The following is a 968,421-nucleotide window of genomic DNA, read 5'->3' on the forward strand; positions in this document are numbered from 1 at the left end:
CCCCAGTTGTACGACGACGTTGCTAGCGACTACACTGACGAAGCCTTTCTCTCAATGGCCGAGAGACAGTTAGAATAGCCTTCAGCTAAGTCCATGGCTATGACCTAGCAAGGCGCCATTAGTTACTTCATGAATCTAAAGAGTCTCACTTGTATCATCAAGAATGCTGTATACCAAAGGACGATATAAAAGTTAAGTGTTCTAGTAGCTACGTTCTTTTCTTTATCACATTCATCACGTATCCTGTTTCAGACCTCACTCCATCCTTCGTGAGTTAGCGCGTGCATCTTGGCCGCCTCTTTCAATTAGTGTGCGTAGTGTTGGCAAGTCTGCCGACACTACACTTCCTTTGAAAGGGCACAGCCGATTTCCTTCTCCATCCTCTACACGATCCGAGTTTGTGTTCCGTCTGTAATAACCTCAATGTCGACAGGATGTTGAAGCCACTCTTGCTTTAATACAGTGCTAGAACTAGAGAAGTGTTGACGGCTCCTTAAGGGCAAGGAAAGATATCTCTTGTGCCTAGTTCCAGGAAAATTTGGCGTCTTCCTGCACTAGTTCTTGCAATGGACGTTCCTTGGTGTAGCAGTTCTTTATGAATTGCCAGTAGTAGGAGCACATTCCGAGAAAATTCCTCACACCACGAATGTCCCAACAAGGAGTCGGAAAATCTGTGACTGATCTTACTTTCTCTGCCTTGGGACGTACTCCATCGCCAGTCACTAGGTGCCCCATGATTTTTATTTCCTGGGTGATGGAGAGGCACTTTCTAGCAATCAGGCAGATAGCTGCAGTCTGAACACACTTCTGCACTATAGTCAGGCGGCTCAGATGTCGTTGAAATGTCTTCTAAAAACACCAGAAAGACATTTAGCATGTCGAAATAGGTTGCCAATCATACTTTTGAAGGTGGCTGGAGCGCTACACAGTCCAAAAGGCTTATTTTTAAATTCATAAAGACTGTCAGGAGTTATGAAGGCAGTCTTTTTCCGGTCAGCCTCGTCTGCCTCGATGTGTCACTAACCTGGTCACATGTCCATAGCTGAGAAATGATTTGCTCCTTTCAAACAGTCTAAAGTGTCATCAGTGCGTAGCAATGGTTAGGATCCTTCTTCGCGGTTTTCTTCTGTTGTCGGTAATCAATGCAGAAACCCAGTGTGCCGCCCTGCTTCTGCACATGTAACACCTAAGAGGACCAAGTAGTCTATAAAGATTGAAAGCTGTCATCTTGCAGCATTTTCTCCATTGCGTTCCGGATTACTCATGACACCGTATCAGAGAGATTAGATTAGTACTTGTTCCATAGATCATGAATACGATACTTCGTAATGATGTGGAACGTGTTAGGTTAATAAAAGGTGTCTATCTAAGATATTATATTACACGAAATATTACATTACGTTTAATTTTGTTTTTTTTTTTTTTTTTTGGTGGGGGTGGGGAAATTACCCACTTACTATATCCAAAACTTCATCTAATGAGTAGAAGGAGTTGCCATTCAGAAATTCTTTTAACTTACTTTTAAATGCTATATGGCTATCTGTCAGACTTATTTACCCCCTTCTGATCCAAAGTTCGATTTAACCTTGAGTAGCATCCTTTCTCCTAGTGTTGTAGACATTGTAACGGAACATATTAAAGGCTTTACTTTAATGAAGTATGCGATCCCTTCCAAATTCAACCAGTTTAACGAGTATTTATGATTATAGAAAAGTTATTGTGTATGTTAACAATGATTGCACAACATGTCTCCATAAACAGTCAACCCATTAAGTTATACTGAATAACTGACCCACACAAAAGTTTATATCACTTGATCACTGATACAGCAAATGTCATCATGAAAAACACTAAGTTTATCTTAAATAATTAATATGAAGTACGAAAAATAGTGGCCAACTTAGGTATTTTGGATCTTCTTAAATAAAAATCACCCAGTTGTGGGGCGGCGGTTGATATAAGATTGTTGTACTAATGTTTAAATGTTGAATCAGTATCTGGCTTATCTAATGCTGTTAATGCTGTCTTTCGCCGTTCTCAACACTGGCTCTCTATTTACTTTGTAGACCCCCAGAAAGCGATTTGACAAAACCTGAAGCCTGTAAATAGAGTTCCTAGTGCCCACTTCCTTGAGATTACAATTATAGCTGCAGCTTGTAGCTCTGTAGAGTCAGGAAGTTGTTCGGGATTTCTAATCAAAGACGACTTTCCAAAATAGTTGAGTATATTCTCAAAATCACAAATATACACACAAATATCCCTCCAACCTAACTAACAGAACAGTTCAGAGTCTATTGCGCCAATGCAACTATAAATGTCCGAAATAATTGTTGAAATGAATGCTCGCCATAATTTGATGAAATATCTCATCAAACGCCACGCTATATTAGTAGTAGAATGTCTGTCCCGCGACGGCACGTGAAAATACGACAATACGCACACTGAGGCTAGATAATGAAAATCATTCCCGAATTAACACTTTACTTGAAACGCTTTACTGGTTACGCGCATCTCGAGTAACAGAATACGGCACCCGAGGCTGTTAGTAGCACTGATACTGGCGCGGCGCGATTCCCGACACAGATGGCGTGTCATTCAGCGTCTGGAGAGAACTGGGGCCTTGTCTTCCTCGCACAGTGCTCTTATATATAAAGCCGGGGTGCGGACCGCTGAGAAAACGCTCGATCAAATCGGCTGTCTCGACTAGCCGCTGTGCTAGTAACGCACCACTTCAAGTTGCATAATAAATTTTAGCTTCTCTTGCTGAAGGCCGATGAAGCTCGTAATTTAACTGTGCATTCAGCACGCAGGGAAGTATTGATAATAAATTTTTGACGTGGCTAACTTTAATAACTTAGGCGAGAGAATTAATTTAATTGCACTGCACGCAGCAGATGGGCTCTGAACTGTCCCTTCTGAGATCCGCTATTGCTATAATTTAATAGATATTTGAAAGAAACTTTTTACAGCTTCATCATCATAGCGGACCTCCAACCTATTAAAATCTAAACATCCTAGTATGATTTATAAGCTCACTTAATCTATCTTGCTTCCTCTAGTTTTGAGATGAAAACCACAAAATCATGAATTTACACTAACATCTTAATTTGTGAAAATCAAAGTACTATTTTTATTAAATCATTATGGAAGCTGAATCTAAATACAAATTTTGCAGTCTCTAGCTCTTTTCTGTGCCGCCAATTATTTTTATAGAAAAACGTCCAAATAAAGGAAACGGCTGAAGTTATCAAGCTGATATTTAACACACATTAGTTTATCATTATTCCAGACATACTAGGAAAGTCTTATGTCATTTGCTTGATTTTTAAGGTATTGCGCAACATCTATGACGTCAGAGCTAGCAGACTGACTAACACACAATGGAAACTGATGTGAATTTGCTGCAGCGTGAGTAGGCTGCTTCCCTACATCACCCTCTACTTAAATTTTTTTTTGTTTATGAATGTTAATGAATGAAGAAAAAAAATTTAATTACAAAAAGGGAAGCAAGAGTACAATTTAAACTCCGTATGAAAAATCAAAATTGAATTATAAACATATATAAATATTAAAAGAAACTGATTTCCTACATTAATCATTTAAATTGCGGGCATTTTCACTGCCTCTTTAGAAATGTCATTACTCAAATTTTAAGCAAAGTCAATGAAATATTTTTGGCATACATATTGCCTTAGACTAACAAACACATAGAAATTGAAAAACTGTGAAAATCTTAGTTACATTAAATACATCAAATACATTTTTACACACACAAATTCAAGGAAGATAACATGATACATAAGCAGATGATTATTCCTTATCAGTCTTTTATAAACCTGAAAGAAAAGTTCACAACTAAATTTTTACACACGTGGTTGTAGCCGCTTTGGCTGGCGTCCTACACTTCCATTCACAAGGGTAGAGGAGGGGAAGTTGCTATGGTGTGCGTCCTTCTCGATCTCTCTAAATTACAAGGGGAAAGGGGAGGGGTCACTGTGAGTTGTGTCCAAGTCACTCCACGCTTTCACGCAGCTACCAGGCTGCCATTATCTGGTTTGTCCTGTAGAACAAACAAAAGAGTGCCTCAGACTCTGTTCACTTAATATCTAAGGGTGGGTCACAATGAAATGGGGATATATATACTTAATCCTTCAATATTTTTCTGGAACAAAGTTAACAGAATCTTTTTCAATAATAATCTCGAGGTTACTTAATTGTCATAAATTGGTAAACAAATGGCTCAAAACGCCTTTAGTCATGTACTAGATAAAATTTATGCTCAAGACATACAATCATAAATCATATTTAGTCTGAATTTATTATTTCAGGGCCGGAACACTGAACCAATGCTCGGTATATTCCTGATACATTTGTCTTTTTAAGCATTTAACTGACTCCTCTTTGATTACCTTATTGTTAGAGATAGTATGAGTATATTTGATTAGTAGTTGTATTCTCAGCTTCATTGTACATGTGAGTAACTTTTGGTAATAGTACAGTTGTGAGCGTTCAAAACACACTACATTTAGTTGACTACTAAATCCACTTATTGGTCCTCTGCTGTTGTCAGTTCCACATCTGAAATTAGGTACTTCCTTACTTTGAAGTGTAGTTATGCTGAGCTAAAATATTGTTTCACGTTTTGTCATTATGTTACTTATTTTCGTTGCTAGTGTATTACGTATTTAACACTCACTCTATTAATATTTAAAGCATAGGATAGCACATTTATTTCATATCTTTAGTGTACTGCAGCTGATCAGTTTGCTCACGTGGCAATCCATTTCCACTCAATTGGACGCTGAAAACACAGGTAGTCTCTCTCAGACCTACCACCAAAATGCATCAAATAATTACGGACGAGCGTAATGCTAATTTCCTTAAACCTATAGGACACCATGAGCTACTCTGTCTCATCTAACATAAGGGTACCTATGGTCGCATTCACGCCTCCAACTTATAACCTCAATATGTGTAGGTGTATCTTGTCACACACTACACCAAAATAATGGCCAGCTCCAACCTTATAAATACTTCAGGGACGTGTCCTTCACGTCTCAACCACAAACACTGCTCAAATCTATTACACTGCCTTTCCTTGCTACACAAGGTGAGTTTATTCTTACAACTTGTCTGCGTATTTTTCTTATAACACTAAGCAATCTCTTTTACTATTTCTCAGTTAGCTCTAATGCATACACTAGGTTTCACTACCACTTCAGATCCTGCTTGTACATGAATTTGTACATCTTTTTAAATTACTGTTATTGTGGGACCATTTCCAATAAAACAATACTCTGTACTTATTATTTTACCAGGGTTCTATACATAATTGTTACTCAAATACATTGTAACTTAATTACACCATACTTCTCTGTTGTTTGTCACTATTCGGTTTGTCACATCAGGTATTTTTCTTCACTAATCGGTAGACAGAATGGTTACATAACGCACGGCTTGATAGCCATAACAGAAAATTTAATATTTGAAAAAGAAAAAGCCGAAATTTTTGTGGACAGGAAAGATGAAGATTGAGTGAGACCTGAAATGGGAAAGACGATCTCACACAGCTGGGACTGCACAGCTGCCACACTGTGTAGAGGTTAAAGAACAACCTCCTCCCTACAGCCTTCATTAGTTGAATGCTGGCTTAATATTTATACCGGAAAATTTAATTTGTTGGAAAGAAAAAGTTGAATTTTTTTTTTTTTTGTGGATAGGAAAGATGAAGAGTGAGTGAGACCTGAAAAGGAAAGAAGATCTCACACAGCTGGGACTGCACAGCTGCCACACTGTGTAGAGGTTACAGAACAACCTCCTCCCTACAGCCTTCATTGGCTTCCTATGAACACGCCACGTCGATCTGAAAATACTTTATGGTGCCTTTTTAGAACCTGTCTCAGTTTTTCCTTCTGATTGGCTGAAATCTTATCGATTTCCTGCAATTTAGCCTCTATTTTGTTCAAAATTTTTTGCTTGTTCTTCTTCTGTGTTCAGCTTACTGTTACTAAGATTAACATCCTCGTCCCAATACCTCCTATTTTTCAGAACTCGTATAGGCAGCTCCCAAGTTTCATCATTAGTTACTTCATGTTTATCACTAAAAGGTACTATAATTACTCCGGTTATTGGCAAGACCATTTTTAACTGGCTTCTTTCAAAGTCAACAACACTCTGATATTTTGACAAGAAATCTATGCCAATTAAAACCTCAATACTGAGATTGTTTACAATTAGACATGGGTGATCAATTAAATTACCATTAATGTTAAAGGGCAGCAAAGCTTCTTGCTTTATCGTTTTTGACACCTTGCCAGTAGCACCAATTATTCTTAGTCCTGATACCCTCATTACTGTAAGTTTGTCTTTATCCGGTAATGCATCAAAGAAGGACTGAGATATTGCACTCACTTCACTTCCACTGTCTAAGAGACCAACGTACATTGATACCTAACATATTCACTATTATTATAGGGTGGCTTATTCTAGGTTGTACAGGTGGTTCCTCAATTTCATCTAATAGTTCCTTTCGAATTCGTCTCCAACTAAAGTGATCGACATCTGTCTTCATTACATTTAGGTCACAGTGAGTAGGGGTTTCCTGAATTACACTTTCAGCTGCCTTTTCCAGTCTGTCTATTAATTTTAAATCGAAACACTGCACGACTTCATTACATTTAGTTTGCTGAACGTGACCCAAATTACTATAGTCTGAGCGATTCTGCGCCTCCAGACCGGGCATAACACTAGTTACAGCTAAACCACTTTTACTATTTCGTCGGTTTCCCTCTCAAGTGACAACTGGTCACAGCTACTGGGTTCATCGACCCTCAACAGCCTACCCTCTACATTCTCACTTATCTCCTGTCCTAAATCTATTAATACATTATCAACATCCTGCACAGGCACTTTAGATAATAGCACATCATCCTCATCGTATATGTAAGCGTGAATTTCTTCTACTTCTTCACCTGACAATTCAATATTTTGTAGCTCTTCCCTATCATTACACTGTTGCGCCTTCTCTTTCTCTTCCCACTTAGAAAGCGTCTCTAACACGGTATCTATCAAATACTGTGAGTGATCTAATATTTCTGTTGTATCCTTAGGTGCTACCGACTCTTCATCCACATGTTCAGTTTGAGTATTTTGATCTGTCTTACCAATTCCCTTAACTACTGGCTTAGGAAAAGTAACCGCCTGGTGAGCGCCAGTGTCCTCATAGACGGGAACTAGTTTTCCTGCCTCGGCCTACTACTGTTTCCTTTATTTTCATTATAGTTGACTGGCACAGCATTACTTTCCGTACTGTTGTTTACATGCATATTTCTGTTTGGAACAAAATTATTATCCCTTGGATGCCATTGTTGATTCTGATAATTATTTCCCCAATTCCTACCTCTCCTAGGATGGCGAACACCTACTGTTCTGATGTTTACATTGCCATTTTGCTCGTTCCTAAAATTACTATTATTGTTATTGCCATTTCTGTTATTACGTGCTTGCTCCTCATTGGCAGCAACACGTTCTACACGTTCCAAATATTCAATGAAACGATCAAGATTGTCTCTAGGGGCAGATATAATTCTAGTTTGCCAATACCATGGCAGTTTGGCTTCAAGACCTAGTATAATCATCTCAGGTTTTAGTTTTTCGTCCAAATGCGACAACCGTGAAATCCATGACCTAGCAAATTCTTTAATAGACTCTTTGCCTGCATTGAAGCGTTTCCCACTCCAAAATTCTCTTAACACTTCATTTTGCTTATGGCTAGACCAATACTCATTAATGAAAGCTGTTTTAAACTCCGCTAATGTTTTACACTTCAACATAACATCAGCTGACCAACGCATGGCATCACCTGCTAAATGACTTCTAATAAATGAGATTTTCTCTCGTTCAGACCAAGTCGGTGGAATCACATGTTCAAAATCGTTCCAGAAATCTAGCGGGTGGATATTTTTATCTGGATCGAACCGCAAAAACTGCCGACACCCGATAAAAGCGGCGTTTGCAGCTACAACTTGTTGTACACTACCATTACCAGAAGTTACCGAAGCTACTTTACTTTCAATGTTAGCAATGTTAGTACTTATATTTTCTACCTTCCTCTCAACATTATCTACTCTTTGCACAATATGAGTAGTGTCAGTTTTGATTGCATCTACGTCTGCTTGACATATGTTTATTTTTATATTAACATCTTTAAATCTATCTGAGCACAGTTCAGATTCCGCTTCGATCTTTTCTGTTAACTTGTGCTCCAGCTTCGCATCTTCCATTTGGAAATCTTTGCGAACCTCAGCAACTTCGGATTTAACTGTTTTATACATCTCAGAAAACTGTTGAGCAACCTTTTTCTTAATATCCTCATGGTTGCAATCTATTTTATTATTCAAACTGTCCAGATCGTCTTTCAACTTATTGCAACTAGCCTTGAAAGAATTTTCTAATTCAACTTTATTGGATTCTAATTTATTATCCATTGCCTCAAACCTTTTATTAAAATTTGTTTGACTGGCCACCATTTCAGACTTTAATTCAGCTGTCATTTGTGCATTACTGGCTGACATTTTTGCATTACAGGCTGCTATTGCTTGTAATATAACATTTAAATCAACAGCCCCAGTATCTTTGGGTTGCTCAATAGCTGGTTTCTTTTCACACTCAGGTGACGAAAAACTAGCTCCAATACCAGAATCATCAAAACTAAATGAAACTTCTGATTGATCAGACACGTCTAACTTCTTTTGTTTAAATTCTACTATCTCCGATGACTGTTTCATATTTAATTCACCAGAGAAACTATCCTCCAATAAATTTACAATTTCAATTTTCGGCTTTACTACAGGTGTCTCTATCACTGAATCATTGCCCCTTCCCACACTACTGTCAGGAGACAATACTTCATATTTTACTTGAACATTACTTCCATGCATATTTACAATTGAATCGTGGTCTGAATTTACATTTCCCTCAACATACATAGGTTCTAATTTAATTTTAAACTCGGTTTCTTTTGGCGGTTCCATCGCCGACAGTCTTTTAGTGCAGGTTAGTAAAATTTTTAACAACTTTTCACTTAACTTAGTTCCTTCTGCACGACGTTGTCGGCGCGGCGTACCAGGATTACTGAGGCGACGTGACGCGTTGAACTGCAGACGGCACTCCGACGGCTGTGATGTGTTTGCGTGGCCCGCAATGGCAGGCGCGTCTCCGGCTGCTGCGTCGGATGACTGCGGTGAGGTGAAACTGGCTTCTCGCGATGCTAGCAGCACCGCTAGACTCAGTGCCAGCTCCGTCAACCCAGATGCGATGTTAATCCAATTGCGTCGTCCACATGCACCCGTAACACTTTCACTGTTCTATTACTCAGCTGCGTGTCGCATTTCACTCGCGAATCCGAATAGTTAAAAATCGCTTTCACTTAGTAATTTCCCGGCCGATGCACCATATGTGGGGCGGCGAGTAAGAAATGAGAAAATAAGTTCGTTTATACTGGAAATTATTGTTTGTTTGCATAAAAGCCTGCTTGCTGGTTGTTGTTATAAAATATATTACTGCTGCATTAATGTTTGCTTGCTGTCAGTTTCTAGCTTTAGAATGTTGTTAATGCTGTCTTTCGCCGTTCTCAACACTGGCTCTCTATTTACTTTGTAGACCCCCAGAAAGCGATTTGACAAAACCTGAAGCCTGTAAATAGAGTTCCTAGTGCCCACTTCCTTGAGATTACAATTATAGCTGCAGCTTGTAGCTCTGTAGAGTCAGGAAGTTGTTCGGGATTTCTAATCAAAGACGACTTTCCAAAATAGTTGAGTATATTCTCAAAATCACAAATATACACACAAATATCCCTCCAACCTAACTAACAGAACAGTTCAGAGTCTATTGCGCCAATGCAACTATAAATGTCCGAAATAATTGTTGAAATGAATGCTCGCCATAATTTGATGAAATATCTCATCAAACGCCACGCTATATTAGTAGTAGAATGTCTGTCCCGCGACGGCACGTGAAAATACGACAATACGCACACTGAGGCTAGATAATGAAAATCATTCCCGAATTAACACTTTACTTGAAACGCTTTACTGGTTACGCGCATCTCGAGTAACAGAATACGGCACCCGAGGCTGTTAGTAGCACTGATACTGGCGCGGCGCGATTCCCGACACAGATGGCGTGTCATTCAGCGTCTGGAGAGAACTGGGGCCTTGTCTTCCTCGCACAGTGCTCTTATATATAAAGCCGGGGTGCGGACCGCTGAGAAAACGCTCGATCAAATCGGCTGTCTCGACTAGCCGCTGTGCTAGTAACGCACCACTTCAAGTTGCATAATAAATTTTAGCTTCTCTTGCTGAAGGCCGATGAAGCTCGTAATTTAACTGTGCATTCAGCACGCAGGGAAGTATTGATAATAAATTTTTGACGTGGCTAACTTTAATAACTTAGGCGAGAGAATTAATTTAATTGCACTGCACGCAGCAGATGGGCTCTGAACTGTCCCTTCTGAGATCCGCTATTGCTATAATTTAATAGATATTTGAAAGAAACTTTTTACAGCTTCATCATCATAGCGGACCTCCAACCTATTAAAATCTAAACATCCTAGTATGATTTATAAGCTCACTTAATCTATCTTGCTTCCTCTAGTTTTGAGATGAAAACCACAAAATCATGAATTTACACTAACATCTTAATTTGTGAAAATCAAAGTACTATTTTTATTAAATCATTATGGAAGCTGAATCTAAATACAAATTTTGCAGTCTCTAGCTCTTTTCTGTGCCGCCAATTATTTTTATAGAAAAACGTCCAAATAAAGGAAACGGCTGAAGTTATCAAGCTGATATTTAACACACATTAGTTTATCATTATTCCAGACATACTAGGAAAGTCTTATGTCATTTGCTTGATTTTTAAGGTATTGCGCAACATCTATGACGTCAGAGCTAGCAGACTGACTAACACACAATGGAAACTGATGTGAATTTGCTGCAGCGTGAGTAGGCTGCTTCCCTACATCACCCTCTACTTAAATTTTTTTTTGTTTATGAATGTTAATGAATGAAGAAAAAAAATTTAATTACAAAAAGGGAAGCAAGAGTACAATTTAAATTCCGTATGAAAAATCAAAATTGAATTATAAACATATATAAATATTAAAAGAAACTGATTTCCTACATTAATCATTTAAATTGCGGGCATTTTCACTGCCTCTTTAGAAATGTCATTACTCAAATTTTAAGCAAAGTCAATGAAATATTTTTGGCATACATATTGCCTTAGACTAACAAACACATAGAAATTGAAAAACTGTGAAAATCTTAGTTACATTAAATACATCAAATACATTTTTACACACACAAATTCAAGGAAGATAACATGATACATAAGCAGATGATTATTCCTTATCAGTCTTTTATAAACCTGAAAGAAAAGTTCACAACTAAATTTTTACACACGTGGTTGTAGCCGCTTTGGCTGGCGTCCTACACTTCCATTCACAAGGGTAGAGGAGGGGAAGTTGCTATGGTGTGCGTCCTTCTCGATCTCTCTAAATTACAAGGGGAAAGGGGAGGGGTCACTGTGAGTTGTGTCCAAGTCACTCCACGCTTTCACGCAGCTACCAGGCTGCCATTATCTGGTTTGTCCTGTAGAACAAACAAAAGAGTGCCTCAGACTCTGTTCACTTAATATCTAAGGGTGGGTCACAATGAAATGGGGATATATATACTTAATCCTTCAATATTTTTCTGGAACAAAGTTAACAGAATCTTTTTCAATAATAATCTCGAGGTTACTTAATTGTCATAAATTGGTAAACAAATGGCTCAAAACGCCTTTAGTCATGTACTAGATAAAATTTATGCTCAAGACATACAATCATAAATCATATTTAGTCTGAATTTATTATTTCAGGGCCGGAACACTGAACCAATGCTCGGTATATTCCTGATACATTTGTCTTTTTAAGCATTTAACTGACTCCTCTTTGATTACCTTATTGTTAGAGATAGTATGAGTATATTTGATTAGTAGTTGTATTCTCAGCTTCATTGTACATGTGAGTAACTTTTGGTAATAGTACAGTTGTGAGCGTTCAAAACACACTACATTTAGTTGACTACTAAATCCACTTATTGGTCCTCTGCTGTTGTCAGTTCCACATCTGAAATTAGGTACTTCCTTACTTTGAAGTGTAGTTATGCTGAGCTAAAATATTGTTTCACGTTTTGTCATTATGTTACTTATTTTCGTTGCTAGTGTATTACGTATTTAACACTCACTCTATTAATATTTAAAGCATAGGATAGCACATTTATTTCATATCTTTAGTGTACTGCAGCTGATCAGTTTGCTCACGTGGCAATCCATTTCCACTCAATTGGACGCTGAAAACACAGGTAGTCTCTCTCAGACCTACCACCAAAATGCATCAAATAATTACGGACGAGCGTAATGCTAATTTCCTTAAACCTATAGGACACCATGAGCTACTCTGTCTCATCTAACATAAGGGTACCTATGGTCGCATTCACGCCTCCAACTTATAACCTCAATATGTGTAGGTGTATCTTGTCACACACTACACCAAAATAATGGCCAGCTCCAACCTTATAAATACTTCAGGGACGTGTCCTTCACGTCTCAACCACAAACACTGCTCAAATCTATTACACTGCCTTTCCTTGCTACACAAGGTGAGTTTATTCTTACAACTTGTCTGCGTATTTTTCTTATAACACTAAGCAATCTCTTTTACTATTTCTCAGTTAGCTCTAATGCATACACTAGGTTTCACTACCACTTCAGATCCTGCTTGTACATGAATTTGTACATCTTTTTAAATTACTGTTATTGTGGGACCATTTCCAATAAAACAATACTCTGTACTTATTATTTTACCAGGGTTCTATACATAATTGTTACTCAAATACATTGTAACTTAATTACACCATACTTCTCTGTTGTTTGTCACTATTCGGTTTGTCACATCAGGTATTTTTCTTCACTAATCGGTAGACAGAATGGTTACATAACGCACGGCTTGATAGCCATAACAGAAAATTTAATATTTGAAAAAGAAAAAGCCGAAATTTTTGTGGACAGGAAAGATGAAGATTGAGTGAGACCTGAAATGGGAAAGACGATCTCACACAGCTGGGACTGCACAGCTGCCACACTGTGTAGAGGTTAAAGAACAACCTCCTCCCTACAGCCTTCATTAGTTGAATGCTGGCTTAATATTTATACCGGAAAATTTAATTTGTTGGAAAGAAAAAGTTGAATTTTTTTTTTTTTGTGGATAGGAAAGATGAAGAGTGAGTGAGACCTGAAAAGGAAAGAAGATCTCACACAGCTGGGACTGCACAGCTGCCACACTGTGTAGAGGTTACAGAACAACCTCCTCCCTACAGCCTTCATTGGCTTCCTATGAACACGCCACGTCGATCTGAAAATACTTTATGGTGCCTTTTTAGAACCTGTCTCAGTTTTTCCTTCTGATTGGCTGAAATCTTATCGATTTCCTGCAATTTAGCCTCTATTTTGTTCAAAATTTTTTGCTTGTTCTTCTTCTGTGTTCAGCTTACTGTTACTAAGATTAACATCCTCGTCCCAATACCTCCTATTTTTCAGAACTCGTATAGGCAGCTCCCAAGTTTCATCATTAGTTACTTCATGTTTATCACTAAAAGGTACTATAATTACTCCGGTTATTGGCAAGACCATTTTTAACTGGCTTCTTTCAAAGTCAACAACACTCTGATATTTTGACAAGAAATCTATGCCAATTAAAACCTCAATACTGAGATTGTTTACAATTAGACATGGGTGATCAATTAAATTACCATTAATGTTAAAGGGCAGCAAAGCTTCTTGCTTTATCGTTTTTGACACCTTGCCAGTAGCACCAATTATTCTTAGTCCTGATACCCTCATTACTGTAAGTTTGTCTTTATCCGGTAATGCATCAAAGAAGGACTGAGATATTGCACTCACTTCACTTCCACTGTCTAAGAGACAACGTACATTGATACCTAACATATTCACTATTATTATAGGGTGGCTTATTCTAGGTTGTACAGGTGGTTCCTCAATTTCATCTAATAGTTCCTTTCGAATTCGTCTCCAACTAAAGTGATCGACATCTGTCTTCATTACATTTAGGTCACAGTGAGTAGGGGTTTCCTGAATTACACTTTCAGCTGCCTTTTCCAGTCTGTCTATTAATTTTAAATCGAAACACTGCACGACTTCATTACATTTAGTTTGCTGAACGTGACCCAAATTACTATAGTCTGAGCGATTCTGCGCCTCCAGACCGGGCATAACACTAGTTACAGCTAAACCACTTTTACTATTTTCGTCGGTTTCCCTCTCAAGTGACAACTGGTCACAGCTACTGGGTTCATCGACCCTCAACAGCCTACCCTCTACATTCTCACTTATCTCCTGTCCTAAATCTATTAATACATTATCAACATCCTGCACAGGCACTTTAGATAATAGCACATCATCCTCATCGTATATGTAAGCGTGAATTTCTTCTACTTCTTCACCTGACAATTCAATATTTTGTAGCTCTTCCCTATCATTACACTGTTGCGCCTTCTCTTTCTCTTCCCACTTAGAAAGCGTCTCTAACACGGTATCTATCAAATACTGTGAGTGATCTAATATTTCTGTTGTATCCTTAGGTGCTACCGACTCTTCATCCACATGTTCAGTTTGAGTATTTTGATCTGTCTTACCAATTCCCTTAACTACTGGCTTAGGAAAAGTAACCGCCTGGTGAGCGCCAGTGTCCTCATAGACGGGAACTAGTTTTCCTGCCTCGGCCTACTACTGTTTCCTTTATTTTCATTATAGTTGACTGGCACAGCATTACTTTCCGTACTGTTGTTTACATGCATATTTCTGTTTGGAACAAAATTATTATCCCTTGGATGCCATTGTTGATTCTGATAATTATTTCCCCAATTCCTACCTCTCCTAGGATGGCGAACACCTACTGTTCTGATGTTTACATTGCCATTTTGCTCGTTCCTAAAATTACTATTATTGTTATTGCCATTTCTGTTATTACGTGCTTGCTCCTCATTGGCAGCAACACGTTCTACACGTTCCAAATATTCAATGAAACGATCAAGATTGTCTCTAGGGGCAGATATAATTCTAGTTTGCCAATACCATGGCAGTTTGGCTTCAAGACCTAGTATAATCATCTCAGGTTTTAGTTTTTCGTCCAAATGCGACAACCGTGAAATCCATGACCTAGCAAATTCTTTAATAGACTCTTTGCCTGCATTGAAGCGTTTCCCACTCCAAAATTCTCTTAACACTTCATTTTGCTTATGGCTAGACCAATACTCATTAATGAAAGCTGTTTTAAACTCCGCTAATGTTTTACACTTCAACATAACATCAGCTGACCAACGCATGGCATCACCTGCTAAATGACTTCTAATAAATGAGATTTTCTCTCGTTCAGACCAAGTCGGTGGAATCACATGTTCAAAATCGTTCCAGAAATCTAGCGGGTGGATATTTTTATCTGGATCGAACCGCAAAAACTGCCGACACCCGATAAAAGCGGCGTTTGCAGCTACAACTTGTTGTACACTACCATTACCAGAAGTTACCGAAGCTACTTTACTTTCAATGTTAGCAATGTTAGTACTTATATTTTCTACCTTCCTCTCAACATTATCTACTCTTTGCACAATATGAGTAGTGTCAGTTTTGATTGCATCTACGTCTGCTTGACATATGTTTATTTTTATATTAACATCTTTAAATCTATCTGAGCACAGTTCAGATTCCGCTTCGATCTTTTCTGTTAACTTGTGCTCCAGCTTCGCATCTTCCATTTGGAAATCTTTGCGAACCTCAGCAACTTCGGATTTAACTGTTTTATACATCTCAGAAAACTGTTGAGCAACCTTTTTCTTAATATCCTCATGGTTGCAATCTATTTTATTATTCAAACTGTCCAGATCGTCTTTCAACTTATTGCAACTAGCCTTGAAAGAATTTTCTAATTCAACTTTATTGGATTCTAATTTATTATCCATTGCCTCAAACCTTTTATTAAAATTTGTTTGACTGGCCACCATTTCAGACTTTAATTCAGCTGTCATTTGTGCATTACTGGCTGACATTTTTGCATTACAGGCTGCTATTGCTTGTAATATAACATTTAAATCAACAGCCCCAGTATCTTTGGGTTGCTCAATAGCTGGTTTCTTTTCACACTCAGGTGACGAAAAACTAGCTCCAATACCAGAATCATCAAAACTAAATGAAACTTCTGATTGATCAGACACGTCTAACTTCTTTTGTTTAAATTCTACTATCTCTGATGACTGTTTCATATTTAATTCACCAGAGAAACTATCCTCCAATAAATTTACAATTTCAATTTTCGGCTTTACTACAGGTGTCTCTATCACTGAATCATTGCCCCTTCCCACACTACTGTCAGGAGACAATACTTCATATTTTACTTGAACATTACTTCCATGCATATTTACAATTGAATCGTGGTCTGAATTTACATTTCCCTCAACATACATAGGTTCTAATTTAATTTTAAACTCGGTTTCTTTTGGCGGTTCCATCGCCGACAGTCTTTTAGTGCAGGTTAGTAAAATTTTTAACAACTTTTCACTTAACTTAGTTCCTTCTGCACGACGTTGTCGGCGCGGCGTACCAGGATTACTGAGGCGACGTGACGCGTTGAACTGCAGACGGCACTCCGACGGCTGTGATGTGTTTGCGTGGCCCGCAATGGCAGGCGCGTCTCCGGCTGCTGCGTCGGATGACTGCGGTGAGGTGAAACTGGCTTCTCGCGATGCTAGCAGCACCGCTAGACTCAGTGCCAGCTCCGTCAACCCAGATGCGATGTTAATCCAATTGCGTCGTCCACATGCACCCGTAACACTTTCACTGTTCTATTACTCAGCTGCGTGTCGCATTTCACTCGCGAATCCGAATAGTTAAAAATCGCTTTCACTTAGTAATTTCCCGGCCGATGCACCATATGTGGGGCGGCGAGTAAGAAATGAGAAAATAAGTTCGTTTATACTGGAAATTATTGTTTGTTTGCATAAAAGCCTGCTTGCTGGTTGTTGTTATAAAATATATTACTGCTGCATTAATGTTTGCTTGCTGTCAGTTTCTAGCTTTAGAATGTTGTTAATGCTGTCTTTCGCCGTTCTCAACACTGGCTCTCTATTTACTTTGTAGACCCCCAGAAAGCGATTTGACAAAACCTGAAGCCTGTGAATAGAGTTCCTAGTGCCCACTTCCTTGAGATTACAATTATAGCTGCAGCTTGTAGCTCTGTAGAGTCAGGAAGTTGTTCGGGATTTCTAATCAAAGACGACTTTCCAAAATAGTTGAGTATATTCTCAAAATCACAAATATACACACAAATATCCCTCCAACCTAACTAACAGAACAGTTCAGAGTCTATTGCGCCAATGCAACTATAAATGTCCGAAATAATTGTTGAAATGAATGCTCGCCATAATTTGATGAAATATCTCATCAAACGCCACGCTATATTAGTAGTAGAATGTCTGTCCCGCGACGGCACGTGAAAATACGACAATACGCACACTGAGGCTAGATAATGAAAATCATTCCCGAATTAACACTTTACTTGAAACGCTTTACTGGTTACGCGCATCTCGAGTAACAGAATACGGCACCCGAGGCTGTTAGTAGCACTGATACTGGCGCGGCGCGATTCCCGACACAGATGGCGTGTCATTCAGCGTCTGGAGAGAACTGGGGCCTTGTCTTCCTCGCACAGTGCTCTTATATATAAAGCCGGGGTGCGGACCGCTGAGAAAACGCTCGATCAAATCGGCTGTCTCGACTAGCCGCTGTGCTAGTAACGCACCACTTCAAGTTGCATAATAAATTTTAGCTTCTCTTGCTGAAGGCCGATGAAGCTCGTAATTTAACTGTGCATTCAGCACGCAGGGAAGTATTGATAATAAATTTTTGACGTGGCTAACTTTAATAACTTAGGCGAGAGAATTAATTTAATTGCACTGCACGCAGCAGATGGGCTCTGAACTGTCCCTTCTGAGATCCGCTATTGCTATAATTTAATAGATATTTGAAAGAAACTTTTTACAGCTTCATCATCATAGCGGACCTCCAACCTATTAAAATCTAAACATCCTAGTATGATTTATAAGCTCACTTAATCTATCTTGCTTCCTCTAGTTTTGAGATGAAAACCACAAAATCATGAATTTACACTAACATCTTAATTTGTGAAAATCAAAGTACTATTTTTATTAAATCATTATGGAAGCTGAATCTAAATACAAATTTTGCAGTCTCTAGCTCTTTTCTGTGCCGCCAATTATTTTTATAGAAAAACGTCCAAATAAAGGAAACGGCTGAAGTTATCAAGCTGATATTTAACACACATTAGTTTATCATTATTCCAGACATACTAGGAAAGTCTTATGTCATTTGCTTGATTTTTAAGGTATTGCGCAACATCTATGACGTCAGAGCTAGCAGACTGACTAACACACAATGGAAACTGATGTGAATTTGCTGCAGCGTGAGTAGGCTGCTTCCCTACATCACCCTCTACTTAAATTTTTTTTTGTTTATGAATGTTAATGAATGAAGAAAAAAAATTTAATTACAAAAAGGGAAGCAAGAGTACAATTTAAACTCCGTATGAAAAATCAAAATTGAATTATAAACATATATAAATATTAAAAGAAACTGATTTCCTACATTAATCATTTAAATTGCGGGCATTTTCACTGCCTCTTTAGAAATGTCATTACTCAAATTTTAAGCAAAGTCAATGAAATATTTTTGGCATACATATTGCCTTAGACTAACAAACACATAGAAATTGAAAAACTGTGAAAATCTTAGTTACATTAAATACATCAAATACATTTTTACACACACAAATTCAAGGAAGATAACATGATACATAAGCAGATGATTATTCCTTATCAGTCTTTTATAAACCTGAAAGAAAAGTTCACAACTAAATTTTTACACACGTGGTTGTAGCCGCTTTGGCTGGCGTCCTACACTTCCATTCACAAGGGTAGAGGAGGGGAAGTTGCTATGGTGTGCGTCCTTCTCGATCTCTCTAAATTACAAGGGGAAAGGGGAGGGGTCACTGTGAGTTGTGTCCAAGTCACTCCACGCTTTCACGCAGCTACCAGGCTGCCATTATCTGGTTTGTCCTGTAGAACAAACAAAAGAGTGCCTCAGACTCTGTTCACTTAATATCTAAGGGTGGGTCACAATGAAATGGGGATATATATACTTAATCCTTCAATATTTTTCTGGAACAAAGTTAACAGAATCTTTTTCAATAATAATCTCGAGGTTACTTAATTGTCATAAATTGGTAAACAAATGGCTCAAAACGCCTTTAGTCATGTACTAGATAAAATTTATGCTCAAGACATACAATCATAAATCATATTTAGTCTGAATTTATTATTTCAGGGCCGGAACACTGAACCAATGCTCGGTATATTCCTGATACATTTGTCTTTTTAAGCATTTAACTGACTCCTCTTTGATTACCTTATTGTTAGAGATAGTATGAGTATATTTGATTAGTAGTTGTATTCTCAGCTTCATTGTACATGTGAGTAACTTTTGGTAATAGTACAGTTGTGAGCGTTCAAAACACACTACATTTAGTTGACTACTAAATCCACTTATTGGTCCTCTGCTGTTGTCAGTTCCACATCTGAAATTAGGTACTTCCTTACTTTGAAGTGTAGTTATGCTGAGCTAAAATATTGTTTCACGTTTTGTCATTATGTTACTTATTTTCGTTGCTAGTGTATTACGTATTTAACACTCACTCTATTAATATTTAAAGCATAGGATAGCACATTTATTTCATATCTTTAGTGTACTGCAGCTGATCAGTTTGCTCACGTGGCAATCCATTTCCACTCAATTGGACGCTGAAAACACAGGTAGTCTCTCTCAGACCTACCACCAAAATGCATCAAATAATTACGGACGAGCGTAATGCTAATTTCCTTAAACCTATAGGACACCATGAGCTACTCTGTCTCATCTAACATAAGGGTACCTATGGTCGCATTCACGCCTCCAACTTATAACCTCAATATGTGTAGGTGTATCTTGTCACACACTACACCAAAATAATGGCCAGCTCCAACCTTATAAATACTTCAGGGACGTGTCCTTCACGTCTCAACCACAAACACTGCTCAAATCTATTACACTGCCTTTCCTTGCTACACAAGGTGAGTTTATTCTTACAACTTGTCTGCGTATTTTTCTTATAACACTAAGCAATCTCTTTTACTATTTCTCAGTTAGCTCTAATGCATACACTAGGTTTCACTACCACTTCAGATCCTGCTTGTACATGAATTTGTACATCTTTTTAAATTACTGTTATTGTGGGACCATTTCCAATAAAACAATACTCTGTACTTATTATTTTACCAGGGTTCTATACATAATTGTTACTCAAATACATTGTAACTTAATTACACCATACTTCTCTGTTGTTTGTCACTATTCGGTTTGTCACATCAGGTATTTTTCTTCACTAATCGGTAGACAGAATGGTTACATAACGCACGGCTTGATAGCCATAACAGAAAATTTAATATTTGAAAAAGAAAAAGCCGAAATTTTTGTGGACAGGAAAGATGAAGATTGAGTGAGACCTGAAATGGGAAAGACGATCTCACACAGCTGGGACTGCACAGCTGCCACACTGTGTAGAGGTTAAAGAACAACCTCCTCCCTACAGCCTTCATTAGTTGAATGCTGGCTTAATATTTATACCGGAAAATTTAATTTGTTGGAAAGAAAAAGTTGAATTTTTTTTTTTTTTGTGGATAGGAAAGATGAAGAGTGAGTGAGACCTGAAAAGGAAAGAAGATCTCACACAGCTGGGACTGCACAGCTGCCACACTGTGTAGAGGTTACAGAACAACCTCCTCCCTACAGCCTTCATTGGCTTCCTATGAACACGCCACGTCGATCTGAAAATACTTTATGGTGCCTTTTTAGAACCTGTCTCAGTTTTTCCTTCTGATTGGCTGAAATCTTATCGATTTCCTGCAATTTAGCCTCTATTTTGTTCAAAATTTTTTGCTTGTTCTTCTTCTGTGTTCAGCTTACTGTTACTAAGATTAACATCCTCGTCCCAATACCTCCTATTTTTCAGAACTCGTATAGGCAGCTCCCAAGTTTCATCATTAGTTACTTCATGTTTATCACTAAAAGGTACTATAATTACTCCGGTTATTGGCAAGACCATTTTTAACTGGCTTCTTTCAAAGTCAACAACACTCTGATATTTTGACAAGAAATCTATGCCAATTAAAACCTCAATACTGAGATTGTTTACAATTAGACATGGGTGATCAATTAAATTACCATTAATGTTAAAGGGCAGCAAAGCTTCTTGCTTTATCGTTTTTGACACCTTGCCAGTAGCACCAATTATTCTTAGTCCTGATACCCTCATTACTGTAAGTTTGTCTTTATCCGGTAATGCATCAAAGAAGGACTGAGATATTGCACTCACTTCACTTCCACTGTCTAAGAGACAACGTACATTGATACCTAACATATTCACTATTATTATAGGGTGGCTTATTCTAGGTTGTACAGGTGGTTCCTCAATTTCATCTAATAGTTCCTTTCGAATTCGTCTCCAACTAAAGTGATCGACATCTGTCTTCATTACATTTAGGTCACAGTGAGTAGGGGTTTCCTGAATTACACTTTCAGCTGCCTTTTCCAGTCTGTCTATTAATTTTAAATCGAAACACTGCACGACTTCATTACATTTAGTTTGCTGAACGTGACCCAAATTACTATAGTCTGAGCGATTCTGCGCCTCCAGACCGGGCATAACACTAGTTACAGCTAAACCACTTTTACTATTTTCGTCGGTTTCCCTCTCAAGTGACAACTGGTCACAGCTACTGGGTTCATCGACCCTCAACAGCCTACCCTCTACATTCTCACTTATCTCCTGTCCTAAATCTATTAATACATTATCAACATCCTGCACAGGCACTTTAGATAATAGCACATCATCCTCATCGTATATGTAAGCGTGAATTTCTTCTACTTCTTCACCTGACAATTCAATATTTTGTAGCTCTTCCCTATCATTACACTGTTGCGCCTTCTCTTTCTCTTCCCACTTAGAAAGCGTCTCTAACACGGTATCTATCAAATACTGTGAGTGATCTAATATTTCTGTTGTATCCTTAGGTGCTACCGACTCTTCATCCACATGTTCAGTTTGAGTATTTTGATCTGTCTTACCAATTCCCTTAACTACTGGCTTAGGAAAAGTAACCGCCTGGTGAGCGCCAGTGTCCTCATAGACGGGAACTAGTTTTCCTGCCTCGGCCTACTACTGTTTCCTTTATTTTCATTATAGTTGACTGGCACAGCATTACTTTCCGTACTGTTGTTTACATGCATATTTCTGTTTGGAACAAAATTATTATCCCTTGGATGCCATTGTTGATTCTGATAATTATTTCCCCAATTCCTACCTCTCCTAGGATGGCGAACACCTACTGTTCTGATGTTTACATTGCCATTTTGCTCGTTCCTAAAATTACTATTATTGTTATTGCCATTTCTGTTATTACGTGCTTGCTCCTCATTGGCAGCAACACGTTCTACACGTTCCAAATATTCAATGAAACGATCAAGATTGTCTCTAGGGGCAGATATAATTCTAGTTTGCCAATACCATGGCAGTTTGGCTTCAAGACCTAGTATAATCATCTCAGGTTTTAGTTTTTCGTCCAAATGCGACAACCGTGAAATCCATGACCTAGCAAATTCTTTAATAGACTCTTTGCCTGCATTGAAGCGTTTCCCACTCCAAAATTCTCTTAACACTTCATTTTGCTTATGGCTAGACCAATACTCATTAATGAAAGCTGTTTTAAACTCCGCTAATGTTTTACACTTCAACATAACATCAGCTGACCAACGCATGGCATCACCTGCTAAATGACTTCTAATAAATGAGATTTTCTCTCGTTCAGACCAAGTCGGTGGAATCACATGTTCAAAATCGTTCCAGAAATCTAGCGGGTGGATATTTTTATCTGGATCGAACCGCAAAAACTGCCGACACCCGATAAAAGCGGCGTTTGCAGCTACAACTTGTTGTACACTACCATTACCAGAAGTTACCGAAGCTACTTTACTTTCAATGTTAGCAATGTTAGTACTTATATTTTCTACCTTCCTCTCAACATTATCTACTCTTTGCACAATATGAGTAGTGTCAGTTTTGATTGCATCTACGTCTGCTTGACATATGTTTATTTTTATATTAACATCTTTAAATCTATCTGAGCACAGTTCAGATTCCGCTTCGATCTTTTCTGTTAACTTGTGCTCCAGCTTCGCATCTTCCATTTGGAAATCTTTGCGAACCTCAGCAACTTCGGATTTAACTGTTTTATACATCTCAGAAAACTGTTGAGCAACCTTTTTCTTAATATCCTCATGGTTGCAATCTATTTTATTATTCAAACTGTCCAGATCGTCTTTCAACTTATTGCAACTAGCCTTGAAAGAATTTTCTAATTCAACTTTATTGGATTCTAATTTATTATCCATTGCCTCAAACCTTTTATTAAAATTTGTTTGACTGGCCACCATTTCAGACTTTAATTCAGCTGTCATTTGTGCATTACTGGCTGACATTTTTGCATTACAGGCTGCTATTGCTTGTAATATAACATTTAAATCAACAGCCCCAGTATCTTTGGGTTGCTCAATAGCTGGTTTCTTTTCACACTCAGGTGACGAAAAACTAGCTCCAATACCAGAATCATCAAAACTAAATGAAACTTCTGATTGATCAGACACGTCTAACTTCTTTTGTTTAAATTCTACTATCTCTGATGACTGTTTCATATTTAATTCACCAGAGAAACTATCCTCCAATAAATTTACAATTTCAATTTTCGGCTTTACTACAGGTGTCTCTATCACTGAATCATTGCCCCTTCCCACACTACTGTCAGGAGACAATACTTCATATTTTACTTGAACATTACTTCCATGCATATTTACAATTGAATCGTGGTCTGAATTTACATTTCCCTCAACATACATAGGTTCTAATTTAATTTTAAACTCGGTTTCTTTTGGCGGTTCCATCGCCGACAGTCTTTTAGTGCAGGTTAGTAAAATTTTTAACAACTTTTCACTTAACTTAGTTCCTTCTGCACGACGTTGTCGGCGCGGCGTACCAGGATTACTGAGGCGACGTGACGCGTTGAACTGCAGACGGCACTCCGACGGCTGTGATGTGTTTGCGTGGCCCGCAATGGCAGGCGCGTCTCCGGCTGCTGCGTCGGATGACTGCGGTGAGGTGAAACTGGCTTCTCGCGATGCTAGCAGCACCGCTAGACTCAGTGCCAGCTCCGTCAACCCAGATGCGATGTTAATCCAATTGCGTCGTCCACATGCACCCGTAACACTTTCACTGTTCTATTACTCAGCTGCGTGTCGCATTTCACTCGCGAATCCGAATAGTTAAAAATCGCTTTCACTTAGTAATTTCCCGGCCGATGCACCATATGTGGGGCGGCGAGTAAGAAATGAGAAAATAAGTTCGTTTATACTGGAAATTATTGTTTGTTTGCATAAAAGCCTGCTTGCTGGTTGTTGTTATAAAATATATTACTGCTGCATTAATGTTTGCTTGCTGTCAGTTTCTAGCTTTAGAATGTTGTTAATGCTGTCTTTCGCCGTTCTCAACACTGGCTCTCTATTTACTTTGTAGACCCCCAGAAAGCGATCTGACAAAACCTGAAGCCTGTAAATAGAGTTCCTAGTGCCCACTTCCTTGAGATTACAATTATAGCTGCAGCTTGTAGCTCTGTAGAGTCAGGAAGTTGTTCGGGATTTCTAATCAAAGACGACTTTCCAAAATAGTTGAGTATATTCTCAAAATCACAAATATACACACAAATATCCCTCCAACCTAACTAACAGAACAGTTCAGAGTCTATTGCGCCAATGCAACTATAAATGTCCGAAATAATTGTTGAAATGAATGCTCGCCATAATTTGATGAAATATCTCATCAAACGCCACGCTATATTAGTAGTAGAATGTCTGTCCCGCGACGGCACGTGAAAATACGACAATACGCACACTGAGGCTAGATAATGAAAATCATTCCCGAATTAACACTTTACTTGAAACGCTTTACTGGTTACGCGCATCTCGAGTAACAGAATACGGCACCCGAGGCTGTTAGTAGCACTGATACTGGCGCGGCGCGATTCCCGACACAGATGGCGTGTCATTCAGCGTCTGGAGAGAACTGGGGCCTTGTCTTCCTCGCACAGTGCTCTTATATATAAAGCCGGGGTGCGGACCGCTGAGAAAACGCTCGATCAAATCGGCTGTCTCGACTAGCCGCTGTGCTAGTAACGCACCACTTCAAGTTGCATAATAACTTTTAGCTTCTCTTGCTGAAGGCCGATGAAGCTCGTAATTTAACTGTGCATTCAGCACGCAGGGAAGTATTGATAATAAATTTTTGACGTGGCTAACTTTAATAACTTAGGCGAGAGAATTAATTTAATTGCACTGCACGCAGCAGATGGGCTCTGAACTGTCCCTTCTGAGATCCGCTATTGCTATAATTTAATAGATATTTGAAAGAAACTTTTTACAGCTTCATCATCATAGCGGACCTCCAACCTATTAAAATCTAAACATCCTAGTATGATTTATAAGCTCACTTAATCTATCTTGCTTCCTCTAGTTTTGAGATGAAAACCACAAAATCATGAATTTACACTAACATCTTAATTTGTGAAAATCAAAGTACTATTTTTATTAAATCATTATGAAAGCTGAATCTAAATACAAATTTTGCAGTCTCTAGCTCTTTTCTGTGCCGCCAATTATTTTTATAGAAAAACGTCCAAATAAAGGAAACGGCTGAAGTTATCAAGCTGATATTTAACACACATTAGTTTATCATTATTCCAGACATACTAGGAAAGTCTTATGTCATTTGCTTGATTTTTAAGGTATTGCGCAACATCTATGACGTCAGAGCTAGCAGACTGACTAACACACAATGGAAACTGATGTGAATTTGCTGCAGCGTGAGTAGGCTGCTTCCCTACACAGTGAAACCTATTTGTTCACTAGGAGCGTTTTCACTCAGTATTCACGTAATCAATCCTATTTTAGACGAAAACCAATGTAATTCTTCATAATTCACGTTACTTACTTATTTATGCAAATTAGAGAAGTCAATTGACAAACTTCTAAAAAACGACCTTTTTGTAACAAAGAATTATTCTGTCAAGACAACAAATCTGTCTGTCATTTTAATAACATGTTAAATTATGTCACTCGATGCAAATTAACAACTTTTCTGCACAAATTATGATAACAGATGTACATGTGACTTATAAACTATATCTCTTTTTAGTAGTTCTTTGACAATGTTATAAATACAAGCAGCGAGAAGGGTCGAGAGAACAGTCGGAGGCAGTCAGGGGCAGTCGGAATGTCACTTTGGTGAAGTGTGTTTCTGTGTTATTGTTTGGCAAAACAAGGCAAAGAACATGTAAAGGAAGTACTACTTTGTGTTGTGTTATGGTCTTTGGTGGACAGTGGAATTAATATGGCCACTAAAGTAATAAATATTTGATGTTTACATACGTGTTGGTTTCGCTCGTTCTTTATCATCAAAAGCACATGAAAAACACGGGACCTCATGTTTTTTAACCCTAGACAACCAGATTTAGAGCCAGCATCAGCATCGAGACACAGCAGCGATCCAGCAAGCAGCAGCGATTACTACAATACAATATATTGTAATGGCGCCAACCTAACATCAAGTGCTAACAAGCTCCGTAAATTGGAGTGAAATAGTGCGTTTACAGCAATTAGCAAGATATCAACGACTTAGGCGGACCATTACAACATGTACACTGCTATTACTTTTGAATTCATTCGGATCGTTAATAACAAATTTCATAAGTGAATATATATATTGTGAGGCCCATGTCCATTTTAATTATCCGGGCTGTTATGCCGTGGTCGGTTGATGAATTCTGTCTCAATTCCCAACGTTTCGTCTCCGACTGAGGGAGACATCTTCAAGGGGGTCCGTAGCTCGATGGAAGGTCCAACACACCCACTGGCTCGTTACTGACTGCCGCTATATTCCGTGTCCGTGCGCTCCCGCGCCGCGGCGTGACATCACGTGTTTTGAAAACGTCAGTGCAATTGGCCGCTGTCCGTCGACGTCGATCGCCGTTGCCATCACCCAGTAGTGGACGGGTGGTACACATCTTCTTTAACACCGGCATCCACATACCGTTTAATTTCACACCCTCCTCCTTTGGGTTGAAATTATTTGGGTGTTTAGCGATTTCGATTGCCTCCCTGTAGAGCCTTCCGTAATATCCGCTTGTGGCCGCTAGTACTTGCGTCTCCTCGGAACGAATATTGTGGTTCCCTGGCTGGAAAGCATGCTCCGCAATAGCTGATCGTTCCGTTTCTCCTCTTCTACAATTTCCCTTGTGCTCTTCCAAACGTTTAGAAACAGTTCTTTTAGTGGTACCCACATAAACGTCACCACAGCTGCATGAGATCCTATACACTCCAGCTTTTTCCAATAGTTTGCGACACAGAATTCATCAACCGACCACAGCATAACAGCCCGGATAATTATAATGGACATGATATTTCCGGCCGTGAAAGTCTAAATTTTAGTATTGTGAGGCTACACTCCGCTTTTAACCCACCCATGCTTGCCTGACACGTTATCAGCAGAACGGACAGGCTGCTCTACTCCCATCCAAGCCCAGTTATGCCAAAGCTAAGCAGGCTAAAGCAGGCGGCCGGCCGCGGTGGCCGTGCGGTTCTCGGCGCTTCAGTCCGGAACCGCGAGACTGCTACGGTCGCAGGTTCGAATCCTGCCTCGGGCATGGATGTGTGTGACGTCCTTAGGTTAGTTAGGTTTAAGTAGTTCTAAGTTCTAGGGGACTGATGACCTCAGATGTTAAGTCCCATAGCGCTCATAGCCATTTGAACAATTTTTGCTAAAGGAGGCTTCCTTGCCCGTCCGTCTCCCCCCTGTGCTACGCTACGTAGCAGTTTATTCTGTAGTTTTATGAGTGGGTTCAGATGTTGTTGAAAATATGCGGGTATCACAAGACGTGTCCTAATGAAATATATATTCATTTTGGGTCATTGTAGGCCAAAAAATGATGGATTTTATTTGTCCATTCTTCCTTTTCGGTGTATTTCAGGCCTGTTTACTCATTTCGGTGCGAACGGTTTATCTCTGCAACTTCACCTTCTTTCGGTTAGTACTGGCTATTCTCAATTCGAACCATCATCACGTCGCCTCTGATAAATGTTTCCAATAGTAATGAGAACCATACTGCATTGCTGTACGTGTGTTGTGAAGAAGAACGATGCAAAGGATCCTTCAGACACATCGTATTTACCCGCCGATACTAGGCAGCGACCTTTCAATGAAAATGTCCTCACCTATACGGGATTGACATAATGTGTGCACGAGTATAGGCTGTGACGCAGGAGCGACGATATTTAGAAGTTTGGGTCTGGCTGCGAGTCGGATATGGATAGTCAAAGCAGTTAATGTAACCGCTCGCGTAAAGCGAGAAATCCGGGTTCAAGTTACGGTCCGACACAGATTTTCATTGTCGTCATTCCCTTATACAGATGATACTTGATCGTATTCGCAAATGCGAATACATCTCATGTAATGAGGACTATCTCTGAAAGTCGAGATCTTTTGCACCTTATAACCTGAAGATATCTACTATACTGCAATGCCAACAAAAGTAAGATTTTGGAAGTCTAGTTTCTGTAATCTTAGTGTGTTCCAGCCAAATATGGCCCAGTTATACCAATTTTAATTAATTTTTCCAGGATATGTATTCCTGGTTCGCTGAATTCACTCTAGGTCTACAAAATATTTCATCCCAAATTCTCAAAAATGCATTTTAGTTCGTTTTTCATATTAGTTTAATCTAAAAGTACATGTCTGAGCAGGCCAAGATGACCGAGCGGTTCTCGGCGCTACAGTCTGGAACCGCGCGACCGCTACGGTCGCAGGTTCGAGTCCTGCCTCGGGCATGGATGTGTGCGATGTCCTTAGGTTAGTTAGGTTTAAGTAGTTCTAAGTTCTAGGGGACTGATGACCTCAGAAGTTAAGTCCCATAGTGCACAGAGCCATCTGAACCATTTTTACATGTCTGAAAGAAGGTTTTCCTTCATATTAAGCTTTCTTCACACAACTTTGCATGTCACCAAAATATGGTTTTTAATGTCCACTGAGCAATATTTTTTCCTATTTCCATCAATAATTGCCCTAAATTTACAAAGCCTGCATACTACTAAATGGCTCAAATCCTTAGCACCTATTTGCACACAGCTATAAGCTAAGTCCCATAGTTCTCAGAGCCGTTTTTTTGCACACAGCTGTCAGCCACTAAGTCTTTGTCCTCTTTCAAAATATTTATGGAGCAAGGTTCAAATGGTTCAAATGACTCTGAGCACTATGGGACTTAACTGCTGAGGTCATCAGTCCCCTAGAACTTAGAACTACTTAAACCTAACTAACCCAAGGACATCACGCACATCCATGCCCGAGGCAGGATTCGAACCTGCGACCGTAGCGGTCTCGCGGTTCCAGACTGTAGCGCCTCGAACCGCTCGGCCACTCCGGCCGGCTATGGAGCAAGGAAACTGCTGGTCAGACTCATAAACATGTCGTAACATACTCGAGGTTCCCGATCGAGTGAGTAGTAACTTTTTACACAGTTTCCATTGCGGGACACCTACCGACTTATTTGAAGCTGCCTCATAAACACATGACATCTTCCATCCGCTGGACTTGCTCTCTGTTTCGTGACTGACATACATTCCCCAGTTCTTAAGTTTTTCTCAACCTCCTTTACGTTTGTTCACTTTACCACTGCTACCGTTGTGATAAATGAGCTCCAGTGGAACTACATACGCAAACGTATACTTGGCTAGTCACGTCGGATTGATAAGGAAGTCTATTGTCAGGTGCAACAGACTGAACGGGTCCCGTGAAGCTCTCCAGGCCAGCAGAATCCCCAGTGGTCTGCTTTAACCATTTTGCTTCAGTATACATGTACTGTTGTGTCACCGTTGCGGTGCTTTCATGGTTGCGGTAGAGATTATAGATGGGTCGTTCGCGAACTAACGGGTCCAAAGGAAAGGTTCACCAAGATGAACGGAACGAACGAGGAACGGTCTTCCATGGTTCACTTCGGTCGCGGCTTTCTATTTGTAGTTCCCGGGAACGCGAAACTGTCGGCCTCGTTCCCGCAACGACACGTCGGCCGGTCTCGTTCAGCCTCGGTCCCGTTCCCGTCTGTCTCGGTCTCGCTCGGCCGCACTCGTCCTTCTTCGCGTGGCCACTCGTCACAGTTCCACTGCCGACTGCTCATAGTTCAGTATCGAGTTGTTTTTCGTTTCGTTCGCTTCACACGCCCATTCTAGATCTGTTTCAAACCTTTTTTCAAGTCTGAACTTCTGGTTCTTTTCGTATTCTAATGTATTTTATAATTACGGAAATTACATAAAAATTACGTGGTATATAATACATACGTCTTTTCAGGTAATAAAACGGCGTATCAGCTTTCTTCACTATTTCGATAAACAGAAGAAATACTTGTAAAAAGGCAAGATTTTTTGTTATTACACCTGCAAAGGACGTTGGCACGGCACACGCTAGTCTTATTTTGATCCAAGGTAAAAGAGCATGTTCATTGCTATGGAAGGCAGACCGACTTACAACCGAATGAAACCCGCGCTTCGTAATCGAGTGTTTGGTGTCACATTTTGTAAAGAGAGTATGATAACTCCTACAATACTATTTCAGTGGTACAGGGTGGCGCACGATAAATCGACCCAGAGTACTAGACTGCTCATTGTCGCTTACCAATCGTCATCTATTTTTTCGAAGTTGTTTGCATTAGCTTATTTGTTATTTCTTCACTGCCTGATCATTAAATGTTTATGTATTCTGCTCGTAGCGGTCAACAAATTGTGCGTAATTGGCGAGCAGTCTGTACTCGGGACCGGTTTTCGTGCGCGATCTTATATTATTTCACTTCTATCAGCCGTATAACGCTACAGTTGGCTAAACGAGATGTTTTGCAGAATCACGAAAATTAAAAGTGTGTGAGAATTCTGTTATTAATAAAAATTCTGTACTCCATGGGTGATGCACGTGCCCCCTCTTGGCGCCGGCCGAAGTGGCCGAGCGGTTCTAGGCGCTACAGTCTGGAACTGCGAGACCGCTACGGTCGCAGGTTCGAATCCTGCCTCGGGCATGGATGTGTGTGATGTCCTTAGGTTAGTTAGGTTTAAGTAGTTCTAAGTTCTAGAGGACTGATGACCTCAGAAGTTAAGTCCCATAGTGCTCAGAGCCATTTGAACCATTTGAACCCCCTCTTGGCACCTTCCATCTTCAGTCACCTATGCTACTAATTTTCAATTTTTCATAAGTACCATATACCAAGCACAGTGAACGGTGAACGCGTAAAAATGATCTGTTCCCAAAAAGGAGCGATAACCAGTGAACTAGTTCCCAAGGGTGAACGACTTTGCCCATCTCTAGTGGAGAAAGGGGTACGTAGACTGGAAGAAGAATTTGTACACCTCTGCGCCCTATGCGAGATGTGATGATGCGTTGTTTTATGGGCCGTATCATCGATAATTCTCCTTCACATGATACATGGCAAGTAGGTGTTAATAAATTTTGTAATATTCAAAGATTTTTATGTTTCAGTATGACTATGTGATACTTCGAGCCGGGTGCTGTAGCCGTCCGGTTCTAGGCGCTTAGTCCGGAACCGCGCTGCCGCTACAGTTGCAGGTTCGAATCCTGCTTCGGGCATGGATATGTGTGATGTCCTTAGGTTAGTTAGGTTTAAGTAGTTCTAAGTCTAGGGAACTGATGAACTCAGATGTTAAGTCCCGTAGTGCTTAGAGCCATTTCTGATACTTTCATTGGTCCATGTTCCTCGCGTAGGCCTTGACAGAGGTGGAAGGACCAATCTTCATGTCCAGACAGACAAATCATTGCCAGACCCCACTGTCACTGAATCGACAGCCGTCTGGCATGGAAGAAATACCGAAGTAATTCGCCAGACTCTGCGCTAATAATGAAGAAGAGCAAATTAAATGTGCTAAGAATTACAAAACTGTGAAAGGTGTTCGGTTCACGTTCATCCTTAGCCATGCTTAGTTGAAAACTATTGAGGAATTGGAATAACGCTGTAAGGACAGCTAGATGTGGCACTCTTGTCAGTGTGTAAAAAAGTCTGTGAATCATTATAACAACGGATCAACAAGACCGTAATACGGCAATCAATATGCTGAAGTTATGGATCGCTATTAAAATAAAAAGAAAAGCTTCAGCATTCAAAGATCGAACACGAGAACAGAACCTGCGAAAATTAATAAAAAATGTCTTCACTTGATGTTCGAGCCACTTATTACAAAAATACGTAAGCTTCAGTTTATTACAGGATGGCGCACGAAATGTGTTACCATTTTGTTTTTGAATATAAACTTTATTGTCAATACAATGTGACAGGAACATATACTACAATGAAGAGCCGTCCATGGAGATTTGTTCTAACTCAGTACATGCTCAATATGTCCACCATTTCGTTTCCTAACTTCCTTCAAACCAACACTGAAGTTAGTGTACAACTGTCTTCCGTAATTTCACTGCAAGCTTGAAGAATAAGTCTTCTGAGCTCCATTAAATCACGTGGACGTGTCGGGAAAATTTTTTCCTTTAGGTACCCCCAAAGAAAAAAGTCACATGGATTGAGGTCTGGATTATTGGGGGGCCAATTTTGTCCGTGACTGAAGCGACCTGGAAACCTGAGTGAAATGATCCGCATGTCGAAATGCTCGTGCAAAAACTCCAACACAGTGTTTGCAGTATGTGGCCTTGCTGCATCTTGCATGAACCAAAGTGTGTCGAAGGGCAAGGCAGTAGCAAGAAGCTGTGGAATGAAGCTATTGCGAAGCATGCTCAAATAACGCTCGCTGTTCACAGTTTCTTGAAAGAAAAAGGGTCCAATAAGTCCGTGATTGATAATTGCTGCCCACGCTGTAAGCCTCGGAGCATAATGTTGTCGTTCATGAAGCACTTGTGGGTTTTAGTGGCCCAAAAGCGTACATTTTGTTTGTTAACCACACTGTCTAAATGAAAACGAGCCTCGTCTGAAAACCAAACGTTGTTGAGAGTTTCTTCCCTATCCTCCGCCCACTGAGCAAACAGTAGTCTCTGCTGCTTGTGTTCTTCAGTGAGCTTCTGTGCACAGGCCATCTTGTATGGGTACATATGGAGGTCACTTTTAAGAATGCGTTGAACGGAGCGTCTGGATATTCCCAGTTCCACTGCTGCCTTTCTACACGATTTCCCAGGACTTCTCTGTACAGCAACTCGTACCGCTTCAATATTCTCCGGCGAACAAACAGGCTTAGGACGAGGTCGCTTCGCTTCCAATACTGTTCCTTCCTGTGCAAATTTATCGTACAACCTGTGGATGGTCTTCTTGCAAGGGACCCATCGTGTGTTAAACTATTGTCAAAAACGTCTCTGAGTTACAACAAGGCTTTTCGATTCATGAAAAAGTTACACAATTGCCGATCGTTGCTGTGTCGTCAGTCTTCCACTGTCAGCCATTGCTGCTTACTAGTCTCCTAGCGGCAGTATCGTGAATTACACGTCATTTCGTAACTCGTTTGTTTTTCCAAGCTCTGCTGGTACTGCTGTAGAGATCCCAGCGGGATATCTAATGTGCGTCGTGAATTGTGAAAGAAACAATTGGTAACACATTTCGTGCGCCACCCTGTACATCCCGGTGCAGTGTATGAAGACGCTCAAGCCACTGTAGAACACTGGGTAAGGTGAATGATTCCCAGCGTTGATACGGTTACTTTGACCTGTCTCTTCTCCGCTCCTGATTTGAAAACTTCCGAAAATTGACACAGAGTTTATATAAAAAGCGCATTAAATGTATTCCTAGCTGCGAATATGGATATCCATCAGCTGTAGAATGGAATGTTGACAATGAAAATATGTGCCGGGCTTCGACTGAAAACCGGATTTTCCGCTTATCGCGAGCGCCTGCCTTACCATGTACCTATCCCAACACAACTGACGGGTAGACCCAAACTTCCATATGTTGTCAACCATGTGTCTTCATCCTGTACTCGTACACGCGTTATGTATATTCCAGTACATGAGAGACATTTTGTTTGAAAGTTGCTTGCGCCGGTGTCGGCAGACAAATATAAGTGAGGGCCGGGTGCAGGGCTGGGAAGTATGGTGTGTGACGTCTCCTGGCAAGACGTACAAAATCGTTATAATATTTAAAAAATAATAAAAATAAACATTTATCTGTATTATTATTATTATTATTATCTCATTACTGTGTGAATGGTTGTAGATTATGTATAAAAGGAAATAACAATTTTTCATTTTTATGCTTGTGCAATATTTATGTATCTATATTTCACAAATAACGTCTGTGGTTGGCGAGTGTATGTATCGAAGCAGACAATGATAGTTAAAAATAACTACAAAGAAGCATATTAAATTGCCTTTAAATAGTAGAGGTTAAAACATTACTGTCTCTGTCTTCTTGTAAGAGCCTGTGACGCTCGCTTGAATGCTTAGGTAGCCTTCGTTTGTCCCTTGATAGAGACAGACGCCATTAGAGGTTGATACTTGTAAAAGGTGTGTACTTTCAATTTATGTTGATTTTTTGAATGTAGAAATTGTTAAAATGATTACCTGTAATAATTTATTGCTAGCTTGCCCAAGATTTCATTCCACATTCTTAGCCGTTTTCAGCACATTAGGAATTTTTCATGACGCAGAGCCGTGCAGCGATCGCGGGAACCGCTGCCGCGGCACATTAAATTAAATTGAGTAATAGCAGTTTTCCCGAAATATAGGGGGCAGGTGACGGTACATTAAAATTATCTCTTTCAGCTTCCTGGGGACTTCAGAGGGAAATTGTGGATTTTATTATGACATTTTCAGGTGGACATGGGCAGCTGCTATTATGTTTCAGTTATGTAATTCATCCCCCCCCCCCCCCCCCATGAACCATGGACCTTGCCGTTGGTGGGGAGGCTTGCGTGCCTCAGCGATACAGATAGCCGTACCGTAGGTACAACCACAACGGAGGGGTATCTGTTGAGAGGCCAGACAAACGTGTGGTTCCTGAAGAGGGGCAGCAGCCTTTTCAGTAGTTGCAAGGGCAACAGTCTGGATGATTGACTGATCTGGCCTTGTAACAATAACCAAAACGGCCTTGCTGTGCTGGTACTGCGAACGGCTGAAAGCAAGGGGAAACTACGGCCGTAATTTTTCCCGAGGGCATGCAGCTTTACTGTATGATTAAATGATGATGGCGTCCTCTTGGGTAAAATATTCCGGAGGTAAAATAGTCCCCCATTCGGATCTCCGGGCGGGGACTACTCAAGAGGATGTCGTTATCAGGAGAAAGAAAACTGGCGTTCTACGGATCGGAGCGTGGAATGTCAGGTCTCTTAATCGGGCAGGTAGGTTAGAAAATTTGAAAAGGGAAATGTATAGGTTAAAGTTAGATATAGTGGGAATTAGTGAAGTTCGGTGGCAGGAGGAACAAGACTTCTGGTCAGGTGACTACAGGGTTATAAACACAAAGTCAAATAGGGGTAATGCAGGAGTAGGTTTAATAACGAATAGGAAAATAGGAACGCGGGTAAGCTACTACAAACAGCTTAGTGAACGCATTATTGTGGCCAAGATAGATACGAAGCCCACAACTACTACAGTAGTACAAGTTTATATGCCAACTAGCTCTGCAGATGAAGAAATTGAAGAAATGTATGATGAAATAAAAGAAATTATTCAGATAATGAAGGGAGACGAAAATTTAATAGTCATGGGTGACTGGAATTCGAGTGTAGGAAAAGGGAGAGAAGGAAACGTAGTAGGTGAATATGGATTGGGGCTAAGAAATGAAAGAGGAAGCCGCCTGGTAGAATTTTGCACAGAGCACAACTTAATCATAGCTAACACTTGGTTTAAGAACCATGATAGAAGGTTGTATACATGGAACAACCCTGGAGATACCAGAAGGTTTCAGATAGATTATATAATGGTAAGACAGAGATTTAGGAACCAGGTTTTAAATTGTAAGACATTTCCAGGGGCAGATGTGGATTCTGACCACAATCTATTGGTTATGAACTGTAGATTAAAACTGAAGAAACTGCAAAAAGGTGGGAATTTAAGGAGATGGGACCTGGATAAACTGAAAGAACCAGAGGTTGTACAGAGTTTCAGGGAGAGCATAAGGGAACAACTGACAGGAATGGGGGAAAGAAATACAGTAGAAGAAGAATGGGTAGCTTTGAGGGATGAAGTAGTGAAGGCAGCAGACGATCAAGTAGGTAAAAAGACGAGGACTAGTAGAAATCCTTGGGTAACAGAAGAAATATTGAATTTAATTGATGAAAGGAGAAAATATAAAAATGCAGTAAATGAAGCAGGCAAAAAGGAATACAAACGTCTCAAAAATGAGACCGACAGGAAGTGCAAAATGGCTAAGCAGGGATGGCTAGAGGACAAATGTAAGGATGTAGAGGCTTATCTCACTAGGGGTAAGATAGATACTGACTACAGGAAAATTAAAGAGACCTTTGGAGATAAGAGAACCACTTGTATGAACATCAAGAGCTCAGATGGAAACCCAGTTCTAAGCAAAGAAGAGAAAGCAGAAAGGTGGAAGGAGTATATAGAGGATTTATACAAGGGCGATGTACTTGAGGACAATATTATGGAAATGGAAGAGGATGTAGATGAAGATGAAATGGGAGATACGATACTGGGTGAAGAGTTTGACAGAGCACTGAAAGACCTGAGTCGAAACAAGGCCCCCGGAGTAGACAACATTCCATTGGAACTACTGACGGCCTTGGGAGAGCCAGTCCTGACAAAACTCTACCATCTGGTGAGCAAGATGTATGAAACAGGTGAAATACCCTCAGACTTCAAGAAGAATATAATAATTCCAATCCCAAAGAAAGCAGGTGTTGACAGATGTGAGAATTACCGAACAATCAGTTTAATAAGCCACAGCTGCAAAATACTAACACGAATTCTTTACAGACGAATGGAAAAACTAGTAGAAGCTGACCTCGGGGAAGATCAGTTTGGATTCCGTAGAAATACTGGAACACGTGAGGCAATACTGACCTTACGACTTATCTTAGAAGAAGGATTAAGGAAAGGCAAACCTACATTTCTAGCATTTGTAGACTTAGAGAAAGCTTTTGACAATGTTGACTGGAATACTCTCTTTCAAATTCTAAAGGTGGCAGGGGTAAAATACAGGGAGCGAAAGGCTATTTACAATTTGTACAGAAACCAGATGGCAGTTATAAGAGTCGAGGGACATGAAAGGGAAGCAGTGGTTGGGAAGGGAGTAAGACAGGGTTGTAGCCTCTCCCCGATGTTATTCAATCTGTATATTGAGCAAGCAATAAAGGAAACAAAAGAAAAATTCGGAGTAGGTATTAAAATCCATGGAGAAAAAATAAAAACTTTGAGGTTTGCCGATGACATTGTAATTCTGTCAGAGACAGCAGAGGACTTGGAAGAGCAGTTGAACGGAATGGATGGTGTCTTGAAGGGAGGATATAAGATGAACATCAACAAAAGCAAAACGAGGATAATGGAATGTAGTCGAATTAAGTCGGGTGATGTTGAGGGAATTAGATTAGGAAATGAGACACTTAAAGTAGTAAAGGAGTTTTGCTATTTGGGGAGCAAAATAACTGATGATGGTCGAAGTAGAGAGGATATAAAATGTAGACTGGCAATGGCAAGGAAAGCGTTTCTCAAGAAGAGAAATTTGTTAACATCGAGAATAGATTTAAGTGTCAGGAAGTCATTTCTGAAAGTATTTGTATGGAGTGTAGCCATGTATGGAAGTGAAACATGGACGGTAAATAGTTTGGACAAGAAGAGAATAGAAGCTTTCGAAATGTGGTGCTACAGAAGAATGCTGAAGATTAGATGGGTAGATCACATAACTAATGAGGAGGTACTGAATAGGATTGGGGAGAAGAGGAGTTTGTGGCACAACTTGACCAGAAGAAGGGATCGGTTGGTAGGACATGTTCTGAGGCATCAAGGGATCACCAATTTAGTATTGGAGGGCAGCGCGGAGGGTAAAAATCGTAGGGGGAGACCAAGAGATGAATACACTAAGCAGATTCAGAAGGATGTAGGTTGCAGTAAGTACTGGGAGATGAAGAAGCTTGCACAGGATAGAGTAACATGGAGAGCTGCATCAAACCAGTCTCAGGACTGAAGACCACAACAACAACATGTAATTCATGAGTGATAAAATTTTACTTGTGTGTGATCAAAGACTGCTAAGCAAAACCTGTTCTGGCGAATAACATAAAAATCAAATTTCATTTTTTTTTAGTTTCATGCTCTCATATTAGTCGTGGCAGTTAATAGTGTTCATATATTTAAAAAAAATCCACTGCAGCTTTTACGTTTAGTGAACATAACACACTGTAACTTCCGTACAGGTAATAAGAGTAATTTTCAGTGCATTCAAGAGATGAAAGTAGCGAAGGGTGTAAGTAGACTGTTTAGGTTTTTATATTGGTAACGCCACGTAGCGCTCTGTATGAAAATCACTGGCTGTGCTGTGTGCAGTCTGTGGCTGGTTTGCATTGTTGTAATATTCACCATTGTAGTGTTGGGCAGTTGGCTGTGAACAGCGCGTAGCGTTGCGCAGTTGGAGGTGAGCCGCCAGCAGTGGTGGATGTGGGGAGAGAAATGGCGGAGTTTTGAAATTTGTAAGACTGGATGTCATGAACTACTATATATATATATATACACTCCTGGAAATGGAAAAAAGAACACATTGACACCGGTGTGTCAGACCCACCATACTTGCTCCGGACACTGCGAGAGGGCTGTACAAGCAATGATCACACGCACGGCACAGCGGACACACCAACCGCGGTGTTGGCCGTCGAATGGCGCTAGCTGCGCAGCATTTGTGCACCGCCGCCGTCAGTGTCAGCCAGTTTGCCGTGGCATACGGAGCTCCATCGCAGTCTTTAACACTGGTAGCATGCCGCGACAGCGTGGACGTGAACCGTATGTGCAGTTGACGGACTTTCAGCGAGGGCGTATAGTGGGCATGCGGGAGGCCGGGTGGACGTACCGCCGAATTGCTCAACACGTGGGGCGTGAGGTCTCCACAGTACATCGATGTTGTCGCCAGTGGTCGGCGGAAGGTGTACGTGCCCGTCGACCTGGGACCGGACCGCAGCGACGCACGGATGCACGCCAAGACCGTAGGATCCTACGCAGTGCCGTAGGGGACCGCACCGCCACTTCCCAGCAAATTAGGGACACTGTTGCTCCTGGGGTATCGGCGAGGACCATTCGCAACCGTCTCCATGAAGCTGGGCTACGGTCCCGCACACCGTTAGGCCGTCTTCCGCTCACGCCCCAACATCGTGCAGCCCGCCTCCAGTGGTGTCGCGACAGGCGTGAATGGAGGGACGAATGGAGACGTGTCGTCTTCAGCGATGAGAGTCGCTTCTGCCCTGGTGCCAATGATGGTCGTATGCGTGTTTGGCGCCGTGCAGGTGAGCGCCACAATCAGGACTGCATACGACCGAGGCACACAGGGCCAACACCCGGCATCATGGTGTGGGGAGCGATCTCCTACACTGGCCGTACACCACTGGTGATCGTCGAGGGGACACTGAATAGTGCACGGTACATCCAAACCGTCATCGAACCCATCGTTCTACCATTCCTAGACCGGCAAGGGAACTTGCTGTTCCAACAGGACAATGCACGTCCGCATGTATCCCGTGCCACCCAACGTGCTCTAGAAGGTGTAAGTCAACTACCCTGGCCAGCAAGATCTCCGGATCTGTCCCCCATTGAGCATGTTTGGGACTGGATGAAGCGTCGTCTCACGCGGTCTGCACGTCCAGCACGAACGCTGGTCCAATTGAGGCGCCAGGTGGAAATGGCATGGCAAGCCGTTCCACAGGACTACATCCAGCATCTCTACGATCGTCTCCATGGGAGAATAGCAGCCTGCATTGCTGCGAAAGGTACACTGTACTAGTGCCGACATTGTGCATGCTCTGTTGCCTGTGTCTATGTGCCTGTGGTTCTGTCAGTGTGATCATGTGATGTATCTGACCCCAGGAATGTGTCAATAAAGTTTCCCCTTCCTGGGACAATGAATTCACGGTGTTCTTATTTCAATTTCCAGGAGTGTATTATGACTTTTGATGACTATTAAGGTAAATACATTGTTTGTTCTCTATTAAAATCTTCCATTTGCTAACTATGCCTATCAGTAGTTAGTGCCTTCCGTAGTTTGAATCTTTTATTTAGCTGGCAGTAGTGGCGGTCGCTGTATTGCAGTAGTTCGAATAACAAAGATTTTTGTGAGGTAAGTGATTTGTGAAACGTATAGGTTCAAGTTAGTCAGGGCCATTCTTTTGTAGGGATTTTTGAAAGTCAGATTGCGTTGCGCTAAAAATATTGTGTGTCAGTTTAAGCACAGTCATGTATAATTTTTCTAAGGGGACGGTTCAAGGGTATTTTTTTATTCCATAATTAGTTACAGTAATGATGCCATGTTCCATATCTAACAAGCCAGATCAGTGTTATATAACAATAGCGTGCAAATTAAATATCGTACGTCCACAGCAGTGTTGTGCATATCCCCACATAACAGGTCAAAGTGCATAAAGCTAAAATATTTTCAACAAACTAATAGTGAGAATCGTATTTTATCTGTCGTGCTGGCAACAATAAGCAATATAAAATTAATTAAAATATTATGCCATATAAGCTGCATATAAAGTAAAAAGGGTGTGCGGTGGGGATTACGCATCAGGTGCAACCTAGAGCTCTGCCTTTTCTATCAGCCAGCGCTCTACCTGAACGGACACTCCTTTCCTATCCTCTTGGACGCCATGTCCACGCAGTCTGTGGCCTCCCAAGCCATGGTGTATGCCTTAATAATTAGGAATAAAGCTGGTGAAGTCGGCAGTTTTACATTCAACCATTATTAAAAACTGGATACCCACAGCTTCTGACCATCCTACCAACGACCAACTTGCACAGTTGTAAATTTAAATCTCTGCTTGAAAATTCTGCAAGAATCTGGAGCGAAAGAGTTGCTGACATACGCCTAGGAGATGTGGAATGCTTTAACAATAGTATTATGCAGGAGATAAGAGGCAAAATTAAAATTCCCTTAATGTCTCCCCTATAACAACGACAGGAATGAACAGAGCAAATTGTAAAGGTAACAATAGAGGTATTTTACAATAAAAAAGTTTGACACATAATAGAATTCTAGAATACATCTACTATGTATTAATCAACTTACTGGTTAAAGAAAGAAATAAATAATTCTAATTTAGGTTTAAATGCTAAATTAAAAATTAAATTCGATCTTATTAAAACTACACAAAAAATAGACAAGAGTTTTTTCCTGGGTCTCAGTGTATATGGAAAAATTAATAAAGAAGCTGGAAAGACGTAGCTGAAAGCCTAGTGACCCCCATTTCTTACCTGCATCAAGACTACTGGAAGTGTCTGTGTGGTAGCGTTGGTGACGCTCCATCTATCGCTCTACATATGGTGTAACAACTCAATATTCACTCATACAATGTCATGCGCTGCACACTATAGCGCAGATGAGAATCGACCTATCATAAGTCATTGCATATTGTACATGTGAAGTTTGTTTTTTGAACACCCTGCAAGTGAATATGCTTTTTGCACACTATGACTATGACATACACAAAAGTTTAAAGAAGAGCTCAGACCTGTGATAACCCATATCCGATCTTTAATACTACGTATTTAAATTAAATGATGTAAAAAGAATAATTTTGAAATAATGAAATTCTGCTGCGGTACTAACAAAGTAATCAACCCACATCTCAGGACATTGGACAGTGACCACCACTCACTCACTGCTTCAAAAGCAAATGAAGTTAGTTTATTAGTAATGATTAATACTAATACTAATTAATACTAATACTGCTTTAACGATGTCTCTTTCATACTATACAGCACACTGAATAACTGTTCAGATACTCTCTTTAGTTGGCCGGCCGGGGTGGCCAAGCGGTTCTAGGCGCTACAGTCTGGAACCGCGCGACCGCTACGTCGCAGGTTCGAATCTTGCCTCGGGCATGGATGTGTGTGATGTCCTTAGGTTAGTTAGGTTTAAGTAGTTCTAAGTGTATGTCAATCTTCTTCTTGTCTGAACTGCCTGTCGTCCACGTTTCACTTCAGTGCAACGCTACACTCAGGACAAATACCTCGAGAAAAGGCTTCCTAACATTTAAATTGATATTAGATGCCTTCACTTCCGATTAGAAAATTAAACAGAAATTAATTTACTTCATTTCATGAATTACGCTACTTGTCGATTAGTTGAGAAGAATGACTTCTTGCGCATTGCAGAAAATTTGGCGCACACTGAAAATACATACACGCACACAAACATAGCTTCAGAACCTAAACAGAGACCTTTACACTGGAGTGGCTGGAACGGGCTACACATTGGTCGAAATAAATTTTAAATATTGCTTTATCGTCAATACTGGCCATAACAGGAAACAAAACTGTTTTTATTCTGTTAGGTACAATCATAAGAAAATAAAAATAAAGATGGTAAACACATTTACATTTGATAAACACAAGCGAAAGGACATAGGCAAAACCTTACAAAAGATTCCACCACAATCGCTACAGTTTCTTCTCGCTGTCATTTTGATTAACACTTGGTATATGAACCAATAGGCAATAGGTGCCATTCATGCATTATGTCGTCTAACCAAGTGTCGACACCGCGATGTGAAAAATTCGCACACAAAACGTGTCCGAGGAGATCCAACGTGCCCTGAAAGACACGGACAGCCACGAAAGACCGGTGGCACTCCTCAACCTCTAAAGGGTGGGGGACCACAGGAAGAGGACACTGTCTCTGCAGTCGCCAACCGTGAATACACATAAAAACGAGAAGCACTTGAAGAAAACGATCGAAAATCAGGAGGCGAAACCAACAACTGTTTAATACTACACTCACCACGGGACAACGACACCCACAGAAGAGGCTTGCGCCGTATATTGTGTCGATATTGAAAACGGTAAGGCCTATTCATTGTTTAATTGTCGCGCTCGTCATTCCCGGTACTCATGCTAACGTGCAACATCCTTGGAGGGACAGCTCGCTTTAGCTTATGGTCATGCATTCCCAAAGCATCTGAGATCCAGAGAGTGTGGAGGCTTTCCATCCGACAGATTCTATGCTGCATTAGGAAGGTGTACACAAGATTGTAACGATGGAGGCGTGCTTTGTAGTCCATCAGCGTGAATTCCGCACCAATATGTTCACCAAATGAAGCCACATTGCGTGCAAGGACATCATCCCCATACTTCACACTAGCCATCCTCCGATGCATTGGCACAAGGGAGCGTCCTGCGGCCATACATGGTTTCACACCGAAACGTGACAAAATTGCTTTGATAAAGGTGACGGCCTACAACGCAGTTAACGCATAAACGTTGTCCTCGTTTCCTCCACACACATACATCAGTATTGTCACGGTGGAAACTGATACGGATCTCATCAGTAAAGAGCGTTATGTCCCAGAAAGAGTGGTTTCATGGCCATGCGACACGAGTCCCTTCCCGAACCCGATTTATAGGGGGCATTTCAGAGATTCTCTGGCATATAATCTCTACTCACGGAGCTTGTTCCGTATCATTTATGTTGACACCTGCACCTCTATAGCTGTTTGGAACTGGCGTCGTAGAGGTGTAGCATTGCGTTGAGGATTTCTGTTTGCTGTTATACGTATATATCGGTCCAGCACACCTTTAGTTTTCCTTCAGCGGTCACTTCCGTGACAATCCTCAAATGATCCTGTCGCCAGAAACTGGTTCCAGATTCTAGAGACACCTCTTTGACTCACAGCGACATTCTCTGTGACTTCCATCTTTGACATCCCCTACTCCAATGGCTCTGAGCACTATGGGACTCAACTGCTGTGGTCATCAGTCCCCTAGAACTTAGAACTACTTAAACCTAACTAACCTAAGGACATCACACTCATCCATGCCCGAGGCAGGATTCGAACCTGCGACCGTAGCAGTCGCACGGTTCCGGACTGCGCGCCTAGAACCGCGAGACCACCGCGGCCGGCCCCTACTCCATTAGAGTGACTATACGGAGCCTGTGATCGTACGTTATTGTTGACCTAACAATTGTGAACCAACACAAATCTTATAATGACACATATCACAAGTACTGAAATGTTAACTGGTGACACGGTTGTCATAGACGGCGCATACTGCACCCCCACGGCAAAAAGCAAGGACTATTTACCCTAAAATTACATTACAAATAAACCAATGTATTAATAATAAAGAGCGTATGGCATTGGTGGCCGGGAGACCCCTCGCGGCGCGTTCGGCCGCCGCTCCATAAGTTCTTTAACGCCACTACGGCGACTTGCGAGTGAATCAGGATGAAATATTGATGAGACACACACAACACCCAGTTATCTCGACGCAGAGAAAAAATCCCTGACCCCGCCAGGAATCGAACCCGGGATCCCGCACGCGGGAAGCGAGAACGCTACCGCAAGACCACGAGCCACAGCCAACCAATGTATTGATATCATAGCCTATTTTTGGATCACAGCGTTCACTGTTAAACTTTCAGCAATATGCCACTTTTATTTTGACCATAGTAGGTTATAAGGGTACAAATGTTAACATAGACGTCCCCAAGGGAGGGGAACAAGGAGTACTTCATTCTTCATGGAACCTGGAGTACAAGGTTTTTATTCATTAGAAATTTCTCACACACTTATTTCCTGTGATTCCGCTTGCGTCACGTATAAAATTTAGTTCTTGTGGCACGCCGCGTCTCGAAACTGAACAACTCATTTACATCATCTGTTCAAAAGTATCCAGAGACAGCTGTGTAATGCGGAATTCTTCACTAGAATCACGAGAGGCCGACTCGCCAGTATAAAAGGACGCGAGGAGGTTTGTGTTGTCAGTAGAGAAGCAGTTACAGGACAGTGGGTCGGTCAGGAGATGTCAGTGGCTTCGAACGTGGAATAGTCTCTGGGTGTCACCCGAGTAACACATCCATGAGGAATATTTCCATCCTTTTAATGCTCCACAAGTCGACTGTCGGTGATGTGACCGGGAAGTGGAAACGCGAACGAACGACCCCAGCTAAACCCAGACACGGCGGCCTTCATGTACCGACCGACGGACGGGGACCGTCGAGCACTGCGGAGGGTGGTTGTGAGAAATCGCGTTAAAACAACTGAAGTACTAGTAGCAGTCTGGATAGCATCATGACTGTACGTAGGGAGTGTTGTGTTATACCGATTATGTGAGGAAAAGAATAAACAAACTGCCTATTGGCTTCTGTCTCGGGTTCTTCGGCCGACGTTCATCTAATGATTTTTCTGACGTTTCGCCAGCACGAGTGGCTGGCATTGTCAAAGCTTCACCCTCCATTGCCACCGGCAATGGAGGGTGAAGCTTTGACAATGCCAGCCACTCGTGCTGGCGAAACGTCAGAAAAATCATTAGATGAACGTCGGCCGAAGAACCCGAGACAGAAGCCAATAGGCAGTTTGTCAACAAGTGGCCACGAAAGCCTCAACAATTTTGTAAAAGAATAAACGCTGGATTGTTTGTGGAACGTTCCACCCCCGCAAAGCATCATGTCTGACGGCTATCAGGGAAGTTCCCTAGGTGTTTAGGACGAATATTTAATTACTTGTAAACTGTTAAGATGCTTTTGATACAGAGCAGGCCAGTGCAACATTTTATTTTAAATAGTTTACTACGAACTAAAAACAAACACCTACAGTCGTCGTATTTTATAATTACGTCTTGTAGGTTTCCTTCATTTCATCGGGCTTCGTTTCCGAGTTGCACATACTTAAAATTGGAAATAATGCAATGAAATAAATACGCTTACTACACAATTTATTAATTTCAAAAATAGTTCTCAACCGTGAAAAGGACACATCTTATACCGGCGACACAAAGGGAGCAATTCCTCCTACTAAAGGAAAAAAAATGAAAATCATCGACATCTCATTCAGAGGTGCACGTGCGAATTTAGTTTGACGAAAGGACAAACATGTTCCTGGACATTCGTCATAAAAGGAAAATAATTCTAAATTATTACTCTCTTAATGTGCAAGACACAGCACAGAAGTTAAAAACACTGTGTTACAGTGGTCGAGCAGATCCTCATAAACCACAATTTTTTATAGTCAGCGCTAAGTGGCGCTTGAGGTGGTGTAAAGAGCGAACCGTTGGACAGTCGATGACCGGAAACGAGTAATTTGGAGTTATGAATCACATACCCCGTAGCAATCCTTTGGAAGCGTTTGTGTTTGGCAAATGTCTGGAAACGTTACCTGTCATCACGTGTAGTGCCAATAGTCCGGATCTGGTGGTGTTACGGCGAATGGGTATTTTTCGTGATTACGGTGTGGTTCACTTATTCTGCTTAACAAAACACCGAATTCAGAATGATATAAACAGCTTTTACAGCACTGTGTACTACATACGTAACAACAATAGTTCGGAGACGACTATTATTTGTGATCAGGGTGACAATGCACTCTGTCATAACGTGGCATCTGCAAAGCAATGGTTTGAGGACAGTAACATTCTTGGAATGGACTGGCCTTTGGGATGTGTTTGAACGTCGACTGCACTGCAGACCCCTTTGGTTTCGGCTCTTGAGCAATAATCAGCTGCAATTCCTCCACAGACATTTAGGCACGTCCCTGAAAGTGTCCCCAGCAGAGTTCAGGCCGTCACAAAGACGAAGGGTGCGCACAATCCATTCTAACGTCCACTAATAGATGTCTACGTATTTTTGATCATTTTTTTAGTCATCAGTCTTGTGACTGGTTTGATGCAGCCTGCCTCGAATTTCTCTTCTGCGCCAACTCTTCATCTCAGAACAGAACCTGTACCCCACGTTCTCAATACTTTGTTCGATGTATTCCAATGTCAGTCTTCCTCTACAGTTTTCAACCTCTACTGTTCCCTTTAGTACCATGGAACTTATTCCCTGATGTATTAACAGATGTCCTATCATCTTGTCCCTTCTTCTTGTCAGTGTTTTCCACACAATCCTTTCCTCGCCGATGCTACAGAGAACCTTCCCATTCCTTACCTCGTCAGTCCACCTTACTTTGAAAAATGGCTCTGAGCACTATGCGACTTAACTTCTGAGGTCATCAGTCGCCTAGAACTTAGAACTAATTAAACCTAACTAACCTAAGGACATCACACACATCCATGTCCGAGGCAGGATTCGAACCTGCGACCGTAGCGGTCGCTCGGTTCCAGACTGCAGCGCCTTGAACCGCACGGCCACTCCGGCCGGCTCACCTTACTTTCAACGTTCTTCTACAGCACCATGTCTCAAATACTTTGATTCTCTTCTATTCCGGTCTTCTGATAGTCTATGTGTTTCACTATCGTACAATGCTTGCTCCAAACGTACTGTCTCAGAAATTTATTCCTCAAATTAAGGCCTATATTTGGTAGTAGTAGACTTCTCTTGGCCAGGAATGCCCTTTTTTCCAGTGCTAATCTACTTTTTATGTCCTCCTTGCTTCAGCTGTCATGGGTTACTTTGGTTCCAAGGTAGCATAATTCCTTCACTTCGCCTACTTTGGGATCACCATGTTGATGTTAAATTTATTGGTACTCTCAATTCTGCTACTTCTCATTATTTTTGTCTTTTCTGGTTTACTAGCAGTACTCATTAGATCGTTCATTCCATTCACCTGATACTGTGATTCTTCTTCACTTTCACTGAAGATAGCAATGTCATCAGAGAATTTTATCATTGATATCATTTCACCCTGAATTTTTATTCCATTCTTGAACCTTTCGTTTATTTCCATAATTACTTTTCGATGTGTAGATTGAACAGTAGGGGCGAAGGACTGCATCCCTGTCTTACACATTTTTTTAATTCAAACACTACATTCTTGGTCTTTCAATCTTACTGTTCCCTCTTGGTTCTGGTACATATTGCATATTACCCGACTTTCCCTATAGTTTATTCTTATTTTTCTCACAATTTCGAAAATCTTGCACCATTTTACATTGTCCACCGATTTTTCTATGTCGACTAATCTTCTGACCGTATCTTGACCTTCCCTCAGTCTTGCATCCATCATCAAATAAAACTTCAGAACTTCCTCTCTGGTGCCTTTACCTTTCCCAGAGCCAAACTGATGGTATTTTAACAGATCTTCAATTTTATTTTCCATTCTTGTGTATCTTATTCTTGTTAGCTGCTTGCATGCATGCACTGTTAAGCTGACTGTGCGATATTTCTCGCGCTTATCTGCCCTTGCTGTTTTCGGAATTGTGTGGATGATTTTTTCTGCAAGTTTGATGGTACGTTCCCAGTATCATAGATTCTAGGCACCAGCTGAATAGTCGTTGTGTTACCATCTCCCCCAACGATTTTAGAAACTGCGATGAATGTTTTCTGCCCTTTCTGCTTTATTTTATCTCAAGTCTTCCAGAGCTCTTTTAAATTCTGGCTCTGATATTGGATCCCATTTGTGTTTAATATCGACTCCAGTTTCCTCTTCTGTCACGTCATCAGACTAGCCCACCGCCTCACAGAGACCTTCCATGTACTCTTCCCACCTGTCTGCTCTCTCGTCTCGGTTTAGCAATGAAATTCCGATCGCACTCTTGATGTTACCACCCTTCCTTTTAATTTCACCGAAGTTTCTTTTGACTTTTCTGCATTCTGAGTCAGTCCTCTGGATCATTCTTTCTTTCTCGATTTCTTTATTTTATAAAAAGTGATTGCACTCCCTTCTTTCGTCGATCAGTTGAAGTATTTAACTTCTTATCCAAGATATCTTCACATTTACCTCACTTGTATCTATGCCTGTCTGTCCTACATCTGTGACTGCCCTTTTATAGAGATGTTCACTCCTCTTCAACTAAAATGCCTGCAAAGGTATTCCTTATCGCATTATCCACACCCTTCGCGAAATTCAAACGCGCTCATCATGCTTCAGTACTTCAGTATCCCTCTTCATTCCACACTGTTCTTCCGAACGATTTTCTTAAACTTCAGTCTACACAGCAACATCAACAAATAGTGTTGTGAGTCTACATCTGCACCGGGTACGCCTTACAGTCTGATAGCTGATTCAGAATCTCTGTCTGACCATGACGTAATCAAGTCTTGTGTCTTCCCGTGTCCACGGACCTTCCTCAAGTATACCTCCTACTTTTGTGATTCTTGAGCAGAGAGCATTTGCTGCTACCAACAGAAATTTGTTGCAGAACTCAATAAGTCTTTCTCCTCTCTCATTCCTACTGCCAAATTCATATTTTCCCGTAACTCCTTTTTCTATCCCTTCCCACACAACCTCTTTCCAGTCCCCCATGATTATTAGATTTTTCATCTCCCTTTACGTACAGAAGTAACCGTTCAATATCCTCATATTCTTTTTCCATCTCTTCATATTTTGTTTGTGACGTCGGCTTGTATAACTGAATAATCGTTGTCGACACCGATTTGCTGTCGAATCTGATGAGTACAGCCCTGTCACTGGACTGTTCACACTACCTCATTGTCTGTCCTACTTTCGTATTCTTAACGAATACTATTGCCGTTATACCATTTTCTGCTGCTGTTGATATTACATTATATTCGTCTGACTAGAAATCCTTATCTTGTTTCCATTTCACAGCACTGTCCAGCAATATATCAACACTGAGGCTTTTCAGATTTTCTGGCTTTCCTGCTACTTCAGACTTCTCACTTCCATACTCCGGGTCGTAGAATGTTCTCTCTTCGTTGGTTATTCCATATTTTTCTTATAATCACTTCTCCCTTGGCAGCCCCCTCCTGCAGATTCGAATAGGGGACTAATCCGGAATCTTTTCCCAATGGAGAGATCATCATGACACTTAAAATTACATGCCACATGTCCTGTGGATGCACATTACGTGTATTTAATGTAGCGAGTGGTTTCCATTGCCTTCTGCATCCTCATGTCGTTGATCATTGCTGACTTTTCCGCATTTTATGGGCAGTTTCCCACACCAAGGCCAAGGGAGTGCCCTGAACCTCTGTCCGCACCGCCGTCCTATTTGTCAAGGCCGTTGGCAGAAAGAAGGTGACTTCTTACGCCAGAAGTCTTTCCCTCCATTGCTGACAATTTTTATTCTAAATCTGAGCAGTGACTGGGTCCCAGTTTGGGGCGGCCGGCCGCGGTGGTCATGCGGTTCTAGGCGCTCAGTCCGGAACCGCGCGACTGCTACGGTCGCAGGTTCGAATCCTGCCTCGGGCATGGATGTGTGTGATGTCCTTAGGTTTGTTAGGTTTAAGTAGTTCTAAGTTCTAGGGGACTGATGACCACAGATGTTAAGTCCCATAGTGCTCAGAGCCATTTGAACCATTTGAACCAGTTTGGGACCGAGGACGTTTTGATTTGTAGCCAAAGACGCTACATCTAGAACACGGGTCCACAGGCTAGAATACAGGAAGTAGACTGAATTGGGTGTAGGATGCGGTAGTTGTGCAGAGATGAAGCGGGTTGCATAGGACTGTTTAGCATGGCTAGCTGCATCAGACCAGTCTTCGAACTGAAGACCACAACAACATAGGCGGCATTTCGCCACCTGATATAACTGACGTACCCAGTGAACACCTGAAAGGATGACCAAGCGGTTCTAGGCGCTTCAGTCTGGAACCGCGCGACCGCTACGGTCGCAGGTTCGAATCCTGCCTCGGGCATGGATGTGTGTGATGTCCTTCGGTTAGTTAGGTTTAAGTAGTTCTACGTTATAGGGGACTAATGACCTCAGATGTTAAGTCCCATAGTGCTCAGAGGCATTTGAACCATTTTGAACCTGAAAGGAACTTGTCCACCACAATGGAAATTAATTTAATAGCATGCGAGTACATGAAGATGGCAGCATGCCAGTGTGTTGTGAAATACAGCAAATATTAAACAGTGACTGAATCAAATATGTGTGAAAACCTTACATATTTCTTAAGACCGTTGGAGACCGCAAACAGTTCCACTGCGGTATGGACGTAAATTTAAAAGATTAATTCAGTATACGAAATGATGGGGCACGACGTTTTTTTCTTTTTTCTTTACTTTTTAATTTTATTTCATCTACCTCGCCCAATAAAGAGCGGTCAGAAGCAGTCTGAAAAACTTGTTTGAGCGTTGCAGAGCAGGCTGTGCTGAGAAACAGTTGTTAAGAAAAAAAAATGTTTTGTTGCACGGTTTCCGAGTTAATTAGCACGGAAGTTAGACGGTCAAGGCTGTTGGGCGCGCAAATTCAAGCGGTCTGCCAGAGGCGGGTCACCAACCGTGTTTTTCATTTGGTTTCCTCAAAGTGAACAAGAGAGAGATGCAATAACTGGACACGGGGTGCTGGTAAGGATCGAACTCGAGCCGAAGGCTGAGTAGTCTCGTGCGCTGTCATCTATACGATATGAGGACAACTGACAGTAATTTTATCGGGCGGGCCGCTTGAATTTGCGCGAGCAAGGCCTAATCGGATGACTAACGCTAATTAACTCGGAAACGGCGCAACATATGGACTTTTTTTTTCCTTAAGAGTTATTTCCCAGCACAGTCTACTCTTACACCGTTACAAGCTTTTCAGAGTGTTTCTAACCAACTTGTATAGGCTGCCAGTAGTACAGTATGCCGCACTTCAGTCGAAACCTTTTACAATATAAATAGAGACAATACAAACAAAATGTTTGGAAAAATTTGGAAATTAGTAGTAAGGTCTTATGGGACCAAACCGCTGTGGTCATCGGTCCCTACGCTTATACACTATTTAATCTAACTTAAACTAACTTACGCTAAGGACGAAACACCCACCCATGCCCGAAGAAGGACTCGAACCTCCAACGGGGGGAGCCGCGCGAACCGTGACAAGACGCCTTATAGCGCGCGGCAAGAAGCTTTACTTCAGGGTGTAAAGAAGCTTGTTTAAAGCGTTTTTAAAAATGTATGAAAAGATGATCACCTGATACTATTTAAGTAAAATACAATCACGGTTGTGTTCATTTCCTTTTTTATTTAAATTAAAATCGAAAAGACTAACAGGCAGAGATAAAATGAAAAAAAATAAATGTTTAAAAAGCGTTGAAAACGAGGACGACGACGATTAAAATATAGCACTTCACTATCACTAAAATCTGAAGGCTGTGCACTGAGGGAAAAGGGTTTTAGGGAGAGGAAAAACATTTGGTTCTGTCGGGGGATGAAAGTAAGTGTTGCGGGGGATTGTGGGAAGCCGAAAAGGGCTGTCGTATCTGGAGAAGGGACGGAGAGGGAAGAGAGAACACTGGTGTGGAGGGGGATAGGTGATTATATGAGACAGGGAGTCTGCTGAAGTTGCGATGGTATTAGATATGAAGTGTGTGCGCTTGTAGGGACGGTGTGATATACACTACTGGCCATCAAAATTGCTACAGACGCGAAAGTTAACCGACAGGAAGAAGATGCTGTGAAATGCAAATGATTAGCTTTTCAGAGCATTCACACAAGGTTGGCGCCGATGGCGACACCTACAACGTCCTGACGTGAGGAAAGTTTCCAACCGATTTCTCATACACAAACAGCAGTTGACCGGCGTTGCCTGTTGAAACGTTGTTGTGATGCCTCGTGTAAGGAGGAAAAATGCTTACCATCACGTTTCCGACTTTGATAAAGGTCGGATAGTAGCCTATCGCGATTGCGGTTTATCGTTACACGACACTGCTGCCCGCGTTCGTCGAGATCCAATGACTGTGAGCAGAATATGGAATCGGTGGGTTCAGGAGGGTAATACGGAACGCCCTGCTGGATCCCAACGGTGTCGTATCTCTAGCAGTCGAGATGACAGGCATCTTATCCGTTTTGCTGTAACGGATCGTGCAGCCACGTCTCGATCCCTGAGTCAACAAATGGGGACGTTTGCAAGACAACAACCATCTAAACGATCAGTTCGACGACGTTTGCAGCAGTATGGACTATCAGCTCTGAGACCATGGCTGCGGTTACCCTTGACGCTGCATCAGCTGCATCACAGACAGGAGTACCTGCGATGGTGTACTCAACGACGAACCTGGGTGCAAGAATGGCAAAACGTCATATTTTCGGATGAATGCAGGTTCTGTTTACAGCATCATGATGGTCGCATCCGTGTTTGGCGACATCGCGGTGAAAGCACATTGGAAGCGTGTATTCGTCATCGCCATACTGGCGTATCACCCGGCGTGATGGTATGGGGTGCCATTCGTTACACGTCTCGGTCACCTCTTGTTCGCATTGACGGCACTTTGAACAGTGTACGTTGCATTTCAGATGTGTTAAGACCCGTGGCTCTATCCTTCATTCGATCCTTGCGAAACCCTATATTTCAGCAGGATAATGCACGACCGCATGTTGCAGGTCCTCTACGGGCCTTATTGGATACAGAAAATTTTCGACTGCTGTCCTGGCCAGCACATTCTCCAGATCTCTCACCAATTGAAAACGCCTGGTCAATGGTGGCCGAGCAACTGGCTCGTCACAATACGCCAGTCACTACTCTTGATGAACTGTGGTATCGTGTTGAAGCTGCATGGGGAGCTGTACCTGTACACGCCATCCAAGCTCTGTTTGACTCAATGCCCAGGCGTATCAAGGCCGTTATTACGGCCAGAGGTGGTTGTTCTGGGTACTGATTTCTCATGATCTATGCACCCAAATTGCGTCAAAATGTAATCACATGTCAGTTGTAGTATAATATATTTGTCCAATGAATACCCGTTTATCATCTGCATTTCTTCTTGGTGTAGCAATTTTAATGGCCAGTAGCGTATTTGTGAAGGCACCGAGGCATACCTGGATAAGTGTTCAGACGGCTACGTGACTGACTCTTTCTTCGACAGCCGTTTAGGCCCGAGTTGACAACTCACTTTACGAGAATGACATGGGGATCCTCTGTCAGCCATAAAACACGTCGCTAGAGGAGGAAGAGGCGCCGCCAGCAGACGTTCCACGAGGGAGCGCTATCCTCCCTCGCCGCAGCTTCTCCCGGGGGATCCCCGCCTTAGTGGGTGATAAGCTCGCTCGGCCCCGGCGCGACGTGGCAGAACGGCGGGACTTGGCCCTCGGCTGGCCTCCGCCTGGCAATCAATCACGGCCGGACACAAATTGATTCCGCGTGGCGACGCAATCGAGATGTATCTCTGCCCGCGGAAGCCGCCAGCCACCACAGCTGCTGTCGGCGGAGCTCTGCTCGCTGCCTTCCCCTGCCTCTATTAGCACTCTGCCTCTTCTCTCACCCCCCCCCCCCCCCGCCATCCTCTCTCTCACATACACACACAGACACACACACACACACACATGCACACGCACTCTGCCCAACCAATACCCCGCTCTCTGGCACATTTTCTGGCATCGGCTCGTCTCCATTCACCCCTCCTCCTCGCAATAACATCCACATAATCTCTGTTTCCAGCCTCCTCCCTCGTTTTACACACACACACAAACCCACGCTGCGCTCTCCCCACATACATTTTACCATCATTTACGGGCCCTAGAAGACTGTTCATATCAGCTCCCCTTCCGCAACCCATTGCTCTTTGTGAAATTGCTAATCTTGAAAAACAAACTAATCAACCTCCTGAAACACCTTTCATACATTACTGGCCATTAAAATTGCCACACCAAGAAGAAATGCAGATGATAAACGGGTATTCATTAGACAAATATATTATACTACAACTGACATGTGATTACATTTTCACGCAATTTGAGTGCATATAGCCTGAGAAATCAGTACCCAGAACAACCACCTCTGGCCGTAATAACGGCCTTGATACGCTTGGGCACTGAGTCACACAGAGCTTGGATGGCGTGTACAGGTACAGCTGCCTCATCATCATCAGTTATCTGCTATATTAGCAGGTCCTTTGCCTCTCCATTTTCTGCGATCCATTGCTTCCTTCTTAAGGCTGCTGTATGTTGTACCGTCCATCATGTCATTCAGTATCTGGAATCTCTTCCTTCCTCGCTTCCTTTTCCCTTCTACATAACCTTCTAAAACTGTTTTTATCAGTCCGTCATTCTTTCTTAATATATACCCAATCCAATTTCTTTTTCTTCTCTTTATTACATCTAGTAACTGTCTTTTCTCTCCCACTCTTCTCAGTACCTCTTCATTTTTTACTCTGTCCATCCAACTTATTCTTTCCATCTTCCGCCATGTCCAGATCTCAAAAGCCTCCAGCCTTTCTCTGTCTTTTTTCCTCATAGTCCATGTTTCAGCGCCATATAGAGGAACACTCCATACAAGACATTTTATGAGTCTCTTTCCGAGTTCTCTGTCCAGACCGCTGCAGAAGATTCTCCTTTTCTTATAAAACGCCTCTTTTGCCATTGCTATCCTTGTTTTAATTTCTGTGGTGCACTTCCAGTCGGTGTCTATCCTGCTTCCAAGATACTTAAAATTTTGCACCTGTTCTAGTGTTTCTCCATTCAGCACAATTTTTATTTCCTTATTTCCTCCTAGTGCCAATACTTTTGTTTTATTTGTGTTAATTTTCATTCCATATTTTTTTCCGTTAGTTGCAATGGTGTCCACCAAATCCTGTAATTCTTTTTCCCCTGTGGCTAGAAGGACCATGTCATCAGCAAATCTCAAGCATCCTACTCTTCTTCCTCCAATCTCTACTCCTTTTTTATCTAATGAGCATTGGTCAATCATATTTTCCAAGTATAGGTTGAAAAGCTGCCTAAGCAGCTTCAACACTATACCGCAGTTCATCAAGAGTAGTGACTGGCGTATTGTGGCGAGTCAGTTGGCTGGTTCAAATGGCTCTGAACACTATGGAACTTAACTTCTGAGGTCATCAGTCCCCTAGAACTTAGAACTACTTAAACCTAACTAACCTAAAGACATCACACATATCCATGCCCGAGGCAGGATTCGAACCTGCGACCGTAGCGGTCGCGCGGTTCCAGACTGTAGCGCCTAGAACCGCTCGGCAACTCCGGCCGGCCGAGCCAGTTGTTCGGCCACCATTGACCTGAGAGATCTGGAGAATGTGCTGGCCAGGGCAGCAGTCGAACATTTTCTGTATCCAATAAGGCCCGTACAGGACCTGCAACATGCGGTCGTGCATTATCCTGCTGAAATGTAGGGTTTCGCAGGGATCGAATGAAGGGTAGAGCCACGGGTCGTAACACATCTGAAATGTAACGTCCACTGTTCAAAGTGCTGTCAATGCCAACAAGAGATGAGCAAGAAGTGTAACCAATGGCACCCCATACCATCACGCCGGGTGATACGCCAGTATGGCGATGACGAATACACGCTTCCAATGTGCTTTCACCGCGATGTCGCCATACACGGATGCGACCATCATGATGCTGTAAACACAACCTGCATTCATCCGAAAATACAACGTTTTGCCATTCGTGCACCCAGGTTCGTCGTTGAATACACCATCGCAGGTGCACCTGTCTGTGATGCAGCTGGTGCAGCGTCAAGGGTAACCGCAGCCATGGTCTCCGAGCTGATAGTCCATGCTGCTGCAAACGTCGTCTAACTGTTCGTGCAGATGGTTGTTGTCTTGCAAACGTCCCCATCTACTGACGCAGGGATCGAGACGTGGCTGCACGATCCGTTACAGCAATGCGGATAAGATGCCTGTCATCTCGACTGCTAGAGATACGACACCGTTGGGATCCAGCACGGCGTTTCGTATTACCCTCCTGAACCCACCGATTCCATATTCTGCTACCAGACATTGAATCTCGACCAACGCGAGCAGCAATGTCGCGATACGATAAATCGCGGAGGCTACAATCCGACCTTTATCAAAGTCGGAAAAGTGATGGTACGCATTTTTCCTCCTTACACGAGGCATCACAACAACGTTTCACCAGGCAACGCCGGTCAACTGCTGTTTGTGTATGAGAAATCGGTTGGAAACTTTCCTCATGTCAGCACGCTGTAGGTGTTGCCACCGGCGCCAACCTTCTGTGAATGCTCTCAAAAGCTAATCATTTGCATATCACAGCATCTTCTTCCTGTCGGTTAAATTTCGCGTCTGTAGCACGTCATCTTCGTGGTGTAGTAATTTTAATGGCCAGTGGTGTATTTCCGCTCACTATGTTCTTATGGAATAATCTTCTGGGGTCACTCACCACTTAAAGATCCGTCTCCGTAGCTGAATGGTCAGCTTAGATGGCTGCCATGCGGAAGACCCGGGTTAGATTCCCGGCACTGCCAAGGATTCTTGGTTGGTGGGAAAACTGGTACGTGGTGCACTCAGCGTCGTGATGCCGAATGAGCAACTACTTGAGTAGTAGCGGCGCCAAGGTCTGAAAAGTCTCCAAATGGCCAGGAGAGCGGTATGGTGACCACATGCCCCTCCACACCACTTCCGCTTGGGGCTGCAAGCCAGAGGATGACACGGCGGCCGGTAGACACATGTTGGGTCTTCACGGCCTGGAGAAGCAGCTCGTTCATCACTTAGAAAGAAATTATTCGTTGCACATAAACGAGCAGTAAGAATAATGTGTGGTGTTCACCCACAGTCGCCATGTAGGTACCTGTTCAAGGAGCTAGGCATTTTAACAGTTTCGTCACAGTACTTACCATATTCGCAAACGAAATTCGACGTAAATAATCACCACAACTTGAGAAGTACAGATGTGTCCATACTTACAACACTAGCGGGAAAAATGACCTTTACCGCGCGGAGTGGCCGCGCGGTTTGAGGCGTCACGTCACGCACTGCGCGACCCCTCCCACCGGAGGTTCGGGTCCTCCCTCGGAAGTGGGTGTGTGCGTTGTTCTTAGCATAAGTTAGTTTAAGTAGTGTGAAAGTCTAGGGACCGATGGTCCAAGCATTTTGTCCCTTCCATTTTGAAACTTGACCTTTATTACTCATTGCTGAAGCTATCAGTGGTTCAGAAAGGAGTTCAATATGCAGCAACAAAACTTTTTTATCGTTTGCCCAATAACATAAAACGTCGGACAGCTAACAAAGCGAGTTTTGAATCTAACTCAAAACCATTCTCCTGGACAACTCATTCTATTCCATTGAGGAATTTCTACTTAATTCTGGTAGCTGGTTAAGCTTGTTTTTTAAGTGTGGTTGTATGAGTGGCACTAAAATAATGTATTCGTCGTGTTAATACTAATCATGTACACATATCCTATAAACTGACTCGTCCCACATAATTTCCATAAAGGAAGCCTTCAACTGACTAACTGACTCATATTACTACACACGCATTCACTATCTGTTAACCAAGTGCCTTTCTTCTTGTGTATGTGTGTGTGTGTGTGTGGTTTGAGGTTTTAGGGCGCTAAACAGCGTGGTCATCAGAGCCCAAACGCATAGAAACAGGAACACATACGCTGAAGGGACGAAGACGGACAGCGAACAAGAAGAACGGCTAAAAGACACAAACCTGACGCAGTTCCAAATCCTCACATACAGAGGCAAAACAAGAGGAGAAGAAACGCACTAAAACAGGAAAGGAAACACAAGGAAAAGAGAACAGAAATCGAAGTGAAACAAGTAGGTAATCGTGACTGGCGGACCTTTTACCTAAAACCTGGGTGAGCCAGTCACCCAGCAGCACATTAAAATCCTCTCCCTAAAATCCGAGGCAACAAATTGGACAGGACACAAAACCGTAAGACCTTAACCACAGTCGTTGCGTCGTCTTGTAAAATAGAGGGCAAATCCGATGGCAAGGAAACCACCGCCCTCTGGTCAGAGAATAAAAGACAGTCAAGTAAAATGTGGCGGACAGTAATCTGGACGCCACAAGCACTGCAGATTGGGGGGTCCTCCCGCCGGAGTAAAAAACCATGCGTTAAGGGACTGTGCCCGCTGCGGAGGCGAGTGAGGAGAACCTCATCCCGCCTGCATGTGTGGTAGGACGCACGCCATGGCCGCGTGGTGGCCTTGACCAGACGCAGCTTATTTTCACCGACTGCCAGCCACTCCTCTTCCCATTGACGCATAACACGGAAACGCAAAAGGGAGGTAAGAGCATGGAGGAGGACGGCACATTCAACAACGTGAGGGAGGGAACATGCATCTTTGGCAGCCACATCCGCCAGTTCGTTTCCCCTAATACCCACGTGCCCCGGCACCCAGCAGAAAGAAACTTCCTTCCCCTGCCGTTGGAGGTGGAGTAGGGCATCATGGATGTTCTGGACGACCGTATCCGCTGGGTACAAGTGTTGCATGGTCTGAAGGGCACTCAGGGAGTCAGAACAGATGAGAAACTTAAGACTGGGAACACATCTCATCTGCTCTAATTCCCGCAAGATCGCAAATAATTCGGCATCAAAAATGATAAACGCCGCAGGAAGCCGTAACTTGACGACTCTATCAGGGAAAACAACAGCACAACCAACAGAGTCCCCCTGTTTAGAGCCATCCGTAAATGGTCGGGACGCTGGTTTAAGATATCGTAAAATAAGGAGGTAAAAACAAACGCAGGAGTGCAGCTCCTCCGGTACTCTGGCAAGTCTAAAAGGACGCTGGGCCCCTGGGACGACTGGAAAAGAGACGTTCCATAGGCGGTCGGGCAACGGTAGGGTATGCAGGGGAGGTAGGATAGGCAAGGAATTGACACACCCGTCGCACCATGAGGAGTTTCCGCCGGATGGCGAGCGGCGGTTCCCCTGCCTCAGCACACAGGTTGGGGATGGGACTGGTACGGAAGACACCAGCGGCCAGCCTGATACCCTCAAGGTGTACTGCGTCAAGAATCTTCAGATACGAAGGCCTCGCTGACCCATACACGGTGCATCCATAGCCAAGACGCGATCGGACGAAAGCCCTATAAAACTGCAGCAGACGCGCCCGATCTGCTCCCCAGGACCGATGGCTCAGACACTTGAACGTTTGAAGATCTTTGCATATCGTATGTTGCTGGCTACCAATATCTTCACTGGCGCCACAATAAGAATGGAGCACCCCCCCCCCCCTCCCAAGGAATATTAACAAACCATGTGATCTTAAAGAAGAATATCCACATCCAATGTTTTGTAGTTTTGTAAGGGCAAAGGCCTCCCTGTTTCGATACGGAAATCTGGTTATACTAACAGCTCAAACTATATGAAGCTGTTGCAAGAACGACGTATCCCAAATTTCCCAGGTCGATGCATTGTTGCAATTGGCAACGCTCCATACTAAAGAGTTCAGAGAAACGAAGCCCTCACTCTGGCTCTCAAGTGAAGACATTGTGGTGGGTTCGTGCGTTGGTGACGTCATGCAAAGGAACAACCACATCTAGACAAAGACCAGGCAGACCTCCTGAACTGACGAAAGAGGACAGTTGAGCATTGCAGAGGGCCGTTGTAAGAGTCGCACGAAATCAGCAGAAGGAATCACTCGCGAGTTCCAGAGTGCTAGCAGGAGTCCAAACAACACAATGACTGTGAGTACGGAATTGTATTGAATGAGTACAATGGTTGAGTGACTCCTCATAAGCCACACATTTCTGTGGTCTGTGTTAAATAACACTCTTGATATGGTGTACAGAGCGATACCACTGAAATGTGGATGACTGGAAACGAATGATGTAGCTGAAGCACGCTGTACCCTGTGACATTCTGTAGGAAGCGTTTCGATTTGGCAACGTCACCTGCTGTCATGTTTTACGCCAACAGTGAAGAGGGAAGTATGGATGACATGGTGTTACGGCATGGAGGAGGAGAGTGTTCCACGCTATTGTGTGATCCTCTTATTGCTCTTAAGAAAACGCTAAATGCCGAAGGATATCAACACATTTTACAACATTTTGTAGTGTGCAGTAAAGTAACAGTTCAGAGACGATAATTGTATCACATGACAATGCACCCCAGTAATAAATTAGCATCTCTTAGGCAATGGTCTATGGGCAATAACGTTCCTGAAATGTGTGGGCCGGCCGAGAGTCCTGAACTGAATCCAACTGAACGCCTTTGGATGAGTTTGAAAGTTGGCTTCGCTCTAAATCCCATACAGATATTCAAACGCATCATTGAATGTGGCTCCAGCAGTGTTCAAGCCGTTATAAGGGCACTGGTTTTGGTCAGATAGTGTATATACTTGCCGTCTGCATCCCGCCTACTTCCCATTCCACTCGCGACCCGTGAATTGGTATGGCGGCATTGCCTCCGGGGACCGTTCTGATCGATGTTCTGACTCCACTCCATTTGGAGCCACCCCAGTGCTACGTTTCCACACTTGGCTATGTTGGAATCCGTGGTCCTTTTATTCTTTTGTAGCAGTGTTTTTGAAAGTTTTTGTGTCTTCAAACCTCATTTTATGGTTTGTCTTTAGGCAGCTTCTGATTTCGTTAGCTGCAAGACGTCAGTCTGCCGTTTACGATCTGTGACGCTTTCTTCCATAGTAGGAACCCTTTATCCGTAAGCTTTTCTACACTTGCAGGGTACCGACAAACACCACGTTTACTGAGTGCGAGATAGTGTTTTACTGACAACAGAAACTATTTAGTCTCGTCTAGCAGGCGGTAAACGCTTCTGATATTGTGTCGAAGTAAAATTCTGACAGTTTTTCCATAATGGCGGCATGCGGGATTTAGGCAGTTACTATCGGTTGATCCTTCTTGGATGTCAGTTGTGATGTAACATTTTGCCTGACGGCATGTCGAACTTGGCAGTAACCATAGACATTTTTCTCGAACACAGCCCTGTGGAGATCCTAAACTTTCGTTGTCAAAGGTCAAATGAGTTCTATGGACCAGCTTGTTTGGTGCCCCTTCCGTTTGTGATGGATAATGACAACTGTATGTATGAAGGTATTGGTCCAAGTGAGTTACCTTCCAGCAGAAATTTTGTTCTGTTCCTTCATCCAGTCTTCTTTGTACCAGAACATCCAAGAATGGAAGCTGCCCATTTCGCTTCATCTCCAAGGCAACATTATTTCAGTGGTTTAGGTTATGTATCGTATTTGCGACTACAATAAAAGCCTTATTTAGACGGTATGTACTTAGTTTTATTTCAAAGCCTCTTTAGTGGTCACTGTAATAAGATGGTTTTCGTGCAACTGTGTTTGTCAAATCGGAAACAGTTCCCATATTTTCGATTACTACTATAAACAATATTAAATTACAAATATTACTCATGATTCTTTGCTTCCTGTTTCTTTCTTGACGTTCTTCCACACATACATGCTCGATTTTTATAACACTGGTCAGCACTGACACTGGATATATTTTTGTTTTTATGTTGCGCAGATGGGGTACAAATTATTTAATAACCTTCCTCAATCTGTTCAAGAATTACCTGAACAATTATTCAAACAAACAATTCATGACTGGCTAGTCCTCCACCCATTCTATGATATGGAACTAGTATTAATCTAATCTAATCTAAAAGAGAATTTGTCAACTGTAATATAATACTATAATGTTAACAACAAACCTGTTGTTTCTTTGAAACTATTAATTGTATTTTAGTATGTATATGACGTTGTCTATTGCTGTAATGGCCGAACGACAATAAAATTATTATTATTATTTACATCTCTTTTGTTTTGATGTTGCAATGTGCAATTGTCTTTTATTTTGTCTTCTGCAGCTGTGTTATGTCTGCTCTTATTATACGATAAAAAATGCGATCTGAAAAATAAACTGTATGACTTTACTTGCACTTACCTGACACCATAAACAACAGCACCCTACTCTCCTGTGTGTTGGACAGATTTGAAGATAACCTGTTATGTCAGAGAAAAGTTAAAACAAAGACAGAAGAAGAAACCAAAAACACTTAAGTTTTGTGAATAAAGTCACAAAACTAAAGTCAGACCCAACAAAAAGGTACAATACAAAAATTAAAAATGTACTGGAGACTATAGAACACACAGTTGATGACAGGAAAAAACATTGAATGGGTGTAGGGAAGCTAATGCTGCAAAAATCTAGAGCGAACAAAAAACTCGTAAAGTAATTACACCAATGAGACCAATTACAACCGACAGAAATACTCCCTCATACATCCTCACCAGACATTTATTAAACACACTCACATAGCTGTGCAAAACACAAAACGACAGTACTAATAAATCTCATAAAAGATGTATATATTCTGGATACAGCTATGTAGGTCTCATATGATGTAGAAAATATGTGTTACATAATTCCAATGAAAGAAACAATGAAGATAATAGAACATGGCCTAGAGGCAACTACTGCAGGAATACTTATCAAAGATAGAAACATTCCTACACCCCATTACTGATCAAGACTATTTTGATTTTAATACAGAATTTTACTTACATAAGGATGGATTACCAATGGGATTTCCGTTTCAGAAAAGTTAGCAAATATCTTTATGCACAAAACAGAAAAAGAATATTTCAGAATATAGTAGCAGGAAAATATGATCTACTGTACTGGTGGAGATGCATAGATGACATCCTATACTTAGTAGATAAACCAGAAATGAATGTAGAACAACTACAAACTGAAATAAATGGACTGCGCCAAAATATCAAAATTTGCTTTAGAGAAAGAACAAGCAGGAAAATGGACTGTACAAAAATGTAAAATTCACTTTATAGAAGGAAAAACTTCCTTGATCACAGTGAAAAATAATCGACACTCACTCAGTATGTACTGGAAAAACCCTACAATAATACATACTATACTAATCGTCAAACCACCCACAGTTCTCAAAACCAAGCAGCTCTCCGATAACAAGTTCCACTGAATAAACTTAGCGACACTGCACAAACACAACAAACAGCAAAGAAAGATGGAATGGATACAAACAATCTCCAGTCTCAGAATTTCATAAGAAAATCCAGAAGTACACGAAAATGCAACATAGCAAACACAACACAAATCCAGGGATCACTAAGAGTCACCAAAAACACTCATTAACACTACCACTAATACAGAATGAGGGCACAGTGCTAAAACTCTGAGGTCAAGCTTGTAGGCACCCACATATGGAAACAAGCTGACACACAGAACTGGTAATATATTTCAGAAATAAGGAACAAAACTAGCTAAATAAAGTAATAATTCAATGCAGACAGGTTTAAAGAAGGAAGATGACACTGACACATATGAAAAATCTGGCTTTTACCAACTACAGTGTAATAGTTGTAATGCTCTATAATAGGAGATACTAGTAGTAGATTTGAAATAAGATATAAAGAACATAATAAAGGTTGAAAATCAAGCACCAGCCATTCTACATTTGCAAACAAGAAAACCACCACTCAACCACAATAAAAACAGATACAAAAATAATCATATTCAGTAGTAAAAAACGCCTCTTAACACTACAAGAAAACTTCCAAATTCAAAAGGCAACCACAAAAAGAAACAAATAATAAATGATCAAACAAATATTAGCAACCAAATATTATTTAAACTAATGCAACATATATAGTAGAAAATAACTACCCCCCTAGCCACCACAAAACAGAATCACATAAAACAGCCAGCACACTCACTCATGATCACCCACCACCATAGTAAAGTAGCTCCAAGAAAGAAATAACTGAAAGAAATAATTTGTGCACATAGAAATTAGGACATACACCTACCCTACCCTACATACACACACAAAACAAACAAACAAACCACACAACACAACAAATGAGGACATATCATTAACCACGATTTTTTTTTTTTTTTTTAAGATAGAAATATATGTGTGTACACACATATAAACATACGGCTGCACACATGCTCATACACACATGTACAATACACACACAAGTACATTAGTCAAAAAAGATAAACACACATACACAGAGGAATAGCAGACGCTTTCACAGCCACCGAAAACAAAACAAAAGATGACCACATCTCAACACTAAAATAAAGTACACGAAGTGCAAGTGTGTCTGCACAACACGGAAACAAAAATATATCCAGTGTCAGTGATGTGCGATGTTCTGGAACTCGAGCACCTCTGTGTGAAAGTACATTAAGAATGAAGCTGGAAGCAAAAAACTGCGAGTAATGATTGTTTAAGAGTAGTAATGTGAAACACGAGAACCGTTTACTATCTTGACAAACCAGTTTGTGAGAAAAACGAACTATTATAATGGCCACTAAAGATTCTTTGAAATAAGGTAAAGTGCTTATGCTACAAACAAACCTTTTATTAGTCACAAAAGATGATGTATAACCTGTATTGCTTATATAACAATGACTGCAGAAAAAAAGAAGTAACAAAACAGAAAAAGAAATAACTTCATTTTCTTGTCTATGGTGTTTTGGGTCACAATGAAACTAGTAGCTCTTCTTTTCTATATGGCTATATGAAAATATCTTCAACATATTTGTCGATCAGTGTTAATGGTGTTGAGTCTAGTGTCTTGCCCTCGAAGTCTTCCATGTACTACAGGTGACAGAAGGCTTCCCATAGACATGCCAACCCTCTGTTCATACTAATGATCATCAAAGAGAAAATATGTGGATGTCAGTATGAAACTAAAATTTTTTGTTGATATGAGTGCAAATATCTCCCCAATTAGTTCTAGTGACTACTTAAGTGGCACCCTACTCAGTGGTGAGACAACATCAAAATTTACTGTGAGCTGGCCAATCTGAGATTTTATAAATGTTTCATGAACTGGGCTATAACGATCGGCAAGTTTGATGCACCCTGCACCTCAGACAGAAGGCCACACCATAACCAACACTTTGAGGAGGATAAGCCCACAGCGACACACCTGAAAATACTGCCCACTAGCCAAAATTGAATCCCATCTAGCATCAGTAAACTTTGACCTTGGTCTCTGGAAACCTGCTGTGTACCAAACACCATCTGAGTGAGGAAAAACATGTGCCAGGAAAACCATCTGCGCAGTTGAAGAGAGGGGCACTGAACATAAAACGCAGGCTGAACTCCAGTAGCGAACAAAATCAGCAACTGATGAACATTGACAAAAGATAAGTTTTAAAATAGAGATATGGAGACATTAAAAAAATTTCAAGAACACATTGGCTCTTTGGGGCTGTGTGTACAAGGATGTTGTTGAAATAAGGCTGCAGAATAATGTCAGCTATAACAATCTACAGTATTTCAACTTGTCAGGTGTGGAACCCAGCACTGAAGCTGCTCCAAACACAGTGGAGGCATACCTTTGCATAAAAAGGGGGATAGATCTGATGTCAACAATTACCGTCCAATCTCCCTTCTATCAGCTTTATCCAAAATTTTTGAGAAAGTAATGTATTCAAGAGTAGCTTCACATATCTGTAAAAATGAAGTACTAACAAAATGTCAGTTTGGTTTCCAGAAAGGTTTTTCAACAGAAAATGCCATATATGCGTTCACCAGTCAAATTTTGAATGATATGAATAACCGAACACCACCCATTGGGATTTTTTGTGATCTCTCAAAGGCTTTTGATTGTGTAAATCATGAAATTCTGCTAGACAAGCTCAAGTATTGTGGCATGAGTGGGACAGTGCACAAATGGTTTAATTCGTACCTAACTGGAAGAGTGCAGAAAGTTGAAATAAGTAGTTCTCATAACATGCAAAGATCAGCACATTCCTCAAACTGGGGAACTATCAAGAATGGGGTTCCACAAGGGTCAGTCTTGGGTCCTTTGTTGTTCTTATTATATATTAATGACTTGCCATTCTATATTCATGAAGAGGCAAAGTTAGTTCTCTTTGCTGATGATACAAGTATAGTAATCACACCTGACAAACAAGAATTAACTGATGAAATTGTCAATACTGTCTTTCAGAAAATTACTAAGTGGTTCCTTGTAAACGGACTCTCACTGAATTTTGATAAGACACAGTACATACAGTTCCGTACAGTGAATGGTATGACGCCATTAATAAATATAGACCTTAATCAGAAGCATATAGCTAAGGTAGAATATTCCAAATTTTTAGGTGTGTCGATTGATCAGAGATTAAATTGGAAGAAACACATTGATGATCTGCTGAAACGTTTGAGTTCAGCTACTTACGCAATAAGGGTCATTGCAAATTTTGGTGGTAAACATAGTAAATTAGCTTACTACGCCTATTTTCACTCATTGCTTTCATATGGCATCATATTTTGGGGTAATTCATCACTGAGGAATAAAGTATTTATTGCACAAAAGCGTGTAATCAGAATAATAGCTGGAGTCCACCCAAGATCATCCTGCAGACATTTATTTAAGGATCTAGGGATATTCACAGTAGCTTCTCAGTATATATACTCTCTTATGAAATTTGTTATTAACAACCAAACCCAATTCAAAAGTAATAGCAGTGTGCATAACTACAATACTAGGAGAAAGGATGATCTTCACTATTCAAGATTAAATATAACTTTGGCACAGAAAGGGGTCAATTATACTGGCACTAAAGTCTTTGGTCACTTACCAAATAGTATCAAAAGTCTGACAGATAACCAACAAGTATTTAAGAAGAAATTAAAAGAATTTCTGAATGACAACTCCTTCTACTCCATAGAGGAATTTTTAGATATAAATTAAGAAAAAAAAATATTAAAAAAAATAAAGTTGTTATATTAACTTAAGTATGTTGTTAAATTAACCTAATTATGTCATGTATTGGAAAATTCGACTCGTTCCACATCATTACAAAATATCGTATTCATGATCCATGGAACTAGTATTAATCTAATCTAATCTAATCTACACAGGAGCGCAAACCATCATTCAGTTAACCAGTCAATTCTCAGGAGTGAGACACCGACACCACTGCTGTCAGCACATTGCACAATCAACAAGAAGACAGGAATGTACGGTGGTGGTGTTATGTTGGGGTGGGGACGGGGGGGGGGGGGGGGGGGGTTGGGGGAAGTTGACAGAAAATATAAACAGTATGTTGGGGGTATAAGTGAAAATATTTTTATTGGTGAAAATGTACTTCTTCTACGTGATCAGGCCCAGTGGCCCACACGCTGCTACAAGTTTCCTCCTCCATTGCATTCTGTCCACTGCAGCTATCCGCCATCCGCCCACATCTATTAATACTTGGTTTAAATCTTCATGGAGGTCATCCCTCCAACACTTCTTACATCTCCCTGGGGGTCCCTTTCCTATAGGTGTGAAATCCAGGAGCTTCTGAGGCCATCTGTGATCTTCCACCCGAGCCACATGGCCGGCCCACTGCATTAATTTGCTTTGACAGTTCCTGCTATGTTGGGCTGCTGGTATAGTTCCCCAAGCTCTTGGTTGTGTCTGATCCTCCATTCGCCTGTGCCTGCATCCGGAACTGGATCGAAGATCTTCCAAAGCACTTTTCTCTCAAAAACGAGGAGCTTATGGAAGTCCTATTTCCAGATACTCCATGTCTCACAGCCATATAGAACAACAGGTTGGACCAGGTTTTTGTATGGAACAATCTTGAACTGTTTGGAGAGATATCTGAACCAAAGCAGTTGTGCTGGGATGTGGTAAGATCGGGTTCTTGCTTGTATTCTGGCACTGATCTCTGCTTCACATGACAAGTTCTCAGTGAAAAGTGCCCCTAGGTATTTAAATTCATGCACTCTCTTGTAGGACTGATCTCCCACCTGCAGTGACTGCAGATGACCAGCAGTCTGACTTCACCCATGTGTCATAACAAGATACTCTGTCTTGGCTTTGTTTATGTTTAGCTCAAATTTTCTGGCAGCCCCCTTTAGAGCTCTGGTCATTTGCTCCAACTCCTCTTCAGACCTAGAGAGCAAACAGATGTCATCTGCATAGGCTAAGTATGCCAGTCTCTTTCCTTTGACTTCAATCCCTTCATTCCCTTGGAAGCTATTGTGTATGATCTTCTCGAGGGCAAAGTTGAACAGGATGTGGGATAACCCATCTCCTTGCCTAAGTCCTGTCACAATTTCAAATTCCTCAGTTATGCGATTTCCCATCTTCACCTTTGCACGTGTCTCGCTCAGACAGATCTTTATCAGATTGATGAGTTCTCTGCTATGCCAAACTCCCTTAAACAACTGAGCAGGTTCGTGCGCTGTCTACAATCATAGGCTTTCTTAATATCAACAAATAAAATATGCAGCTCTATATCATATTCACCCAGTTTCTCAGTGAGCTTCCAGAGACTGAAGATGTGATCTGCTGTTGACCATCCTGGCCAGAAACCTCCCAGGTACTCCCCTTTCACTGATTCTGCTACTGGCTTAAATCTATGTATGAGGCAATTGAAGAGGATCTCATAGCAGACGTTAATCAGGGCAATTCCTTGATAGTTGTCACATTTCAGTTTGTGGCCCTTCTTATGTATTGGACAAATCAGAGCTGTTTTCCATTCTGCTGGTAGTTCTTCTTTGATCCATATTGTCTGTATCAGTCAGCACATTCTTTCTGCAAGTTTCTCTCCTCCCACCAGGATAATTTCAGCCTGTCTTCAGTCTTCACCTGGACTCTTATTCTGCTTAAGGTGTCTGATTCTGGTTTTTATCTCATCCAAGTTAGGTGGGGGATAATCTGCATTGGCTGTAATTGTGTGCTGGAAATCAAATTGCAGTTCATGTTCATCACAATGTAGCAGCTGTCGAAATAACTCTTTCCATCTCTCAGCTATATCACTATGATTCGTCAGGATCTTATCATGGGAATCTTTGACAAGTTTCTGCTTGTCCTAGTGACTTTTACAGAGGTAGTTCACCTTCAGAAACATTTCCCTAGTCTTTTGTCCTCTGAAATCTGTTTCTGCTTCAATGATGATATCCCTTATATATTTCCTCTTCGCTCTTTTCAGAGTTGCTTGTGTAGTCTTCCAGACCTCCTCAAATTCTGCTTTGCCTTGTGCCAGATTTGCCCCCTTCAGCAACTTTCTCCTGGCTTGCTTTCTCCTTTTCAGGGCATCTGCACATTCCTTTCCAAACCAGATCTACTCGCCCACTGTGTTTCCCATATGCGTTTCCTTTGCCGGATCCCTATCTAAGCTCTGGATGTTTTCCCACATTAGTTCAAGGTACTGATTGGCGTCCATTTCACTGAGTGCTTCAAAGCAGTTACTAAGTTGCAACTGGTATTTGGTCTTCGTTGCTTCATCTTTTAGTTTCTCCACATGGTACCTTTCAACTCTTTTTAGCGTAGCCCCATTCACAGTTCACAAAAGCCGCCTTAATATGCTTTATGTCCACTGTTAGAACAGATATTCTTGGGTTGACTGACATGAACTCTGAAAACATTAGTGGCCAAAATCTTACTGTACGTTTAAAAGCCCTCTGACCAGGAAACAATCACTCCCACCTTCGGCACCCTACACTGTCTTAACATCTAACATCCATCTCCTGGCTCTCAGATCAATGCCAACATGGTCTATTTGATTTATAGTTCTCCTGTCTGGTGACAACCAGTTTCGCTTATGTACGTTTTTCCGCTGGAAGTTTGTGTTGAGATGCACAACTCTGATAGTATGAATGAGATTTTCACTCTGCAGCAGAGTGTGCACTGATATGAAACTTCCTGGCAGATTAAAACTGTGTGCTGGACTGAGACTCGAACTCGGGACCTTTGCCTATCACGGGAAAGTGCTCTACCAACTGAGCTACCGATGCACGACTCACGCCCCGTCCTCACAGCTTTACTTCGGCCAGTACCTCATCTCCTACCTTCCAAACTTTACAGAAGCTCTCGTGCGAATGTAGCATAGTTTTAATCTGCCAGGAAGTTTCATATCAGTGCACACTCTGCTGCAGGGTGAAAATCTCATTCTGGAAACATCCTCCAGGCTGTGGTTAAGCCAAGTGCTAGTGCTAGTTCTGCTAGGTTCGCAGGAGAGCTTCTGTAAAGTTTGGAAGGTAGGAGACGAGGTACTGGCAGAAGTAAAGCTGTGAGGATGGGGCATGAGTCGTGCTTGGGTAGCTCAGTAGGCAAAGGTCCCGAGTTCGAGTCTCGGTCCAGCACACAGTTTTAATGTGCCAGGAAGTTTCAACTCTGATGGTGTAGCGAAGCTGATGAACCTCACCCCATTATCATTGCTTAGGTCGTGTAGACTGTGCCTTCCTGTTGTGTCGTGGAAAATTTCTGCTTTCCCAACCTTGGCATTCATATCACCAAAGAGGATCTACATGCGTCCATTTGGTATAGTGTCCATCACTGCCTCTAGCTGTGCATAGGACTCATCTTTCACTTCACTTTTGCTCTCCTCGATGGAGCATGACAGTTCACAAAAGCCGCCTTAATATGCTTTATGTCCACTGTTAGAACAGATATTCTTGGGTTGACTGACATGAACTCTGAAACATTAGTGGCCAAAATCTTACTGAAGTAAAAACCAGTACATAACAGATGACCTCAGTCACACGCCCCTTACAAAATAGTAGAATTTTCAACATCCATGCTGCCAACATCCTCCCACCAGATTTCTTGCATTGCAGTTAGGTTTAGTTTGTACCTCTGAATTTCTTTGACAACACTGATTGCTCCCTCACCAGAGGTTCGAGTCCTCCCTCAGGCTTGGGTGTGTGTGTCGTCCTTAGTGGTGTGTATGCTTAGGGACAAATGACCTTAGCAGTTTGGTCCCATAAGGCCTTACCACAAATTTCCAAAAAAATACTGATTGCAGCTCCTGTCTTGTACAGACTCCTTACATTCTCGTTCCAAATCATATACCATTTCTTTGCCATTATGAAAGGGTCCTATAGTCCGCTTTCATTATCATTTTATTTCCTTTCCTGCGCACTTTGCATCCTACAAAAGAATTCAGTTGTTCTCATTGCTAAATTTTGTACCAGAGAAGACTGAGCTATGATTCAATTTAGCCGTAGCCCATCTCCTTCTACAATTTTCAAGCATCATATGGCTGTTATGATGGTTCTGTTCAGGCAATAAATGCATCTATAATGCCATTATAAGTCTTCCATGTTTTTATATGTAATCCAGCTCATAACTATGATTCCATAAAATGTTTATCCCTTGTTCTCCTATTCCAAAACTCTCTGGCATGCATGGGTGAATGAATGTGGGTGTGTTTCATTTTGCTGTATGGTGGTTTAGTCTGCTGCAGAGAATCAGTGGTAGTCTTACAGAATGGCCAACCCTTGTAGTTTTCAGGTAGGCAAAGAGGTTTGTTCCCTTTGTGTAAAATTTACCAGTGTTAGATTGATATAAAAATGCAGTAAATGAAGCAGACAAAAAGGAATACAAATGTCTCAAAAATGAGATCGACAGGAAGTGCAAAATGGCTAAGCAGGGATGGCTTGAGGACAAATGTAAGGATGTAGAGGCGTATCTCACTAGGGATAAGATAGATACTGCCTACAGGTAAATTAAAGAGACCTTTGGAGAAAAGAGAACCACTTGTATGAATATCAACAGCTCAGGTGGAAACCCAGTTTTAAGCAAAGAAGAGAAAGCAGGAAGGTGGAAGGAGTATATAGACGGTCTATACAAGGCAATATTCTTAAGGACAATATTATAGAAATGGAACAGAATGTAGATGAAGATGAAATGGGAGATATGATACTGCGTGAAGAGTTTGACAGAGCACTGAAAGATCTGAGTCAAAACAAGGCCCCCGGAGTAGACAACATCCCATTAGAACTACTGACGGCCTTGGGAGAGCCAGTCCTGACAAAACTCTACCATCTGGTGAGCAAGATGTATGAGACAGGTGAAATACCATCAGACTTCAAGAAGAATATAATAATTCCAATCCAAAAGAAAGAAGGTGTTGACAGATGTGAAAATTACTGAACTGTCAGTTTAATAAGTTACAGCTGCAAAATACTAACGTGAATGCTTTACAGATGAATGGAAAAACTGATAGAAGCCGACCTCGGGGAAGATCAGTTTGGATTCCATAGAAATATTGGAACATGTGAGGCAATACTGACCTACAACTTATTTTAGAAGAAATATTAAGGAAAGGCAAACCTATGTTTCTAGCATTTGTAGACTCAGAGAAAGCTTTTGACAACATTGACTGGAATACTCTCTTTCAAATTCTGAAGGTGGCAGGGGTAAAATAATGGGAACGAAAGGCTGTTTACAATTTGTACAGAAACCAGATGGCAGTTATAAGAGTAGAGGGGCATGAAAGGGAAGCAGTGGTTGAGAAGGGAGTGAGACTGGGTTGTAGCCTGTCCCCCATGTTATTCAATCTGTATATTGAGAAGGCAGTGAAGGCATCAAAAGAAAAATTTGGAGTAGGAATTAAAATCTATGGAGAAGAAATAAAAACTTTGAGGTTCGCCGATGACATTGTAATTCTGTCAGAGACAGCAAAGGACTTGGAAGAGCAGTTGAACAGAATGGACAGTGTCTTGAAAGGAGGATGTAAGATGAACATCAACAAAAGCAAAACGAGTATAATGGAATGTAGTCGAATTAAGTCGGGTGATGCTGAGGGAATTAGATTAGGAAATGACCTGTGAAAAATGACCACACAGTTGGCAGCGAGAAATAATGTTTCATCCCCTTTCACATAACAAATGACTTTCATTACTCTACATTAAGTTTAAATTTATAACGATAAGGGTATGTATGCTGAAACTAAAATCCTTGATAAGTCAACAAAGTACAATTTGAAAACAAACTGAAAAGATTCTTTTTGATAACTCTAACTTAAGTCAGATCCATGCAGTTACATGTCTTGTGATCTCTAATTGCAATTTAAAAGAAATCAGTGACATCAGAACAAAGAGTTTAGGCAATGACAAACTTCATATTTTTCACAAGAATATAATTGGTTGAAGAAACTAACTGGACCAGTTGTCTGTTTGCATTAATGACAGTGATGCAATAAGCAATGCCCACATATTATGTTTCATTGAATGTCATTTGAATGAAAGGGTTGAAATGGTACAACTACATAAGTACAACTAGGAATGCAATGAATAAAGGCAGCATAATAATGTATGTTAAAAATAGTATAGTGTAGTAGTCTGTAGATATAAGAAATTATTGTACAATCAACATTTTGAGGCCTGTTGCATTGAACTCCCTGTTAATAATCTGCCTATTTATGGGGTTACTGTTTACAGAGCTTCCTCAGGAAAGCTTAGTATATTCCTCAAGCAAGTAAAATCACTTTTAACTCACCTCTTCTCAAAAACCAAAGAAATTATCATGCATGGTGACTTTAATTTAAAGTTTCTTACTTGTCATTATGACAGAACAGATTTTGAGAATTTAAGGAGCTCTTTTAATCTGAGGGCATGTTGCTGACTTTCCCACAAGGGAGAAAAAGGACTGCACATGTCTGACTGACAGTATCTTTGTAGACAGTAACAGAATTGATAAGAAACACTGATCAGCCGGAACATTATGATCACTTACTTAATAGCCGGAATGCAAAACTTTGACATGTATAACGGCAGTGATGCATCATGGCATGGAAACAATGAGTCCTTGGTAGGTCACTGGAAGGAGTTGGTACCACATCTGCATGCACAAGTCATCTAACTCACATCAACTCTTGTTGGGGGGCAATGAGCTCTGATGCCATGTTCCATCACATCCCAGATGTGTTCGATCGGGTTCAGATCTGATGAGCAGGGGGCTAGCACATCAATTGCAACTCACCACGGTGTTCCTCAAACCATTCCATCACACTCCTGGCCTTGTGACATGGTGCATTATCTTGCTGGAAAATGCCGTGAAACATAATCATCATGAAGGGGTGTATGTGGTCTGTAACCAGTGTACAATACTCCCTTGGCCATACTGGTGCCTTGTATGTGAATGTTTCGCAGAGCATAATGCAGCCACCACCAGCTTGTTTCCATCCTGCAACACAGGTGTCGTGGAACTGTTCCTCTGCAAGACGGTGGATTCATGCCCTCCAATTGGCACGATGAAGAAGGTATCAGGATTCATCAGACCATGCAATGCTCTGCCACAGTGCCAACATCCATTGCCAATGGTCACAAGCCCCTTTCAGTCATAGCTGCTGATGTGGTGTTAAGAGTGACACATGCACGGGTCACCAGTTGCGGAGACCCATCGTTAGGAATGTTTGGTGCACTGCGTGTTCAGACACACTTGTACTCTGCCCAGATTTAAAGACTGCTGTTAGTTCTGCCACAGTTAACTGCCTGTCCTGTTTTACTAGTCTGCCCAGCCTACGACATCTGAAATCTGTAATGTGGAGGTGGCCACCCGACCTCACAAAGTCTGGCTATGGTTTCACCTTGCTTTCGTCATGTCACTCATCACAGCACTCCTTGAACACTCGAGAATTTGTGCAGCTTCTAAAATGCTCGTGCCTAGCCTCGCAATTTGCCCTTGGTCAAACTCAGATACATTGTGTGCCTTCCCCATTCTACAAACGGATACCACACTCACTGATACTAGATGCACTATGCATGCACTAGCAGCCATTCCTCGCAAGGTGATCCTGCTGTTGCTGGATGGGTTTATATCAGCGTTGTTGTTGTTGTTGTGGTCTTCAGTCCTGAGACTGGTTTGATGCAGCTCTCCATGCTACTCTATCCTGTGCAAGTTTCTTCATCTCCCAGTACCTACTGCAACCTACATCCTTCTGAATCTGCTTAGTGTATTGATCTCTTGGTCTCCCTCTACGAATTTTATCCTCCACACTGTCCTCCAATACTAAATTTGTGATCCCTTGATGCCTCAAAACATGTCCTACCAACCGATCCCTTCTTCTAGTCAAGTTGTGCCACAAACTTCTCTTCTCCCCAATCCTATTCAATACCTCCTCATTAGTTACATGATCTACCCACCTTATCTTCAGCATTCTTCTGTAGCACCACATTTCAAAAGCTTCTATTCTCTTCTTGTCCAAACTGGTTATCGTCCATGTTTCACTTCCATACATGGCTACACTCCATACAGATACTTTCAGAAATGACTTCCTGACACTTAACTCTATACTCGATGTTAACAAATTTCTCTTCTTCAGAAACGATTTCCTTGCCATTGCCAGTCTACATTTTATATCCTCTCTACTTCGACCATCATCAGTTATTTTACTCCCTAAATAGCAAAACTCCTTTACTACTTTAAGTGTCTCATTTCCTTATCTAATCCCCTCAGCATCACCCGATTTAATTTGACTACATTCCATTATCCTCGTTTTGCATTTGTTGATGTTCATCTTATATCCTCCTTTCAAGACACTGTCCATTCCGTTCAACTGCTCTTCCAAGTCCTTTGCTGTCTCTGGCAGAATTACAATGTCATATCAGTAGTAGGTCAGATGTCGTAATATTCTGGCTGATGAGTGTAGGTGTAACACGAATCTTAAATGGCCTTTCTGACGATGACGGGCAACTGTTAAAAATGCATGAAATAAGCCCTGCTAACAAGAATAATTTTATCAGTAGTTTTTTTTAGACTAATCAACAGCAAGAATCTAGAAACCTTCACCAGACATTTGGAGCAGTTAGAATAGGACATAGTATATAATGCTAACAATGTCAATGACAAATTTAACGTATTCCTGAATGCGTTTATTAACTTTTACGAAGCTGTATTTGCTAAGAGAATTTCAAACAGTATCAATCTGAGTGATCACGGGAAACAATGGCAAACTACGAAAATCAAAACATCCCATAAAACAAAGAGAATGCTTCATGTTTCACTCAGAAATTCTAACAAACCTCAGGATAAGGAACACTACAAATTATACTGTAGAATTGTAAATAATGTAATTAAAAAATCCAAGAAGAGATTCTACAACCTTCAGGAAGATTTTGGAGAGGTTTGCTTTTGACAGTTGTTCTTCAAATTCATGAATTTTTGGGTTTTGGAAAAAATTTTGTTCACGACACCTTTTAACAATATTTTGTAAGAGTAAAATGTAAATGGTGCATAACACTATAAAGTAAATATTACGTGTTTTAAAATTTAATTTTTTTCTATTTTCCATTTTTTTAATTCAGAAAAAAATGAGAATCCAGTTTTGGGCACTTTCCTCTATCGACTGCACTACTACAATGCATAATGATTATTATTAATTTTGGACATCATTAATATGCAAATCATTTTCATGACCACACTTCAGTTGCACTAGCAACTAAAAAGAATCTGATAAGCTACAATTAAAATCTTGGGATGTCAGTGTAGTACCATCCATATTACTGTATCTCTCTCAGTGATGATCTAATGACACATATGGTATGGAGATACACAAATTTCACTATGCTACTTTTGTGAGGAGGGGGTTGTACCACTACAACATGGCAACCATTAACCCTTTAATTGCTCTGGACGTGGTAACGTGCATGCCTTTGTACCTGTCCCTTTGTGCTCTGAACGTGTTTATGCGCGCCACCAGTCCTTCTACCTAGTACTCTGAACATGTCTATGCATAGTGACACGTTCAGCGTACCAGGTAGAAGGACTGGTGGCATGAATAAACACATTCAGAGCACACAGGGACAGGTACAAAGGCATGCACGTTAACACATCCAGAGCAGTTAATGGGTTAAAATGACAAAAACTGTGGGCAAAAGTTGTGGAATAATTAAATTATTTGAAAACAAACAAATGCACACAAGAAATAAGATATGTCTTGAAGAGACAAGACACAAGCAGAAAGCAATGTTCAAGCAATAATATGAAGACACTAGAAAAGAAGAAGAACCGATTTGGGGGAAAATGGGATTTGTTTGTTTAGATGACAAAAATAATATGACTAGATGAGTTTCCTAGGTGTCCAGCCAAAATCAACACAATGAGTTGATGCCATAGCAGTCTCCGGTAAGAAACCAACTGCCGGCCAACATATTGTAACAAAGCAGCTGCTGCACTTCACTGGCACATTCCAATTACTGCCAGCTGCAATCACAGTAGCTACAATCTCAATAAATTATAATAGATAGTGTAAATCAGAATGATCAATGGACAATATGTCCAGCATTCAGTGAATATGAAGTGACTATTATAACTTATGTAAATAGATATTTCACGGATCAAGAACTATGAGGGATAAATGACATTTACTATCAAGCTGTTGTTTAACATGGTGACTGCCAAATATGAGTTCTCTTGTACCTGACAATCTGGCCACTTGTACCAACTACAAGCAGAAATGAGTTTCTGCACAAAGTCAGATATAAAAACATTAATAGCAAATATGTGCAATTTACATGTCATGAGAATCAGGGACAGGTATAGTAGGCTAAATCATCTGGGCACTGTGGAACAGCATTTTTATTTTCATTCTTGGAACAAACTAATAGAAAACTCCATACAAAAGGTCATGCAAACATTTTAGCTTTAGACATAACAAATATACTTTATGTCACTAATGGTAATGAAAATAAAGTTTTTTGTTGATGATATATCTTGAAGCATTCTTGCAAGCAAAGAGCCTGCTTTTCTTCACAAATGAGACAAAAGTACCATAATTCATGGTATTTCTTTTGTTCCATGCACACACTGCATGGTTTTGTTGGCTGGACTTTTTTCTTGGTGGCAGGTATTGCCTCTAAATAATTAAAACTGCCATCTGTCCTGATTTTCTTCTGGGTGTCTGGCATCTTATCCCCAATCAATGCCTGGATAATTTTGCTCTAAAAACTAGAGACTCGATACTCCTTCCTGCTGTTTGATTGTAAAACCAATTGGCATTCTGTAGATAAATGACTCCCATCTGTCCTGATTTCCTACTGGGTGTCTGGCATCTTATCCCCAATCATTGCCTGAATAAATTTTTCACTAAAGCAACAGACCTATACTCCTTCCTACTGTTTGATTATAAAACTGATGGGCACTGTGTAGATAAATTTCTGTTACATGTAGAGCAAGTTTTTTGGTCATCTAATGGTTTTTTGCAATGCTGAATAATATGACAGCATTTGATCTGGCTGATCAACACCTTGCATGCCATTGTGGTAGTCTCTGACTATGTTTGGTTTCAGGGCAACTTCGCTATTTAGATTGCAAACTTCCACCATTTTGGCACGGTCCATACTAAAAATGGTGAGGATTTTCCTTTTGTCCTTCCATTTACAAACAGCAACATTGTCATTTCTTTTCCACAGCATCTGGCCATTCCTCAGTTTCATAGTAACCAACAATTTTTGGTTTTCCTTTCTGTTGTTACATAATGTTCCACAAACACAGGTTTTGTAAGTCAACAACAGTTTTGTAAATGATGCAGAATTATAAGGATTGTCCACAAAAAAAGATATATCCTCCATTCAAGGAAGCTTCCATCAGGTGTAAAGCAACTTCAGATGCATGACCCTTCTCAGTCTTCTCCTGTGACTTGCCACAGTAGAGTTTTATTTTGAAAACCACACCATCAGATTCACAGAGTTCATAAAGTTTTACCCCATACTTGTGTTTCTTGTTCTTGATATAGTGCCTGAAAAACAGACAACTACAGAACAAAACCACTGATCTGTCAATGCACAGATTCTTGTCTGCAATGTATTTATTGCTTGGCAAAATGGTCCAAAGTTGGTCTAATTTTGTAGAGTCAGTCGTTTGATTGCAATGAGTTATCTGAGAGGTGTAGATATCTCAAAAACAGCTGAAATCTCTTTTTACTCATAACATATCTCCAGAACATGACATTGTAAAAAAGACTCGCACTCCATTAATGTTCTGCCAATGGAAAACAGTCCCCCATTCGGATCTCCGGGCGGAGACTACTCAAGAGGATGTTGTCATCAGGAGAAAGAAAACTGGCATTCTATGGATCGAAACATGGAATGTCAGATCCCTTAATCGGGCAGGTAGGTTAGAAAATTTAAAAAGGGAAATGAATAGGTTAAAGTTAGATATAGTGGGAATTAGTGAAGTTCGGTGGCAGGAGGAACAAGACTTTTGGTCAGGTGAATACAGGGTTATAAATACAAAATCAAATAGGGGTAATGCAGGAGTAGGTTTAATAATGAAAAAAATAGGAGTACGGGTAAGCTACTACAAACAGCATAGTGAACGCATTATTGTGGCCAAGATAGACACGAAGCCCATGCCTACTACAGTAGTACAAGTTTATATGACAACTAGCTCTGCAGATGATGAAGAAATTGATGAAATGTATGATGAGATAAAAGAAATTATTCAGGTAGTGAAGGGAGACGAAAATTTAATAGTCATGTGTGACTGGAATTCAAGAGTAGGAAAAGGGAGAGAAGGAAACATAGTTGGTGAATATGGATTGGGGCTAAGAAATGAAAGAGGAAGCCGCCTGGTAGAATTTTGCGCAGAGCATAACTTAATCATAGCTAACACTTGGTTTAAGAATAATGAAAGAAGGTTGTATACATGGAAGAACCCTGGAGATACTAAAAGGTATCAGATAGATTATATAATGGTAAGACAGAGATTTAGGAACCAGGTTTTAAATTGTAAGACATTTCCAGGGGCAGATGTGGACTCTGACCACAATCTGTTGGTTATGAACTGTAGATTAAAACTGAAGAAACTGCAAAAAGGTGGGAATTTAAGGAGATGGGACCTGGATAAACTGAAAGAACCAAAGGTTGTACAGAGTTTCAGGGAGAGCATAAGGGAACAATTGACAGGAATGGAGGAAAGAAATGCAGTAGAAGAAGAATGGGTTGCTTTGAGGGATGAAATAGTGAAGGCAGCAGAGGATCAAATAGGTAAAAAGATGAGGGCTAGTAGAAACCCTTGGGTAACAGAAGAAATAATGAATTTAATTGATGAAAGGAGAAAATATAAAAATGCAGTAAATGAAGCAGGCAAAAAGGAATATAAACGTCTGAAAAATGAAATCAACAGGAAGTGCAAAATGGCTAAGCAGGGATGGCTAGAGGACAAATGTAAGGATGTAGAGGCTTATCTCACTAGGGGTAAGATAGATACTGCCTACAGGAAAATTAAAGAGACCTTTGGAGAAAGGAGGACCACATGCATGAATATCAAGAGCTTTGATGGAAACCCAGTCCTAAGCAAAGAAGGGAAAGCAGAAAGGTGGAAGGAGTATATTGAGGGTCTATACAAGGGCAATGTACTTGAGGACAATATTATGGAAATGAAAGAGAATGTAGATGAAGATGAAATGGGAGATACGATACTGCGTGAAGAGTTCGACAGAGCACTGAAAGATCTGAGTCAAAACAAGGCCCCCGGAGTAGACAATATCCCATTAGAAGGCCTTGGGAGAGCCAGTCCTGACAAAACTCTATCATCTGGTGAGTAATATGTATGAGACAGGCGAAATACCCTCAGACTTCAAGAAGAATATAATAATCCCAATCCCAAAGATAGCAGGTGTCGACAGATTCGAAAATTACCGAACTATCAGTTTAATAAGTGACAGCTGCAAAATACTAATGCGAATTCTTTACAGACGAATGGAAAAACTGGTAGAAGTGGACTTCGGGGAAGATCAGTTTGGATTCTGTAGAAATGTTGGAACACGTGAGGCAATACTAACCTTACGACTTATCTTAGAAGAAAGATTAAGAAAAGGCAAACCTATGTTTCTAGCATTTGTAGACTTAGAGAAAGCTTTTTACAACGTTAACTGGTATACTCTCTTTCAATTTCTGAAGTTGACAGGGGTAAAATACAGGGAGCGAAAGGCTATTTACAATTTGTACAGAAACCAGATGGCAGTTATAAGAGTCGAGGAACATGAAAGGGAAGCAGTGGTTGGGAAAGGAGTGAGACAGGGTTGTAGTCTCTCCCCGATGTTATTCAATCTGTATATTGAGCAAGCAGTAAAGGAAACAAAAGAAAAATTCGGAGTAGGTATTAAAATTCATGGAGAAGAAGTAAAAACTTTGAGGTTCGCCGATGACATTGTAATTCTGTCAGAGACAGTAAAGGACTTGGAAGAGCAGTTGAACGGAATGGACAGTGTCTTGAAAGGAGGGTATAAGATGAACATGAACAAAAGCAAAACGAGGATAATGGAATGTAGTCGAATTAAGTCGGGTGATGCTGATGGAATTAGATTAGGAAATGAGACACTTAAAGTAGTAAAGGAGTTTTGCTATTTGGGGAGCAAAATAACTGATGATGGTAGAAGTAGAGAGGATATAAAATATAGACTGGCAATGGCAAGGAAAGCGTTTCTGAAGAAGAAAAAATTGTTAACAGCGAGTATAGATTTAAATGTCAGGAAGTCGTTTCTGAAAGTATTTGTATGGAGTGTAGCCATGTATGGGAGTGAAACATGGACAATAAAAAGCTTAGACAAGAAGAGAATAGAAGCTCAAAATGTGGTGCTACAGAAGAATGCTGAAGATTAGATGGGTAGATCACGTAACTAATGAGGAGGTATTGAATAGAATTGGGGAGAAGAGTAGCTTGTGGCACAACTTGACTAGAAGAAGGGATCGGTTGGTAGGACATATTCTGAGACATCGAGGGATCACCAATTTAGTATTGGAGGGCAGTGTGGAGGGTAAAAATCATAGAGGGAGACCAAGAGATGTATACACTAAGCAAATTCAGAAGGATGTAGGCTGCAGTAGGTTATGGGAGATGAAGAAGCTTGCACAGGATAGAGTAGCATGGAGAGCTGCATCAAACCAGTCTCAGGACTGAAGACCACAACAACAACACATGGTAAACAGCAAGGTCCCATGTGCAACAACAGCCCCAGAAATATCTTCATTCCCACAACAATCTGTACCCCCTTCATCTTGACAGACCAGTTGATCTTCTCCACCCACATTTTCTTCTTCCTGGCTAGCATTCAGATTTGTTTGTTCACATAATGACATTAGAAATTCTCTGGAAAAAATAGCAAATCAATGAATGCATCATCAACACAAAAATTTCTTAAGTCCAATTTCAATCCCACATCCTCAGTGAAAACAAATATTGGTGGTTCTTGAGGAATGTCACTATACTTGCCACAATTATTCACATTGCCTGCTGTTGGACCAACTTCCTCATCTTCTTCATTTCATTCACTGTTGTCTGCACCTGAATCCTCACTCGAGTGCTCACATAAAGATGGTTAGTAGAGACTTCCGCAAACCAAGAATACATCCATAAACTCATCCCATTCTGATTCATTCATGTTAGCTAGCTACTCAAGTTCATCATCACTCAGTTTTCTCCTTTTAATAGCCATTTTATGAGGGAAATTGACCACAGATAATGACAAATGTCAGTGAACCACCTACAATGCATGACGATGGGTCTCCGCAACTGGCGACACACGCATGTGTCACTTTTAACACCACATCGGCAGCTATGACTGGAATGGGCTTGTGACCATTGGCAGTGGATGTTGGCACTGTGGCAGAGCATTGCATGGTCTGATGAATTCCTACACCTCCTTCATCATGCCAATTGGAGGGCATGAATCCATTGTCTTGCACAGGAACAGCTCCATGACACCTGTATTGCAGGATGGAGACAAGCTGGTGGTGGCTGCATTATGTTCTGGGAAACATTCACATACAAGGCACCATTATGGCCAAGGGAGTATTGTACACTGGTTACAGACCACATACACCCCTTCATGATGATTATGTTTCACGGCATTTTCCAGCAAGATAATGCACCATGTCACAAGGCCAGGAGTGTGATGGAATGGTTTAAGGAACACCATGGTGAGTTGCAATTGATGTGCTAGCCCCCTGCTCATCAGATCAGAACCCGATCGAACACATCTGGGATGTGATGGAACATGGCATCAGAGCTCATTGCCCCCCAACAAGAGTTTATGTGAGTTGGATGACTTGTGCAATCAGATGTGGTACCAACTCCTTCCAGCGACCTACCAAGGACTCATTGTTTCCATGCCATGATGCATCACTGCCGTTATACATGTCAAAGTTTCGCATTCCGGCTATTAGGTAAGTGATCATAATGTTCCGGCTGATCAGTGTTTCTTATCAATTCTGTTACTGTCTACAAAGATACTGTCAGTCAGACATGTGCAGTCCTTTTTCTCCCTTGTGGGAAAGTCAGCAACATGCCCTCAGATTAAAAGAGCTCCTTAAATTCTCAAAATCTGTTCTGTCATAATGACAAGTAAGAAACTTTAAATTAAAGTCACCATGCATGATAATGTCTTTGGTTTTTGAGAAGAGGTGAGTTAAAAGTGATTTTAATTGCTTGAGGAATATACTAAGCTTTCCTGAGGAAGCTCTGTAAACAGTAATCCCATAAATAGGCAGATTATTAACAGGGAATTCAATGCAACAGGCCTCAAAATGTTGATTGTACAATTATTTCTTATATCTATAGACTAGTACACTATACTATTTTTAACATACATTATTATCCTGCCTTTATTCATTGCATTCCTAGTTGTACTTATGTAGTTGTACCATTTCAACCCTTTCCTTCAAATGACATTCAGTGAAACATAATATGTGGGCATTGCGTGTTGCATCACTGTCATTAATGCAAACAGACAACTGGTCCAGTTAGTTTCTTCAGCCCATTATATCCTTATGAAAAATACAAATTTTGTCATTGCCTAAACTCTTTGTTCTGATGTCACTGCTTTCTTCTAAATTGCAATTAGAGATTACAGGATGTGTAACTGTGGTTCTGACTTAAGTTAGAGTTGTCAAAAAGAATCTTTTCAGTTTGTTTTCAAATTGTACTTTGTTGACTTATCAAAAATTTTAGTTTCAGAAAATATGTACCCTTATGGTGATAAATTTAAACTTAATGTAGAGTAATGAAAGTCATTTGTTATTTGAAAGGGGATGAAACATTATTTCTCGCTGCCAACTGTGTGGTCATCTTTCACAGGTCATAATGAATAAACCCAAAGAAAGATGATTCCATAGTAAGACAATACTAAACCAGCTATTCTTAAAGATTTTTACCAAAAATTGTAGGTCTGTTCATTTTGTTTCTCTTGCTTCCTCTGGTATACCATTCTTCTTGATAATGGGCAACAGTGTTTGGTTGCATTTTGAAGCATCTTCCTGAGGTGCATAGCTGTCCTACTGGCTGAAAGATCACACAGCATTTAAACATCACCAAATAGCACCTAAAGACCCTTCAGTTAATGTCAGTGCTCCTTGTGGTAGAGTCTACATGAAATAAACAAAAAACTAATATATGTTTTTTTAGTGTTTGCAAAATATAATTGATGTAATAAATCATTAACCAGTTACTGAACCAAACAGAATAAACTACCATACCATGTATTGTGGGAGCTTCAAAAGTCAAAGTGAACCAGCTTCCACGCTGAATCACTACAATGCATATTTATACATGATGAACATTATTAAAATTGACAGTCTGCAGGGAAAGATTCCTGACTGGAAATAGAGGACTAAAGGTCCCATGGATATGTGTCCAGAAATGCAACGTTGTTGTTGCATTAAACAAATGATGAAGAGTTGCCTGTTGCTATGAATATCCTTTTTATTTTATCTCATTCTTCTAAATCACACTGACTCTACCATTTTCACTTCTATCACACCAAAACTTACATTGTTGTTGACAAGTTTAGCAAAACATATGTGATTCCATGAGAGGCATGCCAACTACTACTTACATCCTGCCATACTCACAATTTCCAAATAGTTTTCAAAGCAGAAGAATTTACAAACTTTCTCAACAGGAAAAGAATCTTTACTAAATTATATAATTATTTCATAAATAAATCCAGAAACAAAATTAATAATTAACATTAGAGTGCACATTTAATAATATGAATTTTAAGCATGCCAGAAATTTTGTAATATCGATTATTCTTAAAAGAAGAGTAATTTTAACTGTTAGTACATATCAATTGTAACACATTAATTTTTTAAAATATGTTTTAGCCTGAAATATAATACATTGTATACAAAATCATATGAATTCTTTCAGTGAAACATGTGAGATAATTTTAACCTATGCAAGAATCGATAGTATACGTGGTATCGGTTATCACTATTAACAAAAGATAATGTTAGAGGAAAATGATTCATTATAGTGTACAGCCAAGCAGATGGAAATGGTTGAGAGGCTGCATGGCTATATGAAAAAAGGTATCCTCAAAGACACTAACCACATCACACAATATTTCAAACCCTTTTTGGGTGTTTGTGTGAGCATGGGTCCTTTCAGACAGATGAATGTGCAGGGAGGTGGCAGACTGTGCATACACCAGAGGTAGGGGAACAGGTTCTACAGGATATAGAGAGGAACCATACTACAAGCTCCAGGCAAGTGGCTTGCCAACATGGTGTATGCCAAAGTACAATTATGTTTATCCTGCATGCCAACATGTGCAATGCATCTCATGGAGGCCACTTTGGACATTTATTATGTCATGGATGCAATGCTGCTTTGTACTATGTTCCAAGATGATTTCTTTTTGTTGCACACACAAAGCCCCATTCTGGACACATGTTGAAGGACCTTTTTTCCTCCATTTCCAGTCAGGAATCTGTCCCTGCAGTTTGTCAGTTTTACTAATGTTCATCCAGTATTTTGACACGCACAAATGTTAATTAACAAAAATAACAATTCAGAAAAAAAACATTTGTTAAATGGCCAGGTGTCTTGTGAAGATTATTACTGTATATATTTAGGTGTTCGCAGTTTTAAGTTCCTTGAAAAAAATAAAGCTTCAGAAATTCATAAATAATTGTAAACCTTTTTGAATAACCCTCCAGTTCACATTAATTCATACATTTGTGTGTCCTACCACAGATCATGTACTGTTAATCCCACCATACAGGAAAGCCTTCTGCGTTGTGGAGCAGCTCAAATAACACACTGACAGGCGGAGACAGCCACTGTAGACAAACTTTAAAAATATGCTAGCAAGATATTATGGTTAGGCTAATCTGCTTTTGCAGATAATTATGGGAATTACTTTTAGATAACATTATATATACATACCATCAGAAAAGCATCTAAATTGGGGCAAAATCTGTTGCTACTTCTCTTACACTAATCAGCTGCTGTTTTCATCTAGTACTTCAAAGTAAACTTTTATGTGACAATATTTTCTGTCTATATGCTAACAAATTCAAAACTTGTTAAGCCAAACAGTAACATTAATCAGAATTTGTGTCCCAACAGTCCATATATTGTGATACATTGTAGAAGGAATGGCCAACGAGGTACTCGTTTTACCCTGTTTTTGAGTACTTGAGCATTTTCTGTTTCCTGCCTGATATTTACTGGGGCAACCTGTTGTAGACTTTTGTATCTGAATATAAAACTTCATTCAGAACCGTAGACAGGGAATTTTGATGAAGAAAATAGAACACTCCCTACTGATCATAAAATTTGTTAACAAAATGGATCCAATGTCTCCCACTGCAGATTCTATTAAGTAATTTGCTTACATATCAGAAAGCAAGAATTCTTCCATTAGTTCACTCATGTTGAGGAAATTGGCACAGTGGTAAGGGCGGCCTAGTATTGAGGGGGACGGCTGTTGAAATCCTTGTTTGACCATCCAGATTTAGATTTTCCATGATGTTCTAAATAGCTTAAAGTAAATACTGGGATGGATCCTTTGAAATAGCACAACCATTTTCCTTCCCAAGCCTTCTCCAATCCAAGCAGGTCTCTAATGACTTCTTTATTGATTGCACATTAATCAAACTTTTGCTCTCTTCCCCTCAATTCATCTACTTTAACCAGTTCCACAAGACACACCCACATCTGTCAGCTGCTGTAAACAGTGCAGAGTTGATGCTACTTGACTGTATCATAATTTGTTTTGTGTAACAGACAACAAGTGCCTTATTATGCGCCTCTCTTACATGTCATGGATCCTGACAAGGCAGAACAAATGCAGAAGATATGTAACTCCGTGTTTATCAATAATAACAGTCAAAGGACAAATGGTTACAATTGACAGTATGCCTACACATAGCAGTGTGTTAAGCAAGTTCTCTTTTGAAACAGGGAGAGGTTTCAACCTCTAATCTAATCATGCATCATTGGCTCTTGAGTGCATTACAAGCCAGATTAGCGCTCCTATTAACTATTTGTTTACATTTTTACCTATAGTACATTACTATTACATTCGAATTTTATGAATGAACAGTCACTCCAGTTGCTAATATGTTGTTTATTTAGGTCCATCGTTGGTTTTGGCTTATATATTTAAGCCATTTTCATATCCACTGGAAAATGGCTTAAATATATAAGACAAAACTGATTTCAGACCAAACTAAGCAATGTATTAGCAACTGGACTGGCTGTTTATTAATTTAGTATACAGATGCAGAGCTTGTAGCATTTCCTCTCTTAAAAATGTGAACAAATTGTGCTATGACACATTGCTACATCGGACAGTCTAGCAACACAAATTGTAGGCTATAGAAGGTTGCATGTGGAGGGCTATGTTGAATGAACCACAAATGTGAATTCTAGAAAACTGCACTTGATTCTTCCCTAGATGATCAGGTGGAGTGTTGCTTACCTCATACCTTCTAAGATTGTCTTGATGCCCCACTAAATTTCTTCTCTATAGGCCAAGGCTCCTAACATATGATGTAAAGAAACTGAATTTTGTAGTCGGATGACATTAATAAAGTCCTAATACGTGGGATGACGCAATTATTAATCCAAACCAACACAAGGATAATGTATTTACACAATCAGCCCTATTTTACAGAGCCTGTCTGAACTCATTAATCACAGTAATGAACATGGAAACTCATTATAACCCTTTGAGAACCATGATAAAAAAAACAATGCACTGTATCTGTTTCCATGTTTCTTCATTATAAAACATCACACTATTCAGAATAAAACTTAAGGTTATTTCATTAAGTTAAATTTAGCACTTCTGATCTATATATGTTTACAGTTGGGGTGGCAGTCAGTAGTAGACAGGGTAAGATATCCTAACTCTTTTTCACCTACCCACACAAGGCATACTTTTGTGACTGTTCAGTTAAGTCCCATAATGTTTTGTAGCATTACACTAATTCTTTTGTTAATGTTTGGAGGTTAGCTTTTAGTAATTGAAATTGTAGTTATATAGCCATCAGTGTGGTTAGTATTCGGCACTGTCAGATCGGTTTCTTAATCATTTGAACATTACATATTAATACTAGAAGTTATGCATCTCAGCACCAAATCTGATACAGTACTCGTACTATCTGTCATCGCTCAGTGAGAACTCAGCCCTTTCTCATCTTCATCTGGCATGACCATCTGCCATTTGTGGATTGGGTAACCCATTATTGATTCTGGCTCAGATAGTACACCAATGTATGTAGTTCAATACAATACAATAATCATGGACCACAATGTGGCATAAAAGACACATACAATCTCACCAAATTATTTTTCAACTTCTCTGTTTTCATAAAAAATGAACATTTAAAGAGCTCAAGTAATTTACAATCCAGCTGGGGCTTTAGTTGTACTATTCCATACTCTTTTTATTGAACAAATTTTGAAGTTGCATTTACTATCAGAAATCTTAAAGAACTCATTCCTATTGTCAGAAAAAGATTTATAAATATAAATGTAACACTTGTCAGTATGGGTTTTCTGGCTTCCTATTCGCTTTTGACTATCATAATTGAAAATTATTTTACAACACTAACATTATTTCATATTTACATTATTGATTCTGGTTTATATACAAGGGGTAATGTTTCTGTTTTAATTCACTTTTCACTACTCATAAAACAACCACTTCATAGTGCAACTTCCATGGGTGTATGTTCTTATTGGTCACACAGAATTGGACATTGATCCGCCTGCTAGTGATTCCATTCCAATGTGGCATCCCCTCTCTGCTTCTTTCAACACAGTGTTACATGAAATACATATCAAAATAACACAAATTAGTTACATGCAATAACATTATCTTTCTGCTATCAAAGTCATCATGCATTAATGTCACTTACAATAATAATCCAATCAGACAAACAAACTTATTTAAATACAAGTGACAGATTATTTACATGATGCGCAATCAGTAAACAAATAGTCATCTTGCATATTGACAAAGAAGCATGAAACATTACGATGCTCTACTACATTCCAAATTGACTTTTGTCACCTGTTTTATTTTGGCTGGCTACAACTGTTAACATTCAGTTCATTATCCCACATGTCATGAGTCTTTTAACTTGTACCACGCTCCTCAGTGCATCCAGATGTCCTCATCTGTTTTGACAGTTCTCGCGCTGCAGGCTTGACACTACACATGCTGCTCTTTCCTTTTTTTAAATCTTATACATGGAGTATGAAACATACCTGGTCAGTATCACACAACATTATAAACAGATTCCAGCTGTTACAATAGCAACAACAGTGGTGACAAAGCTGTGACTAGGTGGCATTTGTATGGCTTCCAATAGCAGTAGCAATGTGGTTCACAGTGTGAGTGGGTTGAGCTGCTGCCACCAGCTCTCCTGTAATGTTGTAACAGAGGGTGCTTAAAGTACTTAGCTGCTAGACACATGGCTTGGCAGGTGTGCTCCGTTGTGTCCACTGGATCCTGCACGACTGCTATCGGCTTTGGATGGAAACTTACAGTTGGGTTGCCAATTGTTATATGTCAGTAGGGTGGTACTGATACATGGTGCCTCATAACCTGTCATCTCAAACCTTTGATTTAATTTGTAGGTTGCTTGTCCACTTGGTGGCTACATATGCGGGAAACTTTCAATGAAAGGTTTCCTTATGCTTTATAATTTTAATCTAATTTCCATCACATCTATAAAACAAACACATGCTGCTCTGCAGAGAATTTTCTGTTCATAATGTACACTTTTTATGCTTACAATTAATGCACAAAAGATGCCAAGGCTGTGATTGCTTATTTTAATAACAAAGAAGTTTGGCCATCACCCTTTAAACATATTTCACTGTGCAAATGTTTCATAATTTTCAGTGTTTGGGGTATCACTTAATTACTTAGCTAATATTTGACACTGAACAGAAATGCAAAATATTTAACTGTTTCAGACTGCACTTGGTATTTTCTCCAGTGTTTTTCAACACAATAGATCTAAACAACTTTCCTGTCTCCCTCATCACTCTTTCTACAAGATTTGACAACATATGATTCTTCAAAATGTAAATTGCTTTTATTTGCTATTCCCATTATAATTCTTCTCACACCTTTGATACAAACTGTGAACTGTTATTACTAAGGATCTTTAGTGGCTTACTGACATTTTTTATGCAATCCTTTTTCATAACATTCATTATGGCTTTATCTTTACTTTTTCTTAGAGGATGGTTTTACATATTTTGACATGACATCCAATGCCACTAACACATTTATAAATCCTCCTTTGGCATATGTAAACTTAGAGCAACTGTTTCTAAGATGGACTTTCCTCACCCTCTTTTCCATGTTACTGAATACTCAGGTTTCTTAATACTTACCTGCTTACTTCTTTATATCGTAGTGATCATACCTAGCGTGTATACAGGGTGGTCAGAAACAGTCTGAAGACCTTGTAAGGGTCATGCAGGGTAGGGTGTGTTGAGAAATATTTGTTAGGAAAAAACTACCACATATTGCACTGTTTTTTGAGTTAATTGACATTGAGTTAGCCAATCAGGCAATTCTATATGCTGAGTCAAGTGTCCCACCAGTGAGTGTGTTGCCAACATGTTCTTCATTTGGGTTCCTAAAACTAAATGAGACCATGCAAAAATTTGGACATGGGACAGTAGTAAGGTATGAACCCAAACCAAAGGCTGAGCAGTCTCTTGTGCCAGGATTTATGCTATATTCACAACTGACACTAATTGTACCTGGCTCGCTACTTGAATTAGTCAATCAGGCATGCTCAGTGCAATGGTGCAATGTATTGAATTTTTTTTCTTAACAGTTATTTCTCAGCTCAACCTACCCTGCAGTGCCATTATAAGCTTTTCAGACTGTTTCGGACTGCCATGTAGACTGTATGAATTTGTCAGTTACTTGCTTGATAGACAGCTCTTTCAAACTTCTCTTTCTGGATTAGTGTTATGGAACAGCACCCTGTCTTTCAATATCTAATATTTATGCAGTTTCAGTTATCTTTCCCCAGTCGGCCTTAACCATATGTAAACTAACATCAACATTTTGTTCTCTCCTCTTGATCTTGAAAGTCCTTTTCACATAATTCTCAAAGGCAACATTTTTCACAACAAACATATTGACATCCTTGCCACTGATATCTGTAAAATCAATAGTATCCATAGCACATGGCAATCTACAGAGTTGCTATTATGTTTTTCTCCCAGCTGGTAACTCACTTCGAAAACATATTTCTGTAATCCCAATGCCCACCTCATAAGTCTACGCTTAGTGACTTGATAACACTATAGGAAAAACAAGGTTTTATTATCTGTATACACTGGAATATTTCCACAAGTTAAAAATCCATGAATTTTTCTCCACACAGTGGCTAAAGTCTATTTTTCTGTCGCTGAATACTGTCTTTCCCATTTATTTAACGTCTGGCTAGAAAAGACATATTATCCTCTCTTCACTGCCATTTGGGTTCTCTTTCTCTGCTGCTACCCCCTATTGTGAACTGTCTGTTGCAATACATATTTTCTTTGATAAATTTAGGTGGGTTTGTACTATTGTCTTATATAAAGTTTCTTTTATCTTTTGGAAAATTATTTACTTTTTCAATCCAAGCCTATAATGTATTTTTTCTAGTGAAATCTACTAGTGCCACTAATGTAATGGAGCTTGATTATTTATGAATTGCCTTTAAATGCTGCACAGGACAATAAAGGCTTTAGGACTTTCACAAAACACAATGGATGGAAGGGGATTAACCAGACTTAACCAAAAAAATTGAAATTTGAATTTTTATTGTGCAACCAAAGCACCTACTGACTGTGTGTACAAACAAATTGTATCTTATAGATAAATGTTTTTTCTTTTTTTTTCATCTGTGTCCTACACTACTTATTAATCTGAAAAAAACTCTGAACTTGCATGGTAGCGGACATTATTGTGATAACTTCATGTCCACTGGCATGTTTCTTGAAGTTCCATAATGAGGCAGACCGTGCTACATACATGACAATTCTGATATCATATAGTTGTGAGCATTGCTTAGCTCAGGTTGCTTCATCAAAGCTTTAACTAGAATGAAGGTGGAAGGGGTGATTTTAAGTAACATAGTTCTTGAGTGAATACATGTTGAGGTACAGAAGATCTGGAAAGATTCACTGAACAAACACAGGATAGGAGGGTAACAAACCACAATGCAACAGACCAAGACACCCAGTACAATAACAAACCACACCTTCTGAACAAGCCATGAAGGCTCAACAATACTGACTAGCTGCTGTGTCATCCTCACCCTTAAGATATCATTTGATGCGGATGTGGAGGGTCATGTGGTCAGCACACTGCTCTCCCAGTCATCGTCAGTTTTCGTGACAAGTGCCACTACTTCTCAGTCAAGTACCTCCTCAATTGGCTTCACAAAGGCTGAGTGCACTCCACTTGCCAATAGCACTTGGCAGACCTGGATACTGACCAATCCAAATGCAAGCTAAGCTGAACAGCATTAAACTTCAGTGATCTGGTGGTGTTACCACTGTATCAAGGCCATTGGCACCCGATATGAGAGGCAAAGGAAAATCTCAAGCAATTTCTTACAAGTGAGAGAGCATTAAGATAAGAAACTTGAAATTCTCAATGATTAGAGTACAAATAGATGCTGATCCCATGTGTTCTAAATAAGTTGAAAATGTGAGTAAAGACCTAATGTTCCCATCAAAAATATGACTACAAAAGCATTGTAAAAAGAAACCTAGTCCTCCATGACCAGAAAGGCCACATCATTCACAATCATGTAAATGTTACACAAACATATGAAGTCAACAACAATCTCACCATAATGCAGAACGAAGCAGTTTGAATGCCACTATCATTAGATCACAACATACAGTGTCTATAGTACGAGGAAATCAGAACAGGCAGTCATCATAGAAGCAGAATCAGAAGCGATCCTCTGTACTTTGGCCAAGATACTTTCCAAACCAAAATACATTGCCCAACATTCTGATCATTGGAGCCTGTCAAAGCTCACTAGTTCTGTCAAGATATACCTTGCAGTTTCTACACAGAGATGCACTACACCAGCAGCAGATAGCTGACTGCAGAGACTAACAAGTGACTGTAGCAGCATGCACAAATATGCTGCACTGAAAAGTGTTCACGCCAAAGAGATGACTTTCATCAGACGTATGAGGAACCAACTGAAAGAGAGAGGATTCCACTCATTAGCATGGTTCAATAGCTATAGTCAACATGCCTCTGTTCAGAATTGTAGTGCTGTCTGAGAATCATAATGGTGAGCTCAACTGCAGTTCTATAATGGGTATTGACATTGTCAAAAGTCATGGGTGTTTGTTGCACTTGTAGTTCTCAAATCAATTGCATGACCCAAATACTTCTAATGTTATGAGACAAATTGTCATAATGCTGGACACAAAAAATAGTGCAGTCACAAAGAACAAGAGTTTATTCATCCACATTCAAGTGAACAAGAAATGCAGAAACAGTACAATAAGCAGTTGAACACAGTCTGAGGCCAGGCACGTGCCATGCTGTCCTTATATAGAGTATATCTCAGGCAGATGGTGCATTGGGTGCCCTGTGCACAAGTCATGGGCATCTGCTAGTGGGTGGCCCATGCAGATGCTGTTGGTGGTGTATTTCAGTGTAGCATGTCGGCAGCCGGAGCTGCAGCACGTATCCAGGTATGATGTACAGGGCTGTAGCAAATGGTGCTTCTGTGATGTGGACTTCAGGACAACTGATGACACATCCATGGCCCTGTGGTGGGTGCTGAAGGTGGTGATGGGACCAGCAGAAGGAGATTTCAGGCTGGAACTGGTGAGTAGGAGCAGAAGTGGTGCAACTGAGGACATGCGTGGCAGCTGCCCCCCCCCCCCCCCCCCCACCCGTCCTGAAAGTATCATAAAGGAGAACCACTGATGAAGGCACCGGTAGCATTTCAACATTCAGGTCCTCAGATTGATGAAACTGTATTGGCAGTGAAGATGCACTCCAACGGTAGCATCAGAGATACAGGTTGAGAAGGACTTGAAGGCACCAGCCCAGGTGACAGAGGAAGTGCAGGTGCAGTGAAGCATCAGGAGAAGGGTTAGCAGCATGCGTCAAACTCTGGATGAGTAGCAGGAGATGATGACATCCTGAAGAAGCAGCAGGGACACCCCGTTAAGTTAGGAAAGGCACTGTGGGAAGAGGTGAGGGCATGACAACAGACCCTTGGCCCTCACCATGCAGTGAGGACACAGTCGATCATGGTGGCGTGCCACCAGCCCCTCCCTGGTGAACAGCATACAGAGGTGGTAGTTGTGACAGCTCTGGACCATGGCCAGAATGCATATCTGTTGGCAGCTGAACCCCTGGGCCAAGACAGTAGGGCCAGGAGTGAACTGTGACAAGCGCCACACTGACGGATGTTTGTGGGACAGCATAAGCAGATACAAGAGTGTGCATGGTTGGTGACCATGGACCGTGTTAGCCAGACTCCCATCCCCCACTAGCACAAATGTATAGGAACTTGGGAAGTGTGTCAGGGCATCATCCATGGAAGAATCCACGATATACTTCTTCATTTGAACCTTGAATGGGCAGATAAGCTGTTCCACCTTGCCATTAGATTGGACCAATCATATCATGAATGCCTAGATGAGTACAGAAGCAGCGGATTGTCCATCACAAGCATATAAGGAAATCCTCCAACAGAAAGACTTTTTCAAAGGACCTGAACTGTAGTCATTGCTGATGGCAAAGGACAGCAGATAACTTATGGAAATTATGGGAAACCATCAACAACCAACAATCAGTAAGAATTTAGGAAGGTTTGCGAAATATAAACACGGATGAGCTCCTACAGATGCTACCGTTTGGGCCACAGAGAAGGTGTTGTCCATGGTGCCACCTGTTGTATAGCACACGAAGTGCCTATGACAAGACACACAATCTCACTGTGAATAACAGGCCAGAAGCCTGTAAACGGTGCAGTGACTTGATACTGGAGACCCCACAATGTCCCAGTAGTGGAATCACATCTTGCCATAAGGTGGCCAGCATCACAACCCTGTAGCTAAGGCAACAACCCATCAAACACCGAAATGCAGTAATGGAGGGCAAAATAGTTATATAAAGAATCAGAAGTCCTGCTCAAATGCCTGTCTGGCCAACCATGCTGCACGAGGTGAACAACTGGCCACAAAACTGTAAAAGCAGCAACAGCAGCTGCGACTTGGTAGCCTCTAATAGGTAACCCTTTCACTGTATGCTGCATCTCAACATTTAAGTGAAAACAAAGGAGCTCATCCTGATCAAAAGTAAGATCTGGCCCCTCTGGAAGCTGGGACAGCACATTGTCTTTGGCATGCTGCATGGTAGGCCGAAAATGTCTTTCATAGTTGTAGCATGACAGAAACAAGGCCAACACTGGAGGCAATGTGCTGCTTTCTTGGGCAACGAAGCTGAAGTATTAAACAACAAAGCCAAGAGCTTGTGGTCCATAATGAGGTGGAATTTAGACCCTTACAAAAATACTGAATCTTTTGTGGGCGTAGACGATGGCAAGCACTTCCTTTTCAACTTGGGAGTAGCACTGCTGAGTGGAGTTGAGCGTTTTTGACGTGTAAGCTATTAGAATTTGGAACCATGATATTGATGAGCAAGAACAGCCCTGAGTCCAGAGTGAGATGCCTGCCTTGCCAAAACCAGGTTGTAGTCAGAATGGAAGGTAGCCAAAGAGCAGAATGGTAATTTAGACTTTAGAAGCATGAACACATGCTCACAGGCTGACGTCCACTGAAAAAAAGGAAACATTCTTGTGGAATAATTCATGGAGAGGATGGGCCAAAGTGGCTTCATCCAGAAAGAAATTGTGATAGAAGACAATTTTCCCTAAAAATGCTTGGAGTTCTTTGGCTATGGAAGGGTGACGCAGACCTGTGACAGGGATGACATAATGACATAAAGGCTTTACACCGTCCTGACAAACCCCATAACTGTCTTCATCAGTTCAAAAAATGGCTCTAAGCACTATAGGACTAAACATCTGAGGTCATCAGTCCCTAGACTTACTTAAATCTAACTAACCTAAGGACATCACACACATCCCTGCCCGAGGCAGGATTCAAACCTGTGACCGTAGCAGCAGCATGGTTCTGGACTGAAGCACCTAGAAATGCTCAGCCACAGTGGCCGGTTGTCTTCATCAGGAAACTCCGAAAAACAGTTGGGGCACTGCCACACCGAACAGGCAGCAGTGATATTGATACAACTTGAATGGTGTGCTAATCACAAGGAGCCTTTTCAAATCCTCGTCCAACTGATCCTGTAAACAGGCTTCAGATAAATCAGTTTTAGAGAGAAACTGGCCCCAGGCAAGTCTGGCCAATAACTTCCATAGTCAATCACCGCAGAGCTGAAACTGACAATTTGGTTTTTTTAACAATCATGAGGGATAGACTACTCACTGGACACAATAGTTTGTGTGCCCTTGGATGTCACCCTGTTCAGTTCTGATTTCATTTGATAGCACAAAGCCACCAGTACATAGAACACATGGAGAAAGTGTGGCCACGAGGTTTCAAGGTTATGTGGGCCACAAAATTAGTGACACACCTGACCCATCCGAAAAGAAGAGACACTAATTCAGAACACACAGTCTAACTGTTGGCAAGGGATCTTGTGAGAAACAATGTGCACCAATCCACAATGGAAAAATCAAAAGCATTGAAAGCATCCAGACCAGACAAATTGTCAGTGCCAGCATCATCCACCACCAGAAAAGTTAAGGAACAAACCACAGCTTTATACACAGTGGGAGCCATAAATTGGCCCAAAACTGGGATATGCTGCTTGTTGTAATTCACCGAACATAGAGTAACTGGATACAATGCCGCAGATCATAGGTTCACATCAGTTTCAGAGTTCAGCAATGTCCACCCATGTCCACTTGCAGCATGAGGACTTTGCCCATCACTCAGTTCAATATGCAGTTTGTTATTATTCATATGCACTGGAGACACATAATTATCATCAGGGTCCACATCTGCTGGAGAGGGCTGGGAACAACACACATACACTATATGCCCCTGTTTCCTACAGTTGCTGCAAGTCCCACAGCACTCAGGGCATGCAGACCTGTCACATTGCACGAAACAAGATGGCAGCGCTGCCGCTGTTGTGGTTGTTGTTCGATCCGTCGTTGTCCAATGCAGCACGGAGGCTGTCTTTGCACAGCTGCCATGGCGTCCTTCCCCAATGACCAGGAACAGGAACCACTGCAGCGATGTCACACCAAGCCTCAGGCTGATCACCAGATGCAATGAACCCTCCCTTAAATGTTCCACAATTATTCTTCACAATATCATTTGTACGTGGTGTTTTTTCATGTTGTGGAAATTATTTCCTAGGCTAAGAATAGGATTTACATTGCAATAATAATTGGTATTTCTCCTTTCAAGATGGCTTCAGTGTCTGAGTCTCTTCTCCTGATGCATATTATTCTATAAATGGAGCTCCTGGAAGTTGTACATTAACTGTAGATGAAGAATTAACAGTTTCAGTTTACCACAGCTGTTTATTTTCAGTATCTCATTTGTGCACCCATCTTTTTACAGATGCTGCATAAACTTCTTGGAAAACGACAAATAGGAAATATATCTTGTTCATACAATCCAAAGACTTTCATCGAAACCTGTCCGATCATAAAGTGAGAGCTACATGAATCAAACTCTAATAATGCTGATCCCATTCTGATGTGCTTGGTGCCAAAAAATTATATACACCTTATAGACCTCCAGGATCCAGAACCTTCTAGAACTGGAAATAAATCAATTTCACATGAAGATAGCTTTCATTATTGAAAATGTTTGTCAGTTTTTACTTATATATTTTTTTCTGAAAATAATTATTTATGCAAAGATTTATAGGCCTAATGGTTAATAACAAAGGTTGTAAATTTAGAAAATATTAAAAATAGAAGCCACATGTCATTCTACAATATTGATTTCATTATCGATACTAAAATTAATGAAATTACAAATGGAGACAGATATTTTGTTTACAGCTAACACTCAAAAATACAATCTATCACATCTAACATAGATTTCTTTTCCAGTCATGTACTAATTTTCATGGCATAAAGTCTATACCTGATAATACATCAAAATACAAGTAAAAATATATATTTTTATTGAAAAATTGTATTTGACAGTCAGAAAACTTTACAAGCTTTCATAGATATGAAATTAATAATAATTTATGCAATAAAGTATGGCTGAAATGTAGATGGTACTGAACATTTTATTACTTGGGTAGAAGTCCCAAGCATTATAACAAGATACCTCAGAAGACTGAAATATATTCAGCACTTTAGCCAAAGATGGATTCAGGCACTGTAGAGCGCATTGACGCACATTCTTGTCAAAAGCCAACTGAATGATGGCATCACGGACCATAGAATCAGCTTAGGAATCACGATGATCATTGTTACCAAACTGACAATTGCAACTGAGGCTGTGGATTTCAGCCGTCCAAGCCCGGAAGGACTAGTGTGGCTGTTTATGACAAAAAAATGTTCAAATGTGTGTGAATTCCTAAGGGACCAAACTGCTGAGATCATCGGTCTCTAGACTTACGCACTACTTAAACTAACTTATGCTAAGAACAACACACACACACATGCCTCAGGGGGACTCGAACCTTCGGTGGGAGGAACCATGCAATCCGTGACATGGCGTCTCAAACCGCCCAGCCACTCTGTGTGGCTGTTTATGACAATGACAGAACTTGACACATGCTGCAGTGACATGCCTACATCTATGGTGATAATTTGACAACAGCTTAGAGATTTCGTCAAATTAAAGCAACGCAGGTTCCTGGTGCGGGGCTAACTGCCCAACAGCTGATAAATATGATGGGAAATCGATGATACGAACAAACCCTTACACAAGTTAGCAGAAGAAGTGTTGCTGAAGCTACTTGTAATAGGCCCCCCAGTCTTTGATCGCATCATCACTAGTTGGAAGAAGTGGTGGGTATACCGATGGAGTAGAAGCTTGTATCGTCAACATGGCCGACAAATTCTTGATAGCAACTGTAAAGCCATCAGCACACGGTCTGTGCTTTCTAACATCAAGATTAAGCTTGCCAAGTTCAATGTGCTGCTGAATGCTCTGGTGAGGGAGGGGGGCTAGGAGTCAGAGGTTGTGGGGAAAGAAAAATAAAAGTAAATGGGCCAAATCGGGTGAGCGGACTGGCCACTCCGAACCATTCCTTTTTGAGAAGAGGCGCTCCTAGGGGTGTTCTCTCAAAACAGCCAGTGATGCCCTTGAAGTGTGAGCCGTTGCTCTGTCCTGTTGGAACCAAATGACCCCTATGTCCAATTCACGATGTTGTGGAAAAAGGGCTTCATTACTGAAAGAAAGAATAACGTCCTCAGGAATGCTTTCATTTTCGAGAAGCCGTCAAATTGCCCAGTTTGGCCCCTTACAATTCTTTTCTGAGGTTTTTTGAAATCTCGTACTTATGTCAACCATCCAAGGATCCTACAGGACTTGAAGAAGTATATCCAGGCAAAAATTGCCAAGATACACGCTGCTATGTCAGTAAGAGTCTTGAGAAACACCAGAAATCAGCTTATTCAGTGAATAGGCAATGTGATACGTCAACTACTTGATAGGATTTTCTGAACTATGTAAAACAAAATTTTAGATATATACCTACATTAATTAAGAAATAAAAAAATATGATTCATAAAATGGGTTTTATTGCATTTTGAAATCATGTTGTCACACCCTGTATAACTTCAAATATTATGAAATGTACTTCTATTAAACTAATAAAGTATCAGAACCTATTAGAAAACACAAATGTGAGTAAAACATATTCAGAATGAGATGCAAACCAGCAAGAAATCACGCATTACTTTACAATTCTTCACCTCTGCTCACTGCACTACATCAACCATGAGCAATAAGCGACCATGCATTGCTTCTGAAAGCCTCAATCGTAGATATATTATTAACTGACATTTAATTGTAACAAACTGTACCACAACAATGAGTTTTTGTTGGATCCTCAATGTGCCACTGCCTTGTAACATCTTGCTTCCATAACATGCAAATTATAATAATTCTTTAACAATCAATATGACGTTTTCTGTTATTTTAATACAACAAATCATACTATGAACAATGGGTTTTTAAGAGGTCTTCAATTTGCTGTTGCTTAGAAATGGCTTATATACACAGAAAACACACCAAATAGATGATTCAACTAAAAGTCAACATAACGTTTCCCAGCTCTGTACTGATAAGAGATGGTCTCATGTGATGTAGGTGGCGTTCTTCTATCTCATTGGTCAAACTGACATTCTGAATATCTGACATGCTACACATTGCTTTGAACATTCTTTTCCCTCACTGTGAATCAGAAACTTGGTACAACCAGTATTGATGTTTGAATGCGGAGTCTGTGGGCTACTAAGAGGAGAAATCTGAAAGCTGCCTCAAAGGACATGAGAACCGACGGCACAACCAAATAGACTGAGCACACGGAAGTAAACAGCACGCTCATCACCAGTTGTGTTGTAATGTTTGGACACAAACAACAGTGCATCCACAAAGAGAAAGAGTTTATTGATCCACATTCAAGCAAACAACAAACACAAAAACAGCACAGTAAGCTATAGAACACTATCTGAGGATGGATGGCCACTGCCCTGTTCTTATACAGTGCAGAGGAGCACTCCTGCAGATGCTCTGCAGCTCGTGTTCTAGTGACCACCTTTTACTAAAGATTTGTGTAGAGGGGGAGACTAAATGAGTCTCTAACAAATTTTTTATAGTGCTCTGCTCTTGTGGAGCCTTCACCTCAAACAACTCAAGCCGCCGGGACGGTAGCTCAGCGTGTTTGGTTGGAAGATTAGCTGCCCTCTGTAATAAAAAATTTGAGTGAAGGGTTTGATTCTTGAATGAGTCACGGATTTTCTCCACCCACAGACTGGGCGTATTCTCCAGATATTCCTCCCTCTGACTGCCACCTTTCTCGATCGATGACACACAACCTAGCTGACTAGCACTTGTGGTCATATGAACAAGTGCAAAATTGGATCAATTCATGGTTCCCCTCAAAAGATGTCCAGTTTATACACTGCGGGATTCGTATGCTGCCCTAAAGCTAGGACGGATGCCATATTCCTTGACTTCCAGAAAGCATTTGGCTCGGTGTCCCACTGCAGACTCCTAACTAAGGTGCGAGCATATGGGATTGGCTCCCAAGTATGTGGTGGCTTGAAGACTTCTTAAGTAATAGAATCCAGTACGTTGTCCTTGATGGTGAGTGTTCATCGGAGGTGAGGGTATCATCTGGAGTGCCCCAGGGAAGTGTGGTAGGTCCGCTGTTGTTTTCTATCTACATAAATGATCTTTTGGATAGCGTGGATAGCAATGTGCGGCTGTTTGCTGATGATGCTGTGGTGTACGGGAAGGTGTTGTCGTTGAGTGACTGTAGGTGGATACAAGATGACTTGGACAGGATTTGTGATTGGTGTAAAGAATGGCAGCTAACTCTAAATATATATAAATGTAAATTAATGCAGATGAATAGGAAAAAGAATCCCGTAATATTTGAATACTCCATTAGTAGTGTAGCACTTGACACAGTCACGTCGATTAAATATTTGGGCGTAACATTGCAGAGCAATATGAAGTGGGACAAGCATGTAATGGCAGTTGTGGAGGAGGTGGATAGTTGTCTTCGATTCATTGGTAGAATTTTGGGAAGATGTGGCTCATCTGTAAAGGAGAACGCTTATAAAACACTAATACGACCTATTCTTGAGTACTGCTCGAGCGTTTGGGATCCCTATCAGGTCGGATTGAGGGGGGACATAGAAGCAATTCAAAGGCGGGCTGCTAGATTTGTTACTGGTAGGTTTGATCATCATGCAAGTGTTACGGAAATGCTTCAGGAACCCGGGTGGGAGTCTCTAGAGGAAAGGAGGCGTTCTTTTCGTGAATCGCTACTGAGGAAATTTAGAGAACCAGCATTTGAGGCTGACTGCAGTACAATTTTACTGCCGCCAACTTACATTTCACGGAAAGACCACAAAGATAAGATAAGAGAGATTAGGGCTTGTACAGAGGCATATAGGCAGTCATTTTTCCCTCGTTCTGATTGGGAGTGGAACAGGGAGAGAAGATGCTAGTTGTGGTACAAGGTAGATGTAGATGTAGATGAAATCAGTGGCCAATGATGGCCAATACTTTGAATCTTACAATTTTTGTAAGTTTTTCACAATAAAGTCTCGAACTTCGAGGAAAATGGCAGAATCAAAGTTGTAGACCTTGCATATAAAACATAATTCCTTCCAAAAGCATCTAGAAGCTTCTATTAGTCAAACTGATAAATGATACAATTTCCACTTTTAAGACTAGAGAACAAATTTAAATGAATTTGAATTTTTTGTAACTGCAAAGTTCTCGGTAATCCACACATATCCAATGGATGTACATATGTACAATGTTTCATGTCTCCTCCTAAACCACTGAACCAATTTCAAACAAACTTGTTGTGCATATCACCTACTGTCTGGAATGAATTGTTATGAGGGTTAGAACCACTTACTTATCAAATGGGTGGGGATGAGGATGAAAAAGTGGCCTAGTTCACGATGCACAAATACCCACACTTTATTCATCCAGTATTTGAGAATGAGAGCAATTAGCGACTTTTAACAAACTTTACACCCAATTTCAAACCTATGAATTTTTTTCTTGCAGACAACTGCCGCAAAGCAATGAAAGGAAAAAAGTTTATCACTTACTATATTTTTGGTGTTCATGCAGTAAAACTGCTGCATCAGACATGGTGTTTTAATTTATTACTTCCTTACTACAAACTCTGTCTCTGGGACATTTTGCAGACTGTATTCACATATACCACTGAATATACCATCCAAATTGTAGCATTGTATGACACATAGTACAGGAGATTTGACTTCATAAACATTGAGCTATGTGAAAACAAAACTGCAATGCGGGATTTGTTAGTGACACACATGGGAATGTGTACAAATATGTGTGAAATATGTTAAATATGTGTCAGATGTGTGTGACATGTGCATACAGTGGCACAGCCTTGCATAACAGGTTCCTTCTACACTCCTGAATCAACTTCAACAAAACTTGGTAATCATACTATTTACTATCAGGAAAGAAATGCTGTGGGGGTAAGAACCAGCAACCTCCTGTTGGGGTAGAGGCGATAACACTGAGGGAGAAAGGGGCAGGAGGAGGTGGACAGAGAGGGGAAGATGGAGACAGACACAAATAGGGAGAGGAGGAGATGGGCAGAGAAATGGGGAGGGCGAAATTGACAGAAACTGGAGAAGAGAAGATGGACAGAGAAAGGAAACATTAGGTAATGGACACAGAGAGAGAGAAGGAAGAGATGGACAGAGAGACAGGGGGAGGAGGTTATTAATAGAATGACCAGGAGGGGGGGGGGGGGAGGAAGTGGACAGAGAAAGGGAAGAACAGGAGATTGACGAGGAAGAAAGATGAGCAGGTGGACACACACAGAGAGAGAGAGAGAGAGAGAGAGAGAGAGAGAGAGAGAGAGAGGGACGGACGGAGGGAGCAGAGGAAATTGACTTGGGGATATGAGGAGGAGATAGAGGTTGGAGCAGCAGATGGACAGAGAAATGAAAGACAAGGAGATGGACAGAAGCAGGGAGGAGAAGGTGGACCACAATAGGATGGAGCAGATGGATTGGGGGGGGGGGGGAGGGTTTGAGGGACAGATGGACAGTGAGTGGTGGAGAAAAAGATGCATAGAGAGGGGCTGCAGAGATGGACAGAGATGGGAGAGGAGGAGATGGACAAACGGAAGACTGGAATAAATATGTACCCAGGCTAATGCCACTTACTCAGCCACTATAAGATACACAAAAGGTTTTTATACAGGGTGTCGAAAAAGTACGTACAACACTTAGTATACTGTGCCAGAAGGTAAACAGATCAGTTTGCAGGAAGGAACTCGTGTTTGGAAAGGCCCGGCTTGGGTGCTGGAGAGCATCAAAGTCTGAGAACGAATGGTTGTGATGGCTTGTTCCGATTCTTTTTGATGTCTGAATATGGAAGGTGTGCAACTCTTTAGACATCTGTGTACTGGGAATCGATGACCTGAGCGTAATAACATTCCTCCGCATGCACTACATTTCTTCACACAACCACTGTACTCATCCTTCAGAAGACCTTGTGTGGTCTGCCAGTAGAGTAACGTTGGGAGAAGCACGACATGTACCACTATGCAGCTGCGTAAGTGACTGACGTGGTGCTTGCATACTGTAATGTGGATTGCAATAGGAGAACTGCTGCAAGATTGTATGCGGAACATTTTCCAAGCAGAGTTATCCCATACCATTCTATGTTCGCGACCATCTATAGTCGTCTTGGAGAAACTGGGAAGTTGCACGTTGGTATTTTCTGTGTGAGGCATGTTCATTGTACAGTAAATTAGTTGCAATTTCTGCTTGGTGCTTGTGAATACTATCCTCAGTCAACTGTTTGTACTTAGGTAGGTGCCAAAACGTGATGCGTGTCGTCCACGGTCAGCTCAAACGCTACAGTTGGAGCAGGGCATGTTGACAATGTTTGAAGAGGACTCAGCCACCAGCACTTGGCAGGTGGCACAGGCGCTGCACATAGGTAAATGTGTCATGTGGCATGTTGTCCACGATCGCTGGCTCCATCCGTACCAACTGCAGGAAGTCCAGGTATTATGGGAAGAGGACTACCCACCATGGATACAGTGTGCACAGTGGTATTTACAACAATGCGCACTCCCGCCACAATTCATGAGCTTGGTTCTATTCATGTTGAATACACATTTACTGCAAACAGCACATTAAACTTGCACAACACACAATGTTGCACACCCATAGCTAACTCAGAATTGCCAACATAGGTTAGTATGAACACATGGGCCGGGGTAGCTGGTGACCTTATCACTGCCAAACAGACTAACAGGACCGATCTACCTCTCATTTATTACAGGTGTTTTGCCTATGCTATTGCACTGAATGTTCGTATGGACATGTGGCTGCAGCACGACAGAGTTCCAGCACACTCTGATGTTGATGTGTGGAATCACTTCAATGTTGCATAACCAAATTGATGGATTGGTAGGGGTGGACCAGTTCCCCCCCCCCCCTCCCCCTCCACACACACACACACACACACACACACACACACACACACACACACTGCTAGCTGCCTGTGTGTTCAGCTGGTACATTAAGGCTGCATCTCAGGTTGGTGTGGGGCAGACGGGTGGGGGGGGGGGGGGGGGGTCTGCACTTGCATGTGGTTGGGATACTTATGTGTACTCTTACGTTGTTAAAGGATTTGTTCAAAAGCTAGCAAAGTTTTCATTATTTTTTTGTGTGCCTTTCAATGACTCAGTGCGTTTACTAGTCAGTAGGTGGTCTCCTTTACTCCTAAATTACTTACATTCAGCCAGACCTTTCCTTGACAGATTTATATTGAGGTTAAGAAGACAAGCAGACCCAAATAAACATCCCAGTTGCTATGGTGTGTGCTCCTGTAGTGTACTAGCATCATCCCTCCAGTTCTATGCATCCTTGCTGTTTTTCTATTAACTTGAGGGTATAGAAGACTCGTTCTTAATTTATCAATACCAGAGAAGGAAAATTGCTACTCACCATATAGCAGAGATGCTGAGTCATGATAGGGACAACAAAAAGATTCACACAATTATAGCTTTCGGCCATAAAGGCCTTTGTCAGCAGTAGACACACATACACACACACACACTCAAGCAAGCAAACGCAACTTGCACACATGTCTGCAGTCTCTATGCGCCTTCTCTCCTGTCCTCCATTTAAACTGCAACATTTCACTGTCTGCCACTCCCACCATACTATTCTTCCCCCTCCCCACCCCAGCCTCCTTCTTGCCCCCACCCAGTCACCACTCCCATCATGCACTGGTGCTGCTGCTCGCAGTGTGTTTTCAGTTCTCTGAGACTACAAATGTGTGTGAAAATTGCGTTTGCGTGACAGAGAGAGAGAGAGAGAGAGAGAGAGAGAGAGAGAGAGAGAGAGAGAGAGTGTGTGTGTGTGTGTGTGTGTGTGTGTGTCTACTACTGACAAAGGCCTTTATGGCCAAAAGCTATAATTGTGTGTGAATCTTTTTGTTATGCCTATCGCGACTCAGCATCTCTGCTATACGGTGAGTAGCAACTTTCCTTCTCTGGTATTGTTACTTTCCATTGTTTGATTTCATTCTTAATTTATTCATGCATAATAGCTGGATGTAGTCCTGTGGAACGGCTTGCCATGCCATTTCCACCTGGCGCCTCAGTTGGACCAGCGTTCGTGCTGGACCTGCAGACCGCGTGAGACGACGCTTCATCCAGTCCCAAACATGCTCAATGGGGGACAGATCCGGAGATCTTGCTGGCCAGGGTAGTTGACTTACACCTTCTAGAGCACGTTGGGTGGCACGAGATACATGCGGACGTGCATTGTCCTGTTGGAACAGCAAGTTCCCTTGCCGGTCTAGGAATGGTAGAACGATGGGTTCGATGACGGTTTGGATGTACCGTGCACTATTTAGTGTCCCCTCGACGATCACCAGTAGTGTACGGCCAGTGTAGGAGATCGCTCCCCACACCATGATGCCGGGTGTTAGCCCTGTGTGCCTCGGTCGTATGCAGTCCCGATTGTGGCGCTCACCTGCACGGCGCCAAACACGCATACGACCATCATTGGCACCAAGGCAGAAGCGACTCTCATCGCTGAAGACGACACGTCTCCATTCGTCCCTCCATTCACGCCTGTCGCGACACCACTGGAGGCGGGCTGCACAATGTTGGGGCGTGAGCGGAAGACGGCCTAACGGTGTGCGGGACCGTAGCCCAGCTTCATGGAGACGGTTGCGAATGGTCCTCGCCGATACCCCAGGAGCAACAGTGTCCCTAATTTGCTTGGAAGTGGCGGTGCGGTCCCCTACGGCACTGCGTAGGATCCTACGGTCTTGGCGTGCATCCGTGCGTCGCTGCGGTCCGGTTCCAGGTCGACAGGCACGTGCACCTTCCGCCGACCACTGGCGACAACATCGATGTACTGTGGAGACCTCACGCCCCACGTGTTGAGCAATTCGGCGGTACGTCCACCCGGCCTCCCGCATGCCCAATATACGCCCTCGTTCAAAGTCCGTCAACTGCACATACGGTTCACGTCCACGCTGTCGCGGCATGCTACCAGTGTTAAAGACTGCGATGGAGCTCCGTATGCCACGGCAAACTGGCTGACACTGACGGCGGCGGTGCACAAATGCTGCGCAGCTAGCGCCATTCGACGGCCAACACCGCGGTTCCTGGTGTGTCCGCTGTGCCGCGCGTGTGATCATTGCTTGTACAGCCCTCTCGCAGTGTCCGGAGCAAGTATGGTGGGTCTGACACACCGGTGTCAATGTGTTCTTTTTTCCATTTCCAGGAGTGTAGATTATTAAAAATAGTGATTTAGTGATACAAAATTAATGTTTATTGTTAAATGAAATGGAATAACAACAAATATTACATGTGTGTGCCACATCCAAGAGTAGTAGAGCTGTGTTAAGGGATTAACACAGTGCACAGACATGCCCAGGAGGTATTTATTTTGGTTAAAGTGCATTAACATTACAAGTGGACAAACATGAGTTACTGATAATACTCACACAAGAACACATGTGGGCAGAATCTATGTACACTGCTATATGGGAAATTCATTGTTAGTCATCCTCTACAGCAGCTCTACCATTCTTCTGGAAAAGGCAATTTCACTCAGCATAAATGCTGCCCACTTTTTGGTTTATCGGCAGACTGTACCAACCTAGTATTTCTTGCCCGATTTTCTTATGCGAGTAGGCAAAGTAGCTTCACTGAGTTTGTGTTTATACAGTGGAGTTATTTTCAGTTTATTAATTAGGTACTTATTGTAGTTGCTAAATGATATATTATGTATAAGAGATCAATGGTTGGAACTATCAACTGTCTATCACACTAAAGAACCTGTCAGAAGTGTGACATGCTGTCAAATACACGTTCAACATTGTTGATTTCAATGTCTCCATCATCAATGTGTGGAATACTTTCCACAGCATGAGTGGTATCGAATGCATCATCCCAGCCCCATCCAACATCTCTCTTCCAGAAAGATAGGTCACATATGTGTCACAGAACTTCAGACATTTCAATATAAATTAAGCAATGCACTACAGCAGAGTACAGTTTTAGACCTGAACATAATCAGTCCCATTCCATTAGATGTATTCACACCTACCTTGCAAGATGTGCTGTGGTAAGTGGCTCCACTCACTACAGTCTACTCTGAAAGTGACAGTAATTCCTAAATGGAATTAATGGTGAGAGATGTTCAGTAACCTTCTGGTCATTCAATAATTCACCAATAGGTGAGTGCAACAAAGTCCCACAGCTTTACAAAACAGTGTCAGTTATAAGACAGCAGCAAAGTGCTGCATTTATCAGTCCAATCCCTTTCCTACCAGCACTACGTAGGTCACTGACATCATCACACTTCCAGATTAAATACTTCTCAACCAGTGTTTACAGAGATGTATTTCACAAAACAGCTCATTGAACAACTGCAAATAAGTACTCACTTAATAAACTGAAAAAAATTACTCTATATAAATTTGAGTTCAGTGAAGTTACTTTGTCTGTTCACACAAGAGCACTAAACAGGAAATACTGGCTAGGTACAGTCTGTAAACTGAGAAGTGAGCAGCACTCATGGTGAGGGAAGTTGCCTTTCCCAGAAGGATGCTACAACTACTGTACAGGATGACTGAGAATCAGTTTCTCCTTTGGCAGTGTAGAACAGTGTGCAGATATTTACATAGAATGTACTTCTTGTGTTAGTATTATTAGTAACAGGTATCTGTTTGCATGAAGTGTCAATGTACTTTGTGAAAAATAAACAACTCTGTACATTTCTGTGCAATTCATCACCCGTGAGATGAGGAATGCTGCAGAAGAGTTCTTACAACTTTCTGAAACACCCTTTGGCTGCTTGTTGTGATGTAGTGGGATAGACAAAGTCGGTCTCACATGCTTGCAGTTCAGTTTGCAAACGTGTGAAGGAAGGAAATGCATGACCAACCATATCCTGTGGCTGCCTTCCATCATGCTTATACCCATCGCCCTGAGGTGTAATAGATCATTTTGACTTAAAGCAATATGTTGTAACTTGGCCTTTGTATCATATGAATGATCCCCCGACTGACACAGGTAGTGCAATGGAAGGAAAAAATTCTGAAGCCAAGACATTGGGCAATGGTTACTTCTGCAACTGGTTACAAGTGCAAAAAGGTAAAACTGATAATACACAGCAACTGTAAACCATATATGCAAACAGACCACACAGACATAGTCACATTGCGTCCCCCCACATTCGTCCTTCTACTCTGTTACAACCCCCAGAACACAATTTATCCATTAATACGGCTCTATTGCACTTAGAGTGGTACACACTTTAAATATTTGTTCTTAACTCACTTCACTTAACCACAAATAATGATTTTATAACATCAAAACATTAATTTAAATAATCTGTGATATTTCCATCCCCTCCACTTTGGAAACTGTTAGTTTTAGAGAAAATATGAATACAATCCTTTTCATATAAAATTTAATGTAGTTTAATTTGAGGATTTTAAACACACCTCCATCCTGCACTCAAACCCCACCGGTCTAGATTTTTAGTATATTGTTCCCAGCATGCCTGCCTACCACTGTACAAAAATTTGCAACTACGTTGTTTTTACCCCTATCCAACCTTTTTTATCTTCATTGGCAGGGCTACATGAACCCAGGAATGTAAATTCTGAATAACTCTAATATCTGTATCAGAGAGAACATGATTTTGTTATATATAGACAGCTAGTAGTGGTAAATGAAAAATTAAAGTACTTTGTTTGATGTTTTAAATAGGGGCAACACCTGAGCGGTATAGAGGGGAAACGCAATTCTATTCCTTGAAGTAGCTCTTTTTCTCCCAAAATACATAGGAAAAGTAACATTTAAGTAATTAACATGATTATCAATTTGAGATTAGCACTAATTACAATTTGTTGTTAATATACTTTATACAATAGCCAGCAGTGGCTGCTTCTGCCTGTTAATGTATAATTTGAATGATTAATGGAAAATCTCATATAAAGATGTGAAACAAATACTAACAAAGAGAGAGAGGGGCTGGCCAGTACTTACCTCAGCTCAGTACAGCCGATAGATACACAAAAAACAGAACCGAAAATTTACGTTCCTAGCTTTCGGAACAAATGTTCCTTCATCAGGGAGGAGAGAGGGGAAAGAAAGGGAAGAAGGGAAAGTAGATTCAGTTACTCACAACCCAGGTTATGAAGCAAGAGGGAAAGGAAAACAGGGAGGGTAGCAACGATGGAGGCATGGTTGTCAGAGGGAAGCCAAAGATATTCTACTGTAAGTACTGTGCCAGCATCAAACCAAAGAGGATGCATACAGAAGTAAAGAGGTATATAGTATAAAGATAAACACAACTATGTAGGATGAAAAGACGCGTGAATGGCTAAAGAGGAAAGGGAAAGAGGAGAAGACTGAAGAGTAAATGGGAGTGAGATTGTTTAACGTAGGTTCAGTCCAGGGGGATGGCGGGATGAAAGGATGTGTTGGATTGCAAGTTCCCATCTCCGCAGTTCAGAGGGACTGGTGTTTGGTGGGAGAAGCCAAATGGCACATACGGTGTAGCAGGTTTTGTGGTGTCACCGCTAGACACCACACTTGCTAGGTGGTAACTTAAATCGGCCGCGGTCCTGTAGTACATGTCGGACCCGCGTGTCGCCACTGTGTAATCGCAATCCTAGCGCCACCACATGGCAGGTCACAAGACACGGACATGACCTCGCCCCAGTTGTACGGACGACATAGCTTGCGACCAGACCTACCAAGTCTTCCTCTCATTTGCCGAGAGACTGATAGAATAGCCTTCAGCTTATTCCATAGCTACTACCTAGCAAGGCGCCATTTGTATAAGTGCTTATAGCTTACTACTATTCAAGAGATGTATTCCAACAAGAGAATAAAGTTAAGTATATTATTCCAGCTACGTACTTTTCTTCTTATTCATTAATAAGTCTCATGTTCCAGTACTTCACGCCCGTCTGCGTTAGTTTAGCGTGCACTTTCAGCCACTTCGATCTACAAGGTGTTGGCCCAGCTGCCGACACATCAGGTTTCTAGGTCCCTAGAATTATGTCCAATACCCAGTAGCAGAGCATGCCCTCTGCAAACCACACTTAAGTGCCTGGCAGACACTCCCGCTAAAGCAGAGTTACTAAACATAGTTTCCCAAAATTCCTTCACCAAAGAAGACAACAAAAATATCCCAGAATTTGAATCAACAATAGCTGCCAACATGAGTAACTTATAAGTAGGCATTTTGGTGTAGTGAAGCAGCTGAAATTAATTAATAAAGGGAAATCTTCCAGTCCAGATTGCCTGTATGACTGACTGATTTGGCTTTGTAAAATTAGCCAACATGGCCTTGCTGTGCTGGTACTGCAAATGGCTGAAAGCAAGCGTAAACTACAGCTGTTTCTTTTCCCAAGGCTATATAGTTCTAGTGTTTCACTGAATGATGATGGCAATCTCTTCAGTAAAATCCTTTGATGTAAACAGTCTCCCATTCGGATCTCTAGGCAGGGACTACTCAGGAGGATGTAGTCATCAGGAGGAACAAAAGTGGCACTCTACAGACTGGAGCGTGAAGTATTTGATCCCTTAATTAGATATGTAGGTTAGAAAATTTAGAAAGGGAAATGGATAGGTTGAAATGAGATATAGTGGGAATTAATGATGAACAGGACTTTTGGTCATGTGTGTGCTGGTTTATAAATACGAACTCAAATAGGGGTAGTGCAGGAGATGCTCTAACAATGAATAAGAAAATAGGAATGCAAGTAAGCTATTATGAGCAGAATAGCGAGTGCATTAACATAGCCAAGGTAGACACAAAACCAATACCCATCACAGTAGTTCAAGTATATATGCCAATAAGCTCTGCAGATGATGATGATGATGATGATGATGAGATTGAAAGTGTGTATGACAAGGTAAAAGAAACTATTCCCATGATGAAGAGAGAAGAAAATATAATTGTGATGGGGGACCAGAATTTGATAGCATGAAAAGGAAGACAAGGTAAAACAGTAACAGAATATGGATTGTGGGAAAGTAACGAAAGAGGAAACTGCCTGGTAGACTTTTGCACACAGCATAATTTAATATCACTAACACTTGGTTTAAGAATCTTGAAGGAGAAGACAGAGATTTTGGATGCAGATTGTATACCATATGACATTTCCAAGGGCAAATGTGGACTTTGACCATAATTAACTGGTTATGAATATAGAGTAAAACTGATGAATTTACAGAAAGATAGGAAATTAAGGAGACAGGATCTAGCGGAGTTGAAAGAACTAGAGGTTGTTGAGAGTTGCAAAGGGAGAATTAGGTGATGATTAACTGGAACAGGAGAAAGCTACAGTAGAAGATGAATGGGTAGCTTTGAGAGATGAAATAGTGAAAGTGGCAGAGGATCAAATAGATTAAAACAAGGGCTAGTAGAAATCCTTGTATATCACTGAAGATACTGAATTTAATTGATGAAATGAGAAAATATAAAAATGCAGCAATGGAAGCAGGAAAGAGGGAATACAGACATCCAAAAAGTAAGATTGACAGGAAGTGCAAAATGGCTGAGTGGGACTGGCTAGAGGCAAATGTGAGTGTATAGAAGTGTTTACAATTAGAGGAGAAATAGATATCAGCTACAAGAAAACTGAAGAGGCCTTTGGAGGAAAGAGAACATCTGTATGATTATCAAGAGCTCAGATAGAAAACCAGTCCTAATCAATCAAGGGAAAGGTGGAAGGAGTATATACAGGGTCCATACAGGGGAGATGAACTTCAAGTAATATTATAGAAAGGGAAGAGGAATTAGATGAAGGCAGAATGGGAGATATGATGGAGTGAGAACAATTTGACAGAGCACTGAAAGACCTAAGCTGAAACAAGGCATTCCCTCAGAACTACTGATAGCCTCGGGTGAGCCGCCCAAGACAAAATTATTCCAACAGGTGTGCTGAATGTACGAGACGGAGGAAATACTGTCCGATTTCAAGAAGAATGTAATAATTCCACTTCCAAAGAAAGCAGCTTCCAACAGGTTTGAATATTATCAGCCTAACAAGTCATGGCTGCAAAACACTGACAAATTATTTACGGAAGAATGGAAAAAAAAAGCAGAAGCTGACCTCGGTGAACACCAGTCTGGTTCCAGAGAAATATAGGAACGACTTATCTCAGAAAAGATTATGGACAGGAAAACCAACGTCTATATCATTTGTAGATTTACAGAAAACTTTTGACAATGTTAACTAGAATACATTCTTTGGAATTCTGAAGGCAACAGCAGTAAAATACGGGAGCGGATGGCTATTTAGACCTTGTATAAGGATCAACGGACATGGAAGTTAAGCAGTGGTTGGGAATGGAGTCAGGCGTGGTTGAAGCCTATCCCCAGTGTTATTCAACCTGTACATTGAGCAACCAGTAACGCAAACCAAACAAAAATTTAGAAAAAGAATTAAAAGTTCAGGAAGAAGAAATAAAAACTTTAAGGTTTCTCACCAACATTGTAAGGCTATCAGAGACATCTAAAGGACTTGGAAGAACAGTTGGACAGTTTCTTGAAAGGAGTATATAGGATAGAGGTAGGACACTGAATAAAACATACTAGAAGAGAACTATATGAAAAAATATTAAATATTAAACATTCATGAACTTAAGGGTTTTACACCACACTCCTAAAGGAAAGAAGCTCAATCAGCTTGAAGAGATCAAAATTGTGAAACATTCACACACTAAGAAAGATAGGTTACACAGGGATCAGTTATCAGGCAAAAATCATGTTTTCTATGATTGCATGCTTCCCGTTTTTAAGCAATTTATTAGTTTTTAGCTTTTTATTACAATGGCCATGATCGCTTGTCATTTGTATCCAGTTGTATTTTATCTTTTTGGAACTGTTACCTTTTAGCTTTATATTTGTAGTCTCGTCTTTATGCTGTTTCTCTATGTATTTTACTTCATTACTCTTTTACACTGCTTTTGAGCACAAGGGTTTCAATCTAACATGTCATGCATTGGGTATATTTCCATATGCTCTATTATGTTTTTAATTATTTATTAATTTATCCACTACTATTTGAATTTTACACCCACCTTTATCACACTGTATGCCTGACAGCAGCACGACATTGCACGTGTCATTACTACTAGCATTAGCTCTTATCATTTATATGTATGCACTTCCAAAGAAAGCAGCTTCCGACAGGTTTAAATATTATCAGCCTCACAAGTCATGGCTGCACTGCTATGCCATGAGATAATATACATTTTTCAGTTTCTTCTCCATTCTCTACACATGCCTAATCCCGGCGCTTTTATTTCATTAATTTTTAATAGGTCACCTTTTAGTACATTTTAATCAATAACAAACCTTCTTTGATAGACGCATTTGGCAGAAAACTTGTGATTTTTTTAAAATATGAATTACATTATGTTTCTCTACATAATTTTATTTGGTCAGTGTTTGGAGTTTATTTTGCTTTTATAGTAGTCCAGGATAGCACTACACCAGAGTTCTTGTAGTACTACCCCCCCCCCCCCCCCCATCCTTTTCTTTCAGATAACCCGATAATGTCCTATCCGGGAGAAATGCAGCATTCTTAAGTTAATAAAGAACACTGTGCAACCTATGACTGGTTTCTTTTTAAATAGTAGCAATAGGAGCAGCCTGTACCACCATGCAAAAATGGAATGAAATACAGGGTTATTACAAATGATTGAAGCGATTTCACAGCTCTACAATAACTTTATTATTTAAGATATTTTCACAATGCTTTGCACACACATACAAAAACTCAAAAAGTTTTTTAGGCATTCACAAATGTTCGATATGTGCCCCTTTAGTGATTCAGCAGACATCAAACCGATAATCAAGTTCCTCCCACACTCGGCGCAGCATGTCCCCACCAATGAGTTCGAAAGCATCGTTGATGCGAGTTTGCAGTTCTGGCACGTTTCTTGGTAGAGGAGGTTTAAACACTGAATCTTTCACATAACCCCACAGAAAGAAATCACATGGGGTTAAGTTGGGAGAGCGTGGAGACCATGACATGAATTGCTGATCATGATATCCACCACGACCGATCCATCGGTTTTCCAATTTCCTGTTTAAGAAATGCCTAACATCATGATGGAAGTGCAGTGGAGCACCATCCTGTTGAAAGATGAAGTCGGCGCTGTCGGTCTCCAGTTGTGGCATGAGCCAATTTTCCAGCATGTCCAGATACACGTGTCCTGTAACATTTTTTTCGCAGAAGAAAAAGGGGCCGTAAACTAAAAACCGTGAGATTGCGCAAAACACGTTAACTTTTGGTGAATTGCGAATTTGCTGCACGAATGCGTGAGGATTCTCTACCGCCCAGATTCGCACATTGTGTCTGTTCACTTCACCATTAAGAAAAAATGTTGCTTCATCACTGAAAACAAGTTTCGCACTGAACGCATTCTCTTCCATGAGCTGTTGTAACCGCGCCGAAAATTCAAAGCGTTTGGCTTTGTCATCGGGTGTCAGGGCTTGTAGCAATTGTAAACGGTAAGGCTTCTGCTTTAGCCTTTTCCATAAGATTTTCCAAACCGTCGGCTGTGGTACGTTTAGCTCCCTGCTTGCTTTATTCGTCGACTTCCGCGGGCTACGCGTGAAACTTGCCCACACGCGTTCAACCGTTTCTTCGCTCACTGCAGGCCGACCCGTTGATTTCCCCTTAGAGAGGAATCCAGAAGCCTTAAACTGCGCATGCCATCGCCGAATGGAGTTAGCAGTTGGTGGATCTTTGTTGAACTTCGTCCTGAAGTGTCGTTGCACTGTTATGACTGACTGATGTGAGTGCATTTGAAGCACGACATACGCTTTCTCGGCTCCTGTTGCCATTTTGTCTCACTGCGCTCTCGAGCGCTCTGGCAGCAGAAACCTGAAGTGCGGCTTCAGCCGAACAAAACTTTATGAGTTTTTCTACGTATCTGTAGTGTGTCGTGACCATATGTCAATGAATGGAGCTACAGTGAATTTATGAAATCGCTTCAATCATTTGTAATAGCCCTGTAATTTTTAGATACGTTTTGTTACCTGATCAGTAAAATAACTGATGATGGCCAAAGTAAAGATGATATAGAATGTAGACTGGCAATGACAAGAAAAGCATTTCTGAAGAAGAGTAATTTGTTAACATTGAGTATAGATTTAACTGTTAGGAAGCCTTTTCTCAAGGTATTTATCTGGTGTGCAGTCTTGCCTGGAAGTGAAACGTGAACAGTTCAGACAAGAAGAAAATAGAAGCTTCTGAAATGTGTTGCTATATAAGAATGCTGAAGATTAGATGGGTAGGTAGGGTAACTAATCAGGAATTACTGAATAAAATTGGGCAGTAAAATGTTCTTGGCATAACTTGAGTAATAGAAGGGATTAACTGACAGAACACATTCTGAGACATAACAAAATCATCAGTTTAGTATTGGAGTGAAAAGAAAGAGAGAGAGAGAGAGAGAGAGAGAGAGAGAGGCAGAGGGGATTAACAATTGTAACAATTTTAGAGCAGGACCAAAAGATAAACACAGCTACCAGGTTGAAATAGATATAGGTCGCATGTCATTCAGAGACATGAAGACTTGCACAGTACAGAGTGGCATGCAGAACTGTATCAAACCAGGTCTTCAGACTGAAGACACAATAACAGCATCACTATCCCAGTAGTGTCCTCTAATTCCTTTGATTTCTACTGTCAGGTGTACTTCATATGGAAACTATAAATTCTAGGGCAGTACCCCAGCACATATCAAACTATCATTTCATATGCAGTTTTCATAGCATACCAATCTCATTTCCAGAAACTACTTAAAATATCAAAATCTTCCATTTCATTTTCCTACAGCTGATTTTGCTTGTTTTCCCATTTTATACCACTTTGTACTTTTACTTCTAGATATTTAAATATGACAGAATCCACAAACCTACCAGTAACCTTGATATTAACTCTATTAGCTTACTTTCATCCAAAATTAAGTAGACATGTCCTTCAGTAGGCAAAGTGGAAATACTGCTCAAGTCATTCTCAGTTTCCTTGCAATCATTCAGCAGTTTAGCAGACAAGAACATCATCAGCAAACAGAGAGCTGCCATTTGTGTCTGATAAATAATTTACGTATATTGTAAATAGGAGATATGTTTTATAGAGGGTAGTTTGAAAAGTTCTCGAAATCATCATGAGAGGTCAGCACTAGCGCGAGTTGTCCATGTGATGATTATTGGACTGTTGCCTGTAAACATGTCCCACATCAGAGGTCTTGGAAGAAAGCTGTGGCGGTGACGTGGCTCTGTTGTTGCTGCATAGTGATTTGTGAAGATGGAAAAAAAATTGAGATTCGAGCATTGATTAAGTACTTCGTAAAGAAAGATATGAAAGCAAAGGACATTTATGCCAATTACCAGAACACACTGGGGGACTCTGGTACTTCATATTCAACAGTTGCCAAGTGGAAAAATGAATTTAAACTTGGTCGGGAGAGCTTAGATGATGATCCGCACAGTAGTTGGCCAAGATGTGTCACTACTCCAGAAATCATTGCAAAAGTGCACAAAATGGTGATGGAGAATCTCCGATTGAAAGTGCATGAAATTGCTCATGCTTGCCAGATGTCATCTGAAAGTGTGTATCGGGTATATCACATTTGAACTGAAAACTTAGAAATGAAAAAATTATCTACACGATGGGTGTTGCGACTCTTGACACTGGATAAAAAACGCATGAGAATGGACATATCGGAAAAATGTTTGGCCCGTTGGAGGAGAAACAAAAATGTTTTGCGCCGGTTTGTGACCAGAGATGAAACTTGAGTGCACTACTATACCCCAGAGACACAACAACAGTCAAAGCAGTGGAAACATGCTGATTCTCTGCCACCAAAGAAAGTAAACACAATTCCTTCGGCGGGAAAGGTCATGGCATCAGTGTTCTGGGATGCAAAGGGGATTCTGTTGGCAGATTCTCTCCCCACTGGGCAAACAATTACTGGAGAATACTATGCTAACCTCTTGGACAAACTGCAATAAAAGATATGTGAAAAAAGGTCAGGTTTAGCAAGGAAGAAAGTCATCTTTCATCAAGGCAATGCACACCCGCACACATGTGCCATCACCATGGCAAAATTACATGAAGTAAGGTATGATTTGTTGCCACACCCACATTATTCACCCAATATGGCTCCATCAGACTTCCATCTCTTCCCAAAACAAAAACTTTTTCTTGTTGGATAAAGATTCACTTCAAACAAAGAATTGATAGCTGGAATGACAACTATTTTGCTGGCCTGGAGGAAACTCATTTTTGAGATGGGATCAAGGCACTGGAACATTGTTGGACCAAGTGCATTAATTTACAAGGAGACTACATTGAAAAATAAAAAAAAGTTTCAGTGATGTAAGTATTTTTTTTCTATTCCGTTTCGAGAACTTTTCAAACTCTTAAAAAAACCAAACTTTTAAAATAGCACAATAACCAGCCAAGGGAACATACTGCAGCTGTTGAGAGCACACAGCAGTAAGTTTAGACAACAAATTGCTGTTAGCCTCATTTTGCTGTGACCATTAGTTGCTGAGGCCACTAAAGTGAGCATGTGTCCAAGCAGTTTGTCAGATTAGAAGCAATGTGACAGTGAAAGAGCTTTAAAGACATGTGTGTCTGAATTTTTTCTAAAAACTTGGCAGAACTTTTAGAGAGACATTTCAATTGCTTATAGGGAGGACTGTACACACTGCACATGGTTCTGTGTGTAGTTAAAGTGCTTTGAACATGGCAGAATGCCAATTAGCAAGGTTCCCAGGCCTGGACAACTTTCCACACCAACACATGGTGACCGTATCAAGAAAGTTTCATGGAAACCCTCTTTAACATTTATAAAGCTGCTGACAAAGTGGGCATCAGCACAGGACCGCGGCATAAAACTTTGTGTGGCAGACTTGAGATGCATGGTGTCAGTGCACAATTCTTGCCATGTTTTGTGGCTGATTGTCGGAGCAGACCCACATTGAAATCAGCCAGGAACCATTTGCCACTGCAATTGACAGTGAAACTTTGCTTAAGAACAGCAACAGGGGATAACATGAGGGTTTATGGCCATGGTGCCAAAACAAAGTTGCAGTCATTGCAGTGAGTGGGCAAAGGCTCACACAAGTCAGACAAAATCAAGCTGATGATTGTAGTTTATTTTTTACTGCAAAGGCATTCATTGTCCATAAGAAATTTGTACCACCTGCTCAGATGGTAAACAAAGAAGTATACCAGGAAATGTTAGCAATCTGAGTGATACAAGATGCAGGAATTGTGGAAAATCCAGACTGGGTTATTGCATTATCACAAAGCGCCAGCTCACGCCCACAACTTTTCTGGCAAAACATCAGATTACCTTTGTGCCCCACCCACCCTATTCCCCAGATGTAGCTCCAGTAGGCATTTTCCCCATTTGCCAAACTTAAAGCCACATTAAAAGACTGTCACTTCCAAATCGTAGAACAGATTTAAGACACTGTGACATGACACCTTTAGATCAACCCAGGAAGTGCACTTCAGGAGGCTTTCCACAAAATGAAAGCGATGTGGAGAGTGTCTATTGCCAGCAGTGGGAGCTACTTTGAAAGGTCAGAGCTTAAAAACATAGAGCGATTAACAATGAAGACGTTATAAGGAATATTTCTTTTTTTTTTCTGTATGTGGGCCACCTTGAGGAATTCTTCCAACTCTCACATTGTTCAAACTCATTTACACTATTTTAATGATCTACACCCATGGTGAGGATGCTCTAACCTCATCCCTTCACAACCCCAACATCATCATCACCATCTGTTTCATCCTGTCTTCCTCACCTCAGAAAATCATCTTCCTGGATGTTTATCTCAAACTTGATGGCTTTAGAAGAATATCTTTGGTCATCAGACTTAATTATCACTAACAATACCCTCACTTCAACATCAGCTGCCAACTGCTTATTGATGGTTTTTGGGAAAACATTATCCAGTGATCATCATAGGTAATTAGTTTTGGTATACTCAATATTTTACTGATACATGAGTAGACCGCTTCAATGTCATTACAGAGATAAAACAACCTCAGAAGAAAATTAAATAGATTATTTTTATTCTTTAAAACAACTGTAAAAAACTGATAACTTTATGAGCAACATGTACAAAATACAGCACAAAAAAGGAAAATAAGATTTCTCTATCAATATTTTAACACGGCACTGATGTGACAAACATTCATAAATAAATTCTTTTAAAAAGTGATGGCACTTCATGGCACACTACAAAAGTAATAGTACATAAATGTACTTACATTAATGACAGCCATTTCTATACTCTGACGCCATCAGTATGAAAAATCTCTTCTAAGAAGATAGAAAAAACTATACAAAATACTACACTCTTTTATACATAATGACATAATTACTTCTTTAATGTAACAATGTGGCATTAAACAGTCAACAGTCTGTTAAACAGAGTGAATTGTGCGAAGATGGTACATTTCACAAGTATTTGTGCATTAATAACCAGCATAGATATGACAGCTGTTTACTCAACAAGGCTTTTGGTGATATACACATGAAAGACTGACCAACAGCTTTTCAATCATAAAACAACAAGCTTTATTGTCATTCAGAGACACTACACAGAAGATTGAGACGTATGCACATTACTACAGACACAAAAGGGAGCACACTATGATTAGCTGTTGGTCTGTCGCACTCATTGGGATATTACTAATATACAACATTACAGCACTAAAAATATTTCAAATCAGTATGCCTCAATTTCCAAAAATTCTTAGATGGAAAGTAACATGCCCAACAGAACAAGTGGATTAATTTGTAAAAAATGTTTTGTGAAAGAAACAGATGCACAATGATACAGTGTCACAAACTGATTTTCATTCCAGCCATGTTACTCTATTGTTTCAAGGCAGGGAGGCTTGAGATTTACATAGTCAACCCTATGAAGCCAAGAAGAGCTTCTTCTATAAAGAAGCCTAGTACACGAGTCATAAATGTTACAGCTTTCCACATGTGTGGAATCAATGTGGCATGAATTTTTAAGAGTTGCACCAAGCTGAGAAACACTTAAAGAGCCACCATATGTAACCACTGCATTGGTATTGTCCATCTTCAGAGATCATAATTACAGCATATAGTTACTTTTGTTCTAGTTTATTAAGTTTACTCATCCCTTGCATTCATTAAATCCAAAACAATAAAAGACACCAGCTCATTTACTATTAAACAATAATCTGACTTCTTAACATGCAACATAATTACATCAGATATCCGCCAGGTAAAAATTCTGCAAATCTGCAGAGCTCCAGGAAAGAAGCTTCCTGGATTTCCATCTTAAGAGTGTTACATTTCAAGAAGCAGTGATGCAATAGATGAGTTAATACGGGCATTTCACTCATTTTGCAATGTACATGAAGTAACAAATTCCTAAGAAACAGATGTCAGTCACTATCTTGCAACAGATACTGATATGATGATTTCTGTTATCACAAGCTTCATGCACTGTAGTATGCATAAATATCTGCATATTTTACTAAGGTTTCTGAGTAAACTGTGACAAAACAGAAACTGTGTGAAATACTGCTGCAATGGTATTTATCACACAAATAAGGACTGAAAGTACAAAACTTCTTGATTACTTCTAATGGTATGACAGCCGCCGCACTTTTAAAAAGTAAAATATTTTAAAATCTAGTTTTGAAGTCTGGCAGAGCTACCTCTGCATATGCAGGGGTCATAATTCAAAAGGACACCTTCTTCTTTCTTCTTCCATATGTTGCCGAGTGTGATTAAGTGCTTCTGTTTTCACAAAATCAATTGTCTTGTATACAGTTCCTGTGCAAACTGGTCGCTCAGGGGATCTTGGCAAATGAGCAGAATGCATACCACTTGTATCAGAATCTAGATCCAGATCCAGGTACTGTATCTCTGGCAACCGCTGTCGCAATCGAGAAATCTGCAATGAAGATTCAATTGTTGACATTTAGCAGTTAATAGTAATTAGTACAAAAATAACACATTTTCAGGCAGTTAGCATCATTTTTTTGCTGAAAGAGAAACCTATACAGGTCAACAGATGTTCAGTTTGGATTATTATCTATCTATCTATCATCCCATCCCTGAAGTCCGACAGGCCTTACATTCATCCCAAAACCAAACACCTGAATCCATCTCCCTTGTCACACCAGCAAGCCCCCTGCATTCATACCTTTTACCTGCTTCCTGAACTCCATAAACCTAGTCCCACAGGTCTACCTGCTGGCTGTCTCATTGTGTGTGGGTACAATGGTCCCACAGAAGAAATCACTGCCTCCATTGACCAACACCTCCGAACTATTGTCTGTAACCTCCCATTCTACATTCAGGACTTGCTCATTTTATTCACAGCCTTTCCACAGATCCTGTTCCATTACCTCCAGACTTCTTATTGATCACTGTGGATGTGATGCCCTTTTGTACCAATATCTCCCATACCCATGGCCTTGCAGCCATGGAACACTATCTTTCCCAACATTCTCCCGATACCAAACTCACCACCACAACAACCAACAGTACTTCCACTTTGACAGCTGCCACAGATCAGTGTCAAAATGTGATCCTTGCAGCCTCACCACCCATGAACGTTGTATGTACAGAGGACAGTAGGAGTTGTCCAAATATACTGTTAGCATTACTGGAGCCTTCTTTGACAAGACAGTATCCTAACTTTTCATCCATAAAAAGATCTCCCATGCAACCTCCTCCCCTGACTTCAGTAAACCTGATAACCAGCCACTGACCAGCACTCCTCTGATTACCCAGTATCACTCTGGCCTTGAAAAGCTCAACAACATTCTTCATCAGGGCTTCAACTGTGTCTCATCATACCCTGAGGGCATTCTACCTAAATCTTACCCACTTCACCCAATGTAGAGTTTCACTGCCCACCAAAACTCTAGAAAATCCTTTTCTACCCCTATTCCAATCCTCTTCCCAATCCTGCTCTCCATGGGTCATTCCCCTGCCGTTAACCCAGCTGCAAGACCTGTCTCATACACCCAACCACCACCTACAACAGTCCAGTCACAGGCATTTCCTACCCTATTAAAAGGCATGGCCACACGTGAAAGCAGCTATGTTATCTATCAGCTACGCTGCAATTAGTGTGTAGCATTCTCTATGGGCATGACTAGTAACGAATGGTCTATTCCCATGAAAGGTCACCACCAAACTGTGGTGAATCACAAACTTGACCCTCCAACAGTCTGGCAGAGCTACCAGACATGCTGCAAATATATCAATTCAGACCTAATCCTCACAGGTGTTCGACAGATCCTGCTCACCCTACACCCCCAACTCACACCAAATGTACCACTGCATCAGTAACAAAGGTATAGGCGAGCACATGAGTATGGTACTCTAGTTCCTGCAGAAGATCAAGAATTACAAAGCAAGTAGTAAACCACACCTTCAACGAATTATCTTCAAGATGCAAGCTGTTCTGTTCATATCCGATACAGGAACTTCTAATGTCACATTAAATCAAAAAATTAACAATGCAGGCAAAGATAGATTGCTGTTTACAATAAAGAAGAGACGTCAAGTTGCAGATAGGCACAATTAAAAGACACTTACACAAAGCTTTCAGCCACAGTCTTCATCAGCAAAAGAAAAACAGAGAAACACACAGGCAAGCACACCTCATGCACACATGACCACCAACTCCAACAAATCAAAAAATAATTCTGGCCTGAGCTGCCAGAGTTGGTGGTCATGTGGAGTACAGAGATTTCATACATATACTAAATGGTTATCCATGAATTCTCTGTGATACAATAAGTTTTCTGTATCACTGATGAAACTTAGTTCTTTAGGACGACATGTCTAAACTGACTAACTCAGTTAAATAAAAAATGGTATCTCTGCCTGTGATCAAGTTACAGGAAGATTCCTTGGAGCCAAGTACATAACAATTATCATCAGTTTTCACTTTAAACTTCCGGGCTGATAGGCCGTGGTCGAAGTATAAAACTGTCTCCTAACATTTCGTCTCCGACTGCGGGAGACATCTTCGGAGGTAAAGCGGCGAACTGCGAAGAGGACTTGAGGAGGTGCTGATTATATAGGCAGTACAGAGGGCGCCACTGTCGATCACGTGGCGTCGGCTATGAGATTGTCTCTGGTAATGCCAACATTCTCGATTGAAAGTAATCGATCGTCACGCTTGCGGTGCAACGCTGACATCCAAATTTTATCCAGTTTAACACCTTCGTCTTCCCTGTTAAAATTATTACGATGTTTATCAATCTCGATAGCCTCTCTATACAAGCGTGCATAATAATACGAGGTTTTTGATATGACGCTCGTCTCGCTGAATTTTATTTCATGATCACCTTCCTGGTAAACATGTTCCGCTACGGCCGATTTATCCGTGTGACCTAGGCGGCAATTCCTCTTAAGTGAAGACAATACCGGCCGTGAAAGTTTATATTGTATGATCAATTATCATCAGTTGTTGCACCTGCCACTTATACATCTTAGACATATTTCTATTAGTCACTAAGTGCACAAATTTATGAACCAATGCATTGTTCAGCATACTGTCTCATGGAAGTCCTATCATAAAGGTCGATTGACTCAGCTTTATCAGTCATTAGTTTACAATATGACTTTGGAGAGAGAGTTTGTGCATGTAGTGAGTAATAGACAAATGTTGTAAGAAAGTGCTTGTACAACATAAATGCTTCAGAATTAGAGGAGACTACTCACTGAAAAGCACAGGCACTGAGATGTTGATAGGCATGCACACAAAAAAAAAAAAAAAAAAAGAGAGAGAAGAAGAAGAAGAAGAAGAAGAAAACTTGCTAGGCACCTTTAGATGATAACTTCATGTCGCCTTCAGTGTGTGCTGCATCGCACTGGACATTGCAATTGCGTCAGCCCCTCCCGCACCTCATTTGTAGTTGGCAAACCCACCACCCCACCTTCCTCTGATTCGCTAGCCACCCACCCTCAGTCCCTCTCCTTGCCTCCCAACTAGTTGTCCCTTTACCCACCCCACCCCACAATATCCCAAACACAACCCGCCCGCTTGCTGAAAAACAGCAGTGGCACTGTTAGTCTAGCTGGCACCATGTAGAAGCATAGGCATATGTGTGTTTTTTACTCTAACTTGTCAAAAGGTAACTCCAAAAGCTAGCAAGTTTTCCTTCAAGTGAGGCTATCGACAACTCATCACTTCTCCTTTCGGTGTGTTTTCTCCTTTAATCCTACAGTACTTATTTAATACAAAAATGTATAAGATAATACATACTATTTAAGTGACAGATGCAGTGAAGGGCAATTATGTATTTGGTGCCTTTAACTGATGTAATGGTATTCATCACTTAAAGCTGTTCACCTAAAAATAACTGCTTGTCCCTAACTACATGTTACAGCAGCTTATGGTGATTTTGTGATACTGTTTCTTTGATAATGGACAGCTGATCTTATACCAGTGGCAATGTGAAGAAATAAAAGATTTTATAACAGCCAGTAGAAATCTCACAAGGGGAGACACAACACTGGGATTACAGATTTACTTCAAACTTTTTACACCTTTAGTAGGCCATTAAACCAACATAATGTGCAACAATATGGGAATTGTGGGTCTGCCTTGATGCTAAGCTCTTTGTTGTTTGTTGTTTGTTTTACTTATTTATCCTTCAAACTAGTTTAAGCAACAAATATCGCCATCATCAGTGGGTTCTTTAAATCTAAAACACGCAGAAAATAGCGTAGTTATACAAACATTGTAACACGTTATTACATTTTTACTGTTTGTTTTCTTTTGAAGTAAAGTTCCTGCAGATACTTTCATACTACCTTATTTATTCTATGCTATGGAATGTTTTTAAGAATTGTTGGCACCGTTTGTGGTCATTTTCTGTGCTTTTTCTGTTGCCGTTTTTCTTAGCATACATCATGTCATCTGCAACTGTGTGAGCAGCTGTTGGTAAAAAAATACTACAATGTGAACTTACGTATGTCAGCATTATTCACTTGGGGTTGCGGTACAGTTTTAGTGTGTACTAGGCTGTTACTTAGTTTGGCGTGTACTCATGTTCCATGGACAGTGTGCAACTAATTTCATACACAGAAAAGCAAAACCTTCACACTTTGTTGATGATCCAAAACATAACGCCACCTTATTGTTCACGCATGCCGCGAGTAACATATCGCATGTTGTGAGAAGGCTATTAAAGCTGTAGTGGGAGTTCCGTCGCCTTCTGTTCCTTATTTATATCTTTTTGTGTGATTAGTGATGGGAAAGTGGTTTTTGTGTGTGTGTGTGTGTGTGTGTGTGTGTGTGTGTGTGTGTGTGTGTGTGTGTGTGTCGCACGCTTTCTGTTCTGTCTCCTGGGTCAGTTCTCTCAGAGCAGTAAAGAGTGTGTTTTCTTGATGTGGTGTGCTCTGCTGTGTTGTCTGTGTGTTCTGCCTCTGGGTTTTCACATCCTTTAGTTGTGCTCTTGAGTGCATGGCCACTATTTCATATTTCATTTTTAACTTGTTAATAAGTTTGTTTATGATGTCTGTTTTGTAGTTGTTCCAAACAGCAATTTGTTTGAATATATTTAGTTCCTGTGTGTAGTTTTCTGGTTTAAGAGGTGTTCTGTTTATCCTGTGGGGCATGTATGTGAAACTGGAATATTTATGCACTGTCAGGTGGTTGGATGAGCTGTGTGTAATAGTGCTTGTGGTTGTGGGTTTTCTGCAGATGGAAAATTCATATTGTTGTTTGTTTCTTGTGACTGTAAGATGCAATAAATTTAGTTTCTTGTTTTCCTCTATTTCCAATGTGAAGTGGACTTGTGGGTATACTGTGTTGATGTTACAGTGCAACTATTCTATCCTTTTTTGTGGACGGGAAAAACATCATAAACAAAAACATAACACTTTGCAGCAACAGAAGTAGTCATAACTCCCGCTGCAGCTTTCTTAGTCTTCTCACAATATGCGATACATTTCTCACAAACAGCAAAATGGCGTAATGTTTTGGATCATAAGCAAAGTGAGAAATTTTTGCTTTTCTGTGTATAGAATTAGCTGCATACTGTCTATCGAATGTGAGTACATGATAAACTAAGTAACAGACTAGTACACACCAAAACTGTATCCACAAAAATACTGCCAAGTGTTTAATGCTGACATGTGTAAGTTCACCTTGTAACATTTGTTTACCAACAGCCCCTTGCACAGCTGATGTATGCTAAGAAAAATTGCAACAGAAAAAGCACAGAAAATATGCCACAAACAGCGACAACCATTCTTAAAAACATCCCATTAAATACAATAAATAAGGTAGTATGAAAGTATCCACAGAAACTATATTTCAAAAAACAAACAGTAAAAATGTAATAATGTGTTACAATGTTTGTATAACTATGTTATTTTCTGCATGTTGCTGAAACTAGTTTGGGGAATAAATATACAAAACAAACAAGGAATTGCTTTGCATCTAAACAAGCTCACAATTTCAATATTGTTGTTTCTCTATGTGAACACAGACCAAATGGAACAGTTCCAAGATAAAGTTATTGTTTCTACATCATGCCAGGCATTTTTAGTATAGCTCTTCAACAAACTTAAAAAAACGAAGATGAAATTACATCAAACAAACAAGAACCTCAAGTGCACCAAAATCTGCTCAGCCAACATCATTCCTATTTATATTAAAATTAATGTAAACAACATGTCACCTGCAGGACATGCTTGGTAAACAAACAACTGAAAGAGCCTGACTGAAAAATGAATTTGCTCTCTATACTCAAAAAAGCAAGAACTTAAAGTCAGCTTATACAAATTACACCTAGAATTAGCAAACCAAATCAACAGCTCCTCAATGCTGTATAATGTAATGGAAAGAATACATCACCACCCGCAGTCAATAATACAAAAGAAATGACAGGAACAGGAACAGAAATTAAATAAACTCATGAACAAAAACAGCTCTAAAACCGAGACATACACAACACACATTCCATGAAAGCTTGATTAATTTTACTGATGTAACACTCACAAAAGAACAGCAGCTACTTGAGAAAGGTGCCAAATACAATCTCAACATCTACATAATAATACCTACATAATAATTGAGATATTTGAATGGTGCGAAAAGTGGCAGTTGATCCTAAACAACGAAAAGTGTGAGGTCATCCACGTGAGTGCTAAAAGGAACTCAAACTTCAGTTACACGATAAATCAGTCTAATCTAAAAGCCGTAAATTCAACTAAATACCTAGGTATTACAATTATGAACAACTTAAATTGGAAGGAACACATAGAAACTGTCGTGGGGAAGGCTAACCAAAGACTGCGATTTATTGGCAGGACACTTAAAAAATGTAACAGACCTACTAAGGAGACTGCCTACACTATGCTTGTCCATCCTCTTTTAGAATACTGCTGCACGGTGTGGGATCCTTACCAGATAGGACTGACGGAGTACATCGAAAAAGCTCAAAGAAAGGCAGCACGTTTTGTATTATCACAAAATATGGGATAGAATGTTACAGAAATGATACAGGATTTGGGCTGGACATCATTAAAAGAAAGGCGGTTTTTGTTGTGACGGAATCTTCTCACGAAATTCCAGTCACCAACTTTCTCCTCCGAATGCGAAAATATTTGGTTGACACCAACCTACATAAGGAGGGACGATCACCAAGATAAAATAAGGGAAATCTGAGCTCGTACAGGAAGATACAGGTGTTCATTCTGTCCGCACGCTATATGAGATTGGAATAACAGAATTGTGAAGGTGGTTTGATGAACCCTCTGCCAGGCACTTAAATGTGATTTGCAGAGTAACCATGTAGACGTACAAACACAAAAAGGCTAGAAGAGCTGCACTGTAACATCAACAGAGTACACCCACAAATCCACTTCACAATGGAAATAGAGGAAAAGAAGAAACTAAATTTATTGTATCTTACAATCACAAGAAACAACGAACAATATGAATTTTCCATCTACAGCACTATTACCCATAGCTCATCCAACCACCCATCACTGCATAAATATGCCAGATTCACACAATTGCTCCACAGGATAAGCAGACACCTCAAACCAGAAAACTACATGCCGGAACTAAATATATTCAAAAAAATTGCTGTTGAAAAAAAAAACCTACAAAACGGACATCATAACCAAACTCAAGAACAAGGTAAATATGAAACATAAAAATAGTGGCCACCAACTCAAGAGCACAATCAAAGGATCTAAAAACCCAGAGGCAGAACACACAGACAACATAGCAGTCCACATCCAATCACGAAAAATAGACAGATGGTACATACTAACTCTGGTACCGAATGCCACGGGTTTCAAATCTGTGCCAGACGGCATGGAACTCTGTCACCACTAGAGGTCTCTGCAGCAGTCGCACTGTAAGTCGTGTCTATGTGTGCTCCTGGCCCCGAGTCTAACATGAGGGCACCACTGGAGCACATGGTCCAGGCAGCCAATAGTGACATACCCTGTTGTGTATTTATGTGGCTGCCTCTCACTCAGCAAGTCAGTCTGGTATTCGCATTGAGTTGGTTGATATCTCTCTTACAGACATCGTGTTTATGTTGTGATTGCTTACTTCCCGTTTACGAGTGGACGTTGTTTTGATTTCGTGAGGCTATCTCTTGTGACCCCATTGCTTAATACTTTGTTGTTGATTTTGGTGTCTTGTTCGGTTGTCTGTTGTCATGCTTGTCTTTCCATTCCCATTCTTCCACCTTGTTTGTTCGTGAGCCACTCCCGTTCGGTCCCACTAAGTTTTTGTTAGCGCCCACCCCGCGACCATTCCTGTCACGGTTATAACACTAACGTACAATAACAAAATATCACATAGAATTGGAAACACCTCGAAAAAGCAAGGAATCCCAGTAACATTCAGAACAAACAACACAGTTGAAAAAAGAGAAAGACCATACAAAGAAACCTCAGACAGATCCAGCAATGCTGGAATATATCAGCTCACATGTAACTCCTGTCAAGCCCAATACATACGACAAGCAAGCAGAAATTTCTGAATGAGGTACACAGAGCACATGAGAGCTCTGAAGTGTGACAGCACACACTCAACTTTCGCAGAACACCTAATAGACAAAAACTGTAACTCCACTAATATCAAAAACGATCTACACATTCTGAAACACAGCAACAGTCTATACCGATAACTAAAAATAGAAGAATATTACTACATACAAAAGGCTGTACTAGGAGGGGAAAAAAGCAATAAATGAAAACACAGCACTTTGCAACACACTATCACTCTGAGAGAACTGACCAAGGGGACAGAACAGACAGCACACACACGCAAAAGAACCACTTCCCCAGCACTCCTAGAGACAAATAATGAACAGAAGTCGTCAGAACTCACACTACAGCTTTCATAGCATTCTCAAAACATGCGATACATTTTTCGCAACACACACAAACAGCAAGATGGTGTAATGTTTTGGATCATAAACAAAGTGTGAAAGTTTTGCTTTCCTGTGTGTAGAATTAGCTGCACACTGTCCATCAAATGTGAGTACACGACAAACTAAGTAACAGCCTTGCACACGCTAAAGCTGTATCCACAACACTACCACAACCCCAATCGTATAACGCTGACATATGTAAGTTCACCTTATAGTATTTGTTCACTAACAGACGCTCACAAAGCTGCAGATGACATGATGTACGTTAAGAAAAACGGTGACAGAAAAAGCACAGAAAATATGACGCAAACAGTGACAACAATTCTCAAAAACATGCCATAATGTACAATAAATAAGGTAGTAAGAAACTACTGACAGAAACTATATTTCAAAAAATGAACAGCAAAAATGTAATAATGTATTACAGTGTTTGCATAACATAAATTGAAATTTTCTGCATGTTTTAGATTTAAAGAACCCACTGAGGATGGTGATATTTGTTGCTGGGGAATAAATAAGAAAAACAAACAACAAAGTGCTCTGCATCAAGATGGACTCACAATTCCCGTACTGTTGTTTGTCATGCAAACAGGGACCAAATGAAGAGTTCCAAGATAAAGTTATTGTAACAATGTGCAAATAATAAGGTGCGCTACCCTGGCAATTCCAAGAAAATCGCAAGAGAAGTTATACACATATATTATGTGGTTTATGTATTCGTGCATAAGGACCGGGTGTTAGAGTTCCCATTGGTCAAGTGACTAAAATTGGTGCTTCTTAAGATGAACATGTATGACGCGAAGGTTCAATTCCTGCTCAGACTTAGTTACTAAGCTACTTTTTTATCATTGGTCATATTATTTAATTTATATAACATTTGAGAGGCAATATAATGAAAAAAAGAAACATGTACATTTTCATGAAGTTGTACGGAATTTCATATGTTATTTGACTATTTATTATTTGTAATTAAATTTTCTAGGACGAGGGAGAGGCTTGGAAAGCCTAAGTCAAACCTCAATATATAATGAAGCAAATGACATTATTCAAAATCAATAATACAGTGAGTCATAGTGCGTCACACCACAAAAGCAATGTACAATTACTCGTCAGATGTGCTCTCGACATCACACATTGCAGGATGGTATTTATCATACAGACATGGAAACCATAAATTGAAACTTCATGCAAATAAACATAGTTTTTTTTTCTTCATTTATTACCTCTCAAATGTATAAATTAAATAACATGACCAGTGATGGAAAAAAAATAGATTCATAATTAAGACTGAGAGGGAGTTGAACCTTCACCTCATACACATTCATCTTACGAAGCTCCAACACGAATCACTTTACCAGAATGAGCTCTTAACATCCAGCATCTACACAGAGATACATAAGTCAAATAACAGATGCATAAAACTTTTCCTTCTTCACCTACTTCTCATTTTAGGTGGTGGCTGGATGCCCTTCCTATCACCCCCCACCCGCCCCTCCTGTCCCCACCCCAGGATAGAAACTGTGTACCCCATCTATTGTCTGCATCTAGAGTAAATCTCAAGTGTCAGGACGTTTTGTAAATACTTGCGTAGCATGTAGCAGAGGTGGGACATGGGCAACAGCCCGGTGTTCACCTAACTGGATGTGGGAAACAACCTTAAAATCACATCCAGGCTGGCCGGCTCACTAGCCCTCACTGTCAATCTGGCTGGTTTGCCTCCACTAAACCTGGAAGCAGTGCACTAAAGAGCTCAGCTATCCAGGCAGGTACTACTCTTCTCACAATTATTTGCTTATGGTTTCACTCACTTTTAGAATGGGGCCCATTACAGTACTTCTACGTGTTTTTAAAAATCATCCCAAAGTTTTCATTTACAAAAGTATGACACAAAATAAAATATACTGCCATCTCACCTGATCATCATCAAACGAGCTCCGATTATCTTCATCAGAACTTGTGTTATAATCTGATCGCTGACGTTGTCCATTCAGCAGTTGTGGTGCTGTTGTAGAAGGGGGAGTTGGACTGGGAGCAGCACGTGTCCTCCTGAGACTGCGGCTTCCATCCATCACTGGACGACATGCTGGAGGCGAGGCCAAGTTGAGAACACCTGTCATATGGAAGCCCATTCCACAATCACAACAATTATAATTACCCTGTACCACACAATGACAACTAAACAATAATGTTTAAAACAATTCTGATTTATTCTTCACTCTCATTATTACATGCCATGTTTTGATCTATCTAGACGGTCTTCGGATCCACAACAAAGTGAAACTACACATGTAGCTTCCCTCTGACAACCATGCCTCCATCCTTGCTACCCTCCCTGTTTTCCTTTCCCTGTTGCTTCATAACCTGGGTTGTGAGTAACTGAATCTACTCTCCCTTCTTCCCTTTCTTTCCCCTCTCTCCTCCCTGATGAAGGAACATTTGCTCCGAAAGCTAGGAACGTAAAGTTTCGGTTCTGTTTTTTATGTATCTATCGGCTGTACTGAGCTGAGGTAAGTACTGGCCAGCCCCTCTATCTCTTTGTTAGTATTTGTAAAACTACACATGTACCATCTAGTATTTTACAATAGGTACAAAACAATTTACCTAAGTAGTTGCATCAGCAACCATTCTCATATCAGAGTAGTTTGTTTTGCAACTGTGATCAATGTTTTAAATTGGTATCTATGTATTTATTTACATTTTCTTTGCATGGAGTCACCACATCGAAGGGTTTTGCAAACATCAGTCATAATAACATGACAAAAATTCTATTTACAAAATACATTACATACTGCAATAGTTGAATGTATTATTTTACGACTCATATGTCACTGGTTCACTTATAAATGCATCATCTCTGAAACACATTCAATTTGCAGATGATAATGTTTTGTTTGCTTCAGATGCAGAATAACTTTAGCAAAGAATGGAGGGATTGAAGAGAGCATGTATGGCTGTAGTCCTGAAGATTAATTACAGTAAGACAAAAAAATTCGATAAAGGAAAACAGAAAATGGACAAGAGACAGGAGTCAAGCACGTGATAGTGACTGATAGAAAACTGAACTGGTGGTGGGCGGGGCACATAACACAGAATAATGAGGAAATGGACTATGTTGAGTTCTGCCAATTCACTGAACTCCTCACGGTAAGAAAAGACATGAAGATGGATTCACAATGAAAGAAATAAGCAGGACAAACTTCTACATGGAAAGGCGACAAATGTAGTATGTGGAAAAGTGTGGTACAGACCTATATCGAGCTATGGATGATAAGTGCCTGAGGAAGATGATAAGTATCAAGTTTAATTGAAATTGCTCCATGCATCTTAGAGCTATTCTGGAATTTCTGACTTCCAATTGTTCGCTTTGTGATAGATGTCTGTAGTACACAAGTTCTATGCATCACAAATCATATCATTTGACATTATGGTATATTGAATGCCATTGGTGTTACATCTACACTTCCATAATTTATGCCAAACAAAATTTACACAAACTTAGACTTAGAAATAATTTTCATTTATACAATACGAGATACTTTAGCACACTCAAGACTTTCTCATATACACAATAGTGGTCAACATTAAATTCTTCAATGAATTACCAAAAACTGTGCAATTTATTCCCTTCACAAATTTTAAAAATGTCTTATAAACTTGGCTATAGTCTGAATTTTACTCAGTGGATGTAAACTTAATAAACATTTGCCAATGTAAGCATTATTGTTTGATTTTATGAATATTCATTTAAATTTACTTCATACATATCCAGTAAAACCATTATAAAGCATCAGCATGTTGCAAAGATAGGCAATCAAGTCAAAATGATGTGGAATAAGAAGTGCATTTCACAGGACATGAAAAAAATATCTTTGCTCTTAACAACAAGATTAGTTAGTCACAACTGAATTAAATCAGGCTACAAAATAGCTAGAAGATACAATGTATGGGGACCTGAACTAAAATGATCACAAAGGCTAAATAATTTGCCTAGCGTCACCAGGCCTGAACTCATTGTGGACACCAGGTATGGGGTTTCACAACGCTCAATCTCATATTCACTACTGTTCCTCATATACATAAACGTAAACAATCTTCTGTCCAACATATAAGCAGAGTTAGTTCTTTTTTCACATAACACTAGAACTGTAATCAATCCTAGCATACTTCCAGAAACAGAAGGAATGGTTAATAAATTTCTTAAAAGTATCGTTGGCCGGCTTTCTGCAAATGGTCTCACCCTCAATTTTAAAATGACAATGTATTCAGTTCTGCACATCTACAGGGTGATACACCAGTGATAAGTGTAACACATGGTAGAAAATAATAAATATGGTGGGAACTTAAAATTCTTGTGTGTCCATGTTGATGAGAATTTAAACTGGAAAAAGCATGTTTTGGAACCTCTAAAACAACTTGATTCAGTCACATTCGCATTTGGAGTCATTGAAAACCTTGGGGAGAGGTATATCTGTAAATTGACATATTCTACACATTTTCAGTCAATAACGTCACATGGCATAATGTTCCGACGTAACTCATCTTTAAGAAAGAAAGTCTTCATTACTTAAAATGTGCTGACTGAGTAATATGTTGTGCTCACCCTCAATACATTGAACACAAATGTTTAAGGAGTCAGGCATTCTGGTCACAGAATTTTTAATTCCCTCAAGAAGCGTGTTGTAAATAAGTCACTGCAGTTCCAAAGGAATAATGATGTACACAATAACAATACCAGAAGAAAAATGACATTCATTACTCCACATTAAAGTATTCTTTACAACAAAAAGGGGCGCAGAATCCTGCAAACAAACTGAGAAAGTTTCTCCTTGGTAACTCCTATTCCATAGGTAAATTTCTATTATTGTAGTGTCTCATAGGTGGTGGTTAGGAACTACTAAATCACATCTGTATATCTTTCTCTTTTTTAAAAAAAATAAAAACTTAGGGATGTTCGGCATGAAAGCAAGTGTACAAATTAATTTGTGATGTGAATGTTAAATACCTCTTTCCACATCATTACGATTTATCATGCAGAATGATCCATGGAACATGAAACTCACTAACTAATTAACTAGAAACTGAAAGTTTTTAACAAAAGGATGTCTCACAAAACTTGTGCATAAACTATAAACGGAGTATTATTTAATGATACTGGGCTGAATTAAGGGCTACTCAGCTTGTACCAAGAAAAGGTCTCACAGGGTTGAATGACCCTACAGGAAAGAACTTCCATTGGTATTATAAAAGGCATGGTTATATTTTAGTTATACTTTACACAGAGATACAAGAAGGAGTCAAATGAAAACTTTAAATATTTTTATTGAACAAAAGTGAAACACAAGTGTATCATTTTTTGGCATAGTCTGCATACCATCCATCATTCAAAATACTTCATCCAGCACAAATGAAGTCCTGTGGGGGGGGGGGGGGGGGGGACACTATTTTGGTAGCGTGTACAGCCACTCATGCACCGCATGCTGCATTTCTTTATTGGAACGAAATTTCTTTCCTCCCATCACTGCTTTGATTGATCCAAACATGTGGGTAACTACTAAGTGTGAGGTCTGGTGAGTATGGTGGATGTGGCAGAGTATCAACATGCAGGTCATCAATGGTTTCAAGTGTTGCACAGACAGTATGAGGCTCAGCATTGTCTTGTTGCAATATGACACCAGTAGTTAGACGTCCAGGTTGCTTTGATCTTATTGCAGGCCAAAGCTAATTTTTTAACATGTTGCAATATGATGCACTGGTGATGGTGTTTCCCCTAGTTGTGTAGTGTTCGAAGACAACATCTCATTTATCCCAAAACAGAGTCAGCAAAATCTTCCCTGCAGATCACTGCGTCCAGAACTTCTTGGGTTATGGTGATGAGGAATGATGCTATTCCTTGCTTGCTCTCTATTTCACATTGGTAGTGGTGTGGTTCAAGAATCATAAAAGAAGGTTGTATACCTGGAAAAATCCTGGAGATACTAATAGGTATCAGATAGATTATATAATGGTAAGACAGAGATTTAGGAACCAGGTTTTAAATTGTAAGACATTTCCAGGGGCAGATGTGGATTCTGACCACAATCTATTGGTTATGAACTGCAGATTGAAACTGAAGAAACTGCAAAAAGGTGGGAATTTAAGGAGATGGGACCTGGATAAACTGAAAGAACCAGAGGTTGTAGAGTGTTTCAGGGAGAGCATAAGGGAACAATTGACAGGAATGGGGGAAAGAAATACAGTAGAAGAAGAATGGGTAGCTCTGAGGGATGAAGTAGTGAAGGCAGCAGAGGATCAAGTAGGTAAAAAGACGAGGGCTAATAGAAATCCTTGGGTAACAGAAGAAATATTGAATTTAATTGATGAAAGGAGAAAATATAAAAATGCAGTAAATGAAGCAGGCGAAAGGGAATACAAACGTCTCAAAAATGAGATCGACAGAAAGTGCAAAATGGCTAAGCAGGGATGGCTAGAGGACAAATGTAAGGATGTAGAGGCTTGTCTCACTAGGGGTAAGATAGATACTGCCTACAGGAAAATTAAAGAGACCTTTGGAGAGAAGAGAACCACTTGTATGAATATCAAGAGCTCAGATGGCAACCCAGTTCTAAGCAAAGAAGGGAAGGCAGAAAGGTGGAAGGAGTATATAGAGGGTTTATACAAGGGCGATGTACTTGAGGACAGTATAATGGAAATGGAAGAGGATGTAGATGAAGATGAAATGGGAGATAAGATACTGCGTGAAGAGTTTGACAGAGCACTGAAAGACCTGAGTCGAAACAAGGCCCCGGGAGTAGACAACATTCCATTAGAACTACTGATGGCCTTGGGAGAGCCAGTCATGACAAAAGTCTACCATCTGGTGAGCAAGATGTATGAGACAGGCGAAATACCCACAGACTTCAAGAAGAATATAATAATTCCAATACCAAAGAAAGCAGGTGTTGACAGATGTGAAAATTACCGAACTATCAGTTTAATAAGTAACAGCTGCAAAATACTAACACGAATTCTTTACAGACGAATGGAAAAACTGGTAGAAGCGGACCTCGGGGAAGATCAGTTTGGATTCCGTAGAAATGTCGGAACACGTGAGGCAATACTAACCTTACGACTTATCTTAGAAGAAAGATTAAGAAAAGGCAAACCTACGTTTCTAGCGTTTGTAGACTTGGAGAAAGCTTTTGACAACGTTAACTGGAATACTCTCTTCCAAATTCTGAAGGTGGCAGGGGTAAAATACAGGGAGCGAAAGGCTATTTACAATTTGTACAGAAACCAGATGGCAGTTATAAGAGTCGAGGAACATGAAAGGGAAGCAGTGGTTGGGAAAGGAGTGAGACAGGGTTGTAGCCTCTCCCCGATGTTATTCAATCTGTATATTGAGCAAGCAGTAAAGGAAACAAAAGAAAAATTCGGAGTAGGTATTAAAATTCACGGAGAAGAAGTAAAAACTTTGAGGTTCGCCGATGACATTGTAATTCTGTCAGAGACAGCAAAGGACTTGGAAGAGCAGTTGAACGGAATGGACAGTATCTTGAAAGGAGGATATAAGATGAACATCAACAAAAGCAAAACGAGGATAATGGAATGTAGTCAAATTAAATCGGGTGATGCTGAGGGGATTAGATTAGGAAATGAGACACTTAAAGTAGTAAAGGAGTTTTGCTATTTAGGGAGTAAAATAACTGATGATGGTCGAAGTAGAGAGGATATAAAATGTAGACTGGCAATGGCAAGGAAATCATTTCTGAAGAAGAGAAATTTGTTACCATCGAGTATAGATTTAAGTGTCAGGAAGTCGTTTCTGAAAGTATTTGTATGGAGTGTAGCCATGTATGGAAGTGAAACATGGACGATAACCAGTTTGGACAAGAAGAGAATGGAAGCTTTCGAAATGTGGTGCTACAGAAGAATGCTGAAGATAAGGTGGGTAGATCACGTAACTAATGAGGAGGTATTGAATAGGATTGGGGAGAAGAGAAGTTTGTGGCACAACTTGACTAGAAGAAGGGATCGGTTGGTAGGACATGTTTTGAGGCATCAAGGGATCACAAATTTAGCATTGGAGGGCAGCGTGGAGGGTAAAAATCGTAGAGGGAGACCAAGAGATCAATACACTAAGCAGATTCAGGAGGATGTAGGTTGCAGTAGGTACTGGGAGATGAAGAAGCTTGCACAGGATAGAGTAGCATGGAGAGCTGCATCAAACCAGTCTCAGGACTGAAGACCACAACAACAACAACAACAGTGGTGTACCCAGGATTCACCTCCAGTAACAATTCTCACAAAGAAGTCATCACCTTTTGCTTCAAAGTACCACAGAAGTTTCTCACAGACATCAAAATGTCACTACATCAGTTCTGGAGTGAGCTGTGGTGGCGCCCATCTTGCAGACACTTTGTGAAACTTGAGCGCTACATGAATAATGTGATGTGCTGATCCATGACTAATCTTCAGATTTGCAGCTATTTTGTCCGTCACATGACCATTGTCCATTGTACTGGCTTCAAGTGCTGCCATAGCCTCTGATGTCACAATGCAGTCTAACTGTACCAGGTGCTCAGGTGCTTAGTGTCTGTCACAGAAGTCAGGCAATTTCTGAATTTTCTACTCCACTCATACACTTGCTGCAGAGATAGACATACATCATCACACTGAACCTTCAGCCCATGATGGATTTCAATAGGATTCATGCTTTCATTGATCAGAAAATGTGTGACAGAGCACTATTCTTCCTTGGAGCATGTCGCAAGCAGAGCAGCCATTTTGAACCAGTACTGTGATGCATTTCACTTCTCTGTAGTGTGCTGACACATGTAGGGCATTCCTTATATCGCTGGAAGTGCTGCTAACTTACGGAACAATGGCACAAAATGTCAATTTTCAATTACACTTTAACAGTTTTCATTTGACTCCCCCTCATATAAGCAATCATAAACAAGAAAGTAAAGAAAGTAACCTGTTTCAGGAACGGCTGTCACAATATCCTTGAACCTGCGATTTGGCTTCAGTTTTCTGTCCACACTGGGTGGTGCAGGATATGCACCAGGTGACAGCTCATTTGAAGCAATGGACAGTGTGTCAGACAGTTTGCGGCCAGGCTTCAGGCCCCTGTCCACAGCTGGTGGGGTTGGCACCTGTCCAAGAGGACTCGGACTTGGCAAATTGGAATATGCAGCTGCAGTCGATGATGACGCTACAGAACCAGAGCAGGATCCCTCTGACTGTGGAGATGGTGGTTCGTCACCTATAGTTCCATCTTGAAGGGGCACGTTTACTACATCATCATGGAAATCGTACCTATAGCACAAAACACAAAGCAACAGATTAAAAAAAGGATTGCAATGAAAATTTTATTTCCAATCAATTCATCTTACAATTATACTTGTTGTGATACTTTCTTGGACAGAGAAGTTAAATGAATAATAGGCACAGAATGATTATAAAAGTAAAAATCAAAGTTTCTCTAAACAGCCTTTCTAATCATTCATGTGATGATCATCAGCTTTCTACCAAATGTTAACATGAAGAAAAGAGTGAAACAGATTGCGAGACAATTGCTGACTCTAACAGGGCAACAATTTGCAGGCTGTATAAATATTATTACTACAGTTATTGTAAGCTATCTTTTCCATGTCAGTGGTGATGTTTGTTTGAAAAGTTACTACTTGAACCAGATTTCAACTACTTTTCATGTAATTAAATGGTGATGAGGAGGTGCACTGTCTTAATCACTGAGATGAGTGTGAACTCTGAAGACACTCTTGACTGCATGAGAAACTAGGTTACCCCTGTCAAGCAAAAGGAGATAAAAAATTCAAAACTAAATATTTTAGTAAAATCATTTTAAGTGCTTTACCAGGGAACTAACTGTGTCTAAGTGCCAAGAAGAAAGTTTTTGGTCAGAGGGTAAACAACCAACAGTTTTACTTCAAGGTGATTAACAATATTTTGAAAGGAGTGAAAATATGTACATATTCGGATGGCATTTAAAGAAGTAGGTTTCCTCATCTCTTTGTCTGTCTCCTGCTGTTCATGGGTGCAGCAGTCTTCTATAAAATAATTACAAGCTCCTGTATCAGCCACTCACTTCACATGCTATTCAAAACCAAACTCCTGTTACTTCTACAACAACTCCAATTTTTTTAAGATTATTTGGTACTGAAAATTCAGCTTTAATAGTCCCTTATAAAATATCTGTGTATACAAAAACTGTCAACAGTATCTTGATTCACATATTAACCAACAGTTTGAGTAGTTTTTTTTTTATGCTGCTAAAGTAAATGCCACTCAAAATTTTAAGTACGCAGTAGAGAAAAGAATGTATGACATAGCAGTTGACTGCAACACTCCATATTTATAGAGAAATGTACAAGACTTATGACTACATGAAGGAAGGAGAGAATACTTTGAATCTTAAGGTAACCGTAGGATATTTTGGATATGAAGCTACTGAAATAGGTAGTTGTATAGAGCAAAGAGACATTATGAACATGATCTAGTTGGACAACTTTGCTGTCATGGTGATGAATTTGCTTACAGTATTTCCAAGATGTTTCAGAGTCTCTGAAATATCTGCTGAATGGTAAGGATTCAAAATAAAATCCAATTTTTGTAACTTGTGAACCCTGAACAGCGCATTTCAATTCTCTCTTTCAAGCTAGAATAAACATGAGAAGAAACAGTCATACTGAAATTTAAGTTACAAGGCCAAGTTTATCACTAAAATACTGCCTAATGATGAACCCTAATTTTCTCATATTTGTTTTGCTCCAATAGCTTTATTATTTACCTCCAAAACATACTTAATCAAGCAAAACTGAACAGATGTGGATGACAGAGTCTACTGGATTACATGTCAGAGATGCAAAAACTTGACTTCCAGTTTGTCACCACTACAGACAGACTGTATCATCAAATAGTATGACTTTTCATACATTGAAAAGCTAAGCAGATCAGATGTGATGTTGTTATGAACCCTACCCCACACCTGCAATGCAAAAGTGAAACTCACTCTCCCACAACAACAACACTAATGTATTTACTCATCAATTAAACTTCCTAACAGATTAGAATTGTGTGTGGCTGAACCTCAACCATTGTTTTTCATGGGTCTCATGACCAGTATTACTCTATTACTTTCATTACAGCTACAGTCCACTGCAGACTGAAATATTGCTTGTTGAAACTACCTTTAGACTATAGCTAAGCTGTCACTACCATATCAGCTCTCTAAGAGATAGGTCCACCAAAGAAGGAGTGTGTCACTGACAGATGAAAACTTAAAGTTTAACTATGAGGTATGCTTGTACAGATCTTTGGTTAAGAACAATATCCACAAAAGGAAAACAAAAGAGGAGGATAATAAGACTACCTTACCAATGATGATAAGGTCATTAGAAGCTGAGTAGAATCTGGGGTAGCACAATAATGGTACAGGGATTTGGTTTTTCACATAAACAATCCAGAAAACCTTTAACCAGATGGCTTCTCAGGGATCTGGACCTATTCCTCTCAAATATGAGTCCAGCATTTCAACTACTCCATCATTTTGGTTGCTTGCCAGAGATGCTGGTCCAGGCTAATGTCCCATTATAGTACACCGTTATGCAACATTAGTGAGTTTCACTGCACTATTTATTCTGTGGCAAAGTGAAACATTCAATCTGGAATCTATTCTTTTTTGTCCTTGCTGATGCTATCTCAAAACAATGTTTGTAAACAACCGTTTATTGCTGGACCATTCCATTTTATGTCTCACATTCAACATAGCAAGTAGATCTTTACAACAACCTTGCAAATAGTAAAATTCATGTAAATTAGGTTTTTAACTCTCACCTATCGCTTTAAAATTATTTAAATATTTAAACTTCATAAAAACATTTTATTGAGCAGGTATTTTACAGTTATTTATACACTGCTTGGATAAAATCTTTAATAATGTATGTTGGATATGACACCATGTAACATTATGCATGGAGAGGGTTCGCAGTCTCCTGCAGCAGCACTTGCGTACAAAATTCTTTGTGTTCAAGTTGCATCATGTGTGAATTAAAGCCCAAGCTTTCAAGGATATTCACATCCTGCATCATCAGGAAAACTAACTGCTGGGACTAATGTGCATCTCGTATAGCAGTGGTCTGCCTTACTATGGGTCAAGTGACATCACCTGGAGCAGTACTTGCATGCACCGATATGGGAAATGGACTCTGGAGTGAGTGCAGACTCACTCCCCCTGTATCCCCTTGGACCAGAATTACAGGTTGGAAGGAATTAAAATTATTTGTGAATGCTACATTTCTAATTAAAGAATCTGGAACATGTTTGCAGTAGGAAGTGATATAAACCGCATCAAATTAAATCAGTGTTCATTAGTAAATGGCGGCTGAAACCTAGTAATGCAGTGCAAAAAGAAAAAGAAGAGTTGACAGGCATGCCTTACACATTGTGAAGTAAGAAAAAAGTTCTGCATTCTTGCCCTAGACAAACTAACTGGGCCTGACTGAGCATCACATCATCTATCAATGGCATCAGTAAATGTGGCATAGAGCGAGACACAGTAAGCACACCACTCTCCCTGTCTGTGTCAGGTTTCTTGACCCAGGAACCACTACTAATTGGTTGAGTAGTCCTCAATTGGCCCCAAAAGGCCAAGTGCACCCTGTACCAGTCCTCCCAAAAAGGAAAAATCCCTGGCACTATTGGAAATCAAACCCAGACCCTCCACATGGCTCAGTTATGAAGGATTACATTTTGTGGAATAACCTTAAGAAAACTAAAATACATGTTAAGCAGATACCATACAGACCAAAGTTCTGTACACAGCAGAAAATTATAGAAACATTTTGTTCAATAAAAGACAGCCTCATTTTGGGTGTTCCTGGTATTTAAAATGTTGCTTTGTGAATGTAGTGAAAATTATGAAGGGCAAATAATCACACCCTGTCCAAATGGTGATGCACACGTATGTCACATGAAGTTGAGAAACTTGGGAAAGTCAGTAATAGTAGAGTAGTCTTACGAAAGGACATAGAATCTCCTTGAAGTAACTACTTACTAGGACTGTAATATAACAAGTGTCAGATATTTGTTATGTCCACCATTGAATTCAACAAGACTGGTTCTAATCTTAGCTATAATCTAATCAAAATGATTAATGGAAGATCTCATACGAAGATGTGAAACAAATACTAATAAAGAGATAGAGGGGCTGGCCAGTACTTACCTCAGCTCAGTACAGCCGATAGATGCACTGCACAAAACAGAAAACTCCTTAATTTCCTCAATAACCTCAACTCCTTTTCGAATCTAAATTTCACCTGGTCCTTCTTCAAAACCCACGCCACCTTCCTGGATATTGACCTTCATCTTGTTGAAGCTCACATCCACACCTCTGTCCACATCAAACCCACAAACAAACAACAGTACCTTCACTTTCACAGCTGCCATCCATTCCACATCAAACGCTCCCTTCCCTACAGCCTAGGTATTCATGGCAAACATATCTGCTCCAGTGACGAATCTCTCAACAATTACACCAATAACCTGACCAGGGCTTTCCTCTCCCGCAACTATCCTGCAGACCTGGTCCACAAACAGATCTCCCGAGCAATACATTCCTCTCCATCCAACAACAATGTTCCTACACCCAGACCACACAGAAGCATCCCCCATGTCACCCAATATTATCCTGGTCTCGAATACATCAACAAATTACTCCGCCAGAGATATGACTTTCTCAAGTCAAGTCTTGAAATGAGATCATCCCTTGACAATATTCTCCCCACACCACGCAGAGTTGCCTTTCATCGCCCCCCTAGCCTCCGTAACATCCTTGTCAAGCCCTACAATATTCCCAGACCACCTTCTCTACCCAGTGGTTCCTACCCCTGTAACCGACGACACTGCAAAACCTGACCCATGCATCCCCCCCACAACCACCTACTCCAGCCCCGCTACTGGTAAAACAAACACTATATAAGGCAGGGCCACATGTGAAACAACACATGTCATTTATTAGCTGACATGCCTGCACTGCACAGCCTTTTACATTGGTATGACGACAACTAAAGTAGCTGAGCGCATGAACAGGCACAGACGAACTGTCCGCCTAGGAGATGTCCAATACCCAGTAGCAGAGCAAGCCGTCCAGCATAACTCTAGGGACCTAGGAACGTGCTACAACGTACGTGCCGTTTGGCTTCTCCCACCCAACACCAGTCCCTCGGAACTGCGGAGATGGGAACTTGCACCAACACATCCTTTCATCCCGCCATCCCCCTGGACTGAACCTACGTTAACCAACCTCACTCCCATTTACTCTTCAGTCTTCTCCTTCTTCCCTCTCCTCTTTAGCCATTCACGCATCTTTTCTTCCTACATAGTTGTGTTTATCTTTATACTATATACCTGTTTACTTCTGTCTGCATCCTCTTTGGTTTGAAGCTGGCACAGTACTTACAGTAGAATATCTTTGGCTTCCCTCTGACGACCATGCCTCCATCCTTATTACCCTCCCTGTTTACCTTTCCCTGTTGCTTCATAACCTGGGTTCTGAGTAACTGAATCCACTTTCCCTTCTTCCCTTTTTTCCCCTCTCTCCTCCCTGATGAAGGAACAAAGTTCCGAAAGCTAGGAATGTAAATTTTCTGTTCTGTTTTGTGTATCTATCGGCTGTACTGAGCTGAGGTAAGTACTGGCCAGCCCCCCTATCTCTTTATTAGTATCTATAATCTAATCAGGCACTAGAAACTGAGCATTCACAAGGAATTCAAATTAAAAACCGATTTCAAACTACGTGGTGGTGATGTAGGTGGTCTGTTGTCTTCTGGCCCTGTAATATTGCCCACAGGAAACCAGGTGATATCACTGCACAAATAATAAGCCAGATCAACACATTTCATTCTCAGCTATCTGTCATTTCCTGGTGGACAAAATGAATAATATCTTCAAAAGCTTGAGTTCTACCTCAGATGTGATATGGCTTGAACAATAAGCAAATTGTATACACAATGCTCTCAAAATAAATCTTAAATTTTTTATAGTACACGTAAACCAATAACATGAATGTTCTTTCTTAAATACACTTCACTTCCAACACCACTGTATCTTCCCGCTCAGTTTTAAGTATAAACCGTATTTTCTATTCTTACTGCAGGTTACACCAGCCAGCATCTTGTATGTACAGTCAAACTGACAAAGTTTGAACACACTGAATACTGCAGCAACTATGAGAGATGTTTACAGATACTAGTCACACGTAAGTGGGGATGGGGAGAAGGAAGATGTGTCTTCTTGACAGGTCAAAGGAAAAACAACCACCAATATTTTCCTTGCAATTTAGGGGGCTCTTCTGGAAAACACTACATTTTTTTATTCTTCTTCTGCAGGTTCAAACAAACTATAAAAGGCAAAGAAATTATCTATCAGCACTTTTTTTAATAAATAAATAAATAAAAATAAAAATAAAACTCTCGTACCTAAAAACATCTCCATTTACTTGTACAGGAGCAGCATTGCTGTAACAGTGCCTTGACAGAGAAGGCATCCGAGAGAGAGAACCAGTTCCATCAGCTTCACCTCCAGACACTAATCCTGCTGTAACTGGATACTGATGCGACCTTGGAAAGTCATACATGTCGTCTGTTACAACAATGACATCAGTATGAGGTGGTGACACAGGTGACGGAGGCTCCTGGGAACCCTTGTCACTGTTAACTACTGTCGATCCTGTGCTCTGACTGGAAATATTGTCCAAATTCATATAACTTGGCCCAGCACTGTTGTCGACTGATGTAAGGTGAGATGGCTTAGGTGGTCGAGGTGGTGCAGGAGGTGGTATATCACTATCGACTACCTGGAAAAGAAGAGCACAATTTTTAGACATTGCATTTTTCAGTGCATAAAACCTATTAATTATGTATTGCCACATTGGCTAGTGACACACAAATTACATTGTTACCAAACAAACCTTTGTACTTTCAATAATATAAAGCTTTTTCAATTTATTTTTGGAATCCTTGGAAAACTGAATTACTATATGATTTTTTTCCCCACATCAGTTACTGTTATTGACATCTTGGACATGTCCCCCCAGGTTTCGTTCTTCAGGTTGATATTATTTGGATTCATATTATTATAGTTTATCTTTATGGTGCAAGATGTGTATTCAGTTTCCTCATACAAAGTTTATCATGTATAAGGTTGTGGCACTTCATAGAACATGTTTGTGCATTTACCAACATCATCAAAGTTGATCAACTTTTTTTGTGAGATGATGTAAGCCTTGATTTCACAGACCTTGCTAAAATGCTATAGCTAGCAAAAAATTAAAGGAAAAGTAGCATTTCCTTACACTGGCTACTTCAGTTTTCCATTCTGACTGACTGCCTCTGTTAATTTAGGGCATTTTAGCACTCAGGTGTGCTGAAACTGTCTTACCACCTGTCTGCCCTAATGAAATACATACTGAATAAATTACATTTTTTTTAGCAATGTGTGTTCCATCTCTGGGCAACTTTGACAGCAAAACCAGTTTTAACAGCATCTATCTAGTTGCGTGGGAGATTTGTGGAGTTACTTGATTTAGGTATAAAAATGAACATCCAGTACACTTTATTATGTCATTATGTGTGTTTTGAAGTTTATATTATTGGCATCTATCACTTATTGTTAAACATACGTAGACGACAATCATAGTAATACATATTAGAGCTGTATATACGCTGTGTGAGAAAAAACTGCTATTGATCATTCTAGACACTAATGATAATGATGGTTCTTGATTCTGGTTTAAAGCATTTTAAAGTTTAATCTGTTAGGGTGCAACTTGCAATTTTTTCTCAATTAGGATTAGAAGCACTATGTTAAACATTTGTATCTGCTGCCATAATCTTTAGCACTAAAATCCTACCAGGAGTTTCAAAGCAAACTGACCTACCACAAACATGTATAATTCTTCCAGCTTCTCCTACAGCTGAATCTGTCTTATGAATGAAGTAGGGCTAAACGTTACATGAATGTCAGTAATGGACTTTTCTGTTCTCTAAATTTTATGCAGGAAATGTGAAATGTTTTTATAGCATATTCAATTGGGAGTCCCCTTGTGGGGAGTTCAGGCACGACTCTAACCTGAAATCCCATGATCGAGAGTCAGCACTGGTAGCCCGCCCGGTTAGCCGTGCGGTGTAACGCGCTGCTTTCTGGGCAGGAAGACGTGCCGGTCACCAGCACGAATCCACCCAGTGGATTAGTGTCAAGGTCCGGTGTGTCGGCCAGTCTGTGGATGGTTTTAAAGGTGGTTTTCCATCTGACTCGGCACATGCGGGCTGGTTCCCCTTATTCCACTTCAGTTACACTATGTCAGCGATTGATGTGGGAGCTGAACCATACAATAACTCTTGGTATTTGGTGTGGGGTGGCAGTGGAGTGAGCGGACTGCTGTAGCTTGATGTGGGGTTGTGAACCACTGAGGGCTACGGTGGGGACGGAGCATCTCTGTCATTTCTAGGTCCCCAGTTCCATACAATACAATATAGCAATGGTAACCACGACCTGCTGACATTTATGCAGTTACTTACTTCAGCAAATATTTTACTGTAAGCCATATGCCTCATAATGTCTTTGTCACTGTTTTTGTTCTACTTACTTTCTTGTCCTACTAATTTATTGTGTTACTTCACTTCAGGAACTAAAATGTTTGTCTAGATTATTATTATTATTATTATTATTATTATTATTATTATTTCTTTACATTCTCAGACGTTAAGTCTGGTTAAGAATGGAAAGTGACGCGGACCTTGATCAAGCGTCACTTCCTATTAACTGTACGGTATGTGTTATATTGCATTTAGGAACTTTCGGGTAATTGAACATGTATCAATAATTACGGATTTCTGTAGTTGTATATATATGTTTGGATGTAGCTGTATTGCATTGATGTACTGGTGGATATTGTGTGGTATGACTCCTGTAGTTGATATTATAATTGGTATAATGTCAACTTTATCCTGATGCCACATGTCCTTGACTTCCTCAGCCAGTTGGATGTATTTTTCAATTTTTTCTCCTGTTTTCTTTTGTATATTTGTTGTATTGAGTATGGATATTTCGATTAGCTGTGTTAATTTCTTCTTTTTATTGGTGAGTATGATGTCAGGTTTGTTATGTGGTGTTGTTTTATCTGTTATAATGGTTCTGTTCCAGTATAATTTGTATTCATCATTCTCCAGTACATTTTGTGGTGCATACTTGTATGTGGAAACGTGTTGTTTTATAAGTTTATGTTGTAAGGCAAGCTGTTGATGTATTATTTTTGCTACATTGTCATGTCTTCTGGGGTATTATGTATTTGCTAGTATTGTACATCCGCTTGTGATGTGATCTACTGTTTCTATTTGTTGTTTGCAAAGTCTGCATTTATCTGTTGTGGTATTGGGATCTTTAATAATATGCTTGCTGTAATATCTGGTGTTTATTATTTGATTCTGTATTGCAATCATGAATCCTTCCGTCTCACTGTATATATTGCCTTTTCTTAGCCATGTGTTGGATGCGTCTTGATCGATGTGTGGCTGTGTTAGGTGATACGGGTGCTTGCCATGTAGTGCCTTCCCCTTCCAATTTACTTTCTTCGTATCTGTTGATGTTATGTGATCTAAAGGGTTGTAGAAGTGGTTATGAAATTGCAGTGGTGTAGCCGATGTATTTATATGAGTGATTGCTTTGTGTATTTAGCTAGTTTCTGCTCGTTCTAGAAAGAATTTTCTTAAATTGTCTACCTGTCCATAATGTAGGTTTTTTATGTCGATGAATCCCCTTCCTCCTTCCTTTCTGCTTAATGTGAATCTTTCTGTTGCTGAATGTATGTGATGTATTCTATATTTGTGGCATTGTGAACGTGTAAGTGTATTGAGTGCTTCTAGGTCTGTGTTACTCCATTTCACTACTCCAAATGAGTAGGTCAATATTGGTATAGCAAAGTATTTATAGCTTTTGTCTTGTTTCTTGCTGTCAATTCTGTTTTCAGTATTTTTGTTAGTCTTTGTCTATATTTTTCTTATAGTTCTTCTTTAATATTTGTATTATCTATTCCTATTTTTTGTCTGTATCCTAGGTATTTATAGGCATCTGTTTTTTCCATCGCTTCTATGGAGTGACTGTGGTTATTCAATATGCAATCTTCTTGTTTAGTGTGTTTTCCCTTGACTATGCTATTTTTCTTACATTTGTCTGTTCCAAAAGCCATATTTATATCATTGCGGAATACTTGTGTTATCTTTAGTAATTGGTTGAGTTGTTGATTGGTTGCTGCCAGTAGTTTTAGATCATCCATGTATAGCAAATGTGTGATTTTGTGTGGGTATGTTCCAGTAATATTATATCCATAATTTGTATTATTTAGCATGTTGGATAGTGGGTTCAGAGCAAGACAGACCCAGAAAGGACTTAATGAGTCTCCTTGGTATATTCCACGCTTAATCTGTATTGGCTGTGATGTGATATTATCTGAATTTGTTTAGATATTAAGTGTGGTTTTCCAGTTTTTCATTACTATGTTTAGAAACTGTATCAATTTAGGATCTACTTTGTATATTTCCAATATCTGTAGTAACCATGAGTGGGGTACACTATCAAAAGCTTTTTGGTAATCAATGTATGCGTAGCGTAGCGACCTTTGTTTAGTTTTAGCTTGATATGTCACCTCTGCATCTATTATCAGTTGCTCTTTACATCCTCGTGCTCCTTTGCAACAGCCTTTTTGTTCTTCATTTATAATTTTGTTCTGTGTTGTATGTGTCATTAATTTCTGTGTAATGACTGAAGTTAATATTTTGTAGATTGTTGGTAGGCATGTTATGGGGCGATATTTAGCTGGGTTTGCTGTGTCTGCTTGATCTTTAGGTTTCAGATAAGTTATTCCATGTGTAAGTGTATCAGGGAATATGTATGGCTCTGCAATGTAACTGTTAAATAATTTATATCTAAAAACAAAGATGATGTGACTTACCAAATGAAAGTGCTGGCAGGTCGACAGACACACAAAAGAACACAAACATACACACAAAATTCAAGCTTTCGCAACAAACTGTTGCCTCATCAGGAAGGAGAGGGAAAGACGAAAGGATGTGGGTTTTAAGGGAGAAGGTAAGGAGTCATTCCAATCCCGGGAGCGGAAAGACTTACCTTAGGGGGAAAAAAGGACGGGTATACACTCGCACACACACACACACACACACACACACACACACACACACACATATCCATCCACACATATACAGACACAAAATATGTCTGCTTGTGAGATGTCTGCTTGTGTCTGTATATGTGTGGATGGATATGTGTGTGTGTGCGAGTGTATACCCGTCCTTTTTTCCCCCTAAGGTAAGTCTTTCCGCTCCCGGGATTGGAATGACTCCTTACCTTCTCCCTTAAAACCCACATCCTTTCGTCTTTCCCTCTCCTTCCCTCTTTCCTGATGAGGCAACAGTTTGTTGCAACAGTTTGTTGCGAAAGCTTGAATTTTGTGTGTACGTTTGTGTTCTTTTGTGTGTCTGTCGACCTGCCAGCACTTTCATTTGGTAAGTCACATCATCTTTGTTTTTAGATATATTTTTCCTACGTGGAATGTTTCCCTCTATTATAACCATATTGTTAAATAATTTAGTTAGATGTGAATGTGTTGAGGTGAACTTCTTTGGCCAGAAATTTGCTATTTTATCATTTCCATGGGCTTTCCAATTGTGCGTAGTATTAATTGCTTGGGTGACTTCATGTTGCAAAATTATCACTTCAGGCATTTGTGGTATGATCTTGTACATATCTGTTTCTGCTTGTATCCACCGTGCATGCCTGTTATGTTGTACCGGGTTTGACCATATGTTGCTCCAGAAGTGTTCCATGTCTGTTATGTTTGGTGGATTGTCTATTTTAATGTGTGTGTTATCTATTGTCTGGTAAAATTTCTTTTGGTTTGTGTTGAATGTTTGGTTTTGTTTCCTTCTATTTTCACTTTTTTTTGTATCTTCTAAGTCGTTTGGCCAATGCTTGTAATTTCTTCTTCTTCTTCTTCTTCTTCTTCTTCATTATTATTATTATTATTATTATTTCTTTACTTTCTCAGACATTATTATTATTATTATCATTATTATTATTATTATTATTATTATTATAAAAAACTTACAGTTAGACGACCAAAGCGGCGAACAACGCTCCACGAACCAACATCCCCCTCTGTTGAACTGTCTGATGGGCGAGTTGTTCTGGGCAGACTCATTGTATCGGCTTCTGCACTACTGGGAAAAGTTTCCCAGTTCACAGATGGGAGGCTGCGTGTAGTTCCGTGACCTTTAAACGATGAACAGAAAACACTCATCAGTGAAACACACATTATATTACAGTGAATTCAAAAATTAAATGGGTAGAAATTAAAACAAAATCTTTATTGAATGAATGTGCCAAACACATCAATAAGAGAGAGAGAGAGAGAGAGAGAGAGAGAGAGAGAGAGAGAGAGAGAGCTCTGGAGAATGACTTTTTCAAAAGCTGAGCAACCTTTAACCTTTCCAAGTGCCTGTCAACCACCCTCTTCAACTTCGTGAGTAGAAATATAAATTTATTTACTTACTAGATTAAAATATACGTGACTGTATTGTATAATATAAAACATTGATGAGGGTGAATCATGAACAGTGGAAAAACTAGAAAAAAATGAAAAAGCGTAATTGTGTGTGCTGTTTCTGGTGAGTCTCTGAAGATGTCCTGCACAGGAATTGAAAAATTCGTGGACCAAGGATATACACCTTGGAAGACTCCTGAGTAACTAAGAGATATGGTTATGAAAGCCTTCATTATATGATCAGTGTACAGGTTTTTTTTTACCTAGTCTTCAATCTGAGGATTGGTTTGATGCAGCTCTCCCACATCATTAAGTCAGTCTAATAATAGGGTAGTCTATCTCGCAACAGGACTCTTCATCTCTGCACTGCAACTGCACCTGCACCTTACATCCATTCAGATTTTGGTATTCAAGCCTTGGTTTCTCTCTTTAACACCATCCCACCTACCTCTACCCCAGCTCTCCTCCCCCCCCCCCCCCCCCCCCCCACACACAACTCCAGTACCAGATTACTATTCACTGATGTAATTTAGTCAAGTTGTGCAGGATTTTTTTTTTTTTTTCTCCTCCTCTCTCTCTCTCCTCGATATGATTCGCTGCCTCTTCATTAGTTATCTGGTGTACCCATCTAATCATTTTCTGTAATACCACGTTTTAAAATCTTAAATTCTCTTCTCATCCAAACTGATTTATTGACCACATTTTCTTCTACGTAAGACTACACTCCACACAGTTACCCTCCAAAACATTTCCTAACACTTAAATTTCTAACAGATGTTAGCATATGTGTCTGCCGTGCAGAGGACTCAGGCTCAGTTTCTGATACTGGCATGGATTTTTCCTTGATAGGAGGATTGGAAAAGGATACACTTAGTCTCATGAGGCAACTGAGGAGCTAACTGAGCTAGTAGTAGCAGCTCCAGGAAACAAAAAGTGACAATGGCTGGGAGAGTGGTGTGCTTACCCCACGTCCCTCCATACCACATCCAATGACACTGTTGGTGGATGTGGCACTGAAGACTGAATTAACTGTGCAGTCCAGCACCAACTATGCAGCGCTATTATAAATGACTTGTTGAGTTTTGATGCTCTATATTTTCCAAAGTATTGCACATACAAATATGACTGATGCATGAATAGAACATTAAACTCCCAAAGTTTGAGTTTTGTACTGTACAAATGTTTTACGAGTGCCCATCTGGTCACACGACCTCACACGTCCAAGCAGTATTCAGGTTCATTCCATACCTTATGGATCAACATCCTGTCGATGGCCATTGCAGCAGCACTGATGGGTTCTCGGAACTGTTCCAGACTTCTTGGCAATGGAGATAGTAAACGCATTCCTCCAAGTATCCCCAAAGGGAAAAAAATTACAAGGAGTTAGGTAAGGTGACCTGGGAGGCCAAGCGAACAGAGCCACATCATCTTCACCACTATGATGAATCCACAGATAGGGGAGTTCACCTTTAGGTGGTTACAAGCATAGATGCTCCAACGAGGAAGTTCCTCATCTTGTTGGAAGATGCAAGTCTTGGAATCAGCTGTCAGTTGTGGAAACAACCACAACTGCAAGATAGCAAGTAAGAGGTATCCATCACAGTCTTCTCACAGAAGACAAACAGCCCACACAGCTTTGTCTTTGACACTGCACAGGAAACATTAACCTTCCGCAAATCTCATTTATGGATCACAATTCCATGATGACATTCAGTGCCCCACATTCTCATGTAGAGGTGATTAATCTTTCGCAATACATAGAATGTTGCTTCATCATCGAATATCAGCTTGGAGGTGAAATGCTCATCCTTAAGTCCTTGCTGCATTGTGATTCAGAACTGAAGGCACCAGCCATAATCTTCCTGTTTTAATTATTGTGCGAGCTGCATATGGTGTGGCCTGAAATGTAACCATCATCAGAAAATATTTCACACAGTCTGCTGTGGTATTCCAAGTGCTTGGCTTGCATGGACCATTGATTTTTTTGGCTGCATTTGAAACTTTTCCTTACTTTCTCCATGGATGCATCTGGTACACTCGGTCGACCAGCACTTTTCATCTTACAGGGACAACCAGCGACCATCAATTGTCATACCAATCCACTATGTTTTTTAAAGTGGTTGTTCTTTTCCATTTTTCGTTCTGAATGCACAATGCATGCTTCACTGTTGCATGCTGCATATTCCAACACACGAAAACTATTTTCTTGCTTTGTCACAATTTCGTCAAGGCACTGTACTCTGAATTCTAACTGGTGGGTAAAATGCAAACTTGCTGAGTTTGCAGTACTGTTCAGGCATAAATCATGTATGTACATGTAGTACGATGGGTGTTCAATAAGTAATGAAACACTTTTTTCTCAAATGATTTCAGATGAAGAAACACTGAATTTGTTGTCTAACATTGTGGAACATTACTGCTCTATCCCCTATAGTTTCATGAGAATCTGCTACATGGTGGTGCTTTAGGTAGCCTTCAAAATGGAGCCTGTAATGGAGATGCATTCCAAGCACAGAGCTGACATTGAATTTCTTTCAGTACAAAACCAGAGCACTAGGCACTTGCTGAATGTCTAAGGAGACTTGACAGTGAACGAAAGCACGGTGAAGCATCTGTCATCATCACGAGGTTGTGCAAACCTTGCCTGATCTCCTGCATGCCAGCCAGCCACACACATCTGTGACTCCTGCAATGTTGTAACATGCAAACACTCTCAGATGAGGTGATCAACAGATCACAGTCTAACACCTCACTTCTCGACTGGACATCTCCGTTGGTAGCGCAGACACACCAGTCATCTTACTCAAAGGCGTGTGCCCACTGGGTTCCTCGTGGCCTAGCAGAAGACCATAAAGAGCTCCCATCTGTCTAGCCTAATAAAGGAAGCACTCCACAGGAAGCAGTATGTGGACTATGGGGAGGTTATTGATGCACAACACATTGGCCCTGAAATCGACCAGTAGAGTGGTACCATGCAGGCATATAAGCCCTCCCAAACTGGTGGTGTAAGGCTGTTGCATTAAACGGAGATAATGTTGTTTTGTAGTCAAAAGAGTGGAGAATAATACGGGGTACTGGAATCCTGAATAAAACCCACCTGCTTTCAGGAAAAAAAAAGGTGTTCATCACTTATTGTATACCCCTCTTATTTTGGAAAATACAGAGGTTTGAAAAGGAATGAATCATTTACAGTATCCCTGTAACATAAATTTACAATAGTGGTGAGTGCTTCCCTCAAAACCTGTAGGTGCTTCAAAGAGAAACAACCCTGCATAAACATGGACTCTCATGAATGACAAAAACAGTAATGGTGGTTCAGTCATAAAGTGTCATACTATTGGTTGAAAGATCTAGGGTTTGACCCTCAAGTAATTCCTAGGATTTTTATTTGTCACTTTTCATTTATTCCATCTTTGGAAATGTTTTTTTCCATCTGAAAAATGCAGAACTGTGCAGTGGTTCACAATGCATGTTACACTGTAGGTACCCCTATAACTAGCAAGGTCACTCAGTTCTAAGGCTGGAGTAAGGCAACAGCATGCCACCTAAAATAGGACCTCGCCTAGTACAGCACTGTCATATTCAAACCAACTTTAAAAAAAAAATGTTTAAGTTAATAAAACAAATACAATAGGGAAGTAAGTGTATGATATTTGAAATTCAAATTGCATAAAAATTAGAGGAACACCACACCAAGTCCACACTAAACCTGGAGTCTAGGATTTTGAACTGTAGGAATTACGAACAGCTGATCATCAAAGCATATTCATATTCATGAGATGCAAGGTAGCTTTTTTTAATTTCGTGCAATCCAATTCACAGAAAATTAATACTATTCCGCAGCTGGATCCAGCAAGTACAGTGACAGAAGCATACAGAAATCATGCTTGTCGCACATCAGCATCAATATCTTGAGACAGATGGGTGCCGGATAACATGTATCATCAGAATCTAACTGCAACAAGTGAGCTACGGTAGGAGGCAATCAAGAAAAAAAAGGGGAATGGTTTACTGAGTATAACGGTTTCCTAGCCTGCAAAAAAGAGGAAACTGCCCACTGTTTAAAGTCTTAAGATGATATTCTGCAGTAGTTTTAACACTAATGTGTACAATTACAATAGTCTACAGCACATGATATTAAAAAACTGTGATAACTAACTGTGCAACTGTTAAAAGAGCTCATAGGTTGTATACCTGGTCCAACAGTATCATCATCTGTGAACACACTCTCTCCATCCGTGTTAGGACTGTGGGGTGGTGTTCCCAAGCCAGTGCCACTGCTCTGTTGCAAATCTAAGTTTGGTGGATGTAGCTTTCGTGGTAAGTCATAAAATTCTCCAGTTACTACTTCTGGAGGTGGCGCCTCTTCATACACTTGCCGCTTGCGTGCTGCAGGTACAGGTGCTTTCTGAAGGACTATAGTAGGTTTAACAGATGATGGTTCTGGTTCCTTTCCCTTGACCTGTTAAACATCAATGAATTACACATAAACACACTGTTTAAAAAAATGCACTGGAGAAATTTAAACATTCATGTAAATGAATACTTCTTGTCAAGTTGAATCGCTTATTTCATCAGTACTGGTGAGGAAAGTATTTAGAGAAGACTACATTAAAAAATTTAATAAAATTATACCATAACTAACATCAGTTTTTCTGTGATTCCGCCTCACGTCTTAAAATTTCAGAATTTCAGTCTTAGTGCAGCAGATAAAAAAAACTCCAACGACAAAAACACCGGAGACTACACCCACATAATGTGCCATTACGCATAATCACAACTGGTGAAGATGAGTGCCAGGTAGAAATATGTAACAGAATGTAAATTAAACAATGAATTACCGGGAAGAACCACAGGAAGAGTATTAATAATGCTGGTAGGGTTTTTAGCAGCAGCAGCAGCAGTTGTTGTTGTTGTTGTTGTTGTTGTTGTTTTGCTGCTGTCTGATGTGTTAGTTGTGACAACATTAGTACTATTAGTGACTGCAATTGGAAAATAACGCCCCAAACCTCAAGAAAGATCAAATATTTCACACAAAAGAATCAGTGGTGGATGAATTAAAATCTTTAAAACTACTGTCAAAGACCTGAGATAGTGTAGCACAATCTGAAATCCTGTAAACGAAATAGTTCAACATGCATTCATCAAAACAAAATCAATACTTCTAAAATCCAACATTTCACTTACTCTGGCAATGGTGGAATTAGTTAACTTGCTAAAAGGAGAAATAAAATTGAATCTTCATGTACAACACTAAATAAACAGAGAGAAAGTAACACAGTAAACAGAGAAAAAGTAACATAGAAGAAACATAGGTGTCAATAATGATAAATAAGCTCCGCATGTAACGGAAATGGCAACATCATAAAAGAGCACGAAAGCAGTTAGGAATTCGGATGTGTCGAGAACACAGAAACATCCCACTAGCACAACAAAACTGGATTTGTGTGAAGAAATTAGATGAAAGACATCAATATAAATGTATATATTTGAATGTCATCACAAGTGGTGTCTGTTCTGTCGGACATGCCTGACAGATCAGACAAGACTTGTGATGACACTGTTAGTGCCTACATTTACATGAAATAGAGGAAAGAGAAAGAAAGGGAAGGGATGGGTGGGAATTCATTACTTCCAGTTGTGCAGGGAACTGTAGTAATGCAATGGCAAAAGTTGAAAATTTATGTCACACTGGACACAAACCCAGATTTACTGCTTCTCATGAGCAGTTGCCTTAACCACTGCAGCCATTTTCAACTTTTTCCATTACATTACCACAATGCCCTGCATGGCTGGAAGTCACTAATTCCCACCCATCCCTTCTCTTTCTTTCCCCATCCTCTATTTCATGTAAACATCAATGCAAGTTACACTCTATTTGCACTTATCGACACAAACCATTAAGAGCAGTCACAGGAGCAACAACAACAAAGACTTTTTGAGAGCGTTGAGAGGGTGAGAGTGCTCAACCACTGAACACAGAAAGATATTTAGAATAACCCCCACTCATTCACTGCCACATTTTGGAATAAGACTCAGTGACAGTCATGCAGTAATGAACTTCATGCCATAAGGACATGTTATTTACATACTGTTTACCAGTATACAGCCCGATTAAAATTACATACTACTAGACTCTTCACATCTTCTCAGAGATTAGTTCCTTCAACCAGAACTCTCAATACCTTGGACAAACTGTCTGCTGCTACCATGCACCACAGCAAAGCAGTTTCATTTTCCCAGTAGTGTTGCATACACACATACTCTTATCATGCACTATCGACATTCCATTTAACTGCTGCCAGCAACTGTGGACTGTTGGAGTTTTCAGGGCCTGCTCCCCATTGTCTGAGCCCTAACTAATGTGCAGCTCATAGATAATGTGGCAATACTGTAGTGTCATGTGACAAACATCTAATGACAAGTATTTTTAATCAGATTTTACTACATATTACATTTATAAACAAATATCTTCATGGAGAAGTGTGTTACAGAATTTTCTCAGCACAACTGATTAATAGTGTGCCATTGGGTGTTCTGCCAAATAATTGTTCCCATTTTATGCAGAATATTTCAATGACCAAACCAGCCAACTTCTTCAGGTGCTGCAAGTTTTGCTGTTATGTGTACTTGTAGAATGGTTGGAGTCCACCTGTCATTGAAATTATGTGGATAAAATGGAAAGAGCTCAGCAAACACTTGGAAGCACACTATTATCCTCATGTAGGTTTTTATGCGTAGATCCACAGTTTACACAGCATGTGTCAAACATTCCATTATAGGTAGTCTCAACATTGTAAATACTGTCATCAAACAATTTTTTAAGCATCTTGCACTTTTTCATTTGCACAAGTCACACTGTTAGTAACAACAACAACAACAGCCAAGGACTCCTAAACTCTCATTAAATTCTCCAATAATGCCTAATCAGTTAAGCAATTCATGTAGTTCCAGGAAAACGTAACATGCCAGTGTGTACATCTGCTTCAACATGCAAAATTACATAACTTGTAAATAATATTTAATTAAACAAGTACTTACATCAACATGACAAGAAGGCAATTCACTTCAGATGCCAACTTTTAATCAATCTCAAAACACAGTCTGTGATCACTTTTGCATTGTATAAGCATTAGCGATACTTACACTTCGAGCTTGGTGGACAGCTGTACCATACTCTGTGTTGACAAGCCCATAATGGGCACGGGTCATGAATATATGAGTATCACGCTGCAGCAGCTCGTCCAGATTATCCTCTGGCCCTGTAAGTGGATGCCCTGATATGCATTCACTAATAGCTATGTATGGACCCGAGACAGTGCTAACTGGTGATACTGGTGGCGAGTCCGTTGCACTGGTACTTGTATTTGTAGCACTGATATTTGTGGCACTGCCCCTCATCTCTGGCACACATTCAACAGCAGTAGCACCATCTGCAGCTGCAAGCAACATAGGGAGCTGTACTGCGTCTGCTGCTTCCTCCACATCTACAAACAGAGAAACCCTCTATTACTATTAAAACAATCATTTTAGCCAGTACAAAATCAATTCACAAATAAAAAATTTAATAGGAAGATGTTTATTTGAGAACCACTTTTATTTAAAATCTTTACTAAAAATACAGTATCCAGAATGAGATTTTCACTCTGCAGCGGAGTGTGCGCTGATATGAAACTTCCTGGCAGATTAAAACTGTGTGCCTGACCGAGACTCGAACTCGGGACCTTTGCCTTTCGCGGGCAAGTGCTCTACCATCTGAGCTACCAAACCACAACTCACGCCCGGTACTCACAGCTTTACTTCTGCCAGTTTCTCGTCTCCTACCTGCCAAACTTTACAGAAGCTCTCCTGCGAACCTTGCAGAACTAGCACTCCTGAAAGAAAGGATATAGCGGAGACATGACTTAGCCACAGCCTGGGGGATGTTTCCAGAATGAGATTTTCATATCAGCGCACACTCCGCTGCAGAGTGAAAATCTCATTCTGGAAACATCCCCCAGGCTGTGGCTAAGCCATGTCACTACTATATCCTTTCTTTCAGGAGTGCTAGTTCTGCAAGGTTCGCAGGAGAGCTTCTGTAAAGTTTGGAAGGTAGGAGACGAGAAACTGGCAGAAGTAAAGCTGTGAGTACCGGGCATGAGTCGTGCTTCGGTAGCTCAGATGGTAGAGCACTTGCCTGCGAAAGGCAAAGGTCCCGAGTTCGAGACTCGGTCGGGCACACAGTATTAATCTGCCAGGAAGTTTCAAAAATACAGTAATTCACTCCATAGTTTCCTGCAATCTGCTAAGTCTCATTGCAGCTACTGAACTGTTTGTCGACTTTCACTTCTGTTATTCTCCAATTTTTAAATTTTTCCATACAAATACAGTTAGTAGCTTCAAGAAATGTAAAAAAGTAGCTATTAGCTATTGATATGTCTCACAATGTTATATAAATGTATAGTACAAAATACAGATATGATATGGTAACAATATTCCATGTGTAAATGGTTACTGAAGTAATGGAAGAACTTATTTTTCGTGAAACAATCTTTCAATGAGGGTAACAATTGTAAAACACAAGCTCACCAGACAAAGTTAATAATCACCACCTTAAATGAGCACACTGGTCACTTTGGTGTGCTGTGCACAAATGGTATCATGTGGACATGCGACCCCCCATTGCTTACACAAGTTGTGGCAGTGAAGTGGTGTGTTTCTGCTACTTGGGCATATCAAATAAGTGCATTAAGATAGCTTGGAGTGGAGATGCAAGAATGGCAGAAAGGAAAAGGAACCATCATGTTTAGACATGTTCATGACGACATGAAGAATGATGATGTCCATTTTGTTGGTATATAAGTGGAGCTTGTCCAAGCTGTCTGCAACAAATGGTGTGCTACTTGCAGCCATTTAACATGGTATAAGAACAGTGATAATAAGGAGGTTCTCACCCACAGAAACCGGAGAAGTGTGTCACACCTTGGTAATGACAACCAGTTTTCCAAAAGGAATTTCTTTAGTTATCAGGGAATGCAGGTCCATCTTGAACAGTTTTTTGTGCAAACATTGTAAAGGAAACTAGCTGATGCTGATCAGTAATGCCCCCATGCCTTCAACAGCCCTACAACACAAACTGGACAATAACTCATTCTAAGTGTGTAGTGTGGCCCAAGGAGTAGCCATTTTGTCTCTTGTCCAATGAAGCATGGTGTCAAGTGCACAAATGGCTCAATGTGGTGCTTGACAGGTGTAGTTCAGGTCAGAGGTAATTCTGTGATGTTTCAGAGGTGTTTTACGTGCCATGGCTTGGGTCTTGCTCATTCAGGCTATGACAAGCATCAACAGGATGCTAATTCAACATTCTGCTGACTAGTGTTTCTTCTACGTTCTCATGGTAAGTATACTGCAGACACTCCTGTCTCCTGAGCTGAAAACAGCCATGATCATGGGACTGCACACATAAGCTCCTAGTGTGATGAATACTCAGCAACCTAGTGCACCTCGACTGGCCTGCTACATCATCTGATCTTAACCCAAGACTATTTGGAACAGTGAGTGGAACATAGCAATTAACATCCCCACAATTTGGCGGCTCTGCAAGATATTATCTTCAACGAGTGGCTTCTGCTCAATGTGACACACCTGAAGGAACTTTTGGACAGTCTAACTCAGCAAACTGAGGCCATTATCAATGGTAGAGTTGGTCCTACAGAGTATTAGGGTGACTTTGCTCAGGGGAGAGGGAGGGGGGGGGGGAGTTGTCCTTTAGGAGGGGGGGGGGGGTGAGTGCTTATTCTAAGGGGAACATCAATGATTTATTCACTGCCAATCCTCCCTACTCCAGTGACTGACTTGTATTTTGCTGTCTGCAAAATATTAATTCTAATTTTAATTTTATGGACAATAATATAGGATGGAATATAATTATCAGAATAGATGACTATTTGTGACAAATTTTCTTCTTCACACACTCACTCTCTTCACCATATATAATTCAGGATTTACATTTTATGATTCTTCATGGAGGCCACAAACCTTTGCTTTCATAATTAGAGCTTCTCTTCTTTACAGGTGAGTCTGCTCTTCTCTCGAGGAGCATCAACAAAGTGCTTCCTCATTCATTTCTCCTTTACAACAAACCTCAGTCAAAAACTAGTAAACAACTTTCAGATGACATTCCCAAGTTTAACTTCGCACAGTTATACTCACATTTCTTACACATTTAATACAAATTTGGACAACTGCAACACCAATGAAATATTCAAAGTAATTACTTCATACCAGTTTTTCCAATTCTAAACTGGACTATGATGAGATTTGGACCAAAGAAAATGAGACTGAAAATGTGCCATTATGCACTTTTTACTAAAAAAAGTTTCTCTACACTACAGGTCATTAAAATTTTATTGCAAGTAATAGAGAAAAGTGATGTGTAAATGCTCACTTTCATTTAAGTAAGATTGTGTGTGTGCACAGTTTTGTTCACTTGCACTTCAGGTGTAAAAAACAAAATCCTTCCATCAACATATCAAAATAAACAGCAGGTGTGTGCATTTATGCGTCTGTGTGATTGTGCGTATGCGTACTTTTACTAGAGAAAAAGCAACAGCTCAAAAGCTAATGTTGCTGACACGCTGCAATATGTTAAGGGGATACGGAATCACCTATCCCCGCAATGTTAATATATGCCTACTATAGGGAACATTTTCTCACAAACTACTGGAGACAGAGAGGTAAAAATTTTACTGTATGTGCATTCATATGTTACAACAATACTGAAACAACAGTTTATTGTCAAAGTATTTTCTTACAGAGATATTGTACATTTATTTTTAAGTAAATTTTTTCCATCGCTTTTTACTAGACTATCACCCCTAAGTCTTTTGTAAATCAAGTAATTAAAAAATCGTTGTTTCAGTATGTAATAGGGACCTATGTCACTACGTCATAAAAATTTCAGACTTCTAGGTTGACCAGTACCTGAGATAATGTTCCTAGATGAAGTAAAAAGTAAACTTACGGGAAACGGAGAAAGAAGATTAAAACATTCCTGATCCGTAGCTAATACCCCCTTCACAGTCTTCATAATCATCTTCAAGTCTTCTTTTGGCACCCCTCTGCACCTGTCTTGCTTTTTTCACTAATGTCTTGATTATATTATCAGCATGCCTTAGTCTGTGCTGATCTAAAAAGAACATAGCACGTACCGTACGAGAACCAACACACATACCCAACTTTTGAAGGACCTGGCATTTAGTTATATTTCCAAGATTGAAGGTTGCCACAGCATCATACACACCAAAATGTAGTGTATTAATTCCGACAAACACTGTTTTTGGGAGACGATGCCATATCACACTATTCAAGCACTCGTTGGGGTTCTGCGTTTTTCCGTGAAGACATTTCATCAGAAGACTTCTGTCAGCCAGATCTCTGAAAATGGGCTTTATTTCTGCCATGATGGCTGATGGTAGACTGTGGTGGTGAATGTATTTCTCTCCTGTTGTTAGTCCCCTATTGTATTTACACCAGCTGTTTTCACCTTTGGGGCACAAACCATGTTGTGGATGCTCATCCGTGGATGCGGTGTGGAAATATAAAGCCCATATAGCTCTCCTCATTTCTTCAAGATTGCCTGTATTTTGCCTGATTGCAAGGCCATAGCAGTTCTGAATGTGGTCTATTATGGAATCAGTCAATCTTCCTCTGCCATCCAAGGTTTTCCCATCATCTAGTTTTTTCCCTTTCATAACTGATTTTAACCTTCTCAGCCTGGCACCCATTCTCTTCTGCACATGTCCTATACATTCAAGTTTGCTTATATTTACACTGTTCCCATATGGTTTGCTTTCCAAAACTTCTTTGAATGCTTTAGAGTCACCATCTCCCAGATATTTGACATAGCGAACATTATACCACTGTGAGGAGCGATGAAAAATTTTCTTCACCCCAGCAACCTCCATGCCACCACTACTACCATAATAATTAGCAATACAGTCATCACTGTGTTCATTTTTCAGCCTGCCTGTGCACCTACAGTATTTAGACATTATTGCAACATCAATAACCTTGCCAGTATCAACACTAGTTGCTGTTACAACACCATTGTTGGAGGTGTGGCCCCTTTTCTGCCACGTGCCATCAAACGCCACTGTGAGGTCACGACTGCCGTCATTTTCTTCCACTGCTTCTTCCACAGCAACCTGCATTGACTTCTGTGCTACATCTTCAACTGCAGATCCTAGTACATAATTGTAAGCTTCAAACTTTGAAGGTGCACTTGGAAGATTTAGAACACCACATAGCATATCACCAGCTGCTTTGCCCTTACCAATTGCTCGCAATCCATAAACTAACCTAATATTTACACTATAAAGTTCAGTTTTCTTGTATCCATTATTTACAGTTACTGAAACCGAACTTGGAAACTTACAGCTGTATTTACAAACACTGCATATTAAATTAAACTGGGCAGCCAGGCCAACATGGGATTCTACTTTCAGAGACACGTTTCCATGACATTTTTTGCAGCACAAACTGTTTTCAAGAGCTTCACACAATATATTCGTATCAATGAGTTCAAAAACTTCATTCCCTCTATCAAGTAAATTATATTTCTCTTCCAAATCTCTTAGTTTTTTATGAGAAGCGCTGTTTTCATTTGGTGTAAGTTCGTTCGGCAAATCAGTAATAAGTGGATTCACATTTTCCAACAGTGATGATGATGAACTGCTTTGCTTTGCTAATGAATCATTATTTCTTTTCTTTTGCCAGTTCACACGCTTTTTAAATACTTTTGCTTTAGCTCTAGGCATTTTCACTGCGAAAAATGAAGCACTAAATACGAAATAACTCAACAACAACTACTTTCTTATATCACACTGTTTACAAAACAGTCCCGCCACAAAGTCAAAGAGTAACTTGAGGAAACCAGAGAGAAACATTTTCGGGCAACTAGTGTATAAATAGTCGCTGGAAACCGGGATATTTGAATTCATGTCACTTTAAAGGTACTGCCAAAAAGTTCATGGTCAGCCACGAGAGACGTGTATAACTAAAGCGCAATACCCGATCTCACAAATATATAAAAATAAAATAGTTATAATTGTAGTAGAGCTATGTATGATACGTCATTTTAAAAGAGGAAACATGGCAGAATATAATACGCCAATAAAAAAAAATTCGATTTTTTAACCCAAAATCCGATTCCGTATCCCCTTAAAGATTTCTAATGTAAAGACATGTTTTTGTGTGTCACACATCAGTCAGCTGTAAGTGAGTAGTTGCCTTTTCTTTATCTTACATATCAAACCATAGAAGTGCATGGGAATGTTACACACTGGTATCATATAAATAATGTCTTGAGCTGCAATCTCTAAAACTCAGTTCTTCATGTTTAAGTATGTACGTACCAACATCATCATCTTGGTATGCCTTAAGTCCACAAACTTGGCATACGCATTCAACCCATTTGTTCATGTCCTCTTCTGAGTCAGCTGCAAGGTAATACGTTCTCTTTGGAGTCTGGACATCAAACATGTAATGGTACTTCACCTTACGGTTTTCAAATGATAAACCTGCATCAACCTGTTTGACAAACAATTGACAACAATATTTCAATTCACTCGTTCCAAATATTCTCACAAGTAAGACAGAAATTAACCACCATATTCATCGTTCTTATTTAATTGTTTGTTGCACTATTACTCAAAAGGCGTAATGGTTATGTACCCACTGAAGTTTCTCTGTATCAATGATAGGTGACAATTTGCTGGTTAAAATTGAGGTCACTATTTCCTGAATCACACCAAGATGTTAGAATACTCACAACATTGTACACTTCAGTCTTGAATATACAGGAAAAATTAAGTATAAAGTAGCAAACACACTTCATACACAAGTTGTTGTTAGGCTGGTCAAAGTTTACCGAAAGAAATACAGATCTGAAAGTGCTAAGAGAGCATAGATGGCAGTTTATGGAGAATACCTGTAATGAAAAGTGAAATATTAATTACTAAAACTTCCAGGTAATGTACAGGAATCATGACAACACAGAAGACTGAAAGCACCATACTTTCAATTATGCTAAGTGGTAATTAATTTGTAAACATGAGTTTCAGTATGAGAGTGGCAGGTGATATCAGGGGGAGCAAAAATTCTGGAAATTGAATGTGTAATAGGTAGCAGTAATGCATTTCAATAGAGAATAAGAGAGGCTGGAGAAACCTCTTATCTCTGTTGAAATATTTGCTACATTGAACATAAACAGCAAAGTAAAATATGTATCACAACAGGAGAAACAGAATGACGTATGTCCTCTAAAAAGAAGCAGCATGTGTCAAGATCCAATCCACCATCCATTCTAAATCGTGTTTATTCTGCTCTTACATCATGAAGCAGTTTTCGGTATAACAACATAGTAAATTTCATACCCTTAGTAAAATGAAACTCACTTCAGTTTGCCAACATTGCAGTAACTGCTCTTTCAAAAGTCTTCGCAATCATGCCAACAGAGGTACCACACTCTTGTCAGGGACACAAAAGAATTTGACCAGAGCTGCAGCCATGTCAGCCTGACTAAATGCGGCCCTGCCCTACTTTATAATTTTTAGCTTTTACAGATAAGCCTTCATTGCTCATTATCACTCAAATTTTGTTTCACTCAAAATGATACTAGTCTTCTCTTTCACTGAGCCAATAACCCACCTGACAAAAATTGCCCAGGCACCCACTACTGTAGATTAATATGGGGTGTGACCAACCTTTGATCTTATGACAACTGTAACTCTGGCGAGGACACTTTCAACAAGGTACCTGAATGTCTGTAGAGAAATGGTAGATCATTCTTCCTCAAGAGCCAAACCCAGATAAGATAGTGATGTTGGACGATGGTGTCTGGAATGAAGTCTAAGTTCTAATTCGTCCCACAGATGTTCCATTTGGTTCAAGTCTGAACTCTGGAGAGGCCAGCCTATTTCAGAAATGTTGTGCACAAACCATTACATCATAGATGCTGCTTTATGGTAGGGGGGCACTGTCATACTGATGTGAACAATCCTGACATTCTGACTGTTCCTCTATTGTATACAGAACACATACTGTAAAATATTTTCACATCCTTCTGCATTTAGCATTTTCTTAAGTGCAATAAGCAGACTACGCCCAAAACATGAAAAACACACCCATAGTGTAACATCACCTCCTCAGTATTTCACTGCTTGCACTACACATGATGGCAGGTAGTGTTCTCCAGGCATTCAACAAACCCAAACACCTCCATTGCAGTGACATAACATAATTCATCACTCCAAACCACTCATCTCCAGTTAACCATTGTCCAAACATTGTCACTCTTCACACCAGCTCAAGCATCGCCCTTACAGGGGCTTTTCAAAAAGTATTACTTATTTATAATATAATCTTTATTCAGATATAATTGACACTAGTCACCTACAACCTTCTAAGCAATCGTCTTCAGCTTCTACATGCCTCTCCCAATCCTGATGCCACCACTGGAAACATCACTGGTAAGCCTGTTTTAAAACTCTGAATTGAGAATGATGAGCAGGTGCATTATCATGGTGAAAGTGCCAACTGCCTGCTGCCCTCAAGTCCAGCTGTGCTTACATTGCAATGACTGGAACCCATAAACCCAGGACTCATAACCACTAATCACTGTGTTAAAGTTGGGATTACTGTTCACAGTACCCAGCATGTCCTGTGCGGGCTGCAAATGAAGTTGCTTCTGCTCAGTTGCAACTTTGGCAGAAATTTTGCTGAGATCCTGATGTAAAAATGTTTCGTTAAAATGGATCCAACACTGATTTTAAACTAGTCTGCAATTCCATCTATCCTGCATCACCAGGGTCCTTACGTGATCATCAACGACCTCATTTGCGCATGTTGAGGCCTACCTGAAAGTGTTTCACTCTTCACTGGTGTGCGGCCATATTGAAAACGGTTGTAACACTTCCTTATCCGTCTGGTACACATTGCTTCTTCCTCCAAACATTTGTTTAATCTTGTGGACTGTTCAAATTGAGAATCGCAAAGCTCTTTTTTAAGCTGACACAGTAGCATTGTTCCACTTTCTTTTGTCATTTTGCCCATAACAGAAAATATGCCAACTACCACGTGTACACCTGTGAATGGCTAGGAAGCGACTTCTTGTTTCTGCAGTCGTGAAGAGCAGCCCTGTGCACAGACATTATTTTAGTTAGCTGGACTCCTGCTAGCACTTTGAAACTTAAGACCGAGTCCTTTTGCTAATTTCACGCAATCTTTTTCTACCAACCTCCACAATGCTCAACAGACTCTGGTTTTGTTGTCCAATTAAAATTACCTGATAGTTGACACTTCACGGGCTGAAGCTCGTTTCCTTCAGCCACAGCGCTCAACGTCATGCCCAAATCGCTTGCCTCTGTCAAACTGCCACAACAATAATTGGTCAGTTCACCTTGTCCGGCTTTCTTTCTTGTTGCTTTTGGATCCTGAATCCTGTATATGGCCCTTTAATTTGGTACTTCATCACACAGCATGTTATCTTCGATGGAGAGTCATCGTCAAATGTAAAAGTAACTTGGAGTGTACCCCAGGGAAGTGTACTGGGACACATGCTGTTCATGTTGTATATTAATGAACTTGCAGACAATATTAATAGTAACATAAAGCTTTTTGCAGATGATGCAGTTATCTACAATGAAGTACTCCAGAAGAAGCTGCACAAATGTTCAGTCGTATCTTGATAAGTTTTCAAAGTCTTACAGAGGTCTTGCTTTTAATTCTTCAGAAATGTAAAATTGTGCACTTCACAAAATGAAAAAAACAGTGTCCTGCGAGTACAATATCAATTAGTCACTGCTGGAATCAGCCAACCCATGGGTATAACACACTGTAGGGAAATGATATGGAATGATCACATAGGTTCAGACATGGGTAAAGTGAGTGGTAGACTTCGGTTTATTGGTAGAATACTGGGCAAGTGCAATCAGTCTACAAAGGAGATTACTTACAAATCACTCGTGCAACGCATCCTGGAATATTGTTCAAGTGTGTGGGACCCGTACCAAATAGGACTAACAGGGTTGGTTGGTTGGTTGTGGGGAAGGGACCAAACAGCGAGGTCACCGGTAGGGAAGGATGGAGAAGGAAGTCAGCCGTGCCCTTTCATAGGAACAATCCCAGCATTTGCCTGAAGCGATTTTGAACCACCGTCATCCCGAATGCGAGCCCAGTGTGCTAACCACTGGGCCACCTCGCTCGGTGGACTGACAGAGGATATTTAACGTATACAGAGAAGGGCAGCACGAATGGTCAGGCCGACTCTTGAAGATAGACTATATTGTCCCGAGAAAGTCTGTTAAAGTCTCAAGAACCGGCCTTAAATAGTGTCTCTAGGAACATACTACGTGACGCTCACATAAGCATCGTGAGACTAAGATTAGAATATTTACTGCACGCTCATCAGAGGCATTCAATCAATCATTCTTCTCATGCTCCATATGTGAATGGAACAGTAAGGAACTCCAATAAATGGTACAATCGGGCTGCTCTGCCATGCACCTCACGGTGGTTTGCAGAGTATCAATGTAGATGCCCCCCATGAACCATGGACCTTGCCGTTGGTGAGGAGGCATGCGTGCTTCAGCAATACAGATAGCCGTACCGTAGGTGCAACCACAACAGAGGGGTATCTGTTGAAAGGCCAGACAAACGTATGGCTCCTGAAGAGGGGCAGCAGCCTTTTCAGTAGTTGCAGGGGCAACAGTCTGGATGATTGACTGATCTGGCCTTTTAACACTAACCAAAACGGCCTTGCTGTGCTGGTACTGCGAACGGCTGAAAGCAAGGGGAAACTACGGCTGTAATTTTTCCCGAGGGCATGCAGCTTTACTGTATGGATAAATGATGATGGCGTCCTCTTGGGTAAAACATTCCGGAGGTAAAATAGTCCCCCATTCGGATCTCCGGGTGGGGACTACTCAAGAGGATGTCGTTATCAGGAGAAAGAAAACTGGCGTTCTACGGATCGGAGCGTGGAATGTCAGATCCCTTAATCGGGCAGGTACGTTAGAAAATTTAAAAAGGGAAATGGATAGGTTAAAGTTAGATATAGTGGGGATTAGTGGAGCTCGGTGGCAGGAGGAACAAGACTTCTGGTCAGGTGACTACAGGGTTATAAACACAAAATCAAATAGGGGTAATGCAGAAGTAGGTTTAATAATGAATGGGAAAATAGGAATGCGGGTAAGCTACTACAAACAGCATAGTGAACACATTATTGTGGCCAAGATAGATACGAAGCCCACGCCTACCACAGTAGTACAAGTTTATATGCCAACTAGCTCTGCAGATGACGAAGAAATTGAAGAAATGTATGATGAAATAAAAGAAATTATTCAGATAGTGAAGGGAGATGAAAATTTAATAGTCATGGGTGACTGGAATTCGAGTGTAGGAAAAGGGAGAGAAGGAAACGTAGTAGGTGGATATGGATTGGGGGTAAGAAACTAAAGAGGAAGCCGCCTGGTAGAATTCTGCACAGAGCACAACCTAATCATAGCTAACACTTGGTTCAAGAATCATAAAAGAAGATTGTATACATGGAAGCAGCCTGGAGATACTGACAGGTTTCAGATAGATTATATAATGGTAAGACAGACATTTAGGAACCAGGTTTTAAATTGTAAGACATTTCCAGAGGCAGATGTCTACTCTGACCACAATCTATTGGTTATGAACTGTAGATTAAAACTGAAGGAACTGCAAAAAGGTGGGAATTTAAGGAGATGGGACCTGGATAAACTGACTAAACCAGAGGTTGTACAGAGTTTCAGGGAGAGCATAAGGGAACAATTGACAAGAATGGGGGAAACAAATACAGTAGAAGAAGAATGGGTAGCTTTGAGGGATGAAGTGGTGAAGGCAGCAGAGGATCAAGTAGGTAAAAAGACGAGGGCTAGTAGAAATCCTTCGGTAACAGAAGAATTTAATTGATGAAAGGAGAAAATATAAAAATGCAGTAAATGAAGCACGCAAAAAGGAATACAAACGTCTCAAAAATGAGATCGACAGCAGGGATGGCTAGAGGACAAATGTAAGGATGTAGAGGCTTATCTCACTAGGGGTAAGATAGATACTGCCTACAGGAAAATTGAAGAGACCTTTGGAGAAAAGAGAGCCACTTGTATGAATATCAAGAGCTCAGATGGAAACCCAGTTCTAAGTAAAGAAGGGAAAGCAGGAAGGTGGAAGGAGTATATAGAGGGTCTATACAAGGGCGATGTTCTTGAGGACAATATTACGGAAATGGAAGAGGATGTAGATGAAGATGAAATGGGAGATATGATACTGCGTGAAGAGTTTGACAGAGCACTGAAAGACCTGAGTCGAAACAAGGCCCCCGGAGTAGACAACATTTCATTAGAACTACTGACAGCCTTGGGAGAGCCAGTCCTGACAAAACTCTACCATCTGGTGAGCAAGATGTATGAGACAGGCGAAATACCCTCAGACTTCAAGAAGAATATAATAATTCCAATCCCAAAGAAAGCAGGTGTTGACAGATGTGAAAATTAACGAACTATCAGTTTAATAAGTCACGGCTGCAAAATACTAACACGAATTCTTTACAGACGAATGGAAAAACTAGTAGAAGCCGACCTAGGGGAAGATCAGTTCGGATTCCGTAGAAATATTGGAACACGTGAGGCAATACTGACCCTATGACTTATCTTAGAAGCTAGATTAAGGAAAGGCAGACCTACCTTCCTAGCATTTGTAGACTTAGAGAAAGCTTTTGACAATGTTGACTGGAATACTCTCTTTCAAATTCTAAAGGTGGCAGGGATAAAATACAGGGAGCAAAAAGCTATTTACAATTTTTACAGAAACCAGATGGCAGTAATGAGAGTCGAGGGGTATGAAAGAGAAGCAGTGGTTGGGAAGGGAGTGAGACAGGGTTGTAGCCTCTCCCTGATGTTATTCTATCTGTATATTGAGCAAGCAGTAAAGGAAACAAAAGAAAAATTCGTAGTAGGTATTAAAATCCATGGAGAAGAAATAAAAACTTTGAGGTTCGCCGATGACATTGTAATTCTGTCAGAGACAGCAAAGGACTTGGAAGAGCAGTTGAACGGAATGGACAGTATCTTGAAAGGAGGATATAAGATGAACATCAACAAAAGCAAAACAAGGATAATGGAATGTAGTCGAATTAAGTCGGGTGATGCTGAGGGAATTAGATTAGGAATGAGACACTTAAAGTAGTAAAGGAGTTCTGCTATTTGGGGAGCAAAATAACTGATGATGGTCGAAGTAGAGAGGATATAAAATGTAGACTGGCAATGGCAAGGAAAAGATTTCTGAAGAAGAGAAATTTGTTAACATCGAGTATAGGTTTAAGTGTCAGGAAGTCATTTCTGAAAGTATTTGTATGGAGTGTAGCCATGTATGGAAGTGAAACATGGACGGTAAATAGTTTGGACAAGAAGAGAATAGAAGCTTTCGAAATGTGGTGCTACAGAAGAATGCTGAAGATTAGGTGGGTAGATCACGTAACTAATGAGGAGGTATTGAATAGGATTGGGGAGAAGAGAAGTTTGTGGCACAACTTGACTAGAAGAAGGGATCGGTTGGTAGGACATGTTTTGAGGCACCAAGGGATCACAAATTTAGCATTGGAGGGCAGCGTGGAGGGTAAAAATCGTAGAGGGAGACCAAGAGATGAGTACACTAAGCAGATTCAGAAGGATGTAGGTTGCAGTAGGTACTGGGGGATGAAGAAGCTTGCACAGGATAGAGTAGCTTGGAGAGCTGCATCAAACCAGTCTCAGGACTGAAGACCACAACAACACAACAACAAATGTAGATGCAGACATGATAACCACACACACACACACACACACACACACACACACACACACACACACACACACACACACACACACACACAAGCAAACAAACAAAACGATGCTAATGACATACACAAGTTTCATACACAGTACTAGCAAAACACTAGTGGACCCTTCCGAACTAGAAGCGTATCAGCGTCACATATACAGTTATTACAGTCACATAGATCGGCTTGCATTAGAAAAGTTTTGCATGGTATTATACAAAGTCAAATTTTCGAAGGCTGCAATTCATCATTAGAGTATCAGACTCCTAAACGTAACTTCTTGACGCATTGCAGTGCTGCAGAGCTGTGTTAGAAGCATTAATATGTCGTGTATATGCTCGTTGGTTCGAAATTCGTGAAGCACAGCGAATTTTTTATTTCTAAATCTAATCAAAAGAATCGTCATTTTTACTGAATTGATTTAAATGTATTTTTTTTAATTTCTAATACTTCCCGCGTCATTTTCTTTATCGTATTGATTTTTTTATTTGCCCTTATTTTTCTTCCTACCATTCTTTTCCATTTGGAGTCTGCCAGTATCGTCTACACTCTACAACTAAGTGCAAACCAGGACTGCTCATCGGTCGGTAAAGTGGCAGTTCGTGTAGCCAGTGTGAGAATAGTTTCAGGTAACAAATGAATTATAATGAGAAATTACAGTTTGTTTCTATCTTAACTTTGCTCGTAGAGGTTAGCTTTAATCGCTGTGAACAATGAGATCATGACTGTTGGCCACCGTTTTCTCAGATACATTGCACATCAGATGTTTAGGACATGAGATTAAATTCAGTGGTACAAAACGCGTCGTCTGCCGCAGTTCAGTCATTGGACGCTAAAAATCAGTTGACAGAGCATCTCGCATTTCCGCCATACCTAGCGGTGACTGCTTCCAACATTGTTCCGCGTTAACCACCAAGGGTATTTGTGAAGTGATCCGTCGTGTTTGCGAGACATCTACAACTGATTTAGCAGGCAGCCGATGTGGCAACACTGTAGCTTCAAGTGACGGACGTCAACTGTAAGTCATTTTAATCGGACTGTGGTTTAGATGTGGTTGTTCGATCGCGTTTACACTTTCACAATCACATAACCAACAGTTTACTTGGGAAGATTTAGAACGGTCGAAGTGTTCATGATGGATTTGTTACTCAGGTGCCTTCTAACGTGGACTAGTCTTTGGAAGTTGCTGCTGCTATTAATGACAATGATCGGTTTGTGGGGCGACCAACTGCGCGGTCATCAGCGCCCATACAAAGTCCCAATTTTTACACAGCCCAATCTAGCCACTGTCACTAATGATGATGAGCGTGATGAAATGACGAGGAAAACACAAACACCCAGTCTCGGGGCAGAGAAAATCCCCCACCCGGCCGGTTATCGAAACCGGGAACCCGTGTTCCAGAGGCAGCAACGCTAGCCACTTTTTCTTTTTGTTCGTTGTTGATCGTTGTGTTTGGTCTTTGCAGACCTCACATGACATCCGTTTCGTTGTTGATACTTTCACTCAGTTTTTTTTTTTTTTTTTACGGAGAGCCACCGCCTCTCTGACCGAACACGTTGAGCTACCGTGCCAGCAAGTCGCTGAGCTCTCCTAAGGGAACTATTCTGCTGTTACTGCTTCTCTACTGACAACACAATATTCCCCACCTCCTTTTATACTGGCTGGTCCACCTCTCGTGGCATCTGGTGGTTAATTCTGCATTATATAGGGGGTGACCGGATACTTCTGACCAAATAGTGGGCCTCCTCTCGTACTGTCTAAATTTAAATCCTGTCTGTTCTCCGGCAGCCTTTCATTCCTCTAAGAAATTTTATTTATTATCCACACATTCTACAACTTTGTTTCCCAATGTGGATCCAGCATTCAGTTTCTCTGCGAGACTGGGTACAGCCACTGTCCTACACAGAATTCCAGTTAAGACCTCTTCAGTACTTTGTCAGTTTTTATTTTCTTTATTATTTTGTTGGAACTACTATATTTATCTTCACTTTGGTCCTTGAAAGCAATTACTTGGTATTTTTCATTAAATTTTCATGTTGTATTGTTTGGGGACTTTACCAAGGAAGGAAGACTGAAATTTAATGTCCCTACAACAACGAGGACGCCAGTGATGGAGAAGAAACTTGATTAGGACAAGGCTAGGGTACGAAATTGACAGCGTCGGTTTTAAAGTAACCATCGTGGCACTAGTCGCTTTAGTAGATTTCGGGGAACCATTGGAAAACTAAATTTGGACGGCCAGGCGGGGATATGAATGGCCCTTCTGAAAGCGAGTCCATTGCCTCAAGCAGTGCGCCACCTCACTTCGTAACGACTAAATAAAGGACAGTATCCCGGTTTCCTGTTAAGGAGCGGATAGTGAGTGGATGATTAATCTACTGGCAGTTTTAGGGCGCTCAACTGCCAGATTATCAGCAGATAGGTATAACTTTCAGCAAATAAACTTGTTTTATCAGCAGATAAAAATGAGTTATATTATACTTCCCCCAGCTGCGACACAAATTGCTCGGTTTAGATGCTTGATTTGCAGTCACGTTTATATTTATCTTCATCTTTGCGTGTTTTCCTGCCAATTAGGAGATGGTTTGAGCTGCGAAAAAATAAAACTCGCTCGGAAAATATTTATAAGATTGACGCCGAATGGAATGGGTCCTTGTTAATGAACAAGAGAACTGCCTAGCACAGAAAATGTTGGAAACTGTGATTTTCTGTCACACGTCTGCGTATACGTTCATCTCTCGCGTGCTTTGTCCCGAGTACTTCGCTGTGTCATTACGTTTCTGTGAGTAACACAGACGTGTTTAGCGACATTGAATGCAATACAAAATATTGCTCGCGATTAAATAGCGCGTGTTCCATGTCGAGAGTTGAGCGAAGCCCAGTTCGTGGAAAACGTGTGCAGAACTATTTCCGTAAGTGTTTTAAGACGAAGTGTTTTGGCAAAACTTTCAGCAAAGTCTGCAATGCAAAACTGAAGATGCAAAATAGTACGAAATGGACTCTATAGCGAATAGTAACTGTAACCATCCGAAAAACGTCAACCCAGAAGTGAGAATTAAGGGATCATCGTATCGAAACATTATCAAAAACGGCTTGCATCTGTATCCTTACAGATTGGTTGTCGTTCAAGAGTTACAGCGCCCAAACGAACTTTGACGTGTTTAATTTCGCCGTAACTTTCTCAGTGAACTAGCATCATGACTTTTGGATCCTCTTTTTTTCCTTCTAGAGGTTATGCAACAGCTCTTCAACGTACTGGTGAAGATAGAATGAAATTTCTGTGTAGTTTGGAAGGTAGGAGGCGAGGTACTGGCGGACTTGAAGCTGTGCTTACATAACTCAGATGGTAGAGCACTTGCCTGCGAAAGGCAAAGTTCCCGAGTTCTAGTCTCGGTCCGGCACACAGTTTTAATCTGCCAGGAAGTTTGAGGTCTGATTCGATATGTCACCGTATGTGAACTCACGAAACATGGGATATTACGCAACAAAACATTTTCCACTAGTAAAACTTCCTGACAGATTAAAACTGTGTGCCGGACCGAGACTAGAACTCGGGAACTTTGCCTTTCGCAGGCAAGTGCTCTACCATCTGAGTTATGTAAGCACGACCCACGACCCGTCCTCACAGCTTCAAGTCCGCCAGTACCTCGTCTCCTACCGTCCAAACTACACAGAAATTTCATTCTATCTGCACCAGTACATTGAAGAGCTGTTGCATAACCTCTAGATTGTTGTTTTGTGCCCAGATTCGTGTCCGCATCATAACGAGATTCTTTTACCAAACTTAATTCTAACTGGCATGTCCAGACAGTTTTTAATGCATATGTGGATCAACTCGAAAAAGATGAACGACTGTATGGATATTTGCAGAAAGACGGAGCAACAACACGCACCGCCTCGACAGCCTTGTCACGAATGCATGAGGTGGTCGATGAGAAGAGGTCAGTCAGCTGAGGCAATGCAACCTCCTGGTTACCTCAAACTGAAGGAACAGATGCACTCAGACTTCGCACATTCGAAGAGCTACAGCAGCAGAATGAAAACGCTATTGCTGATATCCCTCATGCAGACCTGCTCTGCATCTCCCACAATTTGATAAATCGAGCACAGCGCTGCATGGACGTCAACGGTGGCCATGTCCAGCCTCTTCTGTGACTTTCATTCTTATTGTAATCATTTTTCGGGCCAGTTTTATCTTGCCGACCTTGCATATCCCTGCCGCCGCCTCTGTTTAATTTGTCACAAAACAAAGAAGAAGACATGTAAAAGTGATATAATTTTTATACACTGTCCTGTCACATTAAAGTGACCTGCTGTCGAACCTTCAGCAAACCGGACTGCTGCAAGAGCTGCAGGAAGAGTCGATGATCTCCTGGAAGGTACCGACAGGAATGTGGAGCCATTGTGGCTTCAGTGGCGTGGCCAGCTGCGCTAAGTTTCTCGACTGAGTAGCCAAGGCGTGCGCAGCTGATTATATCTCCCCTCCGCTCTCCTTAAACCTCTGCAACATTTTCGCAAATCCTATACATTCTGTGAACTTAAAAGACGAGAACACCATCGTCACCTACGCTTTTGCACCCCTGGCTGCCGCCTTCCCCCGTCAACCTAGCATCAAACTTTTGGGATCGGAAGAGGATACCCTACGGAACTCCATTCTAACATTTGCCCATCCCAGTTATGCACCTAGTCCGTATCATCCCCTTCAATGAAACCTCCAATACACAAATGGCCTTCTGACAACCATAACTCCATCATCACTCTTCTCTGTCCCAGTTCCCACGAATCGATCAGAAATTCCCTACCCAGCATCGTGCCCCCGTCCCTCTCAGACAAAGTGATGCAACCGCTGTACTGCCCCTCGACACCTCCTCCCCTCCTTCCCACCCTTATGACATTTACACAATAGGATCAGTGAAAAGCTGATTTTATAGTATTACCATCAGAAATGTTTTTCGTTTCCTGTATTTTAACCCCTGCATGGTCAAAAATCATTTACATGCGTTTTAAAAGCAAAATGTCAAAATCGGTCTTCATTCCGATTAATGTTACACTTTCACTTACAAAAGCTTTTGAAGTTAACCAATTCCGCAACGGAGTGACGTGGGACATGCGGATCCCATGAACCAACTAAACACAGTTTTCTTTTTCTTGTTTTTTTCCTTGTTTCACAAATTTTATTATGGTTACTGTACAACCTAGGTTTTGGGTTATAAGCCCATTTTCAAGTTCATTACTGAATCCAAAGATGATAAAGCAAAAACAAATATGCTAAGGCAAAGATGAACTTCACAGTACAGCAATGATAAACATTCTCTTAATGTATCGATCCTTCGCTTAATTTAAAATTCTTCAATGACCCTATGAACCTAACTAGATCAAAGTTTTCGTTGGATGGTACGATTTTCACAGTTCAATTTTTATTTGTAGTCGGACTGTCAGGATGTCAAATATGAACAAGTGTAACATGGCAGTACCAAAACAGATGTACAATCACGACAGTGAAAACCGTAAAATATCACATACCAGTGTTAGCGGCGTATCTTATACCAATGTTATTTACATTCTATGAAATTTGCTTGGACATATAAGCCCCACTAAATACAAATTACGTGAAACCTAGTAATTACTAATAAAGGTAATAATATTCCAAAATAGTGCATGTATGTATTAGAACACACAAGTACTCACTTCAGCCCTCCTCGGAGCAGAGAAGATAATGTTGTGACTCGATATTCATCAATGAGATGCACTGTCCCACCTATAAACCCACGCCACGCCAGTTTTCTATATATTCAGCTCATTGTCCCCAGTATTCAACTCCAGATTCTGAAAGCTTTTCGCTAATAACAGAATCTCACTGAGGAGGGGCGTCGACTTCCCAGCTGAACTGGTTATTACCCTCATGGGACACTTGTGGCCCATCAACGTCTGAAGAATAAAACCCGTCATTTTATTTGTGATTATCTGTCAACAGCATTGGACTGAAGAACAGAAATATGATTCCTACCACCCACTGTCTCGCCCTCCTACCCAAATCATCATCGCGTGTATTTATTTAGGGGGAAGGGGAGAATAATGACCATTGGAATAGTTAAGCAGCCTTATATTTCAGGTTCTAACCCCCCCCCCCCCCCACACACACACACACACACACATATACTCACCCGTTCGCACTGGTCCAAGTCTATCTTGCCCTTGAGCTTGCGCCGATTGCGGTCCGCATAGTACTCCAGGAAGTACTGTCCAGGCAACTCCCCGGAGTGACGTAGCACGAACCACCGACGCCGCCAGCGCTGTAACACAAAATACCAGGGCCGGTGAACATTGTAGCTCGCTATCTCCATTTTGATCGCAGCCGGTACATGCGTTTGCACCGCCGCCGCCCACTGCCCAAACATCGTCATCTGTTACTATCACCTGTCTACTGTTGATCACTCTATATGAGAAGTCATTGCCTCCCGTGCAGTCAGTACACCTGCCCTCAACCTGAAGTATGGTTTTAACACCGTACAGCTACACTAGAAAGTGCATTGGTGGTATTTTCATTAGTACACAGGTGATTGATGTGGAAAGGTGTCCGATGTGATTATGGCCGCACGAAGGGAATTAACAGACTTAGAACATAGAATTTTAGTTGGAGCAGACGCTTGGGCATTCTATTTTGGTAATCGTTAGGGAGTTTAATGTTCCGAGATCCAAAGTGTCAAGAGTGTGCCGAGAAGACTAAATTTCAGGCATTACCCCTCACCATGGACAACCCAGTGGCCGACGGCCTTCACTTAACGACCGAGAGCAGCGGCAACTGCGTAGAGTTGTCAGTGCTAACAGACAAGCAACGCTGCGTGAAATAACCGCAGATATCAATATGGGACGTACGACGAGCGTATCTGTTAGGACAGTGCGGCGAAATTTGGGGTCGGGAGTGCCTCTGCTCACACCACGATATCGCATGCAGCTCCTCTCCTGGGCTCATGACCACGTCAGTTGGAACCTAGACGACTGGAAAGCCGTGGCCTGGTCAGATGTGTCCCGCTTAAGGTTGGTAAGAGCTGATGGTAGGGTTCGAATGTGGCGCAGATCCCACGAAGCCATACACCCTAGTTGTAAACAAGGCACTGTGCAAGCTAGTCGTGGCTCCATAATGGTGTGGGCTGTGTTTACATAGAATGGACTGGGTCTTCTGGATGTTCGGCTTCTTCGAGACCATTTGCAACCATTTATGAGCGACAACGATAGAATTTTTATGGATGACAATGCGCTATGTCACTGTGCCACAATTGTTCGCGATTTGTTTGAAGAACATTGTGGACAATTCGAGCCAATGATATGGACACCCAGATCATCGTCCGACATGAATCTCACCGAACATTTATGGGACATAATCTAAAGATCAGTTCGTGGACAAAATCCTACACGGGCAACATTTTCGCAATTATGAACGACTATGCAGGCAACATGGCTCAGTATTTCTGTGGGGGACTTCCAACAACTTGCGGGGTCCATGCCACGCCGATTTGCTGCACTAATCTGGGCAAAAGAAGGTAAGACAGTATATTAGGAGGTATCCCATGACTTTCGTCACCTCGGTGTAAGTACAGCATTAATGGAGTGGTATGACCTTGCCTCAGTCCGTCCTCTGAAGTGACTTACACAGCTACTTACAGGAAGACCTACTGTTCAACGTTGACCTCAAACCAACATACAACTCGGGAACTTTTCTCATTTGCAAATCACTGGCAGAGGTGTTGCTTTCTTTACTCCGGAGACTGGTTTGGTGCAACTCTCCATCCTCTATCCTACGCAACTCTTCGTCTCTGCGTAACTATTGCACCTACTTCTGTTTGAACCTAATTACTGCTGAGGACGAGCCTTTGCTCTACTTCTACAGTCCCCCCTCTCCCCACTTCCCCCACTTCCCTCCACCACTAAACGGAGGATTCCGTGATGCATTAGAATGTGTCCTATCAACCGATCCCCCCCTCCTTTTTTTTTGTCAAGTTATACCATAAATTTCTTGTTTCCATAATCCGATTTAGTTCCTGTTCATAGGTTATTCGATCTACCCATGTAATCTTCAGAATTCTTCTGCCATACCACATTTCCAAAGCTTCTATTCTCTTCCTGTCTGAAATGCCTATAATTCATGTTTCACTTCCGTACAAGGCTGCATTCCAGACAAATACCTTCAGAACAGATTTCCTAACCCTTAAATTTATATTAGATGTTAGCTTCAGTAATGCTTTTCGTGTTGTAGCCAATCTGCATTTTACATCCGCTTTACCTCGGCTAGTCAGTCATAACTCATCGACTACTATTAGTGTACTACTTTCATTGTGTAATTTCCTAATCTAATTCCTACAGCATCACTTGATTTAATTCGACGACAGTCCATTGCCATTGTTTTATGATTATTGACTTCAGCTCATAGCCTCTTCTCAAGACACCATCCATTCCAGTAAACTGCTCTTCAAAGGTCTTTCCCGTATCTGTCAGAATTACAATGTTATCGACAAAACTCAATTTTTTTTATTTCTCCTCTCAGAACTTTAATTATCTCTCCAAATTTCTCATTGGTTTATTATTGCATGGCGCTACGTACAAATTCAATAACCCTGGGGGCAGGGCTACAACCCTGTCTCAATCTCCTTTAAATTACTATTTCTCTTTCATGTCATTGTAGATAACCTTTCGTTTCGTCTATTTTACCCATACTAGCTTCAGAATTTCAGAGAGTGTATCCCTGCCAAAACTGTCAAATGTTTTATATACATTTAAACATGATGTAGATGTAGGTTTGCCTTGGGTTGGTAATCTGACACTTTCCCACCGGCCTGCATCTATAAGTCACAATGATTTACGTCCTCCGTCAAATTTCACGTTGCCTGTAAAAATATGCTTTTAAAAGAAAAAGAAAAGCTTGAACAGAATGGAATAGTGTTGCACTCCTGAGAGATCGACCGCCACTTAACGCATAGCATAATCACAAATGCCTAGATCTCAATTCAAGTAATATTTCTGGAAGTATCAAAAATGGATTATAAGAAAATGCCGAATATTTATGTGGCAAAGGCTTCAAAACTACTCCACTACTTAATCTCTCGAAAACGGGGGAAAATTAAGGTACACATGCTACAATAAACAGGTTGAAAGTTTTGGGAACTACCATGATTTTCATCTAAATTATCTTGTGCTGAACCAAGTTTTGAGGCACTATCTTTTGTACTACATAAAATTCGTTTCTGGTCAACTGATTTAATCTTATTCAAATTTAGTCTCAGAACGCCATTACATGTGCGCTCCTGGAACACAGGTTTTAGAACAGATTTCATTTTGTTAAGTAAACCTTTTTTAAGCAAGATTTACAACGCAGGGCATTCCATTTCCGGAATTTTATTGCAACTGATACATATTTATCTGACACTGCACATTTCAGTTGTCAAATATGTCTCTAGGAGCAAAAAGGTCCCAGTCAATATTCGTCGTATTCCTCTTCATAAGCAAAAGTATGGGAGTAACTGTCACGTTGACCCCAGAACCCAAAACTTCGAGGAAAAGGCGATGTTACATAAGCTGTAATTTCTCTCTTTTCAACGGCCTCGAAGCGCTTTAAGGGCCACTTTTACTAAACAGAGGGTCGTACCAGAGACTTGCAATGTTACTCCTACAGGTGTGTGTAAGCTGACAATAGAAGGAAGAGTGATGATCAGTTACGCTGTTCAAATCTATTCGTAGGTTAATGTTGGATTAGTGCTTTAGTGAAACGCTTCCAGTACTTGTCGAATACTGCTCACGTTGTTGCACCAACTTCACATAGTCCACAGCGATAATTTCACCGCGTCCAAGACACTCCAGGCTCCAACAAAACTCATCCATCGGGTTGTGTAGAACATGATTGTAACGCAGAAACTAATGACGAAAAATCGGGTGTCTTACCAGCTGATACGACAATGTCTGGGACTATATGCAATCGTATCTTACACCCCCCCCCCCCCCACAAACTAAATTACACTTACAGGGCCTCATTCTATGTGGGTACCAAACTTCTTGACGGACTAGCACAACATATTGTGATCTCGGGCGAAAAACACTTGTTCTTCATTCGCCTATCCCACAACTCCCTATGCCATGGTATTATCCCCGCGGAAAAACGTGGGTTAGGGCTAAACGAAATAATACAAAAAAGATCTACTTGTATGTGTGGGAGCTAAAGAAGGCAGCAGACAATTTGGAAAAGTTGTATGATAACTAAAACTTTCCGACGGATTACAACTATGCGTCGGGTCCGCCTTAAATCCGTTGAAACCAATTATTAAACAAGACGCACTGAGTAACAGATTATTTTGGAGAAGCAAACAATGGCAGTGTTGCAAAAGTTTCGTAGCGCCCTTCTTAACAAGCAAATATAAAAAAGTAAACATTTCTCTCGCAAACTTCTTCGAAAACAGTTAGATCCCATGTGACTCCACATTCAGAAGAAATGTCAGTGCCATCTAAGACACTGAATGACATCTTGTCGTTCAGAGATTTTCATTTTTCTTTTGGAAATAAACAAATGTAGTGAGAACATTACAAAAGCACTGCTACCAAATTTACAGGGACTGCTACAAGCGTTAACTACCAGCACAGAAAGGGAAATCTGCCACGGCAAGCAATTTACTGTTTAATTAGTGTCCAATCACATGCAACACCGATAGCTTCGGTATCTTAGGCTACACGAAATATGTGCCTAACACGTTTTCATACCTCTGACTCACTTCGGCAGTGAACTTTGAAAGTTATCAGTATCCTATTCAAGGCTTTTTTTTTTTTTTAATTGGGAAGTACTTTGATATCCGGACCAAAGCTGCTGTTTCTTTTACTGGCTATCTAATGTGGGCTATAACGCATTTTCAAAAGACATCTCTACAGCATGGCGTCGTTTCCACCAGCCTGTTATTTTACATGCGTACTTCATTAAGCACTATAAGCTATTTTCAAGCATGTGTTCGTCAAGTGCGTAATACATGTGAATACATCATCCACGGCAGCAGCATAAAATGGAAACTACTTACGAGAATGATTTATCCACATCACCTGTGCAGTTTAGAATGAGTACTCATTTAAGACCTGGTAGAAATAAAGTTCTCCATTAATTTATGGAGGCTGTGGTGCTCACCCCAGAAGAAGATAAAAGACATGTTTTCCGTGCATGAAACAACACGTACTTTGTGTGGACAATTTTACATCTGCCATTACACTTCTGATCGAAGTAAAACCTTCATTTCGCAGCACTCAACTGTTTGCTTCACTCTGAATGTAAGGTACACAGCGTACACTGCACGTTTTCTAGCCAGATTTTAATGAGTGTCAGTCATAGGATAATTTCGAATTCCGACGTCTGCTGTCCCTCCAGAACGGAACACCGGGAATGTATTCCTATATCACACGTAAAATTCAACTTTATTAGTAGCACCACAAGACTGATTAATAAGCGACACAGATGATTACAGCCTTTAATGTACAGGGTGACCCTAAGCCCGTTAACATTTGAAAATTCAATACGTCTCGGAATAACTTAGATGGGGAGGTAAAAGCTGACACGCATGCTTGAAATGACATTAGGTTTTATTGAGACCAATAAAAGTGTGCACGAAATGACCAACAGATGGGCCTCCACATGTTACAAAAGCAACAATCAGCCTAACAATTACTGATGTTTACAATGACTATGTTCGTCACAAGAAATGCTCAACCTGTAGTTGAGGGATAATGTTGTGAACAGCACTGTACAAAATATCAGTTGATACGGTGAGAAATTGCCAATAGATGTTGTCTTATAGCGTCTCTAATGAGGTCGGACAACCGCGGTAGGCTTGCGACTTCAGATGACCCCACAGGATTTTGGTCTGGGGACGTGCGAGGCCAACGGTGACGGAATTGGTGGCTCAGCTGCGCCGATCCTCACCAAACGATGTGCACAAGACATCTTTCCTACGTGTAGCAATATAGGGTGGAGCACCATCCTGCATAAAAGTCGTAACTTCCAACAGGCGTTTACCAGCCAGGCTAGGGATGATCTGACTCCCTCTCTCACTAAAGCTCATTTTATACACGATTCTCATGCGGCGACACTGACTTGTTCCTATTCAGCGCCATCTGTTAGACTGTTTTTGCACACTTTTTCGGTTTTAATAAAAACTCCCTTCAAGCATGTGTGTCAATTTTTACCTGTCTACCTACATTATTCCGTGAACTAATGCATTTTCAAATGTTACCTGACTTTTGGATCACCATGTATGTGACTTTGCAGTGTTTAAATTAAGCGATGAAACCATGCGCAGTTAGCAACAAAACTGGCGCCGTGTCTCAAAATATGCTCCGGGACTGGTAAATCGTGCATGGACTGGTCGTCTGTTAGCATGTCCTTTTTTTTTACTGTACAAGGAAAGTGGGACGCCTGAGGAAGCTATACGAGCAACATAACAGCGACAACGACGAGCTGCACGTACGAGACTGAAGCTCCACAGCACACAAGAGCAGGCAAAGCAGCTGGCCTACAGTCTGCAGCCCCAGAAGGCCAGCGGTTGCTAACGCTTGGCCAATGGAGAACGGCTACAGTTTAACTACTAGGACAGGGGGGTGGCAGCCAACAACTACGCCATGCTTGGTTCTCGGGATGGGGGTGTGCCTACTCTTGAAAGGCGCGCACTTACGGTTGCACAGTGCAGGTATTTGGAAGGCTGTTCCGCAGGAGGCAGCCCACCACTGGGGAAGTACATGGGCGCCACATACACCACTCGACACGACCGCTGCACGCTCCTTCTCCCAAAGAGCTCCTGTGGAAGAGATCATGCCTGTACCAAGGCTACCGACACTGCGTTTTCATCTGGTCGTAGGGGAGGCAGCGTCAGGAAATGTCTTACCTTCATTCTGAACCTACAAATCTGCGCTTAATAAAAGCTAGCTAATTTGGTTACACACACACACACACACACACACACACACACACACACACACAGCCAGAGACAGAGAGAGTGAGTTTCTAGCCCTCACGAAACCAACATAATTTAAATCATAGCACGTTATCGAAAAGCCTTTTTACTTACCACAAAACTGATTAACTGTTAGTCTCCCTCGTTCAAAGAAATTCGCTTAAAGTGGACAATGTGATAATGTGTCTTGTTTGATCAACGTCACAATGATCCTAGCAACAGGAGCAGCAATAGCAGTGTAGTAATCAGCGATTTTTTCTAACAGTACGCGGTACTGGCACCTTTTTTTCATACTTTTTTAAAAGTATTCGATTTATTTAGAGCAAAACGTATTATAAATATTCTGGTAGATGGCATTTTTTTTTGAAAATGGAATTTCCAGTTTTATTCCTTTCAAGTTGGCACAACGCTTTTTTGTTTATATGTTGATATGGAAACAGGGAGTTGCGCTCGGTTCCAAGCGAGTGTTTGGGAGCCGTTCGCGCCAGTTTTGAGTCAATCAGCTTAAATCAGTGCAGTCATTCTTTTCAAAATGAGTGAAATAAATAGTTTATCTGTGCTGATTAGTAAAGAATGGTAGACCGAAGAAGGGAGAAATTGTCGAATCTGCACGTGGTGAAGACAAGAAAAGAAGCGGTTGGAAAGCTTAGTTTCAAGGAGCAGATGATGATTTGCCTGAATGCGTCATGATTTTAGGTTTCTAGTATTGGTCAGAAAATCTTGGGAAGCATCATCAGACATTTGGTGATGCCGAAATTAGAAACGATAGGCTGCAAATTTCGCTTAAATAAAAAAGAAGCAATTCGTGGTTTCTGTTAATATCTTCAATAAAATACATTCCCACGTATACTACTTCCGCTGAAGCACACTTTGGGCACGACTTCAGTACGAAAAGTGTTTCTATCAAATGAATCTTATAGTTACTTCATCTATGTCATCCACATTTGTACGAACAATTTTTGCACAGTTGTTCATCAGGATGGTAGAGCCTCCTCTCAACAGTTCAAATGTAGTAAACACGTAGTCATGGTTGCTCAAAGGTTATCATTCTCCAGCTGACAGCAAAACCATGAAGTCGCCTAGAAGCTATGGGTGTACATCGTAGAGTATGTTAAAATCGTGGAAGTTGCTGGAGCAACATCTTCTTTGTGAGTACAGGCACCTTTTCTTTTTCAAAAAATAAGCATTGGTTGTAACAATAGTAGTAGTAGTATGGTGTGCGAGTAAGGACAAGTATGTACGAAGAGGAGGAAATTAGTTGTTAATGTCCCGTCGACAACAAGGTCATTAGATACGGAGCACAAGTTCGGATTAGGAAAGGATGGAGAAGTGGCCACGCCCTTTTCAAGGAACCGTCCTGACATTTGCCTTCATCGATTTAGGGAAATCACGGAAAACCTAAATCTGGATGGCCGGACACAGGTTTGAACCATCGCCCTCGCGAATGCGAGTCCAGTGTTTTAAGCACTGCGCCACCCCACTAGGTAAGGCAAGTATGTGATGTGTTCTGCACAGGTGAAGACGAAATATTTCACAGCACTGCCAATGTACTCTCCGCATCTGACACATGCTACATTCTCCATCCATTGCCTACCCTGGGAACAGCAAACATGGGGGTCGAGAATGCATACAATTTGGTGGCGAGTGCTGGGTGAATTCATCCATATATTCCGAAAGGGAGGGGGGGGCTGCCTCAGTTGACTGTCGCCTGCACACTTCGTGCGTTCTCACTGTTGGCTCTTCACTACATAGCGTGGCAACACAGTCTTCACGGACACTGTTGGGGCAGATTTCGCTTTTCATAATGAGGCAGGCATATGTGGTTGTATGCAATGCCATTCAATTTTTGTCAGAAGGAGCAAATGAGGAACCAAAAATCTCATTAAAAACTGTGGTTGAGAGGATTGCATGAATTGTTACCTCTTCCAGTTAATAAATATAATTAGGGCAGGCCGGCCGAAGTGGCCGTGCGGTTAAAGGCGCTGCAGTCTGGAACCGCAAGACCGCTACGGTCGCAGGTTCGAATCCTGCCTCGGGCATGGATGTTTGTGATGTCCTTAGGTTAGTTAGGTTTAACTAGTTCTAAGTTCTAGGGGACTAATGACCTCAGTAGTTGAGTCCCATAGTGCTCAGAGCCATTTTTTTTTTTTTAATTAGGGCAGTAGGCGACAACATAAAGGCGACAACATAACAAGTACATCCTACTGTTTCAGTACTCTGGAAAGATAGTAAACGAGAAGAAAACTATTTTTAGACAATACTGACAAAAGATTGTGCACATTTTTTTACGCTTTCTTTATTTTACACTATTTCCAATGGCAGCACATGATCCATCTTATTCTACTTTGCTAGATCCTTTGTTTATGCGGCTATTTTCTTGGCACTGTAGGGAGAAGCTACTGACTTACAGAATGTGTATTTGTCCAATTATTGGTCGTAATGGCATAGCCTGTTAACACAATCGTTTACCAACTCTCTGGCCATAGCGTACAAATCAGTAATGCGACACATACGTTTGTGCAGTGGCTTCACCGACACCTGTGAGAATCGGAGTTTCTTAATCCCTCCCATTCTGGAAAATTTACATGCTAAGAAAAATTTGCTTTCGCTTGTTAACGTAATATGGGGTCCTACAGAACGAATAGTAGGAATTGAGTCACTTGGTATGGTGGTACTGTTGCAAAAAAATGGTTCAAATGGCTCTGAGCACTACGGGACTTAACACCTGTGGTCATCAGTCCCCTAGAACTTAGAACTACTTAAACCTAACTAACCTAAGGACATCACACACATCCATTCCCGAGGCAGGACTCGAACCTGCGACCGCAGCAGTCGCGCGGTTCCGGACTGCGCGCCTAGAACCGCTAGACCATCGCGGCCGGCGTACTGTTGCACCAGCACGAAATATGCACTTGTTCACTGTATTGAGGAAGGGTGGCCATTTGTAAGTATGGCCTTGTGGTGTTCAAAATATCAAGCATTGGTCGTCAAACCTCATTTTTAAAAAAAACCATAGTTGAGTGACTCATCACCATTTCGAGTTTTAACGACATGACGATTTTATGATGAGTGCAACTATTCAGGAATATTGCATCCTGCACAAAAAAGAAAAGTTCAGGACGAAGGACGCAGCGGATCGTAAAGCGAGTGGACGAGACGTGTGAAGCACTCATCCGAATTCTTCACCGTTCTGCTTCCAAACATACCACGGCGCTAACACTGACAGATCGTTCCCTGTGATCCATCATAACCTGCACGTCCACCCATACAAGATGCAGGTCGAACAGAAACTCACTGAAATGGATAAGATTTCCCAACGAACCTTCCCCTTACGCTTCTTGTATTCTTCCTGATATCTTCTACTCGGGATACCTGAACATTCAAGTGTACGCTACACGTCCTCATACAGTGGCAGAATTAAAGGAAAGGATATGAACAGTTGTGTAAAAGATCCCATTGAACATGTTTAATCTGTTGAGGGAGGCTTTCGTTCGGCACCTGGGGAAATGCATGCGAAGTGATAACGACCATTTGTATGCTGTTATATTCAAAATCAAGTAAAGAGCGTATAGGGTATGTAATGGCATATAATTTTCTTTGTTTTCCGTGTGTTTCAATAAATTTGTAAATTTATTTCCTTGTTCTGTTATTTTCATATCCTACTACTCATTCTGCCTGGCCACGTACAATAGTGGCTAAATGCTTCTACGCATCGCTCCACCACCTACTTTTTGCGCAACACCATATAGTAGTTCTATTAATGCATGGACCACTGCAGTACAGCGCGTCCTGTTTGGCTAATAGCACACGAACAAGACAGTTAATCTTCAGGCCTATGTTGTAGTTGTAGTAGTAGTAGTACTTTGTTGTTTTATTCATTTATCGACCTTTTTAAAAGTGATACTGGACATGTCATGGTATTATACATTAACAAAAAATATAATTCATTTTTAATTGTTCAGTTTGATAAGGAACTGCCCTGTAGAAGGAACCAGTCTGACGCGAAAGTAAATTACAGTAGCCGAATGTGGTTAGCGACCCCATCTCTTCACATACAAGGCCAATTTTTTCACAATTGCACAACCTAATTTGGTGTATCCCTAGTGAACAACGCTGTATTGTTTCTACTTTCTTGAAAGGTAGTTATTTCATAATGGAAAAAGATTTTCTCAGCATCAGCAATCAATATGCAAATGTAAACAGCATAGAGACAGGAACGTCATATCATTGCGTATCCGGCCGCGGTGGTCTAGCGGTTCTAGGCGCTCAGTCAGGAACCGCGCGACTGCTACGGTCGCAGGTTCGAATCCTGCCTCGGGCATGGATGTGTGTGATGTCCTTAGGTTAGTTAGGTTTAAGTAGTTCTAAGTTCTAGGGGACTTATGACCACAGATATTGAGTCCCATTGTGCTCAGAGCCATTTGAACAATTTTATCATTGCGTATGTTTTGAACTTCAAAACACTGCATAATCCAACATTCAATTATATTGTTTGCGCAGAGACGGAGATACACAGTAAGAAAATGAAAACCGGTACTTATTTATCGTGCGTAGGATAATCGGAGAGTGTTAAAAAATACATTTTCCTATATAGCTCGAGTACAGGTTGCGATACAGGGTTACTAAACACTTCACAATTAAACGCATGTAAAACATTTCCAACAAGAAATGAAAAACCTTAACACAACAACAGAAGACAATTGCAACAAAAATAATAGAAGCGCACCAATGAACTACTACTGCTACAGTACAATCATGAAATGTATTCGCAGTTCCGAATACGAACAACCACCAACTGTACAAGGGAATAACGACATCGAAAATTTGTGCCGGGCCGGGACTCGAATCCGCCGCCTTAATCGTTTTGGCTATCCGAGCACGATCCGCGGTGAGAGTAACTTCCATATGCCGTCGTTCCTGCATCATAGCCTTTACTCGTACACACATTTGTAATTCCCATACAGTGGGAGGACATTTTAACTGGAAGTCGGTGCGTGGTGTCGGCGGATAGATACGAGGGTAATCCCAAAAGTAGGGTCTCCTATTTTTTCTAACTACATCGACCTTTTTATTTCTACAATGGTTTACGTCAGTTTACAGCTTGAACATTTAGCTATTTTTAGACATAATCACCATTTCTGTCGATGCATTTTTGCAGACGCTGTGGCAGTTCTTGTATGTCCATGTCATACCAGCTCGCCGCCATGCTGTTCAGAAAGTTATGAACCTCTTCCTTCAACTCGTCGTCGGAGCTGAATCGCTTTCCGGCCAAATGTTCTTTTAACCTAGGGAACAGGCGATAGTCATTGGGCGCCAAGTAAGGACTATAGGGTGAGTGGGTAATTATGTTCCAACGGAACTGTTGCAGGAGAGCGTTGTCATGAAAAATGTGTACGCCCTTTCTCAATATTCCTCTTCTCCGGTTCTGAATTGCCCGTCTGAATTTCTTCAGAGTCTTACAGTACCTGTCAGCGTTAATTGTGGTTCCAGCGATTCAGTTCCGACGACGAGGTGAAGGAAGAGGTTCATGACTTTCAGAACAGCATGGCGGCGAGCTCGTATGGCATGGGTATACAAAAACTGCCACAGCGTCTACAAAAATGCAGACAGAAATGGTGATTATGTCGAAAAATAGCTAAATGTTCAAGATGTAAACTGATGTAAACCATTGTAGAAATAAACAGGTCTACGGACTTACAAAACAATACGAGACCTTACATCAGGGATTACCATCGTACCATATAGCAGTGCCTGTGTTGTTAAGGGGAACGATTTAATTTTCCTTCGGTCATGGACGCACTATCATACAACACGACCAGACCACTACAGTTTCAAGACTGCAGTCACATGTAAACGATGACAAGAAATCGTTCAGAACAAGTACCTGTAACTAACTCCATGTATTTTCGAATCAAATGTCACGTTTACAAAAGAATCTACAGCAGTACTTCCGTTACGATATTCTCGAGTCATATCTTCGGTTCTATAATTCGTAACTGCATTTGACAATATTCACTCAAGCTAGCATTTGTATCAAAATTAATTGGAGGGTCTATGTCGTTCAAATAATAAAGAACAATGTGTAATAATATAAAAGACATACTGCAAATCAATAATTTTAAATACGCGCCTTGGAGTGACGTCAGAGTAGCCGTGTCACTTTTTGCGGGAGCACTTTTCGGCGGGCGCCGCATGTGGGGTCCTGGAAACTATGTAATCGTGTAGTATCTTTAGTCATTTTTTCCTGTCCAATGATTTACAAACCGTTTTTCCGTATCTATAACGTGACATCATGATACTGCTTTAATCCTGGCTTTTTCTGCAGTGAATTCTGAGTAGAGCTCATTGCAAACATAGTTGGCATCTGCAGATAAAACCACTGGATGTTTTATCAGAGATAGAGATTAGGAGATTCCACTCTTCATACGCGGCGAAAGAAATTCTTTCGCTATTTTAGATCTACCAGATCTACTTCAGAAACAGTACTTTTATAAATGATAATGACAAACAATGTCGAAATCGATAAAACATTTATCTGTTTTACCCGAACAGGATAGGCATCTATTAACAACAAGCACTGTGGATATTCAGATGTCACATGATGACAAGGTGCAACTTCTGAGGAAGTGTCCCGTGCAGTTGAGTTCTCATCCGTTGCCATTGGTTCAAATCAATGCACAGCACTGCTGTAGATTCCTAAGTGGTGTCGCAGTACATGTCGATAGTCTTGTTATCTCGCTTATGCTTGTCAGCATCAGTACACACATTCATGATTGTTCAATTGTGTGTGAAATCTTATGGAACTTAACTGCTAAGGTCATCAGTCCCTAAGCTTACACACTACTTAACCTAAATTATCCTAAGGAGAAAAAAAAAAAACACACACACACACACACACACACGCCCGAGGGTGGACTCGAACCTCCGCCGGGACCTGCCGCACAGTCCGTGACTGCAGCGCCCAGACCGCTCGGCTAATCCCGCGCGGCACACATTTATGAAATACACTTGCTAATTACTGCTGTAAAAAAATATGCTTAGTGCAATTGGTGACCTATTTCATGAGACGTAGACCTCTTTAGTTGAAAATAAATTACAACATTTTCAACCCGGACAAAAATCAGCGTTTAACAGAAAGGCGTCACCAGGAAAATCTGCCAATAAAGCTTAATTTGGTGATTGTGTATCACTAAATTTTATCATCAGGTCTAACAGAAAGTATCCAGATTCTTAACCCTTTGACTACCACCGGGATGTATGTGTCCCACGATAGGTGATCAGAGAACCAATCAGAATTTGTTGCATATTACTGCTATGTATCAGTGATGTACTGGTACAGGGAAGCCTACTAATGGTTTAGCTGAATTCTTACACTTACAGGTTGCACCTGTAGGATGTGCTGTCCTCAAGTTTCATTTGCAATCCTCCGTATTGTCACATCGACTTAGTTTGCACCTGCTGATAGGCAACACAAGTACGAGATTCGCAAGGCTGGCTGCCTTCGCGGACACATCGCGTCAACGACTTGCACTCATGAATTGACGCTTGCCGCATCGCAAACGAAGCCCATACTGAGCACCTGTAGTGTGAGTTACACGCTTGGAAAGATGCCGTGTCCTCTAATGTCTGTGCATGTTTTCAGTAATCTTTTACTTTTTGCATAATGTTCTTCTGAAACCTTGGGAAACGAAACGGCGAGATATATTTTCCTATTGTTACTTCTGACTAAGACATTTTAATTAAAAACTCACACATCAATGCTTTTGAAATTAAACTGATAATCAAAGGGTTACACTTGACAAACTAAGAAGAATAGCCTACTTTTCCATGGAATATAGCACAACCACCTACGTTATGCTGACGTTTTACTGTATGCGTCTAGCGCAATTAAACTACAACAACTAAAGCAAGATCTTAACCCGAGCCAGTTTGAAAGTAGGTCTGAAAACGAACTACAGAAATATACAATGAAAACATCATTAAGAAAATAGTACAAATTAACAATGAATTTTTAGAAACAGATCCTGATGCTTTGTGTTTGGAACAGTTTGAGACAACAACTCATTGGACAAGAAAAGAAAGTATAAACTGCACGGAGTTTGTGTTTGATACACTAAATTTACCTTCCAAATTAAAACTTCGAACGCGTTTGGTGAACTGTGTGTATAACCAGTTTTGATCTAGGCGTATTGGTACATTGACTGTAATGCAAAAAAGCACGCAGAAAGTGAGGTGGATCAGTGAGACATTAACGTATGCGTATTTGCAAATATTTGAAGGGACAGGAAAGCAAACAAATTAATCAGGGAACAGATTCTTATGTCAGACGTAATTATGACCGTAATGAAGATGAATCGGATCTGGATGCGACAGGTAAACAATCGAATGGATAGGAAACAGCACTTTGCTCGATTCCTAGAGGTAAGAGAAGATAGAGACGACGAACTATGATGATGCGGCTTGTTGCTGGAGGCAGAGTTTATCTCGGATTTAATATAGGGCAGACGTCTTTCAACCTTCTCAGTGCTTTACAGCATATCTTGCCAATATGACAGCGCCACATGAGATGCCTGTCCAGCGTTACTCGAAGGCAGCGAGCAGCTGTTGTCCCCCAGGTAATGGGGATGCCATTGCAGCGAACAGTGGTAATGCTGCAGGCCAAATATCTTCATTGCTCAGAGCACAGCTCTAACGCACGGAAGTTCAACTATAGGCACCAAGAAACAAAATGCAGATGTCTTCTTCGCAACCAGCCAGAGTAGGAAGGAAGTGTACCAGGCCGCAACTCGAGAACGTATCGCCGCCAACTTCCCTTGGCAAGCTGCACAACGACCAGGATGCCATTATGGGGCCATTGGAATTTGCCTGACACTGCTTCGATCAGCATTGAAGTATACTTCAGTCAACGAATGTCGGAGGCTGACTAAAATGATGCACTCTTTCCCGCTGAAGATCGAGTCTGCAGTCAAGTGTGGCCTCAAGACCACTCACCAGAGACGCTCCAACCAACAGTCCCCTTGTGGAACACCAACGGAATGCACCTACAGCAAGCAGTACCAGTTTCTAGCAGACAAACAAATCGATGTGCGCCCAATCTCTGATAAGCATCTGAAACAATGAGTTCAAGCCAGATCGACTAAGTAACATTGTTGCTGCACCAATCGAGCAACGGCCGGCGGCGGTACGGCTGTCAAAGTACACTCCACATTGGAACGTCACGTTCTTCACCTACCCTAGCTGACGACAGTTGAAGCAACTGCAGTAGCCGTCGACACCAGGCGAGGTCGAATATGTTTCATTTCAGGATGTCGACTACCAAGCACAGCACTTGACATTAACGACTTCAAAACACTGTTACAGGCTCCAGGCATGCTTTGCCATTACGTTGGGCACAGGATCATCGAGACTGGTCTGTGAATCAATGGAAATGTGTCGCCTGATCGGATAAAAAAAGCGTTGATCGTTATCCCAGGCCGATGATCGTGTCTTGATACGCCATCATCGTTGCGCACGAGACATGTAGTAGCAATCGAATGCACCATTACAGTTGTCCACTACTTGAACAGTATTGTGGACCTCCTGCCTCCTTTCATGCTTGCTGTGTTCCCCTTTGGCGATGTCATCTTTACTGTCCGTGTCACAAGGCCACAACAGAGCTAGAGCAGTTTGAGCAGCACGACAATTAACTCACCTTATGTATAAGCCACGAAATTCGCCTGCTCTGAACCAGATGGAACACATCTGGGTCGCCATGGAGCGCCAGCTCCGTGCCTACAACCCACCAGCGCATAGTTTACGGGGATTACGTGATCTGTCTATTGGCATCTGGTGCCACATACCTTCAGAAACCTGACGAGGACTCGTCGAATCTATACCGCGAAGAATCGCTGACGTATTGCGCTTCAGAAGTTGAGGGACACACAGTTAAGAACGTGGTCATTATGTTTTGGTTTCACAGCGCATATTTTTACAAATATTTCGGTACAGTTGTTAAACTTCGTTTTCAAAAGTTGCTTACAAATAACGATACAAGATGACTGCTTCAGCTTAATATGACAAACGGGCAAAGATGAATTATTTAGATATCACTGCCAGTGCTGTTGGAAACCAGCTGGAATCGCTAAAACAGAACAAGCTCCCAGAACCCGGTAGAATACCTGTCAGATATTACACATAATTTGCAGCTAGTTAACTCTCATTTTAACCTGAATATACACTAGATTCATAAAAAAATTATATCCAGTGGTCGGAAGAAAGAAACAGGCAAAAAACGTGTACAAGAAGAGTAACAGAAGTGAGCCACGAAACTGCCTTCCAATACCACAGACATCCATATCTTCCAGAATCATAGAACATATTCTGAGCTCAAACATACTGAGGCGAGAATGAAAAATGAAATGATCGTATGGTAGTGATGGCCAGGAGTCCCCTACCTGGAGAACTGGAGAAGTTCGGCCGCCAAATTGCAAGTCTTTCTAGTTCACGCCACACTGGGCAACTCGCGTGTCGATGATGATGATGATGAAACAATGAGGGAACAGAACGACATCCTCTATGTCAATCATTATGGATTTTTAAAAAATAAAAAGTGAAGTGAAAAAAGCACGCGCATTTTTTACACGGCACCCTGAAAGCCATGGATCAAAGCAGACAGGTAGAGACAATATTTCATGACTCGCGGAAAGCACGTGACCCAGTACAACAACAACATTTATTAAGCGAAGAAGCACGGTCACTGGGGGAATCAAGAGAAATTTCGAACACGCTTAAGGATTTCTTTGGTAGGGAGGGCGCAACATCGACATAAGTAGAAGTAACTTCGGACGTGTCCCTGGGGAGTATGGCGTAACCCTTGCTGTTTATGCTGTGTATAAATGCCCTGGCAGACAATACTAATAGTAACGTAAGACTTTCTGCACACAGTGTAGTTATCTCTTAGGTCTACAACATTGCTTCCACCGTTCTGCAATAGATGGCAGTAGCGGCGAGAGGTGTTGCAGGTGGTAGGACGCGTAATACAGTAAGCTCAGGCATTTTTAAACAGAAAGCCATAAAAATATTAACGGATTTATGATTGCATCATAAAGTTATTCTCTACTGATTATGTCAACTTACGAGCCCAATTCTTGTCATTTGCGGGAAGTTTTAATTTTCTGCTTTAACGTGGAGAAACCTGCGGCTGAGGCTCATCCTATGCTGAGGCAACTATAAGTGAAAGAATTTCCAGAAAATGGCTTTAACACTTCAAGAACGGTGATTTTGACTTCGGAGACCGACATGGCGGTGAAAGAGAACAGATTTCGGAAGCTGCTGAAGTCGACGGAAACAATCACAGAAGATCGTTATCGAAAGCAGTTGATGCGTTTGAGCCGAGCACTGAAAGACAAACGGCCACAATACAGCGATAGATATGAAAAGGTGATTTTGCAGCATGACAATGTTCGAACACATGTCGCAAAACCCGTCAAAACGTAGAATGAAACGTTGAAATGGGAATTCCCACCTTACCCGCTGTATTCTCCAAACGTTGCTCCCTCTCACTAACACATATTGTGATCAATGGAAGGCGGCCTAGCTCACCAGCACTTCCGGTCATATGAACAAGTGAAAAATTGGATTGATTCACGGATCTCCTCTTAAGACGTCACGTTGTTCCACCGCGCAACTCATATCCTGGCCGAATGTTTGGAGGAAGCAGTGGCTAGCGATGACCAATACGTTGAACCTTAATTATTCTTTTTTGGTATTCACAAAAAGCCTCAAACTTTGTGGGGAAAACAATCGAGAAGCAAAGTTGTAGACCCAATATAATGAAGTGCTGTCTGAGAATGGCTATACAACCACTCATCAGGTACTAATAAGGTTTCAAAGTTTTGCAGAACTGGCAACTTGCTTACAATGTTCCAAAAAAGTTACACTGTGCACGTCACACTGTATGAATCACACGTGAAACCAATCAACTCACACCAATACCTGGGTGTAGCAGTTTGAGGGGATATGAAATGGAAAGATCAAATATGTTCAATGAGAGAGAAAGTAGGTGGCAGACTTCGATTTTTGGTAGGATATCATGAACACACACAGTCAATCTATGAAGTGCACAGGTTACAAAACGCTCCCATCTTATAAAATTGCTGAAGTGTGTAGCCCAAGAGCCCAATGCGAGATGGAAGTAACAGGTTTTACTGAACGCACAGAAAGAAGGCGAGAACGAATGGTTATACTTATAGGTTTGTTTGACCCTTGGGAGAGCGTCACGAAAAACTGAAAAAGAGTCAGAATTTTTGACGCTTGTAGACAGGTGTCAACTATCTCGCGAAAGACTAGTTACAAAGCTTCAAGAAACAGTGTTAAGTGTTCCACAGTAACCAACTTATCGCTCCCGTAGTGAAAGCGTAGACAATATTTGACCAATTACAGCAATCACGGGGGTCGCTATGCAATTATACCGAAATGGAATGAGAGGAAATCGAAGTACGTGTTCCCAGTGCGAATTACCCTTGGCCATTGGTTTTCAGAACATGTAGATGGATATTTCGCACTTTGAAGGTGCCTATACAGCGGAGTGAACAGAAGCGAACGAGCATTCCGGAGGACAATTGCGCTAGTGTTCCCTGCCCTTCGCTTGTACTTACGAAGAAGCTATTACACTAGACGAGCGAAAGAGAAGGCTACCGAACAAGCTTGAACGTACGTTCACAAGCAAACGCTGCGTTTTTGTTTATTTGGCGCTCAACTCTTATACACAGATGTCATCCGATAGAGCGCTACCGAGATGAAAAACACTGATATGCAGCCAGCATGATTGTGTATGGTAGCTGCACTGTTGGTGATGCAAGGAACAATAGCAAAGCAGCAAGGGAAAAGGAAAATGTGTGTGTCCCCCGACTTCAGTAGGCGTATTTCGATATTTTAGGAGTATGTTGGTAGACGATTTTCGCTAGCTGCTTACTACTATTTTGGGGAAAATTGCAAGGCAGGACACCAACTACAGACGAACTATCTCGGCGGAAGAAAAATTTACACTCACGCTCCAACTTTTAGCAACCATAGTCAGTGACGCCAGTCTCTTAAGTACCATTTCGCATTTCAGCTACTACTATATCTCAGTTTCTGAAGGCTGCAGTGCTGTACGTGAAGCACTCACGGACTGTTTTCGGGCCAGGAAAATAATTTTAAAAAATGATATTAAAGTAAACTAAAAATATACAAATGACCTGCCATAGTCGATAAAATATCTTTACTTTATAAAATATGCTTTGTAGTTTTCAGGGACGAAGATAATACACTTACAGAATGGTGTAGTAAGTTAGCCAGTAATACACTGCGTATGAAGCAAGGTGTCTTGGTCCTCTACGTTTCCCCCAGCGGACATAAAAGTGTCTCGGCAATTTATTGCATAGCAACAGCTTTTTTTTTTTTTTAATTTCGTATCGATATTCTTCAACGAAAAGCATCACATAATGATCTGTCCACTCCATACAATAACAATTTTAAAATTCACGTGTGAAAAACAAGTGCGCTCTTTACTAAGTGGGCGCCCAAGCGGAGCGAACGCGAACTTACTTCCTTTGTTGACTCGCTTCACGATCGACAACCGGTGGATCACGAGCAAACAATTGCTAATGCCAAAGTAACATGAACAAACGCTGCTCGCCACCGTTTACACAGAAGAGAATGCCCTGTTCGCTAATGCTCGGTCTCTATGTTCGCTCAGATGTACAGGCACCTTATGAGTTATGGCAGTAATCTATTTGTACGGACACGCACACGGTGGCGTTACCGCTGTATTGGCATTTCGCCAGATTCTAAGCGTCGTTATGGGGTTTACTTGTTAGGAAGACGAAGCAATGGGTCGGCAGACCCAAAGAAGTCAATGAGTATTAGTCGGAAGATGTGTATGATCGACAAGCCACTTTCCCAACTGCTAATGTTGGCTCTCAAAACAGAGATGCTCCTCCTCCTCCTCCAAGTAGTTCGTCATTTATCATCAAAGATGCTGAGGGGGGGGGGGGGGGAAGATTTAGGATTGCTCAACGGCGAGTTTATCAGCGCCCACGTGAAAATTATGTGAAACGAGTGTGGTTACGCGCAGAAAATGCGACAGGAGAAGTAAAAAGCAAAAACCAATCTCAAAGAACATTTCGCTAATTCTCTCCCAGTCTCTCTCACGATCACCCGTACAACCACGTAAGGTCGTATCCTGGCAAACAGTGTTAAAATTATCTCATGTTCTAAAACTGTCAATTTAAGCACAAGTAAGACAAGAGGAAAACTAAAATAGGTTTTAGCCTATAGATCCTGGCACACGACAACGCAGCAACAGTGCGTAGGCATGTAGATAATAAAGCCACCTACATGGCGCTGTAATGTCTGTTATCTTTTCCTTTATAATCGTCGCGTGACAAGTCGCTGATCCTGTCCTTTATCTGCTTTCTCAGAGCGTCTCTACTGATAACCCCTCACAATCTGTCACTTCTTCCCTAGAAATGACCAGTTATCGGTATTTATCTTCTATCTTCTCTGACGACGAACGACCCTTCAGTTTCCTTGAAATTTGCTTGGTATGACTTCCAGTTGAAATTAATCTGTGCCCCTGTAACTGTTGCTTTCCGGACTCACCCAAACGCGACGAAGTACTGGTAAAATTACTCAACAGAAAAACCGTTTTATTTTCTTCGCGTGTAATCACCCAAAACACCTTTCGAGGTATTACCACGGAGACAGATTAAACATCTTGCAGAGGGAGCAACAGCTCTGATTTCCTTGTGTGCGCGAAAAACGATTTGCATCACCTGTCTTAGTTATTGCCTGAGAGTCCCTTATGTTCCTATATTCCATGTGAATGCAGCAACTGTTACATGGGACAGTCTACACGAAACGTTTTCCAGCGCTGTACCAGTCAGTACAATCGCTGTTTCTCTTCAATTAGACGATGTGTAAACAGATTCAGTCTATTTCAACTTAGCCTTCATTGCACAAAGAGCCACTCCGCCCATATTAGCCGAATTTTTTTAAAAATGAGGAAAAATCAATTGCAAAACTGGAAAACCGGCAACCAGAAGCGATTCCAGAATCGATTTTGAAATGTTTACATGCACCCAGAAGCGGTATCGGGAATTCGGTTTACGAAATTAGGTTTGGGGAGCCCTATGAAAACGGGGTGAGAGTGTACACTGTACAGCCGTGGAGGCAAGATGGCTCCCTGCGGATAATTCAGCTTCCAGGATGTAAATCGCCGCATATTTGTCACTAACTGTAATGTTTGTGGGCCTGACACTAGAACTGAGCGGAGTATTATTACAGTTCGAATGGCGATTTGTTAGTTTACAGTACGGTCAAATGCCCTCTCTATGGGAAACTGCGCTGGAAAAGGTCCCGTACTATACAGGGTGATTCACGAAGATGTGCAAAATTTTAATGTTATTCTACAAGTGAATCTAAAGAAAAAAGTTCATATAAACATAGGCCTGCAAATGTTTCGTAATGAAATTACGGCTAATTTTCAGGCAGAATCTTATATTAGCCGTAACTCCGTAGCCAAACTTTTGCGGACCTATGTTTATATGAACTTTTTTCTTTAGTTTTTTTTGTAGAATAACATATTAAAATATTTACATATCTTCGTGAATCACCCTGTATACTACCCAACAAAGTATTCAGACACCTATGGCTGGTAATCCGTCTGCAGGCCACAAATGGCCCATCGGGACTATCCTCAGCTGAGGATGCGGATAGGAGGGGCGTGTGGTCAACACACCGCTCTCACGGTCGTTATGATGGTTTTCTGTGACCGGAGCCGCTACTATTCGGTCAAGTAGCTCCTCAATTGGCATCACGAGGTTGAGTGCGCCCCGAAAAATGGCAACAGCGAATGGCGGCCCGGTCCTTTAGGAGTTCACACACATTTGAACATTTTGAATAAAGCTTTACGCCTCGCCTGGGCCCGTCTACACCGACATTAGACGGTTGATGACTGGAAACATGTCTGGTCGGACGAGTCCCGTTTCAAATTGTATTGAGAGGATGGACGTGCATGGGTATGGACACAACCTCATGAAACCATGGAGCATGTATGTCAGCAGGGGACTGTTCAAGCTGATTGAGGCTCTATAATGGTGTGGGGCGTGTGCAGTTGGTGTGATATGGGACCGCTGATACGTCTAGATACCACTTTGAGAGGTAACACGTACGTGAGCATCCTGTCTGATCACCTGCATCCATGCATGTCCATTGTGCATTCCGACAGACTTGGGCAATTCCAGCAGGACAATGCGACACTTCACACGTCCAGAATTGCTGCAGAGTGGCTCCACGAATGCTGTTCTGAGTTTAAACACTTACGATGGCCACCAAACTCCCCAGGCATGAACATTCTTGGGCATATCTGGGATGCTTTGCAACGTGCTGTTCAGACGAGATCTCCACCCCTCCGTACTCTTACGGATTTATGGACAGCCCTGCAGGATTCATGGTGTCAGTTCCCTCAAACACAACTCCAGACATTACTCGAGTCCATTCCACGTCGTGTTGTGGCACTTCTGCTTGCTCGTGGGGGTCCTACACGCTATTAGGCAGGTGTACCAGTTTCCTTGGCTTTTCAGTGTATCAGTCACAGCTTTGCGTTCCGTTACTCTTTCGACCGTCCGTTTACCATACCACGGCAATAGAGGGGATTGTTGAAAGCTCAGAATTTCATAGAGAAACAACGGGCCAGGGGCACCAAGGTCGTTTAATACGACAACTATTATCGCTAAATTTCGTGTACTGTGAGGGCCTAATTTATGCGCAAGCGACCCAGGCTCGCAGCCCAACGGAGCGACACAACGACATCATAAAATTAAAAAAGCTGGCTTCATAATACTGTGCTGCGAGCGTCCTTAGAATCGTTAAAGACGGAGACGTAATTATTTTGTACTGCCTTATTTGGTTCAATTTTTTAGCAGCCAGTTGCTCTGTAGTACTAAACTGCTAACCTCTGGGCTGGGAGGGGCTGCAGTCTCAGTTACAACGTGCCTTTCTAACAGCTTCCAAAGGTAACAAAAATTCAATTTTCAAGCCTTCAGATAGGTACTGACTGTATTTAAAAATTCAAAATGATCTCATAACCTACTCATTAGGGGCTATGTTAAAGGTCTAACACAGGAAGTCACGAATAACAAACTGTGTATACCGTCTTGAGGCACTGTAACGCACAGCGCGTGAATAACCGATATTATATTCGTTCAAGATTTGCAAATGAGCGCGCTTAGCGACTTCCAACAAACTTTCCTCGCAGTTTCAAACCTTTACGAACTTACTGCCGCTGGTACCTCCACAAAATGACGAAAGAAGGAAAGTTCATCGCTTACTACATTTCCACTGTTCATGCAGTAAAAGTACAGCATGGGGCTTAGCGTTTTAGTTTATTACTTATTTGCTACTAACTACTCGGTCCAGTTACGTTAATGTGACTAACACCTTTGTATGACGTCAATTTGCAACAACCACTCACAGACGTCTGGTGGCAGCACTAGCAGTGGATGGTATATAAAGCTTGTCGGGGGAGGGGGGGGGGGCGGAAAAGTGTGCAGTCGTTGTATTACGGAAACGGCGCGATTTATTTGACATCCAAAAAAGCATGGTCCTTGATTTTCGGACCAAGAGTGGAAGCATTTTCGCCACAATGGAGCAACATAAGTATGAATTCCCTTGGAGGCTCATGTCCACACCTCCATGCAGGATGTTTTTTCTCCGCACAATGGCATCTACCAGCAGGGCAACGCAACGTGTCACACAGCTCACAGTGTACGTGTGTGGTTGGCAGAGCACCAGCATGAGTACAACGTATTCCCCTAGCTAAAAACTCCTTGGATTTAAACATAATCGATAATCTGTTGGGCCACCTCGATTCAGCTATTCGCACCATAGATCCTCAAGCGAGAAACCCAGAGCCGTCTCCCTTCCTGCACGTCTCGCAGCGGTCCGCACTGCAGAAGGTGCTTATTCGAGTTTTTACCAAACTGAAGGACGAAAATAACTTTTGCATGATGTTTCACTGCGAAGTAACATAGCTCGATCAAACGTTAGACATAAGTAGAACTGCTAGCTACTGTACAGTACAAAAGGTAACAGAGATAAATCTGCAATGAAACGCCGGCCGATGTGGCCGAACGGTTCTAGGCGTTTCAGTCTGGAACCGCGCGACCGCTACGGTCGCAGGTTCGAATCCTGCCTCGGGCATCGATGTGTGTGATGCCCTTAGGTTAGTTAGGTTTAAGTAGTTCTATGTTCTAGGGGACTGATGACCTGAGATGTTAAGTCCCATAGTGCTCACAGCCATTTGAACCATTTTTTGCAGTGGAACGAACGGAAATGACTAGCACTTTTATTCAAAGACAATAGTTACACTGAAGTCACCGCAATTTATGATGCTCCTCTGGACATTGCAAAAGGCAGGACATGGCTCTTAACGGCAATGCACGCTCTGCAACGTGCTCCCGTGCTGGCCGTTAGGTTGATAAGGAGTTCTTGTGGTAAATCGTTCCATTCCTCCATCTATGCAGTTGAAAGCTAATGGACGGGCGTTGTCGTATGTGGACGTGCTACAGTAAGTCACTCTATAGCATCTCACACGTGCTCGATGGGATCTTAATCGGGGAGAAAGGGCAGACCAGTCCACTTACCGAATATTATCTTGCTACAAGAGCCGCTCTACCTGCGCTGTTCCATGCGTTCGCTTATTGTCGTTCGTGAAAGATGGACTCCCTGAAAATATACGCTTGGGGAAGGAGTAAGGCGTCACAATAATGCTGATCGGTTAGTCTACCGTGTTCGAAGCTTTGGAGGTCACTATGCCCATGCAACATCATAGCACCTGGACCACCAAAACGATGAAGTTCGACAATGTTCCTGGCTGCATTGTGTTTCCCCATCTCTCGCCATATGATGATACATCAGGGTTGTCGTTCTGGTGTTATGTTGTACGGAGGTATATTGTTGCGTGGACGTACTGGCCTCCAAGTCATTGAACACGTCACAGTTACAAGCCAGTGTTGTTGGGACACATTACTCCTTCTCCATGTGCATTTTATCAGGGATGATTGGGCCCTGACCTCTCATGTTTTTGGACGAAAATACGCGATCGCACTGAACGGCGCAAGTGGAGCAGCTCTCGGAACGAGAGGATATTCGGGGAATGAACTGGCGCGCCCTTCCCCCTTGAAGCCCATCGAGCACGTGTGGGATGCGGTAGGGGAAGGTTCTGCAGCATGTCTACACGCACCAACGGCCATCCTGCAGTTGTCAACCGCACGGATGCGGGAATGGAATCCCGTACCAGCAGAAATCCTCATCAACCTTGTGGCCAACACAGGAACACGGTGCAGAGCACGCACTGCCATTCGTGGTGACCACACACCCTATTAACCCTTTCGTGAGCCGTGGGAAACATGCTTCCCACTACAATGAACTCGCTCCTAGTCCCGTGGGATTCACAGTTCCCACCTCTGTACGGTACTACCACCTAGTGAACAGTATATGGTACTACTTCCAATCGGAAGTTCCCACCATTTTTGCTCTACCTTCGCGCAGAGCCATTGTAAAGCTGAATGTTGCTCTGTAGAGGAGCCTTTCAGTGCTGTTTACACGATATTTTTTGATTTTTTACTCAAAGCTATAGTATAAGGTAAATACTTTTAATTTACCCAAATGTATGAAGGAAAACAAAATTGGAACGAGGAGAATTCCAGTTTGAAACAAAAGGAGCCATTTCTGCAGTAAAATGGATGGATAACCGTCCAGTCACTTTTCTGTCCTCAATTCATGACACATGAGAAACAGCCACAGTGAACAGGGAAAACAAGGTTGATACTAGTACAGAGATTTCTTGTCCTGAAGTTGTGGCAGAATACCACAAAATAATGGGTGGTGTCGATAAGTTTGATCAATTACGAGAAAGGTATGCTATTGGTAGACGTTCTGTAAAATGGTGGCACAGAATATTTTATTTCCTGGTGGACGTTGCTGCAGTGAACAGTTTTATCCTGTGGAAAATAAGTAAAAGAGAAAGTGGACAGCATGATCAGCTCACATACAGGATCCATTTAGCCAGACAATTGATCGCTGGCTTCTCATCCCAAAAAAGGCGTGGGCAAAAACCTTTCTGGCAAAAAGGGGTAAAGTACCGGAAGATTTTCGTCATGTGGCTGTAGGGGAGCATCAACCCATTTTAGGAGAAACCTACTGGACGTGCCGTCATTGTAGTACCAAAGCTGCGGAAAAGAGCACTCGCTGTGTTTGTACATATTGTCAAATACCACTTTGCATAGACCCATGTTTCAGAAAATTTCATGGCAAGTAATTGTAAACAATCATTGTAACAAAAGAAGTACATTTATCAAATAAATATGACATATATTGAAAAAGTTGTTTTTGTCATTTAACTCCAAGGAAGGGCATTGGGAAGAATACTTCCCACCTTGTTGTGTGACCTCACTTTCACAGTGATATTCTGTATGATAAATATACCTATCTGTTAACTACTGTGTGCTCTCCATCCATTAAAAAGCTGCTCAATAATTTTGTCCATGAAAGGGTTAAGAACGATGACCCGCCTTTTGTATTGACCAGGGGACCATTGTCTTCGAATGAAAATATCATAAAAGTATTCTTGTTCGTCTCATTGCGTATTCCTTTCAGTTACCTTCTCTGTTATACTGTAGCGGTTCTTTCCATGTACGTTCCAAGCTTCATCGAGCTATGTTCCTTGGCAGACATTATACTTTCATCCGTAACTTTTGCACGCCAGTATAGTTCGGGTGATTTGAGGTTTTATGCATAGCTATTCGACTGTTTTAAAAAAAAATCTAAGTTGGGGATTTAATGGCATAAATGAGTCAGCATTTACTTCACAGACCTCTGGCTGCCTCGCGACAAATTCCCAGTGACCCAGCGATGTGCTGGACATCTGAAAAATCTGTAGAGTTTTAAAAGAATGGTTAACTGAAATTTAGCAGTTTGAAGTCCACGTAGCGCAAAGCCGATTTCATCATAAACAAGACCCCAAACTCATCCAAGATTCTTTCCCTAATGTCGAGGTCGCTCCAACAATGTATCTGAGTCTTGCGGTCACGGACAACAGTGGAAACAGGTCATTTTCTAAACTGAAGCTGCTTCGAACCTCCACGTTAGAAGACCACTCAACGTTACAGCTTAGCTAGTTGATGGCAATGATACTTTGAGGCAACTTAGGTATATAGGTATTAAAGTAGGCACGAAGTGTAGGCGCAAAACCAATTCGCCAATATGGTCATTATAAGAATAAAACGCTGGTCAAAAAATAATACAGATTAAATTGTGTGTTACAGGCTTTTGATTCGAAAATTTTTCTAAAATAGTTATGATAATTTCGCCCGGTAGGGTTCGCACCAAACGGGTCTACACATCCTAAATACGGCACTGTCTGCAAACACCAAAAGAAATGGCTCTGAGCGCTATGGGACTTAACATCTGAGGTCATGAGTCTGCTAGAACTTAGAACTACATAAAGCTAACTAACCTAAGGGCATCACACACATCCAGGTCCGAGGCAGGATTCGAACCTGCGACCGTAGCAGTCGCGCGGTTCTGGAAAAGCGCCTAGAACCGCTCGGCCACAACGGCCAGCTAAACACCAAAAGAGAAACGACAACCACATAGTTTATAATGTTACATATCTCTTAACAACAAAATGCTCGTACATATGCAGAAACTAAATATACTACGTTGAACTAACTATTCTACAGTTGTCAACGTTTACATAATTTCGTAAGAGCAGAAACCTTATAGTAGCAGATAAATGTCGCTTATCTTGCTATGGCTGTCTCGTCGAGGGAGTCGGTTCCTGTTTATGCTTTTCATTTGTTAGGTCCAAGGTTTTTTGCTTCAGTAGAAGTCACGGGAACATTATTGCTTTTCGACATCATTAGTATTTATTTATAAATTCTTGACACTTTCTGAAACACTACTGGTTAACTTGATAGTTACACAAACCAATCTCGACAAGCTGAAATTATTATAGCGAGTTTCGCACCTAAAATTTCTGTAAGTATACGTATATAGCTTCCAGATGCTTCTAGATTATGGTGTAGTTCAAACGGTTTTTATTATGACTATCTTAATTGAAATTCCTTTTCAGGTAAGATTTGTATAATATTTTCTGCAAATAATTATCTATATGAAGATTTGGCGCAGTATGAAAACTGTCGGCTTTCTGTCTTTGTATAATAGTCAATTGTTTATCGATAGTAAAATTTGAAAAATTAAAAAGAAAACAAAAGTTTTGTTTACATGAAAACTAAAGTATAATAATATTACAGTAGTTTCACTGTAAAGTAGTTTATGACTCATGTAAGTTAACAATTGTGATTAGTCATTTTCGTGATTACAGATTCGATGTTGCTAAATTCACCGATATGAAAAATAACATTATGTTATCAGAAAAACAGGCGTGGAATATCGATGGCAAGCAATGAAAACCTCGTAAATCTGTATTTGAAATTGCTAATCCAGTAACTAGTATCTCCATAATCCACGAGATATTCCAAAGTGCATGGATTTCTCTTATCTGTCAAGAACTAGGCTTCTACTACACAGTTACACACGTAGCAACTTTCTGTATCACTTTATATCATATTTTAAGAACCCGTTTTTGCTTCACCAAAAAAATTTAACAAAATGGAGTTACGAGATTTTCACTGCCTACCATCGATGTATAATATAGGTATAAAAGTTAATTCAAGTCAGGCCGAAATTTATACAGAATGGAAAAATTTCAACTGAATTACGCACGTTCTGAGGAGGCAAGATTCATTATTAAGTTTCAGCCGAAAGTTGGTGACGGTTTCAATGAGCGACTTAACGCATGGTTATTCAGCCAGAGATTAAAATGATTTTCAATTTCCTCTGTGAAGCACAATTAACATTACGATAATCAGAAGCCGCAACTTTAAATAACTGACAGAAACGAATGTAAACTTACTTTGTTTGTGTCCTTCGGACACACACACACACACACACACACACACACACACAGAGAGAGAGAGAGAGAGAGAGAGGGAAGTATACACCCATGACTCATGTAATGTTTACACTGGTTGAAAATCATGGTAATTACACCATGAAATGTTCTGCAGTTAAAAAGTTTATATACGTGTTTATATAGTGACATAATGCGTTTTGAGTAGCGTTTTCCCTCTGATCGGTAGTTGTCAGCGAAGCACCTAACACTGCAGGAAATTGGTTGTCGCGGTGAATTCGGAACATCTGTGCTTACGTGCAGGCCGGCGCTCACAGAATGCGCAACAGCCACCTGGCGGCCGACACTGAAACTACAACTGTCAGGGCGTCAGCGGCACACAAATAGAGCGGCAGAGTCCCCCGCGTCGAGACTCGCCGCTGGGGGCCGTCTCTTCACTCTACACGCCAACGCCGTGCTAAGCGACCAGCCAGCAGCCCCGTCGAAAAGCAGGGCAGCGGGTGCACGCATGGAGTCCTCCTACAAGCGAACCATGCCTTCAGCGGGTCACAGACATTGCTCATCTCTCGCACGGCTTTAGTACATACTGAAATGTAAGAAATGCTGCTCTAGGACGATACGCTTATCCAGGTTTTTCCAGACATCGAGGTTCAAAGTTCTACGAGCCTGTAACTCCTTTATTTTTTTCTACTTTATTTTACTATTTTGTTTACAGCTTTCTTTCCCAACTCATGACAGCAGGGTGAGATGATGTAGGACTTCGTTCTCTTCAGCCTAAAATGCTGGGAGAGTGGCAGAGGAAATGGAAGGGGATTTTCAGTTCTGATATTCACCTGATGATCAACAGAAACCTCCCGAAAACCTTTGGTCAGACTGAAGAATAGGAATTATTTTAATTTATTTCTGTGATATCGTCGTCCGTTGTCCAAGACGAAAATTAAAATTACGTATGTGTGTATGAATGTATGTACGTGTGTAAAATACGCTTTAAGCAAGTATGTGCCTAGAAAAGTTGTGAGGGATGGAAAAGACACGCCGTGGTTCGGCAGCCGAGTCAGAAAGATGTTAGTAAATCAAAGAGTGCTTTACTGCATAATTAAATATATTCAAAGCCTCACAGAAATAAAAAAAACTAAATGAAGCCAAGATTAGCATAAGGAGGGTGATGTGAAAAGTGTTCAACGTATTACAGCGCACACACACACACACCCATTCAAACAATCATTTTTGCCGCCTTGCTTACGTGAATGGAACGGGGAGAAACCCTAATACCTGATACAGTGGAACATGACCTCTTCCCCTCACAGTACAGATGTAGATTCTAATGCAAAATTTTAACTATAGACTTGACAGGAAGTCCTAGGAACTTTTGGTCTTAAAATCAGTAAATGGATCGAAGTCCACACTTAATGGAAATATCTTAGATTATGTAGCTACAAATAGATTGGACCTCATCGACAATGTCATTATAGTAACTATGATAACGAAGGTTAATAAATCAGTCAAGAAAACTACGAGAGTGTTTCTGCTAGATAGAGCAGATAAGCAGTTGTTAGCATCTTATTCAGACAGTGAAGTGACATCACTTAGTTCCAATAAGAAGGATGTAGAGGAACCACGGGCAAAGTTTAAGCAGATTTTAAATTGTGGTCTGGAGACTTATGCGCCTAGTAAGAGGATAAAGGATGGAAAGGATCCACCATGGTTTACCAAGGAAATTTGGAAGACGCTGAGGAAGCACAGGCTGTTCCATTCTCGGTTCAAAAGAGAATGCACAAATGACAACAAACGAAGGTTAGCAGAGATTCGTGTGTCTGTGAAAAGATCAAAGCGCGAAGCAAATAACTACCAACGTCACACCTTTGCAAAAGATCTGGCAGATAACCCGAGAAAATTCTGGTCCTATGTAAAATCGGCAAGCGGGTCTAAAGGCTTCCATTCAGTCTCTTGTTGACCATCCTGGTGTGTCAGTTGAAGACTGCAAAACGAAAGCCAAAGTTTTAAATTTTATGTTCAAGAAATCATTCACATAGGAGAATCGTGCAAACATACTGTTAGTTGAACATCGGACAGACTCCCGTATGGACGACTTTGAAATAAGCATCCCTGGCGCCGAGAAACAACTGAAAGATTTGAAAGCAAATAAATCACCAGGTCCGGATGGAATCACAATTCGGTTTTACAAAGAGTATTCCAAGGCACATGCCTCTTACCTAGCCCGCATTTATCATGAATCTCTCGCCCAGCACAAAGTTCCAAGGGACAGGAAAAAAGCGCAATTGACTCCAGTATTTAAGAAGGGTAAAAGAACGGACCCGCAAAATTACAAACCAATATCCGTAACATAGGTTTGCTCCAGAATCCTTTATTCTCAGTTCTAATATATTAAACTTCCTTGAGACTGAGAAGCGTATGTCCACGAGTAAGCATGGTTTTAGAAAGCATACCTCGAGCGAAATTTAGCTTTCCCTTTTCTCACATGATATACTGCGAACTGTAGATGAAGAGCAAGAGGCAGATTCCATAGTTCTAGACTTCCGGAAAGCTTTTGACACGGTACCCCACTGCAGTCTGTTACCGAAGATAGGAACACATGAAACAACTTCGCAGATATGTGAGTGGCTCGCAGACTTCTTACGTAATAGAACACAGTATGTTGTCCTCGACGGCGAGTGTTCATCAGAGACGAGAATATCGTCGGGAGTGCCCCAGGGAAGTGTGACAGGACCGCTGCTGTTCCCTATATACATAAATGATTTGGCGGTCAGGGTGGGCAGCAATCTGCACTTGTCTGTTGATGATGCTGTGATGTACGTAAGGTGTCCAAGTTGAGTGACTGTAGGAAGATATAAGACGACTTAGAAAAAATTTCTAGTTGGTGTGATGAATGCCAGCTAGTTGTAAATGTGTAAATAGTCAAGTCGTTTAAACATCTGGGAGTAGCGTTGCAAAGCGATATGAAATGGACTTAGGTTTATTGGGAGAATTTGAGGAAAGAGTGGTTCACCTATAAAGGACACCGCATATCAAATACTGGTGCGCCCTATTCTTGAGTACTGCTCGAGTGTTTGGGATCCGTACCAGATCGGATTGAAGGGCGACATCGAAGCAATTCAAAGGCTGACTGCTCGATTTGTTACCGGTAGGTTCGAACAACACGTAAGTGTTATGGGGATTCTTCGGGGACTCAAATGGGAATCCCTGGAGGGAAGGCGACTTTCTTTTCGAGAAACACTATTGAGAAAATTCACAGACCGGCAATTGCAATTGCAGCGGATTGCCAAACGATTCTACTGCCACCGACATACATTGTGCGTAAGGACTACGAAGATACGATAGGACTCATACAGAGGCATATAGATAGTCGTTTTTCCTCGTTCTGTCTGCGAGTGGAACAGTAAAGGAAATAACTAGTAGTGGTGCAGAGTACCCTCCGACAACCGCCGTACGGCGGCTTGCAGGGTATCAAGCCGACTGTCCAACTATGACCACCGTGACTGAAACGGCGGATGACACAGGAAGGGCCGAAATACCAAACTGTTTCGCTGAGGACGACAGCACTGTAATTCCTCCTTTAAAGCGTCGCACGTACGTCAGAAGGACATAGCGAAAAAGTGACAATGGGGTAGAAAAGCAACTGAAATCGCTCAACCGAGGAGAGGCCAAAGTGTAATACTGTGTTTAGATTTCATTCTTTTTCCAGACTAACACAAGACTGAGATCTTGAGCAGCTGGTCCACGCTGGGCTATCAGCAAGTAAGTAATAATGGGCCGTTTAGTATCTGAGACTGATGACCATAGATGTTAAGTCCCATAGTTCTCAGAGCCATTTAGTATCTGACCGTGCCTAAGAAGTGGAGCACCCAGAAATCTACAGCGCCGAGTTCTGGCTATTCACTCTTCTAAAATATGAACCATGCTTTTCATAGAAGGCTAAATGATTCGCTGGATAACTGCAGCAAAATAATATGAGATTTTATGATCTGGCGTCCCTTCTCAGGAGAAGAATGGTAAGGCAATGAACATTCTGTAGGTGCCAAAGGAGAATATTAGCATCATCCGTGATTTGAATGTCCGGGAAGCAAAACAGTTAAAATGCTATAATGCCGTGCAGGTAACTCAAATCGTATCATTCAATCGATTCCTTGGGCTACTTGTAGAGTATTTCGCTGTTTAACAACAACCCACAACCCTTTGGAACTGTACGATTCATTATAGCAATTAACGGCTGTAGTACACATACTGAAATTCAAGAAATTCTGCGTTAGCACGATGCATTTCATAATATTTTGAGAGAAATGAAGGTTGACAATTTTACCGGCCTTGTTTACATTTTTCTTTTCCAAATCGTGAAAGACAGCTATCAATTCAACCTCTTTAAGATTTACAACTATTAAAATACATCACAGCAAAGTTGTCGGAATTAAGATTGTTTTATTTTTATGCATTTCTGAATTTTCTCATGGCACCAGCCATTCAACATTTGGGGAACACCTCCGACAAGAAAACCTCCGCATTACCGCAGTAGACACAGGTATGAAAACAACACGATTCAGCGACGAAAAACATCCTCAAAAACAAAAAAAACAAAAACAAAAAACTTTCAAATACAATAGGCGCTCATAGAAAATAAATATATAACAAATGACCAAACAAACATCAGCAACCGAACGTTATTAGAACTAATAAGAATACAGTAACCGACCGCTGTGCCGATCGCTTCTAGGCGCTTCAGTCCGGAACCGTGCTGCTGCTACGGTCGCAGGTTCGAATCCTGCCTCGGGCATGGATGTGTATGATGTTCTTACGTTAGTTAGGTTTAAGTAGCTCTAAGTCTAGGGGACTGTTGACCTCAGATGTTACATCCCATTGTGCTTAGAGTCATTTGAACCATTTTTGAATACAGTAAATAAATAACAAGCCCTGCAGCCAGCACAAAAACAGTATCACAAACGACAGCCATTCATGATCAGTCATCGCAGTACTACAGTAAAGTAATTTATTAAAGTAATAATTATAAACACACACACACACACACACACACACACACAGACAGACAGAGAGCAATTGCAGACTCTTCCATAAAAACAAAAAAGACGATCGCGATACGCAACATCAAAACGAAGTACACGAGGCGTAAGTGGACCTCCACAACAGGAACACTGATAGATATTCTGTTAGTGAAGTGACTAAAGCTCGAACAGCTTTGGCAGAACAACATTATAAATCAAGTAGGAAACAGAAAGCCGTGGGTAATGTTGTTGTTGTGGTCTTCAGTCCTGAGACTGGTCTGATGCAGCTCTCCATGCTACTCTATCCTGTGCAAGCTTCTTCCTCCTTCATCTTCCAGCACTTACTGCAGCCTACATCCATCTGAATCTGCTTAATGTATTCATCTCTTGGTCTCCCTCTACGATTTTTACCCTCCACGCTGCCCTCAAATACTAAATTGATGATCCCTTGATGCCTCAGAACATGCCCTACCAACCGATCACTTCTTCTAGTCAAATTGTGCCACAAACTCCTCCCCTATCCTATTCAATACCTCATTAGTTATGTGATCTACCCATCTAATCTTCAGCATTCTTCTGTAGCACCACATTTCGAAAGCTTCTATTCTCTTCTTGTCCAAACTATTTCTCGTCCATGTTTCACTTCCATACATGGCTACACTCCATACAAATATTTTCAGAAACGACTTCCTGACACTTAAATCTATACTCGATGTTAACAAATTTTTCTTCTTCAGAAACGCTTTCCTTGCCACTGCCAGTCTACATTTTATATCCTCTCTACTTCGACCGTCATCAGTTATTTTGCTCCCCAAATAGCAAAACTCCTTTACTACTTTAAGTGTCTCATTTCCTAATCTAATTCCCTCAGCATCACCCGACTTAATTCGACTACATTCCATTATCCTCGTTTGACCTTTGTTGATGTTCATCTTATACCCTCCTTTCAAGACACTGTCCATTCCGTTCAACTGCTCTTCCAAGTTCTTTGCTGTCTCTGACAGAATTACAATGTCATCGGCGAACCTCAAAGCTTTTATTTCTGTTTAATTCTGTTTAACAGTAGTAACTTAAAACATGAGCAATATTCACAATCTTGGCAAAGAGATATGTGAGAAAAACCATATTGTTACAGTGGTCACTGAATATGGATGAAATACAGCGAAACACTTACGGTCCCAAAAGACGGTATGCAAAGCTTTTTTAATGGTGACGGAGCGAGACTACCAACAATGGTCGAATGGTCGCTTCCTGTTCGTCAAAGTGATGCTACCTCAAAACTTCATTACAGGACGGAGAATTAAATTTGAAGACTTTGTCAACGTCCAGGTCATTAGAGACGGAGAGCAAGTTCTGACTGGACAAAGATGGGGAAGGAAACAGATCCTGTCCTTTCGAAGTAACCATCTGTCAGTTTCCTTCGGTGATATACGGAAAACCACGGAAAATCTAAATCTGGATGGCTCAACTGTTATTTCAATACTGATCCTCCCAAATGCGAGTACAGTCCTACGTCACTGCGCCATTTTGCTCGCTTCCACACCCTGGTGCGTTCGTTATCTCTGCAGCTCGTCAGCATAAATTGTTCCGCAGAACTGCTGTTTCATCGTGACACTGCACGCTCACAGCCAGTTTCAGCGACTTCGGACTTCATTAAGCTTCCCTATATATGTTTTTGTACTAGCTTTATGATGGTCCCACGCTAGTTTTCTCTAAATTATTCAGTCGGATGAAAGATGTTGATACATAAAAGATTTTCACCACTTGAGGGGTAACTTTGCCAACAGTGGATAAAGTCTCCTTCATGAATAACATGGCATCTACAGGAAACTCAAAGAAATGGTTTCATTAACAGTCAATGTGCGACAAAGGACTGTCCTGACCACAATTCTCTTTAGTAGATATGCATGGTTCGTCTCAGAAACATCTTCAAAATCACTGATGTAAAAATGAGGTACAAGTGTTATTTTTATACCACAGATCTGAAAATGATTTAGAAACGCTTCATCTGTATAGATTAAAAAGAATTGAAATCCACGCATTACAATAGATAATTTAGTTCCAATCGACAATGGTCGCTTTCCTCTTAGGGAGTTCTTTGCTTATGACATGAAGTTTCCGATAGCAAAAAGGATGCGGCAGAAAACTAGTCAGCGTTTGCTGGCCGATGCCATAAAACTAATAACGAGGCATTTATTCACAAGACTTTCTGTTTCACTATACTGCTATATGGAAAGTGCAGGTTAGAACGTACTAACTTTTTGTATGTCTCCTGCTCCCACGAGCAAAAGCGCTTTTCCGACCAAAGGCATCAAATTTACCCAGCACTGAGTAATTCATGAATAGTGTACAATAAAGCGGGAGAGTTACAGACTCTGGCGTGCCGATGCAAATTCAACTCATTCGTAGCTTAACAAAATAATGGGAATGTTCGAAATGAGTAGTGGCAGCCATGGGCAGGTGGCAGCACTGCGACTTTGTGACAGCGAGTGATCAGTCCGCCATTTCAGTAATCATAGATCAGTGGAACGAACAGCAGCCTGCGTTAGCCATAATTTTCATCAGGTTCTCAAACATTCTGCCGACAGCCATCCAACTGTCTTGCTTATTGTAATCCATAATTTATCTGGGTTATCACGTCAGCTCTGGTGGCAGCTGCTGTGACATATTCCACGTACTTGACACGCTTTCGAATAAAAAAAAAATCAAGAAGGGAAGCAAGAAGAAGGGCGAGGGGGCAGAGATGTGAGTGTGGGGGGGGGGGAGGGGGAGGGAAGTCCTTCCCCACCTATACCGTGTTCCCCAAATCAGCTTTGCTATGAATATCAAACACGTAATGATGCTCACGGGCCGCCTGCGGTAGTCGGAGCGGTTTCTTTGCGCTTCAGTCCGGAACCGCGCGACTGCTATGGTCGCAGATTCGAATCCTGCCTCTGGCATGGATGTGTGTGATGTTCTTAGGTTAGTTAGGTTTAAGTAGTTCTAAGTTCTATGGGACTGATGACCTCAGATGTGAAGTCCCATAGTGCTCAGAGCCATTTGACCATTTATGATGCTCAAGGAGTACAGCTGCAACAGACAATTATCATACAACGTGGGTACTGAACACGACTTGCCACAGGTAGGTAAGTAGGCAGGCAGGAAGGTAAATAAGTAGGTAGGAACAGAAGGTAGACAAAAATACGGAAACACCACGAACAAAACACATTAAATTGCCCAACACGGCGTAGGAAAGTCGTTGGCATTCAGAACAGCTTCAAGTCGTCTCGTAATGGGTAAATAGAGGTCCTGTATAGTTTTCATGGGATTTTTATACCACATTTCCCGCAAAATAGTGTCAAGTTCATATAACGATAACGGAGGCGGATAACGATCACTCACCCTTTTCTTCGAAGTTGAAGACAACGGCTCAATAATATTGATATCTGGTGACTGTGGAGGTCAGAGAGATGCAACAATTGATCATCATGGTGCTCACGAAACAAGTTACGGACGATGCAAGCTGTTTCAACAGGAGCCCTGCCGTCTTGGAGCACACCATCACCACTGCTAGGGAACAAACTCTCTACCATGGGATGGAGCTGATCGGCAAAAACGGTCACCTAGCCTTGGCAGTAATGCGACTCAGCAGAATAACCGTGGAGCCCGAGGAATACCCGATAGGCTGCCCACACCATCACCGAACCTCCACTATGTTGCACTATTAGGACGAACTAGGGCAGAAGCTGAAAACTGTGTGCAACAGGCCTCACTCGATCAAATGACGTTCTTCCACTGCTCCATAGTCAAGGTTTCTATAGCTTCGGCACCACTTTCCATCACTAATGAGATATTTCCGCGGTTGCTGACGTATTCTAGAATTTATCGCAATAGCGCCTGTAAGCGGTTTCCTTTACTTATCCACAGCACTTCTCCATAACCCTTCTAACAAAATTGAACTTCCATGCGCCTCCCCTACAACAGAGTTTACGTCTTCGTCCCCTTTCACATCGCTTCTTGGTGTTACGTCCAAAAAACGACGTGATGTTTACTCTTAGCTTGAAATCGGATACTATTGAGGAGACACACTTCCTGTTCGACAGACTGCGAATGCTAATGAAACTGATGGAGAAAACACAAATCCAGTGAAAGCGACGAAAATTATCTCTCTAATGATTTTTATCTTTTCTGCTTCGTAAACAATACGTACGATTTCCTTGGTAATCTTTCAGACAGTTTCCCGCTGCTTTGTATATGCGGCTTGATCGGTGATGTTATGATAATCTACAGACAAAACACACACACACACACACACACACACACACACACACACACACACACACACACTTGATGGTTAATGAGATCGCAACTTTGATAGAGATTAGGAACTGGGTTCACTAATATTGGGGCATTTCCTTAAAATGAAGTGTAAGTGCGGAAATGAGAAATATACGTATTTATGATTCGTAACATTAAGACTAAGACCATGAAACAATTGCCGATGAAAAGATTTCAACTGGCATGTATCGCAGCATTCTGACATAATGCTCAGCTATTTATCTATGTTATTGTCGACTCTTTTTTTATTAAAGTTTGTTTAACCATTTCCAACATCGAAAAGCCGCACCCACCTGCAGTCTTGGCAACACGATGTACTGCTTGAGGGTTCTCTGCTGTTCAAAATCGAGTGTTTTGCTGACTGGCAGCTATCCAAATGGAATCGTGTATCCTTGTCCATCAACAACTTGACGTTAGTGACATTGAGCACTGAATAAATTTTGTCATTGGTTAAGTGTCAGAATCGGACGGAGTCGCCGATGTTCATAATCCACAAAGTCGTCCTTTTCACGCGCTACTGCACTACGTGGTCAAACGAATCCGGACACCTGGCTGAAAATGACTTACAAATTCGTGGCGCCCTCTATCGGTAATTCTAGAATTCAGTAAGGTGTTGGCTCACCCTTAGCCTTGATGGCAGCTTCCACTCCCGCAGGCAGACGTTTAATCAGATGCTGGAAGGTTTTTTTGGGGAATGGCAGCCCATTCTTCACTGAGTGCTGCACTGCGGAGAGGTATCGATGTCAGTCAATGAGGCCTGGTACGAAGTCGGCAGCCGGCCGAAGTGGCCGTGCGGTTAAAGGCGCTGCAGTCTGGAACCGCAAGACCGCTACGGTCGCAGGTTCGAATCCTGCCTCGGGCATGGATGTTTGTGATGTCCTTAGGTTAGTTAGGTTTAACTAGTTCTAAGTTCTAGGGGACTAATAACCTCAGCAGTTGAGTCCCATAGTGCTCAGAGCCATTTGAACCATTTTTGAACGAAGTCGGCGTTCCAAAACATCCCGAAGGCATTCTATAGGATTCAGGTCAGGACTCTGTGCAGGTCAGTGCATTACAGCGATGCTATTGTCGTGTAACCATTCCGCCACAGCCCGTGCATTATGAACAGGTGCTCAGTCGTGTTGAAACATGCAATCGCCATCCCCGAATTACTCTTGAACAGTGGGAAGCAAGAAGGTAGTTAAAACATAAATGTAGGACTGTGCTTTCATAGTGCCACGCAAAACAACAAGGGGTTTAAGAGCCCTCCATTAAAAACACGACCACACCATAACACCACCGCCTCCGAATTTTACTGTTGGCACTACACACGCTGGCAGATGACGTTGCAGGGCATTCGCCATACCCACACCCTGCCATCGGATCGCCACATTCTGTACCGTGATTCGTCATTCTACATAACGTTTTCCCACCGTTCAATCGTCCAATTTTTACGCTCCAAGCGAAACGTCGTTTGGCATTTACCGGCGTGATGTATGGCTTATGAGCAGCCGCTCGACCATGAAATCCAAGTTTTCTCATCTCCCGCCTAACTGTCATAGTACTTGCAGTGGATACTGATGCAGTTTGGAATTCCTGTGTGATGGTCTGGATAGATGTCTGCCTGTTACACATTATGACACTCTTCAACTGTCGGCGTCTATGTCAGTCAACAGACGTGGTCGGCCTGAACGCTTTTGTGCTGTACGTGTCCCTTCGCGTTTCCACTTCACTATCACATCGGAAACAGTGGAATTAGGGACTTTTGGGAGTGTGGAAATCTCGCGTACAGACGTATGACAAGTGACACCCAATCAGCTGACCACGTTCGAAGTCCACGAGTTCTGTAGAGCGCCCCATTCTGCTCTCTCACGATGTCTAATGGCTACTGAGGTCGCTGATATGGAGTACCTGGCTGTAGGTGGCAGCACAATGCACCTAATATGAAAAGCGTATGTTTCTAGGGTGTCCGGATACTTTTGATCACTTAGTGTATTTCCGCCGTACGGCAAATCGCCGGTCTTTCTATAGCCCACAGCATTAAACGAGATTTTCATGGGTCACGACAAGTGGCCTGAAAACAGCTTTGGCCGTGTGGCGAATTTTGTGCCTAGCCCCTGGCTTGCAACTACGCCCCCAAGGTTACGAAGCAAGCAAAACGTAGGTCTGAAATGCGAATTTCAGTGATTTTAGGGTGATGCGGAATACGAATTCAGCTTTATCTTTATAAGTGGCAATTAAACCGTATTATCATTTCAAAAAATGGTTCAAATGGCTCTGAGCACTATGCGACTTAACTTCTGAGGTCATCAGTCGCCTAGAACTTAGCACTAATTAAACCTAACTAACCTAAGGACATCACACACATCCACGCCCGAGGCAGGATTCGAACCTGCAACCGTAGCGGTCGCCCGGATCCAGACTGTCGCGCCTAGAACCGCACAGCCACTCCGGCCGGCTTATTTCAAAATCGTGCTACTCGAAGTCGCTTCTCTTCGCAATTCACCGGCACTCAATCCGCTTAAAACCACTTTTTGCTCTTTTAATTATGAGATTAGCACAAAAAACAGCAATGTGCTGCAGATAGCAAAGTCTATACAGGGTAATGATACAATCTTGCAGGGATGATGGAGAAAAGAACAATGTATCAATGCGAAAATCACTGACAGATCATACATGTACCGATACCGTTGTTACTAAGATGGTAGGATAGGCAACTTTTAGATGTGGTATTACGGACCAAACAACAAAAAGTCTCCAGCAGACGAATACGGTAAGAGCTATGAGCACTTGTTCATCTTCGCTACTGTGAAACACATCTCTTCTACCGAAGAAGTTCCCAATCCATATGATCACCTCCGTCAGTTGCGTATCCTACAATCTTAGCAACAACAGTACCGATACTTGTATTAAACTGTCAGAGTTACCAGAAGGATTTTCGCTTGCAACTTTCCATTCTGTCGTTTGCGGACCGGGGTGGCTCCCCTCAAAATGATACATTTATCCTTCTCCATCATGCCTGAAAACTGGTATCATCTGCCCGTATCTCGTGGTCGTGCGGTAGCGTTCTCGCTTCCCACGCCCGGGTTCCCGGGTTCGATTCCCGGCGGGGTCAGGGATTTTCTCTGCCTCGTGATGGCTGGGTGTTGTGTGCTGTCCTTAGGTTAGTTAGGTTTAAGTAGTTCTAAGTTCTAGGGGACTGATGACCATAGATGTTAAGTCCCATAGTGCTCAGAGCCATTTGAACCATTTTGAACTGGTATCATCTTCACAGAATCACACTGTATACGAGGTATTCAAAAGAAATAACTTGCCTTTCTTGAACCAGACTTCCCAATATCTTGTACATTTCCGCTTCTCTTTTCTCCGATTTAATTTTCGTGCTAATATTTGTTCCTCTATACCATGTCCCTGTACCATTAAAAATAGTGCTCTCGCTAGTTACCCCCATAATAATTCAGCCAAATCTGACACATATGTCAGAGGCTGTATTTTATCTTATCCTGTCCTTTGTTTCATTAAAAAAATAATAATGGGACCCTTTGATCTGGTCTGTAGGAAACAACGAAAGCACAAGGGGAACATTGTCTAATGTCAAGAGCAAGAATCGTCATTCAGAACCATAACCAATGATTCTATTGATGCAAATACGGCCACTCTGATACTTTTTTTAGCATTTCAAATTAGTTACTATTCATAATAATAATAACAACAAGATAGTGTTTTCTTGGAAGTGAATGAATCAAGCTGCTTACATGTTGTAGATTGACACACAGGGGTTACTGTTACTTTTGATCTCGTTAGCCCACGCTTCTAAATTGGTACTGTCATGTCTCGAGGCAAGTGAACTGAAATTATTGTACTGCTCGATGAGATAGATTCACTCTATCTGGTGGCAAAAAAATTCTAACTTGGAAGTAGATAAAGTACATCTTGTTTTGATATGTATTGCATGGAATTAAATTGTGTTGGCGTTGTCAGTAGCTAACATGTTTCTTCTTGTTTCTGTCAAGCCTAAATGACTTGCAGCTTTCTGATGACCCACATGAGTACTCACTCATGTGTGATTTTTGCAGCTAGTATCTCCAGTCATGGTTACTTCAATGTTGGCAGAACAGACATTTTATTTTGCTAATCCTTTGCGTTGTCATGTGGTGTAGGTATGCCCTTGCTCTCAAGTCCCGAACAATGGCATACAAAGACCTGTCACGTGACCTATTGTGTGTTATCTGAAGTATTATACGATCCACGTTTTTTTATTGTTACGTGACAATGTTTCTTCCAGTCTCTTGCTTTCAGTCATTGACTTTCTAGAAAAATTCAAATATAGTCTCTTCCGAAGCGATCGACACATCGTATTTCAAGTGACCCAAACAGTATTTCTTGGGAACTGCTGAAAGATCTCACAATGGGTATTTTATTTTCTTACTACAACCATTCTCTGATGTAGTGAGTTTCTTTCGTAGCACATTTAATTACGATGTTGGTTGAACCATTTTCCCCAAATACTACACAAATATTTGAAACCTTAATTGTGGAGCGAGACGCCCAACTTTCCTGGATATGCCTTTTTTTTAAATTCTTGTTGTAATCTTATCCTTTCCGCGCTGCGAGCAACGTGCATTTTTTATCTTCGTTCATTATGTTTGTGGTATTACGATTTTGATTCGGTTTCATTAAGGAGAATCTTGTTCCACACCTAAACAAATTCTAGGGACGCCTACGAAAACTACTCACTTAGTACGTACATACCAGATTACTTGCACTACAAGGCATCAGACAGCAGGCCACTGAACAGCGCATATTTTCGTCTGCTGTCTCGTATAGCTTCGGCACTTCCCGTGAGAGATGGGCTCCGTGTATCCGTAACTGCGCGCCAGGGCCTGTGGGCTACTATACCCAAGTAGTGCAGTGCCTTGCCACTCCACACCGCATGGCAGAATTGCCGTAACTTCCTATAGTGGTCTACGCAAGACAGCGGTTTGGCTATTCAACTCTTGCTACTTCAGCTGTTACCGCGAATGCAAGTACAGCCATGGTGACTATTTTAGTGGTTTACAGATTTTTATCTTCTACGTAGTCAATTCCCGAGAACAGTTATAGCCGTAACTTATTAGGTTATTAAAAAAAAAAGCGCTTATGTCCAATGGCTATATCAGTAATGGCGTTCAAAATAATGAAAGTAGCGACTAAAGAATGCTTTGTAACGGGAATGTGTGTGGATAATACCGAATACCTACAGTACAAAATTTAGTCGTTACTTTCAGAGTTCTACGCTAGATAGCGCGTACAATAATGTGGCTTCGAGAGAGTATGTTGATGCGCAGCGTGTGAAGACACGCACGACGGCGTTCTGCGGTCGAGCAACTCCGAGGTACGTGCGCAGCGCCTGCCGGTGCCTCATGAGTGGATTCTCTCCGGAACACTCACTACCGTTTCTCATACACAGCAACAGCATACCAGCAGTGTAAGGTGATCATTTTTTCGGGTAGCTACGGAAATGTGAGAATATGGTTTTTTAAACATCAGCTGAAAGCTCTCCGAAACTGACTGACGTAGGTGACACATAACTGATTTTGATTATATGTAATCTCTTATAACGAAAGTAAACAGATTTTGTAATTTACGTAAAAAATATACTACAAGGATGTGCAATTGTGTGGCTCCTAATTTCGGATAGGGCTATTTCATATGGAAAATTCAAGACTGCATACCTATAGGAAAATGGTTCAAATGGCTCTGAGCACTGTCGGACTTAACATCTGAGGTCATCAGTCCCCTAGAACTTAGAACTACTTAAACCTAACTAACCTAAGGACATGACACACATCGATGCCCGAGGTACGATTCGAACCTGCGACCGTAGCGGTCGCACCTAGAACGGCCCGGCAACTACGGCCGGCATATGTATAGGATTATTGTTTTACTACAAAACGTAATGTCGAGACAGTCCCAATCTGATTCTACACTGAACAGTACATTAATGGGACCACATATCAAAAGCCTGAATAACCACCTTTTGCAGCGTGGATCGCTGCGAGACGTACAGGTAGGGGTCAATGAGGTTCTGGAAAATACCGAAGAGATGTGGAGCCATGCCGCCTCCAATGCCGTGGCCAATTGCACTAGGTTTCTCAGACGAGGATCCACGGCGCGAACAGCCCGATCGAAGTGGCCCCACAGATTGGCGACTGGGTTTTAATCTGGGGAGTCCGATGGCCAGGAGGAGGCCAGTAAACTCGTCCAGGTGCTCTTCGAACCACGAATGTACACAGTGAGGTTCCTAAGACGTTGCTTTGTCCTGCAGGTAGATGCCTTCGTGCCGTCGGAAAACAAATTGAGTGTAGGGGTGGATATCGTTCCTAAACAGATGCATACCTTTGTTGATCCACTGTGCATTCCAAAATGACGATATCACAGAAGGAATGCCACGAAACGATTCCCCGAACCATAACGCTCCACCCTCCGTCCTGTGACCCCTCCCTCGACAATTGTGGCAGAGTGTTTGCTTTCAGAAGTTTCTGTCCGATGAAGTACAAAACGTGATTCATCTGAAAAGGCCACCAGTCGCCACTCAAAGGACGTCCAGTTATGGTATTGGCGCATGGGTGCATGAACGTGAAGCCTGCTGCAGAGGTCGATGCGCAACAACATTCGCTGAACGGTAGTTAATGAGACACTGGTGGTAGCACCTCGGTTTATTTGGTCAGTCAGTTGCTCAACAGTCACATGCCTATTCGACCGTACACATCACCGCAGCAGACGTCCACCCCTGACATCTGTGGCCTGTGGTGTACAACAGTTACCTCGGCGCCAGCTATGGATAGTGCCTTTTTGCCATGCACGGTATAGGCCTACTTCAACCGCGGCGGCATGTGAACAGTTTACAAACATAGCCGTTTCGGAATGCTTCCACTCTTAATCCGAAAGCCAATGATCATGCCCTTTTGGGCGTGCTCCGTTTTCGCGTTGACTGCACTATTTCGTGCGCGCCCGCCCCCCCCCCCCCCCCTTCCCTCCCCCCCTCCTTCCGACGGCACCCTTTTTGTACCCTCCAATGGCAGTGCTGCCATTTGCCGTCTGTGAGTGGTTATTGCACGTTGACGTCGAACGTAAGCGGTGGTCACAATGCGACTGGACTGTGTACAAACAACAACAACGCTGACGGCGACGCCCATAGTTGTCCCAGTGAGATCAACTTTTCGGGTAGCGCTCTTATTTTCCCGGAGACGTTTCACGGAGCAGCTGGTGGCGAGGGGGCCGCGAGACCTGCCTCAACCCTCGGCGGGCAGCGGCTGCATGGACGTGGCGACCTGCAGCCAGACGGGTCGATAGCACGCCCTTGCCTTGCCGCACAGCTTTGCACCGCTGCGACAGACCCGCCGGCGATGCAACCTTCCGCGCTTGCCCCGCTAAGACGCCGTCGTTGTCCAATCACAACACGAAAAACAATTTTTTTAAAGTTGCTCACTGTACTGCCACAGCTGCTGATACACTAAGGCATACGACGGTCACTCCAAAAGAAATGCACACTATTTTTGTAAAAATACAGTTTTCATTCTGCATGTGTGACAGTTTTACAGTGTGTAAATACATCCTTCCCGCTTGTTTTCAAACTTAGTTCAAGCTGTTCCCGTGAATGGCGCCGTCACAGCATGTATTCAACATGACTGCTACACTTGACGTTCGTCAGAAGCAACGTGCTGTCATAGAATTCCTGTGCTGTGAAAACGAGACAGTTTAAATGGTTCAAATGGCTCTGAGCACTCTGGGACTCAACTGCTGTGGTCATCAGTCCCCTAGAACTTAGAACTACTTAAACCTAACTAACCTAAGGACATCACACACATCCATGCCCGAGGCAGGATTCGAACCTGCGACCGTAGCAGTCGCACAACGAGACAGTGGGAAACATTCACAAGATGTTGTTAAATGTGTATGAAGATGCTGCTGTCGATCGCAGTACAGTTAGTCGGTGGGTAAGCAGGTTACTTGATGAAAGCGGGCACAGCAATACTGAGGATTGTCCTCGCAGTGGCAGGCTTCGTACTGCACACACTCCAGACAATGTGCAGAGAGTTAACGAATTGGTGACTGCTGAGAGACGCATCACAGTGAACGAATTGTCACACTACGCTGGGATAGGGGAAGGAAGTGTTTGCAGAATACTAAAAGTATTGACGCTACAAAAGGTTTGTGCCAAGTGGGTTCCCAGGATGTTGACAGTGGCTCACAAAGAAACAAGAAAAACGGTATGCAGCGAACTTTTGGAACAGTACGAGAATGGTAGAGATGAATTTCTTGGAAGAACTGTGACAGGTGATGAAACATGGCTCCATCATTTTTCACCAGAGACGAAGAGGCAATCAATGGAGTGGTATCATGCAAATTCACCCAAGGAAAAAAAAAAGTTCAAAACCACACCTTCTGCTGGAAAAGTTACGGCTACGGTGTTTTTCGATTCCGAAGGACTCTTGCTTGTGGACATCATGCCAAGTGGAACCACCATAAATTCTGATGCTTATGTGACGACACTGAAGAAACTTCAAGCTCGACTGAGTCGTGTTCGACCACATCGGCAAAAGCAGGATGTTTTGCTGTTGCACGACAATGCACGGCCACATGTCAGTCAAAAAACCGTGGAAGCGATCACAAAACTCTGATGGACAACACTGAAACACCCGCCTTACGGTCCTGACCTGGCTCCATGTGACTATCATCTCTTTGGGAAGCTGAAAGACGCTCTTCGTGGAACAAGGTTTGAAGATGATGACTCCCTTGTGCACGCTGCCAAACAGTGGCTCCAACAGGTTGGTCCTGAATTTTACCGTGCGGGTATACAGGCGCTGGTTCCAAGACGGCGTAAGGAAGTTGAGATGGATGGAAATTATGTGGAGAAATGAAAATATTGTTGCTAAAGGATGTATCTACGCCGGCCGGTTTGGCCGAGAGGTTCTAGGCGCTGCAGTCTGGAACCGCCCGACCGATACGGTCGCAGGTTCAAATCCTGCCTCGGGCATGGTTGTGTGTAATGTCCTTAGGCTAGTTGGGTTTAAGTAGTTCTAAGTTCTAGGGGACTGATGACCTCAGATGTTAAGTCCCATAGTGCTCAGAGCCATTTGAACTACAGTTTTGATGTATCAACAAACTGTAAAACTTTCAAAACGTGTAGAATAAAAGATGGATTTAAAAAAAAATAGTGAGCATTACTTTTGGAGTGACCCCCGTATGTAAGTAAATTACCACCTCAGCCGATGTTTCAAAATGCTTGAATTTTCACTACACGTTATGCTTATCGATCATTAGGTGATAAGTACCTGGGACTTTTTAGAGTGTTTTGGGACCTATCAAAACGGGTGTTATCAGCATACTGGTAAGTTCTCCCAAGAAAATATCTGTCACCCCATTAAAAGACCAGACTGGTCGCGTTGAATCTCTGTAGAGTTCCTACCAGGCGGTTGTATGACCCGCCACCGTTGACTAGTCATGGCAGCGAAGTGGTGTGGATGTGCCAGTTACCAGTTTGGGATCAGTGCTGTAAGCTGGGTGGAGGTAGAGGTTTTACATAATGGCAGAGAAGAACTATCGTGCTTGGACGTGACCACAACACCGAGAATGAAGTTGTCCGAAATGTTCTATCCAACGAGTCTACAAGGATGGATGTACCAATCATTGTGTGTTACATGCATAAGAAAATATGAATATCCTATCTGACAGGCATCGAATACGAGTGTCAGGCCTTGTCAATCACTATCGGAATCAAACAAAACAGGAATAGATGCTGTTAGTGTATGCAGGCTCATCACTTCCCGAGCTATATCGCGAAGGAGACTCCATGTAGTGGTCGTCTGTAGTCTGGTACCTCCCAGAAGGCCTTAACAGGCCTGTAATGTGGTCCCACGTGTCGTGATTTTGCCTCTTTTCAAATGACGCGAAATTTCGAAGGCACACATGGCACTGGAAATTGAGTTTTTTTTTTTTCCCCATGACTTGGGTCCACAGATTCAGGTTACCGTGAAGAGGAGGCATGCTATTTATTTCCAAAATTCTGGATGACCAAGTGTCGCCCTCTATACTAAGCTCACAGGACAAAAAATTAGTCACCCCTAGAAAAATCACTACAATCACCGTTTAGTATCGTTTAATTAAGCCCCTGGACTTGATAACTGCCCGGATTCGGTTAGGAAGTCGAGTCCACAGTGTTGTGCAGTTACATCGCATCCAGTTAAGGCACTCTCTGAGGATCTGATCGCGTAATTCTACCAAACTCCCAAAGAGCATTTATAGGGGCATAATCGAATGGTCATTTTGTGCACAAATTGCTGCATCGGCAACCCTCTCCAATTGTGGACGGCTATAGAGGCAGCATGGCTCAATATTTCTGCAGGGGATTGTTGCTGCACTACACCTGGCAAAAGGAGGTCCTACACCATATTACGCATTATCCCATGATTTGTGTCACCACAGTGTGTATCTTAATAAGAAGTATGCTTCTAAGATGATAATAGAGATGCGTGATGGGTTAGTGTGTTTCGCCCAGTGTGCTTCGATATCTGGTTTCATGATGCAAGCTGTACAGAACAATACAAATATTAGTGTCACTTAACGAAAAGCCAAGGCGTGATAAATCGATTTACAGTATGTGTACACAATTACGTGATCTCACAGTATCTGAAAACTAGTTTTATTTGGTCGGTTGCTTGTGTATACGTGCGTGGTTCAGTTGGGTCATTTGGACTTGGATCTTTCGTTACGATTCAATGGCGTTTCTAGTTGATGATATTATTTCATGAGGCTATGCCTAGAGCTAAACGCTACTGAAATGTTTTGATGTAAGCCAAAGCAGTCGACAAGACCGCAGGTATTCGCTATCTGAAGATGTCGATAAAATCAACCAGTAACGAAAATTAAAACATTTCCTTAATAGCAGCTGCAGTGGTGGTTTACTTACACCTTAAAACTTATTCCTCGATTTCGATGGAGATAAGTAGGTGGGTTCGCAGCTCAAAAATCTTGTAATGAATTAATTCCTTCACATACTACAGCATTTCATTTAGCCCTTCTTAGAGTTCGAACTGTTTCTAAATGTATATAATTTCATGTTAGAGTCGACAACTTTGTATTTCCATCTTAGTCAATATATTTCCAACATCCATCGGTAACTCATCTTCACGGATGCCTCTGCTGGCAAGCTGTACAAATCACCTGCGTCCACTGCGTTTATCACGATGCGACTCAACAGATTTATAATCACAACAATGTCGTAAATAATTGCTACAACAAAGTCCTATACACTATCGTGTGCATCATTCGAGTTGGCATAAGCATTATTGAAGATGGCAATGTACAGAATGCACGAAACATTCGAGCGTTCCTTGCCCCTGTGTGTAATATTTATCTTCTTGGATGTTGGATTAAACACGAACAGTAATTCCCATTTACCTCGTTGCTACTCTCCTTGAAGTGAAACCCATTCCTGCAACAATCTTCCTAAGACCGCAACTGACTACGTGAGGGTCCGCGCCGGCCGCGGTGGTCTAGCGGTTCTAGGCGTTCAGTCCGGAGCCGCGCGACTGCTAAGGTCTCAGGTTCGAATCCTGCCTCGGGCATGGATGTGTGTGATGTCCTTAGGTTAGTTAGGTTTAAGTAGTTCTAAGTTCTAGGGGACTGATGACCATAGATGTTAAGTCCCATAGTGCTCAGAGCCATTTGAACCTTTTTTTTTAGGGTCCGCTGTCACTTCATCCGTTCCTCTTACTCTCCTCTATTACATACGTATTACGAAAAAGTACTGTAAGAATTTATTTCTGCACACTGCTTCCGCTTCACGACTGTTTGCTCCCCGCCAAGTCCCTCAGTCACAAACAGCAATCGTCAGATTCTTTTTCTATGGGGTGAACTTTCACTTCACTGCTTCTCAGGAAGACGCAAGAACCATCTCCATTCACTTCTGGTGCCTGGTTGATGGGTCACGTCGACCATAAACAGCCCTTTTCAATCTATCCCAGGCATGTCCGATATGGTTCATGTCTGGAGAACACGAGTCGAGCGATGGCGTTACCCTGAAGGAAGTCATTCACAAGATGGGCACGATGGGGATGCGAATTGTCGTCCATAAAGACGAATGCCTCGCCGGTATGCTGCCGATATGGTTGCACTATCGGACGGAGAATGGCATTCACGTATCGTCCAGCAGTTAGGGCGTCTTCCATGATCACCAGCGGCATACGTCGGCCACACATAATTCCACTCCAAGACAGCAGGTACCCTCCACCTTGCTGCACTCACTGGAAAGCGAGTCTAAGGCGTTCAGCCTGACCCGGTTGCCTCCAAACACGTCTCCGACGATTGTCTGGTTGAAGGCATATGTGACACTCATCGGTGAAGAGAACGTGATGCCAATCCTGAGCGGTCCATTCGGCATGTTGTTGGGCCCATCTGTACCGCGCTGCATAATGTCGTGGTTGCAAAGATGGACCTTACCATGGACGTCGGGAGTGAAGTTGCGCTTAATGCAGCCTATTGCACACAGCTTGAGTCGTAATACGACATCGTGTGGCGGCACTAAAAGCATTATTGAACATGGTGGCGTTGCTGTCATGGTTCTTCCGACCCATAATCCGTAGGTAGCGGTCATCCACTGCAGTGGTAGCCCTTGGGCGGCCTGAGAGAGGCATGTCATCGACAGTTCCTGTCTCTCTGTATCTCCTCCATGTCCGAACAACATGGCTTTGATTCACTCCGAGATGCCTGGACACTTCCCTTGTTGAGAGCCCTTCCTGGCACAAAGTAACAATGCGGACGCGATCGAACCGCGGTATTGACCATCTAAAAATGGTTGAACTATAGACAATAGGAGCCGTGTACCTCCTTCCTTTTGCAATGATTGGAACTGACCGGCTGTCAGACCCCCTCCATCTAATAGCCGCTGCTCATGCACCGTTGATTACATCTCCGTCGTCACCAGGAAATCCATTGTCCCCCTACATCAAACAATTCACTTTATACAATAAAAAGCACGAGAAAATAGCCCTTGCTGAACACCTGGCGTAAAATCTACGGACAACGTTGCAGGGCATCCCAGATATGCTGAATTGTGTCCATGTCTGGGGAGTCTGGTGGGCAGCGGAAGTGTTTAAACTCAGATGAGTGTTCCTGGAACCACTCTGTAGCAATTCTGGACGTGTGGGATGTCGCATTGTCCTGCTGGAGTTGCTCAAGTCCTTCAGAATGCACAACGAACATGAATGGATGCAGGTGATCAGACAGGATGCTTACCTACGTGTCACCTGTCAGAGTCGTATCTAGATCAGGCGTTTCGTATCACTCCAACTGCACACGCCCCACACCATCACAGCGCCTCCACCAGCTTGAACAGTCCCCTGTTGACATGCAAGGTCCATGGAATCGTGAGGTTGTCTCCATACCCGTACTCGTCCATCCGCTCGATACAATTTGAAACGCGACTTGTCCGACCAGGCAATATGTTTCCAGTTATTAACAGCGCACTGTCGGTATTGACGGGCCCAGGCGAGGCATAAAGCTTTGTGTCGTGCAGTCATCAAGAGTACACGAGTGGACTTTCGGCTCCGAAAGCCCATATTGATGATGTTTCGTAGAATGCTTCGCACGCTGACATTTGCTGACAGCCCAGCATTGAAATCTGCAGCAATTTGCGGAAGGATTGCACTTATGTCACATTGAACGATTCTCGTTCAGTCGTCATTGGTCCCGTTCTTGTAGGATCTTTCTTCAGCCGCAGCGATCTCTGAGACTTTATGTTTTACCGGATTCTTGATATTCACCGTACAATGGTGCAGTAGTCCGACGGCAAAATCCGCACTTCATCGCTACTTCGGAGATACTGTGTCACATCGCTCGTGCGCCGACTGTAACACCACGTTATAACTCATTTAAATCTTGATAACCTGTCACTCTAGCAGCAGCAACCTACCTAACTGCGCCAGACGCTTGTCTTATACAGGCGTTGCCGACCGTATCTCTGTATTTGAATAAGCATGCGTATACCAGTTTCTTTGGCGCTTCAATGTACGGAAACCATCATCTATTAAAGTTTTCACGAGATGAAAATGAAATGGTAGCTGAATCAGTGACGCTACGATTTTCAGCTACATAGCTTCTGGCTGTATCTGTTACGTATCCGCACACACAATCTCATTTCATATAGTATCATATCACCACTATCACCGCATTCCATTGAACGTTCCCTACTGTATGAAGGCTGTCTCTATACTTTTCCATGCATTATCTTCAGCTGTACGCACCCTGTTAGCTCCTGCATATTTTCGTATGTCATATACCCACCTTCTGTTAGGTGGTCGCCTTAGTACTTCACCATCTTTTGGAATCCCGCCATCCATTTGCTTACATCCGCATAGCATCATTCGTACGGTATTGCTGTTTTGTGGCTTAATTTACGTTCCAGCTGTACAACTCACAATTGTTCCTCCCAGGCTTTGCTATAAAGTACATGTCTGCACAAAAGGTATCATTTTCTCACACTTCTTTGTTAATGATACGTACTACACAGTATCACTGATTTAGCTACCGTTTTATTTTCGTCTCTTGAAAACTTTTAATAGATCAGATGATGGTTTACTGTTGATATGAAAAGGTATATGCTCATTATGTTGAAGCAACAGAGATTGCTCAATGTGTCAACCATTTTACTAAACTAACACACTGCATGATAATGTAAGGCTTATTCAGTGTACTTCTGCCGACGTCAGCGATGCCTACACTTTAATGTTAGTTTGTTATGCCGACAACAAAACAAAATAGAGCATTTCTAGAAGACTAGACGTTTTAATGCCATTGTAACTGGCTAAGTACAACACAATTTTGGAGTGTGCCTAAATGTCATAAAATTGTTAGTGCATGTACACTTATGTTATCTCACTGTTCTGCTCTAAAGCCGTGGTAAAGGTGTTACGAATACAATGTAAGAAAACTACCTACAATCTATTATTAGCGTTTTTGTTACTAGAGAATCTACACCATTTTCTGAGACTTACCTTATCCTGTTTCTTCGTCATACCATGATTGACAATTGCGTGCGCCACCTACAAATGATAATCGCGATTTGTTAACTCAAAGCCACTCATACCAAACAAAGTCCTGTCAAATGAATCAGAACAATCATCTAACCGATATTTTCCCAAACCACACATCACAAGTCAAATTTTGGTGAACAGGACTTGACATTAGAACGATTCATGACTTTAAGAAAAGGACCTCGAAGAAAAGATTAGTCTACTGCGCACACAGAGGCCACTGAGCAATATGTCTTCCGTGCTCCTCACGTGAATGCTGACGGAAAAAATCTGTAACCACAGGTATAATGGAAAGTAACCTCCGCAATGCCATTTCAGTGACTTCCAGAGTACAGATGTAGATGTACGAGACACATGACAACATCAAATAATTCTGAAGACTACGGACTTTAAAATAAAATAAAAATGTCCCTTTCCGAACGCAGGTGTTGCCGAGCCGCTAAAGTGAAGTGTCTATACCACAACGTTAGAATCGTCCTTACGTGGTGTTAAGATCACAAGCACACGTTCCCAGTTTATGTCCCTCAACCGTTAAACGAGGGGTTGCCATAAAGAGAGAGGGATAGAGAGAGACAAAAAAGTTTCAAAGTCCGTCGACGACAACGTCATTGGAAATGGAGAACACAGGATTTGGACAAGGATTGGGTAGGAAACCGGGCGCGGCTTTTTCAAACTAACCATCCTCACATCTACCTGAAGAGATTTAGAGAACTCTCGGAAAACCTGGAAGTGGTTGAGTGGACGGAGATTTAGAATCCGCTTCTTCGAACAGTGTCGTGGACGAAATCTGGCGCCAGTTAACACGTCACGCACAACAACCGACAGTGCACAGGAATTGGATGAACTTGGTACGGACATTTAAATTTCCACTTTTCGATTCCCTCATAAGATAAAAATGGCAGTGTGAGATTTTCGTTTCTGATAGTATTGTCAGACTTTCACACTAAATATACGGGAGTTTTTGGAAATGATGGCCATAATAGTCCCGTCGTGGCATTAATGACAAGTTTTACCTTTCTGAGACCGTTGTACCTAACTGTACAAAAAATTGTACACAAATAACGAGTGTTTCCCGAAAAGTTTACATATTGGAACTCCCTTTCACAAAAAAAAGTTGCAAATCAACGAGAATTTATCATTATAAATGGCACTCAAAAAACTGAACTAAAACAATTTTCATAGCACTATAGGACTACTCATATTTAGCAAAATATTTAGTTACAACAACTTTGAACGATACAGAAATGTTAGCATGAATAAATAAAACTTTATGAAATATGACGTAAAATACTATCAAATACGTGAGATGGTCAAAATATGGGAAAAATCGTGAAATATGGGAGACCTGCCGAAAATACGGTAGACAAGAGGAAATGTGGACAAAATACGGGAGACCCCCGTAAAATATGGGAGACCTGGTAACGCTAGTTACTGGTGATTCTGCAGGGTAAGGAAACACACGTTTTTGGTTTCTGCCGTGCTGTTTTAGAAGACGCTTCCTCCACAGTTCATTGTGAACCCACTATAAGTAGCCTTTTCCCATATCGAATGTGATGTTTGTTAAATGAGTGTATGGACAATGACATTCACTCACAGCAAGCCGCCACAACCAAAACTTCCACTACTAGACTGAGTACACCCCACCGCAAACGTTGTCGAGTTCATATAACTGAGGTCATTTCTAGCATAATAAAGGAACAACTACTGTCAGCAGGTGAGCCGTTGCCCTCACGAAACAAATCAGCTGCGACATATCGGCAACTTTTTCATCAACGTTTGGACACTTATTCCCAAAATCTGTGAATCCCTTTCGCTTCACTGTCAAGTTATAAATCACACACGTATCGCATTGCGCACGTGGGATACAGGCTCAACTATATCTTTAAATGCTGAATGGATCTTACGTCAGTTCACGACACGACGTAATCTATCAATGAACACAGTGCACATAGTGGTAAGGCGATATTCTAAATGTGATCACAAAAACGATTTTGTATCCTCCCCGGTTAACAGAGTGTAGCAAGTTACCCACTCAGGTGACTGAAGCCATTGATAGCGAAATGCGCTTATACAGATGGCGTTAGTATTGGGTACACGAGGTATTGCGTTGGTGAAGCTGTCATTTGTACTCACAAGGGGAGGCCGCCAATTGTGAAATTCAGATTCGATTCATACTGCGCATAATAAAAGCTCATGGCCAGAGGTGTAATGTGGAAAAGCACCAAGATGCACTTCTCAGCCGTTGTCGAGAAAATCGACAGTTAAAAGAAACCGTTGCGATGAAATACTGTCTAAAACGAACAATTTTCTACAGCGTCGTGGCGCAGCGGTGAGCGCTCGGGTTTGTAATCCGAAGGTCGCGTTTGTTTAACAGGGTGTACCAAAGCTCTCACGTCCGCACTGATTTTCGACGATGTTATAAGTTGCGCTAGGGACCGCATCTACCTTCTTTCGAAGTTAGCAGGCAACTACGCTGTTATGCGGCGGCTCGTTTCGGCCCATTCAACATCTGTCCTTCAAGTGTAACGAGCGAGTAACGGAGTTTGTATTTCATATCTGCCACAGCAAATTTGTGTTCGTGGGGTTTCTATTCTAATTCGAACGTTTGACTTACGCTATACGTATTCGTTTCGGAATATCGTTTCTACGTCTTCCGTTAACTATACGTAGTTAACATTATGAAGACAATTAATAACATTTGTGAAATACAACTTTGTTTGCGGAAAACGTAATGATGTTCGAATTCGCCAGTTTTTCCACGACAAACGACTTTCAGCAACTTATTATATGCATAATGGTTGCAACTCATTGCCGGAATATTATATATATATATATATATATATATATATATATATATATATATATGTGTGTGTGTGTGTGTGTGTGTGTGTTTATACACACATTTGAATTACAAAAAACAAATACTAAAAAAAAAATGTCGCATGGCGTGAGATTCGATCCGGCGACCTTCAGATTACTAACCCGAGCGCTTACCGCTGCGCCACGACGCTGTGGAGAATTATTAATCGTAGAGAGTATTTCACCGCAAGGGTTTCTTTTAACTGTCGATTTTCTCGACAACGGCTGAGAAGTGCATCTTGGTGCTTTGCCAGACTACACCTCTGGCCATGAGCTTTTATTATGCGCAGTATGAATTGAATCTGAATTTCACAATTGGCGGCCTCCCCTTGTCAGATGATTCATGTAACAAAAGGTTTCCAACGTGATTATGGTCGTACGACTTTGAACGCGGAATGGTAGTTGGAGCAAGACGCACGGGACATTCCATTTCGGAAATCGTTAGAGAATTGAATATTCCGAGATACACAGGGTCAAGAGTGTGTCAAGAATACCACATTTCAGGCGTTACCTCTCACCACAGACAACGCAGTGGCCGACAGCCTTCACTTAATGACTGAGAGCAGAGGTCTTTGCGTAGAATTGTCAGTACTAACAGGCAAGCAACACTGTGTGAAATAACCGCAGAAATCAATGTGAGACGTACGACGAACGTATTCCTTAGGACAGTGCGGCGAAATCTGGCGTTAATGGGCTATGGCAGCAGACGACCTACGCGAGTGCCTCCGCTAACACCAAGGCGTCGCCTGCAGCGCCTCTCCTGGGCTCGTGAGCATATCTGTTGGACCCTAGACAACTGGAAAACCGTGGCCTCGTCAGATGAATCCAGATTTCAGTTCGTAAGAGCTGATGGTAGAGTACGAGTGTGGCGCACACCCCACGAAGTAACAGACCCAAATTTAAACAGGGCTCTGTGCAAACTTTTGGTGGCTCCATGTGTGTAGCCTACGTTTACATGGAATCACAAGCACACGTTCCAGGTTATGTCCCGCAACCGTTAAACGACGGGTTGCCATAAAAAAAGAGGGAGAGGGAGAGAGAGAGAGAGAGAGAGAGAGAGAGAGAGAGAGAGAGAGAGAGAGAGAGAAAAGTTTCAAAGTCCGTCGACGACGACGTCATTGGAAATGGGCTGTCATTTGTACTCAGATGATTCACGTGAAAATGGCTCTGAGCACTATGGACTTAACATCTGAGGTCATCAGTCCCCTACAACTCAGAACTACTGTACCGATCATTGGCTGGAAACGGTTATGTTCGGCTACTTGGAGACCATTACAGGCATTTAAGGTCTTCATGTTCCCATGGCAAGGCTCCATGCCACCGGGCAACAATTGTTCACGATTGGTTTGAAGAAAATTGTGGACTATACGAGCGAATGATTTGGTTTCGCGGATCGCCCGACGGGAATCCCATCGACCATTTATGGGACATAAGAGAGGGGCCAGTTCGTGGACAATATCCTGCACCGGCAACTCTTTCGCTGTTATGAACGGCTACAGAGGCAGCTTGGCTAAATACTTCTGCAGGGGAATTTCAGCTACTTGCTGAGTCTAAGCCGCGTGGAGTTGCTACACTACGCCGGGAAAAGGAAGGTCTGTCAGGATATTAGGAGCTATCCCACGACTTTTGTCACCTCAGTGTAAATCTCTATATAGAGGTTCCCTGAAACCTAGGTGTACATTATTGTACTGTCTTCTACTAACAGGCAATAAACAGCGCTGCACACTAGCGGAAGCTTTGTTAGTCTCTCTACTCGCGAGTATAGTGTATAGCCAACGGCCTTTTATAGATATCGCTTCTAGACAGATATCCCTTATTGAACTTCATTATTGTAAATGTTTCTTTCAACTTTTTGATCGTAAGTCTTTGTAGCTTTAAAAGTATTACCTACCCCTACTCATATATTTACACCACTGCATTTGCACTTTACCATTTATTCTTTGAAGGTTTCTGGAGCACATTAACTGCTGCTACTGCTTGCTACGTGGCAGCCGGCAGCCACAGCAGAATGCTGTTCTGTGGTTGTTAGAAATCTCGAGGCAGACAACGTGTTTCTAACGACCTTCCTGTCACGTATGATCCGCAAACGGACTTCTTCCTAGACTGATACCGATCTTTGAGAACACAGATCGAGTGGTGGCTGGGAAGTAGGGTAGCTAGGAATGTCATTCACCTGCTATTTGTCGCAGAATTCAGAATTAACGAAGCTGTGGTTATTCGGGTGTCACGGTCACGGTGAAGAAATCATGAGTTGTCCTGCCATAAATACAGACTTGTTGCATATTTTGTCGTCCAGCTGATTCGGGACAGTTGGCTGACCTTGAATCAAACTTTTTTTTTTATTTATTTATTCAGCCTCGCCTGTCCCCCCCCCCCCTCCCCTCCAGTCACATTTCTGTATTGACCGAACTTTCACTTCAATGTCTCAATGCCATAGCCGTAAATTCACCGTTCTTCTATAGTGATGATCCTTTGCATAAAAGTTCCTCCAGTCAGCCTATCAGAAAGAATTCCTTGAAACGTTGGCACCTTGTAACATGTCCATTTTAGGCATCAAACGAGGAACTATCTTTGCTGCATCTTCAATTACTCAGTGTATGCCTCCTTACTCGAGCCTACTACGATTCCAGTCTTTTCCGCAAGTTTTGACAGGCTATGGGTGGCGCCCCCAAGCTCTTTTCTTGATTGTGGACACCACCAGCTGAAGTAAAATGTCTTTCCGGTCTAGTGTCACCTTCTCGAAATACTGTTTTCGACCTAGACCATCGTCTCCGTAACCCTCCATCAAAGAAAAAGATTAACGTTCTGCAATCACAAGCTCGATTTGGGGAATTTCACCTTTGCTTGAAACAACAGTTTGGAAACTAAGCGATATATCAATGTGAGTCGACGAGATTATTCGGGAGGTTTTGACGGACACGGAGCAATGTTGGGTTCCTTAATAGACCTCACATTTCGAACTATAAATGCGATACTGAAAAAGGAGATAGAAGCAGCAGGCTGTTTAGCATCGTACTGTGACTCGCTAATGCCTTGTGCACACATCGTGCGAGGCTGCAGTGTGCGGTAGCGCACGACGTGCCACGCAGTTCACGCAAAAGAAACGAACCAGCCGGTGCAGGAACCAGCACAAAGCGTAACAATTTCGCACTGCCGAACTGGCTGTATTTGCAGCTTAGTAGTTAGTGGTTAGTTTGCGTGCATCAAGTGCAGGTGGACAATGAATTTGCCTGGTACGAATATCCCCGATAGCTACTTTCTAGTACACCGGCTGGCTACTGGATTTCAGTTCCTGCTTAATTTTCAGCCCACATGCCAGTATGCACCTTTCAGATCGTTATTTTCGTTTGTTAACTTCTACAAAAATGTGCAGTCCATGAAAACTGCGGCGTGGCTTCACTCCAGTCGACTCTCGACAAATGGTGAACTGCCGATGCGGGGACCGCCTCTTACATTGTGACAAAAGCAGTTAAAGTAAAATATTATTTCTTACACCTGCCTGCAAATTTTTAAATTTTTGAACCATATTTCTCTAGATAAGAGCAACCGAACTCAGACAGTTGTTGAAAGGGATTAGAACGATCTTTTTATTTCCTCTGCAAAGCACAATTAACTTCATGTTAATCAGAAACCACAAAATGTAGCCGGTAGCGCGGCCCCTCCAGCCGGAGGTTCGAGTCCTCGCTCGGGCATGGTTCTATGTGTGTGTGTTGTTCTCAGCATAAGTTAGCGTAAGTCTAGGGAACGATGACCTCAGCAGTTTGGTCTCTTAGGAATTCACACATATTTGAACATTTTTTGCAGCCTGTGACAGGAAGAAATATGTTGATGAAAGCTTGACGGAATGAAGTCCGAGCTTCAACTCTCTCAACGGCGTAAATTACGAGTTCGCACGACAACTCTGAATTTTCTCACTGACTGCATCGGTCCGGCTGTGCAGCTAGAAGTATGTGCAGCAGTGATATGGGGTACACTTTGCACGTCGAACGCGAAATTTAAGTTTCAGCAACAACATACAGATGACATTCTTTAGATGTGCGTGTGAATTTAAACAGTATACGACAGCTCATTCGGAGTTTTATGACGAATCTTGAAAACATTGTTGTGCCGTTATCTCTTCTACTAAGTACCAGACACAGCGCCGTCTCGCAACAAGCATACGCTGTTTGCCTTTAGCCATAAGCCGTGCAGGAGCGACTGAAGCTGTGATTCAGACTCCTACGTGCGAATCCCTACAATAGCACACAGTCATAAAAAATCTTGTGTTTAAAGGGTTGTGGATCCTCTTCTCGTATCTAGGCAGGGAAAATCACATGGAAGAGTGAGGACTGTCAATTAATAATCTGTCTTCGAGACCTTCACTTAGTACTACTTTCGTTGTGTTACCAATATTATATACAGTAGTAGGCATTAGAACGGATGCTGTCACACAGAGAAATGGAACGACGAACAATACAGTAATGAAATATACGTAGAGTTTTTTACTGAATAATTTGTTTACTTACTCTCCCCCGCCCCCCTCCGCAACGCACGCACGCACACGCACAGGTTTCGTAGCTCATACCATGAAGTAGAAACCTGAGTGATGTTGGACAATTGACAAAACACGTTATAATGGCTTTCAGAAAACAATAGAGTACGCCGTACGAATAATTAATTAACACTAAACTGCTATATAGCGCTCCTGTTCACAGATTATAAATGGGCTTTTGAAAATACCAGGAATGATACTCTTCGAAAGAAAATTGCTGTTCTTTAACTGTAGCAAGTGGCTCTTTATCCAATACTGCTTACTTAGTATTTAAATGACTACTCTGACAGACGACGAAGATCATCATCTATCTACAAGCTGTAGAAGTAGGGTCATATTTACATTGAACATTTTTACTTGTTAAGCTTCTAACGACACTTATTGGCCCTTGGATCTAGGTAAACAGATTGTACGTACGAGGAGTGGCTGTTACGATATTTTACAGATATTTTACGAATATTTGGGTAATTCTAAAATCTCTATGTCCTCCGGTGGCCTCTTAAAGACCTGTTCTCTAAATTAGATTTTCCTCTTTTTTCAGTACTCATGTACAAATCTTACTTCATATGAAACAATTTTTAATTATTTGTTAAATTTATGATGAGGGGCACGTGTACTGTAGGTGCCTATGCAAGATGTGCTAGTATCTACTTTACACAATGTTCCTGGTGTTCGCTTCAGCTGGGGCCAAGACTACAGATATTTAAGACTGCATGGCCCTAGAAGGTAATTAGATAAAACAAATCAGAGTGTACACAGGGCACATAAGCTAGCAGTACGGTCTTCAAGTGAACACGAGAGAGTAACTGCAAAGAATGTCGAAACGTGTTTCTTGAACATGTGTGTGTTTAAGGCGACGTTAAACTGCAAGACTAGTGACGTGTATATTTCTGGTACCAGCGGGTTATATTTATACCTTTCCAACAGCACTGTGGGTGCTTTCGAAAGTTTCACATGAATTGTTTGCTGTGAGTCAGTTTAATCCTGATAAGCTATCATTCGAGCTGTGTCTGCCGATAACAAACATATTAATCACCCGCATCAAACATAACTGGTTTCCAACAGTGTCTTCGAAAGGTCATAAGCTCTTCGTACAATATTAGTCACTAACCGCTTTGGGATGTTTCAGAACGTGTAGAACTGACACCATTAGATTATATCACCCTCCACCGTCGACATAGAATCTGGCAGTGAAGTGGTGAGTGTGTGCCAGTAAGGAAACGTACGGGTCGACGTGGAGATAGCATGGCAGAGAGGAGATACTGCGTTTGGGCGGTGCCGATGACTACACTATGAAGGCATTGGCCAGTTTGTTGACCTATCAACGCGGAATGTCCAAAGTGTCTACGAGGAAAGATGTACCACTCGTATGCACGTAAAATGACGTAAAAATAGTGATCGGAAACCGTTCATAATCGACAGTGACAATCGGTTTCGAACCAGGCAAGAATTGCTACTGACAGTGAATGCAAGTCCATCTCCACCAGTTTCTGGGCGAACACAATGTGCGGAATTATATGCAGTGAACAATTGGTGTCGGATAAGTAGCAAAAGGCACCGCTCAAAGTGGTACCTGAACCTGCAAGTCTCCAGTTGGGCAAATAATACAAGTGGTCAGTGACTGTAGCCGTGTCGTGTGTGCACAGGCGGCCTAATGTGTCTAAGTCGTAGTGTGACAGTGTATGGAAGGTATAGTACAGGCCGAAGACGCTTTGTGATGTTTTGAGAGTGTTTCTCGTACCATAATTTGGGCTCCACGCATTAAGTTTACCATTAACATATATCAGAACGCTTACGTCAACATTTTCGATGAGGAAGAGTTGTCCTTTCTACATCCCCACGAACAGTATGCTGCGGATACTCCGGTCTACCAAGATGACAAAATCCGTGAGGACAGGACTGCATCGTTTGGCGAACATTCACGCACCCGATCACGCCGTAACTGGGCTGCTAAATCACCTCATCTTAATCTAATGGTTCAAATGGCTCTGAGCACTATGGGACTCAACTGCTGAGGTCATCAGTCCCCTACAACTTAGAACTACTTAAACCTAACTAACCTAAGGACAACACACACATCCATGCCCGAGGCAGGATTCGAACCTGCGACCGTAGCGGTCGCGCGGTTCCAGACTGTAGCGCCAGAACCGCTCGGCCACCAACGGCCGGCTCATCTTAATCCCACTGAAAATACACTGAGGAGACAAAATTAATGCGATAGGGTTATCCACATATCCAGATGATGGTAGCAACGCGTGCACTTAGTATAGAAGAACGGTGCATTGGCGGAGCTGTCGTGTGTACTTAGCTGACTGATGTGAAAAGATTTCCAAAGTGACAATGGTCGCACGATGGGGATTAACAGACTTTAAATGCGGAATGGTAGTTGCAGCTACATGCACGAGACATTCAGTTTCGGAAATCGATAGGCAATTCAATATTCGAGATCCACAGTGACAATAGTGTGCTGAGAGTACCACATTTCAGGCATGACCTCTCACCACGGACAACACAGTGGCCAATAGTGCTAACAGACAAGCAACACTGCATGAAATAGCCGCATAAATCGATGTGAAAGTACGACGAACGCATCCGTGAGGACTGTGCATCGAAATTTGGAATTAATGGGCTATGGCAGTAAACAACCGACGAGAGTGCCTTTGCTCGTGGCCATGGTTGGTCGATATACTACTGGAAAACCGTGGCGTGGTCAGAAAAGTCCCGCTTTCAGTTGGTAGGAGCTGATGGCAGTGTTCGAGTGTGGCGCAGACCCCACGAAACCACTGACCTCCCACGAAGCCACTGACCGAAGTTGTCAACAAGGCACTGTGCAAGCTGGTTGTAGCTCTGTAAAGGTGTTGGTTATGTACACTTGGAATGAACTTGGTTCTCTAGTCTAACTGAACCGATTACTGAATGGAAATTGTTATGTTCGACTGCTTGGAGACCATTTGCAGTCATTCGTGGACTTCCCGTTCCCAGACATGGATGCAATTTTTATGGATGACAATGAGCAATGTCACACGGCCCACAATTGTTCGCGACTGGTTTGAGGAACATTCTGGGCAATTCGAGCGAATGATTTGGCCACCCAGATCGCCCGACACGAATCCCAACGAACATTTACAGGACAAAATCGAGAGGTCAGTCAGTGCAGAAAATCCTACGCCGGCAACACTTCCGCAACTGTTGACGGCTTTAGAGTCAGCGTGGCTCAGTATTTTTTTCTGGGGACTTCCAACGACTTGTTGAGCCAATGGTACGTCGTGTTGCTGCACAACGCCGGACAAAACGAAGTTCGACGCTATATTAGAAGGTATCCCACGACTTTTGTCACCTCAGCGTATCGGGACGATTTGGATACGTAGCTATCAGCATCTCTGCAGTTACGTAGTTCTATCGGATGTAATCATCAATGAGTGGATTCAGCTCAATATGGCATACCTGAACAAACTTGTTAACATACTCGCCGAATTGAAGCCATTATTAAGGTCAGAGGCAGTTTTGCGTAATGTAAGTGTGATGTCTCCTATCGGTGATTACTTTTTCCCTCCCTACATGGGACGTACGATAGTGGCTGTCCGGTATACCAATAAATTAAGAATGCGAACACACCCAGCACCAAACCTTCTGGCACTCCAACTTAATGCACGATTTGGAAGTGAAGGAGGATTAATATGTAACTTATATATTACGAACTAACCTCTCCTAATTCACAATCGAAATCTGACTGTATATTCATAATATGTTTCGGTACACTGTGGATCACTGTATTTCCCCCTTGAAATGTGGTCAGGAAACACTTCTACTGTACGGTCAAATTCGACAATATATTACTACAAGGCAATGTTTTACGAGTAAACCATGACTTTATATCAGATACGTGTCCAGATACTTCGGGGATGTGACTCTTGAGAAACCAGGATAAAAAGAGACTAGGGAGACATCGTCAACACATACTACATAAACCACGTTACAGTGCATGGCGGAGGTGACATCGTACCAATATAATTGACTGTCTGTCCTACTCCATTCGCGTATTGGGCTACGAAATAAAATCAAGTGCCAATATGCCTCTTTAAGCGCCCTAATCTCTCTTCTCTTATACTCATCAACCCTACATGGGACGTACGATAGTGGCTGCATTATGGTCACAAAATCATTCTCGAAGACAGGTACACTAGACTCATTCGGAAGGACGACGGTTTAAATCTGTCTGGCGATCAAGAGTTAGGTTTCCCGCGATTTCCCTAAAACGATTCAGGACGATGCCGGAATGGTTCCTTTTAAAAGGGCACGGCCGATTTCCTTCCGCATCCTTTCGCAATCTGAGCTCGTGCTCAGTCTCTAGCAACCGTCCTGTCGACAGGACGTTGAACTAATTTTCCTTCCTTCCTTACTTGCTTCCACGAATACAGGTTATCTAAATTTACACCGGTAAATCGGAAGAACTGTGTCTCCTTTCTTCCAAGAATTCCCCCTTTCAAGTTCTCCGAGCATTTTTGCTACACTTTTGTATGGTCTATGTCGATCTGCTACGATCCTCGCAGCGCGCATGTGAATTACTCGGTTGTCTGTTCTCATGTCTACTTGATAACGAGTTCGAACACTAGAAAATACTCTAGATTTGCTTGCACTGGCGCCTTTTGCGTAATTTTCCTAAGAGATGCACTGCATTTTCTCATAACCCCGCCGAAGGAATCTAAGGTTGCCATTCGCGTTCCCAAATAGAGATTTTACGTAATTCTTCTTCGTACTACGATTTGACGTGTTTAAGATGTTCTCCACTGCACAAGCAATCCGATTCTACACAGGTCATTCTCTTTCTTATAGTCGTTACGTAACATTCATCCACTTTGAAAGGACGCTGACACTCATTACACGAAGTGGAAATTTTGTCCAACTCGTTCTGAATCCCCTACAATCATCCAACGACGGTTCTCTCATGTAGAAAACAGCACTGTCAGCGAATATTTGATGGTGCTGCTGAACCTATTTGATAAATCGTGTTTGTATACTGATAATACAAGAGGCCTTATTTCCCTTCCTTGTGCACATCCGATGTTACTCCAGTTTCTATGGAAGATCCGTTGTCAAGTATAACGTACTGAGTCCTATTGATCACATATTCTTCGAACCAATCACATATTTGCGAGACTACTCCGTATGATCGAATCTTGGTTCGACAATGTGGTACAGCGTCGAACGCCTTAGGGAAATCTAGGAAGATTGAATCCGTCCACCTGCAGCTAGTGTTTGTAATATGATGTACAGGAATGAAGCGAGCTTTGTTTCACTCGTTTTGGTTTTTCCGAGCTGATTTATGAGAACAGCAGGCGCGAGGATTCTTGTCGGCGGCAAGTTGCAAGTTGAGAACAGGCAGCAGGCGCAGCGGCCGCGAGGACGGGCTTAGGACGGGACGGAATGCCCGGAGCGCAACTTTCACTGGCGCCATCGGCAGACAGCTGCCTGCGTAGTCTGCAGGTGTGTGCCTGTATCCGGAACGCGTCCAACTGCGAAAACAATATTGGTTGAGCTACCAAAATACTTCTCAACGCGAAGACCTTAACAACAGGACACTCTGAGACAGTGCTCCTGCTCCACGTCACACTGCTATCAGCATACTTTTAATACATTGGGATGCTCGACTGTCCATAAATCCATGAGAGTACAAAGCGGTGTAGATCTATTCTGAGCAGTACATTACAAGCCATCCCAGACATGCTGAATAATCTTCATGTCTGGGGAGTTCGGTGGCCAGCAGAAGTGTTTTAAAGTCAGAAGAGTGTCCCTGGAGCCACTCTGTAGCAATTCTGGACGTGTTGGGAGTCGCATTGTCCTGCTGAAATTGCGTAAGTCCGTCGGAATGCACAATGGACACGAATGGACGCAGGCGATCAGACAGGATGCTTACGTACGTGTCACCTGTCAATAGTCGTATCTAGACGTATTAGGGGTCCCATATCACTCCAACTGCACACGCCCCCACACCATTACTGAGCCTCCACCAGCTTGAACAGTCCCTTGCGGACATGCAGGGTCCATGGATTCATGAGTTTGTCTACATACCCGTACATGTCCATTCGCTCGACACAATTTGAAACGAGACTTGTCCGACCAAGCAATTTGTTTCTAGTCAACAGTCCAACGTCGGTGTTGACGGGACAAGATGAGGCGTAAAGTTTTGTATCGTGCAGTCGTCAGGGGAACACGAGTGCCCCCCCCCCCCCCCTCCCCGTCGAAAGCCCATATCGATGATGTTTCGTTGAATGGTTCGCACGCGGACACTTGTTGGTGGGCCAGCACTGAAGTCTGCAGCAATTTTCGAAAGGGTTGCATTTCTGCCACTTTGAACTATTCTCGTCAGTCGTCGTTGGTCCCGAAGCGACGTCGGAGTTTTTATGTTTTACCAGGTTCGTGATATTCACGGTACACTTGTGAAATGTTCGCACGGGAAAATCCCCAATTCATTGCTTCTTCGGAGATGCTGTGTCCCATCGCTCGTGCGCCGACAATTACACCACATTCAAACTCACTTAAATCTTGATGACGTGCCATTGTAGCAGCAATGACTGATCTAACAACTGCGCCAGACACTTGCTGTCTTATATAGGCGTCGCCGACCGCAGCGCCGTAGTCTGCCTGTTTACCCATCTCTATATCTGAATATGCATATCTATACCAGTTTCTTTGGCGCTTGAGTGTATTAACTGAATTACCTGTCGGTGCTTGGCAGAACATAATGAAGAAAGTAAGCACCTGCTTCATGTTCTGCAACTACTGGTTATTTAATCACAGGCCGGCTTTCGACTTCCCAGGTCACCATCAGAAGGCAAGTGTATGACGCAATAGTATACAAGGTGTCCCAGTCGGAACGGTCAATATGCAGGGGTATGACAAATGATCTTCGAAGCAAGAAGTCTAGTAAACATTGGCTCTAAAATGTACATATACCTTAAGTGCTATAAGCACTTATTCATCTTCGCTAATGCGAAAAACACCTCTTCTACTGAAAAAGTGCTCATAGCTCTAAAGATACGTATTTTAGGGTCCATATACACCGGGCAACCTTTTTTTTTTTTGTCGCAATACTACCTCCTCCCAGTACGCCGATAGCTGAGTGGTCATCGCGGCGGTCTGTCACGCCAAGTGGCCCGGGTTCCATTCCCGGCTGAGTCGGAGATTTCCTCCGCTCAGGGACTGGGTGTTGTGTTGTCCTCATTATCATTTCATCATCACCAGTAGAAGGCAACGGGAAGCCACGACTGGAATCACTTCCCTAGACGCTCATGCGGTGGACACCTCTGGCGCGGCTTCCCCCGTGACAAGACCTGCCGTAAGGCAGAACACGAAATTTTTTTTTTACCTCCTCCCACAATATAGAAAGCAATTAGCTTGCATTAGAAGAGCTTTGTTTCACAGTATTAAATATGACGATGTGCTCATAGCTCTTACGGTAGGCATAGAGCCCATGTTTACTAAGACTTTTTTTTTTTTTTTTTTTTTTTTTTTACTTCAAATGATCGTTCCTGTCATATCCTGGAACGCCCTGCACAGAATGACGTGCGACTTTTGTACGCTGGTGGTCTTTCCAGACCCGAGCATAACGCTATACTCGGTAATACTTTCACTGCATATAGCGTTCGTGACATCACCGATACTGTTCTAGCCGTTAATTTCCCAGGTGTGGTCAGTAGTTTGGAAATTGTGGTAAGTTCCTATATGACCAAACTGCTGAGGTCATCGGTCCCTAGGTTTACACACTACTTAATGTAACTTACGCTAAGGACAACACACACACACCCGTGCCCCAGGGAGGACTCTAACCTCCGACGGGGAGAGCAGCGCGAACGGCTACCCCACGCGGCGGTATGGTCAGTAGTGTCTCATCCTGAGAGAATACCTGCTGCTCCTAGAGTGTTGATTTGCCAAGAAGACTAAACGTTTAACTAATTTCTGGAATTGCATTCATCTAGCGAAATAGGACAGTCGGTCGTGGACCCTCGTCGATTGATGAATGCAGTGCAGCGGGACCTGCACACAGAATATTATCGGTCACACCTACAATTTTAGAGCAAGAGGCGCACGACTTTTCGGCAGCAGATTTACTGTAACAACAGCGCATCAACAGTGATGAGGTTCAAAGTTGAGTATATGATAATTTTCCTGGAGGTGGTGGTGTTATTTGGCAACGGTTTCGTATTAGATCTGGAAGCTAACCCATAAAAGGGAGTCAGCTCAACTCTTAGCGCTCAGGTATCCAGAACCAGCTTCGAGTAACTTCCTCCCTAAATCAGTTTTCGTGCGTATTAGCCTGATTCATTTCATTTATTATTAAACATAAATCTGTTATCGGTTTTCTATTATTATCGTCGTTTACGGCACTTTGCCATTATACGTGAGTTAAGCAAACATGCGCTGTTTCCCTGCGTAAAATAAATTGCAAAAAAAAAAGTTCAAATGGCTCTGAGCACTATGGGACTTAACTTCTGAGGTCATCAGTCCCCTAGACTTAGAACTACTTAAAGCTAACTAACCTAAGGACATCACATACATCCATGCCAGAGGCAGGATTCGAACCTGCGACCGTAACGATCGCGCGGTTCCAGACTGTAGCGTCTAGAACCGCTCGACCACCCCGGCCGGCAATAAATTGCAGAGATCTTTACTATATTTTTATGTTTTGTAGCCGCTGACCTTTGAAGAATACGGTTTTCAAACCGGCACCTTTAAAGAAACCTTTGACTCGGAGCACCGAGAGGAAACCTGTGCGCTACTGAATAAGACGCTAGCGCCACAACATTCTCAATACCTTGATCGTATTCTCAATTCCGATTTCCAGTCTCAGCCTCATAAATATACAATATGACAATATGAATGCGAATGCAACAGTGTACTTCATCAACGCCTGCAAGCCGAGCACATCATAAATCACTCGTGACGGTCCACCGCATAGTCAACACGAAGTAATTTACGGCTAAACCTGCAAAGAAAAAAATTTACAGCACCACTCCAATTATATTTAGATAAGCCTCTCACGTGCTTACATTTTCTTATTCAGTCAGCTCGGAATAGAATACTTCACTATTACGACAACAGAACCATTCTTTCTCTATTTGCAATAGAACATTGCGACAGTCTGACTCACACTTCAGTGGCTGGATGCTGAGGGTTCAAATTCTTTTGTTTATATTATCCAGTGTCCCTTAACCACTCTAGGCGAATGCCATGAAGATTTTTTTTTACATGCAATCGATTCCTACCCCGATCATTAACCAGCCACTGCCGCTGTGTTCCCAATGCTCGTGATGTCGAGGAAGTGTCCAACTCTCTCCCTTTGCTTCTTCTATACTTCAAGCGTTGTTGTCGTTGGAGGACACTGCATTCTGTCCTTCCCGATACCCGCAACCTCCAGGACAAACCGACTACCCGTCACGCTGGAAACAATGCGGCCTTCCACTCACATATTGCTAACCTTCCGGTTTTTCCTCAAGGTCAAGCTTATTTTCGAGAGAATTAAGGCAAGCCAGTAGTAGTATCCCATGCAGATATACGTCATTCACTCATATTGCTTCGCTTGCCAGTAAGTCTTCAAAGACTTTGAAGAATTCCAAATCTAACACCGGATTTCGTACTTTCTTGGGCGTGCAACGTTCCTTCCTGAAAGACATTCTTAAGTTATTTTACACTTCCCTTATGTTAAATGATTTTGTTTCACACGTTTGGTATTTTCCATTTTTATTACGATTTCTACAACTGGTCTTTATGTCTTAGCATTCTCTAAATATCGTTTATCCGTCGTATCAACCTGTGTTCCCGTTTGGAAGCGCCGTCTTTGCTATTTCGAAGTTATTGCCGTTGTCGTTTAAGGTTACTGTCGAAAACTATATTAGACACACAAATAGCTCATTTATGGCAGAACTTTACTATGCATTCTGCCTAGCTTCCACTTGGAAAGGGAATCTGTAAATCACTTACCCACACACACACACACACACACACACACACTCACACACACGGGGAGAGAGAGGGAGAGAGGGAGAGACGGGAGAGAGAGGGACAAACGGGAGAGAGAGGGAGAGACGGGAGAGAGAGGGAGAGACGGGAGAGAGGGGGAGGGAGGGAGAGAGGGGGAGGGAGGGAGAGAGGGGGAGGGAGGGAGAGAGGGGGAGGGAGGGAGAGGGGGAGGGAGGGAGGGAGGGAGGGAGGGAGAGGGGGAGAGAGAGAGAGAGAGAGAGAGAGTTGCGCGTGCGCACGATGTTCATGGTCTCTTTCCAACTCTGCGTAAATAACGGGGGTACAACCGGCCATAAAATGAATCATACATATATTATGATTGATGTGTTCGATTTGTAGTTTCTCTTCGATATCCAGAAGGGGGCTACGTATACAAGGTGTCACGTACGTCCACTGCTCGAAATCCACTCGCTTTACTGAAGTATCCAGTTTCGGAAAATTGACGTCGTGTACGCTGGAACCCGCAATCTCTCTTACCTGATCTATGTTCTCTTGATGTCACCAACATGATGCAGTGAGTTGTCTTACTACGTTGTCAGCAGGAAATATTCCCTGAATAACGAGTGGACCTTACGCTGATTCAGTAGCGAAAACTTCCGACAATATTAGAATTTCAGGTTGTATGTGGCTTTGGGTGTGTGTATGTTTAGTCTATGTCTTTACTCCGCACCTTATCTCATGATGTGTTGCGTATAACAAGGATGCTTCGTGTACCACTATCATTCCCTACCCGCACCCAAAGCCATTTACCAATCGCGAATGATATGGGGAAATAATGACTGCTGGTAAACCTCCGTATAAACTCTAATCTCTTATTTATTGGTCTTTTGACGATTCATATGCAGGGGCATGGGAGGGGAGGGAGGGAGGGAGGGAGGGAGGGAGGTGGGCAATATATTGTTGACTCTTCTAGGGATGCACGCTCTCTGAATTTTAGCGGTGAATCAGGCCGTGATGCACAACGCCTATCTTGTAGTGTCTCCCAACGGAGTTCGATGACCATTTCTATGACGCTTTCGTGCTTACTGAACGAAAACGTGACAAACCCCAACTGCTCTTCTTTGCATCTTCGCTGTTTCATCAGTCAGGTTAGGGTCGCAGATTCAGACGCAATACTGAAGTATCGATTACACGAGACTTTTGAATGATGACTACTCTGTGTGTGTGTGTGTGTGTGTGTGTGTGTGTGTGTGTGTGTGTGTAACATTTCCTGTGCCTTCTTTCAATGACTCTGTCTGCCATTTGCCTTTCCCAAGATTAGCTTAATTTTGACTTTCCACTTGGAATCGCTTCGTACGCTTACTTACATATGTTGAATGGATAGGACTGTTTCTAGTGCTTGTCCAGCAATTTATACTTGTTACGTTATATTGTTTTATGATGAGACTCGAATGTCAAAACCTGCACCTATCATCGCTGCTATGCATGTCTTCCTGCAAAAAAATGGTTCAAATGGCTCTGAGCACTATGGGACTTAACTGCTGTGGTCATCAGTCCCCTAGAACTTAGAACTACTTAAACCTAACTAACCTAAGGACATCACACACATCCATGCCCGAGGCAGGATTCGAACCTGCGACCGTAGCGGTCGTGCGGTTCCAGACTGTAGCGCCTTTAACCGCTCGGCCACTCCGGCCGGCTCTTCCTGCATTTCATTAGAATTTGCTATCGCTGCGGAACCGGATCGAACGCCTTCCGGGAGCCCAGGAAAACGGTTTCAAGGTGGGCGCCGATACCTACTGCCCTCCAGCTCTCGTAAACGAAAAGGGTGAGCCGAGTTTCGAAGTTGATTCCCATAAATACGATTTCGGTCTCGAGAAAGGTCATAATACTCAAGCACAAAACGTCTTCCAAATTTATACAACATTTAGCGATATAGGTCTATAATTTTGTGCCTCCGTTAAACAAAACTTCTTGAAAACGAAAGTGGCCTGCGCGTTTTTCACATCATCTGGGACGGCGGCCACGGTCGCCGAGAGGTTGTAGGCGCTTCAGTCCGGAACCGCGCGAGTGCTACGGTCGCATATTCGAATCCTGCCTCGGGCATGAACTGATGACATCAGACGTTAGGTCCCATAGTGTTAAGGGCCATTTGAACCATTGTTTTTGGAACGCTCCATTTCTCCCCTGACCTACGGTACTCTGCTGCTAGAAGAGGAGCGAGTTCTTTCGCTTGCTTTATGTAAAACCCTTCAGGATAAGTTATTAAGAGATTTAATTACCATCCATGTTACGTAACTGATTTTTCTGTTTCGAAAGTTTTCTGTTGATTCAGCCACCCTTCATTTTGATTACGCATTTTTGCACATCGATTATGAGAAAGTTTTTTTGGCATCTTTTCAGAGTGTTCGCTACTCGATTTCAATCTCTGTTACATGGAAAGTATTTAAGTTTTATTGGCGTTCTTTAAGTGAGTTTCTCAGCCAATGAGCGTCAAGGGTTTCGTGAAGCCTCGTGAGCATGTTGTATTTGAAAGAAGGAAAGGAGGCAGTTGCAATTTGTCATTTGTAAAGAGTCAGTTGTACATACGCAGTTGTGTGAGGCATTCAGCCTATTGTCATATACGCAGCCCTAAGTGGGCATACCATGTAGTGCAGTGTATGTTGTTATGCGTTAGTCGGCAGTGAGCATTCTGCTCGTAAACTGAAGTGCTGAGCCGGAAGAGAGCGGTTGGAAGTTGTTTGTAACAGTCAGGCTGTGGTGTGATGAGTCTGTTGCCGTTCAGTTAAAGAGAAGGAGTGCATGATAATGGCGTTGGTAGTGAGAGTGGCTGCAATATTAGTTTTGACAGCGCAAGCTCTGTTTTTTCTTTCTTTTTTTTCCAATTTGATTTTGACAAGCACATGTTACTCCTCTCTATGCATTCTGCTCAGCGATTCGAGGTAAGGTGTTACCGCTTTCCTTTTTCTTACGACTTGGCGTGTATCTAGTGGCAGTGTGACTGATTAAGTTTTCTGACAGCAGAGTGACGATTTGGTTGAGCTCAATACTGAGCACTGATTATTTTCGCGCCTAATATTTAATCTGCGATCAGGTGTTCGTAAATCATTTAATGTTATCTCCTTTGGTTTTCGGCCTCATTTTCCGGAGTTGCAGATATACAAGTTATATAGGTCGATTACCATTTTTTGCAACTGTAATGTAAGTGCCAGCCGCGGTGGTCTAGCGGTTCTAGGCGCTCAGTCCGGAACCGCGCGACTGCTACGGTCGCAGGTTCGAATCCTGCCTCGGGCATGGATGTGTGTGATGTCCTTAGGTTAGTTAGGTTTAAGTAGTTTTAAGTTCTAGGGGACTGATGACCACAGATGTTAAGTCCCATTTGAACCATTTTTTTAAATGTAAGTCTTTCATTACGGTTGCAAAAGACGACAGTTAAGTTATACAGCCTGGTGTATCATTTTTTTCATTCTCCAAACAGATGGAAAATATTTTTGTGTTTTCTTAATATTGCTGACTCAGGAATCGAACCAAATGTAAGTGTATTGAGTGTAGTAGACGCTACTTGCTATAGTAATTTATGCCAGGGTTGTTGTAATTATGCTAATAAATCAGAAGTTCACTGGAATTTTCCAGTTCCTTTTAGTTGGTCGGGCTAATGCTTCAATCACAAGCTGTTTCTATAGTAATTATCAATAAATATTTTGTTATTAATGTTAAAGTGGATTATTGACTTTTGATGTCTCAGTATGATGTCTATGAGGAGTCACAGTTTTATGGCAGTAAGGTTAAGTCACATTGCAAAACGACGAAGCCGCGCCTGCATATTTCTTATCTTATGATTTGTAGGTGATGTGGCGTTGTCTGTCCATGTATGAGTAATTATAACTGTGGTTTAATTTTTATTCTCGTGTCCAAGGATACGAACTGGCCGTTGGTAGCCTACATAGGTTGTTAATTAATCGATCCTCGTCATAACAATCTCTAAAATATTGATAGATTGTACCGTTGCGCAAGGCATGTATTGGTACTGATAGATTGTACCGTTGCGCAATACATGTATTGGTGTCTGTCGAACCCTGCTTGGATTCAGTCACTTGCTTATCACCGACAAAGATATCTCCTTTTAACAGACGCCATACAGTTTGTTTGCAGGTACATGCAGACTTGGTTCACAATGAAATCCCTGCGCCACAGTACGCTAGCACGCCGCTAGAAGACCTAGTAGCAAATGGCGCAGCCAACTGCTACAGTGGTAATTCGTTTTATGCAACTGAAGGGGGACGATGATGCAAGAGTACATCATACACGACACAGAGCCTGAACAGACAAGAGTGTTAACAACGAAAAATTAAGCACCTCATTGCCAGTCTGTGAAGAACTGGGACTCAGAAGAGAAGTGAAGACGCTGATGTTTGAAGAGAGACGTAACGCAATTGAGGTGGTGGTGGAAAAAGCGAAGAATCAGTCGTGCATCAGTTCTCAACATCCTGCGCGACATTTTGAACACGGCGAAGGTCGTCTCTGGGTGGGGTAGGTGACTATTCACACCCATTCCAGAAGACCGCCGATTGAGACAGCAGCGAAAATGTTTCAGTTGTGTCGGGCTAATCCTGATGACTTCTTTAGTCGCCTAACCACCGTGGTGTAGGTTTGGGTGTTACTACTATGACCCCGACACAAAGGTGCCAACCAAGTTGTGGGAACATGTGGATTCATCACCACCGAGAACGGCAAAGCCTTATCCATCACCGGGCAGCGTGTTGCTGAGTGTTTTCGGGACTACCATGGTGTGCGAACCGATTGTCGCAGTAAAGTTAAAATGTCGCTAGAATATAACACCTGAATCTTCCGCAGAGAGTACGGGAGGCGGCGGTGGGAGGCTCTCCAAACCGTTTTTGCTCTACGACAACGACCCAGTCCATTGCGCACAGGACAGTCACTGATGGTGCTTCTCTGGGGATATCAGATCCTGTATCCACATGATATCAGATCCTGTATCCACATCCGTATCATACTCCGCGACCCACCTGACGCTGTGTCACGGAGGGTACTTCGGGCACCACTAATTGACTCCTTCCCTCCCCATCCTCCCTTTCCCACTCGTGAATGGCGTCAAGGGAAGAATGATTGTCGGTAAGCCTCCGTATTAGCTTCAATTTCTCTAATCTTCTTGTCGTGACCATTTCGTGAGATGTGTGTGGGAAGAAGTAATATGCCGTCCCACTCTTCCCGGAAAGTACTCTCTTGAAGTTTCAGTAGGAAACCTCCCCGCATTGCACAACGCCTCCCTTGTAGCGTCTGACAATGGAGTTTGTTGAGCATCTCTGTAACGCTCTCGCGCCGACTTAACGATCCCGTGACCAAACGCGCCGCTCTCCGTTGCGTCTTCTCGACCTCTTCCATCAGCCCTGCCTGGTAAGGATCCCAGATTGATGAACAGTACTCAAGAATCGGTCGAAATAGCGCATTATAAGCCACTTCCTTCGTGGGTGAGACAAATATACTTAAATTCTTCCTACGAACCTCAGTCTGGCATCTGTTTTTTCTACAATTTGTTTTACGTGGTCATTCCACTTACGGCCACTCTGAATAGTTACGCCCAGATATTTTACGAATATACTTTTCCCAGCAGTTTCTCGTCAATGATGTAGTAGCGCATTTCTTTTCCGATGTATGTGCAGTATCTTAGACCTTCAAGGTCAACTGCCAGAGCCTGCACCATTCACAAATTCTCTGTACCTCATTCTACAGATCGACACCGTCTTATGGCGTTGCTACTTTCTTACCGACAATCGCATCACTTGTGAACAGTCTTTTAGAGCTTCAGATTCTTTCTACTAGATTATTTATATACACTGTAAACAATAAAAGTTCTATCACATCCCCCTGAGGTACTCTGAAGATTACCTCTATATCTGTCGATTTAATTCCGTTAACAACGACGTATTGGGTTCTGTCTGCAAAGAAGTCTTGAATCCAGACGCAAAACTGGTCAGATTCTCGGCTCACATTTTTTGACTAACAGCAGTGCGGGACAGTGTCAAATACCTTCCTGAAGTTTCTCGAAAAAACGTCATAACTCCTCCAGTATTCTACCGACATGGCACCCAGTGGCTTCTCCCTTTTTCCTCAGATTAACAAACCATGTCTAGGAGGTTCTTCCAGAACAGCCAGTACGAAGGCTCCTACAGCAAGTTGCCCGTCATGACACCTTTGGGAAAAATGAGTCGCGCTGAGGGCTCAATACGTGGAGAAGAACTGACATCAAGTTATCACTAAAAATCTGCTTATGATCGTTAAAACATATAAGTTTTGTATCCATGCGCAACATGATATTCCAGGATGTATGATGATGGCAATGTACTAAACGCGCAATTTTGAAATAATAAAATCGACTTCCATTCGGTCAATACTTCTTCCTCGGCGACCTACTCATCGTTTTGCAGAAGCACACATTTTTGAAGAAGTTAGCAAACCTCCGTCGTGACTATGTCGCTGTTATGTTACAAGTGTTCATGTTTGAGAGATTATTGTTACTTTGTTTAAGTGGTATATAAAAAGCATTGCACTCGCTCGTACACTATATTGAAGCTTAAGTAGTAACTGTGGTAGGTAGACAACGCACACAAGTGCCGACCCCTACCAGGACTTAGACATACACTGGCGTAACAAAACTCATGGGATGGCCATGTGCACTTATACAGAGGGCGGAAGTATCGCGTACACAAGGTATAAAAGGGCAGAGCATAGGCTAATCTGTCATATGCACTCAGGTGATTCATGTGAAAAGGTTTCCAACATAATTATGGCCGCACGAAGGCAATTAAACTTTGAACGCAGAATGGTGGTCGGAGCCAGACGTATGGGACATTCAATTTCGGAAATCATTAGGGAATTCATATTACGAGATCCACAATGTCAGTGAGCCGAAAATACATTTCAGGAATTACCTCTGACCACGGTGAACGCAGTGACTGACGGCCTTCACTTAACGACCGAGAGCCGTTGTATTTGGGTCGAGTTACCAATGACAACAGACAGGTTCCAATGGCAAGATATAACAGCAGAAATCAACGTTCGACGTACGACGAACGTATCCGTTAGGAGAGAGCGGCGAGATTTGGAGTTAATGGGCTATGGCAACAGACGACCGATACGATTGACTTTGCTAACGGCACGACAACGCACGCAACGCCTCCTGGGCTCGCGACCATGTCGGTTGGACTGCAAACGACTGGAAAACCGAAGCCTAGACAGGTGAGTCCCACTTTCAGTCCTTAAGAGCCACTGGTAAGGTCAGAGTGTGGAGTAGACCCCACGAAACCATGGGCCCAAGCTGTCAACAAGGCGTAAGTCAAGCTGGGGGTGGCTCCATAATGGCGTCGGCTGTGTTCACAAGGAAATGAACTGGATCTTCCAGTCCGATTGAACCGATTATTGACTGGTAATTGTTATGTTCGGTTACCTGAAGGCCATTTGCAGCCATTCATGGGCTTCATTTTTTAAGGATGACAGTGCACCATGCCACAACTGTTCGCCATTGATTTGGTGAACATTGTGGAGAATTCGAGCGAATGACTTGGCCACCCAGATCGCCCGACATAAATCCCATCGACCATTTGTGGGACATAATCGATAAGTCAGTTCGTGCACAAAGTTCTGCATCGGCAAAACCTTCGCAATTATGTACGGCTATAGAGGCAGCATGGCTCAATATTTCCAACGACTTGTTGAGACCGCGCCACGTCGAGTTGCTGCACTACGCCAAGCAAAGGTCCGACACGATATTAAGAGGTGTACCAAGACTTCTGTCACCACAGTGTAAAGACAGATTGGGAGGCTGGTCGCAAGAACACCAACAAGCGGTGGAACACAGTTTACGAGACGGTAAACGACGGCGTCATTTGCAAACAATGTAAGAGGATTGCTACGAGTGTCTCGTTAATCATTTATTTTCATTACGAACAGCAGAGGGCTTATAATACAGGGTGTATAAAAAAAAATCATACGATTTTTTTTTAAATCGGAACTATTATGTTATTTGAGATATATGCGTGTACAACGTACTGTTGGAAAGAGCAGGCTCTCGAGTTTTACATGCTTCCCGCTAGGTAGCAACAGTGTACGCCCACTTCTAGTAAAAATAGTGTCGGGACAACAGAAGGGCTTTTTGTGTTCTACGTTTTGAGGGTCAGTAATAACTGTTCAGCGTGACTTTCGTACTAAGTATGGCGTGGATCCTCCTGCAGCACAGAGCATTAGATGATGTCACGAACAATTCCGAGAAACAGTCTTTTCGTGTAAAGGCCAAATGCAGGGCCGTCCCTGCGTGTCTGACACAGACGTCCACAGAAATCCGTTCGCCGTGCAGCTCTACAGCTCAATATGCCCCCAATGTCCGTCTGGCGTGTTGCGTTGACGTTTACATATGAAACCATACAAAATTCAGCAACTGCAAGCTCTTCGTGAGGGTGGAGTTCTGTAATTTCGTTTTGGCAAGATGGAGGATTACCGTTTTCTTCCATGCTTAGTGTTCAGCGACGTGGCAACATTCCATTTAATGTAAAGGTGAACCGTCAATGTGAGAATATAGGGTACGGAACAACCACAAGTAGTTGTACAATATGAGAATTTAACGCGTTTTGTGCCGTTTTACTGGAAAAGGTGTATGGTCCATTGTTCTTTGCGCGAGAACACTGTTACAGGAAGCACATATTTAAAAAAATGGTTCAAATGGCTCTGAGCACTATGAGACTTCACATCTGAGGTCATCGGGCCCCTAGAACTACTGAAACCTAACTAACCTAAGGACATCACACACATCCAGGCCCGAGGCAGGATTCGAATTTGCGACCGTAGCGGTCGCGCGGTTCCGGACTGAAGCGCCTAGAGCCGCTGGGCCACGCGGCCGGCGAAGCACTTATCTCTATATGCTTGAGAACTTTCTTTTCCCACAGCTGGAGACTGATTCCAACAGCTTCTTTTACCATCAGGATGGGGCACCGCCCCACTGGCATCTGGAGGTGTGGCAATTCCTAAATCGAAGGATTACTGAACGATGGCTCGCTCGTACTTGACCAAATGATTCAGTCTTACGTTACTGGCCTCCAAGGTCACCGGAACCGACTACATGTGATTATTTCTTGTGGGGGTTTATAAAAGACTGTTTACGTTACCAACAACAATGAATGAACTGAGACATCGCGTAACAGATGCTGTGAAAGCAGTTACTCATGACATGCTCGCTGCAATGTGGGAACAATTTGAATACCGCATTGAGATATGCCTTACATCTCAAGGAAGCATATTGAACACCTAAGAAAAGGTATGAAAAAATACCTTTTTCGTTTCCCATTCATCAAAAAGAAAATTCATTGTATGTGTTAATTAGTTTCAGAAATATAAACGTGCAAAATCGGATTATTCTTTTTGATACATCCTGTACTTCCTTGGGGAATCATATCAGTTCAGTTTTTCTTGATGACATTCCGTCAATTACTCCAGAGGTGTACTGTTGACGCGGAAAAAAAATTAGGACACAAAGGCGATGACTAAGATGAGATAGGCTCGCTGTATAAAGAGGAGTAACTTCAGTGTCCCGGCTGCCGCCAGCGTGTCGGCCGGCAAGACGAGTGCTCCCGGAACGGCGCTATACGAGGCCGCCGGCCGCGCCAGCCTTGACGACGCCGCCGCTCGCTTCTCGGTCGCCCGTGATCCGCCTCTCACGTCCCATACAGCTTCCTGGTAGCACGCTCCACGGCCGACACGGCTGTATCGCTGCTCTGTTGGGTGTCACCCAGCACATTACCATAGCCAGCTTTTGGAATAAGAAAAACATTTTTTTGTACGAAATCTACACTGAAGAGGAAATGAAACCAGTACACCAGCCTGGTATCGTGTAGGACCCCGCGAGAACTGCCGCAACACAACGTGGCATGGACTCAACTAGTGTTCGAGAGGATTGACATCATGAATGCTGTACGGCTCTCCATAAATCCGTGTGAGTACGAGGGGGTGGAAGTCTCTTCTTAACAGCGTGCTGCAAGAGATCCCAGATATGCTCAATAATGTTAGTGTCGGGGAGCTTGGTGGCCAGCGAAAGTGTTTAAGCTCAGAAGAGTGCTCCTGGAGCCACTCTGTATCAATTCTGGACGTGTGAGGTGTCACATTCTCCAGCTGGAATTGCCCAAGTCCGTCGGAATGCGCAATGGACATGAATGGATGCAGGTGATCAGACAGGATCCTTAGGTACGTGTCACCTGTCAGAGTCGTATCTAGACGTATCAGGGGTCCATATCACTCCAACAGCACACGCCCCAGACCATCACAGAGCCTCCACCTGTTTGTAAAATCCCCAACTGACATGCAAGGTCAATGGAATTATGTGGTTGTCTCCATACTCATAAACATCCATTCGCTCGATACAATTTGAAACGAGACACGTCCGACCAAGCGACATGTTTCCAGTCATCAACAGTCCAATGTGGCTGTTGTCGAGCTCAGAAACGCCGTGCAGTCATCAGAGGCACACGAGTGTGCCTTCGGCTCCGAAAGCTCATATCGATGATGTTTCGTTAAATGGTTCGCACGTCGACACCTGTTGATGGCTCAGCAATCTGCAATAATTTGAGAAAGGATTGCACATCTGTCACGCTGAACGATTGCCTTCAGCTCTCGTTGGACCCGTTCTTGCAGGATCTTTTCACGGGCGCAGCGATGTCGGAGATTTGATGTTTTACTGGATTCTTCATATTCGTACGGGAAAATCCTCACTTCATCGCTACTTCCGAGTTGCTGTGTCCCATCGCTCGTGCGCCGACTATAACACCACGTTCAAACTCAAATTTTGATAACCTGTCATTGGAGCAGCAGTAACCGATCTACAAACTGCGCCAGACACATCTTGTCTTATATAGGCGTTGCCGAGCGTAGCGCCGTATTCTGCCTGTTTACATACAGTATGTGATCAAAAGCATCCGGATACCCCCAAAAACATACGTTTTTGATATTAGCTGCATTGTGCTGCCACATACTGCAAGGTACTCCATGTCAGCGACTTCAGTAGTCATTAGACATCGTGAGAGAGCAGAATGGGACGCTCCGCGGAACTCACGGACTTCGAACGTGGTCATGTGATTAGGTGTCACTTTTATCAGACGTCTGTACGCGAGATTTCCACACTCCTAAACATCCCTAGGACCACAGTTTCCGATGTGTTAGTGAAGTGGAAACGTGAAGGAACACGTACAGCACAAAAGCGCAAAGGCCGACCTCGTCTGTTGACTTACAGAAACCGCCGGCAGCTGAAGAGGGTCGCAGTGTGCCATAGGGAGAAATCTATCCAGACCACGACACAGGAATTCCGAACTGCATCAGGAGCCACTGCAAGTACTATGACAGTTAAGCGGGACGTGAGAAAACTTTGATTTCATGGTTGAGCGGCTGCTCGTAAGCCACACATCACGCCGGAAAATGCCAAACGACGTCTCGCTTGGAGCGTAAACATTGGACGCTAGAACAGTGGAAAAGCGTTGTGTGGAGTGACGAATCACAGTACACAAAGTGGCGATCCGATGGCAGGGTGTGGGTATGGCGAATGCCCAATGAACGTCATCTGCCAGCGTGTGTAGTGCCAACAGTAAAATTCGGAGGCGGTGGTATTATGGTGTGGTCGTGTTTTTCACGGAGGGAGCTTGCACCCCTTGTGGTTTTGCATTGCACTATCACAGCACAGGCCTACATTGATCTTTTAAGCATCTTCTTGCTTGCCACTGTTGAATAGCCAATTCGAGGATGGCGGTTGCATCTTTCAACTAGATCGAGCACCTGCTCTTAATGCACGGCCTGTGGCGGAGTGGTAACACGACAATAACATCTCTGTAATGGACTGGCCTGCACAAAGTCCTGGCCTGAATCCTGTAGAACTCCTTTGGGATGTTTTGGAAAGCCGACTTCGTGCCAGCCCTCACCGACCGACATCGATACCTCTCCTCAGGGCAGCACTCCTTGAAGAATGGGCTGCTATTCCCCAAGAAACCTTCCAGCAACTGATTGAACGGACGCCTGCGAGAGTGTAAGCTGTCATCAAGGCTAAGGGTGGGCCAGCATCGTATCGAATTCCAGCATTACCGACGGAGGTCGCCACGAACTTCTAAGTCATTTTCAGCCAGGTGTCCGGATACTTTTGATCACATAATGTATCACTGTATTTGAATACGCATGCATCTACCAGTTTCTTTAGCGCTTCAGTGTATTTACTGTTTCTCAAAATATTCGCCCTCACAACTTATACACTATCCCATCTAAAGCATCCTGACATCCTAGTTAATGTGAAAATGACCACTAGATGTCAAGGTGGACCTGCGAAGCAGGCGGCGAGTATAGAATTGTCAGTAGAGAAGCAGTGTCAGCAGAATGGGTGGGTCAGGAGAGCTCGCTCACTTCGAAAGTGGAGTAGGCACTGGACCTCACTTCAGTACCAAATCCGTCAGGAACATTTCTATCCTTCTAAAGTCGCCCACGTCGACTGCTGGTGATATTGTTCAGAGCAAACGAGAAGGAATGCACACAGGTAAACCAAGATCAGCAGACCTCATGTAATGAACAGGGACCGACGAGTCTGCTGGCGAATGCTGTAAAAGATCGCACGAAAGCAGGGAAGGAATCGCTCGTTAGTTCCAAAGTGCAACCAGCAGTTCTTCTAGCACAGCGACTGCGCGTAGGGAATTGCGAACTCATAAGCCACACGTTTCTGCAGTCAGTGCTAACGAACGCTTGAGCTGGCGTAAAGAGTGACGCCACTGGACGGCCGATAATAGAAACTAGTGAGTTTGAGTGGTGAATCACTCTACACCATGTAGTAATACAACGGAAGGGTTTGGGTTTGACGAATGTCTGGAGAACGTTACCTGCTATCGTTTGTATTGAAGTACTGAGGAGCTGGTGTTACGGTATGGAGGTGTGTGTCGTTGTTACGGTGTGGTCTCCTTACTGTGCTTAAGAATACGATAAATGCTACAGGCATTGTGTTCTGCGTGCATTTGAGGAACAATTCACTGACGATGACATTTTGTCAGTGCGACTAAACACCCTGTCACAAAGCAGCAACTGGAGAAATTGTATAGTGAAAGTGCTTTTTGTGAGTCTGATTCCACAAAAATGCACAGCGTTTGCGTCTGTATTTTGACAGCAGATGAGAATGGATTATCAATAGTAATCATGACAAGCTACCAATATAGAGTAACGTCTGAAAACACAAACCCGAATGAAGAGTACCCACTGAATACGGCACAAAGGAAATAAAACATGTTTGGGTTTATAGTGTAATAAACGGTTGATTAACATGCAGACCTGAAATCTAGTAATTTTGAAATGTATTTTGCTGTATATACATAAATCTCATTTTTTTTTATTAAGTTACAGTTGTTCGTATTGACGTTAATAAATCGTGTTGAGTTGATTACCTTAGTGATTTCAGTTCATTGTATCATGAATTGTAAACCCAAAGTTATTTTCAGCTACATAATAATCCTTAATGGCTTTTAACAAAAAAAAAAGTTTAAGTGCTGTTTCTGCTGGTTAGTTTTCAAATATTCCCCCAGGTAGAGCCCACAGCACAGGTTCAACTTAGGGGTCTATAGATCGTAAATACCGTTCTACTCACAGATTTCGTAATTACTCAGGTTCGTTGGGCGACAACGCAAATTGTCGAGACGCACCACGTGTTTCTGAAACAAAGCAGAGCCCCTCCCTTTCCTTGCCGCCTCGATGCAGCGACGAACGTAGCGCAGCAGGCAGAGCGCAGAGCACTTGCCACCGTTCCCGTGTTACGTAAGGCGACGAAATTCGCCGCCAATCTGCCACTGCTCGCCGTCTTTCTGCAGTGCACGCTGACTCACAAAGACACCGACCCCCCACGCATCAAACCGGTCTCTGTGATCGTTGCAATTGGTAGGGCCCACTGCACGTCTGTCGTTACTGGGCCCGATATTTTTTTTATTTTTTATTTATTTATTTATTGTTCAGTGGGACCAAATTAAGGGTAAGTCTCCATGGTCATGGAACGAGTCAATACATGAAATTATAACACGATAGTAGAAACAGATAAAATGAAATATAAGTAACATTCAGGCGACAATTCGTAAGCTTAAATAAAGAAAATCAACAATGTAACACTGGAATTTGCTTAATTTTTCAGCTCTTCCAGGAGCTTCTCGACAGAATAGAAGGAGTGAGCCATGAGGAAACTCTTCAGTTTAGACTTAAAAGTGTTTGGGCTACTGTTAAGATTTTTGAGTTCTTGTTGTAGCTTATTGAAAATGGATGCAGCAGAATACTGCACTCCTTTCTGCACAAGAGTCAAGGAAGTGCATTCCACATGCAGATTTGATTTCTGCCTAGTATTAACTGAGTGAAAGCTGCTAACTCTTGGGAATAAGCTAATATTGCTAACAACAAACGACATTAAAGAAAATATATACTGTGAGGGCAATGTCAGAAATCCCAGACTATTGAATAGGGGTCGACAAGAGGTTCTCGAACTTACAACACACATAGCTCGAACAGCCCGTTTTTGAGCCAAAAATACCCTTTTTGAATCACAAGAATTACCCCAAAAAATAATACCATGTGACATAAGCGTATGAAAATATGCGAAGTAGACTACTATTCGTGTTGAACTGTCACTTATTTCAGATACTGTTCTAATGGTAAATAAAGCAGCATTTAGTTTCTGAACAAAATCCTGAACATGGGCTTTCCACAACAGCTTACTATCTATCCGAACGCCTAACTTGAACTGTTCCGTCTCGCTTATAATATGCCCATTCTGTCTGATCAAAATATCGGTCCTTGTTGAATTGTGGGTTAGAAACTATAAAAACTGAGTCTTACTGTGATTTAGCATCAAATTATACTGACCACACAAACACCTGAAGGAGGGGCGTTGATTAAAGACGTTAAAGACCGAATCATTTATATTTATCGGAGGATGATTAAACTTCATTTGCGTAAAATTGGTTTCTGTAGTTATATGCGAACCCGTAACTAAACTATGCGAAGGAGGTCACTGGACTCGCATTCGGGACAACGGCGGTTTAAATCCTCTTCTGGCCATCCGGATTTGTGTTTTCCATGGTTTTCCTAAATCGCTCTAGGTAAATTGCCGACACGAATGATTTCCTTCCCCATTCTCCCGCAATCTGAGTTTATGTTCCGTCTCTAATGACCGATCTGTCGACGGGACGTTAAACTCTCATCTTCCTTTCTCACTTCCTCAACTGGTCGCAGTTTTTCTTTTTACAAGTGCTGAACTGCTGCGAGTTGCGACAATAAATCGAATACAATACAGGACACTCAACGTATTACTTGGCCTACAAGGCCCCACAATAAAGGAAGACATTTGACTATTTAAGCTGCATATCAATGCATGCAGCTATAGATCCACCGTTAGCATCCGCTTTCTTTCCTTGGCGCGCAATGGGTGGGGGTTGCGCAAATCCAGGTGTTGGGATCCCTCTATTCTGAGAGATGGAGAAGCTGAGTACGAAGCGGAATGTGATGTTAAAAGGTTTATATAAGCGGCAAAAAGCTATTCTTTTTATTTTTCACTGCCGGACAAAGGCGCGTCGGATGGTACGAAGTTATTTTATTAGCTCCGTAAGCTTGTTCTTATGTATGTTGTTATTTTCATCTAAAATGACCACAACAGCGTACCGGAGTCACAAACTGTCGCTGAAGTATTTCGTTTTTAATAATTTGAAATTTAACTTTATTCGTGTTTTTAATTTATTACAATTAAACATTATAATAACTTACACACTTAGAAAGCCCTCTATAAACTTTACCTATTGCATTCTTCATTTTACTACATTTTGTACAATTTTATAAGTAGCGACTTCTAACAATCTTAACGACGCAATCCTGTTGTGGCTACTGTACTGCAGTTCGTTACGAACAGTAGGTCTGTTAACGGTATGATTCCGCCGGCACTATAACCCAGTTCACACCACATTTTAAATGTGCTATGCTGTTAAGTTGATTTTGTGTGTATTTTTGGACGACACCTCTATGGTTTCATTATATTAGGACGTGTTCTGAAACAGGAATGCCTCGTCTCATTTTAAGCGCACGTTTTCCATGTATCGAAATAATACCTTTCATTGCATGCTATTTTAGGGGGGGGAGAGCAAGGGAGATTGAGGGGGGCAAGGGAGAGCAAGGGAGATTGGGGGGGGGCAAAGGAGAGCAAGGGAGATTGAGGGGGGGCAAGGGAGAGCAAGGGAGATTGAGGGGGGGCAAGGGAGAGCAAGGGAGATTGAGGGGGGGCAAGGGAGAGCAGAGGGTGGGAGGAGCAAGGGAGAGCAGGGGGTGGGAGGAGCAAGGGAGAGCAGGGGGTGGGAGGAGCAAGGGAGAGCAGTGGGGGGGGAGGAGGAGCAAGGGAGAGCAGTGGGGGGGGAGGAGGAGCAAGGGAGAGCAGTGGGGGGGAGGAGGAGCAAGGGAGAGCAGTGGGGGGAGGAGCAAGGGAGAGCAGTGGGGGGGGGAGGAGCAAGGGAGAGCAGTGGGGGGGAGGAGCAAGGGAGAGCAGTGGGGGGGGGAGGAGCAAGGGAGAGCAGTGGGGGGGGAGGAGCAAGGGAGAGCAGTGGGGGGGGGGGGAGGAGCAAGGGTTAGCAGTGGGGGGGAGGAGCAAGGGTTAGCAGTGGGGGGGAGGAGCAAGGGTTAGCAGTGGGGGGAGGAGCAAGGGAGAGCAGTGGGGGGAGGGGAGGAGAAAGGGAGAGCGGGGGGAGGGGAGGAGAAAGGGAGAGCGGGGGGGAGGGGAGGAGAAAGGGAGAGCGGGGGGAGGGGAGGAGAAAGGGAGAGCGGGGGGAGGGGGGAGGAGCAAGGGAGAGTGGGGGGAGGAGCAAGGGAGAGTGGGGGGAGCGATGGAGATTGGGGGGAGCAGGAGAGGGATAGGAGGCATGGGGAGAGAGAAGACCGAGAGGGAAAGAGCATTTTGTTATGTTTTAGGATGTAAAAACAGTGGAGGTCACAATCATTCAAGTCGCAACCTTAGAATAGTAATATGAAGAAGAAGCCATAAGCGACCACACACTAAGCGTAATCGATGGATGGAATGAGCTCAGAACAAGGACTTTCTCTTTGAGAAGTGTCCACAAAATACGCCGTAGTGACGGAGGAGGTCCCAAACTAAGGTGATGATGAGGGAGACGTAGAGGGTGAAGAAGAGGAAGGTGTACAAGTGGCAGTCAAGCAGAAGAAGAAGAAGAAGAAGAAGAAGAATAAGAAGAAGGAGGAGGAGGAGGACGAGGAGGAGAGGTAGGAGCAAGAGTAGAAATAGAAGTAGAAGCAGCACGAGAACGATGAAGTGTAGCGGTTAGTATCAAAACTTGAAGACCATGACAAGAGAGTGGGTCATTACGGAAAAGAAGTAGAAGCCGTGAAGCACGTGAACCGCATGACTGATGAAACTTGTGATCACATTACGTCCTGTGTGCCAACAGAATACTTGGCAGCCATCGATAACTGTGCAATATAAGCTATGGCGAAACTCAGATGATGCGTGCGGGCATCCAAATGTCCCGCTATCTGATGTGATGATCGTATTGGGGTAATGAATTGAATACGGGCGATGCACGCGAGAAACGTTTGATCCATTTGTTTATTGCACTCCAATTCTGCGACATTTAATTAGGCGCCGCTCGCCACTTCTATGTAGCGGCCAGCTTATCTGCAGCAGGTCGGTCTCCGCATTACAGGTAATGGCAGCGGCTGATATTCGAGTCGCCACAAGGACGCAATAAAAACGGGGCCGCGTGTCGCCAGCGCTCTTGTCCGTCTCGTCCAGCAGCGCATTGCGTGTACTCGGCTTCGAATTCCAGCCCGTTTCTAGTTACACGGCCCCTTCACCTATCACGTGTCGACCGTCTAGGCAAGGCTGAATGATGCAAAGAGGTTGACCGAAACGATCGAGACTGCGGCGACGAGATATCTTGCGCGTGGCACGAATTTGCTCTAAGGATTATGGAAGGTTAGTCGACACAAGGTCGCTACAGAAGGAACACTTGCTCCTTCTCTGGGAGAAACAAACTGACATCTTCCTGAAGCCGTTTAAGAAATCCGCGGAATGCCTGTGTCAAAGTTGTACCGACTACGACCTGTGTTGATGAATGGGAATTATCACATACGCCCAGTTGTAGCCAAGACAGGAGGCAGACTTCGGCTTGGGGTAGTATAGTGAGAAAATGTCCCGAGGCTACGAAGCAGATTGCTTACAAAATACTCGTGTGATCTATCCCAGAGTATTGCTCAAGTGTGTGGGGCCCATACGAAACAAGAGTAACGAGAGTTATTGAACCTGCACAAAGGACAGCACACAGGTCAAAGTTTTGACATACGAAAGAGCGTCACGGAATGCTGAAAAATTTGAACTGGTACACGCTTGAAGACAGAGAAATTATCTAGTTACGAAATTTTGAGAACCAACATTATGGCGAGGTTCTGGTCGAGTACATAATTTGCACAGCCAAAGTATATAGATTATGCCTGCAAAAGAATTTTTTTTATTGTGAAAATATTTAAGAAGTTACGGCGTGTTAAAAGCAACCCTAGGCCGATATAAATATAGGCAGCTGTAGACGCTCGATGAATAGTTCAAGAAACGATTCGACAGTATACGAATTTCCGTCCAATGGAGACCTGCTTAAGAGAATCACCGGTGCCGATATACCAAATGACAATGAGATTTTCAACAAGTGCATTTCAAAAGTGGTACAGAAACACCTTCATTGTGGAGCAAAAACTTTTGAAATAGCAGAATACAAAGCTGCAGGTGTATTCAACGAAGGTTATTCGTCTATTCTGAAGACCACAAAAATGTTAGTAATAGACAGAGGGGTAAACAGCGAAAACACGGAGGTATCCGACAGGAAAAGCGTGGCCGCCGCGGAGCTGGGAATGTCTCAGTTTGTTAAAAAGAGACCGGACTGAAAAAAATACAGCACCAAATTCAGAACCTGAGCATGTCTCATGAAGATCATGGATGCATAACAAAAGTGTGGTCAATACATAGGCAAATTTATTAAGCAAAAAGCAGCAGTAAACACCATAAATCGACTGTACACCACATTCAATCCAGCCCAGACAACGATAGCTGTGGGGAAACTCAGAAGTATCAGCGTTAAGATCCAAAAAATACCTCCCACAGGTTATATTATTAAAATCCTAGTGGTTAACTGAAGAAACATTCGCACCACACTGACAGAGTTTGAAGAGCTCCTAAATAGCACTGACTCGTAATACTAGGCACAGAAAGATGGTTACAACCTAAAGTGACAATATTGAGATCTCCGGGAAAATTGACGCGTATACCGAAAGGATAGGGTTATGGAAAATAGAAGTGGTGGATTTGAAACTACATTTGAGAATGTAAAGCAAGACTCAGCATTAAGGGTGGGCACTGAATTATATTAGGGTCCTCCCATCGACCACCTAATCAACTCCTGATGTAACCGATAACTTTAGAGAATATTTCTGGTCATTGTATATAAGTTCCCTAATCATATTTTAACAACTCGAGGCGACTTTAATCATCCAATAATCAAATGGATTAATTATAGTTTTGTTAGTCGCGGGCGTGACAAGACATTCTGTGAAACGTTACTAAATGCCTCCTCTGAAACCTACCCAGGACAGATAGCTCGAAGAAGCCCGAATAGAAACTGGTATCAGTGCCCACGAAGTGGTTATAGTAACAATGAAGAGCTAAGTATAAACGCAAACTAAAAACTTTAGAAAGCGACGTTCGGCAAACCAGACAAAGAAGCAGTAGTGTCGTATCTCAATGACGAATCTCAAACTTCTAGCTCAAGACAGGAGCATGTTGTACAACTATGAAACAAGTTTAAAAAAATAGTCTAGAGCAGTTCAGGAGAGAGATCTTCTATAGTGTACAGCCACTATACAGAAACTTCTAAAGGAACAGAGACTATTGCATAATAAGTATTAAATAAAGCATAAGGCTGTAGATAGAGAGATGCTCAATGAAACACGTCTGGCCATCAAGAGAGGAATGCGTGAAGCTTCAATGATTACCGCAGCAAAATACTGTCGAAAGAAATTTCGGTCGTACGTAAAGGCTGCTTGTGGCACCAACGTTAGTGTCCAGTCACTCATGGACAACCACTGCAACTGAAACAAGAGTAGTAAAGGAAAAGCTGAAATGGTTAACTCTGTTTACAAATATTCCTTAGCAAAGGAAAATCCGGAAGTATTGCCCCAACGTGATTCTCGTATCTCTGAGAAATGGATGAAATAGATATTAGTGTCAGTGACATTGAGTAGTAGCTAAAATAGTTAAAATTGAACAAAGCTCCAGGGATCTATGCAATCCCTATCAGTTTCCATACCAGTCTGCAGGTGAGTTAGCCTCTCTGTTAACTATAACCAGTCGTAGATCCCGCGAACAAAGAACTGTAACCAGTACATGGAAGAAATCCCAGGTCACATCTTTCTACAAGAAGGGTAGCAGGAATAATCCACCAAACTACAGTCCAATATCCTTGACCTCAATTAGTTATAGAATCTTAGAGCATATTCTGAGCTCAACCATAACGAGGTACCTCGAACAGAACGACTCCTCCATGCCAACCAGTGTGGATTTCGAAAACATCGATAATGTGAAACCCCACTCGTACTTTTCTCACATGAAGTCCTGAAAGCCGTGGATCAAGACAAACAGATAGAGTCATTATTTCTTCATTTCCGTAAATTATTTGATTCAGACCAGACATACGCTTATTACACAGCTCTACAAAATAAATTTTTTTTTTCGTTGCCAGGGAAGTTTGAACGAAAATGGGATATTGTTATGATACTCATTCCGAGTATATTTGTACTTTTTCCAAATTGGCTCTGGTTTTTGAGATATAGGTTATTTGTGGAAATGAGAGTTTCATGTGGATAATATCGACTGCAGGGTCCATATATGGTGTAATGTATTTGCTACCTGTTTTTTAATTAGTGATATTGTACTATCTTTATTAAACAATTGTGCTCAGGGAGTGCATCTGTGTGGTTGAGGATTACATCATGCAAACATCACACTGTCAGCATGTGTTCAGTCCTGTTGTGCGGTGCGTGTGTTGAAGATATTGAGGGTTGTGCGGATTTGAATTCGGCGGTACTCGACATTCATTTGTTGGCCGAGGTAATCCCCGCAACAGCCGATAGGTAGCGTTCAGTGTAAACAAGAAAAATGGCGATGGTCGAAAGTCACACAAATGTGCAGTGCAGCTTCAAGGAGATAGAACCTTTTCATCGTGACGTAGCAAATAAGAGGTGCGTATTCATTTCACACAAAACAATTAATGATGTTCGTTGGATGTGATTGACATGCAAATACAAGAAAGTTCTGCATAATATGTAGTATTTGTGCAATTTTGTTTTAGGAAAACATGAGTTCTTCACGCCGTCTTTGCGTGAACCATCCAGATGAGTTCTGCTACATTTGTGGTGAATACGTTCTTCAAAAGAACAGGAAGAATATCACTCCTTTTGTGAAGGAAGCGTATCTGGCATATTTCGGAATTAAACTTGGAGATCAAGACAAGGCGTGGGCACCCCATAAAGTTTGTAAATGCTGTGTGGAGTGCTTACGGCAGTGGACAAAACGGAAAAGGAAAAGCTTAAACTTCGGAGTGCCTATGGTATGGCGAGAGCAGAAGAACCATACAGATGATTGCTATTTTTGCATTGTTAATGTGAAAGGTTTTAATAGGTTCAAAAAACGAAAGTGGGAATATCCCGATTTGGAGTCAGCAAGAAGACCGGTGGTGCACAGCAACGATGTTCCTGTACCAACCTTCACAACATTACCCACGCCAACATCATCAGAGGAATGTACAAGTAGTGGTTCGGAATACGAAGGACGTGAGACACAACCCCAGCAGTTCGACCAGAAGGAGCTCAGTGACTTGATACGAGAACTCAATCTTTCAAAGCAAGCATCAGAACTCTTAGCATCCAGGCTTAAGGAAAAGAACTGTCTTCATCCAAGTGTTAAAATAACAGCTTACCGGACGAGAGAAGAAAACCTTCTTCCATACTTCAACCAAGAAGAGGTTATAGTGTATTGCAGCAATATACATGGACTTTAACTTGAATTGGGGCTGCCGGAATATAGACCAGAGGACTGGCGTCTCTTCATAGACAGTTCCACTAGAAGTTTAAAATGTGTTCTCCTACACAATGGCAATCGTTACGCATCTATTCCAATTGCCCACTCAACAAAACTTTGTGAAGCATATGCTAACATCAAGATGGTTCTGCAGAAAATTCAGTATATGCAGCACCAGTGGTTGATTTGTGTTGATTTGAAAATGGTGAACTTCTTGCTTGGACAACAAAGTGGATACACAAAGCACCCATGTTTTATCTGCATGTGGGATAGTAGGGCAAAGCACGAACATTGGAAGCAGAAAACATGGCCTCCAAGGGAACATATGGCTGTTGGTGAAGCAAACATCATTAATGAACCTCTGGTTAGTAGGGACAAGATTGTTCTTCCACCATTACATATTAAGTTAGGACTAATGAAGCAATTCACCAAAGCTTTAGACAGAAATGGTAATTGCTTCACATACATCTGCAATACGTTCCCTGGACTCAGTAGTGAAAAACTTAAGGCAGGAATATTTGATGGTCCTCAAATTCGCAGGCTCATCAACGATACCAATTTTACAAGTGTCATGACTGTCACTGAAGCATCGGCCTGGAACAGTTTTGTCGCTGTTGTAAAATGTTTTTTGGGCAATCATAAAGCTCCCAATTACGAGGAACTGGTCAAAAACATGCTCACTAACTTTCAAAACTTAGGAGCTAACATGAGCATAAAATTGCACTTCCTTCACAGCCACTTGGATCGATTTCCTCGTAATCTAGGTGATTTCAGTGAGGAACAAGGAGAGCGGTTCCATCAAGATATGAAAGGAATAGAGGAAAGATATAAAGGAAGATGGGACAGGCATATGATGGCAGATTATTGCTGGAATCTGCAACGTGACTGTTCTGAAGAGACCTATAAAAGGAAAGCGTGCAGGAAGCGGTTCGTCATGGACGGAAAATGATATACTTATAGAGAAACTTTTCAATTATGTTTTATACGTGGACAAATGCCTATCAGGTTTTCATAGAAGCTATTTATAAAGATTATTTTCTTTTTTCATTGTAGTTTGTAGCGCTCGAGTTCAGTATTAGCAATTTTTTCTAATTTTTTGAATAAATCATGCATTATCTCAAAAACTAGAGCCAAACTGCATAAATGGTTGCTATATTCGTCCTCAGCACCACTAACCCATCCTAAAGCCACTCAAATATCCTTGGCAAGAAAATGAGTGTTGACCAGTGTTATCAAAGGTACTATCGTATGGGATTTCAAGAGAAGAGTAAGTGGATTGAGGATGTCTTGATACGTACGACGCAGTACCTTATCTTGCATGGAGAGTCATCAACAGATGTACATGTGTGTTTTGGATGCATCACTGTTCATTTTGTATATTAATGACCTTGCGGACAATATTAATATTAACCTCAGACTCTTCACAGACAATGCAGTGATCTACAACTAAGTACAGTCTGAACGATGCTGCACAAGTATTCAGTCAGACGTTGATAAGGCTTGAAGGTGGTGCAAAGACTGTGGTAGCTTGCATTAAACGTTCAGAAATGTAAAACTGTACACTTTACGAAACGACAAAACATAGTCTCCTTTGAATATAACATCAGTGAGTCACAAATGAAACCGGTAAATCTAAGTGTAACACTCCGTAGGGACATGAAATAGAACAAATATGTAGGTTCAGTCGTGGGTAAAGCAGGTGGCAGACTTCGGTTTATTGGTAGAATGCGAGTGAACGACGAGTATTGCTTACAAATCATTCGTGAAGTGTGTGGGACCCCTACCAAGTAGGACTGTAAGCAGTCATTGAACGTACACAAAGATGGGAGCTTGAACGGTCACACGTTTCTTTGGCCCCGTGGAGAGTGCCACAGAGATGCTGAAAGTACTGAACTGTCAGACTCTTGAAGACAGGAACTATCCCGAGAAAGGCTACTAACAAAGTTTCAACAATCGGCTTTAAATCATGATTCTAGGAATATGTTACACCCCCTTCCCCCTCCTGCGTATCGTTCCCATAGGAATCGTGAGGACGAGATTAGGTTAATTACAGCACGCACAGAGGCATTTAAGCAATCATTATTCCTCAATATGTGAATGGAGCGGGAAAAAGCCGTAACAACCGGTACAGTGGGATATAGACTGCCACGCACTACACAGTAGTTCGCAGAGTATGGAGTAGATGGGGATTCATAACCAAAAACTATTTTTAATCTGTAAAAACCAAAATACAGAAACGCATAAAGTACGCAATATTTAGAGAGCACCAGTACTGATGATTTGTTAGTATCAGCTAAATGCGTCTGGTGTTATACTATCTTTAATTGCAGCACATTTAATACCGAAAAAAAGGAAATAATAATTGAAATTATATTACAGTTGAAATTATATATTACCCCGGTAGATCAGAACAGAACTATATCTTTCATACAAGACCATTATGTGGAATACGTCACAGACACGTTCACAACGGGACCCCGTAGCAGGAACAGGAAAATCCTGTTCGTTGTTACAGTACGCAACGGTCAGTATGTACAAGAAAGGAGACGGAACCCGTAGCCATATTTATAATACAAAGGCTCTAGAACCAGTTAAGTTACTCGCTTGGTCGGTCCAGTTAGCAGCTTGGCGTCCGGACAGCGAACGTTTAACATTCCAGCTCGATACGCACACAGAAGACAAATGAAGAATCTATGTAAATAACGTGCAAAACGTAAACGTTAGCCCGATTGCTAACTTGGCAATCTGGAGATACGCTCCAGAAATGCGAAGCGTACGTAGTAAAGGAGTTCCCAAACGTTTCCTCTCACGTAACGCTTAGAGAATCCTGAGACTTTGATGTAGCATCTTGTTTCCTTTCAAGGTTAATAAAACTTTAAAGAATAAAAAAAAACTTTATACAGTGATTAATTCAATTTTAAATCAAACTAATAAAAGAGGAATCATAAAATTTAAAAAACTGATATCGTCAAAGTGTCGGAAAACAGCCATGTTATTACTGTTTTTCGCAGAGCACTTATTCACTTCCCGCGGAACACAATTTGGGAAACCCTAATGACGTAGTAAAAACGTGGACGTATGTGCAGTACGATATCCTGACCAGTACATGATAACCACATACAGACCCATCGTGTCACATATGTGAGGGAAGGACGACACAAAAACTGTTAAAACCGAGAGTATTTTGTGCCCCCAACAGTTGTTTTGAATTTAACAATACCAAACCAATGCAGAAGTAGGCTGTGAACTGTTTGTATGACATGTATATTATAATACGATGCTTTAAAAAGAGAAGAGCGAAACGCGTATAGGGCTAAACGAAACAGCCTATTTTTTATTAGTGGGGAAGGGTCCCTTCTTCACTATGAAATACAAATAAAATTCAGTTGCAAAAGGCGAGCGAGTAGTAGTTATTGTTATAAGCACTGAAGAAGTAAATGATGAGGAATGGCAACGAACATAGCAGGTCTCGGGATGCCAGGTGACAGGAGTGGCGGCAGTAGAGCGTTCGCTGCAGAAACCATCTCTCTGCAGCGCAGCGCTCCGGCTGGCGACCTTCAACATCGTTCAGCTGTTGCCGAGAAGACGGAAGAATAGCTCGTCAGCCGGCTTCGGCGGGGTGGTAGTGGGGGGACGGAGGGATACAAGGAGAGGGACTCCCCTGGCGCCTCACGCGGCTTTCTGTTGCCTTCCCGCGCTAGTTCTGCCTACCGCTTCCCGGTACGGCAGCCGCGTAGAATCTTCCGATGACGTACGGCCGGTTAGTGCGCTTATGCAATGCGCGGGCTGCTCAGGTATACGACAGGGCCAGAACCTCGGTCTAATCTGTTCTTTTCACTCGTTGGGCTTCACAGAGTCATGCATACATTTTACGAATCTATGCACGAATCATTTGAAAAATAAGGATACAGACGGAGGTCTATAGTACGCAGATATTAATGGATATATTCTTGGATATCTACAGTAACACTACTCTGACTATGAAAGACTGCGACACTGCGGATACCCACGAGGCCCACTAGAAAGACAGGCCGCGCGTATGTCACGAAGGTAGTCCTGAACTAGCTCGCTCGCTCAGCTCAGCAGACAAAATGCGTTTCTAAACCTATTAACTCGCTGCTGGGCGTGTACGTACTAACGAGAATTGCTATTATGAAGTCTTACTGATTAATAGTTCTACAGCAAAATTTAATTTAAGATCAATACTCGATATAAATGGTATCTCGGCTTGTTTATAGCATTTAGTCTCTTCTGCTTAACAGTACTCATTACATGCTACAAGTACTGCCTTATGCAACTGATAATCATTTTAGCAAGATTTTATTTTATTGTACGCCACAGCGGTAACAAATTATAAGTAGGCCCATGAACTTCCCATCATTATAGGACTAATAACAGTAAGGTTCCATAATTTCGGATTCCAATATAAATTCAGTTTTCGTTTGTACAGACACGCCTAGTTACGAGTTAACAGGTGTAGAAACGTAGTTTGTCTGTTGATTTGAGCGACCGAGCGCAGGACTACCGTCGTTACGTACGCGCTGCGGCCTGTCTTTCTCGTAGGCCTCGGGATACCCATTTCTTCGAAAACTACAAGTAGAGGTGCGGTATACACACACATCAAATTAGTTTTGCATCACCTCGGTTCCGAGAGTTCCGGAACCTGTAGAGAAAATTGGAATAGAGATCAACATGATCATCATTTCCACCCTTTTTATTGCTCATGAAAACCACACATTGCACATTGTACCACCATACAGCGAGACCTTCAGAGCTGGTGGTCCACTGCATCTAATACCCAGTAGCACGTCCTCTTGCACTGATGCGTGCCTGTATTCGTCGTGGCATACTATCCACAAGTTCATCACGGCACTGTCGGTCAAGATTCTCCCACTCCCTCCTCAATGACGATTCGGTGTGGATCCCTGAGAGTGGTTGGTGGGTCACGTCGTCCATAAACAGCCCTTTTCAATCCATCCCAGGCATGTTCGATATGGTTCATGTCTGGAGAACACTAGTCGAGCGATGGCGTTACCCTGAAGGAAGTCATTCACAAGATGGGCACGATGGGGGCGCGAATTGTCGTCCATGAAGACGAATGCCTCGCCAATATACTGCCGATTTGGTTGCACTACCGGTCGGAAGAGGGCATTAACGTATCGTACACCCGTTACACCACCTTCCGTGACCACCAGCGGCGTACGTCGGCCCCACATAATGCCATCCCAAAACAGCAGGGAACCTCCATCTTGCTGCACTCGCTGGACAGTGTGCCTAAGGCGTTCAGCCTGACCGGGTTGCCTCCAAACACGTCTCCAACGATTGTCTGGTTGAAGGCATATGCGACACTCATTAGTGGGGAAAACGTGATGCCAGTCCTAAACGGTCCATTTGGAATGTTGTTGGGTCCATCTGTACCGCACTGCACGGTGTCGTGGTTGTAAAGATGGACCTCGCCATGAACGTCGGGAGTGAAGTTGCGCATCATTCCGCCCATTGCGCACAGTTTGAGTCATAACACGACGTCCTATGGCTGCATGAAAAGCATTATTCAACATGGTCGCATTGCTGTCAGGGTACCTCCGAGCCATAATCCGTAGGCAGCGGTCATCCACTGCAGTAGTAGCCCTTGGGCAGCCTGAGCGGGGCATGTCACCGACAATCCCTGTCTCTCTGTATTTCCGCCATGTCCGAACAACATCGCTTTGGTTCACTCCGAGACGCCTGGACACTCCCCTTGTTGAGAGCCCTTCCTTGCACAAAGTAACAATGCGGACGCGATCCAACCGCGGTTTTGACCGTCTAGGGATGGTTGAAATACAGACAACACGAGCCGTGCACCTCCTTCTTGGTAGAACGACTAGAACTGATCGGCTGTGGTATCCCCTCCGTCGAATAGTTGCTGCTCATGCATGGTTGTTTACATCATTGGGCGGGTTTAGGTATATCTGAACAGTCAAAGGGACTGTGTATGTGATACAATATCCACAGTCAACATCTGTCTTCAGGAGTTCTGCGAACCGAGGTGATGCAAAACTTTGAGTGTGTATAAAGACCCAGATATGCAAGTAAATACAGCTTTCACATACAAATATATGTGCATAAATCGTTCCAGTGCCGTAAATAACGCTAACGTTTCTCCACCAGGGCAATACGACACACAACCTGCCTGCCATAGCGCTGTCTGGCAATTAAACAAAACAAATGTATGTCACAAGCGAATCCAACGAAGTGAAAGTATCTCAGTCCACCAGATGATGTTACCATGACCATCGAAACGACTAGTGGTATTGAAAGTAAGTGACTGAAGCAGCGTACGGTAACAATTTGACATAAGTATTTTTCCATTGTACTGCTACTCCATTTGGGGCAGGCTGCCACTGCAGTGGCTACAATTAGCCATGTTCAGTAAAGGTAAGTGGGTTGTTGTTGTTCTTGTCCTTGTCTCCATGATCCGTCTTCCCGGTTTTCCGTGCGTCCTCTTCCGCAGTCCAACTTCTGCCGCATATTTGAGCCATTCCTATTTTGTTTACAGTGTCAGAGCTCACTTACGTAATTGCTGAAAGCTGCCACACAGCTACTTGAAGGCTCTTCCTGAACACTATCCACTAGAATCTTCACTTCATGGTCTGACTCGTGTTCGTGTTAACGAGGAAGTCATGAATACTGTTCGGTATAAAATCAATGAATTTGTGAACGTTTTTCTTAAAAACATTTTTAAGTATCCTGTTCGACACCTATTCCAGAGAGACTTTAATAATATTAAGATGAATTAAAGTACATGGTGATTCCGTAATGATGTCACAAACTTCCAGGGATTATAGAGAATGCTAAATGTATGAATTTCACGTAGGGGATCTAGGTCCGAGAAAGAGTGAGTCGAAAGTTGTAAGTGAAAATCGTTTTGACAATTCTTACAGTGCGCCTCTTCTACTAAAAGCTCTTTGCTTTCCATATTTTCGGAGGATGCAGCATGGACCAAAACATAAGAGTCAAGAAAAAATGAGCTTTAAAACGCATATCTTAAAGTCTACGATCACTTGTTCAGTGGAACAGTTGTGCTACACAGTAGAGAAGATGAACAAGTGCTCATAGTTCGTAAGGTATGCATTTTAGAACCCATGTTTACTGGAATTTTTTTTATTTTGGTCCATCCTACCTCGTCTCAAAACACGGAAAGCAAAGAACTTATAGGCGAAAATCGTCTCGATACCTCTGACAGACTGCTACTGCTACAACATTCGACTCAGTCGTTTCCCGACCGGTGTCCCTTACCTCCATTTGATACATTTACCTTCCTCCATCATCCCTGTAACTTCACAACATCATCACGGAATCGACCTGTATATTTGATAAACTAATTGAAAGTGTTAGGAAGTCTATAGGGCAGTGCAACGGAGACTATGAGCAGATCAGACAAGAAGAGAACAGAAGTACGTGGAGCGTTCAAGGAAATGTAACACATACTTTTTCGCGGCCAATTTCGGTTGAAAAATTGCGGAATTCTTTATGTGAAATTGTGGAATATTCCTGCTTCAGCCCATAGTTTCATGAAGTTGCGATAGGTGGCGGCACTGTACGTAGGCTTCAAAATAGCGTCTGTAACGGCGGTGCATTCCAAGCAGAGAGCTGTAATTGAGTTTCTCTTGCCGGGAAACCAGAGTATCGCAGATATTCACAGGCGCTTGCAAAATATCTACGGAGAGCTGACAATGAACAAAAGCACGGTGAATCGTTGGGCGAGGCGACTGTCATCATCGCAACAAGGTCATGCAAACCTGATCGATCTCCCGCGCGCCACCGGCCGCACACAGCTGTAAATCCTGTAATGTTGGAACGTGCAGACACTCTGATTAAAGATGATCGACTGACCACAATCGACAACCTCGCTGCTCAACTAGACGTCTCTGTTGATAGTGCTGACACGCTCCTCCATCACTTGGGGTGGCTGACGACGTGTTTTAACAAAAGATCATTTGACATCCCAATTTTGAATGAATGTGCCTCGGAAAACTTCGCAATATTTTTTTTATTATTCTATCGGAAATTTGTAACTTGTGGAACGTATTCAGAATATTACAGGCTATGTTATGTTAAAATGTGGTCATGCTCAGCCTCTATGTCCAGCCAGCAGAATATAAAACACGATATCCGACACCAGAATACGAAAATTTGGGCCAGGGACAATGCTATTGTCGTAACTCGGACGAAGGGACTAAAGTGATTAACAAAATTTTAATATCCACATACGCAGATAAAAAGCATGCGTATGCAGATCTCATTTCTCTTATCCGCGCAAACCACTAGATACACTGAGAAATATTTCCGCAACACAGCAAGCAAAGGGAATATCATCACGTTTGTCGAGTTTCGAAAAACGTATGGTAGCAAAGATCGAGAAACTCTCTTTGGAATACTACTTCAATTGAGATTAGTTCAGAAGACAACATTTTAATGAAAACACTCACAGACGCAAAATATTTTATATTTGTGTTTCTTAAGGAACTCATTTCCTTTTGCTGGAACTGCAATCTTCTGCACATCACTATCGTAATTCTTCGCAGAAGCTGTCTTCACAGACATTTTAATGAAGGCAATTTGCGCAATGTTTTACTACAGTGAAGCGCAAAGAACGCAAATACAGTAAAAGGGAATGAGAGTTCCTAACAGCCAAGAAACGTAAAGAGTAGGTTCAAATGGCTCTGAGCACTATGGCACGTAACTTCTGAGGTCATCAGTCGCCTAGAACTTAGAACTAATTAAACCTAACTAACCTAAGGACATCACACACATCCATGCCCGAGGCAGGATTCGAACCTGCGACCGTAGCGGTCGCTCGGTTCCAGACTGTAGCGCCCAGAAACGCACGGCCACTCCGGCCGGCGCCTGAGGCAGGAGTCGAACCTGCAACCGTAGCGGTCGCGCGGTTCCGGACTGAAGCGCCTAGAACCGCTCGACCACACCGGCCGGTTTAAAGAATAGGACTGAAACAAAAGTGTGCTGGAAATGACAGAAAAATCTGTCGACCTTAAAATACGTAAAAAGAAGTAATAATCACCAGCCACACTGACGATGTTCTGTCAACAAAACCGAAACGCGTCTGCCGTAATACACTCTTCAATAATTACAGTAAGACATATAAACATAACTGATTTTCGAACATTATTAAATTCGGTTCTAGCACACAGTGCGCACTATTTGGAGCGGAAATGTAGTGTTTTTGTGTGGTTGAGCATCTGACACGATATCAGCGCCAAACGATACGCACAGTGTAGCAGAACTGAATGTATGCGTCAATGGAAACATTTGCATGTTAAGACGTACTGCACCTCCTCGAAACCGGTTGCACAAGGTGACTGCTACTTTATCAAGTCACCCTGCATTGATTTGTTTCCGTTTTCTCGTCTCGGGACAACTGTGAAATCCAAAAGAACAAGACACGATTGGGGGGGGGGGGGGGGGGGGCTTCTGACCGAAAAGAATTGTAATGGCTAGCTCCTAATCATTTCTTTTCAAACAGGAAAAACAATGTACAGGGCGAATCACCTAAAGCCTGCACCGCAAATATAGACTAGTAGACTAGTACGACCTAATTTCAATACTGATCGAGTATTTGGGATCCCCACCAGGTCAGACTTAACGAAGATTTCGAAGCAACTCAGACGTGTGCACCTCGATTTGTTGCCGGTAGATTCGATCAGTACGCAAGTATTCGTGAACTCAAAGGGGAATCCCTGGAGGGACGATGACGCTGTCTTTGCGAGGCGCTATAGCGGAAATTTAGAGAACCGGCAATTGAGGCCACCGACAAATATTTCGCGTAAGATCCATGAAGATAAGATGCGAGAAACTACGGCTCGCAGTGGAGGACGGGGGGAGGGGTGTCTTTTAGGCAGTCGTTTCTCTCTCGCTCTATCTGCGAGTGGAACAGGAAAGGAAATGCTAGTAGTGGCATGTAGACCCCTCCGTCAAGCACCTTACGGTGGCTTGCAGAGTATGTATGTATGTGTATCTATGTATGTAAATGTAGACTTGGCGATCTCTCTTACATACGCGTTTTATTTTCCCAGAACCAGTCCACTGAATTTAAATCTTCCATTCGTCTTCCCTAACGTGGTTTCACGAGACTGCCCCATTTCATATCGCTTCTTAGTATTAACAATAGATACTTATACGATGTGACGTTCTCAAGATGCTGACCACAGCTCATGCAGTCAAGATTCTATACAGATCTTTCTTTTTGTTATAGGAAATACTCAGCATTTATCCACATTTCAAAAGAGCTGCCATTCATCACACCAAATGAAAATTTTGTCCAAGTCTTCTTGCAGTTCCTTAATGATCGTCCAATGACTGTACCTTCATATACACGACAGAATCGTCAGCGAAAAGTCAGAGCTGCTGACCCTACCTGATAAATTGTGTAGGCATGCGGAGAACATCGGATGTCACGCTGTCTTGGGGCACATTCGATGTCAACTTCGCCTAATACAACGCACTAGATTGTATTTAGGTATATTTAAATTGGCCATAAAATTGCATACTGCCGACAATATATCGCGACAGTGTGTCTGGCAACATTGCGGCCACACAATTTGCAGACACATGTGACTCTGCCTGTCATTATGGCCCGGAAATATTTGTGGCAATGTGTTTACGGGCTAGACGAGTTTACAAGGGACCACACTATTGCCACAAAATGGACGAACATGAGTTAGTGGGAGGGAGTGCGGCTGACTTGCTTTTCCATAATACAGAGCGTAAAGTTACAACGAGCAACAGAAATAGGGAATCAAAATGCATACCTATGGAGGTATGAGCGCTCGTTTATCTTCGCTACTGCGGAATACATCTTCTCTATTGAAAAAGTGCTCACGGCTCTTAAAGAATGCATTTTAGAGACCATGTTTTGCAGATAGCTTTCTTGGTTTGGTCCATACTACCACTTATGGAAGTTGCCTACCCCGCAATCTTAACACTAATACCAATAGGGCCTACATGTATTCTACTTTTAGAGGCATCCGAACGGTTTTCGCTTGTAACTTCCGATTCGGTCGTTTCCGGTACAAGAACCCTTACCTCAAATTGATACATGTATCATCGTCCTAGAAAGTTTGTATTATCATCACGGAATCACCCTGTATATAGTATGCGCCGGCGCCTATAGCTTTGACGCACTGAAGCGTCGTTAGATGAAGCTCCTGGACATGGCTTCTTATGTAAACTTTATCAACTAATTTCTCTCTATAGCCTCTACAACTGTGTAACATTATTTATTAAATACCCTGTAGATATGTAGATACTGCCCTGCAATATGATGTACTCTGCATCCTTGGTGGAAAGCAAAACTGGCAATCCCTCGGCAATACATATGTAACTAACTGCAACAGCCTGCAACATCAGCAATATTGCCCAGACACATTGGAAAATTATCGCATGTTGCAGCCACATTGCAGCAACGTTGACAGCAAATGCATCTGTTGTTTGCAAATGGCTCTTTTAACACAAAATAAGAATAGCATTCCAAACGAACAATAAAATTTACCAAAGACTTCCTCATAATCTAAAAAGCAATTGAGATGCATTTTCATCCTCAGGCATATATACTAAATCACGTGTAATAAATGCGTGAACAGGCCGTAACTTCCAAGCCAGATTTAAATCACTCATCAATGTCTTCCGATACAACACAACATGCTAATCTGCAATAGCCTCTCATATAAAAGCTCCAGGACACCCATTTGACAATAAAGAAAGCAACCTTAAAATACTATATACGCAGGACAAAGGACACAGAATGCGTGTGTACGAAGAACGTGACATCTATATAAACAGAAACAAACTTGCAGAAAATCTATTCAATGACAATAGCGAAACGCTCAACCAAGTGTTTCGAAAGCTTTCGAAAAAAAAGCATAAGGCTTTCTCGTAACTTACAGTTTCAGTGCACAGCAATTAATGTAAACACTAAAATAGACTCTCAATAAATTGAGCCCACAATACATATGCACGATCTGGTGTAATCTTTTTATTAATAAGAAATTAATATAATAACTGAATTGTGCACATGACCACTTCTGGCGCAGCCCACTCAAATTTTAAAAAAAGAACACCAAATTTGCGTACAATCCTTTCAATTTTTATCTCTGTATCCAATGTGAACAAGCATATCTGTAACACGTACAACAGCTTTGAAATGCTGGTACGTGAGTGTAAACGTAATGTACAGTGGAGAGGTCATACATCAGGCAACAGTATGTAGACTTTTTACGACTTAGCCGTCTCTGTAAGTACAAGTCACTGTCAGAAATTCATGCTTCGTAACCTTGCAAGTACCTTTTCAACATAAACAATCATTAGCAATTGACGCAACGTAACCTATACTACCCTGGGTTTGTTATTGTGTACTTCCCCAACACCAGCCATGAAAATAAAACAGTTCTCTACCTGGAGATAATGATGTGTACCATCGAAACGCGTAGCGGCAAAATGAACTAGTGACTGACGCAGAAACGTGTTTCATTCGTTTATGATATAGTCAAAATCTCTGGAAAAAAGTCACTTTTTCATTGCTGAGGTTGCCAACGCATGCTACGGCATTGCAGCTTAATTCACTGGTAGATCGAATCATGATGGAGGAATAAACTGCCACTGCCACAGCCACTGTTTGGTGGCCGAGAAGAGGAATAATGCTATGCACAGTTCCTAGTTACCCCACTCTGCGTCAATGTGCTAGGTTGACCCACAAACCGCTGCACAGGATATTTCATGGAGAGAGAGAGGATGTGACAATTACGGATAGTGATTTGTCAGTTGGGTGGCAACGGTACGCCGGATGACCCCCTTGTTGCTATTTGCGAGTTAACTGCATCCAGGCACTTCGGTGTCGCCACCTCCCTTTTTCTCTTTCCAACTGGAAAGCTTACAGAACAATGTCTCTTGCGCTTCTGAGTCAACGCAGAGATGATGAGCACGGGCATTACTTAACAAACAATTCACGCAATAATTAATTTAGAGGGACGTCAGGGAGAATTTAATCATGGCGGTGGAAAGTGGATCTGCTTACCATGGACTGTGACGCGATAGTATCACGCTTAATCCGTACTTAATGCAGAAAAAGTTTAAAATTCCCCTCAACCCGAATACTTAGTCTGAACAACACAGTACACTACTACACACGATTCTATTGCCCTTCTCCGACCTTGGAACTGACGTGCTCATGTCCGGGGGAGATGGGGGCTAAAATTTGACGTGGAGTCCAAAATACGATGGTACTTCGTATTTTTCACATACACAAAAATCATTTTCTGAGGTGAGAGAAGTGATAGGTGTTGAAAATAATTCTCTAACAGATAATCGATAAGGGGGCCTGGACGTCATGACTCAAAAACTTAAATATTGGAATGAAACTTTAACCAAATAATTCGTATACCCTGGCCTCTAAGAGAAAAAAAAAAGAATTACAAACTGAAATACATAGTGTAATAAATATTAATTTTTATATTACTTACTGAATTACGTTAATTTTGCTTTAAATGCACTTTACCTCCACAACAACCAAAATAAATTTGTTCTTTGAATTATTAACTTGCTGAAACCGTAAACAAGGAATATTTTCCAGTTTGTTGTTTTGTGTACCGGTATTTAAAAAAATGTGTTTTAGAAGTTAACTATTTCTTCTAATAATTTAAGAACATGTGACATGCTCCAGCTTAAAATATTTAACACATCATGGAATAATGCGCGTCACTGTGTTACACCGAAGTATGGAAAAAAGTTGATTACGGGAAATTGAAACCTAAAGTTCGCAAGTCATTTTTTGTCAGGTGTAAACTCAAGTAATGTACTTGTATCGACTGAAAGATCGATTGCAATGAAACTCCTGTTCGTGGTAGAGTCGATATGTTCTCCAACAATATTACACAAACGAGTTGCTATAGAATTTGCAACGCCAAAATTAAGTAACGAGACAATGTAGGCACGATTTGATGGTTGACAGTAGTGCGACAGCTAGGTATTCACGTGCCTTATCTGCTTTAGAAAGTCATTTAAACACGAATATGATGAGGCACTATACAAGAAGTGTGTATATTTAGAATCAGGCAGAATCACAGAATTTTATTAAATAAAAAAAAATCCTTTTAATGGGCCCTCATGATGTCCAGGTCCCTGTAAACCCTGAACCTACGGGTTTGTAACTTGTCACTTATCCACCGAAGGGCACACTTCACAGAAGCATTTGTATGATGTCACGATGTCACTTCCGTGCAAGTTAGTTTACCTATAATAATGTTCTTTACTTTATTCTCCCAGCAATTAAAAATCTTTTATACTTGTTACAATACTGCTTTAGGATTTATTTTCATCTTGTTCGTACTCTGCGTGTTCTTACTCAGATTTTTTTTATTTATTTATCTAACCTGGCAAGTTTATAGGTCTCATGACCCCTCTCTCTTACGTCTAACCTTGCATTCTACATATTCTGTATTACATTCATTACCATAAGCTTATTATATGTTACATGCAATACATAACATTATAAAACATTTGGTAATTACTGCAGTGCAGGAATAGGGAAAAAGTAAACACTTTACATTCGTTAGCGATTGCATAAAAATAGGGAAGCACCAAAAACACTATCCGTTACCATGCCTAATACGGCGTAGGACAACCGTTGGCATTCGAAACAGTTGCCACTCGTTTCGAATGGACAAATACAGGTCCTGAGTGGTTTTTAATGTAATCTTATGCCCCTGACCCTGTTAAACAGTGAGAGTGGATGGCGATCAAGCACCCTTCTCTCCGAAGTAGGCCACGAAGACCGCCTCGGTTACGGAAGCACCCACAATACGAGCACCAACAATTAGTACACATTCGACTTTACTTAGCTCCGAATAATGCAATCACAATTACACAAAACACTGTTCCGCCCGAGACTCGCACTTGCAACATGCTGAGGACATTGCACGGATGCCGTTCGTGATGAAACAAAACGGTGAAACATGCAAACTTGGCAAGCAACCTCGTTTATGTTCAAGCATGCACTTATCGCGGCGTTTCCAGCTTTTATCAAATGCCCTGTAAGTACAACATCAGAGATAAGTTCCAGGAATGCGGGGGCTAGCAGCAATTGACTTTAGAGCGGTTGATGTCGTGGTGGTACTCAACTCCAGAGAGTACAGCATCACAATCGATAAGCCGCGCTCGAAACACTCGTAGCGCAGCAGTTGTATGGGTTGGCAATACGAACTACACTGAAGCGCCAAAGAAACTGGTATAGGCATGCGTATTCAACTAGCGTACTCAAATACACAGATATGTGATCAGGTAGAACGCTGCGGTGCGGTCGGCAACGCCTGTACAAAGAAACAAGTGTCTGGCGCAGTTGTTAGATCGGTTACTGCTGCTACAATAGCAGGTTATAAAGATTTGAATGAGTTGAATGTGGTATTACAGTCTGAGCACGAACGAGGGAACACAGCATCTCGGAAGTAGCGATGAAGTGGGGATTTTCCCGTACGACCATTTCAAGAGTACACCGTGAATATCAGGAATCCGGTAAAACATCAAATTTCCGTCATTGCTGCGGCCGAAAAAAGATCCTGCAAGAACGGGAACAATGACGACTGAAGAGAATCATTCTACGTGACGTAAGTGCAACACTTCCGCAAACTGCTGCAGATATCAATGCTGGACCATCAACAAGTATCGGCGTGCGAACCATTCTATAAACCATCATCAATATGGGCTTTCGGAGCCGAAAGCCCACTCGTGTACCCTTGATGACTGCACGACACAAAGCTTTAATCCTCGACTGGGTCCATCAACAGAGACATTGGACTCTTGATGACTACAACCATGTTCACTGCTCGGACGAGTCTCGTTTCAAATTGTATCGAGCGGATGGACGTGTACGGGTATGGAGACAACCTCATGAATCCATGGACCTTGCACGTCAGCAGGGTACTATTCAAGCTGGTGGAGACACTGTAATGGTGTGGGGCGTGTGCAGTTGGACTCATAAGGAACCCCCTGATACGTCTAGATACTACTCTGACAGGTGACACGTACGTACGCATCCTGTCTGATCACCTGCATCCATCCTTGTCTGTTGTGCATTCCGACGGATTTGGGCAATTCCAGCAGGCCAGTGCCACACCCCACATGTCCAGAATTGCTACAGAGTGGCTCCAGGAACACTCTTCTGAGTTTAAACCTCTCCGCGTGCCACCAAACTCCCCACACATAAATATTATTGAGCATATCTGGGATGCCTTGCAACTTGCTGTTCAGAAGAGATATCCACCCCCTCGTACTCTTACCGCTTCATGGACACCCCTGCAGGATTCATGGTGTCAGTTCGCTCCAGCACTGTTTCACACATTAGTCGAGTTGCGTGTTGCGGCACTTCTGCGTGCTCGCGGGTGCCCTACAGATATTCGGCAGGTGTACTAGTTTCTTGGCTTTGCAGTGTACACCGAGGTTGCAGTAGGTACTGGGAGATGAAGAGGCTTGCACAGGATAGAGTAGCATGGAGAGCTGCATCAAACCAGTCTCAGGACTGAAGACCACAACAACAACAACAACAACAACAACAACAACAACAACAACAACAACCTAGGTCCGCCACGGACCGCAGCTGCCAACCCATGGGCATCGCGTCTATCGATAGCGATTGATCGATGCCTTGTTAAATACCGGAGTACTGAGCTACAGCGGACACTTCTCTTCAGTGCTCCCAGTCGTGTACAGTCTCCAGTTGCCGCCGAGTCTACAAGCTGCAGTACTCGCCCGTTATCTCCTAGACTTAGGCACCGTTAGCATCTTAGGCCAGCTCTGAACTTTAATATTTTAGAGGATTTGTAATAATTTCAAATGCTTAATTGTACTGGACATTTCACAAGAAGCAGCATCATTTGAGTATTTCTTCATATTTAATAAGTGTCTTATTACTAATTTTTGGGAATCTTTCCGATTGAAGATAACCTACGCCGTCCTCCTCCATTCCCAACAGTTGAAGAGGGTGATAAGGAAGAAAATGATAAAACGCAATTACTGGAGACAGGGGAAACGGAAATGACGTGACTGACTGAGAAGTGGAGAGACAACATTAGGTTTACTGTTTTACAGAGGGGGTAAAAATAGCACATAAACGTTAATTTTTGGGGAAACGTTGTGGGGGTGGCAGAATGATGTGTATCAGCTTCTTCTAAAAAGTAACTGGGCATTTTAACTGTGCACGGAGTGGGGTATAGCTTGTTCCACAAACGGGTGGCAACAACAGAAAAGGAGCCTGGGAATGTGTTTGTTTGATGAGCGTGCACAGCTACGGCATTAGATAAGTGAGATCTTGTGATTCGATTATGATGAGATGACCGGTACGTAATGATGCAAGGTGCTGGAGTACCTGTGCCGATGAAGCAAACATAACGTGTGGTAGACAAGTAACTAGTCTGGCCTCACCACCTAACAAGCCAGATGAGGCACTGACATGGTCAAATAGACGGATGTTGCAGATGAAACGCACAGAAGCACTCAGGGTTAGTTCTAACTATTGTTTTTGTTAGTCGTGCCTTCTTGAGTTACATCACAATAGTGGAGGTTCGGTAGAACGAGTGAGGGCAAAAGTTTACTTTTCACATCTCGTGGAATTATGTTCCAAAAGTATTTTAGGGCACAGAGGCAGCGAAAGTCTTTCTGCTTGTGTAGACAGTATTTTCTGCTCAACTGAGATGTTTATTCAAAGTTACACGCAGGTTTTTCACTGATTTGTGATAAGGAATTAATCGCTGGAAGTATCACTCATGTAGTATGGTGGGCGCTGATAAACATATCAAGGAAAAACCTCTCGCTCCTACCAAGCACGAGCTGTAATGTACTTTTTCCACGGTAATAACGAGTAGAGAGATCAGCACAATTTTTTTAATGCACTACGTACCGGTTATGTATTATGTAACTTGTATATAAAAATACAGTAAGTTTCACCGCACTATTGCAGGTCTTTTGTAACACAATTTTCCGTAATATAACATCCACAAACACTTACGATGTAAACGGGTTCTGTGGTGACAGCTTATGAATCTGATTTTCACAACAGATTTTGTAGTCCATATTTTAACTTTCGGTTATATATTATTTTCCTAGTAGAGGCTGCGCAACTGTGAAACACAGTATAGAGCCAGGGCAGGTTTTTACACAGTTGGCTGTGAAAATTTTAGTTAAAATGATTTCGTGATGGTAGTGTATCCAATAAATGGAAACAGCAACAGTGACCAACGGTGCTTAATCATACAACAGAAAATCATACAACAGAAAATCATAAAGCTGCCTTAAAGTTATAACTAATATCTTTCAGTATGAAAATAATATTTTGTCCTGCGACACGGCACTAACAATGTCCAGCCAGATACATATATAATTCACACAGTCCATAAAATCGTTTCCCATTTATTGCATGATGCACTACAGCTTATGGATAACTAAGGCTATGTTGCAGAAAATTAACTTCTCAAATCATCTTTCTTAGTGTTTTCATAAACATAATGACGGAATTTGTTAAATTTGTCATTCTCCTGTAATTTCTATTGGTTGACTGATTGATTAATCGATGCAATGTAGGAGCATACCAGAATTTTTACTTTTTAATGATCCTAAACGTAAGCACAGGAAAACGTTCTTAGAGCCACAATGATCGATCGAAAATATGTTATGCTACGACGAGAGGTTTTGGAACCTTTGTGGTAGTGGTTTAGTTACGAGTATGAACGAGGGAAAATATGAAATCCCCACCGTCTCTCTGAAATGAAACAGTGTTTATTTCTGTGTGTTGGGTTCTTGTTATTGACAAAATACATAATTATGTGATTAATCTCTTCCAAATATTGCAGTTTTATTTATTGTATTTTATACTCTTGTTCCGATTGACCTAATTGAGAGGAGATTCTCCATGGGCATGGAACGAGTCACCTTAAAAGCTAATAACAGATTAAATAAATTTTCCACGAATACTGTTGTGTATGGAGCGGAACTATGAGCCTCATGGAAAAAGGGGTGACCCGGCTGAGTCACTCAATTTGACTCTTTAGTCTGATCACGAGGTGTGGCCATTAAGTGCACGCGTTAATCACGTAGGCTGACGAGAGGATCAATGAACTATACTTGACGTGAGGTATCTGGAACATCTTAGGTGTTTAGAAAGTTAGCAGACAGGAATACAATTAAATACTTAGCTTTAATTCAGCATCAGCGGTGAACGTCGATCTTGACTTTGTACAATAATATTTACAAGTGCAGTTACAGACTAAATACTTCTTTACAATTCTGATTGCTTCACACATATACACTCCTGGAAATGGAAAAAAGAACACATTGACACCGGTGTGTCAGACCCACCATACTTGCTCCGGACACTGCGGGAGGGCTGTACAAGCAATGATCACACGCACGGCACAGCGGACACACCAGGAACCGCGGTGTTGGCCGTCGAATGGCGCTAGCTGCGCAGCATTTGTGCACCGCCGCCGTCAGTGTCAGCCAGTTTGCCGTGGTATACGGAGCTCCATCGCAGTCTTTAACACTGGTAGCATGCCGCGACAGCGTGGACGTGAACCGTATGTGCAGTTGACGGACTTTGAGCGAGGGCGTATAGTGGGCATGCGGGAGGCCGGGTGGACGTACCGCCGAATTGCTCAACACGTGGGGCGTGAGGTCTCCACAGTACATCGATGTTGTCGCCAGTGGTCGGCGGAAGGTGCACGTGCCCGTCGACCTGGGACCGGACCGCAGCGACGCACGGATGCACGCCAAGACCGTAGGATCCTACGCAGTGCCGTAGGGGACCGCACCGCCACTTCCCAGCAAATTAGGGACACTGTTGCTCCTGGGGTATCGGCGAGGACCATTCGCAACCGTCTCCATGAAGCTGGGCTACGGTCCCGTACACCGTTAGGCCGTCTTCCGCTCACGCCCCAACATCGTGCAGCCCGCCTCCAGTGGTGTCGCGACAGGCGTGAATGGAGGGACGAATGGAGACGTGTCGTGTTCAGCGATGAGAGTCGCTTCTGCATTGGTGCCAATGATGGTCGTATGCGTGTTTGGCGCCGTGCAGGTGAGCGCCACAATCAGGACTGCTTACGACCGAGGCACACAGGGCCAACACCCGGCATCATGGTATGGGGAGCGATCTCCTACACTGGCCGTACACCACTGGTGATCGTCGAGGGGACACTGAATAGTGCACGGTACATCCAAACCGTCATCGAACCCATCGTTCTACCATTCCTAGACAGGCAAGGGAACTTGCTGTTCCAACAGGACAATGCACGTCCGCATGTATCCCGTGCCACCCAACGTGCTCTAGAAGGTGTAAGTCAACTACCCTGGCCAGCAAGATCTCCGGATCTGTCCCCCATTGAGCATGTTTGGGACTGGATGAAGCGTCGTCTCACGCGGTCTGCACGTCCAGCACGAACGCTGGTCCAACTGAGGCGCCAGGTGGAAATGGCATGGCAAGCCGTTCCACAGGACTACATCCAGCATCTCTACGATCGTCTCCATGGGAGAATAGCAGCCTGCATTGCTGCGAAAGGTGGATATACACTGTACTAGTGCCGACATTGTGCATGCTCTGTTGCCTGTGTCTATGTGCCTGTGGTTCTGTCAGTGTGATCATGTGATGTATCTGACCCCAGGAATGTGTCAATAAAGTTTCCCCTTCCTGGGACAATGAATTCACGGTGTTCTTATTTCAATTTCCAGGAGTGTAGATCAACTGTCAATGCATAAACTGTATATGGCGCCCGGCTAGATCGTAGCGACTGACTTAGCTGAAGGCTATGCTACCTAGCGTCTCTGAAGATGAGATCTCTGAAGCTATAATGAGTGAACCATTCGTATTGAAGTCGGTTGTAGAACTGGACAGGGCGCTAGACCAGCCGAGGGGCGGCGCTCTGTCTGCTAGCGTCGACAGTGGCGACTCGCGGGTCCGATGTGTACTGGCGGACCGCGGACGATTTCAAGCCTACAACCTAGCCAGTGTGGTGCCTTGCGGTGACACCACAAATACTATGCAGGCGACAAGCTGCTGAGTATACAATAGCATTAACAATATAAAATGTTGAGCAAGTAATCGACTTTATACACAGGATACACATACACTCACTTTTTCACATTTTTGCCTGGGAAATATAAAAGATTAAAAATACATCTTCAATCTTTCAGACACAGTCAAGATTTTCGGAAACTTTACCTTTGTTGTAAGGCAAATACCCCAGCCTGTAATACCATCTCAAATTTTTCCAATTGGAAATCCCTCCGTCTTATTCCCTGCTGGCCGGCCGTAGTGGCCGAGCGGTTCTAGGCGCTACAGTCTGGAACCGCGCGACCGCTACGGTCGCAGGTTCGAATCCTGCCTCGGGCATGAATGTGTGTGATGTCCTTAGGTTAGTTAGGTTTAAGTAGTTCTGAGTTCTAGAGGACTGATGACCTCAGAAGTTAAGTCCCATAGTGCTCAGAGCCATTTGAACCATTCCCTGCTGATTAGATTTTACCTGAAAAGAACCTAGGTATATGATGACACCGATCTCAAATAACCCACCCCTTCTGTCCAGGATAATAATAATAATAATAAAAAAACAAGAAACTTATTACAGTCAACAAATGGTATTTCAAGATTGGAAAAGCCGGCAAGTGTAAGGGGCAATCTAAGGGAAAGTGGGACAGAGGAGGAAAATACGGACGGAGGAGGAGAGGGAGGAGGAGAAGGAGGAAATGAGGGACGGAGGAGAAGTGGCAGCCAATAGTTACCCCATGCCGATGACTGGAGAACTGCAGTTGAGCTGCCTAACGTTCAAATGGCTCAAAAGGCGCTGAGCGCTATGGGACTTAACTGCTGACGTCATCAGTCCCCTAGCACTTAGGACTACTTAAAACTAACTAACTTAAGGACGTGACACACATCGATGCCCGAGACAGGATTCGAACCTGCGACCGCAGCGGTCGCGCGGTTCCAGACTGTAGCGCCTAGAACGGCTCGGCCACCGCGGCCGGAGCTGCCTGATGTGTGTGTGTGTGTGTGTGTGTGTGTGTGTGTGTGTGTGTGTGTGTGTGTGTGTGTACACTTCTCCTACCTCGTTCCTTAGACCTTAACTACGAGTTGGACCACGCAGCCACAGCTCAGCAATAGGCGTAAACTCGCTCGTCAACGTGAAGGCACTGTGTGTTGTCTCACGCACGCCACTACAAGCCTACAACGGACAATGCTTCTTGAAGACGTCACACCGTGCTACGAACAGCAAAGACATAGAAGCAGTGAAGCGTGGGAGGCAGAGAGCGTCGAAGGCGAGATTGAAGTCTGGTGCCGGCCGGCAGAGAGAGAAAGTCCGTGGAGGCGAGGATGCAGCTCTGAGGAGGCGGCGGCTGCAGTGCGGGCTGTGGGAAAGCGGCGAGCGGGCGCGGCCTTGGCGCCGTCCCGTGACTCAGCGCGCTCACATGTGCCTCCGAGCAACACTCGCGACGGCACCTCTCAGCGGAGCTCTGCCTACAACTTCTTGAACGCGTCGTCAAACCGACAATGGCTAACTAAACACACCGGAAAAAAAACATTGGTTTAACGTCGTCTTACACGGCAGCCCATCGTACACGATTCCTTGTTGCCACGTTGGACAGGTCGAGTTGTTACAGCAACAGATACGACAATTTCATTTCCGGTGCGGTCATGACCTAAGCAAGATCGTAAGAGATGGGTAAGAGCCACCGTGGTACAACAACCGAGTTATAAAACTGCTGCGGAAGCAAAGGGAACTTCACAGCGAACATAAACCTAGCCAAAGCCTCGCAGACAAACAAAAATTACGCGAAGCGAAATGTAGTGTGAGGAGGGCTATGCGAGAGGCGTCCAATGAATTCGAAAGTAAAGTTCTATGTACTGACTTGGCAGAAAATCCTAAGAAATTTTGGTCTTGTGTCAAAGCGGTAGGTGGATCAAAACAAAATGTCCAGACACTCTGTGACCAAAATGGTACTGAAACAGAGGATGGCAGACTAAATGCCGAAATACTAAATGTATTTTTCCAAAGCTGTTTCACAGAGGAAAACTGCACTGTAGTTCCTTCTCTCGATTCTCGCACAGATGACAAAATGGTAGATATCGAAATAGACGACAGAGGGATAGAGAAACAATTAAAATCGCTCAAAAGAGGAAAGGCCGCTGGACCTGATGGGATACCAGTTAGATTTTACACACAGTACGCGAAGCAACTTGCCCCCCTTCTTGCAGCGGTGTACCGTAGGTCTCTAGAAGAGCGTAGCGTTCCAAAGGATTGGAAAAGGGCACAGGTCATCCCCGTTTTCAAGAAGGGACGTCCAACAGATGTGCAGAACTATAGACCTATATCTCTAACGTCGATCAGTTGTAGAATTTTGGAACACGTATTATGTTCGAGTATAATGACTTTTCTGGAGACTAGAAATCTACTCTGTAGGAATCAGCATGGGTTTCGAAAAAGACGATCGCGTGAAACCCATTTCGCGCTATTTGTCCACGAGACTCAGGGGGGCATAGACACGGGTTCCCAGGTAAATGCCGTGTTTCTTGACTTCCGCAAGGCGTTCGATACAGTTCCCACAGTCGTTTAATGAACAAAGTAAGTGCATATGGACTATCAGACCAATTGCGTGATTGGATTGAAGATTTCCTAGATAACAGAAAGCAGCATGTCATTCTCAATGGAGAGAAGTCTTCCAAAGTGAGAGTGATCTCAGGTGTGCCGGAGGGAAGTGTAGTAGGACCGTTGCTATTCACAATATACATAAATGACCTTGTGGATAACATCGGAAGTTCACTGAGGCTTTTTTCGGATGATGCTGTAGTATATCGAGAGGTTGCAACAATGAAAAATTGTACTGAAATGCAGGAGGATCTACAGCGAATTGACGCATGGTGCAATGAATGGCAACTGAATCTCAATGTAGACAAGTGTAATCTGCTGCGAATACACAGAAAGAAAGATCATTTATCATTTAGCTACAATACAGCAGGTCAGCAACTGGAAGCAGTTAATTCCATAAATTATCTGGGAGTAGGCATTAGGAGTTATTTAAAATGGAATGATCATATAAAGTTGATCGTCGGTAAGGCAGATGCCAGACTGATGTTCATCGGAAGAATCCTAAGGAAATGCAATCCGAAAACAAAGGAAGTAGGTTACAGTACACTTGTTCGCCCACTGCTTGAATACTGCTCACCAGTGTGGGATCCGTAGCAGATAGGGTTGATAGAAGAGATAGAGAAGATCCAAAGGAGAGCAGCGCGCTTCGTTACAAGACCATTTAGTAATCGCCAAAGCATTACGTAGATGATAGATAACCTCCAGTGAAAGACTCTGCAGGAGAGACGCTCAGTAGCTCGGTACGGGCTTTTGTCAAAGTTTCGAGAACGTACCTTCACCGAGGAGTCAAGCAGTATATTGCCCCCTCCTACGTGTATCTCGCGAAGAGACCATGAGGATAAAATCAGAGAGATTAGAGCCCACACAGTGGCATACCGACAATCTTTCTTTCCACTAACAATACGTGACTGGAATAGAAGAGAGAACCGATAGAGGTACTCAAAGTACCCTCCGCGACACACATTCAGGTGGCTTGCGGAATGTAGATGTAGATGGGCAAGTACAACGCGAGAGCTCGTTTCGGTTTTTTAGTTAGGACTACACACTCGGACCAGTCTCCCCTGGCTCATCCCACAGAACCATCTGGCACCGATACCTTAACGACATTTGTACCGCGCAGTCACAGTTCAGCAATATGCAAAACGCGCTCGTCAGCTTGAATACGCAGAGGCTCTCCCACGCACGCCAACACGAACGGCGCACATCAGCAGTGATGGGTCAGACAAGCGTCTGGAAGTAGTTCTAGACAATCTACAGTGCTCGAAAACGATCAGTGTACTCCCTTACAGGTTGATCAAATTTTTATTCGATGTACATTAATTAATAACTGCAGCTGTCAGAATGAGATTTTCACTCTGCAGCTGAGTGTGAGCTTCTGTGAAGTTTGGAAGGTAGGAGACGAGCTACTGGCAGAATTGAAGCTGTGAGGACGGGTCGTGAGTCGTGCTTGGGTAGCTCAGTTGGTAGAGCACCTGCCTGCGAATGGCATAGGTCCCGAGTTAGAGTCTCGGTCCGACACACAGTTTTAATCTAGCAGGAAGTTTCAACTGCAGCTGAGTCGAAACTGAGTTTTTGTATGTAGCTTGTTTACATCTCATGCGGGTATTGAATGTCTGAAATGACTAAGGACTGATGGACTTATGGGGTTAAAGGGACCAAATGAGGTCATCGGCCGCTAAATCTTTTGTGTGTCAACCCGGGAATAGACCCCAGAGAGGAAGGACGCAAAAGACAAATCCTAATGGGCTCGATTGTATCCAAGAATCTAGAAAACCAAAAGATAGAAGCAAGTAGACGTGAGAGAGGTGTAAAAGGGTGAAGGTGGGAGAGTTTCCCGCCCCGGAAAACAGCTGGAGGCCCCCGAGAAACGTTAAGCAACCGGAGACATACCCCCTGAATCCGACCAGTGCTTTCACAGCCTCCATTACCACAAGAAGAATAGTTACACGGACAAGTCAATCTCAGGAAAGGGAGCAACGACAATTAGTCTGTCAACCATCGACAGAATTAAACACGTGGGAAGGGCAGGAGCCAGGCCGAACCACCGAGCAAGAGCAGCCAAGAACCCTTTGGATTGGAGCAGGTAACGGGGTACTCCTCCAGTCCCTCAAGCAGCCGACGAGATTAATATGCACTGCATCACAGAGAAAAGCAAAAACCACTTTCACGGGTAAATCGTAAAACCAGATCAGCTGCTTTGGCGTCGTTCGCTACCACCAGAGGTAGCGTGTCAGCAAGTTTAATATTTCGCCCTAAGGTGGACAAATTACGTAAGTCCAGAAGGATGTGATCCACGGTGAGACAGGCCATCGACAGTAAGGCGGTTCCTCGAATTGGAGAGTGTGGCCACAGGTCAGCCAAGTGTGGCCAATGTGATGACAGAGGACAGTAGACTTCCTACGAGAAACGAAGGTAGACTGCCACATCATCGTGGTCTCCTTTACTGTTCGTAGTTTATTCGGAGAAATCAAGGCACACTAACCCGCATTCCAAGCATCCAACAATTGCTGGCGTAGAGTCGACAAAAGGTCCGGTTTTGCTACCCCTATCTCCAAAGTGGGCATCCTGATAGCCAACTTGATCTGCGCGTTCGTTCCCTGGGATCCCAATGTGACTGGCAGTTCATACAAAGACGACCGACTGTACCGCATGGTGGAGTCATACAGCAGATACTGGATAGTCACTATCAAATGGTGTCGAGGGTAGCACTGATCGACAGCCTCAAGGCTTCTCAAGGAGTTACTGCCAATTAAAAACGACTCGCCAGTGCAAGAACGAAGCTGGCTGATGCCTCTTTTTTTAATGACCACCAATTCTGCAGTGAAGTATCTTTGTTGTTGTCGTCGTCGTCGTCGTCGTCGTCGTCGTCGTCGTCGTAGCCTTTAGTCCGAAGACCCCTCCACGCCAGTCCATGCCTTGCCAGCCTCCTCTTCTTTGCATAAATAAAAACAAAACTAAACTCCGCCCGAACAAGCCATTAACGCCTAACGGAAGCGACCGGCCGCCGTGTCATCCTCAGCCCACAGGTGTCACTGGATGCAGATATGGAGGGGCATGTTGTCACCGCACAGCTCTCCCGGCCGTATGTAAGTTTAAGAGACCAAAGCCGCTACTTCTCGATCAAGTAGCTTCTCAGTTTGCCTCACAAGGGCTGAGTGCATTCCACTTACCAACAACGCTCGGCAGACTGGATGGTCACCCATCCAAAGTACTAGCCCAGCCCGACAGCGCTTAACTTCGGTGATCTGCCGGAAACCGGTTACTACTGCGACAAGGCTGTTGGCACTCTTTGCATAAACACAGCAGTCTATATTCATTTTAACCTGTTTCCTTCCGTCAAGGTGTGGTTCCTCACTACTATCTTTGCCCCAAAATTTCTCTCTTTTATAAAAGTAACTATTCCTGGATGCCTCGGGCTGTGTGTTATCAACTGATACCTTCTTTTAGTCAAGTTGTGCCACAAATTTCATTTCTCGCCCATCATTCCATTACTTCTTGGTTAGTTATCTCGTCTATCCACCTTACCTTCGGCAATCTTCTGTAACACCACATTTCAAAAGCTTTTGTTCCCCCTCTTGTGTGAACTGCTTGTCGTTCACGTTTCACTTCCGTATGAAAATACGATACATACAAATATCTTCAAAAAACACTTTCTAACAATTTATATTCGATGTTAAATTTCTCATTTCCAAAAATGATGTTCTTGCTATTGCAAGTCAGCATTTTATATCCTCTCTATTTCGATCCTCGTCAATTATTTAGCTGCCCAAATAGCAAAACCCTTCTACTACTTTTATTGACTCATTTCCTAATCTAATTATATCAGCATTATCTCATTTTTTTCGACTACATTCCATTGCCCTTGTTTTACTTTTGGCGATTTTCATCCTGTAACCCACTTTCAAGACACTATCCATTCTGTTCACCTAACCTTCGAAGTGCTTTGTCCTGTGCGACAGGATTAAAGTGGCAATGCCAAGCCAAGAAATAATTATTTCTTCTCCTAGAACTTTAATTCCTTTAGAAACTTTCTTCTATATGTCTTTAATTGCTTGCTCTATATGCAGACTGAATAAGCGGGATAGGGTTCAAGCCGTCTCACTCCCTTATCAACTACTGCTTCCCTGTCATGGCCATCGACTCTCAACTGTAGTCTGATTTCTGTACAGGTTGAGAGTACACAATCGTCTCTTATTTTATCCCTGCTACCTTAAGAATTTCAGTGAGTGCATTCAAGTAAGAGCTTTTTTCTAAATTTGCAAATGCCATAAATGTGTGTTTACTGTCTTCAATCTATCTTCTAGAATTAGTCGTATGATCTTTATCGGTGGCAAATACAGGAAAAGGCCGAAACAGCTGTGGAAAGAGACAAATTATATGTAGATGGTATGATGGAGTACATGTCCTTATCCCCGTATGACCATAACACTAGTTTTTTTCGGTTAGTAATAAAATCGGATATATTCAAACATTTTATGCGATGCAGTGATTCCTGCACTACGCCAAGTGTGGAACCATACACTTTTTGTATCCGCGGGAAGATAGTGAAGACTAGAGCACCATTAATTCAGAACATTCAGATAGATTTGCTGGAGTGGCGAGCTGGAAGCACGTAGTATGAACTGGAGTTATAACAGTGACAAAAGTGATATTCACCCCAAACAAAGCAACAGCTAACCGTTCGTAATGAAGGATGGAAAAAAAAGTTCACTTTCAGTTTATCAGAACTTAGCAGAAAGCTTCTCCTCAGAACTGAATGCTGTAATAATGATAACTGCAACGGATGCCGTACTATTTTGAATAATATGGTTTACATGAAGGATGACAAAAATTCTTCAGATATCCCAAAATATGGTCAGCATCTTACTACTACTACTGAGTAGTCCTCCACCTCCCAAACAATAAAGAACAACATATTTGAATGTATGAAGCTACACGAGCCGGTAAGATGTGCATATCGCTCAATTCATCGCCCGACGGACCAAACACTTATTAATCGCAACACAAGGTTTCCCTAATTTAGTATCCTAGATGTGTCGTGCCAACCCACAAAACAGACACACATTCGATCTCTACAATCCCTATTGTCTACTGCTGTAACAAGCTCTGCGAATACATCAATAATTTCCCACATTAAACAGAAAACTGAAGCGCTTCCTTTTGCCGTCCTCTCCATTTTCTCTTCAAGAACAGACATGTATTGTCATTTCTCTGTCAATCGGTGCAATACATGCTGTCTACTTTTTACATTTACTTTTTTCCTCTTTTCTGTCAAGTCACGTAAAAAATTTTTCTCTTCGCTTCATTACACATGGTTCTACTACTTCGACATATTCCTCGTTCTCTTTTCCCATATTTTTTTTCTCACGTCCATTACTGTCACGATCGACTGTCTGTATATTTTCACCTGTACATCATCTACATTTTTCCACTCATCTCAGAAATTTTTGCAGTTTTTATTGTTTCTGTCACAAATATTTTTTGGTGTTATGACACATTAAATTTAAGCCCTTTTTAACTTGTGCACTACATTGGATGTGAAGATGAAACATGAAGAATGCCTGATTAGAGGAAGGGTATTGTGGCTGTAATCTTGAGAAGATAAACAAACCAATAAATAAAAGTGGAAAGTGGTTCGACAGTAAATATCCGTCATAAGCACCTGAGTAACATACTTAACACGTATTAGGATCTCAGCAGATAATTTTAGCTGTCAAACTGTTTAGTTATACCTGTCACCCGTAATCCGCCTTTATCAACGAGTGATTATAAAACAATGGCTAGCACATGTAGTAAATTTTTGTCCGATATAAGCAGCGTTGCAGTGAGACTGCATTCTTACAAGCCCGCTATCTCACGCGAAAGAATCTCAAAATACATATATCTAACAGAATGCCGAAGTCTGATGAGAGATACTCCTTACAAAAACGCCAACATGTTTGAAAATATACGCAGACTACTCTTAATGTTCACGTCAAGTAACGTGTAAATGGGAGGAAAATCGTTAAGACTAGTACTGAACCCCTCGCGCGTGCCTGCTAGTGAAGTCTACAGCAATAGCCTGGTAAAAATTATTAATCATAGACTGTAGCGTGTAGATGACAAAATGGTAGATATCGAAATAGACGACAGAGGGATAGAGAAACAATTAAAATCGCTCAAAAAACGAAAGGCTGCTGGACCTGATGGGATACCAGTTCGATTTTACACACAGTACGCGAAGCAACTTGCCCCCCTTCTTGCAGCGGTGTACCGTAGGTCTCTAGAAGAGCGTAGCGTTCCAAAGGATTGGAAAAGGGCACAGGTCATCCCCGTTTTCAAGAAGGGACGTCCAACAGATGTGCAGAACTATAGACCTATATCTCTAACGTCGATCAGTTGTAGAATTTTGGAACACGTATTATGTTCGAGTACAATGACTTTTCTGGAGACTAGAAACCTACTCTGTAGGAATCAGCATGAGTTTCGAAAAAGACGATCGTGTGAAACCCAGCTCGCGCTATTCGTCCACGAGATTCAGAGGGCCATAGACACGGGTTCACAGGTAGATACCGTGGTTCTTGACTTCCACAAGGCGTTCGATACAGTTCCCCACAGTCGTTTAATGAACAAAGTAAGAGCATATGGACTATCAGACCAATTGTGTGATTGGACTGAAGAGTTCCTAGATAACAGAAGGCAGCATGTCATTCTCAATGGAGAAAAGTCTTCCAAAGTACGAGTGATTTCAGGTGTGCCGCAGGGGAGTGTCGTAGGACCGTTGCTATTCACAATATACATAAATGACCTTGTGGATGACATCGGAAGTTCACTGAGGCTTTTTGCGGCTGATGCTGTGGTATATCTAGAAGTTGTAACAATGGAAAATTGTACTGAAGTGCAGGAGGATCTGCAGCGAATTGACGCATGGTGCAATGAATGGCAATTGAATCTCAGTGTAGACGAATGTAATCTGCTGCGAATACACAGAAAGATCATTTATCATTTAGCTACAATATAGCAGGTCAGCAACTGGAAGCAGTTAATTCCATAAATTATCTGGGAGTAGGCATTAGGAGTGATTTAAAATGGAATGATCATATAAAGTTGATCGTCGGTAAGGCAGATGCCAGACTGAGGTTCATCGGAAGAATCCTAAAGAAATGCAATCCGAAAACAAAGGAAGTAGGTTACAGTACACTTGTTCGCCCACTGCTTGAATACTGCTCACCAGTGTGGGATCCGTAGCAGATAGGGTTGATAGAAGAGATAGAGAAGATCCGAAGGAGAGCAGCGCGCTTCGTTACAAGATCATTTAGTAATAGCGAAAGCATTACGGAGATGATAGATAACCTCCAGTGAAAGACTCTGCAGGAGAGACGCTCAGTAGCGGCTTTTGTTAAAGTTTCGAGAGCATACCTTCACCGAGGAGTCAAGCAGTATATTTCTCCCTCCTACGTATATCTCGCAAAGAGACCATGAGGATGAAATCAGAGAGATTAGAGCCCACACAGAGGCATACGGACAATCTTTCTTTCCGCGAACAATACCAGACTGGAATAGATGGGAGAACCGATAGAGGTACTCAAGGTACCCTCCGCCACACACCGTCAGGTGGCTTGCGGAGTATGGGTGTAGATAGATGTAGATGTAGATAGGGTTTGGGGAGAGCACTGCTTGGGTGAATCAGGGATGGGAGGCGGGCGCCATGGGAATGTGAAGGGGGGTGGGTGTATGTTGGGGGGGGGGGGGGCGGAGGGGAGGTATACGGGAAGTGAGAGGCAGAAATGCAGTAAGGTGGTTTACCCGTATCCACCCTTGGAACGGGCCGAATCTCATGTAAAACAGAACAGGTAGTGTTCCCGTACGCCCTTGAGGTGGCAATAAAGATAGCTTGCTGGCACCTCGTCGTCCCCGCGCGACTGTGTGTGTCAGACGGGTCCACTACACATGTCGAGCAAGTCCTCGACTTTATTCTGTTACGCACGCTTACAGACACACGTATGCCGAATACGCCTTAATATTTTTGAATTGGAAGTATCGCCTCATAAACAAACTAAAAGTATCTCAAGTCTCCCGATTCCGACGAGGGTTTCAGAGAGATATCGCTAAGTTGTAATGCAAATTAATAAACTGAAGAAAAACACACACACACACACACACACACACACACACACGCCGACGACAAGGTCTACAGATGTTTCACAATGTGGGACTAGGTGAGAAAACTGGTCAAGTCATTCTCAATGGAGTCATCTCGACATGTCTTGAGCGATCTGCCCCAACTCCAAATCAGGATGGCCGTGTACCACCGTCCTCCCGACTCTGTAGAAATACGCTACAAAATGCGGAGATAATGCGGATGATCAGACGCTTGCTGTCGCTCAGTATAAAAAAATTAATGCGGGTAAGGAGAAGGAACAATGAGGTACAATTCAACTAAGCGATCACCGATCGATCACTGGAATTCGTTACATCGTTCAAGTCGTTGCAGTGGTCTCAACGGGTCAACGAAAGAAAATGATAACCCAAAGGGCGTATTTTCAGTTCTTGTAATAAGTGAGTTAATTCAAAGACAAGAACACAAGTACTATACGACAGAACAATTTATTAAAGGATAGTGTTTTCTAGCGAAACATGCAGAACTACCTATTATTACATGTGATGCATTCGAATCACTACATACTATGTGATCAGAATAACGCTCCCTCCCCCATCACTTTTCCCTCTCCTAGTCTACACAGTCTTTTTACCCAGTAGCCATTGTCACTTTCATTTCAATCTTGTCCTCTTTCATTCTTCCCTTCCAGTTCTTTCCATTTTTATAATATCAAACAAGGATTCAAAAGTGCAGTACTAATTAATATCATTTTCAATGTCATTATTATTATTATTATTATTGTAATTGTTGTGTAATATATTTCGTATGTGTTGTTCCTGGTTAGATTTAAGAGAGGTCCTTATGGCCCTAACCTGGTCAAGATAAGGAAGCAATAAATAAATAAATAAATAAATAAATAAAATAATCATTAGTAAATTGGATAGTAGAACTTCCTTCCACTGATCCCTTCATTTAAGGAGAATAACCACATACATTTACCCATCGAGAAGGCACATGACAGCCTCTGATTTACTGGAAGAATCTTACGACATTGCAAGTCATACAAGGGAGAGGCTATACTTACAAAATGATGGTCAGGCCGATTCGTCGGTATGCTTCGGAAAGTATAGAATCACTACCGAAATATAACGTAACAGGTAGGAATGGATGGTAAAAGAGCCGCCTGATTCGTGACAGGTTTGTTCAGTCAGTGTGAGATTATCGCAGAAATGTTCGAACTCCAGCATTGCGAGTCGTTACAAGAAAGACGCTGTGCCTCGAAGAGCCGTACACACAAAATTCGAAGAGCTACGTTCTGAATTGAGTCTAGCGTTCTAGCATCATATTATAAAGGACAGTCAAATGAAAACGAGACACATGGAAAAAGTAAGTAAACTATTATTTCAAAAATACTTGCCGTAACTGTTGACACATTTATACTGGTGAGAGGCAAGACGGTCAGTGTCTTCATGGAAAAATGTGTGCGGTTGCCTACGGAACCATGACTGAACCCAGACGTGTACCTCTTCGCCCAAGCAAATTCGACCACCACTAATGCCTTTCTTCGAGGCTCCAAAAATATAGAAACCACATGGGGAGAGGACTGGACTGTATGAAGTTGTGTGCGGGCATTTTGTTGGCAGCCTGTTTAGACTGCGCTGCAGAAATGTCGCTGGGAGCCTCTCACACATCCCCAATACAGTCCCGATCTCTTCCCATGTGATTTACATACTTCTGGAGACCTGAAGAAATACATTCGTGGCCGTCTATTTGCTTCGGACGAAAAGCTGCACTCCTGGGTACAATCATGGTTCCGCAAACATTTTTCCATGAAGGCAATCACCATCTTGTCTCACAGTGGGGTAAATGTATCAACACCTAAGGCGATTACTCTTGAAATAATAAACAGTTTACTTACTTTTTTCCGTCTGCCTCCTTTTCATTTGACTGCCCCTTATATTTTCCCAACATTTATTTCCCGTATGGCTAGGAGGGCTAAATGGAAGAAACTGAGGCTCAGACGGTAGGATACCGACTGTCTTTCTTGCAGGTCTCCCTGCGATTCTACAATTCGCTACGGTCGCCTGGCGCTGCTACAGTCGTACATACAGCCGCATCATCTGCGAACTGCGTCATATTCCTTCCGACATTCCACTACACCATTTGTATACACTGACGGAAGTAAAATCGCAACACCAAGGGGGAGTTGTGTGAAATAAACAAAAGTGGGTAGACGAATTTCTACACACGAAAGATGATGTGTATTCAGATTTCGTACCAGTAGCGGTACTATGAGGATGCAAATCAGGTTTGTTATAAATACACGCTGTAATGGTCATGATCATTAGTTGCCTCTGAGACTGGGCTTGGTGAATTGATGTTAGTCAAGAATGCCTTTAACGCGACAAAGACGCCATTAGCAGCACTTCACTGAGTTTGGTTGGTTGGTTTTGGGAATGAAGGGACAGAACTGCAAGGGCCAATGTTTGAACAATGTTCTTTAGTAGGGCTACAAGAAGCTGGATGTTACTTCTGCGACATCCAGAAAGACTTAGCAGGTGTAGCCACTGAATATGATTGTTGGCTGCGGTGGTCACGAGAATATACGATTCCAAGATGACCGGGCGCTTCAGCAGGCCCCCATTATCGAGAGGGAAGACCATCTTGTAGTGTACGGCCCTGGCACAGCATACAGTCTCCGCAGCAGCTGTGTGGGCAGCAGTTGGCCCCACAGTGACACAAGGAGCTGTTACAAATCGGTTACTTTAAGGACAGCTCCAAGCCAGACGCTCCGTAGCGTGTATTCCACCGACCCCAAACCGCCAACATTTTCCACTTCATTGGAATCAAGCGATAGCTCAATGGAGGGCAGGGAGGTCAGTTGCGTTTAATGATGAAAGCTAGTTCTACCTCGTTGCCAGATATGGCCATGTAGTAGTTAGGAGCCCAGTTGAGGGCCTGGAACCATCTGCTTGCTGGACACATTGGACGTAAATCTGGAGTTATGGTCTGGGGTACGATTTTATGAGACAGCAGGCCATCCGGTAGCTGTAGAACACAGTGCATGCACAGTTGGATGCTTGCATTCAACATCTGGCGGATACACAGATTATTAACGTACCATGATTTCACGTTTGCAATGGTTTATCTCGTGCTTTCATTAACCTGTGATCTTGCAATTTTCAGTTAATTATGTAACCTACATAAACGCATTCCCGAAATTTCATTAGTCTACATTAATTATTTTTTGGTGCGGTGATTATTTTTTCCGTTAATGTATATATATATATATTTTTTTTCTTTTTTTCTTATGGGACTTAACTGTTAAGGTCATCAGTTCCTAAGCTTACACACTACTTAACCTAAATTATCCTAAAGACAAACACACACCCCCACGCCCGAGGGAGGACTAGAACCTTCGCCGGGACCAGCCGCGCAGTCGATGACTGCAGCGCCCCAGACCGCTCGGCTAATCCCGCGCGGCTAATGTATATTCCAGAAGATGATTTATATATAGCTATGGCCTTTGAGTCCACTACCTTACCGGTATGTACATACTGACAATTATTGAACTACATGAAATACATGTAAAGTAGTTACAAACTGCGGCGTGCAAACATTTTATTCAACATGTACATGTCACTACAGATCCTCCAATTTAGGTTATGACATGTTCGATATGCCTGCCATCATTGGCGATGATGTTGCGCAGGCGAATAGCGAAATTTGCATGGCCCGCTGAGGTGTCGGAAAATCGATACTGTCGGTGACCTCCCGAAAGGCTGTTTTCACCTCAGCAAAGGTTTTGAAGTTACTGCTGTACACCTTGGCTTTAATATAATCCCACAAAAAGGAGTCACACGTCTTCAGACCCGGAGAATATGGCGGCCAATCGAGGCCCATGCCACTAGCCTCTGGGTATCCCAGAGCCATAATGTGGTCCACGAAGTGCTCCTCCGGGATACCAAACGCTCTCCTGCTTCGATGGGATCGAGCTCCGTCTTGCATGAACTGCACCTTGCCGAAATCAGTGTCACTGTGGATAATGGGGATGAAATCATCTTCCAAAATCTTCACTTACTATTCGGTAGTAACCGTGCCATTAAGGAATATTGGACCGATTATTCCGTGACTGAACATTGCACACCATACAGTCACCCGTTGAGGGTGAAGAAACTTCTCGATCGCGAAATGCGGATTCCCAGTCCCCCAAACGCTCCAATTTTGCTTATTGGCGAACAAATCCAAATGAAAGTGGGCTTCGCCGCTAAACCAAATCATGCATACGTATCCCAATTCCCATCATGTCCCACGGCCAACCGAGCAGTTTAAACGCCGTAACGCAAAACGTTCAGAAGTTACAACGATTTTATTCCATATAGTCCAATATTTGATGTTCTTCACGGGTTTGCAGCAGGACCATGTCGTCGTCCAGACAATATTTCGGCGGACCAACTGGCCGCCACCTTCAGGTGAGTTAATGCTCGTGCACTGCCTCGCCGGAACTGAATTCCAGCCACCTTCATACACAACGGACAGAGCACCGCGCGTGCGCGAGATGATGGGCAGCGCTTCCTGGCGGCAAGTAGATACGCAGAGCGCCGGTAGGAGAAGACGGCGGAACCGATAAATCGCAACAGTACTAGATAGAAGAATCCAATGATCGAAAAGAAGACCGTTGTTGTTTAACGCCGGACAAAATCGGTTTCCATATTTTACGTAGAGGGAAACCTTTATCCCTGTCAATAATATTACTTGCTAATCTAATTTCAATGAATTCTTTAAGCTTGATCATTTGAAGATTGTTTTTCAACAGAATGGATATAAGGAACAACAAATATGCCTTGCTCTTCAGTTTGGTCCGTCACGCGAGCCAACAGAGGATACTTTTGAAGCTGTTGCTTATTTACCTTTTCGGGAAGCATATCATCCAAAATTTCAACAATTTTGAGAAAATACAGGGTGAGTCACCTAACGTTACCGCTGGATATATTTCGTAAACCACATCAAATATTGACGAACCGATTCCACAGACCGAACGTGAGGAGAGGGGCTAGTGTAATTGGTTAATACAAACCATACAAAAATGCACGAAAGTACGTTTTTTAACACAAACCTACATTTTTTTAAATGGAACCACGTTAGTTTTGTTAGCACATCTGAACATATAAACAAATACGTAATCAGTGCCGTTTGTTGCATTGTAAAATGTTAATTACATTGATTAATTACAATTACATGGTGATGACTTTAATCATCGAGTGCAATTCTGTCAATGGGCATTAACAGAGAATGCGTTGCAGTTCTACCTGTTTACCGATGAAGCGGGTTTCACAAACCACGGGGCAGTGAATCTACGGAACATGCATTGCTGGTCCGTGGACAATCCTCGCTGGCTCAGACAGGTAGAGCGACAGCGACCGTGGACTGTAAATGTACGGTGCGGAATCATTGGCGACCACCTCATTGGTCCTCACTTCATTGCAGGGGCCCAAACAGCTGCAACATACATCGCGTTTCTACAGAATCATCCGCCAACGTTGCTCGAAAATGTCCCACTGGAAACGCGTCGACGTATGTGGTATCAGCATGATGGTGCCCCTGCACATTCCGCAATTAACACTAGGCTGACCCTTGACAGGATGTTCGACGGGCGTTTCATAGGACGTGGAGGACGCATAAATTGGCCAGCCCGTTCTCCTGATCTTACACCTCTGGACTTCTTTCTGTGGGGTACGTTAAAGGAGAATGTGTACCGTGATGTGCCTACAATCCTAGAGGATATGAAACAACGTATTGTGGCAGCCTGCGGCGACATTACACCAGATGTACTGCGGCGTATACGACATTCATTACGCCAGAGATTGCAATTGTGTGCAGCAAATGATGGCCACCACATTGAACATCTATTGGCCTGACATGTCGGGACACACTATTCCATTTCGTAATTGAAAACGGAAACCACGTGTGTACGTGTACCTCACCCCTCATGGTAATGTACATGTGCGTCAGTGAAAAAGACCAATAAAAAGGTGTTAGCATGTGGACGCAATGAGCTGATCCAGTCTCTTCTGTACCTAACTTCCATTACCGTTCCCTTTGGATCCCTACGTAATTCGGTGCTCTCCGATACACACGATAAAACAGCGGAGGAGTGGTACTCAAGCGTCAACTTCAGGTTACAATATCTCCGGATGTAATTAACATTTTACAATGCAACAAACGGCACTGATTACGTATTTGTTTATATGTTCAGATGTGCTAACAAAACTAACGGGGTTCCATTTAAAAAAACGTAGGTTTGTGTTAAAAAACATACTTCCGTGCATTTTGTTATGGTTTGTATTAAGCAATTACACTAGCCCCTCTCCTCACGTTCGGTCTGTGGAACCGGTTCGTCAGTATTTGATGTGGATTACGACATATATATCTAGCGGTAATGTTAGGTGACTCACCCTGTATATTAAAAGTGTTTTTACGCCGGTGGCCAAGACTAGAGCCCTTATTGGCTCAGTTAAAGATAACTTGGGCTTGAGGAAGCCCGGGTTTTATGAAATTCCGTGGAAAGAAATATATTGGTCAAACTATTCGAACTATTCAGGACACTCGGTTGTTCCAGTCTGAAAAGTCGGCAGAGGCGGAACACTGCCTTAACGAAGGACACAGGATGATGTATGGCAAGACAATTGATCTCTCCTGCTTCTCGCTATTGGGAATGTGTTCTTAAACAATCCATTGAAATTAGATTACCAACTAATATTATTAACGGGGATAAAGGTTTTCAACTAAGTAAGATATGGAAGCCCGCCCGGTTGGCCGTGCGGTCTAACGCACTGCTTTCCGAGCGGGAAGGAACGCCGGTCCCCAGCACGACTCCGCCCGGCGGATTTGTGTCGAGGTCCGGTGAGCCGGCCAGTCTGTGGATGGTTTTTAGGCGGTTTTCCATCTGCCTCGGCGAATGCGGGCTGGTTCTCCTGTTTCCGCCTCAGCTACACTATGTCGGCGATTGCTGCGCAAACAAGTTCTCCATGTACGCGTACACCACCGTTTACCACGCAAACATAGGGGCTACACTCGTCTGGTGTGAGACATTCTCTGGGGGTGGGGGGGGGGGGGGTCCACCGGGGGCCGAACCGCACAATAACCCTGAAAGAGTGGTTCGGTGTGGGGCGGCGGAGGGGTGAAGTGGACTGCGGTAGTCGTCGTGCGGTTGTGGACCACTGCTGCTACGGCGGGGACGGAGCCTCTCCGTCGTTTCTACCTCCCCGGATAACATAACATAACATAACATAACATAACATACGATATGGAATCCGATTTTGTCCGACGTTAAACAACAACGGTCTTCTTTTCGATCATTGGATTCTTCTAACTAGTGCTGTTGCGATTTATCGTCTCCGCTGTCTTCTCCCAGCGGCGCGCTGCGTGTCTACTTGCCGCCAAGAGGCGCTGCCCATCATCTCGCAACGTGCGGTGCTCTATCTGTGGTGCATAAAGGTATCCGTCTTTGTGGCTGGAATTCATTCCGGCGAGGCAGTGCACGAGCATTAACCCACCTGGAGATGGTGGCCAGTTGGTCCGCCGAAATATTGTGTCTGGACGACGACATGATCTGGCTGCAAACCAGTGAAGAATTTCAGCAGTTATTACGCCGGGAAAGTCTACGAAATTAGTCCACTAGTTGTCACCGTGTATACGTACGTACGTACGTGTGTGTGTGTGTGTGTGTGTGTGTGTGTGTGTGTGTGTGTGAGTGAGAGAGAGAGAGAGAGAGAGAGAGAGAGAGAGAGAGAGGGAGGGGGGGGGGGGGTAGGTACACTACTGGCCATTAAAATTGCTACACCACGAAGATGACGTGCTACAGACGCGAAATTTAACCGACAGGAAGAAGATACTGTGATACGCAAATGATTAGCTTTTCAGAGAATTCACACAAGGTTGGCGCCGGTGGCGACACCTACAACGTTCTGACGTGAGGAAAGTTTCCAACCGATTTCTCATACACAAACAACAGTTGACCGGCGTTGCCTGGTGAAACGTCGCTGTCATGCCTCGTGTAAAATGGAGAAATGGGTACCATCACGTTTCCGTCTTTGATAAATGTCGGATTGTAGCCTATCGCGATTGCGGTTTATCGTATCGCGACATTGCTGCTCGGCGTTGGTCGAGATCCAATGAATGTTAGCAGAATATGGAATCGGTGGGTTCAGGGGGGTAATGCGGAACGCCGTGCTGGATCCCAACGGCCTCGTATTACTAGCAGTGGAGATGACAGGCATCTTATCCAGATGGCTGTAACGGATCGTGCAGCCACGTCTCAATCCCTGAGTCAACAGATGGGGACGTTTGAAAGACAACAACCATCTGCACGAACAGTTCGACGACGTTTGCAGCAGTATGGACTATCAGCTCGGAGACCATGGCTGCGGTTACCCTTGACGTCGCATCACAGACAGGAACGTCTGCGATGGTGTACTCAACGACGAACCTGGGTGCACTAATGGCAAAACGTCATATTTTCGAATTAATCCAGGTTCTGTTTACAGCATCATGATGGTCGCATCCGTGTTTGGCGACATCGCGGTAAACGCACATTGGAAGCGCGTATTCGTCATCGCCATACTGGCGTATCACCCGGCGTGATGGTATGGGATGCCATTGGTTACACGTCTCGGTCACCTCTTGTTCGCACTGACGCCACTCTGAACAGTGGACGTTACATTTCAGATGTGTTACGACCCGTGCCTCTACCCTTCATTCGATCGCTGCGAAACCCTACATTTCAGCAGGATAATAAACGACCGCATGTTGTAGGTCCTGTACGGGCCTTATTGGATACAGAAAATGTTCGATTGCTGCCCTGGCCAGCACATACTCCAGATCTCTCACCAACTGAAAACGTCTGGTCAGTGGTGGCCGAGCAACTGGCTCGTCACAATACGCCAGTCACTACTCTTGATGAACTGCGGTACCGTGTTGAAGCTGCATGGGCAGCTGTACCTGTACACGCCACCCGAGCTCTGTTTGACTCAATGCCCAGGCGTATAAAGGCCGTTATTACGGCCACAGGTGGTTGTTCTGGGTACTCATTTCTCAGGATCTATGCACCCATACTGTCAGTTCTAGTATAATATATTTGTCCAATGAATACCCGTTTATCATCTTGGTGTAGCAATTTGAATGGCCAGTAGTGTGTGTAATATATATACCAGGCGCTACAGTCTGGAGCCGCGTGACCGCTACGGTCGCAGGTTCGAATCCTGCCTCGGGCATGGATGTGTGTGATGTCCTTAGGTTAGTTAGGTTTAAGTAGTTCTAAGTTCTAGAGGACTGATGACCTCAGACGTTAAGTCCCATAGTGCTCAGAGCCATTTGAACCATTTTGATTTACCATACACCAGACTATCTACGTCTCCAAGTCCTCACGAAGTACAGTTAAAGACGCCTGACCTGCCGTACAATGAATGCTCTAACCTGTCCCAGTTTAGTTCGAGTGTAGCAGGTGGGAAGGAGGGCGCGGCGTTACGCCAGGGTCGGTGGCTGCCAGCTGCAGCTGCAGCTTCCGGAAGGCGTGTACCGCGGCCTTGGCGGCCTGTGGCCTGCGGACGTGGACGCCCTGAGGGAGGCGCGGCGCGGTTGGCCGGTGACTCACGCCGCGCGGCTGGTGACCGCGCCGGAGCATAGCGTCTGCAGACGCCCGACTGACTCACCGCTCATCAGTGGGGGCTCTGGGTCACACGAGATAGCCGCTGCCGCTTTCCTCCCTGTCGGGCTTCCCATCAATAAACTCCCTGTGTTTTTGTCGTCTTCAGTTCGGTGTGACTTCAACGGGGAGGGGGATCTATGGGTCACGACTTTCCCCCTCCGTTTTACTAAAAGCGAATGTATTTTTACGTATATAAATTTTAATTTTATTACAATCAGAATTTAAGAGAGGTTTGGAGGACTTAAGATCAAATAAGGCAGAAAGGATCGGCAACATTCAATCACAATCTCTCAAATCATTGGGGAAGTGGCAACAAAACTACTATTCACGCTGGTGTGTAGAACGTATGAATCACCATCTGACTTTCGGAAAAGCATCATCCACACAATTCCGAAGACGGCAAAAGCTGACAAGCGCGAGAATTTTCGCACAAGCAGCTTAACAGCTCATGCATTCAAGTAGCTGACAAGAATAATACACAGGAGGATGCGCTAGATGATGATAAGTTTGGCATTAAGGAAGGTAAAGGCACGAGAGAGGCAATTCTGACGTTGCGGTTAATACGAGGTGCATTCAAGTTCTAAGGCCTCCGATTTTTTTTTCTCCGGACTGGAAAGAGAGAAACATGCGCATTGTTTTAAAATGAGACCGCGTTCATTGTCAATACGTCCCAGAGATGGCAGCACCGTACGGCAGATGGAATTTTACCGCCAGCGGCGAGAATGAGAACTGTTTTAAATACTTAAAATGGCGACGTTTTCCTTGCTTGAACAGCGTGCAATCATTCGTTTTCTGAATTTTCGTGGTGTGAAACCAATTGAAATTTATCGACAGTTGAAGGAGACACGTGGTGATGGAGTTATGGATGTGTCGAAAGTGCGTTCGTGGGTGCGACAGTTTAATGAAGGCAGAACATCGTGTGACAACAAGCCGAAACAACCTCAGGCTCGCACAAGTCGGTCTGACGACATGATCGAGAAAGTGGAGAGAATTGTTTTGGGGGATCGCCGAATGACTGTTGAACAGATCGCCTCCAGAGTTGGCATTTCTGTGGGTTCTGTGCACACAATCCTGCATGACGACCTGAAAATGCGAAAACTGTCATCTAGGTGGGTGCCACGAATGCTGACGGACGACCACATGGCTGCCCGTGTGGCATGTTGCCAAGCAATGTTGACGTGCAACGACAGCATGAATGGGACTTTCTTTTCGTCGGTTGTGACAATGGATGAGACGTGGATGCCATTTTTCAATCCAGAAACAAAGCGCCAGTCAGCTCAATGGAAGCACACAGATTCACCGCCACCAAAAAATTTTTGGGTAACCACCAGTGTTGAAAAAATGATGGAGTCCATGTTCTGGGACAGCGAGGGCATAATCCTTACCCATTTCGTTCCAAAGGGCACTACGGTAACAGGTGCATCCTACGAAAATGTTTTGAAGAACAAATTCCTTCCTGCACTACAACAAAAACGTCCGGGAAGGGCTGCGCGTGTGCTGTTTCACCAAGACAACGCACCCGCACATCGAGCTAACGCTACGCAACAGTTTCTTCGCGATAACAACTTTGAAGTGATTCCTCATGCTCCCTACTCACCTGACCTGTCTCCTAGTGACTTTTGGCTTTTTCCAACAATGAAAGACACTCTCCGTGGCCGCACATTCACCAGCCGTGTTGCTATTGCCTCAGCGATTTTCCAGTGGTCAAATCAGACTCCTAAATAAGCCTTCGCCGCTGCCATGGAATCATGGCGTCAGCATTGTGAAAAATGTGTACGTCTGCAGGGAGATTACGTCGAGAAGTAACTCGTTTCATCGATTTCGGGTGAGCAGTTAGTTAGAAAAAAAATCGGAGGCCTTAGAACTTAGATGCACCTCGTAATGGAAGCAAGACTAAAGAAAAATAAAGACACGTTTATAGGATTTGTCGACCCGGAAAAAGCGTTCGACAATGTAAAATGGTGCAAGATGTTCGAATATCTGAGAAAAGTAGGGGTAAGTTATAGGGTGAGACGGGTCATATACATTATATAGAAGAGCCAAGAGGGAATAATCATAGTGGACAACCAACAATGAAGTGCTCGGATTAAAAAAGAGTGTAAGACAGCGGTGTAGTCTTTGGCCCCCTACTGTTCAATCTGTACATCGAAAAAGCAATGATGGAAATAAAAAAAGTTTCAGAAGTGAGATTAAAATACAAGGTGAAAGGATATGAAGATTGGATATTTTATTTGAATCAGCAGAACTGAAAATAATAGCATTGTCGATGCTATTGCTTGGACAATAAAATATATAATTGATGATTCATTTATTATTGTTTTTATTTCTTGTTAGAAGTGGAATAAATGAAAGTAAATTCGCTGATGACATTGCTAACCTGAGTGAAAGTGAACAAGAATGAACGATCTGCTGAATGGAACGAACAGTCTAATGAGCACAGAACATGGACAGAGTAAATCGAAGAGAGAACAGCGAGAAACTATCAGGATTGATGGTCACGAAGTAGACGAAGTTAAGGAATTCTGCTACCTAGACAGCAAAATAACCAATGATGGACGGAGCAAGGAGGGCATCAAAAGCGGATTAGCACTGGCAAAAAGGGCATTCTTGGCCAAGAGAAGTCTACTATTATCAAACATAGGCCTTAATTTGAGCAGATCTCGGTGGCCGAGCGGTTCTAGGCGCTCCAGTCCGGAACCGCGCGACTGCTACGGTCGCAGGTTCGAATCCTGCCTCGGGCATGGATGTGTGTGGTGTCCTTAGGTTAGTTAGGTTTAAGTAGTTCTAAGTTCTAGGGGCCGGATGACCTCAGATGTTGAGTCCCATAGTGCTCAGAGCCATTTGAACCATTTTTTGAACCTTAATTTGAGGAAAAATGTTCTGAAAATGTGCGTTTGGAGCACAGGATTGTATGGTAGTGAAACATGTACTGTGGGAAAACTGGAACAGTAGAGAATCGATGCATTTGAGATGTGGTGCTACAGACGAATGTTGAAAATTAGGTGGACTGAGAGTAAGGAATGAGGAGGTTCTGCGCAGGTCAACTGTTTCCGATATGATAGTGAAGTGGAAACGTGAAGGGACACGTACAACGAAACAGCGTACAGACCGACCTCATCTGTTGACTGACAGACCGCCGACAGTTGAAGAGGGTCGTAATGTGTAATACGCAGGTGTCTCTCCAGACCATTACACAGGAGTTCCAAACAACATCAGGATCCACTGCGTGTACTAAAACAGTTAGGCGGGAGGTGAGAAAACTTGGATTCCATGGTCGAGGGGCAGCTCATAAGCCACACATCACGCCGGTAAATGCCAAACGACGTGTCGCTTGCAGCGTAAACATTGGACGATTGAACAGTGGAAAAACGGTGGGTGGAGTGACGAACCACGACAAACAATGTACAGATGCGATGGCAGGGTGCAGGTATGGCGTATGCCCGGTCAACGTCGCCTGCCAGCGTGTGTAGTGCGGACAGTAAAATTCGGAGGCGGTGGTGTTATGGTGGACGTGCTTTTCATGAAGGGGGCTTGCACCGCTTGTGGTTTTGCGTGGCACTGTCACAGCACAGGCCTACATTGATGTTTGAAGCACTTTTTTGCTTCCCACTGTTGAAGAGCAATTCGGGGATGGCGACTGCATCTTTCAACACGATCGAGCACCTGTTCATAATGCACGGCTTGTGGCGGAGTGGTTACACGACAGTAACATCCCTGTAATAGAGTGGCCTGCACAGAGTCCTTACCTGAATCCTACAGAACACGTTTGGGATATTTTGGAACGCCGACTTCGTGCCAGGCCTCACCGACCGATATCGATACCGCTCCTCAGTGCAGCACTCCGTGAAGAATAGCTGTGATTCCTCAAGAAACATTTCAGCGCCTGATTGAACGTATGCCTGCGAGAGTGGAAGCTGTCATCAAGGCTAAGGGTGGGCCAACCCCATACTGTTTTCCAGCATTACCGATGGAGGGTGCCACGAACTTTTAAGTCGTTTTCAGTGAGGTGTCCGGATATTTTTGATCACATAGTGTACCTCGTAGGCACACAGGCGCTCCCAGTCAGATGGCGTAAGGCCGTCGTACTGAACGAAGATTATGTTGAAAAATGGCGTTTCAAACGCGAACGAGTGGAGTATAATATGCCGTAGTGGCACACCTAATAAAACCAACATGTTTTCAGAAAAAAGCTTGTTACATTACTTACTCAACGCCCCTCGTATTTAGCAGGGATGAAAGCAGACGTCACAGAGACTTACTGCCAGGTTCGGAACATGTCGCTATAGTCCTTACGAAAGTAGAACACAGCTACTCTGCTAACTTAAAAGGTATCTTAGTAAGCAAGGTGATGTCCTCGAGAAACCTCGTTCGGTTAATTTTTGGCTCCGATATTCGATGAAGAATTTTTTTTTTGTTTTTGTTTTTACTTTGAAGGAAAGTTTCAGTGGTGGAACGATTGGCGGTCATCTTTTTGGATACCGTTCCCAGGGGGACGCCAGCTTCCTTTAATTGTTTGCTTTCCTACTTCGAGAATGCTCTCTTGCAGGCTTCTGCCCATTAAAGAACTGCCACCTGACTATCCACCAGAACAGGCCTGGTGGCTCCACAGCGAACTGGAAAACATGGAGGTCTCTGAACCATCTACGGACAGTCGTGGTCCCGGTCAAAACGAACATGATCAGGTGGGGTCATAGTAACAAAAATGACGACAAGTGCGACTGCGGTGTCGTCCAAGACACAGTACACCTTCTAGCCTGTCCACATTGTCCCGACAGATGCAGTCTCTACGATTTGTGGATGGACAAGAAAGAAGCTCCGGATGTGACCTAATACTGGGTTAGAAGATAGTGAGTTGGATGTCACACACGAAAAAGTAAGAGAGATGAAGACGGTGCGGCAATTCTGTTACTGTCATAGAAATCCTGATAGCTGAGAGAGATTAATGCGGATGTAGAGGTATAGGTGTAGAGACAATTTTTGCCTCAGTAAACATTAATGGAACAGGACAGAAATCGCTGATGTTTGTATGAAGATTCCTCCGCCACGCGCTGTACAGTGGTTTTCGAAGCCTATTGAGCAATTTGACATCATTATGACCAGTGATGTTATTTCTACAGCTGTTTGAATGGTTAACTTTAATTATAATCACCCTGTATATCTATCGGTTTAATGTCCGCACGCCTTTGCTACCGAAGTTTTTCGGCATACATGCCAGTAAGTAAAGTCATCCGACTTTCAGCTAATACATATCTCCTTTCAGAAAGGAAATAATGAAATATGTTATAGAAGCATCTATCATCCAACTATCTTGGTGCTTTTTCTTGAACACACTTTGCAGAACGCTGCATTGCATTTACAAGTCGAACATTTTATCAATTGTAAAAACAATGCAGATGATGAAATCGGTAACGGGAAGAAGCAATAACATTTATCAAAGAAAAATGTCGTCACATTAGTAGCTGATAGTTGTTTTTTTAACTTACATAATATTAAGTGCGATATAAATGCATAATACACACGTCACACTTTTTCGGAAAATTACATGGAAGCAATTTGCGACTAAGGCCGACAGATAAACCGACAAGCACTGGACAAAACGCTGTCTTGATTACCCAGACCCTGCCTATCTTTAAAAAATAAACCCACAGGCCACTTTTTCTGTCTTGCGAGAGAGCTTCTTCCTAACTACGGGGATTTCCTAACCACATATTTCAGAACGAGACAGGTCGTAACTGAGTATTCTGAGGCCGACAACTCAAGGTCAACGGTGTCTGGTATGGGTGCGGCGAGGTCTGGATTGATAAGCAGCACATTCCCGCAGATAATGGTAATGATATCTTCTACTTAAAAGTTGCCAAGGCCACTACCGTTATAAAAATGTCTGAAGTTTATCGCTGTTAGACGTACAATTATTAAAGCGTATTGCTCAGGTCACAAAATAATCTACACGCACAGGTTTGGGACAGAAACATGCAGGCGTGTCGAACCACCCTGACTGTAGTAGTAGTAGTAGTAGCAGTAGTAGCAGCAGTAGTCGCTGTTCTTGTCTGCAGTCCGAAAATTGGTTTGCTACATCTCTACGTGCTAGTCTAATGCTAGTTTATGCTATTCAATTTTATGTAACTGCCGCTACCTATATCTACTTGAACCTGCTTACTGTATTTAAGCCTTTGTATCCGTCTACAGTTTTTATCTTCCCACACTTCCTTCCATTAGCAAAGTAACCGTTCCTTCATGCCTCAGGATGTGTCCTATCAACCGATTCGTTCATTAAATAACCAAATAGTGCCATGTTTTTCCACCCAATTTGATTTAGTGCCTCATCATTTGTTATTCGATACGCTCATCTTAACTTCAGCATTTCTCTATAGCACCACATTTCGAAAGCTTCTCTTCTCTTCTTGTCTGAGCAGCTGATTTCCCACATTTGACTTCTGTACAAAGCTATACTCCAGAAATATACGTTCAGAACAGAATTCCTAACACTGAAATTGATATCAGATGTTAATGCATTCCTGCTTTTCTTGCTATTGCCAGTCTGCATTTCATATCCTCTCTGCTTCGGCCATTATCAGTTCTTTTCTGGTCAAACAGCAAAACTCATCTACTTTTAGTTTCTTATTTCCTTATATGATTCCTTCAACTTTTAATTCGAGTACGCTCCATTACCTTTGGTTTACTTTTGAAAGGAGATTTTACGATGAACAACAGCGAAATAACCCATTCCGTTCAACTGTTCTTCCAACCCTTTGCCGTCTCTGACAGAATTATAATGTCATCGGCAAATCTCAAAGTTCTTATTTATTTACAACCGTCATTAATGTTCAACATCATTTCGATAAAGTTTGAAGCACAAGCTTCTGCATAGGAGGAGTGTACTTTATCCAGTTCCGCGACGGCACCAAAATATACAAAAATACTACTTTAAGCCTCTAATGTCTGTCGTCCGGAGTGCTAGTATGTCTTAGGCCGCCAGTCTGCTCGAGTTTGTTCAGGCAATGGTCACTGGCGGTTGGATCGATCGTTTGGTCGGTCGCGCACTGGGACACAAGATGACTTGTCCGTCTTGAGCGTCGGTGCATGTGAGGTCGCCACGTCAGTCCAGTGGCCCGTGCCGTATAGCGAGGGGTAGTGGCTTCGCGGTCGACACGAGAGCAACAGGAGTCAACCCACATGAGTCTGGCCGGGGCGAGCTGCGACGCCGTGAGACGGGAGATCGGCGCGCCTTCCTGCGTCCGTTGAAGCGGCTGGCAGTGGACGGTTCGGGAGAGCGTTTTGGGGGTGCTGCGCCAGGTCTTCGCCAGACATCGCAGTTTATTAGAAGTTAAGTGATTCGTGATATGTTGTTTCATTTACTTGTTAAATTCTACTTGTTTTCTTGGTCAGTCTCTCGTCCCCCAGCTTGCTCGTCTGTCTCCCGTCCGCATTTGTTAGGCAGTTAGTGTCTGTCGGTCGGTCTGCCGTACGTTAATAGCTGCCTCTGTTATGTTTGTCGGATTCGGTGTTCACGAATTTATTGCTTGAAGTGTAACGGCCGAATTCCTGAAATACGTTTGTATCTTGCGTATCATCTTGAGAGGCGGTATATGTGTAATGTAGAGCATGTTTGGCCAACCTTGAATATTTTATGTAAGACTGCATTTCATGGGTTTTTATTTAAATGATCATTTTGGTATATAAAGTTGCCACCCTTCCACCGTAAGAGTTTCTTTTTTTAATCAAGTTGCACCTTCGGTGGCAAGTTAATTTTTTTAATGTTAGTGTTTTGTAACATTCCATCCCTCCTACGGTGTGCATAGTTTATGTACGTGTGTGAGTTGTTCAAATTTTCAGTTTAAAGTAATCTGGGGTGTTGCAGATTTGCACCAGTGTAGTCTTTCAGAGGTTGTTGTGAGCTGTCGTGACTACGGCCGTGTCAAAGGGCAGCGGCAAGGTTCTCAGTCCGAAAGCTCATACTGTCAATATTTGTTCTTTCTGCCTCTGAATAAAATTGTAACTTGATATTTTGAGGGTGCTTTCTGATTATAATTTTAAATCTTTTTTAAAAAAGGGGACTTTTAGCAATAAAATTTCCATTTGTTGAAAGAAATTTTTCATCAGTTACCCACTGGCAACTACTTCCATGCTCACATAGTGTGATTAAATGTGTTAATGATCTTGATGAATCGCTAGTAAATAAATTAAATTCGTAAGAAAAGGTTTTGAAAGTAAATTCACGGTTCACCACCATAAATCCCTCACGTACTTTCCCCCAAGGGGGTGCGTCCGCCAGGTTGGAAATCATTGCCCTAGCTCTACAAATGCTACATAAATCCCTCACGTACTTTCCCCCAAGGGGGTGCGTCCGCCAGGTTGGAAATCATTGCCCTAGCTCTACAAATGCTACATAAGCTAATCTGAGGGATGCGCTATATCGGAACAGGACCTTGCAGCTGTCAACATTTCGACACTGTGCTAGTCTCTCGAAATGATAATGCGCGAGAATCACGCCCATCCCGTAAACAATCACTTCACGTCGATCAAATAAGTGATTTTAGATTTTCCCAGCGTAGGAACATTTTAAATGTTTATCGGGTTTTCAAATCCAATCAAATGAAATATCTGCTGTATCTGCTGAGCTGAACCCGGCAGAGGATGTTTTAGTCCAGAAGTTTCACTGAAAAAAGACGTTTTTTTACGGCATATAAGACACTTAGCAATGGGGAAAAATCTTAATAAGAAAAAACCTGGATGGGATGGGCGAATGAGAGAATAGCATAGTGTGGCAAGATTTTCATATTGAACATATCAAGATTATCCTAACTTGATATAAACGGAATTCTGCGGCTTTTTTTATCAATCGCCTGATAGATGCTCACTTCTAGGGCCACTTTGATACTTGTTTTCGCCGTCTGCGCCCCGCCGGTCGCGGATTGGACACCCCTACTTTAGACCAATGGAAACTCAGTACATAGCCGGAGGAACTGTCCTAAAACAGTGGTCGACCTCATGAGCGTGGCCATCGAACCGTAGGCCAGGCTCGAGTAGCAAGATATCGACCAACTTGAGGCATGACGCTGATGCACGGTACTCAGCAGATGATTTTTATGTTACAGGTGTGCACTTCCGAACCGACTACCTTCATTTTTATTATACATGGTACAGTCACGTTAATGTGACCACCGACTATGTTCGATGTGAACGTCCAATAACTACTCACAGACGGCAGGTGGCAGCATTAGCACGGTGGGGGTGGGGGTGTATAAAGAGATTTATCTGACGTCCAAAAAGGCATGGTCATTGGCTTTCAGCTCAAAGGTGGAAGTCTTTCCAAAACGGCTAAGTATGGCTTGGTTGAAGTATACTGTGCGTGGCAGAATGACGCTATCCAAACCAGATGCCGAGGCAACAGTGGTGTACCACAGAGGTGAACGACGGGCAACTGTTGCGCAGCTTACCGGTCATATGAATGAAGGGGTCTTTATCGACTGCTCAGCGATCACTAGTGCATGGGCCTCCACAACAGGCATCTAGTTCATGCACCCTTTCTGACTGCTGTTCATCGGTGACGAAGGCTGGAATTTGCATGTCAATACCACAACTGGTCATCCACGGGGTAGCGACAGGTGGTGAATCACATTTTATGCTCCATCGAACAGATGGTCATTGGCGTGTAGGGTGTGAAAGATGCGAAAGCAAACACCATGCAACAATCATTGGATGGGTCCAGGCTACAGGGCATACCCTGGGCGATCTCGTCATTCTGGAAGCCTCAATGAATCAACGGAAGTATGCATCTGTCCTTGGGCCCGTAAGTGAAGTTCGTTTTTACTCGGCACGAAGGCATCTACGAGCAGGACAATGCGACGTGTCACACAGCTCCCAGAGCTTACCGTACTCCCCTGATCACCAAACTCCCCGGATTTAAATGGCTCAAATGGCTCTGAGCACTATGGGACTTAATATCGGAGGTCATCAGTCCCCTAGAACTTAGAACTACTTAGACCTAACTAACCGAAGGGCATCACAAACATCCATGCCCGAGGCAGGATTCGAACCTGTGACCGTAACGGTCGCGCGGTTCCAGACTGAAGCGCCTAGAACCGCTCGGCCACACCGACCGGCTCCCCGGATTTAAACCCAGTCGACAATCTGTGGGACCACCCTCGATCGGGCAGTTCGCGCCATAGAGCCTCAACCGAAAACCCTATTGCAGCTGGCCACAGCATTGGGTTCGGCATAGCTCCACATCCTTGTTAGTACCTTTCAGAACATGATCACTGACTCGCTTCCTGTACGTCTCACAGCGGTCCGCACTGCAGATGGCTTCTCTCAGGTCGTCACTTTAGTGTGACTGGGAAGTGTGGTTATGATTTCATACGGCTCATTCTTTTATTCCCCGTTTTCCTGGAGTCTAAGCCCTCATAAATTGCAGATATGCAGGTAGTGTATAACTTCCTCTGAGCCGTTTGTAAAGAAAATGTGGATCTACTTAACCCACAGCAACACGTCTACATCTACATGGTTACTCTGCAATTCACAAGTGCCTGACAGAGGGTTCATCGAACCATCTTCATACTACTTCTCTACCATTCCACTCCCGAACGGCGCGTGGGAAAAACCAACACCTAAATCTTTCTGTTAGAGTTCTGATTTCTCTTATTCTATGATGAACATTTCTCCCTGCGTAGGTGGGCGTCAACAAAATATTTTCGCATTTGGAAGAGAAAGTTCGTGATTGACGTTTCGTAAATAGATCTAGCCGCAAAGAAAACCGCCTTTGTTTCAGTGACTGCCACCCCAACTCGCGTATCATATCAGTGACACTCTCACCCCTACTGCGCGATAACACGAAACGGGCTGCCCTTCTTGGCACTTCTACGATGTTCTCCGTCAATTCTACCTGGTAAGGATCCCACACCGAGCAGCAATATTCCAGCAGAGGTCGTACAAGTGTAATGTTGGCTGTCTCTTTAGTGGGTTTGTCCCATTTTCTAAGTGTTCTGCCAACAAAGCGGAGTCTTTGTTTCGCACTCCCCACAATATTATTTATGTGGTCTTTCCGATTTAAGTTGTTCGTGATTGTATTTCCTAGGTATTTAGTCCAATTGACAGCCCTTAGATTTGTGCGATTTATCGTATACCTAAAATTTATTGGATTTCTTTTAGTATCCACGTGGATGACCTCGCACTTTTCTTTGTTTAGAGCCAGTTGCCACTTTTCGCACCATACAGAAATTCTCTCTAGATCATTTTGTAATTGGAACTGATCGTCTGATGATTTTAGCAGACAGTGCATTACAGTGTCATCTGCAAACAATCTAATAGGGCTGCTCAGATTATCACCTAGACCATTTATGTAAATCAGGAACAGCAGTGGGCCTATGACATTACCTTGCGGAATGCCAGATATCACTTCCGTTCTACTCGATGATTTACCGTGTATCACTACGAACTGTGACCTCTCAGAGGAAATCACGAATCCAGTCACACAACTGAGACCATACTCCATGTTGTTGTGGTCTTCAGTCCTGAGACTGGTTTGATGCAGCTCTCCATGCTACTCTGTCCTGTGCAAGCTTCTTCATCTCCCAGTACCTACTGCAACCTACATCCTTCTGAATCTGCTTAGTGTATTCATCTCTTGGTCTCCCTCTACGATTTTTACCCTCCACGCTGCCCTCCAATGCTAAATTTGTGATCCCTTGATGCCCCAAAACATGTCCTACCAACCGATCCCTTCTTCTAGTCAAGTTGTGCCACAAATTTCTCTTCTCCCCAATCCTATTCAATACCTCCTCATTAGTTATGTGACCTACCCACCTTATCTTCAGCATTCTTCTGTAGCACCACATTTCGAAAGCTTCTATTCTCTTCTTGTCTAAGCTTTTTATCGTCCACGTTTCACTCCCATACATGGCTACACTCCGTACAAATACCTTCAGAAACGACTTACTGACATTTCAATCTATACTCGACGTTAACAAATTTCTCTTCTTCAGAAACGATTTCCTTGCCATTGCCAGTCTACATTTTTTATCCTCTCTACTTCGACCATCATCAGTTATTTTACTCCCTACATAGGAAAACTCCTTTACTACTTTAAGTGTCTCATTTCCTAATCTAATACCCTCAGCATCACCCAATTTAATTTGACTACATTCCATTATCCTCGTTTTGCTTTTGTTGATGTTCATCTTATATCCTCCTTTCAAGACACTGTCCATTCCGTTCAACTGCTCTTCCAAGTCCTTTGCTGTCTCTGACAGAATTACAATGTCATCGGCGAACCTCAAAGTTTTTACTTCTTCTCCATGAATTTTAATACCTACTCCGAATTTTTCTTTTGTTTCCTTTACTGCTTGCTCAATATACAGATTGAATAACATCGGGGAGAGGCTACAACCCTGTCTCACTCCTTTCCCAACCACTGCTTCCCTTTCATGCCCCTCGACTCGTATAACTGCCATCTGGTTTCTGTACAAATTGTAAATAGCCTTTCGCTCCCTGTATTTTACCCCTGCCACCTTCAAAATTTGAAAGAGAGTATTCCAGTTAATGTTGTCAAAAGCTTTCTCTAAGTCTACAAATGCTAGAAACGTAGGTTTGCCTTTTCTTAATCTTTCTTCTAAGGTAAGTCGTAAGGTTAGTATTGCCTCACGTGTTCCAACATTTCTACGGAATCCAAACTGATCTTCCCCGAGGTCCGCTTCTACCAGTTTTTCCATTCGTCTGTAAAGAATTCGCGTTAGTATTTTGCAGCTGTGACTTATTAAACTGATAGTTCGGTAATTTTCACATCTGTCAACACCTGCTTTCTTTGGGATTGGAATTATTATATTCTTCTTGAAGTCTGTGGGTATTTCGCCTGTCTCATACATCTTGCTCACCAGATGGTAGAGTTTTGTCATGACTGGTTCTCCCAAGGCCATCAGTAGTTCTATTGGAATGTCTATTCCCGGGGCCTTGTTTCGACTCAGGTCTTTCAGTGTTCTGTCAAACTCTTCACGCAGTATCTTATCTCCCATTTCATCTCCATCTACATCCTCTTCCATTTCCATAATATTGTCCTCAAGTACATCGCCCTTGTATAAACCCTCTATATACTCCTTCCACCTTTCTGCCTTCCCTTCTTTGCTTAAAACTGGGTTGACATCTGAGCTCTTGATATTCATACAAGTGGTTCTCTTCTCTCCAAAGGTCTCTTTAATTTTCCTGTAGGCAGTATCTATCTTACCCCTAGTGAGACAAGCCTCTACATCCTTACATTTGTCCTCTAGCCATCCCTGCTTAGCCATTTTGAACTTCCTGTCGATCTCATTTTTGAGACGTTTGTATTCCTTTTTGCCTGCTTCATTTACTGCATTTTTATACTCTTTCATCAATTAAATTCAATATTTCTTCTGTTACCCAAGGATTTCTACTAGCCCTCGTTTTTTTACCTACTTGATCCTCTGCTGCCTTCACTACCTCATCCCTCAAAGCTACCCGTTCTTCTTCTACTGTATTTCTTTCCCCCATTCCTGTCAATTGTTCCCTTATGCTCCCCTTGAAACTCTGTACAACCTCTGGTTCTTTCAGTTTATCCAGGTCCCATCTCCTTAAATTCCCACCTTTTTGCAGTTTCTTCAGTTTCAATCTGCAGTTCATAACCAATAGATTGTTGTCAGAATCCACATCTGCCCCTGGAAATGTCTTAAAATTTAAAACCTGGTTCCTAAATCTCTGTCTTACCATTATATAATCTATCTGATACCTTTTAGTATCTCCAGGATTCTTCCAGGTATACAACCTTCTTTCATGATTCTTGAACCAAGTGTTAGCTACGGTTAAGTTATGCTCTGTGCAAAATTCTACAAGGCGGCTTCCTCTTTCATTTCTTCCCCCCAATCCATATTCACCTACTATATTTCCTTCTCTCCCTTTTCCTACTGACGAATTCCAGTCACTTATGACTATTAAATTTTGGTCTCCCTTCACTACCTGAATAATTTCTTTTATCTCGTCATACATTTCATCAATTTCATCATCATCTGCAGAGCTAGTTAGCATATAAACTTGTATTACTGCAGTAGGCATGGGCTTTGTGTCTATCTTGGCCACAATAATGCGTTCAGTATGCTGTTTGTAGTAGCTAACCCGCACTCCTATTTTTTTTATTCATTATTAAACCTACTCCTGCATTACCCCTACTTGATTTTGTATTTATAACCCTGTAATCATCTGACCAAAAGTCTTGTTCCTCCTGCCACCGAACTTCACTAATTCCCACTATATCTAACTTTAACCTATCCATTTCCCTTTTTAAATTTTCTAACCTACCTGCCCGATTAAGGGATCTGACATTCCACGCTCCGATCCGTAGAACGCCAGTTTTCTTTCTCCTGATAACGACATGCTCTTGAGTAGTCCCCGCCCGGAGATCCGAATGGGGGACTATTTTACCTCCGGAATATTTTACCCAACAGGACGCCATCATCATTTCATCATACAGTAAAGCTGCATGTCCTCGGGAAAATTTACGGCTGTGGTTTCCCCTTGCTTTCAGCCGTTCGCAGTACCAGCACAGCAAGGCCGCTTTGGTTAATGTTACAAGGCCAGATCAGTCAATCAACCAGACTGTTGCCCCTGCAACTACTGAAAAGGCTGCTGCCCCTCTTCAGGAACCACATGTTTGTCTGGCCTCTCAACAGATACCCCTCCGTTGTGGTTGCACCTACGGTACGGCCATCTGTATCGCTGAGGCACGCAAGCCTCCCCATTAACGGCAAGGCCCACTCCATATGCACGCAATTTGATTAATACTTGCTTGTGAGCAACGGTATCAAAAGCCTTCCGAAAATCTAGGAATATGGAATCTATTTGAGATCACTTGTCAACAGCACTCATTACTTCATGGGAATAAAGAGCTAGCTGTGTTGCACAAGAACGGTATTTTCTGAATCCGTGTTGGTTATGTATCAGTAAGTCATTTTCTTCAAGGTGGTTCATGATGTTCGAGTACAGTATCTGCTCCAAAATCCTACTGCAAATTGAGGTCAGTGATATGGGTCTGTAATTCAATGGGTTACTCCTATTTCCCTTCTTGAATATTGGTGTGACCTGTGCTACTTTCCAGTCTTTAGGAACAGACTTTCCGTCAAGTGAGCGGTTGTATATGATTGCTAAGAAGGCGCTATTGTGTCTGCATATTCTGAGAGGAACCTGATTGGTGACGATTCATAGGCGGAAATGGACCGTCTGCTGACAGTTGAGAAAGTGACATAAATAAATAATGCTCCGCAGCGTGACGCAGATGCGAGTATCTTGTTTACAACTGGGACGACCTTTGACACATGGGCCGGCGGACGGTCAATTGTGAGGCGGGTCTATACTGAGCTGGCATATAAAGGCCGGACGGGGAGAATAAGGAAAGCAGAAACCACGCAGCGGAAAAAAATAATCGTCTGACGAAAACCTGGGAGCGCCGGAAAAACGACTGAGTCTCGCACTAGCGACGCTCGCAGTTTGTTTCAAAACAGGAAAGCAGGAAAAGCGAACCATCTGTCGTGTCCCGTCAAAGGAAGGAGCATTCCGATTTAACGCCCCATCGATGAGGAAGTCATTAGAGACAAAGCACAGCTAGAGCTGACGGAAGGATTCATTCTGTCCTTGGGTGATTTATGGAAACTAAGGAAAACCTAAAAGTAGATGAAGGGATGGAAAATTTCACTATTGTCCTCCCCGAATGAGTGTAAAATGCGTTAGCTCTGCACCACATTGCTTAGTACACTTCGCCGACGTCGGGGTCATTCGAGTGTATTCTTCTTTGAAGGACTATCCCAATATTTGCCCCAAGTGTTTTAGGAAAACCTCGCCGCAGCTGAGGAAGCACGTAAAGTTGTTTATCGCCAATCTCTTGGACTCAATAACACGAAAGCAGCTTGCTTAATGCACGCAGCTTTGCTTGCACGAATGGAGGTATTTCTCACAGCGATAATAGGCCATGCCAATGCTACGAGGAACTATCGACAGAATATGTTGCGGCTCAAGGAATAGACGATATCTGCAGAATGTACAGAGATCAAAAGGGTGCCATATCACAAATTAAACCGAATGTAAAACTGCGGTGCCCATAGCACATTTGAAAAGGCACGACGAAGATGGCGAATTAATCATTAAAAGTTGAGGCAGTGGTATCTTTTACTCAAAGACTTTCCTCCATACTACAGATAGGTTCTTCTCGCTGATGTAGAATATGTAAATTTATTCATTTAGTGGATCCACAGTATAATAACTGATAAAATAATCCGATGAAAGAGACTAGATACAATAAACATCAATAAAGGGAAGACAGGACAACTGAAAATCAACAGTTCAACACGGGTGTAGCGTCTCACCTACTACGTTGTTGAGAAGACAGAGAATTGTCTCCAGCTTGCAACACATCGCCTACATCAAATATGTAAGATTACAGAAAAAAACAATGTTATGGTCTTCAAACAGAATTTTCCTGCTCGCTCCACAATAACGTTAGATGAACAGTCAATAGAACAGATGTCACATTTTCAGTTGATAGGCTGCGATATTGGCTATGAATATGAAAGCGACCTCATTAATAAACAAATAAGTTTTAAATGATGTGCGTACGTTAAACATGACACCGGGTGAAAAGACAAGAAAGGATATAAAACTATAAAATTTCTAAGATCCCGATGTCAGTAACACTGACAATTATCGTTACACCTTAATCCGTTTCCAAGGTACAAAGGTTAAAATTTAACCTAGTTGGTGCACGGAATAAGCGCTGTGGGGTAAAGGCGTAGTTTGTAAAGTGACCAAACACAGAGAAATATTTTGTAAAGTGTCTTCCTCATTACCGGAAGGGTTCTGGAAACCCCTGTTGCTGTACTGAAGCAAATGCAAAATTTTCGTGCACATAAAGATCACGTCTGAGGTGTATAATTAGTTTTGCGTTATTTCAATTTCACATAAATAAACTACCAAAATTTTCCCAACCCATAAAGTTCTTTTGATATAAGGGACATGTCCTGCTGTAGCAGGGAAGATAACGGGACCGGCGGGGAAATGCTCCTTTCGGAGCACAAAAAAGACGAATGTGCTACTGTTTAAAAGACTGGCTGAGAAGTGGGGTACCAACTGTCTCATTCTACCTTCTTCAGCACCTTTAAAAACTTCCAATAATTTTGGCACGTAAACATATTCGCGTTTTTATGCTGAGAGAGAAGTGACAGAGCGAAAGAGACGGAAAAGTAAGAACTACTGGAACATAGTACGTAGACAGTGGCTGCGGTATAGAAAGAGCGAAGGAGACAATGGCAGTGTGAGAGAAAGAGACGGACACAGTGGCCGTGGAGCTTAGTTGACAGTGACAGAACAGTGCTAGGAGGAGAGTTAATGAGATAGTCCCAGTGAGTGAGGAATAAAGAAAAGGAGAAAGTGGATGAAAGCCAGTTATGAGAGAAGCCGTCTATGACAATGATGACAGAGAGAGAGAGAGAGAGAGAGAGAGAGAGAGAGAGAGAGAGAGAGAGAAACGGTAGCAGCAGTGGGGAGTAAAGACAGCAGCAGTAAGACAGAGCAAGACGGGTGATAGTGACACTGCGAGGAGACAGTAGGAGCGGGACAGAACGAAGGAGACTGTGGCTGTGAGACAACGGACAGTGACAGAGAGATACAAAGAAGTAATGACAATGGATCATGAGTGAAACTGGGCAAGTGACAGGGGTTGGGTACGAGCGACTTACAGCGACGAATTAAAGGATGTGAGCGAGTTATAGTAAGAGGTGCTTGTGGGAGAAAGTCTTAGGTTGCATGTTAAAAACAACGCGAATATGTTCGCATGTCAAAATTTTTTGCAAAAATCTTTAAAGGTGACGAGGAAGGTCGTAAGAGGCAGGTGGTACTTCTGTTTTCAAAGTCTTCTAAACAGGAACATATTCGCCTTTTATGCTCCTACTGGCTATCAATGGAGAAGGACATTAAACCAGTACTCAGTTATAAACGAATACGAAAGAGAGATATAGGACCACAGAAGAACGCGTCTCACTGAAGACGGGTCACACTGGGAGCATGCTCCGTAAAGTGAAGAAGAAGAAGAAGAAGAAGAAGAAGAAGAGTAAGTCCCTTTCCTCACATACTCTACACCGCTATACACAATTTACATACAATTTGCAAAAGACCTGCTAACGGAAGACGACCAAGTACGGCGAAGTGCGAAAAGTGAGAATACCGGAAAAAGGTGTTATTCCAAGGTAAACTGAGGAATCTACAAGACTTAAGACTACATACATCCCTCGCTATCGCTGCAACTAAAGATGGTTGTTGCGTAGTTCACTGCGTTCTCGCGGATCGTAGTCATACATACCGTGAACTCGTGGTTTACGTCGTTATTGTCAAAAAGCGTGAGCCACTAAATAATAAACACAGGAATAATCTGAACAAACTCCAAAAATCAATTCATCCGTTGTGTAACACAGCAGAACATTACTGTGGAAACAATAATCTTGGATTTTTAAGCTCTGTGCTAACTGTGATGAAAAATGTTTCCAGAGCCTCAGTTTGCCAGAAGATGAAAGAGTGGATGCCCTCTGAAACGTCGTCACTGACTCACTGAATTGACGTGGCAAGATAACCAAGTATATTTTATTGCACTGACAAGCGGCCAAAACCATCATTTGTAAACCACAGAAACATTTTTCGAGCAACATTCGTTAGTTCCTACCGAAACTCACCGCAGTATTAACAGACGAGAATACCAATAACTTCCACGGAGAAGGCTCCAACAACAAAAAGTCACGCGAATCACTGTTTATGTCTTAGGAGAAATCAATCACAGTGTCGTCTTATACACATGGTTCCCTGAACCCAGTGCACAGTATTTTCCAACTTTCAGCAACGCAGCAAGATCTCAGCTGCTTCGTTGACAGTTAAACCTGTTTTAGAGATTTTTATGATCACGATGCTTAGATGGCGAGGTAGGACATAATCAAATTCTGATACCCTCTACTGTTAACGTCTGGTGGTACTGGAAGTACAAAAACACTTATTTATAGTAAAGACATCACACGGCTCGCCAGAAATGTGGGCAAGTGTCAGACAACAAATGTCAAGGTCTGTGGTTCACTCTTCACTCGTACCTTGGATTTTTCCTATTATCTTGAGGAGGTGGACCAATTTTGCTGCCTCTGAAGCACAATACATGAAGAAGAACGACGGAGGACGGAGATTGTAGATGGCTTGTTCAAGACAAAAGGGCTTTTTATAAACAAAGTAACCATGCAGGAATACAAACCTTAAGGTCATAAGGAAGTTCACGAAAAAGTTATGTTTTGAGCGCAGCTCTTTATCGGTGCGAAACTGATACAATGGGGAAAACAGAACAGAGAGCATCAGAAGACTCTGAAATGTGATGCTACAGGTGAGGGTCTAAGATCAGATGAACTGATCGAGTAAGAAATGAAAAGTCCCCCAACTGTCCTACTAGTCGACGAGGGTAAAACGTCTCATATTGAACATGATCTACTCTAGATCCAGAATTGTCATGCACATAAAACCGTAGTCGAAGGTAAAGCGGGAGGAAATAATCACTGGGGCTGTGCTAGATGTATTTTAAGACAGATCTTTGGTGATACAGGATGCAGTGGTTATGCTGAAATGGACTACTGGCAAGCGACAGGAATGATCATCATACGAGGGTAAGCTGAAAAATAATGCACAAATGCTAGTAGAACGTGACCTGACAGGCCTTGAAGCGCGCCAGGTCACGTGTGCAAGATACTTCCCAGTCTATACGTGTGCGCTGTTTGAATGGGTTTCGTTGACACAGTGTATTTTGAGTAGCGGGAGTATGGAGACGTGTTCTAGTGCTATGTGAAATTGAGTTAAACAGCGGGCAGTTATCGAATTTTTATCGGCTGAAAAAGAGACGTCTAGTGAGATTCTTCGTCGTTTAAAGGCTGTTTATGGTGACGACGCTGTTGATAGGTCTATAAAAAATCTATGGGTAACAAAATCTCGTGATCGCGAGCTTGGGAAAGTCATAATTGTTGATGAAAAAACTAAGCAAAAGCTACAAGTGTAGTTGAAAAGCGCAGTGGGCGTCCGATTAGTGCCACAGGCGATAAACATCGCAAACTCGTCGATGACTTGATTGAAAATGGCCGGCGTATCACTCAAAAGTGTATCGCAAACCATACTGAGATATCCAAGGAACGTGTGGGCTTCATTACTGAACAATTGGGATAGACTAAAATCTGTGCACGATGGATACCACGCCGTCTCGCAGACGACAGCAAAAAACGTCAACTGGAATGCTTTGAGCAACGTTTGCAAAGCTACCGTAACGAAAGAGCCGACTACTTTTTGACTACCATGACGGGGGACGAGTCATGGGTCATGGGTCCATCATTCCGACCCAGAAGAGAAAAGAGGGATTCTCTTCGGACGAAACTGTTAAACACACAACCACCCGCAAAAGAAAAAATCTATTGACTGTGTATTTGGCTGCCCCCCCCCCCTCCCTCCCCGGTACAAGGGCCAACGGTGAATTCTTCTCAGTACACTGACTCTAAAACACCTCAGACGTCAAGTTAGTCGTGTTAGAGGTAGCCTGGCGTCAATAATCTAGCAAAATGACAACCCTCGTCCACACACCTCGCTTGCAACTGAAGAGGCTCTGAAGTTTGAACTGATTCCACAGCCTCCCCCGACATTGCGCCTTGCGACTTTTATTTTTTTCCTGTACTTAAGAAGAACCCACAAGAGTTATCATTACACCTCGGACGATGAGGTGAAGGCAGCTGTGAAATCCTGGATTCGAGAAGGGTCGGAAGAATTTTTCTGTGACAGAATGGAAAAACTTGTTACACGTTGTAAGAAATGTGTTAGTCTCAACGGTGATTACGGTGAAAAATATATATACGGTTTTGATGTTTAAGAATTTTAGTTTAATGTGCTTTTCGCCCGATCTTCCTAATTGTTTTTGTTCGTATTGTATAAAAATATGTGCGTTACTTTTCGGCCTACCCTCATACGAACAATAGGGCTGATAAATGAAACAATTACAGTTTATAAACGTGAAAAATTATAAATATTACTTTAATTCTGTGTCCTCATTAGAATGTAGGTCCCCCGTCTAACTGGTTGGACAAGCCAGTTCGAAGAATGCACATCCGTGAAAGCAGACATGAGTTATCAGTTCCTTTTCAGTTTCTCACGGCGTTTCTTCCTGAAGCTACATACACCACTCAACCTATTTGTCGTCCTGTCATCTTACTGGCTCCTTCCTCTCTAGTGGTCCTGTACAGTGGACAAGAACATTTCGCCTGTGTGTGTGTCAAAGTGGTTTATTAGTGTCTCTCGTAGCAGCTGTAACGGTTAACTTCCTCATAATTTCCGCTTCCTGGCAACATACTTCTGCGGTTGAATTGTGTGCCTTCCAGGAAGCAGACCTGTGTAAAACTGTCCGTCGTTACTGTATACGGGGCTCCCACCGCCATGGCACAATGGATCTGTGTTACTATATTAAAAAACCTAAAAACCCGCCTCGATTGCGGAAAAAGCACCTAATGTTAAGTGTTAACCCAGGTTTCGGCGTAGATAACTATAATGTGTTACGGTCATTGTAAATCTATAATTTGTAGGGGATGAAACCTTTAAGCACAGCATTACGCATGCAAGAAGAAATTTTATTAGTTAATCAGAGTTACACACTGAAGTCAGTGAAATTGTCATCGCAGTTGTAAATGACTAGAACTTTCAGAAGAGCACTTATCTTGTGGAATTTCTGAAAAAAAAATGGTTCAAATGGCTCTGAGCACTATGGGACTTAACATCTATGGTCATCAGTCCCCTAGAACTTAGAACTACTTAAACCTAACTAACCTAAGGACAGCACACAACACCCAGTCATCAGGAATTTCTGACTTGATAAACGTTCGACGAAGTGCATCGACCTAAAAAAACGATCGAATGGAAATGTATGAACATTTTGACGTGAAAAACTGTCTACAGAACAACTGTCATGGGTCTTCTGTAACTCAAGAATTCTCGCATTTCACGTCGAGCGAAAGAAATGTTCGATCTTTTGCTGCAGGTTGTGAATAGCTGATGCCAGCGCTAAACGAATGGAAATCCTGACGCTAACGCTAACCTAGCTGTGTTGTTACAAGGGTTAGCCACAGGGGAGCAGCGAAAAAGCCAGCTCATGGCGTTGGCGGAAATTTTTCTGTCGGCAGGTAACGGGACTGAATTAATCCTGAAAGTAGATCTCCAGTAAAAACTGTTTCCGCCTTCACAGATTAGCATTCTATCCGGAGTCATGTCCTTCAAAGCTAAAGCTATCCTGAACCTGAAGGTTGGTGTCCACAACGTAGATACAGGGAATGGACAACACTATGGTAATATGTTGTTGAACATAAATGAAGGTGATCGCCAAGCATTTTGTATTTCACAACGAACAGCACCTGCGAAATGCCCTCGATACGTTGCAAGTCTCAGACGTGGTCATAACAGTGTTCTGTGTAGTTGTGAGTGCATTATGACCATGCTCCTACAGTGGGTGCTTCCGTAACCAAGGTAACCGAAGTGTTCGGTATGACATAGTATCGAAGATTTATACCGCACGCTGGGAAAACGGAAGAGCATCATCTGCTAAGTCACAACGCGGACGAATATGTCTGATGACTGATCATGACGAACGGTTATTGAAGAGGACTGTGACGAAGAATGAGAGGACTACAGCTGCAAAAAGCTACGGCAGAACAATGTCGCACTCGCGATCTCTGTCAGCACCAAAACAACACGAAGGGAGCTGGGTAAGCTGGTAATTGCATTGTGAGCTGGAATTTAATAAACAAGAAACAAGCCACCAATGATTCAATGGCCGTAATCGGAAAACGTAGTGCCGAGGCCATGAAAACTAGACTATGGAGCAATGGAAGAAAGTCATTTGGTCGGATGGGTCTTGTTGCACACTGTTTTCAATTGCTGAGCGAGTTTACGTCCCAACACTTAAATATAGCAGAGGTTCGGTGATTATTTGGGCAACCATATATTGGTACACATTGACCTCCGGTTACTCTGCAATGTCGCATTACTGCCAAGGAGTATGTGGCCATTCTGGCAGATCAGGTCAGTGCCATGGTACAGTGTTTGTGCCCGAATGGTGATGCTGTGTTCCAGACGACAGGGGGCACTGTTCACACAGCTCGCATCGTCTAGGACTGGTTTTGTGAGCATGAAGATTGTCACGGGGCTACTTTACAGAGAAGGGTGCATGATCGATATCCACCTCCATCTACGTTATCTGAGCTTCCGTTATTTTGCAGGAAGAATAGCGTAAGATTCCCTCGAAAACCATACAGAGCCTACATTTATCCATTTCGAGAAAAGTGGAAACCTTTTCGAATGCTAATGGTTCTCCTACACTTTGTTGGTCATGGCAATGTTGTTTATTTTTGGTGGTTCCTTATTTTTGTCCACTGCCTGTATACACAAGATATGGTTCCTTTATAACGCAAGGGGATGGTGGACCTAAGTTTAAATAGTGCAAATGAATGTGTAATCAAGTGGTGACGTATGCTCGTTATGTTACACTGAGTGGTCTTTTGTGTGTTCGTCAAGAGTGAATAACTCCACCTCTGGGTTTCCGTCGTAAAAAAGCATGAAATTAAATGTACTGTCCAACTGAAGATCAACAAAGCTACATTCATATACTCCCCTGTAGCTTTACTCAGGCATGTGAAAACAATCATGAGAATGAAATAATCATTCTGACATTAAAGTTATCAGAAGTGTGTAGGGCCAATGTTGTTCAATAGTAAGTATGTATGCAGGCTCTCAGAAATACACTATCACTCGAAATACATTAACGCGCCAACGCATGCAACTCACGTAAAAATTATAAACAAACTAGTTCCAAACACGTGTACGCCAGCTGCCAGATTTGAAGACGGCGCCTGTTACGGTTCTCGACCAAAGGAACAAAGCATTTACGATAGGTTCACGCGCGCACCATATATTTGTTGTTCGCAAACGTGCCCACTCCAGAATTTGAACTTTTTATTATTTGAGAAACCAGAATCTGTAGAACATGGCAAACGTCCCACAGGAATTTACCACAAATTTCAAGAAAAAATTACCACTTTACAAATTAACAGAAAAATTGCACGCAGGTGCATGCAGCATACCTGTTGCGGTTAGTCGCGACAGTATTGTCGATCTAAGGCAACATTACAAGCGAAACAACATTTTATTTTAAAGAGAACACAGTACACAACTTTTGGAATAGAGAGCCTGATAACATAGCAGTCCGTTTCAAAAGTTTCCGCTTTGACTGCACATCACTTCGTTGCAGGATTCTGAAATAGTCTGGCGATTTTGAAGCTGCATGCTGGCATCAGACTATTCTAAGTTGAAAATAATGTCTCCAGGCGAGTCATGCATCTGTTCAAGGTAACGATATGACCCCGTACCCTCGTAGCTGTCGACGGAAGGAAAATGTGGCTGAATCGCAGTTCCAGGGAATACACCAGAGGTTCCCAACCTTTCAGAGACTATTGCTCCTGAGGGAAATCAGATATGCTGATACCCACTCCCATCCCTCTTCCCCTCCCCTCCCCACACCAACATTTTTGCGACTTCTTGTCAACTATCGCCGTAGCCCCCTTGATTTAAATGTTTAGCCCCTCTATTAAATACAATCTATCTTAGATCCCTCGAACAAAAAACCGTGCTCTGAAGAAAGAAAACACAGCTCACACCCACCTACAAGAAGAATCGTAGAAGTGATCCACAAAACTACCGTTCAGTATCCTTAACACCTATCTTAGAACATATTTCGAACTCAAACATAATGAGGTATCTCGAACAGAAGGACCTCATCCATGCCAACGAGCATGTATTACGAAAACATAGATCATGTGAAACCGAACTCGCAATTTTCTCACATGATACACTGAAAGCTTTGGATCAAGGCAGTCGGGTAGATGCAGTATTTCTCGATTTTCGAAAAGCATCTGACTCTGTAGCACACCTTCGTTTACTGTGAAAAGTACGATGATAATAATAAGTATGAAGCGAAATTTTTGACTGGATTGAGGACTTTTTGGTAGGGAAGACGCAGCATGTTATCTTTGATGGACGGTCATTTGCAGATGTCTTAGTAACTTCGGGTGGGCTCGAAGGAATTGTGTTGTGATCATGTTGCATATTAATGACCTTGCCGATAATATTATTAGTAACCTCAGATTTTTTCACTTCATGCAGGTATCTATGATGGAGTACTGTCTGAAAGAAGCTGCATAAATATTCCGTGAGATATTGGTACAAAAACTGGCAACTTGTTTTAAATGTTCAGAATAGTATAATTGTGAACTTACAAAACGAAAAAAACTTAATATTCTATGAGCTTAATGAGTCACAGTTGGAATCGGCCAATGCATACAAAAACCTGGGCGTAACACTTTGTGGGGGTATGAAATGGAATAATCACATACGCTCTGTTGTGGGTGAAGCAGGTGCTAGATTTCGGTTTATCGGTAGAATACGTGGGACGTGCCATCAGTCTAGAAAGGAGATTGCTAACAAATCAGTCGTGAGACCCATTCTAGAATATAAGTGTGTGGGACCCGTACCAAATATGACTAACAGGTGATATTGAACGTATACAGTGAGGGGGAGCACGAATGGTCACAGATTTGTTTGGCCCGTGAGTGTATCACAGAGATGCTAAAGGAACTGAACTCGCAGACTCTTGAAGGTTAAAAACAAATCCTACTCACCAAGTTTCTAGAACCATTTTTAAATGACAACTCTAGTAATATACTATACTCTCCTAGGTATTGCTCTCATAGCGATCATGAGACAAGATTACATTAATTACAGCAGGCACACAGGCATTCAACCAATCATTCTCCCCGCGCTCCGTACGTGAACGGAACGGCAGAAACTTTAATAACTGGTACAGTTTGACGTATCTTCAGCCATGCACTTGACGGTGGTTTGCAGAGTAACAAGGCGATGCAGATATTGATGTATCCGTGTCATTACACACGAAAATCAGCTCGTCATTCATGTCGCCACAATAATCCGCGATCCTCTTCGCCAACCACACCATTCGACTGTTCATTTTCGGTAGTTTAAATGCTCTCTTCTAGCAGAGACACACAAGGTACAGTGAAATATTTACCACGTGATCAAAAAGGCAGTATAAATTTGACAACTTAATAAACCACGGAATAGTTTAGACAGAGGGGTAAAAATTTACACACGCTTGAAATGACATGGGGTTTTATTACAACAACAAAAAAGTATTGCTAGACGTGTGAAACATCTCTTGCGCGCGCGTCGTTTGGTGGTGATCGTGTGCTCAGCCGGCACTTTCGTCACGCTTGGCCTACCTGGTCCCCAGACCTCAGTCAGTGCGATTATTGGCTTTTAGGTTACCTGAAGTCGTAAGTGTATCGTGATCGACCGACATCTCTAGGGATGCTGAAAGACAACATCTGACGCCAATGCCTCACCATAACTCCGGACCTGCTTTACAGTGCTGTTCACAACATTATTCCTCGACTACAGCTATTGTTGAGGAATGATGGTGGACATATTGAGCATTTCCTGTAAAGAACATCATCTTCTCTTTGTCTTACTTTGTTATGCTAATTATTGCTATTCTGATCAGATGAAGCGCCATCTGTCGGACGTTTTTTGAACTTTTGTATTTTTTTTTTTGTTCTAATAAAACCCCATGTCATTCTAAGCATGTGTGTCATTGTACCTCTCACTCTACATTATTCCGTGATTTATTCAGTTTTCAAATTTATACTGACTTTTTGATCGCCCGGTATTATCAGAGGGTGGCTCTGAGCTGTATGGGAGTTAACTTCTGGGGTTATCAGTCCCCTAGAACTTAGAACTACTTAAACCTAACTAACCTAAGGACATCACACACATCCATGCCCGAGGTAGGATTCGAACCTGCGACCGTAGCAGCCGCGCGGTTCCGGACTGAAGCGCCTAGAACCGCTCGTCCACCGCGGCCGGCATATTCAGAGGGACGTATTTGTAATACTTGAATTACATGTATTATTAAATATAATAAGAGAAACAAAATGATGAAAGTAGGAAAAAATCTTTATATAGATTATTTTTGTTTTAACTGCATACAACGCACGCTGTACGCGGTGCAAATTGCTCAAATTATCTCTCTCTCTTACACACACATATATATATATATATATATATATATATATATATATATATATATATATAATCTCAGCCATCAAGATGGAGAATACTTAAACTTGTGGAACGTGTTAATGTGTCGGCTAACAGAAACCTCTCAAACTAGGAGCGCGTGCTCAAAAGTAATGTCTCCGAATTTTTTTATGTGAAAACTTAAGGCAACGTCACAAGTGATACGAAAATAACATTCGCCAGTTACCCTGGCGACGAACATGTTTGTCCCACCGATCCGAGTTTTTGATACCGTGAAGTGTAGAATCTCTGGCTTTGTAGACGGTGCTACAGCTACATTTCTGCTTGCACCGCTTAATCACTATCAAAGTGACGCCCTCTAAGCAGTTCTTTAAGTTTTGGAAACAGATGAAAATTAGATGAGACCAATCCGGGAAAGTACGGGGGAAGATCGCTGACAGTGAACCCAAGGCGTCGGAGCGTTGCAAATGTCGCAACGCCCGAGTGGTCTGGCATTGTCATGCTGAAGGAGAGGATTCTCCTTGAATGGACGAACTCTTCGACTTAATAACTCGATTACAGCACGCTGTTTCTCACGCACCGACATAGTTACGTTACAGACTCCCCCGTTATACACTACAATTTGGAGTCTTCTAGTGGCGGAGGGCTGAAAATACGCAGACATGAAGAATAATGACGTAGAATGACAATACCGTGGGTCCGAATCAAAGTCAAAGCATAGGTCCCCCTATAACTGGCTGGGTGAGTCAGTTCAAAAGGGGGGGGAAGTGAGATGGCGGATTTTTGAGAATGAATAATCTGGAGGTGTGTCCACTAGAAACAGTACATTTTGTAAGAATGGATGTCATGAACTGCTATATATATTATGACTAGTAAGGTAAATACATTGTTTGTTCTCTATTAAAATCTTTCATTTGCTAACTATGCCTATCAGTAGTTAGTGCCTTCCCTAGTTTGAATCTTTTATTTAGCTGGCAGTAGTGGTGCTCGCTGTATTGCAGTAGTTCGAGTAACTAAGATTTTTGTGAGGTAAGTCATTTGTGAAAGGCATAGGTTAATGTTAGTCAGGGCCATTCTCTTGTAGGGATTACTGAAAGTCAGATTGCGTTGCGCTAAAAAAATACTGTGTGTCAGTTTAGTGTTGATCAGAATAGGTACAGAGCGAAATGTCGGAGTACGTTCAGCTCTGCTCAGCTCTTTGAAAATCAAATAATGTAGAGGTGTATCAGCACAGTAATTGATTAATTTTTCTAAGGGGGCGTTTCAGCAGCTAGATACAGGCGGATTCCGAACTATGGTGCAGCTTGGCAGTTTTCACGTTTCCAATGGGAAACAAACAATAACTGACAGAAAAAAGGCCGACTTTACAGATTATCATCTGATACTTAAGTCTGATACACACAAGCACGAAAGAAGAAGAATTGGGATTAACGACGACCACGAGATCATTAAAGGCGGAGCACACGCTAGGACTCGGGAAGAAAATCGCTCGCTCCCTCGTCGCTGAACCATTCGAGTCAAGCGATTTAGGGGGAAACAAAAATCGGAAAACCTAACTAAGGATGGCCGGACGGGTATCTAACTGCCGTTCTACCGAGCCCTGCACCGTACGATTGCATCACCAGGCTTCGATATTATTGTAAGTACTGGAACTGACGGATATTTGACTTTTGCGTGGAAACTTATTATTTACGAAGAATAGTTGAAACTTATTACGCCCACGGTGCCGACTCCAATACCAGGCCTCCTCTTTACATTCTCTCTACAGCAGTAATCACTAACTCCTTTGAGATTTCAGAAGAAATCAGACCACGCAAAAAAAATTACAAGTACATTGGCTCGAGCGGTACACCATACTGATCACGGTAGCTGTTCCCCTTAAGTCGAGAGATCGGCTTATCGCGTGTAAACCAGATTTCAATTACGCAGTCCTATAAATAACTAGTTGTAAGCACCTCCTTGAAAAGCACGGCTGACGTTTTTAGAAATGCATCACTGTGTGTTTCAAGTGACCACCCCCACCTCAGAATTTTATACGGAATTCATCTAATACTGACGACCTGTTACTAACATGGCACTGTTGCCGCTAGCACGTCTTCAAGACTTATTTAGAACAGAAACAACCTGTACTGGTGCTCGCTCTGAGAAGAACCAGTGCTTTACCACGTTTGTGGAAGCGAAATGCACTGAAGCGGTATCACGTTTCAGGCGCAACATATCGTTATTTGCTCACCTGCGACGGCAGACAGAACGCGTGCTCGTTGTCAACTGGTTCTTGCTACTAACGAAAAGAAAAGTAAGAAACTTAACGATGCGACGCCTTGCGTGACAGCTAAGTGCTCTAAGCGCGACATACAGTTGTTTGTTGGCACTTGGTCTGTTTTGTTTACGGGCAAGTTGACTGGCATCACTCAAAGCACGGCCTTGAGCTTTTAACCACACGACACGCACGTAGGTCTACAAATGTAACACTGAAGACCTGCGACACGCAGCAGCATCAGTTTTCACGCTGTAGAATAAAACCAACAAATTCCGTGAAAAAAATTGTCTGTATGATAAACAGTCGTCAAGGGTCGGAAGAAAGGAACTAACAAATTGGGTTCATCTTGCTAAGCAAATGATAAATGAGGCATGTAAAACCTCTCGGCTTGCAGACTAATATTACCATTGAGAACTTTTAATGTATACCATACTGACTAGCATATGGATGGGTTTTACCCTCCATCAACTCTTATCATAAACAACAGAAAAACAGCAGTACACTTGGTTCATTTACTTCTGCCCTAAGAATAACGCCAGCTTTGGGAAGATAGAATTCAGTGCATATTTCGCATATTTCATTCAGTACGTGTTGACGACATAATACTGAACAGCAAATTGACAGTTAATAAAACGAAAGCACGTGTGTGTGTGTGTGTGTGTGTGTGTGTGTGTGTGTGTGTGTGTGTGTGTGTGTTAGAGAGAGAGAGGCGATCAGCGTCGGGGTCATCGCCGTCTTTACGAAAATTAGTAGAAGGAATGGAGTGTATTACTGAGATAATGCTTCCTGGAATTCCGAAATACTTTTAATAAAAGATATGCAGCAACATCTTCTGACCTCCCATTGCTACATGATGTAATTTCCCAAAATCCCCACGCCTTCACTCTAATAACAGACAGTGAGTTGACAAAAGTAATCGGACAGCGATACGCAAATATACAGATGGCGGTAGTATCGTGTACACCAAGTATAGAATGGCAGTGCGTGCTGGTGAAGCTGTCATTTGTAGTCAGGTGATGCATGAGAAAAGGTTTGCTGCGTGATTATGGCCGCATGACGAGGATGACCATACTTTCAACACGAAATGGTAGTTGGAGCTAGACGAATGGGACATTCCATTACAAAATTGTTTGGGTATTCAATATTCTGACATCCACAGTGTCAAGACTGTTCCGACAATACCAAATTTCAGGCATTACCTCTCACCACGGACAACGCAATAGCCGACGGCCTTCACGTAACGACCGAAAGCAGCGGCGATTGTGTGGAGTTGCCAGTGCTAACATACAAACAACAATGAGTGAAATAATCGCAGAAATCAATGTTGGGCGTACGATGAACGTATCCGTTACGACAGTGCGGCGACATTTGGTGTGAATGGACTATGGAAGCAGACGACCGACGTGAGTGCCTTCGCCAACAGCTCCACATCGCCTGTAGCGCTTCTCCTAGGCTAGTGACCATATGGGTTGGACCCCAGAAAATCTGAAAACCGTGCACTGGTCAGATTAGTCCCGATTTCAGTTGGTAAGAGGTGGTGGTAGGGTTCCAGTGTGGCGCAGACTTCTCGGAGCCATTGGCCAAAGTTGTCAACAGGGGACATTGCAACTTGGTGGTGGCTTCATCATGGTTGTGGGCTACGTTTACACGGAATGTTCTGGGTCCCCTGGTCCAAATGAACTGATCACTGGTTATGTTCGGCTATGTGGACACCATCTGCAGCCATACAGGTACGTCATGTTACCTAACAGCGATGGAATTTTTATGGATGACAATGCGGCATGTCAGAACATTCTGGACAATTCGAGAGAATGATTTGGCCACCCAGATCGCCCGACATTAATCGAACATTTATGAGATGTAATAGAGAGGTCAGTTCGTGCAAAAAATCCTGCACCGGCAACACTTTTGCATTTGTGGACGACTACAGACGCAAAATGGCTCAATATTTCTGCAAGGGACTCCCAACGACTTATTGAGTCCATGTCACGTCGAATTGCTACACTACACCGGGCGAAAGGAGGTATCCCATGACTTTTGTCACTTCAGGACTATGTAAAAACAGTTTAACCAGTACTGCAGCGCACTATTCTAAAACACCGGCTTCACACAGTTAATTTGCACAGCATGGTACGTCAACAAATAAGAGTTAACAACTTCCACAATGAATTCTTTAACAACAAGTAAGTCCTCAAAAAGTTTGAAGTACACGCTGTAACTGCACAAAGTAATAAGATAGCGATATGCACATATACAGATGGCGGTAGTATCGCGTACACAAAATATAGAAGGGCAGTGCGCGGCTGGTAGAGCTGCCATTTGTACTCAGGCGATGCACATGAAAAGATTTCCTAAGTAATTATGGCCGCATGCAGAGGGTGACCATACTTTCTGGAGTGTTACGACATGATAGCCCTCGAAACTAATCACAGCAACATTACCTGTCGCAGGCGGCGATCACTTAGTCATTGTACAAGGCGCGTGGCATCAGCGACGTCGGAAGTTTCAGCCGGCCGCTTCTCTTTCCAGCATCGGCAGCTAGCGACCTCCGCTCTGGACAGCGCCACGCCGTAGCAGGATCTCGTCCTACTCCATGGCAGTTTGATTAAACCACTGACTAGAACCCGAGCAATAAATCGCACTCTAAAACTCTCTCTCCGCTATAGTATACAATAGGAAATGCACATCGTGAAAAAAGCGGGCGAAGCAGTTCACACGTCACCGACCGAAAATCCGGCCAGGGGAAGACTGCCTCGCCACGGTTTCTGTCCCAGACACCAACCGCGGTCGCTGCAAGTAGCCGGCAGAACGTGCCGTCTCAAGGGAAAGGACCTAACAAAACCGGGAAACCTCTCCCCGCCAATAAGAACCAAACTCCCACCCATCCCCGCCCCCTTTTATTACCAGAGATTAGTCAGTCTTTACCTCAGTTAACCACCTATGGATAACACCCACACACACGAACATGATAAATACTGGTAAACCCTTGCAGCATAGCAAAATTAACTGGCACTACCAGATATAAACTATCCGAACAACCGTTAACCCAGCGAAGCCGTACTGCAGACTAAACACAAACAAACCCAAAACAAAACCCTTGCACAGTGATCGATTGATGACCAATCGACCACCTATGACGATCTTGGCATGTTAGAGGTACAGACGCTGCACTGGCACAGGAGACTTCGCAGGTGCCCAGGTCAGCAGGTCAGCAGTACCCCTCCTCGGAAGGACTGGCACGCTTTATGACGACCTACGCTATGAGAACGGTACCGAGCATTTCCCGATTACCTAAAACTAGGAACCACTCTACCCTTGCATGATCTATCGCAGATCGCAAGAAAACAGCTACTGCTCTTACTTCGCGACCAGACTAACGCAGAGGTTTTTTCCCTTGGCACTCTCCCCTCTCCCCCCCTCCCCCCCGCCACACACACACACACACACACACACACTGCGCCGTTTAAACCGCTACCCTTCGTTCGCTTTTGGTCTGTTTCCCGTCTATCTCCTCGATGTGACCTTGTTAGTGGGTAATCATACCCGGACGCACAGGTAACATAACAGCCCCACATCCCGTGAAGTCCACGATTAGTAACTAACAAATCAGTGGCTCAGTAAGTCTTTTGAGATGGTCTCCACGTCGATGTCGTATTGGAGAGGCGCCGCTTTTTCTTTTTTTGTCTTAATACAGACTCTCTAGTCAGGGGGGCGCGTTTCTGCCATTGCGCGCATGACGTCAAAGAGGAACACTTCGTCCACATTTGTATATTGGAGACTGTGTGCTTTAATGTTTTCGTTTACTTTTGTATAGTACGTGATTTAAGACAAAGTGGTTTGAATGTGCGGGAGCAATGGTACGTTGTGCTGTTATTGGCTGTAACTCTCCCATTCGCAACACTAAAGGTAATGATGTGTTTCATGCTTTCTCTCACGACCCAAGTCTGCGGAAGAGTTGGCTGTCCAAATACTGTAGGAAAGACGCCGTGAACGCTGAATGCTATAATATGTTCTCATTTCAGAGGGACGGAGTATACTGCAGACTTGTATTTGCCGCATAATTATGTCTTAAGAGCGATGCATTTCTATTGTGTAATCTGCCTTGCACTACTAGCGCCAGCGATGGCACACCGCGCTTCAACAACACCTCACCTCCACAGAAGGAGCATAACGACTTTAGAAAAGCTTTCACCACGGAAGAGGAGTGCTGGTAAATGTACATTTACAGATGAATTTGTTTGTAATGAGTCAGATAAATCCAGTTTAGAGAATCCCGTACTGGCATTACACAGGAGAAATGCTCATCTGAAAACAAGTGCATGAAACTATGAGCACATAATAATGATCTTCGAAGTCAGTCCTCATCAAGGAAACTGTGTCTGAAAGATGAAGAAACTAATAAAAATGCACTTGTTTCTCGTGAAATTAATCGAATAATTGGGCAAAATACTTTCGCCCAATGAAACCAGAAATTTGTTACATGGGTCAAAACGGGCTCGATGGGCCAAAGAGAACATTTCCAAGTCTATTACTTTACGCGCCGTTTCGCAGAAAAATTATAAATTTTCTCAGGGTAACCTCTACCTGCAGTATCAACCTTGCGTTATTGGATAAACCACGATATTTTGAAGGATCGTTTTAATTAGGTTAGCTGCTTCAAATACTTTCTATAAATAAGGCATTTGTATAATTTCTTGCGTGAAAACAACAGTGTCCACCTATCAGCTGAACTTCTTTCAAACATGTGATGAATACTAAATGAAAATGCGCGTTATGCAGATCTTGTTTACTAGTTGAAACTTTTCCCAGAGCCAACATATAAAAACGCATCCTTATTTCGAACATTCACATTGACAGATACTGCAAAAACAGACTACACTCTGCACTTTTTATGCTTCAATTTTTTTGAAATTAGAAATGTGTTTGAAGGCTGGTTAAGTTACGGAATGTGACAGTAACGTTCTAGCAATAGCGGGCTACCAACTTACATTTCATTATTTCAGTAGAAACTAAAACATACCACAAATACCCTTGCATAAACACCGGCGCACATGTTATAGGAATATTCCCGAAGCAGACGCTGTTCCCTAGTGACGTCACAGCGTCAGCCAAAACCGGCAAAGAAAGCTTACTGCCCAACCCCCTATTTCTATTGACCTTGCTGTGTAGTAAGAGGAAGCAGCAGAGGTATCGTACTTAGAAAACTATGGTAAATACCCAGTACTGGTGTTCAACACTATAGCTGGAAGCAGTAACCACGTACGTGTATGGATCTGGAGCGACCTAATACATATTCTGGGTCCGGATTCATTTGCAGGAATGTACTTCGTCGTCCACAAACGACGTGAGCTACAAAGCACCCATTAGACCTATATTTCTTTCTCTTTTTTCTTTTTTAGAGTAGTTACACATCGGCTTGAGGCCCTCCATTTAACCGAGACGTATTAACGTGTACATCACAATACATGAAGAATGTACAGTGACCTGGGCAAATAGCATTATACAGGGCAATTCGAAAGGACTTTACAACTTTGGAACGACATAGAAATTTATTGAGACTACTGGAACAACCGGTATATGTTATTTTGTAGCAAACGACTTCAAGTTTCACATAACAGTGTGAAGTGTGATTTTGGTTCGATGTAACTATCATTTGTGACACGGTAAACATCCCATCGGTAGTCAATTTCTTCCCATACTCTTTGCAGCAAATCGAGCTTAACTTGTGCAACGGTAGCGTAGATTCGGTTTTTCAGGTCGGCTAAATTGCATGGTAGGGAAAGAACTTACACGAGTACACACTGTCTAATGACACCCCCAAGGAAAGGAATCCAGTGGTATTAAGTTTGGGGAGCGAGGTGCCGTGCGATCGACCCTTCACAGCCAAACCACCGACCCGGATAGCGATTATCTAGGAAACCCGGAACTTACGCCAAGAGTTACGCTGGCGCTCCTGGAGGCGGAATGGGGTACTGATTTACTACGTGCATTAATCTTGAGGTCTGCTACAAAACCACACGTCTACATATTCTGAAAGTTATCGCAATAAATTTCTGTATCATTCCGATGTTTTTTTGACTCGTCCTGTATACATCACATAAAAATGTCCGCAATCTAATAAGCGTAAGCATTTTGACAAGCATTAGCCGAATGTGAGACCTGAATTTCTCCTGGCGTATACAACTTTCAAATAACTTCCGGGAATTCAGCCAGGTAACACTTTCAGCAACCGGCGATATTTCGGCGGGAGAACACCCCGCCAGAAAGGCATACTGCAACGGACAGGCGGCGTACATTCTCGGACTGAAGCAGGAAAGACACACACACACACACACACACACACACACACACACTGAACACTAGTGCCACCAAAGATGACCAATATCAGAGCTATCGATAGTGAGACTACGAATTCGCAGGTGAGGTAGCATTGACTCTGTCCCTCTGTTTTTTGACAAGGGAGAGAGCCGGATTCCAAACAGAGTTTAAACAGAAACCTCCATCCCTGTTAACGAGGTTGCTAGCTAATTTAATCTCAACTGCCTCCCTAATAACACTGTCCCAATAGCTGGACGTGCATGCCAATATCTCGGTGTTATTATATAACATGGTGTGACCAGTATCCAAGCAATGTTCGGCAATAGCAGATCTACTTGGCTGCTGTTATCGCGTGTGCCGTTTATGCTCAGTACATCGGTCCTCCACGGTCCTCATAGTTTGCCCAATATATGCCATGCAGCAGCTACAAGGGACCGAGGGACAGTCAGTGCTACCTCACCTGCGAATTCATAGTCATTATCGATAGCTTTGACTCTGGTCATCTTTGGTGGCACTAGTGTTCAGTGTGTGTGTGTGTGTTTTCTTTCCTGCTTCAGTCCGAGAACCGAGGTTTTAAATTTACATGTACGCCGCCTGTCCGTTGCAGTTTGCCTTGAAAATGGCGGGGTGTTCTCCTGCCGAAACATCGGCGGTCGCTGAAAGTGTTACCTGGCTGAATTCCCGGTAGTTATTTGAAAATTAGCCGAATGGTCTTACCAGGCTGGAATAATGAAAGAGGTGTGCTTTATTCGTCATAGGATCACGGGATGATCAAGAACAACAACAACGTGTGGAAGCTGGGGACTATATCGTGCACGTTTTTTTATGAAGTGCATTTCCTATCCAACGCTATGGCGGAGAGTGTGTTTGGTGTGCGATTTATTGCTTAGGTGTTACACAGTGGTACGCCGTCAGCTACAGCGCAGCCCAAGATACTCATTGCCATTTTCTATGTAGTTCTACAGTTTTGCTGCTGCTGATGTTTCATCTCACTACCGTGCGCAGACCTCCACTGACAGGGAGCGGGCGGGGCATGGGTTGAGAAAAATTGTTGATAATAATAAACCTGATATTAAATTATTATTTACAAGAATAACAACAAACAAATATGCTCCTTTCGCTTTGCAAACAGACAACAAATGACATTCCTATAGTTCCACGGCATCATCACGTGCCTGGAGGAAGGGGGTCCAGTGACCACTGCAGATTAGAACAATGAACCCCGAAGTCTTATCTTTTATCTTATCCTGAGATAAGGAAACAACAGGCCCATTGTTCCCGTTCTCTCTTTGATCTACCACTTATCACACTAAATAGACAATTTTTCTAAGTCGTCCTGTGTTCTCCTACAATCACTGACCGACGACACTTTCCCGTACAAAACGCGTAATCAGCAAAGAGTCGCAGATTGTTGCTCGCTCTACCCGTCGTGTATGGCGTGTTATTCGATAATGTTCGGATACGCGGCATTTTGAACTGTAAATGATGTATAAATACAATTCTTAACTATTCTTTACGTGGAATGCACGAGGAGAAAGACAGTTTTCCCAAGTACGTTCTGCGAGCTAGTACTCCTAACTGATGTGGTTGATTGGCTAAGTGCCAGGCTACAAATCCATTGGTTTGATATTCGACCACCACTCGGACATGGTATTTTTGTCACGTATCGCATCTGACAATGATTTTTAACGTTAAAAATGCTGAGTTGGACTTTGGCTCGGAGTTCACGTTAAACTGTAGGTCCCTCCATAATGTGTCGGGCTAATTTAATGTTTGGAAGGAAGAGATGGGCATGTGACCTACAAAAGGAGCATTTATAGGAAAGCACTGCGATGCTACAAACCAACCTTTGATTTGATGGCAGTTTTACTTTGGACCTAATTAACTCAATTCTCCTGTACAGATTAATTCTTCGTGCATGTATCTGTAGACGAGATAAGTAGTACGTGAAGCACGTCACATCAGGTCGAAAAATAGCTAAGAAGAAAGTTTTGTATCTGACGAGGCGACTGCCAGTGTTCAACTTTTACAGCATTAGCTGTTCTCTTATGTAGTGTGATTCTGACACTTAGTAGAGAAATGAGTGAGCAATATTCTTCTTTCCTCCACACTCCTTGCTCTCTTCACTTTTGTTCCGCCATTATCGAGAAATATTCACAAACTTAATTGCCGCTTCGTCTCGCGACCAAAATGGTTCAAATGGCTCTGAGCACTATGGGACTCAACTGCTGAGGTCATTAGTTCCCTAGAACTTAGAACTAGTTAAACCTAACTAACCTAAGGACATCACAAACATCCATGCCCGAGGCAGGATTCGAACCTGCGACCGTAGCGGTCTTGCGGTTCCAGACTGCAGCGCCTTTAACCGCACGGCCAATTCGGCCGGCGTCTCGCGACCACGTTGGTACAATTCTGTCACCGACAGTAAAGACGCCATATACTGATTTTGAACTACTAGAACTAATCCACCCGTCATCTACTGAAAGAACACAAAATGTCTAAGTTTCCAGTTTCTGTGGATTTGTATCGTAGCATCAATCCCAACAGCAGAGTATGCCTGGCTGTTGCTGGGTGACCAGACTTGCATTCACTTTTTTGTTATTTTCTTCTTTATCAGGATAGCTGACAGTGACACAGAATCGCTGGCTTATGAGTTCACTCGAGTTTCTTCGAGACCGCCATATAAAATCTCTATTATTTCGCAAAATGAAAAAAATCAAAGAAGTGCGATTTTCATTGCGATATTTATACAGACGCTTTCATATCTAACCAAATTACAAAAAAGATTTATTTAACGTATGATGAAACACATTGTATTATTAAACATTATGTTACAGACACACAACATTTAAAAGTTTAAATTTAATTTCTCAGTCCATTCAACTACTACGACTTGAACGACTTGACTCTTACACAAAAATGGATCTAAACTACAAAAAAGTCTCGATTTCAGTCACTCAAATGGTAAAGCTTTGAACTGGAGTCTGGAACAAGCCCTCCCGCTCAGAAAAATAGGAATCTGATAAGGTCAAATAAAGTTGCTCACCGGATCGTCTCCCTATTACGATGTTCTAGAACAAATCGCCAAAAAGGCTTGCAAAGCATAATTGAGAAAAGTCAAAGTTAATTCCGGAACACTCAGAATATTTTGTATTGCACTACGAAGCATAAAAGCTGGGAAAGCATGTAGGATTGATGGTATCCATAACGAACTTACTGGTCCTCAGCCCCGCAATGTTCTTTAGCGGCGTTCTGAAGCGTGGACGTACGTATTCCTAAAGAGCTGAAGGAAATACACTCCTGGAAATTGAAATAAGAACACCGTGAATTCATTGTCCCAGGAAGGGGAAACTTTATTGACACATTCCTGGGGTCAGATACATCACATGATCACACTGACAGAACCACAGGCACATAGACACAGGCAACAGAGCATGCACAATGTCGGCACTAGTACAGTGTATATCCACCTTTCGCAGCAATGCAGGCTGCTATTCTCCCATGGAGACGATCGTAGAGATGCTGGATGTAGTCCTGTGGAACGGCTTGCCATGCCATTTCCACCTGGCGCCTCAGTTGGACCAGCGTTCGTGCTGGACGTGCAGACCGCGTGAGACGACGCTTCATCCAGTCCCAAACATGCTCAATGGGGGACAGATCCGGAGATCTTGCTGGCCAGGTTAGTTGACTTACACCTTCTAGAGCACGTTGGGTGGCACGGGATACATGCGGACGTGCATTGTCCTGTTGGAACAGCAAGTTCCCTTGCCGGTCTAGGAATGGTAGAACGATGGGTTCGATGACGGTTTGGATGTACCGTGCACTATTCAGTGTCCCCTCGACGATCACCAGTGGTGTACGGCCAGTGTAGGAGATCGCTCCCCACACCATGATGCCGGGTGTTGGCCCTGTGTGCCTCGGTCGTATGCAGTCCTGATTGTGGCGCTCACCTGCACGGCGCCAAACACGCATACGACCATCATTGGCACCAAGGCAGAAGCGACTCTCATCGCTGAAGACGACACGTCTCCATTCGTCCCTCCATTCACGCCTGTCGCGACACCACTGGAGGCGGGCTGCACGATGTTGGGGCGTGAGCGGAAGACGGCCTAACGGTGTGCGGGACCGTAGCCCAGCTTCATGGAGACGGTTGCGAATGGTCCTCGCCGATACCCCAGGAGCAACAGTGTCCCTAATTTGCTGGGAAGTGGCGGTGCGGTCCCCTACGGCACTGCGTAGGATCCTACGGTCTTGGCGTGCATCCGTGCGTCGCTGCGGTCCGGTCCCAGGTCGACGGGCACGTGCACCTTCCGCCGACCACTGGCGACAACATCGATGTACTGTGGAGACCTCACGCCCCACGTGTTGAGCAATTCGGCGGTACGTCCACCCGGCCTCCCGCATGCCCACTATACGCCCTCGCTCAAAGTCCGTCAACTGCACATACGGTTCACGTCCACGCTGTCGCGGCATGCTACCAGTGTTAAAGACTGCGATGGAGCTCCGTATGCCACGGCAAACTGGCTGACACTGACGGCGGCGGTGCACAAATGCTGCGCAGCTAGCGCCATTCGACGGCCAACACCGCGGTTCCTGGTGTGTCCGCTGTGCCGTGCGTGTGATCATTGCTTGTACAGCCCTCTCGCAATGTCCGGAGCAAGTATGGTGGGTCCGACACACCGGTGTCAATGAGTTTTTTTTTCCATTTCCAGGAGTGTAGATAATCGCAGTGCATAAGCAGGAAAACCAACACGCTAAGCAGTTCCCTGTCACCACACAGCTCTCCTTAGTTGTTGCTATTAACTGCTGGAAAGAGTACCTAATTCGAATTTATCACGTGCTGAGTATTACCACATTCACCGACACTATCGGACTCTCGAGTGGACATTATGGAATGACTCATTCGACTTTCTTCATTAATACAGGATTTTAAGGTCACTGCCCAACTAACAAAAAAATCTTTCTATATTTCATTACTTATAACATGGAAACGTGAGTATTCACAACAAATAAAAATGTGGCGCAAAAATGCGAAACATCAAATGTAAAATACTTTCTTTTTTCTCAGAGATTGAGCAGTATTATTGAGGTACATAATTATTTCATTTCACAGTAAGGCATTTAAAATGGTTCAAATGGCTCTGAGCACTATGGGACTCAACATCTTAGGTCGTAAGTCCCCTAGAACTTAGAACTACTTAAACCTAACTAACCTAAGGGCACCACACACACCCATGCCCGAGGCAGGATTCGAACCTGCGACCGCAGCAGTCCCGCGGTTCCGGACTGCAGCGCCAGAACAGTAAGGCATTTAAAAATGGTTCAAATGGCTCTAAGTACTATGGGACTTAACAGCTGAGGTCATCAGTCCCCTAGATTTAGAACTACTTAAACCTAACTAAGCTAAGGACATCACACACATCCATGCCAGAGGCAGGACTCGAACCTGCGACCGTAGCAGCAGCGCGGTTCCGGACAAGCACCTAGAATCGCTCGGTCACAGCGGCCGGCAAGGCATTTAAAACATGGAAATACGAAATAAGATCCAGAATGAGATTTTCACTCTGCAACGGAGTGAGCGCTGATATGAAACTTCCTGGCAGATTAAAACTGTGTGCCGGACCGAGACTCGAACTCGGGACCTTTACCTTTCGCGGGCAAGTGCTCTACCAACTGAGCTACCCAAGCACGACTCACGCCCCGTCCTCATAGTTTTTCTTCTGCCAGTACCTCGTCTCCTACCTTCCAAACCCTTTCAGGAGTGCTAGTTCTGCAAGGTTCGCAGGAGAGCTTCTGTTAAGTTTGGAAGGTAGGAGACGAGGTACTGGCAGAAGAAAAGCTATGAGGACGGGGCGTGAGTCGTGCTTGGGTAGCTCAGTTGGTAGAGCACTTGCCCGCGAAAGTCAAAGGTCCCGAGTTAGAGTCTCGGTCCGGCACACAGTTTTAGTCTCCCAGGAAGTCTCACGAAATAAGATGTTTTTATTTAAAAACTATAGTTCAGTATTTGCTAAACAACAAATTTGTTAATAAATAAGGAATTTACATAAAAGTGAAAAAAAATTAGTACCAATGAGACACGAGGAAACAACTACACGATTATGAGACTTCTAGGCTACGGACTCAGCTACTGGAAACTGTATTAGTAAACTTGAGATCACTCTTAGTTAACAGCTAATTAAGCTGTCAACTAAGAGTCATCTCAAGTTTACTAACGGCTCAAACGGCGAGAGATGGGGCAAACATATTGCACCCAAGAACATTGTCGAACATGATCGTTTTGGTGGTACACTTTTATGCTGTGGGGAGGCATCATATTGGACGGATGTGTTGACCTCCAAATCTTTTAACACGGTACCCTCACCGGTAGAAGTTACTGTGACACTATACTCCTTCCTCACGTGCGCCTTTTCGGCGATGCACTCGGCTCTGACTTCACTTTAATGGGTGACAATGCACAACCGAGTGGAACCGCGCATATGGAGCAACTCTTGGAACGAAAGGATATTCAGAGAGTGTACTGGTTTGCCTGTTCTCCCGCCTTCGATGCCATCCAGCACGTGTGGAATACGTTGAAAAGACGTACTGCAGCACGTCCAACGACCTTCTACATCCCCAGCAGTTGTCAACCGCGCTGATGGAGGATTAGAACGCCGGAACACAAGAACTGCTTAGCAACCTTGTAATCAGCACGCGAACACGTTGCAGGGCATGCACTGCTGTCCGTGGTGATCAAATGCCGTTTTAATCACCTTGTCCCGACTTCTGTAAAATCCAGGGGACCTCCGTAAGTCGCGGTGACTTCATTATCATTATTGTCTTTCAATAAAAGCGTTATTTCTGTTCCTCTTATTGCGTATTTCTTTCAGTTGCCTGATGTACAAACCTGTAGCAGTTCTTTCTATGTATGCTACAAGTTTCATCGAGCTATATTACTTCGCAGTAACATCATGCGAAAGGAACTTTCGTCCTTAAAGGGTCAATTCGTATGGTCCCGTTGACAGAAAAGTGCTTCGTTCCACAGAAATTATTTATCCTTTTAACCTGATGGCCTACTTTTAATTCTATTCGCTGTTCTCAGCTTTGGTGTCCACTTGTTTCTCACTCTGGTACTTAAGAGTTCTTCTTCGTACCTTTCAGTTCATCACTCTCTGTCTAATTCCGTTCCGATCCCGGCGGGCCGCTAATTTGCATTCGCTTCTTTTACCGATGTACAGGTCTAGATTGCTTCCTGATCAACGCGATCATATAGCTGACGATTTTGTTGCTGCTTTTTCTTTGCGTGTATCACCGAGCGAGTTGATGCAGTGGTAAACAATGGATTCGAATTCGAGAGAAGGGTGGTACATACCCAATCTTTTTCCTTAATTCGCTGACGGCAAATGCCGGGATAATTCCATGAAAGGCGGCGCGACTTGCGTGTTCATCCTTCCCAGTTCAAATTTCTGCTCCGTCCACAATGCCCTCACCGCAGATTGGTACACTAACAGTCCTTCTTCCTCACTCGTTTTTTAGCTAGCATCAGCAACATCGGAGTCTTCACTAACGAACCACGTGCACATTTTGAGCAAAAGCTGGAAAAGACTTGACTGTGCACTAACCGCTGACTCTGAAATTTGGTTAGAGCTTCAAAAGGGGCACGAAAACTCTGCATGTAAGTTCCTCGAATACGAATTCTTTCATTATTCTCGCCTGCTAACGCTCTTTAACTGCATGTGCAACAGTCAACTTACCCACAGATTGAGCACTCAGTTGAACGACAAATTGCTGTTGAGGAAAGGTTCAGCAGGAATAAAATTTCAAGTGTTCAGGTGGCAGTGTATCCCTCCTACCCCACCCATCTGTGAAAGGATAAAGCAACTTACGTCGCCGTAAGCCGGAATCAGGGAATCCCAGCAGCGCGAGCGTTTCTCTCGGGGAAACCCTGAAGTTTCGTGCGTCTTGTTTGCGTCGTTATCGCAACCGCCCGCCTGTAACTGTTGCAGATCGGGGAGTCGTAAATCCACAAGACAAATTGTCAAGCAATCTCGAGATCAAAGCTGCAGACAAATGGATGAAATGACCATGAGCGCTACCCACTGTCAAGAATGGAAAGATACCCGCTAAACAATAATCAGCCTACTCCTGGAATCAGTGTTGTCAAATAACTATCTTTCTTTGCACTAAGAAATTAAATCAACTACTCTGGCTGCTGATGCAAAGAAATCACTCAGTCGAGTTATGATGAAAGGTATACTTGTAAGGACATAACATCTATGGCAAACATAACGGCACAGGCGAGCCCCTGTTGATCAGACTCCATTACTGGATATCCAGCTGAAACACACTGCCGAATAACTGGCACCACACAGGGAAGCCGTACCGTACACTGCATGCAAACAAGCTCCACACATCCCCCACACAGTGAGATCTATGGCCGATCTCCTACTACTGTATAACGATCTTGATTGTTCCAGGAATGTAGCAGCTGCAGCAACTGGGACACATCGCCATTGCTTGTCACGGTAATGATGCATGATGCATGATACCTGTACTAACAAATCCAACCTTGCATGAGCTATCGCAGCTAGTAAGCCACTACTGCTCTTACTACCCATCCCACTGTCGCAGAGGTTTTTTTTCCCCACGGCACGAGCCATGGCACTTTTTTTCCCTCTGCTCTTCAAATCGCTACCCTCACTCGCGTTTCGTCCACTATCTATCACCTGATGGACCGTGTTAATGCGTAGCCTTACCCAGACGCACGGACAACATCACAGCCCAGCATCCTGTGAGCCACTTACTAGATAACTAACATGTTTACGGAGGTGACAGTAGAACTTTTGGTTTGGTCACCACGTTGGTGCGGGCGTGGAGGGGCCCTATCTCTATAAAAAGGTAATTGCTACAAGACTCTTGCCAGGCAATGCTTCGACGTTAGCATTCATCAAAACTGCTTAGTGTTATTTGACTTGACTGGGTGCTGTCGAATCGATCTAACTGTCATGAATACCGTTTCTACCCCGTAGTCAAGAGTTTCCTAAGTTAATGAAAATCGAAAGTTGAAACAAAAAATATTATAGAAAGCATTTATGTACTTCTCACAGACAACGTCTTTGACGAATGAACTATATACATATGAACATCTATATTTCGCAAGCCACTTTACGGAGTGCGCGAGTACTAGCATACCACTGTCACTTTCCCCCTTTCCTTTTCAGTCGCGAATGGTTCGCGGAAGGAACGACTGTTGGTTAAGTCTCCGTGTGAACTCTTAATATATCTTACCTTCAAGGTCTTTTCACCAGCCTTACGTACGAGGAAGCTGGTGACTACTAAGAACGTACGTTCTCGTAACCTCTGACAGTAAATCAGACCCTGATGCAGAACCTCTGTTTCTTCGTCTGACGCTGGAGTTGGCTCGTCTTCGTGACGCTTTCGCGCTTGCTAAATGACTGTTACGAAACGCGCAGCTTTTCTTCGGATTTTTTTACTATTTCCTCTATCAGTCCTATCTGGTACCGATCGCAGACTAATGACAAATATTGTCGAAGCGTGTTTTTTAAGTTACTTCCTTTGTTGACGGATCACATTTATTGACGATCCTTTAAATGACTCTCAGTTTGACATCTGCCATAGCCGCGATTAATTTTATGTGGTTGTTCCACTTTAAATCGCTCCTGGATATTTTATCGAAGCAACTGCTTCCAGTGATTGTTCTGCAATCGTGTAATCATACAATACATATTCATGCATAATAGGTTGCATCTGTTTATGTTGAGCGTCAATTACCGCTACCTGCACCAAGTGTCGATCCTCTGCTGATTTTCCAACAGTACGCAACAATTTCCTAGTGTTGCGACTTCTATGTACACGAAGCATCATTAACGAGAAGACCGATGGAACATGGACGTTATCCTCTACGTGACGTATACATATTGTGAAAAGTAATTGTCCTACAACACACCGTTGGAGTAAGCGCGATGTAACTTTTACGTCTGACGATTCCTCTCCGTTACGAATTCGTTCTGTTTGCTAGAAACTCGTCAGGGCAATGAGAAGCTGGTCTCAAGTCCCGTACGCTAACTTTTGTTCATTAGGTGGCACGGTGGGCTGTATCTAACGCATTCTGGAAGTCAAGAAACTCTACGCCAACCTGTGCGCCGGCATCTACTGCTTTCTGGTTCTCGTGCACAAATACAGCGAGCTGGGTTTCACACGATCTCAAATGATTGCCCGCGAAGCAAATGGTATGTTACACAACTTAGTACTCAACTGCGCACAGGAATGTAATAAAAGCAGCTACGGTTAGACAGCGATGCAAGCAACATCGAAGAAAATAATTTTAATTACAAGTACGTGCGGAATACGCGAAATCATTAAAAAAAAGTCTTATGGCATTGTTGTTGAATCGCTTGATCGGAAAGAGCATTCCTCCTCCGCAAACAATGGACTCGTTCTGCATCTATACCCTGTGAAAGTGAATGAACTGCAAAGTAGGGAGTACTTCCATTGTACCAGTTATTAGGGCTTCTTCCTAACACTTTCAAGTATCGGGCGCGGAAGGAATGATTTTTTTAAACGTCTCTGTGCGCAGTGTAGTTAGTCTAGTCTTGACTTCGCGATCCGCGCGGCTGTATATTCCTGGGTTAACCCTTTAAAGTACTTTTTACGCAGGCTTTCTCGGGATAGTTTGCGTTTATCACCGAGCTAGTAAGTTTCTTCAGCATTTCCGTGACATTCTCCCAAGTCTCAAACAAACCTGTGACCATTCGTGGTTTCCTTCTTTATGTTCAATATTCCCTTTTAAGTCCTAATTGGTACGGGTTCCAAACACTTAAGCAATACCCTATGACGGATCGCACGAGCGCTCTGTAAGCAATCTTCTTTCTAGACTGATTGCACTTCCCAGTATTCTACCAACAAACCGAAGTCCGCCACATAATTTACCTACGACTGAGCGTATTTGATCGAACCATTTCGCATCGCTACAAACTGTTATACCCAAGCATTAGTACGAGTTGACCGAATCCAACAGAGTCGCTGGTATTATAGTCAAAGGTTACAACTTTTTCTCTGTTTTGTGAAGTGCTGAATTTTACATTTCTGATCATTTAATGCAAGTGGCCAATTTTTGTACCACTTTGAATTCTTTTGAAGATACAAGTGAATGTTTTTGCAATGATGACAAAGGACACGATGAAACCCAGTGATGATCCAAATCTTGTTCATATCGAATAGAACCAAGAGTATTCGACGGACGAGTCACCATTAACGATGCCTTGTGCCTTCACTGAATTGGACACTGGAGACGACTGGATTTAAAGCAGGACATTGGCGCAAAGTCTGGTGATCAGGAACTTTCCAACAACACTTAACCTCTCCTTGCCGGCTAAATGCCGGTTGTGAAAAGTTCTTCCACCACCAGGATTCTAACCGGCTACCTTGTATTCGAGTCCCACCGCGTAGGCGCGCGTCAGCTACCTCTGTGGTGGGTAAAGTTGTAATAGTCTCAAAATAGTAAGGTACCCAAAAACTGCAATGCCCTGTGACCGATGGAAGCTACCGCTCGTATTAGCTGGAAGCACTTCCCTTTCCTGCCACGATAACCACAGTAGTTCCACGTAAAGCATAAACGCAAGTCCATGCCTCGGAATGGGAACACACTGGCGTCAAATCGAGCGGAATTATCAGGGGAAGCCGACGCGGACGTACCGACGGGAAGCAGTGGCAATATTGCGGAAATACAGCGTGGAAATGCCACAAGTGTCCGGGATGACCGCACGACGACTATTCCCGTAGGAAAACATCTGCGTACAAGGCGTTCCAAACCTATGTGGTCAAAATTATACGGGCTGCAAATGATTCTAAACTCTCTTGAAATAAGGAAACAACAGCTGGAAATAAATCTTCAGATAGTACAAAGTCTTAAATGAACAATACATGTGAAACAAATGGTTGTGTGGGTTTTATAACAAGCAACTGCCTGTCTCATCGATTTGGGCGCCTTTACATTCATCTAAATCCACATGATTGCTCTGCGATTCACATGTAAGTCCTTGGCAGAGGGATGAGAGAACCACTTCGACTATTTTTCGGTCGTTCCACTCTCTAACAGAACGAAGGAAAAATTAACACCTAAATCGAAACTTGTGGGCTCTGATTTCCCTTATTTTATTACGATGGTCATTTCTCCATAAGTATGTGGGAGTCAACTAAAGATTTTGACATTGAGAAGAGAAAGTCGGTGACTGAAATGTCGTCAAAAGATCTCGCCATAACGAAGAAATCTTTGTTTTAATGACTGCCGCCCAAATCGCGTTTTGTGTTTATTATTATGGTGGCTAAATGTATATGAAAGGAGTAAACTAACATTTTGTGTTCTTATCGACGGATAGACAATAAGAAAGAAGTTTGGCGTGGCTGGAAGAAGTTGTACGCAGGAGTAAAATCTAAATCTGTCTTATCCTCTACAGCACGTTACAAAACCACTTACCAATTAAAGTGAAGATTCAGACGCTGAAACACCCAGTGGTATGTGTCAAATCTGTCGAAGACGCAAAAACCGGGAGACAAGAAATGCACATATTCACCATGAAAAAGAACGTGCTGTAACATTACGTGATATGTGCAAAGCTCAGATACATGGCGACGATTAATTTACAAAAATTAAATAATAAGAAATACTTGTTTTTCTTTTAATTTTTTTTACTAATGTCTCAGAAGACCGGAGACTTTAACTGTCCTAAGATAGTTCAAATGTGTGTGAATTCCTAAGGGACCAAACTACTGAGGCCATCGGTCCCTAGACTTACACACTACTTAAACTAACTTATCTTAACAACGACAACAAACACACACACACACACACACACACACACACACACACACACACACACACACACACACACAGAGGCTCGAGGGAGGAAACGAACCTAAGGCGGGAGAGGCCGCGCAGTAAGTGAAACGGCACCTCAAACCGTTGTTGTGGTTGTGTTATGATCCTGTTCACCTAGATATCCATGATAAACTTCGATTAATCGATATTCAAATTCACTACTTAATCCAGACCGGTAAGTAAAATCGAATCAGACTCTTCCAAGACCGCATGGTTTAGCATTACCTTCTTTCGATTAAAATTACTAAAAAAAGTTGGCGGGGAGGACGAAGGCAGGAGTGGTTGCTGTAAGTTGGGTACGTCAATAAAACATCAAATATTGATGTTTTACGATCGTAAGTTCCTTAACCCTACTCTGCCATCTGTATAATTGTGACAAAGGACTGGGACCCCCAGTATACACAATCACATCAATTAAGGGTCTTTCGAAATCGATTGTAAACAGTGTCCTGGCGACACACAGAACTAAACGTGTCAGGACAAACAAAGGGATCCCGCGTCTGGCCATCCTGATTTAGGTTTTCCGTGATTTCCCTAAATCGCTCCAGGCAAATGCCGGGATGGTTCCTTTGAAAAGGCACGGCCGACTTCCTTCTCCATCCTTCCGTAATCCGATGAGACTGATGACCTCTGTGTCTGGTCTCATCCCCCGAAACAACCAACCAACAGACAAAGGGACGTATGTTAAGTACCTGTCACGCCAATAGAATCATTGTTAGGGTGCCCACGGAAGTCCGGCTGGACACACGTCTTGGACAAAAGGTTCCTGCGGCGGGCTTTTTCCAATATCACTGTTGTCAGAGGCTCGTGGTCTTGTGGGAAGTGTTGCGAACTCTCCATCGCGGGACTGTGGTTTAAATTCCCGGCTGGATCGTGGACTTCCTCGACTCGGAATTGAGTATGTGTGTTGTCCTCTTATCATTATCAACGCGCAAATTCCCAGAGTGGTATCAAATAAAAAGATCTCCAGGAGGCGGCCTAATATTCCAGAAGTGTTCTCCCGGCCAATAATGACATACCTACATTTCATTTCAACATCACTTTCTCAAAGATTTGTCCGGAGGAACATTGCATATTTGTTCTTAACAACACATACACTACGATATCGTATGTATCCGCCGATACCTGTCCTCCCCTGTACGGGGATTACAAGTGTGTACGAGTACAGGTTGTGATGTACGAACGACGACATATGGAAGTCTGGGTCTGGCCATGGGTCGTGCACGGATAGCCAAAAGCAATAATGCGACCTCTCTCGTAAAGCTGGAAATACGGTTCGAGTCCGTGTCTGGCACTATTTTCATTATCGTCATTCCCTTATACAGCTGACGATTGTTCGTATTCGCAACTGCGAAAAAATGTCCTGTATTTAATACCGACCGTAGTCGCCGCAATGCCTGTTCCTTCGGAAATGCATGCATGTACTCTTCAACAACACGGGAACTGCAATATCGTAGGTGTCTGCCGTCATAGGGAATATACATAATGGATGTACCAATGCAGGTTATAGACATATCGCTGCCGACATACGAAGTTTAGTTTTGGCCGGGAGGTGTGCTCGGATAGCTTAATCGCAAGGCAACGCTCGGTTAAAGCGGGAGATCTTGGTTCGAGTCCCGATCCTGCAGAATGTTCATTGTGAAGCTGATGGTGGTTGTTTGTATTCGCAACTGCGAAAACATTTCAGGCAAGAGAAGATAGCTGATAAACTACGGTTTATTTAACAAGTGCCACTTAGAAACAATGTCGCCTAGAAACATGATTAAGAACGTGTCTGTAGCGTGATGCACTGAGATCTGGAGGTAGTGACGGGACTTCACGGGCTTCCCCACTTCACAACTGCTTGGCACTGCAATGCGCGAATTATCACCAGTGATAGGAACCCACTTCCCAGATAATAACGCAAAACAAACAACAGAAAACTAGCAATTAACTTCAAATTTAAACACAACGCGATGTTTAACGCAGTAGTGTGAGTATATGATGAGTATATGAAAGAGCCGCCCAGAGTGGCCGTGTGGGCCGGCTGAGGTGGCCGAGCGGCTCTAGGCGCTACAGTCGGCCTCGGGCATGGATGTGTGTGATGTCCTTAGGTCAGTTAGTTTTAAGTAGTTCTAAGTTCTAGGGGACTGATGGCCTCAGCAGTTAAGTCCCATAGAGCTCAGAGCCATTTGCACCATTTGGCCGCGTGGTTTGAGGCGTCCTGTCAAAGATTGCGCGGCCCCTCCAGCCGGAGGTTCGAGTCCTCCCTCGGGCATGGGTGACTGTGTTGTTCTTAGCATAAGTTAGTTTAAGTAGTGTGTGTAAGTCTAGGGGGCCGATGACCTCAGCAGTTTGGCCCCTTAGGAATACACACACATTTGAACATTTTATACGAAAAGAAATCAACAGCACAGTTACGAAAATTGTTCGAGGAAGGCGATATTTCCAACAACCTATAACAGACAAGCCATTGGATTCGAACATAAGGACTCGGCCTTACCGTAAATGACTAAAACAGCAAATGACGAATCGACATATACAACCGAGGAAGGCAACGATACAACTGAAGAAGGTAATTTTGTGGACGCCGTTTCTTCTTCCTCTTGCTGCTTCTCGGACGAAAACAAGACAGTACAGGCCTTCAATTTGGTCTGCTGGTTGATACTTGCAAAGCAACACGAAAATTGAAGTGCTTTCTTTCTCGCCATGATGGTGACACGCAATGTAGGTCACGCACCAGCCTGTGTTCTCTGGAGTCGTTACGGCTGACTCAACTCGTCCCTAAATATTAACCAATTTTGTGTGCTAGAGGGTGGAAGGGGAGGAGAAATGAGGGTTCAAAGGCTGAAAAGGCTGAAGTGGCTGTAGTAGTAGTAGTAGTAGTAGTAGTAATAATGAGGCTTTGATGTGAAACTTGAACGGCCCGCAGTAGCTCGAGACTGAATACGCTTTCTCTCAAGCGCGCCTCATATTCAGATTACAGCTGCCAGCGAGGCTAAAGACGTGTAAGATTTATGTTGCATCACGTGCAAGAAAGCGCCTCGCTATGTCGCCGCGCCTGGTTTTGCACGCCTTAAGCAGGGGCTGCAGGCATCGGGGAGTCAACTTTTCGATCGAAGTAACAGCGAAGTTAAATTTTCCTAACAATAGATTTCTGCCACCAGCCATATGGCAACCCATGTAACAGAAAAGGTGAACACCAGTCTTCTGCACCTCCCTCTCCTCATTTTGTCTCTAAGTCCAACCTTACAGCCGGGGCTGTTCGAGAACATTTCTCCCCACTCAAGCGCTATAGCATTTGACGTCCCCGGCCGCTTCCCCTCCCTCAGGCATTAACTGCTTTTCCTTGGGCTCTCCATAAAAAACGTTCTAGTAAAAACGGGTCCGAAAACTGTCAGTCTGCGAGATAACAGCGAATGTATGGTTATGATGATTTTGGATGTGGGTCGCTCAGTATCATCGTCATTGTCATCAACGCCCAAACGAAAAGTCAGCGTGTCGTTCTCGTTGTGGTGTTGGTGGTGGCAGCGGTGGCGGCGGCGGGGCGGGGAGGGGGGGGGGGGCACTATGGCAGTTCCCACACGGAGATTAGTCCATAGTAAGCACTTGAGGGATGAGATTAGGGATAAGGCCCGATTATGAGATGATGTGCAAGGGGACGGCACATCGACGTACATCATCATCCCGTCACGCTTCTTCCGCTGCCTCCTTGCCACGCTGCTGCTGCAGCAGCTGTAGACAGTCATGGATGAGGTAAATCAGCTGGTCTATCGGATACATTTGGTGGACCACATGTAGCGCACTAAATGAGGCAGAACAGACGAGAAACGTTGTACTGTGACGCCTGGGAATCTACTCCAGTGTCATCACAATGCCATATAACTTCGCATTATAATTTGTAAATTGTTCCGGAAGGTGCACTTAGAAAACTACCAGTGAAAGCACCAGAGGAGCAGAGGGAGTTCGCTTGCTGCGATTTATCGGTATAAACAACGATAAAACTGTGGTTCGTACATAACTGAAGAAAAACAGTTTTGAAAACGTGATCTGTCGTACACGTTTTCCTGTACTGTGTCAAGCTTAAAACCACTTTGGGCCTCTAAAGAGGAGGCAATCTGTTCCATCCCTGGCTGTGTATTCTGATGTCTGATGTATCCATATCCTTGAGACAATAGCACGTATGCCGAATGGATTGGTCGCATGTGGCAGATCCCTGAACAGCCACTCGAGCTGGGGTGGTCTGCTGTAACAAGTGCCAATGGTCGAGACAATGCTGAGCTTTACAGGGCTTCTCGAGCCAGAAGAAGGCGCTGTCCAATCCAGAGTGGTAGTTCACCAGTCTCTGCACACAGACACTGAACTGGGCTGGTCCGAAAGGCTACAGTCGATTTCCGAATGCCATCATGGTGGACACTAACATTTTGAAGCAGGACATACGGGTTGCACCATAAACCACACTGCCATAATCTAACCGTGATCTAACAAATACCCCATATAACTGCAGGAGGCAGGGCCTGTCAGCTCTCCACGTCTTTGTACTGAGGCATTTAAAGATATTGAAGATTGTTTCCAGCCTCCAGCTGGTCAGCCATAGTTCCTTCGTTGTTGTCGTAAGATCGGAGGAAGAGTAGCAGATTGCGAAGTCTTCGACAAACTAAGAGCATTTACACAGATCATGACTGTGAAGGAGATGCCACTGGTAGCGTCTGCAAACAGTGTGACATTGAGTACAGTGCTTGGGGGACCCCATTCTCCTGAACGTAGCAATCAGATAAGGCATCACGAAAGAGATATCGAAAGCACCCTTCCTCGAGGAAGCACTGGATAAGAAATAGCAGACGTCCATGTAGTTCCTGTTCATGAAGTTTGTGAAGGATGCTCTACCTCCAAGTGATGCTTAACATTTTTTTTGAAGTCAAAAAACGCACCAACCGAATGGGATAGGTATAAGAAGGAATCCTGTATTGCTCTCTCCAGCAGAATTAAGTTATCAAGGCTGAACGGTAGCGCCTGAAACCGCACTGGAAGCAGCACAGGTGACCTCCGGATTTGAGGAGCCAGGCGAGGCGGTAGTTGACCCTGCATTCGAGACTCTTACCCATAAAACTAGTAAGGGTTGCACATCAGTAGCTGTTAGGGCTGGACAGTCCTTGCCTGGTTTCCATAACGGAATTATTGCCTTCTTTCAAGTCGGTCTAACTGAAACAAGATAGGAACTTGCCTTTGATCGCAGCGCACAGATGATGAAGCACAGCATAATGGTTCTGGAATAGTGTCTCTGGCCATGGATGAGCTGATTCCAATTCCCATATTGGGAATGGAATATTGTAGACCTCATTACACGAGAAGCAGAGCCTCCTTATTTTTCACAGTCCTACGGACCATCTGGAACGCAGAAGTTTGCCTGGATGATGCCGTGATGGCAAGAAAGTGTTCAGCTACAACCTAAGCCATGTCTTTAAGTGTGTCCACGAAGATCCAATGTCTCAACAAGACCATAAGGGGATACGTACTTCTCTTGCCTGAAATCCGCCTTACAGAGTCCCAAACGTGTGCAATGGAAATGGATCAATTATCAGCAGTTACGAATTTCTTCCTCAAGTTTCTCTTCTGTTTTTATCACTTCCATTCTCAGACCTGAAATACGAAGGTTTTCTGTAGCTGAATTATGTTCGATTTTCCTGCAAAGCTGCGTTTCAGTCAGACTGCCCAGTGACATTCGTCATTCCACCAAGGAACAGGCCATCGCCTATGGTGGTTGCCAGACTGTGGAATGCAATCTGTGGTAGCTCGTTGGATCACACAAATGATACAGCCCACCATCTCCAAGACACAATCCTGTTGTTCTAAGATGGCCTTCTGGCTGTATCACAATCAATTTGCCCTTTGAATAATCCGTCTTCGTGGTCTTCGGTCGGCCACCGCCAGAGTCAGCAGACGAACCCATATTGGAAAGTGGTCACTGGTATGAAAATCTGTCGTCACTTCCCATTGTACGGAAGTCTACAATAAGTTCGGAGCAAAAACGAAGGTCAATGGATGAAGACGATCCTGTAGGTGCCGGTCGCGGTGGCCGAGTGGTTCTAGGCGCTTCAGTACGGAACCGCGCGACTGCTACAGTCGCAGGTTCGAATCCTGCCTCGGGCATGGATGTGTGTTATGTCCTTAGGTCAGTTAGGTTTAAGTAGTTCTAAGTTCTAGCGGACTGATGACCTCAGATGTTGAGTCCCATAGTGCTCAGAGCCATTTGAACCATTTTTTGACCCATCGTCTAAAAACTTTCGTGATAATGCTGATAAAGTACACCTTACTGGTAAATTTATTTTCGATATACTTCTCTGAAAAAATTGGAACGTTTTAAGTTTATTGTCCATATAGTTACCCAGGTGCTATTAACTTTAGTTTATCCGTGGCAATCATTTCCATTTTGAATTTTTGCCAGTTCGAAAATTTTTTTCCATTGCAGGGGCCCATGGGTCTGTAAACATTCAACATCTGATTAATAGGTTGGTCTGCATATGTGATGCCACCACCTAATGATGAACACAATGTTCGAAACCGGAATCGCAACAAACAAGTCATCGAACGTATTTTATACGCTGTGATGTTTAATCCTGTTCCTGGTTAACTGCTCAGCTTTACCGCTTTAGCTTTGGCGTGTCGAAGAAGTTGACGGGGAAGTGCCATAGTTTATAAACATTATCTCGCTACGGACAAGGGCTTTTGACTACACGATTTCAGAACCTAGCTCTGGCTTGCTATGCAATACACTAGAAAAGCGATCTGTGGCGTGTCAGAGAGCACGTCCGCCTTGGTACGAAGCTCTGGTCGGTGCGGGCGACCAACAGAGTGCTGGTTGGCCCACGTGCGGGGCGCATGCGCAGTTCTTATCCGTGAGGTTCCCAGAAGGCCCGGGAAGCTGCGAGCCCCCTCCCGACTTGACGCTCTATTTCCACGATAACGCCAACAGCGATAGCTTCACGCTGACTATAATATAGGCGCTACAGTTTGCCAACAGTCCCGCGCATCGCACTATAAAAATGCCGACAGCGATACCTCGACAACGCAGCCTATGAGATGGCTCAAGTAAGGAACCGTGTTAGAATCGAAGCTTTGCTTTCATTTTTTGTTTAAAAAATAATTCATGTATCAACATAGTCCCCTCTTGAGGATACATACATTCTCCACCGCCCGCACTTTATAATTATTGCTAAAATGGATTTAAGCTCTCTAAAACACACCACTGTCGCAACGATGACCTCAGCTTTCACCTGTGAGACGTCTGAAGAGCGTATTACTCCTTTGACGCATCTGCAATAAATTGTAATTTTCAAGAAAACACAAATCTTAAATGATCTGCCTGCTTTTCATTCGAAAAGCCTTTTTTTTCCGACATGACTACCTCTAAGTTCTACGAGGTGCATTCAAGTTCTAAGGCCTCCGATTTTTTTTCTAATTAACTACTCACCCTAAATCGATGAAACTGACGTTACTTCTCGACGTAATCGCCCTGCAGACGTACACATTTTTCACAACGCTGACGCCATGATTCCATGGCAGCGGCGAAGGCTTCTTTAGGAGTCTGATTTGACCACTGGAAAATCGCTGAGGCAATAGCAGAACGGCTGGTGAATGTGCGGTGAGTAGGGAGCATGAGGAATCACTTCAAAGTTGTTATCACGAAGAAACTGTTGCGTAATGTTAGCTCGATGTGCGGGTGCGTTGTGTTGGTGAAACAGCACACGTACAGCCCTTCCCGTACGTTTTTGTTGCAGTGCAGGAAGGAATTTGTTCTTCAAAACATTTTCGTAGGATGCACCTGTTACCGTAGTGCCCTTTGGAACGCAATGGGTAAGGATTACGCCCTCGCTGTCCCAGAACATGGACACCATTTTTTCAGCACTGGCGGTTACCCGAAATTTTTTTGGTGGCGGTGAATCTGTGTGCTTCCATTGAGCTGACTGGCGCTTTGTTTCTGGATTGAAAAATGGCATCCACGTCTCATCCATTGTCACAACCGACGAAAAGAAAGTCCCATTCATGCTGTCGCTGCGCGTCAACATTGCTTGGCAACATGCCACACGGGCACCCATGTGGTCGTCCGTCAGTATTCGTGGCACCCACCTGGATGACACTTTTCGCATTTTCAGGTCGTCATGCAGGATTGTGTGCACAGAACCCACAGAAATGCCAACTCTGGAGGCGATCTGTTCAACAGTCATTCGGTGATCCCCCAAAACAATTCTCTCCACTTTCTAGATCATGTCGTCAGACCGGCTTGTGCGAGCCAGAGGTTGTTTCGGTTTGTTGTCACACGATGTTCTGCCTTCATTAAACTGTCACACCCACGAACGCACTTTCGACACATCCATAACTCCGTCACCACATGTCTCCTTCAACTGTCAATGAATTTCAATTGGTTTCACACCACGCAAATTCAGAAAACGAATGATTGCACGCTGTTCAAGTAAGGAAAACGTCGCCATTTTAATTATTTAAAACAGTTCTCATTCTCGCCGCTGGCGGTAAAATTCCATCTGCCGTACGGTGCTGCCATGTCTGGGACGTATTGACAATGAACGCGGCCTCATTTTAAAACAATGCGCATGTTTCTATCTCTTTCCAGTCCGGAGAAAAGAAATCGGAGGCCTTAGAACTTGAATGCACCTCGTAAATATGACAGCAATGGAGAGAAAAATCCTGGTCCTTTAATGTGGCAGGTACCTAGTGCACAATGGGCTTTGAGCTAAAGGACACGATTTGGCTGTATATAGTTACTAAAAGCAAGTACAATATTTATCAAATTAATGTGGAGTAAACGATACACCATTTCCATCATCTCAAGCAAAATCAAAACCACACACACACACACACACACACACACAACACCTACCTTCATTCAGCCGGTTAGCCCCTCTCTCTCTCTCTCTCTCTCTCTCTCTCTCTCTCTGTGTGTGTGTGTGTGTGTGTGTGTGTGTGTGTGTGTGTGTGTGGGCGCGCGCGCGCAGTCGGGGAACAACATTAACTTGGACTGAAAATACAACATCCTGTCATAAAATGGGTAAGCATAAAAGATAGTTATTCTTAATTTACTTAATTCACGTCATCCACTCTGAAGACCATAAGTATGTTGCAAATGTAGCAAAACATGTGGTGTGGCCTCTTTCTGGTATATTAGCATAATACAATCAGTGGCCACGTTACATAACAATCAAAAATCTGCAGAAAACTAAGCAATACCAGTATGATGTCTACACATCTCATACGCAATCAGTAGTAAGTTTCATAACCACAATACATCTACGGGTCTGTTCTGCAATTCTCACTCAACTGCCTGGCAGAAAGTTCATGGAACCACTTTCACACTATTTCTGTACCGTTCCACTCTATAACAGCTCACGAGAGGAACGAACACTTAAATCTTCCCGTGCGACCTCTAATTTATGTTATTTGATTACGATGATCATTTCTTCCCGTGTAGGTGCGTTTCAACAATGTATTTTCGCTTTCTGAGGAGAAGGTTGGTAATTTAATTTTTTTGAAAAGATTTCGCCGCAACGAAATATGCCTTTGTTTTAATTATTCCCATCCTAACTCGCTTATAATATCCGTGACACACACACTCCCATTATGCGATAGTACATAACGAGCTGCCTTCTTTGAAGTTCCTCGCTGTTCCCTGTTAGTCCTACCTGGCCAAGATCCCACGCCGCACAGCAATACTCCAGCACCGCACGGACAAGTGTAGCGTATGTCGTAAAGTGGATTTGTTGTATCCAATAAAACGCAGCCGTCGGTTGGCCTCGCCCACAGCAATACCTATATGATCGCTCAAAATGGTTCAAATGGCTCTGAGCACTATGGGACTTAACATCTGAGGTCATCAGTCTCCTAGAACTTAGTAGAACTACTTAAACCTAACTAACCTAAGGACGTCACACCGAGGCAGGATTCGAACCTGCGGCCGAAGCGGTCGCGCGGTTCCAGACTGAAGCGCCTAGAACCGCTCGGTCACGTCGGCCGGCTATGGCCGCTCCAATTTAAGATAATCTTAATTGTAATTTCTAAATATTCAGTTGAACTGATAGCCTCAAAATGTGTGCGATTCATCGGGTAGGCGAAATTTAACGGATTCTTTTTAGTAATAATTTGGATGATTTCACATTTTGTACTATTTAGAATCAATTACCACTTTTCGTGCCACACATATCTTGTTTAAATCTTTTTTCAATCGGTTTTGAACTTCTGACGATTTTTTTTTTTTTTTTTTTTTTTTTTTTTTTTTTTTTTTTTGTCATCGGTCTTCCGACTGGCTTAATGCGACCTGCCACGAATTCCTCTCCTGTGCCAACCTCTTCATCTCAGTGTAGCACTTTCAACCTACGTTCTCAATTATTTGCTGGGTGTATTCCAATCTATGAATTCCGCTAGTTTTTGACTTCCACAGCTCCCTCTAGTATCATGAAAGCCATTCCATCATGTCTTAACAGATGTCCTATCATCCTGTTCCTTCTCCTTATCAGTGTTTTCCACATATTCATTTACTCTCCGATTCTCCGAAGAACCTTCTCATTCCTTACCTCATCAGTCCACCTAATTTTCAACATTCGTCTTTAGCACCACATCTCAAATGCTTCGATTCTCTTCTGTTCCGGTTTTCCCACAGTCTATGTTTCACTACCATACAATACTGTACTCCAGGCATACATTCTCAGAAATTTCTTCCTCAAACTGAGGCCGATATTTGATATTAGTATACTTCTCTTAGCCAGGAATGCCCTTTTTTCCATTGCTAGTCTGCTTTTGATGTCCTCCTTGCTCCGTCCGTCAATGGTAATCACCAATGACGTCTACATAGCAGAATTCCTTACCTTTATCTATTTCGTGACCATCGATCCTGATTTTAAAGTGTCTCGCTGTTCTCATTTCTACTATTTCTCATTACCTTCGTCTTTCTTCCATTTACTCTCAGTCAATACTGTGTACTCTTTAGACAGTTCATTCCGTTCAGCAGACCATGTAATTTTTCACTTTCACTCAGGATAGCAATGTCATCAGCGAATCTTATCACTGCTATCCTTTCACCTCGAGTTTTAATTCCACTCCTGAACCTTTCTTTTATTTCCATCACTGCTTCCTCGATGTAGAGATTGAACAGTAGGGCCGAATGCTACATGCTTGTCTTATACACTTTTTAATACGAGCACTTCATTCTCGGTCGTCCACTCTTATTACTCCCTCTTGGCTGTTGTACATATTTTATATGACCCGTCTCTCCCTATACCTTACCCCCACTTTTTTTCAGAATTTCGAAGATCTTGCACCATTTTACGTTGTCGAACGCTTTTTCCAGGCCGACAAATCCTATGAAAGTGTCTTTATTTTTCTTTAGTCTTGCTTCCATTATTAACCGCAACGTCAGAACTACCTCTCTCGTGCCTTTACTTTTCCTACAACCAAACTGATCGTACCTAGCGCATCCTCAATTTTTCATCTTCTGTAAACTATTCTTGTAAGCAGCTTGGAAGCCTGAGCTGTTAAGCTGATTGTGCGGTAATTCTCGCACTTGTCAGCTCTTGCCGTCTTCGGAATTGTGCGGATGATGCTTTTCCGAAAGTCAGATGGTATGTCGGCAGACTCATATTCTCCACACCAACGTGAATAGTCGTTTCGTTGCCACTTCCCCCCAATGGTTTTAGAAATTCTGATGGAATGTTCTCGATCCCTTCTGCCGGACCTCGTGGAACTTTCTCGTCAAAAACGTTTGCTCGAGCACGTTTAAATTCGATGAATTAACGACTGTTGTCACTGATGAAGAGTCGCTGGAAACATTCCGCGTTTTATCTTGTCGCACTTTCTCCCATTGAAAAGTAGAGTTTCACTGAACACTACCACACTTTTTCCATCTTCGTGAAAAGTTACTGAAATTGCTGCCAAATCCAAACTAATATGATGGCACCATGCGCACATGTGCACCACTATCAGTGAGGTTGAGTGTCACGGTTAAGAGTAAACTGCCTGTGCGCATGCGCAACAGAAGTAAGAAAGTTGTTGGGCAAACAGCAGCCCCAATGTTAGTGTGGTGTGTGGACAGTGTTGGTACAGGGTGGTCCAAAACACATGAGACAGAGGACAGAATATGTTGAGTTCTTGATTTCACATGTATTGATGTAAGTGTAATTCTTCCATATTGTAATAGCACATATGTTGACATTTCAGGTGAATGCCTTATTACCGGAAATAAAGAAGCAGCAAAACGGAATCACTGACCTTGGAAGAACAAGATATTTATAGCAAGAAATTTTTATGAAAGTAACTGCAGTAACGTTGACGTTCGACGGGCATGTCTGTCACAGTTCGGACAGAAAAGAACACCTAGTGAGCTGGTTATCGCAAAGTACGTTATAGCACTGAAAACGTCACTGTGATTTTCATGGCATCAAATGGTCGCTCTTCTGGCTCTCATCTCAAACTGATTTTCATTGTTGACAGGTTGAGGGACAGATCTGAATCCACAGGAAGTGTTTTGGATGCATGAAGCAAGGCGTCGGGACGAAAATCCACAGATGTTAACGATGACAACAGGGAGCGCGTCCTCACGAAAGCAGTAAGGTTGCGTCCCTACAACATCCAAATGTGCCAGCTACTCAAGCAGGGGGACACTGTGCGGCGGAGAGATTTCGCAAACCATATGACCGAGGAACTTGAAAATGGTGCCATGACTGAACACAAGATTTGGTTCAGTGATGAGGCCCATTTTCAGTTGAATGGTTACGTGGACAAACGAAACTGGCAATATTGAGATACAGAAAACCTCATCTCAGTGTCGCCTCGCCACTGCAACCGCAAAGGGTCACCGTGTGGTGTGGCTCATCGCCATAGCGGCTCATGGGTCCGATATTCGTTGACGGCATGTTCGCAGGAGTGAAGTATCTAGAGTCACTGGAGCGGTACTTTCGCCCAGAAGCGGGCAGTTTCAACATGGCTCGCCGCTACCGGTTCGTGCAGGATGGGGCTCGACCCCATAGAACTGCAGTTTGGTGAGCGTTTGATTGCACTAGATGCAGAGAAATCCACGGGCCACGTGATTGAGTGGCACCCATACATTCCGGATCTCAATACGTGCGACTTCTTCTTATGAGGTTACATCACGGACAGGATGTGTAGGAATCCTCTTAAGTCAATAACGACCTGAAATGAGCCATCAGAAGTGAGACTGATGCACTTGCTGTTACGTTCGCAGGTTCGAACGCTGCCTCGGGCATGGATGTGTGTGATGGCCTTAGGTTGGTTAGGTTTAAGTAGTTCTAAGTTTAGGGGACCGATGACCTCAGATGTTAAGTCCCACAGTGCTTGGAGCCATTTGAACCATTTTTTTCAACTGATGCACTTGAGTCGCACTATAACGGCGCGTTATGATGGTTTCGTAACCAGCTGTATACCAATGTAGCCGGGGTCGGTAGACATTTCGAGCATCTTGTGCATTAAACGTCACTCATATCTCTATTCCATACAATAGGGTAATGTTCTTGCCTTTTGTCTTTCTTCCACAACTTCCACAACAATGGTTTACTTTCTTTCTTTTTTTTTTTTTTTTTTTTTTTGGACCGCACTGTAGTTAAGACTATAGAGTCAGCACCACCTGACGTGCCTACAAGCTGCTTCAACTTCTTACGGCATGCTTATAGCAACCTGCGCTTAGTGAGAGTTTTGTTTTGCCCCTGCCTAACAGATGATGGTACATGATGTTAACTCCACCGCAGACATCAACTTTGTGATTACATTATCAATTCGCCTGTCTCCACATGTCCAACGAATCTGACGGGGGAATTTAGAAACTATCAGGCGGTTATAGGAAATTCTGTCGATTCTTCTCTTCTTGGAATTACAAACTTATAAATGTACACCAGGATCAGTCTGCTTTTGTAGTTTAATTTTTAATGGAAGATGCGCTGTCTGACATGTATGTTTAGCTCCTACCTATGTAAATCCAGTGTTGATCGAGACCTAATGGAGGACATACGGACGAGTCAATAATTCATAGAAATATTAAGTGTAGAGCCCGTATGAAGCCGGTGTACACATTTTGTATGTTATCTTTTCCGTATTCGTTATGAATTTGGCGCGTCGAACTTCAAATCAACAACAGAAAATTAAATACAGAGAGCATTATTACCCGAATTCAGTCTAGAGTGTGAGGATGGACTGTTTGATTTTCGTGACGAGGACGGTGAAGATGATGCTCCTGAAGAAGATGTTATTTATCCAGAAGGTGACTGCTCGTTCAGAATTTTTTTGGCATCTAACAAATAGCACAGCCGTGTCTATCATCAAAGAAATAATTTTCTTCTTACTGGATCATGTCCTCCTACTGTTTACATTGGGGTTCATATTAGACAGGTGAAAGGTCAAAGAACATCAAATCTGAAAAGTAAGCGTATCATCTATTGAAATATACATCTACAGTAGATAACGTATTTGCTTTCTCCAATTAGCAAATCGAATGTTTGAGTTTACATGCAGCAATCTGCATAACACACAACACACTTCTAATGGTTGCCAAGTGTGCGGAAATGTTGAATGAGCGGGTCTGGACAAGATTATTTACTACTATACTTGGTCTCTTCGTCATTTTTGAAACTTAAATTGTTTCTTTCTGCGTATGGCTCCCTTTAGAAGCTGATTACCTTATCATCCTATTTCCAAATCTGGTAGGATCACAGCAAGATGGAGATGGAACTTCACACTCAATGGATTTGAAGCTATCGTTCTTAAACTGTAGTTGCTTCTTTTTGCCAAACTTCAATAACAGTGGCTTGGTATTGTGGCGTTTATGTCTGCGCGTTCAGTTGCCCCTGTAGATTTGTTGTAGAAGTGATAGTAGTAGTTTTATTTATCCGTGGATCACACTTACAAGAACATATTGTACACACCATGTCATTAAAGATTAAGAACAGAAATGTGATTTAGAAGTTTATGCCATATTACTGAAATACTTCCAAGTTGATTCGATCTACTTTGAACATCGGTTGGTTGGGTGGTTTGTTTGGAGTGAAAGGGACTAAACTACAAGGTTATCAGTCCCTTCATCCAATAAGTGGAAAACCTGGAGTTGACGTAAAAGGAAGGAGGCCAAAGGCAAATCCTAGAAAGCCCAAGCGTAACTAACACAGTAAGGAGAAAAAACTGAAAAAGTAAAATAAAACAGAGGTACACGCTCAGAAAAAAGATCGCCCAGGCACGTCGTTAAAAGATCAATCAAGACAAGGCATTAAACCCGAGAAATGAAAAAGAATAAAAAGGTAAGATCGGTGGAGGCTAGGCTGGGCCACCGAGCAATGGCCGACAAGGGACCCCTGGGGGAAGGGGGAGGGGGGGGGGGCGCGCCGCAGGAGAGGGCTGCCCCACCAACCCCTCAGGCAGTCAATGAACCAGAAAGCATTAACTTACAGGGATGAACAGACACCACGGACACAAGCAAAACTTAACACTGGGTCAGCCACTTTGGTATCATTTGCTAGCACCTTAGGTAGCATGTCAGGAAGATTGATATGCCATCTCAAAGCAGCCAAATTAGAGCCGTCTATGAGTAAGTGGGGCACCATCAGCTGGGTTCCACATTGGCAGTGAGGTGATCCTCACGTCGGGAAATGTGGCCATATGTCAGCCAAGTGGGGCCAATGCAGAGTTGACAGAGGACGATGGATTCCCTGTGAGAAGCATGCAGGGAAGACTGCCACGTGGTCATGGTCTCCTTAATTGTCCTCAGTTTGTTTGGGGAGATCAGGGCAGACCATTCTCAGTTCCAGACTTCCAGCAATCGATAGCATATAAGTGACCGAAGGTCTGGTTCTGGGACCATGATTTCCAGAATCAGAATCCTGGTGGCCAGCTTGGCCAACCAGTATGCTCGTTCATTTCCAGGAATCCCAACATGATGGGGGATCCAAACGAAAGCGACTGGCCATTCAGCTTGAAGGAAGTCAGAGGCATAATCCTGGATAGCCATGACCAGTGGGTGAGGATAGTAGCACTGGTCTATAGCCTGAAGGCTGCGAAGTGAGTCACTACAGATTAGGATCTCTTGCCAGTTCAAGAACGAACATGGCAAATGGCTAGTTTAATGACCATCAATTCAGTAATGAAGACACTGCAGCCATCTGGCAGAGAGTGGAATTCAGGGCACCATGCATGTGTATATGCAAAGCCAGTTTGTCCGTCAACTGTTGAACCACTGGTGAATACCACTTCCAAACTCAGAGAGCCAAGAAGAGGCGACGAAAAATCGTGGGGTCAACGGAATCTTTTGGACCAAAGGAGATTTCAAGACAAATCTGAGGGTGGGCCACAAGCTTTTGGGGCAGATATGATGTCTCCCTAACCAGAAGCGACAGTGGAGGAAGTTGTGGTTCTGAACAGAGACATTGGGGGCTTGCAGTAATTGTGAACCCATTTTTGGCTCACTATAGTGGGAGGTGAAGTTCGCTTCCAGGGAAAACGACATGGTAGTTGGGATGCTCAGGGAAGCTACGAACGCGTATAGCGTAATTCAGCAGCTGTTGTTGGCGCCTGATAGTTAATGGAAGGTCTCCAGCCTCGAATGTTCACACGGCTAGTTCTGAAGGCTCCTGTCGCAAGTGGGGCCCCACAATGATGAATGGGGTCCAGTACCCACAATGCTGAGGGTGATGCTGAACCATGTGCAAGACTCCCATAATCAAGACAGGGCAGAATCAGGGCTTTGTAGACCTGCAAGAGGGTAGAGTGGTCTACACTCTAGTTAGAGTTACTGAGGCAGTGAAGTGGACTGAGGTGTCACCAGCACTTACGCTTAAGTTGGCGAAGGTGGGGAAGTCATATCAGCTGGGAATCAAAAGACAAGTCCCAATGAGTGGTGAATCTCAACTACAACTGAACATCCGGTTTCTACCACAATTAGTACCCCGTACCAACATGTTCGTAGTCAGAAACATTATTCTTTCTATGTGGCATGTCAAGTCAAGCCTACATTTTGCCTATATGATTCTTAGATGTTTCAAGTACAGTTCTGTCTTCCACCAGAGAAAACTTGTGCAACTATGCAAAATGGTTAAGACATCAAATACATTAACAAAAGTTATAAGACTCTTTCCGTTAACATGTTACTTGCAGGTGTAATCAGTCTGGCTTTTTTTTCTTCAGTTCTTTCTCGTCCTGAAGGGCTCTATAGCTCAATACCACTCATTCTGACAAATTCGTCTCAAGAAAATTTATTATAATCTAACTGAAAATATGTCCAAGAATTCCAAAGTAAAGCGATGTAACGGATATTGGTCTCTAATTTTGTGGGTCCGTTCTTTTACTCTTCTTTTCATTACAACTTAAGTCTTGTGCGTCCGATCAAAACACTTTGGTCACTTCATTTAAATTGTCCAAACCACCTTCGGATGCATGAAGCGGACTATCCTCTAATGTGTCGTCTACCGCGCGTTCCTCTGCACCACATTTAGAAGCAGAACTTTCTTAAATACACAGAGAGAGGCGACACAGTGGTTCTACAGCTGTTTTCTGCAAATCACGTTTCAGCGCATGGTACCACTACCGTTTTCCCCCTTCATTCTACTATTCGAGTGTGGCGTACAGACATAACTTCGTTAAACCTCCGTATGTGTTCAGTTTTTTCTAGTGTTGCAGTCGTGATCATTTCGTGATACTTACACAGGAAGACATAATATGTTAACCGATTCTCTTGGAACATACGCTCTCGGAATTTCGAGAGTATACCTCTGCGTCATGCACAATGCCTCCCTTGGAACGCCTGCTGCTGCAGTTTGTTGAGCTTATTCATTACATTCTCGAGCCGACAAACAGGTCCTGCGACGAAACGAGCCGCTCTTCGTTGGATCTTCTGTATCTTTTACATTAGTCCAACCCGGTAATGGTACGAATGATGAGCAATAATCAAGAATTGGTCAGACGTATTCTGTAAATCATTTGTTTTGGGGAATGAGTTACTTCTCTAAGATTTTCCCATTGAATCTCAGCTTGGCATCTACTTTTCCTAAAATTTGTTGGAAGTGATCATTCCATTTCAGACAGCTTCTGATGGTTACTTTTATAATTTTTCCGTAATTACTGTTTCCAGTGACTTCTTGCAATCTAACAGTAGTGAATCTCTTCGTCTGTTTATGTACAAGAGGTTGCATTTATTAACCATCAAATTCAACTGCCATACCCTCCACCAACCGTTGATCCTCTATAGGTTTTCTTACATTTCAATACAGTTTACTGACGTTTATTGTATTGACAACAGCATCGTCCGTGACAAGCCTCAGACTAAGACCCTGGACTCGCATTTGTGCGACTTCGGTTCAAAGGTCTGTTCGGTCATCCTAGTTAGGTTATCCTAAGCCGTTTAACTGAAATTTCGGTATGGTTCCTTTGAAAACGACGTGGCCAACATCCTTATTTTTTCAGCCTGAAGTTGTGCTCTGTCTAACGACTTCTTGTCGACCGCACGGTAAACTCACATTTTCTCTCTACATTTCATCTCCCCAGTGGGAGAAGCACGCATTCTAACAACCAGTGTGGCTTCTGTTAGCGTCAACCGTTCCAGAGAAGCTTAACAGTCTTCGCTTGACCTGAATCAGACGGAAATTATGAAGTAAATCTTAATTCATAAGTTATCTTCATTGTCTGATAAAACTAAGATCGATGTAACCCAAAAATAAGTACGAGTGAGCGAATGACAGAAGCCTAGCTGAAATAAGGTGTCATAGAAGGCGTTTAAACTGTTTAGTGTGCTGTTAGCGTCATTCGGATCTTTTTATGTGCCTGCTGGCCAACTCAATGGCCAGCTGTACTACCCAGACGTAATCTCGGAAATCGCTCTGTGTGTGTGTGTGTGTTTGTGTGTGTGTGTGTGTGTGTGTGTGTGTGTGTGTGTGTGTGTAGCACTTGCTTCCGATGTGAGTGAATGAGATAACAGCCATGCTGCACTATGGTACAATCGTACCCCTGCCGGTTAAGTACTCCCACTTGAACAGATAGTCACCGAACGCCTGCGAGAATGTGGACGGACCTACCAACAGATAGTAGTGCATGCCTTCAGCAGTTTTCTTCGAAATACTCCCAGAGTAAGCGACCTTCTGGACGCCTATGTGGTACACACGAAGAGAGACGTAATGGATGTTCGGTGGTGGCAGTCCGAACAGCGTCCAGGAAAGATCTGGTAAATGTAGCACCTTAACGGTCAGTAAGGCCATTCGGGCGAATCTTCTCTGGCGCCCGCCCCAAACTATGCGTCTTGGAGACAGTACCACTTGCACCAGAACACTGGCGTCTCTGTCTCAGGTCTTTAAACAGTCGACTGGAGGATAAACTGGCGCGCGCGAGTGTGTGTGTGTGTGTGTGTGTGTGTGTGTGTGTGTGTGTGTGTGTGTGTAAAGGGAGGGGGGCAGGGGAGGCATCATAACTCCCTCGTCTTTGGTGATTTGGGGGGGGGGGCGGGGGGGGGGGACGACGACTCTGTCCAGTACATTCGCACGGTGCTAGTCCTGCGCAGGCGCAATTCTTTTTACAAGTAGGAATTGTGCTACTGGAGCAGGATGAGCATCTTATGGTTGCTCCGACGCAACGTACTCTTCGTTGTGTGCACTGGCCAGTCAGTGTCCCAGAAACCTACATATTTGCTCGCATATAGGACATGCTGAGGCAGCAACTGTGTCACACTCTTCGGAAAGTGACACCGCATGACAAAAATTTCTTATAGTAGGGTGAATTCAACACTTTTCTTCCTCAAATCTTCATAAACATATATAACATGACTTGGCGCAGTTAAGTCAATGTCTTTATTATTGTTCATTGGTCTGGGATTCTTAACGAAATGTTGTAACGGAATGTATTATGAAGATTCAAAGAAGAGCTGCGCGGTCCATCACAAATTTCTCCAGCGCGCAGGAGTGTGCCACCCCAATGCTCACTCCATGTGATATTTTACAATCGGCAATTAAACATGCATATTTTAAAAAAAGAAGTGTTTGTTGCATTTTATAGGAAGAATTAAATGTGATACAGGAATACGATTCAGCTTTGCTCAAGTTGGGTGCGTCTACTGACGAACAGCAAATGAAAATACAAATTTTGCTTAGATTTCTGACCGGTTTAAAATGAATCCAACAGATTTTGTGTACCGAGTTGGCGCTTTGGATCAAAAAATGGCTCAGAGCACTATGGGACTTAACATCTATGGTCATCAGTCCCCTAGAACTACTTAAACCTAACTAACCTAAGGACATCACACAACACCCAGTCATCACGAGGCAGAGAAAATCCCTGACACCGCCGGGAATCGAGCCCGGGAACCCGGGCGCGGGAAGCGAGAACGCTACCGCACGACCACGAGCTGCGGACCCGCTTTGGATCAGATGCTGATTCAACGCTTCCCGCCAGGAGAAACGGTACTCAAGAGATTGAGCGGAAGTTGCAAACATCCAATTTTCATACGGCGAAAAGGTTATGGCCTGTGTTTTCTGGTATAAGAAAGGCTCAAAATACTACTCAGCTCTTCTAAACAAACTGTTGCAAATACACGTAAAAAGGACTCTCACTGAGGGAGAAAAGAATTCATAGGGCAAAGAAAGTGTTATGGCAATAATAAAATAAATGACAAGTAAGAATTGTTGGATCATGCACTCAGTTCACCGATTTAGCACCCTCTTACTTCCAGGTAATTCTTTGACGTCGTATGTGACAGAAACACAGTTTGAATCTAAAGAAGTTATGACTGTCATATATGCGTAATTGGCTAACTTTTCTGAACCGCATTTAGGGGTAGGTCCCCACATGGATAACGTTCGATAACTTGCATTAAGCTAAATGGGAAATAAGTCCAAAACATTAGTGCCTGTTATTACCAACAGTGATGCACTGCCAGACCAAGCACTTTTCTCCACTTTCGCGTGCAGCTACAACTGACATGTACGCCGACTGAAACACTGACAGGCTAGCTTTAACTTCAATAGCAAACGACAACGGTATCTGTGCGGCGTCAGCGAAATTCCAACGCTGCCAATGGCCTGTGGGCTAATATGCAGGGGAAGTCCACATACTATAAATACAATTGCAGATAGGGGTACTTCTCCTCCCACGTCATTCCTCGTGAGTTCGCCAGCTGGCCGAGTTTATCGCTCCTGTTCACCGTGGCAGTAGCGAGCTCTGCGGATTCCACAGGCGAAGGGTGGGAGGGATGCGAAGGAGAAAAGGAGGGGGCGATCAGCCACTCCGTCAGCTTCAGCGGTGGGCTTTTGTGATCCCGAGGCAGCCCGTCAACAGCCTTGATGCCCTTATCTGCTCGCCTCTGCTCTCGCCGGCGTAGGGACGCTTGCTTCAGTGGCGCTAACTTCCTCGAAACATTGGCGGTTGAGTATCACACGCATATCCTTTCGTCTTTTTACAGCATATATGACGGAAGTACATGGTAGGACAATACCTCTATGCGCACTAGGCTGCTGAAAATTACATACGATACTGCATTAAAACTTTTTTAGAATCCTCATGAGACTAAACTAAGACTACCGAAATAGCTACGTCGCATTCTAAGCGCAAATTGCGAGGTTCAGGGAAGGAGCTGACATGACTTCGTGCGAAGATTTATCGCCGTCCTTGCCGGGATTAATTTCGCGAACCACTGAAAATCTAAAAGAATGAAACACGAGGGGAAACCGTACATTAGACCCCCGATCCTCCCGGTCACATCAGTAAACGAGAAATGGCAAGTGTGTTGTTATACACACATTGCTTACGAATTCGAGAAATGTGTGAAGTTTTAATAACTGCCTGTGCGGTTGTTACGAAACATTTCTAGATTAAAAGCTCAAAAATTAATTAGCAACAGTTTGTAATGACTGATTACAAATTAGTCACTAACACTGTGTAAAACAAATGACAAAAGAAATTTTCGAATTTGCTTCAGCCAAATTAAACCTAGAACAAACAAAAATTTATGATGTCAATACACTGAGATTCTGTTGTTCCAAGGCCTATGTAAGAAGTAAAAATGAAGAGAAATGTAAATAGGTGACGAGGACTTGTTCAGCTGCACAAACGCCGACGTGACTAAATTCTGACTGAAGAGAATGCCTTATCACACTATCTAATAGGTATATAAGCTCAGAGAGAAAACCGGTATAGAATCGCATTTGAGCGAAAAATAATCCACTTAAATCTCTAGACTCTCAGTCAATTACTTCGAAAATACGTTTCTTAACCTACAAAAATAATCTGATGAGCAAATAAAATTCACAAGCTGACAGAAAATAATGCTTAGAATACTACATCAGAGTGTTTTCACTGTAGTCTTACAGCAGATCTACCACGGGCAACAACACAAACGTACGCAGGATGCGGATTCGGTATAGGTCTGAGCATATTCTGCAGCTGCCAAAAAAATACTCACGAAAAAATTGTAGGCATGTCTAGCCAGAAATACACACACCAAAAAATTATGGACATTTCTAGTCTTTTTCCATATGGCTGCTGGGCCCGTTCGTTAGAAGCTGCTCTGTATCTGATACTGCCAAATGAATGTTACAACAAAAGGAACGGGGTATGCGGTTTTTCAAACATCAAGAATCACTTGAACGTATAAGCTACAATACTTCCACTGATGTAGGCCTACTTCTGAACTGTACGTTCTAAATGGATTAAACATGTATTCACTTTAAACAACCGGAGACCTGACATGTATGCTATCGAACCTAACTAACAATTTTACTTTAGCATAAACGCCCGCGTACAAAACACCAAAGAACTACTATGAATACAATGCAGAGAGTAATGCTTCGCTTTTGGAGAACTCCTGGCAGAACTAGCGCATTGAAAGTAACTGCAATGACTACATTAGGCAACGCAAGAAGCTAGAGTTAACGAAACAGTTGCAGAAAAAAACGGCAAACAAAGTATACTACTTGTGTTCCACAGTATTTACTTGCAGAACTGTCAAAGTACTAGACACTATCAAGGCTGTAGACAGAACATCAGCCTGGTTAACAACGTGTTGATATAGTTTGTCTAATTTAAAGCTAACGAGATTTAAAGTTTCGCGAAAAAAAAAATATTAAATTTAACATATTGAACAAAAACACACACACACAGATATATTGCTTGTTTCGAAAATCTCGTTAAATAAAGATTTTTGCGGCACAGTCATCGTAATAAATTTCTCCGAAAATTTATGAACCTAACGTTACGGATACTGATGAGAGTAATTCACCAAGTTTTTTAACTGCAATGAATTATGCATAACAACAACTTGTCAACTATGACAAGTATAATGGTCAATACTGTTCCCCAAACACGAAAAATACTAGGCTGCTGGCACACATCTATAGCTATACTTATTGGCTCTGCCAGCAATGTGATGTGCATACGCATTGTGGAAACATACAGTCATTCAGAAGCCTTGCTGGATACAGTTTCAACATTTCCATCAGTTAACTTCCAATACAGTGAGTTATTTGATCACAATACTACTTCCAACTGCTCACAACAGCGAGGAAGGCAACTACACCAAAACTGTAAACAACAACAAAAAAATATTGGAGAATGTAATACTGAGATAACTTCTTTGCTTCACGCCCGACAGCTGCTATGCGAAGAAGTTAAAGTGTAATATCCACAGCGATAAAACTGTCAAACTACGATAAACGAGTAAACTTTACACAACAGTAATGTCCACAACACTAGCCTCACTACAGTAGTAGTAAGTCACAAAGTACAACTTTTACTCTTCAGTAACACACATTGGTGGAGCATAGCTGTTAACAGTAAATGGACAGAGTGCTTAAGAATAGGATGATTCTCATTAAACACTTGTGCCCATCAGAAGTACGATTTATTAACGAAATATATAATCACGTCCAAAGACAAGAAAAACAAAAACTCACCGCTCTCCAAATAGGCTTTGTCGGTGGAGACTTGATTAGCCAACCTTCATGAACAATTTCGAGGCTATTACTTGACATATCTGTCATGAATAAAACACAACCAGAATACAGATGTATACAAATTGTATCACTGTCATCGCATCACCACAAACACATCTTAGCTTCTACGTCGCCTTCGCTATGACTCGTGCATCTGAGAATCTTCATACTGTTGCTTTCCCCCTTGTCTGCACAGATGTAGTTCTCAGTTTGACCGCTAGATGGTATGGCGCATCGCCAACGACATATGCCTGACGGGCGTCGTAGACCGGGCGCAGCCAACATCGAAAAATGAAACTTAGGCTACAATGTCAGCTGAAAAGAGCAAGAAGGCATTTTGGACGTCCAGTTTTTGATATTTTTAACGTCGTGTTCGTTTTGCGTTGAAGCGTTGTGGAAAACTGTTTTATGGGTCGAAATATTGCAGCATTCCTAATGTTGAAGCTAAGATGTTGGCTAATCTGCAACACTGCTATTCTAGCGCCATCAACCAAAATGTTTGGTACCACCAAATCAAAGCAGTAAAGATAAATACAACATCAATGCCAACGTAAGACCAAAAGGATTCAGTAATCCTTTATGATTGGTTGAACATCTAGACGTCAACCAATCCAAGATTTGTTTACAATTATAATTCTGCAACAATTGCGTCAATATGGTGGATCAGCTGTCAGAAAATATTTGCGCATCGAATGGTATTTAACGGGAAAATAGCCATGATTCTGAGAGAATGGGCTCCATTGCTTCTGTTCTTCAGTGGCACTGTGAACGGTGCACCCTGATAAATCCCACCGAACGTACGAAGTGTATACGATGTGGAACAAATCGTGGGGAGACTTGTGCCGACAACTCTAGTGCAAAACTTAGAAATGTCAGTGCGGCTTCTGTTAGTAGTGAAAATGTAGGAAAAGACGAAGCATCTGTGGAACTTCTATCGGAGGAAATCTCAGTGCACGAACGGGAATTTACATCCCTTGAATCCAAAGAGGGTGCAGAATCTTCAAATACTTCACCCGTCAAGCCACCGTGTATTTGGTAAGTAACCTTGGTAAAACACATCCTTGTTATTCTGCTGAATTAGTCGAGAACAATTTTGATATATACCTTCTGCAATATTATTTAGCTGTCGTATTTCCGTACGCGTGAGATTCAGATGTTTCAAGTTGTGGTTGTGTTCCACGAACCCATCTGCATAGTTTCGCATTTCATAAGTTACCAGTGTTTCTTTTATGTTTTGATGCGCTTGTGACGCGCGATACCCGCATCACTATCTTATTAAACATAATATTGCATCCAAGAGAAAATGGATTAGTGTTTCACTTAGTAGTAGGTATATATGCGAAATTGGTAAACTTTTGGTGTAACATTCATAAACTGTGTTTTTCCAACGGGACATTCAGATTCATTATTTCATTGTGTTTTCGAAAAGAACGCGTGAACATGACATTGGCTGAACTGTATAAAATTTTCATTTAAATACATGGTATCGTAACTTCTCGGCTATTTGCTGGACTGATTCTGCTACATGTAATGTTTTCTGCCCTCGTTTAAGTAACATTGCAATTACAATGAATCGTTAAGCATTCCATGTTTGTGAGAACTTTTCTGTATTGATCGCATTGACATAGCCGCAAATCTAAGGTACAGCTGGTGTTTATATTTTACTGATAGTCGCTGAAATGGAAATTTGACAATCAAAGTAAGTTGTGTTACTAGTCCATAATTCTACGATAAATGCTAATTGATAGTCTTATTGGTGCTGTTGTGCTGGGAATAAAAATCATCACACGTAGCAGAAGTATTCATAAATATTTGTAACATTTTTGTCAGTTGATTTTGTGCTTTGGAGAAGTGAAACATAATTTTGAATATTTGTAGTGTTAGTGATTCCGTGCTGCCAGTATCATTGTTTATGCAGTAATGTAATGTTTTGTACCGAAGAACATGTCTACTATCAAAACTTCCAACGTCGCTTTAGCATACAAACATAAGTGTTTACGTAATATTCCAGGGATTCTTCCTTAAGGGGAATAGATTCCGAGGTTACACATACTGTTAAAGATTTGTTCAAGTAAGTGAACTGTGTCCCCTCAAACGAGTGTGTCCCCAGTGTTATTTATACCGGTATATAAAATGAAGCTATTATTGTGTCTGCGAAAGTGACGTGTTGTTTACAGATTGGCTGCGCTTGAAAGTTGAGTGGGAGGGAAAACAACGTCTGGTTTGAAATTTTTGTTTCTTTTGGCGATCGCCCGTTCTAGCTGTTTCAGTGAAGCGAGCGATCGCCGAAAAAAAAAAAAAAAGCCTATAAAATAATGTCGTTCGGCTACTTCTTAATGTAAACAGTATTTAGTTGAGGTGCTACGAGTAAGCGTACCACATCCTGCTGTTTCTGGCGAACGTGTTAGATCAGAAGTTCTGTTAGCGATAGATAGTCCAATTAAAAGAAATTTAGAGGTAATGTGTAACGTGTCGGCTAATAGCGTTGCAACCGGATGATCATTGTCATAAAGCGCATGAACATTCATTACTTTGGTAGTTACGTTCCCCAGTCGCACTGACATACACTGAAAAAAAACAATGTTTAGAGCAATAGAAAGGAGCAAAATACTGGCGTCATGAGACATGTATTTATCATGTAACTAATTGCTTGATGTAAATCGATTGCATGACAGTTCCGCATTCGAAACAAAGGGTTAAAGTAAAGAAGGGCTCTAAAACACATAATTTACAGAGCTATGATCAATTCATGATCTTCGCTACTATGAAACAAATCTCTTTTACTGCAAGCTCTTTGCTTTTCTACATATTTTGGGAAGTGGTAGTATGGACATAAACAAGACAAAAATGTCCAGTAAACAAATGTTCTAAAATTCACAACTTAAGTGATGAGCACTTGTTCATTAGAAGAGGTGTTTCAAAGTAGCGAAGATGAACAAGTGCTCATAGCTCTTGAGGGAAGCATTTTGAAGCCCATGCTTACTTTAACCCTTTGTTTAGAATTATCATTCCAGTCATATCCCTGAATATTGACCATCACTTCTGAAACACCCTGTATAGTAATGACAGAAGCGATCACAGTGTAGATCGTGTTACACATAGTCTGATAAACTCTAGTTTCCTGGGCCTTAAGTCACTGATGTAGACCACAGAAACAGTTTGTCGTGCGTAATCCTTGCTAATTCGTTTTGTTACTCTCGGATCTCGTTAGTTCCACCATTCTTGTTCATATCGTTGTATATGGGACAAATTACAGTAAGGTACTTCCTGTTACGGTTACTGGAGATGCGAGGCCTAGGGCATCACTTGTCTTTTGACCTTTTGTATTAAAAGAAGGGTACGTCCTTTTCAGTTAGATCCGCACGTTTACTGTAGCGTTACCGTTTGGGACAAAACTATGCAATCTTTTTCTAATCGCACTACCTGCTCGTCAAACCAAAAAATGTGTGTATTAAAAATCAAGCGAGTGTTTCGCCGCTGATAAAAACTTGCTTTATTACAAAACATTCACAAGGTTGATGCACAAGTGTTCCAGTCCCTAAAAGAAGCTTAACTGTCGCCGAAGAAGGGGAAACTCGAAATATTTAAGTACTTAGAATCCAAGCGGCACGGCAAACACGCTTGACGTAGATTCCGCTAATTGAATTAACGATGGAAATCTACCGATTCGTACGCACTGAATACTTCTTAGGTATTTTCTCATACGATTTAAGCACAACTCTAAGCTTCTCTCCTTATTGCCATCGAAGTACGTACCATAAACCCTGTTAACGGCGTCCAACACAATAGGAGCTATTCCGTTATGTACTTTACACAAAGCGTTAATGAGCGTACCTATCCGTAAGTGAATTAATTGGATATAATTTCCAAAGCCATGCTTGCTAATAATAGCACGAGTTATTTACAGAGGAATGGAAACTTCAGTTTTGGTTCCAGAGGAATGTACCAACACGCGAGGCACTTTGCTTTCAAAGAGAAGGGAGAGTAAAGGCGAAACTACATGTAAATTGTTTTTAGATTTAGACAGCTGTTGACTACGTTGACTGGAATACATTTTTTCAAGTTCTCAAGATAGCAGGGATAAAGAACTGTACAGGGAGCGAAAAGTATACATAACTCGTACAGAAAACCGATGGCAATCATGAGTCGATCGACATCAAGGGAGGAGGCAGTACGGGTAGTTCAGAAAGGTGTGAGACAGGATTGTAGCTTATGCCTCACGTTGTATTGTATGTTAACCGGGGACTCAGAAACGACGGAGAGGCTCCGTCCCCGCGTGGTCCACAACCCCACGACGACTACCACCACAGTCCACTTCACACCAGACGACTGTAACCCCTATGTTTGCGTGGTAGAGAAATGGTGGTGTACGCGTACGTGGAGAACTTGTTTGTGCAGCAATTGCCGACACAGTGTAACTGAGGCGGAGTAGGGGGAACCAGCCCGCATTCGCCGAGGCAGATGGAAAACCGCCTAAAAACCATCCACAGACTGGCCGGTTCACCGGACCTCGACACAAATCCGGCGGGCGGATTCGTGTCGGAGACCAGGCGCTCCTTCCCTCCCGGAAAGCCGTGCGTTAAGGGGCTCCGGAACGCCCTATACTTGCAATGTTAAAATAACGCTTATAAATTACATCTTTCCTCACAAAGTATTTGAGGTAGGAAGTTGAACTTTTTACAGATTATTTATTGGAATATGGGCTACAACTTAACACAGGGATTTTACAAAATTTTAGTTCAGTTATTAAAGATGATTTTTTCAATTGTAATGAAAATTCACAACATTTTTTTGCAATTTTTTATTTATATATTCAAAAATATACAGTTTTCTGGAAAAAGGCTGTGTTAAATTATGCAGAAAGTACTGTGTAACATTTACTGAAAGTTTGAAACAAATATGTTTGGAAGATCCTTAGAAAACTTGTAATTAGTATGAGAAAATAAGTTTTGGGAATCGAGCGACAAAGATTGGATTAACTTTTTAGTGCATTCCAGGTCCATAGCATGGATTATCTTCATCCTCTGCAAGCTCCTCCTCCAGCTTCCTCTTGTTCCTCCTCCTGTTTACTCTTGCTTGTATTTCTAGACTCTTTACAGCCCTGTCTGCAGCCCGAAGGCGTTCCTTGTCTAAAGCAAGCATCGCTCGTTGTTGTGTTCGTAGATTTTTGCTACCATTTTCTTCAGTTGCAGTTACTGCAACACTGTTCCAAAAGGTGGTCATGTATGAACACTTATCACATTTCAGTTGTATTTCACTAGCAAGTCCTACGTGCTTTATTATGGAGAGTTCCAGACCAACGTCACTACAATGAATACATCTTACACAGTTTGAAAAAATTCCTTTGAGAACCGACATATCAAATATTTCATTCACATCCGATTCGCCCATAAAACATCCATAGTTTTCACTCATTGAACCAAGCTTCTTCTGTGAAGTATTTTCTTTCCCACTTTGACTGCAATGGGCAGGTGTACTTGAGAGGTTAGGCTCACTCACTTGGTTATCGTCTTTATTCTTTACAGTAATAACACATACCTTTTTGGCTTTCCAACATTTCTCCTTTTCTTAAAAGCCTTCAGAGGATTTCTAATAACTTTACTTTTACTCATTATAATACTTCAACAAAACAGAGACTCAAGAAACAGAATTAATTACGAATATTTTCGAGATAACGACAGAGTAAATAAACATGAAACAATCGACAATCACACCAGCGATATATATTGAACCATCACAGGTTAGCCACAACACATACTTTATCTCACATCACTAAAATGTACCTGATGAACACGGACGTTAATAATAACACCACCATTTGACAGCAGTTTAACAGCGCCACATTGGGTCACGCCCATGTAGAACACATTTCAAAAAAAATTTAAAAATAGTTGTAGTCTTCGGAATTGAATAAATTATATATCTATTAAAAGGTAATAGTCTGCAGATTCAGAAAACGCAAAAAAGTAAAAATTGAACTTTTCATGATTTTGAGCCTTTCCGGAGCCTCTTAATGTGATCATTCCACCACAGAGCGACATTTGCATGCAATGGAGTTTCAAAATCTGATGTATGGATCCTGCATGCTCTAAGCTAAAATCACATGAATCAGCGGGTGGACGTATGTGCATCTCTGCTTACCGTCATCAATTGGCACTTGAACAACAGCGACCATTCGTATCCTGTATCGTCGCTGGTGACGAGAAACGGTGTCTTCATGCTAACGTAAGGAAAAGAAAGGAATGATCGAGCGCAAACAAAGCAGCAACACCCTGTGCGCAGCCACAAAAGATAATGTTATGCTACTGGTGGAATAGCAACGGTGTGTTGTACTAAGGATAGCTTAGCGGCGGTGTAACCATCACAGCTGACATTTATTGTCAACAGCTGAGACGTCTTGCAGACGCAGCCAATGAACAACGACCAGGAAGACTGCGTGAAGTAATGTTACTCCACGGTAACATCCGCCAGCATTCTGCTAGAATGACAAAAAAAAACCTCTGTACGTTTGTTTGGGTGTGGAAGTCATTCCGCACCCACCTTATACGCCTTAACTTGCACCCTCATATTTTCACCTTCTCCGTTCTCTATCGAACAACGTTCATAGAACTTCATTTATGGTTGAAAACGCGCTCCGAACATGGCTCGACGTGTTTTTCGTCTCCAAACCACGTGATTTCTACAGTCACGAAATCGAAAGTTTACCCAAGCTTTGGTAGACTGTCGGAAATAGTGGAGGAGAATACAGTACAATATTGATGACTAATGTCCATGTTAGGTGTATTGTGTTTATTAAACTTACGGAAGAACGCTACTAACGTTCCACCAACCCAATAATTCTCTGATACGGAAGAGGACTTGGAAGATCAGTTGAGAGGAATGGATAGTGTCTTGAAAAACGGATTTTAAGATGAACATTAGTAATAGTAAAACAAGGACAATGGCGTCGTATTCGAACAGAATCAGGCGATGCTGAGGGGAATTTGTTTAGGAAATGAGTTACTGATGTAGTAAACAAGATTAGGTACTTGGGGGGGGGGGGGGGGGGGACTGACGGAGGCAAAAGTAGAGAGAAGATACAAAATGAAGATATTGCAATAGCAAAGAAAGAGTTTCTGAACGAGAGAACTACCCTCAGACTTCAAGAAGAATATAATAATTCCAATCCCAAAGAAAGCAGGTGTTGACAGATGTGAAAATTGCCGAACTATCAGTTTAATAAGTCACGGCTGCAAAATACTAACGCAAATTCTTTACAGACGAATGGAAAAACTGGTAGAAGCCGACCTCGGGGAAGATCAGTTTGGATTCCGTAGAGATACTGGAACACGTGAGGTAACACTGACCCTACGACTTAAATTAGAAAATAGATTAAGAAAAGGCAAACCTACGTTTCTAGCGTTTGTAGAATTAGAGAAAGCTTTTGACAATGTTGACTGGAATGCTCTTTCAAATTGTGAAGGTGGCAGTGGTAAAATACAGGGAGCGAAAGGCTATTTACAATTTGTACAGAAACCAGATTGCAGTTATACGAGTCGAGGGGTATGAAAGGGAAGCAGTGGTTGGGAAGGGAGTGAGACAGGGTTGTAGCCTATCCCCGATGTTATTCAATCTGTATATTGAGCAAGCAGTAAAGGAAACAAAAGAAAAATTCGGAGTAGGTATTAAAATCCATGGAGAAGAAATAAAAACTTTGAGGTTCGCCGATGACATTGTAATTCTGTCAGAGACAGCAAAGGACTTGGAAGAGCAGTTGAACGGAATGGACAGTGTCTTGAAAGGAGGATATAAGATGAACATCAACAAAAACAAAACGAGGATAATGGAATGTAGTCAAATTAAATCGGGTGATGCTGAGGGGATTAGATTAGGAAATGAGACACTTAAAGTAGTAAAGGAGTTTTGCTATTTGGGGAGCAAAATAACTGATGATGGTCGAAGTAGAGAGGATATAAAATGTAGACTGGCAATGGCAAGGAAATCGTTTCTGAAGAGAGAAATTTGTTAACATAGAGTATATATTTAAGTGTCAGGAAGTCGTTTCTCAAGATATTTGTATGGAAGTTAAACATGGACTATAAATGGTTTGGACAGGAAGAGAATAGAAGCATTCGAAAGGTGGTGCTGCAGGAGAATGCTGAAGACTAGATGGGTAGATCACGTAACTAATGACGAGGTATTGAATAGAATCGGGGAGAAGAGAAATTTGTGGCACAACTCGACTAGAAGAAGGGTTCGGTTGGTAGGACATGTTCTGAGGCATCAAGAGATCACCAATTTGGTATTGGAGGGCAGTGTGAAGGGTAAAAATCGTAGAGGGAGACAAAGAGATTAATACACAAAGCAGATTCAGAAGGATGTAGAATGCAGTAGGTACTGGGAAATGAAGAAGTTTGCACAGGATAGAGAAGCATGGAGAGGTGCATCAAACCAGTCTCTGGACTGAAGACAACAACAGCAACAACAAATGGAGGTATTGGAGGTTAGTGCATATGAGAATGCGCGGGGTGGTGGTGGGAGGGGGGGAGGGGGGGAGGTAAAATGTTATAGGTAGACAACGGCTTGACTACAGTAAGCAGCTTGGAATGGATTTAGGTTCCAGTATTCCTTCAGATATTAAACGCTCGCTCAGAATAGACTGTCACGGAGAGCTCAGTCAATCTTCGGACTGAAAACAACATCAATAACTTCATACTATGGCCGACGGTCTGGAACTGGGACTTTCCAGTAAGTCTTTTCTCCATAAACTTTGAACTGCGCAGCTAGGCACTTCTTACAATGTTAAGTTCATTGACAAATCTTTTATGAACGCTGGGGCTACTCTCTAACTGAAGATGCAATAAAAGTATCCTTCTACATCGTCAAAGATTTAGTAAATTATCTTTTATAAAATATTTTAGACAAAACATTTTAACAATAATGCGAGCCTGAGACAAGCTGAGGCATCTCTGTGGCGGAACGGTAATCATCAGAGTTATCGTTAGTGTTTTAAGTCGTTCCTGTAACACAACTTAATTTGTCGTATAAGCCTCGGTTACCTTCTGCGCAATAATGAAAATCGAGCTACATACGGTGAAACCTGGAAGCGTTGATTGAGACAAGGCTGCTCATTCATTCTATCCCAAATAACAAAAAGGTCGAAATTAATTACTTATAGAGTCATAAAATCTGACAGAAGAATTGCCTGTTCTTTGGGCATTTTATTTCCCTTTTATCTATGTTTCCGGTTTGGTACTGTTCGCAGCGTTATTACTGTAGCGAATTCCATCAATTCTGTCTCAGTATCATCCAGCTTAAACAGACGTAGCTGAGAAGGATTTGTCCTTCTGGACACATAAAATGGAACGACGATTAACAGAAGACCGAACCGTGGATATTCGGTTGAGATAATTATGCTAGAGATAATTGAGGAAGTCCATGTCAAGAACATTAAAAGTCCTCCGTTAAACATTCACGAGATGGCCGCCTCCGGAGGAATGCCGTAACACAGCATGCGCTCCTGGGGAGAAAGTGCAACCCTCAAGGACTGTATTCAGTGGCACCAGAGTATATTATGTGCATCCCCCGAAGAAAACGGTCTATTGACACACAGTAACACGGATTTAGAAAACCTCTTTCTTTTGAAATGCAACTAGCTCTTTACTCGTATGAACTGTTGAGTGCTATCGTCAAGGGATCTCAGATTGATTCCGTATTTCTTGATTTCTGGAAGGCTTTCGACACTGTACCACACAAGCGGCTTGTAGTGAAATTGCGTGCTTATGGAATATCATCTGAGTTACGTGACTGCATTCGTGATTTTCTGCCAGAGAGATCACAGTTCGTAGTCATAGAGTAAAACAGTGGTGATTTCTGGCGTTCCCCAAGGTAGTGATATAGGCCCTTTGCTGTTCCTTATCCATATAAAGAATATGGGAGACAATCTGAGCAGCTGTCTTAGGTTGTTTGCAGACGACGCTGTCGTTTATCGTCTTGTAAAGTCTTCAGAGGATCAAACCAAATTGCAAAACGATTTAGAAAAGATACCCGTATGGCAGTTGACCTTAAATATTGAAAAGTGTGCTGTCATCTGTATGAGTGCTAAAGGAATCGGTTACTTCGGTTACACGATAAATCAGTCAAATCTAAAGGCCGTAAATTAAACTAAATACCTAGGAATTACAATTACGAAGAATTAAACTGGGAGGAACACATAGAAAACGTTGTGGCGAAGGCCAACCAAGGACTGCGTTTCACTGGCAGGACACTTAGAAAATTAACAGATGTACTAAGGAGACTACGCTTGTCCGTCCACTTTTAGAACACGGCTGCGCGGAGTGGGATCCTTACCAGATAGGAGTGACGGAGTACGTCGAAAAAGTTCAAAGAAGGGCAGCACGTTTTGTATCATCGCGAAATAGCGCTAGAGTGTCAGTGAAATGATACAAGGATTTGGGATGGACAACATTAAAACAGACTTTTTTCGTTGCGGAGGAATCTTCTCACGAAATTCCAATCACCAACTTTCTCTTCCTAATGCGAGAATATTTTGTTGACTCCGACCTACATAGGGAGAAACGATCACCATGATAAAATAAGGGAAATCAGAACTCGTACGGAGAGATATAGGTGTCTGTTCTTTCTGCGCGCTATACGAAACTGATAAAATAGAGAATTGTGAAGGTTGTTTGATGAACCCTCTGCCAGGCACTTAAATGTGATTCGCGGAGTAGATAGATGTAGTGTCAGTTATTCATAGGTCACGATCATCGGCGATCAGATGCCGCTGTGTTTTGATTCTGCAGGCAGTATCTGTGTTGAGTTTAGAGGTGATTTATATTTGCAACATTCATTCTATGGTACAACCATGATCAAACAGCAAGTACGTGCTCTTGTCGAGCAGCTTCAGCAATTGGAACGGGGTCACATTGTTGGCCTGCGGAGGGCTGGATAGACATACTGAAGGATTGCTGCACGTTATGTTGGCCGTAGTGTATCGGTGGAGAGTCGCTGCTTTCAACGGTGGTCTATAGAATATTCTCACGCCTGTAGACCAGGTCCTGGACGTCCGTGTAGTACAGATGCACATCAAGATGGACGAACTGTGCAAGAAGTGGTGGCCGACCGATCATCATCCATCAACGAAATCGGGCCACATGATGCACCTGCTGGGTCATTAGAGACCATTGGGAACCGTCTGTTTGCAGAAGGAATAATATCACATACGCCTCTGGCGAAGCTACCGCTGACACCATCTCCGTCGTCTACAATGATGAAAGTAGGTTCTGTCATTACGCTAGTGTGGATGTATACAGGGTGTTACAAAAAGGTACGGCCAAACTTTCACGAAACATTCCTCACACACAAATAAAGAAAAGATGTTATGTGGACATGTGTCCGGAAACGCTTAATTTCCATGTTAGAGCTCATTTTCGTTTCGTCAGTATGTACTGTACTTCCTCGATTCACCGCCAGTTGGCCCAATTAAAGGAAGGTAATGTTGACTTCGGTGGTTGTGTTGACATGCGACTCATTCCTCTACAGTACTAGCATCAAGCAAATCACTACGTAGCATCAACAGGTTAGTGTTCATCACGAACGTGGTTTTGCAGTCAGTGCAATGTTTACAAATGCGGAGTTGGCAGATGCCCATTTGATGTATGGATTAGCACGGGGCAATAGCCGTGGCGCGGTACGTTTGTATCGAGACAGATTTCCAGAACGAAGGTGTCCCGACAGGAAGACGTTCGAAGCAATTGATCGGCGTCTTAGGGAGCACGGAACATTCCAGCCTATGACTCGCGACTGGGGAAGACCTAGAAGTTCCTGTTGTACAAGGTAACGTTGACCAAGTCACTGTATGGAGAGTGCTACGGGAGAACCAGTTGTTTTCGTACCATGTACAGCGTGTGCAGGCACTATCAGCAGCTGATTGGCCTCCACGGGTACACTTCTGCGAATGGTTCATCCAACAATGTGTCAATCCTCATTTCAGTGCAAATGTTCTCTTTACGGATGAGGCTTCATTCCAAATTGTAAATTTTCACAATCAACATGTGTGGGCTAACGAGAATCCGCACGCAATTGCGCAATCACGTCATCAACACAGATTTTCTGTGAACGTTTGTGCAGGCATTATTGGTGATGTCTTGATTGGGCCCCATGTTCTTCCACCTACGCTCAATGGAGCACGTTATCATGATTTCATATGGGATACTCTACCTGTGCTGCTAGAACAGTGCCATTACAAGTACGACACAGCCCCCCAGGGGGTCCACAACTCTTTTGTGGATACATGCGTAGCGAGCACGGGACCCCGAGCTAATCTGGCCCTCCTTCCTTTCCGGGCTGCATACCTTTCTTTTCTGCATCCTTCCCTATCCCCAATCTTCGCCCCCCCTCCTCTCACCTCTGGCTCTTTGCTTCCCTTTCTCTCCCTCTGGGAGTATGGTTTGTGCCTACGCCCGGAGACGGACGCTCGAAACTGTAACAAATTCTTTGCTTTCTCCGCTTGCAAGTCTTAGTCCTTCATCTCTCCTCCTCTTTTCCCTACCTCTTCTCTTCGCCCTTTTCTGCGCTGCGGCGTTTGAGACCCCTCTTCCTTCCTTTCCCTTTCTCTTTTTTCCTCCCTGTGCGTGTCTGAAGGCCGACCCACGCATTTCCATGCGTAGCCGGTGACGGGGTAATGCGTAATTCCCTGCCCGGGGGAGACAGGTAGGACATGTCCGTACCCCCTGGTAACGGCCAGGCCCAGGGAGGGGTGATTACCCGAGCTGATACCTTCCGCAAGTGCCGATTGGTCCCTCCGTCCGTTTGTCGGGAGGTGTGACCTGAGGTGTGAACAATCACCTAAGGCGGGATTGCCCTCAGAGAGGGCCCCCACAAGGGAGGAGCGCGCCATCGGAGACGCCGTTAATCATGGGGGATTCTTCCGCAATGGTTTCCTCACCTTCCACTATGTCTGCTCACAAGCGTAAGTTTACTGAGTCTCAGCCACAGACAGTTCTTCCATCGTTGCCACAGTTCCTTGTTGTTTCTCGGTCTGACGAAGGTCACGACTTCTCCACGGTCAACCCTTTCATTATTCAGAAATGTGTCGACGCATTTGCAGGTCCTATAAAGTCTTGTTCCAGATTACGGAATGGCACCTTGTTGTTAGAAACAGTCAGTGCCCTCCAAGCACAAAAATTGCTGCGTACTTCACTGCTCCACACCTTCCCTGTCCGGGTTGAAGCGCACCGCACTTTAAATTCCTCACGTGGAGTTGTTCATACACGCTCCCTCGATGGATTGTCTGACGAAGAAATTCAGCACTACCTGTCTGACCAGGGCGTAACGGATGTTCATAGAGTTGTGAAAAGGGTTGACACGAACATCATTCCAACCTGCACTGTCTTCTTGACATTTGACAAAGTTCGACTCCCATCGAAAATCAAAGCAGGCTATGAGATAATTTCCATTCGCCATTACGTCCCAAACCCTATGCGTTGCTATCGGTGTCAGCAGTTCAATCACTCCAGCCAGTCCTGTTCCAATCCGGCCAAATGTGTTACGTGTGGCAAGGATGCCCATGAGGGTGCTTGTCCACCTCCATCCCCTCGCTGCATCAACTGTATGGGTGACCACGCTGCTTCCTCTCGAGATTGCCCCATTTTTAAAGAAGAAAAGCTCATCCAAGAAATCAGAGTGAAGGAAAAGGTGTCGACCTTTGCTGCTCGAAAATTATTCGCCAGTCGACAGCCCACCGTGCCTCAGACAGGAAAATACAGCACTGTCCTTGCTTCTCCTCGGCCAACAAAGGAGGCGGCCACGCAGACTTGCGACCTCACCTTCAGTACCACGGTCGTCAGATCGGCCAGTGCAAAGATCGCACGTTCAACCTCACCACTTTCGCCTGCCCACTCTATGGCTCACCCTTCATCGGGTTCTGCTAAATCTCGAGCCTAAAAGTCAGACACCAAGACTTCGAAAAAAGAGCATACTCGTGAAGATTTTTTACGTACCCCAACTTCACAACCATCGGTTCCTCCTTCATCTAAACATCATATTTCCAAGAAGGCTAATAAGAAACCAAGTTAATCTCCTTCTCCGCCAAGGTGTGTCCCATCTACAGCACCACCTGGCGGAAATCGCCCTCGGCCGTCTACTGTGTCGCCGAGGCGCACTGCTGGCGGCCGATCAACCGGCCTATCGCTGGTGGCAGGAGCTTCTCCTGAACAACCTATGGATCAGGATCTTCTGCCTTCGGCTGCATGCCATTCCATGCTGTCGGTCGCAAGCTCTGAGCAGTCGTTGAGTTGACGGCAAAAAAAAAAAAAATGGTTCAAATGGCTCTGAGCACTATGGGACTCAACTGCTGTGGTCATAAGTCCCCTAGAACTTAGAACTACTTAAACCTAACTAACCTAAGGACAGCACACAACACCCAGCCATCACGAGGCAGAGAAAATCCCTGACACCGCCGGGAATCGAACCCGGGAACCCGGGCGTGGGAAGCGAGAACGCTACCGCACGACCACGAGATGCGGGCAGTTGACGGCAACCTTGGTCACATTCCTCCATTTTCTGTTCATTTATGTCCATTATCCACTGGAATATCCGCGGCATTCGAGCCAATCGGGATGAATTGTCGATCCTCTTACGATCCTACTCGCCGGTCATCTTCTGTTGGGGGACTGATGACCTTCGCTGTTTAGTCCCCCTTAAACATCCCAACAACCACCACCACCATCTTCTGTCTTCAGGAAACAAAGCTGCGTCCCCATGACCGCTTTGTTCTCCCCCATTCTCAGTCCGTCCGATTTGATCTTCCCTCTGTTGAAGGCACTCCAGCCCATGGAGGACTCATGTTTCTTCTCCATGATACTCTCCATTATCACCCAATCCCCTTAAACACTTCCTTCCAAGCTGTCGCTGTCCGTCTTTCCCTTTCTGGATATACCTTTTCTCTTTTTGTACTGTATACATTCCATCGTCCACACTAATGGCACGAGCTGATCTCCTTCATCTTCTTGGTCAGCTACCACCCCCCTATTTGCTGGTTGGGGACTTCAATGCCCACCACCCGCTTTGGGGATCTCCACATCCTTGTCCACATGGCTCACTATTGCTAGACGTCTTCCACCAAGCGGATCTTCTTTGCCTCAACACTGGGGTCCCTACATTTTTGTCTGCCTCCACGACAAATTTCTCTCATTTGGACCTTTCGGTCGGTACTGTTCCGCTAGCTCGGCGCTTCGAATGGTTCGCCCTTCACTTTCCATGTGTTTTTAGACTGCAGCCTCAACTGCCATACATGCGCCCGCGACGCTGGAAGTTTGCCCAAGCCTATTGGACACTTTTTTTTCGTCTCTAGCGACATTCGATGACCGTCACTTTCCTAGCGTTGACGATGACGTCACACATATTACAGACGTTATTCTTACAGCTGCGGAACGTTCAATACCACGTACCTCCGAATTGCTCCGGCGCCCCCCAGTTCCTTGGTGGAACGAGGCATGCCGTGACGCAATACGTGAGCGGCGACGTGCTCTTCGCGTTTTCCGCCACCATCCTACTTTGGCCAACTGTATTCGCTATAAGCAGTTCCGTGCGCGATGCCGTCGCGTCATCCGCGATAGCAAGAAGGCAAGCTGGAAATTCTTTATTAGCTCATTTAACAACTTCACTCCCTCCTCGGAAGTTTGGAGTCGGATTCGACGGTTATCTGGCGCGCCTAGTTTCACCCCGGTCTCTGGGCTCACTGTCGCGCGTGATACGTTAGTGGACCCCGTCGCAATTTCTAACTCCTTGGGTAAACACTTTGCTGAGATTTCTAGCTCTTCAAATTACCCGCAAGCGTTTCTCCCGAAGAAACGTGCACCGGAAGTGCAACCTCTTGCTTTCTTCTCTCAAAATAGCGAAAGCTATAATACTGTTTTCTCGATGCAGGAACTCCAACATGCACTCTCATCTTCTCGCTCCTCCGCCCCAGGACAGGATGGTATCCACATCCAAATGTTGCTGCATTTATCAATCCATAGTCTGCGTTACCTCCTTCGCCTTTATAATCGAATTTGGACCGAAAGCACTTTTCCCAGACGATGGCGGGAAGCTATCGTCGTTCCTGTTCCGAAACGACGAAAGGACAAACATCTCCCCTCTAGCTATCGCCCCATTTCTCTTACGAGTAGTGTATGTAAGGTTTTGGAGCGTATGGTGAATTGCCGTTTAGCTTGGTGGCTGGAGTCCCGCAGTCTTTTAACACCTGCCCAGTGCGGTTTCCGAAAGCATCATTCTGCAGTTGACCATCTTGTTTCTCTCTCCACTTATATCATGAACAATTTTCTCCGGAAACGCCAAACAGTAGCAATATTTTTTGATCTGGAGAGAGCATACGATACCTATTGGAGGACAGGCATCCTCCGCACACTGTTCTCTTGGGGCTTTCGAGGTCGGCTGCCCCCTTTTCTTCGCGAATTTATGGCAGAGCGCACATTTAGAGTGCGGGTGAACACTACTCTCTCCCGCCGGCCGCGGTGGCCGTGCGGTTCTGGCGCTGCAGTCCGGACCCGCGGGACTGCTACGATCGCAGGTTCGAATCTTGCCTCGGGCATGGCTGTGTGTGACGTCCTTAGGTTAGTTAGGTTTAAGTATTTCTAAGTTCTAGGGGACTTATGACCTAAGATGTTGAGTCCCATAGTGCTCAGAGCCATTTGAACTACTCTCTCTCGTACTTTCTCCCAAGAAAACGGGGTACCCCAGGGCTCCGTGGTAAGTGTTGTACTGTTTGCCATTGCCATAAATCCAATTATGGATTGTCTTCTTCCTTATGTCTCGGGCTCCCTCTCTGTGGACGATTTTGCGATCTACTACAGCTCTCAACGGACCAGCCTTCTTGAACGACGTCTTCAAGGATGTCTCGATCGCCTCTACTCTTGGAGCATCGAAACCGGCTTCCGTTTTGCTCCCAGTAAGACCGTTTGTGTTAATTTTTGGCGACGTAAGGAGTTTCTTCCACCCTCCTTACATCTCGGACCTGTCAACCTTCCGTTTTCGGACGTCGCTAAATTCTTGGGTCTTATGTTTGACAGAAAACTGTGCTGGTCCTCCCACGTTTCCTATCTTTCGGCTCGATGTCTGCGATCCCTCAACACCCTCCGTGTCCTGAATGGTACCTCCTGGGGAGCGGACCGAGTGATCCTTCTCCGCCTCTATCGCGCCTTAGTGCGCTCGAAATTGGACTAGGGAAGCATAGTTTACTCCTCTGCTCGGCCGCCTATTCTTCGTCGTCTCGACTCAATCCACCACCGTGGATTACATTTCGTGTCTGGCGCTTTTTACACCAGCCCTGTGGAAAGACTTTATGCTGAGACTGCTGAACCTCCGCTGTCCAATCGGCGAGCAGTCCTTCTGAGTCGTTATGCTAGCCATCTGTCTTCCATGCCTGCTAATCCAGCCCATGACATTTTTTTCGACGCCTCCTTTGATGTAGGGTATGCAGGCCGCCCTTCCTCCCTACTACCACCGGGAGTCCGCTTCCGTCAACTGCTCCATTATCTTTCCTTCCGCTTGCCTAAAACCTTCTTGACAACTTGGGGTACAGCACCGCCTTGGCTCCGTCCCCGGATCTGCCTGCTCCGTGACCTTTGTCAATTTCCCCAAGGATGGTACCCCTTCACTTGTTTATTGTCGGGCATTTGCTGCTCTATGTGCACAAATGAAGGAAGCCATATTTATTTACACTGATGGCTCGAAAACATCGTTAGGTGTAGGAAGTGCCTATATTGTTGGAGACACCCCAAATCAATTTCGGCTTCCCGACCAGTGTTCGGTTTATACTGCGGAGCTTTACGCTGTTCTCCAGGCTGTCCACTACATCCGCCGCCATAGCGGATACAGTAAGTTATCTGTACAGATCCTCTCAGCTCTCTCCTCAGCCTCCAAGCTCTTTACCCTGTCCACCCTCTGGTCCACCGGATTCAGGACTGTCTGCGCTTGCTCCACCTGGGGGGCGTTTCGGTGGCGTTCCCCTGGCTCCCGGGACACGTTGGTATCTGTGGAAATGAGGCGGCCGATGTAGCGGCCAAGGCTGCAGTCTCTCTTCTTCGGCCAGCTATTCAATCGATTCCCTTCACCGATCTACGGAGCGTTTTGTCGTCGAGTTGTTCTTTTGTGGCACGCACATTGGTCGATACTTCCCCATAATAAATTGCGGGACGTGAAAGCTCTTCCTTGTGCTTGGACCTCTTCCTCCCGAACGCGTCACTAGACTTCGTATAGGGCACTGTCTTTTTAGCCATCGACATCTTTTAAGCGGCCATCCTCCCCCACTCTGTCCCCACTGCTCTCAGCTGTGGACGGTAAGACACCTTTTAATTGAGTGCCCCTATTTTACTCCGTTACGCGCCCGTCTACAGCTGTCGCCTGATATATCGTCAATTTTAGTAGATGACACGCGCTCGGCCGATCACGTTTTTGAGTTTATTAGTGCCAGTGAAATGACGTCAGACATTTGAAGCTTTTTTTGGGGACAACCAACCCCTTTCTGTAGTGGATTTTTAAGCCTTCCTTCTGCTTTTAGTTTCTCCAATTTTTTGAGTTTCGTTCCCATTTCTGCTGGTTTTCATTTTCGGTTTTTACTGTTTCCTAAGTCACAGACCGGGCGCTAATGACCATAGCAGTTTTGCGCCCTAAAACCAAAACAACCAAGTACGACACAACATGTGGTCCATGCACGATGGAGCTCCTGCACATTTCAGTCGAAGTGTTCGTACGCCTCTCAACAACAGATTCGGTGACCGATGGATTGGTAGAGGCGGACCAATTCCATGGCCTCCACGCTCTCCTTACCTCAACCCTCTTGACTTTCATTTATGGGGGCATTTGAAAGCTCTTGTCTATGCAACCCCGGTACCAAATGTAGAGACTCTTCGTGCTCGTATTGTGGACGGCTGTGATACAATACGCCATTCTCCAGGGCTGCATCAGCGCATCAGGGATTCCATGCGACGGAGGGTGGATACACGTATCCTCGCTAACGGAGGACATTTTGAACATTTCCTGTAACAAAGTGTTTGAAGTCTGTCACGTTTCAGCAGTAAAATTGTCTGTGTCTCGGAGCCAGAACCGTGCTACGGTGGTTTGAGGAGCATTATAGTGAACTCAAGTTGATGTATCTTGCCTGATGTAAACTCTATGGAACCCATGTGGGTCGCTATCAGGCGCCATCACCGCGTATGCAAAGCAGTGGCCCGTTATTTACGGGAATTACATGACCTGTGCGTCGACGTCTAGTGCAACATATCTCCACAAACCTATCAACAAACTTTCGGATCCCTGATGCGCAAAATCAGTGCTGTATTTCGTTCCAACGACTGACAAACAAGCTATGAAGCAGCTCGTCATAATGTTTTGGCTCATGAGTTCCCATTCTCGATGGGCGGCAAAGATAACTCCTATTGTGCTCCAGAGTACGATCATGTTCTTTCATACAACTGAATAACCTACCCGAGAGTTAGTTAAACTCTGTTCATTGTCTATATGGAATTACACTTAACAAAAGTACACCTGACACAAATTCATGCTAATACCGTGTAACACATTCTCAAGCCATGGCCTCAGTTTGGCGGGCAACAGATTCCTCAGCTACAACTGAAGCCACTGATTGATCGTTAGATCCTGTAGAGATACAGATACAGAATTTTGGATTTGTTGATTACGTCATTTCGCCCGCAGTTCCAAATAGTTCCAGACATTTTCTATGGGATTAAGATAGTCATTTATCAGACGAGTCGAGCTGCGTCTGGGTACCTATTGATCGTAAAACCAGGAACATTTACCAACCTTTTGAAAACGGTTGCTGTCATCTAGGAAGACAGGGTTGTCCGCAACACACCCGTCATCAACTTACAAAAGAAAGGTTAACACTTTATTACCGAGAATTTTGAAATAAACATCCTTGTTCATATCAGCACACACTCCATTGCGGAGTAAAAATTTCTTTTTGGAAACATCCCCCAGATTGTTAGTAAGCCATGTCTCCCTATATCCTTTCTTTCAGGAATGCTAGTCCTGCAACGTTCGCAAGAGAACTTCTGTGAAGTTTGGAAGGCAGGAGATGTACTGGCAGTTGTGAGGACGGGTCATGAGTCGTGCTTGGGTAGCTCAGTCGGTAGAGCACTTTCCCATGAAATCTCTGTATGGCACATAGTTTTAATATGCCAGGAAGTTTCATATCAGTGCACAGTTCTCTATACAGTGGGAATCTCATTCTGGGTCCTTGTTCATGTTCATAGTAAATTGAATGAGCAAGTCCTAGTCACAGTACGATGAAAGAACCAAACATCTCCAAACCACCTCCAGTCTTAACTACATCCACCATGCATTGGAGATTAAACAGATTATTGGGGCATTACTAACACGAATTATTTACAGACGAATGGAAAAACTGGTAGAAGCCGACCTCGGGGAAGATCAGTTTGGATTCCGTAGAAATGTTGGAACACGTGAGGCAATACTGACCTTACGACTTATCTTAGAAGAAAGATTAAGGAAAGGCAAACCTACGTTTCTAGCATTTGTAGACTTAGAGAAAGCTTTTGACAATGTTGACTGGAATACTCTCTTTCAAATTCTCTTGTGTTTAGCTGTTCTTCCGCCTGATCCTTCGTTCCTAGTATCCATTGTTTCCCGCCCTCGGCGCTTATCCGCGCTTTTCCAATTGATTTGTTCGTTTCTAGTATTTGTCTCGTTGTTGCTGTTCGATGATCTTTCCGTATTTCACTTTTCGTTATTTTGTCTAGTTTTGCGTATTCTTCTTTATTCCTGTCTGAAATATCTCTATGGTTTTTTACATTAGCGATCTGTGGTGAGTTAGCTGTATTGTACTCTGACTTCATTTGTTTCGACTGTTCCTCATTTGCTCGGTTTTGATTGTGTCCTTGTGGGCTTGATATATGCATTTTTCTAGTGCGTTATACATTTCTTGAGTGCTTTGTTTTGTATTGATATTTGCTTGTTGTAGTTGCTTCTGTAGTTCTCGTTTAAATTTGTCTATTTACTTTTCTATTTCTGGTTTGCTTTCTTTTCCTGCGTTTCTTCGTTTCTTTGCAATTTTTATTTTTGCCCTCACCATTCTATGGTCTGTGCTCAGTTTTAATTGTGAGATAACTTAGGTGTTCTTTATTATGTTTTGTTTATCAGTTAGAATGTAATGTATTTCGTTTGTCGTCTTGCCGTCTGGCGAGCGCCATGTCCATCTTAAGTTTTGATTTTTCCTGAAAAAGGTGTGGTTATTTTCAGTTTGTCTTCTTTACCAAATTATACCATTGTTTCTCTTCTCCTGTTCCTTGTTCCAAAGCCGTGTGGTCCGACTGGGTCTTAGTTCGGGGGCCGACTTTACTGTTGAAATATCCAATTCTTAGGTTTATTGGTGTTTGATGTATCTCTAAGGTGGCATCTAGTTTCTCACAGAAATCTTCTAATTCTTCGTCGGTACTCGTTTCTGTTGGGGGCGATTATTTGTACGATTGTTATTTGATGACTTTATGCGGTTTGTTTCAAAGGTGCTATTATTTCTGACACTCTCACTATTGGTTGTATGCATGATTTTAAGTCGCTTATGATGATGCAGCCTATCCCTCTTTGTCCTTGTGTTGATCCCTTGTAATACAGCAGATCGCCGTTTGATTTCTCTATGGTGGCTTCTCCTGTTTTCCTGACTTCGCATAGTCAGAGTATATCGAATTTTATTTCTTTTAATGGATTTTCGAGCCGTTCTCTCTCTGTCTATGGTTCTCAGCGTTTGTACGGTCAGTGCTCGTACAATGGTTTCGTTATTCTTGCTTCTTGTTAGGCTGGTGATCTTGACCGTAGTTTCTTTTATGTTGTCTGTTGTGATTATATCAGATTCTTGCCCGGTAGTGTGCGTGTGTGTGTGTGTGTGTGTGTGTGTGTGTGTGTGTGTGTGTGTGTGTGTGTGTGTGTTTTGGGATCCGTACCAGCGTGTTCCTTTCATGTTTTCTTCTTTGTTTAGTGAAATTCCACACCCTCTCTTGTTGCTCTTCTCGTAAATCGAAATCTGAATTTTTGTGTGATATCTAGATTTCCAAGGGGAATTCGAACCTTGAAGGCTTTTTTTGTTTCCCAATGTGTGTAGTTCCTCGCATTCTAATGGTCCTGTTATTTCGTTGTTTAACAGATATTTCACCACTATTTCGGATATTCCATCACTATTTCGTTTGTAGTGCTTTTCTTGGTATTGCCAATTTACAGCCATGCTGTTTCGTCTGCTGTTTGAATGTACTGGTCTTTTTTCTTCCCTTTTATGGTGTTCCTGTGGTTCTATTTCTTCCTTATTCTCTTGTCATAATAGTATCATGAAAATATGTACGTTACATTTACTTGCCATTTTGTGCTGAAGAAATCTATCTTAAAAACACTAAGTAGACAATTATCGATATTCTGAGGTAGAGCGAGTTTTGTGTGTACGTATTGTCACGTGTAGTCCCTGGGAGATGACACATTTCCAAACTCACCAAATCAGTTACATGAAAACTGAAAAATTTGAATTTTGTCCCCTCTTGGAAAAATTTCAGCGGGTGGTCTTGATACAGAGGAGACGTGGCTAGAAAGTCGTACAAAGGTATATTTTAGAAGCTATATTGCCGAGCCTCATGGTCCGGTATTCATGACGGGAAGAAGTAGAGATGGTGTTTGTGTACGGCCAAGCAGATGGAAACGGTCAAGAGGCAGCACGGCTATACCAAAAGAAGTACCCTCACAGACACCAACCACATCACACAACGTTAAAGTCCTTTTTGGGCGTTTGTGTGATGGTGAGTCCTTTCAGACTGACGTACGTTCAGGGAGGTGGCGGACTGTGCGTACACCAGATTTGGATAACCGGGTTCCGCCACTCGACCCTTTCCAACTGCTGGTCCGTGCGCAAACACCATCTCGGCTTGTTCCCGCCATGAATACCAGACCATTCTGCTATATACAGTATGCTTCGTCAATCACACAGCCTGCAACACACAAGGAACACACGGCACGTGGTCAGAGGAACTTCCATTCGTCAGCGACATCAACCGTGTCAACGATGCATTTCCAGACCCATGTTCATAGTACGATTTTTCGTCCATTTCCAGTCGGGAACCCGTCCCTGCAGTTTGTCAGTAATATTAATGTTCACCCTGTATAGCTGCATTCAAGTGTCTCCCTCAAACAATACATAACACGAGTTATAGTAATCAGCAGTACTGATATTGACAGCATTTCTGCAGACACATCGAGATTACAAAACAAATTGTGTGAATACTTCCAGTTAAGCTGGAAGACTGATGAGTGAAAAAAGAATTGAATTAGCACACCGGAAGGATGTACACAATCCGACTTCGCTTCAGTGAAAAATGTAATACATTCTGTAAAGTATCGTTCAGTTAAAAAAAAATAAAAAAAAAGAAACTTTTCAAAACAAGTATAATAAATTAAAATTCCTGTTTTAATCTTCGCAATTATTCGCGGGGATGGGGAGATCAACTGCCACTGCAACTAGACACAGCATTTCATTATCCACAGCACAACTTATCGGTACAGTGGCGTCCGTAATACTGACTGAAATTGCTTGGGAAATCGCTCGTATGTGGCGGGGTCGAGGCAAGCGACTCGCTACGGTCGCAGGTTCGAATCCTGCCTCGGGCATGGATGTGTGTGATGTCCTTAGGTTAGTTAGGTTTAAGTAGTTCTAAGTTCTAGGGGACTGATGACCTCAGATGTTAAGTCCCATAGTTCTCAGAGCCATTTGAACCATTTGAGGCGAGCGACTGATTGCGGTGATATCGCTTGCGATAGACGGCTGCGAGCCGTCGCTCGTGTGTGGCATCCTTCAGCATGGTAAGCGGGCAAATGAACGATGGTTGTTCAATAAGTATTGCAACACACTTTTTCTCGACTAGTTTCGGTTGTAAAAGTACGAATGTGATATCGTGGAATATTCTCACTTCAAAAATGGTTCAAATGGCTCTGAGCACTATGGGACTCAACTGCTGTGGTCATAAGTCCCCTAGAACTTAGAACTACTTAAACCTAACTAACCTAAGGACAGCACACAACACCCAGCCATCACGAGGCAGAGAAAATCCCTGACCCCGCCGGGAATCGAACCCGGGAACCCGGGCGTGGGAAGCGAGAACGCTACCGCACGACCACGAGATGCGGGCTTCTCACTTCAGCCTGTATAATTTCATGAAGCTTTGATAGGTGGCGGCGCTAAATGTGACCTTCAGAACGGCGTCTGTAACGGGGGTGCGTTCCGTGTAGATAGCTGTCGTTGTTTCCTTTGACGGAAAACCAGAACATCACCGATACTCATAGGCGCTTGCAGAATGTCTACGGAAACCTGGCAGTGAACAAAAGCACGGTGAGTCGTTTGGCGAGGCGTCTGTCATCATTGCAACAAGGTGGCGCAAACGTGTCCGATCACCCGCGTGCCGGCCAGCCGCACACAGCTATGACTGTAACAGTGTTGGAATAAAATTACAATAAAATGAATACCCCTAGCTGCATACAAGCGCTGATATACGTCAAGGGGCCAGTTGAAAATGTATGCCCCGACCGGGACTCTAACCCGGGATCTCCTGCTTACACGGCAGAAGCTCTATCCATATTTTTGTTCGATATAGTTCGTTGCGTTTGGTCTGGCCGGACGTAACAAGACATCCGTTCAAGTTGATCGTTGATTTCTTGACTCAGTATTTTTATTACAGAGAGCACGCCGAGCTACCGTGCCGGCATCCATCTGAGCCACCGAGGACACAGAGGGTAGTGCGACTGCAGGGACTCATCTCTGGCACGCCTCCCGTGAGACCCAAATTCCCAACTTATACTCATTATACTCATTAATCGCTGCTTTTTGCCGATTCCCGTAAGAGTTCGGGTACTGTTTGTGCATCCGCACAGAAGATGGTCAAACGGCCGGTGAACCTTAACTATATACGAGTATTACGGTGTTGGAATGTACCGACACGCTCATTCGAGGCACAACTGGACGTTCTGTTGGTTGTGCTGACACACTCGTCCTCCAGTTGTGGTACTATAAGGTGTATGTCTGCTGAGTTCCATAAACAGCGACGAGTTTGGCGCAGTGAAAGAAGCGCTCCGTGGATGATGGGGAGTTAACTGATCCAGCAAGATTTTGGCTCCGACGCCAACCAGTAAAGTGCTATCCTACGGGCATACAGGCTCTCGCAGTAACGTGGCGTAAGGCCGTCGTATTGAGCCGAGATTATCTTGAAAAATAGGATTTTGCAGTCAAAAGAGTGGGGAATAATATGGTGTATTGGAATCTTGAATAAAACCAACCTAATTTCAGAAAAAGAATTCGTTGTGTTGCTTACTGAACGCCCCCTCGTAGGTACTTCAGGCAGTAGCGTCGGCACCAGCTGACGTGCCTGTGAGTACTGCTGTGACTTATCCAGGAGCTCAGTTAAGGAGTTCCTGGAACGACAGGGCAGTGCGATGCAGGTAACGTGTGCGTAGCTGCCGACTCACTCGGCTGTCCCGCGCCACGCCTACTCTTGCAGGCTGAGTCAGCAGCGGCGTCTGGTCCGCACCGCAGGCATGCCACACGGCGCTCGCACCCACGCCGTTTGTTTATTGTGCCCACGCTGCTGCCCTCGTCAGGCGAGTAAAGGGAATGGGTGCAGGGAGGGGAGGGGGGAGGAGGGTGATGGAAGGCACTCAGAATACGTAAACACCGGCTCTCTGGCCCCTGTTCCGCTTGAGAATGCAGACATTCCTCAACGACTCCTTTCTGTTTTGCCCACGGTGCGGTGCTGACACGAGGCGAAGTATTCCAAACCTTCGTCTCCTACTCGGAGAAGGTGATTCCCGACTCTGCAACCCTCCTATTATCTTCTGCACGGGGGTCGGCGGCCACCTGAAAGTGATTTCTCTTCGATTTTTCAGTAACTATAGGCTGCTTGGAAAAGATTCGTTCGGTCTCCCCATTCAACATATTTCATACGAAGGAAGATAGGAACGTCGGCTGAAATTCAGTTTACGTATGGAACTACAATTTTTTATTTTCGAAATAACAATCTTTTGCATTAGGAATGTCCAACCTTTTTGCGTACCTGGGACACGTTGGAAGAAGAGTACTTTTGGGCCGCATTTAGTATACTGAATACCAACAATAACTAATCACAAAAATAAAAATGAACGGGGCGGTCGGAGGTATATAGTTAACACATTTAAGTAACTTATAAATTATTGATTTACGATTCTTTATTCTTAAGAAGCAAGATGGTATTAATTTGACATTTTATATATGAGATTTCAAACAAATACAAATGTGTGTGTGAAATCTTATGGGACTTAACTGTTAAGGTCATCAGTCCCTAAGCTTACACACTACTTAACCTAAATTATCCTAAGGACAAACACACACACCCATGCCCGAGGGAGGACTCGAACCTCAGCCAGGACCAGCCGCACAGTCCATGACTGCAGCGCCTTGACCGCTCGGCTAATCCCGCGCGGCTATGAGATTTCATTAATAATATTATATATAAGTAACTACACATCATAGAGTTAATGTGACATTTGGCTTAGAATTCGACAAACTGATGTATCAATATCAGGTTCGATCCAAGTTGCTGCAATTCTCAAAGTGTTCATATAAGACTCTGGTGCTATTTTTGCTCTTTATGTGCGTTACTCTTGGAAATAACTGTTTATAAACATACATTCTTCCAAACAGTGGTGACATATATATAACGCATGACTGTGCAGCAAGGCATATTTGTCTCTTTGTCAGGTATGATTTGTGAAAGTCCAACAAAGATACATGATCGATTTTTTTTCTTTTAACTGGATGTCATACTGCAGCTCTATGCATTCCATGTGAAAATAAATTATATTGTTTGTAAAAGTTGTCGCATTAATACAAAACTTCGGATTACTTTATCGAAAATCCTGAAATCGATTTTCAAATTTTTGTGTCAGATCGAAAAATATAGCTGCGTATTTCGTCCTTTCTTTAAGAAAAAAATGTTTTCTTTTACTTGTGCTTGCAGTAATTAGTTTCATTTGAAAAGCGTTTATTGTGTGAAACGTTGTACTCAAAAACATTCTTTACCGCATCTGTACAGAAATAAGACTTTAGTTCTACTACTGTAAATTAATTTCGTTATACGTCTCTAAATCTCTAGTTTCGTAGTTGCAGCTGAAGTAGGCGTAACATAACAGACCAGTACGTCTGATGGATTCGTCGGTTTTAAGAACGAGACTGTGCGTTTTCAGATACATAGCATGGGCGCCTGTGTTCAGGACGGAATGGGAGAGTGAGAGAATAACACAGTCTTGCGGGAGTTTCAGATCGAAAATATTCAATGTATCATAACTTTACATAAACGGAATTCTATGGTTTTTTTTATTGGTTGTGTGATAGACGCTCACTTCTTAGGCTGCATTGATACTTGTGTAGCCGGCCGGGGTGGCCGAGCGGTTCTAGGCGCTTCAGTGTGAAACCGCGCGACTGCTGCGGTCGCAGGTTCGAATCCTGCCTCGGGCATGGATGTGTGTGATGTCCTTAGGTTAGTTCGGTCTAAGTAGTTCTATGTTCTAGGGGACTGATGATCTCATATGTTAAGTCCCACAGTGATCAGAGCCATTTGAACCATTTCTTTGATACTTGTGTATCTTTCATAGATGTTCAATATGCCCTCCACTGAATGCACGGCAGGTGCCCAGATGATGTCTTCTTCATAGTGGTCACCATACACCTATAAATTTGTTAAATAAATGCGGCGTATTTATATTTACGTTGTATTTACATTAGATTTCTTCTTCGGTCCAGAACTAGTGTCGGCCTCTTAAGCTGTTACCTATTGTTTAGCTGGAATAAGATGTCACACCTACGCTGTCTGATCAAAGTTATATGGACACTGTTATGAAAATTGGAATTAACTGTTAGATGTCACGAGAGGCGGTCCCGCTAGTGTAAAATGAGGTGGGGAGTACTGAGTTGTCAGCAGAGAATCAGTAACAGCAGACTGGGAAGCTCAGGAGAGCTCAGTGACTACGAACGAGGACTGGTCATTGTATGTCACCTGAGTAACAAATCCATCAGGGACACTTCAACCCATCTGAAGCTGTGCAAGTCGACTGTTGATGATGAGACTGGAAATTTGTGGCAGTTCCTATGCTTCCAAACTGCTGAGGTCATAGGTCCCAAGGCTTACACAATACTTAATTTAACTTAAACTAACTGACGCTAAGGACAACACACACACACGCCCGAGGGTGGACTGGAATCTCCGAGCCGCGAACCGTGACGAGACGCCTTAGACCGCGGTCATGATGTGATTGTGAAGTGGAAAAGAATAACCACATATAACCCAGACCGGGCAGACCTCTTGTACTGAAAGAGAGGGACAGTTAAGCACAATGACTAGTCAAAAAGAATGGATGCCGGATTGATACCAAAGTCGCACCTCAGTTACACATTTCTAAAACTTTCGCTCACAGCATCCCGCCACCCCTTAATCTAATCTGTAAATAACAATGCCGAGGCTTACAAGAACCCTCCAACCGTACGAAATCTCCGGAAATGTCAGTTTAGCCGGTGAGTCGGTAGATGGTGGTATAAGGGGCATACAGTATAACTGGGCACGCTTTCCCACCCGAGTTTTCCGATAATTAAGCCAGTCCGTGCTTGAACTGACTTTGTGAGCCGCTAGATGAAGATACTGTTGTAGTTTTATATATCCTTGCAGAGCCGTATCAGCGCCATCAGATTCTGAAACGGCAATACTACTGTCTATGTTGTACATAATTAAGTGGGAAGAAGTTTTTTGTGCAAATAATTTTTTACACCATAAAATGAACTTCTTCATACTTATTATAAACTAACTACACTCCTGGAAATTGAAATAAGAACACCGTGAATTCATTGTCCCAGGAAGGGGAAACTTTATTGACACATTCCTGGGGTCAGATACATCACATGATCACACTGACAGAACCACAGGCACATAGACACAGGCAACAGAGCATGCACAATGTCGGCACTAGTACAGTGTATATCCACCTTTCGCAGCAATGCAGGCTGCTATTCTCCCATGGAGACGATCGTAGAGATGCTGGATGTAGTCCTGTGGAACGGCTTGCCATGCCATTTCCACCTGGCGCCTCAGTTGGACCAGCGTTCGTGCTGGACGTGCAGACCACGTGAGACGACGCTTCATCCAGTCCCAAACATGATCAATGGGGGACAGATCCGGAGATCTTGCTGGCCAGGGTAGTTGACTTACACCTTCTAGAGCACGTTGGGTGGCACGGGATACATGCGGACGTGCATTGTCCTGTTGGAACAGCAAGTTCCCTTGCCGGTCTAGGAATGGTAGAACGATGGGTTCGATGACGGTTTGGATGTACCGTGCACTATTCAGTGTCCCCTCGACGATCACCAGTGGTGTACGGCCAGTGTAGGAGATCGCTCCCCACACCATGATGCCGGGTGTTGGCCCTGTGTGCCTCGGTCGTATGCAGTCCTGATTGTGGCGCTCACCTGCACGGCGCCAAACACGCATACGACCATCATTGGCACCAAGGCAGAAGCGACTCTCATCGCTGAAGACGACACGTCTCCATTCGTCCCTCCATTCACGCCTGTCGCGACACCACTGGAGGCGGGCTGCACGATGTTGGGGCGTGAGCGGAAGACGGCCTAACGGTGTGCGGGACCGTAGCCCAGCTTCATGGAGACGGTTGCGAATGGTCCTCGCCGATACCCCAGGAGCAACGGTGTCCCTAATTTGCTGGGAAGTGGTGGTGCGGTCCCCTACGGCACTGCGTAGGATCCTACGGTCTTGGCGTGCATCCGTGCGTCGCTGCGGTCCGGTCCCAGGTCGACGGGCACGTGCACCTTCCGCCGACCACTGGCGACAACATCGATGTACTGTGGAGACCTCACGCCCCACGTGTTGAGCAATTCGGCGGTACGTCCACCCGGCCTCCCGCATGCCCACTATACGCCCTCGCTCAAAGTCCGTCAACTGCACATACGGTTCACGTCCACGCTGTCGCGGCATGCTACCAGTGTTAAAGACTGCGATGGAGCTCCGTATGCCACGGCAAACTGGCTGACACTGACGGCGGCGGTGCACAAATGCTGCGCAGCTAGCGCCATTCGACGGCCAACACCGCGGTTCCTGGTGTGTCCGCTGTGCCGTGCGTGTGATCATTGCTTGTACAGCCCTCTCGCAGTGTCCGGAGCAAGTATGGTGGGTCTGACACACCGGTGTCAATGTGTTCTTTTTTCCATTTCCAGGAGTGTATTAACGGTACGAGAACATGGTCTACCGCATGACTAGATCGAAACGCATCCTATCGAGGACTGCCGACTAACGCGCACAGTCTGTAACTTGAGAGTACAATCGATATAGCTCGTATAAGATCTTACATTTTCGGCTATACCACAGTTAGTCATTTATTTATTAACATCAACGTTTCCTGGCATTGTAAAATTACTGAAAGGTAGTATTTATGACCTGTAGACTCCTAAAGTCTGAGTGGCCGAAGACAACTATTGTCAGCAAATACTTTTTTGATTCGCGCCAGAATAATTGTACTTTCCGTATGTATCTCTTTGCTGATGTCACGAACGATTTCTGCATCGGCACGTCATCCCATTGGCTCTGAAAGCGCCATATGGGCAACCACCCCTGTTAGCCACCGTGCGAACCTACCGCTCGCTCCTTACTCCAACGTACAGCAGCGCTGATACATTCACATTACGTATGTAAGTCTTGTCTGCAAATAAGGGGTACAAAGACACAAGGAAAAATAATACCATGCACAGAGGCCTATTTTGAGTCGTTCTTCCCACAATTTAGTCGCGAATGGAATGTGGAGAAACCATAATAAAGTGGTAAATTGGGAGGAACCCATGCCATGAACTTCATCGGTTTGCAGAGTACAGATGTAGATCTAGATAAGGATGTACTTTCCCACACCGAGAAGCAGTTAAAAAACCGGCCAAGTACGAGAAACACTCAAACTCTGAGGGTCCCGTACAAGCTTAATTATTTACATAGATAGTTTGTGTATAGGTTTTGGAGAGTGAGTTGGCGAGAAACAAAATATATGACATTTATGGTGGTATCTTTTGATGTAGTTGACTTTTAAGCTTAAAATTTTTTTGTACATCGCCAAGGGCCCATAGACAGTAGTATTTGACAGAAATTGCTACTTGGTTGTGTTCACACATGGACAACAAAAGTGATCCTATAAGGGTTCCGTTTTACATACTGAGGTGCAGAATCCTAAAAAGTGAGGCTCAGATAGGCACTCGGAGCGCAGCATGTCAATGGTGTCCAGAATCCATTTTTGTCCCTCTGGACACACACCTCGCTTTGTCTGACCTAGAGAAGATGGGTAAATTTGGATGTTTCGCTAGTAAATACATTTGTTGTACTGAGTTTTCAGGTGCCACTGAGTTCGTAAAAGTGTCTGTTGCTAAATTTAGCTCATAACAGACACTGTGCCGTATTAGCACTTCACCTGTATACTACATGTCTCATCGTCAAGGCTACATTATGTAGTTGTCATTTACCGACATGTCTCGAGAATTACTGTTTCTGGAAGTTGTTTAGGCTACATTCGTTGCGCGACTATTCAAGAGAAAATTAAGACATGCTCGGAAAAACGGGCTACGAATCCTTAAATGTAAAAGCTTAAAGGTAAGTATTTCCATCTGTTGCTGGGCACGGGAACTATCAAAATTTACAATGGTTTCAACCCTAAGTATCACTTACGGGTGAGACCAATCTCAGTTTTGATAGTTCCCTTACCCAGCAATAGTTGGCAACTCTTACCTCTAAACTTTTACATTGACGGTTAACCCGTTGACGCGCATGGCTTCAAATACGCGCAGCGCAGGTAGAGGAGAATTCGTATCAATGATTAAGCGTTAGAAATCTAGAGCCTACAGCTGTGTTTACATACGGAGCCTTTGGAGCTAACAATCGATGCGCCGCTGTCATTGACTTTGAGATGAGCGGTCGTCCTGCAGCCGAAGTGAGCACGCTTGGCTTTTGCGTCGCTCTTTTAAGTGGCATGTCACCAGCGACGAGAACTAACAAGGCGGAATCGCTTTGGGTCAACGAGAAGGTTCTTACGCAACCGTCCTCTTTCTCCATACGCGCTTCCCTCTATTTTTAGAAGAGCCACCTTTGTCTCGGATTCACTTGCGCTCTTCATGTACAATAATCTGTAATGCTTCTTTCGAGCGATGTAGGGTTGTTGCTGTTTCCATGATTCAGAGTAATACGATGATTTATGAGGTAGACTTAAAGTTGCTCTTGCTAGTATCACAAACAAAGAAAAATATCTTTTGGGTATAATACAGTGGTTTCGCTCCTACCTGACGCTCCACCAACAACGCGTCATACAAACTCGTAATGGAGACAATGTTCCCCACGGTTCGGTATTCAGTCGGCTGTTCTTCTCCTTGTACATAAATAATGTGTCATTAATTCTGTCACATTATAAATACCACATGTGTGCTAGTGACCTCCACTTATGCTTAAGTGCAAAATCTAGTGACTTGAAGATCGCTATCGGGAAGGTCATTGCTGACGTGTGTGCATTTTAAATAGGTTCAGAATGTAGGGACTGTCTATCAATTACCCATATGGTTGTGGTTGGTCATTGTTGAGTAACTGTCCCTAAATTCGTGGATAGCTCCAATCTGTAGTTCTAAATGAAAGAAGCGTAAATATCTCTTCCTTAGCGCAGTGTGTAGGAATAGACTGATACTAGACGAAAAATGAAGGATACGATATTGCAGAGACGGTGTTACTCCGATTTACGATAGAAAATTACTTTGGACATCCATGCATGCACGGGAATATACACAATGAATGTACCAATATAGGTCGCATACGCTTGATTGATAACTTATGAAAGTTTGGGTCTGACTGTGAGTCGTGCACAGATAGCCAAACGGTGAGGCAACCGCTCGCGATAAGCGGGAAATCGGGGTTAGAGTCCCGGTCCGACCAAATTCTACAGCTGATGGTTGCCCATGTACGCAATTGCGAATACATCCGATAAATTTTGATTAGGCTGAACACATATCTACAACTTGCTGCAGGATGTCGTCACCTCTTTACGCCTGCGAATATAGTAAGACTTCCCATTGTCCGTGATAAAGAAATTTGAACAACAGTAGTACTTCCAATGTGGATTACAGTGGTACTGCTACTCCGCAAGGTCTGTCTTATAAAAGTAACGGCGTTTAGAGCTGATCATGAACGGCTGCGTCCAATGTAACTTTGACCATATTTGATCACGTTACACCATATCAGTATAGCAAACCTGACTACAGATACTTCATCACAGAGCTTTCTATCACGCTTGCACATTAGTCTCATTAACTGTCATTCTTCTATCTCTCGTGGACCTTAAGAAGCTGATCTGTACAGCGCAGCAGAAGCATTCGTTTCCGACAGAGAGCGAGCGAGATGGCGTAGTGGTTACCACAGAGGACTCGCATTCGCGATGACGAAGGTTCAAATCCGCGTCCAGCCATCCAGATTTAGGTATTCCGTGATTTCACTAAATCACTCTAGGGAAATGCCAGGATGGTTCTTTTGAAAAATGCACGGCCTATTTCCTTCGCCATCCTTTCATAATCCGAGTTTGTGCTCTATCTTTAATGGCCTCGATGTCGATGGGTGGTTAATCTCTAATCTTCCTTTTCCAACGAAGCAAAATGCTTCCTGTCCTACATGCCGTTCCCCATCTCTCAAAGTCTGTAGCCGGGGCAGTCTACCTGAAGTGTCTTTTAGCACCCACTTTGTCATATCTTAAAGATTATTCTTGTTTATACTGGAATTTTCGACTGTCACTATTATTATTTGTTCCTAACCAATATAGTTATTTCAGATGACCATAGACTCATACAGGTAATCGTTCCACTTATTACTAACGACAATGTTATTTTCAGTATTATAATTACCATTTTTAACTAAACTGTGATAAAAAGTGTTATGTGTGTAACAGCCAGGATCGATGTGACAGAAGGCCCCAAGGTCCAGATCTCATCAGGTTAAACACACAAATTAACTGAGGGAAGTTTAGTCCAAAAGGGGTGCCTTGTCACTGAACGCCGGCGGGTGTGGCCGTGCGGTTCTAGGCGCTTCAGTCCGGAACCGCGCGACCGCTACGGTCGCAGGTTCGAATCCTGCCTCGGGCATGGATGTATGTGAGGTCGTTAAGTTCGTTAGGTTTAAGTAGTTCTAAATTATAGAGGACTTATGACCTCAGAAGTTGAGTCCCATAATGCTCAGAGCCATTTGAACTAATGACCCTAGTCTCCTTCGAAAGTGGGTGTTTTTTTCCGAGGACCCAACACACGAAAGAAAAACTACAAAATGTGGTAACTTTTCAGCGTAACAGCGCACAAGAAAGGAAAGTCCCCTTACTGTGGTAACGTAGTTACTATTTTACAAGTTAAAAAATTGTGGTTGTTGTTGCTTATTTCTTCCGATTTCCCATTTTTCACTTAGTTCGAAATTCTAGACTCTTTTGAAATAGAGAATGGATTGGAAAACTGTGAGTTCCACCCGCTCAAGGCATCGTGGGTATGCAATGGCGAAAGTTGAAAAATTTGTGCCGGACCGGGACTCGAACCGGATGCTTCGCATCTCTAGACCGGTTGCCTTAACCGCCTTTTTTTTTTTTTTTTTTTTTAAAAAAATCTCATTTTGTTCGCTTTCGTTCGTTGCATCTGCTCGGGGCGGACGTCGTAAGACATCCGTTTAAAGTTCGTCGTTGATCGATTAACTCAGTTTTTTTATTACAGAGGGCTCTTAACCCTCTGACCGAGCACGCTGAGCTACCGTGCCGGCATCTCATTTTGTTCTATATCGTTCGTTGAATTTGTTCGTAGCGGACGTCCGATGACACTCGTTCAGGTTGTTCGTTGATCCGTTTACTCCGTTTTTTATTACAGAGGGTAGCTAAACCCTCTGACCGAACACACTGAGCTACCGTGCTGGCGTCCGCCTCAGCCATCCAGACAGGCTTTTCGCCCGACTCGTATTCTCAACTTATCGCACGCTGCAATGCAACGTCCCTCGTCCATTAAACCCCTACTCGCAAATTATTGATTCCATTCCCATAGGAGTTCGGATGATACTAATGCGTCCTCACTAAGAGGGGTGGGGGGAGCCAAGCAGCCGTCGCGCTCACGCTGAACAGACACCACTTAAGATATATAAAATTCTATACGGACCGTCGTTAACTCCACCTTCCGTACCATTTTATACCATGCCAGTGCCGTATGTTCCGTTGTTTGGACCATCCGTTTCTTCTCATCTCGGTTTCCCGGTGTTTCTCGCCAGCCTTGCTGCTCTGTTTCACAGAATAAAGACTCAAGGTTACGTATCATCGCATGGGTTATTCAGCACATTTTCCAGGTGTCCTTCGAAAACTGGATCCTTGACACCACAGTCAACAGATTGTGACAAGATCTTGCTGACGGCCGATGCTCGATATGGAAATGACGTTTGAAGGAGGTCAGCCAATGAATACACAAGAATAACAGCAGCTACGAGGTAGCGTAGTCATTGTCATCTGAGCTGTCTTTGGAAAAACCTTTTTCCCGCACAAGTGCCGTCCTCAGCTAGTTCAAAGGTCTTAGGCCGCAAGATATCAGTCCTGATGGCGCAGAATCACAAATTAACTGCTCGCCCTGCGAAACGGAGGCGGGTGTTTGTGCCAGTCGCGCCACTCTTCTCCCCCTGCGTTTTCGCTACAGACGATTGCCCCGTTAAATTTTCCTCGTGTTTCTAAAGGTAAGTTTGGATGGCCATAAAAAGTACATATTGGTGACAGTACCTAACGACCAGCCACTGTAGCCCGGCAGTGTTTGCGGCAATACATCTCCTAGCCAGAAGTGTTTACAGGGTCGACACTGATCGCTCAAAATGGACGAATACGAGCTGGTGGAAGTGACTGTGCAACTCTGCTTAGTCACCATATGAGACATAAAGGTAGCAAGAGCAACAGAAATCGGAATTGTGGATGCATCCTTTTCTTTTTAAGTAAGCTGAATGCTTCAAAAAATTTAACTCGTAAATTTGGTGCTGGATGTATACCTTTTCCAGAATTTTACAAGCATTTTGTCCGAGCATTGCTAAAACGGATATAAATATGAGTGTGCACCAGTTACAACTTGATTGGGGATCATCCTTCGGTTTTCAGATACTGATAATTCCTGCAGAAGTTTTTTGTACCCCTTTAAGTCGCTATTCATCAACAAGTCTCTTGGTAGCAGAAGAATGCAGTTCTTCGGTTGAAGGTTTGAAGGATTTCGCGAAGGTAAGTTGGAAATAAGAATATAATGTTTATTTATATTCTATATTTTTCCGGCCACGCGGTGCTGTAGCTCAGTCTAGTTAACTTTCCATTAGGACGCATTGTTAGCCAACAGCAAAGTTGTATTTATGGCTGGTCAGCTTACGACTACAATTACTAATAACGATGTATGGGGTTCAAGCTAAGTCATACGGGGGGGGGGGGGAGGGGAGGAAAGAGATGGGGAGAGAGAGGGGAAGGACGAGATTGACAGAGAAATGGGAGAGCTGGTGATAGACAGAGAGAAAAGTGGAGAGAGAGAGAGAGAGAGAGAGAGAGAGAGAGAGAGAGAGAGAAGGGGCAGGAGGAGGGGATGGACAGAGAGAGGGGGAGAACTAGATTAGGACGTTCCCACATGTTTTAGAAACATGTGATTTCGTTTTCCTTCTTTTCCGTTTAAGCAGACTGAGCCACAGCATGCATAACCTATGTCCATTACAGTATTATCTAAACATTTAAAGTAAATCGGTCAAGAACTTCCCGACATTTTGTCATAACGTTTCCCCATTTATATATTACACATTTATCCATATATAACCTATGTTAAAATAGGTATAAAAAATACACGAGTATTCGAATGTAATGTTGTCTCAAAATTTGAAAGCAATCTGTGAAGAAAAATCCGCAGATACACGATTTTGTACAGACGAACATTTACGTTTATTTATAAATTAGTTCACCACCACACACCACTTTTTACCCTATCAGTTGCTGCTTCAAGCACGTCTCGAGAGAGTATGAAGCTTGTGGCATCAACTGCAAACCATGTGCACGAAGAGCCACCTGCGCCTCCCCTCTTCCTGAATGAACAGATGGGGGCGTTTGCAAGACACCAACCATCTGCACGAACAGTTCGACGACGTTTGCAGCAGCATGGACTATCAGCTTGGAGACCATGGCTGCGGTTACCCTTGACGCTGCATCACAGACAGGAGCACCTGCGATGGTGTACTCAGACGAACCTGGGTGCACGAATGGCTAAACGTCATTTTTTCAGATGAATCCAGGTTCTGTTTACAGCATCATGACGGTCGCATCCGTGTTTGGCGACATCGCGGTGAACGCACATTGGAAGCGAAACTCTACATTTCAGCAGGATAATGCCCGACCGCATGTTGCAGGTCCTGTACGGGCCTTTCTGGATAAAGATAATGTTAGACTGCTACCCTGGGCAGCACATTCTCCAGATCTCTCACCAATTGAAAACGTCTGGTCAATGGTGGCCGAGCAACTGACTCGTCACAATACGCCAGTCACTACTCTTCCGCCAGTCACTACTCTTTATGAACTGTGGTATCGTGTTGAAGCTACATAGGCAGCTGTACCTGTACGCGCCATCAAAGCTCTGTTTGACTCAATGCTCAGGCGTATCAAGGCCATTATTACGGCCAGAGGTGGTTGTCCTGGGTACTGATTTCTCAGGATCTATGCACCCAAATTGCGTGAAAATGTAATCACATGTCAGTTCTAGTATAATATATTTGTCCAATGAATACCCGTTTATCATCTGCATTTCTCCTTGGTGTAGCAATTTTAATGACCAGTAGTGTACTATGCGTCTTCAAACGTGATTCCGAGTTTATTGGTAACAGCTTGCAAAGTGTCCTTTCTAAGGTTGCGATCTTTGTGTATATTTTTTCGACGTCCCATAGCGCTGGTCGTAGATGAATCACATTTATGGTATTCACAGTTCTCTCGTTTGTCCATGTCTCCAGTGCTGTGAACAACGAAGTCAAAACAACTAACAAAACAGCTGCCTATATACGAGGTGGTTAGAAACAGTCTGAAAAGCTTCTAATGATGCTGCGTAGAAGGTTGTGATGAGAAATGATCGTTAAGAAAAAAAATTCGACATGTTGCGCCCTTTCCGAGTTAATTGGCATTGAAGTTAGCCAACCAGGCCGTTGCGCGCGTAAATTCAAGCGACCCGCCAAAGACGCTATCGCCAAACGTGTTCTTCGTTCGGTCCCCTAAAATCTAACGGGAGAGCAATACAGCAATTAGTCTTGGGACGGTAGTAAGGATCGAACCCGAACCAAAGGCTAAGCAGTCTCGTGTGATATCATCTACGCTATGAGAACAATTGACAGTAATTGTATCTGGCGGGTCGCTTGCCTTTGCGCTGTCATGGGCCTGATTGGCTAACTTCGATGCTAGTTTAGTTAACTCTGAAACGGCGCAACGTATAGAAAGTTTTCCTTAGAAATTATTTCCCAGCACAAGGTATAGTGCGATACCCTTACAAGTTTTTCAGCCTGTTTCTGACCACCCTCGCGCAAACATTTGAACGGATGCGAAGCGAAATTGTTTCCGCTTAGACTCTTTGATATAACGCTGTCCCTGAGTGAAGCGGGAAACAAAGGTGAGAACGAGATGGAAGCATTTGTAGAAATGGACAGAAATAGGTCAGTATCCAGCTACAAAAAGTATTCTCCACCCTCGGTGGACAACAAAGGCAGCCTGTCATCAATAAGTCGGCAATTATCTTCAGCAGCAAGCAACATCATCAATATTGCCTGGCCATACTACAACGGCCCTGTCACGGTGGATGCACCGGTTCCCGTCAGATCACCGAAATTAAGGAGCGCCGGGCGTGGTCAGTACTTGCATGGGTGACGGCTTGTATAAGCCGCACGCTGGTCACAATTTTTGCTTTGCTGTTAGGGCAAAGGGGCATTTGAAACGGTTTATAGTGATCCGTCCGCCGCATGGGGACGTCATCATAGTCTTATCAGTTACACTGAAGTAATACTTAACGTCCACAATTCGCGAAGGAAAGATGCGTGCGTACGGGTGCGAAGGACAGAAAACTCCTTTCCAGTTCAGGCGGCTGAACCTGCTCTCCGGGGTATCCCAGTCAATCATGCCATATGAATTTACTTTGCTTTAAGCAAAAAAAAAAAAAAAAAAAAAAAACGCTATGTTTCGTAGTCAAATTGCAGCAGTGTTGACGGCAACGCAATTGCAGGCAAGTAGGGTAAAATGTGGCCCATGTAAACGCACCTTAACTGGCAGTATTGTTCCGTGTTGCATGGCCAAAACAACGGCTCTGCAGACTGCATGCGAACTGCAGCGGTTTGCTGATCACTGGGATAGCAGTTCGATCTTTCCCTAGGTCAGGGAGTCTGAAAATCCCCTTGCATTTCATACATGCAATGCAAATCCTCACACTAAGAATATGAGCGTGGCGAAGCAGATCCAGGAATTCAAGTTTCGTATATAGAAGTATAGAATTACGTGAACAGCGGAAACTCATTTATGTGGTTAGGCCGTTCGTATTAGTGGAGACCCGGAAATTCAGAAAAAAAAGTAGAAACACTTTTTGTTTAATGGCATAAACTCAAACGTCATATTTATTTTCTTATAAATAATTATTTTCACATAACTTTTGATCACATGTTTAAAAAAGGTCAGTGAGTTTCATACTCCGAAATATTTAGAACATTTCTTTTGTGCCAGATTCGTATGTCATTTATGTGCAGTTCTATCACGTACGCTTTCCAGAAGCATTGGTTTCGCAGAAGTTCTCTCCTCAAAAAACACCGTTATTTTGTGTAGCTACGTTGTTGTCCCTATATGTGTCATGACGTCTTCAGATTGAGCGCCAACTTATTCACCTAATCCATCGTCACTATCGTCTTTATCTGTAGACCAACAAATGGTGATAACTTTGACGCAGAAATTAGCCTGTAAGAATCTACGCAAATGGACCTAAACATGACTATCCACAGATTTTTTCCACGGCTGCATTGTTGTTAACCCGGCAAGTCTTCGATTACCTTCCGATTATTGCTCCAATCTGACAATGTTGAGGTTAAAACACTAAATTCAAACAATTTTTTTTTCAAAAATTCCCATTCATCCGTCCGATGCAGTGCATTGCCCATGTGAACTCCCATCTTCTTTTTGCTTAATGTCATTTTACATTCGCAGCAAAAGAACTGTCCAACTTCTAACGTTCTATTTTGCACAAAAAGCATAAAAATTATAAATTTAATAATATTCAGCAAATCTCACTGTAACGGTGCTGTGGTTTGATCAAATAATTCTCGATGCATTGAGAACACAAAATTTTTCAAGGACCTCCTCGACAGAATAGGAGTGACCCACGAGGAAACTCTTCAGTTTAGATTTGAAAGCGCGTGGATTACTGCTAAGATTTTTGAATTCGAGTGGTAGCTTATTGAAAATGGATGCAGCAGTATACTGCACATCTTTCTGCACAAGAGTTAAGGAAGTCCGATCCAAATGCAGGTTTGATTTCTGCCGAGTATTAACTGAGTGAAGACAGCTTATTCTTAGGAATAAGCTAATATTGTTAACAAGAAATGACAGTAAGGAATATACGTATATATTTTGAGAGTCCAATGTCAAAATACCGAGACTCGTATAAAGGGGATGACAAGAGGTTCGTTAACTTACACCACTTATTGCACAAACCGCCCGTTTCTGAGCCAAAAATATCCTTTTAGAATGCGAAGAGTTACCCCAAAATATAATACCACACGACATAAGCGAATGAAAATAAGCAAAGTAGACTAATTTTCGTGCCTAACGATCAGTCACTTCAGATACTGTTTGAATAGTAAAAATGGCAGCATTAAGTCTTTGAACAAGATCCTGAACGTGGGCTTTCCACAACAGTTTACTATCTATCTGAACACCTAGAAATTTGCACTGCTCAGTTTCACTAATCATACGCCCATTCTGTGAAATTAAAACGTCAGGTTTCGTTGAACTGTGTGTTAGAAACTGGAAAAACTGAATCTTACTGTGATTTAGCGTTTATTTTCTACAAGCCAAGAACTTATGTCATGAACTGCACTATTTGAAACAGAGCCAGTGTTGCACACAACATCCTTTACTACCTAACTAGTGTCATCAGAAACCAGAAATATTTTAGAGTTACCCATAATACTAGAGGGCATATCATTTATGTAAATAAGGTACAGGAGTGGCCCCAATACTGATCCCTGGGGCAACCCCCTCTTGACCGTCCCCCACTCAGAACCCACATCACAGCCATTCTCAACATTGTGAATAATGATCTTTTGCTGTCTGTTGCTAAAGTAAGAGGTGAACCAGTTGTGAGCTACTCCCCGTATTCCGTAATGGTCCAACTTCTGTAGCAATATTTTGTGATCAACACAATCGAACGCCTTAGTTAAATCAGCAAACATGCCTAGCGTTCGAAACCTTTTGTTTAACCCATTCATTACCTCACAGAGAAAAGAGAATATAGCATTTTCAGTTGTTAAACAACTTCTAAAGCCGAACTGTACATATGATAGCAAATCGTGTGATATAAAATGATCAATTATCCTTACATACACAACCTTTCGAATAACTTTAGCAAACGGTGATGGCATAGAAATAGGTCTAAAATTGTCCATATTATCCCTTTCTCCCTTTTCCCCGTTTCTCACCTCATTCTCTTCTTCGTATTTTCTCCAGGTTTCTCGGTGGCTCAGCATGCCTCGAGGTATATTTCCTGCTTTAAGAAGAAAATTCTACCATTGTCTTTCTTGATATGTATCAATATTGTCCATGAAAAGTTGAAATTCTTTCGCTACTGAAATATCCATTTTTAATGGGATCTTTGAAAAACAGTACACTGTTTATTTAAACTTGAAATGTTGTGATAAATATGCCCGTCTCAAAACTGATTTATAAAGACATTGTTTGGTAGTAAGATCAATATAAACAGAATTTCATGTGCAATTTAAAGTTTTGATGTCTTTATAATATTAGTAATGTTACTGATCTTTTAAAGATTACAGTACAGGTTTGACAATTTATTTTGTATTAAGATACTTCTTCCAAAATAACTTTAGGATGCAGAATTTTACATTCGTAGGAAGATGTGCTGATAACTAATGCCTTCGAATTCCTTGAGTGAAAACTCTTGAGGTTTTTGAAATAAGGCAAACGTTATTAACATTCTACATCTTTACTCCTCATGTCTATATATTTGTAGCACTCTACCGCTAGAGGGTTTCAGATTGTACGGTATAAGATGACGGTGTGTAAAGTAACTGTCGGCGCGCCAGAAATAGCGTGCTGCAATTAAATTTCAAATTCGAAGACATCGTCCACACATAGGGCACCCTATCCGTTAACATGACAATGCCAACCCACACACAGTGAGTGCTATGGCGTCTGCAACACTCCAACGCGTTGGGTTCACTTATGTATCATCCTCCACGCCGCGCAGGGTAGCCGTGCGGTCGGGGGCGTATTGTCACGGTTCGCGCGGCCTCCCCCGTCGGAGGTTCGAGTCCTCCCTCGGGCATGGGTGTGTGTGTTGTCCTTAGCATTAGTTAGATTAAGTAGTGCGTAAGCCTAGTGACCGATGACTTCGAAACTTCCCCTTTGAATGTATGGAAAGACTGTGCTGGTAAACTTCTACGTTATTTGATACAGAAACAGCTGATTAAAAGTGAACATACTCAGACAGTTTTCTCTTTACTTATTCTGATCATTTCTAAACTGACATACAATGTTTTAGCGCAACGCAATCTGACTTTTAATAATCCCTACAAAGGGATAGCGCTGACTACCAATAACCTATACCCTTCGTGAATCACTTACCTCACAAAAATCTTCGTTACTCGAACTACTGCAATACAGCGAGCGCCAATACTGCCAGCTAAATGAGAGATTCTAACTACTGAAGGCACTAACTACTGATAGGCATATAGATAGTAAATGAAAGATTTTGATAGAGAACAAACAATAACAATGTATTTACCATAATAGTGTGTTATATATATATATATATCTCCAGTTTGACAAATTTCCTTTTTGCTGACGGACTCACGTCCACATTGTGGCTGAGATTAACATCGGCCGGTGTGGCCGAGCGGTTCTAGGCGCTTCAGTCTGGAGTCGCGCGACCGCTACGATCGCAGGTTCGAATCCTGCCTCGAGCATGGATGTGTGTGATGTCCTTAGATAAGTTCGCTTTAAGTAGTTCTAAGTTCTAGGGGACTGATGACCTCAGATGTTAAATCCCATAGTGCTCAGAGCCATTAACATCTCAAAACTCTGGCATCTCTCTCCCCACATCCACCACTGCTGGCGGCTCACCTCCAACTGCCCAACGCTACGCGCTGTCCACATCCAACTGCCCAACACTACACAAGTGAATATTCCAACAGTGAGTCCACCCAGCCACAGACTGCACACAGCGCAGTCGGCGACTTTAATACAGAGCGCTACATGGCGTCACCAACAAAAAAACCCAAACAGCCTACTTACAACTTCAGCAGTTTGGTCCCATAGCCCGTACCACAAATTTCCAAATAGTCTTCCACACAGTCCCGACTTGGTCCCATCCGATTGTCACCCGTTTCCAGAACTTGAACATTTTCGAAGACTTCACTCTGATTGCAATAAAGCGGTGAAAACAGAGGTGAGGTTGTGGCCCCGCCAACAAAGTTAGACATTCTACAGTTATGGTGTCAACAAACTGGTCTCTTCTTGGGAGAAATGTGTTCGTCGCTAGGGTATCTATGTTGAGAAATAAATATGTAGACATGAAAAATAAAGATACAGAATGTTAACAACGTGTATTTCATTTGGAAAAAAAACTTTGAGAGTTGTAACACAAAATATCCGGAGGCATTACTTTTCATCACGCCCTCGTCTTCAAGGATAAATTACGTTTTAACATCTGGCCTAATTGGGAAAGTAAAAAAAAATGGTGGTAAAATGTTAATGGATCGGATGGTAAATTTATTTTAAGTATCGCGTTGTATGTTAGAAAATAAGTGTGCCACGGAGTAGTCCCATTATAAGCTCAATGATAACTCGTTAACCGACATCTAGGCTAGGTGTATCGCGGTTGGTTGAGTTTAATGATTCTCAGCGTCAATTATTGTCGCTATTACTTCCAAAGTATCAAATGATTAAAAACTGCTGTACTGAAAATAATAGAGACTGCCGGATAAACGAGTTTCTCTGCGGTTCACACCTGCGATGACCTGGTCAGTTGGCGCTCCAAATGCAGGCTTCGAGTCGGGGAGGAGGCATCGCTCCCCGCTGGTGGCAAATCGGCACATAACAAAATCCTCGGGAACCCGGAGGTTCATTAAGAGCGCCCTGGCAGGCAGCGGGGCGTTGAAGAGGACTCCATTAATAACGGTTTCCAATTAGATCGCGATTAGGCGCCGCGAGCAGCCATCCGGAATGATGGGGCCCCGGACTAGTCTGCACTCATCTCCGGAATGCGCTGAAACAGGAGCGCTTTGCTAAACAAATTTTTCCCCGCAAAATGATACTGTGGCTCTGTCAGGGGGGAACTCGCGGGGTCAGTGAACTCGTAACACCGCCACCAGGCTACATTGCACTATTGACGCTTCTCTTCGTGTTTCGTTTCGGCCACCTGTAGACCACATTATGCAAAGTGAAGCACATATTCATCAGCTTTCCCTGCATCAATATTCCTTCGCTGGAGTTCATTGAACAAAATGTCACAAACGGGCATTGCTTTATTATTTTTTTTTTAAAAAAAAGAAACGTAGCCAGAAGAGGAAATGTTCGTCTTGCAGGAAAACCTCGAGTCCCATGGGCTTGTTTATAGTCTTATAATCATTACTATCATCATCAATGATTTTCCCATGCACGCCGGCCGCGGTGCCCATGCGGTTCTAGGCGCATCAGTCCGGAACCGCGCTGCTGCTACGGTCGCAGGTTCGAATCCTGCCTCGGCCATGTGTGTGTGTAATGTCCTTAGATTAGTTAGGTTTAAGTAGTTCTAAGTTCTAGGGGACTGATGACCTCAGATGTTAAGTCCCATAGTGCCCAGAGCCATTTGAACCATTTTCCATGCACTCAACAATTTCCTTTTGGTGGTGGTGGTGGTGGTGGTGGTGGTGGGGTGTGTGTGTGTGTGTGTGAGTGAAATCTTATGACCTGCTAAGGTCATCAGTTCCTAAGCTTACACACTACTTAATCTAAATTATCCTAAGGACAAATACACACACACCCATGCCCGAGGGAGGACTCGAAGCTCCGCCGGGACCAGCCGCACAGTCCATGACTGCAGCGCCTCATACCGCTCGGCTATTCCCGCGCGGCTTCCTTTTGATATTTGTCTATAGTTGTTACACTCCGTAATTTTAAATTTCATCTGATGGAATGAGGGCAAGGAGGAATATGTTTTTTCATTATCTCGACAGGAACGGCTGTGTGTTTACGAGACTGTTCCAAAGGTACAGATTCCTTCAAAGTTTCTCAAGAAGAGCCGGACATGCTTATTGCCTGTCACAACGCTCAACAATTGAATTTAACTGATGTACATAACAGTGAATGAAATGAGCATTTTTATTCAGCTCTTCAATTCTGATTTGAAGTCCTTTTTAGTGTCCACTTATAACAGGAGTACCGTCGTGACACTGAGCTATCAGTTTCTCAGGTGTTCCATTTACTCGTACGTTGATTTTTCTCTAGCTCGCTGAGAACAGCTGCAGTTACATCGTCGCACTGTGACTTTTTGGTCATACAAACGAAATAAATATTTCTTTAATTTTCCACAGCAACTCATAGCGAATTATTACGACCAGTTTTGACAAATCTGCGCAGTCAGTGCTTTCGTCATACCAAGGAAATTTGTCTTTGACAGTTCATTTCTGATTAGATTTAGGCATACCTCGTAAATCGATTTCAGCAGTTCATTGTGAAGTGTTTTCGGAAGGCCCAAGAAAAACCCGGTTTTGTAATTTTTCGATATGCTGCTTCAAGATGCCGTCCAGTTCTGCTATCAGATCAACTAGACCTTGAAAAAATTCCTGGGTTCTTGGCATTTTCTGTTTCGTCATGGCCATTTAAGGCAAGTTCGGATTTTACACAAAATTTAATGCACTCTTATCAGTTTACTCAAGATATACCGGTTTTTTGTTTTGTTTTTTTGTTTTTTTTTTTTTTTTTTTTTTGAGACATTTTCATTGTATGTCTTCATTATATCAAGAAGTTACACTGTCTAGTTAGCATATAATGACCACTTTCGCAAATACTAAAAATTCACCAAAACTATGTAAAGGTTTTTACTGGAATTGTGTTTTTTCACCTTAGCGTGAAATTTTTTTAAGTCTGTGATACCATCCTCAGTCCAGACATTATCGCTACTATTTGTCACAAGATAGATGAAACAGAAAAATGCATTTTTCACTTCACAACCACACAGCCACTCCGATGCATTGTACATTGTTCTGTTAAAATTGCGTACCTGGATATACGCTGTTTTTTGGTGTAGATTATTTTCAACTCTGGTGCCCCCCACCCACGTCAAAAAAAAAATTCCTTCACTTTCAACCTACCCGCGTGTTCCAAATTTTTACCTGAAAAATTACAAACTGAATTCATACCGTGCTGTTTTTGAACTACTGGTGTGCTGAACTTATTCAGAAGGTAGTATAGCCCACTTAACTTGGGCGCAACACCCTCACAAAAAGAAACACAATCACAAAAATAACGCACGTTAGCCGTGAACACCGTCAGCAAGCAAGGAAACTGAACTAACAGAACATATTTCGAGCGCCTTTTCCCATTGACTATTCGTGAAACTCTAGATAGGTTGTGATACTTACGTTACCGTATCCTAGTGCATTCTGGCGAGAGATTTGCAAACATATTTTAACAGTGGACGGAACCAAAAAAAAACTACCTGAAACGATTTCAAAACAATAATTCTAAACGTCGATTAATGACGCATAAAAACATAATAGAGATCTGCAGAGACAGGGATTCGACAGCGATGTTTCAGCAACTCTGTTCATTTCCTTTTGGTATAAGCAGCGGAACGTCAAAACTGTGTGGAGGTTGGTAGGAAACGCTTAGGCTGAGCGACCAGACCCTTCGAGCCGGCCTTAAGAATTATACACGATAAAAGCTACGCCCCAAAACTTCTGCTACATAGAGCTAAGTAGCATTTCAAGGCGCATCCTTGAGACTACCTGTTACGGAAACGTCGCATGAGATCGTATCAACACTTCTAGAAACGTTGACCGGCATTATTTAAATTCTTGTGGGAAATACGCGAAAAGCAATCTACATCTATATATACATACATACTCCGCAAGCCACCTGACGGTGTGTGGCAGAGGGTACCTTCAGTACCTCTATCGGTTCTCCCTTCTATTCCGGTCTCGTATTGTTCGTGGGAAGAAGGATTGTCGGTATGCTTCTGTGTGGGCTCTAATCTCTCCGATTTTATCCTCATGGTCTCTTCGCGATATATGCGTAGGAGGGAGCAATATACTGCTTGACTCCTCGGTGAAGGTATGTTCTCGAAACTTCAACAAAAGCCCGTACCGAGCTACTGACCGTCCCTCCTGCAGAGTCTTCCAGTGGAGTTTATCTATCATCACCGTAACGCTTTAGCAATTACTAAATGATCCTGTAACGAAGCGCGCTCCTCTCCGTTGGATCTTCTCTCTCTCTTCTATCAACCCTATCTGGTACGGATCCCGCACTGCTGAGCAGTATTCAAGCTGTGGGCGAACAAGCGTACTGTAACCTACTTCCTTTGTTTTCGGATTGCATTTCCTTAGGATTCTTCCAATGAATCTGTCTGGCATCTGCTTTACCGACGATCAACTTTATATTATCATTCCATTTTAAATCACTCCTAATACGTACTCCCAGATAAATTATGGAATTAACTGCCTCCAGTTGCTGACCTGCTATTTTGTAGCTAAATGATAAGGGATCTGTCTTTCTATGTATTCGCAGCACATTACACTTGGCTACATTGAGACTCAGTTGCCATTCCCTACACCATGCGTCAATTCGCTGCAGATACTCCTGCATTTCAGTACAATTTTCCATTGTTACAACCTCTCGATATACCACAGCATCATCCGCGAAAAGCCTCGGTGAACTTCCGATGTCATCCACAAGGTCATTTATGTATATTGTGAATAGCAACGGTCCTACTACACTCCCCTCCGGCACACCTGAAATCACTCGTACTTTGGAAGACTTCTCTCCATTCAGAATGACATGCTGCGTTCTATTATCTAGGAACTCTTCAATCCAATCACACAATTGGTCTGATAGTCCATATGCTCTTACTTTGTTCATTAAACGACTGTGGGAAACTGTATCGAACGCCTTGCGGAAGTCAAGAAACACGGCATCTACCTGTGAACCCGTGTCTATGGCCCTCTGAGTCTCGTGGACGAATAGCGCGAGCTGGGTTTCACACAATCGTCTTTTTAGAAACCCATACTGATTCCTACAGAGTATATTTCTGGTCTCCAGAAAACTCACTATACTAGAACATAATACGTGTTCCAAAATTCTACAACTGATAGACGTTAGAGATATAGGTCTATAGTTCTGCACATCTGTTCGACGTCCCTTCTTGAAAACGGGGATGACCTGTGCCCTTTTCCAATCCTTTGGAACGCTACGCTCTTCTAGAGACTTACGGTACACCGCTGCAAGAAGGGGGGCAAGTTCCTCCGCGCACTCTGTGTAAAATCGAACTGGTGTCCCATCAGCGATTTTAATTTTCTCTCTATCCTTCTGTCGTCTATTTCGATATCTGACAATCTATAACACGTTGTTGAGAAATTTATTTTAATATGTAATTTTGGGGCGGCTCCGCCGCAGAGCCTTTAATTAAGAGCTGCGTCTGGTCTGATTATGGTGTTTTGTTGTAAGGCCAAAAATGCAAAGGGAGAGCACTTCCTTGAGAACAAGATTTCCTAAACCACGAAAATTCAGAGAGCAGTTGTAGATCAGGCGGCAGGCGTGTATTAGGAGAGGCGGAGGTGCGGTGTGTTGCGGTTACCAAAGCTCCCCTGTACATTCAGGGCGTTCCCAAGTGGCTTCAGAGCGGCGCTGCGCTCATTGCAATTCATCATTTCATGAATGCCAATGTGGTTGCGCGTCAGCGTGACAAATAGACCTGTTAGCGCTTCACGCGTGCTCCCTCTGGTGTTACCAAGCCACTACCTGATGGAACTCCCGCGTCCCTCCTTCACACGCTTTGTTCGCGGCTTCCAAACAAGGAATACTAAGTTTGATTATAGCCCGCGCGGTCTAACGTGCTCCTTCCAGAGCTGGAAGGCGTGCCGGTCCCCGGCACGAATCCGCCCGGCGAATTAGTGTCGAGGTCCGGTGTGCCGGCCAACCTTTGGATGGTTTTTAAGGCAGTTTTCCATCTGCCTCGGCGAATGCGGGCTGGTTCCTCTTATTCCGCCTCAGTTACACTGTGGCGGCGATTGCTGCGCAAACGCCGTTTCCACGTACGCGTACACCATAATTACGACGCAAACGTTTGCGGTTGCACTCGTCTGGTGTGAGACGTTCCCGGGGGGTCCGAACCACGAAATAACCCTGGGTTTGGTGTGGGACGGCGGTGGGGGTGGGTCGACTGCCGTAGCCTGTTTTGTGGGATTGTGAATCACTGAGGGCTACAGGCGGGACGAAGCCCCTTCGTCGTTTCTAGGTCTCCTGTTTCATACATACATACATACAAGTGTGATTATACGGTATGTGCTGGATGTTCTCCGTACGATCTCTTCCTTCTGTACTTCCAACTCTCCAATTGCACCCAACGCAGGACTTGTACTATCTACTTCTACATACGTACTGCGCAAGCCCCGTACGGTGCGTGACGGAGGGTGCCCTGTACAACTACTAGTCACTTAATTACCTGTTTCACTCGCAAATATTAGTAGAGCGAAGGAAAAATGAACGCCTATATGTATGTATATATATCCCTCCGTACGATCCCTACTCTCTCTAACCTTATCTTCATGGTCCTAACTGGTATTTACGTGGTGGCAGTAGAATCGTTCTGCAGACAGCCGGTTCTCAAATTTTCTCAGTTTTGCTCCCCGGAAAGAACTTAGTTTTTCCTCTAGTGATTCCCATTTGAGTTCCCAAAGCATCTCCGTAACACCTGCTTGTTGTTCGAACCTACCGGTAACATATCTAGCAGCCCGACTTTTGAGTAGCTTCGATGTCGTCCTTCAATCCGGCCTGGTGCAGATCCCAAACACTCGAACAGTTCTTAATACTGGGTCGCACCAGGGTCCTATATGCGGTCTCCTTTACAGATGAACCACACTTTCCTAAAATTTTCCCAATAAAACAAAGGCTACCATTCGCCGTCGCCGGCCGGAGTGGCCGAGCAGTTCTAGGCGCTACAGCCTGGAACCGTGCGACCGCTACGGTCGTAGGTTCGAATCCTGCCTCGGAAATGGATGTGTGTGATGTCCTTAGGTTAGTTAGGTTTAAGTAGTTCTAAGTTCTAGGGGACTGATGCCCTCAGCAGTTAAGTCCCATAGTGCTCAGAGCCATTTGAACCATTCGCCGTCCCTACTACAGTCCTTATAAGCTCATTTCATTTCATACTGTTTTGCAACGTTACATATACATACTTAACTGACATGACTTTGTGAAGCACCACACTGCTAATGCTTGAACTCTAACATTATCGCTTTATTTTTCCTACTCGTTTACATTAACTTACATTTTTTTCACATTTAGAGCTAGCTGTAATTCATCACACCAATTAGAAATTTTGTCTAAGTTATCTCATATCCTCCTGTTCTCGTTCAATGATATCTTCCCATACGCCCCAGCGTCATTAGCAAACAACCACAGACTGCTGCTCACCCTATCCGCCAGATGATTTATGTGTACAGAAAATAACAGTGGTCCTATCAACGTCCCTGGGGCATTCCTGACGATACCCTTGTCTCTGATGAACACTCACCGTCGAGGACAACATACTGGGTTCCGTTACTTAAGAAGTCATTGAGCCACTTACACCTGGAAACCTATTCCTTATGTTTGTACCTTCGTTAACAGTCGGCAGTACGGCATCGAGCTGCTCTATTAATCAATGCCAAGCCGAATAACTGCTTGAATAGGGCCCAGAAATGGGCCAAAGCGTTATTGACTTATTCAATTTGTGAAGCTCTTTCTCTGGAATATATCATCCAATTTTCCGGAAGTTATAAACATTTGTTTGCCTGTACAGCCACATCACTTCTACTCATTTCCGTCCCATTCGGATAGTTTCTTCGTGATGCGACGTTTTTTCTTTATTCCTGCCTTTTTTGCCATAAAAGTTTTTTAGAAGTAATTTTCGAGTGTCCTAACAATTTCACGTGGTCCGAGACGAATACTGCGTCTTACGCTTGATCTCTGTTTGTTCGTAAACGAAAGAGTAGTTACTTTGGAGTGGCCACCGGCTAAAAACTCGCCGAAATCAGTGGGGCTCAGGCCTTGGCTTCTCATTACAAATGCAACCCGCCCCGGCTTCACATGGGTAGCTACAGGACTTGCTGGTGTAGCAGTAATTTGGTTTAGTGAGCCTCTGCGTAGAACTATGGTTAAAATTCAGAGAACAACGTAAGGTAACTAGGTAACTGAACATCATCACTATCATGTTTCTTAAACTAGGCAGCACAACCAGGAATGCTTCCAGGCGACTCGAATGATATCTGCTCCCTGTCTCATTGGCATTTGGAGTGACGTCTCCTGGCACTGATTGGAGCTGACTGTGTATCAGAAAGTCAGTTCTTCCTAGCTTGATATCTGATACTATGTTTCAGTGCCTGTGTTGTTAAGAACGATGCAATGCTCCTTCTGACGTGCGTGCATCCAACACAGGCACTGTAGTTAAAATGTCCTCCCTTGTAGTGGCGCAAAAATGAGAAAAGGTGGAATTTTGGGTCTGACAGTGAGTCATGCACCGACAGCCAAAGCGGTTAAGGAGACCGCGCGCATGAAGCGGGAAATCCGGGTTAGTCCCGGTCCGCTACGAATTTCCATTGTCGTCATTCACTTACACAGCTGATGGTTGCTCGTATTCGCAACTACGAATACATTTCATGTTTGATATCTGGTATGTCCTGCATCGCCGGCCTGATGCTGCCGTTGGACGGACTTACTACATTTAAACTTTGTGCCACAAACCTTCTTCCCAGTTCAGGCTATCCACGAGTGGAAACCATATCAAAATTCGTACAGTAGTTACTGACATTATCCTTGACATACAGACACAAACGTGGTGGCAGACTTAAATTTTCGTACGTACAGAATGAGATAAAAGATACAAAAGTAGACAGATAAATAGAACATCGCAGTGATAAAACAGGTATTTCTTAAATGTGAATGCAGTATGTTTACAAACAAGCAATTTATAGATCAAAATTTGTTGAAATTCCTACAGACCAGCCAATTCTATGCTGGAAGCTAAACACACACACACACACACACACACACACACACACACACACACACACACACACAAACACAAACCACGTTCTTCGTTTACAGCTTTGCTCGCGAGCCTGCAACAAATTCAAAATTTCAACCAAAATTAATGAGTAAGAATTACTTGAGGCGGGAAAAAAATGCTGTTGAGGTAAGACACCCTTAGGACGCTCAGGGATGAGTTTGGGGGGTGGAGAGGGTAATATGTAAATGTCGAAACCATGGTTTTCGGTGGTGTTTGGTGGCGGTCTCTGTCACATGTAACACCTACCTAGGGATTGGGTGAAATCTATACATAACTCGGAAACCCACGCAAAATTTTTAACTACAGCTATTGCACATAGCAACCTCTACTAGGAAAAAATGCTACATTATGAGTGAGCTAGGGATGGGAATGAAGTGACATGTATAAATCGTAAATACGAGAGCAATCAGTTGACATAGAAATTCGTAAGTATTTAACAAGACCTGTTTAAAATTATGGTTGTGAAGTGAGGGGTCTGTAGAAACAGAGCAGAAAAATTAGAAGCAATGATGAATCAGATGCGAGAGAAATTCATAAAACACCCTGGGTTGCATGCGGCCGGAGTGGCCGAGCGGTTCTAGTCGCTACAGTCTAGAACCGCGCGACCGCTGCGGTCGCAGGTTCGAATCCTACCTCGGGCATCGATTCAGTCCGGGGGAGGAAGGTTGGGTGATAGGAAGGGCATCCGGTCACCCTCTACCACTAACGTTCCAAAATCCAGATTAACGTGCCGACTCCGCGAAGGTACATAATAAAGCCCAGGAAAACGTAGTTTTCCCCAGACCGCTCCACACCAACTCTCTTCTCACTTCTGCTTGTAATCCTTCTAGTTTTATCCTGTCCTTATTGTTTGATACTTTTTTAAGGGTTTTATATATTCCACAATATTTTTAATTTCCATGTTCCTGTGTGTTTCTTCTTGGATATAAAATTTCTCTCATTGTACTCTCTAATATTTCTAGTTTGTGTAATTTATAATTCAGTGCTAAACATTTGCCTGCATAAAAATATTTTGGTTTCACTGCCGATGCCGTGCTGTAACGCATTATTTGTTCACTCTTCTCGATATGCACTTTTTATAATAAAATTCTTAGCTACTCCATATGCTCTTTGAAGATAAAGAAAAGTCTGTCGAAACCGGCTGTTCGAAATTAAAATATTTATGAGATCTTCGCTTTGGAAAGTTTTGTACCAAGTAAAACGGATCGCTCAGTTCCATTTCTCAAGATGAGAAAATTGTCTTTCCATTTCGTATATCCGTTCATCTATGCCAGATGTTCTGATGCGTTTTAATTATCTCTCTCTGATACTGGGATTAACTTCTGTGTTGACCAAAATGTATTACTAAATTTTTTGGTGCATTTTTTATGTTTAGATGAAATATAGTCTTCTGTGCAGAGATTTTTAAAGCTGCTCTACTGGCTACCTCTTCCAAGAGACAAACTTGTATCTTTGCTTCAGGACATACACCAAAATCTTCTTCAAATGCCAGACAGGCAACTTCAGTATACTGTTTTGTTCTTCATGTTGTAGTAGTGATATTTGGTTTTCTTCTAATTTGTCTTTCAATGTTTTTACAATTTATTCTTGAATACATTGGAGGAATACTAAATATGAACTCTCACCTTGTCTTACACAGCCCGTATTTATTTTAAAGGTCTTGGAGATTTCGTCGGTGATCTTTCAATTTTCGAGAAAATTGAGGTTACAGTAATTTTATTCCGAGCGTTAAATTTTGAGCATAAGTCTCTTTTTAGAGAAAAATATCACCTACCGTATAATATAGCTACTTGGTTGTTCTTTGAAGACGTGATGCGCCGTGACATTTCTGCTTCTTCTTCCTGTCTGTCGGCGGCATACAAGACCGGTAAATATTATGGGAGGCCTTGGGTGGAGCTGCTTTTCGAGTTCTTTTCACTGTGTGTGTAATCATGGCGGTATCGCTCTCCTCAGTGGTGTCTCGACTGCTCCGCGAATGCGCTGAAAACGGCAGCGGCCCGCCCCCACCGCTATTGAACTGCTCAGGCACGGTGCGTTTTAATTTTTAAATACTCCGCCCTCCACAGCAGGAGCTGGGGAAAAGCGTCCAGTGATTTATGCCGCTGCAAATGGAGGCTAGATAATTCCCGCTCCGAGTCCTCTTCGCCCGAAATGCACTCCTGTGGGTTTAAATTAAAACCTGCCGGTTCAGCGTTTCAGTTCTTGTTTCGCCTGACGGGAACGCGGAGGGAATTGAGCTGAGTAGCAGGAAACGGGAGAACGCTAGTGAGCAAGAATGTGAACGTAACGGACAAATCCTTTTCACGTCGTCTTCAAATAGTTAAACCGATGAAAAGTTTCAAGCGTACTGCTGGAAGAAGATCAGAGGTTGCACAAAAATATGGAAACACTGCGAGCAATGCATACTTGAACGTTAATGCAGATGCTAACCATGTCTGCTGTTTTGTTTGGCCACGAACGGGACCCGCGTAATGTCCTCAATGCATTGCAAGTGTAACTCGTTCAAATGGTTCAAAGCACTATAGGACTTAACACATGAGGTCATCAGTCCCCTAGACTTATAACTACTTAAACCTAACTAACCTAAGGACGTCACACACATCCATGCCCGAGGCAGGATTCGAACTTGCGACCGTAGCAGCAGCGCGGCTCCTGACTGAGGCGCCTAGAACTGCTCGGCCACATCGGCCTGCGTGTAACTCGTGATCAGAACAGTGTTCTCTATAGTTGTGAGAGTATCATGTCAGAGCAAAGTGACTCGGATCTTGGGAAAATTGATGATAACCAAGAGTTGGTGTTTAAAGAGGCACCGTGTCTAAATTTATACAATATTCCAGGAAAACGGAAAAACATTGCCCACTAAGTCACAGCGCGAACGAAAGTGTGGGTTGAGTGATCGTGGCAGACAGTCATTGAAGAGGACTGCAACCACAAAATAAGCCGCCTGCACCTGCAAAAGTCAGGGTCAGCACCAAAACAGCACGAAAGGGGCCCCATAAGGAGGGAATTAAAGGGCGAGCTGGAAATCAAAAATCCCTCACCAGTGATGCAAATACCCGCAACAGGGCAACATGGGTCCGAAGCCGTGAAACCTGGACTGTGGAGCAATGGAAGAATATCATCTGGCCGGTTGGGTCTTGTTTTAAACTGTTTCCCTCTGCTGGCCGAGTTTATGTTCCAAGAGTGGAACATGATAGTGGGTTCGGTGATTAATTAGGCAGTCATATCGTGGTATTCCATGGAGCCGCAAAAGTGCTTCATTACTAAAGATTACTTGACCCTTTTGACTGATTATGTTTATCCCATGGTACAGCGTTCATTCCCCAATGGTGATGGCGTGTTCCCAGACGATGGGACTCTATTCTCACAGCTGGCACGATCCAGGATTGGTTTTGTGGGCACGAGGAATTGTAGCATCTCCCTTGACCACCATAATCAACAGACCTCAATATTGGTGATCCTTCGTGGTATACTTTGAGAGAACGGTGCGTGATCACTGATCACCTTCATCATCTTTTCCTGAACTTGCCATTATTGTGCATGGAAAACAGTATAAAATTCCCTTGAAAACTATGAAGGAGCTTAATTTGTCCATTCCAAGGCGGCTGGAATCTGTTCTGCAAGCCAATGGTTTTCCTACACCGTATTAGGCTTGAGGATGTGTTGTGTTTGTGGTCTTCCCATGTTTTTGTCACCCTCTGTCTCTCCACGTAGTGAGCCTTTCGCGCTGTGCCGTAACGTGTGTCTTTCGTCGGTGAAAATGCGTAATCCATGGGATTGGACAAACAAAACAAAACGGATTTAGTGAACCTGAAAGTGATATACCAACAACAGAAATAACCTGGTAACACGAAAATGAGAGATCGCAATATCCGAGCGAAACCATAAACACTCTGTGCTTTATCAGCATACATAAAAAAACAGAAAAGGAGAAAATTTATTGTTTTGTCGTCCAGCTGATACGGGACACAGTCTACTTACAAGGGAACCACCCCATCGCACCCCCTCAGAGTTAGTTATAAGTTGGTACAGTGGATAGGCCTTGAAAAACTGAACACGGATCAATCGAGAAAACGGGAAGAAATTATGTGGAACTATGAAAAAATAAGCAAAATATACAAACTGAGTAGTCCATGTGTAAGATAGGCAACATCCAGGTAAGCGTGCAGCCATGAGCGCCGTGGTACCGTGGCTAGCGTGTGCAGCTGCGGAACGATAGGTCCTTGGTTCAAGTCTTCCCTCGGAAGGAAATTTTAATTTTTTATTTTCAGACAATTATCAAAGTTCAGGCACTCACATATAATCAACTTCGCTCTCCAAAATTCCAGGACATGTTCAGATTTGCTTGGACATATGCAGGATTTGACGGTCTACACACGGAAAAATTTGAAAACGTTAAAAACATATGTTTTGACAGAGCACAGACAAAACTGTGCGACTGTGAAACTGTTGCATTCATTTGTTGCAGTTTATGTGACAAACTCTTATGTTTTCACACTTTTTTGGGAGTGATTATCACATCCACAAGAAAACCTAAATTGGGCAAGGTAGAAGAATCTTTTTACCCATTCACCAAGTGTACAAGTTAGGTGGGTCGACAACATATTCATGTCATGTGACGCACATGCCGTCACCAGTGTCTTATAGGATATATCAGACGTGTTTTCCTGTGGAGGAATCGGTTGACCTATGACCTTGCGATCAAATGTTTTCGGTTTCCATTGGACAGGCACGTCCTTTCGGCTACTAATCGCACGGTTTTGCGGTGCGGTCGCAAAACACAGACACTAAACTTATTACACTGAACAGAGACGTCAATGAACGAACGGACAGATCATAACTTTGCAAAAATAAAGGAAGTAAAATTTCCACTTTAGGGAAGATTTGAACCAAGGTACTCTCGTTCCGCAGTTGCTCACGCTAATCACGGGACCACGGCAATCCTGATCTCGGACTCTCCTAGATGTTGCCTATCTTGCACATGGACTACTCAGTTTGTATATTTTGCTTAGTTTTTTCATAGTTCCACGCAGCTTCTTCCTGTTTTCTCGATTGATCTGTGTTCAGTTTTTCAAGGCCTATCCACTGTGCCAACTGATAACAAAATCTGAGGGGGGGTGCGATGGGGAGGTTCCCTTGTTAGAAGGGCGCCGAGCTGCCTACGAGTCAGGCGCAACCGAGTTTAGTCTGAGCTCCAAAGAGAGCGCAATCCACAAAAACCATTTACGTCATACTTAAAGTTCCCAAGTGGATATTCCTGCATCAGGTGTGGATATAAAGAGACACACAGCTATACTACTTAGTTGGATATTACCTACTGTCAGCATAGTACCTCCACACTGGACAGTTTACAGTCTCCGACAAGAAGAGCCAAACTGAACATCATGCAACTGATGGTAGTCATCATTCACTGGATCCAACTACAGACGAGCGTATCGCATGTACGTACAACGAATTTTCTAAGCTGGTCTGCAGCTCCGTGTCTAGTTGCTTCAGTCCGGAACCGCGCGACTGCTACGGTCGCAGGTTCGAATCCTGCCTCGGACACGGATGTGTGTGATGTCCTTAAGTTAGTTACGTTTAAGTAGTTCTGAGTTCTAGGGGATTGGTGACCTCCGATGTTAAGTTCCTTAATGCTTAGAACCATTTGAACCATGTAAGAAAAGTTGAATCTCAGAGGAAGCAGAGTCTCAGCTGATTGGTGGGTGATCAAACTGTGCCAATCGAAAGCGCTGCAGGAACGTCTTCATTGCTCCGGCAATGAGCGGCAGATAATTCTCACGAAGAAGGAAATGCATGGCAGTTCATTTATGTTATTGCATGAAATCAGGCGAAGTGTCTCAGCAGACACTCATCTCGGCGGCAGAAACTGTCTTCTAGGCATATTCACGTGCTCACTGTGTTCTCAGAGCTGGAAAGAGTGACGTGACGCAATTGACAGGCATACTAAAGACATTGTCCAAAACATCTGTGCAAAGCTTCATCGGATTTTCGCCGTGGTTTCCATTCCACGACCGATCGAATCTTAATACACAGAGTGAAGCAAAATTCGCGCACTCGGGTTTCGCAGTGCGACTCCTCACATGCCAGCGATAAAGAAATGTCCGTCGCAGAATTTCGTCCGGCCAGAAAAAGAACGTTAAAGAGTGGCAATCTAGCAACACTGTAACCACATGTACATTAACTAGCTCTGTCAACAGTTTGTAGTTGTGCTGTACGGTTGGTGTAGTGGATAGTTTTGGGTTGGAATGGAGGTGGTCGAGGGTTCGAACCTGGGTTCAAGCATATGTTTTTTATTTGGTAAATGTAGTCCAAGTGGTACGGTATCGGACATCTTAATCGTCAACAGCGAGTGCAGCGAATCCTTTTCTAAAACGTTTGCACTTACATACGTCAACCGTAGAAATGGAACATTGGTGTCAGCTTTGAAAGATGCCCTTTCCATGTCATGGGCTCGAATTTATTCGCACCACTTCCTCTACTAGAAGCGAAACCTGTTTTCTTTGTACCCTCCTCTAATGGTCATATAGATTAGTACCAACTACGATTCTTGCCTCGTTCACGTCCATTACATTTCGTTAGGGCCTTACGTTACCAGTAGCACTAGCAACGTACTTTGCAAATAATGTCCAAACTCTGTTACTGTTTGTTTGTGTTACCACCATGGTCCCATTAATTGTTTCAACTCTGTATTTCTTATTTGTATCACCACGTACTTGTTGTGTTCAGCATTACAAAAAGTTGTAAATTTAGGGTACATGTGACACAAGAAACGGTGTATATTACAGTAAGAAATATCAGAATGAAATTACCAAATAAAACAATGCACCTCACCCCAGGGTAGAACCCTCGACCTCTTGCATGGTAACCCAAAACACTATCCATTGTGCCAGGTGTGGCAGCAGGATTAAATTGTCCTGTCAGATGTAGTTACCATACGTGTTGTTACAGTGTTGCCAAATTGCCATTCTTTAAGGTCCTTTCTCTGCCAGATATACTCGCCAGACGAAATTTTGGGAAAGACTTTTTTTATCGCTGGCATGTGAGGAGTCTCGCTGCGAAGCCCGAGTGCGCGGATTTCGCTTCGCCCTGTATAAATAGCCCTCGTGTGTAGGGAAGAACTGAGAGAGCTTAAGTTTTTGGCAAATGGAGTTTCAGTAAAACTCTTCTGAAGACAGATGCCTTGTCAAATGTCACTCCCGATTTCCTTGTACATTGTAGTCCAACCGAGTTGAAGCCCGTAGTCTGTTGACGTCGATGTGGATGGGACGTTTAAAGTCTACGCTTTCTATAACCCTCCCCCCCAGACCAAAGGCCGAAGTGGCGTAAAAGCAGCTGGAGTGTTGGGTGACGTACATCTCATCTTCCCAGACGGTTGTTGACACCAGAGGACGCAAAAACAGGCCGCCAGCCGAGGCGTGCAGCCGGCAGCTGCACGAGAACAAAGACGGCGAGACTGTGTTGTATACAGGCCGTGGCTTGCTTTCTGTTATTGTCTGACCGGAAGGTTTGGGCGTGGGAGTGGAAGCAGAGGCAAACGGAAAGGAGACAGTTCACCATGTATAGGGTTGGTGCCTAAATTCGTAAAGCTTTTCCGTAAGTTCAATAATCACAGTAGCTACACATAATAGGGACTTTAGTCATCAGTGATATATTCTCCTTCACTATTTACAACAGTTTCCCAACGCTGGGGTAACTTTTCGATTCTGCTACTGTAGAAATCACGTGGTTTTGAGGCGAAGAGCTCGTAGAGACATGTTCGGAGCGCATTTTTATCCGGAAAGGAAGTTCCTTGAAGGTGTTCAGTTGAGAGCGGCAAGGATAAAAATCTCTAGTACACTGACGTGGATCATGGAGGATTAATGCGTTTAAAAAATCTTCAACAAACACTGAAGGTCTTTTTACTAGGAGAGTCACTAACGTCAAAACGATCCCCCTTAAATCGAGAAAACCATTTTCATGCAGTGCTTTGTCCAGTTGCATTATCAAAAATGGTTCAAATGGCTCTGAGCACTATGGAACTTAACATCAGAGGTCATCACTCCCCTAGAACTTAGAACTACTTACACCTAACTAACCTAAGGACATCACACACATCCATGCCCGAGGCAGGAGTCGAACCTGCGACCGCAGCGGTCTCGCGGTTCCAAACTGCAGCGCCTAGAACCGCTCGGCCACACTGGCCAGCGTTGCATTATCCCCACACACGGCTGTCACTGCAGCTATTTAACTCCAACAGAAGAACGGTCGGAAATTTTCCGATTTCTCCATTTGGCACTCAATTTTCCAGCGTCCACAGCTCCACTCAGTATCTCAAAATGACAATATGTAAACCCAAATAGCAGCAGTGTATTACAATTAACAAATGGCAGTCGATAAATGAACTATAGCAACTGGAATACCAACATGGAAAAATAAAACGCTGCGAACTTTCGCACCCACCTAATATTACTTGTAAGATACAGCTTTACCATTGGACAGCATGACATGCTGGTCTTATTGATATACTTATTTTATTTAGCGTATAGCTAATATCACATCACTCAAGAAAACTTTTTTTCTTTAACAATACATTTAATCTTATGTAACATACAGAAAAAAATCATTTTTGTAAGTTCAGTAAATTTACAGACTTTAGACAGCACGGGAGGTCACAGACGTATATCTAACTCCTGAACATTCAAAAAGATGGCTTCAATTTAATTAATTTGCATTTCACGACATATAAATTGGACATGAACAGTCTATATACCAAAGAAAAGAGGAAGGTGCAAAGTTTTTTTCGTTAACAACTAGTTGCGTGAACGGCCGCTAGGGTACTCGCGCCAACAGGCAGTAGTAAGATGGCTACGGTTTTTTTATTTTTTATTTTTATTTAAAAAAAAACGCTTAGGAGTCTACGACGCAACAAAACGGTTTCTGCATTCTAGAATTTGCAAGAAGTGAGTCGTCACTTACAGTGCAGCGGGCATTTCGTCTCCGTGTCGACATTGAACCACCAACTAGGAAAAGCAAAGCCATTGGTTTAAGCAATTTCAACAAACTGGATGTCACTGAAAAGGAAAAAAGCCTAGGCTGACGGCGTGTGTTAGAGGTTGACGTCAGACGGTTACCAGAGTCTCGTTTGCAGTCCACTCAAGTCAACCAATAGAGCTGGGATGGAACTAGGAATACTTCAAGCTACATTCCAGCTTAGTAAAAAAGTGAATAAAAACGCATGGCATCTGCAAAATCTCCGTACAACATTAAAGCATGAGAGAGACTCAGCGAAGCTAGACGTGTTCCATGCCTCATTACGGACAAAAGTTTATAGAACTTTTTTTTTGTGGTTGGATGATGACTTTTCCTCAACTTACCAAAGACTCATAGGACTTCATTTTCCGCCGGCCAGGGTGGCCGAGCGGATCTAGGCGCTACAGTCTGGAACCGCGCGACCGCTACGGTCGCAGGTTCGAATCCTGCCTCGGGCATGGATGTGTGTGATGTCCTTAGGCTAGTTAGGTTTAATTAGTTCTAAGTTGTAGGCGACTAATGACCTCAGAAGTTAAGTTGCATAGTACTCAGAGCCATTTTCGATCTGTTGTATAAGAAAGTGGCGCAGGTCAGACCAATACACAAGAAAGAAAACCCGCTTAGTTGCAGATCCTTGTTACTGACGTCGATTTGCTGTAGGATTTTGGAACATAAACCGTATTGCGGCATTAAGAAACGCGTCCAAGAAAACTATCTATTGACACATAACCAGCATGGATTCACAACATATCGTTCTTGTGAAACACACCTGGCTCTTGATTTACACTAAGCTACCAGTGCTACTCACAAGGGATCTCAAGTTGATTCCGCACTTCTAGATCCCCTGTAGGCTTTTGATAAGGTTCCTCACAAGCGGCTTCTAATCATATTGCGTACCTGTGGGGTATCATCACAGCTGAGTGTCTGGATTGGTTATTTTCTTTCAGAGAATTCGCAGTTTCTAGTCACATAGTGAAACCGAAGTTATGTATTGAGATCCACAAGGAAGCGTTATAGGCCCCCTCTGGTTCGTTATCTATGAAGTCGAGCAAGAAGACAATGTGAGCAGCACTCTTAGATTGTTTGCAGATGATGCAGTCGTTTACCTTTTAGTAAAGCCATCAGACGATCGAAACAAATTGCAAAATTATTTAGACGGGATGCCTGCATGGTTCGAAAAGTGACAGTTGACACTAATCAGTTAAAAGTATGAGAGCCTCCACATGCATACCAAAAAATTCCTTTAAATTTCTGTTACTCGATAAAGCACATAATTTTGAAGATTGTAGATTCTAGTAAATACGTAGAGATTACAATTATGAAGAACAAATTGGAACCATCACGTACAAGGTACGATCACATTAATGTGACCACCGCGTTTTTTTTTTTTTTTTTTTTTTCCAGACAGCAGGTGGCAGCACTAGCAGTGGACGGTATATAAAGCGTTTGGGGGATACGCGGAAAACATTGCAGTCTTAAAGGCGGAAACGGAGCGATTTATCTGATGTCGAGAAGGGTTGTTCGTTGGCTTTCGGGTCAAGGGTAGAAGAATTTCAGAAACGGCTAAGTGTGTAAACTACTCACGTCCGCCTTGGTTAAAGAATATCGTGAATGGCAAAATGGCGCTACTCACAACCGACGCAACGGTGATGCATCACGGCCATAGATGAATGAGGTAAACGACGGTTGCGGAGACGTGTACCGGCAAATAGCTGTGCAACTGTTGATCGACTGACCGCCCAGGTGAAACGAGGGGCCACCAACAGAATCTCCTCAGCGACTGTTCAGCAAACGTTGCTGTGTTTGGGCCTCTACAGCAAGTGCCAGGTTCGTGCACCCACGCTGACAGCGATACATCGGCGACGAAGACAGCAGCACCACAACTGGGCGACCGGTGACTGAGTGGCGACAGGTGACATTTTCAGATGACTCATGTTTTATGCTTCATCGGACAGATAGCTTTTGGCGTATACGGCTTGAAACGCCTGAATACAAACACACTACAACAATCGTAGGAAGGATCCAAGCCAGAGAAAGGGAGCGTTATGGCTTGGGAATTTCTTCGTGGTATTTCCTGGGCGATTTCGCCATTCTTGCACGCACAATGCATCAACATAAGTATGCATTTCTCCTTGGAGACGATGTCCATCCCTACATTTAGGTTGCTCTTCCTTGGCACGATGGCATCTACCAACAGGGCGATGCATGGTGTCACACACCTCGTAATGAACGTGCGTGGTTCGTAGAGTACAAGGATGGGTTTACCGTACTCTCCTGGCCACCAAACTCGCCGTATTTAAATCCAATTGAATATATGTGGAACCAACCGGCCCGGCCGAGCGAGGTGGCGCAGTGGTTAGCACACTGGACTCGCATTCGGGAGGACGACGGTTCAATCCCCCGTCCGGCCATCCTGATTTAGGTTACCCATGATTTCCCTAAATCGCCCCAGTCAAATGCCGCGTTGGTTCCTTTGAAAGGGCACGGCCGACTTCCTTCCCCGTCCTTCCCTAATCCAATGAGACCGATGATCTCGCAGTTTGGTCTCTTCCTCCAAACAACCCAACCCAACCGGCGCGGTCTGTTCGTGCCATCGATGCTCATCCAACATACGTAGCGCAGATGGCGGCGGCACCGGAGTCAGCATGGCTCCACATCATCGTCGGTACCTTTGAGAACTGCCATGATTGTCTCGCGCTGCAAAAGATGGTTATTCTGCCTTTCGACATACAGTCATATTAATGTGACTGTACAGTGTAGAAAATATCTTGGAGAAGGCGAATCAGAGACTGCTTTTTACTGTCAGAACATTTTGGAAGTCCAGCGGATATGGTAAAGAGACTGCCTACACCACACTTTTCCGTGCTCTTCTGGAGGGTTGCTGCTGCGCGGTAAGATGTCCTTACGAGATACGGAGGACAACGAAAAAGTTCAAAAAACGACAGCTCATATTACCGCGAAATCGAGAAGAGTCTCACTTACGAGAGGTTGGAGTGGCAAGCGTTAAAAAAAGACGTTTTTGTAAGAAAATGAGACGCCTACAACCGTCCTTATGATCTTATTCACTGTGTAGCTACCAGTTTTGGCGCTTCAGTGCGTCACCTTCAGTCCGTAGTTGATCTTTAAGGGGTTAAGACGATCCATATATACACCGCATCAGTGGCCCATAACTGGTTTACGCAGAATATCTGTGAACTTTGGTGTCAGCACTCCAACCATCAACTGCCTACTCAGTTGGACGCAACTGGTAGGTACACAATAAATAAGGTCATAATAACGGCTGTAGGCATTTCATTTTCTTAAAATAGTGAACAGCCATGGTTCCAAGATCTCCAGTCAAAAGGATGGACGTACAAAGATGTTCGCCGCATGGGGTAGCCGAGCGTTCTGAGGCGCCTTGTCACGGTACGCGCAGCTCCCTCCGTCGGAGGTTAGAGTCCTCCCTCGGTCGTGTGTGTGTGTGTGTGTGTGTGTGTGTGTGTGTGTGTGTGTGTGTGTGTGTGTGTGTGTGTGTGTGTGTTGTCCTTAGTGTAAGTTAGTTTAAGTTAGATTAAGTAGTGCATAAGCTTCGGGACCGATGACCTCAGCAGTTTGGTCCCATAAGACCTTACGACAGATTTCCAATTTTCCAAAGATGTTTTACGTTGCGACCAGATCTTTTCACGAAATTTCAGTCATCATCTTTCTCTGAATGCCGGAACATTTTGTTGGCTGTCATCTACATGGGGAGAAATGATCATCGTAATAAAATACGAGAGATGAGCAAGGGAAGATTTAGGTGCTCATTCTTCCCACGTGCCCTTCAAGAGTGAAACAGTCGAGCCGTTATATTAGTGTTTGCATGAAGACTGTTCCGAACACTTACCTGTGAACTGCAAAGTAATAATACACAAGAGTACTTTACGAATATGTACAAGCGGCTGCATGGCTGAAGCTTATGTTGCCTCTCATAACTAGGCTGTTTTGTAGGAAATAAGTTCTGGATCCTTTGAAGTCCTCGTTTCTGCCCACCACTAATCTGAACTTCCTATAACCCGAACACGCGAAAGACATCGGTCTCCGTTGAATGGTCGGCAGAGCATAGCGCCGCGTCGGCTCCTCGTGGGAAATGCTGCTAGCTACCGTGACGTCGACGCCGGTCCTCGGGGAGTGCACTCTTATCGCAGTGACTGTGCGCCGGCTGCAGGTCAGCTTTCCCGGCCGGCGCTGGAGCAGGTTGTGTGCGGCAGCAACAGCAGTGATTCATCCGCGGAAATGACTGGAACGGGTGCTTAGGCAACCGGACAAGCACGCTCTCGACGCGTCCGCCCGCCCAACAGCTGACCTTTGAAGCACCGGTTCCACGTGGCTCTGGTAAACCTGCTGTCACAGATGTGAAACCAGCAGAACCCCACACATCAGTCACGGATCGCAGCTGGGGTGATCTGACACTACATCGCAATGGTCTGTCGCAATTCTCAACGCTAGCGCTCGTGTGATGCTTTATGGCTGGCTGTGCAGGAAGCGCGAACCACTTTGTAAAGTGAAATCAACACAGAAGTTGCCTCTTGTTTTAACCCATTAGTACCGCAATTATTTGTGTTATTTTTTTTACTTTCATTACTTTTGCCTTATTACATTGAAAAAAAAAATTTAAAGTGAGTTTCTACGTTTATACAGGGTATTTGTTTTAACATGCGACGTCTAAATATCTCGAAAAAATAGGCATCGTACGAAAAATGTATTCCGGCTGAAAAATTGATAATTTCAAAGGGAGTTATCTGTCTTTGCTAAAATTGACCACCTCCTAACCTAATACCACTCCAATTGAGGGGGGGGGGGAGGGGAACAGAACAGATTTTTTCCCCTCCCGCCGGAGGTTCGAGTCCTCCCTCGGGCTGGTGTGTGTATGTGTGTGTGTGTGTGTGTGTGTGTGTGTGTGTGTGTGTGTGTGTGTGTGTGTGTGTTTTAGCAGAAGTTAAAGTATTGTGTAAGTCTAGGGACCGATTGACCTCAGCAGTTTGGTCCCTTAGGAATTCACACACATCTGAACATTTTCAACAAATGTTTCTCTTCAAGTAGGAACCACCGCTCCCTTCCCCCCCCCCCTCCACCACGCCGCTGCATTTTTATTGCAGATTCGGGTTCTACGCCAAAAATTACCTAAGGTTTACCGAAACAGTTTCCCATTCTTCATAGATGGCGCTGTAATCGACATAATTCAATTTTTCCGTCTTTTGCGATTAAGAACCGACTCATTCGATTGTATGTTACATTTCTGATGAAACTGTGAGCTTTTTTATCCTAAACAGTTGATATTATTGTTATAAATTTAGTTTAATTTACTTTAGTGAATTTGATTGCACACTAAAACGTGTACGTTTATAAATTTGAGAATGTGGCAAATAAGCGAGTTTTAACGTAACGTAGCATTTCCTTTCCCTTCGAGATGGATTTCTGAGAGTCCCCACACCATCTGGTTGCCCAATTTTGGTGAGACCCTCCAATCTCTCCATCAGGGTGTGTTCTTCCGTCCGACCGCCGTAATAAATTAAAACATTTGGCCTGATGTGGCAGTTCTATAGAATGAATAGAAAAATGTAGTAAACGATACTTTTTTTCCTTTCATCATTGGTGTGGAGGAGGAGGAGGAGGAGGACGAGGGGGGAGGTGGTGGCAGCGAGAAGAAGTTTGATAAAGGGTTGAAGTTATGTGTGAAGTTTGTTGGAAGTGTTCTGGGTATCTGCGCGCCGTGGGCTACACTTCCTTTCCACCTCCACTACCACACTGTTCATGGGTAGGTGGTTCTTTCTCCAACATGCTTCTTTCCAATCGGTAAGTGATACGTGTATAAAGTTTGGTACAAATCCACACAGTAGTTCGGGAGGAGATGTGAAACGTACATACATACATAAATACATTTTATAGTATGTATCGAAGAGGTTTATAGGCTGTAGAACAGACACATCTCCATATTTAAAAAAATATTCGTTTGTGGCTGACGTACTTCCTTTATAAAAATTCACTTCTGCTGTTTCTCGCGTAGCTTATCGGCCATAAGCTGAAGGAAGAAAGGAAGACTTTAGAGTTTAGCGTCCCATCGACTAATAGGTCATTTAGAGACGGAGCAGATGTTCTTATAGAGAATGAGGCGGAAGGAAATGGGTCGTGCCCATTACAAAGGAAGCTGATGTTGTATGGGGGGAACCGTATCTAGTAAGTGTTGGAAATCGCCGTTGCCGGCCGGTGTGGCCGAGAGGTTCTAGGCGCTACAGTTTGGAACCGCGCGACCTCTACGGTCGCAGGTTCGAATCCTGCCTCGGGCATGGATGTGTGGAAGTCCTTAGGTTCTAGGTTTAAGTAGTTCTAAGTCTAGGGGGCTGATGAGTTCAGATTTTAAGTCCAAAGTGCTTAGAGCCATTTGAGCCACCTTGGTTATGTGGACAATGTGTCTTCCCAATTACGTAATTCTAGGCACGCGCTCTAAACGGACGACAGCAAACTCCATTCAAAAAAAAAAAAAAAAAAAAACTACTTTCGTTTGGTGTATCCTTCATAACCATCAAATAGCGCCTGAAACCGTCAAAAAGATATGTCGTAAATTCATTGTATTCAGACATAACTCCCTTCTTCAAATGCTTTTATCAAGTTCGATTCCACCATTCAGATATAGCGAGAGATATACAGGGTGTCCCTCGTAACAGTCATCGGGCGTATTTTCCCGGCAGATATTTGCAATTCCGTTTTTGAAATGTGTAGCTGGAGTAGGCCCAAGCACATCCTGCTGGTAGCATCTTCCAGTCTTGACGGAAAGCGTCGATTTGTTTCCCATTGCAAAGGAAATGATTTTTAAAGCGGAATTTTACATGTTCACTGAATAGGGCAGTACGAAATTAGTTTAGCGAGATATTCGTTTTGTCTATATGTTCAAACAGGGACAGCAAAACACGAATAACAATAAGTACTCCAGCAGTGAATGAGCAGCGCCGTTAACGGGGCGGTAGCAGTCGGCATGGGCAAGGGTGGTGCTGTCACTACTGGAGCATTGGATGTTCTTAGTGTTTTACTGTCCCTGCCAATACATATCTATACAACGAAATCCGCATTAACCTAACCTGTGGCTGCTGCATCGAACAGGCACGTAAAATTTCGCTTTAAAAATATTTTGTTTGTAAAGTGGAACAAACTGACGCTTTTATTCGACAGTAGGCCTTGTATGAAAGACATTATGAGCAGTATTTTTTTGGGATGCCTCCAGCTACACATTGTAATGGTACTTGAATTACGTAACCATTACGGCACCTCAACCTCTCGATATCAGCATTATTCTACTGTGTTTCTGTAAAATAGTTAACATATTTCGCCGGCTGGTGTGGCCGAGCGGTTCTAGGCGCTTCAGTCTGGAATCGCGCGACCGCTACGGTTGCAGGTTCGAATCCTGCCTCGGGCATGGATGTGTGTGTTGTCCTTAGGTTATTGAGGTTTAAGTAGTTCTAAGTTGTAGGGGACTGATGACCTCAGATGTTAAGTCCCACAGTGCTTAGAGCCATTTGAACCATTTAACATATTTCTGTGACAACATTCAGATTTGATTTCATTAATGTAGAGGTACTTCGATACATCGGTATGTATATATTGCAATGATATTATTCTTATGTGTAATCTTTCTTTTGTCACTATGTTCATTGACGTACTTGTAACTCGGATTTTTTTTTGGCGTGTAAGCGGTTATTAGAGAGTCGAGCTTTGGTCGTCATGTTAAAAAGACGCAAATTGTAGTCAGTTTATGAAGTGTGAACTTTAACAGTGAGGAAGATATTTCCAAGTATGTTTTATATTGTGAAGTGATGTTTTGGAACGAGTTACATGATATTGCAACAAAAGTACTAAAAAGGAAGTGTAACTTAAATTCGGAGTGCTGATTACTTTTTTACATCACCATTGTCCTAATTTGCAAAAGTTTAATCTTCAAGAATGGTTTATGAAACACACATATAAAACTTTTAAATATCGCAGAATAACACCTAGGCCTCTTTGCATCCGAGCTTGGAATCATCACTACCTAGATTTTCGACGATTGAGCCATGAATTCACGATACCAGCGTGGGAAACACGAAAAGATGAGTGCCTAGTTTATCCATTATTTCAAGAAATGACTTTATTAACTGTGCTCTACTGACACCTGCCACATAATACAACTTCGTTGTTGCCCGAAAATGCAATATTTAGCAGCGTGAGCAACACTACAGTCATAATTAATTTTTGACCTTTGTTGTGGTAGGGTTGTTAGAACTTTGCAAGAACGAAATTACAAGCATCTGCGGAAACATCGGAGAAAATGCTCCTTACGACTCTTATGTGAGACCCCGGTTACACATAATTAATTTAGCTTAGCATATGTATACTGCATTACGTTAAAATAGTTATCATGTTGGTGATAATTGTTCAGTGAACATTCTTACACATTTCCAAGGGTGTTCGATCACAATATTAAAAAAAAAAAAATCATCTTAAGGAGATTTCCCGGGCCCTCTCACATCAATATTAAATTACTTTGAAGACCTTTAAAAGATATGCTACTTCTCGTCATATATGTTCCTTCTTTCCGTAATAAATGGCTTCTTCAGCTCTAAAAATTCAGTTTATGATTCGGGGCTTAAGAGACATTTCCCAGCTGCCCTCAAGAGCTAGACCTCAAAAGTCGCTAATATCTCTGTCTTCTTTTGCCAGCTTACGAACGTAGTGGAACAAGCAAATTAGTCAATCAGCTGACTGTGAACAGCAGAGCCTCGGGAAGTAAACAGTGCTTCGCGCTAGTCATCAAAGTTTAGCAACGTCCGGCACCAGATAGCACAAACACTGACCCAAATGGACACCGGCGTCACGCTCGCATCCGTTTGCGAAAGTTGGAATAAACAACATGAATGAGCGAGAGCGCCTGAGTCTCGGAAAATGAATTATTACTTTTTTTAAGTTTCAGTGTTCCCCCCGATAGTCGGGTCTCTACATAATATTGGTACTCCATCTTACTTAGTATTTTTGCCATTCTATTTTGTCATTTCTTCATGGAGCATTACATGGACAGACCCACGTAATTTCATGCAAATTTAATGTCGCAAAAACGACAGAAAGCACAAAAATGTGCCCTTGTCTTTACTTACTTTAAAAAACTTCAAATCTAAATAGCATACGTAAATTAATTTTTTGAAATGTAACTATTATTTCATAAATAATATTTCAAAGACATAGCGCAGCTGGCCTGTGGCTGATTGCGATTTATACATTTTTATGAAAGTAAGTCATGAGCGTTTCTGCTTGGGTGTCTGTCTTGTATGTTACCCTTGAAACTGATACGACGCACTATAGCGGCGTTCCTTGCGTATCATTAGTTAATCTTTCTTTTCTGTAGGCAAATTTGGTGTAATTTACATTTGCCATTAGATTAATGTAAATTTGTAAAGTCTCATGAGTTCTCATTTTAACAGTTTTCCAAATATATATGACACATGAAGTACTTTCATGCTTTATTGTTACAGCCAACGATTACGAGCTTAACGGACGTTGGCGTGGAGACGCAATGTCCGAATATAATTAATATTCTGCCATTTATTCATTTGCAGCTAGCTACAACGTCCCTCACATTAATTGCCGATAACGAAGCGTTTTGAAAACTTGAACACTAGTGCGGAACCTTAAATGATCTGGCCACAGTCTGCAAACTAAGATTCCGTTTCGCCCGTAAATAACAGATACCGGCTCCGCAAAACTGATGGTGGTACTGAAAGTTGTAATCTTTTCTAAATTTTATATCATTTTTATAGAAGTCAATTTCGCCACTAACAAAGACGCATCCACCATCAACAATGGTCGTCTGCTCCAGTTAATTTTAATACTTCTCTTTCCATTAATTAATTTCAATTTTTATTTAAAGCCAGATTATCATTCATTTTAGTAATCTTGCGTGAGCAGACTCGTCACGCCTTACGTAGCAACTGTTATTTTACCTCCTTTTTTCTGTCACAGTCCATGAACATTGTTGCACTCAACGGAACCAAAAAAAAAAAAAAATGGTTCAAATGGCTCTTAGCACTATGCGACTTAACTTCTGAGGTCATCAGTCGCCTAGAACTTAGAACTAATTAAACCTAACTAACCTAAGGACATCACACACATCCATGCCCGAGGCAGGATTCGAACCTGCGACCGTAGCGGTCGCTCGGTTCCAGACTGTAGCGCCTAGAACCGCACGGCCACTCCGGCCGGCCGAACACAATCGATAGATGTAACGGTAGTTTCAAGAGTAACCCAAGGTAGTATGAAAGGACCGTAACTATTTACAGTATACATAAATTGTAATACTGAAAAGAAGCCGCGCGGAGTAGCCCTCGGTCTGAGGCGTCGGAGGTTAGAGTCCTCCCTCGGGAGGTGTGTGTGTGTGTGTGTGTGTGTGTGTGTGTGTGTGTGTGTGTGTGTGTATTGTCCTTAGCGTAAGTTAGTTTAAGTTAGTAAGTTTAGGGACCGATGACCTCAGTAGTTTGGTCCCATAAGAACTTACCGCAAATAATTTGGAAAGAAAACACTTCCTGATGTTCTGCAACATTATATTTCTTTGGTCACGAACCAGCTTTCGGCTGCTCAGGCCTTCTGCAGGTGAAAACTGAATGTCGCAAACACAGATTAACATCATGTGCGACTTAGAGATGTTATTTCTGCAGAAGGTACAAAAACTTCAAAGTGTTTACGTAGGAAAAAAATACATTTTTTGTCACATAGAAATAAAGATATTAACTAAAAAGGGGATAAAGAAGTTTTTATGTGGAGCTACATTTAACAACAGATGGAAAAAAAGTAGAATTTACAAATATAATCTAGTATTCGTAAAGAAAACTTAATTTAACGTAGAGGAGAATGAAAATTTAGTCTGATCATTTAATACCAGGCTGGCATTCTGTGTCTCGTGTCTATTGATTTCGAGTAGGATCATTTTTCTGCGTTTTTGAACAGAATGTAAAACTTCGTATTCTACATCACATGAATGGCTTTCTGCTAAAAGATGATTAGTAAAGGTCGCATCTTTCTTCCAAATCTCCAATTTCTCTTCTGTTCATGCACCCTAACTTCCAAAGCTCTGCCTGACTGACCAATATGTTATCCTCTCACACTGCTTGCAAGCGACTCCATATACATCACTCTTTGCCAAAGATTGCAATTTCTCTTTCCAACTCATTAAAATTTTGATTTCCTGTTGGTATTATAAAATGCAAGTCTGTAGATGCGAGACTTTTTTTCAAAGTTGCCTGTAATGTTGCTAGCATATGGAATTTGCGCCAGGCTTCGTAATAACTGACTGTTACCTGTCAGCCAACGGTCAGAAGTGGTGTCATTTTATGCAGTTTCATCTTTCGTACTATCAAACAGGGCAGAGCGGTAGCGACTGCTGTATGTATCTTCACAAAAAAATTTCTTTATTCCCTCTTTTAGTTAATGTAATTATTTCTATGTAAATACTGTTATTTTGGTATCTTCTGCACAAAAACATTTGTGTAAGTCGCAAATCATGTTTGTTTATGTTAGCGACATTTAGTTGTCACCAGAAAATGGCCTAATAATCCGGAAGCGGGTTCGTGACCAAATAAAAATAATTTTTTAGAACATAAGGACGTGTTTTCCTTTTTAATAATATCAAATTCTGCCAAGCCCTCGGTTCATGAAACATAAATTATCTAGACGATAGTGTCGGAAGCTCCGTGAGGTGTTAGCAGATGATACAATTGCTTATAAGAAGGTAGTAACACGTAGGCTGTACAGAATTGCAGGAAGACCTGCAGAGAATCGATGATTGGTAAACGGACTGATAGTTGACCCTCAACGCATATAAATGTAACATACTGCAAGTACACTGAAGCGCCAAAGAAACTGGTATAGGCATGCGTATTCAAATACAGATATGTAAACAGACAGAATACGGCGCTGCGGTCGGGCAACGCCTATATAGGATAACAAGTGTCTCGCGCAGTTGTTAAAAAGATTACCGCTGTTAACAATCGCAGGTTATCAAGATTTCAAATGGTTCAAATGGCTCGAAGGACTACGGGACTTAACATCTGAGGTCATCAGTCCCCTAGACTGAGAACTACTTTAACCTAACTAACCTAAAGACATCATGCACATCCGTGCCCGAGGCAGGATTCGAATCTGCGACCGTAGCAGCAGCGCGGTTCCGGACTGAAGCGCCTAGAACCGCTCGGCCACTGCGCCCGCCGTATCAAGATTTAAGTGAGTCTGAACGTGGTGTTACAGTTGGCGCACGAGGGATGACACACAGCACCTCCGAGGTAGCGATGAAATGCTGTACGACCATTTCACGAGTGTACCATGAACGGCAGGAATCCGGTAAAACATCAAATCTCCAATATCGCTGCGGCCGGTAAAATATTGTGCAAGAACGGGACAGAAGTGCAACCCTTCTGCAAATTGCTGCAGATTTCAATGATGGGCCATCAACAAGTGTCAGCGTGGGAACCATTCAATGAAATATCATCGATATGGGCTTTCAGAGCCGAAGGCCCACTCGTGTACCATTGAGGACTACGCGACACAAAGGTTTACGCGTCGCCAGAGCCCGCCAACATAGACATTGGACTGTTGATGACTAGAAACATGTTGCCTGTTCGTACGAGTCTCGTTTCAAATTGCATCGAGCGGATGGACGTGTACGGGATGGAAAAAGCCTTATTAATCCATGGGCCTTGCTTGTCAGCAGGGGACTGTTCAAGCTGATTGATACATCTAGATAGGACTCTGACAGGTGACACGTATGTAAGCATCCTGTCTGATCATCTGCATCCATTCACGTCCATTGTGCATTCCGACGGACTTCGGCAATTCCAGCTGGACAATGCGACACGCCACACGTCCAGAACTGCTACAGAGTGGCTCCAGGAACACTCTTTTGAGTTGAAACAGTTCCGCTGGCCACCAAACTCCCCAGACATGAACATTATTGAGCATATCAGGATGCCTTGCAACGTGATGTTCCGAAGAAATCTCCACCCTCTCGTACTCTTAAAGATTTGTGGATAGTCCCGCATATTCATGGTGTGAATTCCCTCCAGCACTGCTTCAGATGTTAGTATGGTCCATGCGTGTTGCGGCACCTTGCGTGCTCGCGGGTGCCCTACACGATATTACGCAGGTGTACCAGTTTCTTTGGCTCTTCAGTGTAAGTAAACGAAGATATCAGTTACTGTAGGATTACACTGTTGGCGACAAATCACTGGAATGGTAACTGCCATAAATTACGCAGGGGACATCTGGAGCTACGGAAAGTGAATGACCACATTTAAAATGTATATAAGAAAAGCAGATAACAGGTTGAGATTGATTCGAACAAAACTAAATGTAACTCATCCACGAAAGAAGTGGCTTAAAGATATCTTCTTCGATCTACTCTTGAGTATTGGTCGTTCGCTGAAAAATGGTACTACTAAAAGAGACAGGCGAGTTTCGACGAAGAGCGGCGCATTTCGCCACTGGACAGTTTACTCGGCAAGAGAGCGTTATGAGCCGCTCAGCACTGCAGTTGATACAAAAGAGGCGCTGTGCATCACAGAGATGTCTACTGTCGGGCAACATATCTGTTCCACATTCGTCTCGCAAAAATACTACTACAATAAAATCCAATAAATTAAACCTAATACTGAGTTTCACCAACAGTCATTCTTCCCTCGTACCATTCGCGAATGGGAAAGGGAAGAGGAAACAGATAATGATACTACAAGTATCCTCCGCTACGGACCGTAAGGTGGTTTGTGAAGTGTTGATGTAGAAGTCATCGTACAAAGAGAGGTCCCCAGCGGTAGCATCGACTTTTTGAAACCAAACGTACGGTGCTGTAGGTTAAGATCCCAGGTATCACACCCTGCAGCCATTCACCCTGTTGGGCCCACGTTTGCTGGTAATCCTCCGAAAAAAATCGGGATTTTGCGACATGTTCAATAACTTTAAAAATGTTCCATTACATAGGCAGTTCGCGTGATGTAATGGACGGGATAAAACTTCCTATGCAAGAAATTGTGGGTTCGAATCTCGTCAGTTGCAGTGGTTTTTTTAATCTGTATCGAAATAACTTTGATCATTATTTTTATTCAGTTAATTATATTAAATGTATTTTTTATTTCTACTCCTTTACCACATTATCTTAATCATCATATGACCTTTTTTCATTTGTTTCATTTTTTCTTTTATCATTCTTTTTCCATTCGGAATTTTTATGAATATGAATGTAATTATATTTATCTTTTATAATATTCAGTTATTTGAAAATTCCGTTCTATCAATTAAAAAACAAAAGACCAAATAATCTATTTATACTGATTGTGCAGTGGTGTGAAAAATGTAGTTTTCGATCTACATACCTATTGCACTATGGACAAAATAAGGCAGATGAACATTTAAATGAAAGAAGGGTTTTAAGTGCAACAAAATTCAAACAAAATAAAAAATGGATGTAATGAACGCAATAATGGGGACGAAAAAACAAGGTGATAAAACAAAAGAAATGAAATCGAAATTAATACATAAACTTACTTAAAAACGTGAAAAAGATTTCAAGTGGAAAGAGAATTACAGGAAGAAAAATGAGAACAAATTAAGAAATTGATATTACGATTAAAATGATGTGCCAAAGGAAGGGAAATAAAAAAAATTAAATTTAAATTAATTACTTGAATAAAAATGATCAAATTCATTTCGATAAATATTTAAAAATAAAAGCTTTTTCTGCAACTGGTGAGATTCGGATCAACAACATCCTGCACTTCAAGCTACTCTCCTATCCTTTACGCCACACAACCAGACTACCTGATGCAACTTTTTAATGTTGTTGAGAGTGACGCCGAAGGTCCTCCAGAGTCGGTGGCGGCGTTGTGTGATATCTGGGATCTTAACCTACATAAACAAATAGATGGTTTCAAAAATTCTATACTAGAGCTGGGGACCTCTCCTTGTTAGATTGTGTCCTAACTAGTTACTATTTCAAGGTAAAGTCTTCTCCTTATTAGATTGCGTCACGTTCCTCTGCTATTTATTCTACGCGACCGAGTTTTCGACTCGTCTGCTGGAATCTTCTTCAGGATCTTCTGGGGGTCCCAGTTAACTGAACACTCTCAAAAACTAGCGTTGCGTTCACTTATTTAATGGAGTTTTCCCGCACTTACGCTAAAGAAATGGTGTTACTGGTTAAAATTATACAGTTTATTAGTGGTGGGCAATCGCCTGTCGATGGAAAGCAAAATAGGCAGAGGAAGAGAGGGGAGTGTTTAAAAAAATCAAATGGCTCTAAGCACTGTGGGACTTAACATCTGAGGTCATCAGTCCCCTATACTTAGAACTACTTAAACCTAACTAACCTAAGGACATCACACACATCCATGCCCGAGGCAGAATTCGAACCTGCGACCGTAGCATCAGTGCGGTTCCGGACTGAAGTGCCTAGAACCGCTCGGCCACAGCGGCTGGCGGGGGAATGTTTATAAAAATATTATCGTCGTGTCGCACAGACGATTTTCGGCTCGTTGTTTGTGTTCTTCGCGTACTGGGGTTGCCTGTTTTCTTCCTTGATGGTAGGAAGCCAGACTGTTGGAAGCCTACAATCGTCTGCTCTGTCGAAATTACGTTTCTTCTTGGAAATCTCAACCGCTTGTCGGACTTTCCTTCCACTTGTTGGTTTCCTTGAGCACCACACTTACATTGCTGAAATCAGTGCCGTGGCAGCAGTTTTCTTCGTTGCGTTACCACAGTTTTCTCACTTCCTTTTAACCGCGTTTGGCGTTCGTGCTCGTTAATACATTCTTTTACTGTCCCTCTCATTTCGTCTACAAAGTCCTATACATGGTGGACAGAAAGAGACTGAAAATCTTGTAAGGGTCATATAGGGCAAATTGTGCTCAGAAATAATTACTAAGGAAAAAATTAGTTATGTTGCGCCGTTTCTGAGTTAATTAACATTGACGTTAGCCAATCAGGCCGTTGTAGGCATTAATTCGAGCCGCCCGACAAAGACGGTTTTGTTAAACGTGTTCTTCGTTTAAAACCGAACAAGATAGCGATACAAAAGTTGCTCATGGGACGTAGTAGTTATAGGGCCAGAGCCGAAGGCTGAGCAGTATAGTGAGCTATCATCTACGCTATGAGAACAACTGACAACATAATTGTATATGTCGGGCCGCTTGAATTTACGCGCGCAATGACCTGATTGGCTAACTTGAATGCTAAATAAATCGGGAACGGCGGAAGTTATCGAAGTTTCTCTTACCATTATTTCTGTATTGTGCAACACCCTTACACGTTTTTTAGGCTGTTTCTAACCATCCCGTATATACTCTGCCACATCTACATGTCGCTTCAGACTCCCGCAGTGTGGAGTTGCGTGCGTTTTGCGATTGAAAAAATTATTGTATTTTGTTCTGCCCGAAGAATGCGGTATGTGTGACATTTTTTGTAGTATTCTGCTGGTACGGACAGTATCCCTAGAAACGAACGGTAACCTAACACTGTGAGAAAACAGCTCCTCGCTCTTGTTATTAGCGTGATTATGTCTACGATCGAGGTATTTTACGTACAAGGAAAAATGAAAAGGTTCCATTGGAGAGCATTGCTGCAGCATATAAGAAACGTAGCGCGACTCTGATACCGGGAACACTTGACATTTTAGCAAGAATTGGTGTGGCATTCGTACTTACCCGCGCGTGCGCTAAATGGGGAAACATGAACAATGGCTACGTATTACGAAATGCGCTCAAACGGGACCAACCTGCTGTTACTCTTTTCTTAGCTGCCGAAGGACAAACACTGGCAGGCATCCATCGGAAAATGAAGAATGTGTATGGGGCAGTTGCGGACTTGTTCACGCAACAGCATACGGTCTTCTACCAAACGGTTGTCTTCAACCGTGTGCGTTGGTGAAATGATTGCCTCAATGCTCACGGCGGTTTTGCCTGGTGGACATACCGATTCCCGACTACTGCCTTCGGACGGAAATTTTTCAGTAAACTAGAACAGAACACTTTGAACGCCTAGAGGCAGGATCTGTACATTAGTATGTTCCGCGGAAATGATAAGCATTTCAGTCACGTCTGTTCAGTGTGTGTCCTGTTGAATAGAAGGCGTAAGGTCCGCCATGGGATCTGATACCTTGTTCCACGCATGATGGCATCAACGCTTATAAGGCGACAAATGGGTCCTGGCCCTGCTGCACTCACCTGGTTCCAAAGTTCATCTGTGGCGGTTGGCACTGGATCGTAGCGCTGCACCCAACGTTTCGGCATATCCTACACACTTTCGATCGGCGAGAAGTCTGGTCATTGGCGGCGCAGGGCAAAAGGCTAACATCCTGTGACACCAAGAAGGCACGTGTTCGTGCAGCAATATGTGGTCATGCATTGTCTTGCTGAAAAATGGCATCTGGGACGTTGTGCAGAAAGGGTATGGCTACGGGTCGCAGGATGTCATTCACGTAGGTCACATTGGTTACAGTGTCCTGGACACGCACCAACTGTGATTTGTGGTTGTACCCAATAGCACCCCACACCATAAAGCCTGAAGTTGCCGCTTTGTCTTTTCCGGATACAGTCACTGTGATGCCGCTACTCCTGTTTGCGGCCAATCAAAATGCGGTCATCATTTTCAAAGAAACAGAACCTGGATTCGTCCGAAAATATTATCTGACGTTATTACTTTCTCCAGTGACGTCGTTCCATACAACACTGTCGTCTAGCATGTTTCTGCACATTCGTCAAAGGTAGGCGGAGAAGTGGACGATGCACACGTAACACAAAGTGTAATGAATGGCGACGAACTCTCACCCGTGGCAGTGTACGATGTGTCACACTGTTCCGCTGTTAACACAAAAGCCGAGGAGGACGCAGATTGCAGTGCCATTCGGATGAGGTGTCGATCTCCCTTGCGGGGCGCGGGGGCGGGGGAGGGGGGGAAGTGAAGTGGTCTGGGAGGTGCGACCTGATCCATCTCGTTCGTGAACCATTCAACACACACCCGATGAATTGCCGAGGGACTTGTCCCATTAGAGCACAATTTCCCAGGCGGATTTATCACATTCTCTCATGCCAATAATGCACTCCCTTTCACTGATTTGACGGTACGGTTCACGCATACGTATGCGAGTCATCCTGCACCTCTGCTCAAGTCACACTGATCCATTACCGTCAGTTTATAGCGAAACAAAGAGCCGCAGGCACATTTTACCGGTAGGTGGAGCTGCGCTGCGATGTCGATGCCGATTCTAAACCTGTGGCCAGGTGTGGTTGAAATGCTAATCATTTCGGCAGAAAATATTAATGTAGTGTCCTGTGAATATGAGCGTCCTATCTTTAGTCGTTCAAGGTGCTTTGTCTTTTTTTTTTCTGGACATGTGTCTATTAAGGAGAATTTTATGAATAATCTGACAGTGTTGCGGTGGGCTCACCTTTGTTGGCAGTAGCCTCTGATATTTTTATGGAACGTTTTGAACAACAAGTACTAAGTAATGCGCCACTTAAGTCTTCTTGCTGGCTGCAATCGGTGGAGAACACATTAGTTGTAAGGCCTCGCAATAAAGAAGAGGTTGGTATATTTCACAGTTTCTTAAATGATGTTCATCCCAAAATCAACTTCACCTTGAGAAGTCATTTAAGAAATTGCGAAATATACGAAGCTCTCCTTTACTGGGAGGGAGGGAGAGAACGGTAGGTCCCGGTTCGTAGGTATATTAGTCTGTAGAAGATCTGAAAACACAAAATATTCAGATGCTAGTTCGCACCATACCCCTGTCCAGAAGGAAACTGCTCAACATTCTGTCTTCACGTACCTTCCGTATCAGTGTCAATAAGAACTTGCAGTCTGAGTTGGATTTCTTAAAGCAGGCGAAAGGCTATAACGCTTTGTCCATGTACAGGGCTTTAGAGTGAAATATTATTAATTATCCTAAAAAGGACGAGGAACCGACTTTTCACTTTGCTAGGTTACCATTCGTTTGTGAAGTTACTGACCACATCAGCTGAAATACATGGGAAGATGGTATACACGAAACATTTTTCAGCCAGAACAGAATAAGACTTATTCCGACGCAAAACGGACGCACCTGGTTGCTTCTGCACTGCAAGAGACTGTGAAGTAGAGTGCGTCTGTAGCAGAGCGTACATACGTATCCATATATCGGGTGTGTCTCGTGCGGGCCGTCAGGCGCATTTTCTGTGGTGTTTCGGCAAATAGTTGCAATTTCGTTTTTGCAGTTTGCAGCTGCAGTTACCCCGAACAAACACTGCTCCTCAAATCTCACATACGACGCCCAGCGTTGAGGGAAACCGTCGGTATGTTTCCCGCTACAAAAGAAGTTATTTTTAAATCTTTATTTTACGTGTCCATCCAGTAGAGTAGTCCCAAATTAGTCTAATGCGTTATTCATATTGTCGTTACATATTAACAGGCACAGTAAAACACGAAGAACAATCAGTAATCCAGCACACACTACACTACGCTGCGCTTCTGCATGGCGGTAGCTATCAGTGCGGGCTAAGGCGGTGCTGTCGCGGCTGGAGTGCCAGTAGAGTTGTAAAATTACCATAGGCTGCCATAAGTAAGCGTAGATTACGGTATGTTTCCTAGTAGCTTTGGTCAGTTAAGGTCGTACCATCGTTACTTCTATGTTAAGTCTGTTGCATACCTGTCGGGCGTTACCTCATAACGATTGCTTTCTTTACGTATGCGATCAGTGTCTAACCAGATTAGCCGGCCGCTGTGGCCGAGCGGTTCTAGGCGATTCAGTCCGGAACCGCACTGCTGCTGCGGTCGTAGGTTCGAATCCTGCCTCGGGCATGGATGTGTGTGATGTCCTTAGGTTAGTTAGGTTTAAGTAGTTCTAAGTCTAGGGGACTGACGACCTCAGATGTCAAGTCCCATAGTGCTTATAGCCATTTGAACCATCTTACTAGATTGCCCTAAAAACCAGAAGCGGTGAACCACCTAGAGACTGAGTGACGATATATAAAGTGGCACGTAACCTATGGAACTTCTTTGTCACCCTCCTGTCTATATTTATAGAAAACGGAAATTCTCAACGTTTAATTGACGTTTTTATTCGAAAATTGTTGACTTGTAACGAAAAACAGAGGCAGGTTGTACTAAAAATAAAGAAAAAATACAGATTTATCATACAAGGCTAGAAAACGCTATTTCCTTAACAAAAAGACAAAATAAAAATAAAACTGCAAAACAAATCTATATGAAACATCGCTTCTGTACTTCGTCGAATTTCTATAAAACATGTTTCTGTTATTCATAAACAACTTTCTCATTTATTATTGATTACAAGAAACTCTTGCCTTTCATCATAATGGGGAATGTTATATTGGATACAAAATAACAACTGTATATATAATATATATACACGAGGGTGAGTCAAATGAAAACCATAAATATTTTTTTTAAATATTATTTATTGTGCAGAAGTGGTACAAAGCTGTATCACTTTTCAACATAATCTCCCCTACGCTCAATGCAAGTCCTCCAGCGCTTACAAAGTGCATAAATTCCTTCAGAAAAAAATTCTTTTGGTAGTCCGCGCAACCAGTCATGCACCGCGTGGCGTACCTCTTCATCAGAACGGAACTTCTTTCCTCCCATTGCGTCTTTGAGTGGTCCAGATATATGGAAATCACTTGGGGCAAGATCTGGTGAGTATGGTGGATGAGGAAGACACTCAATATGCAGGTCTGTGATTGTTGCAACTGTTGTATGGGCAGTGTGGAACCTTGCATTGTCATGTTGCAAAAGGACACCTGCTGACAGCAATCCACGTCGCTTTGATTTGATTGCACGCTGCAGATCTGTGTATAATGCACTGGTGACAGTGGTCCCTCTAGGCATGTAATGCGCCAAATGACGCCTTTTTCGTCCCAAAAGAGAGTCTGCACAACCTTCTCTGCAGATGGTTCTGTTCGAAACTTATTTGGTTTTGGTGATGAGGAATGGCGCCATTCCTTGCTCGCTCTCTTCGTTTCCGGTTGGTGGAAGTGAACCCAGGTTTCGTCCCCAGTAACGATTCTTGCAAGGAAGCCATCACCTTTTCGTTCAAAGCGCCGAAAAAGTTCTTCACAAGCATCAACGCGTCGTTCCCTCATTTCAGGATTCAGCTGCCGTGGTACCCATCTTGCAGACACATTGTGAAACTGGAGCACATCATGCACAATGTGGTGTGCTGACCCATGACTAATCTGTAAACATGCTGTACTATCATTCAGTGTCACTCGGCGGTTTTCGTTCATTGTGGCTTCAACTGCTGCAATGTTCTGTGGAGACACAACTCGTTGTGCGTGACCTGGACGAGGAGCATCTTCCACTGTAGTCACACCACTTGCGAACTTCCTACTCCATTCGTAGAGTTGCTACTGTGACAAACATGCATCACCGTACTGAACCTTCATTCGTCATGAATTTCAATAGGTTTCACACCTTCACAACGCAAAAACCGAATAACAGAACGCTGTTCTTCCCTGGTGCAAGTCGCAAGTGGCGCGGCCATCTTTATACTGAGACTGCGACGGCATGTGTGCATCTGCACAATGCTGCCACTTACAGGATAACGGCGCGAAATTTCGATTTGTTATTACAAATTTAAAGTTTCTGTTGATTCACCCTCGGGTGTAAAAATATAATTCTTGCGACTTTAAACTTTACTTACATGAAAATTAATTGCTTTGGTTGCATCAAAGCGCAAAAATTAGGCAATCAACTAATTTTTATTACTTATAAAATTCTATTTATATTCTGTAAGGATATAAAATACACAATGCACTAACACTGAATGATGTGCAGTTTTAATTACGTGCAAAAGAAAGAGAAGTCGTCGGCTCCTGTTTTCTCTCTCACGCATTCATTCATTTATTTCTTTCCCTACCAATCATTAATCCTACTATTTACCGCGTCATTATGTACTCTAGGTACTAGTTATTCTTTGTGTTTTCCAGCGGTCACGTGAAATTCCACTTTATAAATAATTTCATTTGAAACGAGAAATAAATCGACGCCTTCCGTCGATACAGGGCGCCACGTGAAATACGTGACGAGTAGGATTTGTTTGGACTGACTGCAGCTACACATTGCAAAAACGAAATTGCAAATATCTGCCAAAGCATCAGAAAAAATACCTCTGACGACTATTACGTGAGACACCCTGTATATATATAGGGCAGAACAGGAAAGACCATAAAAGAATGTATTAAAGAGTAGAAAACGCCACACGCGGATAGTCAAAGTACAAAACCTGCGGCAGCGAAATATCAGAACTACGGCCAGGCTAGTGATTCCAACAACGGACGTGTCTTGGCCAAGGAAACTAACGTCTGTAGAAGGAAAGTTCGAGAAGGGGAAGAGTTCTGCAAGAACGAATGTAACTTCAAGAGAAAAGACGGCTACAGGTTTCCAGCTTCGTGGGTTCCCGTCATCAAGGAATTAAAGACGCAGCTACAGGGCGCAATAAATATAATCATCGACCAGGAAGCTACCTTTCCGGCACAACGATAATATTTGGAAAAACAATGTCCGTCTCTTGCTCCGCCTGTTACGCTTTCTAACCAATGAAGATAGTCCAGCAATAGCAGCCAAAAGAATTTTACACGGTAATCCCACTTGTTCAGAATAAGCGCGGGTAAACTCCCTTCTATTAAGTGATCGCGGCCCTGATTTTTGACTATGTTCGGCTAACCGCCAACAGTAGAACATACCGCAGAAGATCCCAGAAGAGTGGTCGAAGCGTCGATCTTGTAAAAGAAATTGAAGACTAACTTGAAGCGGCCTACCAACCTAGATTATTTTAACGTTAGTGACAATGGCCACGAAAGCAGGCAGACTAACAGTTCCTTTTTCTCTCTAAAATCTACCGCAATATTTGTCTTTTTTTGCCAGCCCTTCTTTCCACTTTTCAATTCTTAGCTGTTTCTATCCAGCGTATCTCCTCCGTCGACCTACGTATCCACATCTCAAATGCCTCGAATCTTTTCTCACCTTCCTTCCTTAATGTCGCGGCCGTGGTGGTCCAGTAGGTAGAGCGCTGAACTGCATTCCGGAGCTTCCGGGTTGAATCTCGGGTAGAAAATGGGAGCTTTCCTCGAGCTCAGCACGTGAACGAGCAGCCTTTTACCCCTACACCCCCCCCCCCCCCCCACTCTATCCCACTCGGATAGATCCTCGGAACTCAATTTGATAGTAGGCGGAGTCAGCCTCGGGCCGCCCTGGAGGGACTCAAACTAGGAAAGCAGATAAAGTAAAAATAATTAAACAGATTGATTTGCAAAGGGACGGATCAGTCAGCTTTGTTTAGTGGCTAAAAGTGTTACATCAGAGGCAGCTTTTATGACGTACAATTTAGGTTATGACGAACAAAGAAGTTTCATCTGAAGCAATCGAACGGAACAGATCGATTTGTCGCAATCGAGTCTGCATTTATGAAAAGAGCGGCGAGGTCGACGGCTTTATATCATACTGTACAGAACGAAAGAAAATAGATTAATGCAGCATAGTCAGCGACCTCCGAAAGTAGAAGACCACTACAGACCGGGTTAGAGAAATGCAGACCCATATCACTAACGTGGAGCTTCAGTAGGGTTTTCGAACATATTTGTTCGAACATTATGACCTACCTCGAAGAAAACTTGTATTGGCAAATAGCCGACAGGGAGTCATAAAATATCATTCACACGAAGTAATGAGTGCTATCGACAGAGAACCTCAAATTGAGTCCATATTTCTAGGTTTCCAGAAGGCCTTCGACTTCTAATCAGATTTGCCTACTGCGTATTGTCTCATTTGTGCGACCCGATTCGTGATTTCCTGTCAGGGAGGTCACAGCTCGTGGTAACTGACGGAAAGTCATCCAGCAAATTAGAAGTAGTATCTTGCGTTTCCCAAGCAAGTGTTCTAGGCCCTCTGATGTTTCTGCTCTAGACAAACGATTTAGGTGACAATCTGAGCAGCCCTCTTAAAGGTTTGCAGATGATGCTGTCATTTAACGTCTTGTAAAGTCATCGGATGATCAAAACGAATTGCAAAATAATTTAGACAAGAAACCTGTCTCGTGCGAGCAGTGGCAATTGACTCTAAATAATGAAACGCGTGAAGTTATCAATTGGCTCTGAGCACTATGCGACTTAACTTCTGAGGTCATCAGTCGCCTAGAACTTAGAACTAATTAAACCTAACTAACCTAAGGACATCACACACATCCATGCCCGAGGCAGGATAAGAACCTGCGACCGTAGTGGTCGCGCGGTTCCAGACTGAAGCGCCTAGAACCGCTCGGCCACACCGGCCGGCAGAAATGATCATCGTAATAAAATAGAAGATGGGGTCGCACGGGACGATTTAAGTGTTCATTTTGAGCGGGGAAATAACTTGAAGGTGGTTCGATGAACTCTCTGTCCGGCTCTTAAGTGTGAATTGCAGAGTAGTCATGTAGATGTAGGAGAGGCTCGCCATACCCACCCCCTGCTAGTGCCGCAGCGAACGAAAAGAGGGACATCGATAACTTCTCTAATACTTTTGCTTGACGAAACTCAGTTTAAGAATAGGATGATGAAATGGAATTGTTGGATACAGATCTCGATGACGTTCTGTTTGATTTTTTCATTTTTTTTTTGCATTTTTCTGGTTATTTATGGTGTTGTGGCGGTTTTTGCCTCTCCACCTTCCTTTCAGACCAGTTCAGTTGGTATATTATGAACAAGATATGCATGTGATCAGAAGCGGCAAATTATGATAGTCACAGTGTCATTTGGATGCAGTGAATTATTTGTATAATTATCCATAAGATAACTTAAATTTACGTGGTACTTAATTTTTGTCATAAGACAGTTGGTAATTGCCATGTTAAGACTTGTCTTACGCCATGAAAATGATGTTTGAAACCGCTAAAATAAAAGCAGCAGCCTCAACAGAAGAGCGACGTTTGGGCAGTTGTGGTGCGTCGTGACGTGATATTGACAGGTGTAGTTGGCAGCCCACTGATGTGCGTATGTTTCCAGTAAGGCGTTGTACTGGTTTTACCTAGAGTGAAGGTGGCAACACTGAGGCAGCAAGACATCTGTGGCATCTCTCTCGTTGTTATTTTTGTGCAGAACAATAATAACCCAACATTATTCGAAGTCAAATGAAACTATGTGGTTCCAGAGACTTTTCCAAGTCCTAAACATATATGATGATCATTTGCTGACTGAAGCGACGAACGAAAGTTTGGGCGAAAATGGTATTCGAAGCTGGGCAAGCTGCTCCCTAGGCAGATGCGCTAACCAATACGCCAGCCTGGCACACTGGCTTTGCACAATTGTTCGAGGTTAGGGGACGTGGTGTAAATGGGAATTTGGATTTAGGAGGGAGGCATGCTATGGTAGTTCATGCAATTGTGTAGTTACTGTGCCAGGATGTTGTAGTGGTTAGCGCATCTGCCTATTGAGCAGGAGATCCGGGTTCTAATCCCAGCCGGCCGTTGTGGCCGAGCGGTTCTAGGCGCTTCAGTCCGGAACCGCGCTGCTGCTACGGTGCAGCTTCGAATCCTGCCTCGGGCATGGATATGTGTGATGTCCTTAGGTTAGTTAGGTTTAAGTAGTTCTAAGTCTAGGAGATGTTAAGTCCCATAGTGCTTGGATCCATGTTTTTTTCTAATCCCGGCCTTCGTGCAAATTTTCATTCATCGCTTCAGTCTGCATATACATATCATTATTCGAAGTTTTGGTCTGTTTTTTATTAAGTTAAAGAACACCTTAGCGAACTTAAAACACTGTGAACCTGTAACCTTGGACGATAAACGACTGCAAGACACTTATCTCCTCGGGAGCTATGGATTTAGGAATCTTCCAGGACGTTGTTATTGGGGGCTTGAAGGAATGGTATTTAAAGTAAACTCTATCTAGATCTCAATAAACCTTCGAGAAACTTGAGCTTCGTTCTTCCCATGGTTTCAGAAGTTGGCTCCACGTGCTGATAGTCCTTTTCTAATGCTTTTCTTCTTCGGACTGAAAACAGCGACGATAAGGACAACAACAACAACAACAATAACACGACCAACTCTCTGGCACCACTGAAAGTTAGTTCGAAGACCGGTAGCGACAACGGCTGGGCGCCAGGTGGTTGCTTTAAGGAGCGCGAACGTCTGGGAAGGAAATTCCCTGGCGGCGCGATCGATAGGCGGCCTTTTCCCAGCCGGCTGCCCGCCACTCGCTTTTATCGGGCTCTCTGTGAGCGCCGTTGACCGTCCGCTCCTCAGTCTGTCACCACAGGCGCGTAACCCCTGCGACAGCCGACAGCCTCTCCCCTCCCTTCCTCCCCCCACCAACCAATTCTCTCCTGTCCCAACACCCCTGCCATGTCGCCTAATACACCAGCTAATTTTCCGGCACTAATTCAGTCCGGCGCCTCCCCGTGCATTTATACGCCATTTCGCAAGGAATTTGTCGCGATGCTAGAATAAGTGTTGCTATGCGTAGAATACGTGTTGCTATGGGCGTGTTTCATTAAGCTCAGCTGAGTAAACATGATACTTCCTCGCAAATATCGTAGCATAAAACCTCAATCCTTTTGCGTCTCGCCCGTTCTACAATGGACGTCTAATAAGGAGTGCAACTTCAGTTGAAAACATGCGGAATTTGTTGAGGGATATCGTGGAATTTTCCCGCAATATCTTCTATAGTTTCATGAAGTTGGGATTGGTGACGGTGCTGTACGTAACCTTTTAAAATGGCGTCTATAAAAGAGGTGCGTTCCAAGTCGAGAAATGTCATTAAGTTACTTGTGGTGGAAAACCGGAGCATCGCAAACATTCATCGGCGCTTGCAGAACGTCTACGGAAACCTTGAAGCGAACAAAAGCACGGTGAGTCGTTGAGCGAAGCGTCTGTCATCATCGCAACAAGGTCGCGCAAATCTGCCCGATCTCTCGCGTGCCAGCCGGCCGCTCACAGCTGCGACAACTGCAGTGTTGTGTAACGTGCGTACACTCCCATTCGAGGGGATAGACAGACTACAACCAAACATCTCACTGTACAATTGGACGTCTCTGTTGGTTGTGCTGACACACTCGTCAGCCGGCCGCTGTGACCGAGCGGCTCTAGACGCTTCAGTCCGGAACCCCGCGACTGCTACGGTCGCAGGGTCGAATCCTGCCTCGGGCATGGATGTGTGTGATGTCCTTCGGTTAGTTAGGTTTAAGTAGTTCTAAGTCTAGGGGACTGATGACCTCAGATTTTAAGTCCCATAGTGCGCGGAGCCATTTGAACTATTTGACACACTCGTCCATCAGTTGAGTATTCAAAGACGTGTTCCCGTTGGGTTCCTCGCCGCGTAACAGAAGGCCACAAAGAGCAACGAAGATCCGTCTGTGCGTAGTTGTCTGCACATTAGGAGGCTCATCGTGACAAATTTATGTCAAACATCGTAACAGCCGGTGAAACATGGGTTCATCACTTTGAACCGGAAACAAAACGGCAATCCATGGAGTGGCGGCACACTATCCCTTGTTCTCCAAGGAAAAAATTCAAGCAGACCCTCAGCCGGTAAGGACATGGCGAAGGTCTTCTGGGACCATGAAGGTGTTATTCTGTTTAATGTTCTTATTCATGACGCAACGATCAACTCTAAAGGTTATTGTGCGATCCTCAGGAAACTGAAGAAACGACTTCAGCGTGTTCGTCGCCGCAAAGTTCAAACGAACCTCTCCTTCTCCATGATAACGCAAGGCATCACACATAGTCTACGCATGCGAGAGGAGCTCACAAAGCTTCATTGGACCTGCTTTGCATGTACTGAATTGTTCCACACTGGGCTAGCGTACTCTCCTGCAGAATAGCACAAGGCAAGAGCTTTAGTTGCTGTGTTTGCTTTGTACCACCCAGAATGTACACATGTGATATTTATGGCTTTAGTAACCATCATATCTAGCTTCAAGATTGTTTCCTTAGAGCAGAAGAGATTGCAGCATTATGTACCGGGTGGTTATAATTAAACTTTCGCTATTCGACACGTTATAACAAGGAAGCTTAATTAATATTCGACTACCGCACTTGGTAGCATTAATGTCGAGGACATTGGGAAGAGAATGATTCAGTTCAATTGAAACGCTTTTAATGAGCTACTACGGTGCATCGTACCATTACATACCGGTACCCTTACTGCTACAAAATGGGCCCAGTATGGCGCCCATCAGTGTGCAGAAGAGTCTGAAAGCGCAAGATTGCATTCTGCACAGCAGAACGAAGCATGTCCGTAAGTATGCTGGCAACCTCTCTTGATATGCTGCGCTTCAGAATAGCACATTTGTGAATGTTCCCGTAGTAAACCCCATCCTCCAGGTACCCCCACAACCAGAAATCACAGGGAATGAGATCCGGTCATCGTACAACCAAGCATTTGGAAACGATCGGCTGATAATGCGATCTGAACCACCACCTATGAAGGTCTCCCTGTATGGTGGTACAACGTGCAATGTGTGGTTTTCATGAGCAATAAAAAGGACGGAAATGATATTTATGTTGATCTCTATTCCAATTTTCTGTACAGGTTCCGGAACTCTCGGAACCGCGGTGATGCAAAACTTCTTTTGGGGTGTGTGTATAAGCCGTATTTTATTAAAACATCTAGGAACTGAGAGCATAATCGGAAACGTCAACTAACGTTGAGAGCTTTTCCTTCGCAGTAACAAAGAAAAATACGTACAGAAATAAACTTTGTGATGTGCTTTATTGTAATTGACGTTGGTGAATTCGGCCATGAGGTAATTATAGTTGGCTGCTTACGACAGGGGCAGAGGGGTAGGTGGCGCGACCACTGAGGGCTAGACGATGCGTGCGGGGCAAAGTTTTAGTGTTTCTCTTCCAGTGCTCACAACTGATGGGCCTGCGTGCTTCATAGCGATCAGCTGCTGTGGTACAAATTAGAAACAGAACTAACATGGATTCATGAATGCGTATTAAAGAAGCGATCGCCGTCGAATGCGGTACATTTTGTAACAAGGAATATGACTTAATGTTAAGGGTTTTGTAATACAATGCAATGTCCGCCCCGATAGGTGACTGGTCAGCGTGACGGACTGCCGTCCTAAGGGGCCCGGGTTCGATTCCCGGCTGGGTCGGCGATGTTCTCCGCTCAGGGACTGGGTGCTGTGTTGTCTTACAGGCACTTCAGTCTGCAACCGCACGACCGCTACGGTCGCAGGTTCGAATCTTGCCTCGGGCATGGATGTGTGTGCTGTCCTTAGGTTAGTCAGATTTAAGTAGTTCTAAGTTGTAGGGGACTGATGACCTCAGATGTTAAGTCTCATAGTGCTCAGAGCCATTTGAACCATTTTTTGTTGTCTTCATCATCATTTCATCCCCATCCGGATCGCAGGTCGCCCAATGTGGCGTCGAATGTAATAAGACCTGCACCAAGGCGGCCGGACCTGCCCCGTAAGGGGTCTCCCGGCCAATGACGCCAAACGCTCATTTCCGTTTCCAATACAATGCAATGACTAAAAGAAAAATGACACTCAAAACATTTAATCAATATTTGTGACCATGTGTCTTATTGCATAATGCACTTCAATAAAAGTGCAATTATTGTTATTTGTCAATTAATCATCTGCTTACACAGAAATTAAAAAAAATTACTACTTCAAGCAATTTGTGTCGCAACTTGGGGTTGCTGAGGGTGGCAGCAATGTGAAACAGAGAACTATCGACACCAAGGGTTCTGAATGGCGCCTATTTTTAATGATTAGCAGTTCAGTACTTCGTGGTCGACGGCCTGTTTACCTCATCCTTGCTGTAACTAGTCTGTTGGGCCTTCATAACGTTTAATTTATCTAAATTAGCAGATATTGACAATATCAGTACCCATGCGGCCGAGGTGCCGCCCCACAATGTCAATATTGGCTCGTGATACAAAAAGTTTGACGACCACTGATATAGGCTTTTTCTTTCCTCCGGGTATCGGTATTGTGAAAAGTAAACACTTTGCTTTCACATATTTCGTCTCTCTTGTGGGAGAATTCTGCCAAGGTAGCACGAGTGTCTCATGTTTTCCCTATCCCTCCTCAGTACGTGTGTAGCATATATGCTAGAGTCAAAAGTAAACACGCTGTGTCCGATTGTAGCATATATTTCACACTACGTGCTGCAAGGCCGTCAATTGTATTCGTTTCTGCATGTTACCAGTAGGTGACAGCATCTCCTTAAAAAAAAAGCTGTTGAGCATGTCTCCGAGAAATAAAGTTAATTCTGTTTGTTTTTAGTAATTTTGAACTAAAATATGTTTAAAACATGCTGTAATATGCTGATGTACCTTATATTATTCAGTAAGTCGCTCCTTATTTAATCACCAAAATGCATTGCTTTTTTTTTTTTTTTTGTAGCACTGGCATTGTTTGGCAACTACCTTTACGTCCACATTACAGTGGCAATGTTTTCAAACATTGTAGGTGTTCAATATTGAGCTTTCCGCGTACAACGCATGTTCAAAAAATGGTTCAAATGGCTCTGAGCACTATGGGACTTAACATTTATGGTCATCAGTCCCCTAGAACTTAGAACTACTTAAACCTAACTAACCTAAGGACATCACACAACACCCAGTCATCACGAGGTAGAGAAAATCCCTGACCCCGCCGGAAATCGAACCCGGGAACCCGGGCGCGGGAAGCGAGAACGCTGCCGCACGACCATGAGCTGCGGACACTACACATGTTATTTTCTAACATAAACAGTAGTCGATTTGAATGTGTTTCAAAATGTTAACGGATCACACATTTAAAAAAATAGTGTTTTAATGTTATCTTGCTACAGAACAATGCTGCATTGATCATCGATAGCCAGCTGGTGTGGCCGTGCGGTTCTAGGTGCTTCAGTTTGGAACCGCGTGACCGCTACGGTCGCAGATTCGAATCCTGCCTCGGGCATGGATGTATGTATGTCCTTAGGTTAGTTAGGTTTAAGTAGTTCTAAGTTCTAGGGGACTGATGACCACAGATGTTAAGTCACATAGTGCTCAGAGCTATTTGAACCATTTTTTGATCATAGATATAAACGTTGCATTCATAAAATCTACGCTGATGACTGAAGGAGTTATTAGGAGTAAACTGTTCGAGAAATCATTTACTTCCGATGATATCTACAGCTATACTCCGCAACCCACCTTACAGTGTGTGGCGAAGGGTACGCCTCTCTTGCAGTTGGTTGATCATCTGCCAATGGAGTTCGTTGATCATCTGCGGTGTTCTTCTGTGGTTGCTAAATGAACCTGTGACGAAACGCACCGCAGTTTTTTGGATCTTCTCTATTTCCCCTATCAGTCCTATCTCGTACGGATTCCACACTGTTGAGCAGTATTAAAGTATTGGCCGAACGAGTGTTTTGTAAGTTACTTCCTTTGTTGATGGACTAAATTTCTTCCACTGAATCTGTCAGACATCTGCCATGCTCGTGGTTAATTTTATGTAATTGTTCCATTCAGATGATAGCAGCCGACGTCATCCCCCTTTGCCCATGTGCATTAAGAGGATATTAAGACTCCACACTTGGCTCAGTTAATTGATCGTAAATGTCACTGTCCAACTAGCTACGGGGTTGGCTACTGATTTACAGGCAAGCACATGGCGCGCATCCACAACGACTAGCCGAGTTTGGCCATAAAGTTGCTTGTGGGAAATGAGCTTACGGATCGCCAGCCCTATTTTCCCCCGCGAGATTCGGCTAAATTTGTCTTTGCTGCAACGCCAATGTTACATACGCTATAGCCAGCTAATTTTTATGGTTCCTTACGATTCAGACTCTTTGGGCCCAACTCTTTTTATTTGGAAAAAAATCTTAACTCCTTTCAGAAAACTTCTGAGATCTGACCACTATACTGGGCAAAATACAACGCCTGTAAACTGGTTTCATGCAGTTACTGCAAGGATCTCCAAGAAGACGAAACGGGTAATAGTTCAAAACAAGTAGATCGAAAGTTACACCAAAACCAAACGCTCAATGTTTCCACGCGGACAAATGCCACATTTATTAGCTTATTAGCTTTAATTAACCCATATCAAGTATATCTTTTTCCTAAAACACCGTTTTCAGTTATCTAATAGTTCCATTGTTTGATACGAAACCTGATGCGACCGAGGTTCCACGACTATTGCAGGAACTGACAGTTGATCCTGAACGTGAAAAAATGTAACGGAAGAAGATCCAGCGAAGAGAGGCGTGTTTCGTCACGGGGTCGTTTTCTCGGCGCGAGAGCGTTACGGAGTGCTCAACATACGAAAGTGGGAAACGCTAGAAGAGAAGCGTTTGGTATTACAGAGAGCTTTACTGTAAAACTTCCGAGTGCATAAGTTCCGAGTAGAATCGGGTAACACATCACATCCATCCACATCCGAAATTACTACGACGAAAAATCAGTAATTAAAAAACAGAAATTAAAGCCCATACATCCCTCGCACCATTCGCGAATTCATCAGGAAAAGGGCAAGGGAGCGGTACCAGAAGTACACCGCGCAACCCACCGTAAGAATAGACAATGAGCGGATCACTATCGGATGCATTAAAGTGCAACAAAAGCAAGTGGTACTAGAGATCACTCGGAAACCCAATGCGTCAGCTAAACGTCTCGAAGCGTTCCTCTCAAGCCATGCGGCACAGGTGGAAAAACTACTGGATGCCAGCTCTAGCGATGTTATTGCCCGTATTAGATTGTAAAAGATCTTTGTCAAATATCTTTTATAAGACGTTTTATAAAATAATTGAAAGAATACTGGGGTACTTCTATAACATCTTCAATTATTGTTAGGGTCTGGTCGTAGCTTTTATAAAAGTTTTCAAACTTTAACAGTATAATACCTGCCTCAACAGCCAATATCAGGTCTCCAGAGGCGGCCATCTGTCGGTCCAGATCTGCATTAAACACAAATTTCCTGCCCCATTAAAGCTTGACTGAGTAGCAACTCATTATATCTATTGTGGATGATGAATTGCAGCTGAAATTTAAATTGGCTATTTATATTGTTATAATATGCAACAACTAGCTTTTTAAATTTTGATTCAACTTATTGTACCAGTAACTAGTTTTTTTAGCTACTGCTGGCTCTTCATCAGATGGAGTTGTTGGAAGAACATTATCTGGACAACGTGCAGCTAGACGCAGGGCTTACGGTCATTGCATTGCCCTATGGTATCAGTGACAAGTTCATCGTGATAACGTAATTGTTTGTACAGGGCGGACAAAATAAGTCTGACCTGGAAAATATTTCATTCACCTTAAAATAGGCAGTCCAATTCAACATCATTCCCACCTGAGGCAGATGATGTAAGTTAGGTTGCTTATCTTAACATTGCATGTAAAGTTGGAAAACTACCATAAAAAAGCACTCCATCGTCAGGCCACAAGTGGCCCATCGGGACCATCCGACCGCCGTGTCATCCTCAGTTGAGGATACGGATAGGAGGGGCGTGTGGTCAGCACGCCGCTCTCCCGGTCGTTTTGATGGTTTTATTTGACCGGAGCTGCTACTATTGGGTCGAGTAGCTCTTCAATTGGCATCACGAGGCGGAAAACTACCATACGTGATCATAAATAAGCGAAGAGAACGGTAGTTTTCCTAGTAGGCTTGGTCAATGAAGATCGTAATTGCGTTACCTGTACGTTAGTGTGTTGCATATCTATCGTGCGTTACATCATTTCGATCCCTGTGTTTGCCATCAGTGTCTTACTAGATTCCCCTACAAACCGGCAGCGGTGAATTGTCTAGAAGCTCGCAGAGGATATATAAATGGCTGCCTAACTTACGGAAGAATTTTGTTTTATGTAGGTATCCTCCTGTCTGTTGCTTAAAAACAAGTATTGTTTATAGCAAAATTGAAGTAGTCAATGTTCAATTAAGGGTTTATTGGAAAGTTGTGGGTTTGTAAGGTGAAAAAGAGGGATTTTGAAGTTAAAACAATAAACGATACAGGTTTATCATATAGTGCTAGAAATTGCAGTTTCCTCAGAAAAAGGTAAAATTCAAAAACCTGCAAAATAAACACTTCAAACATCGCTTAAATACTTCGTGGAGCTTACATAAGACATGTTTCTGTTATTTCTTAATAACCTTCGTACTTATCAACAATAACAAAAGACTCTGACCTTTGATCATGATGAAGAACGTTCTGTTGAGTACAAAATAGCAGCAAGTATGTAGACTGTTTATGTTTGTGCATGTAAACTGTACTTGCACCAAAAATAATTGCTTTGGTCACATAAAAGCGCAGAAGTTATGTGGTCAACCAATTTTTATTACTTATAAAATGCGATTTATATTTTGTAAGGCTGTAATGTACACAGTAGACTAACACTGAACGTGCAAAACAGCCATCCAAACAAAAATCATAGAGAAGTCGACAGCTCTCTGTTTCGTCCTCACACATTCATTTACGTTTCGTTCCCTACCAATGCTACCGGTAATCGTACCATTTACTACGTCATTTATGTACTGTACCAAAACTACGGTTCGGTAGTTTTGGTACAGTACAAAATGACGTAGTAAATGGTACGTAGCGTAGTTACATGAAATATTTTCCGGGCCCGTTTTATTTTGCTGTGGTACACCTCATTCCAGTTTGACGTTTCTTGCGCGCCACGTTCACGATGATCACGAACGCGTCACTGTGCTGTCCATGTATTCGGTGTAACACGTACTACCTGATTAGGATAGGTGTTGGTACACATAGTGAGGGAGCACTTGCTTTGGTGAGCGTTTCCTGATACTAAAGTGAGGAGTTTGTATGCTGGCGGGTGGTACGGCTCTCGCGAATTGGACCGTTTCCGTTCGCTGGCTGGGGAGTCCCGCTGGCACTCAAACAGATTGGGGCCCCTGCTTACTGGTTGCTTCAGATCTGCAGCCGCAGCGAGGCTCGCGCTCCTCTTATCGGCCGAGATCCACACACGGCTGCCCGACGCCGCGTCGGCCCTTCGTACGTATCTCCCGTTGCCTCCCACCTTCACTTTCAATCGCTTGCATATACCTGTACTCTTCACCTACATCTACATACATCGACGAGCCGAAACATTATGTCCACTGCCCACCGCGGCATTCAGTGCCGCCTAGTGGCGTTTGCAGACACGTCACGCTGTATGGAAAATACATAAGCGGAGCGGAGACGAACGGGACTTAGAGTAAAGGTAATCAGGGAATGAAAAATATCCAAATAAAGTAAAAATGCATATACAATGCCGGAAAAAAAATCACCCTCAAGGGTGAGGCCGTTTTTATTGACACGGGGGGTGACAGGTAGTTCATCATTGTAGGAGTATATGGTAACACATTTAGACCAAATGAAACCCACGTGTCATAGTGTGTGCCCAAACAGTCGCATCAGTACACAGTTTACCCTCTCTGGCGGCAACGCAGACGTGTGTTCTCGCATGAAAGGATTATAAAGGTGCAAAATGGCATCCTGCGATAGGTCGTCCGAAGTACCGTGTACCTTTTATTGCAAATCGGCAATGTTTTTCAATACCCTGGAGAACGAGTAGGTTCCCGTTTAAAGTCCCATACGTATTCAGTTGGCCAAATATCTGCCTGCTGTACACTACGAAGAGCACGTTACGTCGCGCCAGCCCTATGTGGAGAGCACTGTCCCGCTGAAAAAGCACATCACCTTCCTGTCAAAGAAATGACAGTATCAGGTGAATAGCACCTTGTGCAACGTAGCGGGCATTGGTTACTTTACCCTGCAGAAATACCAAATGTAACCGCGAGTTGTAACTGAACAAAAAATAAAATTTAGTGTGTGTGTGTGTGTGTGTGTGTGTGTGTGTGTGTGTGTGTGTGTGTGTGTGTAAGTGATACGTGATGGCCAATTATCTTCTCTTTCTGTCCCGTCGCGCCTGTGAGTGATATTGCTGGTACGTCTATCATAGTGTCTAATGTTTATGGTGCACAATATACAATTCTAGATCGTTATGATGCATCTGATTAGTTAGTTTCTACTAAGAGCATAGCGAACTTCCCACGTCCTTGTCTTCTCGGAATTTCTTCTTTTTTTTTCATGTTTAACAGCCATCAAGGAAAACATCTTACGTGCAATCTCTCAGTAACTTCCTTTCAGTTGCATTACACGTTTAGAGGAAAGACCTGAAGTATTGCTTCAGAAACTTTTGCCATCCGTTTTGCGCAGTTCCAAAAGAGAAAAAATCCCTAACTACACCAACAGTTGAACCTCTCTCTCCGTCTCACAAAGTAAACTGAACTTTAATTGAACTGGCTGACCTTTTATATGTCGTAGCGTATGGCAAAACTTCATAGAACACACCGAAAATCAATGGTCGTTTGCTCGTGTACCCATAGTATAGTTAGCAATGAGTTACGTACTGCTTTGTTAAGCTACTGTCTGTATGGCGTCTTCTTACATCGGCGTCATACACTAACTGGATGGGTGAAAAGTCTGGATGTTAAGTATAATTTCAAGTTCAGGCTGCTAGTTAATATTGTATCGAGGAGTTAGCACAACGCTAGCTGCTCCTTTTTTCCCTTCTGTGGCAGCACATGTATTGATATAAACGTAAGTCTTAGAATACTAAGACAAGGATGGTTAGAATTCGATGTTGATGTTATTACAGATAGAGCATTACCTCAGTTTGCGAAAGGCTGGGGACAGGGTTGAAACTGTTTCGATATTGTTGAAGGGACCATTCCAGTACGCACGTCACATGTGCGAAAACCACAAAAACCGAAATCAAACTAGCCGGATGCAGATTTGAATTTTGGTACTCCCAAATAAGACAGTACTTTCTTAACCACTGCATCACAGTGTATTAAAGTTTTATTAACCTGAAGAGACTATTGGTTATAATATGTTACTTCGAGGCCTGTGTAGCAAGCATAGCATTGTGTGTTTAACAAAAGTACTTTCCGCCTCCCTTTGTCGGCAGCAGCTTAACGTAATTATGTTTCCGAAACCCGAACGCAAAAGCCTAAACTATGGCCTGTTGTGCGTCATCTGACGTTTGTTGGCGACTTAGCAACGGCAAACTGGCGAGCGATGAGTAATTGTAATTGTGGTATTCAGTCCGAAGATTGGTTGATGCAGCTCTCCACGCTACTCTGTCCTGTGCAGTCTTCTTCATCTCTTCATAACTGTTGCAACCCAGTTCTTTCTGAGCTGCATATTCCACGCCGAAGGTTCCTAAATGCCTCAGGATGTTCATATCAGTCGATCCCTTCTTTTATCCAGTTCCATTCAGTAGCTCGTCATTAGTTAAAAGTATGACTATGAGTACATCGAATAACGTTCAGCTATAGCACCACATTTCAGAAGTTTATTTTCTTTTCTTGTGTGAATTGCTGATCATGCATGTTTGACTCCGAACTGTGCTACACTCAAGACTTCAAAAAATATAATTTCTTCAGCGTCACCTGATTGTCCTACTTTTGTTGATGTTGATTTTGTACTCTCTTTTCAAGACTTTGTCGGTCCCGTTCATCTGCTCTCAAAGTCCTTTAGTGTTAAAGACGCAATTGCAATGTCACCAGCAAACCTCAAAGTATTTATTCGTCTCGCTGAACTTAAACACGCTTTCCAAATTTATCCTTGATATCCTTACTATTTGCTCAGAGGATTTTGAATAAAACGATGGATAGGTTACAGCCCTGTCTCACTCCCATCTCAACCACTGTTTCTCTTTCATAACCTTCAACTCTTCATAAACGCATCCTGGTTTGTCACTTGTAGATAACGTGTCGCATTCTGTTTTACTTGTGCTACTTTCAGAATTTCGAATAGTGTATTCCAGTCAACACTGTCATAAGCTTTCTCTGTATCTACAAATCCGATAAATTTAGTTTTGCCTTTCTTCAACCTATAATCTAAGTGTCAGTATGTGCTTGTGTGTGCCTTTATTTCTCCGGAACCCAAATTGATCTTCCCCGAGGTTAGCTTCTACCTGTGTCTCAATTTTTCTGTAAATAATTCGTGTCACTTTTTTCAAGCATGACTTGTTAAACTGATAGTGCCTTAATATTCACACCTGCCCTGCACTATTTTCTTTGGTATCGGAATTAATTTTCTTGAAGCCTGAGGATAGTTCGCCTGCTTGATATATCTTGCCTACAAAGTGAAATAGTTTTTTCACGGCTGGTTGTCTCAAGGATATCAATTCTGAGGGAGCGTCGTCTGTTCTAGGAGATTTATTTCGATTTGGGTTGGTGAGTGATATTCCAAATTTCTTCCGCTACGGAGCGGTATAAGGTTGCTGAAGAGCTGTGTCGAAATGGCAATGTAAAAGTCATAGGCAAAACACAAATTTCTATTCATGGAGACTAAACTTTTGCCCCCGCATATATAGTCCCAATCTACATTCGATTTACGACGTAAATATTCTAATGTGCGCCCGTAAATAGATACACTTTACAGTTTCAATGATAAACTATCTGTAACATCATTAAGAGAATTGTGCCACACACACACACACACACACACACACACACACACACACACACACACACACACACACACACATTATAAATGTGTATGTACATTGTTATGGATAGTGAACATCAATGCCGGCCGTTGTGGCCGAGCGGTTCTAGGCGCTTCAGTCCGGAACCGCGCTGCTGCTACGGTCGCAGGTTCGAATCCTGCCTTGGGCGTGGATGTGTGCAATGTCCTTAGGTTAGTTAGGTTGAAGTAGTTCTAAATCTAGGGGACTGATGACCTCAGATGTCCCATAGTGCTTAGAGCCATTTTTTGAACATCAGTGTCAAGCGAATAGCAGAACTGTACTTCGCGTTTACGAGCTATTCGAAGATCTGACATACCTACACTAGACTAGACTAGATTCCTGGCCTCATCAAGGCCGGCATCCGGACTGTCAGGTTGCACAGTCCAAGTTGTCGTAGGACAACAAGAGATTGTGGAAACTCCCCGGCTCCTGCGTCCGCATTCTAGCCATTCGCAACTTCGTCTGACTACTCGGACAGCAATGTATCGATTAAACGCTTTGGCATCCGTCTCTTTTCAAGCAAAGTGTTTCAGTAACGTTATGTCCTATAAGCCATAGACTATCATTGGCGTAACTAAGATTCCGGGATGCGTGTCATGATCTCCGCTTCCGTGGGGGAGCAGTTTTGGGACTGGAAGGAAAATATGAGGAAGGGCGAAGTAGAAGAAGGAGGAGAAAAAGGATTGGAGGACACTAAAATGGGAAATTGGTGGATATGAATGGGAAGTAATCATGAGAAGATTCGAATAGGACTGTGTTTAGAAACAGTTCCATAACATCTAATTTTTCGTCGTAACGGAGAGACCTGTCTAATTTTTTTTTTCTTTTTCTTTTCGATTACTACTTGTATGCCATGGAGTCAACGCAACGAAAAATTAAACGGTATATTGTGTGGTTTTTTATGTTTGTTCCTGTTCTATATTTAGCGGAAATGTCGAACTGATAAAGAAATTGCTTTATTGTTTCAAGCAATGTGACTTTGCGACTTTGCGCTGAACTTAATAATACAAAGAAAAATATTGAAATTTGTACCTTTGCTTCATTGAAAAATCATGTTTATCTCCACAAACAAACTAACGGGCTAAGCATCGACGAGGAATAATCAAAACTTTTAAATAAAGGGGAGATGTCGCGAATAGGGGTAGGTTGCGAAGTCTACGTTCGCCCTCAGCGCCAGCTACCTTATGTTGGGCCAATGTGTACAGTAACTATAAGGGACAGCCAAATGTAAACGAGACAGATGGGTAAAAGTAATTAAACTGTTAATTATTTCGAAAATAATTGCCATAGCTGTAAATACATTTATCCCGATGTGAGACTAGACAGTCAATCCCTTCACCGAAAAAATTTGCGGTTGCCTACGGAACCATGATTATACCTGGGCGTGCTCCTCTTCGTCTGAAACGTATCAACGGTCACGATTTTTTCCTTCAGGGTTCCAAAAATACGGAAATCGCAGGGGGAGGATGGGACTGTATGGAGTACGTGTAAGGGCTTCCCAGCGAGACTTCTGCAGTTGCACGTGTCATTTGAGCGTAAAACTTTTGCTGTGTCTGAAGCTTTTTATATAAAACATAGTAAATTTACGTTACCCCTGAGTGTCAAATTCTGTTTACATTCTTGTCGTTGAAGTAATAATACGCTAATCGAAGTATTCGTAGGTTGGACTAATGATTTCGCGTTGATTTCATGGGTTGTTGTTGTCATTTCATTCCGAAGACTGGTTTGATGCAGTGCTCCAAACCAATCCATTCTGTACAGCTCTCTTCATCTCCATGTTACTACTGTAACCTGTATCCCCATTTGAACCTGCTTGGTTTCCCTCTGCAATTTCTATCCTTACACTTCCGCCCAAAATCGAGGATCAACAAAAATGGCTCTGAGCACTATGGGACTTAACATCTATGGTCATCAGTCCCCTAGAACTTAGAACTACTTAAACCTAACTAACCTAAGGACAGCACACAACACCCAGCCATCACGAGGCAGAGAAAATCCCTGACCCCCGAGGATCAACAGGGCAGACCAAAAGTCAGGAAGCGGCTATAACTGTGAATTACTACTTTATTTATTCTTTTCTCCTTTCTTTTTTATGTTTCACACATAAGCGTAAACGATAGTAGTTACAACACTTTCGTGACTTCTGGCGCAACCTGAATATTAATAAACAGTTATGCCGAAACCCGGTACCACTTACAGGTTGCGTAAGCCACGAGTTCCAGGGGCCAACAAAAATTTGATTTTAAGTAACACTTTAGTCAACAAAGTGAAAGCCGGCGGAAGTGGCCGTACGGTTAAAGGCGCTGCAGTCTGGAACCGCAAGACCGCTACGGTCGCAGGTTCGAATCCTGCCTCGGGCATGGATGTTTGTGATGTCCTTAGGTTAGTTAGGTTTAACTAGTTCTAAGTTCTAGGGGACTAATGACCTCAGAAGTTGAGTCCCATAGTGCTCAGAGCCAACAAAGTGAACCTTTTCTCTACATCTAGTTACAAATGCGTGAATTTACCTAATTGTGGGGTGCTGAATTCAGTGATAAAATGAGCTTTTCTCTATCACGTCATATTTCCAAGGTACACGGCGGAACCAAAAACAGTACTGACGACCGTTGACAGAATGAAGACAGACAAGAAATGCATATTCATAACTTTAGAAATCAACGCTATTTAATTTATATATATGAGGACATGACGCAACTAGAAGGTGTAAATTATTTCACAATATATTTTCAATTAAATTCATCTTTGATATCCCAGAAGTGCAACAACGATGCCCTTCTTTTGTTTGCGGTTTCTTTATCACAGCTGCCATCTACTGACTATTTGTAGATCTGGTACCGATCTGCAATTAGACAACTAAGAAAAAAAGAACAGTAACTTATAAAAACGGGAAGTAAACAATAAAGACCCTTAAAAACTCAAACATCGTACGTGTTACATTTTGAAAGTTAGATTGGGATTCTACACACCAAAATACGTTCTAATTGATATATCATGTACCAGTTGCAAAATGGCTGTTGAATACTGTATTTCGCGTAATTATTGACCGAATTTAAAAACTTAAAATGCTGTGGTAATCTGTTCATTTAAGAGGTATAATCTTACGTCAAAAGAGTAAGAAAATAAGACAGTTAACATAGTTCAGAACTGTATATTTATTCTAAGGCAGCGTAACTGACGACGGGCAGTTACCCGGACTATGTTCATCCACTATTTGAGAATGAGAGCAGTTAGCGACTACCAAGAAACTTCATACATAATTTCAAACTTTTACGAAACTTTTTTTCTCGCTGACACCCTGTGGCTGTTACTTTGTATTTCTTTGGCGCTTACTTCGCCCAGGGTAATCTGTTTTGTTAACCAATTAGCGTGCAGTATCCTAGGCGCACCGAGTACGAGATTCCGGCTTAGGGAGTTACGACACGAATATGGGGCCTATATAACTAGCCCTATATGTTTTACTGCCTCGCAGTAGTAATCGAGCCTTGAACTAATAATTTGTCTGACTACTCAGAAATTGTCGATGGTGAGCATGAATGTCACAATCTTGAGTAAAATCACGAGTAACACTCATTTCACACGAGTTTCTGCAAACTTGACATTATTTTGTCGTCACGCGCAATATCTTTAATCGGTGCGGCAGACACCGCATTCATTCTGGCCTATTTAGATGTTGTGTATCATTACTTGCAGTTTGTGGTTTCAAAGCAACTGAGCATTGAAAATTTATCGCAAACACGCCACCATTACAATTAAATGTCAGTTAATAAGGCATCATCGATATAAACCTTAGTCCGCAGCTCGTGGTCGTGTGGTAGCGTTCTCGCTTCCCGCGCCCGGGTTCCCGGGTTCGATTCCTGGCGGGGTCAGGGATTTTCTCTGCCTCGTGATGACTGGGTGTTGTGTGATGTCCTTAGGTTAGTTAGGTTTAAGTAGTTCTAAGTTCTAGGGGACTGATGACCTCAGAAGTAAAGTCCCATAGTGCACAGAGCCATTTGAACCATTTTGAACTTCCACAGAATAAATAAACAGTCATTTGAAGAAATTTGCAGAAATATCAAGACAACTGTAATCTATCAAATCTTCCAGATCAATCATATACGAACACCAATGTTCAGCAAAGTAGACCTTTCAGAAAAACTACGAAAATTAATTCCAGCAGAAATTAAATTTCGCGCCACTTTATTTTTTCGTAATACGTTGAGTTAGGCACCATCCAAAATCATTAAATATTCTTTACAATTAATCATAACATTAAAAAAAACACAATCTATCGTGCTTGGTGTAATAGAAGTCATTAATAGTGTACATTCAGATACGAACAGAACAGAAATTTTATATGCTTGATGCGGTACAAGTCATTACCAGTGCATATTCAGATACGAACAGAACAGAAATTTTCTGCACTGTTTTAAAATCTTTTTCTGCGCCGCTGGATTCTTTGGCGGTGGCCTTATTCTCGTACGGCAGTCCGCTACCCGCGTCTATCGACCAGCTACTCGGGCCACCTATCGTTCACCAGCAACGGCCCCTCATAACTTACTTTCTGCAACAATTTTCGATTGACATTAACAACATGAAAATTCCCCCTTGGCCGGACTGTGGTTGCCCCTCTCAGGCATCTAGTTAATTTCCCATTCTAACATGCTTACCCCGTTCGATCTCTGGGTTTAATAATTTAAGACGGCCACTACAAGCGGACAGTGGCACACCTCGGCGGTCGGACGAAATGTCACCTCGGTGACAGCTGCGTCGATAGTGCTACCAACAGATATAAGCGGAACGCCACAACCCCTCACAAAGTAACGACAGGAAAAGAGCTTATTGCTCACCATATTTTCGCTGTTCATGCAGTAAAACTTCAGCATCAGAAATGACATCTTAATTTATTACTTCCTTGCTTCCGACGCTATTCACAACACTTTCCGGACAAGTATTTAAATTTGATCCCTGAATGTACCTGCGAAGTGGTGGTGGTGGTGGTGGTTACTGTTTAACGTCCCGTCGACAACGAGGTCATTAGAGACGGAGCGCAAGCTCGGGTTAGGGAAGGATTGGGAAGGAAATCGGCCGTGCCCTTTCAAAGGAACCATCCCGGCATTTGCCGGAAACGATTTAGGGAAATCACGGAAAACCTAAATCAGGATGGCCGGAGACGGGATTGAACCGTCGTCCTCCCGAATGCGAGTCCAGTGTGCTAACCACTGCGCTACCTGCGAAGTCACATCATTGTACAACGCATCGTTCAGGAGATGACGTCATAAGCTTTGAGATGCGTCAAAAACTTGCTTTTGCTTAAAAAGGAGCGCCAATTACCGAGACGATATTCATCCAGTGTTTCATGGTGAGAGCACTTAGCGACTTCCGGCCAACTTTAAGCATAATTTCAAACCTTTTCCAAACTTTCACTCGCCTACATGCCGAAAGTCAAATATTTAACTCATTTGTAAAATAATCAGACGTTTGACTCTATATTATACATGTGCGGTCGATTCATTAAAGAATTTGGGGTTTACTGCTATTGAAACTTCGTTGATACCTCAGGATGTATCATATAAATGTATCCCTTAATTAGCTCAGAAATCCGGCATTGCCCAGGTATCGATTTATTCCAATCTTCTGTAACTCCATCTCCTCCTCCTCTCTCTCTCTCTCTCTCTCTCTCTCTCTCTCTCTCTCTCTCTCTCTCTCTCACACTCTCTCTCTATCCATCCATCCCCTCTCTCTTTATCCACCTCTTCTCTCTCCTGTCTCTATCCATCCACCCTGTCCGTGTCTGTGTCCATCACCACCACCCCTCCCTCTCTCTTTCCATCACTTCCTCCCCCTCTCCCTGTTCATCTCCTGCCCTTTCCATTCTGTGTCCATCTCCTCTTCTCCCCTCTCTCTTTCCACCTCCTTCTCTTCCCTTTCTGTGTCCATTTCCTCCTTCCCCATCTTTCTGGTTGTTTCTTCCTCCCCCTGCTTCTGTCCAACTCCTCCTTTTCCTCTCTGTCAATTTCCTCATTCCCTTTCTCTGTCCGTCTCTTTCCTCCTCCTCCTCCTCCTCCTCCTACCTGTGCATATCTCTTTCTAACCGTTCGCTGTCTGTCCATTCCCTCGTCCTCCCTTCTCTCCCCACGTTATCGCACTGACTCCAATACTAGGCTAGTGGTTCTTAACCCTACACTGTTTCTTTCCAGATTCTAACTAATATGTGTACCAAATTTAATTGAAATCGCTCTAGGGGTTTAGAATGAGCTTTTTTCCTGTGGCTTTGCTGTAAAGCATGCCAAGTATGTTTCACAGATATTTGACGCGTATTTTTACAAACATTTCAGCTGTAATGTTCAAATGTTTGTGAATTCCTAAGGGACCAAACTGCTTAGGTCATCGGTCCCTTGACTTACACACTACTTACAGTAACTTATGCTAAGAACAACAAAAACATCAAACACACACACACACACACACACACACACGCACACGCACACGCACACGCACGAGGGAGGACTCGAACCGCCGGCGGGAGGGACCGTGCAGTCCGTGACAGGACGCCCTAAACAGCGCGGCCACTCCGCGCGACTTTCGACTTTCAAAATGGTTCAAATGGCTCTGAGCACTATGGGACTTAACTTCTGAGGTCATCAGTCCTCTAGAACTTAGAACTACTTAAACCTAACTAACCTAAGGACATCACACACATCCATGCCCGAGGCAGGATTCGAACCTGCGACCGTAGCGGTCGCGTGGTTCCGGACTGTAGCGCCTAGAACCGCTCGGCCACTCCGGCCGGCGCGCGGCTTTCAGATGTATCTCTAGCGAATTTCGCCCTGCAATCATTTTCACGCAGCTTAGTTTTTATGGCGTTGTATCTCCTGAACTATGTGCTGTACAGTGACATAATTTTGTGGGTACATCTACTGGCATCTGTGCCTACGTGAAATGTGTTGTGAATAGTTAGTAGGAGAGAAGTAATGATGCGGCTGTTTTTCTCTCATCTTAGTATTTGGCGTAATATTTCCTGAACTGTGTGTCGTATAACTGTATATTTTTGTTGGTATATGCAGCAGAAAACGTGGATGCTGTCTGCGAAAAGTGTCGGGGATAGAGTCAGTAGCAACGAAATGGTAACTTTAAACGTCTTCCATGATGCGGTAGTTTTTCACGCATTAAGCGTTTTGGACGTCGTATCTCTTGAACCACGTGTCGTACAGTGATGTAATTTTTATTCCAGTACATTCAGTGGTGTACATGGATACTGTTGACACATTGTGTGACAAATATAGGAGGAGTAAATAAGTAATAAATTAAAACGTAATGCTTCATGTCGCAGTTTTACTGCATGAACAGCGGAAATACAATTAGTGACAGTCTCTTCTACTTTCATCGTTTTGTGGGGATCGTTAGCAAGTAAGTTTTACAATGGTTTGAAATTACATGTAAAGTTTGTTGCAAGTCTCTAAGTGCTCTCATTCTCAAATACTGGATGACTCAAGCATGGGTATTCTCACGTCGTGAGCTGCACTGCTGTTCACCCCCATCTCCACCCCTTTGATAGGTGGGCGATTCTTACCCCCACTGTGATACTTTTCAGACTGTAAATGATGTCTGAACCAAGTTTGGTTCAAATCAGTCCAGTGGTTTACAAAGAGATGTGGAACGTACATACATACGTGCATCCATTTTTATAATTTATGCCAACATTTATCTCCCCAGTCGTTTCATTTCCTTTTCGTAACTTATGCTGTCTACTCATGTGATCTTCAACATTCATGTACAGCACCAGATTTTTAAATCTTCTAGTCTCTTTTCTTCGTACTGTTCATCATAAAAGTTTCACTTCGGTATAAAGCTAGACTTCAGACAAACGTGTATTAGTTTGCGGTGGACGGTGAAATAGCAAGAACTGATAATTTCACGTCTGTCTTGTGTAACGTTTGTGAAGATGATTTTTCTTTTCTTACGTGTCTCCTGTGCACGCTCGAAATCCCCCACTTCATCGATACATAGGAGACACTGTGTCCCAACGCCTCTCTCACCTTCCTGCCATGATCTTAGTGTTTTTCTCTCGAGAATTGGATCTCTCAACCTCACTTTCAACATTAGAAAATAGGCTAATAAGGAGATTCGATTAATATCGAGTCCGCAGCTCGTGGTCGTGCGGTAGCGTTCTCGCTTTCCACGCCCGGGTTCCCGGGTTCGATTCCCGGCGGGGTCAGGGATTTTCTCTGCCTCGTGATGACTGGGTGTTGTGTGATGTCCTTAGGTTAGTTAGGTTTAAGTAGTTCTAAGTTCTAGGGGACTGATGACCATAGACGTTAAGTCCCATAGTGCTCAGAGCCATTTGAACCATTTTGATTAATATCGACATGGTATGTAGGGCACGACTAGGACTTCAACATATGTAAACACGAAGACTCAATTCACAAACCTTTTCAAGGAAATAGCTTGAAAATTTTAGACCTGCTATATACTTTGTATGGTCGCTAGCATTCAATGAGTCCGCAGATGAGCGAGCAAGCGGTTAGTTCCAGAAGCGCGACGTCCCTGCATAAAGTAATCCTTCCCAAATGCACTTCCCTGGTGAGGCCTTGAGACCTTTGTTCGTACATTCATGAGAAGAAACTTACAAACCGACTACAAAATTGCACGTATATCATCAAACAGAGTAGAAAGATAGCTTCTACATAAGGATGCATAAAAACTCAATAAATGATAAACGATCAGTCATCTGTACCAATATTCGATGATGTACTTAGATATGCGTGGTGCGCCCTTAAATTGTGAGATACCGAGAACCGTTTATGAATGTAAACGAAGTTTGTTTTGCTAAAAATTGTTCATCAGCCGAGATCACATAAAATATTTCTTCATTTTAGACAACCGTTTTTGACAGGCTTAGCTATCATCTTCAGGTCTTAAAAATTTTTTGTTGTGACACTTCTTCATTTTACGTTAACCCTCAGGGCAGGTTGTCATGTGGAGTTTTGCCGTTAACTAAAATATATATAGAAGATAATGTACTGATTTTTACCCACTTCAGAACTTGGTGTGAGATTCAACCTAAGATGAACATGTTTCACAACAAAATATTTTTAAGATGACAGCTAAGTCTGTCGAATCCAGTTGTAAAAAAAGGAATAGTTTATGCGATCTAGGCTGATTAATGATATTTAGCAAATAAAACAGACCATTCTTTTAGTACTCCCAAAATGAGAAAATTCAAACAACGTTTATTTTGGAATAGACATATTGAAAAGACATGCACATGCAAAAATTCGGCGTCCATCACATGTGCTGTGCGTCGCAGTAATTGTCTTCCATTTTTCTATAAGTATCATTCCGATACGTGCTGTGCTGCATAGGTTACACATTATGCTTGTTTCCAGTAATATAAATAAAATGACCATACTGACTTGATTGAAAGTTCTCATGTATCATTTTTTATTTCCAATCTGTGGTGACCCTGCCAGTAATGCTATACGTTCATTTAATTTTTCTCCTTACGAAAACAGATTTTTCTTCCTTTTTCGTGTCAAATTTTATGTAATTTTGTCATATGATGACATGATGGAGACCGTGGCTGTTGTTTGAAGACAAATGTTGATGGTGTTAGGACAGCAACCAGCCACAAATTTACTTTGAGTTCCTTTATTCAAAGGAAACCGTTACCGGTTTCGAATCGTTGTGATTCGTCATCAGACGGTTTACAAGCTTTCTTTATGACATTTGGTATGTTTTTATAAATAAATTGTCCTAACATTTTATGTAAATAATAAATGAATCACTAAACGTCGACGATTTCCGCAGTCATAATAAATCTGTTGTTAAAATTAGATGGGAATGAAAAAAAAGTACCAGCAGCGATATTCAATCCAGATACCTCGCGCTTGTGATATTACGCTCTTACGTGCTAGGCTGCAGACTGCTTGAATACTTGCGCCCATACATGGTATATAAAGAAGCCTAATATTTTCAAACTCGATTTTCTCGAAAATGTTAGTGTGTTGCGTCCTCTTGTTTACGTATGTTGAAGTCTTGCTATGGGAGGTCCCCAGCGGTGCAATCTACTTTTTGAAACTATCTGTATGGTGATGTAGGTTAAGATCCCAGGTATCACACACCGCAGCCATTCACCCTGGTGGGCGCTCGTTTGCGAGTAATTGATGAAAAAAAAAGTATTTTTGTGACACTCAATAGCATTGAAAAATTTTCGTTACGCAGCCTGGTTGTGTAGTGTAGTGGATAGGATAACGGCCTCATGTGCGGGAGGATTCCATTTATTTTTAAGTCTTCATCGAAATGACTTCGAGCATTATTTTTATTCAATCAATTGGTTGAAATGTAATTTTTATTTCTATTCCTTCGTCACATCATTTCAATCCAAAACTCAGTAAAGGAAATAGTATTAATACGCTTTTCATTTGTTTCATTTTTTCTTTATATCATTCTTTTTCCAATCGGAATTTTTTGAATATGAATTTCTTTATATTTATCTATAACAACATTCAAGTATTTGAAAATTCCTATTAGTTAAAAACAAAAGTAGAAATAATCTATTTACATTTGTGCAATGGCGTGAAAAACGGATTTTTGTTACCAGATGAGCGATTTTTTTGCGCGGTAATCGTCACACACACATTTCAAACATAACCTAAACACCAAATGCACTATGGACTGAATGACGCTGATGAAAATTTAAATGAAAGACTGGTTTATAAGTAAAACGAAATTGAAGCAAAACGAGAAATAAATATAATGAACGTAATAATGTGGACAAAAATCAGGGTGATAAAACAAAAGAAATTAAATCGAAATTAATACAGAACATTAATTAAAAATACACGAAAAAAGATTTCAGGTGAAGAAAGAATGATAGGAAGAAAAATGAGAGCAAATGAAGAATTGGGTATTATGATTAAAATTATGTGACAAAGGAATGAAATTAAAAATTACATTTAAATCAGTTAACTGAATAAGAATGATCAAAGTAATTTCAGTAAAGATTTTTAAAAAAGTTAGCATATCTTACGAGCTTCGGACCCAGAACCTTCTGAGGCCTGTATCCTATCCATTATAGCCAAACTGCGTAACTGGAAGGTTTTCAACGCTATTGTCACTCAAAATTACGAACTTTTTTTGGTCAGTTTTTCGCAAATGAGGGTCCACCAGGGTGAATGGCTGTAATCTGTGATAACTGGGATCTTATCCTACATTGCCATACAGATAGTTTAAAAAAGTCGATTGCACCTCTGGGGGGCCTCTCCTTGTTGCTCGTGCCCTACATACCCTGTCAGTAAGAATCAAATCGGCGAGGGCCAGCCCCCCTTTGCAAACGGGCATGCTGACGTTTCGACTAGTGTGTGCACAGCACTGTTTTACAATGACGTCTTCTGTTCCGCCCCATTTGGTGGACGTCCACTGTGAATCGACCTTGAGTCGTTAGGTGGGCCTCCACAGTCCACTTGCACAGCTAGACAACTTGTAGGTAGAGGTCGATAACGGCAGTTTGGCCGTTGCCGGGTAGGCCGTACGGTAGGGTTAAGGATAACGTAGCGGCGAGCAGTGGCATGGAAATGGCAAACGGCGCCACCGACATCGATCGCGGTAAGAACGAGGACCCCTCCCCCTCCCCCGCCCTCACGGCGCCTCGCGCAATCGCAGCCTTGTTCTGGCGCCCGTGAGGCAGGCCTGCGTCGCATGCACTCACGACCGATAGCGCTCGGCGCCGAGTTCGCGTCTTGTCCTTTCTGCCCCATCTTGTGACCATCGCCGACGCTCTGAAGTGCCGGTGCGAGTTCCAATCTCTTAGCCATCACACGAGGGTAATCCCAAAAGTAAGGTCTCCTTTTTTTTTTAAGTACATAGACCTGTTTATTTCTACAATAGTTTACATCACTTTACAGCTTGAACATTTAGCTGTTTTTCGACATAATCACCATTTATGTCGATGCAGTTTTGTAGAAGCTGTGGCAGTTTCGTATGCCCATGTCATACCAGCTCGCCGCCATGCTGTTCAGAAAGTTATGAACCTCTTCTTTCACCTCGTCGTCGGAGCTGAATCGCTTTCCGGCCAAATTTTCTTTTAACCTAGGGAACAGGTGATAGTCACTGGGCGCTAAGTCAGGACTATAGTGTGGGTGGGTGATTATATTCCACTGAAACTGTAGCAGGAGAGCAACGGCTTGCCGAGCGATGTGTAGGCGAGCGTTGTCATGGAGAATGTGTACGCCCTTGCTCAACACCGAGCGAGGTGCCGCAGTGGTTAGACACTGGACTCGCATTCGGGAGGATGACGGTTCAATCCCGCGTCCGGCCATCCTGATTTAGGTTTTCCGTGATTTCCCTAAATCGCTCCAGGCAAATGCCGAGATGGTTCCTTTGAAAGGGCACGGCCGACTTCCTTCCCCGTCCTTCCCTAATCCGATGAGACCGATGACCTGGCCGTCTGGTCTCCTTCCCCAAAACCAACCAACCAACCTCGCTGAACATTCCTCTTCTCCGGTTCTGAATTGCCCGTTTGAGTTTTTTCAGTCTCACAGTACCTGTCAGCGTTACATGTGGTCCCAGTGGGCATAAAGTCGATCAACAATACCCTTTTCCGATCCCAAAAAAACGGTTGTCATGACTTTACCGGCGGACTGTGTTTGTTTGAATTTCCGCGGCTTTGGCGACGTAGGATGTCGCCACTGGCGTGACTGTTGCGTGGTCTCAGGTGTGAAGTGGTAATTTTTTTTTTTTTGTTTATTTGGCCTTTGAGTGTGTACTCAATTTAGCCATCGGCAACACATGGTGAAAATGTACACATAATTAAATAAACAAATACAGAAATGCATATTTACAAGAATAAAAAGCTTAACTGTTAAAGTTTTGTACATAATGTTTTAAAAATTGAATTGAATTGGAAAATAATTAAGTGTCTTGTCTTACAATTCACACCAATTCTGAAATATCTTCATCAGCAAGACATATTTATAATTTACGTACACCATTAAAACCTACAGATTGTAACCAGTACTCTTGATGAAGTTAACTATCACTTTATATAGACGAACGTCTTTAGTACACAGAAGAGAAGAAGCTGATTGAGGAAGATGGTAGCCCATACTCAGCAATGTCTTCAGAAAGACCAACCGTTCACGGTCAAATTTGGGGCACATAAATAAGATGTGGTTGACATCAGCTTCCGACGCAGGATCAGACTCACATGCTGGTGAACTGTAAACGTTGATCCGATGTAGACGTTGTGGGAAAGAGGCATGATTGAAGCGGAGTCTTATGATGGTAGAAATCGTGGATCGGTCCAGATGTGTCCTCATGAACCACGGCTGTGAAGGAATCCGAGGTTGTAGCACTGCGTAATAACCGCCTTTTGTCTGTTGAGAAACGTTCCACATTTCCTGCCATTGTTGTTTTGCGTGATGCCCAGGTTTCGTCACCCGTGACAATTGAGTCCAGAAAGTTGTCCTGTTCGGCTGCAAGGCGGTGAAGAAATGCGCGGGAAGCATCAGCTCGTTGCCGCATGTGGTCCTCAGTCAGCCAGCATGCGTGGCACTTATCTTGCGCACACCTTTCGGTAGTTCAATGTTTCCGTTAAAACCTGTAAAGAAGACCGCATATAAGAGGTTGGTGCGACCTAATCTTGAGTACTGCTAGAGTGTTCGGGATCCGTACCAGGTCGGATTGAAGGAAGACAGCGAAGCGGTTCAGAGGCGGACTGCGAGATTTGTTATCGGCAGGTTCGAGCAACACGTGTTACGGAAATGCTTCGGGAACTCAGATGGGAATATCACTGGTGGGAAGGCGACATTCTTTCCGAGAAACATTATTGAGAACATTTCGAGAACCGGCATTTGCAGCTGACTGCCGAACGATTCTACTGTCGCCAACATACATTGCACGTAAGGACCACGAAGATATGGTACGAGAAATGAGGACTCATAGGGAGGCATATCGACTGTCGTGTATCTCTCGATCTGTTTGCGAGCGGAACAGGAAAGGAAATGACTAGCAGTGGTACAGGGTACCCTCCACCACGCACCATACGGTGGCTTTCGGAATATATGTGCAGATGTAAACGTAGATGTAGACTGAAAAGCTCCACAGGTCACACCAAAACTCAGTAAAGGAAATAGTAGTAATACTCTGAATTACAGATCCGCATCACTAACGTCAATTTGCAGCAGGATTTTGGAACATATACTGCGTCCGAACATAACGAATTACCTCGAATGTAACAGTGTATTGACACATAGTAAACACGTATTCAGAAAATTCGTTCTTGTGAAGCACATCTAGCTCTGTATTTTCACGATTTAATGAGTGCTATCGATAGGGGATAGAAAATTTATTCCTTATTTCTGTATTTCCAGATGACACCGTTGCTCACAGGAGACTTCTAATCAAATTGCGTGCTTATGGAGTATCGCTTAAGTTGTGCGAATGGATTCGTGATTTCCTGTCAAAAATGTCGCAGTACGTGGAACATCATAGAGTAAAACAGAAGTGATATCTGCCATTCGCTAAGAAAGTGTTACAGTCCCTCTGTTGTTGCTAATCTTTATAGACGATTTAGGAAACAATGTGAGTAGCCCACTTACATTGCCATATTTTTATGTAAATCTTGCAGCTAAAATCGTTAAAAATCAGCTAAGAGCATTGCCATATAAATAAACATTTTCTTTGCTCCAGAAAAAATTCAGGTCTGAAAGGATTAAATGACATCCCACCTCCATCACATCCAGCTTCACACAGGGAGTTACATAAAACATGCTGCATTCACTCTTAAAGTTTGAATATTTCTAATTAGCTAACTAAAGCTGATAGAAATTTGACCTAAACTGATTTATACACACATGGCTTAAACACACCAGCTACATGATAAAGAAAATAATTTTATATTTTGAACAATTATTACCAGCTACTGTAAGTCTGTGGAAAACAGCTAAATAAACTTTTTCGTAACTCCTCAGAAGTAGTAAAGTTTCTTGCGTATACCTAACTACCTAAATATTCCTTTCTGTTGGTATCTTGTAAGTAATAGAGAAAAAAATACCAGTATATGCTAAGTCCGAAGTACTGGGTGTAAAAAAGTGATCAGTGTAAGAGACAGAGCAGTGGCCTTTTTTTTTTTAAGTTCGGCGTATCTAGGACGTCATTCGTTTTGATTAAGTACAAAACAATGTTAAATGAGTCTCTTTCATTTTTCTGAGCAGTGTACAATAAATTTTTCAAGAGAGCACCATTAACTTCAGCCCAGAACTAATATGGACGTAGTAGGATGTGCTATGTTAGAAGGAAAGCCGGCCGCTGTGGCCGAGCGGGTTCTAGGTGCTTCAGTCCGGAACCGCGCTGCTGCTACGGTCGCAGGTTCGAATCCTGTCTCGGGCACGCATGTGTCTGATGGAGTTAGGTTTAAGTACTTCTAAGTCTAAGTGACTGATGTTAAGTGACTCAGATGTTAAGTCCCACAGTGCTCAAAGCCATTTGAACCATTTAGAAGGAAAATGTGTGGCTTACTCTGAGTCTGTGTTGCCGCTGCGAGAATTCTTGCAACTACTTCCTCTTCTGATTTCACAAGGGTAGAATATACTTCAGTTTTCATGTAACCGCAAAGAAAGAACACGAATAGGGTGAGTCCCGGGGACGTTGCATGTTAATGTACAGCTCCTACCTGGAGGATCCACCGGTGGCCGAAAGTACGAGTTACTACTACCGTTACGGGTCCATCAAAATGCGCCAGAGCCCCAGCAATGTAGAGGTACCTATCGGCAGGTTCTCTTGCAAGAACAGTCCGTACAGTAGCCACCTGAGTGGATGAGGCAACATGCAGAAGCCAAGCAAGTGGTCGCACACGATACCAGCCCACATGTTTACTGCAAACTGTCTGTGCTGGCCTCATGTAGCTGTTGTACATGGGTTTTCATCCGCACATAAAAGCGAGTTATGACGATTGTAAGTGCTTTCCCGAGTAAATTGAGCTTCATTCGTAAATACAGCAAATCCAGGAAACTGAGAGTCTTCGTAGCATGTAGCGGAAATCAACGTACAAACTCAAGCCGAGTTGGATAATCATCTGGTAGCAGGACCTATAGACGTTCCTGGGGGGTGGGGGGTTCGGTGTGGAGCGGCGGTGGGGTGGGTGGACTGTTGTGCCCTGTTGTGGGGTTGTGAACCACTGAAAGCCACGGCGGGACGAAGCCTCTCCGTCGTTTCTAGGTCTCCAGTTTAACACACAATACACAAACTGTGATGAACACCGGACTCTGGAGCAATTGCTCGCGTACTTGCCGCCAGTCTGTTTTCAAAGTGTAACACTTCTTCTTCCTCAAAGGTAGACGTACGTACAGTTAGTGGTCAGGTTGCATTGGGCCTCCGTACCACCCAATGTGCCGGTACTGCCCTGTCGATTATGAACTGCAGTAAATGTGCGATAACGCGGATATTATAGTTCACAGAAATATTTGCGATATATTCGATGAGCTCTTAGAGAATCTGCCTCTGCTACAGCCGTAATACAGCACATGTCTAGCAGATGTCTCCAAGATTAGCGTTCCATGTTCTGTACTGCAGCCTCCAAGCAGCGCGTCATGCCCTTCATCGGCCCAATGAGAACGTCAGGACGTCACAGGACTAAGTACCTAATATCAAGTACGATGTAACGATGTTTGAAGAAAGTACTTCTTTATCACGAGCTTACGCGTGCGTAGTGCTGACTTAGTATGTCTTCAGACACCTAGTTGCCTAACGAAATACACTGAACCGCCAAAGAAACTGTTGTAGGCATACATATTGAAATACAGAGACATGTAAACAGGCAGAATACCGCGCAGCGGTCGGCAACGCCTATACAAGACAACAAGTGTCTGGCGCAGTTGTTAGATCGGCTACTGCTGCTACAATGGCAGGCTATCAAGATTTAAGTGAGTTTGAACATGGCTTTATAGTCGGCGCAAGTGCGATGGCACACAGCATGTACGACGTAGCAATGAAGTGGGGATTTTCCCGTTTGACCATTTCGCGAGGGTACCATGAATATCAGGAATCCATTAAAACATCAAATCTCCGACATCGCTGTGGCCGGAAAAAAGATCCTACAAGAACGGGACCAACCGACGACGGAAGAGAATCGTTCAACGTGACAGAAGTGCAACCCTTCCGCAAATTGCTGCAGATTTCAATGCTGGGCCATCAACAAGTGTCAGCGTGCGAACCATTCAACGAAGTATCATCTATATGGGCTTTCGGAGCCGGAGTTTCCCTCGTGTACTCTTAATGACTGCACAACACAAAGGTTTACGCCTCGCTGGGCCTGTCAGCACGGACATTGGACTATTGATGACCGGAAACATGTTGCCTGATCGGACGAGTCTCGTTTCAAATTGTATCGAGCGGATGGACGTGTACAGGTTATGGAGAGCTTCATGAATCCATGGACCCTTCCCGTCAACAGGGGACTGCTTACGGGGCTCCGGAACGCCGTATACTTGCAATGTTAAAATAACGCTTATAAATTACATCTTTCCTCACAAAGTATTTGAGGTAGGAAGTTGAACTTTTTACAGATTATTTATTGGAATATGGGCTACAACTTAACACGGGGATTTTACAAAATTTTAGTTCAGTTATTAAAGATGATTTTTTTTCAATTGTAATGAAAATTCACAACATTTTTTTGCAATTTTTTATTTATATATTCAAAAATATACAGTTTTTTGGAAAAAAGCTGTGTTAAATTATGCAGAAGGTACTGTGTAACATTTACTGAAAGTTTGAAACAAATATGTGTGGAAGATCCTTAGAAAACATGTAATTAGTATGAGAAAATAAAAGTTTTGGGAATCGAGCAACAAAGATTGGATCAACTTTTTAGTGCATTCCAGGTCCATAGGATGGATTATCTTCATCATCTGCAAACTCCTCCTCCAGCTTCCTCTTGTTCCTCGTCCTGTTTACTCTTGCTTGTATTTCTAGACTCTTTACAGCCCTGTCTGCAGCCCGAAGGCGTTCCTTGTCTAAAGCAAGCATCGCTCGTTGTTGTGTTCGTAGATTTTGCTACCATTTTCTTCAGTTGCAGTTACTGCAACACTGTTCCAAAAGGTGGTCATGTATGAACACTTATCACATTTCAGTTGTATTTCACTAGCAAGTCCTACGTGCTTTATTATGGAGAGTTCCAGACCAACTTCACTACAATGAATATATCTTACACAGTTTGAAAAAATTCCTTCGAGAACCGACATACCAAATATTTCATTCACATCCGATTCGCCCATAAAACATTCATAGTTTTCACTCACTGAACCAAGCTTCTTCTGTGAAGTATTTTCTTTCCCACTTTGACTGCTATGGGCAGGTGTACTTGAGAGGTTAGGTTCACTCACTTGGTTATCGTCTTTATTGTTTACAGTAATAACACATACCTTTGGCTTTCCAACATTTCTGCTTTTCTTAAAAGCCTTCAGAGGATTTCTAATAACTTTACTTTTACTCATTATTATACTTCAACAAAACAGAGACTCAAGAAACAGAATTAATTACGAATATTTTCGAGATAACGACAGAGTAAATAAACATGAAACAATCGACAATCACACCAGCGATATATATTGAACCATCACAGGTTAGCCACAACACATACTTTATCTCACATCACTAAAATGTACCTGATGAACACGGACGTTAATAATAACACCATTTGACAGCAGTTTAACAGCGCCACAGTGGGTCACGCCCATGTAGAACACATTTCAAAAAAAATTTAAAAATAGTTGTAGTCTTCGGAATTGAATAAATTATATATCTATTAAAAGGTAGTAGTCTGCAGATTCAGAAAACGCAAAAAAGTAAAAATTGAACTTCTCATGATTTTGAGCCTTTCCGAAGCCCCTTAAGCTGGTGGAGACACTGTAACGGTGTGGGGCGTATGCAGTTAGTGATTCGACACTCCAGATACGTCTAGATACGACTCTGACAGGTTACACGTACGTATGCATCCTGTTTGATAATATACGTCCATTCATGTCCCTTTTGCATTCCGACGGGCTTGGGAAAATCCAGCTGGACAATGCGACAGCCCACACGTCCGGAATTGCTACAGAGAGGCTCCAGGAAAACTCTTCTCAGTTTAAACACTTCCGCTGGCCACCGAACTTTCAAGATATGAACATTCTTTTGCATATCCGGGATGCCTTGCAACGTGCTGTTCAGAAGAGATCTCCACCCACTTGTACTCTAACGGATTTATGGACAGCCCTGCAGGATTCGTTGTCAGTTCACTCCAGCACTATTTCAGACATTAGTCGAGTCCTTGTCACGTCGTGTTCCGCCCTTCTGCGTGCTCTCGGCGCCCTACACGATACTAGGCGGGTGTACTAGTTTTTTTGGCTCTTCAGCGTACTTGCTTAACGAAGTTGTCGGCTCCGTCCTAATGTGTCATTCACGCTTTGAAGTTCTTAACACCCTGTATAAAGTGAACCAAAAATAATTATCATTTTTTATCAGCGTGATTAGATTAGTGATAGTCATCGTTTGTTGTCAGTATACTTTACAGTAGTTGAACTGAATGTTTCTTCCTAAAACATTCTTAAAGATAAATTCTGTACGCCTGACCAGGAAGCGAACGCAGATCCTTGACATTCCTCTGCGATATTTTTTTTCTTGCAGGAATACTAGTCCACCGAGGTACACAGAGTGGCTTCTGTAAAGATTAGAAAGTTGGACGGAAGTACTGGCAGAAGTTAAGCTTTGACAGCGGTTCGTTAAACGCCATTTGATAACTCATTTGGTAAGAACATTGACAGTAACAGGTACGAGTGTGGGTTTCAGATCTAGTGTGACAAACAGCTTAGAACACGTGCCACTCTCTGTTGCAGACTGATAGATTTGATCTTAACGAGAGACAAAATATGTCAATTGTTCATTGTTTCAGTGAGGAACATTTCCTGACACTGCGTTGTAGTAATCAGATGGCTGACACTATAGTTCTGAGGGAAGCAAACAATTGCTCACTCGTTGACATAAGGTTGTCGCATCATAAGACTCACCGTGCAAACGTGCGATGCGAGTGTTAGCTGAGAGCCTGTACAATGTCGGTTGCGATAAGCCGCGTGCGCTGTGCAGAGACGTCATGTACCAGATAGCTGCGCCAAAGCAGCAGTGCGTAGCAGACGTCTTCCGCTCTTCCTTTGTCAGTACTCCAGAGTGATGCCACGTCACAGATATCGTTCTCTTCAAAAATGGCTATGAGCACTATGGCACTTAACATCTATGGTCATCAGTTCCCTAGAACTTAGAACTACTTAAACCTAACTAACCTAAGGACATCACACAACACCCAGTCATCACGAAGCAGAGAAAATCCCTGACCCCGCCGGGAATCGAACCCGGGAACCCGGGCGCATATCGTTCTCTTGTTTATGCTATTCTGCCTGTGCATGGTATCTCATTGTTACGTTAAAGTTATATCAGTGACTTAAACTAGGAAAAAAATACGGTAACGATTTACTTCTGCCGTGTTAGGAAAAAAATAGACTTGTCCGGTAATTGTGGAAAAGGAAAAAGATACACAAATCCTTCAGAGCTCTGGAAGAAATGTGCCATAATAACATCTTCCCACTGACTGGAATCGACTGCTGACCCATTGAATTTGTAATCTGACCTGTTACATACTAATGAATACCCCTCGACAAACAGCAAACTTCTCGTTCCATGCATTCAGTAAGGGTTTCAAAACAATGTAGGGACATGAGAGGTAGTTCTCACTCTACAACTTCTTATCCTGGAAGACAGATTGAAGAAAGACAAACCTACGTTTGTAGCGTTTGTTGATTTAGAGAAAGCTTTTGTCAGTGTTGACTGGACTACTACACTTTCAAATTTTGAAGGGAACAGGGGTAAAATACAGGAAGCGTAAATCTATTTAAAACTTGCGCAGAAACCACACTGCAATTTTAAGTGTCCAGTGGCATCAAAGGAAGGAAATGAGACAGGTTTGTAGCCTATCCGCGATGTTACTCAGCCTGTACATTGACCAAACAGTGAAGAAAACCAAGGAGAAGTTTTGAAAATGCGGTAAAGTTCAGGGATAAGGAATAAAGACTTTGAAGTTTGCCGAAGACATTGTGTCTGTCAGAGAGGGCAAAGGACTCGATAGAGCAGCTGAACGGAATGACTAACACCTTGAAAACAGGTTTTAAGATAAATATAAATGAAACTAAAGCGAATGTAATGAAATGTAATCGAATTAAATCAGGTAGTGGAATTTGGATTAGAGAATTAGTAGATGGGTTTTGCTATTTGCGCAGCAAATAACTGTCGATGGCAGGTACGGAAGGTATAAAATGCAGACTGGTGATACCCAGAAAAGTTTTTCTGAAAGAGAAATTTATTAACATCGCATATTAATTTAAATATTAGAAAGTTTTTTTTCTGAAAGTGTGGCCTTGTATGGAAGTGACACAAGTGACAAGATAATAGAAACATTTGAACTGTGGTGCTACAGAAGAATGCTGCAGGTCAGATGGGTACATCGGGTAACTAGGGAGGTACTGAAACGAAATTGAGGGGGAAAAAAGAAATTTGTGGCACAACTTTACTAAAAGGAGGGATCGGTAGATAGGACATTTCTTGAGGCAACAAAGAGTCAGTTTGATAAAGGAAGGATGTGCGGGGTTAATAGTTGTAGAGGGAGACCAGTGTTCGAAAACAGTAAGCAGACTGAAATGGATGTAGCTATGCTGAGGTGAAGATATAGAGTAGCTTGAAGATTTGCATCAAACCACTCTTCGACCTCAAGACAACAAAAAGACAAGATCAATAATGAGGGGAAATTCTGGATGTAGAATATGGCTTAAAACAAAAATACATAATGCATTAATACATACTGTCAGTATTTGCAACCATTCTTCCTCAGTGTTTGCTTCCGTACTGTTTGTCTGGCAAATAAGAAAGATTATCTATTTATACTTTCTTGCAAATTTTTCACTTCTGTATTTGTCCCACATCGGCGCAGGGTCGGCGTGATTATCTCCGGATGTGGCATGGTGGGCTCAACGGCTGGACGGATGATCTTCCTGTCGCCACTCAGTTATCCCCTGCGCCCCCCCCCCCCTCCCAAGTTTAGTAAATGTTTGCGGGTCGCTTAATTGAAAGGAGATTTAGGTACCATTTCGCTATTCACCAAGGGGGATGTGGAAACAGTCTAAAACCCACGTCGAGGCTGGTCGGCGCACCAACCCTCGACCTTTATTCGCTGGGCTGTTTAGATTTTTTCAACTGATTTTTTTATGAGTGTTTTAAGCCAAACGTATTATTCTAATGTCAGGCATCGCAGCTTATGCTTCTTGTTGAATTGCAAATTATTGCTCACGCGTAGTTGGATGACGGTGTTCCCATAAGAAGGTCAGCACTACTGATGTAGTGTCCCTTGCTCGATATTTGTTACTCGCGGCAATTCGCCAATTCCCGTGAGTTCGAGCGTGGTGTGGATCCGCAGTGACATGCCCTAAAGAACAGATAGCACATACACAATGTGATCAAAAGTATCCGGACACCTGGCTGAAAATGACTTAAAAGTTCGTGATGTCCTCCATCGCTAATGCTGGAATTCAATAAGGTGTTGGCCCACACTTATCCTTGATCACAGCTTCCACTCTCGCAGGCATACGTTCAATCAGATGCTGGAAGGTTTCTTAGGGAATGGCAGCCCATTCTTCACGGAGTGCTGCACTGAAGAGAAGTATTGATGTCTGTCGGTGAGGCCTGCCACGAAGGCGGTGTTCCAGAACATCCCAAAGGTGTTATTTAGGTTTCACGTCAGGACTCTTTGTAGGCCAGTCCATTACAGAAATGGTATTGTTGTGTAACCACTCCGCCACAGGCCGTGCGTTATGAACAGGTGTTCGATCGTGTTGAAAGATGCAATCGCCATCCCCGAATTGCTCTACAACAGTGAGAAGCAAGAATATGCTTAAAACATCAATATAGGCCTGTGCTGTGATACTGCCACGCAAAACAACAAGGGGTGCAAGACCCCTCCGTGAAAAACACGACCGCACCATAACACCACCGCCTCCGAATTTTACTGTTGGCACTACACACGCTGGCAGATGACGTTCACAAGGCATTCGCTATATCACGCCCTGCCATCGGATCGCCACATTGTGTACCGTGATTAGTCACTCCACATGATGTTCTTCCACTGTTCAATCGTCCAATGTTTACTCTCCGTACACCAAGCGAGGCGTCGTTTGGCATTTACCAGCGTGATGCGTGTCTTATGAGCAGCCGCTCAACCGTGAAATTCCGTTTGCTCATCTCCCGCCTAACTGTCATAGTACTTGCAGTGGATCCTGATGCAGTTTGGAGTTCCTGTGTGATGGTCCGGATAGATGTCTGCGTATTACACGATACGACCCTCTTCAAATGTCGGCGATCTCTGTCAGTCAACAGACGAGGTCGGCCTGTACGCTTTTGTGCTGAACGTGTCACTTCACGTTTCCACTTCACTATCACATCGGAAACAGTGGACCTAGGGATGTTTAGGAGAGTGGAAATCTCGCGTACAGACGTATGACACAAGTGACACCCAATCGCCTGACCACGTTCGAAGCCCGTGAGTTCCGCGGAGCGCCCCATTCTGCTCTCTCACGATGTCTAATGACTACTGAGGTCGCTCTTATGGAGTACCTGGCAGTAGGTGGCAACATAACGCAACTAATATAAAAAGTGTGTTTTTGGGGTGTCCGGATACTTTTGATCATATAGTGTATATAATTAAGGCGAGGACGACCAATGGTCACTTCACTGCCGATGCACGTCATGCTCGAACGCTTACGGGAATCGGTGAAATGCCGCGAGAAATGAGGATGATGGGCAAGGAGCACTACATCAATAGTGTGTGGATAAGTTGACAATGTTGGTCTGACGGGAGGCGTGCAAGGTAGTCAGTGCAATTGTGATGTGTACGGACGGCGCAGTGGTCAACGCATTCGCCTAGTAAGCAGAAGACCGGGGTTCGAATCCCCAACCGGCACAGATTTTCAATTTCCCCCTTGATTTAAATCATTGCCGACTGGCTGTTAATGTGTCATTAATTCTATTGTCTTTCTAACATTTCAGGTGCAAGAAGATAGTAACAGTTACTCTAATCTTGTTGCCCCCAGGGGCTCAGCATTCATTTGCTGGGTACGGGCTTGGCGACCCCGGGGTTCCTGAGCTGGGGACTGGTAAGCGCCGCCAGTCCCCTGTCACCGTAAGCTCTGAGCATACTTCAGCGACCACCGTGCGGCGCGGCGGTGGAACGTTGTGTGTCTCAGGGAATGGGGATCTTGGCTTGACCGCCCGGATCGCGAGGATGGAATAAACCTCTATAAAAAAAAACCCTCAATCTCAAGGTGTGCTGCGCGCTGATGAGATGCATGGCTGTTGAGGTGGAACAGTCGATAGCGGGCAACCTCTGGGGAACCTGCCGCACCTCAGTTGTATAAGGCTTACCTAGGCACGCGGGGCTCTGTCTAGGTGGACTTCTAGTTCCCTAGCTGCTCGTGGGACCACGATGGATCCTTCGAAATCCTCTTTTCTTCCTCCCAGCGGAAAGGGTGGGCCGCTGGAAGGTTCTAACACCCAGTCTCTTAAGAGGGCCCGTGCAGTCAGTCCCCCTGACTCCGGCGCTTCTTTAAAAAGTCCAGTCATAGGTAACAGAATGCATTCTGGTAATCCGAATGTGTTTCTCATTGTGAAACGGAAGGAGGGTAGCTTTGAGAAGGTTTCGCCCTTCTATATACAAAAGGGATTGGAGGGAATCTGTGGCTCCTTAAAATCGGTGAAGCGCTTACGTAATGGGACCTTGCTAGTGGAAACTTCCACTTCCCAGCAAGCAACTAACCTCCAGTCTGCTAAATGCCTTGGAGAGTATGCCATAGACACTGAACTGCACAGCACCTTGAACTACAGCAAAGGTGTTGTGACATGCCGGGATCTAGTTGATACTCCCAAGGAAGAACTGCAACGTGAGTGGGCTCCAGAAGGTATCGTTGCAACACATCATGAAGAGGGTTGATGGCACTCTTGTCAAATCCGACTCTTTTATTCTAACCTTCAGTAGCACGAAACTTCATGAACATGTTAAAGCTGGCTTCCTTCGCCTTAGTGTGAGGCCTTATTTCCCGACCCCAATGCGCTGTTTTAAATGCCAGCGTTTTGAGCATACCACCTTAGGCTGTAAAGGCGAAGCGACTTGTGGAAACTGTGGTCAGGCTGCTCATGACGGAGTTGGTTGCTCGTCTCCGGCTAAATGTATTAATTGCTCTGGGAACCACCCTGTTTGGAGTAGGGACTGCCGAATATTTTTAGAGGAACGCAAGGTCCAGGAAATAAAAACAACCAAGCGTATCCCCTATGGTGAGGCCAAGAAGATTTATAAGACGATGCAACCTCCCACATTTGCTACATCTTTTGCATCCCTGGTACAGAAGCCTACTCCAAAAGTCGATGCCTCAACGCAGACTGAGGTGGTGAGCATTAATGCCCACCTGCAGCTGTCAGTGCACTTGCAACGCAGCCAGTGTTTCAGAGCCAGTAGCCCCTACTCGAACGGCAGACAAAGTACAGTGGCGAACTTGGTCCAGCCCCTCGCGCCTCCCACAGCTGAGGTTGTTCCCAAGCCCAGTGCGCCAATTACCACTCCCACATCAGCTCCCCCAAAGTCCACCAAACCACAGAAAGCTACTGTACAGCAGCAACAGCGGGTCAAATCCCGTGGTAAACCATCTGACCATGCCGATGTTGTTTTACGTGAGCCTTCATCTGACTCTTCCCCAGAGTTGATGGAGTACGATGTATGTGTGGGGCAATCATCTCGTCCCACGCCTGCCCCTCCACCTGCTGCGGTCTCCCCGCCCCGTCGGAGAGACAGGATGAAGGTGCTACCCCCAACATAGATGGCTCCCATACTCCAGTGGAACTTACAAGGGTTCAGGACGCATGTGGAGGAACTTCGTCTACTCTCTCAGGGTAGACCACTGTGTCTCTGTCTCCAGGAGACGTATTTCCATCCATCATACTCCCCTGAGATACGAGGCTATTCACTCCACAAAAAGGACGACCTGCGTGGAGAGAGAGCTAGAGGCGGCGTAGGTATTTTCGTCAGGACGGACTACCACTCCTCGCCTCTCTCACTTACGACGACTTTACAAGCCGTCGCTGTGTCCGTGCACGTGCGTCATCCATTGACTGTATGTTCACTTTACTTGCCCCCACATGATGCTCTTGATGAAGCGGCCCTCACCGACCTTCTTACACAGCTCCCCCAGCCATTCATTATTTGTGGTGATTTTAATGCCCACAATGTGCTTTGGGGCTCTGCAATTACCTGCCCCAGGGGTAGAGCAATTGAGAGGCTTCTCCTGTCATCCTGTGCCTACTTGCTCAATGGAGGACAGAGTACTCATTTCTGCACGGCGACTGGGTCGTTCTCTGCCATTGATCTCTCGCTTTGCTCTCCAGCTCTTGCCGCCAGTGCTCACTGGGAAGTGGTTGCTGACTTGCACGGCAGTGATCATTTCCCAATCTGGATTCACCTGCCAGATGGCGTGGGCCCCGAAAGGAGACCACCACGATGGGTGCTCAGTGGAGCCGACTGGACACTTTATAGCCAGTTGGCCCAATTCGAACACTGTGCGAATGTTGAGGTGTGGGTGGATCATATTACCAAAACGGTCCACCACGCCGCTGCAGCATCCATTCCACAGTCCACAGGCCACCGGAAGAGGCCACCTGTGCCTTGGTGGAGTGCCGAATGCCGCTCTGCAATCAGGACCAGGCGTGCGGCTCTGCGTCGGTTCAAGTGTCGGCCGACTGCTGAGAATCTTGCAGCCTTTCGGGTGGCGAGGGCAAGATGTCGCCGCATTATTCGTGAGAGCAAGAAGAGGAGGTGGCAAACGTTCCTGAACACCATTAATCGTTCCACCAAAAGTTCCATTGTGTGGGAGACCATAAGGAGAATTTTTGGCAGAGGAGGGAGGTGCCCCATAGCTGCTGTAATGACCAACGGCACTTTCCACACGGATCCGCGGGACATTGCCCAGACTATGGCAGCGTATTTTGCCACAGTTACTGCAACAACCAGTCAGGATCCAGGTTTCCAGCGCCATAGAGCGGTTGCTGAGAGATGTAGTCTGAACTTCCAGTCCACCTCTCATGAAGTTTACAACTGCCCATTTTCCATGTGGGAGCTGGATTCTGCATTGTCTGGAGCTCGTGACACATCCCCTGGTCACGACAGGATCCATTACAGTATGCTGTGGCACCTCACAATGCGCAACAGAGAAATACTCCTCGCACTTTTTAATGCCATTTGGGCGTCACTTTCCTGACGCGTGGCGTGAGGCAGTTTTAATCCCTTTTTTAAAACCTGGGAAAGACCGCACGAGCCCAAGTAGCTACCGTAGTATTGCCCTCACTAGTTGCATAGGGAAGACCTTGGAGCGGATGGTCAACCGTCGCCTTGTCTGGATGTTAGAATCCCGGCAACTCCTTAGTCGCTTTCAGTGTAGGTTCAGTAGGTTTCGTTCCACCTTCGATAAACTTGCCCTCCTGGAGGCGGCTATACAACAAGCTTTCCTACGCCGTCATCGCCTTCTAGGTGTATTTTTCGACATCGAGAAGGCCTACGATACCACTTGCAGGCGTCTCATCCTGGAGCAGCTTCACGAATGGGGTTTTCGTGGTTGTCTTCCTCTTTTTATTCAGTCTTTCCTCTCGCCACGATATTTTAGATACCGAATTGGTGATGTCCTGTCTGATCGCTTTGCGCAGGAGAACGGTGTCCCTCAGGGTAGCGTTTTAAGTGTGACTCTCTTTGCCATCGCTATTAATAGCATTACGTCCATAGTGAAAAGTCCTGTCCAGTGTTCCTTGTTTGTGGATGATTTCTCTTTGTTTTGCTCTTCTTCAAGCCTTGCAACAACTCGTCAGTTGCAACTTACGATTAGGCGTTTGGATGACTGGGCGCAGAAGAGTGGTTTTAAGTTTTCTACCGAGAAGTCTGTATGTGTTCTTTTTAACCGTTCTCGTTCGATTTTAACCTTTCCTGAGTTAAGGGTGAGGGACACTATTCTTACTTTTAAAGACACGGTGAGATTTCTGGGGCTCATTTTTGACTCTAAGCTCACGTGGTTACCTCATCTTAAAGACCTGAAACGGCGGTCACTTAAGGCTTTAAGTATTTTAAAATGTCTTAGCCACAGTACATGGGGAGCTGACAGGACTTGTCTGCTCCAGTTTTACAGGGCGTTTGTGCGATCTCGGCTCGATTATGGGTGCACGGTGTATGGGTCTGCGAGGCCTTCTTACTTAAAGTTGTTGGACGTTGTGCACCATGAAGGGCTTCGGTTGGCCACTGGGGCATTCCGAACTAGCCCCATACCAAGCCTCTGTGCAGAGGCTGGTGAACCGCCACTTCATATGCGGCGACGGCTACTTACAGTGCGCCAGGCGTATAAAACTTTGCCCACACCATACACCCCTGCATACCATACCGTTGCTCAGCCTCCTCTGGCACGATTGTTTCATAACCGGCAACGTGCGACGCAACCCTATGGGATTCGCGCACAGGATTGCCTCGGTGCGATGTCTATGGCTGGTCTTCGTGTTTTACGTCGCGGTTGGAGCAGATCTCCACCTTGGCTCCTCCGGAGACCCAAACTTATTTTAGATTTGACTAATTTTAAGAAAGATGGCACACCTGATTTTACGTTTCAATCTCTGTTTTTTAACATTTTAGATGTGCATCACGGTTTCACTGTCGTTTATACTGATGGCTCCAAACAGGAGACTTTCCTTGGCTGTTCTGTGGTGTTCCCTGATTATGTTACCCGGATTCGCCTCCCTGCTGAATATACCGTTTTCGCAGCGAAGCTCCACGCGATCCTGAAGGCACTGGAGCAGATGAATCGTGTTCGGGGCGATCGATTTCTTCTCTGCTCCGATTCTCTTAGTGCCTTACATTCACGGCAGAACCTATACCCGACTGAGGAGATGGTCCAGCTGATACATGACAAACTGTACTTGCTCCAACAGCGGGGTAAAGAGGTATCCTTCTGCTTGGTGCCTGGTCATGTCGGCATATGGGACAATGAACAGGCTGATCGGGCTGCCAAGGAGGCCTGCAGAGAGCAGGATGTGGTCCAGTGTCCTATCCCCTTGCAGTCAGTCATCGCTGCACTCCACAGGAAGTGCATGGAGTTGTGGAAGGACGAATGGCTGGCGGTGACGGCCAATAAACTGCGGTCGGTAAAGTCAACCACTTGGCCGTGGCGTTCCTCCTGCCGGTTGCTCAGGCGGGAAGAGGTGGCCCTCACACGTCTTCGGATCGGGCACTGTCCTCTGACGCATAGCTATTTATTACGGCGGGAGGATCCTCCTTTTTGTGATGCTTGTGGTGTGCACATCTCTGTCCAGCACATTTTAACAGACTGCATTTTATACCGTGCTGCAAGGGCAGAAGCACAAGTTGATGGGGATCTGCCTTGTGTTTTAGCTAACGATGAGACGTGTGTGTCTAGGGTTTTTAAGTTTTGTGATGTGTCTTGACTCTGGCCTAAACTTTTAGGCTGGAGGTTTTAGTGTATTGCAGAGTGGCTGACTCCTCCCTTTTTTCCTTGCGGTCAGTCAGCCACTTCAATTTGCTACATTGTTTTAGCTCCCTCTACCATTTTCTTCCTGTGTTGTCCATGTTTTACTGCTGACGCCCTGCTTCATCCCACGCTTCGGTGTGGGTGAGCACCTATTTTTCAATGATTGTTCCCCGTGTTTTATGTTCCGTTTTATGTAAATGTTCTGAGTTTTTTGACACCCGTCTCACTATGATACTGAACGGGCGCTGAAGACCTTGCTGTCGTGCGCCCACAAAACCCCTCTACTACTCTACTACTACTCTAATCTTGTTTTCGACATATGTTGTTTGGAAATATCTCAAAGTTCTAACTTCGAAGAATTTGGTAAAAAACAGTGTATTCATGAAATGGTGTCATAGTGACTAGGATGTAGCTATTGCAATACTGTATGTAATATAAAATCCTGTCTCGATCGTTAAGTATTTTTATTGACGTACGAACGGTTTCAAAGCATTATGCACCATTATCGGATACAAATGAAACTTCCTGGCAGATTAAAACTGTGTGCCGGACCGAGACTCGAACTCGGGACCTTTACCTTTGCTCTAGTTGCCCACAAAAGGCAAAGGTCCCGAGTTTGAGTCTCGGTCCGGCACACAGTTTTAATCTGCCATGAAGTTTAATATCAGCGCACACTCCGCTGCAGAGTGAAAATCTCATTCGGGATACAAAATGCTTGAATACAAATAGCACTTTAGATCTATGTACTGCAGCTCGCGTTGACGTGCTGCTCGTACCGAAGCAACTTACGTATGATGATGGTGAACAGACATCAGGCCGTTAATATGTTAATAACAATGTTTTGCGATGTTTTAAAGTCCATGTAAAGATTCATTAACAGCTTTTTCTAAAACCATACATGACTTGCACTCCCATGGCTCAGCTCACCAAGGCATATTCTTTTTTCCGTTACTTAAATCTATTTCAATTTTTTACGCCTAATATGTGAAATTTTCAACGTATATTTTTCGCTTCAGGATTTTGTGAAATGCGACGCTCTGATACCGTGAGTGATATTTCTCTCTCGTATTTTCCGCGGAGCGTGGTACGCGAGGCGAGGGGTTGAGAGAATCTCTGCGCACTCGGGCAAGAGTGTACTTGCTTCTCCCCAGTTTCCGCTGGAGCATGCGTCGCAGCCACCGCCACAGGCGAGCGTGAAAGTAATTCGTCACATTTCGTCACCCGCGGTGACGTGTCGCCAACTGGGGTGGCACACACAGGCAGCGCCGAGACATTTGCCGCAGCAGCGGCAAGTGTGATCATTTCCCTCAGGAGTGCTGCGGGCCGCACGTGTTTACGAGGCCGTGGCCTGCGATGAATGCCTAGGGAGAGAGAGGGAGTCAGCACTCAGCCGGCCCGCGTGCTTTACGAGCGTCGTCTGCCCTGCACTAGCGCCTTCCCAGACACGCGCTGCGGATAAAGGGCATATTTACTTCCTGCCTTAAAGTACACTTACTATTGTTAATATTTACAATAATTATTGTCTGTCAAAGCGAAATAAAGGCCTGTCTAGGGTGGCAGCATCTTCATGTTTACGCTCGAGAAACAAGGAAGGGAGGCAGTAATAACGCGGTCTAACCCAACAGTCGTAACGTTGCTACTCATGTGTGTGTGCGTCTAAAATTATTCCATTTCCCTTCGAATGCGAGCCGGAAATCGTACTAAAACTGCGTCATTTCAAAACTTGTTTTGTTGCGCTCTCTTCGCAATAACTTGAGGCCAGTTTCGAATGCTGAAATGGGAAGCCGTGATAGGATGAACTCGGACAAGGGACGCAACTGTCTGTTTTTGACTGCACATGCGCTGATGTGACGCCATCCCTTCCGGCACTATGAGTGCTAGGTTGCTCACATTTTTCTTTAGAAGTGCTTGTAACTTATCGTGCAAGCGTAGAGTATGAAGGATTCTTAAGAAGCAGTTGACGTAACGGCTCAGTGACCGAGTGGTCAAGTACACTGATGGCAGTTCATTGTCTCGGGTTTTATTACCGCTGTTACCATCGTTTTTTTCCACTTCATTTTATTCCTCACAATTTTAAACTATTAATTATAAAATTTAAATACGTTTAAACAGTTCAGTTTATATACATGAAATAAATGTATTACTTACGGTCACTACCATTGGAAGTCAAAAATGCTGTGGGCCACCACATTGCAGCACATTGATAAGATTTTGCCCGAGCTGTCGCTGGAACAAATATGGTTACGTCGTCTAAAATATTATCAAAATGGTAAGAAGAATTCATACAGAAAATTGCTGGCCGGGGTGGCCGAGCGGTTCTAGGCGCTACAGTCTGGAACCGCGCGACCGCTACGGTCGCGGGTTCGAATCCTGCCTCGGCCATGGATGTGTGTGATGTCCTTAAGTTAGTTAGGTTTAAGTAGTTCTAAGTTCTAGGGGACTGATGACCTCAGAAGTTAAGTCCCATAATGCTCAGAGCCATTTTGAATAGAAAATTGCACTCACTCTCTCCCATCCTCACACACTATATCACATCCTTTAAGATAGTGTAAATATGTCCAGACAATATAAAACTGCCAGTTAAAACACAAGTAATACAAGGGGTAAGCTAAAACAAATACACTGGCATATGTGGCTGGCTCATCTCGTACAAAAAAGGATGAGTCAGCCACTCTGCTAACACATTCAAACAGAGCGAGGTGGCGCAGTGGTTAGCACACTGCACTCGCATTAGGGAAGACGATGGTTCAAACCCGCGTCCGGCCATCCTGATTTAGGTTTTTCGTGATTTCCCTAAATCGCTCCAGGCAAATGCCGGGATGGTTCCTTTGAAAGGGCACGGCCGACTTCCTTCCCCATCCTTCGCTAATCCGATAAGACCGATAACCTCAGTGTTTGGTCCCCTCCCCCAAATCAACCAACCAATAACACATTCAAAACTTTACCCTAAAATATGAGTGCAAGGGCGCCCATAACCGGAGACAAGGAACGCTGCAGGCATTCCATCCCCCCCCCCCCTCCCCTAGCACTCACGGAAAGGACAAAATATAGCGTTGTTAGGTGTTTTTCTGTCAAGAAAATGATTCAGAATTTGGTATTACTCAGGTTTTTAACAGGGTTGGAACTGGAACTTTCTTATGGCTACTTCCAAGTCTCCATTTGTCCTTCAAAATATTAAAAACACTTCAGAGCCCTCCAGTTTGCCCCCCCCCCCTCCACACTACAATCTACCATATGGGAGCCAACGTATTAGGGAACAAGTTGAACATGTCATAAAACCTTAAAACTCGTTACACGTTTGTTGGATTGTCAGTTAAAATGGAGGGGAAAGCTGTTGATAAACTGGCTGCTGGCCTTTTGTCTGAATATAAAACACAGTCTACCAAAATGTGGCGCTCTGTGATCTGTACATCACAAGCATCACACATGAAATATGTGAAACTGACTGTCACCCGATGCACTAATTAAGAAACTCTTCTCTTGAAGTACTATGTTCAACATTTACAAAAGTACATTTCCATCTGAGACTTGAATGATGGTGTTGACTGCTTCAGCTGAGGACATGAACTGGAGCCGAGCACTTCCACACTTGGCTCTATACTGATGTCTGTGTGAGGGCGCTGCTGTGCTGAGAGGGAGGATATCTCTTCTTCAGCCTCTGCCATACGTCATAGCTAATGTCTGTGATGGGCGTTGCCGTTTTATGCTGTCTCATTTTCTTTAATATTTTTAATTGGTAATCAGATGATTACTTGATGATAAGTCGAAACCTGTATGGTTCCATTTACGATGTTGTGATATACACTGCCCGATAAAAAAGTTAAGCACCCAGAAGACATGGTGAATGTCACTGCAACTACATTCATGTACGCGCCATCGGCAGGCATGTGAATTACGCTAGAGCAGCTACCAGATTACTCGTATATTAGTGTTGTTCTTGCTCAGATCTGTTACCAGTTCCGGTAGGGTATTAAAGGGACGTGAACAGCATTAGATATTGAGCGATCATTGTGAAGAACTTGGAGGCATCGTGTACGTATATGAGACAGCGTTGTCAGCACCTGACAGAGTTGGAAAGATGCCACATTGTGAATTGCCACATGCGTGGCTCCACACTGTTGGTCGGAGACCAGCCGCTGCCAGACTAGAGAATTACCATCCAATGCTTAGGCTGCCATTAACACCCCAACACAAGCGGCTGCATGGGGAGTGGTGCCGTGAGCGGGAAGCATGCACTGCTGGTCGATGGCGCTGTATCGTGTTCAGCAATGAATCGCAGTTTAGCTCTATCCTCAATGACAATCGTTGGTGAGCAAGGCTGAGACCTGGAGAGAGATTCCATTCTTCCACTGTTTTGGAGAGGTACACCGGCGGTGATACTCCTGGCGTCATACCGTCGGGTATGACTCTAGATCACGGCTGGTAGTGACGGAGGGGACTCTGGCAGCACATCGGCACATCACGAACATCCAGTTTTCTCATGAGTTACTGGCGTGATGTTGAGATACTGACGTGGCCAGCAAGATCCCCTGATCTTCCCGACAGAACATGTGTTAGGCCAGCTCTGACTTCAACTCCTTATTGTCTGAATCCAGGACATCAGGGACCAGTAACGGAAATTCTCTGGAAGTCCATCTCTGTACAGTATGGCTGAGGGACTCCCGCTGTTCGGTACAAAATGTAAAATGAAAAACTAGCCATCTATATTTCGAATGTAATTTATTTATGCAACCCGTTCCGGCGTTTTACTATGTCATCTTCAGCCCCCCTGACCGACATATAGGAAGAATCCAACCTCATGCGCAATCAAAACAGGGGCCAGCATTCAGTAACTGATACCCGTATCCGTAGACTTCTTTTTCAACAATGTGATCTCTCTGTTCACCAACTGAAGACCTGCAGTTTCGATTGCAAATGAGGGTAGATTCTTCCTACATGTCGGTCGGAGGGTCTGAAGTTGGCGTCGTAATATAGCGTAGTGAAACACCGAAAGTGGTCGCATAGATAAATTATATTGAAAATGTGGACGGCTGAAGGTGTTTTTGATTTTACATTGTAGTTATGATTGTGGGGCAACGGCCTTGCCGCAGTCGATACACCGGTTCCCGTGAGATCACCGAAGTTAAGCGCTGTCGGGCGTGGTCGGCACTTGGATGGGTGACCATCCAGGCCGCCATGCGCTATTGCCATTTTTTGGGGTGCACTCAGCCTCATGATGCCAATTGAGGAGCTACTCGATCGATTATTAGCGGCTTCGGTGAAGAATACCATCATAACGACCGGGAGAACGGTGCGCTGACCCCACACCCCTCCTATCCGCATCCTCCTCTGAGGATGACACGGCGGTCGGATGGTCCCGATAGGCCACTCGTGGCCTGAAGACGGGGTGCTTATTTTTAGTTATGACTGTGGACCAGTTTACTCCACTAGAGCAGGGCTTAACAACTGGCTGGTTTTGAGCGCGAGTACTCGCGTCTGCTCATGCAAGTGCTCGCGAGCAGGTGCAAGGTCGTGGAGTAGGGAGGGAGGGGAGGGAGGGGAAATGCGCGCGCACGTTTGAATAGGGCCGCAGCGTGCCTATTGAATTCGCACCGACTATGTAACGTTTACGCCGCTTTCACACTATACGGTTTTGACCGTACGGCAAAAAGCCGTACGGCTGTAGGTGTGAAGAAATGTATGGCGCCTTTCACATTATACGGCGACGGCAAAATGCCGCTGCCGTGCCGTGCTGCAGCCGTGTCTTGCCACTACAACAGACGGTCGCCGTACGGCAAGTTCGACAACAGTGGCCTACGTGACTAAGTGCATGCTTTCACACTGGACGGTTTTGAGCCGTACGGCGTCGACTAGTTCGTTGTAGTGTCGTTTTATTCATTTGTGTTTATTCTTGTTTACTGAAAAGTGTAGAAGAATGGATGAAATTGATACTGAACTTTTGATAACCTTGGTGGAAGTAAGACCTGTTCTGTGGGACAAAACTCTAGATGCGTATAGAGATCGTATTGCTACAAAGAATGCTTGGCGGGAAGTTTGCGTAGCACTGAAGCAAGATTTTGATGAGATGGAAGACAAAGATAAAAATGCGTTTGGTAAGTATTTATTTAATATATTAATATTACATTTAATACGTTTTAAACAGTTTTTATTTAACGTTATAAATTTTATTCTAAAAGTAAATCGTTTGTTTATAAGTAAATTACTGCTACCAGTCACGTTTTTTTTGTTTTGTTTATATTTTGCACGACGCGTTTCGGGAAATAATTCCCATCCTTAAGTGCGTTTTTCTCTAAGTTTTCATCATGTGTGGTGTCTTTTTATGTGTCAGGTCTTGCATTCTGTTTTCTTTACTGTAATTTATAAGAGAAACACGCACAAGACCTCACAAATAAAAAAACACTACACATAATGAAAACTTAGAGAAAAAAACGCACTTGAAGATCGGAATTATTTCCCGAAACGCGTCGTACAAAATATAAACAAAACGATTAAAAACGTGAGTGGTAGCAGTAATTTATTTATAAAGAAAACTATTTACTATACAGTCGCAGGCTTTCACAAACAATCTACAAAAAGGAAAAGGCTTGTTAATTTATATCTTTGACATCTGCCATGACACGCTTCCAGCATTTGTCATAAAATATTTACAAAGAGTGTTCCTTATGGCGTTGGCTGTCAGTCCTCCTCTTATGTTGGCATCTTGGGCTAAGTCTTCCAAACCAGTGAAGGATGTGGTGTCTTCAATTATAAATCCATCTCTCTGACGTACAAAATTGTGTAAAACAATGCAAGCTTTAACCATTTTTACTGCAAAATCTGGATGAACATTTAAAGGTCGGTGAAACAACCGCCACTTATTGGTGAGGATGCCAAAAGCACATTCCACATACCTCCTTGCTCTGCACAAACGGTAATTAAATACACGTTTCTCAACTGTCAAGTTTGTTCCCCCAAAAGGCCGGAGCAAATGCGTGTGTAGGCCAAATGCTGCGTCTCCCACGAAGAAGTAGGGTACTTTTGGACCTTCCGTACCAGGCAGACATTGGACGTCTGGAAATTCCAGGGAATTACTTTCTATTGACTTCCATAAACTGGACCGTCTGAACACTGAAGAGTCACAGTCTTTGCCATAACTTCCTACGTCGACATAAATGAACCTGTAGTTGGAATCCGCTACAGCCATCAGAACCACAGAAAAGTATTCTTTGTAATTGAAGTACATTGATCCGCTATTAAATGGGGCAGTAAGACGGATATGTTTTCCATCCACCGCTCCTAAGCAGTGGGGGAAATTAGCAGTACGTTCAAATCCAGCCGCTATTGATTCCCATACCTCTTTGGTCGGTCTTTGTATACATTCTTCCCGCAGTGATGACCAAATTGCTGTGCATACATCATTAACCACTTTACTTGCTGTAGAAATCCCAATTCTGTACTGGAAATGTAAGTCAGTGAAGGAACAACCGCTTGCCAGATACCTGAACAAAACGAAAAAAAATCAGTGACATTTAGTTTGCAGTGGACATTTTTTGTTACAGTTTTGCTTTTTTCTATACAAAATTAAAATGTTTTCATACAGTTTTGTTTTCTTTTGATGTAGGTATAGAAGTAATACGGAGGTGGACCAATCTACGAGACTCCTTTGTGAAGTCAAACATAAAAATTCAAGCTGCGAAAAAAAGTGGCTCAGCAGCAAAGAAAATGAAAAAGTATGTATATTCTGATCAGCTGCAGTTTCTAAAAAAGCTGTATGATGCTCGAGAGACGGAGGACAGTTTTCAATCGGAACGCACCGCCAGACTGGAAGAAGATATAGAAACGCAGGGCTCCGTCGAAAATACTGAGAATGTTTCTGGGCCATTTGATACAGCACCCACACAACAAACATCCAAAAGCGAGTGCCATACAAACAGAAAACATAGAAAACCTGATGCAATCGAAATGAAAATATTACGAGCTCTGGAAGAAGACAAACCTTGCAGCAAAATGTCATTTTTACTTAGTCTGAAGCCTCATCTGGAAAAATTTGATGAACAGGATTATCTTCAGTTTCAGATGGGAGTCCTCAAAGTTATAGAAAATATATATGAAAGGAGAAATATATTGACAGCTCAACCTCCTCCATTTACCCATTACACACCTCCCATGCCCTATAATAATAGATTTCAAGCTTATTCTTATTCACCTATGGAAAATGCTGCTCCAATATCCTCTTACCATACGCATCAGATTCGTCCTCCTCCAGCTGCACCAAACCCAACTACTTTTCTCGAACAACCATTACAGACTTCTCAAGGTCGCAGTTCTTATCAACGAATTAATAAAGTGCCACCACCATACCCTTCGCCTTCCACAAGTAGCCATGAAGGCCCACCATCAACAACGCAGTTCTACAACGTTTTTGCAGAGAGCCTGTCGCCACAAAGTGACAGTACAGTCAGTCCTGCTACAAACTCTTTGGTTTCAACTGCTGATATTGATATTGACTTTTCTACTTCATAATCTGAGCGTAATAAAAATGTAAAACACAAATAAATAAGTAAATAAACAGAACTAGTTTTTATGTATTAAATTACCTTAACGTGATAGCCAGCATTTGAACAGGTTGGATGCAATTGCGGAATTGTGTGTTTTGTCGTTGTAACACATCCTTTAGTTTTCTATGTAATTCGTCAAACGAGGTAATAGACATTCGGAAATAGTTAAAGAATTTATTTCCGTCGTTCCTCAAATCTTCAAAGAGTGTATAAAATAAACCCACTTCGTCTCTTCTCTGGTTAATGGGGTGTACCCACAAAAGACGACCTTTTCTTTTGCGGCGACGATGAAGCAACCACAAAGCAACAACTCGTTTACGGTTCATCTTGATACACACATTAAGCAAACTGAATAGACACCAACAACTGGTCACGTCAAAAAGCCGTGTAATGTGAAAGCAACACAGGCACGGCTAAAACTCGTACGGCTTTTTGCCGTACGGTCAAAACCGTATAGTGTGAAAGCGGCCTTAAAGTACTACGACCAGCTCTAACAGTCACTTCGCTGGTTAAGAATCATGTCAAGTCGCCGTTGTGTAACCCCAACCATGCTTTCGCAGTTCAACCCCCATTGGGAGGAATTGTATCTGTTTACAGAAAAAGGTGTTGCAAAATGTTTAGTATGTCACAAAACGCTGAACTCTTTTAGGAAATTTAATTTGCAGCGACATTATACGTCGTACCACGCGAGAGACTACGGAAGTGGAACATGTGATGGACCAGATCGTGCACAGGAAGTTATTAAACTTAAAAGGAAGCTATCCGAATAAGATCGGATGACGAAGAAAAATCATCTGAGGCAGCTCTCAGAGTGAGTTACAAAATTGCTTTGCTTTTAGCAAAATCCCTGCGCCCCTTCACTGATGGTGATTTAATAAAAGAATGTTTGGTAGTTGCAGCGGAACATTTGTGTCCATCTCAAGTTGATCAGTTTCGGATTGTGCCATTATCTAACATGACCATTATGAGTCGCATACAGGACATGGCAGACGACGTCCAGAGCCAGCTTACAAATATCTGTAAAGATTTTATGGCGTATTCTCTAGCTCTGGACGAAAGTGTTGATATCACTGGAACAGCGCAGCTTGCCATATTTATTAGAGGTGTTAATAGAGATCTTCAGGTGAGGGAGGAGCTCCTCGATGTAGTAGCCATGAAGAACACTACAACTGGAGGTGATATTTTAAGTAGTGCTGAAGAAAGTGTTGAAAATATAGGATTGTCGTGGAATTCTTTAGTTTCAGTGTCTACAGACGGTGTACCAGCGATGACGGAAAAAAATCAGGTTTTGTTGCGCTGTTGTAGGAGAAAATGCAAAAACTGAGCGTGCCGAATGAAATAAGGGGCGTTCACTGTGTGATCCATCAGGAAAACTTACGTGCAAAGAGTATCACTCTAAAAAATGTGATGAGTGTTGCTGTTCGTACAACCAATTATATAAGAAAGCATGGGCTACAACACAGGCAATTTAAAAGCTATGCCTTATTACAGCGAGGTCCGCTGGCTTAGTCCTGGCGAATTATTAAATCGATTGTCTTGCCTATTAGATGAGATAAATATGTTCATGGAAATAAATAACATGAGTGTTCCTGAATTGAAAGAGCCTTCATGGGAATGTGATCTCGCGTTCTTAGCACATTTAACTAGCCATCTGAATGCTTTGAACATTTCACTACAAGGTAAAGATCTGCTAATTACTCATTTCATAGATCGAATACGAGCTTTTAAAATGAAATTGACACTTTGGGTGAGTCAGCTGGAAACAGGAAATCTAGCTCATTTTCCTAAATTATCATCCATCCAAGATGTTCACAAAGACTGTGAACGTTATTCAGATAGTTTAGTTGCCCTTAAGGAAGAATTTGATCAACGCTTTCAAGATCTGACAGCACTAGACAGTGATTTTGATCTGTTCTCCTCTCCATATTCGGTAAATATTGAAGAGATTCGTCCTGAGCTGCAACTACAAATTATTGACCTGCAGTGTGACAGAGAATATAGAGACAAATTTCAGAACAAGAAAAACATTTTGGAATTCTACAGACACTTCCCTCAGGATAGATTTCCTCATTTGCACAAACTGGCGGCTACAATAATATCAATGTTCGGTTCCACGTATGTTTCTGAACAACTGTTCTCTGCAATGAAATGTAACAAGACGCGCCCGAGAAACTCATTGTCTGATCGAATTTTAAACTGCACGGTGCGCCTACAATGCACAAGAACAATTACTCCGAACATAGACGCAATTGTAAAGGGGAAAAAGTACAAGATAACCGAGAATCCCACACTTCAGTGACACCTTTTATTGTGTAACAGTTCACAAATTAATACGAATGTAGAGGCATACACTAAGCTAATAAAATTATGTGGCACGTGTACATTCTCGTTTATTTGTTTCATTTGTCGGAGTAATAATTTGTGAGTGATATCCCTGCAGGTGGCCGCGGATTTTCATTGACTGGCGGCAGCTGTTGTGTGCCCCACGTGACTCTCTCCCCACTCGCCGCTCTGGTCCGGTAGTGGGGGTAGCGTGCTCGCGCTGCTCCGTGCTCGCACCTTGCTGCTCACAGCTTGCTCCGCGAGCACGTATGTTGTGAAGCCCTGCACTAGAGTATACAGGGTGTTACAAAAAGGTACGGCCAAACTTTCAGGAAACATTCCTCACACACAAAGAAAGAAAATATGTTATGTCGACATGTGTCCGGAAACGCTTACTTTCCATGTTAGAGCTAATTTTATTACCTCTCTTCAAATCACATTAATGATGGAATGGAAACACACAGCAGCAGAACGTATCAGCGTGACGTCAAACACTTTGTTACAGGAAATGTTCAAAATGTCCTCCGTTAGCGAGGATACGTGTATCCACCCTCCGTCGCATGGAATCCCTGATGCGCTGATGCAGCCCTGGAGAATGGCGTATTGTATCACAGCCGACCACAATACGAGCACGAAGAGTCTCTACATTTGGTACCGAGGTTGCGTAGACAAGAGCTTCCAAATGCCCCCATAAATGAAAGTCAAGAGGGTTGAGGTCAGGAGAGCGTGGAGGCCATGGAATTGGTCCGCCTCTACCAATCCATCGGTCACCGAATCAGTTGTTGAGAAGCATACGAACACTTCGACTGAAATGTGCAGGAGCTCCATCGTGCATGAACCACATGTTGTGTCGTACTTCTAAAGGCACATGTTCTAGCAGCACAGGTAGAGTATCCCGTATGAAATCATGATAACGTGCTCCATTGAGCGTAGGTGGAAGAACGAAACTAAAATGAGCTCTAACATGGAAATTAAGCTTTTCCGGACGCATGTCCACATAACATCTTTTCTTTATTTGTGTGTGAGGAATGTTTCCTGAAAGTTTGGCCGTACCATTTTGTAACACCCCGTATAACAGCTTTGACACTCCAACCGAATCAGTTCGTATATGCAAGCCACAGGGGGTGTGACATTTGCTGATGAGTGGCGTCATAGTGCCAAGGTCTTTGTAAATTTGAATAGGTTCCGTTCTCGATGCTAAACTTTTTTACTCATGCAGTGTAATAGAGAAAAGGGAGGCACCATTGGTGCAAAACAACTGACGCTAGAAAAACCTATATTTGATCGGGGTATCAAAGTCTAATCAGGCTTAAAACGTAAACACGACAGCGAGAAACTGTTCCCGAAATTCGGTTTTCATCTTCCTCAAGTTGTGTCACTTGTAAACGCAGAGGTTTGACGTCGCAGATGAATAGGACGCGGTGGGCCGTATACCGTATTGTGCTCAAACTTTGTACGTAGCGAAAAGCTGCCGTCAGACGTCACGAAAACGCGGTTTATTTTGGTGGCGCGGCAGCTTTTTGGCGCTTTTCAGCAGACGGGTTCCGGCAGGCGGTATCTCGCCGGCAGCGGTGACAGCGCTGTGGCGGGGTCCGAGCGACAGGCGAGCGTCGGGGAATGTTGAGCGCTCCGCGGGACAGGCGGGCGCGGGCGCGCTCATTTATTGAAGAGTCCTGACGGACGGGTCGATTGCGATCCAAGAATGGAAGCGGGTCACAGCCGCTGCCCGCTGACCGGCTCTGTCTCCCCCCACTCTCCGCAGGGGTCACCGCAGAACAGGGGGCTTCTTACCGCACATGCTGCCTGTACCTTAATTGAAGCGGTTAAGAGCAAAGGAGTGTAAGTGACACAACAACAATTCTCAGAAAATGAGCTTAAAATACGTATCACATTGAGAATTCTATGATCATTTGTTACACTGAAAAAATGAAATGATCGTATGGCATTGTTGGCCGAGAGGCCCCTTTCGGGGAAGTTCGGCCGCCGTATTGCAAGTCCTTTTTAGTTGACGCCACGTCGGCGACTTGCGAGTCAATGATGATGAAAATGATGTTGAAGGACGGACACACAATACGCAGTCACGTGCCGGGAATGGATCCGGGCCCCTTGCATGGTAGGCGGTAACGCTACCGCTACGCTGCGGAGGCGGACATTGGTTACACTGTCTACGATAAACATCGTATGGAGTAATATGGAGTAGTAGTTCATGAAGCTAAGCATACAATGTCAGTGAGTGAAATTCAGAACATTGTGCTCATAATATTTCTACCAATAATGTAGTTAGCACTTGCAACCAACTACCTCCAAAGGTACTACTTACGTGCCTTCGATTCTCAATGTCATCGGGTTTCTAAAGCGCTGAAACATTTAATACAATACGCTGTAAGAAAAGACGATCAGCAATTGAAATATCCGACTGTGACGGAAATCGGTAGATGCCATGCACAACATGAACAGGCAAACAAATGATCACAATTGTAGAAAAATTGGATTATTTACTCAAGACAAAGAACTTTACAGACTGAGCAACTCAATAACATGTTCTTCGTACATCCATATTTAAACTGGATGAAGGTGGGACACAGCTGGTATAATTTTTATTAAAGATGAAATTCCTACAACTGTACTTAGATTTTTTTATTTACGTCGCGCCCGGCCGGTGTGGCCGAGCGGTTCTAGGCCCTTCCGTCCGGAACCGCGCGACTGCTACGGTCGCAGGTTCGAATCCTGCCTCGGGTATGGATGTGTGTGATGTCCTTAGGTTAGTTAGGTTTAAGTAGTTCTAAGTTCTAGGGGACTGATGACCACAGCTATTAAGTCCCATAGTGCTCAGAGCCATTTGAACCATTTGATTTACTTCGCTACTAGTTTCGGCGTTGCGTCAACGCTATCTTCAGGCCCGTACAATTTGCTGAAATCAGTTGTGTGTGGCTCAGTCTAGAAGTCCTGAGCACGAAGTCTAGACAGCTGGAGGAATTTCATTTTTAATAACACTAACACGTTGATCCCCCTCCGGTAATTATGCAAGAATTATTCGGCTTGACATTGACTGATAAAGTTGTTGGTTGTCCTCTTCAGGAATATCGTGCCAAATTCTACCCACCTCGCCCTGTAGATCGTCAAAATCCCAAGATGATTGGAGGTCCCTGCTCTTTTGTCCATGGAGTCTCCAGTCACGTCTTCGACCTGGAGTCTCATTGACTGTAATGGATTTGTCTTCAGTGACGAGTCCCGCTTCGAACTGTGCCCCGATGACCAGCCAAGACGTTTCTGTATACACCGGGACAACTGTGGGATACCAGCCTAACTGTCGGCCGCCATGCGGCTCGACAGGCAGGAGTGATGGTCTACGGTACCTTTTCTTTTCATAGCAGGACCATTTGGTTGTCTTCTGCAGCACCTTAACAGCACAGCAGTACTTCGACGATATTCTACGCCCCGTTTTGTTGCCCTCCATGGGAAACCATCCTGGGCTTACATTTCACTAAGATAATGGCTGCCCGCACACGTAGATAGTTTCTACTCCTTGCCTTTATGCTTGCCAAGCCCTATCTTGGCCAGCAAGGTCGCCGGATCTCTTCCCAACTTAGAACGTTTGGAGCCTTATGGGCAGGGCCCTCCAACCAGCTCGGGATTTTGACGATCTAACGTGCCAAGTGGATAGAGTTTGGTACGATATGGCTCAAGAGAACATCCAACAATTCCACCACTGTCAGGCCGAGTAACTGCTTGTTTAGGGGACAGAGATATACCAACACGTTATTGACTTGCTCAATTTGTGAAGATTTTTCTCTAGACTAAATGATCCAAATCATCTGAAGTTGTTATCAGTTATTTGCCAGTAGGTGGGCATTACATCTACCGATTTCCGTCTCAGTCGGATAATTTCTTCGTGGTGCACCTTAATTTGTCTTAGGATGTATTTTATCACATTTTCATGTATTACATTAATCCAGACACCCAAGTTGTATTGATTACACATTTAATGGGTGGGTAAGGCAAATGAATGAACGATGATATATATAGAAACATAAATTTCCAAGCAAACTTGTAAATTAGACACAACAAAATACTACCATTTGGTTTTATTACAAGGAATGTCGAAGTCTCACATAGCATCATCAGAAGGCATCATGTCAGTAGCAGATAGTGTGCGTTGCCCTCCACTTACTGGTGATCTATATGGTTTTTGTAGCAGAGGCTTTTGATTTGTGTTCAACATTCGTACAGGATATGTTGTAAATTGGAGTCACAAATGGAAGTAAATGTATTATCGCTGAGCTTAGGCTTACTGGTTTCGATCGTCTTACGTAAATAGTCAAAATGCCTGTCATCATTGAGGCTAGTTTTATAAAGCAGCGTATAGGGCCTTTAATTTTCAAAATGAAGCCACTTAAACGTACAAATACCTGTAACATTGCCTCTGACCACTTCATTCTTGGCCTGTGCAGACAGGAATTGATCTGTTACCACTCGCACTACTTGGAATTTATGACTTGCACGTGTCACAAACTCTACCCTTCATCATCTATAAACACACGTGGATGATGTTTCTTGCCCCCTTTCAGTCAGGCTAAAGTCTTGGTTGCATTTCATACAAGAGTGGCACGAAATCGAGAAATTATGGCCAGTGGTCTTCAATGGGCAGAACGTTGACTTTTTTCTTGTTCTGACGCACTGCAATGTCACCAAAAACTATAAGGGTCTTTTCAAACTGTGTAATCATTAACTCCGTTCTTCTTGTATGGTCATCTTCTTCCATCCTTCTGTTTCAGGGTTTTAAATGCAGAAACAGCATCTAATCTGCCAGAGTCTGATGTACCAAATCACCTAATCACAACTGTTGAAAAAACTTTTGGATCCAAAGAGATGTATGTACACTTGCATCTCCTTGCATCCAAAAAGATATCTTGTAAAGGAGTTTGTCAAACCGACGCTAAGGAGCAGCTAAAATCACCCTATACATCTATATTCCTTTTCCACTAAATAGGTTGGTTCTTCCACTGCGATATGGTGCACATACACTGATCAGCCAGAACATTACGACAACCTAGCTAACAGCCGATATTTCCACCTTTGGCACGGGTAACAGCGGCGACGCGTCATGTCGCATAAGCAAAGGGGCCTTGGTAGGTCGCGGGAAGGATTTGGCGCCACATTTTCACACACATAATGTAGTATCATTGCCACAGATAACTACTAAAACACCGCGCCATCACAAGGTTGGCAGCCCGTCGTCTGCCGAGCACAGCGCACTCTAGCGGGCTGTGCAGCTCGACGGAACTGGAGTGTGCCTCGTTCACTTCTTACAAGGGAACCTCCCCATCGCACCCCCCTCAGATTTAGTTATAAATTGACACAGTGGATAGCCTTGAGAAACTGAACACAGATCAATCGAGAAAACAGGAAGAAGTTGTGTGGAACTATGAAAAAATAAGCAAAATATACAAACTGAGTAGTCCATGTGCAAGATAGGCAACACAAAGGACAATGTTAGCTGATGAGCGCCGTGGTCTCGTGGTTAGAGTGAGCAACTGCGGAACGAGAGGTCCTTGGTTCGAGTCCTCCCTCGAGTGAAAATTTTACTTTCTTTATTTTCGCAAAGTTACGATCTGTCCGTTCATTCATTGACGCCTCTGTTCACTGTAATAAGTTTAGTGTCTGTGTTTTGCGACCGCACCGCAAAACCGTGCGGTTAGTAGACGAAAGGACGTGCCTCTCCAATAGGAACCGAAAACATTTGATCGCAAGGTCATAGGTCAACCGATTCCTCCACAGGAAAACACGTCTGATATATTCTTTACGACACTGGTGACGGCATGTGCGTCACATGACAGGAATATGTTGTCGACCCACCTAACTTGCACACTTGGCGAATGGGTAAAAAGATTCTTCTACTTTGCCTGATTTAGGTTTTATTGTGGATGTGATAATCACTCCAAAAAAAGTGATGAAAACATAAGAGTTTGTCACATAAACTGCATCAAATGAATGCAACAGTTTCAGAGTCGCACAGTTTTCCATGTGCTCTGTCAAAACATATGTTTTTTACGTTTTGAAATGTTTCCGTGCGTAGACCGTCAAATTCTGTATAAGTCCAAGCAAATCTGAACATGTCCTGGAATTTTGGAGAGCGAAGTTGATTATGTGTGAGTGCCTGAACTTTGATAATTATCTGAAAATAAAAAATTAAAATTTTCACCCGAGAGTAGAATTGAACCAAGGACCTGTCGTTCCACAGCTGCTCACGCTAACCACGGGACCACGGCGCTCGCAAGCCAACAGTCTCCTTGATGTTGCCTACCTTGCGCATGGACTACTCAGTTTGTATATTTTGCTTATTTTTTTCATAGTTCCACACAACTTCTTCCTGTTTTCTCGATTGATCTGTGTTCAGTTTTTCAAGGGCTATCCCTGTGCCAACTTATAACTAAATCTGAGGGGGGTGCGGTGGGGAGGTTCCCTTGTTAGCTAGATTTCAACCTAGGTAGACGCACTTCCATAATGTTCTGTAATGTTTGCATTGATTCTCGGAGGAGGGCCCATCAGGCTTAGTCCCTGAGAATATGTTGTATTAGTTCATGGTATTCCACGTTACGAGATTGTCAGTTCATAGCCGCAGCTGCAGTCCTACAAACTACTGAAGATAAGTAATTGCGTTGTACTGTGTGTTTCTTGAATAATAATCCTTCTCTCTAACAGTGTGCCGTACCGCATATTATTGCAACCTGGACTCCTTCAGCTCCTATCAACCCGGCCTGCTACTTATTTGCATTTAGTAACGAGCTGAAAACGCCCACGCGTTTTGTGCCTCTAAACAGTGAGACACAATACATAAGTCACCTAATTGCCGTAAATTCCGGGATGGGGCGATGAACTCTGACACCACGTTCAGTCGCATCCCAGACGTGTTCGATCGGGTGCAAATCTGGCAAGCTGAGGGGCCAGCACATCAACTGGATCTCGCCACTGTGTTACTCGAACAACCCCATCACACTTCTGGCCTTGTAACATGGCAAATTAATATCTCCTGAGTATTCTCCGCCTAAAAATACGAATGGCGGAGTATTTTATGTCCGGAATATTTTATCCAAGAGTATGTCATCATGACTGAGCCCTATAGCGGAGCTTGCATGCTGCCGGGAAAAAATATCGGCTGTAGTTTCCCCCTTGCCCTCAGCGGTTCGCAGTACAAGCATAGCAAGGGCATCTTAGTTGATGTTAGAAGACCAGATCGATTAGTCATTCAGATTGTAGTCCCTGCATTTACTGGAAAGACTGGTGCCGCTCTTCAGGAACCACGGGCTAGGTTGGCGTCTCTACAGTGACATCTCCGTTGTGATTGCGCTACAATACGGTCATCTGTATCTTTGAGACACGCAAGCTACTCCACCTCGGCAAAAGAAATAATGAAAGAAGAAGAAAACAAAGATGAATGACATTTGATTATAAAGCAAATACGATGTATACGAATTGTTATATTTAGGTAGACTCCACATGTGTGTGTTAATGCCATTGTAAATACACTATTAAAATACCGTACTCATGGAAGTAATATTCCGTAATTTAATATACACTATTTGCAGTTTTTTGTGTACATTACCAGGAAAAAGAAAGAAAACAACTCTTTCACAGTAGCGCCGCCTCTCATCTTGCACTTGCGTTTGTGTAAACTTTCGAGACAAGCCAGAAGTTGACTGTCACATTATGCAAAGGGCTGCCACTGGACTTTGTTCCAGAAGTTCTGAGTTTGGTGGATGTGATTTTACGTTTGTTGATCGATAATGTATACATAATACTTCTTATTTTTATTTTAGTTTTGCCCGTAATTTCAGTTTACGGTGGTGGAAATAGTCGATACATGTTATGAAATAATGTAAATTAATAAGTAAAAAATCTCCAAGTGATTTACACAACATTATAAGCAAAATTTCTTACTGATCAACCTTCATTTTCAAGTCTTCTTGGCACATGACCTTTCTGCTCTTCCACCACTTACCTCCATCCCTTAAGAAGAAGAACCCCCCCCCCCCCCCCCCACACACACACACACACACACAAAACTACAACAACTCACGCGCTTAACAGTGCTCGTGCGGCTGTAGTATTTGCTGCCACTGCGGCCAGTTCGTCAGAGGAATAATTGAAATTGACTTATCTTACACTGATTCTGTCATTTTACGTTAGCGAATACAATTTGTGGAACAAAAAGCGTTACAGATTGGTAGATTGTGTTAGATGATATCTTCTGCCGCAACAGTGTTGTGGAAGTGACAGGGGAAGTGTGAAATGATATTTTATGTAAGCATATCAGAGGCAGGTATGAAGCAAACGTCTTGCAATTTCAGTTGTACTAAATTCCTGACTTTCATTGATTCCGATGTCTCAAAACAATTTACTCTTCTGTCTTAACCACTGCTAAGATGTAAAAATTGTAAGTATATAAATCAATACTGAACAGTAATCGTAAGACACACCGTTTCCTGTCAGTTCCATGAAGAAATAGTCCAGTCGATTGTGTTCCTTAGCTTTTCCACGATTGCGTAAGCACTCTTATGCAAACAAAATCGATGGAATCGGAATTGATTAGGTGTATTCCTGTGGAGAGCGAGTCACTGTGTGGTTCGGTGCACACCACGACCCAGAAACGCCACGTTTCGCTGTTTACCTGTCGTGAGATATTAAAACGGCTACCTGCATTAGTCTCATACTTCAAATCAATATCCTCTATGCGTTTCGAGGGTTTGTACAAACATCCTCTGGTGGATACTGTGGTTTACATGTCTTATTGCCTGGTGCAGCCAATTGCCTACTTTGAATCTTATTTTACTACAAAAAAGCTACATGGTACTTTTTATCTGTACTAATAATGAAAATGTAAAATCGTCGCGTCTGTCTATGTGTGTGTTTGAATGTGCTAGTCTCCAAAACTACTAGACGAATTTTAGTGGTGTTTTCACAAGTTACTTCAGCGTATCTTGGAGTAACATGTACGTGTTATATCATCAAAATCGGATCACAAAAAATTGTGATTTGAAGTTTTATAAATGCGAATGTTCGTTACCTTTTCACAACTAAACTGCTGAACCAATTTCCATGAAATTTGGTGTGGAGACCCTGAGGAAGAATATAGGCTACTTTACAAAATAAAAAAGGAAAGTCTACACTTAAGTGTGAAATTAGGGATTGTACATACTTTCTAACATTAGTGAACATAAACCATATTAAAAATTATTAAATTTGTTGTTTATTCAAATAATCAGCAAACAGTTAAACAAAAGAAATTTTATTACGTATATTCGCAATTGCGAATATGGGCAACCATCGGCTGTAGAATGGAACGACGACAATGAAAATTTATGCCAGATCGGGACTCGAGCCCGGATTTCCCTCTTATCGCGAGCGGTCGCCTTACCATTACGTTATTCCAGCACGACTCACGGCAGACCCAAACTTCCATATGTCATTAGCCATGTGTCTACAACCTGTACTCGTGCATCCATTACGTATATTGCCGTACAGGCGAAACGTTTTACTCGAAAGTTGCATGCCCGGTGTCGGAGGATAAATACTATATTGCAATGCGTGTGTTACAGTGAATTACAATGCGAAGTTACTTTTGACATGCACGCCTGCATCCGGAATAACACTGGCACTAAAATATTGAAAGAAATTTTAATCCTTCACTGGTTTCAGGCACCTAGTGCCCATCTTCAGAAGGTCACAATCATCGAATTATTTGCGATCGTCAAATTATGCTGCATGCATGTTATTTTTGACGATCGCAAATACTGCGCTGATTATCGCCTTCTGAAGAAGGGCATTAGGTGCCTGAAACCGGTATAGGAATAAAATTTCTTTTACGCAATTGGTTGCTGATTATTTCAATAACAGAAATACGGTTGCTGAAGATGTATAAAATACTAAATTTGTGATAATGTTCGCATAGTATATTTTCACAGCTACTTCAGTAGCACGAAGCATAGATGCGCACCTGCTCACGCCTGTCTGTATGCACCGCTCGGCAGCAACTCTTCATGCTCGTCCAACAGCTACTTCTTTACCATCACTCATCATAATAACAAAGTTAGTGATATGCCGCGGGGAACACGTCATTGGGAATATAACACCCAATATCAAACTGTAAAGAGTAATATAATAACTCGCAAGCTTTTCCAGTGACACGCATACTTCTAGAGGTTCTCATGTTCAGGCATTGCACCTGTCAGTGGACAGAAAAGCAAAACTCACACAGAGATTGAATGTGTGACAGGTAGGTGGTGCCTTGTAAGTCAAAGAGCGTAGCTATTCAGACTTGCAGATAAAATGTCAGAAAGGTTTACGAACATTAAGTAGCATATCGTAGATCAGCTAAAACATACAGAGGTGTCTACATCTTTGTGAAGTTTCCGCATAAAAATAGCGTTCTAAACACAGTGCCCGTTGAATTACTCGGCACTGCCCATAGACATACAAGGTGATCAAAAAGTCAGTATAAATTTGAAAACTTAATAAACCACGGAATAATGTAGATAGAGAGGTAAAAATTGACACACACGCTTGGAATGACATGGGGTTTTATTAGAACAAAAAAAAAAAACACCCCATATTGCTAGACACGTGAAAGATCTCTTGCGCACGTCGTTTGGTGATGATCGTGTGCTCAGCCGCCACATTCGTCATGCTTGGCCTCCCAGGTCCCCAGACCTCAGTCCGTGCGATTATTGGCTTTGGGGTTAGGCCTACCTGAAGTTGCAAGTGTATCGTGATCGACCGATATCTCTAGGGATGCTGAAAGACAACATCCGACGCCAATGCCTCACCATAACTCGGGACATGCTTTACAGTGCTGTTCACAACATTATTCCTCGACTACAGCTATTGTTGAGGAATGATGGTGGACATATCGAGCATTTCCTGTAAAGAACATCATATTTGCTTTGTCTTACTTTGTTATGCTAATTATTGCTATTCTGATCAGATGAAGCGCCATCTGTCGGACATTTTTTGAACGTTTGTATTTTTTTTGTTCTCATAAAACCCCATGTCATTCCAAGCATGTGTGTCAATTTGTACCTCTCTATCTACACTCTTCCGTGATTTATTCAGTTTTCAAATTTATACTGAGTTTTTGGCCATCCGGTACGTTACCAGACTGTAAAGACGTAGCTTTTACTGAAGCATGACGTTCGGTGAGGTAAGATGGCGGCATCAGGAAGTTTGGGTATTGCCGTAGTACGATTTTCTGCAACGAAATGACGTTGCAGGCTTTACGAGGTGGTCCTAACAAATTTTGCAGTTGGGCAAATATTTGTGCACTAGTTGAGCTTAATACAGTGTAGGATCGTATTATGAGAAGAACATCGTTACATATACACTTGTTTAAAGCAGACTGTAGTGAGAACACTCAAATGCATAAAGACACTTGGTCTCAACGACAAATAGCACGTTCTACTTATAGCAGCATGTGTATAACGAGTAAACTATTCGAAAAAAAGCCTAAGTCGATCAAAACTGGTTGAAAGAACATCGTTAAGCTACGTCTGTTAATATTAGATCAGAAAACCCCTTAAATATATGTAAACTATTAAAATAATGCCGGTATTTCGCGTAAGATACACTGTAATGTATTTATGCTTACCTACAGTACAAAAGCAAACATGCGTAAGATGTTTCTAGTTATACTTGCATTGAGACATATATTTTTCCGCCTGTAATACGAAAAATTACAGCCAAACACGACACATGTTATGACCATTATGTTCAAGTATGTATCAGTTTATTCTCATTTCTCACTAATGTTTTATTAGTAAATAAACAACTGTGTACAAGTCCTTTTCGCTTCCCGCCATTTTTTTGCCATTGTAAACTGCTGGCTTCAGTGACACCACTGATAATGTATACGGTACTGCCAGTCTAGTAATGTATGTTTGTGGCACTGCCAATCTGTATCAATACAATCTCTGGACAGTTTTTGTATCACATTCTTCCAACGTCCACGTTGTGCATAAGTGTCGGGTAGTGCTAACAGTTATTTTGAAAAAGGAATAGTATTCAGGGTTCAAAGAACGAAGAGATTAGACGTGAAACCTACTTTCTATAACGAAACCCTGCGCCTGGCTTGATTTTTAATGTACTGTTCTGTGAACCGATGCTCTTCATTTCCGTATGTCGGTTTTAATTACCTATTGTCGATAGTACCGGCGGGAACTGCTAATAGCTAGGTGCTTAGACAGGTAGAGGGCTTTTAACGACTTGCCGTATCATTTAGATCGACGAAATCCGTGCGCAAACGATTGGAGACCACGCGTGAGAAGCGGATCAGCCTCATGCGCGGCACAAGATCGTAATAAAAGTTGACATGCGGGTACCTGTCATGTAGCTACACGTTTTTTTTTTCATACGATAATGCTCGTGTAGGTGATAACACTAATTTAATTCTTGTCCGTCTTCCGTATATTTTAGTAATATATTATTTCAAATAAAACTTCAAAATGCAAGCAAATTTTTCCACATAAACAGTACTTCAACAGAAATTATAATTTAGCGGGCGTCTTCAGGTACGACTTCTTCGGAAGGAATGTAATAACACGACGCCTTGAACAAATTTCTTATAGGAAAATACCTGAAACTCTAGAAGTTAGTCCTGTATGACATGGCAGTTTTAGAAAGCAATGTGGTAGATGTACCATGTCTGTTGTACATTACATGAATTCCCACGTGGTTTCAGATGGTACTTTCTGTTTCGTGTAAACATTGCATATTCTTGTACACTTTTTTTTCCATGTGTCGGATCGATATGTTTCGGGAAATGGACCCCATACTGCGCGTGATGACGAATAAATGTTTCGCCCAGTGATGGTTTTCCACGCTTTTGATAGTCGGGCGGTCGGGCACTTTTAAAATTAGCTCTGTTATTTTAATTCTGTAATCAACGTGTTTGTCCTTCCTCTGAGTGTGTAATGTTTTTTGGATAATGTATGTATCGAATAGAGCCATATCCGCCACAAAAAGAAAAAGTGACCAACTTTCGTTCTCATGAGTGTGGTTCACGATGTTTACATTTAGTCCGCATTTGTTTCCACGAGTCGTACCCGTAAGAGTATGGCAAGGGGTTAATTATTGTCTTCAGAGTAGTGAGAAGTCTGGCTGGTCAAAGAGAGCGTGGCGACCTTTGCACAGGGTGATTATACAAGGGAAACACGTGGTAGTGGATCAGCAACCGACTACACTGAGATAGGGAACCAATGGTCGGATACACAGCGTGCACCGCATTACAACAATGTAGATCATAGTAATTGTTCCAACCGACGACCGCCAGTCTCAATGGATGCATGGCATCGGCGCGTACGGTTCTACGCACTCTCGCAAAGATCCCGGCAACGATTCTTTGTCAACGGAAGGGCAGGCATTGCCCAAGATCACCTAACAGGACCTTATTTGCTACCTCTCCGTTTGATTGGTCCACGTTACCTGGTGTTTCTACGAGATATGGCGCCATTTCTCGGAGACTGTACCCCGTGTTGTCAGCGACAGGATATGGTTTCAACAGCAGCTCACTTCGATCTTAAGTCCGTGAGCACCTGGACAAAACGTGTGTCTATTGTTGCGTTGGAAGGATAGTCCGCAGCTCGTGGTCGTGTGGTAGCGTTCTCGCTTCCCGCGCCCGGGTTCCCGTGTTCGATTCCCGGCGGGGTCAGGGATTTTCTCTGCCTCGTGATGACTGGGTATTGTGTGATGTCCTTAGGTTAGTTAGGTATAAGTAGTTCTAAGTTCTAGTGGACTGATGACCTCAGATGTTAAGTCCCATAGTGCTCAGAGCCATTTGAACCATTTTTTGGAAGGATAGGTCTTGATCCATGGTCAGCGCGATCGCCGGATCCCACACTTCTGACCTTTTTCCTTTGGGGTCATGACATTGGTGTATGAAACCCCCGTAAAAACGGATAAAGACCTGCTTGCCTTTCTCCTGGTACAACAGACACTAGGAACTTCAAATGCCGTTGCCACGCATGCATCGAGATTGGCGGTCGTAATTTTGAACAATTACTATGCTACGTTGGTGATGCGGTGTTCGCTGTGTATGTCCATAACAGAATGAGTATACATTTCCTATCACAGGTTCCCTATCTCAATACAATCGGTTGTTGACGCAATATCATCTGTTTCAATTTCACTCAAAAGGTTTGAGACACCCTGTAGAGCGCGTGACTTCTAGCAGATACGCAAATTGGACTTGGTGCGACACAACAGAAACGAGGGCAGACAAAAGGAACGTTTCAGCTTGAATATCCCCAACGGACGGAACGCAATACGCGACAAAATATGGTTAAGACGTAGCCAGCTGTAAACTGGCCGGTCGCCGATCTAGCGAAGCGCCTTCGTTCACGGGTGTAAAACAAGTTTGAAAACAAGAAGGCGCACAACGACGGAATTGAAAAGCCGGCTGTAGCCAGCGGCGCATCGTCCGCAGAGTCGCTCAAAGCCTCTTAACGCACTCGGCAAGTTGCTGGCGAGGCTGTAATCGCATCAGCACGGGAGAGAGCGACAGCAAAGTTTCAAACATTTAAATGGGATATTATGAGTCGGGAGTTTGTTACGGATGCCGCTGATAACCAGCAGTCTAGCGCAAGAGGTGGAGGCGCAGTTTTTGATTCCCAGCCAGGAACACCGTGTTAGTAGTGGCCCGGCTTAACTTCTGTTACAAAGGTTTGACTCTGTACCAGCGATGTAACGGAGGTGGTTTTCTCGGAACCGAAGTCAGTCTAACTCAGAGGCTGCGCAATTATCTCGCCGAATGCGGAGGTGGTGTTCATATAATTACTTAATAACCATAGATCTCTGTAAAACTGCCAGTTTATTTATTTACACTACAAAATTACTTTTATCATGCAGTTGCTTCTAGATTTGTGTATTTACATTGTCGTTTGCTTACGATGTAAAACAATTCGTTTTTATATTTTCTATCTACGCACTTACAGTGTTGTTTCATGTTATGTAAGAGGGCGCGCTGAATAGTAATGCCTCAGAATTTTTTATGTAAAAATTCTTAAAAGATTCTTAAATAAAACAAACATTATTAACATTTTACATGTTTAGTATTCATGTGTACCTACTTACTTCTCAGCGTAGTTACCCTGGCGCCGCACACATTTCTCCCATAAAGCCACCAGATCGTTGATACCGTCATTGAAAACTATTTCACTTTGTTGACGGGACCACAACCTCACTTGTATCAGCACCCCTTCATCCCTATCAAAGTGAAGTCCTCGCAGGTGAGATTTAGTTTTGTAACCAGATAAAAATAGGATGGGGCCAAGGCGGACCTGTGTGGAGGATGAACCCAAGGCGTCAGTATATTGCCGATGTCGCATTGTCATGCTGAAGAAGAGGCTGCTCCATGTGTGGACGAACTCTTCGAATTCAAAATTCGATTACAGCACGCTGTTTCTCACTCACCGACATATTTCGCCTTTGTGCTACATGGTGGAATATCAGAACACATGTCAAGGCCGTGTAGTACAAGATACTCAGCTAAAAAAGTGTTTTTTGCCTTATAAATCACATTCAATTGATTTGCATACATAAAAGAAAATACGAATATTTTCAAAACGTACCAAAGTTTTTTCAATTACGAACAAACCGTTTTTGTTTACAAAATTACAATTTTGGTTATTCGGAACAAATTCTTAAAAAATAGAAACGAATATTTTTATTTTTGTTTATTTAATCGTATGCGTGACGAACAAATCGCTTTCGCAAAAAACGAATATTTTTATTTGTATTTATGTAATCGAATTTACAATTTGCAGATGACCAACTGATTATAGCCCAAGACCATGAGGACATAGAGTATATGACCAGAAAATTGATTCAAGAATATAAAAAATCAGGTCTAAATGTAAACATGAATAAAACAAAGTACATGGTAATTGGTGGAGTGAATGGAGACTTAATATTAGAAGAAGGGATGGGAACAATAACAGCTACTGAGGAATATAAATATTTAGGTGTGAAAATTACAAATGATGGGAAACAGGACAAAGAAATTAGATCAAGAATAAATTCTGGAAAGACGACAATCTCTTTATTGAATGGAATTCTCTGGGACAAACACATAACAACTGATAACAAAATTAGGATTTTTAAAACAATAGTTAGGAGCATTATTACATATGGTTCAGAAGTGTGGACAACAAAATGGCAATTGAAATCAAAATTATTAGTCACAGAAATGGATTTCTGGAGACGTTCAGCAAGAATATCAAGACGAGAAAGAATAAGAAATGAAGTAATCAGAGACAAGATGAAATGTAAAAATTCAATTATTGATTTCATCGAGCACAAACAACTTAAATGGTATGGACACATCAGACGAATGGAACAGGAAAGGCTACCAAAATGCATAATCGACTGGGTACCAATGGGAAGAGAAAAAGGGGACGACCACCTGATACATGGATACAGGGAGTTCAGTCAGCAATGAGGAAGAACAACATTCCTGAAGATTTATGGACAAATAGAGAAGAGTGGAGAACAATAATTAGTGACTTACTGTAATCTAGAATAGGTGCTGGAAAAATGAACTCACATTGTAAATCCAGAATAATAATAATATGTAATCGAAGCCAAATCGCTTGCTAGGGTTCCCCACGAACAGTTTTCTGGCAGTTGTTGCGTAGGTGACTCCCTCTTCGATCATTTTTACATTCACAAAAGGACGATTTTACTGGCCTTGCCGATGCTGAAGGAGTTAGTGATGGTGCTTCTTCGCGCATTTCTATTCCTAGGATGTTGCATATTTCTTGTCTCAATGTTTTACTCATGTGGGGGATTTGTCATCCTGTTCTTCACGTGAAATGTAACCAAATTAAAAGAAGGTTTCTTCAAAAATCCAGCCCGACAGATATTGAGATTTTATGTTCTTGTGGCATATTTAGCCTGCAGACTGCATGCTGCTGCATAAAAAAATGCCATAGAATTATCGCATAGCCAGCGATTTGTCATTGTTTTTACCGAGTTTGCATGACGTAACTTACCAAAAACGTCCACGTCCGCCTTAGTCAAATTAGAGAATTCATTACAAGTTTTTGGCTGGTTCGGTCAATTTCGCCAGTGGAATTCATGGCTAATGTGAGGACTACAGTTTTGTTTTTCTCTGGACAGAAAGAAACGAGCATTTTCACATCATCGTACAAAAAGTTTGAGGTACTCTTATTACGGCCTTCGGAATTTACCGTGGATGGCGGAAGTTCTATTTTGTTTTTCCGGAATGTCCCGATTAAAGTGAGTTTTCTTTTCTATAATTCTTCAGCTAATTCACAGCAGGAGAACCAGTTGTCGGTCGTCACATTTTTGTTGGTTCCTTTTAGTGACTCAGTAAAATTTAGCATATAATGTGTTAGCAGAGTAAGTTACTATCGGGCCTGTTCTCTTTGCCAACATCAGGAATCCCACCACAATGATCAAACTTTTTCGCGTCACATGTTGCAATGACATTGAGACCATATTTATCTGGTTTTAAGCATGGGAGCATCTGCCTTTAAAGCTCAAAAGGGTCTCATCAGCAGTGATGTATTCTGAAGGGCTGTAGTGTTCCTAATGATTCTGAGTGAACAAATTCCAGAATTCTCAGAATGCTCAAATTTATCGCTTTCTTTTCTAAGACACCTTGCAGTTTTAGTGTCATCGTGCATAGAAACAAACGAGGGCCATAAATATGGGAAAACGTGCCCGTAAGATCAGTCCAGAATTTTTAAGACCCTAGATTTCAACAACACGTCTATAACAGCTTTTATCGTAGTTGAATCACTTAGACCAATGTATCATTGTGTTCACTCGTACTTCTCCGCTTTACGGTCAACATCTTCGTTGGTGTATTTCACCATTGGGTCAATCATTCCAACAGTGATAAACAGCGAAGTTATTTCACTCTCTTTGACAAGGCCTTTTGCCCTATCTTTAGGTCCTGGAAGATGGGTAATTACGTTTTTTCGTTGAATACGTGAAATCATACTGAAAACAGGACTATCTGACCAAATAGCATCGAAATCTCTAACAAGTTCTACATTTCCCATGCCATTCATTGAAAGTTTCATCTGCAGAAAACCCAGTTTGTAAGATTTCATTGTTCTTTTCACTTAGCTCTCCACGCCGCTGTCTTGCAAACTAGTGCCTGATAGGGTAATTCAAGGTCACAGCCCCCCCCCCCCCCAGCACTAGCGCTTTTTCTGCCTTGTGGCAGATTAGATTCCCATTCAGTTTGGAGGATTTCTCCTCTTGGGGATTGGGTGATTTTGTGTTCTCATAATTTCCGTTCTACTCATCCTCATACACACACCAGTCGCCGAAGTGGCGCCAAGTAGGATTTGCGCTTCGCGACAGTTACACAGACGGGGCTACCAACCAGTAATGGCATACGGTCATTCCATTCCACTTCATTTGGAGACTGTAGTTTCTTCAGCCATAGAGGTACAACACAGAAGGTAACAGAGAAAAGGTGTATTACATGACTTCGGTGGAACAAAGAGATTCTAAAACCGGTAGGTTACAATTAATAAATTGTAACGTTTCGAGTTTGCAGATTTTTGAGCCATTCCTTAAGGGATCTGGTATTAACTCTGCTCCACTAAATGGTTCCTGGCTTACCACTGAAGCCGACGCAGGTGACAAATACTGTCCTATTACGGCATGGCTTATCCGTTATTCTCACTGAATAAACCTTTCATTAAAATGAAAGGATCGAAAAGATATTCCTTAGCTGAAGAGTTACCACAGAATCACCACAATTCCTTAATGTACTTCATAACTAAGACTGGACGTTGCTGTTACCAATTTTTGTCACTTTTCGGAGCCAGTGCTAGGTTCAGTATCATCTGGTGTAATAACCGTCCGCAATTTTTTCATTGCTTAGTTTTGTGCTTGGGTATGAGAATCTTCGTTTTCACCGACAATCTCATGCAATGTCTCTCTCTCTCTCTCTCTCTCTCTCTCTCTCTCTCTCTCTCTCACACACACACACACACACACACACACACTTCAACTCGTATTAGACATTTCTTTCTACAGCTGTCCACCCCGGTAGTTGAGTGGTCAGAGCGGCGCTCTGTCACGCCAAGGGGCCCGGGTTCGATTCCCGGCTGGGTTGGAGGTTTTTCCGCTCAGGGACTGGGTATTGTGTTGTCCTCATTATCATTTCATCATCATCAGTGGAAGGCAACGGGAAACCACCAGTGAAATCACTTCCCTAGACGCTCATGCGGTAGACCTCTCTGACGAGGCTTCCCCCATGACAAGACCTACCGTAAGGCAGAACATACTTTTTTTTTCCAGCGACACTTAAAAGCTTAATTTTATATTGAGGGTCTGAAAACATTACCATTGCAAGGCAATTATTAGAATGCAGTTCGCAAAATTTGGAATTTAATGATGCCAGGTACTCCTGTAAGAAAGCGTTATCAACACCTGAGAGAGCTTCAAACGGGGCTTCATTATGGGTATCCATTTGGCTGGTTGGTCGAATCCTACAGTATACGGATTTGTGGGGAATTCGGAATTTACCAGTGGCCGGATATTCGACTGGATTCGAACATGAGGACAGGCATTCACGCCCACAAGGTTTTGGTCGAATACGACTGACTGCCACTAGAGAGATTCGTCGTATTGCGCAAGAAGCACATCGTAACCCAGTCACATCTGTGCCTGTCATCAGGGTACAAGCAGTCGACTCCCTGCAACAATTTCTGTCATTCCACACCATTGATCAGAGACTAGCAGCAATGGGATTAGATAATTAGCGCCCCCAAGCGTAGGCTGCCGTTATCACCACAACAGTAAAGGCTGCCGCGGCCGGCAAGTACGGACTGCTGATCAATGTCGTCCCATTTTGTTGAGCGACGAACAGCTGCCCTCCGCTACACCGGATGACAATCGTCGGCGCGTATGGCGGGGATATTGGGTACAGATCCCATTCTTACAATGGTTTTTTTGGGGGGGGGAGGGGGAGGGACAGCGTTGCTATTCCTGTCATCATGATGAGTATGACTTCACACGTCACGGCTGATAGTGACTGAGCGAACTCTGACAGCGCAACTAATTGTCACAGACATTCTGCCTCCTCCTGTGTTACCTCTCATACCACAGTATCGTGGTACAATTTTTCAACACGACAATGCTACTCCAGACATGCTACATTCATCCCCAGATCTGCCCCAATAGAAAACAGGTGGGACCAGTTCGGGCATCAATTCCCAGAGCCAGTATCGAGTACATCAAGGATCATTTACAGCAGTTGTGGTCCACCTCGTCTCAGGAGAGGATGCAACGGGTTCCTGATACGCTTCGCAACCAAATCGGTGCATGCGTTCAGACCGTATTAATAAGTGGGTTCACAGTGCCAAATTCTTTGTAAATTAGCCTCAGTTTTGTAATCACTGAAATCATACCACATACCCTCGCTACCCGTGAGTTTTCATTCTGTTTCCCACTCTTCTTCTGGATACTCCACTGTTTGTCAGAAAGTGTACATTAAGGTACAAAAACATGTTTTGCAACTAAAACGCGTGAATCGAACAAGTACAAAATGTACTTGTAAAATGATTCAGTTTGACGCAAGAATGATTCAAATGGCTCTCAGAACTATGGGACTTAACATCTGAGGTCATCAGTCCCCTAGACTTAGAACTCCTTAAACCTAACTAACCTAAGGACATCACACACATCCATACCCGAGGCAGGATTCGAACGTGCGACCGTAGCAGCAGCGCGGTTCCGGACTGAAGCGCCTAGAACCACTCTGTCACAACGGCCGGCTAGTTAGACGCAGAGACCTCCGTAATATGCAAAGAATGTAATCAGAATAAATTTAACAACTAAAGACCGATTGCAGACATGCAAAATGATGACTACAATATTCACTTCCTATCTCCTGATTTCAATAAACGCACTGACGGGTAAAAATCACAGCACCAAAAGATAATTAGCGTAGAGAAATGAAATTTCGGGAATATATTTTTGTAGGTAACTTATTGAAGTGATTAAAACTGAAATATCACACGTTAAGGTAAGCGCGAGATACACCGTTGCAAATGTGTAACCGCCAGAATGTTGGATGTAAGCATGCAAAATTGCATGCATTGTATTGTCGAGGTGCTGGGTATCAATTTGTGAGAGTGAGTTCTATGCCTGTGGCACTTCGTCGGTCAATACAGGGACAGTTAATGCTTGCTGTGGATGACAATGGAGTTGCCGTCCGGTGATGTCCCATATGTCCTCGATTCGACACGCATCTGGTGATCGAGTTGGCCAAGGCAAAATGTCGACACCGGAGGCCGAACCGCACAGTGGACTGCAGTAATCGTCGTGGGGTTGTGGACCACTGCGGCTGCGGCGGGGACGGAGCCTCTCCGTCGTTTCTAGGGCCCCGGTTAACATACAATACATACCCTACCATCATACTACTTAGTAACCGCAACGAGCTGCCCTTTCTGCAGAATGCTGACGTGGCAGAAGAAGACCCAAGAATTTACGCACAGATGTCGTTCCCCGCGCCGTTGAACGGTTGTAATCTCCGTCGCTCCATACAACGCGGTTTTTGCCGGAGTTGAAACGAGCCGGAGAGGCGTGCGTGTAAGAGGCTTTGAGCAGCTGCGCTCGGAGTGGCAAGTGTACATCTTTTAATCGGATTGCTGTGTGGCTAACTGCGGCTTCTCTTGCATGTGCGATGCTTGCGTACTAGCGGACACGGGCACACGCGCTTGATGTCCCACAAAGTTGCCGGTTGAGTTTTCACTGTAGATGGCGAATTGTACACCTCCTACATGTTACGTGTACATGTGTAGCGAATAGCTCATTACGTAGTTGCGTGACGTGTGCTTGGTGGACTATGTATGTAAAGGAACAGGAATGCCGTCTGTACGAACTCAGCCCCGCACCCTTCATCCAGCCACAGGAAAACACCAAGGATCAGTCTTAACCCCTCTTAGCTCTTAGTGTATGCATTTCAGATCCAACGTTTACTAGACATTTTTGGTTCGAATGGTAGTTCCTGTCATGTCGCTGATATTGACCATTCCTCCTGGGGCACCCTGTATTCGGGAGAGTTGCACAGTATCGGCCACTACCGATTTCCCTTTGCGCCTCCAAATAGCAAAAGTGTACAGGAAGCAAAAGCAAGCTTGTGTGTTCATGTGCACTAGAGTCAGATATCTTGTTCCCCTCTTCACTGCTTAGTCCGCTCTGAGTGCTTGGAGGTGCTGCTATAGCTCATAGCGTGCAGAGGATATTTTGAGGATTACGGTACCCGTTTTCAAGATAAGTCATTAATTTCGTTGCTGTATTTTAGTTATCAGCGTTACGAGGGAATGACATCTAACAAACGCAACGTGATAATTTCCATAGTGCAGTACCGACCACCCAATTGTCTCTCAGTATCTGCCAGAAGTAATTTCAATTTGTAAATTATGTTTCCTTCTTCTTACTTCCTTTGACTGAAATGGCGGAAAATAAGAAAAAAGTAAGAGAAAAATGGAATGAAGAGTGCATGAAAATGGCTGTGAGCAAGGTTATGTCTAACAAAGTGACCACAAGGAAGCAGCTGAAGCATTTTCAACCATTAGAAAGTCTAAAGATCGCCAACGAAGAGGCGAGATGAAAAGCAGAAAAAATAGTCTGAAAGTGGCTTGAAGAAAGTTGAACTTAAAAGTCGGGTGTTCCAAAATAAAGGTAACACGCAAAGGGTGGCGATGGAAAACCATTACAAAGCGCAGAACAAAACTGAAATTTACTGGAAATAATGGGTCAATGGAAAAGAGCGGAAAGTGCATTGTGTGTTTGGAAGCATCTGAACAAGAGCGGTTGCTGTGTACCAAGAGTAAAGGCTAGACACAAGTTGGATGTGTGAATCAAGAGAATATTTTGTATTTTGTTTGCTGTCTCTGTAAAACACTGAGCTAAACATTGGTGAATTGAGCTGAAATAATAAGTTCTGTTATTATTTGCAAAGGTCCCAAGTTCGAGATCGGCCGTTGTGGCCGAGCGGTTCTAGGCGCTTCAGTCTGGAACCGCGCGACCGCTACGGTCGCAGGTTCGAATCCTGCCTCGGGCATGGATGTGTGAGATGTCCTTCTAAGTTCTTGGGGACTGATGACCTCAGATGTTAAGTCCCATAGTGCTCAGGGCCATTTGAACCAACCGAGTTAGAGTCTGGCTCCGGCACACAGTATTAATCTGCCAGGAAGTTTCAGATCAGCGGACGCTCCGCTGCAGATGGAGAAATTTCATTCTTCCAAGAGATGCCGATTAACCGCCATAGTTCCATAGTAAAGTCAAAAAAACTTAAGCCGGCCTATACTGCACGACTCTCCTCTAAACAGTTCGGCCTTCTGAGCTTGTCTGTGTTCTAGTAGCAACTAACGAAGTCTTTATATCCTCTAAGGATGTCACCAGCATCACGAGACGCAACGTTAGGCACAGAAACAAGCCTTAGAGCTCAGTCTAATGCCGGAACAACTAAAATCTCCAGTGATTGAACAAGTTTGTTTTCAAACAAGACACAGAGCATATTGTCGACTTTTGCACGGTTGTGCAAATATTTTAAGTGTCGATACAGATAAAAGATAAATGGAGGTAAGAAATCAAACGAAATCCAATTACTCGCTAACGAGCAACCTTCAAGTTTTTCTTCATTAGCAGTGCAGATTTACCCAGTATACAGGGTGGTCCATTGATCGTGACCGTGCCAAATATCTCACAAAATAAGTGTCAAATGAAAAAAACTACAAAGAACGAAACTTGTAAGCTTGAAGGGGGAAACCAGATGGTGCTATGACTGGCCCGCTAGAGTGGTGGTGGTGGTGGTTAGTGTTTAACGTCCCGTCGACAACGAGGTCATTAGAGACGGAGCGCAAGCTCGGGTTAGGGAAGGATTGGGAAGGAAATCGGCCGTGCCCTTTCAAAGGAACCATCCCGGCATTTGCCTGAAACGATTTTAGGGAAATCACGGAAAACCTAAATCAGGATGGCCGGAGGCGGGATTGAACCGTCGTCCTCCCGAATGCGAGTCCAGTGTGCTAACCACTGCGCCATCTCGCTCGGTCGTGGCCCGCTAGATGGCGCTGCCATGGGTCAAACGCATATCAGCTGCGTTTTTTTTAAATAGGAACCTCCATTTTTTATTACATATTTGTGTAGTACGTAAAGAAATATGAATGTTCTAGTTGGACCACTTTCTTTGCTTTGTGATAGATGGCGCTGTAATAGTCACAAACATATGGCTCACAATTTTAGGCGAACAGTTGGTAACAGGTAGGTTTATTAAATTAAAATACAGAACGTAGGTACGTTTGAACATTTTATTTCGGTTGTTCCAATGTGATACATGTACTTTAGTGAACTTATCATTTCTGAGAACGCATGCTGTTACAGCCTGATTACCTGTAAATACCACATTAATGCAATAAATGCTCAAAATGATGGCCGTCAACCTCAATGCATTTGGCAATACGTGTAACGACATTCCTCTCAACAGCGAGTAGTTCGCCTCCCGTAATGTTCGCACATGCATTGACAATGCGCTGACGCATGTTGTCAGGCGTTGTCCTTGGATCACGATAGGAAATATCCTTCAACTTTCGCCACAGAAAGAAATACGGGGACGTCAAATCCGGTGAACGTGCGGGCCGTGGTATGGTGCTTAGACGACCAATACACCTGTCATGAAATATTCTATTCAATACCGCTTCAACCGCACGCGATCTATGTGCCGGACGTCCATCATGTTGGAAGTACATCGCCTTTATATCACGCAGTGAAACGTCTTTTAGTAACATCGGTAGAGCATTAGGTAGGAAATCGGCATACATTGCACCATTTAGATTGCTATCGATATAATGGGGGCCAATTATCCTTCCTCCCATAATGCTGCACCATACATTAACCCGCCAAGGTCGCTGATGTTCCACTTGTCGCAGCCATTGTGGATTTTCCGTTCCCCAATAGTGCATATTATGACGGTTTACGTTAGCGCTGTTGGTGAACGACGTTTCGTCGCTAAATAGAACGCGTGCAAAAAATCTGTCACCGTCCCGTAATTTCTCTTGTGCCCAGTGGCAGAACTGTACACGAGTCAAAGTCGTCGCCATACAATCGTGATACATAGAAATATGGTACGGGTGCAATCGATGTTGATGTAGAATTCTCAGCACCGACGTTCTTGAGATTACCGATTCTCGCGCAGTTTGTCTGCCACTGATGTGCGGATTAGCCGCAACAGCAGCTAAAACACCTACTTGAGCAACATCATTTGTTGCAGGTCGTGGTTGACGTTTCACATGTGGCTGAACACTTCCTGTTTCCTTAAATAACGTAACTATCAGGCGAACGGTGAGGACACTTGGATGATCTCGTCCAGGATACCGAGCAGCATACATAGCACACGCCCGTTGGGCATTTTGATCACAATAGCCATACATCAACACGATATCGACATTTTCCGCAATTGGTAAACGGTCCATTTTAACACGGGTAATGTATCACGAAGCAAATACCGTCCGCACTGGCGGAATGTTACGTGATGCCACGTACTTATACGTTTGTGACTATTACAGCGCCATCTATCACAAAGCGAAAAAAGTGGTCCAACTAAAACATTCATATTTCTTTACGTACTACACGAATATGTAATAAAAAATGGGGGTTCCTATTTAAAAAAAAACGCAGTTGATATCCGTTTGACCTATGGCAGCGCCATCTAGCGGGCGAACCATAGCGCCATCTGGTTTCCCCCTTCAAGCTAGACGAGTTTCGTTCTTCGCAGTTTTTTCGTTTGACGCTAATTTCGTGAGATATTTGGCACGGTCACTATCAATAGACCACCCTGTATAGCCGTAGACTACAGACAGAATGTTACTGGCTCTCTGGTGTGGGAACACGTGCCGATGGGAGGGGTCACGAGCCCACGCACGGTCCTAGGTCAGAGGGCCACAGGTACCGCATTTAGTGGCGGTGGCGGCGCCGGGGCTGATACAAAATTCATCCCGCCGTCGCACCCGGCCGTCCAAAGTGCATCAGCCGGGACAGCTATTCCTCAGCGCCGCCCTGAAATATTAACCACGCCCAGAGTTCGCCAAGTTCCGCCGTCTGCGCTAAACTGGGGCACTAACGCTGTCCCCGGGGCCGAGTAAACAAACCACGGGCAATCTCAGGGCAGCCTTATATAAAGTGCCCACAGCTTTGCCTGTTACCCTAACTCTTTTTGACATCACAACCAAGTTTACGGCGGAGTCTGCACTAAAATGCATATACAGGAAGAGAGTAGCCAACAGTGATTTCATTGGCTGAGAGCTAAGGATACCATGTTTTCTGCAGATGTTATCTCGATGTGCGCAAATAGAAAACCGGCATGTGGTTTACAAGAATTGTGACCTGTGCGTAGAGCCACACGACTCCTGACCCCTATGAAGGACTTGTAGAACCCATGCCACGCAGAATCGCTGCTGAATTGTGTTCCGAAGGTGGCCTAATACGCTACTGAGCAAGTTATCGTAATGTTTTAGCTCACTGGTGTAAACAGCGGCGTGGGAATGGTCAACTTTTTCGACTAGCCCATAGAAACTTGTGTTTTAGACTGCTGAAAGTTGGAAGACAATGTGAAAAACTGGCAGCGATTCTTCATGAAAGTGGGTAAGAGACTGGTTATTGTTATGACTAATGGAAGGAGATTAAAAGGTGTAAGGCCCTCTGCGTGTCAGGGCACCAGTAACGTGTCGGGAAACCGATGTCTGAAGTACTGGGTGGTTATAATGAAAGTGCGCAGCTACTCACAGGTGTCCCGTGTCCCTGTAATTATCGTATGGCAGCGAAACTTGGGAGATGCGTAAATGCGGAAGCGATTAATGCCGAAAAAAAAAAAATGATTTCCAGTTTTGGCCACCAGGTGCAAATCTGGCGCAGTCAGTGCAAGAAAGGCGTCAGTTAAGTGTGTAATGGATTAGATATTCTGGTCGTACACTCCTGGAAATGGAAAAAAGAACACATTGACACCGGTGTGTCAGACCCACCATACTTGCTCCGGACACTGCGAGAGGGCTGTACAAGCAATGATCACACGCACGGCACAGCGGACACACCAGGAACCGCGGTGTTGGCCGTCGAATGGCGCTAGCTGCGCAGCATTTGTGCACCGCCGCCGTCAGTGTCAGCCAGTTTGCCGTGGCATACGGAGCTCCATCGCAGTCTTTAACACTGGTAGCATGCCGCGACAGCGTGGACGTGAACCGTATGTGCAGTTGACTGACTTTGAGCGAGGGCGTATAGTGGGCATGCGGGAGGCCGGGTGGACGTACCGCCGAATTGCTCAACACGTAGGGCGTGAGGTCTCCACAGTACATCGATGTTGTCGCCAGTGGTCGGCGGAAGGTGCACGTGCCCGTCGACCTGGGACCGGACCGCAGCGACGCACGGATGCACGCCAAGACCGTAGGATCCTACGCAGTGCCGTAGGGGACCGCACCGCCACTTCCCAGCAAATTAGGGACACTGTTGCTCCTGGGGTATCGGCGAGGACCATTCGCAACCGTCTCCATGAAGCTGGGCTACGGTCCCGCACACCGTTAGGCCGTCTTCCGCTCACGCCCCAACATCGTGCAGCCCGCCTCCAGTGGTGTCGCGACAGGCGTGAATGGAGGGACGAATGGAGACGTGTCGTCTTCAGCGATGAGAGTCGCTTCTGCCTTGGTGCCAATGATGGTCGTATGCGTGTTTGGTGCCGTGCAGGTGAGCGCCACAATCAGGACTGCATACGACCGAGGCACACAGGGCCAACACCCGGCATCATGGTGTGGGGAGCGATCTCCTACACTGGCCGTACACCACTGGTGATCGTCGAGGGGACACTGAATAGTGCACGGTACATCCAAACCGTCATCGAACCCATCGTTCTACCATTCCTAGACCGGCAAGGGAACTTGCTGTTCCAACAGGACAATGCACGTCCGCATGTATCCCGTGCCACCCAACGTGCTCTAGAAGGTGTAAGTCAACTACCCTGGCCAGCAAGATCTCCGGATCTGTCCCCCATTGAGCATGTTTGGGACTGGATGAAGCGTCGTCTCACGCGGTCTGCACGTCCAGCACGAACGCTGGTCCAACTGAGGCGCCAGGTGGAAATGGCATGGCAAGCCGTTCCACAGGACTACATCCAGCATCTCTACGATCGTCTCCATGGGAGAATAACAGCCTGCATTGCTGCGAAAGGTGGATATACACTGTACTAGTGCCGACATTGTGCATGCTCTGTTGCCTGTGTCTATGTGCCTGTGGTTCTGTCAGTGTGATCATGTGATGTATCTGACCCCAGGAATGTGTCAATAAAGTTTCCCCTTCCTGGGACAATGAATTCACGGTGTTCTTATTTCAATTTCCAGGAGTGTATATAAAGTACACCAGTGGCAAAAAACAGTCAATACCGTCACTGCGCGATAGCGATGGAAATGTTACCGATGATGGTGCGACTAAAGCGGAGTTACTAAATACAGTTTTCCGTAATTCCTTCACGAAAGAAGACGGAGTAAATATTCCGGAATTCGAAACCAGAACAGATGTTAGCATGAGTTACATAAAAGCAGATATTTTAGGTGTTGCGAAACAACTCAAATCACTTAAGAAAGGCAAGTCTTTCGGTCCTGGTGGTATACCAATAAGGTTCCTCTCAGAGTATGCAGACACAATAGCGCCTCTCTTGACAATCATATACAACCGCTCACTTGACGAAAGGTCTGTTCCTAAAGACTAGAAAGTAGCACAGGTCACACTAACATTCAAGAAAGGAACTAGGAGTAACAAATTGAATTACAGACCCATATCACTGACCTCAATTTGCAGAAGGAGATTGGATCATATACTGTACTCGAAAATTATGAATCACCTTGAAGAAAATGACCTATTGATACATAACCAACATGTATTCAGAGAATATTGTTCTTGTGCAACACAGCTAGCTCTTTATTTCAATGAAGTAATGACTGCTGTGACAAGGAATCTCAGATCGATTCCATATTCCTAGTTTTCCAGAAGGCTTTTGATACCGTTCCTCACAAGCGACTATTAATCAAATTGCGTGCATGTGGAGTATGGTCTCAGCTGTGCGACTGGATTCGTGATTTCCTCTCAGAGAGGTCACAGTTCGTAGTGATAGACGGTAAATCATCGAGTAGAACAGAACTGATATCTGGCGTTTTGCAAGGTAGTGTCACAGGCCCTTTGCTGTTCCTGATTTACATAAATGATCTAAGTGATAATCTGAGCTGCCCCCTTGGATTGTTTGCAGATGACGCTGTAATTTACCGTCTAGTAAAATCATCAGACGATCAATACCAATTACAAAATGATCTAGAGACAATTTCTGTATGGTGCGAAAAGTGGCAATTGGCACTAAACAAAGAAAAGTGCGAGGTCATCCACATGGGTACTGAAAGAAATCCGATAAATTTTGGGTTTACGATAAATAGCATAAATCTAAGGGCTGTCAATTCGACTAAATACCTAGGAATTACAATTACGAGCAACTTAAATTGGAAAGACCACATAGATAATATTGTGAGGAAGGCGAAACAAGGATTGCGCTTTGTTGGCCGAAGATGCAACAAACCTACTAAAGAGACAGCCTACATTACATTTGGCCGTCCTCTGCTGGAATATTGCTGCTCGTTGTGGGATCCTTACCAGGTAGGATTGACGGAGGACATCGAGAAAGTGAAAAGAAGGGCAGCTCGTTTCGGGTTATCGCGCAATATGGGTGAGAGTGTCACTGATATGTTACGCGAGTTGGGGATGGCAGTCACTGAAACAAAGCCGGTTTTCTTTGCGGCGAGATGTATTCACGAAATTTCCATCATCAACTTTCTCTTCCGAATGCGAAAAAAATTTTTGACACCCACCTACGTCGGAAGAAAAGATCTTCAAAATAAAATAAGATAAATCAGAGCTCGAACGGAAATATTTAGGTGTTCCTTTTTCCCACGCGCCATTTGAGAGTGGAATGTTAGAGAAACAGTATGAAAATAATTCGACGAACCCTCTGCTAGGCATTTAAGTGTGAACTGCAGAGTAACCATGTAGATGTAGAGGAACGGGACCTGGACAAAAAAAGGTCAAACAAGGGAGGACGCATGACGTCGATTTTATTATTAACTGCCGCTCATACAATGTGTCAAATCTGAGAACTGGAGACGTCGATCAGATACTGTATAGCGCCAAATTTGCACCTGGTGGCCAAAATTTGAACTAATTGTTTTCCAGCTAAATTCGATTACGCATTTTCGCATTAGCATACCTCCCAATTCTCGCTCACATACGATAATTACCGCCCAAATTGACTTTTCTCTCTCTTTCCGTCCGAACAGGCCTCAGAAGGCAGGCCCAACACTACCGATGGACCGCGTTTCGTCCTCAGTCGACAGGCGTCACTGGATGCGGATATGGAGGGGCATGTGGTCAGCACAACGCTCGCCCGCCCATTCAGTTTTCATGACCGCAACCGCTACCATCCAGTCAAGTACGAGGGCTATCCACAAAGTACATTACGTTTTGGAATTAAAAATAAATAAAGTATTGGAAATTTTTTTTATTATATACAGATGAAAGCCACACTTACATACTACTTTTCTACATAGTTGCCATTTAAATTAAGGAACTTATCGTTGCGATGGACGAGCTTGGAAATTCCTTCGTCGTAAAATTCGGCCACCTGCGCCTTCAACCGCGTGGTTAATCAGTAACCCGGTGGAAATACGATTTTTGTGGATTTCCTGGAAAGAGGCACTACAATAAACTCTCAAAGGTATTGCCAAAGTCAGCACAACCTCAGAAGAGCAATACAAAACAAGCGCAGGGGAAAGTTGGGCTCAAAGATCTTGCTGATTCACGACAACGCCCGGGCCCACACGGCAAATGCCACTCGTAAAGTTCTCGAATCTTTTAAGTGGGAGTTGTTTCCTCATCCGCCGTACAATCCCGAGAGACTTCCACTTATTCCTGGCATTGAAGAAGTGGTTGGCTATGCAGCGTTTTGATGACGACGTACAGCTTCAAGAAGAGGTAACCACGTGGTTGAAGGCGCAGGCGGCCGAATTTTACGACGAAGGAATTTCCAAGCTCGTCCATCGCTACGATAAGTGCTCAAATTTAAATGGCAACTATGTAGAAAAGTAGTATTGAAGTGTGGCTTTCATCTGTATATAATAAAAAATTTTCCAATACTTTATTTATTTTTAATTCCAAAACGTAATGTACTTTGTGGATAGCCCTCGTAGCTTCTCAGTTGGCCTCACAAAGGCTCACTTGCCATTAGCGCTTGTCAGATGCGGACGGTAACCCATCCAAGTGCTAGCCAAGCCCGACAGCGCGTAACTTCGCCGATGTGACGGGAACCGGTGTAACCACTGCGGGAAGGCCTTTGGCACCTAATTCAGTAGCTGCACTTTAATTCTAACCATCGGTATGCACATGACGTATGATCGGATGTCTTCCACGATATAATATTGGTAGGAAAGGCCTTGGACATCACACAGCTTCAACATTTCAGCAAGATCTTACTCCATATATCTCAATGTATTGCCAGAATGAAACTGAGGACATTCGCTAAACAACGATGTCTTGTAAGCACGAGTCATTGAGTTGTAGTTCGATTAAAATATTCTTGCAATTAACATTCGTGAGTAAAGGAATGTGAGGAACCATTACTGCTCAGACCAGTCATGCTCAGTGTTATTTCTCCGATAGAGAGAAACATACTCTTCATAATAACGCCTTCCTGGCTCCCAGCTGTAAATCAAAAACTTAGTTTTCATCACTGCACAAGAACGGTCGAGATAGTAGCAGATAAAGATCTCTGTAATTGGGAGAGGGTACTGTTTTTTCATGCAAGGCAACTTTCTCCGGTATCTACGCTTTTCGAAAATTTCGGAAAACATTTCTTTCGTAGTCTAAACAGAACTCGTATAATCGCTTGTCTTGATGCATCTTCGATACTCTAGTGCAGCTGAATACATCAACAGCAACAAAATTATTCGTAGGTTATAATTAGCAGCCGGCCGCAGTGGCGGAGCGGTTCTAGGCGCTTCAATCTGGAACCGCGCGACCGCTACGGTCGCAGGTTCGAATCCTGCCTCGGGCATGGATGTATGTGATGTCCTTAGGTTAGTTAGGTTTAAGTAGTTCTAAGTTCTAGGGGACTGATGACCTCAGAAGTTAAGTCCCATAGTGCTCAGAGCAATTTGAGCCATTTATAATTAGCAATTAATAATTGTGGACGGTATGTCTGCAATTCTTTTACCATACCATTGTCTCAACTGTGCAGTTACAATGAACGCCATCAGCGTGCACGGCATATGCTTGACCAATTTAAAAACCAGCACAGATACAAAACTTTATGAGCACCTGCTTGATAGCCCATAGGTCACGTAATTGCCGTAAACTGATTATATGCCAGTGGTTTGTGGGCGCGGAGCTGCCGCCCTATACCGTCAAGATGTGTTCCGACGGGTTCAGATCAGGCGAATCCAGATTGAGTTAAGTATCTTGCTCCTCAAACCACTGGCCTTGTGATGCGGACAGATTTACTGCTGGAAGATGCCATCGCCGCCAGGAAAGACATCCGGCCTGGGGGGACGCAAGTGGCCCACAATAATGCTCACGTAGTCCACATGCTGCCTCCAGTTACTACCGCATGTCCCATGGGGGTCAAGGGAATGTTTCCCATAGCGCATTACTGCAGCGGCTTGAATCCGTGGAGGGTACATGTTTCGACAGCTGTTCCCCTGGATGACGACGCATCCGGACGCTCCCATCGACCTGTTGTGACAAGAAACGTGATTCATCCTACTAGGCGACACGTTTACATTGGGCCAGGGTCCAACCTCGGTGACCCCGTCGCCTCGGTATTCGTAACTGATGATATCGTTAGATCAACATGGGAATACGTAAGGATCGGCCGTTGCAGAGGCTCATGTACCACAAAGTGCTGCGAAACACTTCGGCCTTCAGCTTTATTGTACTCTGTCGTCAAATCTCACTTTTTATTTATTTAATCGTACGGCTAGAGCCCCCCGTCGGGCAAGCCGTTCGCCTGGTGCCGGTCTTTCAATTTGACGCCATTTCGGGGACCTGCAGTCGATGAGGAGGATAGGATGATGACGAGGACAGCACAACACCCAGTCTCTGGGAGGAGAAAATTCCCCGTCCCAGCCGGGAATCGAACCCTGGCCCAGAGGATTGACAATCCGCCACGCTGATCATTTAGCTACTGAAGGCGGATAAATCTACTACTGATCGCTGCCTATCTTGATTTACAGAGCGGCCGAGCTTCAGGCTACCAGGTTTTGTAGTGAGGCGCGGACATCCAACACCTTGTCGGCTACTGGTGGTTTCACCGTCCTTCAACCACTTTCCGCAGGTGCTCACGACAGTAGCACGCCAACAACCGACCAGCTTCGCCGTTCCCGAGGTGCTCGTTCCCAGTTACCAGGCCGTAAGAGTCTACCCTTTGCCAAAGTTGTTTATGTCCGCATTTCACCATCTGCGGCGCGTACCGTCACTACAACGATTCTTCATTCGTCTGTGCTACACTTCTTTATTTTCGTTACCGCATCACGGGAACGTTGCGCCACAAGGCAGTATTCATTATCGCGGCGCTCAGTGGTGATAATGTTTTGACGTATGCGTGTATTAGCTGTGCATAACATACACACATCAAAAAAAGTTTTGCATCACCTCGGTTCTGAGAGTTCCGGAACCTGTACAAAAAAAATGGCTCTGAGCACTATGGGACTTAACATCTGTGGTCATCAGTCCCCTAGAACTTAGAACTACTTAAACCTAACTAACCTAAGGACATTACACACATCCATGCCCGAGGCAGGATTCGAACCTGCGATCGTAGCGGTCACGCGGTTACAGACTGAAGCGCCTAGAACCGCACGGCCACACAGGCCGGCGAACCTGTACAGAAAACTGGAACGCAGAGCAGCACAAACATCATTTCCGCCCTTTTTATTGCTCATGGAAACCACACGCTTGTTGTACCACCATACAGCGAGATCTCCAGAGGTGGTGGTCCATATTGCTGTTCACACCGGTGCATCTAATACCCAGTAGCACGTCCTCTTACATTGACGTATGCTTGTATTCGTCGTGGCATACTATCCACAAGTTCATCAAGGCACTGTTGGTCCAGATTTTCCCACTCCTCAATGACGATTCGGCGTAGATCCCTCATAGTGGTTAGTGGTCACTTCGTCCATAAACAGCCCTTTTCAATCTATCCCACGCACGTCGATAGGGTTCATATCTGGAGAACATGCTGGCCACTCTAGTCGAGTGATGTCGTTATCCTGAAGGAAATTCACAAGACATACGCGATGGGGGCGCTAATTGTCGTCCATGAAACGAATGCTTCGCCAATATGCTGCCGATATGGTTGCACTATCGGTCGGAGGATGTCATTCACGTATCGTTCAGCCGTTACGGCGCCTTCCATGACAACCAGCGGCGTACGTTGGCCCCACACAATGCCACCCTGAGGCAGCAGGGAACCTCCACCTTGCTGTACTCGCTGGGCCGGAGGTGTGTAAGGCGTTCAGCACAACTGGGTTACCTCCAAACACGTCTCCGACGATTGTCTGGTTGAAAGCATATGCGACACTCATCGGTGAAGAGAACGTGATGCCAATCGTGAGCGGTCCATTCGGCATGTTGTTTGGCCCATCTGTACCGCGCTGCATAGTGTCGTGGTTGCAAAGATGGATCTCGCCATGGACGTCGGAAGTGAAGTTGCGCATCATGTAGCCTAGTGCGCACAGTTTGAGCCATAACACGACGTCCTGTGGCTGCACGAAAAGCATTATTCAACATGGTGGTGTTGCTATCAAGGTTCCTCCGAGCCATTATCCATAGGTAACGGTCATCCATTGCAGTAGTAGCTCTGGGGCGGCCTGAGCGAGGCATGTTATCGAAGTTCCTGTCTCTCTGTATCTCCTCCATGTCCAAACAATATCGATTAGGTTCCGAGACGCCTGGACACTTCCCTTGTTGAGAGCCCTTCCTGGCACAAAGTAACCCGACAACTCAAGATGTCAATAAATTGAAACGTCATCCACGATGCGACAATTTTCCTCGAATCTGAGTGTTTATGACGTCATGTCTCCTGAATTATGTGCCGTCCAATAATATAATTTTGCACGTACATTCAGCGTTATATGTGAACACCGTTCGCAAAATGTCGTGAATACAGTCGACCGAGTTGGATAAACCATAGCCTGTTATACGGTGCTCCTAGCTACGCTTAAGTTTTAGTGAAAACTCTATAAAAAATAAAAAATAAAAAAAACATGTAGTACTTTTGGAGATTAGCGTGTTCAGACTGAAAGACAAAGTTTTAATGAAACTTGAAATCGTTATATCTTTTTCCGTCAACCGATTTTGATGAACTTAGTCTATACGGAGCTCCAAACTATACTGAAGTTACCTGCGGAAACCTCATGAAAATTCGTGTAGTGGTTTTGGAGATAGACGTGTTTAAAGAGAAACAAGTAGACATGGCGGTTTTACAGATTTATTATTAGTATACTCTGACATCATAAAATTCGTGGGATACCGCCTAGCTTCGTGCCGGACCTCCATTTTGCCCGGCCTAGTGAAGCAACTCGATGTGGTATGGACTCAACAACTCGGTGGAAGCCCCCTGCAAAAATATTGAGCTATGGTGCTTCTATTGCCAGCCATAATTGCGAAGGTGTTGACGGTGCAGCATTTTGTGCGCGAACTCACCTCTCGATTATGCCACATAGATGTCTGATGCGATTCATGTCGGGCGATCTGGGTGGCTAAATCATTCCCTCGAATTGCGCAGAATGTTTTTCAAATCAATCGCGATCAGTTGTGTCCCAGTGACATGGTGCATTGTCATTCATGAAAATTCCATCCGTTTGGGAACATGAAGTCCATGAATGGCTGCAAATGTTTTCCAAGCAGCCGAACATAATCACTCCATTCAGTGTAAAAACAGCCCACACCATCTTGCACAGTGCCTTGTTGACAACAAGGAGCCATGGCTTCGTGGGGTCTGCGCCACACTCGAACCCCGCCATCAGTTCTTACTGAATAAAATCGGGATTCCAGTCGTCTGGGGGCCAACTGAATTGGTCACGAGCCCTGGGGAGGCGCTGCAGGCGATGTCGGTGCTGTCAGCAAAAGCACTCGCGTCGATCGTCTGCTGCCATAGCCCATTAACACCAAATTTCGTTGCACTGTGCTAACGGATACGCTTGACGTACGTCCCAAATTGACTTTTGCGCTTATTTAACGCAATGTTGCTTGTCTGTTAGCACTGACAAATTATGCGAACGCCGCTGCTCTCGGTCGTTAAGTGAAAGCCGTTGGCCAGTTCGTTGTTCGTGGTGAGAGCTAATGCCTGAAATTTGGAATTCTCGGAACGCTCTTGATACTGTGGATCTCGCAATATTGAGTTCCCTTACGATTTCCGAGCTGGAATGTCCTGTGCGTCTAGCTCCAACTCCCATTCCTCATTCAGTCTGGTGGTTCCTGTCGTGGGGCGATAATCACGTCAGAAACCTTTTCACACGAAACAGCTGAGTACAAATACAGCTCCGCCTATGGACTGCCCTTTTATACCTTGTATAAGCGATACTACCGTCACCTGTCTATGCGCATATCGTTATTTCATGACTTCCGTCACCTCAGTGTCGAGCATTATTAGTCACGTGTGGTAGTTGGTATGTGCTGTCATTTTATCATTTTATACTGCATATTTCCCATGTAGCAAAACTGAAAAGAAACGGATACAAGAACGGGTCTCATAGCCCTAATATTGATAGGGAAAAACAAATATGCAAATACAAAATAATACCTAAGCAACACAATACTCGTAAATTTTGAATCTAAGACGACGAGTGGGCACGTTTCCGAAATATTTTACCAAAATTGTGCGGTATTAATTAAAATTAGTCTTGTGCTGCTCATTAGAAACAGCACCTTCCACGCACCATTACAAGTATTGCCACTTGACTCATGCTCGCAGCAGTAATAACAGTAGTTTCTCCTTAAAGAGTAAGGTAACGCCACTCTTCAGAGAGAGACAATGTCTGAATATTCCCTGATGAGGGAACTTGTTCCCCCTTGGAAATAATCGTCCGGGGTGTGTGTGTGTGTGTGTGTGTGTGTGTGTGTGTGTGTGTGTGTGTGTGTGTGTTGGTTTTCGCCTTCTGCTAACATTCAGCTCAAGACTTCGCAGGCAAGATCAAACAAAAGAGCCCTTCCACACGCACATCAAATACAGCACGCCGATTTTCATATTTCGCTCCCGCTGCACGCTCTCAGACTATCTCGGAGAGGGAACACAGCGACTCGTCTTGTTTGCCTTGCTCGAAGTTTATCACGTGCTGCGCGGGACAGTAGTAAGCATTTAATTGGTTGGGGGAGAGGGGGTGGGCGGCGGGGAGCGCGCATCTAGGTGCTGTATTCGAGTGGGACTCAGCTCAGTGTGCGAGCGCGGTCGAATGCCGCAGGCGCCGGTTCCAGACGTAAACAAGGCTATGAGTCGCTGGCTCCAAGGCCGGGCCAACAACCTGGCCACGAGCCTACACGGTGCATTCTCTGAGGTCACCAGCGCCGACGTTTAACGCCAGCGTAAACACAAGCGGACGACCACCAGCCAATACTCGCTGGTGTAAACACTGGGGTGGCGGTTATCGCTGAAACAACAGCTTTTCGGTTGTATCGGTTTGTTTTCGTGTCAGTTTAACCGGACCGTTAAACCACTCAAAACGATCGGTTTCCGAAAGAATCGGTTTTCAGTTTCCGTTCCCATTATTTCGTGTAATATACGTAGAAATCGAACAAAGATTGAAAAATTTCGACTCTCTGTTTCAAGGTAAATAAAATCACAATATGAAACTAAATATCAAATAATACAAAAATTAGTTCGTCCATAGTTGTTTTTCTCGAAAAAATAAGTGGTTGAAAACTGCAAAACATAAAAAATATTCTCCTGTTGAGTCTAATCTTTTGAAACTCGTGACGAAAATCAGTTGTAATCGGGGATCGTACCACTATTTGCGCATTACGAATAGTCTGTGCTAACGGGTGAAAACTAAGGTTGGAGATTAATTTGTCCGTTTTCAGGGGGTACAAGCAGATATAGGCGTATTGTGTAGGCACACGCAGCAGGTCAGCTACATTCTATTTTCATTGTGTAGTATGAAAAGAACGAAAGAATGGATCGTTGTTATGTTTTCGGTTCTTACTGTTACCATAATTTCTTTCCTCTTTTATTATTTCATAGAAATGCAGAAAAATATTTAATCTTTTAATGGAAATGAAGCATTGTACCATATTGCTATGTCAATGCGTAAAAATGTTTCCAGGCTATGGCTGGTGCCGTTCTGCAATACAACGGATGTCAGGCAACCAAGCGAGAAATGCGGTATAGACCAGGTGGGGGGCAAGTCTTGCAAACTTCACGCACACACGTACCTCAGGTCACAACACACGACACCAGGGACATTATTGTCTCGCCACTGTTGTACCAATCCTTACCCCATGTGTTTGTTACTTGATCCTATCGGTACTCTTATTAAAATAGCTCCTGATAGCTTTTCAAATGGTTGAAATGGCTCTTAGCACTACGGGACTTAACTTCTGAGGTCATCAGTCCCTAGAACTTAGAACTACTTAAACCTAACTAACGTAACGAAATCACACATATCCAAGCCCGAGGCAGGATTCGAACCTGCGACCGTAGCGGTCTCGCGGTTCCAGACTGTAGTGCCTAGAACCGCACGGCCACTCCGGCCGTGATAGCTTTTCCCATTCTCTATAATGACTAAGTATTTCAAGCCAACGCAAACTTTACGAATAAAAATGACTTCATTTTCAAAAACTGCTTTGTAAAATAAAAATTTTTAGTGCTGCTGCTATAGCTAATTGATATTTCAGTTTTTTGTACTTGGTTATCAATAAACAATAGGAACCACCTGTTATGACCGAGAACAAATAAATACTGAAAAAATACCGGTTATTCAGGTCTAAAATACCGGTATCGATTTAACAGGCCGATTTTTCTCTTCCCTAGTAAACTGCGAACAGCTTTCGGTAGTTTTTGGTTCACATTCGCTGGTGTTCCCTTCTGTTTCGCTGGTTGTCGATATTTCAGCGAACCGTGAAAGAATATTCGCGTCGGCGACAGCAACGCACAAAGCATTCGTCTGTTGTTTTTCGTCGGTCTTTGTTGTTGGCAGAAGTCACGTGAATGATTTACTGGTCGGAGAGCTATATTATGTCGGTGACAGAACGATACATATAACATACATGGTCCAGTAACAAAATCTGACTACCGCCTACGCCTGACGTTAACATGCAATAATGACTCACAGACGCCAGGTAGCAGCATTAGCAGTGGAGGGTATGTAAAGCGTGTACGGGGAGCGCGGAAAACAGTGAAGTCGTTGTCGTAATGCGGAAACGAAGCGATTTGTCTAACGTCGAAAAGGGCCAGGGTTGAAGCATTTACGAAACGGCTAAGTTTGTAAACTGTTTGCGTGCCGCCCTTGTTAAAGTACGACGTGCGTTTGAAAAGTCCGTGCAAAGTCCGAGAGATGGAACCACCAGCGCGTATCAAGGTCATGTTTAGTTAGTAGCATCTTTGGAAAGAACGCACACCAAGTTTCAGCAATATTTGTCAATTCTTTGTGTTTGGCATACGTGTGAATCAAGGAAGTTGAGTGATTGTCAAAAAAATGGACGAAAAAGAATTTCGTGTGGTGATTAAACATTACTTTATGAAAAGTAAAACGCTTCAGGAGACTAAAGAGAAGCTTGATAAACATTACGGTGACTCTGCACCTTCGATTTGAACAGTTTATAAGTGGTTTCAAAATTTTTGGAGTGGCCATATGAGCACAGGCGATGCTGAACGTTCTGGACGCCCTATGGAGGTCACGATTCCAGAAATCATTGATAAAATCGTTGATAAGGTGATGGATGACAGAAGATGCTGTGGGCGTCTCGAATAAATGGGTACATAATATTTTGCATAAACATTTGGACATGAGAAAGCTATCCGCAGTTCTTTAAGCATCGTTTCATCACTGTGGATGAAACATGGATACATTACTATACTCCTGAGACCAAACAACAATCTAACAATGGATTACCAAGGGAGAATCTGCACCAAAAGAGGTGAAGACCATTCCTTCGGCCGGAAAGGTTATGGCAACTGTCTCTTGGGATTCGCAAGGGATAATCCTCCTTGACTATCTGGAAAAGGGTAAAACTATTATAGGTGCATATTATTCATCGTTATTGGACCGTTTGAAAACCGAGCTGCAAGAAAAACTCGGGTGATTGGACCGCAAAAAAGTCCTTTTCCGTCACGACAACGCAGCAGCACACACTTCAGGAGTTTTTGTCGCAAAATTAATGGAAACAGAATTCCAACTCGTTTCACATCCCCGCTATTCTCCAGACTTGGCTCCCTCAGATTACTATTTATTCCCCAATTTGAACAATGGTGGGTGGGACAAAGATTTTAATCAAACTAGGAGGTGATTGCAGCAACTAATAGCTATTTTGCAGAGTTGGACAATTCCTATTTTTCGGAAGGGCTCAACAAATTGGAACAGCTTTGGACGAAGTGTATAAGTCTAAAAGGAAACTATGTCGAAAAATAAAAAAGGTTTATCCCAAACACGTAAGTAGTTTTTATTTTTGCATGGACTTTTCAAACGCCCCTCGTATACCATGCGTAGCAAAACGGCGCTATCCAAAAGTACTGGCGTGGAGGCAATTGTGGTGCACCATGGCGTGAATAACGGATGCGGAGATTCGTACGAGCGAATAGATGTTCAACGTTGGGCAACTTACATCCAGATGAGCCAAAGGGCTACCAACAGCGTCTCCTTAACGACCGTTCAGCGAATGCTGCTGCGTATGGCTCTCAGAGGCAGTCGCCTGGTTCATGCTCCTATTGTGACTACTATAGTCAGCGACGAGGGCTGGAATTTGCACGCCAGTATCGAAACTGGACGTCCACTGAGTGGCGACGTGTGGCCTATCAGATGAATCACGTTTTATGCTCCATCGGACATACGGAAGTTGACTTGTACGGCGTGAAACGTCTGAGAGTGAACATCTACAACAATCTCCGGAAGGGTCCAAGTCGGTGAAGGGAGTCTTATGGTATCGGGAATGTTTTCGTGGAATTCCGTGGGTGATCTCGTCACTCTGAAAGGCACAGTGGACCAAAACACTAGTATGTGCATCTGTTCTTGGGTAACATTTCCACCCATACATGCAGTTATTTTTCTCGGCACGATGGCATCTACCAGCAGGACAACGCAGCGTGACACACTGCTCGCAGTGTACGTGTGAGCTTCGAAGAGCTTCAGGATGGGTTTACCGTACTCCTCGGATTTAAACCCAATCGAGAATCTGTGTGATCACGTCGATCGGGTTGTTGGCGGTGTGGATCTTCAACCGAGAAACCCAGTGTAACTGGTAACGGCACTGTCGGTGCCTTCCAGGATCTCACTAACTCTCGTCTTGTACGTCCGGCAGCGGTCCGCCCTGCAAAAGGCTGTTATTCAGGCTTATAACAAGTGGTCACGTTAAAGTGACTGGACACTGTAGGTGTAAGCGGGATCCAAGAGCTCCACTTCCCGGGTACCGAAGGAGAGCATGCTCTGTACAAAACCACCGAAGCACGCACAGGTCCAAGTGGGTTCGTGGCTGCTTGCATCAGGCGTGAACGGATTGAATTAGCGCAACGTCTGTATTTCTTGTTATTAAAAGGGTAAAGCACAATAAAATCCCTAGAAAATAAGTGAGTACGAATATTTATGTATTTGCTGATCAAAATTACAAATACACGATGGATGTAATCGTTCTTGTTTCTTATGTTCATGGGAGTTATTACATGGCTGATATATCACGATATTTTTGGGGGGTTTCGTTGTAGTAACCTAATAAATAAAAATAGTTTTCAGCGATCACGCTGTCACCCCTCTGACAAACTATGAGGGTTGGATTTAAATAGTGGCAATTGTTTACTTACAACTTATATTATATGGGTACACGTTTCAAAGTTAACTGTTCCAGCACACTTCCCGGTGTTAAGCCCTTGTAACTACGAGTTTAGTCCTAAATTAAAGCAAACACTTTATGGCATTCGCTTCAGAATTGTTAGAGAGATTCGGCGGGCATTAGATCGATGCAGTCTAACTGTAAACAGAACTGACGCTGCTAAGAGTACATCACGACTTTTGCATCGCTGGCAGTTGATTACACACAGTGCTCTTGACAACTAAGAATAGCTAAAGTTTGAAACATTTATCTATTTTATGTAAGTTGTAAATAAATAGTTGTCACTATTAAATTTCCAACCCTTAAATATACAGCAGTGAAAATCAGTATAAAGGCAGTGTTCCTATGAAAGTAACAGTACCATATCTGTCTCATACTGTATCGAATTCATTATGAAAATATTAGTTACATATAAGACATAAACGATCATGACGGAATTACGTAGTTTCTTTCATAACACGAATAACAAAATAAGGTCTCTGCATTTCCTGGATGGAAATTGATATAAACGCATCACAGGGTCTTGTTGTGTCATTGCACTGTGCTTTGTCGAACCACCGTTCTTCCTGATTACCTCAGAAATTCTCTTCGGGATTGATTTTCTTTGGACTTGTCGTTCTTGCAGTGAAATTGTCGCCACTCTTCTCGTATCGCACTTTTCCGCTCACATGCGGCCTCAAATTGCCTTCCATTGCGATAAGCACGCCTTGCAAGCATTCCCCAACGTTTTGCAACGAGGTTCATATCCGAGCTACTTGCTGGCCTGGGCAAGACTTCGATATCTTAATTTTCAAGCCATTTTTTGGTCATAGCACAAACAAGCACAAATGCTTTGTCTTGTTGACACGTCTGACTTTCGTCCTCTAGCTCCTGATACATTCTAATCAACTCTGTCTCTAGCGTCTCAGTGTCCATGTTAGAGTTCCATTGTGGTGTTCAAGCCAATCAGTGTGTGACTTGGCTTTAACACCACCAAAAGTTCTTCTCATTTTTACCTGTTGCTGTGTTCTCAGATCATGCCAATAAGTTTCAAATACATCCGGTCGATCTAAATTAAACTTTTTATCCTCACTGAGGATTACTCTATCCCATTCACAAGCCGATGAAATACGTTTTTCAGCGAACTCTAATCTACTCGTAGCGTATGTACGTTTGGGTGTTAGAACAGGTCTCTGCAGTCGTTTCTTGAATGCAAGATGTTTGTCACTTGACAAAATTTATCGCACATGTCTGGTAGTTACCGACAGCTGTGAATCAGCAACAAGTTGAGAAGAATAACGGTTTGTTGCCCTTGCTTTGCGCAAATGGGGCCGTTTCTAAGCCTCAAATGTTTTTCTTTTAAGGGTATATGGAACGCCCTATGCTTACAATGTTAAATTGAGCTAAAAGTTAGGAACATTTTCTCATTTGTTATTTGGACGATACTCTTGATTTTTTTTCACAGAACGCATAGATGTGTTCTGCGTTTATGCTGAATTATTAATTTTGAAAAAATAATGTATAGTTTTTCAGATATTTTATTTTTTGTAAATGTTAAAAAAAGTTATACATTTTAACGAGTATTTTAAAATTTACATCCATTAATACAAAATAATTTCACATATCTTTTAATTCAGATATATTAGAAAGTCTTAAGGAACAACTTCAGAAAATTTCATCTTTCTACTATAAATAGGCCCTGAGAAAATGTACCTTATACACAAAAAAACTAAAGTTACGGGAAATTAGCTTCAAAGTTTTTACTTCAGTACAAGCCTGCTCCATAGCTTGTATCATCAGAATCGTCCAACAGTTTCCTCTTGATGGCTCTGCTATGTTGTCTAGCCATCTTTGAATATACTTTTCTGGCATTATCTGAAGACCTGAGCCGTTCCTTGTCCAAACAAAGCATAGCTGCGGCAGTTCGTAGTCCTACACAGAGCCCCAACTTCTGCAGAACTTTGCACTTTGTTATATTGCCCTGATTGAATGATGAAACAGCATCATAAACGCCAAAGTGAAGTGTGTTCATACCCACAAACACAGTTTTAGGTAGTCTATTCCATATCACATGGTTCACACACTCATTTGGATATTGAGTCCGGCCATGAAGACATTTCTTTAGTAGACTAATATCTGCGAGGTCTCGGAATATTGGTTTTATTTCATCCATTATGGCAGGTGATGAGGGTGATTGTATTGTTTCTTAGTTACCTTGCCTCTGTTGTACTTGCACCAACTATCGTCTCCTTTTGGACATAGCCCATGTTGGGGATTCTCATTGTTTGAAGCTGTATGAAAAAACAGAGCCCAGACTGCTCTTCTCATTAATTCTGCATCTGCTGTATTCTGTCTTATTGCTAGACCGTAGAACTTCTGAATATGATCTATTGTAGCATGTCAGTCTATTTTTCCCATCTAAAGTTTTTCCATCGCTCAATTTCTTGCCTTTCATGCTAGTCTTGAGCCGTCGAAATCTTGATCCCATCCTTTTCTGAACATGGCCAACACACTCCAGTTTGGAAATTTTCACATCGTTACCATAGGATCTCAGTTCCTCAATTTCTTTGAAAGCCTTTGAGTCACCATTTCCAAGATAATTTATGTATCTAACGTTGTACAATTTTACTGAGCGTTGATAAATACTTCTTCCACCAGCAACTTCCATACCACCACTTGACCCATAGTAATTTGCCATGCACTCCTCTTCATGTTTAGTTTTCATTTTCTCCTTGCATCTGCAATGCTTGGAAAGTATTGCCACATCAACTACCTTACCAGTGTCCACACTTGTAGCTGTTACTACACCATTCAGAGATGTGTGGCCTCTCTTCTGCCAGCTTCCATCAAAAGCTATGGACAAGTCTCTGCTATTATTATTTTCAACAACTGCTTCCTCAACAGCATCTTTCATGTTTTCCTGTGCCACATCTTCTATTCCTGTGCCACATCTTCTACAGCAGAGCCTATTGCAATTATGTGTTTGTTAAATTTTGAAGGTGGAGGAGGGAGGTTAATCAAACCACACAACATGGCACCTGCAGCCCTGCCCTTTCCTATACACTGTAATCCATAAACCAGTCTAATGTTTATATCGCATAGTTTACCTGTATCTGCAGTAACATGTGAGGAATTGAAGAAAGTAACACTGTGTTTGCAATAACTACACATCAACTCTAATTCACCAGCAAGTCCTACATGTAAGTTTGTTTTCAATGAAACACCACATTTTCCACATTGTTTGCAGCACACATTGTTCTCCAAAACGTCTGATAATAAAGAGACGTTAATTACCTCATATTTTGTAGTCCCAGCATTTAGTTTCTTATATTCTTCTTCAGTTCCAGCTAGTTTTCTTCTTGAAGCACTTTCCGGTGTAGTGGAAGCAGCATCACTCAATGTATCACTACCAGTGTTGAGGTTAGTCACTACTGGGACATCAGATACTGATGAAGATGAATCAGACGAATTTTTAGTACACTTTACTTTCTTGTGCAAATGTACACGCTTTCTAAATACCTTCAGACTAGGTCTTGGCATATTGAAGGAAAGAAAACTCAACGACTTCTCCACATAAGACTTTCACAACAATGACATGGATATACGCACAAAGGAAACAATACAAATGGTGCAGAATCTATTGTCAACTGTCTAGCAGTGTAGCCAACAGAAAAGCTAACTCTCTTGTGCTCAATTATATCTCTGGCAAGGCTGTCTATATCAGGTATATTTCGCGTCTCATATACAAGGTGCGGAACATCGTGTGTCGAAATTATTTTAAAAAATTATTTAAAATAGTTATATTCACGTCATATAAATATTTTATACATGGTATTAAACGGGAGAGTCTAAATTTTTCGAAAATGCATTTACCCAAAAATCGATTTTTTCATCGAAAAACTCATTCCGTATACCCTTAATCACATGATAACTGCTTTCCGCGTAGCATCGTCACAATCGTGGTTTATGGGCAGAACACGCATTGCCACTAATGGTGTCGTTTTCCTATCTGCATTAGAGGCACGTATGCACACACTAACATCGCACAGAGCCGACTGCCTTTACACTTAGTTCCACCCTCTACCACCTGAATCGTTGATGCCTTGTTACATACCGTAGGACTGATATCAAATACGGTATCATTTGATTGCATTTGTCAGTATACTGGCTCTCACACTGTAGGATGTACACTGCGCACAACTATTCCAGTCGAAAATGTTAACTTTGATACAAACATCGAAACATTTATTCTGGTTTCCACTACTGTATAGCAGATTTGCCCTCTTAAGCTTTAAAATTGTCACTGCTATTGTAGCCCTTGACGTTCAACATGCATTATGCTACTTTTTCTTCAAACTAAAAGAAACAAAATTTGCAGAAAAGCAGTTCTTCTATATAAACACATTAGTTACATTTTCCTCTGTTACAGCCGTTTACTGTCATTGTCCACGCTTGCCCAACAATCGTAGTGGCATGGATTCGGTGCGCTGCACAACCACCCTTTAAAGCTGGAATGCTGAAGTAACAAGAGATCAAATCGAACCTGTGTCACATATTGCTAAATCGGGTCTTTTAAAAGACATGCACACGGTCTTACAGCTTCAGTTCTGTGACAAACTCATACGTTAGTTTGAGGTGAATTCTCCGGCTGTCTAGTTACATTTACTCGGTAGTGTGTGGAACATCAGTGGGACGTAATAGCAACATTCTGTTAGTGATTTAATCCCCCTTGAGCGCTCCTGCTACCAAAAACGTTCCTGCACGTTTCTCCTATATGCTCGTCTCCGTTACACAATGGCACTATACATTATATTCGCCTGCCGTATCATATGGATGCCGTCCACGAAAGAGGCTTCGGCCTGATCCCACTGTATAGCACGTAGCTCCCAGATACCGCACAGAACGCCTCCTTGGAACTGCAATTTCGCGCTTGACGGGGCCGCAATGCATCGCATCCCCTCTTCTCTCGCCAACTGTCCCCTTCCCCACCCCAGGCTCATACTCCGAAGGCTCACCAAGACCCCCCCCCCCCTCCCATGCTCTCTCTCTCTCTCTCCCTCCCTCTCTCTCTCCCTCTCTCCCTCTCCTTCCCCCCCCCCTTCCACTTCCCACATATGCCAACCATCACAGGCATCCCTCCAGACCCAGTTCCGAAACTCAGGTGCGCTTTCATTATGGTAGCGCTGCACTGGCAATACCCGGCCAGTCATATTAATGTGATCGCCGGCTATATTCGACGCCAAAGTGTAATAACTGCTCACAGACGGCTGTTGGTAGCACTAGCAGTGGAGGGCGTATAAAGTGTGTCTGGAGGCTGTGGAAACAGAGCATTCTTTGTCGTAATGCGGAAACGGAGCGATTTATCTCACGTCCAAAAGACATGACCATTGGCATTCGGGCCAAGGGTGGACGTATTTACGAAACGGCTGAGTCTGTAAACTGTTCGCGTGCCGCCGTGGTTAAAGTACACCGTGCGTGGCAAAATGGCCGCTATCCAAAATAGGCGCCGAGGCAATTGTGGTGCGCTATGGGCCATGGGCTAAGATGGAAGCCCAGTTCTAAGCAAAGAAGGGAAAGCAGAAAGGTGGAAGGAGTATATAGAGGGTCTATACAAGGGCGATGTACTTGAGGACAATGTTATGGAAGGGGAAGAGGATGTAGATGAAGATGAAATGGGAGATATGAAACTGCGGGAAGAGTTTTACAGAGCACTGAAAGACCTGAGTCGAAACAAGGCCCCGCGAGTGTAGACAACATTCCATTAGAACTACTGACAGCCTTGGGAAAGCCAGTCCTGACAAAACTCTACCATCTGGTTAGCAATATGTATGATGTAGGCGAGGTACCCTCAGACTTCAAGAAGAATACAATAATTCCAATCCCAAAGAAAGCAGGTGTTGACAGATGTGAAAATTACCGAACTATCAGTTTAATAAGTCACAGCTGCAAAATACTAACGCGAATTCTTTACAGACGAATGGAAAACTGGTAGAAGCCGACCTCGGGGAAGATCAGTTTGGATTCCGTAGAAATAATGGAACACGTGAGACAATACTGACCCTACGACTTATCTTAGAAGATAGATTAAGGAAAGGCACACCTACATTTCTAGCATTTGTAGACTTAGAGAAAGCTTTTGACAGTTGCCTGGAATACTCTCTTTCAAATTGTTAAGGTGGCAGGGGTAAAATACAGGGAGCGAAAGGCTATTTACAATTTGTGCAGAAACCAGATGGCAGTTATGAGTCGAGGGGCATGAAAGGGAAGCAGTGATTGGGAAGGGAGTGAGACAGGGTTGTAGTCTGTGCCCGTTGCTATTCAATATGTATATTGAGCAAGCAGTAAAGGAAACAAAAGAAAAGTTCGGAGTAGGTATTAAAATCCGTGGAGAAGAAATAAAAACTTTGAAGTTCGCCGATGACATTGTAATTCTGTCAGAGACAGCAAAGGACTTGGAAGAGCAGTTGAACGGAATGGACAGTGTCTTGAAAGGAGGATATAAGATGAACATCAACAAAAGCAAAACGAGGATAATGGAATGTAGTCAAATTTTTAAGTCGGGTGATGCTGAGGGAATTAGATTAGGAAATGAGACACTTAAAGTAGTAAATCAATTTTGCTATTTAGGGAGTAAAATAACTGATGATGGTCGAAGTAGAGAGGATATAAAATGTAGACTGGCAATGGCAAGGAAAGCGGTTCTGAAGAAGAGAAATTTGTTAACATCGAGTATTGATTTAAGTGTCAGGAAATCGTTTCTGAAAGTATGTGTATGGAGTGTAGCCATGTATGGAAGTGAAACATGGACGATAACTAGTTTGGACAAGAAGAGAATAGAAGCTTTCGAAATGTGGTGCTACAGAAGAATGCTGAAGATAAGGTGGGTAGATCACATAACTATTGAGGTGGTATTCAATAGAATTGGGGAAAAGAGAAATTTGTGGCACAACTTGGCTAGAAGAAGGGATCGGTTGGTAGGACATGTTCTGAGGCATGAAGGGATCACCAGTTTAGTATTGGAGGGCAGCGTGGAGGGTAAAAATCGTAGAGGGAGACCAAGAGATGAATACACCAAGCAGATTCAGAAGGATGTAGGTTGCAGTAGGTACTGGGAGATGAAGAAACTTACACAGGATAGAGAGCTCCATCAAACCAGTGTCTGGACTGAAGACAACAACAACAACAACAACAACAACAACAGGAACATGGGCCATAGGTGACAGAGGTGAACGACGGCTCTGGAGATGTCCGTGGGCGAATAGACTGACAACTGTACAACAAATGACTAACCATTTATACCAAGGGGCTCCAAAAATGTCTCCTGAACGATCTTTCTGCGAATGTTGCTTCGTGTTCATCTCTTCAACAGGTGACTGGTTCATGCAACTATACTGATCGCTGTTCATCGGCGACGAAGGCTGGCAATTGTCGGGAAGGACCGGACTGGAGGAGGAATGTTTTCATGGCACTCCCTGGGTGATCTTCTCGTTCTGGAAGGCGTAGGCGGTGGTCACATTAATGTGACTTGACTGTGTAATTTTGCAGGTACTCCCAGTGGTATATGTAAATACTGTCTACAAAGTGTGGTACAACTAGAGTTAGATGTAGTAAATTAAAACGAAATTCCTGATGCTGAGGGTTTACTGCGTGAACAGCAAAAATGTAGGAAGCGCTAATTTTTCTTCCTTCCGTTATTGTGTAAAGGGTGTCTGCAAGAAAAAGTTTAAAGGTTTTTAACTGTGCGCAAAGTTGTTGGAATTCTTTAAGTGCTCTCATTCTCAAATACTGGATGAATATAGTCGGGGTAATTTGTGTGCCGTGGTTACACTGCTTCAAGATAGACAATTACCAACTGTAATATGGTGTTAAATCTTCAAAGTAGATTATACCTCTTAACGAGTAGGCTTATGAAAGAATGTTAAATTTTTAAATTCCGTAAAAAAATTATATGAAATTGTGAAAATCAAATATATGTGGCGCATGGAAGCTGTTGGAAAGGCAGCCTGCAATTGTAAGAGCTGACAGTTTTAGCTGTTTCGTTATACTGATCTCTGGACACCGACGTAGATGTTCTTCATATTTAGCAGGATTTTAAGCAGGGCCATTCCATATTGTCTCCTTGCCAGCAATAAATCGTAAAGGAGTCCAAATCCGGAGGTTGATCTGAACACTGAAGTGAGTTAGTAGGCACGGTCCTACAGCCGGTCGTATGCTGCTGCCTTCATTCGACGTTTGAACGGCTTGACGTCAAATAGTATGAGAGCGTATACGTCTCTGTGGTGCGAGGCTGCTTACACTGCAAACTCACCTGAAGATGGCTGCAGAGTACAGCTGATATCATCAACAGCTGACACGAACTCTTCTGGCGAAGATGGGTAGTATGACACTTCCCGAAACGTCGCGAGATACCAACGCTACCACTCGGCTGGAGACCCGAGAAACCTCCATCAATAGTTTACGCCGGGAAAGCCTACAGTTATATATAGGTTCCCACTTGCCCCTCAGATAGAGCAGTGCGTAGACATACACTTCCTGACAAAATAAGTGAAGCACCCAGAAGCGGGGGAGAAAACAGAATGAAATTTCACGGATTGAGAGAGTATGCGGTGTTATTTCAGTGATCACGAAATCGAGTTGCAGTATAAGCACACTTACCAGTCTGATGTTGCACCACTTCTGGCTTAGATCCATGCATTGATCGGTTGAGGTGGATGTCATAAAACCATTGTACACTCTCCTGAGCCACACTGGCCCTTCACCGTTTTAACTCGTCCTTGACAGCCTAGATACTGCCACTGGGACAGAGCTTACTTCTGAGCTCGAGTGCCTCATGTTCTATCATGTGCTCTTTCTGGCCACACGAGTACCTCAGCATTACGAAAGCACGTTACAGAGCCACGTGTCCTATGGAGAAGAACTGTCCTACTAAAATATAACACCACGATGCTGTCATACGAAAGGTAACACATGACGACGTGAAGTACAGTTATGCCGCCGGAGTATCCTGTCACTTCCAGCCATGACCCGTGCAATCATACCCTATGGCTTCCCATAATGTGATGCGAGAAGTACCACTGTTGTAACTCTCCAGAACATTTTAAGAATGGGACCCCCTCCGAGATTCCTCCATACTCGCCAACGAAGGTCATCGTGTGTAGTGCAGAAATGCGTTTTGTCGCTGAATGTAATGTGGCACCATCCATCAGTAGCTCGTGCTTCCCAGTCACAGCACGACTCCAAACGTAAGCTTTTGTGTTGTGATGTTAGCGGCGGCTTACGCAGGGGACGGTAATTTCTTACCGGCTGCTGCTAATCTCCATCCAACGATGCCATATGACACACAATGTGGCAGGGAGTTATTTGTTCTCGATCGGCAGCCACGTGATGCACAATATGGCGGTCCTCCCTTGTGCTAGGGAGAAGGGGCCGACCACAACCTAGAAGACGAGTATGCCTGCACTCACCTCCCCATGCAGTCCAGTATCGGGAGACTGTCACATCCGAATGTCCCACAAATGTGGGCATTGAACGACTCTGTCCGCAGCTCGTGGTCGTGCGGTAGCGTTCTCGCTTCCCGCGCCCGGGTTTCCGGGTTCGATTCCCGGCGGGGTCAGGGATTTTCTCTGCCTCGTGATGACTGGGTGTTGTGTGATGTCCTTAGATTAGTTAGGTTTGAGTAGTTCTAAGTTCTAGGGGACTGATGACCATAGATGTTAAGTCCCATAGTGCTCAGAGCCATTTGAACAATTTTTGAACGACTCTAACAGCTGGCCATACGGAAACCAACAATGTAGAAGCTTCCAAACTTTCGTCATGGGCGGATAACGCTGTCTCACACCAGTACGCAGTATCACTGTATCTTTCACAATCATTACTCAATATCTGACACTGTTCATGACCCTCAAGGGTGTACGTGGTGCCTGAGAAAAGTAATGAGGCACACAACACTGCGAGCGATCTGGCAACGCTGTCTTGTTCGACTCGTGTAGTCCATTGTGTTCATCCCTTCCAGATGCTCAGAGTTTCAGCTCAGTTCAGTCATCACATGATTTCTGACAGCGCCATCGGTGAAGTTGTTTGTTAATTTTGTGTTACGGAAATGGAACAGCGGAATTTAGAGCAACGTTATGCCATCAAGTTTTGTGTTAAACTTAGGAAATCCGTGCATGCGACCTTTCAAAAGTTTAAAAACACCTGTGGGGAACATTCCATATAAAGAGTACAAGTTTTTCGCTTACATCATTTGTTGAAGAGTGAGGATACGTTGAAGAGTGAACCTCCGTCAGAAGACCTCCAGCTTCAAAAACCGACGAAAACGTCGATCGTGTGCATGTTCTTGTGAGATCAGACCGACGTTTAACTACAAGGCTGATGGATGATCTGCTGAACACTCTCACCGTACATCAAAGTTTAACCAAAGTTTTGCAAATGCGAAGACTTGGTGCCGAAATGGTCCCGAAAAACCTCACAACTAAACAGTAGGACAATCTAGGTGCGTTGAGCTTCTTGAGAGGATTGCCAGTGATCACGAATGGTTCAGTCGTGTGATCACAGATGATCCTGCATCACTGAATACGATTCTGATTGAGACAAAGCGGCAAACTAAGGAGTGTCACATTGAGACAACTCCTCAGCCGAAATATGTTCGAATGAGCAAATCGAAAATCAAAACAATGCAAATAAGCTGTTTTCTTGACAATAAAGGTATCGTGCATAAAGAATTTGTTCCTCCAGGACAATCTGTCAACCATGTGTTTTACAAAGAGGTCCTCGAAAGGCTCCTGAAAATGGTGAATCGGGAGAGACCGAACATTGCAGACAAGTGGATGGTGCAACATATCAGCCGGCCGGTGTGGCCAAGCGGTTCTAGGGCGCTACAGTATGGAACCGCGCGACAGCTACGGTCGCAGGTTAGAGTCCTGCCTCGGGCATGGATGTGTGTGATGTCCTTAGGCTAGTTAGATTTAAGTAGTTCTAAGTTGTAGGGGACTGATGAACTCAGAAGTTAAGTCCCATAGTGCTCAGAGCCATTTGAACCATTTTTTGCAACATATCAGTGTTCCATGTTACAAGCCCACTTCTGTCACGGAATCTTTGACCTAAAAAAAATATTCCTGTTGTTTCAGAGCCCTACGTTCACCTGATTTGAGTCCTTGTGAACGTTCCCTTTGTCCGGATTGAAAAATGTCTTAAAAGGATGTCATTTTTGGACTCTGGAGAACATACGAAAGAATGTGACCGACATTTTGAAAGCCCTACCAATTGAAGCCTTTCAGCGCTGCTACCAAGAGTGGGAACAACCACTCCGCCGGTTTATAACTGCAGAAGCGAGCTACTTTGAATGGGATAATGTTATTGTTTGAAAAAAATAAAAACTTCGGGAGTTAAAAAATCAGTCGTATAACGTTTCTCGCGCTTCTCGTACCCTACCAGGCCTGGTAACAACACTAAATACTCTGGTGGTCACTCTACCTGTCGGAGAGAGTTCTATCTCTAAATACTGCCATACCCTCCGATGGTGTGTGTTTTTACAAAGTTACATTGGCATCCGACCATGTCTTCTGGTTGCTTCTCTGCGCTCTGGAGAACGACAATTGTGTGCGATGGTTTTCATTCTCGTTTTAACTCTTTGTTTCAATCGGCTCACTCTAACATGAACATATTTGTGCGCAACTTGAGTACATATTTTTATATTGGGCTAAATGGTCTCAGCAAGCAAGACAAGTATTCATTCAGACCAAACTTGCACAGAGTTCAGATGGGTAGACTTCACTTACTGCAGTGAGTGTCGTACAAAGAATAAATGTTATCGTTAGGTCAGAAATATCTTCTTTCAATTGAAACTTCAATTACACAGATTATAATCATCCAGTATTTGAGAGAGAGAGAGAGAGAGAGAGAGAGAGAGAGAGAGAGAGAGAGAGAGAGCGCAGATGGTGACTCCCAATAAACATTACACTTCATTTCAAACCTTTTGTAAGCTTTTTCGTTAGTGTCTGGATGAATAATCGAAACTATAAAACCGCCATAATCAGAGTTTTGTGGCAACAAACGTGCTTCACGTCAAATATATGACACTTGAATCCTTTGTACAGTATTGAAAATGTTTTACATATGGTCGCTCGATTCTATAAAGAATGGGGGATGAGGTGTTATGGGGTTAATTTCCTAAAGTAGTACAATGGAACACTTAAAAGAACTCGTTCGAAAATTCGAAGAAAATTGAGCGCTTTTGAGTACATAACGTTCCAAAGGATTTATTAGAGTTGTTGGTAAATGAATGTGTGTAGTGTCTCATAATTACAAAGTCTGTAGATCGATTATAGGTGTTAGCAAGAATTTTAACTCTTTTAATAAAAAAAATATATTATCTAATGGAAATATTTATTAACAAACATTGAATCGTATTTTGTAATAAAACGATATATGTATTTACTACCCATATGAAAGTGCAAACAATTACAATAAATTAAAATATGGAACAGACAAGGAAAACATTAGTTAGAAAATGAAAAACATTTTCATTTTTAGAGACTGAACGGTATTACTGATTTTGTACTACATATCTCCATTCCCTGTGGCTATCGGTAGCAGCAGCGACGCAAATGTGCTGCAGTCACCATCTTGCCGCAAGAGGCGGACCAGTTTACCATCTAGGGAGTGTCGCTAATAAGGCGGATATAATCCGCCTGCGGACGGCATCGGCACTTGTTTCGTACCGTACGAAGTATGCAGTCTGTCACATCGCTACGCCTACGACGACCCTGCTTACCAAGGCGGCCGGACCTGCCCCGCAAGGGGCCTCCCGGCCAATGACGCCAAACGCTCATTTCCATTTCCACTGTTGATATACGTTCAGTGCACAGCTAAGGACAATTCGTGCTGTACCTACAGTTTACGTTTTCATATCTGGAGTGAACGGAAAATTTCACATGTCTTTAGAAAATTTGAATTTGTTTCCGTATGACTAATAATCGAGATACATAAAGTTAAACGTTCGTTTGTACAAAATCGTAAATCTCCGAAAGTTCTTCGCCGATTTCTTCGAAAGTTTGACACGACATTGCATGCAAATACCCACGTGTCTTTATATATATCACATGCTTCATGACTGCTTCACAAGTCGAAGTTTCGGAAGAGGAGGGTACGATATGTTGGGCACATAAGAGGATGGACGAGGAGAGGTTGACTAAGAAGATGTGGAATGCAACATTTCATATGGGAAACAACTGGATGAAGGAAGTCAGAGATGACTGGAAGGCTCTAGGAATAAAAGAAAGGAATCTGCACGCCATAGTACAGGACAGAGAGAAGTATAAAAGTCTGGTGGATGGTCACAGGTGGCAGGACACCAAAATCAAAGTTGTCTTAACAGAAGAAGAAGAAAGAAACAGGAGAAGCGAAAGAATGAAGAGGTATTGGGAAGAAAGAAGACGTGCAAAACCAGCCACAAGTGATCCTGAAGGGTCCTAACGAAGCGGAATAATTATATATATCGCGCGTATGTGCATGCAATGTCGTGTCAAAATTTCGAAGTAATCGGCGAAGAACTTTCGGAGATTTACGATTTTGTACGAATGAACATTTAACTTTTAATGTACATCGATTATTCATACGTAAACAAATTTAAATTTATAAATACATGTGAGATTTTCCGTTCACTCCCGACATCAAAACGTAAACTGTAGACAGACCACCAGACCACGAATTGTCCGAAAAATTCCTGACCGATTTATGTCAAATTTATACAGGATACTGTAATCAACAGTCTGATTTACATAGACGATACCATTTTAATAAATATAGTAACAAAATTTATATGGAAAGAGAGACATTGTTACCAAAATATAATAATATACAATAGGTACAAAGAAAGGGGGAGGAAGAGACGCACAGAGACAGGAAGGAGATTAGGTCCTATATTCAATTCGAAGAAATTTCAGAAACATGTGCTTTCTCTTTTTTTTTCGATTTAACCAGGCTGAGCCACAGCTAGTTAAAAAAATTAAAAAGATGTCCTTTTTACTGGCGTGGTAACTATTTCATAATCAACGTTTCCATCTGATAATAAATGAAGAGCTAAAATAAAAGTTCAAAAATGTGTGTGAAATCTTATGGGACTTAACTGCTAAGGTCATCAGTCCCTAAGCTTACTCACTACTTAACCTAAATTATTCTAAGGACAAACACACACACCCATGCCCGAGGGAGGACTCGAACCTCCGCCGGGACCAGCAGCACAGTCCATGACTGCAGTGCCTGCGACCGCTCGGCTAATCCCGCGCGGCTAAAATAAAAGCAAAATAGGCCTTGTTATCAACCACTTTACAAATAAAACACTACACGCTCAACCATCGGCGTCTCTGTTAACAAGCTCGCAGTTTGTGGTTTTTGATAAGGGCTCGGAAATCTTGTAATCTTCAACGGCGATTTTTTCGAGAGTTTTTTTATTTTTATTTTTTGTTGTGTCATACTGCTTTAGGAAACTAATGCCCAGCCACCGACCTAAACAAGCAACAACCATGAAGACAGTCGAAGAGGGCCAGTCCGTAAAGCCGCATTGTAAGACTTAAATACCAACGGGGATGAGTTTGTGCTACAAAGGGTGAAAGAGAAAATGCATATACTGGAAACAGTTAAGAGGAGGGAAAAAATGGCTAGGACACGGAATGAGAAGAGAATGCATAATAAACTATGTACTAGAATGAGTGGCGACGGGATAGAGGACCAGAGACAGAAGATACCTCTGACAACGTCGAGATAAATGTATAATACGCAGCTCTGGAAACAAAAGCGGAAAACCAGAACGATTGAAGAATGCTGAACTTGCAGTGATAGACGTACCTAGTGAACAAGGACTCATCATCATCGTCATTATATCTTTCAAGCGCCATTGGACTGCTATTATATGTTCTATCTGGCACAAGGTCAACCCTTGAGAATCGTTTTTCTGCAGCAGAAAGTGAGAGGCGAGACAGAAACAGGTGTGCGGCGGGCCGTCGCATGCGGTGGGCGGCGCCCGCCCCGAGTATTTGTGTCGCGCCCCGCCAGAGAACACAGAAATAGCGGCCCTGCGGCACAGTGCACGGCGGCGCAGCCCAGCTGAGCGGCGGCGCGCCGCTGACTCACGGCGACCCCGCCCAGTGCGGCTTTCCCCTTCCCGCGAAAACTCCACAGTGAACAGCTCCAGCAACCCTCGTGGCAAGCAAAGTTTATGCCCCCATTTTACACCGAAATCGCTTCCACAATAATCGTTCGACAACATGAATCGATATGTACAGCCACTTGCACACTATATGATCAAAAGAATCCGGACACCACTGAATACTGACCACTAGACGCCACGACCCGAACTACTGATAGCTTTGGGAGAGCCAGTCCTGAAAAAACTCTACCATCTGGTGAGCAAGATGTATGAGACAGGCGAAATACCCTCCGACTTTAACAGAAGAATATAATAATTCCAATCCCAAAGAAAGCAGATGTTGACAGATGTGAAAATTAGCGAACTATCAGTTTATAAGCCACGAATGCAAAGTACTAACACGAATTCTTTACAGACGAATGGAAAAACTGGTAGAAGCCGACCTTGGGGAAGATCAGTTTGGATTCCGCAGAAATGTTGGAACACGTGAGACAATACTGACCCTACAACTTATCTTAGAAGAAAGATTAAGGAAAGGCAAACATACGTTTCTAGCATTTGTAGACTTAGAGAAAGCTTTTGACAATGTTGACTGGGATACTCTTTCAAATTCTGAAGGTGGCTGGAGTAAAATACAGGGAGCGAAAGGCTATTTACAATTTGAACAGAAACCAGATAGCAGTTATGAGAGTGGAGGGGCATGAAAGGGAAGCAGTGGTTGGGAAGGGAATGAGACAGTGTTGTAGTCTCTCCCCGATGTTACTCAATCTGTATATTGAGCAGGCAGTAAAGGAAACAAAAGAAGAGTTCGGAGTAGGTATTAAAATCCATGGAGAAGAAATAAAAACTTTGCGATTCGCTGGTGACATTGTAATTCTGTCAGAGACAGCAAAGGACTTGGAAGAGCAGTTGAACGCAATGGACAGTGTTTTGAAAGGAAGGTATAAGGTGAACATCAACAAAAGCAAAACAAGGATAATGGAATGTAGTCGAATTAAGTCGGGTGATGTTGGGGGATTAGATTAGGAAATGAGACACTTAAAGTAGTAAATGAGTTTTGCTGTTTGGGGAGCAAAATAACTGATGATGGTCGTAGTACAGAGGATATAAAATGTAGACTGGCAATGGCAAGGAAAGCGTTTCTGAAGAAGAGAAATTTGTTAACATCGAGTATAGATTTAAATGTCAGGAAGTCGTTTCTGAAAGGATTTGTATGGAGTGTAGCCATGTATGGAAGTGAAACGTGGACGATAAATAGTTTAGACAAGAAGAGAATAGAAGCTTTCGGAATATGGTGCTACAGAAGAATGCTGAAGATTAGATGGGTAGATCACATAACTAATGAGGTATTGAATAGAGTTGGGGAGAAGTGGAGTTTGTGGCACAACTTGACTAGAAGAAGGGATCGGTTGGTAGGACATGTTCTGAGGCATCAAGGGATCACCTATTTAGTATTGGAGGGCAGCTTGTAGGGTAAAAATCGTAGAGGGAGACCAAGAGATGAATACACTAAGCAGATTCAGAAGGATGTAGGCTGCAGTAGGAACTGTGAGATGAAGAAGCTTGCACAGGATAGAGTAGCATGGAGAGCTGCATCAAACCAGTCTCAGGACTGAAGACCACAGCAACAACAGACGCCACGAGACAGGAACCCACCAGTATAAGAGGAGGTCAGGGGTACTGTGTTGTTTGTAGAGAATCAGTAACAGCAGAATGGGTCGGTCAGGGAGCTCAGTGATATCAAACACAACCGAACCATTGGATGTTATCTGAGTGAAAAATCCGTCACGGTCATCTTGTTGTTGTTGTTGTTGTGGTCTTCAGTCCTGAGACTGGTTTGATGCAGCTCTCCATGCTACTCTATCCTGTGCAAGCTTCTTCATCTCCCAGTCATCTTAACCCTTCTAAAGCGGCCCAACTCGGCTATTGTTGATGATGTGATTATGAAGTGGAAACGCGAAGGAACAACCACGACAAATTGGGACCAGTTAGACCTTGTATCGAGCGGTAGAATAACTCAAGAGTTCAAAGACGCTACAAGCAGTCCAGCTAGCCCATTGATTCTGCGAAGGGAGTTGAAAGTGGCTGAGCAGGTCTTGATAAGCCACAAATCTCTGTAATCATTGCTAAGCGACGCTTGAGACGATGTAAAGAGCGAAGCCACAGGACAGCGGATACCTGGAAATGAGTACTTTGAATGATGAATCACGCTATATCCTATGGCAAGGCGATGGTACGGTTTGGTTTCAGCTTATGACTGGAGAACGTTATCCGCCATAATGTATCGTCCAAACATTTACGGTGGCCGAGCGGTTCTAGGCGCTTCAGTCCAGAACCGCGCGACCGCTACGGATGCAGGTTCGAATCCTGTCTCGGGCATGGATGTGTGTGATGTCCTTAGGTTAGTTAGGTTTAAGTAGTTCAAAGTCTGGGGGACTGATGACCTCAGATGTTAAGTCACATAGTGCTTGTAGCCATTTCTGGAACAGTTGCGGTTTGGGGGTGTTCGTTGTGGTTAGAACATGGCCCCCGTAATGCGCTTAAGAAAACGCTAAATGTGGAGGAATATGATCCCATTTTACAGCTTTGTGTGCTGCCTGTAGACGAACATTTGTACGAGCATGAAAATGGACTCTGCCATAAAGCAGCATGTAACCAATGGTGTGCGGACAATATTCGAGAAATGGACTGGCCTACACAGAGTTTTGACCTGACGTGAACCGTATGGAACGCCTTTGGGATGAGTCAGAACGTCGATCCCCCCAACAGACCCCATTGTCCAACAACAACACTACCTTCTCTGGATTTCGGCTCTCGAGGAAGAATGGACTGTTACTCCTCCACAGACATTCAGACTCGTCACAGAAAGTGTCCCGTACCGAGTTAAAACTGTCACAAAGGCGAACGATGGACACGCCACATTTCTGTGTTCTCTAATAGGTGTCCGGATGGTTTTGAACATAGGCCCTATAGTGTGTGTATATTGGAGGCAAAAGTAGACCCTTTGTCCAATTTTATGGGAGGACAACACCGCTTCCCCACCCGTCGGTCTCCGCCAGAGAGTAATTAACGACCCAGGGCTTACTGATTAATTCAACTGACTGTGTTTCTATCGCTAGCTGAAATAGACGAATAAAAAACATTTGCCACATTAATGTTACTCGACAATTCCGCCGCTCACATTAATAGTAATAGCATGAAGGTGGCAGTGATAAAAACAGGAACGGAAAAGTCATTTACAACTTGTACGTAGATGAGGGTGTAGTCACAAAAGTCGAAGGACATGAAAGGGAACTGAAAAGCGAGTGAGACAGTGTGTACCTTATATCCGATGTTATTTAATGTGTACATTGAACAACCAGTAAACAAAACGAAGGAAGATTTTGGAAAGGGAATGTAAACTGAGGAAGTAAAAAAAATGTAAGTTTGGTGATGGTACTTTAATTCTGTCAGAGACGGCAAAGAACTTGGAACAGCAGTTGAACGGAGTGGATAGCATCTTGAAAAGAGGTTACAAAGTGAACATCAACAAAAATAATAAAAGGATAATGCTATGTAGTCGAATTAAGTCAGGCGGGACTGAGGGAAGTTGGCTAGCAATAGATAAATTTAGTTCTTCTGGCAATAACTCGTGTGATACTATGAATTCGCAATAAAAATGTGTTGTTGTGGTCTTTAGTCCAGAGACTGGTTTGATGCAGCTCTCCATGCTACTCTATCCTGTGCAAGCTTCATCATCTCCCAGTACCTGCTGCAACCTACATCCTTCTGAATGTGCTTAGTGTATTCATCTCTTGGTCTCCCTCTACGATTTTTACCCTCGACGCTGCCCTCCAGTAATAAATTGGTGGTCCCTTGATGCCTTAGTACATGTCCTACCAACCGATCCCTTCTTCTGGTCAAGTTGTGCCACAAACTCCTCCCAAATTTATTCAATACCTCCTCATTAGTTATGTGATCTACCCATTAAAAAAAATAAAACTGTATGTTGTAGAAAATCTTTTCTGACGGTGTTTTCTCATGAGTGTAGTATGTTTCGGAATGAAGCGTTGCTGACAGGTGTGAAAATTACCGAACTATCACTTTAATAAAAGTCATGGTTGTAAAAATGCCGGCCGAAGTAGTCGTGCGGTTGTAGGCGCTACAGTTTGGAACTGCGGGACCGCTACGGTCGCAGGTTCGAATCCTGCTTCGGGCATGGATGTGTGTGATGCCCTTAGGTTAGTTAGGTTTAAGTAGTTCTAAGTTCTAGGGGACTGATGACCATAGATGTTAAGTCCCATAGTGCTCAGAGCCATTTGAACTATTTGGAGACTACAACAACAACAACGAGGTCGATAAGCACTTCAGACAAGAAGAGTAGACGCTTTGGAAATATAGTGTTATAGAAGAATGCTGAAGATTAGTTGGGTAGACCTAATAACTGAGGAACTACTGAATCGACTTGAGGGGGGGGGGGGGGAGAGAAATTTGTGCCGTAAACTGACAAAAAGAAGGGATCGGTTGATAGTACGCATTCTAAGGCATCGAGGAAGTCATTTGAGTTGGTTAATGGAGGGAAATGTCGTGGTAAAATTGCAGAGGGTGACTTAGGCATGAATACAGTAAGCAAGTCAAAAGGATGTAGGATGCAGTAGTTCTTCAGAAATGAAGAGGCTTGCACACGATAGACTACCGTGGAGAACTGCTTGAAACCAGTCTTAGGATAAAGTTCGCAACAACAAACGTACACAGAAATTCTCTGGATCAAAAGGCATCGGTTCAGTCCTGACTGCATGAACTACAATACTCTGACCGTGGATCGGTTCCAAAGCAGCAAGATGGGTGAGGATAGCAATACACAACCTGTTATTTGGGCTTGTCATGCAAAAATATTTATGGACACGAGAAGCCTGGTGAATACTGCACTTATTCTTAGCGACTTCGAGTATGGGAGGTTTGGTGATATTCTGTGAGCGTGGGAAAAAATCTGAGGAACAATGGCGCCAGGGTTTTGCTAAGCACGAAGAGTTTATCTACATACTGCAACTTGAGTTGCTGCAACAGCGAATTCACTAGTGTGCGAACCCAAGTATCGGAAGTTGCGTCTCTTCTTTTTCAGAGACGATGACGTTTCCTCGTAAACACAGACCGTCTGACGCATTTCGTCTGCTACTGCAGTTATCTATCAACCATTCGATTCCTTTCGCCCAACATGTCATCAATAGCTGTCCCAGTCTGTCAGAGGAAGCAGTCCCTTTCCCATCGTTCTCCCATTCCCGCCCCTCCCCTCCCCCCTCCTCTCCTCCTCCTCCTCTTCATTCTGCGCCGCATTTCGAGCACCTTGACGCCTTCGGAACGAATGTTGTTTTTCTTCTCCGCTTCTGACGTGACATGATGTACTGAGATCGTCATTCAGTGCCTCCTTCTGGTGCCGTTGCTAAAGCCCCCACAGCTTCTCTGGAAGTGATCTGTCTTTGTTGTCATCTCAGATGGCGATAGCAAGTCTTCGGCTATAGATCAGCTCTAGACCTCTACACGGGGGATGTTTTAATGGGTACTCTGTTCATCATTTATTAGCTGTCTGTCCAACCCTCCCCTGTCCTGTCCTGTCCGACGCTTAACAACTTATGGCTTTATGACCCTCTGCTGCACTTAATGCCTTGCTTGGCGACCGTGTGTGTCTATTGTCGCTATTTAGTGGCTTCACTCACCCAAAAATGAGCTCCCTGGAGTGAACTGGAAATGAGCGTCAGTAGTATTACGCACGTATTCTTAGAGATCGGTTTCTCTCTCTGAAAGAAACCCTTTTTGACAAGGAGCTTCTCTGGATGCCGTACTTTCAGCTGGATAATGGGATCCTGCTACACATTTCCGCCGCACGTATTCGGTGGAATCGCACGTAGTCGTAGTTTCAATTGCGTCAGAGTTGTATTTAGATGGGCAAGATATATATGGTCACGTTTGGAACTATACCATAAGCGAACTGCTTTTCGCCTGCTGGCCCCTCAGTGCTGAATTAGTAAAAAGGGGAAGACATTGGAAACGTATCAGGGTCTACAGCACCTACGGAGACATGCATTACGTCTTCTAACAAGCTATGTGTTTGTTCGCTGTGTTGCGTTTTGATATTTTGTACGAGGATGGAAGGAAGATTTGGGTACAACACCCTGTCGCCAATGTGGTCACTGATGCCTTTTTATGTCCAATTTCCTTCCCATTCCGACATTATTATTCGCCTGTAGGTACGCTTCCATGTGCTTCGTATTGCTTAGGGGTATATGTAAGACTGAAAAATCACGTCAATGCTGCTGACATGTCCGATGCATCTACTGCTTGGGAAGAGTACTTGTTGGTGTTTTCGCTGTTGCTATGCATATCCTCGGTAATAAATACTTTGCGGATGAAACTGCGCGTCGACGTGAATGTCCGCGAGCATAACCGCGAATATCCGGGATGAGAATTACCTTGTAGTTGACAGTGAAAGTACAGTGTTAGTATTTCCATTTCCGTCTATTTTCGTTACATGTCATCGACAATGAGAATTATTTTTGTTTTTCTCACTCTTATTGCCGGCCGGTGTGGCCGAGCGGTTCTAGGCGCTACAGTGTGGAACCGCGCGACTGCTACGGTCGCAGGTTCGAATCCTGCCTTGGGCATGGATGTGTGTGATGTCCTTAGGTTAATTAGGTTTAAGTAGTTCTAAGGTCTAGGGGACTGATGACCACAGATGTTAAGTCCCATAGTGCTCAGAGCCATTTGAACCATTTTTTTCACTATTTTTATCTATTTGGGACGAGTGTCACAATAATGACTTTAATGCACAAATTTCCTCCAGGGTGTAGATAAGATCGTGACACCTGCGAGGGCCAATGAGAGCGATATGTCCCCCCTCCTGCTTTTTTGCTCAGTTATTTGCTTATGTTTGAGTCATTCCTGTTTAGTTTGGAATAACAGAGAACAGAAGAAGTTACATAACTACCTAAAGCTGCCAAAAAGCCGACTGAAGACCGTTTCAGGATACGTCATCCAGAATACGCTACTGTTGAAATATCATGTAGGACAAAACAATTTTGCAGTATTAAATATGTACCTATCGGCATTCCCCTAGAGACTTGCCTACACTGCGCTGGCTCCTGATTAGTACCAGTATTATGAAGTTCATATCAGTTGTACTATCAAATATTTAGAGGGTCACCGTGAATTACGTGCTTCTTGAGCCATACTGTCAGCTATGAGTTACGTGTGTTGAAGAACAGAATGTCAGAAGACAGCGCTTATTTTGTTGCAGCGTTCCTCTAACTTTTTATGTACCTGGTGAACGTAACTACTATTACACTGAAGCGCCAAAGAAACTGATACAGGTATGCGTATTCAAATACGGAGATATGTAAATAGGCGGAATACGGCGCTGCGGTCGGCAACGCCTATATAAGACAAGAAGTGTCTGTCGCAGTTAGATGGGTTACTGCTGCTACAATGGCAGGTTATCAAGATTTAAATGAGTTTGAACTTGGTGTTATAGTCGGCGCACGAGCGATGGGACATAGCTTGTCCGAGGTGGCGATGAAATGGGGATTTTCCTTAACGACCATTTCACGAGTGTATCCGTGAATATCAGGAATCCGGTAAAACATCAAATCTCCGACATCGCTGCGGCCGGAAAAAGATCCTGAAGAACGTGACCAACGACGACTGAAGAGACTCGTTCAACGTGACAGAAATGCAATCCTTCCGAAAACTGTTGCAGATATCAATGCTGCGCCATCAAGAAGTGTCAGCGTGCGAACCATTCAACGAAACATCATCGTTATGGGCTTTCGGAGATGAAGGCCCACTTGTGTACCCTTGATGACTGCACGACACAAAGCATTAAGCCTGTGAGGCGTGTGCAGTTGGAGTGATATGGGACCCATGATACGTCTAGATACGACTCGGACAGGTGACACGTACGTAAGCATCCTGTCTTATAACTTGCATTGATTCTTGTTCATTGTACATTCCGGCGGAATTGGGCAATTTCAGCAGCACAGTGTGACACCCCACACGCCCAGAATTGCTACAGTGTGTCTCCAGGAACAATGTTCTTCAACATTATTGAGCGTATTCGGGATGCCTTGCAACATGCTATTCAGAATAGATCCCCACACCCTCGTACTCTTACAGATTTATGGACAGCCCCGCTGGATTCATGGTATCAATTCCCTACAGCATTACTTCAGATGTTAGTCGAACTCATGCCAAGTCGTACGTGCTCACGTGGGCTCTACACGATATTAGGCGAGTGTACCAGTTTCTTTGGTTCTTTAGTGTACAAGGTAAGTGGCAGCATATGTCTTATTTATGGGTAAATATACATGAAATGGATTACTTTTCAGACATCCACGAATCTGTATTCGTTGTGATCCGTTTGTGTGACACTGACAAAGAGAAAATAGAGATGTTGCCTATAACGTACTGCCATACATTCGTGATATTATATGGAAAAAATATATACACATTACACTTAATTTTCTAAGCATTTGCAAGTGGTAGAAATTAGGAACCTGGTTCCTAATTTGTACCAGTGAGTGCATAATACTTCCTCGTATACTGAGCTTTAAAAATGCGCTTAGCATTATTAGTGACACAAAATGTTAGGTCTGATGTCGAATTTTCTAATGCGTTTTGTTTCCTAAGTTAATAATTAAATAATTATTCTGTATTACAGTATAGAGGCGGTGTGGAAACTGAAGCACGGATGAGTAGCATTTTAGCTTCAAGTTTTTATCAAAAAGGGGGTCGTGTATCACATGAATGTGTCCGGATGTAAAATGTGCCGAAACGAAAAAAACGAAGTTGAAAATGTATTGGAAAAGCTTATTTTCACTTTTGAACTTATAATGTGCAGTTTATGCATTCGGACGTAAGACAACGTTCTTTCGACAATACAGAAGGAATCTGTTTGTCCCATAATTTCAGTACAGAAGTCATGGCAGACAAAAACTGAGCTAAAATCCGGAGGAAATGATAAAAACTCCAAACAAAACTTCAAGACCTAGCCAAGAAGCCTTTGGCCGGCCGAGTGGCCTATCCAAAGAAAAAAAAAAGAAAACAAAAAAGGGAAGATAATCTAAGCAAAGGCGAGAAAATGTATAATTAGAGCTTCGCCTGTGACAAAGAGGTGTTTTGGCGACTCTGCTGAGAAACCACCACAGAAACTCATTCATAAAGCAGAGGATGGTATTGCGAGTTGTGTGAGGAGGACCGAATGGAACAAAAATGATCAGAGGAATGGTGTGCTAAATGTGAATTTATGAAAAGGTGTGAAGGGGGCGAGAAGAGGAGTGAAAAAGTTACATTGTTCGTCTGCAAATAGTGACGTAAGACTAGAAATATGACGATTTCGTTAAACTGAGACCAGTACATATCCTTAAGCTAAGGTACGTAGTTCATACGGGTGGTACTAGTTACGAAATTGCTAGCACGAGTTAGGCGCTAGGAAATGGAACCAGCATGTGAGTGTTGTCGTGGTGAAGGCGAATGGTCGACTTCAGTTTATGGGGAGGATTTTAGGAAAGTCTGGTTAGTCTCTGAAGGAGGACAGGTATAGAACACTACTGCGACCCATTCTTCAGTACTGTTAAAGAGTGTTTGCGATTCTCGGCAGATCGGATTACAGGAAGAAATGGAAACTATACAGAGACAAAAAAAATGGTTCAAATGGCTCTGAGCACTATGGGACTTAACATCTGTGGTTATCAGTCCCCTAGAACTTAGAACTACTTAAACCTAACTAACCTAAGGACATCACACACATCCATGCCCGAGGCAGGATTCGAACCTGCGAGCGTAGCGGACGCGGTTCCAGACTGAAGCGCCTAGAACCGCACGGCCACACCGGCCGGCGCATAGCGATACGCAGTGACTATAGCGGTACGTGCTAACCAACTCGACGCCCCACATGGTGGCTTACGCAGTACGTATGTAGATGTAGCTTTAGACTTAGACGAAGACTTAGATTTACCAGCAGGAAGGAGTTCCGATTATGAAAACTTACATTAAACCTCATCAAGTTTGAGCTCAGATCTAAGGTTCTACAACGAAGTAAAATGTAATGTCGCGTGACTAGGGCCTCCCGTCGGGTAGACCGTTCGTCGGGTGCAAGTCTTTCGATTTGACACCACTTCGGCGATTTGCGCGTCGATGGGGATGAAATGATGATGATTAGGACAACACAACACCCAGTCCCTGAGCGGAGAAAATCTCCGACCCAGCCGGGAATCGAACCCGAGCCCTTAGGCTTGACATTCTGTCGCGCTGACTTTTTTTTTTTTTCACGGAGGGCAGCTAACCCTCTGACCGAACACGCTGAGCTACCGTGCCGGCCAGACCACTCAGCTAGCGGGGGCGGACTACAACGAAGTGATGTCAAGGGTACTAGACGGTAGTTTTGTATATCACTTGTACTACTGTTCTTGTAACGGGTGGCCTGCTCTTATTTCCAACTCCTCGGTGTTTTTTTTTGTTTTTTGTTTTTTCGTCAGGGGTACGTACCATAGATTATGGTTAACAGAGGGGCTTTCCCATCCGCATCTTCAGTTTAGAATCTGACTGGGATTTCAAGGGGCACTGAAGCTCCGGCGTACATAAAAGATTAAAATTTATTACAGAACCTCAAATATCCACGGATGCAGGTACAGATAAAGCACTTGCTGCGGATACTGATCTCATTTCTCTTACAGCCGCGCGGAGTGGCCGCGCGGTGTAAGGCGTCATGTCACGGACTGCGCGGCTCCTCCCGGCGGAGTTTCGAGTCCACCCTGGGGCATGTGTTTGTGTGTTGTTCTTAGCGTAAGTTAGTTTAAGTAGTGTGCAAGTCTAGGGGCCGATAACCTAAGCAGTTTGGTCCCTTAGGAATACACACACACATTTGAACATTTTTTTCTCTTACCAGCGTAGACGTCTAGCTTACAGGAGTACGGCACGAGACCGTATACACCGCTGACTTATTTTCGCGGGAAATGTAGAAAAGTGGCACCGTGCTCGTTATTCGGAGTGGGCACAGCATCTGGAGAATGGCCGTCCATTGTGGCGGTTAGTAAAGCGGAAAAACGCGCAGCGGGCAGCAAGTTGGCCGGGCGCGCACAGAGCGGGGGGAGATGTCGGCGGGTATTTGTGCGCCAGACGGCGTGGTATGCGGACGGCGGCCGCTGTTGTGCTCTGCTGCTGGCCGACTCGCGGGATCGATGTCTCCCCCCTCCCTCTGCCCCACCCCCTCCCCAGCAACCCACAGCTGGGCGCACCACCTGACGTCGGGAATTACCCTCCAACCGGTGGCCGGCTCAGGCGCGGCTCTGTGCTTTCCTATTATGTCTCCCATCCTTGCGCACACTGGAGATGGGGCAAACGGTTATTTCGGAGTATCAGCTATCGCCGCTACGACTATGTTTGTACCAGTTACTATTAACAGTTATTTATTCGGATAATCGTTTTCTTTGGTACGCTTAAAAAGGAAAGGAAGGCAGAAAGAACGGAACAAAGAAAGAAAGAAAGTGGACACAAGAGGAAGTGGATCTCCCTCGAAGCACAGAGGAAGTCTGGGAGCAACGAAAATTAAGAAGAAACAACAGAAAACCATAATTAAAGTACCCTCCAAAAGCATTATTCGAATAAATAAATAACTGTTAAAAGCAACTGGTATAAAAAATAACCGTAACCGCGATAACTGATATTTTTTATATTATTTAAATAAATAAATAACAGTAATTACGGTTACTGTTATTTTTTATACGGGTTACTTTTAAAGCCGTCGGCACACGGACCGTGCTGTCGAACGTCACCGTTGAACGTGCTGAGTTTAACGTGTTGCTGAACGCTGACAAGGGAACCTCCCCATCGCACCCCCCTCAGATTTAGTTATAAGTTGACACAGTGGATAGGCCTTGAAAAACTGAACACAAATCAATCGAGAAAACAGGAAGAAGTTGTGTGAAACTACGAAAAAATAAGCAAAATATACAAACTGAGTAGTCCATGTGCAAGATAGGCAACATCAAGGATAGTGTGAGCTCAGGAGCACCGTGGTCCCGTGGTTAGCGTGAGCAGCTGCGGAACGACAGGTCCTTGGTTCAAATCTTCCCTCGAGTGAAAAGTTTACTTTCTTTATTTTCGCAAAATTATGATCTGTCCGTTCGTTCATTGACGTCTCCGTTCACTGTAATAAGTTTAGTGTCTTGTGTTTTGCGACCGCACCGCAAAACCGTGCGATTAGTAGACGAAAGGACGTGCCTCTCCAATGGGAACCGAAAACATTTGATCGCAAGGTCATAGGTCAACCGATTCCTCCACAGGAAAACACGTCTGATATATTCTATACGATACTGGTGACGGCATGTGCGTCACATGACAGGAATATTTTGTCGACTCACCTAACTTTTACACTTGGCGAATGGGTAAAAAGATTCTTCTACCTTGCCCGATTTAGGTTTTCTTGTGGATGTGATGATGATGATGAGCGTTTGGCGTCATTGGCCGGGAGGCCCCTCGCGGGGCAGGTCCGGCCGCCATATCGCAGGTCTTATTACATTCGGCGCCACATTGGGCGACCTGCACGCCGGATGGGGATGAAATGATGATGAACACAACACAACACCCAGTCCCTGAGCGGAGAAAATCTCCGACCCAGCCGGGAATCGAACCCGGGCCCAGAGGTCGGCAATCCGACACGCTGACCACTCAGCTACTGGGGCGGACTTGTGGATGTGATAATCACTCCCAAAAAAGTGATGAAAACATAAGAGTTTGTCACATAAACTGAAAATAAAAAACTAAAGATTTTACTCGAGGGAAGACTTGAACCAAGGACCTCTGTTCTGCAGCTGCTCACGCTAACCACGGGACCACGGCGCTCCTGAGTTCACACTCTCCTTGCTGTTGCCTATCTTGCGCATAGACTACTCAATTTCTATATTTTGCTTATTTTTTCATAGTTCCACACAACTTCTTCCTGTTCTCTCGATTGAAATGTGTTCAGTTTTCAAGGCCTATCCACTGTGCCAACTTATAACTAAATCTGAGGGGGGTGCGATGGGGAGGTTCCCTTGTCACATTCGCTCAGCTCTCTTCTCAGTCTCCAAGCTCTCTACCCTGTCCACCCTCTGGTCCACCGGATTCAGGACTACCTCCACTTGCTCCACTTGGGGGGCGTCTCTGTGTCATTCCTCTGGATACCAGGACACGTTGGTATCCGTGGAAACGAGGCGGCCCATATAGCGGCCAAGGCTGCAGTCTCTCTTCTTCAGCCTGCTATTCGCATGGTTCCCTTCGCCGATCTACCGAGTATTGTATGTCGTCGTGTTGCTCTTTTATGACACGCACATTGGTCGACACTTCCCAACAATAAATTGCGGGACGTGAGAACTCGTCGTCGGGAGGAGGTAATTTTAACTAGACTCCGGATAGGGCACTGTCATTTTAGCCATCGACATCTTCTAAGTGGCGATCCTCCCCCGCTTTGTCTCCACTGCTCTCAACTGAGGACGGTGATACGCCTTTTACTTGAGTGCCCCTATTTTACTCCGTTACGTGCCGTCTACAGCTGTCACCTGATATATCTTCCATTTTAGCAGATGATACGCGCTCAGCCGATCGCGTTGTCGAGTTTATTAGTGTCAGTGAGATGACCTAGGTCATTTGAAGCTCTTTTTGGGAACAAACCACCCCCCCCTCCCTCTATAGTGGTTTTTGAAAACTTTCCTTCTGTTTTTTAGTTTCCCCACTTTTTTGAGTTTCGCTCCCACTGCTGCTGGTTTCCATTTTTTTTAATATACCTTTTCCTAAGCCACAGACCGGGCGCTAATGATCGTAGCAGTTTTGCGCCCTAAAACCATAAAAAAACTCGTAAGAAAACCGCGCGATTTTTACGCAGTGTTGCTGTTCTGATCTCCATCTCCGAGGCGTCAAAAGAAGTAGTGAAATGTAGGTAAGAGGGTGTGAGACACGTCCACGGTGGCGTTGGGCAGAATTGTGGTGAAATTTGGTGCGACTGTGACATCATCAACCCATCTTACATTTCATATGAACTCCTGAGCGCTGGCTTTTTTTTCTCGCCTGTGTCAACAAACTGCTGTTGGAAGCATCGCCGAGCACGGGTGTGATGTCGCAGGGCGCCACGCTTTTGCGCCATTGCAGAGGAAGGTTGTGGACACCTTTGAGTCAAATTTCCATCTTTTGCGTCGCAATGGGAGATAGTTACAGGGTTTCGAAAAAGTGACCCTTTGTGTTGCGCAGTGTAGCTGCTTTAGGCAGATGAAAAGCGTGTAAAACAAGCAAATATTTGTTTAAGTACTGCTCTTTCGGCCCGACGTCTCGTTTTCTGTCTTTCATATTTTTCGGTGTAAATACAGTGTCTATCAAAGAGTATAGTGCAGATTGTTTTGCCTCTTGCTAACACACAACGTATCAAAACTTCTGTAGGATTGACAGGAAAACTTGATCTGACTTACGCGAAACATAACTTTAGCTTTGTTTTCATTGCACTCGTTCTTTCACTTACTAACTTAGACTTTGGCAGTGGCGTATGTTCGCTGAGAGTACACAGTCGCCGGCCGGATGGCCGAGTGGTTCTAGGCGCTACAGTCTGGAACCGAGCGACCGCTACGGTCGCAGGTTCGAATGGATGGATGCGTGTGATGTCCTTAGGTTAGTTAGGTTCAAGTAGTTCTAAGTTCTAGGGGACTGATGACTTCACATGTTAAGCCCCATAGTGCTCAGAGCCATTTGAACCAGTACACAGTCGACTGTTCGTAATTGGAACGTGGATAAATCGAATTTCTCCATTACTCGATCCTTGAAAACAAACCTCGATACAAGGAAGATATCCTGTGTGCTTCGCTGCACTCGATAGATCGAAGTGTTTGTCGTCAGTTGTGCAGTTAATTATTTTGTCACTCAGCTCTTCATAATATTCCTTCATTTACTGCAGTACATGAATTCGCTGTAAAAATAACTTCTTTCGCAGAAAGGGAGGAGGTTATTGAGGCTATGGAATGTGTAGTGGAAAAATGACTTAACTTTAGTCTGCGGTAGTTACGCAGACGTCAGATTGGTAGTCGGGAAGGCGAATGCCCGACTTCATTTTATTGGGAGAATTTCGGGAAAGTGTTGCTCATCTATGATGGAGACGGCGTATAGAACGTTAGTGCGACGCGTTGCTGAGTACTGCTCTAGTGTTTGGGGTCCCTACCAGGTCGGATTAAAGGAAGACATCGAAGCAATTCAGAAGCTGCGAAAATGATTGAAGCAGAAGAAATGGACTAAAATTTCTGCTGCGGCCGGGACTCGTACCCGGGTCTTCTTGCTTGCTAGGCAGAAATGCTGACTATTACAACACCACAGCACTATGGTTAATGTAGCTGCACGAACTACCCAAGTTGAGTGCCCTCCCCAACACAAACTCCATATCTTCTGCTTATTTTCCCTTCCATTGTCACTACTGCCAGGGCTCTCCGCCATTGGAGTAGAATCCCAGCGTTGGACGTAATGGGAAGAAGCGTGCTGCTAGATTTGATAGTGGTAGGTTCGATCAGCTCGAAAATATTACGGAAATGTTTCCAGAATGAGATTTTCACTCTGCACCGGAGTGTGCGCTGATATGAAACTTCCTGGCAGATTAAAACTGTGTGCCCGACCGAGACTCGAACTCGGGACCTTCGCCTTTCGCGGGCAAGTGCTCTACCATCTGAGCTACCGAAGCATGACTCACGCCCGGTCCTCACAGCTTTACTTCTGCCAGTATCGAAAGGCGAAGGTCCCAAGTTCGAGTCTCGGTCGGGCACACAGTTTTAATCTGCCAGGAAGTTTCTTATTACGGAAATGCTTCCTGAACTCAAACGTGAATCCCTGGATGGAAGACGACGTTGTTTTCGCAAAAGAGCGTTGAGAAAATTTTGAGAAGCGGTGCCAGAAGGTGACTGCAGAACGATTCTACTGCCGCCAACGTACATTTCACCTAAGGACCACGTAGACAGAAATCACAAAAATGGTCCAAATGGCTCTGAGCACTATGGGATTTAATTTCTGAGGTCATCAGTCCCCCAGAACTTAGAACTACTTAAACCTAACTAATCTAAGGACATCACACACATCCATGCCCGAAGCAGGATTCGAACCTGCGACCGTAGCGGTCGCGCAGCTCCAGACTGAAGCACCTAGAACCGCTCGGCCACTCCGGCCGGCTCAGAAATCACAAATTAGGGCCCATACGGAGGCTTATAGGCAGTCGTTTTTCCCTTGCTACAATTGCTAGTGGAATAGGAAAGGAAGTGGTTGGTAGTGGTACATGGTCTCTTCCGTCATCCACCGTATCATGATTTTCGGAGTATGTAGGTGTAGAGAATCGCTTGGGATGTATGGCGGTGGACAGCTGTTTCTAACCAGTCTTTGGATCGAAGACGACAACAACAATATTTCCAAATTTCGGAGGAAAGACCGACGCCTTCCGCGATCGAGCATCGAAATAATTCGGTGGTGAAAGCTGAAATTTGTGCCGGACTGGGACTCCAACCTGGACCTCCCGCTTATCGCGAGCGGTTGCCCTAACCGACTCGGCCATCCGGACACGCTTCCCAAATTCTCATCTTGTCATACGCTTGCAGCGTCCACTGTCCACTCGCAGACCTACTCGTAGAGAGGCCAGTGTACCCCCGCAATAAGCTCGGACCCTGTTGTGCAACCACACTGAAGTTACCAAGGCATTCACGCCTACAGATATGCTACATACATGTGTCGTGTATTTTATGGCGGACATGTCTGGGTCCACACATGTATACGAGGGAAGATCGGAGGGCAACGCACAATAATTTTATTAGCAAAAAGTTTTATAGATAAAAAAATTACTAATGAACTTACACCTTTTACCTACTTTTCTACGTAGTCACCAATGTTCTCAACACATTTATCCCGTCGTGGTACCGGTTTCAATATGCCCTGTTCGAAGAAGTCCGTTTGATTGGGGTATAGCCAAGTCCGGACTGTCGCGTCCCGGCACAGCCTCACTATACCAGAATGAAGTAACTGCGAACTGCGTAGCCCAATCGGGACGTTAACAACATTGGCTTAGTTATAAATTGCTGTCAACCTTTATATCGGAGATGAGAGGGAGAGAATCTCCTTGATTTGAAGCAAATAAGTTTCCTGAAAATAGGTTACAGAATTGCAATAGGCAGAAAAGATTGGTTAGTTTCTATCAAGTTTATTCTCACATATAATTATGTGAGGTGTTGGACCATAAACCCCTTAGTAAGGTTCAGTCTATTTATTCGGACTTACTACTTCAAAGCTAATTGCCAGTACATATAAGAAACAAGTACAAAGCAATCACTTGTTCTTGGTTAGCACTGAAATCTCTGTAAGTGAGACAGACTGACAGCCTCTGTTCAACACTATTCCAATGAAACTCTAAAAATCCTACTTGACCTGCAGTTCCTGAGTGTCCACCAGAGTCTACCACCGTCTTCTCGTAGTTGAAGTCTTTATCAGCTGTATCGGCTGCTATGGGCCTACTCGGCCCCGCTGGCGTCTGGCTCTGAATCTGCATCTGAATCTCTGCTTCTAGCTATTCCGCTGCCTGGCCTTTTATTTCGTTTCTCACGTACTTGGGTGCACACGAGTTAATTTGTTTCACACGACGCTTTCATTTCTAAGTGATCGGATTGCACAAGAATGCCTATGGTTCCACATGACACTCTCCTTTCGAATTGATCGGCTTGCGCAAGAATGCCTTCGGTTCCACACGACACTTTCGTTTCTAGCTGCACATAACTTACTTTGGTTCCACACGAGTCTTTTCCGCACGTGACTGACACTCTCTCTTACTGTATTATCGCCCTGGTGTTTCCGTCTTCCATTGTGCAAGTTTGATTCATGCTGCTTCCTCTGGCAGGAAGTCAAACACTAAGTTCTTGGATCAACAAGCCATACTTGGCAGCCTCCGCCGCTTATTTTGTCCCTACGTCCTGGTGGACTATTTCTTAGTGTCGGCTGGCTGTTTGCCTTGGAGCCTGGACTCATGGTCACAAAAGCAAGAATAAAAATTAAAATTTTCTATGGTCGCAACAGGACTGCTGATTTCACTTCTACATCTGTTGCAAAGCGATTACCGTCCAGGAATTTCTTCATGGAACAAAACAGATGAAAGTCCATCAATGCAAAGTCCAGACTATATGGAGGATGCTGGAGTATTTCCCACCCAAATCTGGCGATTTTCTCACGAACAGGGGCAGCAACATGAGGGCGAGCATTGTCATGAAGGAGTTTGACTCCGTCAACATTAATGTTGTGAAGTTTGTCAGGAAGGGCATGCAACTTAACCCAAGTTTCAATGTGGGCTGCAGCATTCGCAGTGGTCCCGTGTTCGGCAGAGTCCACCAATAACACACCATGCATATCCCAAAACACTGTCACAAGCACTTTCTTGGCAGACTGAATCACCTCGAATTCTTTTTCGTACTGGGGAACCAGCATGTTTCCACTTCATAGAGGCCTGCTTGGTTTCTGGCCTGTAGCGGTACACCCACAAGTCATCAACGGCTACGATTCCTTTCAGAAAGTCATGCCCTTTTACGGCATAACACGTTAAGTGATCCAAGTTTGTCGTCATTCGCTGGCCCCTGGGGTTGTGTGTCTGTTTCGTAGGCACCCAGCGAGCACTAATTTGACGAAATCTAAACGTGTCGTATCGTGCGTCGCACCGTAGGAAATGCTGAAATGCTGCGGTAAAGTTCTCAGTTGCACACGACGGTCGTTCAATATTGCTGCCTCAATGGCTGCGACATTATGCGGGGTCGTAGCAGTTACCAAGTTCACACGGCCCTCTTGGAAGAATGCACACGACCCAGAGACATTGCTTCGCTCCATACAGTCCGTCCCCATACACGCCACGCTTGCTGCTGTGAATTTCACTCGGTTTATACCCTTTCGCTCACGAATATCGAGCTACACTTCGCTGCTCTTCACAAGTTGACCACAATAACATACACTCCATGATTGTTTGGTAATTCATGCTTCTCTCGCTACAGCTGCACATGAAAACATAATACCCCGTGTAGAGCAAATTTCAAACTACGAGGGTGAGTCAAATGAAAACCTTAAATTTGTATTAACAAATCGAAATTTTGCGCCGTTATCCTGTAAGGTGGTAAGCCTGCTATAAACAGCGTGCAGAATGGCCTGTAGGTGGCAGCATAGTGCAGATGCACACATACCGTCGCAGAATCAGTATAAACATGGCCGCCCCACTTGCGACTTGCACCAGGGAAGAGCAGCGTTCTGTTATTCGGTTTTTGCGTTGTGAAGGTGTGAAACCTATTGAAATTCATGACGAATGAAGGTTCAGTACGGTGATGCATGTTTGTCACAGTAGCAACTCTACGAATGGAGTAGGAAGTTCGCAAGTGGTGTGACTACATTGGAAGATGCTCCTCGTCCAGGTCACGCACAACGAGTTGTGACTCCACAGAATCCATAGTGAAGGAAAACCGAATGACGGTCCAGCATATTTACAGATTAGTCATGAGTCAGCTCTGCACATGGTGCATGATGTGCTCTAGTTTCACAAAGTGTCTGCACGATGGGTGCCACGGCAGCTGACTCCTGAAATTAGAGATCGACGTGTTGATGCTTGTGAAGAACTTTTTCGGCGCTTTGAACGAAAAGGTGATGGTTTCCTTGCAAGAATCGTTACTGGGGACGAAACCTGGGTTCACTTCCACCAACCGGAAACGAAGAAAGCGAGCAAGGAATGGCGTGATTCCTCATCACCAAAACCAAAGAAGTTATCGAACAGAACCATTAGCAGGATGAAAAACGCGTCATTTTGGAGCATTACATGCCTAGAGGGACTACTGTCAGGAGGTGTGCTTTTGCAACATAACAATGCAAAGGCCCTCACTGCCCGTACAAGCCGGCCGAAGTGGCCGTGCGGTTAAAGGCGCTGCAGTCTGGAACCGCGAGACCGCTACGGTCGCAGGTTCGAATCCTGCCTCGGGTATGGATGTTTGTGATGTCCTTAGGTTAGTTAGGTTTAACTAGTTCTAAGTTCTAGGGGACTAATGACCTCAGCAGTTGAGTCCCATAGTGCTCAGAGCCATTTGAACCATTTTTTTGCCCGTACAACAGTTGCAACGATCACAGACCTGCATTTTGAGGGTCTTCCTCATCCACCATACTCACCAGACCTTGCCCCCAAGTGATTTATATATGTTTGGACCACTAAAAAACGCAATGGGAGGAAAGAAGTTCCGTTCTGATGAAGAGGTACACCACGCGGTGTGGTTGCGCGGACTACTAAAATAATTTTTTTCTAAAGGAATTTACGCACTTTGTAAGCGCTGGAGGACTTGCATTGGGCGTGGGGGAGATTATGTTGAAAAGCTTTGTACAACTTCTGCACAATAAATAAAATTTAAAAAAATATTTAAGGTTTTCATTTGACTCTCCCTGGTATATGATCGCGAAATTTCAACATTCCAGGTGCAATACCAGGGCAGAAAAAATTATTGTGCATTACTTTGCGATCCTTCCCCGTGTATAGGGTAACAACATTTTCTGCAATCGAGCAACAGTAACGACATGCGTCAGGGTGTTGGTGTATGAGGGATAGCATTCGGCAAACAGTACTGTAGGGCGCACGCATTCTTGCCGTATTCGGCGGGCCCTCAACCAGTAGCGAGATCGGTGGGACCCTGTGTCCACGGCCGCCTCCTGACTAATTGCTCCAATTAGGAGGTCATTTTTTCCTCCCGCGGGCGCGCTCGCTGTGCCCGGCTTTGGAAAGCTTTCTCCAGCACGCCGCCTATTGCGCCCGCTCCCCGGCTGTCTTCTCGCATCTTTGTACGGAGGTCGCCTGTCCCAGGCCGTCGCAGTCTTTGACCGCCAATACGCGCTCACCGTGCCGCGCAGATCGTAATTACTAGCAGCACACCCCATTGGGGACAAATGCACCGATGCTTTTAAACTCCTTTCAGAAAGCGCTTCGGGGGCGGAACTGAGCACCTTGGAGAGGGAGAATCTGGGATCTTAAGGAAGTTCCGCCCCCCCCCCCCCCCGCCCTAGAATAGGGCTATGAGCCCAGGGAACGTTAAAGCCATTCGGGGAAGCCTACTAAAGTGTGCGCCGTAGTGTCCCATCGGCACGTTCAGAAAAGGTACCGCTTTATTCGGTATCATTCTTCTGTGACCAATATAAATGTGGGTAATTGTGTTGTGGTCGTCCGTCCGCAGATTGGTTTAATGCGGCTCTCCATGCTACTCCTTCTACGAATAACTACAGCAATCTACATCCTTGGAAATCCGCTTAGTGTATTCATCTCTTGGCCCCCATCTACGAGTTTTACCTCTTGCCCCCCCCCCCTCCCACACACACACACACACACACACACACACACACACACACACACAATTCCGTCCAGCACTAAATAGGTGATTTGGACTGAGCGAAGGTTGGGAATTTGTATGGGCGCTGACAGCCGCGCAGTTGAGCGCCCCACAGACCAAACATCATCATCATCATCATCACTAAATTGGTGATCCGTTCTTGATACCTCAATGTTTCCTATCAACCGATCACTTATTTTAGTCAGTTTCTACCACAAACATATTTTTTCCCCAATTATCTTCACTGCCTATTCAAATGATTCAAATGGCTCTGAGCACTATGGGACTTAACATCTATGGTCATCAGTCCCCTAGAACTTAGAACTACTTAAACCTAACTAACCTAAGGACATCACACAACACCCAGTCATCTCACTGCCTCTTCATTAGTGACTTGATCTACCCATCTAATCTTCAGATCCTTCTGTAACATCATATTTCTAAAGCTTATACTCCTCTCTTCTTGTCTTAAATGTGAAACCTCCCTTAGAAAAAATTTATGAATTACTGTGCTGGTAAACCCCTTACGTTATTTGATTTTCAAACAGCTGAGCAAAACTGAACGTACTCATTTCTCTCTTTACTTATTCTGATCATCACTAAACTGACACACAATATTTTTATCGCAACGCAATCTGACTCTCAATAATCCCTACAAAAGAATGGCCGTGACTAACAATAATCTATACTTTTCATGAATCACTTACCTCACAAAAATCTTCGTTACTCGAACTACTGCAATACAGCGAGCGCCACTACTGCCAGCTAAATAAAAGATTCTAACTACTGGAGGCACCAACTACTGATTGGCATAGTTAGTAAATGAAAGATGTTGATAGAGAACAATGTATTTACCTTAATAGTGTTCAAAAGTTATATATAGGGTGTCCCAGGTATCTTGTCCACCCAAAATATCTCTGGAACAATAACAGCTATTGGAAAACGACTTTCACCGGTATCAATGTAGGGCTGGGGCCCATGAATGTACATATTTGGAAACATTCTAAAACGAAAGCATATGTGTTTTTTAACACAAACTTATGTATTTTAAATGGACCTCCTTTATTTTTTCTTCAGCAATCCATAGCATGACAAAGCACATACACAATGGCGTTGATTGCATTGCAATATTCCCATTACATCCCGAGATATTAAAACGCGAAGTTGACGCTTGAAACACCCAACATGCGCTGCTAGCGCACGTCCTGTGGCTCAGGCGTGAACCCCATGCTGCCCGTAATCGCTGTTCCCATCCAACTGCCCAACACTGCAATAGCGAATATTCCAACAGTGCCAACCAGCCACAGACTGCACACACACAGCCAGTGATTTTCATACAGAGCGCTACGTGACGTTACCAACATAAAAAACCAAACAGCCTACTTACAAATGTTTATCGTCCACGTTTCCCTTCCATATAGAGCTACACTCCAGTCAAATACGTTCGAGAAAAGACTGCCCAAAACTAACATCTGTATTCGATGTTAACAAATTTCTCTCTCTCTCTTTTTTTTGTCAGGAACGCGTTTCTTGTCACTGCCAGTCTACATTTTATGTCCTCTCTGCTTCGGCCATCATCAGTTATTTTGCTGCCCAAATAGCAAAACTCATCGACTACTTTTAGTCTCTTATTTCTTAATCTAATCCCTTCAACATCGCGTGATTTAATTCGATTACATTCCATTACCCACGTCTTTTTTTTATATTCATCTTGTATACTACTCTCAAGATACTATCCATTCCGTTCAACTGCTCTTTCTAGATCTTTTGCTGTCTCTGATAGAATTTCAGTGTCATCAACAAACCTCAAGGTTTTTATTTGTTCACCCTGAAGTTTAATTCCTACTCCAAATTTTTCTTTGGTTTCCTTTACTGCTTCCTCAATGTACAGCTGGAATAACATCGGGAATAGGCTAAAACCCTGTCTCACTCCCTTCTCAACCACCACTTTCTTTTCACCGAGCGAGGTGGCGCAGTGGTTAGCACATTGGACTCGCATTCGGGAGGACGACGGTTCAGTAACGCGTCCGGCCATCCTGATTTAGGTTTTCCGTGATTTCCCTAACTCGTTTCAGGCAAATGCCTGGATGGTTCCTTTGAAAGGGCACGGCTGACTTCCTTCCCTAATCCGATGAGACCGATGACCTCGCTGTTTGGTCTCTTCCCCCAAACAACCCAGCCCAACTTCCCTTTCATGCCCCTCGACTCTTACGATTGCCGTCTAGTTATTACACAAGTTGTAAATAGCCTTTCGCTCCCTCTGTTTTGCCCATGCTACCTTCAGAACTCCAAAGCGTGTACTCTTGTCAACGAGCTTTCTACAAGTCTACAAATGCTATAAACGTAGAGTCAGTACTGCCTTGCGTGTTTCTGCATTTCTCCGGAATCCAAACTGATCTTCCGAGAGGTCGGCTTCTACCTGTTTTTCCGCTCTTCTATAAATAAATCGTGTTAGTATTTCGCAACCACGACTTGTTAAACAGATAGCTCGGTAATACACCTGTCAGCCTGCCCGGTTAGCCGTGCGGTCTAACGCACTGCTTTCCGGGCGGGAAGGCGTGCCTGCCGTCGGTACGAATCCACCCGGCGGATCAGTGCCGAGGTCCGGTGTGCCAGCCAGTCTGTGGATGGTTTTTAGGCGGTTTTCCATCTGCCTCGGCGAATGCGAGCTGGTTCCCCTTATTCCGCCCAAACACTCTCCACGCCTATCTGAGCCGGCCTGTGTGGCCGAGCGGTTCTAGGCGCTTCAGTCTGGAACCGCGCGACCGCTCAGAGCCATTTGAACCATTTAAACGCCTATCTGAAAAATATGCTATCCAGAAAAACACGTTTAAAGTTTTGGGTTACATTTCTTGTAGTTCATTTAAACATACCTCTGTCAGTGATCCCTAGACCATATAGCAATTCTTTCAGCTCCAGAAGGAGGTCCTCCTCGATCTTCTTCGTGACCGTGGTGGTCCTGTGGGACTCTGTGGCAGCTTCTCTCAGCCGTTTGCTCACTTTTCGTCCGCTTTTGTCCAATAGTTGTAAGAGACTGTAAATTCAACTAAACACTTAGCGAGTACAATTACAAACACCCTAAATTGTAACGATCACATAGATAATGTTGTGGATAGAGCCAACCAAAGACTGCGATTCATTAGTAGAACACTTAGAAGGTGCAACAGGTCTACTAAAGAGACTGCTTACACCACGATTGTCCGCCCTATTCTGCAGTATTGCTGTGCGGTGTATGATCCGCATCAGATGGGACTGACGGATGACATCGAAAAAGTACAAAGGGCAGCTCGTTTTGTATTATCGGGAAGTAGGGGAGATAAGTGTCACAGACATGATACGTGAATTGGAGTGACACTCATTAATACAAAGGCGTTTTTCGTTGCAACGGGATCTTTCATGAAATTTCAATCACCAATTTTCTCCTCCGATTGCGAAAACATTGTGTTGGCACCCACGTATATAGGGAGAAATGATCATCACGATAAAATAAGAGAATTCAGGACTCGCACAGAGAAAAGTGCTCGTTTTTTCGCGCGCGCCTTTAGAGAGTGGAACGGTAGAGAGACAGGTTGAAGGTGGTTCATTGAACCCTCTGCCAGGCACTTCATTGTGAATAGCAGAGCACTCACGTAGATGTAGATGTAGAATGTCATCACGTAAAGGAGATCAGACACTCTGTATACATGTTCGACAAATTCAGTTTAGGTTTTACATTTATATTTTGTGCCTTTGAGAATTGCTTAAGTCTGAAACGCGTAAGGCAGAATAAAATTAATATATACGGTAGTCAAGGCTAATATCAGTCTCACCTGTATCTCGAGCGAGTTTCGCTCTCCATTACAGTTTTCTTGCAGCTCAATATTTATGCCATATCTGCTGAACTGTGAGTCGTACTCCTGGATGCAGCTGCATCCAGGAGTATATATGAATACTGTCTGCGCAATGCGTTGGTAAAGGAGTTATTAGTAAATAAATAGTAAGTGTAAAGGTGATGCATGATGTGGTAGTTCTACTGCATGAACGGCGAAAATGTAGTAAGCGATAAATTTTTTTTCCTGTCATCATTTTGTGGTGGTGTGAGCGAGGAAATGTCTCGTAAAGGTTTGAAATTTTGTGTAAAGTTGGTTGCAAGCCACTAAATGCTCTCATTCTCAAATACTGGAAGAATACAGTCAGATCGTGTCGTACGCTACGCTTCTTTTTCACCCCCACCCCTTTGAGAGGTAAGTGGTTTTTACCCACACAGTGGTTCTTACCAAACAGTAAGTGCTATGTGTATCACGTTTAGTTGAATCCGATCCAGTGGTTTAGGAAGGAATGCGGAACACACATATAAACACACTTACATACACTTTTATGATAAATATAGATGTTCTTCTGCGACCGCTCTTTCTGGCCATTCCCTAATTGTTTTTCGTGACATTACGCAGAATGTGTCCGAATCATTTTTCAATTTTAAACAGTTTTACGTTGCAGAGACCAATATCACTAAAACTCAGTCGTTTCCTGCGTCGACGCGGCCGCCATTCGAATATTGCGCAACATGGAAACTGGTGTTCCACCTAACGAAGCCTTTTAAATAGCTGGCTCGTGTTCTATTTTGCAAAGGTCCACCGAATCAAAAAGAATTAAAATCGCTAAAACAATTATCACACTGGGACGCGTGAAACGGAAGCACATCAGCAAACGACCGCCCGTTGCAACTACCGCCTGATCCGTGACAGGGCCGGATAATAGCTTTAGTGCAGTAATAGGGAGCGTAACTCACTTGTCACGAAACGTAATTTCGAAGATTTAATACCGCGCTCCTGGTCACATATACGAGACTACGGTGGCCGTAATGGGAGCGCTTGTTAACTGGATTCAACAAATAGCTGTCTGTCCGTCGAGGACAGTATCTGATATCGCATCATCCGTATTCCACAGTTTCCCTGCGTGTGGTATCCCTCATGTTTTTATTTTAATGATCGACTGCCGGTGAAAGCAGGGGGACCAGGTTCGCCCGAGTGGCTGTGCGCCACACACACATCGAGATAAGTGGGGGAGAGACGTCTGAACCTGGCGGACGCGACAGTAGGAAAGAAGTACACACTAGGATTCCTGGTTGATCACCCAAGGGGGAAGATACTTGATGTGCCCTCTCTTACGTGGCGGTACATACCCTTAACGAGCGCGCGCGCGCGTTTGTGTGTGTGTGTGTGTGTGTGTGTGTGTGTGTGTGTGTGTGTGTGTGTGTTTCTCATATCCTAAACCACTCGGCGGATTTCAACCAAAGTAGATACACATATACAGGATGGTCCATTGATAGTGACCGGGCCAAATATCTCACGAAATAAGCATCAAACGAAAAAACTACAAAGAACGAAACTCGTCTAGCTTGAAGGGAGAAACCACGTGGCGCTATGGTTGGCCCGCTAGATGGCGCTGCCATAGGTCAAACGGATATCAACTGCGTTTTTTTAAAAATAGGAACTCCCATTTTGTTTTACATATTCGTGTAGTACGTAATGAAATATGAAGTTTTAGTTGGACCACTTTTTTCGCTTTGTGACAGATGGCGCTGTAATAGTCACAAACGTATAAGTACGTGGTATCACGTAACATTCCGCCAGTGCGGACGGTATTTGCTCCGTGTTAAAATGGCCCGTTTACCAATTGCGTAAAAGGTCGACATCGTGTTGATGTATGGCTATTGTGATCAAAATGACCAACGGGCGTCTGCTATGTATGTTGCTCGGCATCCTGGACGATATCATCTAAGTGTCCGGACGGGGTTCGCCGGATATTTACGTTATTTAAGGAAGCGCCTCATGTGTAACGTCAACCATGACCTGCAACAAATGATGATGCCCAAGTAGGTGTTTCATCTTCTGTCACGGTTAATCCGCACGTCAGTAGCAGACAAATTACGCGAGAATCGGGAATCTCAAAAACGTCGGTGTTGAGAATGCTACATCAACATCGATTGCACCCGTACCATATTTCTATGCACCAGCAATTGCATGGCGACGACGTTGAACGTCGTGTACAGTTCTGCCACTGGGCACAAGAGAAATTACGGGACGATGACAGATTTTTTTGCACGCGTTCTATTTAGCGACGAAGCGTCATTCGCCAACAGCGGAACGTAAACCGGCATAATATGCACTATTGGGCAACGGAAAATCCACGTTGGCTGTGACAAGTGGAACATCAGCGACCTTGGCGGGTTAATGTATGGTGCGGCATTATGGGAGGAAGGATAATTGGCCCCCCATTATGTCGATGGCAATCTAAATGGTGCAATGTATGCTGATTTCCTACGTAATGTTCTACCGATGTTACTACAAGATGTTTCACTTCATGACAGAATGGCGATATACTTCCAACATGATGGATGTACGACACATAGCTCGCGTGCGGTTGAAGCGGTACTGAGTAGCATATTTCATGACAGGTGGAGTTGTCGTAGAAGCACCATATCATGGCCCGCACGTTCACCGGATCTGACGTCCCCGGATTTCTTTCTGTGGGGAAGGCTGAAGGATATTTGCTATCGTGATCCACCGACAACGCCTGACAACATGCGTTAGCGCATTGTCAATGCTTGTTCGAACATTACGGAAAGCGAACTACTCGCTGTTGAGAGGAATGTCTTTACACGTATTGCCAAATGCATTGAGGTTGACGGACATCATTTTGAGCATTTATTGCATTAATGTGGTATTTGCAGGTAATCACGCTGTAACAGCATGCGTTCTCAGAAATGTTAACGTCTCAAAGAACATGTATCTCATTAGAACAACCGAAATAAAATGTTCTGTATTTCAATTTAAAAAACCTACATGTTACCAACTGTTCGTCTAAAATTGTGAGCCATATGTTTGTGACTATTGCAGCGCCATCTATCACAAAGCGAAAAAAGTGGTCCAACTAAAACATTCATATTTCTTTACGTACTACACGAATATGTAATACAAAATGGGGGTTCCTATTTAAAAAAACGCAGTTGATATCCGTTTGACCTATGGCAGCGCCATCTAGCGGGCAACCACAGCGGCATCTGGTTTCCCCCTTCAAGCTAGACAAGATTCGCTCTTTGCAGTTTTTTCGTTTGACGCTTATTTCGTGAGATATTTGGCCCGGTCACGGTTGGTGGACCTCCCTGTATATTACTATCAGGAAAGAATCACTGTGGGGAGGGGTTAATAACCATCTCATATCAAAGGGGGAGAGGGTGAGGAAAGAAGCGTAGCTCATTTCACGTGGATTCCCAGGCTTTATTCACGCAGTATTTGAGAATGAGAGTACTGAGCGTAGAGTCTTGTACTGCAAGAAAGCAAGGGAGAGGATGTTGTTTATGGGTGGCCGGTATCGTTTTTGTACAGCACAAATGCACACGTGGTTTAATACGGTTCTTCATTTACGTGAACTGGCAGTTTTACTTAACTTGAATAGAGACCGCCGGCCGCTGTGGCCGAGTGGTTCTTGTCGCTTCAGTCTGGAACCGCGCTACTGCTACGGTCGCGGGTTCGAATCCTTCCTGGGGCGTGGATGTGTGTGATGTCCTTAGGTTAGTTAGGTTTAAGTAGTTCTACGTATAGGGCACTGATGTCCTCAGATATTAAGTCCCATAGTGCTTAGAGACATTTTTTTGAATAGAGTCCATGTTTTGTGGTACAAGCTCATCAGTAATAGTCCTCTTGCAAACTGATGAAAGTACAATTTTGGTTGATGTAAACTAGTCCCGCTATAGACACTAATATGGTCGCTATGTATTATCGTAGCCTGTGACGAACTAAATCCACTCCGCAATTATACTGACAGACGCCAAACTAGATTAGAGATAGAGAGAGATAGAGATAGAAAGACAGACAGATAGAGAGAGAGAGAGAGAGAGAGAGAGAGAGAGAGTGATGTCCTCCAGTCAGCGGCGACGACCTAAATACATGCTGCTGAGAGGGCGTTGGTGGTGTGTACTTGGTGGTGTCTCTAGCCCCTCTCGCTACGGGCGTGTGATCCAGCATCTCCTAATCTATCTTCACGCTGCAACTTTCCCGACCAGTGTGCTGGCGATAGCTGACACCAGCACGCGTACCAACTAGGAACGAACTTTACACATAATTTCAAACCTTTGAGAAATTTTTTGTCTCTGACAACCCCCACAAAATAATGAAAGGAAAAAATAAATACCTGTGTTCCTCGGAGGTGAGGGTAGCATCTAGAGTGCCCCAGGGAAGTGAGATAGGTCCGCTGTTGTTTTGTATCTACATAAATGATCTTTTGGATAGGGTGGATAGGAATGTGCAGCTGTTTGCTGATGATGCTGTGGTGTACGGGAAGGTGTCGTCGTTGAGTGACTGTAGGAGGATACGAGATGACTTGGATAGGATTTGTGACTGGTGTAAAGAATGGCAGCTAACTCTAAATATAGATAAATGTAAATTAATGCAGATGAATAGGAAAAAGAATCCCGTAATGTTTGAATACTCCATTAGTAGTGTAGCGCTTGACACAGTCACGCCGGTTAAATATTTGGGCGTAACATTGCAGAGCTATATGAAGTGGGACAAGCATGCAGTGGCAGTTATGGGGAAGGCGGATAGTCGTCTTCGGTTCATTGGTAGAATTTTGGGAAAATATGGTTCATCTGTAAAGGAGACCGCTTATAAAACACTAATACAACCTATCCTTGACTACTTCTGGAGCGTTTGGGATCCCTATCAGGTCGGATTGAGGGAGGACATAGAAGCAATTCAGAGGCGGACTGCTAGATTTGTAACTGATAGGTTTGATCATCACGCGAGTGTTACGGAAATGTTTCAGGAACTCGGGTGGGAGTCTCTGGAGGAAAGGAGGCGTTCTTTTCGTGAATCGTTACTGAGGAAATTTAGAGAACCAGCATTTGAGACTGACTGCAGTACAATTTTACTGCCGCCAACTTATATTTCGCGGAAAGACCACAAAGATAAGAGAGATTAGGGCTCGTACAGAGGCATATAGGCAGTCATTTTTCCCTCGTTCTGTTTGGGAATGGAACAGGGAGAGAAGATGCTAGTTGTGGCACGAGGTACCCTCCGCCACGCACCGTATGGTGGATTGCGGAGTATGTATGTAGATGCAGATGTACCTGGGTAACATCGGGTTTCTCTAGGTATGTCTACAAATCTTCCTACAGCACTTATCATTCTCAACTTCTTAAGGCTATGCCTTGTTGTTGGAGCCACTTTTCCCCATCTTGTGCTGTCCTCATCACTTCTTGATAATTCTGACATTTTATTAGCTCTCATACACCTATAACGTTTTTCCTTTGTCTCCCCTATTTTTTCCACATTATTCCTTCCAGTGTATTAGTTTAATCTTACCATGTTCAAAGAAACCTCCAGATAAGTTCCTTTTCTTTTTTGAATAGTTGGTATAAGGTTTCTGTACTCATTGAACTCTTTCAGAACATTGCATTGTCTTTATGTTTCGGCTATGCTCTTTTGCCTTCCGTGAGGTCACATTTCCATTGCTTCTTACCTCTGTCTGTTTGTTTTAGACTATGTTTAGCTTTCACATCCGTACATACTGCAGGCTGACATCATCAAAGGAATGTTTTATTATCAGTACTAGAGGACTTTTCTTGACTAATAGTTGCCATCTTGCGTTGAGAGTACATTTTACTATTGAAATTGTTTCTTTTCCCAATGATATCCATGCTGAATATCTGTTATTCAGTTTCCTAAATAACACAATTTATCAACTTCCTCCAGTTTATTTCTTTCAGTTGTAATGTCAGGTGCTATAATTTACTCATACTGGAATAAAAAGGTGACTGAAGCTGATAAAGTGTTACTTCATCAGTTTCTTAATATAATATTAGACCTTACTCAGTTCGATGCAGTTTATGAAACGTAGCTCTCTATTGCATCACTCTTTTTCAGGAAACCAATTTCAGTGAAAAAAATACCTGGGGTTATGGTCTGGAACACAAAATGCTATGTAACACGTTGATCGTAGAAATTTGGATTTAATTAACATTTTAAAATATTGATTAATTATTAATACTTCGGTTACAGAGACATGAAAACATACTGTGTACTGTCAATACGCGTTATTTTACAATCTTAAAAATGTTACCAGGTGTGATGTAACAAGTGGCAGAAACAATTCACTCTTACAGCTGCTTTCGCTTGTGTTTACGTGCGCTCGACCTTTAGTAAAGATTATCGATTTGAAAATGTTCCTGCCAACAGCATTATTCTAAACATAGTCTAGCTCGATTCAGACAGACTGTGAAAGTTACCGGACGACAACATAAAGTATACACGAGTGGTTTCCTAACATTATCCACAAATTTCCGGTTTGTCGCCAAATGGCAACATCAAGCAATAGAGAGTTAACTACGCTGTATATTGTCTCAAGACTCAAGACAATAAATTCCCCGACCTTAAACAATATTCGTTATATCTGAGACGGTTACGCGCCGTGGGGCTTCTACTACATATAAAAATTAATTCGAAAGCACTTTTGGTCAGCATCGTAAATTTTCTCTCCCTTTTCGTACTGCTGATATTAAGGATTTCATATTTTTCTTCACAGTTTGTGTAGCCACATAAATATAAGAATATTTATAAATTCTCAGTCGAGATTTCGCATCAAAAACGTATTAGTCCTAGTAATAAGATGGATGTTTCAGTACTTTTTAACTAATTAATGCTGTGTTACTAAAATGAAATTATTTTGTTACAGGTAAGAGCATCCCATGAGTCTTTTAACTGAGTCAAGGTAAACGAAAATAGCACTCATATACTAAAGTATGAAATTTAATTGTTGTTGTAGTCAGTGTTTGTTGCTATAATAACGGCAAGGAAATATTTGCGTTATTTTGTGAAATAAAGTATAATTTATTGGTATTAATTTTACGTTGTACTGTATTATCGTTTTTGTTTCTTCCACTTCGTATTAGTGACTTGATCTGCGGGGGTGCGAAAGCGGAGCAGTGTAGTTGGTGATTGCAGTCTTCATTTTGAAACGTCCCCTTAGAAAAATCAATGAATTACTGTGCTGATAAACCCCTTACGTTATTTGATTTTCAAACAGCTGAGCAGAACTGAACGTACTCAGACATTTCGCTCTTTAATTATTCTGATCAACAATAAACTGACACACAATATTTTTAGCGCAACGCAATCTGACTTTCAATAATCCTTACAAGAGAATGGCCCTGACTAACATTAACCTATACGTTTCATGAATCACTTACCTCACAAAAATCTTCGTTACTCAAACTACTGCAATGCTGCGAGCGCCAATACTGCCAGCTAAATAAAAGATTCAAACTACTGAAGGCACTAACTACTGATAGGCATAGTTAGCAAATGCAAGATTTTGATAGAGAACAAACAATGTATTTACCTTAATAGTGTTCAAAAGTCATAATATCTATATCAGTCCATGATATCCATCTCACTCCCCACATCCACCACTGCTGGCGGCTCACCTCCAACTGCGCAACGCTACGCGCTGTTAACAGCCAACTGCCCAACACTACAATAGCAAATTTCAACAATGCCACCCAGCCACAGACTGCACACAGCACAGCCAGTGATTTTCATACAGAGCGCTAGGTGGCGGTGGCGTTATCAATATAAGAACCTAAACAGCCTACTTACAATTTCAGACAGAAGTGCTATGAAAACTTAAGACGACGGAGACGGTGCAAACAAGGGCCGTAACTGCAGAAGTCTTGAGCACTTCTACCGCTGAAATGCTACCACAGTTAATCTCTTTCATCGCACTGTACGGAAATATCCGCGATAAACACTAGTAAACAGTTATGTGCTCGTCAAGTCCGTAATGATCATTTAATACGTCTTTAGCCTCCGGTAGCTGAGTGGTCAGCGCGACAGAATGCCAATCGTAAGGGCCTGGGTTCGATTCTCGGCTAGGTAGGGGATTTTCTCCGCTCAGGGACTGTGTGTTGTGCTGCCATAAACGTCATCATTTCATCCCCATCGACGCGCAAGTCGCCGAAGTGGCGTCAAATCGAAAGACTTGCATCCGGCGAACGGTCTACCCGACGGGAGGCCCTAGTCACACGACATTTACATTTACTTAATACGTCGATGGCGCAAGTAAGGCAATGAAGCAAGTCGTATGCTAACGTCACTTCCAGCGTGATTAACCACAAAACACTGACAGTGGTCCTAAGAATTACATTACATGTAAAATATAGTCACTTGTGGTCTGCTTGTAAATTCTTTCATATGTATTTCCGTTGAATAAGGTAACTAGTGGGGCCCTGCCCACTCCTATCGTGTAGGGTCCCCAAAGGATGCTGCATTCTCGGAATGCTATACAACAGTTCAAGGCAGCTGACATTAATAGATTTTATTATAAATAAGAAGAACGCATTCCGTCTTCAGGCCACGAGTGGCCTACCGAGACCATCCGACCGCCGTGTCATCCTCTTGGAGGATGCGGATACGAGGGGCGTGGGGTCAGCACAGCGCTCTCCCGGTCGTTATGATGGTATTCTAGACCGAAGCCGCTACTATTCGGTCGAGTAGCTCCTCAATTGGCGTCACGAGACGGAGTGCACCCCGAAAAATGGCAACAACGCATGGCGACCTGGATAGTCACCTATCCAAGTGCTGACCACGCCCGACAGGGCTTAACTTCGGTGATCTCACGGGAACCGGTGTATCCACTGCGGCAAGGCTGTTGCCTATAACTAAGAAGAATGACAATACTTAATTTGTATTTACAACAAGCGTCGCATACGATGGCAGACACGCAAACAATAATGTTCTTCGCTATAGACCATGTCCAAACAAGCAGTAGATATGGATCACTAATAACAGTTGTGTGAGTACCGGTCTACAACTGTGCTAATACTCTGCGAATACTGAGCGGCCGAGGCTGGCCTCTTGTAGAGGCCGCTGCGGTCCTAACCAGCGCACCATTGGTCGACATTGCTTCACCGCGTTCTCTTCTCTTCTCTTGCGTTCTTCATCTTCGTTCCGGCGCTTGTGGTTACATAAGAACAAACTGTACTACGAAGAATCGGAGAATATGAGTTCTAACAAAGAAATATGACCAAATTACAGTAAGCAGGTTCAAATGGATGGTGCGTCCGCACGTCGCCACTATGGCGGCTCGAGCTCTCCTGTGGACACTTTCAATGAGGTGTCTCAATGTCTGTGGAGCAGTGGCGGCCAATTCAAAACTATGTGACGTTTCTCATCTTCTTATAAACTGGTCATTGTGATAATAAGAAGGGCATCCGGCCACATAGTTATGATATAGCCGTACATTATGAGACAAGGGTTCGACAAAAATATAAAAACACCGCGACAAATTAATGCTTTAATGTAAATGCAGATTGTATTTCTTCACTGTTTTGTTGGTTCTCGGTAGAATATTATACACATGATGAATGAAAACACACACATCACCACAGGAGCTGGAAACTTAGAAATCGAGTTTCTACTTTCGTATACCACCTGCTTAAAGACGGCCGTAGAAGGTGAAATATGAAGTATTACATCATAACCGTGAAGGAAGGAAAATAAACTACCTTGAAGTAATGGAAATTAATGAACATCTGTCCATCAGCCCAAGCTTAATACTGAATGACCAGATACAATTCCCTTACTCGCCTTTTTTAACTGCAGATACTACTCATGATCCCATCTAGGCCATATTGTAAATTACTCTATTATTCGCATGCCCAATTTTCCTTTATTCCAGTTACTATATTTTCTCTTGTCGTGTTAAAAAGTTATTTTGTAAATTAACAGCTGCTTCACTTACCTGCTTAATATCACCAGTATATCTTATCTGTATGTAATTTAGGACCTACTGAAGACAAGATTTTTTGTGTTCAGATACACCTTTGGAACATGTCACCAAAGTTCATGTTCTTTTCATTTTCATCTATGAACAACTGTTGAAATTTGCATATAGTTCTTTAGTTACTGGATCACATATTTTATCTTATTGTAGAATATTACATTAGTGTCGGGTGTATTTTCATTCATTAATGCAGATTCAATCCAAGCCTCCAAGTTACGCTGTTTGACCACGAACGGCATCTATACAATGTCCTTCAACTCAGACAGCCGAAGTATCGGTGTTTCAAGAAGCACCGTATCGAAGATTTGTGTCACTTAAAGGGAAAGCGGAAAAACACCATCCGCAATGTTACAACGTGAATGAAGTCTGTGTTGAGTGATCGCTATGGATGACCAGAGAAGAGTATTTCGACAAAAATAAAGAGGACGAAAGCTGCAAAAGTCACTGCCAAACTACACTACTGGCCATTAAAATTGCTATACCAAGAAGAAATGCAATGATAAATGGGTATCCATTGGACAAATATATTATACTACAACTAACATGTGATTACATTTTCACGCAATTTGGGTGCACAGATCCTGAGAAATCAGTACCCAGAATAACCGCCTCTGGCCGTAATAACGGCCTTGATACGCCTGGGCATTGAGTCAAACAGAGCTTGGATGGCGTGTACAGATACAGCTGCCCATGCACCTTCAGCACGATACCACAGTTCATCAAGAGTAGTGACTGGCGTATTGTGACGAGCCAGTTGCTCGGCCACCATTGAACAGACGTTTTCAATTGGTGAAAGATCTGGAGAATGTGCTGGCCAGGGCAGCAGTCGAACATTTTCTGTATCCAGCAAGGCCCGTACAGGACCTGCAACATGCCGTCGTGCATTATCCTGCTGAAATGTAGCGTTTCGCAGGGATCGAATGGAGGGTAGAGCCACGGGTCGTAACACATCTGAAATGTAACGTCCACTGTTCAAAGAGCCGTCAATGCGAACCAGAGGTGACCGAGACGTGTAACCAATGGCACCCCATACCATCACGCCGGGTGATACGCCAGTATGGCGATGACGAATACACGCTTCCAATGCGCGTTCACCGCGATGTCGCCAAACACGGATGCGACCATCATGATGCTGTAAACAGAACCTGGATTCATCCGAATAAATGACGTTTTGCCATTCGTGCACACAGGTTCGTCGTTGAGTACACCATCGCAGCCGCTCCTGTCTGTGATGCAGCGTCAAGGGTAACCGCAGCCACGGTCTCCAAGCTGACAGTCCATGCTGCTGCAAACGTCGTCGAACTGTTCGTGCAGATGGTTGTTGTTTTGCAGACGTCCCCATCTGTTGACTCGGGGATCGAGACGTGGCGGCACGATCCGTTACAGCCGTGCGGATAAGGTGGCTGTCATCTCGACTGCTAGTGATACGAGGCCGTTGTGATCCAGCACGGCGTTCCGTATTACCCTCCTGAACCCACCGATTCCATATTCTGATAAGTCATTGGAACTCGACCAACGCGAGCAGCAGTGTCGCGATACGATAAACCGCAATCGCGATAGGCTACAATCCGACCTTTATCGAAGTCGGAAACGTGATGGTACGCATTTCTCCTCCTTACACTAGGCATCACAACAACGTTTCACCAGGCAACGGCGGTCAACTGTTGTTTGTGTATGAGAAATCGGTTGGAAACTTTTCTCATGGCAGCACGTTGTTAAGTGTCGCCACCGGCGCCAACCTTGTGTGAATGCTCTGAAAACTTAATCATTGCATATCACAGCATGTTCTTCCTGTCGGTTAAATTTCGCGTCTGTAGCACGTAATCTCCGTGGTGTAGCAATTTTAATGGTCAGTAGTGTAAATGTCGCATTCGCACACCCTATCATAAAAAAAGTAAAAAAAAAAAAAAAACACGAAGGGAGCTCCGTAAGCTGAGAATTATATGGCGAGATGGAATTCCGAGACCACATACAAATGCTACAAATGCAAAAGGAAAACGTGGTGCCGAAGGCATAAAACCTGCACTATGGAGCAATGGAAGAAAGTCACTTGATTGGATGAGTCTTGTTTCACATTGTTTCCAACTTCCGGCCGAACTTACGTGTGGCATACAACGTCCCAAGTCTAAGATTCATTCCCTTTGCTGCCAAGAGTGAAACATGGCGGGGGTTCGGTGAAGATTTGGGCAGCCATGTCGTCGTATTCATCGGGCCTCATATGTTTGCTGCACAGTCGCATTACCGCCAATTACCATTTTGGCTAATGAGGTCCATCCCGTGGTACAGTGTTTGTTCCCCAGTGGTGATGCTGTGTTCCAGGAGGACAGGGCCGCTGTTCATACAGCTCGTATCGTCCAGAACTGGTTTGAAGCAGCAGTATGAAATGTATCTCCGCTGGCCACCAAAGTCGCCAGATCACAATACTGAACCTTCGTTGTTTACTTTGAAGAGAAGGGTACGTGATCGCTATACACCACCAAAGTCATTGCCTGATCTTGAAGATATTTTGCTGGAGGAATGGTATAAGATTTCCTTGAAAACTATATGGGACCATTATTTATCCATTCCGAGACGAATGGAAGCCAACTGTTCGCCAAGACAGTGTTATGCCTGGTATTATGTTGTGGTTTTGTGTGTCCATATTTTTGTCCACCCCTATGTGAGTTGATGGTGGGGGGGGGGGGGAATTGTGGGAGGGGTTTGGGCGGCGGTAACCATTTCAGAGACAGACCAAGTCTTGACTACAGTAAGGAGGTTACGGCGGATGCAGGTTTCACTAGTTAGGCGAAGAGGCGGCTTACACAGGCTGGACTAGCGTGGAGAACTGCATAACATCGTTCATCGGACTAAAGACCATAACGGCAACAGCAACTACTTTGTAGTATACACTGATGTGACATAAGTCATGGCACAGCTCCTAACATCGTGTCGGACCTCCTTTTGCTCGGGTAGTGCAACAAATCAAAGTGGCATGGACTCGATAAGTCGCTGGAATTCTCCTGTAGGAATATCGATCCACGCTCTGTAGCCGTCCATAATATAGAAAGTGTTGCCGGTGCAAGATGTTGCGCCAGAACTACCTCTCGATTATGTTCCATAAATGATCGCTGGGATTCATTCGCTCAAATTGTCCAGAATGTTCTACAGAACAGTCGTGAACCATTGTGGCCTAATGACATGGTGCATTATCATTCACAAATGTGAAGTCCATGAATGGCTGCAATGGTCTCGAAGTAGCCTAACATAAACATTCCCAGTCAATGATCTGTTGAGTTCGATCAGACAGAGGACCCAGTCTATTCCATGCAAACACAGTCCGCACCATTATGGAGCTACCACCAGTTTGCACAGTGCCTTGTCGAAAACTTGCGCCCATGGCTTCGGGGGTCAGCGCCCCGCTTGAACCCTAGCATCAAGTGTAACCAACTGAAATCGGGACTCATCTCACCAGGCCACGATTTTCCATTCGTCTTGGGCCCAACCAATGCGTTCACCAGTCCAGGAGAGGAACTGCGGGCGATGTCGTGCTGTTAGCAAAGGCACTCACGTCGGTTGTCGTCTGCCATAGCCCATTAACACAAGATTTCATCGAACTGCCATAAGGAAACGTTCATCGTACGTCCCACACTGATTCTGCTTTTATTTCACGCAGTATTGCTTGTCTGTTAGCACTGACAACTCTATAGAACGCCAGTGTTCTCGATCGCTAAGTGAAGGCCATCGGTCAGTGCGTTGTCCATACTGAGAGGTAATGGCTGAAATTTGGTATTCTCGGCACATTCTTGACACTGTGGATCTCGGAATATTGAATTCCCTAACGATTTCCGAACTGGAATGTCCTATGCGTCTAGTTCCAATTACCATTCCGCGTCCATAGTCTGTCGATTCCCGTCGTGATGCCATAACCACATTGGAAAACTTTTCAAATGAAACACCTGAAGTACGAATGACAGCTCCATAAATGCACTGCCGTTTTATACCTCGTGCACACGACACTATAGACATCTGTATATGTGCATATCGCTGTCCCATCACTTCTGTAACTTAAGTATAGTTCGAAAAACGAAGAGCAGCTTTTCTTTAAAAAAAAAATAGACTGTATGAAAGCTGTATTGGGAAACTCCCGTATATGGTACGAAGCTTCTGAGGAAGAACGTGTGATGAGACGGATTCAGCGTGTTTTGGTAGTTGCCGCATTGCCTCTGAAACCCAAACGAATGCAATCTGTTCAGAAGACGCACTGATTTCAGTAGCACACGCGAACAATGTTGCGCCGCAGCCAGAGGAATTTTCTTTTGATCGTTAGTGCTGTAGACCGCCGACGAGCACGCGTTCACAGCAGCCTGAAATTCCTACAAGAGCCACTTGGAAAGTTTCTGAGACAGCAGAATGTATGTCTAGAGGTGCAACAGAAACAAGAAAGAGCAGTAAAACTGGGAAAGAGAGCGGTTCTTGTCTTCTGTGAACAATCCTTATTGTTGCCTGAGGCACGTCATGAAAGTTTATTTCAGTCAAATATTCGCGCAAAGTCTTCAGTAGCTAAACGGACCTCGACTGAGGAGTTATTTTCAATAACCCCATGAAAATTAGGAAGAAACTGTATACAAGTAGACGTAGAATAAGCAGGTAGTACGATACTAAACTATATAACTTTTCCTGTGTCTTGGCCATACTTTGGCCATTTCCAAAATCATCTTACGCTTTTCGATCTTTCGTCGTTATCAAAGGCAGTGATATGTCTGTCACATAAAATACTGTATTATATACATTGTATCTCGTCAGCATCCTCAATGTTGAGGAGCTAGAGTGTGACTGATTAACAAGTTTGTCATAGTCATAATACTACCATTGACAAGAACGGAATGTCGAAACGCGTAAGTTGTTTCAGGAAATACACCACTGGCCATTAAAATTGCTACACCAAGAATAAATGCAGATGATAAACGGGTATTCATTGGACAAATATACTAGATCTGACATGTGATCACTTTTTCACACAATTTGGTTGCATAGATCCTGAGAAATCAGTACCCTGAGCAACCACCTCTGGCCGTAATAACGGCCATGATACGCCTGGGCAGTATGGCGTCAAACAGAGCTTGGATGGCGTGTACACGTACAGCTGGCCATGCAGCTTCATCACGATACTACATCAAGAGTATCGACTGGCGTATTGTGACAAGCCAGTTGCTAGGCCACCATTGACCAGCAAACTAGTATTTTTGATTTTTTATATTTATGGTACGCGAAGTTCCGAAATATCATTCGCCCCAAGCAGTTAGATCCAACTCGAAAAACTTCCCCATCGTCATCACTCATGTGGTCTATGTGGCCTTGGTCAAATTTTTAACACCGTTTCACTACAGCTGGACGCAGCATCATTCCATTTCGTACACATAGCACTAGAATTTCACGGTGGTGGACTACGTTTCCAACTGCCTCGCCATTTCACTCCCACAGACATGTTATCCGTACGACAGTAGAACTGTGTCTGCAAGAAACCCCGAACATGTACTCTCTTCTGGCAATGCGCAACGGTCTGAGCGCCGGACGACATGTGTAATTTACAGGATTTCAAATTTAACACCTTTCAGCCGTCTGGTTTCCGCTCTTATTTTATTATGCTACCAGCATTGTGATTTACTGCACCATCTTCAAGCCACTGACCGACGTGCTAGGAAGATTCAACCTTGGCTCTTATCAAATTAGGGTCCAGCAATACCGTTATTTGCAGATTTCTGCTTGCTATAGCAATACTTTCAACCATCATTTGATGACACGAGTAGATTTCTGCTCGCTATAGCGACACTTTCAATCATAATCTCCCAAAACATCGGCCAGGGATCTGAAGACGGCGTAGTACGAGTAAATCGCCGAAACTGGTAGCCAAATAAAGTAAATTTGGAAACTATGCGGTTGAAAGTTGTGTAATTTAACATTCTGTATAGAACAGCCGTCCCGCAACCATTTTTGAAAAGATGAACATACAGAGACTTATGAAGTCCATATACACTCCTGGAAATTGAAATAAGAACACCGTGAATTCATTGTCCCAGGAAGGGGAAACTTTATTGACACATTCCTGGGGTCAGATACATCACATGATCACACTGACAGAACCACAGGCACATAGAGACAGGCAACAGAGCATGCACAATGTCGGCACTAGTACAGTGTATATCCACCTTTCGCAGCAATGCAGGCTGCTATTCTCCCATGGAGACGATCGTAGAGATGCTGGATGTAGTCCTGTGGAACGGCTTGCCATGCCATTTCCACCTGGCGCCTCAGTTGGACCAGCGTTCGTGCTGGACGTGCAGACCGCGTGAGACGACGCTTCATCCAGTCCCAAACATGCTCAATGGGGGACAGATCCGGAGATCTTGCTGGCCAGGGTAGTTGACTTACACCTTCTAGAGCACGTTGGGTGGCACGGGATACATGCGGACGTGCATTGTCCTGTTGGAACAGCAAGTTCCCTTGCCGGTCTAGGAATGGTAGAACGATGGGTTCGATGACGGTTTGGATGTACCGTGCACTATTCAGTGTCCCCTCGACGATCACCAGTGGTGTACGGCCAGTGTAGGAGATCGCTCCCCACACCATGATGCCGGGTGTTGGCCCTGTGTGCCTCGGTCGTATGCAGTCCTGATTGTGGCGCTCACCTGCACGGCGCCAAACACGCATACGACCATCATTGGCACCAAGGCAGAAGCGACTCTCATCGCTGAAGACGACACGTCTCCATTCGTCCCTCCATTCACGCCTGTCGCGACACCACTGGAGGCGGGCTGCACGATGTTGGGGCGTGAGCGGAAGACGGCCTAACGGTGTGCGGGACCGTAGCCCAGCTTCATGGAGACGGTTGCGAATGGTCCTCGCCGATACCCCAGGAGCAACAGTGTCCCTAATTTGCTGGGAAGTGGCGGTGCGGTCCCCTACGGCACTGCGTAGGATCCTACGGTCTTGGCGTGCATCCGTGCGTCGCTGCGGTCCGGTCCCAGGTCGACGGGCACGTGCACCTTCCGCCGACCACTGGCGACAACATCGATGTACTGTGGAGACCTCACGCCCCACGTGTTGAGCAATTCGGCGGTACGTCCACCCGGCCTCCCGCATGCCCACTATACGTCCTCGCTCAAAGTCCGTCAACTGCACATACGGTTCACGTCCACGCTGTCGCGGCATGCTACCAGTGTTAAAGACTGCGATGGAGCTCCGTATGCCACGGCAAACTGGCTGACACTGACGGCGGCGGTGCACAAATGCTGCGCAGCTAGCGCCATTCGACGGCCAACACAGCGGTTCCTGGTGTGTCCGCTGTGCCGTGCGTGTGATCATTGCTTGTACAGCCCTCTCGCAGTGTCCGGAGCAAGTATGGTGGGTCTGACACACCGGTGTCAATGTGTTCTTTTTTCCAGTTCCAGGAGTGTATAAAAGAACGCAGTGCTGGTTTTCCATCCGCGCTTCACAGATACAGCACTCAGGCTGATTTGTGAATGCAGACCTTCGGCGTTTGCTTCGGATGGAAAGTTCCCGGATTTCCTGCCGGGTGACAGTCTCGACATTCGTCAACGCTTGGCCAAAACATGCTGAGTGTGACGTCCGTCGAAATGCTACGTTATTTCAACACTTATTGCCACCCAACTGCAAATCTGGAAGTTTTTTATTACACAGACGGGTTAAACGCAAAGCTACACAGAACCGAGTTCACCAAAGAATTATTAATGACGTGACGTACGTGACGTTTGTACGCTCTGACTAGTTTCCGGAAGTTCATGTTTCCAGAGACTCAAGCGCCAGATTAAGACGAGCAGTAAAATGCAGACCCTGCGCCACTGTGTGGTGGTGGAGAAGGAAGAAGAAAGAGCGCCTAAATAAATAGTTAAATCTTTTCTTAACACAATTATTTTCATGAAATGAGTTAAATGCACTGAACTAAAATATCTGGGTCAATGGAGACGAAATTGAAGATGCGAAGAGGTGAAATTATATCAGTGGAATCTTGTTGAGAAATGTTGAACTTCTGTTGTAACAAATACGTCGTGACAGTTAAAAATTTGTGACAGACCGCATTTCCAACCTACACATCTTGCTCAGCCCAAGCAGTCGTCCTAATCAGTTAAACCATTCAAGCACACCTCCAAGACTGCCCCAAGATATTCAGTATGACGTAAGAATTTCAATGACTGTAATTCAGTTCATGTACATCCCTATGACAGCTTAAGCCACGATCCTTCATCGTGTCCGTTCCTGTGATGTTGCTATCCCCTGATGGGAGCAACTTCCATTGTTTGAGGAAATTGATATTGAACTTTCTCGATGGTCCTCAACACGTGCACTAACAAGTGAATGTGGCTTCTCGTTATAAACGCAAGCTTCTGGTTCGAATCCCAGTCAGTAAGATAGATATTTTTTGTTTCATGTAAATTGAAGTTGGAGGGGGAGAAAGGGAAGAAATTATTGATCTTATCTGCATCGGGATTTTATGCGGAAACAGCGGCGATGAGTGGAAAATGTGTACCAGACCAGGACTCGAATCCAGGATCTCCTGCTTAATATGCAGTTGCGTTGACCACTGTGTCACCCGGACACATTGTTTATCGCAAATGTACGGACTATCTCGTCACGCCTACAGGCCGACCCACATTCCTAACTAGTACCACCTCTCCACAGTCCCCGACCATGTCCTGCATGTTCACTGCTTCGAGATTCCCGCAGGAGGTCGAGCGTATTTGTGCATCCGCACTGTCGGTGGTGGATTCATTGCCCACCGAGGCGAGCCGGCCGAAGTGGCCGTGCGGTTAAAGGCGCTGCAGTCTGGAACCGCAAGACCGCTACGGTCGCAGGTTCGAATCCTGCCTCGGGCATGGATGTTTGTGATGTCCTTAGGTTAGTTAGGTTTAACTAGTTCTAAGTTCTAGGGGACTAATGACCTCAGCAGTTGAGTCCCATAGTGCTCAGAGCCATTTTTGAACCACCGAGGCGAATTAATTAAGGGAAAAGTGTTGTCTGTTCTTTCGGACATGTCCGAAAGCATAGACACCATGCATTCATATAATATTTTTAGTTGTCACAACATGTTCTAATAATTTTAATAGTAGTGGCCATTGTGGTCTATGTACTGCTCAGTTACTTTATAGCCAAGGTTTTCACTCGCACTCACGCGTTTAGTGCTAATGTCCAGAGCATTAAATAGCACTGCAGATTGCGCAGAAAGCAAAATAAAAACGTTCTTCGCTTATTTAAAATATTGACTAATAATAATGCATTTATGTTTCATAATGGCGTCTGTGTGTGTCAGTGCTCGTTGTGATACAGTCTGTGACCTTCCTGAGCTTTAACTAAGACTATTACGCATGTACTTCACATCAATATTTCGGCCCATAACCAGGCAATACCAGTAGGGAAGAAGACGTGCCGACAGCGGTGGCCGTGCGGTTCTAGGCACTTCAGTCCGGAACCGCGTGACTGCTACGGTCGCAGGTTCGAATCCTGCCTCGGGCATGGATGTGTGTGATGTCCTTAGGTTAGTTAGGTTTAAGTAGTTCTAAGTTCTAGGGGACTGATGACATCAGATGTTGAGTCCCAAAGTGCTCAGAGCCATTTGAACCATTTTGAAGAAGACGTTCTTTCCTCCAAGCACTATTGAGAAAATTAAGAGAACGAACTTTTGTAGCCGACTGCACTGCGATTCTATTGCTCCATCGTACATTTCACGTGAGGACCACGAAGATAAAATGAGAAAAAATTAGGACTCGTACGAAGTCTTGGAGATGTCTTTCTTTCCCTCGCTCTTTTTGCGAATGGAACAGGGAAGGCAGCGACTAGCAATGGTACAAGGTACCCTCCGTCATGCACCGTCTGTGGCTTGTGCAATATGCATATAGATGTAGATCCTGAAATAAATTTATTACAGGATCAAAGCTAGAAAAAGTGCACTTTGCAAAAGTTTGGCAGTTGTACATAAAGAGTGTTCGGTGCGGAATTGACTACTTCCGGGTTTGTACGTACGCGTAAATGTTTACGAACCTGCTTGTGCTGTAAGCATCGAATTCGTTTGTCTGGTGGAAACCGCCAAGTATACATACCTTAAGAGAATCGCAGTTGAATATCTGTACGGGCAGACGGGACAGAAACACGATAAACAAACGCGCATATTATCTATGTTTGGTCGCATGTGACAATCAGGCGACTGGGCGAGTATGACCCGTTGTTTTTGCGCCCTGAAACAAAACAAACAGGCGATGCCTCAGCGACGTCGCGCACAAACAGCAGACAGCTCAACCCTCATCTCCGTCCCCCTGCCCTCCCTGAAGGTGCGTTCACCACACAGTCAGGAATCAACAGACAATTCTCCTTGCGTTACTTAGTGCGTCCATTGTCTGTGAAATGTGGCGTCACTGACAACGACGACTTCACTGGAATATATAATCTGGAGTCGTTAAGACACTAGTATGATTTTTAAAGTTACTGTTCTGTTTCGTTCTAGGGACGTCTTTCGCACGAAAAAAAAAAAAGTTATGTGGTCCCAGGCTATTACTTTACGTCTTTAGTGTTCGGTAGTGACAGTGGTGGTCAGTCTGAAAACTGGTTTGATGTCGTTTTCCGCGCTAGTTTATTTTTATTCCGTCAAGAGTTGCTTCAACTCTGCGTAACTATTATATGCTACATCTATTTGCACCTGCTTCCTCCACAATTTTTACTCCAATCCCCCACTCCGCCCACGCACACACAGATTTGCCTCCACTGCCAACTTAATAGGTTGGTGCATAAGTTCGTAGCGGTTTTGTTTTGCAGATTGGTATTCCGGTTCCTATGGGTTTATTTATCGATTGCAATTTTTATTTGTAGTTCACTTTTGCTATTTGAATTTATTGTCATTTGGAGATAGTCAATAGGGCTGTGAACGCTAGAAACTGGAGTGCCAAGTGGACAAATCAAAACGTTTCTGAGATATTCTTTGGAGAAAGCAGAACGTTTCCGACATATTCTTCTGTTTCACTATAACAGAGGGGTGACAGTAGCGGAGGCAGCCACGAATGTTTGCGTCCTGTATGGGTATAAAGCCACTGGAGAGAGCACGGCAAGAACACGTTGTTTTAGTTTTAAGGAGGATCGTTTCGACATCTGTGACTCTCCACGTTCAGGAGGGAAGACCTCCGGGGTTTGATGAAGATCGTTTAAACGTATTAATCCACAATGATCACGTCAGTGTACTCGAGAATTGGCAAATGTGATTGTGATCATTCTACCATTGTGCGACATTTACATGCAGTGGGGAACGTTCAAAAACCGGGTGTATGGGTACCGCATGCTCTAAGCCGAAATCGTAAAAATCAGCTGGTGGCCGTACGTGAATTTCTGCTTGCTCGTTGTCAATGGGCTCGCGAACAACACCGACCATTACTATCCTTCATCGTTACTGGTGACGAAAAATGGTATATTTTTGCTAACATAAGGAAAAGAAAGGAATGGTTGACCCCAAACAAAGCAGCGAATCTTCGTACAAAGACCTGCGCGCATCCGCAAAAGAATGTTACGCATCTGGTGGAACACCGACGGTGTGATGTATTACGAATTACTTCCCCGTGGTGTAAACCAACACTGCTGACATTTATTGTCAACAACTGAAACGTCTTGCAGACGCAGTCCAAGAACAACGTCCAGGAAGACTGCGTGAAGTAATGCTACTCCATGATAACGCCCGGCCACATTCTGCTAGACTGACTAAAGACACTGTACAGGAGTTGAATTGGGAAGTCATTCCGGACCCAACTTATTTACCTGATCTTGCGCCCTCAGATTTTTACCTTTTCCGCTCCCTCGAACAACCTTCAAGGAACTTTCGGGATAAAAACGCGCTCCGTACATGGCTAGGCTATTTTTTCGATAAAAAACCACGTGATTTCAACCGTCATCGAATCGAAAAGTTACCACAGCGTTTGCAGACTGTTGTTAATAGTGAACGAGAATATAAGTTTGATTACTATAGTCTCTATTATATTTGTATATTGTGATTATATTAAACTCACGGAAAAGCACTATGAACTTATGCACAAACCCAATGCTTAAAGATATGTCATCTCAACCTATCCCTTTCCTTTAGTGAAGTTGTGCCATAAAGCTAATTTCTCCCCAGTTCGTTTGGGTACCTTTCGATCAGTTATCCTATCTACTCATCTATCCTTCAAAATTCTTGTGCAGCACAGCTTTCCAAAAACTTTATTTCTTGTGTGGTCTGAACTGTTTACCGTCAAAGCTACACTTCCATATAAGGCTATATCCCAAACAAATAAGCTGCTTTCTGAAAAGTTTTCCTAACATTTAAATTTGTGTTACGCGATAACACACATCACTTTTTCAGGAAAGCATTTATTGCTACTGGCAGTCTACATTTTACATCTTCTTTGTTCCTGCGTCATCCTTTACTTTGCTGCCCTTTCAGCAAAAGTCTTCAAATACTTTAAGTGATTCATCCTCTAATCTAATTCTTTCAGCGTCACCTGATAGTTTTATGTTTGTCGATGCTTTTTCAAGGCACTATACATTCCATTCAACTCTTTTAAAGTCTTTACCGTCTGTGACAGAATTACAATGTCATCGGCAAACAATAAAGCTAATATTCCTTCTCCCCGAGTTCCAGTACCCGCTCCAGATTTCTTCTTAATTTGCTTTAGTGTTTATTCGACATACAGATGAATAACGTGTGGGCCATGTTACAAACCTCATTCCCTTCTCAACTTCTGACTCCCTCTCACACCCTTCGACTCTTGCAACTTAAGTCTGGTTCCTGTTCAAGTTTTAAGTAAGCTTTCGCTTCCTGAATTTTGTCCCAGATAGTTTCAGTATTTCAAAGATCTTATTCCAGTCAGCATTGTCAAAAATAATATCTAAACCCACAAACGGTTTCGTCAGTCTATCTTCTGAGATAAATCGAAGGGTCGGTATTGGTTCTCGTGTTGGTACGTTTCTCCGGAGCCTATACTTATTTTCCACCCAGGTCTACCTCTTCCAGTCGCTCTATGCTTCTGGAGATTATTCGTGTTAGTGTTTTACAGCCAAGACTTACGCCATATCCGCTACACTCTGGAACCGAGCGACCGCTACGGTCGCAGGTTCGAATCCTGTCTCGGGCATGGATGTGTATGATGTCCTTAGATTAGTTAGGTTTAATTAGTTCAAAGTTCTAGGCGACTGATAACCTCAGAAGTTAAGTCGCATAGTGCTCAGAGCCATTTGAACCTTTTTTTCTTACGCCATACCCATGCCTAATGGCGAGTCGCGCTCCGACTCACAAGGAGACCACACGACAATCTGATGTCTGTAATTTTTTATGTTTGTTACGCAAAGTTCCGAAGTATCATTCGCCCCGAAGTAGTTACATGCAACTCGAAGAAATTCTCGATAAAATCGACTTTAAAGTTTTCCAAATATCTTTAATTCACTAAAGCAAAAAAGTATTTTTCGACTGGCAATATGACCGTGTAGTAGAATGCTCGTTTGCTACGTGGATGCCCCGGGTTCGATTCCCAAAAGATGCAAGTGGTGCAGATTCCATGAGAATTTCCGTCAAGCATGAGATACAGGGTGGTTGTAAATTAGTTATACAAAAGTAGCCTTAAATTACGAGAAAGCTAAATAACTTAAAGAAATGTTTGATACAAGCGTGAAAGCGGTATATCGAAATGGCTTAAATGGCTCTGAGCACTATAGTACTTAACATCTGAGGTCATCAGTCCACTAGACTTAGAGCTACTTAAACCTAACTAACCTAAGGACATCACACACATCCATGCCCGAGGCAGGATTCGAACCTGCGACCGTAGCAGCAGCACGGTTCCAGACTGAATTTCCTAGAGCCTCTCGGCCACAACGGCCGGCCGCGGTATATCTTCAAGTTTTATTTGCAATTATTCATTGTGACTACCTTTTCTAAAACAACGAATGTCCCATCTATAATCAGTTTCCTGCCAAATCCTATGAAGCAAGTCTTGATGTATAGTGGCAACGCTTGTAAGAGTTAGGGCAATGCTTGTGCATCAATCACAGAAGAAAAAGGTCAGTGGCCGGTTATCCTTAACTATATGAAGATGTTATCTGTTCTTTCGGACATGTCCGAAAGAACAGATAACATCTTCACACTCTACTCAGATGCTGCTGCTCTCGGTCGTTAAGTGAGTGCAGTTAGCCTCTGCGTTGTCCGTGGTGACAGGTAATTTATAAAATTTTGTATCAGCACACTCTTGACACTGTGGATCGCGGAATATTGAATTGCCTAACGATTTCCGAAATGGAATGTCCCATGCGTCTAGCTCCAACTAGCATTCCGCGTTCAAAGCCTGTTAATTCGCGTCGTGCGGCCATAATCACGTCGGAAACCTTTTCACATGAATAACCTGAGTGCAAATGACAGCTGCACCAATGCACTGCCCTTTTAGATTTTCTGTACACGATACTATCGCCATCTGTATATTTACATCTACATCCATACGCCGCAAGCCACCTGGCGGTGTGTGGCGAAGGGTACTTTATCTTTATCGGTCCTCCCTTCTATTCCAGTCTCGTATTGTTCGTGGAAAGAAAGATTGTCGGTACGCCTCTGTGTGGGCTCTAATCTCTTTGATTTTATCCTCGTGGTCTCTTCGCGAGATATACGTAGGAGGGAGCAATATACTGCCGTACTCCTCGGTGAAGGTATGTTCTCGAAACTTCAACAAAAGCCCGTACCGAGCTACTGAGAGCCTCTCCTGCAGACTCATCCACTGGAGTTTATCTTTCATCTCCGTAACGCTTTCGCGATTACTAAATGATCCTGTAACGAAGCGCGCTGCTCTCCGTTGGATCTTCTCTACCTCTTCTATCAACCCTATCTGGTACGGATCCCACACTGGTGAGCAATATTCAAGCAGTGGGCGAACAATTGTACTGTAACCTACAACCTATATGGAGCATATTACTATGCCATTACTTTTGTCACCTCAGTATTTTCCCAGACGCCGTTTCTTTTTCGCTCGACCTACTTTACTTTCACTTGTTTATTATTCGGTTCCTCGTTTCGTGAAGAATTGTCGAGCGTGGCGCCATTAATGTGTGAGAAATAATTTCCCTCCGAAACGTGCTTGCAAGCGGCGGTGCGGGGAGAGGCGACCGTTCGGTTGACCAGTTATAAATGTTGCGGGCGGAGTATTTTTTGTTGCTCTGGCTGGCGATGCGCCAGAGAACACAGTGTCTCCCCGGGGCCGCCCCTGTGCCCACTGTCTGACTAACGCGACTGTCCGTGCCCCTGTCGTGGCGACAAACGTGCCGGCCTGCTTGTCTTTGGCACAGACACTGCGGTTTGATTGGTGGCGGGCAGCGGGAGGCGGAAAAATGCCCTCGAGTACTCAGTGGCCTCACAGGGCCTCGGCATAAATTGTGCCTTACGTGTTTAGTGCTAGTAGCATTAGCGTGTGTCAATAGTAGCGACCACTCCCACAAGGATAAATCTACGTGTCGCGGTATTATAGTTTAAGAACAAATTCGTATATGCAGTGCTACTATAAATAATTCATCCGTTTTCAAGGTTCTACACTACTGGCCACTAAAATTGTTACACCAAGAAGAAATGCAGATGATAAACGGGTACTCATTGGACAGATATATTACACTAGAACTGACATGTGATTACATTTTCACGCAGTTTGGTTGCATAGATCCTGAGAAATCAGTACCCAGAACAACCACCTCTGGCCGTAATAACGGCCTTGATACGCCTGGGCATTGCGTCAAACATAGCTTGGATGGCGTGTACAGGTACAGCTGCCCATGCAGCTTCAACACGATACCACAGCTCATCAAGAGTAGTGACTGGCGTATTGTGACGAGCCAGTTGCTCGGCCACCATTGACCAGATGTTTTCAATTGGTGAGAGATCTGGAGAATGTGCTGGCCAGGGCAGCAGTCGAACATTTTCTGTATCCAGAAAGGCCCGTACAGGACCTGCAACATGCGGTCGTGCATTATCCTGCTGAAATGTAGGGTTTCGAAGGGATCGAATGAAGGGTAGAGCGACGGGTCGTAACACATCTGAAATGTAACGTCCACTGTTCAGAGTGGCGTCAGTGCGAACAAGAGGTGACCGAGACGTGTAACCAATGGCATCCCATACCATCACGCCGGGTGATACGCCAGTATGGCGATGACGAATACACGCTTCCAATGTGCGTTCACCGCGATGTCGCCAAACACGGATGCGACCATCATGATGCTGTAAACAGAACCTGGATTCATCCGCAAAAAATGTCGTTTTGTCATTCGTGCACCCAGGTTCGTCGTTGAGTACACCATGGCAGGCGCGTCAAGGGTAACCGCAGCCATGGTCTCCGAGCTGATAGTCCATACTGCTGCAAACGTTGTCAAGCTGTTCGTGCAGATTGTTGTTTTGCAAACGTCCCCATGTGTTGACTCAGGGATCGACACGTGGCTGCACGATCCGTTACAGCCATGCGGATAAGATGCCTGTCATCTCGACTGCTAGTAATACGAGGCCGTTGGGATCCAGCAGGGCGTTCCGTATTACCCTCCTGAACCCACCGATTCCATATTCTGCTAACAGTCATTGGATCTCGACCAACGCGAGAAGCAATGTCACGATACGATAAACCGCAATCGCGATAGGCTACAATCCGACCTTTATCAAAGTCGGAAACGTGATGGTACGCATTTCTCTTCTTTACACGAGGCATTTCAACGACGTTTCACCAGGCAACGCCGGTCAACTGCTGTTTGTGTATGAGAAACCGGTTGGAAACTTTCCTCAAGTCAGCAGGTTGTAGGTGTCGCCACCGGCGCCAACCTTGTGTGTATGCTCTGAAAAGCTTATCATTTGCATATCCCAGCATCTTCTTCCTGTCGGTTAAATTTCGCGTCTGTAGCACGTCATCTTCGTGGTGTAGAAATTTTTATGGCCAGTAGTGTATATTTGCCAAAGTATAACCTGTACAAATATGACTGACTGATGCATGAATACATTGAGATGATAAAAGCTGTGGGATAGCAATAAGCGCATACGCAGATGGTGGTACTTTCGCTTACGTATTGGCGGAGCTGTAATTTGTACCCAGCTGATTCATGTGAAAAGGTTACCTACTTGATCATGGCCGCACCACGGGAATTAAGATTTTAAATGAGGAACGAGAGTTAGATTTGGACGCATGACAAATTCCATTTCGGAAATCAGTAGGCAATCCAACATCCCGAGATCCACAATGTAAAGACTGTGTCGAGAGTACCACATTTCAGGCATTACCTCTCACTGCGAACAACGCATAGCCGACGGTCTTCACTTAACGACCGAGGGCATTTGCGTTTGGTTAGAGTTGCCAGTGCTAACAGGCAAGCAACACTTTTTGCAATAACCACAGAAAACAAAGTGGGCCGTACGACGAAAGTATCCATTGGACAGTGCGGCGACATTTGGCGTTAATTGGCTATAGCAGCAGACGACCGACGCGAGTGCCTTTGCTAACAGCACATCACCTTTCCTGGCCTCGTTAATAAATAGACGACTGGAAAACCGTGGCCTGGTGAATTGATTCCCGATTTCAGTTTGTAAGAGCTGATGGTAGACGTCGAGTGTGGCGCAGACCCAGGGAACTACGGGCCCGAGTTGCCGACAATGCACCGTGCAAGCTGATGGTAGCTCCATAATGATGTGGGCTGTGTTTGCACGGAATGGGCTGGGTCCTTTGTTCCAGCTGAACCGATCATTGACTGGAACTGGTTATGTTCGGCTATCCGGAGACCATTTTCAGCCATTCACGGACTTGGTTTTTATGAACGACAATGCACAATGTCACTGGGTCACAACTGTTTGCGATTGGTTTGAAGAATATTCCCGACAATTAGAGTGAATGTTATGGCCCCTCAGTTCACCCGACATAATCCCACTGAATATTTATTGGAATATAATCGAGAGGTCATTTCGTGCCAAAACACTTTTGCAGTTGTGGACGGCTATAGGGGCAGCATAGCTCACTACATCTGTAGGGGACTTACGAGTAATTGTTGAGTACGTGCCAGGTCGAGTTGCTGAACTGTGCCAGGCAAAAGAATGTCCCACACCACATTCCGAGGTACACCATGCTTTTTGTAACATTAGTGTACATGTCGTAGCATTACAGTTTAAGAACAAATTCATATGTACGGGCCTGCGGTAAATAATTCACTCGTTTTCAAGGTTCCATATTTTCCGAAGTATAATCCGTAAAAATATGATGGATGCAGTAGGTACTGGGAGATGAAGAAGCTTGCACAGGATAGGGTAGCATGGAGAGCTGCATCAAACCAGTCTCAGGACTGAAGACCACAACAACAACAACTTGCATATATTAACCAGCGACAGAAAATGTAACTATTATTAGCTGAAATAGGCAAACCAAAATAGGTATCTAATTATACTTGTATAAAGAGAAACCGTGTAACATGAAACATAGGTAGCTACGTTATAATTAAAAAGGCATTAACACTTGTTATTATCATTTCTGGGTGCATAGTACTTCAACATTTGGCGCACGTAAGGCGGATATGTAAGTCACTTCCGACGTTTTTATGGGCCAAGTTCCTAGATATCAACAGAAATGCCTTGAGTAGTAGAATCGGGGTAAGCAGATCGAGTTGGTCCCTGATCGACTTGTTCTTCCAAAAGTGAGTCGCCCTCTTCCTGTTCATTGACTTAGACCTCTGCTTCCTCGATAAATTCCATAAAATCTACTTCATTTTTTTCATATAAAAACCCTGGCACGTTTTATAGTTGACTCTACTGCAATGCTAGCAATTGGAAAAACGTTTCGAAACTGCTTTTCTGCAGGAGCACGCTCTGCTAGATCTCAAATTACATTAGTACGTATTGTATTGTATGTTAACCGGGGACCTAGAAACGACGGAGAGGCTCCGTCCCCGCCGTAGCCGCAGTGGTCCACAACCCCACGACCACTGCCGCAGTCCACTTCACCCCCACCAAACCACTCTTTCGGGGTTATTGTGCGGTTCGGCCCCCGGTGGACCCCCCAGGGAACGTCTCACACCAGACGAGTGTAACCCCTTTGTTTGCTTGGTATAGCAATTGTGGTATACGTGGAGAACTTGTTTGCGCAGCAATCGCCGACATAGTGTAACTCAGGCGGAATAAGGGGAACCAGCCCGCATTCGCCGAGGCAGATGGAAAACCGCGTAAAAACCATCCACAGACTGGTCGGTTCACCGGACCTCGACACAAATCCGCCTGGCGAATTCGTGGCGGGGACCAGGCGCTCCTTCCTGCCCGGAAAGCCGTGCGTTACACAGCACGGCCGACCGGGCAGGCTACGTTAGTACGTAGCAACGTGAAGAACTGACTGACTCATTACAATAGGACTCGGACTGTGGTTACTTTGAGTCTAGCCACATTTCGCAGTAAGTTTCCAGTCTGCATCCAACTTTCGGCTTGCTGTTAACTCCTTAATTACTTTGCTTAGCATCTTTTTTGGGTGGCAGCCTTGCAAGATTCAATTTGCTTTTTGTGGCAAACTTTGCGAATAGCTGATACTCCAAATAGTCAAGCGTGTGGGAACTGCTTACGCCTGCACTACACAATGCGGTAATAAACTGTTCTCCGGCTGTTATTATTTCTTCACGGGTAGCGTGTGGTTTCTTGAATGCGCCAGGTGCTGAGCTTAGATGTTCCTGTTAATTAATGATGTTGCAAAACTTCATTCTTCCTTGACCGAAAAAGCGGTTGTTGTATCACATTTATCACGGACAGTGAACAGAATACGTTCACTCGGACTTGCAGGAGCCAGTGCAGACCCACTTGTCTTCTGCACTTCCGACTTTAGGAAAAGAAGTTTTCGGTACCTTGTCCGAAGGCAGTCATGAACACACGGTGGTCAACATCCTCTTCCACTACGACCACACTTCCAAAATGATCATTTCTTGGAATGGTATATGTCACAGTCGTTACGGTCAGCATCTTTTTCTGCCTGGTCCACCTCAATGCTGCACTCTCGAAATACCTTTTTTAGAAGTGTGGTCAAGCGATTCTTGTCTCGTTCGTTGTACGAAAACTTGTCAGGAGGGACTTGACTTACCATCTCTGATTCGACTACAAGTTCAGTCGAAGAATGTTTTCTAGACTTGCGATTTCTCTCAGCGCTCTCTGCGCTACATTGCTCTCCCTCACATGGGTAGCCATGAAATATAGTAGCAAATTAAAATCTAGAATGACGTTGCAGGTAATACACATAACTTTGGGTAATTGATTGTCTGAGAATAGAGACAATGGACAAGGAGCAAGCTGATATTTCACACGGGCTTTGAATTCTTCTTCACTTTGCTTCATTTTAAAAACTTCACGCAGTCTGACCTGTCTGTGTTATTAGCCACTGAATGTAATGTCAACGGTGCTAGATATATATGTCGTGCCACAAAGTGAGATGTTTAGGTGCAGTATATAACGTACCATGCAATATATTTGTATTGTGTAAACAGAAACTGAAGTAAAAATACGTATTTGGATGGTGTCCGTTCTATCAGAAACCACTCGTGATGACGGCGCTGGTACGTACATTAATATGAAATAGGGGACGAGGAAATAAGGTGAAAGGGTGGATGAGAATTTGTGCCTTCCAGCCGCACAAGGTTTTGTGATAATTAAGTGGCGAACATTTATGTGAGACAGGACTCGGACCTCGCTGCTCCATTTCTCTAGAACGGTTGCCTTAACCACCTCGGCCATCTTGGACACGCTTTACAGGCAACTGAAAAGGAGGACAGCATGAAAGTTCGAAGCGGAACAAAGAAGGCACAGCGAGAATGTTACACCAATGGTACATTTTCTCTTAAGTTTATATAATAAACATAATAACGTTTAAAATTGTATTAAAACATAAGGAGCATGGTTTTATTTCCAGAACATAACTTCCAAGGTAGATAGTTTTTTATCTATATGACATTCAGGGACAAATACATAAAAACATCGTTAACATATTTTAGTACACAGCGCTTTTCCAAGTACATAACCATTTTTATCAGTATGACATGCAACCTGTACAATGGTTAAGTGACAGATAACTCATCTTTTGGTTAGGAATAGTATTTAAAAATGAACCAATAAACTGAAACCTCATGAGTATGTTTACAAATATAGGAGTGTTATTGGAGCTTATTGCTGGGAGGGGGGAGGGGGGGGGGGAAGCATGGAAGAGGAGAGTGGGCGGAGTGAAGAGTTGGATGAACCATATGCAAATACTCTTCCCTCTCCCCTCTTCCCGTCCCCTCCCCTATCCCAGCAATGTGCTCTACTGATACTCCTATACTTGTAAACATATTCATGACATTTTACTTTATTGGCATATTTTAAAATCATATTCCTAATTACAGGCTGTGTTAAATGTCACTAAACCACTGGAAAGGTTGCATGTCATATTTACAAAAATGGTTATGTACTTGGAAAAGTGCTGTGTACCAAAATGTGTTAATGATATTTTTATGTATTGGTCCCTGTATGTCACACAGATAAGAAAATTATCTGGGCAGATATGCACTGGAAAAGCATGATCATTATATTAAAACAATTTTAAATGTCATTATTTTTATTATATAATTCAGTGAAAATGTGCCATTGATGCAACATTTCCCCATTTTTACTTTGTTCCTCTTCGTCCGGCCGGCCGAAATGGCCGTGCGGTTAAAGGCGCTGCAGTCTGGAACCGCAAGACCGCTACGGTCGCAGGTTCGAATCCTGCCTCGGGCATGGATGTTTGTGATGTCCTTAGGTTAGTTAGGTTTAACTAGTTCTAAGTTCTAGGGGACTAATGACCTCAGCAGTTGAGTCCCATAGTGCTCAGAGCCATTTGAACCACTTCGTCCGTTTATGCTACCCTTCCTTCCAGTTCCTTGTTCCTTCCCCCCCCCCCCCACACTCCCCTTTCCCCATTTTCCTACTCATCTCCCTCTCACCCTTGTCTCCATATCCTACTTCCACCTCACCTGCTCCTTCCCTGCCGTTAGTTATTCCCCCCCCCCCCCCAACCTCCTACACTCCCCCTACCTATCCCCAGTCCATCCAAACCCTATCAGAAAATTTGTTATTCATGATGAGATCTTGTTTGTTTTGACAAGGCCCGTCTGTGCTCTCAATATGTTGACAATTGCTTGCTTAGTTTGAAAATAATTAAAAAATTGCATATTGTGTTCCTTTACAATGATGGTCTTTGAATTACTGTCTCTCGACCGCATATAGGACGCTAGTGCGACCTATTCTTGAGTACTGAAGACTGTGCGGAATCCCTACCAGGTCGGATTAAAGGAAAATATCAAAACAGTTAAAGGGTGGGGTGCTAGATTTGTTACTTAGTAGGTTTGAACAACATGCAAGTGTTAAGGAGATGCTTCGGGAACTCAGATGGGAATCCCTGGAGGGAAGGAGACATTCTTTTCGAGAAATACCATTCAGAAAATTTAAAGAACCGGTATTTGAAGCTGACTGCAGAACAATTCTGTTGCCTCCAGCATACAATCACGTAAAGAGCACGAAGATAAGTAGAGATATTAGGGCTCAGATAGAGGCATATATATAGTGGTTTTTTCCCTCGTTCTGTTTGCGAGTGGAGCAGGAAAGGAAATGACTTCTAGTGGTGCAAGGTACCCTTCGCCATGCGCCGTAAGGTAGATTGCGAAGTTTGGATGCAGAAGTAGATTCGGATGTTGTGCCTAGTGTGCTGCACGGTCTTTGTATATGTCCTACAGTAGGTTTTATTCATAACGTATGCTATGTCGTTATATTTTTTCATTGGCGATATAAATCGTAACGTAAAAAAGAGAAATGTAATGTGGTAGGGACTATTTACGACGTTTTGTATATTGTAAACGCAATTTCCTGGTATGATTCTATCTTTGAGATCAACGCCATCTGGCGCCCAGTTGAGGAAGTATAATTCTCGAGTCTATTGCCTTCAGTCTGACATGCGACGTTTTAAAGTAACGTCTTTTGAAAATACGCTCAACGGCAATTGCGCATGAGAGTTAACATTTTTCTCGTGTTGCTCATTTGTATGAGCTTTCCTAAGTATATTGTGAGTACTTGTACACAGCGTTGTACTTTCGTTCTTGAGATTACATTGATCTTACAGTAATTATATATAAGCGTTTCTAGTTGTGTGTTTTCTGTTAATTTTGGCCACAGTTACTCGAAACGCGTCATAAGTATTTAGCGACCAAGACGTTTCCGTGGAACTGCTACACAAGAAGTACGCTTGCTCATATTCCTTAAAAATGACTTCATGAGTCAAATGAAAGAAATGTATATACATCTGAGTTGTGTTTGTTTTGTCGGACATTCCCCTTCATGTCTCTGGACGTGACGGCGCAGCTGGTGCGTGCGTGGGATTCTTCGTACAGTTTAACGATTTTATGTCCCATTCGATTCGCGTACCGAGCAAAGGAAACATGGCTGTCCGTATGCCACTCTTCGCACCCTAATTATCTTATCTTTTTCACATAATCCCTACGCGACATAAAGCCTATTTCAAGAGGAACAGTAAATATTTGTGGTGTGACGCCGAAGTGCTACAGCCTTTGGCTGCTGGCGTTCCTGAGTAGGAAGAGATTCAGGTATCAACAGTACTTTCTGCCCATTTTCCATTTATTCATTATAGTACAATGATAGCCCCATGAACTTTAATTTTGGCCAAGGCTCTGCTAGACCTACGTCTTCGAGCTGTCGGGTAGTTGGATGTAAGGCGTCAATTTTTTTTTTTTTTTCAAATAACTTTCATGATCTGTCGCGATGAGTTAGGAAACTGGTGATAATGAATTTTTTGTGAAGAGCTGGGTTCTCGTGCAACGTGCAGCATTAAGAATGACCCGTAAGACCTTGTTTTGGAGGATTTGAAATTTATTAATGTTCGTCTTGTAAGTTGTCCCCCACGTGCTGCAGCCATGTAGCATATTTGGGAGGATTGTGGCCAGGTACATTCTTTTGGGAAGCATGTCCTTGCTACTAAGGAAATGGTACAGTCCGTGAATCGACTTTATAATTTTCTCTCGTTTAGCTGTGACATGAAGTGTACAGATTACCTTTTGCTCAGAATAAATATAAGATAGGGAGTGGTATCAGTCCACTCCATCACATGGTCACTTATAATATGGCGTCTGTTGGGCACAGGGCGTTTTGTGATGAACAAAATCGCTTTTGTTTCTTGCCCATTGATCTTTGTCTTGTGGCGGTTTGCCCAAAGTTGGAGAATAGCAAGCTGGTGTTGAAGACTATTGCTCGCTGTAATGAGTTGTCTGCCTCTTGTAATCGACGTCGCATCGTCGGCAAACTGCGTTAATAAGATGTGTTGCATCTTCGATAGATCATTCACAGAAATCGTGAAAATTGTGAGTGAAGGCACTGATCCATGCGGGAACACTCCACTTTTTACTTTGTGAGTAGACCGTTGTCCGTCTATTTGTACATTAAGGATTCTGTCTTGTAAAAAGCTGTCAATTGTTTTTACTTAGCTCTCAGACACATCCGTATTGTTTGTTAGTTTTGTTAATAATCTGTCACGCCACACTTTGTCATAGGCCTTTTCAGTATCCAGAAAAATGGCTGCAGTGTAATTCGAGAGGTTCATGTTATCGACCATAAATTCAGAAAGTCGAAGAAGTGGTATTTCGGCTGACAGTTTTCGCTGATAGGCGAACTGTTCAGGACGAATTATGTTACTGTCAACAAGTGATGGTCTGATTCATGCCAGAATGATTCCATCGTTTCTGATTTGTTTGGCAGTCAGTCGCGTTCTGTTGTCTGCCATCGCATCGTTCTCGTAGTCTTCGAACGTTAAGGAGTTTCGTGCTTCGTAAGTTGTTGCATGCAAATGAGAGAGGCAGCTGGAGTGTTCCTATTCTCGAAAGATAAAATAGGTTTGGCCACGTCGAACGAGTAATCGAAGGGCGGATAGCAAAACAATGGCTACACGCAGCTGCGACGATAGAAGACCGGTAGGAAGACCAAGGGAGAGATGGCTGGACCAAGTAAATGAGTGTATAGGAACAAGAGGAGTCAGCAGGAATACCGTCCTGAGAGAGTAATGGTTCATGGACGGACACAACTGGAGAGTGTTCGTAAACCACACCTAGGAATATGGAGTGAAAATCTATGATGACACAACAGCAAGAAGAAATACAAACAGAAAGTAACGTTCCAATACCACAAGAAGTATACGACTAAAATTTGACACTTTCTAAAGTTTTTTGAGATTTTACAGCAGCGTAAGGCTATTTTGTAGGATTAAGACAGAGTCCCATGCATGTAAATAAAGAGCACAAAAACAGCGATAACTAAGCGAAACACGCCAAAGAACAATAGTTTGCGCTGCACCCAATTCACAGACGAGAGTGGAATGTTTTATTCTTTTTTTCTGAAAGAAAAAAAAAACAAGAATACATATACTGCCGCTTGGGGCAGTGTTCCGCATCTAGCATAGACTGTTGTGTCCCACATAAGATGAACACCTCTTACAGTTTCATATTTACCAACATCTGAAAACATAGGTTTCGTGATAATGGAACTGCGTACCTTACGGCGTTCACTCCTGTTGAACAGAGAACTGAAATAACAGAATGCCTGTCAATCTTTACAGTTAAACACGTCAGAAAATAAGCTTAGAAATGCGCAAGACTGAGGGCGAGTCTGTTATCAGAACACAGTTTTACCACTATTACCACATACAGACACGCCATATCAGGACGCTTATTTTTCTATTATTAGCCTACATATTCTGCCCTCTCTACTTCGGCCATAGCAGTTATTCTACTGCTCGGATAACAAAATACATCGAATGTTTTTTGCATTAATATTTATTTCACTCCCATACGTAAAATTTAATGTACTGCAGATTCCTTACAATATCTTTGCATGGTCCACTGTAGTAATGTTTCCTCGGATAATTTGTAGGTGCTTCTGATGGACTGACTTGTTTTTCGCCAGCACAGTCCGTTCCCACGAGTAGCTAGTGTTTTTTACCAGCTCGTTACAGTTGCTAGTTGCCGCGGGCACGTAAGGCGATAACGCTTTCGCGTGAAGATCGATATGGAACTCGCTGCAATGTGCTGAGTCATTGTTTTATCGTGGATGTTTAGAACGCTTTAGGGGCGGTTAAAGTCACTGTTCTGCGTCGTTGGTTCAAATGGCTCTGAGCACCTAGAGCTTAGAACTACTTAAACCTAACTAACCTAAGGACATCACAGACATCCATGCCCGAGGCAGGATTCGAACCTGCGACCGTAGCGGCCGCGCGGTTCCAGACTGTACCGCCTAGAACCACTCGGCCACCCCGGCCGGCTATTGCGTAGTTCATGCACTGAAGAAAACGCCGAGTTTCGCTTTTTATTGGTACGACGCCGTTTTCGCTAGTATAACGCGACAGTAAAGAAAATGCAGGAAGGAAAGAAGAATGGAAGGAAAAGAGAAAAGTGGAGCTGTTACCAACACTTAGAACAGTTCTGTTAAGGGTTGCGTGTCGTAGCCGTCTTCAGTGCGAGAGCTAACTTACCCAGCTGATTACTTTGCACTATGTTTTAAGTCGTGATTCTTTCGTCTGTCCATCTTTTCCTATTTTGTTGTTTTCTTCTGGCATCTACGTAACCATACCACTCAACGTTATCTACAACCTGTTTTACACATTCTAATCTTGGTCTTCTCTTCCTGTTTTCCGCTTTACTGCTCCTTTCACCGGCAGGTCACCTATTCCAGGTTGCAATAGCAGTGTCCTGTTAAACCGCCCATTCTGCTTGTAAGCGTCTTCCCTAGTCGTCGTTCCCCACTTGTTCTCTTTCGTACTTTATCTCACCACTTAGTTTGCAACGTTCTTCAATTGAAGCATTTTTCAAATTCTTACAGTTTCTTCTTATCTGGATATCCGGTTGTTCAAAGTGGTTCAAATGGCTCTGAGCACTATGGGACTTAACATCAGAGGTCATCAGTCCCCTAGACTTCGAACTACTTAAACCTAACTAACCTAAGGACATCACACACATCCATGCCCGAGGCAGGATTCGAACCTGAGATCGTAGCAGCAGCGCGGTTCCAGAGTGAGGCGCCTTGTACCGCTCGGCCACAGCGGCCGGCTCTCGTTGGTTCATTTTTCGCTCCCCAACAGTGCTGCGCTTCAGACGTAAGCGTTCAGACTTCTTCCTCATTTCCTTATCAACATCTGGTAGCAGTAGAGGTCTTCTGATGAAGAAAGCTCTAGTCGTCTGTCAGTCTACTACATCTTCCTATCTTCGCCTATCCTGTGTGATCTTATTTCTAGATAGGATAATTGTTTCTCTTCTTCCACTACTGTCCTTTCCTGTTCCGATATTAAAGACGCCCTTTTTTTTCCTACTACTCTTCATCACATTCGTATGTACTTTGTTAATCCTTGAGCCATATTCTGTTGCAACTATCCGTCCAGTGTTACGTTACATACCTACTTCTTAAACCCTTCACCATGCGGAGTGAAAGGCATTAACATATGTTTATTTTAATTAATGTCGTAGTCGGAAGAAAAAATATGAAAACAGTATTTCCCGCCGTTTTGTTTTTCAACACTAGGAGGAACGGGACGTACAGGTTTACTCACAACTACCGGGTGCTTATAATTAAAGTGCTGCCACTCACAGAGATCGATGGTGGGCTGTAATTATCATACTGCAGCGAAACTGGGTAGCCGGCCGCTGTGGCCGATCAGTTCTGCTCACTTCAGTCCGGAACCCCGCTGCTGCTATGGTCGCAGGTTCGAATCCTGCCTCGGGCATGGAGTGTGTGATGTCCTTAGGTTGGTTAGGTTTAAGTAGTTCTAAGTTCTAGGAGACTGATGACCTCAGATGTTAAGTCCCATAGTGCTTAAAGCCATTTTTTAAAAATTGGGTAGATATGCTAATCCGTGAATATAGAACCGATTTACGCTGAAGAAGAAGTAGCAGTTTTGGCCACCAGATGCAAATCTGCTGCTGTGAATGCAAGAAAAACGAATAGAAACGTTTCCGCATGTAATGAATTAGGAACGGGACGTGAACGGGAAGGGTCAAACAAGAGAGAAAGCGTTGTTTTGATTTCATTATTAACCGCTGCTAATACAGTTTGTTCAACATGAGCATCGGAGACGTTGACGAGATGCCGCACCAGTAAAACGACATGATTAGTAACTGCTCACAGCAGTTCCGGTGGAGCTGGCTAACGTATTCCTGTATTCTGATCTTCAGATCAGTTAGAGACTGAACGTGTCCCAGATAAATGCGTTCTTTTAGTTATGTCACATGAATTCAGGTCAGATGATCTTGCAGGCCATTCATCTGGAAAACCTCTGAAGAGAACAAATTCGTGGAAGATTACATTAATCAGAACATCAATGGGTGAACGACATGAGGTGTTGCGCCATCTTTCATGCAAATATGGTTTCCACACAGCTGCGCTCTTCCAAAGCAGAAATCGCATACTGCACAAGGTGATGCAGCCGTTACTGTACACCTGACAGGCTGCTTTGGTATATTCGCTTCAGAAGAACGGACCGAGAATAAAGGTGCTTGTGAATCCACACTACAGGCACATAAAGCGGGTGGAGTGCCTTTTCGTGCGCAACACGTGGTTTAATAGTACCCAAATTCGGCAATTCTGTGCAATCACGGCACCCTATAGTGTAAAATGTGCCTCATCACTCCATGGAATATTCGCTGGCCATAAGTCATCAGCTTCGATCTGTGCCAGAAACCGAAGAGCAAATTCAGGACGTTGCTGCGGATCGTGAGGTTTCAGTTTCTGCACCGTCTGGACCTTGTGCGGATACCAGAGTAAAACAGACCGCAAAACTTTCTGTACTGTTGACTACTGCCTGGACAATTCTCATGGCATTTGACGAGCACTAGCACTACCTGCGTGGCCAGTCACTGCAACAGCAACCTCGTCAACAACCTCCATCGGGAAGGCGCGACAGCTGCCCGCTGTGCAAATCTGTTTGTTGGGTTGCCAGTCTGCAGGCGCGACTTCACTCGCTGAGAGAACACGAATCGGATGATGTGTCTACATGTTCTGACACGCCTCCTCCTGTGTCTCAGCTACACACCGGCGAGTATTACGAATCGAATCTTGAAGAGAATCTTCATCCACTGATGTGTGTCATTTCCCTGCATTTCGTCTAGTTTTCACGCAGTTGTCTTGTGAAACCCTGGAGGTCTTGTGAATAGCCCTGTTTGTATCCCACTGGTATTTTGACATGGGGCCTATATGTCCAGTTGTAATGAAATGAATGAACATTCTGTATTTTCATTTATGATATATATTTTCAGAATCACCTGGATCGTATGTATGATTACCAGTATTTGACCTTCCGTTAGATTATTCTAAATGACAACCTCTTTATTATTACAGGCAAATCCGAGTGTCTTGTGTGACAGTTACATAGATTCTTCAAACCATTAAAAGGCTTACTTTTCCTAGTGGGACGTTGATACATATTGATAACATGGAGCATAACCCCATCTGGTTATCTGATAACCTGTCTCAATTGTTGTGTCAAATGATTAAATGATTCAAATGGCTCTGAGCACTATGGGACTTAACTTCTAAGGTCATCAGTCCCCTAGAACTTAGAACTACTTAAACCTAACTAACCTAAGGACATCACAGACATCCATTCCCGAGCCAGGATTCGAACCTGCGACCGTAGCGGTCGCGCGGTTCCAGACTGTAGCGCCTAGAAACGCTTGGCTACCCCGGCCGGCTCAAAGGATTAACTTAAAACCAAATCACTACGGAGAAATCTTAGTGATGTACACAGAACCACCCCATTAAAAAACCTTTCGCGTACAGGATCCGGGGACCACGGGAAGCTGCTTACCAATCTTATCTTTATGCTCTGCCACAGGGCTTTTTGGATGGCAGTGTCGCAGGAGCTTACGATTGCGGAGGTACGAGGGTGAGTCAAATGAAAACTTTAAATATTTTTTTAAATATTATTTATTGTGCAGAAGTGGTACAAATCTGTATCACTTTTCACCATAATCTCCCCCACGCTTAATGCAAGTTCTCCACCGCATACAAAGTGCATAAATTCATTCAGAAAAAAATTCTTTGGTAGTCCGCGCAACCACTCACGCACCGCGTGGCGTACTTCTTCATCAGAACGGAACTTCTTTCCTTCCATTGCGTCTTTGAGTGGTCCAGACATGTGGAAATCACTTGGGGGCAAGGTCTGGTGAGTCTGGTGGATGAGGATGACATTCAAAATGCAGGTCTGTGATTGTTGAAACTGTTGTACGAGCAGTGTGGGGCCTTGCATTGTCATGTTGCAAAAGGACACCTGCTGACAGCAATCCACGTCGCTTTCATTTGATTGCACGCTGCAGATCTGTGTATGATGCACTGGTGACAGTGGTCCCTCTAGGCATGTAATGCGCCAAAATGACGCCTTTTTCGTCCCAAAAGAGATTCTGCATAACCTTCCCTGCTGATGGTTCTGTTCGTTTCACTTCTTCGGTTTTGGTGCTGAGGAATGGCGCCATTCTTTGCTCGCTCTCTTCGTTTCCGGTTGGTGGAAGTGAACCCAGGTTTCGTCCCCAGTAACGATTCTTGCAAGGAAACCACCACCTTCTCGTTCAAAGCGCCGAAGAAGTTCTTCACAAGCACCAACACGTCGTTCTCTCATTTCAGGAGTCAGCTGCTGTGGCACCCATCTTGCAGACACTTTGTGAAACTGGAGCACATCATGCACAGTGTGGTGTGCTGACCCTTGACTAATCTGTAAACATGCCGTAATATCATTCAGTGGCACTAGGCGGTTTTCGTTCATTGTGGCTTCAACTGCTGCAATGTTCTGTGGAGTCACAACTCGTTGTGCCTGACGTGGACGAGGAGCATCTTCCACTGAAGTCACACCATTTGCGAACTTCCTACTCCATTCGTAGACTTGCTGCTGTGACAAACTCGCATTACCGTACTGAATCTCTCATTCGTCGATGAATTTCAATAGGTTTCACACCTTCACTACGCAAAAACCGAATAACAGAACGCTGTTCTTCCCTGGTGCAGGTCACAAGTGGAGCGGCCATCTTTATACTGATACTACGACGGTATGTGTGCATCTGCACTATGCTGCCACCTAAATGCCATTCTGCACGCTGTTTGTAGCAAGCTTATCAACTTACAGGATAACGGCGCGAAATTTCGATTTGTTATTGCAAATTTAAGCTTTTCGTTTGACTCACCCCCGTAAATGCTCTCTCAACCGTTAATGGCTGTTTTCGAAACATAATCACTATCTGTCATTCATTAAAGAAACAGTCTTCGTCTGTTTGAAGTCCACACCCTATCTCACATTTTTTTTTTTTTTTTTTTTTTTTTTACGAATGCATATATTTTGCTAAAAGTAAGTTTTCCCCTCTCGAAGATTTTTAAATTACTTATTTAGTCATTATAGAGGTGCATGCCCCCTCCCCCCCATGAACCATGGACCTTGCCGTTGGTGGGGAGGCTTGCGTGCCTCAGCGATACAGATGGCCGTACCGTAGGTGCAACCACAACGGAGAGGTATCTGTTGAGAGGCCAGACAAACGTGTGGTTCCTGAAGAGGGGCAGCAGCCTTTTCAGTAGTTGCAGGGGCAACAGTCTGGATTGACTGATCTGGCCTTGTAACACTAACCAAAACGGCCTTGCTGTGCTGGTACTGCGAACGGCTGAAAGCAAGGGGAAACTACGGCCGTAATTTTTCCCGAGGGCATGCAGATTTACTGTATGGTTAAATGATGATGGCGTCCTCTTGGGTAAAATGTTCCGGAGGTAAAATAGCCCCCCATTCGTATCTCCGGGCGGGGACTACTCAAGAGGATGTCGTTATCAGGAGAAAGAAAACTGGCATTCTACGGATCGGAGCGTGGAATGTCAGATCCCTTAATCGGGCAGGTAGTTTAGAAAATTTAAAAAGGGAAATGGATAGGTTAAAGTTAGATATAGTGGGAATTAGTGAAGTTCGGTGGCAGGAGGAACAAGACTTCTGGTCAGGTGACTACAGAGTTATAAACACAAAATCAAATAGGGGTAATGCAGGAGTAGGTTTAATAATGAATAGGAAAATAGGAATGCGGGTAAGCTACTACAAACAGCACAGTGAACGCATTATTGTGGCCAAGATAGATACGAAGCCCACGCCTACTACAGTAGTACAAGTTTATATGCCAACTAGCTCTGCAGATGACGAAGAAATCGAAGAAATGTATGATGAAATAAAAGAAATTATTCAGATAGTGAAGGGTGACGAAAATTTAATAGTCATGGGTGACTGGAATTCGGTAGTAGGAAAAGGGAGAGAAGGAAACGTAGTAGGTGAATATGGATTGGGGCTAAGAAATGAAAGAGGAAGCCGCCTGGTAGAATTTTGCACAGAGCACAACTTAATCATAGCTAACACTTGGTTCAAGAATCATACACTGCTGGCCACCGTAAATGCAACACCCTGAAGGAAGCATCCGAATCACATGAAATTTACACCATGGGTTTGCAGCGATGAGATATGCAACTGATTAGAATTTCAGCGCAGACGCACATCACGCGCGCCTGTGGCCCCACCTCATAGCGCCATTTAAGGCTTGGCGATTTCGACCAGTGTACGTTCGGCACGTGTGTTTACCTTGTGGTTGTTTCACAAGACGATCAGTTATGCCTCGTAGACAACAAGGAACATCTTTTGATCAAGTATCCGAGTTCGATAGAGGAAGGATAGTGGCTTACCGAGATTGTGGATTATCATACAGAGAAATCGCTAGTCGTGTTGGACGAAACCAAACAACTGTAATGCGGATATGTGACCGTTGGATGCAGGAGGGTACGACGGACCGACGTGGTCGATCGCATTCACCTCGATGCACCACTGCACGTGCTGATAGGCAAATTGTGCGCATTGCAGTGACGGATCGCTCAGTGACATCCCGAACCATAGCACAGCACATTGCGTCTGTAACGCATCATCCAGTGTCTGAGCGTACCATTCGACGCCGTTTACAGCAGAGTGGTCTGTCCGCAAGACGTCCATTGCTTCGTCTACCATTGACGCAGAACCACAGACGTCTCCGTCGCCAATGGTGTGATGACAGACGAATGTGGACGGCAGAATGGAATGACGTTGTCTTTACTGACGAGGCACGCTTCTCTCCGCAGCACCACGATGGTCGGATTCGAGTGTGGAGACACCGTGGAGAGAGGATGCTGGACAGCTGCATTATGCACCGCCACACTGGTCTTGCACCGGGTATTATGGTATGGGGCGGTATTGGATATTACTCTCGCACGCCTCTTGTACGCATTGTCGGTACTTTAACTAGCCGGCGCTACATATCCGAGGTGCTGGAGCCAGTTGTCCTTCCTTACCTTCAGGGCTCGGCCACACCATATTTCAACAGGATAATGCACGACCACACGTGGCACGCATTGTCCAAAGGTTCTTCGTCAATAGCCAGATTGAATTGCTTCCCTGGCCGGCTCGCTCTCCGGATCTTTCGCCGATAGAAAACATGTGGTCCATGGTTGCTCAACGAGTGACCCAGACTACATCCCCAGCTGCCACACCAGATGATCTTTGGCAACGTGTGGAAGCTGCTTGGGCTGCTGTACCCCAGGAACACATCCAACGTCTCTTTGACTCAATGCCGAGACGTGTGGCAGCGGTGATCTCCAACAATGGCGGCTACTCTGGCTACTGATTCTGGCAGGAACCACATGTAACAGACGTCTGTAAACGTAATCATTTGATACTTGGTCAACATGTTATCTACAAAATAAATCTTGTTGTGCTACCTCTTGTGTTTCTTGGTGTTGCATTTACGGTGGCCAGCAGTGTAGAAGGAGGCTGTATACATGGAAGAAGCCTGGAGACACTGACAGGTTTCAGATAGATTATCTAATGGTAAGACAGATATTTAGGAACCAGGTTTTAAATTGTAAGACATTTCCAGGGGCAGATGTGGACTCTGACCACAATCTATTGGTTATGACCTGTAGATTAAAACTGAAGGAACTGCAAAAAGGTGGGAATTTAAGGAGATGGGACCTGGATAAACTGAAAGAACCAGAGGTTGTACAGAGTTTCAGGGAGAGCATAAGGGAACAATTGACAGGAATGGGGGAAAGAAATACAGTAGAAGAAGAATGGGTAACTTTGAGGGATGAAGTAGCGAAGGCAGCAGAGGATCAAGTAGGTAAAAAGACGAGGGCTAGTAGAAATCCTTGGGTAACAGAAGATATATTGAATTTAATTGATGAAAGGAGAAAATATAAAAATGCAGTAAATGAAGCATGCAAAAAGGAATACAAACGTCTCAAAAATGAGATCGACAGGAAGTGCAAAATGGCTAAGCAGGGATGGCTAGAGGACAAATGTAAGGATGTAGAGGCTTGTCTCACTAGGGGTAAGATAGATACTGCCTACAGGAAAATTAAAGAGACCTTTGGAGAGAAGAGAACCACTTGTATGAATATCAAGAGCTCAGATGGAAATCCAGTTCTAAGCAAAGAAGGGAAAGCAGAAAGGTGGAAGGAGTATATAGAGGGTCTATACAAGGGCGATGTACTTGAAGACAATATTATGGAAATGGAACAGGATGTAGAAGAAGATGAAACGGGAGATAAGATACTGCGTGTAGAGTTTGACAGAGCACTGAAAGTCCTGAGTCGAAACAAGGCCCCGGGAGTAGACAACATTCCATTAGAACTACTGACGGCCTTGGGAGAGCCAGTCCTGACAAAACTCTACCATCTGGTGAGCAAGATGTATGAAACAGGCGAAATACCCTCAGACTTCAAGAAGAATATAATAATTCCAGTCCCAAAGAAAGCAGGTGTTGACAGATGTGAAAATTACCGAACTATCAGTGTAATAAGTCACAGCTGCAAAATACTAACGCGAATTCTTTACAGAAGAATGGAAAAACTAGTAGTAGCCGACCTCGGGGAAGATCAGTTTGGATTCCGTAGAAATGTTGGAACACGTGAGGCAATACTGACCCTACGACTCATCTTAGAACCTAGATTAAGGAAGGGAAACCTACGTTTCTAGCATTTGTAGACTTAGATAAAGCTTTTGACAATGTTGACTGGAATACTCTCTTTCAAATTCTGAAGGTGGCAGGGGAAAAATGCAGGGAGCGAATGGCTATTTACAATTTGTATAGAAACCAGATGGCAGTTATAAGAGTCGAGGGGCATGAAAGGGAAGCAGTGGTTGGGAAGGGAGTGAGACAGGGTTGTAGCCTCCCCCCGATGTTATTCAATCTGTATATTGAGCAAACAGTAAAGGAAACAAAAGAAAAATTCGGAGTAGGTATTAAAATCCATGGAGAAGAAATAAAAACTTTGAGGTTCGCCGATGACATTGTAATTGTATCAGAGACAGCAAAGGACTTGGAAGAGCAGTTGAACGGAATGGATAGTGTCTTGAAAGGAGGATATAAGATGAACATCAACAAAAGCAAAACGAGGATAATGGAATGTAGTCGAATTAAATCGGGTGATGCTGCCAGAATTAGATTAGGAAATGAGACACTTAAAGTAGTAAAGGAGTTTTGCTATTTAGGGAGTAAAATAACTGATGATGGTCGAAGTAGAGAGGATATAAAATGTAGACTGGCAATGGCAAGGAAAGCGTTTCTGAAGAAGAGAAATTTGTTAACATCGAGTATAGATGTAAGTGTCAGGAAGTCGTTTCTGAGAGTGTATGGAGTGTAGCCATGTATGGAAGTGAAACATGGACAATAAATAGTTTGGACAAGAAGAGAATAGAAGCTTTTGAAATGCGATGCTACAGAAGAATGCTGAAGATAAGGTGGGTAGATCGCATAACTAATGAGGAAGTAGTGACTAGGATTGGGGAGAAGAGAATTTTGTGGCAAAACTTGACTACAAGAAGGGATCGGTTGGTAGGACATGTTCTGAGGCATCAAGGGATCACCAATTTAGTATTGGAGGGCAGCGTGGAGGGTAAAAATCGTAGAGGGAGACCAAGAGATGAATACACTAGGCAGATTCAGAAGGATGTAGTTTGCGGTGGGTACTGGGAGATGAGGAGGCTTGTACAGGATAGAGTAGCATGGAGAGCTGCATCAAACCAGTCTCGGGACTGAAGACCACAACAACAACAACAACAGAGGTGCATGATAGGACCATGCCCTTTTTTTCGTAAATATATTTTTTCTTTTTCCCCTATATTTGTAGACAATCTGGTGTTGCTCAAAAGGGTGAAACGCGTTATTAAATTATCATTATTTTGCAACCAAGACTTTTTTCTTTTTTGAATAATTCGTAGCGTTTGTTGTACCAGCCTGCTAATGGAGTGGGAAAGATTTTGTTAGACATTCAAGTAATGTCTCAGTCGTTCTGACGAAGCTGAGTACACCCACTTCCATAGATACCACTAAGAATTCTTCGCAATGCAATGGAGCGAATCCGGGTCGTCCATGTACGTTCAAATATAGGGCCTGCTCAGCTACCAATGGGTACTAGAAGCCCATCCGCTATGCCCGAAAAATTACCGAAGACCGTGCCACTGCTTAAACACAGAAATACGTATGTCAACTACTATTCCATATGTGTTAGTTACATCTTCAACACAGTGATATGCAAGCGTTGTCAAAGCCCACGTGAGTTCAGGAACGGAACTGGAATAATTCGGCGTCGTTCCTCAACTCTTTGGTTTGCAGTACTTCTTCATCCATGTCGCTTGTAAGTTATTATTTTGATTTCAGCATAACTACTGCATCCTACACCATCAAAGATCTGCCTGACATACTCATATGTATGGCAGTCTCAGCGATTCTTTTTTTCTGGACCCCTTCCCCTACAATTTTCACTAATGATTCGTATCGTAATATCTACCGAACTACGCTCAGTCTTCATTTTTCGTAGCCTTATCCCGTATCTACAAGGTGTCGGCATTTTAATCTGGATTGGACAACGTTATTTGTAGAGGGCGGCCGGATATACTTCCTGTCGTCCTGGGACGGAATTTGTGTATCCCATCTCTCTGCGTGTAGTGTTATTCCTTACGAAAGTGTGGGAGCGGTTTTCGAAATGTCTGCGAATAATGTAACAAGGAACTAGCCCGGTATTCACCTAGTCTGATGTGGGGGAAACCGTCTAAAAACCACAGACAGGCTGGGTGGCACTTCGTCGTTAAGCAGCTATGCAGAACAGCGCGCGTTCCCGAAACCATGAAGCGGAATGTTATCCGGGCGCGTCACGCTCTCTCTTTGATTCATTATGTTATTCATCACGCAATTTTTTTCTCGTCGCAGGACATCTTCATTCTATACCTCATCAGTCCATATGATCTTAGACAGTCTATTGTAACACCACATTTCGAATACTTCTAATCTTTTAATTTCTGCTTTCCACATAGTCCTTGCTTGACACCAATACTGCTCCAAACTAGCTCGCAGCGCCTCGTAAATTTTATTGCTGTTTAACATTAAACATTACGAAGCGTTTCTGTTGACGGTCGTACAAATGCGTGGCCATAAATAGTGCTGCGGAATCTAAATTATGATTCACTACGTGCCTGCGAACTAAAAGCTTTTGTCGTTGCTTCTATTCAGTAGTACCGGGCGAAGTGGGAAGAGGCTGGAATTCTATGCGGGAGATTCAGGATTCACATCGTCGTCCGGCCATAAGAATTACGGTTTTCTGTGCTTTCCCAAAATCGCTCGAGGCCAATGCCTTAATGGTCGCTTTGGAAAGGGCACAGCCGATTTCTTTTCCCTTCGTTACCCTATTCGATCTGTACATTGAGCGAGCTGTAAAGGAAACACAGGAGAATTTGACTAGAGAAATAAAATCAGGGAGAATAAATATGAACTTTGAGCTTTACCGATGAAACTGGAATTCGTCAGAGACAGCAAAGGCCGTGGAAGAGCAGTTGGATGGTATAGATATGGCTTGAAAAGAGGTTATAAGAGGAACATCAACAAAAGCAGAACAAGGGTACCCTAAAATGGAGTGAATAGAAAGAATGGGGTGATTGGAAACGAAAACTTCCGAATAATTTCTGTGTTATCGTATCGGAAGGAAATGTAAATATCATTGCATTTGTTTGTCTAGGTTGGTAGTGAAGCACTGTAACAGGAAAATTACGAACTTCAAGATTGGCGTCACTGTCAGCTGATGTTTTGATTAATCTATGACAGACTTCGGATGTGGTTCTGAATTTGCTTACTTCGAACTAAAGTGCGTTGTTTTTAATTGTGTTACCTGGAAATCAAATTTCCAATGATATTGCATTAACGAAGCATTCAGGTTTGAATTATACTTTAAATTGACTTGTGTTTCAGCTGACTGAAAACGTGGGTTTATGTTTTCGGAATTTAAGAGGTGAATAGAAACAGTAATCGTCCGTGTTTCTTCAGAAGAAGACCAACAATTTGACGGAAATGGAGAACCACCTGCCACTGTCTTGAAGCCAAGAGGTTACGCTGTGATTGTAGCATGTGGAAAAAGTAAGCAGTCATTTAGACTGTATCCATGTAACATTTGTTTTTTAGAAGGAAAAGGTTATGTTGGTGTTATATATTTTTTGAAAAACACCAATACCAATTAAACACGTTTATTTTAACAAATGAGCCATTTTTAGTCAAGGAGATCTTGTTCCAAAGCTCTACTTTATCTCTGGGAGTACGACGTGTAGATTCGAAGACATGATCAATTTAAAGATGGTGTCAGTGACTTAGGGTATTAACAGTGTAAGTGTAGCGAAGTTTATCGGTATAGTGTCAAAACAAATTAGGTGGGGAGGCAACAGTTCTTATTAGGAAAACACTATATAGAACTAAAATTCATGCAATATTTTTAGTTTTTATATTGAATAAAATTTTTTGAACTAGATAAATGTCCTTATTCTCCTAGATGCAAAACAGAATTAGTAATAAGATTAACACTGTTGTCGCTATAAACTTCTTTCTACGGGGTACCTTGGCATTCTTCTCTCGTTATGAACAGAAACGCCACCCTTTGTTTTTTTGTGTTATAAAAACATGAGCTAAGTCCCAAAACTGCTTACAGGCTTAAAGATAGGCGCAACACCTATAATCCTACATAATTTTTATTTTTTATTTTTTAAAAATACTCAGTTTTTTTTCTTTTAAGGTTGAAAACTTGTTGCGATTAACCCAGTTCTACGGTAACGGGATGTAATGGAATTCAATGAGGCGCTGCTGAGGGAGTTAGATGAGGAAATGAGACGCTAAAAATAGCAGCTTATTTCTGTTTGAGCAGCAATGTAACTGATGATGGTCGAAGTAGAGAGAATATAAAACACAGACTGGCACCAGCAAGAAAAGCATTTCTGAAAACAAAAAAATTTGTTAACATCGAATATAAATTTAAGTGTTACGAAGCCTTTCCTGTAGATATTTCTGTCTAGTATAGCCTCGTACAGACGTCGAACATGGACCATAACCGGTTCAGACAATAAGGAACAGAAGCTTTTGAAATGTGTTAGACATAAGAATGCTGAAGATCAGTTGGGTAAATCAAGTAACTAATGAAGAAGTACTGAATTAAAGCCGGCCGGAGTGGCGTATCGGTTCTAGGCGCTTCAGTCCGGAACCGCGCGACTGCAACGGTCGCAGGTTCCAATCCTGCCTCGGGCATGGATGTGTGTGATGTCATTAGGTTAATTAGGTTTAAGTAGTTCTACGTTCTAGGGGACTGATGACCTCAGATGTTAAGTCCCATAGTGCTCAGAGCCATTTGAACATTTGAACTGAATTAAATGGGGTAAAAAGAAATTTATAGAAAAACTTGAGTAAAAGGAGGGTCCTGTTGATAGGACACATTGTGAGTCATGAAGGAGTCGTCAGTTTGTTAATGGAAGCTAGTGAGAGGGTAATATTTGTAGAGGGAGACGAAGGGATGAATCTAGTAATTATGTTCAAATGGATGTAATTTTTAGTAGTTATTAAGAGCTGAAGATGCTTGTACGTAGCGTGAAGAGCTGCATCAAAGGAGCCTTCGGGTTGAATACAACAACAACAACAACAACGACGCTGATGACGTCGTTGTCGTGGGATGTTGAACCCCAGCCTCCCTTCTTTTTCTATTCATTAATGTCCCGTCTCTTGCTAGAGCACGCCAGTTTCGTCCAGGAAAGAGTCGCAGCTCGTCTCTCGGCTGCGATGCGCCGCAGGCATCACCACTCCGCTCATGATGGGCTCCATCTGTCATCACATGACACGGCACACCTCGCCCACTTCCATTTCAGACTCTCATTCCCTTTAATCTACAGTTTTGTTCCTGGTTTTTCATTCGGCTTTTTCCTTTCTAATTATTTCCGTCCTGAAAAAAAGTGAAGCCATCTCGCCTGCACTGCAAACTGCGCCATCTACAATTCTTTGTGATTGGTCGAATTTTTTGCTGCATGTGTCAAAAATGGAGTAACAAAAGAATTAAAGTTTTTGAGAAGCGGTTTCGTTTTCAAGTAGCATTACGCACGGTCCATCGTATTAATGTGATCACTACCTATGTTCTACAGTAACGTGCAATGATCACTCACCGACAGCAGGTGGCAGCACTAGCAGTGGAAGGTATATAAAGCACGTCAGGGGACACGGAAGACAGTGCAGTGGTTGTCGTAATGCAGAAACGGAGCGATCTATCAGACGTCCAAAAAGGGCACGATTATTGGCGTTCAGGCCAAGGGTGGAAGCATGTCCGAAACGGCTAAGTTTGTAAAGTGTTCGCATGCCGCCGTGGTTAAAGTATACTGTGGATGGCAGCACGGCACCAAGGCGACTGTGGTGCACGAAGAGCCATAGACGACAGATGTGAACAACGGCTGCAGAGATGCATACGGGCGAACAGACATCAGCTGTGCAGCAGATGACCGCCCAAACGAGCCACGGGGCTACCAACAGCGTCTCCTCAACGATCGTTCAGCGAACGTTGCTGCGTGTGGGCCTCCGGGGTGATTGGCTGGAATTTGCACACCAATCCAGCAACTGGACTGAATCATGTTTTATGCTCCATCGGAGAGGTGGCCGTTGGCGTGTACGACGTGAAATGTCTGAAAACAAACATGCTGCGCGCATTGGCATCTGGACAATGTGTTCATGGCATTCCGTGGGTGTTTCGTCATTCTTTAAGGCACAGCGTCTATCCTTGCGCCTATATCCACCCCAAAATATAGTTTATTTTTCCACAGCGTGATGTCATCTACCAGCAGGACCGTGCAACATGCCGCACAGTCTACAGTGTACATGTGTGATTCTAAGAAGCACCAGGATGCGTTTTCCGTACTGCGCTAGCCGCCAAATTCTCCGGATTTAATCCCAGTCGAGAATCTGTGAGAAGACTTCCATCGAGCTTTTCGCCCCATAGATTCTCAACGGGGAAAGCTAACGCAACACTGGAATCGGCATGGCTCCACATCTCTGTCAGCACCTTTCAAAACCTCCATGTCTACATGCCTACACGTCTCGCAGCAGTCCGCACTGCAGAAGGTGTTGATTCAAGCTTTTGACACGTGGTCACATAATCTGAATGGACAGAGTGTATCCTCAACTCGATTTCACAGCATTAAAAAGGAAGGAGGGAAGGAAGGTTAGAATCTGGGTCGTTGGAGACAGTGGGCAAGGATGGGGAAAGGCTGGGAAGGTAGTTGGCTGTGAACTTTGAAAGAAGATATTCCGGCGTTTGCCTACAGTTCGCTAACAACTACCCTACTCCATCTCGCTTAGTTTCACAATAGTGTTGGTTTTACAAAGGATATTTTGCGGCTTCATCCCTGTCCAGTCTAACCTTTGCCTGTTTGTAGTGCCCTCGGTCTCGACGGAGCGTTATACTACAGTCTTCCTCCTTTCTTTCAAGAAGTTACCTGGAAGTTTTAGTCGATGTATTTTGTTTTTCGAGGATCTTAGTTTCCAGCTTTGAGTAATTTACACAAGTGTCCATTAAAATTGCATCACCAAGGAGGACAAGGAAGTTTTACTTATTGTACATATAGTTTATACTAGAAATGGGCAAAACTGTTCTTTTCAGAGATTGATCAAATCTGGTTACTCATTGGAATGAACTAGCTATTTTTCATCACAAAAATAAGTAAAAGGAAGATACATAGCCGTTTTAATTCAGTTCACTAAACCTGTATTTTTATCTGATTTGATCCTATTTTGAAAGAACATTCAAAGAGGAGTAATAATTTTGCGTTATGTCTCTTGTAATTTTCATATACAAATTTTGTCTGCAGCAAAAATTCTTTCTTGAGCTGACAATGATGTCAAAAAATCCTTCAGCTGGAGGAGTCGCAGTCCAGATGATCAAGCTTATTGTTGACCCTCTATTGATAATAATGACTACTGCTCCTTAGACCTTGAAACTCTTGCCTAAACAACACAGCAGAAACACTCGTTCCCATCAGAAAAGAAGCACTAGAGATCTGCTTGCTAAGTTGAGTAGCTGGGTGCAGTCTGTGTGACAGGAGAGTGAATGTGGACGTCAGGAAAGAACTGGAAGCAAAAAAATAAATGAGCAGATTAAAGAATACAGAAAGAAATGGAAGGATTGTGTCAAAAGAATGGAAGACGACATATTAGCAAAATTTGTGATAATTATGAGCCAGCAGGCAGAAGATATTTAGGAAGACCGAGGAAAATCAACAGTTTCAACCAAGAGAGCGTACCAGGCAAATGCCTAATACATTCAGAGAGAAGAAGAAGAGATAGCGTATTAAAAATATCATGTTTTAAAGAAACTGTGATTGTAATGAGTTTTGTTATTGCATATAAAACTCTAGTCTGATGTAAGAAGACTCCTGAAGGTATTAAACTGTTCAGGTTAAATGAATAAATACAAAATTAAACATAATACACAGGTTGTCGCAGAACGAATGGTCTACATTCAGGAATATGACAGGAACGACCATTTGAAGCAAAAAACTTCATATGGACACACATACAATTCTGAACTGTTTCCGAGACAGAACGTATTTCATGTACATTGCTACTTATTTTCTTTATTGTTCAGTACACTGTTATCATTTACAACGTGCCGTAGTAGTGTAGACGGAGTCGAGACGAATTTGATGTAGGACACGTGGTATATCAAGTCGGAAAACTACCGCAAACTGGCTTACCTACAGGTCAACGCATGCGTGATAGGCAAGATTTTCTGTATTCTCTCGCTTTCTTCATGTAATCTCTAAGTAATTGAGAAAAAATGTATAGGGCCTTTTTAAAGGAAATTTAATGAAGTTTAATTTTGTAAAACATTAAACTGGTAGCCTAGATCGCAGGAATTCTTTTTATTCCATAATTACCGATTTCGGCGAATCTTAAGCTGCCTGGTTTCGGCGAATCTAAAGCCACCGTCATCGGATCCAGGGAGGACAGAAAACACTGTAAAAGTGGGCTTGGATTCTACTTATATAACTAGTATACATATAAATTTAGTTACATACCTTAGGACACATACAGTTTACAACATCAAGGCAAACAATGGTGATATTAATAGTTGCCAATAACACGCAGGCCTTACAAAATTGTCGTAAGTAGCACATAGGCGTCCAGGAGAGATGACATTATAAATGTCAAGTGTCTCCATCACATGCAAGCGCAAGCTACGTACTACCGTAACTCCTGCTTTGTTCTTACACTACAGGCCGCGTCGCGAGATGGCGCTAGCAGAAGAGGCGCCAGTGAATGTCACAGCTCAGACATAACAGGCTCTGCGTGGTAACACTACGTCAATAGGGCTTGTACATAATTCTAGAGGTTAGTGTATCATGTAAACATACACAAGACTTAAGAAAGCTGCAGACCTACACACTTGCACATCTGCCTGGTCACATATACGACATATCGAAAAGCAAATGCAAATTTCATGGGAATTGGGGAATTACAAAAATATACATATGTCTGGTCCTATACGTAATAAGATACGATCATACATATTTTGTAACCCTGCAGATCCCCGAGCCGGAGTTGCGGTAATACCTAACTTGCGCTTGTATGTGATGGAGACACTTAACATTTATAATGTCATCTCTCTTGGACGCCTATGTGCTACTTACGACAATTTTGTAAGGCCTGCGTGTTATTGGCAACTATTAATATCACCATTGTTTGCCTTGATGTTGTAAACTGTATGTGTCCTAAGGTATGTAACTAAATTTATATGTATACGTGTTATATAAGTAGAATCCAAGCCCACTTTTATAGTGTCTTCTGTCCTCCCTAGATCCGAAACCAGTAATCATGGAATGAAAAGAATTCCTGCTATCTTGGCTACCAGTTTATTGTTTTACAAGCATCTAGATCGCTCCCACATGAGCACAATGTGCTCCCTACAACAAAGTTTAATTTTGTATTGCAACAAGTTTGCGATATAGTCTGCGGATTTTTTTTTTTTCAAGAAAAACGTACAAAAGTAACTTTAAATATGTTCCGTCTCAAAAGCCATTTGGAATAGAGCTTAAGTCCATATTTAGTTTTTTGCTTCAAATGATCATTCCTGTCATATCTCTGTATATCGACCATTCCTCCTGAGACAACTTATATACATGGACTGTCATCTATGCTAAAATAATTATATGTTATACATACCATTATATTTAGTCTCCTGTCCACCCAAAGTATTTAGAACCTGAATAAGGCTACCAACATACCAACAACAGCAACTATAAATGCAACAGAAATAGAAAGAGACCCACTAGTACACCTAACAAGAACGCTCACACAACAAGAAAACAAGAAAAAAACACGTAAAGACGACGACTATAAAAAATTTAATAAGGATACAAAGAATAAAGAGCTGAACTCGGATGGAGAAGTGCTCAGTGAAGAAAGCGAGTTGCAAGCTTTATCACTGTGTTAAGAGCGCAGCGAACAGAATGGCGCCTCAAGTCGCCATGTCATCTGCAGCGTGGAATCTCGTCGGAGAGCAGTGAGCTAGCATGCAGTCTGATCCGTAAGAGTGGTGGAGAGTAGTGAGCTAGTGATCTACCTTGCAGTCGAGAATGGTGGGGAGCAGTGAGCAGTGAGCAGGTCCGATCAGTGAGAATGGTGGGGAGCCTGAGTGTAGATGCCTGGATCGCTTAGCGATATGCTCCAACCGCACGATGGCTGAAGACGGCAGCTTTTATAACTACCGGGAACACATTCCGAGTGCTGTGCTAAGTCAAAGAATAAAAACTAACAACTCACTCAAAGGTATGTAGTTTATTGAGCTTCTGAAATGTGAGATAATCAAGAGTGGGAACATGATGCTGGAAGTGTTCTCCACCTTAATATATCGTACTGAAGAGCTAGAGTCTCGTTTGCCACGGGAGCTGCGTGGTCAACGCGGAGGAAGTTGAAACGAAAGGGCCCAGGTTCGATTCCCAGTTGGGTCGAAGATTTTTTTTTTCCACTCAGAAACTGAATGTTGTGTTGTGCTTACTTTCATGTCGTCCTAATTAGTATTACTATTGAGATAGCTGAATGGGTACTGCCTGACAGCCAATAAATTGGGAAAATAGGCCGGCCGTTGTGACCGAGTGGTTCTAGTCGCTTCAGTCTGGAACCGCGCGACCGCTACGGTCGCAGGTTCGAATCCTGCCTCGGGCATGGATGTGTGTGATGACCTTAGGTTAGTTAGGTTTAAGTAGTTGTAAGTTCAAGGGGACTGATGACCGCAGATGTTAAGTCCCGTAGTGCTCAGAGCCATTTGAACCATTATTTTGCGTATCAATAGTACATACTTAAACTCTCGGTAGGTAGCTTTCTCGATTTTCTGTTTTCATGGATGAGAAAAGCTTCATGAACTAATACGTTATGCGAATCCATATTTCTACATGGTCTATAACACATTTTTTGTAGCTTGGGAAACGCTTTGTTATGGATGAGGGGTGGGACGCCGCTGCAGAAGCCTAGAGTCGAATTTTCATCCCCCTCTTTCCAGGCAAAGAAACACATTTTGAAATCAGATGAACTACCATTCATTTTTTCTGAGACGTCTATAATCCACTCTTTAGGAAGATCTGGCTCCTTGAATCAGTTCAGGACTGGACTGCCCATCTCTAGTTTATACTACTATATAAAGACAAGTCGTTGTTATAACAGTGTACAGATTTTCTGCTAAAATACATTGCGAGAAAGAAAATGTTCTGTGCAAAGGTGTAGTATCGTATTCTTTATCGCAGACAGTTTTAATGTGATAGTTGACCATTTAAACCATTAGAAAAATTGTTTCTCCCATATACTGTATTCTTTCTCATGTATATAATTTTAAACTAAGTATGTATAAATAACAATGTGCTGTTTTGTTTTCTTGTTCAGAGTCTCTTTTAACAGAAAACAGGAAAACTGTATTTATGGATTATCAGCTTATGACTAGTATTCTACTATGGAATCTGAATCGTCCGAAACTTTGTAACCTATCCCATTTGCATGTTAAAACTGTGTGAAATAATGTCACTGAAGCTAGTATCCTCAGATTCAGCAGCAGGAGAGGTCTGTCACATACCATATATACCAATTATGCCAACCCATTTACCCATTCATTTTAAGTGACTTCAGTTCTCACTCAATGTTTCGTTGGCAATAATAATAAAAAAAGTCTGAAGATCGGAGAGTGAGAGAGAGGGGGGGAGGAAAGAGTAGGAGATTGACAGAGGAGGAAGAAAATGGACACGGAGAAGGTGGAGATGCCCAAAGAGTAGAGAGGGACATGGAGTTAGGTAGGGGGCAGAGAAGATGGACAGACAGAGTGGGAGGAGGAGCAGGAGGAGGAGGAGGAGGAGGGAATGGACAAAGAGAGGAGGCACAAGGAGATGGACAAAGGGGGGGGGGGTGGCGACAAGATGGGCAAAAAGAGATTGGTGAAGGAGATTAGGACGCATATACTATTTGCAGACACATTTAGAAGTTGCATTGCGTTGCTGGGTTCGCACATACAGTACATAAAATACTGAACGGGGTAGCGCAGTTATTAGCACACTGGACTCGCATTCCGGAAGACGACTGTTCAAACCTGCGGCCGGCCATCATGATTTAGATTTGCCGTGATTTCCCTAAATCGCGTAAGGCAAATGCTGGGACGGTTCCATCGAAAGGGCACGGCCGCTATCCTTCTCAGCCCTTCTCTAATCCGATCTTTTGCTTCGTCTCTAACGACCTCGTTGTCTACATGACGTTAAACACTAATCTCCTTCTCATCCTCCTTGTACATTATAGTAGGAAAAATCCATAACTGAAGTTGTAGGTGATTTGCGGTGTAAGGAATGGCCACCTCAGGCAACAACAGCAGCTGTAATCGAGCTGGACATTGAATCGAAATGAGCTTGGATAACGGATACTGGTACGCCATACCGTACTGTTTAAACTCTCTTCCAGAGCTCATCAATCGTAGTGGCTAGCGAGTGGTGGCCTGCCAGTCTCCCAGTAACTCTTGACCGCATGGTGTCAGTGGGTGAGAAGTCCCAGACAGGATAGCACGAGCAACATGCAGTCTTGCGTTATCTTGCTGAAAAAGTCACAGAAACGTCGAAGGCAGAGCACAGCCGCTGACCACAACACATTACAAATGTTATGGCTGCCGTCCAAAATACCCACTCGCACCCCTTACCATCACGCTAAATGCTACTTCCGTATGACATCTACAAATGCAGTCTGCCAACATTCTCCGCGGAGCCTGGGCATAATGTTACAGATTGACAGGAAATTGGAACGAGCATATGAGGATTGTGGTAAGGAAGCCAGATGGTAGACTTCGGTTTATCGGTAGAATTTTGGGAAAGTGTGGTTTATCTGTAAAGGAAACCGCGATTGCTGCACCGTAAATTACTCGAATGCAGGTTAATTCAAGGAAGGCGGCCATGAAATCGGGATCACCTCCTACAAATTAAAAGTGAACAATAATATTAAATCAATATATTATCTGCTTAATTAGCACAAATATGCTTACATTTGCCAGCACTTGCAAGATGTCCGTCTCCACGCAACCAAGACAAGAGAAGTAGTGAAGATGACTAAAAAAGTTAACAAAAGAGCGCATCTTCTCGTCCCTTTAGATCATTTTGTTTCGAATGCATCTGTATATTTCTTTGCCCTCGAAACTTACACAGAGAAATTATTATAATACAGATACATGAGAAAAATACATATTTGCCTGAGCGGCTAGTGTCCACTTATTGCCGGCCGGAGTGGCCGTGAGGTTCTAGGCGCTACAGTCTGGAGCCGAGCGACCGCTCCGGTCGCAGGTTCGAATCCTGCATCGGGCATGGATGTGTGTGATGTCCTGAGGTTAGTTAGGTTTAATTAGTTCTAAGTTCTAGGCGACTGATGACCTCAGAAGTTAAGTCGCACAGTGCTCAGAGCCATTTTTTGTCCACTTATTATTCAATTTTCAAATGTCTCTTCTTTATAAATACTGTTTTTAAGTCTTTTCTTAGTATTTCACTGGGGACGGTATATAAAATGGCTCTGAGCACTATGGGACTCAACTGCTGTGGTCATCAGTCCCCTAGAACTTCGAACTACTTAAACCTAACTAACCTAAGGACATCACACACACCCATGCTCGAGGCAAGATTCGAACCTGCGACCGTAGCAGCAGCGCGGCTCCGGACTGGAGCGCCTAGAACCGCACGGCCACCGCGGCCGGCGGGACGGTATACATGGCACAATCTCCTCACAAACGAAAACCGTTTAAACGCGTTTCCTGAATGGGATTCCACTGTGTCCTCTTTACGTATAAACAGAATGTAGATAGCCTTACATCTGCCTATGTCGTGCAGTTGCACAGAAATGCTAATAAGAGGGCGTGCTGAAAAGTAATGCCTCGTAAGTTTTTATGTGAAAACTCTAAAGACTTATCAAACAAAACGAAGGATTATTAATATTCTACATCTTTATTCTTGATGTCTACGTATTTATTTCTTAGCGTAAGCAACGTGGCGACGAACACATTTCTCCTCATGAGAGACCCATTTGTTGATGTCATCACTCTAGAATGTTTGACATTGTTGGCGGAGTCACGACCTCACCTCCTCTTTCACAGCTTCATCACTATTAAAATGAAGACCTCGAAGGTGTTCTTTAAGTTTTCGAAACAGAAGAAAAATCGGTTGGATCAAAGTCAAGACTGTGTGGAGGATGATCGATGACAGTGAACCAAAGTTGTCAGATGGTTGCAGACGTCGCAGCGCTTGTGTGGTCTGGTATTGCCACGCTGAAGGAGAGTGAGCTCCATGTGTGGACGAACTCTTCGAATTCGAAACTCGATTATGGCACAGACGTAATTATGTTGCCCACGGCCATGTTACACGCAACAATTCGGAACCCTGTAGCGGCAGAGGGCTGGAAAAATGTAGGCATGAAGAATAAAAAGCTTTGAGTTTTCATATTAAAAATTCGAAGGCATTACTTTTCAGTGCGCCCTCGTGATTTGCATATCCAAGCATGTGGTACATTTGACGTTAGTTTCATGCCGCCTTCGTGGTATGGTAGTTTTAATGACTAGGTGTGTAAACGCCAACGAACGTTTTTTTTTTCTTTCATTTCCTACATATTCAGTTATTTGTAGGAGTCCCTTTCGCCTCTTGTGTTCTTTACTAGCTTACGCTTTGTTTAAGCGAGTCAGTCTGTTACTTAATACATTTATTGTTTATGATATCTGACTTTAAGTTCTGAAACATTTATTCTAAAATAACGTAAAGTAAGTCCGGAGTTTTGCAGCCAGATAGTTAAACGTAAATTTTATGTAGACGATGCCCCAGAGCTTGTAAGTATCCAAAGAATGCCACATTCAAAGATAAAAGCTGCTTGTTGAACAAAAATTTTATTTGCTACTACTTTTGAAAGGTGTTCAAATGGCTCTGAGCACTATGGGACTTAACATCTGAGGTGATCAGTCCCCTAGAACTTAGAACTACTTAAACCTAACTAACCTAAGGACATCACATACATCCATGCCCGAGGCAGGATTAGAACCGTCGGCCACCGCGGCCGGCTCGAAAGGTGTGATCATAATCAGATATCATCAAATGTGAAGACATAAACATTGCAGATGATACTACTTCGTTATAATTTGTTAGTGACGACATGCTATTATCTATGTTAAATATGCAGAAGTGATATTTTGATACCTCATGATGACCTGTGCCACGTAAATTGGTAACAAATAACTTTTTCGTTTAACCAGCACATTATCGTGATGAATGTCTTTCTAAATTCATTTCACAGCAAGTGGGTTGGAGTTGTCTATAGACATCAAAAGGTTTGCACAAGATGAACTAGCGAGGAGAGCTGCATCAAACCGGTTTTCAGACTGAAGACTATACAACAACAACCAACATATTGTAATATGTGTTTAAAATTTCTTTGTTGTAACTGTAACATTTTTCAGCATCCCCACTATGGCATCACGGTTTTGTGGTGCTTCAGGTAACGCTAACTTTCAGTCTAGGCAGAACACGAAAACGACATAATCAGTTTCTTCTGTATGTAATAGTGTAGCCAGTTATGAAATCTTGTGTTATTGTTCAAGTCCGGGCACCGACATTGCAATTCTGTTGTTATATTTGACGTCTCCCAGGTTCACAGCACCGTTTTTAGGCAAATCGTAGTTCTTGTAACGACCGCTCTCGTTGCTTCAAAATAACTCCGTAGCAGTAAAAGTTAGTCTCAAAGTACATAACTAAAAGAAGAAGTATTCACTTTTATGCACTCTTTTTGAAGCATTTGGAATTTTTTAGGGCTTGATTTAGTTAAAGGACTTAAATTACCTGCAGTAGTGGTAACTTTCCCGAAGTTTTTTTTATTTTTATTTATTTATTTTTTAGATGAATTTCCTCTGGTGTCCATGTTACTCGTTGTGAAACAGATGGATGATTTAGAATTGTTTGACGCGTTATCTGCCAATAGACTACCATAAACATTACAAGCTACGGTGCACATTAACTTTAAATGATAGTGGTCAGTTGGATCAAAAATTTTGTAAACGGGTAATGACACTGAAAGCTATTTTTTAATTAAAAGTCTGTCTATGGTATGCTTGGTAAGCTTGATATAGAAACTCTGTTTTTTTTCTAAACGATTTCTTGCTTTTTTGTCACAGGTGTGTGGCTACCGCTGTAACGGAATGAGCTTCCTTGAAGTCAATGACACGTTCTCCTGGGTCCAGAAATCATGGAGCACTTGCCGGTTGTGTATTTAAGGTTCGGATTCTGCCGCGGGCAAACATTTTCTGTGGTTGTTCGGTTTATGGCCGCTTCTTGTCCGTCCGTCTTGTGATAATGTGTGATTTTCCCGTGTACAACGTGTTGTGATAGTGAGTGAAGGAGTGGCGTAACAGCATCTCTCTTCATGGAATGAATAAATTGAAGCTATCTGTATAAAAAAAAGTGTCATTCCTTTTATTCCTTTTGTCGGTGTTGGAAACTCCTTTTTCCGTTTTACCGTTTTTTAAAGTCAAATTAGAGTATTTAATCTCCGCCTTCTACAAAACACACTGCATTTCATTTTTCTATTTATCGAAAGATGTTGGACACCTATTTGACACTTTCTGTGAATATCTATGTATCTCTAAAAATGTTATAGTGTTAATTATTGTTGTTTTCTATTGTAAGCCTATAAACTATAACATATGCGCCTTTTATTTGTCTTCGTTGCTTATGTGAAATTACAGTGATTGCGAAAATGAATTTTTTACATATTACAGGATTTTTTTTATTTTTTCCATTGCAAATGGTTGGTATAAGCCTGCGACTCTGAAAACAATGGATGTGTGTGTTACGAAGTAACTTTTGCTGCTGCGACTTAAAATTTTCCTCTTTCTTGCACAATGTTTCGGGAAATGATTTCCGTTCTCAAGTACTTTTTTTCATGTATTGTGACATACTTTAGTGTTGTTTTCGATGTTTGAACGAATGAATTATTCTGATTGCATTTAGGTTTTATTGTAGTCCTCTTAATCAGAAACTCACACACGTTAATCATCATTCACACAATTTACAATGCACAGTACATATTGAATAGAATCAAGAACATTACACATAAATGTCACAATACACGAAAAACCCCACTTGAGAGTTGGAATCATTTTCCGAAACGAGGCTTGTAGGGGACAGTCAAGTGAAAGTGAGACAGACGGAAAAAGAATGCGGAAATGTTTGTTACTGGAAAAGGTAACGCGATAACTGTTAATTCTTTTATCCCAGTGTGAGGTACGAAGCTCAATGCCTTCATGGAAAAATGTTTTCGGTTGCCTACAGAGCCATGACTGTACCCAGGCGTACACCTTTCGTCGCAAGCAAATCGACAGCCACGAATGTCGTTATTTAGGTCTCCAAAAATTTGTAAATCGCGTGGGGAGAGATCGGGGCTGTATGGAGGATGTGTAACTGCCTCACAGCGGAACTTCCGTGGCGCAGTCGAAACAACCTTGTCAATATTTGGCGGGCATTGTCTTACAACAGAATGATTGCCATTTGGACTTAATGGCGCCCTTCAGTTTTTGCTAAGTGTCCATTTGCCGCTCTGCGTTAATTGTGGCATCGTGTTCCCGAAAGACCATGAGCGAGCCCTTGAAGTCAAATAAAAAGATCATCATTACTTGTGCGGAGCTGGCGTGCACGGTTTTAGATTTCTTAGGTGAGGGAATCCATGTGCCTCCATTTTTGGCTCTAGTGCTTGCTTTCTGGCTGAAAACGATGATACCATGTTTAATCTTCTGCGAAAAAACGGGACCTTTTCTTCATTGTTATAACGTTCCACGTGCTGCAGTGATGTCGACATTGTATTAATCCTCAGCTCGTCAGGCTATGAGTAACAAATCTTCCAGAACTTCAGATATTCTGCCATGATGATGAAGCGGGCGGTAGCATGACTGATTCCCAATATAAGCCAAATGTGTTCCACCGTCTGCCGTCGGTCATTTCTGACAGCAGCATCCGTCGCACCAATGACAGAAGGGGTAATGACACGAGGAGCCTGTCCTGGCGGACTGCTGTCTTTCAATGACTCCTAACCGCCTCGAAATCGTTTATTCCATGCAGACACGCGCGACATGACATACTGTGTTCGCCACACACAGGAGACATTCGGGCATGAATTTCACTTCCTGACATTCCTCCCCTAATCAAAAACTCCACTTAAACTCGCCGTTCCTCTTTACTGGCCTCTGTAATGAAGTCTGACGCACACGCACACACACACACACACCTTACGTCGAGCCCACCTAACAGGCAAATGGCACAGCTGTGGACGTTCGCGCTGTTCCTTCCTGATTTTTAATAGAGGTCGCTTCTGTATACGCACCTACATGCATTACCAACGTTACCGTAGTTTTCATTTGACTGCCTGTATATACACTACTGGCCATTAAAATTGCTACACCACGAAGATGACGTGCTACAGATGCGAAATTTAATCGACAGGAAGAAGATGCTGTGATAAGCAAATGATTAGCATTTCAAAGCATTCACACAAGGTTGGCGCCGGTGGTGACACATACAACCTGTTGACATGAGGAAAGTTTCCAACCGATTTCTCATACACAAACAGCAGTTGACCGGCGTTGCCTGGTGAAACGTTGTTGTGATGCCTCGTGTAAGGAGGAGAAGTGCGTACCATCACGTTTCCGCCTTTGATAAAGGTCGGATTGTAGCCTATCACGATTGCGGTTTATCGTATCGCGACATTGCTGCTCGCGTTAGTTGAGATACAGTGACTGTTAGCAGAATATGGTATCTGTGGGTTCAGGAGTATAATACGGAACGACGTACTGCATCCCAACGGCCTCGTATCACTAGCAGTTGAGATGACAGGCATCTTATCCGCATGGCTGTAACAGATCGTGCAGCTACGTCTCGATCCCTGAGTCAACAAATAGGGACGTTTGCAAGACAACAACCATCTGCACGAACAGTTCTACTACGTTTGCAGCAGCATGGACTATCAGCTCAGAGACCATGGCTGCGGTTACCCTTAACGCTGCATAACAGACGGGAGCGCCTGCAATGGTGTACTCAACGACTAACCCGGGTGCACAAATGGCAAAACGTCATTTTTTCAGATGAATCCAGGTTCTGTTTACAGCATCATGATGGTTGCATCCGTGTTTGGCGACATAGCGGTGAACTCACATTGGAAGCGTGTATTCGTCATCGCCATACTGGCGTACCACCCGGCGTGATGGTATGGGGTGCCATTGGTTATACGTCTCGGTCACCTCTTGTTCGCACTGACGGCTCTTTGAACAGTGGACGTTACATTTCAGATGTGTTACGACCCGTGGCTCCACCCTTCATTCGATCCCTGCGAAACCCTACATTTCAGCAGGATAATGCACGACCGCATGTTGCAGGTCCTGTAAGGGCCTTTCTGGATACAGAAAATGTTCGACTGTTCCCTGGCCAGCACATTCTTTCACCAATTGAAAACGTCTGGTCAATGGTGGCCAAGCAACTGGCTCTTCACAATACGTCAGTCACTACTCTTCATGAAGTGTGGTATCGTGTTGAAGCTGCATGGGCAGCTGTACCTGTACACGCCATCCAAGCTCTGTTTGACTCAATGCCCAGGCGTATCAAGGCCGTTATTACGGCGAGAGGTGGTTGTTGTGGGTACTGATTTCTCGGGATCTATGCACCCAAATTGCGTGAAAATGTAATCACATGTCAGTTGTAGTGTAATATATTTGTTCAATGAATACCCGTTTATCATCTGCATTTCTTCTTGGTGTAGCAATTTTAATGGCCAGTAGTGTATATAATCAGCTAAAGTTTGGAATGTCACTGTTCACTACAATGACTTCTTATAGTACACCCATTGAGATTTGCGTGAGACCTTACTATAGGTCAATTTTTTTATCTTGGCGGCTCGCGCATACCCGCCCAGACGCGGGAGATTGCTGCGTTGCCAGTTGCAAACGACGCACGCGCCAATAGAAGCAGCGCCATAGTATAGTATAGTTCGCAAACTTACGTTTAGGGAGGAGCGCGCATTTCATGAAGTAAAGCCACCACGGCTTCATTAACCCTTTCGCTGCTACAGAGACGTGCTCCCCCCATTCCGCGCAGTGCGCGATTTTGTCACTGCACTGCTCGCCTGTGCAGACACATCGTGTTCCGACTGCTTTGACAGTCTTATCATTCCATTCCACAAAAACTATTTGGCCCAAAAATTAAATTTTTACACATCTTCTTGACTGATACCTTTCCCCCATAAATATTTCGATGTTCAACGCAGTTAGCCGGCCGAAGTGGCCGTGCGGTTAAAGGCGCTGCAGTCTGGAACCGCAAGACCGCTACGGTCGCAGGTTCGAATCCTGCCTCGGGCATGGATGTTTGTGATGTCCTTAGGTTAGTTAGGTTTAACTAGTTCTAAGTTCTAGGGGACTAATGACCTCAGCAGTTGAGTCCCATAGTGCTCAGAGCCATTTTTTTTTCAACGCAGTTATTATGCAGCATTAAATATAGTAAACCATTGCACGAAATTTTGAAGAGTTTGCAGAGGTAAAAGTCCATAGAGCATACTTTCCGTATGGTCGATTTTAGTTGTCACAATGTTGAGAATGAAATGTGGACAAGATACCTAAATTTCATATAAAATTTACTCTATAAAAATATCTCTCATAGGTGTCGTATGCAATATTGAGAAATATTCCGTCTTTCGCAACTGTAACAAAAGTTTTATTTACACTGAGCACGTTGGGCTTTATTTTAAATAAAGAGACAAAGCACTAGAAATTTCAAAAAATTGCATTCAAACGAATATAATTCGTGAAGTAACGCACTTCGATATTGTTTTTAAATAATGAAAATATTTCGCTCCGCACAAGGTTTGAACTCATAACTTTTCGTGTAGAAGCTCATCACCTTTTTTTTTTTTTTTAAGTTTATTTATTCATTTATTTTATTTTTTTTATTTTTTTGTATTTTTTTTTTTTTTTTTTTTACAGTAAGGAACTGAAAACTTGTAAGCGCACTCTTTGCGTCGAGTTGGGGACGCACATAACTAGAACCATGCTAAAAGTTGTAGAAAAAGGCATAAAGAAAGAGAGCAAAGTGCAGGGCGAAGGAAACCATGAAACAAAACTGAAGGGTGGAATCCATACCACCATTAACCAGTGCTACATCTTGCACCGGATGGGAAAACTAAAACTGCGAAGACCTTTTCGCACCGGGGACAAAAAGAGGAAATGGGGCCAATACTGCTACAGAGTGTGAGGGTTCACAACGAAACTCTCCATCTGCTGTATCATCCAGGTATGACTTCTCGTAATGATGAAAGTAGATCCCACGTTGTACCGTGTAGTGTTCTATCATCGTTTGTAATTTTAGCTTCTCTTACCCGTGATGTTCCAGCTACGTGGAGGGTCGTGGAACGCACTCCACAAAAAATTGGAAAAATATTGGCGATACTTAGGGTTACGGAGGATCTTGCAATGTCGTTCCTGCAAATAGTTCCAAAAGTCTAAAGTGTCCTTAGTGCCGTCTGGAAACAAATAATGCACTGCATGTCCACGAAGCCACGTCATTGCATTAGTTTTAGTGCGTGGGTAATACGTTTCATCCGGGAATAAGATAGTCTTGGGGTCGATATGATTCGGCGTTACCCGAAGGAAGTATGCTGACATTTGCCTCACTAAGTGCCACACTGCCCTAGACTCGCCACAGCTAAGACGGTGTTCATCGTCGTCTTGAACGCCACAGTTCGTGCACGTGGGTGAGTCTACCATGTGGATCGCATGTAGCCTTGATCTGGTCACCTGCTTACCGTTGACAGTGATATACCACATCGCCGTGACGTCAGTGTCCAGTGTTACGTGGTGAATTGTCCTCCACACTACTCGCCAGTTGACGTTCGGGTGCTTCCTCTCCACGACGTTATCGGGTCGTCCACGTTGCAGGACCCTATAAACTGTCTTTGCCGTCGCCATTTGAGTCGCTGGTAAGACAAGTCGAACGTAACTGAGTTCGAGGTAAAAGACACCGATGTAGAAGAGCGAGGAGGGGACGTGGTGTATCGGCACAGGCGGCAACAGGGAGGGCGGTGCTAGTTCTTCTATTAACAAACTGGTCAGACTGTCCGGACGGCGGTGCCATAGTTTGACTAATGTGCTCACAAATAGGGCGACCGCTCTGTCATAAACGTGATAAAGGCCAAGCCCTCCCCGATCCGGGGGAAGGGTGAGAGTATCATATTTGATCTTGAAAAGCATTCCTGAACTCACGAAGGACCCAAAAGCCGCAAGTATACGGCGAGCTAACATCACCGGTATAGGTAATATCTGGGCGATGTGCGGAATGCGTGACGCTAAATGTGTGTTAACATACTGGGTCCGTTGGACGATGTCCAGGGCTCGTAGGCGGTTGTTGGCAATTCCAGTCCGAACATTCCGTAAAAGCCGTCGAAAGTTGTGAGCAGCGGTCCGTCGTATATCGTCTGTAAAGTCAATGCCGAGACATTTCAAACTATCTCTGAGCTGTAAGGGGGTGACACTGTTCTCAGACAATCCGACCCCGATGTTCATCGCCACCGATTTTGTGACGTTGATACGACTACCAGTGGCCATGCCATATTTCGTTATCCAATTTAGTGCGCTAGCGGTGTCGTCACCGTGGCGGATGACAATCACCAGGTCGTCAGCGTACGCTTTACACCGGAAAGTGTGGCCTCGTAACGTCATACCCGTTAGTCGTTGGCGCAGGCCGCAGAGGAGAGGTTCCATGGCCACAGCGTAAAGTAAAGTGGACAGAGGGCACCCTTGGCGTATCGATCGAGAAATGGTGAGGGGCTGCGAAGGTCGGCCGTTGACGATCACCTTGGACGTCGCGCCACGGAGTAGTCGCATGACGACAGTGACGAATGGCTGTGGGTACCGCATATGTTGGAGGACCGCTTCCAAATAGTTGTGGTCCACTCGGTCGAAAGCTTGACTAAAATCGAGTGCCGCCAGTGCACCCTTCAGTCGACATGCCCTCGCCAGTGAGATCAAGTCACGATATTCACTGAGTGCTGTTTGAATATTATTGTCGCCTCCTAATGACGTTTGATCGGGTGAGATAACATTTCGTAGGGTCAGGCGTATCCGTGCCGCCAACAGTCGAGAAAAGATCTTAAAGTCGCAGTTCAATAGCGTCAACGGGCGGTAGTCCTGCAGTCGTGAGCCACCGGACGGTTTGTGAATAGGAATAATCATCCCTTCCACAAGGGCCGCAGGGAGCGGCACGTCCGGGGATAGGAGTTCGCGACAGATGTCCGTCCATCGGGAGGCTAATAAATATTGAAAAGTCCGGTAAAATTCCAAGGGGAGGCCATCAGGACCCGGAGACTTGTTGACAGCACCTTTTCTAATGGCGTCGATCACTTCTTCTTCTGTAATTTCTTCCATCAAGGCCGCTTCCATTGCCGGGGTGACGGTGCCGTAAATCGTCTGAGAGACGTCCTCCAGTGCTGTCGGATCAGGGGTCTGAGCGGAATAGAGTTGGGAATAATGATTGTAGAACGCTGTGTTTATGTCTTGTTGTGTGGTGAGGCGATGACCGTCCTCCGTGTCGATGAAGCGTATCAGCGCTCGTTGGCGTCGTTTACGTTCACGAAGGACGTGGAACATTGACGGGCGTTCGCTCGGTATCCGATCCTGCGTCCTCGAGCGGATGACTACCCCCTCTAGGTGGCGTCGCATATGAGCGATGATCTGAGCCTTAGCACGGTGGACCGCCGTTTGTCGTTCCGGAGACGGCGCCATAGCATCGCAGTCGCGCAGGACCCGGAAGTAAAAGTCGAGTGTATGTCTTCGCCAAGTAGCGTGGTCACGACCGTAGGTTATCAACGTTCGCCTCAGTGCCGGTTTGGCGCAGTCCAACCACCAGCGGATCGTCGTGGGATATGCACGGAGGCGATTTTCACACGAATGCCACGTATCCTCAACGGCTTGGCGGCAATCCGGGTACGACAGGTGAGCGATGTTTAATTTCCACGGGCTGCGGCTTCTCCACACTTGTTGCCGCCGCAGGGTGACGGCACAAATGTAAGCTGAGTGGTCCGAGAATGCTGCAGGCCACAGTTCCGCATCCTGTGTTCCAGCGGCGAGAGAGCGTGAGACATAAATCCGATCGATACGACTGGAAGAGTGACTTGTGAAGTGCGTGAAGCCCGGTCGGTGGCCGTGAAGATGTTCCCAAGTGTCCACCATCTGCAGGTCTCGAATTAGCGTCCCGAGTTCCGGGCACGGATTATGTCGTGGGAGTTGATCTCTGGGCGCCAGCACGCAATTGAAGTCACCTCCAAACACCAGATGGTCGTGGCGGCCTTGGAAGAGCGGGGCGACGTCTTCCGCAAAGAATCGTGAACGTTCGCGACGTTTGTCCGTCCCGGAAGGTGCGTAGATATTGATAAGGCGGACCCCCAGTACTGTGAGTGCCATTCCTCTTGCCCCAGGCAGAAACAGGATATCGTCCGCCACTATCCCTTCCCGAAGAAGTACAGCGACACCGCTGCCTGTTGGGGAAGCTGGAGAGACGCAAGCATCGTAACCGTACATGCCTGGGAAGTCGTCGACGTACACTTCCTGGAGAAGGGCTATGTCGATGGAAGCAGAGTTCAACATATCCTGAAGCAAGGATAACTTAGCGCGCGTCCGTATAGTGTTGATGTTTATAGTTGCAACGCGATAAGTTTGAGGTCTATCCACAGCATCCGTGTTGGCCATCAATACCCTGGTAAGGCTGTCTCGTCACTGTAACTGACGGCGGGAAAGGATCAACACTGGTGGGGTAAATTTCCCCCCGTGTCGTCCGACACGATGGGCAAGGAGTGTTCCTCACAGTCGTCCGCCCAGTCGCCATGAAACACCATCGGCTGTTGGTGGCTGTTAGTGGCTGCTGCGGCACTCGACGCCGACTCCATCGGCTCTGCTGGCTGGGAAGCGGCAGCGGTTGTCTGCTTGTGATCCTGCTGTGCTGTGGGGTCTGAAGTGCTGAAGCCGTCACCACGGCGATCTGTTGAGTTTGAAGTTACAGCGGCCTCTGTACCGCCGGTACCGTCGTCGGAATTTTCACAGTCCATGTCAGACGATCGCTGCAAACACTCGTCCGATGGAGCACGCCGCCGTCTCTTGTGTTTTCGCGGGGAATGCTGTTTACGGACGTGTGTTTCAGTATCTGAATGTGGGTGGATTTCGTCAGCTGCTCCGGTGTCTGGAAGAAAAGCCGCTGTCGGCACAACCCGTGGGTCAATGTCCATCCTGGCATCCACGCCGCCTTGCAAGGTCGGTCGGTGATTATCTTCAGGTGGGGGCGCCGTTGTAGAGGCCGGATCCTGTACTGCAGAAGCCATTTTGGTCTCTCCATCGGGGGCGGCTATCGGACTACTGTCGTCAGCATCGGAAAAGGTTGCTGCCCGTGTAACTTCGGCGTAATTGAGAGGAAGGGTCGTCACCGTAGAAGGAGTCATAGATTCACCTGCCGGGATTTGAGTAAGCCGTCGTCGGAGACAATCCGACCGGACGTGCCCTACTTGGCCACAACCAGAGCAAGTGCGTGGCTGACCGTTATACATAATGATCGCCCTACATCCGCCGATGACAAGATATGACGGAACATGTTTGGTCAGTTCAATTTTAATCTGTCGTACCCCGTTAAGAACGGGGTACGTTGTAAAGGTGGTCCATTTTTCGGCCATATGGCTGATCACTTTGCCGTAGGGCTGGAAAGCCGCGGTGACTACGTCCGGTGGTACTTCGAAAGGGAGTTCGAAGACGCGTATCGTACGGAGGGCAAGCCCCGCGTGATCAATAGAGACCGCCCCAATATGGCCATCAGAATGTTTGAATTTAAGATCGTTCGCATGTGCGCTCACGATTCTGTTGCACACCTCGTCACTTACTAGCTTGACGTAGACAACACTGCTCGTGATAGAGAGATGGATACCAATTATGTCTCGCGGGTCAATTTTAACGTCGTCACGTAGAAAACGTTCCACTTCAAAAGCTCGCGGTCGTGCATGATCGGTTTGAAAACTGATCTTGATGGTGGTTTGTCTGTACGAATGTGCCATGTTGCGTCGGTAGTGATGGACTCTAAACTAGCCGCGACGAAGTAGTAAACAACTACGGGCACTCGCGACCGCGCGGACGGGACGTAACCAAGACGTCCTCGCCGCAGCGCTGCGGAAAGCAGACTTCACCTTAACCGTTACGCTATCGTAAGTCGTCCGACTACAGGACCCCATGAAGACTCTAACATGTCACGCAAAATACAGACAAACACTGTTGGTATGACTAAGAATTACTCACGCTTCGTCAAAGTACAATAGGAAAGAAACAATTACCGCTGTTCTTTTCTGCGAAAAAGCGGTTCGTGTGATTGATACAAACACCTTTCCTTGCTATCGCCTGAATTAGGAGTCTTATTGCTTGTTTGGTTTAATTAATTAATAGAATATGAAGCAATTGGTATAATGAATGCTTTTTCCAAACTTTCTATAAAAGAAAGTCTGCTATCAAGACATTGCTTTTGTTCTATTACTTTATTTATGACTGAACGTTTCTAAAACTGAACACACTCGTCCATTCTCTGCACTGCAGTCGAGATCTGGCAACGTCGTTCTCTGTTCATTGGCTGACCGTGTTTTGTGACGTCAGATGTGCAGAACGAACCTAAACTCGGCCGCCAACATAAATGACGCGCACTTCAACAAAACAAACATAATTCCTTCTGAAAACAAGAGCGATTTTAGTTAGATACAAAAAATCATTACAAAGCCAAGCAGGCCCTCTCCTAAGTGAACATCTTGAAAACATAAACACTGAAAATCTTTATCGAATGATGATGATTATCAGTCGTTAGTGGTATATCCTCCCCACACACGGATGAGTTCTTCCACACTGCGAGGAATGATCTGGATAAGGCTATCAAGTTTATCAATGGCCAGCTTCAGTGAGGTCCTTGAAGATTGTCGGCTGGATTTGGACGCTGTGCAGTTGCCACTCTCAGTAGGTCCCACGCATTGCATTCATATCTGGGGACTGTGCTGGCCAGTGGATTCGGTTGATGTTGCATCAGTGAAGATGCCAAGACACTGCAGGAGTAGGAGTATCGTATGGTTTTGCATTGTTGTCGACTAGAGTGAACTTGTCATCGAGTCACGTCTGTAAGGCATTGCAATAGTTTGTGGGATCTTTGGAGATATCGGAGACCAGTCATATTGCCGTAGATGGGAACTAGAGGGGTCCGCCGTCCCACCATTATTGCCGCCCAGAACATTACACTTCCATCTGCAAACGAATGGACGTCCTGAAGGTATCTGCGTTCCTGGTGTCGTATAGCGGTTCTCCGAACCCTTACACGTCTAGTGTCCGTTCGAAAACCAGTCCTAGTCTCGTCAGCAAACGTGACATTACTCCATTCTGCAATGGTCCTATGTTGGTGTGCAGAAGCCCAGATCCTTCGATTACGTCGGTTCCGTTGGTTCAGTGCAAAACTTCTCATTGGTCTTCTGGACTGAAGGCCACCCTGATGCAATCTCCTATGCACTGTTTGCCCGGGGGAAGTCATTTCTAACATTTCTGGCAGTTGATGTTGGGCGCGTGCGAGCCGACAGTTGGAGGAGACAATCCTGCACTGATGTTGTCATACGAGGACGACCACTGCTAGGTCTGTCGTTCACATTTCTGGTCTCTCTATACTTTCTCCACACCTTAGACACACCACTCTGAGTGACATGTAGCCTATCGGTAACATTTCGCTGTGTATAACCTTCTGAAAGTATAGCCACTATCCTGACACTATCAATGTGTATATGCCTGTACGTGGCATGTTCTGCAGTGACGAAAACAAACTGAATGAAGGTGTTGTTGATCTAGACTGATCGCGGTGTGTCGCTAAGGCAGCGGTGTGTTTACATGACTGGGAAACGGTCGCAAAGCAAGCCAATCGTAAATACCGTCCAGTATATGGGCCCTAACTGGATAATAGCAGGTTATCAAGATTTAAACGACTCTGAACATGGTGTTATAGTAGGCACACAAGCGATGGGACACAGAATCTCCGAGGTAACAATGAAGTGGGGATTTTTCCGTACGACCATTTCACGAGTGTCCCACAAATATCAGGAACCCGATAAAACAGTCTCCGACATCGCTGTGGCCGGAAAAAGATCCTGCAAGAACGGGACCAACGACGACTGAAGAGGATCGTTCAACGTGACAGAAGTGCAACCCTTCCGCAAATTTCTGCAGATTTCAATGCCGGGCCATAAACAAGTGGCAGCGTGTGAACCATTCAACGAAACATCATCTATATGGGCTTTCGGAGCCGAAGTTTCCCTCATGTACTCTTGATGAATGCACGACACAAAGCTTTACGCCTCGTCTGAGCCCGTCAACACCGCCATTGTACTGGTGATGACTGGAAACATGTTGCCTGGTCGGACGAGTCTCGTTTCAAATTGTATCGAGCGGATGGACGTGTACGGGTATGGAGACAACCTCATGAATCCATAGACCCTGCATGTCGGCAGGGGACTGTTCAAGCTGGTGGAGGCTCGGTAATTGTGTGGAGCGCGTGGGGCTGGAGTGATATGGGACCCCTGATTCGTCCAGATACGACTCTGACAGGTGGCACGTACGTAAGCATCCTATCTGATCATGCATCCATTGATGTCCATCACGCATTCCGACGGACTTGGGGAATTACAGCAGGACAACACGACACCCCACACGCCCAGAATTGCTGCAGAGTGGCTCCAGGAACGCTCTTCTGAGTTTAAACACTTCCGCTGGCCACCAAACTTCCCAGACATGAACAGTATCGAGCATACCTGGGGTGCCTTGCGACGTCATGTTCAGAATATATCTCCTGCCCCTTGTACTCTTGCGGATTTATGGACAGCCCTGCAGGATTCATGGTGTCAATTCCCTCCAGCACTACTTCAGACATTAGTCGAGTCCATGCCACATCGTGTTGCGGCACGTCTGCGTGCTCGCGGGGGCTCCACACGATAATAGACGGGTGTACCAGTTTCTTTGACTCTTCAGTGTATATACCAGATGTAGAAGTATGAAACCTGAATTTCCTTATAGGTGGTGGTAACTGTCAGTGTAGGGCCCGTGACACCGCGTCTGCAGCGCCATCTGTTTCCTGTAACGACTGACTACAAATGTAAACGCACAATAACCCAAGTTCCATACATCAGTATGGGTTTCAAACCCGTAAACATGTCGAGTTTTGTGCCTACGACCTACAATTTGCGGACAGCATTGGTTTTCTGCTGCAGAATCGCATGGAATGCTTGTCGAAGATTTCGGCGAACATGCTCTTTGGAAAATGCAGTGTTTCGAGTGGGGCCAAAAAATTCAAAAGTGGTGATTTTGACGTGAGAAACGGCGACCACGGGAAACCACCGACAAAGTTCGAAGACAACGAATTGGAGGCATTATTGGATGAAGATAATACTCAACACCAACTCGCGGAACGATTGAATGTGACGTAAAAAGCCGCTTATCTTCGGTTGAAAGTTAAGGGAAAGGTCCAGAATGTGGGTTCCGCATGAACTGAATGAAAGACAGCAAGCAAATCGAAAGACCACTTATGAAATGTTGCTCGCCAGATGCAAAAGAAAGTCGTATCTCCATATAATAGTGACAGGTGGTGAAAAATGGATATATTTTGAGAAAGCTAAGCGTCGTAAATCATGGTGAATCCAGGCAAACCATCGACATCAACTGCAAGACCATCACACGCAACAAAACGGGTCAGGGAAACGATGGAGGCGTTCAGCTGGGAAATACTAGGGCATGCGGCTTATTCTCCAGACTCTGCTCCGTACATTTATCATCTATTTGCTCTCGCTGAACAACGCTTCAATTCGTATGAAAATGTACGAAAATAGCTCGCTGACTGGTTTGCTACAAAAGAAGAACTGTTTTTTTGGTGTAGCATTCATAGCCTGCCGGAGAGGTGGAAGACATGTATAAATAGCAATGGAGATTATTTTGAATAAAGTATTGTTCATCAGTTTCAAGCAACAGACGTGTAATAATTGCAACCAAATTCGGGTTTCATACTTCTACACCTGGTATTAGATTCCCCCATGAATGGTAGAGGTATATCACCCTCACGGTATTTTTATACAAATAATATGTCATGTATCCAGAGAATTAGGTTTAAATTGCACCAGAAATTTCCCGAGTTATGGTTCTGTGTCACATCGCTTCTTAGCCCTAACCCTATAGCAGGTAGGTGGTTGTTACTCCCCACAGTACTTCTTTTCAGATAGTGATACGTGTACAATGTTTGGTTGAAACTGATTCGGTAGATTAAGAGGAGATTTGGAATGTAGAGGCATACGTACAATGAATTTTTTATAAATATATGTATAGACAAACCCTCATTACAGGATGTTTGAAAACGTTTCCTCCGATTTCACAAAACTATATCCTCTATGTGAATGGAGACTGAAACTTGGTAGGAGAGTGAGTCAAATGAAAACGTTAAAAGGCCGGCCGATGTGACCGAGCGGTTCTAGGCGCTTCAGTCCGGAACCGTGCTGCTGCTACGGTCGCAGGTTCGAATCCTGCCTCGGGCATGGATGTGTGTGATGTCCTTAGGTTAGTTAGGTTTAAGTAGTTCTAAGTTCTAGGGGACTGATGACCTCAGATGTTAAGTCCCATAGTGCTCAGAGCCATTTGAACCATTTGAAAACGTTAAATTTGCAATAACAAATCGAAACTTCGCGCCGTGATCCTGTAAGTAGGTAAGCATGCTACAAACAGCGTGCAGAATGGCCTGTAGGTGGCAGCATAGTGCAGATGCACACATACCGTCGCAGTATCAGTATAAAGATGGCCGTCCCACTTGCGACTTGCACCAGGGAGGAACAGCGTTCTGTTACTCGGTTTTTGCGTTGTGAAGGTGTGAAACCTATTGAAATTCGTCGACGAATGAAGGTTCAGTACGGTGATGCATGTTTGTCACAGCAGCAAGTCTACGAATGGAGTAGGAAGTTCGCAAATGGTGTGACTTCAGTGGAAGATGCTCCTCGTCCACGTCAGGCACAACGAGTTGTGACTCCACAGAACACTGCAGCAGTTGAATCCATAGTGAAGGAAATCCGCCGAGTGACACTGAATGACATTGCAGCATGTTTACAGAGTAGTCACGGGTCAGCACACCACATTGTGCATGATGTGCTCCAGTTTCACAAAGTGTCTGCAAGATGGGTGCCACAGCAGCTGACTCCTGAAATGAGAGAACGACGTGTTGGTGCTTGTGAAGAACTTCTTCGGCGCTTTGAACGAGAAGGTGGTGGTTTCCTTGCAAGAATCGTTACTGGGGACGAAACCTGGGTTCACTTCCACCAACCGGAAACGAAGAGAGCGAGCAAAGAATGGCGCCATTCCTCGTCACCAAAACCGAAGAAGTGAAACGAACAGAACCATCAGCAGGGAAGGTTATGCAGAATCTCTTTTGGGACGAAAAAGGCGTCATTTTGGCGCATTACATGCCTAGAGGGACCACTGTCACCAGTGCATCATAGACAGATCTGCAGCGTGCAATCAAATCAAAGCGACGTGGATTGCTGTCAGCAGGTGTCCTTTTGCAACATGACAATGCAAGGTTCCACACTGCCCGTACAACAGTTGCAACAATCACAGACCTGCATATTGAGTGTCTTCCTCATCCACCATACTCACCAGACCTTGCCCCAAGTGATTTCCATATATTTGGACCACTCAAAGACGCAATGGGAGGAAAGAAGTTCCGTTCTGATGAAGAGGTACGCCACGCGGTGCATGAGTCGTTGCGCGGACTACCAAAATAATTTTTTTCTAAAGGAATTTATGCACTCTGTAAGCGCTGGAGGACTTGCATTGAGCGTGGGGGAGATTATGTTGAAAAGTGACACAGCTTTGTACCACTCCTGCGCAATAAATAATATTTAAAAAATATTTAAGGTTTTCATTTTATTCAAGCTCGTATAAATATTGCCACCAAAGGTACGCTTTATCGCGGGGTGTATGGCAGCTTGCAGAGTGCAGTCGAAAGTACAGCACGGGTGGGAGAGCCGCATAGTGGCACTGTCCAAGTTTCATTCACGGACGGGGCCTTGGACGTGGTGACGGCGGGTGCGGGATTAGGGCTGGGTGGCTGGATGCTGCTGACGCCGGTTAGTGAATGGGCGGCACGGCACGTCACGCCAGCAGCCAGCGCCGCCACAAATACAGGACAGGCGGCAGCTGGCAGTAGCCGAGCCAAGGGAGGTGCGCCGGCGAGGCGCACGGCGGCATAGGTCGCGCAGGGTATGGCGGCCGATGGGCAATGACCGATTTTCGTCCGGGCGAGTTCATTCATTTGTTCGGAAGGAGAGGCAGACAATGTTTGCCCCCTTTCGGCTGGTCGGCAATGTCAGAATCGAGGCGCACGTCCTGCAGTCTTTCTCAAACGATTTTACAGAAACTATTCAGTAAAAAAATCATTTTCATTTTCCTTATAGCTTTTGTGTGTCAGCTTCTTGAAGAAGTGCCCATCATTTCGTTAACAGTGTTCCTTACAATCCGTCTTAATTGCAAAACGTTTATTCATATGACCGGTTTCGGTTCATCTAGAACCATCTTCAGATCTGTAACGATAATGATACTAATTTACTATTTCACCCGCGTCCGGCCATCCTGATTTAGGTTTTCCGTGATTTCCCTAAATCGCTCCAGGCAAATGCCGGGGTGGTTCCTCTGAAAGGGCACGGCCGATTTCCTTCCCCGTCCTTTCCTAATCCGATGAGACCGATTACCTCGCTGTCTGGTCTCCTCCCCCAAACAACCCAACCCTTACTATTTCACGAATGCAAATCTTTTTCATCCTATCTAATCAACATCAGATGTACCAGAACGTACCCGATATTTCGGTTGCAGGAGTAACCCGTCCAAATACAGCAACTTTCACATGCTGCGTCACATAAAATTGGTTGTCAGAGTGCACGTCATTTATATTAATTATAACACTATTACCGACAGGTGGCGTCTGGTACATTTGTTACATTACATATGCACATACTGTATTCAGTAGATTTTTGTGATGAACTTTTATCTCCAAAAATACTTAATTAAAATCTGTTGATGTCAAGGTTAAAAATCTGTACTTATCAAAATTTAAAAAAAAAACAGTGAACTTACCATTTTTTATACGATCTAAAAACATAGGGCGATTTCTATATCTATGACGGTGGTGTAGGCTTGTTTTCCTCCATGGTCTGCTTACGTGGTTCCCGCCATTTCGGTGTTGTGCCGCGATCCTCTGTCTGACGTCCATCGCCGTGACGGGGCCCTCCTGCGCGGTCCTCTTGCCCACGGCTATGTCTGTTTTTGCAAAATTTCGTTAACGGTCACGGTTATTGTGATATTTGCGTGTAAGTCACTGCGAAAAATTCAAAAATTTTGCAATGAAAAATTTGCCTAAAGCCATAATGAGAGAGAAGATGGAAATCTGTACATGCAAGCAGATAATAATCTTCTAAAGATTCTCAATAGTAAACTCTAGACTTCACGTAATAATATAAGTAAACTCTTCAACCAAATCCCTGTAATCTTCCATTAAAAACGTTCCGTAGACTTTCATCTAACTTCGACGAAGTCAAAAACATAAACGGGCCCTTCGTTGCGAATTACTCTGAGACAACATTTAACCACAGTCCAATAAACAGCGCCAACTTCCGATCGACATTAATTTTTTATTAATCTCGACGCAAATTCCGAACATCTCGACTGGACCACATCAAACAATACGACCATCTTCAATAACAGAAAAATCCTAGATCACAAGATTCGCACTGCACAGAACCCCCTTCCCCACTCCCGGTACAGTAAGAACGTGCTTCCCCGAGTAGATATGACTTTCGACACATAAGCAGTTAGCGACAACGTAATCGGCGCGGTTCAGACTGCGCAGACGTCACGTATTCCCCTGGTAAGCGTCTAAAATACGAAAAGCAAACAGAACACAATGTTTTTGTGCTTACAAAGGAGACCATCCTTCTACTTTAAAACATAATAAATAATGTTTACACACGTAGTACATACACTAGGTCAACAATTGTGGTAAAATGAGTGTCGCCCGCTGAAAAGGAAATGAGTGGACTAGAAAGGCTATAAAGATAAGTAAGCAAATCTTTCTTCCATCTATGCAGAATGTGAAACTTCCTGGCAGATTAAAACTGTGTGCCCGACCGAGACTCGAACTCGGGACCTTTGCCTTTCGCGGGCAAGTGCTCTACCATCTGAGCTACCGAAGCACGACTCACGCCCGGTACTCACAGCTTTACTTCTGCCAGTATCTCGTCTCCTACCTTCCAAACTTTACAGAAGCTCTCCTGCGAACCATGCAGAACTAGCACTCCTGAAAGAAAGGATATTGCGGAGACAGCCTGGGGGATGTTTCCAGAATGAGATTTTCACTCTGCAGCGGAGTGTGCGCGGATATGAAACTTCCTGGCAGATTAAAACTGTGTGCCCGACCGAGACTCGAACTCGGGACCTTTGCCTTTCGCGGGCAAGTGCTCTACCATCTTTTTTTATTGTTTTTTTTTATTTACGGGAATCGAACCCGGGCCCTTCGGATTGACAGTCTGTCGCGCTGACCACTTTTCTTTTTTTTCCTTGTGTTTTTGTAAGATTCACTAATATCATGAAATTATGGGAACACATCGGCGAAAAAGAAAAGAAATATAAATTCTGGTTAAAGAAAAAGAAATAAAATCCGCGCAATCTGCGACGCGCTCTCCCATCCGCGGAGGTCAGAAGTAGAATAGATCGTAAGCGGTTGAAACTCAGACACCGCCGGGGGAGGAGGGGTGGGTGCCCTCTGTGCCAGGCACCCCCCAACTCAGTGGAGGTCTAACAAAGACCGCTCGAAGATAGTTAGCAAATAATGTTCGGTAACGTGGTGTGTTTTCGAGAGCTGCATGGGCTGTTCGTAAATAGGTCCAGAAGTCGAGGCGGGATTTAGGTCCCTCATGAAAGAGATAAGCGACCGCCCACCCTTTGGCCCACGTAATAGCATGACATTTGGCGGCGGGAAAATGTCGGTCCTCCGGGTATAGAAACATTCGAGGTTCGATTGTGTCTGGTGGCACCCGGAGATAGCAGGCAATGATTTGCTGCACGAAGCGCCATACATCTTGCGATGAGGCGCATGTCAGACGGTGTTCATCAGTGTCCAGTTGCTGGCAAAGGAGACAAAGAGGGGATTCTGACAAGCCAATGTTGTGCAAGCGCTGCTTCTTGGCAAATTTCCTGTTGACTATGTGATACCACAGTGCCCGGACGTTCGTAGGGAGGAAGGGCTGGTGGACGGTAGTCCACACTATGGGCCACTGGATGGAGGGGTGTTTGGTCTCCATCACATTCCGGGGAACACAGCGCAGCAACAGGCTGTAAAAATCCTTAGTCCTAGGTGGGCGTGTATCTGGGAGACTGGTATGTATGTAACTGTAGTCGACGAAAAAGGTCGAAATATGGGACAAATAAGGCACGATATGGCCGACAGACACCGGTGGTGAGGTGGAAGCAGGTAGGAGGACCTCAAGCAAGCTGCGTGTTAGAGATGTACCCTGGCCCATCCACTGTTTTCTCATGATACTCATGTACAAGGCTGCAGCTCGCATACGGACATTGACGAGCCCGACGCCACTATACCGTGAGAGCAGGGTAAGTCTCTCATAACGGACTTCAAACATTGAACCAGACGTGAGACAATAGCCAAAAGTCGCCTGAAGGTTGCGCCCAATTGCAGTTGGCAGAGGGAGAACTTGCGCGATGTGAACCAATTTTGATGCCACATAAAGATTAATAACATCAACCCGTTGAAGTGTGTCCTGGCGGCGCAAGAGGTTCTGGCGGACGTCGTTGCGGATGACATGTAACACGCGACGGAAATTCTTTGCCGCTGTGCGTGTGACCGTGGCGGTAAAGGTAATGCCCAGGTACCGGAAAGTCCGCACAAGCGGCAGGGGTGCCACTTCACCCTCCTGGAGGCCTCGTCCAATGTGCATGGCAGAAGATTTGGCGACATTCATGGCACTGCCAGCGGCAGCCCCATAACGGGTAATCAATTCGAGGACTTCCCGAATCTCAGAGCTGGAGCGAATGAGGAGGAGGAGGTCACAGCGAAAAGTGTGTTGGCGTAGGGTGAGGCCAGAGAGCTTGGTCGTCAAGCCACCAATAAGGGGCTCAAGGGCAATGGCATACAGGAGGGTAGAGAGGGGGCACCCCTGTCGTATCGAACGGCAGATAGGTACCGGCCCTGCTAAACGTCCATTGACTTGGACACGTGAACTGGCACTGTCGTAAAGACGCCGGATGACGTCGAGAAACGGAGGGGCGATGCCCATTCGGGCTGCCACCGAAAACAGGAAACGATGACGCACTTTATCGAAGGCGCTGTCGAAGTCTATAGCGACAACCACTGCCCGGAGTCTGCAGGCCGTCGCTATCGCAATTAAGTCGCGGCATTCCCCTGTGGCAGTCTGTATGTTAACCTGTCCGCCAGGCGTCGTTTGCTCTGGCGAGAGGATATGAGGGAGTGTAGTTCGGAGCCGCATTGCCAGTAAGCGCGCGAAAATCTTGTAATCGGCATTGAGTAGGGTGAGCGGTCTGTAACTCGTGACCATCGAACCTCGGGCTGGTTTGTGGACCGGTATTATGATGCCCTCAGCAAAGGCTGGTGGGATTGCTTGGTCAAATGTCATCAGTTCTTGATAAATAGTCGTCCACCGTGGTGCCATGAGGTCCCGAAAGGTACGGTAAAACTCAATCGGTAAGCCGTCAAAGCCGGGCGATCTGTTGACTGCACCCTTGGCGATGGCGTGGTTGACTTCGTCTAGCGTGACCGGCACTGTCAAAGCATCCGCCTCCGTGTGGGGGAGGGTGCGCGTGACGTAATGCAAAATGGAGTCGTCTGCTGCAGTTTCAGCGTCTTCACCACTATAAGTACGACGGTAGTGCTCGACGAATGCGTGGACGATGTCATTCTGAGTGGTCACCTGCGTTCCATGAGGCGTGGTCAGAGTGCTGATGATCTGCCGACGACGCCTTCGTTTGTCGGACACTATATCATGCATGGATGGAATTTCTAAATCTGCGTGATCGTGGCGCCGCGTCCGTATCACGACCCCTTGCAGTTTCCGGCGTGCCAGCGCAATTATCTTCGCCTTAGTTCTTTGCCGTTCCAACTGGTTGTCCGGGGTTGGCGGTTGAGCATCCAGATCTCGGAGAATCGCGTAATAGAAGTCAACAGTGGTGCGATGCCAGTCGGCCATGTCCTTCCCGTACCTCATCAGTGTCCTCCGGATCGCCGGCTTGGCGCAGTCCAACCACCACGTCAGTGTCGAGTGGTAGCGGGGAAGGCGTCGTTCGCAGGCTGTCCACGTTTCAGTGACTTGTTGGCGACACGCCAGGTCATGCAAGTGTGAGGTATTGAGTTTCCATGGCGCACGGCTGCGCCATACTGATTGCGGCGGAAGGAGGACCGTACAGATGTAAGCGCAATGGTCGGAAAAGGCCAGCGGCCAGCGTTCGGCGCCCCGTATCGCAGATCTAAGAGTTTGTGAGACATATATCCTGTCTAGTCGGCTTGCGGAATGACTGGTAAGAAAGGTATGGCCAGAACGGTCGCCGTGTTGAACTTCCCAGGTATCGTGAAGCAGGAGGTCTCGCACCACTATACGTAGCTCCTGGCATGTAGTATAATGGGGAATCTGATCTTTAGGATGCAGAACGCAGTTAAAATCACCTCCTAGTAGGCAATGGTCATAACGCCCTAAAAACAGGGGAGCGATTTCCTCGGAATAAAACTGGGCTCTTTCATGCCGTCGGTCGGTGCCTGAGGGAGCGTAGACATTAATGATGCGTGTCCCCATGGCAGTGAGTGCCATGCCCCGAGCTGATGGAAGGAAGGCGACATCGGTCACAGAAATCCCGTGGCGGACGTAGATGGCCACCCCGCGGCCCATAGGATCACTCGCGGAGGCGTGGGCGGTATAGCCATTGATATCCGGGAGACTAGCCAAGTGTACTTCCTGCAGAAGGGCGAAATCAATATCCGAAGCCCAGAACATCTCCTGCATAAGGCTGATTTTCACCCTGGAACGGATGTTGTTGGTGTTGATGGTTGCTATCCGGTAGGCCTGGTGTCGGATTGTTGGAGGCTGGTCCACTCCGCCGTCCGCGCAGGGGTGTGGGCGTCGCAGCGGAACGTTATCCCGCTGGCCCGCAGGTGAGTCTGGGGAGAGTATGATTAGTGGTGCGGCCGTGACGGCGCAGGGTCCCGTAACGGGTCCTGCTCCTTGACCTCCTCCTCGTGCCACGCCGTGGAAGCGGAAACTGGTGTATCGTCCATTTTGTCTGCAGAAGATGTTGTAATTGTGCGTGGTGTAGTGCCGCCTGTGATACGTTCATTATTTAGTTCAGCGTCAGCACGGGGCGCAGGCACACCGATAGATGTCTCCGCGCTCATTACGTCTTCGTCAGCAGTAGCGGGTTCTGAGGCCTAGTGCTGGTCGACGGTTACGTCCTCCTCGACTTGTAACGTCTCCTCTTGGCCGGAAACGGTGCGACGTCTTCGCTTGCGACATTTCGGGGGACGTTGTTTCCTTGTGCGACCCTCCGTGTACGACGACGCAAGGGAGTCGCGTCGTTCTGGCAGAAAGGCCGCTGTAGGAACGATGAGCGAGTCGATCTCCATCGTGTTTCCGAGGCCAGGGTCAGCGTCTGGTTGCGCCGGCATCTTCGGAGCGGCGTCGATGGCCGGCCGAGGCGGCGGGTCGTCCGAGGCGCTCTCCGTCGGTGTCTGGTCGGGCTCGTTGGTGTCGTCGTTTGTGGTGACCGGGCGACGTTGCAAAGCGGTAGGAGAAGCTAGAGCAGCGGCATAGGTCACCGGTAGCACTGTAGGTTGCGACGTGGGTGTTCTTCGGCAGCTGGAAGTTGCGTAATACGCCGTTGTAGGCATTCGGATCTAAGGTGGCATTCTTTGCCGCACCCGGAACAGGTCCGAGGCTGGCCGTCGTATATAATTATTGCACGGCATCCGCCGATCTGTAAGTAGGACGGGACGTGGCTTCGGAGATCAATGGTGACCTGTCGGACCCCGTTTAGGACAGGATACGTCCGAAACTGTGTCCACTTCTCCGCAGTGCGGCCATGGACTGTGCCGTATGGGCGTAGTGCCGCGACGACTTCCTCAGCAGGAAGTTCGAATGGCAATTCGAAAATGCGTATCGTTCGCATACCTAAGCCTGCGTGGTCGACGGTTACCTCCCCCACATTGCCATCAGCGTGACAGAAGCGGAGCCCCTGTTTGGTCTCACGTAGTATGCGTCCGCACGCCGCGTCGTTAATGATTTTCACATAGACCGTGCTGCTCACGATGGACAAATGTATGCCGATAATATCGGTCGCCGGGATCTTCACTTCCTCTCGCAGAAAACGCTCCACTTCGAGTGCTTTGGGTCGGGCATAATCGTTGCAGAAAGTAAATCGGAGTGTTGATTTACGGTAACGGTTCGCCATGGATCGTACAAGGTAAGCCGCACTTAAGCAACGGCCGTCAGAAAGTAAACAAGGCGAGCTCGCGCGCCGCACGAAGTCAACACGTACGCGTCCGCTCTGTTGCCCTGCCGAAGGCAGACTGCCGTCCTCACAGCTTTACTTCCGCCATATGCTTTCTTTCAGGAGTGCTAGTTCTGCATGGTTCGCAGGAGAGCTTCTGTAAAGTTTGGAAGGTAGGAGACGAGATACTGGCAGAAGTAAAGCTGTGAGTACCGGGCGTGAGTCGTGCTTCGGTAGCTCAGATGGTAGAGCACTTGCCCGCGAAAGGCAAAGGTCCCGAGTTCGAGTCTCGGTCGGGCACACAGTTTTAATCTGCCAGGAAGTTTTATATCAGCGCACACTCCGCTGCAGAGTAAAAATCTCATTCTGTATGCAGAACGTCTTAAGAATTGAGTGTCGTTTTTAGGTTGCGCGGCGCGGCGCGGTGTTCTTCCCAGTGCACATTCTTCACCTTCCTGATACGGTACTCTCGCACTTTCTCCGCCTCTATACGAGCCACACGGTACTGCTGACATCGCGAGGGATCTCTCTCAATTGGCCGTAATTTTTCACAGAGACATTTTATTCGCTGGAAAGCGCGACTGGTCGTAAGAGTCGGGACTCCTCCCACCGTCCCGTGTATTGCCAGGAGACGGGCGAGCGGATTTTGTTTCTTAGGTATTCCGCTTGTGGAACTTCTGCTTCTGAAACATCAGATAGCGCCGTGCGCCTTGGATCTCGGCAGCCATCCCGCACGGGCCGTATTGGCTCGCCTCTGTCCTTGTCTGCTATATACTCCTGCTGATGGGATAGCTTGAGCACGGGACGCGGCTGTGGAATAACCGGCAACCAATAAGGCGTTCACTCTCTCTTCTCTCTGTCGCTCCCTCTCCCCCTCCCGCTGGCCTGCTCTCAAGCCTACGGAAGCTCGGAGTGGGGAGAAAGCGACCGGAAAGAAGTGCATTTGGCAACGAAACCGAATGCACCCCGCCGGAATATTCTTTGTTCCGATTTAGGGAGATAGACTGTGTGCTGCGTTATTGTTTGGATTGTGCCACAAAGAAATCACTGAAAAGTTGTTGGCATGGTCTCTTAATAGGAAAAGAGGGTTGGGAGATGTATTAAATTGCTTCTCTTTCAGATCTAGAAATGCTGCTTCCGCGTTATACAGACGGGAGAGAGAGAGAGAGAGAGAGAGAGAGAGAGAGAGAGAGAGAGAGAGAGAGGATGGGGGCGGGGTGGGGGTGGGGGGAGGGAATAGGCTGTAGTTCCTCTTCGCTGTAAGCTTTACTCAATGTCAACATAACGAAGCTATGTTGCCTAATGTTAGAAGCCAAATTAGTTTATTAACCAGGCTGTTGCTCTTGCAACTGCTGAAAAAGCTGCTGCTCTCTTCAGAAACCGAATTGAGACGCCAAGCTAATTGTGCAGGACAGGACAAATAGTATAAATTGTGGAAAGGGGCCAAAATAAGGGGCTGTCAAAAATGGTTCAAATGGCTCTGAGCACTATGGGACTCAACTGCTGTGGTTATCAGTCCCCTAGAACTTAGAACTACTTAAACCTAACTAACCTAAGGACATCACACACATCCATGCCCGAGGCAGGATTCGAACCTGCGACCGTAGCAGTCGCACGGTTCCGAACTGCGCGCCTAGAACCGCGAGACCAAGGGGCTGTCAGTTACACTCGAACAGAAACTTTATTATTCGATCAAATATTAGAAGAGCCCAAAAAAAATTTTAATCTTTGGTACTTAATTACTGGCTGAAAGCCACTTTAATTTAAAAACGGCTGAAGGCCAATAACTTAAAACGCAAGCATAATCAGAAATTTAGAAGGCAAACCTTATCTTAAAACAGTTCTTCAGTTAGGCTGAAGTAAACAGGTTATATTCAAATCGACTGAAGGCCTAAGACTTAAAACTCCATAACATTATTTTTTAAAAAATAGAAAAGGCCTTACGTGAAACAGATCTTTAAAGTAGGCTGAAGGCCTTAAGAGCAAACAACTCTAATTAAAACAAAAATCGGCTAGAAGCCATACAAGTACAAACAACAAGAACAAATTTTAAAAAAGTGGGAAGTACACCCAAGGGCGCTCAGATGTTCGAGGGCCGGCCTGGAATTCAAACACTAACGCTCGCTTAGGTGAGACTGGCAGTCGGCCCAACCATTTTCAATCCGCTGGGAACCCAACCGACAGACAGTCAACAGACCAATGATCAAGATCAGTTCCGCTCCACACTTGCACCAAAACTCAAACGATGCTAACAGCGGAGACTGGAACAACAACCAGAACAGATCAGACACCCCATAGGCGGTGGACGACCCAAATACACCTCGTCTAATCAGACGACCGACCAAACGGCCAAGCAAGGTCGTTGCCACTCAAACGTGTGTGCCGGCAATCGTGGGGCGAGTCATGGCTATCCTGTCCTTCCTCGCTACTCCACGGCAACAGACCAATTCAGAGCCAGTACGCCGACGACCTTTAAATAACTTGTCAGTCAAACCACATAAACTACACACAGTTTCACGAACACTTGCACTAAGAACTAGACAATGCTAACGGCAGTGACTAAGCAAAACAAGGACGAATCACGAGTTGGCCCACACAACCAACCCATAAGCGATCGAGGCGAAATACACGTCGTCCGACAAGACGACCGACCGATGATCAATCAAAGTCGTCCCCACTCAAATCACGTGTGTCGGCAATTATCGGCTATCCGCGCCTCCCTGGCAGTGTATGCCCCACTGTTGCCAACCGACCAACTGCTACACATCGCCGGCCGCGGTGGTCTCGCGGTTCTAGGCGCTCAGTCCGGAACCGCGCGACTCCTACGGTCGCAGGTTCGAATCCTGCCTCGGGCATGGATGTGTGTGATGTCCTTAGGTTAGTTAGGTTTAAGTAGTTCTAAGTTCTAGGGGACTGATGACGACAGATGTTAAGTCCCATAGTGCTCAGAGTCATTTGAACCATTTTTTGCTACACATCAGTACGGAGACAGCACTATAATAACTGGGCAGTGAACATCACAGGCAATTTTCAAACACTTGGGTGAAGAACGTGACCAAAGATAAAAGCTGTGAGTGTGCAATCATCAGGAAGAACCACGAGTTGAGACACACCGCCAACCCATAAGCGATCGGCGAGCAAATACACGTCGACCGGTAAGACGACCAACCGACGATCAACCAAGACCGTCCCCAGCCATGTGTGCCGGCAACGGACGGGCGAGTCATGGCTATCCGAACCTCTCTGGCGCTCCAGCCCGACCGAACTTCTGCCGCGTCCCAACTGTCAGACTGCCAGGTCCGAACTCCACTGCTGGCGCGTTCCAACTCGTTGGACGACACACGACGACCAGGAAGTAATAGCAGTCCAGCAAAGATAATACGGCAGGGCCTATATCGATAAGAGCTGCTGCTGCTGCTCACGGGTAGGCAAGGCAGCAACTCAGTGACACCAGTAATTGAAAATTAACGTAACGAGATGGCAGTACGGAAAAAACAGAGTGTTAAATAAGAGATGGCACGAATGCGTGCCACGTACGGCTCACGTATATTACATCTACGTCTATACTCCGTAATTAACCTTACGACGTTTGGCGAAGGGCATTTAATCTACCATTGCTAGCTCTCTCTCTCTCCCTCCCCCTCTCCCTCCCTCCCTCTCTCCCTCCCCCCACCCCCTCTCCAGTTCTATTCGTGTATGGTGCGCGGGAAGAGCAGTTGTTGATAAGATTCCGTGTGAGATTTAATATCTGTGATTTTGGCTTCATACTCGTTTCACGAGGCATATGCAGGAGGAAGTAATTTATTTGTTGTCTCTTTTAGGACAATACGCTTGCGAATTAATCTGGCCTCCTACATTGGAAAACTATACTCTGTCATGCACTTCAATAGCAGTTTGCAGGTTATGGACGTAGATGTATGTAGATCATCCCACGACGAGCAGCATGTTTCGTCACGGGATCGTTTGGTTGGGGCGAGAGCACTGCGGAAATGCTCAACGTATTCCGCTGGCAAACGGTATAACAGGGCCGCTGTAAATGACGGAAAGCTCTACTGTTGGAATTCCTGCAGCATATTTTCCAGGAAATTCTGGGCAACATTTTACTTCCTCCAATACACGTCTCGCGGAACGGCCGTAATGGGTAAATCAATAATTACTTTAAAACAGCTTTCTAATTTAACACCTTTTTTAAAACTAACTAAAAATTATAAAATAATTTCTTCTAGCCCCATACAGATTCCTAACCATATATAAGTAAAAATTAGATAGAATTGAGTTTACGGGTGGACTTCACAGCAACCGTTGTTACCACGAAACATTCACAAGTATAACAGGAAAAGGTGAAATAGCAGAGGTACACAAAGAGCCCTCCGCCACACATCAGACCCAAAAGTGGGTTAATATTTCACTGTCATAGAGTTCTGAGCTATGTTGAAAGTTTCAAGCACATCGGAAAATTAGTTCGAAATCAATTGCAAAATTTGTACCGAACAGACAAAAAAGCGACCTCATGAAACGTGTTAAAATTGGAAGTCATACAAAAGTTTACCGACAGTTATCTTTGCCATGTGCCATTTGTGAACGGAACAGGGAAAGGGCGGGAGAAGATAGAGGTATTAAAAGTACTCTCCACCACAAACCCCTAGGTGGCTTAAGGAGTGTTGATGTAGAGGGTGAGCCCTGGTGAGTAATATATCTTCAGTTGGTTGTTACGAAGTTTAGCGTATATTTATACAAATATAACGTGTAAATAACTGTTCTGCAAACACTCCGACTGCTGAAAAGTAAAATGCAAGTTTATTTCTTAAAAACTGCACCTCAGTGGCGATCCATTGCTGGAAGAGGTTCACGGAAGCTTCTCGTTACGTGCTCATCCATTCCTTGAGGAATGGCCTCAACCTCTTCCCGGATGTGGCTTTCAACTTGTAAGTATTCTTGAGTCGCCATCAAAAAATTTTTTCTTGAGATGTCGCCACAGAAAAAAAAATCGGCGATTGAAAGTTTAGGTGATCTCACCGGCCATGGGATTTCACTAGAGTCACAGTACAGTACAGAACAAAATAAAAAGAACACAGCCTACTTGGACCATGTTTTAATTCTGAAAACACTATGAAGCTGCGGATCTCAACAAAAAAAATTATTAAATCACTTAGTAAATGGCTGGATTGTCGGTGGTATTGGTAGCATTGGTAGGGAAAGAGAAATGAATGTTTGAGAGAGAAAATGGTAGCTGACGATTTTTCTTTCTTATTTGTTGGTTTATGCACACAAAATTAGAAACGCACACCGTTCAGCATTAGTCCATTGTGTATTTTATATCCTTGAAAAATATAAATTCCATTTTATAAGTAATAAAAATTAACTGATGCTTAACTTCTGCGCCTTTTTGTAACCAAAACAGTTACTTTTGGTGCAAGTACATTTTTCATGCACAAGCCTTAAAAAATCTATATAATTATTCTTGTTATTTTATACTCATTGGAACTCCCTTCATGACTACCAAAGGCAAGGGTTCCCTATTTTCACTGACAAGTGCAGAAGCTGTTTATTGAACAAACTCGGCGAAATATCGAAGCGGTGTTTGATATGTTTTAGTTTTGCGGTTTTTTTTACCTTCCTTTGAGGAACTGCGTATTCTAGCGCTATATTATAAATCTGTATTGTTCTTTTTTTAAATTTTTACTACAATTTCCCTCAGTTTACGTTACAAATCATCAATTTTCGACTAAAACCTGAATAAAAGATTCACAGTTTCAATTCTGCTATAAATATTGTTAAGTAGCAGACAGGAGGATAACTATGTCGAACAAAACTGTTCCATAGGTTATGCGAGCCTTAATATGTCCTCACTCAATTTGTAGATGGTCTACTGCTTCCAGTTTCTACAGGAATCTAGTAAGACACTGATCGTATGCGTAAGCAAAGCGATCGGAATAAGGGGGTGTCCAGTAGGTATGGAACACACCCAATACACAGGTAACGCGATTACGACCTCGTAGTATACGCTTACTTATGGTAGTCTGTTAACTTTAAATATCACCGAATCGTGAGAGTAATCTATGTGGAAAGTGACACCTCGGTGTAGTCGTTGAATCGCAGGCCTTATGTGCTATTGCCCCATCTTGCTGGAACCATGTCGCGTTTAGATGGCAATGCCCCTGCCTCGGTGGAACTAAGGAATTGTTAATCGTGGCCGGACACCGCTCAGAATTGGCTGGTTGTTGTTGTCTTCAAAAAAAAGATCGTGAATGAGCTCTGTGTTCGTTTGCGAAAAACATAGGAGGTCTTGCTTATTGAAAAGCCCATTCAGATGAAAGTTTCTCGCATCAGTCATCACAAGATTGGTCAGAAAAGCGTCATCCTGGTTCTATCCAGTAATCTTCTCCAGAAATCGCGTCCACTGACTTTATCGTTCGGCCGTAACTGTTGAGTCACTTGCAACTTACATGGGTGAAAATCCTGTTCCAACAATTTCCTGTGCAGACCTGTGGTGTCTGTGGCGATGGACGGATTACAGTGGGCTTCGTTGCAGAGTTAAACGAATTCGTTTTATTTCTCCGGTGTTCCAATTGTCCTTTCAGGTCCCTTATGCTTCAGATTGGTTTCAGAACCCGTACCACGCCCTTGTTCTGTCCACTCAGGTATTGCCCTTCTGTCTGGAACATGGAAATGGCGGTCTCTTCTAAGGCATTCTGGACAGCCACAACGGTCTGTCCACGGCAGGACTCCTCCACTACCTCAATACTCACCTGCACTAGCCAACGCTCTATACTGAGGTGACATATCAACAGAAGTGCTACATCACGACGATATTACGTGCAGCTATGTTGCTGTGGTGATTGTTCCCGAGCCGATCGGGTTACGCCTAATGTTGTTGGTAAACATTCACACCTTTACCATAAGCGTTCCCTACGGGTTGGACGCCGCACTCGAATGGATTACAGCATTTCAGTTGAAAGTAAAGAACCAGTAGGGACACATTAGAGACAACTGTGATACAGTAGAGCGAACATCCATCATGCTATGAAAGACAATGGCGACCGGTTTTCGGGTCCACATATCACGTTACACACAGAAGGCTTGTCAACAAGGAAAGTTCCTCGACGTGTGCACGGGAACCAAACTGATGTGGTACAGCCATAGAACTGGTATCAGTTAACAGGAAGTACTCATGCCATGAATAGCACAGGCCGTTCACGTTCAATAGGTGCTTAGAATGACAGACATCTACGACTTTCAAATCAAAGCAACCGTGGGCTGAGTGACCCAGAACTGAATTCGGTGTCCGAAGAGGCTACAGGACGTAATATGTCGCATCAGACTGTTAGGAGACAATTGCATGATGCGAGTCCCACTTCCCAATGACCACTGCGAGCACCACGACACCATGGACTCCGTTCCAGATGGTCAAGAAATCGTACAGAATGGATGCCCCAGCACCGACGTACAGTCTTGTTAGCGGACGAAACTCGCAAAATTGCAGACAACTTATCTGGAGACAACAAGGCAATATCAAACGCCTCCGACGCACCCCAAATGAGCAGCAATGTGGTGGCGGGGTGATGTCCTGGGGTGGCATTATACGAGGCCACCGTACGGCTGTCGTGGTTGTTGAAGACAGTCTCACTGCTCTGGGGTGCATGGGCGAGATTCTGCAACCATTAATGGGAAAGTATCGCCAACATTTTGGTGACAAGTTCATCTTGATGGATGATATTTCATGTTCTCACCGTGCTGTTCTGGTGAACACGGTCCTTCAGCATGCTGTTATCTCCAGAATGGAGTGGGCTGTCTGTTCGCTGTTTTATTTGGGGTCGACTGAAACAAACTGTTTTTGGACGTCAGAAACGACTACATACTCGAGGCTACCTACACTGAATCGTCTTGGAAGAGTGGTACAGCCTGGACAAATGTTTGCTTGATGACGTCATTGATAGTATGACTCGACGGATTGAAGCCTTCATCCAAGCAAGAGGATGTTCCACCAGGTATTGAAATTGCTCAGAAATGCTGTGAGAAACATCTCATGGCAGACAGATTATTTTGTCGTAATGCAAATGTTTGTTTTATTGTTTTGGTTATTTGGAAACATTGTAAATGGTATACAGGGTGTCCTGTCGATAGGTTTTTTGCAATCCGCAACACCTTTAAAAACCAGCTGTGAGAGTTTCAGATTCTCTCGCTTGTTAGTTACAAAGTATTAGGAAAAATGAATGGCACTTTTTTGTAGGAAATTTGGCGTAGATACTGTAGGGAAGCAGCCTACTCACGCCGTAGTAAATTCACATCAGTCTTTCCATTGTGTGCCAGCCAGTCCGCTGTAACTAGCTCTGACGTCATAAATGTTGCACAGTACTTTTAAAATCAAGTAAATAACCTGAAACGATTCTAGCATGTCAGGACTAATACTAAATTAATATGTGTTGAATATCAGTTCGATAACTTTAACCATTTTCGAAATTTGGACGTTTTTCTGTAAAAATCATTGGCGCAACAGAAAAGAGCTAGAGACATAAAATTTTATATTTAGATTCCTTTTTCATAATAATTTAATAGAAACAATACTTTGGAGCTCACAAATTAAGATTTTAGTTGAAATTCATAATTTTCTGGTTTTTGTCCTAAAAATTAAGGAAGCAAGATAGATTAAGTAGGCTAATAAATCAGGCTAGGATGTTTATATTTAAGTAGAATGGAGATCCTCTATAACCATAAAGATGTGAGACGTTTCAATTGAATAACTATAAAACTATAGCGATAGCGTATCTCCAAAGGGCAAGTTCAGAGCTCGTCTACTGCGTGCAGTGTAATTAAATTAATTCTCTCGCCCAAAATATTTAACTTAGCCACGTCAAACTTTTATTATGATTACTTACCTGGGTGCTGAATGCACATTTAAATTGAGAGCTTCATCGGCCGTCAGCAAAAGAAGCTATGATTTACACTCCTGGAAATTGAAATAAGAACACCGTGAATTCATTGTCCCAGGAAGGGGAAACCTTATTGACACATTCCTGGGGTCAGATACATCACATGATCACACTGACAGAACCACAGGCACATAGACACAGGCAACAGAGCATGCACAATGTCGGCACTAGTACAGTGTATATCCACCTTTCGCAGCAATGCAGGCTGCTATTCTCCCATGGAGACGATCATAGAGATGCTGGATGTAGTCCTGTGGAACGGCTTGCCATGCCATTTCCACCTGGCGCCTCAGTTGGACCAGCGTTCGTGCTGGACGTGCAGACCGGGTGAGACGACGCTTCATCCAGTCCCAAACATGCTCAATGGGGGACAGATCCGGAGATCTTGCTGGCCAGGGTAGTTGACTTACACCTTCTAGAGCACGTTGGGTGGCACGGGATACATGCGGACGTGCATTGTCCTGTTGGAACAGCAAGTTCCCTTGCCGGTCTAGGAATGGTAGAACGATGGGTTCGATGACGGTTTGGATGTACCGTGCACTATTCAGTGTCCCCTCGACGATCACCAGTGGTGTACGGCCAGTGTAGGAGATCGCTCCCCACACCATGATGCCGGGTGTTGGCCCTGTGTGCCTCGGTCGTATGCAGTCCTGATTGTGGCGCTCACCTGCACGGCGCCAAACACGCATACGACCATCATTGGCACCAAGGCAGAAGCGACTCTCATCGCTGAAGACGACACGTCTCCATTCGTCCCTCCATTCACGCCTGTCGCGACACCACTGGAGGCGGGCTGCACGATGTTGGGGCGTGAGCGAAAGACGGCCTAACGGTGTGCGGGACCATAGCCCAGCTTCATGGAGACGGTTGCGAATGGTCCTCGCCGATACCCCAGGAGCAACAGTGTCCCTAATTTGCTGGGAAGTGGCGGTGCGGTCCCCTACGGCACTGCGTAGGATCCTACGGTCTTGGCGTGCATCCGTGCGTCGCTGCGGTCCGGTCCCAGGTCGACGGGCACGTGCACCTTCCGCCGACCACTGGCGACAACATCGATGTACTGTGGAGACCTCACGCCCCACGTGTTGAGCAATTCGGCGGTACGTCCACCCGGCCTCCCGCATGCCCACTATACGCCCTCGCTCAAAGTCCGTCATCTGCACATACGGTTCACGTCCACGCTGTCGCGGCATGCTACCAGTGTCAAAGACTGCGATGGAGCTCCGTATGCCACGGCAAACTGGCTGACACTGACGGCGGCGGTGCACAAATGCAGCGCAGCTAGCGCCATTCGACGGCCAACACCGCGGTTCCTGGTGTGTCCGCTGTGCCGTGCGTGTGATCATTGCTTGTACAGCCCTCTCGCAGTGTCCGGAGCAAGTATAGTGGGTCTGACACACCGGTGTCAATGTGTTCTTTTTTCCATTTCCAGGAGTGTATTCGGTAACTTAAAGTGGTGCATTACTAGCCCAGCGGCTAGTCGGGAGAGCCGATTTGATCAGGCGTTCCCTTAGCCGTCCGCACCGCGGCTTTATATATAAGAACGCTGCGCGAGGAAGCAAGGCCTCAGTTCTCTCCAGACGTTGAACAGCACACCATCTGTGTCGGGAGTCGCGTCGCGTCGGTATCATTGCTATAAACAGCCTCGGATGCCGTATTAAGTTACTCGGGATACGCGTAACCATGAAATCATTTTCGAGTGAAGTGTTAATTCTGGGATGACTTTAACTATCGATTTTCAGTTTGCGTATGTCGTATTTTCACGTGCCGCCGCGGGACAAACATTCTACCATTATTTAGCGTGGCGTTTGATGAGCATTATCATCAAATTATGGCGAGCATTCACTTAAACATTTAATTTGGACAGGTACAGTCGCATCAGCGCATTAGACTCTGAACTGCTCTGTTAGTCAGATTGAGTGGATTCTTTCTTTCTTTTTTTCATCTGTGACTCAGAATATAGAGAACGTTTTTTTTTTTTTTTTTTTTTTTTCACGATCGTTTTTGATTATAAATCCCAGACAATCTCCTAATTCCTCAGAGCTATAAGCTGCAGCTATAAGTGTGTTTCTCAGATGAAGTGGGCACTAGGAAATCTAATTACAGGCTTCACGTTTTGCTAATCACTTTCTGGTTGCCAATATTGTAGTTAGAGAGCCAGTGTTGAGAACGGCAAAAGACAGCATAAATGATAGGAACATTTAACAACAATAATTCCACCTGCCGCCGCACATATGGTTAATCGGCCGGGAAATGAAGTGTTTCTACATTCTACAAAATTTTATACCACCTTAAAATTCCAACCGCCGCCCCACAATACGTTTTGTACTGGGATATGTTTTCGCCGGAGACCACACTTCTCGAGTTACCAGTAAACAATTTAACTACATTAAATTTCGAACAAAATGATCATATTCATTTTCTGTATGTAGGGCTAATAGTCTGCACGTAGCGAGCGAGAGAAATGAAAATCTTGCGTGTGATATATTAAGGCGTTGCAGGTTGCTTAAAACACGTGGGTAGGGACAGGTGTATTACCCCGTGTTCGCTGCCGCAGAGCCAGTTTTATTTTCTTTACCATGAATGTCGAAATATAGAGGTGATGCAAAACTTTTGTTTTGTGTGTGTGTGTGTGTGTGAGAGAGAGAGAGAGAGAGAGAGAGAGAGAGAGAGATATCGACCGCCGATTAGATGTGATAGATGGAACGTCTCCATGTTTCTAGGGTGGGCAACTGAAAATGCACCATTTGCCCCTGGGCCAGCATGTAGACGCAGGCACAGGTAAGCTTGAAATGCGATTGCACTTAACATTTGCCCGTTACTGTTGAGGCACGCAGGCCACCGCGTCGCGGCAAGGATGATTGCTTCTTGGGAATAGTCAGATTCTGATTCTAGTTGTGTGACGCGCTTTTTACGCACGTCGAATTTCGAAGAATGATTGATTCAGTCACTTTGATGACATGTGATGGGGTCACCATATGTGTGGTATCGTAAAGTACTGGGTGATCAAAAAGTCAGTATAAATTTGAAAACTTAATAAACCACGGAATAATGTAGATAGAGAGGTAAAAGTTGACACACATGCTTGGAATGACATGGGGTTTTATTAGAAAAAAAAAGTTCACAAAATGTCGGACAGATGGCGCTGGACAGCAAAACGTCAGTGACTGCGCATGACAATCGTGTATAAAAGGAGCTGTAATGAGAGAGAGAGAGAATCAGATGCGCCAGCAGTCGCAGCATATTGACGTTACTTCAAAAGGCGCTTTTAGTGAAGCTGTATTATCAGAATGGGGAATGTGCTAGTTCAGCGTTACGATCCTATCGCCATAGGAAGGGGATTCGAACGGTTCCGCTAACAAATGCAGCTGTGGCGAGAATGATTTCGAGTTCGAAGCCACGGGTTGTTTAGACGACCCCGTAGTGGCCGACCGCGCACAAGGCGTAATGCTGCTGAGCCAGTTCAGGAAAAAATGGAGACTGTAGCGGGTTCGTCTATGCACGGGGACGTCAGCGCTCGTGCAGTCGCACGTCGCACCGGCATTCCATACACTACTGTTTGTTTGGCACTGAGGCGTACCCTCCGATGCTATCCGTACAAAATCCATCGGCATCATGAACTGTTACCTGGCGATGTAGTGAAGCGGAGGGTATTTGCGGTGTGGGCGTTTCAAAAGATGGCGGAAGATGACGATTTGTCGAGTAACGTGTTGTGGACCGACGAAGCTCATTTCACGCTCCGAGGGCCTGTCAACGCCCACAACTGCAGAATTTGGGCTACCGAAAATCCTAGAACTGTCGTGGAAACTCCATTGTACGACGAGAAAGTCACGGTATGGGTTGGATTTACCACATCTACCGTTATCGGGCCTTTTTTCTTCGAGGAAATGCGTGCTTCTGGTTTTGTAACTGCTACCGTGACGGGTGAGAGGTACGCCGATATTTTACAGAATCGCATCATCCCCAGCCTGGCTGATAAACACCTGCTAGAACGTACGATGTTCATGCAGGGTGGCGCTCCACACTATATTGCTAGACGCGTTGAAACGTCTAATTATTGAATTACTGTGCTGGTAAACCCCTTACGTTATTTGATGTTCAAACAGCTGAGCAGAACTGAACGTACTCAGACATTTCGCTCTTTACTTATTCTGATCAACAATAAACTGACACGCAATATTTTTAGCGCAACGCAATCAGACTTTCAAAAATCCTTACAAAAGAATGGTTCAAATGGTGCAAATGGCTCTGAGCACTATGGGACTTAACATCGATGGTCATCAGTCCCCTAGAACTTAGAACTACTTAAACCTAACTAACCTAAGGACATCACACAACACCCAGCCATCACGAGGCAGAGAAAATCCCTGACCCCGCCGGGAATCGGACCCGGGAACCAGGGCGTGGGAAGCGAGAACGCTACCGCACGACCACGAGATGCGGGCCCTTACAAAAGAATGGCCCTGACAAACAATAACCTATACCTTTCATGAATCACTTACCTCACAAAAATCCTAGTTACTCGAACTACTGCAATACAGCTAAATAAAAGATACTAACTACTGAAGTCACTAACTACTGATAGGGATAGTTAGCAAATGAAAGATCTTGATAGAGAACAAACAATTTATTTACCTTAATAGTGTTCAAAAGTCATTATATATATATATATATATATATCAGTTCATGACATCCAGTTTTACGAATTTACTGTCTCTGATGGACACACGTCCAGATCATCCGCTCTCAAAACTCCGCCATCTCTCTCCCCACATCCACCACTGCTGGCGGCTCACCTCCAACTGCGCAACGCTACGCGCTGTTAACAGCCAACTGCCCAACACTACAATAGCAAACAACAATGCAAACCAGCCACAGACTGCACACAGCACAGCCAGTGATTTTCATACAGAGCGCTGGGTGACGTTACTAACATAAAAACCTAAACAGCCTACTTACAGCGTGAAAGTTCTCTTGCGCGCGTCGTTTGGTGGTGATCGTGTACTCAGCCGCCACTTTCGTCATGCTTGGCCTCCCAGGTCCCCAGACCCCAGTCCGTGCGATTATTGGCTTTGGGGTTACCTGAAGTCGCAAGCGTATCTTGATCGACCGACATCTCCAGGGATGCTGAAAGACAACATCCGACGCCAATGCCTCACCATAACTCCGGACATGCTTTACAGTGCTGCTCACAACATTATTCCTCGACTACAGCTATTGTTGAGAAAAGATGGTGGACATATTGAGCATTTCCTGTAAAGAACATCATCTTTGCTTTGTCTTACTTTGTTATGCTAATTATTGCTATTCTGGAATTAGATTTTCACTCTGCAGCGGAGTGTGCGCTGATATGAAACTTCCTGGCAGATTAAAACTGTGTGCCGGACCGAGACTCGAACTTGGGACCTTTGCCTTTCACGGGCAAGTGATCTACCAACTGAGCTACCCCAGCACGACTCACGCCCCGTCCTCACAGCTTTACTTCCGCCAGTACGTCGACTCCTACCTTCCAAACTTTACAGAAGCTCTCCTGCGAATCTTGCACTCCTGAAAGAAAGGGTATTGCGGAGACATGGCTTAGCCACAGCCTGGGGGATGTTTCCAGAGTGAGATTTTCACTCTACAGCGGAGTGTGCGCTGATATGAAATTTCCTGGCAGATTAAAACTGTGTGCCGGACCGAGACTCGAATTTGGGACCTTTGCCTTTCGCGGGCAAGTACTCTACCAACTGAGCTACCCAAGCACGACTCACGCACCGTCCTCACAGCTTTACTTCCGTCATATCCTTTCTTTCAGGAGTGCTAGTTCTGCAAGGTTCGCAGGAGAGCTTCTGTAAAGTTTGGAAGGCAAAAAAATGGTTCAAATGGCTCTGAGCACTATGGGACTCAACTGCTGTGGTCATAAGTCCCCTAGAACTTAGAACTACTTAAACCTAACTAACCTAAGGACAACACACACATCCATGCCCGAGGCAGGATTCGAACCTGCGACCGTACCGGTCGCGCGGTTCCAGACTGTAGCGCCAGAACCGCTCGGCCACCAGCGGCCGGCTTGGAAGGCAGGAGACGAGGTACTGGCAGAAGTAAAGCTGTGAGGACGAGGCGTGAGTCGTGCTTGGGTGGCTCAGTTGGTAGAGCACTTGCCTGCGAAAGGCAAAGGTCCCAAGTTCGAGTCTCGGTCCGGCACACAGTTTTAATCTGCCAGGAAGTTTCATTGCTATTCTGATCTGATGAAGCGCCATCTGTCGGACATTTTTTGAACTTTTGTATTTTTTTGGTTCTAATAAAACCTCCATGTCATTCCAAGCATGTATGTCAATTTGTACCACTTTATCTACATTATTCCGTGGTTTATTAAGTTTTCAAATTTATACTGACTTTTTGATCACCCAGAACATTATTTGTGCAGATGCTTTCGGAGAGTTATCGGAATGCCGGCTCCTGCAGAGCGTTCGCTTTCACTGCCGGTGTGGCAGCGATAGAAAGAAAGCGGGCGGCTCCCTCCCCCGCGAGCGTTGCCCGATGAGGCCGCGGACGCAGCCTTTGTTCCGCCAAGGAGGCGGGGACACTGCGCCGTGAATAGGCCGGCCAGCCGGCGACGGCGACCGCAGACCGCGCCGGACCTCTCCTCCCAGGCGCACAGCAGTCTGCGAGCCCAGACCCTCCCTCCAGCGCGGCCTTTGTCTGGCGCACACAACAACGGCCAACAGCCAACCCCGCCCTCTCATTCCGTCTACCATTCTCGTCATATTTCGCGGCTCTTAGACTGTCACAAAGGGAACTGTGTACGGCTAGGCAAGCTCCGTTTACCTTCCCCAGTGCACCTTCTGGCTGTCCACCAGTTCTGAACACAGAGTGAATCAACTACTTCTAGTGATATCAGCGTTTTGCTTCGTTACCACAACAGCCGGAGACGTGATAATGAGCAAGGCTACGATCAGTAGCGCGGAGATACCCAGATCATGGTATATGAGTTAGAGGCGACTTTAATCTTTTGTTGCCTGTTGGTGCTACTAACAAGGGAACCTCCCCATCGCACCCCCCTCAGATTTAGTTATAAGTTGGCACAGTGGATAGGCCTTGAAAAACTTAACAGGGAAAACAGGAAGAAATTGTGTGGAACTAAAAAAAAAGAAGCAAAATATACAAACTGATTAGTCCATGCGCATGATAGGAAACATCAAGGAGAGCGTGAAATCAGGATCGCCGTGGTCCCGTGGTTAGCGTGAGCAGCTGCGGAACGAGAGCTCCTCGGTTCAAATCTTCCCTCGAGTGAAAAGTTTATTTTCGCAAAGCTATGATCTGTCCGTTCGTTTATTGACGTCTCTGTTCATTGTTAAGTTTAGTGTCTATATTTTGCGACCGCACCGAAAAACCGTGCGATTAGTAGACGAAAGGACGTGCCTCTCCAGTGGGAACCTTGTTATTGAAGTCGCGAGCTATATTTGCTGGATTCATATTGCCCACGGAATACATCTCACGTATTTAATGCACTCTCGTCCAAAGTAGCGAACAGTCAACTGCCAGCCAGGGAGCCTCGTTAGCAGGAATACTCTCTCTTCCGTGCGCTGCAGTCGACTGACGTCGTGTGTTTCGATGTTTGTTTAGGTGTAGCGTCCCCATACTACGGCGCAGTTACCTCGCATCGGACGGACGGATGGACAGATAATAATTGTCTGAAAATAAAAAAATTAAACTTTTCACTCGAGGGAGGACTTCAACCAAGGACCTCTCGTTCCGCAGCTGCTCACGCTAACCACGGGACCACGGCGCTCCTGAGCTTACTCTATCCTGCACTACTCATTTTGTATATTTTGCTTCTTTTTTTCATAGTTCCACACATCTTCTTCCTGTTTTCTCGATTGATCTGTGTTCAGTTTTTCAAGGCCTATCCACTGTGCCAACTTACAACTAAATCTGAGGGGGGGGGGGGGTTGCGATGGGAAGGTTCCCTTGTAAGAACCGCCTTCTTCGATCCTAATTAGAATTATATTAATACCTTCAGCTGCTAACTGGGGTTGATATATATCAACGGGGACAGGTGAAAATGTGTGCCCCGACTGGGACTCGAACCCGGGATCTCCTGCTTACATGGCAGACGCTCTATCCATCTGAGCCACCGAGGACACAGAGGATAATGTGGCTGGAGGGACTATCTCGCTCACGCCTCCCGCGAGGCCCACAATCTCACCTTGTATGTCCACACACTACATTCGTAGTGTCGCACCCCAACACACTCATTACTCGTGGAAGACATTCTTCCAAGTCCCGTAAGAGTTCGGGGAATATATGTGCATCCGCACAGAAGAGGAAGGTCATGGCAGGTATTGCGAATGCACACATATTTCCCGAACTCCTACGGGACTTGGTAAAAATTCAAATGGCTCAGAGCACTATGCGACTTATCTTCTGAGGTCATCAGTCGCCTAGAACTTAGATTAGTTAGGTTTAATTATTTCTAAGGACATCACACACATCCATGCCCGACGCAGGATTCGAACCTGCGACCGTAGCGGTCGCTCGGCTCCAGACTGTAGCGCCTAGAACCGCACGGCCACTCCGGCCGGCGGACTTGGTAAGAATGTCTTCCACGACTAATGAGTGTGTTGGGGTGGGACACCACGAATCTAGTGTGTGGACATACAAGGTGAGAATGTTGGTCTCGCGGAAGGCGTGCGCGAGATAGTCCCTGCAGTCACGCTATCCTCTTTGCCTTCGGTGGTTCAAAGGGATAGAGCGTCTGCCATGTAAGCAGAGATCCCGTGTTCGAGTCCCGGTCGGGGCACACATTTTCACCTGTCCCCGTTGATATATATCAACGCCCGTTAGCAGATGAGGGTATAAATATAATTCTAATTTCGTTCTATACGGCTGCAGGTCTTCAATGGTGTCTGTTCTTTCGGACATGTTCGAAAGAACAGACACCATATCCATATAAGTATATAGTTCTGGCAACAGCGGCCATGACCTTCTTCTTCTTCTGTGCAGATGCACACATATTACCCGACTTGGTAAGAATGTCCTCCATGAGTAATGAGTGTGTTGGGGTGGCACACTACGAATGTAATGTGTGGACATACAAGGTGAGCCGGCCTTAGTGGCCGAGCGGTTCTAGGCGCTACAGTCTGGAACCGCGCGACCGCTACGGTCGCAGGTTCGAATCTTGCCTCGGGCATGGATGTGCGTGATGTCCTTAGTTTAGTTAGGTTTAAGTAGTTCTAAGTTCTCGAGGACTGATGACCTCAGAAGTTAAGTCCCATAGTGCTCAGATCCATTTGAACCATACAAGGTGAGAATGTGGGTCTCGCGGGAGGCGTGCGCGAGATAGTCCCTCCTGTCACACTAACCTCTGTGTCCTCGGTGGCTCAGATGGACGCCGTCACGGTAACTCATCGTGTTCGGTCAGAGGGTTAGCTGCCCTCTGTAATAAAAAACTGAGTTAATGGATCAACGACGAACTGAAGCGTGTGTCTTGCGACGTCCGCCACGAGCCGATACAACGAACAAAATGAGATTAATAATAAAAAAATGGATAGAGTGTCTGTCATGTAAGCAGGAGATCCCGGGTTAGAGTCCCGGTCGGGGCACACATTTTCACCTGTCCCCGTTGATACATATCAGCGCCCGTTAGCAGCTGAAGGTGTTAATATATTTCTAATTTCGTTCTAGACAGCTGCAGGTCATCAATGGTGTCTGTTCTTTATCCATATAAGTATATCTTCCGATCCTTGTTTTTCTAACAACACATTTCCCGCAACCTGGGCTGATGGTGCGTTTAAACCTTTCAGACTCCAAATCTTAAAAATTATTTTTTTTTAAATTTTCTTGTTGTCAAAAAATGGTTCAAATGGCTCTGAGCACTATGGGACCTAACCTCTGAGGTCATCAGTCCCCTAGAACTACTTAAACCTAACTAACCTAAGGACATCACACACATCCATGCCCGAGGCAGGATTTGAACCTGCGACCGTACTGGTCGCGCGGTTCCAGACTGTAGCGCTTAGAACCGCTCGGTCACTACGGCCGGCTGTTGTTGTCATTAGATTTTTAGACATACACTGAGAAATAACAATGTGGAAAGCGTTACATACATTAATCGAATGCATACAGGGTGGTTACAAATGGAGCCACTAAACATGGGATGTCATTCTTTTGGTGGTAAGGTGAAATGCAGTCCCTGTCTGCAGTTAGGCATAGGGCTACTTGATAGAGAGCACACTTCCATCTGCTTCCGTGATGTTTCTCCTTTGTACTACAGTGCACACAGTGCGTTGAAGTGGCATGTATTGATGGATGCTTTGCTTCTGTTATACGAGGTGCGACAGTAAAGTAATGAAACTGATGTGATAAAAAAAAGTTGCTTACCGTTTTAGTCAAGTTTAGTGTTGTCTCCTTGAAAGTAGTTCCCTTCTGATTGCATACACTTTTTCCAGCGCTTCTGCCATTGATGGTAACATTTCTGGATCTCATCTTTTGTAATATTTTCCAAGAGCCTCGTCACAGCTTTTTGGACATCTTGTGTTGTTTGAAAATGGTGTCCCTTGACCGCCGTTTTGACTCTTGGAAATAGAAAAAAGTCGCACGGAGCTATATCTGGTTAATAAGGTGGCTGTGGTAGTACTGAAATTTGTTTTGAGGTTAAGAACTGCTGCACTGACAGAGCACTATGGGATGGCGCATTATCGTGATGCAGAATCCAATTATCAGCAATTTTGGCACGGACACGAAGAACTCTTTTACGAAGTCTTTCTAAAATTTCTTTGTAGTTATATTGGTTAACTGTTTGTCCAGGAGGCACCCACTCTTTATGAACAATTCCCTTTGAATCAAAGAAGCACACACGTATGCATGGTCGTCCACTGCGGTCTTCATATTCGACGTTCGTTCTGCCTTCACTAAACATTTTATGCAAACGTAAAACTCGAGCTCTTGACATAACCTCCTTTCCAAAAGCTTTCTGAAGCTTAACGTAGGTTGTCGTCGCGTTTTCACCCAATTTAACGCAAAAAGAAATGGCATACCGTTGCGCAATATTATGCAGTTCCATTTCCGTGACGAGAGACACAAACACGTGTTAACTTATTATAGCACAACTCAGGACTGAACAGTTGCATCGATGTGCTGCTTGGACTAGAAGCAGCTTATAGAGCGAGGTCAAAGATATTGTGCCTACGCAAGCCTGCAGGGTTGACACATCTTGCAAAGAAAATCAGTCTCATTGCTTTATTGTCGCACCTCGTATGTTTTGCAACTGGAACAACAGTTTTACATTTTTTGCTAATGCTTCTTTGCTCTCACTCTCTGAAATAACGGAAGACAAAAAATGATTTTTTCATTCGAAAATCCAGATCACTGTCTTCAGCTAACACTTCATCTCCGCTTTTACTCATCAAGCTACCTTCCATTAGTTATGTAGGTGCACTAAGCAACTGTGATACGACGATCAAATAATAGAGCACAACAGTCAGTCCTCCTTTTCTTTCAGGTTTTATTACACAAACTTAGTTTTCGGCTAGAGCCTACCCATTATCAATGCTGAAAGTACAAGAAGTGCATAGTCGGCGATAGTCTAAAAAGTTACAACTCGTGGCATAATATTTACGGATTATACATTACTTTACATAACACTACTTCATAGTATCAGTACGTGTCCTAGTACGTCAGTCCCCTGTTGTTCGGGCTTCTGTCACAGTTCGTTCAAAATTACTATATAATTATTAGCGGAGAACACATCAGTTGCCTGTATGGCGCCCTCTATATGAACTACATAATATAGAAAATTAAAAGAACATCTGCTATGGTCTCTAGTAAAAAGCTTCAAATTTGCATGGGAATGACACAAACTCAGATACAAGTAAAATTAAGTACGTTGCTGTTTGACTTTTTGCCACATTTAACAGTAAACATAGAAGATGTAAAAAACTCCAGATTCACTCGTTGTGAGCCAACTGTTTTGCTGTTCTTTAAAACACATATGTAACGTCAGATCGGTAAAACTTTTTTAAAAAATTTTACAAAACACATGGAGGCATATGCTGTCTGCTGCGACATTGAATTGATTTAAATGTTTTTTTTTTCTTTTGTGCTACTTTACTCTTTGTTTAATCATCGTGACAGGTATGTGGTTCCTCTTATTTATTGAATAGTTCATAGATGGCGCCAAATGTCAGCAAAATTGATATTTAATGTGACTTGCCATTCCCTTAAATGTTGAAGTTTTACTGATCTGATTGTGCAAATGTGTTTCAAAAGAATAACAAAACCATTGGCTCACAAGGAGTGAATGTGGAATTTTTTACATCTTCTATGGTTACTGTTAAATGGGGCAAAGAAGTCAGATAGCAACGTACGTAACTTTACTTTTATTTTATTTTATGTTCTGGCTATGCAAGTTTGAATTTTTTTTACTGGAGACCATAGCTGCTTTCCTTTGAGTGTTATATATTACGCAGATTACATAGAGGACGCCACACAGCCAACCGATGTGTTCTCTGCAAAGCCTACCTTCATTATACAGTAGTCTTGAACGAGCTGCGAGAGAAGCCCGGACAACAGGAGACTGACGTTTTAGGACAAGCACTGATACTATGAAATAGTGGTATGTCATCTAATGTATAAGCCATATTGGTTATGCCACGAGTTGTAGCTTTTTAGACTATCGTCGACTATGTACTTGTATTTTTTAGCCTTGATGTGTGGCAAGGCAATTGCCGAAATCTACATTTGCCTAATAAAACCTGAAAGAAAAGGATGACTGATTGCTGTGCTCTTATCATTTGAAAATTCACTTCCACTGCTACTGTCAATCTGAGTCGGCACCAGAGAAAATTTCTTCCAAAAGGCACACCAGAATTTTCTCTTCTTTATTTTGAGAGAGTACGTCACGTGAAATACAACAATCTGTCACAACTACCCATGTTGCCCTTAAGTCGGGTTCACACACGCAACTGATGTGGCACCACAGCTTGTAACTTTCTGTAGTGACATCGTGAGCTACCATTCACACAGGACGCCACAAATTCTACGTATGTGGACAGCTTTCAGTAGTGTCAGTTGAAGTCATATGGGCTGGTATGGATGTTATAGTGAAGAACCTGAAAGGCTACATTCTTGCCTTTGATTTTTATCAAGGGAGAAATGAAGCTTTGAAGAGGGAATCTGAGAATTGTGCGTCATGATAGTTTCAGATTTTTCAAAGACGTTTTGGGCAATAACAGAAGACCGGACTTAGATACCTTTTTTATTTACTTTTCCTGCCTGGTGAGCGAAAGTAGAGAAATTATGGTTCGTAGCATAATGAGGACAAGTAGGAAAAGTTTCACAGAGGTCTTTTACCTTTGCAGGCCTTTTACCTTCTAAGGAAACGGAAGGAGGTGACTTTCATGTGTGGGATAATATCCTTCGAAACAGGGGTTCTTTTGTTGAAAGACAACAAAACTGTGTGTTTGGCTTCCAATTACCACGGAACAGAAGTATTACATGTGTCCAGAAAGTAGGACAATAGCATTAAAAGCAACATTCAATGTCTTCTCGCAGTAAAGAACATGGAATTTGTGAACCATGCTGACAGACTTATATCTGCTTATGGGCTGGGAAGAAGATCCAAAGAGTATTTCTAACTTATTATGAACTGCACTGTGAGCTGTATAGAGAGATTCAACTTCTGTAGTTCAGGAGAAATGTTGCTCGGCGACTTACGGGACAGATGGCTCAACTGGTTCAAATGGCTCTAAGCACTATGGGACTTAACATCTGAGGTCATCAGTCCCCTAGACTTAGAACTATTTAAACTTAACTAACCTAAGGACATCACACACATCAATGCCCCAGGCAGGATTCGAACCTGCCACCGTAGCAGCTGCGTGGTTCCGGACTGAAGCGCCTAGAACCGATCAACCACAGCAGCCAGCGGGACAGATGAAAGCAAAGCATATTAATCTCAAAGCTGGAAGCAAAGTTCTGACAGAAAGCAATACAAGCAACAAAAGAAAGAAATTAGTCCCAAGCGATGTCAAATTAGGAAAAAAGGTGCTAATTTTGTTATTTTTGCAGCAAAGGAAGTTATGTGTGTAGTAACAGAAAGGTTCAGTCTGGACCAAACTAAAAGTGTTTATTTAGTGGAGTATTTCTCTGCTGCCATGAAAATCAGAATATTTTTGCTGAGTTCCATTTAATAACTGTGTAATTACCTTCCTAATGTTCACTGATTTGTAGACTTAGTGCATTCTAACACATTTGGATTCGTTACTTCGGAAAAATACTGTACTGGCAACTGGTTGCTTACAAGCCATTGTAAGGGCAGACGGTACTCAAAAGCACCACCTTCGTAGAATGGTAAAAAAATTAAATTAAAATTCCGAAAAATCATAGTTTTGGTACTGTTCAGTATTATTATCAATGGAAGAAAGTGGCACATGCTCGCTACTCTGAGATTCCTGCAGGAGGTCGGACGTACTGGTGAATTCGCACTGAAGAAGGTGGATCCATTGCCCATCAAGGCGAATCAGTTGTGTGAATGAGTGAATGGTGGTCGTGTACGAAAGAACAGACACCGCGAATTCATATAACTCCTGTATTTCTATCGAGATCAGTCAGTATTCAGCAGTGTAGACAGTCTTCCAGTTGAACTTCGTAGCAAATTTGTTACTGGCTGTGCTTGTCGATTCTTAACCCTATGTGATGCTGTTGACAGACATGGTACATACAACAGTCTCTGCGACTAGGCATCCCTTACGTACCATTTCGGGATGGTGTCGGCACCGGTACAAGAATAGTGTAAACAATGTAAGCAGTGGAATTACTCCATGCGGAAAATGGTAGACGTGCTATTCATCTGTGCCAGGAACAACATACTGCGGAAGCTAACAGGTTCATCGTGGGGAACTCGTCCACACGTTTTGCGCACCACGGGTCTGGCGCTGAATATCTCAGTAGCGGAATACGCGGCGCCAGTTTGGAGGAACTCTGCTCACACTAAGCAAGTTGACGTCGCCGTAAACGAAACTGTACGTATTGCCACAGGATGCCTCAAACCAACTCCCGAAGACTAAATTTTTTCCGTCATAGGCATAGCACCACCCACTATCCGCAGACAAGTAGCCGCCGAGATCGAACGGTTAAAACAAAAGAACACCTGATGCATATGCACCGAAAACAACGTGTCCGGCTGAAATCCCGCAGGAGTTTCATTGAAACTACTGAAGAGCTCGCCACCAAGCCCGCCGCAAGGCGGCTATCTCTTTGGGAAGAAATGGTGCCACACTCCACAATGGAACTACTTGAGGAGGGATCTGCAGGATTCTAACTACCTTTTGCAACTTGGAGGTCATTAAACCAGCTGCGCACTGGAGTAACTGGGTGCAAATCAAACCTATTTCAATGGGGCTACAGTGATAGCGATAGGTGTGAATGTGGAGCAATACAGGACTTGGACCACCAATTGATTTGCCCAGATATGTCTATAACATGCACTAAAGATGATATTTTGAAAGTCAATGACAAAGCAACCTCTGTTGCTAATTACTGGGAAGGGAAGATATAATTGGTGCATTCGGATACGGAAGAAGAAAAATCTATCTGTGCGTACCCTCAGAACTCCTGGCAGAGGGATTGGTCCCTCTTCCAGGTGTTGGGAATGTGTGTCCTGAGGTGTGAACAATCACCTAAGGCAGGTGCGCCCCCTTCTGAGGGGGCCCCAGTTGGAAGGAGCGCGCCATCGGAGACGCCGGCAATCATGGGGGGTTTTTTCGCAATGAGCCAAACATCATCTTCTCAGTCTATGTCTAAACTAAACTCCGCCCAAACAGAACAGGCCATGAAGTCCCAACGGTGCCGACCGGCCGCCGTGTCATCCTCAGCGCACAGGCGGCACTGGATGCAGAAATGGAGAGGCACGTGGTCAGCACACCGCTCTCCCGGCCGTATGTCGGTTTACGAGAGCGGAGCCGCTACTTCTCAATCAAGTAGCTCCTCAGTTTGCCTCACAAGTGCTGAGTGCACCCCGCTTGCCAACAGCACTCAGCAGACTATTGATAGCCCAGTCCGACAGCGCTTAACTTTGATGATCTGACGGGAACCGATGTTACCACTTCGACAAGGCCGTTTGCCAGTCTATGTCTACTAAACGTAAACGGAAAGAGGCTAACGATACGAAGAGCCACCCAGCTGCACCACGGTTCTTCGTGATTTCACGTACTCAAGATGTCAGCTACGGTAAATCTGTTTATTATTCAGAAAGGTGTTGATGCAGTTGCAGGCCCCGTGAAATCCTATCTCGTTTACGAAATGGCACTTCTCTTTTGGAGACTAATTCTGACTCTCAAGCACAACTGCTTACAGCTTCGCTCCTCCATGGCTATCCTGTTTGTGTCGAGGCCCATCGAACGTTGAATTCTTCTCACGGTGTTACTTGCACTAGGCTGCTCGATGGTGTGGCTGAGGCAGAAATCTAAACTTACCTCTTTGATCAGGATGTCATTGCAGTCCATTGGGTGATGAAGAAAGTAGATGCTTCCTTAGTGCCCACACACACACTTTTTCTCACTTTTGATAGAGTGGTTCTACCGTCAAAGATCAGAGCAGGCTATGAAGTTCACAGTCCGACCGTACATTTCGAATCCGACGTGCTACTACCAGTGTCATCGTTACAACCAAACTCGAGAGTGTAACCTGTGGTAGGAGTGCTCACGAGGGCGATTTGCCCGCCTCCTTCTTCCCCCTGTATCAACTGCCGCCTCCTCTCGCGATTATCCCGTGCATCTCGTTGAGCGGGCTGTCCAGGAGATCCCGATGAAAGAGAAAACTGCCTTACCCGGTCACTCGCAAGTTGTTAGCTAGCCGGAAATCCTGCGTTCTACCATCTGGCACCTACAGTACTGTTCTTGCTGTACCTCGCTCCACGAAGGCCATGGCCACGCATACATGTGACCTCAAATTTAGCACCGCGGTTGAGAAATCGCCCAGCTTCATGGTAGCGTTCCCTTCTCCTCCTCCAGCTGTGCAACAAGCCACAAAAAATTCGCCTCCCAGGGCGAAATCACGTGCTACACAACCGGCAGGCCGGAGAGGACAGAAGGAGTGCTACCGCAAACACTTCCTACGTCCCTCCATCTGAGTCTTCCTCTGCCAACCGGAAAGGCTCCAAGAAGTCAAGCAAAGGGAAAAAGTCTTCTCCTTCGCCGACTCAGAGATCCCTTCGACGGTGTCGCCACGTGATACACTCGCCCGGCCGACCTCCGTGTCATCGGTGCACACCACCAAGCGTTTTTGTGCCCTGGTCTCTGCAGACCGACAGAAGGAGAACGCCGACGCCTCTGTAACCCTCATGGAGCAGGTTCCTCCTGCCACTGCGCCCTGTAGCAGCAAGTCTTCAAAGGCTGGCACTCGGCTGTGGTGACACCCCTTCATTTTTTCTTCGTCATGACTCTCCTGCAATGGAACGTTAGCGGCCCTCGTCCCAACAAAGAGGACTTACAACTGCTCTCAGAATCTCAGCGTCCACTTGCTCTCCGCCTACAGGAAAAAAAAGCGTCCTCATGACAGCTTTGAGCTCTCGCATTTCTTGTCAGTCCACTTCGACCTTCCACCTAAGGACGTCATGCCACCTCTGGGGAAGTCTTACTGCGTCTGGGATGATATTCATAGTCAACCCATTTCCCACACTACCTGGCTCCAAGCTGTTGGTTTCTTTCCTCACTTGACCTTTTCCCTTTGTACCGTTCATATCCCTCCGTGATTCAGTGTCACCAGGACAGACTTCGTCCAGCTTATTGGGCAACTCTCTCACCCCTTTCTCCTGCTCGGTGACATCAATGTGCACCATCCCCTTTGGGGCTTGCCGAGAGCCTATTAGAGTGCCCTCTTGGCTGACCATCTCAGTCACCATAACGTCATCTGCCGTAACATGGGAGCACCCACGTTCCTTTCAGGCTCCACTCACACCTATTCCCATTTGGACCTCTCCTTTTGCACTGCTCAGCTTGCCCATCATCTCGAGTGGTCCGCTCTCTCTGACACGTACTCGAGCGACCATTTCCCGTGTACCATCCGATTGCTGGCACCCACCCCACCTACGTGCACACCCAAGTGGCAGCTTTCTAAGGCTGACTGGAGGCTTTACTTCTCCCTGGCAACCTTCCACGAACATTTCTCCATTTGTGATAACCAGATGGAAAACCTTACAAACGGTATCGTTACCGCCGCAGAACGTTCCATTACTCGCACTACTTCTTTACCGCGCCATGTCCTAGTCCGTTGGTGGACTGAGGCGTGTCGTGACGCCATTCGCGTGTGGAGACTGCTTTCCGCATTTTTAACCGTCATTCTTCGATGTAAAACTGCATTCATTACAAACGGTTGCGTGCAGAGTGTCGTTGCGTACTTTGAGATAGCAAAAAAGCTAGGTGGATTTCATTTACATGTTCTTTTCAGTTCCACTACTCTTCCGTCGTGTGGGCCAAACTCCAACGGCTCTCTGGGACCAAGGTCTATTCCCCAATTTCCGGCCTGACAGTAGCAAACGATGTCGTAGTGGATCCTATTGCTGTCTCCAACACCTTGGGCCGCTATTTTGCGGAGGTTTTGGGCTCCTCTCGCTGTAACCCTGCCTTCCTCCATCGGAAATGAACGAACGAGGCTCGGGCGATACCCTTCTCGTCTCAAAATAATGAGTGCTACAATGCCGCCTTTAATATGAGGTAACTAGATCACTTCATCCCGATCCTCCGTCCCAGTGTCAGACGATGTTCACATTCAGATGTTGCAGCACCTTTCTCTTCAGGCAAACACTTTCTCCTTCGTACATACAACCGCATCTGGGCAGAGGGCACGTTTCCCAAACGCTGGCGTGAAGCCACTGTCATACTCATACCTAAGCCCGGTAAGAACAGACGCCTTCCTTCTAGCTATCATCCCATTTTTCTCGCTAGCTGTGTTTGCAAGGTGATGGAACGTATGATTCATGCCCGGCGGGTGTTGTGGTTAGAGTCTCGCAATTTACTAATCACTACACAGTGCGGATTTCGAGCGCGCCGTTCTGCAGTTGACCATCTCGTCACTTAGTCCACCCATGTCATAAATGGTCTTCTGCGGAAATCTTGGAATGTGCCGTGTTTTTCGATTTGAAGAGACTCTACGACACCTGCTGAAAGACTTTTATCCTCGGTACGCTCTACACGTGGGGCTTCCGTGGCCGCGGGCCCCGTTTGCTTCAGGAATTTTTAAGAGACTGAGTTTTCAAGTTACGTGTGGGTTCTACCTTGTCGGTCACTTTTATCCAGGAAAACGTTGTGCCTCAGGATTCTATCCTGAGCGTCATTCTCTTTGCTATCGCCATTGACCCTAAACGGTCTGTCTCCCGCCGGGCATCTCCGGCTCCTTTTTCGTTGACGATTTTGCCATATATTGCAGTTCTCCACAGACCTGCCTCATAGAGCGGCGTGTTCCGCGATATCTCGATCGTCTTTACTCACGGAGCATCGACAGTGGCTTTCGTTTTTCCACAGACAAATCCGTTTGTATGAATTTCTGGCGGCGCAATTTATTTCTTCCACTGTCTTTACATCTTGGGTCCGTTTCTCTTCTGTTCGTCGAGACTACGAAATTCCTGGAGCTCATGCTTGATAGGAAACTTCCTTGATCTTCCCACGTCTCTCACCTGGTGGCCCGCTGTATGCGGTGCCTCAGTGTCCTCAGTGGTGTTCCCTGGAAGCAGATCAAACGACCCTCCTCCGTTTGTACCGGTCCCTTGTCCGTTCGAAACTAGACTATGGGTGTTTCGTTTATGCGTCTGCACGTCCATCCCTCTTACGTCGTCTCAACAATATCAATCATCATGGCATCCGTTTGGTCACCGGTGCCTTTTACACTAGCCCGGTTGAGAGTCTGTATGCAGATGCTGCCGAACTACCGCTGTCCCACCGCCGTGACTTTCTGCTCAGCAGATATGCATTCCGTTCGTCTACCATGCGTGGCCACCCATCCTGTACCTCCATCTTCGATGACTCCTTTGATCACCAGTATGTGGCGCTCCTCCTTTGTTATCTCCTGGAGTTCGCTTTCGGCTCATGCTCTGGCAGCTTAACTTCACGCTACAGCCGGCCGCTGTGGCCGAGCGGTTCTAGGCGCTTCAGCCCGGAAGCGCGCTGCTGCTACGGTCACAGGTTCGAATCGTGCCTCGGGCATGGATGTGTGTGATGTCCTTAGGTTAGGTTTAAGTAGTTCCAAGTCAATGGGACTGATAACCTCAGATGTTCAGTCCCATCGTGCTTAGAGCCATTTGAACCATTTTTTTCACGCTGCATGGCACTTCCCCGGTGGATGTGAAACCTTCACCACCCTGGCTTAGTGCGGCGGCCCGTGTCACCTTGGCCTTCATTCGCTTCCTAAGTACACTATTCCAGCCTCGTTCTATCCCCTTCAGTGTCACGACTTTCACATGGAACTTCGCAGTAGTACCTTTGTGTAAACTGACGGCTCTCGGACTGACCGTAGTGTCCGGTGTGCCTTCGTCATTGGCACCAACTTTTTTCGCTATCGGCTTCCGGAACACTGCTCAGTATTTATAGCAGAGCTCTTCATCCTGTGTCAGGTCACGCAGTGCATCCGGCGACACAGTCTTTTCAATTGAGTCATATGCTCCGACTCTTCTCAGTGGCGTTCAAAGCCTATGTGTGCTGTACACGGTCCATTCCTTATGCCACGGGTTCATAAAGCTGTCACTTGCCCACTCTTGATGGAGCTACTGTGATGTTTGTGTGGGTTCCTGGTCACGCCGGTCTGACAGGATACGAGACCGTTGACGCTGCTACCAATTCTGCAGTCCTCGTACCTCAGCCCGATAGTCCTTACATTCCATCCGATGATCTCTGTGGTGCCGTCTGTCAGCTGGTGGTGTCACTTTGACATCACTACTGGTTCTGCCTTCTTGGGAACAAGCTCCGGGTTATGAAGCCTCTCCCAGCGGGTTGGACGACCTCCTCTCGACCCTCTCACTGTGAGGAGATCCTTTTAACTAGGTTGCGTAGCGGGCACTGTCTTTTTAGCCATCGCCATTTTTTAAGTGATGCTCCCCCACCACTTTATGCTCATTCCTGGCGGAATGCACTTTTTTTAACCACTTAGGTTGCCATTTGTGTTTGAAATCTGAGTTTTAGCGAACGACGCGCGGACTGTCGACCGCGTTTTACTTTCAATCCTTTGTAGCAATATGGTGAAGAACATTTAATCTTTAATTCAGGACCTCCGTTTCTCTGTGGCGTATTTTATAGACCTTTTTCCACGTCCCTGTTTTTAGATGTCTTCTCTTCCGTCGATTGGGATTAACATGTAGTCCAATAGTTACTGTTAAAATCAGTCTTGATCACAAATTTATTTATTCTGGTAACTGGTTTCGACCACGCCTGTGAGCATCTTCAGACCTACAAGTCAAATACTAAGTCTGATCAGAGGGCTACATACATTAAAAAAATTATATAAAACTACAAAGTTACAAAACGATGAATTACCAAAATGCTGTATGAGCAAGAATAAATTCACTGCTAGATAGAGCAGTGCACGTCTTACTTACACTACTGGTCATTAAAATTGCTACACCACGAAGATGACGTGCTACAGGCGCGAAATTTAACCGACAGGAAGAAGATACTGTGTATGCAAATGATTAGCTTTTCAGAGCATTCACACAAGCTTAGCGCCGGTGGCGACACCTACAACGTGCTGACATGAGGAAAGTTTCCAACCGGTTTCTCATACACAAACAGCAGTTGACCGGCATTGCCTGGTGAAACGTTGTTGTGATACCTCGTGTTAGGAGGAGAATGCGTACCATCACGTTTCCCACTTTGATAAAGGTCGGATTGTAGCCTATCGCGATTGCGGTTTATCGTATCGCGACATTGCTTCTCGCGTTGGTCGAGTTCCAATGACTGTTAGCAGAATATGGAATCGGTGGGTTCAGGAGGGTAATACGGAACGCCGTGCTGGATTCCAATGGCCTCGTATTACTAGCAGTCGAGATGACAGGCATCTTATCCGCATGACTGTAACGGATCGTGCAGCCACGTCTCGATCCCTGAGTCAATAGATGGGGACGTTTGCAAGACAAGAACCATCTGCACGAACAGTTCGACGACGTTTGCAGCAGCATGGACTATCAGCTCGGAGACCACGGCTGCGGTTACCCTTCACGCTGCATCACAGACAGGAGCGCCTGCGATGGTGTACTCGACGACGAACCTGGGTGCACGAATGGCAAAACGTCTCATGATGGTCGCATCCGTGTTTGGCGACATCTCGGTGAATGCACATTGGAAGCGTGTATTCGTCATCGCCATACTGGCGTATCACTCGGCGTGATGGTATGGGGTGCCATTGGTTACACGTCTCGGTCACCTCTTGTTCGCATTGACGGCACTTTGAACAATGGACGTTACATTTCAGATGTGTTATGACCCGTGGCTCTACGCTCCATTCGATCCCTGCGAAACCCTACATTTCAGCAGGATAATGCACGACCGCATGTTGCAGGTCCTGTAAGGGCCTTGCTGGATACAGAAAATGTTCGACTGCTGCCCTGGCCAGCACATTCTCTAGATCTCTCACAAATTAAAAACATTTGGTCAATGGTGGCCTAGCAACTGGCTCGTCACAATACGCCAGTCACTACTCTTGATGAACTGTGATATCGTGTTGAAGCTGCATGGGCAGCTGTACATGTACACGCCATCCAAGCTCTGTTTGACTCAATGCCCAGGCGTATCAAGTCAGATATTACGGCCAGAAGTGGTTGTTCTGGGTACTGATTTCTCAGGATATATGCACCCAAATTGCGTGAAAATGTAATCACATGTCAGTTCTAGTATAATATATTTGTCCAATGAATACCCGTTTATCATCTGCATTTCTTCTTGGTGTAGCAGTTTTAACGGCCAGTAGTGTATATACTGGAGGTTCGGCCCACTTTTGACAGAATGATGTCATCGCTAACCAATGAGTTAAAAGTCAACTAACAACGTAAAATTTCGTAATTAAAAGAACAATGACAAGAATGAAAAATAAAAATACATGGAACTTAGCTTGTTCAGCAGCTATTGTCAGATAAAATACGTAAAAATATTAAACATATGAGATAAATAAAAATCGTTTCAACAGTACATGGGTTGCCCTCTCTGGGCCTGTTGGAAAACCATTTAGAAGCTACTGGTTGCCATAGTAAATGTAGACGCCATTCCAAAGATGTGGCAGCAGGCTACTCTCCAGCGAGGTTATAATATCGATAGGCAAACACTGTCACGTCAGACGATGTACCATGAACAGCAGATCTACCAGGGCACTTTCCATTAAGGAGGCTGCAAAATACGTTGACTGACGTGTTGTACTAAATGCTGCACAGGTACAATTTCAAGATGTAACAAAAGACATCCATTTGTATAGATTATTCGATAGATACTAATTTCTTCTTGCAGAATGTACTGTCGAAACGATTTTTATTTATCTCATATGTTTAATATTTTTTACATATTTTATCTGACAACAGCTGTTGAACCAGCTAAGTTCCACGTATTTTTATTTTTCATTCTTGTCGTTGTTCTTTCAATTACAAAATTTTGCGCTGTTGTTTGAATTTTAACCCATTGGTTAGCGATTACATCATTCTGTCAAAAGCGGGCGGAGCCTCCAGTAATAAGTAAGACGTGCACTGCTCTATCTAGCAGTGATTTACCACCAGAAGGAGGCTCCTGCTCATATAGCATTTTGGTAATTCATTGTTTTATAACTTTGTAGTTTTATATAATTCTCTTTAATGTATGTAGCCCTCTGATCAGACTTTGTATTCGACTTGTAGGTCTGAAGATGACCCCAGGCGTGGTGCAAACCGGTTACCAGAATGAATAAATTTGTGATCAAGACTGATTTTAATAGTAACTATTAGTAAGAACATTGATCACTGTCTGCTCCCACGATGTATTCAAAAGTAATTAACGTGTAGTCGTTTTTAACTGCTCTCTTTGTCTTAGTGTTCTACATTTTTGACATGGGCGCATATGACCCTAGTTGTTTTTGCGCCCTAAAACAAAACAAAACAGTCAGAAGCTTTTTCTGAATCCTCAAATACTATAGATTTGTGAAACGCAACTAGCTCCTTAAGCGCACGAAGTAACAAGTTTTATGGACGGGGAATCTCAAATTTATGCCATGTTTCTAGATTTTCAGAAGGCTTTTGACACCGTTCCTCACAAATGAGTCCTAATCAACTTGCATCCCATGGAGTATCGCTTCAGTTGTGCGACTGGATTCGTGATTTTGTTAGGAAGATCACAGTACGTGGTAATCGAAGGAAAGTCATCGAGCAAAACAGAGGTGATATCAGGCGTTCCCCAAGGAAGTGTTACAGGAGCTCCGCCTTTCGTAATCTATATAAACGACTTAAGAGAGAATCTGACCAACCATTTTATATGGTTTACAGATGGTGGTGTCATTGACCATTCAGTAAAGTCATTGTTGTTGTTGTTGTGGTCTTCAGTCCTGAGACTGGTTTGATGCAGCTCTCCATGCTACTCTATCCTGTGCAAGCTTTTTATCTCCCAGTACCTACTGCAACCTACATCCTTCTGAATCTGCTTAGTGTATTCATCTCTTGGTCTCCCTCTACGATTTTTACCCTCCAGGCTGCCCTCCAAAGCTAAATTTGTGATCCCTTGATGCCTCAAAACATGTCCTACCAACCGATCCCTTCTTCTAGTCAAGTTGTGCCACAAACTTCTCTTCTCCCCAATCCTATTCAATACCTCCTCATTAGTTACGCGATCTACCCACCTTATCTTCAGCATTATTCTGTAGCACCACATTTCGAAGGCTTCTATTATCTTCTTGTCCAAACTGGTTATCGTCCATGTTTCACTTCCATACAGGGCTACACTCCATACAAATACTTTCAGAAACGACTTCCTGACACTTAAATGTATACTCGATGTTAACAAATTTCTCTTCTTCGGAAACGATTTCCTTGCCATTGCCAGTCTACATTTTATATCCTCTCTACTACGACCATCATCAGTTATTTTACTCCCTAAATAGCAAAACTCCTTTACTACTTTAAGTGTCTCATTTCCTAATCTAATCCCCTCAGCATCACCCGATTTAATTTGACTACATTCCATTATCCTCGTTTTGCTTTTGTTAATGATCATCTTATATCCTCCTTTCAAGACACTGTCCATTCCGTTCAACTGCTCTTCCAAGTCCTTTGCTGTCTCTGACAGAATTACAATGTCATCGGCGAACCTCAAAGTTTTTACTTCTTCTCCATGAATTTTAATACCTACTCCGAATTTTTCTTTTGTTTCCTTTACTGCTTGCTCAATATACAGATTGAATAACATCGGGGAGAGGCTACAACCCTGTCTCACTCCTTTCCCAACCACTGCTTCCCTTTCAAGCCCCTCGACTCTTATAACTGCCATCTGGTTTCTGTACAAATTGTAAATAGCCCTTCGCTCCCTGTATTTTACCCCTGCCACCTTCAGAATTTGAAAGAGAGTATTCCAGTTAACATTGTCAAAAGCTTTCTCTAAGTCTACAAATGCTAGAAACGTAGGTTTGCCTTTTCTTAATCTTTCTTCTAAGATAAGTCGTAAGGTTAGTATTGCCTCACGTGTTCCAACATTTCTATGGAATCCAAACTGATCTTCCCCGAGGTCCGCTTCTACCAGTTTTTCCATTCGTCTGTAAAGAATTCGCGTTAGTATTTTGCAGCTGTGACTTATTAAACATCAATTTCAAAATGAACTATGGACGATATCTGTATTGTGCGAAAAGTGACAGTTGACACTAAATAACGAAAAGTGCGAAGTCATCCACAGTAGTACTAAAAAGCATTCGGTAAATTTCAGTTACACGGAAAAAAATGCAAATATAAAGGTAATCTATTGATAGGGTGACCAGACGTCCGGATTAATCCGGACATCTCCTCCTTTTTAGCTCTTTTTCCGGGGTCCGGGCCGATTTGTACAGTGTCCGGCTTTTTTGAAAAGTTGAGCATAATACAGTTACATTTACAATTTCTTAAATACTTTAACTATTGTCACAGCCTTCGTGATAAACACGCACGAAGGCGGTGTTAGTAGGTGGCACAAGGATCGTCGATGTTATCGTTGATCGACCTATAAGCGAATGCAAATATCGATTATTTAAAATTTTTGTTTCGTATCTTCGCTTTGTATTGGCTTGGCTTCCTGTAGTGTGATTTGTGAGTGTAATTTTTAACCGAGTGAGTTACTTAAAATACTTGGCTATGCCTAAACGAAAGTGTACATGTTCTGATGTCCTTTCCTGCAAATATCCGGCGTTCAAGAAAGGGAGAAATGAATTTGAAGCGGAATGTAAGATATGTGGAGCTGGAACGTACGTCTCAGTGGGCAATAAAGGTAAGAAATAACTCCACAGATTAACTACCATGGTTTTATTTCATTGTTTCATAGTCACTCAGTTTACTTGTATTCGGAAGGTTAAAGTCGTCAGCTGCTGCTTGAATTGTAGATGTTGGTAGCGGTGCGTCGAATGAAGGGAAGTGAATGGTCTTACGTTTTTCGCTTTGTAAATAATTCCGTGTTGTTGACATAACAAAACAATTGACGCCACACTGTCACCACAATTAATGTTTTTATTTTTTTTGTATTGCTCAGTTAATCACCACCTGACCATCAGTAACAATTAACTAACTAGTTTTACCGGTAATTCCCGGAAGTCACGTGACTTGTCCAAAGCTGACGGGTGGTATCCTCGTCTGCAGTTGACCCGTTTGATGTGTCCTCTTTTTTTCTTTCATTGTCCTCCTTTTTGAAGCTGTTTGTCCTCCTTTTTGAACAGTTGCATCTGGTCACCCTATCTATTCAGTTAAATAAGTAGGGTTCACTATTGCGAACAACATAAACTGGGACGACCACATAGATAAAGTTGTGGGGAAGGCAAACGAGAGACTGCATTTCGTTGACAGAACATTTAGAAGATACAACAGGACTACCAAAGACACTGCCTACGCAAAGCTTGTCCGTTATCTGATAAAGTATTCTATCCTTATCAGATGGAATTGAAAGAATGGCAGCTCGTTTTGTATTATTGCGAAATAAACGAGCCAGGAGGGGGGTGGGGGGAAGAGTGTTACGCATATAATAAGAGAATCAAAGGCGCTTTTCATTGCGGCGAGATGTCTTCACGAAATTTCAATCCGCTACAGGCTTCTCTAAATATGAAATTATTTTATTGTCACTAACCATTATCGTTATGCCATGACTTTCGTCACCTCAGTGTATAAATGTCGATTTTTCCTCTATTAAACGTATGCTGTAAGATAATTCGTGTCGTGTGCTGCTTCTATTTGGAAGACACCAGTGGTAATGCCACTAGCAATGCGACCACTTTTCTGCCCCGAGGCGCTTTGTTTCCTGGTTCCATTCGTTATTGTTCCCGCGCCTTAAAATAAGCCAGCAGCCGCACAGTCGCTTCTGGAGAAGCATCCTCGGGCTGAAAATCACGAGTCTCATTACTGCCGAGGATTGGCAGAGTTGGTATCCGTCTGCAAATTGAACAGTGATCTCTGTGACAAGCCCTTTCTTCCGTCCAACAGCAGCCACAATACGCCATTAATTTGCGCTTTACGCCAGAGTTGTTTGGCGTTTGCGAGACCCGAATCGAACGTCAGATCTTTGAACGCGAATGGAAGCGGCTTGAGGAACACCTCTATTCAGTTCGGTAATGACTGCGACACCTCAATAGCAGCTTCTCGCTGTGTCGAGTACATTGCGAGCGGTTGGCAGTGCCGCGCGAACGTGCGACGTTTATTGGAGACCAACTGAATGAGGTCAACCCGGCGAGAATCTGAAAAATCAGCTCCCGAGTTCCCTGCAAAAATATCTAGACCGAAGTGACCCAGGCGCTGTAGGCACAGTGAGTTGCCGCAGCTATCTGTTGTTTTTCACGCACATGTGGGACAACAGTTTTTTAACTCCTCAGTGTATGAGACCGGGTCAACAATACGTTACCAGCTAACACAACTTCCTTTTTGAAATCTTACGTATTGATGTCAATAGGGTTGATAATGTGAAGTGGCATGAGTTTTTATGTAATGACAATACAGAAATTACACGATGCGAATGTTAAAAAGGACCTCTGCATATATCTTTTTCTTGACACACACACACACACACACACACACACACACACACACACACACACACACACACACACACACCATACTGTGATCGTCATAAGAGTAAATATGATGTAAACATTACATCATGTATTGTTTCGCGTTCGCTGGGATCTCATTGGACTTTGTTTCGCATGTAGCGAAAGCCAAAAACTCTCCACTGCTGTCAAGTACGATCGTCAGAATACGTTTTACAGTGAGTCCAAAAAGTACTCGTGTAGTTGTAATTTTTTTAAAAAACCAAGTATGTGTCACGTGAAAGGAAGGGAACATAAAATGTGAACAACCAGTGATACGCAACTAACCTTGGTAAGTCATTTTTATTGATGGATAAGGAAATAAATACATCCATAGCGATAACAAATTTGACAAAATGGAGAATTTATTGAAGGGCTACTTCGAAAAGTATTCGTCCACTCATATTTTTTTTAAATTTACAATCTTAAAATATGATTTCAATTACAAAAATTAATATTTAGTGGGTTTCTCTTTGCAGCTATTACTGCCTGTAGTTGTCTGGGCATCGACTTGACCAAGTTTGCCGTCAGAGAGGCTGGAATTTTGTCCCATTCGTCATGGAGAGCTTCTTTAAGGTCTCTCTTGTTAGAAATGTGTCTTTCCTGTTGCTATCTCCCAGTACTTTACAAAGGTCTTCAATAGGATTAATGCTTGGGTTCTGAGGAGGGGTGTTAAGTTGTTTTGGGGTATTGTACAGGAGCCACAGCCTTGTATTTAGAGCCGTATGCTTTAGGTCGTTATATTGTTGAAAAATGTAATTTCCTTGCAGACCTAATTTTTCGGCGCTAGGATCCAGATTGTCCTGTAAAATGTTGATATACGTCCATCGTACCTTCTGTGAAGTGTAATTTTCCAACACCTGCAGCACTCATACAGCCCCACGCCATCAGGGAGCCACCACTGCGTTTAACCGTTGGCACAAGATTACGTGGCCACATCTACGCATTCTTCTTACGCTACACCACTTGCCTGCCATCCTACCTGAATACGTTATATTTATTCTCATCAGAAGTCTTCCTTTTTGAATCCATGTTCCATCGCAAAATGAAGATTTTTGTTTCGATTTTGTCCACTGACCCAAAATTTCTTGCGCGCTACCCGGCCGTGATACCGATACGTTTTGAAGGTATTTCTGATTGTGCTGACACATACCTTCTTTCCCCGTGCGGTCTAACGCACGGAAGGAGCGCCTGGTCCCCGGCACAAATCGGCCCGGCGGATTTGTGTCGAGGTCCGGTGAACCGGCCAGTCTGTGGATGGTTTATAGGCGGTTTTACATCTGCCTCGGCGAATGCGGGCGGGTTCCCCTTATTCCGCCCCAGTTCCACTATGTCGGCGATTGCTGCGCAAACAAGTTCTCCACGTACGCGTACACCACCATTACTCCACCACGCAAACATAGGGGTTAAACTCGTCTGGTGTGAGACGTTCCCTGGGGAGTCCACCGGGGGCCGAACCGCACAATAACCCTGGGTTCGGTGTGGGGCGGCGGTGGCGTGAAGTGGACTGCGGTAGTCGTCGTGGGGTTGTGGACCACTGCGGCTGCGGTGGGACGGAGCCTCTCCTTCGTTCCTAGGTCCCCGGTTAACATACAATACAATACCTTCTTTCCCCTAGACTCTAACTCTCCAAACAATAGGAGCGCTGATTTTAGCTTTCTTCTTCATTTCCCTCATGATAAATCTCACGTCTGAATCAGTCAGAGTGTGAGGACGTCCGGTTCCTGGTTGGTTTTTTAATGATTTTGTTGCGCAAAATCGATTTATTATCGACGGAACCGTCGATCTAGGTCTACTGACTACTTTAGCAATCTCGTAAGAAGATTTGCACTCACTATGTAAACGCAGAATAAGTTTCCTTTCGATCAGCGTAGCCTCACTACCCTTACGGGCCATGGCGCTAATTGTACTGTATCGGCGCCGTTCAGAGCCACAAGAGGCGGTAGAGAGTGGCCGCGCACGGTTGACTCCAGTGTGTGCCGTGGGTCAGCGTTATAGTTAATAATCACTGCGCGTAGAATTTCGGCATGTTCAGATGGTGGACGAATACTTTATGAACTAGCTCTTGTATTACATTTTCTATTTTGTTAACCTTGCTGTCGATCTGGACGTATTTCTTTCCTTGCTTTTCAACAAAAATGACTACCGAGGTACTTTTTACATGACTGACTCTTTAGATTTTGCATACATTTCTTTTCATGTTAAACAGACTTCGTTTTCTAAAAGATACGCAGCTAGACGAATACTTTTTGGACTCACTGTACGTTGCTTGTTACACGTACACCGACTAAGCGATAATACAGGACAACAGCTTTATCGGCGCATTTAACGTGAACAGCACACTCGAGTTGGCAGACCCAACTGATCTGCAGTGATGTGAGCGATAAGCACGGAAAAAAGTCGTGCCGTTTAATTTTTAAACAAAATGAAATAATATAATATAAAAATTCCAGCAATGCCGTACACTTTTTAGGGGACCGGACGGAAAGCATAACATGCTCTCGTTCTTAGCTAACATAGTATTAAAGCGAAGTCTTGTAAATAAAGTGATGAAAATTGGTAACTTGAACATACGTTAATTTTTATGCGTGAGCTATGTGTGACTCCAAAGCGTATTGCGAGGATTTCATCGTACAGTTAAATACTGAAGCCACGAAAGGTTTTACTTATACTGTCACCTGGTAGCCTCAAACCTCCTTCCATATCCGAATCAGAGAAATACATTGCAGTTCTGGAACAGTCATCTGCTATGTTGATAAGAAATCGATCAACAACAGAATCCACAAAGCCATCCAACCACCACATTTATCCTCTACTTTTCTGACGTGTCGTCCTGTATCCCGCCAGCGTTCGGCAGTGACATGTTACAAAAGTTCTTGCGGAAAGTTCCAGTACGTCTGTCAGCTTAAATGTCTTGTTATTTCTCGCGACAAATCCCTTAACTTCGCTTCAGATAAGTTCTGTTGTGTTCGTATTGCAGTGGTACGGCGGCAACTGTAATAATGCAGCATTTGTTCGGTGTGCTCGACGCCGTGAAAATTGTTTTCCGTATTTCACGACACTTATCAACCTGGGTCGTGTGGAACGACGTACGTGATATAAAACACTGCGCACAGGCCAAATAAAAGAGAGTTTGATTTTTCTTTCTTGTCCTAAAAATTTAATTTGTAATTTTTATTAATTTAAACAAACTTGAATTACAGTCTTTTATAAAATAGCGGTAGGTAATAATTTATATTTGCAATGGGCTACCAGTCTACCATCCTACCAGGCTACCGTTTTTTTTTCCAGCTATGCTCTCATTTGTAAAAACCGTTTAACTTAAGCAAATAAATTTGCTCGAAAAACTTCAAAACTTATTTTTTTTTTCGTGAATTTGTGAAAAACATTAAGAACAGCCTGGTTCTCGCAACTTCTTAATGGTGTCCCACACGCGTAGATCAGTACGAAGCAAGAAGCAGCGTCGGCCATTTTCGCACTAAATATTAACAGCGCGACAATCAGAGCACAACAGTACAAAGACTGCAACTGTACTCTATTTTTGAAATAAAAACTACAGAGCTACAGTATGATCAAGAAAAACGTTGATGGCTATTAATACTTTAGAATACTTTAAAGTTTTATTTATCGCAACATAATAAAAGAAATCTAATATATTATAAGTAGGACCTACTTCCAAGAGCGTAACACCACCAGCGTGCGTGTACTACGGTTGCTGACAAATAAACACGTTCTTGTTTGCTTATATCAGGTTTATTCTTGATGAACGAGGTATACTATTCATTTCTCTCCCCTCTCCCCAACTCTGTTTATGTCTATTTACTTCAACCTTTATCTCTTCCTCTTTGCCTCACTGGTCTCTCTCTCTCTCTCTCTCTCTCTCTCTCTCTCTCTCTCTCTCATATAATCTCTTCCTCTTCCCCTCTATTTCTGTTGCGGCTTCTGGCACTCTGTGCTTCCTTCGTTTTTCTGTTCGCTTCGCGCTTTCTGTCGCTCTTTGTTTAATCCTCTGTCTCTCTCTGTTTGCTTCTCTTTCGAATTCTCACTTTGCTTACCCTTTCTTCTTTCACATTGCCCCCCCCCCCCCCCTACTCTCTCTCTCTCTCTCTCTCTCTCTCTCTCTCTCTCTCTCTCTCTGGATTCCTCTGTCTTTTCTGGTTCAAATGGCTCTGAGCACTATGGGACTCAACATCTTAAGTCATAAGTCCCCTAGAACTTAGAACTACTTAAACCTAACTAACCTAAGGACATCACACACACCCATGCCCGAGTCAGGATTCGAACCTGCGACCGTAGCAGTCCCGCGGTTCCGGACTGCAGCGCCAGAACCGCTAGACCACCGCGGCCGGCTGTCTTTTCTGGCATATGTTCCCTCTCCTCTCTTACTCTCCGTGCTGTAACACATGCGCACATATCGCACCCTGGCAAGAATAGTGACACAACTCAGAAATAAGGTACTTGAGAAAAATCGATTTACAGAATTCTATGAAACTTACATTGAAACAGTTCATGCTTCCTTTAGATTTCAAGAAATTGTTTTTGGCAGTAAATTTGTTATGTTCTATACAACAGTAATATGGACATATAGCGCTGTCCTTGTCGAGTGTGAGGTGTTGTTAACTAATTTTTAATTACTTCTTTGAGTTGTGTCAGTGTTCTTGGTTTTCTAAAAACTTCTTTGTTTTTGTTATGATCCCTCATACTGTCTGTTATATAATACGACATTCGAACCTCCATCAAGCAAAATTAGTACTTAAGTTAGAACAAAAAATGAAAAACAAGCTGAAATTGTTTTTTCAGAAAAATAAGAAACATAGAATTATAATTTACGAAAATTAATGTAATTCAAGGAGGAACATAATTTACGAAGACATATAATCATAAATGGGCGTATATAATGTAGGAATACTTTTCGCCGAAAAAAGGGATTGAAGATGAACTTTCTTTATAACACAAATTATCATTTCTTTCCATTTACGCTACAACGCACAAATTTTCATAACGTTAGTCAAAACAGTGTCTGTTCCTTGAAACACGTTTGGTTGTCTGAACGACATCATAGCGTGAGATTCAGACAATATATAAAAACAAACTTTGTAATAATTAGTCGTATTAAAACTTACATTCAACTTACCGTATACATAAAAAGTGTCCCAACTCAGAACGTGCCGCTCTTCATGAATAAACTTGTTTCTGGATTTCCGGAAAGCATTTGACACGGCGCTCCGTTGCAGGCTGTTAAGGAAGGTACGCGTACATGGAATAAGTTCACAGATAATGTGAGTGGCTCGAAGACTTCGTAAATAATACTATGTTGTCCTCGACCGCGAGCATTCATCAGACACAAGGATATCGTCAGGAGTGCCCCAGGGACATATGATAGGACCTTTGTTGTTCTCTACTTACATAAATGATTTGGCGGACAGGATCGTCAGCAATCTGCGGTTGTTTGATGTTGGTGCCGTGGTACACGGTAAGGTGTCGAAGTTGAGTGACTGTAGGATGATACAAGACGTCTTGGACCAAATTTCCAGTTGGTGTGATGAATGGCGGCAAGCCATAAATGCGGAAAGCTGTAAATTAGCGCGGATGAATAGGAAGATCAAACCTTTCGGATACAGCATTACCAGTGTCCTGCTTGAAACAGACAAGTCGTTTAAATATCTGGGGATAACGTTGCCAAGCGATTTGAGGTGGAACGAGCGTGAAGGAATTGTGGTAGGAAAGGCGAATGGACGACTTCGCTTTATTGGGAGAATTTTAGGAAAGAGTGGTTCACCTGTAAAGGAGACCACATGTAGGACGCTGGTGCGACCTAATCTTCGGTACTGCTCGAGTGTTTGGGATCCACACCAGGTCGGACTGAAGGAAGACATCGAAGCAATTCAGAGGCAGGCCGCTAGAGTTGTTACCGTGTAACCTCCCCCTCACTTATCGACCTTAATGACAGTGAAAATTAAACCACATGTACCTAATGGAAATTTGGGAAAAGCAATCGTCACCGAAGTTAATCTGTCGGTAAAGAGGAAGGAAAGGGTTACATCTAAATGAAAGGAAAAATGCAAATGAAACTGGTGGAAATTAATTTTGAAAAGGGGTAAAGTTAATAAAGAAAGTAAATGTGCGGCCGTTACGTTAACAATTAACTAGCGGTAATTAGATATTTGAGATTTGGGGGAAATTACGGTCGCCAGTCCTATGGACAATTACTATAGTAACTGAAAACGAAAGGTTATTACACATATAATTAGCCCCCCTGCGGGTCCGGGGATTAGAATAGGCCCGAGGTATTCCTGCCTGTCGTAAGAGGCGACTAAAAGGAGTCCCTCTCCCTCAAGGGGGTAGTTAGCGCCTGCGTCCGGAAACGGACGGTTCCACGACCTCTATTTGCGGTCATTTTGCTTTTTCACTTCTCGTTTCTTCCTTCCTTTGGTTGGTTCCTTTCTTTGCTCTTCTCCACCTCAGTCTTCCTTATTCTTTCCCCTGCAAAATCTCCTTGCCTTCTCATTGCCTTCTTCTCCTTGCCTTCTCATTGCCTTCTTCTCCTTGCCTTCTCATTGCCTTCTCCTCCTTGCTTTCTCTGGTCTCCGCCTCGGCGTTTGAGACAGTCTGTCCTCTCTCTCTCTCTCTCCCTCCCTCCCTCCCTCCCTCCCTCCCTCCCTCTCTCTCTCTCTCTCTCTCTCTCTCTCTCTCTCTCTCTCTCTCCTTTTTCCTCTTCTTCCTTCCTCCCTGTGCGCGCCTGAAGGCCGACCCACGCGTTCGCACGCGTAGCCGGTGACGGGGTAACGCGTAATTCCCCGCCCTGGGTAGACATGTAAGGCACGCGCGTACCCCCTGGTAAAGGCCAGGCCCGGGGAGGGGTTATTGCCTGAGCTGATACCTTCTGACCATGCCGATTGGTCCCTCCGTCTGTTTCTCGGGAGGTGTGACCTGAGGTGTAAACATTCACCTAAGGCGGGTGTACCCTCTGAGAGGGTCCCCACAAGGAAGGAGCGCGCCATCGGAGACGCTGGCAATCATGGGGGATTCCTCCGCAATGGATTTCACTCCATCTCTCTCGACTTCTGCCCAAAAACGGAAACTTGACCAGCTACCAGTGACAAAAGTACTACCGCCTGCCCCACAGTTCCTCGTCGTTTCTCGATCTGAGGACGGAAAGGATTTTTCCTCTGTCAACCCTTTCGTTATCCAGAAGGGCGTAGATGCCATAGCCGGATCTGTCAAATCTTGTACCAGGTTGCGTAACGGTACCTTATTACTCGAAACCGAGAGCGCCTTTCAGGCACAAAAACTGCTTCGGGCCACACTCCTGTACACATTCCCTGTCAGGGTGGAGGCTCACCGAACTTTGAATTCATCTCGTGGTGTGGTCTATACTAGATCCCTCGACGGCTTGACTGACGAGGAGATTCAATCTTTCCTCGCAGAGCAGGGCGTGACGGCTGTCCATAGGGTCATGAAAAAGGTCAACAATGACCTTGTACCGACCCGGACACTTTTCTTGACCTTCGATAGTGTTAAGCTGCCATCGCGCATCAAGGCGGGCTACGAGGTCATTTCAGTTCGCCCCTATGTCCCGACACCTACGCGCTTCTACCAGTGTCAGCGTTTCAATCACACTCGACAGTCTTGTTCCAATGCGGCTAAATGTGTCACTTGTGGCAGGGATGCCCATGAGGGTGACTGTCCACCTCTGTCTCCTCGTTGTGTGAACTGTCAGGGTGACCATGCCGCATCCTCCCGCGACTGTCCTGTCTATAAGGAAGAACGCTGTATCCAAGAAATTCGGGTCAAAGAGAAAGTGTCCACCTCGGCTGCTCGCAAGCTATTGGCTAGTAGGAAGCCCACGCTGCTCCAAGCGGGGAAATACAGTACTGTCCTCGCCTCTCCTCGGACTACCAGGGAGGTGGCAACCCAGACATGCGATCTGACCTTCAGCACCACGGTCGTCCGTTCGGCCAGTGCTAAGATCGCGCGGTCGACGTCTCCTCTTCCTCCCATCACCCCACAGACACCAGCCCCTTCATCAGCTTCTGCTAAGACGAAGACCCAGAAGTCAGATGCACGGGCCTTCAAGAAGGAACCGTCCCGTGCAGACTTCCTCCGTACCTCGACCTCCCAGCCTTCGACCGGTACTTCCACCAAACGACCTTCCAAGAAGGCATATAGGAAGCACAGTTCTCCTTCTCCGCCACGGCGCATTTCTTCTCCTGCGCCACCCAGCGGTTGCCGCCCCAGGCCGTCCTCCGTTTCGCCTGGCCGCACCGCTGGTAGCCGAACATCTGGCCGTTCACCGGCGGAGGAAGCTCCCCCTCCCGGCCATCCTCCCAAGATGGCCGATGAACCTATAGACCCAATGGACGATGACTGTCCGCCTACTGATAGCGGCGGCAGTGCTCGCTCGAAGCCAGGCCCTCAGCGGCCTTCGAGGTGACCCCTTCTTTCATCTTCTTTTTTTTTTTTTCTTACGATGGCACTTATTCACTGGAATATTCGCAGCTTTCGCTCCAACCGAGAGGACTTGAAGTTGCTGCTCCGCTTGCACCGTCCGCTCGTCGTAGCCCTCCAGGAAACGAAGCTACGCCCATGCGATCAAATTGCCTTGGCACACTACACCTCTGTGCGTTTTGACCTACCCCCTGTGGTAGGTATCCCGGCTCATGGAGGAGTTATGTTGCTGGTCCGGGATGATATTTACTACGATCCCATCACGTTGCACACCGGCCTGCAGGCAGTTGCCATCCGCATTACTCTCCCCACTTTTACATTTTCCATTTGTACCGTTTACACTCCATCGTCGTCTGCCGTTACCAGGGCAGACATGATGCAACTTATTGCTCAGCTACCTGCACCATTTTTGTTAACTGGAGACTTCAATGCCCACCATCCCCTTTGGGGCTCTCCAGCATCCTGCCCGAGTGGCTCCCTGTTAGCAGACCTTTTCAACCAGCTCAATCTTGTCTGCCTCAATACTGGCGCCCCTACTTTTCTTTCGGACACATCTCACACCTATTCCCATTTAGATCTCTCTATATGTACTCCCCAACTTGCACGCCGGTTCGAGTGGTATGCACTTTCTGATCCATATTCGAGCGACCACTTCCCGTGTGTTATCCATCTCCTGCAGCATACCCCCTCTCCGTGCTCATCTAGATGGAACATCTCCAAAGCAGACTGGGGGCTCTTCTCTTCCAGGGCGACCTTTCAGGATCAAACCTTCACAAGCTGCGATAGTCAGGTCGCACACCTCACGGAAGTCATTCTCACTGCTGCTGAATATTCCATCCCTCACCCTACTTCTTCTCCACGTCGCGTACCGGTCCCCTGGTGGACCGCAGCATGTAGAGACGCTTTACGTGCTCGTCGACGTGCTTTACGCACCTTTCACTGCCACCCTACAGTGGCGAATTGTATCAATTATAAACGATTACGTGCACAGTGTCGTCGCATTATTAAAGAAAGCAAGAAAGCCAGCTGGGCTGCTTTCACAAGCACCTTCAACAGTTTTACTCCTTCTTCTGTTGTCTGGGGTAGCCTGCGCCGGCTCTCTGGCACTACGGTCCACTCACCAGTTTCTGGCTTGACGGTCGCGAATGACGTCCTTGTGGCCCCTGAGGCTGTCTCCAATGCCTTCGGCCGCTTTTTCGCAGAGGTTTCGAGCTCCGCTCATTACCACCCTGCCTTCCTCCCCCGCAAACAGGCAGAGGAGGCTAGGCCACCTAACTTCCGCTCCTCGAATCGTGAAAGTTATAATGCCCCATTCACCATGCGGGAACTCGAAAACGCACTTGGCCGATCACGGTCCTCCGCTCCAGGGCCTGATTCTATCCATATTCAGATGCTGAAGAACCTTTCTCCTGCGGGTAAAGGTTTTCTTCTTCGTACTTACAATGGCATCTGGATTGAGGGACATGTTCCCGCATGCTGGCGCGAGTCTATTGTTGTCCCGATTCCTAAGCCGGGGAAGGACAAGCACTTGCCCTCCAGTTATCGACCCATCTCGCTTACCAGCTGTGTCTGTAAAGTGATGGAGCGAATGGTTAACTCTCGATTGGTTTGGCTGCTCGAGTCTCGACGCCTACTTACCAATGTACAAAGTGGATTTCGTAGGCGCCGCTCTGCTGTTGACCATCTGGTTACCTTGTCGACCTTCGTTATGAATAACTTCTTGCGGAAGCGCCCGACCGCGGCTGTGTTCTTTGATTTGGAGAAGGCTTACGACACCTGTTGGAGGGCGGGCATTCTCCGCACCATGCATACATGGGGCCTTCGCGGTCGCCTCCCTCTTTTTATTCGTTCCTTTTTAATGGATCGACAGTTCAGGGTACGTGTGGGTTCTGTCCTGTCAGACACCTTTCGCCAGGAGAATGGGGTGCCACAGGGCTCAGTTTTGAGCGTCGCTCTCTTCGCCATAGCGATCAATCCAAAAATGGATTGCCTCCCAGCTGATGTATCAGGCTCCCTTTTCGTGGACGATTTTACCATCTATTGCAGCGCGCAGCGTACGTGTTTCCTGGAGCGCTGTCTTCAGCGTTCTCTTGACCGTCTTTACTCCTGGAGTGTCGCCAATGGCTTCCGTTTTTCTGCCGAGAAGACGGTCTGTATTAACTTCTGGCGCTATAAAGAGTTTCTCCCACCGTCCTTACGACTCGGTCCCGTTGCTCTCCCATTCGTGGAGACAACAAAATTTTTAGGTCTTACATTTGACAGGAAACTTAATTGGTCTCCACATGTGTCATATTTATGCTCGTTGTACCCGTTCTCTAAATGTCCTCCGTGTTCTCAGTGGTATGTCGTGGGGAGCGGATCGAACCGTCCTACTTCGCCTATATCGGTCGATCGTCCGCTCCAAGCTGGATTATGGGAGCTTCGTATACTCCTCTGCACGGCCATCCATCTTACGCCGCCTCAACTCCATACAACATCGGGGTTTACGACTTGCGATCGGAGCGTTTTATACTAGTCCCGTCGAGAGTCTCACCTACCGGCGCGATATACTGCTTTGTCGGTGTGCCTGTCGGCTACTGGCAATGCCCGACCACCCGTCTTATCGTTCCTTTTTTGATGACTCTCTCGACAGTCAATACGGGTTGTATGTCTCTGCCCTGCACCCCCTGGAGTTCGCTTTCGTCGCCTCCTTCAATACCTTAATTTTTCACTCCCTGCAACCTTTCGAGTGGGCGAGAGTCACACGCCACCTAGGCTCCAGGCTCAGGTTCGCGTCCACCTTGACCTCTGCTCGCTCCCGAAGGAGGTTACCCCCGGTTCAGTCTACCACTCCCGTTTTATCGGACCTTCATTTATACAGATGGCTCTAAGACCACTGACGGGGTCGGGTGTTCTTTTATTGTCGGGGCACAAAGTTTCAAATACCGGCTCCATGGCCTTTGTTCGGTCTTCACAGCTGAGCTCTTTGCCCTCTACCAGGCTGTCCTTTACATCTGCCGCCACCGACATTCTTCATATGTCATCTGCTCAGATTCCCTGAGCGCTATCCAGAGCCTCAGTGATCCGTACCCGGTTCACCCTTTCGTGCCCCGGATCCAACGCTCTCTTCAGCAGCTGGTGGACGTCGGTTCTCCGGTTAGCTTTATGAGGGGTTCCTGGCCATGTCGGTATCCCTGGGAACGAAGCTGCAGATGCCGCGGCCAAGGCTGCGGTCCTCCAGCCTCGGACAGCTTCTTGTTGTGTCCCTTCGTCAGATTGTAGCAGGGTAATTTGTCGGCGCATTTTATCGCAGTGGCATGCCGATTGGGCTGCACTTACAGACAACAAACTTAGGGCCCTGAAACCTCTTCCCGTGGCTTGGACGTCCTCCTCACGCCCTTCTCGGCGGGAGGAGGTCGTTTTGGCCCGGTTACGAATTGGCCACTGCCGGTTCAGCCATCGCCATCTGCTGACGGCTGCGCCGGCGCCGTTCTGCCCATGTGGGCAATTGCTGACGGTCCGCCACATTTTAACGGTCTGTCCGGATTTTAACACCCTGCGTCTTGATCTTGGCCTGCCATGTACTGTAGAAGCCATTTTAGCGGATGACCCACGAGCAGCTGCTCGCGTTCTTCATTTTATCAATTTGACAACCCTCTCAAAGGACATTTGATTCTGCTGTTTTCCTTTTTTAATCCTATGCCTGTCAGTCTGTCTTTTATCGTGTTTTCCGTTTCGTTGCTGTTTTAAACTTGTGACTCGCGGTGCATTCCTCACGTAGTCTGGGCGCTAATGACCGTTGAAGTTGTGCGCCCTAAAACCACAAAAAAATATATATATATATATATATATATATATATATATATATATATAATTAGCACTAGAAGCGTGGCAACTGAAGGTTGACACGTGTAGTGTGAAAACTGAAAGTTTGTCAGAAGTAATAAATTTCGCTACACTCTGACTTAATTTAGCAAAAGAATTAATAAAACCGGAAAATTGAAAGTTAATTTAGTGACTGAAATTAATAGTGAGATTTGTTTCTGAAGCACTACGAAATTCAGTAAAATAGGGTTAGTCTTGGGCTACCGCAACAATCATTTCAAAAGCTACTTGAATCTACGCAATTTAGAAATAAGAGATTTAACTTTGAACTTGAATTAAATGATTCTGAACAATTAACAATAGTAACATTTAGTACGTACCAAGCCGAGCTGCAGTCGCAGCTAAAATATGGTAACAAAACTCGCACTCTTAATTTGTGCTTGCGTAATCTAAATACTGTAGCCAGCTATGAATACATTAACTGAACTTTGAAATTAAATCAGTGAAATCGAATGATATTACTTTAATGCTGGCGTTTGAATTTCAACGACACTCGGGTTCATTCCGTAAAAGGAAGGGACCCTGCTTGGTAATGCAATTGGGACAATGAGCAACAAAGGTTCATGCTACGTGGCTGTAATTTAGTGAGAAAAATTTAACAGTTTGAAAAGCTGAGGTCTGCCATACAGTTCTAAAACTTTACATGCTACCAGTCTTCCTTTTTGGTTGATTGAATGTTTTAAGTCGTCGATCGAGGAGGTGGCGACAGTCACTCATTGTCGGCCGTCGCTGTTGCAGAAGCTGGGTGTTGGCGCGCCTTCTTCTCGACACGGTCTCCAGGCGAAACGGGCTCTTGATGAGCGCCAGCTAATGCTTCCCGTCCGCGACACCGTGTCAGAAACTATCATAGCAAGTCGAGCGCAATTACATGCTGCCAAACGCCGAAAGCGCGGCAACTCGCGGGAGCGTCACACAGCACACCTGCTCCACCGCACTACTCCAGCCAGACTCTCTCTGCTCTGCCCGCGCTCCACGCGGCAGAGTTAACACTACCAAAGATCCTAAACACTTTCGTTCTCCACAGACCTATCGATGTAATCGTTCGATAGCATAGTTTTCCCTAGGCAAGACCCAGCGTAAAGTACAAATAATATTTACAAAACAAACCAATTATACATCGACATAAATGCATATATATATATATATACAAATAGTAAAACAATTACAATATACAAAGACACAGAAACGTCATATCTTCAGGTAACAAAATAAGGAAAAAAATTTATAGTACAATAGATGGAAATAGGAGAATATGCATTTACGGCGTTACAACCGCTAGGTTTGAACAACACGTAAGTGTTACGGAGATGATTCGGGAGCGCAAATGGGAATCGCTGGAGGAAAGTCGATGTTCTTTTCGGAGACACTATTGAGAAAATTTAAAGAACCGGCATTTGAAGCTGACAGCCTTACGATTCTATTGCTGCCAATATACACTGCGCGTAAGGTCCACGAAGATAAGGTCCGAGAAATTAGGCCCAGCCGTACGCTGTGGCCGAGCGGTTCTAGTCGCTTCAGTCTGGAACCGCGATGCTGCTACGGTCGCAGGATCGAATCCTGCCTCGGGCATGGACGTGTGTTACGTCCTTAGGTTAGTTAGGTTTAAGTAGTTCTAAGTTCTAGGGGACTGATGACCTCAGATGTTAAGTCCCATAGTGCTGAGAGCCATTTGAATAGTGTGAAATCTGAGGTTGAAGAACTCTGTTTTTCGCGTTAATTTGTCCGTTTTCAAGGGGTAAAGGTAGATTAAGGCATGTTATGTAGACAGAAGAGGTGTATTAGCTGCTTTCTATTTTTATTGTAAACTATGAAGGAAGTGTTAAATTTAAGTTTTCTCCTTACATTACGTCGCAAGTTTGTTGTGGCTCATCCCGTTCTTCTTAATTTTTTAAAGCAAATGGAGCATTGTACTTTACTGATACCGCACTTTCAGACTAGGGATGGTGCCATGCTGTAATACAGCTGGTGTCGGACAACGACATTGGGAAAAGTACCATACAGACCAAAGGGGGCAATTCGAGCGCGCTGCATGTATGTACGTACGTACCATCCAATAGGCCACGCCACTTGTTAAGAGGTGCATTATTGTCTCAGCAGTGCTGTACCAATTTTTATACCATGTGTTCGTAGCTCGTTTCTATCGCCATCGCTTTTCGCCATTTATCACAATAGCGCACTATTTCAAAGCAATGCTAATGTAATGAATAAAAACTGCCCTTTCTTTAAGAAAGTTTCTTTAAAGCGGATAATTTTAGCACTGCTGCTATGGCTAATTTATCTTCTGTTTTTACCCGGTTGTTACTAAAAAATAGAAACACCTGCAATAACCGCGACCAAACAAATACCGAAAAATCCGGTTATTCAGAACTAAAATACCGGTATCCGTTTTTCCCATCCATAGCACAAGTTAGCGCGCTTAGTGTGACTCATTGTTAAGTGAAAATGGTCGCTAGGCCACAGCAACGCTCTCAATGTGTCGTATGGTATGCGATACTTTCAAGTGTCCTAGACACCCAGCGAGCTTCCAGACTTCGATACAACGTTGACTGGCCATTCTTTCGGAGGGGAATGTTCGTGCCGTCAATTGTCTTGAAATGATCGAGCAGTATTTGGTCCCTCAATTACAGCAAGGTAGGATTTTTTATTGTTTTGAATGGAACTGAGGACCTAGAAACGACGGAGAGGCTTCGTCCTCGCCGTAGCCCTCAATGGTTCACAACCCCACAACAGGCTACAGCAGTCCACTCACCCTACCGGCGCCCCACAACGAACCCAGGGTTATTGTGCGGTTCGGCCCCCAGTGGACGCCCCTCCCCCCCCCCCCTCCCGAACTCCCGTAACCCCAATGTTTGTGTGGTAGAGTAATAATGGTGTACGCGTACATGGAGACAGTGTTTGCGCAGCAATAGCCGACAATAGTGTAACTGAGGCGGAATAAGGGGAACCAGCCCGCATTCGACGAGGCAGATGGAAAACCGCCTAAAAACCATCCACAGACTGGCCGGCACACCGGATCTCGACACTAAGCCGCCGGGAAACCAGTGCGTTAGACGGCACGGCTAACCGGGCGGGCGCAAGGTGGGATAATGGACCCTATTATCTATCAATAGGACGGCTCTCATAGTGTGGGAACAGTTAAACCAAATATTCAACGGTCGCTGGTGCGGCGATGGTGAACCTATCCCGTTGTCTCCTAATAGCCTCGACCTAACGCCTATACGATCTTTTGTGTGGGTTTAAGTCAAATCAACAGCGTAACCACAAAGACCACAGAATCTGGCCGACCTACTGATGCAGATTACAGCGGCCTGGCAGCAAATCACTCCAGAAATGCTACTCAGCTTGTGGTCCAACATTGACGCGAGGTACGATGTGTCACATTCGCAATGGGTGCTAAAGTGCTGTGACAGCTCGAGACTCTCCTACACGTGTTTGCCTTTAACAAGAAATAAATTTGTATAGTTCCTAGTATATAGTGTTTTACATTTATTCTATCTTAAACGGATCACCCAGTAGTACTTACTCCCACGTAAGTTCCGCGAAATGTCTACAACTAGAAAATTCAAGAAATGTCAGCTAATGAGGTGTTGTACCAACAGTCATTCTTCCCACACGCCGTTCGTCAGTGGAATAGTGAAGGGAGAATCAGTTAGTGGAATCAGAAGTACCTTGTACTTACGGTACGTGAAGTCCCGAACACAAATCATGGATTCCCGAAGCAGCTCTCAAATTCCTTGAGAATATCGCCTTCGACGCTTCTTGAGGAACTTTTATTCACCAAAGTGAGGCAGTTTTCAGGATGGGCCGTTTGACCCTCTCGGTGGTGTTGGAGGATGGTAATTAGGAAATCGATCGATCGCTGTTTCGAATATCGCCCTTTTTTTCCATTCAGTGAGAATACCTACATCATTTACATATAAAATTCATCAAATATTTGATAATTAACACATACATAATTATGATTTTTAATGAAAAATATAGCTTTTCTTGTTTCTAATTACATATCTCATTCAAAATTGCATTTTTCATTGCAAATATAACTTCTTAATTATCGATATTTTATAAAAGATTGTTATTAAAGCTTGTTCAAATACAAAAATTACAAATTTATTAACAGCCTGTTATAAAATATCGAACTTATAATTTATATTTGCTGGAAATTGGGATTTTTGAATGCGATATGTAATTAGAAACAAGAAGAGCATTTTTCGTAAAAATTTATTAGATATGTATTAAATAGCGTCTATTTAATGACTTTACATATTAGTGGTGTAGGTTTTCGAACTGAACGAAAAACGAAAACTGTAAGAAAAGACCATAGCGAGATTCGAACCAGTAATCATTCACAACCCGACTGCCGTCCTCCAACGCTAACGAAAAAATCGCGTGGCCCGTCGTGGAAATGGCCTAAACTTTTGTGAATTAAGTACTTTCAGAAAAGTTCAAAGTCGATTTTCTCCAGAATTTCTTAGAACTGCATTGAACAGCTTTGGGAAATTGATATTGCAGCTTTGTACTTCACGTACCATAACAAAAATTACGAAAATCTGATTGCAGTGTGGTCTGATTGCAGTGTGGTCTGATTGTCAGTGGTTAACAGCCAGACTACAAATCCAAAGGTATCGGGTTCGATCCCCATTCCGTCCTTGGATTTTAACCTGTTACTTATCATTTCTTTCACCTCTGGCAATGTTGTTGTTGGGAATACATGTTAAACCGCAGGTCCTCTGTAACTGGCTGGGCAAGTCAGTTAAAAGCTCAGAGAAAGCCAACGGTATAAAACTTCCAGCAGCACCATGCCTACGAAAGCACTGTGACGTTCAAAACAGTCTTCTGACTGATGGCTACTTTACTTTTTTATGTTAGAATGTTACGAATAATGATAATAGAGACGACTTTTTAGTGTTTCGTTCACCAGTCGGTAAAACGGAACTCTTATAGGATCACTTTTCTGTCTGTCTCTCTATCGGACTTTTACAAACCCTTTTTGTCAGGAACGGGTTGACGTATCAAGATGAAATTTGTCACATACTAAGGCCTATGGTCCCTCGGCGGTGTAAAACACAGAAGCTCAATGCTGGCAAAAGATACGGCCATTTATGTCACATATTTTAACACTCGCCGACTACTCGTCAAAGCCGATAGGATACTTCCCGTTGATGAGGAATCTTGAAATATGGCAAGAAACAGTGTTGCACAGTACAAGTATAGCAAAAAATCCGAAAATTGTTAATTTTTAATTATATCACACGAGAGAAATATTTCGTTTGTCGTTTGTTATCTGAAGTCATACTTTAAATTAAAACACTCTATAAGTAGTTCTGCATTCAGGCTGCCTGGGTCACTATGTTAGAAGTCGAAAATCAGGCAAGAAATGACTTTATTGCTCGTATGATGCGTTTCGGAATTCATCGGTCATCAGATATCCAGGAGCGATTACTGAGCGTAATTATTTCGTTTCAAGTTGTATAATCGATAAATTCGGAAAGCAATAAGGTCATTCCTTGCCCGATGTCTGACTATCGCCATTGCGACCCAGTCAGCCTGAATGGAGAGCTACTGATTATTGTAATAATGGTCGCCAGCCTCCTGCTTATGTCATAATTATATTATTGAAGTTCAAACATTTTCGAAAATCTTGGAATCCGTGGGACCGATGTCTTGCCAGACTCATTGCCGATAACAGGCACAAATCGTCCGAAAATGAATCAAATGGCTCTAAGGACTATGGGACTTAACATATGAGGTCATCAGTCCCCTAAGACTTGGAACTACTTAAACCTAACTAACCTAACAAGGGAACCTCCCCATCGCACCCCCCTCAGATTTAGTTATAAGTTGGCACAGTGGATAGGCCTTGAAAAACTGAACACAGATCAATCGAGAAAACAGGAAGAAGTTGTGTGGAACTATGGAAAAATAAGCAAAATATACAAAATATACAAACTGAGGCCTTGAAAAACTGAACACAGATCAATCGAGAAAACAAGGGAACCTCCCCATCGCACCCCCCTCAGATTTAGTTATAAGTTGGCACAGTGGATAGGCCTTGAAAAACTGAACACAGATCAATCGAGAAAACAGGAAGAAGTTGTGTGGAACTATGGAAAAATAAGCAAAATATACAAACTGAGTAGTCCATGCGCAAGATAGGCAACATCAAGGATAATGTGAGCTCAGCAGTGCCGTGGTCCCGTGGTTACCGTAAGCAGCTACGGTACGAGAGGTTCTTGGTTCAAGTCTTCCCTCAAGTGAAAAATTTATTTTCTTTTTTTCGAAAAGTTATGAACTGTCAGTTCGTTCATTGACGTCTCTGTTCACTGTAATAAGTTTAGTGTCTGTGTTTTGCGACCGCAACGGAAAACCGTGCGATTAGCAGACGAAAGGACGTGCCTCTCCAATGGGAAACGAAAACATTTGATCGCAAGGTCGTAGGTCAACCGATTCTCCACAGGAAAACACGTCTGATGTATTCTACACGACAATAGTGACGGCATGTGGGTCACATGACAGGAATATGTTGTCGACCCACCTAACTTGTACACTTGGCGAATGGGTAAAAGCCCGCATCTCGTGGTCGTGCGGTAGCGTTCTCGCTTCCAACGCCCGAGTTCCCGGGTTCGATTCCCGGCGGGGTCAGGGATTTTCTCTGCCTCGTGATGGCTGGGTGTTGTGTGCTGTCCTTACGTTAGTTAGGTTTAAGTAGTTCTAAGTTCTAGGGGACTGATGACCATAGATGTTACGTCCCATGGTGCTCAGAGCCATTTGAATGGGTAAAAAGATTCTTCTACCTTGCCCTATTTAGGTTTTCTTGTGGATGTGATAATCACTCCCAAAAAGGTGATGAAAACATAAGAGTTTGTGACATAAACTGAAAAAAAAAATTAAACTTTTCACTTGAAGGGGGACTTGAACCAAGGACCTCTGGCTCAGCAGCTGCTCACGCTAACCACGGGACCACGGCACTGCTGAGCTAACATCGTCCCAAATGTTGCCTATCTTGCACATTGACTACTCAGTTTGTATATTTTGCTTATTTTTTCATAGTTCCACACAACTTCTTCCTGTTTTCTCGATTGATCTGTGTTCAGTTTTTCAAGGCCTATCCACTGTGCCAACTTATAACTAAATCTGACGGGGGTGCGATGGGGAGGTTCCCTTGTAAGAACATCACACACATCCATGCCCGAGGGAGGATTCGAACCTGCGACCGCAGCAGCAGCGTGGTTCTGGACTAAAGTGCCTAGAACCGCTCGGTCACAGCGGCCGGCACAAATCGTCCGAGATATCGATTTTTGGAATGGATTAATTGCCTGTACAGGATGATTCAAAAGTAATTGCCCACACTCTGTGGGTGTAACGTACGCATCAAAATAAAAGTAAAACGTTAAATAATATTTTGGCTGAAATTTCTTTATTTCAGAGTTATGCAGTAGAATAGGGATCATAAAGGCAACAGAAAATTCATTCTTCTCAGAAAGCGACGACTCGAAGGGACCCGAAATTCAGTCCAGCTGCGTACAGAAAGTCGTATCACAGGTCATGTTCAAAATGATGTCCATTTAGATGAAGGCAGCAACGTGCTCGACGCCTTACCGCTCTCGGAGTGTTTCAAGTACCGTCATCTCATTCTGTCCAGTTTCACAGCTATTTTCAGTTCGCTGCTGTAGTTTGTGCTACATTCTCAGTTGTAACAACATACCAAAATCGTTGAGACGGGCGCAAAGATAGAAGTCCAGAGATTAAGATCCTAAGATATGGCGGGCCAAGCAACTGGTCCTGCATGACCTGTCCACTTACCGGGATAAGCAGCCGTGAGCCACTCTATTGCCCCCGACAGAATGAGCACCGTCGACAAAGAAACGTCAGTCGATTTGCAGGCGAACATGACACCCCAAAACCTTGTACTGACCCACAATGTAGTGCCCACCACAAATGAAATTATACACCATAACTCGAAAATAAGTGTCAGCCAAAACTTTATTTAACATTTTACTCTTACTTTGATCCACACATTACATCTACGAAGTGTGTACATTTACTTTTGAATCACCTTGTATACATACACTGCTGGCCATTAAAATTGCTACACCAATAAGAAATGCAGATGATAAACGGGTATTCATTCGACAAATATATTATACTTGAACTGACATGTGATTACATTTTCACGCAATTTGTGTGCGTAGATCCTGAGAAATCAGTACCCAGAACAACCACCTCTGGCCGTAATAACGGCCTTGATACGCCTGGGCATTGAGTCAAACAGAGCTTGGATGGCGTGTACAGGTACAGCTGCCGATGCAGCTTCAACACGATACCACAGTTCATCAAGAGTACTGACTGGCGTATTGTGACGAGCCAGTTGCTCGGCCACCATTGACCAGACGTTTTCAATTGGTGAGAGATCTGGAGAATGTGCTGGCCAGGGCAGCAGTCGAACATTTCCGGTATCCAGAAAGGCCCGTACAGGACCTGCAACATGCGGTCGTGCATTATCCTGCTTAAATGTAGGGCTTCGCAGGGATCGAATGAAGGGTAGAGCCACGGGTCGTATCACATCTGAAATGTAACGTCCATTGTTCAAAGTGCCGTCAATGCGAACAAGAAGTGACCGAGACGTGTAGCCAATGGCACCCCATACCATCACGCCGGGTGATACGTCAGTATGGCGATGACGAATACACGCTTCCAATGTGCGTTCACCGCGATGTCGCCCAACACGGATGCGACCATCATGATGCTGTAAACAGAACCTGGATTCATCCGAAAAAAATGACGTTTTGCCATTCGTGCACCCTTGTTCGTCGTTGAGTACACCATCGCAGGCGCTCCTGTCTGTGATGCAGCGTCAAGGGTAACCGCAGCCACGGTATCCGAGCTGATAGTCCATACTGCTGCAAACGTCGTCGAACTGATCGTGCAGATGGTTGTTGTCTTGCAAACGCCCCATCTGTTGACTCAGGGATCGAGACGTGGCTGCACGATCCTTTACAGCCATGCGGATAAAATGGCTGTCATATCGACTGCTAGTGATACGAGGCCGTTGGGATCCAGCACGGCGTTTCGTATTACCCTCCTGAACCCACCGAATCCATATTCTGCTAACAGTCACAGTATCTCGACCAACGCGAGCAGCAATGTCGCGATACGATAAACCGCAATCGCGATAGGCTACAATCCGACCTTTATCAAAGTCGGAAACGTGATGGTACGCATTTCTGCTCCTTACACGAGGCATCACAACATTTCACCAGGCAACGCCGGTCAACTGCTGTTTGTGTATGAGAAATAGGTTGGAAACTTTCCTCATGTGAGCACGTTGTAGGTGTCGCCACCGGCGCCAACCTTGTGTGAATGCTCTGAAAAGCTTATCATTTTCATATCACAGCATTTTCTTCCTGTCTGCTAAATTTCGCGGTCTGTAGCACGTCATCTTCGTGGTGTAGCAATTTTAATGGCCAGTAGTGTAATTTTGTAGGGAACCTTCAAGTGCGCGAGTCCTAGGACACTCTTGAAAAGTAATCTAGAGTCGCGACTCAACTGTAAACAAGCACTTTTTTTTCTGCCCTCCTGCACCCCACTCCTCCCCTTAGCTGGTATCAAGCGGTCTGGAATACTTTACGGCCGACAGGGGCAGCAGTGGCCTCGGCTGCGCGCGGCCGCGTGTGCGCTGCGGGGTCATCGCCGCGCCGGCTGTGTTGTGAGCGCGCTGTGCGTGGCACGGACGGTTTACCTATCGATCGCGCGGCCCGCGTGCGCCCAGCAACAGCGGCAGACACGGCCGTGCCTCACCCCAGCACGCTGCCCACGCTCCCCCTCCCCCCCACCCTTCCCCGCCCCGACCCCAGCAACACACGCGCGTGGTCAGCCGCCGCCGCCGCTGCCGCCCGGCTGTCACGCCTGCATCGCGGCGCCCACTAAAAAAATCACAGCCTCCACTCACCGCCAGCTGATCCAGTTCTGCTTCTCAACCCACGGCATTACATCTTCATCCACATCAGTACTGCGAAAGCCACCTCACGGTGTGTGGCTGAGGGTACTTCTGGTACTAAGCAACTGATCTCTCCCTCCCTTCTTACACTCGCTAATGACGCGAGGAAAGAATGATTGTCGGTAAGCATCTGTATTAGCTCAATTCCTCGAATTTTCTAGTTGTAGTCATTTGAAATGTATGAATAACATGTTATCCTACTCTTCCCGAAAATACTCTCTAGAAAGTTCGATAGTAACCCTCTTCATGATGCACAACGCCTCTCTTGTAAAATCTGCCACTGGAGTTTCTTGAGTATCTCTGTAAGGCTCTCAAGCAGACTAAACAATTCCGACACGAGACGCGCAGCCGGCCGCTGTGGCCGAGCGGTTCTAGGCGCATCAATCCAGAACCACGCAGCTGCTACGGTCTCAGGTTCGAATCCTGCCTCGGGCATGGAGGTGTCTGATGTCAGGTTAATTAGGTTCAAATGGCTGTAAGCACTATGGGACTTAACATCTGAGTCACCAGTCCCCCAGACTTAGTACTACTTAAACCTAAGGACATCAGACACATCAATGCCCGAGGCAGGATTCGAACCTGCGACTGTAGCAGCAGCGTGGTTCCGGACTGAAGCGCCTAGAACCGCTAGGCCACACCGGCCGGCGGTTAGTTAGGTTTAAGTAGTTCTAAGTCTAGGGGGCTGATAACCTCAGATGTTATGTCCCATAGTGCTTAGAGCCATTTGAACGAAACGCGCAGTTGGGAATGAGTGAGTATCATTTTGTAGCTTTACTCTTGTCTGTGTGATAATATCTGTGATACCACCCTACCGCCGTACAAAGTTGGCAGTGGAATCGCAAGTTTCTGTTAGACGCCCACAGCAGTCGTGCGTGATCCGGCGGACCCAGTGGTGCATGCCCGCTGAGCCACACCTCCTCCCCAGCTCCATACCATGGACACCATCTGCCACTGCCATATAGAACAGCAGGCGGCAGCCACTCAGCTCACTCATGCTTGGAGCCACTTCACTACACCCCGTCTTTGTTGCTACTGTATGAGCTGTACTAATTCCTACTGATTTATTTGTAATGAGCAGTCATAAGCTTTGGGAAATACAGGTTAAGTAAATCTTCTGCTTACTTTGTTAACTTGTTCGCTAATCATTTCTGCTCCTGTCCAGCTGTCCTACGACATCAGTTGCTGCATCACTCTGTAGCCCACCTGTCACTACTGTTGTGCACAATTTCGCACACATCATCATCATCTTCAGCCATTTCATCCACATTCGTATCTTTAAATATTTGTTAGGCGCTAATAACCTCGCTGTTGAGCGGTCGTAAACGCCAAACACACACACACACACACACACACACACACACACACACACACACACACAAAAGGCGCTGGTCTTCATTGGATCTTCTCTATCTCTTCTATCAGACCCACCTGGTAACGGTCCCAGATTGATCAACAATACTTAAGAATAGCTCCTAAAGCGCCTTGTAAGCCACTTCCTCAATAGCTGAGCCAAAGTTCCTTAAGATTCTTCCTGTCAATCTCTAGCTCGTATATGCTCTTCCTACCATTTTCTTTACGCGGTCATTCCACTTAAGGTCGCTCTGAATAGTTACTCCTGAATATTTACTGTGTGTGTGTGTGTGTGTGTGTGTGTGTGTGTGTGTGTGTGTAGGCATTGAACTGGGGACCTAGAAACGGCGGAGAGGCTTCGCCCCACCATAGCCCTCAGTGGTTCACAATCTCACAACAGGCCACAGCAGTCCACCCGCCCCACCGCCGCCCCACAGCGAACCCAAATTTTTTGTGCAGTGCGGCCCCCAGTGGACTTCCGCCCCCCTCCCCGCAGGAACGTCTCATACCAGATGAGTGTAACCCCAAATGTTTGCGTCGTAGAGTAATTATGGTGTACGCATACGTGGAGACAGTGTTTGTGCAGCAATCGCCGATATAATGTAACTGAGGTGGAATAAGGGGAACTAGCCCGCATTCGCCGAGGCAGGTCGAAAGCCGCCTTAAAAACGATCCACAGACTGGCTGGCACACCGGATCTCAACACTAATCCGTCGGGCGGATTCGTGCAGGTGACCGGCACGCCTTCCCGCTCGGGAAGCAGCGCGTTAGACCGCGCGGCTAGCCAGGTGGGCTGACATTTACAGTAGTTACTGTTGCCAACAATTCGTTATCACTAATATAGGACCGAGCGAGGTGGCTCAGTGGTTAGACACTGGACTCGCATTCGGGAGGACGACGGTTCAATCCCGCGTCCGGCCATCCTGATTTAGGTTTTCCGTGATTTCCCTAAATCGCTCCAGGCAAATGCCGGGATGGTTCCTTTCAAAGGGCACGGCCGACTTCCTTGCCCGTCCTTCCCTAATCCGATGAGACTGATGACCTCGCTGTCTGGTCTCCTTCCCCAAACCAACCAACCACTAATGTAGTAGTACAGTAGTAGCTTTCATTTCCTATGTATGCACAATGTGTTACATTTATTTACATTCGGTGTCAACTACCAGTTCATCACTCCTCAAGACAGCCGTATCATCTGCGAACAATCTTAACGAACTTCCGGCGCTTTCTACTAGATCATCTGTATACTTTAAGACACAAATGAATTACACACAATGCCTGTGGGAGGGCATTGATTGAAATCAATGGGGAATGTTGAAAATGTGTGTTGGAGTGGAATTCGAACCCGGGTCTCCTGCTTACTAGGCAGATTCTATGACTACTAGGCCATCCAGACAAGGCAGTCACTGCAACTGCTTGGACTATCCTAGCACGCTTCCCGTCTGACATAAATTCTCAATGCTCACTTGCAGCCAATGTCAGTAATTCCTGTGTCTTGATTCATAATGCATAATGGCTGCTGGATCAAAATGGTACCTGTTCTCCGAACAAGTCCAAATTTGTGTCAGGCGGGAGGCGTGCTAGGGTAGTCCAAGCAGTTGCAGTGATGGCTGTATCTGGATGGCCTAGTAGTCATAGGATATTGTTGTGGCATTAGACGCCAAATGCGGCGTATTGACACTAAATGTAGTTGGTGGGTGCCAGGTGTTGCTGTATTCAAACTCTGCGAGAACTTTCCAGGTGATTTATTTGTTTCCACTACAGAGCTTCGTTCACCTCGGTCTGCGTCACAGGCCCCGCATTGCTGAGGAAGTACCCCAGCGGCCTGTGCAATGCAAGTGCTGGCCTTGTCCACCAGCTGTAGAGTTCCGATTACGTCAGGATGGCTGCGCCAGCAGCAGACTCAGCGGCCACTGTCCCCGTTGACTCCGCGCAGCTCTGCCAGGAGCCATAGGCCGGCCCCGCTGCTGCTTCTTCCTCAGCTGGCGTAGCTGGGAACGCGGCGGCGACGACCGCCCGCGATCCAGCGTCGGAATCTGTGGCCCCTCGCCACGAAAGTCTCCGGTGTGTGTCGGGAGCCGAGATGACTGTCCGCGTGAGCGACCTGAAGAGTGGCCCGCCCTGGCTGGCTGCGGACCCCGCGTCGTCCTCAGAGGGTCGAACCGACGACCCGCCGTGGACGGGACGCAGTCGCCCCATCTGTTGTCGTGTGTCGTCGGTAGTGTGACACGAGCCGCCGTCCAGGAGAGCTGCCACACTTGAATAAATCTCGTTAGAAAATACCCCTATTTATACTCGGCTGTGCGCCTGTGTTTCGCTAACGCATCGCTCCGAGTCACGTACGCCCCACATCCCGCTTGCGCCAGTGGGCCCCTTCTTCCTGTAACCTCTGTAACCTGCGACCCACTGCGTTTACTCTTTTCAGCGGTTTGATGGCCCCTGTGGCCTCCATTCCACTTCGCAACCGCTGGTCAGCATAACTTACTGCTATCCGGTTCGCACCTGGCTGTAACTTGTGCGCTCTGAAATATTGAACTAAATCTAATATCCGTATCTTAAACTGTTGTGCCGCTACAATATATATATATATATATATATATATATATATATATATATATACACAGGAGAGATGGCTTCGTGCAGTCGCACACCAGGCTCGGACTCCTATGGGAATAGGCGAAATGCCACTAGTAATGAGGATAATAATCTGCAATGGACACTACATTCGTAGTGTATAGGTAAGTGAGAATTTGGGTCTGATGCGAGGCGTGTTAGGGTAGTTCTGTGCAGTTACCATGACCACTGTGTCGGATGGGTTAGTGGTAAGAGCACGTGGCTAGTAAGCAGGAGACCCGGGTTAGAATCCCAGTTCGGATTTTCAACTAGCCCCATGTCCGAAAGAACAGATATCATACGTATATTGTAAACCGTAACGGTCCTATCACATTCCCTTGGGGTATGCTCTAAACTACCTCTACATCTGCAAATTTTGTTCAGTCAAAAGCGACGTTTTGATTTCTATCTTCAAGGAAGTCTCGAACCCCTTTGCAAATCTAGTCCGTTACATCTGGTATTGTTTCTGTTGTTGATTGTTTTTGTTGTTGATGTGTTCTTCAATCCGAAGACTGCTTTCATGCAGCTCTCCATGCTACTCTATCCTGTGCAAACCCCTTCAGACCCTATTAATTCTGCAACCTACATAATTCTGAATCTGGTTATTGCATTCGTCTCTTTGTCTCCCTCTACGATTTTTACCCCCAGCGCTTCCCTCCAGTACTAAACTGCTGATCCATTGATGTCTCCGAGTGTGTCGTATCAACCGATACCTTCCTTTGGTCAAGTTGTGCTACAAATTTCTTTTCTCCTTGGATTCAGTCCCTCCTCATCAGTTCGTGATCTGCCCATCCAATCGCCAGCATTCTTCTACAGTACAACTTTCTAAACTGTTCCTCTTCTAATACAAACAGTTTCGCGACACACCCTTTTGCTAATAGTAATAAAACTGGTTCTATTGTAACAAATTGTATTCTAAAGATATAATTTTTAAATTCCATTCCTAAGTACAGTAAAATTAAACATTAAACACCTTCTCACAGATACAAAACTTTTTAATACAATTATGAATTCAATCACTCACGTGGTCTTTACGACCATTGCAGATCTGTTAGTTTACTTATCTTGAGTACGGGTCGATCTGTAATAATTACTGGAGAAAAGGTGAACGTCGTAGCAAAGATCGCTTGCAAACAACTTTTATTGTTGATTACCAGTTTCGTTAGGCGTGGTTACCGTCTTCAGATCTCGATAAAAGATCATTACATCCCTCCTATACTAACTGTGCAAGTACTCTTTCTAAAAAATTGCCAGGTATGTGAGAGACGAAATGAAGGATGTGTCGGCAAGTTAGTATTGTGTCTAGCGATGCCCCTGGCTGTAATGAAGTGCACAGTAGTGTGCTGTATCGGGCTCGACCATATAACAAATGACTCTGTATACTGCGGTTTTAACCTTGAATTGCATCGTTCATCTCGTCCCTGAAATACCTGATAATGTTTACAGTACTTGTAGACCTGGTAGAGGAGACATGCAATAACCTTTCATCGAGATCTGAAGGTGTAACCGCGTTTACCGAAACCGGTAATCAACAATAAAGTTTGTTTACAAGCGATCTTGGCTGAGAAAAATGGCTCTGAGCACTATGCGACTTAACTTCTGAGGTCATCAGTCGCCTAGAACTTAGAACTATTTAAACCTAACTAACCTAAGGACACCACACACATATCTATGCCCGAGGCAGGATTCGAATCTGCGACCGTAGCGGTCGCTCGGCTCCAGACTGTAGCGCCTAGAACCGCACGGCCACTCCGGTCGGCTTGGCTGAGAAGTTCGCCTTCTTTCAAGTCGGTAAACTTCTAATTTTCTATGCAGCTATATGAGGTAATGTATTTTTGCAACAATCTCAGCCACAAGACAATTGGATTTTTGAGCATTCTCAGAGATCTTAAATTTCTTAGGGAACAAAGAACTTCGCTCATTCTTCTGTCTTAGAATTCCTTTGTAGTAGTTAAAACATTTTCCTGTAAATGTTTGTGTGTTGTTGAAATATGGCGCAATAATTTATTCGATACTACGCTTGCATCGGAAAGTTTTTCTCCAAATATCACACACTAAGGTGTAGGACGTCCATCTCCACACAACGGAACCACATTTTAAGCATTATTCATTCAGCGACCTCGCTTTTGTGTTTTTGCCTCTGCGTGATGGCGCGAAACAGAGGTTTGGGACGCACTACTTGTTCTGTTCCTGTTGAAGTTTGGCACGATGCTTGACTGTTGCTTTGCATCTGATGTTTCATAAACTACCTAAGTTCTCTTTCAGACAATAGATTTATCTTTAGAAAATGCATGACCGAATGTTATATTATCTTTCTTTACTGTTACTGCCGGTTTCCATAAAATACCATCTTCCAAATATGAAAATAAGACTAGAATTACTTTACACGTCATTCGACACACTGGTATTAAAAATCACATTTTAGCTATAAACTCTTCATAATGGTGTATCTTAGCACAGTAGTAAATGTTCTAATATAAAAAAAAGCAGTAACCAATTATTGAAAATTGCGGATCCAGGAAAAGTCAACATCGCAAGTATAATTTTTTATTGGTACTAGTTTCAGCTACTGTAATTAGCCACGTACAGATTTCTAATACATAAAAAATTACATCTAAGAAAATAATACTGTGTAAGCTGTTCATGTAAAATAGTTATGTCACAAAGTACATACCAGAATTTTTTTTTTTCATTGCACATCGCCAAATGGTCGTCATTTCGTTAAAACTGCAGTGCTTATTATACAACCTGGTGCAACAATTATGTACAATTATCTATAAGACGTTGTATACATGGAAGAAGCCTGGAGATACTGACAGGTTTCAGATAGATTACTTAATGGTAAGACAGAGATTTAGGAACCAGGTTTTAAATTGTAAGACATTTCCAGGGGCAGATGTGGACTCTGAACACAATCTATTGGTTATGAACTGTAGATTCAAACTAAAGTAACTGCAAAAAGGTGGGAATTTAAGGACATGGGACCTGGGTAAACTGAAAGAACCAGAGGTTGTAGAGACTTTCAGGGAGAGCATAAGGGAACAATTGAAAGCAATGGGGGAAAGAAATACAGTAGAAGAAGAATGGGTAGCTTTGAGGGATGAAGTAGTGAAGGCAGCAGAGGATCAAGTAGGTAAAAAGATGAGGGCTAGTAGAAATCCTTGGGTAACAGAAGAAATATTGAATTTCATTGATGAAAGGAGAAAATATAAAAATGCAGTAAACGAAGCAGGCAAAAAGGAATAAAAACGTCTCAAAAATGAGATCGACAGGAAGTGCAAAATGGCTAAGCAGGGATGGCTAGAGGACAAATGTAAGGATGTAGAGGCTTATCTCACTAGGGGTAAGATAGATACTGCCTACAGGAAAATTAAAGAGACCTTTGGAGAAAAGAGAACCACTTGTATGAATATCAAGAGCTCAGATGTAAAACCAGTTCTAAGTAAAGAAGGGAAAGCAGAAAGGTGGAAGGAGTATATAGAGGGTCTATACAAGGGCGGTGTACTTGAGGATAATATTTTGGAAATGGAAGAGGATGTAGATGAAGATGAAATGGGAGATACGATACTGCGTGAAGAGTTTGACAGAGCACTGAAAGACCTGAGTCGAAACAAAGCCCCGGGAGTAGACAACATTCCATTAGAACTACTGACAGCCTTGGGAGAGCCAGTCCTGAGAAAACTCTACCATCTGGTGAGCAAGATGTATGAGACAGGCGAAATACCCTCAGACTTCAAGAAGAATATAATAATTCAAATTCCAAAGAAAGCAGGTGTTAACAGATGTGAAAATTACCGAACCATCAGTTTAATAAGTCACAGCTGCAAAATACTAACGCGAATTTTTTACAGACGAATGGAAAAACTAGTAGAAGCCGACCTTGGCGAAGATCAGTTTGGATTCCGTAGAAATATCGGAACACGTGAGGCAATGCTGACCCTACGACTTATCTTAGAAGAAAGATTAAGGATAGGCAAACCTACGTTTCTAGCATTTGTAGACTTAGAGAAAGCTTTTGACAATGTTGACTGGAATACTCTCTTTCAAATTCTGAAGGTGGCAGGGGTAAAATACAGGGAGCGAAAAGCTATTTACAATGTGTACAGAAACCAGATGGCAGTTATAAGAGTCGAGGGACAAGAAAGGGAGTGAGACAGGGTTGTAGCCTCTCCCCGATGTTATTCAATCTGTATATTGAGCAAGCAGAGAAGGAAACAAAAGAAAAATTCGGAGTAGGTATTAAAATCCACGGAGAAGAAATAAAAACTTTGATATTTGCCGATGACATTGTAATTCTGTCAGAGACAGCAAAGGATTTGGAAGAGCAGTTGAACGGAATGGACAGGGTCTTGAAAGGAGGATATAAGATGAACATCAACAAAAGCAAAACGAGGATAATGGAATGTAGTCAAATTAAATCGGGTGATGCTGAGGGAATTAGATTAGGAAATGAGACACTTAAAGTAGTAAAGGAGTTTTGTTATTTGGGGAGCAAAATAACTGATGACGGTCGAAGTAGAGATGATATAAAATGTAGACTGGCAATGGCGAGGAAAGCATTTCTGAGGAAGAGCAATTTGTTAACATCGAGTATAGATTTGTCAGGAAGTCGTTCCTGAAAGTATTTGTATGGAGTGTAGCTATGTATGGAAGTGAAACGTGGACGATAAATAGTTTGGACAAGAAGAAAATAGAAGCTTTTGAAATGTGGTGCTATAGAAGAATGCTGAAGATTAGATGGGTAGATCACATAACTAATGAGGAAGTATTGAATAGGATTGGGGAGAAGGGAAGTTTGTGGCACAACTTGACTAGAAGAAGGGATCGGTTGGTAGGACATATTCTGAGGCATCAAGGGATCACCAGTTTAGTATTGGAGGGCAACGTGGAGGGTAAAAATCGTAGAGGGAGACCAAGAGGTGAATACACTAAACAGATTCAGAAGGATGTAGGTTGCAGTAGGTACTGGGAGATGAAGGAGCTTGCACAGAATAGAGTAGCATGGAGAGCTGCATCAAACCAGTCTCAGGACTGAAGACCACGACAACAACAATCTATAAGACATATATAAATTATGAGAACATAACTGTATAGTGTAATATAATGTAATGTAATATAATACATCTCAAAAAAAAAAAGGTTGAGAATACTATTCTTATTCAGGTTTACGAGATATTGCTTGCCATTTATAATTAAACAATAAACATTCTCCATACGTGCGTAACTAACACACTTTGATATTCTAAAGATGTAACACCAGAACATATCTACAAAGTTAACTCCGTTATATGAGACTTTCATATTTACTATACGCATCTACTACTAACAAGGGAACCTCCCCATCGCACCCCCCTCAGATTTAGTTATAAGTTGGTACAGTGGATAGGCCTTGATAAACTGATCACAGATCAATTGAGAAAACAGGTAGAAGTTGTGTGGAACTGTGAAAAAATAAGCAAAATATACAAACTGAGTAGTCCATGGGCCACATAGGCAACATCATGGTCCATGTGAGGTCAGGAGCGTCGTGGTCCCGTGGTAGCGTGAGCAGCTGCAGAACGAGAAGTCCTTGGTTCAAGTCTTCCCTCGAGTGAAAATTTTACTTTCTTTATTTTTGCATAGTTATAACCTGTCAGTTCGTTCATTGACGTCTCTGTTCACTGTAATAAGTTTAGTGTCTGTGTTTTGCGACCGCATCGCAAAACCGTGCGATTAGTAGACGAAAGGACGTGCCTCTCCAATGGGAACCGAAAACATTTGATCGCAAGGTCATAGGTCAACCGATTCCTCCACAGGAAAACACATCTGATATATTCTATATGACACTGGTGACGGCATGTGCGTCACATGACAGGAACATGTTGTCGACCCACAAAACTTGTACACTTGGCGAATGGGTAAAAAGATTCTTCTACCTTGCCCGATTTAGGTTTTCCTGTGGATGTGATAATCACTCCCAAAAAAGTGATGAAAACATAAGAGTTTGTCACATAAACTGAAAATAAAAAATTAAACTTTATACTCGATGGCAGATTTGAACCAAGGACCTTTCGTTCCGCAACTGCTCACGTTACCACGAGACCACGGCACTCCTGCGTTGCCAGTGTCCTTGATGTTGCTTATCTTGCCATGAACTACTCAGTTTGTATATTTTGCTTATTTTTTTACAGTTCCACACAACTTCTTCCTGTTTTCTCAGTTGATCTGTGTTCAGTTTTTCAAGGCCTATCCACTGTGCCAACTTATAACTAAATCTGAGGGGGGTGCGATGGGGAGGTTCCCTTGTAAGTAAGTTCCACATGGGAACGTAAACATCGTAAGTTGCTCATGGCACGCGGTATCTGTAAACAAGGAAGCGTCCGTATCGTAGCAGATAGATGACTAACCAATGCCAAGCGTCAGGGCGTACAAGGAAGAAAGTTCCACCAGACGGCACTATTAGCCGGTGTTGACCGTAGCAGAAACCATTGACCTATTACAAACAGTCGTAATGTAAATAAGATAATTAGAATGAATTACTAATATAAAATCCATGTATAATTAAAATTTGTTTCATACGTACTACACGGTGGCCTACAAGTACATTGGAATTGGTAGAAACATATAAACTGTATATCATTAGTTCACGAAATATAAAAAATCATTAAAGCAACTGAAAACTACGGAAACGTGGAATTGTAAAAAATCTCATGAAATCTATAATAATTTGTCCCATAGTAAGAGAATTCTATAAGCCGCTCGGATACATGCCGTGGCTCTTACATTAGTATTCCATGAAACAGCGTGCAAAATAAACTTCTAGTAAGGAAAAACTCTGTAATCTTCTGAAAGTTGATCTTACTTAATAAAGACTGTAAATACTGCTAGCCTACACAGCCGTCAGCCACCCATATATATATATATATATATATATATATATATATATATATATATATAACATGATTCTGTGTTGTCGATATATATATATATATATATATATATATATATATATATATATATATATATATATATATATATATATCGACAACACAGAATCATGTTATACTTGGGATGTACAGGACGTATGTTTCTTTATACGTGACGTAAATATTAGGTTAAGATTACCAGCCATATAACCGAGTTCGTAAACGTTATATTAGCGGCAGTTTGGCGTAAAATGCTGATATGATTCAGAGTCCATTGGGGAAGTTCGGACGCTGAGTTAAAAGTCTTTTTTCAGTTGACGCCACGTTCGGCGATTTGCGTATCGATGCTGACGAAATGATGATAAGGACAACGCTATAGCCAGTCCCTGACCGGAGAAAGTCTCCAACCAAGCCGGTAATCGAACCCCCGGCCTGCTACGTGGCAGTCAGACGCGCTGAGCACTTTTTCTTAAATGATATTTATTTAGCATTTGACAGTTTCACATAATAACAGAGAACAAACTCATCGGAAAAATAATTATATAAATTACAACACTTCCATGTTTCAGTCCTTTGTACTGAAATATGCAGGCAGTTGTCCATTGAATTGTTTCTTAGATGAATCTTTTGTAGAATTCCCATTACATTTCCTTTTTCTTTTTTTCCTTCCGTGAGGTTTCATCTCTAAACCACTCAGCTAAGGGGACAGACTGTAAAAAATCTAACGCACTCTTAAAGGTTCCTAACTTCGGTTATGGTCTGCAAAAAGTGCACTGCTAGCAGGAAATACACAGCTTCGAAATCCTTCCTTGTAATTTCTGCAAAAATTTCCACAAATTCAAAACTGGGTAACAGTTCAAAACTATCCTGAAATCAAATCACGTAAAGTCTACATAGAAAAAAAGTAGTCTATTATGTGATTAAAGTTGGAAAAGTCTCTCTCATTCTCCAGCTATCTAATAGCTCCACTACTTAAGCAGCCTCTTGGAAGAGCGTACTCTTCGCTTTGGAGCACTGTAGGACGCAGGCGACGATGCGATCCTCCACAGCTGACGCGAGTCGTGGTGTGTAGTGTATCCGTGGCAGTAGGTCGTATGACATCAGCGCAGTAAGGTGGCTCGACATAGAAACGTGACACAGTGGTAGGAACGTGTTATCGTATTTGGACGTGCCGATGACCATATCTTTTTGGTCAATCAACGCGGACTGTTCAGGGTGTTTACATGGAAAGGCGTGCCACTAGAGGGACTCCTATATTGAGTTTTTTAAACTTTTTTAGGTTTCTTCTTGGACTGCCTTCCAACTTGTATCTATCCCATTTAAAAACGAGCTGTGTGAAATCTGGGCTCGCAAGGGACCATAAGACGTGTTAATCGAGGATTCTGATAAACCTTATATATGTACATAGTGATATGTGCGGTGTCTCTTCTAAATATGTACATACACTACTGGCCATTAAAATTGCTACACCACGAAGATGACGTGCTACAGACGCGAAATTTAACCGACCGGAATAAGATGCTGTGATATGTAAATGATTAGATTTTCAGAGCATTCGCACAAGGTTGGCGCCGGTGGCGACACCTACAACGTGCTGACATGAGGAAAGTTACCAACCGATTCCTCATACAGGAACAGTAATTGACCGGCGTTGGCTGGTGAAACGTTGTTGTGATGCCTCGGGTAAGGAGGAGGAATGCGTACCATCACGTTTCCGACTTTGATAAAGGTCGGATTGTAGCCTATCGCGATTGCGGTTTATCGTATCGCGACAATGCTGCTCGCGTTAGTTGAGATACAGTGACTGTTAGCAGAATATGGAATCGGTGGGTTCAGGAGGGTAATACGGAACGCCGTGCTGGATCCCAACGGCCTCGTATCACTAGCAGTCGAGAGTACACGCATCTTATCCGCATGGCTGTAACGGATCGTGCAGCCACATCCCGATCCCTGAGTCAACAGATGGGGACGTTCGCAAGACAACAACCATCTGCACGAACAGTTAGACGACGTTTGCAGGGCCGGCCTGTGTGGCCTTGCGGTTCTAGGCGCTTCAGTCTGGAACCGCGTGACCGCTACGGTTGCAGGTTCGAATCCTGCCTCGGGCATTGATGTGTGTGATGTCCTTAGGTTAGTTAGGTTTAAGTAGTTCTAAGTTCTAGGGGACTGATGACCACAGACGTTAATTCCCATAGTGCTCAGAGCCATTTGACCCATTTGACGTTTGCAGGAGCACGAACTATCAGCTCGGAGACCATGGCTGCGGTTACCCTTGACGCTGCATCACAGACAGGAGCGCTTGCGATGGTGTACTCAACGACGAACCTGGGTGCACGAATGGCAAAACGTCATTTTATCGGATGAATCCAGGTTCTGTTTACAGCATCATGATGGTCTTATCCGTGTTTGGCGACATCGCAGTTAACGCACATTGGAAGCGTGTATTCGTCATCGCCCTACTGGCGTATCACCCGGCGTGATGGTATGGGGAGCCATTGGTTACACGTCTCGGTCACCTCTTGTTCGCATTGACGGCACGTTGAACAGTGGACGTTACATTTCAGACGTGTTACGATCCGTGGCTCTACCCTTCATTCGATCCCTGCGAAAACCTACATTTCAGCAGGATAATGCACGACCGCATGTTGCAGGCCTTTACGGGTCTTTCTGGATACAGAAAATGTTCGACTGCTTCCCTGGCCAGCACATTCTCCAGATCTCTCACCAATTGAAAACGTCTGGTCAATGTTGGCCGAGCAACTGGCTCGTCACAATAAGTCAGTCACTACTCTTGATGGACTGTGGTATCGTGTTGAAGCTGCATGGGCAGCTGTATCTGTACACGCCATCCAAGCTCTGTTTGACTCAATGCCCAGGCGTATCTAGGCCGTTATTACGGCCAGAGGTGGTTGTTCTGGGTACTGATTTCTCAGGATCTATGAACCCAAATTGCGTGAAAATGTAATCACATGTTAGTTCTAGTATAGTATACTTGTCCAGTGAATACCCGTTTATCATCTGCATTTCTTCTTGGCCAGTAGTGTATAGACGCCTTGACGGTGGTGCAGTCACTCGTTCGAAACCTTGTGGGACTCAGCTGAATAGCGCCGAGTAAACAGGAGATGATAGACGGAGGATACTACAGCTGTTGTGTGCGGCTTCTGCGAATTTGAGCTGTACGGGAGGCGTATTTGGATGACCGAGGCAGTTACGGCAACCTTTCTAGAGAAGCGGAGCATACGGTTTCGAGTCCCGGTCCGGCACAAATTTTCACATGTCGCCGTTGCGTTTAATGCAATACCCGTATGCAGCTGAGATCTGAAAGTTTCTCTTTCACTCCTTACTTATGTTATAGAGGGACCTGGCCTAAGTGCCTGGCTAGAGACTTTTCATGCGGTGGCACCTAGTTCCCAAGAAAACTGATGTCGATGTTGAAGTTTTATGCAAACATTCTATACCCCTAAAGTTAATTGTGTTTTGGCTAAACTACAGTAGCGCAGCCGCTAAGCCTCACGACTATCATGTACGCGGTACGTCTACAACTCCTGCCCATAACCTTTTTTTTTCACTCACATCACGTAGGATATTAAATAGTATATGTTATGCAAAATTATTCAAAAATAGTTATACGAGCCAACTTTCTTCAAGTGCATACTCCGTTTGTTAGAGACTAGATTACAGAATCGTATTACCCGCTATCGCTTGCTACGCTACAACAGTATTTCGTGTGGTATTTGTCGTAAAAACAACCGAAACACAAATGCGTAGAAAACCACGCACATTTAATGAAAGCTACTGCCTTACGGGCACATGAGTTTTTCGGAAGCGATACTGGAAAACCCAGTTCGTTTAAATTCAGAGAGATGATGATCTCTTCGATCAACTTCGATGCGAACCGTGTATATTTGATCATTTCTGTGAAAACTGGTGTACTAAATTGGTGCAGAATTAAAAATTCTATTTTAATGGAATCATCCCTTGAAGCGATTTCTCTTAGTCTTTAGTAACTCGGGAGCATTTCGAATTTTTGTCGCGAAAATTTTAACCTGCCTTTAAAACTAAAGATTACAGGATTGACAAAATGGAGTAAATTTGGATGTACGTGCATCCTTTCCTTTCATTTGCAAAGATTTTAGCGTATAGTGACGGATCTTGTGCTCTTCCAACGAATCGCTAAGTTGTACAAATTTGCTAGTCCCACATACAGAAGAACGACACATTTTAAAAACTCTTCGTAACGCACTTTCGTGAACTTTCCTGATTTCGTGCAGTTCGCAATCACATTTTTTTAAAATTTGAGTCTACTCGTTAACAATCCGACCAAATTTCACGGACGGTTCTTGCATAGGCCTGCACTTGAAAACGTAAAGGAATATCTTTCCCGACACAGTTATACTATACTGTGCTGTGAAGAAAGAGCCAATCTTATTCAGATCTTTTTTCTGCAGTGAGAGGATCCTTGTTTCGCAGCGGTCTGTTGTACGCCAATTGGTGCTCGCAACCAGTTACATCGGTATTAATTACAAAAAAAAGGCTCTGAGCACTATGGGACTTAACATCCCAGGTCATGAGTCCCCTAGAACTTAGAACTACTTAAACCTAACTAACCTAAGGACATCACACACATCCATGCCCGAGGCAGGATTCGAACCTGAGACCGTAGTGGTTGCACGATTCCAGACTGAAGCGCCTAGAACCGCTTGGCCACATCGGCCGGCAGCTATTAATTACATAATAGAGGTCAAAATTAGAGGTGAGATACTTTAGTTAGTATCTGGAATGACATACAGTGTTTAATGGTTGTGTTGAGGGTCAAATTAAAAAGTACGTGGGGGAGGATTGAACTCACACACTCTGTGTGGTAGCCGTGAACCTTAGCCGCCTGCGCTGTTCTCGCTTGGTCGAAGTGTAGTAACGTTATGGGTACGGGAGGAACGCATAAGACTTCAACATCGAGCTGGCTGAAGTGGCCGTGCGGTTAAAGGCGCTACAGTCTGGAACCGCAAGACCGCTACGGTCGCAGGTTCGAATCCTGTCTCGGGCATGGATGTTTGTGATGTCCTTAGGTTAGTTAGGTTTAACTAGTTCTAAGTTCTAGGGGACTAATGACCTCAGAAGTTGAGTCCCATAGTGCTCAGAGCCATTTTCAACATCGATTTTCTCGGAAATAAGCGGTCGTCGCATGAAAATCCGCTAGCAAGGTACTAAGAACAGCTCCCTCTGCAACATAGCTAACACCCATCAAAATCCTTGATTAACAAGTCTGACGGTCTCCTAGTCAATAAGATAAGAGGAAAGGGTTCCCTCGGGCCTTCAAACTCGGAAAATGCAGAGAAAGCGAAACCCACCATCTTCGCAAAATATTACCTCTGCATAACAGATTCATACATTGTTTAATGTAGACAGGTTGTTTACTTCTGACTACGACTGAATGCATTTTCCTTTCAGAGACAACATTGGTCGTGTGACCTGACGGATTAATTTAAACATCTCATTACTTATAAACTGTCCAGTTACACACTCCACATGGTCTGCTCACATGATGTGGAGCTGGCTGGGGGCTCGTGGGAAATGTAGAGAATGGGGTGGGGATCTGGGGTTCGTATCGAGGGAGGGTGGCAGTAACGTGTTGTGTGTGTGTGTGTTGTGTGTGTGTGTGTGTGTGTGTGTGTGTGTGTGTGTGTGTGTGTGTGTTCAGTTTTTATTAATATTTAAAAATTTCTTAAGTTAGAATTTTTAAAGGTTACTTACTAATTTCTATTATAAAGATTAAAAAAGCAATGAAATGTGCAAAAAATAAGTAAAAAACACCACAGACACACAGTGCCACCACCCATCCTCCTTCCGTCCCAACCCCACCTTCGCTCTCTACACCCCCATGTTCCTTTAGTTGGCCTTACAGCATGGGAGTGAGACTCTGTTCGGCGTGTAACAGGATAGGTTTATCCGACGAAATATTTAAATATAAACCTGTGCTGCGTAAATGTAGTATGAAGACTCACAAACATATATTTGCGAATAATTAGATAATTTAAATAAGATTGCAGGTCTCAACAAAAACGTAGAATTAAATAATTCTGTTTGTGTTATAGACCACTGATGATGCCTAGCACGATGGAAGGAAAAAACGTTTAGGAGATTTCATTGCATAAGCATGTCTGAATAGCTGTAAAATGCATTCCAGCTGCTTCGGATGGTTGACCGCGTGAAAGCGTCCATCTTAGGGACATGGATAGGTGCTCCGACCCCGATTCGAATCCGCCTAGCAGACTGACGGCGAGGGCCAGTGTGCCGGCCAGCCTGGACGTGACTTTTAGGTGGTTCCCCTCATCTCACTAGCTGAATGCAGGGCTGGTACTCACGCCCCGCCTCACATACACGCTCCACAAACATTTAGAAATATTTCGCACGCTTACACATAGAATTTATTGTAGACGCAGACATATAAGGTAGACAGACTCAGGCCCGGGAGGGTGAATAGGAGACTGATGTCTCCTTAAACCCATGATCAGCAGGCGCAGCAGCAAGATCCCTCCCAGCAACTACATAGTTCAGTGACACTCTATTTTGCACCAGATAGCATATATTACAGAACTAGCTGTCAAAATGGCGATTCTGTGTATATTAACGCCAAATTGGACTATACTAGTTCCACAGTATATCAATGCATGAATGATTTTCAACAGTGATACTGGCAACATCGTAATTAGGGTCTAAGCTGAGCTGGGGGGGGGGGGGGGAAGGGGTGGTTGTCAAATTATATTAGTTTAGCGGTGGATGCCGAAATATAAGGGGCGATCAAAACGTTTCGTGCGGTCCAGAAAGGGTATGCCAATCACGCAAAATCGGCGTGAGTATTGAGGCAAGCATCCCACTGACGCACCAGCTTGAAGATACTCATTGATAAAACACCAGGTTCTCCTGTGAGAAGAAGCCCGCAACTGCCTGCTGAACATCCTCGTCCGACAGGAACCGTCGATCCTGCGTTTTTAATGACATGGGGAGAGATCAGGACTGTAAATCACAATTCGCGACTGCAAAAAATGCTGTTCCATTGAGACAGCACTGTACAATTTCACTGCCCACATAATAGAGTCTATAAATAGTAGAATATCACGAATAGGAATTTTCTGTGACTTATCCAAAGCATTCGATTGTGTGAAGCATGATATTGTGTTACAGAAATTATAATTCTATGGTATAAGTGGTACAGCATATGAGTGGTTCAAGTCAAGGAAGCAAAAAGTTTCTTTACATGGTTTAAATGATTTAAGGACGTTTGCCACGTCATCTAACTGGGGGGGGGGGGGGGAATTACATTAGGTGTTCCACAGGGTGCGATCATGGGTCCCCTTCTGTTCTTGATATAAGTGAATGACCTCCCTTCTTATCTGAAACAAGAAGCTAAACTGACACTGTTTACTGACGATACAAGCATCATTATTAACCCAGTAAAAGAAACTCCAATAGAAAATAACACAAATAATGCCTTTGGAAAAGTTAATAATTGGTTTTCTGCGAATGGGCTTACTGTGAACTTTGGAAAAACACAGTACATCCAATTTTCTGCTGCAAGGAGTACAGTTTCTTCAATAAATATAACACATCAGCAGTAGTCAGTAGCCAGGGTATTGAATACTTTTTGGGTTACATGTAGATCAGAATCTTAATTGGAAAATTAATATTTTGGATTCCCTAAAGCGACTATGTTCAGTAACTTTTGCAATCGGAATAATTGCCAATTTTGTGGATATAGGAATTAGTAAGGTGACATACTTTGCATACTTTCACTCTCTGATGTCATACAAAATAATATTTTGCGATAACTCAACACTTAGGCAAAAGGTATTCACTGCTCAAAAGAAAGTGGTTAGAATGTGTGGGACTGATAGTCGCACATCTTGTTTAAGAGGTTAGGAGTTCTTAAACAGCCTCACAGTACATTTTTTCTTAACAACATGGACCAGTTTAAAAACAACAGTGACATTCATGATTTTCATACCAGGAGAAACAAGGACATACACTATCTACTACTTAATCTATCTTTGGCACAGAAAGGGATAAAAAATGCTGCTGTAAATCTTTCGATAAATTACCAGATGAAACAAAATGGCTGCCAGACAGCAGTATAAGTTTCAAAAATAAATTAAAATCATATCTCCTTCACAACTCCTTCTATATCATAGATGAATTGTTGAATAGTAATAAATAAATCTGTAGGGATAAATATGGATTTTTGCCATTTAAGGGAATGGGGTAGATAATAAAAATTTTACACTTAAAAAAACCTTCGATTCATGTGTGCATTTCTTATGCATTTGACACGTTCCACATCATTACGCTTACCATGAGATTGATCATTGGAATGCGTAACTAACTACCTACTAACTAACTAATTAGGGCGGGTGCTCGAGTGTCCCCAACTTGAGTTGGCTGGCCATCCAGATCGACTGGCGTCTTGTGTCGAATCGCGACCAACACGGAAGTTGACGCACAATTCCACAAAACTCGTTTAGACAAACATGCTGCCTCATACATTTCTCCGACAGACGTTTACCGATGTTTTTACTTCGGCAGTTAAGAAAAGAATAACAGCACGTTGGTCCTGTTTGGTCGCATTTGGTAATGACGTCATCATAGCTTACGTTTCCGCACGCACGTCGGAAAGGCACGAATGTCACACTAATTCCTTGCGTGCATGTAAGCAGCATGGACTATCAGCTCGGAGTCCTTGGCTGCGGTTACCCTTGACGCTGCATCATAGACAGGAGCGCCTGCGATGGTGTACTCAACGACGAACCTGGGTGCACGAATGACAAAACGTCATTTTTCGGGTGAATCCAGGTTCGTTTACAGCATCATGATGGTCGCATCCGTGTTTGGCGACATCGCGGTGAACGCACATTGGAAGCGTGTATTCGTCATCGCCATACTGGCGTATCATCCGGCGTGATGGCCGGCCGAAGTGGCCGTGCGGTTAAAGGCGCTGCAGTCTGGAACCGCAAGACCGCTACGGTCGCAGGTTCGAATCCTGCCTCGGGCATGGATGTTTGTGATGTCCTTAGGTTAGTTAGGTTTAACTAGTTGTAAGTTCTAGGGGACTAATGACCTCAGCAGTTGAGTCCCATAGTGCTCAGAGCCATTTGAACCATTTGAACCGGCGTGATGGTATGGGGTGCCATTGGTTACACGTCTCGGTCACCTCTTGTTCGCATTGACGGCACTTTGAACAGTGGACGTTACACTTCAGATTTGTTACGACCCGTGGCTCTACCCTTCATTCGATCCTTGCGAAACCCTACATTTCAGCAGGATAATGCACGACCGCATGTTGCAGGTCATGTACGGCCCTTTCTGGATACAGAAAATGTTCGACTGCTGCCCTGGCCAGCACATTCTCCAGATATCTCACCAATTGAAAACGTCTGGTCAATGGTGGCCGAGCAGCTGGATCGTCACAATTCGCGTGTCACTAGTCTCGATGAACTGTGGTATCGTGTTGAAGCTGCATGGGCAGTTGTACCTGTAGACGCCTTCCAAGCTCTGTTTGACTCAATGCCCAGGCGCATCAAGGCCGTTATTACGGCCAGAGGTGGTTGTTCTGGGTACTGATTTCTGAGGATCTATGTACCCAAATTGCTTAAAAATGTAATCACATGTCAGTTCTAGTATAATATATTTGTCCAATGAATACCCGTTTATCATCTGCATTTCTTCTTGGTGTAGCAATTTTAATGGCCAGTAGTGTATTTACTTTTTTCAAACTGATACTGAAATAATACGGTAGTCTGGTTGGCGGGGGAGGATGCGAGTTGGCGAAGAGGGGGCAGGGAGGCAGTTGGCATTCGCTGCCCCTCTCTGAGTACGCCCTTGGATAGTGATCAGTTTCTGTACCAGCAAATTGAAAACGGTTTATGTAATCGACCGCGGTATTCGCCAGAGACTCTCCTGTGGCCTTTTCCAGTGCTTTTTTCCACCTTACGTTGGTTACAAGCTAGAAATGTCGTACTGGGAACAACACTGCAAACTCGACCGCCGTCGCGTCCGTGGCTGCGCGGGCCAGTCGGGCCGTGACGTCACTGGGGGCAGTGGCTGGCCTCTCCCCGCGTAGGCCTCGGCTGTGGCAGCGGCGGTCCAGTCCGGCGGCGACTTGAGGTCAGGTGTCGCTGGTCGCTTATTGATCTGGCCGCGTGGCGTGGCGTGTCCGACACGGCCGTCTACGCTTTCTCTGGCTACTGCCGGCGCGGTCACAAGGTCACACACTGCCCGCGCACGAACCTTTAACTAATTCAAAGACCCGCCAGCGACCTTATCGCTCTCATCAGTCGCCTGTCGCGGCACGGGTCGTAAGCGCCAGTGCCAAACTGCCGCAGCACCGCCGAACAGGAGAGTAAGTGACTCCCCCCTACATAATCCCCTATCGACGGCGTTGACGGACTGGGTGACCGAAATAGGACACCTTCCCTCCGCATTTCCCTTATGGCAGCCTTATTTGTTGGTAACTAACACTTCAGCCGGCACTGCCCGCTTATTTACCCCATCTCCAAATGTTGTGCATTACATACCACCTCTTCAAATGGCTCTGAGCACTATGGGACTCAACTGCTGAGGTCATTAGTCCCCTAGAACTTAGAACTAGTTAAACCTAACTAACCTAAGGACATCACAAACATCCATGCCCGAGGCAGGATTCGAACCTGCGACCGTAGCGGTCTTGCGGTTCCAGACTGCAGCGCCTTTAACCGCACGGCCACTTCGGCCGGCCCCCCTCTTCCCTATATATATATATATATATATATATATATATATATATATATATATATCAACTAGGTAGTAACAAATTATATGGAACCATTTTAACAGCCGGCCGGTGTGGCCGAGCGGTTCTAGGCGGTTCAGTCTGGAACCGCGCGACCGCTACGGTCGCAGGTTCGAATTCTGCCTCGGGCATGGATGTGTATGCTGTCCTTAAGTTAGTTAGGTTTAAGTAGTTCTAAGTTCTAGGGGACAGATGACCTCAGATGTCGAGTCCCATAGTGCTCAGAGCCATTTGAAACATCCTAACAATTGTTAAGCATTCAGTTCGCTGTAACCTCAGAGAAAGCTTTATATATTATGTTCTTTATATTATTAAGAAAAAGCATTAACAACTGTATACCATTAAGATCGTAACAATGAGAAGTCTTTGCTATTAGATTCAGAAACTTCTGACCCACCTTACATTTCAAGGCGGTGGGTTACTCTGTATTATTAATGAAATAAATAAATAAATAAATAAATCTTCCCTCCACCACCCCCATTGCTATAAGTGAAATATCATCAAATTGTAAAATGTCACAAACACGCCCAGAAACCACAAAAACTGTGTACTGGACACTAACAGAATTACATAAAATGTATTCGCATTTGAGAAAATTGAATTCGTCACAAACATCAACACGCTCCTCCTCATACTGAAATACAAGAGAAAATCAAGCAGTCGAAGAAATTTAAATATCTTGGAGAAATAGTTACACCTGACGGTTCAGAAAATGCAGCTGTAGAAAGTAGGTCTTCTAAACTAGAAGGTGCTTTTTATCTGTGCAAAGACTTATACAAAAGCAAAAGCCTGTCTTTAAACCTAAAACTTTGTTATTGTAACACCGTAATTAGACCGTCAGCTTTGCATGAATCAGAATGTTTAAACATGACGAAGAAAGGACCACTACGGAAACTTGAAACAAAAGACCGGAAAATTTTGAGGAAAATCCTTGGCCCTATCAAAGAAAACGGAGAATTCCGCCGAAGACACAACTGTGAATTATACGAACATACAGAAAACATTGTTACCAGCATGAGGAAGCGGAGAATGATGTTTTTTTGGTTTTTGGTCATCTGGAAAGAATGAACCTGCAAAGACTTACTCATCGCATACATTCATCAATTTCAAAAACAAAATCGTATTCAAAGTAGGCAAGCCAAGTTAAAAAGGATTTACAGGAAGCTGAAATTTCATTTGATGACATTCAGCATCGAGAAGTTTTCAGAGAAAAAGTCAAAGCAGTGGCCTATCATTATGCTATACGAGCACGTGTCACAGCCAGACCCAAACTTCCATATGTCGTCACCCATGCGTCTAAAACTTGACCTCATACATCCGTTTTGTATATTCCCGTACAGGGGAGACATTTCAATTGAAAGTCGCTTCCCCAGTGTCGGCGGATAAATACGATATTGCTGTGACTGTGTTGTTCAGAAGTACGACGCAATGTTCCTTTGGACATACATGCGTGTCCGAAGGAACAGGCAGTGCGGCGACTACAGCCGTTATGACATATTGTAGTGCCTGTGTTGCATGCATGCGTCTCCGAAAGAACATTGCATCCTAACTTTGAACAACATAGGCATTGCAATATCGTAGACCGGCTGGTTATAATTAAAGTTGCCCTATCTAACACTTTATAACACGGAAACTAATTACCGTACGAGGACCAAACTTGGTCGCATTAATGTCGAGGACATGGGGAAGAGAAATGATGCGGTATCAGTTCAGCTGAAACATTTCTAACGTGCAGCGAACATATAATGCATAGTGGGGCGATCACTGTGTTGTAGAAATAATTCAAAAGCCAAGATCGCTTAAATATTGTTTACTGGATAACCGGTTTCAACACACTGAAGGTGCCATCATCGGATCTGAATGTAGATTAACATTTACGAGGCGTGTTTTTTTTTTGTTTTTTTTTTGTTTTAAGTAAGTACCGTCTGAAATTAAAAAGAGACGTGCTAAGATACCTCCATAATTTTATTTTTACATGAAAACCTTTATGTTAATCGACGCACTGACTCCATTACAGTCTGATTCTTCCTTGTTTACGTTGTGTACTGAGAGTTTAATGTGCCTCCGATAATCGTGAGTCCCGCCGACTGTGGGCTGTTATAAGATTTCTTAGTGCTAAAGGCCTCAAAGCGATCGATATTCATCGTGAGATCTGTACAGTTTACGGAGAAAACATTGAGTGATGGAATGGTAAGAAAGTGGGTGAGAGCATTTAAAGATGGCCGCACAAATGTGCATGATGAACAACGGAGTGGGCGTCCTTCGGTCGTTAATGAAAGTTTGGTGCAGGAAGTGGACAATAAGGTAAGAGAAAACAGACGCTTTACGATTTCCTCCTTGCGGGATGACTTTCCTAATGTTTCTCCTAGTGTTTTGTATGGCGTTGTGACCGAGCACTTGAATTACCGAAAATTGTGTGCACGTTGGGTACTGAAAATGTCGACGGATGTGCGCAAAACCAAACGTTTAGACAGTGCATTGACTTTCCCTCAGCGGTACCACAACGACGGTGATGATTTCTTTAGCCACATTATTACGGGCGATGAAACATGAGTGGCCTACGTCACACCAGAATCAAAGCAACAGTCCATGGAAGTTGAGCAAGGGCATCATTTTGCTACAAGACAATGCCCGTCCGCATGTGGCGAATCCGACCAAAGATCTCATCACATCTTTTCGATGCGAAACTCTAGATCATCCTCCGTACAGCCCCGATCTTGCGCCCAGGACTACCATCTGTTCCTGCACTTGAAGGAACGAACACCTGGGCGGTCAGCGTATTCAAGACGATGACGAAGTCAAAACAGTGGTGATGCAGTGGTTAATTGACGGAAATTAAGCAGAAATGTAGATTAAGGTACAGGCTTTCATGTAAAAATAGAATTATTGAGATATCTTAGCATGTCTTTTTTTAATTTCAAAGCGGCACTTACTTAAAAAACACGCCTCGTATAAACCCTTTGCGTCGTTATATCCAAAGGGCTTATAAATGTTAATCTACATTCATATCCGATGATGGCACCTTTAGTGGGTTGGAAACGGTTACCCAGTAAACAATATTTAAGCGATCTTGGCTTTTGAATTATTTCTTTATGTCTATCGTGCTGCCACGGTACATCATACCATTACATACCGGTACTGCTACAAAAGGAGCTCAATAAGGCGCCCATCAGTGTCCAGAAGAGTCTGAAAGCGCAGAATTGCATTCTGCATACAAAACGAAGCCTGCCCGTAGGTAAGCTGGCTACCTCTCATGATATGGTGGGCTTCAGATAGGCACATGTGTGAATGTTCCACTGGTAAACCCTGCCCTTGAGGTAGCCCCACAACCAAAAATTACAGGGACTGAGATCAGGTGATAGTGCCGGCCAAGCATATGGAAAGGATCGGCTGATAATTCAATCGTTTCCAAATGTGTTTCGGAGAAGCAGATGAAATTCACGAACGATGTCCGGTAGGGCTCGGCGGGGTCAGGGATTTTCTCTGCCTCGTGATGACTGGGTGTTGCGTGTTGTCCTTAGGTTAGTTAGGTTTAAGTAGTTCTAAGTTCTAGGGAACTGATGACCATAGATGTTAAGTCCCATAGTGCTCAGAGCCATTCCAACCATTCCGGTGGGGCCCCGTCTCGCATGAAAGCTGTTGAGTTCAATGCGTCTCTCTCCTGTGGGGCGAGTATAACATTCTGGCGAAGCATATCGCAGTGAAGCTGGCGCATCACACTGCGCGTCTTTGGTATTTGAGCGCCAACCTGTTAAAAAAAGAATGGGCCATTAATGAACGTAGCCGTGAAGCCACACAATACGGTGACACGTTCACCATACAGAGGAACTTCATGCACAGTGACTGGAGATCCCCACACTCGGCAGTTCTGTGTGTTCACCTCACCCGCCAGAGATTATTGAGCTTCGTCTGTCCATAGGATGGTCTAGGACCAGCACTCGCCTACTTCAATCCTTGCGAGAAAGTGGAGACCGAAATCAACATGTCTTTGTGCGTTCTGTGGTGCAAGCTGCTGTACGATATGAATCTTGTACGGATACCATTTGAGAATGGTTTGAAGCACCTTCCGTACAGTGGACCACGGGATATTCAACAATGCCTGACGATCGGGAATTTCGCTCCGCGTTGTCTGCCATAGCAACAGCGATTTCATCGACCACCTGTGGTGCGACCGGTCGCCGGCCTCTTCCCGGAGCGAAGCCCAGTTCTCCAGTTGATTCGAACTTCTCCGTCATGCTCCGCACAACAGGTGGAGAAAGAGGACACTTTCGTAATCCTTTCATCCGGCGATATCCTCGAAGTGCAGCTGCAGCATTACTGTTGTTTTGATAATAGAGCTTTACCAACAATGCCCTCCGTCTTTTATCCTAGCTCATGTTGACACGTCAATAAGTGCTCTGCGACTGGTCAGGTGTACGAGACTAACTCACGATGACTGATTATGGCACCTGGTGGTCATAGTTGGAAGTGGCCGATGGTGCTGGCCGGTGTGGCCGAGCGGTTTTAGGCGCTACAGTCTGGAAGTGCGCGACCGCTACGGTCGCAGGTTCGAATCCTGCCTCGGGCATGGATGTGTGGGATGTCCTTAGGTTAGTTAGGTTTAAGTAGTTCTAAGTTCTAGGGGATTGATGACCACAGAAGTTATTAAGTCCCACAGTGCTCAGAGCCATTTGAACTTTTTTTTTTTACGATGGTGCTGTGGCGCATGGAAATCATGCATCCATTACTCCGTATTATAACGTCTTAAATAGGGAAAGTTTAATTATAACCATCCGGTATATCACTAACGGAGTTAGTTTTCCATTGTACATGATTACAGGAGGTTTCTGAATTCCTGTCAGAGGCTTCTAGGGGCTGCAGAGCCGCTTAGTAGATATTCTCGAAATGTAACTATTCTGTGGACGTAAAATAGGTTTGAATATATGTTCACTTTCAAATCTCCCGTTACACGGTAACCGCACAGCGGAGACAATGAACTTCGACATGTATGCTCTACAAGAGTCCATAGCAGGCGCTACTGGTCGTGGGGTACTTTTCTAAGTGGCGAAGGACGTCTTCTTCAAAGCCGGGCATGTAACGCGTCCTTGGGGCATCACAATCGGCCCTCCTTCTTGCTTACGTACCAATTTATCGCATTCTGTGTTGTAGTTGGACGAAAACAATAAGTGATGTCATAAGTACAACAATCGCTTAGTAGTGGAAAGGCACCAGGACCGAATCAGATAGTTGTAAGATTCTACAGACATTATGCGAAAGAACATGTTTCCCTGGTAGCAGCAGTTTACCTTAGTCTAATGTTATTCCAACTGCAGTTTCGGCTAAAATACTTCTCATTACGAGAGACTCATCGTAGTATGAGAGTGAGATACTTTTTGCAATGGAATACTTAGCTTTGAACCGTCAAATCACCTCCACCAATAAAGTCAGTTAAGGAATGTACATTGCAGATTTGTCTGGATTTCGGATGTGATGAAAACTTGGATGTTAAAATAATATTTTCCAACAGAAAGATGCATCGTTTTAACATTAGATTTATTTTCTGTAAGTATTTACAAAGATGTTCACACAGCAACTGTTACAGACTTTGCCTCATTACATTGCCTAAACTGCGACTGACTTCAAGTGCTTCGTACCGCTCAATATATACCCTATTCTTAACAATGTATGTTCTGTGGCGTATTATCAAAAGCAATTACATTTACTGATTTATAATAGAAAGTTAATGATTTACAACAAAATGTTAGCACGGTTTTACAGACAGTAAATGATGATTCGTTCTGAATACATTTCTAAGTATTGTCCTTTTGACTTTTGTGTGAAGATTTTGTTATGAAGTTACAATAACAATACCTATCGTAAAATCATTTATTACATCTTGATTTTACGTTGGATTTTATTCCTAACATTAACTGAGGCACAGTACAAAATGCCAAAACGGAATTTCTGGTTGAAGTTCTGTGTGGTAATTTCGTAGTGTCAAAATGATTGAAAATCAGTTGTGTTTACATCAAAATGTTCAAGAACCGTCAATGAAAAAGTTAATTTAAACTGTTGTAATTGGTTTTTCGTTATTGACATGATATATAATGTGCACAAGTCACGTTAAATACATCAGATGATAGATAAACGTTCCAAAAGTCTGCTTCTTAGGTAATTCATTATTGGTTTAATTACATTATAGATATTACTCCAAACATTTCTGTGGGAATGTAATAATACAATCGCGAGAATGAAATTATAAATTTTACTGAAATTTACGACAGTATGTTAATTCACATCATCAGCTTTTCTAACTAATTATAACTTTCTGTTAGTTACAGAAGCAACGTTAATGGTGCTGATTCGGTACGTAAGTGAACCATACAGTTTAATTTGCTGATAAAAAATTAAGAAAAACCTTACTTTCTAACTTTTGTTCATTACATACTGTGGGTCGGATAGTATACAATCTGCTAAACTTTTAGTGGTAAAGATGCATTCATTAACTACCCTATAACTACTCCTGTTACAGTAGGTATTGAAGAAGTGAAGGGTACCTAGCCACTGGAAAAAAGCGCAGGCCACTCACGTTTTCAGGAAGGGTCGTAGGACAGATGAACGTAATTATTGTCCTATATCGCTGCCGTCAGTCTGTTGTAGAATTACGGAATATGTTTTATGCTTGCATATTATGACGTTTCAGGAGAAGGAAAATCCTGTCGATAAAAATCAGTATGGATTCCGCAAACAGAGATCTTGCGAAGTTCTGCTCTCTATGTTTGTCCCAAGATCTACAGTGCTCTCCCAAGATCTACAGTGCTCTCCCAAGATCTACAGTGCTCTAGACTACGGCGCTCAGTGTGACGTGTTCCTCGACGAACAGAATCGGCAGGTGTAAAGATTTTTTTCGGAGTACCCCAATGAAGTGTTATAGGACCGTCACTGTTTACAATGAATATAAATGATACAGCAGAGTGAGCAGGCAACTGTTGAAAATTGTTCGCAGATGGTGCGGTTGTCTACAGGAAAGTAGCAACGCCAGAAGATGGTATCCATTTGTAGAATGACCTACAGAGGATTCATGAATGGCGCAGGGACTGGTAGTTGACCCTGAACGTGAATGAATGTAACACATTGCGCAAACATAGGAGAATAAATCCACTGCTGTACAACTTAACTATTGGTGGAAAAATTGCTGGAAGCAGTATCTACCGTTAAATGTCTAGGAGTAACCATCCTGAGCGACCATAAGTGAAATGTTCCCATAAAACAAATAGGAAAGGCAGATACTAGATTGCGATTCATAGAAAAAATCTTACGGAAATGGACTCATCTTCTAAAGAAGTGGCTTACGAAACAGTTCTTCGACCGATTCCTGAGCATTGCTATTCACTCTGGGACGCTTAACACGTAGGACTAATACAAGAGAACAGTGCATTTCGTCACAATGAAATTTAGTCGGTGCGAGAGCGTTCCAGAGATGCTCAATAAACTCCAGAGGCAGACGCTACAAGAGAGGCATTGTGCATCACGGAGTGATTTATTATTGAAATTGCGGGAGAGTACGTTGTTGGAAGAGTCGGTCAACATATTACTTCCTCCCACATACGTCCTGCGAAATAATGACAACGAAAAAAAAAAGACGGAGAAACTAGAGCTAATGTAGAGAAATACTGACACTTATTCTTCCCACGCGCCATTCGTGAGTGGAACAGAGAAGGGTGGTTCATGTAAGGTCCCCCTTATTTGCAGATTAGAGCGCGTTTTACTTTATTTCCGATTTTGCCATTTCACATATGTGAAGTGAATGTATAAGCATTGCAGTACCTGCAGAGTAAGGAGCAAGCGGCAGGTTCCCATGCCAGCTAGCTGAGGCGGTTGACCATCTGGCGCTTTCAGAGCCAGTGGGATGAGGTGCCGATGCAGAAATCGCCCCTGACGTCGGCAAAGATATACCTAGGGAAACTACATTTATTCTGGCGTGAATCAAGTAAATGTTGTTATTAAATTTTGCTAGCAAAAGTTGTTTTTGCCACTTAGACATTAAGAGGCAGACATTAGGAGGAGTCCATGGTTCATAAATACTATCCTTTAGTAATTTTACAATGCCAGGAAGCGATGATATTAATAATGACTGACCAACTTTGGCATAACCGAAGATGTAAGATCTTCTACGAATTATACCGATTTTACGCTCAAGATCCAGACTGTGCGTCATAGTCGGCAGTCGTCAATACAATGGTTTTCGATAGAGTCATGCCTTAGACCATGCTCTCGTGCAGTTAATAGTTTGCTTATAATCAATGTGAACAAGTTCATTTTACGGCGTTTCTTAAATAAACGCACCATAGTGGCATCCTGTGTAAAAAAAATTATTTGCACAAAAAAACTTCTTCCCGCTTCATTACGTAAAACATAGACAGTACTGTTGCACCTTCAGAATCCGAAGGAGCCGCCACGGCTCTTCAAGGTGACATAAAACTACGGGAGCATCTCCACATAACAGATAGGAAGAATTCCTACAGGGTGGCAGTCAGGTCATCGGCCACCGTGGCCGGGCGGTTCTACGCGCTGCTGCAGTCTGGAACCGCGCGACCGCTACGGTCGCAGGTTCGAGTCCTGCCTCGGGCATGGATGTGTTTGATGTCCTTAGGTTAGTTAGGTTTAACTAGTTCTAAGTTCTAGGGGACTGATGACCTCAGATGTTAAGTCCCATAGTGCTCAGAGCGATTTGAACCATTTGGACAAATATATTATACTAGAACTGACATGTGATTACATTTTCACGCAATTTGGGTGCATAGATTCCGAGAAATCAGTACCCAGAACAACCACCTGTGGCCGTAATAACGGCCTTGATACGCCTGGGCATTGCGTCAAACAGAGCTTGGATGGCGTGTAGAGCTACAGCTGCCCATGCAGCTTCAGCACGATACCACAGTTCGTCAAGAGTAGTGACTGGCGTTTTGTGACGAGCAAGTTGCTCGGCCACCATTGGCCAGACGTTTTCGATTAGTGAGAGATTTGGAGAATGTGCTGGCCAGGGCAGCAGTCGAACATTTTCTGTATCCAGAAAGGCCGGTACAGGACCTGCAACATGCAGTCGTGCATTATCCTGCTGAAATGTAGGTTTTCGCAGGGATCGAATGAAGGGTAGAGCCACGGGTCGTGACACATCGCCCATACCATCACGCCGGGTGATACACCAGTATGGCGATGACGAATACACGCTTCGAATGTGCGTTAACTGCGATGTCGCCAAACACGGATGCGACCATCATGATGCTGTAAACAGAACCTGGATTCATCCGAAAAAATGACGTTTTGCCATTCGTGCACCCAGGTTCGTCGTTGAGTACACCATCGCAGGCGCTCGTGTCTGTGATGTAGCGTCAAGGATAACCGCAGCCACGGTGTCCGAGCTGATAGTCCATGCTGCTACAAACATCGTCGAACTGTTCGTGCAGATGGTTTTTGTCTTGCAAACGTCCCCATCTGTTGACTCAGTGATCGAGACGTGGCTGCACGATCCGTTACAGCCATGCGGATAAGACGCCTTTCATCTCGACTGCTAGTGTTACGAGGCCGTTGGTTTCCAGCACGGCGTCCCGTATTACCCTCCTGAACCCACAGATTCCTTATTCTGCTAAAAGTCATTGGATCTCGACCAACGCGAGCAGCAATGTCGCAATACGATAAACAGGCTATAAACCGACCTTTATGGAAGTCGGAAACGTGATGGTACGCATTTCTGCTCCTTACACGAGGCATCACAACAACGTTTCACCAGGCAATGCCGGTCAACTGCTGTTTGTGTATGAGAAATCGGTTGGAAACGTTCCTCATGTCATCACGTTGTAGGTGTCACCACCGGCGCGAACCTTGTTTGAATACTCTGAAAAGCTAATCATTTGTATATCACAGCATCTTCTTCCTGTCGGTTAAGTGTCGCGTCTGTAGCACGTCATCTTCGTGGTGTAGCAATTTTAATGGCCATTAGTGTAGATGTGCCAAATCGGATGATTCTTTTTGATACACCCTTTATATTGCACTTAGTTTATATGACAGTTTATAAGAAGATGGTTTCACAAGTTAATAAAATGTTGAAAAACACAAATGTTATGCTGAAGAAAAAAGCGGTCTAATTCTCCCTGTCTTACCTCAGTAGGTAACGAAAGTAAGGAGTAACATAAACGTTAACGAGATATGTGTCTCGACTATTCTAAGTAGGCACAGTACAAAGTGTATGAGGCGTGCAGCTGGGTGGTGACGCGGTGGTTTGTGTGTGCAGTGACAGCGACGGGGAGGAGGTAAGCGGAGGAGCGGCGCGGGCGGCGGAGGCGGCGGCTGTCGTGCAGGCGGCCGCCTCCCAGCAGCTGCCGGAGGGCGATGGCCGCGTCTGCAGCACCTGGGACAGCGCCGCCAACGCAGGTAATGCCCCAGCATACTCCAAGTCTTAATTGTCACTTCGAAAAAATAAGGTTGCCAAATTATTTTTTGTGTTTCCTGTCCAGGTACGGTACACGTCGAGATCTGCGCACCACAATGCCGTAGCACGTCACTAGAGGACTCAAAATAAAATGCTAGAGGACTCAAAAATAAAGTGAAATTAGAATTATATATTAATACATTTAGCTGCTGACGGACGTAGATGTATATCAACGGGGACAGGTGAAAGTGTGTGCCTCGGCCTGGACTCGAACCCGGGATTTCCTGCTTACAAGGCAGACGCTCCATCCAGCTGAGCCACCGAGGGCACAGAGGATAGTTCGACTGCAGGGACTATCTCGCGCACGCCTCCCGCGAGACCCACATTGTCACCGTATATGTCCACACACTACATTCGTAGTGTCCCTACCAAACAGACTCATTAGTCATGGAAGAGTAATGTCCGGAAGAACAGACACCATATTCCATATAAGTGTATAGTTTTGGCAATACCGGCCAAGACCTTCCTCTTCTGTGCGGATGCACACATATTACCCGAACTCTTACGGGACGTGGTAAGAATATCTTCCAAGAGTAATGAGTGTGTTGGGTAGTGACTACGAATGTAGTGTGTGGACATATACGGTGATAATGTGGGTCTCGCGGGAGGCGTGCGCGAGATGTCCCTGCAGTCGCACTATCCTCTGTGGCCTCGGTGGCTCAGATGGATAGAGCGTCTGCCATGTAAACAGGAGATCCCGAGTTCGAGTCCCGGGCGGGGCACACATTTTCACCTCTCACCGTTGATATATATCGACACCCGTCACCAGCTGAAGGTATCAATATATAATTCTAATTACGTTCTAGACGGCTGCAGATCATCAATGGTGTCTGTTCTTTCGGACCTGTTCTTTCGGACCTCTGTTCTTTCGGACCTGTCCGAAAGAACAGAGTCCATTCCATATAACCATATATCAAAATAAAATGGTGCTGTCGATCTTCATTTTATCATTGGACTGGGCCATATTGTACAGGGATTTCAGTGTCTACTAGAACTGCAGACATATACCCGCAAAAAAAAAGACACAGAAAAAGATGTAAGCATAAGCACCCCTCCAGAATGGGGTATGGAAGATTGTGTACAGCCGGCCAGAGTGGCCGAGCGGTTCTAGGCGCTACAGTCTGGAACCGCGCGACCGCTACGGTCGCAGGTTCGAATCCTGCCTCGGGCATGGATGTGTGCGATGTCCTTAGGTTAGTTAGGTTTAAGTAGTTCTAAGTTATAGGAGACTGATGACCACAGCAGTTAAGTCCCATAGTGCTCAGAGCCATTTGAACCATTTGATTGTGTAGACTGACGGCCAGGACTGTAAATGGCGCTTCTTGACGACAGAAGATAGCATTGAGCAGTTGGAACCTTTCCCTGGCGTAGTGTAACGTGTCTTTATCTACATCTATACTCCGTAAGTGTGACGGAGTGTACTATGTATACCAGTCCCAATGTCCCCTTTTCCTGCCCCAGTCGCGAGTGCTTCGCACTGTAGGGGCCGCCCTCTGCCGGGAAGACGCAGACAGAGGACTTGTTCTGGGCGTTAGACGAATTAAAACAATATTTAAAATTATCTTTTTATTACTGTTCAAGTCGTTGCTGTGTCGAGTGGAGGTTACGTACTCCGGGAAAGAATCCACTGACTCCAATAGCGGACACATGGCGGCCGGTTACGCTGCGTCAGCTCAGAGTGTAAGCTGATGACACCCTGATACGGCGGTTTTGCCGCCCGCTACCATGGCAGGCATGTCTCACCGATAGCTCGGCTTGGAGCTAGCACTGACCACGATGTGTGTGTTTTGACTCGTACGCCATTTCGGGTAGTACTCAGTCCCTCACATCACTACCTGCGTTATGCACTCAAGTGGACCGTTACGTCGAATCCCATGTAATCGTGCTGAATGTCTAACCTGGCTCGCCAGCACGGTAGGCCTTCAGGCCCATGCGACGCTGGAGATTAGCGCAACTTCTGCTCTGGTCCGGAGTAGTCGTGATGGATTCTCGGACTACTTATCGGCGCTGGCTGCTATGCTATTGTCAGTACCTGATCTTGGACTCCGTCACCCGTGCCTTCTGATCGCTGATCGTCTCGTAGGGCAACAAGTGCAAGACCTATACCAGAACAGTCTCACGTACAAGATGTTACTATAGCATAACCATAGAATCGAGTGCGAATGAGATTGACGCCATCGATCCTACTGATCGATTGCGAAAAACCAGTGGGTGTGGAGTCCTTATGGCACCGAGGGGATGCTCTGCTCTGTTATGACATTCGTAATGTTGTTGTTGTTGTTGTTGTTGTTGTTGTTGTTGTTGTCTTCAGTCCTGAGACTGGTTTGATGTAGCTCTGCATGCCACTCTATCCTGTGCAAGCTTCTTCATCTCCCAGTACCTACTGCAACCTACATCCTCCTGAATCTGCTTAGTGTATTCATCTCTTGGTCTCCCTCTACGATTTTTACCCTCGACGCTGCCCTCCAATACTAAATAGGTGATCCTTTGATGCCGTCAAGTCGTGCCACAAAATCCTCTTCTCCCCAATTCTATTCAGTACCTCCTCATTAGTTGTGTGATCTACCCATCTAATCTTCAGCATTCTTCTGTAGCACCACATTTCGAAAGCTTCTATTCTCTTCTTGTCCAAACTATTTATCGTCCATTTTTCACTTCCATACATGGCTACACTCCATACAAGTACTTTCAGGAAAGACTTCCTGACAAATGTTGGTGTTAGGACAGCAACCAGCCACAAATTTATTTTGAGTTCCTTTATTCAAAGGAAACCATTACCGGTTTCGAATCGTTGTGATTCATCATCAGACGGTTTACACGCTTTCTTTATGACGTTTGGTATGTTTTTATAGATTAATTGTCCTAAAATATAAATAAAACATAATTATAAACACGCCACACACAGACGGTTGCGTTACAGATTTTCGTTGCATGTGACTTACGTGAAACTTCGGTTTCGAGTGTTTATTTTCATAACATTCGTCCAACCGATGTAAATGCATTCCCACTGCATTATCGTTGTTGCACACGTAAATAGTTCTCACTGTACACTTTAGATTTGTCGCTGAGATCATTTCAACCACGCACCACGTATTTTGATACATACAAAGAGCTTACAAACATTTGAGTATTCCAGATGCTGTGACATATCGTAACATTTGACGATGTTGTCCTATGTTTGGAAAGAGTCATATATTCATTTACAAAACTGTAATGCCTTTTACAGTAGTACAGAGACATTGAATTATTGAGCTGATATTGCTAAATTAATTATAAAGTTTTTTATATATATTTAGGACTGTATAGGGGAAAATAGTATATCAGTATCCAAAATAGTATATTATTTTATTACATTTGGCATCATGAGGATTATAGTAACATATAAATTTGCTACTTGATCTGCAGATAGGTGTATTAATATTATTTGCTTTGGAGGCTGGAAAGTAATTTTTGGAAATTTTTCAGGAAAGGAGTATTAGCTAACTCTGTCTGTTCCTTAAGGATATAGTCTGGGGTGCTGTTTTTGTGTGTGTGTGTTTCTAATTCTTCTAATATATTCATAGTGGCTCCTTTTTCTGTTAGATGCAGAATTTTTAAGTTGTTCTCAATGTTTCCCACTGAATGGTTTTCTTCAGCAATATGGGCTGCAAATGCTGATTTGTTCAAGTTACCAAGTCTTAGAGCATCAATATGTTATTTGTATCTAATTTCAAAACTTCTGCCTGTCTGTCCAATGTAGAATTTTGGGCATGTATCACATTTGAGTTTGTATATTCCTGATATACGGTAGGGACTCTTGGAGGTATTTACATCATGGATTACTTTTTGTTGTAATTTATTATTTGTGGAAAAGCTGATTTTGATATTTTTCTTCTTTTTAAATAAGTTTGCTATTTGGTATGAAAGTGGGCCTATACATGGGAGAGTAGCATATTTAGGTTTGGCTTCAGTGGTACACTGATTTGGCTTGAAGTGACTGCTGTGAAGTGGATCTGTGGTTTTTGTCTGCATTTTGTTGTGGAGTTTTTCTATTATTGTGGGTTTATATCCATTATTATGAGCAACTGTTTTAATTATATTGAATTCATTTTGTTGGTCTGTGTCACTCATTGGTACTTTTTTAATACAGTGTAGCATCGTTCTGAAATATGCCATTTTTTGTTGGCGGGGGTGGCAAGATGAGTTGCTAATACTGACATCTGTGATGGTAGGTTTTCTGTGAATGCTAAATTGATGTTTATTGTTACTACTGCAAATTTTCAGGTCAAGAAAGTTAATGTTTTTATTAGTTTCATGTTCAACTGTGAATTTAATATTTTTGTGCATTTTGCTAAGATCTCCTGCTAATGTATCTATTTCACTGCTTGTACCATCAAAAAGGAGGATTGTATCATCAACATATCTTCTGTAGTATATTATTTTGTTGGAGATGTGCTGGTTGGCAGAGAAGAATTTTTGTTCTATATGGTTGATGTAAATGTCAGCCAATATCCCAGCTAAGCTACTTCCCATTGCCAAACCATCATGTTGTTGGTACAGTTTGCTGTTGAAGCTAAAGTAATTATGCTCTAGAATAAGTGACAGTATTTCTATGAGTTCACAGATCTCTGCAACACTAATTTTCTTATATTTAAGCAGATTGTTTCTTATAATGTTAGTAGTCTCTTTGACAGGGATGTTCGTGTACAGGTTGAAATGTCTAGTGATGCTAATTTAGCTGTGGGTGGGATGTGGAGGTCTTTAATTAAGCTTATGAGTTCATGTGTGTTATGTATGGTGTAGTTATTTTCAAATGTATAGTATTTGGGTAATGAGGTCTTGTAATTTACGGCTTAGGAAGTATGCAGGGCTGTTTCTTGAGTTAACAATCGGGCGAATGGGACAATTTTCTTTATGAACCTTTGGCTGTGCACGCAGTTTTGGTGTCGAGGGATTCATTATTATGCAGTTACGTATTTCATATTTGTTCAGTAAAAAGTTACACTTAAATCTATACTCGATGTTAACAAGTTTCTCTTCTTCAGAAGCACTTTCCTTGCCATTGCCAGTCTACATTTTATATCCTCTCTACTTCGACCATCATCAGTTATTTTGCTCCCCAAATAGCAAAACTCCTCTACTACTTTAAGTGTCTCATTTCCTAATCTAATTCCCTCAGCATCACCCGACTTAATTCGACTACATTCCATTATCCTCGTTTTGCTTTTGTGGATGTTCATCTTATATCCTCCTTTCAAGACACTGTCCATTCCGTTCAGCTGCTCTTCCAGGTCCTTTGCTGTCTCTGACAGAATTACAATGTCATCGGCGAACCTCAAAGTTTTTATTTCTTCTCCATGGATTTTAATGCCTACTCCGAATTTTTCTTATGTTTCCTTTATTGCTTGCTCAATATACAGATTGAATAACATCGGGGAGAGGCTACAACCCTGTCTCACTCCCTTCCCAACCACTGCTTCCCTTTCATGTCCCTCGAGTCTTATAACTGCCATCTGGTATTTTACCCCTGCCACCTTCAGAATTTGAAAGAGAGTATTCCAGTCAACATTGTCAGAAGCTTTCTCTAAGTCTACAAATGCTAGAAACGTAGGTTTGCCTTTCCTTAATCTATCTTCTAAGATAAGTCAGTATTGCCTCACGTGTTCCAATATTTCTACGGAATCCAAACTGATCTTCCCCGACGGAACAACATTCGTAATAACAAAGCTGTTCTGCTCTTCCTGACTCGTCAGCGGTCAGTAATGGTGTTGAAATGTTTACACTTCCCGGCTGGTGGCTGGGGACACCTTCGTGCGATTGAGTAACGCCAGCTGTTCGAACTTAGAAAATCATTTAATCTCACGTTTCCGTGCCAATTCTGTCGCGTAACAGTGGGAAGAACAATTGCCGATAAGCCTCTGTATGGGCTCGGATCTCTAATTACATCTTCTCTTCCTTTCGCGAGATACACGTAGTAGGAAACAATCTACCGCGTGGTTATAATTAAACTTTCCCTATTTAACACGTTATAACACGGAAATTAATTACCGTACAAGGATCAAACTCGGTAGCATTAATGTCAAGGACATGGGGAAAAGAAATAATTCAGAATCAATGCAATTGAAATACTTTTAATGTGCTGCTACTGTAAATCATTCAGTTACGTACCGGTACCATTATTGCTACAAAAGGGTGTAGTATGGTGCCCTTCAGTGTCCAGAAGAGCCCGAAAGTTCAAGATTGCATTCTGCACAGCAGAACGAAGCATGTCCTTAGGTATGCTGGCTATCTCTCTTGAAGTGCTACGCTTCAGATCAGCATATGTGTGAATGTTCCCGTGGTAAACCCTGCTCTTCAGAAATCACAGGGAGTGAGATCAGGAGATCGTGTCGACCAAGCATGTGGAAACGATCGGCTGATAATTCGAATTCAGGTGGATTCACGAGCGATGTGCAGTGGGGCCCCATCTTGCATGAAAATTGTTGAGTTGTATGCGTCTCTCTCCTGTAGGGCGGGTATGACATGCTGGCGAAGCATATCGCAGCAACGCTGACCAGTCACACTGCACGTCTTTGGTCCTTGAGCGCCAACCTGTTCAAAAAAGAATGAGCTAATGATGAATGTAGCCGTGAAGCCACACCATACGGTGACACGTTCGCCATACAGAGGAACTTCATGCACAGTGACTGGAGGCGAAGATCCCTACACTCGGCAGGTTTGTGTGTTCATCTCACGCGTCAGAAAAAAATGAGCTTCGTCTGACCATACGATTGTCCTCGTTAACTTCAGTCCTTGAGAGGAAGTGGAGAGCGAAGTCAGCACGTCATTGTCATTGTGCACCCTGTGGCGCAAGCTGTGTACGATATGAATCTTGAATGGATACCATTTGAGAATGGTTCGAGGCATCTTCCGGCCGGCCGCTGTGGCCGAGCGGTTCTAGGCTTCGGTTAGTTATGTTAAGTAGTTCTAAGTCTAGGGGACTGATGACCTCAGATGCTGATGACCTCAGATGTTAAGTCGCATAGTGCTTAGAGCCCGTTCCGTGGACCACGGGATGTTTAGCTGTCGTGACACAGCACGCGCACTGCCTGACGATCGGAAATTGCGGCGTTGCTGCAATAGCAACAGCAATTTTATCAGCCACCTATTGTGCATCCGGTTGTCGGTGTCTTCCCGAAGCGACGCCCAGTTCTCCAGTTGATTCGAACTTCTTCATCATGAAACTTCCTGGCAGATGAAAAGCTGTGTGCCGAACTGAGACTCGAACTCGGGACCTTTGCCTTTCGCGGGCAAGTGCTCTACCATCTGAGCTACCCAAGCACCACTCACGACCCGCCTTCACGGCTTCAGTTCTGCCAGTACCTCGTCTCCTACGCTCCGCACAGCAGGTAGAGAAAGAGGATCCTTCCGTAATCCTTTCAGCCGTCGATATTCTCGAAATGCAGCAGCAGCATTACTGTTGTTTTGATAATAGAGATTCACCACTAATGCCCCACTCCTTTTGCCCAAGCTCATCGTGATACGTCAACAAGAACTGCGACTGGTCAGGTGTGCGAGACTATGAATCAGGATGACTGATCATGGCACCTGGTGGCCACTGTTGGAACTGGACGGTGGCGCTGTGATGCCTGGAAATCATGCACCCCATACTCTGGACATTGTTGTTGTTGTTGTTGTTGTGGTCTTCAGTCCTGAGACTGGTTTGATGCAGCTCTCCATGCTACTCTATCCTGTGCAAGCTTCTTCATCTCCCAGTACCTACTGCAACCTACATCCTTCTGAATCTGCTTAGTGTATTGATCTCTTGGTCTCCCTCTATGATTTTTACCCTCCACGCTGCCCTCCAATGCTAAATTTGTGATCCCTTGATGCCTCAAAATATGTCCTACCAACCGATCCCTTCTTCTAGTCAAGTTGTGCCACAAACTTCTCTTCTCCCCAATCCTATTCAATAGTCCTCATTAGTTACGTGATCTACCCACCTTATCTTCAGCATTCTTCTGTAGCACCACATTTCGAAAGCTTCTATTCTCTTCTTGTCCAAACTGGTTATCGTCCATGTTTCACTTCCATACATGGCTACACTCCATACAAATACTTCCAGAAACGACTTCCTGACACTTAAATCTATACTCGATGTTAACAAATTTCTCTTCTTCAGAAACGATTTACTTGCCATTGCCAGTCTACATTTTGTATCCTCTCTACTTCGACCATCATCAGTTATTTTACTCCCTAAATAGCAAAACTCCTTTACTACTATAAGTGTCTCATTTCCTAATCTAATTCTGGCAGCATCACCCGATTTAATTTGACTACATTCCATTATCCTCGTTTTGCTTTTGTTGATGTTCATCTTATATCCTCCTTTCAAGACACTGTCCATTCCGTTCAACTGCTCTTCCAAGTCCTTTGCTGTCTCTGCCAGAATTACAGTGTCATCGGCGAACCTCAAAGTTTTTACTTCTTCTCCATGAATTTTAATACCTACTCCGAATTTGTCTTTTCTTTCCTTTACTGCTTGCTCAATATACAGATTGAATAACATCGGGGAGAGGCTACAACCCTGTCTTACTCCCTTCCCAACCACTGCTTCCCTTTCATGTCCCTCGACTCTTATAACTGCCATCTGGTTTCTGTACAAATTGTAAATAGCCTTTCGCTCCTTGTATTTTACCCCTGCCACCTTCAGAATTTGAAAGAGAGTATTCCAGTTAACGTTGTCAAAAGCTTTCTCTAAGTCTACAAATGCTAGAAACGTAGGTTTGCCTTTTCTTAATCTTTCTTCTAAGATAAGTCGTAAGGTTAGTATTGCCTCACGTGTTCCAACATTTCTACGGAATCCAAACTGATCTTCCCCGAGGTCCGCTTCTACCAGTTTTTCCATTCGTCTGTAAAGAATTCGCGTTAGTATTTTGCAGCTGTGACTTATTAAACTGATAGTTCGGTAATTTTCACATCTGTCAACACCTGCTTTCTTTGGGATTGGAATTATTATATTCTTCTTGAAGTCTGTGGGTATTTCGCCTGTCTCATACATCTTGCTCACCAGATGGTAGAGTTTTGTCATGACTGGCTCTCCCAAGGCAATCAGTAATTCTAATGGAATGTTGTCTACTCCCGGGGCCTTGTTTCGACTCAGGTCTTGCAGTGCTCTGTCAAACTCTTCACGCAGTATCTTATCTCCCATTTCATCTTCATCTACATCCTCTTCCATTTCCATAATATTGTCCTCAAGTACATCGTCCTTGTATAAACCCTCTATATACTCCTTCCACCTTTCTGCCTTCCCTTCTTTGCTTAGAACTGGGTTGCCATCTGAGCTCTTGATATTCATACAAGTGGTTCTCTTCTCTCCAAAGGTCTCTTTAATTTTCCTGTAGGCAGTATCTATCTTACCCCTAGTGAGACAAGCCTCTACATCCTTACATTTGTCCTCTAGCCATCCCTGCTTAGCCATTTTGCACTTCCTGTCGATCTCATTTTTGAGATGGACATTAAGGCTACCAAATTTGGCACTCGTGCGGTAATGAGTTTCCGTGTTCTAACTTGTTAAATAGGGGAAGTTTAGTTGTAACCACATGGTATTATCTGACTCTTCTAGGATCACACTGTCCTGTAATTTAAACAGTAAACCGCACCGTGATCCACAGCGCCTCTCTTGCAGCTTGGAGTTGGTTGATCATGTCTGTGACGATTTCGTGCTTACAAAACGAACCTATAACGAAACGTACTGCCCTCCTTTGGATTTTCACTAGTTGCCCTTTTAATTCTATCGCGTACGGATCTCATACTGACCGGCAATATTCAGGTATAGTCGAACGAGTGTTTCTAAGCACTTCCTTTGTCGATGGACTACATTTCTTGAGGATTGTTCCAGTTAACCTCAGTCTGACAACTGCCTTACTCGCGATTAATTTTATGTGGGTATTTCACTTCAGAACGCTCCATATGCATACTCCTAGATATTTTTTGGACCTTAGTGCTTCCAGTGATTGTTTTGCAATTTTGTAATCGCACAATAAAAGGCTTTTCTGTTTTTGTGTTGGCAATACGCTATATTTGCTTATGTTGAGGATCAGCTGCCACCCCCTGCACCAAGGATCGATCCTCTGCAGGTCTCCTGCATTTCGCTACAGTTTTGTAGCGTTGCGACTTCTCTATATAAAACAGTATCATCCGACGTTATCTACTAGATCAGTTGTATATATTGTGAAAAGTAATGGTCCTGTACCATCCCCTTGTGGCACGCGCGAAGTTACTTTCACACCTAAAGACTTCTCTCCTTTCAAAATAACGTGCTGTGCCCTGTTTGTTAGAAACACTTCATTCCATTCACACAGTTTTTCGTATATTCCGTAAATCATATATTGTCGTTAGACGGCAGTGCGGAATCGTATCAAACGCCTTCTGCAAGTCATGGAACCACGTCATCTAGCTCGACGCCAATATCCAGTGCTTTCTTTGTTCAATGGACAAGGAGGTCGAGTTGGGATTCACACGATCGTTGTTATTGGAACCTATGTTGATTCCAACAGAGGAGGTTTTCCGTCTCCAAAATTGTCATATTTGGCGATCAGAAAACACGTTCCAAAATTCTACAACAGACTGACGTCAGAGATATGGGCCTGTAGTTTTCTGCATCAGTTCGACGACCCTCCATAAAAATGGGAATGACCTGTGCTTTTCTCCAGATCATTAGGAATGCTTCATTCCTCCAGAGAGCTACGGTACACTGCTGCTAGAAGACTGCAAGTTATTCCGTGTATTTTACGTAGAATAGAAATGGTGTCCCATCAGATTCAGTGGCCTGTCCTCGGTTGAGCAGTTTCGTTGCTTTTCTACCCTCGGTCTCTCCTTTCAGTATCAGTCATTTTGTCGTTCGTGTGGCGATTTAACACGTTAAGGGCGGCACTGAGAATTGTGCTTCTTCCCGTGGAGCGGTCGCCGTATTCAGTCGCCCTAGGCTACTACGAGGGCGTCCAGAAAGTAAGTTCCAATCGGTCGCGAAATGGAAACGACTATGAAAATCCGATAAAGCTTAGCACAGCTGTGTTGGATAGTGTCTCTAGTATGACCCCAGATAGCATCACGTCGCTCTTCTAATTTCTGAGCACACAGTGAGCGCGTAAAGATGTCTAGAAAATAGTGTCTCCCGCCAAGTACGAGGGCCTGGTGAGAAATTTCGCCTGAAGCTATGCAGCCAACATTACATAACTGTCGTGCTGTTCCTTCTTCAAGATAATTCTCAGCCGCATTCTGCAGGGGCAATGAAGATGCTCCTGCATCGTTTTCAACCGGAAATGTTTGATTACCCACAATACAGTCCGTAATTGTCTCACTCTGAGTTTCATCTCTGGTCACATGAACCGCTGTCTATGAAGACAACATTTTGGCACAGACAATGAGCTGTAGGCCAGCGTGGAGAATTGGCAGAAAGCCCTGGCGGCTGCCTTCTATGATGAGGGTATTGAAAAGTTGGTACAACGCTACGTAATTCAGAACGGCGACTACGTAGAGAAGTAGCTGGAAGGTGTAGCTAACTGTTACAAATAAAACATTTCTGATATTCACTGTGGTTTCCATTTCGCGATCAGTCGAAACTTACTTTCTACACAGGCCTCGTATTTTAATATATTGGCCTTTTATCGCCGGGTTATGCTAGATCGTCCCCTAAGGTGTCTCACGCTCGACTCTTACCAACTATGCTACCATCAATACGATAAGGTATGAAGTATTAACAATCACCCAGGCGCAACGAACTGCTGTGAATACAGTTTTGCATGAAACTTCAACGAGAGAGTTTTCTGAACAAATAGTATATCACATAATTTGTGATTAATTTAGTTTAAAATTATTTTATGCGATATCTTGTCGTTTTAAAAGAATAGACTAACGCCAGTGCCCGTGTTGATCAAAATTATGATGCAATGTTCTTTCGGACGTGCAGGCACTGCAATATCATATTTATGCGCCGAAACCGGGCAACCGACTCGATTAAAATATCTTCCCTGTACAGGAATATAAATAATGGATATATGAGTGCAGGTTGAAGGCACATGGTTGACGACATCTGGAATTGCTGACAACAACACGTAATGGCGGCGAAAACTCTGCCCACGTTTTGAAAAATAGGAGAAAGCGCGTTTTCAAGCGACCATAGGTCACGAAATCAGCCTATTCACGTCGCCAACAACATATGTGAAAAAACTATCACACCAAATCCATGTGAAGTTGTAATTGTGTAGCAGGCTAGCTACCAACATAAATATCCATTAGCATCATGTAAGTAAGAAAATAAAAAATAACCCACTGAAGATGTCACAAAGGGCTGAAACATATCTGGGTAAAACAAAACTGAAAAGTTGACTTACATAAGGCGGAATTCCTCGTTCTATTTTCATAGCAAGCACGGACGTACGAAGAAGAACTGCAGCACTACGAGATGATTAGAGCCATTAATGTTGCGATATCTATAAATAATTTTTGATTTGATGTTCATTTAAAACACTTGTATTCAAAAGTTGCTCTTTGCAGACTAATCTGTCGTTTTACATTTTTAATTTTTTTTTATATCTTATGGGACTTAACTGCTAAGGTCATCAGTCCCTAAGCTTAAACACTACTTATCCTAAATTGTCCTAAGGAAAAACACACACACCCATGTCCGAGGGAGGACTCGAACCTCCGCCGGGACCAGCCGCACGGTCCGTGACTGCAGCGCCTTAGACCGCTCGGCTAATCCCGCGCGGCAGTCAGACTGAGGTTCACTGGAAGAATTCTCAAGAAATGTAGTCCATCAACAAAGGAAGTGCTTAGAAACACACGTTCGACTATTCCTGAATACTGCACGTCAGTATTCTTCGAGAACTCAAATGGGAATCCCTGGAGGGAAGAAGGCGTTCTTTTCGGAACTATTGAGAAAATTTAGAAAACCGGCATTTGATGCTAACAGCCGAACGATTCTGCTGCCGCCAACATACAGTACATCGCGCGTAAGGTCCACGAAGATAAGAAACGAGCAATTAGGGCGTACAGGCAGTCGTTTTTCCTTCGCTCTATTTGGAGCGGAACAGGAGGGGAAATGACAAGTAGTGGTTCAGGTACCCTCCATCATACTTCTACGGTGGCTTGCAGATTATGTATGTAGATGCAGAAGTAGTTCCTTCTGTATTGGTGCCATGTATTTGCGTTAGATGTCATTACATTCATTTGATAAGAACGGAATGAGGAAACAGCTCAGTACGATGTTCTGATATACAGGGTGTAAATGGTATAAGCTGCCAAAAAAATCCTGTTAGTAGAACACAAGTAATTGATTTTAAACGTCTAGTAACAAGTCCGTCCATTACCTACGGTTGCCCCAGAAAAAAAAGTTCATCTCGGACAATGTTTTTGTAAAAGTAGGCAGTAGTGCTGCGCGTATCAACATAGCCAGTGTGAGCCGCAAACATTTAGACCACAACGGCCGCCTGTTTGGGTCACTGTAATACGCCAATCGTCGGCAGTCATCGAGTAACCTATGCAGACGTTATTGCAACTCCGTTAAACGTTAGGATGGAAGGGAGATTTACTATCACTGAACTATGCGATATTCATTCAATTTATGGCGAAGCAAAAGATATTGCGAGAGCAGCTGTACGAATTTATGGAGAAAGCTTCCCAGAACGAAGATTTCCTGCACGATAGACGTTTGTTGCTGTTGACCAAAGGTTAGTATCATCATAATTCTCTACTTTTACTCGATTACTTTGCGATTCATTCTTAACAAAGTACAGTAGTTATCTTTACGTTTAATTCTGTATGCGAATCGCAATGTCTGTTCTGATATGCTTTCGTTTTATTATTACGTAAATCACGGCAGAATACAGCCCACGAGTAGGTATTTAATTTGCATAGATTGAGAGATATTGGCATTTTACTACCAAGCGCGGAAGGCAGAGGCCCACAACGCCAAGAACTTCCGCTGGAGCCGAGGAACAAATTCTGGACCCCATCCACGAAGATCCCACTCAGAGTATTAGAAGCATCGCCCACCGATTGGCTGTGTCACACTATCGTTCATCCCACTTTGAAAGAGGAGCGTCTGCAGCCTTACCACGTTCAACGCGTACAAACGTTGAAAGAACAAGATTTCCCTCCGCGACGAGAATTCTCAGAGCGGTACAAAGTGTATTGCATGATTTTGTAAGCAAAATACTCCTTACAGAAGAAGCATGTTTCACTCGCGACGCAATAATCAATTCGATAACATGCACACGTGGGGTATACAGAATCCGCGCCAAGCAGTAGCAACACATTTTCAGCGCCGCTTTTCCGTAAATGTGTCGGCGGGTATAATCGATGTTTACAGTATCGGCCCATATGTTTTACCTGCACGGTTGACTGGTAACAATTACCGAACCTTTCTAGAGGTAAAATTGCTACCAACTTTATTAGAAATTATTCCGTTAACCGTGCGTCGTAAGATGTGCTTCCCCGACGATAGTGCCCCATCCCACATTGGTCACAGAGTAAAGATTTTTGAAAAGACGATTTCCAGGACGTTGGATTGGACGTTTTGGTCCACGTCGATGGCCAGCACGCAGTCCTGATTTCAAACCACTGGATTTTTACTTATGAAGGAACTTATTTATGCTCAGCAAGTAAATAATGTGGACGAACTTACGCAGAGGATTTTGGACGCTGCCAGTACCATAAAAGCAAATGTGATTGTGTTTGAACGAGTGCAATGAAACTGGAGTAGCCGTAATGTAGGTTATGTCGAATCGAATGGTGGTCATTTTGAACAATTATTGTAGCATTGGTGCCGGCCGCCTGTGGAAGAGCGGTTCTAGGCGCTTCAGCCTGGAAACGCGCGACCCCCACGGTCGCAGGTTCGAATCCTGCCTCGGGCATGGATGTGTGTGATGTCCTTAGGTTAGTTAGGTTTAAGTAGTTCTGAGTTGTAGAGGACTGATGAACTCGGATGTTAAGTCCCATAGTGCTCAGAGCCATTTGAACCATTTGTAGCGTTGGTGTAACAGGAAACAAAGGTATATTGGTTTCATTTTCATTACGAAAAGAAAAATAATCTGACTAATTTTCGTTATGGTACTGTTGTAAAAAGGGGAAACAAGTGATTGTAATTACTGCACAACAGATTACATGGCAATTGGTTGATTTTATACTAAGAGAAACACATTTTATTTGATGCTAGCTTTTCTTTACTACCACGACCTTCGTTATGGTAATGTAAAAGAGAAAACGTCTGGTTGTTCTTAATTCACTGGTTACGTAAAACGAACTGCACGTTCTTGACAACCCAGTGACTGTTTACATTGCTTGTGTCGGTAGTACGTAGCCGCCGCGCCGCGTCGTTGTACACGTCCAGTGTTTACATTGTTCTGGTTTGTCCGTTGCCTTATTCTGACCGCCGCGTCGATGTCGGTAATAAACACGCAAGGTAGTGTGCCGTCAGCTGACAATGTAAATACAAATGCTTCTGCCATCAAACTTACAAATATCTGTCTTTTAGGAATACAAAAATAAAGAAAGTGAAATGTCATATCATTAGACTTTTTTATATAGCATACGATGCACTGTCTGTATAATTTTGGCAGCCTATACCGTTACACCCTGTGTCCTAATTTCTGTGTGTTCATTAGTATATGTATTATTTTTATTATTGTTGTAATTATTTAGTACTCAGTCAACCACAATATTATTGCATCTGCGAGTGAGGGCGATTTGGTTCGCTTATCTTGAGTGAGCGCGTAATCGGTGTTGATAGTATATGCACAAATGACCTGAGAGCATTGGCGGTACGACGCGTTTTCCTTAGCCGCCACCGTACTGTTTTTACTATTACGTCATCGCTTGTTTCCAATATAGGCCAAGTGGTTAAGTAGTACCATGCATATTGTAATGTTGATTCACAAGGGATATTTGGTAAGAAAGAGTGAAATAAATGCTTAAACAATCAAATAAATAAATAAGAGGCTCTTTGTTTGCTAGACGGGTATCGAGCGAGGTGGCACGGTGGTTAGCACACTGGACTCGCATTCGGGAGGACGACGGTTCAATCCCGCGTCCGGCCCTCCTGATTTAGGTTTTCCGTAATTTCCCTAAATCGCTCCAGGCAAATGCCGGGATGGTTCCTTTGAAAGGGCACGGCCGACTTCCTTCCCCATCCTTCCCTAATCCGATGAGACCGACGACCTCGCTGTTTGGTCTCTTCCCCCAAACAACCCAGACGGGTTTCGTTGCTTTCATTGTAGAACCAACTTTAGTGGCCTATAATCATATTTTGTTCTTACTATATGTATCTGTTAGGTATGTTATGAAATAATAATAAACATGTTTTTACATTACAGCTTTTGGCAATTTTTAAATTAGAAACAACTGTTTAATACACAGGTATCTTTACCTGTTCAACAGCTTTCCGTTCCACTTAAGATTTCGTGTCCTTTCTTGACTTACATGCTGCTATGCAACTGTGTTTGGTTGTACTAGACAGTTCATTATGTCTTCGTGGTATATGCATCCGTATTCCTCGACAAATACTTCGCGTCTACATAACTAAAAGTTTCTGAAAATGTGTAGTACTATTTTCTCTGTGTGTTTACTATTTCTGCTGTTGCGAACTGCCGCAATGCGTTTTCCGTTGCTAGTTGTCTGTTTTGTGGTGGCTGTATGCGCGCGCGCGCACACACACACACACACACACACACACACACACACACACACACACACACACACAAACAGCAACAGCAAGCGAAAACTGAACGGCAGACAGGCAGTGAAAAACAAACAGAACGACAGAAGAACCATAGCGGCAGTTGGTAACATTACGAAATATTAAACACATAGAATAAATACTGCTACCCTAGTCAAACACGAACTATATGTAGTAAAATACACACGCAAATATCGAAAAAAAAAAATGGTTCAGATGGCTCTGAGCACTGTGGGACTCAACTGCTGAGGTCATTAGTCCCCTAGAACTTAGAACTAGTTAAACCTAACCAACCTAAGGACATCACAAACATCCATGCCCGAGGCAGGATTCGAACCTGCGACCGTAGCGGTCTTGCGGTTCCAGACTGCAGCGCCTTTAACCGCACGGCCACTTCGGCCGGCTACAAATATCGAGAATGGGACATGCTGTACTGTACAGGGCAGCCAAACATCGTTTCATCACGACGTGTATCTGAAAAGAGGGCTACAGGAAATCGTAAATGGTACAAAAAAACTGTCCAAACTGGCATCTACATCTACATGATTACTCTGCAATTCACATTTAAGTGCTTGACAGAGGGTTCATCGAACCACAATCATACTATCTCTCTACCATTCCACTCCCGAACAGCGCGCGGGAAAAACGAACACCTAATCCTTTCTGTTCGAGCTCTGATTTCTCTGATTTTATTTTGATGATCATTCCTACCTATGTAGGTTGGGCTCAACAAAATATTTTCGCATTCGGAAGAGAAAGTTGGTGACTGAAATCTCGTAAATAGAACTCGCCGCGACGAAAAACGTCTTTGCTTTAATGACTTCCATCCCAACTCGCGTATCATATCTGCCACACTCTCTCCCCTATTACGTGATAATACAAAACGAGCTGCCCTTTTTTGCAACCTTTCGATGTCCTCCGTCAATCCCACCTGGTAAGGATCCCACACCGCGCAGCAATATTCTAACAGAGGACGAACGAGTGTAGTGTAAGCTGTCTCTTTAGTGGACTTGTTGCATCTTCTAAGTGTCCTGCCAATGAAACGCAACCTTTGGCTCTCCTTCCCCACAATATTATCTATGTGGTCTTTCCAACTGAAGTTGTTCGTAATTTTAACATCCAGGCACTAAGTTGAATTGGCAGCCTTGAGAATTGTACTATTTATCGAGTAATCGAATTCCAACGGATTTCTTTTGGAACTCATGTGGATCACCTCACACTTTTCGTTATTTAGCGTCAACTGCCACGTGCCACACCATACAGCAATCTTTTCTAAATCGCTTTGCAACTGATACTGGTCTTCGGATGACCTTACTAGACGGTAAATTACAGCATCATCTGCGAACAACCTAAGAGAACTGCTCAGATAATGTGGTATTCCATTTATTGATCAATATCCCCCGGATGTGTCTGATTTCTGTTCCTAGGAGACCTGTACTGCGTTGCCACAATAGACAGTGGAGCTTCCTTACGTAACACTATTCATGTGGCTGGGGTGGTTTGAACGCTCGCAGCCGGCGGTAGCCAAGATACCTTTGGGGTGGATAGGTGTGGCTAGTAGCCAGATGGATGTACCTCGCAATTACGTAATAGTAACCGATTACAAAATCAGTTATAAACATCTTGAGCACGTCAAATCGTGTAATATTTATGCATACTATTAACACTCTGCCGTCCGGCGATACAGTGGTGTCGTGTGTATAATATCGCTCAGCGGCCGGCGACACCACAATGGTATCGTGAGCATAGTATCGCGCAGTGGCCGGCGACAGATCTTTAGTATTTTTTGCATTCTGTTCGTGTTTTGTTTACGTAACAATAAGTTACACATGTCAACAAGTTTTTTGTTTTTATAAGAAGTGTGTTGCACTTCAGTAAACCTTCCATTCATGTATGTATAAAGTGAACTACAAGTTGTACAACTTTGCTTCCGCCGTTTTTTCCCAACAGTTGAGGCTTTAATGAAACAAATTGGTTACACATGTATCATTCAAAGTATTTTCCATCGCTGGCCACTGGCCACTACTTTCTTCCTTCTTTCGAGCAGTGTACGAATCCCGCGTCAAAAAAAATGTTCATCTTTTGAAGCGATCCACGAATCGATCCGTTTGTGACTTCTTCATGAGATCGGAAGTGTTGGTCAGCCAGGCCACGCGCCATTGATCTAAACAGGTGATAGTCAGAGGGAGCAATGTCTGGAGAATACGGCGGGTGGGGTAGGACTTCCCATTTTAACGTTTTCAAGTACGTTTTGACCTCTCATGCAACGTGGGGTCTAGCGTTGTCGTGTTGCAAAATCACTTTATCGTGCATCTCGCTGTATTGCGGCCGTTTGTTTTTTAATGCTCTGCTCAAACGCATTGATTGCGTTCGATAACAAGCACCTGTGATTGTTTCACTTGGTTTTAACACCTTATAGTACACGACGCCGAGCTGGTCCCACAAAATGCAGAGCATGATCTTGGAGCCGTGTATATTCGGTTTGGCCGTGGACGTGGAAGCATGATCAGGGTATCCGCATGATTTTTTGCATGTAGGGTTATCGTAATGAACCCATTTTTCGTCCCTGGTCACAATGCGATGCAGAAATCCCTTCCGTCTTTTGCCTCAGAAGCAACTGTTCACAAACACACAAACGCCGTTCAAAGTGTCTTGGTTTCAGCTCACACGAGACCTAAGTTCCTTCTTTCTGAATCATGCCCATAGTCTTGGGACGTTTTGAAATGGCTTGCTGTATCACTCCCACTAATTGTGCCAATTCTTCTTGAGTTTGAAGCGAGTCTTCACTTAGCAATGTCCCCAATTCTGCATCTTCGAAAACGTTCTCCCTTCCACCACTATGCCGGTCTACGACGTTAAAATCACCGTTCTTGAAGCGTTGAAACCACTCACGACACGTTCTTTCACTAATAGCGTCCTTATCATACGTACTTGAGAGCATTCGATGAGACTCAGTCGCTGTTTTCTTCATACTGAAACAAAACAGTAACACCTCCCGCAAATGACGAGAATTAGGCTCGTTAACTGACATTTTCAATCAAGAACAACTTTATGATGCAGACACAAATCGACTAATATTTGAATGTGGTTATGTTGACCGAGTTCCAAGCTAACTGCTTGACGTCTGCGATCTGTTTCTTTTGACCGCTACTTACCGTTGTCGCCACCTATCGGCAAACAGCGGAAGCGAAGTTGTACACCTTGTAATATTTCATGTGTTCTAGTTTGATGAGCCTTCTCCCAGAGCAATGAAAGAACGCACAGTTATGGCCAGACGAAAGTAGTTTCGTCTGGTCACAACAGCTACTCTACTGACAGTACGGCCTGCTTTTACGCTGGCGCGTCCGCCTCTTGTGACATCTAAGGCTTAATCACGCATTTTGTAGAAATGTCCAGACACTTCTGATCAGATGGTATACACTGAAGTGACAAAAGTCATGGGATAGCGATATGTACGTATACGGATGGCGGTAGTACCCATACACAAGGTATAAAAGAGGAGCCGGCCGGTGTGGCCGTGCGATTCTAGGCACTTCAGTCTGGAACCGCGTGACCGCTACGGTCGCAGGTTCGAATCCTGCCTCGGGCATGGATGTGTGTGATGTCCTTAGGTTAGTTAGGTTTAAGTAGTTCTAACAAGGGGAGGCCGCCAATTGTGAAATTCAGATTCGATTCATACTGCGCCTAATAAAAGCTCATGGCCAGAGGTGTAATGTGGCAAAGCACCAAGATGCACTTCTCAGCCGTTGTCGAGAAAATCGACAGTTAAAAGAAACCGTTGCGGTGAAATAATCTCTACGATTAATACTTTTCTACAGCGTCGTGGCGCAGCGGTAAGCGCTCGGGTTCGTAATCCGAAGGTCGCCGGATCGAATCTCGCGCCATGCAATTTTTTTATTAGTTTTTTGTAATTCAAATATATATAAACTATTAATGAATTGCTTATGCATGTTGGTGAAGGCGGATCGCTCTCCAATTGTACCGCCTCCATTTTTCCGTTCGTTTAACAGGGTGTACCAAAGCTCTCCCGTCCGCACTAATTTTCGACGATGTTATAAGTTGCGCTAGGGACCGCATCTACCTTCTTTCGAAGTTAGCAGGCAACTACGCTGTTATGCGGCTGCTCGTTTCGGCCCATTCAACATCTGTCCTTCAAGTGTAACGAGCGAGTAACGGAGTTTATATTTCATACCTGCCTCAGCAAATTTGTGTTCGTGGGGTCTCTGTTCTTATTCGAACGTTTGACTTACGCTATACGTATTCGTTTCGGAATATCGTTTCTGTGTCTTCCGTTAACTGTACGTGGTTAACATTATGAAGACAATTAATAACATTTGTGAAATACAACTTTGTTTGCGGAAAACATAATGATGTTCGAAGTCGCCAGTTTTTCCACGAGAAACGACTTTCAACAACTTATTATATGCATAATTGTTGCAACTGATTGCCGGGAATTATATGTGTGTGTGCGTGTGTATATATACACATTTGAATTACAAAAAAAAAAGGTTGCATGGCGCGAGATTCGATCCGGCGACCTTCGGATTACGAACCCAAGCGCTTACCGCTGCGCCAAGACGCTGTAGAAAATTATTAATCGTAGAGAGTATTTCACTACAACGGCTTCTTTTAACTGTCGATTTTCTCGACAACGGCTGAGAAGTGCATCTTGGTGCTTTGCCACATTACACCTCTGGCCATGAGCTTTTATTATGCGCAGTATGAATCGAATCTGAATTTCACAATTGGCGGCCTCCCCTTGTAAGTTCTAGGGGACTGATGACCATAGATGTTAAGTCCCATAGTGCTCAGAGCCATTTGAACCATTTTTTATAAAAGAGGAGCGCCATGGGGAAGATGGCATTTGTGCTAAGGTGATTCATATGAAAATGTTTCCGACGTGATTAAGGCCGCACGACAGACTTTGAGCGGAATGGTACTTGGGGCTAGAAGCCGGGACATTCCATTTCGGAAATCATTTGGGAATTCCTTATTCCGAGAGCAACAGTGGCAAGAGTGTGCCCAGAATGCCAGAAGTCAGGCATTACCCCTCACCACGGACATCGCAGTGGCCGACAGCCTTCACTTGACGATCGAGAGCAGCGACGTTCGTGTAGAGTTGTCAGTACTAACAGAGAAGCAGTGATTGCGGGACGTACGACTGAGGCATCCGTTACGACATCGCGGCGACATTTGGCGTTAGTGTGCTACACCAGCCTTTGCTAACAGCACGACGTCTCCTGCAGTGCCTCTCCTGGGCTCGTGACCATATCGGTTAGGCCCTAGACGGCTGGAAAACCGTGCCCTAGTCAGACGAGCCCCGCATTCAGCTGTTGAGAGCTGATGGCAAGGTTCCAGTGTGGCGCAGACCCCACGAAGCCATGGAAGCCTTCACTGGAAATGGTTATATTCAGCTACCTGGAGACAATTTGTAGCCATTCGTGGACTTTATGTTCTCAAACAGCGATGGAGTTGGCACTGAGCCAAAATCGTTCACGATTGGTTTGAAGAACGTTCCGGACAGTTAGAGCAAATGGTTGGGGCACCCAGATCGCCCGACATGAATCCCATTGACATTTATGGGACATAATCGAGAGCACAGTTGGTGCACAAAATCCTGTACCGGCAACAAATGGTTCCAATGGCTCTGAGCACTATGGGACGTAACATCTGAGGTCATCAGTCCCCTAGAACTTAGAACTACTTAAGCCTAACAAACCTAAGGACATCACACACATCCATGCTCGAGGCAGGATTCGAACATGCGACCGTAGCGGTCGCGCGGTTCCAGACTGAAGCGCCTAGAACCGCTCGGCCACACCGGCCGGCTGCACCGGCAACACCTTCGCTATTTTTATTTAATCGCTAGGGCCCCCCCGTCGGGCAGACCGTTCGCCGGGTGCAGGTCTTTCAATTTGACGCCACTTCGGCGACCTGCAGTCGATGAGGATGATGATGATGACAGCACAACACCCCCTTCCTTGGGCGGAAAAAATTCCCCGACCCAGCCGGGAATCGAACCCGGGCCCAGAGGATTGACAATCTGTCACGCTGACCATTCAGCTACTGGGGGGCGGACACCTTCGCTATGACGGACAGCTGTTGAGGCAGCATGACACATTATTTCTGCAAGGGACTTTTAACGAATTTTTGTGTCCATGCCACGTCGAGTTGCTGTGTTACACCAGACAAAAGGAGGTCCGACACGATATTAGGAGATATCCCACGAATTTTTTCACTTCTGTCCGTATTGTATACCTCACGTCATCATCATCAGTTATCTGCTATATTAGCAGGTCCTTTGCCTCTCCATTTTCTGGGATCCATTGCTTCCTTCTTAAGGCTGCTGTATGTTGTACCGTCCATCATGTCATCCAGTATCTGTAATCTCTTCCTTCCTCGCTTCCTTTTCCCTTCTACATAACCTTTTAAAACTGTTTTTATCAGTCCGTCATTCTTTTTTAATATATGCCCAATGCAATTTCTTTTTCTTCTCTTTATTACATCTAGTAACTGTCTTTTCTCTCGCACTCTTCTCAGTACTTCATTTTTTACTCTGTCCATCCAACTTATTCTTTCCATCCTCCGCCATGTCAAGATCACAAAAGCCTCCAGCCTTTCTCTGTCTTTTTTCCTCATAGTCCATGTTTCAGCGCCATACAGAAGAACACTCCATACAAGACATTTTATGAGTCTGTTTCTGAGTTCTCTGTCCAGACCGCTGCAGAAAATTCTCCTTTTCTTATAAAACGCCTCTTTTTGCCATTGCTATCCTTGTTTCAATTTCTGTGGTGCATTTCCAGTCGGTGTCTATCCTGATTCCAAGATACTTAAAATTTTGTACCTGTCCCAGTACTTCTCCATTCAGCGTAATTTTTATTTCCTTTTCCTCCTAGTGCCAATACTTTTGTTTTATTTGTGTCAATTTTCATTCCATATTTTTTTCCGTTAGTTGCGATGGTGTCCACCAAATCCTGTAAAGACCGTGAAATAGTTTTCGCGCACTCCTTTCGGCAGTGGAACAATAAATTGTGGGAGTGGCAGTGATAAAAAGCACCCTCCGCCAAACGCCATAAGGGCGCTTGCAGAGCGTAGATGTAGATGAAAGTTGCAGTGGTAGTGGTCGGAGTGCAGATGTTGGTGCTTGCTTGCGGGCAGGTTGCGAGGGCGGGTCGCTGGACGGAGGCGGCGAACAGCGGCCTGCGAGCGCGCCCAGCCTGCAGCACGCGTGGCCCTGCGGCCAGTGCCGCTTCTACAACGTGAGCGTCAGCTCGCGCTGCGCCGTCTGCGGCTGCCGAGACCCAGAGCAACAGCGACAGCAGCAGCACCTCGCAGCGCCAGCGCTGGCTGCTGACGTATCTGCCGCAGACTCCGCCCCCCACCCCACCCCGGCCGCCACCCCGACCCCCCTCTCCTCACCCGTCCCCAGGTCCCCGGCGCCCAAGGATGACTCCTGCCAGCAGCAGCGCTCGCCCAAGAGGCACTACAGCTCTGTTTACGAGCGTGTCAAGTCTAAGGTCAGTATCTTTTTATCTCTTTCCCAAGACAGAACTTTTCTCACGTTAGTGGAATCTTCCGACATCTTGGTAGGACAGTTTCCTGAGTATGTAAATTGAAGGTGAAGGGTGGGAAGGGGGGGGGGGGGTGAGGAGGGAGATATAGGAAAGGGAAGGGAAGGAACTACTGACGTCAGCTGCATCAGGACTTCATGCGGAATCAGCAGCGATGAGTGAAAATATGTGCCGGAGAAGGACCCGAACCCGGGATCTCTTGCTTACTAGGCAGTTACATTAACTACTGCACTGCACAGACAGTGTTTACAGATAGACTAGGAAAATATGATTGACCAATGCTCATTAGATGACAAAGGAGTAGAAATTGGAGAAGAAGAGTAAGGCGTTTGAGGTTTGCTGATAACATGGTACTTCTAGCCACAGGGGAAAAAGAATTACAGGATTTGGTGGACACCATTGCAACTAACGGAAAAAAATATGGAATGAAACTTAACACAAATAAAACAAAAGTATTGGCACTAGGAGGAAATAAGGAAATAAAAATTACGCTGAATGGAGAAATACTAGAACAGGTGCAAAATTTTAAGTATCTTGGAAGCAGGATAGACACCTACTGGAAGTGCTCCACAGAAATTAAAACAAGTATAGCAATGGCAAAAGAGGCGTTTTATAAGAAAAGGAGAATTTTCTGCAGTGGTCTGGACAGAGAACTCAGAAAGAGACTCATAAAATGTCTTTTACGGAGTGTTCTTCTATGTGGTGCTGAAACATGGACTACGAGGAAAAAAGACAGGGAAAGGCTGGAGGCTTTTGAGATCTGGACATGGTGGAGGATGGAAAGAATAAGTTGGATGGACAGAGTAAAAAATGAAGACGTACTGAGAAGAGTGTGAGAGAAAAGACAGTTACTAGATGTAATAAAGAGAAGAAAAAGAAATTGCATTGGGCATGTATTAACAGACTGATAAAAACAGTTTTAGAAGGTTATGTAGAAGGGAAAAAGATGCGAAAAAAGGAAGAGATTCCAGATACTGGATGACATGATGTACGGTTCAACATACAGCAGCCTTAAGAAGGAAGCAATGGATCGCAGAAATTGGAGAGGCAAAGGACCCGCTAATATAGCAGATAACTGATGATGATGATGATGATGATGATGATGATGATGATACACAGACAGTGTTTATCACAAATGCACGACCTATCTCAGCATGCTCTCTGCTCGACTCACCCTTCCACCTAGTACCACCTATCTGCAGTCTCCGTCTTCGTCCTCCATGCTCACTGATTTTAAATTCCCACCAGTGGTCGAACGTAAATGTGCATCCGCAGTGAAGGTTGTGAATTTATTGCCCATTGAAGCAAATCAGTTATATGAAGGCATGGTGCCTGTTGTTCAGACATATTCTTCAGTATTTATATGAATGTGTGGTGTCTGCTCCTTCAGACATGTCTGAAAGAACGGACACCATGCATTTATATAATTGATTTGCCTCAATGGGCAATGAATCCACAAACTTCAGCACAGATGCACAATTTCATTTGCTCTCTGGTGGGAGTCTAAAATCAGCAAGCTTGGAGGACATCGACAAGGACTGAGGATAGGTGGCGCAAAGTGGAAGTGTGGGTTGGCAAGGGAGCATGTTGAGATAGTCCCCACATTTGCAATAAATGCTGTGTCTGGGTGGAACAGTGGTTAACACAGCTGCGTAGTAAGCAGGAGATCCTGGGTTCCAGTTCTGGTCTGGCACACATTTTCACTGGTTGCCACCAATTCTGCATAAAGTCCTGATGCAGCTGCTATCATTAGCGTCTTGCCTTTCCTTTTTCCTCCCCCCTCCAGCTTCAGTTTTGCATAATATGTATCACAGCTGCAGATTCCACATGATATCTGTTCTTTCAGACATGTCTGAAAGAACAGACATCACACATCCATATAATTTCATAACTGAAGGTGAAAAACAAGCTGCCATCACTTAGAACCTTTCACAGCATAATGAACTATCCATCAAATGTCGGGCATGCAGCCTTATGAATTCCATATCGTCCACAGATATTTCAGCTGTGTGTCTTATACCATCTTCGGACTGAGCCAAATGACTGAGACTGCCACACTGGGATGTAAACCTGGCACCTTTGCCTTGTGTGGGCAACTGATCAACCATCTGAGATATCCAAGCATGACTCATGACATACACTCAGCTTTACTTTTGCCAGTATCTCATCTTCTAGTCTCTGAACTTCATGGAAATTCTGCTTCATACCTTGTGAGACTAGCACATTTGGAAGAAAGGACATGGCACAGGCATTGCTTAGCCACAGCTTGGGGGGGAGGGAGGTTCTTGAATGAATTCTTACTCTGCAGAGGAGTGTGCACTGATTGGAAAAGTCCTGGTAGATTAAAACTGTGTGCCAGTCCAGGACTCAAATTTAGGATCTTTGCTGTGAGTCGTGCTTGGTTAATTCAGTCATTAGAGCGCTTGCCAGCAAAAAGCAAAGGCCCTGGGTTTGAGTCCTGATGCAGTGCACATTTTTAACCTGCCAGGAAGTTTCAAATTAATGCATACTCCACTGCAGAAAGGAAATTAGTTTTGGAGATATATTTTTCTTTATTGTTACTTTCTTCTGCCAATCCACACATTGGGGGCTGGCAGCAAACATGTTATGTTGCTCTGCTCTCCAGTCAGTTTTCTTACAGTTAAATCTCTGTAATGGATTTAAAATACAATAACAATGTTTATATTTCCCAAGTTCTCACCATAGAGCATCAATGACCGCACTAAATTTGACTACAGATGTTATCAGTCAGGGCTCACATGTATTTTTTAATGGCTAAACCAGTTTCAGCACTTGAATCATTCTCAGCAGCCCATATAAATTCCTAGCTGATGACTGTCTCAGCATGTACTATAAGTGTGCTCTTCCTCAAGTTTTCTTCCAAAGGACTGAGTCAGTCCTCTAGTAGGAAACATGAAAAGATGCACACTCCCTACTACATACTGATGCAGCCATTGGCTAAGAAATAATATTGAGAATGACTCAAGTGTTGAGTCCATTTTCCTCACCAAACAATATATCTGTAGTGACTCATAATCTCTGCAGATAGTAAAATGACCCCTTTTGGTGATTTTCTATAAAACTCAGATAGTGATGGTTTGGGCGGTGATAAGATGGTCATAGTGACACATTCAGCAAGTCCCTTGAGGTCAGCTCCAAATAGCTGCCATTTGGATAGGAAAAAAGTAGGTAAGCAAGGAAGGAAGGAAGGAAGGATGGCTCGATAATATTGGTCAGGGAAGTAGGAGGTATAAATAGAGACCAGAACAGGAAAGAGTGAAATTGGGTTTGGAGGCTGAGAGAAATGTTGGATCATTGTTCTTAGGAGAGGATATAGCGATGAGGGCTGTAGCTAGTAGGGTGCATATCTTGACCAGCAGATCACTGGCTCTGAAGGACAGAATCTGTTGGATGAAGTTGCCTTGGGATAGGATATGGAGGGTGAGCAGATGGAGGTAGGCTGGGACATGTTGGTACAGTCATGGCAGCTTCTCTGAATTGGAGAGGATTGAGTAAACAATTGGGTTATGGTTGTCAAATTAGCGGGATGTACAGGATTTTCAAAGATATTCAACAAATTCAAAGAAAAGGAGGAATTTTATCAACTGGTAGAGGACATGTGTAGGAGGCGGGAGTCAGATGCAGAAAGTGAGGTAGAATGCATGGTGTTATAGTACTTAACTGACACTACAATTCACCCCAGTGGCAGAGAGCTATACTGTGCAGATGTGTGCCCCATGAGGTATATAGAGAAATGTTCAGATGATCAAGTCCTTCCTCAATGTTTATTCATTGGTGGCAACATCATGACACCACCTCTGCAATTTATTGGCTTTAATAAGGATCAGAGTCAATGACTTTTCCAAATTAAAACCACTGTCATGATTTATTAAATTATGAGGTAATTAAATTTCCACACTTTCTGCAAAACACAAGAATCCTAAAATGACACAGTGGCAGCTAAAATCTTCATGCTGGTATAGTTCATAGAGTGGAGATATCTATGCAGTGTTTTGCCACTGCTGATTTATTTGGTTATAGCAAGCACATATACTGTGGTGTCACTGCCAGACACCACACTTGCTAGGTGGTAGCTTAAATCGGCCGTGGTCCATTAGTACATGTCGGACCCGCGTGTCGCCACTGTGTGATCGCAGACCGAGCGCCACCACACGGCAGGTCTCGAGAGACGTACGAGAACTCGCCCCAGTTGTACGACGACGTTGCTAGCGACTATACTGACGAAGCCTTTGCTCTCATTTGCTGAGAGACAGTTAGAATAGCCTTCAGCTAAGTTAATGGCTACGACTTAGCAAGGCGCCATTAGCCTTAAATAGCTTGTATATAAAGAGTCAGTTGTATCGCCACAATCTCCCGATGTCTCATCAAGAACGATGTATACAAGGATGTATTAAAAGTTAAGTATATTCCAAAGATACGTATTTTCTTTATCACATTCATTAAGTCTCCTGTTTCAGACCTCACTCCATCCTTCGTGAGTTAGCGCGTGCATCTTGGCCGCCTCTTTCAATTAGTGTGCGTAGTGTTGGCAAGTCTGCCGACACTACATATACCACTGGTGTTAGATGCAACACTCATGAGCCGTTCATGTTGATTGGCCAATACACAAACCGCCACAACTCTCACAAGGGATCTGGTACTCCTGCCTTCTGTAGCAGCAAGTCAACCCTGACAGCACCTAGTGGAGCATATATCTTTGTCAGATGATGGAAGACCATTTTGACACTGTATTTTTCGAGGATCCAGCCTATCTTTGAGGTGAGAGCACTCACATAAGGCAGGAATGCAGTTGACTTGTAAGTGTCATCACTGTATTCCTGATCACACATCTGCATCCTTCATTTCATGGGCAATGCCCTGGGAATCTGTTGCTAGAAATATCCATTTGCTTCGAAGATGGTCTTCAGGTGTTTGCATTCAATCTGAAGGAATCCTTTGTCTGAAACCTCTCTACGATTGATCAGCATCTGTGAAGCCAACTTGCATGCACAGTACCACTGTGGTGGAGAACATAAAGTGATCTTGGTACTGTTTTCAGTCTCTTGGTGTACTCTGAGAAAAGCTGGAAGATTCACTGCCAAAATGTCAATAGAAGAGATTAAATTTGCATGACTGCATGCCTTAAATTTAATGGAGTAAACAAATTATGTTCTGCTATATCAATATATGTTTGCAAACAGGTTTTTGGATAATTAGGTCATCATCAATGACAATTACCTAGCATCCACAAAAGACATTATTCTGGTCATCAACTCCGTTCCTGTCACTTTCCAGCATCCTTTTCACTTCAGTATAACTGCTGCACCCCACATCATGTATGATCTGCCTTATGTACTCATATCTGGGTCTGTTGTTACAATACTTAACATATAACTTCACAAAATGCTCCTAATTTTCTTTGAACCACGTTGCAGTGGTCTTTGCTGTGTGACTAGGACTTCTGTCATGTTGGCATAAAAAGAGCCAGAGTATTACCACAGTTCAGGAAGCATACTACTGTCAGAGTCCAAATTAAGAACAATAGCCCTAGATTACCACATGACAGTTATGAAATTCTGCTGTGACTACAAACTCCTCAGATTTGTATTCCTCCCAAGTAGTAAAGTTCCATCTGTTGTACAAGACATTTCTTAAGCAGAACTTACATAAAAATGTGGCCTTCCTTACATGAGAAATCACAACAGATTTCTTTTGATTTTTTGGTGCCTTTTTTTCTCCATGAGTATAAATACAGAATGACAGAAGAAATTCTAAAAACTGCAGATTGAAAGTGAATAAATTACTTCTGAATAGTCAGAAATTAAGGAAAGGAATGTGGATAAGTCAGAAGAGTAAGAGATTGTCATAGCATTTCATATGGAGCATTCGGCAATAATTGATTGAAACTGCAGGAAATAATACAACAGATGAAAAATGGGTAGCTTTGATAGATGAAATACTAAAGACAAGCCCCAGGAGAAATCCGTGGGCAACACACGAGATACTGAACTTAGTTGATGAATATAGGAAATACAAAAATGAAGCAGGCAAAAGGGGATACAGACTTGAGCAAAATGGCAAAGGAGAAATAGATGGAGGAGAAGTGCAGACTATGAAAAATATTAGATGAGCTACTTATAGCAAAATTAAAGAGACATCAGGAAAAAAATGAGAACCACGTGAATGACTATTAAGAGCACAGACATGAAGCCAATTCAAAGAAAAGATGGGAAACTGAAATGTGGGAAGAAGATACACAATGGCTGTACAAGGGGAATGAAGATAGTATTATGGGAAGGGGAAAAAGTAGATGAAAAAGAGATGGGAAACATGATACTCTGAGAAGAATTTGACAGAATACTGAAGAACCTATGATGATGTAGACAATGTTGACTCATATTTATTGAGATCCTTGGAAAAACAATTATTCTGTCTGGTATGCAAGATGTACGAGAAATGAAAGACATACCCTCAGACTTCAAGAAGGCTATAACAATTCAAATTACAAAGAAGATAACTAATGGCTGAAAAGAACTAACACAAATTATTATACAGAAGAGTGAGAAGACTGGTAGAGCCTGTCTTCAGACAAGATCAGTTTTGGTTCTGGAGGAAATGTACGAAGATTTGAGGCAAACATTGATGCCTTGATGTAGAAGATACATTTAAAGAAGGCTAACCTACACCTATATCATTTAAAGATTTAGAGACAGCATTTGACAATGAAGGTAGCAAGAATAAAATACAGGTGGTGAAATGTTGTCTGTAACATGTGCAGAAACAAGACTGCAGTTATGAGTTAAAAGACATGAAAGAGACAGTAGTTGCAAAGGGGGTGTGACAGGATTGTAGCCCATCCTTGATGCTATTCAGTATGTAGATTGAGCAAACTGTGAAGTATTGTAAGTAGAAATGTGAAAAGGAATTAAAGTTCAGGGAGAAGAAATAAAGTCTTTGAGTTTTCCCAGTGATATCGTAATTCTGTAGTGCAGCCTTGTATGAAATGAAAAATGGACAGTACAAAGTTCAGATAGGAAGAGATGCAAAGTTCAGATAGGAAGAGAATAGAAGATTTTGAAATGTAGTACCACAGGACAATGCTGAAGTTGAGATGAAGCACTGAATATAACACCAGTTCCCACCTATGGAATTCTCAGAAACTGGTGGCAGGGGAGGAATCTAGATGGCACATGCGGCAAAGCAGGCACCAATGTCATGACTGTCATGTTGTAGAGCACGCTCTGCAACAGGATTTTGTGCATTGCCAGTATACACTCTCTGTCTGTGTTCATTCATCCTGACTGATAAGCTGATGGTAGTCATACCAATGTAAAAGACCAAACAGTGTTTACATAACAGCTGGTCCACTTAATGTGTCATTTCACATGGGGCTCTCCCTTTGATAGTAAATGTTTGATACAGGTGGTCGTAGGAGGGTGCATAGGGCAAGTCTTACAGTGGTGACAGTCACAGGGGTAAGAGCCATAGGGTAGTGAATAGGTGCAAAAAGAGCATCTGGTCTGGCCAGGATAGTGCAGAAATTGGGCAGGGGTGAGGGGTGGGGGCTCAAAAAGCTATTCTAGGTGTAGCGGGCAAAATATCAGTCAGGATGGACCCAGCATCAATAACTCATGAACACAAGAACCAGCCACAACAACGCAGTGTTCTTAACCTCTCATTAAGGCAGTGTCCCCTCCTGAATTATTTGTATTATCCAAGTGTCTCACTTTCAGCCCTAAACTTGCTTTGGTGAAGGACCTACTTTCCTTCATACATAATGACAATTGAAAATATCACTTTGCATCACAATCCCAAACCTCTCCAACATCAAACTTGGCACTGAACACTGCGTTGAACAGTTCTGAACATTATCCCAACTTGATCCACCACGACTGCCGCAGAACCACCCCTTTAAAGCCTTTGAAGAATTCTTAACATCCAACAGATCCCTACAACATGACCATAACCTGTCCTCTGCAGAACTCAAGGCTCTTCATCCCCTAAAAATTTATGACTGCATCATTATCCTTCCAGTGGACACGGGATCTATCACTGCCGTACCTGATCGGTGGGAGTATGAAAGCGATGGTATACACTACAACTGTCTGACACCTGTAGGTATGACACCTACCATCAAGATCCCATCCCTGTGATACAAACTGACTACAGTACCTTCTTAACACCTCAGACCCCTCACACGGACTAACACCTCAGTCCATAGAACTTCATACACCACCGAACCATACGCCCAAATCTTTAACCTTCTTCATAAGATCCAAAAACCCAATCACCCAAACTGTCCCATAGTTGCTGGCTTCAAAGCACCAGCTGAACGTGTATCTGCTTTAGTGAATTAACACCTGCAATCTACAGTACAAATATTTCCCTTCTCTATTAAAGAGACCAACCATTTCCTAGATCTGAAATCTGTGCCTGCCTCACTCCTGTCACACACCTTGCTTATCACCCTGCCCCTCCCCTCCCCCCCACCCCCCGTACTCCATACGATCATCCCCCATGTTCATGGTCTCTCTGCTGCTGAACATTACCTCAACCAGTGTCCAACTGATTCCAAACCCATGATGTCCTCCTTGCTCACTTTAATCAGCTTTATACTTACCGATATCTACTTTACCTTTGAGCAGCTGCCATACAAACAAATCAGAGGGCATGGCAATGGGAACCAGGATGACTCCTTCCTATGACAACTTTTTCGTGGGTCTCTTGGATGGGGCTTTCCTGGGATCCATAAGCTTTCAGTCCCTGGTTTGATTTGAATACATTGATGATATCTTTGCCATATGGACTCATGGTGAGGCTGGCCTGTTAGAATTTTTGGAATTTCCAATTTTTGGAATCTATAATTTTAGGAATCTTTAATTTTAGGAATCTCTTTAAGTACATTCTCCCAATAAATTTCACATGGTCCTATTCAAAGTCCCATGCCACTTTCCTTGGTGTTGACCTCATTCACACCAGTGGCCAGCTACACAATTTTGTTTATATTAAACCTACAAGAAACAACAGTACTTCCATTTTGGCAGGTGCCATCCTTTCTATGACAAATGTTCCCTCCCATACAGCCTTGGCATTTAGGGCAAACATGTTTGTTCAGATGCAGACTCTTTACAGCAAAACACCACCACTTGCACCTCAGCCTTCACTGGATCTAGCTATCTCATCAGTCTAACTCAGAAGCAGATTTCCCATGCTGCCACATCCAGTTTTGGTACTGCTGATCCCTCCAACTGCTTTGACAAGGCTATGACTTCCTAAAATTATGCTCTGAAGTGAGGTTCATCCTGTCCGACATTTTGCACACCATATGTAGAATACCTTTTTGGAGCCCCCTTCTAACATACCCCCCCCCCCACACTCCCCTGCCTCCCCCCCCCTCCACCCACTCCCCCACCACTTGCCCAATCTCTGCAATGCACCTGTACACTACTCCATGGCTCCTACTCTGTGATCATCACCACTATAACACTTGCCGTATGATGCACCCTCCTACTACCACCTATATCAGCCCTGTAACTGGCAAAACATGTACTATCAAAGGTAGAGCCACATTTCATGTACCAGCTGTTCACCCTTTTACATTGTTATGACTGCCACGAAGTTGTCTGTTAGGATGAACAGACACAGATAAGAGAGTGTAAGTGGCAACACACAATATCCTGCTGCAGTGTGTGCTCTACAACATGACAGTCGTGACCTCGTTGCCTGTTTCATCACATGAATCATCTGGATTCCCCCCCCCCCTCCCCCCCCCCAAACACCAGTTTCTCAGAACTCCATAGTTGGGAACTGGCATTACAATATATTGATAGTTCTTGACAACCACCTGGCCTTAATTTACGTTAATTCCTTCAGTCTCGGCATTTCTTCTCATTAACTATTTCTTTCTTCACTTCTTTTAGTTTTCTATATCTTTTGTTATCTGACCTGCCTGTTTTTCCGCACCATCCACCTGTACCACATGCAGTGCACTTAGTTTTCTGCTCTTATTAACTCTTGCACAATGTTTGGCAGTAGTCTCTGTCTTGCTTATTATCCTATCTTTTACCTTTAAGCTATCAGGATTTCAAATCTCATCTGCTGCAGTACCAAACAGTTTGTCTTTCCTTCTCATCCTGTCTGATAAGTCTCCCCTGACCTGGAGTCTGGACAACTTTTTTGAACTCTCCTCATTTCCTAAACATCACCAGTTCTTTTCCTAAATCTGTCTACCTTGCCTTTCACCCCTTCTGCCGAAACAAGGAGCCACTGGCTCTGATAGCTTGCACATTTACTTAACGTTTATATATATTTTCTCCTGCTGCTTGGTGTGTGGCTTTTTTATTCACTCAATTACATTATATTTTCAAAACCTGATTATTTTGATTGAAATGACTGATGTGTTGTACATGTAGTCAAACATTCTCATTCTCAGGAGAGTCACATTCCTATTCACATCTCTCAGCATGAGCATTTCAGTATTAACTTAACTGTGTCACCTCCTTCCTTGAATTTGGCTCAATTCATTTCTCTTGTAGTTAGAAGATTATGGTGCTCCTTAACCTTCTTTAGTACAACTACACTTTGATGAATTACTTCTGTAGTTGTATTTTATGCTACTTTCATGTTTCCATTTGCTTCTTTATGTCTATGACTGTTTTATTGTCAATATGAAATCAGACATTCCTGCGGCAATATTTTCTCAACATTGTAACTACTTTCAGCATCTTGTACTGATTGTAGGAGGCCTTGTTTTCATTTATGTGCATACCTTCTTTTTCATTTGACTTTTCTTGTAAGTTCCCCTTTGTTCCATTGCTAATAATGTTAAAATTATATTAATTATCCATTTATAAATAAAGTTGAGACAACCACTGCTGTTCTATCTGTAATGAACTCTTGTCTAATTTTCTGTTAGTTGGTCGGTTGTTACAGAAATACTATATGGGCTATAATGCAGCTATAAATTAATATGAAAATTAAATACATACCTGGGAAGCCAATTTTAGAGATTGCAATATATTATTATACAGCTAACAAAACTTGTTGGAGGACAAGTAGATAACATAATTAGTGGCAATATTTGAAAGCAAGCTAAGGACTGTGAGAAACAGGCGCATTAGGTCTGAGGACATTAAAGAAAGGAACACAATGGGAGAAAACAATTTACTCATAGTTATGAAGGAAGAAATTGGTTATTCTGTTTTTGTTTTGGTTAAAATTTTATGATTTCTGTTAAGTATTAATATATTATTTACAGGTTAGTCGATCATCACCACGTGAATCTCCAATGGTTCAGCGCATGTTGCTTGATGCAGCAGCCTGGAAAGCCCGACCACATTGCCTTGGTGTCAGCACTAATGAAAAAATTGATGCAAGAAACAGTCAGTCACCAGCTAAAATACAGGAAGCTACCACAACATGGGTTTGTCAAAGGTTTGGAAATGTCAATTAGTTTTATGGGTTTATTTACATTTCAGTTCTAGTTTTAAGTTGGTTTCGTGGCAGGTGGATGGTATTTTGCAACATTTGTCTCATGTAATCACATTACTCAGATTTAAGTCGCATTTCCGCTTTATCTTGATTTCGTATATATAAGTGGGATGATTTTGAGCTTGCAGATGAGGATCCTCTTTGAGTTAGAACGTAATTCTTTTAGCCTTTAACTGAATACTAATTTAATGAGAATGAATTTAATGCCACTGTGACACATTCATTTATTACTCTCTATTCTTGTTTTCTTTTGAAGGTGCACACTTCACAACTCTCATAGTGCTGATCGTTGCGAGGTGTGTGAAACACCACGTAAACTCAATACCCCACTGGATTTCTCCAGCAGTCTTTCAGCAACATCATCAGGTACACTGCCGAGGAATGGTGTCACTATAACTGTTCCTGACTGGCAGTCTGTTACAGAGGCCAGTGCACCTGGGCTTAAAAAATGTGATTTTTCGTTGTTATTTGGTGCATCATCAACACCCCAAGACACTCATTATGTGAGAAATTCTTCTCACCTGGAAAATAATAATGAAATAAGTTCACTGCTCAGCGATGTTTGGCCTAAACCAGTTTATCGCAGATCCTTTTCTGAAGTGCACTCAACAGGAAGTGAACTACAAAGTAGCCGAGCTATTGCCAACCGCCGGAGCATGATTGAAATGGATACACAGGGCAACTATGCCTTGCAGTCAACAGTTAATCTGAATCTGCAGCAACAACAAAATTTAAATAGATCTGTTACAAGATACTCATACATTGGAATCTCTGACCCTATAACAACTCAGCATCTCCAACCTGTCCGTACAAACTTAGTGCTTCCGAGGAAAACAATAAAAAATATACCTGGAAGATCGCCATCAAATGGCTCCGGTGCTGATGTGGACCATAGCAAGGTGTCCAATGGCAATATTGTTTCTCCTGCTGTATCATCACCTGTGCACACCATCCAAAACTCCCTTGGCCAAAATTCCTCATCATCGTCAACAGCTTCTTCAGAAAATTCTAGCCTGAGTGGTAGTTCATTTGATCGCATGTGGACGTGTACAAAGTGCTCATATACATACAATCCTCTTTGGTCTGATAGCTGTGATATATGTAATTCAGTGCGTTCCCCTCCTTCCCTTACTGAACCTAGTCTCATAACTGTGACCAAAGATAGTGTTCGATACACGCCAACCAAGAAGGAGGGATCTCAAGAATCTGAGGAACTGGAAATCCTAACTAATGGTGATCTCATGCAATTACCAGTTCCAGGGTTGACACCAACATTAGCTACCTTGGAACAGGACTTGGAAGATGACTTCCAATTTTTGCCTGGAGAAGGCTTTAGTGCTAATAGTGTTAGGGACCAGGAATGGACGTGTAAAAAATGTACATTAGTGAACTCAGGTGCTGATAATGCGTGTGTAGTGTGTGGTGGCTCAAAACTGCGCAGTATTAGTACTGTAGAAGACAAGACCCTGAGGAAGGGGGAGTTTTGGTCATGTGGACAGTGTACACTGAAAAACCCATTGAGCCTTCAGGTGTGTAAAGTTTGTGAGACAACAAAGAAACTTCTGGAAGTTCCAAAGCCCAGCGTAACTCCACGCAGTCCTTCCCCTCGCCAGTCGCATCGGCAGGTGGTGGGTGCTCGCTCGGGAAGCAGCGGTGCCATTCCAAAGCAGCGACCTGCTCAGCGCCGGGCCAGCTCATCACGCATTAATGGGTCACCAGCTGCTGCTGCTGCTGCTGCTGCTGCTGCTGCTCCACGCCGCAGTGGTTAGTAAAAATTGTATAATTTAAATTTAATAATTCTTGTGACTACATTTAATATCCTAAGTGAAGAAAAATGTTTAAAATCAAACATTTAATGCATGACATTTTTGTTCATTTTAATTTTTATAACAGAAAAGTAAATCTTTTATGAGGAAATGGTTTCTTTGTATTGTGAATATTTTCATAATAACCAAATGAATAGTGGAAGAAAATATATATGCTAAGCTGAAAATCCAGAACGGCAACATGTCATTACGTTCTTTTAAATATTTTTATACATTTAGCCTTTAAGTGTACTACTTGTTGATCACTGTAAGTTTGTGCTTCACTGTGTAAGTTACCATATATATCAGCAGTAAAACTCAAAAATACATTCAAAACATAGCTAAACATTTATTTTACTGTCAGCATTATTGCATAACTTCAACAATGTTTCTAATTCCCAAAATGCAGGTAATTTATATAAGAGTGGAAAGTGGGTTGTTATATTTAATTCTTTATCCTCAAAGTTCCCTCTCTTTCATATGCTGGCATATGGTCAAGTCATTTCTGGGACCAGAATATAAAAGTTGTAATTCAGATATGACTGCAGTCTGTATGAGGTTGATTTACATCCTTTTATATTTTACTGTAGAACTTAATTTTTGCATTGAGGTTAAAACTGTGAAATAGGTGAAGACAAGTTAGTGAAGAATGAGGTTTGATGTTTTCTTTCTTTCTGGCTTTCTTTCTTTCTTGTTTCCTCTTTTTCTCCTCGAGCAAAAGTATTAATTATTTTAGTAAGGGCTGCACCTTTGATCTGAAATACAGTATCTTTGTGAGGTGGTAACACTCATCATTCTTGCATCATGGGCCCAGATTTTTATCTATAAATTCTTTCACTTCACTGCCATGCACATGAAAAATGTAAATGTTCACAAATTATATCACCGCTGTTGATATATTTCATTTTATCATTTCATCTTTTACATATTTCACTATAATTACAATTTTTATGTGTTACATCTTCGTGCTACATAAAATTATATACTGATATTATTGCCTTTTTAGCCTTCTTCATATTTCCCCACACTCTTAGCAGACCATCCCCATAGAAAATTTCAAATCTGATCTAACATGAAAGATGAAGACAGGAAGTGAATTATCTCTAAAAATCACATTCAAGGGCAATACAAAGTGGTTAATTGCACTTGGAGTTGAATTATGGAGGGCAAGCTTCTACTTCATTTTCTAAGATTCAAATTTCATTTCTCAGGAGCAAAGCAGATACAGTAACACTACTGGGTGGAGTACTGTATTAGCCATTACTGTGTTTAGTAAAGGTGCTTAAAGGTCTGTCGAGATCAGCAGTGGGGCAGACAAAAGATTTCTAGCATGAAGTTTTTGCACTACTGGTGATTGCTACTGATTCAGAACTAGGACTCAAGAAAAGTTTTCTAAGTAGTACTGAAGAGTCCACAGCTGCTTGTGTTCATGATGCTTTCTGTTGCATCAAAACTGTTGTCTAAGTTAAGGTCTTGGGTTATAAAGGATGAAACTTTTACTACCAATAGAGAGATTGTTCTATGTTGAGCCATGAACTAACTGACTAACTCAATTTTAGCAAATTTGTGTAGTGATATGCACACAAAGAACAAAGGAGTGCAATTGTCTAAGAAGCTGATGTTATTGACACAGATGCGAGACTCCAAATTCCACAAATGAATGTTTCCATGTGCTCTGCTATATATGCTGCAAACATTTCATGGAACAAGCTTCAAGAGCCTGAATATTGCCAATTTCTACAAAAGTAGTGTTGGTGCCTCAGCCTGCCCTAACAAGGAGTACTTAACAGGGATTGGAGCTGTCACTTTTTATAATGAAAATTTTGAAACGGTAAAATTGTTAATTGATTTATTTCAGAGGGACTCTTCAGTTTCAGCATGAGAGACATAAAATACTTTCTCTGAACCTGACAATGAAACCATAAATGCTCTTCCTAGTGAGAAGCATCACAGAATTAGAATCTATTGTGTCGATTTTACACAAATGGTTGGAAAGTGTTGAGAATGTCAAATGCAGGCTGACTGACCTTAGATGTGGTACTGGACAGAGGATACATATTGAATGAATTTCATGCTGTTTAGACAAGAAATCCAGGCTACTTGAAATTTGCTACTATCTGCAATATCCTCAGTGGAGTAAAGTAAACTAGCGTAGTAATTAAAGGAAGATGGAAATTTATTAAACAGATATGACCAAAAATAATTTTCTATTATTAGCAAACAGACATGACTGAAAATAATTTTCTATTATTAGCACAGTATAGGCCTTCAAACTGAAAAAATTAAGCAACTTACTTAATTTTCTTTTTGTATTTGAGGTACATGTTTAAGTGAATATTAAAATGATTTAGTACACTATGGCATAATTAAGAAGTTGTGTTATGTTAAATATGTACCTGGTAATAAAATAGTTGAGGTATATTACACATTTTATAACATATTTTACCCATATTTATTACATAAATATGTGCGTATTTTGGGTGTTGATATTACGTTAAAATCTGAGCCCTATCATCTCTGACAGTTTTATTTCTGTGAAGAACATTAATCTGCAGAATTAGATAACTTTCACACTTTTTCTGTGTAACTGGCTAAATGTAAGCAGCGGTAAACTCTCTGCCTTTCAACAAAAAGATATTTTTGAAGCATAATTGATTAAAGCAGGTACACCATAGATTGTTGCCCTAGCTACACTTACACAGTGATAGTGTTCAAGATAAAAGATTGCATGTGCAGGCATAACAGTGAAACATCATAAGTGAAGAGCAATAATACTGGTGACTGGTGGTTGAAGACCAGCCCCAAATGATAGAGAGTACTGAAGTATATGGTCAAGAAGAACTGCAGTGTTAAAGCAGTGATACTAATCAGAACTCGATCAGTTTTATGAAGACAATATGTTTATAACTGCAGTCCAACAAAAGCTACCCAGATCGAACATCCATAGACAGACTGAAATCTCTCAATCTCCAGTCATCACTGAAATTACTCTAACATGATACAAATGGCACTCGCAGTCATACATTGTTGAACCATATTATAGCATGCACAAACACTGATGGGAGAGAGTATTATGAACCATAAAGCCATCCTTCTCTTTGTTTCAAACATTTATGTGATTATGTACACATGTAAGCTTATGCATTAAACTACCCACTTTTAAACAACTGTGATTCAGAGGAGTATAAATTGAGAGTTATCTGTTATTTTATTGTAGTTTTCATACTATGCAGTAAATCTATGAATTGCATGGACAAATTAAGTTGTAAAAAGTACTGCCCCCAAGTGAAAACAGCATCATACTGTAGTGAATGAGTAGATAACCAACACACCTGCCATCGTTACAGAGAGAACTGCCAAGCAAGGAATAACCATTTACAAAATACAAATGCTTTCTAGTAAGACTGACAACACCTGAACAGCAATTTGTATAAATTGAGATTTGTCAAGAACACCTGCATATTGTAGTGGAAATGGAAATGAGCGTTCGGTGTCATTGGCCGGGAGGCCCCTCGAGGGGCAGGTCTGGTTGCCTTGGTGCAGGTCTTATTACATTCAACGCCACATTGGGTGACCTGCACGCCGGATGGGGATGAAATGGTGATGAAGACAGCACAACACCCAGTCCCCGAGTGGAGAAAATCACCGACCCAGCCGGGAATCGAACCCGGGCCCGTAGGACGACAATCTGTCACGCTGACCACTCAGCTATCAGGGCGGACTGTATATTGTAGTAGTTCCTGTAACTGTAGCACCATTACTGTTAAGGCAAGTTCACTTCATCATTATTATGCTGAAATTAAGAAAAGGCACAAGCTGGAAGTAATTCTGTTGCCAACCAAAAAGATCAAGGTTGTCTTATCTGTAGGGAAGCCACTAGTTATCTGTGTTGCTGTCTTCCATGAAATGGTTGCGTGAAGACCAGTTACATGCAACAGTTCAAAATGAATTGTGTATCAGTTTTTGAAGATCCTCATTGAGTACAAACAAATAAAATACTCTGAAATATTTCCTCGTATCGGGTTGTACGCTGTGAGAATACATGCTCTTCCACTACCAACCATAATTTCCATTATTAATTCCAGAAAAAGACAACAACATTGAATGCACTCTAAATCTTCCAGGAAAGGGCTCTGTGTGAATGACTACATTATAACCTGTCATCATACAGGGTGTTTCAAAAATGATCGGTATATTTGAAACGGCAATAAAAACTAAACGAGCAGCGATAGAAATACACCGTTTGTTGCAATATGCTTGGGACAACAGTACATTTTTAGGCAGACAAACTTTTGAAATTACAGTAGTTACAACTTTCAACAACAGATGGCGCTGCTCTATAGTAACTCTATAGTAGGATATTTTCCACATATCCACCATGCGTAGCAATAATATGGCATAGTCTCTGAATGACATTACCCGAAACCTTTGACAACGTGTCTGGCGGAATGGCTTCACATGCAGATGAGATGTACTGCTTCAGCTGTTCAATTGTTTCTGGATTCTGGCGGTACACCTGGTCTTTCAAGTGTCCCCACAGAAAGAAGTCACAGGGGTTCATGTCTGGAGAATAGGGAGGCCAATCCACGCCGCCTCCTGTATGTTTCGGATAGCCCAAAGCAATCACACGATCATCGAAATATTCATTCAGGAAATTAAAGACGTCGGCCGTGCGATGTGGCCGGGCACCATCTTGCATAAACCACGAGGTGTTCGCAGTGTCGTCTAAGGCAGTTTGTACCGCCACAAATTCACGAAGAATGTCCAGATAGCGTGATGCAGTAATCGTTTCGGATCTGAAAAATGGGCCAATGATTCCTTTGGAAGAAATGGCGGCCCAGACCAGTACTTTTTGAGGATGCAGGGACGATGGGACTGCAACGTGGGGCTTTTCGGTTCCCCATATGCGCCAGTTCTGTTTATTGACGAAGCCGTCCAGGTAAAAATAAGCTTCGTCAGTAAACCAAATGCTGCCCACATGCATATCGCCGTCATCAATCCTGTGCACTATATTGTTAGCGAATGTCTCTCGTGCAGCTATGGTAGCGGCGCTGAGGGGTTGCCGCGTTTGAATTTTGTATGGATAGAGGTGTAAACTCTGGCGCATGAGACGATGCGTGGACGTTGGCGTCATTTGGACCGCAGCTGCAACACGGCGAACGGAAACCCGAGGCCGCTGTTGGATCACCTGCTGCACTAGCTGCGCGTTGCCCTCTGTGGTTGCCATACGTGGTTGCCCTACCTTTCCAGCACATTCATCCGTCACGTTCCCAGTCCGTTGAAATTTTTCAAACAGATCCTTTATTGTATCGCTTTTCGGTCCTTTGGTTACATTAAACCTCCGTTGAAAACTTCGTCTTGTTGCAACAACACTGTGTTCTAGGCGGTGGAATTCCAACACCAGAAAAATCCTCTGTTCTAAGGAATAAACCATGTTGTCTACAGCACACTTGCACGTTGTGAACAGCACACGCTTACAGCAGAAAGACGACGTACAGAATGGCGCACCCACAGACTGCGTTGTCTTCTATATCTTTCACATCACTTGCAGCGCCATCTGTTGTTGAAAATTGCAACTACTGTAATTTCGAAAGTTTGTCCGCCTGAAAATGTACTGTTGTCCCAAGCATATTGCAACAAACGGTGTATTTCTATCGCTGCTCGTTTAGTTTTTATTGCCGTTTCAAATATACCGGTCATTTTTGAAACACCCTGTATCTTCTTGGGAAGTCACAGTGGCAGCACCAATATTATCTGTTGTTGCATACTGCTATAACTGACTGTTTCTGAAAATTGGTATGGTCTCCATTGTCAGCATCAACACAGCATTAATTACTATCTGCAGTGGAAATGAAATGGCATCTTCATTTCACCAAATTTCTTTTGACATTGGTAAATTCTTCTCATTCCATTCCTTGGTGTTTCATTGGTTCCCAAAATTATTGAGGAGTGTTCCTGCTGTAAATGGCCAAAGCTGACTAAGTTGGAATTCCTTCATCAAGATTTTGGACAAAAGAGCTTGTTTTTGTAGTCAAATGAGGGTGCTAAATGGCACTGATTATCTCCACCTACTTTCATTCTTGTACGCAATTTTGATGTTCATATGTGGATCAGCAAGTCGGTTTTTGTGATTCAGTTTGGTCCAAACCTTTCCTCCTGTCTGCTGGATAAAGCAACATCAAGCTCCAGAAAGGCAGCGGTTTGTCACCTATGGTAGTCACATTCGCTGCTGCTGTCTTGTTAGAGGAAGTTACTTCTATCTTTATTTAATAGTATATCAATGCAAATAATCAATTTTTATCAGTCTTGCCTTCTAATCCCATCTAGTAAGTCTTCCCTGACCCAGGGTTCTGGGCTACTTTCCCGAACTCGCCCCATTTCCTGGACCTCACTAGTCCTTTTCCTTCACCCTTCTTCCTTTCCCTTGAACCCTTCTGCCAGAAGGAGGAGCTTGCAAATTTCAGTACATTCACATGTGTGTTTTCCTTCTGCAGCTTTGTGAGTAGTTTTTTTATGTATCAAATTAGATTTTATTTGATATTAATTTGATACTGGATATCCTTTTATCAAAATTTTCATTATGTGCTTATATGGCAGAGAATTTGTATCAACAGTTATACTTTAATTAATAGTTTAAATATATGATTTGTTGGCACTCGGAGTGCAGGAAAATATTTTCTTGTCAACAAACATTGATTAGCCAGAACATCATGACCACCAACCTACTACCAATGTAAACCCATCCAAGTGATGGCACCTGGCAGGGAATGATTGCTAGTCGGACACATGCATGGTGCATGTTGTATTGGTGAGCATGCTGTCCGTGTTTAGAATGGGGAAGGTGCACAATTTGAGTTTGACCGAGGGCGGGTTGTGATGGCCTGGAGACTCAGCATGAGCATTTCAGAAACTGCATAACTTGTTGGGTTGGGTGTTCAAGGAGTCCTGTGATGACTGTCTTCAACACGTAGCGAAACCAAGGTGAAACCACATTTAGATGTCATGGGGTTGGGCGGCCATCCCTCATTAGAGGTGTCAGATGTCGTAGGCTGCACATATTGGTAAAAAAGGACAGGTGGCAAACTATGGTGGAACTAACGTCAGACTTTAATGCTGGGCAGAGTACAAGTGTGTCCAAACCCTCCTCAGCTGACGACCTATGAATGAGCCAATGGTTAACACTGTGACAACAGCAACTATGACTGAAATGGGCACACGACCATTGGCACTGGGCATTGGTGCAGTGGCAAAGCGTTGCACGGTCTGACGAGTCCCGATACCTTCTCTGTCATGCTGATGGCACAATGCGAATCTGTCATCTTCCAGCTGAACAGCTCCTTGATACCTGTAATGTGGGACGGAGACAAGCTGATGGTGATTCAATTATGCTCTGGGGAAAATTCACATGGGTGTCCATGGGTCTAGTGGAGCTCGTCCAAGGCACCGTGATGGAGAGGAGTATCGTGCACTTGTTGGTTGCAGACCACGTCCACCCCTTCAGGACGATCATGTTTTCTGACAGTAGTAGCATTTTTCAGCAAGATAATACACAACATTACAAGGCCAGGAGTGTGATGGAGTGGTTCGAGGAACACAGTGGTGAGTTCCAGTTGATGTGCTGGCCCTGCCAACTCACCAGATCTGAACCTGATCAAACACATCTGGGATGTGATTGAATGTAGAATCAGAGCTCATTGCCTCCCTCCTCGGAATTTACAGGAATTAGATGACATGCATGTGCAGATGTGGTGCCAACTCCCTCCCTTCCAGTGATCTACCGAAGCATCATTTTTTCCATGCCATGAGGCATCACCACTGTTGTCTGTGCCAATGGTATACATACTGGCTGTTAGGTAGGTGGTCATAATGTTCTGGCTGATAAGTATATATTACTGTATTTAACTTCCAATTTTTTTCATTGTTAGTGTTTTACATTTCCTAATTCGAAGTACCTTTATACAGCACCTGTTCAAGTACATCTACTTGATATTGGTTATACAAATATTACAGCTGGCCTATAATTAAGCAGTAGGTGTACTTATAATTCATTAGGTGTCATCACTTCAGATCAGAAGCTCATGTAATTAAAATGATCTCCAGAAGCCTTTCACCTAAAATGAAACATCTATAAGTTGTAATTGAATCTTTTTTTTTTTTTTCATGCAGTTTCTGGAATCACCCCAAAACTGCGTACACCACCTGATCTCTCACCAGTAGTGCCTTCCTCGACGCCTGCAGTCATTGGATCCTGGCGGTGTCCTCAGTGTACATTTGAGAATGGAGCTGGAGCAATGGTTTGTGAAATGTGCCATGGCCCACCCTTGAATTCCACTAGCCAACTACCAAAGATGCCAGCAGCTACATCAAGCCCAGCTCCCACAGTGCTGCAGCAGGCGAGTGAGCTCATGGAGGAGCTGCGTCATATTGAAGAGCGGGAAGCTCTCCGGCAGTGGGAGCGTATTGTCCAGTATTGCAAGGAGGTCAGTGCCTGCTGATGTAAAACATGCCATTCTTATCTCTCAAAAAGCTGTGAGATTCAGATGAGTCTCAGCTAAGTTTTGGTTACATGATTTCCACAACATACAAAAGTTGTGAAAAATTCTGCAAAGCTAAAGTGTTTGAAATTAATGTCCTGCAGGTAGTGTACTCCTCTACAAATGCATTTGTTCAGTATCTCATTGGTGTTCACTACCCTGTACGATACCACAAATTATGACCGAGTTAAATGTTATCAAATGCCAGGGACCATCTCTGAAGCTCAAGATTATGTGGTTACCAAACAATTATCCCACAGTTCTGCCATTGACTTCCTTACAGTGTTAGAAGAAACTCGTGAACTGCAGTAGAACTGCTATCGTGTGTTAATGCTTGTTCATTCAAGTTATCAAATGATATCCTCAGTTTGTCCAAAAATATTTTAGCATCATGTACAGTTTCCTTTATTCATAGGCAGGATGCTCACTGAAAGCATAAAGTAATTGTTTGAAGTGTACTTTGTGTGCATCTATTGAGAATGTAAAATGAAGACCAATGACTTTTTCTAAAGTATCTCATAGTAACTGTGATAATTATCAGTATAAATAATAGAACTAGTTACATTTTATTTTTAGTGTGCTTTATGAAAGTAGCCTAGAGTGGTTGCTTCTGCCTGTTAATGTATAGTTTGGTTGTTCCACATCTCTGAATGACTCCTTCCATGATGGGATTTGCCAAACAGAGTTTTTGAATGAATGGGTGGAAGGATGGAGCACATTTGCAGCTGCAAATATGAAAATTTAAATCGACTAGAAAACTGGTCAACACTGTTTTGTACAGCTTGGTTTCAACAGCTTGCTTACAAAAGTGAACACTGTGGGCTTGGTAAGATTGAATATCGTATTAGTTTTGTTTTCAAAGCAGCTTCTTTTTACTGCTGCTTGATTACTAAATAATGAGATTATCTGTAGCTCACAGTCCCAGTTTAATACTGCTGCCAGCTAGACAAAACTGACATGATCCCATTTTCTGCAGAAAAATCTGAGAGATCAATGGTCATCACTTCAGCCCTCTGTATCCAATTACTAAATTTTTAACCTAATCATTGTCTAACTACCCAGCCAGTACCTAAGGAATGCAATATGCTGTAATTTGTTGAAATATTTTCACACACATGGAAGAAAACAAAGAACGTGCCTGTTTGTAAAGAGTTTGCTTTACTGACTTCACATGACCTGTAGACTATAAAGAAATCACAATAGTCTAATCATTGTTTGCTGATCCATTGGAAATGTATCACCCCTCACTGATTTAGAGAAGATTTTATCCTCAGCTGCCATTTGCTTCCAATTTATTTTCACATAACATCATGACTGCTGCTCCTTCCCGGATGCCCTATACTTCATAAGCATTTCCCCACTTACTATAAACTGAAGTTTCTCTATCCTTCATCTTTTCCCAAATCCAACATCAATGTGACAGTCATCTGACAATCACCAGCAGGAAGAAATCGCATCACACTTCCTGGCAAAAGGAGTTCCTTCTAGTTGCCCCTGTGCCAAGGGAACGGAATTTTGTTCTTCTCTACTATAATATTCTGTTTTATTTATTCATATAGCTTTCCCACTGGCTTGGTGTCCATTAAGTGATCATTCTTTGTGCAGATTAGAGCCTGTAACATCCCTTCTTTTAAGTGATGTTAAATGTTACTGTATGCAGTGTCATTACTTTTTCAGTTGCATCTATTCTACATTTGGTTCTCTGCACTCCTTGATGAATTCATTTTTAAATTATGTATGATGTTTATTTACCATTGCATTATTTGATTTCCTGCATTTCCTTCTTAAAAGTGGAACCTGACATATTTCATTTTATATCAATAACATTTTCATCCTTATCTTTGCTGAACCTCTGACAGCCTCTGTTTTTATCAGTATCTCACCTCTGAATATGGTTCTTGGTTTTATTTAATATTTTGAATAATGATGGAGATGAATGTCCTGTATTTTGCAGTCTTTATTGAAAATACTTGCTCCTTTTCTATTTTTTAAGAGGAAATTTGGTTCCACTAGCCGAAACCTACAAAAGAGTTCTAGATACATTTCTCTGTCTGCCTTTCCCAGGCAATATTCATAATTAATTCTGTTCTATTTTTTCATTCTATTTAAGGATTCAAGTTTCACAAGATTATGAGGTTTCCACTCTATTCCAAATATCTTGTAAATTCTTCAATTTCATCACATAATCTCTTTCCTAGAGGCTGACAGTTATTTTGCAGTGTCGAGTGTTCCTTTATGTGATGATAATGATAAGCAAGTGAATCTGATATGGTACCTCAGCAAGTGAGTATGATGTGGTTAAGGTTTTTCTTTCTATGAGTTTCTGTATTGGGTAATTTTTAAGTTGTCTCTCCTTTCTCAAATGTTTCTTTATCCATTTTATCAACAGTGATTTTGTTTCTCCATGAAGCTGCCATAGTTCCTCTGATCAGTTTGTTGATGGAGCTAAGGAGGCCACCACCAACAGTTTCTGTTTACATAACACACAATTTCTCTTACCTGTTTGGATATTCTCTCGATGAGAGGCTGACAAAAAACTCAATTTTTTCTACTCGTAATATTTGATGAACATGCTTCAGAGTGTTAAGTATCATACATTAACAAAAAGTAAATAATATTATAAATCAACAGACAAAAGCACAGTGTCCAACAAATACCACACATGACAGGTTGCTGCCAGAAACTGAACAGTAGTTTTCTTTTGTGTACCTGTCATAAGAGAGGTATTAGTTGGACTCTCTGTGCACACTCTCTCTCTCTCTCTCTCTCTCTGCGTCAAATCTTTTCTTCAGTCACTCTTTCTTTCAGGCAGTTTCTTCACAGCCAAGATGTTTTTGTCATTCTTATCATTTCCACTAGTTTTCTCTTGACAAGATACCTGCAAAAGAACAGACCTATTTGTCAAATTCACTGTTTCCTGTCCACAGTTTTATCACATAAATGCATAAAAAAAACTAAACTCCAGCCAAACAGGCCATGAAGGCCCAATGGTACCGACCAGCTGCCATGTCATCCTTGGACCACAGGCATCACCGGGTGCGGATATGAAGGGGCATGTGGTCAGCACATTGCTCTCCTGTCCGTATGTGAGTTTATGAGACCAGAGCCGCTACTTCTCAATTGAGTAGCTCCTCAGTTTGACTCACAAGGACTGAGCAAACAAATGCATAGATGTATTAATAATGTTTGTCAAATTTAGTCTCACTTTTGAAGCATCTGTCACACTGAGCATATTGTACGGCACAGTAGTTTGACATTGGTGGGAATGACTACTAGTGCAGGCAAATCATTTCTTGCATTGACTTCAGCACTGTGTACACAGAAGAAAAAGAAAACAATATGCCGGTTCAGGGAATGGTTGAAATTGAGATTATTTTTAACAATGAAAATCTGCTTAAGAAAATATTGCACTCAGAAACTGAAAATTACATCAACTTTCTCTGAATAGAAAATCAAACCTTTAATAACTTATTAGTATTACTTCACACTGATACTGAAAAAGAAGAGGCAGTTGTGTGAAAATATGTTGTCCTCTGCTTGGTCCTGTAGTGAATTTTCAATAAAATACACATGCATTGTCTGTGAAAGAATCAGAATGAGTCAATTTTTTAAAATTTTGTTTTATTCTCCTCCCTTGGATGTCATGCCTAGAATATTGATTCTGTTCTTAATGCCTTCATGTGTAATATGTGCCTGGATTTCTTGCTAAATGTGTGCAGTGAAATCTTACATGAACAATGTCTGCCATTTTGTCAAATTGTCCATTGATCAAAACTCCTCTCAAACCCCTCAGAGACAGCCTGTCTCTCCTAAAATGTCAAAAAAAGGGAAAAAAAGCTGCACAGTGCCAATAATTTGTCAAGCTATTGAAATTTGAGAAATTGTCTGATTACTGGCCTGTAGATGTACTTCTTCATTTCCCATTCCACCAGTCCATTTCACTTTAATATTTTTCTCCACAACGACATTTAAAAGCTATTGAAGCATTTTCTTATTTCTTTTTCACTTTTCTTCTTACCATAAATACTACACTTCATACACTGCATAATTTATTGCCATGGTTCTTTCTCCTCTTACTATTATGCCTCCTGATTTTTGTAACAAATTGTCTTTTAGGTTTCTCAGCATAAATACTGAAAAGCACTTGTGACATTGGTGACAAACAGCACCCTTGTTTAACACCATTTTCAGTACCTGTTTTGTCTGTTGCTCCATTGTCAGCCCTTGGTATCACTTTCTGTCTTCTGTAGAGAGTACTTTTCTTAGTCTTCTGTTGTTTCACTGTACACCAGAATTTTCAAGTCCATTCCATCACAGTTTTGTTCCCAATCAATAAAATGGATGTGCATATTCTTGATAACTTCTGAGATTTTTGTCCTGTCATGCCAACATTCACTTCCATCTCATGTTCCTTTTCCTTTCCTGATTGCACTGAGTAACTTCTGCTTTAGTAAAGTGGTAAAAGGGGGCAATTTGTAGTTGAGAGATGTATATGCAGTTTTGGGAGTGACAGGTATTTGCTGACCACTGAGAGAGATTGACTGTGTGTGTGATGTACCTCCTGCATGATCATCATTGCACTACATTCTTCATAGCTGTCAATCCTGAAGTAAGGTTTAACATAAGTTGAATCATGCTGACAGTTTTGTTTTATGATGACCAAATGTTGGACGAATGCTTGACATAAACATTATGCAACATTTCAGAAACAATGTGTTACATAACATGCACAAAAACTACCAACGTGTTTAGAGTATTTGTGGGCACTTGGTACAGGGAAATAATAATATGTCAAGGTACAAGAAGAGAATAGAAGCTTTCGAAATGTGGTGCTACAGAAGAATGCTGAAGATTAGATGGGTAGATCACATAACTAATGAGGAGGTATTGAATAGAATTGGGGAGAAGATGAGCTTGTGGCACAACTTGGCTAGAAGAAGGGATCGGTTGGTAGGACATGTTCTAAGATATCGAGGGATCACCAATTTAGTATTGGAGGGCAGCGTGGAGGGTAAAAATCGTAGAGGGAGACCAAGAGATGAATACACTAAGCAGATTCAGAAGGATGTAGGCTGCAGTAGGTACTGGGAGATGAAGAAGCTTGCACAGGATAGAGTAGCACGGAGAGCTGCATCAAAGCAGTCTCAAGACTGAAGACCACAACAACTACTATCCTGATCCATCCTTAGATTCTTACTGTTAGGTATATAATGAAGAAAAATGTTCTTTGGTTTAGAGAAAGTGCTTTTGGTTACCAGGAAAGAGAAAGGATGTTGTAACAGTCTATTAATATCAATAGAAAAACTCATAAAATGTGGAATTTTAAATGATTTTGTTTTATTTCCAGCATAAGGAGCCTTTTGTAGATGACTCATTTCCTCCTGCTCCAAAATCTCTGTATTACAATCCTGCAGAGACCAAAGACAATCATGTGGTGCAGTGGTCAAGGCCACATGAGATAAGCACAGATGGCGATCTCAAGAAATGGGTTGTGTTTCGTACCCCTCTGCCATCTGATATATCACAAGGTACAGTCAGTTATCAGTAATATGGATTTTGCTTTACATGAATGTAGCAAGAATTCACTCTGCACATCTTTTTCAGTAAATTGTTTCTCTTATGTTTGACAATAACTATGACACCTGTTTACAAAGATAATTTATATATCTGGTGGCTTGTTTCCAATTGGTTTCTAGTAAGAATCTGTACAATGCAGGTGTGATGTGGGGGCAGCAAAGTAGATAGTGAGTGAGCTGTATGATGGTGGCTTTTATATTTTAATTTATCTTCAATGTGGCCAACCCTGGTTTTTCCAATACAAACCAACTTCTTTTATTTTTACAGAATTATATAAAAGGAGAATACTTTTATTCCTTACAATCAGTTCCTGTAAAGTGTAGATATGTACATACTTTTTTGTAATGAACATTTTCTTCCTGCATGAAAAGTTGCCCCAGAATATTATGCCATATGAAATTAGTGAATGAAAATATGAAAAGTGAGAGAGATTTGGAACTGACCACCAAAGTGTATAGTGAGCATGAGATACAGTTCCAAAAAAAAAAGGTATTAAACATATTAATGGCACATTATTTGCTATATTACAGGTTATTTGACTTCACAACATTGTAACATTAATTAGTTAAATATGCATTTTAATCATTGCATATAGCTTCACTATCTTCTTGTATACCAAATGCAGAACATACAGGTAAATTCCTAGTCTGTGTTCATAAGTCCATTTCTGTCAGTACTTAATCCCCCAACTTTTAAATCTCTCCTAACATAGCTATGGAAATATGGGCCTCAGTGTTTCTCTCATAGAGAAAAAGCTTTTCACCAGTATGAGCAGGCTGTTTGATAAAGAAACATAAACTGTCTTCACTTAGCCAAACCATTATTGATGATTTTTTTTACTTGTAGGTGTGCTTGGTAATTGCTGGTTGCTGAGTGCACTTGCTGTACTGGCAGAGAGAGAGGATCTTGTGAAGAAAGTGATGGTAACTAGAGAATTCTGCAAGCAGGGAGCATATCAAGTGCGTCTGTGTAAAGATGGAAAGTGGACTACAGTGCTTGTTGATGACCTTCTGCCCTGTGATAAGCGAGGACATCTGGTTTATTCTCAGGTTGCATTTATTTTCTTAATATAATCAGCAAACTTAGAAGTAGAGTAGCAAAATAATGTAAAATGTAATGTTTGCTGTCAAAGTGCTATTTTAACTGCAAAAGTAATTGTGTAAACAGTATTGTTGCATATTAATATTCATTATAAACATCTGAATTAATGATACAGGAAGTCTCTTGATAAATTCAAATGTTGCTGAAAAATGAATACTGTATCTGATGTTAACGGTGTTTGTCGCACTTTTGGTGAATAAAATAAATGTTTTAATTTAATCTAGCCCATGGTATTATAACAATTGGCGTGATAATAGTTAAGGTATATCTCATAAGAGTAAAAACGGTTTATAAATAATGTGGACATACATTTCACAACGGAAACAGTTAGTTGTTTTCAGTTGTTAAGCTGAAGTGAAATAAGTAAGAGTAGAACATGGTATTCACTTGTATGTCACAAACATTAGAATCAAACAATAAATGGCACCCTTGAATTGGTAAATTAACTATTTTTGCTATTTTCTCGACGCATACTCATTTCAAATAATTCAATTCAAAGACTGTTTCCAAGTTGTGTACACGTTTTATGTTAAAAATAGCAACCACTAATGCTACATCATGCAGAGAACCACAATAAGAGCTGTGGGAAGTTAGGTAAAGACATTGTCATCCTTTATACCTCCCAAGTCACACTCAGAAAAGGCTTTTTGCTCTATGTTTTGAACCTGGAAATGTGGCAATATCCACCATAGAGTTTGACTCATTGCTATGTGATTTTTATATGCTCAGAAACATGAAGGAACATTTCATGGCTGTCTATTTTTCAACTATGACCATCTGTAGACAGCTGTCTTACACTGGCACTGAGAAAAGACATTGATTTCTTTTGTCATGGCATCAAATCCTTCATGTTATATTCAGTACATGATTGCTGTGACTAGTTAATATAGAGCAACATTGTGGTGCATTTGTGTCAAATTGTGGTATAGTGTTGTTGCTCTTCTATTTGTGTATGTTTTCACATCTATGTCCATACTCTGCAAACCAATGTGAAGTGAGTGCCAGAAGATATTTTCCACTGTACTATGTATTAGGGTTTCTGCCCAGAATGACCGCTTAAATATTTTTTTGCGATTAGTTTGTCTAACTTAGTTTTCATGGTTCCTAAGGGACTGATAAATAGGAGACTCTAGTCTATCCTTCATTTAATACTGTGCCTTGAAACTTTTTGTTTTGTTTTTAAAGTGCATAATTTTACATTTATGATCATTTAAAGCATGTTATCTGTCATTACACCACTTTAAAATCTTATCGAGATGTGACTGAATATTTATGCAGCTTTTTAAAACAATACTTCCTTATAGATAACTGCATCATGTGCCAAAAGTCTGAGGTTTCAGTTAATATTGTCTGCCAGGTTATTAATGCGCAAATCGAAGAGCATGAGTTTCAGTAACGTCTCTGGGTCACACCGTAAGTTATTTCTACATCTTTTGAGGACTCTGTCCTTTACCCTTTGTCATACCTGCAAAAAGTTTCAGTGTTATAAAATTACATTTGTTACTCCTTATGTTGTGCTTTTGGTAGTAAGCATTAGTGTGGTACTGAGTCAAATGTTTTTAAGGGCTTGAGAAATACTGCACCCATGTGACTGCCTTGATCCATGGCTTTTGGGATGTGACAAGACAAAATTGTGAGTTGAGTTTGGAATCCATGCTGAAGTCATTCTGTTCCAGCTATCTCATTACATATGAGCTCAGAATTTGTTCTAAGACTCTACAGCAGATCAGTGTCAAAGATATTCAATGGTAGTTTTGTGGCTCATTTCTGCTATCCTTCTTGTAGATAAGTGTGAACTGTGCTTTCTCTCAGCTATTGGGCACAATTTTTTGTTTGAGGGATCTAGGGTTTATTATTGTTAAGAGGGGCCAACTACTGTGGATACTGTATATAATCTGACTGGGATTCCATAAGGCCCTGGGGCCTTCTGTAGTATTGACCTTTTCAATATTAACAATGTCACCTACTTCTCAGTGCCACTGACATTTAATCACTTATCTTTGCAGTGGTGGTATAATCTAATTGTGGCTGTACTCCTGGATACTTCTCTGTAAAAGATAATTTAAAAAGAAAATTCAACATACCTGCTTTTGTTTTGCTACTCTCAGTTTCAGTTCAAGTGTTATCCATGAGTGTGGACACTGACTGTAGTTCTGCTGAAAGCCTTAACATGCAGCCAAATTTCTCCAGGTATTGTGACAGGTCTTTCTCAATAAGATTCTGCTCCAACAATTGTTGAAGGCTTCACATATTCATGCATTGCCCTTTAGACAACCAGACACATTTCATTCAACATTTCTCTATCTGTAACCCTATGCTTTGTTTACCCCCACTTGTCGTGCAGTAGTTACTGTTTCTTTATATAGACAGTATAATATGAGGGTTCTTCCTGTCACAAACTGTTCTGTTGTGTGTGTGTGTGTGTGTGTGTGTGTGTGTGTGTGTGTGTGTTTGTGTGTGTGTAGTGCTTCGTCAACTACACACTTCTTGTATGTGCTCCTTCCCAGTGCTAATGTTTAGAGTTCCTTCCTGAGATGTAACACTACTGCATATTTATATAGTCTCCTGAACATTAAATCTTCTTAATGGTTTTCTTTCCCCTTCGCTCTTTGATAATCACTGTTGCTGCAACTGCCTCATGGTAACAATGCAAGTGTAAATGAAGACATCTTCACAGAAGTCAGGCATGTTTGTTGCCATTAGACATAACATATTTCCATTGTGAGTGAGTTTCCAAACTATCTGTTGTAAGTAGGTTTCAGAGAAATCATTTAGTATTGTTTTGTAAAATATCTTGTCACATCCTACTTTTACACTACTGTAATTATCTCATGTAATGGATGATTATAACTTCTCTCATTGATGACAGTGTGTTTCAGGAATACATGCATTGGTGAGCTGAAGTTTTCTCTATCATTTATGGTTGCATCTGAGAGTGAGTCTGATGGTTGATAGATATGTCCAATTATAAGTTTATGCCCACCCTTCATATTGAATCTGGTCCAAACAATCTCAGGTACGTCTTCAGTTCCTGTCTCAGCACATTTGATTTCTGTGTCTGCCATAACAAATACACCACCTCCATTTCCAGTAACCCTGCCCTTTCAATATACACTTAGATTTTACCCCAGAAGTCTCACTGCTGCCAAGCTATGATTTTAGCAGTCTTTCTGTGCTGAGTATTACATGTGTTCCACTGTTTATTATTAAGTGACTTGGGGTGAAAAGCCACTACTGCACAGGGTTGGGTTGCAGTGGTGGGTCGTGATGGAGGTGCAGGCCATTGGGAGCTCAGGGAACATCAGAACTCAAACATTTTATCGAGATTTCATGCTACTTTACTTGTAGTGCTGCAGCACAGCAGCCATGCCCTCTTTAGCGCATGGCATAGATCGCTTGTGGTGCACTGCAGTGGCCAGCTGGAGGTCCAGTAGCCAGCTATCATGTCTGCGACCAGGAATGTTGACACCAAAGGGGTGTTCTCAGCGGTATGTGCCCCAGTTAGGCATGGTATAGCTGCTCATGGATGACTACAGTTATTGCCAAAATAGCAGGGGATGATAGCCTCTGGGCATGGAAGTCACCCCCTCGAGTGGTGGTGCATGGTGCCAGAACACCTGCACCAGAGTAGGAGGGTAAGCGGCTGTACCTGGTCACAATTTAATGCTCTCCAGGGTAGGAGTCTGGCTGCTGCTGAAGCAACCCTGTAGGTGGCTCACCAGTAGAAAGGCACTAAGTTCTGGAAGGAGGACTTGGTTCTACAAGATTGACCAGTGATGGCAGAGGCCCGCCTTCTGGCGGCTGCTGACTGCATATCAATTTGGCATCTGGTATAGTCCTGGTACTGCCAGATTGCAAATATCTCTGCTAAAATAAGATGGTTATTTAAACAGTTTAAAAGCTTATTTATGGTCAACACAATGCTTCTAGCCATATGCAGAATAACGAATCAAAGGCCTGACTTTGCAGAAACTACTTGGCCTATGCAAGAGCCCCATATTTCTATTTGTTGGCAGGATTACAGTGCTCAGCTCGGCCTGCCTCAAGTGCATAAACAGCACTGTGCTTGACCTCCATACTGATGCCTTGGCATCAGCTGGCTCCTTATGGGTCCTTCAATTACTGTTGCTGAGCTACTATTTTCCAGAGTTCACCCAAGAATTAGTGATGGCAGTAAAATTACCACATTTTGAACTCTGACAATTTGTTGCAAATGCTTCAGCAGTTGATCAATAGATTTTATTACTCTCATCTGTGGCAGGATTTTATTTTGATCTCATACTAATATTTCACAGCTATCATTACCTGGACTTAATGGAGAGTTGTCTAATCTAAAAATAATTTATATATAGCATATAAACTGTCAGTTAGCTGGGTAGCAGCCTATGATGGGTTACAATCCCATTCATTAAATATCTAGGTAAAATGTTGCAAAACAATATGAAATGGAGTGAGCACATCAAGTTTGTAGTAAGGAAAGTGGAACAGTCACCCTCGTTTTATTGGCAGAATGTAGGGAAAGTGTGGCTCATCCATATAGGAATGGCATATACACTCCTGGAAATGGAAAAAAGAACACATTGACACCGGTGTGTCAGACCCACCATACTTGCTCCGGACACTGCGAGAGGGCTGTACAAGCAATGATCACACGCACGGCACAGCGGACACACCAGGAACCATGGTGTTGGCCGTCGAATGGCGCTAGCTGCGCAGCATTTGTGCACCGCCGCCGTCAGTGTCAGCCAGTTTGCCGTGGCATACGGAGCTCCATCGCAGTCTTTAACACTGGTAGCATGCCGCGACAGCGTGGACGTGAACCGTATGTGCAGTTGACGGACTTTGAGCGAGGGCGTATAGTGGGCATGGGGAGGCTGGGTGGACGTACCGCCGAATTGCTCAACACGTGGGGCGTGAGGTCTCCACAGTACATCGATGTTGTCGCCAGTGGTCGGCGGAAGCTGCACGTGCCCGCCGACCTGGGACCGGACCGCAGCGACGCACGGATGCACGCCAAGACCGTAGGATCCTACGCAGTGCCGTAGGGGACCACACCTCCACTTCCCAGCAAATTAGGGACACTATTGCTCCTGGGGTATCGGCGAGGACCGTTCGCAACAGTCTCCATGAAGCTGGGCTACGGTCCCGCACACCGTTAGGCCGTCTTCCGCTCACGCCCCAACATCGTGCAGCCCGCCTCCAGTGGTGTCGCGACAGGCGTGAATGGAGGGACGAATGGAGACGTGTCGTCTTCAGCGATGAGAGTCGCTTCTGCCTTGGTGCCAATGATGGTCGTATGCGTGTTTGGCGCCGTGCAGGTGAGCGCCACAATCAGGACTGCATACGACCGAGGCACACAGGGCCAACACCCGGTATCATGGTGGGGGAGCGATCTCCTACACTGGCCGTACACCACTGGTGATCGTCGAGGGGACACTGAATAGTGCACAGTACATCCAAACCGTCATCGAACCCATCGTTCTACCATTCCTAGACCGGCAAGGGAACTTGCTGTTCCAACAGGACAATGCACGTCCACATGTATCCCGTGCCACCCAATGTGCTCTAGAAGGTGTAAGTCAACTACCCTGGCCAGCAATATCTCCGGATCTGTCCCCCATTGAGCATGTTTGGGACTGGATGAAGCGTCGTCTCACGCGGTCTGCACGTCCAGCACAAACGCTGGTCCAACTGAGGCGCCAGGTGGAAATGGCATGGCAAGCCGTTCCACAGGACTACATCCAGCATCTCTACGATCATCTCCATGGGAGAATAGCAGCCTGCATTGCTGCGAAAGGTGGATATACACTGTACTAGTGCCGACATTGTGCATGCTCTGTTGCCTGTGTCTATGTGCCTGTGGTTCTGTCAGTGTGATCATATGATGTATCTGACCCCAGGAATGTGTCAATAAAGTTTCCCCTTCCTGGGACAATGAATTCACGGTGTTCTTATTTCAATTTCCAGGAGTGTAGAACACTAGTGCAATCCATTCACGAGTGCTGCTTGAGTGTTTGGTGTCCCCACCAGTTCAGATTAGGGGAAGGCATCAAAGTAATTCAGAGGCATGCTGCTAGATTTATTAGCAGTAGGTTTGATGTGCTTGCAACTATTATGGAACTGCCTCATGAAGGAAGATGACATTATTTTCCCAAGGCACTATTGGGGAAGTTTAGAAAACCAGCATTTGAGATAACTGCAGAACATTCTACTGCCATCAACATACATTTCGTAAAAGGAACATGAGTGTAAGATGAGAGATATTAGAGCTTGTACAGAGGCTTAAAGCCTGTCATTTTCCCCTCATTCTATTTGTGTGTGGTACAAGAGAGGAAATGTCTAGTAGGGGTCTATGGTGCCCTTGCCATGTGCCTTACAGTGGCTTGGAGTATGCATGTGGATGTAGATGTAGAATGCATACTAACCGGTACAGTTAGTCGGACACATTTTTAGATATAAATATGGGTGTTTGCTCCTCCTGTGTGTTTGGAGGTGGTATGAACAATTTTGTGGCAGAGAAGTCACCTTCTCCTTGGGGAAGGTACAATTGTTAGTGAGATACAGATGAAATTAGCCTTAAGTCATGAAGGTTTTCAGCGGAGCCTTCTCAGATCACTGTGAAGGACAGCCAACAGTTACAATTACCAAATCAACAACAATGAATTATGTAAGTAAATTCTAACAAAGAGATAGAGGGGCTGGCCAGTACTTACCTCAGCTCAGTACAGCCGATAGATAACACAAAACAGAACAGAAAATTTACATTCATAGCTTTTGGAACTTTGTTCCTTCATCAGGGAGGAGAGAGGGGGAAAAAGGGAAGAAGGGAAAGTGGATTCAGTTACTCACAATCCAGGTTATGAAGCAACAGGGAAAGGTAAACGGGGAGGGTTGCAAGGATGGAGGCATGGTTGTCAGAGGGAAGCCAAAGATATTCTATTGTTAAGTACTGTGCCAGCTTCAAACCAAAGAGGATGCATACAAAAGTAAAGAGGTATATAGTATAAAGATAAACACACCTATGTAGGATGAAAAGATGTGTGAATGGCTAAAGAGGAGAGGGAAAAAGAACAAGACTGAAGAGTAAAAGGGAGTGAGGTTGGTTACCGTAGGTTCAGTGCAGGGGGATGGCGGGATGAAAGGATGTGTTGGAGTGCAAGTTCCCATCTCCGCAGTTCCGAGGGACTGGTGTTGGGTGGGAGAAGCCAAATGGCACGTACGTTGTAGCAGGTTCCCAGGTCCCTAGAATTATGCTGGACGGCATTCTCCGCTACTGGGTATTGGACATCTCCTAGGCAGACAGTTCGTCTGTGCCTGTTCATGCGCTCAGCCAGTTTAGTTGTCATCATACCAATGTAAAAGGCTGTGCAGTGCAGGCATGTCAGCTAATAAATGACATGTGTTGTTTCACATGTGGCCCTGCCTTATATAGTGTATGTTTTACCAGTAGCGGGGCTGGAGTAGGTGGTTGTGGGGGGGATGCATGGGGCAGATTTTGCAGCGGGGTCGGTTACAGGGGTAGGAACCACTGGGTAGAGAAGGTGGTCTGGGAACATTGTAGGGTTTGACAAGGATGTTACGGAGGTTAGGAAGGCGACGAAAGGCAACTCTGGGTGGTGTGGGGAGAATATTGTCAAGGGATGATCTCATTTCAGGGCTTGACTTGAGAAAGTCATATCCCTGGCGGAGTAATTTGTTGATGTATTCGAGGCCAGGATAATATTGGGTGACAAGGGGGATGCTTCTGTGTGGTCTGGGGGTAGGAACATTGTTGTTGGATGGGGAGGAATGTATTTGCTCAGGAGATCTGTTTGTGGACAAGATCTGCAGGATAGTTGCGGGAGAGGAAAGCATTGGTCAGGTTATTGGTGTAATTGTTGAGGGATTCGTCACTGGAGCAGATACGTTTGCCACGAATACCTAGGCTGTAGGGAAGGGAGCGTTTGATGTGGAATGGATGGCAGCTATCAGAGTGAAGGTACTGTTGATTGTTTGTGGGTTTGATGTTGACAGAGGTGTGGATGTGAGCTTCAACAAGCTGAAGGTCAACATCCAGGAAGGTGGCTTGGGTTTTGGAGAAGGACCAGGTGAAATTCAGACTAGAAAAGGAGTTGAGGTTATGGAGTAAATTAAGGAGTGTTTCTTCACCATGAGTCCAGACCACAAAGATGTCATCTATAAACCTATACCAGGCCAGGGGAAGCAGCTGTTGGGTCTTCAGGAAAGCCTCCTCCATGCGGCCCATGAAGAGGTTGGCATAGGACGGAGCCATCCTGGTTCCCATGGCTGTTCCCCTGATTTGTTTGTAGGTCTGGCCTTCAAAAGTGAAGTAATTATGGATAAGGATGAAGTTGGTAAGTGTGATAAGGAACAAGGCTTTTGGAAGATCTTTGGGTGGGCGCTGGGAGAGGTAGTGTTCAAGAGCAGAGAGACCATGGGTATGTGGGATGTTTGTGTAAAGGGATGTAGCATCTATGGTGACAAGAAAGGTTTCAGGCGGGAGGGGAGTGGGAATTTATTTGAGGCGTTCTAGGAAGTGGTTTGTGTCTTTGATGTAGGATGGTAGTCTGCAGGTGATAGGTTGGAGATGTTGGTCTACCAGAGCTGAGATACGTTCTGTTGGGGCCTTGAAGCCTGCCACAATTGGATGGCCAGGATGGTTCTCTTTGTGGATTTTGGGTAATAGGTAGAAGGTAGGGATATGTGGCTCAGGTGGAGTGAGTAGGTCTATGGAAGCTGTTGTGAGGCCTTGTGAGGGACCTTGGATTATTAGGATTTTCTGCAGCTCAGTCTGGATGGAGGGAATGGGATCCTGGGTAACAGCTTTGTAGGTTGAGGTGTCGGAGAGTTGACACAGTCCTTCTGGTCAAGTACCACAGTTGTGGAGCCTTTATCCGCCGGGAGGATGACAATAGATCGGTCTGTTTTCAGCTCCTTAATGGCACAGGTTTCAGCTGGGGTGATGTTGGGGGATGTCGGGCTGTCCTTCAAGAAGGACTTGGAGGCAACACTGGATGTGAGGAATTCCGGAAATGTCACATCCAGTATTGCCTCCCAGTCCTTCTTGAAGAACATCCCGACAACCCCCAACATCACCCCAGCTGAATCTTGTGCCATTAAGGAGCTGAAAACAGACCGATCTATTGTCATCCTCCCGGCGGATAAAGGCTCCACAACTGTGGTACTTGACCAGAAGGACTGTGTCAACTCTCCGACACCTCAACCTATAAAGCTGTTACCCAGGATCCCATTCCCTTCATACAGACTGAGCTGCAGAAAATCCTAATAATCCAAGGTCCCTCACAAGGCCTCACAACAGCTTCCATAGACCTACTCACTCCACCCGAGCCACATATCCCTACCTTCTACCTATTACCCAAAATCCACAAAGAGAACCATCCTGGCCATCCAATTGTGGCAGGCTTCAAGGCCCCAACAGAACGTATCTCAGCTCTGGTAGACCAACACCTCCAACCTATCACCTGCAGACTACCATCCTACATCAAAGACACAAACCACTTCCTAGAACGCCTCAAATAAATTCCCACTCCCCTCCACCTGAAACCTTTCTTGTCACCATAGATGCGACATCGCTTTACACAAACATCCCACATACCCATGGTCTCTCTGCTCTTGAACACTACCTCTCCCAACGCCCACCCAAAGATCTTCCAAAAGCCTTGTTCCTTATCACACTTACCAACTTCATCCTCATCCATAATTACTTCACTTTTGAAGGCCAGACCTACAAACAAATCAGGGGAACGGCCATGGGAACCAGGATGGCTCCGTCCTATGCCAACCTCTTCATGGGCCGCATGGAGGAGGCTTTCCTGAAGACCCAACAGCTGCTTCCCCTGGCCTGGTATAGGTTTATAGATGACATCTTTGTGGTCTGGAATCATGGTGAAGAAACACTCCTTAATTTACTCCATAACCTCAACTCCTTTTCTAGTCTGAATTTCACCTGGTCCTTCTCCAAAACCCAAGCCACCTTCCTGGATGTTGACCTTCAGCTTGTTGAAGCTCACATCCACACCTCTGTCCACATCAAACCCACAAACAATCAACAGTACCTTCACTTTGATAGCTGTAATCCATTCCACATCAAACGCTCCCTTCCCTACAGCCTAGGTATTCGTGGCAAACGTATCTGCTCCAGTGACGAATCCCTCAACAATTACACCAATAGCCTGACCAATACTTTCCTCTCCCGCAACTATCCTGCAGACCTTGTCCACAAACAGATCTCCTGAGCAATTACTTTCCTCCCCATCCAACAACAATGTTCCTACCCCCAGACCACACAGAAGCATCCCCCTTGTCACCCAATATTATCCTGGCCTCGAATACATCAACAAATTACTCTGCCAGGGATATGACTTTCTCAAGTCAAGCCCTGAAATGAGATCATCCCTTGACAATATTCTCCCCACACCACCCAGAGTTGCCTTTCGTCGCCTTCCTAACCTCCGTAACATCCTTGTCAAACCCTACAATGTTCCCAGACCACCTTCTCTACCCAGCGGTTCCTACCCCTGTAACCGACCCCGCTGCAAAATCTGCCCCATGCATCCCCCCACAACCACCTACTCCAGCCCCGCTACTGGTAAAACATACACTATATAAGGCAGGGCCACATGTGAAACAACACATGTCATTTATTAGCTGACATGCCTGCACTGCACAGCCTTTTACATCGGTATGACGACAACTAAACTGGCTGAGCACATGAACGGGCACAGACGAACTGTCTGCTTAGGAGATGTCCAATACCCAGTAGCGGAGAATGCCGTCCAGCATAATTCTAGGGACCTGGGAACCTGCTACAACGTACGTGCCATTTGGCTTCTCCCACCCAACACCAGTCCCTTGGAACTGCGGAGATGGGAACTTGCACTCCAACACATCCTTTCATCCCGCCATCCCCCTGCACTGAACCTACGGTAACCAACCTCACTCCCATTTACTCTTCAGTCTTGTTCTTTTTCCCTCTCCTCTTTAGCCATTCACACATCTTTTCATCCTACATAGGTGTGTTTATCTTTATACTATATACCTCTTTACTTTTGTATGCATCCTCTTTGGTTTGAAGCTGGCACAGTACTTAACAGTAGAATATCTTTGGCTTCCCTCTGACAACCATGCCTCCATCCTTGCTACCCTCCCTGTTTACCTTTCCCTGTTGCTTCATAACCTGGATTGTGAGTAACTGAATCCACTTTCCCTTCTTCCCTTTTTCCCCCTCTCTCCTCCCTGATGAAGGAACAAAGTTCCAAAAGCTATGAATGTAAATTTTCTGTTCTGTTTTGTGTTATCTATCGGCTGTACTGAGCTGAGGTAAGTACTGGCCAGCCCCTCTATCTCTTTGTTAGTATTTGTTTCACATCTTTATATGAGATTTTCCATTAATCAATTATGCAAGTAATTAATTTACTTTTGCATGGTGCCACAGTCACACTAAAGTTTTTGACCATTGCAACTGTTCAGTAGTTTGGTTAACATGTGCTTCTTCAAGAAATTATGCAAGTAATTTCTGTGGACCATCTACAAATCGAAACTGATACACGAGCTACATTCTAATTATCCTGTAAAGAGACAGAACTTGTTTGAAAAATTTATGATCACTGTCAAAGAGGGTAATGGCATGAGAGAAAAATCATTGCGAGTGGTGGAGCAACATTTCTATGGAACAAGGAGGATGGCTATGAGCTGCCAACATCTGGCTACTAGTGGTCCAAGACCAATAAGCACTGCACAGCCATCATTGAGATAGCTCCACAAAATGAAGGTGCAACTGAATAAACAACTGACAAAAGAGAGCACTGATGCCTTTATGCAGAAAACAGTAACACGAGAGTCAGGAAACTGATTTAGTGACATTGGAAAATGAAATGACAGTCCATTTTGTACACACTGCATAGGAAAGACAGTCTTCAGGAGCCAGCAAATTAGTCATGTGAAGAGGAGTACTACATGCCGGTGAGAATTTTGGATTTATAGTTCTCAGTTTATTACACAGAAATATGTAGATGAGTTCCCAAAATGTTGTTGTTCAAGTTGGCTTCACTGTGGAGGTCTATGTGCTTAAAAGAACTCATTTATAAGGAAAAGTCTGTAGAGGTAGTTATGAAATGATAGAATCTGAGATAAGGAATGGTATGATTCAAAAGTAAATGTGTTTTGTGCTGTTTATTAACAACTTTAGAAGGTTGTAACAATGGTTAATCCCAGCAGATGAAAAGAAACAGCAGTTCATTTGCCATAAAGATGGGGTCCTATCACTGTTCCACAGCTAGGGGTCTGAGCCGAAGTGGATATCTGCAATAATTGTTACACTGCAGATAAAGCATGCACTGTTGCACATAACTGCATGTTATCTGTGGACATCTCCAATAATAATTGCTTTGTAGTTAAAAATTAAAGGGCAGTATCAATTTTATCACGCCCTTTTCATCAAATTGTTTTGCCTGCAGTCAGTGAACGAGATGAACTGCAACTCGGTTGTAACTTTAGGAAAAAACTTGAAAACAGTGGCCCAAGGTAAAATGGAAGTCTGTTTCTTGCTTACCAACTGGTTATGAAGACTTTAGCTGTACCCAAGGGACCTGCACATAGTGTCCATGCACTACTGTGACTGTATTTTTCGTACCGTCTGTGAAGCATGTTCCGGATGACAACCCTGGCAACTGGCCACCTAAGAAGTGCGAGTTAACAAGTTTCTGCTGCCTTCAGTTAACACTGTGTATTGACAGTGACCATGTCATGAATGCATCGCAGTAAACATTAGTGGGAGTGTTTTAATCAAATGAACACTACGAACATCATTTCATGTAAGGTGAATGAAAGTGATTTCACATTATTGTGAGAAGCCAAATTGAAACTGTCACTTTGTAAGATATTTTCTTATGTATTTGTTGACAATTAAAAAATCAAAATATCAATGTTTTATTGAATGTAAAAATAGTTATTCTTTCACTGCACACAAAACTAGGGCTTCAAATTTTTTAAAATAAGTATGCAAGGCTGGACAACAGTAGTATAATTATTCTTTTAAATACTAAGAGAGATGTAAATTTTTTGAAGTGCCACCAAATTTGAAGGTAGCTGCGCAGAGAGAGAGAGAGAGAGAGAGAGAGAGAGAGGGGGGGGGGGGGGGGGGGGGAACACCTTGATCTTGTCAGCAAAGACATTTTACCATTGGAAGTTGCATATGAAAATATATTTCTCAAGAGTGCACAGTTCCTTAGTTCCTTACTGATGTGTGGAACCAGGTAAGTGCTTGATTGCGAACAAACAGTTACCTCATCCAACCACAAGTTTGAGAAATACGAAGGAAACCACTGATTATTTGCATGAAGCTGTTTCTAGAGAGGTGAGGAATGTTTTCAGTTATGTAGGGGGTCACTAACAGCCAGTCTAAGGAAAATACACTATGTGGGAGTGACTGCACATTACATTAACAGTGAAGGAGCAAAACTTCAGGTTGAAGATATCAAGAGTGAGAGTAAAAAACTGGAGAAAATATCAAATGTCAACAGATAAAGATATTATGGCCATTCAATTTAAAAAGCATTGTGCAAACCATAGAGTTTGTTGCTGACAGAGGTCCAAACATTGTATGAGTAGCAGCACATCATCAGTATAAGAGACTTTGATGCTCAGTGTGCCTCTTCAATACTATGTTTTTTTACGTCCACAACTTGAGGAGTTGTCAATGATAAGAAGAGTGATGTACAGAGATAAATAAATTCTTGTTGGCTGTCACAACTTTTGAAAAAGATAAGACCTTCAGAAAGGCCTGCAGAAATCACTGAAAGGAGATATGGTCATGTGATGGGACAGCAAACTAGACTTATTTGAGCAACTTAACTCACAGTGGTTCAAAGTTGTAGCAATTTTGTCCAAGATAGATCAAGACAATTTAATAAACTCTGTTGACAAAAAATATTGGAAGATGTAATAATCTTTCTTATATCATTTAAAAATGCCTCTCTCAAGATTTGTTTAGTATTTTCACTATTTGCAGTAAGAACATTCAACTTCAAAATCAGATTTATAAAATATTACAAAACAAAATTTATATAATGTGAGTCTGAAATTTCTTGCAGTGCTACCAAACAAATTTCACAGATCATACTTTACTAGTCATCAGGAATAACACTCGAATATTCTGTAGCATAATTCTGTGATTATCTCTAAACCTTTACTCACAGAAGAATATATATTGTTGTATAAAAAAAGTCTGACATATTCTTAAAAGCTGAGTTTTTGAAAGTCATTCACTGCCGAAATCTGCAACAGAGGCTGTTTATAATGGCTCAAGAACTTTGCCTCCTACAAACTGAGTAATTATTTGTATGTGTAATACTTGACCATTTGTTTTTTCACAGTTATGTACTTGATGGTATATATTTTTTCTTTTTGTAGTGTGTGTGTGTGTGTGTGTGTGTGTGTGTGTGTGTGTGTGTGTGTGTGTGTGTGTGTGTGTGTGTGTGTGTGTGTGTTTGGGGGGGGGGGGGGGGGAGGAATCATTAAACAAATGTTATTGGTGTTGCAATGATTATGAAAGTATTTTAAATCCATTTCATATTCCCAGGCTGAATCTTTTTGTCTCTCTCTTGCTTTCCAAACTTCACAGAAGCTCTGCTGTATATGTTGCTAGACCAGCTGCCCTGGTAAAAATAGTACCATTGAGACTGTCATAATTATAGCCTAGATGTTATTTACAGAATAAATATTTTGTGCCTGGGCATATCAGTTGCTTAGAGGACTGATCATGAATAACAAGGTTCCAGTATGTCTTCCCAATATGACACACTGTTTAAATCTGCCAGGAAACTAATTTAATACTCTAATCCCATGAACACATACTGCAAATTGAAGAACATGGCAATCACATTATCATTTCACTATTCTCTATTGTGTGTGCTTAGATTTTTGGTGATAGTAACCATGCATTTTAGAATGTATGCTAATGTACAGTGTTGTTTTTCTAGGCCAAAAGAAAACAGCTATGGGTACCATTAATAGAGAAGTCTGTTGCTAAAATTCATGGTTGTTATGAAGCACTGGTTTCGGGTCGAGCTATTGAAGGCCTGGCAACACTTACAGGTAAATACAGACAGAACTTCTGATTAAATTATGCCCTTTTAATCATACTTGTGCCTAAAATTAACTAAAATCTTCTCCTTCTTGCTGTTCGTAGGTGCTCCATGTGAAAGTGTTCCCCTCCAGCCATCGTCATTACCATCAGAAGATGAGCTGGACCGTGACCTAATATGGGCACAGTTGTTGAGCTCACGGCAGGCTCGCTTCCTCATGGGAGCCTCATGTGGTGGTGGAAATATGAAAGTCGATGAGGAAGAATATCAGCGCAAAGGCCTCCGTCCCAGGTAGCTGGCACAGGTTATAATAGATTGGTGAGAATGAATAAATGTTTTAGAATAGGGAGATAGCCACCACATATCTGAAATATCAATTAGAAGAAGGGGTACAATGATAAGTCACTTAAAGTAGCAAATGCTAAAATTTGAAGTTTCTTTAAAAAAAAAAAATCAGTGCACTTTCCACTAGAAGTATCTGAAAAATGGATAAGACTATAAACTCATAAATAACTACTAAGATTGACTGATAAACAGAGTAAATGACACACATGATCAATGGACAGAGAGACAATATACAAGTACAGAAGAGATGTTGGGTCGTGTATGTCAGTAGGCATATGACCAAGGTTTTTATTAGTTGTATGGGAGGCCATATGTTTAAAAAATATGCTGATGAGCCAAGACAGCTGTTTTAATCTCAACCAAGTCATTGAATATCGAACCACATGAGTTGTCTTTCATAGTTCCAAACAGATAGAAGTCAGATGGGGGCAAATCATGGCTGTAGGGTGCACGAGGCACCATTGACCAACCCATTTTTGCAATTACTTGGTCTGCGAAAAATGACATGGGGGACTGAATAATTGTGATGAAGCATGATGGCATGAATGTCTTTTAGTGGTATCACTTTCTTACTGCTGTTCTAACTTACTTAAATGTGGTTACATACGTTTCACTGTTGACTGTGAACTCAAACATGTCTGTCTCCTTCAATCGCTTCATCAGCATGTCCTCAATTGATATCTGTGACAGATATTGTCAGGCTACAGCATGCGTACCTGCAGTATCCATTTCTCCATTACCAAACTTCTTCACACACCACCACACATTGCTGATGCCCATTACAGCATCTCCATGTTATTACTCCATGGATAAAGTTAAAACAGCTTTTAAATCATGGGTCCAGAAGCAAAATCCTGAATTTTACCAAACTGAATTTGAATTTGATCTCTCGGTTCATCGATGGCAGAAATGTGTACAAATGCATGTTGACTGTGCTGAATGGTAGTGTTGAGTTGGAAACTTTACTAATCCCACCTTATATGTTAATCATTAATTTTTTATTACATGAGAGGCATTACTTTTTCATCCACACTTGCACATATGGCTCTGTAACACATTATTTCTCATGGTAATAATGACCTGTCGAGTTGTATTTCCTAAGAAGTCTTCATTCCAGTCATAAAGCTGGTCCATTTCTCTGCAAGTTCATATTTTGTCCACTTGGCAAAAGTGCAAAACTGTATCAGATACCTTCTAGATTTCAAGAAACGTTGCATCATTTTGACAGTACCGTCTTGTGCATTTTATGAACAAGCAGAATGAGCTGAATTTCACAATAAAACAGGTTTGGTACTTGCTTGCAAATGGACTAAATGTATAGTATTATGTCATACATGGTACCCTTTTTATGTGTAAAATTGAAAGTGTTTTTTTTTTTTTTTGGTCGAGAGACAAATGTACACATTTGTTGCCAACAACTGTTTTTTAAAAACAACATATGAATAAAATTTATGCCATTCTCTAATTCCTGCTCACATTAAACCATCCAAAAATGTGCATCTTTATGTTATTCTGCTCTGAGACTAAGATTTTAATAAACACAGTTCATTCATTCACCGTACTCTGTACAGCCCGTTAAGGAGGAGAACTTATATGAATATGAAAAGAGTCTAAGTATACATTGACAGAAGTGAAGTAAATCTTACGGACTTAATGTGTGAACTGTATTAACAGCAAACTATCACTATACTGTGTAGTACTATCTGTGATTTCCCCAAACTAAATGTAACCTAAAGATTAGCTGGAAAACAGTTCCTTTGATTAAGCTGCTGCTTCCTCTGTTATATTAGGTAGATGCTGTTTATCTCTTGCTAGGAGCTTCATATTTACATGAATACATTAGTAGTTTTCACAGAAAATAATGGCGAACATCAAAAAGACAGTACACAATGTAATTGGTGAATGGACTGCACAAACGGTAAACAGACAAATCATTTACACATAAAAACCTCATGAAAACTTAACCGCATAAGTTCTATAGTGCATAAAATAGTAAAATTTCTGACAGGCAACAAGGTGAACTGAGTGCTTGGTTTGGATGAAAGCCATTAAATTGTAAAATTATTGGTCAGTTTTTATTGAGTAATGTGATATCTTTTTCATATGAAGTGCAAACTGGAATTCAGATAAAAAACTTAAAAAAGTATAATTTTTCAAACTGCAATAATTTTTTACATTCAACTTGTTGTCTGATACATGGTACAATTACTTCCTGCTTTACCATAAGGTATGTGCAGGTATATATATATATTTCGTATGGCTAATAGAATACAGCAGTAAGTAAGTAGTAACACAAACAACGTATAAAAACAATGAATGGTCAATGTTACAGGCAACAAACAATTATTAGATCCAAAAAAGGAAGTAAAACACAAAATACACAAAAATACATAGAAATTATAGTAATAGTATCTAGTAATAGGTTTTTCAGAAGGAGAAGAGTAGACCAGACTTATGGTTGTATGTCCAAGTCCCTCAGCCAGCCAAAAGCATCTCCCTCCAGGAAGTGCAGCTCCTGCATTGTGCCAGGGAATCTCCTCGTAGGGCAGTCCATTGCGATATGATGTAGAGTTTGTGGATTCCCACAGTCGCAGTTGGGTGAGTCAGTCTGTCCCCATTTGTGCTTCCAGTAATTACATCTACCATAGCCTGTTCGGATACGATTTAAAGTTGTCCAAAATTTTCTGGGAAGACCGAAGCCCTCGGGCCGTACGGTTGGGTCCGAGACTAAGTTAAGGTGATCAGGGTTAGACATATCCCATTCCCGATGCCAGGCTTCATCGATATCATAATTGTCCTCGATCAGCTGTTGCCATAATCTCCATGATGGCTTACGGGACTTGAGCCTGTGGCTGGGATTCTTGCAGTCTTTGTGTAAGGGTAGGTCGCGGTTGTTAGCGCACTTTTGCCATTCCCTTTTCAGTGCAGATCTTCGCCTTAGATGAGGTGGGGCTATGTTAGCCAGTACTGGGAGCCATTGATGGGGCGTCGGTTTAATAGTGCCTGAGATGAGCCTCATGGTGTCGTTTAGCTGGGTGTCCACCGTTGCTGTATGAGTGCTGTTTAGCCAGACCGGAGTGCAGTATTCAGCCACCGAATATACTAGTGCAAGAGCAGATGTTCTGAGAACTGTGGCGCTTGCTCCCCAGCTACTTCCAGTGAGTTCGTGTAGGACATTATTTCTGGTTTTGATTTTTGATGCGCATTTGTATAAGTGCTCCTTGTACGTCAGAGATCAGTCCAATGTAATTCCCAGATACTTTGGGAGGGGATTGTAGTTAAGCAGCTGGCCTCTGAACTCTACGTGGGGTGCATAGTTTGCCTGTCTGTTGTTGAGGTGGAAACAGGAGACTTGGGTTTTAGAAGTATTAGGTCTGAGCCTCCATGTTTCGAAATATTCATCCATTTTGATAAGGTCTTCCTCAATGATTCTTTCGGAATTGTGGAAGTCTTGATGTTGATATGTGAGAGCAATATCGTCTGCATAGATAAACTTCTTAGAAGATGTCTCTGGTAGGTCTGATGTATATATATTAAAAAGTAATGGAGCTAGCACGGATCCTTGGGGCAGGCCATCATTTAACCTATATTTCTTGCTTATCTCTCCATCTAGATGTACTTCAAAAAATCTATTTGAAAGCATATTGTTGATTAGGGTAGCCGTTTTCTTGCAAGGAATAATGCGTTGGAGTTTAAGAATCATTGCCTCCCTCCACACTGTGTCATATGCTGACGATAGATCTATGAACACGGCGACTGTCTTTTTCTTCCTTTGAAATCCACTCTCAATATGTGTGGTAAGAGATAATACTTGATCACAGCAGCTCCGACCGGGTCTAAATCCAGCTTGTTCAATAGGAATGAAATTCTCAGCAATGGGTTTTATTCTGTTGAGAATAAGTCTCTCCAATAGTTTGTAGCATACACTTACAAGAACTATAGGTCTATAGCCCTCTGGGAGCTTTCCATCTTTGCCAGGCTTAAGAATGGCGACGATCTTGGTTTGTTTAAATAGTGGTGGTAGTGTTTCCGATCGTTGGATGTCATTGTAAAACTGAGTTAGCCACAGTAGAGCTTGAGGTCCTAGGTGCCGTAAGAACTCAGGGTAGACCTCATCTAAACCAGCCGCTTTACCCATTTTCATTTCTTTCAGTGCTTCTGTGATCTCTAGGATGGTAAAGGTTTTTGAGAAATTGTTGTCGGGTGTGGATTGTCGGAGCTTGGTTCTCAGTTCTTTCTTTACTTTCATAGTCTTATCCTTGTTTCTGCGTGGTGTTTTTCTCGTAAGGTTAACTATTCTGTTTGCTACCTCTTTGGGGTGTATGTTGCCACCCATACAGGTTTTAATGGAGCTTTCACCTAGGTTTTTAAGAAGGCACCAGGCTTTCTTGCTGGAGTGCTTGAAGTCCATATTTTTCATGAGAGTGTGCCACTTTTCTCGTCTTGCTGAGTCCAGGCATTGGAGAAGCTCGTCCGCAATTTCAGGATCGTTGTTTTGCGAATATGAATTATATAGGTCTATGCATTCTTGGCTCCAGCCGGGAATATAAGTTTTCCTGTAGCCTCTGGGAATGTGTTTTTTGGCAATGGCTAGGAGTAATCCCACAAAGCGGTTGTAGTTCTTCGATGCGGGTGGGATCCATTGGATGTTGTGGTCCATTTCGGTGGTAAAGGCTTCCCAGTTGGCTTTGCCAAAATTCCATCGAGGTTTAGGTGTAGATCTCACTATTGGAATCTGTATACCGACATGTAGCAGGACGGGCCTGTGCTGGCTACGAGGAAAATCAGGCAAGATCTGTTTATTGCAGCGTAATGGTAGCTTTTTGGCATCTCTGGAAACAAAGCACAGATCGGGGTTGTAGTCTCTTTTCCATCTAGCCGAGTGGAAAGTTCCTTTATCCTTTAGGTCATGGATCAAGAAGACGTCTTCTATGTCCGCCCATTTCATTACTCCCTTCCCATCCTCATTGGTGTTGTTATATCCCCACTGGGTACTGTGGCTGTTGAAATCACCCATTATCACTGTAGGATGTTGTATGTTGGAAATAGCAGAGTCATTCCATGACTGAGTTGGGGGTTTGTGGAGGTTGATGACTTCAATATCAGCAATTTTTGTTCTTATGACGTAGGCGCTTGGGTCAGTGTGTGTTTTTGTATCGTGGACCTGGTCAGTGTTGTTTTTAAAGTAGGTGGCAGTGCCATAGTTAGCGTGGTAAGTTGCTGCAGCAAGGGAATAGCCTGGAAGTTTGCATCTATTTTTCAACTGCTTTTCATCGGCGCATTGTGTTTCTTGGAGCAAGACAGTATCCACTGAATGGTTGTCCAGGACTTTAATTAGGTAGCCAGATTTAGCTCTACTCATTCCTTCTACGTTGAGTTGTAGGATTTTCAGGACATCTCCAATGTCCTTGGTCAACGGGTTCTGAGAGGAACCGTTGTTTCAGGTATTCGCGTTCATGTCTGTGCTGATTCTGTAAAGCTGGGAAATCCTCACAGGTCCAGCAGCCAGATTTGTAGACTATTTAGCCGTGATAAAAAATCACGTTGCCCAGGGTGCACCACTGTAATGGTGCACTGTAATGGTGCACATTGGTAGGTAATCTTGGAGCTATTTTCATTCGGTGGATATCAGCAAAGTGTCCACCTACATACCTAAGCACCTATGAACAACTGAATTAGGGACATCTACTTAGTACTGTGGCATCTTCTTTTTTCCCTTGAGATGGCAGATGGCATGATTGATCATGGCATGGATTCCAAAAGGCACCAAAAGTGATGGAGAGCTATCACAATCCATGATTGTTCAAACAGAGCCCATATCTCAGGAAGAAGGACACGAGATTTGTTGATGACATCCCAGATATATTCAGCAGAATTGAGGTCAGATGATTGGGGAGGTCATACAATCATCTTCATGCCTTTGAAGTGCCCCTCAAACTATTCACATTCAATACATGAATGAGGATGTGCTGGATTGTCTTGCCAAGGGTATAGGTTGCATGCAGGTGCTGTCAGCAAACAAACTGGTGCATTTGGTCAGACATACAGTCAAGTAGACTTAAGAGGCTGTTGTCAGCTTTCTGCTGTGTAGCACTGACAGCTGCAGGTGAAAACAAGAGTCATCTATATAGCTATGACAACATTGAGGCATTGCCATAGAGATGTTTACAAAATAGAGTTACATGATTGGTTGAGTTAGGTGCAAAAAGCTGTTGTTCCTAGCCCACTGCAACTGTCAGAGATTGTCTTACACCAATTTGACTATAAATTGCTATATTCTTTCCACAGCGAAGAAAGCATCAGTAGCCCAATTTCATCCTCAGAAAACATAACAAGCTCCATGTGATGAGCTAGCAGTACCAACCAGACACTGCACCACTCTCTGTCAGTGGTGTTATTCAGATGTGGTATGGAGGGGCTTGTGGTCAGCACACTGTTCCCCTGGCCTTTGTGAGTTTCCCAGACCTTTGAGCTGCTACTTCTCACTCAAGTAACTCCTTAACAGGCACCTCAAGGCTGAGAGCAGCCTCTTACAGTCTTCTAACTAACTAAAAACCCCTGGCAGCACTGAGGATTGAAGTTGGTTGCTCTTCATAGCAGTTAAGCATACTTATCACTTAGATATGTAGGTGGACACTGTGCTGATATCCACCGAATGAAAATAGCTCCAAGAGTACCTACCAATGTGCACCATTACTCATAGGTCCAGCTGACTCCTTTTTCATGCTCAGAATACCCAAAGGCATCATTCCTGTTTAGTTAGTTTTATGTTCCATGGATCATTTCACATGATAGATTGTAACGATGTGGAATGAGTAATTTTATACTGACATCACAAATTAATTTGTACATGTCATTACATTCTGAACATTTCAGGTGTTGTCAGTTGGTATGTCATACTCACCACCTTTTATTCCACAGAGAGAAACTTTCTCAGTTTGTTTTTTCAAATTTTATTTTTGTGTCTGTCAGACATTTTATGTCTTTGGGTAAGTGATCAAAAATTTTTGTTGCAGCATTGTGCACCCCTTTTTGTGCTAAAGATAACCTTAATGTAGAGTAATGAGTGTTATTTTTCCTTTTTGTATGGTAATTATATACATCATTGTTCCTTTTGAAACTGTAGTGAATTATTTACAACCAGACATCATGAGGGAATAAATACAATGTGAAGCAATATTCAAAATGCCCAACTCCTTAAACAGACATCTATGCTAAACTCTGTGTCCTGTGACATGTGAGCACAGGTATTTGTGTTTAGCAATGACTTTCCCATAGGGAGAAGGTGGCTCTGGACGGTTGGTTGTTCGCTGTTAGCTGCTTGACAATGAACTGGCAAATGATTTGCTGCACTGTGATCTGTCTATCCACTGTTAAAATCCAGGAGAATCAACGAATCGATTGTTACTCCTGTCATAAGAGCATTCCTGCCCAGGCAATTGCCTCCAGCAGCTGTAGTTTACTGCAAATGAAGGGACTCACAATACTGTCTTGACAAAGTAGCATGCGAACAGTGCAGTAACTACAATATTTTGAAGGTGAAGTGTCTGAAGTCAGTCACAATCCAAAGCACTGATATTTAATGTTGTGCCGTATTATACTCAACTGTCACTCCAATGTCCAGTACAAGGCACCAGTCAAGTGGCAAGTACAACTATTCCATGTGCTTTTGTTAAAGGAGCACTAACATTCTAACACAGCAATCCTCTCTTTCATTTTATCTGAAGTGTAAACCAAGCACAAAAAACACACCAAAGTTAGAGAAACAAATCACTTTATGTAAGACTATTAGTCTCTTTCTTTTACAAAAATAAAAAAGAAATTGAGCAGTTTAAAAATTGAGACACTATCCGATAGGGTTGCAAGTAAGAGCCAAAGAAAGAAACTTATTCATACTGAGGGGAAAGAAGAATTTAAAAAAGCATTTTTGATTAGTTTGTAATACAAATATAAAAAAAAGTTGTATCCTTATGTGTATACTGCCTTTTGTCTTTTTAAATAACTTATTTCCTTTTGTATCTACAGGCATGCCTATTCTGTTCTGGATGTTTGTGATGTACAAGGCAACAGACTACTTCGTTTGCGCAATCCATGGGGCCACTATTCATGGAAAGGTGACTGGTCTGATGATTCTCCTATCTGGACTCCTCACCTGAGAGAGATGCTAATGCCTCTTGGAGCCTCTGATGGTGTTTTCTGGATATCTTTTGATGATGTTCTCAAGTAATACTCAAAAAACATTTTCCATTACAGTACAGTTACAAAAGAATTATAAAATTTTTTGTGCACTTTGTATTTACATTTTTATATTGTGTAAAATCTTTACATTGCATTAGTGGTAAAGAATTAGAGGAAAATAAGTACTGACACTGTGTTTTTGTGGTCTTCAGTCCAAAGACAAATCCAGCTCTCCTTGCTAGTCAACCCTGTGCAATCCTGTGCCCACTGATACTATGAACAGAAAAAAGAACTGCCACAAATGAAAAATAATTGTATGTGCAACAGAGAAGTACTCATTAAAACTTTTCCAAGGCACCTCCCCACCCTTCTTGACATGTCGTGTACACCACAGACTAGCTATATATTGTCCAGAGTGACATTGACGGACAAATTTTTTATTTGACAACTGACAGCAACCACTGGTATAATAATAATTACCACCTTGAAAAAATTGGAAAAAAGTTATTTCATTAAGAGGAAAGGGTGCAGAAAATACTTTTCAGGGGCAAGGTAGATTAATCATCTAAAAGTCTGGATAAAGGCAGGAAACAATGAGAGGAAAATGGAAAATGAAAATATATCAGGTACTATGATTAAGAAACACGAGAAATCAGAAATGAAGTTTCTGCAGTCAGCCTTGCAGAAAACTAGAAGAGACAAAATTAGGAATTAAGACATCAGAGAAAAGATGCAAGTGGATCTGTCAGTGACAGAGAGACAAAGTACTGCACGGCACAAGTAGTTTGGACATGTGAAGAGGGCAAAGGATAATTGTCTGCCTAAACAATACTTGGATAGAAATGTGCTAGGGGAAAGACCAATAGGAAGACCCAGAGAGAGCTGGTTGGGTCATATTAAGAGAGAACTGAAGACTGGAGAAGAAAATTGTGAAACATTTCCAAGACAAAAAGTATATCAAGACAGAGGTAAATTGTTCTTAAACTGATGACAGTGCCACCAAAGCAGAGTTATTAAACACAGCTTTCCGAAACTCCTTCACCAAAGAAGATGAAGTAAATATTTCTGAATTCCAATCAAGAACAACTGCGAAGATGAGAAACATAGAAGTAGATATCGTCGGTGTAGCAAAGCAGCTTAAATCACTTAATAAAGGCAAGGCTTCCAGTCCAGATGGTATACCAGTCAGGTTCCTTTCAGAGTATTCAGATACAATAGCTCCATATTTAGCAATTACATAAAACCGCTCGCTCACAGAAAGTTCTGTGCCAAAAGACTGGAAAGTTGCTAAAGTCACACCAGTACCCAAAAAGGGAAATAGGAGTAATCTGCTGAATTAGAGGCCCATATCACTAATGTCTATTCTCAGTAGGTTTTGGAACATATACTGTATTTGAACATTATGAAGTACCTCGAAGAAAATGATTTATTGACACATAGTCAGTACGATCCAGAAAATATCGTTCTTGTGGAACACAACCAGCTCTTTATACTCATATTTTTAGATTTTCAGAAGGCTTCTGACACTGTTCCTCATGAGCATCTTCTAACCAAACTGTGTGCCTACGGAATAATGTCTCAGTTGTGCAACTGGATTCATGATTTCCTGACAGAAAGGTCACAGTTCGTAGTAATATATGGAAAGTCGTAGAGTAAAACTGAAGTAATATCCGGCATTCCCCAAGGAAGTGTTACAGGCCCTGTATTGTACCTGATCTATATTAATGACAATGGAGACAATCTGACCAAAACAAATTGCACAATGATTTAGATAAGATACCTGTGTGGTGCAAAAAGTGGCAATTGACCCTGAATAAAGAAAAGTGTGAAGTTATTCACATGAGTACTAAAAGAAATCTGCTAAATTTCGATTGTGTGAGAAGTCACACAAATCTGAAGGTTGTAAATTCAACTAAATACTTAGGGATTACAATTACAAATAACCTAAGTTGGAACAACCACATAGATAATGTTTTGGGTAGAGCAAACCAAGGACTGCAATTCATTGGCAGAACACTTAGAAGGTGCAACAGATCTACTTAAGAGACTGCTTACACTACACTTGTCCGCCCTATTCTGGAGTGTTGCTGTGTGGTGTGGGATCCGTATCAGGTGGGACTGACGGATGATATTGAAAAAGTTCAAAGGAGGGTGGCTCGTTTTGTATTATCGCAAAGTAGGAGAGATAGTGCCACAGACATGATACATGAATTGGAGTGGCAATCATTAAAACAAAGGCGTTTTTCACTGCGATGGGATCTTCTCATGAAATTTCAATCACCAATTTTCTCCTCTGATTGTGAAAACATTCTGTTGGCACCCACCTGCATAGGGAGAAATGGTCATCATGATAAAATAAGAGAAATCAGGGCTTGCGCCGAAAAATTTAAGTGCTCTTTTTTTCCCGCACACCGTTCGAGAGTGGAATTGTAGAGAGACAGCTCGAAGGTGGTTCATTGAACCCTCTGCCAGGCACTTAACTGTGAATAGCAGAGTAATCATGTAGATGTAGATGAAACAGCCTACCTGAATCGCTAGAAGGATACAAAGATGCCGATGCATAGAAAACAGAAGGGACAGTAACCAACCCAACAATAGGGAAATGGTAGACTGAAAGTTGTTAAAAAATGCTAAAAAATTTTTATCCCATATAATATCAGTCTACGCACTAAAGTATTCTGTCCATAAATTTTAACACACAAGCATCAGAGCCTTGATAACCATTTCTATTGATGCGCATTACATTACATGGGTAATATGTTGTGTATCAATAGAAATGGTTATTAAAAGTGTAATACTGGTGTGTTAAAATCTTTTCATTGTGTAACTGCAAGCTGATCACTTCTGCCCATAAGACTTTGACCAGTCACCAATTGTGAAAATGAGGATTTGTAGACAGTCATTATATATGATCAAACCTAGTCCATCAGTCATATTCCTTGCAAATCAGACAGTGAATTCAACTTTTTTTGTAAAATATTAATCACCTCATGCAAAAAAAAGAAAAAAAGAAAAAAAGGGGAGAGAGAGAGAGAGAGAGAGAGAGAGAGAGAGAGAGAGAGAGAGAAGAATATGTAGCTCTCAGAAGCAGTTCACAGATGACATAGTTGTGCCCAGGGAGACATGGTTATCAGCATAAGCCCATATGTAGCTGGTATGTTTACAATGATCAGTTTGTTGCATGTGGGCTGTCAGGATAATTGAGAGTAGTACTTAACGTGCTGGCATGAGCTTTCACATTGTTCCTACTATTTGAATGTTATGTTTGGCACACCTGAAGTTGTTGAGCTGGAGCCCCTCAACATTCCCAGTTCTTTAGTACCATAAACTCTGTGCATGCTTCTATAACTACAAACCCATCCCATCAAAGTGCAATCATGTGGATGTAATGAAAAAAGGAATGAGAAGGAAAAACAACATCTGTAAAATTTCTTCCATACTCCAATTGAATGTGAATAAGTTCAGGACAAATTTGGAGAATTGAATTTTCTCATTAAGAGAGTATTGAAGGGTAACCTGTTTTAATTGTTAAAAATCATCCAAAAGCCAAGATTGCACAAAATATTTCTTATTCAAGACAAGGTGCTTATACATTATTTAAAGTGGATTTGCACTGTTTAGTATGTGTCCAGCATATGTAAACAGATGTGCTATTGTGTACTCTATTTGTATCATGTAACAAGCATCTATGTGCAAGATGTATATGGACATGGCCTTTTGGACAAGATGTTTTCTGTTTGTAAATGTTTTAGTGATGACAAACTTTGTAATGTGCTGAGTTTTTCCCATCTGACATCTCGTGCATGAGGTTCAGCATAAAATGAATATGTTTCACTATAAAAAGATGTTTAAGCCTGAAGATCACAGCAAAGACTGTTGAAACCGATTGTCTTGAATAAAAAATATTTTGTGCAGTTTTGGCTTTTGAGTGATTTTTAAAAATTTGGAGAAGTCATGATTCACCACAAGTGAGAGCAGTGTGTTTGTCATCAGAAGGCACATTTCAGTGACATTGATGCCCCTATGAAGGGTTATAGTCTCCACAGAAGTAATGACCTTGGCAAGTAAAGGGTTAAAGATGATGTCTCCATGTTTATTAGCAAAGAATGCAACTCTTTACCTAATTCCATTAACATTACACATACTATGTAATGTTATCATTTGTTCTATACTTGCTCCGTAATGAAGCTGTAGACAATGAGACTATAGGTCTCCGTCAGCATGGGTGCTGTTGAGGGCTTCATGCAGAGGAGAATCATATTCCCTCAACACTGGGTAGAGCAGACAATTTGGAACTTATACAGAGTACTTCTCTGCCATCAGTCTCTTGATTTAGTCTCCAGTCCTCACTGTTACAATCAGTGAGAATTGGTTGACAGTTTGCACTCAAGTGACCACTTTCCATTTCTGCATACAACTAGCAAAACAGTTGGTGTCCAAATGGTAGCTCTTAAAATGGATGTTCAGGGTGGTTGACTGAATCTTGTACAATGAACTGTTTGTATTTGAACATCACAAATGCGTCCAGTAATGATTCAGTTACAATATTAATGAGATTCTCCAAGGCACAGAGCATTCTTTTCTAAGTTTTTTTGTCACTTATCAATATTGCCTGCCCCTTCCTGTAGTGAACATTCACTTTGTAAATGAGGAGCAGTAATGTGACTCCGCACAGTGTGATGCCAACCAACTGCAGAGAACTTAGCAGCCTTTAATGAAAGCAAAGAGAGGCTCATTCCTGAATAATATACATTGTTTCATTAAGTCCATATTAGTATCAAGAGGAGTTCTAGATGATTTAGGACATGCCCAGTTACTGGTGCAGTGAGACTAACCAGAGAGACATAGTGCCGACAAAGGTGAAATATGTCTATGAAGAAACTTCCAGCAACACTGCCTTCTGGGATCCATTGTTTTCTGGCATGAGGCAACACATGGTAAAAACAAAATGCATAATGCAGTGTTGTGGCTCCTCATAGGGGCAGCGTACTCACCCTGTTCAACTGCATTTGAGAGGCAAGATATTTTCCTGAATCTTGAAAGGAAGTTATACTAATAATCTACATCAACATCCAAATCTACAGTAACATACATGCGTACTCTGCGAACCATCGTATGGTGTATGCAGAGGGTGCTATGTACCACTACTAGTCATTTACTTTCCTAATTCATTCGCATGTTGAATGAGGGAAAAATGACTGTCTGTATGCCTCCATATAAGCACTAATTTTTCTTATCTTCTTTTCATGGTCCTTACAGGAAATGTACGTTGATGAAAGTAGAATTGTTCAGCAGTCAGCTTCAAATGTTTGTTCTCTAAATTTTCTCAGTAGTGCTTCATGAAAAGAGTATCATCTTCCCTCTATGGATTCCTATTTGAGTTCACGAAGCTTTTCCATAACACTGGCAAGTTGATCAAACCTGCCAGTAACTAATCGAGTAGCATGCCTTTGAATTACTTCGATGTCTTCCTTTAATCTGACCTGGTGGGGGTCCCAAACAATTGAGCAGTGCTCAAGAATGGGTTGCACAAGTGTTCTGTACACAGTCTCTTTTGTAGATGAGCTACAGTTTCCTAAAACTCTCCCAATAAACCAAAGTTGATCATTCACCTTCCCTACTACCATCATTACATGCTTGTTCTGTTTCATATCAATTTCCAACAGTATGCCTAGATATCTAATTGGCTTGACTATGTCAAGCTGCACACCACTAATACTGTATTTGAACATAATAGAATTTTTTTATCAAACAATGAAAACTCCAGGTAGAAATATCAACAGTGTAGGAAAAGACAGTTTGCTACTTACCGTAAAGAAGACACACGTCCATTTGCAGACAATCACAGTTAAAAGACACTCACATAAAGCTTTCGGCCACAGCCTTTGTCAGTAAAACACACACACGAAAGCAAGCACACCTCACGCACACACGATCACCAACTCCAGCATCTTGGACCAGCATTCTGGTCCGAGATACTGGAGTTGGTGGTCATGTGTGTGAAGCTTTTTACCTACTCATCTGCAATAGCTTATATTTTTCTACTATTTTAGAGCAAGCTACCATTTACCACACCAAAGATAGTTTTTATGTAAGTCATCTTGTATCCTTCTACAGCAAATCAACAGCGATATTTTTCCATATACTACAGCCTCATCAACAACTGAAGATTGCTGCTCACCCTATCCATCAGATCATTTATGACTATAGAGGACAGGAGCAGTCCTATCACACTTTTCTGGGGTGCTCCTGATGACACCCTTGTCTCTGATGAACTGTAATACTCTCCTTAAATCAATGAGGGGCCATAACTGCCTGAGAGGTTATCACAGCTGCAAAGAAAAGACATTGAGTCCAGATTGCATATGACTGACTTCCAGTATGTGTTCTAATGATATAATTCTACAGTTGATAACCTGACTGTGTATGTGGCAGCTAGCCACTACAGTTTCCTCATGAGGCAACATACCATTGACATCTTTTTCCTGTTCAGAAAGTTTGCAATATCTCTTAAAGCCATAATATCCTCTGTCACTTCTATCCATGGGGCTAATATGGAGATCTTACATGGCCTTTCCCACATCAGTTCTTCAGATATCACACTGGTGTTAACAGGAGAAGGTGGCCATCAGAAGTACCAGGGTTATGGTTAAGCAAGCACTATGCATCTGAAGATCATGCCAGGGCTGGTGAGTGGCTACTATCTTTGTAGTGGTAACTCCTTCCAGTGTGACAGGTGTATAAGTACTTAACTGACCCACAGCCACTAGTATGCTACTCACTTAGGTGCCCCGTCAAACACACACACATACTCATTCATCATGTTCTGCGGTCTGATCAAGAGGGAGAACTTTTAAGAATTTGGACAGATCAAGGTATACATTAACAAGACACACAAATCATGGAACTTAATCCATATAGCTATCACTTTACTACTTAATATTATTTGTGGTCATGCCAAAAGAAAAATAAGCTAGCAAATTAAGAAAAATCTGCTACTTCAAAAAAGTGCTCTTCCTCAGCTATGTAAATAGCTGTTGCTTATCTTCTATTGGTAGCTTAATATTAGTTGGTTATATTGGTTTTTTTTTTTTTTTTTTTTTTTTTTTTTTTTTTTTTTTTCCAAATAAGAGTTATCTGCAAAAGAGAGGACAGAAGCATTTTTGTTTGTAAATCATTATTATTTGTCTTTCAGCTGCAGAATGCTCAACCCTTGAATATAGTCAAGCTGTAGAAGAAGTCATTAGTGAGATAACTTTTAATTTTCTTTTAAATTGATAGGTGTTGCCAATGTCTTGTTTTATTGTTGGTGGAAGAGTGTTGAATATATTTGGAGCTATCTATGGAAATGGCATTCTTTAATTGTCCACATGTGACAGTCATTTGGTATTCATGTGAAAATTGACCCAGTGGCATATCATGTGGAACAGATTCCAATTTTTGCCCAAGGGTGGAGTCTGGAGTCTCAAGAGACTGAAGCTAATTTTAGATTTTATGTAATATGGGAGGGACAGCACTTTAGAATTCATCCATAAAGGAAAGTCTGACATCTGGTGTCAGCACTACAATTATTTAATAAGTCACACCTCTGGGAAATAAGCATGGAGTAACCAGCTTCATTGCTCAGCTGTTTGTCCTGATCATGATCTCAAGATTTGCTTACCAAACAAACTCACTGTCAATGGCATGCAATCTTGACAAACACTGGAGTATAAGAGAAGTATTAAAGCTACAGAGTTCCTCATCTGGTTTGAGCCCATGAGTGCACTGAAAGCCATCCAGTGCACATACTCAGCAGAGAAACCAGTCCAGTCCATCCAGTATACCCTCATTAACTTACAAACATAGGGAAGGAGGTGCTATTCTGTTGGCTACCAGGACGTCTGGGAATTCATGGAAATGGACTTACGGATGAACATCTTAGGAGGCATGTATAGAAAATACTGTGACAAATTTTAAAGTCATTCTGCAAGCAGTGACCTTACTCTTGACGCACATGGCCATATGGTGCTGTGTGGAGGGGCGACTTGTGAGAGACAAAATTCTGTGGACCGTAAAGTAAACCAGTTATCCATGATGTAGCTTCTTCTATCTACTGAGGGAGAACCTACCTCAGAACTAGTCACTGCTCTTTGGTGCATATACTTTCTTCCTCTGATGGAAAGGATGCATGGTGTGTGAACATCAGTATGTCACTTTTAAGTTGAGTGCACCCAGTATACCAATGAGAGGACATGGTCTGATTTGGGGCCTGTCCTTTGTTTTGAGTCATAACAATGGAAAAGTATTGAGGCTATTGGACTGTTATGTGTCCCTCCAGCTTCTGCACAAGGCATTTGCAGGGAACACCATGTGTGTTTCACAATCTGGCATTCACAGTCAAGTTTCAGAATAATTTTTGCAGCTCTTCATATACTTTTGAATTTTGTCATGTATTTGTCTTTTTTAATATTTGGCTATTATATTGCTACTGTATTATTTTGATAAGTTTGTCATTAATTTTTGATGAACACTGATGACCATGCTGTCATGTAACTTTAAAGAAAGCAATAACAACAACTATTTGAATGTTTCCAATAACACAAACACAGCACTGTACTCTACATGCAGTCACCGCAGCCATAAGACACAACACTTACGATTCAGAAAAGAAAGGTACCAAAGAGAAACTTCCTTCCAACAATGTCATATGACTTTACCTTCTAACTGTATCACCCATGATCAGTTCTGAATTTATTTGGGAGATTTCTTAGATGACAAAAGCCATTGGTTAAACTGTTTGGTCAACTCACTTGACTCTTTATTTATCATTCCAATGAACTTCACCCTTTCATGATGGAATATTTAATTTTCAACCTGGATGATACATATACTGAATCTTACTTTAAGCAAGAGATTTATTACAGTATTCTTAACAAATAAGTTGCATATAGCTTTAGAAAAAATGAAATTTTAGGTACAGAGAAAAAATGTGATATCAGAAAACAATGGGATTAAAATGCAGTTACCTTGAAATAACAACACCAGTAACTTAGGACCTATGATAACAGAATTTTTCATGCTGTGTACAAATATTACATGGTAAGGCATTCACTGCTGTGGAGCAGAATGTAGTTGTATTTGAGTATGCCTTTCCTGATTAATGTTTTTTTAAACCTGAGATGAACATTGTTCTGTGATCTGGCAAAGATGGGGAAAGCATGCGACTGGCTCCTCTCCTGGTTCATGATAGTTTTAATTTAAAAGATGCAATATTCTTAACCTAGTTATTAAACAATGGAAAGTGCAGGCTGGAATAATAATAATATAATGAAAAGGACAGACTGCCATTCATTGAGTTGCAGACAAGTATAACAAAAGACTGCATACATTTTAGCTTTTGGCCAGAAGACCTTCTTCTGAAGTAGGAAGCACACGCACATTAACATAAGTGCGACTCACATACACATGACCAATGTCTCTGGCTGCTGCAGCAGGACCAGCAATTCAACACTACTGGTATTCAGTGAGTGGTCTTCTTTACTCATCAATTATTTACATTCTGGCAGAACTTTCCTTAGTATATTAATTCCATATTAAATAGTTCTATAATTTCTATAAAGATGAAGTGGGTCAAGTCAGTAACAGGTTACGTACACAAAATTTTGTATGTTTGTATAATGAAAAGCTGGTTAAAATACTAAAATAACACGCGTGTTCATGCACATGCCCATGCGTGTATACACACACACACACACACACACACACACACACACACACACACACACAGATGTGTGACTATTTCACACTTTCAGCTTTCAGCATCTGTGAAAGTTTGTTTTGTTATAGGTATTTTGATTGCATTGACATTTGCAAAGTGCGTTCTGGGTGGAATGAAGTCCGTTTAAGAGGAACGCTACCACCTCTGTCCTCCCTGGATCACTTGTCATGTGTGCTGCTGACTGTGCTTGAACCAACTGAAGCTGAATTCACATTATTTCAGGAGGGACAAAGGTAAGCATTATCTGATTATGGGCTAATCTCTATGTTGTTGTTTCTTTCCAATGTTAAGAAATACGTATGTTGATTTAAACATCAGAAGAAGTTAAAAAAAATGTGTGTGAAATCTTATGAGACTTAACTGCTTAGGTCCTCAGTCCCTAAGCTTACACACTACTTAACCTAAATTATACTAAGGACAAACACACACACCCATGCCCGAGGGAGGACTCGAACCTCCGCCGGGACCAGCCGCACAGTCCAGCTGCAGCGCCCTAGACCGCTTGGCTAATCCTGCGCGGCTCAGAAGAAGTTACATTTTCATCAGAAAATTATAGTTCTTCTTTTCCTTTGACATGGATGTTATGTAAATAAATTTATTTTGTGCAACAGCAGCAACAACAACAACAGCAATAGTCATAAACTTCAACTATGAGAAGTGTGCCAATTTTAATGCCTTCTCCACCAACAATAATGGATAATGTATAGTGTTCTGTATCAAGAAATCTAGTCCACTATTTAACATGCCTCCTCACTCTATTGTCTTCAATTATCAATGATATCAACAAACAATTTGCAGAGTTCGATAGTTATGAACAATGCAAATGTTTGTGTGACAATGGAAAATGAACTACGTGTCTTTTAAAACAATAAAAGCTAGTAGTTAACATTGTCAGCTTGTCTAGTTCAATGACATTGCCTCCTGCAAGAAGGAAGGGATGTTGCTGTCATATATGAATGGTGAAATGTAATAATGAAACAGGAACTGAGATTTCACTTCATTTTTTTAATAAATTTATGGTGATTCATTCACTCCAAACTACTTAAAACACTTTGTATAATTTGAAGAAAAACTTTACAAAAACAAATATTCGATGGACTCAACATGCTTGCATCCATCTTATTTCATCTTAATTGTACAGTACTAGATACAGAGTCCAACTGACTGTGCCATCACACAACTACAGCTGACTCACAGCTGCTTGCTACTCCATAGCAGACTGTATTGCACCGATACTCAAAAATCAACAACAGCAACAGTAATAATCTTCAACTATGAATGAAAATGGCAGGGAGGCAGATATTTGAAAACATTGATCTTTACATCCAAAGATATGTGTACAGTATTGACATGATCAAAATTACTCCTGAAAAAATACAAATATATTACATTTAATAACCATAAGCAATGATGATAGGAAACAATAACTGTTATGTTAATGATGTATCAAGAGGGCATTTGATGGATTGTAATCTACAATACTCTGTGGAAAATGAGTTGTATTGAGCAGATCCATTACAACTCATGCCGGTGATGAGCATTCTGTCTTCAGGCCACAAGTGACCCATTGGGACTATCCGACCGCTGTGTCATCCTCAGCTGAGGATGCAGACAGGAGGGGTGTGTGGTCAGCACACCACTCTCCCGGTCGTTTTGATGGTTTTCTTTGACTGGAGCCGCTACTATTCAGTTGAGTAGCTCCTCAATTGGCATCACGAGGCTGAGTGCACCCTGAAAAATGGCAATAGTGCATGGCAGCCTGGATGGTCACCTATCCAAGTGCTCGTCACGTCCGACAGTGCTTAACTTCGGTGATCTGACGGGAACCGGTGTATTCACTGCGGCAAGGCCATTGCCATGGCAGTGATGAGAATACAGTTTAATTGTAGATTAGCTCACTACCATGCGACACAAATGAATCTTCATTTCTTACATCGATAACGCACTATTTAAAAAATAAATCGAGTGATGTAGACTCTTTAATTGTGTTGATTTTATGATATTCTGAACCAAAACAAGTATTTGGGTTTAATGTAGTTAGGGTTTTTGAAATAGGTGCTTATTCTTATAAAAAAGTACTGCATTATAGGAACTTGTAGGACGACAGCTGTAGTGCAAAATGTAGGAAAAGGAAAGCAGAGATTAAAGACAGCTGAATCAACTAACATAAAACTATACTATCCAGAAAAGATGAAGTGTGTTCATCTCTTGTGTGTTCTAGCAAATAATCAGTAAGAATATATCTCTATGAAATTACTACAAGGTGGAGGGGCAAACTCTTGAATGAGGTAGTGCTTCTCCAGCACAAGGCCAGGCCACATGTGGCCAAGAAGACTCTTTGAGTTCCTTTAAAAATTTAGTGGGAGATCCTGGATCATCCTCCTTACAGCCCTAATATCTTCCAATGTGGGTCGCATATTTCTGGCCCCTTAAAAAAATCTTTGTACGGTCAAAGATTCACCTGTGACAAGGAAGTTACAGGACACTGTGGAAAATGGTATTTCTCAGAAACCTAGGAATTTCTAGACTGAAGCCATCCATAGGCTTCATATGCACTGGGGTTGATATATTGGTGTCAATGGAAATTATGTATAGTTGTGCTGTTCCACATCAACTGTAGTTGTAATACTGTTATCAAAATTTCTTTACGTATAACCATACTTTCCTTTCCATTTGTGTGCACCTTATAGTCTGCATAAGTATTCAACATTACCCTAATTTGAAATAAAGTACTGTGTCACTCACTTATTTGTTTCTACATAGAATGCTGAGAACCTCACAAAATATTCACTGTTGCCATCATCTGTGACTGTGTCTCTCAAATGAATATATTCTTCTATACACAATTTTTGTTGATTATGTCACAGGAATAACATTCATTCTGTCTCTCTTTTTGCCCACATGTCAACTAAAAATTGTTGAAGTAAATGACAGGAACTGGTAATATGATTGTATCCCTTGTTGTATATTGTTATTCTATGATATGCATAAATTCCTTCGAAGTTGCTTTTCCATTTGTTTCTGCACCTGTTTTGGCGTTCACTTGTCTCAAATTGAAATGGTAACCATCTTCTCCTCTTATAAAAATAAACAGATATTGAAGATCACCCTAAGAACAATGTTTTTCTGCAGTGTGTTGTAGTCCTCTTCTTTTCTGAATAATTACATCACAGCTTGAGTACTTGCTGTCCACAATTACAGTGGCAGTTTCATTGACTTAAGGTGCATTGGATCAACATATGAACATTGGTTCTCCAGTTAGTATTTTGGTGGATCGAATTATAAATTTATACTCATCTGATAGCATTGGTCCAGTGCTGTTTTGAATATGTGAACCAACTGATTGTACTTAGGTAAAACCCTCTACAGTTCTTCAATGATTTATCATTCCAGTCCACTTATTTTTGCATGATGTTGATTGACTTCTTTTTGTTCATCACCAATGAAATACACTTACAAAAATTTGTAATATTTGTTTGGCAACAATAACAATGAGCCCACTTTAACACATTTGATCCATTTTGCCAGTGACAACATGTTAATGTGTGTTATACTTTTTAGTGGGAACATAACAGAATGCTTCATGGACCAAAGTATCATTTCTACTTCTTCTGCTTTGCATTTCTCATACACTGATGTTTTGTTCATGTACCTCTGATTGTTGTCTTTCAAGAACTTCACTCGTTGTAACTCTACTTAGTTCATTTTGACCTCGTTCCTTCAGCATTTACTCTACATCAGCTTGCTGACTGTCTCACTGAACCCTTTTCTTTAATTTGTTCTCTAAATTTTCCTCTCAATCTGTTCATTCACTTCCACTGTGAAGCTAAGTGTGCTTCTTCCTCCTCATCTGTTTCATGTCGTGACTGTTTCCTTCTTTTCTGTTTGTTACGGCATCCTGTTATATGTTAATATTACTTAACACACTAAAATTCCACTTAACATACTGTTCACTACCTTAAGCAATTCACTCATACAGGGTGTACATAAAGTCCGTGAACACTTTCAATTATTTATTGCACAAGAACCAAACATTGTACAGATGTCATACATATGTCATTTTGAAGAGAAACCCTGAGAGTTTTTTTTTTTAATAAATTTTGCTACAGCATAATTTGTTTGCCGATAGTCAGCGATAGTCACAAACATGGCGAGTTCAGGTGCGGAGTGAGCTTTCTGTGTTGGAGTTCAACAAAAACAAGTGTACTACAGCTGTTCAATGGATGTTTAGAACCAAGTATGGTAAGAAGCCACCACCAAGGAAGGCCATTTACCACTGACACAACAAACTGATTGTGACAGGTTGCTTGTGACCGGCAAAGAGGAGTGGACATCCCAGTGTGAATGAAGTGAATGTGGAGCATGTACTAGACATTCATAAGGAGTACAAAGAAATTGGTGCGTCGTGCATCCCATGAACTCCAAATGGCTCCAATGACAGTGTGGAAATTCCTTCGGCAGAAGCTGTCTATGAAACCATTCAAATTGGAGCTAGTGCAGAAGCTCATGGATGATGGCAAAAACAAGCGTTTTGAGTTTTGTTTTGCAGTTTCAACAATTGAATGAGGATGGGGATGGCATTGTTGATCACTTAATTTTTAGTGACATATCCACTTTTCATTCACACTAATAGGAAAGTGAACAGGCGTAATTGATGAATCTGGGGTACAAAGCATCCACACGAATGCATTGAATTTGAGCATGATTCCCCAAAGGTAAATGTTTTTTGTGCCTTGTCACATTGAAAACTGTACGGACCATTCTTATTCGTCGAGAGCACTGTCACTGGATATTCCTACTTGGACATGTTGCAGCAATGACTGATACCTCAAATGCAATTGGACTCTCTGTTCATCTTTCAACAGGTTGGGTCTCTACCCCATTTTCACCATGAAGTTTGTGGGTACCTGAACACGGAGCTGCCGCATCGATGAATCGGCCATGCTACAGGAGGGGACAGCTGTTTTATGAAATGGCGTCCCCGATCACCAGACCTCATTCTGTGTGACTTTTTTCTGTGGGGGGACATTAAAATCTAGTGTATGTACTGCCTCTACCACGTGATGTAGCAGACTCTGGGAGAGAAAATGGGAAGTGACTGCCACAGTCGATAATGCTATGCAGGGATGGGTATGGCAAGAATTCGATTACCGTATTGACGTCTGCTGGGTCACTCATGGGTCACATATAAAATGTTTGTAAAAAAAACTTTAAGAGTTTCTCTTCAAAATGAAAGATGTATGACATCTGCACAGTGTTTAGTTCTTGTGCAATAAATAACTGAAAGTGTTCCCACACTTTATGTGCGCCCTGTACTTAAATTCATTTCATTTTGTGTCACTTCCTTGATTTGCCCTAACTGATTTCCAAAAGTATACTGATACATGCGTCTAACAATCACCCATACATACCTTTGATGGAACGTATCCCTGCCATAAACCTTATAGAACATTCTCAAATCTTCTGGAAGATTCTAAAACATTCTGGAACATTGTAGAACATAACTGAATCTTCTGGAAAATTCTATAACATTCTACAACATTCTTGAACATCCTGGAACATTCTAGAACATTCTGGTTGGTCTCAGCTGCTTTCCAGCTACTTCACTGACTTCCCATAAGAAACCGATCAATGTGATGCCCTCTTTTTGAGAACCGTATCTTTGAACCCAACTCCTGCAATTCCAAACTTAAACCTTCTTCATACCCTGCTAGGTGTATATAGCTCATCATAGAAATATGGATAGACAAAAAAATTTACTCATCATGTGGTGGTAGGAGAAAACACATATAAAGGTTAAAGAAATGTGCACAGTTTCAGAGGCAGTGACTCCTCCTATTGACAGAAGGGTTGAAGGGGAAGGAAGAGAGAAGAAGGGAAAGGCCTGGCAGGGCTCAGGAAAGATGGATAGTTCGGAAAAGTTGCCCACCCCTGGGGCAGGGGAGACTTACAGTATGGCATGAGAAGGAAAGACTATTTTTAAAAACTGACTGTTTTTGTTGATAATAGAAATAACATTTTAATCTTATATTATTGTTTGTTAGTGTAAAATTTATGTTGTGCTGTAATGTAAATTTCTGAAATTTCTTCTCTACGGAAATGTGCATAATGAAATGAATAAACCATAATTCACAATTCTACGTCCTGTGCCTCCTTTCTGCCATAATGTATTACTGTCTTCACAAGCTCTTTCTTTTACACAGAGTTCTCTCTCTCTCTTTTAGGTCTGTTTCTCACTCTTTCTTCCAAATTACTTTTTTAGTTTTCATTTTCTCTGACTAGTCTTTGCAGATGTGTGTCATATATTCTTCGTCTATTTGCTAGTAACTAATTTCTTCTGATCTTGTTGACTCCTATGGACAGATTGTTATACATTTCCTGAATTTTGAAGTTTATCTGTTGCATTTCACTATGTTCATTTCTTCCTGAATACTTTGCACTTTTTTGTTTTCATTTTCTGCATGCATTCTAAGCACTCTTCCTCCACCATTGCCTTTTTGTTGATATCTAATAGAGAACAATTTTAGCATCTTTAGCATTTTGGTGCATTATTTTTGTCAGGAAATGTTTGAATCATTGTGAACTAGACTCATATTTCTTCCTGCCCTTTTTTAATAACACACATTTAAAATACACTCCTGGAAATTGAAATAAGAACACCGTGAATTCATTGTCCCAGGAAGGGGAAACTTTATTGACACATTCCTGGGGTCAGATACATCACATGATCACACTGACAGAACCACAGGCACATAGACACAGGCAACAGAGCATGCACAATGTCGGCACTAGTACAGTGTATATCCACCTTTCGCAGCAATGCAGGGTGCTATTCTCCCATGGAGACAATCGTAGAGATGCTGGATGTAGTCCTGTGGAATGGCTTGCCATGCCATTTCCACCTGGCACCTCAGTTGGACCAGCGTTCGTGCTGGACGTGCAGACCGCGTGAGACGACGCTTCATCCAGTCCCAAACATGCTCAATGGGGGACAGATCCGGAGATCTTGCTGGCCAGGGTAGTTGACTTACACCTTCTAGAGCACGTTGGGTGGCACGGGATACATGCGGACGTGCATTGTCCTGTTGGAACAGCAAGTTCCCTTGCCGGTCTAGGAATGGTAGAACAATGGGTTCGATGACGGTTTGGATGTACCGTGCACTATTCAGTGTCCCCCTCGACGATCACCAGTGGTGTACGGCCAGTGTAGGAGATCGCTCCCCACACCATGATGCCGGGTGTTGGCCCTGTGTGCCTCGGTCGTATGCAGTCCTGATTGTGGCGCTCACCTGCACGGCGCCAAACACGCATACGACCATCATTGGCACCAAGGCAGAAGCGACTCTCATCGCTGAAGACGACACGTCTCCATTCGTCCCTCCATTCACGCCTGTCGCGACACCACTGGAGGCGGGCTGCACGATGTTGGGGCGTGAGCGGAAGACGGCCTAACGGTGTGCGGGACCGTAGCCCAGCTTCATGGAGATGGTTGCGAATGGTCCTCTCCAATACCCCAGGAGCAACAGTGTCCCTAATTTGCTGGGAAGTGGCGGTGCGGTCCCCTACGGCACTGCGTAGGATCCTACGGTCTTGGCGTGCATCCGTGCGTCGCTGTGGTCTGGTCCCAGGTCGACGGGCACGTGCACCTTCCGCCGACCACTGGCGACAACATCGATGTACTGTGGAGACCTCACGCCCCACGTGTTGAGCAATTCGGCGGTACGTCCACCCGGCCTCCCGCATGCCCACTATACGCCCTCGCTCAAAGTCCGTCAACTGCACATACGGTTCACGTCCGCGCTGTCGTGGCATGCTACCAGTGTTAAAGACTGCGATGGAGCTCCGTATGCCACGGCAAACTGGCTGACACTGACGGCGGCGGTGCACAAATGCTGCGCAGCTAGCGCCATTCAACGGCCAACACCGCGGTTCCTGGTGCGTCCGCTGTGCCGTGCGTGTGATCATTGCTTGTACAGCCCTCTCGCAGTGTCCGGAGCAAGTATGGTGGGTCTGACACACCGGTGTCAATGTGTTCTTTTTTCCATTTCCAGGAGTGTATTATGATTTCCATTGTAATCTCTATCGTGAGTTGTCATCAAGAAAGTTTAAGTAGCAGTACTGTAAATTTATCTTAATTACAAAAAGTACTTTTGTAACTGAGCAGAAGCATTTGTCAGTTATAAACAACCTTGCTGTTATGTTACAGGAATTCAGAAAAATCTCAGAGGTCCCAGCTGGATTTGTGTGTTGTCGTCTTCAAAACACGGTCTCCTACATGCCCAGCTGTTGGCAGACTTGTTGAACACAGCAAGAGACAAGTTCGTGGCTTTGTAGGTTGTCAAAAGATGCTCGAACGTGGCCAGTATGTTCTTGTGTGCCTTGCCTTCAACCACTGGCATACAGGTTAGCTGTGCAAGAGGAATTTATAAATAATAGACTTTATTTTTACATTGTTCATTGAATAAATTATTGACAAATTTTAATAAATTATTAAAATAAACAATGAACTAAAACATTTGTTGAATTAGAGTTTTCTTTTGTATTTCTCTGCATGACAAAAGTACTGCATGGCACTTGTTCTGGAATAGTGTCAAAACAATAGGTAGTGTGTATGAATTTTGAGATCTTGGAGCAAATGAAAGATTCTACTTATCTCTATGTTTGTACAGGCACTACTTAACATGCATTAATGAAAGTGATTATTCTCCTCTGTAAGACATTGGATGGTTATTATTTTGTCAGGTATATAGTGTCACATCGTAACAACAATGAAGTTAAAGTCTGAAAGCACTGCGATCAATGACATACAACACAGAATGCACATTTATTATAGACACCAATGCACAGACAGAGCACAATTATCTCTTGGATGGAGAGTGCTGCCATTTACACGGACATTGAATATTTTCAGAACATGCAAACATTACGAACTTAAGAAATTTCAAGAACCTTTCAGAAACGATAAATCAATAGAAAGTAAATATTTGCTGATGATTGAATTTGAACCGGTGCCCCATAGCACACCAACCAGTGACACCAACTGCTACCTCATCCTCCGTGTAGTACACACCTCATTTCTTTGCCCACTGTCTTGGAGAAACAGTAACTGGTGTTTCAGAAGTTCTTAGGATCCAACTACGGCATAATAGCTCTAGATCTTGTCAGTTGTCATCTGTATGACAGTGCTGGAGAATCCTTATGTTCAGAACATGTTGCCACATCCTCTTTAATTTGATGAACATCCAAGGTAGGCCTTCATGTTGAAGCTTTGCGATTACTGAGTGGGCTTTGAGTTTCCTTGCACGAGAAGCCCGCATCATTGATCTGTGCCTCAGGACTGTGGTAGAGCTTCATATGGAAGACATGGATGATATCTCTGCACTTTAGTCTTCTTGATAAAGGCTCACAACTCTCAACTTAGTATGTGATGTCCGACAAGTGACGGAAGATACGATATGGCCCAAAGTATAATTTCAGTAAACTTTACAACAGTCTCCTGGGCTGTATTCAATGGATGATGCTTGATGATATGGCACTCTTGGTCATTCTCGTGGGTGTACAGCGACCTATGTGAACCAGCTGTCTTGCTTCTTTGGCCCTGCTTTTCTCGTGTTTCACTTAGTCACCCTGAGTGTCATTTGGTTGAAACAAGAGCAATGTACCCATTGTAGTTTGGCCTCTGTCCATGCAGCAGAATGAATGGTGTGAAGCTTTTAGTGTCTTACTTTGCTGGTATAGTATCTACAGTTCTCTATTAACAACAACAACAACAACGCACAATTATATACAACTGTGGTGAGCTGAGCTCCATAATTACACAGCATGAGAGAACATTGACTGAAGAATAGAAGTCTAGGTAGAGTCTGATCACAATGCTATGTTGTGCTATAGATATATGTAACTGTAGAAGTCTGCAAGTTGAAACTTCACCTAGCATGGCTGAGGCACAAGAGAGTGAGGCTCTGTTGGTGCATGCTGTCAGGAACACTCATCTGACAATGGCACTGGCATTGAGTGAAGCTGGTGCCCTTGTAATGCCTTTTCATGGATGGTACTGAATGCAAATGTTGTGGTTGTGGGGCAGCAAATGTGGGTTCTCTGTCACGTCCCTCCATTCCTTTGTACGGCTGGGGCAGCAACGGTCTGGCATGGCTGAGGAGGCCACGTGGTCTGACCAAATGACTTGGCACTAGCTGCCGTGGGTTGATTGCAGCTGGAGATTAATGATGTTTGTCTCCATCAGCTCGTCTGCACCTGAACCAGTGTTGCCATCATGAGGTTTCACGGTTAGCTGTCTGCAGTCCAACAGGTCATATGGTCAGAAGTGACTTGGATAATGGGGAGCCAGGTGCAGTGATGACCCCACAGGTGTTGATGACACAGAAGACGCACTGTCAGTGGCCATGGATGGAGGCCGCAGTGATGGGGAAGAGGCCCACCCAGTGCTCCTGCAGAAGGGCAGCACCCATACAGCCACCACCGGACACTAGTAGAGGGTCTGGAGTGGCTGGCAGCTGCATCTCAATGTTGTCACTATCCAACAGCACATCAACTGGAGGTTCACCTGCAGCATTGAGCCCTTAGGGTGTGGTGGCCCCCACAGGAGGGTTCCCTGGCAGAGGCTGCACTGGCTGCAGATGAGGTAGTTCAGGGACCAACAGAGGGCACAGCTGGTTCTAATGGCAGGTGCGGGGCACACCGCCTGCATCCATCATGAATATCCACCAACCGCATGTCACACACACTGTTGCCAGTGCCCATCCAGGCCGCTGACAGAAAGTGTGCACCCAAACAGGGTCGCCTGGAGTGTAACGCGAAGGACATGAAGGCACCTCAGGTCACAGTGCAGGGCAGAGCAGATGAAGCAATGTCTGAGGCTGGGTCCTTGGAGAATTTCCTCTGGATTGTGGCCATTCAGTGGGTTGGTCCCATAGGTACTGAGAAACAGAGGCACTGCCAAGTGTGCTGACAGATCTGCCAAGCATTTCTTTAACTGATTCTTAAATGTCCACACTGTACTCTCCACCTCTCCATTTGACTGTGGATGATACGGGGCAGAAGTAAGGTGGGTAATACCAATGTGGGTGCAGAACGTCTGAAACAATGTCAAAGCGAACTGTGGGCCATCACAGAGTTAAATGTCTGGAGCCGCCGTCAATTGTGAAGACATGGGTGAGAGCCCGCACAGTAGCTTCCACTGTGATAGTGTATTCACATGACATATAGATAGTTTGACAGCACCTCAATTACTTTCAACTGCATGGAACTACAGAAGGAGCTCACAAAGTCAATGTGGACATGATCCCATGGTGAATAGGAGTGGAGTATGGAGCTTAAGTCCATGGTGGTGCAGTCTGCTACTTGGCTCACTGTTTGCACTCACTATCGAATTTCTCATTTTTCAGCTCATTACCAGACCAGTAGACAAATCACTGTATGAGGACCTTCATATGGGTCATAACCCAGTGATCACAGTGTAGGAGAGCAAGTATATGGTACAGGGGTCATTGGAGTCGGTTCTATACCATACCATCAACAACTCTCAGCCAATAATGGAGGAGGAAGTAATTGTGGAGCGGAGCAGATATCTTGGTGTAGAAATGCTCGGGCCAACTATTGCACACAAACTGAACCACCTGACAGAGTACAGGATCCTGACAGGTGGCCTGGGATATGCGATGGGCCATTACTGGATCTCAGTCAGCTGTCTGCTGCAAATGATTGTCAATCTGAAAATGGACAACCTCAGCTTTGTCGAAGGCTGGGTCATGCCCATGGGCAAATACAACAATGTGTCCATACATGAATGCCACGCTGTTGAACTGTAGTGAATCTCACAGTGACACATGTTCAAAAACAAACCTCTATGCTGGAGTCATTGTGCAGTCCTGTTGGGAAGGTGCGAATGAGGGCCAAAAAGTGCCTCAAGCAGCTTATGATCAGAGATGAGATGAAATTAGTTGCCGCAGAGGAAGACAAGAAACTTTCAGACTGTGTACACAATGGTGAGAGCCTCCTCCTCGATTTGGGGATAATTGCATTGTGCAGCTGTCAGTGTATCTAAGGCATACACAATACCCATCAGCATCTTTATGAGCCAAGACTGTCCCAGCCCTGTATGGGGAGGTGTCTGTGACGAGGACAAGCTGTTTACCTGGCATAAAATTACCAAGCTGTGGCAATGACTTGAGCAGTGACAATTTGGGTGAATGCTCTGTCACAATCTGCCAACCAAATGAAAGGAACACATTTTTTTATGCAAGTTATTGAACGGAAAAATGATGTCCACCATGTTGGGGAGAAATTTTGAACAATAACTGACTACCTAGAAACAACTTGAGTTCTTTCAGGTGCCTTTATGGAGGTAGGTTGGCAATCACTGCCACATACTGTTCCATAGGTTTGATGCTGCCCTTGGAAAGAAGTTGGCCCAGATATTCGATTTCTATGTGAAAAAACTGTGACTTTTGCAAATTGCACTTAGCGCTCATCTCACATAGTTTTGAGAAAGGGATACAAAGGTTAGTGAGATGTTTCTGCCATGAGGTACCGGTGACAACAGTGTTGTCAAAATAGTCTGCGCAACATGGTACATCCCACATTAACTATTCCAAAAATCTATAAAAAAACAGTGGGGGCACACACAATGCTGAAAGGCAGGCATGTATATTGGTATAGCCCAAAGGGAGTGTTAATGAACATGAACTGTTCAGAGGTGGAATTGAGACATAGCTGCAGGTACACCACTGCCAAGTCAGTTTTCGAAAAACACTCATCACCTGCCAGTTTCATGAGAATTTTCTAGGTGCATGGAATTGGGTAGCAATCAACTACCAACTGGGAGTTAATACTTGATTTAAAATTCCCACACAAATGAATAACCATCAAAGGCATAGCCACTGGCTACAAGGACTGGTTCAGTGGCAGCCTCCAATTCAGTCTTGACAGCCTGTCACAAAGCAAAAGGGGTGGGCTGAACATGACCAAATTTTGGAATGGCCTTAGGTTCAAGGGTGATGTGAGCCTCATAGTGCTTTGTGGCACCCATTCCAGGTGAAAAGAAGAGACCTGAGTTCACAGCAGAGCTTGTCCAATGCATGGACTGGAATGCAGTTGGAGACAAGGTGCACAGAATCCTGAATGCGTAATCCAAACACCGTGAATGCAACAAGACCAAAAAATTTTTCTGATGTTGCAGTGTCGACTGCCAAAAATGTGATTGCCGTCCTAACATACTGATACAAAACGTTGATTGTGAACTGGCTGCAAATAGGAATGAGCTGCTTGCCATAACTGAGCAAATGATGATCTGTTGAGGAAAGAGTGAAGCAACCCAAGCGATTATAAGTTTAAAGTTTTACTAAAGACACAGTGTACAGGAATCAACCTGGAAACAGAATGGTTGTAGCTGAATGTGCAGTGTAATGCAGATCTTGCTGAGAATGCTGATCACCTGGTTGTGCACAGGCATAATACTGAGGACTTCTGTGAACTCCACATTTGCGACTGAGGACTGGCTGTCCAGGTAGCTATAGCTATATGAGGGGAACCAACGTCATAATGCAGTACGACCTGAATGCTAATGGCGCGAACCTGACGAGTATAATGAGAGTGTTGTTGACGCCTTTGCTTTGGAAACACACACAACGATGTAATGTCCAGGATGTCATCAAACTGTTTTGTTGCAGCCTGAAACATCTTATATGCATGAGTGATAGCCAAAACCACTTCTGCTATTGGAGCTCCTAAACACAAAGCCTCACAAAGCACCCCCCCCCCCCCCCCCCCCTGTCTGGAGCAGAACTGATGATGATGATGTCACATTTCATAGTCTGCATATGAATGTTGACAATGAGCACAAAGAAATTTGTGTTTCCAACTTCAAATGCAGAGGCTGTCCAACCAGTTTCTTTTGTCACTGGTGAAACTCCATATGGGAAGAAAAGCCATGGGTTTGCTTAAGACAACAAGCAAACAGCATCTCACACAGTTCAGAAAATGACAGCACTGTGAGGTCCTTTAACAGGGCAAGTCTTTGAAGCAATTTAAATGTTTTAGTTTGACCCAAGACAAGAAGAAAGACTTGGGCAAAGACAGTCCTCTACCTGAAACAGTGTAAAATTTTGCTGCAAATGGCATGCATACAATGGTGGAAAAGCTGGGATAGTGCTTGGGAATACAGAAGGGAGTTGTGGAGACCCCTGGCACTATGCAAATTTTTAACCAGCTGACAAAGAGCAAAGTGATGTTGTTTGGATGGCTGTTTCTGATGAGTAAGTTGCACTGGTGTTGTTGTTGTAGCAACTGAATCAATGCCAAATCCATCATACACATGGAACATGTGTGGAAATGAAAGACAGTCATCACCAAAAACTGTAGTACCTACATTTCTTTATTGACAACAACAACACACAACAACACACAATTACATACAACTGCAGTGAGCCAAGCACCAGAATTTCACAAGCATAAGAGAACTTTTACTAAAGAATACAAGTACAGGTAGAGTATGATCAAGTACGATGTTATCCTATAATCACACATAGCTGTTCAAGTGTAACAATAGAAAATCCAGGATGGAATGTAACAATATTATGAAAAGGAAAGTTGCTATTCACCATATAGCGGAGATGCTGAGCCACAGATACTCACAGCAACAAGACTGTCACAAATAAAGCTTTTGATCAGTAAGGCTTTAGTCCAATAGTCAAAAATAGATGACACACACACACACACACACACACACACACACACACACACACACACACACACACACACGTGCGCAAACAAAACTCACACACATGACTGCAGTCTCGGGCAACTGAAGCCATACTGCGAGCAGCAGCACCAGTGCGTGATGAGAGTGGCAGTTGGGTCGGGGTAAGGAGGAGACTGGGATGGGGAGGAGTGAGAACAGTTTAGCAGAGTGTTCAGCAACAGAGTGGTCCACTTGTTTCTTGGCCACAGTTTGTTGGTGGCCATTCATGCAGACAGACAACTTGTTGGTTGTCATGCCCACATAGAATGCAGCACAGTGGTTGAAGCTTAGCTTGTAGATCACTTGACTGGTTTCACAGGTAGCCGTGCCTTTGATGGGATAGGTAATGTTTGTGACTGGACTGGAGTAGGTGGTTGTGGGAGGATGTATGGGACAGGTCTTGCATTTAGGTCTATTACAGGGGTAGGAGCCATAAGGTAAGGCATTGGGAGCAGGGGTTGTGTAAGGATGGAAGAGTATATTGTGTTGGTTCAGTTGATGGTGGAATACCACTGTGGAAGGGGTGGGAAGGATAGTGGACAGGACATTTCTCATTTCCGAGCATGATGAGAGGTAGTTGAAACCCTGGCAGAGAATGTAATTCAGTTTCTCCAGTTCTGGGCAGTACTATGTTACGAGGGGAATGCTCCTCTGTGGCTGGACTGTGGGTCTTCAGGAGGTGGCGAGAGATTGGAAAGATAAGGCACAGAAGATTTGATTTTGTACAAGGTTGGGAGGATAATTATGGTCTGTGAAGGCTTTATTGAGACCCCCAGTATATTTTGAGAAGGACTGCTCATCACTGCACAGGTGACGACCACAGCTGGCTAGGCTGTATGGAAGGGACAACTTCCTAATCTCCCCCATGCTGCCTCAGAGCTGACAAACCCTGTCTCGCATACCTATTAGACTTACCCCATCCTCCAAAACTCCCTCCTACTACCACACAGAATCCAGAACCTAAACAGACCCATAAAACAGTCGCGAAACTTTCCTCCAGAAGCCTTAGTCCCACAGAAATATCAGTCCTTTCCAAAGGCCTCACCTTTTGCCCCACTCCCAAATTCAACCATACAGGACTTGTTAAAGACCTTCTCTCCTTCTCCCTGTCCCTACAGTGGAAACACTTTTTTTCCACCAACCCTGCCAATCAGACTCAACCAAAAACCAATGTTGAACTCTGCCTAACTCTGTTCACTCCTTCTCCTAACCATAATCCACCTGTACTGCCCCCAAATCACCTCCTGTTATCTTTCCAGAATTTCTTAACCTTGAACCTTGCCTCTCCATCATTTCCCAAATCCCTCAACATGCAAACTAACCTTACATCCACAGAAAGAGCCCTGGCACACCATCTAAAAACTAATACTGACGTTATTATCATACCTACAAAGGCTCCACCACTGATGTTTTGAACTGCAAGGATTACCTGGCAGAAGGACTCTGCTAGCTGTCAGATACATCCACCTACAAATCTTGCCACAGTGACCCCATTCCAGACAACCAGCAGGATCTCCAGTCACTCCTCAAATCCTTAGGCCCATCCCAGAACCTCTCCCCAGAGTCCATCTCGCTGCTCACCTCTACCACTCCCCGCACTCCTGCCTTCTGCAGGTTTCCTAAAGTCTGTAAACCCAACCACTCAGGATGCCCAATTGTGGCTGGTTACTGTGACCCCACTGAGAGAATCTCTGCTCACATACACCAACACCTTCAACCCATTACCCAGAACTTACCTTCCTATATAAAAAATACCAACCATTTCCTCCATTGGCTCTCCATCTCTCCACAGTTCCTGTCCCTTTACCACATGGTGCCCTGCTCGTCACTATTGATACCACCTCCCTTTACCTTAACATCCCTACTATTCATGGCCTTACTGCTATTAAATACTACCTTTCCCAATGGCCAACAGGTTCCAAACCAACAACCTCCTTCCTAGTCACCATGACCAAATATATCCTCACCCACATTTACTTCTCCTTTGAAGGCATTACCTATCAGAGGTACAGTATGGACACCTGCATGGTGCTATCCTATGCCAACCTGTTCAAGGGCCATCTAGAGGAATCCTTCCTAAACACTCAGAATACTAAACCCCTCACCTGGTTTAGATTCAGTGATGACATCTTTGCAATCTGGATTTAGGCTGAGGACACCCTATCCATGTTCCTCCAGAACCTCAATATCTCCCCCATTTGCTTCACCTTGTCGTACTCAGCCCAACAAGCCACCTACACAGATGTTGACCTTCACCTCAAAGATGGCTACATCAATACCTCCATCCATATCAAACATACTAACCACCAGCAATACCTCCACTTCGACAGCTGCCGCCCATTCCATACCGAGAAATCCCTTCCATACAGCCTAGCCCCAAAACAAATCTCCTGTGCCTTATCTTTCCAATCTCCCACCACCTCTTCGAGTCTCACAATCTGGCCACAGAGGAGCATTCCCCTCTTAACTCATTACCGCCCAAGACTGGAACAACTGAATTACATTCTCCACCAGGATTTTGACTACTTCTCATCGTGCTCATAAATGAGGAATGTCCTGCCCGCTATCCCTCCCACTCCTCCCACAGTGGTATTCCGCTGTCCACTGAACCTACACTATATGCTCATTCACCCCTACACAACCCCTGTTCCCAACCTCTTACATAATCATGGTTCATATCCCTGTAATAGACAAAGTTGCAAGACCTGTCCCATACATCCTCCCACCACCACCTACTCCAGTCCAGTCACAAACATCACCTGTCCCATCAAAGGCAGGGCTACCTTTGAAACCAGTCAAGTGATCTACAAGCTAAGTTGCAACCACTGTGCTGCATTCTATATAGGCATGACAACCAACAAGTTGTCTGTTTGCATGAATGGCCACCGACAAACTGTGACCAAGAAACAAGTGGACCACCCTGCTGCTGAACACTCCACCAAACATGACATCCTACATTTCAATAACTGCTTCACAGCCTATGCCATGTGGATCCTTCCCACCAACACTAGCTTTTCTGCAATGTGCGGGTGGGATCTTTCCCTACAGTATGTCCTACATTTCCGTAACCCTCCAGGCCTCAACCATCGTTAGTTATTGTCCTCACTCATCCAGCCCCTTCCCTGTTCCCATTCCAGCACTACATAGCCCTCATTCCACCATCACACCCAGTCTTTCTACTTCTCTCCTTTTCTGCAACCCCCCCTCCCCTCCCCCGCCCTCTGCGCCTCTCGCCTGTTATTCATCTAACCTGCAGCACTTCACTGTGCGCCACCCCTCTCCTACTATCCTTTCCTTTCCCGTCCCAGTCTCCTCCTTACCCCGACCCAGTTGCCACTCCCATCATGCACTGGTGCCGCTGCTCGCAGTGTGGCTTCAGCTGCCTGAGACTGCAGTTGTGTGTGTGTGTGTGTGTGTGTGTGTGTGAGAGAGAGAGAGAGAGAGAGAGAGAGAGAGAGAGAGAGAGAGAGAGAGAGAGACTGATTTCTATTTTTGACAAAAGACTTACTGGCTGAAAGCTTTATTTGTGACAGTCTTTTTGTTGTGCGTATCTGTGACTCAGCATCTCTGTCATATGGTGAGTAGCAACTTCCCTTTTCATAATATTGTAATAGCTGTTCAAGTCTGTGAATTGAATCTTCACCTACCACAGCTGATGCACAAGAGAGCGAGGCTCCGCTGGTGGTTTACCACCACAAAGACTCATCTGGTGGTGGTACTGCCATTGAGTCAAGCTTGTGTCCTCATACTGCCTTTTAGCAGATGCTGCCAAATATGAGTGATTCAGTCATAGTGATAATGTATGTGAGCATGCTGCCAAAGATGTGTCATATGCAAATGTAATGATGAGCAGTACTGTACTGCAGTCTCTCTGTTTGACATCAGCTATATCGAGAGCATATCTGCCAACATTTTATTAAAGCATTCTGTGAGGCCATTCATATGTGGGTGCTCGGTAGTTGTCGTCCTGTGTGTGATGCTGCAACAAGAAATTGCTTCTGATACTGGTCTCAACTAGAAAAAACTTCCATGACCACAGATCATCACATGGAGTCCTCTTTGCTTCAAAATGATCTTCTACAAGGAACCTCACAATTTTCTGAGCTTTAGCAATCAGCACAGTTTTGGTGTCAGCATTGTGGGTATGGTAGTCAGTGCAGACTTGTCCATCAATTCCCATTTGTTGATTCCAGGAACCTCCCCAAGAGGTAGGTTGGAATCTAGTGTTGCAGGTGAAATTGGTATCATATTTCCTGGAGGTAATTGTGGCATGTTTCCATTGCTGGAATTCCTTACATTGGCTCACATAGTGTCTAAAGAACTGATACAGATATGACCAGTGATAACTGTCTCTGATTCTGAGTTGTCACATATCCCAAATGAGTAGATGTTTCAGTATTTAGGAAATACTTAAGGATAGTTGGATTTAGATGAGATGGGATGATGAGCAACCATTTCTGTCCCATTGGAATTCTTCCTTGGCTGGTTCCCTCTCCTTCAAGGCTTCCATGTTTTGCAGCAGTGCAGGAGCAGTAATGTCATTTAATGCAGCGATGACTGAGATTTCATCCACGCTGCTGTGTTTCATCGAAGGATTCCTTGAACAGCAATTGGTGTGCTTATGTTTGCATCTGCTATTGCATAACGCTGTGACATCAAACTCCCGAAGCCTTATACCCATCTCACCAGTGGACCCGAAAGATGCTTTAGGCTAGTCAGCCAGCATAGATTTTTCCAAAGAAATATTGCCAGAACTTGTTGATGGCCCAGATGATTGCAATACACTCTTTCTCAACTGCAGAGTCGTTCTTCCCTTTCATTTGTCCTAGAATTGCATCTATCCTGTAACTGCTAGCATTGGTGTGAAGTTCTGTCTTGGAGTTCTTGTCTTACATATAATGCAATCCTGTTTAGGAACAACAAAAGAAAAACAAGTGAATTGACAAATTTGCAAGAGCTAGATGTAAGAGTAGTTGAAAGTGCTAAATTTTTAGGGATCACTGTGGACAGTTGTTTAGGATGGAAAGAACGTATTTCCAATATAAGCAATAAACTTGGCAGTGCGCATGGTGTATGTTTCATACTTCAATGCTATAATGAGCTATGGTATAGAAATCTGGGCCACTCGACTGAGGCAATTAAAATATTCAAATTACAAAAGAGAACAATTAGAATAATAGGAAACAAAATAACAAGAGATAGTTGTAAGCCTCTTTTTTTAAAAAAATGAGATTCTAACCTTCTACAGCTTGTACAGATCATAAAGATAAATTCAACAAAAATTAAGATGTACATGACCACCACACCAGGAACACCAAGAAATTAAGAATTCTGCGCATAACACAACTCAATATGAGAAAAGCAATGGATACATGGCAGTAAAGTTTTACCACCACACATCACTAATGCCAAATCAAAGGATAAGTTTAAACAGTCAATCAAACAACTGCTACTGGGAACTCATTTATATTCAATCAGAGAATTTCTTTCAAATGAAAATAACTAAAGCAAACAGGCATAGTACACTAAAAAAATGTAGATAGGTATAGAGAAAAAGAAAAAGTAAAATGTGTTAACTTCTTAACAGCATTGTTTTATCTAAATATTTTGTTTTATATAGTATTATTGCTGTAATTTTTTTATAAATGTAAACAAAACAGGATCTAGAATGTGTGTGTGCTATATAACTGTATTATACCATATATATAAAATGATGGACCCATAATACAGAATTATTGCAATTAAATGTTCTGTTGGTTGGTTGGTTGGTTTGGGGAAGGAGACCAGACAGCGAGGTCATCGGTCTCATCAGATTAGGGAAGGAAGTCGGCCATGCCCTTTGAATGGAACCATCCCGACATTTGCCTGGAGCGATTTAGGGAAATCACGGAAAACCTAAATCAGGATGGCCGGATGCGAGTCCAGTGTCTAACCACTGCGCCACCTCGCTCGGTCAAATGTTCTGTAATTTAGGTACATAGATTATGTATGCCTCATAAAATCCATTCAGTTTACAGTATCTAAACTTTTGTAACTATGATGTTAATTTCCAGAAATTTTGTGGCTAAAATTTATTAATTATCTTAGCAAAACTATAGTTAGAATCAGTAAAAGTGATGTATTTTATTGGAAAACTGACAAAGCAAATATGTACTTGGACTTACTCCATAGGTGTACATCATAAGCTGCTAAATAAATAAAAAAAATATTGATAGGACAGGAGAAGACATTAGTGCCTTTTTAACAATGAGGTAATATCTTTCTTGCACATCATTCCATGAAAATTTGGCATCTCTTGCAGTAATTCTTGCAAAGGACTTGCCTTGATGCAAAAGTCTTTTACGGATTGTTGGAGCTACAAATAAATTCTGAGAAAACTTCTCACATCACAAATGTGATTAATCAGGAAAATCACTTTATTGTTAGTGGTGGGTGTGACATTACATCCAGTGAAACATTATTAAATGCCTTCTCTGAAAACTGCTTAGAACAGATAGTTTGGAACCACATGCATGATGGAAATATACTGGATATACTGAATATAACAGCAGCAAATATATCTGATCTCTTTAATGATATCCACATCAAAACTCATATCAGTGACCATGAGGCATTAATAGCAACAGTGAATACCAAAATACAAAAGGGTAACTAAAACAAGTGGAAAACTAGACAGAGAATTCAGAAAACTAGACAGAGAAAACAATAGTGTCATACCTCAAATGAGGAACTTGAAAACTGTAGCTCAAGACAAGAGCATGTAGAGGACTTATGGCTCAAGTTTAAAAGAATAGTTGACCATGTACTGGATAAATATGTACCCAGTAGCACAGTTCATAATGAGAGAGATTCTCCTTGGTATACAGTCACTGTAAAGAAACTTCTAAAGAAACAGAGACTACTGCACAACAGGTATAAAACAAAGCACAGGGCTGTAGATACAGATATGCTGAATGAAGTGCATTTGGCAGTGAAGCCTTCAGTGACTACCACAACAGAATACTGTCAAATGATCTTTCACAAAACTCAAAGAAATTCTGATCATATGTAAAGGCTGTTAGTTTGCCAAAGCTAGTGTTCAGTCCCTCAAGGGCAAGGCTGGAACTGAAGTTGACAGTAGCAAAACAAAAGTAGAAATGCTTAACTCTGTTTTCAAATGTTCCTTTACATGGAAGACATGGGAGTATTGCCCCAACTTCATTTTTGTACCACTGAAAAGATGATTGAAATAAATTTCAATGTCAGTGGTGTCATGAAACAGCTGAAATCATTAAAATTGAAAATAGCTCTAGGGCTCGATGGGATCCCTATTAGATTCTATACTGAATTTGCAGCTGAGTTAGCTCCTCTTCTAACTGTAATCTGTCACAGATCCCTCGAACAAGAAAGTGTGCCCAGTAGTTGGAAGAAAGTGTCAAAACTATTTATAGGAAGGATAGCAGAAGTTATTTGCAAAACTACTGTCCAGTAACCTTGACATTAATTTGTTGTAGAATCTTAGCACGTATTCTGAGCTCAAACATAACAAGGTATCTCAAACAGAACCACCACCTCCATGCCAACCAGCGTGTATTTTGAAAAACATCAGTCACATGAAAACTTACTCGCGCTTTCTTGCATTACATACTGGAAGCTTTGAATGAAGGCTGTCAAGTAGATGCAGTATTTCTTGATTTCTGAAAAGGATTTGACTCAGTCTCACACTACACTTATTATCAAAAATAGTCAAGTGGGGTATTAAGCAAAATTTGTGACTGGACTGAAATTCTTTGGTAGGGAGGATGAAGCAAGTCATCTTGGATGGGGAGTCATTGACAGATGTGGAAATAACTTGGGGTGTTCCCCAGGGAAGTGTGTTGGGACCCTTGCTGTTCTAAATGCAGTTACCTGCAATGATGTGCTGACTGAAAAAAGCTGCATACATATTCAGTTGAAAATCTTGACAAGATTTTGAAGGGGTGCAAAGATTGGAAAAGGACTTTCTTATGACTATAACATACGAAAGTCACAGTTGGAATCAGTCAAATCATACAAATACACAGGTTTAACACTCTGTAGGCATATGAAATGGAATGATCACATAGGTTCAGTTGTGGGTAAAGCAGGTAGTACACTTCCGTTTATTACTAGAATACTGGAGAAATGCAGTCAACTTACAAGGAGATTGCTTACAAATCACTCATGTGACCTATTCTAGAATATTGCTAAAGTGTGATGGACACACACCAAATAGGACTATTGTGGGATACTGAATGTATGCAAAGAAGGGCAGCATCAATAGGCACATGTTTATTTGATGCATGGGATAGTTTCACAGATATGCTGAAGAAACTGAACTGGCAGACTCTTCAAGGTAGACATAAACTAGGCCATGAAAGCTTACAAAGTTTCAAAAACTCGCTTTAAATATTGACTCTAGGAATATACTGCAACCCCTACATACTGATAACATAGGGATCATGAGGGCAAGATTAGATTATTTACAGCATGCACACAGGCATTTAAACATCCTTTCTGTGCTCCCTTTGTGAATGAAATGGGGGAAAAACACTAATAAATGGTACAATGGGGTATACGCTCTGTCATGCACTTCATAGTGGTTTTCAGAGTACAGATGTAGATGTGGGAGATCCTATGTCAGAAAATCTATGGCTGTTCTTATTTTCTCTGGATCAGGTCAGGCTTCACTGCCATTAACATGGTGCCCCGAGATTTCTTGAGTAGGTGTCCTAGCAGTTATTGAAACTTCTTCAAAAAAATAACAATGTCATCCACTTAAAGTGTTGAAGCAGGTTGTCTGTTATATGCTCAAAGGTTCTAGGGGCTTTGCATAGTCCAAAAGGCATAATTTTGAACTCATAGAGGCCATCAGGTGTCATGAAGACAGTCACTTCCCAGTCAACCTTGCCAACCACAAATTGCCAGTAGCCTCTCTGCATGTCAGAAATTGAGTAGTACTTCGCTCCTTTTAAGCTGTCTAGGGTTTCACGAATGCTCAGCAGTTGGTAGACATCTTCTTTCGTGGTGATGTTCATTCATAGGCAGTCAGTGTAGGAATGTCATGTACTGTCCTTCTGTACAAGGAACACAGGAGAGAAACAAGGACTCTCTGAAGGTACAATAATGTCATCTTGCAGCATCTTCTCCACTTCGTCCTGAATTGTGTGTCATTCAGCCAGCAACATCTTATTTGAGCCCTGGCCAATAGGTAGTTGATGCTCAGTGTCGATATGGTGTTTTACCGTGGACCACTTAGTCTTAGGGGGATGAAATGCAAAGCGAAATTAAGGTTGAAGAGGAGCAATATGTGCTGGAAGATGGAAAGGGGTTTACCATCTTGGAAGCAGAAGTAGAAAAGGTGCCGAAGGAGATGAAGAATAGGAAGGCATGTGGAATAGATGATTTGCCAGCAGAACTGTTGAAGAGTCTGGGAAACAAGGCAAGAAAAGAAATAGTCTACCTCTGTAATGAGATATATGACAAAGGGGAATGGCCTGAGGACTTTGCTGCAACAGTTATGATACCAATAGAGAAAAAGAGAAATACTAAAAAATGTGAAGAGCACCGGACCATCAGTCTAATTTCTCATGCAGCTAAAGTCTTGCTGAGAGTGTTGAGTAGAAGGTTATATGGCAAGCTGGATAGAGGGATTGCAGAGGAGCAGTTCGGATTTAGAAGAGGAAAAGGAACAAGAGATGCTATTGGCCTGCTAAGAACTATAGGGGAAAGATATATGGAAAAGGGTAGAGAAATCTTTGCTGTTTTTATAGGCTTTTGACAGAGTTCAGTGGAACAAGCTGATGGATATCTTGAAGAGGAAAGGAGTAGATTGGAAAGAGAGACGACTGATACAGAATCTATATTTACACCAAAAAGTAAGGATAAGGATTGTAAATGAAATGTAAGAAGGAAGCAGCATTGGACGAGGTGTTAGACAAGGTTGTTGCCTTTCCCCACTGTTGTTTAACAAATACCTTGAAGAGATTATTGCGAAAAGTTTAGATGGGAAAAGAGGAATATGTATTGGTGGAAAGAGAATAGAATGTATAAGATTTGCTGATGACATGGTATTAGTGGCAGAAAGTGAGCAGACAGTGAATAACATGCTCAAAGATCTGAATGAAGCTTGTGTGGAATATGGGATGCAAATAAACACAGCAAAAACAAAGAGTATGGTCATCAGTACAAGACGCAGACTGGCCAATATTAAAATAGGACAATCTACCATTAGCCAAGTAAGTGAATTTAAATATCTCAGAAGCACAATAACTGAAGACTTGAGATGTCAACAGGAGGTGAAAACTCGAATTGCCATAGCGAAGGAGGCATTCAACAGAAAGAGGAGACTCTTATGTGGCAAATTAGATAAAGGACTAAGGAAAAGGCTTGCCAAATGTTTTGTCTGGAGTGTGGCACTATATGGGGCAGAAACATGGACTCTGAGACGAGAGGATGAAAAAAGGTTAGAAGCATTTTAGATGTGGATGTGGAGGAGAATGGAGAGAATAAGCTGGATGGAAAGAGTGAGTAATGAAAGTGTATTGGAAAGGGCTGGTGAGAGAAGATATCTGCCGAAGGTTGTAAGAGAAAGGAAAAAGAACTGGTTGGGACATTCATTGAGAAGGGAGTGCTTGCTAGTAGATGCTTTGGAAGGATTGATTTGTGGGAGAAGACTGAGAGGAAGAAGGAGATACAAGGGAAGAGGAAATTATGCAGACCTGAAGAGGATGGCAGAAGACCAGACAGCCTCGAAAACTACCATGTGAAAACCTGCCTTTAGGCAGAACACTGATGATGATGACTTAGTCTGTCTGTTCTCCATTCTGGATTTGAAAGCATCCAAAAATTGATGATGCATCATGGTCAGCACTCACCAGTGCTGTTCCTTGGTCAGACCGTATCCTACTGGCAGTTCAATAGTGCTTCATCCCCCACACCATCTGTAGTTTAGCAGAGTGAGATTCTTCATTGGTGGCGCAGACTAGCTGCTCACCCTTGGTTAATTCATCTGAGCCTACAGATGCTTTAGGGATGAGTTGTGGCTGCTCATCACAAGTAGTGATCCAAAGTTCTCCCTGTCCACCTGCAATGCTTATGATTATTGCTGGTATGCAGATTACTTTTGTTAGTCTGAATAGCTTTTGGCAATTGACAGAAGCTTTAGAGTTTAACTGAGCATCTAGAATAATGAGTGGAACTTGTCTCATCGATGGAGTGGTTTAAAAATGACTGTGACATACAACCAAACAGAGCAATATTTGTTATGTGTGTATGTTTGAAAAGCATTGTCAATCTGGAGCTCTGATCCTCCACAGTTTGTGACTGCTTCTGGTGCCTGCATAAACCCACCCACTGTTAAAATTACACATTCAAAGGGCTGTGTTCTGTCACTGATACTCATTCTTGCAATACGTGTTCATGTTGGCTGTGTCTCTTTCCCATTTGTGACCTTCAGCACGTTCACTTTCATATCATGAAACATAGTCTTCTTTAGCTGGCAGTGATAAGCATTTAACATTACACAAAAAAGAAGCACCTTAGTCAACTAGCGCCCAGACAGGTTGGTGTTGATGAGAATTTCTGACAGTTGGGCAGCTATCATCCATGGAGGGTTTTCACCATGTCCATAGGTGGTTGCCTCACTTGGTTTTCCTGAATTGGGCAGCTAGGTGAGAGGTTAGTACCTGTGTTCAGTGATGGGGACTGCCTAACCATGTTGGAGAGCAACTTCATCCATGGTATGACAGTGGACTTCTTTCTGCAGATCTACTGTAATCAACTGCAGTTGACTATTATTAATAGCGCTGTTGTGTTGGTTGATGCCTTCTGATATAGTCGTCATTGAACACTCATCTTTTTCTGCAGTGATGTACAACATACCCAGGGCATATACAGTGGAAGAAAACTGGCATATTCCCCCCCCCCCCCCCCCCCCATGTCTGCTGTTGTGCTTGGCAGAGGAGTTGGTTGTACTTGCACCTGCGTTGGATGGATATGGCTGTCATTTGGTGGGTGCAGCATAAGTACATTTATCATGGTACATTTGACTGGCAACTCAATACACCCCTCCTTCAATGATCTGTACTACATCCTGATGTATGGGGTTGATATTCATGGCGGCTATCTCTTGAGCTGCCTTACAATGCTACATCTGTTCTCTTACTACCTTGCCACCATAGATACCATGTTTGGGAGTCACTTTTGTCTGACTCTTTTTCTGTTCCATTTCCTCAATGCATTGGCACTAGATAATGAATTCTTTCGTTGTTGTGATGTCCTTTACCAGAAGAACATGGTACATGTCTCCTGTGACTCATTTAATCAAGAGTGAGATTTTGTTGGCTTCTGTCATACTCAGATTCACAGTGTGGCATAGGCACTAAACCTTCTGTATGTAAGACTGTGTCATTTCTCCATGACATTGGGAACCTGTTCTTCCATTGTTCTTCCACTAAGCAGACTTACTGTTGATTTGCACCTGATGTTTTCTTCCATTCAGCCTGGAATTTGTCCCAGCTATCGAGCTTGTCTTCATAGTTCTCAAACCACTGCTGTAGTGTGCCATCAAAGTGCACATTCACCAAACACATCATATTATCCACCTGTTGAATGTGGTGATCCAACTGAATCCTTCCAATCATTGCTTCAAGTCCTAACCAGTAACTCTGGAAAATGCTGATAGATGTCACATGTGAAGTTGACATTGCTGGCTTGGAATCCATTCATGTCCTGATTATACAGATCTTTGAAGCAATGTACACTTGCATTCCAGATCCTGTCCATGTAGGCACCAGGTTTTACATTGCCTAATTGGAGCTGTGGTGATGTAGATGTACCCAGCTTCTCCACCAAAAATGTCACTCATGACCAAAATCAAGTCCAGATCCAAAAGCAGGTTCATCAGTGATGCATAATGCTTAACAAAACCTTGTTTATTACATACAGAATAGAAATACCTCCTGAAAAGAGAGTGGCGCTATTTATTCAGATATTGAATATTTGAGAATATCCACACATTAAAAAAACATAAGAAATTCTCAGATTTTCAGAAATGATAAATACTAAAAACAAATATTTGCTGGTGGTCAGATTCGAACTGGTGATCTGCAGCATGCCAACCAGAGACACTAACTGCTCCTATGCACTCCATGCAACACATTTCACAGCAGTAGTATATGACATTTTCAGGGCATATACTGTGTAGCATTCTCGGTGATATTCTGATTACAGTATTCTGCTGTGCAAGACTCAGTACAGGTGACCTCTCAACATACACCAAAGGAGAAAAAATGAAAAAGGGGGTGAGTGTTGCAGATTTGTGGACCGGGAAGTTACAAACACATTGTCTTTGAAAAGATAGCAAACACAGGAATCACCTGCAGAATACACAACAACCATTGTAATGAATGCACAGATAAAGTGCCGTTGGTCATGTATTATTTGATTTATTCTACTAGTTTCCCTCATCAGTTGCGAATATCCAGCATGCCACCAGGGCAATGAAAATCTCAGGGTGCTTCTAGTTAAATGAGCAAAAATAGTCAAATAAACCAAATAATATGCATCCTGTGGCAGTTTATATATAATTCAAACATATGAGGTGTGATCAAAAATATGGTTAATGGATTTGTTTCCGCAGCAACTGCTGTCACTACTACCATTTTGGTGTAATTTGTCTGGTAGCCTGACCTGTTGAGACAGGCAGTGTCAAGTTGGAACATGTTCTGACTTGTCTGTCAGCATCCAGAGACATTAGAGTGAGGTTGTGTTTACTGTGTCTGTCATGTATCGTGGATTTTGAACAACATGTGAACATTAAATTCTGTTTCAGGTGGCAAAAAAGAGCCAAAGGAACTCACGAAATTGGTGTATGGTAATAATTCTTTAACTCTGAAGACTGTTCACACATGGTATGAGTGATTTAAAAGCAGAAATGTGTTTGTAGAACACAAACAATGTCTGGGACATCCATTAAGTTCAAAAACAGAAGAAAATGTAAAATTTTTTTGTTCAAACAGATGAAAACAATTCGAGACCCTACCAAAGAACTTAGCATCTTGGGTCTGTGCAAAGCATTTTAACCAATAATATGCAAATGAGATGGTGAGTGCAAAATTCGTTCCCAGAATTTTGAGTGATGAACAAAAGGAAAATCACGTGTCGGTTTGTATGGAGCTGTAGGATCGTCTTCATTCAGATCCAGTCTCGTATACAGACTTGTAACTGGAGATGAAACTTGGGTCTATGGGTATGGCCCTGAGACGAAAGTTCAGAGTTCCCAATGGAAAACCAGTGAATCTCCTCATCCTAAAACGACATATCACTTAAAGTCATGCTCTTTTCTTTTTTTCTTAAAAAAAATTGAGGGCATAGTGCAATCAGAGTTAATTCCAAAGAGAACAACTCTTCATCATTACAATGCACCTTGCCACACCTCACTTTTGATTCAAGAGTTTTGGCTGGAAAAGTGCTCCTGTCTGTCTACATCTGCCTTACTTGCCAGATTTACCACCATGTGACTTATGGCTCTTCCTAAGAATGAAAACTGTGCTGAAAGAGAAACACATGGACACCATTCCTGAGAGGGCCATGACAGACCACCGAACACCATTCTGAGAGAAGCCTTCAAGAAATGCGTCCGGTCATGGATTCAGCAGTGGGATAAGTGCACTGCCAGCTGAGGACAGTACTTTGAAGGAGATTAAATCAAATTCCATATAAGCTTATTACTTTGTTTCTAATAAAATAATTTGGCATATTTCTTGATCACACCCCATAGATGTTATCTGCATAATACTGTGTAAAAGTTTGTGGCAAGTTACCTGTATTCCTGTAATTTAAATATATTGGTAATGGGCTATGCACATTCATGGCCACCATTTTGGTTAAGAGCACTAGATCAATAAAGCATGTTGAAAATTATGTAAATGGGACAACAGTTTCATGAGTGTACAGAAATTTCTCAGGAAGAGTAGCTGATGTAATGGTTACCACTACCCATGTTTTATAATTTCGCCTTGGCAATTACATGAAACATCATTCCACTAGTAAATAACTTAATATACAGGGTACATCTTGATCTGAAAGAGAGATGCAGGAACCATTTAAAATAAGACACATCATTTGGCTTCAGCTCCTGCATCATAGTATAATAATGGGCAGCCATCATTCATCTCTTTGCTGCCCTTTGGCTTTTTGTGTATGAATGCTGTATTTCCTGTGCCAGATGTTAAATTAGTTATGTCTTGTTGGTCACTTGCACAATGTATCATAATGACATCAAACAAGTCAGTCTATAAGCTATTAGCTTGATTCATATTTAAAAGTGTGTGCATGCCGATCATGCACACTCGAGTTCAAATAACCAAATAACAGAAGAGAATATTTAGTCTAATAACAAAATTAAATGTGCAATATTGCTGCACATGTAATCTACTAGTTCTTAAATAAAATATTCTGTTACGGAATAGAACAAGCTGCTGGAAGAAACTTTTTATTAAACTTGCAATGGTTTCCAGGGAAATATTTTTTAAAAGAGTAAACTGCGATTTGACTGTGTATTACCATATTTATCTTCAGTAGTATCTAGATTTCAGCTTTTGTGCCGTTATCAATTAAAATGCTAAAAGCTGCTGGATCATTATTATGTCATATCTGTTAAGGCAGTCCAAAGCAGAGACCTGCTTTGGACTTGCCCTAACGGACAGGACAACTTTTAGATTGTAAGTCATAATGGCACAAAAGCTGAAATCTATATAGTACTGAAGATAAATATAGTAATACACAGTCAAATGGCAGGTTGCTCTTTTAAAAAATATTACGTGGCTGTGGCTCAACACCATCAAAAACTACTTCCAGACAATATTGCACACCCCCTGAAAATTTCTGCTGAGAAAGAGGGATGAGCTCCACAATCAAGCAAAAGATTTGTTACTGTTGTTTTGTTTTTATACCACATATTCTAAATGAAACTCTCACTGAGGCATAAAAACTATAGTCACTTACAAAGCTTCTGTGACACTGCTTTTTGCATGAACCAGTAAGTAGACATGATGAACATACACTGGTCAGTGGTATACGGTTCCATACCCTTCTTTTACTGCCCTTAATTGACAATAAGTGCAAGTGTGTCATGCACACGCGAGCGCGTGCATACGTGCGGGTGCTGCCTCCCCCCCCCCCCCCCCCCCCTCATTCAGTTACACCATTCTCACGTTTTATGTCACACACTGTAATCAGATTTTAAAGTACAATATTATCTTATGAACAAATTTTATCATGTAATTCAACAAAATTTTTATTGCTAGTAATTTAATAGATAATGGTTTTATTTATAAGTTCCCTTACCTCTTATTTTTAGGTATAAATGACCCTGCAAATTATCCTGAGTATGTATTGGCAATCCACAGTTCAAAACGTTTATTAGTGGAGCAGATTTCACCACCAGCTTATGTACTTGCAGATGCTATAATAAGCTTAACTCTTTCAAAGGGTCAGAGGCATGAGGTATGTACTCAGTTGTTTAATATGATATTTCATCACATTTGATGAAATTTTGTGATTTAAATTCTACTTTCTGACTATAGTTAGTTACATGTCCCACAAGTCACTTGCACGGTGAATCATAAAAACACGGAACAAGTCAGTTTACAGGTTATTAACTTAATTTGTATTTCAATGTGTTTGCATGTTGACCATTTGAATATTAGTTCACACAACAGAAAATAATATTTAATTTTATGACAGAAGTACATAAGTAACACTTCTGTACTGAATAAATGACAAATTTCTAATTGAAAATGCTTCTTTCAAGTAGGAGATGTTGCCTATAAGGAACTTTGTTTAGCTGTTTTTCTAATTCAGCTGTGCAATTTTCACACATTTTGTATCATCAAGTGAGTGATGCAATATTTTGATAGCAGTATTTCTTGGTCCTGTCTGAGCTAAAGATAATTTTAATGAAGATAATTTTTCCTTCTAGTAGTGGAATTATAGATTTCATTATCCCTTTGAAGAAATAATGTATTCTTTAGAACAAATTTCAGGAGAGATGTGCTGTGATGCTGTAATTAAGAGAACTAATTGCTTAAATAGGTGTGTCTAAGATGATGATTGGTGAGCTCAACATAATATTGTTGTGACATGCTTCTGGAGAATGAAAACATTCTGTGTTAAATGATAGTTATCACAAGGTAAATTCCAGATGACATTACTGTGAATGAAAGTAAGCAAAGTACAGTACATCAAGGAAAAAGTCATTTGAGAAAACTGTAATATTACAGACCAAATTTATGACTAGTAATTACCTGCAGGAGGAGACATTTCAATAGTCGATAGATATGTACAGGGCGGTCAGAAACAGTCTGAAAATCTTGTAAGTGTGTTGTTCGGCAGTTTGTGTTGAGAGAGAATTGTTAAGAAAAAAATTTGATACATTGCACTGTTTCTAAGCTAATTAGCATTGAAGTCAGCCATTCAGACCTTTGCATACACAAATGTAAGTAGCCTGCCAGGTACAATTAGTGTCAGTTGTTCTCATAGCGTAAATGATAATGCACGAGGCAGCTCATCATTTGGCTTGGGTTCGATCCTTAATACCGTCCCGTGCACAATTTTTGAATTACTCTCTTGTTCAGTTTTAGGAAACCAAATGCATAACATGTTTAGTGTCATTGTCTCTGGCCATCAGCTTGAATTTACATGTGCAACAACCTGATTGGCTAACTTCAGTACTAACTAATTTGGAAAAGATGCAACATATCGAATTTCTTTCTTAACAATTATTTCTCAGCACAGCCTATCTTGCAACAACCTGTAAACCTTTTCAGATGGTACACATACTATCATAGTTTTCAGAACAAATAGTTCCTTTCTTGGGATGTGCGTGTGTGTGTGTGTGTGTGTGTGTGTGTGTGTGTGTGTGTGTGTGTGTGTGAGAGAGAGAGAGGGGGGGGGGGGTTGGGAAGCTTAGAAAGGAAGAGGTCACTAAGAATCCCAGAAGAGAGAAACCTACCTAGTGTGAGGATGAGGGGGTGACTGAAATTACATCTTCTGAAGTTTAGTACTGGCCAGAAATTTATGATATGATGTTAGTTGTTTGACTGTCATCATAATCATCTGTCTCATAATTTTATAATAAACAAAGTATGTTTACATAATGATTTGTTTCTCTCTGAGGCCTAAAATGACACAAAGTGCAAAAGTGCTTAACTGAGCCATTGAAGAAGTTCTAAAACATGTAAATTCTTCAGTTTCAACCTTATCATTATGTAAATCCAAAATTTGTTGTTATTTTGCCTTACACACCAACTCTTCATATGCTTTAACTTAGTTCTTTGTTGTTGTAACCTTTGGTGTACACAGTTGTAGGTGCTGCATGTTCTTATTGTCAATGAAGGGAGAGAGAAATTGCAGAAAACTGTGTAACAACTTTTTAAACACATTATTTACACTTTCCCCTGTTGTCAAATGTTTTTAAAAATGGATTGTTATTCTAAAGAGAAATACTGCTAAGGTCAATTATGTACATTATGAACAGCAGCAGACTTAATGCTGAGTCTTGTGGAATTATATTCATATGTGCCTTGCCTCCCCCTCCAAAAAATCCAATCTAGATTTGTAGAATTATGTAGTGTAAATTTCTGAGCAATATTACATTCTAGTGAGCTGTACCACAGAACAGCAAAAGTAGTAAATTACATGTCATCTCCAAGAGAACAAAGTAACCTTTAGATCCATCACCAATTCATTATTAAGAGGGTGTGAAAAGCTCTTGCAGAATTTAAACAATTTAGGATTAAAAGTAACAACTAGTAGAGGCTGTGAGTCATTGACAGGAACATAAACCAGACTAAAAACTATGGCAGCTTTTGGATGAATCCTTTTTAGAGCCTGAGTACATACACACACACACACACACACACACACACTAAATTGTACCAGTTGAATACAGAATGTGGGGACTACAGTTCGTGACGTAGAAGGGTGTGAGGGGTGGTATGGGGTAGAGTGAGTGAAGAGAGAAAAGAAACGGGGAGCAGGAGATAGATAGGATGATGGATATTGAGGTGAGGAAGATTACACACCTATCTATGTAGTTCAGAATAGATGATGCTGGAGTAAAGTTTCGTAGTCATGTAGCAGCCATTGGAAACAAGCATACTGTGCTCAGTAGTGTGTTTTGTCACTGAGTGATCAAGTCTACTCTTAGCCACAGTTTGGAAGTTAGTTAGTTAGTTACATGTTCCATGGCTCATTTTGCATGATAGATTGTAATGATATGAAATGAGTCATTTTACATCATTCACATCACAAATTAATTTGTACATATGGTTACTGAACATTTCCAAGGTTCTTTTTTTTTTATGAAATACAGATGTGAGTTTATAGTTCCCATCCACAACCTTTTACACATTACAGGAATAGAAATTCTTCTACGGAACAGAAGGAATTGTCAAGGAGAAACTTCCTCTGTTTGTTTTCAAATTTTACTTTGCTTTCTGTAAGACTTTTTATCACTGGCTAAGTGACCAAAATTTGTTTGCAGCGTTGTGCATCCCTTTTTGTGCTAAAGACAACTTTAATGTGGAGTAATGAATGTTATTTTTCCTTCTGGTATTGTAATTGTGTACATCATTGTTCCTTTTGAACTGTAGTGGATTATTTGCAACAAACTTCATGAGGGAATAAATTTAGTGTGAAGCAGTGTCAGAAAGCCCAACTGCTTAAACGGACATCTACAAGATGATTGTGGATGGGCACCGCATATTATTCTTACAGCACATTTTTGTGCAGTGAAAACTTTCTTTCTTAAGGTGGTGTTACCCCTGAACATTATGCCATATTAAACTACTAAATGAAAATATACAAGGTGGCCATTCATTTAGGTGTATAGTTGGTTGGCAGTCGTGGCCGCATCAAATGCTATGCAGAAATTGCAGCAAAGCTGGTACATGACTGGATTGTTTTCACAGGCACCTGTGCCTTTAATGGGATACAATAAGCATGTGATGGGACTGGATTTGGAAATGCTGGGTGGGTGATTCAGACAGGTGTTGCACCCGGGTCTTCCGTGGGAATATCATGCATGTGGCAAGAAGATGGGAGTGTGTGTGGCTTGGGGTGGACCAGGATAATGTTTAAGTTGGGTGGACAGTAGAATACCTCTTAGGGAGAACTGTGTGTATGATGTCCTTCATTTCTGGACTTGGTGAAGATAGTCAAAGCTTTGATGAAGGGTATGGTTCAGTTGTTCCAGTCTGGGATGTATTGGGTTACAAGTGGCATGGTTCTTTGCATCTTGTTATTGAGAGGAAGGGTATTAGAATAATGAGAATATGACACAGGAAATCTGTTTGTGGACTAGGTTTGTTGGATGGCGCCTGTCTGTGTGAGACCTTTAGCATACTGGGCTCTGGAGTGCTTATCACTACAGATGTGCTGCTCACATATGGTCAGAGTATATTGGAGTTATTTTTTGGTGTGGAGGGGATGACAGCTGTAAAATGCATGAGTTGTTAATAGTTAGTGGGTTTGGTATGAACATACGGTAAGTACAGATGGAGCCATCAGAGAGGTCAACTTCCAGTAAGGTGGCAGGTTGGGCAGGGGAGGACCAGATGAAGCAAAAGACAGAGGTGTTGAGGCTATGGAGGAATTAGGACAGGCTGTCTTGGCCCTGTGTCCAGATGTCTTATATATTTAACTAATTACACTCTCACCCATATATACTTCTCCTTTTAGCAGAAGATATATAGGTTGTTACAGTATTATAGTTAAAAATAAGATGGATGAGTAGAGGACTATAAAACAAACAAATAATACAAATAAACATAGATCCAGAAACCAATGGGTGCGCCAATAGGACATTTTATGGCTGAGTACGTGAATGCTGTTTAAAAGAGTCCCCAAAGATCCATACTGCAGATATGTACTTGAAGACAAACATATTGCAACAAGTGTTCCACATGACCACCATTCATGTGAAGGCAGACTTCAGTACGTCTCCTCATCGATGCCCATCCAGTTCAAAAAAGGTTCTGAAAACATTGACAACCATACACTATGCATTCTCTGATTTCACAGACACTATCAGCATGACTGGAATACACCGTTGACTTTAAATATCACGAAAAAAGTGGGTTCAAGTCAGGGGATCTTGAAGCCATGGTATTGCTAAGCTGCAAGAAATACACTTGTGCGATTTTATCCCAAACAGCTAGATTAAGGTGTACCAATGCACCATCATGCATGTACCACATATGATTCCTTTCACCAAAAAGAAAATCATCCAAGTAGTTGATTAGCTTGTGCTGCAGGAAATGAAGGTACATACAAGTCAGACAGATAGGAAATGTGGCACTATCAACTGATCATCATGGCACTGTCTAACATTAATGGAAAGTCTCTGCTGATGTGCCATCTCAGTGGGGGTTCTCGTAAACCCAAAAGTGTGTGTTGTGGATGATCATAGTATGCCTTGTGTAAAGCATGCTTTGTTGCCCATGAGGAATCGTGAATCATTGCTACATTTTATAAGGATCTCCATTGGCAGAAGGCAACCCAGAATGGAAAATCCAGTGTGCCATGTCGAGCATGCTTTACACTTGGCACAGGCACAGCCATCCCTCACCTAATACTTGCCATGTGGTGGAGGATGAACCATGTTCTAATTCAGCAATCCTTCTTGTACTTGTGCCTGGCATTGTGTCTACCTGTTGCAATATAAACTCGTACACTTGTAGTGTCAACACCCTTGCTGGTCTATCTGCTTGTTGCATGTTGGGCTGAAATGAAACAGTCTCATGTGCAGGTGCTTATGGGACCTAGCAAATATTCTGCTGTCTGGCTGTCTAAGTCGAGGATATGCTTCATGATAAAATCGTGCTGCTTCCAGTGTACATTGCCATTAGCAAGTCCGTACAGGAAGTGAATGTCAGTCATTTCTTCATTTGAAAATATCTGTGAAGCCAGGGCAACCACTTCAGATGCATTTGCTATTCACTGTAGGAACTGGTACCTGGAAGATGAGGCTGCCTTTAGCTGCAGCCTTGCTCTCTGTGTATTGCCAGCATGGCATGAAACTTTAGCTATGATTGGTCAGTTCAAGGTCATTCTTTCCTTCACACCAATGAAAGTAATGTACTCAATTAATTGACAGCAAGGCGCTAGCAAAAAAACTGCAACATAAGCGGAGCCTTAGACATTAACAGTGTTGTAACACTGTCATGACTTCACTTGTACCAGCAAAATCACTGGTTTCTGGATTTTTGTTAAGATTATTTGATTTTTTTGTTGTACTCTACCTGCTCCTTTCTTGTATCTGTAACAGTCAAACACCTTGTATAAACAAATCCATGGTACAGCCTTGGCACCTACATGAGTCTTTCCTATGCTAACCTGTTTATGGGTCACCTATATGACACCTTCCTAGCCTTCCAAAATGCTACACCAATTGTCTGGTTCAGATTCGTTGATGGTATCATCATGATCTGGACCCAGGGTCAAGACAACCTGTCCTCATTTCCTCGTTCCTTCAAAGCCTCAATAGGCTCTGATTCACTTCACCTGGTCCTCCTCGGCCTAAAGTGCCAGATTCCTGGACCTTGCCTTTCACCTCTCTGATGGCTCCATATGTACTTCCATCAACAGTTCCTGTATTTTTAGAGCTGTCATCCTTTACGGATAAAATAAATAAAAAAGGCGCTACATTGTCTAGCTACCTGAGAATGGCACATCTGTAGTGATGAGAATTCCTGTCCTCAGTGTGCTGAAGATCTCACACAGACCTTTGCAGACAGGCACTGTCCACCCAATCTACTCCACAATGAGATTTCCAATGTCAAATCACCACACCCTTAATCCTCCCACCAACCCCAAGAACCAGCTACTAAGGAGGGTGTTGCTCATCACCCAATGATATCCTGGACTGTAGCAACTAAACCATGTTCTTCGCTAGGGCTTTGAATAAATATTTAATTGTGCCCAGAAATGAGGGACATCATACCCACAATCCTTCCTACTCTTCCTAAAGAGGAGGTAGACAGTCCCAACACGTTGCCACTTGTTTCATATTTCTCTGGAAGACACAGGTGACAGACCTGTGTGATTCATCCACCCAGCATATCCTACTTCAGTCCCTGCAAAAGCTTATCTTATCTCATCAGAGGCAGGGCCGCCATTGAAAGCATCCATGTCATACATCAGCTCTGCTGAAATTTCTGTACAGCATTTTATGCGGGCATGACCACCAACCAATTGTCCACCTGAATGAATGGCCATTGCCAAACTGTGGCCAAAAACAGGGTTGACCACCCAGTGATGGAACATGCAGCTGAGCCCAATGTGTTTGATTTCAGTGGCTGCTTCACAACTCATGTCATCTGGATTCTTTCTCCCAGCAGCTTTTCTGAACTACATAGACTGGAGTTATCCTTTGCAATAAATCATCAATTCCCATAACCCTGCTGGCCTCAGTCTTTAATAACCGACTGGACCCATGCCCTCATCTCCACTATCTCCTCTTCCTCTGTTCTGTCAACCCCTCCTAATCCATTCCCTTAAGACATCTACATCTACATACATACTCTGCAATCCACCATACGGTGCATGGCGGAGGGTACCTCGTACCACAACTAGCATCTTCTCTCCCTGTTTCACTCCCAAACAGAATGAGGGAAAAATGACTGCCTATATGCCTCTGTACGAGCCCTAATCTCTCTTATCTTACCTTTGTGGTCTTTTTGCAAAATATAAGTTGGCGGCAGTAGAATTGTACTGTAGTCAGCCTCAAATGCTGGTTTTCTAAATTTCCTCAGTAGTGATTCATGAAAAGATCGCCTCCTTTCCTCCAGAGACTCCCACCCGAATTCCTGAAGCATTTCCGTAACACTCGTGTGATGATCAAACCTACCAGTAACAAATCTAGCAGCCCGCCTCTGACTTACTTCTATGTCCTCCCTCAATCCGACCTGATAGGGATCCCAAACACTTGAGCAGTACTCAAGAATAGGTCGTATTAGTGTTTTATAAGCGGTCTCCTTTACAGATGAACCACATCTTCCCAAAATTTTACCAATGAACCGAAGACGACTATCCGCCTTCCCCACAACTGCCGTTACATGCTTGTCCCACTCCATATCGCTCTGCAATGTTACGCCCAAATATTTAATCGATGTGACTTGTGTCAAGCGCTACACTACTAATGGAGTATTCAAACATTACGGAATTCTTTTTCCTATTCATCTGCATTAATTTACATTTATCTATATTTAGAGTTAGCTGCAATTCTTTACACCAATCACAAATCCTGTCCAAGTCATCTTGTATCCTCCTACAGTTGCTCAACGACAACACCTTCCTGTACACCACAGCATCATCAGCAAACAGCCGCACATTGCTATCCACCCTATCCAAAAGATCATTTATGTAGATAGAAAACAACAGCGGACCCACCACACTTCCCTGGGGCACTCCAGATGATACCCTCACCTCCAATGAACACTCACCATCGAGGACAACATACCCGGTTCGATTACTTAAGCACAACATGCACTACGTGAACTCAGTAGTTATGGTGAATGTGGGTCACATTCCTATCCCGTACACCTGCTGCTCCTTCCTCCCACATTCCTACCTCATACACCTCCTGCCCCCCTCCAAATTATCATCTACCCTTCCCCAGCTCTCTCCCACTCCCCATTTCTTTTCTTTTTTCATCCATTCTACCCCGCACTACTCCTCACACCAGTCTACCTATTAAATTGCAGTCCTGGCTTGGCGTTATGTATTCAGCTGGCAAAATGTGGCCATACAGGTACTTTTGTGTGTGTGTGTGTGTGTGTGTGTGTGTGTGTGAGAGAGAGAGAGAGAGAGAGAGAGAGAGAGAGAGAGAGAGAGAGTGTGTGTGTGTTTAATATATTATATAATTCTCATCGAGTCTTATCGTTTTGCAGTTTTCTTCTTGTCTGTATGTGGCATCAAAATACAAATATGTGCAATTAGTGTTGACATTTATACCGCAACTACTATGACTTTGCATTGTTTCAAACATATGCTACCGCAGTTAAATCTTCGGATTTATTCTAAAACTTAAGAAGGAGGTTAAGCAAGATTCTAAAGTATGTTCATGAGAATCATTTGTTCGCCACCATATGAAGATATTACATTTTCACTAAATCATATCTCCCTTCTTCCTAACCCACATTATTTGTCTTCATGTATTATTTTACTACCCCACACCTTTATGGTGTTGTGCATAAGAACGACTGCTTCCTAACAGCCTCTTTCTCAATTTTTTCCTTTTTTTATATTGCAATAAATGTATGGTTATATTTTCATGGAAAGGTTAAGACCATATTTCATATACAAATAAGCTTATGGAGAGCTTTTGAGATAATTAGTTCTTTAAATAAAGCCACTTAAAAGGTTTAAACATAATTGCACCATGGTTATGTTAACAGCCTTACTTTTCATCTTTACTGGAGAAGTTTCCTCAGGAGCTTGCATGTACTGAATTATTCTGTATTTACTATGATAAAGTCTGGAAATTATAAAATCCATTGTTTTTTGACAACACACAGTTACCATAACTGGATAGGAGTATTAGGACAGCTACTCTACAGACAGAGGCCAGTTAACAATGGTCTATTTGGCATAATTATCGCATATGCTACCAGTAGTTATATTCTAACTATGCAAAATTCTACTAGAAACTTGATATTGTCATTCTACAAATGTGTTCATTTTGATTTTGAGAGTTTATTTGATACCATTCATCTTCTTGCCCCCCCCCCCCCCCCCTCTTATTTGTGTGGTATCCACACTAATTTTTCCAGACTGCATGTTATGTAGGAATTGCTTTGGGATGTTTTCTCTGACATACACTGCACACACTCTTTTAAATTCCATTTTTTACTGAGCAACAGTATTGGCCCATTAACAGTCGAGCCACTTGTGACTTATGGAGGCTGTACACAGCACATGAAACTGGCAGATGGCTCTACACCTACATTTGATCTGAAAATTTTCAAAATTTGAATGAAACTGGTAATTATTATAAAGATAAATATACAATAAACTACAATAAATATAGTAGAAGAAAATGCGTAGTTCATTTACTGACTGTTTTGTACCTTTATTGGAAAAATTTGTGACATCACTTGATGCATTATAATAGGATGACTAGCACAGGGAACATACCAAATATTCAAATCTTCAGAAGATAATTGAGCAGTCTGTTTGTAATATTGCATTCTATTATGGTATATTTCTGATATAAACATATTTTTATATTTTTTTGGGCCACTACTGCCAAGTAGCTTTTCCAAAAGAAGAAGAAAATAAAATTTCTTCCTCACAGATAGAGAGAACAAACATATAAACAGTAACAGGGCATGTGAGATATAACACTTCAGGTGCACAGTTGAGCTTCCCAGTAGCACTATGTGAGTAACAATGAGTAACTGCCAAGTATTAAACAAACCTAACACCACACCAAATGTAAAATTAAATTTATCATGGATTATTTAATATTATTTCAATGTTGAATTTCCAGGGCCGTGAAGGAATGACTGCATACTATCTCACAAAAGGTTGGGCAGGATTAGTTGTGATGGTGGAAAATCGTCATGAGAATAAATGGATCCATGTGAAGTGTGACTGTCAGGAGAGCTACAACGTGGTCTCAACAAGAGGAGAGCTGCGTACTGTTGACTCTGTTCCTCCATTGCACAGGTAAGTTAAGAAAAAGGCACTGCAGTCTCTGAGATGTGAATTTAGAAAGTGTGAAAGTGGCTGATATAAGAAAGTAGGAAGTGCAGTTGCCAGGTTCCATGATCATTACCTACATCTTTCCGTAAGACGTGATGTGTTTTGAGGGAGAGAAACACTGCAGTGTTCATCATTGGCACACTAGTGTAGATGATGTCATTGAGTTGGCTACATGTAGAGGAAATTTTAAGGCAATGGTAACAAGTCAAGTAATGATTGAAAATTGATTATAGATAACGTTACTAGACAATTCCATTTGGAAGATAGCAACTTTGGAATATAGCAGTTCACATGTTCCTATTAACCTTGTACGATCTGCCAGGTTATTCACTTCTCTTTTAGAGATAAGCTTTGAAGGTGTACACACATCATACTCACAGATATGAGACTACACTTTTCTTTCATATACCCACTTTTGTTTGTGTATCGAAGGCAGAAAAGTGAGTCTTTTAATGCAGACTTTTCAGTAAATAAATAAACAATTTGAACAGTACATTGATAATCATTGTCATGCAAATTGCAGTTGATATCTAGCAGTTTCTCTCAAACTTTCAATGTTAAAAATTTCTGGATCATCTATCATGTGCATATTTGTACAAATAACAGTAATGTCATAGATATTCTGAATGAAAAGAACTACATGGGAAACTACAAGGATAACTCTCATCTGTGTAGTTCAGAAAAGCTGCTGCTGGGGGAGGATCCTGACGCCACAGATTGTGAACTCAGCTGGTCGTGCCTCTGATGGGATGAGATAAGCCCATGACACTAGGACTGAAGTAGGTTGTGCTGGGTTGGTGAGCTGGGCAGGTCTTATATCTGGGTCTTCCACAGTGATACGGCCGCTGAGGCAGTGGGACGGATCAGGATGTTGTGTAGGTCAGGTGAGTGGTGGAATACAGTTTCAGGATGGGAAGGATTGTAGGTAGGATGTCCCTTATTTCTGGGATCGATGATAGATAGTCAAAACATTGGGAAAGGAAATGGTTCAGTTGCTTCAATCTGGGATTATATTGGGTGATGAAGTAAATGCCCCTATGCAGCACCGGGGTGGGGGGAGGGCTTGGGGGGGGGGATCTGTTTGCAGACTAGGTTTGGTGGATAGTGCCTATCGTTGAAGCCCTGTGTGAGATCTTCAGCATACTGGGCTCAGAAATTCTCATCGTTACAGATGTGCCATCCACGAGTGGCCACACTTCTGGGAGCTTCTTTTTGGTGTTGAAGGTATGACAGCTGTCAGAATGCAAGTACTATTAATGGTTAATGGGCTTGATATGAACAGATGAACAGATGTACAGATGGAGCCATTAGAGAGGTGGAGGTCAATGTTCTGGAAGGTGCCACGGTGGGTTGAGGAGGAACAGGTGAAGTGAATGAAGGAGAGTGTATTGAGGTTGAGAAGAAATGAGACTAGGACTTCTTGGCCCTGGAGCCAGATCATGAAGAATCATCAATGAACCTGAACCAGAGTTTTGGGAGGCTGTGAAGGTCTCCTCTAGATGGTCCATAAACAGATTGGCATAGGAGGGTGCCATGATACTTGGCTGTGTCATGGAATTTTTTGTGTATCTTCTCCTCAAAGGAGAAGTAATTGTGAATGGAGATATAATGAAAAAGGCGCATAAGGAATCAGGTAGTGGGCTTAGAGTTGGAGGGACAGTGGCAGAGGTAGTGTTTGGTAGTAGCAAAGCAAAAGCATGATGGGTGTTGGTATATAGGGAGGTGACATCAACAATAACAAGTGAGGACCTAGGTGCTAACAGTTTGGGGATGCTTGAGTGTTGTGAGAGGAAGTGGTTTGTATCTTTGATATGAGAGATTAGGCTGTGGGCAGTTGGATGTAGGTGTTGTTAGACAAGAGTTTAGTGTTTAACATCCTGACAACAATGAGGTCATTAGAGTGGTAGACTAGAGCAGAGACCCTTTCAGTGGGAGTACAGTAACAGGTCATCCTAAGATGACTGGGTATATAGATTTTGGGAAGTATGAAGAAGGTGGGTGTGTGGGGGTCATTGGTGTGAGGATGGTTATGGATTCAACGTAGTGATTCTGCATTGGCCTAAAGATTTGAGTAGAGATTGGAGATTATGTTGGACTTCTGGGATGGGATAATTATGGTAGAGCTTGTAGGTGGAGGAATTAAACAGTTGGTGGAAGCCTTCAGTCAGATAATCAGTGTGATTCATTACAACAGTGGTGGCACTTTTCTCTGCAGGGAGAATTATTAAATCAGTGACTGTCTTGGCGTTGTGAATAACTAATGAGATGTTTGTGTTCTTGGGAAGGATAGTGAGGCCAGGTTAGAAGTTGGGAATTCCTCGAAGGTGACCAGAGGATTGTTAGGTGTGGAGGGGGTTGTTATGGTTGTATGGGAGTATGAATTTGGAAAGGCAAAGTTCAGTTTGGGATTAGGTTGGTTCTGGTTGGAGGGATTGGTAGCCAAGAAGTGTTTCACATGCACACACACACACACACACACACACACACACACACACACACACACACACAACAGTCTCTGGTTGCTGACATCAGACTGCGAGCAGCAGTGCATGATGGGAGAGGCAACTAGGTGGTGGAGGTAAGGAGAAGCGTTGGGTAGGGAGGGGGAGGGATAGCAGGATAGGGGTGGGGGTTGGTAAAATTACTGCTTGTGAGAGCGGGCAGGGATGAGGTGGAGAGAGGGTAGGGCAGCTAGGTGCAATTGGGAGGTTAGATGGTGGAGGGGGGGGGGGGGCATCATGGGAGAAGTAAAAACACTGTGGGTGTGTTGGTGGGATAGAGGGCTGTGTAGTAGAGGTGGCAAAAAATAATGTCACTCATAGAAATAACCAGCTATTGAGAAGTAGCAGCTGCTGTGATAACTGCCTCATCTGATACTAGCAGTTATTTCAATAACTGCCAACAGTGTCTCACACCATCTGTTTACCAAAGATCATACTATGCTTTTGCGTCAACTCATTTAAGATCTGGCTACAATAGAGAGGAATAGACCATCTGGAAGTTGTTCTATAGGTAATGGAAATAACTGAGATACTGTGTGCCATCTGTTGATAGAACTGTGTACTATTTTGTGCCCTCTCACTACTTTCAGCACACACACTTAAATGATGTCAATGTCTGAGCAGTGGCTGAATAGAAGTGACCGTAAAGGCATTGGACATGTACGGTCATTCCCTTGAGTCACTGCTCTGTTTGTCAATTTAGTTTGGGCAGGTAATACAAATAGTTACTATAAGGAATTCAAGTGATTATGGAAACAACTGTCTGTGGTTGGTATTTTTCTCTGGCATTTATAGTATTTGCTCACAGTTCTTGTTCTCTGGCAGTTAACCGACTACCACTACAGGTAATCTGAAAGTTGATAACTGTTTTTCTGGCTCAAGTTTAAGGTTGTAGAACCTGGTGATATTTCCAGAGAGGATAGTTCCTGGAGTGAACAAAATATTTTTTTACTTCTACGGGGGTTGCAGAGAATTGACAGATAACGGGATTCTATTTTCTCCATTTCTAGTATCTTGTAGTTCCAGAACAGGTGTCAGTATCTTTGCGGACTTTGGTTGCATTACAGGGTATTGACTTTCATTTTGTGTTCTTGTTTTTCTTTGTGTTGTTGCTACTAGGGTAGTGGTACTAGCAATAATAGTATACATGGAAAGCTATGAAATGTTGTAAAGAGTATGCAACATGTTTATATTTTTTAGAGGTTTTATGCTTACTGAAATATTTAGAGTATTGTAGGTGATCTAAAGATGGAAAATAGTTGAGTACCTTCTCAAAGTATACCATTGTCCCTAATGGTTAGTGGCATCATTAAGATGCAAAAGTGCCATTGTTGTATCAGATCAATCTCATTAAAGTGTATCTTATCAACTTGAGTACAAAAGAAAAAAAAAAAAGAAAAAAAAAACTTCTGTAATTTGGTGAAACTTATCTTTGTGGCTTTACTAAGAGAAGAAAGAGTTTTCTCAGGTTATACACATCCGTTGCAAATGGGCTTTTTTAATATAATTAGATTTCAGCTATTGACTTTGAAACATTTCCTACATAGTATTGAGCAATTCAATTTTATACAAGAAAATTTTACAGTGGAACATTTACACTTCAGACACATGTCTGGCACATTAACCATTTAAAGGAGGCATATTAGGAATGAATACAGGTTTGCTTACAAAAATAATCAGGACAGATACTTTGTCAGTGGTATTTAAATAAAAGTATATATGTACTTATTTAGGGTCTACTACTGCTTGTGCATACTATATGAACTTTTGAACAATATATGCTTTTTGTTTGTAAAGAGCTCAAGTCAGTTCATTTTCTATTATGTTAAGCAACAACAAAATACTTTGTCAGGTACACTCGTTGCTATGTTGAGGTTCTGTTATATGCAAAACTTAGCCCTTCATTTTTATTGCTCACCTGTCTCATTCATGAATTAGTCTGTTACATATTCAGGCAGTTAACTGTCATGATATTAAATTGTAAAAAGAAAAAAAAGTCAAAATAATCAGGTTGCATTGACAGATGAAGTGTTTATTATTGCTTCATATGGGGGGAAAAAAATGGAATCTCAGGTGATGTGTTCCTCTGGATAGGAAATTTTGTTATTGAAAAATTTCTGAAAACTTAATGCAAATCCATATCCTCCTCACATCAGTACCATACTTTTAATTCAAACTCTGACAATCTGGATACCAAAAGAATGATTAGATCAACAGAGAAAAAAAGTATCGTAATGGTTTCTAAGGCATTTAAATCAACCTTAAGAGGTTAACACAACCAATCATCCACTGGAATTCTGCATACAACAATGCCAAACATACGAGATACACAAGAAACTGAAGGCTTGGAGAAATGTAAACAGTCATTCTCCCACCAAAAAATTAAGACCCTCACTGTAGCTGAAGAAATCTAGCAGTTTTACAAATCTCACATAAAACTTGGAGTATCATACTCACTCTTTCCTCAAATGCACTATCTCACACAAGAGTAAACGAATCTATCATGTTGCATATATTTTTGTGTTGTATTACAAGGCCGTACACTTATTATGTTAAGTGAACAGCACAAGAAATTAAGCTTCGAATTTTCCCTACAATATTCTGTGTACATATTAGTTCATACTTAAAAAAAGCACTTATACAATGCTATGGCGAAGTTCTGCATACTTTCTGTTGCAGCTGTGAGAATAATATTTCTAACAGTGATTGATAACCTACATATATATAACATGAAACACCAATAACCATCCAAACATCAACTGAAATGTATCTGGCAGTTAATTAGCTAAGGTTGTGGCACAGTTCATACGACAATCCTGCCACATTGCTCTACTCACAGTTATAATTATACTGATAACTAAACTGATGGATTCCACCTACTTCGTTATTTAACTGTAAACCCATCTGGGATATCTGGTAGTGAAAAATAAATGACACTTATTTATAGCCATTAAAAATAATGGTTCTAAAAACAAATAACCATAACCGTGAACATGGTTACTCCAAAACAACTGTTTGGCCCACTTCTACTTGTAGTGCTGGGATGGGAACAGGGAAGGGGCTGATGGGTAAGGACAATGACTAATATTGAAGGTTGAGGCCAGGAGGGTTGCAGGAATGTAGGATACATGGCAGGGAGAGTTCCCATCTGCGCAGTCCAGAAAAGCTGATGTTGGTGGGAAGGATCCATATGGCACAGGCTGTGAAGCAGTCATTAAAATGAAGAACATCATGTTGGGTAGCATGCTCAGCAACTGGGTTGTCCAGCTGTTCCTTGTCACAGTTTGTCGGTGGCCATTCATGTGGAAAGACAGCTTGTTTGTTGTCATGCCCACGTAGAATGCAGCATAGTGGTTACAGCTTAGCTTATAGATCATATGACTGGTTTCACAGGTAATGCTGCCTTTGATGGGATAGGTGATGCTTGTGACTGGACTGGAGTAGGTGGTGATAAGAAAATGTATGAGACAGGTCATGCATCTGAGTCTATTACAGGGATATGAGCCTTAAGGTAAGGGTTTGGGAACAGGTGTTGTGTAGGGATATACAAAGATGTGTAGGTTCGGTGGGCGGTGGGAAGGATGGTGGGTAGGACATTTCTCATTTCGGGGCATGACAAGAGGTAGTCTAAACCCCGGCAGAGAATGTGATTCAGTTGCTCCAGTCCTGGGTGGTACTGAGTCATTAGTGGAATGCTCCTGTGTGGCCAGACGGTGAGAGTTTCGGAGGTTGTGGGTGGCTGCAGAGATAGGGCATAGGAGATCTGCTTTTGTACACGGTTGGGAGGCTAATTATGGTTTGTGAAGGTCTTTATGAGACCCTTCGTATATTTTGAGAGGGACCGCTTATCACTGCAGGTGTGAGAGCCATGCCAAGGATGGCAGTACTGATGTAGCCATCTTAGAGGTGGATATACACTAATGTTCATTCCCATAACCCTTGTCGCTCAACCTTTGTTAGTCATTGTCGTTAATCATTAGCTCCTTCCCTGTTCCCATTCATGCAATACACAGCTCTCTATACAACCAACATACCCACAGTCTTTCTAGTTCTCTTCTTTTCCACTACCCCCCCCCCCTTCCCGCCCTCTAACCTCTTGATTGCACAATAGCTGTCCTACCCTCTGTCTTCTCGTCTCTGTACACTTGCACAAGCAGCCCTTTATTATCCTCCGCTGCTACCCTGCTATTCCTCCTCCTCCCTGCCCCAGCTTCCTCCTTACCCCCTCCACTCAGTTGCCTCTCTCATCATGTGCAGTTACTCGCAGTCTGGCCTCAGTGACCAGAGACTGTTGTCATGTGTGTGTGTGTGTGTGTGTGTGTGTGTGTTTTTTTTGACCGTTTCTTGTTGGCCAAAAGCTCCCTTTTGACAGTCTTTTTGTTGTGCCTGTTTGCAACTCAGCATCTCCTTTATATGGTGAGTAGCAACTATCCTTTTCATAATATTGTTGCACTTGGGTGGGAGCTGAGGGTGATTTCTTTGGACAGATAGGACTGAAACTTCTGTAGGATTTATTTTTTTCATGCATAAGTTGACAACATTGTTTTGGATTTGTTGAGGTTTGTGGTTTGGTGGAATGTTAGGAAGGAGTTTTGGAGAATGTGGTAAATGGAAAAGGTCAGTAAGCCAGGGTCTGGGTACTATGAGGGCTGTGTAGTGGGTTCACTGGTATTAGGATAGGTTCTGATGGGTAAGGGTTCTCTATGTTGGAGTGGAGTGTCAATAAATTTGATAACTTATGGAAGTAGCGTCTGGAGTGCTCTTCTAGGATTTCAATTTGGAAAATGTGGTGCAGGTAGTTGGTACTGCACGGTAACCTCATCTACGTGGTAGAGCGGAAGTGATTCTGGGATCCTGTAGATATTTGTTTCTGTAGTACCAGGCTTGTAAGGGGTAGGGACTGGTGGACACTGGAAATATGAAGATCACTGTGAAAGGAGAGACGAGATCCAGAGAAAGGAATTTCTATTGTAAGGCAGCTGGAGGATTTTGTCTTCTCTGGATTTACATCTTTTTCTTCCTGGGTAACTACTGTTGATGGACCTTCTAAACATGGAACCTTCATATTCATCGTCTTTGACTATGTATTTCTTTAGATGAAATAAATTCAATCTCTGCCACACATGGTATCCAAGGACGATTGGTTAATATTCAGTGGTATGACAAGAATGATCATTTGAAGCAAAATGTCTAGTAAACATGGACTCTGAAATGCATACTTTAAGATGTATGAGCACTTGTTCTGTAGGAGAAATGTGTTTTACAGTAGTGGGGATGAAGTAGCGCCATTTTTCTTGAGCAATGTTGTGTTTATATTAGACTATGGGCAATGAACTATGGCATTCTGTAAATATTTATTTTTCAAGTAGCATCCCTGAACATCCAGCTCACATGTGTACAGTATGTGCGCTCTCTCTCTCTCTCTCTCTCTCTCTCTCTCTCTCTCTCTCTCTCTCTCTCTCTCATGTGCCCGCGCACACACACAAGCACACACACACACACACACACACACACACACACACACACACACACACCACAAAACCCTACTTCACTGTTGATTATTGTTGATAAATTAGTTGTGGCTTGGTTAAATGTTGATATTTCCATCAGAGTATGTGTGGGTGTATTAAAATTTATGCTTCTGTTTTTAATACAGACAGGTAATAATTGTGCTGACGCAACTGGAAGGAAGTGGAGGTTTCTCAATTGCCCATCGACTAACGCACAGACTGGCCAATTCAAGTGGGTTGCATGACTGGGGTCCTCCCAATACCAGTCATTGCCCGCCAATTGACAAACAGGTGGAAGGTCTACACTCACCACGGCTCATAACATAACTCTAAAGAATCTTCATTGTGTTTTGTGATATTTAGCATTGGTGAGACAGCAATGTAGAAATAATCTGTCTTGTAAAGATCTGAAGTGCCACTTGTTACCGGATGAGCCACATAGCTTCACTGCTAGCATTAGTGTGTTTGTTTCCTACTGTTTGGTGCCATGAAGTAGACAGCACTGCCATTTGCAGTTTTGAAAGTTTGCAGCAGGTTATATACATAGATATTTGTATTTGCTGCTGTAGAAGTGGAGAGCCTTGCTTATTGGGTCTAGCATATTTTGACACACACATTGTGCATGATGTATAATTGACCAACACAGTATGAGAAAAATGTTCATGAGACAGCTACATATCAGCACTCATTGCTTGAAATCTTAGCCGAATGCTGTATTCAGGTTGCTGGATATGTTATGGTGATTTACAATTGAGTACAATAGGAAACTTCACAGTGTAGTTGTGAAGTATGTGGTTTGCACATGAATCTCAACTTTTTTTTCTGTAAGCTGACACAGCTGTTGTTAAAAGTGTATGTCGGTGTAGAAGTGCTTAAATTTATAGTGTTAAAAAAATTCATAGTTGTTGAACTATCCCATAACTTGTGTAAAGCTGAAAGGTGGTGAGAGTGGAAATTCAAAAAATTTAATAATAAGATAGTGGATGAGGAAGCATTTTCATTTGTTTGAAAGGGCTATACTGTGATATTTTCTATGATAACTGTTATAAAATATGCCCATTTTAAAAAAGTGCATTGTTTTTATTATAACTAAGAGTTTCATGAAAGAAGTTTTTGAGCCAGTGGATCATTTGTAGATTACAGCATGAGCCTTATTTTGAAATTACAAGGTTGTTAATGTAGAAAAGCTGTGGCTGTGAGCAGACGTCTTCCTTGGAGAAGAAGCTGTGTTATAACAAACTCATTCAGTTTCACCTTCTTCATAGTCTGCCCAAATATGAGAATCACATCGAAATATTCTGTACAAATATTGTGATCACAGAATGTAACACAAACATCACAAAACATCTAATGGATCCAAATGTTTTAGTAAATACTTCTTGCAGGATTTGTTTTTTAAATGCTGTTAACCATTAGGTAAAATGAGTTAACCCTGTCTTTGGTGCTGACTTTTATGCATTACTCAGTAACTCAGAAATAATACACTAACAGTGTAGCGCTCAGTTTTGGGATACTTCTGAAAGGCAATAGTAATGAATCTGTGACCTGAAAATCACCGCTTGTGTAAAATGCACATGTTGAGAAAATGTTTTAGACTGATAATTGATAATGATATTGATAATATTAATGATGAAGACAATGATGATAATAATGAAAACCAACAAGAGTAATTTAGTTTTAAGGATGAATTTATAATAGAAAGGGTTCTACCTTTGATACTGCATGTGCACTCAGTAAGACAGAGCCTGAAGTGATATGACCATATATTCTGTTTCTCAACTCCTTTTATATTTCTCCATTTTGACTGCCAATTTTTTTCACTTCTGTCTGAATGGCACTGCACACTAAAATCTATTTTTAAAGCCTTTGACAAGTATCGATAATGATACTTCACAATATAGTTCAAAGTGCATTAAAATATTGGTGACAGAGAATGTGATAATCTGCTCTACAAATGTTTTATGTATGTCCTTGTCTGTGAAATGTACAATCTACTGTATGTTGTAGAATATGTTTTGTTACTTACTCTATGCATCACTGTGCGGCATTTTGTATTGTGTAAATCTCAGGTATGGCTTTACTTTCATGTATACTTTGCCTGTAAACAGACTTTTGAATATTCAAAACTGTACAGTCCATTATAATTTTTACAATGTATATTTTATGTTATTGTAATACCTGTGTAATACTGACACTACAAAGATCTGAGATAAAAAAAATCTTGCCATTGTGATAAAATGTTCACTATTTTTTCAGTTTTTCTCCTTCTATGCTCTTTCATTTTGAGGATGATTTTTTTTTTGTACATGCTGTTTTATTTAGTTTTCATTTTTAGAGGTATAACTAATTACAAATCTCAGATGATGCCTCTGTTCCTAAACACTTTCTCTGAAGAGTAAATTGCACCTTATACTGTGGCAGCATGTTACTTAAACAAAAGTGGTATCTGTAGCAGTTATTGCTCCATTCGGAGGAAGACTGCATAAATGAATGTTATACTTTAGAAAACTATGAACTGTCTTCATGCCTGGAAAACTTCTGCATAATTTTCAGGGTTGTAATAGTGTCATGGGTAAGTGTTCACCATCACAAATGATTCCCTATTTTGTCTCCTTGGTATACTAAAAACCTACTATTTGATATCATGTTAGAAAGGCTCATGAGTTTTCTGCTTAGAGTCCATAATTTTAATGACTTGTTACATTTTGTGGTATCCTGGGAGTGCTACTAACTAATGAAATCTTTGTTAGAATGAAGAGTCAAAAAATGGAAAATTCAGAATGGACTGTAACGACATTATGAAAAGAAAAAGAGGAGATGCTGAGCTGCAGATTTCGTAATGCAGCCCTTTCTGCAGGGGTTAAGTTACTGCGCTGGGTAGGATGCTGCAGAAGAAATAAGAAGGGAAACTTGCCATGCTCTGTTGAAGGCTCCTGCTCAACGCAGTAACTTAACCCCTGCAGAAAGGGCTGCATTATGAGATCTGAGAGAGGACCCTGCAGTAGTAGTATTGAAAGCTGACAAAGCTAATGCAACTGTTTTGTTACCTCGTGGTGTGTATAAAGATAAGATGTATGGTCTGCTAAGTGACTCTACCTATAGGAGGATTGATTACGATCCAACAGGGCGGTTGTAACGGAAAACTTCAGCACTATTAAATTCCTCCTCCTTACCGCAAGAGACCATCAAGAGATTAAGACCACATGGTTGTGTACCTCCAAGACTGTATGGCCTTCCAAAGGTTCATAAAGAGGGTCTTCCTCTGTGTCCAATATTGAGTAACAATGGAGCTCCTACATATGATTTAGCAAAACGTCTCGCTTCCTTGCTGAGACCTTTCGTGGGCAAGTGCTCACACCACATACGAAACTCAGCTGATTTTATAATTAGACTGGGGGCTCTCCATCTTAGCATTGTAAACCTTCTAGTAAGTTTTGATGTGGTCTCACTTTTTACAAAAGTTCCTCTTGCAGATTCTTTGACTCTGTTTGGTAACATGTTTCCTGTTGATATCACTGCTTTGTTTATTTTATGTTTAATCAAGAATATTTTGAACAGAATGACGATGTTGCCATGGGTAGCCCCCTGTCTCCCTTGGTGGTCAACCATTTTATGGAGGATTTTGAGGAGAGAGCACTTGAATCAGCTGCCCTGAAACCAACAGTTTTTTGGAGGTATGTGGATGATACTTTCGTAGTGTGGCCTCAGGGAGAAGACAAATTAATGGAGTTTCTGCATCACCTCAACTCCATTCATAGCATCATCTGGTTTACCATGGAAATAGAGAAACATGGTTGTTTGCCTTTCTTGGATGTCCTGGTTCGAAGGAAGAATGATGGTTCTCTAGGGCATTCAGTTTATCAGAAGCCCACTCATTCTGATTTGTACCTGCAAGCATCGAGTTGCCATCACCCGTTGCAAACCATGAGTGTCCTTAAAACACTTGTTCATAGAGCTCATACTCTCTCAGATCTAGATAGCTTAGCTCAAGAACTCGCCCATCTAAAGACAGTATTCAGCAAAAATGGGTATTCTATCCGGCAGATTAACAGGGCACTAACAGTTAAAACTAAGAAGCAGGAAGTGGATAAAGAGGAGAGCATGCCAACAATCTTTAGCTTTTCTTCCTTTCATTGGCAACACTTCATTTAAAATAGCAAGAATCCTCTGAAAATTTCAGGTGAAAGTGGTTTCCTGCCCACCATCGAAGATTGAGGACCTTGTGGGATCAGTAAAGGACAATCTGTTACTACGAAAGGCCGGAATTTACAAGATACCGTGCCAATGCAGTATGGCTTGTGTAGGTCAAACCATACATACCGTGAAAGAATGCTGCACTGAACATCAACGTTACACCCACCTTCTGCAGCCAAGCAAGTCCGCTATTGCTGAACATTGTATTTTTACGGGACATTCAATGGAGTATGAGAAAATAATGATTTTGTCCAGAGCAACATCTTTCTGAGACTCCATCATTAAAGAATCTGTAGAATGTAGAAATACATCTGGTGGAAAATCTGTTGAAACGTGACAGCGACTACCAGTTGGACAGTGCATGGAATCCCATCATCTCCACGATTTGCTCAGATCGAAGATGACAGAGTGCACTGACAGTCGCGGCAAACAGCAACGCAGGGAGGGCGCTGCTGGTGGGTAGTGTGTGCCAGCGGGCAGTGTGGTCCATCTATCAAGTTTTCGACACATGCGCAGAATAGTTACAGCGTGCTATATATTGTGGAATGGAGGACGTTTTCACTAGTCTGCAATGGCTCACCTGACGATGACTCGCAGGTGGCCAGTTGAAATATCGTACGAGGTATTGAACGATGATCGGCTGCAAGACTGAAATTTGTTTGTACAATTTTATGCTACTCACACAACAGTTGAAATTACATGCATAGACTCCACAGTATACGGGGATGACAATATGTAACAAGTTAACGAGCAAAAACATATTTAATATGAAGCCAGAAATTTTATAAATGAGATTCTGAGAGAGAAATGCCAATATTCAATAGAATTCATAGAGGGTGAAATGATAATCTGAGCAATGGGTAATTTGTTAGATTTTATTGTATGTATATACAACAAAATTGTATTATTATGATGCTGTTTGTTAACATCAGCTGTTCTTTGTTTATAGTGAAATTTTACCACAATTGGGCGTGTCTTCTGTACCTAAATCAAATGATTTAGAGTATGTGCATTATGAGCAAAATAAACCACATTAAACAATCCACTATGCTCATGGTCTTGCTGCAATGGAACACTACCTTTCCGAAAGCCTGACTGACTCCAAACCCACAAACTTCTTTCTGGTCATCATGACCAAATACACCCTCCAAATTATTACTTCTCATCTGAAGACGTCACCTACAAATAGATCTGCTGTATTTCCATGGGCACCAACATGGCAGCATTTTGTGACAACCTATTCTTGAAAAATCAAGAGCAATCCTTCCTAACCACCTAGAATCCCAAGCCCATTACCTCTTTCAGATTAAGGTCCCTGATCTGAACTGAGGGCGAGGACACACAATCCACATTCCTCCAGAACCTCAACACTTTCTACATGTACATCCACATCTCTACTCTGCAAGCCACCATAGAGGCATGGTTAAGGGTACCTTATACAACTGGTAGTCAACTCCCTTCCTGCCCAATTCACAAACGGACTGAGGGAAAAACAACTGTGTATTTGCTTTAGTATGAGCCCTGATTTCGCTTATCTTGTCTTTGTGGTCCTTGAATGAGAATGTTGTAGCAGAAGGACTGTTCTGCAGACTGTTGCAAATGCTGTTCTCTAAACTTTCTCAGTAGTGTTTTGCAAAAAAAAAAAAAAAAAAAAAAAAAAAAAAAAAAAAAAAAAAAAAAGAAAGAAAAGAAAAGAAAAAGTTCTTCCCTCTAACAATTGCCATTTGAGTTCACAGAGCATTTCTGTAATATTTGCATGTTGATTGAACAAGGCAGTAACAAAATTAGCAGCATTCCACTGAATTGCTTCAGTATCTTCCTTTAATTTGACCTGGTAGGGACCTCAAACACAGAAGTAATACCCAAGAATTGGTTGCACAAGTATTCTGTATGTGGTCCCCCTTATAGATGAGTTACACTTTCCCAGAACTCAATCAATAAATTGAACTCTACCATTCACATTCCCCCGTTGGAAGTTTGAGTTCTCGCTTGGGCATGGGTGTGTGTGTGTGTGTGTTGTCCTTAGCGTAAGTTAGTTTAAGTAGCATGTAAGCTTAGGGACCGATGACCTCAGCAGTTTGGTCCCATAAGACCTTACCACAAATTTCCAATTACCATTCACATTCCCTACAACTGACATTGTGTGTTTGCTCCATATCATATAGCTTTGCAGTTTTATGCCCCAATATTTAACTGATGTGACTGTCAAGCAGCACACTACTAATAAATACTGTATTCAAACATTACAGTACTGTTTTTGTTCACATCTGCATTCAATTTCATTTTTATATTTTTAGACATCAAATAGAAATTCTGCCCGTCATCCTGTATCCATCTACAGATACTTGACAATGACACTTTCTCATACACTACAGTGTCATCAGCAAATGGTTGCAGATTACTGCTCACCCTATCTGTCAGATTGTTGATGTATGCAGAAAACAAGAGAGGACCTATCACACTTCCCTGGCGCACTCCTGATGAAATACCTGTCTTTGATGAACACTGTCCATCTAGGACAATTACTTAAAAAGACTTCACACCACTCTCGTACCTGAGAAACTATTCTGTATGCTCTGGCCTCTGTTGACAGTCTGCAGTGTGGCACTGTGTCAAATTCTTTCTAGAAATCTAGGAATATGAAATCTACATGTTGCCTTTCATCCATGTTTTACAGGATATTGTGTGAGAAACGGGTAAGCTGAGTTTCAGATCAGTGACACTTTGTACATGCATGTTGATTTGTGAAGAGATGCTTTCATGGAAATTTATTGTATTCAGTCTTAGAATATGCTAACAAATTCTGCAGCATAGTTGCAGGTCCATTGTGTTACCCTTCTTATAAGCGAGAGTCATCTGCACTTTTTTCCAGTCACTCCATTCTTTGCAAGGGGTGAGAGATACTTGAGAAATGCAAGCTAAGTAAGGGCTAATGCCAGAGAGTACTCTCTGTTAATCTAAACTGGGTATTCATATGGGCCTGGCGACTTACTTGTTTTCAACTCTTTCAGCTGTTTTTCAGTGCCAGGAATGCCTATTTCTGTGTGTGATGCTCAGATGGTGGTGTGAGTGTGTGATCCTCATATGTGAATGATTAAAAGGGTAATTTAAAATTTCAGCTTTCCATTTGCTGTCTTCTACTGCCACTCCAGATTGACTGAATAGAACCTGTTGACACGCTTTCCGATTTTACATAGGACCAGAAGTTTCTTAGTTTTTTGGTAAGATCTTTTGGCAAGGCAGGATCTACACTTTGCACATTGATCTTTTTATAGATTTACAAATTTCTACTCACTTTTGCCTGTCATCATTTCTGTGTTCATTTTTTGAACCAAGAGTGTAACAGTCTTTGTTTCCTCACCATTTTCCAAATATTGTTATTCAACTACAGAGGGTCTTTCCTATCTTTAATCCACTCACTGAGCGCATACTTGTCCAGAATGTGATTTACACTCTGAATGAAATTTGTTCTTAATTCTTCTAAGTTCGTCATACTGGAACTAAATGATGTTCATTTGCTAAGTATGCTGACAACCGCTTATCTACCATTTCTGGAATAAAAACTATCCTGGCCTCCTTGATGACTGTATTAGCTTTAGTAACCATTGTGGCTAAGGTGACATTGTGATTGCTGATCTCTGTCTGTATATTGACACTGTTTATAACATCAAGTCTGTGTCTGTGAGGTCTAAAATATTTTCAGCGTATGTGGGCTGTTGAACTAGCTAATAAAGACAGTTTTTGGAGAAAGCAAGACTGGATGTCTGTACCATCTGCATACATCCATAGACATCGCAGTATATAGTATGTAACTTAAAGTTGCCTGCAACTAATATTGCAGGACTGGAGTATTTCTGCATTCTTTGAACATGCTGTCTTCAAATGATTATACAACTGTTACAGTGGAGTTGGGTGACTGGTAAAAAGGTCCAATGATGAATTTGAATTAGCCAAGGCCAGTTACTCAAATCCAAATACCTTATCAGTCAGACTCAATCTCATCCTCAATAGAAATAATATTCTTGTTAATTGCAATGAACATTCTCTTATGGCATCTAACATGTCTTTTTGACATATGTTTCAGACTTTGTTCAATATTCTGGAGTTTCTATTTTGGGTTTCATCCAGCCCTCAGTTCTGAATATAAGTCGAAGGTGACAGCTTTCCTGGGGTAGAGGGTGGGGGTGGGGGGAGGAGCAGAAAATTCAAGGAATTTGTTCTTTTACTGTTAAAACCTAGACATTTGAAGTGTTTTTACTTTGTACTAATTCATTTATTTCACCATCTTCAGCCCAGCAAGCAAAGTTTCCCGGTGTTTATCTGTTCCTCACAGTTGGCACCACCAGTACCTTTGTCAACATCAAACCCACCGACCATCTATATTTTGACAACTGCCACCCATTTCACACCAAGAAGTCCCTCCATACAGCCTAGCCACCTATGGTCATCATGTTTGCAGTGACAAGCACTCCAAGTAAATTGCGAGTCTCACTGAGACCTTCACAGACCAATATTATCCTCTGCCACTTTGTCCAGAAACAGGTCCCCAGTCATCTACAATCCCCCACATACCCACTGATAAGCCAGAAAGGAGTGTTCCCTCATGACTCGGTACCACCCAGGACTGGACTGATTGAATCATGTTATCCATTACCTCTCATCATGAACTGAAATGAGAACTATTCCTCCCCCTCCCACAGTGGTATTCCCTTGCCCACCCAACTTACACAATATCCTTGTCTGTCCTTATTCCACCCCTGCTCCCAACACCTGGCCATGTGCCCCATATCCCTGTCAAAGGTGTATTTGAAAAACCTGTCCCAGTGACAGGTGTTTCATACGTCATAGGAGGCAGGACTACTGGTGGAAGCAGTCATGTGGTCTACCAGCTTAGCTGCAATCACTGTGCTGCACACTATTTTGGCACGGCCACTAACAAGCTGTCCAATTGCATGAATAGATAGTGCCAATCTGCAGCCAAGAAATAGCTTGACCACCCATTTACTGAGCGTACTTCAGTGAGTGCTTCATAGCCCATGCCATCTGGATCATTCCCATTAACATCAGATTTTCTGAACTGTGCATCCTTTGTTCCCATGTCCCATATGACCTCAACCTTCATTAATCCATGTCATCCACCTCCTTCCATCCTCTTTTCTTTTCCCCTCCAGCCTCACATATTAGTCCTCCCCTGTCTATGCTTCTGCCCTCGCTATCACTCCACCTCTCCAGTAGATTCCCTGATACTGTACCATGAGCCCACCTCCGCTATGTGCCTGCATGCTCCCACAGGGACTACGACAGCTTTTTCCCCACCCCTAATGTGCTATCCCTTCCCCTCCCCACCGTACATTTATTCGGCACCCTTACTGACAATCCCTGCTGAAATTACTACTCACCCTAGTGGAGCCATAGTGCCAGTAGATAATAGTGGCCATGTGTATGTGAGTTGTGCATGCTTGAATGTATGAGTGTTTCTCTATCTGATGAAGTACTTTGACCAATAGCTAAACTTCTAATAGTCTATTATTAAATGAGCCTTTCTGCTGTTTAGTGTCTCCTCTATGTGGTGCATGGCAATTTACCCTAACATTCGTATGGTTGAAGCTTCATGTTTACTATTCATATTAATAAAGTGGTATTAACTAAATTAACATTGGTTTAGTTCTCTATAAATAAGGTCTGTGGTGGAATTTCCATCAGTAGATGTTCCAAATGTTTGTCGTCTTGTTGCTTCTTGTACTCATTTCATTGTGTGCTTCTTCTTTTTTTTCCACTGCTCACCAGTGTCACATGATCCTTGTAAAGCATTAACACTTTGGAATCTCAAAACAAGATCACATTACATGCCCAACAGAGATGACATCTGAACAAAATATGTAGTGAATAAACAAATTAAAATAACAACGCATTACCATTGCGATCAGTTTCAACAATATACATCTAACACAGTCATGGAAAAAACAATAGTGCCAGTTTGCCAAATGGTTATTAAGAAGATACTTTTTGTCAAAAATATAGATGTTTAAATTATACACTAAAGAGTTACTTTCTGCCTCGTGCTTTTTGTTACCCCATTCAAAAAACAATACGCAACCTGTCTCAAAACTGCCACTGCCATTTAAAATCCTGTTCCTTCTTTCATGTTAAAATTTAAATAGCAGATGGTGGTGATCTGTCCCCAGACATATGTTATAATTCAACATGTTTTCTGATTTTATTAGAATATTGTCTCTAGGTTTTTTTCCCCTAAACTAATAGTGCGCCAAGAATAAAATTAGTGAGTCTGTTCTCCAATCACACCTAATAAAGTACTGTGTTTATCAGTGCAGTCTTTGGGTTCTGTGACAGCTGCCTTTTCCTGAAGCAATATATAGAAAAATGAAGTGTAGTACAGACCATAATAGAAGGCACTCCAAGGCTACCATATAGTAAGTTAGTTATTTGCATGGTGGATCGTTGTTGTTGTGGTCTTCAGTCCTGAGACTGGTTTGATGCAGCTCTCCATGCTACTCTATCTTGTGCAAGCTTCATCTCCCAGTACCTACTGCAACCTACATCCTTCTGAATCTGCTGAGTGTATTCATCTCTTGGTCTCCCTCTACGATTTTTACCCTCCACGCTGCCGTCCAATACTAAACTGGTGATTCCTTGATGCCTCAGAACATGTCCTACCAACCGATCCCTTCTTTTAGTCAAGTTGTACCACAAACTCCTCTTCTCCCCAATTCTATTCAATACCTCCTCATTAGTTATGTTATCTACCCATCTAATCTTCAGCATTCTTCTGTAGCACCACATTTTGAAAGCTTTTATTCTCTTCTTGTCCAAACTATTTATCGTCCATGTTTCACTTCCATACATGGCTACACTCCATACAAATACTTTCAGAAACAACTTCCTGACACTTAAACCTATACTCGATGTTAACAAATTTCTCTTCTTCAGAAATGCTTTCCTTGCCATTGCCAGTCTACATTTTTTATCCTCTCTACTTCGACCATCATCAGTTATTTTGCTCCCCAAATAGCAGAACTCTTTTACTACTTTAAGTGTTTCATTCCTAATCTAATTCCCTCAGCATCACCCGACTTAATTCGACTACATTCCATTATCCTTGTTTTGCTTTTGTTGATGTTCATCTTATATCCTCCTTTCAAGACACTATCCATTCCGTTCCACTGCTCTTCGAAGTCCTTTGCTGTCTCTTGACAGAATTACAGTGTCATCGGCGAACCTTAAAGTTTTTATTTCTTCTCCGTGGATTTTAATACCTTCTCCAAATTTTCTTTTGTTTCCTTTACTGCTTGCTCAATATACAGATTGAACAACATCGGGGAGAGGCTACAACCCTGTCTCACTCCCTTCCCAACCACTGCTTCCCTTTGATGCCCCTCGACTCTTATAACTGCCATCTGGTTTTTGTACAAATTGTAAATAGCTTTTCGCTCCCTGTATTTTACCCCTGCCACCTTCAGAATTTGAAAGAGAGTATTCCAGTCAACATTGTCAAAAGCTTTCTGTAGGTCTACAAATGCTAGAAACGTAGGTTTGCCTTTCCTTAATCTAGCTTCTAAGATAAGTCGTAGGGTCAGTATTGCCTCACGTGTTCCAATATTTCTACGGAATCCAAACTGAACTTCCCCAAGGTCGGCTTCTACTAGTTTTTCCATTCATCTGTAAAGAATTCGTGTTAGTATTTTGCAGCTGTGACTTATTATTAAATTGATAGTTCGGTAATTTTCACATCTGTCAACACCTGCTTTCTTTGGGATTGGAATTATTATATTCTTCTTGAAGTCTGAGGGTATTTCGCCTGTATCATACATCTTGCTCACCAGATGGTAGAGTTTTGTCAGGACTGGCTCTCCCCAGGCTGTCAGTAGTTATAATGGAATGTTGTCTACTCCTGGAGCTTTGTTGTGACTCAGGTCTTTCAGTGCTCTGTCAAACTCTTCACGCAGTATCATATCTCCCATTTCATCTTCATCTACATCCTCCTCCATTTCCATAATATTGTCCTCAAGAACATCGCCCTTGTATAGACCCTCTATATACTCCTTCCACCTTTCTGCTTTCCCTTCTTTGCTTAGAGCTGGGTTTCCATCTGAGCTCTTGATATTCATACAAGTGGCTCTCTTTTCTCCAAAGGTCGGTGGATCATTAGTACTACCTTTTGTTATGGTGTGACCTGAGTGTTTTACAATTATAGTATATATTGTCACCTAAAAATATGGCAACATGCTGACAATGTACATGATTTCATAAATGTCTCGCTCTCTTAAAGGTTAGGACACCCACCCACCCACCCACCCACACACACACACACACACACACACACACACACACTGTCTACAATGTCCTAGTGTAAACATTACATATTATCCTAATGACAGGCTTCTGTGCAACAAATACGTTTTTCCTGAATGACATGTTACCCCAGAATATGATGCTATAAGTCTAACGATGTGAGACATCAATTGACTTACTTGATCTGCACAGCCAATCTTCTTCTCTTGATTTCTGGCCACGTCAATCTCTGAAAACTTCTTCTCCAAAGAATACTGCTGGTTAATGGAATTTAAAAGACTCACTCTCTACTTTTGAAATAATTTATTACTCGAAGAATACTTCTTGTTCACTCATGATATATTTCAACTTCCACAAGCAACATATTCACCATTTCTCACATTAATATTCAAATGCTTACAAGTCAACTGATTTGTCAAGCGTTAGGCTCGATTAAATATGTCTGTAATATATCTGGTTTACCAACCACATAATATTTGAACCGGTCTCACCTCTAGCGAATACAATATGTGAAGTACTTAAGTCTATAATCAATTGTTCATTTTTCTTTAACAATAATCACAAGAGTTGAGAGGCATGAAAGGGAAGCAGTGGTTGGGAAAGGAGTGAGACAGGGTTGTAGCCTCTCCCCGATGTTGTTCAATCTGTATATTGAGCAAGCAGTAAAGGAAACAAAAGAAAAATTCGGAGTAGGTATTAAAATTCATGGAGAAGAAGTAAAAACTTTGAGGTTCGCCGATGACATTGTAATTCTGTCAGAGACAGCAAAGGACTTGGAAGAGCAGTTGAATGGAATGGACAGTGTCTTGAAAGGAGGATATAAGATGAACATCAACAAAAGCAAAACGAGGATAATGGAATGTAGTCGAATTAAATCGGGTGATGCTGAGGGGATTAGATTAGGAAATGTGACACTTAAAGTAGTAAAGGAGTTTTGCTATTTAGGGAGTAAAATAACTGATGATGGTCGAAGTAGAGAGGATATAAAATGTAGACTGGCAATGGCAAGGAAATCGTTTCTGAAGAAGAGAAATTTGTTAACATCGAGTATAGGTTTAAGTGTCAGGAAGTCATTTCTGAAAGTATTTGTATGGAGTGTAGCCATGTATGGAAGTGAAACATGGCCGATAAATAGTTTGGACAAGAAGAGAATAGAAGCTTTCGAAATGTGGTGCTACAGAAGAATGCTGAAGATAAAGTGGGTAGATCATGTAACTAATGAGGAGGTATTGAATAGGATTGGGGAGAAGAGAAGTTTGTGGCACAACTTGACTAGAAGAAGGGATCGGTTGGTAGGACATGTTTTGAGGCATCAAGGGATCAAAAATTTAGCATTGGAGGGCAGCGTGGAGGGTAAAAATCATAGAGGGAGACCAAGAGATGAATACACTAAGCAGATTCAGAAGGGTGTAGGTTGCAGTAGGTACTGGGAGATGAAGAAGCTTGCACAGGATAGAGTAGCATGGAGAGCTGCATCAAACCAGTCTCAGGACTGAAGACCACAACAACAACAACAACAATAATCACAGTCAGTAAAACAGCAAAGAATACTACATAATTACTTCTTGTTCTTCCAATATGGCTTCTGTGGTGCTAGCGGCAAACGCTTGTCGGCATTGTTCAGCTGCCACGCTTACTATCTTCTCATAACAAACTCCCAACCTGCAAAGGAGAAACGTTTCCACTCTCCCACCTATATTTAAAATATCTTGTGTTGTGTTCGAGACGGTAGAAGAAGAACGAGTGGTTCTACAATTTACACGGAAATTCTCGAAGCACTATATATCCCTCACCTCAGTTTGAACATGCGATATTTTATACATAATCGACACGTATGTTAATATCCCACATAATACTAATTCACATTTTAACCAGTATACATTCTATTTCTTTTAATAATCGTGAACAGCCTTTTATTTAATACTTAGCTCTTCTCTTTTCATTCTCCTTTGCTAATAACAACTTGAACATTCCACCTAATGTTGGAGTCAGTTCTTTTATATCTAGGAATTGTGCGGACAACATTTCTGATTTCCAATCGTAAACTCCAGGTGTCATAGACACCTGATTGTTTCATCCTTTATTCTAATTCTTTGTACTGCTTCTTTAGTATGTAATAGTCTCATTAATTATAGACTGTTTCTAATCTGGAGGAACTCTGGGCAAATGAAAGTGTTCTTTTCTACCCTTGTAAACTCTCATAAATCATAATAATGCTAGTGGCATATAGAATTCAAATTTACCAAAACAATTCCTATTAAATGTGTGACTTCTGTCACAATATTGCCCTTTTCCCCTAGGATCAGTACCTAGGCTATATCTTACAAGTGGGTTGACCCTATGAGTGCACTTACTCCTTCCGTTTTGGTAGGTATGCCTCTTTTTAATACATCCCTATTCATCAGGCCACAGATCATCCTATCTCCATGTAGGTACACCTGCCCTATATCCTTAGCAAATGTCAGGTACGTCCCCCTTATCCTTTATGAGTAGGCCTCATGGTTCATTGCCCTAGTATACATCTTTATGTACACCATAATTAAATATTTCCTGGTAAATATATAAATCTATTATACACTTTGTATATCCTTCTTAATACTTCCTTTGCCCCCTAGAGTCCTCGCCTATGCTTCACCTTATACATACTTGGTATATACTATGCTCTATAAACTATTCAATCTATAATATGTTTACTTAGGTTATAATAGTCCCACTATCCTACAAATCATCAGAATATTTGTTAGACTGACATTCCTGAATAATTATCACAATCAATTCCTCTCTGGCATATGTTCTCCTTCATTACTCACACTTCCATCTTACGTATACCTGATTTAGAATTATCATGGTTTATATATTTATATATGTATACAGGGTGTTACAAAAAGGTACAGCCAAACTTTCAGGAAACATTCCTCACATACAAATAAAGAAAAGATGTTATTTGGACATGTGTCCGGAAACGCTTAATTTCCATGTTAGAGCTCATTTTAGTTTCTTCAGTATGTACTGTACTTCCTCGATTCACCGCCAGTTGGCCCAATTGAAGGAAGGTAATGTTGACCTCGGTGCTTGTGTTGACATGCGACTCATTGTTCTACAGTATTAGCATCAAGCATATGAGTACGTAGCATCAACAGGTTAGTGTTAATCACGAACGTGGTTTTGCAGTCATCGCAATGTCAAATGCGGAGTTGGCAGATGCCCATTTGATGTATGGATTAGCACGGGGCAATAGCCGTGGGGCGAAAGTGTCCCGACAGGAAGACGTTCGAAGCAGTTGATTGGCGTCTTAGGGAGCACGGAACATTCCAGCCTGTGACTCGCGACTGGGAAAGACCTAGAACGACGAGGACACCTGCAATGGACGAGGCAATTCTTCGTGCAGTTGACGATAACCCTAATGTCAGCTTCAGAGAAGTTGCTGCTGTACAAGGTAATGTTGACCACGTCACTGTATGGAGAGATGGAGAGTGCTACGGGAGAACCAATTGTTTCCGTACCGTGTACAGCGTGTGCAGGCACTATCAGCAGCTGATTGGCCTCGACGGGTACACTTCTGCAAATGGTTCATCCAACAATGTGTCAATCCTCATTTCAGTGCAAATGTTCTCTTTAGGGATGAGGCTTTATTCCAACGTGATCAAATTGTAAATTTTCACAATCAACATGTGTGGGCTGAAGAGAATCCACACGCAATTATGCAATCACGTCATCAACACAGATTTTCTATGAACGTTTGGGCAGGCATTGTTGGTGATGTCTTGATTGGGCCCCATGTTCTTCCACCTACGCTCAATGGAGCACGTTATCATGATTTCATACGGGATACTCTACCTGTGCTGCTAGAACATGTGCCTTTACAAGTACGACACAACATGTGGTTCATGCATGATAGAGCTCCTGCACATTTCAGTCGAAGTGTTCGTACGCTTCTCAACAACTGATTCGGTGACCGATGGATTGGTAGAGGTGGACCAATTCCATGGTCTCCACGCTCTCCTGACCTCAACCCTCTTGACTTTCATTTATGGGGGCATTTGAAAGCTCTTGTCTACGCAACCCCGGTACCAAATGTAGAGACTCTTCATGCTCATATTGTGGACGGCTGTGATACAATACACCATTCTCGAGGGCTGCATCAGCGCATCAGGGATTCCATGCGACGGAGGGTGGATGCATGTATCCTCGCTAACGGAGGACATTTTGAACATTCCCTGTAACAAAGTGTTTGAAGTCGCGCTGGTACGTTCTGTTGCTGTGTGTTTCGATTCCATGATTAATGTGATTTGAAGAGAAGTAATAAAATGAGCTCTAACATGGAAAATAAGCCTTTCCGGAGACATGTCCACATAACATATTTTCTTTCTTTGTGTGTGAGGATTGTTTCCTGAAAGTTTGGCCATACCTTTTTGTAACACCCTGTATATATGATATGAAAACATCATAGTTCTCATATACATATATATATATATATAATTTTTTTTTCCCTATATAAACGTGTGATGTAGAACCATCACAATAAACAACAATGTGTGCATATTTCCCAATGTACACGTACCTTCCCACTACAACACTAGACGGTTCATACCTCTTGATAGGTTTCTAGTTAGTAGTTTCATTGTTTGCATACTCGTATATCTTTGTGTGTATTATGATGTGTGTTTGTGCAGCCTGATTCTTTGACCTAAAGTTGCAGTTAGTTCCTTTCTTAAAGAAGTATTTTGAGCAATTAGTTCCTTTCTTAAAGCCGCTGAACCTGCACTTTGGGCTTTGATTAAATTTACTACTTCAGATCAGTCGGGCACTTCCTTACTCACAGTCATAGCCATGACTGGTTCTGAAGTTTCCCCAGTTTTCTGAGTATTATCCATATTCTTCTTACCTTTAGATCTAGTATTCATCAAAAAAATTCTACACCGAGTATAATAACTCTATTAAGAGTCTGTTAGTCATCAGTTCCTTCAACTTTACACTCAAACAATTATTGTTTTGTGCTCAGCCGGTGTAGAGTTCTAGCTGCATTGGTGAGGGGATGCATAATCAGCGCCGGTGAACAACACTAGCACCGGTGATCAGTGACAGGTGCCGGTGTCGGCGGACTTAGACTGGTTTCCACGTCTACGTCCCCACTATGTGTGTGAGAGCTGCTTACTTCCCACACCGGATCTTCTTCAATGAATTATTCTCATCATATTTCTTCTTAGCCTAATACATTGGAACCTTCTCTCTTTTCTTTTAATGTTATATCTTTCTTACATCTTCTCTTTTATTGCATTTTTTAATTTTCACCATTTGAACTTTTAGGGTGAATCCAATTCCATGAAACAGTTCTCTTGTCTTGTTATACCTGGTTGCTATGGCAACGCATCTTATCTTCTGCTTGGATATCCTCTCAAAATTCCCGTTTTTTCGAGTCCTTTTCACTGGTCACCACGTTCTAACGATGTAGATGACAGAACGTGTGGAGTAAATATAAAAACTTTATGTTTTCACCAATTAATGATGTAACGGAGTATGCAGAATAACATTCTCACATTTCACATGTAAATATCTCTGTCTTCTCGTATTTCGCACATATTTCGAGAGGCATTAAATTAACTTCATAAGCGAGTTGGTTTAAGAACCACTCATAATTTATGAACATGTCTTGCCTCGGGCGAGTCCAATATATGAATTACTTAAAAGTCTATAATCAATTGTTCATTTTTCTTTAACAATAATCAAGTCACTAAAACAGCAAAGAATACTACATAATTAGTTCTTGTTCTTACAATACGGCTTCTGTGGCTCTAGTGGCAAACACTTGTCAGTGTCATTCGACTGCCACCATGGGCGTACCCAGCGAGGGGCAGGGGGGGGGGCAATGCCCCCCTCCCCCCCCCCCCCTAGAAGATATTCGAACTCGTTCGCGTAGATCCGGGAGTAATTTTTTCGTCTTTGGCACGTTACTGTCGGCAGGGAAGTTTATAGAAATAATAAATTTTGTGATAAGCAATCCGCTCTGCTATTCGCAGGCATGTTACGTCACCAAGGAACAGCATATTCACTTGTAGGCAATAAGGGATCATGACTATGTGAAGTTTCTAATGAACAACATCGTTTCTCCTACCATATTTAAATGCAAAATGCTTTTCTGCTCCTAAACTATTAATTTTTTAGTTACAGCTGACGCTAACTGTACATTAATAGCAGTTGATGTGCAGGTTATGACAAGCAGTAGATGGTGCGAAATTTAGTGCAAGTGATTTAGAAAATAATTTTTAGAACTTTCCACAAAACTGGCCATCACCGAGCAATTCTAGTGTAACAGACTTCCTTAAAAGTGCAGCATTGTTTAAAACATTTTATGGATTGGATGAATTGCCGGAGAACTGGAACTATGGTACAATTTGTGGAGGAAAAAGAATATAACTGAAGCTAAATTAAAGGATATGGAAGTCGTTGACCTGTTTAATGAGACCAAAATTGTTTTCCCGAGCATGAAAAAAGCACTAAAAATTTTGAGCACTATTCCATCCACAACAGCGACTGTGGAACGATCCTTCAGCACACTTCGAAGAGTGAAGACGTGGCTCAGAAGCACTATGGGAGAAGAAAGGCTCAAAGGATTATGCCTGATGAGCGTACACCACAATTATGTAAAAGAAAACTGTGAGCTGTTAGAGAAGAAAGTAAGTGAGAAATTTGCGGCAAATCCTATAAGATTATTACTGAATTGAAAAGTTGTATTTTTAAACAAATGCATTCTTGTGTTTAAAATGTTTATTAAAAGCAGTTTTTCACTGGTTTACTGTTTTATTTAATAAGAAGTGCTGTATGTTGTCTCGAGTCCTTGTTTCCTGAGACTAGTATGACCTGCCCCTTCCCCCCCTCCCCCCCCCCCCCAATTCAGATCCTGGGTATGCCCTTGACCGCCACGCCAACAAAACAAACTCCAACAAACAAACGCCAACGAAACACACTCCCAACCTGCACACAGAAACAGGTGGTGCAGTAGATATGTTTACACTCTCCCACTTGTATTTAAAATATTGTGTGTTTCAGACGGTAGGAGAACGAGTGGTTCTAGAATTCACGCAGAAATTCTTGAGGCACTACATAAGACATTAGTGAATGAAAATAGGGAAATAAATAAAATTTTTGAGATTTTCAACTTCAAAATTTTATGTTATCCATAACGCAAAATTTTCAAGGCTAAGATGCTTAAAAAGGTTTGTAACATGTGAGTTATAGTTGAGGTCAATTTCAGTATACAGGGATGCACAAAAATATGGAAACACCATGAGAAATGCATGCTTGCACATGAGGTGTGCAGGTTGTGCTGTTGTATTTGACCACAAACAGCACCTGTGCAATGTCCTCAATCCATTGCAAATGTCAGTTATGCTCAGAACATTATTCTGTCTAGTTGTGAGTACATTATGGCAGAGCTAAGTGAGTTCAAATGTGTTCATATGGTGGGTGCTTCTGTAAGCAAGTTAGCCAAAGTGTTTGATGTTCCAAGAGACGCTATCTCTTAGATTTATACTGTATACAGGGAAAGCAGAAAAACGTCTCCTAAATCACAATGTGGACAAAAGTGTGTGTTGAGTGAGTATGACAGATGGTCATTAATGAGGACTGTATAAAAAATAAGAGAATGACAGTTGAAAAAGTCACTGCAAAATTGAACATCACACTCGCGAACCCTATCAGCATGAATACAACATGAAGGGAACACCAAAAGCAGGGAATTTCAAGCAAGTTGGAATTCCAAAAACACTTATCAGTGATGAAAATGTCTGTAGTATAAAACATGGTGCCAAAGCTATAAAAAGTGGAGTTCAGAGCAGTGGAAAGATAGTAATTTGATTGGATGAGTCTTGTTCCACACTGTTTCCATCTTCTGGCTGAGTTGCATCCCAAGGGTGAAACCTGGCAGGGGTTTGGTGATTATGGCTGATCAGGTCCACTCCATGGTACAATGTTTGCTCCCCAACAGTGATGCTGTGTTTCAAGATGAAAAGGCACCTGTTCACACAGCTTGCATTGTCCAGGACTGGCTTTGCAAGCATGAGCATAAAGTACTGCATCTCCGGCTTCCACAATCACCAGATCTCAATATTATTGAGCCTTTGTGATATACTTTGCAGAAAAAGTTGCATGAAAACTATGCATCTCCACCACTGTTACCTAACTTGCCACTATTTTGCAGGAAGAATATTATGAGATTTCCTTGAAAAGCATACAGGTCCTGTTTTTATCCATTTGAATACTCGCTCCCTCAAGGATACCAGCTGTTCTGACAGAATGTTGTGTAGTCCTGGGGTCTTGATTTGACCTAGATCTCCCAGTAATCTGTCAAATTCTTCTCACAGTATTATGTCCCGAACCTCATCTTTACCTATGTCCTCTTCCCTTTATATAATATGGCCTTCAATTTCATTTCCTTTAAAATTACCTGTCTTTGGTTATTACTGGTTTTCCATCTGTGCTTCTCTTTTCTCCAAATACCTCTTTAATATTGCTAAGGGCATTATGTATCTTTCACCTAGTCATATATGCTTCTGTATCCCTACATTTGTACTCAAGCCATTCCTGTTCTGCCATTTTGCACTTTCCATCAATATCATTTTTGACAATCTAACGTAAATGGATGGATAAAATAATCTACTTACCAAGCAGCAGCAGAAAAACATACACACAAAAACGTTTAACTTTTACAAGGTTTTGGAGCCAGTGGCTCCTTCTTATGGGAGAGGAGTGAAGGAAAAGAACTTTTCCTTCACCCCTCATCCTCCCCCCTTCAACTCTTCTGCCACAAGAAGGAGCCACTGGCTCCTAAAGCTTGTAAAAGTTAAACCTTTGTGTGTGTGTGTGTGTGTGTGTGTGTGTGTGTGTTTTCTCCTACCGCCACTTGGCAAGTAGATTTTTTTGTCTGTTCATTTACGTTACCCTCCACCACACACCGTCAGGTGGCTTGCGGAGTATGGATGTAGATGTAGACTTTGTCAATAATTGATTATTTTTGTTGTAATACCATTTTTGAGATGTTTGTATTCAGTTTCACCTGATTCATTTGCTGCATTTTTATATTTTCTCCTTTCATCAATTAAATTCAATATCTCTTGTGCTATCCAAAGATTTCTACTAGGCCTTGTCTTTTTACCTATTTGATTCTCTGTTGCCTTCACTGTTTCGTGCCTCAAAGCTACCCATTATTGTGCTACTGTATTCCTTTGCCCTGCTCTGATCAATTGGTGCCTAATGCTGCCTCTGAAACTTCCAACAGTTCCCATCTCCCTAATTTACTACCTGCTTTGAATTTGTCTAGTTCCAGTTGACAATTCATATCCAATAAATTGTGGTCAGAGTCAACATCTGCCCCTGGAAATGTCTTACAGTTTAAAATCTGGTTCCAAAATCTCTGTCTTACTAATATATAAATCAATCTGAAACCTTCGATTTCTCCAGGTCTCTCCCACATATTCAGCCTTCTTTCATGATTCTTAAACCAAGTGTTCGCAATCATCAAATTATGCTCCGTGGAAAAATCTACAAGTTGGCTTCCTCTTTCATTCCTTTTCCTCATTCAATATTCAGCTACTATTTTTCCTTCTCTTCCTTTTTCTACTATTAAATACCAGTGTTCATCACAATTACATTTTTGTCTCCTTTAACTATGTGAATAATATCTTTTGTCTCATCATACATTTTATTCATTCTCTTTACCATCTGGGGAGCTAGTTGGCATATAAACTTGTGCTTCTGTAGTGGGTGTTGGTTTTGTGCCTATCTTGGCTATGCTAATGTGTTGACTGGGCTGTTCATAGTACTTCAACAGCATTCCTATTTTCTCATTCATTAACTATTTGAGTTTGTATTTCTAAATCTATACTTGCCTGACTAGAGTCCTGTTCAACCTGTCACTGAACTTCATTAATTCTGACTATATTTACCTTCTATCTATCCAGTTCCATTTCTAAACTGTCTAACCTGTCTACCAAATTAAGTGATCTAACACTCCACACTCCAACCCATAGAATGCTAGTTTTGTTTCTTCTGATGATGACATCCTCCTGAATAGTCCCCACCCAGAGATTCAAATGGGGGACTATTTTACCTCCTGATATTTTACCCAAGAGGATGCAATTATCATTCAATCATACAATATAGCAGCATGCCCATGGGAAAAATTGTGGCCATAGTTCCCCCCTTGCTTTCAGCTGTTTACAGCGCCAGTACAACAAGGGCATGTAGGCCTGATGTTACAAGGCCAAATCAGTCAGTCATTTAGACTGTATCCACTCCAACTGAAAAGGCTGCTGCCCCTCTTCAGGAACCAGATACTTGTCTGGCCTCTCAACAGATACCCCTCCACTGTGGTTGACCTATGATATGGCTATTTGTATCATTGAGGCATGCAAGCCACCTCATCATGGCAAGGCCCATGGTTCATGTATTGTAGGCCTATTATATGTCAATACAATGCATGTCATCAAAGAGTGCTTCCCTTTTTATAAATAAATAATTTTTACAACTGTAGCGGATTTTATCATTGTCAATGCATGTATTGTATTTTACCTAACTCCAGTGACAGTCCATATGTAGAGAATTGTTTATTAACTTTCAGGGAAGCATTATTTACATCATCAGGTGTTGATGTTATTTCATTAGGCTTCTTTATAATATATACACTGTCAGAAGAGAGAACTGTTCCTGCTTTTTGGATATACACTGTAAGAACATTTAAATACAATGAGAACAGACATGGTATCGGCCCCAGAGGTACACCTGTAGTAATTCTTCACCATTCTAAAAATTCTGATTCATTACGCACGCTCCACTAGTTTCTTAATGCAGTACTCTGCATGTTTTTGATTAGGATGAACACCAAGTTATGAAAAGTATCTCTGATATCGTAATGTTTTGAGCTTCTGTAGCTACACAACACTGATATGAATCAAATGGTAAATTGAACTACCAGAATAGAACCATCCACAAACAACTAATGAAATTTGCAGAATATCCACTCAGACTGAAATTGCATGCAAACCTTCAGTTGTTCCTAGAATAAACTAATTAATTACCTGCATTATGTTTCACTAGAAATCCTGCCCTATATAAAGGCTGTCTGTGGCGTCAATGTTAGTGTTTAGTCACTCATCGACAAGACAGGACCTACAATTAAGGGTAGCACAGCAAAAGCAGAAATGCTTAACTCCATTTTCAAACATGTTTTTACAAAGGAAAACCCAAGAGAGTTGCCCCAATTTAATTCTCTTACCAATGAAAAGATGAGTGGGTATTCCAAAACCCAATTTGCACTTTTATAACATGGCATAATGACGCGGGAGGCGCGCCAGAGATAAATCCCTGCAGTCGTACTATCCTCTTTGTCCTCGGTGGCTCAGATGGATACAGAGTCTGTCATGTAAGCAGGAGATCCCGGGTTCGAGTCCCGGTTGGGACACACATTTTCATCTGTCCCCGTTGACGTATGGTAATGCCTGTAAGCAGCTAAGGGTGTTCATTTCATTGTAAAATAATGAAAACTCTGGATTGATACAGTCAAGTAGATGCAGTATTTCTTGATTTCTGAAAAGCATTTGACTCAGTGCCACATCCATGCTTACTGTTAATAGTATGATCATATGGAGTATCAAGAAGAATTTGTGACTGGACTGATGATCTTTTGGTAGGGAAGACCCAGCAAGTTGTTTCAGATGGAGCGTCATCGACTGACGTAGAAGCAACTTCACATGTCTCTTGGGGAAGTGCATTGGGCCCCTTGCTGTTCATGTTGTATATTAATGACCATGAACATAAAATTAACACTACCTCAGAGTTTTTGCAGATGATGCAGTTATCTATAACGGAGTACTGTCTGAAGCAAGCTGCATTCATATTCAGTCAGACAAGAGTTCAAAGTGGTGCAAACATTGGTAACCTGCTTTAAATGTACATAAACATAAAACTGTGCACTTCACACAACAAGAAAATGTAGTATCCTATGACTATAACATCGAGTCACAGTTGGAATTGGTTAACTCATACAAATTCCTGGTTGCAACACTTTGCAGTGATATGAAATAGAAAGTGCACATAGACTCAGTCATGTGCAAAACATGTAGTATACTTTTTATTGGCAGATTGCAGAGAAAATGAAATCATTCTACAAAGGAGATTCCTTACAGATAATTCAAATAACTTGTGTGGGCCATGCTAGAATATACATGGAAACCATCCCAAAAAACCAACTTACAAAGTTTCAGGAATCGGCTTGAAATGAAGACTCTAGGAAAATACTACAGCTCCCCTATGGATTGCTCCTGCAGGGATTGTGAGGACAAGATTAGATTAATTTCAACACACACGGGGGTTTTTAAACTGTCATTCTTCCCGTGCTCCCTACGTGAACAGGATGGGAGAAACCTTAATAATTAGTACAATGAGATGTACACTCTGCCACGTACTTCACAGTGGTTTGCAAAATACAGATAGATATAGATAAAGTATAAAAAAACTATTGACCCATCATAGCTTTGCAGGGGTAGCACAAAATAACTAGGTGGACAACTTGTTTATAATATGAAGTAATATCCACAAAAGGTCCTCGTGATTCAGTCTTTCTATTAGCCTAGTGAAAATTGTATCAAAATCTCCACAGTTCTTCCCGAGATTACATGCTGACGCGCCAAAGAAACTGGTATAGGCAAATGTCTTCAAATACAGAGATATGTAAACAGGCAGAACACAGCACTGTGGTCGGCAATGCATATATAAGACAACAAGTGTCTGGCTCTGTTGTTAGATTCGTTACTGCTGCTACAATGGCATGTTATCAAGATTTAAGTGAGTTTGAACATGGTGTTTAGAGTTGGCACACGTGTGATGGGACACAGCATTTCTGAGGTAGCGATGAAGTGGGGATTTCCCCATATGACCATTTCACAAGTGAACCATGAATATCAGGAATCTGGTAAAACATCAAATCTCTGACACTGCTGTGGCCAGGAAAAGATCCTGCAAGAATGTGACCGATGACGACTGAGAGAATCTATCAACGTGACAGAAGTGCAACGCTTCCGCAAACTGCTGCAGATTTCAATGCTGGGCCATCAACAAGTGTCAGCATGCGAACCATTCAATGAAACATCATTGATATGGAGCCGAAGGCCCACTCGTGTACCTTCGATTACGGCATTACACAAAGCTTTACGCCTTGCCTCGGCCCATCAACACATTGGTCTGTTGATGACTGGAAACATGTTGCCAGGTCAGGTAAGTATCATTTCAAATTGTATCGCGTGGATGGTCGTATACCTATATGGAGACAACCTCATAAATTCATGGACTCTGCATGTCAGCAGGGGACTGTTGAAGCTAGTAGAGGCTTTGTAATGGTGTGGCACGTGTGCAGTTGGAGTGATATGGGGTAATTTCCAAGAATGATTGCCTATCGAAGTCACGGGGTTCAAGCGATACATATTGAACTTGTGATTGTAAATCGATCATGCGACTGTGGTGACGGGCATTATGATCAATTATTTATAATTGTCATTTTTATCTGTTTTCCATCATTTCCTTAGTTGCTCTAAATTACATACCTCCTCGAATTAATGGCAAAAAGGGAATTGTTCCCATAGTGTACACATCACATGGACTTTCACATGACAACACCGATGACGAGTAAGTTACAAGTCTTCTTTTGTCATTGCTGTAGTAACCACCGTAAACATACCCATAACGCGCGCCACCAGAGTCGCGTGATACATTTAGGATCGGACGTTCGATATGTATTGTTTGGAAACTGCAACTTCGATAGGTAATCATTCTTGGAAATAACCTGAGATGGGACCCCTTATATGGCTAGATACGACTCTGACAGGTAACACTTACATAAGCATCCTGTCTGATCACCTGCATCCATTCATGTCCATTGTGCATTCTGACGGACTTGGGCAATTCCAACAGGACAATGCAACACCCCACACTTCCAGAATTGTTACAGAGTGGCTCCAGGAACACACTTCTGAGTTTAAACACTTCTGCTGGCCACCAAACTTCCCAGACACGAACATTATTGAGCATATCTGGAATGCCTTGCAACGTGCTCTTCAGAAGAGATCTCCGCCCCCTCGTACTCTTACAGATTTATGGACAGCGCTGCAGGATTCATGGTGTAAGTTCCCTCCAGTACTACTTCAGATGTTAGTCTATTCCATGCCATGTGTTGTGGCATTTCTGCATGCTCACGAGGCCCTACAGGATATTAGGCAGGTGTACCAGTTTGTTTGGGTCTTCAGTGTACTTCACTGACAGACAGAAAAACATGGCGAGGGACTTTTATTAATAATCTACATTTTGCAACTGAATTAAAGGATCAATTTTTCAAAGCCCCGTAATTGGCTCCCACTGTGTCTCATTAGTTTGAAATTTGGCTAAAAGGTACGTACAACATTCCTCTGTAATGGTGCCGCAAAAGTGTGGTGGCCTGCGACACTTCAAACACTAACTGTCGACACGTGCCGAAAAAAGGCCAGAGATCGGATGTACACATGAGGTGTAAAGTGGGTCAGTAAGGTTACATTGGCACCAAACCTCACTACAATTCTGCCCAACGCCACCGTGGACGTGTAACACGATGGGAAGGTCGTCACAGGCGCTCTTACTAACGTTTCACCCTTTCTATTGACGCCTCTGTACGATAGAGGCCACAAACGTAATGACCCGCGTTGTAACTACGCTATTTTTTTTTTTTTAATGAATGACCGAGGAAAATACACTCCTGGAAATTGAAATAAGAACACCGTGAATTCATTGTCCCAGGAAGGGGAAACTTTATTGACACATTCCTGGGGTCAGATACATCACATGATCACACTGACAGAACCACAGGCACATAGACATAGACACAGGCAACAGAGCATGCACAATGTCGGCACTAGTACAGTGTATATCCACCTTTCGCAGCAATGCAGGCTGTTATTCTCCCATGGAGACGATCGTAGAGATGCTGGATGTAGTCCTGTGGAACGGCTTGCCATGCCATTTCCACCTGGCGCCTCAGTTGGACCAGCGTTCGTGCTGGACGTGCGGACCGCGTGAGACGACGCTTCATCCAGTCCCAAACATGCTCAATGGGGGACAGATCCGGAGATCTTGCTGGCCAGGGTAGTTGACTTACACCTTCTAGAGCACGTTGGGTGGCACGGGATACATGCGGACGTGCATTGTCCTGTTGGAACAGCAAGTTCCCTTGCCGGTCTAGGAATGGTAGAACGATGGGTTCGATGACGGTTTGGATGTACCGTGCACTATTCAGTGTCCCCTCGACGATCACCAGTGGTGTACGGCCAGTGTAGGAGATCGCTCCCCACACCATGATGCCGGGTGTTGGCCCTGTGTGCCTCGGTCGTATGCAGTCCTGATTGTGGCGCTCACCTGCACGGCGCCAAACACGCATACGACCATCATTGGCACCAAGGCAGAAGCGACTCTCATCGCTGAAGACGACACGTCTCCATTCGTCCCTCCATTCACGCCTGTCGCGACACCACTGGAGGCGGGCTGCACGATGTTGGGGCGTGAGCGGAAGACGGCCTAACGGTGTGCGGGACCGTAGCCCAGCTTCATGGAGACGGTTGCGAATGGTCCTCGCCGATACCCCAGGAGCAACAGTGTCCCTAATTTGCTGGGAAGTGGCGGTGCGGTCCCCTACGGCACTGCGTAGGATCCTACGGTCTTGGCGTGCATCCGTGCGTCGCTGCGGTCCGGTCCCAGGTCGACGGGCACGTGCACCTTCCGCCGACCACTGGCGACAACATCGATGTACTGTGGAGACCTCACGCCCCACGTGTTGAGCAATTCGGCGGTACGTCCACCCGGCCTCCCGTATGCCCACTATACGCCCTCGCTCAAAGTCCGTCAACTGCACATACGGTTCACGTCCACGCTGTCGCGGCATGCTACCAGTGTTAAAGACTGCGATGGAGCTCCGTATGCCACGGCAAACTGGCTGACACTGACGGCGGCGGTGCACAAATGCTGCGCAGCTAGCGCCATTCGACGGCCAACACCGCGGTTCCTGGTGTGTCCGCTGTGCCGTGCGTGTGATCATTGCTTGTACAGCCCTATCGCAGTGTCCGGAGCAAGTATGGTGGGTCTGACACACCGGTGTCAATGTGTTCTTTTTTCCATTTCCAGGAGTGTATTTCAGACACACCACTGATCAGAATCGACACAATTCCTCAGGGAGGGCATAAAGGGCGTCAATGAAACCACCGCTTTTCTTGGGACGTTGATTCACAACCATTTCGCGGCTGAATACGACAGTTTGCAGTGCGATGAGCAACAGGACATTTGTGACAATATCTGGTACTGCTGATATCTCCTGACGTCTCAACCCTTCTCTAAGGACGTGTGGGCCACCAACCCCAATGAACATGATCTCACCCGAGATAGGAGACGAGGTACTGGCGGAATTAAAGCTGTGAGGAGGGGTCGTGAGTCGTGCTTGGGTAGCTCATTTGGTAGAGCACTTGCCCGCGAAAGGCAAAGGTCCCGAGTTCGAGTCTCGGTCTGGCACACAGTTTTAATCCGCCACGAAGTTTCATGATCTCACCCCTCTGGAGTGCAGTGCGACCGCAATTTTTTCTCTAATGTATAGGGTGTAACCACTAGGGACCGTTCAATTCGACGAAATTTGAACGCAATGTGCAACAGAAAAGGGTGCTTATGCTTCTTCAGTGCTCCTATTTCATGTCCTCGTGTGGCGCGATCATGGAGGGGTTGTATGACACAACCCTAAGACTACATCGCAGGTTTTCTCTGTAAGGGTGCGTTTTTAAAATTCTAAATAAATGCTGGGGCCTTAGAGTGGTCCTTCGCCGTTATATTCACGCATGCGTCAATGTCGCACCCCTCCGTGATCACAGGAAAACGTGAAAGAGGAGAGCTAGAAAAGCTAAGCACTCTTTGCTTCTTCAGATCGTGTTCAAATTTAGTTGGGTGGCTTTTTTTATGATCCCTAAAGGTTCCGCCCTGTGCAGCAGAGGTAAGATCACATGCAATGAGGTTGTAGCCTCGTGATGTCCGTTAAAAAGGGTTGAATAAAAAAAAAATGGCTCTGAGCACTATGGGACTCAAGTGCTGAGGTCATTAGTCCCCTAGAACTTAGAACTAGATAAACCTAACTAACCTAAGGACATCACAAACATCCATGCCCGAGGCAGGATTCGAACCTGCGACCGTAGCGGTCTTGCGGTTCCAGACTGCAGCGCCTTTAACCGCACGGCCACTTCGGCCGGCGGTTGAATCACCCAGGAGGTTTCAACAGTGTCAAAAGTTGTTAAGAACGTCTCACCGCACTAAAAATGTCGTTTTCGACCGCGAAATGAGGGAAACAAAGTCCCAAAAAAAGGGTTGGTTTCGTTGCGCCCATTATGCCACTCCCTTGAGGCCTTCCCGTGTGACTGGGTGCGGCGATGTTAATTAAATGTTTTCTTTGGCCAATCGTAAGACAACCGTGTTATTTCAAAGTTGCATTCGCGGTTCTGACCTCCATCTCAGAGTCGTCAAAAGTGGTGAAATGGGGGTAAGAGGGACTGTGACGAACTCCCCGTCGTGTGACATGTCCACAGAGGCGTTGGGCAGAATTGTGGTGAAATTTGGGACACCAATTCTCTTTGCATGTGTCAACACCTTGCTGTTTGAAGTGTCGTCCAGTCCAAGGGTGACATCCACCATTACAGGGGAGCTTGCAGACACCTTTAAGCCAAATTTCAAACTTATGAGTCACAATGGGAGACAATTCTCAGGTTTCGGAAAGGTGATCTTTTTAATTCTGCTGCGCAGTGCATGTTACTTAGCGTCTATCCCCAAACCTGGATGCCATTACCAGTTGAAGGTTGTCTATTTAAGAGCTTCCAGTGGCAACAAAGATTTGATTGGTAATATGTAGCGTAATTATTGGCGAAATTTAAAAATTTAACATGCTGTCGTTATCTACTCATTAAGAGGTATACCGTTATGTTAAAAGTTTAACACAGTAAGACGAGAATTACAGTTAGAAACTTGATACAGCGTAATCGACAGCACACAGATACCCGGACTTGATTCAACCAGTATCTGAGAATGAGACCACTTCGCGACTTCCAAAAAACTTTACACATAATATCAAACCTGTAGCACACTTTTTCTAACACCTGTCCACAAAATGGCGAAATAAATATAGTTAATCACTTACTTCATTTTTGCTATTCCTGATGTAAAACTTCAGCTTCAGACATGATGTTTTAATTTATCACTTTTTTACTAATAATTCTTTTCACAACATTCACTACAGACCGTATCTACGTGTATCACTGAATGTTGCGAAGTTATATCTTTGTACGGCACATAGGTCAGGAGAGATGACATCATGAACACAGAGGAGCGTGAAAAACTGCTTTTGCTTAAAGCGGAACGCATTATAACCCTATATTTCATAATGAGAGCACTTAGTGGCTTCCAAGAAACTTAAACTAATTTCAAACCCTTTCTAAACTTTTTCTCCTAGATTCTTAATGCCAGATATTTAATATATTAAGTCATTTGTGAAGCAATCACGTTTGAAGCTGTTTTAAACATGAGAGTTAGGTTCTTCAAAGAAGCGTGGTTTACTGGGACACAGATTGTACCAACATTAATGGCGTAAACGCATACAGCTGAAAGCACACGATACTAGAAGCAAAAAAGTCACAGCAAATATGGGCGATAAAACGCGAATCTTAAGAGCTACGAGCACTTCTTCATCTTCGATACTATGGAGCAAACCTCTTCTACTCAGAACCCTGCGTTCCACATTTTGAGAGAAACTCACAACAAATGGAATAACAATTCACTGAATAACTACAACGATCACGTTTGGCTCTTGGAGAATGCGTGACGTAGGTGCACTGAACGAGCCTAAAGGCGAGCGCCATTGTTTGTGAGTCCAACTAAACAATAAGTTTCAGTTAAAACGCATACCTTAACCCTCTTTGAGTCCCAATAATATCAAAACAAATATAATTTTAAAATGTTTCACAAACTTAACCTTTATTACCATAGTAAGCAAAGAACACAAGAAGAAATTGGCAAAAAGTAAACAATCCGTTGTTTAAAGTAGATTGTTTCACTTTGAAACAACTGGGACATACAGTTTTCAACCGACCATCTTTTCATGTGATATATTTGAAAGCAAATTCGCATTAAGTAAATAGTTAAGTATAGCAGATGTTACTGCCTATACTGACGATGTCTCCCTACAGAGGCGGACGTAGTCGGATAGTTTCATAAAATTTAAAAAGTCAGTTAGAAAAAAGTTTATTGCGTAGCTTGCTTACTTAATTATAAATTAAAATATGATGGCTAGACTATTTGCAGTTGTCAATGCAGTCATTCTCAGATTTGCGAACAAGCACAAGAAATTGAAAGTCGCCTAAGGAGAAATTCCTTTTTTACAGAATAATCTTCCAGCTTAAGATCTTCGAAGAGGAACACAATTAACATAAAGAAACCATTTTTTTACTTGAAGATTATACTGTAAAAAAATTCCTAAGAAGACTTCCTCTTTTTTGTGCTTGTTCGCAGATCAGAGGACTGTTGCATTGACGACTGAAACTAGTCTAGTCATCTTATTTTAATTTACATACATGTACGCGGTCTAAGCAATTAAAATAACTTTGAAAAAATATTTTCAAAATTTTAAGAAATCAATTCAGATTGATTTCTCATTTCCTGAAAATATCAGCTATTACTAGTAGTTGGATGGAACGGACTAGGAGTCGAACCTCGAATTTTGCGTGTGTAATCTGACACCCGGTTCCAACTCCGGAACCGGAGGGGAGAAGAGGACGACCTATGACCACCTGGCTCCAAAATGTACAGCACACAATGAGGAGAATGGGCGCAGGAGAAGAGGACACACAAGATCGAAACACCTGGAGGAATATTATGAAAATATGGTTTAAGAATGTATATTCTTTGTATTGTAATTTCCGAGTAAATTATTATGTTGGAGATAAGCCTCTGTAATGAGGAAAAGCTCAAAATAAATAAAAAAAGAATCTGACACCCACCCAGCCACGCAATAAAACCTTATAAAAGAAAAAAAAATAAGTCACTACCGGTAATAATAAAATGTGTTCTAACAAGGGGATCGCGCCTACTCGTCATCGCCGATTTATGCTGTATGCAGGGCTTGGCCAGAAATGAAATAGACAGACGTGGGGGCACCAGATCGCCAAGCGCGTAGAAAGAAAAGCATTTTTCGCGCGAGTCGGGTGAACATGAGCCGTTTTATAAGGGGCGATAAAGAAGAGTCCGTTTGAGGACGTTTCTGCCATGTAATGTAACGTAGCGCGACTCCGATGAGAGCATACATCGATCAGCCAGTACATTATGACCCCCTATCTAATAGCACGGTCAACAGCGGCGACGCATCCTGGCATGGAAACAATGAGGCCGCTGGAGGGAGTTGGCACCACATTTGCACACACAAGTCACCTAATTCCCGTAAATTCCGGGAAGAGGTGGGAGAGGGGTGGGGGTGGGGGGGGGGAAGAGGGCGATGAGTTCTGACGCCAGATGTGTTCGATCTGGTTCAGATCTGGCGAGATGGGGAGTCAGTACATCAACTGGAACTCGCCACTGTGCTCCTTGAACCACTGCAACACACCCCGGCCTCCCGAGGGCGCATTATTTTGTTGAAAACTGCCACTGCTGTCTGGAAACACGATCGTCATGAAGAGGTATGCGTAGTCTGCAACCAGTGTACGATACTCCTTGGCCGCCATAGTGCCTCGCACAAGCTCCACTGGACCCATGGATTCCCATGTGAATGTTCCCTAGAGCATTATGGAGCCGCCGCCAGCTTGTCTCTATCCTGCAGTACAGAATCAAGGAGCTTTTTCTCTGGAAGACGACAGATTCGTGCCCCTGATGAAGAAGGTATCCGGACTCATCGGACCATGCAACGCTCTGCCACTGTGCCAAAGTCCAGTGCCGATGGTCAAGTGCACATTTCAGTCGTAGTTGCCGATGTCATGGTGCTGATGTTGACACACGCATGAGTCGTCGGCTGCGGAGGCCCACAAGGAGTATTCGGTACACTGTATTTTCAGACAGACTTGTGCTCTGCCCAGCATTAAAGTCGGATGCTAGTTCCACCACAGTTCGCTGGCCGTCCTGTTTTACCAGCCTGCACAGCCTACGATTTTTTTTTCTTTATTGAGTTTTGATTCCCCTTAGAAGGGGGCTGGCTGGCAGCACCTTAGTATGCCGCTCTTCAGCCTAGAGAATTTGTTTTAAAAATATGAAGATAATAACTAATAAAAACAGGCTATAAAATCGGAGACTTAAATGGTAACATGGCGGAAAATCGTGGAACTTAAAACATAGAACAAAGGGTTGATGATGTTAATAAAATACATATGAAGCAGACAGGTAAAATAATAGACAGACAATTAAAAAAAAACACGGCGACAGTCTGTTTTCTGTTCACAAGAGATACAAAATTCACACCCAGCGACAGCATGATTTCTGTTCGCAACACTTTGGAAAGACGAACAACGCTGAACATTCACTTGAACACTGCACTAAAAAATTGGCACAAATATGATACACCACAGTCGAGGGCAGATGGGGTGGAACTCGGACAGATGACAGGAAAGGAAAGGGGGGGGGGAGGAGAGGAAAAAACGAAGTGGGGAGAAGGGGGGAAAGGAGCCGATGGAGAACGAGGACCCTTAAAAGGGGGGCAGGTGCTGGGCAGACATGACAGGGAGTGGGGAAAGGCAGAGGAGGGGTATACCAAAGGACTCGGGGGGGGGGGGGGGACGCGAGGCAGAGAGAGGTTAGGTGGGGAGAAAACAGGATGGAAAGGGAGGAAGAGGGAGCCCAGAGAAAGGACAGAGGAAAGGAGGCAGGGTGAGGATCAGAGTTGATAGGAGGGATAAATGGAGGGACATAGGGCATTATCCAGGAGGGGGAGTAGACGGAAGCCACCTTGGGAAAGGAGATGAAGGGTGTAGAGATGGAGGGTAGGGGGGACACAACAGTAAAGGCGTGGCAGGGGGTGAGGATTGGATAGGAGAGGAGCAACCAGGGGGTGAGAGGGATTGAGGCGGCGGGAGGTGTAGAGGATGTGGATATGTTCGAGGAATAGGAGCAGATGGGGGAAAGGAATGAGGTCGTAGAGGATCCGCACGGGAGACGGGAGGCATATACAAGAGGCGAGGCGGAGTGCGTGGCGCTCGAGGATCTGGAGGGACTTATAGAATTTGGGGGGAGCCTATGACGTCTGACATCTGCAATGAGGTGTGGCTGCCCAACGCCACGACTTCCGGGCGTGGTTTCGCCAAGTCTTGAAGACACTCACTACAGCACTCCTCAAACACCCATGTCGTGCAGTTTCCGAAATGCTCGTGCCGAGCCTCCAGGCCATCACAATCTGCCCTCGGTCCAACAGATAGATCGTGCGCCTTCCCCGTCCTACCCACGGACAGCACGCTTACTGATACTACATGCATCGTGCGTTTGCATGACTAGCAGTCATTCATCACCAGGTGGCGCTGATATCGCCTGGACGGGTTTATATCGATAGTAGGTCGCTGGTCATAAATGTTGTGGCTGATCAGTGTATGAGCACCGCGTTTAGGTAAGGGATTAGTGTGGTATTGGTGTCTTTCCGACGTGCCTGCAGTACGTGCGGAAACGTGAACTATGGGGACATTATTACCAAAAGCGTAGAAACAAGACGACGCGCTGTTATCTCTTTCTTGGCTGTCGAAGGAAAAACTCTGGCAGACATTCTTCGGAGGATGAAGAATGTCTATTGGGCAGCATGTCTGTCAAAAACCACATCCAGGGAACCTGCGACAAAGGGTACTGCTGTTTCATGATAATGCACGTCCCCATATCGCAAATGTGTAACGCAGAACTTACGCCAACTTAAATGGGAGACACTCGAACACCCGCCCTGTAGTCCTGATCTCATCCCATGCGATTTCACGCCTGCAGTCCCGTAAAAAGAGGTGTAGAAGGGTCGACGATTCCTGTCGGACGAGGAAGTGAAGCAGGCAGTTACGGACTTCAAGCACCAGGATGCACTGTTTTACCATACGGGTAATTTCAGTTTGGTGCGTCGGTGTTATGGTTGCCTTATTGCTCACAGCAATTTTGCCCCATTGGCATACCGATTCTGGGCTGTACAACCTTAAGAACGGAATCCTTCTGATCGCCCCTTGTAAGTTAGCGTAGTTTCAAGGCAACAGTTTTCGCAGCGGAAAGAGAACAGAACGCTAAAACGAGGTTCGTGGGTTCAGGTCTCTAGGTGGAAACTAGTTTTTTTTTTCAATTTTTACCTTACTTATACTACAAATAAACCCAAATAATGCTGAATATATTGTATTTATTGATATTTTCATACAAGGCATGAAAAGGATGGGAAAAGTGGAATTTGGGGGTTGCAAACGCATATCCCGGAAGGGACTGTAAGGTTTACACGAGAACTTTGTGTATAAAATCAGATTCTTTTATTGTTTTACATTGATGATTTACACATAAAGACAGGGGAACTCATTGTTTATGTGGAGCTGCCGAGGGGCACTCGAAGGTCAAAATGGGACTAACGGAAGTCCTGTACGCTTTAATCACAGTCTTCTTTGGATAATTATTTGCAGAGTCCTCGTGGTCACTGTTGGTACAATACTTTCTTGGAATTTAATTGCAATACTAAATTTTCTTTTGCCTTTCCTTTTCAGGTCTTTAATGAAGATACTGATAAATACAATACAGTGAGCATTGTTCAGTGTATTTGTAGCGTAAGTGACGTAAAAACTGAGAATATAGAAAAATAAAGTAATAGTTTTCACATAGGGTTTCGACTTCACGAGCCTCTAATTACCGTTCTGTTCTTCTTCCGTTGCGCCAGCCGATGCCTTGAAACTACGTTAACGTAAATGGCTCATGTCTCGCACGACCCACGGCAAAATTGCTTTTATTTTGTAAACTCCTGGCCACCTCGAGCTCCCGCGTCTGTCACTTTCATTTATGGCCAAGCCCTGCGTATTCCATAAATCTGGACGAAATGGGTGACGACGAGTAGGTTCGGTCCCCTTGTAAGCCTAAGGCCAGCATGACACTACGAAATTTCGTTGATAAAGAAATTTGATCAAATATTCCTCATACTTCTTTGACAAAGATCTTTGACGTGGTGCAAAAAGGGGTATTTGACTGTCATCAAATATTTTATCACAGTTACTTCATAGCTACTTCAGAATGGCAGTCATGTAGTAGGCCTAACAGAAGAACCGCTTGTCAACTGAGAATGCTGTTTTTAATGTTGTTAGTTCCATAGCTCCCAGTCACTATACGGGGCATTGATTTTTTCCAATACGAATACGAAATGTAATTAAACTAATATCCAGTCTCCTACTAATGTTAACATATACTATAATCCAAGTGCAACGTAACGTTATAGTTCACGGTAGCCGAGTCGTAAGCGTATCATGGAAAACTCTTTAACATGAAAAATGATTTGTGACCTGATGTGTTTAAGTTCAAAAGGATGAGTATATCCGCGTGCTTGCCAAGTACTTTCTGATGCTTCACGCAGACTGTATTTCGTTTCAGACTCATCTTAATACATTCAGAATTAAGCAAGATTTTTCTATTCTTGGACATTTGCTGGTACAGTATTTATTCTTATAAAAAGACCTTTTGGCCTTGTCCTTACATCTGTGCCTTGCTAGTACCTGTCAAGTCTCTCTTTCTCGGCTGTGACATTTAGTTCTCTAGCATGTCCGCCTGTGACGCTTTCTTCTTTATGTGCATATCGTAACGTACAGCTAGCACATATTCCATTACATTTAGCACAAAACTCAGTTCCTATTCACTTTCAGCTACCACTGGTGCACCATCAGTGAATCGTATTCTATTTTCTGCCCTTGAGGAACAACAGTTCCTTAACACCATTTACAGTGAACAAATAAACATAAGTGGTGAACTTGCGTTACATTTTTCCAGGGTTTGCTTTCTTACAGGGACCTGTCAGTGAAGATTATTCTATTTCGCTTCGAAGAAAGAGACTGGGTTTCCATCTCCCTGCCTAAAAAAGGAAAAACGTTTTATTTCATCTCAGCTTATAAAACGTATTTCCATATTAATAGCGCCACAATAAGCTACGAAATATGATATCCTTCGTATTTTGTATATGCTTCTCGAATCGATATACACAACACACAACCGTTTTGCAGTGTGTTCTTACATGCCAGCCGCTTGCAATGGACACAAGGCGATTGCTTTGTTTGATAAAATCCAAGGTGGGGCGCTAGATTTGATCAAATAAATTTGACGAAAGGCAATATTTGAGAGACGTTCCCTGCTACACTACGTCAAATATATTGGACACACCAACTTTTTCGAAGAAATTTGATAGTTTAATACCGGCCTAAGTAAAGGATCCGGCAAAAAGACTTCCCGTGTTTCAAAAAGTAATCAAAAACAAATAAATAAATAAAGACAGAGAGAGAGTACTTTTATTTGTGAACAACAAATACTACGCCTTTCTCCATTATCTGGTTTTTAAAATTATGCCTGCTAAATAGCGCCCTCCAATGCTGACACAGTGACGAAATCTTTCCCGGAAGTTGCCCATAGTTCTTCGCATTATTTCCGGTGTAATGGCACCACTTCCTGGCTGAGTAACTCCTTAAGTGTTTGCAAGGCTGTGTGGCGATTTTGTAGACTTGAACCTTTAAGGCAAGGTCATCCCCACAGGACTCATCTCCTCAAAAAAAAAGCCGCGCGGGATTAGCCGAGCGGTCTCAGGTGCTGCAGTCACGGACTGGGCAGCTGGTCCCGGCGTAGGTTCGAGTCCTCCCTCGGGCATGGGTGTGTGTGATTGTCCTTAGGATAATTTAGGTTAAGTAGTGTGTAAGCTTAGGGACTGATGACCTTAGCAGTTAAGTCCCATAGATTTCTCACTTTTTTTTCCTAAAAAAATAAGGCCTTGCGATAAACAATGCCGTAAATCCGCACTACACATTCACCTTTGCAGAATGAAGTTGGGTTGGGTTGTTTTGGGAGCGGAGACCTGACAGCGAGGTCATCGGTCTCATCGGATTAGGGAAGGACAGGGAAGGAAATCGGGCGTGCCCTTTCAAAGGACCCATCCCGGCATTTGCCTGGAGCGATTTAGGGAAATCATGGAAAACCTAAATCAGGATGGCCGGACGCGGGATTGAACCGTCGTCCTCCCAAATGCGAGTCCAGTGTGCTAACCACTGCGCCACCTCGCTCGGTTGACTGAAGTTGTACCGGTTGGCGAGCATGCGGATTTTCGGTTGCCCTTATTTTGCAGTTCTGCCTATTGACATGTCCTTTGGGGCATTCACAGAATGTTCCATGGTCATTTATTGTTCACCTCCATGCAAGCAAAAAAATTCCAGAGCGAACTTGTCTTGCTGACAGGTCAGCAGGAAGCAGCTCCCAAACATGCGTAATTTTGTATGGATAGCAGTGCAGCATGTTTCGCATGATTTTATGCACCGTGCTCTCAGGTATGTCCAGTGTTCGGGCAATTTCCCGTGCACTGCATGTTTGTACATCACCACTGGACGCCTCCTGCAATGCTGTGGCCACATCTTCGACAGACGTCGGATCAACAGCTTTCCTCTCTCTGCCACAGCGTACTTCAAAAGAGCCTGTCTTTCCGTGCTTTGTAACCATGTCCACCAGTCACAAGCAGTGCACGGGAAATTGGCCGAACACTGGACATGCCTGCGAGCACGTTGCATGTCTTAGAAGACATCAGACTTGTGCCTTTTGTCATACCTTTGCATGTCCGGGACTACTACAGGGCTACTGGCGCACGGTCACCGTTCTTGTAAAAGAGCTTTATCATTCTGGTCTGTCTCCTTCACGGAGACAATTACACTGCTGGACATTAAAATTGCTACACCAAGAAGAAATGCAGATGATAAACGGGTATTCATTGGACAAATGTATTATACTAGAACTGGCATGTGATTACACTTTCACGCAATTTGGGTGCATAGATCGTGAGAAGTCAGTACCCAGAACAACCACCACTGGCCGTAATAACGGTCTTGATACGCCTGGGCATTGAGTCAAACAGAGCTTGGATGGCGTGTACAGGTACAGCTGCCCATGCAGCTTCAACACGATAGCACAGTTCATCAAGAGTAGTGACTGGCGTGTTGTGACGAGCCAGTTGCTCGACCACCATTGACCAGACGTTTTCAGTTGGTGAGAGATCTGGAGAATGTGCTGGCCAGGGCAGCAGTCGAACATTTTCTGTATCCAGAAAGGCCCGTACAGGACCTGCAACATGCGGTCGTGCATTATCTTGCTGAAATGTAGGGTTTCGCAGGGATCGAATGAAGGGTAGAACCACGGGTCGTAACACATCTGAAGTGTAACGTCCACTGTTCAAAGTGCCGTCAATGCGAACAAGAGGTGACCGAGACGTGTAACCAGTGGCACCCCATACCATCACGCCGGGTGATACGCCAGTATGGCGATGACGAATACACGCTATCAACGTGCGTTCACCGCAATGTCGCCAAACGCGGATGCGACCGTCGTGATGCTGTAAGCAGAACCTGTATTCATCCGAAAAAATGACGTTTTGCCATTCGTGCACCAAGGTTCGTCGTTCAGTACACCATCGCAGCCGCTCCTGTCTGTAATGCAGCGTCAAGGGTGACCGCAGCCAGGGTATCCGAGCTGATAGTCCATGCTGCTGCAAACGTCGTCGAACTGTTCGTGCAGATGGTTGTTATCTTGCAAACGTCCCCATCTGTTCACTGAGGGATCGAGACGTGGCTGCATGATCCGTTACAGCCATGGGAATAAGATGCCTGTCATCTCGACTGATAGTGATACGAGGCCGTTGGGATCCAGCACTGCGTTCCATATTACCCTCCCGAACCCACCGATTCCATCTGCTAACAGTCATTGGATCTCGACCAACACGAGCAGCAATATCGCGATACGATAAACCGCAATCGCGATAGGCTACAATCCGACCTTTATAAAAGTCGGAAACGTGATGGTACGCATTTCTCCTCCTTACACGAGGCATCACAACAACGTTTCACCAGGCAACGCCGGTCAACTGCTGTTTGTGTATGAGAAATCGGTTGGAAACTGTCCTCATGTCAGCAGGTTGTAGGTGTCGCCACCGGCGCAAACCTTGTGTGAATGCTATGAAAAGCTAATCATTTGCACATCACAGCATCTTCTTCCTGTCGGTTAAATTTCGCGTCTGTAGCACGTCATCTTCATGGTGTAGCAATTTTAATGGCCAGTAGTGTATGTTGGGCGTCTCGGACGCAAACTGAGGAAAAGCCGTGTGCTGCGCATCTGATGGCGTGCAAAATCTGAGGCTTACAACACTTATGTCAGACAATTTTTTTTCCATGACGTGTTCCCCAGCGTCAATACGAGGTGCATTCAAGTTCTAAGGCCTCCGATTTTTTTTCTAATTAGCTACTCACCCGAAATCGATGAAACTGGCGTTACTTCTCGACGTAATCGCCCTGCAGACGTACACATATTTCACAACGCTGACGCCATGATTCCATGGCAGCGGCGAAGGCTTCTTTAGGAGTCTGTTTTGACCACTGGAAAATCGCTGAGGCAATAGCAGCAAGGCTGGTGAATGTGCGGCCACGGAGAGTGTCTTTCATTGTTGGAAAAAGCCAAAAGTCACTAGGAGCCAGGTCAGGTGAGTAGGGAGCATGAGGAATCACTTCAAAGTTGTTATCACGAAGAAACTGTTGCGTAACGTTAGCTCGATGTGCGGGTGCGTTGTCTTGGTGAAACAGCACACGCGCAGCCCTTCCTTGACGTTTTTGTTGCAGTGCAGGAAGGAATTTGTTCTTAAAAACATTTTCGTAGGATGCACCTGTTACCGTAGTGCCCTTTGGAACGCAATGGGTAAGGATTACGCCCTCGCTGTCCTAGAACATGGACACCATCATTTTTTCAGCACTGGCACTTACCTGAAATTTTTTTGGTGGCGGTGAATCTGTGTGCTTCCATTGAGCTGACTGGCGCTTTGTTTCTGGATTGAAAAATGGCATCCACGTCTCATCCATTGTCACAACCGACGAAAACAAAGTCCCATTCATGCTGTCATTGCGCGTCAACATTGCTTGGCAACATGCCACACGGGCAGCCATGTGGTCGTTCGTCAGCATTTGTGGCACCCACCTGGATGACACTTTTCGCATTTTCAGGTCGTCATGCAGGATTGTGTGCACAGAACCCACAGAAATGCCAACTCTGGAGGCGATCTGTTCAACAGTCATTCGGCGATCCCCCAAAACAATTCTCTCCACTTTCTCGATCATGTAGTCAGACCAGCTTGTGCGAGCTCGAGGTTGTTCCGGTTTGTTGTCACACGATGTTCTGCCTTCATTAAACTATCGCACCCACGAACGCACTTTTGACACATCCATAATTCCGTCACCACATGTCTCCTTCAACTGTCGATGAATTTCAATTGGTTTCACACCACGCAAATTCAGAAAACGAATGATTGCACGCTGTTCAAGTAAGGAAAACGTCGCCATTTTATGTATTTAAAATAGTTCTCATTCTCGCCGCTGGCGGTAAAATTCCATCTGCCGTACGGTACTGCCATCACTGGGACGTATTGACAATGAACGCGGCCTCATTTTAAAACAATGCACATGTTTCTATCTCTTTCCAGTCCGGAGAAAAAAAAATCGGAGGCCTTAGAACTTGAATGCACCTCGTACTATGCTGTCCAAATTTGACGTCATTCTGAGCAGTGGTTCTCTTTCTACAGCGTTTTGAAACTCGAACTTTAATTATGGACACCCTGTATTCCTCCACAATAAAAGCACGATGCTCTCCTAGCCAAGCCATTGCGCCCTTCAAAAATGGCAGGCAACCCCCCCCTCCCCCCCTCTCCCCCCTCTCCCCCCCCCCCCCCCCCCCCCAGCACAGCTCACACAGCGAACTCTCCAAATACATACGGGAGGACACTGGACTCGCGTTCGGGAGGACTACTATTCAAGCCCACATACGGCCATCCAGGTTTTCCATGACTTCGCTAAATCGCTTCAGGGAAATACCGGGATGGTTCCTTTCAGAAAGGACACGGCTGATTTCCTTCCCAAAATCGCTCGAGGCAAATGCCGGAACGGTTCCTTTCAAATACGGCACGGCTGATTTTCTTCCCTTGACTTATCCGAGCTTGTGCTCCGTCTGTAATGACCTCGTTGTCGACGGGATGTTAAACAGTAATCTCCGCCTCCAAATACGGGAGATCTTTTTGCCGGACGCTATAACCTAGTGTCATATACCAGGTGTACCAGTATGAAATGAGCGTTTTTTTTGTGAAAATTTTGAATTGAAAAGTAAAAACATGTTATTCAAAGTACTACATTGCTTTCCATACATTTTGACCACCTTTCTGGCAATTTGTGGACACCACACCAATAGAAATGTTCGTCTTTTGAAGCAAACCAATCAGACACCCAATTTTCGACTTCTTCGTAGGAATCGAAGTGTTTCTCAGCCAATGCGTGTCCCATTGATGAAAACAAATGGTAGTCGGAAGGGGCCAAGTCTGGTGAATATGGCGGGTGGGTAGCAGCTCCCAGCCAAGTGTTTTGTTTGTATCCTGAAGACAGTTTTGCTTTGTGTGCAGGTGCATTGTCGTGTAACAAAATTACTTTGCCATGTCTTCTGGTCCATTCTGGTCTTTTTTCGATCAATGCATAGTTCAAATTGATCATCTGTTGTCTGTAGCGATTAGTATTCACAGTTTCACCGGGTTTTAGAAGCTCATGATACACCACACCTTTCTGATCCCACCAAACACAGAGCTTTGTCTTCTTGCCGAATAGATCTGGTTTTGCAGTCGATGTTGATGGTTGTCCCGGATTAACCCGTGATTTTTCCCGTTTATGATTCTTAAAATAAATCCATTTTTCATCGCCAGTAACAATTCGATGCAAAATTGATTTTCTTTCATGTCTTTGTAGCAAAATTTGGCAAACGGTTTTCCGGTTTTCCATCTGTCTTTCATTCAATTCATGTGGCACCCATTTTCCACACTTTTGGATCTTTCCCATAGCTTTCAAACGGTCAGAAATTGTTTGTTGTGCAACTTTTAGCACTGCTGCCATTTGCTTCTGACTCATAGTATGATCTTCATTCAATATTGCTTGCAATTCGGCGTCTTCCAACTTTTTTGGTGGTCTTCCACATTCTTCATTTCTTACATCAAAATCATTATTTCTGAACTGTTGAAACCATCTTTTGCATGTTGCTTCTGATAGAGCATGATCACCATATGCCTCAACAAGATTAGATTAGATTAGATTAATACTAGTTTCATGGATCATGAATACGATATTTTGTAATGATGTGGAACGAGTCAAATTTTCCAATACATGACATAATTAAGTTAATTTAACAACATAATTAAGTTAATATAACAACTTTTTTTCTTAATTTATATCTAAAAATTCCTCTATGGAGTAGAAGGAGTTGTCATTCAGAAATTCTTTTAATTTCTTCTTAAATACTTGTTGGTTATCTGTCAGACTTTTGATACTATTTGCTAAGTGACCAAAGACTTTAGTGGCAGTATAATTCACCCCTTTCTGTGCCAAAGTTAGATTTAATCTTGAATAGTGAAGATCATCCTTTCCCCTAGTATTGTAGTTATGCACACTGCTATTACTTTTGAATTGGGTTTGGTTGTTACTAACAAATTTCATAAGAGAGTATATATACTGAGAATCTACTGTGAATATCCCTAGATCTTTAAATAAATGTCTGCAGGATGATCTTGGGTGGACTCCAGCTATTATTATGATTACACGCTTTTGTGCATTAAATACTTACTTCCTCAGTGATGAATTACCCCAACATATGATGCCATATGCAAGCAATGAGTGAAAATGGGCGTAGTAAGCTAATTTACTAAGATGTTTCTCACCAAAATTTGCAATGACCCTTATTGCATAAGCAGCTGAACTCAAACGTTTCGGCAGATCACTTCCAATTTAATATCTCATCAATGGACACACCTAAAAATTTTGAATATTCTACGTTAGATATATGCTTTTGATTAAGGTCTATATTTATTAATGGCGTCATACCATTTACTGTACAGAACAGTATGTACTGTGTCTTAATCAAAATTCAGTGAGAGTCCGTTTACAAAGAACCACTTAGAAATTTTCTGAAAGACATTATTGACAATTTCATCAGTTAATTCTTGTTTGTCAGGTGTGAGTACTATACTTGCATCATCAGCAAAGAGAACTAACTTTGCCTCTTCATGAATATAGAATGGCAAGTCATTAATATATATTAAGAACAACAAAGGACCCAAGACCAACCCTTGTGGAACCCCATTCTTGATAGTTCTCCAGTTTAAGGAATGTGCTGATCTTCGCATATTATGAGAACTGCTTACTGCAAGCATTCGATGCGACTCTGCGGCACTTTCTTTTTCAAATGAAAACAAAAAATTAATGCTTTCCTCAAATCATCACTTTCTGGTACAAAATTCGACATTGTTAACACGATGAAAACATATGATGTTGTTTGTTCCATGACTTGATGTA

The 968,421-nt window shown here is 43.1% G+C and overlaps 3 protein-coding genes and 2 pseudogenes across 5 annotated transcripts; 2 read left to right on the forward strand and 3 right to left on the reverse strand.

Annotated features, from left to right (window-relative positions):
• Positions 1-121,535: 121,535 nt before the first annotated feature.
• LOC126199293 (protein daughter of sevenless) lies at positions 121,536-388,393 on the reverse strand. Of its 3 annotated transcripts, none has more exons than XM_049936115.1 (11): positions 388,181-388,393; positions 186,998-187,120; positions 180,470-180,598; positions 166,818-166,992; positions 160,570-160,910; positions 157,618-157,885; positions 152,989-153,152; positions 147,287-147,663; positions 140,767-141,107; positions 133,724-133,920; positions 121,536-123,331 (listed from the first exon to the last, which is right to left on the reverse strand). In XM_049936115.1, exons 1-11 carry the CDS (start codon positions 388,265-388,267, stop codon positions 123,110-123,112), a joined length of 2,424 nt encoding a protein of 807 aa, XP_049792072.1. In that variant the 5' UTR covers positions 388,268-388,393; the 3' UTR covers positions 121,536-123,109. The 3 variants fall into 3 exon arrangements, with proteins under 3 accessions (XP_049792072.1, XP_049792073.1, XP_049792074.1); XM_049936116.1 differs by lacking the exon at positions 186,998-187,120 and adding an exon at positions 234,616-234,663; XM_049936117.1 differs by lacking the exon at positions 186,998-187,120 and having other exon boundaries at positions 121,537-123,331.
• A 391-nt stretch (positions 388,394-388,784) lies between these two features.
• LOC126199620 (uncharacterized) lies at positions 388,785-811,829 on the forward strand. Its single transcript, XM_049936547.1, has 4 exons — positions 388,785-389,254; positions 787,370-787,509; positions 811,422-811,618; positions 811,809-811,829. Exons 1-4 carry the CDS (start codon positions 388,950-388,952, stop codon positions 811,827-811,829), a joined length of 663 nt encoding a protein of 220 aa, XP_049792504.1. The 5' UTR covers positions 388,785-388,949.
• Positions 620,116-620,233, reverse strand: LOC126199855 (5S ribosomal RNA; annotated as a pseudogene).
• Positions 811,649-925,470, forward strand: LOC126199294 (calpain-D-like). Its single transcript, XM_049936119.1, has 14 exons — positions 811,649-811,780; positions 823,092-823,267; positions 823,581-825,088; positions 833,296-833,609; positions 839,011-839,191; positions 840,087-840,289; positions 855,341-855,455; positions 855,550-855,736; positions 863,816-864,013; positions 873,797-873,961; positions 881,935-882,131; positions 904,847-904,992; positions 915,041-915,219; positions 923,413-925,470. Exons 2-14 carry the CDS (start codon positions 823,122-823,124, stop codon positions 923,591-923,593), a joined length of 3,720 nt encoding a protein of 1,239 aa, XP_049792076.1. The 5' UTR covers positions 811,649-811,780; positions 823,092-823,121; the 3' UTR covers positions 923,594-925,470.
• Positions 875,468-875,585, reverse strand: LOC126199814 (5S ribosomal RNA; annotated as a pseudogene).
• Positions 925,471-968,421: the final 42,951 nt, after the last annotated feature.

The sequence above is a fragment of the Schistocerca nitens genome, chromosome 8 (genome assembly GCF_023898315.1).
Source record: "Schistocerca nitens isolate TAMUIC-IGC-003100 chromosome 8, iqSchNite1.1, whole genome shotgun sequence".
Classification (NCBI taxonomy): domain Eukaryota; kingdom Metazoa; phylum Arthropoda; class Insecta; order Orthoptera; family Acrididae; genus Schistocerca; species Schistocerca nitens.

Bases quoted from the DNA above. Each gene is read 5' to 3' on its own strand.
- LOC126199620 (XM_049936547.1), top strand. From the start codon at position 388,950: ATGGGCTCCATTGCTTCTGTTCTTCAGTGGCACTGTGAACGGTGCACC. The intron at 389,255-787,369 runs GTAAGTAACCTT...TTGTGTGTGCAG, and splicing joins GTCAAGCCACCGTGTATTTG to TGACAGCGACGGGGAGGAGG. The intron at 811,619-811,808 runs GTATCTGCCGCA...CTCTTTCCCAAG, and splicing joins CGCCAGCGCTGGCTGCTGAC to ACAGAACTTTTCTCACGTTA.
- LOC126199294 (XM_049936119.1), top strand. From the start codon at position 823,122: ATGGTTCAGCGCATGTTGCTTGATGCAGCAGCCTGGAAAGCCCGACCA. The intron at 823,268-823,580 runs GTTTGGAAATGT...TTTCTTTTGAAG, and splicing joins ACAACATGGGTTTGTCAAAG to GTGCACACTTCACAACTCTC. The intron at 873,962-881,934 runs GTAAGCATTATC...GTTATGTTACAG, and splicing joins TTATTTCAGGAGGGACAAAG to GAATTCAGAAAAATCTCAGA.
- LOC126199293 (XM_049936115.1), bottom strand. From the start codon at position 388,267: ATGACAGATATGTCAAGTAATAGCCTCGAAATTGTTCATGAAGGTTGG. The intron at 157,886-160,569 runs GTAAGTATCGCT...GATGTTTAACAG, and splicing joins CTGTCCACCAAGCTCGAAGT to GTCAAGGGAAAGGAACCAGA. The intron at 147,664-152,988 runs GTAAGTTTTTTA...CTTCTTTTCCAG, and splicing joins GCCGCTTTGGTCGTCTAACT to GTAGTCGATAGTGATATACC.